This window comes from Pelodiscus sinensis, unplaced genomic scaffold, assembly GCF_049634645.1.
Source record: "Pelodiscus sinensis isolate JC-2024 unplaced genomic scaffold, ASM4963464v1 ctg37, whole genome shotgun sequence".
Classification (NCBI taxonomy): domain Eukaryota; kingdom Metazoa; phylum Chordata; order Testudines; family Trionychidae; genus Pelodiscus; species Pelodiscus sinensis.
In genome coordinates this window covers 115,108-1,232,814 of record NW_027465869.1, presented here as the reverse complement: position 1 = coordinate 1,232,814, position 1,117,707 = coordinate 115,108, and the positions used below count along the sequence as shown (strand labels likewise).

The 1,117,707-nt window shown below is 54.3% G+C and overlaps 21 protein-coding genes, 3 long non-coding RNA genes, 78 other non-coding genes and 3 pseudogenes across 111 annotated transcripts; 53 read left to right on the top strand and 52 right to left on the bottom strand.

Moving 5' to 3' along the window:
* Positions 1–28,530: 28,530 nt before the first annotated feature.
* Positions 28,531–32,417, bottom strand: LOC142824077 (maestro heat-like repeat-containing protein family member 7). The gene is made up of 10 exons (XM_075915827.1): positions 32,142–32,417; positions 31,704–31,826; positions 31,102–31,169; positions 30,879–30,984; positions 30,515–30,610; positions 30,248–30,352; positions 29,721–29,856; positions 29,397–29,491; positions 28,996–29,148; positions 28,531–28,637 (listed from the first exon to the last, which is right to left on the bottom strand). Exons 1-10 carry the CDS (start codon positions 32,355–32,357, stop codon positions 28,620–28,622), a joined length of 1,116 nt encoding a protein of 371 aa, XP_075771942.1. The 5' UTR covers positions 32,358–32,417; the 3' UTR covers positions 28,531–28,619.
* Positions 32,418–65,028: 32,611 nt separating this feature from the next.
* On the bottom strand, positions 65,029–67,453 carry LOC142824031 (maestro heat-like repeat family member 5). Its single transcript, XM_075915776.1, has 7 exons — positions 67,384–67,453; positions 67,021–67,116; positions 66,751–66,855; positions 66,216–66,351; positions 65,892–65,986; positions 65,491–65,643; positions 65,029–65,135 (listed from the first exon to the last, which is right to left on the bottom strand). The coding sequence occupies exons 2-7, from the start codon at positions 67,024–67,026 to the stop codon at positions 65,118–65,120; spliced, it is 513 nt and encodes a 170-aa protein (XP_075771891.1). The 5' UTR covers positions 67,027–67,116; positions 67,384–67,453; the 3' UTR covers positions 65,029–65,117.
* Positions 67,454–79,438: 11,985 nt separating this feature from the next.
* LOC142824048 (uncharacterized) lies at positions 79,439–80,488 on the top strand. The gene is made up of 3 exons (XR_012899089.1): positions 79,439–79,664; positions 79,950–80,053; positions 80,365–80,488. It is a non-coding gene; the product is annotated as an uncharacterized LOC142824048 (long non-coding RNA).
* Positions 80,489–103,212: 22,724 nt separating this feature from the next.
* On the top strand, positions 103,213–115,854 carry LOC142824043 (uncharacterized). Its single transcript, XM_075915787.1, has 6 exons — positions 103,213–103,491; positions 103,804–103,926; positions 104,480–104,547; positions 104,947–105,052; positions 105,325–105,420; positions 115,807–115,854. The coding sequence occupies exons 1-6, from the start codon at positions 103,276–103,278 to the stop codon at positions 115,852–115,854; spliced, it is 657 nt and encodes a 218-aa protein (XP_075771902.1). The 5' UTR covers positions 103,213–103,275.
* Positions 115,855–168,994: 53,140 nt separating this feature from the next.
* On the bottom strand, positions 168,995–169,066 carry TRNAE-UUC (transfer RNA glutamic acid (anticodon UUC)). Its single transcript has one exon. It is a non-coding gene; the product is annotated as a tRNA-Glu (tRNA).
* Positions 169,067–175,080: 6,014 nt separating this feature from the next.
* LOC102445827 (uncharacterized) lies at positions 175,081–182,794 on the bottom strand. Of its 3 annotated transcripts, XM_075915814.1 has the most exons (5): positions 182,633–182,794; positions 180,843–181,043; positions 178,857–178,919; positions 177,415–177,555; positions 175,081–177,103 (listed from the first exon to the last, which is right to left on the bottom strand). In XM_075915814.1, the coding sequence occupies exons 2-5, from the start codon at positions 181,027–181,029 to the stop codon at positions 175,536–175,538; spliced, it is 1,959 nt and encodes a 652-aa protein (XP_075771929.1). In that variant the 5' UTR covers positions 181,030–181,043; positions 182,633–182,794; the 3' UTR covers positions 175,081–175,535. The 3 variants fall into 3 exon arrangements, with proteins under 3 accessions (XP_075771929.1, XP_075771931.1, XP_075771930.1); XM_075915815.1 differs by lacking the exon at positions 178,857–178,919 and having other exon boundaries at positions 175,091–177,103; XM_075915816.1 differs by lacking the exons at positions 178,857–178,919; positions 180,843–181,043 and having other exon boundaries at positions 175,090–177,103.
* A 6,610-nt stretch (positions 182,795–189,404) lies between these two features.
* On the top strand, positions 189,405–205,449 carry LOC102462544 (zinc finger protein 316-like). 4 transcript variants are annotated; one of them, XM_075915822.1, is made up of 6 exons: positions 189,405–189,834; positions 200,278–200,470; positions 203,215–203,408; positions 203,595–203,678; positions 204,636–204,749; positions 205,038–205,449. In XM_075915822.1, exons 2-6 carry the CDS (start codon positions 200,319–200,321, stop codon positions 205,148–205,150), a joined length of 657 nt encoding a protein of 218 aa, XP_075771937.1. In that variant the 5' UTR covers positions 189,405–189,834; positions 200,278–200,318; the 3' UTR covers positions 205,151–205,449. The 4 variants fall into 4 exon arrangements, with proteins under 4 accessions (XP_075771937.1, XP_075771936.1, XP_075771938.1 ...); XM_075915821.1 differs by having other exon boundaries at positions 200,273–200,470; XM_075915823.1 differs by lacking the exon at positions 189,405–189,834 and having other exon boundaries at positions 199,046–200,470; positions 205,041–205,449.
* On the top strand, positions 205,154–207,864 carry LOC142824042 (uncharacterized; annotated as a pseudogene).
* Positions 207,865–210,950: 3,086 nt separating this feature from the next.
* On the bottom strand, positions 210,951–211,023 carry TRNAR-UCG (transfer RNA arginine (anticodon UCG)). Its single transcript has one exon. It is a non-coding gene; the product is annotated as a tRNA-Arg (tRNA).
* An 8,009-nt stretch (positions 211,024–219,032) lies between these two features.
* On the bottom strand, positions 219,033–219,105 carry TRNAF-GAA (transfer RNA phenylalanine (anticodon GAA)). Its single transcript has one exon. It is a non-coding gene; the product is annotated as a tRNA-Phe (tRNA).
* A 3,195-nt stretch (positions 219,106–222,300) lies between these two features.
* Positions 222,301–222,373, top strand: TRNAF-GAA (transfer RNA phenylalanine (anticodon GAA)). The gene has a single exon. It is a non-coding gene; the product is annotated as a tRNA-Phe (tRNA).
* A 1,009-nt stretch (positions 222,374–223,382) lies between these two features.
* On the bottom strand, positions 223,383–223,464 carry TRNAS-AGA (transfer RNA serine (anticodon AGA)). Its single transcript has one exon. It is a non-coding gene; the product is annotated as a tRNA-Ser (tRNA).
* Positions 223,465–225,362: 1,898 nt separating this feature from the next.
* On the top strand, positions 225,363–225,434 carry TRNAG-UCC (transfer RNA glycine (anticodon UCC)). Its single transcript has one exon. It is a non-coding gene; the product is annotated as a tRNA-Gly (tRNA).
* A 6,171-nt stretch (positions 225,435–231,605) lies between these two features.
* TRNAL-UAA (transfer RNA leucine (anticodon UAA)) lies at positions 231,606–231,688 on the top strand. Its single transcript has one exon. It is a non-coding gene; the product is annotated as a tRNA-Leu (tRNA).
* A 3,565-nt stretch (positions 231,689–235,253) lies between these two features.
* On the bottom strand, positions 235,254–235,335 carry TRNAS-UGA (transfer RNA serine (anticodon UGA)). Its single transcript has one exon. It is a non-coding gene; the product is annotated as a tRNA-Ser (tRNA).
* Positions 235,336–238,402: 3,067 nt separating this feature from the next.
* On the top strand, positions 238,403–238,476 carry TRNAI-AAU (transfer RNA isoleucine (anticodon AAU)). Its single transcript has one exon. It is a non-coding gene; the product is annotated as a tRNA-Ile (tRNA).
* Positions 238,477–240,421: 1,945 nt separating this feature from the next.
* Positions 240,422–240,495, top strand: TRNAT-UGU (transfer RNA threonine (anticodon UGU)). The gene has a single exon. It is a non-coding gene; the product is annotated as a tRNA-Thr (tRNA).
* A 2,562-nt stretch (positions 240,496–243,057) lies between these two features.
* TRNAY-GUA (transfer RNA tyrosine (anticodon GUA)) lies at positions 243,058–243,147 on the bottom strand. Its single transcript is given in 2 exon segments — positions 243,058–243,093; positions 243,111–243,147. It is a non-coding gene; the product is annotated as a tRNA-Tyr (tRNA).
* Positions 243,148–248,756: 5,609 nt separating this feature from the next.
* On the bottom strand, positions 248,757–248,828 carry TRNAE-UUC (transfer RNA glutamic acid (anticodon UUC)). Its single transcript has one exon. It is a non-coding gene; the product is annotated as a tRNA-Glu (tRNA).
* A 457-nt stretch (positions 248,829–249,285) lies between these two features.
* TRNAC-GCA (transfer RNA cysteine (anticodon GCA)) lies at positions 249,286–249,357 on the bottom strand. The gene has a single exon. It is a non-coding gene; the product is annotated as a tRNA-Cys (tRNA).
* A 13,593-nt stretch (positions 249,358–262,950) lies between these two features.
* On the bottom strand, positions 262,951–671,355 carry LOC142824070 (uncharacterized). The gene is made up of 10 exons (XM_075915810.1): positions 671,090–671,355; positions 670,241–670,705; positions 434,895–434,990; positions 434,112–434,342; positions 433,783–433,805; positions 433,015–433,127; positions 432,394–432,453; positions 430,250–430,450; positions 266,256–266,369; positions 262,951–265,968 (listed from the first exon to the last, which is right to left on the bottom strand). Exons 1-10 carry the CDS (start codon positions 671,237–671,239, stop codon positions 264,440–264,442), a joined length of 2,982 nt encoding a protein of 993 aa, XP_075771925.1. The 5' UTR covers positions 671,240–671,355; the 3' UTR covers positions 262,951–264,439.
* LOC142824074 (uncharacterized) lies at positions 270,722–277,072 on the bottom strand. Its single transcript, XR_012899104.1, has 3 exons — positions 276,906–277,072; positions 273,242–273,357; positions 270,722–272,672 (listed from the first exon to the last, which is right to left on the bottom strand). It is a non-coding gene; the product is annotated as an uncharacterized LOC142824074 (long non-coding RNA).
* On the top strand, positions 277,175–419,405 carry LOC142824071 (uncharacterized). The gene is given in 12 exon segments (XM_075915811.1): positions 277,175–277,418; positions 277,763–278,231; positions 280,233–280,328; positions 399,606–399,836; positions 400,155–400,177; positions 400,878–400,993; positions 401,571–401,630; positions 410,781–410,981; positions 413,673–413,786; positions 414,073–414,489; positions 414,492–415,059; positions 415,061–419,405. Coding segments are annotated over 11 exon segments (2,805 nt in total). The 5' UTR covers positions 277,175–277,418; positions 277,763–277,859; the 3' UTR covers positions 415,668–419,405.
* On the top strand, positions 280,463–290,091 carry LOC142824038 (uncharacterized). The gene is made up of 7 exons (XM_075915782.1): positions 280,463–280,474; positions 280,508–280,645; positions 280,951–280,973; positions 281,662–281,777; positions 282,331–282,390; positions 287,038–287,151; positions 287,458–290,091. Exons 1-7 carry the CDS (start codon positions 280,463–280,465, stop codon positions 288,624–288,626), a joined length of 1,632 nt encoding a protein of 543 aa, XP_075771897.1. The 3' UTR covers positions 288,627–290,091.
* TRNAT-CGU (transfer RNA threonine (anticodon CGU)) lies at positions 295,248–295,321 on the top strand. Its single transcript has one exon. It is a non-coding gene; the product is annotated as a tRNA-Thr (tRNA).
* TRNAS-GCU (transfer RNA serine (anticodon GCU)) lies at positions 302,057–302,138 on the top strand. The gene has a single exon. It is a non-coding gene; the product is annotated as a tRNA-Ser (tRNA).
* Positions 306,955–307,063, bottom strand: TRNAL-CAA (transfer RNA leucine (anticodon CAA)). The gene is made up of 2 exons: positions 307,026–307,063; positions 306,955–307,000 (listed from the first exon to the last, which is right to left on the bottom strand). It is a non-coding gene; the product is annotated as a tRNA-Leu (tRNA).
* On the bottom strand, positions 309,193–309,264 carry TRNAC-GCA (transfer RNA cysteine (anticodon GCA)). The gene has a single exon. It is a non-coding gene; the product is annotated as a tRNA-Cys (tRNA).
* TRNAA-AGC (transfer RNA alanine (anticodon AGC)) lies at positions 311,988–312,060 on the bottom strand. Its single transcript has one exon. It is a non-coding gene; the product is annotated as a tRNA-Ala (tRNA).
* On the top strand, positions 314,666–314,737 carry TRNAE-UUC (transfer RNA glutamic acid (anticodon UUC)). Its single transcript has one exon. It is a non-coding gene; the product is annotated as a tRNA-Glu (tRNA).
* TRNAI-AAU (transfer RNA isoleucine (anticodon AAU)) lies at positions 321,966–322,039 on the bottom strand. The gene has a single exon. It is a non-coding gene; the product is annotated as a tRNA-Ile (tRNA).
* Positions 334,587–340,969, top strand: ERVFRD-2 (endogenous retrovirus group FRD member 2). The gene is made up of 4 exons (XM_075915781.1): positions 334,587–334,622; positions 335,406–336,787; positions 339,324–340,142; positions 340,885–340,969. Exons 1-4 carry the CDS (start codon positions 334,587–334,589, stop codon positions 340,967–340,969), a joined length of 2,322 nt encoding a protein of 773 aa, XP_075771896.1.
* Positions 358,580–362,951, bottom strand: LOC142824072 (uncharacterized). The gene is made up of 3 exons (XM_075915818.1): positions 361,249–362,951; positions 359,988–360,101; positions 358,580–359,701 (listed from the first exon to the last, which is right to left on the bottom strand). Exons 1-3 carry the CDS (start codon positions 361,478–361,480, stop codon positions 358,725–358,727), a joined length of 1,323 nt encoding a protein of 440 aa, XP_075771933.1. The 5' UTR covers positions 361,481–362,951; the 3' UTR covers positions 358,580–358,724.
* LOC102463362 (zinc finger protein RFP-like) lies at positions 374,350–383,723 on the top strand (annotated as a pseudogene).
* On the bottom strand, positions 387,863–387,936 carry TRNAI-AAU (transfer RNA isoleucine (anticodon AAU)). The gene has a single exon. It is a non-coding gene; the product is annotated as a tRNA-Ile (tRNA).
* Positions 438,232–439,841, bottom strand: LOC102454524 (uncharacterized). The gene is made up of 2 exons (XR_012899103.1): positions 439,202–439,841; positions 438,232–438,705 (listed from the first exon to the last, which is right to left on the bottom strand). It is a non-coding gene; the product is annotated as an uncharacterized LOC102454524 (long non-coding RNA).
* On the top strand, positions 441,081–491,308 carry LOC102447986 (uncharacterized). Its single transcript, XM_075915812.1, has 9 exons — positions 441,081–442,501; positions 480,797–480,892; positions 482,853–483,083; positions 483,383–483,405; positions 484,107–484,222; positions 484,795–484,854; positions 486,864–487,064; positions 488,292–488,405; positions 488,692–491,308. Exons 1-9 carry the CDS (start codon positions 442,085–442,087, stop codon positions 489,798–489,800), a joined length of 2,367 nt encoding a protein of 788 aa, XP_075771927.1. The 5' UTR covers positions 441,081–442,084; the 3' UTR covers positions 489,801–491,308.
* LOC102457165 (uncharacterized) lies at positions 442,366–685,202 on the top strand. Its single transcript, XM_075915813.1, has 8 exons — positions 442,366–442,501; positions 446,711–446,941; positions 447,242–447,264; positions 676,644–676,759; positions 677,321–677,366; positions 679,231–679,431; positions 682,971–683,084; positions 683,372–685,202. The coding sequence occupies exons 6-8, from the start codon at positions 679,245–679,247 to the stop codon at positions 685,066–685,068; spliced, it is 1,998 nt and encodes a 665-aa protein (XP_075771928.1). The 5' UTR covers positions 442,366–442,501; positions 446,711–446,941; positions 447,242–447,264; positions 676,644–676,759; positions 677,321–677,366; positions 679,231–679,244; the 3' UTR covers positions 685,069–685,202.
* LOC142824037 (butyrophilin subfamily 1 member A1-like) lies at positions 446,997–450,272 on the top strand. Its single transcript, XM_075915780.1, has 2 exons — positions 446,997–447,057; positions 448,268–450,272. Exons 1-2 carry the CDS (start codon positions 446,997–446,999, stop codon positions 448,777–448,779), a joined length of 573 nt encoding a protein of 190 aa, XP_075771895.1. The 3' UTR covers positions 448,780–450,272.
* TRNAS-GCU (transfer RNA serine (anticodon GCU)) lies at positions 458,966–459,047 on the top strand. The gene has a single exon. It is a non-coding gene; the product is annotated as a tRNA-Ser (tRNA).
* On the top strand, positions 464,904–465,012 carry TRNAL-CAA (transfer RNA leucine (anticodon CAA)). Its single transcript has 2 exons — positions 464,904–464,941; positions 464,967–465,012. It is a non-coding gene; the product is annotated as a tRNA-Leu (tRNA).
* TRNAV-AAC (transfer RNA valine (anticodon AAC)) lies at positions 466,533–466,605 on the bottom strand. Its single transcript has one exon. It is a non-coding gene; the product is annotated as a tRNA-Val (tRNA).
* Positions 470,100–470,263, bottom strand: LOC142824078 (U1 spliceosomal RNA). The gene has a single exon (XR_012899105.1). It is a non-coding gene; the product is annotated as a U1 spliceosomal RNA (small nuclear RNA).
* Positions 473,484–473,599, bottom strand: LOC142824080 (U5 spliceosomal RNA). The gene has a single exon (XR_012899107.1). It is a non-coding gene; the product is annotated as a U5 spliceosomal RNA (small nuclear RNA).
* TRNAS-CGA (transfer RNA serine (anticodon CGA)) lies at positions 495,872–495,953 on the top strand. Its single transcript has one exon. It is a non-coding gene; the product is annotated as a tRNA-Ser (tRNA).
* On the bottom strand, positions 500,640–500,712 carry TRNAG-UCC (transfer RNA glycine (anticodon UCC)). Its single transcript has one exon. It is a non-coding gene; the product is annotated as a tRNA-Gly (tRNA).
* TRNAS-CGA (transfer RNA serine (anticodon CGA)) lies at positions 502,947–503,028 on the top strand. Its single transcript has one exon. It is a non-coding gene; the product is annotated as a tRNA-Ser (tRNA).
* TRNAF-GAA (transfer RNA phenylalanine (anticodon GAA)) lies at positions 504,068–504,140 on the bottom strand. The gene has a single exon. It is a non-coding gene; the product is annotated as a tRNA-Phe (tRNA).
* Positions 525,235–541,053, top strand: LOC102443409 (zinc finger protein RFP-like). 2 transcript variants are annotated; one of them, XM_075915819.1, is made up of 7 exons: positions 525,235–525,597; positions 526,339–526,898; positions 528,087–528,182; positions 530,210–530,407; positions 531,552–531,574; positions 531,673–531,776; positions 538,447–541,052. In XM_075915819.1, the coding sequence occupies exons 2-7, from the start codon at positions 526,482–526,484 to the stop codon at positions 539,007–539,009; spliced, it is 1,401 nt and encodes a 466-aa protein (XP_075771934.1). In that variant the 5' UTR covers positions 525,235–525,597; positions 526,339–526,481; the 3' UTR covers positions 539,010–541,052. The 2 variants fall into 2 exon arrangements, with proteins under 2 accessions (XP_075771934.1, XP_075771935.1); XM_075915820.1 differs by lacking the exons at positions 525,235–525,597; positions 528,087–528,182 and having other exon boundaries at positions 526,106–526,898; positions 538,447–541,053.
* On the top strand, positions 543,171–543,253 carry TRNAS-GCU (transfer RNA serine (anticodon GCU)). The gene has a single exon. It is a non-coding gene; the product is annotated as a tRNA-Ser (tRNA).
* On the top strand, positions 546,657–546,746 carry TRNAY-GUA (transfer RNA tyrosine (anticodon GUA)). The gene is given in 2 exon segments: positions 546,657–546,693; positions 546,711–546,746. It is a non-coding gene; the product is annotated as a tRNA-Tyr (tRNA).
* Positions 547,370–547,441, top strand: TRNAQ-UUG (transfer RNA glutamine (anticodon UUG)). The gene has a single exon. It is a non-coding gene; the product is annotated as a tRNA-Gln (tRNA).
* Positions 550,033–550,104, top strand: TRNAE-CUC (transfer RNA glutamic acid (anticodon CUC)). The gene has a single exon. It is a non-coding gene; the product is annotated as a tRNA-Glu (tRNA).
* Positions 554,157–554,238, top strand: TRNAS-AGA (transfer RNA serine (anticodon AGA)). The gene has a single exon. It is a non-coding gene; the product is annotated as a tRNA-Ser (tRNA).
* On the bottom strand, positions 554,934–555,007 carry TRNAT-UGU (transfer RNA threonine (anticodon UGU)). The gene has a single exon. It is a non-coding gene; the product is annotated as a tRNA-Thr (tRNA).
* Positions 563,726–563,799, bottom strand: TRNAM-CAU (transfer RNA methionine (anticodon CAU)). Its single transcript has one exon. It is a non-coding gene; the product is annotated as a tRNA-Met (tRNA).
* On the bottom strand, positions 568,346–568,419 carry TRNAT-CGU (transfer RNA threonine (anticodon CGU)). Its single transcript has one exon. It is a non-coding gene; the product is annotated as a tRNA-Thr (tRNA).
* On the top strand, positions 569,530–569,612 carry TRNAL-UAA (transfer RNA leucine (anticodon UAA)). Its single transcript has one exon. It is a non-coding gene; the product is annotated as a tRNA-Leu (tRNA).
* LOC142824079 (small nucleolar RNA U3) lies at positions 573,140–573,353 on the top strand. The gene has a single exon (XR_012899106.1). It is a non-coding gene; the product is annotated as a small nucleolar RNA U3 (small nucleolar RNA).
* TRNAE-CUC (transfer RNA glutamic acid (anticodon CUC)) lies at positions 574,668–574,739 on the bottom strand. The gene has a single exon. It is a non-coding gene; the product is annotated as a tRNA-Glu (tRNA).
* On the bottom strand, positions 576,919–576,992 carry TRNAI-AAU (transfer RNA isoleucine (anticodon AAU)). The gene has a single exon. It is a non-coding gene; the product is annotated as a tRNA-Ile (tRNA).
* Positions 579,171–579,252, top strand: TRNAS-AGA (transfer RNA serine (anticodon AGA)). Its single transcript has one exon. It is a non-coding gene; the product is annotated as a tRNA-Ser (tRNA).
* TRNAA-AGC (transfer RNA alanine (anticodon AGC)) lies at positions 581,625–581,697 on the top strand. The gene has a single exon. It is a non-coding gene; the product is annotated as a tRNA-Ala (tRNA).
* TRNAV-AAC (transfer RNA valine (anticodon AAC)) lies at positions 583,485–583,557 on the bottom strand. Its single transcript has one exon. It is a non-coding gene; the product is annotated as a tRNA-Val (tRNA).
* Positions 583,991–584,063, bottom strand: TRNAK-CUU (transfer RNA lysine (anticodon CUU)). The gene has a single exon. It is a non-coding gene; the product is annotated as a tRNA-Lys (tRNA).
* On the top strand, positions 584,871–584,944 carry TRNAM-CAU (transfer RNA methionine (anticodon CAU)). The gene has a single exon. It is a non-coding gene; the product is annotated as a tRNA-Met (tRNA).
* On the top strand, positions 586,276–586,348 carry TRNAF-GAA (transfer RNA phenylalanine (anticodon GAA)). Its single transcript has one exon. It is a non-coding gene; the product is annotated as a tRNA-Phe (tRNA).
* On the bottom strand, positions 587,393–587,474 carry TRNAS-AGA (transfer RNA serine (anticodon AGA)). Its single transcript has one exon. It is a non-coding gene; the product is annotated as a tRNA-Ser (tRNA).
* Positions 593,201–593,282, top strand: TRNAS-GCU (transfer RNA serine (anticodon GCU)). The gene has a single exon. It is a non-coding gene; the product is annotated as a tRNA-Ser (tRNA).
* On the top strand, positions 596,215–596,288 carry TRNAT-UGU (transfer RNA threonine (anticodon UGU)). Its single transcript has one exon. It is a non-coding gene; the product is annotated as a tRNA-Thr (tRNA).
* On the bottom strand, positions 598,026–598,098 carry TRNAF-GAA (transfer RNA phenylalanine (anticodon GAA)). The gene has a single exon. It is a non-coding gene; the product is annotated as a tRNA-Phe (tRNA).
* On the bottom strand, positions 620,407–620,488 carry TRNAS-AGA (transfer RNA serine (anticodon AGA)). The gene has a single exon. It is a non-coding gene; the product is annotated as a tRNA-Ser (tRNA).
* On the bottom strand, positions 623,863–623,967 carry TRNAR-UCU (transfer RNA arginine (anticodon UCU)). Its single transcript has 2 exons — positions 623,931–623,967; positions 623,863–623,898 (listed from the first exon to the last, which is right to left on the bottom strand). It is a non-coding gene; the product is annotated as a tRNA-Arg (tRNA).
* Positions 626,331–626,403, top strand: TRNAR-CCU (transfer RNA arginine (anticodon CCU)). The gene has a single exon. It is a non-coding gene; the product is annotated as a tRNA-Arg (tRNA).
* On the bottom strand, positions 628,911–628,982 carry TRNAG-UCC (transfer RNA glycine (anticodon UCC)). Its single transcript has one exon. It is a non-coding gene; the product is annotated as a tRNA-Gly (tRNA).
* TRNAS-CGA (transfer RNA serine (anticodon CGA)) lies at positions 631,218–631,299 on the top strand. Its single transcript has one exon. It is a non-coding gene; the product is annotated as a tRNA-Ser (tRNA).
* On the top strand, positions 634,498–634,569 carry TRNAC-GCA (transfer RNA cysteine (anticodon GCA)). The gene has a single exon. It is a non-coding gene; the product is annotated as a tRNA-Cys (tRNA).
* Positions 635,497–635,578, top strand: TRNAS-AGA (transfer RNA serine (anticodon AGA)). Its single transcript has one exon. It is a non-coding gene; the product is annotated as a tRNA-Ser (tRNA).
* On the top strand, positions 637,807–637,888 carry TRNAS-UGA (transfer RNA serine (anticodon UGA)). Its single transcript has one exon. It is a non-coding gene; the product is annotated as a tRNA-Ser (tRNA).
* TRNAS-GCU (transfer RNA serine (anticodon GCU)) lies at positions 646,729–646,810 on the top strand. Its single transcript has one exon. It is a non-coding gene; the product is annotated as a tRNA-Ser (tRNA).
* LOC142824036 (uncharacterized) lies at positions 658,460–669,710 on the bottom strand. The gene is given in 10 exon segments (XM_075915779.1): positions 658,460–659,793; positions 659,795–659,900; positions 659,902–660,073; positions 660,076–661,038; positions 661,345–661,458; positions 666,089–666,148; positions 666,702–666,817; positions 667,506–667,528; positions 667,836–667,973; positions 669,702–669,710. Coding segments are annotated over 10 exon segments (1,797 nt in total). The 3' UTR covers positions 658,460–659,697.
* Positions 685,203–693,678: 8,476 nt separating the features above from the next.
* Positions 693,679–693,760, top strand: TRNAL-CAA (transfer RNA leucine (anticodon CAA)). The gene has a single exon. It is a non-coding gene; the product is annotated as a tRNA-Leu (tRNA).
* A 3,961-nt stretch (positions 693,761–697,721) lies between these two features.
* Positions 697,722–697,794, bottom strand: TRNAV-GAC (transfer RNA valine (anticodon GAC)). The gene has a single exon. It is a non-coding gene; the product is annotated as a tRNA-Val (tRNA).
* Positions 697,795–707,554: 9,760 nt separating this feature from the next.
* TRNAK-CUU (transfer RNA lysine (anticodon CUU)) lies at positions 707,555–707,627 on the bottom strand. Its single transcript has one exon. It is a non-coding gene; the product is annotated as a tRNA-Lys (tRNA).
* Positions 707,628–708,026: 399 nt separating this feature from the next.
* TRNAQ-UUG (transfer RNA glutamine (anticodon UUG)) lies at positions 708,027–708,098 on the bottom strand. Its single transcript has one exon. It is a non-coding gene; the product is annotated as a tRNA-Gln (tRNA).
* A 5,085-nt stretch (positions 708,099–713,183) lies between these two features.
* On the top strand, positions 713,184–713,257 carry TRNAT-UGU (transfer RNA threonine (anticodon UGU)). The gene has a single exon. It is a non-coding gene; the product is annotated as a tRNA-Thr (tRNA).
* A 2,254-nt stretch (positions 713,258–715,511) lies between these two features.
* Positions 715,512–715,584, bottom strand: TRNAR-UCG (transfer RNA arginine (anticodon UCG)). The gene has a single exon. It is a non-coding gene; the product is annotated as a tRNA-Arg (tRNA).
* Positions 715,585–722,500: 6,916 nt separating this feature from the next.
* On the bottom strand, positions 722,501–722,580 carry TRNAT-UGU (transfer RNA threonine (anticodon UGU)). The gene is given in 2 exon segments: positions 722,501–722,536; positions 722,543–722,580. It is a non-coding gene; the product is annotated as a tRNA-Thr (tRNA).
* Positions 722,581–724,570: 1,990 nt separating this feature from the next.
* Positions 724,571–724,644, top strand: TRNAT-AGU (transfer RNA threonine (anticodon AGU)). Its single transcript has one exon. It is a non-coding gene; the product is annotated as a tRNA-Thr (tRNA).
* Positions 724,645–731,920: 7,276 nt separating this feature from the next.
* TRNAE-UUC (transfer RNA glutamic acid (anticodon UUC)) lies at positions 731,921–731,992 on the bottom strand. Its single transcript has one exon. It is a non-coding gene; the product is annotated as a tRNA-Glu (tRNA).
* Positions 731,993–732,449: 457 nt separating this feature from the next.
* On the bottom strand, positions 732,450–732,521 carry TRNAC-GCA (transfer RNA cysteine (anticodon GCA)). Its single transcript has one exon. It is a non-coding gene; the product is annotated as a tRNA-Cys (tRNA).
* A 2,237-nt stretch (positions 732,522–734,758) lies between these two features.
* TRNAA-AGC (transfer RNA alanine (anticodon AGC)) lies at positions 734,759–734,831 on the bottom strand. The gene has a single exon. It is a non-coding gene; the product is annotated as a tRNA-Ala (tRNA).
* Positions 734,832–736,891: 2,060 nt separating this feature from the next.
* On the top strand, positions 736,892–736,973 carry TRNAS-GCU (transfer RNA serine (anticodon GCU)). The gene has a single exon. It is a non-coding gene; the product is annotated as a tRNA-Ser (tRNA).
* A 3,250-nt stretch (positions 736,974–740,223) lies between these two features.
* Positions 740,224–740,297, bottom strand: TRNAI-AAU (transfer RNA isoleucine (anticodon AAU)). Its single transcript has one exon. It is a non-coding gene; the product is annotated as a tRNA-Ile (tRNA).
* Positions 740,298–747,261: 6,964 nt separating this feature from the next.
* LOC102448145 (zinc finger protein RFP-like) lies at positions 747,262–758,916 on the top strand. The gene is made up of 8 exons (XM_075915786.1): positions 747,262–747,840; positions 751,254–751,349; positions 751,936–752,148; positions 752,457–752,479; positions 753,150–753,265; positions 753,818–753,877; positions 755,408–755,548; positions 758,894–758,916. Exons 1-8 carry the CDS (start codon positions 747,469–747,471, stop codon positions 758,914–758,916), a joined length of 1,044 nt encoding a protein of 347 aa, XP_075771901.1. The 5' UTR covers positions 747,262–747,468.
* On the top strand, positions 756,792–763,668 carry LOC142824073 (uncharacterized; annotated as a pseudogene).
* A 3,434-nt stretch (positions 763,669–767,102) lies between these two features.
* Positions 767,103–767,180, top strand: TRNAK-CUU (transfer RNA lysine (anticodon CUU)). Its single transcript has one exon. It is a non-coding gene; the product is annotated as a tRNA-Lys (tRNA).
* Positions 767,181–767,650: 470 nt separating this feature from the next.
* On the top strand, positions 767,651–767,723 carry TRNAV-AAC (transfer RNA valine (anticodon AAC)). Its single transcript has one exon. It is a non-coding gene; the product is annotated as a tRNA-Val (tRNA).
* Positions 767,724–774,942: 7,219 nt separating this feature from the next.
* TRNAT-AGU (transfer RNA threonine (anticodon AGU)) lies at positions 774,943–775,016 on the top strand. The gene has a single exon. It is a non-coding gene; the product is annotated as a tRNA-Thr (tRNA).
* Positions 775,017–777,075: 2,059 nt separating this feature from the next.
* On the bottom strand, positions 777,076–777,148 carry TRNAF-GAA (transfer RNA phenylalanine (anticodon GAA)). The gene has a single exon. It is a non-coding gene; the product is annotated as a tRNA-Phe (tRNA).
* Positions 777,149–792,002: 14,854 nt separating this feature from the next.
* LOC142824041 (killer cell lectin-like receptor subfamily B member 1B allele B) lies at positions 792,003–902,258 on the bottom strand. The gene is made up of 5 exons (XM_075915785.1): positions 902,120–902,258; positions 901,533–901,667; positions 899,251–899,405; positions 793,317–793,429; positions 792,003–792,806 (listed from the first exon to the last, which is right to left on the bottom strand). Exons 1-5 carry the CDS (start codon positions 902,256–902,258, stop codon positions 792,683–792,685), a joined length of 666 nt encoding a protein of 221 aa, XP_075771900.1. The 3' UTR covers positions 792,003–792,682.
* LOC142824035 (maestro heat-like repeat family member 5) lies at positions 813,091–821,062 on the bottom strand. Its single transcript, XM_075915778.1, has 6 exons — positions 820,925–821,062; positions 820,386–820,541; positions 819,880–820,002; positions 819,356–819,458; positions 817,976–818,050; positions 813,091–813,143 (listed from the first exon to the last, which is right to left on the bottom strand). Exons 1-6 carry the CDS (start codon positions 821,060–821,062, stop codon positions 813,091–813,093), a joined length of 648 nt encoding a protein of 215 aa, XP_075771893.1.
* A 71,912-nt stretch (positions 902,259–974,170) lies between the features above and the next one.
* LOC142824064 (E3 ubiquitin-protein ligase TRIM11-like) lies at positions 974,171–991,942 on the top strand. 4 transcript variants are annotated; one of them, XM_075915799.1, is made up of 7 exons: positions 974,171–974,593; positions 977,980–978,186; positions 978,302–978,532; positions 978,938–978,960; positions 982,527–982,642; positions 989,359–989,406; positions 991,752–991,942. In XM_075915799.1, exons 3-7 carry the CDS (start codon positions 978,413–978,415, stop codon positions 991,901–991,903), a joined length of 459 nt encoding a protein of 152 aa, XP_075771914.1. In that variant the 5' UTR covers positions 974,171–974,593; positions 977,980–978,186; positions 978,302–978,412; the 3' UTR covers positions 991,904–991,942. The 4 variants fall into 4 exon arrangements, with proteins under 4 accessions (XP_075771914.1, XP_075771916.1, XP_075771912.1 ...); XM_075915801.1 differs by lacking the exon at positions 989,359–989,406; XM_075915797.1 differs by lacking the exon at positions 991,752–991,942 and having other exon boundaries at positions 989,359–989,969.
* Positions 991,943–1,006,826: 14,884 nt separating this feature from the next.
* LOC142824040 (killer cell lectin-like receptor subfamily B member 1B allele B) lies at positions 1,006,827–1,117,208 on the bottom strand. The gene is made up of 5 exons (XM_075915784.1): positions 1,117,070–1,117,208; positions 1,116,483–1,116,617; positions 1,114,201–1,114,355; positions 1,008,270–1,008,382; positions 1,006,827–1,007,759 (listed from the first exon to the last, which is right to left on the bottom strand). The coding sequence occupies exons 1-5, from the start codon at positions 1,117,206–1,117,208 to the stop codon at positions 1,007,636–1,007,638; spliced, it is 666 nt and encodes a 221-aa protein (XP_075771899.1). The 3' UTR covers positions 1,006,827–1,007,635.
* On the bottom strand, positions 1,028,047–1,036,018 carry LOC142824067 (maestro heat-like repeat family member 5). Its single transcript, XM_075915807.1, has 6 exons — positions 1,035,881–1,036,018; positions 1,035,342–1,035,497; positions 1,034,836–1,034,958; positions 1,034,312–1,034,414; positions 1,032,932–1,033,006; positions 1,028,047–1,028,099 (listed from the first exon to the last, which is right to left on the bottom strand). Exons 1-6 carry the CDS (start codon positions 1,036,016–1,036,018, stop codon positions 1,028,047–1,028,049), a joined length of 648 nt encoding a protein of 215 aa, XP_075771922.1.
* Positions 1,117,209–1,117,707: the final 499 nt, after the last annotated feature.

Sequence of the window (1,117,707 nt, the reverse complement as noted above, 5' to 3'; positions counted from 1 at the left end):
CCCAGTACAAGACAGACGCTTGCGCCAACCAGCAGGGGTCACTGCTCCTCCGGTTTGGCTTGGACAAAGGTGCCCATCTGTTTGGTGTTCGCGTCTCGGAGCTGCGCCAGCTGCCTCTGGCCACGGCGGAGCAGATACTCGATGTGCATCACGTCGGCCCGGGGGATGCTGGCGTTCTTCCGGAACTCAGCCTGGATGCGAGGCAGGAATCCCGGCTTCTCCCGGCCGGCGCGCAGGAACTGCCTGTATAGGCTCAGGACGTGCTTCTGCAGCTTGCTATGCCGGGCCATGGTGTGCCTGGGGAGCCCTCCCAGGCCACGGGGGGGCCAGCGCCACGAGGCAGGGGCTGGAAGTGAACAGAGGCGGAGATGTTAGAGCAGCATCTCATTCCCAGACGCGCCTGTGCGGGCAGTTCTGTGCCCTTTTCACCCCCACCTGCTAGGGTTACCAGATGGTTTAAAAAAAATATCGAACAGCAGGGGCCGGGGCGGGACTGGCGGGAAGAGAGGGGGTGGGGGGGAACCGGCCGCCGGGAAGCAGGGCTGGCTGGGAGGGGGCTGGAGGGAGCGGGGCTGGCCGGGGGGCAACCAGCCATCGGGAAGCGGGTCTAGTTGGGTTGAGGACCAAGAGGTGGGGGAACCGGCCGGCAGCGCTGCAGAGATGTACCAGAGCCTGGGTCGGATTCATCTTTGGTGGGCCCTGGCTCCTAGACCATAGATACACTCCCCCCCCTCCGCCCCCCCAGAGGCCCTAGGGAAAATGGCACCCCGGCCCTGTGGACATGGTGCCCTCTCTGTTTCCCTTGGCCCCGTAGGCACTAAGCTCCACTCCTGCCGCCCAACTCCTACAAGGCCCGACGGATTTCTCTGTGGCCCCCGACCCAAAAAAGGATCCCCCCAGCCCTGCGTTAGGGGATACGAGGGAGTCTGGCTGGGATGTAAGTGCAAATAACTCTGCTCTTAGCAGCTCTGAACCGATGGGCTCTGCCCTGTGCCCCAACCAAGAACCCTAACATAAGAACGGCAGTACTGGGTAGCCTGTCTGCTGACAGTGGCCAGCACCAGGTGCCCCAAAGAGGGTTGACCAAAGACAATGATCAAGCGATTTGTCTCCTGCCATCCTTCTCCAGCCTTCCACAAACAGAGGCCAGAGACACTATTTCTATCTCCTGGCTAATGGCCTTTTATGGACCTAACCTCCGTGAAATTATCTAGCTTCTCTTTAAATCCTGTTATAGTCCTAGCCTTCACAGTCTCCTCTGGCAAGGAGTTCCACAGGTTGACTACACCCTGTGTGAAGAAGAACTTTCTTTTATTAGTTTTAAACCTGCTACCCATTAACTTCATTTGGTGTCCTCTAGTTCTTCTATTATGGGAACTAATAAATCAGTTTTCTTGATTCACCCTCTCCACACCACTCATGTTTTTATAGACCTCTATCATATCCCCCCCTCAGTCTCCTCTTTTCTAAACTGAAAAGTCCCATCGCTTTAACCTCTCTTCATATGGGACTCGTTTCAAACCCCTAATCATGTTAGTTGCCCTTTTCTGAACCCTTTCCAAGGCCAAAATATCTGTTTTGAGGTGAGGAGACCACATCTGTACACAGTATTCCAGATGTGGGTGTCCCATAGTTTTATACAGGGGCACCCTGAGTTACCAAACCACATGACACTGCCCATTAAAAACCCACCAGGACTTACCCAGCATTTATATGCAGAGGTCCCGCACCAGCAGCAATCTGCACTGGACAGGAAACCATCCGCCCAGCACGCGCGGGAAATCACAGGAACCCAGCCTGGACGGTCCGATGCCCCAGCCCTGACAGAAGAAAATCAAGGTGTGCTTGAAGTGCCACGCCCACCATCCCTTGGTCCTCTGGGGCATTCGGCACATCCTGCTGGGTGAAAGGGCCGGTCACAGCTCCAGGGTCTGTCACACTTCAGGGCCTTTGGCAGCTCCTATTCACCGGGGTCAGGCAGATAATCGCCCCGAGCTTTCCCAGCACTTTTCAGCATCAGCTCTCAAAGGGGGGCAGCGTGACCCCCATGGGAGCAGGGGAATGTCAAAGAAGGAATGGGGCGGGGCAGGGGAGGCAGCCAATGGCTTCTCCTAATGCAGTGGTCCCCAACCATTTGAGGTTGCCGGGCGCCAAGGGGTGTGGCTGTTTGCCCGCAGGGCGCCCTGGAGCGGAGCCCCCCATTGCGCACCCGGGGGCGGGGCCCCCCCATAGACACATTCCCAGGGCCGCCCCCCCCCCCCCAAAAGTACCGCATGCCCAGGGCCGGGCCTCCCACCAAGCGCCACGCGCCCGGGACCGGCGCTCTCCCCCCAAGCACCGCGTGCCCGGGGCCGGCGCACCCTGCAAGCGCCACGCGCCCGGGGCCGGCACTAGCGCTGGCACTCTCCCCCCCCCAAGCACCGCGCGCCCGGGGCCGGCGCTCTCCAAGCGCTGTGCGCCCAGGGCTGGCGCACCCTGCAAGTGCCGCACGCTCGGAGCCTGCGCTCCCCCCATGCGCCACGTGGCCATAGCGCGGGCAGCCAATCCGTGGCGCCCCCGGGGCCGGCGCTCACCGTGCACCATGCGCCCGGGGCCAGCTCCGGCACCGCACATGCGCCACGTGCCCGGGGCCAGGCCAGCCCTGAGCACTTGGCGGGCGCATACAAATGCGGGCACCGTGTTGGGGACCACTGTCCTAATGTTAGCAGTGGGGACACCAAGTTTGGAAGTGAATGGTTAACCAGTAAGCCGGTTATGGTTAACCAGAGGGGGCTGGAGCAGCCCTCCACCAGCCATAGGCAGAGGGCACTCTGGCACGCCACGGGTAGGGTTGCTCAGCAGTCACAGCAGTGTGCCAAGAGGGTAGGTGTGTGGGCTGCTCCAAGCCCATCTTTAACACGTCCTACGTGTCCCATTTAATCGGTTAACTGGTTCAACATATTGTTTAACTGGTTAGCTAATTAAATGAGATTTTACATCCCTGGCACCAAGGTGGCTAAAAGTAGGGTTGAATTGGGACTAGAAATTCCAGGATTTTGACTTTTTTTTCCTGATCACACCTAGTTCTGCAAATAAATTCACGTTTTGTTTAGATTTTGACTTTTTTTAAATGTAGTACGGTGGATTACGGAAGATAAACTTTAAAGAGACCAAACAAAGAGTCATTTCAGGAATGGAAAACTACATTTTAATGTTCTGAAATGGTGGAGTTTTCCCCTTCCAAACAAAAGGTCACTAAAATCAGCATTTTCCAATGGAAAAACATCCCCTCAGAAAACTTCCTTCCAGCTCTAGTTAAAACGGACGTATTTTGAAGTGTATAATCAACCTCTGGAACTCACTGCAAAAGGATATTAATGATGGTGAAGGAAAGGGGAGGGAATCATAGAATCATAGAGCTGGAAGAGACCTCAGAAGGTCATCAAATCCAGCCCCCTGCTCTAGGCAGGACCAATCCCAACTAAATCAACCCGGCCAGGGCTTTGTCAAGCTGAGACTTAAACACCCGCTGTGTACAGCCTGTCTGATCCCTTCTGGGGAAGCATGGGTGGGAAGAAAGAATTAGACAGGGTTAGACAAACCCGTAGGTCTTGGTTGACTTCGTCCTGCTTCAGGGCAGGGCGCTAAACTTGGGGACTGCTCTAGTCAGACCAACATTTCAATCAATCTTGTCAAGAAACAGGCAAAAAAAACCCCAACCCAAACCAGGGAGAAACACGTTCCTTGGTTTGTAAACACAGACACGGAGAACAGCTCCTTCCGCTGGGGGGGTGGGAATAAAGAAAATAATCCCTCGCCCCCTCCCCTTCCTATTTGGTCCTAAAGGATGAAGATTTGTGCAGGCTGCGGGGGCAGGACTGATATTCAGGGAATGGGGAGCATGGGGGAGAAGGGGGCAGCTTGCTTACAATCGAGGGGCAACCCCGTGTCTCGGGGCTGGCCCAGCACAGGCAGGATTTCTGCAGCGCAGGGGGACACGAGGTGAAACAAGCAGCGACTCGGCCGATTGGGGCTTGTTATTGTAGGGTCGCATTGAAGCAGACACTGGAACCAGCGTCGCCTCCAAGAGCGAGGGGAGCGTGCGGCCTGGTAACCCCGGACGGACCCGGACCTGGACCCCCCTGCGCTGGGGGGCCAGGAGTCACCGCCCCCCGCCCCTCACCTCCGCCTCCTGCCTGCTCGCAGCTCCCGGGCCCGCGGCAGCAGCTGTGCCAGCCGGCTCCGAATGTTGAAACACCAGCAACATTAGCCCTCGCTTCCCATTGGCTGGAGGGCCCCAGGGGCGGGCGCAGGAAAGGGGAAGCTCCGCCCTTCGAGGGCCACGTGGGCCGGCAGTGGAAGTTGCAAGTCAGCTGGAGGAGAGAGGGGCCCGGCCCGGCCTGCGCACGTGGCTTTCACCGCAGCGCTCACCTGCCCTCACGCCCCACGCTCCTGCTTTTCCCTCCCTGCGTTGTTCGACCCAACCCTCACCCAGGCATCCACCCAGTTCACCCCGATTCTCACCCCTTTTTAAACTTGTTCCTAAGAAACCCCGATCGGTTCCTGCGAAATTCCAAACAACTCTTATCAGTGGTGCCTGTTACATACCAGCTGGGTTTTCCCTGTGATATTTACATACCCACTGCCTCCTTCCCCCCCCCCTCCCATTTTTTCCTCCCCTGTTCATTTTGGTTCTGGACATACAACACTCCAGTCGTCTGAAGAAGTGGGCTATGCCCAGGAAAGCTCATGATCCCATTGACACGGTTTGTTAATCTTTAAGGTGACTATATGTTGTGTTTTAAGTTTTTCCTGTTACAGACTCACTCAGCTACCCCTCTGAAACGCGTGGGCTCTGTCTACACTGCAGGCTTCTTGCACAAGAACTGTTTTGCAGAAGAGTTCTTGTGCAAAAGGTCTTCCATACGAGCGCGTCCACACTGCCATGTGCTTTTGCAGAAGAGATGTGCTTTTGCACAAGAGCATCCATGGCAGTGTCGACACTCTCTTGCACAAGAAAGCTCTGATGGCCATTTTAGCCTTAGGGGTTTTTTGCGCAAGAAATTCATGTTGCCTGTCTACACTGCCGCCTTCTGGAAGAGCTCTTGTGCAAGAGGGCTTATTCCTCGTGGGGAGAGGAATAACTCTTCCAGAAGAAGCCCCGTTTGCTGATGCTGTACTGTAATACTTCTGCAAAAACACGCACGCAGTGTAGACACTCTGCAAGTTTTTGCGCAAGAACAGCTGTTCTTGTGCAAAAAGCCTGCAGTGTAGACATAGCCTTAGCGGGGCAACCCCAACAGTCATTACTAACAAGGAGTCCTGTGGCACCTTGAAGATTTATTTGGGCATCAGCTGTTGCGGAGGAAAAGCAGGTCCAAGTGTTTTTTACCCCTGGAAGCGGATGCCCAAATACACGTGTTAGTCTTTAAGGTGCCCCAGGGTGCCTCTGTTTAAACAAGTGGAAGAGAAGGGCCTGTGTGCACCTCATAGGATGCCAGGCTAGACTGAAGATCACAATGGCCCTCTCTGGCCTGGAAGTTAATGAATGGTTACATCTGGCCAGGCTGCCTCTCTTTATGCTTGCATTAACTAACTGGGTTATTTGCAGGTGTTGTACTCAGTCCAGCTGTGTCGGAGCGCCTGCTGCTGGAGGAGAACGCAAAAGTTCTGTTACCTGGTTTGTAAGTCTGGAGCCTTCTCTACTGCATGAGGTACAAGCCACCTGGCTCTTCGCTAAAGTTGCAGAGCCGAGTCACTATCGCTGGATGTGGTCTCCGTGCCCAGAGTCCCCAGAGACCACAAACCAGATAAGATTCGAAATCGCCCAAGCAGATTTTTTGCGTAACAACATGCAATAATAGTTGCCAGCGAACAGACTCAGCGCTGCACCGCTACACTTTATGGAAGCCGTGGCAATGTCCTAACACCCACTGAGCACCATCCAGTGCCCCCACACAGTCAGCTGGTGAACACCATTTGAGGTGAACTTTTATACATTCCTGATGTATCAGGTTGCTACCCCCTGTTACCTGGTTACCGTCCCTTACCTTGCAGAAGGGGGCTTACTTCCTAGTCTTCATACTGTCAACTTACTATCTGTTATGCTGTCAACTTTGACCTGGTCCTGAACATAGGTCGGTATGTACTTTATTTGTGGGAGGTGAATGGTACCAAGATGTTCCTTAGGACAATCCACAGAACTACAGACCGGTCAGCCTTACCTCACTCCCCGGAAAAATCATGGAGGGGATCCTCAAGGAATCCATTTTGAAGCACTTAGAATAAGGAAAGGGATCAGGAGCAGTCAGCATGGATTCACCAAGGGCAAGTCATGCTTGACCAACCTGATTGCTTTCTATGACGAGGTAACTGGCTCTGTGGACATGGGGAATTCAGTGGATGTGATATACCTGGACTTATTCTTGCCAGCAAGTTAAGGAAGTATGGATTGGATTAATGGACTGTAAGATGGATAGAAATCGGGCTAGACTGTTGGGCTCAATGGGTAGTGATCAACAGCTCGATGTCGGACTGGCGGTCAGTTTCAAGCAGAGTACCTCAAAGACCGGTTCTACGGTCGGTTTTGTTCAACATCTTTATTAATGACTGGATGAGGGGATGGATTGCACCCTCAGCAAGTTTGCCTATGTCACTAAGCTAGGGGGAAAGGTAGATACATTGGACGGTAGGGTATATGGTGCAGAGTGTCCAAGACATATTGGAGGATTGGGCCAAAAGAAATCTGATGAGGTTCAACACTTGAATGGAAGAATCCCAAGAATTGTTATAGGCTGGGACCGACTGGCTAAGTAGCAGTTCTGCAGAAAAGGACCTGGGGGTTACAGTGGATGAGAAGCTGGAGATGAGTCAACAGTGTGCCCTTGTAGCCAAGAAGGCTAATGGCATATTAGGGTGCATTAGGAGGAACATTGCCAGCAGATCTAGGGAAGTGATTATTCCCCTTTATTGGGATGTGGTGAGGCCACGTCTGGAGTATTGTGTCCAGTTCTGGGCCCCCCACTAGAGGAAGGATGTGGACGCATTGGAGAGGGTCCAGTGGAGGGCAACAAAAATTATTAGGAGGCTGGAGCACATGACTTAGGAGAGGCTGAGGGAGTTGGGCTTGTTTAGTCTGCAGAAGAATGACGGGGGATTTGATAGCAGCCTTTAACTATCTGAAGGGAGGTTCCAAAGAGGATGGAGAGAGGCTGTTCACAGTGGTGACGATGGCAGAACGAGGAGTGATGGTCTCAAGGTGCAGTGGGGGAGGTGTAGGTTGGATATTAGGAAAAACTCTTTCCCTAAGAGAATGGGGAAGCACTGGAATGGGCTAACTAGGGAGATGGTGGAATCTCCATCCCTAGAGGTTTTTAAGTCCTGGTTTGACACAGACCTGGTTGGGATGATTGAGTTGGGATTGGTCCTGCTTTTGGGCAGGGGGCTGCACTCGATGACTCCTGAGGTCTCTTCCAGCCCTGGGATTCTATGATTCTAAGGCAAGGGACTTCTTTTATTTGAGAGCCCCAATTCCTTCAACAGCAGTATAGGTCTAATCCATGGAGCTCCTGAAGAGCAGCTCTGCATCCCTTTCTATGGCAGCCCAACTGTCTTTGGAACTGGTCAGACCAGTGTGACATCCCCCTGTGTAGGCATAATGAGCTAACGTGTCCTTCACTCCCATGCACCAACTTTGCCACTTATCAACTATGTTTTTAATTTGTTCGAAGGGAAAGCTGAATGAAGCCAAAATTAATGAGTGTTTTAACTTGTAACAAAATACAGGACTGTGTAGCGCTTTAAAGACTAACAAGATGATTTATTAGATGATGAGCTTTCGTGGGCCAGACCCACTTCCTCAGATCCACTATTTGATCTGAGGAAGTGGGTCTGGCCCACGAAAGCTCATCATCTAATAAACCATCTTGTTAGTCTTTAAAGTGCTACATAGTCCTGTATTTCGTTTCAGCTACACCAGACTAACACGGCTACATTTCTATCACTGTTCTAACTTGTGTTTCTGTTCCCAGGAAATGTTGAAACGGTAGATTCCTAGGGACTGTCAAGTAGAAAGATTGACCCAAATTAGTTACTTGTTTACTTTCTTTGGCTCCACTGGAATCTTACAACAGGGATTAACTAGCTCCATTCATATCTATAATTAACACAAACAAAATCTATGTTTAGTGACAGGTAAGGTTTCCTGAGCACATGTCTAACAATCCAGACATTTAAAATCAGAAGTTAGTGGAAGGAGGCTGAAAAAGGTGAGGCTTTCGAGAGAAAAATTGCCCGAGAAAGGGTTATTTTGAACTCCAATTTACTCTGTATCAACCCATTTTTCCATTAAACCAACCTAAAGTACTATAAATAGGACTCAAAGTTTATGTCCTATGTTTTAGTTTTTGTCATAAACACCACAAGAAAAAAAATATAAAGCAAATGGGAAAAAAGGGAGGATGCGAGTTATGAAAAAGCAAACAGTTGATAGGAGAAGCTAAAATTGGGGGAAAAAATCTATAACCAGTAACATAAAGGATAATTAGGAAATGTTTAAATATATCGGGAACAAAAGAAATCAGAGGAATGGTAAAGATCCATTACTGTATAAGGCTGGTCAAATTGCCAATCATGATGAAAAAAAGAAACTTCAGCAACCTGCTTGGAATTTAATGCGTTGAACTACACACAAGCCTTAAAGATTGGATGTCTTTCTAAAACATATGTGGTAGCTCAACCGAGGGATGTTAAATTGCGCTTAATCAGCTAATCCAGTAGTTGGTGGAATTTCCATCGACTACTCAATTAGTCAATAAGGGTATGTCTACATTAGCTCGTTAATTTGAGCTAGGTAGGCAAAGCAGGCAACCGGAGTTGTAAATGAAGCCCGGGATTTAAATAGCCCAGGCTTTATTTGCATGTTCCCGTCCGGTCGCCATTTTGAAATTCCACTAGCCCGAAGTAACTGCCGCGCGGCTATAGAATGAGATGTAACAGTTAATTCGAACTAAGTCCTTAGTTCGAGTTACCGTTTCATTGCCACATGTAGCCGGCAGGAAGGGACCTCGAGAGGTCGAGTCCAGGCCCCTGCCCTCATGGCAGGACCCAGTACTGTCTAGACGAGTGTTTCTTAAACTTTTTAAGACCGAGGAACACCAAACAATTTTTTTTTAATGAGGATTTTTTGTTGACTCCTGAGGTCTCTTCCAGCCCTAGGATTCTATAAATGTGCTTGGTACCTGTGCCTGGACCTTTATGCTTGATCTGGCTTATACTATTTCTCTTTCCTGCCTGCGGTTCCACTGAGCCAAAGTCTTGCTTCCTAGATTTCAGGCCTGTTGCTGTTTTTATGTTACCGGCCTTTATTCGGGCCTGCTGATTTTATGTTACCAACCCGCAACTTACTACAGAGGCAACTGAGTCCCAAAAAGGAGGAGCAGCTTGTTCAAAAACACAGCAAGCCAGTGGCAGCGCTAGGAATAGGACCCGTATGTCCCAACTCCCTGTCCCCTGCTGTACTAACCAGACCAAAATACTTTGACCACCAGGGTCTGAAGCCCCACAGACAGGGGCCACGGATGGGGAGGGGGAGAGGCAAAGGGGGCAGTTGTCCCGGAAGCTGATGATTTAAAAGGGTCCAGGCCTCTGGGTCACTGTATCGACTATTATGGCAGCCGCCACTGCCAGAGACCCGGGCAAATGAAATCAATCCTAGAGCTCTGTCTGGTGCAGGGTGGGTGGCGCTAAGGCCTGATTGGCCCTCGCCTTGCCCCTCCTACCTTTAGCTTTGCCCCTTTGAGGGGGTCTAGAGCCTTGCCCCTTTGAGGGGGTCTAGAGCCGACCCCCTCCATACATTACCCAGGGCCCGACAACGTCTGTCACCAGCCCCGTTGACATGAATGTGCCCCAAATCCCTCAGACCCAGTACAGTCCCCCCCTCCTTCCCCCCCCGGATCCTTAATTCTTCTCTTGTCATCTGATTGCTTCAAGCATTGTTACAGGCTGGGGACCGACTGGCTAAGCAGCAGTTCAGCAGAAAAGGACCTGGGGATTACAGTGGATGAGAAGCCGGAGATGAGTCAACAGGGTGGCCTTGTAGCCAAGAAGGCTAATGGCATATTAGGGGGCATTAGGAGGAGCATTGCCTGCAGATCCAGAGAAGTGATTATTCCCCTTCATTCGGCTCTGGTGAGGCCACATCTGGAGTATTGTGTCCAGTTCTGGGCCCCCAACTACAGGAAGGATGGGGACGCATTGGAGGGGGTCCAGGGGAGCTTGACCAAAATGATTCGGGGTATGGAGCACATGACCTATGAGGAGAAACTGGGGGATTTGGGTTTGTTTAGCCTGCAGAAGCAAAGAGTGAGGGGGGATTTGATAGCAGCCTTCAACTTCCTGAAGGGAGGTTCCAAAGAGGATGGAGAGAGGCTGTTCTCAGTAGTGAGGGATGGCAGAACACGGAACAGTGGTCTCAGGTTACAGCGGGGGAGGTCTAGGTTGGACATTAGGAAAAACTATTTCCCTAGGAGGGTGGGGAAGCACTGGGCTGGGTTCCCTAGGGAGGTGGTGGAATCTCCATCCCTAGAGGTGTTTAAGTCTCGGTTTGACAAAGCCCTGGCTGGGATGATTTAGTTGGGATTGGTCCTGCCTTGGGCAGGGGGCTGGACTTGATGACTCCTGAGGTCTTTTCCAACTCTAGGATTCTATGATTCATCCGTGCGATGTCACTGGAGTCGCAGGAAGGTACACTGTGGGCGAAAGCCCCAATCTTGCTTCTGGTTTTGTACAGGCGGCCTGTTACCCACCAGCTCTGTGATTATTGGGGAACCAGAACATGGTCACCTGTCAGCCTTGTGCTCTTGGGGAGTCAGGGAGTGATACTCATGGAAAACCATCCCCCTCCCTCAGGCCTCTGCTAGAATCAAAGACAAAGCAAAGAAAAGGCCAGGGAAGACACACCTAAACTGCTTCAGACAAGGGTGATACAATTAAGGAAACACCCCAGCCTCATTTACATTAAATATGGAACAGAGGGACATCTCATTAGCATACAGAATGGAGAGCAGCTCTTCCAAGGCAGGAACCGCACTGAACTATGGGACACCGAAAGCAGAGAAGCACTGCCTGATGGGAAATCCCTGCTCCAGATGCTAATGAACCTAGGCCTGCTCACACCCAAATTAGTCATTATCAGACCAATTCTAGTAGCGATCCTATTGACATCTAAAATACTGAAACTGCCAAGTTGCATTGTGAGCTCGTTCAAGGAACATCCCCCATAACCAGGTGTGATCAGTCTCTATTGTCTCTCCTCTTTCTCTTTGAACTATCTCTATAAAACTCCTCTCCTTGCCCCAAGAAAACTGTTCTGATACCTGGACTTAAACTGCATCAGTTCCATTGAGACTTCTTCATCTCCTGTCTGATCGTGCTGGGGGCTCTGTCCTGCTTTTCTCCTGCCCTCTGGACCCCCGGCTACCATCATCATCTGGGAACCCCGATCAGTGCAAGCTCCGTGGAGTGGTGAGGTCTCTCTCTCTCTCTCTTTCTCTTTCTCTCTCTCAACTATCTCTCTAAGCATAGCCTCCTGACCCTGCCCTGTGTAAACTGTTATATGGTTACCTAACATGTGTAATCAGCTTCAATTTAGATTTAATATTGTAATTGTTAGATTTAATATTGTAACTGTTTGATATCTATTCACTACTCAGAAATAAATCACTTTCATTGTTAAGCTGGTTGCTTCTCTCTCTTTCTTTCTCTTTTGCTCACTCTTCCTTAAGGGGTGTTGTTTTGGCTTCCCCATTCGCTCTGCAACAACGCTTCTTGTACCCAAGCAGAAGATCCCTGTAGTGCCCAAAATCCTGTGGGGTTTGCTCATCGTGTGGTTTACCTGTGAATGACTGTGGTGTGAAAGTGGGGATAAGGGGTGCTGAACCTGGGGGCTTATGAGGATGGCAGCTTAAAGTGCTGTTTAATCCAGCCCACGGAGTCCAAAGGCACATGAGGGTGCAGTGTGGCATTGCTGTGAAACCCAGCCAGCTGAGTCCAGGGACATATGAGGGGGTCAGCTTGTGAGTGCTGAGTACCCAGTCCTCTCAGACGTGCTCTGATTAGTGGGTGTGAGTGTCTGTGTGTGTTGCTAAGGTGGGAAGAACCCCATCCTGAGGAACCTAGTTCCTGCAGGAGAGCTCCAGTGGGAGGGGGAATTGGCAGCAGGGAGAATTCAGCTCCATATGAGAGCCCAAGTAAGCACCAACAGCACACTGATAGAACTGTTAACCTTCCCCCAGTCCCATAAGGGTAACCCTGATAAATGAGCATACCCCAGGGTATTGGGCAAATCTGGTAACAGCCGTGAAAGTAACTTTACAGTTTCTCACAGGTACTGTCCTATTGCAGCCCAGGTCTTTGCAGTTCTTGCTGGAGCTGCGCACCAGGGCACTTTCACCTCTGTGTTCAGGATTCAGAGTTATCTCTTTTCCCAAAGATCTTCCCTGGAGCTGTTCAGAGAGAGCTTGCTCCCTCTCGCCACAGTCTCTCTTAAGGCAACCATGTTCTTCAGAGCCTCTGGCCTGACGTGGAACGGGACGGGGGACACCACAGAAGAGGCCAAATTCGCCGGGGGAAACACTCCAAGGAAATGGATGCTAAAGAGGGTCCATTCGCCAAGACTCATGTGCAGGGCCTCTTTGATTTCAGTGTTGTTACTGTAGACCAGCGCGCGCCCGTTGAGATTATGGTCCCTCAGCCTCTGTTTGTACAGCGGGACGTTTTCCTCCTTCAAGCCGATTGTGTCCATCTGGAAGAGAAGTGGGAGCACCCGTTAGTGCCGTGCATCTACTGAACAGGTCGCCAAACACGTTTTTAGGAAGGGTCCGCTATAGCTCCCGAGAGGAACCTGTCTGGGCTTGCTCAGATTCTAGCAAACAAGGCGGGCCGGCCGGCTGTGGGGCCAGGTATGGTACCCTGCACACCCCACTGCCGTGTGCTTGGATTCTGCTAGGGGCACCGCTGAGCAAGTTGGCACGGCAGGGGAAATAGCATGCTCTCTGCAGGCAAAAGCTAGCAATGCAGGGACCACTGGAGGGGTGTGTTGAAATGAAGAGGGAAGGTTTCCTGACCCTGCTTGTAGGCTGGAGGGAAGCATGCAGTCAGCCTGACGGGGGTGGAGTTGGGCCTCTCGACCTAAGGCTATATCTACACTGCGGGCCTTTGCAGGCAGAGAGTATGCTAATGAAGCACTCGTTAGAAACTTCTTGGCACTCATTAGCATGCTCTCTGCAGGCAAAAGCTAGCAGTGTAGACATAGCCTCAGGGTTCTTGTGTGTTATTCTGGATAAGGGGTATTACGCTGCAGGCCTCCAGCAAGAGTATTTATGTTTTTGCCTCTCTTCTCTCTGGAGTGCATAACAGACAGCTACGGGTCTCCCAGTCTTAAAACCGACCCAAGTCACTTCAGAGCGTAAAGGATGAACCCGGGGAGAGCCAGCCAATGGCTTCGGGGTTGGAGGAAAGAGCTCCAAGGAACCGAGTTGTTCCAAGAAGAAATGTTTTCTGCAAACCAAGAGTCAGGAGCAGCAGAAAGTGGGGGAACTAGCAGAGCCCGGACTGTGGCCTTGCCCCCTACATCACCCTTTCCCCCTCATCCTCACTCTGCCCATTCCCCCTCATGTGCCCCCCCTACTCCTGAGGCCTCAAACCCACACTGTGCCTTCCCCGAAAGCCCCCATCCCACACCGCCTGTTCCCCTCAACATCCTACCCCCACTAGTTCTCGCTCCTCTCCCTCCAGTTATGCACCAGTTATGTGGGACAGTTTTCTCCCAGCTCTGGGGCCCATAGTCAGGGCTGTCCCTAGGCCCATGGGAAATATGTAGCTGCATAGGGCACCGGAAAATTTGGGCACCAAATTTTTGAGTTCCCCAATGCAGCAGCCATGTGTTCTTGTATGTCTGAGGATATGCCTCTGCCGGTTCGTCTCTGGGGACGCTGTGTCCTGTCTGCTGCAGGGCTTTTCCCTTCGCCCTCCCCCACGTGCTCCTCTCAGCTGGCAGTGTAATCCACACGCCTAGTGTGTGTGGTTCACTGTCCCTTCGAGTGGCAATTGGACCTCTTACAGCCAGAGATAAGAACAAGGGAGCTCTACATCCTAAGCTGGGAGCCAGCTGCCTTCATGGCTCCAGCTGTCGAGGCCTCTAGGGGTGTGTCTAAACTACATGGCTCCGTCGACGGAGCCATGTAGATGAGGCTGATCGGCAGAGGGAAATGAAGCCGCGATTTAAATAATCGCGGCTTCATTTAAATTTAAATGGCTGCCGCGCTCTGCCGACCAGCTGATGATCAGCTGTTTGTCGGCAGATCGGGGCAGTGTGGACGCTCCCGTCGACATGAAAGCCCTTTGTCGACCTCCCCCTGATGCCTCGTGGGATGAGGTTTACCGGGGAGGTCGACAAAGGGCTTTCACGTCGACGGGGAAGCGTCCAGACTGCCCCGATCTGCCGACAAACAGCTGATCATCAGCTGGTCGGCAGAGCGCGGCAGCCATTTAAATTTAAATGAAGCCACGATTATTTAAATCGCGGCTTCATTTCCCTCTGCCAATCAGCCTCATCTACATGGCTCCGTCGACGGAGCCATGTAGTTTAGACACACTCCTAGAGGGCCTAGGTTCAAATCTGCTACGGGGTTCAAATCAGCAGCAGCAGCAAGCTAGCAAACAGAGAGGATCTGCAACTCTGCTCTAGTTCCTGAGCCCTGCTTGGGGTAGGGAGGTAGTAGGAACGACCAGACCTCCAGCAGAAGCTGCATGAGGGGAAAAGGCCCAGGCAATCCTGCAGAAGGGCCCTCAATTATTCAGGGCCCCACGATTTGCAAAGATGGCTCTGCCTGTAGCCGTCATCTGTGGGCAGCTGCTGTCACATGAATGACATGCTTCTTGCGATGAAGAGGCATGGACATTCTATCGACAGCTGGCCCTGCTCGAAGGAAGGAAACCCAAGGGTGACCCACCTCTCGGCAGACATCCTCCACCGTCATACCCAGCAGAGTGCAGGCGCTGAGCTTGTCGAATTTCTTTGTCCATTTCAGTCTGTGGCTGCCACGTTGCAGCTCCATCTGTCTTTTCAGGGATGGGTCCAAATTGACCGTGAAGGGGAGGTAGAAGTGGGCCTCCTCCACCCGAAACCTGCCGCACAGGAAAGTGTGGAACAGCTCGGGATCCTGGTCCAGTTCCAGCAGCTTTTCCATCTGGCCTTTCAGCATGTCCAGCTCTTCCATGTACTTCTCGTAGACCTCCCACAGAGACATGTCAGGGCGGAGCGGGCTTCCATGGCAGCTGCCCATTCGACTCCTCTGCTCCTCATCCTCGATGCACTGCAAGAGCCAGCTCAGACGGCACGGCCACTGGTTGGCAAGGAGCACCCATTCCACCACCTTCTTCGGACACACTTCATCCTTGGGGATGTTACTCGCCAGCAGCCTGATGGTGATGGTGACGGTGTTCACGATGCGCTGCATCTGCACCACGTTGTCTGTCATGAATTCCTTCAAGGCGTCATCCAGGAGGTAGTCGAAAGCATCTTGAATGAGGTCTTTGGCTCGGATACCTTTCCCGCAGCTGCCGGTTCCCAGCGCTGGGGTTCCAACCATGAGAGGTATCTGGCTGTCCTCTGCAACTGGATTCTGGGCATCGTGGTTGGCCAAATGGTAGCGAGAGATGTTGAGGAAGTCAGAGCTGGCTTCCATCTTGCCATCCTGCCGGAAGCCGACCTCTGCCTCTAGCTGCTCCTTGCGCGCGATGATATTCCTGATCAGCCTCCGCTTGGTGTCGCAGTCCATCCGAGGGACAGAGAAGGGCAGGGTGACGATGCGGTTTAAGAACTCGTAGCCGTTGTTGGCCATACCTCTCATATACTTGGAGCTTTCCACGCAGTCGACAATGATGCTGGAGTCAACAGCCAGGATGGAGATGAAAGGGGCGTCATCGTCTGAGAGGAGAATGTTCATGGCATCAAGGACGCCCACCACCTTGTCAGGGCTGCATGTATCCAAGTGGGTGATCTCCAGCACCACCCGCAGCTTCCGCCGCTGGAAGATCTCCATGTACTTCAGGAACCCAGTGATTGTCCTGACTTCGCTTTTCACGCAGCTCATGAAGCCCAGCTGTGCGCTGAGAGCCGTCTGGTTCATCTGTCTCTCCAGCTGGCTCTTCTGGGTGACGATAATGTTTCGTACCACTGTGATAGTGAGCCGTATGGCAGCTGCTGCAGAGACGCTGACAGCCGTCACCCCAATGCCTTCCACGACAGCTATGGCGTCTCCCGAGGCATCCCCGATGGGGATCCCAAACACTAGGAGGAGACCACCCACCCCAATAGCTACCATGATCAAAAGGATCACAGCCACCCACAGCGGGAGGAAGAGGAACTTCTTGCTAACCCATTCCTGATCCCCTGGTCTTTCGATGATGCTACATTTCCTGTCTATGGTCCTGTAAATGCTCATGGGTAGGAGACCAAAGTGGCTTTCGATGCCGTCGCACAGTGTGGTAATGAGGCCTGCCCAGAGCTGGTCGCAGCCCGCGTACTCCCAGGCGCTGAAATGGATGAAGACGTGTTTCACGTTCCTTCTCCACTTCTGCTGCTCCGTCAGGACCGGCCGGTAGAAGATCATGAGTAACAGGAGCTTGAGTAGATCCCGGCCAGTGTTGTCACGCTGCATCTTCTGCGTTCGCTGAAATTCCTCCTGGTCTTTCTTCTTCGATTCGTTTTCCATGTTCTCTGAGATAAAAGAGGAAGATATGTTAGGTACCTGGCAGTGCCTTAAATCTCTCCTCCTGAAGGGTCTTCCAGCTTCACAATCCCTCCCTTCTGGGAAGCAATCAAGAATGGGTAGCTCTTGCCAAAGCCATCCTTAGGATTGATGGGATCCTACACCGTTCTATTAAACTGGTGCCCATCTGCCCAACAGCAGCCCAGATGGATGTTGAATTTTTAGCGATGTGATTTTATAACCCTCATCCACACACTAATAAACAAACACATGTTAAACTAAGGTCCTGTCGACTCTCACAGTAAATTCAGCAAACATTTAGCAGAGGTTGGCAAATGCCTGTTAAATGGCTTCATTACCATGTCGTCGATGTTCTGCCAGTAGCTCGAGCAGACTTTGTCACTTGTAAATTAACTAGATCTTCTAGAACTTCTGCTGCTGGAGGAAGCAGAGCCACAGACCATGGATAGGAAGAGGCAGGTGGGTGGAGTGGACATGAAAACCCAGTGCTGCTCCAAATTTTCAGGTCCCCTATGCGATTGCATAATCGGCAAATGAGTACGGGTGGCTCTGGCTCTTTGGAGATGGTTGTCATCCACTAATCCCCATCCCCACAAGGTTCCTTCCCCGTCTTACGTTCCCCGGGGCAGTACTCACCCTTGATTTTGTGTAAGAGCAGGTTTTTGCAATGTCCCCATGGTGCATAAAACCCAGCAGTCACTGGCGTGGGCACAGTGTACAGGGCCTTCGCTAAAGCGAGGCAGTAGATATCCTCCTTGGTCTGGAACCCTGCAACGGGGATGAGGTAAAACACGAAGATTAGCCTCACCGGGCGCATCCTCAGTGGATGCTCAACAGTGTCTCCGCTAATATTTTTCGGTTCAAGGTACTAGGTACAAGGGGAGGGAGCAAACAAATGTCCGAAACCAGACAAGTTTATTTTAGGCTATAAATATTGGGGTGCCTGGCCTTACCCCCTTTGCATGGCCGAAGGGACAACAGAGACTTACTGACTGAATTGCTCCTCGTCCTGGGGCACTCATGAGTTGGTGCACGTGTAACCGCAAATCCAGGGCACTAGATCTGTGACTACACGGCTATAAACCTGGCCAAGTGCCTCTGTCACCAGACGGTGCCTGTGGTCGGTCTTTGTGCATAACAGCGAGATCTGCAGCAGGAGCAGGCTGCGTTACCTGCACTGACCACTGATAACACCAGAGCTCCAAGAACAGAAGCACTGAGCCACGCTGCTGAGGCAACCACATCACAGCTCTTAACACTAGGAGCCCGTAAGTACTCCTGTAGACCCTGCTTTCGCTGGCATTAAGCCAAACAGCGTCCACAGAGCCCCCTGGCACTCCTGCGCCCTGCTGTGCAATGCAGAGGGAGAGATGGAGAAGAGAAAGGCCCACGTGTTCCTTTGCCCTGGCCCAGGCTAGCCTATGACACTTCCCATGGTTCTGTGGGCCAGACTTGCAGGGCGGGGAAAAGAGATGTAGAGGTCATGGTGGGTAATCAGCAGAACATGAGCTCCCATTGTGGCGTTGGGGCTTAAAAAGCTATTGTAATTCTGGGATGTATAAACAGGAAACGCTTGAGCAGGAGTAAAGAGGCTGTCTCGCTTCTGTGATGGATGGGAGGCCCACTGTTCTTTTCTGAACATCCCAGTATTCAGTGACTAAAGGGTTAAACCTAGCTAGCTAGAAAGTGTTGGCAGGGAGTTAAGATCTGCATTAAAAGGGAATCTGTCTGCTGTTTTTCTTTGTGAGTTTAATCCTGGAGCTGTGGAAGGGGATGGGGGGGGATGAATTGAACTGGGCAGGGACATCATGCCTAAAAAAAAGAATACCTGGGCCTAGAATTGGACTGGACCTTGGAAGTGTGGATCCTTGAGTAGATAGAGAATGTTTATTTAGATGCGATCAGGTTATTTTTTTGTTTTGTTGTTTGGTTAAACTCCTCTGTGCTAAATCCATATCCCCTTCTCTCCCCACTATAACTTTAAACTGAATCCCAGGGATGCAATTGTCTGTGTTTTAATCTGTTCTTTTCTCAGTTGCGCTATAACTCCTAGCAGCCAAGTCAGCTTTACAAATGAATACCTTTTTGTTTTCTTAATATAATCACCTATTTTAAGGCTATGATCTGATTTTGTATCCTGGAAAGTAATAGGAGGTCTGTGTATACCTGCCTAAGACTAAGAGGACAGCTATCAGAAATTACAGTTTGTTTTCATTTTTCTTTTTTTCTTTCCAAGTGCTAAATAAAGGGGAATAATGACATCTCTGGATCTGCTGGCAATGCTCCTCCTAATGCCCCCTAATATGCCATTAGCCTTCTTGGCTACAAGGGCACACTGTTGACTCATATCCAGCTTCTCATCCACTGTAACCCCCAGGTCCTTTTCTACAGAACTACTACTTAGCTGGTTGGTCCCAGGCCTGTAACAATGCTCGGGATTCTTCTGTCCCAAGTGCAGGACTCCGCACTTGTCCTTGTTGAACCTCATCAGATTTCTTTTGGCTCTTGTGTAAAAGAGTTTGGGGTACCCTTCTGGAATACGTTCCCAAGTGACTTCTTCCTGCGTTCAAGAAGAAAAAGTTTTTTTCCACTTGGGTAGAGGCAGCAACCCTCCTAAGCTCAGGGAATCTGTGACCTTGGGGAGTTTTGAAGCAGAAGCCCATAGAGACACGGTATTTTAAGGTCTCTTTTGGGCCCACACCTTCTGCACTCCAAGTGCCAGAGTGGGGAACCGACTTAGCCTCTTTATTCGGCACTTGAACTTCTGCTGCTGGAGTTCTGTGCCCAGCTCTGGTGACCAGAATTCCAGATGGATGTTGATAAATTGGAGAGGGGTCATGTCAAGGCTGTTTCCCACTCTGGCACTCCAAGTGCAGAAGGTGGGGGCCCACAAGAGACTTTAAAATACCCTGCCACTGGAGGCTTGTGTTGGTGTTGCTGCCATCATCCAAATGCACAAACCCCTTTGAGAACCAGACAGGCGCATTTCAGAATTCCCTCCCGTGGGGTACCTTCCTTGTCCTTGACACTCCCTCCAGAGAGAGCTTGAAAACCTGTAATTTCTCCTAGAAGTATGGCTTGCTGTCTTAGGCACGTGCATACAGAACCTTCCGCCCTCTAGGATGCAGGAATCAGATCATGGTTTTAAAAATGTGACGTCTATTAACAAAACAAATACACTTGGTGAAACATTACTTAGAATCATAGAACCATAGAGCTGGAAGAGACCTCAGGAGTCATCAAGTCCAGCCCCTGCCCAAGGCAGGACCTATCCCAACTAAATCAACCCATCCAGGGCTTTGTCAAGCCAAGACTTAAAAACCTCTAGGGATGCAGATTCCACCACCTCCCTAGGGAACCCATCTCAGTGTTTCCCTACCCTCCTAGTGAAATAGTTTTTCCTAATATCCAACCTAGACCTTCCCCATTGTAACTTGAGACCATTTCTCCTTGTTCTGCCATCCGTCACTACTGTGAACAGCCTCTCTCCATCCTCTTTGGAACCTCCCTTCAGGAAGTTGAAGGCTGCTATCAAATCCCCCCTCTCTCTTCTCTTCTGCAGACTAAACAAACCCAAATCCCTCAGTCTCTCCTCATAGGTCATGCGCTCCAGCCCCCTAATCATTTTGGTCGCCCTCCGCTGGACCCTCTCCAATGCGTCCACATCCTTTCTATAGTGGGGGCCCCAGAACTGGACACAATACGCCAGATGTGGCCTCACCAGAGCCGAATGAAGGGGAATAATCACTTCTCTGGATCTGCTGGCAATGCTCCTCCTAATGCACCCTAATATGCCATTAGGTTTCTTGGCTACAAGGTCACACTGTTGACTCATATCCAGCTTCTCATCCACTGTAACCCCCAGGTCCTTTTCTGCTGAACTGCTACTTAGCCAGTCGGTCCCCAGCCTGTAACTATGCTCGGGATTCTTCCATCCCAAGTGCAGGACTCTGCACTTGTCCTTGTTGAACCTCATCAGATTTCTTTTGGCCCAATCCTCTAATCTGTCTAGGTTACTCTGGACCCTATCCCTGCCCTCCAGCATATCTACTGCCCTCCAGCGTATCTACTTGGTTGCTAGGTGTTACAAAGAAACTGAAAAAAGAAAGATTAAAACACAGAAAATCGCTTCCCTGGGATTCAGTTTGAAGAGTTCTAGGGTAAAGGGGGATAGTTACATGTGCTTAGCAAAAAGAAGTCCAACAAACTAAAAAAATAAAGAAAATAACCTAGTAGCATCTGACTAAAAATTCCCTGTTCTACTCACATCTCTCTTGTTCCAAGATTTAGTCTTTCCCTAGCCAAGAAAGTCGCTGGATTCTGCTTGCCCAGGTTCCTGGCTTAATTCACATCTTCCAGGCATGATCACACAACAGGCACATCACTGCTTCCAATTCAAAACCCCAAATTCTGTTTCCATTTTCTTTCCTGGCCTCCTGTCAACTCGCTTCCTGCTTCTCTAGCATTCCTGGAGACTTTCTAGGACCTTTTGTCTATGGTTTCAACCTTTCCAGGCAAGACAGTTAGGGTTAAGTCCCAAGACTTTCAGGCAACCGTCTGCTTTTGACACGACCTGCCTGTTTCTCTTCAGCTAACTCTTGCTTACTTTGGTTCAGGCCTCAGGCCTTACACCAGGCCCATGCTTCAGGCCCATCCTTTCTAGTACAGGATGTAGCCTGGTAACAAAGCCCTGACTGGGGTATTAGGAAACCTGGGTTCTATGCCTGCCTCTCCCACAGGTTGGAGAGGTTATTCCCTGTCTGTAAAATAAGACTAATGATACTAACCTTCCCTTTTTAGACCTACACACAGCAACTAGGGATTTTTATTAACTACTCAAATATCGGTGAGCCTGGCTCGCTAGATGAACCATCCGGTTCCTCTTGGAATCATGTTAAATGCTTGATCCCCATGACCAAAGTCTCAGATACTGGGAGAAGTGACACGGGGGAATAAAAGCTGCTGTCTGAGGTAAACTACCTGGCAGGAATCCCCTGGAATGGGAGCCATCGCTACCAGGAGCCCAGGAATAACAAGACTCCAAAAGTCCAGCTGCCAGGCAGTTTGACCATCTCCTTCAGGCCAGTGGCCCAGAATTCCAGGACATCTTTGGGCCTGGGTTTAAAAAGAGGCAGTACCGTGTGCTCAGCCCCTTTTTATCCATCCCCTTTCCCTCCATTGGCACGCAACCCTCAAATGGCCAAAGGTTTCCCTTTCCCTCCCTCCTTGGTTAAACAAGCTGCTTAAACAGCTCGAGGTGATGGAGTGATAAGCACCCACTGACAGAGTCGCTCGGGTTGCAGGGCCAGCGTAAGTCCGCTTTTAAAACTGCCGGCCATAGCTGCAGCTACGGGAGGGGACTCTAGCAAGGGCCTGGAACAAGGAACAGGGCTCCACTCCTGCATGGGATTCGGGCTTCCCCCAGGCAGATGCTCTGTTGCTGCTTTCCTGTCTCTCCCTTCTCCAGGTGGAAGGGGACGGTTAGCCAGTGTTCCCTGCAAGCTGAGCTCTTGGGCGGCCAGCCAGGAGATATTCAAATGCTGCCCAGTTTGCTAGCCGGTAGCATGTGTTTCTAGTGGTGGTGCATGTGGTGTACTGGGTGTAGACATAGATCTTGTTGTTATAGTAACTGCGTTAGGTCACTGGGGGTCAGCCCAGCTGGTTTGGGTTTTTTCTAGCTAGCTCCGTGCTATGCAATAAAATGGACACTTGCAACTACTCAAGCTCTCTGTATTTCCACTGATTTCTTCCCATGCTGTGAAACTCCACGTGACGTAACAGTGCACATCCGTGCATGCCTTGGTGCACATAACAAAATGTATTCTGCACAGGAGTGGGGGAAAAAGTAGAGGCATTATTGCTGCTAGCTCCTTACTGAAACTCAGTGAAAGGCAGGGGAAATGAGAGATCAAGATCCTGAGACTGACAGTCCCCAGGAACAACGGGGAGAGGCTAAAGTCCCAGTTCAGCCTGACTGGCAGAGCAGGGAGCCAGGAGGGAGCCAGGGTCGGCAGAGTGGGACTGAGCTAAGGAGAGAGCAGGGGCCCGCACTGAGCTGGGGAGCAGGGCTGGCCTCGGGGAGGGAGAAGGGGAGGCCGGGGTCAGGATCGGGGGCAGTGCGACTGGCCTCAGGGAGGAAGGGGGTCAGAGGCAGCATGACTGGCCTCGGGGAGGGAGAAGGGGAGGCCGGAGTCAGGATCGGGGGCAGTGCGACTGGCCTCAGGGAGGAAGGGGGGGTCAGGGGCAGCATGACTGGCCTCGGGGAGGGAGAAGGGGGGGCCAGGGTCAGGATCTGGCCCTTCCCCCCCAGAGCTGCTTCCCATCCCCTCTTCCTTCCAGCCAGTTCCTGCCCCCCCCCCCCCAGCCAGTCCCTCTTCCTCCCTCCCCCCTGCCCAGGATCAAGTGTGTCTGTTTTTTGGGGGGAGGGTCTACCTCGCAACCCTACGAGTCAGACCCAGCGCAGGCACCAAGTGATGGGGACTGCCGGAACTTTGGGAACCTGAGACTGCGGGGTGGGGGTTTGTGGCCCAAAAGGGGGCTGAGAAACCTAAGACAGACATAGTAGGGGAGCACCAGAAGGGTGACACAGTCAGGGCGACCCTAGAACTCTGTTACAGACCAGCTGGCGGCTGCTGGAAGAGGAGGGAAAAATAGGGGGTAAGGGTCAGAGAGGAAAGGGCTTGTGATGAGGGGAGGGGGGCAGGTCAGGAGATGAAAGGGGAAGGCACCAAGGGTCAGGGTGTAGGAGAGAGACAAATGCCACGGGGCCAAGTGGAGACAATGAGGAAAAGGGCAGGAGGGGAGGTGTCAGTGAGGGGGGTGGACAGGATGATGCTAGGAGAGGGGAAGGGCTTTGGGGGCTAGAGGGGAGAAGGGGAGGTGCTGGGAGAAGGCTTGAAAGAAGGGGTGGGCATGAGGAAGGCAGGGATGGAGTAAGGCACATGTGAGGGCACAGGGACATGAGGGGAACGGGGGCAGAGGGTGGTGAGGGGGTGGGCATCAGGGAAAAAGAAGGCAAAGGGGGCAGGGGCAGTGAGCGAAGGGGGAGGCACCAAGAGGGTGCAAGGGTAAGGGAAGGTGCAGGTGCCAGGGAGTCCGGGGGGTGAAGCAGAAGGGCAGACACCTGCAGGGGAGGGACCAGCACCAGAGGAGAGAGGCAGGGCAGGTGTGTAGAGGGAGGTGTTAGAAGAGGGGATGAGGAGGGGTAGCTCACATGGTCAGAGTGGGGCTACTGGAGGAGTGGGCACAGGGGGGGAGAGAAAGGCTGCTGGAGGGGGCAGGTCTCGGGAAGGCCGAGGGCAGTGAGAAGGGCAGGAGTCAGGGCAGCAGAGGTGGGTGAGGGGTTGGGGGGGCAGTAGGCACCAGGGGAGCTGATGGAGGAAGGGAAGGAGACAGGGCAGCAGAGGGGACAGGTAAGTGGTTCATAAGATATTTATGAATAACTTGGGTGCCACCATGGCACATCCAAACAAGCCACAAACTCAGTACTGGTGCACAACACAAAATGTATTGTGCTCATGGGAGGAAACTCTTAGAGGGAACACTTCCCCCAGCCTCTCCACCCCCCAAGTTAATGTCACACACATGGGTTAATGCAATTGCAGGATCGTTGCACGAGGGGGGGTTTGGTGAGGGCCAAACTAATCCCTATTGGTAAGTGGATGGTGGGAAAAGTCCTTGGGGGGGGGGGAGGTCACATGACACCTTTTATTTCTGGTCATGTGTCCATATTGCCCTGAAAGTGTTACCTCCAGAGGCGTGGCTAATGGGGGTCAGGGGGCGTGGCTAATGGGGGTCAGGGGCGTGGCTAATGGGAGTCAGGGGGTGTGGCTAATGGGGGTCAAAGAGTACATTTAAAAACATTCTTTGGCTGCACACCCTAATGAAATGTGCTGCACACGCCTATGGGCAGAGAGCAGATCCAGTCCTGGGAGCAGGGCTGCAGCCACAGAGTTATAGACGCCGCCCAGAGAGCAGATCCGCATGCTGGGAGCAGGCCTGCAGCTGTAACCCACCCACCTGATGTGGGTCACTATCCTATGGAGTGGCACTGAGACCACTTCCAGCAAGCAATTATTACAAGGGAGCTCTTCAGCCTATGCTGAGAGGCAACTGACTTATAACTCAAGCTGTAGCAGCTCCTGCCCTAAGCTCCAAAAGTCCCAGGTTCTAATCCACCTGGTGGCAGTTGCACAGCCATGGAAGCAGAGGGGCCAGGGAACCCTCTGTACAGGACTCCCCCCTCCCCCCCCCCCACACACACCCTTGCTTCCTGGAATCAGCCACCTAGGTGAATAAAGCTGGAAACCACCATGCCTATATCTGTGCACCTTTGCTAAATAGCTACAGCCATTCTAAAGGGCCCAGATCTCACAACAGAAAGGAGACGTCCCAATGAGCTGCTAAGCTGTGCTGCCTGCCACGGACAAGTAGCTCCAAGAGGAGCAAGTGCTGTTGACTCTGGAGCCTAATGATGGTGGTGTCCTCCAGCCATTTTCAGATTAGTACAGCTGCCTCCCTGTGAACCAGGTGCCAGCTGGCCATAGGGTCCCATAGACCTGGCTTGTGCAGCCTAACCTGATAACCAAGCAGCCCATCCATTACTAGCCAGCCGATTACCTTGGGCATGGGAGACCATCGCACTCGTAATTCCTGGGGCCTTCACGCACTGACAGGGCTTGACTCGATCGGCCAGCTAGGGAGAAAGAAATAAACAGAAGGCAGAGGAGTCACCAAGAGATCAGAAGACCAGCACGATGCCTTATAGGCCGTTCAGCTGTGAAGAGTCACCAAGACAGGGCAGGTGATGCTAACCTGAGTTAGTCCATTAGCTGCGGCTAGGCTGGGCCATGAGAGGAGAGACAGGCAGTAAAACTGCAGCTGTCAGACCATAAGGAGGACACGGAGGTTTCGAAACCAGCTCAGAGAACAGGGCTGGGTAAGATGCAACCCACCTAACACTGTGATCTGGCCACTTTCGGTTTAGATCCTGCTGCCCATGCCACCGAATTCTAAGTGGTGACTCAGGCAGCAGGATCCAATTTTAAATGATTCGCGGCTCATGGTTACAGCAGGGGCGGGAGCCACGAGCCCTTTAAAAAGCTGTAGCCACGCTGGACAGCTGCCAGTAGTGGCAAAGCTGTGAGCTCTTTTCTGTGCTTTTAATTGAAAGCCTCAGCCACGGAGAACTCTGAGGGTGGGCTAGTCCACAACACCGCCCCTTCTGCCTCAGGCTCCGCCCCTTCTGTGGGTGGAGCCGGCCTATGACCCCATACCAAAATCCATTAAGTGGCCCCCTTCTGAAAATTATCGCCCAGCCCTGTCACAGAATCATAGAAAAGTCTGAGTGGAAGGGACCATGATAGGTCCAGTGTTTCGCAAACTTTTTTTATAATGTACCCCCTTTAAAAAAAAATGTGTAAGTACCCCCAGTACCTACAGTTTTCAGACACACACAATTTTTTTCTACCGTTGCAACACATTTGTTTAAACAACTGCATCGTAGCCGGGCGGGCGATGGCATTTTTGGGTGTAAAAGGTACAAAAAGAATAAAGCTCTGTCAAACTGAAAACTAAAATTCAGTTTTCTCCAAATTTCAGTTGTGTTGACGTGTCCCCCAGACATCTCTTGAGTACCTTTAAGGGGACTCGTACCACTGGTCGAGAAGCACTGATCTAGTCCACCCCTGCACCGAGACAGGACCAAGCATGTTTGTCTCACCTCTTGGCTCCTAGGACACGGCTTGAACTAACGCACTTGGAAAGACATTATCGTATATACGCCCAAAGTGCTTCGTCTCAGTGTATTACCATAAAATCTAATTGACCAAACTCTGACCTTTCATTTCCCTGTCACTTGGCCAGCCACAGCCTCACAAGCCTTCGGCATCGATCTCAAAGCCTTCGTCACGCTTTTACACACCTGTGCTGACACGCTTGTGAGCCAGGCACACTTGTGCGACACGTCCCAAAGCACTTGCTCCAGGGCATTACATCGCACTTGCCTGCCTTTGATAGACAGGGAAAGGGAGACCTGAAAGGCCTCTCCAAGGTCACCAGTGCGAGAGTGAGCGCAGAATTGCGGAGCAAGGGTCTAACACACAACTCTGTGCCTTAGTCACTAGGTGGCATTAGATTAGAACCCGGGAGTTCTTACACCCAACCCCCTGCCCCCTCCACTAGGCCATGCTGCTGGCCTCCCGCCTCTCCCCCAGGGCTTGGAGACAGACGGGAGGCTGGAGCCAGCCTGCGCAGAAGGGGCTGTAACGCTTACAGCTCGTTCATGACACTGCCCCTGCGCAGCCCCTCTCAGATCCACACTCGGAACCCACAAGAAACACCCCAAGAGCAGAGATGAAACCGCCACTCACCTGCAGCCCAGCTTCCAGGAAGGGCAAAGCAAAAGCGGAGCTCGCGGATTCCAGCCCAGCCTGGCACCTGCTTCCTGAACTTTGGCCCCTTTCCTCCAAGATAGCAGGAGGCTGCTCTGGGCCTTTTGTGCCCACGACGGGGCAGAAAAGCAAACTCAGCTGTTGGTTCCATCTTGCGGGCAGAGCCCCGGCAGACAGTGGCAGGCGGGGGTATCGACTGACCCTCCAACCCAGGATATTCCCCCCACACCTGGATTCGCTTCCTAGTCATCCCCATCTCCCTGCACGATCCTTGTTTCTCATCCCGCCGGTCCGAGAAATTGTCAGAGCAGGTTGATCCCGACCTTGCCAAGGGCTTAGGTTACATCACAAGGCTTTGCCGCCACAGCTGGCTTGGCTTGGGTGTGTGGCAAAAGCCCCCCCCCCCGCCCCCTCCCTCCCCGCTGGCACAGCTATTCTGGCAAAGCCGCCAGGGCAAATGGCAACTCTGCCGAAAAGCATCTGCTGGCTTTAAGCTCCCTGCGAGCTGTTCTCATCGCTCAGCCATCACCACCACTGCCCTGCCTCTGTCCTGCTCCTCATCCCCGCCCCCACTCCTATCCCCTGCTCTCCTCCATCTCCTCCCCCTTCCCTTCTCCTGCCCCTCCCCATTTCCACCTGCCCTGCCCATCCCCGTCCTCTCCCTCCCCCCGTCTGTCCCCCTCTTATGTGAGGGCTTTGCTGGAAACGCCCGCCCCCCCCAAGCCAGGGAGATCTCCCCTCCGGGAACAATTCAGCCCCCCCCATCTCGCTCCCTCCACTCCACAGTATTTCCTCCATTCCCCACAGTTGAAAATTGAGCTCCCCCATCCCCTCAGGTGACAGTCGGGCTCCCCCATACGCAGCTGCCTAGGTAGGCACCTCCGCAGCCAGAGCCTGCCCCTGGCGCCCACGTCCCCTCCCCGACTGCCTGTCCCAGGCGACCACCTGAACCTGCGTCCCCCATTCCCTCAGATCACAGCTCCCTCCCTGACCCTGCACCCCCCGACACCCCTCCCCCAGGCCAGACTCCTCTCTGGCACCCGCACCCCCTCCCCCAAACCTTCTGCTCCCCCTTCACCCAGGTCACAGCTCCCTCCCTGACCCTGCACCCCTCTAGAGCCCCTCCCCCAGGCCAGAGTCCTCTCCTGCGCCCATACCCCCTCCTGGACCCTGCACCCCTATCCACCGCCCCAGATCATACCCCCCCCCTGCACCCAGGCTCCACCCCTAAGCTCCCTTCTGCACCCAACCACCCCGTCCCAGACCCCAAAGCCCTCGGTAGAAATGTGGCCCTTGATCAGTTGCCAAAATGGCCCCCCCATTACAAATTATTGACCAAGCCTGATCCAAATGTTTTTTGAAACATTGTTTAATGAGAATGTAAATACAATTCAATACAATTGGGAGGGTTGGGGGGAGGGGGACGCAGCTGCTGGCTCCTCAGCTCTTGCTGCTCTCACTGGGTGTCTTCCTGCTGCAAGGGAAGCAGAATCCGTCACATTCATCCCTGGGGACTCAGGGGAACTGGCCCCCCAGCATTTCCACCCTCCTCCCCCCTGCTCTCTGGTCACCCCCCGTCAGGCCCGCAGGGTGAGCTCCTGACCCCCCCCCCCCCCAGAGCTCCTGACACCTCGGCCCCCTCCCGCCTCCTAGGACAGTTTCTGTGTTCAGAGCCTCCCCCACCCCCAGGGACGCTCACAGGGGCAGGAGGGATTCTGCCAGCAGGGACGTGGGGTGGGGGCAGCCTGAGGAAAGGGGCGGGGGACTCCCTGAGGGGATGGGAAGGAGACCCTGGCCCTGCCCCACTCTCCTGATCTGCTCCGGCTGCTCACCATGTATTCCAGGAGCTGATGGGCCTGCCCATGCAGGGCGTGGGCCAGGACCAGCCCGGCCTGGCTGGGGCGCCGCAGGGGGGAGCGGGCAGCGAGCAGAGCCTTGTCCAAAAAGCAATTCTCCTGCTCTGCTGTGAAGAGCTGCCCAAAGACCTGGAATCAAGAGCACAGGAGGTTTCAGCTGACGGCCCAGAGCCCGGCCCCAACTCCTGGGGCTAAAACAGCTTCCTCCTCCCCCAAACTCCCTTCCAGACCCTGCACCCAGACGCTCTCCTCACCCGGCACCCCAACCCCTGCCCCAGGTCACAGCTTCCTCCTGCCCCCAAGACCCTCCTACCCGCACGAGGGCCCCAGCCAGCCCCACCCCCGAGCCCTGCCCTGCCCTGGCAGCGCGTCCTTACCTCTCCCACCCGCACGCTGTTGCTGTGAGCCAGGACCCATCTTTCTTTGTAGTAGTGTCTGCACCACAGGTCCTCTGCCTGGTGGATGTTGAGGCCTGCAAGAGACACAACAGGGTCATTCTGCTGGCAGGTCTGAGCCCTTCCCCTCCCACGGGTCCCTGCAGGCATCCCTGGGCAAATGGAGGGGCACAGGGGGCAGAAGGGGAACACAGAGGGATGCATCCCCCCTTGGGCCAGTCTGGGGGAAAAGGGCTGGGTCCCCTCCCCCCGCCGCCGGCACCCTCAGGGTGTCCCTGGGGCCCAGGTCCCGGCTGGGTTCCTTACCCCTGTGGTGCAGGAGGAGTTGATACAGGCTGTGCACCCCCTCCCGGGCCAGCCGGCTGACGTCTTCGGATGGGTCCGAAATAAAAAGGCCCAGCTGGGCCACGTGGTGACCCATCCTCGGCCAGTCGGCGGAGTTCTGAGGGGAGAGAAGAGGGGGGGGGTCCCTCAGCATCCTGGGGCTGCACGTCCCATGCAAACGGCCGCCGAGGCGGGTCTGAGCTCGGGGGACGGACAGAGACACCTCCCGGGGCGGGGCGGGGCCGGCCTTGCGAGGAGACAACCCTGAGCAATGGCCCCGACTGAAGGGTCACTCCGGGGGTGGAACAAGGGGATCCACTGACGGCCACTCCCCAGTCCCCAGGCCCAGTCCCTCAAGAGCCCCCCTGAAGGGCCCAGGGTCGCCCCTCCCCGGGGAAAGGAGAACGCGGCCCATTCCCGGCCCATTCCCGGCCCTGCCTCTGCCTCCCGGGGACGCTCCCAGCCCCGCGCCCTGCAGCCCCAGACCCCCCGGCTCCGAGGTCACTTACGTCAAACCCCGGGAGGGTGGTGGCGACTCCCAGCAGGGCCGTGGTGCTGCCAAGGGCCCTGGCTCGCTCCTGGGGCAGGCGGGACTCCAGCCACGGGCTCAGGTGCTGGGGGGGAAAGAGGCAGGTCAGGACCCGTAGGGAGGTGCCGGTTCTGGGCAGAGCCTGGGGCTCCTCTCGGACTGTGCCCCCCCCAGCCACTGACACTGCTCCTCTCTCGGCCCCCCGAGGAAGCAGGGACAATGGCCCCGTCCCCCACACGGGGCTCACCTCCATTATGAGCTGCAGCCGGGCGGTGTCTGGGGACTCGGCGAGGAGGCTCGCCAGTAGGGCCTGGAGGTCGTAGGGAAGGGCCCGGATGAACTGCTGCAAGACAAGGGGGAGCCCTGGGTCAGAGGGGGGTTGGGGGATCCAGGCCACCCGCTGGCTCCGGGGTGCAGCCTTGAGCAGGGTCTGAGCCGCCTCGCAGAGCAGGGAGGAGCCCAGGCTGGGCATGGAAGGGACGGGCCCCCCGGGAGAGCAACGGGAAACCTGGAGGGAAGGATCCAAACCTGCAGCTTCTTCCCTCCCTCTGCCCCCCCCCTCCTCTCTGGAGCTCCAGCCCAGCCCGGGAGCAGGGCCCGGAGGGACGTACCTGAGTGTGGATGGGCTCCTGCTGCCAGTCCCCAGACACTGTCTGTCCCACGGCCGCCCTCAGCAGGGGGCTCAGGAGCTGGGCCCGCAGGGGAGGCTGCAAGGTGCTGGCAGGAGAGAGGGGCAGAGACTGTTAATTCAGCAGCAGGAGACAGAGACTTTCCCACTCCCTGGCCAGGGGATCTGCTCTGGGGGGAGTCGGCGGGGGGGGGGGGGGTCGGTACCTGAGGCTGCAGGCGGCGTTGAGGCAGTCGGCCAAGACCAGCGGGGGGGGCGAGTCCTCCATGATCTCCTGTGAGACCCAAGGAGACAAAGGGGCGTGTGAGGCTGGGCCCCCAAGAGACGCTCACGCGGCCAGCGCCCCCACCCAGCAGGATCCAACCCCACTGCCTCCCGCTGCCCTGTAGCCCCCCTGCCCGGCACAGGGCCCCTCCCAGCACCCCCCTCCCAAACCGGGACCAGCTCAATCCTTGTCCCCAGGCCGTCTCCTGCCCCTCCCTGCCCTGGTGACCAGCCTCTGAACCTCCTCATCCCTGCTCCCCAGGCGCATCCCCAGCAGCCCGCTCGGCTCCCTTCCAGCCCCCCATGGCCCGGGGAGACCCCTCCCTGTCCCGAATCCCCCTTCCTGTCCGGCACCCCAGACCTGCCCCATTTCTGTGTCCCTCCCTCCTCCAGCATCCCCACCCACCCTCCCCATGTCCACCTCCAGCCCTCCTGGCTCCACCCATCCCGTTTCCAGCACCCCCACCCGCCGCCATGGCCCAGGCAGACCCCTGTCCACCCCACGTATCCCCTCCCCTCCTCCCGGCTGCCGCGACTCGCTTACAACGATCCTGGCCATCATGGTGTCCTTGCAGCAGCGCGGCGCCAGGGTGTCCTCGCCCCTTTGGAGGGCGGCGAGGCAGGCGAGGGGGATGGCCAAGAGGAACCGCTGCAGGGCGGCTGGGCTCTGCACCCCAGAGAGAGTCTGTGAGCCTGGGGCCTGCCTGCCCCCCACGGACAGCTGCAGGGCTCAGGTCTCCCAGGAGTGGAGGTGGGAGCTGCCGGTTGTCCAAGCACCCACACTCCCCCCCCAACTGCTGCCCCAGGCTTGTGGGGGCCCAGCTGGTGCATGACAAGAGCCCCCAGCTTGGGGGGTCCAGGTCATGCAGGAGAAGGGGCCCCAGGGGGATCCCCAGGGACAAGCCCCTCCCGGAGGGGGGGGGGACGTGCTGGGAAGGGGCCAGACAATCTCGGGTCCCCCCCGTGTGGAGAAGGTTCCTACCGTGTCCCGGGTGTGGAGCTGCTCTTCGATGTCATAGATGGCCCCTTCCTCCACCCGGGAGTCCATCCGCTCCTGGCAGAGCTCCGCCGAGGCGCAGGGGGGCTCTGTGCGGGAGGGAAGGGACCAGGGTGACTCCAGCGGCCAGCAGGGGTCACGCGCCCCCATGTCAGGGACCCAGGGCAGGTTGGGCCCCACACGCCCCTCGCAGGGACCCATCCCCCTTCCACCCTCACATCTGCCAACGCCCTCAGCAGAGCCCCCACCAGGAACAAGAGAGCCAAGCAGCCCCCGCCCCATCCATTGCCCTGGCTGCGGGGCAGACACTGGGGCTGCCCCTCCCCGCCCCCCCCCCGGGTACTGGGTGAGCCCCTGGGCCCAGCGTGTTCACGGCCCCTCACCTGGGTCTGAGCGGCTACGGGAGGTGGCCCGGCTGCAGCTGGAGGCCCAGGCGCTGCTGCTGACGGACCTGGACCCACAGCTGCAGGGGCTGGTGCGGGGAGCGACGGGCTGGGGCAGGGAGACTGGCAGGTCCCCGGGGGCCGGGCAGGGCGATGCCCCCTGGTGGTAATGGGGGCTGGGCTCCCGGGGCAGGTGTTTCTCTCCACAGAGGAGGCCCCGGAGCCACCCTACCCGGCTCCCCCGCTGGGCTGGGTCCCGCCTGCCCAGCCGCCTCTGGAGCCAGGTCCGGGGGGGCCTGGCCGGTGGGCGAGTCACCCCGAGCTGGTGGGATCCAGCTTCCCCGCCCGCGGGGACGGAGAAGCTGCTCCCCACCGGCCCTGGGGCCATCTTCAGGGCTTTCTTGAACCACAGCCGAAAACGTTTGGCCATGCTGCAAATGAGGGGAGCAAAGGGGAGCTTGGGGCGCAGCCTGCAGAGCGAAATCCAGGGGTTCCAGCTCCCCAGAGCGACTGCCCCCAGCCCCCAAATGGCCCCTTGCTTATCGGTTCGGTCTTGCACAGGCACTGCAAGGACCTGAGGGTATGTCTACACTACCCCGCTAGTTCGAACTAGGAGGGTAATGTAGGCATACCGCACTTGCAAATGAAGCCCGGGATTTGAATTTCCCGGGCTTCATTTGCATAAGCGGGGAGCCGCCATTTTTAAAACCCCGCTCGTTCGAACCCCGTGCAGCGCGGCTACACGGGGCACGAACTAGGTAGTTCGAACTAGGCTTCCTAGTTCAAACTACCGTTACTCCTCATTCCACGAGTCTCCTGCCCATCAACAGCCCCTTCTTGGCCAATCAGGGGAGAATCTAAGGTGTGGGGGGTGGAGCGTTCTCCCCAAAGACACCGGCATAGACTTGTTCCAGCCCCACCTCCCCAGTCCCCACAATGGGGGCTGCATCCCCCACCCCACGGCTCCTGCAAACCACCCCCCGTCCTTCAGCTAGTCTGTTGGGTCCCAAGCTGGGGGAGGCAGCAAGGGAAGGTCACAGAGGAGGCAAGAACAGAGCAGAAATGTGGGGGGATGGAGGAAAAGGGAAACCAACCAGGAGAAAGCCCCAGTGGCGCTAAGGACGCAGCCCAGGTGAGGAATCACCTTCTGGCCCTTGACCGAGGGCTGGGCCTGCCTGGAACCCAGCCGGCCCCGGGCGGGATCCAACCCCTGGGGGCTCTTACCTTCGTCACAAAGGTGTCGGGATGTGGAACTCACAGAACGCGAAGGAACCGTGAGGAGGAGACGCACCAGAGCTAAAGCAACCGGGGGTCTCCAAAGTCCCCTGGGCCCGCCCCCCGCTTTTATCAGCCTGAGATGTGGGTCCCTCTGTGAGGTCATCACCTCCCCACCTGCCCTTTGCCTTATATGCTGAGGGCTGCCCAAAGCCCCTGTGAGGTCACCACCCCCCCCTCACCCTGCCAGGCAAATGTCCTGCCTCTGGCCACCCCCCTGGGAAGTTTGAGCCATTACTAGGGGTCCCTCCCCCTCCCTCATAGGCTGCTCCCTGCCCTACACTGCAGGCTTCTTGCACGAGAGCTGTTTCACGCCGGAGTTCTTGCGCAAAAGGTCTCGTGCAAGAGTGCCTCCACCCTGCCATGGGCTTTTGCACAAGAGCGTCCATGGCAGTGTGAACGCTCTCTTGTGCAAGAAAGCTCTGATGGTCATTTTAGCCATAAAAGTGTCTTGCTCAAGAAGCCCCTGGTGCCCGTCCACGCTGCCTTCTTGCACAACAGCTCTTGCACAAAGGGGGCTTAGTCATCGTCGGGAGAGGAATAACTCCTGTGCAAGGAGCCCTGTTCTCTGATGCTTTACTGCAAATTTACTTCTGCAAGAACACACGTAGAGTGTAGACGCGCCACAAGTTTTTTCGCAAGAACACGCAAAAACAAGCCATGTGGATGTTTTCTTTTTAGGCAAAAGCCCCTTTTTGCACAAGATCGGTCGGCCTTTTTGCAGGCATAGGGATCTTGTGGGAAAAGGGGGTTTTTTGCACAAAAAGTAAACATCCACATGGCTTGGTTTTGCGCACAAACCCCGAGCACAAAAACGGATCGGCAGAAAATATGCAAATGACATTGCGTGTCATAGAGTCCCTCGTTAGCATATTTGTTGCCAAAAAAACTCGTTGTGTAGACGTAGCCTGGGAGAGAAGCGATCTCAGACACAAAGCCCTTCAGTAAGAGGGCATAGCCCTGGGGCGTGGTAGGAGACGTACGGCAGACATGGGAGGTCACTCTCCTAGCTATTTGGCACGGAGGAGGCCTCAGCTGGAGCACTGTGTCCAGATCTCAGGGCCATGCTTTAGGAGAGAGAGTCCAGAGGGGAACTATGAAAAGGGATTAGGGACGTTAGATATTCACTGAGTAGTCAATTAACCTCATGATTTCTTATCGGTTACTTGACTTTTCGATAGTCCCCAGGGGCCAGCTGTCTCAGTCCTGGCTCGCGCTGGGTGCGGGACCTACCCCCTCTGCGGCTCTGCATTTACAGTGTGTTAGGAGCCAGGCAGGCAGGCAGCCCGGCTCAGTTCCAGTTTGCACCAGGTCCAGAAGCTCAGACCCAGCCCCCAGGCAAGGGCTGCTGCCAGCTTGTGCTGCTGCCTCTGATACAGAGGCAGCAGTACGGAGTGCCAGGAGGGAACTGGTCTAAAAAGCACCTCCCCTTGCGACCTGGCTGCCTGTCATCCCACGCTCCTGCCTCCGTTTTTGGCGAGAGAGAGCCGCCTGTCTTGAGACACCGGTGGGGAGTCGGATTTTCAAAAGGCAGGTCTCTGTCCTTTGTGAGCCTTCCAAAGCGCTTCGGTGGGGGGAGGGGGCAGGAAGGCGGACGACACTCAGGAATTGTAGCACCCAAATCCACGGAGTGTTTCGCCAGCACCTCCTGCAACAGAGCCCAATCCCTGACAGGCTTTTAGGCAAGATAGATCATTTGAAAAAATGACAGACACAGGGTTTTCCGTCACCGCTCTCCCTTTCTTTTATTTCCCTGGGCTAACTGGCTTGTTCCTCTTTGGCTAAGGATGGAAGGGTATGTCTACACTACAATGTTAGTTCGAACTAACGGACGTTAGTTCGAACTAACATTCATAGCCGCTACACTAGCGCTCCGCTAGTTCGAATTTGAATCGAACTAGCGGAGCGCTTAGTTCGAACTAGGAAAACCTCATTTTACGAGGCTTAAGCCTAGTTCGAACTTACTAGTTCGAATTAAGGGCTGTGTAGCCCCTTAATTCGAACGAGTGGGAGGCTAGCCCTCCCCAGGTTTCCCTGGTGGCCACTCTGGCCAACACCAGGGAAACTCTATGCCCCCCTCCCGGCCCCGGACCCCTTAAAGGGGCACGGGCTGGCTACGGTGCCCGTGCCAGGTGCAAGCCTGCTAGCACCCAGCCAGCAGACCCTGCACCTGGCACGGCACAGAGCCACCCACCCGATGTCCCCCAGCCCACCCCCTCTTCCCGGGACCAGGCTGGCAGCTCCCGGAAGCTTGCCCGGGACCGCAAGAGGCGGGTACATTCCTGGGCTAGTGCGGACATCGTGGACCTCGTCCACGATCTCCGCACTAGGCACAGGAAAGTGGCCATCTAGGGCAGGAGAGCTGCCAGCCTGGCCACCCAGGAGCAGGTTTGCATGAAAATCAAGGGGGTCCACTGAGACCCCCGACCCTGAGCCCTGAGCTTACAATGGCCGTCCTGGGTCAGACCAAAGGTCCATCTAGCCCAGTAGCCTGTCTGCCGACAGCGGCCAACCCTAGGGACCGTGGAGGGGATGGACCAAAGACAGTGACCAAGCCATTTGTCTCGTGCCATCCCTCTCCAGCCTTGCACAAACTTTGGGCAGGGACACCACTCCTACCCCCTGGCTAAGACTACTCCATGGACCCAACCTCCATGACTTGATCTCACTTCCCTTTAAACTCTGTTCTAGTTGTAGCCTTCACAGCCTCCTGCAGCAAGGAGTTCCACCGGTTAACTATTTGCTTTGTCAAGAAGAACAACTTTCTCTTACTAGTTTCAAGCCTGCTACCCAGTCCTTTCCTTTGGTGTCCTCTAGTCCTTCTTTATGGGAACTCATGAAGAACTTTTCTCAATGCACCCTCTCCACCCAACCCCTGCTTTTAGAGACCTCTATCCTGTCCCCCCTCCGTCTCCTCTTTTCTAAGCTGAACAGTCCCAGTCTCTGTAGCCTCTCTTCATCTGGGACCTGTTCCCAACCCCTTATCATGTTAGTTGCCCTCCCCTCTCCCAGCCTTAATCTTCCCCTCTCCCACCTCCTTTTCCCAGTCTCCCCCAGTTTTGTTCAATAAAGACAGAGTCAATGTTGGAAGAAACGTTATCTTTATTTTGTACATCAATAAGAAGGGGGGCTAGGGAAGGGTAAGTGGAAGGAGGTGAGGGAGGAATGGGGTACGAGCCCCCGATGGGGAGGACTGGGCTGGCTCTGCAGGCTTCTGGGGGTGGAAGCTCTCCTGCAGCCCCCCGATTACCCCCTCTCCCCAGATGGCAGCCTGTGGCAAGTGCAGCCGGGCTGATGGCTGAGTGGTGTGATGTGCCCAGTGTGGGTACTCCGGGCACTCCAAGCCAGGACTGGTTTTCAAGCGGGGCACCCCTTAGAACTGTCTGTCCGGGGTGGGGGTCGGGACCCTTTAAGCGCAGCCCTCGGCTAGCCTGAGACTGCATCTCCACGCTCTAAGTCCTCCACTGATGCCCTGCTGGCACTGCTTCCGGCCATCCTTAAGCCCTGTTCAGAGTCCACTCAATGTGGACTTGCTAGTTCGAATTAGCAAAACTAGTTTTTAGTTCTAGACGCGTTAGTTCGAATTAGCTTAGTTCGAACTAGCGCTGTAGTGTAGACATACCCGAAGAGAGGAGCCAGCAGGGGTAGAATGAATTGTGTACCAGGTCCTGGAAACAAGAGCATCTCCTCCAGATCACCCATCCACACCTGAACTGTTTAAAAGCTTGGCTGCCAATAAAGACACCTTAGCTCAGCAAATGCCAAGCCAGGCACCTGTGTTTGGACACGAGGGGTGCACAGGGATGTGAGAACCAGGAAGGCTGATCTGTGAATTCACCCCCAACCGTCCCAGTACAAGACAGACGCTTGCGCCAACCAGCAGGGGTCACTGCTCCTCCAGTTTGGCTTGGACAAAGGTGCCCATCTGTTTGGTGTTCGCGTCTCGGAGCTGCGCCAGCTGCCTCTGGCCACGGCGGAGCAGATACTCGATGTGCATCACGTCGGCCCGGGGGATGCTGGCGTTCTTCCGGAACTCAGCCTGGATGCGAGGCAGGAATCCCGGCTTCTCCCGGCCGGTGCGCAGGAACTGCCTGTATAGGCTCAGGACGTGCTTCTGCAGCTTGCTATGCCGGGCCATGGTGCGCCTGGGGAGCCCTCCCAGGCCACGGGGGGGCCAGCGCCACGAGGCAGGGGCTGGAAGTGAACAGAGGCGGAGATGTTAGAGCAGCATCTCATTCCCAGACGCGCCTGTGCAGACAGTTCTGTGCCCTTTTCACCCCCACCTGCTAGGGTTACCAGATGGTTTAAAAAAAATACCGAACCGCAGGGGCCGGGGGGGGGGGGGGGGGCGGGACTGGCTGGAAGAGAGGGGGTGGGGGGGAACCGGCCGCCGGGAAGCAGGGCTGGCTGGGAGGGGGCTGGAGGGAGCGGGGCTGGCCGGGGGGCAACCAGCCGTCGGGAAGCGGGTCTAGCTGGGTTGAGGACCAAGAGGTGGGGGAACCGGCCGGCAGCGCTGCAGAGATGTACCAGAGCCTGGGTCGGATTCATCTTTGGTGGGCCCTGGCTCCTAGACCATAGACACACTCCCCCCCCCCACCCCCCCGGAGGCCCTAGGGAAAATGGCACCCCGGCCCTGTGGACATGGTGCCCTCTCTGTTTCCCTTGGCCCCGTAGGCACTAAGCTCCACTCCTGCCGCCCAACTCCTACAAGGCCCGACGGATTTCTCTGTGGCCCCCGACCCAAAAAAGGATCCCCCCAGCCCTGTGTTAGGGGATACGAGGGAGTCTGGCTGGGATGTAAGTGCAAATAACTCTGCTCTTAGCAGCTCTGAACCGATGGGCTCTGCCCTGTGCCCCAACCAAGAACCCTAACATAAGAACGGCAGTACTGGGTAGCCTGTCTGCTGACAGTGGCCAGCACCAGGTGCCCCAAAGTGGGTTGACCAAAGACAATGATCAAGCGATTTGTCTCCTGCCATCCTTCTCCAGCCTTCCACAAACAGAGGCCAGGGACACTATTTCTATCTCCTGGCTAATGGCCTTTTATGGACCTAACCTCCGTGAAATTATCTAGCTTCTCTTTAAATCCTGTTATAGTCCTAGCCTTCACAGTCTCCTCTGGCAAGGAGTTCCACAGGTTGACTACACCCTGTGTGAAGAAGAACTTTCTTTTATTAGTTTTAAACCTGCTACCCATTAACTTCATTTGGTGTCCTCTAGTTCTTCTATTATGGGAACTAATAAATCACTTTTCTTGATTCACCCTCTCCACACCACTCATGTTTTTATAGACCTCTATCATATCCCCCCTCAGTCTCCTCTTTTCTAAACTGAAAAGTCCCATCGCTTTAACCTCTCTTCATATGGACCCGTTTCAAACCCCTAATCATGTTAGTTGCCCTTTTCTGAACCCTTTCCAAGGCCAAAATATCTTTTTTGAGGTGAGGAGACCACAGCTGTACACAGTATTCAAGATGTGGGCGTACCATAGTTTTATACAGGGGCACCCTGAGTTACCAAACCACATGACACTGCCCATTAAAAACCCACCAGGACTTACCCAGCATTTATATGCAGAGGTCCCGCACCAGCAGCAATCTGCACTGGACAGGAAACCATCCGCCCAGCACGCGCGGGAAATCACAGGAACCCAGCCTGGACGGTCCGATGCCCCAGCCCTGACAGAAGAAAATCAAGGTGTGCTTGAAGTGCCACGCCCACCATCCCTTGGTCCTCTGGGGCATTCGGCACATCCTGCTGGGTGAAAGGGCCGGTCACAGCTCCAGGGTCTGTCACACTTCAGGGCCTTTGCCAGCTCCTATTCACCGGGGTCAGGCAGATAATCGCCCCGAGCTTTTCCAGCACTTTTCAGCATCAGCTCTCAAAGGGGGGCAGCGTGACCCCCATGGGAGCAGGGGAATGTCAAAGAAGGAATGGGGCGGGGCAGGGGAGGCAGCCAATGGCTTCTCCTAATGCAGTGGTCCCCAACCATTTGAGGTTGCCGGGCGCCAAGGGGCGTGGCCGTTTGCCCGCAGGGCGCCCTGGATCAGAGCCCCCCATTGCGCACCCGGGGGCGGGGACCCCCCATAGACACATTCCCAGGGCCGCCCCCCCCCCCCACAAGCACCGCACGCCCAGGGCCGGGCCCCCCGCCAAGCACCGCACGCCCGGGACCGGCGCTCTCCCCCCAAGCACCGCGTGCCCGGGGCCGGCGCACCCTGCAAGCGCCACGCGCCCGGGGCCGGCACTAGCGCTGGCACTCTCCCCCCCCCAAGCACCGCGCGCCCGGGGCCGGCGCTCTCCAAGCGCTGTGCGCCCAGGGCTGGCGCACCCTGCAAGTGCCGCGCACCCGGGGCCTGCGCTCCCCCCATGCACCACATGGCCATAGCGCGGGCAGCCAATCTGCGGCGCCCCCGGGGCCGGCGCTCACCGTGCACCATGCGCCCGGGGCCAGCTCCGGCACCGCACATGCACCACGAGCCCGAGGCCAGGCCAGCCCTGAGCACTTGGCGGGCGCATACAAATGCGGGCACCGTGTTGGGGACCACTGTCCTAATGTTAGCAGTGGGGACACCAAGTTCGGAAGTGAATGGTTAACCAGTAAGCCGGTTATGGTTAACCAGAGGGGGCTGGAGCAGCCCTCCACCAGCCATAGGCAGAGGGCACTCTGGCACGCCACGGGTAGGGTTGCTCAGCAGTCACAGCAGTGTGCCACGGGGGTAGGTGTGGGGGCTGCTCCAAGCCCATCTTTAACACGTCCTACGTGTCCCATTTAATCGGTTAACTGGTTCAACGTATTGTTTAACTGGTTAGCTAATTAAATGAGATTTTACATCCCTGGCACCAAGGTGGCTAAAAGTAGGGTTGAATTGGGACTAGAAATTCCAGGATTTTGACTTTTTTTCCTGATCACACACAGTTCTGCAAATAAATTCACGTTTTGTTTAGATTTTGACTTTTTTTAAATGTAGTACGGTGGATTACGGAAGATAAACTTTAAAGAGACCAAACAAAGAGTCATTTCAGGAATGGAAAACTACATTTTAATGTTCTGAAATGGTGGAGTTTTCCCCTTCCAAACAAAAGGTCACTAAAATCAGAGTTTTCCAATGGAAAAACATCCCCTCAGAAAACTTCCTTCCAGCTCTAGTTAAAACGAAGTGTATAATCAACCTCTGGAACTCACTGCAAAAGGATATTACTGATGGTGAAGAAAAGGGGAGGGAATCATAGAATCATAGAGCTGGAAGAGACCTCAGAAGGTCATCAAATCCAGCCCCCTGCTCTAGGCAGGACCAATCCCAACTAAATCAACCCGGCCAGGGCTTTGTCAAGCTGAGACTTAAACACCCGCTGTGTACAGCCTGTCTGATCCCTTCTGGGGAAGCATGGGTGGGAAGAAAGAATTAGACAGGGTTAGACAAACCCGTAGGTCTTGGTTGACTTCGTCCTGCTTCAGGGCAGGGCGCTAAACTTGGGGACTGCTCTAGTCAGACCAACATTTCAATCAATCTTGTCAAGAAACAGGCAAAAAAAAACCCCAACCCAAACCAGGGAGAAACACGTTCCTTGGTTTGTAAACACAGACACAGAGAACAGCTCCTTCCGTTAGGGGGGGTGGGAATAAAGAAAATAATCCCTCGCCCCCTCCCCTTCCTATTTGGTCCTAAAGGATGAAGATTTGTGCAGGCTGCGGGGGCAGGACTGATACTCAGGGAACGGGGAGCATGGGGGAGAAGGGGGCAGCTTGCTTACAATCCAGGGGCAACCCCGTGTCTCGGGGCTGGCCCAGCAGAGGCAGGATTTCTGCAGCGCAGGGGGACACGAGGTGAAACAAGCAGCGACTCGGCCGATTGGGGCTTGTTATTGTAGGGTCGCATTGAAGCAGACACTGGCACCAGCGTCGCCTCCAAGAGCGAGGGGAGCGCGCGGCCTGGTAACCCCGGACGGACCCGGACCTGGACCCCCCTGCGCTGGGGGGCCAGGAGTCACCGCCCCCCGCCCCTCACCTCCGCCTCCTGCCTGCTCGCAGCTCCCGGGCCCGCGGCAGCAGCTGTGCCAGCCGGCTCCGAATGTTGAAACACCAGCAACATTAGCCCTCGCTTCCCATTGGCTGGAGGGCCCCAGGGGCGGGCGCAGGAAAGGGGAAGCTCCGCCCTTCGAGGGCCACGTGGGCCGGCAGTGGAAGTTGCAAGTCAGCTGGAGGAGAGAGGGGCCCGGCCCGGCCTGCGCACGTGGCTTTCACCGCAGCGCTCACCTGCCCTCACGCCCCACGCTCCTGCTTTTCCCTCCCTGCGTTGTTCGACCCAACCCTCACCCAGGCATCCACCCAGTTCACCCCGATTCTCACCCCTTTTTAAACTTGTTCCTAAGAAACCCCGATCGGTTCCTGGGAAATTCCCAACAACTCTTATCAGTGGTGCCTGTTACATACCAGCTGGGTTTTCCCTGTGATATTTACATACCCCCTGCCTCCTTTTTTCGCCCCTCCCATTTTTTCCTCCCCTGTTCATTTTGGTTCTGGACATACAACACTCCAGTCGTCTGAAGAAGTGGGCTATGCCCAGGAAAGCTCATGATCCCATTGACACGGTTTGTTAATCTTTAAGGTGACTATATGTTGTGTTTTAAGTTTTTCCTGTTACAGACTCACTCAGCTACCCCTCTGAAACTCGTGGGCTCTGTCTACACTGCAGGCTTCTTGCACAAGAACTGTTTTGCAGAAGAGTTCTTGTGCAAAAGGTCTTCCATACGAGCGCGTCCACACTGCCATGTGCTTTTGCAGAAGAGATGTGCTTTTGCACAAGAGCATCCATGGCAGTGTCGACACTCTCTTGCACAAGAAAGCTCTGATGGCCATTTTAGCCGTAGGGGTTTTTTGCGCAAGAAATTCATGTTGCCTGTCTACACTGCCGCCTTCTGGAAGAGCTCTTGTGCAAGAGGGCTTATTCCTCGTGGGGAGAGGAATAACTCTTCCGGAAGAAGCCCTGTTTGCTGATGCTGTACTGTAATACTTGTGCAAAAACACGCACGCAGTGTAGGCACTCTGCAAGTTTTTGCGCAAGAACAGCTGTTCTTGTGCAAAAAGCCTGCAGTGTAGACATAGCCTTAGAGGGGCAACCCCAACAGTCATTACTAACAAGGAGTCCTGTGGCACCTTGAAGATTTATTTGGGCATCAGCTGTTGCGGAGGAAAAGCAGGTCCAAGTGTTTTTTACCCCTGGAAGCGGATGCCCAAATACACGTGTTAGTCTTTAAGGTGCCCCAGGGTGCCTCTGTTTAAACAAGTGGAAGAGAAGGGCCTGTGTGCACCTCATAGGATGCCAGGCTAGACTGAAGATCACAATGGCCCTCTCTGGCCTGGAAGTTAATGAATGGTTACATCTGGCCAGGCTGCCTCTCTTGATGCTTGCATTAACTAACTGGGTTATTTGCAGGTGTTGTACTCAGTCCAGCTGTGTCGGAGCGCCTGCTGCTGGAGGAGAACGCAAAAGTTCTGTTACCTGGTTTCTAAGTCTGGAGCCTTCTCTACTGCATGAGGTACAAGCCACCTGGCTCTTCGCTAAAGTTGCAGAGCCGAGTCACTATCGCTGGATGTGGTCTCCGTGCCCAGAGTCCCCAGAGACCACAAACCAGATAAGATTCGAAATCGCCCAAGCAGATTTTTTGCGTAACAACATGCAATAATAGTTGCCAGCGAACAGACTCAGCGCTGCGCCGCTACACTTTATGGAAGCCGTGGCAATGTCCTAACACCCACTGAGCACCATCCAGTGCCCCCACACAGTCAGCTGGTGAACACCATTTGAGGTGAACTTTTATACATTCCTGATGTATCAGGTTGCTACCCCCTGTTACCTGGTTACCGTCCCTTACCTTGCAGAAGGGGGCTTACTTCCTAGTCTTCATACTGTCAACTTACTATCTGTTATGCTGTCAACTTTGACCTGGTCCTGAACATAGGTCGGTATGTACTTTATTTGTGGGAGGTGAATGGTACCAAGATGTTCCTTAGGACAATCCACAGAACTACAGACCGGTCAGCCTTACCTCACTCCCCGGAAAAATCATGGAGGGGATCCTCAAGGAATCCATTTTGAAGCACTTAGAATAAGGAAAGGGATCAGGAGCAGTCAGCATGGATTCACCAAGGGCAAGTCATGCTTGACGAACCTGATTGCTTTCTATGACGAGGTAACTGGCTCTGTGGACATGGGGAATTCAGTGGATGTGATATACCTGGACTTATTCTTGCCAGCAAGTTAAGGAAGTATGGATTGGATTAATGGACTGTAAGATGGATAGAAATCGGGCTAGACTGTTGGGCTCAATGGGTAGTGATCAACAGCTCGATGTCGGACTGGCGGTCAGTTTCAAGCAGAGTACCTCAAAGACCGGTTCTACGGTCGGTTTTGTTCAACATCTTTATTAATGACTGGATGAGGGGATGGATTGCACCCTCAGCAAGTTTGCCTATGTCACTAAGCTAGGGGGAAAGGTAGATACATTGGACGGTAGGGTATATGGTGCAGAGTGTCCAAGACATATTGGAGGATTGGGCCAAAAGAAATCTGATGAGGTTCAACAAGGACAAGTGCAGAGTCCTGCACTTGAATGGAAGAATCCCAAGAATTGTTATAGGCTGGGACCGACTGGCTAAGTAGCAGTTCTGCAGAAAAGGACCTGGGGGTTACAGTGGATGAGAAGCTGGATATGAGTCAACAGTGTGCCCTTGTAGCCAGGAAGGCTAATGGCATATTAGGGTGCATTAGGAGGAACATTGCCAGCAGATCTAGGGAAGTGATTATTCCCCTTTATTGGGATGTGGTGAGGCCACGTCTGGAGTATTGTGTCCAGTTCTGGGCCCCTCACTACAGGAAGGATGTGGACGCATTGGAGAGGGTCCAGTGGAGGGCAACAAAAATTATTAGGAGGCTGGAGCACATGACTTAGGAGAGGCTGAGGGAGTTGGGCTTGTTTAGTCTGCAGAAGAATGACGGGGGATTTGATAGCAGCCTTTAACTATCTGAAGGGAGGTTCCAAAGAGGATGGAGAGAGGCTGTTCACAGTGGTGACGATGGCAGAACGAGGAGTGATGGTCTCAAGGTGCAGTGGGGGAGGTGTAGGTTGGATATTAGGAAAAACTCTTTCCCTAAGAGAATGGGGAAGCACTGGGATGGGCTAACTAGGGAGATGGTGGAATCTCCATCCCTAGAGGTTTTTAAGTCCTGGTTTGACACAGACCTGGTTGGGATGATTGAGTTGGGATTGGTCCTGCTTTTGGGCAGGGGGCTGCACTCGATGACTCCTGAGGTCTCTTCCAGCCCTGGGATTCTATGATTCTAAGGCAAGGGACTTCTTTTATTTGAGAGCCCCAATTCCTTCAACAGCAGTATAGGTCTAATCCATGGAGCTCCTGAAGAGCAGCTCTGCATCCCTTTCTATGGCAGCCCAACTGTCCTTGGAACTGGTCAGACCAGTGTGACATCCCCCTGTGTAGGCATAATGAGCTAACGTGTCCTTCACTCCCATGCACCAACTTTGCCACTTATCAACTATGTTTTTAATTTGTTCGAAGGGAAAGCTGAATGAAGCCAAAATTAATGAGTGTTTTAACTTGTAACAAAATACAGGACTGTGTAGCACTTTAAAGACTAACAAGATGATTTATTAGATGATGAGCTTTCGTGGGCCAGACCCACTTCCTCAGATCCACTATTTGATCTGAGGAAGTGGGTCTGGCCCACGAAAGCTCATCATCTAATAAACCATCTTGTTAGTCTTTAAAGTGCTACATAGTCCTGTATTTCGTTTCAGCTACACCAGACTAACACGGCTACATTTCTATCACTGTTCTAACTTGTGTTTCTGTTCCCAGGAAATGTTGAAACGGTAGATTCCTAGGGACTGTCAAGTAGAAAGATTGACCCAAATTAGTTACTTGTTTACTTTCTTTGGCTCCACTGGAATCTTACAACAGGGATTAACTAGCTCCATTCATATCTATAATTAACACAAACAAAATCTATGTTTAGTGACAGGTAAGGTTTCCTGAGCACATGTCTAACAATCCAGACATTTAAAATCAGAAGTTAGTGGAAGGAGGCTGAAAAAGGTGAGGCTTTCGAGAGAAAAATTGCCCGAGAAAGGGTTATTTTGAACTCCAATTTACTCTGTATCAACCCATTTTTCCATTAAACCAACCTAAAGTACTATAAATAGGACTCAAAGTTTATGTCCTATGTTTTAGTTTTTGTCATAAACACCACAAGAAAAAAATATAAAGCAAATGGGAAAAAAGGGAGGATGCGAGTTATGAAAAAGCAAACAGTTGATAGGAGAAGCTAAAATTGGGGGAAAAAATCTATAACCAGTAACATAAAGGATAATTAGGAAATGTTTAAATATATCGGGAACAAAAGAAATCAGAGGAATGGTAAAGATCCATTACTGTATAAGGCTGGTCAAATTGCCAATCATGATGAAAAAAAGAAACTTCAGCAACCTGCTTGGAATTTAATGCGTTGAACTACACACAAGCCATAAAGATTGGATGTCTTTCTAAAACATATGTGGTAGCTCAACCGAGGGATGTTAAATTGCGCTTAATCAGCTAATCCAGTAGTTGGTGGAATTTCCATCGACTACTCAATTAGTCAATAAGGGTATGTCTACATTAGCTCGTTAATTTGAGCTAGGTAGGCAAAGCAGGCAACCGGAGTTGTAAATGAAGCCCGGGATTTAAATAGCCCAGGCTTTATTTGCATGTTCCCGTCCGGTCGCCATTTTGAAATTCCACTAGCCCGAAGTAACTGCCGCGCAGCTATAGAATGAGATGTAACAGTTAATTCGAACTAAGGACTTAGTTCGAGTTACCGTTTCATTGCCACATGTAGCTGGCAGGAAGGGACCTCGAGAGGTCGAGTCCAGTCCCCTGCCCTCATGGCAGGACCCAGTACTGTCTAGACGAGTGTTTCTTAAACTTTTTAAGACCGAGGAACACCAAACAATTTTTTTTTTTAATGAGGATTTTTTGTTAACTCCTGAGGTCTCTTCCAGCCCTAGGATTCTATAAATGTGCTTGGTACCTGTGCCTGGACCTTTATGCTTGATCTGGCTTATACTATTTCTCTTTCCTGCCTGCGGTTCCACTGTGCCAAAGTCTTGCTTCCTAGATCTCAGGCCTGTTGCTGTTTGTATGTTACCGGCCTTTATTCGGGCCTGCTGATTTTATGTTACCAACCCGCAACTTACTACAGAGGCAACTGAGTCCCAAAAAGGAGGAGCAGCTTGTTCAAAAACACAGCAAGCCAGTGGCAGCGCTAGGAATAGGACCCGTATGTCCCAACTCCCTGTCCCCTGCTGTACTAACCAGACCAAAATACTTTGACCACCAGGGTCTGAAGCCCCACAGACAGGGGCCACGGATGGGGAGGGGGAGAGGCAAAGGGGGCAGTTGTCTCGGGAGCTGATGATTTAAAAGGGTCCAGGCCTCTGGGTCACTGTATCGACTATTATGGCAGCCGCCACTGCCAGAGACCCGGGCAAATGAAATCAATCCTAGAGCTCTGTCTGGTGCAAGGTGGGTGGCGCTAAGGCCTGATTGGCCCTCGCCTTGCCCCTCCTACCTTTAGCTTTGCCCCTTTGAGGGGGTCTAGAGCCTTGCCCCTTTGAGGGGGTCTTGAGCCGACCCCCTCCCATACATTACCCAGGGCCCGACAACGTCTGTCACCAGCCCCGTTGACATGAATGTGCCCCAAATCCCTCAGACCCAGTACAGTCCCCCCCTCCTCCCCCCCCCCCCCCCGGATCCTTAATTCTTCTCTTGTCATCTGATTGCTTCAAGCATTGTTACAGGCTGGGGACCGACTGGCTGAGCAGCAGTTCAGCAGAAAAGGACCTGGGGATTACAGTGGATGAGAAGCCGGAGATGAGTCAACAGGGTGGCCTTGTAGCCAAGAAGGCTAATGGCATATTAGGGGGCATTAGGAGGAGCATTGCCTGCAGATCCAGAGAAGTGATTATTCCCCTTTATTCGGCTCTGGTGAGGCCACATCTGGAGTATTGTGTCCAGTTCTGGGCCCCCAACTACAGGAAGGATGGGGACGCATTGGAGGGGGTCCAGGGGAGCTTGACCAAAATGATTCGGGGTATGGAGCACATGACCTATGAGGAGAAACTGGGGGATTTGGGTTTGTTTAGCCTGCAGAAGCAAAGAGTGAGGGGGGATTTGATAGCAGCCTTCAACTTCCTGAAGGGAGGTTCCAAAGAGGATGGAGAGAGGCTGTTCTCAGTAGTGAGGGATGGCAGAACACGGAACAGTGGTCTCAGGTTACAGCGGGGGAGGTCTAGGTTGGATATTAAGAAAAACTATTTCCCTAGGAGGGTGGGGAAGCACTGGGATGGGTTCCCTAGGGAGGTGGTGGAGTCTCCATCCCTAGAGGTGTTTAAGTCTCCGTTTGACAAAGCCCTGGCTGGGATGATTGAGTTGGGATTGGTCCTGCCTTGGGCAGGGGGCTGGACTTGATGACTCCTGAGGTCTTTTCCAACTCTAGGATTCTATGATTCATCCGTGCGATGTCACTGGAGTCGCAGGGAGGTACATTGTGGGCGAAAGCCCCGATCTTGCTTCTGGTTTTGTACAGGCGGCCGTGAAAGTAACTTTACAGTTTCTCACAGGTACTGTCCTGTTGCAGCCCAGGTCTTTGCAGTTCTTGCTGGAGCTGCGCACCAGGGCACTTTCACCTCTGTGTTCAGGATTCAGAGTTATCTCTTTTCCCAAAGATCTTCCCTGGAGCTGTTCAGAGAGAGCTTGCTCCCTCTCGCCACAGTCTCTCTTAAGGCAACCATGTTCTTCAGAGCCTCTGGCCTGACGTGGAACAGGACGGGGGACACCACAGAAGAGGCCAAATTCGCCGGGGGAAACACTCCAAGGAAATGGATGCTAAAGAGGGTCCATTCGCCAAGACTCATGTGCAGGGCCTCTTTGATTTCAGTGTTGTCACTGTAGACCAGCGCGCGCCCGTTGAGATTATGGTCCCTGAGCCTCTGTTTGTACAGCGGGACGTTTTCCTCCTTCAAGCCGATTGTGTCCATCTGGAAGAGAAGTGGGAGCACCCGTTAGTGCCGTGCATCTACTGAACAGGTCGCCAAACACGTTTTTAGGAAGGGTCCGCTATAGCTCCCGAGAGGAACCTGTCTGGGCTTGCTCAGATTCTAGCAAACAAGGCGGGCCGGCCGGCTGTGGGGCCAGGTAGGGTACCCTGCACACCCCACTGCCGTGTGCTTGGATTCTGCTAGGGGCACCGCTGAGCAAGTTGGCACGGCAGGGGAAATAGCATGCTCTCTGCAGGCAAAAGCTAGCAATGCAGGGACCACTGGAGGGGTGTGTTGAAATGAAGAGGGAAGGTTTCCTGACCCTGCTTGTAGGCTGGAGGGAAGCATGCAGTCAGCCTGACGGGGGTGGAGTTGGGCCTCTCGACCTAAGGCTATATCTACACTGCGGGCTTTTGCAGGCAGAGAGTATGCTAATGAAGCACTCGTTAGCAACTTCTTGTGCTTCATTAGGGGTGTGTCTAGACTACATGCCTCCGTCGACGGAGGCATGTAGATTAGACAGATCGGCAGAGGGAAATGAAGCCGCGATTAAAATAATTGCGGCTTCATTTAAATTTAAATGGCTGCCCTGCTCTGCCGATCAGCTGTTTGTCGGCAGATCGGGGCAGTCTGGACGTTCCCCTGTCGACAGAAAACCCTTTTGTCGACCGCCCCGGTAAACCTCATCCCACGAGGCATAACGGGGCGGTCGACAAAAGGGTTTTCTGTCGACAGGGGAACGTCCAGACTGCCCCGATCTGCCGACAAACAGCTGATCGGCAGAGCGGGGCAGCCATTTAAATTTAAATGAAGCCGCGATTATTTTAATCGCGGCTTCATTTCCCTCTTCCGATCTGGCTAATCTACATGCCTCCGTCGACGGAGGCATGTAGTCTAGACACACCCTAGCATGCTCTCTGCAGGCAAAAGCTAGCAGTGTAGACATAGCCTCAGGGTTCTTGTGTGTTATTCTGGATAAGGGGTATTACGCTGCAGGCCTCCAGCAAGAGTATTTATGTTTTTGCCTCTCTTCTCTCTGGAGTGCATAACAGACAGCTACGGGTCTCCCAGTCTTAAAACCGACCAGTCACTTCAGAGCGTAAAGGATGAACCCGGGGAGAGCCAGCCAATGGCTTCGGGGTTGGAGGAAAGAGCTCCAAGGAACCGAGTTGTTCCAAGAAGAAATGTTTTGTGCAAACCAAGAGTCAGGAGCAGCAGAAAGTGGGGGAACTAGCAGAGCCCGGACTGTGGCCCTGCCCCCTACATCACCCTTTCCCCCTCATCCTCACTCTGCCCATTCCCCCTCATGTGCCCCCCCTACTCCTGAGGCCTCAAACCCACACTGTGCCTTCCCCGAAAGCCCCCATCCCACACCGCCTGTTCCCCTCAACATCCTACCCCCACTAGTTCTCGCTCCTCTCCCTCCAGTTATGCACCAGTTATGTGGGACAGTTTTCTCCCAGCTCTGGGGCCCGTAGTCAGGGCTGTCCCTAGGCCCATGGGAAATATGTAGCTGCATAGGGCACCGGAAAATTTGGGCACCAAATTTTTGAGTTCCCCAATGCAGCAGCCATGTGTTCTTGTATGTCTGAGGATATGCCTCTGCCGGTTCGTCTCTGGGGACGCTGTGTCCTGTCTGCTGCAGGGCTTTTCCCTTCGCCCTTCCCCACGTGCTCCTCTCAGCTGGCAGTGTAATCCACACGCCTAGTGTGTGTGGTTCACTGTCCCTTCGTGTGGCAATTGGACCTCTTACAGCCAGAGATAAGAACAAGGGAGCTCTACATCCTAAGCTGGGAGCCAGCTGCCTTCATGGCTCCAGCTGTCGAGGCCTCTAGGGGTGTGTCTAAACTACATGGCTCCATCGATGGAGCCATATAGATGAGGCTGATCGGCAGAGGGAAATGAAGCCGCGATTTAAATAATCGCGGCTTCATTTAAATTTAAATGGCTGCTGCGCTCTGCCGACCAGCTAATGATCAGCTGTTTGTCGGCAGATCGGGACAGTCTGGACGCTCCCGTCGACATGAAAGCCCTTTGTCGACCTCCCCCTGATGCCTCGTGGGATGAGGTTTACCGGGGAGGTCGACAAAGGGCTTTCACGTCGACGGGGAAGCGTCCAGACTGCCCCGATCTGCCGACAAACAGCTTATCATCAGCTGGTCGGCAGAGCGCGGCAGCCATTTAAATTTAAATGAAGCCGCGATTATTTAAATCGCGGCTTCATTTCCCTCTGCCGATCAGCCTCATCTACATGGCTCCGTCGACGGAGCCATGTAGTTTAGACACACTCCTAGAGGGCCTAGGTTCAAATCTGCTACGGGGTTCAAATCAGCAGCAGCAGCAAGCTAGCAAGCAGGGAGGATCTGCAACTCTGCTCTAGTTCCTGAGCCCTGCTTGGGGTAGGGAGGTAGTAGGAATGACCAGACCTCCAGCAGAAGTTGCATGAGGGGAAAAGGCCCAGGCAATCCTGCAGAAGGGCCCTCAATTATTCAGGGCCCCACGATTTGCAAAGATGGCTCTGCCTGTAGCCGTCATCTGTGGGCAGCTGCTGTCACATGAATGACCTTCTTCTAGCGATGAAGAGGCATGGACATTCTATCGACAGCTGGCCCTGCTCGAAGGAAGGAAACCCAAGGGTGACCCACCTCTCGGCAGACATCCTCCACCGTCATACCCAGCAGAGTGCAGGCGCTGAGCTTGTCGAATTTCTTTGTCCGTTTCAGTCTGTGGCTGCCACGTTGCAGCTCCATCTGTCTTTTCAGGGATGGGTCCAAATTGACCGTGAAGGGGAGGTAGAAGAGGGCCTCCTCCACCCGAAACCTGCCGCACAGGAAAGTGTGGAACAGCTCGGGATCCTGGTCCAGTTCCAGCAGCTTTTCCATCTGGCCTTTCAGCATGTCCAGCTCTTCCATGTACTTCTCGTAGACCTCCCACAGAGACATGTCGGGGCGGAGCGGGCTTCCATGGCAGCTGCCCATTCGGCTCCTCTGCTCCTGATCCTCGATGCACTGCAAGAGCCAGCTCAGACGGCACGGCCACTGGTTGGCAAGGAGCACCCATTCCACCACCTTCTTCGGACACACTTCATCCTTGGGGATGTTACTCGCCAGCAGCCTGATGGTGATGGTGACGGTGTTCACGATGCGCCGCATCTGTACCACGTTGTCTGTCATGAATTCCTTCAAGGCGTCATCCAGGAGGTAGTCGAAAGCATCTTGAATGAGGTCTTTGGCTCGGATACCTTTCCCGCAGCTGCCGGTTCCCAGCGCTGGGGTTCCAACCATGAGAGGTATCTGGCTGTCCTCTGCAACTGGATTCTGGGCATCGTGGTTGGCCGAATGGTAGCGAGAGATGTTGAGGAAGTCAGAGCTGGCTTCCATCTTGCCATCCTGCCGGAAGCCGACCTCTGCCTCTAGCTGCTCCTTGCGCGCGATGATATTCCTGATCAGCCTCCGCTTGGTGTCGCAGTCCATCCGAGGGACAGAGAAGGGCAGGGTGACGATGCGGTTTAAGAACTCGTAGCCGTTGTTGGCCATACCTCTCATATACTTGGAGCTTTCCACGCAGTCGACAATGATGCTGGAGTCAACAGCCAGGATGGAGATGAAAGGGGCGTCATCATCTGAGAGGAGGATGTTCATGGCATCAAGGACGCCCACCACCTTGTCAGGGCTGCATGTATCCAAGTGGGTGATCTCCAGCACCACCCGCAGCTTCCGCCGCTGGAAGATCTCCATGTACTGCAGGAACCCAGTGATTGTCCTGACTTCGCTTTTCACGCAGCTCATGAAGCCCAGCTGTGCGCTGAGAGCCGTCTGGTTCATCTGTCTCTCCAGCTGGCTCTTCTGGGTGACGATAATGTTTCGTACCACTGTGATGGTGAGCCGTATGGCAGCTGCTGCAGAGACGCTGACAGCCGTCACCCCAATGCCTTCCACGACAGCTATGGCGTCTCCCGAGGCATCCCCGATGGGGATCCCAAACACTAGGAGGAGACCACCCACCCCAATAGCTACCATGATCAAAAGGATCACAGCCGCCCACAGCGGGAGGAAGAGGAACTTCTTGCTAACCCATTCCTGATCCCCTGGTCTTTCGATGATGCTACATTTCCTGTCTATGGTCCTGTAAATGCTCATGGGTAGGAGACCAAAGTGGCTTTCGATGCTGTCACACAGTGTGGTAATGAGGCCTGCCCAGAGCTGGTCGCAGCCCGCGTACTCCCAGGCACTGAAATGGATGAATACGTGTTTCACGTTCCTTCTCCACTTCTGCTGCTCCGTCAGGACCGGGCGGTAGAAGATCATGAGTAACAGGAGCTTGAGTAGGTCCCGGCCAGTGTTGTCACGCTGCATCTTCTGCGTCCGCTGAAATTCCTCCTGGTCTTTCTTCTTCGATTCGTTTTCCATGTTCTCTGAGATAAAAGAGGAAGATATGTTAGGTACCTGGCAGTGCCTTAAATCTCTCCTCCTGAAGGGTCTTCCAGATTCACAATCCCTCCCTTCTGGGAAGCAATCAAGAATGGGTAGCTCTTGGCAAAGCCATCCTTAGGATTGATGGGATCCTACGCCGTACTATTAAACTGGTGCCCATCTGCCCAACAGCAGCCCAGATGGATGTTGAATTTTTAGCGATGTGATTTTATAATCCTCATCCACACACTAATAAACAAACACATTTTAAACTAAGGTCCTGTCGACTCTCACAGTAAATTCAGCAAACATTTAGCAGAGGTTGGCAAATGCCTGTTAAATGGCTTCATTACCATGTCGTTGATGTTCTGCCAGTAGCTCGAGCAGACTTTGTCACTTGTAAATTAACTAGATCTTCTAGAACTTCTGCTGCTGGAGGAAGCAGAGCCACAGACCATGGATAGGAAGAGGCAGGTGGGTGGAGTGGACATGAAAACCCAGTGCTGCTCCAAATTTTCAGGTCCCCTATGCGATTGCATAATCGGCAAATGAGTACGGGTGGCTCTGGCTCTTTGGAGATAGTTGTCATCCACTAATCCCCATCCCCACAAGGTTCCTTCCCCGTCTTACGTGCCCCGGGGCAGTACTCACCCTTGATTTTGTGTAAGAGCAGGTTTTTGCAATGTCCCCATGGTGCATAAAACCCAGCAGTCACTGGCGTGGGCACAGTGTACAGGGCCTTCGCTAAAGCGAGGCAGTAGATATCCTCCTTGGTCTGGAACCCTGCAACGGGGATGAGGTAAAACACGAAGATTAGCCTCACCGAGCACATCCGCAGTGGATGCTCAACAGTGTCTCCGCTAATATTTTTCGGTTCAAGGTACTAGACAAGTTTATTTTAGGCTATAAATATTGGGGTGCCTGGCCTTACCCCCTTTGCATGGCCGAAGGGACAACAGAGACTTACTGACTGAATTGCTCCTCGTCCTGGGGCACTCATGAGTTGGTGCACGTGTAACCGCAAATCCAGGGCACTAGATCTGTGACTACACGGCTATAAACCTGGCCAAGTGCCTCTGTCACCAGACGGTGCCTGTGGTCGGTCTTTGTGCATAACAGCGAGATCTGCAGCAGGAGCAGGCTGCGTTACCTGCACTGACCACTGATAACACCAGAGCTCCAAGAACAGAAGCACTGAGCCACGCTGCTGAGGCAACCACATCACAGCTCTTAACACTAGGAGCCCGTAAGTACTCCTGTAGACCCTGCTTTCGCTGGCATTAAGCCAAACAGCGTCCACAGAGCCCCCTGGCACTCCTGCGCCCTGCTGTGCAATGCAGAGGGAGAGATGGAGAAGAGAAAGGCCCTCGTGTTCCTTTGCCCTGGCCCAGGCTAGCCTATGCCACTTCCCATGGTTCTGTGGGCCAGACTTGCAGGGCGGGGAAAAGAGATGTAGAGGTCATGGTGGGTAATCAGCAGAACATGAGCTCCCATTGTGGCGTTGGGGCTTAAAAAGCTATTGTAATTCTGGGATGTATAAACAGGAAACGCTTGAGCAGGAGTAAAGAGGTTGTCTCGCTTCTGTGATGGATGGGAGGCCCACTGTTCTTTTCTGAACATCCCAGTATTCAGTGACTAAAGGGTTAAACCTAGCTAGCTAGAAAGTGTTGGCAGGGAGCCAGGAGCACCAGTGAGAAGAAAGAGTTCAGATCTGCATTAAAAGGGAATCTGTCTGCTGTTTTTCTTTGTGAGTTTAATCCTGGAGCTGCGGAAGGGGATGAGGGGGGGGATGAATTGAACTGGGCAGGGACATCATGCCTAAAAAAAAGAATACCTGGGCCTAGAATTGGACTGGACCTTGGAAGTGTGGATCCTTGAGTAGATAGAGAATGTTTATTTAGATGCGATCAGGTTATTTTTTTTGTTTTGTTGTTTGGTTAAACTCCTCTGTGCTAAATCCATATCCCCTCCTCTCCCCACTATAACTTTAAACTGAATCCCAGGGATGCAATTGTCTGTGTTTTAATCTGTTCTTTTCTCAGTTGCGCTATAACTCCTAGCAGCCAAGTCAGCTTTACAAATGAATACCTTTTTGTTTTCTTAATATAATCACCTATTTTAAGGCTATGATCTGATTTTGTATCCTGGAAAGTAATAGGAGGTCTGTGTATACCTGCCTGAGACTAAGAGGACAGCTATCAGAAATTACAGTTTGTTTTCATTTTTCTTTTTTTCTTTCCAAGTGCTAAATAAAAGGGAATAATGACATCTCTGGATCTGCTGGCAATGCTCCTCCTAATGCCCCCTAATATGCCATTAGCCTTCTTGGCTACAAGGGCACACTGTTGACTCATCTCCAGCTTCTCATCCACTGTAACCCCCAGGTCCTTTTCTGAAGAACTACTACTTAGCTGGTTGGTCCCAGGCCTGTAACAATGCTTGGGATTCTTCTGTCCCAAGTGCAGGACTCCGCACTTGTCCTTGTTGAACCTCATCAGATTTCTTTTGGCTCTTGTGTAAAAGAGTTTGGGGTACCCTTCTGGAATACGTTCCCAAGTGACTTCTTCCTGCGTTCAAGAAGAAAAAGTTTTTTTCCACTTGGGTAGAGGCAGCAACCCTCCTAAGCTCAGGGAATCTGTGACCTTGGGGAGTTTTGAAGCAGAAGCCCATAGAGACACGGTATTTTAAGGTCTCTTTTGGGCCCACACCTTCTGCACTCCAAGTGCCAGAGTGGGGAACCGACTTAGCCTCTTTATTCGGCACTTGAACTTCTGCTGCTGGAGTTCTGTGCCCAGCTCTGGTGACCAGAATTCCAGATGGATGTTGATAAATTGGAGAGGGGTCATGTCAAGGCTGTTTCCCACTCTGGCACTCCAAGTGCAGAAGGTGGGGGCCCACAAGAGACTTTAAAATACCCTGCCACTGGAGGCTTGTGTTGGTGTTGCTGTCATCATCCAAATGCACAAACCCCTTTGAGAACCAGACAGGCGCATTTCAGAATTCCCTCCTGTGGGGTACCTTCCTTGTCCTTGACACTCCCTCCAGAGAGAGCTTGAAAACCTGTAATTTCTCCTAGAAGTATGGCTTGCTGTCTTAGGCACGTGCATACAGAACCTTCCGCCCTCTAGGATGCAGGAATCAGATCATGGTTTTAAAAATGTGACGTCTATTAACAAAACAAATACACTTGGTGAAACATTACTTAGAATCATAGAACCATAGAGCTGGAAGAGACCTCAGGAGTCATCAAGTCCAGCCCCTGCCCAAGGCAGGACCTATCCCAACTAAATCAACCTATCCAGGGCTTTGTCAAGCCAAGACTTAAAAACCTCTAGGGATGCAGATTCCACCACCTCCCTAGGGAACCCATCTCAGTGTTTCCCTACCCTCCTAGTGAAATAGTTTTTCCTAATATCCAACCTAGACCTTCCCCATTGTAACTTGAGACCATTTCTCCTTGTTCTGCCATCCGTCACTACTGTGAACAGCCTCTCTCCATCCTCTTTGGAACCTCCCTTCAGGAAGTTGAAGGCTGCTATCAAATCCCCCCTCTCTCTTCTCTTCTGCAGACTAAACAAACCCAAATCCCTCAGTCTCTCCTCATAGGTCATGCGCTCCAGCCCCCTAATCATTTTGGTCGCCCTCCGCTGGACCCTCTCCAATGCGTCCACATCCTTTCTATAGTGGGGGCCCCAGAACTGGACACAATACGCCAGATGTGGCCTCACCAGAGCCGAATGAAGGGGAATAATCACTTCTCTGGATCTGCTGGCAATGCTCCTCCTAATGCACCCTAATATGCCATTAGGTTTCTTGGCTACAAGGTCACACTGTTGACTCATATCCAGCTTCTCATCCACTGTAACCCCCAGGTCCTTTTCTGCTGAACTGCTACTTAGCCAGTCGGTCCCCAGCCTGAACTATGCTGGGGATTCTTCCATCCCAAGTGCAGGACTCTGCACTTGTCCTTGTTGAACCTCATCAGATTTCTTTTGGCCCAATCCTCTAATCTGTCTAGGTCACTCTGGACCCTATCCCTGCCCTCCAGCATATCTACTGCCCTCCAGCGTATCTACTTGGTTGCTAGGTGTTACAAAGAAACTGGAAAAAGAAAGATTAAAACACAGAAAATCGCTTCCCTGGGATTCAGTTTGAAGAGTTCCAGGGTAAAGAGGGATAGTTACATGTGCTTAGCAAAAAGAAGTCCAACAAACTAAAAAAATAAAGAAAATAACCTAGTAGCGTCTGACTAAAAATTCCCTGTTCTACTCACATCTCTCTTGTTCCAAGATTTAGTCTTTCCCTAGCCAAGAAAGTCGCTGGATTCTGCTTGCCCAGGTTCCTGGCTTAATTCACATCTTCCAGGCATGATCACACAACAGGCACATCACTGCTTCCAATTCAAAACCCCAAATTCTGTTTCCATTTTCTTTCCTGGCCTCCTGTCAACTCGCTTCCTGCTTCTCTAGCATTCCTGGAGACTTTCCAGGACCTTTTGTCTATGGTTTCAACCTTTCCAGGCAAGACAGTTAGGGTTAAGTCCCAAGACTTTCAGCCAACCATCTGCTTTTGACACGACCTGCCTGTTTCTCTTCAGCTAACTCTTGCTTACTTTGGTTCAGGCCTCAGGCCTTACACCAGGCCCATGCTTCAGGCCCATCCTTTCTAGTACAGGATGTAGCCTGGTAACAAAGCCCTGACTGTGGTATCAGGAAACCTGGGTTCTATTCCTGCTTCTCCCACAGGTTGGAGAGGTTATTCCCTGTCTGTAAAATAAGACTAATGATACTAACCTTCACTTTTTAGACCTACACACAGCAACTAGGGATTTTTATTAACTACTCAAATATCGGTGAGCCTGGCTCGCTAGATGAACCATCCGGTTCCTCTTGGAATCATGTTAAATGCTTGATCCCCATGACCAAAGTCTCAGATACTGGGAGAAGTGACACGGGGGAATAAAAGCTGCTGTCTGAGGTAAACTACCTGGCAGGAATCCCCTGGAATGGGAGCCATCGCTACCAGGAGCCCAGGAATAACAAGACTCCAAAAGTCCAGCTGCCAGGCAGTTTGACCATCTCCTTCAGGCCAGTGGCCCAGAATTCCAGGACATCTTTGGGCCTGGGTTTAAAAAGAGGCAGTACCGTGTGCTCAGCCCCTTTTTATCCATCCCCTTTCCCTCCATTGGCACGCAACCCTCAAATGGCCAAAGGTTTCCCTTTCCCTCCCTCCTTGGTTAAACAAGCTGCTTAAACAGCTCGAGGTGATGGAGTGATAAGCACCCACTGACAGAGTCGCTCGGGTTGCAGGGCCAGCGTAAGTCCGCTTTTAAAACTGCCGGCCATAGCTGCAGCTACGGGAGGGGACTCTAGCAAGGGCCTGGAACAAGGAACAGGGCTCCACTCCTGCATGGGATTCGGGCTTCCCCCAGGCAGATGCTCTGTTGCTGCTTTCCTGTCTCTCCCTTCTCCAGGTGGAAGGGGACGGTTAGCCAGTGTTCCCTGCAAGCTGAGCTCTTGGGCGGCCAGCCAGGAGATATTCAAATGCTGCCCAGCCTGCTAGCCGATAGCATGTGTTTCTAGTGGTGGTGCATGTGGTGTACTGGGTGTAGACATAGATCTTGTTGTTATAGTAACTGCGTTAGGTCACTGGGGGTCAGCCCAGCTGGTTTGGGTTTTTTCTAGCTAGCTCCGTGCTATGCAATAAAATGGACACTTGCAACTACTCAAGCTCTCTGTATTTCCACTGATTTCTTCCCATGCTGTGAAACTCCACGTGACGTAACAGTGCACATCCGTGCATGCCTTGGTGCACATAACAAAATGTATTCCGCACAGGAGTGGGGGAAAAAGTAGAGGCATTATTGCCGCTAGCTCCTTACTGAAACTCAGTGAAAGGCAGGGGAAATGAGAGATCAAGATCCTGAGACTGACAGTCCCCAGGAACAACGGGGAGAGGCTAATGTCCCAGTTCAGCCTGACTGGCAGAGCAGGGAGCCAGGAGGGAGCCAGGGTCGGCAGAGTGGGACTGAGCTAAGGAGAGAGCAGGGGCCCGCACTGAGCTGGGGAGCAGGGCTGGCCTCGGGGAGGGAGAAGGGGAGGCCGGGGTCAGGATCGGGGGCAGTGCGACTGGCCTCAGGGAGGAAGGGGGGGTCAGGGGCAGCATGACTGGCCTCGGGGAGGGAGAAGGGGGGGCCAGGGTCAGGATCTGGCCCTTCCCCCCCAGAGCTGCTTCCCATCCCCTCTTCCTTCCAGCCAGTTCCTGCCCCCCCCCCCCCAGCCAGTCCCTCTTCCTCCCTCCCCCCTGCCCAGGATCAAGTGTGTCCGTTTTTTGGGGGGAGGGTCTACCTCGCAACCCTACGAGTCAGACCCGGCGCAGGCACCAAGTGATGGGGACTGCCGGAACTTTGGGAACCTGAGACTGCGGGGTGGGGGTTTGTGGCCCAAAAGGCGGCTGAGAAACCTAAGACAGACATAGTAGGGGGAGCACCAGAAGGGTGACAGTCAGGGCGACCCTAGAACTCTGTTACAGGCCAGCTGGCGGCTGCTGGAAGAGGAGGGAAAAATAGGGGGTAAGGGTCAGAGAGGAAAGGGCGTGTGCTGAGGGGAGGGGGGCAGGTCAGGAGATGAAAGGGGAAGGCACCAAGGGTCAGGGTGTAGGTGAGAGACAAATGCCCAGGGGCCAAGTGGAGACAATGAGGAAAAGGGCAGGAGGGGAGGTGTCAGTGAGGGGGGGGCAGGATGATGCTAGGAGAGGAGAGGGGAAGGGCTTTGGGGGCTAGAGGGGAGAAGGGGAGGTGCTGGGAAAAGGCTTGAAAGAAGGGGTGGGCATGAGGAAGGCGGAGATGGAGCAAGGCACGTGTAAAGGCACAGGGGCCTGAGGGGAACGGGGGCAGAGGGTGGTGAGGGAGTGGGCAAAGGGGGTAGGGGCAGTGAGGGAAGGGGGAGGCACCAAGAGGGTGCAAGGGTAAGGGAAGGTGCAGGTGCCAGAGAGTCCGGGGGGTGAAGCAGAAGGGCAGACACCTGCAGGGGAGGGACCAGCAGCAGAGGAGAGAGGCAGGACAGGTGTGTAGAGGGAGGTGTTAGAAGAGGGGATGAGGAGGGGTAGCTCACATGGTCAGAGTGGGGCTACTGGAGGAGTGGGCACAGGGGGGGGAGAGAAAGGCTGCTGGAGGGGGCAGGTCTCGGGAAGGCCGAGGGCAGTGAGAAGGGCAGGAGTCAGGACAGCAGAGGTGGGTGAGGGATTGGGGGGCAGCAGGCACCAGGGGAGCTGATGGAGGAAGGGAAGGAGACAGGGCAGCAGAGGGGAAAGGTAAGTGGTTCATAAGATATTTATGAATAACTTGGGTGCCACACTGACACATCCAAACAAGCCACAAACTCAGTACTGGTGCACAACACAAAATGTATTGTGCTCATGGGAGGAAACTCTTAGAGGGAACACTTCCCCCAGCCTCCCCACCCCCCGAGTTAATGTCTCACACGTTGGGTTAATGCAATTGCAGGATCGTTGCACGGGGGGGGGGGGGGGGGGGTTGGTGAGGGCCAAAATAATCCCTATTGGTAAGAGGATGGTGGGAAAAGTCCTTGGGGGGGGGGGGAGGTCACATGACACCTTTTATTTCTGGTCATGTGTCCATATTGCCCTGAAAGTGTTACCTCCAGAGGCGTGGCTAATGGGGGTCAAAGAGTACATTTAAAAACATTCTTTGGGTGCACACCCTAATGAAATGTGCTGCGCACGCCAATGGGCAGAGAGCAGATCCAGTCCTGGGAGCAGGGCTGCAGCCACAGAGTTGTAGACGCCGCCCAGAGAGCAGATCCGCATGCTGGGAGCAGGCCTGCAGCTGTAACCCACCCACCTGATGTGGGTCACTATCCTATGGAGTGGCACTGAGACCACTTCCAGCAAGCAATTATTACAAGGGAGCTCTTCAGCCTATGCTTAGAGGCAACTGACTTATAACTCAAGCTGTAGCAGCTCCTGCCCTAAGCTCCAAAAGTCCCAGGATCTAATCCACCTGGTGGCAGTTGCACAGCCATGGAAGCAGAGGGGCCAGGGAACCCTCTGTACAGGACTCTCCCCCTCTCCCCCCCCCCACATACACCCTTGCTTCCTGGAATCAGCCACCTAGGTGAATAACGCTGGAAACCCCCATGCCTATAGCTGTGCGCCTTTGCTTTCAATAGCTATAGCCATTCTAAAGTGCCCAGATCTCACAACAGAAAGGAGACGTCCCAATGAGCTGCTAAGCTGTGCTGCCTGCAACGGACAAGTAGCTCCAAGAGGAGCAAGTGCTGTTGACTCTGGAGCCTAATGATGGTGGTGTCTTCCAGCCATTTTCAGATTAGTACAGCTGTGAACCAGGTGCCAGCTGGCCATAGGGTCCCATAGACCTGGCTTGTGCAGCCTAACCTGATAACCAAGCAGTCCATCCATTACTAGCCAGCCGATTACCTTGGGCATGGGAGACCATCGCACTCGTAATTCCTGGGGCCTTCACGCACTGACAGGGCTTGACTTGATCGGCCAGCTAGGGAGAAAGAAATAAACAGAAGGCAGAGGAGTCACCAAGAGATCAGAAGACCACCATGATGCCTTATAGGCCGTTCAGCTGTGAAGAGTCACCAAGACAGGGCAGGTGATGCTAACCTGAGTTAGTCCATTAGCTGCGGCTAGGCTGGGCCACGAGAGGAGAGACAGGCAGTAAATCTGCAGCTGTCAGACCATAAGGAGGACACGGAGGTTTCGAAACCAGCTCAGAGAACAGGGCTGGGTAAGATGCAACCTACCAAACACTGTGATCTGGCCGCTTTCTGTTTAGATCCTGCTGCCCATGCCGCCGAATTCTAAGTGGGGACTCAGGCAGCAGGATCCAATTTTAAATGATTCACGGCTCATGGTTACAGCAGGGGCAGGAGCCACGAGCCCTTTAAAAAGCTGTAGCCACGCTGGACAGCTGCCAGTAGTGGCAAAGCTGTGAGCTCTTTTCTGTGCTTTTAATTGAAAGCCTCAGCCGCGGAGAACTCTGAGGGTGGGCTAGTCCACAACACCGCCCCTTCTGCCTCAGGCTCCGCCCCTTCTGTGGGTGGAGCCGGCCTATGACCCCATACCAAAATCCATTAAGTGGCCCCCTTCTGAAAATTATCGCCCAGCCCTGTCACAGAATCATAGAAAAGTCTGAGTGGAAGGGACCATGATAGGTCCAGTGTTTCGCAAACTTTTTTTATAATGTACCCCCTTTAAAAAAAAATGTGTAAGTACCCCCAGTACCTACAGTTTTCAGACACACACAATTTTTTTCTACCGTTGCAACACATTTGTTTAAACAACTGCATCGTAGCCGGGCGGGGGATGGCATTTTTGGGTGTAAAAGGTACAAAAAGAATAAAGCGCTGTCAAACTGAAAACTAAAATTCAGTTTTCTCCAAATTTCAGTTGTGTTGACGTGTCCCCCAGACATCTCTTGAGTACCTTTAAGGGGACTCGTACCACTGGTCGAGAAGCACTGATCTAGTCCACCCCTGCACCGAGACAGGACCAAGCATGTTTGTCTCACCTCTTGGCTCCTAGGACACGGCTTGAACTAACGCACTTGGAAAGACATTATCGTATATACGCCCAAAGTGCTTCGTCTCAGTGTATTACCATAAAATCTAACTGACCAAACTCTGACCTTTCATTTCCCTGTCACTTGGCCAGCCACAGCCTCACAAGCCTTCGGCATCGATCTCAAAGCCTTCGTCACGCTTTTACACACCTGTGCTGACACGCTTGTGAGCCAGGCACACTTGTGCGACACGTCCCAAAGCACTTGCTCCAGGGCATTACATCGCACTTGCCTGCCTTTGATGGACAGGGAAAGGGAGACCTGAAAGGCCTCTCCAAGGTCACCAGCGCGAGAGTGAGCGCAGAATTGAGGAGCAAGGGTCTAACACACAACTCTGTGCCTTAGTCACTAGGTGGCATTAGATTAGAACCCGGGAGTTCTTACACCCAACCCCCTGCCCCCTCCACTAGGCCATGCTGCTGGCCTCCCGCCTCTCCCCCAGGGCTTGGAGACAGACGGGAGGCTGGAGCCAGCCTGCGCAGAAGGGGCTGTAACGCTTACAGCTCGTTCATGACACTGCCCCTGCGCAGCCCCTCTCAGATCCACACTCGGAACCCACAAGAAACACCCCAAGAGCAGAGATGAAACCGCCACTCACCTGCAGCCCAGCTTCCAGGAAGGGCAAAGCAAAAGCGGAGCTCGCGGATTCCAGCCCAGCCTGGCACCTGCTTCCTGAACTTTGGCCCCTTTCCTCCAAGATAGCAGGAGGCTGCTCTGGGCCTTTTGTGCCCACGACGGGGCAGAAAAGCAAATTCAGCTGTTGGTTCCATCTTGCGGGCAGAGCCCCGGCAGACAGTGGCAGGCGGGGGTATCGACTGACCCTCCAACCCAGGATATTCCCCCCACACCTGGATTCGCTTCCTAGTCATCCCCATCTCCCTGCACGATCCTTGTTTCTCATCCCGCCGGTCCGAGAAATTGTCAGAGCAGGTTGATCCCGACCTTGCCAAGGGCTTAGGTTACATCACAAGGCTTTGCCGCCACAGCTGGCTTGGCTTGGGTGTGTGGCAAAAGCCCCCCCCCCCCCCCCCCCCCGCTGGCACAGCTATTCTGGCAAAGCCGCCAGGGCAAATGGCAACTCTGCCGAAAAGCATCTGCTGGCTTTAAGCTCCCTGCGAGCTGTTCTCATCGCTCAGCCATCACCACCACTGCCCTGCCTCTGTCCTGCTCCTCATCCCCGCCCCCACTCCTATCCCCTGCTCTCCTCCATCTCCTCCCCCTTCCCTTCTCCTGCCCCTCCCCATTTCCACCTGCCCTGCCCATCCCCGTCCTCTCCCTCCCCCCGTCTGTCCCCCTCTTATGTGAGGGCTTTGCTGGAAACGCCCCCCCCCCCCAAGCCAGGGAGATCTCCCCTCCGGGAACAATTCAGCCCCCCCCCATCTCGCTCCCTCCACTCCACAGTATTTCCTCCATTCCCCACAGTTGAAAATTGAGCTCCCCCATCCCCTCAGGTGACAGTCGGGCTCCCCCATACGCAGCTGCCTAGGTAGGCACCTCTGCAGCCAGAGCCTGCCCCTGGCGCCCACGTCCCCTCCCCGACTGCCTGTCCCAGGCGACCACCTGAACCTGCGTCCCCCATTCCCTCAGATCACAGCTCCCTCCCTGACCCTGCACCCCCCGACACCCCTCCCCCAGGCCAGACTCCTCTCTGGCACCCGCACCCCCTCCCCCAAACCCTCTGCTCCCCCTTCACCCAGGTCACAGCTCCCTCCCTGACCCTGCACCCCCCCGACACCCCTCCCCCAGGCCAGACTCCTCTCTGGCACCCGCACCCCCTCCCCCAAACCTTCTGCTCCCCCTTCACCCAGGTCACAGCTCCCTCCCTGACCCTGCACCCCTCTAGAGCCCCTCCCCCAGGCCAGAGTCCTCTCCTGCGCCCATACCCCCTCCTGGACCCTGCACCCCTATCCACCGCCCCAGATCATACCCCCCCTCCCTGCACGCAGGCTCCTCCCCTAAGCTCCCTTCTGCACCCAACCACCCCGTCCCAGACCCCAAAGCCCTCGGTAGAAATGTGGCCCTTGATCAGTTGCCAAAATGGCCCCCCCCATTACAAATTATTGACCAAGCCTGATCCAAATGTTTTTTGAAACATTGTTTAATGAGAATGTAAATACAATTCAATACAATTGGGAGGGTTGGGGGGAGGGGGACGCAGCTGCTGGCTCCTCAGCTCTTGCTGCTCTCACTGGGTGTCTTCCTGCTGCAAGGGAAGCAGAATCCGTCACATTCATCCCTGGGGACTCAGGGGAACTGGCCCCCCAGCATTTCCACCCTCCTCCCCCCTGCTCTCTGGTCACCCCCCGTCAGGCCCGCAGGGTGAGCTCCTGACCCCCCCCCCCAGAGCTCCTGACACCTCGGCCCCCTCCCGCCTCCTAGGACAGTTTCTGTGTTCAGAGCCTCCCCCACCCCCAGGGACGCTCGCAGGGGCAGGAGGGATTCTGCCAGCAGGGACGTGGGGTGGGGGCAGCCTGAGGAAAGGGGCGGGGGACTCCCTGAGGGGATGGGAAGGAGACCCTGGCCCTGCCCCACTCTCCTGATCTGCTCCGGCTGCTCACCATGTATTCCAGGAGCTGATGGGCCTGCCCATGCAGGGCGTGGGCCAGGACCAGCCCGGCCTGGCTGGGGCGCCGCAGGGGGGAGCGGGCAGCGAGCAGAGCCTTGTCCAAAAAGCAGTTCTCCTGCTCTGCTGTGAAGAGCTGCCCAAAGACCTGGAATCAAGAGCACAGGAGGTTTCAGCTGACGGCCCAGAGCCCGGCCCCAACTCCTGGGGCTAAAACAGCTTCCTCCTCCCCCAAACTCCCTTCCAGACCCTGCACCCAGACGCTCTCCTCACCCGGCACCCCAACCCCTGCCCCAGGTCACAGCTTCCTCCTGCCCCCAAGACCCTCCTACCCCCACGAGGGCCCCAGCCAGCCCCACCCCCGAGCCCTGCCCTGCCCTGGCAGCGCGTCCTTACCTCTCCCACCCTCACGCTGTTGCTGTGAGCCAGGACCCATCTTTCTTTGTAGTAGTGTCTGCACCACAGGTCCTCTGCCTGGTGGATGTTGAGGCCTGCAAGAGACACAACAGGGTCATTCTGCTGGCAGGTCTGAGCCCTTCCCCTCCCACGGGTCCCTGCAGGCATCCCTGGGCAAATGGAGGGGCACAGGGGGCAGAAGGGGAACACAGAGGGACGCATCCCCCCTTGGGCCAGTCTGGGGGAAAAGGGCTGGGTCCCCTCCCCCCGCCGCCGGCACCCTCAGGGTGTCCCTGGGGCCCAGGTCCCGGCTGGGTTCCTTACCCCTGTGGTGCAGGAGGAGTTGATACAGGCTGTGCACCCCCTCCCGGGCCAGCCGGCTGACGTCTTCGGATGGGTCCGAAATAAAAAGGCCCAGCTGGGCCACGTGGTGACCCATCCTCGGCCAGTCGGCGGAGTTCTGAGGGGAGAGAAGAGGGGGGGTCCCTCAGCATCCTGGGGCTGCACGTCCCATGCAAACGGCCGCCGAGGCGGGTCTGAGCTCGGGGGACGGACAGAGACACCTCCCGGGGCGGGGCGGGGCAGGGCGGGGCCGGCCTTGCGAGGAGACAACCCTGAGCAATGGCCCCGACTGAAGGGTCACTCCGGGGGTGGAACAAGGGGATCCACTGACGGCCACTCCCCAGTCCCCAGGCCCAGTCCCTCAAGAGCCCCCCTGAAGGGCCCAGGGTCGCCCCTCCCCGGGGAAAGGAGAACGCGGCCCATTCCCGGCCCATTCCCGGCCCTGCCTCTGCCTCCCGGGGACGCTCCCAGCCCCGCGCCCTGCAGCCCCAGACCCCCCGGCTCCGAGGTCACTTACGTCAAACCCCGGGAGGGTGGTGGCGACTCCCAGCAGGGCCGTGGTGCTGCCAAGGGCCCTGGCTCGCTCCTGGGGCAGGCGGGACTCCAGCCACGGGCTCAGGTGCTGGGGGGGAAAGAGGCAGGTCAGGACCCGTAGGGAGGTGCCGGTTCTGGGCAGAGCCTGGGGCTCCTCTCGGACTGTGCCCCCCCCAGCCACTGACACTGCTCCTCTCTCAGCCCCCCCCCGAGGAAGCAGGGACAATGGCCCCGTCCCCCCCACGGGGCTCACCTCCATTATGAGCTGCAGCCGGGCGGTGTCTGGGGACTCGGCGAGGAGGCTCGCCAGTAGGGCCTGGAGGTCGTAGGGAAGGGCCCGGATGAACTGCTGCAAGACAAGGGGGAGCCCTGGGTCAGAGGGGGGTTGGGGGATCCAGGCCACCCGCTGGCTCCGGGGTGCAGCCTAGAGCAGGGTCTGAGCCGCCTCGCAGAGCAGGGAGGAGCCCAGGCTGGGCATGGAAGGGACGGGCCCCCCGGGAGAGCAACGGGAACCCTGGAGGGAAGGATCCAAACCTGCAGCTTCTTCCCTCCCTCTGCCCCCCCCTCCTCTCTGGAGCTCCAGCCCAGCCCGGGAGCAGGGCCCGGAGGGACGTACCTGAGTGTGGATGGGCTCCTGCTGCCAGTCCCCAGACACTGTCTGTCCTACGGCCGCCGTCAGCAGGGGGCTCAGGAGCTGGGCGCGCAGGGGAGGCTGCAAGGTGCTGGCAGGAGAGAGGGGCAGAGACTGTTAATGGAGCAGCAGGAGACAGGGTACGTCTACACTACAGCGCTAGTTCGAACTAACTTAGTTCGAATTAGTTAATTCGAACTAAGCTAGTTCGAACTAGCGCATCTAGAACTAAAAACTAGTTCGAACTAGCGTTTTGCTAGTTCGAACTAGCGCGTCCACACTGATTGGACGCAGGGGGCATTTAAGGGCAGCTGAAACCGGTTCTGGCAGGGCATCAGGTCAGCAGTTGCTTTGTGTGGCTGCTGTCTGAGGCTATCTGAGGCTCGTGCTTAAAGGGACCCCCCCTGGACAGCCGGTTCTCAGCTTTTCCTGCTTGCTTGCCAACCTCGCCGAGGGACAGCAAAGCGTCGGTCTCTGTGCCCGTCTGTGTCGGTGCTTCCCTTCGGGGGGGCCGCCGCAGGTGGCAACATGGAGCCACGGCTCGCCCTGCACCTTCTGGTGCACGTTCTGGACTTGCTGCTGCAAGCCTGCCAGCAATGGCTCGAGGCTGCCTGGCACCACCTGGGGAACGTCAGCCCCCTGCCTCTCCGCCTGGCCGCCCTGGGGGCCGTGGAGGAGCCGCGGCGGCGCCCCGGCACCGGCGTGCCCCGCCGCATCTGGCGTCTGGACACCAGCAGCGACTGGTGGGACCGCATCGTCCTGGAGCGCTGGGACGACCGACAGTGGACCCAGAACTTTAGGATGAGGAGGGACACCTTCCTGGAGCTCTGCGAGTGGCTCGCCCCTGCCCTGCAAAGAAGGGACACTCGCATGAGGCCCGCCATCCCCCTCCAGAAGCGGGTGGCCATCGCCCTCTGGAAGCTCTCCACGCCGGACAGCTACCGATCCGTCGGGAACCAGTTCGGCGTGGGGAGATCCACTGTCGGAGCAGTGCTCATGCAGGTACGGCGCTCGTCGGCCACCGAGCCGGGGGGGAGGGGGGCTGCGAGGAGGGGATGGGCCGCCCCAGGGACAAAGGGGGGGGCGGGAGGAGGCGAAAGCGCCCCGCACCGGAGGGGTCGGGCTGTCCCGGCCGTACTACACGCCGCCAGGGGGGTTGCTTCCGGGAGTGGGGCCCGGGGCACTGCCAGGGCACGCACGCTCCCAGCCACCCGGGCGCCCCACTGATTGACGCTTTGCTGTGTCTCTCTCCGCAGGTGGTCAAGGCCATCAACCGGGTGCTGCTCCGCAGGGTGGTCCGCCTCGCCGACCCGGACGCCGTCATCCGGGGATTCGGCGCCCTCGGCTTCCCCAACTGCGGGGGGGCCATCGACGGGACGCACATCCCCATCCGTGCCCCGGAACACCAGGCGTCCCGGTACGTGAACCGCAAGGGGTACTTCTCCGTCATCCTGCAGGCCGTATGTGACCACCGGGGACAGTTGACGGACATAAATGTGGGCTGGTCCGGCAAAGCACACGACGCCCGGGTGTACCGGAACTCCTCCGTGTGCCAGCGGCTGCAGGACGGGACCTTCTTCCCCGACCGCCACATCAGGGTCGGGGACGTGGACATGCCCGTCTGCCTGGTGGGGGATGCCGCCTACCCACTGCAGCCCTGGCTCATGAAGCCCTACACGGGACACCTCAATCCCTCCCGCCAGGCCTTCAATAACAGGCTGAGCAGGGCCCGCATCGTGGTGGAGGGGGCCTTCGGGCGACTGAAAGCCCGCTTTCGATGCCTCCTCACCCGTCTGGACCTGGCCGAGCACAACATCCCTCCCGTGGTGGCGGCATGTTGTGTGCTCCACAATTTGTGTGAGCGGAAGGGGGAGGCTTTCTTGCCAGCCTGGATGGCTGAGGCTGACCGCATGGCTGGACACTACGGTCAGCCCCGCACCGCCGCCGTCCGGGAAGCCCAGCGGGGGGCCATCCGGATCCGGGAAGCCCTGCGGGAGAGCTTCCAGGTGGAGGAGGAGGAGGACTGACCTCTCCCTGCATGCCCCACCGGGGCCTTCTTCCACCCTACCCCCCCCTCCCCTTTCCCCTCCCTACCTACTGTCAAATAAAGACACCTGTTTTTCCAACAAAAACGTCTGTTTATTTCAGAGAACTGGGGTGGGGGAGGGAGGAATGAAGGTGGGAGAAGGGAGGGGGAAACCTGGGACGAGGGAGCTGGAAGGGGAGGGGAGGGAAGGGAGGAAGGGAAAGGAAAGCTCAGGGGTGGGAGTCTGGGTGCCTCTCCCGTCTCGCCACACTGCGGGTCCGGGGGCGTCGGTGGGGAATGGTTGTGGAGGGGGGGGCAGAGAGGACAGGGGGTGTGGAGGAAGCAGGAGCGGAAGCAGGAGGAGCAGGAGGAGCAGGGGGAGCAAGAGGGGGAGCAAGAGGGGGAGCAGGGGGAGCAAGAGGGGGAGCAAGAGGGGGAGCAGGGGGAGCAAGAGGGGGAGCAGGGGGAGCAAGAGGGGGAGCAAGAGGGGGAGCAGGGGGAGCAAGAGGGGGAGCAAGAGGGGGAGCAGGGGGAGCAAGAGGGGGAGCAGGGGGAGCAAGAGGGGGAGCAAGAGGGGGAGCAGGGGGAGCAAGAGGGGGAGCAAGAGGGGGAGCAGGGGGAGCAAGAGGGGGAGCAAGAGGGGGAGCAGGGGGAGGAGGAAATGGAAAGCGGTCTAGCAGGCTCTGGAGGTGGCCTCGCAGGGCACGGCCCTGCTCCTCCAGGGCCTCCAGACTCCTCTGGCGCAGCCTGAGGTCCTCCTGGACCCAGTGGTCCTGGAGACGGAGCTGTCGGTCCAGGAACCGGAGATGCCGCCTCTGGTAGTCCTCCTGGTTCCTGGCTGTCCTGCTTGCCCGGGCGCGGGCGGCTGCTGCAGGCGGGGTGGTGCGCCCTGCAGTCCCCGGTGCTGCAGCTGTGGTGCAAGAAGACCAGCGGTCAATTACCCCAGGGGCCCAGGTGTGTGAAACCCAGCTCCCCTCTGCAAGGCCAGGGCCCCTGCAGGATCCCCAGCTGCTGCTCCGTAGTGGGCAAGGCCCAGGCGCACGGTCCCGGGGCTCCCTCTCGCCCCAGCCCCCCGTACACATAAGGGGAACACGAGGGTACTCACAGGTGGATGCCTCCCCGGCCTCTGATGATGCAGGCGAGCGGCTCTGTGGGGTGCCTCGGGGGTCCCGGGTCCTGGGAAGGCTGGCGGCAGGCTCCGGGCTCTCAGAGCCCTCTTCCTCCTCCTCGGTGTCCAGGAGCGGTCCCTCTGCCCCGGGGTCAATCACGTCCCGGGGGGCAGGGACGGCATGAGGCCCCAGGATGCGGTCCAGGGCATGGAAGTGGGGGCAGGCCTCCGGGTCAGCCCCTGGCAGGCAGGCCCGGGAGTAGGACTGCCGCAAGTCTTTAATCTTGCAGCGCACCTGCTCCCGGCTGCGCTGGTGGCCCCTGGCGGCCAGGCTGGCAGCCATGCGTCCATAGACGGCCGCGTTCCGGTGGCTAGTGCGGAGATCGTGGACATTGGAGGCTTCCCCCCAAACCTCGATGAGGTCCACGATCTCCGCACTTGACCAGGCGGGCGCCCGCCTTTTGCGCCCCCGGGCAGGCTCCCGGGAGCCGCCAGGCTGGTCGTGGGGAGCAGTGGAGGGCTGGGAGCCCTCGGATGGCTGGCTCATAGTGTGGCAGGTGCAGGCTGTGCAGGCACGGGTGCTTGCAGCCTTGCAACTGGCACAAAGTGAGTAGCCAGCCCGTGGCCCTTTAAGGGCTCCGGGGCCGGGAGGGGGGCAATAGAGTTTCCCTGGTGTTGGCCAGAGTGGCCACCAGGGAAACCTGGGAAGCCTTAGCCTCCCACTAGTTCGAACTAAAGGGCTACACAGCCCTTAGTTCGAACTAGCTAGTTCGAACTAGGCGTTAGTCCTCGTAAAATGAGGTTTACCTAGTTCGAACTAAGCGCTCCGTTAGTTCGAATTAAGTTCGAACTAACGGAGCGCTAGTGTAGCGCATAGGAAAGTTAGTTCGAACTAACGTCCGTTAGTTCGAACTAACTTTCTAGTGTAGACATACCCACAGAGACTTTCCCACTCCCTGGCCAGGGGATCTGCTCTGCGGGGAGTCGGCGGGGGGGGGGGGGGGGGGTCGGTACCTGAGGCTGCAGGCGGCGTTGAGGCAGTCGGCCAAGACCAGCGGGGGGGGCGAGTCCTCCATGATCTCCTGTGAGACCCAAGGAGACAAAGGGGCGTGTGAGGCTGGGCCCCCAAGAGACGCTCACGCGGCCAGCGCCCCCACCCAGCAGGATCCAACCCCACTGCCTCCCGCTGCCCTGTAGCCCCCCTGCCCGACACAGGGCCCCTCCCAGCACCCCCCTCCCAAACCGGGACCAGCTCAATCCTTGTCCCCAGGCCGTCTCCTGCCCCTCCCTGCCCTGGTGACCAGCCTCTGAACCTCCTCATCCCTGCTCCCCAGGCGCATCCCCAGCAGCCCGCTCGGCTCCCTTCCAGCCCCCCATGGCCCGGGGAGACCCCTCCCTGTCCCGAATCCCCCTTCCTGTCCGGCACCCCAGACCTGCCCCATTTCTGTGTCCCTCCCTCCTCCAGCATCCCCACCCACCCTCCCCATGTCCACCTCCAGCCCTCCTGGCTCCACCCATCCCGTTTCCAGCACCCCCACCCGCCGCCATGGCCCAGGCAGACCCCTGTCCACCCCACGTATCCCCTCCCCTCCTCCCGGCTGCCGCGACTCGCTTACAATGATCCTGGCCATCATGGTGTCCTTGCAGCAGCGCGGCGCCAGGGTGTCCTCGCCCCTTTGGAGGGCGGCGAGGCAGGCGGGGGGGACGGCCAGGAGGAACCGCTGCAGGGCGGCTGGGCTCTGCACCCCAGAGAGAGTCTGTGAGCCTGGGGCCTGCCTGCCCCCCACGGACAGCTGCAGGGCTCAGGTCTCCCAGGAGTGGAGGTGGGAGCTGCCGGTTGTCCAAGCACCCACACTCCCCCCCCAACTGCTGCCTCAGGCTTGTGGGGGCCCAGCTGGTGCATGACAAGAGCCCCCAGCTTGGGGGGTCCAGGTCATGCAGGAGAAGGGGCCCCAGGGGGATCCCCAGGGACAAGCCCCTCCCGGAGGGGGGGGGGGACATGCTGGGAAGGGGCCGGACAATCTCGGGTCCCCCCCGTGTGGAGAAGGTTCCTACCGTGTCCCAGGTGTGGAGCTGCTCTTCGATGTCATAGATGGCCCCTTCCTCCACCCGGGAGTCCATCCGCTCCTGGCAGAGCTCCGCCGAGGCGCAGGGGGGCTCTGTGCGGGAGGGAAGGGACCAGGGTGACTCCAGCGGCCAGCAGGGGTCACGCGCCCCCATGTCAGGGACCCAGGGCAGGTTGGGCCCCACACGCCCCTCGCAGGGACCCATCCCCCTTCTACCCTCACATCTGCCAACGCCCTCAGCAGAGCCCCCACCAGGAAGAAGAGAGCCAAGCAGCCCCCCCCATCCATTGCCCTGGCTGCGGGGCAGACACTGGGGCTGCCCCCCACCACCTCCCCGGGTACTGGGTGAGCCCCTGGGCCCAGCGTGTTCACGGCCCCTCACCTGGGTCTGAGCGGCTGCAGGAGGTGGCCCGGCTGCAGCTGGAGGCCCAGGCGCTGCTGCTGACGGACCTGGACCCACAGCTGCAGGGGCTGGTGCGGGGAGTGACGGGCTGGGGGCTCCCGGAGACTGGCAGGTCCCCGGGGGCCGGGCAGGGCGATGCCCCCTGGTGGTAATGGGGGCTGGGCTCCCGGGGCAGGTGTTTCTCTCCACAGAGGAGGCCCCGGAGCCACCCTACCCGGCTCCCCCGCTGGGCTGGGTCCCGCCTGCCCAGCCGCCTCTGGAGCCAGGTCCGGGGGGGCCTGGCTGGTGGGCGAGTCGCCCCGAGCTGGTGGGATCCAGCTTCCCCACCCGCGGGGACGGAGAAGCTGCTCCCCACCGGCCCTGGGGCCATCTTCAGGGCTTTCTTGAACCACAGCCGAAAACGTTTGGCCATGCTGCAAATGAGGGGAGCAAAGGGGAGCTTGGGGCGCAGCCTGATGAACGAAATCCAGGGGTTCCAGCTCCCCAGAGCGACTGCCCCCAGCCCCCAAATGGCCCCTTGCTTATCGGTTCGGTCTTGCACAGGCACTGCAAGGACCTGAGGGTATGTCTACACTACCCCGCTAGTTCGAACTAGGAGGGTAATGTAGGCATACCGCACTTGCAAATGAAGCCCGGGATTTGAATTTCCCGGGCTTCATTTGCATAAGCGGGGAGCCGCCATTTTTAAAACCCCGCTCGTTCGAACCCCGTGCAGCGCGGCTACACGGGGCACGAACTAGGTAGTTCGAACTAGGCTTCCTAGTTCAAACTACCGTTACTCCTCATTCCACGAGTCTCCTGCCCATCAACAGCCCCTTCTTGGCCAATCAGGGGAGAGTCTAAGGTGTGGGGGGGTGGAGCGTTCTCCCCAAAGACACCGGCATAGACTTGTTCCAGCCCCACCTCCCCAGTCCCCACAATGGGGGCTGCATCCCCCACCCCACGGCTCCTGCAAACCACCCCCCGTCCTTCAGCTAGTCTGTTGGGTCCCAAGCTGGGGGAGGCAGCAAGGGAAGGTCACAGAGGAGGCAAGAACAGAGCAGAAATGTGGGGGGATGGAGGAAAAGGGAAACCAACCAGGAGAAAGCCCCAGTGGCGCTAAGGACGCAGCCCAGGTGAGGAATCACCTTCTGGCCCTTGACCGAGGGCTGGGCCTGCCTGGAACCCAGCCGGCCCCGGGCGGGATCCAACCCCTGGGGGCTCTTACCTTCGTCACAAAGGTGTCGGGATGTGGAACTCACAGAACGCGAAGGAACCGTGAGGAGGAGACGCACCAGAGCTAAAGCAACCGGGGGTCTCCAAAGTCCCCTGGGCCCGCCCCCCGCTTTTATCAGCCTGAGATGTGGGTCCCTCTGTGAGGTCACCACCTCCCCACCTGCCCTTTGCCTTATATGCTGAGGGCTGCCCAAAGCCCCTGTGAGGTCACCGCCCCCCCCTCACCCTGCCAGGCAAATGTCCTGCCTCTGGCCACCCCCCTGGGAAGTTTGAGCCATTACTAGGGGTCCCTCCCCCTCCCTCATAGGCTGCTCCCTGCCCTACACTGCAGGCTTCTTGCACGAGAGCTGTTTCACGCCGGAGTTCTTGCGCAAAAGGTCTCGTGCAAGAGTGCCTCCACCCTGCCATGGGCTTTTGCACAAGAGCGTCCATGGCAGTGTGAACGCTCTCTTGTGCAAGAAAGCTCTGATGGTCATTTTAGCCATAAAAGTGTCTTGCTCAAGAAGCCCCTGGTGCCCGTCCACGCTGCCTTCTTGCACAACAGCTCTTGCACAAAGGGGGCTTAGTCATCGTCGGGAGAGGAATAACTCCTGTGCAAGGAGCCCTGTTCTTTGATGCTTTACTGCAAATTTACTTCTGCAAGAACACACGTAGAGTGTAGACGCGCCACAAGTTTTTTCGCAAGAACACACAAAAACAAGCCATGTGGATGTTTTCTTTTTAGGCAAAAGCCCCTTTTTGCACAAGATCGGTCGGCCTTTTTGCAGGCATAGGGATCTTGTGGGAAAAGGGGGTTTTTTGCACAAAAAGTAAACATCCACACGGCTTGGTTTTGCGCACAAACCCCGAGCACAAAAACGGATCAGCAGAAAATATGCAAATGACATTGCGTGTCATAGAGTCCCTCGTTAGCATATTTGTTGCCAAAAAAACTCGTTGTGTAGACGTAGCCTAGGAGAGAAGCGATCTCAGACACAAAGCCCTTCAGTAAGAGGGCATAGCCCTGGGGCATGGTAGGAGACGTACGGCAGACATGGGAGGTCACTCTCCTAGCTATTTGGCACGGAGGAGGCCTCAGCTGGAGCACTGTGTCCAGATCTCAGGGCCATGCTTTAGGAGAGAGAGTCCAGAGGGGAACTATGAAAAGGGATTAGGGACGTTAGATATTCACTGAGTAGTCAATTAACCTCATGATTTCTTATCGGTTACTTGACTTTTCGATAGTCCCCAGGGGCCAGCTGTCTCAGTCCTGGCTCGCGCTGGGTCCGGGACCTACCCCCTCTGCGGCTCTGCATTTACAGTGTGTTAGGAGCCAGGCAGGCAGGCAGCCTTGCTCAGTTCCAGTTTGCACCAGGTCCAGAAGCTCAGACCCAGCCCCCAGGCAAGGGCTGCTGCCAGCTTGTGCTGCTGCCTCTGATACAGAGGCAGCAGTACGGAGTGCCAGGAGGGAACTGGTCTAAAAAGCACCTCCCCTTGCGACCTGGCTGCCTGTCATCCCACGCTGCTGCCTCCGTTTTTGGCGAGAGAGAGCCGCCTGTCTTGAGACACCGGTGGGGAGTCGGATTTTCAAAAGGCAGGTCTCTGTCCTTTGTGAGCCTTCCAAAGCGCTTCGGTGGGGGGAGGGGGCAGGAAGGCGGACGACTCTCAGGAATTGTAGCACCCAAATCCACGGAGTGTTTCGCCAGCACCTCCTGCAACAGACCCCAATCCCTGACAGGCTTTTAGGCAAGATAGATCATTTGAAAAAATGACAGACACAGGGTTTTCCGTCACCGCTCTCCCTTTCTTTTATTTCCCTGGGCTAACTGGCTTGTTCCTCTTTGGCTAAGGATGGAAGGGTATGTCTACACTACAATGTTAGTTCGAACTAACGGACGTTAGTTCGAACTAACATTCATAGCCGCTACACTAGCGCTCCGCTAGTTCGAATTTGAATCGAACTAGCGGAGCGCTTAGTTCGAACTAGGAAAACCTCATTTTACGAGGCTTAAGCCTAGTTCAAACTTACTAGTTCGAATTAAGGGCTGTGTAGCCCCTTAATTCGAACGAGTGGGAGGCTAGCCCTCCCCAGGTTTCCCTGGTGGCCACTCTGGCCAACACCAGGGAAACTCTATGCCCCCCTCCCGGCCCCGGACCCCTTAAAGGGGCACGGGCTGGCTACGGTGCCCGTGCCAGGTGCAAGCCTGCTAGCACCCAGCCAGCAGACCCTGCACCTGGCACGGCACAGAGCCACCCACCCGATGTCCCCCAGCCCACCCCCTCTTCCCGGGACCAGGCTGGCGGCTCCCGGAAGCTTGCCCGGGACCGCAAGAGGCGGGTACATTCCTGGGCTAGTGCGGACATCGTGGACCTCGTCCACGATCTCCGCACTAGGCACAGGAAAGTGGCCATCTAGGGCAGGAGAGCTGCCAGCCTGGCCACCCAGGAGCAGGTTTGCATGAAAATCAAGGGGGTCCACTGAGACCCCCGACCCTGAGCCCTGAGCTTACAATGGCCGTCCTGGGTCAGACCAAAGGTCCATCTAGCCCAGTAGCCTGTCTGCCGACAGCGGCCAACCCTAGGGACCGTGGAGGGGATGAAAAAATGCGCCACGTGCCCGGGCCCAGGCCAGCCCTGAGCACTTGGCGGGCGCATACAAATGCGGGCACCGTGTTGGGGACCACTGTCCTAATGTTAGCAGGGGGGACACCAAGTTCGGAAGTGAATGGTTAACCAGTAAGCCGGTTATGGTTAACCAGAGGGGGCTGGAGCAGCCCTCCACCAGCCATAGGCACAGGGCACTCTGGCACGCCACGGGTAGGGTTGCTCAGCAGTCACAGCAGTGTGCCACGGGGGTAGGTGTGTGGGCTGCTCCAAGTCCATCTTTAACACGTCCTACGTGTCCCATTTAATCGGTTAACTGGTTCAACATATTGTTTAACTGGTTAGCTAATTAAATGAGATTTTACATCCCTGGCACCAAGGTGGCTAAAAGTAGGGTTGAATTGGGACTAGAAATTCCAGGATTTTGACTTTTTTTTCCTGATCACACACAGTTCTGCAAATAAATTCACGTTTTGTTTAGATTTTGACTTTTTTTAAATGTAGTACGGTGGATTACGGAAGATAAACTTTAAAGAGACCAAACAAAGAGTCATTTCAGGAATGGAAAACTACATTTTAATGTTCTGAAATGGTGGAGTTTTCCCCTTCCAAACAAAAGGTCACTAAAATCAGCATTTTCCAATGGAAAAACATCCCCTCAGAAAACTTCCTTCCAGCTCTAGTTAAAACGGGCGTATTTTGAAGTGTATAATCAACCTCTGGAACTCACTGCAAAAGGATATTAATGATGGTGAAGGAAAGGGGAGGGAATCATAGAATCATAGAGCTGGAAGAGACCTCAGAAGGTCATCAAATCCAGCCCCCTGCTCTAGGCAGGACCAATCCCAACTAAATCAACCCGGCCAGGGCTTTGTCAAGCTGAGACTTAAACACCCGCTGTGTACAGCCTGTCTGATCCCTTCTGGGGAAGCATGGGTGGGAAGAAAGAATTAGACAGGGTTAGACAAACCCGTAGGTCTTGGTTGACTTCGTCCTGCTTCAGGGCAGGGCGCTAAACTTGGGGACTACTCTAGTCAGACCAACATTTCAATCAATCTTGTCAAGAAACAGGCAAAAAAAAAACCCCAACCCAAACCAGGGAGAAACACGTTCCTTGGTTTGTAAACACAGACACAGAGAACAGCTCCTTCCGTTAGGGGGGGTGGGAATAAAGAAAATAATCCCTCGCCCCCTCCCCTTCCTATTTGGTCCTAAAGGATGAAGATTTGTGCAGGCTGCGGGGGCAGGACTGATACTCAGGGAACGGGGAGCATGGGGGAGAAGGGGGCAGCTTGCTTACAATCGAGGGGCAACCCCGTGTCTCGGGGCTGGCCCAGCAGAGGCGGGATTTCTGCAGCGCAGGGGGACACGAGGTGAAACAAGCAGCGACTCGGCCGATTGGGGCTTGTTATTGTAGGGTCGCATTGAAGCAGACACTGGCACCAGCGTCGCCTCCAAGAGCGAGGGGAGCGCGCGGCCTGGTAACCCCGGACGGACCCGGACCTGGACCCCCCTGCGCTGGGGGGCCAGGAGTCACCGCCCCCCGCCCCTCACCTCCGCCTCCTGCCTGCTCGCAGCTCCCGGGCCCGCGGCAGCAGCTGTGCCAGCCGGCTCCGAATGTTGAAACACCAGCAACATTAGCCCTCGCTTCCCATTGGCTGGAGGGCCCCAGGGGCGGGCGCAGGAAAGGGGAAGCTCCGCCCTTCGAGGGCCAAGTGGGCCGGCAGTGGAAGTTGCAAGTCAGCTGGAGGAGAGAGGGGCCCGGCCCGGCCTGCGCACGTGGCTTTCACCGCAGCGCTCACCTGCCCTCACGCCCCACGCTCCTGCTTTTCCCTCCCTGCGTTGTTCGACCCAACCCTCACCCAGGCATCCACCCAGTTCACCCCGATTCTCACCCCTTTTTAAACTTGTTCCTAAGAAACCCCGATCGGTTCCTGGGAAATTCCCAACAACTCTTATCAGTGGTGCCTGTTACATACCAGCTGGGTTTTCCCTGTGATATTTACATACCCCTTGCCTCCTTTTTTCGCCCCTCCCATTTTTTCCTCCCCTGTTCATTTTGGTTCTGGACATACAACACTCCAGTCGTCTGAAGAAGTGGGCTATGCCCAGGAAAGCTCATGATCCCATTGACACGGTTTGTTAATCTTTAAGGTGACTATATGTTGTGTTTTAAGTTTTTCCTGTTACAGACTCACTCAGCTACCCCTCTGAAACTCGTGGGCTCTGTCTACACTGCAGGCTTCTTGCACAAGAACTGTTTTGCAGAAGAGTTCTTGTGCAAAAGGTCTTCCATACGAGCGCGTCCACACTGCCATGTGCTTTTGCAGAAGAGATGTGCTTTTGCACAAGAGCATCCATGGCAGTGTCGACACTCTCTTGCACAAGAAAGCTCTGATGGCCATTTTAGCCGTAGGGGTTTTTTGCGCAAGAAATTCATGTTGCCTGTCTACACTGCCGCCTTCTGGAAGAGCTCTTGTGCAAGAGGGCTTATTACTCGTGGGGAGAGGAATAACTCTTCCAGAAGAAGCCCTGTTTTCTGATGCTGTACTGTAATACTTGTGCAAAAACACGCACGCAGTGCGTGGCTCCAGAGGCGGCTGGGAAGGCGGGACCCAGCCCAGCGGGGCAGCCGGGTAGGGTGGCTCTGGGGCCTCCTCTGTGGAGAGAAACACCTGCCCCAGGAGCCCAGCCCCCATTACCACCAGGGGGCATCGCCCTGCCCGGCCCCCGGGGACCTGCCAGTCTCCGGGAGCCCCCAGCCTCTCCGCACCAGCCCCTGCAGCTGTGGGTCCAGCTCAGTGAGCAGCAGCGCCTGGGCCTCCAGCTGCAGCCGGGCCACCTCCTGCAGCCGCTCAGACCCAGGTGAGGGGCCGTGAACATGCTGGGCCCAGGGGCTCACCCAGTACACGGGGGGGCAGCCCCAGTGTCTGCCCCACAGCCAGGGCAATGGATGGGGGCGGGGGCTGCTGCTTGGCTCTCTTGTTCCTGGTGGGGGCTCTGCTGAGGGCGTTGGCAGATGTGAGGGTGGAAGGGGGATGGGTCCCTGCGAGGGGCGTGTGGGGCCCAACCTGCCCTGGGTCCCTGACATGGGGGCGCGTGACCCCTGCTGGCCGCTGGAGTCACCCTGGTCCCTTCCCTCCCGCACAGAGCCCCCCTGCGCCTCGGCGGAGCTCTGCCAGGAGCGGATGGACTCCCGGGTGGAGGAAGGGGCCATCTATGATATTGAAGAGCAGCTCCACACCCGGGACACGGTAGGAACCTTCTCCACACGGGGGGGACCCGAGATTGTCCGGCCCCTTCCCAGCACGTCCCCCCCTCCGGGAGGGGCTTGTCCCTGGGGATCCCCCTGGGGCCCCTTCTCCTGCATGACCTGGGCCCCCCAAGCTGAGGTCTCTTGTCATGCACCAGCTGGGCCCCCACAAGCTTGAGGCAACAGTTGGGGGGGAGTGTGGGTGCTTGGACAACCGGCAGCTCCCACCTCCACTCCTGGGAGACCTGAGCCCTGCAGCTGTCCGTGGGGGGCAGGCAGGCCCCAGGCTCACAGACTCTCTCTGGGGTGCAGAGCCCAGCCGCCCTGCAGCGGTTCCTCCTGGCCGTCCCCCTCGCCTGCCTCGCCGCCCTCCAAAGGGGCGAGGACACCCTGGCGCCGCGCTGCTGCAAGGACACCATGATGGCCAGGATCGTGGTGAGCGAGTCGCGGCGGCCGGGAGGAGGGGAGGGGATACGTGGGGTGGACAGGGGTCTGCCTGGGCCATGGCGGCGGGTGGGGGTGCTGGAAATGGGATGGGTGGGGCTAGGAGTGCTGGAGAGGGAGGGGGAGGTGGACATGGGGAGGGTGGGTGGGGATGCTGGAGGAGGGAGGGACACAGAAATGGGGCAGGTCTGGGGTGCTGGACAGGGAGGGGGATTCGGAACAGGGAGGGGTCTCCCCGGGCCATGGGGGGGGGAGCTGGAAGGTTAGCAGAGCGGGCTGCTGAGGATGAGCCTGGGGAGCAGGGATGAGGAGGTTCAGAGGCTGGTCACCAGGGCAGTGAGGGGCAGGAGACGGCCTGGGGACAAGGATTGAGCTGGTCCCGGTTTGGGAGGGGGATGCTGGGAGGGGCCCTGTGCTGGGCAGGGGGGCTACAGGCCAGCGGGAGGCAGTGGGGTTGGATCCTGCTGGGTGGGGGCGCTGGCCGTGTGAGCGTCTCTTGGGGGCCCCAGCCTCACACGCCCCTTTGTCTCCTTGGGTCTCACAGGAGATCATGGAGGACTCCCCCCCCGCACTGGTCTTGGCCGACTGCCTCAACGCCGCCTGCAGCCTCAGGTACCGACCCCCCCCCGCCGACTCCCCCCCAGAGCAGATCCCCTGACCAGGGAGTGGGAAAGTCTCTGTCTCCTGGGCTATGTCTAGACTGCAAGCCTCTTTCGAAAGAGAGCACCCAGTGAGTCTGGATGCTCTCTTTCGAAGAAGCCCTAGTTCCATTCAAGAACGCCTTCGTTCGAAAGAAGCACTTTCCAAAGAAGGCGTTCTTCCTCGTGAAATGAGGTTTACTGCCGTGGAAAGAAAAGCCGCGTTCTTTCGATTTAATTTCGAAAGAACGCGACTGCAGTCTAGACGCAGGTGATGTTTTTTCGGAAAAAGGCTACTTTTCCCGAAAAGCCCCCTGAGCCTGGACACAGCCCTGCTGCTGAATTAACAGTCTCTGCCCCTCTCTCCTGCCAGCACCTTGCAGCCTCCCCTACAGGCCCAGCTCCTGAGCCCCCTGCTGAGGGCGGCCGTGGGACAGACTGTGTCTGGGGACTGGCAGCAGGAGCCCATCCACACGCAGGTACGTCCCTCCGGGCCCTGCTCCCGGGCTGGGCTGGAGCTCCAGAGAGGAGTGGGGGTGGGGGCAGAGGGAGAGAAGAAGCTGCAGGTTTGGATCCTTCCCTCCAGGTTTCCCGTTGCTCTCCCTGGGGGCCCGTCCCTTCCATGCCCAGCCTGGGCTCCTCCCTGCTCTGCGAGGCGGCTCAGACCCTGCTCAAGGCTGCACCCCGGGGCCAGCGGGTGGCCTGGATTCCCCAACCCCCCTCTGACCCAGGGCTCCCCCTTGTCTTGCAGCAGTTCATCCGGGCCCTTCCCGTCGACCTCCAGGCCCTACTGGCAAGCCTCCTCGCCGAGTCCCCAGACACCGCCAGGCTGCAGCTGATCATGGAGGTGAGCCCCGTGGGGGGGACGGGGCCATTGGCCCTGCTTCCTCGGGGGGCCGAGAGAGGAGCAGTGTCAGTGGCTGGGGGTGGGGGGGGGCACAGTCTGAGAGGAGCCCCAGGCTCTGCCCAGAACCGGCGCCTCCCTACGGGTCCTGACCTGCCTCTTTCCCCCCCAGCACCTGAGCCCGTGGCTGGAGTCCCGCCTGCCCCAGGAGCGAGCCAGGGCCCTTGGCAGCACCACGGCCCTGCTGGGAGTCGCCACCACCCTCCCGGGGTTTGAGGTAAGTGACCTCGGAGCCGGGGGGTCAGGGGCTGCAGGGCGCGGGGCTGGGAGCGTCCCCGGGAGGCAGAGCTGGGAATGGGCCGGGAATGGGCCGCGTTCTCCTTTCCCCGGGGAGGGGCGACCCTGGGCCTTTCCGGGGGGCACCTGGGCCCCAGACTGGGGAGTGGCCGTCAGTGGATCCCCTTGTTCCACCCCCGGAGTGACCCTTCAGTCGGGGCCATTGCTCAGGGTTGTCTCCTCGCAAGGCCGGCCCCGCCCCGCCCCGCCCCGCCCCGGGAGGTGTCTCTGTCCGTCCCCGAGCTCAGAACCGCCTCGGCGGCCGTTTGCATGGGACGTGCAGCCCCAGGATGCTGAGGGACCCCCCCTCTTCTCTCCCCTCAGAACTCCGCCGACTGGCCGAGGATGGGTCACCACGTGGCCCAGCTGGGCCTTTTTATTTCAGACCCATCCGAAGACGTCAGCCGGCTGGCCCGGAAGGGGGTGCACAGCCTGTACCGACTCCTCCTGCACCACAGGGGTAAGGAACCCAGCCGGGACCTGGGCCCCAGGGACACCCTGAGGGTGCCGGCGGCGGGGGGAGGGGACCCAGCCCTTTCCCCCCAGACTGGCCCAAGGGGGGATGCGTCCCTCTGTGTTCCCCTTCTGCCCCCTGTGCCCCTCCATTTGCCCAGGGATGCCTGCAGGGACCCGTGGGAGGGGAAGGGCTCAGACCTGCCAGCAGAATCACCCTGGTTTGTCTCTTGCAGGCCTCAACATCCACCAGGCAGAGGACCTGTGGTGCAGGCACTACTATAAGGAGAGATGGGTCCTGGCTCACAGCAACACCGTGCAGGTGGGAGAGGTAAGGACGCGCTGCCAGGGCAGGGCAGGGCTCGGGGGTGGGGCTGGCTGGGGCCCTCGTGCGGGTAGGACGCGGGGTGGGAGCGGGGAGTCGCTGATCGAATGGTCGATGCATTTTCCCTCGACTATTCGAGCCGTGGACAGGGCGGCGCTGCCCCTTTGTGACGCTGTCCCGGCGTTTCAAAGGGGCGGCGCTTCCTAGGGGCAGCGCCGCACCTTGCCCCGGATCTCCCGTAGGAGGGGAAGCAGGGCGGGACGGGGGGCAACACTTTTTGATGGAGGTCGCTCCAAGATGTTGGCCAGTGGCCTAGGGCTGCTCTGTTGTGCGGAGGGGGGTGAGGTCTGGGAGGGTCTTGGGGGCAGGAGGAAGGTGTGACCTGGGGCAGGGGTTAGGGTGCAGGGTGAGGAGAGCGTCTGGGTGCAGGGTCTGGAAGGGAGTTTGCAGAAGGAGGAAGCTGTTTTAGCCCCAGGAGTTGGGGCCGGGCTCTGGGCCGTCAGCTGAAACCTCCCGTGCTCTTGATTTCAGGTCTTTGGGCAGCTCTTCACGCCAGAGCAGGAGAACTGCTTTTTAGACAAGGCTCTGCTCGCTGCCCGCTCCCCCCTGCGGCGCCCCAGCCAGGCCGGGCTGGTCCTGGCCCACGCCCTGCATGGGCAGGCCCATCAGCTCCTGGGATACATGGTGAGCAGCCGGAGCAGATGCAGGAGAGTGGGGCAGGGCCAGGGTCTCCTTCCCATCCCCTCAGGGAGTCCCCCGCCCCTTTCCTCATGCTGCCCCCACCCCACGTCCCTGCTGGGTGGGTCAGAAGCTCACCCTGCGGGCCTGACGGGGGGTGAGCAGAGAGCAGAACAAGTCTCAGCGCAGGGGGGAGGAGGGTGGAAATGCTGGGGGGGCCCAGTACCCCTGAGTCCCCAGGGATGAATGTGACGGATTCTGCTTCCCTTGCAGCAGGAAGACAGCCAGTGAGAGCACAAGGAGCTGAGGAGCCAGCAGCTGCGTCCCCCTCCCCCCAACCCTCCCAATTGTATAGAATGGATTTAAATTCGGATTAAATAACGTTTCAAAAAACATTTGGATCAGGCTTTGTCAATAATTTTTAATGGGGGGGGGCATTTTGGCAAGTGGTCAAGGGCCACATTTCTACCGAGGAGTTTGGGGTCTGGGACGGGGCGGTTGGGTGCAGAAGAGAGCTGAGGGGAGGAGCCTGGGTGCGCACCGTCCATTGCATCATCACGCGGCGCCATTGTGCTAGTGCTGGAGCTTGGGTGACTGGTTTAATTGGAATGTTTACACAGATTAGGTGTTTTAACTTTAGGAAACTTCATTTTAAATAAGGTAAAATGTTAATTTCTGTCTACCACAAAGGGTTTCAAAGTTTTCTTTATTAAAGGCAGGGATGAGGAACCTTTTTTGTCTCCAGAGACACTGCCCCCCAGAAAAACCAGTTGGGGACCACACACGAGAAAAGCAAAATACAAAAACCCTTCTTCCAAAACCCACAAGCCTCACTGAGGTGAGGGGAAGGGACAGGGAGGACTGAGGTTCGGGGATCCCTCATTTTTGGCCCCCCCTCAGATTGAGAGGGACCCGCAAATGCCACTCTCCCTGGAACCCAGGAGAGTTAATCTGTGCTGGGGCTGGAGTGCCAGGGGAGTGAGATGTCTCAGTCGGGGCCACATTCGTGAGGCTTGGGGGGGCTGGAGGCACCAGGGACGCATTCAGATAGAGCAGGGGAGCCGGCAGGGACCCTGAGAGGAGAAGTGGGAGTGAGAGCCCAGCCGGGGAGACACAAGGAAACCAGAGTCAGTCTAGTATCTCTCAGGCAGCTGGGGTAGACACCCCCCACCCCAAACCCCAGCCTCCTGTTGGATCCTCCTCCCACAGTTAACTGCCTCTGAGTCTGCACCCAAACTCCCATCGCTGCCCTGAACTTGTCCCAGAGCCTGCAACCTGCAGCCTCTCCCGCGCCCCACTCCCCAGCCTTCCTGCACCGTAACCCCAGCCTCAGGCCAGCGAACCTGAGTGAGGGTGGGGGAGCCCAAGCAGCAGAGGGAGGGGGGAGTGGAATGAGTGGGGGCGTGGCCTCAGAACAGGGGCAGGGGTAGGTGCGGGGAAGGGGGCGGGGCAATGGTAGTGGCCTCTAATGCCCACACCCCTCCCTTCGGCATCGCTTATGTCCCATGTCCGCCCCCTCCTGAGCCCACAGCCGGTGCCAAGGCCTCGTGCCCAGGGCGGGGTCGCCCTTGTGAGCTGCCAGCCATACTGGGGAGAGGCGAGAGGGTCTGGGCTGCTGTGTCCGTTGCTGGCTCCTGTCAGGCCTTTGCACCAAGTCCTGGTGCAGCCTGAGCAAACCTGGGTCCTTCCCTGCTCCTCCAACACCACCTGGGCAAAGGGAGGAGAGTCCCCAACAGCCTCTGTCACTTCGGCCTCCTGTCGGGGGAACATGCCCCCTGCAGCATGATCCCCTGTAGATCTAGCCCTCTGGGCACTCACACAAGGTCTCTACACGGCAGCTGCTCTGTGCCTAGTGCTGGCACTGCAGAGCCATTTGCCACTTTGCACCCGACTGTCACCAGGTCCTTTCCATTGGCAGGGCCGGCCACATCTCCTGCCCGCTAGGCCATTGGCTGCACCCTCGTCTCGCTCCTCCTGGTGTCTGTATCCGTCATCACCTTGGTGCTGGAGAGATGGGGCCTGCCCCAGCCTGCCGGGCTGCAAGGGACTCCTGTTGGGAGCAGCTGCATGGGAACCAGAGGCCCAAGAATGGGAGAACCCTATTGACCTGCTGTGAGCAGGAGACGGGGGTGGGGAGGGGGCTGGGGAGGTACCTGTACTCAGCTCTGAATGGGGGCTGGGGAGACACAGACACTGCTGTTGATTGCTGCACTGTGGGCCCCTGGGTTACAGTCTATGCCCAGGCAGCTCCTCCAGTCACTGCCTGTCACATTACTGGATCTTGAGGGGAGCAGCCAGATCACTGCTGCACCCATAGGTGGGGGTGCTGGCCCCAGAAAATGGTAGAAAAGGGGGCCATGTGGGGAGCTGAATAGCAGCATATTATCTGAACAAGAACTCTTAAACCAGCAGCTGTAACATCTCTGCTAGAGGCTGCATCGAGAACTGGGAGATTCGGTGCATGTAACATACTATTCCTTTAACAACCTTACTCTCATGCTTTTCTTTATTGTAATAATAAACCTTTAGATGTTAGATGCTAAAGGATTGGCTCAGCATGATTTGTGGGTAAGATCCAGAGGGTAAATTGACCAGGGATCTGTGGCTGGTTTCTTGGGACCAGACAGAACTTGTTCGGGGTAGGTGGGATTGGGTGCTAGGACCCCCACCGGTGTATGAGGCCCGGGGCCATCGGGGGCATGGATATTGCTGGGGTGCCGGAGGGGTTTTGCTCGTGAGGCTTCAGGCAGGCAGCTGAAGCGCTCTGTGGGACTGGTTTGTGGCCTGTGTGGAGAGGTCACCAGTCTGGGGGCTGTAAGGAGCCCCGAAGTTGAGCAATTCGCCCTGAGCAGACGCCCTCAGCTGTGCCCAGACACGGCCCGGTCCGTCACACTGCCCCTCAGCCTGCAGGCCTCTCCTCGCTCTCAGCCAGGCCAAGGGCTGAGCCCTGCTGTGGCCTGCCCCAGCCAGCCAGCCAGCCCAGCTCCTCCTCCTGCACAAACAGTCCCGCCTGCTCCTTTAGCAAAGCAGAGCGGGCTGGTTGTGGAACTTCTGGGAGACTGAGGTTCAAGTCCCAGGTCTGCTGCAGAGCCCTTGGCCCTGCCACTCCCCTGAGTGGGCCTCAGCTCCCGTCTGTGAAACGGGGACACTGATTCTAACTCGTCTAAGGGGAGCATTTTCAAAGCCCTAAGGGAGTTGGGAGCACAAGTGTGTGACTGTGCTTTGTGCCCACTGCTTGGTGCTCCTAAATCCCCCAGGTGCTTAGCTTGGGAGCTTTTCCGGGCAGGGGCTGCGGCTAGGGTTGCCAGGTGTCCCGTTTGAACCGGACAGTCCAGTATTTGAGCTTTCTGTCCAGGAGATAAATTGAGAAAATATCTCAATTTTCTAAATAAGATGTACTCTAGGTTGAGATGCAATGGCAAGTATGTCTGGTATTTTTATTGACCATCTGGCAACCCTGGCTGCGGCTGCCTCTCACTACTCTGGTGTGGACAAAGCACTGCAGTCATCCCGGGGCAACGCCCCCAGAGACGCTCTCCCTCTGGGGCAGGGTCCTTTAATGCTTTTCACACTGACATAGGCTACGGGACAGCCCCTTGGACACGGGCATGAGTGTCCCCGCGGGGCGGTATCCCCCGGACGCTGCGCAATGCAGAGAAGAGGGGTGAGTCCTGGGGGATTGGTGGGACAAGAGACGTTCCGTTATTTTAACCCCACCCGCTATAAAGCAGCAAAACCCTGGGTCCAGGTACTCAAAAGTGCAGGGCTCTGCTTCTGCGGGATTAGCCGCCCCTTCTCGGCTGGGAACACGCAGGCGAAGCATCAAAGGGCTCCCACCCCACTGAGATGGTGACTGCATGTCTCGGGAAGGGAAGAATCCAGCCTTGGGGGGGGGGGAGGGATCCCCTCTGGCACTGACAGAGAGGCCCAGAGACAGGCAGAAGGAAAGTTCGGGAGGGAGGGGGCAGAGATACCAGGTAGGGAGGAGGACGGAGGTGCAGCTAACTCTGGTACTCGTGACACCCAGACCCCATCTCTCCCCACCTCCTTGGACCCAGGCAGCACCTGCTCCTTTTTGTCTCCTCTCCCTTTGACTGCCGCCCTCCTCACCACCAGGTCTCCCAAAGGTTCCTCTCCCCAAATGTTTCCCACTCCCCTCCCACTGTTCCTCGCTCCCAAATCCCTGGGGTCCTGTCAAACAAACGTCTCTTCCTCCCTCCTGTGGCTGGCACCTCCATGTCCTGTAGACTGGCCCCCCTCCCTTTACTCCATCCTTCACCAACCCTTCCAGCTCCTTGAGTTCCATTTCTTCCAGCCTCCACCCCAACTCCCTACATCTGCATCTCCACCCCAGCCCTGCCTCCCAGCCCCGCCTCTTAGCCCCCGGCCCCAAACCTTCCCTTCCCTGGTTCTTCCCTCCCCAAACTGCCTGGTCTGGTTATTTCTAGGCCAGGGGTGAAGCAGGAGCCATTCTGCTGGGCACTCTGCAAACACAGAACAAGGACAGTCCCAGCCCCACACATCTGGCCCTTGAAGAACAAACCCAGAGGCAGAGGGACCTGGACAGACGGGATGGTGGGGGGCAATTTCCCTCAGCAGCTTGGGCCGTCCTGGCAGAATGGTGTCTCAGTCTCCTAGGAGATCACGGTAGTGGGAACCAACTGTCCATGTTGTGCTAGACAAGGGCGATAGGAAGCCGCTCTGGGGTGCCCCACTAAGCCTGGCGGGCTGGGGGCGGGGCTTTGGGTGCTGTCAGCACGCTGGGCTGCACAGCCACAGTGTACTCCAGGGATCTGGTGGCCAAGTAGTGTAGTGGCTGCACTCCCAGTCCCCTGCCCTGAGCCTCCAAACACCCCCCACCACCTACCCCTGACTCCTGCACCACAATCCCTGCACTGCGCCCCCCCTCACTCCTGGACTCCCTGCCCTGAGCTCCCCACACCCATACACTCCCCAGCCCCCTGTCCTGAGCTCCACCATACCCCTGCCCTGAGCTCCCCATCCTCCCACACTCCCCACCCCCTGCCCTGAGCTCCCCCACATCCTCACACTCCTCATCCCCCGCCCTGAGCTCCCCATACTCCCACATTCCCCATCCCACTGCTCTGAGCTCCCCCACATCTACAGACTTCCCACCCCCCTGCCCTGAGCTCCCCCACATCCTCACACTCCATCCCCCTAACCTGAGCTCCCCACACCCACACACCCCAGCCCTGAGCTCCCTGGATTCCACACATTCAAATTTCTCACAGGTAATTTCCTGTCATTCAGTTTGGACACAGACCGGCTAACCTTGTGAGGAGGGCTTTAAACTAGGTTCGACGGGGACAGGTGAGCAAAGCCCACAGGTAAGTGCTGAATGTGCGGGACTGAGAGATGGGTTGGAAATGGGGGGGATTATGGCCTATAATGGGAAGGAGCAAGGAGGGTCAGGGCACAACAGGGAGGCAAGATCAAATCAGTATCTTAGATGCCTATATACAAATCCAAGAAGTATGGGTAATAAGCAGGAAGAACTGGAATTGCTAACCAAGAAATACAACTTTGATATCATTGGTATTACAGAAACCTGGTGGGATGGGACGCACGATTGGAATGTTGGTATGGAAGGGTACGGCTTGCTCAGGAAGGACAGACAGGGAAAAAAGGGAGGAGGGGTTGCCTTGTATATTAAAAATGTACACACTTGGACTGAAGTGGAGATGAACGTAGGAGAAAGCTGTGTAGACAGTCTCTGGGTTAAGCTAAAAGGGGTAAAAAACGAGGGTGATATCATGCTAGGAGTCTACTACAGGCCACCTAGCCAGGTGGAAGAGGCCTTTTTAAAACAATTAACAAAACTAGCCAAAGCCCAAGATTTGGTGGTGATGGGGGACTTCAACTATCCAGACATATGTTGGGAAACTAACACAGCGAGGAACAGGCTATCCAATAAGTTTCTGGACTGCATTGGAGACAACTTTCTGTTTCAGAAGGTTGAAAAAGCTACCAGAGGAGAAGCTGTTCTGGATTTGGTTTTAAGAAATAGGGAGGAACTAGTTGAGAACTTGAAAGTGGAAGACAGTATAGGGGACAGTGATCATGAAATAATAGAGTTCATGATCTTAAGGAAAGGTAGAAGGGAGACCAGCACAATTGAGCTAATGGATTTCAGGAAGGCAGATTTTGATAAGTTCAGAGAACTTGTAGGTAAGGTCCCATGGGAAGCAAGACTGAAGGGAAAAACAACTGAGGAGAGTTGGAAGTATTGCAAAGGGACGTTGTTAAGGGCCCAAAAGCAAACAATTCCGCTGTGTAGGAAAGATAGAAAATATGGCAAAAGACCAGCTTGGCTTAACAAGGAGATCTTGCATGATCTCAAAATAAAAAAGGAGTCGTATCAAAAATGGAAACTAGGACAACTAACAAAGGATGAATATAGGCAAGCAACACGGGAATGCAGGGGCAAGAATAGAAAGGCAAAGGCACAAAATGAGATCAAACTAGCTACAGGCATAAAGGGAAACAAGAAGACCTTTCATAAATACATTAAAAGCAAGAGGAAGACCAAGGACAGGGTAGGCCCACTGCTTAGTGAGGAGGGAGAAGCAGTAACAGGAAACTTGGAAATGGCAGAGATGCTCAATGACTTCTTTGTTTCGGTCTTCACCGAGAAGTCTGGAGGTGTGCCTAACGTAGTGAATACAAGCAGAGAGAGGGTAAGTTTAGAAGATAGGATACACAAAGAAGAAGTTAAAAATCACTTAGGAAAGTTAGATGTCAGCAAGTCACCAGCTCCTGATGAAATGCATCCCAGGATACTCAAGGAGCTGATAGAGGAGCTATCTGAGCCTTTAGCTATGATTTTTGAAAAATCATGGCAGACAGGGGAGATTCCAGAAGACTGGAAAAGGGCAAATATTGTGCCCATCTATAAAAAGGGGAATAAGAACAACCCAGGAAACTACAGACCGGTCAGTTTAACGTCTGTCCCAGGGAAGATAATGGAGCAGGTAATTAAGGAAATCATATGCAAACACTTGGAAGGTAATAAAGTGATAGGGAATAGCCAGCATGGGTTTGTGAAGAACAAGTCATGCCAAACTAATCTGATAGCTTTATTTGATAGGCTAACGAGCCTTGTGGATAAGGGAGAAGCGGTGGATGTCATATACCTAGACTTTAGTAAGGCATTTGATACGGTCTCGCATGATATTCTTATTGATAAACTAGGCAAATATAACTTAGATAGGGCCACGATAAGGTGGGTGCATAATTGGCTGGGTAACCGTAGTCAGAGAGTTGTTGTTAACGGTTCTAAATCCTGCTGGAAAGGGATAACAAGTGGAGTTCCTCAAGGGTCTGTTTTGGGACCCGTACTGTTCAATATCTTCATCAATGATGTAGATATTGGGATAGAGAGTACGCTTATTAAGTTTGCAGATGATACCAAACTGGGTGGGGTTGCAACTTCTTTGGAGGAGAGGGACATAATTCAAAATGACCTTAGCAAGTTAGGGAAATGGTCAGAGGTAAACAGGATGAGGTTTAATAAAGAGAAATGCAAAGTGCTCCACTTAGGAAGGAACAATCAGTTCCATACATACAAGATGGGAAGCGACTGTCTAGGAAGGAGCATGGTGGAAAGAGATCTAGGGGTCATAGTGGACCACAAGTTGAATATGAGTCAACAGTGTGATGCTGTTGCAAAAAAAGCAAATATGATTCTAGGTTGTATCAACAGGTGTGTTGTAAGCAAAACTCGTGAAGTCATTCTGCCGCTCTACTCTGCACTAGTTAGGCCTCAGCTGGAGTACTGTGTCCAGTTCTGGGCGCCACATTTCAAGAAAGAGGTGGAGAAATTGGAAAGGGTACAGAGAAGAGCGACAAGAATGATTAAAGGTTTAGAGAACATGACCTATGAAGCCAGGCTTCATGAACTGGGCTTGTTTAGTTTGGAAAAAAGAAGATTAAGGGGGGACATGATAGCGGTTTTCAAATATCTAAAAGGGTGTCACAAGGAGGAAGGAGAAAATTTGTTCCTCTTGGTTTCTGAGGACAGGACAAGGAGTAATGGGCTTAAAGTGCAGCAGGGGAGGTTTAGAATGGACATTAGGAAAAAATTCCTAACCGTCAGGGTGGTCAAATATTGCAATAAATTGCCAAGGGAGGTGGTGGAATCTCCCTCTCTGGAGTTATTTAAGAACAGGTTAGATAGACATCTGTCAGGGATGGTGTAGACTGAGCTTGGTCCTGCCTTGAGGGCGGGAGGCTGGACTCGATGACCTCTTGAGGTCCCTTCCAGTCCTATTATTCTATGATTCTGTGATTCAAGCTCTTGCCTTGACCTCCACAAAGGGAGGTGTGGTACCACAGTACCTGTCAGAATTTTAAGTTGCTTTCACTCCTGACGCTAGACACAGAAAGTGAGGGGGGATTTTTAGGAAACAATGTGGGGGAGAGGAAAGCAACTTTTCCTCCCTGCCCCCAGTCATGTTACTGGATGTTGAGGGGAGCAGCCAGATCACTGCTGCACCCATGTGGGGGTGTTGGCCCCAAAAGTGGCACAAAGGGGGGCCACGTGAGGTGTCCAGTAGAAGCCTACTTTCTTCTGATTCCATATATGCTATTCATGTGATTGTATAATGTTGGTATGTGAAGTTATAAGCATGTATTTTGTGTGGATACCAAATGTTTCTCTGTATGTGGTTGAACTATGGGCAAAGCAGCTCAGCCTATGGATATGCTAAGGAGTAAAGCTCTGGAACAATAGCCCTCTTTAGGCCAAGGACACACCTCAAGAGTGGTGACTCATACCTAGTGGCTACCAGCAGGGAACACAGGGATAAGCCATGGGCCAGGTGACCTGCTGTAGCCAAGAAGAGGCCAGGAAGGAGGGATAAATAGGCCATGTGGTCGACTCCATCTTGGTACTCAGCTCAGCACTTCATCCCAGAGGCAGCAGTGCAGGGATCGAAGAGCCAGGAAGAACTGTGTGCCCATCCTGACCCTAGGATGCGCAACAAGGACTTGTAAGCCAGCAGCTGTAACATCTCTGCTAGAGGCTGCATCGAGAACCGGGAAATTTGATGCATGTAATGTACTATCCTTTAACAACCTTACTCTCATGCTTTTCTTTATTGTAATAATAAACCTTTAGATGTTAGATGCTAAAGGATTGGCTCAGCATGATTTGTGGGTAAGGTCCAGAGGGTAAATTGACCAGGGATCTGTGGCTGGTTTCTTGGAACCGGACAGTACTTGTTCGGGGTAGGTGGGATTGGGTGCTAAGACCCCCCCACCGGTGTATGAGGCCCGGGGCCATCTGGGACACGGATATTGCTGGGGTTTCGGAGGGGTTTTGCTCGTGAGGCTTCAGGCAGGCAGCTGAAGCACTCTGTGAGACTGGTTTGTGGCCTGTTTGGAGAGGTAACCAGTCTGGGGACTGTAAGGAGCCCCGAAGTTGAGCAATTCGCCCTGAGCGGAAGCCCTCAGCTGTGCCCAGACACAGTCCGGTCTGTCCCAGCCCCAGCCAAGCCGTTTGCTGCGCCGTGAGGAGAACCGCCCTGTGCTGGGCACCTGATCAGTGAAGAGAAGTTCAGCGCCCAGACTGCCTGGGAGGGCAGCACAAGGAGTCATCGTCTCCAGGAGAGGCAGTGGTCTCATCACACCATCAGCCCCAGGGTTCTCCTGGCTTTGCAGGCGTCATGGAGACGGGGAGTGCTACGGAGGGAAGGGATGATGAGGCAGCTCAATGGATGTTTTCGGGGAGTTCGTTCAGAGCAGCGAGGCAGAAAGCACAGAGCCCTGGAGGGGCAGGGCGTCAAGAAACCCCCTGAAATCTTCAAGTCTGAGCTGTGAGGGGAGCACGTCACCCTGGACCATTCCTCACAGGTGTCTGCCCAGCCTCTTTTTAAACGCCTCCAGCGACAGCGATTCCACAGCCTCCTTTGGGAGCCTCTTCCAGAGCTTAACTGCCCTTAGGGACAGAAAGTTCCCCTAAATCTCCCTCGGTGCAGGTAAAGTCCCTCACACATTGTCCAACTTCAGTGGACATGGAGACAAGTGATCATCAGCCCCTTTAGAAGAGCCCGTAACACACGTGAAGGCCTGTTATCGGCCCTCCCTACCTTTTCTTTTCTCAAGACTGTCTATGGCGTTCTCATGGGTCAGGTATTTTACACCTTTTATCATTTTTGTGACTCTCCCCTGGACTCGCTCCACCTGGCCCACATCTTCCCTACAGTGTGGCAGCCAGAACCCAACAGAGTCCGTCAGCTGAGACTGGTGGAGGAGGACAGGCACCGCCCAGATCTGACAAGCCAGAGCCCTGTTTAGACAAACCCTTTTTTGCAGCTGTATTACCTTGTTGACTCATATGCCCATTTGTGATCTTGGATAACCCCCAGATCGTGTTCAGCAGCACTGTCCCCAGCCCATGGGCCATCCTCAGCTGGAGCAATTGCACAATCTGGCCTGGGACTTCCTGTCCATTACTGCCCCATGCCCTGCTCTTTCCCACCATCACCCCGCCCTCTCCCTGCGTGGCATCTTGTACCCTAGGATGCAGCTTTGGGGATCACTGGGGGGCTGGCACCACATGGAGGCAGCAGTCATGCCCCCTCTATTCTCTGTGTGGCAGGAGCCATGGCGGAGTCAGACAGCACTGGACAAATGCACTTGCTCTGTTGTGCTCTGCTTCCCCATGGCTCCTACTGATGTGGGGAGTGTGTGTGGGGCCCGACTGCTGCCTCTGCACAGCACCAGGCCCCCCAGTGACCTCCAAAGCCACGTCCTCCCTCTTCCCAAGCAGAGAGATCCGATCCCAGACAGGAGATGCCACAGCTGAGGATGGCACAACTATGAGGAGCTGCCGGTGTGGGATGCTGGCTCCTGGGAACTTCTTCAGAGGGGTATCCCAAGCTCTGCTACCACTAGCAAGCTTGAAGAAAACCCTGATAAAAATCTCTGATAGCTGACCTCTCAGTCTTAGTCATGCACTCACCCACCTCCTATTACTTTCCAGGACACAAGAATCAGATCCTAGTCTTTAAAAGGGTGTTCTTATTAACAACACAAAAAGATATTCTTGATAAAGGATACTTCATTGCTAGGTGTTATAGAGCAGCTGAGAAAAGAATAGATTAAAACACAGAGAATTGCTTCCCTGGGATTCAGTTTTAGTTACAGCGTAAGGGGGGGTTAACTAAACACCAAAACAAAGACAATTGTGTCTAACTATAAACATTCCCTATCTACTCACATGTTTGTACTTCCAAAGTCTAGTCCATTTCTAGGCATGGGTATTCATCTCCCTTCCCCCCAGTTCTTGGTTTGAATGCCCAAAGGAAAAGCAGCAGGCAGATTCCCTTTCAAGCCAACTCTAACACGTTCTTCCCATTGGTTCTCCTGGCTACCTGCCAACACTTCCTGGTCACCCACTTTCCAGGGTGAACCCTTTAGTTACTGAATGCTGAACTGTTTCTTCAGACAACGAGGGTGAGAAAGGCCAATCTGTACCTCTCTCCTTCACTCTCTTACCAAAACATTGCTTCTCTTTTGAAGCTGTAATATTTTACTAGAAGACTTACTTGGCCTTGCTCGGGTCCTTCAGGGCAGGGGGCTGGCGGTGTGGGGAGTGCAGGAGTCAGAGCTAAGTGGGATGGGCCCTGCCAGCAAGGAGGAGACAGGAAGCCTGCACCTCGTACTCCTGCGAAAAGCCTGCCTGGGGGAAACTCAGCTCTGGAGGGAAGAAGGAAGCCACAGGCTGGCGCACACAGGGCTCTGTGGGCTTGTCGGAGGCTATGGGTGTCAGGCTGTGAGCCCAGCAGCAGAGCATTTAAGGCACCCAGAGTTCCAGGGCAGACGATGACACAACACCTCACTCCCAGAACATGCACCTCAGTCTGTAGAGCGGTGCCGGTAAGGTTCAGGGAGGTGTCACAGGCCGAGGGAGCGAGCTGCAGTGGCTGGAGGCTGACCCTGGAGGTGCTCCCTGTGGCAATAAGAGGCCAGGCTGATTATGGAACTTGGTGGGAGGGAGGGCAAGGGCATGGCAGGTAGCACTGGCATGAAATGCCCAAGCCAGGCAACGCTCCTCAGCCTGGTCCATCCTGCCAGGCCGGAGCCATTCCCTCCCATAGGCTGTGTGAACCACGGCAGCCAGCCACTCCCAGCAACTCAGCCCTGGCTCCTCGTGGTCTCCTGGATGCTTTATTCCCACTGTTCAATCCCAGGGCGCATCCCAGGGGAACGCCCCCAGGAGGCCTCCCATGCGGTCCCGGTAGATCCCGTCGAAGGCCTTGCTCTGCGCCGCTGTGAAATGGTTCTTCCAGTCCCCACAGATGCCTGTGGAAGGCGAGTGGCGCTGCTCAGGATTCGCACCATGGCCATCGCGGGGACTGGGACTCGCCTCCCACCCTGCAGATCGCGGGGCGCTTGCTGCTGCAAGGGGGGTTGAGCCCACCCTGCTCCCAGTGCACAATCCTGGCTCTGCCCCCGGCTCATCCCCCACAAGGGCTCGATGGGATCTGTGAAGCTCCCCAATGATGGGGCTGCCTGACAGCAGCCTCCTCACTATAACTTTGGGCTGGGCCCTGACTGAGCTCCCAGGCAGCCTTCTTATAGTCCTAGTCGTATCATCCCACCTGGGCTTCTATTTGACATTTTCCTTTGTTTTGAGTTTTTTGCAAATGAAAGGAGACAGAACGGTCAGTTAGAAGCACAAATGGCTTGTGTGAGGTTTAGTTTCAAATAGACATTTTCCTGCCAGTTTGGATTTGGATGCCCAAATCCAAATTGTCACCGCAAAGCACAGGAAAAGATCGCCTTTCAATGCTAAATTATTGTGTGGAATGCCCAAGATCATTGCACGTGAAGTGTTTGAGGGCAAAGATTTAACTGAAATTAAACGATTTGTGCTTTAAAAATGTTGGTAAAATATTGTAGAAAAACTTCAATAAGCTTTTTTTTTCATACGCAACGTTTTCGGTGCAGTCTGTTGCCCTCTGTTGCATGGCATCAGAACTGCAAGAGTGTGTCATTAATGGGTATGTCTACACTACAGCACGAATTCGAACTAACTGAATTCGAATTAGTTAATTCGAACTAAGCTAATTTGAACTAGTGTATCTAGACCTAAAAGCTAATTTGAATTCAATCGGGGGACTGTCAGGATCCAGGAGGCCCTGCAGGAGAGCTTCCACCCAAGGAGCCTGCAGAGCCACCCTAGTCCTCCCCATCGGGGGCTCATGCCCCATTCCTCCCTCACCTTCTTCCACTTACCCCTCCCTAGCCCCCCTTCCTGATGTAAAAAAAAATAAAGGACACGTGTGTTCAAAAATACAAACTCTCTTTATTTAACAAAACTGGGGAGGGGAAATAAAACTGTGGGGAGACGGGGGAAAGGAGGCAGGAAAGGGCAGGAGAGAGTGTGGGAGAGGGGAGGGGGAAACCTGGGAGGAGGGAGCTGGAAGGGGAAAGGAAGGGGAAAGAGGGGGAGGGGAAAGTCAGGGATCGGGGTGGGGGTGACGCCGGGCCAACCGCCTCCCAGCACGGCAAGGGAGGGGGCCTCGGCGTCCCCGGGGGGATGGGGTGGAGGGTGCAGAGGTTGAGGTGGGGGGTGTGGACATTGAGGAGGAGGAGGGTGTGGGGGTTGAGGAGGAAGAGGTGGGAGGGGGGGCAGGAGTGGGAGGAGGGACAGTTGTTGGGGGGGCAGCAGGCGCAGGATCAGCACAGGGCACCATGCTCTGCAGCAGGGCCTGCAGATTTGCATTTCTGGCTCGGTCCTCAGCCAGCTGCTCCTGGCGGAGCTGCAGGTCTTCCCACATCCAGGCCTTGACGGTGTGGTGCAGGGCTCGCAAGGACCCCAGGTGCTGGTCCCAGTACTCCTGCTCTGTGGTGGCGGACCGGAGCAGGCCATGGGTGCGGGAGCATGTCCCGGGTGGGGTGGTGCGCCCTGCACGAGCAGCTGGTACAGCTGTAGAGAAAGAGAGTGGTCACTTCTCCCTGGGGACACAGTAGATGATGCCCAGCCCCCTCCCCCCGCCCCGCAACGTGAGGGCGACCATGCCCTGCACCGTCAGAGCCGCTGTGCTTGTACAGAGGCCATGGTCAGGATGTCTGGCTCTCCCCGGGACGGGGAGCTGCCCCAAGACTGCACCCATGTCCCTGTGCCATGTATAGTGTGGCCGGGGCGGTGGGCGGGCGGGCAGGGGGGGGGGGAGATGTCCCCTGCCTCCATGTAGAGGAGACGTGTGGAGGGAAAGCATCCTGCTGGGTCCCGCCCCAGGGTCAGGAGCATGTCAGGTCTCTTCAGACATGCATGTGCCTATTGGGCCACGGCCCCTGGGTGTCACGCAGCTGGAGCGTGGCATGGCATGTGCTTGCACGTGCACAGGTGTCTGTGTGATCCGTGGGAGGCATGGCCCACGTGCGCGGTCCCTGGTCTCCCTCCCGCCTCCTCCCCCGAACTACTTAATTGGAACTACTTCCCCGGTACGGTCTCCCTGGATGACCCTGCCGACTCCAGTGCTGGAACTCCTTGTGGTGGCCCCTCCGGTGTGCCCAGGTCAGGGCCCTCCAGTCCCGGCTCGCTGCCTCCCGGGCTGGCACGGACCGCCCCGCCCCCCAAGAGTCGGTCGAGGGCAGGGAAGTAGGGGCAGGTGGCAGCCCCTGCTGCGGCGCCGCCCCTGGTGGCCATGGCGTACGCCTGCCGCAGCTGTTTTACTTTCAGGTGCACCTGCTCCTGGGTGGCCTGTGTCCCTTTCGGGCCATGGCGGCCGCTATGCGCCCGTAGACGGCCACGTTCCTCCTCCTAGTACAGAGATCATGGACGCTGGGGGCCTGCCCCCAAACCTCAATGAGGTCCATGACCTCCACACTAGACCAGGAGGGTGCGCGCCATCTACGGCCCCTGGCTGGCCCCTGGGTGCTGGGGGACTGGGCGGGGGGACGGCTCGCTGGCACTGGCTGCCTGGCTCATCCTGCAGCCCCTGGTTCGGGGCAGAGACTGCTGGCAGGGCTGGCTCTGGCAAGTGCCGTCTGGCCAGAGTCTACCCCTTTAAGGGCCCCAGGGCTGGGGAGAGGAGAGGAGTTTTCCTGCTTTGGCCCAGAGCAGCCACCAGGGGAACCTGGGGAGGGCTGGGCTCCAGCTACTTCGAATTAAGTGGCTACACAGCCCTTAATTCCAACTACTGAATTCGAATTTGGCGTTACTCCTGGCAGAATGAGGTTTACCTAGTTCGAATTAAGTCCAAACTAGCGGTTTGTTTGTGTAGCACCTATGAAAGTTACTTCCAACTAACGGCTGTTAGTTCGAATTAACTTTGTAGTGTAGACATACCCATAGTTCCTATACAACTAACAGCTAATGGGTAGTCTCCAGTAGTTTAAATCTTGGGGCATTTGGAAAAGGAGGGGGAGCTACATGTGTGCGGGGTGTATTGTTGCCCTCTGCTGGATGGACTGTAAATGCTTTATGTATGTATCATATGCCCTATAGTGCTAACAGTTAATGGAGATTCTCCTCTAGCTCACACCTGGCATTTTCTAAAGTAATATATGTGTGTGTATGTGCGAGAAAGAGCAAGAGCCTGGGGGCTCCCTCATGTCTCCTCCCCATCCCGATCTGCTTGGCTTAAGTGCAGGAAAGAAGAAGTAGTGAGCTTTGTGTATTTGACATCAGGTGGAAGCAGGGGAATGGAGGAGTAGTGGGAACAAGAGCACTTGGCTTCTTTTCCTGCAGACCGAGAGGGGTGGGGACTGGCTTGAGCTATATAAATCAGATGGCGCTCCATGCCTCAGTTTCCCCCTTCATACAATGCCGATGACACAGAGAATGTTTGTAAAGTGCCTTGTTGTTAGCCCATGGGGCAGAGGGGGAAACTCGGTCTCAGAAGCAGACTGGGGGGAGGTAAAAGCCTACCTAGGCAGCGCTGGTTCCACTACGTCACGCTGCCAGACCGGTCTGAGTGGGTCCCTCTCTTGGCTGCTCCTCCCCCCAGGAGGAGTGGGTTCCTCTCCATCGGCTGCAGGAACCAGCATTTCAAGGTCTTTGCCAATGGGCAGCCGTTCTGCAATTCAGCTCTGCCGCGGCTTCCAGCAGATCGATACACTGGAGATCGATGGTGCCGTGGTCGGGTCCTGTGCCCAGTTCTGAGCCCGACCGGTGCCGCTGCCCAGACGGAGATGAGTGGCACACACACGACACCCCCCTACGCCCGCCCTCGCAGACCCAATAAACCTCTCCCTTTCGCAGAACGACTCTGCTCCTGCGTGGTTCTGGGGCTACTTGTGTGTGTGTCCTATACCCCCTTTCTGCTCAGCGCAGATAGAGACTCCTCTGCAGTTAGAGCTGAGTGCGACGCCTGCACTGGGATGGCGTATTGGGATAATGTACTGACAGCTCCTCTGCGCCACCCCTCCTCTTCCTGCCGCTGCAACATCAAATTAACCTTCCTGGTCTGCCCCCGTCCTCCCTCCGGTACCAGGAGACCCCACGCATGATGGGAGGGGCTGCAAACTGGGGAGCAGGCTACTGCAGGGCTGAGGGCAGCAAACCAGCCCCCAGAGCCCTGCAGGGCCTGGCCACGGGGAAGGGGAACTGATGTGAGCAGCATTTAGAGCTGGGGGGGGGGGCTGTGGGGAGGAGGACAATGGAGCCACGAGCAGGACAGGGGGTGAGCCAGCACCAGTGAGTCTCAGGGGGTATGTCTACACTACCCCGCTAGTTCGAACTAGGGGGGTAATGTATGCATACCGAACTTGCTAATGAAGCCCGGGATTTGAATTTCCCGGGCTTCATTAGCATAAAGCCGGCGCCGCCATTTTTAAAAGCCGGCTAGTGCGAACCCCGAGCCGTGGAACGAGGAGTACAGATAGTTCGGAATGGCTACGTAGTTCGAACTATCTAGCCCGTGCCGCGTGTAGCCGCGCGGCACGGGGTTCGCACTAGCCGGCTTTTAAAAATGGCGGCGCCGGCTTTATGCTAATGAAGCCCGGGAAATTCAAATCCCGGGCTTCATTAGCAAGTTCGGTATGCATACATTACCCCCCTAGTTCGAACTAGCGGGGTAGTGTAGAAATACATACCCAGGGGGACTAGAGCCTCCAGGCCTGGCCCCCGTTGAGAGAGAAGCTCAGAGATTGGAGCTGGGGCAGCCAGGAGCCCCCCACTGCTTTGTGGGGTGCAGAACAATGACTGCTCCCGAGGGGGGAAAGGAAGGTGCCTGCACTGCAGGGCCTCCCTGGAGAGACAGTATCGGTCCCTGGCAGACAAAGGTGGAACCAGTTCCAGGGCCTGGCCAGGAAAGAGCCCAAGTCCTGGGAGAAATCAGGCTCCATGCTCAGCTGTGAGTCCGAGTCCCATAGACAAAAGCGCCCCAGGGCAGTGGTGGATTCTCCACATGTCAATGCAGGCTGTGACGTAGTGGGGGTACCTGGCTGGTTTCTATGCTGCTGGCTCTGGGGTAACCCCCACTGGCTGTCGTGGGGGCCATGACCCAGCAAAACAGGATGAGTCACTATGCAAACCAGTGACCAGACACCCCCCATGGAGAGGAACAAAGGATGGTGGATGCTGCCCTGGCTGGGGGGCAGGACTGGAAGTGAGAGAGTTGGTGGCCCACGAGGAATAAGCCCGGGTCTGGCCCACGAAAGCTCATCATCTAATAAACCATCTTGTTAGTCTTTAAAGTGCTACATTGTCCTGCATTTTGCTTCAACTACCCCAGACTAACACGGCTACATTTCTACCCCTTTTGTGCAAGAGCTGTTGTGCAAGAAGGCAGTGTGGACGGGCACCAGGGGCTTCTTGAGCAAGACACTTTTATGGCTAAAATGGTCATCAGAGCTTTCTTGCACGAGAAAGCGTTCACAATGCCATGGACACTCTTGTGCAAAAGCACATGGCAGGGTGGAGGTGCTCTTGCACGAGACCTTTTGCGCAAGAACTCCGGTGTGAAACAGTTCTTGTGCAAGAAGCCTGCAGCGTAGGGCAGGGAGCAGCCTATGGGGCTACTGGAGCTGCTGGCTGCAGGATGCCCAGTCAGGGAGTGGGGGGGACCCCTAGGAATGGCTCCAACTTCCCAGAGGGGTGGCCAGAGGCAGGACATTTGCCTGGCAGGGTGAGGTGAGGGGGGGGGCAGTGACCTCACAGGGGCTTTGGGCAGCCCTCAGCAGATCAGGCAAAGGGCAGGTGGGGAGGTGGTGACCTCACAGAGGAGCCCACATCTCAGGCTGATAAAGGGGGGGGCGGGCCCAGGGGACTTTGGAGACCCCCGGTTGCTTTAGCTCTGGTGCGTCTCCTGCTCACAGTTGCTTTGTCCTCTGTGAGTTCCACATCCGGACAGCGTTTTGCAGAAGGTAAGAGCCCCCAGGGGTTTGGATCCCGCCCGGGGCCGGCTGGGTTCCAGGCAGGCCCAGCCCTCGGTCAAGGGCCAGAAGGTGATTCCTCACCTGGGCTGTGTCCTTAGCGCCACTGGGGCTTTCTCCTGGTTGGTTTCCCTTTTCCTCCATCCCGCCCACATTTCTGCTCTGTTCTTGCCTCCTCTGTGACCTTCCCCTGCTGCCCCCCCAGCTTGTGACCCAACAGACTAGCTGAAGGAGGGGGGGTGGTTTGCAGGAGCCGTGGGGCGGGGGATGCAGCCCCCATTGTGGGGACTGGGGAGGTGGGGCTGGACCAGGTCTATGCCGGTGTCTTTGGGGAGAACGCTCCACCCCCCCACACCTTAGACTCTCCCCTGATTGGCCGAGCAGGGGCTGTTGATGGGCAGGAGACTCAGGTCCTTGCAGTGCCTGTGCAAGACCGAGCCGATAAGCAAGGGGCCATTTGGGGGCTGGGGGCAGTCGCTCTGGGGAGCTGGAACCCCTGGATTTCGCTCTGCAGGCTGCGCCCCAAGCTCCCCTTTGCTCCCCTCATTTGCAGCATGGCCAAACACATCAGGCTGTGGTTCCGGAAAGCCCTGAAGATGGCCCCAGGGCCGGTGGGAAGCAGCTCCTCCGTCCCCGCGGGCGGGGAAGCTGAATCCCACCAGCTCGGGGCGACTCGCCCACCGGCCAGGCCCCTCCGGACCTGGCTCCAGAGGCGGCTGGGAAGGCGGGACCCAGCCCAGCGGGGCAGCCGGGTAGGGTGGCTCTGGGGCCTCCTCTGTGGAGAGAAACACCTGCCCCAGGAGCCCAGCCCCCATTACCACCAGGGGGCATCGCCCTGCCCGGCCCCCGGGGACCTGCCAGTCTCCGGGAGCCCCCAGCCTCTCCGCACCAGCCCCTGCAGCTGTGGGTCCAGCTCAGTGAGCAGCAGCGCCTGGGCCTCCAGCTGCAGCCGGGCCACCTCCTGCAGCCGCTCAGACCCAGGTGAGGGGCCGTGAACACGCTGGGCCCAGGGGCTCACCCAGTACACGGGGGGGCAGCCCCAGTGTCTGCCCCGTAGCCAGGGCAATGGATGAGGGCGGGAGCTGCTGCTTGGCTCTCTTGTTCCTGGTGGGGGCTCTGCTGAGGGCGTTGGCAGATGTGAGGGTGGAAGGGGGATGGGTCCCTGCGAGGGGCGTGTGGGGCCCAAGCTGCCCTGGGTCCCTGACATGGGGGCGCGTGACCCCTGCTGGCCGCTGGAGTCACCCTGGTCCCTTCCCTCCCGCACAGAGCCCCCCTGCGCCTCGGCGGAGCTCTGCCAGGAGCGGATGGACTCCCGGGTGGAGGAAGGGGCCATCTATGATATTGAAGAGCAGCTCCACACCCGGGACACGGTAGGAACCTTCTCCACACGGGGGGGGACCCGAGATTGTCCGGCCCCTTCCCAGCACGTCCCCCCCTCCGGGAGGGGCTTGTTCCTGGGGATCCCCCTGGGGCCCCTTCTCCTGCATGACCTGGGCCCCCCAAGCTGAGGTCTCTTGTCATGCACCAGCTGGGCCCCCACAAGCCTGAGGCAACAGTTGGGGGGGAGTGTGGGTGCTTGGACAACCAGCAGCTCCCACCTCCACTCCTGGGAGGCCTGAGCCCTGCAGCTGTCCGTGGGGGGCAGGCAGGCCCCAGGCTCACAGACTCTCTCTGGGGTGCAGAGCCCAGCCGCCCTGCAGCGGTTCCTCCTGGCCGTCCCCCCCGCCTGCCTCGCCGCCCTCCAAAGGGGCGAGGACACCCTGGCGCCGCGCTGCTGCAAGGACACCATGATGGCCAGGATCGTGGTGAGCGAGTCGCGGCGGCCGGGAGGAGGGGAGGGGATACGTGGGGTGGACAGGGGTCTGCCTGGGCCATGGCGGCGGGTGGGGGTGCTGGAAATGGGATGGGTGGGGCCAGGAGTGCTGGAGGGGGAGGGGGAGGTGGACATGGGGAGGGTGGGCGGGGATGCTGGAGGAGGGAGGGACACAGAAATGGGGCAGGTCTGGGGTGCTGGACAGGGAGGGGGATTCGGAACAGGGAGGGGTCTCCCCGGGCCATGGGGGGGGGAGTTGGAAGGTTAGCAGAGCGGGCTGCTGAGGATGCGCCTGGGGAGCAGGGATGAGGAGGTTCAGAGGCTGGTCACCAGGGCAGTGAGGGGCAGGAGACGGCCTGGGGACAAGGATTGAGCTGGTCCCGGTTTGGGAGGGGGGTGCTGGGAGGGGCCCTGTGCCGGGCAGGGGGGCTACAGGGCAGCGGGAGGCAGTGGGGTTGGATCCTGCTGGGTGGGGGCGCTGGCTGCGTGAGCGTCTCTTGGGGGCCCCAGCCTCACACGCCCCTTTGTCTCCTTGGGTCTCACAGGAGATCATGGAGGACTCCCCCCCCCCACTGGTCTTGGCCGACTGCCTCAACGCCGCCTGCAGCCTCAGGTACCGACCCCCCCCCGCCGACTCCCCCCCAGAGCAGATCCCCTGACCAGGGAGTGGGAAAGTCTCTGTCTCCTGGGCTATGTCTAGACTGCAAGCCTCTTTCGAAAGAGAGCACCCAGTGAGTCTGGATGCTCTCTTTCGAAGAAGCCCTAGTTCCATTCAAGAACGCCTTCATTCGAAAGAAGCACTTTCCAAAGAAGGCGTTCTTCCTCGTGAAATGAGGTTTACCGCCGTGGAAAGAAAAGCCGCGTTCTTTCGATTTAATTTCGAAAGAACGCGACTGCAGTCTAGACGCAGGTGATGTTTTTTCGGTAAAAGGCTACTTTTCCCGAAAAACCCCCTGAGTCTGGACACAGCCCTGCTGCTGAATTAACAGTCTCTGCCCCTCTCTCCTGCCAGCACCTTGCAGCCTCCCCTACAGGCCCAGCTCCTGAGCCCCCTGCTGAGGGCGGCCGTGGGACAGACTGTGTCTGGGGACTGGCAGCAGGAGCCCATCCACACACAGGTACGTCCCTCCGGGCCCTGCTCCCGGGCTGGGCTGGAGCTCCAGAGAGGAGTGGGGGTGGGGGCAGAGGGAGAGAAGAAGCTGCAGGTTTGGATCCTTCCCTCCAGGTTTCCCGTTGCTCTCCCTGGGGGCCCGTCCCTTCCATGCCCAGCCTGGGCTCCTCCCTGCTCTGCGAGGTGGCTCAGACCCTGCTCAAGGCTGCACCCCGGAGCCAGCGGGTGGCCTGGATCCCCCAATCCCCCTCTGACCCAGGGCTCCCCCTTGTCTTGCAGCAGTTCATCCGGGCCCTTCCCGTCGACCTCCAGGCCCTACTGGCAAGCCTCCTCGCCGAGTCCCCAGACACCGCCAGGCTGCAGCTGATCATGGAGGTGAGCCCCGTGGGGGGGACGGGGCCATTGTCCCTGCTTCCTCGGGGGGCCGAGAGAGGAGCTGTGTCAGTGGCTGGGGGTGGGGCACAGTCTGAGAGGAGCCCCAGGCTCTGCCCAGAACCGGCGCCTCCCTACGGGTCCTGACCTGCCTCTTTCCCCCCCAGCACCTGAGCCCGTGGCTGGAGTCCCGCCTGCCCCAGGAGCGAGCCAGGGCCCTTGGCAGCACCACGGCCCTGCTGGGAGTCGCCACCACCCTCCCGGGGTTTGAGGTAAGTGACCTCGGAGCCGGGGGGTCTGGGGCTGCAGGGCGCGGGGCTGGGAACGTCCCCGGGAGGCAGAGCTGGGAATGGGCCGGGAATGGGCCGCGTTCTCCTTTCCCCGGGGAGGGGCGACCCTGGGCCTTTCCGGGGGGCACCTGGGCCCCAGACTGGGGAGTGGCCGTCAGTGGATCCCCTTGTTCCACCCCCGGAGTGACCCTTCAGTCGGGGCCATTGCTCAGGGTTGTCTCCTCGCAAGGCCGGCCCCGCCCCGCCCCGGGAGGTGTCTCTGTCCGTCCCCCGAGCTCAGAACCGCCTCGGCGGCCGTTAGCATGGGACGTGCAGCCCCAGGATGCTGAGGGACCCCCCCTCTTCTCTCCCCTCAGAACTCCGCCGACTGGCCGAGGATGGGTCACCACGTGGCCCAGCTGGGCCTTTTTATTTCGGACCCATCCGAAGACGTCAGCCGGCTGGCCCGGGAGGGGGTGCACAGCCTGTACCGACTCCTCCTGCACCACAGGGGTAAGGAACCCAGCCGGGACCTGGGCCCCAGGGACACCCTGAGGGTGCCGGCGGCGGGGGGAGGGGACCCAGCCCTTTTCCCCCAGACTGGCCCAAGGGGGGATGCGTCCCTCTGTGTTCCCCTTCTGCCCCCTGTGCCCCTCCATTTGCCCAGGGATGCCTGCAGGGACCCGTGGGAGGGGAAGGGCTCAGACCTGCCAGCAGAATCACCCTGGTTTGTCTCTTGCAGGCCTCAACATCCACCAGGCAGAGGACCTGTGGTGCAGGCACTACTATAAGGAGAGATGGGTCCTGGCTCACAGCAACACCGTGCGGGTGGGAGAGGTAAGGACGCGCTGCCAGGGCAGGGCAGGGCTCGGGGTTGGGGCTGGCTGGGGCCCTCGTGCGGGTAGGACGCGGGGTGGGAAGCGGGGAGTCGCTGATCGAATGGTCGATGCATTTTCCCTCGACTATTCGAGCCGTGGACAGGGCGGCGCTGCCCCTTTGTGATGCTGTCCCGGCGTTTCAAGGGGGCGGCGCTTCCTAGGGGCAGCGCCGCACCTTGCCCCGGATCTCCCGTAGGAGGGGAAGCAGGGCGGGGGGGGGGGGGGCAACACTTTTTGATGGAGGTCGCTCCAAGATGTTGGCCAGTGGCCTAGGGCTGCTCTGTTGTGCGGAGGGGGGTGAGGTCTGGGAGGGTCTTGGGGGCAGGAGGAAGGTGTGACCTGGGGCAGGCGTTGGGGTGCAGGGTGAGGAGAGCGTCTGGGTGCAGGGTCTGGAAGGGAGTTTGCAGAAGGAGGAAGCTGTTTTAGCCCCAGGAGTTGGGGCCGGGCTCTGGGCCGTCAGCTGAAACCTCCCGTGCTCTTGATTTCAGGTCTTTGGGCAGCTCTTCACGCCAGAGCAGGAGAACTGCTTTTTAGACAAGGCTCTGCTCGCTGCCCGCTCCCCCCTGCGGCGCCCCAGCCAGGCCGGGCTGGTCCTGGCCCACGCCCTGCATGGGCAGGCCCATCAGCTCCTGGGATACATGGTGAGCAGCCGGAGCAGATGCAGGAGAGTGGGGCAGGGCCAGGGTCTCCTTCCCATCCCCTCAGGGAGTCCCCCGCCCCTTTCCTCATGCTGCCCCCACCCCACGTCCCTGCTGGGTGGGTCAGAAGCTCACCCTGCGGGCCTGACGGGGGGTGACCAGAGAGCAGAACAAGTCTCAGCGCAGGGGGGAGGAGGGTGGAAATGCTGGGGGGGCCCAGTACCCCTGAGTCCCCAGGGATGAATGTGACGGATTCTGCTTCCCTTGCAGCAGGAAGACACCCAGTGAGAGCACAAGGAGCTGAGGAGCCAGCAGCTGCGTCCCCCTCCCCCCAACCCTCCCAATTGTATAGAATGGATTTAAATTCGGATTAAATAACGTTTCAAAAAACATTTGGATCAGGCTTTGTCAATAATGTTTAATGGGGGGGGGCATTTTGGCAAGTGGTCAAGGGCCACATTTCTACCGAGGAGTTTGGGGTCTGGGACGGGGCGGTTGGGTGCAGAAGAGAGCTGAGGGGAGGAGCCTGGGTGCGCACCGTCCATTGCATCATCACGCGGCGCCATTGTGCTAGTGCTGCAGCTTGGGTGACTGGTTTAATTGGAATGTTTACACAGATTAGGTGTTTTAACTTTAGGAAACTTCATTTTAAATAAGGTAAAATGTTAATTTCTGTCTACCAGAAAGGGTTTCAAAGTTTTCTTTATTAAAGGCAGGGATGAGGAACCTTTTTTGTCTCCAGGGCCACTGACCCCCAGAAAAACCAGTTGGGGACCACACACGAGAAAAGCAAAATACAAAAACCCTTCTTCCAAAACCCACAAGCCTCACTGAGGTGAGGGGAAGGGACAGGGAGGACTGAGGTTCGGGGATCCCTCATTTTTGGCCCCCCCTCAGATTGAGAGGGACCCGCAAATGCCACTCTCCCTGGAACCCAGGAGAGTTAATCTGTGCTGGGGCTGGAGTGCCAGGGGAGTGAGATGTCTCAGTCGGGGCCACATTCGTGAGGCTTGGGGGGGGTTGGAGGCGCCAGGGACGCATTCAGATAGAGCAGGGGAGCCGGCAGGGACCCTGAGAGGAGAAGTGGGAGTGAGAGCCCAGCCGGGGAGACACAAGGAAACCAGAGTCAGTCTAGTATCTCTCAGGCAGCTGGGGTAGACACCCCCCACCCCAAACCCCAGCCTCCTGTTGGATCCTCCTCCCACAGTTAACTGCCTCTGAGTCTGCACCCAAACTCCCATCGCTGCCCTGAACCTGTCCCAGAGCCTGCAACCCGCAGCCTCTCCCGCGCCCCACTCCCCAGCCATCCTGCACCGTAACCCCAGCCTCAGGCCAGCGAACCTGAGTGAGGGTGGGGGAGCCCAAGCAGCAGAGGGAGGGGGGAGTGGAATGAGTGGGGGCGTGGCCTCAGAACAGGGGCAGGGGTAGGTGCGGGGAAGGGGGCGGGGCAATGGTAGTGGCCTCTAATGCCCACACCCCTCCCTTCGGCATCGCTTATGTCCCATGTCCGCCCCCTCCTGAGCCCACAGCCGGTGCCAAGGCCTCGTGCCCAGGGCGGGGTCGCCCCTGTGAGCTGCCAGCCATACTGGGGAGAGGCGAGAGGGTCTGGGCTGCTGTGTCCGTTGCTGGCTCCTGTCAGGCCTTTGCACCAAGTCCTGGTGCAGCCTGAGCAAACCTGGGTCCTTCCCTGCTCCTCCAACACCACCTGGGCAAAGGGAGGAGAGTCCCTGTACAAGGGGGTCCCCCACCGACCCCCGTTTCGGGGTCCTCTGACCACGTCCCGTGTGGGCTTGATCCCCACTCAATGTCTAGTCTTCCCGCTTTCAAGACGGGGGATGTGGGTTGTCGGTCGTGCCTCGTGCAACCGCACGGCCGGTCACTAGCTCACACGTTTCTCCCCCCCTTACGGAGGGGGGAGGGAAAGGGGGGCCCGGGCCCGCCCTCACTCACGGGCCCCAGCCCAGGGCCCTAAGGACACGGAGGTATTTAGCTCCGGTCCGGCTGACGGGGCTCCATGCCGAAACGCGTCAGCCCGCCAGCTCCAATGAGCTCTGCCCTGGGCTGCTTCCTTTCCCTCCTCAGGAGTCCTTCCTCCCTCGCCTCGTGGCGGTCACCTTGGGCTCGTCCGTCAGGCTGGCGTTTGAGCGTCTGTATGTCCGCCCCTTGCTCTGGACTGGCTCCCCAGCCCAGAGGACTGTCGTGGCCGGACTCAAAGGGGGGTGGTTTCGCTCCGACCTCCGCCTCTTTGGCGACAAGCCCCCTCACGGCTGCCGCCCGACTCCTCTCTCTCCCCCCTTTGAGCGGACGGGGGTCCATCTTAAATCTCCCGCCGGGCGTCCACCTTTGCTCACGTCACCAGGCGGGCGCCTCCCCTATCGCCCATCCTGTCTCCCCATTGGCCGGCTCCCCTGTCACTCCAGGCGGGGAAATGCCGCCCCCGCTACCGCCGCGTCGGCCGCCACGGCGCTACCGCTTCGGGGGGGGGGGGGCGGCCGGCTTTCCCTGTCCCGGCGCGGCCCGCGTGCACGCCGCGCAACCCCGGCAGGGCCCCCCCCTTACCCCGAGGAATGCCTGCTCGGCGGTGTCCCAGGGACGGGCGGGGGACGCTCCGTCACACACCCCCCTTCCCAAGTCAGTTACCCTTCCTAGTTCCGTAGTTTCCTCCTCCTCCTCATACCGTCTCGAAAAGAAGTCTGCGTTTTGATGTAAGCTTCCGGCCCTGTGGGCCACATCAAACGCGTATGGCTGTAGGGACAAATACCACCGCATCACCCTGGCGTTTGTGTCCTTCATTGTCTGCAGCCAGCGTAGGGGTGCGTGGTCCGTCACGACTTGGAACCTGTTGCCTAGGAGATAGTATCTTAATAAGTCAATTGCCCATTTCACAGCCAATGCTTCTTTTTCAATTGTTGCGTACTTACGCTCCCGTACAAACAACTTGCGGCTGATATAGATGACGGGGTGTTCGTCTGCACCCTCCCCTTGTGCCAGGACAGCCCCTATTCCAGTTTCCGAGGCGTCTGTGTATAGGGTGAAGGGTTGACTAAAATCGGGCTGAGCTAACACTGGGGCCTGAGTTAGGCGATCTTTTAACTCCTGGAAGGCCTTTTCGCACTCCGGCAACCAACGTACCTTCTGGGGTAGTGCCGCACGTGTCAGGTCCGTTAGGGGGGCCGCTATTGCTGCGAAATTGGGAACAAAGCGGCGATAATAGCCGGCCAACCCTAAGAACCGCCTAACCTGTCGTTTGGTCCGTGGCGGCTGGAACGTGCGCAGCGCCTCTACCTTCTCGACCAACGGGCGGAGCCGACCTCTCTCGACTGTGTAGCCCAGATAGGAGACCTCCTTCTCGCCGAAATGGCAGGAGAAAAGTTTTCCCCCCTAAGGAAGGGAAACTGGTTTTTTCCTAAGGGGGGAAAACCAGAAAACACTGACCTTGCTCATGTCCGGTGAGTTCTGACTGTTCTCACCGGGCAGGGGGCCCAAAAACTGGACTGTCTGGTCGAACACCGGACACCTGGGACCCTGAATGGGAGCCCTGGGGCAGCCGGATGCTGTGGGGGAACAGCTGGCATGGGGGGGGGGGGAGGCGGTAGCAGCTCCTGCAGTGATAGGCCAGAGGGTTCTGGCCCTGGGGGCCCTAGAGAGGCGCCGCCCAGGGCCAAGCCCCCACTGCCCCCTGGGTCCCGGGCCCCGCATATGACAGGCCCTTGCTGTCTTGGGACAGGAGGACCCCGGCCACGGGGATGCACCAGCTCCCCCACCCTCAGCTTGGCTCCAGGGCCGGTGTTGCCTGCAGGGAAGGAGCTGCCAGCAGGAGCCGGAGCATCAGTCGGAGCTTTTCCTGCTCACGCCGGGACTGGAGCCATGGACACGATCTGGCCCTGGGCCGGGAGCCAGGAAAGAAGGAGGAGCTGCCCCTCCCCCCCGCGGGGGATAGAACCTCCTCTCCCCCACTCCTGTCCCTGGACAGAGGCCTGCACAGCCCAGTGAGTCAGGGCCAGCTTATGGACTGTAGCCATTGGGCTGCACAGCCCTGACTAAAGGGGCAAGGTACCGACACTGGCCATTGGGCCACACTGCCCTTAGAAAAGGGGTAAGGTACTGACACTGGCCATTGGGCCACACTGCCCTTAGAAAAGGGGAAAAGTACTGACACTGGCCATTGGGCCACACTGCCCTTAGAAAAGGGGAAAAGTACTGACACTGGCCATTGGGCCACACTGCCCTTAGAAAAGGGGCAAGGTACTGACACTGGCCATTGGGCCACACTGCCCTTGGAAAAGGGGCAAAGTACTGACACTGGCCATTGGGCCACACTGCCCTTAGAAAAGGTGCAAAGTGCTGACTCTGGCCATTGGGCCACACTGCCCTTAGAAAAGGGGCAAGGTACTGACACTGGCCATTGGGCCACACTGCCCTTAGAAAAGGGGCAAAGTACTGACACTGGCCATTGGGCCACACTGCCCTTAGAAAAGGGGCAATGTACTGACTCTGGCCATTGGGCCACACTGCCCTTGGAAAAGGTGCAAAGTACTGACACTGGCCATTGGGCCACACTGCCCTTGGAAAAGGTGCAAAGTACTGACACTGGCCATTGGGCCACACTGCCCTTGGAAAAGGGGCAATGTACTGACTCTGGCCATTGGGCCACACTGCCCTTGGAAAAGGTGCAAAGTACTGACACTGGCCATTGGGCCACACTGCCCTTGGAAAAGGTGCAAAGTGCTGACTCTGGCCATTGGGCTAAACTGCCCTTAGAAAAGGGGCCAGTTACAGACTCCAGCCACTAGGCCGCCCTGCCCTACGGGAAGCTCTGCCCGAGGGGAGTTTGGAGGCCACAGGCTTTGAGGCGGGAGAAGTTGCCGTCACCTCAGAATCAGGCGCAGTCTGGACCCAGCGACCCCACAGAGAAGATTCCAGCCCCAGGGACGGGTGTCACGGCGTAGACTGAAGACTGAACAACCAGCCCAGCAGACAGGACCAGGCGAGGTCACACACGGGACCAGGGCAGCGAAGGAGGAAACCGGCCGGCCAGGGCAGAGAGGCCAGACGGGGGCTCACCTCGGGGACCTGCTGAACCTCGGGGACCTGCTGAAGCTGGAACAGACGAAGGGGCCTCCCCGTCGCGCCGCTTCCCCCAGACCCGAGCTCGGGTTACCGGTGCCTTTCAGCCAGGACGCCGGGCAGAGAAGCCACAGAAACCACGGCGCCTCGCAGCCCTGCCCTGGGCGTCGGAGGCCTGGCCAGGCCCTTCCCACCCAGTGCAGATCCCTACGGCGGGGGTGGGGAACCTTAGGTGTGGGGGCCAGATGCAGCCCCGGCTTGCGGGGATCCGGCCCCTGAAGGTCGGGGCTCCCCCCTGCATTGGGGGCCCATGCTGGGGAGAGGAGGGGGGCTGTTTCTCACTTGTGGGCAGCCCCCCATAGATTTCTCTGTGGGTCAGTAGCCCCGACCCAGCAAAGGTTCCCCACCCCTGCTCTGTGGGGGGTAAAGGTCCCTGGGAACCTGACTAGGGCCCCACCCATTTCACAGCCAGGAGACGTGCAACGGGGGGAGAGGAGGGGATGGGGGAATGGCGAGGGGAGTCTGAGCTCCCCATGTGACGAGGGGCCTGGGGCACCAGCTGCTCCCTGACCTGGCTGGGATGGGACAGGAGTTGTCCTGCCCCGACACGGGCACTCGCGGAGGGAGCAGATCAGAGCCACCCTGAGGGGCAGGGAGAAGTGAGGGTGGAACGGCTCTAGCCCTGCCCCACAGGCTGCTGGGAAGTGAAATTGGCACTCTTGGGGCGCCCCCACCCCCACTGCACACTATCCTAGTTTGGGCCAGAACCCGGCCGGTCAGAGAGCCGGGAAATTTCCCAGGGAAGCCCCCGGGAGTGTGCCAGGGAGCAGTGTGGACACGGTCTGGCTGTGAAATGGGCGAGGTTGCAGGGGGACGCGATGGGGCCCTAGTTCCGGCGTATTCCCTGGAAGTTGTGGGAAAGGGTCTGCCAGAAACTCCTGGCCCTGTTGGTCTCCAGGGTCATTGGGGAATCCCCTAGTGCAGCCTTTCTCCAGCTGGGGCTCCCCACCCAAAAGGGGGTCCCAGGGCCAGGGGAGGGGGCTCGCGAGCAGGGTCACTGGCCGCCTGGGTTTTCCCAGCCATGACCTCGTCTTCAGGCCCCAAATCTTCCTCTGGGCAGATGTTTGGAAATATTAAAAACTGTCGGATTTCTCCCGGCTTTCCCAGCTGAGTGGCTGGAGAGCAGCGGCTACTGTCTGGCCATCCGGTTTGGGGGCAGCCCCATTGACAGCAGCAGCACAGGAGGAAGGGAGGCCTGGTCCGATGTTGCCACCCTTCCTTCTGCACTGCTGCTGGCGGGGGGGCTGCCTTTCCATCTGGGTGGCTGCAGAGCAGCGGCCCCTGGCAGGTCACCCAGCTCAGAATTCAGCGCCAGCACCAGCTGCAGCGCAGAGGGAAGGGGGCATGATAAGGTCTTGCCTCCTCCCCTTCTGCACTGCTGCAGGGTGTGGGGCTGCCTTCTGACCCGGGTGGCTGGAGAGCAGTGGCTGCTGGCCAGGGGCCCAGCTTAGACGACGGCGTCCCTGCCAGCAGCAGCACAGAAGCAGGGTGGCTCCGTGTTGTGTCACTCCTACTTCTGCACCACTGCTGGCGGGGGCCCTGTCCTCCGAGCTGGGCGCCCCAGGAGCAGCCACGACTCTCTGGTCACCCGCTCGGCCGTCAGTGCTGCCCCAAGAGCGGTGCAGCAGGAAGTGCAGGAGGGGCGGGATTGCAGCACTTCCTTCAGCACCGCGGCGGGTGTCAGCCCTGCCTCCCAAACCGGGTGACCAGAGAGCGGGTGCCACTGGCCAGGGGCTACCTCAGAGGGCAGCGCCGATACCAGCAGCAGCACAAACTAGGGGTGTCAACGTGTGTAGCTGGCTACACGATTAACCGATACGTCTGGGCTTATTGGTTAATCCTGTCGCCTCCACACACCCCTCCCCCGGCTGCCTCAGGAACAGAAGCAGCAAGGGGGGTGAAGGTGGGAGCTGGTGTCTGCGGGGATCCAGGTATTAAGCTGCCTCCCCATGAGCACCAGATCCCATGGAGCTGCCTGGCCCGCACCATGGGCTGCTGCCTCTCATAGGGTATGTCTACACTACAATGTTAGTTTGAACTAACAGACGTTAGTGCGAACTAACATTCATAGGCGCTACACTAGCGCTCCGTTAGTTTGAATTTAATTCGAACTAACGGAGCGCTTAGTTCGAACTAGGTAATCCTCATTCCACGAGGATTAAGCCTAGTTCAAATTTACTAGTTCGAATTAAGGGCTGTGTAGCCCCCTAATGCGAACTAGTGGGAGGCTAGCCCTCCCCAGCTTTCCCTGGTGGCCACTCTGGCCAACACCAGGGAAACTCTATCGCCCCCCTCCTGGCCCCGGACCCCTTAAAGGGGCACGGGCTGGCTACGGTGCCCGTGCCAGGTGCAAGCCTGCCAGCACCCAGCCAGCAGACCCTGCACCTGCCATGGCACAGAGCCACACACCCGATGTCCCCCAGCCCACCCCCTCTTCCCGGCACCAGGCTGGCGGCTCCCGGGAGCTTGCCCAGGACCGCAAGAGGCGGGCACCTTCCTGGGCTAGTGCAGACATCGTGGACCTCGTCCACGATCTCCGCACTAGGCACAGGAAAGTGGCCGGCTAGGGCAGGAGAGCTGCCAGCCTGGTCACCCAGGAGCAGGTTGGCATGAAAATCAAGGGGGTCCACTGAGACCCCCGACCCTGAGCCCTGAGCTTACAATGGCCGTCCTGGGTCAGACCAAAGGTCCATCTAGCTCAGTAGCCTGTCTGCCGACAGCGGCCAACCCTAGGGACCCTGGAGGGGATGGACCGAAGACAGTGACCAAGCCATTTGTCTTGTGCCATCCTTCTCCAGCCTTCCACAGACCTTGGGCAGGGACACCACTCCTACCCCCTGGCTAATACCACTCCATGGACACAACCTCCATGACTTGATCTCACTTCCCTTTAAGCTCTGTTCTAGTTGTAGCCTTCACAGCCTCCTGCAGCAAGGAGTTCCACAGGTTAACTATTTGCTTTGTCATCAACAACAACAACTTTCTCTTACTAGTTTCAAGCCTGCTACCCATTCCTTTCCTTTGGTGTCCTCTAGTCCTTCTTGATGGGAACTCAGGAAGAACTTTTCTGAATGCACCCTCTCCACCCAACCCCTGCTTTTAGAGACCTCTATCCTGTCCCCCCTCCGTCTCCTCTTTTCTAAGCTGAACAGTCCCAGTCTCTGTAGCCTCTCTTTATCTGGGACCTGTTCCCAACCCCTGATCATGTTAGTTGCCCTCCCCTCTCCCAGCCTTTCTCTTCCCCTCTCCCACTTCCTTTTCCCAGTCTCCCCCAGTTTTGTTCAATAAAGACAGAGTCAATGTTGGAAGAAACGTTATCTTTATTTTGTACATCAGGAAGGGGGGCTAGGGAAGGGTAAGTGGAAGGAGGTGAGGGAGGAATGGGGTACGAGCCCCGATGGGGAGGACTGGGCTGGCTCTGCGGGCTTCTGGGGGTGGAAGCTCTCCTGCAGCCCCCCAATTGCCCCCTCTCCCCAGATGGCAGCCTGCGCCAAGTGCACCCGGGCTGATGGCCGAGTGCTGTGATGTGCCCAGGGTGGGCAAAACGCTAATTCGAACTAGTTTTTAGTTCTAGACGCGTTAGTTCGAATTAGCTTAGTTCGAATTAACTAATTCGAACTAAGTAAGTTCGAACTAACTCTGTAGTGTAGACATACCCATAGAGATGCAGTAACGCGGAGGGTGAGGGAGTCAGGCAGGAGCTGGTGCACACGGGAAGCAGCTTTTAAGACAGCTCCCCATGTGTATCAGCTCCTATGGAACCACGTCTCACCCATCCCCCTCCACTGCTGCCTCCCTGTCAGCGTGGGGGCAGGGCAGACATGAGATGAGATGTTCGGGGAACTATCTTCTAAGCCGGCTCTCCACACAGGCCAGCTCCATGGAGCCCCCTTTCCTCCCTCGCTGTCTCACATAGAGGCGAGGGGGACGGGGGGTTGCTCGAGGGGAGCTGACTTACAATCTAGTTCTCCGTGAGCACCAGTTCTGCGGAGCTGCCTGCTCCTGCCTCTCACACTCCAGAGGAGGCTGCTGCAGAGCAGCCTCTGTCCGGGGCTGGCACAAGCTCTCGTCGCACAGAGGCTGCTGTGTGGGATGCCGGTGCAGCCTCTGTCTGCTGTGTGGGATGCCGGTGCAGCCCCTCATTGCTGACTCAGGCACCAGGGACTATCGAATAATCATGAAATTGCTACAGTTTGATGCAGTGACATGATTGTTCAGTGACTCCCTGTCTGACATCCCCAGCAAACAGGGAGGGGGGCCCTGGACGGTGCTCCCCTCGTCCTTCTCTGCCTTCGCTGGCAACAGCGCCGCCACTCCCGCCGGGCAGCTGGACAGTCCGTGCTGTCTCCGGTAACAGTGCAGAAGGCAGGTGGGCTGCTGCAGCTTTGCCTCCCTGCCTTCCGCGCCGCTGCTGCTGGGTAAGGATGTTAAATAACGATTCACGGACAAGTTGAGGAGTCGATGGAATTTCCATTGGCTACTCAACTAGTCGATGGGCACTTTCTGCACTTTGAACTGGACAAGGGCCCCAGCAGGGCCTCCTGTGCACTTCAAAACGGGAACTCCGTGTGCAGCCCGGGGCCAGCAGGAAGTCCCACTGACTCGGCTTTACGAGGGTCCTTCCGCTTTGAAAGGCTCAGGATCCTGGAGGCTCTTGTGCATTTCTGAGTGGAAGCACCTGCATGGAGCCTGGAGTCAGCAGGGGACTCAGACCCCTGGCATCCCCGAGGTCCATGTGGCGCTGCTCCTTTGGAGAACCCCCTTTTCACACCTTTTCCCATGAGCAGGCAGCGCCAGCACCACCAGCAGCGCAGAAGGGAGGGCGGCCTGGTGTGGCGGTGCCTCCCTTCCCTCTGCACTGCTGCGGGCAGAGGCTCTGCCTACTAACGGGATGGCTGGGGGCAGTTATAAGGGGTCAGGTGCCCAACCTGGATGGCAACCCCACCGCCAGCAGCAACGCAGGAGGGAGGGGAGCTGGTCTGGTATCGCCACCCTCCCTGCTGTGCCGCTGCTGGCCGTGCCTCTCACTTCTCAGCTGGGCAGCTAGAGAGCGCAGGCACCATGTGCACAAGGCCGCCTGACCCAGCAGAGCCACCCTCCCTTCCGTGCCACTGCTGGGGGCAGCCCTGCCTGCCACACTGACGCTACGTCTAGACGACAGGCTTTTGTCCACAGAAGTTTTGTCGACAGATACTGTGGACAAAGCTTCTGTCAACAAAGAGCATCTAGACTACGTCCAGTTCTGTAGACAGAGCAAGCCGCTTTGTCAACATGACAGTGTAGACGCAAAGGGCAGTGGAGATGCAATAGCGCCTTCTGGCGACAGAACTCTCTCGACAAAAGGCGTCATTCCTCGTAGAATGAGGTTTACAGCTGTCGACAAAACAGCGGAGTCAACAGAACTAAGCAGCAGTGTAGACGCAGGTATAATTGTGTCGACAAAAGTCCACTTTTGTCGACAAAACCCTGTAGTCTAGACACACCCTGAGTGGCCTGCGAGTGGCCCATGCTGGCAGGACTCCCAGCTGCAAAGTCAGCGCCAGCAGCAGCACAGGAGGGAGGGAGGCCTGGTCTGGTATCTCAGCCCTTCCTTCTGTGCCGCTGCAGGCGGTGGCGCTGCCTTTGGACCTGGGCGGCAGCAGAGCAGCGGCTGCTGTTGTGGGGCCCAGTTCGGAGGGGGCCCCACTAGCAGCGAGTGAGGGGTGGTCACTGACGGGTCCCCCAGCTCAGAAGTCAACGCCGCCCCAGCAGCAGCGCAGAGGCAGGGTGGCTTGGCATGTTGTTGCCACCGTTCCTTCCGCACTGCTGCTGGCAGGGCTGCCTTCTCCGCTGGGGACCACAGAGCAGGGGCCACAGGGGAGGTGCCCAGCTCGGAGGGCAGCTCCGCTCCCAGCAGCAGCGCAGAAGGAAGGGGGAGTGGCTGCCATTGCATCCTTCCCTCTGCCCCCTGCTGGGGGCATCGCTCCCTTCCAAGCTGGGTGGCCAGAGCGAGCGGGATCCCAGTGGGGTCAGTGCCAGCAGCAGCAGCAGCGCAGGAGAAGTGGAGGCAGCGATGCCGTTGCCGCCCGTCCGTCTGCACCGCTGCTGGCCAGGTTGGGGGCAGAGAGCAGCTGCCCCTCCAGCCGCCCAGCTGGGGAGGCCAGGAGAGATCAGGGACATTTCTTCTTATTTCCAAACTCCGCCGGGATGGGGACCTGGGGACTGAACACGAGGCCACGACTGGGAAAGCCCAAACGTCCGGTGCCCCCGTGAGCGACCCTCCTGCCCTCGCCTTGCCGCCCCCTTCTGGGCAGGGACCCCCAGGGGGAGAAACGCTGCACTAGGGGATTCCTCTATGACCCCGAGGGCCCCCACGGCCAGGAGTTCCCGGCAGCCCCTTTCCCACCACTTCCACGGAGGAGGCGGCAGGTTCTCAGGGGAGGTTTCCCCAACTCAGAGATCTGCCTGGATGGAGAGTGGAGGAGCAAAGGGAGGGCCTGGCCAGGATCGCCCAGGGCCAGGGCAGGGCTCACACGGCAGCACCGTGGCAGGGGAACCTGTTGCTCAGCCAGGCCCAGAACTCTGTGTCTCCCGGCCACTGGGGCCAGCCCAGATGTATCCAGCCTCCTGATGACTTGAGAGTCCCAGCTGCCTCTTCCTGTGTAGCCTGGAAGAAGAAAAGCGACTCGAGACCTCCAAGAGATGCTCCCTCGATGCCAAAATCTCCACCCAGCTCAGGGGTAGCATCAGCAGGAGCCAAATAAAAAATTGTGAGATTGGTTTAAACTAAATACATTACAGAGAAATACACAAATTATGTTTTTATGAGCTTTGCTTTCTGGGCCCTAAGCGCACGCTTGGGTCGGTCTCAGCCATTCCCTGCAAACCGGAGGACTTGAAACACTTTTCCCATGACAGCCGAGGGGGCGGCTACACCCCAGGGCCTGTGGGGACAGAGCGGTGCCAGCAGAGCCCCCTCACTGGGATGCAGCCCACAGGCACAGCAGGGGTGTTTCTGTTGCCACGACAACAGCCCCTCCCCAGGCAAAGCCCTCCCCGACCTCTGGCTGGAGCAGTCATGCCTAGCAGTCAGAGCAGGGGCTGTGGGTCAGAGCTGGGCTCAGGAGTCCCTCAGCAGCTGAAAGGCCGGTCTCCTGGGCTCAGACTTGAAGGGCCGAAGGGACCATCATGAGCACCTGGTCTGACCCCCTGCACCTTGCAGACCCTAGAACCTCACCCACCCCTCCGGTCCAGCCCCACTCTCCCTGGCTGTGTTACTGACGCCCTCACGTCACGGCTCAGCGATGGGGAGGGATGGAAAATCCCCCATTGACACGACTTGATCCCAGCCTGGGACCCTGCCCCACACTGCAGAGGGAGGCAGCCTCGTCCACCCTGCCCCCACGGGCTCTGCACATCTCCCCCTTGACAGTCCCTTCCCACCCCCAGACACGGGATCAGTCGGCGCAGGCGTGTTCTGGCCGGAGCCCCCAGCCACACGGCGGGGAAAGAATTGTCTGGAGCCGCTCAGCACCGGGGAGCCCACGTTTCCCTCTGCGGAGCGCAGGGCAGCCGGTCCAATTCCTCCCACTCACGTGAGTTCAAGGGCTGCGGATGGGAGCTGGGCAGCACAAACGCTCACACTGACTCCCAGTTGCCTGAGCCCCCGTGTCGGGGGCACAGCCGGGGGGTGGCTACCCCTCGAGATGAGCCCTTCCAAGGGCGTTGTGCTGCCTTTACTGCAAGGCCGTGCCCTTTCCCCACACTCAGTGTTAACCTGGCTGGTCAGCCACGTCTCGAGGGGTGTCTGCTAACACCTATGTGACTCCGCGGCCTGGCACCCAGAGGGGTCCCCTCGGTTAGAGGCTCCCAGGCCCAGAGGCCTCATTGAGAAGTGAGTCTCCTCTCCCTCCTGAGACATATGGCCAAGAGGTCCAGTCCATAGGTCAGTCCCTTCTATCAGGAGCAATAGGGCCTAGCTCAGAGGTGAGTGCAAACTTCCAAGGAACTCTCTTGCTACGGGTAGTGGGGTTAGCTGGACCCGGGCCCTCCCGCTACCCTGGGTCCAAGCCCCAGGCCCTGTTGGCCGTGGAGCAGGGACTCCGACCGCCACACGCTGAGCTTGCGAGGAGCAATCCCCGCCTTGGGCACCTTCGGACCAGCTCGGGCACATCTCTCCTGTCGTGCAGCCTCTGGGCAACGTCCGGCTGCTGCTGGAGTCTCCCGCCGCCCCGTTACACCGAAATCCTGCCTTGCTGCAGATGAGCACTCATAGTTTCCCCCTCCTGAAATAGCATTTTCCAAGGGCCGGGACCCTTTGTGGAAGCCTCCCTATCCCCAGGCTGAAATCCTATTTCAAGTGTGTTCCAGCACCAGCTGGCAGGGTCCCATGTCTCTGTGGGTCCGACCGTAACTTGGGCTTCAAGGGAAAACACAAAGCCATTTCCAGATTAGTGCTCTGAGCACTGGGCCGGCAAGGTCCTTACTCACCATGAATGGCTGTGTCTATAAGACCCAGATTAAAAACACAGGTATTGGGGGAGTGGGAGCCGTGTCAGTCTGTGTCTATAAAAACAATGAGGGGTCCAGTGGCACCTCAGACTAATGGATTTATCTGGGCGTCAACTTTTAAGGGCAAACCCCACGTCCTTGTTACTTTCCTACGTGTCTCCAGCGTCCATCCAGGACCCATCACATGCTCCATGTCCAACGCCAAGCCCTGAGACACACCCACACGGGCTCCAGTCTGTCAGAGACAGACACCCCCAGGGTCTGGGCCAGCCATTCTGCAAACTGCACCATGCGCCTGGGGAGGGGAGGACACAGACTGACAGGACCAGACATGCACCCAGAAGTCACCTCCTGCAGGACAGACCCAAGAAGGAAACTCACAGAACACCCCAGAACACTCATGTACAGCCCCCCACTCACACCCCTCCAGACAGGCCCTGAGACAGCTCCAGCAGCCCCTCAGCCTGGTCTGTGTCGCCTGGTGACCCCCTCAGCCTCACACCCACCACCTAACAGCTGCTCAGGACCCACAGAAACGGCATCCCGCTCCCATCACCTCCCCAGCTGGGCCCGTAGCCGGGGAGTCCAGGGACGAGGGTCTCTGGGCAGGGTCTGCAGGCAGCGCTGGAAGAAGGACACGTGCCGCCCCTTCTGGGAATCCAGCCGCTCCTCATCCCCAGAGCCCGGATCCTTCCCCATCATCTGAGCACCCCCCTTGGGCACTAACCTGCCCCCCTCAGCCATTACCCACCCCCCCCACCTCCAGCCGCTAAACCCCCAACCTCCACCATAACCTGCCTAGCCTCTAACCCCCCCTACATCAGCCATTAACCCTTCCCCCCAGCCATTGACCCCTCCAGCCACTAACCCCGCCTACCTCAACCATGAACCGTCCCAGTCACTCACCCCCTCCCACCTCTACCATGGACCTCCTTGCTGCTAACCCTCCCCCCGACTCAGCCACTAATCCCACCATCTCAGGCATTAACTTCCCTAGCTACTAACACCCCCAACTCAGCCACTGACCCCCCCGGCCACTAACCTCCTCCAACTCAGCCATTGGCCACTAACCGCCTCTAACTCAGCCACTGACCCCCCGGCCACTAACCTCCTCCAACTCAGCCATTGGCCACTAACCCCCTCCAACTCAGCCACTGACCCCCCGGCCACTAACCCCCTCCAACTCAGCCATTGGCCACTAACCCCCTCCAACTCAGCCACTGACCCCCCGGCCACTAACCTCCTCCAACTCAGCCACTGACCCCCCCAGCCACTAACCTCCTCCAACTCAGCCATTGGCCACTAACCCCCTCTAACTCAGCCACTGACCCCCCGGCCACTAACCTCCTCCAACTCAGCCATTGGCCACTAACCCCCTCTAACTCAGCCACTGACCCCCCGGCCACTAACCTCCTCCAACTCAGCCATTGGCCACTAACCTCCTCCAACTCAGCCACTGACCCCCCAGCCACTAACCCCCTCCAACTCAGCCATTGGCCACTAACCTCCTCCAACTCAGCCATTGGCCACTAACCCCCTCTAACTCAGCCACTGACCCCCCGGCCACTAACCTCCTCCAACTCAGCCATTGGCCACTAACCCCCTCCAACTCAGCCACTGACCCCCCGGCCACTAACCTCCTCCAACTCAGCCATTGGCCACTAACCCCCTCCAACTCAGCCACTGACCCCCCGGCCACTAACCTCCTCCAACTCAGCCATTGGCCACTAACCCCCTCCAACTCAGCCACTGACCCCCCGGCCACTAACCTCCTCCAACTCAGCCATTGGCCACTAACCCCCTCCAACTCAGCCACTGACCCCCCGGCCACTAACCTCCTCCAACTCAGCCATTGGCCACTAACCCCCTCCAACTCAGCCACTGACCCCCCGGCCACTAACCTCCTCCAACTCAGCCATTGGCCACTAACCCCCTCCAACTCAGCCACTGACCCCCCGGCCACTAACCTCCTCCAACTCAGCCATTGGCCACTAACCCCCTCCAACTCAGCCACTGACCCCCCGGCCACTAACCCCCTCCAACTCAGCCATTGGCCACTAACCCCCTCCAACTCAGCCACTGACCCCCCGGCCACTAACCTCCTCCAACTCAGCCACTGACCCCCCCAGCCACTAACCTCCTCCAACTCAGCCATTGGCCACTAACCCCCTCTAACTCAGCCACTGACCCCCCGGCCACTAACCTCCTCCAACTCAGCCATTGGCCACTAACCCCCTCTAACTCAGCCACTGACCCCCCGGCCACTAACCTCCTCCAACTCAGCCATTGGCCACTAACCTCCTCCAACTCAGCCACTGACCCCCCAGCCACTAACCCCCTCCAACTCAGCCATTGGCCACTAACCTCCTCCAACTCAGCCATTGGCCACTAACCCCCTCTAACTCAGCCACTGACCCCCCGGCCACTAACCTCCTCCAACTCAGCCATTGGCCACTAACCCCCTCCAACTCAGCCACTGACCCCCCGGCCACTAACCTCCTCCAACTCAGCCATTGGCCACTAACCCCCTCCAACTCAGCCACTGACCCCCCGGCCACTAACCTCCTCCAACTCAGCCATTGGTCACTAACCCCCTCTAACTCAGCCACTGACCCCCCGGCCACTAACCTCCTCCAACTCAGCCATTGGCCACTAACCCCCTCCAACTCAGCCACTGACCCCCCAGCCACTAACCCCCTCCAACTCAGCCATTGGCCACTAACCCTCTCCAACTCAGCCACTGACCCCCCGGCCACTAACCCCCTCCAACTCAGCCATTGGCCACTAACCCCCTCCAACTCAGCCACTGACCCCCCGGCCACTAACCTCCTCCAACTCAGCCACTGACCCCCCCGGCCACTAACCTCCTCCAACTCAGCCATTGGCCACTAACCTCCTCCAACTCAGCCACTGACCCCCCAGCCACTAACCTCCTCCAACTCAGCCATTGGCCACTAACCTCCTCCAACTCAGCCACTGACCCCCCGGCCACTAACCTCCTCCAACTCAGCCATTGGCCACTAACCTCCTCTAACTCAGCCACTGACCCCCCAGCCACTAACCCCCTCCAACTCAGCCACTGACCCCCCCGGCCACTAACCTCCTCCAACTCAGCCATTGGCCACTAACCTCCTCCAACTCAGCCACTGACCCCCCAGCCACTAACCTCCTCCAACTCAGCCATTGGCCACTAACCCCCTCCAACTCAGCCACTGACCCCCCAGCCACTAACCCCCTCCAACTCAGCCATTGGCCACTAACCCCCCCTACATCAGCCATTAACCCTTCCCCCCAGCCATTGACCCCTCCAGCCACTAACCCCGCCTACCTCAACCATGAACCGTCCCAGTCACTCACCCCCTCCCACCTCTACCATGGACCTCCTTGCTGCTAACCCTCCCCCCGACTCAGCCACTAATCCCACCATCTCAGGCATTAACTTCCCTAGCTACTAACACCCCCAACTCAGCCACTGACCCCCCGGCCACTAACACCCCCAACTCAGCCACTGACCCCCCCGGCCACTAACCTCCTCCAACTCAGCCATTGGCCACTAACCCCCTCTAACTCAGCCACTGACCCCCCGGCCACTAACCTCCTCCAACTCAGCCATTGGCCACTAACCCCCTCCAACTCAGCCACTGACCCCCCGGCCACTAACCTCCTCCAACTCAGCCATTGGCCACTAACCCCCTCCAACTCAGCCACTGACCCCCCGGCCACTAACCTCCTCCAACTCAGCCATTGGCCACTAACCCCCTCCAACTCAGCCACTGACCCCCCCGGCCACTAACCTCCTCCAACTCAGCCATTGGCCACTAACCTCCTCCAACTCAGCCACTGACCCCCCAGCCACTAACCCCCTCCAACTCAGCCATTGGCCACTAACCTCCTCCAACTCAGCCATTGGCCACTAACCCCCTCCAACTCAGCCACTGACCCCCCGGCCACTAACCTTCTCCAACTCAGCCATTGGCCACTAACCCTTCACATCCTTAGCCAGTCGCAATTCCATTTGCACTTTCGCCTTCCTGATAACCCCCCGGCATTTTCAAGCTATACATTTACACTCCTCCCGGGTCATTTGTCCAAGTTTCCACTTTTTGTAAGCTTCCTTTAGCAGCCCCACCCACTACCCCCCTCTGCTCAGCCAGAATGTGAGGGGGCTGTTAGCCACTTACTAAAACACAGTGGGAGTGTTTGGTTGTCCAGCTCCCAGTATCAAAAGGGGAAGGGTCCATGAGAAATCAGGGCCCTGAGACCGACAGACCCCAGGGACAATGGGAAGAGACCAATGCTCCAGGTCAGCCTCACTGACAAGTTGGACAGATCAATGAGGGAATTAGGAGGCTAAGTCCCGTCCTCCGTGTGAGCTGGGATTTTCTGGGTCTCTCTGAGGAAAGGAGAGAGAACCAAGGGGAGCAGCAAGAAGAGCAAACTGTGCTGAGGGGCAGACCTGCCGTGACAGAGCCAGGCACACACACAGCCCAAAAAGTGCAGACGGCCTCCTGTTTCCTCCCCTGCCCTAAGACAACAGGGCTTCTCCCTCCCCTTTGAGCTTGTGTGGAGGTGAGAAACTGGCTCAGCTGCAGGGCCTAGGCCCAGCCAGCCCCCAGCCCAGCAGGGTGGGGTCTCTGTGGCTGGCCAGACTCTGTTGGCTGGTGCCCAGGTGCAAGGTCCCCAGGTTCCACCACAATTCCAGGCAGGAGCTGGTTTGATGCTGAACCCCACAGCTCAGCAACAAGTCCTTCAAACTCCCCCTGTGCTCTGGGAGCTGGGTTCACTGTTTGGATTCTTTTTGTGGGGGGTTCTGTTTCTGCATTAACCCTTCCATGGAAAAGGACCTGGTCAGACCCTGCCAGGGGGGGTCATGTGCCTCCACAGCCCATGTTAGAGATTAATTTGGAATATATACTGTAATTGTGCGGTATTGTAACCATCATCAGCACCTGGGATTTGAACCTGGGACCTCAGGAGCTGACTCTAGGAGCTTCTACCCTCTGAGCTAGAAGCCAGCTGGCACCCAGGCCATGCTGTACAGGTCTCTTGATCTTAACTGTTGCAGTGGTCTCAGTGCCACTTGCCGTACTCAGTAACCACGCTAGGTGTGTGGGTTACAGCATGTTTAATGACTATATGTTTGTGCTTTTAATGTTCAAAAAATGTAAAACAAAATGGAGTCGGTCTCCTTAGACCCCGGGGCTCCATCTTGGGCTTTGCCCCCTCCCTCTGGAACATTCCGAGACAGTTGGGGAACCGGTTCTAACCGGATTTTCCCGCCTTGGCGAGAGTTCCGCTCCCCTCAGGTGCGCGGCCAAGCGGGCTGGGAGTGAGGCTGCTCACTGCTGCCCCCTGGGTCGTTTTTCCAGCTCACAGACAATCGTTATCAGCGCTTAAATCTGGGCTGCTGGGGGGCTCCGTGCAGGCCTGTGGTGGCTACAGAAAATAACCAGCCATTCTCTGAAGTGTCAAAAAGTTGCATAAACAGTGTCAATGTTGTACAAAGGCGAGCATGTGTCTGGGTAAAACATTTCCCTGAATCCAGCCTCCTCTAGCAGCTCAGTCCCACAGTTCAGACAGAGATGAATGTTACCCCACATTTCACTGGAGACCACCCCAGGGGTATACTAGTATGGATTTATTAAACGAGGAATTAACAATCCACTTCAGGGTTACATTCAAGGGCTATGTCTATACTACAAGATTTTGGTGCAAAAACAGGCAGAGCGTCCACACCTCAAGCGTGCTTTTGCACAAGAAAATTGACAGAACAGAGGACTTTTGCTGGTAGAGTTATTCCTCTCCCCACAAGGAATAACTCCTTTTTTGCACGACAGCTCTTGCTCAAAAAGGCAGGTATAAATGCTCTGCAGGGGGTTTTGCACAAAGCAGAAGTTCTCTAATGCCCATTTTGTGAATGGCAGTCAGAGCTTTCTTGTGCAAAAGTGTCCATGCAGTGTGGACACTCCCTTGTGCAAAAGCACATTACATTTGCAATGCACTTTGACATCTGGATGCGCGTTTGCACAAGAAGTGTTTGCATGAGAACTCTTCCAAAAAAGGCTTCTTGTGCAAAAACCCTGCAGTGTAGACTAAGCAAAGGGATTGAGCTGTCATTGATTGCCACTCTTGGGTTAAACCAAAGGGGAGTGAACTATCTCTCTCACCCACACAAACACAGACTGTGATGGGACAGGGCTTATGGACATGAATATACATAACTCAAAGGTGGTTTGAGCAAATGATTTCACCTAACCTGTCCATCTTCATGTCATGATCCACTGGTTCTGTTTATCTTACTCTGTTGTATGTATCATTTGAATGTATAAAATTAGACAGGTGGAGTGGGGAATACTTTGTGAGTTTCAAATGTGCGAATGGGAGACATGGCGGGGGTTACCTGAAACTTCTTGATGAGCCACTGTAAAACAATCTTTTGCCCTTAAGTCTGAGCAGTGGTTGGAAGAGAGTGGCCTCAACTCCTTAACAAAAAGAGTAGGAAAGCAAAGGGTCTTTGGCTGGGCTGTACCTGAAGGAAGAAGCCAGGCTTCATTGTGTGGAAGAGAGTCCTGATTTAGAGTGGCATCTGGAAAAGAGGTTTTAGGGTGAGTTTGTGCTGAGGTGTCAGTGTAGAAATAGCCAAGCATTTTTGTTTCTTTTGATTGTAACTTACTTTGCTCACTTATTACAGCTTAAATCCTACTGCTTCCACTTAATAAAATAATTTTTGTTTTCTATCAAACCCAGTGTAAGCAATTGTTACCTGGGGGGGGGGGGGGGGATGACAACCAGTGTGCACATTCCCCCTTTCAGTGTTAAAGTTGGTTTATCTAATTTCTTGGGGTTTGATCCCATTTGGGGAGTGCTCTTGCAGGAGGCTGGGCCCTAAACTGCACTCTCCTGGGATATAAAGATGTTCAGTGTCTGTACTGCTTCTAGCTTGGGGCAGGGACCTCATCTTGGGGCTTTGGTTGGGGAGACCAGTAGAGGAACAGGGGAAATGGAGAGAGAGATGGAAAGGATCACATTGCTGTGGAAGAATGGAAGGGCTGGCATGTCCCCAGATCCTCAGGCAGCTCGGCGTGGGAAACCTACCGATGTGGAGCAGACCACGCTGAGCGTGACAGCTGGAGCTAACTAGTCAGTGTAGTTCAGGGTACATCTAGACTGCAGAGTTTTCCCAGGATATCCTGGAAAGGGTCTGCTGTGTCCAAGGACCGAGTGAGTCTGCTTTACTGAAAATTTGTTTGGAAAAACAGAGGCATTTTTTTTGACATCTCTGTAAACTTCATAGTCGGAAGAAGAAGGGATGTTCTGAAGGAGGGTTTTTTCCCAGCATTTGTCCCCATGTAGACTGGCCGAATGTTGAAAAAGCCTCATTCAGAAGAAAAGCAGAAAAAGAGACACAAATTGCAATTTGCGTCTCTTTTTCTGAATTCTCTTGGTGGTGTGGACACAGCTCCTGGGGGGAGTCAAGTTCCCCTGTAACTAGAAACACTTCAGATGCACCAGACAGTCCTGCAGCACCTTAGAGGCTGACCACACATGAAGCCGGGGTGACAAGCTCTCGTGGAAGAAGCGGGCTGTGCCCACGAGAGCTCATTGTACCATCGACGTGTGTTGTTAGCCCTGCCGCACCTGAGGGACTGTCAGCCTGGGAAGGTCAGAGCCACCCAAACGCTGTGGGTCAGGCCTCAAGGGGTTTGCAATGCCTCCACCCAGAGGTGACTAGTGCACCGAGGGGACCTTTTGTGGTGCTCCAACACTGCCCCCCATCGGGCTGGGCCTCTTGCACCCCGAAATTTTCACCCCACTTCCAGGTGAGCTTCTCAGGCTTGGGGGCAGGCTCCACTCTGGCGCACAACACCCCGGGTGCTCCCTGTGGGTGCCGTAGGCACTAGCTCTCGGCCTATGTTTTGGCAGGGAAAGTTTCCCCCGGGTCTGTGTCTCTGGGACCTCACATGGGAACAGGGGGATACTCCAAGAATACTTGCGCAAGAGGGCCAGTGTAGACAGGGAAGAATTGTTTTGCGCAAAAAAGCCCCGATGCACAAAATGGCGACTGGGGCTTTCTTGCGCAAAATCGCGTCTAGACTGGCCACGGATGCTTTTGCACAAAAGCACTTTTTGTGCAAAGGCACCCGTGCCAATCTAGACGCTCTTTTGCACAAATGCTTTGAACGGAAAAACTTTTCCATTCAAAGCATTTGCGCAAAATCGTGCCAGTCTAGACACAGCCACTGTGTTTTAATTTGGGGGTACATTTAAGTTGAGCCTCTATTACGGTGTACTTGAAATGTTTCCCGCAGGGATTTCCTAGAAACTATTACAACAAATTCCCACCCACATACCCATCACGAACAGTGCAGCATGTCAGGGAAACTGAGGCAGACACCATCCTCCAGGAAACTATTACAGCAAATTCCCACCCTACCCCCACCACGAACAGTGTAGCATGCTGGGGAAACTGAGGCAGACACCATCTTCCTGAAAACTATTACAGCAAATTCCCACCCCTACCACGAACAGTGCAGTATAGAGGGGAAACTGAAGCACACCGTTCCTGGAAACTATCACCGAAAATTCAGGCCTGGAAGCCACCTTCTGTGCCTCACATCCCAGGGCGGCCATCGCATTGGCAACACCCCGTGCCCAGACAGCGCGTGGGGAAGGGCTGGGCCCAGGACTGACCTTGCCAGGCCCCTCTGGGAGACACTGGCAGGTCCTGCACCCTGGGGAGAAAAGGGCTGAACAGCATCCTCCATGCACCCCCACCCATGCCTGGTCCCTGGACCTCCGGGACTCCAGTTCCTCTTGCCGATGGAGGCTGCTGCGGCTCCGTCTGGTTTGGCACAAGCCAGGGCCCCGTGTGCAGCAGCAATGGCCCCAGCTGCTGATGCAGAACAGAAAACGCCCACACCTGGGCCCCTCCTGCCCAGCTGGGTCCTGACCCCCTGGGTCCTGTTACCAGTGGGGCCGGGACCCCCTGCACTTCCCGTCCCAAACTGCGGTGCTGTGTGTCTAGGAGGTGGCTGCTGCGCTGCACCCCAGCTACAGCTGCATTTGGCACCAGGCCAGGAAGTCCCTGCACCAACCGCCCCGCCCTGCCCTGCCCCAGCGGTGGCTGCATCTCTGTCCCAGGTGAGCGACGCTGGCTAAAAAGCCCCACACCTGCGCCCATGGGATGGCTGCCTCTCAGTGCTGGGCGAGGGGCCCCTGTACCAACAGCCCCACCTCTTCCCCAGAGGTGGCTGCATCTCCGTGTGCAGGTTGTGGGGAGCAGCTGGCAGCCGATGGAGGCCTGAGTCACAGCAGGCTCTGGGGTGGAGGGGAGGGAGGGCGGGCGAGTGTCCAGAGGGGTCAGGGGCAGGAATGGGAGGGGAGTGAGAGGGCAGGTGCAGTGAGGGTCTCTGACCACCAGGTAGCGGCAGGACCCTGGGAGGGTGGGTCAAGCTGGAGTTCGGGGCTTGTGACTGATTTTGCTGCCTTCTTGGAGACCCCCACACCCCCAGCTGGCTGGGCACAGGGAGGGGGCACAGTTAGGCTCAGGGCCTGGCTGTCCTGCCCCCAATGACATGCTCACTGCTGCAATGAGTGCGTCTGTTCTAAGCACCCCGGTGGGTGGGTGGGCGTGGACCAGAGACGGGCGGACGTCCTGCTTCCTGCAGGCAGGGCTCCATGGGAGCGGAACGTGGGCAGTGTGATGAGTACCCCACCCCGTTCTGGGGCTGCAGGGGTTCAACCTGGCTCCCTGAGCGAGGGTCCCCGCCTGAGATCCCTATTGGGCATGCTCCAGCGGAAGGCAGCTATAAAAGCAGGGGGAGGGGGAGCAGCTCAGTGGGGCTGGTGTTGGCTGGACTTTGTGTCTGGGAAGAGCTCTCGGGGGGGAAGACGGGGGGGTCTGCCAGAGGGGTCGGTACCAGAGGCGGCCGCTTGCTTTTCTCTCGCCTCTCACAAGCTCTTTGGGGGACACAGAGCTTGGGGTGCCCCGGGGTTGGTTTCCATTGTCTGCCCCACTTGTGGGTTCCAAACACTTGATGGTGGCAGCAGGTCCCCCAAAAACTGGGTATTGGGATTTGGGGAAGTCTGCAGAGGCAGGGTTTGGGGTGCTCTTGCTGGCCCCCAACTTCTGTATTTATTGTGCCAAAGTGGGGCATAGCCCTGACAGGGGCTCCTGGAGGTGGGGCTAATCTGGGGCTGCCAGATCTGTTAGCTCCCGGGGGAGGGTCACCCCTTGACGGGCGGTGTCCCCTCCTGTCGCTATCTCGTGTCCCGGGAAGGGTTTGGAGGTGCTGACGCTGGAGCACTGTGGAGGGCTGGACGTGCTTGCCCAGGGCTGGGGGGTGCGGATGTCATAGGCTCCTTCCCCACTCTGGCATGATAAATGCGGAAGTGGGGCCTGCAAAAGTACCCAAAACCTGATCTCTCCAGGCTGTGGTAAAAACTTCCCCTCAAAAACTTAACCTAGATTCGGGGGACAAAATCCGCTGCCACCACCCAAGTGATGAGAAAAAAAACCTGGGGGAGAGCACTTGGGAAATCTCCCCCCTAAGGAAAAAACCAGGACACAACAATTAACCGATGCCAGGTTAATACAAAGAAACGAGAAAGAACGTTTATTATGGTGACGGCGTGTGGGGGTTCCCGATTCTGCCCCCCGTAGCAGTGGGAACAGGCTCCTCCAGCCAGTAGAACAGGGGGGCTTATTGCTTCTCCAGGGTACAGCCCAGCACAGACGTGATGTGGCTACAGGAGTCAGGGCCAGGCAGCCTCAGACCCCTTGGGGTGGGGGGTCAATCGTCCCTGGACCCTCGTCCTCAGCTTCGGTTGTTCCCTTCGTGTTTCCAAGCCAGCAACTGCCCCTTCCCCCCAAAACCTCCCTCCTTTGTCCCCTCCCTGCCCTCCACCGGTCGGACAGGTTGGGTCTTGGCCTAGGAAGGTGACCGTAGGCAGCCGTCCTGCTGGGACGTGCTACCGACACCGGCCAGTAGGGGTCACCCCCAGCCCACACCGCCACCAGTGGATGTCCCAAGGGTACGGCTGCCCAGTGCACCACAGTCATCACCACAAGACTCCTGTTGCAAGCAGAGCGACCAGCTAGAAAAGTCCCCCAGTGATGTCCCCATGGAGGGACCCGCCCCGGGCCAGGGCTGGGTTACAAAGGCGAGCGCGGAGCTTTGGCGCTGAGCAGGCTGGAGCGAGGGGAGAGTCCAGAGCCCGGCAGGAGATTCAGTCGGGACCCTCCGCGGCTGCAGGGCCCACGGCTCCGTCAGACATTAGGAACTGGGCAGGGAGAGGCAGGGTCAGGCGGGCAGGGCCGGTCACACTGTACGGCTCACGGGTGCTCAGGGGAGGGGGGGCTCTGACCGGGGCCCACGTGGAAGGGAACGGACCCCGCAAGCCAGTCACCCACCCCCGTGCAGCAGCCACCCTCTTGGAACCCGTCTTTGTGGGCGACCAGGGGTTGGCTCCCCAGCCGGCAGGTCAGAGGGGCAGGGCCTGGGGGACTCTGGAAAGGGACCCGGGCTCTCCCTGAGTCTCCCCCCCTCCGTTCCCCCCTCACTTCCCCTGAGTGCTGGGGTTGCACCCTGGTTACTGCCTGGTGGGCGAAGGGCAAGTTGGCGTTAGAGTCTCTGGCAATGACCCCCCAGTCCCTCGTGCCAGCATCCCCCTGCTTCAGGGTGGGTGTAAGGCTGTCCTAGGTGAGTGGATGCACTTCGCCCTGAGGTGTGGGGCGACGCTGGGAGCTGGCGGGAGTCGGCAGAGTTACACATGGGGCAGATACCTTCTACCTGGGCTAAGACCCTGCACTGCCCCAAGACTGGGCACACGGGGATGGGGCTTTCAGAAGCACCTTGGGAACTCAGGAGCTCAAACCCCAGTTAATCAGTGGGGCTGAAGCTCCTGCTTCCCCCCTCCACACCCCCGTCAGTGTCGGGCATGTCCCACCAACCCCCAGCCACTAGGCCAGGAGCCAGGCTAGACACCTCCAGAACCACAGCTGGCCAGATGCACCTGACGGAAGGGGTGGGGGGCAGACTGCTGAGCCCCAGGGGGCACAGTGAGCAGCACAGGGACAGGGGAACGACTCAGCACTCACCCGCGACTTGTCTGCGGTGATATCGCTACTTCCCTGTGGAGGGAGACAAGGCAGAGCAGTGAGCGTGGAGACTCCCGGGACAGGACCTAGCTTCATTCCATGCCCACGGCCCATCCCAAGGGAGGTGACAGCTAAGTGCCCTGGAAGCTGCATGGCTGCACAGCTGTTTAGTGAGCTCCTCCCAGAGGCTCAGAGCACCCACAATGGCAGGGAGCTCAGCTGACCGGCTGGGGAGTGGGGCGCCTGAGCAGCCCCAGACCAAGAGCTCATAGGGAGGGGAGATGAGGAGGGAATACGTGGAGTGAGCGGAGCTGTAAGGGAGTTTAGGGAGTCCCACCCCGCAACATTTCAGGGGCCAGGTGCAAACGGAGACGTGGTCAGCACCATCCCCAGAGTGCGGGAAGCCGGGGGCAGGTCCCAGGGGCCATGGCACAGACAGCAAAGCCTGTCCAGCCATTCTGCCTTGGGGAGTCCTGTCCATGGGGCTCGGCCTGGCTCCCCGCTCTGACCCCTACGAATGGGCACAGCAGGGAGAGGAGAAAGAGCCTGAAGCAGGGGACTGGGGTGAGGCCTGAGGCCTGAACCCAAGTGAGCAGGAATTGGGCCAGGAGCAGGAATTCAGCCCCTGGCACGTGAACTCGGCCCTAGCCTGGCTAAACCACGCGGATGTGCAAACGCCTCCGGCCAAGAAGGACCCCGTGAGGGAGAGGAAATGCCGGGGTGTCTCCCCTGAGTCTACAACTTCTCCCCAGGGAGTCCTGGGCCAGTGCTGGGGACGTTGCTGCGGGCTCAGGCCCTGAACCGACTGCAGAGCTCGGTGGGAAGGGACGCGTGTTTCCCAAACGTAGCCCTTGGACACGGTGCCAAAGTTTGAGAAAACTTGCTCTCTTGGAGGGCTAAGACCAGGCACCTCACATCCCCTCTCCCAGCCTCTCTGAGCCCCTCACAACCTCCCCCATGGGCACCGCGCCCTCGGTCCGGTTCCACATTCACACCACCACACCCCTCCACCCCACCCACTGGGGGTCCCTTTGAGCCTCTGCTAGCCCTGCATGTAGCCCCCCTGCACAGCCGGTGCCCCATTCAGACCCCCCGCTCGAAGGCCCCGCACTCACCTGCACTCTGGCTGAGGAGCTTAACCCCTGTCTTTGGGTCACTGTCCACTTTGGGCTTCTGCTGGAAGAGTTTGCAGATCCCTGTGTCGAGAATGCAGGGGCGTATCAGGAAGGCGAAAGCACAATTGGAAGTGCAGCTAGCAAGGGATGTGAAGGGGAACAAGAAAGGTTTCGACAGGCATGTCAGCAAGAAGAGGGGGATCAGAGAGGGGATGGGCCCTTCCTGGATGAGGGAGGAAACCTAGTGACAGATGATGTGAGGAAAGCAGAAGTACTCAAGGCTTCCTTTGCCTCTGTCTTCTCAGACAAGGTCAGCTCCCAGATAAATGCACTAGGCTAAGCAGTATGGGAAGGAGGTGGATGGCCCTTGGTGGGGAAAGAACAAGTTAGAAACTATTTAGAAAAGCTAAACATACAGAAATCCGTGGGCCCAGATTTAATGCATCCGAGGGTACTGAAGGAGTTGGAAAATGTCATGGCGGAGCCCTTGGCTGTTATCTGTGAAAAGTGGTGGAGATTGGGAGAGATCCTGGATGACTGGATCTTTACAAAAGGGAAGAAGGACAATGCAGGGAACTACAGACCGGTCAGCCTCACCTCAGTCCCAGGAAAACTCATGCAAGGGATCCTCAAGGAATCCATTTTGAGGCACTTGGAAGGGGGAAAGTGATTAGGAATAGTCAGCATGGATTCACCAAGGGCAAGTCCTGCCTGATCAATCTGATTAGCTTCTATGATGAGGTACCTGGCTCTGTGGACATGGGAAAGTCAGCAGATGTGATATACCTTGACATTAGCAAGGTTTTTTATACGGTCTCCCGAAATATACTTGCCAGGAAGTTAAGGGAATGTGGTTTGGATAAATGGACGGTAAAATGGATAGAAAGCTGCCTACACTGTCGGGCCCAGCGGGTAGTGATCAACGGCTCGATGTCAGCTTGGGAGTCGGTTTCTAGCGGAGTGACACTAATCTGGGGAGAGGTAGATCTGCTGGAGGGCAGGGATAGAGTCCAGAGTGACCTGGACAGATTAGAGGATTGGGCCACAAGAAATCTGATGAGGTGAAACAAGTGCAGAGTCCAGCCCATGGGGAGTAAGATTCCCAAGCATTGCTACAGGCCGGGGACCGATGGGATAAGTTCTGCAGAACAGACCCTGGGGATTTCACGAGATGAAAAACTGGATCTGAGAAACTGGGTCAGCAGGGCGCCCTTGTAGGCAAGAAGCCCCTTGTACCACCAGGGCCATGTGGCTGCCAGCACCAGACGCTCACAGCTGGCAGCCGGGAAGCCCATGAATGCTGATTGGGGGAGAAAGTTGGAGGGCAGGGCTGGACCGGGCCCCCCCACCACCTTCAGCCCCTTTCAGTGACAGACTCGGAGCAGCCGAGGGAGCAGCCTGCAGGGTGTTACTGACCAACCCCCCACTCAGTGTCACTCAGCGGGACGGGCCCTGTGGTCCTGTCTGTGCCCTGCTGATCCCGGGCCGGAAACCTGTCCCCCACCCCGTGGTCACTGCTCCCCTCACCCAGCGGCAGGGAAAGACCCCATGAATCCTGGTTCCCAGCCCCCCTGCTCTAACCACTAGTCCGCAGGAGTCCCGCTCCCAACCCGGCAGGCAGCCATGTCCTGAGCCCAGTGTGTTGCTTCCCAATCCCCACGGCTGTTTGCACCATTCCTGGGAACTATTTGGTCTGGTCCCCCTTGGGGGCAACTCTGGGCCTGGGACACTTTGCCCCGTGCGGCAGCTCAGGTGTGGGGGCTGCTGACAGACCCCAGGTCCTGTGCATCCCCTGCTGGGACTGCACCAGCAAGCGCGGAGGGGCCGGGGGGGAGGGGAGGTGCCAGGCAGCTGCAGCAGGCGCCATTTTGCCTGAGCCGCCATCACCCCGCCTCCAAGCGCTCTGCTCCGTCTGGTGGAGGGGGGGCAGAGGGTGCAGTTCAGCCGGAAAGGGCCATGTCCCTGGTCCAGCTACATCCCGTGGCTCTGCTCTCACCTGCGCTCTCCAGTGCACCCAGGAAGAGCTCCATGTCTTCAGGTGACCAGCTGATCTCCCCGGCTCTATGCTGCCTGCACAGGAGCTCTGCCTCGGCCTTGCGTTTGGCTGAAGGGAGACGGGGGGGTCAGAGCCACCAACACCAAGCCCCCGCGTCCTTCCCCCCCTTCCCACCCTGCCCCCGACATCACCCCCTGCACCGCCTGGGCTACAGACCTGGTCTCAGAACAGGCCCCGAAGGGAACCCGGTAGAGCCTGGAATCCCAAGACCAGCTGTTCGGCGCACACGGACCCGCCCCCTGCTTCCACCGGGCCCCGCCCCCAAGCAGCCATTGAACACTGATTGGGGGAGAAAGTTAGAGGGCAGGGCTGGACCTCCCCACTCCCAGCCACTGGCTCCCCACGCCCCTCCCCCCAGCAGTGCCCTCGCCAGGCACAGGAGCTGGTCCCAGCCACTAATGCCCAAGCAATTAACACCCTGCTGGGGCTCCCCCCACTCACCCACCGCCCGGCGCATTTAGTGTGTGGGCAGGGGCCCCATGGTCCTGTCTGTGCCCGTTCTGGAGACCTGCCACCCCCGTGTGGTCACTGCCCCCCACACCCAGAGGCAGGGAAAGCCCCCAGGAATCCTGGCTCCCAGCCCCCTGCTCTAACCACTGGCCCCCACTCCCCTCCCAGAGCCGGGGGAGACCCCAGGAGTCCCGCTCCCACCCGGCAGACAGCCATGCCCAGACCCCAGCATTTGGCTTCCCAAACCCCAGGGCTGCTGGCGCCATTTCGGGGAACTATTTGGGCTGGTCTCTCCGGGGGGTGGCTCTGGGCCCGGGGCAGTTTGCCCTGAGCAGCAGCTCAGGCTGGGGGGATGCGGGTCCCAGGCTCTGTCTGCCCTGCAGACTTTCTCCAGGGGGGTCTCTGCTATGTCCAGGGAATGCAGCTGCCCCCCACTTGCCGGGGAAGGTGCGGGGGGGTCGGGTGACCTCTGAGCGAGGGGTGTCCCAGACAGGGAAACCAGGGGAGGTGGGCCAGACACGGACCAGTTGGGGTATGTCTACACTACAAAGTTAGTTCGAACTAACGGATGTTAGTTCGAACTAACTTTCATAGTTCGAACTAGGAAAACCTCATTTTACGAGGATTAAGCCTAGTTCGAACTAGCTAGTTCGAATTAAGGGGTGTGTAGCCCCTTAATTCGAACTAGTGGGAGGCTAAGGCTTCCCAGGTTTCCCTGGTGGCCACTCTGGCCAACACCAGGAAAACTCTATGCCCCCCTCCCGGCCCCGGACCTCTTAAAGGGGCACGGGCTGGCTACGGTGCCCGTGCCAGGTGCAAGCCTGCCAGCACCCAGCCAGCAGACCCTGCACCTGGCACGGCACAGAGCCACCCACCCGATGCCCCCCAGCCCACCCCCTCTTCCCGGGACCAGGCTGGCGGCTCCCGGGAGCTTGCCCTGGACCGCAAGAGGCGGGCACCCGCCTGGGCTAGTGCGGACATCGTGGACCTCGTCCACGACCTCCGCACTAGGCACAGGAAAGTGGCCGGCTAGGGCAGGAGAGCTGCCAGCCTGGCCACCCAGGAGCAGGTGTGCATGAAAATCAAGGGGGTCCACTGAGACCCCCGACCCTGAGCCCTGAGCTTACAATGGCCGTCCTGGGTCAGACCAAAGGTCCATCTAGCCCAGTAGCCTTTGTGCCGACAGCGGCCAACCCTAGCGACCCTGGAGGGGATGGACCGAAGACAGTGACCAAGCCATTTGTCTCGTGCCATCCCTCTCCAGCCTTCCACAAACTTTGGGCAGGGACACCACTCCTACCCCCTGGCTAAGACTACTCATGGACCCAACCTCCTTGACTTGATCTCACTTCCCTTTCAACTCTGTTCTAATTGTAGCCTTCACAGCCTCCTGCAGCAAGGAGTTCCACAGGTTAACTATTTGCTTTGTCATCAACAACAACAACTTTCTCTTACTAGTTTCAAGCCTGCTACCCATTCCTTTCCTTTGGTGTCCTCTAGTCCTTCTTGATGGGAACTCAGGAAGAACTTTTCTGAATGCACCCTCTCCACCCAACCCCTGCTTTAGAGACCTCTATCCTGTCCCCCCTCCGTCTCCTCTTTTCTAAGCTGAACAGTCCCAGTCTCTGTAGCCTCTCTTTATCTGGGACCTGTTCCCAACCCCTGATCATGTTAGTTGCCCTCCCCTCTCCCAGCCTTTCTCTTCCCCTCTCCCACCTCCTTTTCCCAGTCTCCCCCAGTTTTGTTCAATAAAGACAGAGTCAATGTTGGAAGAAACGTTATCTTTATTTTGTACATCAATAAGAAGGGGGGCTAGGGAAGGGTAAGTGGAAGGAGGTGAGGGAGGAATGGGGTACGAGCCCCCGATGGGGAGGACTGGGCTGGCTCTGCGGGCTTCTGGGGGTGGAAGCTCTCCTGCAGCCCCCCAATTACCCCCTCTCCCCAGATGGCAGCCTGCGGCAAGTGCAGCTGGTCTGATGGCCGAGTGCTGTGATGTGCCCAGTGTGGGTAGTCCGGGCAATCCAAGCCAGGACTGCTTTGCAAGCAGGGCACCAATGAGAAGTGTCTGTCCGGGGTAGGGGTCGGGACCCTTTAAGCGCAGCCCTCGGCTAGCCTGAGACAGCATCTCCACGCTCTAAGTCCTCCTCTTATGCCCTGCCGGCACTGCTTCCGGCCATCCTTAAGCCCTGTTCAGGGTCCACTCAATGTGGACTTGCTAGTTCGAATTAGCAAAACGCTAATTCGAACTAGTTTTTAGTTCTAGACGCGTTAGTTCGAATTAGCTTAGTTCGAATTAACTAATTCGAACTAAGTTAGTTGGAACTAGCGCTGTAGTGTAGACGTACCCTTTGGTAGTGCGGGGGACTCTCAACTGTGTACGATGGGCCCACATGCCAGAGATGGCCCAGGGCACCGCTGGGGGAGAGTCTGGCAGTGCGGGGGTGAGGACACACCCGCCCCACGGCCCCCACCCGGCTAGAACTGGAAGGCGCCGAGTGGCATCGAGCCCAAGGCCCTGGTGTGGGCAAGGGCAGGATTGGGGCCTTACAGCCCTGGGGGAGGGGAGATTTCCAGAAAGGGCCCCGTGAGGCAGAGGGGACACTGGGGCATCTGCCCTGGGCCAGATGGGCCTGGATCCAGGCACGAGGGTCCAGGGGACACGTCCCAGACCGGAGGAAAAGGACCAGGCAGGTCTGTGGCCCGGTAAGCACAGAGCCCCCCCGCCCCACTGCCCTCCTCCCCTGCCTGCCTGGGGAGGGAAGAGGGAGCAGCCATTTGCTGGGACGCACTTCCACTGCCGGGCAATGGGCGCAGCCGGCGGGGGGAGTGACGGTGACTCGCCGGGGGGGGAGGGGCTGGAAAGTGGCCAGGCCTTAAAGGCCATTTCCCTGTTCCTCCCCCCTCCCCGGGCCTGCTCTCACCCCCGCTCTGGCCGAGCCGCTCCCTCAGCTCCTCCAGGGTGTGCTCGTTGTCCAGGGACTTCAGGACCGAGGCGACAGCCTTCAGGGTGGCCTCGTCCGGCAGCGGGAAGATGAACTGGAACTGGGGTTGCTGCTCCCCACGCTGCTCCGCTCTGCCCTCCCCACCAGCAGGCCGCCGGCACAGACAGCCCGGCTTGAGCATCACTGGAGGGGGGGGTCAGAGTCACCGGCCCCCCACGTCCCTTCCCCCTGCACCTCACGTCCCTCCCCGCGCTGCCCCGACTCACCAGCGTAGCCCCCCCGCAGCGCCAGGGCCATGTGGCTGCCAGCACCAGACGCTCGTAGCTGGCAGGCCCATGAACGCTAATTGGGGGAGAAAGTTGGAGGGCAGGGATGAATCCCCCCCTCCAGCCGCTGGCTCCCCACAGCCTCCCCCCAGCCCTGCCCTGGCCAGGTACAGGAGTGGCAGCCTGGCACAGCCATTAACATCCAAGCAATTAATGCCCTGCCCGGCCTCCCCTCCCCCCCAACCGGTGGATTTTCTGTGTGGGCAGGGGCCCATGGTCTTTTTTGTGTCCCGCCTTCCCCATACTGGACACCTGCCACCCGTGTGATCACTGTCCCTCTGCCCCAGAGCCAGAGGAAGAACGCAGAGGAGTTCCTATCCCAGCTCCCCTGCTCTAACCACTGGCCCACACTCCCCTCCCAGAGCCAGTGGGAGACCCCAGGAGTCCCATTCCCACCCGGCAGGCAGCCGTGCCCTGACCCCAGTATTTTGCTTCCCAAGCCCCAGGGCTGTTTGCGCCATTTCTGGGAAGTGTTTAGGCTGGTCCCCCCTGGAGAGCAGCCGGCCCCGCCGGCGAGGGGAGAGGACCAAGCCCGGGCAGGTTTGGCAGGACGGGGGGGGGGGGGAGGTCCCTCCCATTGGCACGATGGGCCCACGCACCAGAGCTGGCCCAGGGCACCGCTGGGGGAGAGTCCGGCAGCGCAGGGGTGAGGACGCACCTGCCGCACGGCCCCCACCCGGCTAGATCCGGAAGGGACTGAGCCCAGGGCCCAGGAGCAGCTGGGGCAGGATTTGGGATCTTACAGTCCTGGGGGAGCGGAGGGGAGGCTGCCGGGGAGGGGGGGGCTGCTAAGAAGGGCCCCGTGATGCAGAGGGAAGGCTGAGGCCTCTCCCCCGGGCCAGATGGGCCTGGATCCAGGTGCGAGGGCCCAGGGGACACGTCCCAGGTTGGAGGAGAAGGACCAGGCAGGGCTGGGGCCTGGTGAACACAGACACCCCCCTCCTGTTTCCCCCTCCGCCCGCTTGGGGAGGGAGTTGGGAAAGCGTCCGGACCCCAAAGTCAATTTCCCTGCCCCACCTCCCCGCGCCCCCCGGGGCTGCTCTCCTCTGCGCTCTGGCAGAACTGCTCACCCGTCTCCTTCACGGTGCTCTCGGGGCACTGGACCTTTTGATCCTCAGGCAGCCTGTACAGGGATCCTGGCTTGAGCGTCACTGGAGGGGGGGGGTCAGAGTCACCGGCTCCGGGACCCCACGTCCTTTCCCCCCCCCCTCACGTCCCTCCCTGCGCTGCCCCGACTCACCGGCGTAGCCCCCCTGCAGCGCCAGGGCTGTGTGGCTGCCAGCACCAGACGCTCGCCGGATCCCCCCAATGCTACCCTGGCCAGGCACAGGGGAGGCAGCCTGGCACAGTCATTAATGCCCAAGCAATGAACACCCTGCCCAGCCTGCCCCCGCATCCCCGGCCTGTGTATTTACTGGGTGGGCAGGGGCCCCACGGACCCTTCTGCGCCCTGCCCCCCATATGGTGGGGCTGCGGCTGGGCATCCAGGTGAGCACCAGCCCCCCCCCCCCCCAGGTCTGGGGAGAAAAGGGAAAAATCTGCTTGCTGGGATGTGCTTCTGCTGCTGGGCAGTGCACCCACAGCTGGCAGGGAGGGGAGGGGGAGGGGGAGAGGGAGGAGCCGGGCCTCAAAGGGCCGCATCCCTGTTCCCGCTGCCCCCACCCCCCGGACCTGCACTCACCCGAGTCTTGGTTGAAGGACTCGTGCTGGGGCTGCAGGACCATTTCGCCTCTGGGCCACTCCAAGATGCGATTGCTAGCAAATAATCCACTTGGATTTACTTAGTAAATGCTGCAAGCCATAGTTTCAGCTTGTCTGCCACTGTTATTACTTGACAATGTCCGACTGCGATAGCTTTCTTTGATGGGATAACGAGTCTTGTGGATAAGGGAGAGGCGGTGGACGTGTTATGTCTAGACTTTAGTAAGGCGTTTGATATGGTCTTGCGTGATATTCTTATCAATAAACTAGGGAAATACAACTTAGCTGGGGCTACTATAAGGTGGGTGCAGAACTGGCTGGATAACCGTAGTCAGGAAGTAGTTATTAATGCTTCTCAATCCTGCTCGAAAGGTATAATAAGTGGGATTCCGCAGGGGTCTGTTTTCGGACTGCTTCCCTTCAATATCTTCATCAGCGATTTAGATATTGGCATAGAGACGATTCTTATTAAGTTTGCAGCTGATCCCAAGCTGGGAGGGGTTGCAACTGCTCTGCAGGATAGGGTCAGAATTCAAAATGATTTGGACACACTGGAGAAATGGTCTGAGGTAAATAAGATGAAGTTTTATAAAGACAAATGCACTTAGGAAGGAACAATCAGTTTCACACATGCAGAATGGAAAATGACTGTCTAGGAAGGAGTACAGCAGAAAAGGATCTAGGGGTTATAGCGGACCACAAGCTAAATAGGAGTCAACAGTGTCATACTGTTACAGAAAAAGCAAACATGTTTCTGGGCTGCATGAACAGGAGTGTTGTGCGCAAGACACAAGAAGTCATTCTTCCGCTCTACGCTGAGCTGATTAGGCCTCAGTTGGAGTATTTTGTCCAGTTCTGGGCACCGCATTTCAAGAAAGATGTGGAGAAATTGGAGAGGGTCCAGAGAAGAGTAGCAAGAATGATTAAAGGTCTAGAGAACATGAGCTATGAAGGAAGGCTGAAGGAATTGGATTTGTTTAGTTTGGAATAGAGAAGAGAGCAGTTTTCAGGTATCTAAAAAGGTGTCATAAGGAGGAGGGAGAAAACTTTTTCATCTTGGCCTCTGAGGACACGACAAGAAGCAACGGAGTTAAACTGCAGCGAGGGAGTTTTAGGTTGGACATTAGGAGAAAGTTCCTACCTGTCAGGGTGGCTAAGCACTGGAATAAGTTGCCCAGGGAGGTTGTGGAATCCCCATCTCTGGAGATATTTAAGAGTAGGTTAGATAAATGCCTATCATGGATGGTCTAGACAGTATTTGGTCCTGCCATGAGGGCAGGAGACTGGACTTGACCTCTCGAGGTCCCTTCCAGTCCTAGTGTTCTATGATTCTATGATTCTTAACCCGTGAGCTGAGATTTGACATAGATTCCTCTAAGATCTCTTCCTGTGTTGCCTGGGTAGGGAGGGAAGTCAACAGACAGGATGGGAGGCTTTCCTCCTTGCAAAGCATGCTAATCCAGGCTGCCCTGCTGCCCTGGGGATGAGAGCCTGTGTTGCTCCCCAGTACTGAGGAGTTGGGGAGCAGCAGAGGGCCCAGCAGGGCTGGATTTGGAAGGAGGCCTGCAGAGCTGGGAAAACATGATGTCCGGGGGGGCTTGGTCTGGGGTGACCATTAAACAGTCTTTCCATGCCTCCTCAAAACCTCCTCGCACACAGCCTGGGTGCACTCTTCCCTCGGGGGATCCAGTACTTGACTGAGCACAAGGAGCTGACCTCAGACTTGGGAGAGATCGCCAGGTTCCTCTACAAGGGAGAGGGCCTGAACAAGACAGGCACTGGGGATTATCTGGGGGCAAGGTGAGCAGGGGTGTAGTGAGGATGTTACGTGCCCAAGGGCAAAGAAAACATTTAGGCACCCCCCTCCCCCCGCGCGCCATGTGACACGGCCCTGAATCTGGTGCACAGCTGAGGAGAACTTCTACTGCATCTTCCCCCACCCTCTACAGCAGTGGTTTCCAACCTTTTTATACCCAAGATCACTTTTTAAATGACAGACCAAGCCAAGAGCTACTGCCCCGCCCCTTCCTTGAAGCCCCGCCCTCTCTATTCTCCTCCTCTCCATCACTTGCTATTCCCAATCCTTATACTGCTACTTTAAAAAAAATTCCCACCATTCCTCGCAGCTACTCACCTGTGCTGTTGCTCGGTGAGTAGCTGCTCCTCAAATGAGGAAATCTAATGTAAATGTACTGCGCAGGCGCACAGTTCAGAGAGGGCTCAGGAGCTATTCTTAGAGCCTCCGAGATCTACCAGTAGATTGCGATCTACTGGTTGGTGACCACGGCTCTACAGTTTGAGGCCGGGCTCCCCCATGCACTAACCAGCCAGTGGAGATGGAGGAGGGTCGGGCTTAGAGCAAAGAGGCAGGGAGGAGGCTCCAGGTGCCGGTGGCAGGCGGAGTAGGAGCACGTGAGCTCAGGGACGACAGGGGGAGCAGAATGGGATTAAATTGGTGCCTCCCTAGCATGGTGCCCAGGGACAACTGACCCCTCTGGCCCCCCCTCTATGCCACTGTCCCCACCCCCTGCAGATCTATCATCTTATGCATGTGCAAGATCTGTGAGAGCGTCCCCTGAATCTGCAGTTAGTGTCTGTGGCGCCTGCTTCTGGGTGGTGTCTCAATGCTGCCACATTCACCTCCAAAGAGGGGGCTTCCCAAAGCAGGCCCTTGCTGCTGACCCCCAAGGCATCCACAGGTCCAGTCTCCTTTCAATGGGCCCACTTCCCAGGGCTCATTGATCTTGGATCTGGCTTCCATCCCCTCTCCAACCTTTGCAACTGCCCAGAGGTGCTCACCTTCTGCCTTATCCCTTCCCACCTCATTCACCCTACAGGGACAGTCTTTGCCTCACTTGTCTTGTCCTAGGGACTATTCTACCAAGACGTAATACAGAGTTTCCATGTAAAAGTACTCCCTGCAAAGCTAAACATTTCAATGAGAGAATGATTAATACAGAGATGTGTCTACATCTGCCACAGGGAGACACCTCTGCCTGCCTCCACCCCTCTTCCCCCAGAGTCTACAGCCCCATTGCAAAGCAGGGGAGGAGAAGGAAAGAGGCTGAGGCCCATCAATGACACTGAAGCAGTCACAAGCAAGCCATGCCGGGAGCCATTCTCCTGTTCATTGTACATCAAGAAGAGGGGCTAGGGAAGGGTAAGTGGAAGGAGGTGAGGGAGGAATGGGGTACGAGCCCCCGATGGGGAGGACTGGGCTGGCTCTGTGGACTTCTGGGGGAGGAAGCTCTCCTGCAGCCCCCCAATTGCCCCCTTTCCCCGGATGGAAGCCTGCGGCAAGTGCAGCCGGTCTAATGGCCACGTGGTGTGATGTGTCCAGTGTGGGTAGTCCGGGCAATCCAAGCCGGGACTGCTTTGCAAGCGGGGCACCCCTGAGAACTGTCTGTCCGGGGAGGGGGTCAGGACCCTTTAAGCGCAGCCCTTGGCTAGCCTGAGACAGCATCTCCACGCTCTAAGTCCTCCTCTGATGCCCTGCCGGCACTGCTTCCGGCCAGCCTTAAGCCTGGTTCAGGGTCCACTTAATGTGGACATGCTAGTTCGAATTAGCAAAATGCTAATTCGAACTAGTTTTTTAGTCTGGATCCGTTAGTTCGAATTAGCTTAGTTCAAATTAACTAATTCGAACTAAGTTAATTCGAACTAACGTTGTAGTGTAGACGTACCGGGAGGAAGGCTGGCTCGCCCTCTCCACATATGTTCCATGAGTCACTGCTTAGCACCTGCCAGTTTCATGGAAAAAGTCTTTGTAAGACTTTCTACCCAGCCCAAGTGGTTACCCCTGCAAGGTGGCCTGGAGGGCAAGAGAGAGCAGGTGTGAGTCCCAGGATCTCTCTCTCTCTCTCTCTCTCTCTCACACACACACACACACACACACACACACACACCCCTCATTGCTGCATTGTGCAGACTCAGGAGGAACTGGAGTCCTTCTGGTGCCTCTCTGGTACATTTCCTCCTTTCTCCCTGCGTTACCTTTCTCACCCCCCTTTCCTCAGCCTCTCCCTCCCTCGCCATCCCTGTGTGCCTGGCTCCATCCTCTCAGCAGAGAGGGACGGCAGGTTTATGGGGCCGGTGAGGCTCTCCCGGGGGGAGGGGAAGCAGAGGTGCACTGCTCTGAGGAAGTTGTTGTGGGAGCTGCCCCTCCCCCCCCCCCGCCACCTGCCCCGGCCTGTGACGGCGATTGCCCCACCCAGCGCCCGCCCCGTGCTTCGGGCAGGGCCACTATCAACGGAGGCGCCGCCGCTCATCTTAGGGTGCAGCTTGGACAAGTGCATCTGTGTGCAGTGATGGGGCAAAGTAGGAGGACTTGGGGGGTGGCAGGAGGAGGGCATATAAGAGGTTTCCGAGGGGGGCAGGCTGGGAGCCGGGACTACTGGGGTCTCTCCCGGGTCAGGGAGGAGAGTGAGGGCCAGTGGTTAGAGCAGGGGGGCACTGGGAGCCAGTACTCCTGGGTTCTCTCCTGGCTCAGTGCGGGGAGTGAGGGCCAGTGGTTAGAGCAGGGGGGCACTGGGAGCCAGTACTCCTGGGTTCTCTCCCGGCTCAGTGCGGGGAGTGAGGGCCAGTGGTTAGAGCAGGGGGGCACTGGGAGCCAGTACTCCTGGGTTCTCTCCCGGCTCAGTGCGGGGAGTGAGGGCCAGTGGTTAGAGCAGGGGGGCACTGGGAGCCAGTACTCCTGGGTTCTCTCCCGGCTCAGTGCAGGGAGTGAGGGCCAGTGGTTAGAGCAGGGGGGCACTGGGAGCCAGTACTCCTGGGTTCTCTCCTGGCTCAGTGCAGGGAGTGAGGGCCAGTGGTTAGAGCCGGGGGGCTTGGAGCTTCCCGGCCAGTGGTGGCCAAGGGGATCCCGTGTGATTTCAGCCTATTGTCCCTTCCCTGCAGGCACCAGCAACAGCGGCAAAATCATTGGCAGCATCATCGGCAGCAGCAACACCCACAACACCATCGTGGTCCTGGCGGCGCCATGCCCCAGCTGTGAGCAGTGGGGGGCGGGGAGGTGATGGGGTGTCTCCGGCGGCGCCGCTGACTCCCCGGCTCTCCGCAGTGTTCCTGGGCTCTTCCCACCCGGGGCTGACGGCCGACCCGGAGCAACTTGCCTCTTGGAGCGGCCCAGAGGAGACATGGGTCCTGCAGCCCCAGTCCCGCAACCAAGACTCTGGTGATTGCAGGTTCTGGGGGCGGCAGCTGCAACAGGGACATGGCCCTTTGAGGCCCGGCTGCCTCCCCACAGACAGAGCAGCGAGTGTGTGGGCAGGGGCTCTGCTCCGCTGCCTAACGTCACTTGCCCCCCCCCCCCCGCCCCACAGTGGCGCACTGCCCGGCAGCAGAAGCTTCCTCTTCTCTCCCCTGGCGCGGGGGGTGTGTGTGTCTGTGCTCACCTGGATGCCCAGCCACACCCCCGGCTCCTCCTCTGCCCTGTGACATTTCCCCTCCCCCCCTCCCCCAACTGGCCCGGGGGGAGATGCCTCACGGGGCCCTTGGCAGCCCAGCCTCCCCTCCCCCCCAGGGCGGTAAGGTCCTCTTTCCTGCTCCCAGGCCCTGCACTCGGTGCCCCTCAATCCCTCCGGGTTCCAGCCGGGTGGGGGCTGTGGGGCGGGGGCGTCCCCACCCCCGCGCTGCCGGACTCTCCCCAGGCGGTGCCCTGGGCCAGCTCTGGCATGTGGGCCGCTCGTGCCGGGGTGAGGTGGCCCCCACCCTGCGGACCCCACCCATGCCTGGCCCCTGCCCTCACCAGCTGGGCCGGCTGCTGCCCAGGTTGGGACAACCCTCGCTCAGCAGGCGCCTGGCCCTGCCCCTCCCCTGGCAAGTGGGGGGCAGCCACGTTCCCTGGCCATGGCAGAGACCCCCCGGAGAAAGTCTGCAGGGCAGACGGAGCCTGGGACCCGCATCCCCCGGCCTGAGCTGCCGCTGGGGGCAAACTGCCCCTGGACTCAGAGCCACCTCTCAGGGGGGACCAGCCAAAATAGTTCCCAGAAATGCCGCAAACAGCCCTGGGGTTTGGGAAGCAAAACACTGGGGTCAGGGCAGGGCTGCCTGCCGGGTGGGAGCGGGACTCCTGGGGTCTTCCCCCGGCTCGGCGAGGGGAGTGTGGGCCAGTGGGGTGGGGGGACAGTGATCACATGGCTGGGAGGTGTCCAGCATGGGGGCATTGGGACACAGAAAGGCCTGTGGGGCCCCTGCCCACACAGAAAATCCACCGCTTTCTGGGAGTGGGGGGAAGCCGGGCAGGGCATTAATTGCTTGGATGTTAATGGCTGTGCCAGGCTGCCACCCCTGTACCTGGCCAGGGCAGGGCTGGGGAGAGGCTGTGGGGAGCCAGCGACTGGAGGGGGGATTCATCCCTGCCCTCCAACTTTCTACCCCAATCAGCGTTCATGGGCCTGCCAGCTGCAAGCGTCTGGTGCTGGCAGCCACATGGCCCTGGCGCTACGGGGGTGTGACGGCGAGTTGGGGGTCCCCCGTCTCCTGCACCCCGAAATGGCACAAACAGACTGCACCAGCCGGGGGAATAGAGGAAGTTTATTGCCTCTCCAGGATACAGCACAGCACAGATGTAATCTGGTCACAGAGCTGGGCTAGGATGCCTCAGGCCCCCTTGAGATGGGGGAGACTGGGCCCCTAAACTCCAGCCCCTTTCCCTAGGCTGTCTCATCCATGCTCTCAGACAGCAACTAACTAACCCTCTTCCAGCCCTGCCCCCCAGCCATTCCACCTTCCTTTGTTCCTCTCCATGGGGGGTGTCTGGTCACTGGTTTGCATAGTGACTCATCCTGTTTTGCTGGGTCGTGGTACCCACGGCAGCCAGTGGGGGTTACCCCAGAGCCAGCAGCATAGAAACCAGCCAGGTACCCCCACTACGTCACAGGGGGGGCTACGCTGGTGATTCGGGGCAGCACGGGGAGGGACGTGAGGTGCAGGGGGAAGGGACGTGGGGGGCCAGTGACTCTGACCCCCCCCTCCAGTGATGCTCAAGCCGGGCTGTCTGTACCGGCGGCCTGCTGGTGGGGAGGGCAGAGCGGAGCAGCGTGGGGAGCAGCAACCCCAGTTCCAGTTCATCTTCCCGCTGCCGGACGAAGCCACCCTGAAGGCTGTCGCCTCGGTCCTGAAGTCCCGGACAACGAGCACACCCTGGAGGAGCTGTGGGAGCGGCTCGGCCAGAGCGGGGGTGAGAGCAGGCCTGGAGGGAGCGGGGGTTGGGGTGCAGGTGGAACAGGGAAATGGCCTTTGAAGCCCCGCCTGGTCCTTCTCCTCTGGCCTGGGACGTGTCCCCTGGACCCTCGTGCCTGGATCCAGGCCCATCTGGTCTGAGGGAGATGCCCCAGTGTCCCCTCTGCCTCACGGGGCCCTTTCTGGAAATCTCCCCTCCCCCAGGGCTGTAAGGCCCCAATCCAGCCCCTGCCCACACCAGGGCCCTGGCCTTGGTGCCGCTCGGTCCCTTCCAATTCTAGCTGGGTGGGGGCCGTGGGGCAGGTGCGTCCTCACCCCTGCACTGCCGGACTCTCCCCCCAGCAGTGCCCTGGGCCAGCTCTGGTGCGTGGACCCCTCGTGCTGGGGGGGAGTGGTCCCCGGCCCTGCTGGACCTACCCGTGCCTGGCCCCTTCCCCTCTCCAGTGGGGCCGGCTGCTCCCCACGCTTGATCAGAGGACACCCAGCCCCCCCTTCCCCCGGCAAGTCGGGGGCAGCCGCATTCCCTGGACACGGCAGAGACCCCCTGGAGAAAGTCTGCAGGGCAGACGGAGTCTTGGAGACCCGCATCCCCCCCCCCCCAGGGCCCCAGAGCCGCCTCCCAGGGGGGACCAGCCCAAATAGTTCCCCGAAATGGCGCCAACAGCCCTGGGGTTTGGGAAGCCAAACACTGGGCTCTGGGCATGGCTGTCTGCCAGGTGGGAGCGGGACTCCTGGGGTCTTCCCCGGCTCTGGGAGGGGAGTGGGGGCCAGTGGTTAGAGCAGGGGGCTGGGAGCCAGGATTCCTGGGGGCTTTCCCTGCCTCTGGGTGTGGGGGGCAGTGACCACACGGGGGTGGCAGGTCTCCAGAACGGGCACAGACAGGACCATGGGGCCCCTGCCCACACACTAAATGCGCCGGGCGGTGGGTGAGTGGGGGGAGCCCCAGCAGGGTGTTAATTGCTTGGGCATTAGTGGCTGGGACCAGCTCCTGTGCCTGGCGAGGGCACTGCTGGGGGGAGGGGCGTGGGGAGCCAGTGGCTGGGAGTGGGGAGGTCCAGCCCTGCCCTCTAACTTACTCCCCCAATCAGTGTTCAATGGCTGCTTGGGGGCGGGGCCCGGTGGAAGCAGGGGGCGGGTCCGTGTGCACCGAACAGCTGGTCTTGGGATTCCAGGCTCTGCCGGGTTCCCTTCGGGGCCTGTTCTGAGACCAGGTCTGTAGCCCAGGCGGTGCAGGGGGCGATGTCGGGGGCAGGGTGGGAAGGGGGGGAAGGACGCGGGGGCTTGGTGTTGGTGGCTCTGACCCCCCCGTCTCCCTTCAGCCAAACGCAAGGCCGAGGCAGAGCTCCTGTGCAGGCAGCATAGAGCCGGGGAGATCAGCTGGTCACCTGAAGACATGGAGCTCTTCCTGGGTGCACTGGAGAGCGCAGGTGAGAGCAGAGCCACGGGATGTAGCTGGACCAGGGACATGGCCCTTTCCGGCTGAACTGCACCCTCTGCCCCCCCTCCACCAGACGGAGCAGAGCGCTTGGAGGCGGGGTGATGGCGGCTCAGGCAAAATGGCGCCTGCTGCAGCTGCCTGGCACCTCCCCTCCCCCCCGGCCCCTCCGCGCTTGCTGGTGCAGTCCCAGCAGGGGATGCACAGGACCTGGGGTCTGTCAGCAGCCCCCACACCTGAGCTGCCGCACGGGGCAAAGTGTCCCAGGCCCAGAGTTGCCCCCAAGGGGGACCAGACCAAATAGTTCCCAGGAATGGTGCAAACAGCCGTGGGGATTGGGAAGCAACACACTGGGCTCAGGACATGGCTGCCTGCCGGGTTGGGAGCGGGACTCCTGCGGACTAGTGGTTAGAGCAGGGGGGCTGGGAACCAGGATTCATGGGGTCTTTCCCTGCCGCTGGGTGAGGGGAGCAGTGACCACGGGGTGGGGGACAGGTTTCCGGCCCGGGATCAGCAGGGCACAGACAGGACCACAGGGCCCGTCCCACTGAGTGACACTGAGTGGGGGGTTGGTCAGTAACACCCTGCAGGCTGCTCCCTCGGCTGCTCCGAGTCTGTCACTGAAAGGGGCTGAAGGTGGTGGGGGGGCCCGGTCCAGCCCTGCCCTCCAACTTTCTCCCCCAATCAGCATTCATGGGCTTCCCGGCTGCCAGCTGTGAGCGTCTGGTGCTGGCAGCCACATGGCCCTGGTGGTACAAGGGGCTTCTTGCCTACAAGGGCGCCCTGCTGACCCAGTTTCTCAGATCCAGTTTTTCATCTCGTGAAATCCCCAGGGTCTGTTCTGCAGAACTTATCCCATCGGTCCCCGGCCTGTAGCAATGCTTGGGAATCTTACTCCCCATGGGCTGGACTCTGCACTTGTTTCACCTCATCAGATTTCTTGTGGCCCAATCCTCTAATCTGTCCAGGTCACTCTGGACTCTATCCCTGCCCTCCAGCAGATCTACCTCTCCCCAGATTAGTGTCACTCCGCTAGAAACCGACTCCCAAGCTGACATCGAGCCGTTGATCACTACCCGCTGGGCCCGACAGTGTAGGCAGCTTTCTATCCATTTTACCGTCCATTTACCCAAACCACATTCCCTTAACTTCCTGGCAAGTATATTTCGGGAGACCGTATAAAAAACCTTGCTAATGTCAAGGTATATCACATCTGCTGACTTTCCCATGTCCACAGAGCCAGGTACCTCATCATAGAAGCTAATCAGATTGATCAGGCAGGACTTGCCCTTGGTGAATCCATGCTGACTATTCCTAATCACTTTCCCCCTTCCAAGTGCCTCAAAATGGATTCCTTGAGGATCCCTTGCATGAGTTTTCCTGGGACTGAGGTGAGGCTGACCGGTCTGTAGTTCCCTGCATTGTCCTTCTTCCCTTTTTTAAAGATCCAGTCATCCAGGATCTCTCCCAATCTCCACCACTTTTCACAGATAACAGCCAAGGGCTCCGCCATGACATTTTCCAACTCCTTCAGTACCCTCGGATGCATTAAATCTGGGCCCACGGATTTCTGTATGTTTAGCTTTTCTAAATAGTTTCTAACTTGTTCTTTCCCCACCAAGGGCCATCCACCTCCTTCCCATACTGCTTAGCCTAGTGCATTTATCTGGGAGCTGACCTTGTCTGAGAAGACAGAGGCAAAGGAAGCCTTGAGTACTTCTGCTTTCCTCACATCATCTGTCACTAGGTTTCCTCCCTCATCCAGGAAGGGCCCATCCCCTCTCTGATCCCCCTCTTCTTGCTGACATGCCTGTCGAAACCTTTCTTGTTCCCCTTCACATCCCTTGCTAGCTGCACTTCCAATTGTGCTTTCGCCTTCCTGATACGCCCCTGCATTCTCGACACAGGGATCTGCAAACTCTTCCAGCAGAAGCCCAAAGTGGACAGTGACCCAAAGACAGGGGTTAAGCTCCTCAGCCAGAGTGCAGGTGAGTGCGGGGCCTTCGAGCGGGGGGTCTGAATGGGGCACCGGCTGTGCAGGGGGGCTACATGAAGGGCTAGCAGAGGCTCAAAGGGACCCCCAGTGGGTGGGGTGGGGGGGTGTGGTGGTGTGAATGTGGAACCGGACCGAGGGCGCGGTGCCCATGGGGAAGGTTGTGAGGGGCTCAGAGAGGCTGGGAGAGGGGATGTGAGGTGCCTGGTCTTAGCCCTCCAAGAGAGCAAGTTTTCTCAAACTTTGGCACCGTGTACATGGGCTACGTTTGGGAAACACGCGTCCCTTCCCACCGAGCTCTGCAGTCGGTTCAGGGCCTGAGCCCGCAGCAACATCCCCAGCACTGGCCCAGGACTCCCTGGGGAGAAGTTGTAGACTCAGGGGAGACACCCCGGCATTTCCTCTCCCTCACGGGGCCCTTCTTGGCCGGAGGCGTTTGCACATCCGCGTGGTTTAGCCAGGCTAGGGCCGAGTTCACGTGCCAGGGGCTGAATTCCTGCTCCTGGCCCAATTCCTGCTCACTTGGGTTCAGGCCTCAGGCCTCACCCCAGTCCCCTGCTTCAGGCTCTTTCTCCTCTCCCTGCTGTGCCCAGTCGTAGGGGTCAGAGCGCGGAGCCAGGCCGAGCCCCATGGACAGGACTCCCCAAGGCAGAATGGCTGGACAGGCTTTGCTGTCTGTGCCATGGCCCCTGGGACCTGCCCCCGGCTTCCCGCACTCTGGGGATGGTGCTGACCACGTCTCCGTTTGCACCTGGCCCCTGAAATGTTGCGGGGTGGGACTCCCTAAACTCCCTTACAGCTCCGCTCACTCCACGTATTCCCTCCTCATCTCCCCTCCCTATGAGCTCTTGGTCTGGGGCTGCTCAGGCGCCCCACTCCCCAGCCGGTCAGCTGAGCTCCCTGCCATTGTGGGTGCTCTGAGCCTCTGGGAGGAGCTCACTAAACAGCTGTGCAGCCATGCAGCTTCCAGGGCACTTAGCTGTCACCTCCCTTGGGATGGGCCGTGGGCATGGAATGAAGCTAGGTCCTGTCCCGGGAGTCTCCACGCTCACTGCTCTGCCTTGTCTCCCTCCACAGGGAAGTAGCGATATCACCGCAGACAAGCCGCGGGTGAGTGCTGAGTCATTCCCCTGTCCCTGTGCTGCTCACTGTGCCCCCTGAGGCTCAGCAGTCTGCCCCCCACCCCTTCCGTCAGGTGCATCTGGCCAGCTGTGGCTCTGGAGGTGTCTAGCCTGGCTCCTGGCCTAGTGGCTGGGGGTTGGTGGGACATGCCCGACACTGACGGGGGTGTGGAGGGGGGAAGCAGGAGCTTCAGCCCCACTGATTAACTGGGGTTTGAGCTCCTGAGTTCCCAAGGTGCTTCTGAAAGCCCCATCCCCGTGTGCCCAGTCTTGGGGCAGTGCAGGGTCTTAGCCCAGGTAGAAGGTATCTGCCCCATGTGTAACTCTGCCGACTCCCGCCAGCTCCCAGCGTCGCCCCACACCTCAGGGCGAAGTGCATCCACTCACCTAGGACAGCCTTACACCCACCCTGAAGCAGGGGGATGCTGGCACGAGGGACTGGGGGGTCATTGCCAGAGACTCTAACGCCAACTTGCCCTTCGCCCACCAGGCAGTAACCAGGGTGCAACCCCAGCACTCAGGGGAAGTGAGGGGGGAACGGAGGGGGGGAGACACAGGAAGAGCCCGGGTCCCTTTCCAGAGTCCCCCAGGCCCTGCCCCTCTGACCTGCCGGCTGGGGAGCCAACCCCTGGTCGCCCACAAAGACGGGTTCCAAGAGGGTGGCTGCTGCACGGGGGTGGGTGACCGGCTTGCGGGGTCCGTTCCCTTCCACGTGGGCCCCGGTCAGAGCCCCCCCTCCCCTGAGCACCCGTGAGCCGTACAGTGTGACCGGCCCTGCCTGCCTGACCCTGCCTCTCCCTGCCCAGTTCCTAATGTCTGACGGAGCCGTGGGCCCTGCAGCCGTGGAGGGTCCCGACTGAACCTCCTGCCGGGCTCTGGACTCTCCCCTCGCTCCAGCCTGCTCAGCGCCAAAGCTCCGCGCTCGCCTTTGTAACCCAGCCCTGGCCCGGGGCGGGTCCCTCCATGGGGACATCACTGGGGGACTTTTCTAGCTGGTCGCTCTGCTTGCAACAGGAGTCTTGTGGTGATGACTGTGGTGCACTGGGCAGCCGTACCCTTGGGACATCCACTGGTGGCGGTGTGGGCTGGGGGTGACCCCTACTGGCCGGTGTCGGTAGCACGGCCCAGCAGGACGGCTGCCTACGGTCACCTTCCTAGGCCAAGACCCAACCTGTCCGACCGGTGGAGGGCAGGGAGGGGACAAAGGAGGGAGGTTTTGGGGGGAAGGGGCAGTTGCTGGCTTGGAAACACGAAGGGAACAACCGAAGCTGAGGACGAGGGTCCAGGGACGATTGACCCCCCACCCCAAGGGGTCTGAGGCTGCCTGGCCCTGACTCCTGTAGCCACATCACGTCTGTGCTGGGCTGTACCCTGGAGAAGCAATAAGCCCCCCTGTTCTACTGGCTGGAGGAGCCGGTTCCCACTGCTCCGGGGGGCAGAATCGGGAACCCCCACACGCCGTCACCATAATAAACGTTCTTTCTCGTTTCTTTGTATTAACCTGGCATCGGTTAATTGTTGTGTCCTGGTTTTTTCCTTAGGGGGGAGATTTCCCAAGTGCTCTCCCCCAGGTTTTTTTTCTCATCACTTGGGTGGTGGCAGCGGATTTTGTCCCCCAAATCTAGGTTAAGTTTTTGGGGGGAAGTTTTTACCACAGCCTGGAGAGATCAGGTTTTGGGTACTTTTGCAGGCCCCACTTCCGCATTTATCATGCCAGAGTGGGGAAGGAGCCTATGACATCCGCACCCCCCAGCCCTGGGCAAGCACGTCCAGCCCTCCACAGTGCTCCAGCGTCAGCACCTCCAAACCCTTCCCGGGACACGAGATAGCGACAGGAGGGGACACCGCCCGTCAAGGGGTGACCCTCCCCCGGGAGCTAACAGATCTGGCAGCCCCAGATTAGCCCCACCTCCAGGAGCCCCTGTCAGGGCTATGCCCCACTTTGGCACAATAAACGCAGAAGTTGGGGGCCAGCAAGAGCACCCCAAACCCTGCCTCTGCCGGCTTCCCCAAATCCCCAATACCCAGTTTTTGGGGGACCTGCTGCCACCATCAAGTGTTTGGAACCCACAAGTGGGGCAGACAATGGAAACCAACCCCGGGGCACCCCAAGCTCTGTGTCCCCCAAAGAGCTTGTGAGAGGCGAGAGAAAAGCAAGCGGCCGCCTCTGGTACTGACCTCTCTGGCAGACCCCCCCGTCTTCCCCCCCGAGAGCTCTTCCCAGACACAAAGTCCAGCCAACACCAGCCCCACTGAGCTGCTCCCCCTCCCCCTGCTTTTATAGCTGCCTTCCGCTGGAGCATGCCCAATAGGGATCTCAGGCGGGGACCCTCGCTCAGGGAGCCAGGTTGAACCCCTGCAGCCCCAGAACGGGGTGGGGTACTCATCACACTGCCCACGTTCCGCTCCCATGGAGCCCTGCCTGCAGGAAGCAGGACGTCCGCCCATCTCTGGTCCACGCCCACCCACCCACCGGGGTGCTTAGAACAGACGCACTCATTGCAGCAGTGAGCATGTCATTGGGGGCAGGACAGCCAGGCCCTTAGCCTAACTGTGCCCCCTCCCTGTGCCCAGCCAGCTGGGGGTGTGGGGGTCTCCAAGCAGGCAGCAAAATCAGTCACAAGCCCCGAACTCCAGCTTGACCCACCCTCCCAGGGTCCTGCCGCCACCTGGTGGCCAAAGACACTCACTGCACCTGCCCTCTAACTCCCCTCCTATTCCTGCCCCTGACCCCTCTGGACACTCGCCCGCCCTCCCTCCCCTCCACCCCAGAGCCTGCTGTGACTCAGGCCTCCATCGGCTGCCAGCTGCTCCCCACAACCTGCACGCGGAGATGCAGCCACCTCTGGGGAAGAGGTGGGGCTGTTGGTACAGGGGCCCCTCGCCCAGCACTGAGAGGCAGCCATCCCATGGGCGCAGGTGTGGGGCTTTTTAGCCAGCGTCGCTCACCTGGGACAGAGATGCAGCCACCGCTGGGGCGGGACGGGGCGGTTGGTGCAGGGACTTCCTGGCCTGGTGCCAAATGCAGCTGTAGCTGGGGTGCAGCGCAGCAGCCACCTCCTAGACACACGGCACAGCAGTTTGGGACGGGAAGTGCAGGGGGTCCCGGCCCCACTGGTAACAGGACCCAGGGGGTCAGGACCCAGCTGGGCAGGAGGGGCCCAGATGTGGGCGTTGTCTGTTCTGCATCAGCAGCTGGGGCCATTGCTGCTGCACACGGGGCCCTGGCTTGTGCTAAACCAGACGGAGCCGCAGTAGCCTCCATCGGCAAGAGGAACTGGAGTCCCGGAGGTCCAGGGACCAGGCATGGGTGGGGGCGCATGGAGGATGCTGTTCAGCCCTTTTCTCCCCAGGGTGCAGGACCTGCCAGTGTCTCCCAGAGGGGCCTGGCAAGGTCAGTCCTGGGCACAGCCCTTCCCCATGCGCTGTCTGGGCACGGGGTGTTGCCAATGCGATGGCCGCCCTGGGATGTGAGGCACAGAAGGTGGCTTCCAGGCCTGAATTTTCGGTGATAGTTTCCAGGAACGGTGTGCTTCAGTTTCCCCTCTATACTGCACTGTTCGTGGTAGGGGTGGGAATTTGCTGTAATAGTTTTCAGGAAGATGGTGTCTGCCTCAGTTTCCCCAGCATGCTACACTGTTCGTGGTGGGGGTAGGGTGGGAATTTGCTGTAATAGTTTCCTGGAGGATGGTGTCTGCCTCAGTTTCCCTGACATGCTGCACTGTTCGTGATGGGTATGTGGGTGGGAATTTGTTATAATAGTTTCTAGGAAATCCCTGCGGGAAACATTTCAAGGACACCGTAATAGAGGCTCAACTTAAATGTACCCCCAAATTAAAACACAGTGGCTGCGTCTAGACTGGCATGATTTTGCGCAAATGCTTTGAATGGAAAAGTTTTTCCGTTCAAAGCATTTGTGCAAAAGAGCGTCTAGATTGGCACGGGTGCCTTTGCACAAAAAGTGCTTTTGCGCAAAAGCATCCGTGGCCAGTCTAGACGCGATTTTGCGCAAGAAAGCCCCAGTCGCCATTTTGTGCATCGGGGCTTTTTTGCGCAAAACAATTCTTCCCTGTCTACACTGGCCCTCTTGCGCAAGTATTCTTGGAGTATCCCCCTGTTCCCATGTGAGGTCCCAGAGACACAGACCCGGGGGAAACTTTCCCTGCCAAAACATAGGCCGAGAGCTAGTGCCTACGGCACCCACAGGGAGCACCCGGGGTGTTGTGCGCCAGAGTGGAGCCTGCCCCCAAGCCTGAGACGCTCACCTGGAAGTGGGGTGAAAATTTCGGGGTGCAAGAGGCCCAGCCCGATGGGGGGCAGTGTTGGAGCACCACAAAAGGTCCCCTCGGTGCACTAGTCACCTCTGGGTGGAGGCCTTGCAAACCCCTTGAGGCCTGACCCACAGCGTTTGGGTGGCTCTGACCTTCCCAGGCTGACAGTCCCTCAGGTGCGGCAGGGCTAACAACACACGTCGATGGTACAATGAGCTCTCGTGGGCACAGCCCGCTTCTTCCACGAGAGCTTGTCACCCCGGCTTCATGTGTGGTCAGCCTCTAAGGTGCTGCAGGACTGTCTGGTGCATCTGAAGTGTTTCTAGTTACAGGGGAACTTGACTCCCCCCAGGGGCTGTGTCCACACCACCAAGAGAATTCAGAAAAAGAGACGCAAATTGCAATTTGTGTCTCTTTTTCTGCTTTTCTTCTGAATGAGGCTTTTTCAACATTCGGCCAGTCTACATGGGGACAAATGCTGGGAAAAAACCCTCCTTCAGAACATCCCTTCTTCTTCCGACTATGAAGTTTACAGAGATGTCAAAAAAAATGCCTCTGTTTTTCCAAACAAATTTTCAGTAAAGCAGACTCACTCGGTCCTTGGACACAGCAGACCCTTTCCAGGATATCCTGGGAAAACTCTGCAGTCTAGATGTACCCTGAACTACACTGACTAGTTAGCTCCAGCTGTCACGCTCAGCGTGGTCTGCTCCACATCGGTAGGTTTCCCACGCCGAGCTGCCTGAGGATCTGGGGACATGCCAGCCCTTCCATTCTTCCACAGCAATGTGATCCTTTCCATCTCTCTCTCCATTTCCCCTGTTCCTCTACTGGTCTCCCCAACCAAAGCCCCAAGATGAGGTCCCTGCCCCAAGCTAGAAGCAGTACAGACACTGAACATCTTTATATCCCAGGAGAGTGCAGTTTAGGGCCCAGCCTCCTGCAAGAGCACTCCCCAAATGGGATCAAACCCCAAGAAATTAGATAAACCAACTTTAACACTGAAAGGGGGAATGTGCACACTGGTTGTCATCCCCCCCCCCCCCCCCCAGGTAACAATTGCTTACACTGGGTTTGATAGAAAACAAAAATTATTTTATTAAGTGGAAGCAGTAGGATTTAAGCTGTAATAAGTGAGCAAAGTAAGTTACAATCAAAAGAAACAAAAATGCTTGGCTATTTCTACACTGACACCTCAGCACAAACTCACCCTAAAACCTCTTTTCCAGATGCCACTCTAAATCAGGACTCTCTTCCACACAATGAAGCCTGGCTTCTTCCTTCAGGTACAGCCCAGCCAAAGACCCTTTGCTTTCCTACTCTTTTTGTTAAGGAGTTGAGGCCACTCTCTTCCAACCACTGCTCAGACTTAAGGGCAAAAGATTGTTTTACAGTGGCTCATCAAGAAGTTTCAGGTAACCCCCTCCATGTCTCCCATTCACACATTTGAAACTCACAAAGTATTCCCCACTCCACCTGTCTAATTTTATACATTCAAATGATACATACAACAGAGTAAGATAAACAGAACCAGTGGATCATGACATGAAGATGGACAGGTTAGATGAAATCATTTGCTCAAACCACCTTTGAGTTATGTATATTCATGTCCATAAGCCCTGTCCCATCACAGTCTGTGTTTGTGTGGGTGAGAGAGATAGTTCACTCCCCTTTGGTTTAACCCAAGAGTGGCAATCAATGACAGCTCAATCCCCTTGCTTAGTCTACACTGCAGGGTTTTTGCACAAGAAGCCTTTTGTGGAAGAGTTCTCATGCAAACACTTCTTGTGCAAACGCGCATCCAGATGTCAAAGTGCATTGCAAATGTAATGTGCTTTTGCACAAGGGAGTGTCCACACTGCATGGACACTTTTGCACAAGAAAGCTCTGACTGCCATTCACAAAATGGGCATTAGAGAACTTCTGCTTTGTGCAAAACCCCCTGCAGAGCATTTATACCTGCCTTTTTGAGCAAGAGCTGTCGTGCAAAAAAGGAGTTATTCCTTGTGGGGAGAGGAATAACTCTACCAGCAAAAGTCCTCTGTTCTGTCAATTTTCTTGTGCAAAAGCACGCTTGAGGTGTGGACGCTCTGCCTGTTTTTGCACCAAAATCTTGTAGTATAGACATAGCCCTTGAATGTAACCCTGAAGTGGATTGTTAATTCCTCGTTTAATAAATCCATACTAGTATACCCCTGGGGTGGTCTCCAGTGAAATGTGGGGTAACATTCATCTCTGTCTGAACTGTGGGACTGAGCTGCTAGAGGAGGCTGGATTCAGGGAAATGTTTTACCCAGACACATGCTCGCCTTTGTACAACATTGACACTGTTTATGCAACTTTTTGACACTTCAGAGAATGGCTGGTTATTTTCTGTAGCCACCACAGGCCTGCACAGAGCCCCCCAGCAGCCCAGATTTAAGCGCTGATAACGATTGTCTGTGAGCTGGAAAAACGACCCAGGGGGCAGCAGTGAGCAGCCTCACTCCCAGCCCGCTTGGCCGCGCACCTGAGGGGAGCGGAACTCTCGCCAAGGCGGGAAAATCCGGTTAGAACCGGTTCCCCAACTGTCTCGGAATGTTCCAGAGGGAGGGGGCAAAGCCCAAGATGGAGCCCCGGGGTCTAAGGAGACCGACTCCATTTTGTTTTACATTTTTTGAACATTAAAAGCACAAACATATAGTCATTAAACATGCTGTAACCCACACACCTAGCGTGGTTACTGAGTACGGCAAGTGGCACTGAGACCACTGCAACAGTTAAGATCAAGAGACCTGTACAGCATGGCCTGGGTGCCAGCTGGCTTCTAGCTCAGAGGGTAGAAGCTCCTAGAGTCAGCTCCTGAGGTCCCAGGTTCAAATCCCAGGTGCTGATGATGGTTACAATACCGCACAATTACAGTATATATTCCAAATTAATCTCTAACATGGGCTGTGGAGGCACATGACCCCCCCTGGCAGGGTCTGACCAGGTCCTTTTCCATGGAAGGGTTAATGCAGAAACAGAACCCCCCACAAAAAGAATCCAAACAGTGAACCCAGCTCCCAGAGCACAGGGGGAGTTTGAAGGACTTGTTGCTGAGCTGTGGGGTTCAGCATCAAACCAGCTCCTGCCTGGAATTGTGGTGGAACCTGGGGACCTTGCACCTGGGCACCAGCCAACAGAGTCTGGCCAGCCACAGAGACCCCACCCTGCTGGGCTGGGGGCTGGCTGGGCCTAGGCCCTGCAGCTGAGCCAGTTTCTCACCTCCACACAAGCTCAAAGGGGAGGGAGAAGCCCTGTTGTCTTAGGGCAGGGGAGGAAACAGGAGGCCGTCTGCACTTTTTGGGCTGTGTGTGTGCCTGGCTCTGTCACGGCAGGTCTGCCCCTCAGCACAGTTTGCTCTTCTTGCTGCTCCCCTTGGTTCTCTCTCCTTTCCTCAGAGAGACCCAGAAAATCCCAGCTCACACGGAGGACGGGACTTAGCCTCCTAATTCCCTCATTGATCTGTCCAACTTGTCAGTGAGGCTGACCTGGAGCATTGGTCTCTTCCCATTGTCCCTGGGGTCTGTCGGTCTCAGGGCCCTGATTTCTCATGGACCCTTCCCCTTTTGATACTGGGAGCTGGACAACCAAACACTCCCACTGTGTTTTAGTAAGTGGCTAACAGCCCCCTCACATTCTGGCTGAGCAGAGGGGGGTAGTGGGTAGGGCTGCTAAAGGAAGCTTACAAAAAGTGGAAACTTGGACAAATGACCCGGGAGGAGTGTAAATGTATAGCTTGAAAATGCCGGGGGGTTATCAGGAAGGCGAAAGTGCAAATGGAATTGCGACTGGCTAAGGATGTGAAGGATAACAAGAAAGGTTTCTACAGGCATGTTAACAAGAAGAAGGTGATCAGACAGGGTGTGTGGCCCCTAATGGATGAAGGAGGTAACCTAGTGACGGATGATGTAGGGAAAGCTGAAGTACTCAATGCGTTCTTTGCCTCTGTATTCACAGACAAGGTTGGCTCCTGGACTTCTGTGCTAAGTGACGCAAGATGGGATGAAGTTGGACAGCCCGTGGTGGGTAAAGAACAGGTTAGGAACTATTTAGAAAAGCTAAACGTACACAAATCCATGGATCCGGACTTAATGCATCTGAGGGAGTTGGCAAATGTCATTGAGGAGACTTTGGCTATTATCTTTGAAAAGTCGTGGAGATCGGGAGAAATCCCGGATGATTGGAAAAAGGGAAATGTAGCGCCCATCTTCAAAAAAGGGAAGAAGGACGATCCAGGGAACTATAGGCCAGTCAGTCTTACCTCGGTTCCTGGAAAAATCATGGAAGGGATCCTTAAGGAATCCATTTTGAGGCACTTGGATGAGAGGAAAGTGATTAGGAATAGTCAGCATGGATTCACAAAGAGCAAGTCCTGCCTGACCAATCTGATTAGCTTCTATGATTAGGTAACTGGCTCGGTGGACATGGGAAAGTCAGCGGATGTGATATACCTTGACTTTAGCAAGGCTTTTGATACAGTCTCCCACAATATTCTTGCAAGCAAGTTAAGGGAATGTGGATTGGATAAATGGACGGTAAGATGGATAGAAAGATGGCTAGAAGGCCGGGCCCAGCGAGTAGTGATCAACGGCTCGATGTCAGGATGGCGGTCAGTTTCTAGCGGAGTGCCCCAAGGTTCGGTTCTAGGACCAGTTTTGTTCAATACCTTTATTAATGACCTGGATGAGGGGATGAATTGCACCCTCAACAAGTTTGCGGATGACACTAAGCTGGGGGGAGAGGTAGATACGCTTAAGGGCAGAGATAGGGTCCAGAATGACTTAGACAAATTGGAGGATTGGGCCACAAGAAATCTGATGAGGTTCAACAAGTAGAAGTGCAGAGTCCTGCACTTGAGACGGAAGAATCCCAAGCATAGTTACAAGCTGGGGACCAACCGGTTAAGTAGCAGTTCTGCAGAAAGGGACCTGGGGGTTACAGTGGATGAGAAGCTGGATATGAGTCAACAGTGTGCCCTTGTAGCCAAGAAGGCTAATGGCATATTAGGTTGCATTAAGAGGAGCATTGCCAGCAGATCCAGAGATGTCATTATTCCCCTGTATTCAGCTTTGGTGAGGCCACATCTGGAGTATTGTGTCCAGTTCTGGGCCTCCCACTACAAAAAGGATGCAGACACACTGGAGAGGGTCCAGCGGAGGGCAACCAAAATGATTAGGGGGCTGGAGCATATGACTTATGAGGAGAGGCTGAGGGACTTGGGTCTGTTTAGTCTGCAGAAGAGAAGAGTGAGGGGGGATTTGAGAGCAGCCTTCAACTTCCTGAAGGGAGGTTCCGAAGAGGATGGAGAGAGGCTGTTCTCAGTAGTGACAGATGGTGGAACAAGGAGCAATGGTCTCAAGTTGTGGTGGGAGAGGTTCAGGTTGGATATTAGGAAAAACTATTTCACTAGGAGGGTGGTGAAGCACTGGGATGGGTTCCCTAGGGAAGTAGTGGAGTCTCCATCCCTAGAGGAGTTTAAGTCCCGGCTTGACAAGGCCCTGGCTGGGTTGATTTAGTTGGGATTGGTCCTGCCTAGAGCAGGGGGCTGGACTTGACGACCTTCTGAGGTCTCTTCCAGCTCTATGGTTCTATGATTCTATAATGCCTGGGTGGGGTTAGTTGCCAGGGGAGTTAATGGCTGAGGTGGGGTGGGGGGAGCGGTTACAGGCCAGGAAGGTTAGTGGCTGAGATGGGGGGTGAGTGGCTGGGGGGGGGCATGACAGAATGGGGGGAATGAGCAGTGTGGGGAGCTACTAATAGCTGAGGTGCGCTGTTAGCAGTGGTTAGCAGCTGTGCTTTGTGTGTGGAGGGATGTTACAGGCCAGGAGGGAAAGTGGCTGAGGTGGGGGGGTAAGTGTCTGAGGCATTTATTGGCTACTGGGGAGAGCTAGAGATCAGAGGGGTTAATGTCTGATTTTGGGGTTTCGAGGCCAGAAGGATCAATGGCTGAGTTGGAGGGGGTTAGTGGCCAATGGCTGAGTTGGAGGGGGTTAGTGGCCAATGGCTGAGTTGGAGGAGGTTAGTGGCCGGGGGGTCAGTGGCTGAGTTGGAGGGGGTTAGTGGCCAATGGCTGAGTTGGAGGAGGTTAGTGGCCGGGGGGTCAGTGGCTGAGTTGGAGGAGGTTAGTGGCCAATGGCTGAGTTGGAGGAGGTTAGTGGCCGGGGGGTCAGTGGCTGAGTTGGAGGGGGTTAGTGGCCAATGGCTGAGTTGGAGGGGGTTAGTGGCTGGGGGGTCAGTGGCTGAGTTAGAGGGGGTTAGTGGCCAATGGCTGAGTTGGAGGAGGTTAGTGGCCGGGGGGGTCAGTGGCTGAGTTGGAGGGGGTTAGTGGCCAATGGCTGAGTTGGAGGAGGTTAGTGGCCGGGGGGTCAGTGGCTGAGTTGGAGGGGGTTAGTGGCCAATGGCTGAGTTGGAGGAGGTTAGTGGCCGGGGGGTCAGTGGCTGAGTTAGAGGGGGTTAGTGGCCAATGGCTGAGTTGGAGGAGGTTAGTGGCCAGGGGGTCAGTGGCTGAGTTGGAGGGGGTTAGTGGCTGGGGGGTCAGTGGCTGAGTTGGAGGGGGTTAGTGGCCAATGGCTGAGTTGGAGGGGGTTAGTGGCCGGGGGGTCAGTGGCTGAGTTGGAGGGGGTTAGTGGCCAATGGCTGAGTTGGAGGGGGTTAGTGGCCGGGGGGTCAGTGGCTGAGTTGGAGGGGGTTAGTGGCCAATGGCTGAGTTGGAGGAGGTTAGTGGCTGGGGGGGTCAGTGGCTGAGTTGGAGGGGGTTAGTGGCCAATGGCTGAGTTGGAGGAGGTTAGTGGCTGGGGGGTCAGTGGCTGAGTTGGAGGGGGTTAGTGGCCAATGGCTGAGTTGGAGGAGGTTAGTGGCCGGGGGGTCAGTGGCTGAGTTGGAGAGGGTTAGTGGCCAATGGCTGAGTTGGAGGAGGTTAGTGGCTGGGGGGGTCAGTGGCTGAGTTGGAGGGGGTTAGTGGCCAATGGCTGAGTTGGAGGAGGTTAGTGGCTGGGGGGTCAGTGGCTGAGTTAGAGGGGGTTAGTGGCCAATGGCTGAGTTGGAGGGGGTTAGTGGCCGGGGGGTCAGTGGCTGAGTTGGAGGGGGTTAGTGGCCAATGGCTGAGTTGGAGGGGGTTAGTGGCCGGGGGGTCAGTGGCTGAGTTGGAGGGGGTTAGTGGCCAATGGCTGAGTTGGAGGAGGTTAGTGGCCGGGGGGTCAGTGGCTGAGTTAGAGGCGGTTAGTGGCCAATGGCTGAGTTGGAGGAGGTTAGTGGCCGGGGGGGTCAGTGGCTGAGTTGGGGGTGTTAGTAGCTAGGGAAGTTAATGCCTGAGATGGTGGGGTTAGTGGCTGAGTCGGGGGGAGGGTTAGCAGCAAGGAGGTCCATGGTAGAGGTGGGAGGGGGTGAGTGACTGGGATGGTTCATGGTTGAGGTAGGCGGGGTTAGTGGCTGGAGGGGTCAATGGCTGGGGGGAAGGGTTAATGGCTGATGTAGGGGGGGTTAGAGGCTAGGCAGGTTATGATGGAGGTTGGGGGTTTAGCGGCTGGAGGTGGGGGGGGTGGGTAATGGCTGAGAGGGGCAGGTTAGTGCCCAAGGGGGGTGCTCAGATGATGGGGAAGGATCCGGGCTCTTGGGATGAGGAGCGGCTGGATTCCCAGAAGGGGCGGCACGTGTCCTTCTTCCAGCGCTGCCTGCAGACCCTGCCCAGAGACCCTCGTCCCTGGACACCCCGGCTACGGGCCCAGCTGGGGAGGTGATGGGAGCGGGATGCCGTTTCTGTGGGTCCTGAGCAGCTGTTAGGTGGTGGGTGTGAGGCTGAGGGGGTCACCAGGCGACACAGACCAGGCTGAGGGGCTGCTGGAGCTGTCTCAGGGCCTGTCTGGAGGGGTGTGAGTGCATGTCTGGGTGCATGTCTGGTCCTGTCAGTCTGTGTCCTCCCCTCCCCAGGCGCATGGTGCAGTTTGCAGAATGGCTGGCCCAGACCCTGGGGGTGTCTGTCTCTGACAGACTGGAGCCCGTGTGGGTGTGTCTCAGGGCTTGGCGTTGGACATGGAGCATGTGATGGGTCCTGGATGGACGCTGGAGACACGTAGGAAAGTAACAAGGACGTGGGGTTTGCCCATAAAAGTTGACGCCCAGATAAATCCATTAGTCTGAGGTGCCACTGGAGCCCTCATTGTTTTTATAGACACAGACTGACACGGCTCCCACTCCCCCAATACCTGTGTTTTTAATCTGGGTCTTATAGACACAGCCATTCATGGTGAGTAAGGACCTTGCCGGCCCAGTGCTCAGAGCACTAATCTGGAAATGGCTTTGTGTTTTCCCTTGAAGCCCAAGTTACGGTCGGACCCACAGAGACATGGGACCCTGCCAGCTGGTGCTGGAACACACTTGAAATAGGATTTCAGCCTGCGGATGGGGAGGCTTCCACAAAGGGTCCCGGCCCTTGGAAAATGCTATTTCAGGAGGGGGAAACTATGAGTGCTCATCTGCAGCAAGGCAGGATTTCGGTGTAACGGGGCGGCGGGAGACTCCAGCAGCAGCCGGACGTTGCCCAGAGGCTGCACGACAGGAGAGATGTGCCAGAGCTGGTCCGAAGGTGCCCAAGGCGGGGATTGCTCCTCGCAAGCTCAGCGTGTGGCGGTCGGAGTCCCTGCTCCACGGCCAACAGAGCCCGGGGCTTGGACCCAGGGTAGCGGGAGGGCCCGGGTCCAGCTAACCCCACTACCCGTAGCAAGAGAGTTCCTTGGAAGTTTGCACTCACCTCTGAGCTAGGCCCTATTGCTCCTGATAGAAGGGACTGACCTATGGACTGGACCTCTTGGCCATATGTCTCAGGAGGGAGAGGAGACTCACTTCTCGACGAGGCCTCTGGGCCTGGGAGCCTCTAACCGAGGGGACCCCTCTGGGTGCCAGGCCGCGGAGTCACATAGGTGTTAGCAGACACCCCTCGAGACGTGGCTGACCAGCCAGGTTAACACTGAGTGTGGGGAAAGGGCACGGCCTTGCAGTAAAGGCAGCACAACGCCCTGGGAAGGGCTCATCTCGAGGGGTAGCCACCCCCCGGCTGTGCCCCCGACACGGGGGCTCAGGCAACTGGGAGTCAGTGTGAGCGTTTGTGCTGCCCAGCTCCCATCCGCAGCCCTTGAACTCACGTGAGTGGGAGGAATTGGACCGGCTGCCCCGCGCTCCGCAGAGGGAAACGTGGGCTCCCCGTGCTGAGCGGCTCCAGACAATTCTTTCCCCGCCGTGTGGCTGGGGGCTCCGGCCAGAACACGCCTGCGCCGACTGATCCCGTGTCTGGGGGTGGGAAGGGACTGTCAAGGGGGAGATGTGCAGAGCCCGTGGGGGCAGGGTGGACGAGGCTGCCTCCCTCTGCAGTGTGGGGCAGGGTCCCAGGCTGGGATCAAGTCGTGTCAATGGGGGATTTTCCATCCCTCCCCATCGCTGAGCCGTGACGTGAGGGCGTCAGTAACACAGCCAGGGAGAGTGGGGCTGGACCGGAGGGGTGGGTGAGGTTCTGGGGTCTGCAAGGTGCAGGGGGTCAGACCAGGTGCTCATGATGGTCCCTTCGGCCCTTCAAGTCTGAGCCCGGGAGACCGGCCTTTCAGCTGCTGAGGGACTCCTGAGCCCAGCTCTGACCCACAGCCCCTGCTCTGACTGCTAGGCATGACTGCTCCAGCCAGAGGTCGGGGAGGGCTTTGCCAGGGGAGGGGCTGTTGTCGTGGCAACGGAAACACCCCTGCTGTGCCTGTGGGCTGCATCCCAGTGAGGGGGCTCTGCTGGCACCGCTCTGTCCCCACAGGCCCTGGGGTGTAGCCGCCCCCTCGGCTGTCATGGGAAAAGTGTTTCAAGTCCTCCGGTTTGCAGGGAATGGCTGAGACCGACCCAAGCGTGCGCTTAGGGCCCAGAAAGCAAAGCTCATAAAAACATAATTTGTGTATTTCTCTGTAATGTATTTAGTTTAAACCAATCTCACAATTTTTTATTTGGCTCCTGCTGATGCTACCCCTGAGCTGGGTGGAGATTTTGGCATCGAGGGAGCATCTCTTTGAGGTCTCGAGTCGCTTTTGTTCTTCCAGGCTACACAGGAAGAGGCAGCTGGGACTCTCAAGTCATCAGGAGGCTGGATACATCTGGGCTGGCCCCAGTGGCCGGGAGACACAGAGTTCTGGGCCTGGCTGAGCAACAGGTTCCCTGCCGCGGGTGCTGCCGTGTGAGCCCTGCCCTGGCCCTGGGCGATCCTGGCCAGGCCCTCCCTTTGCTCCTCCACTCTCCATCCAGGCAGATCTCTGTGTTGGGGAAACCTCCCCTGAGAACCTGCCGCCTCCTCCGTGGAAGTGGTGGGAAAGGGGCTGCCGGGAACTCCTGGCCGTGGGGGCCCTCGGGGTCGTAGAGGAATCCCCTAGTGCAGCGTTTCTCCCCCTGGGGAGTGGGGTTCGAGTTCAAACCTCTCCACAGACCAGAAATGGGGACTGGCTGCACTTTGGGAGTCAAAGGTGTTGTCTGGGATCATAGAGTAGAACAGTTTCACCAAACTCCCTGAGGAGGGCACCATGGCTCAGTTGGCTTTTCCTGAACCAGCAGTTCCATGGGTGGCCAGGGGAGGCCTCTTCTGTGTCCCAGGAGGACCTAGGAAAATGTGAGCTGCCACCGCACATGAAGCCCTCGCCACTGCTGGAGCCACTCCCTGTGCTCAGCATCCGGCTGCTAGCATGTGCAGGCTGGGATGCTGTGCGGAGGCAGCCTGCACGTGCAGGATATGACGTAGTGCACTGTGAGCGGAATGGCGTGGCCCCATTCTCGCCTCCCTTCCAGCGCTGATCCAGTGGTCGAAAGGGGCTGTGGCTGCTGCTGACTGGGTAGGAGCTGGGAGGCAAGGTGCCGGCAGTGGAGAACACTGAAGCTTTTCCCGCAGTCAGAGCAACTTAAAAGTTTCTTTCCTGTGTGGGTCCTCTTATGGTTTAAAAGGCTTGTGCGGTGACTGAAGCTTTTTCCGCAGTCAGAGCAATTGAAAGGTTTCTCTCCTGTGTGGATCCTCCTATGGGTAACAAGGTGTGAGCCTCTAGTGAAGCTTTTCCCACAGTCAGAGCAATTGAAGGGTTTCTCTCCTGTGTGGATCCTCCTATGGGTAACAAGGTGTGAGCCTCTAGTGAAGCTTTTCCCACAGTCAGAGCAATAGAAGGGTTTCTCTCCTGTGTGGCTCATCCTATGACTAACAAGGTGTGAAATCTGAGTGAAGCTTTTCTCGCAGTCAGAGCAATTGAAAGGTTTCTCTCCTGTGTGGATCCTCCTATGGGTAACAAGGTATGAGCTACTACTGAAGTTTTTCCCGCAGTCAGAGCAAGTGTTGTTTTAGCAGTGAGGGAGAGGTGGGAAGGAGCCTGAAGTAACCTCTTGGGTCTCAGCTGGTGTAACATGTGGTAATGAGGTGAGAAAAATGACCAGGCAGTGGCCATGTGAAATTTCAGTCTCATTTCCCTGACTGGGAATCAAACCCAGGCCACAGCAGTGAAAGTGCTGCATCCTAACCACTAGACCATCAGGGACACCTGAAACATGCTTTTTTGCTCACCTACACCAGCCTTTCGCAGGCCATTTTCTGTCCACTTCAGGATTGCGGGCCCATTCTCCTTTGCCCAGAGAGGACAAGAACAGCCAAACAGAACATCAGAACAGCCAGACTGGGCCATGCCAGTTGTCCAACTAGCCCAGGATACTGTCTCAGGACAGCAGCCAATTTCATTGTCCCGAGGGAATCCTCAGGACAGACAGTTATTAAGTGATCCCTGCAGTCGCTCATTCCCAGCTACTGGAATACACCAGCTAGGGACACCTGCCCTGTCCATCCTGGTGAAATGCCATTGATTGACCTTTCCTGCATTAAATTATCCAGTTCTTTTTTGGACCTTCTTGTAGATTTCACCTTCACAACATTCTCTGGCAAGGAGTTCCACTGGGTGCAAAAATGCTTCCTTTTGGTTTATTTTTAACTTGGTTACTGATCAGTTTCATTCTGTCAGCCTGGTTCTTGAGTAGGAGAAAAAATAATTTATTTGCTTTCTGCACCCCTGTCGTCATTGCATAAACCTCTGTCCCATCGCCCCTTGCTTGTCCCTTTCCCCAGCTGAGAAGAAGTTCCATGAAGGCTGGTGTCCAGCAGCTGCCTGCCCCAGTGTGGCTGGCTTTTGGGGACAGCAAGTAGGAAATGGTGAGGAGCGGGACGGGGCTACTGGAGCTACTTAGCCCCCTGGCTGGCTCTGCCAGTAAAAAGGAAAACAGGGATTTCTCCCAACACTGGAGAACATGGGCATCGATCCCACTGCCTCTCACATGCGAAGCAAGCACTCTACTACTTGAGCTAATTCCCCTGCTGTATAAAGTATAGCCTTCTTGGAGGCTCTTCCCTTCTCCACAGGGATATCTGCCTTCTAGGTCAGGGAAATGAGAATTCTCAAAAAAGGCCACAAGGGCAACACTAAGGAAGGAGACTCCCTGCAGCAAAGCCATGGGGGGGTTTCTGAGATTGCCTCTGCCCTGCAGCCTGTCCCACCTGGCCATTGTCATGGACTCTCTGTGAGGTCACCGCCTCCCAAACTCCATTAGCCAATAAGATGCGGTGCTGCAAAAGCCCCTTGTGATGTCACTGACACAGGCAATCCTTAGGCTGACACTGGGGGTGGGCTTGAGTCTAGACAGTTCCCAGCAGACCCCAGTGAGGGTGGAGGGAAGGGCTGGTTCTTGGGGTTGGGGATGGGGGTTGTTCTGAAAGGCTGCAGGTGCTGTTAGACCCTTTTGTCCCTCCCTGTCTCCTACTAGTGCTGAGCGACATTCAGGATATGTCTACACTACACTGGCCTACTGGAAAAAGCTACGCAAATTTTGAAACCCAATTTGTGTAGCTTTTTCTTCTGCTTTTTTTGGAAGAGGCTTTTCCGACATTTGGCCTGTGGACACTGGGCAAGTCACACAAGGGAGGCAGCAGACAGAGCCGGACCAATGCACCAGCCTCCCAGGGCAGGTAAGGCCAAGCCACAAGCAGCTGCCTGGCCTGATTTATCTCGCTTCCCCAGGATGGCACCCAGGGGCATTCTCAGCTGATATCACTTCTCTCTGTCATGTGGGAGTTGGGCTCATCCCAGGCACAGGCTGGTCAGAAGCAGCTGTACTTACCTAGGCACCCAGGGAAGAAGCAGTAAGAGCAGACCCTGTGTTTGTACCTGGCTTTGAACAAGGGACCTTGTGCATGTTAAGCAAATGTGATAACCACTACAACACAGAAACATACTTGGGGGAGGGGGAGGGGGAGGGGGAGGGGAGAGGAGGGGGGGTGGAACTTGGCTGACTGTTCTGTTCCTGGCTCTTTCTAACACCCTGCTCTGCAGGGGCGGGGAATGCACCTTGTGAACACTCCACCTCTTGTTCTCAGGGAAGCCACTAACCCGAGCTGCCAGCTCCTCATTTCCTCACCAGTCCCTTGAGATTTGTAGCTCAAAGCTGGAGCTGCTGTGGAAGGAGGTGAAGCTACAGAAGCTGACAGGGGACAATCAGCGGGCGGAGGGTTATTTTTTCTCCTCCCAGGGCTGATGTGGCTAGAACTGAGGAGAAGAAAATCCTCTTTCCTTCTCCTCAGAAGATGGAAATTGCAGTTGGTTCTCTCTTTGGTTCTACTAAAGCTGGACTCCAGGACTAGACTTTTTCTTTCTACAACTCTGGTGAAAGCTGAGAGTGAATTGCCTGTAGATGGAGAATGTGAGTTAAAGAAGGGCCCCATTTCCATCTCTCCAGCGACAGAAGGGTCCGGGTTCAGGATTTCTTTTAGCGCAGCAGCAAGGGGAAATGGAGGAAAATCAAACCCCTTTGCAAGCTTTGTTCTCACGGCACCAAGTGTGACAGGAGGGGTGTGAGCTGGGGAGCCTCCCACCCCGCAGAAGGGGCATTTGGGTGCACCCAAGGGCAGCAAGAATTCAGGCCGAGGCCAGTGCATTGGTGTCAGCCGACGGTCAGGGCAGTGTGTGTGTGTATGTTTCCGAGAAAAGGTTTAACGTCCGTGTCTTTACTGCTAGGACCGGGGTCCCATCGCAGAGGGTGGCCAGCAGGCCAACACACGCCCCGTTATATAGGAAGAGCTTATTACACCTTAGATTTTAGCTGCTAGAACACAGGGGTTCCTTCACAGCGGGCAGCCTAGGAAAGGCTGAAAAGGTGCCCCAACGGATCTTGTCACCTGGGAGTGACACAGATCCAAACGCCCAAGCTCTCCCTGTGTCTGTCCCTTTATGACCGGCTGAAGTTCTTTTAAATTGTGCTTGGTTCTATTACAGCAACTGAAGGAGTCAGGTTAAAGCTTAAACAGTTACAGGTTTATTAAAAGACTTATAAAAACATATGATTACAATGGCTATTGCTCTCTTTCTTAACTGTTAACAAATACAGATTTTAAAAATGGTTACAAAGAAAATAAAGATAGAAAATAGAAATAATGGTACCAAGTGACAGCTTAATCTTTAAAGAGCTCTAACACTATGTATATATATACTTAAACAAAGGACCACATCCAGGTACAATTTTTACCCCTTTCTGTGCCTCTCGACTCCAGCGTGTCAGGCCAGGGCTGGTCTCTCAATTCCTAGGAAAGACGAATACGAGGTGGGCGTCCCCTCTGGAACCTCGGGAGATCAAACACCAAACCCGACCAGCAGATAGATGGTAGATTGACACTCAGAGAAAATGCGCTGCTGGACCCGTCTATATACCCCTGGGGGCCCGTATCCTCTTTCTTATCTAAGATGCCGAATTGTACTGGTCCGTTTTATGGCGCCAGTTCTTACAAGCAAGTTTCAAATTAATTTACACTTGCTAGAGAGATAACTAAATTGTGAGTACTAGACATTTTTTTACTGGGCGAGAGATTCCTCCCCCCACGGACGGCTGTGTGTTCGTATCAATATAGGTTAAGTCAAGGACACTCCTTGGCAGCCTCTTGGTCAGCAATTGGTGTATCTCTGTTTACAGCCATTCACGGTCACACAGCCTGGGCCTTCTGCTCTGCGTGCCCTGTATGCTCCAGGCAAGCAAAAATGGATGTTACAAGGGGGGTTCCTGTCTGGCTACAATTGGGGACAATGTGTGAGCCCTACTGGGGAAGGCAGCTGGGCGGGACTGTCTGGCAGCCCACGTCCCTTTCAGCCCCAGGTGCAGGAGGTAACAGAGAGGGGAGGAAAGTCCATGGCCAGAGCCTCCTCCCAGCAGTCTGACCCTGCGCAGAGTCTGTGCATGATGGAGCCTCTCCCAGCAGCGCTATGGCCTGTTCTCTGCAGAGTGCTCAGCTGTTTCACTTTTTGAAGACATGGCTCCTTTTTATACAAAAACCTTTTGTACAAAAACAGCTTGCTAATTAAGTATGCAAATGAAACAAAGCAATATTCTACTCCACACTTCATTTGCATAAGCTTTTGCAGAAGGCTGCAGCATAGATGTAGCCTTAGTCTATAAAGTGCTACCAGACCGCTTGTGGTTGTTTTTTGTTTAGCCTGTTCAGCAGCGGTGGCCAACCCATGGCTCATGAAGAAAGAAATCGCAGCTCCTGATGGAATCGGGTTGGAACCCAGAACTGCTCAGGTTAACCACGCTCACGGTTGGGATGCTCTGAGCCGCATGTGTGCTCATGGCCTATGCCATTCCGCTCACAGAGCACTGCATCATCTCCTGCACATGCAGGCTGGGCTGCACACAGATCCCAGTCTGCATCCCAGCACAGCGGGATTAAAATAATCGCGGCTTCATTTAAATTTAAATGGCTGCCCCGCTCTGCCGATCAGCTGTTTGTCGGCAGATCGGGGCAGTCTGGACGCGCCGCGCCGACAGAGAAGCCTTTCTTGATCAGCACAGGTAAACCTGGTTTCACGAGGCATATTATTATTTTAATCGCGGCTTCATTTCCCTCTGCCGATCTGGCTAATCTACATGCCTCCGTCGACGGAGGCCTGTAGTCTAGACACACCCCTAGTGACTCCAACAGGGACTCCACCAGTGGCAAGGGCTTCAGGTGTAGTAGCGGCTCTGGGATCTGGGCATAAGTTTGGGAGGGAGGGAAATTGGGTTATAGGGGGGGGAGATGCCTGGCTTTGGAGAAGGGAGGGGGGATCAGGTGTGTGCGGGGGTGCACACGGCATCCCAGGTGCACGTGGTGGCAGTGGCAAGGGCTCCGGGACCTGAGCATAAGGTTGGGGGAAAGTGGGGGGAGAAGAAGTGGGTTAGAGAAGGGAGGGGAGGTGTCCAGCTTGGGGGGGATTGGGTTAGAGCGGGGGGGGGTGCCTCACTCTGGGGAAGAGGAGGGGAATTGGGTTAGAGTGGGGGGGTACCTGGCTCTGGGGAAGGGGATTGAGTTAGAGTGGGGGGGGAGAGGAGGGAGTTGTGCCTGGCTCTGAGAAAGGGGAGGGGGACTGGATTAGAGCGGTGGGCCTGGCTCTAGGGGAAAGGAGGATTGAATTTAGAGCCATGGTCACCAGCCTGTCAATAGCGATCAACTTGTCGACTGCAGGGGCATGACCAGTTGATTGCGAGGTGTTCCAGCCCCCCCAATTCCCTCCCATGCCCAAAAAGCCCTCACTGATGCTACTGCCAGTGAAAATGGAGGTAGCACACTGGCTTCCTGTGGCGAGCAGGGAGAAGTCTCACAGCTACAAACTAGGTCCTGTGTCTCAAGAAGAGCACAGGCTGCCCTTCCCCTCCCTTAAACAGCTGGCACGCTCCCTGAAATGACGTTGCTGTCATACTACGCGGACTTTTCCCCCTGTTGCCTGCCTGTGCAGGGGGCAGAGGGGGGAAAGGAATAGGAATTCCAGGACTGCATGACAGCTCAACTTCTCAGGAAGCAGACAGCTGTTATGGGAAACAGAGGAAGTGTACGCTTCCTGAGAAGTTGGAGCTGGCATGCAGTCCTCAGACTCCTACACACACACACATCCTGCACAGGGAGGCAGCAGGAAGATCCCGGCAGAGCAACAGACCAGGCATTTCAGGACGTGCACCAGTTGTTTAAGAGAAGGGAATGGAGGGGAAGGGAAGAACATCCCCAGCTGTCTCTGTACCTTCCCCCTGGCCAGACCCCCACTGAGTACCCTGCCCCAGACCCCACCAACCCCCTGCCCCAGTACCCACCAGCATCCTGTCCCAGCCTCCTGCCACAGCACCCCCAGCACCGTGCCCCAGCAACCTGTTCCCCTGCCCCCACCAACACAGTTGGGGCCACATTAGTGAGAGTTAGGGGTTTTTTGGACGGGTGGTTGTTTTGCATCTCACTTTTGTGGCCCTGACTGATTTTTCTGTGGGTCAGTGACCCATGACTCAAAAGAGGTTCCCCGCCCCCCTCATAAATAAAGACAACACTGAAATCTTTTGTGTTTGACATATTTTATTTAAAAATGAAGCCTGGCCACCAAGCCCCCATCTGGTCACAGCATCATAATACTCCTGCAACCTCCCAGATCCCATACACTGGAATCCCTCTCATACACTGGAATCCCCCATCCTGAGCCTCTCACATCCCCAAACTCCTGCACCCCCACACCCCCAATCTTCTGCCACAACATCCCTGCACCATCCATACACCGCAAACCTGTCCCGAGCCCATTATACTCCCCGCCTCCCTTCCTTGAGCCCCACATGCACCCCAGCCCAAACTCCTGCACCCTCATCGCCACAAGCCTTCAGCTTGCGCAGAACCCCAACCCTCCACCTGACCCCAACACTCTCCAGCCTGGAACACCATCTCTGACCCAGCATCCTCTCTACTTCCTTTTGCACCCAAATTCCCTCCCAGAGCTTGCTCCTCTCACCCCTTCCCAGTGCGTTTTTTGTGATGGCATGTCACAGGACAGCATATCAGCACCTATTGTCTCCCAGTGCAAGTCTTTGGGGTCTTTTCGCTCAACAATGCCCCACCACCACCACCACCTCTATTTTGGCTTTTTGTCTCTAATGGGTTGGTCACCCCTGCTGTGCAGACTCATTCAGCTACCCCCTGAAGTGTCTGACATTTATAGGGTCTCTCTCTCTCTCTCGCTTGTGCACTTTCTGATGGCTTACAAGGTGTGACCTCCCTTTGAACCTTTTTCCACAGTCAAAGCACTTACATGGTCTCTCTGCCATGTGGGTTTTCTCATGCTTACTCAGGGCTGATTGAAAAGTGAAATCTTTTCCACACTCATTGCATTTATACGGCCTCTCTCCCGTGTGCACACCCTGATGGACAAAAAGGTATGAACTCACACTGAAGCTTTTCCCACAATGGAAGCACTTATATGGTCTCTCTCCTGTGTGGGTTCTTTCATGTCTAATGAGGTCTGATCGTACAGTGAAACCTTTCCCACACTCATGGCATTTATATGGTCTCTCCCCTGTGTGGGTTCTCTCATGTCTAATGAGAGCTGATTGTTCAGCGAAACTTTTCCCACATTCGTGGCATTTATATGGTCTCTCGCCCGTGTGGGTTCTCTCATGTCTACTGAGGGCTGATTGTATAGTGAAACCTTTCCCACACTCATGGCACTTATATGGTGACTCTCCCGTATGTGTTCTCTCATGTTTAATAAGATCTGATTGGGAAAGGAAACATTTCCCACACTCCTGGCATTTATATGGTCTCACTCTGATGTGGGTTCTCTCATGTCTATAGTGAGCTGATCGTTCAGTGAATCCTTTCCCACACTCGTGGCATTTATATGGTCTCTCTCCTGTGTGTGTTCTCTTGTGGTTAAGGAGGTACGCGTGTACAGCGAAAGCTTTCCCACACTCCTGGCATTTATACGGCCTCTCTCCCGTGTGCACTCTCTGATGGATAAAAAGGTTTGAACTGAATCGGAAACTTTTCCCACAATGGAAACACTTATATGGTCTCTCTCCTGTGTGGGTTCTCTCATGCCTACTGAGGGTTGATCGTTCAGTGAAATCTTTTCCACACTCAGGGCATTTATATGGTCTCTCCCCTGTGTGGATTCTCTGATGTACAATAAGGCTTGACTTCTGTTTGAAGCTTTTCCCACATTGCAAGCATCTATACGGTCTCTCTCCAATGTGGGTTTTCTGATGGCTACTAAGATGTGATCTGAAAGTGAAACTTTTCCCACACTCAGAGCATTTATAGGATTTCTCCCCCATGGGGGTAACCTCAGGTTCAATACATGATGACAGATCAATCAAACTTTTTCCACACTCCAGGCATTTGCAGAGTCTTTCTCCTGTGTGCCCTCGCTGGGGCAGAATAAGGCCTGACTTCTCACTTAATATTTTCTCACAATCTGAGCTTTCATCACAGCATTTCTTTCCATTGTGATTTGTCTGCTGGGCTAAAATTTCCTTGGGATCCTTGGATCCTCCTCCACATTCCATGGATTCCTCTGCTTTCCTGCTTGGATTGTTCTCCAATTGCCTTTTTGCCCTGTGTTGATTTCCCCAGGTTTCCCTCTGTTCCACACACTGGGAAACATCCCCTTCATCTCCTTCCAGAAACATTCCCTGTGATTCTATGGTGCCAGGACTGTCCTGCTGTTGATTCTCATTGTTCTCCCTCACTGTCCTCGCACCTGCAAGGGGAGAGGGAATCGAGGCAGGACTCACTGTCTGTACTGGGGAGAAAGGACCCACAGGGGAATGGCAAAGACAGAAAGCACAAAACAATAATAGTTTTGGAAAGTGAAACATTGGATTCTGCTTCCACACCCCACCCAAACATCCCCAATGGAGGAAACTCCTAACAGCTAACATGATGGTTGAGGAGCTGTGACAGGTGGTTGCCGTGATAACACCTGCAGCCCTACCTGGGAGACATGGGGTCGAAGTCAGGTCTCTCACTCACTGCTCATTTTGGGGAAACCCAGCTTCTTCCTGCACTCACCGGATAGTTTCTGGCTCAGTTTCCCTGACTCCTCAACTGCACCAGTTTGTCTCAGGAGCTCTGTTTCTTTGATAATCAAGGCCCACGGCACTTCCCCTCGTTCCAGCCAGAGAATCAGGTCAGGTTTGAGAATGGAGAATCCTGCACAGGGGAGAAATCAGGCACGGTGAAGGCACATGGAATCTGGGTAGAGTATGTGTCACAAGGAAGATTCCCTGTGCTCAAACCAAGTCTAAAGAAAACTGTGGTAACTCAGACAACTTGAGAGCAACAGACTTGTTGGGCAGAAGGAGGGTGAGGACTGTGAGAGAGTTATGTTGCATGTGATTTCTACTGTATTATGGTAACCCTCTGTGTGCCTCAGTTTCCCTGGGCACTGCAACACTATCTAGATGGGGGTGACTCACTGTGGGACAATGCCCAAGCCAGCATATTCACAACTGCCCAGGCTCACGGTAATCTGAGCCTGGGTGCGGGGTGTGACCAGACACCTTTGTGAAGCTAGAGAAAGGCTTGAGACAGGGCTGGCTGCAGCCAGGGATGAGCAATGGCAGCAGGAAGTGAATTGCCCTTACTTGTGGTCAGAGATGAGAAGCAGGGTCTTTGGCTCTAGGCCTCCTTCTCCCTAACATGGATTGTACCGACTGCTCTTGGGTCCTGTGCTAACATCCCTAGAACAGACTTGTTAAGAAGTGGGTATTTAACTTAGCGTAGTTGACAGAATTGTTATCGAGTACACTATTAGTCGATAAGGGAAGATGCACTCAGTCCCAGCTCACATTGTGTTCAAGAGCTACCCTCGCTGTAGATTAAATGTTGTAGAAGTTGGGCTGAGCTGAGTTGGGCTTACTCAGTCCTTCCTTTTGCTGGGTCCAGCAGCGCTTCTCTGTGGGGCAGTCCTAGAGACCGTAGGCAGAGATGCTTTGAAGCAGCCTCTCCTGGTGCCACCACCCACTCAGCTGCCTCTAACAGCACCGGCTCCTGCCCCTCCTCCCCTTGCTGCTTCCAAAACACAAGCCTAGACTTAAAGTGCTTTTGTGGTAAAGCGTCCATGCCAATCTAGACGTGCTTTTCCGAAAATGCTTTTAACGGAAAACTTTGCCATTAAAAGCATTTCCGGAAAATCATGCCAGTCTAGACGTAGCCTGTTAAGTACAACTGTCTTTCTAGGCTGGAAGAACATTTCGTGATCAGGGCTTTTTTGTGGAAAACAAATCTGAGCTGTCTACACTGGCCCTTTTGCCCGAATGGGAGCAGCATAGTATTTCCGCAACAAGCACTGATTTCTTACAGTAGGAAGTCAGTGCTTTTGCGGAAATTCAAGCAGCCAGTGTAGACAGCTGGCAAGTTTTTCCAGAAAAGCAGCTGATTTTCCGGAAAAGCTGGCCAGTCTAGACACAGCCAACAGTGTCTTGTTTTGTCTCTTGCTTATTTTTACTTACTCTCTAAAAATACCTTCAGGGTCACATCCTTTGTAACCTCTGCTACCTTCTGACATGGGAAGTCTGTAATACAGAAAAGTGCTGATCTAACTGAAAAATCCTGTAAACAGGAGCGGGTATAATAATATAGATCACCTGCCTATTAATATTCATCATATGGGAGTTAACATTACTGAATAAGGTCTATGGGGAAGTAGCGATAGACAAGTGAATTAACATAATAAAATGGATAAAGGAGTATAACTGGTGCCAAAACACTGCTCACTCACAACAGCATGTTGGGTGCCTAAGACGAAAGTATCTGCAATAAAGAGGTGTATTCCCAATCCACTCCTGAGTATCCTGTTTCTTCTTTAACATCTGGTATTACAAACAGGATTATAGGGGACAGTCATGCCTGATCCCATCTTGACAAATTGCTTGGGTAAGTCTGCAACAACTGTTAGGAATTTTATCATAAAGTTAACGGGAAAACAGGACCTTTTGAGTGTTCCTCTGGGGAATGTCAGGATTGGCTGGCCAATCAGGGATGGGTAGAATGCTCTCTTTCATTCACAATTTCCCAGGAGAAGAAAGTGGCTGGCTGATACAGGCTCTGTGTGAGGGCCTGGCAGGCTTGCGGGCGGAAGTTACTAATCTTAGAAGTAAAATAGAAATTATGCAGCAAATTGCTGAAGAAAAGCAGCACGCTGTTACCCATCAGTGTGTGCTGGCAGCCAGAATGACCGAGAAGTGGATGGACTTTTAATCGCCTTAAGTCAGAGAATCTGCCTCTGAAGGGTCAAGCAGGCACATTAAAGAAAAATGCCTTTCCACTTCCCTCCCCCAACAGAGGCATACAAAAATAGGGCATTTAAAAATTTCTTAAGGGCCAGGAGATGTGGAGGCTAGTTGAGAGGGCCATTCTCCTTACTAAATGGGTATTGAAATAAGCCCGTGTCCATGGAAGGGTATCATTCAGCACAAGAAATACAACTGAGGCCCAGACAAGTTGGCACACAACAGGTAAACTTTAACAACTGGCAGACAGGGGGAAGCATAGTGAGAGGAGTACAGAAAAAGAGTACAAGGCCAGGGAATTCAGATCCCTGTGAATGGAGGGAACTTGGTATGGTTATCGTGGGAGCTATTGGAAGAGTCATTTTGGGAGATAAAGCAAGCAATTTAAGGAAAAAGCAAGTGAGAAGTTAAGTCTGCAGAGCGTGGGGAGGAACTGAGCAGCTGAATATGGTGTAAATGCTATTGAGTTAAATTGTTATAGGAAAAGAATTCTTGTTGTTTTTGCAGCTATTCTGATGGAAAAATGGGCCCTTCCCAAAGAAATGTCTGTAAATAATCCAGGGAAGGAGACAATCTAAGGTGCATGCATGCGTATATATCACGTACACACACAATAACGTAGTGTAAATATGCAAGGGTTTTAGAATTTAACCCGCAATCATGATTTGTAAAATTCTGTTCTGAAAGCTTGAAATGAATTGGTTTTTAATAACGCCATTTCATTTCAAATTGTAAAACTGACAAGACACTTTCTTGCCATACACAGGTAACTAGCATTGCTTCATTTTTGGTATTTAGCATTTAATCTTAAAGGTATGAAGTTCAATATCTTTTTATTAGCCAAGTTGTGGCTGTTACATGGGACAGCCAGAACCAGGAGAATGAAAGAGATTCTGCATTTTTTTTCTTGGTAAAATAGCAAATAAGAGCCTTAGTAAAAGAATAAAAAAAACCCAGCAATGTTAGAAACACTGAGCCATAAAGTGGCTGATAACCAGACAATTATTTTGATAACAGTATATGAAAACCACTGTGAACACAAAGGAAATAGTTCTATTTTATACAAAAATGTATATGGCTAACTTTCATAACATTAAACTCTAAAAGGAGTGTGCATTTTTCTGTCATGTATGCAATGTATATTGCAGAAGGGGTAAACAAAATGTAAATAAACATGCTACTTAACATTTTATTAGGGCTCCTTACCCAGCCAGCTCACAGCCTCATAATTTTCCTGCATCACATCCCCATAGAGAGCTCTCTGGGCCAGGTCCAGCAGAGCCCATTCCTCCTCAGAGAAATACACAGCCACCTCCTTGAAGCTCACCGGCTCCACCACAGACATTTCTTGTCCCTGGCGCTGTAGGCCAGGGGCTGAGCTGAAGACAGACATGGGTGTTCTGCAGCCTGGCAGGGGGAGGAGGAAAATTTGGAGACATTTCCGAAGGGCCTGCAAGCCTTTCCACACCCCCATTCTCCCCAGACTCTATCCCTGGTGACATGCCAGATACTGCCATTTTGGGCAAAAGCTTGAGTCTAGATATTCTATAAGCAACATACACAAGTTAGAGCCCAAAAGCCATATGCATTTCTCTCAATACATGGTTTGAGTTTCAACATTCCTACACCTGCAGCAATGGGATTTGATTCTGAGCACCCAGGAGTTCTGAAAAACAAGCCCCATATTCAACTGCCTGAACATGGATGTAGGTGTCTACATTGAGGCTCCTATATTTCAAACCCCTAGTCTTCATCCATTTATTTGCAGCACAGACCTAGGTGCTCTTGTCAGGACTCAATTGGCAGAAGTTAAGTGATGTCAGGGGGACTATTCAGATGCTTAAAATTAAATGCAGCTGCTGAACATTTGCAAGATGAGATTCTAAGACTCAGAGATTCACATCATCAGGCAGGATCATTATTTCATGGATTTAATCAGACACCTAATGGTGCCCACTGATTGAACTAAAGCGATACCTGAACCTACCTAGATAAATTGGGACACTTTGACATACCCATTAAAGCAGATCCAGGCTCAGAGCCAAGCAAGGGACTAATGCAGTCCCAGGTTCAGTTCCACTTGTCAGCTTTATACATGCTCCAGCTGACGAGCATGGGATGGTCCCTATCTTCGCATTAGATCCGGGGCCATCGCACGAGAGGTGGAGCATGAGTTTACACGCTATGGGATAAGCTGCTTCAACAGATACATGGACTAAGGGGTTCTCATTGCCACAAGCTCTGCACTGAAGAGCACTGAGGCTCCTTCTAGCAGCCCCCACACGGCAATGGAGCAATATCGCTGTCAGCCAGCAGGGACTGACGCACATGAGACACCTAGGACAGGGGTGGGCAACAATTTTTGGCCCCAGGTCACTTCATACATTTCTTACAGTGGCCCCTGGCTGGCCTGGAAGGGGCGGGGCCTAATCCGGACAGGGCGGGGCCAGAGCGCCTCTGGGCTTTCCCATCCCCAGAGTACAGCTCGTCTGGAGGGGACCCCTCTTGGCCCCCCCTCCCACTAGGCACCGCGCCCCTGGCAGGGCGGGAAGAGGCTTCAAAGCGCCGCCCGCTGCTCGCAGGGAGACGCCCCCGCCCCAAGCGCTGACTGGCCGGGGGCAGGGGGGCGGGAGCAGAGGGGCCCTGGGCTCGCCCCGCCCCCAGGCCCTGATTGGATCCGGCCCGCGGAGCCCTTCCCCGCTCTAGGAAATCTCGTTCCCGGGCGGGCTCGGGGCGGCGGGCGGGCGCTGCCCGGGCAGGATGGGAGGGGTCCTGGGGCCCCGCCTAGGAGCGACCCCCAACGTCTCCAACGGCCTCCCGGTCTTACACTGCGCATGCGCACTGGGATGCCCCCGCCACGAGCCGTTGGAAACGGTTGGCAGGTGGGGTCCGTGTCACGTGATCGTGGAGCCTTCCCAGGGCAAAACCGCCCGCCGATTTATCTGCCCCGGCCTCCGCGCCCCCCCTCACACATCGGCTACCCCGCCCCGCCCCACCTCGGCTCCTCCGATGCCTCCAGCCCCGCCCCACGCTCGGCGGCGCCTCTGCCCGGAAGCGGAAGCTGCAGCGCAGCGAGTAACGGACCCAACGGTTCCCTCGGCGCGGGGCAGCGTCTACAGCGGAACCTGCGGCCTCCCCCTGCCGCGTGCGGGGATGGGCGGGGCCGGAGCAGGGGCGGGGAGTGGCGGGTGCACTGACTGGGGGGAGGGGCGTCAGGCCGCGCGTGCGCAGCGGGTCAGTGACTCCGGGCCAGAGCGGGAGCTGCCAGGCCACGCCCCCGCCCGGGGGGCGGGGCAAGAATTTGGGGAGGGCAGAGCTGGGATCGGGACACTATGGGGGGGGTGAAGAGACGCAGAGAGGGTTGCGGTGGCGGGGCGGTGACGGCGGGGGGGGGGGGGGAGGGACACTGGCAGCTCCCCCAGCCAAGGGAGCTCTGGGTCTAAGGGCTCAGCAGTCGGGAGGCAAATACCCGGGGCAGCCTCACCCCTCCCCCCCAGCAGACGGCTCCCAATTAATGTCCCCGTTAAAACCCGTCTCAGCATTCGGGGGCCGGAGGGGGCGGGGCTGAGTGGCGCCCGGGATCGGGTCTCCCCCCAGAGTCACTGCTGGGCTGGGATCGCCCCGTTCAGTTCAGATCCATTGAGTTACAGGCCGAATGCCCGTTGTAGGCTGGTTCCTGGTCACTTAAAGAGCCTGGTTCTCTGGGCCGGGTTCAGGTCTAGTGATTCCAGCTGGAAGCTGCATCTACTGAGCTGTCCTTGGTGGCTGAGAGGCAGCCTGGAGGCAGCTCAGGTATTTGAGGAGGGGTAGAGGCTGCTGCACAGGCAGAGGCGGCTGGTGTCTGTCTCAGCTCAGGGTACAGAGCCCTAGAGCTGGCTGAGCTTCCTGGGTCAGAGGCTGCTACCTCCCAACATCGTAATCTAGGAGCCCAGGCTGAGCAGCAGGTCTGTGGCAGGGAAATGTTCACTGTGGTCCCTCTGGGCCCACCCTGGGTGGGGACATTCTGGCTATATCTACACTGGCGGCTCCTTGCACAAGAACACATCCACACTGCCAAGTGCGCAATGTGCTTTTGAACAGAAGTGCCCCTAGTAGTGTTGATGCTCTCTTGTGCAAGAGTGCTCTGACGGCTATTTTAGCCATAGGGCTTTCTTGCTCAAGAAACCCCTGCCACGCATCCACACTGCCCTCTTACACAGAGTTCTTGTGCAAGAGAGCTTATACTTGTAAGAAAAGAGCTTAGCTCTTGTGCAAGAAGCTTTCTTACCATGCTTTACTGTAAAACTTACTGCGCAAGAGCAGGCAGGCAGTGTATACCCACCACTGTAGACATAGCCTCCCTGATGCCTGTTACTCACCCTTTGGGGCAGCCACAGTCTCTGCTGGCATCAGCTCCAGGTGATGGAGAGACATGGAGACAATGCTTGGGAGGGGCAGGAAAGTGACTCAGCCAAACCAGCCTCTTCCAGCCTGAGTTTGAGTTAAAGGGGAGGAGTCTCTGTGGGTCCCAGAGCTGCTGCTTCAGTGACAAAGCCAGGCTCCCATTGGAGAGCAAATGCTCATGGACACAGGATAAGCACCAGTGCTCCCAACGGAGGGGAGAGGGCGGGAGAGCAGTAGGGGCAGCAGGTGTAGGAAGAGAGGTTCCCAGCCCCGTTCATTCACTCATCCTGGGAACCAGGGGAAGGAAAGGAAAAGCCAGTTCCTGCTCCTCCCTGTCCCCATGTGACCAGGGTGGGGGGCTTCCTGTCCTCAGGGACAAGGTCAGGGAATCCCCTCAGAGGCAGGTTTGGAACTTCTGCCCTTTTCTAAGCATTTGTCTCAGCATTTATCCCAGGGCTGGTGTAAAAGACCTTAGTGGAAGGTGTCAGGTCTGTATTGTAGCACAATTGAGTGTTTTCCAGCATGGCACAGCCTAGAGCATCTGGATCTAGCCTGTTGGATTAGAGTAGAGGTGGGCAATAGTTTTTAAAGGGGGCTACTGCACAGATTTTTGAAATGGTCCCAGCGTACCCTACAAGCACACTGCCATGAGCTTTTGCACAAGAGCATCCATGGCAGGGTGGACGCTCTTGAGCAAGAAAGCCCTGTTGCCTGTCCTTACTGCTCCTTATGGAAGAGTTCTTGCACGAGGGTTTATTCCTCAAGAGAGGAATAACTTGCGCAAGAAGACTTTTTCTGATGCTTTACTTGCACAAGAATGTGTGTGCAGTGTAGATGCTCTGCAAGTTTTTTGTGTAAGAACAGCTATTCTTGCATAAAGTCTGCAGTGTAAATGTAGTCCCCAAGCCCTCAGATCATTACAACCCCTAGAGAGGCATGACAACACCCTCTGTCACCAAGGGGTGTGGAGTCATCAGGCCCTGCAACCCCATCAGCAGCCAGACAACTCTCAGATGACAGATAGAATAGAAGGTTTATTAGCTCACAGGGATGTAACACAAAAATCTCACACACACACACACACTTCTTAGCACAGGAACCAGGAGCACTCAGTACAATCCATCTCAGGTAGAAGGGGGCCCAGAGCCTTCCCCTCCGCCCATTTCTTCCTCCTAAGCCAGTGAGACTCACTTCCACCCTCCACAGCTCATCCCACAGCCTTTCCCCAGCTTCCCAGATCTACAGCCCTCCAAAGAAATGGAGATCCTGAGAGGCACCCACACAGGTAAGGAGTCAGGGAAACTGACACAAACTATCCAGAGAATGTAGGAAAAAGCTGAGGCTCCCAAAAATGAATAGGGAGGGAGGAAGAGCCCTCACTTCTGCCCCATGTAGGGCTACAGGTATTATCCTGGCAAGTACCTGTCACAACTCCCCAGCCATCCTGTTAGGAGTTTCCTCTCTACATATCCTTCTTTGGGGGTGTTTGGGTGCAGTGTGAAAGCAGAATCCAATGTCTCAGTTTCCCAAATTATTATTGTGTTGTTTTCTGTCTTTGCCAGTCCCATGTTGGTCATTTGTCTCCAGCACAGACAGTGAGTCCTGCTTAGGTTCTCTCTCCCCCAGCAGGTGCAAGGACAGTGAGGGAGAACACTCAGGAAAATAGACAGCAGGAAGATCCTGGAATTGTAGACTCAGAGGGAACATTTCTTGAAGGGGATTCCCCCCATGTGTAGAGCAGCAGAAAGCCTGGGGGAATCCACACAGGACAGAGAGACAGCTGGAGAACAATCCAAGTAGAAAACTGGAAGAATCCAGCAAATGTAGAGGAAGATCCATGGATCCTAAGGAAACTCCAGCCCAGCAGACAAATCTCAATGGAAAGAAACCCTGCAAACGCTCAGACTGTGAGAACTGAATTCTCTCTGAATCTTGCCTTATTCACGAGCCACCTCAGGTTGCCCCACAGCCCCCAGGGACAGCTCAGCAGATGTGAATTCCATTGGCCCAGCTGGAGTCACCAGAACTGAACCAGGCCCAGAGAACCAGGACTTTTCTCTCAAGGGGAACCAGACTTAGGAAAAAAAATAAACCCTCCGGTTCTTCGGTCCCTCTGCCCTGGGAGAACCTGTTCCTCCAGGAGAAGGGGGTTCCAGCAAGTCCAGTGTTGGATAAAACAGAAGGAAAATCTGCTCCGCTCTCACTGCAGAGGAAGCCACCAAAGCGCGCAGGGGCCTGGCTGTGCTCCCGAAGAGCCTGACCCTGCTGAGGGGAGAAGCCTCCCCAGGCCCAGAGCAGGAGATGGGAGAGGAAGAGCAGGGGGCCCCCAGCCCCAGAAGTTGACAACTTGTGAAACCTTCACCCTCCTACAGCCCCTGCCCCCCATCTTCTCTGCTTCCCCTCAGCCCCAGACTCTCCCCTGCCCCTCCCCCACAGCCTCTCTGCTTCCTTCAGCCCTGCCCCCCCGCATTCTCCCCTGCCCCCTGCTCACAGCCCCTCCCCACCCCCCGTGCTGCAGCCTGGCCCCGGGAGAGCGGAGGGAGCAGGCCCCAGCCCTGGCTCCCACTGCCCCGCATCACGTGACTCTCTAGGGCTGGGCCGGAGCCAGGGAAGCGCTTTTCTCACCCGCTGGATGCCGGGACCTCCTGCTCTGTGGCTCGCGCGCGGGTGGGGGTTTCAGCGCGTCCCCGCCGGTCATGCCCCGCCCACCCCACTGCGGGTCAGGCTGTTGGGGAGCCACGGAGCGGAGCCTGCAGGCGCGTCTGACTGCGCGTGCGCCGCGCGTTCTGCGATGGGCCCTGCGTTGGTGCCGCTACCCGCTGTGGGGCGCGGAGCCGAGGGGACTGGGCGCGGAAGAAACCAAAGGGCCCAGCAGACGGGGGGGTCTGGTGTTTGTGACGCTGCATCAACTCTTGTCCCTGCCAATCTCCCGCCGGGCTCAGCGCAGATACCGCCCCCCCCTTCGCCTGAGACGCGCCTCTCCTCACGCCCCCCTTCCCACAGGCGGCGGGTCCCCACGTGGGGCGATGCCCGGTCACGCTAAGAACACCCACGTGGCTCCTGCTCCGTGCAAAGGGCTGGGGGGGCGCCCAAGAGGCCCCGCCCTCTGCTGCCCCTATTGGCTGGTTGCAGAGCGGGGCGGGGCACTGTCTGCGCTTTCGGGGACCCGGGGCGGGAGTGGAATCGGGGCCCTAAACCCGCCCCGGGCCGGGCGCAGCCAGGTGTGGCTGGGGGCAGGGGGAGCATTGCAGCTGCCCCAGGAGCGCCCCGTCCGGTGGGACCGAGGCCGCAGCGACCCCTGGGAAAGTCTCCGGCTGGAAGCCACGTGCCCCTGCCCGATACAGTCCTCGCGCTAGGACCCAGGGGCCGGGCGCTCCTTGCAGCCCCCCCCCCTCGGAACAGGTGACCGCTGCCTCCTCCTGCGAGCGCTGTTCCCAACCTGTGCGCTGGGGCGGAGCAGCCCCATGTGGGGAGCCTGAGCGGGGCAGGGGGGGGCGTGGGGCAGCGCTGGGACAGGGGGACGGGGGGAGGTGAAGGGAAGCGCAGAGGATGCGGGGGAGGGGTTGGAAGGGGAACATGGGAGCAAGCGCAGCCGGGGGGGGGGGGGGGGGGGGGGTGAGACAGACACTGGCAGCTCCCCCAGCCCGGCATCCGGGGTAGAATCTGTTTTTAACGCAAACTATAAATCGGGCGTGGTGGGGAGGAGGGATTGTGCTGTTTTTGCTGCTGCTACTGCTTCAGTTGCAGCTACTTCTCTGTACTTGTCTTTCTGCTGCTTTTACTTCTTTGGGTGCCGCTGCTTTCTGCTTGTTCTTCTGTTGCTCCTTCTTTTGTTTCTATTGCTGCTGCTTGCTTTTTCCTCTCGTTTCTTCTTCTGTCGATGGCTTCTACTGCTGCTGATTTTTCATCTGCTGCTGCTACTTCATCTGCTTCTGATGCTGCTACTTCTTGCACCGCTGCTGCTGTTTCTTCTGCTCCTTCTCCTGCTTCTACTTGTTTTTCTGCGTCTCCTTCTTCTGCTTAAATCTGCTGCTTCTTCTGCTACTGCCACTTCTGTTGCTCCTTCTATGTTTCTTTTCCTGCTGCTGCTACTTCCTGTGACTTATTATTGTTGTTCTGCTGCTGCTGCTTTGGTTGCTGCTGCTTCTCCTGCTGCAATTTCTTCTGCTGCTGTTCCTGCCTCTTTTATTCTGCTTCTTCTTCTGCTGCTTGTTCTTCTGATCTGATGCTTCTATTTCAGCTGAGGTTTCTTCTATTTCTTCTGCTTTTGCCTCTTTTCTTCCCTTCTCATCCTGCTGCTCTTTCTGTTGCTGTTGACCCTTCCTCTGTTCTTCTTCTGCTGTTTCCATTTTTCTATGGATGCTGCTACTACTTCTGCTTCTTCCTTTTTGGTTTCTTCTTTTGCTGCTGCTTCTTTTAGTGCTATCACTGCTCTTTGCATCTGCTGCTGCTGCTTTTTCCACTGTGTCTGATTCTTCTGCTTCTGATTCGTCTGCTGTTTTTCTTCTCTTGCTGCTGCTCCTCCTTCTCCTGCTTGTTTTTCTACTTCTTCTGAAGCTTCAATCTGCTGCTTCTTCTGTTGATTCTTCTGCTTTTGCTCCTGTTTCCTTTGTTGCTGCTACTACTTTTCTTCTGCCACTGCTTCTGTTACCGCCTCTTTCTTCTACATCTTCCTCTTATTCTGCTGCTTCTTCAGATGTAGCATCTATGGCTGCTGCTGCTACTTCTTCCACATCTGCTTCTTGTGAGGTTGCTGCTGCTACTTCTTTTTTGGCTTCTTCTACTGCTGCCTCTTCTTCTGTTGCAGCTGCTTCTCCTGCTCCTACTTTTTTTCTGCTTTTTCTTCTTTTGTTTGTGCTGCTGCTTTCTTTTGCTGGTTCTTCTGCTGCTCTTTATTCTGCTGCTGCTACTACTACTTCCTGTTTCTTCTGCTGCTGCACCTTATTAATTCTTCTTATTTTGCTGCTGTTTCTTCAGTTGTTATTTCTTTGACTGCTGAAGTTTCTCTTGCTGCTGATACGGTTTTCCATTGTGTCTTCTTCTGCTGGTACTTCTGCTGCTGTTTTTTCTAATGTTGCTGCTTCTGCTTCTGCTACTACTTATTGTTCTGCTTCTCCTTTCTGCTGCTTCCTGTTTCTTCTGCTCCTATGGCACATATTTTGCGGAAAAGCACATGGCAGCGTGGACACTTCTTGCACAAGACCTTTTGCACAAGACAGTTCTTGCGCAAGAAGCCTGCAGCTAGACATAGCCTAAGGGTGGAGCTGGTGCTGGGAGAAGGACCTGCTTTCCAGCCAGCTCCCCCAGCACCAGCTTGTCGGGGGGGGGGGGGGGGGGGGGGGGAGACTGTTGGGTTCCTACTAGGGTGCCCAAGATCAGGTGCCTGTCAGGTGAGGACCAGCCGTTCACCCCCCACCTCCCTCACGCAGCCACGTGGGGTCCCGCCCCCCTCAGAGCCCCGCCCCCCAGAGTAACGCTGCGAGGCTGGGGCTGGTCACATGTCCGCACCGGCCCGCCCGGAGTTGTCCAGGGAAATCTCGGAGTCCCTGGGCCGGAGCCGCCTCGCCTGCAGCCCGGCAGGCCCGAGAGGCCGGCACCGGGTCACTGACCCGCCGCGCATGCGCGGTGTCACCCCTCCCGCGATTCGCTGCATCGCCTCTGCCGTGCCCAGGCCCCGCCCCCCGCTGCCATTGGCCCCTGGGCGGAGCCCGCAGCAGAGACTCCGCGCGAGCCCCAGTCGCGGTCGCTGCACGTGCTGAGGCGGGAATTGCGAAGGAGCCGTTGGGGCCGTTACTCGCCGCGCGCAGGAGCCGAGGTGGGGGCGGGGCCCGGGCTCGGCGCGGGGGAAGCGAAGGCGGCGGGAGCCCGGTTCTGTCCCCCGGCCCGTTGCTATTTAGGGCGGGGTGAGGCCGCTTGGCATGTCCCCCCCTCCTCCCCCCGGGGGTTCCCTCGGGCCGGCGGGAGGCGCCCGGGTCGGACACGCGCCGGGGGCCCTGCAGGGAGACACGGTACCAGCGTCCGGACTCGCTGTTGTACAGACAGGAGCGCCACTGCGCATGCTCCGTGCCCCAGTTCCCCCTCCCCAGCCTAATCTCACGGGTAACCACGCGGCAGCAGCTGGGGCGGGGCCGGAGCAGCCCCTGCAGACCGGGGTGGGTGATCCCCGTGCAGCTCCCCACGCGGCCCGCCCAGTCCCTGGGGGGCCCTGTGCAGGGGTCGCGCCCGGGGCGGGGGGAGCGGGTCTCACTGATGGGGGGTGCAGGCTCTGGGCAGGGGTGGACGAACGGGAGGGTCGGTACTTTCCTGGTTCATTTCCCCCTAGGCAGGGAGAAGGATCCAAGGGGGGGGGGGAGGCCCCGCCCCGCCCCGCCCCGCCCCTACCTCGGCTCCTGCGCGCGGCGAGTAACGGCCCCAACGGCTCCTTCGCAATTCCCGCCTCAGCACGTGCAACGACCGCGACTGGGGCTCTGTTCCATGTGCAGCGCCTGCAGGCAGCCCCCCTGGCCCAGGGTTGCCAGGTGTCCGGTTTGTGTCCTCTCTGTCCGGCAGAAAAGTTAAGAAAATCCCGGACACGTGTCATGTTCGTTATTTCCCGTTCTCTGGCTGAGCGCCGGCTGGAAGCAGGGGAGCAGCTGGGAGCCTGTGGTCACTGCAGAAGCTGGGCAGGGGGAAGTGGCTGGGAGCCCCCCTACGCCCCTCCCCTCTAGGCTTCTGTAAGTGACCACAGGCTCCCAGCTGGGAGGCGGGTGGGGATTGGTGCAAAGGGCTTGGAAGCCCTCCTCCTCCCCAAGGCATCGCTCCTCCTCGGACACAATTAGAGAGGCCCTGTCCTTGCTCCTGAGCGCTGCTGAAGTGCCTTGTGGCATCCTCATCCACGAGAGAAGCTCTCAGGTGCTTTGTAGTGGAGTTTAGGTGCCTTCCATGGGCTCTCAGCCAAAACTGGGGTGGAATTTTTGCTTCTTCCCACTGGGACACCCAAAGGCCTGGCTATGCGGGAGTCACCTTCCTACCCATCGTCCCCCGCCCTGCCATTGTGTTGACCTGGGGTCAGTCTCTCTCTACTTTTGGTAGCAGGCCGTTGCTTTGTAGAGCAGGCTCTGCTGCCTTCCCCTTTGCTCCCAGCTTGGTCCTAAGGTTGCCAGGTGTCCGGTTTTCGTGCCCTCTGTCTGGTAGAAAAATTTTGTTTTGCACCAGTGGTTGCATCAGTAGCTCTTTAGCAAAGGTGCTTGGATGCTACAAAGAGATACCTAAGTTGATGGGAGAAGCTCTGCCATTAACATGACAATGTGTATACTAAAAAAGCATTCCAGAAAATCATGCCAATCTAGACACAGCCATAGATGGTATCATGAGCTTTTGTGGGCACAGCCCACTTCTTCAGATGACCGGAGTTTTGAGTTTAGGATGTGCAGACCTATTTATTTTGGCTCTGCGCATCCTAAACTCAAAACTCCAGTCATCTGAAGAGGTGGGCTGTGCCCACGAAAGCTCGTGATACCATTTATATGTTTTGTTGTCTATAAAATGCTACCAGACCATTAGTTTGTACAGGATAAACTTAAAAAACAATGAACTCAGCTATGCCTTGAAGCTGGTATAATTTACAGAGCATCCATTCCATTAGTGTGCTTGTCTCTGCTTGGATACTATTTAGTGCCTTCACCACTGGGCCCATAACCATGGCATATTCTGTCAATAAAACCAGCTCTGCTGGATTCAGCCTGTCGTACAGTCAATACGTAATGTTAATAAAATACAGAATGATCAGGGTTCGTGTTTTTAACAAAAAGAAAAGCATAAAGTGAAGAACTGCTTCTTGCATACTAATTTGGAGTCCTGGGAACACATTTCTCATGGACCCTTCTCCTTGTTCATTCAATATTCCCCAAACTATCTCCACAGCCACGAACACAGAGTTCCATCTTTTCTGGCTTGGCCAAATGCACTGGGGCTTGCGTTCTGCTTCCACCATTTTTACTCCAATTGCTGAGTGTTCAATTTTATTTCATAGTGGCTAGCATCTGGCAAAATTGGACCTGGCCATCTCTTCTTAGGTGTCATTTGATTCTCCCTGTACCACATCTATAAATGAAACTAGGTTCTACAAGTGGCAGGCTCAATGTTGGTGTTTTGGTACAATTTATTCACAGCTGTTATCTCTGTCCGGGATGTCTTCAGTTTTCTGAAATTCAGCTTATCAACATGAAACCCTGTTGTTGAAAACACAGTTGAGAGACACCTCCTCCCCTCCCCACCCAAAAAAACCCGAAGCCACATTAATGTGTCCCCCAACTGATATACCATGCTGGGAACAATACATTGAGGGGAGCCTGGGGGAAGCTGTGACACCCTCCCCGCCCCCGAGCCAGACATCTTCTGTCCCATCCCTCTCTCCTGTTCCCTACACTCCAGGCCCCCCATCCAGCCCCCAGCTGCTCTCCACACCTGAGGACTCCCCTGCCCTTGGCCCCATGACTGCACCATGCCAAACAGCAGGGCTGGCAGTGGCGCAGCCGTTCCAGCCAGGCTCTGGAGGAACTGGGTGAGAGGGGGGTCAAAAGGGGAGGGGCTCAGGTTAGGGAGCCTGGTCAGTGGCCAGCCTTGCTCACTCTGCTGCCCAAGAGCAGTTCTTGCTCTGCCCTGGCCCAGCTGATTTGCCCCCCCCCCCCCCCCCCCGTTGCTCCAATGCTAAGAGCCAGGCATGCCGACTCAGGGGCTTCCCCACGGGCTGCACAGGGGCTGGCAGGGAGCCTGTGGAGCCGCAAAGTGGATGTTGGACAGCCTGGGCCAGTGGCGCTGCCTGGCATCTCCAGGAGACTGTTGGGCCAGGGGCTTCCGGTCCCAAACTGGACACCTGCCTCCCTCTTCCCTCTCCCCCTCGCCCTGCCCCCATACCCTCACAGCTCCCCTCTCCCACCCTTCCTAACTTCTGCCCTGTCTCAGTACCCCACCAGACAGGCATAGGAGTGGACGAGGATCTCACACCCCAGGGATTCATGAGCCCATCCAGCACTGTGACAGGGCTCCCCATGACGGTCAGTGTGCATTGCACAACTGCTCACCATAGACATGTGACCCTACCCAACCTGGTGCCAGCTCATGCCCACACCCCAGACCTCCTGGGCACTAGCAAATGCCGCACCAGCAGCCAGCTGGCTCCCTGGGGTCTGTGTGTGATTAAAACAGGCATTGGACTGGCAGAGACGGGGGCAGGGGCTGGACTCTGGGAAATGCTGGGGGTTGCTGCAGGTGCTGACCCCCTGGGACTGGCTGTGCCTGTGGTGCTGGGTGATGGTTCAGTGTTGCTCAGGGGCTGGACAAGGGTTTGTTGTGACTCCAGGAGCAGCCCAAGACCAGGAAAGGAGCAGAGCCAAGTGTGAGACCCTGGTGTGTCCGGGGGGGGGGGGGGAGAGGGGCATCTCCTGCCTGGCACAGGAAGCTCGAGACACCAGACAAGCCACTGTGGAGCACTGTGGGCAAAAGACTCTGTTGGCTGCTCCCCTCCTCCTTGTGCCCTTGAAGAGGAGCCAGGCCCCAAACCCTCTTATCAGTGTGAGCTCTGAGGGAGGGAAGGACGAGCCAGCAGTAGGAAGAACTTTCTCTCTGCCAGGCTTAGATGCTGGGGGTGGGGCAGGGAGGGAGAGGGATGATGGTGGGGGGAGGGTTAAGCACAAACTGAGGAATCTGCAGCTGGTGGGCTGGTGCTATAGGACACAGGGAGCTGGCTCTCCAGAGCCTCTATTCCCTTGGGCCAGGCAGGAGAGCACCGTGTGCGTGTGTCTCGCTGCTACGTTCACTGTGAGTAACTCTCCTTCCCTTCTCTGGGCCAGTAAATCATTCATGATGGTGCCATAGGACTGGCTGCAGGTGCTGGGTTTGCTTTCAGCCAGGAGGTGCCAGTGACTTGGGGAAAACGCTCCTTTGGGATGGGCAGAAACCAGAGTGTTGTGGGGCTTGGGGAGGGAGCAGGTGTCTGTCACTCAGGCTGTCCTGTGGGGGAGGGTTCCTTCGAATTGGTTCCATTTATTGGTGGAAGAAATGTCATTCTGTGCACCAAGGCAGGTGCAGATGTGCACCACACATAGAAACAGGCTGCCGCCTGGGGGGCGGGGGCGGGCTGGTTCTGCTAATCACCTGGGCGGTGCCTGAATTTGTCCTGGGTGGCTGCCCAAGCACTCAGCTTACAGGGAACACTGGTGGGGGGGGCCCATGAGCAGCCCCAGCCTATGTCCCCACCCCCATCCAGGGCAGGTGGAGAGTCTGAGGCTCCCCACAACTGCCCTTGTGGTTCTTACCCCATTCATGTCACAGTAAGAACTGTCTGGGCAGTGGGGGATCCATGGACCCTCCATCTGCCCTGGGCAGGGGTACTAGGGCTGGCCCATCAGCCAGCGGCAGCTTTCGAGTCCCCGATCCCCAGGTGGATGGGTCTGTGATGGCCCCAGCTGCACTGGCACCCCAGGGCTTCTCCTCCTTGGGGAAGGTCCATATTCTGGCCAGGGTGGGGGGCAGAGCCCGGGGGAATGGGGAAGAGTAGGGGGCAACTGATGAGAAAAGAGGCCAGACCAAATCTGCCCACTTTCAACAGTGGGAGGGGCCCTTGGCCTCCTGTTCTGGTGCCCCCTGTGACGGACCGGGCCGTGTCTGGGCACAGCTGAGGGCATCCGCTCAGGGCGAATTGCTTGAATCCGAGGCTCCTTACAGCCCCCGACTGGTGACCTCTCCACACAGGCCACAAACCAGTCCCTCTGAGCGCTTCAGCAACCTGCCTGAAGCCTCCCGAGCAAAACCCCTCCGACACCCCAGCAATATCCGTGCCCCAGATGGCCCTGGGCCTCATACACAGGTGGGGGGTCCTAGCACCCAATCCCACCTACCCCGAACAAGTTCTGTCCGGTTCCAAGAAACCAGCCACAGATCCCTGGTCAATTTACCCTCTGGACCTTACCCACAAATCACTCTGGGCCAATCCTTTAGAATCTATATCTAAAGGTTTATTATTACAGGAAAGAAAAGCATGAGAGTAAGGTTATTAAAGTACAGTACGTTACATGCACTGAATCTCCCAGTTCTCGATGCAGGCTCTAGCAGAGATGTTGCAGCTGCTGGTTTAAAAGTTCTTAAAAGTTCTTATTGCACATCCTAAGGTCAGGATGGGTTCACAGGTCTTCCGGGCTCTTCAATCCCTGCAGTGCTGCCTCTGGGATGAAGTGCTGAGCTGAGAACAAAATGGCATCGACCGCATGGCCTCTTTATACCTCCTTCCTGGCCTCTTCTTGTATGCAGCAAGTCACCTGGTCAGAGGCCAATCTCTGTGTTCCCTGCTGGCTGCCCTCTGTCAAACCCCATTCTTTGGGTGTGTCCATAGCCCATTGAGAGCCATTGTCCCACAGGGCTTCGCTACACAGCCTGTCCATAGCAATGCTTAACCACATCCAGAGAAATATTCAGCTTCCACACAGATTACAGATTCCTACCTACACACACAGACATTATATATTCACATAAATAGCGTACATAAGATCAACAAACAATAAGCTCCCATTCAATACCCCACATGGCTCCCTTTTATACGAATTTCTGGGGCCAACACCCCCACGTAGGGGTGCAGCATCGATCTGGCTGCTTCCCTCCAATTCAGTAATGTGACATCCCCCGAGGGGGATGGGCAAAGGTAGAGGTTGCTCATTGTGACAGGTGTATCCTGTATATGCATGGCAATATTGCACTCCTGCTCTAGGGGCTCGTGACAGGCGGGGGAGGGGCGGTGCAAGGGAGGGGCAGCAGCACATGAGGCTGGGAATGTCCCAGACACCAGCACCTCCCAGTCCTGGAGCAAAGGCTGGAGATAGGCCGGAGGGGAAACTGACACACACACACCCCCTCCCAGCCTGTACCCCTGGGCCAGTCAGTGGGGAGAGGGGCCCCACTGGGGTGGGTATGTCCCTGCTCCCAGGGATTGAAGGGTGTGGTGACCAGCGGAATCAGCCAAGGTCGGGGGGGGCAGATGTGATACCAGCCCCCAGCAGCAACCGCTGCAGCAGAGGGTCGGGGGGGCGAGGAACTGAGGGGGTGCGGTTCCTACAGCCTGGGAGCGGGTTAATCCGACTCCACAAGAACTCGGGAGCTGGAGCCATCGCCCTGGCAGCTGCATGGCCCGTTGGGACCCAGGGGGTGTCGGGCGGAGCAGCCCCACTCCTGCAGCCTGGCCTCAGGTGGGAACGTGCAGGCGCCCTCGCTCCTCGCAGACCCTGCGCCTCCCCCCCCGCCCTGGAGAAGGGGAGCCGGCGGGGTGCGTGTGAAGGGGGCGGAGCTGTGGATGCCAGGGGGAGGGTCTGTGGCCTTTGGGGCGCTGGAGGGCGCGGGGGATTGGGGTGTGGGGAAGCAGACTGAGCAGCCGAGCCCGGAGTGTGTCTGCAGGGATGGAGCCGGGGGAACTGGGGTGTGAAATGGACCCAGCCCTCCCCCCGCTGGGTGCGGCCCCTGCAAACACCCCCCATGCGAGGGTCTGGTCCGGCGGCTGCCGGTGAGATCGGGCCCCCGACTCTCTAGCCCCGCCCCCATCTCGGCTCTGTAACAATGGGGGGGGTCCTCACTGCCAGGCTGGGGAGGCAGCGTCACGTGCCGCGGGATGGGGCTCGGGGGCGGGGCCGGCGCGCGTTGCTATTCGCCTCCCGCGCTAGGACTTGCGGCGTCTCCCCCGCCAACCCACATGTGACGGTGCGGACACATGACCAGCCCCCGCCTCTTTGCCAGTCGGTCTGGTCTGAGGGGCGGGGCTGGTGCTGCAGGGACTCGTGTGGGCCCCACGTGGCTGCGGGTAGGAGGCTGTTGCGGGTTTGCGCCTCCCCCTTGGCGCTTGTGCGTTTCGGGGGGGACGGTGACACAGCGGGGACCCCACACCCGTGGAGCTGCTCCTGTCCCCTCTGGCGCCCGCCCCCTGCCACCTCCCATGGAAACACCCGCACCTCGGGCTGCTCCTGTGCGGGTCAGCAGGGCGGGGGCAGCGGGAGAGTGAGCCCCCCCCATGAATCCCACATCAGCAGGTGATTGGCAGGGGGGGCGGTAGAGTCTGTTGCCTGTTGCACCCAGACAGACTCACCGAGCTGAGGGACGGGCAGCCCGCGGGGGCCTCCTAATGATTGTCTGCAGCCCCAGCCCTTTGCATGGGCCCCCTCGGGCCCCTTCGGGTCCTCTCCAGGGACAGCATTGGAGCTGTGGCCTGGAGACAGAATGTGACCAACTGGGCAAGGCATGTGGAAGAGCCCCCTCCGCTCCAGAGCTTGTCCGTCTCTGAACAGAACTTAATAAAAGGTCTTGCCTTAAAAAACCGGGTTGAGTAGCCCTGCATCTACTGCTCCATTCGCTGAGCAATAGTAATTTAACCTCTCCAGAAAGGGTTAAAGCCCCTCTGACATGTCTCCAATGGCCCCTCTCCCCTGCCAGGCTGCAACACCCATGTCTGTCCCCAGCTCAGCCCCCGGCCTGCAGAGCCAGGGACAGGACGCAGGGAAACATTTTAGCTGCAGCCTCCTGCAAACCCGCGTGACCCAGCTTGGCTCTAGGGCCCGGAGAATCCCTGTTCGGTGTCCGTGTTTGCTTAAAGCTGCCTGGCTCACACTGTAAAGCAGGAGCAGAGAACCTACGGCTCAGGACTTGCCTGGATGTGGCCCCTGAAGCTTCAGGAACCCCCCAATATTGGGGAGCCTGCACCGGCTTCCTAGCCACCCCTCCCCACTTTCCTCCCTCCCACCACTCCAGCTGGCGTGTGGGCCACATCAGTGAGGGGTTTTTCTTGCTTCTCACTTAGTGCCTGTGTGTGGCCCCTGACCCAAAAAAGCCCCCTCCCCCCAGTTTGTTTGTGGAGGGAAGATGATGCATGAAATTGCAGGGAAGAGAGAGAAAGTCTGTGAGGGGCCAAACTGACCATGTGGGTGGGGAGATCCCACAAGTGGCTGCAGGGCCAAAAGAGGTGTAACTGGACCCAAACCCTCTTATCAGTGTGAGCTCTGGGGAGGGAAGGACGAGCCAGGGTGGAAAGAACTTTCTCTCCCAGGCTTAGACAGGGGGAGGGGGATGGCAGTGGGGGGAGGGTTAGGCACAAAGGGTATGTCTACACTACCCTCCTAGTTCGAACTAGGAGGGTAATGTAGGCATACCACACTTGCAAATGAAGCCCGGGATTTGAATTTCCCGGGCTTCATTTGCATAAGCGGGGAGCCGCCATTTTTAAAACCCCGCTGGTTCGAACCCCGTGCAGCGCGGCTACACGGGGCACGAACTAGGTAGTTCGAACTAGGCTTCCTGGTTCGAACTACCGTTACTCCTCATTTCACGAGGAGTAACGGTAGTTCGAACAAGGAAGCCTAGTTCGAACTACCTAGTTCATGCCCCGTGTAGCCGCGCTGCATGGGGTTCGAACCAGCGGGGTTTTAAAAATGGCGGCTCCCCGCTTATGCAAATGAAGCCCGGGAAATTCAAATCCTGGGCTTCATTTGCAAGTGCGGTATGCCTACATTACCCCACTAGTTCGAACTAGCGGGGTAGTGTAGACATACCCAAACTGAGGAATGTGCAGTGCCCTGGCGCAGGCTAGGGCTACAGGGCACAGCGAGGCGCCTCCATTCCCTTGGGCCAGGCAGGAGAGCTCCGGGTGTGTGTGTGGCTGCTGCATTTGCCCTGTGAGTAACTCTCCTTCCCTTCTCTGGGCTAGTAAATCGCTGGTGACGGTGCCATAGGACTAGCTGCAGGCGCCGGGTTTGCTTTCAGCCGGGAGGTGCCAGTGACTTGGGGCAAACGCTCCTTTGGGATGGGCAGAAACCAGAGTGTCGGGGGCTTGGGGACGGAGCAGGTGTCTGTCACTGAGGCTGTCCTGACAGGGTTTGGGGCAGGGGAGCTGGTGCCATGGCCCATGGGGGGGGGGAAGATGCAGCGCGAGGAGCTGGGGACGCCAGGCGAAGCAACCAGGGACTTGCCGGGAAGAGGGGTGGGGGGTGAAGGGGCGGGGCTGTGGAGCGGGTGGGGGAATGTTTCTGAGCTGGGGGAGCAGTGAAGCCCCTGGCTCCTCCGCGCGGGTAACAAGGGGGAGTTTGGGGGCGGGGACCGGGGTTGGGAGGTTCGGGGGCGGAGCCCCCCCCGCGCGTGACGGAGGTGACATGTGACCAGCCCCTCCGTTCCCCTTGGGGCAGGGCTGTAGCGCCGCGGCCAGTCGGGGTGGGGGCTGCAGGGACCAGCGCAGGCCCCATGTGACTGCGCAGGGAGCGGGGGAGGCTGTTGCGGGTTCGCGCGAGCGGGGTGCTGGGAAGTGACACGCCTCCCCCGCCCCGGGTTATGAGAAATGCCCCGGCCCGGCCCCAGCCCAGCAGGAAACGCCCCTGCCCCCCTGTTGCTGCGCGTCAGGCAAATGCCCCCCCCCCCCGCCTACCCGCTCGGGACTGGGGCGTGGCCAGGAAACTCCTGGTCTGAGCTAAGCCCTGGCGCTGGACTGCCAGCAGAGTCACTGTCCTTCTGCGCATGCGCGATCTCACAGGGCCCCTCCATTCCATATGGCCGTGGCCGGGTTTTCGTGCTTTCCCGCCCGTCACTCCCCGCCGCGCGCCCTCAGCAGTGTCTGACTCCATTGCCGCCACTGCGCATGTGCCGCATGCCCTCAGCCAGTTCTTGCTGCTGTTACTCGCCGCGCTGCTTCGGGGGAGCAGGGAGCAGAGCGAGGTGGGTGGGGCCGGGTAGTTAATGCTGGGGGCAGGACCCTGGGGGCGGGGCTCTGCGTGGCCAGGGGGCGGGGATGTTTGTTTGTTTATTTCCCTCCGCGGCGCCTCATTGGCTGCCGGGCGCTCCCGCTGCTCCCGGCAGTTAGCCCCGCGCTGCACATGCGCGAGTTTCGTGGGCGGGCCAGACGGCTGCCGGAGGCCCCGCCCCTCGCTCCTGACCCGCCTCCTTCCCCCCCCACATGTCTGTGGAGCAGCTGCTGCTGGGTGCGCCCCTGCGAAGCGGGGGGGGGGGTTGTGGGGCACGGCCTTAGTGGGGAGGGTTTGTGGGAGGGGCTCACACAGGCTGAGGGGAGGCTGGGCTGGGCTGGCCAGGCCGGGAGGGGGGGTGCAGCTCTCTTGTGGGAGTTGGGGGAGGGGCACAGCTAGGCTGGGGGAGGGGCTGTGACCCACCTTCCTGTGCTGCCTGTGGGGGGCTGCTCTGGCGGGGCAGGGGCCTCAGGCCGCTCGCTGCTGCCCCCTCTGTGGTTGAAGTTGCACATTTAGCGCAGGGCCCGTCCGCCCGTCCGTGTCTGGCTGTTAGTGCTTCCGGATGCTCACGCTCGACACAAGCCGAGAGGCCGAAGATTGTGGCCGAGTTTCAGCAGCTGCGGCAGTTCCTGGAGGAACAAGAACGACTCCTGCTGGCCCGGCTGGAGAAGCTGGGAGGGGAAGTGTCAGAAGCCAGCGAGTGAATTCCTGTAGGTGAGACTGAGGGAGAAACATCCCAGCTCCCCACACAGGGAAGGGAGCCTACTGAATCACAAGCGTTGGGATCCAGCTGTCAGATCTGGGTGTAACTCGGTGTGTGCATTGCTGCCATGGGCTGTGTTGCCCCTGCTCTCAGGCTGGGGAAATTCAAGGAATTCTAACTCCAGGCCTGTTAGAGCTGAGACTTCCTAGCCAAATCTTATCATCTGTAAATGAAATAGAATCACATGGAATTGTTTCTGTCCAGGTGTGAGACGGGGCAGTTCCAGCTGACAGAGGAGATTTCCCTTGAACTGGAAGAACAAGTCAATGCTTTTTCCTGGAAAACAATTGCGCTGTCGGAGACTCTGAGGGTATGTCTACACTACCCCCCCTAGTTCGAACTAGTGGAGTAATGTAGTCATTCGGAGTTGCAAATGAAGCCCGGGATTTGAATTTCCCGGGCTTAATTTGCATAAAGCCGGCCGGCGCCATTTTTAAATGCCGGCTAGTTCGGACTCCGTGCCACGCGGCACGGACAAGCTAGTTCGGATTAGGCTTCCTAATCCAAACTAGCTGTACGCCTCTAGTTCGAACTAGGGGGGTAGTGTAGACATACCCTGAGGGAATTCAAAGGTACCTAGAAGGGATGGAGTAGGGGAAAGTTGTTTAAGTATTAGAAACTATTGAATCTGGCCTCTGAAGCCAACCATCCCCTGCCTCAATTCCCCCATAGAGAATGACGGCCCCATCATGCTGCTCTCCTTAGAGGCACTGAGCAAACAGAGTCAACTGCTTGCAAATAGAGCCAGGGGTTTGCAAATTCTGAGCCTCCTGTTGGTGTCAAGGAATCAAAATAGGTAAAGTTAATGTCATGGCAGCGTCTTCGCACACAGCTCTAAATCTCACTCACTGATCAGTGAGGAGTCCCAGGGGCACTGCATGGGGACCTGTGAACACTTGGAGAAACACTGGTCTATGGGTTTGTGATGCTAAAGGGGTGAAGTTAAAGCACATAACGGACGGCACCTTCAGGCTCAGTTTTCACTACTCAGTTTCAATCTGGGGTTGGTTTCAAACAATAAATAGGCTGAAAGGCTGAGAGCTGACTGGCTTCCATGGTATCAGTGTGTTCATGGCGAGAAATTGCCGGATACGCAAGGGCTCTTCGGTCTAGTGCAGCCCTGAGCAAAATACAGCCCATGGGCCAGATCCAGGTCACCAGGCCATCTGATCCGGCCCACTGATGCTTGGAGAGCAATGGGCTACTTCTGTACTTGCCACTTCCCACCTGCAAGCCACTCAGAAAGTGAGAGTGACCTGGAGGTTAAGGGGAAAGGCTTCAGGCACTGCTTCCACCTCCAGGACAATCTCATTGGCTGGTTTCTGGCCAGAAAGGAAGCACCGTGCCCTCTCCCCTCCAGCTCATAGGTATTCTCACACACATGGCCCCGCAGCTTGTGCAAGGGTTGGACAGGCTCCTTACCTGCCTCGGAGAGGTGCTTGGCTGCTGGCCGGGAGTCACTCAGGTAAGTCTCCTGGCCAAAGCTTGCCTCTGGCACCCCAACCTCTCCCTTCCCCTCCTAATTCTCTGCCCCCCACTCCTGCCTCCCGCTCCACATATCCACACTCTCTCTTCCTGCATCCACGTATGCAAGAATCTCTTCATGGTCAGAAACCCTCACCCTTATTTGTCCACTCAGCCACTTTTCTAAATTAACTTTACTTTAAATATTTCATGAGTAGTTGGCTAATCCAGTGCCCCAGATCACACCTGCTTCCTTCACCCAAACTCCTTCCCAGACCCCTTTTTCCCTCCTGCATTCCAAAGCCTCTCTCAAAGCTCCCTTCTTCTCCCAGTGTCCATCTCATACGCTGTATTTCCTGGTTAATGTCTTGGAAGAGTGCAGCTCTCAACCACTTTCCAAAATCTTGGAGTCTCTCCCCTCCCCCCCCCCATCAAATGAATTGCCCACCCCTGGTCTAGTGGATACAGTTCAGTGAGAGTTAATAACTGAAAGCTGCAGCTGGACAATTTCAGGCTAGAGAGGAGGCACAAATGTTTGATGGGTAAGAGAATTAGCTGCTGAAACAAATGAGCAAAGAACTGATGGATTCTCCATCTCTTGATGTCTTCATATCAACACTGGACGACTTTCTAGAAAATATGCTGTGGGGAAACAGAACTTTGTGCCTAAGTAGCTCGGATAGGTGTAATGGCTTATGCCACAGAGGGGACAGACTGCATGGCTAAGGATATTTTGTGATGCCATGAATCCATTAATTTTAAGGTCTTATCCTGAAAACATTCAGCACACGTGTTTAATAATATGTATATGAATACTCATATTAACTTCACTTCCTCTCTGTTATGGAAGTCTGTGTCAGAGGAGAGAACCAAAGTTTGGGCTGCAAATCAATGCATGAAGACTAAGGATTATAAATATTGCAGCCCAAATTAAATTAAACCTATGTCCATGTTCAGGCAGATGAATATGTGGCTTGTTAGCAGAAACAACTGGATGCTGAAAACTGAATCCCATTGTTGCAGGCAAACTAATGTAACTCAAGCCAGGTATTGAGAGAAATAAATACGGCCTTTGGATCTAACTTGTGTGTGGTGTTTATGGAATATCTAGACTCAGCGTAGAGTCCAGCATGTTTTTCACCAAGGACAGAGTCTGGGCAGAATTGGGGTGTGGAAAGGATTAAAGCTCTTTTTGAAATGTCTCCAATTCCCCTTCTCCTTCTGACTGCAGAACACCCATGTCTGACTCCAGCTCAGCGCCTGGCCTGCAGAGCCAGGGACAGGAAATGGCTGTGGCGAAGCCAGTGAGCTTCGAGGAGGTGGCTGTGTATTTCTCTGAAGAGGAATGGGCTCTACTGGACCTGGGCCAGAGAGCCCTCTACAGGGATGTGATGCAGGAGAATTACGAGGCTGTGAGCTGGCTGGGTGAGGATTCCTGTCCCCTTGTGTAACAGAAGCTGGGTGGGCTCTGGAGCAGCTGGGTTGGGTTTGGTTCGGTTCAGGGTCCCTCATTGCCCGAACCCCCAATATCAGCAGTATGTGCCCCAGTAATCCTGGCTCCTGTGTGAGAGGAGGTTCAGTGACATAATACTGGTGCTTCTCTTCCCACAGCCAAGGTCTCGTGGTTCCCACCTTCTTGCCCATGTTGTGCCTTGGCCGGAGGCATCAGTGGAAGGGCCCAGGCAGGAACAACAGGTACCTGAGTAGTGGAGCAGGGTGCAGCTTTTCTTAGCATCTGCAGAGTCCCCTTGTGCTATTGTGCTGAGCCCCTGGAAGGAAGGCACCAACTCAGAGTCCTTCCCTGCTTCTGGTAGATTCTGTGCAAGCCAGAGGGGCACCAAACGGCAGGCCCGACTGGCCACAAGAGGAGGGCTGCTGCTGCTGGCAGAGTAGATCTAAGGCTGCAGAAGGAGAGCTGAGCTGCAGGAGCATCTAAGAGCAGCAGAGAAGCAGCACAGCCACCTTGGCTGGCCACAGGAACATCCCGGCACTGCCCTGGCTGTCTGCTGGACTGACTGCTGTTCTGCGCAGCTCACAGGGCACACCCAGGCACAGTCAGTCAGTATCAGGAGTGTGGAGCATAGGCAGGGCCTGAAGTGGCCAGACAAGGATTCATTTTCCTTATCAAACAACTTCCCTTGCCTCCTTCTGGCTCAAGTAGAGTACCTGAGCCCAAGAGCAGGGCAAGTCCAGCCCCCAGCCAAGAGCTTTGTGGGCAGAGCCCATACGGCTCTAGAGCTCTGCTAGGTCCTTTCTCTCCCAGCCCTAGTGACCTCACATGTGGCAGCTCAAATATGAGTCCTGGCTAGGGGTGTCTGTCAATCCTGAGCATCCTAGAGCTCTCCCCTTATGAGCAGTGTGTTCCTGTCCTGCCCAAGTATGGAACAGGCCCTAAGGGAGACTGAGTTGTATCCTGGAGAGTGAAGCAGAGCGCTCAGTTCCCCATGAGAGTCAGCTGGGCTATTCCCAACATGTTAGTGGGAGGAGGGGAGAATTAGTATGTCCTGGTATCTTGTACCAGCCAGAGACCAGTCTCTGGAAGGCTGAGAAGAAGCCTTTCTGGGTAGGAAACTCAGATCCTGGCTTTGGAAGCAACAATGGCACAGACCTTAATCAAAAAGATCAGCACTTGGTTAATTTCTCTCCCAATAGGATTTCCAGTCCCCAAAGCTCATGTGCTCTCCTGGATGGAGCAAAGGGAAGAGCTGCAGATCGTGGATCTCCAAGGCTCTGAGGAAGGGAAGATCATCAGTGACACACACACAGGTGAGATCAGCTAAACTGACTCAAACCAATTTCTGTGTTCTCATAGCAGGTGTTGGTTGTGTGTTTTCATCAAGTCTGACTGGCCTTTCAGCCTGTCTTTAACTCTAGTCTGAGAGTGCTGTGTGGGGAAAGACTGATGGGGGAGCAGGGTGAACTCAGCTCATGATTATTGTATCTTTCCAGTCATTCTTTGGGTGTCCTCCCCCCCATTTTCTGTTCACCATTCAGAATTTTTCTTTCAGCTCAGCACAGAGAATGACTCCTGTGTGGTTTCTCTTTCTATCCCAGCAGGTGATGAGATGCTGAATGAGAACAGTGAGAGGAGTCTTCAGGAGGAAGGACCTGAGCGAATGGCTCCATGTGGGATGTTAGTGGGAAGATCTGAAGGGCATGTTTCTTAGAGTCCTGAGCAAGGAGAGACTTGTGACAGACAGTGTAGCCTACAAAGGCAGCAGGGAAACCATCCTGGAACAGGACAGGATAAATCCAGTGACAGGAGCAGAAGGTTGAAAACAAATACAGAAACTGTTCAAACAAAAATTCCCCATCAACATTCACCTTGTTCTTGCTGTGACTGTGCAGCTCTTATTAAACGTGAAAGAGCCCAAACAGGAGAGAAACCCTTCAGCTGCTCTGACTGTGGGAAAAGCTTCAGTCGGAGGTCAAACCTTGTTAGCCATAGGAGAACCCACACAGGAGAGAAACCCTTCAGCTGCTCTGACTGTGGGAAAAGCTTCAGTCGGCGGTCACAGCTTGTTATCCATAGGAGAGCCCACACAGGAGAGAACCCCTTCAGCTGCTCTGACTGTGGGAAAAGCTTCAGTCAGAGGTCACACCTTGTTATACATAGGAGAGCCCACACAGGAGAGAATCCCTTCAGCTGCTCTGACTGTGGGAAAAGCTTCAGTCAGAGGTCACACCTTGTTATCCATAGGAGAGCCCACACAGGGGAGAAACCCTTCATCTGCTCTGACTGTGGGAAATGCTTCAGTTACAGGTCATACTTTATTAGCCATAGGAGAGCCCACACAGGAGAGAGACCCTTCAGCTGCTCTGACTGTGGGAAAAGCTTCAGTCAGAGGTCGCACCTTGTTAGTCATAGGAGAACCCACACAGGAGAGAAACCCTTCAGCTGCTCTGACTGTGGGAAAAGCTTCAGTCAGAGGTCACACCTTGTTATCCATAAGAGAACCCACACAGGAGAGAAACCCTTCAGTTGCTCTGACTGTGGGAAATGCTTCAGTGACAGGTCATACATTGTGAGCCATAGGAGAGCTCACACAGGAGAGAAACCCTTCAGCTGCTCTGACTGTGGGAAAAGCTTCAGTCAGAGGTCACACCTTGTTAATCATAGGAGAGCCCACACAGGAGAGAAACCCTTCAGCTGCTCTGACTGTGGGAAAAGCTTCAGTCAGAGGTCACAACTTGTTATCCATAAGAGAACCCACACAGGGGAGAAACCCTTCAGCTGCTCTGACTATGGGAAAAGCTTCAGTCAGAGGTCACACCTTGTTAGACATAGGAGAACCCACACAGGGTAAAAACCTTTCAGCTGCTCTCACTGTGGGAAGAGCTTCAGTCAGAGGTTGCGCCTGGTTAAACATAGGAAAACCCGCATGCAAGAAAACATTCAACTGTAGGAAACATTCAACTGTTCTGACTGCAGTCAGAGGTCACAGTTTGTTATCCATAAGAGAACTCTCACAAGAGTGAAATCCTTCAACTGCCCTGACTTTGGGAAATGTTATTGTGAGATTTCAAGCCTTGAAGCCACACATATGAGAAACCCTATAGTGGTGGTGAGCAAAATTTTCTCTGTTGGCACAATCTAGCCTGCCTAAGGCTTTGATTCTGTCCACAAGGTAATACCAGGCCCCACCTCCAAATGAGCATGTGCTGAGCGGGAAGGAGCTTAGCCCCACTCCCTCTTCATGTTGTGTAGCTTCTAGAGAGGAGGCAGCACTAGGCTGAGTCTTTGCCACACAACCTGAGGCTGGCATTAGAGGCACTGCTTCCACTGCACTTCTGGCCTCCAGGGCTACATGGCCATGTTAGGGGTGCCTCTGGATGGCTGCAGCAGTAGCATCTCTGGCCCTGGACTGAATGGGTGCAGCAGTGATGCCTCTGGTGTCCGGGGCTGGTCCTGGTCTGTGTGGTTGCTGCTGCAACAGCAGAGCCTCCCTCCGACGTGACCAGGACAGTGTGGCTGAAGATGTTGCTGCAAGGGGCCCAAAGCCAGGTAATATTTGCTTTCCCTCCCAATCTCCTCAATTCCATTTCCCCTGGGAGCGAGCACCCCCAGCTTGCACTGACACCCTCCTTTTTTCTTGCACCCTCTCTCCTGGCCCCACACTGCACCCTCCCCCTGGCCAGATAGCTGCCTGCTTCTGCATCCCAGATCCTTTCTCCAGACCCCAACCCTTTTTTGAGCCCCCTGTTACATTATTGGATTTTAAGGTGAGCATACAGATCACTTGCTGTGATCATGGGGAACTGTTTGCCTCAAATTTGGTACAAAGTGGGCCATGTGAGGTATCAAATGAAAGCTGAGATTGTGTTGATTCTATGTATGGTATTCATGTCCTCTTTTGGAGTTTGTATGGGAAGTTATGACTATGGGCTCTGTTGATGCTATGTATGGACTGCCTGTCATGGGGAAAGAATGTCCAATGAGTGACTATGCTAATCAGTACGAATCCAAGGACAATGGCTCTCCGGGTGGCCAATACACAGCTGAGGAATGCATGTGGTAAGCTGCAAAGCAGCCAGGTTACAATGGCTGCTGGCATATGAAACAGGTCACTTGACCATGTGACTAGGTCCAGCTTGGGAGACACCGGGAATGAATATCAAACACCATGAGGGGGGCTCCATCTTGTCTTCAGTCTCGCTACTTATCCCAGATGAAGCCTTGCTAAGGACAGAGACAAGGGGAATGAGTGCTGACCCATCCTGGTATATGATGTACTCCAAAGACTTTTATGCTAGCAGTTTGTAACATCTCCACTAAGATCCTGCATCAAGAATTTGCCGATTGATGTATATAATGTATTCTCCTTAACAACCTTACTCTCAACCTTTTCTTTCTTTTATTAATAAACCTTTAGATTCTAAAGGATTGGTCCGTTGTGATCTTGTGGGTAAGATCTAAAGTATAAATTGACCAGAGATTGATCACTGGTTCTTTGGAACTGGGTGGATCTGTTCTGGGTTGGAGAGATTGGGCTCTATAACCCTTCACCTTTGTGTAAGACCAGGGCTGATTGCAGCACAGGAAGAGCTGGGGTATCTGAGAGGTTTTACTTATGAAGCTTCCTGTGGGTGGACTGGCAGATAAAGTGCTTTGTATGACTGGTTTGTGGCCTATTTTGGAAAGGTCTCCAGTCAAGGGCTGTAAGCAGTCCTGGTTTTGAGCAATTTGACCTGAGTGGATTCCCTCAGCAGTGCCCAGACCCAGCCCAGCCCTCTCCAAACCTGTAGGCTATGTCTACACTGGCATGATTTTTCGGAAATGCTTTTAACGGAAAACTTTTCCGTTAAAAGCATTTTCGGAAAAGAGCATCTAGATTGGCAGGATGCTTTTCTGCATAAGCACTTTTTGCGGAAAAGTGTCCGTGGGGGATCTAGACGCGCTTTTCCGTAAAAAAGCCCCGATTGCCATTTTTGCGATCGGGGCTTTTTTGCGGAAAACAAATCTCTGCTGTCTACACTGGCCCTTTTGCGCAAAAGTTTTTTGGAAAAAGACTTTTGCCCGTATGGAAGCAGCATAGTATTTCCGCAAAAGCACTGACAATCTTACATGAGATCGTCAGTGCTTTTGCGGAAACTCAAGTGGCCAGTGTAGACAGCTGGTAAGTTTTTCCGCAAAAGCAGATGATTTTGCGGAAAAACTTGCCAGTCTAGACACAGCTGCCGACTACTGTTGCTCATGGAAACTCACTGTTAATTACATAATTAGTCAAGCCATTTTGCTAGGGCTGCATCTGGGGAGTTGAATTTAAATTACTGAAGAGATTAAACCTTTTAACTTTCTCATGTTAGTTAATCAAACTTTATTGTATATTATGTAAAATATTTATGTCCAATAAATACCATAAAAAATCAATGTTTTTACTTATTGTAGGGGTAGAGAACCTTTTTTGTATTGGGGGCCACTCACCCACAGAAAAATCAGTTGGAGAACACTCAAAGATGTGGCCCCCGACTGAGACACCTCACACTTCTGGCATTCACAGGGTGAGGGGAAGAGACAGGGAGGACTGAAGTTCAGGGCTTCCCATAGGCCAGATTTACTTTCCTGGGGTTCCAGAGTTAGTGGACTTTTTTTTAACCTGGTGAGCACTAACTTAACCAAAACAAACATTAGATTACACATTCAACAGGTGGTCAGAGGAGAAGTGATTTGATAGGTCTAGCAGTGGAAACATTATGAGCACATAAGCCAATGGACTACAAGGTTACACAGGATCCCTGTCCATCACCAATTAAACATCTTATCAATAATACAGGTAATTATTCCTAACAAGCAAAATGAGCCAACATAAACAGAGGCATGTGGATGGTAACTCTTTCAGCCAGAAATATAATGCGTCTACTGCAGGGGTTATTTTCTAGGAATAAAGAAGACAGTGAAAAACAATCCTGCAGAGTTCTTTGGTACCAGCCTTATCAAAGGGACGCCCACTTGGAATGTGGTTGCCAAGGGAGCCAGGTTCATGGTAGCTACTGTCTGTGTGCTTCCCAGGCCTGGCCTAATGATTTAGGATTTGAGTTCTCATTTTTCAGCAAGATACCATGGACTGCCTCAGTTTACCCCTACAGTTCCCTCCTCTTGGGTTTAGGGTTCTTTAACCCACCAGATAAAATACAACAATTTCAGGGGTTTTAATTTACTTTGGAAGCGCTGGTAAAGCACCAGTACTATATAACTGTTATAATCTAAACTCGCCACATGATTTGGCAAAACACTACTCAAATCCATCCCCAAGATATTTTGTCACCAGTAAAGGCACTGCCCATGATTATAGATTTGACCTCTACTTCCTGGTTGAGTGCTTCAGAGTAAGGTGTTACGGCATGGTCCATGGTTTTCCCTATGGCTACGTCTAGACTGGCCCCATCTCCGGAAGAGGCATGCTAATTTCTAACTTTGGAATAGGGAAATCTGCGGGGGATTTAAATATCCCCCGCAGGATTTAAATAAACATGTCCACCGCTTTTTTTCCGGCTTGGGGAAAAGCCGGAAAAAAGCATCTAGACTGGCGCGATCCTCCAAAATAAAGCCCTTTTCCGGAGGATCTCTTATTCCTACCTGAACAAGGAACATGGAACATGGACAAACCACACTACTCGAGGGGGTGGCAAAATGGAATCTAGGAGGCCAGACTCCTTCGTGCTTCACCAGGACCATGCACGGGACGGGCAGCGCCCTAGGATCTGCATGTGCCCAGATCAGTCCCTCTCCCCACCGGCCGATTCTCTTCCCCCTGTTTTCCCCCTGGACATCCCCGCTCACCCCCACCCTCTGTCGGCCTGGTGGTTCTCCCCCGCTTCTCCTCCTGATTTCCCCTGCCAGTCCTGCTGCCCACACCAGCCCTGCTTCCTCCTGTCAGTTCCCCCCAATCTTTCCCAGCCAGCCCCACTGCTCCCTCTCCCCCCAGCCAGCCCTGCTTCCACCAGCAGAACCGGAGTAACCCAATAAACCCTGCACCACCACATCGTGTGCTGAAAAGGGGCTCATTTATTTTCAGAAAGCCGACACCATCTTTGGAATTTTTTATCCATATTCTCATTGCGGATGGTGAATGCACCAGGCTCTCTCCATTCTGACACATGGAAGTGCCTTAAACCTCACTGGCACTGGCAGCAGTGGGGATATTTAAAAGGCATTACTTTTAATTTTTATTCAGGATCTGTGCACACCCTAATCAGTCCCACTCCCTGCTGTCTCATTGTCTCTGCCCCGCCCCCCCCCCGCCAGGCCAGGCCAGGCCAGGCCAGCCCAGCTTGCCGCTTCTCTCCTGGAACCACCAGCCCTGCTTTCACAAGCCAGTAACACTCCCTGCAATATCCCCCATAGTTTAGACCTACTGAACAGCTACAGGCCTTCCAATGGGGTTATAGAAAAACCACATTGTCACATAGGACCTTTCCAGGACAGCAACATCTGGATCCATGAGCACAGACAAAGGAAGGTAAATGCAACTGTGAAGGGACTCGAACCCTCAATCTTCTGATCCGAAGTCAGATGCCTTATCCATTAGGCCACACAGTCTTGACTTGCAGAGAATTGGATTTCTTGCAATGTGTGGGTAGGGAAAAGTCTCCCTAGTCCAGTGGTCCCCAATGTTTTGGGGCTGCTCAGTGCCTGAGGGCGGGGCCGCTTACGCACCACACGTCCAGGGGTGGGGCCGCTCATGGGCCACATGCCTGGGGGCGGGGCCAAGCATGCGCCATGCGCCCGGGGCCGACCCCGGATTCTGCCACAACCCTGGAACCAGGACCAGCAGCAGCATGTGCCTCGACCCCAAGCAGGGGCTTTCCAGGTGCCGTGTGCCTGGGGCTGGCACCGGCATGTGCTGCGACCCCAGGCAGGGGCCGCCCATGCTCCTGGGGCTGGCACCTGCCGCACGCCCGGGGCCGGGGCCAGACCAGATTGCTCCACGAGCACATATAAATGGCAGTAGGCGCCATGGCACCTGCGTGTATGGCATTGGGGACCATTGCCCTAGTCCATCAGGTTTTATTATTTTCCTTGTTTGGGGGTTTAGAAATCACGTCTGAGCTGGTGAATTATTCTTATTGTGTGTAACTAAGGATTGCAGCCCAGGGATTTTTCCTGAGTCTATGTTACTTCACGGCTATCTCCCACCTAGATTATCTCCATACTGCACCTCTCTTCCCCAAAAGCTCATGCAAATGTAGCACAGATTAGCATATTGCCATGCTCATTTGCATAATTAATTGGGTCCGTTTTTATACAAGAGGCTTTTGCACAAAAAGAAGCTGTGTAGACTGGGGATCTCCCTGCCTCCTGCTTCCCCCGGCTCTAGCCTGGCCCTGGGCCTCTTTCCTGCCAGCCCCATGGGGCCAGGGAAATGCAGGGGGCCATTTCAGAGTCTGGTTGGGGGCGGCGACCTGTCCATGCCATGATGGGGGAGGGGAGAGTGTCACATGGCTTCGACTAGAGCTGGTACTTAAGTTAAAACAAAAATAAACAAGCAGCTGGGATGGGGCAGCTGGAGGGAGCCGGGAGAGCAGAGGCAGCCTGAGAGCTGAGAGTCCCAGGTGCCCACCAAAAACATCAGCTGTTTGTCCCATGCTGCAAGGGGCAGTACTCAGGGCTCTGAACTTTGCAATCTGAGCTCAACTGTCAGTGGGATTTTCCCAGGCTGGTTGTTACAAAACCCTCCCGCTTTAGGTTTCTTGTTCTCAGGCTGGTGAGAAGAGATTTTCTGCCTTCTGCCGGGCGTCTGGTGCCCACTGGTGCTCGACTGCTCATCTTGCTGGCTCAAATGAGCTGGGGCTATGAAACCTACCAGCCTGGCTAGAGACGCAGGGGGCTGTGTTTGTGTTTGTTGCCGCTTCCCCTGATGCCCTCAGGTCCGGTCCCAGCAGCTGCCGGGCTCTGCCTATTGCCCCCTTGCCTCTGCTAACCTATCCATTGGGTGTGGAGCTATTGCCTTGGGCGTAGGAACTGTCTGGGAGAGCGAGCAGCACAAGTGAGAGGCTGGACCAAGATGCACTCAACTGGTTTGGTTCTTTTGGATCTGCCCCTTCTGCACCCCTAGAGACATTGAAACAAAAAAAGACCCATGAGAAGAACCCAGCTAGTTTTCTTTTGCTGAGACGCGAATGGATCTAGCTCAGGGGTCCTTCTGCATGGGAAGCGCCCCTGTGCCCCTGGGTTCTTCTGCGATGCCACTCACTTGGGAGAGCACATGCCCTGACACTTGTAGATGGGGCAACATGGACAAACCAGCAGCACTCAGGCCCCCTTCGATAGCTCAGCTGGCAGAGTGGTGGACTGTCCTGTGTGCTTGGTACGTAACCCTTAGGCTGCACTGCAATTGACAAAAAGATTGTGGGTGTGAGCTGCTAATCACATTTCTTGGGTTGCACAGGCCTTGAGACCCCTTCAAGGCTGGAGAGAAATGGGGAATGGCTGCACTTTGGAATTCAAATGTGTTGTCTGGGACCATAAATTAGAACAGTTTTGGAGACACTTTTTTTTTCAGAAGAGGCTTTTCTGACATTTGGCCCATCTACACGGGTCCAAATGTGGGAAAAACCTTCTCTTTGGGAAGAGTGCTTATTCCTACCAAAATGAGGAATACAGGGCTTCCGAAAGAACACGCCCACTTAGAATCATAGAATCATAGAATAATAGGACTGGAAGGGACCTCGAGAGGTCATCGAGTCCAGCCCCCCGCCCTCAAGTCAGGATCAAGCTCCGTCTACACCATCCCTGACATATGTCTATCTAACCTGTTCTTAAATAACTCCAGAGAGGGAGATTCCACCACCTCCCTTGGCAATTTATTGCAATATTTGACCACCCTGACAGTTAGGAATTTTTTCCTAATGTCCAATCTAAACCTCCCCTGCTGCACTTTAAGCCCATTACTCCTTGTCCTGTCCTCAGAAACCAAGAGGAACAAATTTTCGCCTTCCTCCTTGTGACACCCTTTTAGATATTTGAAAACCGCTATCATGTCCCCCCTTAATCTACTTTTTTCCAAACTAAACAAGCCCAGTTCATGAAGCCTGGCTTCATAGGTCATGTTCTCTAAACCTTTAATCATTCTTGTCGCTCTTCTCTGCACCCTTTCCAATTTCTCCACATCTTTCTTGAAATGTGGCGCCCAGAACTGGACACAGTACTCCAGCTGAGGCCTAACTAGTGCAGAGTAGAGCGGCAGAATGACTTCACGAGTTTTGCTTACAACACACCTGTTGATACAACCTAGAATCATATTTGCTTTTTTTGCAACAGCATCACACTGTTGACTCATATTCAACTTGTGGTCCACTATGACCCCTAGATTCCTTTCCGCCATGCTCCTTCCTAGACAGTCGCTTCCCATCTTGTATGTATGGAACTGATTGTTCCTTCCTAAGTGGAGCACTTTGCATTTCTCTTTATTAAACTTCATCCTGTTTACCTCTGACCATTTCTCTAACTTGCTAAGGTCATTTTGAATTATGTCCCTATCCTCCAAAGAAGTTGCAACCCCACCCAGTTTGGTATCATCTGCAAACTTAATAAGCGTACTCTCTATCCCAATATCTACATCATTGATGAAGATATTGAACAGTACGGGTCCCAAAACAGACCCTTGAGGAACTCCACTTGTTATCCCTTTCCAGCAGGATTTAGAACCATTAACAACAACTCTCTGACTACGGTTATCCAGCCAATTATGCACCCACCTTATCGTGGCCCTATCTAAGTTATATTTGCCTAGTTTATCAATAAGAATATCATGCGAGACCGTATCAAATGCCTTACTAAAGTCTAGGTATATGACATCCACCGCTTCTCCCTTATCCACAAGGCTCGTTATCTTATCAAAGAAAGCTATCAGATTAGTTTGGCATGACTTGTTCTTCACAAACCCATGCTGGCTATTCCCCATTACTTTATTACCTTACAAGTGTTTGCATATGATTTCCTTAATTACCTGCTCCATTATCTTCCCTGGGACAGACGTTAAACTGACCGGTCTGTAGTTTCCTGGGTTGTTCTTATTCCCCTTTTTATAGATGGGCACAATATTTGCATTTTTCCAGTCTTCTGGAATCTCCCCTGTCTGCCATGATTTTTCAAAGATCATAGCTAAAGGCTCAGATACCTCCTCTATCAGCTCCTTGAGTATCCTGGGATGCATTTCATCAGGACCTGGTGACTTGCTGACATCTAACTTTCCTAAGTGATTTTTAACTTGTTCTTTGTGTATCCTATCTTCTAAACTTACCCTCTCTCTGCTTGTATTCACTACGTTAGGCACACCTCCAGACTTCTCGGTGAAGACCGAAACAAAGAAGTCATTGAGCATCTCTGCCATTTCCAAGTTTCCTGTTACTGCTTCTCCCTCCTCACTAAGCAGTGGGCCTACCTTGTCCTTGGTCTTCCTCTTGCTTTTAATGTATTTATAAAAGGTCTTCTTGTTTCCCTTTATGCCTGTAGCTAGTTTGATCTCATTTTGTGCCTTTGCCTTTCTAATCTTGCCCCTGCATTCCCGTGTTGCTTGCCTATATTCATCCTTTGTTAGTTGTCCTAGTTTCCATTTTTTATATGACTCCTTTTTTATTTTGAGATCGTGCAAGATCTCCTTGTTAAGCCAAGCTGGTCTTTTGCCATATTTTCTATCTTTCCTACACAGCGGAATTGTTTGCTTTTGGGCCCTTAACAACGTCCCTTTGAAATACTTCCAACTCTCCTCAGTTGTTTTTCCCTTCAGTCTTGCTTCCCATGGGACCTTACCTACAAGTTCTCTGAGCTTATCAAAATCTGCCTTCCTGAAATCCATTACCTCAATTGTGCTGGTCTCCCTTCTACCTTTCCTTAAGATCATGAACTCTATTATTTCGTGATCACTGTCCCCTATACTGTCTTCCACTTTCAAGTTCTCAACTAGTTCCTCCCTATTTGTTAAAACCAAATCCAGAACAGCTTCTCCTCTGGTAGCTTTTTCAACCTTCTGAAACAGAAAGTTGTCTCCAATGCAGTCCAGAAACTTATTGGATAGCCTGTGCCTCGCTGTGTTAGTTTCCCAACATATGTCTGGATAGTTGAAGTCCCCCATCACCACCAAATCTTGGGCTTTGGATAGTTTTGTTAATTGTTTAAAAAAGGCCTCATCCACCTGGCAAGGTGGCCTGTAGTAGACTCCTAGCATGATATCACCCTCGTTTTTTACCCCTTTTAGCTTAACCCAGAGACTCTCTACACGGCTATCTCCTACGTTCATCTCCACTTCAGTCCAAGTGTGTACATTTTTAATATACAAGGCAACCCCTCCTCCCTTTTTTCCCTGTCTGTCCTTCCTGAGCAAGCCGTACCCTTCCATACCAATATTCCAATCATGCGTCCCATCCCACCAGGTTTCTGTAATACCAATGATATCATAGTTGTATTTATTGGTTAGCAATTCCAGTTCTTCCTGCTTATTTCCCATACTTCTCGCATTTGTATATAGGCATCTAAGATACTGATTTGATCTTGCCTCCCTGTTGTGCCCTGACCCTCCTTTCTCCTTGCCATTATAGGCCGTAGACCCCCCCATTTCCAACCCATCTCCCAGTCCCGCACATTCAGCACTTACCTGTGGGCTTTGCTCACCTGCCCCCGACAAACCTAGTTTAAAGCCCTCCTCACAAGGTTAGCCAGTCTGTGTCCAAACAAGGCCTTCCCGCTCCTGGAAAGGTGAACTCCATCTCCGCCAAGCAGTCCTTCCTGGAAGAGCACCCCGTGATCAAGGAAGCCGAATCCCTCCTGGTGACACCATCGTCGCAGCCAGGCATTCACCTCCAGGATGCACCTCTCTCTGCCCGGGCCCCTACCTTTGACAGGAAGGATAGAAGAGAATACCACCTGCGCTCCAAACTCCTTCACCAGTACTCCCAAAGCCCTGTAGTCACACTTGATCCGCTCAGTGTCACACCTGGCAGTATCATTTGTGCCCACGTGGATGAGTAGCATGGGGTAGTAGTCAGAGGGCCGGATAATCCTCGACAATGCCTCCGTAACATCTCGGATACGGGCCCCTGGCAGACAGCATACCTCTCGAGATGAGCTGTCAGGGCGACAGATGGGTGCCTCCGTTCCCCTCAGAAGAGAGTCTCCAACCACCACTACCCTACGTTTCCTCCTCGCAGTGGTGGCAGGAGACTGCTCAACCTTGGTGGTGCAAGGCCTGGTCTCCTCCACTGTGGGGGGTGACTCCTTGTCTCCTGCTGAAAGTAAAGTGTAACGGTTATGTAACAACACAGTGGGAGGGTTAGGAGCAGGGGTGGAACACTGCCTGCTGCTGGAAGTAACCAGCTGCCAGGTCTCACCCTGCACCACTGCCTCCTCCATAAGTGGCTGGTCAACAGTCCCACATCCTAGGACAGTGACCTCCGTGGACTCCACAGGAATACTGTCCAGGAATTCCTCATGGCTTCGAATGCTCCTCAGCCTGGCCACCTCCTCCTGTAGCTCTCCCACCTGCTGCCTGAGAGATTCCACCAGCAGGCACCTTTCACAATGGTTGTCTCCCCCAGCCTGGAGATCACTCAGTGGGAATTGCAAGCCACAAATACAGCAAGACCACACCAGGACCTGGGTAGAGGCATCCATGCTCAGGTTCTCTGTCTGGATACAGGCACAGGTGGAGGAGACAGGAGAAGTACTGGCACAAGCGCTTCGGGTCTTCATCACCTTTTTTGGAAACTGATCTAAAAAAGTTGACCTGTTCCATGGACGGGGCAGAGTTTTTCCCAGATACAAAAGTTATCCTGAAAAAGCTCTATATTAGGGCTGTAGCCCAGAAGGGCACCATGGCTTAGCTGGTTAAAGCACCTGTCTTGTAAGCAAGCGATCCTCGATTCAAATCCCAGTGGTGCCTTGCTATAGCCTTTGCTCATGTTTTCCTGTCCCCTTTGCTCATGTTTTTCTGTCCCCTTCTGGGACACAGAAGAGGCCTCCCCTAGCCACCCATGGAACTGCTGGTTCAGGAAAAGGCTGATTGGGGAGGGATGTTGGGAAGAAGGAAACCACAAGCCCGGAGCAGGTGCAGAGGCTGCTGTGACTGGCACAGGCAAGGCAGGGCTCTGACTGCAATTGCTGGGACAGGAGAGCCAGCGCCAAGTGCCCTTGTGATTCCCTGGGAGTGTCAGTGCCCAGAGAACCTGCGAGGGATGCAAATGTAGACACTCAACATTGTAAATGAAGCTGGGATTTAAATATCCTGCACTTCATTTGCATATTCAAAGACCGGTGCTATTTCGAAATACTGTACTTTATTTTGAAATAAAAAACTCTGTTGAGATACACTTATTGTGGGAGAAAACCCTTAGTCAGAACTAACCCTTAAACCTCATTTCATAAGGAGTAAGGGTGATTTAGAATGAAGGGTTTTCTTTCCAAAGAACTATGTCTAGACAGCACCTGTTAGTTCAAAATAGGTTATTTCGAAATAGCAGCCAGACGTGATTATGCAAATCTCCGCTTCATTTGCACTTTCACTCAGATGAATTTGCATTTCTGACTTGAAAGAGGAATGACATGTAGACAAACCCTCACATAGGGGAGATGCAAAGATCAGCATTTTCCTGCCTCCCTCAGCTTGTCCAGCTACTTTGCCCCATTTCCTGCCTCCCTGCCTGAGCTAACCCAATGGCTGAAAGGGACAGCAGCTGCTGCTGCTGCTGGGTAAGGGGAGAAAATGGGCACCAAGGCCCTGGACACCACTTGGCCTTAGATACTGGCCACCCACCATTCACTCTGATGAGGCCATAATATGTAAAGGGGGAATTTTGACTGACAGATTCCTTTGAGCTGAAATTCCAGATCCCACAGCAATCAGTGGAAAGGGGCAGTCCAGTAGGGACTAGAAACCACTACTCCAGGTGAGGTTTGAATTCACAACCTCAGCATGTCTCCTATACACACTGCTTTATAAATACTGTGCACTGACCCATTGCACCACTGGAGCAGATGTTTGAGAGTTTTTCTCCAAAGTCCTTGCATAGAGAAAGTGAAGAAGCACAAAGTAGAATTGAGCCAGAGGGGCAAGAAGATCAATACTCAAAGATTTACACAAACCAACAATTCCCCAGCTGGTCCCACTGAGATTTGAACTCAGCTTGTAAGCTTCAAACCTCTGATCCCTTCCCCTATGGGACCATCACATGGCTCTATACTTGAGGTTCTCAGCTGGTACACTGATGGCCTTGTTTCTTCCATTCAGCTGCATCACCTCTCCAGACCCTGCCCCATCTGTATGTGAGCTCATGGGCATGAGCTGGCTCCCTCTCCGGCAGAGGAAGGAGAAACGTTGCCCTGTCCCTCCTGCTTAGCTGGCTGGCCCCAGGTAAGGTCACATGAGATTATCCAAACACATCCCCATCAGCCCAGTTCCATATCTAGGGCCAGCACTGGGTGGGCAGTGGTCAAGGAGGCAGCGACTCAGAGGAAGAAATCAGGGGCAGGGCTAATGAGATGATCTTGATTTGTCAATGCCAAGTAGGGTGAGGTAAGGACCAAACCCAGGAAGGCTCCTGCCACCTGTTGGCACCTGCCAAAGCTTGGGTTTGAACCAGGGACCTTTAGATTTTCAGTCTAACACTCTCCCCACTGAACTACTTTGGCTGATGTGCATGGAATTCTCTGGCCTGGAATTCTCTGTCTGGGATGTTTGGCAGTCGTGCTGCACAAAGTGGACGTCGTCGTGCCCTGCCCAGGAAGGCCAGAGTGACCTTTCCACAGTGCCCCTCCCCCACAGCCCAGAGCCAAGGTTCCCTCTAAGCCAGGCCTGGGCAATACAGGCCAGCGGGCTGGATCCAGCCCATGAAGCCACCCAACATGGCAGCAAGAAGCCTCAGGCAGATTCCCTGCTCGCCCTGCCCCCACGCACAGCTGAGAGAAGGGGCTGCTGGGCCCTTTGTGTGTCACAGCTGTAGAGGAAAAGGCTTCAGGCCTGGTCCCTGCTCCAGGCTTGTTTGTGGCCAATGGGAGCTGCCTGCTTGAAGCCCTGGCCAGTCCCCACAAGCTTTTATTCACCCAGGCGTAGGACCTGTATCCCCTGCACAGGGAAGGAGCTGCCTGAGAAATGTTCTTGGCTGCTGGGAGTGTCTCCCAAGCAGAGCCTGCCTCCGGCACTCCAGCCCCTACCTTCCCTCAACTCACTGGCCCTCCCTGTGATGGAAAAGGGCAAAGACATGGCAGATTTCATTAATACAGATGAAGTTAGTTTTTCTGACTGGCAACTGAACCCAGGCCAGAGCAGTAAAAGTGCTGAATCCTAGCCACTAGACCACAAGGGAGATAAGTACCTGATGTGTATGCTCAGCTACACTAATTCTCGGGGCCAGACACGTGGCCCTGCCCCTGTGCATCATGGGCGGTGCGCCTCCCTTTGCTACCTGGGCTAATGAAGCCCTACATAGGGCAGCCCTATAGCCAGGAACGTTTCCCAGGCAGGCTCAGCAGGGCCTGCATTGGTGTGGAAGCGCCTTTGGGCCCCTCAAAGGGCGGTTCCACTGTCTGCTCCCGTGGCTGGACCTTGGTGAGTCAAACACCACCCAAGTGTCCTCCAGAATAGTTGTGAGAACCAGGCGGAGACATTCCTGCCCCCGGCACAGCTGGCCTGGTCACACCACCCTGCTGCTTCAGCCCCCTGCCAGTCTCATTCCTACTCTTCCCTGCCGCCCCATCTATTAAGTGGCGTACCGGGCAACGTTCTCACAATGATCTAACAACCCTTCAATGATGGGAATGCCCAGCCTCTTGTTCTTAGTCACCCAGCCTGCCTCTTTCTAGTACAAACTCCCTCTCCCAAAGGCAGAGCTGCAAGCAGCTCAAACTCTGTTGCATTTAAGAGCAACCTCTGGAGTCAGATCCTGCAGCTTTAAGCAGAGCTCCAGCATGAAATCCAGGGAGTTCAAACTCTCCCACTGCCTTGCCAGTCACAGTGGCCTCTGCAGCCACTCCAGGCTTGTGGTTGACTCCTCCCCAATCAGCTTTTTCCTGAACCAGCAGCTCCATGGGTGGCCAGGGGAGGCCTCTTCTTTGTCCCAGATGGACCTAGGAAAATGTGAGCAAAGGCTACAACAAGGTACCACTGTGAGTTGCACCCAGGATCTCCTGTTCACAAGGCAGGTGCTTTAGCCAGCTGAGCCATGGTGCCCTCCCCGGACAGGGTTGCTCGGTTTATGGTCCAGGACAACACCTTTTAACCAAAAAATGAGGTGTAACGTTAGTTTGAACCAAGGGCTTTGGTTCGAACTACTGCGTCCCAGTGCGCACTTCATGGTTCGAATCAGGTGTGATTCAATCTAGTGTGCCAGGCGAGATCTTGCTAATGAAGCATGGGACATTAAAATTCCTGCTTCATTAGCAATTTCAGTCACCTACATTTGTATCCCTCAGGTGAGTCTCCCAGCCAGACCCTGCCTCTGGCACCCCAGCTCCTCCTCTGGCTGGACCTTGGCAAGTCCACCATCCCCAATTGGTGGTGGCCTGCGGTGGCCTCCAGAATAGTTGTGAGCATAAGCTCAGCTCTCTGGCCTGAGTCCTGCAAAGCTCTCAGCCTTTCCCCTTGTTTTTGCTTCCCTGTCCATAGCAAGAGGCAGAATCAGAGCAAGTCAATAAATCAAACAACCCTTCTCCACAGGGACAGCTGACTGTGTGACATAAGGAAGAGAAGTTACCAAACCAAGCACCCCTGTGGCCAGTATGGTGCTTGAACCCACAACCTTGGCGTTATTAGCACCACAATCTAACCAACAGAGCTAGTCAGCCCTACCAAAATCCATGTCACAAGTGGCCCTTTCAAGAAAGGCGCCTCAGACAGTTGCAGCAACATTTCTGCAGCTGCCGAGGGCTCTTCTCTGATAGGTCCACTAGCGACTCACTGTGATGTGGGCTGGCTAGTCCAGCTGGTTTGAGGTTTGGTCAAGGTGGCTGGCGGTTGACATGGCGCACTGAGACCCAGGGGAAACAAGCAGCCGGAATCTCTTGCTGCCGGCATCTGTTCTCCACTGCCTGACTCAAGGCTCTTTCTTGCCCCTAATGTGGGGTTCTGGTCTGTGGAGAGGTTTGAACTCGAACCCCACTCCCGACACACCCACTTCTTTCCCCACAAGGAACGGACCCATTTCCATCTCTCCAGGGACTGGTCCGTTCTCCGCAAATGCTCAACCTGTTTCATTTTCTGCAGGAACGAGAGGGATCCATGCGCCCTGTTCCCCAGTGAGAGGTATGTGTCCTCTCCCCCCTTTCCACAGACACAGCAGCCCAGGGGTCTATGAGCCTCCAGAGGCCCCTTCCTACTTGGCCTCCCACAAAGCTGGGGTGCCAGAGGCAGGCTCTGACTGGGAGACACTCCCAGCAGCCAAGCACATTTCTCAGGCAGCCCCTTCCCTGTGCAGGGGGTACAGGTCATACGCCTGGGTGAATAAGAGCTTGTGGGGACTGGCCAGGGCTTCAAGCAGGCAGCTCCCATTGGCCACAAACAAGCCTGGAGCAGGGACCAGGCATGAAGCCTTTTCATCTGCAGCTGAGAGACACAAAGGGCCCAGCAGCCCCTTCTCTCAGCTGTGCGTGGGGGCAGGGCGAGCAGGGAATCTGCCTGAGGCTTCTTGCTACCATGTTGGGTGGCTTCATGGGCTGGATCCAGCCAGCTGGCCTGTATTGCCCAGGCCTGGCTTAGAGGGAACCTTGGCCCTGGGCTGTGGGGGAGGGGCGCTGTGGAAAGGCCAGTCTCGCCTTCCTGGGCAGGGCATGACGACATGCGGCAAAACATCCTGGACAGAGAATTACAGGTCACACAGGGCTCTTATCACAGCCAAAGTAGCTCAGTGGGGAGCGCGTTAGACTGAAGATCTAAAGGTCCCTGGTTCAATCCCAGGCTTGGGTATCCTCTAATAGAGGCTAATTGCTTCGAGTTGATGGTTTTGCTTAGAGCTGTTCTCACAACCTGCACTGCAGGAGAAAAGGGGAGTTGAGCTGCATCCTGGGGCTCTATCCTGCCGCAGGGCAGGTACAAGGGCTACAGTTGGGGGGAATCAGGTGACACCACAAAAAACACTCCCTGTTGGCAGTGCTGGAACATGGCACCACATGAGCATGTTGCTAACACCCATGTCTCCCCCCCTCAGGACCACTAGAGACATCCAGCAGCTCTGTCCTTGCACCCTAGAGTTGTCTGTCTGGGCCATGCACTCACACACACTGGCCCCTCCCTTTCTAGGACAGGGCTCCTGCTGTTCCTTGCTTTACTCAGCCTGGGAGTTGTTCTTATCCCCAAGCAGCAGGGGCCGTGTTTACCTGGGGAGCCACAAATAGCAGCAGAACCCCCTGTTCCCACTTTTTGCTTGGCTTTGAACCAGGAGCCTTTTGCACATTAAGCAAACACAATAACCACCACCCCACAGAAACATGCTTGTCAGTTTTTTTCTGTACATAAACTTGGACAAATATTCTGTTACTAATTCTTTGGCCAAGGCAGAGCAAGAGCAGGGAACAAGACCCCCCCCCCATACTTCTCTAGACCCTTTGCTCCCAACACAGGGGGCGGGGGGGGTTATGCGCCTCGGGACGAGTGACCCACATCATATCCCCAACATTTCTGCCCTTCATGGATGGATCTTTGGGGGCAGGCCCAGACACTCCATCCTCTCACTCAACTCCTATCACACACTGGAGCAGGGCAGCCCCCAAGGGTAGGGCTGAGCCATGGGGTGCTGGACAAGGGGCAGAGGCTGCAGGAGCTGAGAGCTTCCCTAGAGCTCAGGGACCCATAATGAGGTACCATGCTCTGTGTCTCTCTCGGAAGGCACAGAAAGGGATTGACTGGGAACAGGGAGAGTGGCTCAGGGGTTGTGCAGCTTGTTGCCCTGGTTAGGGCGTGGCCAAAACACAGGCCTCGTTGTGAGCAGGATTTGAACCTGCGCAGGGAAACCCTATCGGATTTCTAGTCCAACACCTTAACCACTCAGGCATCACAGCTGTGAAATCAGCAGTGTCCCAGGATCAGGGAAAGTGGTAAATAATCCCAGTGCCCAGGCCTGACCTCACCCGCCCCACAGAATTCACACAGCAAACCTGGCTACAGAACAGGGCAAGCTTGGGGGCTCATTGCTGGGCCGTGGGGTGAAGCATTAAACAGCCCCCTCCTGCGGGGCCTGTGAGTGTTGCTGTCCCTGCAGTACAGACAGGGCCATGGAGACAGGAAGAGGTTCACTGAATGGGCCAAGGTCACCCAGCGAGTTTGAGCCCAGCTCTGCCCCCAGCTCCCTGCCCCACCCACCGACATGCTGACTCCCTTGCTGCCAGGGGGCTGTTTGCATTGGCCTCTTTTGTTTTCTTTTCTGCTGTGAGACATTGGGACAGTTGGCCAGGGCGTCCCGCAGTTGCCATCTCCCTCTGTGCAGGGGCTGTCCAGAGCCCCGACTAGCAAACGCTGACACTGCTGTTAGGTCCAGACCAGAGGGGAGTGTTTAAGGGTTATTTCGGAAGAAGGGTTTTCTCTCCAAATAACTGCATCTAAACGTTGTTTTTTATTTCATAATAAAGTATTTTGAAACAGCACCCGGACACGATTATGCAAATGTAGCGCAGGATATTTAAATTCCGGTTTCATTTACAATTTTGAATGTCTCCATTTGCATCCCTCTCCTGAAGGAGACTGCAAGTGTCCACATGTCCTGGGTGTTGCAACCTCCCAGTACTCACCTGATGTTCCCTCCCCGCTGCCTGAAGACGTGTGGGAGTCCTCCTGCGTCTCCTGGCGCTGCAGGTCATCAGCGTTGTCATCCTGAAGCTGCAGCCGCTGCTTCCCAGGTGTCTCCATCCCAGACTCCACAACTATCCCTGGAGACAGGGGCTCCCCACACCCCGGGATTCGGTCCAGTTCCTCACAGTATGCACAGTGCTGTGGTGCTTCCCCAGAGCGGGACCTGCCCTCACGGGCCCTCACACACCCCTCCTGCAATTCGTTGACCTTGGGTCTGACTTGGTCTAGGATGCAGGAGGGGGGAATGACCTTTCTCTGCAAGGCCATCAGCCATTGGGCCATATGTTAGATAATTTCATGGAGGTTAGGTCCATAAAAGGCTATTAGCCAGGGGATAAAATGGTGTCCCTGGCCTCTGTTTGTCAGAGGCTGGAGAGGGATGGCAGGAGACAAATCGCTTGATTATTGTCTTCGGTCCACCCCCTCCAGGGCACCTGGTGCTGGCCACTGTCGGCAGACAGGACACTGGGCTAGACGGACCTTTGATCTGACCCAGTAAGGCCGTTCTTATGTTTTTATGTTTATAAATGTTGCATTCGTCCACCTGGACTGCCGGGCCTGCAGAGACTCCCCCTCGGATCACAGCTCCAAGAGGGTCTTTATCTCTGGCCCAGACACTGACAGTGCCCAGTGTTTCTGCCCCTTGCTTGGTCCTGTGATGTGTCCCTGGAAGGGCCAGAGGTGTCTCTGGGGGCTTGTGCCTGTGACATGGCTCTCCAGAAGGCAGACGTGCTCGATCTTAGGCAAACGACCCAGAAACAACACTTTACGGCAAAAAACACAAGGACGGCTCTTGGTCCGCCTCCCTGGGCCACAAAGAGTATCCAGAAGTCACTTCCCCACCTCTCCCTTGGCTGCTCTAGAGCTTAGCCCAAAGTCTGATAAACTCTACTCTCCCACCCAACAACCTCTGGGACTCCTCTTCCGCCCGGCTCCTCACACCACGGAGAGTGCAGGGCAGCCACTACCCCAGCGTCACCACTTCTGGTCTTTGCCTAATGGCCAAGAAGTTCTGCTTCACCCAAACCACACAGGCACCCTCTCACCTCTGGCTAGCCTCATGGCAGATGTAGGATTTCCTCACTAATTTTCCCAGAAACTTCACATGCAGGCATTGGTGGTATAGTGGTGAGCATAGCTGCCTTCCAAGCAGTTGACCTGGGTTCAATTCCCAGCCAATGCAATGTAAAAAGGTAATATCAGAGCTCTGTGCTGAGCTTTTATTTGAACCCTGAAAAAACAGGCACAAACAGGTCCTGCAGCTGTGGGCTGCCTCTCACGGCTCTTCATCCTCTCCCAGAGCATGCACAGTAATGCGGTTCCTCCCTCACATACCTCTGCTGCGATTCCTTGACCTTGGCTCTAACTTGGTAGGATGTGGGGGTAGGAGGGAGATGACCTTTCTTTGCTAGACCATTGGCCATTTGGCCATAAATGTCGGCATTCCTCCGCATGGACTGCAGAGACTCCTCCTAGGACCACAGCTCCAAGAGGGTCATTATCTGTGGCCCAGACAATGACAGTGCCTGGCGTTTGCTGCCCTTTGCTTGATTTGATTCCCAGCCAATGCAAGGTGGGAAGGGAACAGGCAACCTCCTGGGGAAGATCTTATTTAACCCTGAGCAACAGGCACAAGTGGGTCCCACAGCCAAGGGCTCCCGCTCACTGCTTTTCGTGGGGAGCAGCTCAAACAAAACTAATTTGGCTGTTGTGGGGTCTGCATGGGGCTTGTACCCGTGACCTGGGCATTATTAGCATCAAGCGCTAAACAGCTGAGCCAGCAGGCCCAAAGGTGGCCCCACAATAGAGGGAAGAGAAGAGTTTCCTTGCTATTGGGGAAAGCAGGCCAGGCCAAGGCCCTTTTAGCCCCTGGGTCTGTGCAGGCTGGAGCCTCCTCTTACCAGTTTTCTGGCCTATTTCCTGAAAAGCTCACAGTCTTTTGCCTATTTCTCTTTCCCTGTCCATAGCAGGCAGCTAAAGGAGGGAGACAGGGGTAGAACAGTCACCACAGCAAACATATCTGTGGCCAGCACAGGGCTTGTACCATTACTAGCTTCATGCACTAACCAACTTTACTAGCCAGCCAACCCAAAGACAGCTCACAGATAGCCCTTTTAGAAAGGCGCGTCCAGCAGCTGAAGGGATGTCTCTGCAGCTGCCAATGGCTCTTCTCTGACAGGGCCACTAGTGACTCACTGTGACGTGGGCTGGCTCGTCCAGCTGGTTTGACATTTGGTCAAGGTGGCTGCTGGCTGGCATGGTGCACTGAGACTCAGGGCAGAGAGGCAGCTGGAATCTCTTGCTATCAGCATCTTACCTCCCAGCTTCTTCCCTGTCAGCAGCAGCCACAGCCCCTTTCAGGCCCTGGGTCAGCCAAGCAGTTCCATGGGTGGCCAGGGGAGGCCTCTTCTGTGTCCCAGAAGGACCTGGGAAAATGTGAGCAGTGGAAGCAACAAGGCACCACTGGGAGTTGAACCCAGGATCTCCTGTTTAGAAGAAGCAAGCTAAGCCATGGTGCCCCTCTCAAGCTATTGGGTGAAACTGCTCTGTGGTCCCAGACAACACCTTTGACTCCCAAAGTGCAGCAATTTCCTTCCAGCCCTGGCTGTGTCTGCGGCTGAGCTGCACAAAGGAAGATACAAGATCCCTGCTGGGGTCTTTGCCGGATGAACATACCTGAGGGAAGAAGCTGGAAGCGCAACAGACACACAAAAGGGGACGTGGGACAGTTTGAGTCGCACACAAGGCTGGTGGCGCAGCTCAGCCAGGGACCTTATCCACTCTCAGAGTTTCACAGCTTCTCTACCCCCATACTCCACCAGGCAAACTGCCCCATGGGCTTCGCCCGCACCATGCTCAGGGCCTGGGGTTTTTCTGTCCTTTTGCCAGACCAAATAACTAACCACCCCACTGCTCTGGAGTCTCTGCCTCTCATGGGCCTTCTCATCCTCAGGTCCACTTTGTCTCCAGACAGACTCTGCTCTACCACAGGCTGTCACTCCTGGGCCTTCTAGAGCAAAATGTGCCTCTTCATTCTGACTTTGAATACCTGGGCTTTTAGCAACCAGATCTGCATCTTACACCAGCATTTGCTAGTGCAGGGTCTGAACAACTTCTGCAGAGAGGGACAGAGCAACTGTGGAGCATCCATGCTAACTGTTTCAGAGAGCAGATGAATGTAAGCTCTTTGCCAGTGAGAGAAACTGTTACCCCAGATGGGACTTGAATCTACAATTCCCACCTTAGGAGGCCAGTGTCTTGTCCATTAGGCCACTGGGTGACACAGAAAAGTCTGCCAGGGAAAGAAATTCACCCTTCTAAATGTCCCTTCTTCAACTTTTAGCTCCTGATTAAGCCTCTTTGAAGAAGCCAGATACACAGGAAGGGCTGATCACACCCCTCTGAAAATCAGCTTTCCATGGGTATCGGTAGCTGGCTCCGAGTCATGGGCCTTGACATCTCGTCTCCCTCCCAAAACCAGGGAAGTGTCTCCCACGGCTACAGCCTCCTGAGGCTCTCTGGCCCTATCTGTACAGCAGGGACAGCAACACTCACAGCCCCACAGGAGGGCCCCTGGTCTAGCAATGTGGTCCCCTGAGCAGCCTCTGATGTTCTCTGCTTGAGCCCCAGAACCAGCCCTGAGTGAGAGGGCAGAGGGGGAGCAGATCACACATGCCAAGGGGCTGGCCAGGGGCAGGACATGAGCCTGCAAGGCAGCAGTGACATCACAAGGAACTTTTACAGCACCTCAGCTTATTGGCTGGGAGGCAGTGACCTCACAGAGCAACCTTGGCAACAGCCAGGTGGGACAGGGGCAATTTCAGAGACCCCCATGGCCTGGCTGCCTGAAATCTCCTTTGTGAGATTTTCCCTTGAACTCTATGATTATTCTCTTCACTTTCCTATTGTTTGTCTGTGTGATCGCTGTCTGGTTTGTAACTGTTTCTGTCTGCTGTATAAGTAATTTTGCTGGGGGAAAATCAACAAAGGTGGTGGAGTGTGATTGGTTAGGTAAATCATAATAGTATGTTAGCTTTGGTTAGTAAAATCATATTAAAATAATTGGTTAAGTAGGACTCAATTTTCACTATATAAACTGGGGTCCAAGGAGACCAGGGAGAAGAAGGAAAAGGGGAAACGAGAAGAGGAAGAAGGAGGGAAAGGGAAAGGAAGAAGACCAAGAAGGAGGAGGGAGACCTGGAAGCAGAACTCCCCTCTAAGCCAGCCTCAGACCTGAACAGCCAGGACTCCTCTCCATGACCGGTGAAATGGTTTGCTGAGTGAATTCTGTGGGTCAGGTGACGTCAGGCCTGGACACTGAGATTATTTATGAGTTTCCCTGGCCTGCTGTTACTTAGAGCTGTGCTGGCCGAGTGGTTGAGGCATTGGCCTTAAGTTCCAATAGTGTTTTCCTGTGCAGGTTCAAATCCTGGTCACAGCAGCGCCTGTATTTTGGCCACACCCCTTCCTAGGGCAACATGGAACCCAGACCCTGAGAAGAACATGCCTGTCCCATCAGAAGGGACACCTGCAGAAGGCAACAGAGGCTACAAAAGCAGGAGAGAACATGGATTGTGGGGTCCTGCCTAACAATAGGAAAACCAGTCTGGCTTTCAGCAGAGCCACCTCCCCATGGACACAGCCAGGGAACCGAGCGCCTCCAGTGGCCCCTCCGCCTCCCCAAAAGCCAGCCCTGGTTGGGGAGAAAGATGCTGGGCCCAGCAGCCTCCCTTCATCTGGCAGAGGCAGAAGTGATGGAGACAGGCCAGGGGTGTGTGGGCTGCAAAAGCCTCTTGATCCCTTCTCAACTCCTAACAGTGCAAACTTTGGGGAGTGTAGCTCAGTGATGGACTACAAATTATATGAGCGTTACTTCAAATCCAACTGACCATTCAATGGAAACATTTCTCTCTCCAATTCCATTACATTCTAGGTTTCTATTTTTTGGATTCTATAAATGAATACGAACCCTTACTGCTGTCCTGTGCCAACGCACATAAACCAGGCAAACCCGTCCCTCGGCTGGAGCCAGCTCAAACCCGCTGTGTGTCTGGTTTCTGTTTCCATCCGTTCAACAAGGGTGGGATTTGGAAGCCCAATGGCAGGTCCTTGGTCTCCACGGGCTGTGCTGTGCAGAAGAACAAGAACCACACCCAGCTGGGGAGGAACGGCCTAGTGTGTATTGCAATTGGTGGAGGAGTTGCCCAAATCTACTGGAGATGGGCAGGAGCCTGTTACAAACACACACTAAACACCGTTATCAGACTGCCTGGTGCACATTCCTACCTTCCTTTGTGCACACAACATACCTGGGGCTCTAATTACTGGCCACCTGCCTTTCACACAGATCATTGATCCTTGTGACTTTCAGGTACGTTCATACGGCAGCTGTTTAAACATAATGTGCTTCTATTGCATGATCAGCACCAGAATCTCTGGCTATGGCTACCCTATGAATTTTCTCAGCAAAAAAGGTGCTAACGAGGGTCTAATTTCCATGAGTCATGATCTTATTTGCATATTTTCTGGCAAACTGATTTTGTGCTGGAGTTGCTGTGCAAAAACAAGCAGTGTGGAAGTTTTCTTTTTGTGCAAATCCCCCATTTTCTGCAAGATCAGGATACCTCTTTTGGGAGGGCATAAGAATCTTGTGAAAAATGGGGGCTTTGTGCAAAAAAAATGTTCTCACGGCTTGTTTTTGCACAACAATCCCATTGGCAGAAAATCTACAAATGAGATCATGACTCGTGCAATTGAGTCCCTCATTAACATATTTTTTTAAGGAGAAAACTTCTAGTGTAGATGTAGCCTCTGTGAGTCACCAGCAGTGGGGCTGTTAGTGTCGGCATCTAACTAATTGCATCATTAGGCCATGTCTTCACTCAGGTGGAGATCGCTGCTGCAATCCATCTCCCAGAGCTTGATTTAGCAAGTCTAGCTAAGCCTCACTAAATCAAACCCCTAGGGCACCTCCTAAGGCCGGGCCTGCAGCCAGGGGGAGGGAGAAGAATCTCTCCTTTCAGCTGGAGTTGAATCAGCAACCTAAGGGCACTTGCCAAGCACCTGCTACAGGCCTCTGCTCTGCCAGCTGAGCTATGGAAGGTGCCTGGGGCAGGCTGATTTGCCTATGTTGGCCCTCCCATGAGTGCCAGGGCAAGAGCCCCCGGAAGGGGCCGGCCTCCCAGGGGCGGGGCAGGAGAATCCAGCAGCACAGGGGTGTCACAGGCGCTTCACCCGCAGAAGGACCCTTGAGTGATCCAGGCAGAAACACCGCGTCTCGCTCCCTGCAGCTCCCCTTGCTGCCCTGGCAGGCGCTGCCCCTTCTCCCACCGGCCTGGGCCTGGCCTCCCTCCCCCGCCCAGCACCACAGAAACCCCCTTGATGTGAGCCTGGGCAAGCCAGAGGCCTCAGGCCTGTCCCCTCTGAGGGGCTTGTGCCTTGGCCTCCTCTGCCCTTGGTGCCGGCTCTCCCGGCTGCCCCGAGTGCTGCTGGCCAAAGGAGGCAGCAAGGCAGGAGAGGGGGAAGGAACAAGTCCCGCTGAGGCCGACAGCTCGGGCTTAAGCCTCAAGCCCCAGCAGCCTGGCTGGGAAAGGGGAGACACAGGGCAGGGCTTGTACAGAAGGAGAGGAGGGAGATACAAAGGCAGCTCCCTCACCCCATCGGGCGGGGAGGGGGAAGGGCAGAGGTGACTGGTGGGAGCACTTGGGGGCACCAACTCCTCTGCCCCCAACAGAATTTCTCAAGTTTATAACCAGGGTGTCCCAAATGCCCCGTCTCAGTGGGTGCCTCTCCCTGCGCCCCTCCCTCTGCAGACACCAGTCCCCCGGGGGGAGGAGCTGCCCCCTCTAGCAGCCTGAGGGGAATTTCTTCCATGATTTTTTTTAAGTGTAGATATCTGCAAACACTGATCTGTTAGGGACTGGCAACAGTTTATTTCCATATTTGCATATTTGTTATTTGCATAATGTATATGCAGATATGTAAATATAATGTTATTGGTCTGGCACACGTTTGTGAATGGGTTTGCCTGTCAATGGTAGATAAACACAAAGGCTGGAAACACTGGCCTGATCCCTGGGGGCTGGCCGAATGCAAGGCAGGGAAAACACTGGGTGAATGTGGGGGGGTATTTTCCCCCCCAGGCCTTTGTCCCTTGGAATCCCTGGGGACGTTGGGTTTTCTCTTGTTTAGTTTCCCTTTTCCCTGCTTCCCTCCTCACTGGGCGGGAAGGGGCGGCTCTCTCACCCTCACGGTGGGAAGCCCTGGCACAGAGATGGGATGGGCAGATGCTCTGAGAGCGAGTCCCTAGGCTGTTTGGAAAGAGAACTTTCACCCTTCCGCTTTTCCCAGCATTACCAGGGTAGCTGAGTGGTTAAGGTGTTGGATTTAAGATTCAATAAATGTTTGTTTGCGTGGGTTCAAACCCCACTCCTGGTAGTTCCCTGCTTTGGAGAGACATTGATCTGGAGGGTACTTTGCCCTGCTATGAGGGCAGGGGACTGGAATTCACCTGTGAAGGTCCCTGCTAGTTCTAGTGCTCTGTGATTAGAGTTTCAGTTCTGACTGGCTGAGCAGGAGCCAGTAATCAGGAGAAGAAGCAGGACTTAAGTCCCAGCAAATGAACCAGTCCACTGCTTGGGGAATTGTTCTGCTTCTTGCCAGTGGCTGTCTCTGAGCAGCTCCTGAGTCTCTCTGTGTTTTTGTGCTTCTGAGCCATCCCTAGGCTGGGCTGTAGTTCCTTTGAGATACTTTATTCTAATCTGTCAGGGTGTGAAACTCCAGACTGAGGGAGAGTTTCAGAGTCAGGGCATAGGGGTCCTGTGTCCAGCGCTGCCCCAGGCTGGCTGTGTGAGGTCAGACAAGGCCCTTAGCCTTTGTCCCTCCTTCTGTCCCCCTCCTGCCTGTCCCATGGTGGGGGGAGCTGTGTGAGGGTGTTGCTAGCAGCACTGAGTACTAGGAGGTGTCCTGTCACCTGGGCTCCCTAGGGCTGCCAAATGGTTTCTACAAAAATACCGGACACACTTGACATGACACCACAATCGACATTATTGTTATTGTTATTTAGAAAATACCGGTCATTTCTATTTCTATTTTCTCAGTTTGTTTCCTGAACAGAAAGCTAAAATCCTGGACTGTCTGGTTCAAAACTGAACACCTGGCAACCCAGCTCCATGTCAGCAGGGAAACACAGTCGAACAGCTCCCCGCATATGCTGGCCCAGCCTTGTGTCTGCTGGTGGGGCTGCCTCCCCCCATCAGTGGGGTCTCCTGCCCCTGACTTGCTGCAGCAACTGCCAGTCTGCCCGCACCCAGGCCTGGCGGCCATGTCCTGCTGTTTCTTCCTGAAACTGCAGTTCCTGGGGCTCCTCTAAGTCAGTGGTAACAAACTGCCAGTCTGCAGACCAGCAAGGGGCCAGGAACCCCTGCCTGCCGGGCAGAGGTGAAAAATAACTAAGTAGAAATACTTGATCACACTGCTCAAGACCTTTTTTGGGTGTTTGTACTTTACTCAAGTCATTTATTTTTGTCACATTTTGACGTTTAATCAAGTTGGTTTTTTTTAGACAATATTGTACTTTTTACTCCACTCCCATTTCCAGAAGCTCTGGGTTGCTCACGACTTGCATCGTTCTGATTTGCTAATGCCCAGCTGCATGTGCAAGCACCAGGCATCCAAGAAACAGCCAATCCAAAAGCACAATGCCCCTGCCAAGGAAGAAGCCTTTTAATAAACTGCTCCAACACCTTGTCATTCAAACCCAGTATCCCTGCAGGCCCTGCCAGCCTGAGACCTGAGCGAGCAGGGCGGCTGCCCAGGGCTCCGTGCTGAGGGGGTGATATGAGCAGTCTCATGTGACCTTACCTGGGGCCAGGCAGCTAAACAGGAGGGAACCCAGCAGCTGGTGCTAGGGGGGACAGAGGCACTTATTTGTGTCGGGTGAGTCCTCTGCTCTGCTGGGAGCAGCAGCAGGGGGGAGGGTGCCGGGGGCAGGGGCTCCCCATTCTCCCTGGGACAGAGGCCCCTGTTGAAGCCTTGTGGGGGGAGGTGGGGCAGGCTGTGCTGGAACAGGTTGGGGGTGGGCGGCTGAGGGGGATGGGGATTGAAGAAGCGTCTGTGAGGGCACTTGGGCAGCCAGCTCGTCAGTGAGCAGCAGAGCACACGGGCCCGTCGCCCCACAGCCAAGCCCCCCAGCTGCTCTCCCAGGGCTGTGGCCGACCAGCCTGCACTGCTGCCAGCCCGGGATCAGCTCTGCCACGACCTGCCCAGCCGCCTCCCTGCCAGGGGCTGCAGACGTGTCTGCTGGGGTAGAGAGGAGGGTCGTGTCTGCCCAGCCAATGTGAGGGGTGAGCCTTTGGGACAGAGAATTTCTGTCCCATCTCCTTGCTTTTTGTCTCGCCCCAGTGGCCTAATGGACAAGGCACTGGCCTCTAGAGCCAGGAGTTGTGGGTTTCAGTCCCAGCTGGGGTTTAGAATTGTGAACTTCTGAGGGTTGATTGGAAGCCCTGGCTTGTTTTTTCCCCATGGGAACTGAGAGATGGTTCCCCAAGAAGTGCCACATCCCATAGGACAGCAGCTGTCTAGTCCCACCAGCTCCAGGAGTGACTCTGACAGAGCGAGGGGGCTGCAGCAGAGCAGGGTCTGTCTGGTGACAAGGCAGAGCCTGAGGAGGGGCAGCTCTGGCAGAGGCTCAGTAGGAGTAAGTGGGGAGCTACTTTGTCCTGGCCCTTTTATAAAGCCCTTGAGCATGGGGCTGGCATTGCGGGGAAGTTCCCTCAGTGATGGGATGGGGAGGGGGCTGGGCTAGGAAGGCGTCATTCTCCCTGCTCTGCTGACCTGGGCAAAGCAGCCTGCCCCAGGCACCTTCCATAGCTCAGCTGGCAGAGCAGAGGCCTGTAGCGGGTGCTCGGCAAGTGTCCTTAGGCTGCTGATTCAATTCCAGCTCAAAGGAGAAATTCTTTTCCTCCCCCTGGCTGCAGGCCCGGTCTTAGGACCAGGCGGCTGCCTTGGGTCTGTCCCTTTGGGGCCTGGTGCTACAATTGACAAAAAGGTTTTGGGTACCAGCTGCCAATCAAATGTCTTGGGCTGCGCAGGCCTTGAGTCATGGCAAGAGCTGGAGGGGAACGGTGAGCGGATGCACTTTGGAATGGGAAGGGGGTGTCTGGAGCCATAAAGTAGAACAGTTTGAGGGCTGCTTTCAGGGAAGGCACCATGGCTTGGTTGGCTAAAGCACCTGCCTTGTAAAGAGAAGATGCTGGTTTCAACTCCCAGTGTTGCCTTGTGGTGAGGCCAATGTGTTTCTTCTTTCCACCATATCCCAACACATATCTGGAGTTGGTTTTACCTTTTGTTGAGTTTGCTGGTGCCCTCACAGTGGAAGTAGGATGGCAGCAAAGAGCAGGAGCAGTGTGTACTGGTGCAGGTGCCCTCTGGGTTTGATTTAGAGAGTCTTATCTAGACTTGCTAAATCAAACTCTGGGAGATGGATTGCAGCAGAAATCTCCACTTGAGTAAAGACATGGCCTAATGGTGCAATTAGTTAGATGCTGACAATGGCCGCCCTGAGCCATTCTAGTGTTCCGGGCATGTGGCACTGCCCCCGGGCTCACGGTGCATGTGCGGCTCCACCCTGGGTGCACAGTGCATATACAGCCCCTCCCCCTCCATGCATGGAGCTTGTGGTAGCAGGATGCTCTTGTGCTGCCCAGCCTGGCCCTGCCACCACCACTGGCGTGCAACCCAGGGTCCTCTGGGGCAGGCCATGCAGAGCCCCACAGCTGCATTGTGAAGGGCACTGCTGACAGGTGCTGTGGAGGTTAATGCAGCTTCAGTCCCAGGGCAGCTGCTGTAGTCTGCCAGGAGCAAGGCACGCAGTGCCTGCTGGCAGCTGCCCCACTAGCTCACCCCTTAATCCAGTCCTGATGACAACAGTAACAGCCCCACTGCTGGTAACTCACAGAGGCCCTTGCTGCCTGAGGAAGAGGTGTGGGCAAAACACAGGCCACACTGTGAGCAGGATTTGAACCTGCACAGGGAAACCCTATTGGATTTCAAGTCCAATGCCTTAACCACTCGGCCATCACAGCTGTGGGCATAGTAAAGCCAGGGAAACTGGTAAATAATCTCAGAGCACAGCCGTAATGTCACCTGCCACAGAGTTCACACAGCAAACCATTGCAACAGCTGTGCAGAGGAGTCCCGGCCGTTCTGCTCTTAGGCTGCCTTGGAAGTGAGTTCTGCTTCAAGGTCTTCCCTCCTCCTTCTTGATCTTCCTTTGCCTTTTCCTTCCTCTTCTCTTCTCCCCTTTTCTTCTTCTTGCTGGTCTCCTTCTTGGACCCCAGTTTATAAAGAGAAATTCAAGTACCGCTTAGTTCTACCTTAACCAATTATTTTAGTATAATTTCGCTATCCAGTCGGCTAAGATGGAGCGCTTCCAGCCTCTTGGAGAGCCATGTCACAGACACAAGCCCCCAGAGACCCCTCTGGCCCTTCCAGGGATACATCGCAGGAGCAAGCAAGTGGCAGCAAGTGCTGGGCACTCTCATGGTAGGGGCCAGAGATAAAGCTGTGGTCCAAGGAGGAGTCTCTGCAGGCCCTGCAGTCCAGTTGGAGGAATGCAGATATTTATGGCCAAAGAAAGGCCACCTCCACCCACCCCAGACCAAGTTAGAGCCAAGGTCAAGGAATTGCAGCAGGGGTATGTGAGGACCCGTGAGCGCAGCTCCTGCACTGGAGAAGCACCCTAGCACTGTGCATACTGTGAGGAACTGGACCAAGTCCTGGGGATTGGGGAACCCTGTCTCCAGGGACAGTTGTGGAGTCTGGGATGGAGACACCTGGGCAGCAGCGGCCGCAGCTTCAGGACAACAAACCTGCTGACCAGCAGCTCCAGGATAAAGAGAAGGAGGATTCCAGGAATGTTGTGACCCTCCCCCTGGAACTGGTCCTCCAGATGAAGGAGGCCTCCCAAATGTCTTTGGGCAACCGGGAGGGAACATCAGGTGAGTGCTGTGAGGTTGCAACACACACAGGGCAGGCGGGAGCACAGGGGGTGATGCGCTATCATGACGTGTCATGCTGATTGTAGGTTGGGGGACACCACACATGTGTGACCCCATAGAGGGCCGTCCTCCCCCCACCATGTGTGCAAGGCACCACCTGCTCCTGCAGAATGTGCTGCCAACGGCTAATTTCCTAACACTGGATGCAAGCAAGCAAGTGTAATGGGGGTGTAGCTCAGTGGTCGAGTACCTATAGGCAAAGTGGTTCTTGGGTTCAACTCCAAGTGCCTGCTGAAAGGTTGGTCAACTTCATTGAAACCGTTGCATCAGATTCTGAATTTCTGCTGTGCAGAGATTTCTAAATTACTGCAAACCCCTAGGCTGTGTCTACACTGGGCTATTTATTCCAGAAAAGCAGCTACTTTTCTGGAATAACTTGCCAGCTGTCTACACTGGCCCCTTGAATTTCTGGAAAAGCACTGATGATCTACTGTAAAATTGTCAGTGTTTTTCCAGAAAAACTATGCTGCTCCCGTTCAGGCAAAAGTCCTTTTCCGGAAAAACTGTTCCGGAAAATGGCCAATGTAGACAGCAGAGTAGTCTTTTCCGCAAAAAAAGCCCCGATCGTGAAAATGACGATCGGGGCTTCTTTGCGGAAAAGCACGTCTACATTGGCCACGGACGCTTTTCCCGAAAAAGTGCTTTTCCGGAAAAGCATCCTGCCAATGTAGATGCGCTTTTTCCGGAAATACTTATAATGGAAAACTTTTCCATTTTAAGCATTTCCAGAAAAGGGTGCCAGTGTAGACGTAGCCTTAATGTGTTCCTGTGTCAATGCACATAAACCAGGCAAACCCATCTCAACTGAAACAAGTTCAAATCTGCTGTGTCTGGTTTCTATTCCCATCAGTTCAGCAAGGGTGTGATCTGAAGGTCCTTGGTCTACCTGGGCTGTGCTGTGCAGAAGAACAAGAATCACACCCAGTGGGGGAGGAATGGCCACAATCAATCTTCTGGAGTTTGATTTAGCAAGTCCAACTAAGACTCACTAAATCAAATTCAGAGGGTACCCCACGAGCTTCTAGGACTTCTGCTCTTTGTTCCCTTTGGGTTCCTGAAGTAGGGACACAGCCAGGCTCAACTGAAGGAAGCCAACTCTAGCTACGTAGGGTATGTTTACACTTGCACCCTCTTTCCAAGAAGGGATGCAAATGTAAAGATTGAAAACTGTAAATGAAGCCACCAGGGACACATACAATGGGCCTGCAGAAAAATGAAACAGCTGAGCACTTTGCAGAGAACAGGCCATAGCCCTGCTGGGAGAGGCTCCATCATGCATATTTTGTGCCAGGCCAGACTGCTGGGAGGAGGCTCTGGCCATGGACTTTCCTCTCCTCTCTGTTACCTCCTACACCTGGGACTGAAAGGGACGTGGGCTGCAGGCTGGTCCTGCCCAGCTGCCTTTCCCAGTGGGAGCAGAAAATGCTTATGGAAGGGCTCACACATTGTCCCCAATGCATTCACCTAGGGGGCCTGAATTCTTGCTGCCCCTGGGTTCACCCAAATGCCCCTTCTGGGGGGGCGGGCTCCCCAGCTCACACCCCTCCTGTCACACAAAGCTTGCCAACGGGGTTGATTTTCCTCCATCTCCCCTTGTTTGCTGCTGCACTAAAAGAAATCTTGAAACCAGCCCCGTCTCCTGTCACTGGAGAGATGGCCCTGTGCTGGGATATGAGACAGTATCCCAGTGATGCTCCTCACAGCCCAGGAGAAGAAGGGGGCTCTGGGTGGAAGGAACCCAAGTAAAGCAGGTCCCAGTGGGCATGAGCTGGGCACCAGCTTGGCCCAGTTGAGTGAGGGGAGGTTGGTCCCATGGTGTGAAGGGCAGCGCTCAGGACTCTGCTGCTGCTGGCAGGGAAGAAGCTGGGAGGCAAGGTGCTGGCAGCAAGAGATTCCGGCTGCCTCTTTGCCCTGGGTCTGCCGGCCGCCAGCCACCTTGACCAACCCTCAAACCAGCTGGACTAGCCAGCCCACGTCACAGTGAGTCACTAGTGGCCCTGTCAGAGAAGAGCCATTGGCAGCTGCAGAGACGTCCCTGCTGCTGCCTGAGGTGCCTTTCTTGAAAGGGCCACTGGTGAGCTGCTTTTTTGTAGGCCAGCTAGCTCAGTTGGTTAGAGTGTGGTGCTAATAACCCCAAGGTCATGGGTTCAAGCCCCATGCTGGCCACAGGGGTCTTTGGTTTGGTGACTTCCCTTCCTTTGGCTGCCTGCTAGGGACAGGGAAGCAGAAACAAGCAAAAATGTGAGCGAGCTTTGCAGGAAGTAGGGCAGAGATCTGGTAGGAGGAGGCTCCAGCCTGTACAGCTGCAGTGGCTAAAAGGGCCTGGGCCTGGCTTCCTGTCCCCAAAAGCAGGGGAACTGATGCCCAAATTCCTGCTGCTGCAGTGGCTACCTCAAGGCACCAGCTGGGGGGCAGGCTATGGGCAGGCTATGGGGAGACTCAATATGACCTGGAGGCCTGGAGCATGTGCGCCCTGCACAGAGGCTGCTGCTGGTGGCCTGCTTCAGTGGCCCAGCAGCTCAAGTTCCCCTGAACCAGCTTCTCCCCCTGGAGCCACCCCCCAGCGCTACTGAGGCCCCTGACATGAGGCAGTGGGACCAGGACTTTGTCCAAGGATGGTTGTGGAGTTTGTGAGGGAGACACCTGGGCAGCAGCAGCTGCAGCTTCAGGATGACAACGCTGATGACCTGTAGCTCCAGGATGAGGAGGAGGATTCTAGCAGTGTTGTAACCCTGCCTTAGAGCCAGTTCCTGGTCTTCCCGCTTCAGCATGACAATCTGCTCCTACAGGCGCCACCTGCTCATGCAGGCAGTGCTGCCAGGTGGTAAGTTCCCAACACTGGGCTGAACCGTACAACCACTGTCGGGTGTAACTCAGTGGTAGTGTTTGAGTGCCGATTGTAGAGGTCCTTGGTTCAATCTAAAGTGCCCCCTTAAAAAGTTGATTATCCTAAGTGAAACGTTTGCACCTCCAGGGGGGTCAATCATGGATTTCTATTGAACAGGGATTCTTAAAATGTCAGCAAACCCCTCATGTGTTCTTGTGCCAATGCATGTAAACCAGGCAGACGGGTCCCTCAACTGAAACCAGCTCAAACCTGCTGGGTGTCTGGTTTCTATTCCCATCAACTGAGCAAGGCTGAGATCTGAACGCCCATTGGCTGTTCTGTACAGAAGAACAAGAACCACATCCAGCTGGAGAGGAATTGCCGTGATCAATCTTCTGGAACTTGATTCAGTGAGTCAAACTAAGACTCACTAAATCAAATCTAGAGGGCAGCCCACCAGCATCCTGCACTTCTGCTCTTTGCTCCCTTTGGCTTCCTGCTGTGGGGACAAGGCAAAGTTCAACTGAAGGAAGACGACTCCAGGTACAGATGGAGGGATGGTAGGAAAAGCAGACACATTGGTCAGGCACCGCTGGTTTCATGCACACTCAGCCTCACCTACAGCTGGGAGGCAGTTTGCAGTGAGCTGAAAAGAAACTGGCTAACAGAACCAAGGCTCAGGATATTTCTGGGTCCAGATGTGCAAACAGCTGGCAGTCAACCTTGTTGCCCTTGTTAGGGGTATGACCAAAACACAGGCCTCAGTGTGAGCAAGATTCAACCCTGCACTGGGAAAAACTTTTGGATTTTTAAGCCAACTCCTTAACCACTTGGCCATCATTACTATAAGAGACCGTTCTCCTGTACTTATATGTGAACAAAAAATTTGTGACTTGCTCGTTGGCCAATTCGGATTGCTATAGGACAAAGGAATTCCCTCTTAATTCTGTGCCCTCAGGAAGGGACCGACCCAAGGAGGCCGAGCCACCACCTGGGGTCTCCAACCCAAACTGTGAGACCCAAGGGCTTACAATCCAGATGATCCGTGTTTGCTGCACTTTTCCCTCCCCCCAGCAACACTAAATCTCAAGGCCAACTCCACAGTCCCAGCGGCTGGGGGAGATGTGCATGTTAGAGCCTCTGCCCACTGAGCTGTAGCCTTCTGTGCCCAGGGAGCCAGACACCACCAGGGCTGGAGGGAAATGGGGAATGGCTGTACTTTGGGAGTCAAAGGTGTTGTCTGGGACCATAAAATAGAACAGTTTCACCAAACTTTCCAAGGAGGGCACCATGGCTTAGCTGGCTAAAGCACCTGTCTTGTAAACAGGAAATCCTGGGTTCAACTCCCAGTGGTACCTTGCTGTGGCCTTTGCTCACATTTTCCTATGTCCTTCTGGGACATAGAAGAGGCCTCCCCTGGCCACCCATGGAACTGCTGGTTCAGGAAAAGGCTGATTGGGGAGGTTCGTTAGGGAGAAGGAAACCAGAAACCTGGAGCGGGTGCAGAGATGACTAGTACTGGCCAGGCAGGGCTCTGACTCCCATTGTAAGTCCCTGGGTACCACACATGGGCCAGTGAGTCCTGCTCCATGGTCGTCCCAGTGCTCTGAGTGCGAGAGACGTGCCTGTAACTCCCTGCTGGGAGCATGGGCCCTTCCCTGCCTGGTGGGGGAGGGGACAAACACAGGCCGGTTAACAGGGGCTCTGACACTCCAGCAGCGGGGTCGTCCAGCCCGTCAGACGGATTCAGACCCGGCCGGTCGGAGCCTCCTGCACTCGCGAAGGGGGATTCTGCACTTGCTGCCTTGGGAGCCAGGGTCACATTGCAGAGCTCCCCCAGGGCCGTCCCACAGTGCCGCCAGCCCAGCCCCAGCCACTCTCCCTGCCCTCAGCAACGTGGCTGCGTTTTATCCTTCCCCTTCAGTGACAACTGCCCATTCCCCGCCAGCCCCAGATCCTGTGGGACCCGCTCCCTTCCCCACGAGCAGTGAGCACCAGTGCGGCTCCCTGCTGAGGCTGCGGCTGTGGGAACAAGCCCCTGACTTTGTGAGGGAGACGAGATGTCAACGTGTTGAGTTTCATCCATGGCTAGTGTGGGGTGACCCACACTTTGGGGGCAGCTGGAGGTGCCTCCTGAGAGTTGGTTTTCAGAGGGGTGTGATCAGCCCCCCCTGTGTTTCTGGCTCCTTCCAACGGCTTGAATCTGGCACCTAAAAATTGAGGAATGTGCATTTGGAAGAGGGAATTTCTGTCTCTGTTATCTTTAGTGTGCCCCAGTAGCTTAATGGACAAAGCAATGGTTTCTTAAACCAGGGATTGTGGATTCAAGTCCCATCTGGGTTGACAGTTGTGATGTTTCCTGGTAGGTGTAGAGTCTCTTTGGCTTCCTCTTTGCCATGTTACCTGTGAGATGTTTCAACACTGGGCAAGTGTCCCCTGGAACTGCCATTTCCCCCAGACAGGACCCCTCAGGAGCAGACAGTGACACTGGTGTTAGGCGCAGACAGGAGGAGAGTGTTTCCTAAAAGCTGAGGTGTGCACAGTGAGGTCACTTGCAGAGATGCAGGCACTGGCGTCTCTGTATGCGCCTTGGCACCTGTTACCCATCGGTACCTGCCACCTCTCAGCCCCTGCCAGCACCCAGACAGAAGGCCAGTGCACATGGAGCCAGCGACCGTTGCGAGGGAGGCAGCTGCAGCACAATTCCAGGCCTGGGGCACGTTGAACAATTGTTTGAACTATTTTTAAAACAAAAAATATGAAAAACTTCAGGCTCCGTCTACACGGCAGGCTTCTTGCCCAAGAACTATTTTGGGCAAGAGTTCTTGTGCAAGAGCAAGTCCACATGGCTGTGTGCTTTAGCCCTAAAAGCAAGGCAGGATAGCTCAGTTGTTTGAATGTTACTTTGCTAAGCCCAGGGTTATGAGTTTAATCCTTGAAGTAACCATTTAGGTATCTGGGTCATATCTGTCAAGGATGGTTCTTGGAGCTTCCATTAGCGCAAGGACAGAACTACCTGACCTCTCAAGGCTCCTTCCAGCTCTATGAGATGGTATATCTCCTTATAAAGAGAATTGTGGACACTCTCTTGTGTAAGAAAGCTCTAGCCATAGGGGTTTCTGGCACAAGAAATCCCTCTTGCCTGTGCACACTGCCTTCTTGTGCAAGAGGGCTTATTCGTTATGGGGAGAGGAATAACTCTTGTGCAAGAAGCCCTCTTTTCTAATGGTTTACTATATATTTTCTTGTGCAAGAATGCACATGCAGGGTAAACACTCCACTAGTTTTTGCACAAGAGCGGCCATTTTGTGCAAAAAGCTTGCAGTGTGAAAAACCTCACACCAACAAGCGCACCCCAGGAGGTCCCATTGAGATTTGAACTCACATTGCAGGTTTCTAAGTCCTGAATAGTGATTCCAAAATAGCTTATTTCGAACTAGCACGTCTACACTGCAAGGAAACCTCAGAATAGTCCGAGGCAGGCTCCCCAGTGTGGATGAGCTGTCTCGATTTAGAGCCCTGGGAGGAATAACTCAGAATGGCCCCGGGGAGGGGCTAGTTCAAACTAGCAGCAGTGGCGCAGCTACACGGGCCTTATTTTGAAATAGCTAATTTGGAACAGGTGTTATTCTTCTTAGAATGAGGTTTGCAGAAGTCGGAATAAGCCGTCTGTTACTTCAGAATTATTTCAAAATAACGGAATTGCTGTGTAGACTCTTGCATTGTTATTGTGGAATAACGGCCATTGTTCCAAAAGAACTTTTGTGTGTGGACAGAACATGCGCAGCCCAAGAAATGTGATTGGCAGCTCCTCCCCACAATCCTTTTGTCAATTAAAGTGCAGGTCTCTGAAGACAGGGACCCAAGGTAACCACCTTGACTGCTTTCTGCTAAGGCCATGTTGGAGGGAAAAGAATGGTTCCTTCAAACCGGAGTTGAACCAGCAACCTAAGGATAACTTGCCAAACACACACTACAGTCCTCCGCTCTGCCAGCTGAGCTATTGAAGGGTGCATGAACAACCCTAATTTATCCAGGTTGTTCCTTTTGCAAGTCTCAGGGCAACTTCTCCCCCACGTAGATGGCATTGTTGGTGAGGGGCAGAGGAGCACAGGGGCTGTCACAGGTACTTCAAATGCAGACAGACCCCCTGAGTGAAACCTGAGCTAGATCCATCCATGTCTCAGCAAAAGGAAGAACGCTGGGTTCTTCTCACGTGTCTTCTTTGTTCCAGAGTCTCTAGGGGTGTGGCACCGAAATCTTTTGTGCTGGCCGTAATGTTTTCCTTTATTTAAAATGAAGTTTGATCAACTAACATGAGACAGTTCAAACGCTGAATCATTTAATGATTTAAATTAAACTGTTCTCCCCAGCTGCAGCCCTAGCAAAATGGCTGGGGTGTGATTATGTCATTAGTGGCGAGTGTCCATTAGTAACCAAGAGTCCATGGAAAGGTTTGGGGAGGGCAGGGGCTCAGCAAAGGGGTGGGGTGTTGGGGAAGGGACGGGATAGATCCTGGCTTGCCCTGACATTTAAAAGGTGACCTTGGGGGCATGTGGCACCCTGAGCAGCCTCTGATGTTCCCTGTGTGAGCCCCAGAACCAGCCCTGAGTGACGGGGGCAGAAGGGGAGCAGCTCACACATGCCAAAGGGCTGGCTGGGGGCAAGACATGAGCCTGCAAGGCAGCAGTGACATCACAAGGAACTTTTACATGACCTCAGCTCATTGGCTGGGAGGCAGTGACCTCACAGAGGGTCCATGGCAACAGCCAGGTGTGACAGGCTGCAGGAATGTCAGAGACCCCCATGGCCTGGCTGCCTGGAATCTCCTTTGTGAGGTTTCCCCTTGAGGGCAGAAGGGATTGAGGGTCCCAGCTGGGAGTGTCTCTGTGGAGATTTCCCCTTTCCCCAGGCTGCAGTGGGAGGGGCTGGGGCAGGCAGGGTTATAGGAGGAGCTGGTACTGAACTGAAGAGAGATCTGGGAGAAGCAAGAGGAAGGGCTGCAAACATCCAATGAGGATGGGATTTGAACCCACGCCTGCAGAGCACAAGGGATTAACAGTCCATCCCCTTAACCACTGGGCCACCTCATTTAAATTGTGTGGACTTCTTTCAACCTACCCCAAGCCAGCACTACCAGGAACCATTGTGCCACTTGCTGGCTGGCCGGGGACACCCAGGGCTGGAAGGTTTTGGCTTTTCACAATGTTCCCTGGGCTGTTCTACAAAGCTCAGTGCTGATAAGAAACCCAAACAACCCCTGGCTACATCTACCCTGCAGACTTCTTGCTCAAGAACTGTGTTGTGCAAGAGTTCTTGTGCAAAACGTCTTGTGCAAGAGCACGTCCATACTGCCATGTGCTTTTGGGCAAGAATGTCCGAGGCAGTGTTCACGCTCTCTTGTGCAAGAAAGCTCTGATGGCCATTTTAGCCATAGGCTTTCTTGCACACAAAAAAACTGTTGCCCATTCATACTACCTTCTTGTGCAAGAGCTCTTGCACAAGAGGGTTTATTCCTCATGGGGAGAGGAATAACTCTTGCCCAAGAAGCCCACTTTTCCTACGTTTTGCTGTAAATTTAGTTGCTCAAGAACGTGCATGCAGTGTAGATGCTTGTCAAGTTTTTGCGCAAGAACGGCAATTCTTGAGCAAGATGCCTGCAGTGTAGATGTAGCCCCTGGGTGCCCAGAGACGGGCTGTCTAGTCACAGTCTGGCTCGGTGCGCACTCTGCAATGGGAAGATGTCCACGGAGCAGGCAGATGGCAGCAGCACACGGTTCTGGTGGGCCCAGCATCCAGAGGAGCGTTTCCAATATGAGTGTTTACTGACAGTGTCTGTCTCTCGTCTGATTTCACAGTGAGCTTCCCTCACATCCCCCTGCCGCAATTCCTTGACCTTGGCTCTGACTTGGTCTAGGATGTGGGGGTAGGAGGGAGGTGGCCTTTCTTTGTAAGACCATTGGCCATTTGGCATAAATGTCCACATTACTCCACATGGACTGCAGGGCCTGCAGAGACTCCTCCTTGGAACACAGCTGTGGCCCAGACCATGACAGTGCCTGGCGTTTGCTGCCCCTTGCTTGATTTGATTCCCAGCCAATGCAAGGTGGGAAGGGAACAGGCAGCCTCCTGGGGGAGAACTTATTTAACCCTGAACAACAGGCACAAGTGGGTCCCACAGCCAAGGGCTCCCTCTCACCACTTTTCGTGAGGAGCAGCTCAAACACCCTGTAGTGTGTATTCTCAGATTGCCCCTGTCCCACCTGGCTGTTGTCTTGGACCCTCTGTGAGGTCACTGCCTCCTAACCAATGAGCTGAGGTGCTGCACACGGTGCTTATGATGTCACTGCTGCCTTGCAGGGCTCATGTCCTGCTCCTGGCCAACCCTTTGGCATGTCTGAGCTGCTCCCCCTGTATCACCCCCACTCCCTCAGGGTACGTCTACACTACAGAAGTAAACAGGGTCTCAAACACTGCTTCCAATACAGCCAGCTGAAAGGGGAGAGCAGTCCTAGGTGTGGGCACACTCCTTCAGTTGTTTAGCCCTGCAAGATACTCAACTGTTGATTTGTAAATACAGCTCATACTGGGCTGGGAAAGGAATCCGGGCTGTGGCTATGTAAATCCAGTTCAGCCAGTGCTATAGGCCTTATAGAGGATTGGTTGTGAGAATGGAATGTGGAGTATTGTAACTAATTTGGCTGTGGTGGGGTCACAAACCATTGTATCTCTAACTGTAGGAATTGTAAAATATGACACCAGTGCTTGCAGGAGAGACACTGTCATTGAAAAAAGTCTGGGATGGGCGAGCCTTCCCCTTCCAGACTCAAGTGGAGTGGACTCTGGGTGTGGGGGGAAGGAGCGTGAACCAGCAGGCCACATGTCCTCCAGCCATGAGCTATGAGACGGGTTCATTCTGTCTCTCCCTCCCCCACTACCCATTCTAAGGATAGACCTAAAACAGACTCCTTAAGGAATCTCTTTGTTATTTTGAAATAGTATTCCAGTGGGGGCTGGAATCTTTTGTCTAGCCTAGGTGGGGGGCCAAGAGCTGAAATCACCAAGGAAACTGACAAAGAGCAGAAATCACTGGGTTTATCCCAGAGCCAGACCGATCCCGATCATAGAAGCAGCAGCTGGCAGGAGGAAGCAGCCAGCAGGGTGAACGGTAGGGGCAAGAGCAGGTAGTTGGTGGGTGGCCAGTAGGAACAGTGGCAGGTGGCCAGCAGGGTAGCTGGTGGGAGTAGCTGGCGGCAAGCCAGTAGGAGCAGTGGCGGGTGGCCAGCGGAGTGGGTGAGATGCCTCCTATGCCCACTCCCTCCAAGAGTGGGAGGTGAACTCTGAAAATCACGCCTGAGCTCTTATCTGCCCTGAGCAAGGGCAGCAACTGTGAGTGAGGTACAGAGAAAGTTTGGGCATGTGAATGGGACACGTACATTGCTGGACTTACATTACTGGCAAAGGACATTGCTCAAGCCACTTGAGCCGAGACTTATTTGTGGGTTGGTTCTGAACCCTGCTTGTGGTATTTTCCCAGGCGAATGCCACGTTACTTCTTACCCTCTTTCATTAAAAATTTCTTTTCTACATTCAGACTCTGTGCTGGCAAGTGGGGAAGCATCGCTTCCCCGAGGTGCCCGGGTGGGGGGATGGATTTCCCAGGCTGCTGGGTGGGGGCTCAAGCCAGTTTTGTGTGAGATGAATGAAGAGAAACCCCTAGACATCGAACCCAGCCCTGGCTGCTGCCAGCACTACCTGGCAGAAGAGATACACTAGCAGGGGGAGTGACCAAAGCACAGGCCTCGCTATGAGCAGGCTTAGAACTTTTTCAGGGAAACCCTATTGGATTTCTAATCCAACACCTTAACCACTCGGCCATCACAGATGTGAAGACAGCAAAGCCCCAGGGCCAGGGGAACTGGCAGATAATCCCAATGCCCAGGCGTGATGTCACCAGCCACACAAAATTCACACAGCAAACAGGGCTCTTAGAACAGGCGAAGTTTGGGGGCTCGTTGCTGGGCCGTGGGGTGAAGCATCAAACCAGCCCCCTGCTGTGTGGCCTGTGAGTGTTGCTGAATGTGTGCCCCTGAAAACGGGAAACAAAAGGTCTGGGAGCCACACAGAGACCCTGCTGGGCTGAAGTCCCAACGACACCACTTTGTCTTTGCCTGTGGGCTTGGCTGTCTGCAGCCTGGAAACCTCCTGGCTCCTCAGACCACTGGTCTGGATGGAGCGTTACAGACGTCGAAATAATGGAATTGCTGTGTACACGCTCCCATTGTTATTGCAGTGTAACGTCCGTTATTGCCAAGGAACGCTGCCGTGTAGATGCAGCCTCAGAGAAATGCTGAGCAAGGGCTCCTGCAATGTCAGGGGAGTCATTGAAATGAGGTCACTTCTCTAGATATAAAACGGAAGACATGTCAGGAGTGGGATTTGAACCCACATCCCCATTTGGAGACCAGAACACCCAACTGAGGGAAAAACATAACCTTGAGTTTGGTGCCTTAGGGTGTGTCTAGACTACCTAGTTTTGTCGACAAAACTATACCAGCGTCTACACTACCGCTGAGTTCTGTCGACATAACGTCGACAGAACTCAGCAGTTTTGTCGACGCTGGTATACCTCATTTACGAGGTATAACACCTTCTGTCGACAGAACTCTGTCGACAGAAGGTGTTATTCCCTGTAACATTGCGTCCAGACTACGGAGTTCTGTCGACAAAGCAGCTTGCTTTGTCGACAGAACTCAATGTGTCTGGACGCTCTTTGTCGACGGAAGTTTTGTCGACAGTATCTGTCGACAAAACTTCCGTCGACAAAACGCGGTAGTCTAGACGTACCCTTAGACCACTTGGCCATCATGACAAGTGTGTAAAGATATTCACCCGCAGTTTTCTTAAATGTGTGAGTTGCTCGGGGAGGCGGCAGGAGCACCTCTCTTTCCCCATCTAACAGCCACTCTACAGTACAGCTGGGTATATTCCTACTCATCCTCACCTACCGTTGTGAGGTATTTTACAGGGAGCTGACAGGAAACAGAAGAGGGTAAACCGCTGGCCGACAGAACCAAGGCCTGGGATTGTCCTGTGCCAGGGAGTCTGTGTCAGTGCCCTTGGGGATCCTGAGCAGGGTTGGTACTTGGGGGTGGGGCCGTTCTGAAAGGCTGTAGGTGCCCTTAGACCCTTTTGTCCTTCCCTGTCTCACCCCAGCACTGAGCAACACTCAGTGTCGGTCTGAGCATCCGTCCTGCTCTGGGACGTGTCTCTGTGGCAGGAACCCAGGTTACTGAGTGGGGGCTGGAGCCAGTTCTGGGTTGTCTCCTTCAACAACCAAACTGAACCAATGGATCTTGTGCCGACCTGACACTGCGCTGGGCTAGTGCTGTGTGTGCCACAGAGCTTCCTGCAGGGCTGCCCACATGGGAGAGGGGAGGGGCAGTTTGAGTCACCCAGCTCTGCCCCTTCTGAAGGGCTTGTGAAAATGGCAGGTGCTGTCTTGGCAGTGAGGGAGAAGTGGAAAAGAGGCCCTGAGTGAACCTCTTGGGTCACAGCTGCTGTAACAATGAGGTAAGATGAAAGACTTGGCGAATGTCAAGTGAAAACTGAGGCTGGTTTCCCTGACTGGGAATTGAACCCAGGCCTCAGCAGCGAAAGAGCTGAATCCTAACCACTAGACCATCAGTGACACATGAACAAGGCTCTTTCCTTACCTACACTAGCCTTTCACAGGCCACTTTCTGTCCCCTTCAGGACATGGGTCCATTTTCCATTGCCCAGAGGGGACAAGAACAGAAACCAAACAGAACATCAAAGCAGCCAGACAGGGCCATGCCAGTTGCCCAACTAGCCCAGGATCCTGTCTCACAACAGCAGCCAATCTCATTGCCCAGTGGGAATCCTCAGGACAGACATTTGTTAAGTGATCCCTCCCGTCACCCATTCCCAGCTTCTAGAATACACCAGCTCAGGACACCTGCCCTGTCCATCCTGGTGAAATGCCATTCATTGTGGCCACGAGGGCTTCCAAAGTTGAGCAGCTCTGCATTAAGGGTTCTTATTAATGTCAAGAACCTCAAGCAATGTAAAGCCAGATTGTGATGGAACTGGAAAGGAAAATATTTCCACTAGAAGGAAATTTTCCAAGGGGGCACTTAGATTTGAACCAAGGACTACTTGATCTGCAGTCAAACACTCTACCACTGAGCTACACCCCCACAAAAATTGTCATCTGGAGCCAATCTTGGGAACTGGACAAGGAACAAGAGACTTTTGTGTAACTCACGTCCCAGGTGCCACCCTTGGGCTTGGTCTCCACACTGAGCAGGCGGGTGGCAGGGGTCTGATGCTGTCACAGCTGCAAGGCAAGTCACCCACCTGGCCCCTGAGCTCCATGTGGGCAGCAGCCAGACCGTGTGAGTGGAACAGAGGGTCATGGGGGGCGGGGATTTGTATATTTTAGGAAGGGTCCTGAGTCCTGGCTCCCAGCCACGCACCTTGGCAGAAAGACCAGCGGCCCCTGCACAAAGCGCATTGTGGGAATAAGAGTTGGGGCGGCAGGAAAGGGGCCGGCCCCTCAGCACCAGAGAGCCGGTGGGAGAAGATGGGAGTGAATCCTGCTACCTCTCATGCGCAAAGGCAGCACTTTTCCAATGCAGCTAATTCTGCCTCACCTGCAACCTGCCTCCAGTGCTTCTGCCACTGTCTGGCCCAGGAGGGCTGGTGTCCAGCAGCTCTCTGCCCCAACGTGGCTGGCTTTTGGGTAGAGCAAGTAGGAAGTGGGGACCGGGGCTGGGGGAGAGGGGGGCTACTGGAGCCACTTAGCCCCCTGGCTGGCAAAAAGAAAAATTGGAAATTTCTCCCCTCATTGGGGAACATGGGCATCGATCCCACTACCTCTCACATGCGAAGCAAGCGCTCTACCACTTGAGCTAATTCCGCTGCTTCACATAGAAGGGTCTTCTTGGAAGCTCTTCCCTTCTCCACAGAGACGTCGGCCTTCTAGGTCAGTTAGTCGTGGGAAAGGAGAAGGCTCCAAAAAGGCCTCAAGGGCAGATCTCAAGGAGACTCCTTTCAGCAAAGCCATGGGGGGGCTCTGAGATGGCCCCTGCCCTGCAGCCTGTCCCACCTGGCCATTGTCATGGACTCTCTGTGAGGTCATCACCTCCCAATCTCCATTAGCCAATAAGCTGAGGGGCTGCAAAAGGCCCTTGTGATGTCACTGCCACACCCACCCCTGCCCTCCAGGGCTAAAGTTCTGCCCCAGGCAGCCCCTTTGCATGGCTGAGCTGCTCCCAGGGGTGAAAGTGACACATTTCTCACAGGGCCTGTTCTATTGGGCACCACCCCTTGAGCTGGGCAGGAGGGAGGGGGAGGCTCAAGGCAGGAAGTGGGGGGAGGGGTTGTGATAGGACAGTACCTGTAAGAAATTAAAATGTGGAGTGTGGGAGGCTCAAGGCAGGGATTTGGGGAGTGTGTGAGAGTGGGGGGGGCTCAGAGCAGGGGTGAGGATGTGGAAGGTAGAGAAGTCAGGGCACGGGATCTGGGAGAGGCTTGGGGCTGGGACTGTGTGTGTGTGTTGAGGGGATCCCTCTGCTCTGTGCTCCCTGAGGCCCTTTAACACACATGGACTGACCTGGGCGCAGGCCAATGAGGGGGGTTTCAGTGAAGCTACATGTAAATGGATCCCTCTAGCAATCCCTGCCAGCCACACGCACGGGGGGGGACTTTAGCCAAGGAAGCAGAAGCAGCCAATCTGAGGGAGGTTTAGAAGCAAAGGTGGGCTGCTGCCAGGATGGATGAGGGGATGTGACAGGGCACGAGCATGGCCAGGGGAGCAGAGAGGGCCCTGCTGCACCCAGAGACATGGCAAAGCCTGGGATTGAGCCAGGGACCTTTAAATGTTTCATCTAAGGCTCCGCACACTGAGCTGCCAACAAACCCGTCTGGCTCATTATTTACTGTCCAGGGTGTTTTGCAGCCGTGTCACAGCCTGAGTGTTGCTCAGCACTAGTAGGAGACGAGGAGGGATGAAATGGTCCTTTCAGAACAACCCCCAGCCCTAACCCCAAGGACCAGCCCTTCCCTCCACCCTTACTGGGAATTGCCTGGATGCCAGCCCACCCAGCCCACCCCAGTGTCAGCCTAAGGACTGACTGGTCTGTAAAAGCTGCATCCTGGAAATTAGGAAGCAGCTAAAGTGACTCTGGTGGGACTTGAACCCACAATCTTTGAATGTCTTGCTGGACTCACATTAACCACTACGACTCACATTAACCACTACAGCTTAGAAGTCCAACATGCTTTCCATTGTACCCCAGAGCCTCATGGGCTGGTGAGTTGGATATCTCCAGTCTCTGCTTTGCAGCATGGCAATTGCTGGGGGGGGGGGGGGGGCGGGGGGGTCTGTCTCTTTTGGGAGAGGAGGTAGGAAGAGGGAGGGGGCCACTGAAATTAAAGGAGAGAGTTGTAATTGGAGAACGTGGGCATCGATCCCACTGCCTCTCGCATGCTAAGCGAGCGCTCTACCACTTGAGCTAATTCCCCTGCCTGCAAAAGGTTTTGCTGCCTCACCCACCTTGTTCCAGAGCCCACAACATCCCTGCGAGTGCTACTTGTGAGAATCACACCTGTGGGTCAGCTAGCTCGGAGGTTTAGAGGACGTGGTGCTCATATCACACTGACGCGTCTTAAGAGCAAGCCCCTTATTTCAAGCTATAACAGGCTCGCTATTCCGACGTCCCTGCATGGGGATTTATTTCAAAGTGCTGTGTAGCCAGCCCCAAATTACAAAATAAGCTATTTCAAAATAGGCGAATTGATTATTTTGAACTATGGGACGCACCCCTAGTGAGTTAGAGCTGAACTCTGCCCCCAGCTCCCTGCTTCACCCACCCACGTACTGACTCCCTCGCTGCCAGGGGGCTGTTTGCATTGGCCTCTTCTCTCTGTCGCCAGGCTGCAGCCAGGACTGAGACTCAGGCAGGAGAATGTGACCCGGCTCCCTGCACCTGGGCCCTGCATTTCTCATCCCTTCAGAGACACTTGCTAGTGGAGGAATAAATCACAGTCACATGAGTGTAGATTATGAAACTTTGTAGCTGTTGTTGCCTTGGAAACTCCCCACAGACCTTCCCCTGAGGGCCCCGGCAGCCCGCTCACATTGCATAGCTCACTTTGAGGTGAGGGTGCCGTGTAGACATGCCCGTCCTGTTGAGGGCCAGCCTGCTGGGGGGAGGCTCCGGCCACTTCCTTTCCTTGTCTCTCTCAGGCTGTGTCTACACTGCAGAGCTACGTCTACACTGCAGGCTTTTTGTGCTAGAGCAACTGCTCTTGTGTAAAAACTTGCAGAGCGTCTACACTGCAGGCACGTTCTTGCGCAAGTAAATTTATAGTGCAGCATCGGACAACAGGGCTTCTTGCACAGAAGTTATTGCTCTCCCCATGAGGAATAAGCCCTCTTGTGCAAGAAGTCGTCCACAAGGAGTCAGTGTGGATGGTCAACAGAGGTTTCTTGCTCAAGAAAGCCGTATATCTAAAATGTCCATCAGAGCTTTCCTGTGCAGGAGAGTGTCCACACTGCCATAGGCGCGCTTGCAGAAAAGCACTTCTCTTGTGCAACCGCACATGGCAGTGTGAACACATTGTTGCGCAAGACCTTTTGCACAAGAACTCTTGCACAAAACAGTTCTTGCGCAAGAAGCCTGCAGGGTAGATGTAGCCAGGGGGCTTTTGGGTTTGTTACCAGCACTGAGCTTTGTACAACAGCCCAGGGAACATTGTGAAAAGCCAAAACCTTCATACCCTTGTTGTCATCAAGTGGCACAAAGGTTCCCTGAAGCGCTGACTTCAGGTGATTTGAAACAAACCCCAACAGCTCAGATGAGGTGGCCGAGTGGTTAAGGTTATGGCCTACTACTCCAGTGAGCTCTGCACGCATGAGTTAAAATCCCAGCCTTGTTGGGCGTTTGCAGGCTTCTCTCTTGCCTCTCCGAGATTCAGTGCCAGCACCTCCTGCAACCCAGCCTGCCCCAGCCCCTCCCATTGCAGCCTGGGGAAAGGGGAAATCTCCACAGACACACTCCCAGCTGGGACCCTCAATCCCTTCTGCCATCATGGGGAAACCCCACAAAGGAGATTCCGGGCCATGGGGGTCCCTGTGATGCTCCAGCCCTGCAGCCTGTCCCACCTGGCAGTTGTTATGGACCATCTGTGAGGTCACTGCCTCCCAACCAATGAGCTGAGGTGCTGCAAAAGTTCCTTGTGATGTCACTGCTGCCTTGCAGGCTCATGTCCTGCCCCTGGCCAGCCCCTTGGCATGTGTGAGCTGCTTCCCCCCTACCCCCATCACTCAGGGCTGGTTCTGGGGCTCACACAGGGAACATCAGAGGCTGCTCAGGGGGCCACATTGCTAGGCCAGGGGCCCTCCTGTGGGGATGTGGGTGTTGCTGTCCCTGCTTTACAGACAGGGCCAGAGAGCCTCAGCAAGCTGCAGTGGTGGGAGACACTTCCCTGGTTTCAGGAGGGAGACGAGATGTCAAGGCCCATGACTCGGAGCCAGCTACCGATACCCATGGAAAGCTGATTTTCAGAGGGGTGAGATCAGCCCTTCCTGTGTATCTGGCTTCTTCAAAGGTGCTTAATCAGGAGTTAAAAGTTGAAGAAGGCACATTTAGAAGGGTGAATTTCTGTCTCAGGCACTGTCCCACCTGGGGTGACAGTTTCCTCTCACTGACAAAGAATTTACATTCCTCTGCTTTCTGAGACAGTTGGCAAGGATACTCCACAGTGGTTGTCTCTCTCTCTCTCTCTTTCTCTACAGAAGCTGTTCAGACCTCTCACTAGCACATGCTGGTGTTAGGTGCAGGTCTGAGTGCTAAAAGCCCAGGTGTACAAAGTCAGAATGAAGGGATGCATTTTGCTCTAGAAGTGACAGCCAGTGATGGAAAAGGGCAGAGACTTTGCAGATTTCATGAACACAGATGAGGCTGGTTTCCTTGACTGGGAATCCAACCCAGGCCACAGCAGAGAGAGTGCTGAATCCTAGCCACTAGGGAGACAAGAATTTGAGTGCTTTGCTCAGCTACACTAGCTCTTCTCAGGCCACTTTCTGTTCCCTTCAGGACACGGGTCCATTCTCGGAGAAGGCGCGTGATGCTGGTATATTTTGTAGCTCCAGACTCTACCAGAAGATGCCTCCCAGCTCTTTCCCCTGACCGCACTCTCAGGGCCGGAGACGTAGACCTTCCCCTGTGCACCATGGGGGATGTGCCTGCCCTTTGCTCCCTGGGCTGATGAAGCTCTACACAGGGCATCCCTAAAGCCAGGAACATTTCCCAGGCAGGCTCAGCAGAGCCTGCATTGGTGTGGAGGTGCCTTCGGGCCCCTTAAAGGGAGGTTCTACTGTCTGCTTCTCTGTCTGGACCTTGGTGAGTCAAACGTCCCCCAAGTGTCCTCCAGAATAGTTGTGAGATCAAGGCAGAGACATTCCTGCCCCCTGCACAGCTGGCCTGGTCACTCCAACCCTGCTGCTTCAGCCCCTCCCCAGTCTCATTCCTACTCTTCCCTGCCACCCCATCTTTTTAGTGGCGTACCGGGCAACGTTCTCACGATGATCTAACAACCCTTCAATGACAGGAATGCCCAGGCTCTTGTTCTTAGTCACCCAGCCTGCCTCTTTCTAGTACAAACTCCCTCTCCCAAAGTCAGAGCTGCAAGCAGCTCAAACTCTGTTGCATTTAAGAGCAGCCTCTGGAGTCAGATCCTGCAGCTTTAAGCAGAGCTCCAGTATGAAATCCAGGGAGTTCAAACTCTCCCACTGCCTTGCCAGTCACAGTGGCCTCTGCAGCCACTCCAGGCTTGTGGTTGACTCCTCCCCAATCAGCCTTTTCCTGAACCAGCAGCTCCATGGGTGGCCAGAGGAGGTCACTTCTGTGTCTCAGAAGGACTTAGGAAAATGTGAACAAAGACTACAACAAGGTACCACTGAGAGTTGCACCCTAGATCTCTTGTTCACAAGGCAGGTGATTTAGCCAGCTAAGCCATGGTGCCTTCCCTGGGCAGGGCTGTTCTGGTTTATGGTCCAGGACAACACCTTGGACTCAAAAAATGAGGAGTAACCAAGGGCTTTGATTTGAACTACCGCATCCAGGCATGCACTTCCTGGTTCAAATCAGCTGTGATTTGGACTAGCACGCCGGGCGAGATCTTGCTAATGAAGCAGGGGATATTTAAATCTCAGCTTCATTAGCAATTTCGGTCGCCTACATTTGCATCCCTAGTCTGAACTAGGGAGCAAACGAAGACGTACACAAACAGCACTCCGAACTGAGCCCATTAAATAACAGAATATTTACTTTCTATCATAAAGTGTAACAACTATTTCATTTCATGTAGCAATATGAATCATCATCGCTTGTTTGCTAAATCAAGAAGATGGACAATTTTGTTTTATGCCTCAAAGGAACAGATCCGTGTTAGATACCGAATGACTATGGAATGTGTTACAGTGTTAATGTTCTTTGTATTTGATTTCATATTAAATACATGAAGTCATGTACTTTGTTAATTATCCCTTGTTTCAGTATTTTTTCTTCTATAAAATTATAAAACTATATTTAGTGTGGCAAGGGCCCCTCTTCTCCAAGCCACTACTGGGGTTTTGCAGCAGGTCTCAGTGGTAGGGAGCCCAAGCCAGGGGCCCACAGGCTCCCTCCTTTGCTGCCTTTACCCAATGCTGGTCCCACTTGTTCTCTCCCTTTCTTCCTCTCCGCCACCTTCCTTTTGTCCTCTCACTCCTTCCTCCAGCCTCCAACTGCTGAGGCTTTTAAAGGCCCTCAGAGAGACAGCAGAGAAGTCAGCTGGCCCCAATTTGCCTGAGCCAGCTCCCTCCCAGCTGCACCTAATTGTGCTGCAGTTCTCTGCTTTTCTAACAGGAGTTCTTCCCTTTTGGGCTGCTTTTTCCCCTCTCTGCAGCAGCTCCCTGGCCTGACCCTGCCACACATCCCCCCCCCCCGCTCAACCCCATGGGGTTGGGTTACTTGGGTCGGACAACAATGCACCCTTGACAACCCGTCTGCATTCCCATGCTGGGTTCCTGATCTGTGTTGCACACGGAAGTGGAAGGGCTGCAGGGACAGGAACCGTCGGGTAACCCTCGCATTTCTGTCCTTGTTTCGGTGCATCCACTGCAGAGGCGCATGATCGGTGACCAGGGTAAACTTCCGCCCAAGAAGGTAGTAGCGAAGGCTTTCCATGGCCCACTTTACTGCGAGACATTCTCTTTCTACCACGGCGTAGTTTTGTTCCCTCGGCAGAAGCTTCCTGCTGAGGTACAGGATTGGGTGCTCCTCTTCTCCCACCATTTGAGACAATACAGCTCCCAGTCCTACTTCGGAGGCATCCGTCTGCAAGATAAACTCCTTCTTAAAATCAGGGGCTATGAGAACTGGATTGCCACAGAGGGCATTCTTGAGATCTTTAAAAGCTTCTTCCGTCTCCGTGGTCCACTTTACAATGTCGGGACCACATGCTCTAGTCAGGTTGGTCAGAGGGCAGGCCCTGGAGGCAAAGTTGGGGATGAACCTGCGGTAATACCCAACCAACCCTAAGAATGCCCTGACCTGCTTTTTCCGGGTTGGTCGGGGCCAATTCTGTATTGCATCCACTTTGTTGAGCTAGGGCCTCACTACCCCCCTTCCCACGATATACCCGAGATATTTGGCCTCGGCCAGTCCAATCGTACACTTTGCGGGGTTCGCCGTAAGTCCTGCTCTTCTTAACATCTCCAATACTGCCTCTACTTTTTCAATGTGTGTGTCCCAGTTAGGACTGTGGACAACAACATCGTCCAAATAGGCCGCTGCGTACTTGGCATGGGGCCGCAACAGCTTGTCCATGAGCCTTTGAAATGTTGCAGGAGCCCCATGCAAACCAAAAGGGAGGACCGTGTATTGAAAGAGACCCTCCGGAGTCGAAAAGGCTGTCTTTTCTTTGGCCCCTGGTGCTAGGGGGATCTGCCAGTAACCCTTGGTCAAATCGAGGGTGGATAGAAATCGGGCCTTGCCCAGTTGGTCAATGAGCTCATCCACCCTTGGCATGGGATAGGCATTGAATTTGGACACTTCGTTTAACTTTCGAAAGTCATTGCAAAAGCGCCGGCTTCCATCTGGCTTGGGCACCATAACAATAGGGCTAGACCACTGGCTATGGGACTCTTCAATGACTCCGAGCTTCAGCATTTTCTCCACTTCAGCTTGGACCTCTTTTTGTTTTGCCTCAGGTATCCGGTATGGCTTAACGTGCACCTTCACCCCGGGGTCTGTGATGATGTCATGGTAAACCTCCGTAGTTCTACCCGGTTCTGTCAAAAACACATCCTGATTCCGCTCAATCATGTCGGCTGCTTCGGCCTGTTGGTCCGGGGTCAGTTCGGGAGATATTCCCACCTGCCTTGGTGGGTTTTCCCCTTGGGGTGGTGGCCCCAGCACAACCCAGGCCACTTCTCTGTCTCGCCAGGGTTTCAGCAGGTTGACATGATATACCTGCTCAGGCTTTCGCCGGCCAGGCTGGCGAACCTTATAGTTTACCTCTCCCCCTGCTTCTATTATTTCATATGGCCCCTGCCATTGGGCTAGGAGCTTACTCTCCGCCGTTGGCACTAGCACCATCACCCGGTCTCCGACCTAGAACTTCCGGGCGGTTGCTCGTCGGTTGTAATAGACCTGTTGGGCTTCCTGTGCCTTTTCTAGGTGCTCCCGCACTATGGGGGTGACTCTGGCTATCCTGTCCCTCATCTGGAGCACATGATCAACTACATTTCTCCCCAGGTTGGGCTGTTCCTCCCAGGCTTCCTTAGCAAGGTCTAGTATGCCCCATGGATTACGCCCATACAAAAGTTCAAACGGGGAGAAGCCAGTCGACGCTTGGGGAATCTCCCTTACCGCGAACATGAGGTAGGGTAGCAGCATATCCCAATCTTTGCCATCCTGGCTTACCACTTTCTTGAGCATACTTTTTAGTGTCCTGTTAAACCGTTCAACTAGACCATCGGTTTGAGGATGGTATACTGAGGTCCGCAGGGCCCGTATGTGGAGCAAGGTACACAAGTCTTTCATAAGCTTGGACACAAAGGGGGTCCCTTGGTCCGTTAGGATTTCTTTAGGAATCCCTACCCTAGAAAAGATTTGAATTAGGTCCTTAGCAATGGTCTTGGATAGGGTGTTGCGTAGGGGCACTGCCTCTGGGTATCGAGTAGCATAGTCCACTACAACTAGTATGCTCTGATGGCCCCGGGCAGACTTCTCTAGTGGGCCAACTATGTCCATAGCGATCCGTTCAAAGGGGATTTCAATTATTGGTAGGGGTACTAACGGGGCCCTCAGGTGTGGTTGGGGCCCATGTAGTTGGCACTCCGGGCAGGAAGCACAGTACCTCTGGACTTCTACATAGATCCCAGGCCAAAAGAACCTCCGAAGAATGCGGTCCAGGGTCTTATCCACCCCTAGATGTCCTCCAAATAGATGACTGTGTGCCAATTCCAGTACTGCCCTCTGGTGCTTCCGGGGTACCAAGAGTTGTTCCACCTCTTGGCCCTGTATATGAACTACCCTATATAGAAGATCCCCCTTGATTATATAGAAGGGCCCCGTGCCCTTGTTCCTCCCCTCCACTGGGACCCCATTAACTTCAACCACCTCCTTACGGATATTCTGATATATTGGATCATTGGCTTGGTCCTGCCCAAAGGTCTCCCTTTGGGATTTCCCCTGTTCAGGCTCCAGGGAACCTAGCCCCCTTTCCTCCCTTGATGAGCTGGGTCCTGCTTCAGGCTCATCCTGTCCCGGGGCTTCGGCTCTAGTAGTTGGGTAGGCCTCCCCTTCTACCCATGTCTGTTTCCGACCTTGGGTCAAGATCATGGTCCCCAATTTCTTTGAGGCCCTCCTCTCCCGTCGGGTTTTCCGGGGCTCCCCAGGCACCGAGAACAGGTCCTGGGAGAACTCATGGAAGGCTGGGAGGGAGCTATCCTCCTCCTCCCAGTCCCATGATAGCAGGTCACTAAACCTGGGGAAGTCTCGCTCAATGACCACCGGGTAGGGGAGCCTTGGGACCACCCCCACAGTTACCTCTGTAACCCTCCCTTGTACTTCTATTTCCACAGGGATGGTGGGGTAGTAACTAGTATCCCCATGTACACAAGATACTCCAGTGTACTTGGCTCAAGTCAGCTGATTTTGCCCCACTAGCTTCCCTGAGACCAAGGTAACGGCACTCCCGGAATCTACTAAGGCAGTGGTTTCTACCCCATTCATTTTTATGGGCTGGGTGTACTGATGGGGGCCCACTGCTACCCCTACGAGGTTAACTAGAACACTTTGTAGGTTCCCCAGGTCACATTGCGTAGGTTCGTCTACATTAGGGCACTGAACCGCAATATGCCCTATCTCCCCACAGGCATAACACCTATAACCTGGGCGGGACAGCCCCTTTTGTTTTGGGCTGTTGGGTCTTGATCCCTGGCCCTCCCCTGTCCAGACCCCAAGGTCTTTTGCCCGTCCCGGCCGCTCTTCCGCCTCTTTTCTTCCTGTCTGGACTCGGTCGGAAACTTCAGGGGCACAGGTCCTTGGGGGGAAGGTGGACCTTCTGCTCGGCTGCACCTCGACTCTGGGGCTGCGGGAAAGTCCTTTAGCTGTCAATCGCCTCTCAACGAGAGCCACCAGCTCATCAAATGTCGTGGGGTCATTCTGGCCCACCCATTCCCAAAGGTCTTGGGGTAAACCCCTCATGTACCGATCAAGAACGATCACCTCGATAATCTTGTCGGGGTTGTGGATGTCGGGCCGCAGCCACTTCCGGGCCAGATGAACCAGATCAAACAACTGAGTTCTGGGGCCCTGGTCATCTCGATATCGCCAGTTGTGAAATCTCTGGGCTCTCACTGCGACCGTGACCCCAGCCCGTGCCAGGATCTCTGCTTTCAGCTGGGGGTAGTCGGATGCAGCTTCCTCTGCCATGTCAAGGTATGCCTTCTGGGCTTCTCCGCTCAGAAAAGGGGCTAAAATGCTGGCCCACTGAGCTTGAGGCCAGGCCTCCCGCAAAGCTGTCCTTTTGAAGGCCAAGAGATAGGCCTCAACCTCATCATCTTTTGTCATTTTCTGTAAGTAGAAATTGGCCCGCAAGGGTCGAGCCCCATCTTGATCACGTACCTGGACTGTCAGGGCTTTCAGCTGCGTCACCACCTCCTGCAGGGTGGCCCTGTCCTGGGCTACTTGGCTCATCAACAACTGGTTGGTTTCTTGTTGGATCCGCACCGACTCCTGCTGGGCAGCTGCTTGCACCCGAGTAGCCTCTTGTTGAGCCGCCGTGGCCTGCACCAGTGCTTTTACCAGGTCCTCCATGGGGACTTTGCTTTGCAAGGGGCCAACTTAGCTAGATTTGGGTTGCTGTGAGGCCTCACAGCTGCAATCCCACTCCTGACACCACGTGTGGCAAGGGCCCCTCTTCTCCAAGCCACTACTGGGGTTTTGCAGCAGGTCTCAGTGGTAGGGAGCCCAAGCCAGGGGCCCACAGGCTCCCTCCTTTGCTGCCTTTACCCAATGCTGGTCCCACTTGTTCTCTCCCTTTCTTCCTCTCCGCCACCTTCCTTTTGTCCTCTCACTCCTTCCTCCAGCCTCCAACTGCTGAGGCTTTTAAAGGCCCTCAGAGAGACAGCAGAGAAGTCAGCTGGCCCCAATTTGCCTGAGCCAGCTCCCTCCCAGCTGCATCTAATTGTGCTGCAGTTCTCTCCTTTTCTAACAGGAGTTCTTCCCTTTTGGGCTGCTTTTTCCCCTCTCTGCAGCAGCTCCCTGGCCTGACCCTGCCACATTAGCTAAGCTCTTTGTGAGTAACTGGCAGGTACCACAGTAGCCCACATCTGCACAAGCCCAAACGACCTCACTAGTGGTGCACATTATGAAACTCACTCCGTCCATTGGCAGCCGCAGTCCTTTCAGCCACTGGGACACCCTAAGAAAAGTGGCAGGAATGGGGCCAAGTGCGAGTCAGGCTGAGGGGGACAGGCAAAACTCATCTTGCCTTGCAGGGCCACAAAGAGGAGCATCTCTCTTGTATACTGCCACAGAAAAAACATGCCTGATAGAAGTGTCGGCCTTAGAAAGCTGCAGACAGTTGCCAAAGTAGTTCAGTAGAGAGTGTGTTAGATGGAAGATTTGAAGGGTACTGGTTCAATCCCTGGCTTTGGCAGAACCCTTTCTCAAGATGGCTTAGTCTATTTTGGCATCTCTGGTAAGCAAACATCTGGGCTATGTCTACACTTTTGGGTTCTTGTGCAAGAAGTTTTGCGCAAGAACACGCCTTGTGTGAGCTATGCTTTTGTGCAAGAGCATCCATGGCGGTGTGGATGCTCTCTTGTGCAAGAACTTTCTGATGGCCATTTTAGCCATAGGGAATTCTTGCACAAGAAACCCCTGCCGAGCGTCCATACTGCCCTCTTATGTAAGAGCCCCTGTGCAAGAGGGCTTACACCTGTTAAAAAAGGAGCATAGCTCTTGCACAAGAAGTCCTCTCTTACCATGCCGTACTGTAAATCTTCTTCCGCAAAAGGAGGCGGGCAGCGTGGACGCTCTGCAGATTCTTGCACAAGAACAGCCATTCTTGCACAAGAACCCATCAGTGTAGACATAGCTCTGCAGTTGAGTTCAAAAGCTGTATCAAGAGGCCGGGAATGACATCATAAAGATGATGATATTTCAGGGTTAGAAACTGGAGAGGGGATTTTATGCCACCTCAGAGATTGTTGACACAGTAGAACAGGGGTCTTGGTTTCAGCTGCTCCCAGCTGTCGTGGAATAAACACACGTTAGCTTTAGGGTTCAAGACAGACAAAACCACCTTAATAACCCAGCTGGGGAGGGGGGGGGTTGTCACAGATGCCAGGGAGTCACCCCTTACCAATACAAGCCCCTTCCTCACACTCAAATGCCTGAGATATTTATACCTTCTTACAAAGTCAAAGTGGAAATTTACAGAGAAAAGAGGAAGTAAGGCACTTTATCCTTAAATGGTAATCTCTGCTTGACCCGATAACAAATTGCAAGCAGTGTGATTTTTTCTTTGTTTGTTTAACAGCATTGTGGTTTCTTGCTCAACTTGCTTAGGAAGCTCGCTTCTGACGCAGGACGCACTGCGTACGGTTCAGTCTTTGGCCAGGCTAGCGAGGCCTACCTCCACAGTATGTATTGGACATAAATATTTTACATAATTTAAAATAAAGTTTGATCAACTAACATGAGAAAGTTAAAAGGTATAATCTCTTTAATAATTTAAATGCAACTGCCCAGATGCTGTACTAGCAAAATGGCTTGACTAATTATGTAATTAACCGTGAGTTTCCATTAGCAACAGTAATCTACAGAAGGTTTGCAGAGGGCATCGTGTGATTAGCCGGGCTGGGTCGGGCCTGAGCATCGCTGAGGGAATCCACTCAGGGAAAATTACTCAAAACCAGGACTGCTGACAGCCCTTGACTGGAGACCTTTCTAAAATAGGCCACAAACCAGACACACTGAGCACTTCAGCTGCCAATCCAGCCTGCAGGAAGCCTCATGAACAAAACCCCTCAAATACCCCAGCTCTTCCTATGCCACAATCAGCCCTGGGCTTATACACAGGTGAGTGGTTATAGAACCCAATCTTTCCAACCCAGAACAGATCCACCTGGCTCCAAAGAACCAGCCATGAATCCCTGGTCAATTTATACTTTAGATCTACCCACAAGATCACAGTGGACCAATCCTTTAGAATCTAAAGTTTTATTAATAAAAGAAAGAAAAGGTTGAGAGTAAGGCTGTTAAGGAGAATACATTATATACATCAATCAGCAAGTTCTTGATGCAGGATCTTAGCAGAGATGTTACAAACTGCTAGCATAAAAGTCTTTGGGGTACATTGTATGTCAGGATGGGTCAGCAATCCTTCCTGTGTCTCTGTCCTTAGCAAGGCTGCATCTGGGATAAGTAGCAAGACTGAAGACAAGAGGGAGCCCCCTCCTGGCATTTGATATTCATTAGTGGTGTCTCCCAAGCTGGACCTAGTTACATGGTCAAGTGACCTGTTTCATATGCCAGCAGCCATTGTGCCCTGGATGCTTTGCACCTTTCCACACGCATTCCTCAGGTGTGTATTGGCCAACCTGAGAACCATTGTCCTTGGAGCCATACTGATTAGCATAGTCACTCATTGGACAGTCCTTCCTCATGACAGGCAGTCCATGCACAGCGTCAGCAGAGCCCATAGTCATAACTCCCCATACAAACTCCAAACTAGTACATGAATACCACACATAGAATCAGCACAATATCAGCTTGCATTTGACACCTTGCATGGCCCACTCTGTACCAAATTTGGGGCAAACAGTTTCCCGTGAGTACAGCAATGATCTTAAGGTGAGTATGCTCACCTTCAAATCCAATAAAGTGACAGGGGTCTCAAGAAAGGATTGGGGTCTTGAAGAAGGATCTGGGATGCAGAAGCAGGCAGGTGTCTGGCCTGGGGGAAGGTGCAGTGTGTGGCCAGGAGAGAGGGTGCAAGTGAAAAGAAGGGTGTCAGTGCAAGCTGGGGGTGCTGGCTGCCGGGGGAAAGTGAATTGAGGAGATTGGGAGGGAATGTCTGGGAAGGACAACAAATATTACCTGGCTTTGGGCCCCCTTGCAGCAACATCTCCAGTCACACTGTCTTGGTCACCCTGGAGGGAGGCTCAGCTGCTGCAGCAGCAGCCACACAGACTAGGACCAGCCCCGGACACCAGGCACCACTACTGCACCCATTCAGTCTAGGGTTGGAGGTGTTGCTGCTGCAGCCATGCAACCCAGGACCAGCCCCAGAGACACCCCTGACATGGTCATGTGGCCCTTGAGGCCAGCAGTGCAGTGGCAGCAGTGCCTCTAATGCCAGCCTCAGATTGTGTAGCAAAGGCTCAGCCTAGCGCTGCCTCCTCTCTAGTGGTTACAAAGCATGAAGAGGGGGTTGGGCTAAGCTCCTTCCCCCTCAGTACATCTTCATTTGGAGGTGGGGCCTGGCACTGCCTTGTGGACAAGATCAAAGCCTTAGGCAGGCTGTATTCTGTCAACAGAGAAAAATTTTGCTCACCACTACTATAGGGTTTCTCACCTATGTGGATTCAACTATATGCATCAAGGCTTGAACTCTCACTATAGCATTTCCCAAAGTCAGAGCAGTTAAAGGATTTCTCTACTGTGAGAGTTCTCACAGATAGCAAGGTGTGACCTCTGACTGCAGCATTTCCTACAGTGAGAGCAGGTGACTAGCTTCTTCTGTATGGGTTTTCCTATGTCTAACAAGGGTTGAGGTAATACTGAAGCTTTTCCCACACTCAGAGCAGCTGAACGGTTTATCCCCTGTGTGACTCCTCCTATGGATGACAAGGTGTGGTCTCTGTCTGAATCTTTTCCCGCAGTCAGAGCAGATGAAGGGTTTCTCCCCTGTGTGGATTCTCCTATGGATAACAAGGGCTGAGCTCTGACTAAATCTTTTCCCACAGTCAGAGCAGCTGAAGGGTTTCTCTCCTGTGTGGGTTCTCCTATGGGAAATAAGGTATGATCGCTGGCCGAAACTTTTCCCACAGTCAGAGCAGATGAAGGGTTTCTCTCCTGTGTGGGTTCTCCTATGTGTAACAAGGTGTGACCTGTGACTGAAGCTTTTCCCACAGTCAGAGCAGCTGAAGGGTTTCTCTCCTGTGTGAACTCTCCTATGGATAACAAGCTGTGACCTGTCATTGAATTTTTTCCCACAGTCAGAGCAGGTGAAGGGTTCCTCTCCTGTGTGGGCTCTCCTATGGATAACAAGGTGTGAACTCCGAGTGAAGCTTTTCCCACAGTCAGAGCAGGTGAAGGGTTTCTCTCCTGTGTGGACTCTCCTATGGATAACAAGGGTTGAGGACTGACAGAAGCTTTTCCCACACTCAGAGCAGCTGAACAGTTTCTCTCCTGTGTGGGCTCTCCTATGGGTAACAAGGTATGACTGCCGACTGAAGCTTTTCCCACAGTCAGAGCAGCTGAAGGGTTTCTCTCCTGTGTGGGCTCTCCTATGGCTAACAAGGTGTGACTGCCGACCGAACCTTTTCCCACAGTCAGAGCAGGTGAAGGGTTTCTCTCCTGTGTGGACTCTCCTATGTCTAACAAGCTGTGACCTGTCATTGAATTTTTTCCCACAGTCAGAGCAGGTGAAGGGTTTCTCTCCTGTGTGGACTCTCCTATGTCTAACAAGCTGTGACCTGTCATTGAATTTTTTCCCACAGTCAGAGCAGGTGAAGGGTTTCTCTCCTGTGTGGACTCTCCTATGGATAACAAGGGTTGAGGTCTGACTGAAGCTTTTCCCACAGTCAGAGCAGCTGAAGGGTTTCTCTCCCGTGTGAACTCTCCTATGGATAACAAGGTGTGACCTGTGACTGAAGCTTTTCCCACAGTCAGAGCAGCTGAAGGGTTTCTCTCCTGTGTGGGCTCTTTCATGTTTAATAAGAGTTACACAGTCACTGCAAGCACAAGGTGAATGTTGATGGGGGATTTTCTTTTGAACAGTTTCTGTGTTTGTTTTCAACCTTCTGCTCCTGTGACTGGATTTATCCTGTCCTGCTCCTGGACGGTTTCCCTGCTGCCTTTGTAGACTACGCTGACTATCAGAAGTCTCTCCTTGCTCAGGACTCTGAGAAACATGCCCTTCAGATCGTCCCACTAACACCCCACATGGAGCCATTTGCTCAGGTTCTTCCTCCTGAAGACTCCTCTCACTGTTCTCATTCAGCATCCCATCACCTGCTGAGATGGAGAGAGAAACCACACAGGAGTCATTCCCTGTGCTGAGCTGAAAGAAAAATTCTGAATGGAGAACAGAAAATGGGGGAGAAACCCAAAGAATGGCTGGAAAGATTCAGTAATCCTGAGCTGAGTTAACCCTGCACCCCCATAACACATTTCCCACCCTGCTCTCTCAGACTGGAGTTGATGACAGGCTGAAGGGCCAGTCAGACTGGATGAAAACACACAACCAACATCTGCTATGAGAATACAGACATTGGTTTGAGTCAGTTTAGCTGATTTCTCACCTGTGTGGGAGTCACTGATGATCTCCCCTTCCTCACAGCCTTGGAGATCCGGGATCTGCAGCTCTTCCCTTTTCTCCACCCAGGAGAGCACACGAGTTTTGGAGACTGGAAATCCTATTCGGGGAGCAATTAACCAAGTGCTGATCTTGTTCATTAAGGTCTGCACCATTCCTGCTTCCAAAGCCAGGATCTGAGTCTCCTATCCAGGCAGGCTCCTTCCAGAGACTGGTCTCTGGCTGGTACAAGATCCCAGGACACACTAATTCCATCCTCCCCCCGCCCCACCACCATATTGAGAATAGCCCAGCTGACTCCCATGGGGAACTGAGCGCTCTGCTGCACTCTTACAGGATACAACTCAGTCTCCTTTAGGGCCTGTTCCATACTTGGACAGGACAGGAACACACTGCTCATGAGGGGAGAGCTCTAAGACTTTCAGGACTGACAAATGCCTCTAGCCAGGACTCATACTTGAGCTGCCACATGTGAGGTCTCTAGGCCTGGGAGGGAAAGGATCCAGCAGAGCTCTAGAGCCCTATGGGCTCTGCCCACAAAGCTCTTGGCTGGGGGATGGAATTGCCCTGCTCTTGGGCTCAGGTGCTCTACTTGAGCCAGAAGGAGGCAGGGGAATTGTCTGATCAGGAAAATGAATCCTTGGCTGGCCACTTCAGGCCCTGCCTATGGTCCACACTCCTGATCCTGACTGACTGTGCCATGGTGGGCCCTGTCAGCTGCCCACAACAGCGGTCAGTCCTGCAGACAGCCAGGGCAGTGCCAACCTGTTCCTGTGGCCAGCCAAGATGGAGATAGGATGGGCTGCTTCTCTGCTGCTTGTAGATGCTCCTGCAACTCAGCTCCCCTCCTGCAGCCTTGGTTCTACTCTGCCAGCAGCAACAGCCATCCTCTTGTGGCCAATCGGGCCTGCCATTTGGTGCCTCTCTGGCTTGTACAGAATCAAGACTCTGAGTTGGTGCCTTCCTTCCAGGGGCTCAGCACAATAGGACAAGAAGACCTTGCAGACGCTAAGAGCAGCTGCACCCTGCCCCACAACTCTGGTCCCTGCCGTTCTTGCTTGGACCCTTCCACCGACACTCCAGCCAAGGCACAACATGGGAAAGATGGTGGGGACCACAATGAGAGCTTGGCTGTGGGAAGAGCAGCACCACTATTATGTCACTGAACCTCCTCTCACCTCACAAAGGAGCCAGGATTACTGGGGCAGATACTGCTGATATTGGGGGTTCAGGCAATGAGCGACCCTAAACCAAACCCAACCCAGCTGCTCCAGAGCCCACCCAGCTTCTGTTAAACAAGGGGATAGGAATCCTCACCCAGCCAGCTCACAGCCTCATAATTCTCCTGCATCACATCCCTGTAGAGGGCTCTCTGGCCCGGGTCCAGCAGAGCCCATTCCTCCTCAGAGAAATACACAGCCACCTCCTCGAAGCTCACCAGCTTTGCCACAGCCATTTCTTGTCCCTGGCTCTGCAGGCCAGGGGCTGAGGCGGAGTGAGATATGGGTGTTCTGCAGCCTGGCAGGGGGAAAAGGGGAATTGGAGACATTTCAAAAAGGGCTTTAATCCTTTCCACACACAATTTTGCTCACACTCTGTCCCTGGTGAAAAACAGGCTGGACTTTGCAGTTTTGGGCAAACGCTGAGTCTAGATATTCCATAAACACCACCCACAAGTTAGATCCGAAGGTTGTATTTATTTCTCTCAATACCTGGCTTGAGTTACATTACTTTGCCTGCAACAATGGGATTCAGTTCTCAGCAACCAATGTTTCTGCTAACAAGTCACATATTCATCTGTGTGAACATGGACATAGGTTTAATTTAATTTGGGCTGCAGTATTTATAATCCTCAGTCTTCATGCATTGATTTGCAGCCCAAATTTTGGTTCTCGCATCTGACAGACTTTAGAAACTCTCTCCACAACTGAGAGGAAAATACTTAATATGAGTATTTAGATGCATATTATTAAACACGTGTGCTGAGTGTTTGCAAGCTAAGACCTTAAAATTCATGGATTCATGACATCAGAAGCTATCCTTAGCCATGTAGGCTGTCCGCTCTGCGGCACAAGACATGACACTTAGCCCAGCTACCCAGGCACAAAGCTGTTCCCCCACAGCATGTTTTCTAGAAAGTTGCCCAGTGCTCATTTGAAGACATCAAGAGATGGAGAAACCACCAGTTCTTTGCTCGTTTGTTTCAGCAGGCAATCCTCTTACCCATCAAATATTTGTGCCTCCTCTCTAGCCTGAAATTCTCCGGCTGCAGCTTTCACTTATTGGCTCTCACTGAGCTGTATCCAGTAGACCAGGGATTGGCAATTCATTTTGATGGGGGGGGGCGGGGGAGGCACTCCAAGATTTTGGAAAGTGGTTGAGAGCTGCACTCTTCCAAGATATTAAGCGGCAAATACAGCGAATGGGTAGGACAGTAGGGGAAGAAAGGAGCTTTGGGTGAGGGCTTGGGATGCAGGAGGGAAAGAGGGGTCTGGGAAGGAATTTGGTTAAGGAGGCAAGTGTGATCTGGGGCACTGGATTAGCCAACTACTCATGAGATATTTAAAGTAAGGTCAATTTAGAGAAGTGGCTGAGTGGACAAATAGGGGACTGAGGGGTTTCTGACCATGAAGAGCTTCTTGCATACTTGAATGCAGGAAGAGAACAAAGAGTTTAATATAATATAATGTGTGAAAGGAAGGTATTGAGGCCTACCCAGAATATGTCAAATGAGCACCAGTTTAATTGTTAAGTGGAAAGGAAAGGCAGCACTCAGATACAGGAGATAAAAATAAAAACAAAATTTGATTGGTTGACCAACAATAACCCCGCTTTTAGGGAAGTAAGTAACTCAGACAGCAGTATGCAACAAAGTGCTGATTACCCCAAATGGAGCAGACGAAAGTTTTTTGTAAGGGCAGAATGAGACAACAAAAATCTAACGTCAGCAATTGTCAGGTGAGTGGAGGAGTACCAAAATACCGAAACAGGGTATATAAGGTGGGCTGAAACAGACCACGAGCGGACAGGTTGCGAATCCGAAAAGCCAGGTCTGATCAACCAGGGCTCCCTCCCCGGCGCTGAATCTCGCTGCCGTACGTAAGCTCCGAAAGGGGAACAAATAAGCTCCGAAAGGGGAACGAATACCGGTCGTAAGTTGCAACGAAAAATCCAAAGAAAGGAAAAACATAAAGAAAAGAATATCTCCTGAATCTAAGCAATGCTTCTATCTTTCTTAACGTGAGTATTATATAACTGTTAACTCCATAAATTTCTTAAAGGTAACTCAGGAGGGTATATCAGTAGGAGAAGTTATTTCTTGTTATTTTTAACTGTACTGTTTTTCTACTTTTTCTTTGTATATTATATTGTCTTAAAAGAATCAAAAATAATGAATTGATTTAAATGGAAAATTGATTATAAAGTAAATAGAAAAAATAAATAATCTTTGTTTAACCCTAAAAAGAAGTATTCCTCTCTCTGTGGTTTCAAATCCTTTAAAGAACCAAACCCGGGTACCGAAATGGTGTACCAACAAGTAGGATATAAAGAAACAAGTGAAGTATGGGGAAGAGGAATGGTTACTACACCTGAGCGTTGGTGTAATAGTTCAGAAAAGTTCAGGATGTGTAAACCAGCATTGTTTAATGGACAGAAAGTTGTGTCCACATTAACGGGTAAAATTAATTGGTTACCAAACAAATGTAAAGAATACATAGGCTCTAACCAGACCCATTTAATTGTTTGTCACTGTAGTGACTCAATTTGGCAATTGTTAAGCAAAAAGATAATGCATAATAAATGTTATGTTGTACCAGTTAAAATGAATGTCACCGTACCTTTTTGTAATGTAAATGGACTATGGAACTTAACACAAATGGGATACAACTGCACTGGAAAAGGCAATAAGACTATTGAACAAAATACGGTGTTGTGGATCCGATTTTTAACAGGAGAAGTGAAAGCCATAACAAAACAAACTTTCCAAGACGCCCAAGTAATATTACGAGTGGAGCATTTCACAATACAAAAACTGGACTTACAAAAAATAGAGGTTATAAATCTGGACGTGGAGAAACGAAATTGGAACATTTTGTTAAAAAATGGAAAATTTCTTGAGCTAGCAATCAAGAATCAAACTGTAAGGAATGTGGACGAATCACCCATAACAATTGTGGACATATTAAATGATTTGGATGGAACAATTAATAAGGGTATAGAAAGTGCAATAGGATGGGGAGCAAGTGTTTGGAACTTTTTATCCATGTTGATATCAGGAAAATGGTTTTGGATTGTTTGTGCAATAATAATATTAATAATTGTGATAAGAATATTATATATGTGTGGAATATTCTCCCAAAAACAAACTATAAAATATATGAAAATAAAACAAATAGAAAATGAGCAAATAGCAGATGCACAAGCACAGAGGGAAATAGAGTTATTGTAATTAAAGTGTCTCATTTGACACGGGGGGATGTGAAAGGAAGGTATTGAGGCCTACCCAGAATATGTCAAATGAGCACCAGTTTAATTGTTAAGTGGAAAGGAAAGGCAGCACTCAGATACAGGAGATAAAAATAAAAACAAAATTTGATTGGTTGACCAACAATAACCCCGCTTTTAGGGAAGTAAGTAACTCAGACAGCAGTATGCAACAAAGTGCTGATTACCCCAAATGGAGCAGACGAAAGTTTTTTGTAAGGGCAGAATGAGACAACAAAAATCTAACGTCAGCAATTGTCAGGTGAGTGGAGGAGTACCAAAATACCGAAACAGGGTATATAAGGTGGGCTGAAACAGACCACGAGCGGACGGGTTGCAAATCCGAAAAGCCAGGTCTGATCAACCAGGGCTCCCTCCCCGGCGCTGAATCTCGCTGCCGTACGTAAGCTCCGAAAGGGGAACAAATAAGCTCCGAAAGGGGAATGAATACCGGTCGTAAGTTGCAACGAAAAATCCAAAGAAAGGAAAAACATAAAGAAAAGAATATCTCCTGAATCTAAGCAATGCTTCTATCTTTCTTAACGTGAGAATTATATAACTGTTAACTCCATAAATTTCTTAAAGGTAACTCAGGAGGGTATATCAGTAGGAGAAGTTATTTCTTGTTATTTTTAACTGTACTGTTTTTCTACTTTTTCTTTGTATATTATATTGTCTTAAAAGAATCAAAAATAATGAATTGATTTAAATGGAAAATTGATTATAAAGTAAATAGAAAAAATAAATAATCTTTGTTTAACCCTAAAAAGAAGTATTCCTCTCTCTGTGGTTTCAAATCCTTTAAAGAACCAAACCCGGGTACTGAAATAATGGAGATTGCCTATCTCCTAGAACTGGAAGGGACTTTGAAAGGTACTTGAGTCCAGTCCCCTGACTTCTCAGCAGGACCAAGTACCATACCTGATGAACTTTTGCCCCAAATGGCCTCTGCAGGGATTGAACTCATAACCTTGGGTTTAGCAGGCCAATGCTCAAACCACTGAGCTATCCTTCCCCCCTGCTGAACTCTACATTTCACTTGGGTATGTGGAGTGGGAGGCGGAGAAGGGAGAGACTTGGATGCCGGAGGCAGGCTTTGGCCAGGAGACTTACCTGAGTGACTCCTGGCCAGCAGCCAAGCACCTCTGAGGCAGGCAAGGAGCCTGACCAACCCTCACACAGGCAGCAGGGCCATGTGCGTGTGTGAATAACTATGAGCCGGAGAGGAGGGGGCACGGTGCTTCCTTTGTGGCCAGAAACCAGCCAATGAGATTGTCCTGGAGGTGAAAGCAGTGCCTGAAGCTTTCCCCCTTCACCTCCAGGCTCACCTTCGCTTTCTGAGTGGCTTGCAGGTGGGAAGTGGCAAGTATGGAAGTAGCCCATTGCTCGCCAAACATCAGTGGGCCGGATCAGATGGCCTGGCAACTTGGATCCGGCCCATGGGCTGTATTTTGCTCAGGCCTGCACTAGATCGAAGAGCCCTTGCTTATTCGGCAGTTTCTCGCCATGAACAAACTGATACCATGGAAGCCAGTCAGCTCTCAGCCTTTCAGCCTATTTATTGTTTGAAACCAACCCCATATTGAAACTGACTGAGCAATGAAATCTGAGCCTGAAGGTGCCGTCCGTTGCGTGCTTTAACTTCGCTCCCATAGCATCCCAAACCCATAGACCAGTGTTTCTCAAAGTGCTCACAGGTCCCCATGCAGCACCCCTGGAGCTCCTCACTGATCAGTGGGTGAGATTTAGGTCTGTGTGCACCATGGTCGCTGGTTTGCTGGTAACTTTAATGACAATCCCTTGAAGATGTGTTCACAGGAATTTTCTCATTTAAAGAATCTCCACCTGAAAAACTCACCTTGTCTGAAAGCTCCCAGGGATTTTCCACTTGCTTTCTCCAGTGCGAAGGGCAGAGTGTCTGGTGGGGGAAGGGATAAGATAGGTGAGATTCCAGGCTCTCCTCTTTATAACAATGTCCCCACGCTGAACTCTGCATTTCACTAGTATCAGAAACCAGAAACATACTCAAGTGTTTAGTAAGAAAAGGTCAAACTTTCCGTGTCCTCTCTCGCTTGGGTACCTCACAGCAATGGAGCCAACATCTATGCAGCCTCATCCCCGCCCCAGGAGACACAAACTGAAAGTGAGATTTACTTTTCCCTCCTCATCCCCTCCCACCTGGTTTCTCTCAGTCACGAACCACCTCTTGTCATAAACCTAGACCTGTGCTGGGGCGAAGACGTTGCCATGACATTAACTTTACCTTTTTTGATTCCATGACACCAACGGGAGGCTCAGAGTTTGCAAACCCCTGGCTCTATTTGCAAGCAGTAGACTCTGTTTGCTCAGTGCCTCTAAGGAGAGCAGCATGACGGGGCCGTCATTCTCCATGTGGGAATTGAGGCAGGGGAAGGTCGGCTTCAGAGGCCAGATTCAATAGTTTCTAATAGTTAAACAACTTTCCCCTACTCCATCCCTTCTAGGTACCTTTGAATTCCCTCAGAGTCTCCGACAACGCAATCGTTTTCTGGGAGAAACCTCTGACTTGTTCTTCCAGTTCAGGGGGAATCTCCTCTGGCAGCTGGTACTGCCCCGTCTCACACCTGGACAGAAACAATTGCATGTGATTCTGAAAGGTCCCATTGCTGTTCTTCACCTCTGGCCCAGAGAGACCAGCTGAGGACAAAAGTGGAATTGAGTCTCAATGGCCAATTCACTCTTTGGCCTGCAGGCGATGAGGGACAGGATGTTCCCAGGAGAAGGGCTGTAGGAATCTGCCCACTAGGAACCAGACTGAGACACCAGCTTCTCCCTCCCCTGCTCCTTCCACACAGGTCTCTAAACATTCCTCAGGTAGGACAGACTCTGGGTCCCTGCTGCCCTGGTCTAAATGTACCCACTGCCCAGCAGTGACAGACCCATATTCCAGCCCCACAGTCCTGAGGCAGCCAGTCCCCAGGGAGGTGACAGCTCTAGGAAATATCTGAAGTCAGACTGTGCCCCTGAATGGGGAATTCCAGAGTCTGCTGTGCAAGGATGAGACCCTCAGAATTAAGTGAGTCAGAGACATTTCTATCCAACATCTGGCTGTAGAGCCCTGGGGAGATGTGGTGCCAACATCAGCTCCAAGCTCTTTCCCTGCGCTGTGTAGTGTGACAGGAGTGCGAGCCACCTACATGTTCAAGGTGTTTCTTACATTCTAGAGAAAAGAGACAGAAAAGAATCTCAGCTGCACTGGACACACCCAGGGAAGGCAATTTGCAAATATGAGGAAGACACGCCCTGACCTGGCCCCAGGGCCATAGATTCTGTGACCTAATGGGGCTTTGCCATCTCTAATAGCTCTGTGCCTGTGACTGCAAAGCACAACAGTCACTCACATGGCAACAATGCACACGCCGAGTTACACCCAGATCAGATGGCTGGACCCCAGCACTTGTGCCTACACAGTGGGTCTCCCTAGCTGAGGAGCAGAAGTTATGAGGGGTAGGAGAGGAGAGCTGTGAGGGGATGGGGGCAGGGAGAGAGGAGGAGGGATGAGGGAGGCAGGTGTCCAGTTTTGGACTGGAAGCCCCTGGCCCAACAGGCTCCTGGAGATGCCAGGCAGCACCACTGGCCCAAGCTATCGAATACCCAGTTTGCGGCTCCACAGGCTCCCTACCAGCCTCTGTGCAGACCGCGGGGAAAGTCCCTGAGTCGGCATATCCGGCTCCTAGCATTGGAGCAACTGGGGGAGTGGGGGGGGAGATCAGCTAGGCCAGGGCAGGGCAAGAACCACTCTTGGGCAGCATGGTGAACAGGGCTGGCCACTGACCGGGCTCCCTAACTTTAATCCAAGCCCCTTCCCTTCTGCCTCCCCTTGCACCCAGTTCCTCCAGTGCCTGGCTGGAACGGCGGCCCCACTGCTTGGCATGGCCAAGAGCAGGGGAATCCTCAGGTGTGGAGAGCAGCTGGGGGCTGTATGGGGGGCCTGGTGTGCAGGGGGCAGGAGAGAGGGATGGACTAGAGGATGTCTGGCTCGGGGGTGGAGTCACAGCTTCTCCCAGGATCCCCTCAATGTATTGTTCCCAGCATGGTATATCAATTGGGGGACATATTAATGTGGCTTGGGGTTTATTTTGGGGGCGGGGGGGAGGAGGTGTCTTTCAACTGTGTTTTCAACAACAGGGTTTCATTTTGATAAGCTGAATTTCAGAAAACTGAAGACGTCCCTGACAGTGATAACAACCGTGAATAAATTGTACCAAAATACCAACACTGAGCCTGCCACTTGCAGAATCTAGTTTCATTTATAGATGTGGTACAAGAATCAAATGACCCCTAACAAAAGATGGCCAGGCCCACTTTTGCCAGACGCTAAGCACTATAAATTAAAATTGAACACTCAGCATTTGGAGCAAAAATGATGGAAGCAGAATGCAAGCCACAGTTCATTGGGCCATGCCAGAAAGGATGGAACTCTGTGTTTACGGCTGTGCAGAGAATTCGGTGCATACGGAATGAACAAGAAAGTTCCACGAGAAATGTGTTCCCAGGACTCCAAATTAGTATGCAAGAAGCAATTCTTTGCTTTATGCTTTTCTTTTTGTTAACCCCCCCGCTGATCATTCTGCATTTTTATTAACATTACGTATTGGCTGGTCAAAAGGCTGAATCTAGCAGAGCTGGTTTTATTGGCAGAATATGCCATGGTTATGGGCCCATTGGGGAAAGCCCTAAATATCCAAGCACAGATAAGTACACTAATGGAATGGAGTGCAACTGCGTAAATTATACCAGCTTCAGGGGGTAGCAGAGATTTTTTTTTCCAGTTTATCCTGTACAGACTAACAGTCTGGTAGCACTTTATAGATTAACAAAACATATATGTGGTATCACGAGCTTTCATGGGCACAGCCCACTTCTTCAGATGACTGGAGTTTTGAGTTTAGGCTGTGCAGAGCCAAAATAAATAGGTCTGTACAGCCTAAACTCAAAACTCCTGTCACCTGAAGTAGTGGGCTGTGCCCACAAAAACTCATGATACCATCCATATATTTTGTTGTCTATCAAGTGTTACCAGACCATTTGTTGTTTTTTAAGTTTAAATTATACTTGATGGTTTCAAAACTGCAAAGGAACAAGATGCCCTCTTGAGGCCACTGGTAGATGGACTTCAGTGCACCATTCAGAAATGTTTTGGGAAAGCAATTCTCAGAGTACCAGGAATAAGATAAAAGTTATGAGACTCTGTCCTGTCTATAACACTCTTTTTACATTTTAAACACCTTTAAAGTGCAGTGAGAACAAACATACAGCTAGAGTGGGCAGGGCAAAGTGCAGGGGGGTCTCTGCAGCCCTCCTTAGCCTACTCAGCCCCTCCAAGTTGCATCTAGGATTACAATAAATGTTTAAGCAAATAAAAAGGCGCCTTGGCAGGGCCACTGGGGAAACTGCTTTAACCACCAGGAGCGGATGAGAGTTTTGCAGGGCCCAGGGCAGCACAATATCACGGCCTCCCCCGTTTGGAGAAAAAAACAGAAAAAAGGGGTGTGTCCCCCTGTGCCCACTCCTCCAGTAGCCCCACACTGATCATGTTAGCTACCCCCTCCTCATCCCCTCTCTTAACATCTCCCTCTCCCTCTACAAACCTGCCCTGCCTCTCTCCTCCTGGTGCTGGTCCCTCCCCTGCAGGTGTCCGCCCTTCTGCTTCACCCCCAGAATCCCCTGGCACCTGCACCTTCCCTTACCCCTGCCCCCTCCCGGTACCTCCCCCTTCCCTCACTGCCCCTGCCCCCTTTGCTCTTTTTCCCTGATGCCCACCCCTCACCAGCCTCTGCCCCATTCCCCTCATGCCCCTCTGCCCTCACACATGCCTTGCTCCATCCCCGCCCGCCCCTCCTTCCCAGCCTTCTCCCAGCACCTCCCCCTCACCCCGCCCCTCCGCACAAGGCCCTTCCTCTGCCCTTCTCCCTTCCAGTGCCAAACGCTGGGCCGCGCGGTTTTAAAGTCCCAGGCCGTGGCGTCACGCGCATGCGCACCCTCGCCGCACTGGCCGGCGCCGGGGAATTTCGAAAGTGCGGCACAATCCTCCAGCCGCCGCCCTATCCCGCTGGCGCGGGGCATAGTGAAGCCTCCCTGAGTCCCCGCTCGCCCTATCACCCCACCAGACCTGAGTCCACGTGGAGCCGCGTCCCCCTCGGGACACTCGCAGCGCGCGGGCAGAGAGACGGGCCAAGGCTGCGCCAGAACCGCTGCGCATGCGCAGTGCGCGGACAGGCCCCGCTCCCAGCCCGGCAGGGAGGGAATCCCCCGGGTCGCTCCACGCGCTGCAAAAGCCCCGCCCCACCTGCGAGCCGGCCCGGGCTCCGAGAAGCGGAAGTAGCCTCAGGCCGGGGGGGCGGGGCCAAGCAGCCCGGTCTGAGCTAAGCCCTGGCGCTGCAGTCTGGTCGGAGTCACGGAGCTGCTGCGCATGCGCGGTCTGACGGGCCGCCCCGTTCTACTCCGCCGCGGTCGGGTTTCGGCGGGTCCCGCCCATCGCTCCGCGCGCGGGCAGGGAAAGGGACCAGACTGCGCCGCGGTTACTGCGCATGCGCCGCGCTCCCTGAGCCGTTGTGGCCGTTACTCGCTGCGGGGAGGAGTCGCCAGAGCGTGAGGGGCTGGGACCCGCCGTTCTGCGCTGCTGGTGGGTCCGGCGCTGGGTATCGGGGGCGGGTCCGGCTGGGCAATGGCCCCCCCGCCGCTGCGGTCGCCCCCCCCCCCGGTCGGGCTGTTGGCACTTCCTGATGCTCGCGCTGGCCTGGCGGGGGGGGGGAGCTGGGTGGTGCCGGGCGCACAGCGGGGCTGTGAGGGGTCTGCAGAGTGTGCGGGGGGGGGGGCATTTGAACACAGGGGCCCGGGCCTGAGGGGCACAGCGATGGGGGGGCGGTTCTGGCCGGGGCAGTTAGCGGGAGGGGCCTATTGGAGACCTTGCAGGGGGGGAGCTTTTGGGGCTTTTTCGATTTTTAAGTTTGATTTTTTTGTCCTCAGTGCTGGTACCTCACGGCTCTGCCCCCCTGGACCTGCCTCCCCCCACTGCCGAGCTCAGGAATGTGACACGGCCCCGGTCCCCAGCCCAGCGGCAGCCATGGCTGCAGAGAGCCCCGTGGAAAGTGTCCGGGAGGAAGCGCCGCGTCCCGTCTGCCTGGAGGATTTCACAGCCCCTGTCGCTCTGCAGTGTGGGCACAATTCCTGCCAGGCCCCCCTCAGCCCTCAGGGCAGAGACACTGAGCAGCAGGGACCCCTCCGGCCCAACCGGCAGCTGGGAAACGTGGTGGAACTAGCCAAGCCGCTGGGTTTCCAGGCAGCAAAGAGAGCAAGATGGGACGGGGTGTGCGGGGAGCACCAGGAGGCTCTGAAGCTGTTCTGTGAAGAGGATCAAACTCCCATCTGTGTGGGGTGTGACAGATCCCAGGCTCACATGGTGGTGCCCAAACAGGAAGCTGCCCAGGAGTACAAGGTACAGAGTGGCTGTCCAGTGTGATGGGAAATAAGATTGGGTTTTAATTGCAGGCTAATTTCACTGACTGTTACCAGCCACAGATGTGAACCAACCAGTGTAAAGCAGTGGTCTCCAGCCTTTTAAAGTATCACTTTTTGAATTTAAGTGCAACCCAGGATCTACCTCAAACCCAAATACCCTTGCCCCACCTCCTTTGTGACCCTTTCCCGAGGCCCCGCCTCTGCTCACTGCATCCCTTCTCCCTCCCCGATCCTTTGTCCCTTTCATCAGGCAGGGGCAGAGGGTTGGGGTGCAGGAGGGGGTTCATGCTCTGTAAGGCAGTTTGAGCTCAGGGGGCTCAGGGTTAGAGAAGAGGCTTGGGGTGCAGGAGAGGTACATGACTGGAACAGGGATTCGGGATACAGGCTCCAGCTGCACACTGCTTACCACAGGTGGCTCCTCTGTGGTGGTGCAGTGGGGCTAAGGAAGGCTCACCCCTGCACCACTCTCAAAAGCAGCCTACACACTCCCTCTGTTTGTGGAGATAGAATGCAGAGTGGGAGAAGGAAACAGCTCCAAGGCAAAGGGCAGGAGATGTGCAGCAGCAGGGAGAGGGGGCAGCTGAAGTGCTGCACTTGATAGCCTCTTAGCCAAACCAGTCAAGATCACCTGTCAGAGGCTCCAAGATCTACCTGTAGATCCCGACCTACTGGTTGGTGACCAGTTCTGTAAAGCCTTCATGATTCAAGAGATACTGTAAAAAGTAAATGTTCTGGCTTTGTGGCAACTTATGTCAAGTCTTTACAGATACCTGATGTGGGAAATGTTTCTCTGAGGCTCTAAATCCTGAAACGCAGCCCTCACTGGTGGCAGGAGGGGTGTTTGCACAAGGGAAGGTGTGAATAATCAGAGAGGTTTAGATTACAGGTGCTACAGGCCACTCTGTCAGTGAGCTGCCTTGGGACTAGAGAAGAGGAAGTTACAAGCTGTTACTGATAGAATGAACAGGAATAATAAGCTGTCATTTGCCTTACAGATCCGCAGTGACCCCGCACAATACCCAGCACGGGAAAGTCCCTGCTCTGAGCAGGTCACAGTCCAGTTAGACAAACTGTGGGACGGGAAGGTGGGGCAGCAAGTTGCTCATAGTCGCCAAACACATCAGGGATAGAGTTCGGTCCTGAACCCTGGTCCAATTGTTAGACTACACTGCTCCCTGTCCCTCAGCATCACTGAACAGTGATGAAGTGTGGCTCTTAGGAGAGAAAGATGCCTTGATAAAGTCCTAGGCTCAGCAGGGAGAAGAGGTTTCCCACTGGGATGCTGAACTTCTGGGCTGCTCCGTGAGGGGTTAAACTGTAATGCAGCAGCTGGCACTAGATGAGGTTGCTGGGCTGGATGCTGTGTGGGGCCCTGAGTGCCTTCACTCCACCCATAGCAGGGTTTCAGGAAGCACAAGTCTATGCCAGGCAGAACTGGGATTCAACTGGATTGTAGCAAGAGTTCAAACTGGTTAACTGATGAGCTAATGTTTATCGGTGCCAATTACCGGTTAAACTCCCCACTGCCCCTGAAGTGCCCACTTGCCTCTGGCAGCTAACGTCAGTCTGCAGCTGCTGGGCGTTCCCATTGGCCTGCAGTTGTTATGGCCACCCCGGCAGACCTCGCAAGAGATCTCTGGCCCCAGGAGAGCCCATTTCCACTACCAACCCTGCCTGTCAGCAGGTTAAAAAATACTGTCACTGATAAAATTGTAATCGGTTATGTGATTAGTATTATTAACCACCTGCATCATTCTTTATGAAGGTGCCACCACCGATCTGTCCCCCATGCTCGTAGGTGTCCTCCTGCGTCTGCAGTCTCCTCCTGTGTATTTTTCTATGGACAAAGCCATGTCCAGGGCTGACTCCCTACTGGACAGAGGCAGAGTTCCTCAAAACTGGGACTCTCCTAAAGGCAGACAAATAGGCTCCCAACATCTAATGTGGTTTGCCTTTGTGCTTATATCTGTTTCTTCAGGAAAAAGTGGAGACTCATTTGAAGACTCTGAAGGAGGAGAGAGAAAAGCTGCTGAGAAGGAAAACAACAGCAGAAGGGAAAAGCCAGGAGTATCTGGTAAGTGCTTGTGGCTATGGACCAGCAGGGACTGGCAGTGGGAGGGCTGTGTTAGGAGGCAGACTCCTGTGTGGCCTTGGTGAGGTTGGGCTTGTTTGTGTTTCTCCTGGATTATGAATCATTGGCTGAGATCCATGTGTAAAAAGGCCTTGAGCATCCGTGTCAGTGCATGAGTGCAGCTGGAGAAATTAGATGAGGCGGTCGTGAGGTTCCAGATTGACACTGTCAGGAACCTCTCTGTGCAGATTTCCCGTATCAGCGAGGGGATCGGTGAGCTGGAGGGGACATGTCAGAACCCAGCAAGTGAATTCTTGCAGGTGAGACTGAGGGACAAACATCTCAGCCCTCACACAGCGAAGAGCGGCTTCTGAATCACAAGTGCTCAGTCCCAGTTGTCAGATCTCAGTGTAACACCTTGTGCATTGCTGCCATGTGAATGACTCCTGTGCTTTGTAGAGTTACAGGCACAGATCTATTAGAGATGGCAAAGCCCCATTCACTCAGGGGGTCCATGTTCCTGGGGCCAGGGCAGGGCCTCTCTTCCCAGGTTTGCAAAATCCTTTCTCAGAGGTCCCCTGTGTGTGTCCAATGGGGCTGAGATTCTTTTCTGTGTCTTTTCTAGGATGGCAGAAGCACCCTGAGTAGGTACGTGGCTCTCACTCCCCTCACACTGCACAGAGCAGGGAAAAGGCTTGGAGCGGATGTTAGCACCACATCTCCCCAGAGCTCTACAGCCAGATGTTAGACATGAATATCTCTGATGCATTTAATTCTGAGGGTCTCATCCTCGCACTTTAGACTCTGGAATTCCCCATTCAGGATCAAGTGTTTCTTAGAGCTGTCACCTCCCTGGGGATTGGTTGCTGCAGGACTGTGGGGTGGAACATGGGCCTGTCACTGCTGGATACTGAGCACATTCAGCCCAGGAAAGCAGGGATCAAGAGTCTGTCCCACTCGAGGGCTGTTTGGAGACCTGTGTGGAAGGAGCTGGGTTGAGGGGAGCTGGTGTCTCAATCAAATCCCTACTGGACAGATTCCTTCAGCCCTTCACATGGGAACCTCCTGTCCCTCAGCATCTAGAGGCCAAGGAGTGAGTTGGCCATGGAGACTCTATTCCCCTTTACACCCCCAGCCAGTCTCCCCAGGACAGAAGTGAAGAACAGAAATGGGATCTTTGAGGGGAAGGTTGCATGGCCATGGGATGTGTTGTCCCTGTTCTCAGGCTGCGAGAATTGGAGGAATTCTAACTCCAGGCCTGTTAGAGCTGAGACTTACTAGCCAGAACTTATCAGCAGTAAATGACATAAAATCACATTGAATTGTTTCTGTCCAGGTGTGAGACGGGGCAGTTCCAGCTGCTGGAAGAGATTTCCCCTGAACTGGAAGAACAAGTCAGAGGTTTCTCCCAGAAAACGATTGCTCTGTCGGAGACTCTGAGGGAGTTCAAAGGTACCTGGAAGGGATGGATGAGGGGAAAGCGGTTCAAGTATCTGAGACTATTGAATCTGGCCTCTGAAGCCAACCTTCCCCTGCCTCAATTCCCACGTGGAGAATGATGGCCCCGTCAGTCTGCTCTCCTTAGAGACACTGAGCGAACAGACCCAACTGCTTGCAGATAGAACCAGGGGTTTGCAAACACTGAACCTCCCATTCAGAGATCAAAATGGCTAAAGTTACTGTGATGGCCACGTGTTCCGCCACCACAGCTCCAGGTTATGATAAGGGGCAGTAAGTGAATGGGAAACCAAGTGGAAGGGGATGAGGAGGGAAGAGGAAATCTCATTTTCAGCTTGTCTCTCCTGGGACAGGTGTGAGGCTGCAGGGATGTTGGCTCCATTGCTGGAAGGTGCCCGAGTGAGAGAGAAAATGAAAGTTTCAGACTCTTTTCATACTAAATACCTGAGTGTGTCTCTTATAGAATTGAAATGCAGAGTTCAGAGTGGGACATTGTTATGAACAGGAGAGCCTGGAATCTCACCTCTCTTATCCCTTCCCCCACTAGACACTCTGCCCTCTGCACTGGAGAGAGCAAGAGGAAAATCTCTTGGAGCTTTCAGACAAGGTGAGTTTGCTGGTGGAAATTCTTTAAGTGATGTGAGAATTCCTGTGAAAACTTCTTCATGGGATTGTCATTGGAGTTACCAACCAAACCCAGTGACCACGGTGCACACAGCCCTAAATCACCCAGTGATCAATGAGGAGCCCGAGATTTGCTGCATGGGGACCTGTGGACATTTGGAGAAACACTGGTCGATAGGTTTGTGATGCTAAAGGGGTGAAGTTAAAGCACAAAACGTACGGCACCTTCAGGCTCAGATTTCACTGCTCAGTCAGTTTCAATATAAGGTTGGTTTCAAACAATAAATAGGCTGAAAGGCTCCTTCACCCAAACTCCCTCCTAGACCCCTCTATCTGTCCTGTATCCCAAACCGTTACCCCATGCATCCTCCTCCTCCCAGTGCCCATCCCGGATCCTCCATTTCCTGCATTTATGTCACGGAAGAGTACAGCTCTCAGCCACTTTCCGTTTGGCCACCCCATGAAAATGAATTACCCACCCTGATGAGTGGATATGGCTCAGTGAGAGCCAATAATTGAAAGCTGAAGCCAGACTATTTTAGACAAGAAAAGAGGCACAAATGTTTGATAGGGAAGCGGTTTAGCTGCTGAAACAAATGAACAAAGAACTGATGGATTCTCCCATCTCTTGATGTCTTCAAATCACTGGGGGGACTTTTTAGAAAATACACTGTGGGGAAACAGAGCTTTGTGCCTGGGTAACTGGACTAAGTGTAATGGCTTGTGCCACTGAGGGGGTCAGACTGCATGACTGAGGATATCTTCTGATCCCATGAATCTTAAGATCTCATCCTGCAAACACTCAGCGCAAGTGTTTAATAATAAGCACACGTATTTAATAATAACACCACCATTCAGATGCTTACCTTCACTGATTCTCTGTTTTGGAAAGGGATTATAACATTTCTGTGAGATGAGAGCAATGTTTATGCTGCAAATCTGTGAATGAAGACTAAGGCTTTCAAATACAACAGCCTACATTTGGCCTATGTCCATGTTCAGGCAGATGAATATGTGGCTTGTTATCAGAAACACTGGGTGCTGAGAACTATATCCCATTGTTGCAGATGCAGTAATCTTGTAACTCAAGCCAGGTGCAGAGAGAAATGAATATGGATTTGGGATCTAAATCCCGTGCGCTGTTAATGGAATATCTAGACTAAAACTTTTGTCCATAGTGGTAGAATCTAACACGTGTGTCACATCACCAGGGACAGAGTGTGGGGAGAATGGGGGTGTGGAAAGGATTAAAGCCCCTTCTGAAATGTCTCCAATTTGCCTTCTCCCCCTGCGAGGCTGCAGAACAGCCTCTAGCGGATGCAGTCTCTAGCGCAGCTCCCGGTCTTCAGAGCCAGGGACAGGAAATGGCTGTGGCGGAGCTGGTTAGCTTCCAAGAGGTGGCTGTGTATTTCTCTGAGGAGGAATGGGCTTTGCTGGACCCGGGCCAGAGTGCCCTCTACAGGGATGTGATGCAGGAGAATTATGAGGCTGTGAACTGGCTGAGTAAGGATTCCTGTCCCCTCGGGTATCGGAAGCTGGGTGGGCTCTGGAGTAGCTGGGTTGGGTTTGGTTCAATATCATTCATTGTCTTTGCCCCCAATATCATGAGTATCTGCCCCAATAATCCTGGCTCTTCTGTGAAATACTGTCCCCTCCATAGGGAAAGCCAGGGAAAGCAGGTTGAGGGGCGTAACAGTGGAGCTGCTCTTCCCACAGCTAAGGTCTCGGTGCGCTTCCCCCCTATCTTGCCCATCTTATGCCTTGGCTGTAGGTGTGAGTAGAAGGGCTCAGGCAGGAACAGCAGGTACTAGAGGTCTGGGTCTGGCTCTTGGTCTGTCTGATCTTTGTGCCTGCAGGTTCCCCTTGTGGCAGTGGGCTGAGCCAGTGGAAGGTGGGTGCAGTTCCCTAAGTCCTTTCTGCCTGTAGCTAGTCTCTGTGACATGCTGTTCTTGCCAGTGACAGGGGCTGGATGCTGGGGCTGAGGGAGGGTGGATGAGGCAGTTCACGCTCTGTGAGTATTTTGTCCGAGGTAGCTCTGTAGTAGAGAAACGTGAGCAGAGCTCTCCTTGCATTTTAGGCACAGGTTGGGTTTCCTTTCAAGAGTTCAGCTTTATTCTCTCTGGGGTTCACTTGCTTCTGTGTGCAGTGGAGATAAATCACATCATCTGTGTTGTGTTTTTAGAGTGAAATATTTTCGAGTAGGGACTTTTTCTTCCTGTGTGAATGTCTGGCTTCATGCTCAGGAAACCTGTGTTGAGTTCTCTGGCTGTCACAGTCTTCCTGTGTGACCTTAATCAAGTCCCTTAAACTCTCTGTCTGTTTCTAGGCTGGCAAGATTTTGCACAAAAGTGGCTGCTTTTGTGCAAAAACTTGCCAGCTGTCTACACTGGCCGTTTGAATTTGCGCAAGAATACTGACGATCTAATGTATGATTGTCAGCTTTCTTGCGCAAATACACTGATGCTCTCGCTCGGGAAAAAGCCCTCTTGCACAAATGCTTTTGTGCAAGAGGGCCAGTGTAGATAGGTAAAAATTGTTTTGCGCAAAAAAGCTCCGATGGCGAAAATGGCCACCAGAGCTTTCTTGCGCCAAACCGTGTCTATATTGACACGGATGCTTTTGCGCAAAAGCATCTGTGCCGATCTAGACGCTCTTTTCCACAAATGCTTTTAACGGAAAAACTTTTCTGTTGAAAGCATTTGTGGAAAATCATTCCAATCTAGACGCAGCCTCTGTGTGCAGTCACCTCTCTCTTTAATAGCTATTATAGTGTGTCCCTATTTCTCAGGGCTGGGAAAGATACCTACATTAAAGAGTGATAATGCTTAGCTTCATATGTGCACCCCAATAGCACAGTTGGGTCCTGATTTACACCAGAGTTCCACAGTTCTGCTGTGATCGATAATTTTTCTTCCCACAGCGACTGCAATGCCATTAGAATTTCTGCTAATGCCACAGAGCATTGTTATGGCTGTTCAGTGTGGCTCTTTCTGGAGCTCTGATGCCAGCAGCACTGTCAGAGCCTGCGGCTTATCCATGCAGCACAGTTCAGGGTTGCCGCTAAGAAAGATTCAGGCTCCATTTGGAGGCTAAGGCACTGGGCCAAGTTTATTGTGAAAAGGAGCAGGATGCTAGTGTCCCAGCTCCTTAGGCACAGTATAGTGAGACTTGTCCCAACCCAATAACAGTACCAATAAGTCAGCAGTGAGAATGCTGCCCCTCAGCCAGCATCAACATGCCCCTGTTGTGACTTCTCATACATTGACACAACAAGATGTATGTTCCATGTTTTCTACCCCCTTAGTCTCCTGCCTGTTTATTTTGAACAAAACATCCGTATCCATTATCCCCTCATCCCGCTCTTGTGCACAAGGGTCAGTGTCTTTCTGAGCCATCTCTTAGGACTGTTTTTCCAGTTACTGTGGAGATGTGTGTTGATTGGCCTCTTCCTGCTCAAGAATGCACTTTCCTGGTTAGTTGGTCCCCAGTGTTCCACCATTCTGCCAAAGCCCAGCCTGTTCTAGTTCAAAAAGAATGGACATACACAGCTGCAATAAACCTTTTGCGAAGTGTGCTGGGTGCCACGTCAATGGGAATGTTCTGATGTGATGACTATGATTATCTTATTTAACAGCAGTAGCACAATGATCTCCATGGTCATGTCCCAGGTGGATCTTCTGAACAGAAAATGAAGTTCCAAGAAGGGGTGGGCCAAAGCTGAGGGAAACACACTCACAAGGTGTAAAGGTGATAGATTCAGTGCAACCCTGGAGGGGCACCAAATCAAAGGCCAGGCTGGCCACAAGAGTCAGACTGGGAAACCACACAAAGGCTGCTGCTGGCAGAGTAGAATGGAGGTTGCAGAGGGGGAGCTGAGCAACAGTCACAAGCACCAGGGAAGCAGCACGGCCCAGCTCCGCCCTGGCTTGCCCCAACAGAAGCCCAGCGCCACCCTGGGCAGCCATGGGAATGGCAACTGTTGTGGGCAGCTGGCAGGGCCCATCCAGACACAGGCAGTTGGGATCAGGAGTGGCACATAGGCAGGGCGTGAAGCAAGCAGCCAAGGATTCACTTAGATGCTCAGGCAACTTCCTCTGCCTCCTCCTGGCCCAAGTAGAACATCTGAGCCAAAGATCAAGGCAAGCCCAGCCCACCAGCCAGGGGTTTTGTGGACAGAGACTTGGGGAGCTAGACATCTGCTGGGTCCTTCATCTCCAAGTTCTAGTGACCTGCCATGTGGCAGCTGCTGTCTGAGCCCTACCTGGGGACCTTGGTGTCACACCTTCATGCCCTCACTAGAGCTCCCCTTCTGAGCAGTGTGTTCCTGTCCAACTGTGGGATTCCGGGCGGATAGACCAGGCTGTGAGGGGGTCTGAGTTGGACCCTAGAGAGTGCAGCAGAGCGCTTAGCTGCCCTGGGGAATGAGCTCGGCCATTCCCAAGGTGGGGGAGTGATGCATCTTTACTGCAGGTGAGTGTGTCCTGGGATCTTGTACCAGCCAGAGCCCAGTCTCTGCAAGGTGGGGAAAGAAGCCTCTCTGGGTCGGTGACTCGGATCCTGGCTCTGAAAGCAGGAATGGCAAAGACCTTAATGAACAAGATCAGCACTTGGTTTTTTGCTCTTCAAACAGCATTTCCAGTCTCCGAAACTGATGTGATCTCCTGGGTGGAGCAAGAGGAGGAGCTACGGGTCCCAGATCCTCCGAGCTGTGAGGAAGGGGAGATCATCAGCAACACCCAGACAGGTGAGCAATCAGTTAAACTGACTCAGAAACCAATTTCTGTCTCCTTATAGCAGATGTAACTTGTGTGTTTTCATGAAGTCTGACTGACTGCTCAGCTTGTCTTCAACTCCACTAAGAGTGTGGTGGGCGAGGAAAGGCTGGGTTCTCTTCTCTGTGGACGGGTTGTGAAGGAGGACAACAAACTCAGCTCATGATAATTTGACCATTATTTGAGCGTGTGTCCCCTTTTCTATTCCTCTTTTAGAGTTTCCTTGCAGTTCATCGTGGAGAATAACTCCTGTCTGGATCATTCCTCTATTCCAACAGGTGACGGGACACTGACTGAGAACCATGAAAAGTGTCTTCAGCAGGAAGGACTGGAGCAAGTGTCTCCATGTGGACTATTATTGAGACGATCTGATGGACATGTTTTCCAGATACGTGAGCAAGGAGAGAGCTGTGAGAGTCAGCATAGCCCAGAAAAGCAGCAGGGAAACCATCTAGGAGAGGGACAGGGTAACTCCAGGAGCACAGGGGAGAAAAGAAACACAGAAACCGTCCAACAGGAAATCCCCCATCAACAGTCACCCTGCACGTGTAGTGACTGTGAAACTCTTCCTGAACATCAAAGGGTCCATACGGGAGAGAAGCCCTTCAAGTGCTCTGACTCTGGGAAAAGCTTCAGTGAGCACTCACACTTTACAAACAATCAGAAAATACATACAAGAGACACACCCCATAACTGCTCTGACTGTGGGAAAAACTTCAGTACAAACTCACACTTGGTTATCCATAGGATGGCTCACACAGGAGAGAAACCCTTCACTTGCTCTGACTGCGGGAAAAACTTCAGTAGTAGCTCAAGCCTTGTTGCCCATAGGAGGAGCCACACAGGGGAGAAACCTTTCAATTGCTCTGACTGCGAGAAAAGCTTCAGTAAGAGTTCAACCCTTGTTAGACATAGGAGGACCCACACGGGGGAAAAACCCTTCTACTGCTCTGACTGTGGGAAAAGCTTCAGTAGTAATGGAGAACTTATTACCCATTGGAGGATCCACACAGGAGAGAAACCTTTCAATTGCTCTGACTGCGGGAAAAGCTTCAGTCAGAAGTCAAACCTTGTTACCCATAGGAAGAGCCACACAGTAGAGAAACCTTTCCATTGCTCTGACTGTGGACAAAGCTTCAGTAACAGCACAAGCCTTCTTAGTCATAGAATGACCCACACAGGAGAGAAACCCTTCTACTGCTCTCACTGTGGGAAAAGCTTCAAAAGAAACTCAGACCTTGTTATCCATCACAGGATCCACACAGGAGAGAAACCTTACGGTTGCTCTGACTGCGGGAAAAGCTTCAGTCACAGCTCAAGCCTTTTATACCATAAGAGAACCCACACAGCAAAGAAACTTTTCAATTGCTCTGACTGCGGGAAAAGCTTCAGTCAGTGCTCCTGCGTTACTAGCCATCAGAATACATACAAGAGAATCACCTTATAAAAGCTCTGATTGCAGAAAAGGCTTCAAACACAGGTCAGACTTTGTTAAAGATTAGACTGTTCACAGAGGGGAGAAAACCATTCAGTTATTCTGACTGTGGGGAAAGCTTCAGTCAGAGCTCAAATCTCCTTAGCCTTTGGAGGACCCACAGAGGAGAGAAACGTATACCCTGAGTTCCCTTTAAGCTGCCTGGCTAGGTGGCTGTGGTCCCAGAAGACCCCTTGGGGAGGGCCTCCTGGGGTACTGACCTGGCCACTGCCACTCACCTTTCTGCTCTCTAGGGCTTCTCACCACCCGGTCCTGCTGGGGCAGCTCCTTAGTCTCTCCTGGCCAAGGCCCCGAGCTGAGATTCCCGCCCCCAGCCCCGCCTCTGAGCAGCGGTACTGACACTGAACCTCTTCAGGTCTGAGGAGAGAGCAGTTTAGGGCCCAGCTTCCTAGGATAGCACTCCCCAAATGGGATCAAACCCCAAAGAATGGGGTAAGCCCCATTTAGCAATGAAAGGGGGATGTGCACACCGATTGCTCCCATAGGTAGTAATTGTTTACACTAGGCTTGATAGTAAGTAAAAGTGGTTTTATTAAGTACAAGCTGTAGGAGTTAAGTGGTGATAAGTGAGAACAGGCAGAGCAAAGCAGATTACAAACTCAAAGGTAACAAAAAATGCTTTGTTAATGCTCCACTGAAACTTCAGTACAAACTTTTACAAACTCCCCCTAAAACCTCTTTTCCAGCTGCCCCTACAAACCAGGGCTCTCCCCCACCCTGGGGTCTTTGGCTCCTTCCTTCAGACGCAGCCCAGCCAAAAGACCCAAGTACTCCAGGTGGATGTTATTTCCAAATAACTGCTTGCTGTGTAGACATGCACTGTAATTCCGAAATAAGGCTGCTGTGTAGATGCACCCCAAGGGTCACTGACCAGTGGCCTGGGCTCCCCATACACAGGAATCCCAGTGTGGTTTCTGTGGTCCTAAGTCCGGCTTCTGAGGACTGCAGGAAAAAGACCTGGTGTGGACAGGGAAATCCCAATGAACCTCCCGGCAGAGCGTGACTGGTCCCATCTCAGAGCCCTGGTTCCGTCTCTGGGTATAGTTCCTGCTGGGGTTTTCTGGACCACTCCAGATCATTTGTTCATGTGAACTTGTGTTTTTGTTTTAGTACAATGACATATAGAACTTTTTAACTAACACAGCCATGTAATGAGGCAAGAAATAAAGCAGGTTTAGCCACTGCAGAAGAAAACGAGTAAGTTTATTTATTTCCTAGATTCTGAGGCTTAAAACATTTTCTTATGTTTCACTCTTACAAATGTGAACGTGTTGAGTAACCTACCCTGTGTTGTGGGTTTTCTCTCTCTGTCATGGCCATCAGGTCATGCACTTTGATCTCTGGTTAGTTAGATGTGCAGACAGCACAACACAAATGAGAACTTACCAGAATAAAAGGGGCGAGGAGTCCTGTGGCACCTTATAGGCTAACTGAAGTGTTGAAGATGCATCTGACGAAGTGGGTCTTTGCCCACGAAAGCTTATGCTCCAACACTTCAGTTAGTCTAAGGTGCCACAGGACTCCTCGCCGCTTTTGCAGATTCAGACTAACACGGCTACCCCTCTGATAACTTACCAGAATGTTCATTGTATTTTAACCATATGCCTTTGCCATAAGCTCTGTGTGCAGCTTAAGCAATGACAATGGTCAGTATCTCTCAGCAGTGGGGCTGGAGCAAAGGAAGAAGGGGGGGGCATGTCAGCTGCCCTGATACTGTGACATCCCCCCTTCCTCCTAGAGATGCCCCTGTCTGTAGGTTTCTAATCTCCTAACCAAAGCCCTCCAAGCCAGGTACAGCTGAGCTGGGCCAGCTCCAGCCTGGCCACCGGGCTGCTATCTCAGTGCAGACATACCCAGAGCGATTCCTTTTGAGTTGGTGTCTCAGGGAGTCTCTCCACTTTCCAGTCCCCCATGTGTGAGAGTTGGGCCGGCCCGAGCCATTCTTGCACCCTGGACAGCGGGTACATGCTGCATGCACGCCTCTGCCCCAGGGCGGCAACCTATGGGGGCACCTGATGCGGCATCCCTTACCACTTCAGTCAGGTGCCTCCATAGGTTGGCGCCCATGCGTTAATCCGGCCCTGGCTGGGGGTGCAAAGTGCCAGGCTGAGTGGGATGGGGAGGGGGACAAGAGTTTGTCTTTGTTTCTCCTTTACAAATAAAGCAGATGGTTAGTTTCTCCCGCTCCTGAGCTATGTCTACACTTGTGGCTTCTTGCGCAAGAACATCTTGCGCAAGGGTTCTTGTGAAAAGTCTTGCGCAAGAAAACGGCCACGCTGCCATGTGCACGCTGTGCTTTTGTGCAAGAGCGCCCATGGCAGTGTAGGCGCTCTCGTGCGCAAGAAAGCTCTGATGGCCATTTTAGCCATAGGGCTTTCTTGCACAAGAAATCCCTGCCGAGCATCCACACTGCCCTTTTGCGTAAGAGCTCCTGGGCAAGAGGGCTTACACCTGTTAAAAAAGAGCATTGCGCAAGAAGCCCTCTCTTACCACGCCGTACTGTAAATTTCCTTGCACAAGAGCAGGCGGGCAGTGTAGACACTTTGCGGATTCTTGCCCAAGAACGGCTGTACTTGCGCAAGAAGCCGTGAGTGTAGACATAGCCCTGGTGTCCTTTGTACTGCAGGAACTGGCTCCCACCATCCCATGGCTGCTGCCGGAGACCCCCAGCTGGGAACCCCTCTCCTGGAGGCTGGGGCTTGGGCCGTTCTATGCAGGAAACCCAGGGCCAGATTAAGGCATGGGCTAGCCAGGCAGCTGCCCAGGGTACCTGATATAAGGGGCGCTGTGTGCCCCTTACAGCTGATAACTGCCATCAGGCACCACGTGCCCGTACCGTGAGCTGCAGCAGCTCTCACCAGCCACCCTGCAATGGTTGCCCGAGGCAGGGGCCACTTTAACCCCCACAGCGCTGACCAGCAGCACCCTTCCCCCAGTGGCTGCGGGGCCTTGCACGGCCAAGCTCGGCCTGCTCCTGGTGGCACCAGGCTGAGCACCAGCAGCGGTGGCTGGGCAAGGCATATATCTCATGCCACCGCCAGCTCTGTGCACCCTCCCCACGTTCCGGGGCGGGGCTGGGCCATTCATGCGCCCTTCCCCTACCCAGGGTGCCAGAATGGCTCAGTCTGGCCCTGAGGAAACCCCCTCCGAGGGGGAAGCAGGGATATTGCTGTGGTGTCCCTGAGAACAGTCAACCCACTCATCTGTTGACCCAGCGGGCAGCAGCCTGTGGCTCATTTCCCCTTCCTCACCTGGCTGGGGACATGGTTGGGAGTGAGGGTGTCCTGTTTCTCAGGGAGCTCTGACCAGTGGGCTGGGACTGGGCTTGGCAGAAATCTTTCCCAGAGACACACAAGCTGGAGAGATGTTTGTGGGGAAGCATTTTGTAAATGTCGATGGATGTAAACGGTTCCTGCAAGTGGGGGGTTTGAAGCTTTCATTGAAAAATTTCCTCTGTCCTGTTGTTTCTGCTCTGTGGTGTTATCCCATTTGTCTCCATGCAAAAGGTCTGTGTCAAACCCAGGCGGAAAGAGCCCCCCTCTTTCTCCATTCAATTCCTTCTCTGCTCCCTCAGGCCCACTCCTGTCTCTCTGACAGCCCCAGCTACTTTGCTTTCTGCCCTGGTGTGTACCCTTTCCTGGTGCTATAATACCATGGGAAGGGATCCTTTGCCAGCTTCTTAACTAGTAGCTCATTTAGGGCATGTTTACATAGCAGGGCAAAAGTCAAACTAAGATACACAAATTCACCTACTTACTTGTGTAGCTGAAGTCAAAATAGCTTAACTTGGCTTTTGGCACTATCCACAGCAGGTAGTGGAAGGAAGAGAACTCTCCCTCTGACTTCCCTTACTCTTCATGAAATGGGGGTTACTGGCGTCAGAGTAGGAAGTTTGCCAACTTGTACTTAATTTGAAATAACAGCTTGCTGGTCAGACAGGCACTTTATTTCCAAATAACACTCCAATGTAGACATGCTCTTATTGTCCCATTACAGAGCTGATACAGAAGGACAGGAAGCTACAGAGTGCTGAAGGGGAGCAATCAGATACTGAGGGGTGTTCCCCCCCCCTTTTTTCTTGGTTGGGGGAATTTGCTTCTGCTCTCCTATGAGGCTGGAAATGTCAGTTAGTGTAGGGTAAACTGAGGCAGCCCTAAATGTGCTAGTAGGCCTCTAAACAGCATAACTCCATTCTAGGATTAAGGCCTGGGAACACCACAGTCAGGATAAGAACTGCAGACAGTAAAAGACCCTGGGCACCATAGCAACCACGTTCTAAAACACTCAACAGGGTCTCAGTTGGTAACATAACACATTTTGCTTAAGATAACTTTCATAAAATTTGCTTAAACTGTCTTGCTTCACTCCTAGATAATAAGCCTGAGAACCAAGTGCTGCACCAACTCAAGGCCATACCCGCCTGCTATAGCAACATCATCATCTATGCAGACTAAAATGTTATTACTGTTTTGCTGACATGTTTTGGCATTTGAACAATAACCACCTGTATATTAATTAATGAGCTGTTACTTTGCAATGGGCGGAGATATTATGTAATCTTTAGTAGTTCTATTGGCTTATGTGCTCATTTCGTCTTGCTGCTAGACCTATCAAATCATTTTTCCTCCGTCCACCTGCTGACTATATAACCTATTGTATAGTGTTAATTAACCAGTGTAACCCCTGCGTGTCACTCCATCAGCTGATGTATAATAAATCCTCTGCTTGTTTTCACCTGCATCCAGAGTGTCCTGGCTTATTTCCAACAGTTAGTGTCCTCCCTCCTAGGTTCTACTAGAGAAATCAGACTTTTCCTACCTGAGAGCTGGAGAAAGCTAAGACTGAATTGCTATGTAACTGAAGGGAGGGCATTGTCTAGCATGGGGCTTGAACCTACAACTCTGAAATTAAGAGTCACATACTCTACCAACTGAGCTAGCCATTCTGTGTACAGGGTCCCTCCCGCAATACCCTGTCACAGAATAGAGGATCAGCGTGTTCTCAAATGCTTGATTCAAGGCTCTGTCCTGTCCCCAATGGGGTGCTCTGGTCTGTGTGGGGAGGCCTAGGCACACTGGCCTCTTTTACCACAAGAATGACCCCATTTCAGTCTCTCAAGTAACAGGAGAAGAGTCCGTAGCAGCAAGGGAAGGTCCCCTGAGTGAAACCAGGCAGAAACGCCATGTCTCACGTTCTGCAGCAACCCTTTCTGCCCTGGCAGGCACTGCCCCTTCTCACACTGGCCTGGGCCTGGCATCCCTCCCCTCCCAGCACCACAGAAAGCCCCTTGGCGTGAGCCTGGGAAAGCTAGAGGCTCCAGACCTGTTGCCTCCAAGAGGCTTGTGCCTTGGCCTCCTCTGCCCATGGCAGCCGGCTCTCCTGGCTGCCCCGTGTGCGCTGCTGGTCAAAGGAGGCAGCAAGGCAGGAGTGGGAAGAAGAAGCAAGTCCCACTGAGGCCGACAGCTCAGGCTTAAGCCTCCAGCCCCAGCACAAAACCTTCAGCCCGGCCTCTGTTGCTCCCTCCTCAGAAGGGAGGAGGAAGCCCTGTTGTCTCAGGCCGGGGGAGGTGACAGGAGGCCTCCTCTCAGCCTTACGCTTTGCTTCCATGCTGGCTAGGGTTGCCAGGGGTCCAGTTCTGAACCGGACTGTCCAGTATTTGAGCTTTCTGTTCGGGAAACAAACTGAGAAAGTGTAAATGAGGAAATAGAAATGTCGGGTATTTTCTAAATAAGCTGGAATGTAGATTGTGAGGTAGTGTCAAGTGAGTCCAGGATTTCTGTGGAACCATCTGGCAACTCTAATGCCGGCAATCGCAGGGGCCAGGGAGCTCCCTGGCTGGCTGCAGCTTCAGCCACTTCCTGCTTCATGGCCCAGACCCAGGCAGTCCAGGTGGGTCTCTGTGGGGCCCCAAGACATGTTTGCTGTTGTCCAGGCACAGGGGGCCCAGATTCTGCAACACTCACAGGCCCCACAGGAGGGGTCTGGTTTGATGCTTCACCCCACAGCCTGGCAACAAGCCCCCAAACTTCCCCTGTGTTCTGAGAGCCCCATTTGCTGTGTGAATTCTGTGGGGCAGGTTATGTCAGGCCTGGGCACAAGCAGGGTTCAGAACCAACCCACAAGTAAGTACCCGCTCAAGAGGATTGAGCAGTGTCCTTTGCCAGCAATGTTAGTCCAGCCATGTAAGTGTCCCACTCATGTGCCCAAACTTTCTCCGAACCCCACTCACAGTTGCTGCCCTTGCTCTGGGCAGATAAGATCTCAGGGGTGGTTTTCAGTCCCGGAGACTTCAACCCAAACCTTGAGACACAGGGGTTTCTAATCCAGACGATCAATGTTTGCTTCACTTTTCCCTCCCTCCAGCAACACTAAATCTCAAGGTAAACTCTATAGTCCCAGCGGCTGGGGGAGATGTGCATGTTAGAGCCTCTGCCCACTGAGCTGTAGCTTTCTGTGCCCAGGGCGCCAGACACTGCCAGGGCTGGAGGGAAATGGGGAATGGCTGCTCTTTGGGAGTCAAAGGTGTTGTCTGGGACCATAGAATAGAACAGTTTCACCAAACTTTCCAAGGAGGGCACCATGGCTTAGCTGGCTAAAGCACCTGTCTCGTAAACAGGAAATCCTGGGTTCAACTCCCAGTGGTGCCTTGCTGTGGCCTTTGCTCACATTTTCTTATGTCTTCCTGGGACACAGAAGAGGCCTCCCCTGTTCACCCAGGGAACTGCCAGTTCAGGAAAAGGCTGATTGGGGAGGAGCATTGGGAAGAAGGAAACCACAAGCCTGGAATGGGTACAGAGGCTGCTGTGACTGGCAAGGCAGGGCTCTTGCTGCAATTGCTGGGACAGAAAAGCCAGGAACACATGCCTTTGTGATGCCCTGGAGTGGGTGGGGGTCAGCGCCCAGAGATCCTGCAAGTGCAAAGCTGCTACAGCCATGGAGGGTGACTCTTCTCCCCTCCCAAGGGATGGGCAATGGCAACATGTGGAGCAGCTGGGAGAAAAGATCCATGGCTAAGCTGGTCAAGGCACCTGCCAAGTATGGGGGAGGTAGCCCCCAGTGGTATCTGGCCAATGTGTCTGCTTTTCCTACCATCCCTCAATATGTAACTGGAGTTGGCTTCCTTCAGTTGAGCTTGGCCATGTCCCCACAGCGGGAAGCCAAAGGGAGCAAAGAGCAGGAGTACTGGAAGCTGGTGGGAGTGCCCTCTGGGTTTGATTTAGTGAGTCTTAGTTTGACTGGCTGAATCAAGTTCCAGAAGATTGATCACAGCAATTCCTCTCCAGCTGGACGTGGTTCTTGTTCTTCTGTACAGAACAGCCAATGGGCGTTCAGATCTCAGCCTTGCTCAACTGACAGGAATAGAAACCAGACACACAGCAGGTTTGAGCTGGTTTCAGTTGAGGGACCCATCTGCCTGGTTTATGTGCATTGGTACAAGAACACACGAGGCATTTGCTGACATTTTAAGAATCCCTGTTCAATTGAAAACCAAGACGTGACACACCTGGAGGTGCAAATGCTTCACTTAGGATAATCAACTTTTTAAGGAGGCACATGACATTGAACCAAGTACTGGCCACCCAGCATTCACTGTGATGAGGCCATAATATGGGAAGTGCAAATTTCACTGATCCCATCCTCTGTGTGGAATCCCAGCTCTCCCAGAGTTCACTGCAGGTTATGGGTTCCCAAATTGGGGGTCGTGCCCCCCAGAGGGGGCGTGAAGAAATTCCAGGGGGGGCATGAGGTGACCCAGCCCTCCCCCCATCAAGTTTTTTTTTTTTGCTCAAAAAGTTTGCTGCTATTTTGGAGGGGGGCATGAGGGTTTTTCAAAAATCAAAAAGGGGGGGGGCGTGATGCCAAAAAGTTTGGGAACCTCTGCAAGGGGACAGCCCAGGAGGGACTAAAAACCACTGCTCTAGAGGAGGTTTGAACTCCCAACCTCTGCATATCTCCTATGAATACGGTCATGTAAGTACTGTGCGCTGACCCATTGTGCCACTGGAACAAATATTTAAAAAATTTCTTCAAAGTCCTTAGATTGAAAAAGTCAAGACGCACAAAGTGGAATTGAAGTTTCTGCCTGTGCCCTTGTTCTTTCTTTTCACAGGCAGAGCCAGGGGGCTCTGCGCATCCATAGACCCCTCCCTCTTCCTCCCTGCTCTCTGAAAACCCCACCCTAGAGGGGCACAAAGCTGCTGGGGCTGGTGGAGGCCAGAGCACGAGAGATGCGTTGCAAGTGGGTTCGTGCTCCCTTTGCACATGAGAGATAGCAGGATTCACTCCCATCTTCTCCCACCTGCTCGCTGGTGCTGAGGGGCCAGCCCCTTTCCTGCTGCCCCAACTCTTATTCCCACAATGCACTTTGTGCAGGGACCATTGGTCTTTGTCCCAAGGTGTGTGGCTGGGAGCCAGGACCCTTCCCAAAATATACAAATCCTCCCTCCCTCCTCTGTTCTGCTCACATTGTCTGGCTGCCTCCCGCATGGGCTGAGCTCAGGGGTCAGATGGGCAACCTGCCCTGCAGCTGTGATGGCATCAGGCACCTGAGCACAAGTCTGCTCAGTCAGCTCCATTGGGCCTGAGACCAGGAAAACTGCTGTTGGTGAACCTCAGGACAAGGAAGCAGAAAAGCCTGAGGACCTCCTAGCAACCACCCCAGCCCCTGCCGGTCCCACTGAGATTTGAACTCAGGATTCAGAGTCCTGAGTGCTGCCCCTTACACCATGAGACCTAGATGGGGGGGATGCTGTAGATACCTGGGACACTCAGGTCTCAGACTGGCCTCTGCTCTCCTAGCTTCCCTCCGGCTGCTTCATTTCTCAGGATTCTTTGGCTACGTCTACACGGCACAGTTATTTTGGAATAAGCTCCTCTGGAATAGTTATTTCAAAATAGCACATCTACACTGCAGGGAAACCTCAAAATGAGTCCAAGGAGGCTTCCTTAATGTAGACAAGTTTTCTCCGTTATAGAGCCCCAAGAAGAATAACTTAGAATGGCCCTGGGAAGGGGCTATTTTGAAATAGCAGAAGTGGAGCATCTACACAGGCCTCATTTTGAAATAGCTATTTTTCTTCGTACAATGAGGTTAACAGAAGTTGGAATTAGCCATCTGTTATTTCAGAGTTATTTCAAAAGAAGGGAATTGCTGTGTAGACTCTGGCATTGTTATTTTGGAATAACGGCCATTGTTCCAAAAGAACTTTTCCGTGTGGACAGAACCTCTGTCCTGCCCCAACTCTGCTGCTTTCAGGACAAACTCCTTGTTAGGACCAGTCACACCCTGGGGTCAGTGAGGGTCTGTCCCACCTGAGATGTGTTGTCTACAAAGCCTCTTGTTGCCTGGCCAGTTCTCAATACTGGCTGCAGACACGTGTTTCGCATGAGGGTGTAGCTCAGTGTTAGAGTGTTTCACTGTAGTCCTTGATTCAAACCCAAGTGCCCCCTATAAGAGTGTCTATTTAATGGAGACATTCACCTTTCCTGGACTTCCATTGTACGTTAAATGAATATAAACCCTTAAGCTACACCTACATTGCAGGTTTCTTGAGAAAAACTGTTCTTGCACAAAAATGTGCTCATCATCTACACTGCACGAGTGTTCTTGCACAAGTAAATTTACAGTACAGCATTGGAAAACAGGGCTTCTTCCAAACGAGTTATTCCTCTCCCCATGAGCAATAAGCTCTTCCACAAGAGGGCAGTGTAGACAGACAACATGAATTTATTGTGCAAGAACCGCATAAGAACAGCAGTACTGTGTCAGACCAAAGGTCCATCTAGCCCAGTATCCTGTCTGCTGACAGTGGCCAGCACTAGGTGCCCCAGAGAGGGTGGAGTGAAGACAATGATCAAGCAATTTGTCTCCTGCCATCCTTCTCCAGCCTCTGACAGAGGCCAGAGACTCCATTTCTATCCCCTGGCTAATAGCCTTTTATGGTCCTAACCTCCATGAAATTATCTAGCTTCTCTTTAAACTCTATTATAGTCCTAGCCTTCACAGCCTCCTCTGGCAAGGAGTTCCACAGGTTGACTACACGCTGTGTGAAGAAGAATTTTCTTTTATTAGTTTTAAACCTGCAAAGGTCTCAGCCTTCTGCATCCCTGTCCATAGCAGGCTGCTAACAGGTGGCCAGCATAGGGCTTGAACCCATGACCTCGAAATTATTAGCACCACATTCTAGTCAACTGAGCTAGCTAACCTATAAATAGCCAGCTCACAAATGGCCCTTTCAGAAAGGTGTCTCCGGCACCTGCAGGGATGTCTCTGCAGCTGCCAATGGCTCTTCTCTGATGCGGCCACAAGTGACTAACTGTGATGTGGGCTTGCTAGTCCAGCTGATTTGAGGTTTGGTCAAGTTGGCTGGCAGTTAACATGGGGCACTGAGAATCTCCTGCTGCCAGCACCTTGCTTCCCAGCAGCCCCTTTCAGCCACTGGGTCAGCTGTACATTTCCACTTAAGCTAATTCTGCTCCATCTGCAACTTGTCTCCAGTCAGTTCCCCTGCCATGGCCTGACCCAGTAGGTTTTCACCCCAGCTTTGTGGGAGGCAATGTAGAATGAGGCCACTGGAGGTGCTTAGCCCCACGGCCTGGGGTGTCTGTCGCAAGGGGCAAGAAAACACACACTTATCACTGGGGAACAGGGTTATGTGTTCAAGCCCCATGCTGGGTAATGCCTTTTTTAATACACACTCTCCATCTACAGGCAATTCACTCTCAGCTTTCACCAGGGTTTTAGAAAGAAAAAGTCTACTCCTGGGGTCCAGCTTTAGTAGAACCAGAGTAGTAGAAGCTTCTGTAGCTTCACCTCCTTCCACAGCAGCTCCAGCTTTGAGCTACAAATCTCAAGGGGCTGGTGAGGAAATGAGGAGCTGGCAGCTCGGGTTAGTGTCTTCCATGAGAACAAGAGGTGGAGTGTTCACAAGGTGCATTCCCCTCCCCTGCAGAGCAGGGTGTTAGAAAGAGCCAGGAACAGAACAGTCAGCCAAGTTTCACCCCCATTAAGCTATGTGTCTGTGGTGTAGTGGTTATCATGTTTGTCTAACATGTAAAAGGTCCCTGGTTCAAAACCAAGTAAAAACACAGCATCCTCTTCTACTGTTGCTTCCCCTGGGTTCCCAGATAAGTGCAGCTGCTGCTGACCTACTGGGATGAGCCCAACTCCCTATGTGATAGAGGGGGTGACATCAGCTGAGAATTCCTCTTGGTGCCAGCCTGGGAAGGGAGATGAATCAGACCAGGCAGCTGCTTGTAACTTGGCCTCCCCTACCCTCGGAGGCTGGTGTATTGGGCTGGCTCTGCCTGCTGCCTCCCTTGTGTGACTTGCCCAGTGTCCACAGGCCAAATAACAGAAAAGCCTCTTTCAGAAAAAGCTGCACAAATTGGGTTTTGAAATTTGCGTAGCTTTTTCCAGAAGAACAGTGTAGTGTAGACATAGTCTGAGTGTTGCTCAGCACTGGTAGAGACAGGGAAGGACAAAACAGTCTAATGGCACCTGCAGCCTTTCAGAACAACCCCCAGCCCCAACCCCGAGGACCAGCCCTTCCCTCCACCCTCACTGGGGTCTGCTGGGAATTGCCTGGATGCCAGACCACCCCAGTGTCAGCCTAAGGATTGCCTGGTCTGTAAAAGCTGCATCCTGGAAATGAGGAAGCAGCTAAAGTGACTCTGCTGGGACTTGAACCCACAACTTTTAAACATCTAGCTGGGCTCACATCAATCATTACAGCTTAGAAGTCCAACATGCTTTCTATTGCACCACAGAGCCTGACAGGCTACTGAGTTGGATATCTCCACTCTCTGCTTTGCAGCATGGCAATTGCTGGTGTGGTCTGTCTCTTTTGGGAGAGAAGGTAAGAAGAGGGAGAGGGCCCCTGAAATTAAAGGATAAGAACTGAGTTGTAGCTGGAGAACGTGGGTATCAATCCCACTGCCTCTTGTATGCTAAGCAAGCACTCTACCACTTGAGCTAATTCCCCTGGCCTTGAAAAACCCTACTGCCTCACCCACCTTGTTCCAGAGCCCACAACATCCCTGCAGCTGCCCAAAGCTCCTTTCTGAAAGGGCCACTTGTGAGACTGACACCCGTGGGCTGGCTAGCTCGGATGTTTAGGGGACATGGTGCTCATGTCACACAGACGCATCTTAAGAGCAAGCCCCTTATTTCAAGCTATAACGGGCTCGCTATTCTGACATCCCTGCATGGCAGGAGGAGGGAGGGGTTTTGGAATAGCGATTTATTTGGAACTAAATGCTGTGTAGCCAGCGCCAAATTACAAAATAAGCTATTTCAAAATAGGCGCATTGATTATTTTGAAGTATGGGACGCACCCCTAGTGAGTTAGAGCTGAACTCTGCCCCCAGCTCCCTGCTCCACCCACCCACGTACTGACTCCCTCCCTGCCATGGGGCTGTTTGCACTGGCCTCTTCTCTCTGTAGCCAGGCTTCAGCCAGGACTGAGACTCAGGCAGGAGAATGTGACCCGGCTCCCTGCACCTGGGCCCTGCATTTCTCATCCCTTCAGAGACACTTGCTAGTGGAGGAATAAATCACAGTCACATGAGTGTAGATTATGGAACTTTGTAGTTGCTGTTGCCTTGGAAACTCCCCACAGGCCTTCCCCTGGGGTCCCGGGCAGCCGCTCACGTTGCACAGCTCACTTCGAGGTGAGGGTGCTGTGTAGACGTGCCCGTCCTGTTGAGGGCCAGCCTGCTGGGGGGAGGCTCTGGCCACTTCATTTCCTTGTCTCTCTCAGGCTGTGTCTACACTGCAGGGCTATGTCTACACTGCAGGCTTTTTGTGCAAGAGCAACTGTTGTTGTGTAAAAACTTGCAGAGCGTCTACACTGCAGGCACGTTCTTGCGCAAGTAAATTTATAGTGCAGCATCAGATAACAGGGCTTCTTGCACAGAAGTTATTCCTCTCCCCACACGGAATAAGCCCTCTTGCGCAAGAACTCGTACACAAGGAGGCAGTGTGGACGGGCAACAGGGGTTTCTTGCTCAAGAAAGCCCTATATCTAAAATGCCCGTCAGAGCTTTTCTGCGCAGAAGAGAGTCCGCACTGCCAAGGGTGCTCTTGCAGAAAAGCACTTCTCTTGTGCAACAGCACATGGCAGTGCTGAGACACTGTAGTGCAAGACCTTTTGCACAAGAACTCTTGCACAAAACAGTTCTTGAGCAAGAAGCCTGCACGGTAGATGTAGCCAGGGGGTGTTTGGGTTTGTTACCAGCAGTGATCTTTGTACAACAGCCCAGGGAACATTGTGAAAAGCCAAAACCTTCCCGTCCTGGGTGTCCTTGGCCAGTCAGCAAGTGGCAGAAAGGTTCCCTGAAGTGCTGACTTCAGGTGATTTCAAACAAGCTACTGCAGCTCAGATGAGGTGGCCGAGTGGTTAAGGCAATGGAGTGCTAATCCATTGTGCTCTGCATGCATGGGTTTGAATCCTATCCTCATTGGGTATTTGTAGGCTTTTCTCTTGCTTCTCCCAGAGGTTCAGTGCCAGCCCCTCCTGTACCCCTGCCTGCCCCAGCCCCTCCCACTGCAGCCTGGGGAAAGGGGAAATCTCCACAGAGACACTCCCAGCTGGGACCCTCAATCCCTTCTGCCCTCAAGGGGAAACCTCCCAAAGGAGATTCCAGGCAGCCAGGCCATGGGGGTCTTTGAGATGCCCCAGCCCTGCAGCCTGTCCCACCTGGCTGTTGTCATGGACCCTCTGTGAGGTCACTGCCTCCCAGCCAATGAGCTGAGGTGCTGCACAAGGCCCTTGTGATGTCACTGCTGCCTTGCAGGGCTCCTGTCCTGCCCCTGGCCAGCCCCTTGGCATGTGTGAGCTGCTCCCCCTCTGCCCCCGTCACTCAGGGCTGGTTCTGGGGCTCAAGCAGGGAACATCAGAGGCTGCTCAGGGGGCCACATTGCTAGGCCAGGGGCCCTCCTGTGGGGCTGTGAGTGTTGCTGTCCCTGCTGTACAGACAGGGCCATAGAGTCTCAGGAGGCTGCACCTGTGGGAGACACTTTCCTGGTTTCGGGAGGGAGACGAGACATCAAGGCCCATGACTCGGAGCCAGCTACCGATACCCATGGAAAGCTGATTTTCAGAGGGGTGTGATCAGCCCTTCCTGTGTATCTGGCTTCTTCAAAGGGGATTAATCAGTTGCTAAAAGTTGAAAAAGGGACAATTAGAAGGGTGAATTTGTCTCTGGGACTGTTTTCTGTGTTCTCCTGTTCCCTGATGGACAAGGCACTGGCCTTCTCAGCCATGTGTTGTGGGTTCAAGTCCCACCTGGCATGACAGCTTCCTCTCACTGACAAAGAACTTATCTTCCTTTGCTTTCTGACACAGTTGGCAAGGATGCTCCATAGTGGCTGTCTCTCTCTCTACAGAAGCTTTTCAGATCTCTCACTAGCAAATGCTGGTGTTAGGTGCACATCTGAGTGCTAAAAGCCCAGGGCTGTCTAGACTGGCATGATTTTCTGCAAATGCTTTTACGGAAAAGCGTCCGTGCCAATCTAGATCAGTTTTGCGCAAGAAAGCCCCGATCACCATTTTCCCTGCCTCCCTCAGCTTGTGTGGCTACTTTGCCCCATTTCCTGCCCCCCTGCCTGAGCTGACAGAATGGCTGAAAAGGACAGCAGCTGCTGATGGATAAGGGGTGGGGGAGAAGACCAGCAACAAGACCCTGGAAGCAAGAAGGACCCACCATTCAGTCTCTGTCTACCCACCATTCAGTCTGACAAGTCTGAAGGGGGAATTTGACTGACAGACTCTTCTGAGCTAGAATTCCAGCTCCCACAGCGTTCACAGGAATGGGGCAGCCCAGTAGGGACTGAAAACCACTGCTCCAGGTGAGGTTTGAATTCACCTCAGCATGTCTCCTATACACACTGCTTTATAAATACTGTGCACTGACCCATTGCACCACTGGAGCAGATGTTTGAGAGTTTTCTCCAAAGTCCTTACATTGAGAAAGTGAAGAAGCACAAAGTAGAATTGAGCCAGAGGAGCAAGAAGATCAATTCTCAAAGATTTACACAAACCAACAATTCCCCAGCACATCCCCATCAGCCCATAGACCTGTTCCATATCTTGGGCCAGCAGTCAAAGGGTGTGTCTAGACTACCTAGTTTTGTCGACAAAAGTGGACTTTTGTCGACAAAACTATACCAGCGTCTACAGTACCGCTGAGTTCTGTCGACATAACGTCGACAGAACTCAGCAGTTTTGTCGACGCTGGTATACCTCATTTTACGAGGCATAACACCTTCTGTTGACAGAACTCTGTCGACAGAAGGCGTTATTGCCTGTAACGTTGCGTCCAGACTACGGAGTTCTGTCGACAAAGCAGCTTGCTTTATTGACAGAACTCAATGTGTCTGGACAGTATCTGTCGACAAAACTTCCATCGACAAAACGCGGTAGTCTAGACGTACCCAAAGAAGCAGCGACTCACAGGAAGAAGTCTGGGGTTGGGCTAATGAGATGATCTTGTTTTGTCAATGCCAAGCTGTGACCAAAAACAGTGAGATAAGGATCAGACACCAGTGAGGTTCCTGTCACATCCCAGCACCTGCCAAAGCCTGGGATTGACTGAGGGACCTTTAGATGTTTAGTCTGACACTCTCCCCACTGAGCTACTTTGGCTGCTGGACAATGAGTTCTCTGGCCTGTAATTCTCTGTCTGGGATGTTTGGCAGCCGGGCTGCACAAAGTTGACATAGTCATGCCCTGCCCAGGAAGCCTTTCCACAGTGCCCCTCCCCCACAGCCCCTTGGCCAACTCAGCTTGCTGCGGGGGAAGGAATTCGCTCTTGTTAATTCTGTGCCCTCAGGAAGGGGCCAAACCAAGAGAGGCCGGGCCCCACCTGGGGACTCCAACCTAAACCCTGAGACCAAGGGGTTTACAAGCCAGATAATCACTGTTTGCTGCACTTCTCCTTCCCACAACCCTGCAGAACCTCAAAGGCCACAGTCCCAGTGGCTGGGGGAGCCGTGCACGCCTCTCCAATCAGCCTTTTCCTGAGCCAGAAGTTCCATGGGTGGCCAGGGGAGGCCTCTTCTGTGTCCCAGGAGGAGATAGGAAAATGTGAGCAAACACCACAGCAAGGCACCACTGGGAGTTGAAGCCAGAACCTCCTGTTTACAAGGCAGGCGTGTTAGTCAGCTAAGCCATGGTGCACTCCTCAGCCCCGTAGAACAGCTCTCCTCTATGGTCCGAGATAAGCCACAATGCCCACCCCCAAAGCCCCTTTAAAACTGTTCTAATTTATGGCACCAGACAAGACCTTTGACTCTCAAAGAGCAACCAGTCCCCATTTCCCTCCAGCTTTCCCAACCTGGCGGTGTCTGGCTCCCTGGGCACAGAAGGCTACAGCTCGATGGGCAGAGGCTCTGACATGCACATCTCCCCTAGCTACTGGGACTGTGGAATTGGCCTTGAGGTTGAGCAGGGTTGAAGGAAGGCAGCAAACATTGACTACCTGAATTGTTAACCCCTTTGTTTCAGGGTTTGTGTTGGAGTCCCCGGAGGGGGCCCAGCCTTCTTCAATTTGCTCCCTTCCTGAGGGCACAGAATTAACAAGAGGGAATTTTGTAACCCCAGAGCAATCAGAGTTGGCCAAGGAGTTAGCAACAAAATTTTTGTCAACATTTAAGTGGAGGCAAGGAAACCCTCAGCGGTGTTTCTGTGTGTTTGTAGGCCAATGTTCATTCAAGTGGGTCTGTTTTTCAATGGACCTGCCCCTACTGCACCCCTAGAGACTCTGAAACAAAGAAGACACACGAGAAGAACACGACTTTCTTCCTTTTGCTGAGACATGGAAGGATCTAGCTCAGGTTTCACTCAGGGAGTCTGTCTGCCCCTCATCAGCAATGTCATCTACTTGGGGGAGCAGTTGCACTGAGACTTGTGGAAGGGACAACTTGGACAAAGCAGCATGTGTCAAGCACCCTTCGATAGCTCAGCTAGTTCCACCTTGGTTGCTTTCTGCTAAGGCCACGCTGGAGGGAAAAGAATGACTTCTTCAAGCCACAGTTGAACCCGCAACCTAAGGATCACTTGCCAAACACACACTACAGTCCACCGCTCTACAAGCTGAGCTATCGAAGGTGCCTGAGCAGCATTAGTTTGTCCAGGTTGTCCCGAGATGCCTCCAATGCCCACTCCCCCCAAGAGTGGGAGGTGAACTCTGAAAATCACACCTGTGCTCTTATCTGCCCTGAGAAAGGGCAGCAACTGTGCGTGGGGTACAGAGAAAGTTTGGGCATGTGAATGGGACACGTACATTGCTGGACTTACATTGCTGGCAAAGGACATTGCTCAAGCCACTTGAGCTGAGACTTATTAGTGGGTTGGTTCTGAACCCAGCTTGTGGTATTTTCCCAGACGAATGCCACGTTACTTCTCACCCTCTTTCATTCAGAGTTTCTTTTCTACATTCAGACTCTGTGCTGGCAAGTGGGGAAGCATCACCTCCCCGAGGTACTCGGGGCGGTGTGGGGGGGTGGATTTCCCAGGCTGCTGGGTGGGGGCTCAAGCCACTTTTGTGTGAGATGAATGAAGAGAAACCCCTAGACATCGAACCCAGCCCTGGCTGCTGCCAGCACTACCTGGCAGAAGGGTTACACTAGCAGGGGGAGTGACCAAAGCATGGGCCTCGCTATGAGCAGGCTTAGAACTTTTTCAGGGAAACCCTATTGGATTTCTAATCCAACACCTTAACCACTCGGCCATCACAGATGTAAAGACGGCAAAGCCCCAGGGCCAGGGGAACTGGCAGATAATCCCAATGCCCAGGCGTGATATCACCTGCTACATAAAATTCACACAGCAAACTGGGCTCTTAGAACAGGGGAAGTTTGGGGGCTCGTTGCTGGGCCGTGGGGTGAAGCATCAAACCAGCCCCCTGCTGTGTGGCCTGTGAGTGTTGCTGAATGTGTGCCCCTGGAAACGGGAAACAAAAGGACTGGGAGCCACACAGAGACCCTGCTGGGCTGAAGTCCCAACGACTACACTTTGTCTTTGCCTGTGGGCTTGGCTGTCTGCAGCCTGGGAACCTCCTGTCTCCTCAGACCACTGGTCTGGATGGAGCGTTACAGACGTCGAAATAATGGAATTGCTGTGTAGACGCTCCCATTGTTATTGCAGTGTAATGGCTGTTATTCTCAAGGAACGCTGCCGTGTAGATGCAGCCTCAGAGAAATGCTGAGCAAGGGCTCCTGCAACATCAGGGGAGTCATTGAAATGAGGTCACTTCTCTAGATATAGAAAGGAAGAGATGTCAGGAGTGGGATTTGAACCCACATCTCCATTCAGAGACCAGAACACCCAACTGAGGGAAAGACAGAACCTTGAATCTGGCGCCTTAGACCGCTCGGCCATCCTGACAACTGTGCAAAGATTTTCAACCGCAGTTTTCTTACATGTGTGAGTTGCTCGGGGAGGCAGCGGCGGGAGCACCTCTCTTTCCCCGCCTAACAGCCGCTCTACAGCACAGCTGGGTATATTCCTACTCACCCTCACCTACCGTTGTGAGGTATTTTACAGGGAGCTGACAGGAAACAGAAGAGGGTAAACCGCTGGCCGACAGAACCGAGGCCTGGGATTGTCCTGTGCCAGGGAGTCTGTGTCAGTGCCCTTGGGGATCCTGAGCAGGGTTGGTACTTGGGGGTGGGGCTGTTCTGAAAGGCTGTAGGTGCCCTTAGACCCTTTTGTCCTTCCCTGTCTCACCCCAGCGCTGAGCAACACTCAGTGTCAGTCTGAGCATCCGTCCTGCTCTGGGACGTGTCTCTGTGGCAGGAACCTGCCCAGGTGGCTCTCGCAGTGAGGCCCCTCCCTGGCAGCACCGAGCAGTGAGAGCTGAGTGAAGGGGGAGGCAGGACCAGGGGGAGAAGGCTCCATGCCTATGTCAGAGGGAGGCTCTGCCCTGGCCAGTGGGGAATCGTTGCCTCTCCAAGGGGCCCAGGCCTGGTGGGTCATTTCCCCAGGTTACTGAGTGGGGGCTGGAGCCAGTTCTGGGTTGTCTCCTTCAACAACCAAACTGAACCAATGGATCTTGTGCCGACCTGACACTGCGCTGGGCTGGTGCCGTGTGTGCCACAGAGCTTCCTGCAGGGCTGCCCACATGGGAGAGGGGAGGGGAAGTTTGAGTCACCCAGCTCTGCCCCTTCTGAAGGGCTTGTGAAAATGGCAGGTGCTGTCTTGGCAGTGAGGGAGAGGTGGGAAAGGGGCCCTGAGTGAACCTCTTGGGTCACAGGTGATGTCACAATGAGGTAAGATGAATGACTTGGCAGATGTCAGGTGAAAACTGAGGCTGGTTTCCCTGACTGGGAATTGAACCCAGGCCTCAGCAGTGAAAGTGCTGAATCCTAACCACTAGACCAGGGGTCTCCAAACTACGGCCCGGGGGCTGGATGCGGCCCGCGAGGCCCTCTCATCCGGCCCGTGGAGACCTTTTTGGATTCAAAGGCAGAAGAAGTGAGATTGTTTCAAAACCCATTTGAAGCAGATGTGGCCAGTTGCCCAGATGAACTGCAGCTGGAAGTCATTGAGTTGCAAGCAAATGACCTCCTTAGGGACAAGTTCAAAATAGGACTGGTGGGTTTTTACCAGTTTTTGCCCAAGGAAGACTTTCCTAATGTCAAAACTTTTGCATCAAGGTACCTTTCAATCTTTGGAACAACATACCTGTGTGAACAAACATTTTCAAGAATGAAATACGTGAAGAACAATTTGAGAACAAACTTGTCCGATGATAATCTCAGGTCACTGTTGATGTTAGGGACAACAAATCTAAAGCCAGAAATGTCTGCTATTTTGGCATCCAGGAAACAATTTCACCATTCACACTAATACAGGTGTTCATGTGTAGTGTATGAATGTGTTATTAAATAATAACTGAATAAAATAATATTAAATACATAATTAAAAACAACATCCATGTTTTGATTGTTTTTTATTTGGACCTCAAGTGTGTAGTCGGCCCCCGAACTGCTGTTTGATAGTTAATGCGGCCCTCGGGCTGAAAAGTTTGGAGACCCCTGCACTAGACCATCAGGGACACATGAACAAGGCTCTTTCCTTACCTACACTAGCCTTTCACAGGCCACTTTCTGTCCCCTTCAGGACATGGGTCCATTTTCCATTGCTCAGAGGGGACAAGAACAGAAACCAAACAGAACATCAAAGCAGCCAGACGGGGCCATGCCAGTTGCCCAACTAGCTCAGGATCCTGTCTCACAACAGCAGCCAATCTCATTGCCCAGTGGGAATCCTCAGGACAGACAGTTATTAAATGATCCCTCCCATCACCCATTCCCAGTTTCTAGAATACACCAGCTCAGGACACCTGCCCTGTCCATCCTGGCGAAATGCCATTCATTGTGGCCACTAGGGCTTCCAAAGTTGAGTAGCTCTGCATTAAGGGTTCTTATTAATGTCAAGAACCTCAAGCAATGTAAAGCCAGAGTGTGATGGAACTGGAAAGGAAAATATTTCCACTAGAAGGAAATTTTCTAAGGGGGCAGTTGGGTTTGAACCAAGGACCACTTGATCTGCAGTCAAACACTCTACCACTGAGCTACACCCCCACAAAAATTATCATCTGGAGCCAATGTTGGGAACTGGACAAGGAACAAGAGACAAGAGGCTTTTGTGTAACTCACATCCCAGGTGCCACCCTTGGGCTTGGTCTCCACACTGAGCAGGAGGGTGGCAGGGGTCTGATGCTGTCACAGCTGCAAGGCAAGTCACCCACCTGGCCCCTGAGCTCCATGTGGGCAGCAGCCAGACAGTGTGTTGCATAAATTGCTGATTTCGTCCCCTTGGAGGCTAGTCTGATTTACCCCAAGAAGAGAGTCACACTTTCAGGCTGGGTCCAACTCAAGTTTATTGGTTGCAACCAAGGTACGGCTAAGGAACTCAATGTTCAAAGCAGAGCCGACCCTGAGCGTTGGCTAAGCATCCTTTTTATACTTTCTTTAACTTTCTTATCTAACTTGGCACATCTTGATTTGTTACCTTAGCTTCGTGTTGCCGCGTTATTGGTTAGCATATTTCAACTCTATTCCATTCAGTAACAACCACCAATATAGCTTACTTAAGCAATAGCAATTAGCAAATTTCCCTAACTCAAGTAATACGTGTACTCCAGTCCTTGAGAAATGGGTCTAAACGGCTAGTTCCCCTTTTTACTACAGCTTCTAAAACATGCGCAATTAGCTAAATGATATGTGCTGTTTCAAGCTTAAGTAATGGAAGGGGGAAGAAGCACACATAGTCTTTACTATATTTTACTACAAGTGTGAGTGGAACAGAGCGTCGTGGGGGGCGGGGATTTGTATATTTTAGGAAGGGTCCTGAGTCCTGGCTCCCAGCCACGCACCTTGGCAGAAAGACCAGCGGCCCCTGCACAAAGCGCATTGTGGGAATAAGAGTTGGAGCGGCAGGAAAGGGGCTGGCCCCTCAGCACCAGCGAGCCGGTGGGAGAAGATGGGAGTGAATCCTGCTACCTCTCATGCGCAAAGGCAGCACTTTTCCAACGCAGCTAATTCTGCCCCATCTGCAACCTGCCTCCAGTGCTTCTGCCACTGTCTGGCCCAGGAGGGTTGGTGTCCAGCAGCTCTCTGTCCCAACGTGGCTGTCTTTTGGGGAGAGCAAGTAGGAAGTGGGGGCCGGGGCTGGGGGGGGGGGGGGGGGGCACTACTGGAGCCACTTAGCCCCCTGGCTGGCAAAAAGAAAAATTGGAAATTTCTCCCCTCATTGGGGAACGTGGGCATTGATCCCACTACCTCTCACATGTGAAGCAAGCGCTCTACCACTTGAGCTAATTCCGCTGCTTCACATAGAAGGGTCTTCTTGGAAGCTCTTTCCTTCTCCACAGAGATGTCGGCCTTCTAGGTCAGTTAGTCGTGGGAAAGGAGAAGGCTCCAAAAAGGCCTCAAGGGCAGATCTCAAGGAGACTCCTTTCAGCAAAGCCATGGGGGGTCTCTGAGATGGCTCCCACCTGGCCATTGTCATGGACTCTCTGTGAGGTCATCACCTCCCAATCTCCATTAGCCAATAAGCTGAGGGGCTGCAAAAGGCCCTTGTGATGTCACTGCCACACCCACCCCTGCCCTCCAGGGCTAATGTCCTGCCCCAGGCAGCCCCTTTGCCTGGCTGAGCTGCTCCCAGGGGTGAAAGTGACACATTTCTTACAGGGACTGTTCTATTGGGCACCACCCCTTGGGCTGGGCAGGAGGGAGGGGGAGGCTCAAGGCAGGAAGTGGGGGGAGGGGTTGTGATAGGACAGTACCTGTAAGAAATTAAAATGTGGGAGGCTCAGGGCAGGGATTTGGGGAGTGTGTGAGAGTGGGGGGGGCTCAGAGCAGGGGTGAGGATGTGGAAGGTAGAGAAGTCAGGGCACGGGATCTGGGAGAGGCTTGGGGCTGGGACTGTGTGTGTGTGTCGAGGGGATCCCTCTGCTCTGTGCTCCCTGAGGCCCTTTAACACACATGGACTGACCTGGGCGCAGGCCAATGAGGGGGGTTTCAGTGAAGCTACATGTAAATGGATCCCTCTAGCAATCCCTGCCAGCCACACGCACAGGGGGAGGGACTTTAGCCAAGGAAGCAGAAGCAGCCAATCTGAGGGAGGTTTAGAAGCAAAGGTGGGCTGCTGCCAGGATGGATGAGGGGATGTGACAGGGCACGAGCATGGCCAGGGGAGCAGAGAGGGCCCTGCTGCACCCAGAGACATGGCAAAGCCTGGGAGTGAGCCAGGGACCTTTAAATGTTTCATCTAAGGCTCCGCACACTGAGCTGCCAACAAACCCGTCTGGCTCATTATTAACTGTCCAGGGTGTTTGGCAGCCGTGTCACAGCCTGAGTGTTGCTCAGCACTAGTAGGAGACAGGGAGGGACAAAATGGTCCTGTCAGAACAACCCCCAGCCCTAACCCCAAGGACCAGCCCTTCCCTCCACCCTTACTGGGGTCTGCTGGGAATTGCCTGGATGCCAGCCCACCCCAGTGTCAGCCTAAGGATTGACTGGTCTGTAAAAGCTGCATCCTGGAAATTAGGAAGCAGCTAAAGTGACTCTGGTGGGACTTGAACCCACAATTTTTGAATGTCTAGCTGGACTCACATTAACCACTACAGCTTAGAAGTCCAACATGCTTTCCATTGCACCCCAGAGCCTCATGGGCTGGTGAGTTGGATATCTCCACTCTTTGCTTTGCAGCATGGCAATTGCTGGGGGGGGGGTCTGTCTCTTTTGGGAGATGAGGTACAAAGAGGGAGGGGGCCACTGAAATTAAAGGACAGCGCTGTCATTGGAGAATGTGGGCATCGATCCCACTGCCTCTCGCATGCTAAGCGAGCGCTCTACCACTTGAGCTAATTCCCCTGCCTGCAAAAGGCTTTACTGCCTCACCCACCTTGTTCCAGAGCCCACAACATCCCTGCGAGTCTACTTGTGAGACTCACACCTGTGGGTCAGCTAGCTCGGAGGTTTAGGACGTGGTGCTCATGTCACACTGACGCATCTTAAGAGCAAGCCCCTTATTTCAAGCTATAACAGGCTCGCTATTCCGACGTCCCTGCATGGGGATTTATTTAGAAGTCCTGTGTAGCCAGCCCCAAATTACAAAATAAGCTATTTCAAAATAGGCGCATTGATAATTTTGAGCTATGGGATGCACCCCTAGTGAGTTAGAGCTGAACTCTGCCCCCAGCTCCCTGCTTCACCCACCCACGTACTGATTCCCTCGCTGCCATGGGGCTGTTTGCATTGGCCTCTTCTCTCTGTAGCCAGGCTTCAGCCAGGACTGTGACCCGGCTCCCTGCACCTGGGCCCTGCATTTCTCATCCCTTCAGAGACACTTGCCAGTGGAGGAATAAATCACAGTCACGTGAGTGTAGATTATGTAACTTTGTAGCTGTTGTTGCCTTGGAAACTCCCCACAGACCTTCCCCTGGGGTCCCGGGCAGCCACTCACATTGCACAGCTCACTTTGAGGTGAGGGTGCTGTGTAGACGTGCCCGTCCTGTTGAGGGCCAGCCTGCTGGGGGGAGGCTCTGGCCACTTCCTTTCCTTGTGTCTCTCAGACTGTGTCTACACTGCAGGGCTACGTCTACACTGCAGGCTTTTTGTGCAAGAGCAACTGTTGTTGTGTAAAAACTTGCAGAGCGTCTACACTGCACGCACGTTCTTGCGCAAGTAAATTTATAGTGCAGCATCAGATAACAGGGCTTCTTGCACAGAAGTTATTCCTCTCCCTACACAGAATAAGCCCTCTTGCGCAAGAACTCGTACACAAGGAGGCAGTGTGGACGGGCAACAGGGGTTTCTTGCGCAAGAAAGCCGAATATCTAAAATGCCCGTCAGAGTTTTCCTGCACAGGAGAGCGTCCACACTGCCATGGCTGCTTTTAGAGAAAAGCACTTCTCTTGTGCAACAGCACATGGCAGTGTGGACACACTGTTGGGCAAGACCTTTTGCACAAAACAGTTCTTGAGCAAGAAGTTTGCAGGGTAGATGTAGCCAGGGGGTGTTTGGGTTTGTTACCAGCACTGAGCTTTGTACAACAGCCCAGGGAACATTGTGAAAAGCCAAAACCTTCCTGCCCTGGGTGTCCTTGGCCAGTCAGCAAGTGGCAGAAAGGTTCCCTGAAGTGCTGACTTCAGGTGATTTTAAGCAAACCCTACCAGCTGAGTGGTTAAGGCGATGGACTGCTAATCCATTGTGCTCTGCAGGCATGGGTTCAAATCCCATCCTTATTGGGTGTTTGCAGCCCTTTCTCTTGCCTCTCTCAGAGGTTCAGTGCCAGCCCCTCCTGTACCCCTGTCTGCTCCAGCCCCTCCCACTGCAGCCTGGGGAAAGGGGAAATCTCCACAGAGACACTCCCAGATGGGACCCTCAATCCCTTCTGCCCTCAAGGGGAAACCTCCCAAAGGAGATTCCAGGCAGCCAGGCCATGGGGGTCTCTGAGATGCCCCAGCCCTGCAGCCTGTCCCACCTGGCTGTTGCCATGGTCCCTCTGTGAGGTCACTGCCTCCTAGCCAATGAGCTGAGGTGCTGTAAAAGTTCCTTGTGATGTCACTGCTGCCTTGCAGGCTCATGTCCTGCCCTGGGCCAGACCCTTGGCATGTGTGAGCTGCTCCCCCTCTGCCCCCGTCACTCAGGGCTGGTTCTAGGGCTCACGCAGGGAACATCAGAGGCTGCTCAGGGGGCCACATTGCTAGGCCAGGGGCCCTCCTGTGGAGCTATGAGTGTTGCTGTCCCTGCTGTACAGACAGGGCCATAGAGCCTCAGGAGGCTGCAGCGGTGGGAGACACTTCCCTGGTTTCGGGAGGTAGACGAGATTTCAAGTCCCATGACTCGGAGCCAGCTACAGATACCCATGGAAAGCTGATTTTCAGAGGGGTGTGATCAGCCCTTCCTGTGTATCTGGCTTCTTCAAAGGGGCTAAATAAGGAGCTAAAAGTTGAAGAAGGGACAGTTAGAAGGTGAATTTCTGTCTCTGGCACTGTCCCACCTGACAAAGAATTTACATTCCTCTGCTTTCTGAGACAGTTGTCAAGGATGCTCCACAGTGGCTCTCTCTCTCTCCCTCTCTGCAGAAGCTGTTCAGACCCCTCACTAGCCAATGCTGGTGTCAGGTGCAGCTCTGAGTGCTAAAACCCCAGGTGTACAAAGTCAGAATGAAGGGATGCATTTTGCTCTAGGAGTGACAGCCGGAGGGAGGTGACTGTAGCAGAGCAGGGTCTGTCTGGAGACAAAGCGGAGCCTGAGGATGAGAAGGCCCATGAGAGGCAGAGACTCCAGAGCGGGGGGGCTAGTTATTTGGTCTGGCAAACTGGCATGGCCCAGTCTGGCTGCTTTGATGTTCTATTTGGCTGTTCTTGTCCCCTCTGGGCAAGGGAGAATGGACCCTCCCCGCATCCTGAAGTGGACATTAAATGGCCTGTGAAAGGCTAGTGTAGGTGAGCAAGGAGACATGTTTTATGTGTCCCTGATGGTCTAGTGGTTAGGATCCAGCACTTTCACTGCTGTGGGCTGGGTTCAATTCCCAGTCAGGGAAGCCCCTGGCAACTTTTACCAAACAACTCCATAGTCAACTTTCATGGCCTTAGTCAACTTTCTTGCCACATGTTACAGCAGCTGTGTAGTAAAATATAGTAAAAACTATGTGTGCTTCTTCCCCCTTCCATTACTTAAGCTTGAAACAGCACATATCATTTAGCTAATTGCGCATGTTTTAGAAGCTGTAGGAAAAAGGGGAACTAGCTGTTTAGACCCATTTCTCAAGGACTGGAGTACACGTATTACTTGAGTTAGGGAAATTTGCTAATTGCTATTGCTTAAGAAAGCTATACTGGTGGTTGTTACTGAATGGAATAGAGTTGAAATATGCTAACCAATAACGCTGCAACACGAAGCTAAGGTAACAAATCAAGATGTGCCAAGTTAGATAAGAAAGTTAAAGAAAGTATAAAAAGGATGCTTAGCCAACGCTCAGGGTCGGCTCTGCTTTGAACATTGAGTTCCTTAGCCGTACCTTGGTTGCAACCAATAAACTTGAGTTGGACCCAGCCTGAAAGTGTGACTCTCTTCTTGAGGTAAATCAGACTAGCCTCCAAGGGGACGAAACCAGCAATTTATGCAACAAATTGGCGACCCAGATGGGACACCCCTTGGACTACTCCGGAGTCGGACGACAAGATTCGCCGTAGGTGACCGTGAAGTGCGCACCGGACTGTTTGAGTCCGTCACGGCACCGAAAGCGTGAGTCGGGACATCCGGAAAGTTAAAGGAGTCTCTATTGAATGAGTCACACGAGGCTGTCAGGTCCGAAGAAAAGAGGAAGGCGCCGGGGTATAGACGGAGTGAGTATACCTATTCCTGTGTTCTTGTAGATATTGATCTGTAAGTTTGCACTCAGCACAGAGGTCTGAGTATTTGTTTGTCCCCCGGGGGCGTTGCGTTCAGCACATAGGTCTGAACATTGGAAAGAACACAATATTGTGGAATTGGGTCGCACCCAAATGGTAAAAACCTCTGTAAGCCCCAGAAGGAACACCACGAACCAGTGGGTTGCGTGGGGAAATTATGAGGAGTTAGAAAAACCCCAGGGGATTGCTTTTGTTTTTAGTAGGAGTACTTCTGTTCTTGATATTAATGATTTGTTAGAAACCTAAATTGTGAAACTAAAAGTTTGTGTGTAAGAATGGCTGTCGCTGACCAGGTCTGAGACTTAAGCTGACTCCAGCCGCCCCAAGAATCCTGCAAGGGGAAACCCGAGGACCAGGATTTCTTGATTGCAAGGGGGGTCAGCCGAACCTCGTGACCCAGCGAGTCTCCAAGCCCCCTGTTTGTCTATATTTGTTGCTGTCTGATAGACCTGTCTTAAGTGTCACGGTTCCACAAGGGCACACCGGTGTCTCTAGTGAGGCAGCCAAGCACTGGACCCTCTCTGAGTTCGGACGCTAAAAGCTGGTGTGGTGTCATTCTATCGACATACGGAGCCGTGGTAAAAGCGTGTTGACTGTGTGTGTGTGTGTGTGTGTGTGTGTAATAAATATATAGACATGAGTCCAGGTTGCTCCCGGGTAGAAAACTCCGTAACCCCATTGGGATGCATGTTGCGCAATTTCAGTAAATTTAAGGGTGATTTTGGGATTAAAATGACAAAGGATTATTTAATCAAGTTCTGTCAGCTAGAGTGGCCAATCTTTGGGATAGGCTGGCTAGATACAGAGTCTTTTAATGTAAATCTAGTTGCCTCTGTGCATAGTATTGTTACTCGAGGTAGGCACTGAGATTAGTTCCCATATATTAATTGTTGGTTGAATCACATGCAGAGGCGACCTGCGTGGCTGCTGAAGTGTAGTATAGGAGCTTGTAGAGTTATGATAGCAAAAACTAAGGCCACGGGAGGCAAGAGAGCGTGCCCCAAGGTTTTAAATGATTCTAGTAGTGAAGTTGATCTGACTCAGGGCAGGCGTAGAAAAACTCCCATGGTGGAGCAACATGAGGAGGGGAAGGAAGAAGGCGAAGCAAGCTACCTGTATGTAAACCCCTCCTCACGAAGATTAGAGATAATATGCTGGAGCATGCCTTTGTTGTTTCATCTGCATGCCCAGTTGCCTAACTAGGGCGAGATATGCTAACTAAGCTGCAGGCTGAAATTTTCTTCCGTGGTGATCGGATTGTAGTGCAGCTGCCAGTGAAACGGGGCTCTTCCCCCTTTAACACCCCGGTTTTAGGAGTACGCAAAGCAGACGGCACCTCGTATAGATTAGTGCGGGACCTGAAGGCTGTAAATAAGAAGGTTCTTGTGGATCACCCTATGGTCCCAAATCCACACACCATTGTAACACAAGTTCTGGCAGATGCAAAGGTGTTCTCAGTGTTAGATTTAAAAGATGCTTTCTTCTCTATCCTTTTGCATAAAGACAGTTAGAAACTATTTGCCTTTGAGTGGGAGGACCCACATACCCATGACAAAACTCAGTTGTTGTGGACTGTGTTGCCCCAGGGTTTTGTATCAGCTCCCCCATGTCTTTGAGATCACATTGCAGAAAGACTTAGAAAACTAGAAAAGGGCAATGGAGTCCCTGTTGGATGCCCTAGGAAAAAAAAGGAGATATAAAGTCTCACAAGAAAAAGCCCCAACCAAAGGTCACCTTCTTAGGCTATGAGATTAAAAAGAGAGTGCGAGCTTTGAGCAAGGATCGAATCCAAGCAACTTCAGGAAATTCTCAAGCCCTTCTTAGCAAATAGATAACGACAGCCTCTCTGGCTGGAATCGCAGGCAACCCAAGGATGTTTCACAACACATGAGTAGGGGCCGTCCAGAAAAAAAAAAAAAGTTAAAACCTTTCCCTCACACGCCGTTATAATTAGTTCGAGGGCGTGGGGGAAGGTAACTTAAAAGCCACCCAAATGTCAACCAGTAGAAATTGAATGTGAAGATGTAATCACTAAAAACTAAATCTGCTCTAACAAGGAGACACATTCTGCAACATAAATCTCCTTACAGAGCATGAGCAAGTGATCCACCCCAGAGTCAGCAGCATAGATCAACTGCTGCAGCCTGGACGTTATAAAAACCTTATACTGAAAAGAATTAGGAGGTGTGGGGGCTAATTGGAAAGCCCACTCTCCTTACCAAATTAATGCTAGACAAATCTGTGTAATTAAGAAAAGTCATTTAGCAGGATCAAGACAGATCATAAGATAAAAAAAAAAAGCCCGGTCTGCAATACAAGAGGGAAACTGAGCCATGCCACTGTTGGAGAGGGCTAGCAACTCTAAGGTAATTCAAGGGAGTGGAAGGTCACGAGTACCGATGAAGCGCTCTTGTTCTCAGAAAGTTGCAGCTCACTCGTACATGAAAGTGGTAAGGAACTAGCTGTAACCGGTTCCCCTAACAGATCTTAGGCAGTATTTTAAGTTATAATAGGCCACCCTGATGGGGGAGAAATGTTTTCTTGTCTTTCAGATCATCAGAAAGCGCTGGTGCCAGTTGAAGAAAAACAACAACAACAAAATACCATGGTTCTGTGTCATGACATAATAAGTTTGTGTTCTGTCCAAGTTTGTCTTGTATGTCGTAATTGTAATACGTATTGCAAATGATATGTATAGAAAATTGTTTAGGCTAGGAGAATGTTAACAATGTCTCCACAGGTGAACAAAAAGAACTGGAAGGAAGCAAAGAGTGCATCACGTGAACAGAAGGATGGGAGACGGGTACTAGCCCCTTCCCACCAGACTGGTTTGGTTTTGCTTTAATGAATGGCCATTGCTAACTTGCCCTCATTTGGATATCATCAACCAGGACTTTAAGGACAAAATAGAGCCTCCCAATTGTGCATCATGCCCTGAACAGGCCCCTGTCCCAGAACCAGGACAACTGTCACTGATCTTTACCTTGATGATGTTCCACACTGATACAGACCAGCTGTGTGCTAGACTGGCTAATCAAATTGGCAAATGCCTGAGTAGGCAATGACAAGGCTTAGCAGATACCATCGCAGATTGGTTTGGGCCTGGAAACTCTGTCAGCAACACTTATGTCAAAGCCCAGAAATTGTATGAGAATCCAGGCTTGTAAATGCAGTAATATCCAGTGCCCGTGAAGGCCTACACACCAGCCAAGCTAATCAATTGATCCTAAATAGTTTGAAGGATCTGTCCAGCTCTGTGTCTATTTCACTAGGCCTAACCTGATGTTTGGACTGAAGATTATCTCCCCTGTGCCTACCCATGGGAGTGGGGAAAGAAAGAATCCATGAGGACCCAAAGGCCCACCTGGACAGGGCATAGTACAACCATTTATTTTTGGCCTCTCTGGGGATTCCTCACTCAGATCAGATCAGAATAGTAACCTCCCTGCCTGTACCAAAGCAGGGGCATATAGATAAAATAAGAAGCATTGTTTATTCTGAAGGTGTGGGAGCCTCCCTATACCCAGGGATTGTTGCACCCACTTTGATAAGGAAATTTTATGTATCTGCCCATTTAACATCATGACGAATCTGCCTAGGTTTGATGTGGTTGTCTCAGAGAAACAAATGAACATCGAGCTGGTCCAAATGAACGGTACCTACTGGTGTTTGACTACCCAGACAGATCACTCCATCCTGCCCCTCTATATATCCGTCTGTGTGCATAACAGTCCCTCATCAAGTGGCCTGAGATGCTGAGTGGCACGGCGGAAGTAAGTACCAGAGGAGGGTTTACTGGCCCTGCAGGCAAAGATCAAGAAGTTGGTGGCCAATGCCCAAAGATATATCGGGGCTGGCTGTCTGAGGTACGCACAGATGGGGAAACACCGTGGACCATGCCAAACACCTATCTCTGCAGCACTCAACCAGGCAGTAGAGGTCAAACCTATAATCATGGGCAGTGCCAGTAAGGCGACGAAATATCTTGGGGATGGATTTGAATAGTGTTTGCCAAATTATGTGAGGAGTTTTGATTTTAACATTTATAATAACGTTGGTGCTGTACCGGCACTTCCAGAGTAAATTAAAACCCCTTAAATTGTTGTATTTAACCTAGTAGATTAAGAAGAACCCCAAAGTCAAGAGAAAAGAACTATAGGAGTAAACTGAGACAGTCCATGGTATCTTGCTGAGGACTGACAAACTCAAATCATTAAGTCAGCCTGAGAAGCATATGCTACAGCAGTTACTGTGACCCTGGTTCCCCTGGCAACCACATGCCAAAAAGGCCTCACTTTGATAAGGCCGGTGTCAAACAACCGCGCGGGATTGTTTTTACGGTTTGCTTCATTCCTAGGAAATAACCTTGGTTCTAAAAGAGCTAGCTGGCTTTTGGCTCAGAGAATACTCTTATGTCCATCAGCGAAAGACCACTCTAGAAAGACCTTTACCAAGTTTTGCTAACCACCAACACCGCTGTGAAGTACCAAGAACTGACTGTTGGCCAAGGCTTCTCACTGCAAAAAGATCCCTCCATCTCGAAATGATCTTACCCCGACTGCTGATAAGCCTCTCTCTTCTGGTCCTGCTTTCCCACCTGTTGGATACCAGAAGAACCAAAATAAATATTACAGGGTGATGTGCTAGTAACCTCTCCCCTGCATGCAAAGAAAAAGAGGAAAACTCAGCTTCTAGGACACCGCCAAAGCCCAAAGATTTTTGACTACAAAAAGACTAAAACTGAAAATTAGTAAGAAGAACATGAACACGAATCTTATTGTGCTATGTTGGTACACATTCCTGTTTAGTTCTGTTTTGTTATAATAATGTTATGCTTATTGCCTTGTCTAGCACCATGTCTTATAGCTCTTGTACAGCGGACTGTGCAGTCAGTTGTAAAACGTGAAATGTACATTACCAGAATCTAGCAATGGCTGAAACAGATTAAGTATAATTCGAAGAAAGCATCTTGAGGAGGGAATTGTAGTAAAATATAGTAAAAACTATGTGTGCTTCTTCCCCCTTCCATTACTTAAGCTTGAAACAGCACATATCATTTAGCTAATTGCGCATGTTTTAGAAGCTGTAGGAAAAAGGGGAACTAGCTGTTTAGACCCATTTCTCAAGGACTGGAGTACACGTATTACTTGAGTTAGGGAAATTTGCTAATTGCTATTGCTTAAGAAAGCTATACTGGTGGTTGTTACTGAATGGAATAGAGTTGAAATATGCTAACCAATAACGCTGCAACACGAAGCTAAGGTAACAAATCAAGACGTGCCAAGTTAGATAAGAAAGTTAAAGAAAGTATAAAAAGGATGCTTAGCCAACGCTCAGGGTCAGCTCTGCTTTGAACATTGAGTTCCTTAGCCGTACCTTGGTTGCAACCAATAAACTTGAGTTGGACCCAGCCTGAAAGTGTGACTCTCTTCTTGGGGTAAATCAGACTAGCCTCCAAGGGGACGAAACCAGCAATTTATGCAACAGCTGTGACCCAAGAGGTTAACTCAGGCTCCTTTCCCACCTCTCCCTCACCGCTAAAAAAAGGGTCTAATGGTGCCAGCAGCCTTTCAGAACATCCCCCAGCCCTTCCCTCCCCCTTGGCTGGGCACTGCCTGGGCTCAGGCCTCCCCAGTAACAGCCTAAGGGCTCTGGAGAGGACAGGGCAGCTCCAGGGGCAGAGTCCTTTTCTCTGCAGTAGTGCAAACCCAGCCCCTTGGTTCCAACTAACTTTACTCCTCATTTTTTGCCCTCTCCCCCTCCCCCTCCCCTTGCTGGTAACACAATCAGGACTTTTCCCTGTTGAAAGAACAAACTCTCTGGTTTTTATGTGGGGAATATAGAACCAGGGAGGAGCTAAGGAAAGACCCTGGGAGGGGGAGGAGGCTGGGAGGAAGGGCTAAGGCTGGCACCTTCCTCTGATGGTCCCACTGCCTCATGTCAGGGGCCTCAGCAGCGCTGGGGGGTGGCTCCAGGGGGAGAAGCTGGTTCAGGGGAACTTGAGCTGCTGGGCCACTGAAGCAGGCCCCCAGCAGCAGCCTCTGTGCAGGGCTCACACGCTCCAGGCCTCCCGGACATATTGAGTCTCCCCGTGTGGCTTGGGCTCCAGAGCCTGCCCCCCAGCTGGTGCCTTGAGGTAGCCACTGCAGCAGCAGGAATTTGGGCATCAGGTCCCCTGCTTTTGGGGACAGGAAGCCAGGCCCAGGCCCTTTTAGCCACTGGGGCTGTGCAGGCTGGAGCCTCCCACTACCAGATCTCTGCCCTGCTTCCTGCAAAGTTCACATTTTTGCTTCGTTTTGCTTTCCTGTCCATAGCAGGCAGGTAAAGGAAGGGAAGTCACCAAACCAAACACCACTCTGGCCAGCATGGGGCTTGAACCCATGACCTTGGCGTTATTAGCACCACGCGCTAACCAACTGAGCTAGCCGGCCTACGAAAGTACATTTCACCAGTGGCCCTTTCAAGAGAGGCGCCTCAGGCAGCTGCAGAGACATCTCTGCAGCTGCCAATGGCTGTTCTCTGACAGGGCCACTAGTGACTCACTGTGACATGCGCTGGCTAGTCCAGCTGGTTTGAGGGTTGGTCAAGGTGGCTGGCGGCCGGCAGACCCAGGGCAAAGAGAAGCCGGAATCTCTTGCTGCCAGCACCTCGCCTCCCAGCTTCTTCCCTGCCAGCAGCAGCTGCAGCCCCTTTCGGCCACTGGGTCAGCCTGGGAAGGGAGGCAGGAAAGGGGCCTCATTTTGCAGGTTTCCGAGTTCTGAGCGCTGCCCATGACACCAACCACCCCTCAATCAACTGGGCCAAACTGGTGCCCAGTTCATGCCCACTGGGACCTGCTTTACTTGCTTTCTTTCCACCCAGAGCCCCCTTCTTCTCCTGGGCTGCAAGGAGCATCACTGGGATACTCTCATATCCCAGCACAGGGCCATCTCTTCAGTGACAGGAGAAGGGGCTGGGCTTCTGACCTTCTCCTCTGACACCTCCCGTCAGTCAGCTCCATCACTCAGGGCATGCCAGGGAGCTGAGCGATTGTGCCCTTGAGTGGCATTCTCAGCCAGCCAATCAGCTTTGTGAGGAGTTCATGGAGGCGGGGCAAAGAGCTCTCTTGTTAGGCCAGCAAGGAAGCAGCCAAGGCCCCACCCCCAAGGAGCCAGCTGGAGACCATGTGAAGGGAGAAGCTGCCTCTTCCCTGTGTAGCAGGCACTTTCCCAGGGGGCAACTCTGCTCCCTGGGGCCTGTCTCTACCGCTTCTGTCACCGCCAGGCAATGAGAGTGCGAGTGGACTCCCCAAGGGGCGCACAGTGAGAGACAGGGGGCTGGCGGCTCAGGGAGGGGCGGTCCCAGGAGGCAGAGGGCACCTGTGACTCTCGGCTGGCAGCTGACACTCTGCTCCTTGCTTCCCTCCCGCTGCTTCACCTCCCAGGGCTTCTTTCTCCTTCCCTGTCCATAGCAGGCAGCTACACAAAGGCAGGTCACCAAACCAGACCCCCCTGTGGCCAGCATGGGGCTTGCACCCACGACCTGGGCGTTATCAGCATCAAGCTCTAAACAGCTGAGCCAGCAGCCCACGAGGGGCCCTTTGGGAAAGACCCCACAGGCAGCCACGAGCTCGTCTCTGATGGGGCCACGGGCGACTCACTGAGATGTGGGCTGGCTAGTCCAGAGGTCAGAGGAGCAGGAGCCTGTGTGGGTTCAGGGGGGCCTTGAGCAGGAGCAGGTTCGGGGGAGGGGCTGCTGGGCCACTGACGCAGGTGACCAGTGATTGGCAGCAGCGCTGTGGGCTGGGCACATGGTCCCAGTCTCCTGGACATATGGAGCCTCGGGCTAGAGGAGCCTGCCCCCTGCAGGGAGCCTTGGGCCAGCCACTGCAGCAGCAGGAATTTGGGCCTCAGGTCACCCCATTGGGGACAATGGAGGGAAGAGCAGAGTTTTCCCTGCTCTTTGGGAAAGCAGGCCAGGTCAAGTCCCTTTTAGCTACAGAGTCTGTGCAGGCTGGAGCCTCCTCCTACCAGTTCTCTGGCCTGAGTCCTGCAAAGCTCTCAGCCTTTTGCTTGTTTCTGCTTCCCTGTCCATAGCAGGCAGCTAAAGCGTGTGTTTGGCAAGGACAGAAGCAGTCACCACAGCAAACAACTCTGTGGCCAACATGAGTTTGACATTATTAGCACCACGCTCTAACCAACTGAGCTAGCTGGCCTTTAGGAGCTGAGCTCACAAATGGCCCTTTCAGAAAGGCACCTCCGGCAGCTGCAGGGATGTCTCTGCAGCTACCAAGGTCTCTTCTCTGACAGGGCCACTAGCGACTCGCTGTGACATGCGCTAGCTAGTCCAGCTGGTTTGAGGTTTGGTCAAGGTGGCTGGTGGCCGGCATGGCGCACTGAGACCCAGGGGAAAGAGGCAGCCGGAATCTCTTGCTGCCAGCACCTTGCCTCCCAGCTTCTTCCCTGCCAGAAGCAGCCGCAGCCCCTTTTGGCCACTGGGAAGAGAGGCAGGAATGGGGCCAAGTAGGGATTCAGGCTGAGGGGAGCAGGCAAAGCTCATCTTCCATTGCAGGGCCACTGGCAACAGCTTCTCTTTTGTGTGCTGCTGAGGAGAAAAACACCCTGAGAGGGACCAGAAAGACCAATTTAAAAGATTGTTTAGAGGGGGGCACCTGTTAGCACCAGGGGGGCAAGAGTCAGAGCCTGGCAGCTCCTGGGAAGACAATGACTCTCTCGCCCTCGCGGTGGGAAGCCCTGGCACAGGGATGGGATGGACAGATGCTCTGAGAGTGAGTCCCTGGGCTGTTTGGGGAGAGAACTTTCAGCCTACCAGGTATCATCAGGATGGCTGAGTGGTTAAGGTGTTGGACTTAAGTTCCCATGGATGTTTGCCTGCATGGGTTCAAATCCCACTCCTAGTAGTTTCCTATTTTGGACAGACATCCATCTGGATGGTGCTTTGTCCTGCTGTGAGGCAGGGGGCTGGACTTCATCTCTGAAGGTCCCTTTGGCTGTGTCTGCACTGGTGGTATCTTGCGCAAGGGTTTTTATGCAAGAACACGTCCACCCTGCCATGTGCGAGATGTGTTTTTGAGCAACAGCATCCATGGCAGTGTGGACGCTCTCTTGTGCAAGAAAGCTCTGATGGCCATTGTAGCCATAGGGCTTTCTTGCGCAAGAAACACCTGTCCCATGTCCACACTGCTCTCTTACGCAAGAGCTCTTGAGCAAGAGGACTTACACCTGTTAGAAAAGAGCGTAGCTCTTGCACAAGAAACCCTCTCTTACCACGCTTTACTGTAAAACTTCTTGGGCAAGAGCAAGTGGGCAGTGTGGCCCTTCTTGCGCAATAACCCACCAGTGTAGACACAGCCTTCCAGTTCTAGTCCCAGTTCTGATTGGCTGAGCAGCGGCCAGTCACAGAGAGGAGACTCAGGACTTTGTTGTTCTCCTTAAGTCCCAGCAAATGAGCCAGAACCAATCGACTGCTCGGGGAATTGTTCTGCTTCTCGCCAGTGGTTGTCTCTGAGCAGCTCCTGAGTCTCTCTGTGTCCCGGTGCTTCTAACCCACTGGCTGAGCCATCCCTAGGCTGGGCTGTGGGGCTGTAGCTCCTTTGAAAGACTTTATTCTGATCCGTCAGGGTGTGAAACTCCAGACTGAGGGGGAGTTTCAGCATCAGGCTTCTGGGTCCTGTTCTTTAATCCCCACCCCCTACTCAGCCACTCACCCCCAGCCTCCTCCAGCACAGCCTGCCCCACCCCCTCCCCACAGGGCTTCTGCAGGGGCCTCTGTCCCAGGGGGAATGGGGAGCCCCTGCCTCCGGCACCCACCCACCCTGCTGCTGCTCCCAGCAGAGCAGAGGATTCACCCGGCACAAGTAAGTGCCTCTGTCCCCCCTGACCCCGGCTGCTGGGTTCCCTCCTGTTTAGCTGCCTGGCCCCAGGTAAGGTCACATGAGACTGCTCATATCACCCCCTCAGCATGGAGCCCTGGGCAGCCGCCCTGCTCGCTCAGGTCTCAGGCTGGCAGGGCCTGCAAGGATACTGGGTTTGAATGACAAGGTGTTGGAGCAGCTATTAAAAGGCTTCTTCCTTGGCAGGGGCATTGTGCTTGTGGATTGGCTGTTTCTTGGATGCCTGGTGCTTGCACATGCTGCTGGGCTTTAGCAAATCAGAACGATGAGAGTCGTGAGTAACCCAGCGCCTCTGGAAATGGGAGTGGAGTAAAAAGTACAATATTGTCTAAAAAACCCAACTTGATTAAACGTCAAAGTGTAACAAAAATAAATGACTTGAGTAAAGTACAAATACCCCAAAAGGTCTTGAGTAGTGTGATCAAGTATTTCTACTTAATTATTTTCCACCTCTGCTCGGCCAGCAGAAGTTCCTGGACCCAGCTGGTCCACAGACTGGAAGTTTGTTACCACTAACTTAAAGGAGCCCCAGGAACTGCAGTTTCACAAAGAAACAGGAAGAGATTTTGATTGGCTGCCAGGTGCTCCACATGCTAATCAGGAGGCGTGTTTCTGTAAAATGGGACACGGAGCATATTCTAATATGCAGATTTCTAAATCTGGTGGAGTGCATTTGAATGGGACAAGCACTTTGCTGTTTTTTAGTTTTCTAAGTGTTGTGTTGTCAGCTGACAGAATTGGCATAGTCGGCAGGATTGTGTTATTGGTTCATATACAGCAACGTGAAGCCTGTCACGATTGACATGGATTTTAGCTGTATAAAAAAGGAGTTTGCCCGAGAGAGATGGGGCAACCCTAAATAGGATAAAGAGATGTTAAGGAAAGACACTTGCATCTGGCTGTTAAAGGGTCTAGCCTGCACTAGCTACTGGAACTTAGAAGCAGAAAGAGAGATACGAACTCTGAGAGCAATGCCAGAACCTGGATACCCAGGTGCGAACCCTAAATAAGGACATAGAGCACCTACAAGAACGGCTCCTCAGGAGGCTAGAGAAGGGAAGCAGAAAGTAATTAATAGAGAAAAATGAGCTTTTGGAGCTGGCTTTAGAACGTTGCTGGCTCAAACCCCCGCTCTCCCGCCTTCCACCGTAACCAAGATAAAACAGTACAGTATTCCAGCCGAAGCTATGGCTCCAGTCTGTAAACTAATTAAAGATCTGGAAAAACAGAGAATCTTAATTTGTACCTACTCCCCGTATAATTTGCTCAGGAAGCATGCTCACTGAGAATGCGCCCCCCTCTCATGAGGAAGCTCTGAAAGACAGCTGATAACAAGATACGCACTTATCAGTCTATGGGTCCGAATCACCCTAATGCCCCATTTCATTTGTACCTCACTGTGAGAAACACAGGGATGTCCTATGCCTTATAGTGAGAAGCGGTACCCCGCCGTCCCATACAGTTTGGCTTGAAGTTATGGCAGGAGTCACAGTCAAATCACTTGCCTTATAAAAAGTGCTTCTAGCAGCCTACACAGCACTAAGAGAAACAGAAGAGCTAACCCAAGCTCAAGCCATAACACTTCACACTCCTCTCCCAATTATTAAGCCCATATTAGAGGGAAAAGAGTTGCCACTGGGAATAGCCCAAAAGAAAATGACTGTCCAAAGATGAGCACTCTATTTACACCACAGACTCTGCTGCAGCATAGATGTTATGAAAACCCTATGCTAAGAAGTTTAAAATTAGTAATAGCTGACTGCAATAATAAACAGTCATATTTACCTATTGAAAGGAATCAGAAGGTGTGAGGGACTAATCATTAAGCCCACCCTCCTTACCAAATTGATACTGAACAAACCTGTGTCATTAAGAAAAGTCATTTAGCAGAAATCAAGATGTATCATAAGAAGAAAAAGCATGTGAAAGTAAAAAGTGAACTCCAAAGGAGTGTAGAAAGAATTAAGCGATTGTTGTAATATGTGAAAGGAAACCTGCTTTAAAAATGACACCTCGTTTCTTTGCAGCCTCTTTCTTAAGCACTGTGCAAACCATCTAGGCAAAGAAACAATCAAATGTAAACATGTGTCTACAAACACTTTGTTAAATCTGCAAAAAGAAAATTAATGATTCTACTGAAACTTAATTAGTTAACTGCATAAAAGAATGCGCTCTATATAGTGTAACTTTATTTTGTAGGTTTCAAATAAACTAGTTTTATTTTGTTTTAGATAATGTCCTTTTGCTTAAAATTGCAAACAGACAATGCACAAATTGGTTAGTGCTTCTGTTAAAAATTCAACTTTTAAAGTTAAATTTGCTCTCTAAGAAACCAAGTTATTGTTTTAAGAATCTAAACTCTGAAACTTCACTGTGTCTCTGTTCAAGGCTGAATTGATAACACTTTTAGCTTGCTCTCAGATCCAAGGTTGTAAGTGAGTGCAGACTGCCTGTCTGTTCTGAAGAGGTTTGAAACCAACTGTCCCTCATAAGTAAGCCTGTAACATTGTACTGTCGAAGCAAACGCCTCACTCAGTTTACGCGGCTAAACAGACAGTTTTATTGGCCAATAAAAGCAAAGTGAGCCAAATGTGGTCTCAGCAAAGCCGGGTCCAGTAAGGCTACCTAATACAATCAATCCTAGTATCTTTATACCCTTAACCAAACAGTCTGACGTCAGGGCATCCAATTACAGAAATAATCAATTAGACTAGGAAAAACAAAGCCTTATCAACATGATGGCGGACAGGTACGAGGGAGTACCTCTCCTCTCTGAACCAGCATAATTAACACATTCCAATAGCACATCTGTCTTGGCCTGGCGCATGGAGTGATAGAAAGTTCACTCTGGCCTACGTGCAAAGACAAAAAGCTGAAATGGTTTCTGTTATACAAGATGGCTTATAGCTAAACATAAACTAACTTCATTAACTCCCCCCTTTTAGCCTTTTAAAGGCTAACCATGAAACCATTTTACATCTCCATTTTTATTAAAGCCTTTATATACATTTTTTGTTTCTTTCTTTGCTCATTATATTTTAACATTATTACTTTCACATTTCCTTTAGTAAGGGTCTGTCCCTTGTTTTTTAGAATACAAGAAATACAGCATTTGATTAACAAGAAACAAAAATAAGCACAAAAGAATATAGCCAATACTAAAACTACACCTTGCAAAATCCAAGTTCCCACATGTCCAGACCAGCCTCTTAACCAATCCCAGAGGGTCCAGTCTTCCCCCTGCCTTAAGCGTTCCACAGCTTTTTTAATCTTTGAGGCATCTTCCTCCACTTCTTTGCTGGTGTCGGTGATATACACACAGCATTCCTTTCCTACTAAGGCACAAACCCCGCCCTTACTAGCTAGGACATAGTTTAGGGCCATCCGGTTCTGGAGAACCATTTGTCTCACTTCTCCTAGTTCCATATTAATGGCACGGAGAGCTTTGGTTGTGGCATTAGCTACTTTCTCGAAAGCTACTTCCAGCCTCCGAATTTCTCTTACTGCATAGGCCACACCCAATCCTGGGAACGCAATTTTCCAAAACCGCTGTGTTTCTGTTATCTCTCGGTAATTTTGGATTCTACTCCCAGGGAGATGGTTAGTGATTCGAATGGCTGGGAAGGCTGCTCCAACGTAGCAGGTTCCACTCCAGCCCTTGGGCAGTGTTTTGTATGCTTGGCGACCACATATAAAGTAATGGCCAACCTTTGCTGTTAAGGTCCTTTGGCATTGGGGCTTCATCATCCATTGCAAATAGTACCCATCGATTCCAAAGTCATAAGGGCCTTTGTTATTTTCCCAGGTGTTATTTCTGTTCCATACTCCATTCAGGACAATGTTTACCTTACACCTGCTTTTGCCCACTTGGGCTCCTGTACCATTACATGTCCTGCAGTATTCTCCAACTGGTGTCAGAGCTAGGCGGATGTACCCTGGGCTAGTAAACCCTTTATCCTGCCAGGTATCATTTGGCTTTAGCTCATTAAACAATGGGCCATTCATTTGAGTGTTGTTCAGAGGAACTGGAATCATTGGGCTGCCTTCTTCTGAATGTACAGGACTGTGAGCACATATCCAGCAACCTGTGGAATTAAATTCTTGGGAAACTTGGTTCATTAAAAGCATAAACACATTTGAACCATATAGGTTATAACTACTAGGTATTAAAAACAAAACTAAGCATAAGCTTAACATGAATTGTTTGTCCAGCCTCATGCTGGCTGTTCTTCAGGACTTCGTAGTTTGCTTCACCTATTGCTGGCAGGTCCTTCTGGGCCGCAGCTGGTACCTTGGCCTCGGTCGTTCAGGATCGTCTGCTTCAGGGCTTGGATTGCCGGTACCAAGCCTGCGCTGATCCTCGTCTGCTTCTGGACCTGGATTTCTGGTACCAGGCCTGCGCTGATCCTTGTCTGCTTTTGGACCTGGGTCTCCGGTACCAGGTCTGCGGTGTTCCTTGTTGGGGCCGACTTCTGTAGGGGCCAGGACGGGTTTGCAGTGGGATGCGTGAATCCAGGTGGGCAATCCTTCGCACTTTACAGCAGTATGGGTGGTTAGAAGGACTTGGTAGGGACCTTTCCACCTGGGTTCCAGGGCAGTCTTTCGCTGGTGAACTTTCACGAAAACCCAGTCTCCTGGTTGTAGTTTATGGCATGGCTTAGTCGGGGCCTCTTGGAAGGCGTTCTTAACCTGTGAATGATAGGACTGTACACACTTTATAAGTTCCTGACAATACTTGACTATGCTTCCTTTAATGAGTATGGCATCAGCCAAGTTAATGTCTAGGCTGCTTAACAGTCTTATAGGTCGGCCACATGCAATTTCATGTGGACTGAGTCCAGTTTTCCGATTAGGAGTGGCTTTTATGCTTATTAGGGCAATCGGGAGTGCTTTTACCCATGTTAAACCAGAGTCCTTACATATCTTAGCAAGTTTGTTCTTTAAAATCCCGTTACGTCTCTCTACTGCTCCTGCGCTCTCCGGGTGTCGCGGGCAGTGCAGTGCTTGTCTGATAGAGTAGTACTTTGTCAGCTTTTGAACAATTTGTCCAGTAAAGTGGGTACCTCTGTCACTGGAGATCACTAGGGGTATTCCCCATGATGGGATGTAATGATTTAGAAGTTTCTTAGCTACTGTGATGGCATCCGCTTTCCTGCAGGGATAAGTTTCTACCCATCCCGAAAACAAACAAACAATAACCAGCACATATTCAAAGGATTGACATTTAGGCAATTGAATAAAGTCCATTTGTAAATTCAGAAATGGTCCTAAAGGCGGAGGTCTGGTTGCCGGAACTGTCTTTACAGGTTTACCCACGTTGTGGGCTTGGCAGACAGGGCAAGCCAGACAGTAATCTTTTGCTGCTTGGGAGAATTTGGGAGCAAACCAATTTTGCTTTAGGATTGCCACCATCCTCCCTTTGCCAACGTGCGACAATCCATGGAGCACGGAGGCAAGGTGAGGTAGCAAGACCACTGGGGCAACAATGCAGCCGTCAGAGCTACGCCACAAATGGTCTGGGTGCAAGGTGCACCCTGCCAGTCTCCACTCCTGCTTTTCTGATTCTGGGGCTTGGTCCTGCAGGAGGGCCAGTTCTGATAGAGATGGCAAAGGAGCTGGCGGTGGTGGGAAAGAAGGGTACAATGCTTCAGCCCGAGGAGGACATAGGGCGGCTGCCTTAGCAGCCCGATCGGCCATGTCATTTCCTAGTGCAACTTCATTAGAGGAAGAGGAATGAGCTACACACTTAACAATAGCAAGAGCTGAAGGTAAAAGTACTGCATTAAGTAAAGCGGCTACATAAGGCCCATTCTTTATAGAGTGGCCAGAGGAAGTAAGGAAACCTCGCTGCTTCCAGAGCGTACCAAAATCATGAACTACGCCAAAAGCATACCGGGAGCCAGTGTAGATAGTAGCAGACGCTCCTGCAGCAATGTGACAAGCCCTTGTCAGAGCTATTAATTCTGCCACCTGTGCGGAAGAAACAGCAGGTAGAGGAGCAGATTCTATGACATCCCAGACAGTACAAACTGCATAGCCTGCTACTAAAACTCCACTAGAATTATAAAAGCAAGAACCGTCTGTATACAGTATAAAATCAGGGTTATCTAAAGGCATTTCAAACAGGTCTGGTCTTGGAGAGGTGACGGCTTGCACAACTTGCAAACAGTCATGAGGCTCCCCCTCGTGGGGTGCAGGGAGCAGTGTAGCGGGATTTAAAGAGTCACAGCGAATTACAGAGACATTGGGAGAAGCAAAGAGAAGCCGTTCATATTTAACAAGACGGGCATTAGAAAGGTGCTGGGTTTTTCCTTTTAAAAGTAATGCTGACACCGAATGAGGAACAGCCAGTGTTAATGGAGATTGTAAAACCAAAGGTTCTGCTTGCTCTAAAATCCGTGCTGCCGCCGCAATTGCACGGAGGCACGGTGGAAATGAGGCCGCAACGGGGTCAAGATAGGTGCTGTAATAAGCAAGAGGGCAGTATTTATCACCATGTTTCTGCACTAGTACACCTAAAGCACATCCTTTTTTTTCATGACAGAACAAAGTGAAATGACGGGAGTAATCGGGCAAGCCCAGAGCTGGAGCAGAAGCTAGTGTTTGTTTCAGAGAAGAGAAAGCAGTGTTTTGCTGAGATTCCCACGGTATAGAGGAAGGGGTTGCATTACGGGTGAGCTCTTGGAGCGGTTTGGCTAGCTGAGAAAAGTTAGGAATCCATTGTCTGCAGTAGCCAGCCATACCGAGGAAAGAGCGGACTTGGGAGGGGGTAGTGGGTTTAGGGGCAGAAAGGATTGCCTGGATTCTATCAGCAGAGAGGTGACGGCTCCCTGCCGAGAGGTCATGGCCCAGATACCGAACTGTGGGCTTGCAGAGCTGAAGTTTTTGTTTAGACACTTTATGACCCTTATTAGCTAAAGCAGTGAGAAGTACAACAGAATCTAATCTGCAGGCCTTAAGGGAAGCGCTACAAAGAAGCAAATTGTCTACATATTGAATAAGAGTAGAGAAGGGAATGTAATGTTAGAGAGATCCTGCCATAGAATTTGTGAAAAGTAGGTGGGAGAATCTTTAAACCCTTGTGGCAGAACGGTCCAACAGTATTGCTGTCCTTTATAAGTAAAAGCAGTAAGATATTGGCAATTAGGATGGAGGTGATGAAGCTAGTTTACGTTTAGCTAGAAGCCATCTTGTATAACAGAAACCATTTCAGCTTTTTGTCTTTGCACGTAGGCCAGAGTGAACTTTCTATCACCCCATGTGCCAGGCCAAGACAGATGTGCTATTGGAATGTGTTAATTGGGCTGGTTCAGAGAGGAGAAGTACTCCCTCGTACCTGTCCGCCATCATGTTGATAAGGCTTTGTTTTTCCTAGTCTAATTGATTATTTCTGTAATTGGATGCCCTGACGTCAGACTGTTTGGTTAAGGGTATAAAGATACTAGGATTGATTGTATTAGGTAGCCTTACTGGACCCGGCTTTGCTGAGACCACGTTTGGCTCACTTTGCTTTTATTGGCCAATAAAACTGTCTGTTTAGCCGCGTAAACTGAGTGAGGCGTTTGCTTCGACAATTTGGAGGTTCCACCGAGATTCCTAACGTGCCACTTGCCCATATGGACGGACCGGCACTCCACTTCCAAACCTCTCAGAGCACTCAATAGAAGGTAAGGAGATACCTGTTACAAAATCTCCTAGTGAGGGCTTGGGATTTGGAGTGACGGCCGGCCATCGGGGTAAGGCGAGCTACGGAATTCAATTTTGTGGAGCGGCTAACATTTTTGTCTGTCTGTGTCTGTCTTTGTCTATTAGGCCTGTCTTATGTGTCACAGTTCCAAAAGGGCACACCGGTGTCTCTAGTGAGGCAGCCATGCGCTGGACCCTCTGTGTTCGGACGCTAAAAGCTGGCATGGTGCCATTACTCTCTCTCGGCACACGGAACTGTGGGGAAGCTTTGTTGTCTCTCTCTGTTATTTGTGGGCGTAGTACTGACCTCTGAGGCTAACCCCAGGCCATAGTGCCCCATTCCGCCAGGCTGTCTCCAGGCGCCAGGACGTGGTGTTCTGCCGGGCTGGGGCAGGTGCCGGAAACCCCTGCGAGGCAGGTGGACCTTGAGTCCAGTGCCTCGCAACAAAAGGGGGGGGGACCAGTGCGAGCAGGTGAATTCTGATTCGGTGACTCGCAGAGCGAGCAGGCGAATTGTGATTCGGTGACTCGCAGAGCGAGCAGGCGGATTCTGATTCGGTGACTTGCAGAATATGGTGTAAGCAGGCGGACTTTGGTTCGGTGTCTTACAGAATTAAGCGCGCGCGCAGAAAATGGGGGTAGGTCAGTCTACAGGAATTCCAGTGCCTTCTAAGGACAGTCCGGCTTTCTTTATGTATACCCACTATGGGAAAAATACTTGCAAGTTTCTGGATAAGTGGAATTTGTATACTCAAAATGACCCAAAATTGCAATTCCCATTGAAAGGGACTTTTGATGTAACTAAAATTTTACATTTAAGGGAGGCTCTTGAGGGTCGTGGAGCGAAAACTCCCGATCTGCAATGGTCTGCCTATCTACCATGGTATGAAGAAACTTTTAAAAGGCAGAAAGAATCTCAATTAAGAAGCTTTAAAGATACTCAGGAAAAACTGCAAACACAGATTAAACTGCTGAAAGAGGCTAGCACTCAATCAAAAGCAGTGATAACTAAGCCTAGTGCACCACCTGTTGGGCAATTGTATCCTTGTCTCCCAAACCCCGATTCACAGGATGACATGAATGATGTCCTGTGCCCCGCGTGGAATCCCCCGCCAGTACCAGACCCACTTTCAGCTCCCGAGCCCCAAGTAGTTTCAGGAAGCCAGGCTGTGACTGAGAAGGAAAAACAAGGAACAGGGGTGTTCCCGATTACATATAAGATTTCTGGGGGAAGCACTATTCTCCTCCAGCCAGCAACTCCTAAGGGACAACGATCAGTGGCACGTATTGAGTCGGGGAATAATAGCCCCGTCGCCGCTTATCCTTTACGGGAAGTCCCAAACCCACAAGGAGGGCGTATGCGGGTTTACCAACCCTGGACCAAAACCGAATTACACGCCATGGCCAAAGATTTTCCCTCAGTAGAAGAGGACCCGGTAAAATTTAAAGCAGAACTGGCACTAGTAATACGGTCTTATGATCCTAACTGGCAAGACCTTGATCTGCTTTTGAGGGTGATTCTGCCTGATGATAAGCGTAAAAAGATTTTAAAGAAGGCAGGCTGGCCACCTGGACCTATTTCAGGAGACCCAGATTTAGCAGCTAATAAAGAGGCTCTCACCCGAGCTAGAAATGGACTACTTGATAGTATCCTTCAAGTCTTTCCCAAACTTCCGAATTGGGCTAAAATTAGCACCTGCAAACAGGAAGAAAATGAATCACCAGGTGCCTATTTAGAAAGGCTTACTAAAGTGTTTGAAAGGCACTCTGGCATTGAAAACCCAGCTGACACTGCCAAGCAAGCGCTGGGTGCCGCTTTTGTTACTGGACTGGATCCAGCTATCCAGACCCTGTTAAAACAGATAACCATTGGCTGGGAAACTAAACCCTTAGAGGAGCTTCTGACAGTGGCAAACCACTGCAGACAGTGTATAAAGGCTAAGCAGGACAAAGAACCTAAGCTTATAGTTCTGCAATCACTGCCTACTAAAACAGGCAGGGGTCGGGGGCGTCCCATAGAACGACAGTCCCGGGGCTCACCCTGGTCTGGAAATTCTGCTGGCCGTGGCAACCCCAGGATAAATGCAAACACTTGTCACTATTGCAAACAGCCAGGACACTGGAAAAGCCAGTGCCCAAACCGCCCCGTACAGCCAGAGCCTGTAGCTTTCAGACCCCCGCAGGGTCAGTTTACTTTAGCAACGGCTGAGAGTCAATAGGGGTGCCCAGAGGAGGATTGCAACTTCACCCTTTTATCTCCGCTTATTCCCCTGAACTCTGACGGCACCCTCACTTGCCAAGTTGCTGGACAAAACACCCAGGTTTTAGTGGACACAGGTGCTAGCAGGTCCACTCTCCAAGCGTCTTCTTTCTCTATTCCTATTTCTAACCAGGTTGTTAATGCAGTTGGTATTTCTAATCAAGTCGTGCCTCACCCTGTTTCTAAACCCGTGTCTCTTGTACTAGGACCTATTTCTGAGCATCATTCCTTTCTCCTAAGTCCTACTTCCCCTGTGAATTTATTAGGAAGAGATTTATTGTGTAGATTACGTTGCACTATTTTCTGTACTCCTGATGGGGTTTATCTTGAAGTGCCTGCACAGACCCGACAGGAGGTAGAGGACCTGCTGCAGGGTCCTGACACTGAACTATTTCCCTTAATTCCTGTTTCGGATGCTGATCTTTTGTCCCAGGTCCCCAACTGTTTGTGGGCCACCACCCCAAACGAAGTGGGCAGGATATCAGTAGATCCCGTTTACATTTCTGTTAACAAAACGAAGTGTCTGCCCCGTATTACCCAATACCCACTGAATCCTGCAGCTGAAGCAGGAATTCAGCCTGTTATTTCTGATCTCTTGGCACAAGGTGTTCTTGTTCGCTGTACAAGTGAGTGTAATACTCCTATACTGCCTATAAAGAAACCAGGAAGGGACACCTATCGTTTCGTCCAGGACCTTCGAGCTATTAACGCTATTGTCATCTCTCAATTTCCTGTTGTGCCTAACCCGACCACTATTCTCTCCTCTATCCCACCTGATTCCACCCATTTTACTGTCGTTGATCTCTCCTCCGCCTTTTTCAGTGTTCCCCTCCACCCTGATTGCCAATATCTTACTGCTTTTACTTATAAAGGACAGCAATACTGTTGGACCGTTCTGCCACAAGGGTTTAGAGATTCTCCCACCTACTTTTCACAAATTCTACGGCAGGATCTCTCTGACATTACATTCCCTTCTGGCTCTACTCTTATTCAATATGTAGACGATTTGCTTCTTTGTAGCGCTTCCCTTAAGGCCTGCAGATTAGATTCTGTTGTACTTCTCACTGCTTTAGCTAATAAGGGTCATAAAGTGTCTAAACAAAAACTTCAGCTCTGCAAGCCCACAGTTCGGTATTTGGGCCATGACCTCTCGGCAGGGAGCCGTCACCTCTCTGCTGATAGAATCCAGGCAATCCTTTCTGCCCCTAAACCCACTACCCCCTCCCAAGTCCGCTCTTTCCTCGGTATGGCTGGCTACTGCAGACAATGGATTCCTAACGTTTCTCAGCTAGCCAAACCGCTCCAAGAGCTCACCCATAATGCAACCCCTTCCTCTATACCGTGGGAATCTCAGCAAAACACTGCTTTCTCTTCTCTGAAACAAACACTAGCTTCTTCTCCAGCTCTGGGCTTGCCCGATTACTCCTGTCATTTCACTTTGTTCTGTCATGAAAAAGAAGGATGTGCTTTAGGTGTACTAGTGCAGAAACATGGTGATAAATACTGCCCTCTTGCTTATTACAGCACCTATCTTGACCCCGTTGCGGCCTCATTTCCACCGTGCCTCCGTGCAATTGCGGCGGCAGCACGGATTTTAGAGCAAGCAGAACCTTTGGTTTTACAATCTCCATTAACACTGGCTGTTCCTCATTCGGTGTCAGCATTACTTTTAAAAGGAAAAACCCAGCACCTTTCTAATGCCCGTCTTGTTAAATATGAACGGCTTCTCTTTGCTTCTCCCAATGTCTCTGTAATTCGCTGTGACTCTTTAAATCCCGCTACACTGCTCCCTGCACCCCATGAAGGGGAGCCTCATGACTGTTTGCAAGTTGTGCAAGCCGTCACCTCTCCAAGACCAGACCTGTTTGAAATGCCTTTAGATAACCCTGATTTTATACTGTATACAGACGGTTCTTGCTTTTATAATTCTAGTGGAGTTTTAGTAGCAGGCTATGCAGTTTGTACTGTCTGGGATGTCATAGAATCTGCTCCTCTACCTGCTGTTTCTTCCGCACAGGTGGCAGAATTAATAGCTCTGACAAGGGCTTGTCACATTGCTGCAGGAGCGTCTGCTACTATCTACACTGGCTCCCGGTATGCTTTTGGCGTAGTTCATGATTTTGGTACGCTCTGGAAGCAGCGAGGTTTCCTTACTTCCTCTGGCCACTCTATAAAGAATGGGCCTTATGTAGCCGCTTTACTTAATGCAGTACTTTTACCTTCAGCTCTTGCTATTGTTAAGTGTGTAGCTCATTCCTCTTCCTCTAATGAAGTTGCACTAGGAAATGACATGGCCGATCGGGCTGCTAAGGCAGCCGCCCTATGTCCTCCTCGGGCTGAAGCATTGTACCCTTCTTTCCCACCACCGCCAGCTCCTTTGCCATCTCTATCAGAACTGGCCCTCCTGCAGGACCAAGCCCCAGAATCAGAAAAGCAGGAGTGGAGACTGGCAGGGTGCACCTTGCACCCAGACCATTTGTGGCGTAGCTCTGACGGCTGCATTGTTGCCCCAGTGGTCTTGCTACCTCACCTTGCCTCCGTGCTCCATGGATTGTCGCACGTTGGCAAAGGGAGGATGGTGGCAATCCTAAAGCAAAATTGGTTTGCTCCCAAATTCTCCCAAGCAGCAAAAGATTACTGTCTGGCTTGCCCTGTCTGCCAAGCCCACAACGTGGGTAAACCTGTAAAGACAGTTCCGGCAACCAGACCTCCGCCTTTTAGGACCATTTCTGAATTTACAAATGGACTTTATTCAATTGCCTAAATGTCAATCCTTTGAATATGTGCTGGTTATTGTTTGTTTGTTTTCGGGATGGGTAGAAGCTTATCCCTGCAGGAAAGCGGATGCCATCACAGTAGCTAAGAAACTTCTAAATCATTACATCCCATCATGGGGAATACCCCTGGTGATCTCCAGTGACAGAGGTACCCACTTTACTGGACAAATTGTTCAAAAGCTGACAAAGTACTACTCTATCAGAGAAGCACTGCACTGCCCGCGACACTCGGAGAGCGCAGGAGCAGTAGAGAGACGTAACGGGATTTTAAAGAACAAACTTGCTAAGATATGTGAGGACTCTGGTTTAACATGGTTAGAAGCACTCCCGATTGCCCTAATGAGCATGAGAGCCACTCCTAATCGGAAAACTGGACTCAGTCCACATGAGATTGCATGTGGCCGACATATGAGACTGTTAAGCAGCCCAGACATTAACTTGGCTGATGCCATACTCATTAAAGGAAGCACAGTCAAGTATTGTCAGGAACTTATGAGGTGTGTACAGTCCTATCATTCATAGGTTAAGGACGCCTTCCAAGAGGCCCCGACTGAGCCGTGCCATAAACTACAACCAGGAGACTGGGTTTGCGTGAAAGTTCACCAGGGAAAGACTGCCCTAGAACCCAGGTGGAAGGGTCCCTACCAAGTCCTTCTGACCACCCATACTGCTGTAAAGTGCGAAGGATTGCCCACCTGGATTCACGCATCCCACTGCAAACCCGTCCTGGCCCCTCCAGAAGTCGGCCCCAACAAGGAACACTGCAGACCTGGTACCGGAGACCCAGGTCCAGAAGTAGACAAGGATCAGCGCAGGCTTGGTACCGGCAATCCAAGCCCTGAAGCAGACGATCCTGAATGACCGAGGCCAAGGTACCAGCTGCGGCCCAGAAGGACCTGCCAGCAATAGGTGAAGCAAACTACGAAGTCCTGAAGAACAGCCAGCATGAGGCTGGACAAACAATTCATGTTAAGCTTATGCTTAGTTTTGTTTTTAATACCTAGTAGTTATAACCTATATGGTTCAAATGTGTTTATGCTTTTAATGAACCAAGTTTCCCAAGAATTTAATTCCACAGGTTGCTGGATATGTGCTCACAGTCCTGTACATTCAGAAGAAGGCAGTCCAATGATTCCAGTTCCACTGAACAACACTCAAATGAATGGCCCATTGTTTAATGAGCTAAAGCCAAATGATACCTGGCAGGATAAAGGGTTTACTAGCCCAGGGTACATCCGCCTAGCTCTGACACCAGTTGGAGAATACTGCAGGACATGTAATGGTACAGGAGCCCGAGTGGGCAAAAGCAGGTGTAAGGTAAACATTGTCCTGAATGGAGTATGGAACAGAAATAACACCTGGGAAAATAACAAAGGCCCTTATGACTTTGGAATCGATGGGTACTATTTGCAATGGATGATGAAGCCCCAATGCCAAAAGACCTTAACAGCAAAGGTTGGCCATTACTTTATATGTGGTCGCCGAGCATACAAAACACTGCCCAAGGGCTGGAGTGGAACCTGCTACGTTGGAGCAGCCTTCCCAGCCATTCGAATCACTAACCATCTCCCTGGGAGTAGAATCCGAAACTACCGAGAGATAACAGAAACACAGCGGTTTTGGGGAATTGCGTTCCCAGGATTGGGTGTGGCCTATGCAGTAAGAGAAATTCGGAGGCTGGAAGTAGCTTTCGAGAAAGTAGCTAATGCCACAACCAAAGCTCTCCGTGCCATTAATATGGAACTAGGAGAAGTGAGACAAATGGTTCTCCAGAACCGGATGGCCCTAAACTATGTCCTAGCTAGTAAGGGCGGGGTTTGTGCCTTAGTAGGAAAGGAATGCTGTGTGTATATCACCGACACCAGCAAAGAAGTGGAGGAAGATGCCTCAAAGATTAAAAAAGCTGTGGAACGCTTAAGGCAGGGGGAAGACTGGACCCTCTGGGATTGGTTAAGAGGCTGGTCTGGACATGTGGGAACTTGGATTTTGCAAGGTGTAGTTTTAGTATTGGCTATATTCTTTTGTGCTTATTTTTGTTTCTTGTTAATCAAATGCTGTATTTCTTGTATTCTAAAAAACAAGGGACAGACCCTTACTAAAGGAAATGTGAAAGTAATAATGTTAAAATATAATGAGCAAAGAAAGAAACAAAAAATGTATATAAAGGCTTTAATAAAAATGGAGATGTAAAATGGTTTCATGGTTAGCCTTTAAAAGGCTAAAAGGGGGGAGTTAATGAAGTTAGTTTATGTTTAGCTATAAGCCATCTTGTATAACAGAAACCATTTCAGCTTTTTGTCTTTGCACGTAGGCCAGAGTGAACTTTCTATCACCCCATGCGCCAGGCCAAGACAGATGTGCTATTGGAATGTGTTAATTGGGCTGGTTCAGAGAGGAGAGGTACTCCCTCGTACCTGTCCGCCATCATGTTGATAAGGCTTTGTTTTTCCTAGTCTAATTGATTATTTCTGTAATTGGATGCCCTGACGTCAGACTGTTTGGTTAAGGGTATAAAGATACTAGGATTGATTGTATTAGGTAGCCTTACTGGACCCGGCTTTGCTGAGACCACGTTTGGCTCACTTTGCTTTATTGGCCAATAAAACTGTCTGTTTAGCCGCGTAAACTGAGTGAGGCGTTTGCTTCGACATTCCTCTGCAGGAATCACGGTGTGATCTCTGTGCTCCTTGGATCTGTCACACACCAGGCAGATGGGGATTTCATCCTCTTTGCAGAAGAGTTTTAGAGGTTCCCTGTGCTTCTCACACAGTCTCTCTGTGTCTGGTTCTCTCCCTGACTGCAACAGAAGTTCTCTGGCTGCATCCACAATATTCCTCAGCTGCCTGTTCAGCCTGAGCTTCCCCTGGGGAAAGGTCTGTCTGCACTGAGGGCAGGAGACATCTGTAGCGAGTTCCCCCCAGCACTGGGTGATGCAGGCTCGGCAGAAACTGTGATCACAGTCTAGAGACACCGGGTCGTTCAAACAATCCAGGCAGAGGGAACAGGTAATTTCATCCTGGAGCATTTTTGCTGGATTCGCAGCAGCCATGGCTTCTCGTTCAGGAAAGAGACCAGAGAGGAATTTAGTTTCACTTGCTTCTGCTCAGAAATCAGCTGGTTGAACTTTATGTCTGGGTGTTGTCTTTCTGGGTGTGTGCTCATGTTATTTCTTTTTTTGAAGCCTGTATGGAGCCTTTGAATGAAGTGTGATGAGTCCAAACTGATAGTCACTCCTCCGAAACATCTGCCAGGCCACAAGCTTTGGGCTGAACACTCGGGGCTCGTCTACACTGGCCCCTTTTCCGAAAGGGGCATGCTAATTTCACAGGTCGTAATAGGGAAATCCGCAGGGGATTTAAATATCCCCCGCGGCATTTAAATAAAAATGTCTGCCGCTTTTTTCCGGCTTTTAGAAAAGCCGGAAAAGAGCGTCTACACTGGCCCCGATCCTCCAGAAAAAAGCCCTTTTCCGGAGGATCTCTTATTCCTACTTCAAAGTAGGAATAAGAGATCTTATTCTAAAAGCCGGAAAAAAGCGGCGGACATTTTTATTTATATGCCGCGGGGGATATTTAAATCCCCCGCGGATTTCCCTATTACGACCTGTGAAATTAGCATGCCCCTTTCGGAAAAGGGGCCAGTGTAGACGTAGCCTCAGTGAGAAAGGGGTAACAAGTGACTGGAGGTTTCACTGCCTGGCATGGAGATCTAATGGAGCAGTCTGGGACGGAGAGCGACAATCACAGCTACGGACTCTTATTGCCTCTTCCCTACCTGGCCCTTCAGCTCTTTAACTCCCTTGTCTCTCTAGTGCCCCTGTAACCCACTGGTGAGTGTGTGCAGCTGATACTGTTCTAAAGTGGTGAATATTTATCATGAACTGTGGCATGGTGGCCTGTGCTTTGCGGCGTAGGGGTCTCTAAATTCAGTCCTGGGTGCACTGGCCCAGAGAGCAGTTGTCACCCGTGTGCTTAGCCTGGCGGTTGCTGTGTCTGTTCCCTGCACAGTCTCCCCGACTCTCATGCACACTGGCTTATGCAAGCGACAGTGGGTGTGAGGGCAGCTGGTGCTGGGGCTCTGAGGACAGACAAGGGGTCCTGGGAGAGTCTGGGGAGCAGCCCCTGGGCCCAGCCATGATGAGACAGGAGCTTGACAGGGAGGTGGCTGGTTGCATGGGGCTGCCCTACAGCTGGGTACCATGGTGAAGATCTTTAATGCCCTGTACTGGGGAACTCATGTGTCCTGCAGCTGGGTTCCAGGAGCTGGAATTATTGTCTCTCGGGGACAGGCATCGCTGCTCCTTGCCAGGCTGCAGAACAGGGGGCTGGAGATTTGCAGTGTCAGTCATGTGCCTATTTACTGCTGTTTCCTGTGCCTGGGACCTGCAGCCAGGACTCGGGGCAGCAAGAGACTGAATCCCTTAGGGAATCTGGGGAGCAGCACCTGTACTGGGAAAGGTGCTTCTGGAGAAGCAGCTGGTACCTTCACCAGCAGCCGGATACAACGCTGTCCTTGGCTGCACTTACCCCGCACTGAGACACGTGGTCACCCTGGTACAAAGCAAACTATTGACAAGCAAACTATTGACATGGCTGTGAGCTTCCTTCCAACCTGTTTTGCTTCTCCTTGACAGCCAGATGCTGTCAGCGCTGATGGCCGGGCTCAGGTAAAGGGTGTCACTGCTGGTGGGGGTTTTGTTGGGGAACATGTTGCCTGAGAATTGCAGTCACACCAGTTAAACACACGCGACAGGCAGTTATTTGGGGGCAGAGGAAGTGGTGGCATTCGAGAGCTATGAGGGGGAGGCTGGAGAGACGGATCCCTCAGCCCAGGTTCCCTGCAGCTGCCCTCCACTCACCCCTACTGAGACTGTTTGTATCTGCAGGCCCTTCCCAGTTCTATGACTTCACATTCCCAGCCCCAGGGACAATCCAGCATTGGGCTCCTCTGCAGCCTGTTCTACTCAGAAATGAAAGGAAGCTGCACAGTGTCACAGGGAGGATTGGAACCAGGGTCTCCAGCACAGACACCTGAGGCCTTAGCCACTCAGCCCCACTGCTTGAGGGGAAAAGCACCAAACCCCTGCTCCTTGGTGCTTCTGTCAGACCAGGAGCTTCCTGGCCACATCCCCGCCCCATGGGCTCTGTGCAAACCAGCCTCCCAGGGGGGAGCAGGGCTGGGGGGGGGCAGATCTGGGACAGGGGGATGCTGAGTGGAAGGATGAAGAGATGCAAAGTAGGATCTGGGGGTGGGGGTGGGGGTGGGGCTGGGGAGTGATGTGGGAGTCACAGAGCTGTGAGCAGGGCCAGGGGAAGCAGCAGGGGCAGGAGCTGGGTCCAGCCCCACTAGGATAAAATTGATGCAGGGGAGTGTAGATTGTAAAACCTACAGTGGATTGTAAAACTTAAGGGGGTTTACAATCCAGAGGATCAATGTTTGTTGCACTTCTCCCTCCCACCAACCCTGCCAAACCTCATATGGCAACTCTACAGTCCTAGCGGCTGGCGGAGATTTGCATAGAATCATAGAATCATCGTGGCCCTATCTAAGTTATATTTGCCTAGTTTATCAATAAGAATATCATGCGAGACCGTATCAAATGCCTTACTAAAGTCTAGGTATATGACATCCACCGCTTCTCCCTTATCCACAAGGCTCGTTATCTTTTCAAAGAAAGCTATCAGATTAGTTTGGCATGACTTGTTCTTCACAAACCCATGCTGGCTATTCCCTATCACTTTATTACCTTCCACGTGTTTGCATATGATTTCCTTAATTACCTGCTCCATTATCTTCCCTGGGACAGACGTTAAACTGACCTGTCTATAGTTTCCTGGGTTGTTCTTATTCCCCTTTTTATAGATGGGCACAATATTTGCCCTTTTCCAGTCTTCTGGAATCTCCCCTGTCTGCCATGATTTTCCAAAAATCATAGCTAAAGGCTTAGGCATGTTAGAGCCTCTGCCCTTTGAGCTGTAGCCTTCTGTGCCCAGGGGGACAGAGACTGTCAGGGCTAGAGGGAAATGGTTGTGCTTTGGAATGCAAAGGTGTTGTCTGAGGCCATAAAGTAGAACAGTTTTACAGAGGCTTTTCAGGAGGGCACCATGGCTTACTTGGCTAAAGCACCTGACTAATAAACAGGAGATCCTGGGTTCAACTTCCAGTGGTGATTTGCTGTAGTCTCTGCTTGGCTATGTCTAGACTAGCATGATTTTCTGCAAATGCTTTTAACAGAAAAGTTTTTCTGTTAAAAGCATTTGCGGAAAAGAGCATCTTGATTGGCACAGACACTCTTCCGCAAAAGTACTTTTTGCGGAAAAGTGCCCGTGCCAATCTAGACGTGGTTTTGCACAAGAAAGCCCCGATCGCCATTTTCGCCATCAGGGCTTTTTTGCACAAAACAGTTTTCAGCTGTCTACACTGGCCCTTTTGCGCAAAAGCATTTCCCGAACGAGAGCAGCACAGTATTTGCACAAGAAGCACTGATTTCAGACAGTAGGAAGTCAGTGCTTTTGTGCAAAATCAAGTGGCCAGTGTAGACTGCTGGCAAGTTTTTGTGCAAAAGAGGCTGCTTTTGCGGAAAAACTTGCCAGTCTAGACACAGCCCATGTGTTTTCCTAGGTCCTTCTGGGACACAGAAGAGGCCTCCCCTGGCCACCCATGGAACTACTGGTTCAGGAAAAGGCTGATTGGGGAGGAACGTTGAGAAGAAGGAAACCACAAGCCTGGAGCGGGTGCAGAGGCTGCTGTGCCTGGCACTGGCAAGGCAGGGCTCTGACTGCAATTGCTGGGACAGGAGAGCCAGCGCCACACACCCTGGTGATTCCCTGGGGGTGTCAGCACCTAGAGAGCTTGAGGGTGCAACCTCTGCAGCTCCTGCAGCCATGGAGAGTGACTCTCCTCTCCTCTCCCTTGGGATGGGCAAAAGGCAACACATGGAGCAGCTGGGAGAAAATTCCCAGAGAGCATCCCCATGGCTAAGCTGGCCCAGGCACCAGCTAGGTACAGGGGGAGGTGAGGGAGGTGCCTGGCCAATGTGTCTGCTCTTCCCACCATCCTTCCTTATGTAGCTGGAGTCAGCTTTGCTGTCAGACGAGCTTGGCAGCATGCCCACCGAGGGAGTAAGATGGGAGCAAAGAGCAGGAGTACCAAATGCTGGTGAGGGCTCCCTCTGAGTTTGATTTAGCGAATCTTAACTAGTCTTACTATATCAAACTGCAGAAGATCAATTGCCACAATGGCGATGTTCTCTGGAGTGAAGATGTGGCCTAACGGTGCAAGTTAGTTAGAAGTAGACACTAACAGCCCTATGGTTGGTAACTCAGGGTATGTCTACAATGCATTCCTCTTTTGAGAGAGGAATGCAAATGCAGACAAACGAAATTGCAAATGAAGCGTGGATTTGAATTTCCCGTGCTTCATTTGCATAATGGTGGCTGGCTGCTTTTTCAAAATACACTATTTTGAGATAAAAAACACTGTTTAGACACGGTTATTTCAAGAAAAAACCCTTCTTTTGAAATAACCACCATCAGCAGCCGCTCCTCATTTTGTAAGGAGTAAGGGTTATTTTGAAGGAAGGGTTTCTTTTTGAAATAACACCATTTTTTTCTTGAAATACGCTATTTTGGAAAAGCGGCCGAATCAGCCGCCCATCAGCCCTTTCCGTGCCCCCCTCTCACTGCCCTCTCTGTTTTTCCCCTTCTGCCCCCCCGCCCCCCCCCCCACTGCTCCTCCATCTACCCACAGGCTCCCAGTGCTGTGCGGACAACCAACCCCTGGTTGGAGCACTCAGCTACCAACAGCCTGGCTGGCAGGCTTCTTCCTTCCCCCCATGCCTCTGGCTCGGCCGGCACCCTGGGGAAGCCCAAGACCCTCTGGCGCAGGGTGCTGCCCAGGAGGAGCGGAGAGCTGCTGTGCCACAGCCCCACTCGGCGCTGGCATGGGGAAGCCTCTCTGCCCCCCACCCCCGAGTTCTGGGGTGTCAGGACAATGGGGGATGATTTCCAGCCTGTCCATGCCCCAACCTGCAGGCTCCACAGTGGCCCCTGGAGCAGGGGCCCAGGCTCCAACACCCCCACTCCATCCCCTAGGCACCCTCCCACTGAGCCACACCTCTGGCCTAGTTTGCTGAAAGCCCTGGGGTCAGGTGCCCTGGGGCTCAATGCACCCTGAAGAGCACAAGAACAGCCCGGCTGGGGCAGCCCAAAGGTCCGTCCATCCCAGTGGCCAGTGCAGGTGCCCCAGAGGGAATGAACAGAACAGGGATCCCCACGTGACTCCGTCGCACAATCCCAGCGTCTGCCAGACAGAGGCCGGGGACACCCTACCCGCCCAGCCTGGCTTGGAGCCGTCGATGAACCTACCCTCCGTGAATGTGTCCAGCTCTTTCCGACCCTTGTTAAAGTTTTGGCATTCACAGCGTCCTCTGGCATCTTTAGGACGTCAGTGCTTCCTGCCAGCGCTGTAGCCATGGGGGTGGAGGTGGCTGGGTCATGTCAGTGGCCAGCAGCAGCCTGTAGGTGGGAGCTGCCTTTCGACATGGTGTGGGCAGTAAGGGACAAGCTGCTCCCAGCTGGGGGGTGGGAAGAGAAGAAGAGATGAACTCTGCAAAAACACAGGGCAGGTCAGCACCCCCTGCCTCCCTCCCCCATGGCTGGAAGTAGCTCCTGCCCCTCCCCGCCCACGCCATTTTAAAAGCTGCTGCTGGCTGTATTCTGGAGTGAACCCTGGCAGAAACTGAGCAGGGGATCTGGGACCCTGCATGACCCCACGACCCCGCCACATGTTGCACTGAGGTGACGCCAGGTCCTGTGAGAGGTGGGTCTATCCTGGGGGGCCTGGGTAGACACGGAGGCCAGAGAGCTCTGTGCATGGAGGATCTGGTCAATCCGTCACCCTCTGTTGTGTCACCTCTCCCCATGTGTGTGGGAGCAGTGGAGTGTGTTATGCCAGCGGTTCCCAACCACGGACTGGGCGGGCCGTGAACCCCTGCCTGCCAGGCTGCAGCACACGGCCAGGCCACGCCCCCAGCTGCTAATGGACCCTGCCCACTGGAGTTCCCCACCCGGCAGCAAGGTGCACCGTGGCTGGAACTGGGACTGCGGTGAGACTGTCCCTGCTGGGGCAGCCTCACCAGGGTCCTAGTTCCAGCTCGGCAGGGGCCCAGCACACTGCAGGCTCCATGCAGCCCTCCTGCCATGCAGGGAAGTGCTCTGTGCTCAGCTGGGAGGCAACGGCAGGGCTAGGTGGGGGCGGGGGGAGGCAGGCAGGGGGCCTTGGGGGCGGGGCTAGTGTTTGGGGGCTCTAAGAGGCAGAGGGCTGACACTGAGAAGTACTGTGACATCCAGGATGGGGAGCTGGCCCTGGGAGCTTCTGGGGGTGGGGCTAGTAGTGAGGGGACTAGGGGGCAGGGCTGGCACTGGGGACAGGACTAATACGGGGATTGGGGGCTGGCACAAGGGACCTAGGGAAATTGGGTTCTATGGGGCTCTGGAAACAGGAGGCTGGCACTGAGGTGTTTGGGGCGGGGGGGCTGGAACTAGGGAACTCTGAGGGCGAGCGGCTGGGTACTGAGGTGAGTTGGGTGCAGAGCACTCTGCGGTCAGTGGCTGGTGCTGGTGGGGGTAGTGGAGGGATGAGGGGCTCTAGGGGTAGGGTTGGCACTGGAGGCTTTGGGGCTTTTTATACCCCCATGGATCAGCAAACCCATTCACAAACTTTTGTTGGACCAGTAATATTTTATTTGCATATTTGAATATTCATTTGCATAATAAATATGCAAATAAAATGCTACTGGTCTGCCAAAAGTTTGTGAATGGGTTTGCCGGCCCCCAGTATAAAAAGGTTGTGAATCCCTGTGTTAGGCCTCCCTGTGTGAACGCTAAAGCCTTAAAGATAAGCAGGAAAATAAAAATAAATCCATTTATTGCTTTTTAATAAGGGCTAAGTCAATTGGAGGCTGTTTTGGACATTTGTTCTGCAAAAATTGTTTGCTGTTGAACTGGCTTGAATATGAATAATTTTACCAGGTGTCCGGTATCAAGCACAAGGCAATACGGTCACCCTACTGCCATACAATACCTTGCAAACCACCCAGACCGGTTCTCTGGGCCATGAGCCAGACATGCCCAAGGCTGGTTGTTTGCAGTGAGGTGTGTCTAAGCAGGTATGTGAAGGAACATGCAGTTTCCTGATCCGTGGCATGTGGCGTGTCCATACCTCCATACTCAGACAATGGGTAGGGCTGTCGGGCAGCCTGAACCATTGCTTTTCCCACTGCTCATGTTGCAGGCTGGTTTTACTTTCCAAGCCTGTTTTGGGATCAGCAGAGAGGCCATTTCCCCCTGCTTTCCCCCGGCCCCTGCGCCAGAGCTTGGGTGCTGTGTCCCGCACTAACAGGGGCTGTCTTTATGGCAGAGACAACTCAGCAACATTGCTACCTGGACACTAGAACTGCGTATGGAGAGGCCAAGTTGCAGGAACCGGCTGCCATGAGGATGGGCCGTAAGCAGCTCCTGGTCTCAGTGGCTGTTCCCAACTCCCCCCGCAGCTGCCGCCAATGTGCAGGAGGGAAAAGGCCATCGGCTATTCAGGCAGAACATATCTGCAAACAAGGAAGTGGAACCGAACCTGGCTCTTCTGGTTCATGTGGGTGCGCTCAGGCGGATCAGGCTGAATGAACGTGACGGAGCTGCCACGTCTGAGTGTGTGTGCGTGTGCAGGGGGAAGACACACCCTGACTGTTTTGGGTGTGGCAAGTGGTGGGAATGGGGGGAGCTCTCTCCAGGCCCAAGGCTGAGTGGTCCTTTGGCTGCTCAGTCCAGGGCACACAAAGGCACCAAGCTCAGAGGAAGTCCAGAGGACCTACCAGGCCTGAGACACTGAGCCCAGAGGCAGATGGGAAGGTGCCTGGCCCCCTTTTCACCTTCTCTTCACTCAGGACAGAGCCCCAGACCCCCATGTGTCTCTGACTCTCTCCAAGATACAGAGCAATTTTCTCTGTGCAGCTAGGACAGGAGCCTGGGGGGAGGGGGTGGAAGGGGAAATAGGGGCTCACTGGCCCTGGGGTAGGACAGCAGCAGGGAAGGGTCCATCAGTACCTGGGGGCCACACATGGCTCAGGTCCAGGGCTTATACAAACGGGGCCTAGTTACCTTTTGGGCAAGATGCCTCCTAAACCATCTCATGTCTGGAGCATCTGCCCACGGAGAGTGAAAACCTCCCACCCTCACTGCATTGCCCCTGGGTCTGGCCACAGCTGGGACCCTCCCTCCCCACTCATGGCTCCTGCTGCCCCTGCCAGGCTCTGCCCTAGCTCCTTTGGGCCCCCTCGGGCTGGGAGTCTTGGGCCCTGGCCGGGCTGCTCTCCCAGGGCTGGCTCAGCTCCTGCAAGCGCTCCAGGATGCAGAACCTGAGGGCAGCAGAGCAGCAGCACTGGAACTCACAGCCCCCACCCATCTGCAGGGGCAGGGTTGGGGAGAGGAGGCTGGAGGGGGAGAGAGGAGGGGAGGGCAGAGTCACTTCCATGTTGTGCTTAAAAGAACCGCCCAGGATCTTTTTCAGGGGGATAAGGCAACACGCCACATGTATTGACCATACATAGATCAATCACTATTTATCATATGCATATGATACATCACACTCATACACTCTCTCACACACACAAGCACACTCCGTCTTCTTGTTACCAAAAGTTGCTCCCCCTAACTGCACTAGCCAGGTGAGTTAGATGAGGGAGGGGTGGAGGCAGGCTTCTGCAGATCCGGATCAATGCTCCCATGTTGACAAGATGAAAACCCGGGGTCCCTCTGCAAGATGCCTCCTATTTATCCCTCTCATGCAGCCAGTTAGTCATCTCCTCGCCTTTCCTAATGCTGCTTCAAAGAGAGTTCTTCCAAGGTCAGGCACTTGTTGCTGGACTCCCAAGGCATCTGTATGTCCAGTCCTCTTAATGAGCTCACTTTACAGGTATTGTCGTGGGTCTGGCTCCCAGACCCTCTCCACCCTGGCAACTGCTGCTGGAGATGCTCCCCTTTCATTCTCCATTCACACCTCATTCATTTCAACAGGACAATCAAGGAAGGGGGAGAGTTCAAAAGACTTTTTTTCTTACAAGGTCTATCTATATAAAAAGGAAGTTTCTCTTAATACAAAGTTATAGGAGAAATGTTACAGAGATTCTATAAGAACACTTAAAGATATATCTAAAAGGAGAAGATCTTAATTCAAAGTTATATGAGAGTGATAATATTACAGGGATTTATCCACATTTACCTACCTCCTGAACTGGACACCAGACCCTGTGGGCTCAACTAGAAGCACAGAGGAGTCTGTGTAGTCTCCAAACGAGTTAGAGAAAGGCAGTAGGGGCAGAGTGTTGCTACAAACAGAAAGGCTATGGCTACACTGGAGCGTTCTCACGCAAAAACTCTTTTGCAGAAGATTTGCTTTTGCGCAAAAGCATCCGTGTCAGTGCAGACGCTCTCTTGCGCAAGGAAGCTCCGATGACCATTTTAGCCATCGGGCTTTCTTGTGCAAGAAATTAACATAGCTGTCTACACTGGCCCTCTTGCGCAAGAATCAGGACCCTTCCCCAAATATACACATCCCCTGAGATGTGCATGCTACAAAAGCCACTTGTTCCCTGCCCACTTCCCAACACTGGCTCCAGCTACATATGTTTGTGTGGTGTAGCTCAGAGGTAGAGTGGTTGGTTGCAAACCAAATGGCCCTTAGTTCAACTTCCAGTATCCCCTTGGAAAAATTTCCTTCTAGGGGAAACATTTTCCTTTCCAGTTCCATCACACTCTGGCTTTACATTGCTTGAGATCCTTTACATTAATAAGAACCCTTAATGCAGAGCTACTCAACTTTGCAAATAGCTTCTTTCATAGTAATGGACATGAATACAAAGATTAAGGCAAGACTTCACAACTTGCAGGCCCCATTTAAGTCAGTTCTGCTGATGTTAATAAAATGCAATATTTTCCCAAATCCCACCCATGACAGCACTTTTAATGAGCAATGGCAGTCCAGGAATTTAACTACTAAAATACATCTCAGCAGAAGACCATTATCTTGACTACTTTTTTGTTTTGGCTTCACAATTTTAATAATTCAAACAAAAACTGCTGTGAAAGTAGAAAGAATTATACTGTAAGAAAAAGATGAATTGTGCTGTAATAATGGAATAAGTTGAAGGAATTCTGTTTGTCTTTTTAAGAGGAAGAAGAAAAGTATGTTAATGTTGATTGTAGGTATGCAGATCAAGGTGCTAGCCAATTTGGGCCTGAGTTTAACAGGAAAAGAAACATTAAGTGTTAGGAAACAATTCCAGATAATCAGGGAGATATAGCCAGGAGATTGCTGTGTGCTTAATATTGAAATGAAGAGTACTTGAGTAGCCTCACACTAATTATGTGAAGTTTTGCCCCCCCTTTTAATCCTGTTAATTTTGGCTTCCTTTTGACTGTATAAAATCAAGGGGTTTGAACCTTGTAGGGCACTCACATTTTCTCCATGCATTTTAGCAAAGCTTTGCTGAAATAAACAGAGCAGTCTGCCAAATCTGTGAGTCCTGTCTGACTTTGACACTGCCAATACAATATTTATGGAAATATAAGTACAATCAATGTGAAGGAAAAGGCTTTGGGGGGAGAAGTGGCATAGCTAGAAAAGAAACCCAGGAATCCTGCTTCCCAGAATCCCTTCCTTTCCCCGCCTGCCCCACCAAACACCAGCTCCCACAGACCTCACAGAGCAAAGACTGGAGCCTCCAAATCTAACCAACAGACACACTGCCCACCCACAGGAAGGAAAGACGTCAGAAGTTTGAACACCTGGTTCCTGGCTCTAACCCTTCCCTGGAGCCAGGCACCCCCCTCCCTCCAGTTACCCTGCTCTAACAAAATGCCCTTTCCCTCCAGCAGAGGCATAAATCTAGCAGGGCAGAGGGTAACACCCTGGATCTCACCGGAGCCAGGTGCTTTTCCCTCCAGGTGCTGGGGCCCATATGCAGAGTGGCTGTGAATGGTTCCAGCCTGCAGCTCCAAACCTTCCATTGAAGGCACCTGCCATCGCCCCCTCCCCAATTCCCTTTGCAAGGCAAAAATCCCAGATATGTTTTGCCTTTTAAAAAAATCTATCCAGATGGCGATTTAACATGTGAAAACAAGGACATGCAGGAAAAACTGGATGTACAGTAACCCTACCCGGACCTCTCTCACCCCGCCTTACTGCCTGGTTCCCACGCTGCCTCTTGCCACCCGGCAACACCTGTGCACGTGCCATTGCGATCTGGCTCAGTGCAGCACTGTGCAGCGCATGGAGAGGTGCTCTTGCTGTGGCTGATGTAGCAGGCATGCTCTGCTGCCACCTCTTCCTGCCCTCCTGCCTGCTGGCCAGTAGCTTGGGGAGGTGCTACTGCTAGAACCCACAGTAATGAGGCAGGCAGGCAGCCGAGGAAGCAGCTCAAGGCATGGCGGGATGCATAAAACCGGGCCACAGGCTGCATGTGGCTCACAGGCCATGTGTTGAGTAGCCCTGCCTTAATGCCTTCCTGTGCCAATGCACATAAACCAGGCAAACCCGGCCCTCAGCTGGAACCAGCTCAGACCCGCTGTGTGTCTGGTTTCTGTTTCCATCCGTTCAACAAGGGTGGGATCTGAATGCCCATTGGCAGGTCCTTGGTCTCCATGGGCTGGGGCTGTGCAGAAGAATAAAACCCACGTCCAGCTGGGGAGGAATGGGCATAATCTGACGGAGTTTGATTTAGCAAGTCCAACTAAGACTCACAAAATCAAACTCAAAGGGCACCCTCACCAGATTCCAGCACTTCTGCTCTTTTCTCCCTTTGGTTTCCCACTGTAGGGAGAACACCAAGCTCGACTGAAGGAAGCCAACTCCAGATATGTACTGAGGGATGGTGGGAAGAGCAGAGACATTGGCCAGGCACCACTGGGGGCTGCCTCCCTCACCTTCCCCATACTTGGCAGGTGCCTTGGTCAGCTTAGCAATGGGGCTGCTCTCTGGGACTTTTCTCCCAGCTGCTTCACATGTTGCCATTGCCCATCCCAAGGGAGGGGGAGGAGAGTCACTCTCCATAGTTGCAGGAGCTGCAGAGGTTGCACCCCAGGGAATCAAAAGGGTGTGTGGCGCTGGTTCTCCTGTCCCAGCAACTGCATCCAGAGCCCTGCCTTTCCAGTGCCCGTCACAGCAGCCTCTGCACCTGCTCTAGGCTTGTGGTTTCCTTCTTCCCAATGCTCCTCCCAATCAGCCTTTTCCTGAACCAGCAGTTCCATCAGTGGCCAAGGGAGGCCTCTTCTGTGTCCCAGAAGGACATAGGAAAATGTGAGCAAAGGCTGCAACAAGGCACCATTGGGAGTTGAATCCAGGATCTCCTGCTTACAAGGCAAGTGCTTTGGCCAGCTAAGCCATGATGCCCTTTTTGGCTAGGTCTACAATACAGACTTTTTCTGGGATACCTCTTGTATCCCTGAAAAACTCTGCTGCATCCAGGGAACAGGTCCCCTTTTTTGTATCAGTTTCCAAAAAAGTGGGTGTGTTCTTTTGGACACCCTGTATTCCTCATACCTATCTCCTAGAACTGGAAGGGACCTTGAAAGGTCATCAAGACCCGTCCCCTGCCTTCACAGCAGAACCAAGTACCATCCCTGAAAGATTTGCCCCAGATCCCTAAATGGCCTCCTCGCAACCCTGGATTTAACAGGTCAATGCTCAAACCACTCAGCTATCCCATCCAAAAGAGGCTTTTCCCACATTTGGGCCCATGTAGATGGGCCAAATGTTGACAAAGCCTCTCCCAAAAAAGGAAGAGTGTCTCTGAAACTGTTCTAATGTAGGGTCCCAGATAACACCTTTGAATTCCAAAGTGCAGCCGTTCCCCATTTCCCTCCAGCCTTCTAAACCTGGCGGGGTCTCAAGGCCTGTGCAGCCCAAGAAATGTGATTGTGGGAACTAGCTGCCAATCTTTTTGTCAATTGCAGTGCAGAGCTCTAAAGATATGAACCCAAGGCGACTACCTTGCTCACCTTTTGCTAAGGCTGGAGGGAAATAAAATCTCTCCTTTGAGCAAGAATTGAACCAGCAACCTACGGATCACTTGCTAAGCACACACGACAGTCTACCACGCTGCTCACTGAGCTAGCAAAAGGTGCACAATAAAGGCTGGTTTGTCCAGGTTGGCCCTTCTACAAGTGTCGGGGCATGTGCTCCCTGAAGTGGGTGGCATCCCAGGTCGGGGGCTGAGGCACCCAGCAGCACAGGGGTTGTCACAGGTACTTCACATGCAGAAGGACCCGAGTCAAACCTGAGTGAGATCCACCCATGTCACAGCAAAAGGAAGAAAGTTGGGTTCTTCTCATGTGTCTTCTTTCTTCCAGAATCTCTAGCAGTGCAGGAGGGGCAGGTCCACAAAAAACAGTGAGTGAACCTTGGTCTAGCCTCTCACTTGTGCTGCCCCAGACAGTTCCTACATCCAAGGCAATAGCTCCACAACCAAGGTGTGTTGAGTCGATTTCCCTCAGCCTAGAGCCAGTGCAGGGGGTAAAACAGGTTTCTTCATCTTTCTCAGAATCAGGGAACCCACATTCTTTGAGGCCTGGTCCTGAGACTCAGCCTGAGGGCAAGGAATCCAAAGCACATGGAGTAGGAGGGTTTTGCAGTAACCAGCCCAGGTAGGTCCCCTTGAGACTTGAACTCAGCTTACAGACTTTAAAGACCTGAGTGCTGCTCCTTATGCCATGGGACCTACTGGTGGCACTGTGGTGGGCACTTGTGAAGGGCACTTGTGACTCTCAGCTCTCAGGCTGCCTCTGCTCTCCTGGCTCCCTCCAGCTGCCCCATCCCAGCTGCTTGTTTATTTTTTGTTTTGTTTTTTAAATACCAGCTTTAGCAGAAAGCCATGTGACACTCTTTCCTCCCACATCATAGCATGCACAAGTCGCTGTCCCCAACCAAACTCTTAAATGACCCTCTGCTTTTCCCCTTGTCCCATGGGGCTAGCAGGGAAGTAGCCCAGGGCTAGGCTGGAGTCAGGGAAAGCAGGAGGCAGAAAAAGCCCCAGTTTACACAGCTCCTTTTTGCGCAAAAGCCTCTTGCACAAAAATGGACCCTAATTAATTAGGCAGATTAAGTACGGCAATATGCTAATCAGCACTTCATTTCCATAAGCTTTTGTGGAACAGAAGTGAAGTATAGACATTGCCTAGGTGGTAGATAGCCGTGAAGTAACATAGACTGAAGAAAAATCCCTGGGCTGCAATCCTGAGTTACAAAAAATAATAATTCACCAGCTCAGACACGATTTCTAAACCCCCCAAACAAGAAAAAATAATAAAACTTGATGGACTAGCTAGACTTTTCCCTGCTTACACATAGCAGCTGTGTCTAGACTGGCAAGTTTTTCCGCAAAATCCCCTGGTCTTGCGGAAAAACTTGCCAGCTGTCTACACTGGCCGCTTGAATTTCCAGAAAAGCACTGACGATCTCATGTAAGATCATCAGTGATTTTCTGGAAATTCTATGCTGCTCCTGTTTGGGCAAAAGTCTTTTTCCGAAAGACTTTTGCGCAAAAGGGCCAGTGTAGACAGCACAGTAGTGTTTTCCGCAAAAAAAGCCCCGATCGCGAAAATGGCGATCGGGGCTTTTTTGCGGAAAAGCGCGTCTAGATTGGCCACAAGTGCTTTTGCGGAAAAGCATCCTGCCAATCTAGACGTGCTTTTCTGAAAATGCTTTTAATGGAAAAGTTTTCCGTTAAAAGCATTTTCGGAAAATCATGCCAGTGTAGACGTAGCCAGGAAGTAGTCCATTGGCAAGCAAGGCAAGACTGCATGGCCTAAAGGATAAGGTGTCTGAATTTGGATCAGAAGATTGAGGGTGTGAGTCACTTCACAGTTGCATTTACTGTGCTTTCTCTTGCTTGGTGGTCCTGCTGCCTTTGGCCTGGAAAGGTCTGTAACAATATGGTTTTACTATAGCCCTATTGGAAGGCCTATAGCAGGGTGGCCAACCTGTTAGAGATGAAGAGCCAAAACAGCAGCGGATAGAGCGTGAAGAACCATGTAGCTGGGAGGAGTTGTTGAAATAGGTGCTGGTACACCATCCTGGGCTATACCATCACAAAAAAAGCCCTGGGAAGGTGTGAGGGGTGCAAGCTCTGAGAGGGAATTTGGATGCAGGAGGAAGCAGAGAAGAGGATACTGGCTCAGGGAGGGCCTCCAGGCTGGAGAGTGTGGGGGTCAGGTGGAGGGTTAGGGCTATGGCTATGAGGGTGCAGGAGTTTGGGCTGGGGTGCATGAGGGGCTCAGGACACAGATTTGCAGTGAGTGGATGATGCAGGAGTGTTGTGGCAGAACACTGGGGATGTGAGATGCTCATGACAGGAGGTTCCAGTGTATGAAGGGCTCAGGTTTGGGGTGGAGGGAGGTTGCAGGAATGTTATGATGCTGTGGCTAGATGGGGGCTTGGTGGCCAGGCTTCATTTTTAAATCAAATATTATGCCAAACACAAAACCTTTCAACATTGTCTTTATTTGAGGGGTGGGAAACCTCTTTTGAGTCAGGAGTCACTGACCCACAGACGAGTCAGTCAGGGCCACACAACTGAGATGCCAAAGAACAACCCCTCCAAAAAAAACCAATCCTCACTAATGTAGCCTCAACTGTGCGGGTGGGGGCAGGGTACTTATGTGAGGGGGAGGGGACAGAGACAGCTGGGGCCAGTACCTGGGGATCCCGGGCCTCAGGAAGCACGCTGGCTGCTCTTCCCCTCCCTTCCCCAGGCACCTCCCCTGCTCTAACCCAAGCCCCCTCCCCTTCCCCAGTCAGCCCCCCCCCCAAAGCTAGGCACACACTCCTCAACCCAATCCCCCTCCCCAATCTAATTCTTGGGTCACAGAGCTGCCACTACAGCCATGTGTCTCCCTCCAGCTATTGGAACATGTGCGCTGAGTCACCGGCCTTGAGACATGCTGCCTAGAATGCCCCCCAACACAATCCTCCTCCCTTCCCCCAGACTAGAGCCAGGCACACACACTCCCACCCCGCCCTAACCTAATTCTCAGATCCTGGAGCCACAGCTACAGACACGTATCTCCCTCCAGATGAGGCATGTGCTCTGAGCAGCCAGCACATTGTGCACACCCTCCCCCCTCAACCTTATGCTCCGGTCCCAGACCAGAGCCATGCCACCATTGCTGCTGCTGCTAGTATTGCCACGCACATCTGGGACACAATATGCACCTTCCACCCAATTCCCTCACTTTCCCCTTCTCCAGAGCCAGGCATCTCCCCTTAATTCTAACCCAATTCCCCTTCCTCACTAAACTTATGCCTAGTCCCGGAGCAGCTGCTGGTGCAGCTGCTGCACCCAGAGCTCCTGCTGCTGCCTGAAGCAGCACAATGGAAGAGGGGGCAGGACAGGGCTCTACCACACACACACACACACACACACACCAGCATCTGTACTGACTCCAGGTGAAAAGACACCTGCTGCTAATATCATCCTCACATGGCTCTGCACAGCACCCCAGCTGCCCCCGCCTTGGTGCAGGCAGGAAATTGTTACACCAAACTGACAGAGGGAAGAACAAAGGCTGAGAAAGGCAAAGGGCTTCGTCTAGTCACACAGCAGCCCTGATTCTGAAACTCACCCTCAGTCTGGAGTTTCACACCCTGACTGATCAGAATAAAGTGACCTCCACTGAGCTACGGACCACAGCCCTGCTTAGGGATTGCTGAGACAGTTGTTTAGAAAAACTAGAACAGGGGTGTGCAAAGATTTAACCCTCCTGCCATGGGCCGTGCCACTCTCCTGGGAGAGGGGGAGCGGCTCTCCACGGCACACCCTATGGATCACCTGTTGCTAATGGACACTTACCATTAATTACAACATAAAAATGGCCATACTAGGTCAGACCAAAGGTCCATCCAGCCCAGTACCCTGTCTGCTGACAGGGTCCAATGCCAGATTTCCTAGAGGAAGTGAACCGAACAGGTAATGATCAAGCAATCTCTCTCCTGCCATCCATCTCCACCCTCTGACAGACTGGCTAGGGACACCATTCCTTACCCATCCTGGCTAATAGACATGAATGGACTTAACTTCCATGAATGTATCTAGTTCTCTTTTATATAATTACAGCTGAGCCTTTTTGCTAGTGCTGCAGCTGGGGAGATCAGTTTAGTTTACATTATAAAACAGATTAAGCATTTTGACTTGTTTGTGTTACTTTGTCAAACTTCATTTTAAATAAAGTAAACATTATGTCCAACACAAAAGATTTAAACGTTTGCTTTATTTAAGGCAGCAGCAGAGAATCGTTTTTTGGTTGGGGACCACTGACCCGCAGGGAAAAAAAACCCTCTGATTTTGGGTTTCCCCCCATGTGGGTTCTTCTATGTCTAAAAAAATGTTCCTCCAACTGAAACACTTCCGACAGTCAGAGCAACTGAAGGGTTTCTCCCTTGTGCAGGTCCTTCTATGGATAAGAAGTGAGCATCGACTGAAGCTTTTCCCAGTCAGAGCAGCTGAAGGATTTCTCCCCTTTGTGGCTTCTCGAATGTCTATTAAAATGTGACCTGCAACTGAAGCTTTTCCCACAGTCAGAGCAGATAAAGGGTTTCTCCCCTGTATGGGTTCTCCTATGGGTAAGAAGATTTGAACTCCGACTGAAACTTTTCCCACAGTCAGAGCAGGTGAAGGGCTTCTCCCCCGTATGGCTTCTAGAATGTCTATTAAGGTGTGAGCTGCAACTAAAGCTTTTCCCACAGTCAGAGCAGATAAAGGGTTTCTCCCCTGTGTGGGTTCTCCTATGGATACAAAGAAGTGAACTCTGACTGAAGCTTTTCCCACAATCAAAGCAGCTGAAGGGTTTCTCTCCTGTGTGAGTTCTCTTATGGATAACAAGGTGTGACCTCCAACTGAAGCATTTCCCACAACCAGAGTAGATGAAAGGTCTCTCTGCAGCATGGACTCTTTTATGGAGAAGAAGAAGTGAGCTTTGACTGAAGCATATCCCACAGTCAGAGCAGTAGAAGGGTTTCTCCCCTGTGTGGATTTTCTCATGTCTAACAAGATTTGAATGCCGACTGAAGCATTTCCCACAGTCAGAGCAGCTGAAGAGTTTCTCCCTTGTGTGGGCTCTTTCAAGTGTAGTAAGAGATGCAGTGTCACTGCTAGCACAGGGTAACTGTTGATGAGGGATTTTCTGTTGAACAGTTTTTGTGTTTGTTTTTAAAACTCTGCTTCTGTTATTGGATTTACCCTGTCCCACTCCTGGATGGTTTCCCTGCAACCTGTGAGGGCTGCACTGACTCTGACAGGTCTCTGCTTGCTCAAGACTATGAGAATCATGCCCTTCAGATCTACCCAATAACATTCCACAAGCAGACATTTGCTCAAGTCCTTCCTGCTGAAGATTCTTCTCCTGGTTCTCACTCAGCATCCCATCACCTACTGGGACAAAGAGAGAATCCAGACAGGAGTCATTCCCTGTGCTGAGCTGAAAGGAAATTCTAAAACAGAAACAGGAAATTGGGAATATTCCCAAATAATAGCTGGATAGATTGAACCATCATGAGCAGAATTCACCCTTCTTCCCATAATTCTTCCCTCCACCCAGAACCCTCACACTGGAGTTCAAGACAGACTGAAGGATCAGGGAAAACTGACTAAAATGCACAAGTGACACCTGCTAGGAGGACACACAAATTAATTTGAGTCAGTTTAGCTGATCATTCACCTGGATGGGTGTCACTGCTGTTGTCCCCTTCCTCACTGCCCTGGAGAGCAGGGATCCGCAGTTTTCCCCTTTGGTCCACCCAGGAGATCACATGAGGTTTGAAGACTGGAAACCCTGCTCAGGATGCAATTAAACAAGAGTTGATCTTGTTCATTAAGGTCTGTGCCATTACTGATTCCAGAGCCATGATCGCAGTCGCCTATCCTGAGACAATCCTTCCCCACCTTGCAGGGACTGGGATCTGGCTGGTACAAGATCCCAGCACACACTTACTTGCAGGAAAAGTGCTTACCCCTGCCTCGGGAATTGCCTAGCTGATACCCCAGGTGAGCTGAGCACTCAGTTGCACACTCTAGGGTACAACTCCCTCAGGGCCTGTCCTGCCCGGGGACGGGCAGTCTGCGATTATGCAGATGAAGTGTGGGATATTTAAATCCCCGCTTCATTTGCAATTTTGTCTGATTACATTTACATTCCTCCCTCAAAGGAGGAAGCAAGTGTATATGTACCCAAGAGCTCTAGAGAAGGTTGGCACATCTGACACCGAGGCCCCTAGGCAGGATTCAGACTGCAGCTGCCACATGGCAGGTCACTAAGACTTGGAGAGAAAGGACCCAGCAGAGTTCTAGCTCCCCCAGGGCTCTGTCCACAAAGCTCCTGGCTGGGGCTGTGCTTGCCCTGCTCTTTGGCTCAGATGTTCTACTTGGGCCAGAAGGAAGCAGAGGAAGTGATGTGAATAGCAAAATGAACCCTTGGCTGGTTGCTTATGTCTGCCTATGGCTCCATACTTCTGATCCCAACTGCCTGTGCCTGGTGGAGCCCTGCCAGCTGCCCACAACAGCTTCAACTTCCAAGGCCAGCCAGGGCAGTGCGCACCTTTCTTCCAGGGACCCAGCACAACAGCACAAGGGGACCCTGCAGGCACTAACAACAGCTGCACCCAGCCCTACAACTCTGGTACGTGCTGTTCCTGCCTGGGTCCTTCCACTGACTCCTCCAGCCAAGGCACTATATAGGCAAGATGGTGGAGAAGCACATGGAGACCTTGGCTGTGAGAAGAGCAGCACCATTGTTATGTCCTTGATCCTGCTTCCCCTGGGAGGGGCTGTGGAGGGGACAGTCTCTCGCACAGGTGCCAGGACTACGGGGGAGATACTCCTGACAATAGTGGTGGGGGCAATGAGAGACCCTGAACCAAACCCAACCCAGCTGCTCTAAAGCCCACCCAGCTTCTCATACCCGAGGGGACAGGAATCCTTACCCAAACAGCTCACGGCCTCATAATTCTCCTGCATCACATCCCAGTAGAGAGCTCTCTGGCCTGGGTCCAGCAGGGCCCATTCCTCCTCAGAGAAATACACAGCCACCTCCTGGAAGCTCACCGGATCCACCACGGTCATTTCCTGTTCCAGGCTCTGCAGGCCGGGGGCTGAGCTGGAGACAGACATGGGTGTTCTACAGCATGGCAGGGGGACAAGAGCAATTGGAGACATTTCATAAGGGACTTTATTCCATTCTATACCCCCACTCTGCCCAGACTCTGTCCCTGGTGACAGACATACTCAGCAATTGTGGGCAAAAGTTTAAGTCTATCTATTTCATAAACAGCGCACACCAGTTAGATCCCTAATCCATATACTTTTCTCTCCGTACCTAGCTTGAGTTACAACATTACTATGCCTGCAACAATGGGGATTCAGTTCTCAGCACCCAGTGTTTCCGATAAGCCAAACATTCACCTGCCTCAACATGGAGACCCATTAAAATCAGGGTGCTGTATTTAAAACGCTTAGTCTTCATTCATTGATTTGCAACAAACCATGGTTCTCTCATCTGACAGACTTTATAAATCTTTTCCACAAGAGAGAGTAAGTCAAGTTAATACAAGTATTCAGGTGCTTATTAAACACATGTACTGAGTGCTTGCAGGATGAGATCTTAAAATACATGGATTTATGGGGTCAGAAGATATCCTTAGTCATGCAGTCTGACCCCCTCTGTGGAACAAGCCATTACACTTAGCCCAATTACCCAGGCACAAAGTTCTGTTTCCCCTATAGTGTGTTTTCTAGAAAATTGCCCAGTGTTGATCTGAAGACATCAAGAGGTAGAGAATCCACCAGTTCTTCGCTCACTGGTTTCAGCAGCTAATCCCTCTTCCCTAGCAAACATTTGTGCCTCCTTTCTAGTCTGAAATTGTCTAGCTTCAGCTTTCAGTTATTGGTTCTCCCTGAGCCGTATCCATTAGACCAGAGGTGAGCAATATATTTTGATGTGTGGGGGACGGGGGGAAGCACTCTAAGATTCTGGGAAGCACTGGAGTTGCACTCTTTCATGTCATTATATAGAGGAAATGCATGTTCTGGGATGGATATTGGGAGCAGAAGGGTGGCTGGGGTAAGGGATTGCAATGCAGGACGGTGAGAGTGGTCTGGGAGGGAGTTTTGGTGAAGGAGGCAGGTGTGACCTGGAGCACTGGATTAGCCAATTCCTCCTTGGAAACTTAAAGTAACTTTAATTTAAACAAGTATCTTAGTGAACTAATAAGGGGCTGTGAGTGTCTGACCACTGAAAACTCTTGCATGTATAGATGTAGGAGGACAGAGTTTGAATATGGGGACGGGGTCAGAGATTGAGGGGGAGAGGTTGTGGTGCCAGAGGCAAGCTCTTGCCAGGAAACTTACGTGAGTGACTCCTGGCCAGCAGCCAAGCATCTTTCTCAGACAGGCAGGGAGCCTGCCCGACCCTCACACAGGCTGCAGGACCATGTGGCTGTGTCTACACTGGCCACTTATTCTGGAAAATCAGCTACTTTTCCAGAATAACTTGCTAGCTGTCTACACTGGCCCCTTGAATTTCCGGAAAAGCACTGACGACCTAATGTAAAATCGTCAGTGTTTTTCCGGAAAAACTTTGCTACTCCTGTTTGGGCAAAAGTCCTTTTCCAGAAAACTGTTCCAGAAAAGGGCCCGTGTAGACAGGAGAGATTTCTTTTCCACAAAGAAGCCCTGATTGCGAAAATGACGATCGGGGCTTTTTTGCGGAAAAGCGCGTCTAGATTGGCCACGGACGCTTTTCCGCAAAAAGTGCTTTTCCGGAAAAGCATCCTGCCAATGTAGACGCACTTTTTCTGAAAATGTTTATAACGGAAAAGTTTTCCGTTATAAGCATTTCCGGAAAAGGGTGCCAGTGTAGACATAGCCTGTGTGTGTGTGTGTGTGTGTGTGTGTGAATAATTAAGAGCCGAAGGGGATAGGGCACAGTGCTTCCTTTCTGGCCAGAAGTCAGGCAATAAGATTGTCCTGGGGGTGAAAGCACCACCTGACACCTCCCTCTCCTCCCCTCCAGGCTTTCTGAATGGCTTGCAGTTGGGGCATATCAGGTATTGAACCAGCCCATGGCTCCCCCAGTATCCGTGAACCAAATCTGATGGCTTGGTGGGTTTAATTCGGCTCATGGGCTGCGTTTTGCCCAAGCCTGCTCTAGACTTAACAGCCCTTAGGGATCCAGCAGTTTCTCGCCATGAGCAACAATAGAGGAAAAAGGCAGCACTGAGCCAGCCTGAGGCAAGGCCATTGCACAGTTGGAGCAGAGCCCGCAGACCCTGCTTCCAGATACCCAAAACCTGACCCACAAGCAGCACAGGACGGTGGGTCACAACCACTCCTCCTCTCCCAGCCCAGCTGTGCCAGTCTTCCCAATTTCCACAAGCTGAACTGCAACCCCCCGCAGCCTTGCCACAGCCTGTCCCCTCCCCCACAGCCTGTGTGTCCTTCAGACAGACCCCCACACATTGATGCCTACAAGTGCCAGATGGGTGGTGCTGCCTTCCCTCCTCAAAATCCATCCCCGCCCTCCTCCACTGTCCTGCCCCGCTGCTGGGAGCCAGGCACAGCCACACACCCAACAGCTGCCATGTCACAACAAGGTTGCCCCAGTACTGAGCCTGGTCCCACAGCTATGTGGGGGTGGAGCAGGAGTGAGAATGAGGCCTGCAGTAACCATAAGGCCCAAAAGTCAAATCAGCACAGGTGCAGCATGGGGCTGTCCCAGCTGTTTGGAGCAGCAGGCCCACCTAGGAACCAATCACGCACTACGGAAAGAAAACAAACAAACCCATCCCCCAACTAAGTGAAGGGTAAAGCAGAAACCCCATTCCGGGCAGCCCAAGCACAGCCCCAGCCATGGCCAAAGAGCAGCTGCATGAAGCAGTGGGGTCAGGCTGCCAGTTCTGCCTGGGCAGCTCTGGGTTGCAGCAGCAGCACATACGCCTCCCAGGCCTGGCCTGGGAGCAACCCCTGGGAATATTCCAGCCTGTAGGATGTTGGGCCCATGTACCTGTGGGACACCTTTGCTGGTGTGTCCTTCCCTCCTCACTCCACCCAGGTCAGGAGGAACCCTCGGGGCATTATCTGTGGCCGTGCAGGGACAGCCAGGCCAGGCAAAATTCACTGATGTATGTAAGTGATGTGTAAAAGGGAAGTCAAATCCCCCGGAGCCATTGATTCCCCTATGAGGGGCACGTACAATATATATACATTGCTAATGCTTAGATATATTTGCTATTTGTATAGGAGTAAGACATGACAAAGGTTAGGGCCTGTCACAGGTAATAACTTATAATAAGGAGACGAGGGGAAGTGAAACCAGTCTTCTGTTAAGTAGAGATATGGATAGATTCCACATCCTTTAAACTTGTGACCGGCTCAAGCAGGAAAGGAAAAAGGGAAGTATGGCTCGCCCATTGTTCAGCAAAAGTGAATGACTGTAAGACAGCTGTAACTGCAAAGTCAGCAAGTAGGCATTGTATTTAACCTCATTGGGAAAATTAACCTGACCTATAGGAATGCTAAACGTCAAAAATGAAGTAACCTATCATGTTAAGGCACCTAAACCAGGAAGGATGTGAACCCTATAAAAACCCCTGCATATGAGATGTTGGGGGTCGGCTCTGATTTGAACATTGAGTTCCTTAGCCTACCGTGGTTGCAACCAATAAACTTGAGTTGGACCCAGCCTGAAAGTGTGACTCTCTTCTTGGGGTAAATCAGACTAGCCTCCAAGGGGACGAAACCTTGCAATTTATGCAACAAATTGGCACCCCAGATGGGACATCCCTTGGACTACTCTGGAGTCGGACGACAAGATTCGCTGTAGGTGACCGTGAAGTGCGCACCGGACTGTTTGAGTCCGTCACGGCACCGAAAGCGTGAGTCGGGACATCCGGAAAGTTAAAGGAGTCTCTATTGAATGAGTCACACGAGGCTGTCAGGTCCGAAGAAAAGAGGAAGGCGCCGGGGCGGAGACAGAGTGAGTATACCGATAATTCCCTGTGTTTTGGGTAGTGTTGGTAATTCGAGAACTGTCCTTCGAGGACAGTAGGAACTTCGAATAAACACGGTGTATCCGGTAGGAAAACACGTATAGGGTAGGCGGGTCGCACCCGAATGGTAAAAGCCTCTGTAAGCCCCAGAAGGAACACCATGAACCCGTGGGTTGCGTGGGGAAGTTATGAGGAGTTAGGAAAACTCCAGTGGATTGCTTTTGTTTTTAGTAGGAGTACTCTTGTTCTTTGTTTTAAATGATTTGTTGGAAACCTAAATTGTGAAACCACAGGTTTGTGTGTAAGCATGACTGTCGCTGACCAGGTCTGAGACTTAAGCTGACTCCAGCCGCCCCAAGAATCCTGCAAGGGGAAATCCGATGACCAGGATTTCTTGATTGCAAGGGGGGTCAGCCGAACCTCGTGACCCAGCGAGTCTCCAAGCCCCCTGTTTGTCTATATTTGTTGCTGTCTAATAGGCCCGTCTTAAGTGTCACGGCTCCACAAGGGCACACCGGTGTCTCTAGTGAGGCAGCCAAGCGCTGGACCCTCTCTGAGTTCGGACGCTAAAAGCTGGTGTGGTGTCATTCCATCGACACACGGAGCCGCGATAAAAGCTTGTTGACTGTGTATGTGTGTGTGCGCGCAATATATATAAATAGATAGATATGGGTTCGGGAAGTTCCCGGATAGAAAACTCCGCAACCCCATTGGGGATGCATGTTACAGAATTTTAGTAATTTTAAAAGTGACTATAGAGTAAAAATGGCAAAAGATGAGTTAATTAAATTTTGTCAACTTGAGTGGCCTACTTTTGGTGTCGGATGGCCAGATACGGGCTCCTTTGATGGAAACCTGGTATCCCTAACACATAGAGTTGTGACGCGGGATGGACAGTGGGATCACTTCCCATATATTGATTGTTGGTTATTCCATGTCCAGGATCGACCAAAATGGATATTAAAATGTAGTATGGGTGTGTGTAAGGTCATGGCTGCAAAGGCAAAGACCTTGGGAGGTAAAAGCCCTGAAATACTGGCTCCCTCTAGTGATGAGGAATTTGAGTCCTATGGAAAGAAGAGGAAACCCCCTTCTTCTTCAGGAGGGTCTAGCCCTATTAGAGAGAATAAGAATTGTTCCTCTCCTGCCACTTCAGGAGGAAACAGTAACTCTGAAATCATAAGTGAACTTACATCTGAAAAGTTACCCCCCCCCTTATCAGACTCCTGCTGGTCCTGGATTCACTTCAGCCCCCCCTGCAGAGGCTGAAGTGAGGGGGGGGCTGAGCCAACAGGGTGGACTACTCAGTTCGGGCAAAAAATACTTCTTGCGAAAAGGCCCATCAGATCCAGGATCATCATACCATCAGTACCCCCTTAGAGAAGTAATAGAGGAGGGAAGATAAGAGAGCGCAGAAGCAGATGGCAGTGCTGGCTGCAGCACTCTCCAGCAACCAGAGGCCGGACCATAAGGGGCCCCCTCAGAAAGGAAAGGGACGGGTAGCAGTTGATGAATGTGTGCACTGATGGGGAAAAAGGACATTGGAAGAGAGACTGCCCAAAATTGAAGGCAAAGGGGAAGAAAAGACAACCGGAGAACCGCCAGATGCGGGCAGAATCCTCCAGAGAAGAATCTAGTTGAAGGGGACCGGGATCTAAGGCCACCACCCTACGAGCTAAAGCTCGAAAGGATCCCATGGTAAAAATAAGGGTGGGTGACAGGGACTATGAGGCTCTGGTGGATATTGGAGCCACGTTCTCTATGATCCCCATAAAACCCCCTTCAGCTAAAGAAAGTGGAAAGCGTGTGACGATAGAAGGAATTGAGGGAAAGAGAAGCAGGCTACCCGTATGTAGACCCCTCCCTCACGAAGATTAGAAAAAAATTATGCTAGAGCATGCCTTTGTTGTTTCATCTGCATGCCCAGTTGCCCTGCTAGGGCGAGATATGCTAATTAAGCTGCAAGCTAAAATTTTCTTCCGTAGTGATCAGAATGTAGTGCAGCTGCCGGTGAAACAGGGCTCAAATTACCAGATGGCTCTCTGTGCAGCTGAGATGCTGTTAGAGACAAAAGGGACTGAGGTCTTAGAAGGAGTCAATCCATGTGTATGGGCAGATGAGACCCCTGCCCGAGCAAAGTTTGTGACTCCAGTAAGAATTCCTCTCATTGAAGGAGAAGGCTCTGTGGGTGTAAAGCAATATCCCCTGAGAGAGAAAAAAAGAGCCACCTGGATAGGCTTAAAGCCATTAATCGAACAATTCAAAAGATATGGCTAGGTAGTAGAAAGTTCCTCTCCCTTCAACACCCCTATTTTAGGGATGCCAAAACCGGATAGCGTCTCTTATAGACTCGTGCAAGACTTACGGGCAATAAATGAGAAAGTTCTTGTAGACCATCCTATGGTCCCCAACCCACACACTATCTTAACACAAATTCCAGCAGACACAACAGTGTTTACGGTATTAGACTTGAAAGATGCTTTCTTTTCTATACCTTTACACAAAGATAGTTGGAAATTATTTGCTTTTGAATGGGAAGACCCAGACACCCATCACAAAACCCAGCTGTTGTGGACTGTGTTGCCCCAGGGTTTTGTGTCATCCCCCCATATTTTTGGGACGACATTGCAAAAAGACTTAGAAGACTGGAGGGGGCAGCACCCTGAGGTAGCTCTCCTCCAGTATATTGATGATTTGTTGATTACCAGTCCAGATATGCAAAAGGGAAAAAGGGCAACGGAACCCCTGTTGAATGCCCTAGGGAAGAAGGGATATAAAGTTTCACAAGAGAAGGCCCAAATATGCACCTTCCTAAGCTATGAGATTGAAAAGGGAATGCGGGCTTTGAGCAAGGATCGAATCCAAGCAACTTCAGGAAATTCTCAAGCCCTTCTTAGCAAATAGATAACGACAGCCTCTACGGCTAGAAACGCAGGCAACCCAAAGATGTTTCACAACATATGAGTGGGGGCCATCCAGAGGAAAAAAACATAACAAACAGTTAAAACCTTTCCCTCACACGCTGTTATAATTGGCTTGAGGGCGTGGGGGAAGGTAACTTAAAAGCCACCCAGATGTCAACCAGTAGAAATTGAATGTGAAGATGTAATCACTAAAAACTAAATCTGCCCTAACAAGGAGACACATTCTGCAACATAAATCTCCTTACAGAACATGAGCAAGTGATTCACCCCAGAGCCAGCAGCATAACTCAACTGCTGCAGCCTGGATGTTATGAAAATCATATACTGAAAAGAATTAGGAAGTGTGGGGGCTAATTAGAAAGCCCACTCTCCTTACCAAATTAATGCTAGACAAATCTGTGTAATTAAGAAAAGTAATTTAGCAGGATCAAGACAGATCATAAGAGGAAAAAAAAAGAGCCCGGTCTGCAATACAAGAGGGAAACTGAACCATGCCACTGTTGGGGAGGGCTAGCAACTCTAAGGTAATTCAAGGGAGTGGAAGGTCACGAGTACCGATGAAGCGCTCTTGTTCTCAGAAAGTTGCAGCTCACTCGCACATGAAAATGGTAAGGAACTAGCTGTAACCTGTTCCCCTTGCAGATCTTAGGCAGTATTTTAAGTTATAATAGGCCACCCCGATGGGGGGGGAGAAATGTTTTCTTGTCTTTCAGATCATCAGAAAGCGCTGGCGCCAGTTGAAGAAAAACAACAACAAAATGCCATGGTTCTGTGTCATGACATGTGTTTGTGTTCTGTCCAAGTTTGTCTTGTGTGTCTTAATTGTAATACGTATTGCAAATGTTGTGAATAGAAAATTGTTTAGGCTAGGAGAATGTTAACAATGTCTCCACAGGTGAACAAAAAGAACTGGAAGGAAGCAAGGAGTACATTACGTGAACAGAAGGATGGGAGACAGTACTAGCTCCTTCCCACCAGACTAGTTTTGTTTTAATGGCCATTGCTAACTTGCCCTCATTTGGATATCATCAACCAGGACTTTAAGGACAAAATGGAGCCTCCCAGTTGTGCACCATGCCCTGAACAGGCCCCTGTTCCAGAACCAGGACAACTGTCACTGATCCTTACCTTGATGATGTTCCACACTGGTACAGACCAGCTGTGTGCTAGACTGGTTAATCAAATTGGCAAATGCCTGATTAGGCAATGACAAGGCTTAGCAGATACCATCGCAGATTGGTTTGAGCCTGGTAACCCTATCAGCAACACTTATGTCATAGCCCAGAAATTGTATGAGAATCCAGACTTGTAAATGCAGTAATATCCAGTGCCCGTAAAGGCCTACACACCAGCCAAGCTAATCAATTGATCCTAAATAGTTTGAAGGATCTGTCCAGCTCTGTAGACCTAACCTGATGTTTGGACCAGAAGCTAATTGGATTGGAAGTAAAATAAAGAAATTAGAAGGCCAGTATTGAAGAATAAGGTAAGCTTTAGCCACTACCACTTAGTTCTTATGGTGGTGAGTCCCCAATCTCCCCTGTGCCTACCCATTGGAGTAGGGAAAGAGAGAATCCATGAGGACCCAAAGGCCCACCTGGACAGGGCATAGTACAACCATTTGTTTTTGGTCCCTCTGAGGATTCCTCACTCAGATCAGATCAGAATGGTAACCTCCCTGCCTGTACCAAAGCAAGGGCATATAGATAGAATAGAAGGCATTGCTTATTCTGAAGGTGTGGGAGCCTCCCTATACCCAGGGATTGTTGTACCCACTTTGATAAGGAAATTTTATGTACCTGCCCATTTAACATCATGACGAATCTGCCTAGGCTTGATGTGGTTGTCATAGAAAAACAAATGAACATCGAGCTGGTCCAAATGAACGGTACCTACTGGTGTTTGACTACCCAGACAGATCACTCCATCCTGCCCCTCTGTATATCCGTCTGTGTGCATAACAGTCCCTCATCAAGCGGCCTAACCGTCAATAGAATGTGGATATATCGCACTTTGGTAGTGGAGGTAACCACACATGAGATGCTGAGTGGCACGGCGGAAGTAAGTACCAAGAGGAGGGTTTACTGGCCCTGCAGGCAAAGATCAAGAAGTTGGTGGCCAATGCCCAAAGATATATCGGGGCTGGCCGTCTGAGGTACACACAGATAGGGAAACACCGTGGACCATGCCAAACACCTATCTCTGCAGCACTCAACCAGGCAGTAGAGGTCAAACCTATAATCATGGGCAGTGCCAGTAAGGCGACGAAATATCTTGGGGATGGATTTGAATAGTGTTTGCCAAATTATGTAGAGAGTTTAGATTTTAACATTTATAATAATGATAGTGCTGTACCAGCATTTCCAGAGTAAATTAAAATCCCTTAAATTGTTGTATTTAACCTAGTAGATTAAGAAGAACCCCAAAGTCAAGAGAAAAGAACTATAGGAGTAAACTGAGGCAGTCCATGGTATCTTGCTAAGGACTAACAAACTCAAATCATTAAGTCAGCCTGAGAAGCGTATGCTACAGCAGTAACTGCGACCCTGGTTCCCCTGGCAACCACATGCCAAAAAGGCCTCACTTTGATAAGGCCGGTATCAAGCAACCGCGTGGGATTGTTTTTATGGTTTGCTTTATTCCTAGGAAATAACCTTGGTTCCAAAAGAGCTAGCTGGCTTTTGGCTCAGAGAATAAAGACTCTTATGTCCATCAGCGCTGTGAAGTGCCAAGAACTGACTGTTGGCCAATGCTTCCCATTGAAAAATGATCCTACCCCGACTGCTGATAAGCCTCTCTCTTCTGGTCCTGCTTTCCCACCTGTTGGACACCAGAAGAATCGAAATATTACAGGGTGATGTGCTAGTAACCTCTCCCCTGCATGATGCTGAACCACGACTGTTTCAAAGAAAAAGAGGAAAACTCTTGTTGTGCTATGTTGGTACACATTCCTGTTTAGTTTTGTTTTGTTGTGATTAGATTATGCTTAATGCCCTGTTTTATACCTTGTATAATTGCCTCTATATGTCGCACTGTATTGACTACTGTCAACCGTGAAATGCTTGTACATTACCAAAGATTAGCCAAAGAAGAAACTGATGAGGTATAAGAAAGAGAAAGCCTCTTGAGGGGGGAATTGATGTGTAAAAGGGAAGTCAAATCCCCCGGAGCCATTGATTCCCCTATGAGGGGCACGTACAATATATATACATTGCTAATGCTTAGATATATTTGCTATTTGTATAGGAGTAAGACATGACAAAGGTTAGGGCCTGTCACAGGTAATAACTTATAATAAGGAGACGAGGGGAAGTGAAACCAGTCTTCTGTTAAGTAGAGATATGGATAGATTCCACATCCTTTAAACTTGTGACCGGCTCAAGCAGGAAAGGAAAAAGGGAAGTATGGCTCGCCCATTGTTCAGCAAAAGTGAATGACTGTAAGACAGCTGTAACTGCAAAGTCAGCAAGTAGGCATTGTATTTAACCTCATTGGGAAAATTAACCTGACCTATAGGAATGCTAAACGTCAAAAATGAAGTAACCTATCATGTTAAGGCACCTAAACCAGGAAGGATGTGAACCCTATAAAAACCCCTGCATATGAGATGTTGGGGGTCGGCTCTGATTTGAACATTGAGTTCCTTAGCCTACCGTGGTTGCAACCAATAAACTTGAGTTGGACCCAGCCTGAAAGTGTGACTCTCTTCTTGGGGTAAATCAGACTAGCCTCCAAGGGGACGAAACCTTGCAATTTATGCAACATAAGTGTGGGCAGCAGCGCTGCTGAATTGAAACATTGTTTTCAGTAACTCGAGTTAACTTTTCACAATGGCATGAAAATGAGCATTTCTGTGCCCTTGCTACAATCTGAGTCTTCACAGGTGCAGGGAGCGAGGGGGGAACAGGTCACTAGCGTGAGACCACAATGCCTGGCAGCAGGCGCTGGGACTCCAAACGTTAAGGCTTTGTCGCCTGATTGGCAGCAGCACCTCTCAAAAGATGCAAAGTCTCTGGCCTTAAACCTCTCCCCTGCCCCCCCAACCCACCCCCTGGCAGGTACAGGGATGCTGCAGTTATTGCCCCTCCCCCTCACCAAACCACCCCCTCGCTGTGAGCCCTGCCTCTCCTGACAGAAGGGGGGGGACTCACTGACTCGTCTATTGACACCCCATCCGCATTTGCTCCCCGTGCGGGCCCCCGCCCCTTCACATCGCTACACGGGGGGGGGCATTGTCCCCGCGCGCCCCGCCCGCGGAAGGTGGAGCCCTTGTCCCCAACGCACCAGCACGAGCCTCACCGCGCAGCCCCCCCGTGTGACAAGGAGCCGCCGCCCCCACCAGAGATTTCGGTCCAAGTCCCCCGCCCCGCGCTCGTCCCGGCCCCGCCCGCAGCAGCGCGGCGAGTAACGGCCCCAACGGCTCCCCCAGAACTCGCCCCGGGCAGTACGCGGCGCATGCGCAGTGGCGGCCACCTCCCTACCCGCGCGCGGAGTCGGACGCTGCTGCGGGCTCCGCCCAGGGACCAATCGCAGCGGGGCCTGGGCAGGGGCCGGGAGCGATGGGCGGGGGAAGACGCATTGAAAACCCGGCCGGGGCGCTGAGGAATGGGGTGGGCGGGGTCAGACCGCGCGTGCGCAGCGCATCCGTGACTCCGCTCCCGGATCAGCGCCGGGGCTTAGCTCAGACCGGGAGCTGCCTGGCCGCGCCCCCGCCCCGCGGGGTTGGACGCCCCAAGCCCGGCAGCTGCAGCAGCTGCTGGGGGCGGGGCCGGGCACCGCGTGTCACAACAAGGAGGCGGGTCCCCACGTGCTGGGGAGGGGGCGGAGCCAGAGGGGCTGCTGGGGGCGGGGCTCGTGCTGCTGCGCGTTCGGCCCGACGGGGCCTTTCCCTGCGCTGAGCCCCGGCCGGGAGAGCGGAGCGGAGCGGAGCGGGGGGGGGGATTTTGTGTCCGCCCCGCCCCCCTCGCCTGCTGTTGCTTCTGCTGCGGCGGCAGAGACACGCAGCGGCCCCGCCCCCAGGGGGCTTCTGCCCTTAGTAATGGGGGGGGCGACGTGCGGGCTCTGGGGCCAGGGAGCAGCTGCCCTTGGTCTGACGTGGGGGCCCCCAAAGCGGGTCACAGCCCGTGTCGGGGGGGGGGGGGACAGAGCGACTCTGAGGACGGGCAAGGGGGGGGCGGACAGAAAAGGGCGAACGGGAGGGGGGGAGTCGGATCAAAACGGAGTGAATCGCTGGGAAGCCAAATCCCCCCCCATGCCTGGCCCAGCCTCTGACCTAGGAGGGCGCCCTGGGGGGGGACATAGTCACAGGAGCAGAGTGGGGGGATGGAGCCAGAAGACTACAGGGCAGTTGGGGGAACAGCAGCTGGGAGGGGCAGAGTGGGGCTGAGTCTCAGTGGGGGGGTGGCTCTGCCCTGGACCCCAGTGACCCAGTTGTGTCCTGTCACTGGCACAGACACAGTTCGCCTGGGGCAGCCACCCACCCTCTTGGGATCATTGGTCCTAAGCTTGTGGGGCTTGAGGGGAGGGGAACGTGAGGGATTGGGGCAAGCACCCTGGGTCCTGCCCTGGGAAATGGGGCAATGAAACAGAAACCAGCCTCCTGGGGTGGTGGTGGCCCTTATCACTGCCATTCTCCACCTCATCTGGGACAGTAAAACAGCCTGTTGGGGGTGGCCAGCCCTGACTTAGTAGCTGGGGGACACTGGTCCCCAAATGAGTCCAGGCTCTGACAATTATTAATGACGGGGTGAGTCACATGCCTCAGCAGCATGTTACTTTTATTGGGTGCAAAGGGGAACAGAGTTTGATTGTAAAACATGAGGGATAAATGGGAGGGTTAATCCTTCCACCCTTTAGCCCCCCTAATGAGGAGCATGACTCAGGGCAATAGCTTCTCTCCTGAAAGGGGACGATGCTGCAATTAAACCTGTGAGGAAAACCCCCAAACCTGAGAGGATTTTCTCTCAGTAACTGACAATGGCCACAGGGCCCCTTGATGATACTGAGCAAAACCCCATTGCATCCGGTGGAGATTTAACACACCTAAGCACAGCAGGAGCAAGGGATTTGCGTAGACACGCCAGAGTCCCTCCCCAGTCCCAGCTTACTGTAAGGAACACAGTCATTCAGTTCCTGCCTACGCCTATAAACGAGAGCTGCACCAGTTTCTGGGTGCCTTAAGAAACACCTGGCCCTGTAGCATCTGAGAGACTAGCAAAAAATCTGGAGAGTATCATGAGCTTCCATGGCACAACCCACTGCCTCAGACAACCAACACAGAGCAGTGGGCGGTCCCCATGAAAACTCGTTTTTTAAGTTTCTTTTAGTTACAGACTAACATGGCTCCCCCTGAGCCTTTTAAACAGGCAAGATTCTGTGTGTCTGTAACTGCCTGGGAGTTTTCTTAGGTAGCTTGGTGCTTGTCTGGGGCATTTCTGGGGCTCTGACTTCTCTGGCGGGTTTTTTTCTTTTTTTCTTCTTTTTCTTTCTTCATTTCAGTCCAGCGAGTGTGATTGGCTCTCAGTTGTACAACCTGCTTAAAAAAAAAAAAAAAAAAAAAAAAAAAAGCTTGAACAGGCTACACTGCTTCCTTACCCTCAGAAAGCAAAACTAACCTGCAGGGCAGGGTTGCGGAGGGGCCATGGCTGCTGGGGACCTGGCCGGGAGCTTCCAGGATGAGGCGACGTGTCCCATCTGCCTGGAGTATTTCACAGACACGGTGTCTATCAAGTGTGGGCACAACTTCTGCCAGGCCTGCCTCAGCCAGTGCTGGGGGGAGTCGGAGCCCAAGTTCTCCTGCCCCCAGTACAGAGAGACCATCCTGCAGAGACACCTGCACCCCAACTACCAGCTGGGCAACCTGGTGGAGCTGGTGAAACGCCTGCGGCTCCCGGTGGGGCCAGCGCCCAAGGGGCAGCCAGGGTGCGAGAGACACCAGGAGTCCCTGAAGCTCTTCTGCCAGGAGGATCAAGCCCCCATCTGTGTGATCTGCAGAGAGTCCCGGGCTCACCGTGCACACACAGCAGTGCCCATCGAGGAGGCTGCCCAGGAATATAAGGTAGGGACCAGGCTCTGCAGGGCAGGGAGTTACAGGGGCAGTTTCTCTGCAGTGACAGAGTCCCCTGCGTGTGTCTGCCCTGCCCTGCCCTGGGTAGAGCCAGGGGCCTGCCTGGGAACTGCATCCAGCCACATGAAACTGGGCCAGGCCCAGCAGCGCTGCTGGGGAGTTACCGTGGGCTGGAGGGGGGGGGGGCTGCTCCCCCAGCCTCACTGCTCCGTGGCGCTGTTCTCGCTGGGCACGAGCCAATGGCCCCAAGCAGCCCCCAGAGCCTCTGTCTGTGTTTGCAGGAGCAAATCCTGAGCCGCCTGCAGCGTCTGCGGGAGGAGAGAGACGCGCTCCGGGGCCTGGAATCCGACTGGGCCAAGGAGAGCGAGAGGCTCCTGGTAGGTGCCTGGCCCTGCCCAGCCGCTTTGCATGGGATGTGAGGGGGTGTCAGGCTCCTGGGGGAAGCTGGTGTTAGTTCCCACTGGGGTCAGTGGGTTCACCTCAGGCTGCCCGCAAGCAGCCTCTGGCTCTGCTTCTCTCCCGCGGGGGGCAGGGGTGAGGCCTGTCAAACTGCTGCATGTGCCCAGCTGTGGCAGGGTCAGGCTGAGGGGAGATCTGTGCTGACCCCCGGGTGTGAGTGTCAGACACCCCAGGGATGCCAGCGGCTGGTTTGGGCCCCATTTCCCAAGGCCTGGGCTGCACCTCAGTCTGTTGGTGCAGTGATGGGGGTTGGGGTGATTTTCGGTGACACTTTTACCCTGGGACAAGCCCTGGGACAGATCCAGCCGACCTGGCAAAGACACAGAGTGAAACGCTCCCTGCAGCCCGGACAAGGCCCTGCCACTTCCCACGGCCCCACTCACCCGTGTTCCGGCCCCGCCCACTCTGTGCCCCCCCAGAGGCAGACGGACATGGAGCGACAGCTGGTGGGCTGGGAGTGCAAGCGGCTGCGGCAGTTCCTGGTGGAGCGAGAGCGCCTCCTGCTGGCCCGGCTGGGGGAGCTGGACGAGGAGATTGGGAGGAGGAGGGAGGAACACGCCGCCCGCCTGGGCGAGGAGATTTCCCAGCTCAGCGCCCTGATCTCGGAGCTGGAGAAGACGTGTCGGCAGCCGGCGCTGGAATTGCTGCAGGTGAGACGGAGTCAGACGCACCCAGAGCCCAGCGCAGGGAGGGGACCCCCTGAGTCACTGGGGGCTCACAGGGTAACTCAGCGCAGGGAGCAGGGCCCGGGGTGGCTGCAGGGCCAGGGCCCCAGGGCTGCAGAGAGAGAGTTTGGCCCATTGGGAAGGCTGGTGAAAAGCTGCCCGCTCCCCCCTTCCCACACAAAGCAGCTGGTGAAAAGGGCTTGGCTCCCCCTAGCACAGCCCTTCAGTGGGTCTCTCACCTGGGGGAGCAACCTGTGGGGTAGGGGAGCAGTGTGGCTCCTCTGGGGCAAGGGGCCGGGCTGGGCCATGGGCACTGACTCTGCTCTGTTTCCTTCCCCTCTAGGGTGAGAGAAGCACTGTACGCAGGTAGGTCCAGGCTCCATCTGCCCCTCACCCCCCATCATGCTTGGAGCAGGCTCAGAGCCCAGCAGTGAATCCAGCCCCAGCCCCCCACCATGGGCCTGTCTCACCCTCTGAACCCTGCCCCCTCCGTACCCACCACCCTGGGACCTCTGCTGCTGTGCGGGTGTGAGCCACCCTGGGAGGAGACTGCCCCACAGCCTGGGATGGAGAAGCCTCCGTGGGACCGGGCTGTCTCAGGGGAATATTAATAGGGCTGAGGCTGGTCACCCCAAGGGCCAAGCTTTGGCCTGGCCCATGGGGAAAGAGCCGAGTGTCCCAGGCAAGGCCCTAGGGAGGCAGTGTCCCCGTCCCAGAGCCCCCACCCCCAGCGAGTGACAAGGCCCCTGGGAGCTGAGCGGAGAAGCTGAGGAGCAGCTGGGCCTGGAGAACGGGCCCCTCTCAGCCCTGGGAGCAGCCCAGCCAGGCCCCAATGGGGCACATGGGCCAGGCCGGGTGTGCGGGAGCCGGACTGGGTGCTGCCCAGGCTGTTTTCCCTCTGGCTGGAGAGAGGCCCCAGGCTCGGCCCAGCAGGTTGTACTGGCAGGAAACTCCCTGGGCAGCTGAGGTCACTTGGTCCCGGGGCCCAGCTCCCACCCGCTCCCCTGAATGACTTTAGGGTTGCCAGATGGTTTTGACAAAAATACCAGACACACTTGATCTCAGATGGGGGAGGGGAACCAGCCACAGGAGGAGCGGGGCTGGCAGGAGAGATTGGGGGGGGGGGCGGGGAACCGGCAGGTGGGGAGCAGGGCTGGTCAGGAGGGGGTCATGGGAAGTGGGGCTGACCAGGAGAAATCAGGGAGGAGGGGGGAACCAGCTAATTGGAAGCAGGTCGCGGGGAGTGGGGCTAGCCTGGGTGCACGCAGATCCCGGGGCACTGCCTGTCCCATGCATTGTCCCAGCCCTGCTCTTCCTCCCCCCCCCCCCTGTGTAGTTGTGTACTGCCTGGCTGGTGGGCATGCTCATGCTGTGTGAGTACACAACTACGTACTGATACTCATGAAAATAAGAAAACTTACTTAATTAGAAAATACCAGACATTGATGTGTCTGGTATTTTCTCAATTTGTTTCTGTGACGTAGTGGGGGTACCTGGCTGGTTTCTATGCTGCTGGCTCTGGGGTAACCCCCACTGGCTGCCGTGGGTACCACGACCCAGCAAAACAGGATGAGTCACTATGCAAACCAGTGGCCAGACACCCCCCCATGGAGAGGAACAAAGGAAGGTGGAATGCTGCCCTGGCTGGGGGGCAGGGCTGGAAGAGGGTTAGTTAGTTGCTGGCTGTCTGGGAGCATGGAGGAGACAGCCTAGGGCAAGGGGCTGGAGTTTAGGGGCCCAGTCTCCCCCATCTCAAGGGGGCCTGAGGCATCCTAGCCCAGCTCTGTGACCTGATTACATTTGTGCTGTGCTGTATCCTGGAGAGGCAATAAACTTCCTCTATTCCACCGGCTGGTGCAGTCTGTTTGTGCCATTTCGGGGTGCAGGAGACGGGGGACCCCCAACGCGCCGTCACAGTTTCCCAAAGAAAAAGCTCAAATACTGGACTGTCCAGTTCAAAATTGGACACCTGGCAACCCTGTCTGGCTTTGATGGGCTCAGGCAGGAGGCCAATAACATCCTCATATCTCTGCAGGGGTGAGGAGGTGATGTCACCGCATCCGGCGCCCAAGTGCTCGGAGCTGGAGCAGAGAATCCGGGACTTCCCAGGAGAGAACAGTCTCCAGGGGGCCGTGACGGGATTTCTGGGTACGGGGCGGCGCTGCTGGGGGCTCCTCTCTCACTGTATGGGGGTGTGGGGAGGGGTGTGGAAAGGCCCGGCTGGGTCCCTGAGATCCCAGGGTCTGCTCCTGGAGGGCTGGTGGGTTCCTGAGCCCAGGCCAGGGTTGGGGGGTGCTCTGTGAAAAACGGCAGGATCCCAGCAGGATGTGGATGGTGGAGAGGAGGCGCGAGGAGTGAAAGTGCCTCTCCCACTGCCCCAGTCCCCGGGGCCGCCCCCTCCTGCTGCCAAGCAGAGGGTCCCCCAGCCCAGCCTGCACAGGCCGAGGGGCAAGGGGAGCTGGTTGCTGTGGGAAATGTTGTCACAGACTCAGGGCCCGAGTCCCAGCTTCCTGGATGTTCATGATGCCTCCCTGTCTGATGCCAGCCGCACGCCTGGGCCCGGTGTCTGAACCCCTTGGGCCAGAAGCTCAGAGCTGGGCAGGTGCCCGGTGAGTCACACAGGTGTCTGGCGGGACTTTCAGAAGCCCCTGAGCAGCTGGGCCCCTAACTTCCACTAGAGCCCATAGGAGTTGGGCACCTCCCCTGTGCGAGTGCGGGTGAAATCCCAGGGGCCTCTCTGCATGGCTGAGGGGAGAAACACCTGAGAAACTGGTTCCCGGGCCTGATTTCCCAGGGCACATCTGGCAGCATGGGGCAGAGCTGGGCCGCGAGCCCTGGGCACTGCCCCCCCCCCCCAGTGACGGGTTTTTCTCTTCCCTTCCAGGGGCGCTGGCTGTGGAGAGAGGTGAGGATCCCGGGGCGCTGCCCTAGGGCCAGGCACGGCAGCTGTTGAGAGCCTGTTGAGAGCCTGGGCGGGCGCGAGGAGATTGGCGCAGGGGAAAGCCCAGGCGGGAGGGGTGGGCCAAGCAGCCGAGGGATGTCGGAGGCAGTGGGGAGCTGGGGCAGAGCCCACGGTGGTAGGAGGGGCCCGGACATCCCTGCTCCCGCTGTGTGGGTGGAGCGGGGGAGGGGGGGAGCTCTGCAGTGGGAATTCTCACCTCTCTCTCTCTCTCTCTGCTTGTTCCAGGATTCAGGCGAGCCCGAGAATTCGCAGGTAACTGGCCTTGCTCTGGTGTCGGTGACTCCAGCTCCCACTCTCAGGAGAGACTGGCTCTCTGCAGCCCCCCCCCCCCCCCCCCACGCTGTGCCATTGCTGCAGGCCTGGGAGATGGCCCGGCCCTTGGCAGAGCAGTAACCCCCAGATCCTTGGGCCCACCCCTTTGCAGGGACCCTAGAGGCAGGGGCTGGGAGCCAGGGGGCCTCTCACACCCTGCTGGCAAAGCTGGAGCCCGGGGAGTGGCTGGGGGGTGTAATGGAGTCAGATTGTGACTCCAGAGCTAAGGCCGGGAGACGCTTCCCACCTGAATCCTGCTCATCCACCCTTGGCCTGGGACCGGAAACTGCTTCCTGGCAGGGTGCCCTCGGTCCAATATGACTGGTGTTTCATAAACATTCATTCTAAAAATTTAAACTGGGCCTGTGGGCTAGCAAACCTTGGGCCACCCGCCCTCTTCTCACCAGCACCCGGCAGCTCCACCCCTGCTCCCCAGTCACTGGGAGCGGCCAGTGCTTAACGTAGTATGGAAGAGGTGCCAAGTGGGGCACATTTTTTACTTTACTAAGTTATGTTCAGGGCCCAGAGGTGCCAGGGCTGGAAACTGCCAGGCCCAGAGGTCTCAGAGGGGACCATGTTAGTCTGTACCTTAAAAAAAATAAAAAAACGAGTGCTCCTGTGGCACCTGAGAAACCAGCAAAAGAAAATATTAGTCTATAGGATCAGGGGTGGCCCGTGAGCCTAGGCAAACAAGGCAGTTGCCTAGGGCGCCCCATGATTACGTCATGGCCTTGCAGGCGGGGGCGCCGATTGCGCCTTCCACCTGGGGTGCCAGCTGCCGCAGCCGGCCTCAGGTCCCAGCATTTCATGACTCCACATTGCACCTCCGTGGTTTGTGCCTAGCCCCAGGAAGAACGGATCCCGGGCAGCCCAGCTCTGTGGGCTGGGCCCTCAGGCAGGGCAGGCGTGTCCCTGGCAATACAAGCTGGCTGCGTCTAGACTGGCAACTTGCCAGCTGTCTACACTGGCCACTTGAATTTCTGCAGAAACACTGATGATCTCATGTAAGATTGTCAGTGTTCTTGCGGAAATACTGTGCTGCTCCCGTTCGAGCAAAAGCCCTCTTGTGCAAATGCCCATCTGCTCCTCCTCTGCCCCCTGCCTTTAACCCCTTCCCCGGTGCCTCTCTAGCCCCCTGGCACCCACCCTTCCCTTCCCACCCACTGAGGATCAAACCTGCCACCACCACCCCCATCTGCCCTGGTGCCTTCCCCATCCCTGTCCCCCAGCATTTGTCTCTCCCCCACTCTGCCCCTTGGTGTCTTTCCTTTTCTCATTCTGCCCTGCCCCCCTCTCTTCAGCACAAACCCCTTTCCCTTCCCCACCCTCACCCCTGCTGCTTGCCCTCTCCCCTCACACTCCCTCCACCTTCCCCTTAGTTCTCCCCTGCCCCTTGCCCTTTGACCCCCTGACCCTGAACTCCTCATCCCCCTCTAGCCCCTGGTACCAGCCCCTCTGGTCACCTCTCCTCTGCCTCCCTGAGGCCCCTCTCTGCCTTCACCTCCGTCAGAACCACAGAACTGGCAGGGACCTCGAGAGTCATCGAGTCCAGTCCCCTGCCCTCACGGCAGGACCAAGCACCATCCAGACCATCCCTGACAGGTGTGTGTCCAACCCGCTCTTCAATATCTCCAGGGATGGAGACTCCACAACCCCCCAGGCAGCTTATTCCAGTGTCTCACCACCCGGACAGGCAGAAAGTTTTTCCTAGTGTCCAACCTAAACCTCCCTTGCTGCAGTTTAAGCCCCTTGCTGCTTGTCCTGTCCTCAGAGGCCAAGGGGAACAGTTTTTCTCCCTCCTCCTTGTGACACCCTTTTAGATACTTGAAAACCGCTCTCATGTCCCCTCTCAGCCTTCTCCTTTCCAGACTAAACAAGCCCAATTCCTCCAGTCTTCCCTCCTCTCTCATGTTCTCTAGACCTTGTATCATTCTTATTCCTATTCTCTGGACCTTCTCCAATTTCTCCACCTCTCCTGAAATGTGGGGCCCAGAACTTGACACCGTTGTCAAACTGAGGCCTGATCAGCAGAGAGGAGAGCAGGGGACGACTCCTTGTCTGCATCTAGACTGGCATGATTTTCCAGAAATGATTTTAACGGAAAAGTTTTCCGTTAAAAGCATTTTCGGGACAGAGCTTCTAGATTGGCACGGACGCTTTTCCGCAAAAGCACTTTTTGCAGAAAAGCGTCCGTAGCCAATCTAGACGCGCTTTTCCGCAAAAAAGCCCCAATGGCCATTTTCGCAGTCAGGGCTTTTTTGCAGAAAACAAATCTGAGCTGTCTACACTGGTCCTTTTGCGCAAAAGGACTTTTGCCCAAACGGGAGCAGCACAGTATTTACGCAAGAACATTGACTATCTTACATGAAATCGTCAGTGCTTTTGTGGAAATTCAAGTGGCCAGTGTAGACAGCTGGCAAGTTTTTCCGGAAAAGCAGCTGATTTTCTGGAAAAACTGGCCAGTCTAGACACAGCCCTTGTGTCTTGCTCACAGCACTCCTGGGAATCTGCCTCCCTGGTGCCTGCTCTTCCTTTTGCCCCTCTGCCTGCCTGGTGTCTCCTACCTGGGCCCCTCTTTGGGTCCTGTGGTGTAGGCCCCACCCCATCTCTGCCACACTGGTGCCCACATATCATCACCCCTCTGCCTTCCTTGGGCCTCCCCTTCCCCACACCCCTCTGTCTGTTCACCTGTGACCCTCTTCCCCCTGGTGTCCACCCCTCCCTCTGCCCTCCTTGCCATCTGCCCCTCCACCCAGCCCCCCAGGGGACTGCCCCTTCCCTCACCCCTCTGTCCCCTTGTGCCTGCTCCTCTTGCCCCACATTTGCCCTATGGTGGCTCCCTCCCCTCCACCCCTCCCCCTCTGCCCCATCATCTGCCCCTCCCCTTTCCTCTCCCAGCATTACCCTGCCCCTCCCCACACTGACAGCTTGCCACTCCTCCCCCACTACTCCTGCCCTTTTCCTGCTCTTTGTCTCCTCACCAGCAGAGGGGCCCTGACTCCCCTCAGGCAATAACACCCCTCTGCACAGCAATTAACGGGGGGCAGGTTAATTTCCTGCTGACCCCAGGGACCCGCCCCTGCCCCTGGCCCTGACTCTGAGACTCTCTCCCCAGTGGACGTGACACTGGATCCAGACACGGCTCATCCCAACCTCGTCCTGTCTGAGGATCGGAAACGTGTGAGACTCGGAGACACGCGCCAGGATCTGCCCGACACACCGGAGAGATTTGACCCTTGTCCCTGTGTGCTGGGCGCCGAGGGGTTCACGGGTGGGAGGCATTACTGGGAGGTGGAGGTGGGAGACAAGACTGACTGGGACCTGGGTGTCTGCAGGGAATCTGTGAGCAGGAAGGGGAAGGTCACACTCACAACCAAACAAGGATACTGGGCCGTGTGGCTGAGGAGTGGGGATAAATACACAGTCTCTACCTCCCCTTGAACCCCCCTCCCCGTGAGCGCCAGGCCCAGCCGGGTGGGGATTTTCCTGGACTACGAGGCGGGCAAGGTCTCATTTTACAATGTGACTGACGGGTCCCATCTCTTCACCTTCACCGGCACCTTCTCCGGGACGCTCTGTCCGTATTTCTGTCCTGGTTACGATGAGACTCCCCTGACCATCTGCCCGGTGCCGGCCTAGGCCGGAGGGAATCCCTGCCCCTGACGGTTATTGCAGGTACCTGGACATTTTGTGCCAACCGGTCACTGCCCCTTTCCCTTTGTAACTGGATCCTCCAGTGAAAAACCAGACACCTGGCAGCTGGGTGAATGGAACCCTCTGGCTGGAAGGATCCCAGTCCGATTTTCGTCCCTGCCCCTGGGTTTGCTCCACCCCAGCACAGGGTGATGCTGGTGTAAGCAGGGTCAGGGTAAGCTCTACTCTGACATCTGGTGGTGAACTGTAGCGAGTGGTGCAAAGAGACTTCAGGGGCTGATCTCATTTGCATAGATACGTCCAATTTGCATAGACACACCCACCATGACTGAGAGGCTGGGGGTAGATTTTGTACTTGGTGGTGGTGTGGCCTTGTCTGAGTGCCGAAACAGCACTGATTGTATCTTTCTCTCTCTACTATGGAGTATCAGAACTAATTTGGATTCTATTAGGTGTCTAGTTGTGAGCTGAAGAGTTGACTTCACTGTAAGCTACTGGAGCACTGGCACTGAGGCTCCTCTATTATGAGCTGAACTTATTGAAATCACTGGCTATTTCTACAATGACACGATTTTCTGGAGATGCTTTTAATGGAAAAGTTTTCCGTTAAAAGCATTTTTGGAAAAGCATGTCTAGATTGGCAAGATGCTTTTCTGCAAAAGCGCTTTTTGCGGAAAAGCGTCTGTGGCCAATCTAGATGTGCTTTTCCACATAAAAGCCCTGATTGCCATTTTTGCAGAAAACAAATCTCTGTTGTCTACATTGGCCCTTTTGTGCAAAAGCTTTTTGGGAAAAAGACTTTTACCCGAACAGGAGCAGCATAGTATTTCCACAAAAGCACTGACAATCTTACATGAGATCGTCAGTGCTTTTACGGAAATTCAAGTAGCCAGTGTAGACAACTGGCAAGTTCTTCCGCAAAACTGCTTTTGCGGAAAAACTTGCCAGTCTAGACACAGCCAGGCTGTGTCTACATTGGCACCCGTTTCTGGAAAAGGGATGCTAATGAGACCAGTCGGAATTTCAAATCCGTGGAGGATTTAAATATCCCCCGCGGCATTTGCATTTATATGGCTTCTGCTTTTTTCCGGCTTGGGGTTAAGCCGGAGAAAAGCGCCAGTCTGGACGCGATTTTCTGGAAAATAAACCCTTTTCCGGAAGATCCCTTATTCCTACTTGAAAGTAAAAAGAAAACTGGGGATTACCCCCAACACTGGAGAAGGTGGGCATTGATCCCACTGCCTCTCTTATGCAAAGCAAGCGCTCTGCCACTTGAGTTAATTCCCCTGCTATGGTAGAGCCACCCTTCTTGGAGGCTCTTCCTTTCTCCACAGAGACGTCTGCCTTCTAGGTCAGTTAGTCATGGGAAAGGAGAAGGCTCCAAAAAGGCCTCAAAGGCAACTCTCAAGGAGACTCCCTGCAGCAAAGCCATGGGGGGGGCTCTGAGATGGCCCCTGCCCTGCAGCCTGTCCCACCTGGCCATTGTCATGGACTCTCTGTGAGGTCATCACCTCCCAACCTCCTTTAGCCAATAAGCCGAGGGGCTGCGAAAGGCCCTTGTGATGTCACTGCCACACCCACCCCTGCCCTCCAGGGCTAATGTCCTGCCCCAGGCAGCCCCTTTGCCTGGCTGAGCTGCTCCCAGGGGTGAAAGTGACACATTTCTTACAGGGATTGTTCTATTGGGCACCACCCCTTGGGCAGGAGGAGGCTCAAGGCAGGAAGTTGGGGGAGGGGTTGTGATAGGACAGTACCTGTAAGAAATTAAAATGTGGAGTGTGGGTGATTCAGGGCAGGGATTTGGGGAGTGTGTGAGAGTGGGGGAGGGGCCTCAGGACAGGAGTGAGGATGTGGGAGGGTAGAGAAGTCAGGGCACAGGATTAGGGACGGGGGAGGCTTGGGGCTGGGACTGTGTATCAAGGGGATCAATGGGACTAGAATCTCAGCTCCCTCTGCTCTGGGCTCCCTGAGGCCCTTTAACACACAAGGGCTTTCTCTGTAGCGTGATGGGGAGAGGAAATCCTGAGCCAGTGACACAGACTGACCTGGGTGCAGGTGAATGAGGGGGGTTTCAGTGAAGCTGCATGTGAATGGATCCATCTAGTAACCCCTGCCAGCCACCCGCACAGGGGGAGGGGACTTGAGCCAAGGAAGTGAAGGGGGTTAATCAGATGGACGGGAGTTTCCAGTGCTGGGCTGTGGCGAAGATGGATGAGGGGATGTCACAGGGCACTAGCACAGCAAGGGGACCAGACAGGGCCCTGCTGCACCGAGAGACATGGCAAAGCCTGGGATTGAGCCAGGGACCTTTAAATGTTTCATCTTAGGCTCCCCACACTGAGCTCCCCATAAACCCCTCTAGCTGGTTATTAACTGTCCGGGATGTCTGGCAGCCGTGTCACAAACATGATGCCGTCGTGCCCGGCCCAGGAAGGCGCGACTGGTGTTTCCTGCCACCTGCAGTTTGACTGGCTCCTTCCCCCCATTCCTGCCTTAGCTCCCAGGCTGACCTGGCAGCTGAAGTGGTCGGGGACCCAGCAGCCTGGGCAGGGAGTCGGGTGGCCAGACCCTGGTGGCAAGAGTCTTGGTGCTACTTGTTTCCTTGCCCCCTCTGATGCCCTCACTCCCCACCCGCAGCCCCTGCTGCCTGCCTGGGTCCCTGTGCTGTGTCAGATGCTCAATGAGCCCTCCTGTTTCACACGGGCTGGGAGTGGCTCTGGGCGAGGGCACAGGGCTGTGTCATTCCCTGTGGGAGCGGGAGGCCCCCGGAGCCCAGAGCGAGTGGACTCCCCAAGGGGCGCATGGTGAGAGACAGGGGGCTGGCGGCTCAGGGAGGGGCGGTCCCAGGAGGCAGAGGGCACCTGTGACTCTCGGCTGGCAGCTGACACTCTGCTCCTCGCTTCCCTCCCGCTGCTTCACCTCCCAGGGCTTCTTTCTCCTTCCCTGTCCATAGCAGGCAGCTACACAAAGGCAAGTCACCAAACCAGACACCCCTGTGGCCAGCATGGCCTCTCAGGGTGCCCCCGCCTGCCCCGTGCTGAGAGCCAGGCCCAAGTTGGAAAGAGGCAGATGGGCCCATGTCAGCCAGTGGGTCTGCCCAGGAAGGGGGCAGGAAATGGCCAAGTAGCGAGTTCGGGTCTGAGGGGCAGGCAAAGCTCATCTTGCTCTGCAGGGCCACCAGCAACAGCATCTCTTGTGCACGGCTGTGGAGTAAAGCATCCCTGAGGGAGAAGTGGTGATGTCAGAGGAGACCCCATAGCGGCTGAAGTAGCTTAGTGGGGGGTGCATTAATGTGAAGCATTAAGAGCCCCCTGTTTCAATTCCAGTCCTTGGTGGAAATCTTTGCTTCTGTGTCTGAGCCCTTGTGTGGGTGCGTCTACACTGGGGTCTTATTTCTAGAAAAGTAGACACAGCAGAGTTGCGCATGAAACAGGGATTTAAATAGTACACACTTCATTTGCATACTCTCACCCATGCAGTGTTTTGAAAGTGAAAGGGCATCAGGGGCTGCTGCATTAATTCAAACCAAGCCCCGTGGTTCAAACTAACGTTACTCGTCATTTTTTGCCCTCTGAGCCTTCCCCCCCAGCACACACCAATCCCCCCCCCCAACACACCCTCTTCCCACTTTCCTCTCCCCCTCCCCTTGCTGGTAACTCAAACAGGACTTTTCCCTGTTGAAAGAACAAACTCTCTGGTTGAGGAATGTAGAACCGGGGAGGAGCTAGGGAAAGACCCTGGGAGGGGGAGGAGGCTGGGAGGAAGGGCTAAGGCTGGCACCTTCCTCTGGTGGTCCCACTGCCTCATGTCAGGGGCCTCAGCAGCACTGGGGGGTGGCTCCAGGGGGCAAAGCTGGTTCAGGGGAACTTGAGCTGCTGGGCCACTGAAGCAGACCCCCAGCAGCAGCCTCTGTGCAGGGCTCACACGCTCCAGGCCTCCTGGTCATATTGAGTCTCCCCGTGTGGCTTGGGCTCCAGAGCCTGCCCCCCAGCTGGTGCCTTAAGGTAGCCACTGTAGAAGCAGGAATTTGGGCATCAGGCCCCCTGCTTTTGGGGACAGGAAGCCAGGCCCAGGCCCTTTTAGCCACTGGGGCTGTGCAGGCTGGAGCCTCCCCCTACCAGATCTCTGCCCTGCTTCCTGCAAAGCTCACATTTTTGCTTCGTTTTGCTTCCCTGTCCATAGCAGGCAGCTAAAGGAAGGGAAGCAAAATGCAGGACAATGTAGCACTTTAAAGACTAACAAGATGGTTTATTAGGTGGTGAGCTTTCGTGGGCCAGACCCACTTCCTCAGATCAAATAGTGGAAGAAAGTAGTCACAACCATATATACCAAAGGATACAATTAAAAAAAATGAACAAATATGAAAAGGACAAATCACATTGCAGAACAGAAGGGGGATGCGGGGGGGTGGGAAGGGGGAGGAAGGAAGGTAAGTGTCTGTGAATTGCTGATATTAAAGGTAGGGAGAGTGGGATTAAAGGAAGGGAAGTCACCAAACCAAACACCCCTGTGGCCAGCATGGGGCTTGAACCCATGACCTTGGCGTTATTAGCACCACGCTCTAACCAACTGAGCTAGCTGGCCTACGAAAGCACAGTTCACCAGTGGCCCTTTCAAGAAAGGCACCTCAGGGAGCTGCAGGGACGTCTCTGCACCTGCCAATGGCTCTTCTCTGACAGGGCCACTGGCGACTCGCTGTGACATGCGCTGGCTAGTGCAGCTGGTTTGAGGGTTGGTCAAGGTGGCTGGCGGCCGGCAGACCCAGGGCAAAGAGGCAGCCGGAATCTCTTGCTGCCAGCACCTTGCCTCCCAGCTTCTTCCCTGCCAGCAGCAGCCGCAGCCCCTGTCCGCCACTGGGTCAGCCCGGGAAGGGGGGCAGGAATGGGGCTTCAGATTCCAGGGTTCTGAGTCCTGAGCACTGCCCATGACACCAACCACCCCTCAATCAACTGGGCCAAACTGGTGCCCAGTTCATGCCCACTAAGACCTGCTTTACTTGGTTTCTTTCCACCCAGAGCCCCCTTCTTCTCCTGGGCTGTGAGGAACATCCCTGGGATACTCTCATATCCCAGCACAGGGCCATCTCTCCAGTGACAGGAGACGGGGCTGGGCTTCTGACCTTCTCCTCTGACACCTCCCGTCAGTCAGCTCCATCACTCAGTGTGTGCCAGGGACCTGAGTGATTGTGCCCTTGAGTGGCATTCTTAGCCAGCCAATCAGCTTTGTGAGGAGGTTCATGGAGGCGGGGCAAAGAGCTCTCTTGTTAGGCCAGCAAGGAAGCAGCCAAGGCCCCACCCCCAGGGAGCCGGCTGGAGACCATGTGGAGGGAGAAGCTGCCTCTCCCCTGTGTAGCAGGCACTTTCCCAGGGGGCAACTCCCAGGGGGAGAGGAATAGCTGTTGCTCAAGAAGCCCTGTTTTCTGATGCAGTGTAGATGCTCTGCAAGTTTTTGAACAGCTGCTCTTGTGCAAAAAGCCTGCAGTGTATACGTATCCCTGCAGTGTAGACGCAGCCTGAGAGAGACGAGGAAAGGAAGTGGCCAGAGCATCCCCCCTGCAGTCTAGTACACAACAGGGTGGGTGTGTCTACACAGCACCCTCAGATCACAGTAAGCTGTGCAGTGTGACCGGCTGCCCGGGACCCCAGGGGAAGGTCTGTGGGGAGTTTCCAAGGCAACAACAACTACAAAGTTTCATAATCTACACTCATGTGAGTCAAGACACAGTGAGGTGGAGACTTGTAGCTGACCTATGCTCCACTTGGAGTACAAACGTTTAAGAAGAAGAAATCTGCAGAAGAGAAGAGTGAGGGGGAATTCGATAGCAGCCTTCAACTTCCTGAAGGGAAGATCCAAAGAGGATGGAGAGAGGCTGTTCTCAGTAGTGACAGATGGCAGAACAAGGAGCAATGGTCTCAAGTTGCAGTGGGGGAGGTCTAGGATGGATATTAGGAAAAATTATTACCTTAGGAGGGAGGTGAAGCACTGGGATGGGTTCCCTAGGGAGATGGTGGAATCTCCATCCCTAGAGATTTTTAAGTCTTGGCTTGACAAAACCCTGGCTAGGAAGATTTAACTGGGGTTGGTCCTGCTTTCGGCAGGTAGCTGGACTCAATGATCTCCTGAGGTCACTTCCGGCCCTATGAGTCTATGGTTCTAAAAGCTGAATTAAGCTACTTCGACTTCAGCTAGGCATTAATGCAATTAAAAAGTCCTGAAGCCTCCTACTTTCTGTCTCACTCAGGCCTCTCCCAGCAAAAGAACCTACGTCCCTGCAGCTTCACAGCCAGCCCAGGGCAATCTGTGAAGAGATTCGCTTTCTCCTCAACAACCCCTCCCCGACTGCAGACTCCACTGGGTTTGGCTCATTCACTTCCTGACAATTGTCACAGCCTAGGTCCAGATCCTGCCAAGACTTTGGCGTCAAAGTAACTTCACCTGCTTGGGTCCCTTTGACACGAGCAGGAGGTTCAGAGTTTGCGAACTCCTGGCTCTACCTGTGAGCCGTGGGGTCTGTGTGCTCAGCGTCTCTGCAGAGAGCAACACGGAGCTGGGTGCCTTTCTGTCTGTGTGTTGGCCATTTTGTGCTCTGTCAGTGCAATTACAAAGTGGCTTTTGGGACAAATAAGGTTCAATTAATCCACCTGAGTTTCTGGGACAGGAAGTGGGCACCATTCTCATCCCATAATTCAACAGAAGCTTCATCAAATTAGGAACCAAATGTCCATCAACGGTCTCTTTCTATGGCCTCAGATGCTTCGCTCACTCTCCCCTTCCCCATCCCTTCTAGGTACCTGTGAACTGCCTCAGAGTCTCTGACAGCGCAGTGGTTTTCTGGGAGAAACCCCTGACTTGTTCTTCCAGTTCAGTGTCAGACTGGAGCCTCCCAGTCTCCTTGTCCAGCTTCTCCAGCCAGGCCAGCAGGAGTCGCTCTTGTTCCTCCAGGAACTGCAGCAGCTGATGAAACTCGGCCACAATCTTCTGCCTCTCGGCTTGGGTCTGTTTCTACATGAAAATAGGGAAAGGGCTGGTCAGGGACATGGATGGAGCCCGGGGCCCTTTCATGGGGAGCTGAGTGCACAGCAGGGAGAACTTGGCAAACCCACAGATTTCTGACACTTAACGCCACCCTACGGGTACTAAGCTGAGGTGTCTCTGTTTCCCCTTTGTCCCCTGTGTCCCTCTGAAAGGGATGTTTCCATGTCTGACCCTGGCAGAGGATTTCTGGGAAAGCCACCAGGGCTGGACATTAACTCATCCCCTGCCATGTAAGTTCAGGGCCTGTCCACACCCAAGATCATGGAGAAACTAAGGATGCTAACTAGTGGTTAATTGTCTAGTCGAGTAGTCGATGGAATTTCCATCGACTTCTCGATTAGTCGATAGGCACTTCTGCATTCCTCCTGTTAAATGTAAAAGCTCCCGCTGGGGTTCTAGTACGTTTCAAAGGAGGAATGCAGAACTCCGTGTGCAGCCCAGGGCAGGTGGGAATCCCGCTGACTCCAGGCTGCAGGTGGGTGCCAGCTTTGAAATGCACAAGAGTCCCCAGTGAGAGTCAGAGTCCCCTGCTGACCCTGGGCTCCATGCTGCGCTGCTGCTTTGAAATGCCACGTGGAACGCAGGATCAGCTGGGGAGTCCCCAGCTGATCCCAGGCTCCACATGCGCAGAGACGCTGAGCTGGACCTGGAATCAGCTGTGCAGCACTGCCACTTTGAAACACCGAGCCAGGGATCAGCTCAGCAGTGCTGCCCCTTTGAACGGTGCCTTGGCGTTTCAAAGCAGCAGTGCCGCACAGCTGATCCCAGGCCCAGCTGTGCATCGCTGCCGCTTTCAAGTACCTCCTTTTCCCCCTCCACTTTGCTGCTCTATCTGCTGTCTACATGGCTCCTTTTTGCACAAAAGCCTCTTGCTCAAAAGCAGATGCTAATTACTGATGCAAATGAAGCACAGCGATATTCCACACTGTGCTTCATTTGCATAAGCTTTTCTGGAAGAAGGCTACAGTGTAGCAGTAGCTGAGGGACACTGAGGCTGCAGCAGGACACCTGTGAGGGTGGGGGCAGGAGAGGGCGGCACCTCCATGCAGAATGATGTAGGTGGGGATGGTCTGAGTGAGGCAGGAACAGGCCCACAGAGACCAATGCAGGTGGGTGAGGCCAGGCAGGCAGGCGTGGGCATATCCTGTGCTCTGCGGATGGGTCTGTGACTCCCTTAATTAAACAGGTTGATTTCTGTTCAGGATGGCTGGGGTTTGCCCTGCAGTGGTAATACCCTCTGGGCAGGTACCCACTGCCCCAGTGCCTGGTACAGCTCCTGGCAGCAGTGCATCCTGGGAGATTCCCAAAGGCTGCCTGGCACAGCTCAGAGTCGCACTGGGCAGCTCCAGCGTGGGGGTAGTTTTGCTCCAACCCAGTCTGCTCCCAATGGTGTCTGGCGTGGCCCTGCGCTGCCTGGAGCCCTGCTGTGGGTGAACTCAAGGTTCCTGGGTCCCACACAGTGTTCAGCCCAGCGATCTCCTCTAGTGCCGGTCACAGCATCTGAGTTTAACCCCTCCTGGAGCAGCCCAGGAGTTCAGCATCCCAGTGGGAAACCGCTGCTCTCTGCTGGGCATCTTTCTCACCTAGCCAACATGTTTCAACCCTGGGTCTGAGGTGGCAGCATGGCTTAGTGGTTAGGCTCATTAACTGTGTTTGGAGAAACTGAGTCTCTAAACAGACCTCACCCACTAACTGCCCGGCTGATTCACCATCTCTTCTCTCTCCCCCCTCTCCTCAATTTCCTTCCCAACTTTTGTCTATCTAGAGTGTAAACTGCTGAGGGCAGGGATTGTCCCTGGTTGTGTTTTGTGCAGAGCCCGGATCTCACGTGGTGACTGTGATGCAAATACAAGTAATAACATTAAATTCTAGTCATCAGATCTGTAACCACAACAGCAGCTTGTAACTCCCCTTTTCCTGTCTGAAGGCAGCACATTCCCAGAGGCCAGCCTGCTGCTGATCCATACCCCTCCCATGCGGTAATGGGCCCTCATTTCTCCCGGGGGGGAGGGGTAGGTTCAGAAGGATTCCACTGAGCATCTCAGAGAAGTTTCTCACATCCAGTGTCTTTAAAGACTTGGAATTTGGCCTCTGTTGCCCCCTGTTCGGAGCATTTCTTTTGTCACAGCCTCTCCTGGGCCAGGCAGGCTTCAGCTGGTTGCTGAGTCACACTGGGGCAGAGAACAGTCAGGGAAATTAGCCAGATGGGCAGCACCGTGTGCGCTTGGTGCACCCAGGACTCTCTGCAGACCACACAGATGGGGCTTGATCCTCCTCGCAGAACAGCTTCAGCGCTGCCTGTTGCTCCCTGCACACCCCGCACCTGCCTGCTTCCTTCATTACCTGCAAACTGAGCTGTTTGACGAGTTCCACCACGTTCGCCAGCTGCCTGTTGGGCCCGAGGGGGCCCTGTTGTACAGGGTCCCTACACTGAGGGCAGGGGATGGCTGGGCTGGGTCCCTCCCTGCACCGGCTGAGGCAGGTGCAGCAGAAATTGTGCCCGCAGGCTGTGATCACCGGGTCCGTGAAATACTCCAGGCAGACAGGACAAGTTACTTCCATTCTGAGACTTTCCACTGTGCTCGCTGCGGCCATGGCTAACTCTGGGCTGGGGAAGAGGATCAGTTTCAATTTCCTGAGCTCAGGCTCTACCTGCCTCCAGCAAAAATGGGCTGTTCCCCTCCCTGGAGCTGACTCAGGCTGTTTCCTGGAAGGGGAAGAGCCAGCAGGAGACATCCCAGCTCTGGAGGCTTTGGTGATCAATGTCCCACACTCGGGCTCTGGCACCTGCCCCTGGGCTGGTGTGGCGAGTCTCTGGGGCGTCACATGTTCCCCAGAATCCACCAGGCTGGGCTGCTCAGCTCCCAGAACTGTGCCTATAAGGAGTGAGAGTGAATCTTGTGCAGAATTCATTGTGTTTGATGTGTGATGTTGACAGATAAAGTAACAGTTGAGTATTTATATGGATCTAGTTACATGCTCCCAGTTGCAGTTTTACCATGTTCAATTTTCACAGCAGTGGGAAATGCTAGGGGGAGGGGCAGGCAGTACTGGGCTCAGACAGTTACTATTCAGTGACAGATACTGAGATTCAAACAGGAAAATCTTTATTATTAAACCACAAATTGTTAATGTGACTCTCAAAACAGATCAAGTCAAAGTCCTTCAAGGATAAGAAGTTCTCAAGCAGCCCGGCTCTTTCTGGGCCTGTGTGGAACTTTCAGTTACTATGAAGGGAAAGATTTTTCCCCTCAGTTTGTGAGTGGACAGTGAAATCGAGGTTCGCTGGCATCTGCTCCCTCCAAGCCCAGTGACATTCAATTCTCAGGCCAAACACTTATTCCAGCTGGAATCCATGTTTCCAGGGCCTGATCCTGACGTGCACTAAGGCTGCTCTGGCTCGTTCTAAAGGAGCCTCAGTGTCAATAGCGCTGCCAAAATTATTGGGTCCCATGCACGCAGGAGCGGCCAGGCCGAGTCAGACAAAGGCCCCCCCAGCCCAGTGTCCTGTCTGCCCAGTGCGGGTGCCCCAGGGGGAGGGAACAGAGCAGGGATCCCCAGTGACCCGCCCCGTTCCCAGCGTCCTGCAAACAGAGCCCAGGGGCACTTCAGAGCGGGGCTTTGCAGGATATCGGGGCGTCTGTCAAAGCCCCGGGGGATGAAGAGGGAGGTTTGGAGGGGGGCGGGCTCGCAGGAAGGGCTGTGAGGGGCTTGCAGGGGGATTGTCACGGTCACAGACGGGGGGCGCGGGAGCTGCCTGCCCAGGGCGAGGACCCGGCGCCCCCCCCGCAGGTGACACGTTCCGGGTCCCGAGCCCGGCCGAGTCCGCGCGCTCCCGCCCCAGTGGCCCCAGAGGCGGGTCCGTGTCTCGCGCTGGAGGGGGGCAGGCGGCAGCGCGCAGGCGCGTCACTGGGCTCCGCGCTCTCATTGGTTCGTGGAGCCCCGGCCCCGCCCCGCCGAGTCTCTGGGCGGCCCCGTCGCTCCCGGCCTGACAGCTGGGCCAGGGGAATCCCCGTCACCCGGGCGGGAGAGCAAGGGGCGGAGCAGTTTACGTCACTGATGATGCGGCCACGGAGGCGTGACAGCCCGGGGAACCCTTGTCAATCGGAGCGAGAGCAAGGGGCGGAGCAAGCAACGTCACAGTGGGGGGCGGGGTCCGCCGGGCTCCCGCTGCGGCCAGTGGCTGCCACGGCGAGTGCTGGGGCGCCGGGCTGTGGGGGCGATGGAGGGGCAGGGGCTGCACTGCGGCGGGGCCAGGGGGCTCAGGGGCAGGGGGCTGGAGTGGGGGGGACCCGCAGCCTGTTGGCTCCCCCCCTCCGGGCCCCCGGCGCAGCAGCTGCTTTGGGGCCGCTCCGGTGTCCCGCGGGAGGCTCCCCCCGCAGAGCCGGTGCCCGCCCCAGGGGAGCTGCTCTCGGCACAAACACGCGGTCTGAGCTAAACCCCGGGCGCTGGATTCTGAACGGGGTCACTAGCCCGCTGCGCATGCGCGGTCTGACCGCGCCCGCCCCATTCTACACCCCGCAGCCGGATTTTAGTGCGTCCCCGCCCGTCACTCCCCGCCCGCCCCGCGGTGGCCGCAGTAACGTCACGCGCCGCGCGCCCTGAGGTGGGAGCCGTTGCGAGGGGCCGTTGGCGCCGTTACTCGCTGCGGGGTTGGCCCAGAGCGGAGGGGGCGGCCCGGCGTGAGGGGGCTGGGGGGAGGAGGCGGCGTTAGGTATCGGGGCGCCCCCCCCCCCGCGGTCCCTCCCTCGGGCTTCCTGATTCTCCCGCCGGGCTCGGGGTGTCTGGGGGTGCGCGCCGGGGCTCACAGCGGGGCTGCGAGGGGGCTGCAGAGTGTGCGGGGGGGGGTCTGGCTGGGCAGGTGGCTGAGGGGCCATGGGGGGCCCTGGCGGGGGCAGGGACTGAACGAATATTTTGGGGCTTTTTCAGTTTTTAATTTTGATTCGTCCTCAGTGCTGATACCTCCCGCCCCCGCCCCCCCGCCCTGCCCCTCCATTGCCGAGCTCAGGACAGTGACACGGCCCCGGTCCCAGCCCAGCGGCAGCCATGGCTGCAGAGAGCCACGTGGAAAGTGTCCGGGAGGAAGCGCCGCGTCCCGTCTGCCTGGAGGATTTCACAGCCCCTGTCGCTCTGCAGTGTGGGCACAATTCCTGCCAGGCCCCCCTCAGCCCTCAGGGCAGAGACACTGAGCAGCAGGGACCCCTCCTGCCCAACCGGCAGCTGGCAAACGTGGTGGAACCAGCCAAGCCGCTGAGTTTCCAGGCAGCAAAGAGAGCAAGATGGGACGGGGTGTGCGGGGAGCACCAGGAGGCTCTGAAGCTGTTCTGTGAAGAGGATCAAACTCCCATCCGTGTGGTGTCTGACAGATCCCAGGCTCCCAGGGTGCTGCCCATAAAGGAAGCTGCCCAGGAGTACAAGGTACAGAGTTGCTGTCAGGGGCGTTTTAATTATCAGTGCTAGTTACTAGTTAAATTCCCCACTGCCCCACCAGTGCCTGCTTCCCTCTGGTAGCTAATGTCAGTCTGCAGCTGCTGGGAGTTATCATCAGCCAGCAGTCCTTGTGGCTTTCCCAGGCAGACCTCGGGAGAGATCCCTGGCCCGGGAGAGCCCATTTCCACTATCAGCCCTATCTGTCAGCAGGTTAAAGAACTCCTGTCACTGATAAAATTGTAATCGGTTACATGATTAGTATTGTTAACGATTTTTTACCTCCCTAATCCCCACCTGCATCATTCTTTATAAAGGTGCTACTACTGATCATTCTCCCACCGTCGCAGGTGTCCTGCTGCATCCGCAGTCTCCTTCTACGGACAAAACCATGTCCAGGGCTGAGTCCCTACTGGACAGGGGCAGAGCTCCACAAAACAGGGACTCTCTTAAAGGCAGACAGATGGGCTCCCAACATCTGATGGGGTTTGCTCTCGTGCTTGTATCTGTTTCTTCAGGAAAAATTGGAGGCCCATTTGAAGACTCTGAGGGAAGAGAGAGAGCAGGTGCTGGGAAGGAAAACAACAGCAGAAGGAAAACGCCAGGAGTATCTGGTAGGTGCCTGTGGCTATGGACCAGCAGGGACTGGCATTGGGAGGGCTGTGTTAGGAGGCAGACTCCTGTGTGGCCTTGGTGAGGTTGGGCTTGTTTTGTGTTTCTCCTGGATCGTGGATTGCAGGGTGAGATCCATGTGTAGAAAGGCTTTGAGCATCCATGTCAGTGCATGAGTCCAGGGCCAACGTATTCATTAGGCGCAGTGCTTGGGGCCTACGATACTTTTAGGGGCCCACAAAAATGTTTTAATTTCTTTTAAAGTCAGAAGAAAAAATGAACTCTTAGGGTTGAAGAAAATGTTTTAATTTTTTTTCTCACATCAGAAAAAAAATGAAACTTTTAGGGCCCACGAAAATCTATTAAATTTTGCCTAAAAAAGAAAAAAAATAAAATGTTGAAGTAGTTAAAGTTATATCAAAAATAATTTTTAATATTGATATTATTATGGTGGGAGGGGCCCACCAAAGCATAAGTACCTTGTGCCCACGAAATTTTTAGGGCTCAGAAAAATGTTTATTAAAATAAAAAAAACAACACAGTATTTAAAAATTTAATTGTTTATATTATATTATTAATTGCAGTAATTCAAATAGAAAGTTAGAGCTCAACTCAACAATCGGATATTACACCGTAACGGAATTTCCGTCAGTAATACACATTTGCATTTTTACCGAATACTTTCTTGCACATGTATACAGACGGTCCCCGACTTACGCGGATCCGACTTATGTCGGATCCGCACTTACGAACGGGGCTTTCTCGCCCCGGAGCTCACAGGCAGTGGTCAGCCACCTCGACCTCCGGGGCGAGAAAAGCTGCTCCTGGTGCCCCTGGTCTGCTGGAGACCGTCTCCAGCAGACCAGGGGAACTGCGAGCAAACCCGCAGCAGCGGCGGGTTCCCGCGCTTCCGAGGCTTTGCCAGAGCAAAGCCTCAGAAGCGGGGGACCCCGCCGCTGCTGCGGGTTTGCTCCCGGTGCCCCTGGTCTGCTGGGGACCGTCTCCAGCAAACCAGGGGCACCGGGAGCAAAGCGGTCCCGCGCCAGAGCAAAGCCTCAGAGGCGAGGCACCCCCCGCTGCCGCTTTGCTCCCTGTGTCCCTGGTCTGCTGGGGGCGGGGCGCAGCTAGTGTGCCCTCCCCAGCAGACCAGGCTTTTGTTGTGGACCCTGGGGCAGGGCAGCTGGGGCGCTGCCAGTTAGTCCCGCAGCGCCGCTCTGGGCACTACTGGACCAACCCGGCAGCACCCCAGCTGCTCTGCCCCAGGCGTCCTGATTCAGCCGCTGCTGGTCAGTTTCAGCAGCGGCTGAATCGGGACTCCTAGGGCAGAGCACCCCAGCTGCTCTGACCCAGACGTCCCCAAGTCAGCCGTTGCTGAAACTGACCAGCGCTGACTACAGGAAGCCCAAGGCACAGTTGCTCTGCCCCGGGCTTCCTGGAATCAGCTGCTGATCAGTTTCAGCAGCAGCTGACTTCGGGTTCTTAAGTTGAATCTGTATGTAAGTCGGAACTGGAGTCCAGATTCAGCCGCTGCTGAAACTGACCGCCAGTTCTGACTTACATACAGATTCAACTTAAGAACCAAGTCAGAACTGGCGGTCAGTTTCAGCAGCGGCTGAATCTGGACGCCAGTTCCGACTTACATACAGATTCAACTTAAGAACAAACCTACAGTCCCTATCTTGTACGTAACCCAGGGACTGCCTGTACATATAATAATTTTATGGAACTACTTATCAATTCTGAAATAAGGTGAGTATATTTGAGATGTAACGGTTTTTTTCAAATGTTATAATTAAGCACCCAATATAAACACAATAAAATATACATGTGCACTTCATTCCATTCAAATTTATTCACACATTTAGTGAATAACAATCCCATATTTGCAAAATTAATAAATTATTTATATAAGGTAATCACTAACCTAAAGATATAACTTACTGATTAAATTAATTATAATACATACCTTTTAAGTAATCAAAATGGAGAACGCTTTAATATATGCACTATTATTTTGTACTATAGTGAGAAGCTTAGTGACTGTAAACTGTATGGCCAGTATGGCTTCGGCCATAGGCGCCAACTGAATGATGGCGGATAGGAGGCCCACTTTGCCTCAGGGCAGTTTACTTCGACTGCATTGGTATAAAGACGAATATAATCGAGCCTGGATTATATTCGTCCTTATACCAACGCAGACGTAAAAATATATATATATATATATATATATATATAATATTAATTTTTTTATGGAAGAAAGGGCCCATGAAGGCAAAAGTGCCTAGGGCCCACAAAAGTCATAATGCGGCCCTGCATGAGACCAGCCTCTGTGGCTTTCCCAGACATCCTCCCCAAAGGAGCTGTGTCCCCCCCTGAAGGGCTCTCTGCTCACTTGGTACATTAACATGTTTCCTTCTTTTTCCTCCCAGGGTATCTCTGTCAGGGTGGTGCTGAGTCCTGCCTCATGCTGCTCAGGGTCTGAATTTCCAGAGCCCATGAATAACAAAAGATGCTGCTGTGGCGGCGCATCGGGGTCCCCCGCCTCCTGCACCCCTGTAGTGGCACGAACAGACTCCACCAGCCAGTAGAATAGAGGGAGTTTATTGCTTCTCCAGAATACAGCACAGCACGAATGTAATCTGGTTACAGGAATTGGACTAGGAGGCCTCAGTGCCTCCCCTTGAGATGGGGGATGACTGGGCCCTACAATCCCAGCCCCCTCCCTAGCTCCTTCTCCCCTGCTTCCTAGACCGACACTAAAAAAAATCCCTTCCAGCCCTTCCCCCAGGCAGTGGTGGCATTCCACCTTCCTTTGTTCCTCTCCAGGGTAGGTAACTGGTCGAACAGGTTGCCTCCCTGACCATCAGCTACTCTGCTGGGCCGCGGTACAGAAAATGACCAGTGGGGGTCACCCACAGCCCAAGCCCAGCAACCAGCAAGATACCAACAGTATGTCACAGCTGCCCATGACAGACATGGGAAAATCCCTTTCAGGGGGACACAGGGGCCAAAGGAGATGCTGGGAGAGCCACCTCTGCCTACTAACCACAAAGTAGAGTCAAATGTCACACATTTTAGGGTTTTCTAAGAAATTCTCCCTACTGCGCACTCAGCTTTCCATGAAAGGGCCCTGGGCTCCATTCATGCCCTTGACCAGCCCTTTCCCTGTTTTCATACAGAAATGGACCCAAGCAGAGAGGCAGATGATTGTGGCTGAGTTTCAGCAGCTGCGGCAGTTCCTGGAGGAACAAGAGCGACTTCTGCTAGCCCAGCTGGAGAAGCTGGACGAGGAGATTGGGAGGCTCCAGACTGACACTGTCAGAAAACTCTCTGTGCAGATTTCCTGTCTCAGGGAGCGGATCAGTGAGCTGGAGGGGACGTGTCAGAAACCAGCAAATGAACTCCTGAAGGTGAGACTGAGGGAGAAATGTCTCAGCTCGCCACATAGGGAAGGGAGGCTCCTGAATCCCAAGTGCTGTGGTCCAGTTGTCAGATCTGGGTGTAACTCCATGTGCATTGCTGCCATATGAGGATTGCTGTGCTTTGTAAAGTTACAGGCACAGCGCTACTAGAGATTGTAAAGCCCCATTCTCTCAGGGGATCCATTTTCCTGGGGCCGGGGCCAGGGCCGGGCCTCTCTTCCCATGTTTACAAAATCCCTTCCCTGAGATCCCCTGTGTGTGTCCAATGGGGCTGAGAGTCTTTTCTGTGTCTTTTTTTTTTTCTAGGACGTCAGAAGCACCCTGATTAGGTATGTGGCTCTCACTCCACTCACACTGCAGAGAGCAGGGAAAAGGCTTGGAGCTGATGTTAGCACCACATCTCCCCAGGGCTCTACAGCCAGATGTTAGATATGAATATTTTTCATTTATTTAATTCTGAGGGTCTCATCCTCACACAGCAGACTCTGGAATTCCCCATTCAGGGCACAGTCTGACCTCAAGTGTTTCCTGGAGCTGTTACCTCCCTGTGGACTGGCTACCTCAGAACTGTGGGGTGGAACATGGGCCTGTCACTGCTGGGCACTGGGTACAGTCAGCCCAGGGCAGCAAGGACCAAGAGTCTGTCCCATCTGAGGGCTGTTTGGGGACCTGTGTGGGAGGAGCAGGGGAGGGTGGAGCTGGTGTCTTAGTCTAGTCCCTATTGGACAGATTCCTTCAGTCCTTCACCTGGGAACCTCTTGTCTCTCAGTGCCTGAAGGCCAAGGAGTGAGTTGGCCATGAAGACTCAATTCCCCTTTTGTCCCCCAGCCAGTCTTCTCAGGCCAGAAGTGAAGAACAGCAATGGGGCCTTTCAGGGGAAAGTTGCATGGCCATGGACTGTGTTGTTCATGCTCTCATGCTGGGAAAATTCGAGGAATTCTAACTCCAGGCCTGTTAGAGCTGAGACTTCCTAGCCAGTACTTATCAGCAGTAAACTAAATACAATCACATGGAATTGTTTCTGTCCAGGTGTGAGATGGGGCAGTTCCAGCTGCCAGAGGAGATTTCCCCTGAACTGGAAGAACAAGTCAGCAGTTTCTCTCAGAAAATGATTGCTCTGTCAGAGACTCTGAGGGAGTTCAAAGGTACCTGGAAGAGATGGATGAGGAGAAAGTGGTTCAAGTATCTGAGACCATTGAATCTGGCCTCTGAAGCCAATATTCCTCTGCCTCAATTCCCACGTGGAGAATGACGGCCCCATCATGCTGCTGTCCTTAGAGACACTGATTGAACAGACCCAGCTACTTGGAGATAGAGCCAGGGATTTGCAAACTCTGGACCTCCCATTCAGAGATCAAAATGGTTAAAGTTACTGTGTTGGCCACGTGTCCCACCACCACAGCTCCAGGTTATGATAAGAGGCAGTAAGTGAATGAGAAACCAAGTGGGAGGGAGTGAGGAGGGAAAAGTAAATCTCACTTACAGCTTGTCTCTCCTGGGACAGATTGCGGGGATGTTGGCTCCATTGCTGGGATGTTGGCTCCATTGCTGGGAGGTGCCCGAGTGAGAGAGGAAATGAAAGTTTCAGACTCTTTCATACTCAGTTCCTGAGTGTGTGTCTGTCTGGTCTCTGATACAATTGAAATGCAGAGTTCAGAGTGGGGACATTGTTATAAAGAGGAGTGCCTGGAGTCTCACCTCCCTTATCCCTTCCCCCACCAGACACGCTGCCCTCTACACTGGAGAGAGCAAGAGGAAAATCCCTGGGAGCTTTCAGACAGGGTGAGTTTGCAGGTGGAGAGTCTTTAAATGATGAGAAAATTCCAGTGAAAACATCCTCATGGGATTGTCATTGAAGTTACCAACCAGACCCAGTGACCACGGTGCACACAGCCTTATTTCTCACGCACTGATCAGTGAGGAGACCCAGGGGCACTGCATGGGGACCTGTGAATACTTGGGCTACATCTAGACTGGCCCCTAGTATGAAATAGCCATGCTAATTTCCAACTTTGGAATAGGGAAATCCGTGGGGGATTTAAATATCCCCAAGTTGGAAATTAGCATGGGTATTTCGTAATAGGGGCCAGTCTAGACATAGCCTTGGAGAAACACTGGTCTATGGGTTTGTGATGCTAAAGGGGTGAAGTTAAAGCACACAGTGGACAGCACCTTCAAGCTCAGATTTCACTGCTCAGTTTCAATATGGGGTTGGTTTCAAACAATAAATAGGCAGTGAGCTGCCTGGCTTCCACTATATCAGTTCGTTCAAGGCAAGAAACTGGGCTGTTACGTCTAGTGCAGGCCTGGGCAAAATACAGCCCATGGGTCGGATCCACCCCACCAAGCCATCGGATCCAGCCCACAGATGCCACTCCCCATCTACAAGTCCCTCAGAAAGCAACTGTGAGCCTGGAGGGGAGGGGGGAAGGCTTCAGGTGCTGTTTCCACCCCCCAGGACAATCTCATTGGCCGGTTTCTGGACAGAAATAAAGCACCGCGCTCCCTCCCCTCTGGGTCATAATTATTCACACACCCACATGGCCCTGCAGCCTGTGAGAGGGTCGGGCAGGCTCCCTGCCTTCCTGAGGTGCTTGGCCTCTGGCCAGGAGTCACTCAGATAAATCTCCTGGCCAGAGCTTGCCTCTGCCACCCCAACCTCTCCCTTCCCCTCCTAATCTCTGCTCCCCACTCCTGCCCCACACTCACCATGCCCAAACTCTGTTGTACTCCTTCATCTATATATGCAAGAGCTCTCAGTGGTCAGAAACCTACAACCCCTTATTAGTCCACTCAGCCACTTACCTAAATTAAAGTTACTTTAAATATCTAATGAGTAGTTGGCGAATCCAGTGTCCTAGATCACAGCCTGCCTCCTTCACCCAAACTCCCTCCTAGACCCCTCTATCTGTCCTGCATCCCAAACCCTTATCCCAAGCTTGCTTCCTTCTCCCAATGTCCATCCCAGACCCTGCATTAATGTCATGGAAGAGTGCAGCTCTCAGCCACATTCCATTTGGCCCCCCCATCAAAATGTATTGCCCATGCCGTTGACTGGATAAGGCTCAGTGAGAGCCAAGTAAGTAAAAGCTGAAGCCAGACTATTTCAGGCTGGAGAAGAGGCAAAAATGTTCGACAGGGAAGAGGATTAGCTGCTGAAACAAATGAGCAAAAAACTGGTGGATTCTCCATCTCCTGATGTCTTCAAATCACTGGGGGACTTTCTAGAAAACACTGGCTACGTCTAGACTGGCATTTTCCGCAAATGCTTTTAACAGAAAAGTTTTCCATTAAAAGCATTTGCGGAAAAGAGCGTCTAGATTGGCACGGCCGCTTTTCCGCAAAAGCACTTTTGGCGGAAAAGCATCCTTGCCAATCTAGACGCGCTTTTGTGCAAAAAAGTCCCGATTGCCATTTTCGCGATCGGGGCTTTTTGTGCAAAACAAATTTGAGCTGTCTACACTGGCCCTTTTGCACAAAAGGACTTTTGCCCGAACGGGAGCAGCATAGTATTTCCACAAGAAGCATTGATTTCTTACATGAGATCGTCAGTGTTCTTGCAGAAATTCAAGCAGCCAGTGTAGACAGCTGGCAAGTTTTCAGCAAAAGCAGCTTCTTTTGCGGAAAAACTTGCCAGTCTAGACACAGCTACTGTGGGGAAACAGAGCTTTGTGCCTGGGTAACTGGACTAAGTGCAATGGCTTGTGCCACTGAGGGGGTCAGACTGCATGACTGAGAAGATCTTCTTTAATTTTAAGATCTCATCCTGCTAACACTCAGCGCACATGTTTAATAATAAACATCTGAATGGTGGTGTTAATTTCACTGACTGTTGTGGAAAGAGTTTATAACGTCTTTCAGATGAGAGAGCAAAGTTTGTGCTGCAAATCAATGAATGAAGACTAAGGGTTTTAAATACATCAGCCTACATTTAACCTACGTCCATGGTCAGGCTTATCAGAAACACTGGGTGCTGAGAACTAAATCCCGTTGTTACAGACGCAGTAATGTAATACAAGCCAGGTACAGACAGAAATGAATGTGTATTTGGGATCTAACTCCTGTGCGCTGTTGTCAGCCGACGGTCAGGGCAGTGTGTGTGTGTATGCTTCCGAGAAAAGGTTTAACGTCCGTGTCTTTACTGCTAGGACCGGGGTCCCATCGCAGAGGGTGGCCAGCAGGCCAACAGACGCTTTATTATATAGGAAGAGCTTATTACACCTTAGATTTTAACTGCTAGAACACAAAGTTCCTTTGCAGCGGGCAGCCTGGGAAAGGCTGGAAAGGTGCCCTAACGGATCGTGTCACCTGGGAGTGACACAGATCCAAACGCCCAAGCTCTCCTTATGTCTGTCTTTTTATGACCGGCTGAAGTTCTTTTAAATTGTGCTTGGTTCTGTTACAGCAACTGAAGGAGTCAGGTTAAAGCTTAAACAGTTACAGGTTTATTAAAAGACTTATAAAAGCATATGGTTACAATGGCTATTGCTCTATTTCTTAAATGCTAACAAATACAGATTTTAAAAATGGTTACAAAGAAAATAAAGATAGAAAATAGAAATAATGGTACCAAGTGACAGCTTAATCTTTAAAGAGCTCTAAGTCTATGTATATATATACTTAAACAAAGGACCACATCTAGGTACAATTTTTACCCCTTTCTGTGCCTCTCGACTCCAGCGTGTCAGGCCAGGGCCGGTCTCTCAATTCCTAGGAAAGACAAATACGAGGTGGGCGTCCCCTTGGAACCTCGGGAGATCAAACACCAAACCCGACCAGCAGATAGATGGTAGATTGACACTCAGAGAAAATGTGCTGCTGGACCCGTCTATATACTTCTGGGGGCCCGTATCCTCTTTCTTATCTTAAGATGCCAAATTGTACTGGTCCGGTTTGTGGCGCCAGTTCTTACAAGCAAGTTTCAAGTTAATTTACACTTGCAAGAGAGATAACTAAATTGTGAGTACTAGACATTTTTTTACTGGGCGAGAGATTCCTCCCCCCGCGGATGGATGTGTGTTCGTATCAATATGGGTTTGAGTCAAGGGCACTCCTTGGCAGCCTCTTGGTCAGCAATTGGCGTATCTCTGTTTACAGCCATTCACGGTCACACAGCCTGGGCCTTCTGCTCTGTGTGCCCTGTATGCTCCAGGCAAGCAAAAATGGATGTTACAAGGGGGGGGGGGTTCTGTCTGGCTACATTCCACCCCCTGATACGACACACTACATCCCAGGATACAAGATGGCGGTGATACCAGCACCTCTTGCCCACCTTGGGGGAATCTAGAAGTGCCCGATGGCCGGAATAGAAGGTTCAGGATCTAGGAATTGGCTAGGGTCCTTTCCTAGTGCTGTATATCGAATGTGCACAAAAAAGGTAGCTGCATTAACTAGGCATTGCACAATACATAGGGTTATGCAGAAAATGATTACAACAATTATAATGGTTAGAGCAGTGGTTATAACAGAGTGTAGAAAAGGAGTTAGGGAAAATCTCAGCTGTTGGGCTAACTAATTTAGCCATGAGATGTTTACATTCTTTGTTACAGCATGTCTTACTTTATACAGTCTGTTGCCACTTCCTTTGCCTCCCCCCAAAGTTATTTTGAGGATTGCGGTGGTCGCTGTCATCGAACCATATCGGCCTCCATTGGAAGATGTCACTCTTGTTCTATCAGTTGTTTTGGGCTGAGAGGGACAAACTCGATTCTCAGTCTTGTAGAGGAGTTAAGTAAGGTGTTCTGGTACAGCAGTAGCAGTTGGGATGAGGAAGAAGACTATGGCGAGTTGAAGTACTATGTCTTGCTTCAGTTTAGGTTTCTTTTTCTATAGTTCAGTCTATAACAACAGCGATTGCAAGCGCTGCAACAGCAAGCAGTATATATACAAAAAGTTCATGATGGTTTCTCGGATCCACACCAGCTCTGGGAGGGATACATCCCACTGGAGCACTGTTCAGGGCCATTGCTTCAGTTTCCTGTAATAAAACAAAAAGTTCGCCGGTCTTGGATACAATCCAAGCCTCAGTAATGGTTATTGGTGTTAGCCCAGCGTCTGCAGTGGTCTAGACTCCTTTTCCCTTGTAGGAGTGCAGTACACGGGTTTGCATTTTTAAACTGGGGTGTTTGATTACCACAGTGTCTTCAGGTGCATATTTAGAATCTTTGAGTGGCACAGTGTGGCCAGGAGAGGTTCTCCCTGTAGGGAAAAATTCTTTACTGATCGGACTGCCCGTAGGGGTCTGCCGATTATTTAATCTTTGCATCACAGTATTTAATCTGTTTTCTTATTTGCCATCTGTGGGCTTTTGGGTCTTCATGGATTCTTTACTTCCCCACTCCCATGGGTAGGCACGGGGGAGATGGGGACTCACCACCATAAGGGCTGGGTGGTCAAAGCTATCCTATTCTTTAATACTGGCTTCCTAATTTAATTTAGTTCTATTAATTAACAATCTAATTAGTCTCTGGTCTAAATATCTGGTTAGGTCTAGTGAAGTGGATACAGAGCTGGACAAATCCTTCAAACTATTCAGGATCAGTCGGTTAGCTTGGCTGGTGTCTAGGCCTTTACAGGCACTGGATATTACTGCATTTACCAGCCTGGATTCTATACAATTTCTGGCCTATGACATAAGTGTTGCTGACAGAGTTTTCAGGCTTAAACAAATCTGCGATGGTATCTGCTAAGCCCTGTTGTTGCCTAATTAGGCACTTGCCAATTTGATTAGCCAGTCTAGCACACAGCTGGTCTATACCAGTGTGGAACATCACCAAGGTAAGGACCAGTGACAATTGTCCTGGTTTCTAGTATAGGGGTCTGTTCAGGGCATAATTCACAATTGGGAGGCTTTATTTTGTCTTCAAGGTCCTGGTTAATAATACGGCAAGTTAGCAATGGCCATTGTTTAACAAATGACAGCCATGCCTTAGGGGTTACCTTTGTTTGGGCTTTAAGTGGTAAGCCCTAGTGGGAGTCAGTAGGTCTAACTTCAGTTGCCTGATGTCAGTGTTTAGCTTCTTTCCTACAAAATTCTATACAAACTTTAACTTAGAGGACTGTGTATTCTTTGTCCTCATAGTGTTCATGTTGTTACAATAAACAAAATGATTGTGTGTGAATGAGGGGAGGCCCAAGGCCGTGTATTCTCATTACTATTAGCGTGTATGTAACTTGAAGGAGGTTACGTTGACTAGAGTCACTGTTTCTCTTATAGGACTAAGCATGGTTCACAGATATTTAACTGTTAACTTATGCAATTCTATAATTCTTGAGGCCTTTTAAGGCATCAGGCACCAGTGAGTAGCTGGGCAAGTAGCTGTTATTGCAATGGTGAGGTTACTAGTTTCCTCATTGTTGTGGGCATCTTTACTTAAATATGCTGATGTCCCACTTGCCTGTGTTGTTTCGTATAGATTTCTTATTATATCTTGCCAAACCACTTTATGGTTGGTGTACAAATTTACAGAAGCTAAATATTTCATTTGTGTAGCCATTAAAGCAAAACTAATTTGGTGGGGGAGAGGGCTGTTACCTTACTCCCAGTCTTTCTGTTCACGTGATGCACTCTTTGCTTCTTTCTAGTTTCTTCTTTATTCACCTGTGGAGACATTGTTAACATTCTCTTAGCTTAAACAATTACTAAACTATTATCTTTTCACAGAATTTTAAAGTTGCCAATTGACTAAGTTTAGAGTTGCCAATTGATTGGGCTTAATTATTAATTTTGTTGGTTTAAATTCATGCTTCTGCTTTACTCAAAGTATCTTTTCATTAAAACAATATCTTACACACAACAATATTTGCAATTCTTATTACAATTAAGACACACAAGACAAACTTGGACAGAACACAAACTTATTGTGTCATGACACAGAACCATGGTGTTTTGTTGTTGTTGTTTGTTGTTTTTCTTCAGCTGGCACCAGCGCTTTCTGATGATCTGAAAGACAAGAAAACATCTCTACCCGCATCGGGGTGGCCTATTATAACTTAAAATACTGCCTAAGATCTGTTAGGGGAACTTGTTACAGCTAGTTCCTTAACACTTCTATGGGCGAGTGAGCTACAACTTTCCGAGACCAAGGGCGCTTTATCGGTACTCATGACTTTCCACTCCCTCGAATTACCTCTGAGTTGCTAGCCTTCCTCAACAGTGGCATGCCTCAGTTTCCTTCTTGTACTACAGATCAGGCTTAATGTGTAAAGCTATAATGCTTTTCTTTAGCACAAGGTGTTGGTTGGCTAGTTACTGTTCCTGCAAGCAAAAAGCTTTTATTTTCTTGAAAAGAATCATATGTACAATGTTCCGGTCTCTGTTATGAAGGACAGTTGGTTTCACTCTTCTTCAGAGCAGAAAGGCAGTCTGCACCCACTTACAGCCTTGGATCTGAGAGCAAGCTAAAAGTGTTATCAACTCAGCTTTGAACATAGACACAGTGAAGTTTCAGAGTTTGAATTTCTTAAAACAATAACTTGGATTTCTTAGAGAGCAAATTTAACTTTAAAAGTTGAATGCCTAACACAAGCACTAACTAATTTGTGCATTGTCTGTTTGCAATTTTAAGCAAGAGGACATTGTCCAAAACAAAATAAAACTAGTTCATTTGAAACTCACAAAATAAAGTTACAATATTATAGAGCTCATTCTTTTATGCAGTTAACTAATTAAGTTTCAGTAGAATCCTTAATTTTCCTTTGGGCTATTCCCGGTGGCAACTCCTTTCCTTCCAATATGGGCTTAATGATTGGGAGAGGAGTGTGAAGTGTTATGGCTTGAGCTTGGGTTAGCTCCTCTGTTTCTCTTAGTGCTGTGTAGGCTGCCAGAAGCACTTTTCATAAAGCGTGTAATTTAACTGTGACCTCTGCCATAACTTCGAGCCAAACTGTATGGGGCGGCGGGGTACAGTTTCTCCTTCTTGCCATAAGGCATAGGACATCCCTGTGTTTCCCACAGTAAGGTACAAATGAAATGGGACCTATTAGGGTAAATTGAACCTATAGACTGATAAATGCGTATCTCGTTATCAGCTGTCTCTCAGAGCTTCTTCATGAGAGGGGGGGCTCATTCCCAGTGAGCATGCTTCTTTAGCAAATTATACGGGGAGTAGGTACAAATTAAGATTCCCCGTTTTTTCAGATCTTTAATTAGTTCACAGACCGGAGCCATAGCTTCGGCTGGAATGCTGTACTGTTTTATCTTGGTTACAGTGGAAGGCGGGAGAGCGGGGGTTTGAGCCAGCAACGTTCTAAAGCCAGAAAGCTCTAAAAGCTCATTTTTCTCCATTAATTACTTTCTCCTTCCCCTCTCTAGCCTCAGGAGGAGCTGTTCCTGAAGGTGCTCTATGTCTTTATTTAGGGTTCGCATCTGGGTATCCAGGTTCTGGCATTGCTCTAAGAGTTCGTATCTCTCTCTCTGCACCTTTATCAGCTCTGTTTCTAAGTTCCAGTAGCTAGAGCAGGCTGCTTGCCACACACCCTTTAACAGCCAGATGCAAGCGCTTTTCCATAACATCTCTTTATCCCACTTAGGGTTGCCCCATCCCTCTCGGGCAAACTCCTTTTCTATACAGCTAAAATCCATGTCAATCGTGACTGGCTTCATGCTGCTGTATTTGAACTAATAGCACAATCCTGCCGACTACGCCAATTCTGTCAGCCGACGGTCAGGGCAGTGTGTGTGTGTATGCTTCCGAGAAAAGGTTTAACGTCCGTGTCTTTACTGCTAGGACCGGGGTCCCATCGCAGAGGGTGGCCAGCAGGCCAACAGACGCCTTATTATATAGGAAGAGCTTATTACACCTTAGATTTTAACTGCTAGAACACAAAGTTCCTTTGCAGTGGGCAGCCTGGGAAAGGCTGGAAAGGTGCCCCAACGGATCTTGTCACCTGGGAGTGACACAGATCCAAACGCCCAAGCTCTCCCTATGTCTGTCCCTTTATGACCGGCTGAAGTTCTTTTAAATTGTGCTTGGTTCTGTTACAGCAACTGAAGGAGTCAGGTTAAAGCTTAAACAGTTACAGGTTTATTAAAAGACTTATAAAAGCATATGGTTACAATGGCTATTGCTCTATTTCTTAAATGCTAACAAATACAGATTTTAAAAATGGTTACAAAGAAAATAAAGATAGAAAATAGAAATAATGGTACCAAGTGACAGCTTAATCTTTAAAGAGCTCTAAGTCTATGTATATATATACTTAAACAAAGGACCACATCTAGGTACAATTTTTACCCCTTTCTGTGCCTCTCGACTCCAGCGTGTCAGGCCAGGGCCGGTCTCTCAATTCCTAGGAAAGACGAATACGAGGTGGGCGTCCCCTTGGAACCTCGGGAGATCAAACACCAAACCCGACCAGCAGATAGATGGTAGATTGACACTCAGAGAAAATGTGCTGCTGGACCCGTCTATATACTTCTGGGGGCCCGTATCCTCTTTCTTATCTTAAGATGCCAAATTGTACTGGTCCGGTTTGTGGCGCCAGTTCTTACAAGCAAGTTTCAAGTTAATTTACACTTGCAAGAGAGATAACTAAATTGTGAGTACTAGACATTTTTTTACTGGGCGAGAGATTCCTCCCCCTGCGGATGGATGTGTGTTCGTATCAATATGGGTTTGAGTCAAGGGCATTCCTTGGCAGCCTCTTGGTCAGCAATTGGCGTATCTCTGTTTACAGCCATTCACGGTCACACAGCCTGGGCCTTCTGCTCTGTGTGCCCTGTATGCTCCAGGCAAGCAAAAATGGATGTTACAAGGGGGGGGGGGGTTCTGTCTGGCTACAGCTGTTTATGGAATATCTAGACTAAAACTTTTGCCCACAATGGCAGTCTAGCATGTGTGTCACCACGGACAGAGTCTGGGAAGAATGGGGGCTTGGAAAGGATTAAAGCCTCTTCTGAAATGTCTCCAATTCCTTTTCTCCCCCTGCCAGGCTGCAGAACACCCATGTCTGACTCCAGCTCAGCCCCTGGCCTGCAGAGCCTGGGACAGGAAATGGCCGTGGCGGAGCCTGTGAGCTTCGAGGAGGTGGCTGTGTATTTCTCTGAGGAGGAATGGGCTCTCCTGGACCCGGGCCAGAGAGCCCTCTACTGGGATGTGATGCAGGAAAATTATGAGGCTGTGAGCTGGCTGAGTAAGGATTCCTGCCTCCTTGGGTAACAGCAGCTGGGTGGGCTCTGGAGCATCTGGGTTGGGTTTGGTTCAGGGTTATTCATTGCCTCTGCCCCCAATGTCAGGAGTATCTGCCATAATAATCCTGGCTGTTGTGTGAAAGACTGTCCCCTCTGTGCCCACTCCCAGGGAAAGCAGGTTCAGGGATGTAACAATGGTGTGCCTCTTCCCACACCTAAGGTCTCACTGCACTTCTGCCCCCCCATCTTGCCCATCTTGTGCCTTGACCAGAGGTGTGAATGGAAGGGCTCAGGCAGGTACAGCAGGTACTAGAGGTCTGGGTCTGGCTGCTGTTAGTGGCTGCAGGGTCCCCATGTGGCAGTGTGCTCAGCCACTGGAAGGAGGGTGTGGTTCCCAGAGTCCTTCCCTGCTTCTAGCTAATCTGTGACATCCTGTTCTTGCCAGTGGGAGGGGCTGGATACTGGGGCTGAGGGAGGGTGGATGAGGCAGTTCACGCTCTGTGAGTATTTTGTCCGAGGTTGCTCTGTAGTAGAGAAACGTGAGCAGAGCTCTCCTTGCATTTCAGGCACAGGCTGGGTTTCCTTTCAAAACTTCAGCTTTATTCTCTCTGGGGCTCACTTGCCTCTGTGTGCAGTAGAGATAAATCACGGCATCTGTGTTGTGTTTTTAGAGTGAAATATCTTTGGATAGGGACTTTTTCTTCCTGTGTGAATGTCTGGCTTTATCTTCAGGAGACCTGTGTTCAGTTCTCTGTTCATCACAATCTTCCTGTGTGACCTTGATCAAGTCTCTTAGACTCTCTGTGTGGTCATTTCTCTCTTTACTAGCTTTTATAGTGTGTCCCTGTTTCTCAGGGCTGGGAAGGATACCTACACTAAAGAGGGGTGATGCTTAGCTCCATATGAGCACTGCGATAACACAATGGGGTCCTGATTTACATCAGAGTTCCCAGGTGCTGCTGTGATTGATAATTTTGCTTCCCTCAGCAACTGCAGTGCCATTAGAATTGCTGCTAGCGCCACAGAGCGTTGATGTGGCTTATTCAGGGCGGCTCTTTCTGGAGCCTTGATGCCAGCGGCACTGGCAGAGCGTGCAGCTTATCCATGCAGCACACCACAGGGTTGCCGCTAAGAAAGACCTAAGCTCCATTCGGAGGCTAAGGCACTCGGCCAGGTTTATTGTGAAAGGAGCAGGGTGCTAGTGTCCCCTCTCCTCAGGCACAGGTATAGTGAGACTTGTCCCAACCCAATAATGGTACCAGCTCAGTCAGCAGGTAGAACACTGCCCCTCAGCCAGTATCAACATGCCCCTCCTGTGGTTTTGCCCCTCCTCTCACATTGACACAAACAAAATGCATGTTGCGTTCCATGTGTTGCTACCCCCTTTGGCCTTCTGCCTGTTTGTTTGAAAAAAACATCCATATCCATTATCCCCTCATCCTGTTCATGTGCACAAGGGTCAGTGAGCTATTTGTTAGGACTGTGTGTTTGCAGTTACTGCAGAGAGCGTTGAGTTGATTGCCCTCCTCCTGCTCAGGAATGGGATTTCTTGGTTAGTTGGTACCCAGTGCTCCACCATTCTGCCAAAGCCTGGCTTGTTTTAGTTACAAAATAATGGACATAAACAAGATAATCATAGTCATCAGATCAGAATTTTCCCATTGACTCGGCACACAGCATGCTTTGCACAAGCTTTCTTGCGATTGTGTAACAGTGGTAGCACAATGATCTCCATGGTCACATCACAGGTGGCTCTTCCAAACACTAAATGCAGGTCCAAGAAGGGGTGGAGGCAAAGCTCAGGGGAAGGCGCTTACAAGGTGCAAATGTGGTAGATTCTGTGCCTCCCAAATCAAAGGCCAGGCTCGCCGGAAGAGGCAGACTGGGAAACCACACAAAGTCTTCTGCTGGCAAAGTAGAACCAAGGCTACAGACGAGGAGATGAGTAACAGCCCCAAGCATCAGAGAAGCAGCACGACCCAGCTTCACCCTGGCTGGTCGCTGGAGAAGCCTAGCGCCACACTGGGCAGCCGTGGGAATGGCAGCTGTTGTGGGCAGCTAGCAGGGCCCACCCAGACACAGGTAGTCGGGGTTAGGAGCATAGGCAGGGCCTGAAGCAGCCTGCCAAGGATTCACTTAGCTGCTTCGACAACCTCCTCTGCCTCCTTCTGGCCCAAGTAGAACATCTGAGCCAAAGAGCAGGGGGAGCCCAGTCCACCAGCCAGGAGCTTTGTGGACAGAGCCTTGGGAAGCAAGAGCTAGTCCTTCCTCTCCAAGTCCTAGTGACCTGGCATGTGGTCACTACAGTCTGAGCCCTGTCTGGGGGCCTTGGTGTCAGACCTGCCAGCCCTCCCTAGAGCTCCCCTTCTGAGCAGTGTGTTCCTGTCCTGCCTAGAGATACTGGGGATGGGGGGGATGGAATGGGCTTTGAGGGGGACTGAGTTGTACCCTAGAGAGTGCAGCAGAGTGCTCAGCTCCCCCGGGGAAAGAGCTGGGCCATTCTCAAGGTGGGGGGGGTGCACCTTTACTGCAGGTGTGTGTGTCCTGGGCTCTTGTATCAGCCAGATCCCATTCTCTGCAAGGTGGGGAAAGGAGCCTCTCTGGATGGGTGACTCCGATCCTGACTCTGGAAGCAGTAATGGCAGAGACCTTAATGAACAAGATTAGCACTTGATTAATTGCTCTCCAAACAGGATTTCCACTCTCTGAAGCTCATGTGATCTCCTGGGTGGAGGGAGAGGAGGAGTTGCAGGTCCCAGATCACCAGAGCTGTAAGGAAGGGGAGATCATCAGTGGCACCTACACAGGTGAGCAATCAGTTAAATTGCCTCAGAAACCAGCTTATAGCAGGTGTATCTTGTGTGTTTTCATGTAGTCTATCTCACTTTTCAGTCTGTCTTCAACTTGAGCCAGAGTGTGGTGGGTGGGGAGAGGCTGGGATCTCTCCTCTGTGGAAGAGTTGTGAAGGGGGCTAAGCTCATGATAATTCAGTCATTATTTTAGCGTGTCCCCTTTTCCTTTCCTCTTTCAGAGTTTTCTTTCAGCTCATCATAGACAATTACTCCAATCTGGATTATTTATCTATCACAACAGGTGATGGGATGCTGACTGAGAACCATGATCTTGTTCAGCAGGACGGATCGGAGCAAGTGTCTCCATGTGAGATGTTACTGGGAAGACCTGAAGGGCATGTTTCCCACATACATGAGCAGGGAGAGACTTGCGAGAGTCAGCATAGCCCAGAAAGGCAGCATGGAAACCATCCAGGAGAGGGACAGGGTAAATACAGTCACAGAAGCAGAGGGGAGAAAAGTAACACGGAAACTGTTCAACAGAAAATCTCCCATCAACAGTCACCCTGCATTTGTAGTGATTGTGAAACTCTTATTGAACATCAAAGAGCCCGTATGAGAGAGAAGCCCTTGAAGTGCTCTCACTCTGGGAAAAGCCTCAGTCAGCACTCTCACTTTACGAAACATCAGAAAATACATACAAGAGAGACACCCCATAACTACTCTGTGGGAAAAGCTTCAGTAGAAGCGATCACCTTGTAAGACATAGGAGGACCCACACAGAAGACAAACCTTTCAATTGCTCTGACTGTGGGAAAAGCTTTCTGAGCAGCTCACACCTTGTTACACATAGGAGAGCCCATACAGGGGAGAAACCCTTCAACTGCTCTGACTGCGGGAAAAGCTTCCGTCAGATTTCACACCTTATTAACCATAGGAGGACCCACTCAGGAGACAGACCTTTCCATTGCTCTGACTGTGGGAAAAGCTTCAGTCGCAGCTCATACCTTGTTAACCATAGGAGGACCCACACAGGAGACAAACCTTTCCATTGCTCTGACTGTGGGAAAAGCTTCAGTCGCAGCTCATACCTTGTTAGACATAGAAGAACCCACACAGGAGAGAAATCATTCAGCTGCTCTGACTGTGGGAAAAGCTTCAATCAGAGGTCGCACCTTGTTAGACATAGGAGGACCCACACAGGAGAGAAACCTTTCCATTGCTCTGACTGCCAGAAAAGCTATAGTACAAGTTCAGAGTTTGTTATCCATAGGAGGACCCACACGGGAGAAACCTTTCAATTGCTCTGACTGTGGGAAAAGCTTCAGGAAGAACTCAAACCTTGTTAGACATAGGAGAACCCACACAGGAGAGAAACCTTTCAATTGCTCTGACTGTGGGAAAAGCTTTATGGAGAGATCAGACCTTGTTAAACATAGGAGAACTCACACAGGAGAGAAACCTTTCAATTGCTTTGACTGCGGGCGACGCTTCAGTCAGAAGTCAGTGCTTGGTAGACATAGAAGAACCCACATAGGAGAGAAACCCTTTACCTGCTCTGACTGTGGGAAAAGCTCCAGTAGAAGCTCACACCTAGTTATACATAGGAGAACCCACACATGAGAGAGACCCTTCACCTGCTCTGACTGCAGGGAAAGATTTAGTTGGTGCTCCAGCCCTACTAACCATCAGATAAAACATACAAGAGAATCACCTCATAACAGCTCTGATTGCAGAAAAGGCTTCAAACACAGGTCTAACTTTAACATAAAAACAGCCATACTGGGTCAGACCAAAGGTCCACCTAGCCTAGTATCCTTTTTTTCGACAGTGGCCAGTACCAGGTGCCCCAGAGGGGGTAGACCAAAGATCATAATGAGGCAATTTGTCTCCTAGCCTTTGACAAACAGAGGCCAGGGGCACCATTCCTTACCCCCTGCATTAGAGTAATTGGCTACTGCCAATGTGTATTGGCAAGATTTTGCGCAAATACTCTTTTACATGAGTTTTTACATTAGTGTATTTGAGCAAGAGAACGTCTACACTGGCATGTGCCTTTGTGTAAAAGATGTGCCATTTTAGCCATGGGGCTTCTTGCGCAAGAAATTCATGTTGCCTGTCCACACTGGCCTTTTGTGCAAGAAAAGTTTCGGAAAGCTGATTGGTGTGGAGATGCATGTGAATCGGAGGGAGACTTCTCTTAGAGGAGAATCCATTGATAGAGACTCTCTAAGTTGTAGTCAGAGAGAGAAGAGAGGAGAGGGCAAACCATGGGCCAGAGTAGACAAATAACCACATACAAAAGAATTCAGTGCATCAGGGAAGGGCAAACAAATATGCAGTGGCAAATTTTTAAAGTGCTTGTACACAAATGCTAGGAGTCTGACTAATAAGATGGGTGAACTAGAGTACCTCGTATTAAAGGAGGAGATTGACATAATAGGCATCACTGAAACCTGGTGGAATGAGGAAAATCTGTGGGACACAATCATACTGGGATATAAAATATGTAGAAAGGATAGAGCAGTCCAGGTGGGTGGCGGAGTGGCAATATATGTGAAAGATAATGTAGAATCAAATGAAATAAAAATATTAAGTGAATCAACATGTTGAATAGAATCGCTATGGATAGTAATTCTATGCTCCAATAATAAGAAATTAGCAGTAGGGATATATTACCGACCAATTGACCAGGACAGCGATACTGACATTGAAATGCTGAGGGAGATTAGAGAGGCTACCAAAATAAAGAACTCTATAATAATGGGAGATTTTAACTACCCCCATATTGACTGGATACATGTCACCTCAGGAAGAGAAGCAGAGAGAAAATTTCTCAATGGCTTAAATGACTGATTCTTGGAGCAGCTGGTGCAGGAACCCACAAGGGGAGAGGCAATTCACGATTTAGTCCTGAGTGGAGTGCAGGATCAGGTCCAGGAAATAACCGTTACAGGACCGCTTGGGAATAGTGACCATAATATAATAACATTCAACTTTCCTGTGGTGGGAAAAACACCTCAGCAGTCCAGCACCCCGACATTTAATTTCAAAATGGGGAATTACACAAAAATGAGGAGGTTAGTTAAACAGAAATTAAAAGGCACAGTGACTAGAGCCAAATCCCTGAAAGCTGCATGGAAACTTTTTAAAGACACCATAATAGAGGCCCAACTTAAATGTATACCCCAAATTAAAAAACATAGCAAGAGACCTAAAAAAGTGTCACCGTGGCTTAACCACCATGTAAAAGAAGCAGTGAGGGACAAAAAGGTATATTTTCAGAAGTGAAAGTTCAATCCTAGTGAGATAAATAGAAAGGAACATAAACACTATCAAATCAAGGGTAAAAATGTAATAAGAAAAGCAAAAAAAGATTTTGAGGAACAGCTAGCCAAAAACTCAAAAAGAAATAAAATGTTTTTTAAGTACATTGGAAGCAGGAAGCCTGCTATAAAACCTGTGGGTCCCCTAGATGATCGAGCTAAAAAAGGAGCAATCAAGGACGATAAAGCCATTGCAGAGAAACTAAATGATTTCTTTGCTTCAGTCTTCACGGCTGAGGACATTGGGGAGATTCCTGAATCTGCACCTTCCTTTGTGGGTGATGAATCAGAGGAACTGTCCCGGATTGAAGTGTCATTAGAGGAGGTTTTGGAACAAATAGAAAAATTTAATGTTAACAAATCTCCGGGACCGGATGGCATTCATCCAAGGGTTCTAAAAGAACTCAAATGGGAAATTGCTGAGCTATTATCTGTGGATACTAACTTATCCTTTAAATCGGCTTCCGTACCTAATGACTGGAAGGTAGCCAACGTGACACCAATATTTTAAAAAGGCTCTAGAGGCAATCCTGGCAATTACAAACCGGTAAGTCTAACTTCAGTACTGGGCAAATTAGTCGAAACAATAGTGAAGAATAAAATTGTGAAGCACGTACAAGAACATAATTTGTTGGACAAAAGTCAACATGGTTTCTGTAAAGGGAAATCCTGTCTTACTAATCTATTAGAGTTCTTTGAAGGGGTTAACAAACATGCAGACAAGGGGGATCCAGTAGATATAGTATACTTGGATTTTCAGAAAGCCTTTGACAAGGTCCCTCATCAAAGGCTCTTGTGTAAATTACATAGCCATGGGATAAGAGGGAAGGTCCTTTCTTGGATTGAGAACTGGTTAAAAGACAGGAAACAAAGGGTAGGAATAAATGGTAAATTTTCAGATTGGAGAGGGGTAACTAGTGGTGTCCCCTAAGGGTCAGTCCTGGGACCAGTCCTTTTCAACTTATTCATAAATGATCTGGAGAAAGGGGTAAGCAGTGAGGTAGTAAAGTTTGGAGATGATACAAAACTGTTTAGGATAGTCAAGACAGAAGCAGACTGTGAGGGACTCCAAGAAGATCTCACCAAACTGAGTGATTGGGCAACAAAAAGGCAAATGAAATTTAATGTGGATAAGTGTAAAGTAATGCACATCGGGAAAAATAACCCCAACTATACGTACAGTATGTTGGGGGCTAATTTGGTTACGACAAATCAGGAAAGAGATCTTGGAGTTATCGTGGACAGTTCTCTGAAAACTTCCATGCAGTGTGCAGCAGCGGGCAAAAAGGCAAATAGGATGCTAGGAATTATTAGGAACGGGATAGAAAATAAGACCCTGAATATCTTATTGTCCCTGTATAAAACTATGGGCCGCCCACATCTTGAATACTGTGTACAGATGTGGTCTCCTCACCTCAAAAAAGATATTTTGGCCTTGGAAAGGGTTCAGAAAAGGGCAACTAAAATGATTAGGGGTTTGGAACGGGTCCCATATGAGGAGAGGTTAAAGCGACTGGGACTTTTCAGTTTAGAAAAGAGGAGACTGAGGGGTGATATGATAGAGGTCTATAAAATCATGAGTGGTGTGGAGAGGGCAGACAAAGAAAAGTTATTTATTAGTTCCGTAAATAGCAGAACTAGAGGACACCAAATGAAATTAATGGGTAGCAGGTTTAAAACTAATAAAAGGAAGTTCTTCACACAGCGTGTTGTCAACCTGTGGAACTCCTTGCCAGAGGAGGCTGTGAAGGCTAGGACTATAATAGAGTTTAAAGAGAAGCTGGATAAATTCATGGAGGTTAGGTCCATAAAAGGCTATTAGCCAGGGGATAAAATGGTGTCCTTGGCCTCTGTTTGTCAGAGGCTGGAGAGGGATGGCAGGAGACAAATCGCTTGATCATTGTCTTCGGTCCACCCTCTCTGGGGCACCTGGTGCTGGCCACTGTTGGTAGACAGGATACTGGGCTAGATGGACCTTTGGTCTGACCCAGTATGGCCGTTCTTATGTTCTTATCTTAGCCAAACAGCCAAGAAACAAGGCTTTATGGCAAAAAATATGAAGACAGCTGTTGGTCCTTATCCCTGGGCCACACAGCGTGTCCAGCAGCCACTTCCCTGTCTCTCCCTTTGCTGCTCTTGAACCCAGCCCAAGAGCTGAGAATCTGTACTCACCCACCCAGAAACCTCTGGGACTCCTCTGCCACCCAATTCCTCACACCACAGAGAATACAGTGCTGCTACTACCCCAACATCACCACTCAGGGGGCTCGTCTACACTGGCCCCTTTTCCGGAAGGGGCATGTAAATTTCACCAGTCGTCGTAGGGAAATCCGCGGGGGATTTAAATATCCCCCGCGGCATTTAAATAAAAATGTCCGCCGCTTTTTTCCGGCTTTTAAAAAAGCCGGAAAAGAGCGTCTACACTGGCCCCGATCCTCCGGAAAAAGTGCCCTTTTCCGGAGGGTCTTATTCCTACTTCAAAGACCCAAAGGGTCTTCAAAGTAGGAATAAGACCCTCCGGAAAAGGGCACTTTTTCCGGAGGATCGGGGCCAGTGTAGACGCTCTTTTCCGGCTTTTTTAAAAGCCGGAAAAAAGCGGCGGACATTTTTATTTAAATGCCGCGGGGGATATTTAAATCCCCCGCGGATTTCCCTACGACGACTGGTGAAATTTACATGCCCCTTCCGGAAAAGGGGCCAGTGTAGACGTAGCCCTGATCTTTGCCAATCGGGCAAGAAGTTATGCTTTACCCAAACCACACGGGCACCCTTTTGCCTCCAGCATGTCATGGCAGACATGGACTTCCCTCACTAATTTTCACAGCCATGCTAAGCACAAGGATTGGTGGTATAGGGGTGCGCACAGTTGCCTTCCAAGCAGTTAACCTGGGTTTGATTCCCATCTAATATAATGTGGGGAGGTATATGTTGTCTCTCACTACTTTTCGTCCTTTCCGAGACATGGGAAGTGCTTGATCTTAGCCAAATGGCTGAGAAGCAACACTTTAAAGCAAGAAACACAAGGACAGCTCTTGGTACAGTTCCTGGGGCCATGCAGAGTGTCTGGCAGCCACTTCCCCTCCTCTCCCTTTGCTGCTCTTGAACTTATCTCAACAGCCAAGAAGCTGCACTCTCCCACCCAAAAACCTCTGCAACTACTCTTCCCCCACGTTCTTTGTGAACCCTCACTCACGGGTTTCTAGGTGGGAGCTTCTAGGAACTAGCATTCCCATCTGTAGGGTGGATCTGGGAGCCCCCAGCCTTTGGATCCATGTGAGACATGATCCCAGGGGAGCCATCTCTTGGAGCTTCTCTCTGTCCCATGGAGCTCAGGGCAGGAGGATACTGGGACGATGTCTGTACAGTGCCAACATGTGTAACACATGGCAACATTTCTCCTTCCTCTGCTGGAGAGGGAGCCAGATAGTTTCCATGAGGCCACATACAGATGGGGCAGGGTCTGGAGAGTTGAAGCAGCTGAATGGAAAAAAAGGGAGATCAGAGGATCAGATGCCAGCTGAGAAACTCATGTATGTAACAGAGTGATGGTCCTATGGCGTAAGGGGGCAGCAGTCAGGACTTTGAATCCTACAAGCTGAGTTCAAATCTCTGTGGGATCTGCTGGTGAGATGTTGGTTTGTTGGAAAACCTTGAGAACTGATCTTCTTGCCCCCTTTGCTTCAATTCCACTTTGTGCTTCTTGACTTTCACAATCTGAGGACTTTGGAGAAAGTGCTCCAGTGGTGCAATGGGTCAGTGTCCAGTACCTATAAAGTAATAGTCATAGAAAACAGGCTGAGCTTGTGAGTTCAAACTTCACCTAGAGCAGTGGTTTTCAGGCCCTACCAGGCTGTACCCTTCTAGTGAACCCTGTGGGAGTTGGGATTGCAGCTGAGAGACGGGGACTAGTCAAAACTCCCTCTCGCATATTATGGCCTCATCAGAGTGAATGCTGGGGTGGCCAGGATTCCAGGCAGACTGGTACAGAGAGGTTTGGACCCTTGACCCCTCTTGCTTCCAGAGTCTTGTTGCCCATCTTCTTCCCTGCCAGCAGCAGCGGCAGTCCCTTTCAGCCCCTCGGTCAGCTCAGCTGGGAAAGAGAGGCAAGAAAGGAGCCGAGAAGCCAGACAAGCTGAGGGAGGCAGGAAACTTCTGCTCTCTGCATCTCCCCTGGGTGAGGGTGTTCGGTTTAATTGTTCTACCTCATTAAAAAGAAATGTTACAACCGTGTTTAGGTTACGTTATGACGGAGCCACTAAATGGAGTCAGGGTCATCAGCATTTCATATCTACATCAGGTTATCGCCCCATTTCTCCCTCTGCTTGAGGGAGCCTGGCACAGCGGCAGATGCGTAAGAAAGGAGGGTGGATTTTTGAGGAGAGAAGACATAAAGGAGCATTTTAACTGCTCCCTTCCTCACTGGCCTCTGGGCTGGAACTCCAGCTTTATAAGTTAATTGTAAAGGTAAAGCAAGTATAAATCACTGTTTTAGAGTAGGATTGAACACAAAACCCCAGTACTTCACTTGAGTGTATTGCCCTTAAATACTGTCTGCCAAACAGCTGGGTGACTAGTAATAGCTCTGTGGTTTGCCAATGGGCATCCAGATCTCTCCCTTGTGGAATGGACGGAAACAGAAACCAAACACACAGCGGGTTTGAACTGGTTCCAGCTGAGGGCTGGGTTTGCCTGGTTTATATGCATTGGCGCAGGAACACATTAGGGGTTTGTGGTCATTTTAAGAATCCCTGTTTAATAGAAATCCAAAATGTGACACAAATGGAGATGCAAATGTTTAATTAAAAATAATCCACTATGTAAAGGGGCACTTGCTACACCCCCATAGCAACCATGCGTTTGCATCCAGTGTTGGGAACTGGGCCAGGAACAAGAGACTTTTGTGTAACACACATTTCATGCGGGATGGATCCTCACGGACCCCAGAGTGTGACTGGTTCTAACAAGGGAATTGTCCTGAAAGCAGCAGTCCTGAGAGATGAAGCAGCTGGCGGGAAGCCAGGAAAACAGAGGCCAGCCTGAGAACTAAGAGTACTAGCTGCCCAGGTCCAATGGTGTAAGGGGCAGCACTCAGGGCTCTGAATCCTGTAATCTGAGCTCAGATCTGAGTGGGACTTGCTGGGGTTGGGTTGGGTACTGTGAAATCTTGGTGCTTTGTCTTCCATGCACTGAGGTTTTAAAAACATGTTTTTTTTCCTCTTGCTGGGTGTCTGAGGCCCACTGGAGCACTGTTGCCAGACAAAGCGGGCGGGTGGGAGGGGTCTGATGATATTACAGTTGCAAGGCAGGTCACCCACCTGGCCCCTGAGCTTAGCCCATGCTGGAGGCAGCCAGACAGTGTGAGCAGGTCGGAGGGGGGGATTTGTGTATTTGGGGAAGGGCCCTGAGTCCTGGCTCCCAGCCATGTACCTTGGCACAAAAACCAATGGCCCCTGCACAAAGTGCATTGTGGGAATAAGAGTTGGGGCAGCAGGAAAGGGGCCGGTCCCTCAGCACCAAGGCGCAGGCAGGAGAAGATGGGAGTGAATCCTGCTACCTCTGGCCTGTAAAGGCAGCACTTCTCCAGTTAAGTTTATTGTGCTCCACCTGCAACCTTCCTTCAGTCAGTACTCCTGCCAGCAGCTTTTCACTCCAGCTTTGTGGGAGGTCAAGTAGGAAGGAGCCACTGGAGGATCATAGCCCCCTGGCCTGCTGTGTCTGTGGAAAGGGGGGAGAGGACAGGACACACACTTGTCACTGGGGAACAGGGTGCATGGATCCCACTCGTTCCTGCAGAAAATGAAACAGCTTGGACATTTTGCAGAGAACAGGCCAGAGCCCTGCTGGGAGACTCTGGGGCCCTTCTCCTCTCACTGGAGAGATGAAAATGAGGCTGTTCCTTGTGGGGAAAGAAGTGCGTGTGTCAGGAGTGGGGTTTGAGCTCGACCCTCCCCACAGACCAGAACCCCACATTATGAGCAAGAAAGAGCCTTGAGTCAGGCAGTTGAGACTATTTGGCTCCTGCTACACTGTGCTTGGCTATGAGAAGGCCACTTGCACACTTTTTGGCTAGCTCAGTGGCTAGAGCATGAGGCTCTTAATCTCAGGGTCATGGGTTCAAGCCCCATGCTGGTTGATGCCCTTCCTTAACTCACATTCTCAGACTATAAGCAATTCACCCTCAGCTTTCACCAGGGTTTTAGAAAGAAATAGTCTAGTCCTGGGGTCCAACTTCAGTAGAACCAAAGAGAGGAGAAGCTGCAGTTCCTATCCCCTGAGAAGGGAAGAGGATTTTCTTCTCCTCAGTTCTAGCCACATCAGCCCCAGCGAGGGGAAAAAATAACCCTCTGCCAGCTGATTGTCCCATCAGCTTCTGTAGTTTCACCTCCTTCCACAGCTGCTCCAGCTTTGAGCTACAAATCTCAAGGGACTGGTGAGGAAAGGAGGAGCTCGCAGCTCGGGTTAGTGGCTTCCATGAGAACAAGAGGTGGAGTGTTCACAAGGTGCATTCCCCTCCCCTGCAGAGCAGGGTGTTGGAAAGAGCTAGGAACAGAATAGTCAGCCAATTTCCACCAGCAAGATGTGCTTCTCTGGTGTAGTGGTTATCACTTTTGCCTAACATGCAAAAGATCCCTGATTCAAAGCCAGGCAGAAACACAGACTGGTGCCCAGGTAAGTGCAGATTCTGCTACCTGGCCCTCTCCCTGGGATAAGCCCAACTCTTATGTGATTGGGGGGGGGGGGGGGGGGGGAGACATCAGATGAGAATGCACTTTTGTGCCAGCCTAGGGAAGTAAGATGGTTAGGCCAGGAACCTGCTGGAGGCTTGTAGCTTCGCCTCCCCTGCCCTGGGAGGTTGGTGCATGGGGCTGGTTCCTCTTGCTGCCTTCCTTGTATGATTTGCCTAAGGAGGAAGCAAGGCAGAAATGGGGAGGAGGGGGGAAGCCAAGCTGAGGGGGGCAGGACAAAAGCTCAGCATTTCAGTGGGACTCAGTGGGGTGAGCAGAGCCCCCTCCCCTTTGTTCTGCCAAGTCCTGTGGGGTGGGGCTGGCTGCGGAGAGGCAGAGTCCTGTGTTTGTCTCTGGGCATCCCAGGGAGGCTCCTTGCAGCCCAGGAGGAGAAGAAGGGGTCCTGGGTGGAAGGAAAACAAGCAAAGCTGGTCCCAGTAGGCATGGTCCCGGGCTCCAGTCTGGCCAAGCTGAGTCACAGGTGTCTTGCGTAGATCCTGTGGTGTAAGGGGCAGCACTCAGGACTCTGAATCCTGCAATCTGAGGTCACATCTCAGGGGGACCTGATGAGGCTAGACTGGTTGCTACAAACCCCTCAAAATCCATCTTCTTTGGCTTCCTTTCCTGCAGGCTCCCTAGAGAGAAATTTGTGCCCTCTACTGTAAGTCTGAAAACACCTGCCCCCCTTGCAGCTCTGTCTCTTGTCTGGCAATCTGTGACGGGTGGGGGCACTAGAGATGCCCATGGCTGCAGACAGCAACAGAGTCTCCCAAGAGCAGAAGGCTGAAAATTCAGCATCAAACCTGCCCCCTGCTATAGGCCTGTAAGGTAACCACAATTCTGCAGTACAATTTCGGGGTACGGAGACCCCTGTAATAATAACTATCCTGTGGGTTAACAGTGCCCCCGATTTTGAAATGCAATGGGCTCACTATTCCAATGTCCCTGTGAATCTCATTCCATGAGGCATAAGGGACATTTCAGAATAGCAGGTTATTTTGATATTTAGTGCTGTGTAGACACTAAAACGTTTTTGAAAATAAGATCAAATGGACAACTTCTGTAGCTTGAGTCTCTGAGGCACACAAGAAACTGTCAAAAAGCACAGAACCCAGCAGGAGTTAACAAGGGACTTTGTCACAAAGCGGAAGGCATAAACAATTTGCCACATGTACCCGTTTCTTGCATATATTCAAAATTGTAAAATGGATAGTCTTCCCCCTATTCTGGAGACAGGACGTTACACATGTAAGACTCGTGGCCCTCTACGTTGTCTGTCTTTTGGTAACACTGGTGGTGGAAGGGAGTGGGGTTAGGAGCAAGGCCTAAGGGAGGGGTGGGGCATATGTCAAAACAATACGGTGATTAAACTTATCAAGGCATTTACTACTGATGCAGCACTGCCTGCAGGCTACCTTCTAGGCTCTGCAGGAACCCAATGCCCAGGGCTTCTTGGAGACCTTCCTCAGGTATGTTGGAGAGTGATTACAGGACCTGGACATTGTCCGCAGCACTGCAGGAAGCTACATGGCGCACACACACACAGCACTAGCCTAGTGCAGATTCAGGTTGGCACATTTTTGTTTCCACCCTAGAGCCTAAGGAGAGCCACAAAATCCACTAACTCTGGAACCCCAGGAAAGTAAATCTGGACTATGAGAAGCCCGGAATCTCAGCACTCCCTGTCTCTTCCCCTCACCCTGTGAATGCCAGAAGAGTGAGGTGTCTTAGTTGGGGGCCACATCATTGAGGGCTGGGGCTTTGGGGAGGAGTTTTTTGCTTCTCACTTGTGTGTTCGCCAACTGATTTTTCTGTGGGTTAGTGGCCCCCAATGCAAAAAAGGTTCTCCAACACTGCAATAAATAAAAACATTGATTTTCTTCGTATGTATTGGACATAAATATTTTACTTAATTTACAATAAAGTTTGATCAACTAACATGAGAAATTTAAAAGATTTAATCTCTTTAATAATTTACATTCAACTCTCCACATGCAGCCCTAGCAAAATGGCTTGACTAATTATGTAATTAACAGTGAGTTTCCATTAGCAACGATAGCCTACAGAAGGTTTAGAGAGGGCAGGGCTATGATGGGCTGAGCCGGGCAAGGCCTGGGCACTGCTGAGGGAATCCACTCAGGGCAAATTGCTCAAAACCAGGACTGCTGACAGCCCTTGACTGGAGACCTTTCCAAAACAGGCCACAAACCAGTCATACTGAGCACTTCATCTGCCAGTCCAGCCTGCAGGAAGCCTCATGAGCAAAACCCCTCAGATACCCCAGCTCTTCCTTTGCCACAATCAGCCCTGGGCTTACACACAGGTGCGGGGTTATAGAGCCCAATCTCTCCAACCCAGAACAGATCCACCTGGTTCCAAAGAACCAGCCATGAATTCCTGGTCAATTTATACTTTAGATCTTACCCACAAGATCACAGTGGACCAATCCTTTAGAATCTAAACATTTATTAATAAAAGAAAGAAAAGGTTGAGAGTAAGGTTGATAAGGAGAATACATTATGTACATCAATCAGTAAATACTTGATGCAGGATCTTAGCGGAGATGTTACAGACTGCTAGCATAAAAGTCTTTGGCGTACACCGTATGTCAGGATGAGGCAGCAATCCTTCCTGTGTCTCTGTCCTTAGCAAGGCTGCATCTGGGATAAGAAGCAAGACTGAAGACAAGATGGAGCCCCCCCCCATGGCATTTGATATTCATTTCTGGTATCTCCCAAGCTGGAGATAATCATATGGTCAAGTGACCTGTCTGTTTCATAAGCCAGCAGCTACTGGGGCATGCCTGCTTTGCAACTTTCCACATGTATTCCTCAGGTGTGTATTGGCCACCTGGAGAGCCATTGTCCTTGGAGCCATACTGACTAGCATAGTCACCCATTGGACATTCCTTCCTTATGACAGGCAATCCATACATAGCATCAGCAGAGCCCATAGTCATAACTCCCCATACAAACTCCAAACAAGTACAGGCAGTCCCCGGGTTACATACAAGATAGGGACTGTAGGTTTGTTCTTAAGTTGAATTTGTATGTAAGTCGGAACTGGTACTTATCGTAGGGGAAACTCTAGCCAAACATTTCTCCAGAGCTCAGTTTTATTCTCCCACACCTCACTTCCCTCAGTCCTTTATTCTCAAGCTGAGGTGTCTACTGAGAAAAGCCGCTCCGCGTCTCCCTGGTCAGCTGGGGGCAGGTGCTAGCTTCGCATCTCCCTGGTCTGCTGGGGGGAAGCAGCTAGTGTGAGGTTGCCTCACCCCATTTGTAAGTAGGGATCCGATGTCAGTCGGATCCATGTAACCCGGGGACTGCCTGTACACGAATACCATACATAGAATCAGCAAAATATCAACTTTTGTTTGACACCTCACATGGCCCACTTTGTACCAAATTTGGGGCAAACAGTTCACTGTGATCACACCAGTGATCTGCATGCTCACCTTAAAATCCAATAATGTGACAGGGGCCTCAAGAAAGGGTTGGAGTCTGAGGAAGGATCTGGGATGCAGAAAGAGGCAGGAGTCTGGCCAGGAGTAAGGTGCAGTATGTGGCCAGGAGAGAGGGTACAAGAAAAAAGGAGGCTGTCAGAGCAAGTTGGGGGTGCTGGCTGCTGGGGGAAAGGGAATTGAGGAGATTGGGAGGGGGTGTCTAGGGGATGACAGCAAATATTACCTGGCTTTGGGCCCCCTTACAGCAAAATCTCCAGCCACATGGTCCTGGTCACCCCGGAGGAAGGCTCTGCTCCTGCAGCAGCCACAGAGACCAAGACCGGCCCCGGACACTGGAGGCACCACTGCTGCACCCATTCAGTCCAGGACTGGAGGTGCTGCTGCTGTAGCCATGCAGCCCAGGACCAGCCCCAGAGGCACCCCTGACATGGCCATGTGTCCCTGGAGGCCAGCAGTGCAGTGACAGTAGTGCCTCTACTGTTGGCCTCAGGTTGTGTTTCAAAAACTCAGCCTAGCGCTGCCTCCTCTCTAGTGGCTACACAGCATGAAGAGGGGGTGGAGCTAAGCTCCTTCTCCCTCAGCACATGCTCATTTGGAGGTGGGGCCTGGTACTGCCTTGTGGACAAAATCAAAGCCTTAGGTAGGCTGGATTGTGTCAACAGAGAAAATTTTGTTCACCACCGCTATAGGGTTTCTCACCTGCATGGGTTCAACTATAAGCAACAAGACTTGAACTCTTTCTATAGCATTTCCCAAAGTCAGAGCAGTTGAAGGATTTCTCTCCTGTGTGGGCTCTCCTATGACTAACAAGGTGTGACCTATGACTGAAACTTTTCCCACAGTCAGAGCAGCTGAAGGGTTTCTCTCCTGTGTGGACTCTCCTATGACTAACAAGGTATGACCTCCGACTGAAGCTTTTCTCACAGTCAGAGCAGCTGAAGGGTTTCTCTCCTGTGTGGGCTCTCCTATGGATAACAAGCTGTGAGCTGTCATTGAAGCTTTTCCCATAGTCAGAGCAGCTGAAGGGTTTCTTTCCTGTTTGGGCTCTTTCATGTTTAATAAGTGTTGCACAGTCACTGCAAGCACAAGGTGAATGTTGATGAGGGATTTTCTTTTGAACAGTTTCTGTGTTTGTTTTCAACCTTCTGCTCCTGTGACTGGATTTACCCTGTCCCACTCCTGGATGGTTTCCCTGCTGCCTTTGTAGGCTATGCTGACTCATACAGGTTTCCTCTTGCTCAGGACTCTGAGAAACATGCCCTTCAGATCTTCCCACTAACACCCCACATGCAGCCATTCGCTCAGGTCCTTCCTCCTGAAGATTCCTCTCACTGTTCTCATTCAGCATCCCATCACCTGCTGGGATAGACAGAGAAACCACACAGGAGTCATTCCCTGTGCTGAGCTGAAAGAAAAATTCTGAATGGTGAACAGAAAATGGGGGAGACACCCAAAGAATGGCTGGAAAGATACAATAATCCTAAACTGAGTTCACCCTGCTCCCCCATAACTCTTTCCCCACCCAGCACTCTCAGATTGGAGTTGAAGACAGGCTGAAGGGCCAGTCAGACTTGATGAAAACACAATAAACATCTGCTATGAGAACACAGACATTGGTTTGAGTCAGTTTAGCTGATTTCTCACCTGTGTGGGTATCACTGATGATCTCCCCTTCCTCACAGCCTTGGAGATCCGGGATCTGCAGCTCTTCGCTTTGCTCCACCCAAGAGAGCACATGAGCTTTGAAGCCTGGAAATCCTATTCAGGGAAGCAATTAACCAAGTGCTGATCTTGTTCATTAAGGTCTGTGCCATTCCTGCTTCCAAAGCCAGGATCTGAGTCTCCTACCCAGACAGGCTCCTTCTTAACCTTCCAGAGACTGTTCTCTGGCTGGTTCAAGATTCTAGGACACCCTAATTCCATCCTCCCCCAACCCCACCACCATATTGGGAATAGCCCAGCTGACTCCCATGGGGAACTGAGCGCTCTGCCTCACTCTGCAGGATACAACTCAGTCTCCCTTAGGGCCTGTTCCATACTTGGGCAGGACTGCTCATACGGGGAAAGCTCTGGGACTTTCAGGCCTGACAGACACCCCTAGCCAGGACTCATATTTGAGCTGCCACAGGTGAGGTCACTAGGGCTGGGAGAGAAAGGATCCAGCAGAGCTCTAGAGCCCTATGGGCTCTACCCACAGAGCTCTTGGGCCTTGGGGCTGGACTTGCCCTGCTCTTGGGCTCAGATGCTCTACTTGAGCCAGGAGGAGGCAAGAGAAGTTGTTTGATCAGGAAAATGAATCCTTGGCTGACCACTTCAGGCCCAGCCTATGCTCCATATTCCTGATCCTGACTGACTGTGCCTGGGTGCTCACAACTGTTGTCATTCCTGCAGACAGCCAGGGCAGTGCCGGGCTATTCTTGTGGCCAGCCAAGCTGGAGACAGGCTGGGCTGCTTCTCTGCTGCTCCTAGATGCTCCTGCAGCTCAGCTCCCCTTCTACAGCCTTGGTTTGACTCTGCCAGCAGCAGCAGCCCTCCTTTTGTGGCCATTTGGTGCCCCTCTGGCTTGCACAGAATCTACCAGAGGCAGGGAAGGACTCTGAGTTGACACCTTCCTTCCTGGGGCTCAGAACAATAGCACAAGGGGACCCTGCAGACACTAAGAGCAGCTGCACCCAGCCCCACAACTCTGGTACCTGCCGTTCCTGCATAGGCCCTTCCACTAACACCTCCAGCCAAGCCATGACATGGATAAGATGGTGGGAACAATAATGAAACCTTGGCTATGGGAAGAGCAGCACCCCTATTATGTCACTGAACCGCCTCTCACACAGGAGCCAGGATTACTGGGGCCGATACTGCTGATATTGGGGGTTCAGGCAATGAGGGACCCTGAACCAAACCCAACCCAGCTGCTCCAGAGCCCACCTAGCTTCTGTTACACAAGGGGACAGGAATCCTCACCCAGCCAGCTCACAGCCTCGTAATTCTCCTGCATCACATCCCTGAAGAGGGCTCTTTGGCCCGGGTCCAGCAAAGCCCATTCCTCCTCAGAGAAATACACAGCCACCTCCTCGAAGCTCACCAGCTCCGCCACGGATATTTCCTGTCCCTGGCTCTGCAGGCCGGGGGCTGAGCTGGAGTCAAACATGGGTGTTCTGCAGCCTGGCGGGGAGAAGGGGAATCAGAGATATTTCAGAAGGGGCTTTAATCCTTTCCACACCCTAATTCTGTCCAGACTCTGTCCCTGGTGAAAAACATGCTGGACTCTGCAGTTTTGGGTAAACATTGAGTCTAGCTATTCCATAAACACCACACAGAAGTTAGATCTGAAAACTGTATTTATTTCTCTCAATACCTGGCTGGAGTTACATTACTTTGCTTGCAACAATGGGATTCAGTTCTCAGCACCCAGTGTTTCTGCTAACAAGCCACATATTCATCTGCCTGAACATGGACATAGGTTTAATTTAATTTGGGCTGCTGTATTTATAATCCTTAGTCTTCATAGATTGATTTGCAGCCCAAACTTGGTATCTCTTATCTGACAGAGACTTTATAAATCCTCTCCATAACAGAGAGGAAGGGAAGTTCATATGAGCATTCAAATGCATATTATTACTACACGTGTGCCGAGAGTGTTTGCAGGATGAGGCCTTAAAATTCATGTATTCCTGGCATCAGAAGATATCTTGAGCCATGCAGTCTGTCCCCTCTGCGGCACAAGCCATTACACTTAGCCCAGCTACCCAGGCACAAAGCTGTTTCCCCACAGCACGTTTTCTAGAAAGTCGCCTACTGTTGATTGGAAGACATAAAGCGATGGAGAATTTTGCTCATTTGTTTCAGCAGCTAATCCTCTTACCCATCAAATAGTTGTGCCTTCTCTCTAGCCTGAAATTCTCCGGCTGCAGCTTTCAGTTACTGGCTCTCATTGAACTATATCCACTAGACCAGGTGTGGGCAATTCATTTTGATTGGGGGAGGGGGAGGGCACACCAAGATTTTGGAAAGTGGTTGAGAGCTGCACTCTTCCAAGACATTAAGCAGGAAATAGAGAGTATGAGATGGACATTGCGAGAAGAAGGGAGCTTTGCATAAGGGGTTGGGATGCAGGAGGGAAAGAGGGATCTGGGAAGGAGTTTGGGTGAAGGAGGCAGGTGTGATTTACGGCATTGGATTAGCAACTACTCATGAGATATTTAAAGTAAAGTTAATTTAGAGAAGCGGCTAAGTGGACAAATAAAGAGATGAGGGTTACTTGGAGGCAGGAAAAGAACCAAGAGTTTGGGTATGTGGAGTGGGAGCCAGGAGTGGGGGGCAGAGAATTAGACGGGGAAAGGAGAAGTTGGGGTGCCAGAGGCAGGCTTTGGCCAGGAGACTTACCTGAGTGATTCCTGACCAGCAGCCAAGCACCTCTCTGAGGCAGGCAGGGAGCCTGCTCAACCCTCACACCGGCTGTGGGGCCATGTGGGTGAGTGAATAACTGAGCCACAGGGGAAGGAGCACATGCTTCCTTTCTGGTCAGAAACCAGCCAATGAGATTGTCCTGGGGGTGGAAGCAGGGCCTGTAGCCTTCCCACTTCACCTCTGGTGAAGTGGCTTGCATGTGGGAAATGGCAAGCTTGGAACTAGCCCATGGCTCGCCAAGCATCAGTGGGCTGCATCCTATGACCTGGCGAGCTAGATAGGCTGTATTTTGCCCAGGCCTGCACTAGACTGAAGAGCCCTTGCGTATCCAGCAGTTTCTTGCCATAAGCAAACTGATACCAAGGAAGCCAGTCAGCTCTCAGCCTTTCAGCCTATTTATTGTTTGAAACCAACCCCATATTGAAACTGACTGAGCAGTGAAATCTGAGCCTGATGGTGCCGTCCGTTTTGTGCTTTAACTTCACCCCTTTAGCACCACACCTTGTAGATCAGTGTTTCTCAAAGTGTCTGCAGGTCCCCATGCAGTGCCCCTGGGGCTCCTCACTGATCAGTGTATGAGATTTAGGGCTGTGTGCACCATGGTCACTGGGTTTGGTTGGTAACTTCAATAACAATCACATGAAGATGTTTTCAGAGGAATTTCTCATCATTTAAAGAATCTCCACCAGCACACTCACCTTGTCTGAAAGATCCCAGAGATTTTAATCTTCCTCTCTCCAGTGCAGAGGGCAGAGTGTCTTGTGGGGGAAGGAATAAGAGAGTGAGATTCCAGGTTCTCTTATTTATAACAATGTTCCCACTTTGAACTCTGCATTTCAATTGTATCAGAGACCAGATGCACACACACTCAGGTTTTTAGTATGAAAGTCTGAAATTTTCATTTCCTCTCTCACTCTGGCACCTCCCAGCAAAGGAGCCAATATCCCTGCAGCCTCACACCTGTCCCAGGAGAGACAAGCTGTAAATGAGATTTACTCTTCCCTCCTCGCCCCCTCCCACTTGGTTTCTCATTCACTTACTGCCTCTTATCATAACCTGGAGCTGTGGTGACAGAACATGTGGCCATCACAGTAACTTTAGCCATTTTGATCTCAGAATGGGAGGTTCAGAGTTTGCAAACCCCTGGCTCTCTCTGCAAGCAGTTGGGTCTGTTTGCTCAGTGTCTCTAAAGAGAGCAGTGTGATGGGGCCGTCATTCTCCATGTGGGAACTGAGGCAGGGGAAGGTTGGCTTCAGAGGCCAGATTCAATAGTCTCAGATACTTGAACCACTTTCCCCTCATCCCTCCCTTCCAGGTACCTTTGAACTGCCTCAGAGTCTCCGACAGAGCAATCGTTTTCTGGGAGAAACCTCGGACTTGTTCTTCCAGTTCAGGGGAAATCTCTGGCAGCTGGAATTGCCCCGTCTCACACCTGGACAGAAACAATTCCATGTGATTGTATTTAGTTTACTGTTGATAAGTTCTGGCTAGTAAGTCTCAGCTCTAACAGGCCTGGAGTTAGAATTCCTCCAATTCTCCCAGCCTGAGAGCAGGGTCAACACATCCCATGGCCATGCAACCTTCCCCTGAAAGGTCCCACTGCTGTTCTTCACTTCTGGTCTGGGGAGACTGGCTGGGGGACTAAAGGGGAATTGAGCCTCTGTAGCCAACTTACTCCTTGGCCCAGGCATCGAGGGACAGAAGGTTCCCAGGTGAAGGGCTGAAATAATCTGTCCACTAGGGACTACAGTGAGACACCAGCTCCCCCCTCCCCAGCTCCTTCCACACAGGTCTCCAAACAGCCCTCAGGTGGGACAGACTCTTGGTCCCTGCTGCTCTGGGCTGAATGTGCCCAGCAGTGACAGGCCCATGTTCCACCCCAGTCCTGAAGCAGCCAGTCCCCAGGGAGGTGACAGCTCTAGGAAACACCTGAGGTCAGACTGTGCCCTGAATGGGGAATTCCAGAGTCTAAAGTGCGAGGATGAGACCCTCAGAATTAAACGAGTCAGAGAGCCCTGGGGAGATGTGGTGCTAACATCAGTTCCAAGCCCTTTCCCTGCGCTTTGAGGGAAGTGAGAACCACGTACCTACTCAGGGTGCTTCTGACGTCCTAGAAAAAAGAAAGAGAAAAGAATCTTAGCCCCATTGGACACACACAGGGGACCTCACAGAAGGGATTTTGCAAACATGGGAAGAGGCCCTGCCCTGGCCCCAGGAACATGGATCCACTGAGTGAATGGGGCTTTGCCATCTCTAATAGATCTGTGCCTGCAACTCTACAAAGCACAAGAGTCACTCACATGGCAGCAATGCTCAAGGTATTATACTGAGATCTGACGGCTAGACCCCAGCACCTGTGATTCAGGAGCCTCCCTTCCCTGTGTGGGGAGCTGGGACGTTTCTCCCTCAGTCTAACCTGCAGGAATTCACTTGCTGGCTTCTGACACGTCCCCTCCAGCTCACCGATCCGCTCGCTGAGGCAGGAAATCTGCACGGAGAGTTTCCTGATAGTGTCAGTCTGGAACCTCCCAATCTCCTCATCTAACTTCTCCAGCTGGGCCAGCAGGAGTCGCTCTTGTTCCTCCAGGAACTGCTGCAGCTGCTGAAACTCAGCCACAATCATCTGCCTCTTGGCTTGGGTCCATTTCTGTGTGAAAACAGGGAAAGGGCTGGTGAGGGGCATGGACGGAACCCAGGGCTCTTTCATGGGGAACAGTGCGCAGCAGCAAGAATTTCTTGGAAAAACCTAAAATGTGTGACATTTGACTCTACTTTGTGGTTACTCGGCAGAGGCGTCTCTCCCAGCGTCTCCTTTGACCCATGTCCCTCAGTCATGGGCAACATCTTCTGTCATTCATGGGCTCTGGGAATTCAGACCCAGAGCAGCAGGAGGCAGGACTCAGCACCAGCCTGACAGAGATACCCAGAGAGGAAAAAGAAGCAAACATGTTAATGCACCAAGTGAGCGGACAGCCCTTCAGGGGACATTCAGCTCACTTGGGAAAGCCACAAAGGCTGGACATGAACTCATGCTGACATGGATGCTCAGGGCCTGTCTACACATGGATCTCACCCTGCAATCCACGATCCAGGAGAAACACAAAACAAGCCCAACCTCACCAAGGCCACACAGGAGTCTGCCTCCTAACACAGCCCTCCCAATGCCAGTCCCTGCTGGTCCATAGCCACAGGCACCTACCAGATACTCCTGGCGTTTTCCTTCTGCTGTTGTTTTCCTTCTCAGCAGTTTTTCTCTCTCTTCCCTCAGAGCCTTCAAATGGGCCTCCAATTTTTCCTGAAGAAACAGATATAAGCATGAGGGCAAACCCCATCGGATGTTGGGAGCCCATTTATCTGCCTTTGAGTCCCAATTTTGTGGAACTCTGCCCTTGTCCAGCAGGGACTCAGCCCTGGACGTGGGTTTGTCCATAGAAAAAGAGACAGGAGAAGACTGAGGGTATGTCTACACAGCAAAGTTAATTTGGAATCACAGCCTGGAAGGAGCCTGCCGTGCGACCTGGCACCCAGAGCTATCCCAGCAAGCTTGTCGACAGTGTCGTCCGAGGCCAGGGAGGCCTCGACATGTGAGTGCCATCACTGTCCCCTTATGTGTGTGTGGGGGGGGAAACCTAGGGACTGCGCATGTGGTCCTTGCTGACCACAGATCATGCAGCAACCTGTGCATGTGCCACACAGGGGCCCTGGCCTGTTACCCACACGCATGTATGTATGAAGGCACATGACATGCTCCTGACCCCGGGGAGAGAGACTGCACAATGCCCTCTCTCCAGAAGCTCCCTCTATGCAGAGGCAGGGCACATCTCCCCTCCTCCCCCCCACACAATATACAGCACAGGGGGACGGGTGCAGTCCTGGGCCAGCTCACACTCCCAGGGATAGCAGGACATGATGGTGCGGAGACCTGCTGTCTTCAGCTTGCAGAGCGGGGCAGGGTTTCACCCACTGTGTCCCCAGGGATAACTGAGCAGGTCTCTTGTTTCTCCACAGCTGCACCAGCTGCGAGTGCAGGGTGCAGCACCCCGCCCAAGACAGCCTCCCGCACCCAGGCCAGCAGAATGACCCGGCACCTGTAGGAGTATCACTGGCAGCACCTGGCACTATATGTCAGGCAGGTCTGCTGCCAGGAGCACTGGGTGGAGGAAGACCTGCAGCAGGAGGGCTTGCAGGAGCTGCTGGAGCAGGGCCGTGCCATCCACGACAACCTGTAGACTCTGGTGCAGAGACTGGTGCTGGCTGCCGCTCCAGCCCCTGTGGCTGCCCCAGCTATCACTCCTCCTCTGACTCCTGCTCCCCCTCCCCGCTTCTTCTTCCTCCCCCGCCACCTGTTCCCCCTCCCGCCCCCTCGGGGACGCCACGGCCCCCCCACACGCAGTGCTGGGAGACAGGAGGGCCAGGAAGACCCCCCAACCCTGAGGTTCTCCTCCCCCTTCTTCCCCTTGCCTTCCCCTTCCAGATCCTTCCTCCCAGGTGTCCCTCTCCCTCCTCCCCTCTCCAGCCTCCTTTCCCAACTCTCACCAGGGTTTCATCCCCCCCAGTTTTGTTAAATAAAGAGTTTTTGTTCATGAAAATACAGGTATTTTATTGGACATCAGGAAGGGGGGTTAAGGAGGGGTAAGCGGAAGGACATGAGGGAGGAATGAGGCACAAGCCCCCAGTGGGGCAGACCAGAGAGGCTGAGTGCTCCTCAGGGTGGATGCTCTCCCGCAGGGCCTCCTGGATACTGACAGCCCCCCAATGTATGTCCTGGATGGCAGCCTGCAGCAGGTGCAGCCAGGCTGACAGCAACGCATCCACAAGATGCACCCGAGTGCCCAGGGGCTGCTCTGGCTCCATGTTGCAGAGTGCCAGGGTGTCTTGAGTGAGAGCAACCAGAGCACTCCGAGACACAAATGCTTTGCTGTCCCGCAGCAAGGCAGGAAATCAAGCAGGGACACCTGAGCATTGGCTGCCTGGGGAGGGGGGGGGAAGGGGGGTTATGTGTGTGTCCCCTTAAGCACAAGCCTCAGCCTCAGGCAACAGCCACACAAAGATACCCCTGACCTGGTTCCAGCCAGCCTTAAATCCAATTCTGTGTCCACTCAGTGTGGATGCAGTAGTTCAAATTAGCAAAACGCTAATTCAGACTGCATTTTGTGTGTACACACGTTAATTCGAGTTAGCTTAATTCGAATTAACTATTTCGAATTAAGATAACTCAAATTAACGCTGTGGTGTAGACATACTCTGAGGATGCAGGAGGACACCTGTAAAGGTTGAGAACGGATCAGTGGTGGCACCTTCCTAAAGAACGTTGCAGCTGGGGATTTGGCAGGTAAAAATGCTTAACAATACTAATCACCACCTCGTCATCTCCAGCCTGATTCTGGCCTGCATATTTATACCTGCCTCTGGAAATTTCCACTACATGAATCTGACGAAGTGGGTCTTTGCCGCTTTTGCAGATTCAGACTAACACGGCTACCCCTCTGATACTGAATACTAATCATGTAACCGATTACAATTTTATCAATGACAGTATTTTTTACCCTGCTGACAGGCAGGGTTGGTGGTAGAAATAGGCTCTCCTGGTATCGGGGATCTCTCACAAGGTCTGCTGGGGGCAGCCACAATAACTGCTGGCCAATAGGAACTCCCAGCAGCTGCAGACTGACAGTAGCTGCCAGAGGCAAGCGGGCACTGCTGGGACAGTGGGGAGTTTAACCAGTAACTGGCACCAATAACCATTAGCTCATCAGTTAACCAGTTTGAACTCTTGCTACAATCCAGTTGAATCCCAGTTCTGCCTGGCATAGACCTGTGCTTCCTGAAACCCTGCTATGGGTGGAGTGAAGGCGCTCGGGGTCCCACACAGCATCCAGCCCAGCAACCTCATCTAGTGCCAGCTGCTGCATCAGAGTTTAACCCCTCATGGAGCAGCCCAGGAGTTCAGCATCTTAGCGGGAAACCTCCTCTCCCTGCGGGGCCTGGGGCTTTATCAAGGCATCTTTCCCTCATAAGGGCCACACTTCACTGTTCAGTGATGCTGAGGGGCAGGGAGCTAGGTTCCTACCAGTTAGGGCAGGGATTTTCCCTTGCTGGGTGTTGTGCAGGGCCCAGATGCCACTGCGGGTCTATAAGGCAAATGCCAGATTATTAGTCCTGTTCCTCCAATCAGTAACAGCGTGTAACCTCCTCTTCTCCAGTCCCAAGGCAGCTCACTGACCGAGTGGCCTGTTGCTCCTGTGATCTAAACCTCTCTGATTGTTAACAACTTCCCTTGTGCAAACACCCCTTCTGCCACCAGTGAGGGCTGGGTTTCAGGATTCAGAGCCTCAGAGAAACATTTCCCACATCAGGTATCTGTAAAGACTTGATGTAAGTTGCCACAAAGCCAGAGCGTTTACTTTTTACAGCATCACTTGTACCATGAAGGCTTTACAGAGCTGTGCCACACCTGTGCCCGGTAACAGTCAGTGAAATTAGCCTGTAATTAAAACCCAATGTTATTTCCCATCACACTGGACAGCCACTCTGTACCTTGTACTCCTGGGCAGCTTCCTGTACAGGCGCCATCGTTAGATCCCAGGATCTGTCACACACCACACAGATGGGAGTTTGATCCTCTTCACAGAACAGCTTCAGAGCCTCCTGGTGCTCCCCGCACACCCCGTCCCATCTTGCTCTCTTTGCTGCCTGGAAACTCAGCGGCTTGGCTAGTTCCACCACGTTTGCCAGCTGCCGGTTGGGCCGGAGGGGTCCCTGCTGCTCAGTGTCTCTGCCCTGAGGGCTGAGGGGGGCCTGGCAGGAATTGTGCCCACACTGCAGAGTGACAGGGGCTGTGAAATCCTCCAGGCAGACGGGACGCGGCGCTTCCTCCCGGACACTTTCCACGGGGCTCTCTGCAGCCATGGCTGCCGCTGGGCTGGGACCGGGGCCGTGTCACTGTCCTGAGCTCGGCAATGGGGGGGCAGGCCCGGGGGGGGGGGGGGGGGGGGTCTGAGGCACCAGCACTGAGAATACAAAAAATCAAAATTAAAAACCAAAAAAACCCCAAAAGCTTCGCTCCCCCCCGCCCCTCACAGGGCCTCCCCTGCGCCCCTCAGCCCGCTGCCCAGCCAGGCCCCCCCCTGCCCCCTCACAGGGCCTCCCCTGAGCCCTTCAGCCCGCTGCCCAGCCAGGCCCCCCCCTGCCCCCTCACAGGGCCTCCCCTGAGCCCCTCAGCCCCCTGCCCAGCCAGGCCCCCCCCGCCCCCTCACAGGGCCTCCCCTGCACCCCTCAGCCCCCTGCCCAGCCAGGCCCCCCCCGCCCCCTCACAGGGCCTCCCCTGCGCCCCTCAGCCCGCTGCCCAGCCAGGCCCCCCCCTACCCCCTCACAGGGCCTCCCCTGAGCCCCTCAGCCCCCTGCCCAGCCAGGCCCCCCACAGTCCCCCCGCGCACCCCCCGCCCGGCGGGAGCATCAGGAGGGGCCGAGAGCACGAGGGGGGCCGATCCCCAGCGCCGGACCCACCCGCAGCGCAGGCCGGGGAGTCGCAGCCCCTCCCCCCAGCTCCCTCGCGCTGCGCTGCGCTGCGGCCAGCCCCTCAGCGAGTAACGGCACCAACGGCCCCTCCCAACGGCTCCCGCCTCAGGGCGCGCGGCGCGGGGCCTGAGCACGGCCGGGAACGCAGGGAATGGGGCGGGCGCGGTCAGACCGCGCATGCGCAGCGGTCAATGACTTCGATGAGAATCCAGCGCCAGGGCTTAGCTCAGACCGAGGGGCTCCCCTCAGTGACGTTTTTGCTCCGCCCCTTGCTCTGAAGCCCGAGTGACAAGCGAACCCCCGGCTGTCAGGCCCGAGTGACGTGAGATTTCCCCGCCCCCGTATGGCGTCATCAATTACGTTAATTGCCCCGCCCCTTGCTCTCCCGCCCGGGTGACGGGGATTCCCCTGCCCAGCTGCAGCGCCGGGAGTGACGGGCTGCGCCAGAGACACTGAGGGCGGGGGGCGAGGGATTCGGAAGGGGGCCGGATCCGGGGCTCCATGAACCAATCAGAGCGCGGAGCCACAGCGACGTCACGGGCCCCGGCTCCTGGCGCGTGAGACGGACCCGCCGCTCGGGACTCTGCGGCGGGAGCGCGCGAGCTCGGGCCCCGCCCCCCGCCCAGACCCGGAGCCCGGCACGTGCGGGGGGGGCCGGGGCAGGCAGCTCCTGGGACCCCCCCCACAACCCCGCCTGCGACCGTGACACCCCCTGCGAGCCCCCCCACAACCTCCCCTGCGACCGTGACACCCCCTGCGAGCCCCCCCACAACCCCCCCGTGACCGTGACACCCCCCTGCGAGCCCCCCCACTACCCCCCGTGACCGTGACACCCCCCTGCGAGCCCCCCCACTACCCCCCCGTGACCGTGACACCCCCCTGCGAGCCCCCCCACTACCCCCCCGTGACCGTGACACCCCCCTGCGAGCCCCCCCACTACCCCCCCGTGACCGTGACACCCCCCTGCGAGCCCCCCCACTACCCCCCCGTGACCGTGACACCCCCCTGCGAGCCCCCCCACTACCCCCCCGTGACCGTGACACCCCCCTGCGAGCCCCCCCACAACCCCCCCGTGACCGTGACACCCCCCTGCGAGCCCCCCCACTACCCCCCCGTGACCGTGACACCCCCCTGCGAGCCCCCCCACTACCCCCCCGTGACCGTGACACCCCCCTGCGAGCCCCCCCACTACCCCCCCGTGACCGTGACACCCCCCTGCGAGCCCCCCCACTACCTCCCTGTGACCGTGACACCCCCCTGCGAGCCCCCCCACTACCCCCCCGTGACCGTGACACCCCCCTGCGAGCCCCCCCCGCAACCTCCCCTGCGACCGTGACACCCCCTGCGAGCCCCCCAACCCCTCCTGTGACCCCCCACTACCTCCCCAGCGACCGTGACACCCCCTGTGAGCCCCCACAACCTCCCCAGCGACCGTGACACCCCCCTGCGACCACCCCCACAACCTCCCTGGGACCGTGACACCCCCCTGCGACTCCCCCGCAACCTCCCGTGCAACCGTGACACCCCCCTGCGAGCCCCTCGCAACCTCCCCTGTGACTGTGACACCCCCCTGTGAGCCCCCACAACCTCCCCTGCGACCCCCCGCCACCTCCCCTGCGACCGTGACACCCCCTGCGAGCCCCCCGCCACCTCCCCTGCAACCGTGACACCACCTGCGAGCCCCCCACAACCCTCACTACGACCGTGACACCCCCCGTGAACCCCCCACAACCTTCCCTGCGATCGTGACACCCCCCTGCAAGCCCCCCGCAACCTCTCCTGCAAGTCCCTTGCAATCGTCCCTATGGGCCCCCCACAACCCCCCGAACCTCCCACTTCATCCCACGGGGCTTTGACAGACACCCCAATATCCTACAAATCCCAGCCCTGAAGTGTCCTGGGCTCTCACTTGGGGATCCCTGTTCTGTTCATTCCCTCTGGGGCACCCGCATTGCCCACTGCCGGCAGACAGGACACTGGGCTGGAGGGGCCTTTGTCTGACCCAGCCTGGCCGCTCCTGTGTGCATGAGACCCGTAAAGTCATTAATATCAGCAGGGTTATTGACACTGACGCTCCTTTAGAAGGAGCCAGAGCAGCCTTAGCGCACGTCAGAATCAGGCCCTTGAAACATGGATTTCAGCTGGCCTGAGAATTGGGTGTCACTGGGCTTGAAGGGAGCAGACCTTTGTTCTTAGATGCCAGGGAACCTCGATTTCACTGTCCACTCACAAACTGAGGGACAAATCTTTCCATTCATAGTAACTGAAAGTTACACACAGGCCCAGAAAGAACAGAGGCTGCCTGAGAACTTCTTAGAGTTCAAGGACTTGACTTAGTCTGTTTTGGGAGTCACATTGACAATTTGTGGTTTACTCTTTGAATCTCAGTGTCTGTCACTGAATAGTTACTGTCTGAGCCAAATATTGCCTGCCCCTCCCCCTAACTTTTCCCACTGCTGTGAAAATTGAACATGGTAAAACTGTGCAACTGGGAGCATGTAAGTAGATACACACAAATACTCAACTATTACTTTGTGTGTCCACATCACACAATGAATTCTGCACAAGCCTCACTCTCGCTGCTTACACGCACAGTTCTGGGAGCTGATCAGCCCAGCCCGGTGGACTCTGGGAAACGTGATGCCCCAGGGACCCTCCACATCATCCCAGGAGTGGGTGCCAGGGCCAGAGCCCTAGTGGGACACTGCTCACCAAAGCCTCCAGGGTTGAGTTATCCTCATTGGCTCCTTCCAATCCAGCAAACAACCTGAGTCAGCTCCAGGGAGGGGCACAGCCAGTTGTTGCTGGAGGCAGGGCAAAGGCTGAGCTCAGGAAATTGAAACTAACCCTGTTCCCCAGCCCAGAGGAGCCATGGCTGCAGCGAACCCTGTAAAAAGCCTGCAGGAGGAAGCGACGTGTCCCCTCTGCCTGGAGTATTTCACAGACCCGGTGGTCACAGCCTGCGGGCACAATTTCTGCTGCGCCTGCCTCAGCCGGTGCTGGGAGGGACCCAACCCAGCTGCCTCCTGCCCGCAGTGCAGGGACCCGGTGCAGCAGGGCCCCCTCCGGCCCAACAGGCAGCTGGCAAACGTGGTAGAACTAGTCAAACAGCTGAGTTTGCAGGTAGTGAAGGGGGCAGGCGGGGAGGGGGTGTGTGAGGAGCATCAGGAGGCGCTGAAGCTGTTCTGCGAGGAGGATCAAGCCCCCATCTGTGTGGTGTGCGACAGGTCCCGGGCTCACCGCGCGCACACGGTGCTGCCCATAGCTGAGGCTGCCCAGGAGTACAAGGTAGGGAACTGCTGCCCTGTCTGCTGGGAATTACTCTGGGTTTTACTCACTGGCTAATTTCCCTGACTGTTCCTGGAAGAGGCTGTGACAAAAGAAATGCTCTGGCCAGGGACAACTGAGGCAACAGAGCAAGTTATTAGAGACACCGGCTGAGAGAAACTTCTCTAAGATGCTCAGCGGAATCGTTTTAGACCCAGTCCCCCCTCCCCCACAGAGGAAATGAGGGGCCGTTACCCAATGGGAGGGGTATGGGTCAGCAGCAGGCTGGCTATGGGAATGTGCTGCCTTCAGACTGGAGAAGGGGGGTTACAAGCGGCTGTTACTACAGATTTGAGGACTAGAATTTATGGTTATTACTTGTTTGCATCAGTCGCCCTGACAGACCCCACGTGAGATCCGGGCTCTGCACAAAATCCAGCCAGGGACAATCCCTGCCCGGAGCAGTTTACAGTCTAGGTCAGTGTCTCCCAGTTTTATTTGGCCACGTAACCCTTTTAAACTCAGAACCCCTTCAGCTGGGCCTAGGGTACCCAAGGGGAAAAAAACACAATCCCCCTTCTCCCCCCAAGAAGACAGTCTAGTCTCTGGTATATGGAGCTGAAAAAGTAGACCACAAATAAGTAAGGATAATAATAATGAATACATGCTAAATAAGGTCATGAGATCAACATTTAGTTTAATTGGACATATTTAAAAACAAAAATCACATTTAATGTGTACAAAAAATAAAGCTAAAAAACTAATATGAATTATATTGGCAGTTTTCAATGTGAAGAGTGGTTTTTCTTTTTTTCTTGGCAAATTATTTTTATATTTGATTTTATTCTAAAAAGTTGGATTTGCATATCTGGAGGTGCATTCAGTCGATTTCTGTATTTTGTTTTTGTTGCGCATAATTTGAGAACCCAGTTTCACACAAGTATGTGCTGGTGAAGGGTAACAACTGGCGAAGTGCATGTCTTGATAAAGCTGAATATTCTTGACAAAAGCCACCCCAAAATGTAATCAGAGAAACGTCTTTACATTTTTGTATTAATTGGGCATCTGAAGTGATTTTGATTAGGTTTTCATAATCTTTCATAGAAAAACTGACTGGCTTTCCTGTTATACTGAATGGATTTCAAATCCAGTTATTGTTGTCATTTATGGTTGGAAAATACTTCATAATGTTTGTGTATAAATCACAAAGATGATCTGCAATGTCCTGGCCAGTAGGAAGAGTACAGGAGAATGCTTGCGGCGGAGTGTCTGGCCAGGAGAGAGGGTACAGGAGGGGTCTTGAGGAAGGATGTCTGGCCAGGAGGGGGTCTTGGGGCAGGGTGTCTGGCCAGGAAGGTCTTGGGGCAGGGTGTCTGGCCAGGAGGGAAGGTACAGGAGGGTCTTGTGGCAGGATGTCTGGCCAGAAGGGAGAGTACAGGAGGGGACTTGGGGGCAGGGTGTCAGAGCAAGTTGGGAATGTGGACTCTTGGTGGGGGAAGGGTAGTGAGGGGGATATGGGTGCAGGGTCTGGGCATGAGGGGGGACGCGTACCTGGCTTGGCACCCTGCTACAGCAGGGAAAGTCTCCAGGCAGCATGCTCTTGTTCCTCGAGGGGGAGGGGGGAAGAGCTCAGTTCCCCCCTCTCCTGCCCATGCAGCAGGGAACCCAGTGCAGCTGCAGCACCATCAGGCTTCCTGCTGACAGGCGGGGAGGGTGTAGAAACCCCAACCTTCCCTGCCAGATCAAACTCTGCCACTTTCTCAGCAGGCTGGGGAGGGGCTCAGGGGAGAGAGAGCAGCAGCACATGGGGGGCAGTGAGCCGAAGCACACCCCAGGTGGGTGGGGAGGGCAGCAGAGCCCAAGCCAGGTTCCATGCAGGTGGCAGTTTAAAAACGCCAAGGTCTAGGAGCAGCTCCTCAGCTCTGGCCACCGCTCCCCCTCCCAGCAGTAGCAGTCACTGTAAAAGCTGCCGCCTGCACACGAGGAGGAGGAGGCAGCAAGGCACTGGGACAGGGAAGTCCTATGGGGTGAGGAGGGGCTGCGTCATGCGCAGGGATGGGGCAGCCGCAGTGGGTGGTGGAGGGCCAAAGCCGCATGCCCCCAGAAGCCTGATTCGCCGGCAAAGCCCCAATGGGAGCTGCCTACAGGTTCTGTAGCGGGCAGGGGAGTAGAATTTTTTCACGGAACCCTGAGTTCCACTTCACGGAACCCCAGGGTTCTGTGGAGCACCATTTGGGAAACACTGGTCTAGATAGACAAAATGTGGAGAGGGAAACTGAGGCACAAAGGCTCAGGAGTCACTCAGTGAGCCAGTGGCTGAGTTCAGCATAGAATTCCAGACCCAGTCCATGAGCTTAACCACTAGGCCATGTTGCTACCTCAGTGCTGAAATGTGTGAGTTAGGAGGGAAAGATGCCTTGCTACAGGCCCAGGCCCAGCAGGGAGGGGAGGTTTCCCACTGGGCTGCTGAACTCCTGGGCTGCTCCATGAGGGGTTAAACTCAGATGCTGCAGCCAGCACTACATGAGATCACAGGGCTGGATGGTGTGTGGGACCCCGAGTGCCTTGAGTCCACCCGCAACAGGGCTCCAGGCAGCGCAGGGCCGTGCCAGGCACCACTGGGATCAGACTGGGTTGGAGCAGAACTACCCCCAGGCTGGAGCTGCCCGGTGCCGGTCTGACCTGTGCCAGTGGGTACCTGGGCACGGACCAGCCAGCAAGGTTCCGTTAGTCCCACCAGGCAGCCTGTGGGAATCTCCCAGAATTCACTGCTGCCGGGAGCTGTAGCAGGGACTGGGGCAGCGGGTACCTGCCCAGAGGGCGTTGCTCTAAAAAGGGTTTAGGGCAGCGCTGGGACAAACCTGAACCCTACTTACTACAAATCAGCCTGTTTAATTACAGGGGCCACTGACCCATCCCCAGAGCACAGGACATGCTCACATCTACCTGCCCAGGCCCACCCTCAATGCTTGGTCGGCCTCTGTGGGCCTGTCCCTGCCTCGGTCAGACCATCCCCACCTACGTCATTCTGTGTGGAGGAGCCACCCCCTCCTGCTGCAGCCTCAGTCTCCCCTTGTCCCTTTCTCACCAGACAAAGCCACGGCCAGGGCTGAGTCCCCACCAGGCAGGACAGAGCCCCACAGAACTGGGACTGTGCAGCGTAAAGCTCCTCCTCAGGCCCTCAGATGGGGAAGGGGGGGAGACAGAAGAGCCTGGTGATCTGCCCAGGGGCACATTGACGTTGCTCTGCTGAGCCTCCCTACAACTAATAGGCTGGCCCTGGGGCCAAGTCAAGCTGTGTCCAACCAGGGCAGCCCCCAGAGCTGAGCTCCCAGCCCCTGTGTAAGACCTGGTGGTTCCTGGGTTTGGCATCACTTCGCTATTTCAATCCCCTCACACAGAGATGTGTTGATTCAGCCCCAGTGCGAGTCAGGGCCGGTCCCGGGGTGCGCCGCCAATCGTTTCACACACACCAACAACGCGCGCTGATAACTGAGCTCTCTCTCTAACCACTAAACAGACTCAACCTGCCTTGGTAACAGTCAGATTCTGACACACTCCCAGGCTGTATTAATAAGGTTTCATCTGCTTGGGGGCCCTGATGTCACACAGCGACTGGGACCAACAGTCACTTGGGCTGTGGGTGGGAAAATGCCCCGTTCCCTACCCCTCTCCGCCTCACAATGAAACCTCCCAGCTCATTTCTGTTTCCTCAGGGGAAAATCCAGGCCCATTTGAAGACTCTGAGGGAAGAGAGAGAAAAGCTGCTGGGATGGAAAGCGACGGGGGAGGGGAGAAGTCAGGAGTATCTGGTAGGTGCCTGTGGCTATGGACCGGCAGGGGGAGGTCTGAATGTTGGGCAGCAGCTCAGGAGAGATTCAGATGGTGCCCATCTGATTAGCAGAATGTTCACAGCTGGATTATGTTTCAATTGGTGGTGCACATGTACATGTCTCAGTGCACATTGACAAATTTATTCCACACATGGATGGAGAAGATTAAAGAGAACACTGGTGCTGAGTTCTGTCCCCTGCAGCTCTGGGTGTGATTTCCCAGAGCCCAAGAATAACAGAACTTGCTGCCCATGGCAGGCAGGGAATCAGCCCTTTCAGAGGGATACAGGGGACAAACAGGAGACTGAGGGATGCTTCAGCCTAGAACCCAGAGATGGTATTACAGGTTCTCAGGCTCTGCCCACGACCCTGACCAGCCCTTTCCCTGTTTTCACAGAAACAGACACAAGCCGAGAGGCAGAAGATTGTGGCCGAGTTTCAGCAGCTGCGTCAGTTCCTGGAGGAACAAGAGTGACTCCTGCTGGCCCGGCTGGAGAAGCTGGACGAAGAGATTGGGAGGCTCCAGACTGACACTGTCGGGAAACTCTCTGCTCAGATTTCCCATCTCAGCGAGCGGATCAGTGAGCTGGAGGGGAAGTGTCAGAAGCCAGCGAGTGAATTCCTGCAGGTGAGACTGAGGGAGAAACGTCCCAGCTCCCCACACAGGGAAGGGGGGCTCCTGAATGACAGGTGCTGGGGTCCAGCCGTCAGATCTGGATGTAACTCCATGTGCATTGCTGCCATGTGAGTAACTGCCGTGCTTTGTAAAGTTACAGGCACAGATCTATTAGAGATCGTAAAGCCCCATTCGCTCAGGGGATCCATGGCCAGGGCAGGGCCTCTCTTCCCAGGTTTGCAAAATACTTTCCCTGAGGTCCCCTGTGTGTGTCGATAGGGGCTGAGATTCTTTTCTCTCTCTCCCCTCTAGGACGTGAGAAGCACCCTGAGCAGGTAGGTGTCTCTCACTCCCCTCACACTGCACAGCGCAGGGAAAGGGCTTGGAGCTGATGTTGGCACCACATCTCCCCAGGGCCCTGCAGCCAGATGTGAGGGGAAGGTCACAGGCTGGGCACAAATCTCTGATCAGCGTCAGCCTGCGGCTCTCCCCTGGCCCAGCAGACTCTGGAATTCCCCATTCAGGGCACAGTCTGACCTCAAGTGTTTCCTGGAGCTGTCACCTCCCTGGGGACTGGCTGCCTCAGGGCTGTGGGGTGGGACATGGGCCTATCACTGCTGGGCGCTGGGCACATTCAGCCCAGGGCAGCAGGGACCCAGAGTCTGTCCCACCCAAGGGCTGTTTGGAGACCTGTGGGAATGGGCTGGGGAGGGTGGAGCTGGTGTCTCAGTCTAGTCCCTAGTGGGCAGATTCCTCCAGCCCTTCCCCTGGGAACCTCCTGCCCCTCAGCGCCTGGAGGCCAAGGGGTGAGTTGGCCATGGAGACTCAATTCCCCTTTTGTCCCCCAGCTGGTCTCCCCAGGCCAGAGCTGCAGACTGTTCATGGGACCTTTGAGGGGACGTTGCAGGGCCAAGGGCTGCGCTGTCCCTGCTCTCGGGCTGGGAGAACTGGAGGGATTCGAACTCCAGGCCCAGCAGAGCAGCGACTCACTGGCCAGAGCTGGAGAACTGAGTCACTCGGTGCAGTGTCCCCATGTGACGTTGTCTCTCCCCACTGAACCCTCCTGCTCTGGGCCTGGCCCTGGGGGTGGAGCAGCCCGAGCTGGGGGCAGGCGGCTGCAGCCTCTGCACACAAATGAGAAGCTGATGAAGCGGGTCCCATTGCCCAGGCGGAGGCGCTGCAGTGACAGCTCGGCTCAGTCTCAGGGCCCAGGGCAGAGGCAGCTTCCTGGGGCCCAGGCCTGTCCCAGCCACAACAGGGCTGCTGGGGAGGGTGAGAAATGGCCCCAGTCGCCCCCAGGGCTGAGCTCTGCCCCTCACACCCTGATTCTCTCCCCAGCGACTGTGACTCTGGATCCAGACACGGCGAATCCCCGACTCATCCTGTCTGGGGATGGGAAACGTGTGAGATGGGCAGACACAGAGCAGCCACTGCCCGACAACCCGGAGAGATTTGACCCTGTGTCCTGTGTGCTGGGCCGTGAGGGGTTCACGTCGGGGAGACATTGCTGGGAGGTGGAGGTGGGGGATGGGCGAGACTGGGCTGTGGGGGTGGCCAGAGAGTCTGTGAGCAGGAAGGGAGGGATCAGTTTTAGCCCTGAGGGGGGGATCTGGGCTGTGCAGCGGTGGGGGGGTCAGTTCCAGGCTCTCACCTCCCCTGAGACCCCCCTGCCCCTGAGCTCCCCCCGCAGGATCCGGGTTTGTCTGGACTGTGACCTGGGGCAGGTGACATTTATCGATGCTGGTGCCAAGGCCCCGATCTTCACTTTCCCGCCGGGCTTCCTCCCTGGGGAGAGAATCCGACCCTGGCTCCGGGTGTGGCTGGGATCCCTGCTCAGCCTGTGCCCCTGAAATCAGCCTCTCTGGCCTCACATAGCCCAGTCTCTGTGACCTCACAGGACTCCCCTCACCCAGCCCCTGGCCCCTCATCTCTATGATGCCTGAAAGCTCCTCCCCCTCCCTCCCTGCAGCCCGAGGAATGGGAGGGGGAAGAACCCCTGGGACTGCAGGAGGAGCAAATGGGCAGAGGCTGGGTCTGGGGCTGGGCAGGGATAGAACTAACAGCCGGGCTGGGGACAGGTGGAGGTGGGGGTGGTATTTATCAATCAGGGTTCGGTGGGGAGGTGGTTGGGGAGAAGCTGCACAGCAGCAGGGAGCGGTTTGTACCAGCCTGTGTCCTGTAATCTCATTGGGGTCTCCAGCCAGAGCTCCCGCCACAGGAGCCATAGTTGCCTTCCCCTGTGACTGTGGGGCAGCCGGCAGCACTTGTAACTAGTGTCTCTCTAAGAGTTTTCATCCATGAGTGGAGGGAGTTTGGTCTCATGCACCAACACTGAGCTCATGGGCGCTTGTTGGGCGTGTGCCATGAACATTCATATTTAAACTTGAGTCTTGTTACTTCTGTACAAACAACTTTTGATGAAAATGTTATTTGTTTCTATTGAGTATGGAACACGACTTTCAGCCTGTCTCCCTGAGTCCATGTGGGTATTTCCCTTAATATGGGCATTTTCATTGAAGTTCCTTTGGAGAATACTGCTGTTAGATTTCCTAGCCGTGACATGTTCCAAAACAACACCAATAGCTTTTGTCCAAGCCCCACATGTACCACAAAACGCAAGTCTCAGTTTCCTCTCCCCTGCTGAGGGCTTACTTTAATTCTTGCTGCTTTCTAAGGGTACGTCTACACGGAGGAGCTATTTCAGGATCCTGCAGCTATCCCGAAATAGCTATTCTGCATCTATTGAAGCAGCCCATTATTCTGAAATAGATTTCAAAATAACATGTGGCTTATTCTGACATCCTGGTAACACTCCTTCCACAAGCGTTAAGGGGTGTTTCAGAATAGTGAGTTATTTCAAAATTTGGCACTGTGTAGATTGTGCCAAATTATGAAATAAGGTATTTTGAAATAGCTTAGCACATATTGCATTGCTTATTTTGAGTTGAGTGCTGTGTAGATACACCCTAAAACTTTACAGGAGATCTGCAATGTGGTCCAGATATTTGTATTTAAAACGGGGCTTTTCATTTTACATACTACAGATCTATAACACAAATATAACAGCACCCCCCCATGTTGATCCACAAACTCCTCCAATACAAAGTAAGAACAGGGGCAACAGGCTGTTAGTGTTGTACTATACACGAGACACTTCCCAAAGGGTAACGTGTAGCATGTCACCCCTGGACTCCTGTAGCAGGAGGTCACAGCCACACTCCACCACAGGGAAATCCTGACGGGCCCACTGTGCTGGACAGCAACGGAGCTTGCACCTGGTGTGGCCTGGTCATCTCACTGGAGATTGGCTTGTTTTGCAAGGTATTTACAGGGACTTAGGTCACCTCTTCCAAATGCTCTTTGAGGTAGAGCTGGAGGGAAACTGTGTATTGTTTATTTGTTTCAACACAGTAGAAAAATGCTGAGTTAGAAAAACAGCCTGTTCCTAGACGGCTGAGACTCAGCTGAGCCACGTCCTCCATCCCCGAGGGGTTTTTACTCTCCTCGGCTCGAACACGTCTCATCCTGAGGCCAGACTGAACGGTGAATACACCATCACTGGGACCCTTGTGTGGACCGCCCCTTTTCCTCCAGTGTCTTTCGCGAGAACACTCCACTGGCTATGGTTGTGTGAGAAGATCTTCTCTAATAAGCAGTGACGTTGGTACTTGGTGATGGTGACCGGGGGTCGTTCTGAAAGGCTGCAGGCACCATTTCACCCTTTTGTTCTTCACTGTTGGTATGTCTACATGGCAGGGCTAAAGCCGAAAGCCGAGTGGCCCAGCCGAGCGGTGGGCGTCAGAGGGACTCTCCCGCCTGCAGACTCCCCCGCACTGCTGGGAATCGGGTGGGTCTGACGTCTCTGTGTGTCTGTGACTGGCCATTGAACGTCGCCCTGCTTGGGCCTTTCTCCCCTTGAGAACAAACCTTTAGGCTCAGACACTGACAGGCGGGGGCAGCGCAACATTTTGTGTGATACAAACCCGGCCACGTGCTGCCCCTCTGGGGCCAGGAGAACAGTCTGTGCCTGAGAGCAGGGTTTGAACGTGCGTCTCCCTGCCCCAGGCCCAGTGCTGATGGGAGCCAGGGAGCTGGGATGCAGCCAAGCCCTGGGACCAGCAGCCTCTGCGACAGGGCAGGGGAGAGAAATGGCATTTGCAGGGAGGCTGCCCCAGAGCTTCCCCTCCCCACACTCCTACTCATACAAGCATCAGGGCTCCAGGGTACAGCCCCTGCGCTTGTCCCCTCAGGCCAGCTGCCCTGAGCCCTGGCTCTAGGGCCTGAGTCATTTGGGCCTGGGGGGGGAGAGGGGGGAGTAGCCCAGCCAGAACTTTAGGGCTTTGCCAGAGGCTAAGGCAGCCCCAGGAGGGCCCAGGGAGGTCTGAGCTCAGGGGGAAGGAGGAGGAGCCCTGAGTGCTGACGTGATACCGGTGGCCTGGCTGGCTCTGCTCTCTCTGGGCACCTTTCCACTCAGGTGGCGGCCAAGCGCTCGGCCCTTATTGCTTCCCCACAGCCGCTGGGTTTCCCAGAACTCCCCCTCTCCTCCCCTGGCTTCCTCAGCCCCCGGCCCCACAGCCCTTCCTGCCTGCCGGGCACTGCATGTTCCAGGCCATTTGCTGTGGGTCTGAGCCTCCATGGTGCTTCCTAAGGGCTGCTTGAGGGAACAGGGGCTGCATGGCCTGAGGGAGAAGGGGTCTGACTTGCGATCAGAAGCCTGAGGGTTTGAGTTCCATGGCAGCGGCTTTGCTGTGCCTGTGGCCCTGCCATCTTCAGCCTGGAAACCCTCTTGGCTCCGGCTGGGCCCTGGGCTTGTTCCTGCAGAACCTTCCTGGTCCTCAGGCTGGTGAGAAGAGGTTTTTGTGCCTCCTGCTGGGTGTCTAATGCCCAGTGGCACTTGGAGTCTTGTCTGGCTGGCTCAGCAGGAGGCTGGGATGTGCTGGGGCCATGGAACCTACCAGCCTGGCTAGAGATACAGTGGGACAAGTCTTGCTGCTTCCCCTGATGCCCTCATGTTTGGTCCCAGCAGCCAGGATCTGCCTATTGCCCCCAGCACGAAAGGCAGGCAGTCTCAGGCCCAGGCCTCAGGGAATGTGGGTTCCCTGCTTCTGAGAGAGGTGAAGAAACCTGTTCTACTCCCTGCGCTGGCTCTAGGCTGAGGGAAATCGCCACAACATACATTTGGCTGCGGAGCTATTGCCTTGGGTGTAGGAACTGTCTGGGAGAGGGAGCAGCATAAGTAAGAGGCTGGACCAAGATTCACTCAAGTGGTTTGTTTTTTGTGGCTCTGCCCCTCCAGTGCCCCTAAAGACCCTGGAACAAAAAGGACCCACGATAGGAGCCCAACTTCTTATCTTCTGCTGTGACATGGATGGATCTAGCTCAGGTTTCACTCAGGGGTCCTTCTCCATGAGATGTACCTGTGACAACCCCTGTACTCCTGGGTTCTTCAGCCCCTGGCCTGTGATGCCACCCACTTGGGTGAGCACTTGCCCTGACACTTGTAGAAGGGCCAAGCTAGATAATCCAACAACTCTCAAGCTTCCCTTGGTAGCTCAGCTGGCAGAGCAGAGGACTGTAGTGTGTGCTTGGCTAGTGAGTTGTAGGTTGCTGGTTCAACTCCAGCTTGAAGAAGAGCATCTTTCCTCTCTAGCCCAGCTTTAGCGCAAGGTGGCTGCCTTGGGTACACATTGTCCAAGTCCTGCACTGCAATTGACAATAGGATTGTGGGTACCAGCTGCCAATCACATTTCTTGGGCCGCACAGGCCTTGAGACCCTGCGAGGGCTGCAGGGAAATGGGGAATGGCTGCACTTTGTAATTCAAAGGTCTTGTCTGCAACCATAAATTAGAACAGTTTTAGACACTATTTTCAGAAGAGACTTTTCCGACATTTGGCCCATCTACACGGAGCCAATCCATGGGGAAAACCTCCTCTTTCAGAAGAGCCCTTATTCCTAATAAAATGAGGAATACAGGCCTTCCGAAAGATCATGCCAACTTTTTTGGAAAGTGATTTGAAAAAGCGAACCTGTTCCCTGGATGAGGCAGAGTTTTTCTGGGCTAAGAGAGTTATCCTGGAAAAACTCTGTAATGTAGACTTAACTAAGGAGGGCACTATGGCTCAGCTAGCTAAAGTACCTTCCCCTTAAAGAAGAGATCCTGGGTTCAACTCCTGGTGGTGCCTTGTTGTAGCCTTTGCTCACATTTTTCTGGGACACTGAAGAGGCCTCCCCTGGCCACCCATGGAACTGATGGTTCAGGAAAAGGCTGATTGGAGAGGAACATTGGGAAGAAGGAAACCGTAAGCCTGGAGTGAGCGCAGAGGCAACTGACAAGGCAGGGCTCTGGCTGCAATTCCTGGGACAGGAGAGCCAGAGCCACAAAGCCTTGTGATTGCCTAGGGGTGTCAGCACCACCCAGAGATCCTGCGAATGTAACCTCTGTAGCTCCTTGTGGCGGGGTAGCCCCGCCCCTCCCGGAAACCGCCGGGACGCCGTGATCGCGGGGGGAGGGCTCACCCCCCGGAGTGGCGTGGATAACCGCCCGTCATCCCCGAGTGGGGGTTCCGGCGCACCGGCCGGGTGACGAGCCGGGGCCGGCAGGCAGCGCTGAGAGGGGGCAGGGGCGAGCAGACGTGGCGATGATGTCACGGGGAGGCCGGCCCGGGGGGGGGCCGGAGGCCGATGAGGGGGGTGACGTCATCTGCCTGCGACCGGCGGGCAGTTTAAAAGGTCGCAGTGTGCCAGCCATTAGGGGGGACGCCGAGGAGACGCACCCCCCCAAGAACTGGTGAGCGGACGCCAGTATTGGAGGCCCTGGGCAGGATCGGAGGGGAAGCCCAGGTGAGCCTATTGGACCTGGGGGAAGAAGTGGCCCAGGGCAGGGACGCGGACCCTGAGAGTGGGGGAGTTTAGGGTTCTCGACCCCCCTTGCTAGGTGGGGAGTCTTTCCCTGACCTTAGGGTCCTGGGTCGGGGTCCGGTGTGAGGGCGGGCCCGGACCCCCTTCCCCCAACTGCCGAGCTGATCCGAGTGGAACCGAGCGAAGCTAGTCGCATTAGGTCGCTAACGACAGTGGCAACTGAGGGGGGGCGGACGTAAGCCCCTCTGCACGGGGGTGAACCCCTACACTCCTGCAGCCATGGAGAGTGACTCTCCTCCCCCCTTCTTTGGGATGGGCAATGGCAACATGTTCAGCAGCTGGGAGAAAAGTCCCAGAGAGTAGCCCCATAGCTAAGCTGGCCCAGGAACCTGCCAGGTATGGGGGAGGTGAGAAAGCCAGCCCCCAGTGGTGCCTGGCTGATGTGTCTGCTCTTCCCACCATCCCTCCCTATGTAGCTGGAGTCGGCTTCCTTCAGTCAAGTTTGGCGGTGTCCCCACAGCTGGAAGCCAAAGACAGCAAAGAGCAGAAGTGCTAGAAGTGGAGCCCTCTGAGTTTGATTTAGGGAGTCTTAGTTAGAATCACTAAATCAAACTCCAGAAGATGGATTGTCACCATTCCTTCCCAGTTGGATGTGGTTCTTGTTCTGCTCAGCACAGCCCATGGAGCAAAGGCAGCACTTTTCCAATGGGGCTAATGGTGCGCAACCTGCCTCCAATCAGTGCTATTGCCAAGGGATAGAGCTGTCAATCTCAAGGTCCTGGGTTCAAGTCCTAGGGTGAGCAATGCCCTTTAACTCACAGTCTCAGTCTACAAGCAATTCACTCTCAGCTTTCGCCAGGGTTTTAGAAAGAAAAAGTCTAGTCCTGGGGTCCAGCTTCAGGAGAACCAGAGAGAAAATCAACTGCAAGTTCCATCTTCTGAGGAGAAGGGAAGAGGATTTTCTTCTCCTCAGTTCTAGCCACATCAGCCCAGGGAGGAGAAAAAATAACCCTCCGCCCGCTGATTGTCCCCGTCAGCTTCTGTAGCTTCACCTCTTGCCACAGCAGCTCCAGCTTTGAGCTACAAATCTCAAGGGGCTGGTGAGGAAATGAGGAGCTGGCAGCTCGGGTTATTCGCTTTCCTGAGAACAAGAGGTGGAGAGTTCACAAGGTGCATTCCCCTTCCTTGCAGAGCAGGGTGTTAGAAAGAGCCAGGAACAGAATAGTCAGACCAGTTCCACAAAGCCAAAATTGTGGTGCAGTAGTTATCACATTTGTATAACAGGCAAAAGGTCCCTGGTTCAAAGCCAGGCAGGAACACAGGGACTTGTCTTATTGCTGCTCCCCTGGGTGCCCAGGTAAGTGCAGCTGCTGCTGACCAGCCTGTGTCTGGGATGAGCCCAACTCCCATGTGACAGAGGGGGTGACATCAGCTGAGAATGCCCTGTGGTGCCAGCCTGGGAAGGGAGATGAATCAGGCCAGGCAGCTGCTGGAGGCTTGTGGCTTGGCCTCCCCTGCCCTGGGAGGCTGGTGCATTGGGCCGGCTCTGCCTGCTGCCTCCCTTGTGCGACTTGCCCAAGGAGGTCATGAGGCAGGAATGGGGCAGAAGAGGGAAGCCAAACTGAAGGGGCAGGACAGAACCTCAGCACCTCAGTGGGGTGAATAGAGCCCTGCCTTGTTCTGCCAAATCCTGTGGGGTGGGGTGGGGTGGGGTGGGGCTGGCTGTGGGGAGGCAGAGCCCTGTGTCTGCCTCAGGGCATCCCAGGAATGCTCCTTGCAGCCCAAGAGAAGAAGGGGGCTCTTGGTGGAAGGAAAACAAGCAAAGCTGGTCCGAGTGGGCCTGGGCCAGGGCTCCAGTTTGGCCCAGCTGAGTCACTGGTGCCTTGTGTAAGTCTTATGGTTTAAGAGGCAGCACTCAGGACTCTGAGTTCAAATCTCAGTGGGACCTGCTGCGGGTGGGCTGATACAAGCCCCTCAAAATCCATCTTCTTTCGCTTCCTTTCCTGCAGGCTCCCTAGAGAGGGATTTGTGCCTCCTGCTGTGAGTCTGGAAATGCCTGCCCCCCAGGCAGGTCTGTCTCTTGTCTGGCAGCCTGGGAGGGGCTGGGGCCCTGGTGATGCAGAGTCAGGCCTATGCGTGGCTGTAGATAGCAACAAAGACTCCCAAGAGCAGAAGGCTGAAAATTCAGCATCAAACCTGCCCCCTGCTGTGGTCCTGTAAGGCAACCTTGACCCTGCAGCGCTATTCGGGGTACTAAGGCATCTGTAATATCTATTCTGCATGTTAACAGTGTCCCATTATTTTGAAATACAATGGGTTCGCTAGTCCAACATCCCCTGTAAACCTCATTCCATGAGGAGGAAGGGACATTCTGTGATAGCAGGTTATATTAATAGTTGGTGCTGTGTAAACACCAAAGTGTTTTTTAAATAAGCTCAAAATGACAACTTCCATAGCTCAAATTGTGTATCATATGTCAACCCTCTGTCTACGCTGCACCCTAAACTTGAAATAAGATGCTACATCAGGGCTCTGTCTGCACTAGAGAGTCAACGCTTTAGTCCAGAGAACACATCTGCTCTGTAAAAGCTTTTTTTGGAAGAGCAGATGTGCTTTTTTGGCATCCCTTGAACCACACTTTACAAGAAAGAAGGGCTGTTTTTAAAAAGGGTTTGTTCCCGACATTTGGCCCAGTGTACACAGACCAAATGTTGAAAAAGCCTCTTCCAAAAAAAGCAGAAGAAAAAGCTACACAAATTGGGTTTAGAAAATCATGTAGCTTTTTCCAGAGCAGTGTAGTGTAGACATAGCCTGAGTGTTGCTCAGCACTGGTAGGAAACAGGGAGGGACAAAACCACCTAAGGGCACCTGCAGCCTTTCAGAACAACCCCCAGCCCCAACCCCAAGAACCAGCCCTTCCCTCCACCCGCACTAGGGTCTGCTGAGAACTATCTAGACTCAAGCCCACCCCAGTGTCAGCCTAAGGATTGCCTGTTCTGTAAAAGGTGCCCTGGAAATGAGAAAGCAGCTAAAGTGACTCTTGTGAGATTTGAACACACAACCTTTGAACATCTAGCTGGGCTCATATTAGCCCTAGCAGCTTACAAATCCAACATGCTTTCCGATATACCACACAGCCCAGTGGGCTATGCAGTTTGATATCTTCACTCTGCTTTGCAGCATGGCAATTTCTGGGGGAAAAGAAAGGTGAGCCTGGTCCATCTCTTTTGGGAAAAGGCCACTGAGCCCCTTACAGTGTGTTGGGATTTTGTGGTTCCCAGAGACTCAGATGCTGGGCAGAATCAAGGGTCTTTAATTCAATTCAATTCAATTCAACAAGACTTTATTCAATGTGCACAAAGGGAGAGCCCCTGGTACTAAAATCAGCCAGAGCCCCTCGAGCAAGGAGCCCCTCCCCTTGCTGTTTTATAGCACATGGCAGTTACAGGTTACATAACACAAACTTCTAAACCAATCAGATTCAACCTTTCTATATGTGGCTTTGTTTGTCACATGCTTGTACTTCTCCACTCCACACGTTGAGTTCACCCCCCTCCGCTTGGCCTTTTCTAGGCTGTTCCTAGGGTGGTGAGCCACAGCATGCTTCTTTATGCATACCTACTTTCCAAACCACATTTTGTTCAAAATGAACACATGCATACCCTTCAAGTGCAAATGAGAACTGAGCTGTAGTATGTGGGCATGGATCCCACTGCCTCACGCGTATTAAGCAAGTAGGCTACCACTTGAGATAATTCCCCTGCATGGGAAAGTCTTTGCTGACCCACCCCCCCTTGTTCCAGAACCCACAACATCCCTGCGGCTGCCCAAGGCTCCTTTCTGAAAGGGCCACTTGTGAGACTGACACCCGTGGGCCGGCTAGCTCGGAGGTTTAGGACGCGGTGCTCATATCACACTGACGCGTCTTAAGAGCAAGCCCCTTGTTTCAAACCATAACGGACATATTCCGATGTCCCTGTAAATCTCATAGCTTGAGGGGCATTTTGGAATAGCAATTTATTTGGAAATAAGTGCTGTGAAGCCAGCGCCAAATTACAAAATTAGCTATTTCGAAATAGATGTGAAATAAGGTACACAATTGCATCACTTATTTTGAGCTATGGGATGCACCCCTAGTGAGTTAGAGCCCAGCTCTGCCCCCAGCTCCCTGCTCCACCCACCCACGCACTGACTCCCTCGCTGCCATGGGGCTGTTTGCATTGGCCTCTTATCTCTGTAGCCAGGCTTCAGCCAGGACTGAGACTCGGGCAGGAGAATGTGACCCGGCTCCCTGCACCTGGGCCCTGCATTTCTCATCCCTTCAGAGACACTTGCTAGTGGAGGAATAAATCACAGTCACATGAGTGTAGATTATGAAACTTTGTAGTTATTGTTGCCTTGGAAACTCCCCACAGACCTTCCCCTGGGGTCCCGGGCAGCCGCTCACACTGCACAGCTCACTTCGAGGTGAGGGTGCTGTGTAGACGTGCCCGTCCTGTTGAGGGCCAGCTTGCTGGGGGGAGGCTCTGGCCACTTCCTTTCCTTGTCTCTCTCAGGCTGTGTCTACACTGCAGGGCTACGTCTACACTGCAGGCTTTTTGTGTAAGAGCAACTGCTCTTGTGTAAAAACTTGTAGAGCGTCTACACTGCAGGCAGGTTCTTGCGCAAGTAAATTTATAGTGCAGCATCAGACAACAGGGCTGCTTGCGCAAGAATTATTCCTCTCCCTGTGAGGAATAAGCCCTCTTGTGCAAGAACTCGTCAACAAGGAGGCAGTGTGGATGGGCAACAGGGGTTTCTTGCTCAAGAAAGCCATGTATCTAAAATGCCCGTCAGAGCTTTCCTGCTCAGGAGAGCGTCCATACTACCATGTGCGCTCTTGCAGAAAAGCACTTCTCTTGTGCAACAGCACATGGCAGTGCAGAGACACTGTTGCGCAAGACCTTTTGCACAAGAACTCTTGCACAAAACAGTTCTTGAGCAAGAAGTCTGCACGGTAGATGTAGCCAGGGGGTGTTTGGGTTTGTTACCAGCACTGAGCTTCGTACAACAAACCAGGGAACATTGTGAAAAGCCAAAACCTTCCAGCCCTGGGTGTCCCTGGCCAGTCAGCAAGTGGCAGAAAGGTTCCCTGAAGAGCTGACTTCAGGTGATTTGAAACAAACCCTACCAGCTCAGATGAGGTGGCCGAGTGGTTAAGGCGATGGACTGCTAATCCATTGTGCTCTGCACGCCTGGGTTCAAATCCCATCCTCATCGGGTGTTTGCAGCCCTCTCTCTTGCTTCTCCCAGAAGTTCAGTGCCAGCCCCTCCTGTATCCCTGCCTGCCCCAGCCCCTCCCACTGCAGCCTGGGGAAAGGGGAAATCTCCACAGAGACACTCCCAGATGGGACCTTCAATTCCTCCTGCCCTCAAGGGGAAACCTCCCAAAGGAGATTCCAGGCAGCCAGGCCATGGGGGGTCTCTGAGATGCCCCATCCCTGCAGCCTGTCCCACCTGGCTGTTGCCATGGTCCCTCTGTGAGGTCACTGCCTCCCAGCCAATGAGCTGAGGTGCTGCACAAGGCCCTTGTGATGTCACTGCTGCCTTGCAGGCTCATGTCCTGCCCCCAGCCAGCCCCTTGGCATGTGTGAGCTGCTCCCCCTCTGCCCCGTCACTCAGGGCTGGTTCTGGGGCTCAAGCAGGGAACATCAGAGGCTGCTCAGGGGCCACATTGCTAGGCCAGGGGCCCTCCTGTGGGGCTGTGAGTGTTGCTGTCCCTGCTGTACAGACAGGGCCATAGAGCCTCAGGAGGCTGCAGCGGTGGGAGACACTTCCCTGGTTTCGGGAGGGAGACGAGACGTCAAGGCTCATGACTCGGAGCCAGCTACCGATACCCATGGAAAGCTGATTTTCAGAGGGGTGTGATCAGCCCTTCCTGTGTATCTGGCTTCTTCAAAGGGACTAAATCAGGAGCTAAAAGTTGAAGAAGGAACATTTAGAAGGTGAATTTCTGTCTCTGGCACTGTCCCACCTGGGGTGACAGTTTCCTCTCACTGACAAAGAATTTACATTCCTCTGCTTTCTGAGACAGTTGGCAAGGATGCTCCACAGTGGCTCTCTCTCTCTCTCTCTCTACAGAAGCTGTTCAGACCCCTCACTAGCCAATGCTGGTGTTAGGTGCAGGTCTGAGTGCTAAAAGCCCAGGTGTACAAAGTCAGAATGAAGGGATGCATTTTGCTGTAGCAGAGCAGGGTCTGTCTGGAGACAAAGCGGAGCCTGAGGATGAGAAGGCCCATGAGAGGCAGAGACTCCAGAGCAGTGGGGCTAGTGATTTGGTCTGGCAAACAGACAGAAAATCACCAGGCCCTGAGCATGGTGCGGGCAAAGCCCATGGGGACTACCTAGTCCATCAGATTTTATTATTTTCCTTGTTTGGCGGTTTAGAAATCACGTCTGAGCTGGTGGATTATTCTTATTGTGTGTAACTAAGCATTGCAGCCCAGGGATTTTCCTTGCATAATTCATTGGGGTCCGTTTTTGCACAAGAGGCTTTTGCGCAAAGAGGAGCTGTGCAGACTGGGGCTCTTCCTGCCTCCTGCTTCCCCTGGCTCCAGCCTGAAAGGGCTCTAAATCGAGGTAGCTCGTCTACACTGGGGAGCCTGCCTCGGACTATTCTGAGGCTTCCCTGCAGTGTAGATGTGCTATTTCGAAATAAGCTATTTTGGAATAACTATTCGAGACCAGCTTATTCCAAAATAAATGTGCCGTGTAGTCATAGCCAGAGGGATGAAGCAGCAGGAGGAAAGCCAGGAGTGCAGAGGCCAGCTGGAAAACTGAGTATCCCAGGTACCCACACACACAGTACCATGTAGATCAGGATTTTGAATCCTACAAGCTGAGTTCAAATCTCAGTGGGAGCTGCTGGGGTGAGCTTGTTGTTGTGAGGTTTTTCACACTGCACGTCTATGTCTACACTGCAAGCTTTTTGCACAAGAATAGCCGTTCTTGTGCAAAAACTAGCGGAGTGTTTACCCTGCATGTGCATTCTTGCACAAGAAAATGTGCAGTAAACCATTGGAAAAGATGGCTTCTTGTGCAAGAGTTATTCCTCTCCCCATAATGAATAAGCCCTCTTGCACAAGAAGGCAGTGTGCACAGGCAAGAGGGATTTCTTGTGCCAGAAACCCCTATGGCTAAAGTAGCCATAAGAGCTTTCTTGCACAAGAGACTGTCCATGCATATTCTTTGTAAGGATATATAGCACCTCCCTGGGGGAGCTCTGCAATGTGACCCTGGCTCCCAAGGCAGCAAGTGCAGAATTCCCCTTGGCGAGCACGAGAGGCTCTGACCGGCCTGGTCTGAATCCGTCTGACAGGCTGGACGACCCCGATGCTGGAGTGTCAGAGCTCCTGTCAACCGGCCTGTGCTTGTCCCCTCCCCCACCAGACAGGGCAGAGCCCACACTTCCAGCAGGGAGTTACAGGCACGTCTCTCACACCCAGAGCACTGGTATGACCATGGAGCAGGACTCACTGGCCAGTGTGTGGTACCCAGGGACTTACAGTGGGAGTCAGAGCCCTGCCCAGCCAGTGCCAGTCATCTCTGCACCCGCTCCAGGCTTGTGGTTTCCTTCTCCCTAACAAGCCTCCCCAATCAGCCTTTTCCTGAACCAGCAGTTTTATGGGTGGCCAGGGGAGGCCTCTTCTGTGTCTCAGAAGCACATAGGAAAATGTGAGTAAAGGGCACAGCAAGGCACCACTGGGAATTGAACCCAATATCTTCTGTTTATAAGGCAGCTAAGCCAGGGTGCCCTCTGCAGTCTTAGGCTACGTCTACACTGGCCCCTTTTCCAGAAGGGAAATGTTAATTTCAGCTATCATAATAGGGAAATCCGCGGGGGATTTAAATATCCCCCGCGGCATTTAAATAAAAAAGCCGGAAAAGAGCATCTACACTGGCCCCGATCCTCCGGAAAAAGCGCCCTTTTCTGGAGGATCTTATTCCTACTTTCAGGAGCATGTGGGGGACAGCTCAGGAGGTTAGTCTGAGATGGGAGCAGGCAGGGATGGGTGGGGCTGAGACTTCTCAGTGGTGCCTTGCCTGAGACAAGGTAATTGCAGCCACTCAGTCCAGGGCCCACCCTGGAAGTGCTAATACTGTGGCTGTTCACTTTCAGGGCAGTGTGGCTGGTGCCACTGGGCTGGGAGCAGGAGACTCCACAGTCTCTGCACTTGGGCTGAGAAGTCTCACGGGGACTTGTCTGTTGATGGCGTTAGTCAGCCTGATGGCCAGCCGGATCCATTCCGTAGCGCTGCCCGAGAGGGAGCTTTACAAGCGCCCAGTGTCCATTGGTATTTTCTGGGGCTCTGTGTAGGGATTGGGCTTGGCCATCTTTTCCACGGGAAATGCCTCTTCTTTGGAACAGCAGCTCACACGAGTTCATGGAATTTCTTCTTCTCAGCTTGGGAAAGGGACAAGCAAAGGGCGATGGGACAGAGGTTTATGTAATGATGACAGGGGTGCAGAAAGCAAATAAGAATTTTTATTCTCCTACTCAAGATCCTGGGTGACAGACTGAAACTGGTAAGTAACCAAATTAAAAGTGAATCAAAAGGGAGCATTTTTGCACCCAGTGGAACTCCTTGCCAGAGGATGTTGTGAAGGTGAAATCTACAGGAAGGTCCAAAAAAGAACTGGATAATTTAATGCAGGAAAGGTCAATCAATGGCATTTAACCAGGATGGACAGGGCAGGTGTCCCTAGCTGGTGTATTCTAGAAGCTGGGAATGGGCGACAGGAGGCATCACTTAATTGTCTGTTCTGAGGATTCCCACTGGGCAATGGAATTGGCTGCTGTTGTGAGACAGGATCCTGGGCTAGTTGGGCAACTGGCATGGCCCTGTCTGGCTGCTTTGATGTTCTGTTTGGTTTCTGTTCTTGTCCCCTCTGGACAATGGAAAATGGACCCATGTCCTGAAGGGGACAGAAAGTGGCCTGTGAAAGGCTAGTGCAGGTAAGGAGAGACGCCATGTGCAGGTGTCCCTGGTGGTCTAGTGCCTAGGATTCAGCACTTTCACTGCTGAGGCCTGGGTCCAATTCAGAGTCAGAGAAACCAGCCTCACTTTTCACTTGACATCTGCCTACTCATTCATCTTACCTCATTGTTACAGCAGCTGTGACCCAAGAGGTTCACTCAGGGCCCCTTTCCCACCTCTCCCTCACTGCCAAGACAGCACCTGCCATTTTCACAAGCCCTTCAGAAGGGCAGAGCTGGTCACTCAAACTGCCCCTCCCCTCTCCCATGTGGGCAGCCCTGCAGGAAGCTCTGTGGCACACACAGCACTAGCCCAGCGCAGTGTCAGGTCGGCACAAGATCCATTGGTTCAGTTTGGTTGTTGAAGGAGAAAACCCAGAACTGGCTCCAGCCCCCACTCAGTAACCTGGGGAAATGACCCACCAGGCCTGGGCCCCTCGGAGAGGCAACGATTCCCCACTGGCCAGGGCAGAGCCTCCCTCTGACACAGTCATGGAGCCTTCTCCCCCTGGTCCTGCCTCTCCCGCTGGGTTGCTGCACAGGTTAGGGCTGGCCTGGGCAATGACTTGTGATGGGGAACCACTCCCAGGGCTGCACTTTTCCATGCTATTAATGGAGGAGGAGGGGGTCTGGGATGCAGGTTGGTGCAGACAGGAGCTTGGGGCAGAGGACTGGGGTGCAGGAACAGTTGCAGGAGGTTGGGTTGTGACCAGGGGCAGAGGATTGGGGTGCAGGATCTGGGAGGAGTGAGGGTTCAGGAGGGGGGCACAGGGTTTGGTTTACATGGGGTACCAGTGGGTTGAGGGAAGGGAGGGGCTGGGGTGCCAGAGGCAGGCTCTGGCTGGGAGACTTACCTGGCTCACTCCCGGCCAGCAGCCCAGCACATTTCTCAGGCAGCTACTTCCCTGCCCCCGCACAGGCTCTCAACCGCCATTAGCCAATAAGCTGAGGGGCTGCGAAAGGCCCTTGTGATGTCACTGCCACACCCACCCCTGCCTTCCAGGGCTAATGTCCTGCCCCAGGCAGCCCCTTTGCCTGGCTGAGCTGCTCCCAGGGGTGAAAGTGACACATTTCTTACAGGGCCTGTTCTATTGGGCACCACCCCTTGGGCTGGGCAGGAGGGAGGGGGGAGGCTCAAGGCAGGAAGTTGGGGGAGGGGTTGTGATAGGACAGTACCTGTAAGAAATTAAAGTGTGGAGTGGAGTGTGGGAGGCTCAAGGTAGGTACTTGGGGAGCTTGTCAGTGGGGGGTGGGGCTCAGGGCAGGGGTGAGGATGTGGGAGGATATGGGAATCAGGGCACAGGATTAGGGATGTGGGGGGGCTTGGGGCTGGGACTGTGTGTGTGTGCTGAGGGGATCAATGGGACTAGATTCCCAGCTCCCTCTGCTCTGGGCTCCCTGAGGCCCTTTAACACACAAGAGCTTTCTCTGCAGTGCACTGAGGAGAGGAACCCCTGAACCAGTAATGCCTCTTTGCCCAGGTTGGCAGGAACAGAAGGCAGGCTGGGTGCCCAGTAACCCCAGACAGATGTGCACATCTGCATGCGAGCAGCAGCTGTTGTGGGGCTCTAGAAATCTCCCCCTAGATCTAATTCCCCACGTGCCCGGCACCAGTCAAAGCCAGGGCTCCGGTGTCTCAAGCAGAACACTGCTAGGGGTGGATACGTGTCTATTTGAGGCAGGTTCCTCACTCCCACGTCCCAGACACATACTGTGGCACAAAGACCAATGGTCCCTGCACAAAGTGTGTCCCAGAGATAAGCATTAGCCCCGGGAACAAGCATCTCCCTGCAGAAGAAACACCCCTGGTATGGAGCCAACAAGCCCAGGAGACACCCAGCTCAGGATCCCCAGGCACTGACACAGACTCTCTGGCACAGGAGAATCCCAGGCCTCAGTTCTGCCGGCCAGAGTTTTCCCCTCTTCTGTTTCTTGTCAGCTCCCTGCAAAACACCTCGCAATGTTAGATGAGGGTGAGTGGGGATAAACCCAGCTGGGCTGTAGAGCAGCTATTAGATGGGGAAAGAGAGGCGCTCCCGCCGCCTCCCCGAGCAACTCACACATGTAAGAAAACTGCCATTGAAGGTGCCTGTATGGGTGTTGGGATGGCCGAGTGGTCTAAGGCGCCAGACTCAAGGACCTGTCTTTCCCTTAGTTGGGTGTTCTGGTCTCCAAATGGAGATGTGGGTTCAAATCCCACTCCTGACACATCCTCTGTTTTATATCTAGAGAGGTGACCTCATTTCCCCATCTCTCCTGACATTGTAGGAGCCCTTGCTCCTCCCACATGCTCATGAAAGCATTTCTCTGAGGCTGCATCTACACAGCAGCGTTCCTTGGGCATAATGGTCATTATACTGCAATAACAATGGGAGCGTCTACACAGCAATTCCATTATTCCGACGTCTGTAACGCACCATCCAGACCAGTGGTCTGAGGAGCCAGGAGGTTTCCAGGCTGCAGACAGCCAAGCCCACAGGCAAAGACAAAGCAAAGTCCCAGCCACTTCCTGCTCAGCCCAGCGGTGTCTCTGTGTGGCCCCCAGACCTTTTGTTTGCCATTCCCCAGGTGCAGGGCCCCAGATTCAGCAACACTCACAGGCCCCACAGGAGGAAGCTGGTTTGCTGCTTCACCCCACGGCCCAGCAATGAGCCCCCAGACTCCCTCTGTGCTCTGGAAGCCAGGTTTGCCGTGTGAATTGTGTGGGGCAGGTAACATCAGGCCTGGGCACTGGGATTATTTACCAGTTTCCCTGGGGGCCCTGCTGTTTTCACAGCACAAATATCTTTCCCATCACCCCTTAGTCGTCCCTTTTCCCAAGCTGAGAAGAAGAAGTTCCATGAACTCCTGGGAGCTGCTGTTCCAAAGAAGAGGCATTTCCCGTGGAAAAGATGGCCAAGACCAATCCCCTACACAGAGCCCCAGAAAATACCAATGGACACTGGGCGCTTGTAAAGCTCCCTCTCGGGCAGCGCTACGGAATGGATCCGGCTGGCCATCGGGCTGACTAACCCATCAACAGACGAGTTCCCGTGAGACTTCTCAGCCCAAGTGCAGAGACTGTGGAGTCTCCCACTCCCAGCCCAGGGGCAGAGGGGCAGCGCCCTGAGGAGGCGGGTCCCGAGCAGCAGAGACCTTTGAAGGGAACGGAGACGTAAGGTAAGAAGGAAGGAAAAAAAGTCACCTCTTCCCAGGTGAGATGTGCTGGGAAACTACCAGTTCTGGTGCAAGCTGAGCTCTAAGGGCTGGTTCCTCCTCCTGGTGGCTCCTTGCAGGGCCTGGGTTGAGAAGTGCCAAGGAGCCGTGTGTGGCCAGGAGAAAGGGTGCAGAAGGAATGTGGATGAAGGAGCAGGGTGGGGGAGCAGAAACAAAGCAAGCTGGGGGTGCTGGGAGAGAAGAAAGCGAGGGGAATGGGGTGGCTGGGGTCTGGGCATGAGGCAGGACATTATGTGACTTTGTGTCCACTTGCACCAAAGGTGACAGCCACAGCAGTAGCACTTCCAGGGTGGGCCCTGGACTGCGTGGCCGCAATGACCTGGTCTCAGGCAAGGCACCACTGAGAAGTCTCAGGCCCCCCCTCCACGTTCTCCTATCTCAGCCTAATCTGCTGAGTTGTCTCCCACAAGCTCCTGAAAGCCAGCACACATGCTGCCAAACCCTGCACCAGGTGGCAGGCCCTGGAACTGCCTTGTGGGCACCCAGGGGAAGTGCAATAAGAGAAGACCCTGTGTTTCTGCCTGGCTTTGAACCAGGGACCTTTTGCGTGTTAGGCAAATGTGATAACCACTACACCACAGAAACACACACAATAGTATTTTCTGCTACTGCACTTAAGCTTGGGCAAATATTTGGTTGCTAACCCTTTGGCCAACAGAGATTGCTGCAGGGCAAAGGAATTCTCTGTTGTCTATTTTGTGCTCTCAGGAAGGGACCAAACTGAAGGAGGCCGGGCCCCCACCTGGGGACTCCAACCTAGACCCTGAGACCAAGGGGTTTACAAGCCTAATAATAAAAGTTCGCTGCATTTCTTCCTCCCACAACCCTGCAGAACTTCAAAACCTACAGTCCCAGAGGAGATGTGCATGTTAGAGCCTCTGCCCACTGAGCTGTAGCCTTCTGTGCCCAGGGAGCCAGACACTGCCAGGGTGGGAAGGCAGGAGGGAAATGGGGAATGGCCGAACTTTGAGGCAATAGTGTTATCTGGGACCGTACATAAAACAGTTTACAAGTGGGTCTGAGTAGGGCACCATGGCTTGGCAGGCTGAAGCTTTGTGTAATAAACAGGGTATCCTGGGTTCAATTTCTGGAGTTGCCTTGTTGCAGCCTTTGCTCACATTTTCCTACACCCTTCTGGGACACGGAAGAGGCCTCTCCGGTCACCCATGGAACTGCTGGTTCAGGAAAAGGCTGATTGGGGAGGATTGTTGGGAAGAAGGAAACCATAGAGGAGAAGCACCTGACACCCACAGACCCTGACTCTCCATGGCTGCAGGAGCTGCAGAGGTTTTACCCTCAGGCTCTCTAGGTGCTGACACCCCCAGGGAATCACAAGGGTGTGTGGTGCTGGCTCTCCTGTCCCAGCAATTGCAGTCAGAGCCCTGCCTTGCCAGGGCCAGTCACAGCAGCCTCTGCACCCGCTCCAGGCTTGTGGTTTCCTTCTTCTCAACGTTCCTCCCCAATCAGCCTTTTCCTGAAGCAGCAGTTTCATGGGTGGCCAAGGGAGGCCTCTTTTGTGTCCCAGAAGGACCTAGGAAAATGTGAGCAAAGGTTACAGCAAGGCACCACTGGGAGTTGAACCCAGGATCTCTTGTTTATGAGGCAGGTGCTTTAGCCAGCTAAACCATGGTGCCCTCCTCCAAAGATGCTTAAAAATGGCTCTTTATGTTTCCAGACAACACTTTTGACTCCCAAAGTGCAGCCATTCCCCACTTCCCTCCAGTCTTCCAGCTCTGGCGGTGTCTGGCCCCCTGGGCACAGAAAGCTACAGCTCAGTGGGCAGGGGGCTTTGGCTTCCTTGCCCATGGGATGCTTGGCAGGAAGGGCTGCTCAGCACGGACGGGGTTCACCTGTGGAGGAAGGGAAGGGTATTTGGGTGCAGACTGGCTAACCTAGTGAGGAGGCTTTAAACTAGGTTTGATGGGGGCAGGTGCCCAAAGCCCACAGGTAAGTGAACAACATGGACACCTGGGAGATGGGCCAGAAATGGGAGAGAGCAGGGGCTGTAACAGCAGAGATAAAGGAGGGACAAGGGACCACTGGGAAGCAAAATCTAATGTGTGTCTTAGATGCTGGTACAGACACACGGGAACTATGGGTAATGAGCAGGAAGAAGTTGGTATCACTGGGACTTGGTGGGTTAATATACTTTACTGGAATATTGGGACAGAAGGGTAGAGCTCACTCAGGAAGGATTGGCAGGGAAAAAGGGAGGAGGAGTTTACTTATCTATGAAACATGCGAACACTTGGCCTGAGGCGGAGATGGACACAGGAGCAGACTTTTCAGGAGTCTCTGGGTTAGGTTAAAGGGGTAAAACCCCAGGGTGATCGCCATTTTTGCTATCGGGGCTTTTTTGCGGAAAACAAATCTCTGCTGACTACATTGGCCCTTTTGCGCAAAAGTTTTTCGGAAAAAGACTTTTGCCCGAAAGGGAGCAGCATAGTATTTCCGCAAAGACACTGACAATCTTACATGAGATCGTCAGTGCTTTTGTGGAAATTCAAGCGGCCAGTGTAGACAGCTGGCAAGTTTTTTCGGAAAAGTGGCTGATTTTCCGGAAAAACTGGCCAGTCTAGACACAGCCCCAGTAATCTGTTTCCCAGCAGTCGCTGAGTTGGGGCCTAGGCCGGAGGATGTTGCAAAGGCCGAGATACTGAGGCAGTGTGATGAAATGCATCCCCCCACCCCCCGCATACTCAAGGAGCTGACTGGGGTGACATCTGAGACATGGAGGATTATTTCAGAAAACTCGCGGCAGGTGGGAGAGATTCCCGAAGAGGGGGAAGGGGCAACCTATCAAAAGGGTATATCTGCTGTCTTCAGAAAAGCTGTGGGTACCGTCTCACGTGACTTGCGCACGAACGCGCTCGCTAGCCAAACGCAAGCTAGACGGAGCTACCATCAGGGGGCTGCTAAAGGGTCAGAGATACCGTTCCTGGGGAATTGTTATCGCCGTAGTGCCCAGCCTCGCTGGAAGGGCGTAACGAGCGGGGGTCTGGCAGGGATTCCTTGTGGGCCTGGTTCCCTTCCTCGGCCATTCGGATGGGCGGCGTAGAGAGTACGCTTATCAAGACTGCGGAGGACCCCGAGCTGGGAGGGGTTGCAGGTGCTGTGGAGGACGGGATCCTCGCAATTCAAAATGATCTGGACAAAGCGGAGAAATGGTTTGGAGAGACTACGATGAAGTTCAATAAGGCCAAATGCAAAGTACTCCGCTTAAGAACGATCAATCCGTTGCTTGCGCCTGCGTGCACGGTGGCAGAGAGAGAGAGAGAGAGAGAGAGAGAGAGAATGGGAAACGGCTGTCTAAGAAGGAATACTGTGGACAAGAATCGGCGCAGCAGGGGAGAGGGCCAGGGAGAGGCTGGCTGTCACAGCGGACCACGAGGTAAACGGGAGTCGAGAGCGGTAAACGGGTTGCCAGAGCAACGAACATCGTTCTGGGGCGCGTTAGGGGAAGCAGCAGCATCGTGCGCAAGACAGGAAAAGTAATTCTTCCGCTCTACACGGTGAGGATTAGGCCTAGCTGGAGCATCGTGCCCTGTGGGCGGGAAGGGAGGCAGACTCATACAAATCGGAGACAGGGAATGCAGAAAAATGCAAGAGAAACTGTGCGGGGTGTAGAAGATTTGAAGGGAGTCTGCTAGAGGGGAGCTGCTAAGAGTTTTCAGGGCCATAAAAAGCTGCTAGGCAGAGAAGGGAGAACTTCTGGTTCTTCTGAAGCTTGGGGTGGTGAGGTGCAGGACGAGAAGCAAGGGGCTGGGGCTGGGGCTGGAGCGAGGGCCGGCAGGCCATCAGGGGAAACTTCCTGTAAGGCGAGCAGGGTGGCTGAAGAGGAGCATCAATGGCCTAGGAAAGCGATATGCTTCCCAGGAGATGGCAGAAGAAGCAGAAAAAAGAGCCCCCCCACGGGCCAGGCCAAGCCAAGCCAGAGCACAGAACAGGGACCAAGCAGAGAAAAACACAGAAAACTAGCAATGCTCACCACAGAGAGAAAAAAGAGCAAGAACAGGAGCAATAATGTCCCCTCTCCATTTGCCTTGGTCATCTGTCAGTCTATTGTTCACAGCGAGTGCCAGGGGAAAGCACGAACGCAGTCCCCCACTACCACAAATTATGCAGTCAAGTTTCCCGCATTTGGGGAAATTGCAGGGATCAGCACACCCACAGTGCAATGGATGAGCCTCAACCTGGAAAAACCACCTTTGTGATCATGGTATTTCCCCTGCCAGGTAAGTATGAGTTCCATCTGTGCAACCACCGCCTGCCCCCCACCGCCCAAACCCTTTCACATCACGGTGGACGCCTCCTCGCGCACCCGCACCGCCGCTCCCCAAACACTCCCCTACCGCCTACACCCGCCCTCAAGCCGCCCCCGACACTGACACCGAGCCCTGCGTGCCCAAGGCAGGCCTTGCTTGCGAGCCCGCTCCCACTCCCACAAGCCTCCGCTCGCGTCCACATCTGCATACATGCTCACGCCGCTCCGCCTCTCTGCCCGGGACACGCCCCCGCCTGCCTGTCTGCCCGGGCCTGGAGCTCTCTCCCGTCTCCCGCCTGAGCCCCGCTTCGGCGGCAAGGAGTCCGGTGGCGCTGCTGCACCCCAACTCCCGACCCCACCAGCGCCTCTCCCCGGCTGCGGCCCGAACACCCAGCAGGGGCTGGCTCGGGCAGGAGCTGCCACTCGGGAGGCACCGGGTCCGTGTGGCTTCCGTTCTTGCCCCGACACCCCCGGCCCAGCCGGGCCCGTCGCCCTCCGGAGCCGGGTGCATCTGGGCTGTGTCTACACTGGCCACTTATTCCGGAAAATCAGCCGCTTTTCTGGAATAACTTGCCAGCTGTCTACACTGGCCCCTTGAATTTCCGGAAAAGCACTGATGATCTACTGTAAGAAATCAGCCGCTTTACCGGAAATACTATGCTGCTCCCGTTCGGGCAAAAGTCCTTTTTCCGGAAAACTGTTCCGGAAAAGGGCCAGTGTAGACAGTACAGTAGTGTTTTCCGCAAAAAAGCCCCGATCGTGAAAATTGGCCACGGATGCTTTTCCGGAAAAAGTGCTTTTCCAGAAAAGCATCCTGCCAATGTAGACGCGCTTTTTCTGGAAATACTTATAACGGAAAACTGTTCCGTTTGAAGCATTTCTGGAAAATCATGCCAGTGTAGACGTAGCCCCGGAGCACACTAAGGGGGCAAGAAGGAAGCGGGTGTGGGGTGGGGGGGAGAAGGCAGGAGCCCTCCGTGGAGGCACAGGAATCTTTCCCCCTCACACTAGGAGAAGCATCCGCCCTTTCCGCTCCCCTTCCCCTCCCCCTCCCGCACACACACACGCCCCACTCCTCCAGCCCTCCTGGCTAACCCTGGGTACATAACCCTGGGTACATCACCCCGGCTCTCCTGGGCCTCCCTTCTCCCTTTGGCAAAATGGGGCCAATGAGGCTTCCCTCCCTGCCAGCAGGGGCGGATGAGAGTTTTGCGGGGCCCAGGGCTGCACGATATCACGGGGCCTCCCCTTCGGAGAAAAAATAGAAAAAAGGGGTCGTCCCACCCCCGTGCCCACTCCTCCAGTAGCCCCACACTGATCATGTGAGCTACCTCTCCTCATCCCCTCTCCTAACACCTCCCTCTACACACCTGCCCTGCCTCTCTCCTCTGGTGCTGGTCCCTCCCCTGCAGAGCTGTGTCTAGACTGGCCAGTTTTTCTGGAAAATCAGACGCTTTTCTGGAAAAACTTGCCAGCTGTCTATACTGGCCGCTTGAAATTCCGCAAAAGCACTGACTTCCTATTGTAAGAAATCAGTGCTTTTTGCGGAAATACTATGCTGCTCTCGTTTGGGCAAAAGTCTCTTTTGCGCAAAAGGGCCAGTGTAGACAGCGGAGGTTTGTTTTGTTTTGTGCAAAAGCACGTCTAGATTGGCCACAGATGCTTTTCCACAAAAAGTGCTTTTACAGAAAAGCGTCTGTGCCAATCTAGACGCTCTGTTCCGAAAATGCTTTTAAAGGAAAACTTTTCGGTTAAAAGCATTTCCAGAAAATCATGCCAATCTAAACGCAGCCTGGGTGTAAAGCGTCAAATTTAAGCATGAATGACAATTCAGAGGTTTCTCTTTCAAGTCTGGTGGTAAAATGGCTTTGAAGGGCTGTGTCTAGACTGGCAAGTTTTTCCGCAAAATCAGATGATTTTGTGGAAAAACTTGCCAGCTGTCTACACTGGCCTCTTGAATTTCCGCAAGAACACTGACGATCTCATATAAGATCGTCAGTGTTCTTGCAGAAATACTGTGCTGCTCCCGTTCGGGCAAAAGCCCTCTTGCACAAATCATTTGCGCAAGAGGGCCAGTGTAAACAGCACAGTACTGTTTTCCGCAAAAAAGCCCCAGTCGCGAAAATGGCAATCGGGGCTTTTTTGTGGAAAACCGCGTCTAGATTGCCACGGACGCTTTTCTGCAAAAAGAGCTTTTGCGGAAAAGCATCCTGCCAATCTAGATGTGCTTTTCCGAAAATGCTTTTAAAGGAAAACTTTTCCGTTAAAAGCATTTTCGGAAAATCATGCCAGCGTAGACGTAGTCAAGCAGAATGCAGGTGATCAGTCATTGAGACAATGCCATTACTGGTTGAAATGGCAAGACACTGTTTTTCTTTGTGATACTGTCTGATATCCCTTTTGTGTGCATTGATTCTTTGGCGAAGCATCTGAGACATTTGTCCAGTTAACTACATTATCTTTCCCATTGCAAAGATAGCTTCCCCAATTATCACCTCTAATATCATTAGCTCACAGACATTTACTTCCCCCGTCCCATCTCTCCTCTGTTCTGAAATTTGATTTGTCTTTTTTATAGGTGTTCACTTTTTTTGATTGTATCCCTTGGCTACGTCTAGACTGGCATGATTTTCCACAAATGCTTTTAACGGAAGGCTGTGTCTAGACTGGCCAGTTTTTCTGGAAAATCAGCCACTTTTCCAGAAAAACTTGCCAGCTGTCTACACTGGCAGCTTAAATTTAGGCAAAAGCACTGACGATCTCGCGTAAGATTGTCAGTGTTCTGGAGGAAATACTATGCTGCGCCGGTTCGGGCAAAAGTCCTTTTGCGCAAAACTTTTGAGCAAAAGGGCCAGTGTAGACAGCTCAGATTTGTTTTCCCCAAAAAGCCCCGATCGCGAAAATGGCGATCAGGGCTTTTTTGCGGAAAAGCGTGTCTAGATTGGCACGGACGATTTTCCGCCAAAAGTTCTTTTCCACCAAAAGCATTCTGGAAAATCATGCCAGTCTAGACATAGCCCCTCTTGTTAGCACTACATAGTTCTATTTTTTGTTTTAGCTGGACTAGACTAACACAACAGCTACTATTATAAAAGGTAGCACACCATAAGGTACAACAACATTTTCAAATAAACACAGGCACCTACAGGCCTCACTATAAAAACTAATAGTTCAGTTCTGTTTTTTTACACCATTGGGTAGCTTCACTGGAGTGAAGCCTCAAAAAATTGAGTACAAACTCATAAATGTTCCACTCCATGGAAATCTTTAGTAAAAGGCAAAAGATTTATACAATCTGAAGAGAAACCAGAGTATACTGCAGTTGCTGCAGAGGCGCTGCCAGAAAAACGGCGTCTGTTTCTCAACTCACGGTGGCTACACCGGACCGTCTGCAAATCCCCACCCCTTCTGCAGCCTGTTGCTCTGCCCGCTGATACCCCGAGTTTTGTGTGGGAGCCAAGGGCTTTAGGAGCAAACTCTGCCCCATGGACGTGGGTGGCGAATCACTGTGCACAATGCATCGTGGGTATGTAAATGAGCACCCCTGGGTACACCCGAGTGCGAGGAGGAGCCCAGATCTCCGAGCTGCCACTGCATCCCCTAGCTCACTGCCGCGGGCCGGGCTGGGCAGCTGCTGCCGGTCCCACCGCTGTTCCGGGCGCAGGCCGCATTCTGGTTCCCCGCGGGCCCTCGGGCTGGTAGCTTGGGGGTGCCGGGCTCCGCGCTTCCCTCGGGAGGGGCAGGCGGGCTTGGGGCTCTGGTCGCTGCCGCGTGTAAGGGCCGGGGCACGAGCCGCTGAACTGCCCTGGGGGAGGATGGGTCAGCCACCGAGCCTTCAGAGGATCCAGCCCACCCCGTGACAGCAAAGTCGGTGGCTTGTCCCCAGCCTCCAACGCTGCAGCTTGCACCTGCGGCCCTTCTTGGTAGCCCACCCGCTGTGATCGAGCCAGACCCCGGGACACCCGAGTGCGATTCTCCCGTCTGGGCTGGCTGGTGCTGCCCCCGGTTTGCTCGCGCTGTTTAAACACCTCAGTCTCCGCCCCTAGGAGCTTCCACTCCCTAAAGGAGCCAGGTTGGTTCCAACCTTCTCAGGAATGTTCACAGCGCGGAACAGAACAGGAACAGCCATGCAGGTGACGAAACCCTGGCACGGGGTCTAGCGCGGGGTTTGTAACCCCCTCGTCTGGGAGTGTCACTGGAACAATTCTTTGACATGCTGTGCTTCTATTGCATTATCTACACAACGAGTTTTCTCAGCAAAAAAAGGTGCTAATTAGGGTCTCATTTGCATGAGTCATGATCTTATTTGCATATTTTCTGGCAAACTGATTTTGCGCTGGGGTTGTTGTGCAAAAACAAGCAGTATGGAAGTTTTCTTTTTGCACAAAACCCCCTTTTTCTGAAAGATCAATATACCTCTTTTGGGGGGAAGCATAAGAATCTTTTGGGAAAAGGGGGTTTTGTGCCAAAAAAGTGTTCACACTGTTTGTTTTTGCACAAAAATCCCATTGGCAGAAAATATGCAAATAAGATGGTGACTCATGCAATTGAGTCCCTCATTAACATATTTTGAAGTAGGAATAAGAGCCTCCGGAAAAGGGCACTTTTTCCGGAGGATCGGGGCCAGTCTAGACGCTCTTTTCCGGCTTTTTTAAAAGCTGGAAAAAAGCGGCGGACATTTTTATTTAAATGCCGCGGGGGATATTTAAATCCCCCGCGGATTTCCCTACGACGACTCGTGAAATTTACATGCCCCTTCCGGAAGAGGGGCCAGTGTAGACGTAGCCCTAGTGTAGATGTAGCCTCTGTGGCTACGTCTAGATTGGCATGTTTTTCCACAAGTGATTTTAAGGAAAAGTTTTTCCGTTAAAAGCATTTGCGGAAAAGATCATCTAGATTGGCACGGACGCTTTTGTGCAAAAGCACCTTTTGCAGAAAAGTGTCCGTGCCAATCTAGATGCGGTTTTGCACAAGAAAGACCCGATCGCCATTTTCGCCATTGGGGCTCTTTTGCACAAAACAGTCCTGAGCTGTCTACACTGGCCCTCTTGTGCAAATACATTTGCGCAAGAGGGCTTTTTCCCCAACGGAAACAGCATAGTATTTGCGCAAGAACACTGACAATCTTACATTAGATCCTCAGTGTTCTTGCGCAAATTCAAGTGGCCAGTGTAGACAGCTGGCAAGTTTTTCTGCAAAAGTGGCCGCTTTTGCGGAAAAACTTGCCAGTCTAGACATAGCCAGTGAGTTACCAGCAGTGGGGCTGTTAGTGTCAGCATCTAATTAATTGCACCATTAGGCCATGTCTTCACTCAGGTGGAGATGGCTGCTGCAATCCATCTTCCACACTTGATTTAGCAAGTCTAGCTAAGCCTCATGAAACCAAACCCCTAGGACACCTCCTGCTCTTTGCTACTATCCTACTCCCACTGTGAGAGCACCACCAAACTCAGCTGAAGGTAAAACCAACTCCAGATGCATGTTGAAGAATGGTGGGAAGAAAAGACACATTGACCTGGCAACAAGGCATCATCATGAATTGAACCGAGGATCTCCTACTTACAAAGCAGGTTCTTTAGCCAACTAAGCCATAGCGCCCACCTCGAAAAGAGCTCTAAAACTGTTCTACTTTATGGTCCCAGACACCCCTTCCCATTCCAAAGTGCAGCCGCAAAGTGAATCTCTTTTCAGCTGGAGTTGAATCAGCAACATAAGGGCACTTGCCGAGCACGCGCTACAGGTCTCTGCTCTGCCAGCTGAGCTATGGAACGTGGCTGGGGCAGGCTGCTTTGTCCAGGTGGCCCTTGGACGAGTGCCAGGGCAAGAGCCCCCGGAAGGGGCCGGCCTCCCAGGGGCGGGGCAGGAGAATCCAGCAGCACAGGGGTGTCACAGGCGCTTCACCCGCAGAAGGACCCTTGAGTGATCCAGACAGAAACGCCGCGTCTCGCTCCCTGCAGCTCCCCTTGCTGCCCTGGCAGGCGCTGCCCCTTCTCCCACCGGCCTGGGCCTGGCCTCCCTCCCCCGCCCGGCACCACAGAAAGCCCCTTGGCATGAGCCTGGGCAAGCCAGAGGCCTCAGGCCTGTCCCCTCTGAGGGGCTTGTGCCTCAGCCTCCTCTGCCCTTGGTGCCGGCTCTCCCGGCTGCCCCTGAGCGCTGCTGGCCAAAGGGGGCAGCAAGGCAGGAGAGGGGGGAGGAGCAAGTCCCGCTGAGGCCGACAGCTCGGGCTCAAGCCTGGCACAGGGAGCTCCAGACACCAGACAAGCTACCCTGGAGCATAAGACTCTGTTGGCTGCTCCCCTCCTCCACCTGGCCTTGAAGAGGAGCCGGCCCCAAACCCTCTTATCAGTGTGAGCTCTGGGGGAGGGAAGGACGAGCCAGGGCAGAAAGAACTTTCTCTCTCCCAGGCTTAGACACTGGGGGTGGGGTAGGGAGGGAGGGGGATGGCGGTGGGGGGAGGGTTAAGCACAAACTGAGGAATGTGCAGTTCCCTGGCACAGGCTGGTGCTACAGGACACAGGAGGGGCCTCTGTTCCCTTGGGCCAGGCAGGAGCACACCGTGTGCGTGTCCGGCTGCTGCGTTCACTGTGAGTAACTCTCCTTCCCTTCCCTGGGCCAGTAAATCGCTGGTGACGGTGCCATAGGACTGGCTGCAGGCGCTGGGTTTGCTTTCAGCCGGGAGGTGCCAGTGACTTGGGGCAAATGCTTCTTTGGGACGGGCAGAAAACAGTGTTGGGGGGCTTGGGGAGGGAGCCGGTGTCTGTCACTCAGGGTGTCCTGCTGGGGTGGGGAGGCAGGGTTCCCTCAAATTTGTTTCCATGTGTGGGATAAATGCTGTTGTGTGCACCAAGGCAGGTGCAGATGTGCACCACCCATAGAAACACAGGCTGCCTGCTGTGGGGGCTCTGCTAATCAGCTGGGCAACACCTGAATCTCTCCTGGGTGGCTGCCCAAGCGCTCAGCTTACAGGGAACACTGGTGGGGGGCCAATGAGCAGCCCCAGCCCATGTCTCCACCCCCACCCAGGGGAGAGTGAGAGTCTGAGGCTCCCCACAACTGCCCCTGTGGTTCTTACCCCATTCACATCACAGTAAGAGCTGTCTGGGCAGCGGGGGATCCATGGACCCTCCATCTGCCCTGGGCAGGGGCTGCTACAGCCGGTCCATTGGGCAGGGGCAGGTTTTGAGGCCCGCCCCTTCCAGGTGGATGGTCCTGTGATGGCCCCGGCTGCATTGGCACCCCAGGGCTTCTCCTCTCTGGGCAGGGTGGGGGGGCAGAGCCCAGGGGGAATGGGGAGGGGCAGGGGCATCTGGGGAGAAAGAGGCCAGGCCAGACCTGTCCACATTCAGCAGTGGGGGGGGGGGGGCTTTGGCCTCCTCTCTGGGGCCCCCGAGGGGGATGGGCAAAGGCAGAGGTCGCTCCTTGTGACAGGCGTATCCCATATCCGTGGGAACACTGCACCCGGACTACACCTAGGGACTGGTGACAGGTGTGGGGGGCGGGGGGGCGGCAGCAGCACATGGGGCTGGGAATGGGAAGGTCCCAGCCACCAGGACCATCCAGCCCTGGAGGAAAAGCTGGAGAGAGGCAGGAGGGGAACTGACAGACCCCGCCCCCATCCCAGCCTGTGTCCCTGGGCCAGTGGGAGGGGCCGCACTGCGGGGGGCGGGGGGGGGGAATGTCCCGGTTCCTATCGCACTGCCCAGGGGCTGCGGGGCGGGAACAGGAGAAGCAGCAAAGGGGGGGGCAGGTGCGACCCCAGCCCCCAGCAGCAACGGGCGCGACAGAGAATCACCGGGGGGGGGGGGGGGCGGTTCCTAAAGCCCGGGGGCGGGTCAATCCGACTCCACAAGAACTCAGGGGAGCTGGAGCCATCGCCCCGCAGCCCCATGGGGGGGGGGAAGCCGGGGCGTGGGGGGGATGCTAGGGGGAGCCAGGGTATGAAGGGGCGGGGCTGGGGGAGCCTGGGGAGGGGGGGAATAATTCTGAGTTGGGGGGAGCAGCGAAGCCCCCGCCCGCATCTCGGCTCCTCCGCGCGGGTAATGGGGGGGGGGGGCGGGGAGCGGGCGCCGGAGAGTGACTCGCCCCCCCGCTTTTCAAACCCGCATTTTGCACAGACACGCCCCGTTTATAACGAGCCTCGTGTGCTCGCTGCAGCCCCGCCCCGCCCCCCTGCTGCTGCTGCGCGTCCGGCAATTGCCCCCCCCCCCGTCTGCGGCCCGGCCCGGCGGCGGAATCAACCTCTGGCCGGGAGCCCCGCTCGACACTGGCACGTGGCCAAGAAGATCCCGGTCTGCCCTAAGCCTTCTGCGCATGCGCGGTCTCCTCGGGCCCCTCCGTTCCGTGCGTCCGGGGCCGGGCTTTCGAGCTTCCCCGCCCTGCTCAGGCCCCGCCTACCCAGTGGGGCCCGCAGCAGGGAGTCCCCGCGATGCTTCTGGGGAGCGGAGTGAGGTGAGGAAGCTGAGGGGCCCGGCTTGCCTGTGGAGCGGCCGCTGCTGGGTGCGCCTGTTCCCGGCGGGGGGGTTGTGGGGCAGGCTCTCTGGGGGGAGGGGGGGGCTGCAGCTCGGCTTGTGGGAGCTGATGCGGGCCACAGAGCTGTGAGGGGGCTGCAGAGTGCGGGGGCGGGATTTGAACACAGGATGAGGAGGGGCTCTGCCGTGAATGGCTCAGAGACTTGATTCTGTCTGGGGCAGGTGGCTGAGGGGCCCAATGGAGGCCCTGGCGGGGGCAGGGGGTGAGTAAAGCTTTGGGGGGGGGTTGGTTTTTCATTTGACTTTTTTATCATCAGTGTTGGTGCCTCACGGACACACGCTCTGGACCTGCCCCTACATTGATAAGCTCGGGAAGCTGAACTCTCCCTGATCTCCAGCCCAGCGGCAGCCATGGCTGCAGAGAGCCCCGTGGAAAGTGTCCGGGAGGAAGCGCCGTGTCCCGTCTGTCTGGAGGATTTCACAGCCCCTGTCACTCTGGAGTGTGGGCACAATTCCTGCCAGGCCCCCCTCAGCCCTCAGGGCAGAGACACTGAGCAGCAGGGACCCCTCCAGTCTAACAGGGGGCTGGCAAACGTGATCGAACTAGCCAAGCGGCTGAGTTTCCAGGCTCCCACGGTGCTGCCCATAAAGGAAGGTGCCCAGGAGTACAAGGTACAGAGTTGCTGTCCAGTGTGATGGGAAATAAGGTTGGGTTTTAATTACAGGCTAATTTCACCGACTGTCCCCTGGCACAGGCGTGACACTGCTCTGTAAAGCCTTCATGGTACAATAAAAATGAAATGTTCTCACTGTGTGGCAACTTATATCAAGTCTTTACAGAGACCCAATGTGGGAAACAATTCTCTGAGTCTCTGAATCGTGAGACCCAGCCTCTGGTGACTGGAAGGGTTTTTGTACGAGGGAAGATGTTAACAATCAGAGAGGTTTAGATCACAGGAGCTGCTGGTCAGTCTATGGGAGTGAGCTGCCTTGGGACTGGAGAAGAGGCGTTTACAAGCAGTTACTAATTGGATGAGGAGCAGCAGTAAACATTTGTCATTTGCCTTGTAGACCTGCAGTGGCATCTAGGTCCTGCACATCACCCATCAAGTGACAATCCCTGCCCTGAGCAGGTCACAGTCTCGTTAGACAAACAGTAGGAAGGGAAAGTGGAGCAGCAAGTTGCTCATGATCACCAAGCCCATCAGTGACAGAGTTTAGCCCGAACACTGGTCTCTCCAGGCTCAGTCCATGGCTACACTAACCACCAGGCTACACTTCCTCTGCCTCTGAGCATCAGTGAATAGTGATGAAGTGTGACCCTTAGAAGGGAAAGATGCCTGGCTAGAGGCCGCATGCCCAGCAGGGAGAGGAGGTTTCTCACTGGGATGCTGAACTCCTGAGCTGCTCCATGAGGGTTTAAACTGGGATGCTGCAGCCAGTGCTAGAGGAGGTCACTGGGCTGGACAGCAGGGCTCCAGGCAGTGCAGGTCCATGCCAGGCACCACTGGGATTTGACTGGGTTGTAGCAAGAGTTCAATCTGATTAACTGATGAGATAATGCTTATCGGTGCCAGTTACCAGATAAACTCCCTACCGTCCCTGGCAGCTAACGTTAGTCTGCAGCTGCTGAGAGTCCCCGTTGGCTGGCAGCCCTTGAGGCCACCCCTGGCAGACCTCACGAGAGATCCCCGACCGCAGGAGAGCCCACGTCTGCTACTGGCCCTGACTGACAGCAGGTTAAAAAGACTGTAACTGATTAAATTGTAATCGGTTACATGATTGATATTTTAACCCTTTTTTCCTCCCTAATGCCCACTTGCGTCATTCTTTACAAAGGTGCCACCACCAATCTGTCCCCCACCCTCACAAGCATCCTTCTGCATCTGCTGTCTCTTTTTCAATGGACAAAGCCACGTCCAGGACTTGTTGCCTACCAGAGAGGAACTGAGCTCCACAAAACTGGGTCTGTGCTGCTTAAAGGCAGACAAATGGGCTCCCAGAATCTCATGGGGTTTGCCCTGGTGCTTATTTCTGTTTTCAGGAAAAATTGGAGGCCCACTTGAAGAGTCTGAGGGAAGAGAGAGAAAAGCTGCTGGGATGGAAAGTGACAGCAGAGGGGAAAAGCCAGGAGTATCTGGTAAGTGCCTGTGGCTATGGATCGGCAGGGACTGGCAATAGGAGGGCTGTGTAACGAAGCCAACTCCTGTGTGGCCCTAGAATCAGAGAGGTGGAAGATACCTCAGGAGATCATCAAGTTCAGCCTCCCACCCAAGGCAGGACCAATGCCAAGTAAATCAACTAAGCCAGGGCTTTGTCAAGCCAAGACTTAAAAACCTCTAGGGACTGAGATTCCACCACCTCCCTAGGGAACCCATTCCAGTGCTTCACCATCCTCCTAGTGAAATAGTTTTTCCTAATATCCGACATAGACCTCCCCCACTGTAGCTTAAGACCATTGCTCCTGGTTGTGCCATCCATCACTACTGAGAACAGCCTCTCTTCATCCTCTTTGGAACCTCCCTTCAGGAAGTTGAAGGCTGCTATAAAATCCCCCCTCACTCTTCTGCAGACTGAACAAACCCAAATCCTTCAGTCTTTCCTCATAGGTCATGTGCTCCATCCCCCTCATCATTTTGGTTGCCCTCTCCAATGTGTCCACATTCTTTCTATAGTGGAAGGCCCAGACCTGAACACAATACTCCAGACGTGGCCTCACCAGAGCCAAATAAATGGGAATAGTTACTTGTCTAGATCTGCTGGCAATGCTCTTCCTAATATAATCTAATATGCTATTAGCTTTCCTTGTTGCACAAGCTCACTGTTGACTCATATCCAGCTTCTTAACCACTGTAATCACCTGGTCCTTTTCTACAGAACTGCTACTTAGCCATTCGGTCCCCAGCCTGTAACAATGCTTGGGATTCTTCCCTCCCAAGTGTAGGACTCTACACTTGTTCTTGTTGAACCTTCTCACATTTCTTTTGGCCCAATCTCCTAATCTGTCTAGGTCACTCTGTATCCTATCTCTGCCCTCCAGCATATCTACCTTCTTCCTATCTTAGTGTCATCTGCAGACTTGCTGAGAGTGCAATCCATCCCCCCGTTCAGGTCATTAATAAAGATGTTGAATAAAACCGGCCCTAGAACCGATCCTTGAAGCACTCTGCTAGAAACTGACTGCCAACCTGACATCGAGCCGTTGATGACTACCCGTTTGGCTTGAGAGTTTAGCCAGCTTTCTATCTGCCTTCCAGTCCATTTATTCCATCCATACTCCCTTAACTTGTTGGCAAGAATATTGTGGAATATTTTATCAAAAGCTTTGTTAAAGTCAAGGCATATCACATCCACTGACTTTTCCTTTGTGAGTTTCGGCTTGTTTATGTTTCTTATGAACATGGATTGCTAGGTTAGATCAATGCGTAGACAGGCCCTGAGCTTCCAAGTCAGAGGATGAGATAATGTCCAGTTCTTGTGACTTTCAGATCCCTTGGGGAGGATTTCTGGAAATGTCCCTGTTAAGGACTATCTGCTGAGTCTACTCACTTTGTTTCATTTTCCTTCCTGGGTTTCTCTGAGTCCTGCTGAGTCCTGCCTCCTCCTTCTCTGGGTCTGGATCTCTAGTGCCCATAAATAACAGAAGATGCTGCCCATGGCAGACATGGGAACATCTCTTTCAGAGGGATCAAGTATCAGAGGGGTAGCCGTGTTAGTCTGAATCTGCAAAAGTGACGAGGAGTCCTGTGGCACCTTATAGACTAACTGGAGTGTAGGAGCATAAGCTTTCGTGGGCAAAGACCCACTTCGTCAGATGCGTGAGACGAAGACATGCATCTGACGAAGTGGGTCTTTGCCCACGAAAGCTTATGCTCCTACACTTCAGTTAGTCTATAAGGTGCCACAGGACTCCTCGTCGCTTTTTCAGAGGGATGTAGGCCAAAGGAGATGCCTCTGCCTAATACCCACAGAATAGAGTCAAATGTCATACATTTTAGGGTTTTCCAAGAAGTTGTCCTTGCTGTGCACTTATCTCCCCATGAAAGGGCTCTGGGCTCCATCCATGTCCCTTGATCAGCCCTTTCCCTGTTTTCACACAGAAACAGACACAAGCCAAGAGGCAGAAGATTTTGGCCGAGTTTCAGCAGCTGCAGCAGTTCCTGGAGGAACAAGAGCGACTCCTGCTGGCCCAGCTGGAGAAGCTGGACAAGGAGATTGGAAGGCTCCAGACTGACACTGTCAGGAAACTCTCTGCGCAGATTTCCTGTCTCAGCGAGCAGATCGGGGAGCTGGAGGGGACGTGTCAGAAGCCGGCGAGTGAATTGCTGCAGGTGAGACTGAGGGAGAAACATCCCAGCTCCCCACACAAGGACGAGAGGCTCCTGAATAAAAAGTGCTGGGGTCCAGCCGTCAGATCTGGGTGTAAGTTGTTGTGTGCATTGCTGCCATGCGAGTGACTTGTGCTTTGCAGAGTCACAGGCACAGAGCTATTAGAGATGGCAAAGCCCCATGAGCTCACGGAATCTATGGCCCTGGGGCCAGGTCAGGGCGTCTTTTCCCCATATTTGCAAAATGCCTTTGCTGTGTGTGTCCAGTGCAGCTGAGATTCTTTTCTGTCTCTTTTCTCTAGGATGTAAGAAACAGCTTGAGCAGGTAGGTGGCTCGCACTCCTGTCATACTGCACAGCGCAGGGAAAGAGCTTGGAGCTGATGTTGGCACCACATCTCCCCAGGGCCCTACAGCCAGATGTTGGATAGAAATGTCTCTGACTCACTTAATTGTGAGGGTCGCACCCTTGCACAGCAGACTCTGGAATTCCCCATTCAGGGGCACAGTCTGACTTCAGATATTTCCTAGAGCTGTCACCTCCCTGGGGACTGGCTGCCTCAGGACTGTGGGGCTGGAATATGGGTCTGTCACTGCTGGGCACTGGGCACATTTAGACCAGGGCAGCAGGGACCCAGAGTTTGTCCTACCTGGGGGCTGTTGAGAGACCTGTGTGGAAGGAGCTGGGGAAGGGGGAGCTGGTGTCTCAGTCTGGTTCCTAGTGGGCAGATTCCTGTAGCCCTTCACCTGGGAACATCCTGTCCCTCAGCGCCTGGAGGCCAAAGGGTAAAGTAGCCATTGAAACTCAATCCCACTTTTGTCCCCAGCTGGTCTCTCCGGGCCAGAGGTGAAGAACAGCAGTGGGACCTTTCAGGGGAAGGTTGCACAGCCATGGGCTGTGTTGCCCCTGCTCTGAGGCTGGGGGAATTCAAGGAGTTCTAACTCCAGGCCTGTTAGAGCTGAGACTAGCTAGCCAAATCTTATCATCTGTAAATGAAATAGAATCACATGGAATTGTGTCTTTCCAGGTATGAGACGGGGCAGTTCCAGCTGCCAGAGGAGATTCCCCCTGAACTGGAAGAACAAGTCAGAGGTTTCTCCCAGAAAACGATTGCTCTGTCGGAGACTCTGAGGGAATTCAAAGGTACCTAGAAGGGATGGAGTAGGGGAAAGTTGTTTAACTATTAGAAACTATTGAATCTGGCCTCTGAAGCCAACCATCCCCTGCCTCAGTTCCCACATGGAGAATGACGGCCACATCATGCTGCTCTCCTTAGAGGCACTGAGCAAACAGAGTCAACTGCTTGCAAATAGAGCCAGGGGTTTGCAAACTCTGAGCCGCCCGTTGGTGTCAAGGAATCCAAATAGGTAAAGTTAATGTAATGGCAATGTCTTCCCCCATTACAGCTCTAGGTTATGACAAGAGGTGGTAAGTGACTGAGAGAAACCAGATGAGAGGGGATGAGGAGGGAAAAGTAAATCTCACTTTCAGTTTGTGTCTCCTGGGGTGGGGATGAGGCTGCAGAGATGTTGGCTCCATTGCTGGGAGGTGCCCAAGCAAGAGAGGACACGGAAGGTTTCAGACCTTTTCATACTAAACTCTTGAGTGTGTCTCTGTCTGATCTCTGATACAAATGAAGTGCAGAGTTCAGCATGGGGACATTGTTATAAATAGGAGAGCCTGGAATCTCACCTTTCTTATCCCTTCCCCGCTAGACGCTCTGCTCTCTGCACTGGAGAGAGCAAGAGGAAAATCCCTGGGAGCTTTCAGACAAGGTGAGTTTGCTGGTGGAAATTCTGTAAATGATGAGAAAATTCCTGTGAACACATCTTCATGGGATTGTCATTGAAGTTACCAACCAGACTCAGCGACCACGGCGAGCACAGCCCTAAATCTCACCCACTGATCAGTGAGGATTCCCAGGGGTGCTGCTTGGGGACCTGCAGACACTTTGAGAAACACTGATCTATGAGGTGTGATGCTAAAGGGGTGAAGTTAAAGCACACAATGGACAGCACCTTCAGGCTCAGATTTCACTGCTCAGTCAGTTTCAATCTGGGGTTGGTTTCAAACAATATATAGGCTGAAAAGCTGGGAGCTGTCTGACTTCCATGGTATCCGTTTGTTCATGGCGAGAAACTGCTGGATCCCCAAGGGCTCTTCGGTCTAGTGCAGGCCTGGGCAAAATACAGCCCATGGGCTGGATCTAGCTCACCAGGCCATCGGACGCGGCCCACTCATGCTTGGCGAGCCATGGGCTAGTTCCGTGCTTGTCACTTCCCACCCACAAGCCACTAAAAGCGAAGGTGAGCCTGGAGTTGAAGCAGGAAGGCTACAGGCACTGCTTCCACCCCCAGGACATTCTCATTGGCTGGTTTCTGACCAGAAAGGAAGCATTGTGCCCTCTCCCCTCTGGCTCATAGTTATTCACACACCCACATGGCCCTGCAGCCTTTGTGAGGATTGGGCAGGCTCCCTGCCTGCCTCAGAGAGGTGCTTGGCTGCTGGTCAGGAGTCAGTCAGGTAAGTCTCCTGGCCAAAGCTTGCCTCTGGCACCCTAAACTCTCCCTTCCCCTCCTAATTCTCTGCCCCCCTCCTCCACTCCTGCCCCCACTTCACATACCCAAACTCTTAGTTCTCTTCCTGTATTCAAGTATGCAAGAAGCTCTTCATGGTCAGAAACCCTCACCCCCTTATTTGCCCACTCAGCCACTTCTCTAAATTAACTTTTCTTTAAATATCTCATGAGTAGTTGGCTAATCCAGTGCCCCAGATCACACCTGCCTCCTTCACCCAAAGTCCTTCCCAGACCCCTCTTTCCCTCCTGCATCCCGAACCCTCACCCAAAACTCCCTTCTTCTTCCAGTGTCCATCCTATACCCTGTATCTCTTGCTTAATGTTTTGGAAGAGTGCAACTCTCAACCACTTTCCAAAATCTTGGCGTTCCCTCCTCCGCTCCCCCGCCATCAAAATGAATTGCCCACACCTGGTCTAGTGGATATAGTTCAGTGAGAGTCAATAACTGAAAGCTGCAGCTGGAGAATTTCAGGCTAGAGAGGAGGCACAGATATTTGATGGGTAAGAGGATTAGCTGCTGAAACAAATGAGCAAAGAACTGATGGGTTCTCCATCTCTTGATGTCTTCAAATCAACACTGGGCGACTTTCTAGAAAACATGCTTTGGGGGAACAAACTTTGTGCCTGGGTAGCTGGGCCAAGTGTAATTGCTTGTGCAGCAGAGGGGACGGACTGCATGGCTAAGGATAGTTTCTGTTGCCATGAATCTATGAATTTTAAGGTCTTATCTTGCAAACACTCAGCACACGTGTTTAATAATATGTATCTGAATACTCATATTAACTTCACTTCCTCTCTGTTGTGGAAAGAGTTTATAAAGTATGTCAGATGAGAGAACCAAAGTTTGGGCTGCAAATCAATGCATGAAGACTAAGGATTATAAATACTGCATCCCAAATTAAATTAAACCTATGTCCATGTTCAGGCAGATGAATATGTGGCTTATTAGCAGAAACACTGGGTGCTGAGAACTGAATTCCATTGTTGCAGGCAAGGTAATGTAACTGAAGCCAGGTTTTGAGATATAAATATGGCTTTCGGATCTAACTTGTGTGTGGTGTTTATGGAATATCTAGACTCAGCGTTTGCCCCGAACTGCAGAGTCCAGCATGTGTGTCACCAGCGACAGAGTCTGGACAGAATTGGGGTGTGGAAAGGATTAAAGCCCTTTTTGAAATGTCTCCAGTTCCCCTTCTCCCCTGCCAGGCTGCAGAACACCCATGTCTGTCTCCAGTTCAGCCCCTGGCCTGCAGAGCCAGGGACAGGAAATGGCCGTGGCAGAGCCAGTGAGCTTCGAGGAAGTGGCTGTGTATTTTTCTGAGGAGGAATGGGCTCTGCTGGACCCGGGCCAGAGAGCCCTCTACAGGGATGTGATGCAGGAGAATTACGAAGCTGTGAGCTGGCTGGGTGAGGATTCCTGTCCCCTTGCGTAACAGAAGCTCGGTGGGCTCTGGAGCAGCTGGGTTGGGTTTGGTTCAGGGTCCTTTATTGCCCGATCCCTCAATATCAGCACTATCTGCCCCAGTAATCCTGGCTCCTGTGTGAGAGGAGGTTTAGTGACATAATAGTTGTGCTGCTCTTTCCACAGCCAAGCTCTCATTGTGGTTCCACCCATCTTGCCCATGTGCCTTGGCCGTAGGTGTCAGTGGAAGGGCCCAGGCAGGGACAAGAGTTGTGGGGCTGGGTGCAGCTGCTCTTCGCGTCTGCAGGGTCCCCTTGTGTTATTGTGCTGAGCCCCTGGAAGGAAGGTGCCAACTCAGAGTCCTTCCCTGCCTCGGGTAGATTCTGTGCAACCGAGAGAGGCACCAAATGGCAGGCCCGACTGGCCACAAGAGGAAGGCTGCTGCTGCTGGCAGAGTAGAACCAAGGCTGCAGAAGGGGAGCTGAGCTGCAGGAGCATCTACGAGCGGCAGAGAAGAAGCAGCCCATCCTGTCTCCACCTTGGCTGGCCACAGAAACAGGCCGGCACTGCCCTGGCTGTCTGCAGGATGGACAGCTGTTGTGTGCAGCTGAAAGGGCCCACCATGGCACAGTCAGTCAGGATCAGGAGTGTGGACCATAGGCAGGGCCTGAAGTGTCCAGCCAAGGATTCATTTTCCTGATCAGATAATTCCCCTGCCTCCTTCTGGCTGAAGTAGAGCATCTGAGCCCAAGAGCAGGGCAAGTCCAGCCCCAAGCCAAGAGCTTTGTGGGCTGAGCCCATAGGACTCTAGAGCTCTGCTGGGTCCTTTCCCTCTCAGCCCTAGAGTCCTGACATGTGGCAGCTCACATATGAGTCCTGGCTAGGAATGTCTGTCAGTCCTGAGCATCCTAGAGCTCTCCCCTTTTGAGCAGTGTGTTCCTGTCCTGCCCAAGTATGGAACAGGCCCTAAGGGAGACTGAATTGTATCCAGGAGAGTGCAGCAGGGCGCTCAGTTCCCCATGGGAGTCAGCTGGGCTATTCCCAACATGGTAGTGGGGCAGGGGGAGGATGGAATTAGTGTATTCTGGGATCTTGTACCAGCCAGAGACCAGTCTCTGGAAGGTGAGGAAGGAACCTCTCTAGGTAGGAGACTCAGATCCTGGCTTTGGAAGCAGGAATGGCACAAACCTTAATGAACAAGATCAGCACTTGGTTAATTGCTCCCCGAATAGGATTTCCAGTCTCCAAAGCTCATGTGCTCTCCTGGGTGGAGCAAAGGGAAGAGCTGCAGATCCCGGATCTCCAAGGCTATGAGGAAGGGGAGATCATCAGTGACACCCACACAGGTGAGAAATCAGCTAAACCAACTCAAACCAATTTCTGTGTTCTCATAGCAGATGTTGGCTGTGTGTTTTCATCAAGTCTGACTGGCCCTTCAGCCTGTCTTCAACTCCAGTCTGAGAGTGCCGGATGGGGAAAGGGTTATGGGGAGCAGGGTGAACTCAGCTCATGATTATTGTATCTTTCCAGCCTTTCTTTGGGTGTGTCCCCCATTTTCTGTTCACCATTCAGATTTTTTCTTTCAGCTCAGCTCAGGGAATGACTCCCGTGTGGTTTCTCTCTCCATCCCAGCAGGTGATGGGATGCTGAATGAGAACAGTGAGAGGAATCTTCAGGAGGAAGGACCTGAGCAAATGGCTTCATGTGGGGTGTTAGTGGAAAGATCTGAAGGGCATGTTTCTCAGAGTCCTGAGCAAGAAGAGACTTGTGAGAGTCAGCGTAGTCTACAAAGGCAGCAGGGAAACCATCTAGGAGCAGGACAGGATAAATCCAGTCAGAGGATCCAAAGGTTGAAAACAAACACAGAAACTGTTGAAAAGAAAATCCCCTCACCACATTCACCTTGTGCTTGCAGTGACTGTGCAACTCCTATTAAACATGAAAGAGCCCACACAGGGGAGAAACCCTTCAGCTGCTCTGACTGTGGGAAAAGCTTTAGTCACAGGTCAAACCTTGTTAGACATAGGAGAGCCCACACAGGAGAGAAACCCTTCAGCTGCTCTGACTGTGGGAAAAGCTTCAGTGACAGGTCATACCTTGTTACCCATAGGAGAGCCCACACAGGAGAGAAACCCTTCAGCTGCTCTGACTGTGGGAAAAGCTTTAGTCAGACCTCAACCCTTGTTAGGCATAGGAGAGCCCACACAGGAGAGAAACCCTTCAGCTGCTCGGACTGTGGGAAAAGCTTCAGTTGGAGGTCATACCTTGTTATCCATAGGAGAGTTCACACGGGAGAGAAACCCTTCAGCTGCTCTGACTGTGGGAAAAGCTTCAGTCGGCAGTCATATCTTGTTACCCATAGGAGAGCCCACACAGGAGAGAGACCCTTCAGCTGCTCTGACTGTGGGAAAAGATTCAATGACCGGTCACAGCTTGTTATCCATAGGAGAGTTCACACAGGAGAGAAACCCTTCAGTTGCTCTGACTGTGGGAAAAACTTCAGTCGGCGGCCATACCTTGTTATCCATAGGAGAGCCCACACAGGAGAGAAACCCTTCAGCTGCTCTGACTGTGGGAAAAGCTTCAGTCAGACCTCAGCCCTTGTTGTCCATAGGAGGGCCCACACAGGGGAGAAACCCTTCAGCTGCTCTGATTGTGGGAAAAGCTTCAGTCAGACCTCAACCCTTGTTAGACATAGGAAAACCCATACAGAAGAAGCTATTCACCTGCTCTCACTGTAGGAAATGCTGCAGTCAGAGGTCACACCTTGTTATCCATGAGAACTCTCACAGGAGAGAAATCCTTTAATTGCTCTGACTTTGGGAAATGCTATAGCGAGAGTTCAAGCCTTGTTGTATATAGTTGAACCCACACAGGTGAGAAACCCTATAGTGGGGGTGAGCAATATTTTCTGTTGGCAGAATCCAGCCTTCCTAAGACTGTGATCCTGTTCACAAGGCAGTGCCAGGCCCCATCTCCAGATGAAGATGTACTGAGGGGGAAGGAGCTTAGCCCCACCCCCTCTTCATGCTTTGTGGCCACTAGAGAGGAGGCAGCGCTAGGATGAGTCTTTGCCACCCAACCTGAGGCCGACACTAGAGGCACTGCTGCCACCGCACTGCTGGCCTCCAGGGGCACATGGCCATGTCAAGGGTGCCTCTGGGGCTGTTCCTGGGCTGCGTGGCTGCAGCAGCAACACCTCCAGGCGTGGACTGAATGGGTGCAGTAATGGTGCCTCTTGTGTCCGGGGCTGGTCCTATTCTGTGTGGTTGCTGCTGCAGCAGTAGAGCCTCCTTCCGGGATGACCAGGACAGTGTGGCTGGAGATGTTGCTGCAAGGGGTCCCAAAGCCAGGTAATATTTGCTGTCCTTCCCTGACACTCCCTCCCAATCTCCTTAATTCCCTTTTCCCCGGCAGCCAGCACCCCCAGCTTGCACTGACACCCTCCTTTTTTCTTGCACCCTGTCTCCTGGCCAGACACTGCACCTTCCCTCAGGCCAGACACCTGCCTGCTTCTGCATCCCAGATCCTTCTTCAAGACCCCAATCCTTTCTTGAGGCCCCTGTCACTTTATTGGATTTTAAGGTGAGCATACTCACCTTAAGATCATTGCTGTACTCACGGGAAACTGTTTGCCCCAAATTTTGTACAGAGTGGGCCATGCGAGGTGTCAAATGAAAGCTGATATTTTGCTGATTCTATGTGTGGTATTCATGTACTTGTTTGGAGTTTGTATGGGGAGTTATGACTATGGGCTCTGCTGACGCTGTGTATGGACTGCCTGTCATGAGGAAGGAATGTGCAATGAGTTACTATGCTAATCCGTATGGCTCCAAGGACAATGGTTCTCAGGGTGGCCAATACACAGCTGAGGAATGCGTGTGGAAAGCTGCAAAGCAGCCAGGGCACAATGGCTGCTGGCATATGAAACAGGTCACTTGACCATGTAACTAGCTCCAGCTTGGGGGACACCAGAAATGAATATCAAATGCCTTGTGGGGGGCTCCATCTTGTTTTCAGTCTTGCTACTTATCCCAGATGCAGCCTTGCTAAAGACAGAGACGCGGGAAGGATTGCTGACCCATCCTGACATACGATGTACGCCAAAGACTTTTATGCTAGCAGTTTGTAACATCTCTGCTAAGATCCTGCATCAAGAACTTGCTGATTGATGTGTACAATGTATTCTCCTTAACAGCCTTACTCTCAACCTTTTCTTTCTTTTATTAATAAACCTTTATATTCTAAAGGATTGGTCCACTGTGATCTTGTGGGTAAGATGGAAAGTATAAATTGACCAGGGATTCATGGCTGGTTCTTTGGAACCAGGTGGATCTGTTCTGGGTTGGAGAGATTGGGCTCTATAACCCCGTACCTGTGTGTAAGCCCAGGGCTGATGGTGGCAAAGGAAGAGCTGGGGTATCTGAGGGGTTTTGCTCATGAGGCTTCCTGCAGGCTGGATTGGCAGCTGAAGTACTCAGTGTGACTGGTTTGTGGCCTGTTTTGGAAAGGTCTCCAGTCAAGGGATTCCCTCAGTGGTGCTTAGGCCTGGCCTGGCCTGGCCCGGTCAATCACAGCCCTGCCCTCTCCAAACCTTCTGTAGATTACTGTTGCTAATGGAAACTCACTGTTAATTACATATAGAATAGTGATAGAAATGTAGCCGTGTTAGTCTGGTGTAGCTAAAACAAAATACAGGACCATGTAGCACTTTAAAGACTAACAAGATGGTTTATTAGGTGATGAGCTTTTGTGGGCCAGATCCACTTCCTCAGATCAAATAGTGGAAGAAAATAGTCACAGCCATATATACCAAAGGATACAATTAAAAAAAATGAACACATATGAAAAGGACAAATCACATTTCAGAACAGAAGGGGGATGCGGGGGGAGGAAGGGGGGAAGGAAGGTGAATGCCTGTGAGTTAATGATATTAGAGGTGGGGAAGGGTAGATGTCTGTTAGCTAATAGTGTTAGAGGTGATAATTAGGGAAGCTATCTTTGTAATATAGTGATAGAGATGTAGCCGTGTTAGTCTGGGGTAGCTGAAGCAAAATGCAGGACAATGTAGCACTTTAAAGACTAACAAGATGGTTTATTAGATGATGAGCTTTCGTGGGCCAGACCCACTTCCTCAGATCAAATAATGGAAGAAAACAGTCAGAACCATATATACCAAAGGATACAATTTGTAATGGGTAAGATAGCTGGAGTCTTTGTTTAGGCCCCCTGCGGAGAGTGTCGAATTTTAGCATGAATGCCAGTTCAGAGGATTCTCTTTCAAGTGCAGATTTGAATGTCTTCTGAAGTAGGATGCAGGTGAGTAGGTCATTGAGACAGTGTCCTTTCTGGTTGAAATGGCAAGCAACTGTTTTTTCTTTGTGATCCTGTCTAATGTCTGTTTTGTGGACATTGATTCTTTGGCGAAGTGTCTGAGATGTTTGTCCAATGTACATAGCAGACGGACACTTTCGGCACATAACATAAATTATATTTCTGGAGGCGCAGGAATATGTATTCTTGATCTTATAACTCACTTGGTTAGGCCCAATAATGGTGTCAGCAGAGTGAATATGTGGGCAAAACTGGCAACGGGGTTTGTTGCAAGGGAAAGTACCAGGGTTGGTATTAGTGTGGTATGTCCTGTGGTTGTTGGTAAGAATCATCTTGAGGTTAGGTGGTTGTCTATAGAAGACTATGGGTCTGTCTCCCAGAGCCTCTTGGAGTTTAGTGTCCTGTTCCAGTATAGGCTGTAATTTATTGATAATGTGTTGGACAGTTTTAAGTTGGGAGCTGTAGGTGATGACAAGTGGTGTTCTATTGTTGGTTTTCTTGGGTCTGTCTTGTAGTAGATGGTTTCTAGGTATTCGTTTGACTCTTTCAATTTGCTTTTTTATTTCTCCGGGTAGGTAGTTGAGGTTTATAAATGCTTGGTAGAGATCCTGAAGTTTCTGGTCTCTGTCAGTGGGATTAGAGCAGATGTGGTTGTATCGAAGGGCTTGGCTATAGATGATGGATCGTATGGAGTATGCTGGATGGGAGCTGGAAGCATGTAGGTAACTGTATGAGTCAGTGGGTTTTCTGTAGAGGGTGGTGTCTAATTTTCCATTGTTGATTTGTACTGTGGTGTCCAGGAAATGGATCTCTCGTGTGGAATGGTCCAGGCTGAGGTTAGTGGCGGGGTGTAGGTTGTTGAAATCTCTGTGGAATGTCTCCAGTGTTTCTTGGCCTTGCGTCCAGATCATAAAGATGTCATCGATGTAGCATAAGTAGAGAAGGGGTAAAAGGGGACGGGAGTTGAGGAAACATTGTTCTAGGTCAGCCATAAAGATATTAGCATACTGTGGGGCCATGCGTGTACCCATGGCTGTGCCGCTGATCTGGAGGTATAAGTTGTTCTCAAACTGGAAATAATTGTGGGTGAGAAGAAAGTTACATAGGTCTGCTATCAGGTTGGCAGTAGTGTCCTCTGGGATAGTGTTTCTAATTGCTTGTAATCCGTCTACATGTGGGATGTTGGTGTATAGAGCTTCTACATCCATGGTGGCAAGGATGGTGTTATTGGGGAGGTTATCGATGTTTTGTAGTTTCCTTAGGAAGTCAGTAGTGTCTCAGAGATAGCTGGGGGTGTTGGTTACGAAGGGTTTGAGGAGAGAGTCTACATAGCTGGATAGACCAGTAGTGAGCCTGCCAATACCAGAGATGATGGGGTGTCCGGGGTGTCCAGGTTTATGGATCTTGGGAAGCAGATAGAACAATCTTGGTCGGGGGTCAGAAGGTGTCTGTGTGGATTTGTTCCCGAGTAGCTGTGGGGAGGCTTTTAAGGAGACAGAGTAATTTCTTTTGGTATTCCGAGGTAGGATCAGAGGAGAGAGGTTTGTAAAATGTGATGTTGGAGATTGTTTGGTTGCCTCTTGGTTATAGTCGGCCTTATTCATAATGACCACAGCACCCCCTTTGTCAGCTGGTTTGATTATAATGTCCAGGTTGTTTTTGAGCCCCATCATGGGACAAACAGCTGATGTTTTTGGTGGGCACTCTCAGCGCTCAGGCTGCCTCTGCTTTCCCAGCTCCCTCCAGCAGCCCCATCCCAGCTGCTTGTTTATTTTTGTTTTTATTTAAATACCAGCTCTAATAGAAGCCGTGTGACACTCTCCCCTCCCCCATCACGGCATGGACAGGTCACTGCGCCCAACCAGACTCTGAAATGGCCCCCTGCATTTCCCCTGGCCCCATGCGGTTGACAGGAAAGAGGCAAAGGCCAGGCTGGAGCCACGGGAAGCAGGCAGAGCCCCAGTCTACACAGATCCTCTTTGCGCAAAAGCTTCTTATGCAAAAACAGACCCCAATTAATTATGCAAATGAGCCTGGCAATATGCTAATCAGTACTTCATTTGTGTGAACTTTTGCAGAAGAGAGGTGCAGTATGGAGATAGCCTAGGTAGTAGATAGCCATGAAGTAACATAGATTCAGGAAAAATCCTTGGGCTGTAATCCTTAGTTACACAAAGTAAGAATAATTCACCAGCTCAGATGTGATTTCTAACCCCCAAACAAGGAAAATAATAAAACCTGATGGACTAGGGAGACTACTCCCTACTTACAGATTTCAAGAAGTCCAGTATCAAAGGGGTAGCTGTGTTAGACTGAATCTGCAAAAGCGGCGAGGAGTCCTGTGGCACCTTATAGACTAACTGAAGTGTAGGAGCATAAGCTTTCATGGGCAAAGACCCACTTCGTCAGATGCATAACATGCATCTGACAAAGTGGGTCTTTGCCCACGAAAGCTTATGCTCCTACACTTCAGTTAGTCTATAAGGTGCCACAGGACTCCTCGCTGCTTTTGAAGAAGTCCAGTGTTACCCAACACAAGAATGTGTGGCCTAAAGGATAAGGTGTCTGACTTTGGATCAAAAGGTTGAGGGTTGAAGTCCCTTCACAGTTGTATTTACCTCCTTTTGTCTGTGCTTGTATATCCTGCTATCTTTGCTCTGGAAAGGTCCTATGTAGCACTGTGGTTTTTCTGTAACCCTATTGGAAGGCCTGTAGGTGTTCAGTAGGTCTAAACTGAAGCCTTCTTCTGCAGCCAGATGGAAGAGCAGCAGCAATTAGCTGTAAAGCCTGGAGTCATATGCTCATATTCCAGCTATATGACATTTAAATAGTGTAACACAAGGCGGGGAGGGGGGGGGGGGGCAGTGTCTTATCCTAGTGGCACCCACTGTCACCAGGCAGGAAACAGATCTCAAGGTGAGTAGAGAAAACTTAATTACCAGCATGTTGTCTGGTAAAAGACTGCTTACCAATAGTTGTGGTTGTGCAATTGGTGTTCTATGATTCTTGTCCTCACTTTCCTATTGTTTGTCTGTGTGATAGTCTGGTTTGGATCTGTTTCTGTCTGTTGTATAATTGATTTTGCTGGGTGTAAATCTACTAAGGCAGTGGGGTATGATTGGTTAGGTCATTCTGTTACAGTATGTTATGTTTGGTTAGTGAAATTATACTAAAATAATTGGTTAAGGAAGTACTAAGTAGTATTGAGTTTCTCTATATAAACTGGGGTCCAAGAAGGGGACCAGCAAGAAGAAGGAAAAGGGGAGAAGAGAAGAGGAAGGAAAAGGGAAAGGAAGACCAAGAAGGAGGAGAGAAGACCTTGAAGCAGAACTCACCTCCAAGGCAGCCTTAGACCAGAACAGCCAGAACTCCTCTGCACAGCTATTGAAATAGTTTGCTGTGTGAATTCTATGGCAGGTGATGTTAGGCCTGCGCAGTGGGATTATTTACCAGTTTCCCTGGTCCCCCAGTGCATGCAGCTGTGATGGCTGAGTGGTTAAGGTGTTGGACTCGAAATCCAATAGGGTTTCCCTGTGTAGGTTCAAATCCTGCTCACAGCGAGGCCTGTACTTTGTCCACACCCCTTCCTAGGGCAACAAGGGCCTCTGTGAGTTACCAGCATTGGGACTGTTAGGCAACATGTATGCTCGTGGCTTCTTGTGCAAGAAAACGTCCACACTGCCATGTGCGAGCTGTGCTTTTGCACAGGAGCGCCCATGGCAGTGTGGACTCTTTCTTGTGCAAGAAAGCTCTGGTGGCCATTTTAGCCATAGGGCGTTCTTGTGCAAGAAATCCCTGCTGAGCATCCACACTGCTCTCTTGCGCAAGAGGGCTTACACCTGTCAAAAAAGAGCGTAGCTCTTGTGCAAGGAGCCGTCTCTTACCACGCTGTACTGTAAATTTATTTGCCAAGAGCGGGCAGGCAGTGTGGATGCTCTGCAGATTCCTGCGCAAGAACGGCTGTACTTGCGCAAGAAGCCGCAAGTGTAGACAGAGCCTTAGTGTCACCGTCTAACTAATTGCACCATTAGGCCATGTCTTCACTCAGGTGGAGATTTCTGCTGCAATCCCTCTCGGGGATTACGTCTACACTGCAGGCGTTTTGCTTACTTCGAGGTGAGGGTTCTGTGTAGACATTCCCGTCCTGTTGAGGGTCAGCCTGCTGGGGGGAGGCTCTGGCCACTTCCTTTCCTCGTGTGTCTCAGATTGCGTCTACACTGCAGGGCTACATCTATACTGCAGGCTTTTTGTGCAAGAACAGCTGTTCTTGCCCAGAATCTTGCAGCGTGTCTACACTGCAGGCACATTTTTGCTCAAGTAAATATATAGTAAATTTATAGTTCAGCATCAGACAACAGGGCTTCTTGCGCAAGAGTTATTCCTCTCCCCACGAGGAATAAGCCCTCTTGCGCAATCACTCACCCACAGGGAGGCAGTGTGGAGAGCCAACAGGGGTTTCTTGCTCAAGAAACCCCTATAGCTAAAATGCCCATCAGAGCTTTCCTGCGCAGGAGAGCGTCCACACTGCCATGGGAGCTCTTGCAGAAAAGCACTTCTCTTGTGCAAAAGCACATGGCAGTGTGGACGCACTGTTACACAAGACCTTTTGCACAAGAATTCTTGCACAAAACAGTTCTTGAGCAAGAAGCCTGCAGGGCAGATGTAGCCTGGGGGTGTTTGGGTTTGTTACCAGCACTGAGCTTTGTATAACAATCCAGGGAACATTGTGAAAAGGCAAAACCTTCCAAATCTGGGTGTCCCTGGCCAGTCAGCGAGTGGCACAAAGGTTCCCTGAAGTGCTGACTTCAGGTGATTTGAAACAAACCCCCGCACCTGAGAGGTGGTTAAGGCGATGGACTGTTCAAATCCCATTCTCACAATGTGTTTGCAGCCTCTCCCAGAGGTTCAGTGCCAGCCCCTCCTGTACCCCTGCCTGCCCCAGCCCCTCCCACTGCAGCCTGGGGAAAGGGGAAATCTCCACAGAGACACTCCCAGCTGGGACCCTCAATCCCTTCTGCCCTCAAGGGGAAACCTCCCAAAGGAGATTCCAGGCAGCCAGGCCATGGGGGTCTCTGAGATGCCCCAGCCCTGCAGCCTGTCCCACCTGGCTGTTGTCATGGTCCCTCTGTGAGGTCACTGCCTCCCAACCAATGAGCTGAGGTGCTGCACAAGGCCCTTGTGATGTCACTGCTGCCTCCCAGGCCTCATGTCCTGCCCCTGGCCAGCCCCTTGGCATGTGTGAGCTGCTCCCCCTCTGCCCCCGTCACTCAGGGCTGGTTCTGGGGCTCACGCAGGGAACATCAGAGGCTGCTCAGGGGGCCACATTGCTAGGCCAGGGGCCCTCCTGTGGGGCTGTGAGTGTTGCTGTCCCTGCTGTACAGACACGGCCATAGAGTCTCAGGAGGCTGCAGCGGTGGGAGACACTTCCCTGGTTTCGGGAGGGAGATGAGACGTCAGGGCCCATGACGTGGAGCCAGCTACGGATACCCATGGAAAGCTGATTTTCAGAGGGGTGTGATCAGCCCTTCCTGTGTATCTGGCTTCTTCAAAAGGGCTTAATCAGGATCTAAATGTTGAAGAAGGGACATTCAGAAGGGTGAATTTCTTTCCCTGGCAATATTGCCTGTGTGGCCCAGTGGCCTAATAGACAAGGCACCGGCCTTCTAAGCCAGGGATTGTGGGTTCAAGTCCCACCTGGGGTGACATTTTCCTCTCACTAACAAGGAGTTTACATTCCTCTGCTCTTAGAAAAGATGCTCCACAGTGGCTGTCTCCCTCACTAGCAAATGCTGGTGTTAGGTGCACCTTTGAGTGCTAAAAACCCAGGTATTCAGAGTGAATACCATTTTGCTCTAGAAGGCCCAGGAGTGACAGGCAGAGGGAGGTGGCTGTAGCAGAGCAGGGTCTGCCTGGAGACAAAGCAGAGCAGGAGGATGAGAAGGCCCATGAGAGGCAGAGACTCCAGAGCGGGGGCGGGGAGAGAGGGGCTAGTTATTTGGCTAGTTATTTGGTCTGGCAAACTGACAGACAATACCCAGGCCCTGAGCATGGTGTGGGCGAGGCCCATGGGGCAGTTTGCCTGGTGGCGTTTGGGGGGTGGAGAAGCTGTGAAGCTCTGTCAGTGGATAAGGTCCCTGGCTGAGCTGCGCCGCCTGCCGTGTGTGCGACTCAAACTGTCCCTTGTCCCCTTTTGTGTGTCTGTTGCGCTTCCAGTGTCTTTCCTCAGGCACATTCATCCGGCAAAGACCCCCCACGGACCTTGTATCTTCCTTTGTGCCGCTCAGCCACAGACACAGCCAGGGCTGGAAGGAAATTGCTGCACTTTGGGAGTCAAAAGTGTTGTCTGGGACCATAGAGCAGTTTCAACCACCAATCTGAGGAGGGCACCATGGCTCAGCTGGCTGAAGCACCTACCTTGTAAACCGAAAAGCCTTGGTTCAACTCCCAGTGGTACCTTATTGCAGCCTTTGCTCACATTTTCCCAGGTCCTTCTGGGACAGAGAAGAGGCCTCCCCTGGCCACCCATGGAACTGCTGGTTCAGGAACAGGCTGATTGGAGGAGTGTTGGGAAGAAGGAAACCACAAGTGAGAAGCACCTGATGCCCACAGGAGCTGCAGAGGTTGCACCCTCAGGCTCTCTGAGCACGGACACCCCCAAGGAATCACAAGGGCATGTGGTGCTGGCTCTCCTGTCCCAGCAATTGCAGTCAGAGCCCTGCCTTGCCAGTGCCAGTCACAGCAGCCTCTGCACCTGCTCCAGGCTTGTGGTTTCCTTCTTCCCAACACTCCTCCCCAATCAGCCTTTTCCTGAACCAGCAGTTCCATGGGTGGCCAGGGGAGGCCTCTCCTGTGTCCCAGAAGCTGCCAGGCTCTGACTCTTGCCCCCTTTGTGCCCCCGTCTAAATTCTCTTTTAAATTGGTCTTTATGGTCCTGCTCAGGGTGTTTTTCTCCTCAGCAGCGCACAAGAGAGAAGCTGTTGCCAGTGGTCCTGCAAGGCAAGATGAGCTTTGCCTGCCCCCCTCAGCCTGACTCCCTACTTGGCCCCATTCCTGCCTCCCTTCCTGGGCTGACCCAGTGGCCGAAAGGGGCTGTGGCTGCTGCTGACAGGGAAGAAGCTGGGAGGCAAGGTGCTGGCAGCAAGAGATTCCGGCTGCCTCTTTGCCCTGGATCTCAGTGCGCCATGCCGGCCGCCAGCCACCTTGACCAAACCTCAAACCAGCTGGATGAGCCAGCCCACATCACAGTGAGTCGCTAGTGGCCCTGTCAGAGAAGAGCCATTGGCAGCTGTAGAGACAGGTTTCAGCTGCCAGCGGTACCTTTCTGAAAGGGCCATTTGTGAATTGCATTCTGCTCAGCTAGCTGATAATGTTGATAATGGTAAAGTCATGTGTTCAAGCCCCATGCTGGCCACAGAGTTGTTTGCTGTGGTGACTGTTTTACCTCCCTTTAGCTGCCTGCTATGGACAGGGAAGCAGAAACAGGCAAGAGGCTGAGGCGTTTCAGGAAACAGGCCAGAGAGCTGGTAAGAGGAGGCTCCAGCCTGCACAGACCCAGTGGCTAAAAGGGCCTTGGCCTGGCCTGCTTTCCCCAATAGCAGGGAAAACTCTTCTCTTCCCTCTATTGTGGGGCTACTCCTGGGCCTGCTGGCTCAGCTGTTTAGCGCTTGATGCTAATAATGCCCAGGTCACAGGTACAAGCCCCATGCAGACCCCACAACAGCCAAATTAGTTTTGTTTGAGCTGCTCCCCACGAAAAGCGGTGAGAGGGAGCCCTTGGCTGTGGGACCCACTTGTGCCTGTTGCTCAGGGTTAAATAAGATCTTCCCCAGGAGGTTGCCTGTTCCCTTCCCACCTTGCATTGGCTGAGAATCAAATCAAGCAAAGGGCAGCAAACGCCAGGCACTGTCATTGTCTGGGCCACAGATAAAGTCCCTCTTGGAGCTGTAGTCCCAGGAGGAGTCTCTGCAGTCCATGCGGAGGAATGCCGACATTTTTGGCCAAATGGCCAATGGTCTAGCAAAGAAAGGTCATCTCCCTCCTACCCCCACATCCTAGACCAAGTCAGAGCCAAGGTCAAGGAGTCGCAGCAGAGGTATGTGAGGGAGGAACCGCATTACTGTGCATGCTCTCGGAGAGGATGAAGAGCTGTGAGAGGCAGCCCACAGCTGCAGGACCTGTTTGTGCCTGTTTTTTCAGGGTTCAAGTAAAAAGGCTCAGCAAGGAGCTTTGATGATCTCTCTTTACACTGGATTGGCTGGGAATCAAACCCAGGTCAACTGCTTGGAAGGCAGCTATGCTCACCACTATACCACCAATGCCTGCCTGTAAAGCTGCTGGGAAAATAAATTAGGGAAACCCACGTCTGCCATGAGGCTAGCCAGAGGTGAGAGGGTGCCTGTGTGGTTTGGGTGAAGCAGAACTTCTTGGCCACTAGGCAAAGACCAGAAGTGGTGACGCTGGGGTAGTGGCTGCCCTGCACTCTCCGTGGTGTGAGGAGCCGGGTGGAAGAGGAGTCCCAGGGGTTGTTGGGTGGGAGAGTAGAGTTTATCAGACTTTGGGCTAAGCTCTAGAGCAGCCAAGGGAGAGGTGGGGAAGTGACTTCTGGATACTCTGTGTGGCTCAGGGATGAGGACCAAGAGCCGCCCTTGTGTTTGTTGCTGTAAAGTGTTGTTTCTGGGTCCTTCGCCTAAGATGAAGCACTTCTGCCTTCCGGAGACCTATGTCACAGGCACAACCCCCAGAGACTCCTCCAGGGACACTTCACAGGCAGGGCTGGACCGAGCCATTCCGGTGCCCCGGGCTGACAGTTCAATTGCGCCCCGGGTTGGGGGAGGGCGCATGCGCGGAGCTGGCAGTGGCAGGATGCACGTGCCTGGCCCAGCCCGGCTACCACCAGTGGCCATGCAGAGCCCCGCAGCCATGGGGAGAAAGGCGCTGCTGACCGGTGCTGCAGGGGTTAGCATGTCCCCTCCCCCCGGGCAGCCGCTGCAGGGTGGCTGCTGGGAGCTACTGCAGCCCGCAATCCGGGAGCCGGGCACGCGGCGCCTGATGGCAGCTATAAAGGGCGGCTGCCCGGCTAGCCCAGGCCTTAATCCAGCCCTGGTCACAGGACCAAGCAAGGGGCAGAAACACTGGGCACTGTCAGTGTCTGGGCCAGAGGTAAAGACCCTCTTGGAGCTGTGATCCGAGGGGGAGTCTCTGCAGGCCCGGCAGTCCAGGAGGAGGAATGTGGACATTTGTGAACATATGAACATCAGAACGGCCGTACTGGGTCAGACCAAAGGTCCGTCTAGCCCAGTGTCCTGTCTGCCGACAGTGGCCAGCACCAGGTGCCCCGGAGGGGGTGGACCGAAGACAATGATCAAGCGATTTGTCTCCTGCCATCCCTCTCCAGCCTCTGACAAACAGAGGCCTGGGACACCATTTTATCCCCTGGCTACTAGCCTTTTATGGACCTAACCTCCATGAAATTATCTAACATATGGCCCAATGGCTGATGGCCTTGCAGAGAAAGGCCACCTCCCCCCCCTGCATCCTAGACCAAGTCAGACCCAAGGTCAACGAATTGCGGGAGGGGTATGTGAGAGCCCGTGAGGGCAGATCCCGCTCTGGGGAAGCACCACAGCACTGTGCATACTGTGAGGAACTGGACCGAATCCTGGGGTGTGGGGAGCCCCTGTCTCCAGGGATAGTTGTGGAGTCTGGGATGGAGACACCTGGGAAGCAGCGGCTGCAGCTTCAGGATGACAACGCTGATGACCTGCAGCGCCAGGAGACGCAGGAGGACTCCCAAACGTCTTCAGGCAGCGGGGAGGGAACATCAGGTGAGTGCTGGGAGGTTGCAACACCCAGGACATGTGGACACTTGCAGTCTCCTTCAGGAGAGGGATGCAAATGGAGACATTCAAAATTGTAAATGAAACCGGGATTTAAATATCCTGCGCTACATTTGCATAATCGTGTCCGGGCGCTGTTTCAAAATACTTTATTTTGAAATAAAAAACACTGTTTAGATGCAGTTATTTGGGGAGAAAACCCTTCTTCCGAAATAACCCTTAAACACTCCCCTCTGGTCTGGACCTAACAGCAGTGTCAGCGTTTGCTAGTCGGGGCTCTGGACAGCACCTGCACAGAGGGAGATGGCAACTGCGGGACGCCCTGGCCAACTGTCCCAATGTCTCACAGCAGAACAGACAGCAAAAGAGGCCAATGCAAACAGCCCCCTGGCAGCAAGGGAGTCAGCACGTCGGTGGGTGGGGCAGGGAGCTGGGGGCAGAGCTGGGCTCAAACTCGCTGAGTGACCTTGGCCCATTCAGTGAATCTCTCCCTGGCTCTATGGCCCTGTCTGTACAGCAGGGACAGCAACACTCACAGGCCCACAGGAGGGGGCTGGTTTGATGCTTCACCCCACGGCCCAGCGAGGAGTCCCCAAGCTCCCCCTGTGCTCGGGGAGCCAGGTTTCCCATGTGAATTCTGTGGGGCAGGTGATGTCAGGCCTGGGAACTGGGATTAGTTACCAGTTTCCCTGGCCCCGGGGCACTGCTACACTCAGAGCTGTGATGGCTGAGTGGTTAAGGCGTTGGACTCGAAATCCAATAGGGTTTCCCTGCGCAGGTTCAAATCCTGCTCACAGCGAGGCCTGTGTTTTGGCCACTCCCCTAACCAGGGCAACAAGCTGCACAACCCCTGAGCCACTCTCCCCATCCCCAGTCAATCGCTTTCTGCACCTTCCGAGAGAGACACGGGGCATGGGGCCTCATCGTGGGTCCCTGAGCTCTAGGGAAACTCTCAGCTCCTGCAGCCTCTGCCCCCTGCCCAGCACCCCATGGCTCAGCCCTACCCCTGGGGGCTGCCCTGCTCCAGTGTGTGATAGTTGTTCAGAGGATGGAGCGTCTGGGGCTGCCCACAAAGGTCCATCTATTAAGGGCAGAAATGTTGGGGATGTGATGTGGGTCACCCCCCCCCCCCCCCGGCCCTGTGTTGGGAGCAAAGGTCTAGAGAAGTAGTGTGTGGGTGTGGGTGTGGGTGTGGGTGTGGGGTGGGGAGGAGGGGGGCGCGGGTCTTGTTTCCTGCGCTAGCTCTGCAACTTCCCCCCAAGGCCTTGGCCAAAGAATTAGTAACAGAATATTTGTCCAAGTTTATGTACAGAAAAAAACTGACAAGAACTGACAAGTATGTTTATGTTTCTGTGGTGTGGTGGTTATGGGGTTTGCTGTTTGCTTAATATGCACAATGCAAAATGCAAAAGGCTCCTAGTTCAAAGCCAAGCAGAAATGGGGGGAGCTCTGATCTTATTGTGGCTCCCCAGGTAAACACACAGCTCCTGCTGCTTGGATAAGCCCAACAACTGAGTAGCCAAGGAACAGCAGGAGGCCCTGTCCTACAAAGCAAGGGAGGGGCCAGGCCAGTGTGTGTCCCTCCAACAGACAGCCCCACCCCACACTCAGAGGGGCCCCCCAACTCTTACTCTCCTCAGGCCCAGGGGACCACATTAGTGCCAGCAACATGCTCATGTGGTGCCATGTTCCAGCCAGGCCAACTGGGAGTATTTCTTGTGGCCTTACCAGATTTCCCCCAAGTGACACTGCAACTCAACTTTCCTCCTGCAGGGCAGCTTGTGATGACAGCTTTAAACAAACCCATCAACTTGAAGTAATTAGCCCCTATTAGCACATGCCAAAGCCTGGGATTGAACCAGGGACCTTTAGATCTTCAGTCTAACGCTCTCCCCACTGAGCTACTTTGGCTGTGATAAGAGCCCTGTCTGGCCTGTAATTCTCTGTCTGGGACATTGTGTAGCTGGGCCACATGTCGTCATGCCCTGCCCAGGAAGGCCAGACTGGCCTGTCCACAGCGCCCCTCCCCCACAGCCCAGATTCCCTCTAAGCCAGGCCTGGGCAATACAGGCCAGCGGGCTGGATCCAGCCCATGAAGCCACCCAACATGGCAGCAAGAAGCCTCAGGCAGATTCCCTGCTCGCCCTGCCCCCACGCACAGCTGAGAGAAGGGGCTGCTGGGCCCTTTGTGTCTCTCAGCTGTAGAGGAAAAGGCTTCATGCCTGGTCCCTGCTCCAGGCTTGTTTGTGGCCAATGGGAGCTGCCTGCTTGAAGCCCTGGCCAGTCCCCACAAGCTCTTATTCACCCAGGCTGGCTGGGAGTGAGCCAGGTAAGTCTCCCAGCCAGAGCCTGCCTCTGGCACCCCAGCCCCTCCCTTCCCTCAACCCACAGGTACCCCACATAAACCAAACCTTCTGCCCCCCTGAACCCTCATCCCTCCCAGATCCTGCACCCCAATCCTCTGCCCCAAGTCACAACCCAACATGCTGCAACCATTCCTGCACCCCAGTCCTCTGCCCCAAGCTCCTGTCTGCACCAACCTGCAACCCAGACCCCCCCTGCCCCCGTTAATAGCATGGAAAAGTGCAGCCCTGGGAGCAGTTCCCCATGAAAACTCATTGCCCACCCCTCCTCTAAGCTGTGCAGCAACCCAGCACCACAGCTGCCATGTCTCCCCAGAGCCCTTAGGCTGGCACTGGGGAGGCCTGAGTCCAGCGGAACCCAGCAGGGGCAGAGGGTACTTGGGGTGGGGCCAGGGGCTGTTCTGAAAGGCTGCAGGCACCGTTAGACCCTTTTCTCCTTCCCTGTCTCACCCCAGCGCTGAGCAACACTCAGTGTCGGTCTGAGCATCCGTCCTGCTCTGGGACGTGTCTCTGTGGCAGGAACCTGCCCAGGCGGCTCTTGCAGTGAGGCCCCTCCCTGGCAGCACCAGAGGACTCTGAACAGCAGCTGTGTTGACGTGCCCTGAGTGCTGAGTCAAGGGGGAGGCAGGACCAGGGGGAGAAGGCTCCATGACTGTGTCAGAGGGAGGCTCTGCCCTGGCCAGTGGGGAATCGTTACCTTTCTGAGGCACCAGGCCAGGGCTACTCGGAGAGGCAACGATTCCCCACTGGCCAGGGCAGAGCCTCCCTCTGACACAGTCATGGAGCCTTCTCCCCCTGGGCCTGCCTCCCCCTTCACTCAGCTCTCAGGGTTCGTCGACACAGCGCATTTACTTTTAAAGCTATTTTGAAAGAAAACATTTAAATAGCTTGTTTCAAAGTAGCGCGTCCACACTACAGGGAAGGCTCAAAATTGGTCCGAATCAGGAACCCCTAATGTGGATGCTCTACCTTGACTTAGAGCCCCAGGAGGCACTGGGGAGTAATTACTTTGACTGGCCCTGGGCAGGAGCTATTTTGAACTAGCAGCGATGGAGCATCCACACTCCGGCTATTGCAAAGTAGCTATTTCGGAAGAGGCGCTATCCCTTGTTCAATGGGGTTTACAGATTTGGAACTAAGCCGTGGTGGCTTTTGAGGGGAGTGAGTAGGAAGAGGGAGGGGCCACTGGAGGCACTTTGCCCTCTGCCTGGCTCTGCTTGTAGAAAAAGAACAGGGAACTCCCCACCCACTGGAGAATGTGGGTATCGATCTCACTACCTCTTGCATGCTAAGCAAGCACTCTACCACTTGAGCTAATTCCCCTGATGTCACCAAACCCCACCTTTTACCAATTCTTACCTTTGTCACAGAGACATCTCTCCGCTAGGTCAGTTAGTTGGTGGGAAAAGAGAACGCTCCAACGAGGCTCCTTCTCACACTCATTCTTGTGACCCTCATGAGTCAGCGGAGGGGCTGGAGGGAACGGCCAGCGGGTAGCAGGGGCAGCACACAGGTGGCATCACATCAGGCTCTCTGAAGGAAGTCATCAGGGTGATGTGTCTGGGTCTGCACTGACTGGGCAGAGCTGTAAGTGGGGCGTTTGAAGTGGGGTACGGGAAAGTTTGGGTAAGTGAATGGAACCCTCACCTTGCTGGACTGGTGAGCCTGAGAAGCAAAAGACATTGCTCAATCCATTTGAGCTGGGACGGTTGCTCGTGGGGCCTTATGAACTCTGTTCGTGGTGTTTTCCCAAGTTCATGCCATGTCACTTCTCTCTCTCTTTCATTAAAAGTTTATTTTCTACACTCAGACTCTGTGCTGGTGAGTGGGGAAGCATTGCCTCTCAGAGGCGCCCAGGGGTACGTGAATTTCCCAGGCTACTAATTGGCGGCTCAAGCTGGTTCTATGTGAGCTGAACCCCTAGATATTGAACCTGGCCCTGGTTGCTGCCGGCCCTATCCAGCAGAAGGGTTACAGGGACCAGCGCCTGCTGGGATCTGTGCTCCAGCAAACCACACACACGGCATCCCCCTGTTCCTCACAGAAACGACTCTCAAATTCTCTGCCTGGTTTAAGAGCCTGTGGTCTGAGTTTTTCCATATTTCAGTAGACGTGGTGCCCCCTTGTTCTGTCAGATACAAGACAGACGGGGCATTCGGTTTCCTCTTCCCCATACAGGAGTCGCTTTGGCCAAAGCTGCTTTGATCTCTGGACTTTTGTTCTCTCTGTATCAGAAATGGCTCTGTTGACCAAGGGAGGTCCCAGATCAGCTGCCCAGGTGCAGCAGGGACAGATAAGAAAGGAGGAAGCAGAAGTTACATAACGGAGGGATGGGGAGCAGGGGGGTGGAAAGGAGCAGAGAGGGAATGAAGGGAAAATGGGGAAAGAAACAAACAAGAACACAAAAGCTTAAGCTCAGGGTCTGGCCACGCAGGGGCAGGGTTCCAGCCACTGGCCAGCCTGGATCGTATCCCAGCAGCTCACGCAAACCCTCCCTCGCTGCTGCAGCCGCACTGCTACTGACCGGGCGCTCGCTCCAGCAGGGTCAGTGTGTGCCCAGGTACCTCGCGAGCTGGGATCGGTGCCCTCAGTCCACCCGGCACGTTCTTACTTCATAGCGAGGTGAATGGCCAGAGCCACACACAGACGGGGTGTGAAACCGCAGCTGGGGGCACTGGACCCCCGCGCTGCGTCAGTCACACTGGCTGTGCTGGCCTGGCTGTGTCTAACTTCCAGCCACTGGCCAGGGACCTGCAGGGCTCCAGGGGCTCCCTGGGTTACGGTCAGAGGCAGCGGGTGTGAGCTAGAGACATGGCACAAAACTGGCAGCAAGGCCCAGTGAGGAGTAAACGTTGAGCTGAAGAGGGATTTTATGGCCACTGTTCTCAGCTGTGCAGCGCCAAGGTCACGGCCCAGCCCCTCCACACAGCAGCTGGGGGCTGGAGAGGAGATCAACGTTTTAAACATCGTAAAACTCCAGAGACAGAAATAATCCTCCCCCTCCCCCACTCGCCACGTAGCCCATTCCAGCAGTCCCAGTTTTCCCGTCCATGTTCTGTCCTTGTGCCAGTGCTGAGCCTATAGTTATGGTGAGGGCTAGTGCTGTGGGGGGTTAACAGAGCCAGGGGCCATGCTGGGTGTGCCTGACTCTGGGGGAGGCGCGTTGGCTCGGAGAGCCGGAACACTGGGGATTTCTCAGCCCACAGAGCTGCACATGCTGAAGTCCACAGGAAGCAGCGACCGGCTTCTCCGCACAGGCTCTGTGCTGCCGGGCTCCCTGCAAACATCCCCACCTGCATGTCTGCTGCCCTGGGGCTAGATCCCAAAGCTGCTTGTATCCTGGTGCCTTTGGCCTCAGCCGCCAGCCAGTGTCTGGGGCCTCACCTGGTTCTGCCACTGGCAGGGGACACTGATTGTAGGAGTCGGGGGTTTCTTTGGTGCAAACTTCATTATTTGAAAAAAAAGCCCAGAAATTCCTGTCTTTTAAATACAGCAGAAAGAAAAATCCTGGAAGTTTCCTCGTGCAGAACTGCACATCTGCTTTCCAGGGAACCCTGGGCCTGAAGCCAGCGCTCTCTCAGGTTCCTGCCAAGATCACATTCACAGCTACTTCCCTTGGCTCTGTGCCTCACATACACGAGCTGCCAGCAAGTCCTTCACCCCAGATGTTCCCGGGGAAACCCCTCTGAGGCCTGTGTAGATACATCTCTGAAGTCATCGTAAATCTCTGACTTAATCATTTTCATATAACCCTGTATTAAGTCTTTCCATGTACAACTTTGTATCAAGGCCTTTTCTATAGAAACTTGGTACCTATGCATATAGGCCACATGCTTGTTGTGAATGAAGAGCTGGCTGCTAAAAGCCACTGTGAATGGGGAACACATATGCACAGGGGAGTCAAAGACTTTGGCCCAGATTTCACCCTCAGAGGTCTCCCCCACACTGGTTTAGGGATGCTGGTGGCCTCGGTTGGCTGCCCCACTTCTCAGCAATGGAATTTGAAATCAGCTTTTCCTTTCCAGCGATAGCTAATATTCAGGAAATGCATCTAGGACCTGCCATCCAGCTTTGAACACCCTCACAATTCAGGGGGGCTCAAGTTCAGTTTGGGTGGATGCTACATCATTTCTCCCAAATCAGACACTGACCTACTGCCATTTGCTGTGGACAAAAATAGCATAAGATTGAGCAACAAATGCTGGCACCTTCCCAGCACTCACTGGGGCTGGAATTGCTGTTTTCAACAGCCATGCACATGTTTTTAAAGAAGACAGTAATATTGCCCTGGTGAGCCCCACACAGAAACCAAGGGTGAAACAAAAGAACAAAAAAGGCTCCTCAACTTGTCTTCATTAGGTGGGACGGTTTTACAACATGCATCCAAATATCCTCCAGTCCCACAAACTGAACATTGCTCCATTCGACTGCATGAACCAGGCCTGTGTTCTGGGCACATCCAACATTCCTCCTGAACTCAGAAGTGCCTTCCCTTTGTAACTACGCCCCTGGGCTGCGTCTAGACTGGCAAGATTTTGCGCAAAAGCAGCCACTTTTGCTCAAAAACTTGCCAGCCTTCTACACTGGCCACTTGAATTTGCTCAAGAACACTGACGATCTAATGTAAGATTGTCGGTGTTCTTGCGCAAATACACTGACGCTCCCACTCAGGGATAAGCCCTCTTGCGCAAATGTTTTTGCACAAGAGGGCCAGTGTAGACAGGGAAGAACTGTTTTGCGCAAAAAAGCCCTGATGGCGAAAATGGCCACGGGAGTTTTCTTGCGCAAAATCTCATCTATACTGGCCACAGATGCTTTTGCGCAACAGCATCCGTGCCAATCTAGATGCTCTTTTCTTCAAATGCTTTTAGTGGAAAAACTTTTCTGTTAAAAGCATTTGCACAAAATCATGCCAGTCTAGATGTAGCCCTGACGTTCTCAGCCCTGGTACGACTAGCAGCTTTATATTTAGTACTTGGGTGGGAGGTCTCTCAGAAAAAGGTTAGTGATGCAGATGTTGTTTATTCACTAAGGCTATATTTAGACTGCCGTTTTTGTTGGAAAAAGGGACGCAAATTATACTCCACAATTTGCATATCTTTTTCCGATTGTTTTTTTGGAAGAGGCTTTTCCGAAATTTGGTCTGTTTACTCTGGGCCAAATTTTGGAAAACTTCCTCTTTTGGAAGAGCCCTGCCCCACCCAGAACCAGGGTCAGATTGTCTTCTCGGGGAGGGAGCCCGGCGGGAACGTGAAGATCGGGGCCTTGGAACCAGCATTGACAAATGTCACCTGCCCCCGGTCACAGTCCAGCCAGACCCAGATCCTGTGGGGGGCCTGGCTCAGGGGCAAGAGGGTCTCCTTGGAGGATGTGAGAGTCTGGTTCTAATCTTCACACTGCCCCACAGCCCAGGGCTAAGGCTGGTCCATCCCTTTCTATTCATTGACTCTCTGACCACCCCCACAACCCAGTGTCGCCTATCCCCCACTTCCAACTCCCAGCAATGTCTCCCCAAGGTGAATCCCTCACAGCCCAAAACACAGGGCTCAGAGTCAAATCTTGCTGGGGTGTCAGGCAGTGACTGCCACGTACGTTCCCATCTCACACGTTTCCGATCCAGAGACGGGGCAAGCCCAGGTGCAGCAGGGAAAGGGAAGGCCAGGAGGAGGAGCTGGAGACAGATAAGAAAGGAGGAAGCAGGAGTTACATAAGCAAGGGATTGGGAGCAGGGGTTGGAAAGGGGCAGAGAGGGAGTGAAGGGATAAGGGGGAAGCAAACAATCAAACAAGAACACAAAAGCTTAAACTCAGGTTCTGACCACACAGCAGTGTCCAGCCAGTGGTTGGCCTGGATCGTATCCCAGCAGCTCGTGCAAACTGCTCCCTTCTTGCTGCTGCTGGCCTGGTGCTCACTCCAGCAGGGCTGGTGTGTGCACAGGCACCAAGCAGAGAACCTGCCCTCCCAGGGGCTGTGTAGATGTGTCCCCAGTGAAATTAACGTGTCCTTACCTCACAATGTGATGAGTGTCTAGGGCTGCTCACAGACTTGCAGCGAAACTACAATTTGGGGGGAACTAACCCCCCGGAGCTATGTCAGTTACACTGGGTGTGTCACCATAGCTGTGACTTTCTGAACATCCAGCCACCGGCCTGGGGCCAGCAGAGCAGTGAAAGTCAGCAGCAGCTGGTGTGTGCGAGCGGTAAGTCATAACACGTGAGAAACACAAAGTTAAGCTTGAGCTGAAGGGGGATTTTATAGCCTCTATTCTCCGCTTTATGACTTTACAGCCTAAAGATCACAGCCCAGCCCCTTCCAATCCCAGATAAGTGCTGGAGAGTTGTAACTTTCAAACATTGTAAAACCCCGTAGAAATGTTATCACTGTAATGTATTGACAGGGTTAGAAGGGTTGTTTTAACAGGGAGTGTGTGTGTGTCAGCTATATCAGACTATATTATTCCGATAGGCTTAGTCCAGAATAATGATAGTCCAGTTGGCTTAATCTGAAATAAGGAAGGAATTTTCTGTTTGAGGTTTCCCGCCACTTTTAAGTTTTGTCGACGCTGGTAAACCTCATTTTACGAGGCATAACGCCTTCTGTCGACAGAGTTCTGTCGACAGAAGGTATTATTGCATGTAAACTGTCCTTGCGTCTACACTGCCATGTCGACAAAGCAGCTTGCTTTTGTCGACAGAACTGAATGTAGTGTAGACGCTCTTTGTCGACAGAAGCTTTGTCGACAGTATCTGTCGACAAAACTTCTGTCGACAAAACTCTGTAGTCTAGACGTACCCCAAGATCCACCTCAAACCCCAATACCCTGTCCCTGTCTCCTTTGTAACTCTGCAAGATCCACCTCAAACCCCAATACCCTATCCCCCTCTCCTTTGTAACTCTGGTAGATTGACCTCAAACCCTAATACCCTGTCCCTGTCTCCTTTGTAACTCTGTACCCCTTGCTCCATTCATTTGCAGAAGTGGGTCGTGTCCACGAAAGTTCATGATACTGGCTTCATTTTTCATTAGCTGCAGGAACATTAGTTGTTTTTTAAGTTTTTACAGTTACAGACTAACACGGCTCCCCTCTGACACGTGACAAGAGCTTGCTCATGATGCAGACAATATTTGGAAAGATCATTAAGTGGTCCACCAAGACCCTCAGCAATTTTCAAGTGCTCCGTGAAAAAAAAAGTCAGATACAAAAACAATCAAAGTGCCTCCCGTTATTTCATTTACTTCCCATCACTTATAATATAGAAGGAGGATGAAGAAAACAGAATGAAAAGTAGGAGAGGCAGGAAGAGTGAATGTTCTTTTTCTTGGCTGCGTCCCCTTCATAACTCCGGGCCCCACTAACTCTAAATCTGCCACTGAGAATTGGACACTTACAGCCCACTCCATTAGCCTCATTAAGCATGGACACTTTAATTGACAGGTTTTTTCCCCTCCCTCTCTCCCCGCTTTTTCTGCTTTTTATATGAACTTCTGTGCCTCTTGCTCCATATTTGTCACCTGCCCCAAAAAAGCCCATGATGCTTTCTTCATGATACTGTCTGTATATTTTTGGTTAGTCTCTAACAGCAGGTCTTGTGACACGCTAATGCAAATCTAGACGGGTGCTCCAGTCGATGGCAGTTGTCCTGCTTCCATGAGGAGTAAGGGAAGTTGAAGGAAGAGTTTTCTCCTTTCAACTTCCTGCAGTGTGGACAGCGCCAAAAGCCGCGTTAAGGTATTTCGACTTCAGCTACACAATTAACACAGCTGAAGTTGCGTAGCTTAATTCGTCCTATAGTGTAGACGTGCTCTAAAGTGCTACAGGACCATCGTTTTTTACATTTCTAAAATAAGATCAGTTTTAGGGTAACTTTGCACTGAGCTTTTAGTGTTGGAACTAGCTTTGCGTGTTCTGTAATTTTAAATTTGCTATTTAATTTGCTCTTCCTGTTCTCACTTGCAACCACTTCAATCCTATTGGGTGTGCTTAATAAAATCACTCTTACTTATATCAGGCCCAGTGTCAATAATTGTTACCTGGAGGAGCAATCAGTGTGTAACCCTCCTTTCGTTGTTAAAGGGGGCTTGCCTGAATGGTTCATGTGGGGTTCTGATCCCAGTTGGGGGGTGGGTTTCCCAGGTGCTGGGACTGAAACTGTCTCCTGAGACCTGAATGGATTCAGTGCCTATATTTCCCTTGGTGTGTGTCTGGGGTGTGGGGAGGTGAGCTCAGCTTGGTGCCTTGGCTGGGGGAGACCAGGGAGCTGGCCCTGCAGGAACAGGTGGTGAGGAGCCCCAAGTGCAAAGAGCTGAGTGTCAGTGGCTTTGTTCACACCCTGGGATTCGCCCCAAGGGGTCTTCTGTGACTGCACCCCGTCACATGATTGAAAGGATTGTGACTTTCACTTCTATGGAGATTTACGATGGTTAAAAGAACAATCTTCTCTCCAGCGCTTATCTGCTGTGTGAAGGGGCTGGGCTGTGACCTTTAAACTGCAAAGTCGTACAACTGAGCATAGCGGCTATAAAATCCCCCTTCAGCTTGAAGTAGTGGACAGAACCAGCTGAAGCACTTCCCCTGCTCCTTCTGCTGAAACGTCCCGGGGAAACTCAGAGAGCGGGATCTCACGCCAGGCACAGAGACCCTGAGTCATTTCTGCAAGGAGGAGGGGGAAGCCGTGTGTGTGGTTTGCTGGAGACCCCCGAGCACAGATCCCTCCCAGTGCTGCTCCTGGACAAGGCTGTCCAGATACACAAGGTAGGACTCACTCTGGATGTGGGTTAATTCCAATGTTCCCTGTTCACACTCAGCCTCTCCATGCCCCAGAATATCCCCATTTCACAGATCCTCTCCCCTGCTCCCTGGCTCCAAATACATCTCTGCCCTGCAGGCGCCTTCCTCTGGGCAGGTGCAGGGAGCCCTGGTTCTGCTGCTGCCCGGCTGGCCATCCCCACACTGCTCACTAGGCAGAGCCAGGCTCTCCTGCGCTCCAGGAGGCATGTTCCTGGCACCCGGCACTGAAGCACACTGTGTCCCTGCTGCTGCCTGGACAGGATTGGAGGGAACGAGCTGCTCCCAGCACACCCCTGGGAGGCCAGGCACTGCCAGCAGGGGGCTCCGTAACCATGAGCAAAGCAGCCCCCGCTCTGCTCTGTGGGACACACAGGGGCACGGGACAGAGAGGCCCAAGGGGTCCTGGCCTCCTGTGCTTCAGCCCAGGCTTGGCCCCCTGACCAGGCTGGTAGCTGCAGCCCAGCAAACCCAGGGACCTGGGGCACCGGTGGGGAGCTGCAGAGGCTTCACCTGCCTAGGGTGGACCCCTGAGAGCTGCCCCTGCCTGTGTCCCCACCCCTTGGGCTCTCTGCCTACAGCACCAGCTTCCAGCCTGGCTTGGGGGCCAAAGAGCCACAGCCAGGCCATGCTCAGAGCTGCATGGGCAGGGGGGAGCTGCTGTCAAAGTCTAGTCTCTAGTGGGCAGATTCCTACAGTCCTTCCCCTGGGAACCTCCTGCCCCTCAGCGCCTGGAGGCCAGGAAGTGAATTGGCCATGAAGACTCAATTCCCATTTCGTCTCTCCAGGCCAGAGCTGAAAAATATGAACGGGAGTTTTGAGGGGAATGTTTCGGGGGCTTGGGAGAACTGGAGGGATTCTAACTCCAGCCCCATCAGGAGCAGCGACTCACTGGTCAGAGCTGGAGAACTGAGTCACTCGGTGCAGTGTCACTATGTGACGTTTTCTCTCTCTAGGTGTGAAAAGGGGACATTGCAGCCGCCGGAGGAGATTTCTCCTGAACTGGGTTTGAGACGATGACTTTGCCAGGAAACTGTTGCTCCCATGGAGACTCCGAGGGAGGGCGAAGGTACCAAGAAGGGATCTAAGAGGGGAAACTGGGAGGAACCTCCGAGGCTGTGGGAGGGGGAAAGGACAGATCGGTTGAATGAAAGATGGAAAGGGGACAAACAGAGCAGGTGTAACGAGACACAGGTGTGAGGACGCCACGCGTTAATTCATGACTCACCCTCAGTCGCAACACTGAGTCCCAATGGCCTAATGTTTGGTCTCTCCCAACGTGGGAACCGCGTGGGGCCACAGAAACCGGGGTGCTGCTCTGGCAAAATCTCAGGACTCCCCTAGCCTGGGCCAAGGTCGGCACGGGGCTCCATGGCCAGGGACTGGGGGAGTCTGGAATGGTCCCCTGTAGCTTTTGGCCCACCAGGGTGAATCTGGCTCCTTGAGCTGATTGTCTCCCATCTCCAGTCTCCACACTGCACAAGGACTGTATTCCCGGGTGTGTCGGTCTGTGGAGGCCAAGGGCCCCTTGTGGAGATGCTGTGTGAATAGACGCCAGCGGGTATAGAATTATGAGCCTTAACCCAGCAAATCTTACCATCCTGTTAACACCAAAGGAACCAAACTGTGTAAAGTTACATTCACACTAAATGTGAGATTTGGGTCTAGGATGGGGTGGGTAATAATGATTGATCTGGGGCCACTCCAAGATTCTGGTCAGTGGCCAATGGCCACAGATTTCTATGGAGTTTTCTAAGGGGTTTGGTGCCTGGGAAGCCAGGTGGGTGCAGAAAGGAGCTTGGGATGGAGGACTGGGGCGCAGGAGAAGGTGCAGGTTCTGAAAGGGAGTTTGGGTGAAGGAGGGGACTGTGATCTGGGGCAGGAGATTGGAGTGCAGGGTCCTGGAGGGGCTATGGGTGCAGGAGAGGATTCTAGCCTGGGGGAAGAATGCAGGCGGGGTACAGGGTATTGGAGGGAGTTGTGACCTGGGGAGGAAGGGTGCAGAGGGTTTGTGTGGTGACCTGGGGCAGGAGGGGATTGAGATCTGGGACAGGCATTTGGAGGAGGGGGATCCCAGAGGCAGGCTCTGACTGGGAGATGCTTACCTAGGCAGCACCCAGCCAGCAGACTTGCAGGACTCCAAAGCCGGCTCCCTGCCGGTCACAGCCCCAGACTTCTCAGAACTGCTGTCTGCTCCCTTCATGTGGCTCTTCTCCGAATGCCGGAGGAGGGAGAGGCTCTTTGCACTGCCCCCACCATCAGCCCAATCCCTCAGCTCCCATTGGTTAGTCGTTTCCAGCCAAAAGGCATGGGGCTGCTCTCTGCCTGTGGGTCCCAGCAGAGCAGTTTGCAGGCCATATCTTACCCACCCTTGGTCTAGGGTCTGGCCAAAGGCAGTAGGTTAATGGGACAAGCTAAGGTCCAGAGGATGGGAGGGGATAAGGAGATTTAAGTTCCCCTCATCACAGACTGCATCTCCTCGGGTGGCTGTGGGCTCCTGTGTTGGGAGACACTGGACTGAAAGGGCGGGAGGAAGGTTTCAAATCAGTTTCTCTCTATAGAGAAGACAGGGTGAGTCTTTGTGCCTCTCTGCCTGATTTTTTGTCAAAACTCGAGCCAGGCTAGGTCAGATCAGAGTTATAAATCTGAAAGCAGAAAACCTCCTCTCTTCTCCTTTCCCCTCCAGACACTCTGCCCTTTGCACCGGAGACACAGAGAGGGGAATCCCTAAGCGCATACACACCAGGTGAGTTTGTACGTGGAGATTGTCTTTGAATTATGACAGATTTCTCAGGAAACATTTTAATGAGTTTGTAGCTCAAGTGAAAATCAGTTTGACTCTGACCAGGACGCTTGACAATCTAAAAGTGAAATAATTAAATACTGAGAAGATCCCATGTGAAGTCAAACAAATGACTCTGACACCAGGCTGGGTGCTGAGTTCATGCCCACGCTGCTAAACAGAAACCTCTCCCTCAGCAGCACCCAAAACCCCTAACTCTGACCCTGAGGTTTTGATAGACAGTCACAAGCCTTTTAAGGAAGAATGAGTCAAGAGCTCTCTGCCCTCTGGGCTGACACCCCCTCTCCTTTACCCTGACACAGGGGTCCCCCCCGTCCCCGTAATCCAACATCCTGCCTTTGCTTTGGACAGGCTGGGCTCTCCCATTGGAGTGGCTCACTGCTTCTGGGATACGGGGACACTCTCTCTCTCTCTCTGAGGTTGCCCCCCTGTTTCTGGGCTGGGAATGGGCTGCCCCACCCAATCCTGCCCCTTCCTCTCTGCCCCTTGGCCTGGCACTGGAGGATGTTCATTGCCAGCAGCGAGATACAGCCAGGAAACTTTCAGTGAGGGGGGAGCAGAAGAGGCAGCGTAACAGGGTGGCACTCACCACTCATGAGCGCCTCCGTCTGGCCGAGTGCGTGTGCCTGCGCTGCCACTTTAAAAAGCCTTTTCAGTTACTCAGCCAGTCACACTGTGTGAGTCACACCCTGCCCAGGTACACACCTAACAGGGGCCCATGGCAGAGCCCTCTGTTAGTGTCCCTCTTCTCTCTGTTTGTTCACCTCCCCTTCCCAGCTAGAGAGTGGGGTCTCCAGAGCTTCCCCTCCTGGGTGCAGTGACCTTGCCTTTCCCTCAGGGCTCTGTCACAGCTCACCCTGGTCTCTAGTCAGCTCTGGGAGCTCTCCATGGTGCTGCTTCCTTAGCCAGTCACGCAGCCTTCCCAAGCTTAGGGCGCCAGAGATACTGAGCTGTCTCCGGTCCTGGAGCTTCTTCTTATAGGCCTTCCTGGCCCCTGATTGGCTGGTTTCTCTGCAGCCAGAGGAATTATTCTCTATGGCCCTTGTCTAGACTCAGGGTTTGATCTACCCTGTCTCAGGCAGGTACCAATTTAAACCCCTGAGGGAAACTCCCTCCCCACTAAAACTTTTCTGACTGTGTCTCTGCTGCTGGGATGGAGCAGCCCCAACAGGAGGAGCTGGGAGCTGAATCTCGTGTGGGGAAATAAGAAACCAGTGAAGCGGGTCCCATTGCCCGGCTGAGGCGCTGCAGTGACAGCTCGGCTCAGTCTCAGGGCTCAGGGCAGAGGCAGCTCCCTGGGGCCCAGGCCTGTCCCAGCCACAACAGGGCTGCTGAGGAGGGTGTGAAATGGCCTCAGCCGCCCCCAGGGCTGAGCTCTGCCCCTCACGCCCTGATTCTCTCTCCCCAGCGACGGTGACTCTGGATCCAGACACGGCGAATCCCCAGCTCAGCCTGTCTAGGGATCGGAAACATGTGAGATGGGCAGATACTCGGCAGCAGCTGCCCAACAACCCAGAGAGATTTGATTCTGAGTTCTGCGTGCTGGGCCATGAGGGATTCACCTCGGGGAGACATTGCTGGGAGGTGGAGGTGGGGGATGAGCAACACTGGGCTGTGGGGGTGGCCAGAGAGTGTATAAATAGGGAGAACTGGAACAGCCATAACCCCAGAGGGAGGATCTGGGCTGTGGAGCGGTGGGGGGATCAGTTCTGTGCTCTCACTGACCCTGTGACCCCCCTGCCCCTGAGCCTGGTCCCCAGCAGGATCCGGGTTTGTCTGGACTGTGACCAGAGGCAGGTGACATTTATCAATGCTGCCAACAAGGCCCTGATCTACACTTTCCCGGCAGGCTTTGTCTCTGGGCAGAGCATCCAACCCTGGTTCCGGGTGGGGCTGGGATCCCAGCTCAGCCTCTGACCCTGAGACGGGGATGGGGGCAGGGAATATCCCACTGTGGGCCCTGGAATCAGATTCTGTAGCCTCACACAAATAAGACTTTATGAGCTTCTCCTGTGGACTGTCTGTCACGTCATCCCTGTGTCCCTGCAGGTTGCTGCAGGTCTCAGCTCTAGGCAGCCTCTGGCCTGTCCAGTCCCATAGACCACTGAGTTTATTAGTCTGGAATAAGAAGCCTGTCATTTTTAAACAATTTTGAAACAATGGGCTTGCTGTGTGGACTATCGCCTCATTATTTCAAAATAAAGTGAATTGTTTCAAAATAGTGATGTCGTGTAGACTTACTCACTGTGGGTATGTCTACACTACAGCACTAATTTGAACTAACTTAATTCAAATTAGTTAATTTGAAATAGTGCATCTAGACCTAAAAACTAGCTCCAATTAGCGTTTTGCTAATTCGAACTAGCATGTCCACACTGAGTAGACCCTGAAACGAGGTTAAGGCTGGCTGGAACCAGTGCCAGCAGAGCATCAGGTTAGGACTTAGAGCGTGGAGCTGCTGTCTCAGGCTAGCCGAGGGCAGTGCTTAAAGGGACCCGAGCCCTACCCCGGGCAGACAGTTCTCAGGGTTCCCCGCTTGCTTGTTTACCTCGATGAGGGACAGCAAAGCAGTCCTGACTTGGAGTGCCCTGAGTGCCCACACTCGGCACATCACAGCACTCAGCCATCAGCCCGGCTGCACTTGCTGCAGGCTGCCATCCGGGGGGGGGGTGTCAATCGGGGGGCTGCAGGAGAGTTTCTACCCCGAGGAGCCCGCAGAGCCAACCCAGTCCTCCCCATCAGGGGCTCATGCCCCATTCCTCCCTCACCTCCTTTCACTTACCCCTCCCTAGCCCCCCTTCTTGATGTAAAAAATAAAGGACATGTGTGTTCAAAAATAGAAACTCTCTTTATTTAACAAAACTGGGGGGGTATTAACCTCTGGGGAGACTGGGAAAAGGAGGTGGGAGAGGGGAAGAGAGAGGGTGGGAGAGGGGAGGGGGAAACCTGGGAGGAGGGAGCTGGAAGGGGGAAGCCAGGGGAAGAAGGAGGAGAGGAAGTATAAAACTATGGTACGCCATATCTTGAGTACTGTGTACAGATGTGGTCTCCTCACCTCAAAAGAGATGTTTTGGCCTTGGAAAGGGTTCAGAAAAGGGCAACTAAAATGATTAGGGGTTTGGAACAGGTCCCATATGAAGAGAGGCTAAAAAGATGGACTTTTCAGCTTAGAAAAGAGGAGACTGAGGGGGGATATGATAGAGGTCTATAAAATCATGAGTGGTATGAAGAGGGTGCATAAAGAAAAGTTCTTCATTAGTTCCCGTAATAGAAGGACTAGAGGACACCAAATGAAATGAATGGGTAGCAGGCTTCAAACTAATAAAATAAAGTTCTTCTTCAAATAGTCAACCTGTGGAACTCCTTGCCGCAGGAGGCTGTGAAGGCTAGGACTATAACAGAGTTTAAAGAGAAGTTAGATAAATTCATGGAGGCTGGGTCCATGGAGTGCTATTAGCCAGGGTGTAGGAATGGTGTCCCTGGCCTCTTTTTGTGGAAGTCTGGAGAAGGATGGCACGAGACAAATGGCTTGGTCATTGTCTTCGGTCCACCCCCTCCAGGGTACCTAGTGTGGGCCACTGTCGGCAGATAGGCTACTGGGCTAGATGGACCTTTGGTCTGACCCAGTACGGCCGTTCTTATGTTCTAAGCTCAGGGTTCAGGTTCGCGGGTCTCACTGGACCACCTTGATTTTCATGCAAACCTGCTCCTGGGTTTGCATGTGGCCTTTGGTGGCCAGGTTGGCAGCTCTCCTGTCCTAAACGGCCACTTTCCTGTGCCTAGTGCAGAGGTCATGGATGAGGTCCATGATCTCTGCACTAGACCAGGTAGGTGCCCGCCTCTTGCAGCCCCGGGCCGGCTCCTGGGAGCCGCCAGCCTGGTCCCGGGAAGAGGGGGAGGGCTGGGTGGCAGCGTGTGGCTGGCTAGTGCCATGCCAGGTGCAGGGTCTGCTGGCTGGGTGCTGGCAGGATTGCACCTGGCACAGGCACCGTAGTCAGACCGTGCCCCTTTAAGGGCTCTGGGGCCGGGAGGGGGGCAGATGAGTTTGCCTGGTTGTGCCCAGAGTGGCCACCAGGGCAAGCTGGGGAGGGCTAGCCTCCCACTAGTTCGAATTAAGTGGCTACACAGCCCTTAATTCGAACTACTTAATTTGAACTAGGCGTTAGTCCTTGTAGAATGAGGTTTACCTAGTTCGAATTAAGCGCTCTGCTAGTTCAAATTAAGTTCGAACTAGCGGTTTGCCTGTGTAGCGCCTATGAAAGTTAATTTGAACTAATGTCTGTTAGTTTGAATTAACTTTGCAATGTAGACATACCCTGTGATTCTGGGTTCAGGACTGGCCCAAAGAGAAAAAATAACAGGAAGAGACTGGGTTAGCTGGAGTGGGGTGGGGAGTGGGTTAAGGTTGTTACTTTCACTTCTCATCTGAAGAAGTGGGTTGTACCCACGAGAGCTCATAATACCCCATGTTACATATTTGTGGTAGTGCCTAAGATGCTGCAAGCCCACTTAATTACTTTCGCTTCTGTCTATAGCAGCGTTTCTCAAACTGTGGGTCGCAACTCCTAGGGGGGTCATGAGCAACCTAGAGGGGGTTCACAGCTGGATTCATTTTTTTACTTGCGACCCATCTCCCCCAGGCCACAAAGAGTGGCAGGGCGTTAGAAGGCAGTTGCCTGCAAGCCACACAGCGTGGCCGGGGCCACGGGACTCCAGTAGTGCAGCTCAGGTGCAGGAAGAGGCAAGGAGGCGGGAGAGTGAGGCTGGCACAGGAGTGGATGTGTGAGGGGCCAGCTGGGGCATGGTTGCTGGGCAACTGATCACTTCCCCAGCTGGGAGAGAGCAGGATCCCTCAGGCAGTGGGTTGGGGGATTGGGTCAGGGATGCCCAGGGGTAAATAAGGGCACGTGGGGGGTTAGAGAAGGAGGAGGAGGAGAGGAGAAAGAATGAAAGACCAAAGGGACAAGGAGTGGAAAAGAGGCACAGAGGAGGACGAGATGGGGGGGAAGAAGCCTGTGGGGGGGAAGGGCGTTGAGGACCGCAAACACCTTGAAGGAACCCCAATAGGACAAGAAGTCTGGTGAAAAGGGGGGAGGAAGCGACCCAGAGCAGTGGGGGGGGGGGGGGGGGTCACACAAATTCATTTAGAATTTATGGGGGTTGTGGTATCAGAAAGTTTGAGAACCCCTGGTCCACGGGGTTTTACGATGTTTGAAAGTAACATCTCTCCAGCTCTTATCTGTGGCTGGAAGGGGCTGGGCTGTGATCTTTAGGCTGTAAAGACATAAAGCAGAGAATAGAGCCTATAAAATCCCCCTTCAGCTCAAGCCTATCTGTGTGTTTCTCACATGTTATGACTTACCGCTCACACACACCAGCTGCTGCTGACTTTCACTGCTCTGCTGGCCCCAGGCCGGTGGCTGGATGTTCAGAAAGACACAGCCATGGCGGCACTCCTAGGGTACGTCTAAACTACATGCCTCTGTCGGCAGAGGCATGTAGATTTGTTTCTTTGGCAAAGGCAAATGAAGCCGCGATTTAAATGATCACGGCTTCATTTACATTTATATGGCTGCCGTGCTGAGCCGACAAACAGCTGATCAGCTGTTTGTCGGCTCGCGCGCTAGTCTGGACGTTCCCCCTGTCGACATCAAAGCCCTTTGTCGGCAGCCCCGGTAAACCTCATTCCACGAGGAATAACGGGGCTGCCGACAGAGGGCTTTGATGTCGACAGGGGGAACGTCCAGACTAGCGCGCGAGCCAACAAACAGCTGATCAGCTGTTTGTCGGCTCAGCGCAGCAGCCATGTAAATGTAAATGAAGCCGCGATCATTTAAATCGTGGCTTCATTTGCCTTTGCCTATGTGTCTAATCTACATGACTCTGCCGACAGAGGCATGTAGTCTAGACACAGCCCCAGTGTCACTGACATCGTTCGTGGGGAGAAAGAGGGTTGTTCCCCCAAATTGTAGTTTCATTGCAAGTCTGTGAGTGGCTCTGGACACTCACCTCATTGTGAGTTAAGGACGTGCTCATTTCATGGGGAACCCAGCCACACAGCACCTGGGATGGGAGGTTCCCAGCTTGGTGCCTTGCACATGTTGACCCTGCAGGAGCGAACACCCTGCCAGTAGCAGTGAGGCTGCAGCATCCCCTCACACTGCACGGCGCAGGGAAAGGGCTTGGAGCTGATGTTGGCACCACGTCTCCACAAGGCTCTGCAGCCAGATGTGAGGGGAAGGTCACAGGCTGGGCACAAAATTCTCTGGTAAACTCCATCCTGAGCTTCTCACTTCTTAATAAAAAAATTAGGAATTCTCCATTCATGGCACAATCTGACCTCAAGTGTTTCCTGGAGCTGTCACCTCCCTGGGGACTGGCTGCCTCAGGGCTGTGGGGTGGGACATGGGCCTGTCACTGCTGGGCACTGGGCACATTCAGCCCAGGGCAGCAGGGACCCAGAGTCTGTCCCACCCGAGGGCTGTTTGGAGACCTGTGTGGAATAGGTTGGGAATGGGGGAGCTGGTGTCTTAGGGTACGTCTACACAGCAAGGCTACGTCTACACAGGCAGACAACCCCTTAATGCTGTTTCTCCATAACATGCACAGACAGGGAACTGCAGACATTCAGATGTAAATACCTGTCATGGCAAAGCAGCATTAGTGCCACAACCCACATCAGAGTTCTTAAGATAACTAGCCAATAGCCCATCACAAGACAGGATTTCCGGGTTTCTCCTCCACGTCCTGTTCCCTTTCTATCTTGCTTTTCTCTCCTGAGCCTCCGGTTTCTCGCTCTCTCTCTCTCTCTCTCACTCTCCTACTGCCTCCCCCCACCCCTGCTCTCCTCCGCCTCCTCTCTGTCTCCTCCGCTCTCCTCTGTCTCCGTCGGGGATGCACGCTCGTTCAGGTCCCGCCCCTTGGCCATGTACATCACCACCCCGCCCCCTTCCCCTCCCATCATGGTGCTTGGCTGACTTGTGCGCCGCTCAGCCAGGCCACCATGGGGGAGCAAGCTATGCACGTGGTCGTTTGGGCCCTCCACTCCCCGTGCAGCACAGGTTGCCCAGAGGGAACAGCCAGCATTTCAGCATTACAGACTCTCAGACACTGGGCTACTATATATATGACTAGCCAATTAGCCCGTCATAAGATGGGATTTTCAGGTCTCTCCTCCACATCAGTCTTCTCTCCTACGCCTACTGCCTCTCTCAGTGTCTCTCTCTTTCTCTTCTCCTCCCCCTGCTGCCTCTCACTTGGGGGACTGCAGAGCCCAAATGGCCGTTTGGGCTCCGTGCTTTTTGTGCTGCATGGGGAGCATGAAGTCCAAACGGTCACTTGTGTTACTTGCTCCCACGTGGCGGCCTAGCTGAGTAGCGCAGAAGTCAGCCAAGCGCCATGGCGGTAGGTGAAGGGGGGCAGGGTGGTGATGTTCACAGCCAGGGGGCGGGGCCTGGAGCCGCTGTCATGCCACACATCACCACCCCACCCCCCTTCCTCTACCACCGTGGCACTCAGCTGAATTCTGCACCACTCAGCCAGGCTGCCACAGGGGAGCAAGCGGCCATTTGGGCCCCACACTCCCCATGCAACATGGGCCACCCAGAGGGAACAGCCAGTATTTCAGCAACAGCGCCGCCCAGAGGGAACAGCCAACATTTCAGCAACAGCGCTGCCCAGAGGGAACAGCCAGCATTTCGGTGTTACAGACTCTCAGACACTGGACTACTATATATATGATAATAATGTTTGATTTTGTATCTCAGTCAGTGGCCCCGGTGCAGGAAATGGGTGTTTTACAGACCCGGATGAACATGCATTAGCTGTTCCCCTGCAGAAACACAGGAGGGAGCCACCTCTGGTGAGGTCAGCAGAGTGACCCAGACCTTGAAAAAAAAAAACACAAACAAAAAACCACCAAAGAGAATTCTTTTAAAAAACCCTGGGATCTGGCAACACAGAACAGCAGGACTGTCCTAGCAAAGCACCCATTGGAAGGGATGGTAACAATAGAGAATCCGTGACACAGAAGCATGTGATCGTAAGCACGAGTATAGGAGTGCAATTCTGAAGGGCTGTGTCTAAACTGCATCCCTTTTCCATAAAAGGGATGCAAATTAGACACAGCGCAATTGCAAATGAAGCGGGGATTTAAATCCCCCCTGCTTCATTTGCATAAACATGGCTGCTGCTTTTTTCTGGCTTGGAGCTTTGCCGGAAAAAAGCGCCAGTCTAGACGGGGATCTTTCGGAACATAAAGCCTTTTCTGAAAGATCCCTTATTCCTGATTTTAAGAGGAATGAAGTGGGGGGGGATTTAAATCCCCGCTTCATTTGCAATTACGAAGTATCTAATTTGCATCCCTTTTACAGCCAAGATGTGTAGGTGCAGTAAGTAAAGTGATGGGAAATTAAAGTGAGCACGGCTGTATCGGCAGGAGGAGGAATTACTTATAGGCCACTTCTACACTACGAGTTTTCTTGGCAAAAAATATGCTGATGAGACACTCATTTGCATGAGTCATGATCCCATTTGAATCATTCCTGCAGATCTGTTTTTGCGCAAAACCAAGCAGGCTACGACTACACTGCAGGTTTCTCCAAACTCCTTAGATCAGAAAGCCCAGAGGGACATTGAGAGAGGAGAGCAAGAAGCATCGATTGCAAATTACCTGCAACAAGCCAACATCTCACCAGCCGGTCGCACTGAGATTTGAACTCAGATCGCAGGATTCAGAGTCCTGCCCCTGACACCATGGGACTAGCACGTTGTTAGGAGTCTGAGGCGCTCAGCCGGTAGCTCTCCATGGCTCCCTGCAGCAGCATCACGCTCCAGACTCTGCCCCATCTGTATTTGGCCTCATGGCAACTCTCTGGCTCCTTCTCCCCACGCTGCCCCGCAGCGATGTATCTGCCCCGCCCCCATCTGACACGTCACCTGCTCCGCCCGCCTCCTCCCGCCCACTTCACCTCAGCGCCTCCGAGTCCTCCTGCCCCGCCCCCCCGCGCGGCGCTGACCGGAAGGCGAACCAGGAGCGCGGCGAGTAACGGCCCCAACGGCTCCTTCAGAATTCGCGCCACAGAGTCAGACGCCCAGGCGGGCGGGGCAGGGAGCGGCGGGCGGGACGCACTGAAAACCCGGCCGGCGCATGGCAGAGGAAGGGGGGAGGGGTCGGACCGCGCGTGCGCAGCGGATCAGTGACTCCGCTCTGGGATCCGCGCCCGGGCTTAGCTCTGACCCGGAGCTGCCTGGCCCCGCCCCCGCTTCGAGCGATTGGGCGCCCGGGCCGGGCGGCAGCAGCGAATGCAGGGGGCGGGGCCGGCACCGCGTGTCACGACGCGGGGGGGTTCCGCACGTGCCGCGGAGCCGGAGCGGGGGCGCTGCTGCGAGTTCGGCCCGACGGGGCCTTTCCCCGGGGTGAGAGCGAGGCGGGGCCCAAAGCGGGTCACAGCCCGTGTCAGAAGGGGGCAGCTGGGGGGGGGCACAGAGCCCCCTGGGGCCCATGGGCCTGAGCTTGTGGGGCCCGAGGGGAGGGGAACACGAGGGCCTGGAGCAGGGTCTGTGGCCACTCTGGGTCCTGCCCTGGGGCGGGGGGGCCCTTATCACCCCCATTCTCCACCCCGCCTGGGGCAGTAGAACACCCTATGGGGGGGGGCAGCCCTGACTTAGCTGCTGGGAGACATTCGTACCCAAATGGGTCCTGGCTCTGATGATCATTAATGAGGGGGCGAGTCACGTGCCTCAGCAGCCCCCCAGTATGATTGGGTGCAAAAGGGAACCATTTGATTGTGAAACATGAGGGGTAAATGGGGGGGGATTAATCCCATTGCCCCTTCAGGGTCCCTCCCCAGTCCCAGCTCGCTGTACGGGGCACAGTCCTTCAGCTTTTGCCTACACCTATAAACGGGAGCAGCGACATGAGCTTTTGTGGCACAGCCCACTGCCTCAGACGGCAAACACGGAGCAGTGGGCGGTGCCCATGAAAACTTGTTGGTTTTTAAGCTTCTTTTAGTTACAGACTAACACGGCTCCCCCAGAGACTTTTAAACAAGCAAGGTTCTGTGTGTCTGTAACTGCCTGGGAGTTTTCTTGGGTAGCTTGGTGCATTTCTGGGGGCTGACTTCTGTGGTGTTTTTTTCTTTCTTCATTTCTGTCCAGCAAGTGTGATTGGCTCCCAGTTGTGCATCTTGCTTAGAGGGGGGAAAAAAAACCAAAAAACAAACAGCTGGAACAGGCTACGCTGCTTCCTCCATTTGATCGGGAAACAAAACCAACCCTCAGGGACAGGTTGCAGAGAGGCCATGGCTGCCAGGGACCTGGCCAGGAGCTTCCAGGATGAGGCGACGTGTCCCATGTGCCTGGAATTTTTCACAGATCCGGTGTCTATTGAGTGTGGGCACAACTACTGCAGGGCCTGCCTCAGCCAGTGCTGGGGGGAGTCGGAGCCCAAGTTCTCCTGCCCCCAGTGCAGAGAGACCATCCTGCAGAGACACCTGCGGCCCAACGACCAGCTGGGGAACCTGGTGGAGCTGGTGAAACGCCTGCGGCTCCCGGTGGGGCCAGCGCCCGAGGGGCAGCCAGGGTGCGAGAGACACCAGGAGTCCCTGAAGCTCTTCTGCCAGGAGGATCAAGTCCCCATCTGTGTGGTGTGCGACAGGTCCCGGGAGCACCGCGCACACACGGTGGTGCCTATCGAGGAGGCTGCCCAGGAGTACAAGGTAGGGACCAGGCTCTGCAGGGCAGGTCCTGGGGCTTGGTTCACACTGTGGTGTTAGGGCGACATGGGCAGCTCACGTCAACCTAATTATGTCAAGTGCTTATGTTACAGCCAGGGCTGTCCCCAAGGGGGTATAGGATCTAGGGCAAGCCCCCCTCCCCTCCTGGATGGGATCTAGGGCAACCTCCCTTACCCCCCAGCTGCCCCCTACCTCTGCTTCACCCCTCCCCCATCCCAATTCCTGCTCCACCCCATTGTACCCTGACATGAACCAGGTGTCACTGGGTAGCCTGATGTGGGGCAACTGGGGGCCAACCCCTACTTTCCCGCACTTGGTGTGGTGGTGGGATCTGAAGTGGCCCAGCAGCCTGCTCTGCCCCGCCGCCCTTCTCCATGGTACGGGGAAGTGAAGTAACCTGGACCCGGGTCGCTCTGCTACCACAGCGAAGCTGGGCACCACCATCTGGAAGACAATGGTGCAGTAGAGTTGGAGCATGGACTTCCTCGGCATCCTGGCTGGAGCAGCCTCTGTTCCCGGCGGGCCCAGGAGCGCAGGGGCTGGAGCCAGCAGTGAAGTCCCGTGTAGTCCGGTTAACTGGCGAAGCGTTAGGTTAACTGGATGTTTGACGGGTTAGCAGGGATTTTGCAGCCCTCGCTCGGCACGGTGCTGCGCTGTGTGAATGAATCACAGGCTGCTCAAGGGGGCGAGAACGCTGGGTTACCTCTGCCCAGGAGCAGTTACAATTACAGGTCTTTGCTCCCCCAGACCCAGGGGGCTTTTGCTGTGAGGGAGGCCCCCTGGGAGCCTGGGCACACACAGGAGAGCAGAGTGGGGAGCTGGGGCTGGGTCCGGGGCACGGTGCAGTGAGGTTCCTGCCCCAGCTCCTCTCACCCTCTAGCTGAAGGGATCATTCAGAGGCTCCCCAGCCATTTCCCTTCTGGCCCATGCGTAGGGACGTGACACCTGCGCTAACATACCAGGGCGGAGTTGCCCTGAGTGGCTGCAGTAGGCAGAGCCCCTGCTCGGAGCCAGGCATCTCTGCTCCCAGGGTGCCTTTGGGGCTAGCAGAGCTGAGTGGCTGCCTCCTTCCAGGCCAGGTCCCTCGTGTGTGTACGGCCAGTGTGTACGGCGCTCGCCGCCTGCCAGACAAGCAGATAACGGCTGTTTGTTGCCCTGGATGCCCTGCAGGAGAAACTCCAGGGAGCCCTGGGCCTGCTCAGGGAGCAGCTGGAAGAATCCCTGGTGCTGAGAAGTGAAGAGGAGAAAAAAACCGCAGAGTGGCAGGTGGGTGCCTGGGTTAATCTCTCTGGCTATCCTTCAGGCTTCTTTTAGAAGAACCTTTTTTTGAAAGAGACCTTCCAAGAAATCATCTTCTGAAAGAGATCGCCTGCAAACAAAAGCACATCGAAAAAGCGATCTGCTTTTTCAAAAGAGAATGTCCAGACTGAATGGATGTTCTCTCGTGTGTCAGCTGTGATTGCTATGGACGGAGTGGCCACCAGGGCTTTTTCCTCTTTCCTCTTCTTCTGAAAGAACGCCCTCTTCCCCGTCCACACATGCCTTTTTCTGAAAGCTCTTTTGCAAAAAGGCTTCTTCCTCATAGAATGAGGATTACCAGTGCTGGGAAAAACCCCTCCGTTCATTCGATTTAATTTAGAAAGACTGCGATTGCAGCGTGGATGTAACTGGAGTTTTTTTTCGGAAAAATGGCCGTTTTTAAAAAAAAAATCTCTCTGCAGCATAGACATAATCTCTGAGCCCTTTCCCCGGCAGCGCTCCCAGGCATGAAGTAGCTGAAAGCTCCAGGATGAGGCTATAAACCTGCTCTGGTAAATCAAAACTAGCTGGGGTATGTCTGCACATGGTGCACTTGGCACCCCCCTGCAGCTGGGAAACCCCCTGAGTGAGCAGAGCTGGGGGCAGGTCAGAGTAAACCCAGGCAGAGCTCGGCCACTTCACAGCCTCTGCTGCCACATGGCCATCTCATCCCGGTCACCTTCTGCTGCTCCTGTTACTGTCCCAATGAGACATACAGAGGCAATAAGACAGAGAATGCCTTATGGCCTTTGTATAAAACCATGGGACGCCCACAGCTTGAATTCTGCATGCAGATGTGGTCGCCTTATCTCAAAGAAGATCTCTTGGCACTGGAAGAGGTTCAGAAAAGGGGCAACAAAAACGATGAGGGGTTTGAAACAGGTCCTGTATCGAGTGATGAAAAAGACGGACTTTTGAGCTTAGAAAAGAGGACACTAAGGTGGGATATGATAGAGGTCTATAAAATCATGAGTGATGTGGAGAAAGTGAGTAAGGAATAGTTATTTACTTGTTCCCATAACGTAGGAACTTGGTGTCACCAAATAAATGAATAGGTAGCAGGTTTAAAACAAACAAAAGGAAATTTTTCTTCATGCAGCACACAGTTAACCTGTGGAACTCCTTGCCAGAGGATGCTGTGAAGAGCAGGACTTTAATAGAGTATAAAAAAGAACTAGATCGATTTATGGAGGTTAGGTCCATCAATGGCTGTTAGTCAGGATGGGTAGGAATGGTGTGTCTAGCCTCTGTCATAGCTGGGAATGGGTGACGAGAGGGATCACTGTTCTGTTGACTCCCTCTGGGGCACTTGGCATTGGCCCCTGTCAGCAGAGAGGACCCTGGGCTAGTTGGAATTTAGGTCTGGCCCAGCCTGGTTGTTCTTATGTCCTGGGCTTGTCTGTAGCTGGGAGATGAACCCAGGGGACAACACGTCCGTTCTGGTTCCCCTGCCTGTTACAGTGAGCTCCTCGCTGAGAGTGTAGGGTGTAGGCACATGGGCATGGGGCACATGGTCAGGCTGGGTGAGGCCAAAGCCAGCCCTGGCAATGCTGCGAGGGCCCAACGCCCATGTGAGCCCCAGGATGGCACCCACGGGGCTGTTGGCACCAGCCCTCAATGCTGAACATGCAGCCCTGGGAGCAGGTTGTCAAGAATGAGCATCGCCAACACCCTGCTGTGACAGGACCCCGGGGGGCAGAGGGGAGAGTGTCCAGCCCTGTGCGCCCCCCCCCCCGGTACATCTTTCCTTTCCCTCGATTTCTTCCCTCCCCCCTGTGCCCATCCCATGTCGCCTGCTCTAACAGTCTGCAGCTTTACCTAGCACCCTGGGCAACCCCACCATGGGACTGGCCCTGTTCACTCTGAGCTAAAACCAGCCCTTTATGGTACATTTCCCAGACTTCACACTGACCTCACAGTCCCTGCTTCACGGGCAGAGGCCCCGTCTAACTCGGCGCTGGCCTGTGGGTTCCTCTCTCCTTTCCTTTCTCCAGAGGGAGGTGCAGGCAAGGCGAGAGATGATTGCGGGTGAATTTAACAAGCTGCACACGCTGCTGAGGGAGGAGGAGCGGGAGACTCTGCAGAGGCTCCAGGAAAATGTCACCAAACTCTCCCAGCAAAGCTCCTCTCTGCAGCAGCTGATCGCAGAGATGGAGGGGAAGTGTCAGCAGCTGGTTGCTGAGCTGCTAAAGGTGAGACAGCGTCAAAACTCTGCCTCCAGCCAGAATTTCAGCTCGGATCCATGGGCCTGGATCCCAAGAGTTAGAGCAGGGGTGGGCAAAAGCGCCTCTGCGAGCTGGATTCAGCCTGCCAAATGGGTTGATCTGGCCCGCGGAGACTCTGCCGCTCCCCCAACCCCAGGCCATTTAGAGCCATGGGGTAAGGGGAGTGTGCAAAGTTTCCTCCGCCCTGCGACAAGCACATGGCACTTCAAAGTGCCGTATGCTCGCTCAGGGTGGGGGCAGGATGAAGGAAGCTTTGCGCAGCTCCCCCGCCCCCTGGCCCTGACTGGCCTGGGGGCAGGGACGCATGCGAAGCCTCCTCCTGCCCTGCAAGGAGCATGTGGCACTTTGAAGTGCTGTGTGCTCCTTGCAGGGCAGGGGTGGAGCAGGAGGAGGCTTCACATCCCCCCTTCGGCCCCCATGCCAATCAGGGCCTGGGGGTGGGGGCGTGTGTGAAGCCTCTTCTCGCCCTGGCATGGGTGCCTAGTGGGAAGGGGAGGCAAAGGGTCTCACCCACCCCCAGACCAATTATGATCTGTGGGTGGGAAGCCCAGAAGCATCATTTCCCGGCCCTGCCCTTCCAGTTTAGGCCCCGTCCCTTCTGGGGCAGCCTGGGGACACTTCAAATATTTTTGAAGTGGGCCCCGGCCAAAAATTATTACCCACCCCGGACTTAGAGTAAACTTGTTCTGCGGGCTCCTGACCAACCGTGTCGGGCCAAGGGCTCCTTCAGTTCCAGATGGTGCTGTTTGGGTGGGAGGGGAATTGTGGAGGTCCAGGGGCGCCCTGCGAGATTAAATGTTTGATGCAAAAATGATACTGGGCTAAGCCCATCCCTGCTGTGACTCCAGAGCATTGGCCTCAACCAGTCGCTAAACACGGATATGGGGGCGGAGTCCCTAGGAGGAAGAACCATTTAACTAAATTCCCGTCCGACCTACAAACAATGAATCGAGTGTAAATGCAAAACGACGCAGGAGGTTTTGCCGCAGAACAGTGAAGCCTGGGAGGGTGAATCCATTCTCTAGATGAAAGGCTGCTGCCTGGCTGGGGAATTGCTTCGGCATATGCCCCCGGTGTTCACACAAAGCATCGATTCTCTTTCTCCTTTCAGGACGTGAAAAGCACGTTGAGCAGGTGCATGTCCCGTTTTCACTGCCCTCGTATTCCTGGTGGGGGCCCTGTGGCGATGCCAGTTCAGGGCAGCTGCTGATGTTGGGACGTTTGCTTCCTAGGAGTGAAAACATGAAACTCCAGGAACCCGAAGCCGTTTGCACCGACCTGCAGTGCAGGTATAAAATTTGTCTTGATATGAGGGAAGCTCTAAACAGATTTGCAGGTGAGTGGAGCCCCTGGGACATCGAGCTGTTTGGTGCCGGGGTATCTGGGCAGAGCCTGGGGCCCCAGGACACACGTGGACCCAGCTGGGAGCTGTGCAGTAGCTGGAGGCTGATGGGCTCAGTGCTGGGGAGTTTGCCTGCTGCTCCCACCCACCTGCTGGCACTTGCCAGAGATCTGACCTGGCCCCATCACCCTGACCCTCCCTGACCGGGTCAATGGGGCCACTGAGCAGGTGTTGGGAGGCCTGGCCTGGGCCCATGTGCTGGGGGCTGCCCAGACGGGTCATGGGGGCATGTCTGTGTCTCTCTCCAGGCGCATGGGAGGCTCTGCCCGGATGTGTAGCCGAACCTGCCGTGTCTGCAGAGCCTGGTGTGAGGGTCTCCAGGTTGTCTGCCCCAGGTCTGGGTGGAGGGAGCCAGGGGGAGGCTGGAGCATTCGCTAGCTGGGGACACCTGCACCCCTGGGGCTCTGGGCGGGGCTCTGTGGCCAGTGCCGGTGCTGGGAGACGCCGGGGAAGTGGCAGAGGGTCTGTGCCACTCGCAGGGCCCAGGGGACACGTCGCTCTGGGCAGAGAGTTCAGGCTGGAGCCGAGTCTCCACTGGCAGCCGGGTCTGTGGGCTGAGATCAGGGCTGGGGGGATTTTCCTGGCCAGGGCACATTTCACAGCCGCTCTGGAGTGTCCCAGCTGGTGCCCTGAGCCCAGCCTGCCCATCACCACGCGGGGTTGGGGACAGTCCCTCCCTGCTGGTCACTGGGGCCTGGGCACCTCAGCTGCTCAGGCAGGTTTGCAGAGGGGCTGGGCAATCAGGTGCTAATAGTTTATTGGCAGAACAATTCGATTTGGGGTCCAGTGAAACTGCTCCCGGCCCCAGGCTGAGTTTGCTGGCGAGTGTCCATGGACAGAGCCAGGTGCCGCCGCTTCCCTTCCAGCCTGTAGCCCAGGGGCGGGGACCCAGCTGGGAGCCCCAGGTCCCATCCCTGTGTGGGGCAGGGCAGGGATGGGAATGTGGGTCCCCCCTCAGGTGGGGGCTGGAACCGCTGGGCTCCGGGGGTCTGACGTGGAGTCCCTCAGTCTCTGCTACTGCAGATGCTCCCCGGGTCTAAACACGGCCCTGGGCAGAGCGTGGGGGTGAGACTGGCTCTGCAGCACAGTGGGGCAGCCCCGCCTGGGAACCCAGAGTCCAGCCCTCAGCCCCAGTGACCTGCAGTTACTGACCCATAACTCAGTGAGGGGAGGGGCACGGCCCCGGCACAGCAGTGTCTGAGGCCGTGGGAGCCGGGTTCCCTAGTGCAGCCACCTGGGTGTGAACTGGGACTGGCCCCTGTGCAGATTCTCCCAGGTGGAGGGGGCAGGAAGTGGGGAATTGCCTCTCCCCTTCCCACTGCCCTCATTGGCAACAGCCCATTGGTTTGCAATTGCACCCCCCTCCCATCCTCCACTGCCCTGCCACTCCTAGCAGCCCTGGGGGAGGGGCTGGGCCGGAGAAGTGGAGACCTGTCCTTCCCCTCCCCTTCCCTTCCTATGTCTCTCCTTACGCTCCATCCCTTGATCGCCCTGACACCTGCCCTTCCCCTTCCCCTCCCCACATCCTCCTGGTGCCTCCCCCATCCCTCACTGCCCTCCCAACGCCTGACCCCCCACCTCCTTCTCTGCACCCACCCCCTCACCGCCCTCTGCCCCGGTTCTCCTCATGCCCCTCTGCACCCTCACATGTGACTTGCATCATGTCCCCCCCTTTTCACCCGGTCTGACCCTCCCTTCCCCCTTCTGTCCCCTGGCACCTCCCCCTCCCCCGCCCTCTGCTGCCGTCCCTTCCCTTGTCCCCTTCAACCTCCAGTAGCTGCTTCACACCTGGCCCCTTGTTGGCCCTGGTGCCTGTCCCACTCCAGGCTGCACCCCTGTGCGCCTCCTCCTGCCCCTTGTGCCCGCTAGTCCCTGGCATCTGCCCCACCTAGGCCTCATCATGAGCCCTTCCCTCACCACCACCACCACCACCACCACCCCGCCTGCCCCTTGCCTCTCACTCCCTCCCCCTTCCACCTTCCCCTTAGTTCTGCCCCTCCCCTCCCCTCCCCTCCCCTCTGCCTCCCCTCTGCCTCCCGACACCTGCACCCCTCCTCCGCAAACCACTGGTGCCAGCCCCTTTGTGCTCCCCGCCCCTGGGCCCACCTCTCCCCGCTGCTTGCCCCATGTAAGTCCCTGCCCTTGGCCCCTTTTGAGCCCCTGATGTTTGCCCCTTCCCCTCCCTCCTCCTCTAGCCCATTGGCGCCCTACACTCCCCTCTGGATCCTGCCCCTCCCCTCCCCTTCTCCTAACCTCTGGGTCCTGCCCCTCCACTCACCTTTCCTCTGCCCCCCTTGAGCTCTCCCTTCTCCACACACAACTCTCTGCCCCCCTGTGCTCCCCTGTTCACTTGTCCCCACTCTGCCTCCTGGTGCCTGCCCCTCTGCTCTCTGCCCTGCTTGCCTCTGACCCTCTGCTCAGCCCTTCCCCCGGGACTGCTCCTTCCCTTGCCCAACTCAGTTCTCCTGGCACCCGCCCTGCATGCCCTCCCCCCTTGATAACCTCCTCTCCTTGCTGCCCTTTTGCCCTCTGGGGTCTGCCTCCCATCCCCCTCAAATCTCTCTTTCCCCTTGTCACCTGCACCATTCCCCACCCCCTCCTTGCCCCTGGGGCCACATGAGGCCTGGAGAATGTGGGCAGATGTGGAGAACGTGAGTCAGGAAGTGTCATTTCCCCTTCACCGCACACAGGAGCCAGGGGCACCCAGTGACGTGACCAGGCAGCGAGACTGACCCACACAAAGGCAGCGTTTCCTCAGGCAGCGCAGTCGGCCGGTGGGTCTCTGCTGGGGGTGGGGTGAAGGCCACAATTACAACACGGCTCAGAAAGGGCAAGATCCGTTCACGGAGGGTTGCTCCGTCACTGGCTCTGAGCCAGGATGGGCAGGGATGCGCCAGCCTGCTCTGTGTGCTGGACGCTGGGAGTGGGCGACAGGGCAGGGATCACTAGACGATTCCCTCCTCTGCTCATTCCCTCTGGCTGCTCCAGGCGCTGCAGTGGCAGGAGGCAGGACACTGGGCAGAGGGACCAGAGGTCTGACCCAATATGGCTGATTTTGCATAAATATTCATTATAATAACAACACAGAAACTCCCCCAGCTACTGGCCTGTCGCACTAGCGATGTCGTGACACAATGACCTTGGCAATTAATGGATTTGAAAAGTGTTGGCCTCCTAGGAAACATTTTTCTACCAGGTTCCCAGGCACAAAGCAGGCGCTAGAGTGAAGTCACTGACACAGTCCCACAGACCCATGTTCTGGCTGCTGCTGTTTCTGCGCCACCGTTCCTCTACTGCTCCGTCCCCAATGGCCCGGCCCCGGCACCTTCTGCTGCTCCCCTCCCCGTGCCATCGGCCTGTCCCTCCAGGTCCCACCAGCTCTGAGCGATGGCAGCTCTGAGTGGGGAACCTTGCAGCTAGAGCAGGCTGGGCTGCGCTCCCCGCCCAGCCCCGCACACTGTCCCCAGCAGGGCTTAGCCGTCACTGAACCAAGCCAAAGGCTCCGTCTGGCCCAGGCAGCTCTGTGTGCACGGGAGAGAGGGTCCCCCCTGGGCCACTCACCAGCACCTGGCAGCCCCAGCCCTGCTCCCCAGTGCAGGGCATGTGGGGTGGCCAGAGCTTAACGTGTCACTGGAGAGGGGCCGGGCACCAGCACTTTTGTTATTTTCCCAACTGATGGGCTGAGCCCAGAGGTGCCAGAGGGGGGCCAATTGATTCTGTATCTTAAAAAACCCCTCAAAAAGCGACGAGTGGTCCTATAGCACCTGAGCAACCAACAACAAATCTAGTCATCTCTCTGTTAGTCTGGAGGGCGCTGCAGGAATTTGTGAGCCCAGAGGTGCCAGGGTGGGAACGGACGATCCCAGAGGGGCCGGAGCTGAGCCCTGGGCAAGCCCTAGCACAGATTTGGTGCTGAGGGTCCCCTCACCCAGGCAGGCCCAGCCCAGCTCTGCTGCTGCCCGTCACTCAGACACTAAAAGGGTCCCAACATTTCCTGACCCCACATGGCACCTCAGTGGTTTGTGCCCAGCCCCAGGCAGAACGGATCCCGGGCAGCCCAGCTCTGTGGGCCGGGCCCCAGGCAGGGCAGGCGTGTCCCTGGCAATACAGGCTGGGCCTGGCATCATCCCAACCTGGCTCCTCACGAGCTGCTGGGGGGGGGCCTCCCTCAGACCCTGTTTACACACTAGTGGGTTGGCCAGGGCAGCTGGACCAGCCCCACCGGCACAGACAGCTGCCAGGAGCGTTCGTCCGGGCCCTGCTGTCACACCCGCCCTGAGCTCTCGGGAGAGTCAGGAGCTGCACAGCGGATTAGCGTTCACATGGCCACAGCCTGTGTGTGTCCTGGGTGCACCTCAGTGCACGTTATAAAATGTATTCCGCACACGGCTAGGAACAGTTGGAGGGAGCACTGGTGCACACCCCCTCTGGGGGTCCTAGGGAAATCCTGGCTGGAAGCTGCCCCTCCCTTCACCCCCCTCTGTCCTCATGGTGCCTGCTCCTCTTGCCCCCATTGCCCCCCTTCTGCCCCTCTCATCTGCCCCTCCCCTTCCCTCTCATGGCATCAACCTGTCCCCTCCCCCCAGCCCCACTGACACCTTCCCACCCCTCCCCCACTCCTCCTGCGCTTTCCCTTCACTGTCTCCCCCTTGACCCGTTAGCCCTGGTGCCTGCTCCTCCCCTGCCCCATTGCTGCCTGCTCCTCCTCTGCCCCCTGCCTTTAACCCCTCCCCTGGTACCTCTCTAACCCCCTGGCACCCACCCTTCCCACCCACTGAGAATAAAACCTTCCTTCCCCCCCATCTGCCCTGGTGCCTTCCCCATCCCTGTCCCCTGGCATTTGTCTCTCCCCTACCCTGCCCCTTGCTTCCCCTTTCTCCTCCTGCTCTGCCCCCCTCCCCTCAGCATAAGCTCCTTTCCTCTCCCCCCTCCTCTCACATTTCCAACACCTTCCCCTTAGTTCTCCCTGCCCCTCTCCCTCTGCCCCCCTGACCCTGCACCCCTCATCCCCCTCTAGCCCCTGGTACTACCCCCTCTGCTCCTTTGCCTTCCTGAGACCCCTCTCTGCCTTCACCTCCTTCCAACCCATTGGGGATCAAACCTTCCCTCTCCCCCCACCATCTGCCCTGGTGCCTTCCCCATCCCTGTCCTCTGGCATCTGTCTCTCCCCCACTCTGCCCCTTGGTGTCTTTCCCTTTCTCCTCCTGCCCTGCCCCCTCCCCTCAGCACAAGCCCCTTTCCTTTCCCCTCCCCACCCCACCCTGTACCTGCCCCCTCCCCTCTCACCCCTCCCACCTTCCCCTTAGTTCTCCCCTACCCCTGCCCTCTGCCCCCCATAACCTGGGCCCCTCATTCCCCTGTAACCCCTGGTGCCAGCTCCTCTGGTCACTGCTCCTCTGCCTCACTGAGGCCCCTCTCTGCCTCTGTCAAAATCACAGAACTGGCAGGGACCTCTAGAGTCAGCAAGTCCAGTCCCCGGCCCTCACGGCAGGACCAAGCACCATCCAGACCATCCCTGACAGGCGTCTGTCCAACCTGCTCTTCAATATCTCCAGGGATGGAGACTCCACAACCCCCCCAGGCAACTTATTCCAGTGTCTCACCCCCGACAGGCAGAAAGTTTTTCCTGATGTCCAACATCAACCTCCCTTGCTGCAGTTTAAGCCCCTTGCTGCTTGTCCTGTCCTCAGAGGCCAAGGAGAACAATTTCCCCCTCCTCGTGATACCCTTATAGGTTCTTGAAAACTGCTGCCAAGTCCCCTCTCGGTCTTCTCCTTTCCAAACTAAACAAGCCCAATTCCTTCAGCCTCCCCTCCTAGCTCATGGTCTCTAGGCCTTTCATCGTTCTTGTTGCTCTTCTCTGGACCCTCCAATTTCTCCACCTCTTTCCTGAAATGTGGGGCCCAGAACTGGACACAGAACTCCAGCTGAGGCCTGATCAGCGCAGAGCGGGGGATGACTCCTCATGTCTCGCTCACAGCGCTCCTGGGAATCTGCCTCCCTGGTGCCTGCTCTTCTCTTTGCCCGTCGGCCTGCCTGGGGTCTCCTCCCTGGGCCCCCCTTTGGGTCCTGTGGTGTAGGCCCCACCCCATCTCTGCCGCACTGGTGCCCACATCTCCTCCCCCCTCTGCCTCTCTAGGGCCTGCCCTTCCCCACACCCCTCTGTCTGCCCCTGTGCCCCTCTGCTCCCTTCCTCCCCCTCTGCCCCCTGGTGTCCACCCTTCCCTCTGCCCTCCTTGCATCTGCCCCTCCCCCCAGCCCTCCTGGGGACTGCCCCTTCCCTCACCCCTCTGTCCCCTTGTGCCTGCTCCTCTTGCCCCACGTTGGCCCTATGGTGGCTCCCTCCCCCTCTCTCCCATCATCTGCCCCTCCCCTTTCCTCTCCCAGCATTACCCTGCCCCTCCCCCCACTGACAGCTTGCCATCCCTGCCCTGCTCCTCCTGCCCTTTTCCCGCTCTGTGTCTCCTCACCGGCAGAGGGGCCCTGACTCCCTTCAGACAATAACCCCTCCCCCCCCCGCACAGCAATTAACGGGGGGACAGCTTAATTTCCCGCTGACCCCAGGGACCCACCCTCGGCCCTGACTCTGTGACTCTCTCCCCAGTGGACGTGACGCTGGATCCGGACACGGCAAATCCCTACCTCGTCCTGTCTGAGGGGCGGAAACGTGTGAGACACGGAAACAGGCGCCAGGCTCTGCCCAACAACCCCGAGAGATTTGATAAAGGCCCCAATGTGCTGGGTGCCGAGGGGTTCGCGGGTGGGCGGCGTTACTGGGAGGTGGGGGTGGGAGACAAGACAGGCTGGGACCTGGGGGTCTGCAGGGAATCTGTGAGCAGGAAGGGGACAGTCGCACTCACAACCAAACAAGGATACTGGGCCGTGTGGCTGAGGAGTGGGGATAAATACACAGTCTCCACCTCCCCCTCGACTCCCCTCCCCATGAGCACCAGGCCCAGCCGGGTGGGGGTTTTCCTGGACTACGAGGCGGGCGAGGTCTCGTTTTACAATGTGACTGACAGGTCCCATCTCTTCACCTTCACCTGCACCTTCTCCGGGATGCTCCGCCCTTTCTTCAGTCCCTGTGTCAACACTGGGGGTGCCAACGCGGGTCCCCTGACCATCTGCCCAGTGCCGGCCCAGTCCGGAGAGAATCTCAGTCCCTGACAGTGACCCCCCGGCACCGACTGGCCCCTCCCAGCGCTGTGGCTCTTCCTCCAGGGGAAGGGCTGGTCACTGCAGGTACCTGGACGTTTAGTACCAACCGGTCACTGCCCCTTTCCCTTTGCAACTGGAGCCTCCAGTGGGAAACCGGACACCTGGCAGCCCAGCCCAGGCCAGGTGAATGGGACCTTCTGGCTGGAAAGAACCCAGGCTGCCTTTTCCCTCTGCCCCGGGTTTGCTCCATCCCAGCACAGGGTGAAACTGGTACAAAACATGGCCAGACAGCGGGTGGGGTTTTCTCCCCTCACCTTGCCCCGTCCCCTGCCCCAGATGAGCGGGGAGGGGACTTTCACTCCTGGCAGAGTTTTCTACTTCTGTGAAATCTCAGTGTCAAATATGAAAGAAAAAGTGTCTTCTAATTTAGAAACTTGTTATTGTAACAAGGTGTCAGCACAAGAACCTTTTCTTTTACAGTTCACCAGCTTTTTATTAAAAATCTATTTTTAGAAATGCAATTTTTGACCTTTTTCTTCCCTTACAGCTATATCGATGTTTGACTTATTTACAGGGCATTGTGTGTATGTCAGCTGCAGCACTTCAAGCAATCCGAAACATATCTGCGAATGCAATTCATTATGGCATTGTTAGACTGTTCAGTGACAATGTCCATGTGTCATAACCAGTGCAGCCACACACATGTGCAGCTGCTCCCTCACTCTCTTGCCCTGACCAGCTCTCTCTCGAAAGCAGGGCTCATACACCCCATACTGCGCTGCACCTTTGAACATTCATAGGTGAAAAAAAACATAGAATGAATTAACCAATCTCATTAGATTCACGTGATTTTATAATATTCTTTGAATTTCTGGCTGCATTAACTCCTGCGATTTTCAACTGTCTAGCTACAGATCTCTGGTAATCAAGATATGGCCCCTCCCTGCCTGCTCTTGCATCAATTAACACCGCTCTGTCCTCAACCTGACATCCTGCCTTCCTCTCCATAGAAATCTCTGCTGCAACGTCGTCTTTAGTTTATTTTTCTATAGAAATATTCGCAGCCAGTGTGCATTGATTTCAGTGCAGTGTTGGGCTCTTCATGTCCTTGGTTATAAAGACACAACAAATGCAGTTTGGTAAAGAAATAGAGAAGGGATTCTTTTACCGAGTCACAACAAATTAGCTTAATTGTATTAAAGATGCTGGCACATAATGACTCCTAACATGGAGTGTGGTGAAGTTTGCTTTCTTCCCAGCCACAAATCAATGGAAAAGATCACAGTTTTGTTTGTCATACATTTAGGGGATGTCTGCACAGCAGCGTTATTTCAGAATAACTGACTTTATTTCGAAAGAACAACATGCGCATTGCAACAGCGAGCCGTTACTTCGAAGTAATGTCGAGCGGGGGGGCCGTGTCTCTTGTGGCGGTGGTTTGCTAGGCCAGTGTGGACACCCCGGGCGTTAAAGGGGTGGGATCCTATAATCTGTGCAATCATGGGCCAGGGTAGATGTGGCAGAGCTGGTTATTGCGAAGGCCACAAAGAGATTTACGTGTCCTCGGAACACGTGTCCTGCACTCGAAGGGATTCTCTACCCTGGCTGAGGGACAGCACTGAAAAGTGCCGGGCAGCGTTCCCTCTAAGGTGTGCACCTGCACAGCCGCGCACAAAAAATTCTCCACCCACCTCCTTCCCTCCTCCACAGAGGTGAGTGGCGCATGCTCTCGCGGGCGGGGGCTGCTGTGGCCCTCGTGGTGGGGGGTAGGGGGAAATGGAGGGCCTGGTCCAGAGACTGAGGTCTGCATTGAGGTCACATGGTGGCAACCTGCTCCGGCCATGTGGTGAGGGGCCAGGGCCCAGCTGGGGCTTGCTGGGGGGCTAGTGCCTGCTGCGTGGTGGGGAGGTTTGCTCTGGTGGGGAGCCAGGGGCTGCTGCATGGAGGTGTGGGGGGGTGCTGCTCCAGTGAGGAGCCAAGGGCTGCCGCATGGCGGGGGGCTGGGGCCTGCTCTGATGGGGGCCCAGGGCATACCACATGGTGGGGGTGGGAGGTGTTTCTCAGGCAGGGAGCCAGGACATGCTGCATGGTGAGGGGGCTACTCTGGGATGGGGCTGGGGAAACCAGGGTCTGCCACAGGGCGGGGGAGCTACTCAGGTGGGGAGCCAGGGCCTGGTGTGTGGTGAGGGCTACTCTGGGGGGCGGGGGAGCCAGAGCCTGCTGAGGCCACATAGTGAGGGGAAGGGGGGGGGGAGCCAGGGCCCACTCTGGCAGCCAGGGCCCTGGTCCAGTGGCTGGAGGCCTGTGCTGAGGCCACAGGTTTTGGGGCACAGGGCCGGCTTTAGGAAGTGCGGGGCCCAATTCGAATAGTTTTGGCAGGGCCCCACAACCCAGAATTTTTTGTAGAGCAAAAAAAAAGGACACAACCACACCCAAATATCACATCAGAAGTAGATGTGATCTAAATGTATATCAATATAGTTGAACATTTTCAAAAAAAAATGCCATCCTTTATGATGCAAAATTTTACACAAAATTAAATCAGTTGCCTTAAGTGTAGGTCAAATATTTTCAATTGCAAACTATCCAATCTTTTCCATAAAGTTTAAAGTTTGATTTTTAAAAAGTTACCGAGAGCGTTGCAGTTTTCTGTTACATTGATTTACTTTTTAAATAGCAAAAATGGAGTCTGTTAAGAAAGTGTCAGTTCTGTGGTCAAATTCCAGCCCTTAGTGATTTCAGCACCAATGATTTCACTAGGTAATATGGTACCTCACCGCCACTGCCTCCTTTGCACTGCCCTTTAACACATATTGCCTGCATGTAGAGTCCAAGGTCAGTCTACACAAGATTTTATCAATGATTTTTGCTCAAGCAATCACTGAGACAAGACAAGGACTCTCAATTGATTCTAGTCAGCTCTGCCTTTAAACACGGTGGCTGCGTCTAGACTGGCATGATTTTGCGGAAATGCTTTTAACGGAAAAGTTTTTCCTTTAAAAGTATTTCCGCAAAAGAGCGTCTAGATTTTGCGCAAAGGCACCTGTGGCCAGTCTAGACGCGATTTTGCGCAAGAAATCCCCGATCACCATTTTGCGAATTGGGGCTTTCTTACGCAAAAAATTCCTTCCCTGTCTACACTGGCCCTCTTGCGCAAGTATTATTTAAATCGCCGCTTCATTTTCCTATGTCGGGTAGCCTAACCTACATGCCTCTGATGACAGAGGCATGTAGTCTAGACGTACCCTGGCACAAGAGCCTCTTCCACAACAATGGTGGCTCATTAGATATGCAAATGAGGTTCACCCGTTCTGTTGCCCACTTGCCTCTGTTCCTACCGGCCGCCCGCCAGCCACTCCCTCCAGCCACCCCATCTATGCTGCTGTGGGTACCAGTGTCTCACCACACTGTGAAATCAGACCAGAGACGGACACTGTCAGTAAACACTCATATCGGAAACGCTCCTCTGGATGCTGGGAGCACCAGAGCCGTGTGCCGCTGCCATCTGCCTGCTCCGTGGACATCTTCCCATTGCAGAGATTGCGCCAAGCCAGACTTTGACTAGACAGCCCCTCTCTGGGCACCCAGGGGCTACATCTACTCTGCAGGCTTCTTGCTCAAGAATGGCCGTTCTTGCACAAAAACTTGAGGAGCATCTACACTGAATGCACGTTCTTGTGCAAGTAAATTTACGGAAAAACGTAGGAAAAGAGGGCTTCTTGTGCAAAAGTTATTCCTCTCCCCATGAGGAATAATCTCTTGTGCAAGAGCTCTTGCACAAGAAGGTAGTATGAATGGGCAACAGGGGTTTTTTGTGCAAAAAACCCCTATGGTTAAAATGGCCATCAGAGCTTCCTTGCACAAGAGAGCGTGCACACTGCCACGGACATTCTTGTGCAAAAGCACATGGCAATGTGGATGTGCTCTTGCGCAAGACGTTTTGCACAAGAACTCCTACACAAAATAGTTCTTGTGTAATAGCCTGCAGGGTAGATGTAGCCAAGGGGTATTTGGGTTTGTTACTAGCACTGAGCTTTTTACAACAGCCCAGGGAACATTGTGAAAAGCCAAAACCTTCCTGCCCTGGGTGTCCCTGGCCAGTCACTGACTGGCACAAAGGTTCCTGGCAATGCTGGCTTTGGGTAATTGGTAACAAATCCTAGCAGCTCACATGAGGTGGCAGAGTGGTTAAGGCGATGGACTGCTAATCTATTGTGCTGTGCACACATGGGTTCAAATCCCATCTTCATCGAGTGTTTGCAGCCCTTCCTCTTGCTTCTCCCAGATCTCTCTTCAGTTCAGTGCCAGCCCCTCCTGTATCCCTGCCTGCCCCAGCCCCTCCCACTGCAGCCTGGGGAAAGGGGAAATCTCCACAGAGACACTCCCAGCTGGGACCCTCAATCCCTTCTGCCCTCAAGGGGAAACCTCCCAAAGGAGATTCCAGGCAGCCAGGCCATGGGGGTCTCTGAGATGCCCCATCCCTGCAGCCTGTCCCACCTGGCTGTTGCCATGGTCCCTCTGTGAGGTCACTGATTCCTAACCAATGAGCTGAGGTGCTGCACAAGGCCCTTGTGATGTCACTGCTACCTCCCAGGGCTCATGTCCTGCCCCTGGCCAGCCCCTTGGCATGTGTGAGCTGCTCCCCCTCTGCCCCCGTCACTCAGGGCTGGTTCTGGGGCTCACGCAGGGAACATCAGAGGCTGCTCAGGGGGCCACATGCCCCCAAGGTCACCTTTTAAATGTCAGGGCAAGCCAGGATCTATCCCGTCCCTTCCCCAAGACCCCACCCCTTTGCTGAGCCCCTGCCCTCCCCAAACCTTTCCATGGACTCTTGGTTACTAATGGACACTCGCCACTAATGACATAATCACACCCCAGCCATGTTGCTAGGGCTGCAGCTGGGGAGAACAGTTTAATTTAAATAAACAGATTAAGCATTTGAACTGTCTCATGTTAGTTGATCAAACTTCATTTGAAATAAAGGAAAACATTGTGGCCAGCACACACGGTTTCAATGTTGCTTTATTTATGGCAGGGGCGGGGAACCTTTTCTGGGTCAGGGGCCACTGACCCACAGAAAAATCGGGAACCACAAAAGTGAGACACAAAAAAACTCCTCCTAAGGCCCCCAGCCCTCTGTGATGTGGCCCCCAACTCAGACACCTCCCTCCTCTGGTGTTCCAGCCCCATGGCATGAGGGGAAGGGACAGGCAGGACTGAAGTTCACATTTACTTTTCTAGGGCTGCAGAACTAGTGGATTTTGTGGACCTGCTTAGTCCATTGGCTTCTACTCGAAAACCTGAACCACTCAGCTGCCTCAGCTCTGATCTGAGCAGTGCCAGAGGGCCGGGGAAACTGGTAACTAACCCCAGTTCCCAGGCCTGACGTCACCTGCCCCACAGAATTCACACAGCAAACCTGGCTCCCAGAGCACAGGGGGAGTTGGGGGCTCATTGCTGGGCCATGGGGTGAAGCATTAAACCAGCCCCCTCCTGTGGGGCTGTGAGTGTTGCTGTCCCTGCTGTACAGACAGGGCCATGGAGACAGGGAGAGATTCACTGAACAGGCCAAGGTCGCCTAGCGAGTTAGAGACAAGATCTGCCCCCAGCTCCCTGCCCCACCCACCGACGTGCTGACTCCCTCGCTGCCAGGGGGCTGTTTGCATTGGCCTCTTCTCTCTGGAACCAGGTTTAAGCCACAGCTGAGGCTCTGGGCAGGGGGCTAGGTATGGGGGGTCTGAGTGTGGGAGGGGGAGCGTGTGTTCCTCTGGTTCAGCTTTTCCCTTTATTCTAGCCCAGCAATTGCCCTGCTGCAAAGCAGAGTGAAGAAATGAGGGTTGCTGTGAGCTGTGGTGCAATAGTCAGGGTCTTGGACTTCTAAGCTGTAGCCATTAGTGTGAGCTAGATTAGTCATTTGGAGGTTGTGGGTTCAAATCCCACCGGATTCACTTTAGCTGCTCTCTGATTTCCAGAGCAGCTTTTACAGAACAGTAAAAGAGTGTCAGGAAGCTTGTGATCCCAAGACTTCTGTGTGAGACTCCCCTCGGGGGGGCTCACAGGAGAGAGCCCCTGGGTACCACACACGGGCCACGGAGACCTGCTCCATGGTCAGCTGGGTGCGAGAGACGTGCCTGAGACTCCTGGTGGGTGTGTGGGCCCTGCCCTGCCCTTCCTTGAAAGAGACGGGACAAACACAGGCCGGTTGACAGGGGCTCTGACACTCCAGCAGCGGGGCCGTCCAGCCTTTCAGCTGGATTCAGACCAGGCTGGTCGGAGCCTCTTGCGCTCACCGAGGGGGATTCTGCACTTGCTGCCTTGGGAGCCAGGGTCACATTGCAGAGCTCCCCCAGGGCAGGGTTTGGGTCTCAGGGTTTGGGTTGGAGTCCCTGGGATGGGGGAGGGGGGTTTGGTCCCTTCCTGAGGGCACAGAATTAACAAGAGAGAATTCCTTCCCCCGCAGCAATCTGAGTTGGCTAAAGAGTTAGTAACAGAATATTTCCCCAAGTTTAAATTGAGGAAAGAAAAGCCTCTGTGGTGTAGCGATCACTGTGTTTGTTTAACATACAGCAGCTCCTTAGTTCACAGCCCTATAGAAACACAGGTTCTTGAAGTGTCCTCTCTGATGGGCCAGGCATGTTCTACTCTGAGCTGGGGGTCTCAGGGCTTGGGTCCCTTGTTGCCTTACTCAGGGTTGTGCAGAGGTGTCCTGGAAGCTCTGGTCAAAGGCTCTTTCACAGGCAAGTTCTTCTTGCTGGTCTCCTTCTTGGACCCCAGTTTATATAGTGAAAATTGAGTCCTGCTTAGCAATATCTTAACCAATTATTTTAGTATAATTTTGCTAACCAGTCATAAGATACTATTGTGATTTACCTAACCAATCATACTCCACCACCTTAGTTGATTTACACCTAGCAAAATTAATGATACAGCAGACAGAAACAGATCCAAACCAGACAGCGACCACACAGACAAACAATAGGAAAGGGAGGACAAGAATCATAGAACGCCCATTGCACAACCACAACTATTGATAAGCAGTTTCTTGCCAGACAAATCAGTGTTTAACTAAGTTTTCTCTACCCATCTTGAGGTCTGTTTCTTATCTGGTAACAGTGGGTGCCATTAGGACAGGATCCCCTTCTCACAGCCTAGTGTGACACTATTTCAGTGTCATTTAGCTGGAATGTGAGTATGTGACTCCAGGCTTTACAGCTAATTGCTGCTGCTCTTGAGTCTGGCTGCAGAAGAAGGCTTTAGTTTAGACCTCCTGAATAGCTACAGGCCTTCCAATAGGGTTACAGAAAAACCACATTGTTACAGATGACCTTTCCAGGCCAAAGATAGAAGGAAACCCTCAGGGGTGTTTCTAGACCAAGGTTCATTCAATTGGTTTGTTTTTTGTAGACCTGACCCTTCCGCACCCCTAGAGACTCTGGAACAAAGAAGACACATGAGAAGAACCCAACTTTCTTCCTTTTGCTGTGACATGGATGGATCTAGCTCAGGTTTCACTCAGGGGGTCTGTCTGCGTGTGAAGTACCTGTGACAGCCCCTGTGCTCCTCTGCCCCTCATCAGCAATGCCATATACTTGGGGGAGCTCTTGCTCTGAGACTTGCAGAAAGGACAACCTGGACAAAGAAGAACTACTCAGGCACCCTTTGATAGCTCAGCTGGCAGAGCAGAGGTCTGTAGCGTGTGCTTGGCAAGTGATCCTTAGGTTGCTGGTTCAACTCCGGCTCAAAGGAGCCATTCTTTTCCCTCCAGCCTGGCCTTAGCAGAAGACAACCAAGGTGGTTACCTTGGGTCCATGTCTTCAGAACCCTGCACTGCAATTGACAAAACAATGGTGGGGAGGAGCTGCCAATCACGTTTCTTGGGCTGTGCAGGTTCTGTCCACACACAAAAGTTCTTTTGGAACAATGGCCGTTATTCCACAATAACACTGCAAGAGTCTACACAGCAATTCCGTTATTTTGAAATAATTCTGAAGTATCAGACGGCTTATTCCGACTTCTGCAAACCTCATTCTACAAAGACTAACGCCTATTCCAAATTAGCTATTTCACAATAAGGCCTGTGTAGATGCGCCACTGCTGCTAGTTTGAACTAGCCCCTTCTTGTGGACATACTAAGACAGGTCGTCTACACTGGGGAGCCTGCCTCGGACTGTTCTGAGGTTTCCCTGCAGTGTAGATGTGCTAGTTCAAAATAAACTATTTTGGAATCACTATTCAAGGACAGGTTATTCCAAAATAAATGGGCCATGTAGTCGTAGCCAGAGGGATGAAGCAGCAGGAGGAAAGCCAGGAGTGCAGAGGCCAGCCAGAAAACTGAGTGTCCCCAATGCCCATGCACAGGTTACTGGGTAGGTCCCATGGTGTAAGGGGCAGCACTCAGGACTTTGAATCCTGCAATCTGAGTTCAAGTCTCAGTGGGACCTGCTGGTTTGAGCTTGTTATTGTGAGGTTTTCTCACACTGCACAGCTATGTCTGTGCTGCAGGCCTTTTGCGCAAGGATGGCCATTCTTGTGCAAAAACTAGCGGAGTGTTTACCCTGCATGTGCATTCTTGCGCAAGAAAATGTGCAGTAAACCATTGGAAAAGAGGGCTTCTTGCACAAGAAGCAGTGTGCACAGGCAAGAGGGATTTCTTGTGCCTAAAACAGCCATTAGAACTTTCTTGCACAAGAGAGTGTCCACAGATGCTCTTTATTAGGAGATAAACCATTTCACAGAGCTGGAGAGAACTTTGAGAGGTCATCTAGTCCACTCCCCATGCTCATGGCAGGGCCAAGAGCCATCCCTGACAGATTTGCCTCAGACGTCTCTAAATGGCTCCTTCAAGAATTAAACTCATAACCCTGGAATGGCAGTTCCAGGGGACACTTCTCCAGTGTTCAAACATCTAACAGATAATATGGCAAAAAGGAAGCCAAAGAGAATTGCACTTACTAGGAAATGTCATAACTATCACCTCAGACAGGACTTGAACCCACAATTCCAAAACCAATGCTTTGTTCATTATGCCACACTAGTGACACTGAGAAGACAGAAATTCCCTCTTCCCAATACACATTCCTCAACTTTTAGATAACAGAGTCGAGCTGTTGGAAGGAACCAGAAACACAGGAAGGGCTGAAAATCAGCTCTCAGGAGGCACCTCCAGCTGCCCCCCAAGTGTGGGTCACCCCACACTACACATGGGTGAAACTTAACACCTTGACGTCATGTCTCCCTCCCAAAGCCAGGGGCTTGTCTCCCACAGCCGCAGCCTCAGCAGGGCACTGCACTGGTGCTCACGCTGCTCCTGGGGAAAGGAATGGGTGATACAGGGGCTGGGGCTGGCGGGGAATGGGCAGTTGTCACTGAAGGGGAAGGATAAAACGCAGCCACATTGCTGAGGGCAGAGAGAGCAGCTGGTGCTGGGCTGGTGGCACCGTGGGACGGCCCCGGGGGAGCTCTGCAATGTGACCCTGGCTCCCAAAGCAGCAAGTGCAGAATCCCCCTCGATGAGCACGAGACACTCCGACCGGTCTGGTCTGAATCTGGCTGAAGGGCTCAAGTGCCCCCGTGCTGGAGTGTCAGAGGCCAGAAAGACATAAGAAAAAGTAAACAAAGCTCACCACAAGGTACCACTGGGAGTTGATCCCAGGATCTCTTGCTTAGTAGACAGGGGCTTTATCCAGCTTAGCCATGGTGCCTTCCTCAGGGAGCTTGGTGAAACTGTTCTACTCTATGGTCCCAGACAACACCTTTGCCTCCCAAAGTGCAGCCAATCCCCATTTCCCTCCAGCCCTGGCAGTGTCTGGCTCCCTGGGCACAGAAGGCTACAGCTCAGTGGGCAGAGGCTCTGACATGCACATCTCCACCAGCTGCTTGGCCTGGGGAGTTGGCCTTGAGCTTTAGCATCGCTGAGGGGAGGGAGAAGTGCAGCAAACATTGATTGTCTGGATTGTAAACACCCTCTCTCCTGGCCACACACGGCACTTCTTGGTGTGTCTCAAGCCAGGCCCTGCAAGGAGCCACCGGGGCAGGAACCAGCCCTTGGAGCTCGGCTTGCACTGGAACTGGCAGTTTCCCACCACATCTCCCTTGAGAAGAGGCGACTTGTTCCCCTTCTTCTCACCTCACGTCTCCCTTGTCTCTGTTCCCTTCAACGGTCTCCTCTGCCTCAGGACCTGCCTCCTCAGGGCGCTGCCCCTCTGCCACTGGGCTGGGAGTGGGAGACCGCACAGTCTCTGCACTTGGGCTGAGAAGTCTCACGGGGACTCGTCTGTTGATGGGTTAGTCAGCCCGATGGCCAGCCGGATCCATTCCGTAGCGCTGCCCGAGAGGGAGCTTTCCCAACCTCCACTGGTATTTCCTGGGGCTTTGTGTAGGGGGATTGGGCTTGGCCATCTTCTCTGCTGGAAATGCCTCTTCTCTGGAAAGCAGCTCCCAGGAGCTCATGGAACTTCTTCTTCTCAGCTTGGGAAAGGGACAAGCAAGGTGCGACGGGACAGGGGTTTATGTGATGATGACAGGGGTGAAGAAAGCAAATCAGAAATTATTTTTTCACCTACTTAAGAACCAGGGTGACAGAATGAAACTGGTAAGTAACCGAGTTAAAAAGGAAGCATTTTTGCACCCAGTGGAACTCCTTGCCAGAGGATGTTGTGAAGATGAAATCTACAAGAAGGTCCAAAAAAAGAACTGGATAATTTAATGCAGGAAAGGTCAATCAATGGCATTTAACAGGATGGACAGGGCAGGTGTCCCTAGCTGGTGTATTCTAGAAGCTGGGAATGGAGGGAGCACGTAATAACTGTCTGTGCTGAGGATTCCCTCCGGACAATGAAATTGGCTGCTGTTGTGAGACAGGATCCTTGGATAGTTGGACAACTGGCATGGCCCAGTCTGGCTGCTTTGATGTTCTATTTGGCTGTTCTTGTCCCCTCTGAGCAAGAGAGAATGGACCCCCCCCATCCTGAAGTGGACAGAAAATGGCCTGCGAAAGGCTAGTGTAGGTGAGCAAAGAGACTTGTTTTATGTGTCCCTGATGGTCTAGTGGTTAGGACCCAGCCTTCTCACTGCTATGGCCTGGGTTCAATTCCCAGTCAGGGAAACCAGCTGCAACTGTCCCAAAACATGTCCCTAGTCAATCTTCTTGCCACATGTTACAGCAGCTGAGACCTAGCATGGGGCTAACCCTAACCCCTCCCCCTTGGCTGGGCACTGCCTGGATTCAAGCCTCCCCAGTGCCAGCCTAAGGGCTCTGGAGAGGACAGGGCAGCTCCAGGGGCAGAGTCCTTTTTTCTGCAGTAGTTCAAACCCAGCCCCTTGGTTCCAACTAACTAACATTACTCCTCATTTTTTGCCCTCTGTGCCTCCCTCCCAACCTCAACATACCCCAGCACATCCCCTTCCCTCTCCCTCTCCCCCTCCCCCTGCTGGTAACACAAACAGGACTTTTCCCTGTTGAAAGAACAAACTCTCTGGTTTTTATGTGGGGAATGTAGAACTGGGGAGGGGCTGGGGAAAGACCCTGGGAGGGGGAGGAGGCTGGGAGGAAGGGCTAAGGCTGGCACCTTCCTCTGGTGGTCCCACTGCCTCATGTCAGGGGCCTCAGCAGCGCTGGGGGGTGGCTCCAGGGGGAGAAGCTGGTTCAGGGGAACTTGAGCTTCTGGGCCACTGAAGAAGGCCCCCAGCAGCAGCCTCTGTGCAGGGCTCACACGCTCCAGGCCTCCTGGTCATATTGAGTCTCCCCGTGTGGCTTGGGCTCCAGAGCCTGCCCCCCAGCTGGTGCCTTGAGGTAGCCACTGCTACAGCAGGAATTTGGGCATCAGTTCCCCTGCTTTTGGGGATAGGAAGCCAGGCCCAGGCCCTTTTAGCCACTGGGGCTGTGCAGGCTGGAGCCTCCCCCTACCAGATCTCTGCCCTGCTTCCTGCAAAGCTCTCAGCCTTTTGCTTGTTTCTGCTTCCCTGTCCATAGCAGGCAGCTAAAGGAAGGGAAGTCACCAAACCAAACACCCTTGTGGCCAGCATGAACCCCTGACCTTGGCACTATTAGCACCACACTCTAACCAACTGAGCTAGCCGGCCAACAAAAGTACAGCTCACCAGTGGCCCTTTCAAGAAAGGCGCCTCAGGCAGCTGCAGGGACGTCTCTGCAGCTGCCAATGGCTCTTCTCTGACAGGGCCACTAGCGACTCGCTGTGACGTGGGCTGGCTAGTCCAGCTGGTTTGAGGGTTGGTCAAGGTGGCTGGCGGCCGGCAGACCCAGGGCAAAGAGAAGTTGGAATCTCTTGCTGCCAGCACCTTGCCTCCCAGCTTCTTCCCTGCCAGCAGCAGCAGAGTCCTGAGCTCTGCCCTTGATACCATGGGACCAACCTCCCCTCACTCAACTGGGCCAAGCTGGTGCCCAGTTCATCCCACTGGGACCTGTTTTACTTGGGTTCCTTCCACCCAGAGCCCCCTTCTTCTCCTGGGCTGCGAGGAGCATCACTGGGATACTGTCTCATATCCCAGCACAGGGCCATCTCTCCAGTGACAGGAGACAGGGCTGGTTTCAAGATTTCTTTTAGCGCAGCAGCAAGCAAGAGGAGATGCAGGAAAATCAACCCCATTTGCAAGCTCTGTGTGACAGGAGGGGTGTGAGCTGGGGAACCTGCCCCCCCCCCCAGAAGGGGCATTTGGGTGCACCCAGGGGCAGCAAGAATTCAGTCCCTCAGGCGAGTGCATTGGTGACAATGTGTGAGCCCTTCCATGAGCATTTTCTGCTCCCACTGGGGAAGGCAGCTGGGCAGGACCAGCCTGCAGCCCACGTCCCTTTCAGCCCCAGGTGCAGGAGGTAACAGAGAGGGGAGGAAAGTCCATGGTCAGAGCCTCCTCCCAGCAGTCTGGCCCTGCACAGAGTCTGTGCATGATGGCGCCTCTCCCAGCAGGGCGATGGCCTGTTCTCTGCAAAGTGCTCAGCTGTTTCATTTTTTTGCAGGCCCATTATATGTGTCCCTGGTGGCTTCATTTATAGTTTTCAGTCTTTACATTTGCATCCCTTTTTGGAAAGAGGGTGCAAGTGTAAACATACCCTAAGTAGCGAGAGTTGGCCTCCGTCAGTTGAGCCTGGCTGTGTCCCTACTTCAGGGACCCAAAGGGAGCAAAGAGCAGAAGTACTGGAAACTGGTGGGGTGCCCTCTGAATTTGATTTAGTGAGTCTTAGTTGGACTTGCTAAATCAAACTCCGGAAGATTGAAAGATAGTGGCCATTCCTCCCCCACTGGGTGTGATTCTTGTTCTTCTGCACAGCACAGCCCAGGCAGACCAAGGACCTTCAAATCACACCCTTGCTGAACTGATGGGAATAGAAACCAGACACAGCAGATTTTAACTTGTTTCAGTTGAGATGGGTTTGCCTGGTTTATGCGCATTGACACAGAAACACATTAGGGCTACGTCTACACTGGCACCCTTTTCCAGAAATGCTTAAAATGGAACCGTTTTACGTTATAAGTATTTCCGGAAAAAGCGCGTCTACATTGGCAGGATGCGTTTCCAGAAAAGCACTTTTTCCGGAACAGCGTCCGTGGCCAATGTAGACACGTCATTTTTGTGAACGTGGCTTTTTTGTGGAAAAGACTACTGAGCTGTCTACACTGGCCCTTTTCCGGAACAGTTTTTCCGGAAAACGACTTTTGCCCGAACAGGAGCAGCATAGTTTTTCTGGAAAAACACTGACAATTTTACAGTAGACCGTTATTGCTTTTCTGGAAAAGCAAGCAGCCAATGTAGACAGCTGGCAAGTTATTCTGGAAAAGCGGCTGCTTTTCTGGAATAAGTGACCCAGCTTAGACACAGCCCAGGGGTTTGTAGTAATCTCTGCACATCAGAAATGCAGAGTGAGATGCAACTGGAGATGCAAAGGTTTCAAAGAAGTTGATCAACCTCTCAGGGGGCACTTGGAGTTGAAACAGGGACCCTTTTGCCTATAGTCAAACACTTTACCACTGAGCTACACCCCCGTTACACTTGCTTCTTTGCATCCAGTGTTAGGAAATTAGCCGCTGGCAGCAGTGTCTGCAGGAGCAGGTGGTGCCTTGCACACATGGCGGGGGGAGGACGGCCCTCTATGGGGTCAGACATGTGTGGTGTCCCCCCACCTACAATCAGCATGACACGTCATGATAGCGCATCACCCCCTGTGCTCCCGCCTGCCCTGTGTGTGTTGCAACCTCACAGCACTCGCCTGATGTTCCCTCCCCGGTGCCCGAGGACATTTGGGAGGCCTCCTGCATCTGGGGGACCGGTTCCAGGGTGAGGGTCACGACGTTCCTGGAATCCTCCTTCTCCTCATCCTGGAGCTGCTGGTCATCTGGGTGGTCATCCTGAAGCTGCGGCCGCTGCTGCCCAGGTGTCTCCATCCCAGACTCCACAACTGTCCCTGGAGACAGGGTTCCCCAACCCCCAGGACTTAGTCCAGTTCCTCATAGTCTGCACAGTGCTGCGATGCTTCTCCAGTGCGGGAACTGCGCTCACAGGTCCTCACATACCCCTGCCGCTATTCCTTGACTTTGGCTCTGACTTGGTCTGGGGTGGGGGGAGGTGGCCTTTCTTTGCAAGGCCGTCAACCATTCAGCCATAAATATTTGCATTCCTCCGCCTGGACTGCAGGGCCTGCAGAGACTCCTCCTTGGACCACAGCTTTATCTCTGGCCCCTACCATGAGAGTGCCCAGCACTTGCTGCCACTTGCTTGCTCCTGCGATGTATCCCCGGAAGGGCCAGAGGGGTCTCTGGGGGCTTGTGCCTGTGACATGGCTCTCCAAGAGGCTGGAAGCGCTCCATCTTAGCCGACTGGATAGCGAAATTATACTAAAATAATTGGTTAAGGTAGAACTAAGCGGTACTTGAATTTCTCTTTATAAACTGGGGTCCAAGAAGGACACCAGCAAGAAGAAGGAAAAGGGGAGAAGAGAAGAGGAAGGAAAAGGGAAAGGAAGACCAAGAAGGAGGAGGGAAGACCTTGAAGCAGAACTCACTTCCAAGGCAGCCTAAGAGCAGAACGGCCGGGACTCCTCTGCACAGCTGTTGCAATGGTTTGCTGTGTGAACTCTGTGGCAGGTGACATTAGGGCTGTGCACTGGGATTATTTACCAGTTTCCCTGGATCCATTTTGCCCAAAGCTGTGATGGCCGAGTGGTTAAGGCGTTGGACTAGAAATCCAATAGGGTTTCCCTGCGCAGGTTCAAATCCTGCTCACAGCGAGGACTGTGTTTTGCCCACACCTCTACCTTGGGCAACAAGGGCCTCTGTGAGTTACCAGCAGTGGGGCTGTTACTGTTGGCATCAGGACTGGGTTAAGGGTTGAGCTAGTGGGGCAGCTGCCATCAGGCACTGCCTGCCTGGCTCCTGGCAGGCTGCAGCAGTTCCCTGGGGCTGCATTAACCTCCCCAGCACCTGTCAGCAGTGCCCTTCCCCATGCAGCTGTGGGGCTCTGCATGGCCTGCCCCAGGGGACCCTGGGTTGCACGCCAGTGGTGGTGGCAGGGCCAGGCTGGGCAGCACAAGAGCATCCTGCCACCACAAGCTCCATGCAGGGAGGGGGAGGGGCTGTATATGCACTGTGCACCCAGGGTGGAGCTGCACATGCACCATGAGCTGGGGGGGCAGTGCCACATGCCCAGAGCACTAGAATGGCTCAGACTGTCTGTGGTCAGCATCTAACTAATTGCACCATTAGGCCATGTCTTCACTCAGGTGGAGATTTCTGCTGCAATCCATCTCCCAGAGTTTGATTTAGCAAGTCTAGATAAGACTCGCTAAATCAAACCCAGAGGGCACCTGCACCAGCTCTTTGCTGCCATCCTACTTCCACTGTTAGGACACCAGCAAACAGTAAAACCAACTCCAGATATGTGTTGGGATATGGTGGAAAGAAGAGACACATTGGCCTCACCAGAAGGCACCACTGGGAGTTGAACCCAGGATCTTCTGCTTACAAGGCAGCTGCTTTAACCAACTAAGCCATGGTGCCCTCCTTGAAAGTGGCCCTCAAACTGTTCTACTTTATGGTTCCAGAGAACATGTTCCCATTCCAAAGTGCAGCCGTTTACCGTTCCCCTCTAGCTCCTGCCGTGTCTTGAGGTCTGCGCAGCCTAAGACGTTAGATTGGCAGCTGGAACCCAAAACCTTTTTAGCAATTGTAGCCCCAGGCCCCAAAGGGACAGACACAAGGCAGCCGCCTGGTCCTAAGGCCGGGCCTGCAGCCAGGGGGAGGGAGAAGAATCTCTCCTTTCAGGTGGAGTTGAATCAGCAGCCCCACTAGCTCAGTTGGTTAGAGCCTGGTGCTAATAATACCAAGGTCCTGGGTTCAAGCCCCATGCTGACTACAGAGATGTTTGGGGAGGGATAGCTCAGTGTTTTGAGCATTGGCTTGTTAAACCCAGGGTTGTGAGTTCAATCCTTGCAGAGGCCATTTGGGTCAAAAATTCATCAGGGATGGTACTTGGTCCTGCTGAGAAGTCAGGGGACTGGACTTGATGACCTCTCAAGGTCCCTTCCAGTTCTAGGAGATAGGCAGTCTCCATTATTATTATTTTTTTTTTTAAAAAAAAGCAACCTAAGGGGCCTTTGCTGATCCCCAGCCACAGGCCTCTGCTCTGCCAGCTGAGCTTTGGAAGGGGCTGGGGCAGGCTGCTTTGCCCAGGTGGCCCTTGGGTGAGTGTTGGGGCAGGAGAACCCAGCAACACAGGGGGCTCTAATGGGCGCTTCACCTGCAGAAGGACCCTTGAGTGAAACCAGGCAGAAACACAGTGTCGTGCTGCCCCTTCTCCTGCCTGGGCCTGGCCTCCCTCCCCCGCCCGGCACCACAGAAAGCCCCTTGGGGCACCACAGAAAGCCCCTTGGCAGAAGCCAGAGGCCTCAGGCCTGTCCCCTCTGAGGGGCTTGTGCCTTGGTCCTGGCTCTCTTGGCTGCCCTGCCCCCTGAGCGCTGCTGGCCAAAGGAGGCAGCCAGGCAGGAGAGGGGGGAGGAGCAAGTCCCGCTGAGGCCGACAGCTCGGGCTCAAGCCTCCAGCCCCAGCACAAAACCTCCAGCCGGGCCCGTGTGGCTCCCTCCTGCCCCCGCACACGCTCACAGGGGGAAACGTGCCCCATGTTCCATCCCCGCGCCAGGCCTGGGCGACGGGCTCAGCCCTCGAGCAGCCCACAGGGCCTGTGAGGGACGGACTGAGAGCAGGGCCCCACTGACACCCCCCGTCCTGCCCCACTGGCCTGCGTGCGGCGCTGGCACGGGACAGGCAGGAACGGCAGCCGGGGAGAAAGCAGCTTGGACTGACGGGCGAGTCTCACTTGCTGACCAGACTCCCAGGCCCTGGGCTCTGGGGCCAGCCCCCCTGTGGGTCAGAGCCCCCCGGCCACAATGCTACTCCAGGGGGCCTGGTTCCAGGGCCACCTAATCCCAGGGGCTGGGGGGCTGGAGGCCTTTGCCCTGGAGTCTCAGAGCTCCCCAGTGTCGGCTGCCGCTGGCCTGAATGGTGCTGGATGCTCCTGCTCCCCTCCCAGCAGGCTGGCCCTGCGCAGGCTCTGTGCTCGCTGGAGCCTCCTCCTGCCAGGTCCCCGGCCTGCTCCCTGCAAAGCCTCAGCCTGGCTCCTTTCCTGCCCTCTGCTTGCAGGGCCCCTGGAAATGGCTCTGGGCGGATCCCTGAGCCTCAGCATTGGGTGCAGCACTGCTGGGCCCCCAGGAATCTCCTGCAGGGCCGGTGGGATGTAGAAAGCTGCTCCCTGGGAACCTTTCCCATGGCAGCACCCCCAGTCTGGACAGTACCTGCCTGACCCGGCCCCCAGCCCGGCCCCCACCCCAGGGTGGGCAGCATTTGTGGGGACAGGTAGGAGAGGCCCCCCTCCCCTTCCCAGAAGAGTAGACTCCCCAGGGTGGCAGAGGGGGCTGTGATCCCAGCCTGGGACCAGGGAAGCTGCTACCAGCTCGTGCGGGGCAGGAGGAGCCACCCCAGAGAGGGTGGGGAGGGGGATCAAGTGGGGTGGGGGAAGATAAGAGAGGTGAAGGGGAACAGGGACGTGTGAGATGGGGGCAGGAAGGGGAGGCAGGAGGCGCTGAAGGGAGGTTGGGGGGATCATGCCAGTCATGCAGGGGTGCAATGGAGGGAAACTTGGGGGGGGGGGTCACAGGAAGGGAAACGGGGCAGGGGAGGTTGGGAGGAGACAGGGGGAGCAAGAGCAGCCTGGCTGGGGAAGGGGAGACACAGGGCAGGGCTTGTACAGAAGGAGATGGGGAAAGATACAACGGCAACTCCCCCACCACCGTGGGGCAGAAGTGGGGGCAGAGGTGCCTGGTGGTGGCACTTCTGTGCCCCAACATTTCTGAAGTTTATAACCAGGGTGTCGAAAATGCCCCCTGCCTCTGTGGGTGCCTCTCCCTGCGCCCCTCCCTCTGCAGGCTCCAGTCCCCCCGGGGGAAGAGCTGCCCCCCCCCCCAGGAGCCTGAGGGGAATTTCTTCTGTGAATTTTTACGTGTAGATAACTGCAAACACTGATCTGTTAGGGACTGGTAATGGTTTATTTCCATATTTGCATATTTGTTATTTGCATAATGTATATGCAGATATGTAAATATGTTACCAGTCTGGCAAAAGTTTGTGAATGGGTTTGGCTGTCCATGGTATTACAAAAAGGTTAGCAATCACTGGCCTGATCCATGGGAGGTGGTCAAATGCAAGGCAGGGAAAACACTAGGGCTACGTCTACACTGACCCCTTCTTCGGAAGGGGCATGCTAATTTTGAAAGTGGGAATAGGGAAATCCACGGGGTATTTAAATATCCCCCGCGGGATTTAAATAAACATGTCCGCCGCTTTTTTTCCGGCTTGGGGAAAAGCCGGAAAAAAGCGTCTAGACTGGCCCGATCCTCTGGAATAAAGCCCTATTCCAGAGGATCTCTTATTCCTACTTTGAAGGAAGAAGTTCATGGAACTTCTTCTTCTCAGCTTGGGAAAGGGACGACTAAGGTGCGATGGGACACAGTTTTATGTAATGATGACAGGGGTGCAGAAAGCAAATAAGAATGTTTATTCTCCTACTCAAGATCCTGGGTGACAGAATGAAACTGGTAAGTAACCAAATTAAAAGTGAATCAAAAGGGAGCATTTTTGCACCCAGTGGAACTCCTTGCCAGAGGATGTTGTGAAGGTGAAATCTACAAGAAGGTCCAAAAAAGAACTGGATAATTTAATGCAGGAAAGGTCAATCAATGGCATTTAACCAGGATGGACAGGGCAGGTGTCCCTAGCTGGTGTATTCTAGAAGCTAGTAATGGGCGACAGGAGGCATCACTTAATTGTCTGTGCTGAGGATTCCCTCTGGGCAATGAAATTGGCTACTGTCGTGAGACAGGATCCTGGGCTAGTTGGACAACTGGCATGGCCCCGTCTGGCTGTTCTGATGTTCTGTTTGGTTTCTGTTCTTGTCCCCTCTGGACAATGGAAAATGGACCCGTGTCCTGAAGGGGACAGAAAGTGGCCTGTGAAAGGCTAGTGCAGGTAAGGAAAGACGCCATGTGCAGGTGTCCCTGGTGGTCTAGTGCCTAGGATTCAGCACTTTCACTGCTGAGGCCTGGGTCCAATTCCCAGTCAGAGAAACTAGCTTCACTTGACATCTGCCCAGTCATTCATCTTACCTCATTGTTACAGCAGCTGTGACCCAAGAGGTTCACTCAGGGCCCCTTTCCCACCTCTCCCTCACTGCCAAGACAGCACCTGCCATTTTCACAAGCCCTTCAGAAGGGCAGAGCTGGTCACTCAAACTGCCCCTCCCCTCTCCCATGTGGGCAGCCCTGCAGGAAGCTCTGTGGCACACACAGCACTAGCCCAGCGCAGTGTCAGGTGGGCACAAGATCCATTGGTTCAGTTTGGTTGTTGAAGGAGAAAACCCAGAACTGGCTCCAGCCCCCACTCAGTAACCTGGGGAAATGACCCACCAGGCCTGGGCCCCTCGGAGAGGCAACGATTCCCCACTGGCCAGGGCAAAGCCTCCCTCTCATACAGGCATGGAGCCTTCTCCCCCTGGTCCTGCCTCCCCTTCACTCAGCTCTCACTGCTCGGTGCTGCCAGGGAGGGGCCTCACTGCGAGAGCCGCCTGGGCAGGTTCCTGCCACAGAGACACGTCCCAGAGCAGGACGGATGCTCAGACCGACACTGAGTGTTGCTCAGCGCTGGGGTGAGACAGGGAAGGAGAAAAGGGTCTAACGGCGCCTGCAGCCTTTCAGAACAGCCCCTGGCCCCACCACCACATCCCAGCTCTTCCCTCTGCCCTCGCTGGACTCTGCTGGGCACTGTCTGGACTCAGTCCTCCCCGGGCTCTGGAGAAGACATGGCAGCTCCATGGGCAGAGTCCTGAGCCCCTGGCAGGGCAGGGCTCATTAAGCAGTTGGCGGGGGGGGGGGGGGGCTGGGTTGCTGCACAGGTTAGGGCTGGCCTGGGCAATGACTTGTGATGGGGAACCACTCCCAGGGCTGCACTTTTCCATGCTATTAATGGAGGAGGAGGGGGTCTGGGATGCAGGTTGGTGCAGACAGGAGCTTGGGGCAGAGGACTGGGGTGCAGGAACAGTTGCAGGAGGTTGGGTTGTGACCAGGGGCAGAGGATTGGGGTGCAGGATCTGGGAGGAGTGAGGGTTCAGGAGGGGGGCACAGGGTTTGGTTTACATGGGGTACCAGTGGGTTGAGGGAAGGGAGGGGCTGGGGTGCCAGAGGCAGGCTCTGGCTGGGAGACTTACCTGGCTCACTCCCGGCCAGCAGCCCAGCACATTTCTCAGGCAGCTACTTCCCTGCTCCCGCACAGGCTCTCAACCGCCGTTAGCCAATAAGCTGAGGGGCTGCGAAAAGCCCTTGTGATGTCACTGCCACACCCACCCCTGCCCTCCAGGGCTAATGTCCTGCCCCAGGCAGCCCCTTTGCCTGGCTGAGCTGCTCCCAGGGGTGAAAGTGACACATTTCTTACAGGGCCTGTTCTATTGGGCACCACCCCTTGGGCAGAGGGAGGCTCAAGGCAGGAAGTTGGGGGAGGGGTTGTGATAGGACAGTACCTGTAAGAAATTAAAGTGTGGAGTGGAGTGTGGGAGGCTCAAGGTAGGTACTTGGGGAGCATGTCAGTGGGGGGGTGGGGCTCAGGGCGGGGGTGACGAAGTAGGAATCAGGGCACAGGATTAGGGATGTGGGGGTGCTTGGGGCTGGGACTGTGTGTGTGTGTGTGTTGAGGGGATCAATGGGACTAGATTCCCAGCTCCCTCTGCTCTGGGCTCCCTGAGGCCCTTTAACACACAAGGGCTTTCTCTGCAGTTCGCTGAGGAGAGGAACCCCTGAGCCAGTGATGCCTCTTTGCCCAGGTTGGCGGGGACAGGAAGCAGGCCAGGTGCCCAGTAATCCCAGACAGATGTGCACATCTGCATGTGAGCAGCAGCTGTTGTGGGGCTCTAGAAATCTCCCCCTAGATCTAATTCCCTACGTGCCAGGCACCAGTCAAAGCCAGGGCTCCGGTGTCTCAAGCAGAACACTGCTAGGGGCGGATACATGTCTATTTGAGGCAGGTTCCTCACTCCCACGTCCCAGACACGTACTGTGGCACAAAGACCAACGGTCCCTGCACAAAGTGTGTCCCAGAGATAAGCGTTAGCCCTGGGAACAAGCATCGCCCTGCAGAAGAGACACCCCTGGTCTGGAGCCAACAAGCCCAGGAGACACCCAGCTCAGGATCCTTAAGGGCACTGACACAGACTCCCTGGCACAGGAGAATCCCAGGCCTCAGTTCTGCCGGCCAGAGTTTTCTCCTCTTCTCTTTCTTGTCAGCTCCCTGCAAAACACCTCACAACGTTAGATGAGGGTGAGTGGGGATAAACCCAGCTGGGCTGCAGAGCGGCTGTTAGATGAGGAAAGAGAGGTGCTCCCGCCGCCTCCCCGAGCAACTCTCACATGTAAGAAAACTGCCATTGGAGGTGGCTGCAGAGATGTCAGGATGGCTGTGGGGTCTAAGGCGCCAGACTCAAGGATCTGTCTTTCCCTTAGTTGGGTGTTCTGGTCTCCAAATGGAGGCGTGGGTTCCAATCCCACTCCTGACACATCCTCTTTTCTTATATCATCTCTTTATGTCTAGAGAGGTGACCTCATTTCCCCATTTCTCCTGACATTGTAGGAGCCCTTGCTCCTCCCACATGCTCATGAAAGCATTTCTCTTAGGCTGCATCTACACAGCAGCATTCCTTGGGAATAACGGCCATTATACTGCAATAACAATGGGAGCGTCTACACAGCAATTCCATTATTCCGACGTCTGTAACGCTCCATCCATACCAGTGGTCTGAAGAGCCAGGAGGTTTCCAGGCTGCAGACAGACAAGCCCACAGGCAAAGACAAAGCAAAGTCCCAGCCACTTCCTGCTCAGCCCAGCGGTGTCTCTGTGTGGCCCCCAGACCTTTTGTTTGCCTTTCCCCAGGTGCAGGGGCCCAGATTCAGCAACACTCACAGGTCCCACAGGAGGAGGCTGGTTTCCTGCTTCACCCCACGGCGCAGCAATGAGCCCCCAGACTCCCTCTGTGCTCGGGAAGCCAGGTTAGCCGTGTGAATTGTGTGGGGGCAGGTAACATCAGGCCTGGGCACTGGGATTATTTACCAGTTTCCCTGGGGGCCCTGCTGTTTTCACAGCACAAATATCTTTCCCATCACCCCTTAGTCGTCCCTTTCCCAAGCTGAGAAGAAGAAGTTCCATGAACTCCTGGGAGCTGCTGTTCCAAAGAAGAGGCATTTCCCGTGGAAAAGATGGCCAAACCCAATCCCTACACAGAGCCCCAGAAAATACCAATGGACACTGGGCACTTGTAAAGCTCCCTCTCGGGCAGCGCTACGGAATGGATCCGGCTGCCCATCGGGCTGACTAACCCATCAACAGACGAGTCCCCGTGAGACTTCTCAGCCCAAGTGCAGAGACTGTGGAGTCTCCCGCTCCCAGCCCAGGGGCAGAGGGGCAGCGCCCTGAGGAGGCAGGTCCCGAGCAGCAGAGACCTTTGAAGGGAACGGAGACGTAAGATCAGAAGGAAAGAGAACAAGTCACCTCTTCCCAGGTGAGATGTGGTGGGAAACTACCAGACCCGGTGCAAGCCGAGCTCCAAGGGCTGGTTCCTGCCCTGGTGGCTCCTTGCAGGGCCTGGCTTGAGAAGTGCCAAGGAGCCGTGTGTGGGCCAGGAGAAAGGGTGCAGAAGGAACGTGGATGAAGGATCAGGGTGGGGGAGCAGGAAGAAGGGAGGGTGTCAAAGGAAGCTGGGGGTGCTGGGTGAGCTGGGGAGAAGAAAGCAAGGGGAACAGGGTGGCTGGGGTCTGGGCATGAGGGAGGACATTATGTGGCTTTGTGTCCACTTGCACCAAAGGCCACAGCCACACTGCCCTGAAGGTGCACAGCAGTGGCACTTCCAGGGTGGGTCCTGGACTGTGTGGCTGCAATGACCTGGTCCCAGGTAAAGCACTGCTGAGAAGTCTCAGCCCCAGCCCTGCATCCTCCTATCTCAGCAGTCTCCCACATGCTCCTGAAGGCCAGCACACAGGCCACCCATCCCTGCACCAGGAGGCAGGCCTTAGAACTGCCTTGTGGGCACCCAGGGGAAGTGCCATAAAAAAGATGCTGTGCTTCTGCCTGGCTTTAAACCAGGGACTTTTTGCGTGTTAGGCAAATGTGATAACCCCTACACCACAGAAACACACCTAATAGTATTTTCTGCTGCACTTAAACTTGGGCAAATATTCGGTTGCTAACCCTTTGGCCAGCAGAGATTGCTGCGGGGAAAATGAATTCTTTGATGTCAATTTTGTGCCCTCAGGAAGGGACCAAACTGAAGGAGGCCGGGCTCCCACCTGGGGACTCCAACCTAGACCCTGAGACCGAGGGGTTTACAAGCCAGAGAATCAAAGTTTGCTTCATTTTGCCCTCCCCCAACCCTGCAGAACCTCAAAGGCAACTCCACAGTCCCAGCGGCCGGAGGAGATGTGCATGTTACAGCCTCTGCCCACTGAGCTGTAGCCTTCTGTGCCCAGGGAGCCAGACACCCCCAGGTTGGGAAGGCAGGAGGGAAATGGGGAATGGCCGAACTTTGCAAGACAATGGTGTTGTCTGGGACCATACAGTAGAACAGGTTAGAGGTGGGTCTGAGTAGGGCACCGTGGCTTAGCTGGTTAAAGCACTTGCCGAATAAACAACAGCACCTGAGTTCAGTTACCATTGGTGCCTTGTTGCAGCTTTTGCTCACATTTACTTAAGCCCTTCTGGGACACAGAAGAGGTCTCCTCTGGCCACCCATGGAACTGCTGGTTCAGGAAAAGGCTGAGTGGGGAGATGTGTTGGGAAGAAGGAAACCACAAGTCCCAAGAGGTTTCTCCCCCTCAAGTGAGAAGCTCCTGATGCCCACAGACCCTGACTCTCCATGGCTGCAGGAGCTGCAGAGGTTGCACCCTCAGGCTCTCTAGGCCCTGACTCCTTCACACATTCACAAGTGTGTGTGGTGCTCACTCTCCTGTCCCAGTAAATGCAGTGAGAGCCCTGTTATTGCCAGTCACAGCAGCCCCTGCACTGGCTCCAGGCTTGTTGTTTCCTTCTTCCCAACATCCCTCCCCAGTCAGCCTTTCCTGAACCAGAAGTTCCAGGGGAGGCCTCTTCTGTGTCCCAGAAGGACCTAGGAAAATGTGAGCAAAGGTTACAACAAGGCACCACTGGGAATTGAACCCAGGATCTCCTGTTTATGAGGCAGGTGCTTTAGCCAGCTAAGCCATGGTGCCCTCCTCCAAAGTCTCTTTAAAATGGCTCTTTATGTTTCCAGATAACACTTTTGCCTCCCAAAGTGCAGCCATTCCCCACTTCCCTCCAGCCATGGAGTCCAGGCGGTTTCTGGCCTCCTGGGCACAGAAAGCTACAGCTCAGTGGGCAGGGGGCTTTGGCCTCCTTGCCCATGGGCTGCTGTTGCAGGAAGGGCTGCTCAACAGGGTTGGGGTTCACCTGTGGAGGAAGGGAAGAGTATTTGGGTGCAGACTGGCTAACCTAGTGAGGAGGCTTTAAACTAGGTTTGATGGGGGCAGGTGCCCAAAGCCCACAGGTAAGTGAACAACATGGACACCTGGGAGATGGGCCAGAAATGGGAGAGAGCAGGGGCTGTAACCGCAGAGATAAATGAGGGACGAGGGACCACTGGGAAGCAAAATCTAATCTGTGTCTTAGATGCTCATATAGACACATGGAAATGATGGGTAATGAGCAGGAAGAAGTTGGTATCACAGGGACTTGGTGGGATAATACACTTTATTGGAATTTTGGCACAGAAGGGTAGAGCTTGCTCGGGAAGGACTGGCAGGGAAAAAGGGAGGAGGAGTTTCCTTCGATATGAAACATGCGAACACTTGGCCTGAGGCAGAGTTGGACACAGGAGACAGACTTCTCAGGAGTCTCTGGGTGAGGTTAAAGGGGTAAAACCCCAGGGTGATGTCACACTAGGTGTATATTCCAGACACCTCCCCAGGCAGAAGAGGTGCCTGAGGCTTTTTAAACAATTAACAAAATCATTCAAGGTGCAGCTGGTTTCTCACACTCAGCCTCACCCACAGCTGGGAGGCAGTTTGCAGTGAGCTGAAAAGAAACAGAAGAGGGGAAACTGGAGCCTGGCAGAACCAAGTCTTGGGATTCTTCTGTGTCCAGATGTGCTAAGCAGCTGGCAGCCAAGCTCCCAAGTGCTGGTCTGTTCCCACCCTCCCCAGGCAGGTGAATCCCCTCCGCTGGGTGTTACAGGCTGGACTTTGCCTGCCTGATTTTAGCCAGGGAACTGCTCCCTGTGAGGCAAACATGACACCCCCTGCCCTGCGGAAACCAGCCCCTTGCCTTATGGAAGAGGGAAGGAGCCCCTGGAAGGCTCTGCCTGTGGAAAAGAGGAAGTAGCAAACATCTATCACTGGAGAATGTGGGTATCAATCCCACTGCCTCTTGCATGCAAAGCGAGCGCTCTACTACTTGAGCTAATTCTCCTGCCTGTAAGTAGCTTTTCCTGCCCCACCCACCTTATTCCAGAGCTCACAACGTCCCTTCTGATAAACCCTCATCTAAAACTCAGCAAATATCCAGAGAAGTTGCGGTTCCCTTTGCAAGACTCTGCACAGCTCAGTTCCAATCAGCCGGTCTTCCCTAGAGCCCGGAACATCGACCGCGGCAGCGTCGCTCTTACGCCCAGTGTAGACATGGCCTGAGAGTGTCACAAACCAGCCCCGGACACATTCCTGGCTAGGACCAGTCACAGTCTGGGCTCAGTGAGGGTCCGTCCTACCTGAGACGTGTGTGACACAAAAGCCTCCTGTTCCCTGCCCAGTTCCCAACACTGGCTGCAGACCCAGTGATATTTGGTGCCTTGGCTGCTGTCCCTGCTGGCAGGGAGCTGTCCCGCACCCGCAGTTCATCTGCCTCCCGGAGAGGCAGCAGCTCTGTGAGGGGGAGAAGCCGGGGAATTTCCCTGCTGTGTATAAAACCATCACTGCCGGCCCGGGCTGGGCCAGTGCGCTGGCATACCTCATGTCAGGAGCACCCGCCAGGGAAACCTGAAACCGCATCAGGAGATAAGGGGTCAGGGTCCCCCCCAGCAGGAGCTATAGGGAAGGGGCTACCTCTACTTCTCCCCAGCAGGAAATACTGGACCAGGGGTCCCTCCACCCCTCCCCAGGAGGAGCTATGGCACCAGGTGACCCTCCACCCACCCTGCAGGAGCCAACGGGCGCCATAGGGGCTCACACACAAACAGGTGCACATGCCCTCAATAATGGTGCCCAGGGCAAAACTCGCTCTGCTCCTGGAACAGGAACAGCGACTAGCAGTGAGGCCCCTGCCTGGCAGCACCGTGTCAGATGGTTTCTTCTCGGCCTGGTGCCTCCTGAATGCTGGGAGGAGCTGCCTGGGTCGAGGGGCTGCAGTTCCCTGGGGAGAGGGGCTGGCTACACCTACCCTGCAGACTTCTTGCTCAAGAACTGTTTTGTGCAAAAGGTCTTACACAACAGTGTGTCCACACTCCCATGTGCTTTTGCACAAGAGAAGTGCTTTTCTGTAAGAGCGCCCATGGCAGTGTGGAGGTTCTCCTGAGCAGGAAAGCTCTGATGGCCATTTTAGCCATAGGGCTTTCTTGAGCAAGAAACCCCTGTTGCCTGTCCACACTGCCTCCTAGTGGATGAGTTATTGGGCAAGGGGCCTTATTTCTCATGGGGAGAGGAATAACTCTTGTGCAAGAAGCCCTGTTTTCTGATGCTGTACTATACATTTACATGTGCAAGAACGTGCCTGCACTGTAGACGCTCTGCAAGTTTTTGTGCAAGAACATCTGCTCTTGCACAAAAAGCCTGCAGTGTAGATGGAGCCCTGGAATGTAGACACAGTCTGAGACAGACAAGGAATGGAAGTGGCCAGTGCCTCCCCCCGGCAGGCTGGTCCTCAGTAGGCTGGGTGCGTCTACACAGCACCCTCACCTCGAAGTGAGCTGTGCAGTGTGAGCGGCTGCCCAGGGCCCCCAGGGGAAGGTCTGTGGGGAGTTTCCAAGGCAACAACAACTACAAAGTTTCATAATCTACACTCATGTGACTGTGATTTATTCCTCCACTAGCAAGTGTCTCTGAAGGGATGAGAAATGCAGGGCCCAGGTGCAGGGAGCCGGGTCACATTCTCCTGCCTGAGTCTCAGTCCTGGCTGAAGCCTGGCTACAGAGAGAAGAGGCCAATGCAAACAGCCCGGTGGCAGCGAGGAAGTCAGTAGGTGAGTGGGTGGAGCAGGGAGCTGGGGGCAGAGCTGGGCTCTTACTCACTGGGGCGTGTCCCATAGCTCAAGATAACTGATACAATTGGGTAGCTTATTTCAAGTCAATTTTGAAATAGCTTATTTTGTAATTTGGCACTGGCTACACAGCACTTAGTTCCAAATAAATTGCTGTTCTGAAACATTCCTCACTCCTCGCACCATGAGGTTTGCAGGGACGTCGGAATAGCGAGCCTGTTATGGTTTGAAATAAGGGGCTTGCTCTTAAGACGCATCTGTGTGATATGAGCACCATGTTCTAAACCTCCGAGCTAGCCGGCCCACGGGTGTCAGTCCCACAAGTGGCCCTTTCAGAAAGGAGCCTCAGGCTGCCACAGAGACCTTGTAGGGTCTAGAACAAGGTGGGTGGGAAGAGGAAGTGTTCACATGCAGGGGAGTTAGCTCAAATGGGAAACCCTTTGCTTTGTGTGCAAAAAGTAGTGGGATTGATACCCATGTTCTTCAACTACAGCTTTGTCCTGGTTCCTAGTTTTTCACTGTTGGGGGCTCAGTGGTCTCCCTCCCTCTTCCTACCTCCTCTCCCAAAAGAGACAGACCTGGCTTCCCTTTCTTTTCCCCCAGCAATTGCCATGCTGCAAAGCAGAGAGTGGAGATAGCAATCCTAGCAGTCCGTCAGGCTCTGTGGTGCAATGGAAAGCATGTTGGACTTCTAAGCTGCACTGGATAATATGAGCCCAGCTAGATATTCAAAGGTTGTGGATTCAAGTCCCACCACAGTCACTTTAGCTGCTTCCTCATTTCCAGGATGCAGCTTTTACAGACCAGACAATCCTTAGGATCACTGGGGAGGGCTGGCATCCAGGCAATTCCCAGCAGACCCCAGTAAGGGTAGAGGGAAGGTCTAAGACTTGGGGGTCGAGACGGGTTGTTCTGAGAGGGTGCAGGCGTCAATTGACCCTCCATGTCTCCTACCAGTGCTGTGCAACACGCAGGCTCAGAGCTTTTCTGGAAAAAAGCACCAGTCTAGACGCAGATCTTTCGGAAAATAAAACCTTTTCCAAAAGATCCCTTAATCCTTATTTTAAGGGTTTATTTTCTGAAAGATCCGGCAAAGCTCCGAGCCGGAAAAAAGCCGAAGCCATTTTTATGCAAATGAAGCAGAGGGGATTTAAATCCCCACATCATTAGCAATTGCGATGTGTCTAATTTGCATCCCTTTTACGGAAAAGGGATGCAGTCTAGACACAGCCTTAGTGTAGATGTAGCCTCTGTGAGTTACCAGCAGTGGGGCTGTTAGTGTCGGCATCTAACTAATTGCATCATTAGGCCATGTCTTCACTCAGGTGGAGATCACTGCTGCAATCCATCTTCCAAAGCTTGATTTAGCAAGTCTAGCTAAGCCTCACTAAATCAAACCCCTAGGACACCTCCTGCTCTTTGCTACTATCCTACTCCCACTGAGAGGGCACCACCAAGCTCAACTGAAGGTAAAACCAACTCCAGCTACATGTTGAAGATGGTGGAAAGAAAAGACCCATTGACCTGGCAACAAGACACCACTGGGAGTAGAACCCAGGATCTCCTGCTTACGAGGCAGGCGCTTTAGCCAACTAAGCCATGGTGCCCTCCTTGAAAACAACTCTCAAACTGTTCTACTTTATGGTTCCAGACACCCCCTTCCCATTCCAAAGTGCAGCCGTTCCCCATTCCCCTCCAGCTCTTGCCATGACTCAAGGCCTGCGCAGCCCAAGACATTTGATTGGCAGCTGGAACCCAAAACCTTTTTGTCAATTGTAGCCCCAGGCCCCAAAGGGACAGACCCAAGGCAGCCGCCTGGTCCTAAGGCCGGGCCTGCAGCCAGGGGGAGGGAGAAGAATCTCCCCTTTCAGCTGGAGTTGAATCAGCAACATAAGGGCACTTGCCCAGCACCCGCTACAGGCCTCTGCTCTGCCAGCTGAGCTATGGAAGGTGCCTGGGGCAGGCTGCTTTGTCCAGGTGGCCTTTGGGGGCTGGCTTCGAGCAGATCCCCTGAGCCCCAGCATTGGGTGCAGCACTTTGGGCCCTCGGAGCCCGGGCTGCAGCCAGGAGGGGGAATCTCCTGCAGGGCCAGTGGGATGTAGAACGCTGCTCCCTGGGAACCTTTCCCACGGCAGCACCCCCAGCCTGGCCAGTCCCTGCCATGCCAGGCATGGGGTGGCTGAGAGCAGGAGTGCAATGGAGGGAAACTTGGGGGAGGTGTCACAGGGGGCAGGGGAGGTTGGGAGGAGACTGGGGGAGCAAGAGCAGCCTGGCTGGGGGAGGGGGAGACACAGGGCAGGGCTTGTACAGGAGAGGGGGGAGATACAATGGCAGCTCCCCCACCCCCATCGGGCAGGAGGGGGGGCAGAGGTGACTGGTGGTGGCACTAGGGGGCACCAACTTCTCTGCCCCAACAAAATTTCTAAAGTTTATAACCAGGGCGTCCCAAATGCCCCCTGCCTCTGTGGGTGCCTCTCCCTGCGCCCCTCCCTCTGCAGGCACCAGTCCCCCGGGGGGGGGGAGCTGCCTCCTCCAGCAGCCTGAGGGGAATTTTTTCTGTGAATTTTTTTAAGTGTAGATATCTGCAAACACTGATCTGTTAGGGACTGGCAACAGTGGGAAGCCCTGGCACAGGGATGGGCCGGGAAGATGCTCTGAGAGCGAGTCCCTGGGCTATTTGGGGAGAGAACTTGCACACGTCTAGGCCTTCCTCTATTACCAGGATGGCTGAGTGGTTAAGGTGTTGGACTTAAGATCCAATAGATGTTTGTCTGCGTGGGTTCAAACCCCACTCCTGGTAGCTCCCTGTTTTGGACAGACATCCATCTGAATGGTGATTTGCCCTGCTATGAGGGCAGGGGACTGGACTTCATCTCTGAAGGTCTGTCTGGTGGCATCTTGCCATGTGCGAGATATGCATTTGTGCAGGAGGATCCATGGCAGTGTGGATGCTCTCCTGTGCAAGAAAGCTCTGATGGCAGTTTAGCTATAGGGCAAGAAACCCTTGTCCTGCATCCACACTGCCCTCTTGCACAAGAGGACTTACACCTGTTAGAAAAGAGCATAGCTCTTGTGCAAGAAGCCCTTTCTTACCATGCTTTACTGTAAAACTTCTTGCACAAGAGCGAGTGGGCAGTGTGGATGCTCTGCGGAAGAACGGCCCTTCTTGCACAATAACCCGCCAGTGTAGACACAGCCCATCAGTGTGGACATATCCTTCCAGTTCTAGTCCCAGTTCTGATTGGCTGAGCAGGGGCCAGTCACAGGGAGGAGACTCAGGACTTCCTTGTTCTCCTTAAGTCCCAGCAAATGAGCCAGAACTTCTCATCTGCTCGGGGAATTGTTCTGTTTCTTGCCAGTGCTTGTCTCTGACCAGCTCCTGAGTCTCTCTGTGTCCCGGTGCTTCTAACCCACTGGCTGAGCCATCCCTAGGCCGGGCTGTGGGGCTATATTTCACTGGAGGTCACGTTATTCTTATCAGTCAGGGTGTGAAACTCCAGACTGAGGGGGAGTTTCAGCATCTGGGTCCTGTGCCCAGCACTGCCCCAGACTGGCTGTGTGAGGTCAGACAAGGCCCTTTGCCTTTCTCAGCCTTTGTCCCTCCCTCTGTCACTTGGGGGGAACAAGCCCCTCCTGCCTGCCCCATGGTGGGGGGAGCTGTGAGGAGTGGTGTGAGGGTGTTGCTAGCAGCAGTGAGTACTAGGAAGTGTCCTGTCACCTGGGCTCTATGTAGGTTGCCAGATGGTTTCTACAAAAATACTGGAGACACTTGACATGATACCACAATCGACATTATTGTTATTATTGTTATTTAGAAACTAACGGACATTTCTATTTCTATTTTCTCAGTTTGTTTCCTGATCAGAAAGCTCAAATACTGGACTGTCTGGTCCAAAACCGGACACCTGGCAACCCAGCTCCATGTCAGCAGGGACACGCAGTCGAACACCTCCCCCCATATGCTGGCCCAGCCTTGTGCCTGCTGCTGGGGCTGCCTCCCCACCATCAGTGGGGCCTCCTGCCCGTGTTGGTGCAGCAACTGCCAGTCTGCCCGCACCCAGGCCTGGCAGCCATGTCGTCTGGGAGCAAGAGGAGGGAGAACGGCGCCTTCCTAGCCCAGCCTCCTCCCCATCCCATCGCTGAGGGAACTTTCCCCCAATGCCAGCCCCATGCTCAAGGGCTTTGTAAAAGGGCCAGGCCAAAGTAGCTCCCCCCTTGCTCCTACTGAGCCTCTGCCAGAGCTGCCCCTCCTCAGGCTCTGCCCTGTCACCAGACAGACCCTGCTCTGCTCCAGCCCCCTCCCTCTGTCTGAGTCACTCCTGGAGCTGGTGGGACTAGACAGCTGCTGTCCTATGGGATGTGGCATTTCTTGGGGAACCACCTCTCAGTTCCATGGGGAAAAATCAAGCCAAGGCTTCCCAATCAACCCTCAGAAGGTCACACATCTATACCCCAGCTGGGACTTGAACCTACAACTCCGGAGGCCAGTGCCTTGTCCATTAGGCCACTGGGGCCAGACAAAAAGCAAGGAGATGGGACAGAAATTCTCTGTCCCAAAGGCGCACTCCTCACATTGGCTGGGCAGACACGTCCCTCCTCTCTACCCCAGCAGACACGTCTGCAGCCCCTGGCAGGGAGGCGGCTGGGCAGGTCGTGGCAGAGCTGAGCCCGGGCTGGCAGCAGTGCAGGCTGGTCGGCCACAGCCCTGGGAGAGCAGCTGGGGGGCTCGGCTGGGGGGCGACGGGCCCGTGTGCTCTGCTGCTCACTGACGAGCTAGCTGCCCACACAGATGCTTCTTCAATCCCCACCCCCCTCAGCCGCCCACCCCCAGCCTCTTCCAGCACAGCCTGCCCCCCCCCCCCAGGGCTTCCACAGGGGCCTCTGTCCCAGGGGGAATGGGGAGCCCCTGCCCCCAGCACCCACCCACCCTGCTGCTGCTCCCCCCAGAGCAGAGGATTCACCCAACACAAGTAAGTGCCTCTGTCCCCCCTGACCCCGGCTGCTGGGTTCCCTCCTGTTTAGCTGCCTGGCCCCAGGTAAGGTCACATGAGACTGCTCAAATCACCCCCTCAGCACGGAGCCCTGGGCAACCGCCCTGCTCGCTCAGGTCTCAGGCTGGCAGGGCCTGCAGGGATACTGGGTTTGAATGACAAGGTGTTGGAGCAGCTATTAAAAGGCTTCTTCCTTGGCAGGGGCATTGTGCTTTTGGATTGGCTGTTTCTTGGATGGCTGGTGCTTGCACATGCAGCTGGGCTTTAGCAAATCAGAACGATGCAAGTCGTGAGCAACCCAGTGCCTCTGGACATGGGAGTGGAGTAAAAAGTACAATATTGTCTATAAAAAATAAAATAACTTGAATAAAAATGAAAGTACAACAAAAATAAATTACTTGAGTAAAGTACAAATACCCAAAAAAGGTCTTGAGTAGTGTGAGCAAGTATTTCTACTTTATTACTTTCCACCTCTGCCCGGCAGGCAGGGGTTCTTGGCCCCTTGCTGGTCTGCGGACTGGCCGTTTGTTACCACTGACTTAGAGGAGCCCCAGGAACTGCAGTTTCAGGAAGAAACAGCAGGGCTGTGTCTACTCTGGCACCCTTTTCCGGAAAAGGGATGCAGATTAGCCAAGTCAGAATTGCAAATGCAGCAGGGATTTAAATTTTCCTGATTTTAAGAGGAATAAAGGATCTTCTGGAAAAGGCTTTATTTTCCAAAAGATCCCCCGTGGCATTTGCATTAACATGGCTGCCGCTTTTTTCCGGCTTGTAGATAAGTAGGAATAAGAGATTCTCCGGAAAAGAGCTTATTTTCCGGAGGATCGCATCCAGACTGGCACTTTTCTCCGGCTTATCTACAAGCCGGAAAAAAGCGGCAGCCATGTTAATGAAAATGCCGCAGGGGATATTTAAATCCCCCACGGATTTTCCTATTCCAAAGTGCTACATTTGCATCCCTATTACGGAATAGGGGCCAATGTAGACACAGCCATGCAGCGGGGAAAATTTAAATCCCTGCTGCATTTGCAATTCTGACTTGGCTCATCTGCATCCCTTTTCTGGAAAAGGGTGCCAGTGTAGATGTAGCCCAGGAGATTTTGATTGGCTGCCAGGTGCTCCACATGCTAATCAGAAGGCGTGTTTCTGTAAACAGGGACATGGAGCATATTGTAATATGCAGATTTCTAAACCTGGTGGAGCATGTTTGAATGGGACAAGCACTTTGCTGAGATTATTTCTGTTTTTTAGTTTTCTAAGTGTTGTGTGAAAATATTCCTCATGAGGAGAAAGTGAATGCACACAAGTGTGGGTGTGTAGAGAAGCAGGTGCTAATAAGACTGTACTTTCAGGGATCATTTCTATAGTTGGTAACTAGAGAAATGCAGCTGAAGGTGGTTGGTCTCGCTATCTATGAGAATGAGTGATAGTGTTGTTTTTTGAGCATGAAGCAAGCAGATGGTGTTGCTTTCATGTAATTGCTGTCTTGTTAATGATTGTTCTTTCTTTCCTGTTGGGAAGCTGGAGGAAGAGAGCACAGGCTGAATGGTTAACTACTGTCAAAAAGTTCAAAATTAGTTTTGCAGTAGAGAGGAATGGGGATTTCGCTTTATTGTTTTGTTTTGGTTTTTGTTTAATTCCTGGATTTACTTGTAGGCTACATTTACACTGGTATGACTTTGTGCAAATACTTTTAACGCAAGAATTTTTGCAGTGCACCTACACTGGCCTGTGCTTTTGCGCAAAATCATTCGTGCCAATGTAGATGCTCTCTTGTTTAAGAAAGTTCCAATGGTTCGCTGGCCATTTTAGCCACTGGGCTTTGTTGTGCAAGAAATTAACGTTGCTGTCTACACTGGCCCTCTTGCGCAAGAATACTTGACAAGAGGGCTTATCCGTGAGTGGGCGCATCAGAGTGTTTGCGCAAGAACCACTGATATTGTACGTTACAAACTCAGTGTTCTTGCGCAAATACTTGTGGCCAGTGTAGACGGGCGGCAAGATTTTGCGCAAAATCTTGCCAATGTAGACATAGCCGAACTGCTCTGGTCTTGATCCTGATGTTTTCATGCTTTTCTCTTACTTGCTGCTGGGTCTTTTTCATGTGCTTCTCACACTGGATTTAGCCAGCCCCTTGGATCTGCCTCATGCCTTGTCTCCCATCTGTTCCCTAGTGGCCCTGCGGGAGGCAGAGACTAGCTGCAGCCCAGTGTTAATTATCCCTTGGGTTAGTGTCTTTCTCCCATAACGTGTAGCTAAGATATTTGTTAGTAACTGGCAGGCGCCGCGGGGGCTCACACCTGAACAGGCACACGACCTCAATATTGGTGCACAAGACAAAACTCACCTGCTCCTGGAAAAGAAACACTGACTAGCAGTGAGGCCCCTCCCTGGCAGCACCGAGCAGTGAGAGCTGAGTGAAGGGGGAGGCAGGGCCAGGGGGAGAAGGCTCCATGACTGTGTCAGAGGGAGGCTCTGCCCTGGCCAGTGGGGAATCGTTGCCTCTCCAAGGGGCCCAGGCCTGGTGGGTCATTTCCCCAGGTTACTGAGTGGGGGCTGGAGCCAGTTCTGGGTTGTCTCCTTCAACAACCAAACTGAACCAATAGATCTTGTGCTGACCTGACACTGCGCTGGGCTAGTGCTGTGTGTGACACAGAGCTTCCTGCAGGGCTGCCCACACGGGAGAGGGGAGGGGCAGTTTGAGTCACCCAGCTCTGCCCCTTCTGAAAATGAAAATGGCAAATGTTGTCTTAGCAGTGCCAGGGAGGTGGAAAGGAGTCTGATGTAATCTCTTGGGTCACAGCTGCTGTCACATAGGTGAGAAAAAGAGACTAGGCAGCTGTCACATGAAACTGCAGGCTGGTTTCCCTGACTGGGAATTGAACCCAGGCCACAGCAGTGAGAGTGCTGGATCCTAACCACTAGACCATCAGGGACACATGAAACTTACCTTTTTGCTCACCTACACTAGCCTTTCACAGGCCATTTTCTGTCCACTTCAGGATGGGGTGGCAGGTCCATTCTCCCTTGCTCAGAGGCGACAAGAGCAGAAACCAAACAGAACATCAAAGCAGCCAGACTGAGTCATGTGACTTGTCCAACTAGCCCAGGATCCTGTCTCACAACAGCAGCCAATTTCATTGTCCGGAGGGAATCCTCAGGACAGACAGTTATTAAGTGATCCCTGCAGTCGCTCATTCCCAGCTACTGGAATACACCAGCTAGGGACACCTGCCCTGTCCATCCTGGTGAAATGCCATTGATTGACCTTTCCTGCATTAAATTATCCAGTTCTGTTTTGGACCTTCTTGTAGATTTCACCTTCACAACATCCTCTGGCAAGGAGTTCCACTGGGTGCAAAAATGTTTCCTTTAGTTTATTTTTAACTTGGTTTCTGGGCTCCCTGAGGCCCTTTCACACACAAGGGCTTTCTCTGCAGCGTGCTGGGGGGAGAAACCCCTGAGCCAGTGACACGGACTGACCTGGGCGCAGGCCAACAAGGGGGGTTTCAGTGAAGCTACATGTAAATGGATCCATCTAGTAACCACTGCCAGCCACATGCACAAGGGAGGGGACTTTAGCCAAGGAAGCAAGGACTCTGAGGGAGGGGTGGAAGTGAAGGGGTTAATCAGATGGACGGGAGTTTCCAATGCTGGGCTGTGGCGAAGATGGATGAGGGGATGTCACAGGGCACTAGCACAGCAAGGGGACCAGAGAGGCCCTGCTGCACCGAGAGACATGGCAAAGCCTGGGATTGAGCCAGGGACCTTTAAATGTTTCATCTTAGGCTCCCCACACTGAGCTCCCCATAAACCCCTCTAGCTGGTTATTAACTGTCCGGGATGTCTGGCAGCCGTGTCACAAACATGATGCCGTCGTGCCCGGCCCAGGAAGGCGCGACTGGTGTTTCCTGCCACCTGCAGTTTGACTTGCTCCTTCCCCCCATTCCTGCCCTAGCTCCCGGGTTGACCCGGCAGCTGAAGTGGTCGGGGGCCCAGCAGCCTGGGCAGGGAGTCGGGTGGCCAGACCCTGGTGGCAAGAGTCTTGGTGCTACTTGTTTCCCTGCCCCCTCTGGTGCCCTCACTCCCCACCCGCAGCCCCTGCTGCCTGCCTGGGTCCCTGTGCTGTGTCAGACGCTCAATGAACCCTCCTGTTTCACACGGGCTGGGAGTGGCTCTGGGCGAGGGCACAGGGCTGTGTCATTCCCTGTGGGAGCGGGAGGCCCCCGGAGCCCAGAGCGAGTGGACTCCCCAAGGGGCGCACGGTGAGAGACAGGGGGCTGGCGGCTCAGGGAGGGGCAGTCCCAGGGGGCAGAGGGCACCAGTGACTCTCGGCTGGCAGCTGACACTCTGCTCCTTGCTTCCCTCCCGCTGCTTCACCTCCCAGGGCTTCTTTCTCCTTCCCTGTCCATAGCAGGCAGCTACACAAAGGCAAGTCACCAAACCAGACACCCCTGTGGCCAGCATGGGGCTTGCACCCACGACCTGGGCGTTATCAGCATCAAGCTCTAAACAGCTGAGCCAGCAGCCCACGAGGGGCCCTTTGGGAAAGACCCCACAGGCAGCTGCAGGGACGTCTCTGCCGCTGCCCAGAGCTCGTCTCTGATGGGGCCACGGGCGACTCACTGAGATGTGGGCTGGCTAGTGCAGAAGTCAGAGGAGCAGGAGCCTGGGTGGGTTCAGGGGGGCCTTGAGCAGGAGCAGGTTCGGGGGAGGGGCTGCTGGGCCACTGAAGCAGGTGACCAGTGATTGGCAGCAGCTCTGTGGGCTGGGCACATGGTCCCAGTCTCCTGGACATATGGAGCCTCCCTCTGTGGCTTGGGCTGGAGGAGCCATGGGCCAGCCACTGCAGCAGCAGGAATTTGGGATCAGGTCACCCCACTGGGGACAATGGAGGGAAGAGAAGAGTTTTCCCTGCCATTAGGGGAAAGCTGGCCAGACCCTTTTAGCCACTGGGTCTGTGCAGACTGGATCCTCCTCCTACCAGTTCTCTGGCCTCAGTCCTGCAAAGCTCTCAGCCTTTTGCCTGTTTCTGCTTCCCTGTCCATAGTAGGCAGCTAAAGTGTGTGTCTGGGGGTGGAGAAAGGAGAGTAGTCACCGCAGTGAACAAACACACAGCCAACATGGGGCTTGAACCCATGACCTTGGCGTTATTAGCACCACTCTCTAACCAACTGAGCTAGCCGGCCTTCAGAACCCGAGTTCACAAATGGTCCTTTCAGAAAGGCTCCTCTTCTCTGACAGGGCCACTAGCAACTCACTGTGATGTGGGCTCACTAGTCCAGATGCTTTGAGGTTTGGTCAAGTTGGCTGGTGGCCGACATGGCGCACTGAGACCCAGGGCAAAGAGGCAGCCGGAATCTCTTGCTGCCTTGCCTCCCAGCTTCTTGCCTCCCAGCTTCTTCCCTGTCGGCAGCAGCCGCAGCCCCTTTCAGCCACTGGGAAGAGAGACAGGATTGGGGCCAAGTAACGAGTCAGGCTGAGGGGGCAGGCAAAGCTCATCTTGCCTTGCAGGGCCACTGGCAACAGCTTCTCTCTTGTGCGCTGCTGCTGAGGAGAAAAACACCGTGAGAGGGACCAGAAAGACCAATTTAAAAGATTGTTTGGGGGGGGGGGCACCTGCTAGCGCCAGGGGGGCAAGAGTCAGAGACTGACAGCACCTGGGGACCACAAAAGAGACCACAAGGGTAAGCAGCAAGCTCCAGGCAGGTTAAGTTTTAGGGCCCAGCCCATCTCAGCCAGGCAGACCATAGCATCAGACTGAGCTCCAGGGGGCATCAGACACCCAGCAGGAGGCACAGAACTCTTTCTCTGGGGAGCCTGCAGATAAGGAGCCCAAAGCTCATAAAGTTGGAGGGTTTTGCAGCAACCAGCCCAACCCCAGCAAGTCCCACAGAGATTTGAACTTGGATCACATGATTCAGAGCTCTGAGTGCTGCCTCTTACACCATGGCTACATCTAGACTGGCATGTTTTTCCAGAACTGCTTTTAACGGAAAAGTTTTCCGTTAAAAGTATTTTCAGAAAGAGCATCTAGATTGGCAGGACACTTTTGCGCAAAATCACTTTTTGTGGAAAAGCGTCCGTGGCCAATCTAGATGCGCTTTTCAGCAAAAAAGCCCCGATCGCCATTTTCTCGATCGGGGCTTTTTTTGCAAAAAAGAAATCTCTGCTGTCTACACTGGCCCTTTTGCGCAAAAGTCTTTTGGAAAAAGACTTTTGCCCGAATAGGAGCAGCACAGGATTTCCGCAAGAAGCACTGATTTCTTACAGTAGGGAGTCAGCGCTTTTGCAGAAATTCAAGTGGCCAGTGTAGACAGCTGGCAAATTTTTCTGGTAAAGCAGCTGATTTTCCGGAAAAACTGGCCCGTCGAGAGACAGCCCATGGGACCTACATGAGCCAGCAGTGATTCAATTAGGCTGAACTGGAGTTCTGGCTCATGGCCACTCGGACCAGCTTTGCTTGTTTCCTTCCACCCAGAGCCCCCTTCTTCTCCTGGGCTGCAAGGAGCCTCCCTGGGATGCCCTGAGACAGGCACAGGGCTCTGCCTCCCCATAACCAGCCCCACCCCACCCAACCGGCTTTGGCAGAACAAAGCGGGGGGGGGGGGGGGCTAGCTAGACTGCTCCCTTCTTACACACTTCAAAATGTCCACTCCTAAACAGGACTGTGTAGCCTAAAAGATAAGGCATCTGACTTTGGGTCAGAAGACTGAGGGTTTGAGTCCCTTTGCAGTTGTGTTGATTGTGCTTGTGGGTCTGGGTGTCTTATGCTTGGAAAGGTTCTGTAACAATGTGTGTCCATTGAAAGACCTCTAGCTATTTGGCAGATCTAAACGAAAGCAGACTGCAGAGCAGCAGCAATTAACTGTAGAGACTGGGCTCACATTCCATCTAAATGGCATTTCAATAGGGTCACACTAGGCTGTCACCAGGGGGTCTGATCCTATTGATCAGCTGTATCATTAATGTTGCTGGGGGAAAATCAACAAAGGCGGTGAAGTATGATTGGTTAGGTAAATCATAATAGTATGTTAGCTTTGGTTAGTAACATTAAACTAAAATAATTGGTTAAGCAGGACTAAATTATCACTATATAAACAGGGGTCCAAGAAGGAGACCAGGGAGAAGAAGGAAAAGGGGAAATGAGAAGAGGAAGAAGGAGGAAAAGGGAAAGGAAGGGAGAAGACCAAGGAGGAGGAGGGAGACCTGGAAGCAGAACTCACCTCCAAGGCAGCCTCACACCAGAGCGCCCAGGACCCCTCTGCATGACTGTTGAAATGGTTTGCTGTGTGAATTCTGTCAGGTGACATCAGGCCTGGGCAGTGGGATTATTTACCAGTTCCCCTGAGCTACTAGGAATCAGAGCTGTGATGGCCAAGTGGTTAAGGTGTTGGGCTAGAAACCCAATAGGGTTTCCCTGTGCAGGTTCAAATCCTGCTCACAGTGAGGTCTGTGTTTTGGTCACACCCCTTCCTAGGGCAACAAGGTACCCAAACTCTGAGACCCAGGAGAAGAACATGCCTGTCCCATCAGAAGGGACACCTGTGCTATGTCTACACTTGTAGCTTCTTGCATGAGTAATATGCAAATGAGGAATATTGCTGAGCCTCATTTGCATAGCTAATAAGCCACCACCACTTTTTTCAGAAGAGACTCTTGCACAAGAAGGAGTGTCTACACTGCCCCTTCTTGCACAAGAAAAAGACTCCTGTGCAATGCGATTACACCTATTAATTTTCACTAAACACCATTATCAGACTACCCAGTGCACATTCCTACCTTCCTTTGTGCACACAACATACCTGGGGCTCTAATTACTGGCCACCTGCCTTTCACACAGATCATTGATCCTTGTGACTTTCAGGTACATTCACATGGCAGCTGTTTAAACATAATGTGTTTCCATTGCATGATCAGCACCAGAGTCAAGGAAGGGAACCAACCAGCATCAGGCTTGAACCCATGACCCTAAGATTAAGAGTCTGAGGCTTTACTAACTGAGCTAGCCAGGCTGTATGAGAAAAGTTTCCTAATATCCCATCTCAGGGTAACAGGAGCCAAGTGTTCTCCACTGCCTGACTCAAGGCTCTTTCTTGCCCCCAATTTGGGGTTCTGGTCTGTGGAGAGGTTTAAACTCGAACCCCACTCCCGACACACCCACTTCTTTCCCCACAAGGAACGGACCCATTTCCATCTGTGACATAGTGGGGGTACTTGCTGGGCTGTGGTGACCTCTGCTGTCTGGAGCAAGACCCAGCAGGGAAAATCTTATTATGCAAAGGTACCATACCCGTTGAACCAGTCTACCCCCCATGGGGAGAAACAAAGGGAGGTGGAATGCTGCGCTGGCTGGGGGGCAGGACTGGAAGAGTGGGAGTTAGTTGCTGGCTGGGAGCATGGAGGAGACAGCCTAGGGAAAGGGGCTGGAGTTTAGGGGCCCAGTCTCCCCCATCTCAAGGGGTCCTGAGGCATCCTAGCCCAGCTCTGTGACCAGATTACATCTGGGCTGTGCTGTACCCTGGAGAGGCAATAAACTTCCTCTATTCCACCGGCTGGTGCAGTCTGTTTGTGCCATTTCGGGGTGCAGGAGACGGGGGACCCCCAACGCGCCGTCACACCATCTCTCCAGGGACAGGAGAAGGGCTCAGCCTGTTTCATTTTCTGCAGGAACGAGTGGGATCCATGCGTCCTGTTCCCCAGTGAGAGGTATGTGTCCTCTTCCCCCCTTTCCACAGACACAGCAGGCCAGGGGGCTATGAGCCTCCAGAGGCCCCTTCCTACTTGGCCTCCCACAAAGCTGGGGTGAAAAGCTGCTAGACCCAGCCCTCCTGGGCCAAGCCATGGCAGAGGTAGCTGGATTCACTCCCATCTTCTCCTGCCTGTGCCCTGGTACTGAGGGGCTGGCCCCTTTCCTGCTGCCCCAACTCTTATTCCCACAATGCACTTTGTGCAGGGGCCATTGGTCTTTGTGCCAAGGTGCGTGGCTGGCAGCCAGGACTCAGGGCCCTTCCCCCAATCCCCCCTCTGACCTGCTCACACTGTCTGGCTGCCTCCAGCACGGTCTGAGCTCAGAGGTCAGGTGGGTGACCTGCCCTGCAGCTGTGATGGCATCAGGCCCTTCCCGCCTGCCTGCTCCGTCTGGAGATGGAGCTCCAGTGGCCTCAGACACCCAGCAAGCGGAACAAAACTCTCTTCATTGAACCTCAGGGCACGGAAGCCAAAGCACTTGAACCTTGTAACAACCAGCTGAGTCTCAGTGGGTCCCACTATGAGATTTGAACTCAGATTGCAGGATTCAGAGTCCTGAGTGCTGCCCCTTACACCATGGGACCTGTGGTGTGAAAGTACAGTGGGCACCTCTGACTCTCAGCTCTCAGGCTGGCCTCTGCTCTCCTGGCTCCCTCCAGCTGCTTCATCTCCCAGGACTCCCTGTAAGAAATGTGTCACTTTCACCCCTGGGAGCAGCTCAGCCAGGCAAAGGGGCTGCCTGGGGCAGGACATTAGCCCTGGAGGGCAGGGGTGGGTGTGGCAGTGACATCACAAGGGCCTTTTGCAGCCCCTCAGCTTATTGGCTAAAGGAGGTTGGAAGGTGATGACCTCACAGAGAGTCCATGACAGTGGCCAGGTGGGACAGGCTGCAGGGCAGGGGCCATCTCAGAGACCCCCCCCCCCCATGGCTTTGCTGCAGGGAGTCGCCTTGAGAGTTGCCCTTGAGGCCTTTTTGGAGCCTTCTCCTTTCCCACGACTAACGGACCTAGATGCCAGACGTCCCTGTAGAGAAGGGAAGAGTCTCCAAGAAGGCCTCTGTAAATGCAGCAGGGGAATTAGCTCAAGTGGTAGAGCGCTTGCTTAGCATGCAAGAGGTAGTGGGATCAATGCCCACATTCTCCAACTGCAGCTCAGCTCTTAACCCTTATTTTCACTGTCAGGGGCTCAGTGGCCCCCTCCCTCTTCCTACCTGCTCTCCCAAAAGAGACAGACCTGGCTTCCCTTTCTTTGCCACCAGCAATTGCCATGCTGCAAAGCAGAGAGTGGAGATATCAGGCTCTGTGGTGCAATGGAAAGCATGTTGGACTTTTAAGCTGCAACAAAATACAGGACTATGTAGCACTTTAAAGACTGACTAACGAGATGGTTTATTAGATGATGAGCTTTCGTGGGCTAGACCCACTTCCTCAGATCAAATAGTGGAAGAAAATTGTTACAACCATATATAGCAAAGGATACAATTAAAAAAACCAAACACATATGAAAAGGACAAATCAAATTTCAGAACAGAACGGGGATGCGGGGGGGAAGGTAAATGTCTGGGAGCTAATGATATCAGAGGTGATAACTGGGGAAGCTATCTTTGTAATGGGTAAGATAACTAGAGTCTTTGTTAGGACCCCGCCGTAAAGTGTCGAATTTTAGCATGAATAACAGTTCAGAGGATTCCCTTTAAAGTGCAGTTTTAAAAGGCTTTTGAAGCAGGAGGCAGGCAATTAAGTCATTGAGATAATGTCCTTTCTGAGTTAAAATGGCAAGAAACTGGTTTTTTTCTGTATTTTGTTTCAGCTACCCTAGACTAACATGGCTACTTTTCTATCACTCTTTTAAGCTGCAGTGATTCATGTGAGCCCAGCTAGACATTAAGTGCTCGTCTACACTGGCCTCTTTTCCGGAAGGGGCATGTTAATTTCAACTATCGTAGTAGGGAAATCCGCGGGGGATTTAAATATCCCCCGCGGCATTTAAATAAAAATGTCCGCCGCTTTTTTCCGGCTTTTAGAAAAGCCGGAAAAGAGCGTCTACACTGGCCCCGATCCTCCGGAAAAAGCACCCTTTTCCGGAGGCTCTTATTCCTACTTTGAAAAGGGCGCTTTTTCCGGAGGATCGGGGCCAGTGTAGACGCTTTTTTCCGGCTTTTCTAAAAGCCGGAAAAAAGCGGCGGACATTTTTATTTAAATGCCGCGGGGGATATTTAAATCTCCCGTGGATTTCCCTACTACGATAGTTGAAATTAACATGCCCCTTCCGGAAAAGGGACCAGTGTAGACGTAGCCTCAAAGTTTGTGGGTTCAAGTCCCATGAGTGTCACTTTAGCTGCTTTCTCATTTCCAGGGCGCAGCTTTTACAGAACAGGCAATCCTTAGGGTGAAACTGGGGTGGGCTTGAGTCCAGACAGTTCCCAGCAGACCCCAGTGAGGATGGAGGGAAGGGCTGATTCTTGTGTCTGGGGCTTGGCGTTGTTCTGAAAGGCTTCAGGTGCCATTAGATCGTTTTATCCCTCCCTGTCTCCTACCAGTGCTGAGCAACACTCAGGCTATGTCTGCCCTACACTGCTCTTCTGGGAAAAGCTACGCAAATTTCAAAACCCAGTTTGTGCAGCTTTTTCTTCTGTTTTTTTTTTTTTTTTTTGGAAGAGGCTTTTCCGACATTTGGCCTGTTACATTGGGCAAGTCACACAAGGGAGGCAGCAGGCAGAGCCAGCCCAATGCACCAGCCTGCCAGGGCGGGGAGGCCAAGGCACAAGCAGCTGCCTGGCCTAATTTATCTGGCTTCCCCAGGTTGGCACCCAGGGGCATTATCAGCTGACGTTACCCCCACCCTCCTCTGTCACATGAGCGTTGGGCTCATGAACAGGCTGGTCAGCAGCAGCTGCAGTTACCTGGGCAGCGCAATAAGAGAAGACCCTGTGTTTCTGCCTGGCTTTGAACCAGGGACCTTTTGTGTGTTAGGCAAACATGATAACCACTACACCACAGAAACACATTTCAAGAGATGGAACTTGTCTGACTGTTCTGTTTCTAGCTCTTTCTAACACACTGCTCTGCAGGGGAGGGGGATGCTCCTTGTGAACACTCCACCTCTTGTTCTCAGGGAAGCACCTAATTTCCTCACCAGCCCCTTGAGATTTGTAGCTCAAAGCTGGAGCTGCTGTGGCAGGAGGTGAAGCTACAGAAGCTGACAGGGGACAATCAGTGGGCGGAGGGTTATTTTTTCTCCCCCCTGGGCTGATGTGGCTAGAACTGAGGAGAAGAAAATCCTCTTCCCTTCTCCTCAGAAGATGGAAATTGCAGTTGGTTCTCTCTCTGGTTCTACTAAAGCTGGACCCCAGGACTAGACTTTTTCTTTCTAAAACCCTGGCGAAAACTGAGAGCCAATTGCTCACAGACTGAGAATGAGAGTTAAAGAAGGGCACCACCCAACATGGGGTTTGAACCCATAACCCTGAGATTAAGAGCCTCATGCTCTACCAACTGAGCTAGCCAGGCTGCCTGCAAAAAAGTTCCTAATATCCCATCTCAGGGTAACAGGAGCCAAGTGTTCTCCACTGCCTGACTCAAGGCTCTTTCTTGCCCCTAATGTGGGGTTCTGGTCTGTGGAGAGGTTTGAACTCGAACCCCACTCCCGACACACACACTTCTTTCCCCACAAGGAACGGCCCCATTTCCATCTCTCCAGGGACTGGTCCATTCTCTGCAAAATGCTCAACCTCTTCCATTTTCTGCAGGAACGAGTGGGATCCATGCGTCCTGTTCCCCAGTGAGAGGTATGTGTCCTCTTCCCCCCTTTCCACAGACACAGCAGGCCAGGGGGCTATGAGCCTCCAGAGGCCCCTTCCTACTTGGCCTCCCACAAAGCTGGGGTGAAAAGCTGCTAGACCCCAGCCCTCCTGGGCCAAGCCATGGCAGAGGTAGCAGGATTCACTCCCATCTTCTCCTGCCTGTGCCCTGGTATCCCTCAGGTGTCCATGTTGTTCACTTACCTGTGGGCTTTGGGCACCTGCCCCTTCAAACCTAGTTTAAAGCCTCCTCACTAGGTTAGCCAGTCTGCACCCAAATACTCTTTCCTTCCTCGACAGGTGAACCCCAGCGCTGCTGAGCAGCCCTTCCTGCAACAGCATCCCATGGGCAAGGAAGCCAAAGCCCCCTGCCCACGGAGCTGTAGTTTTCTGTGCCCAGGGGACCAGACACCACCTGGGCTCGGTGGCTGGAGGGAAGTGGGGAACGGCTGCACTTTGGGAGTCAAAAGTGTTGTCTGGAAACATAAAGAGCCATTTTAAAGATACTTTGGAGGAGGGCACCATGGCTTAGCTGGCTAAAGCACCTGCCTCATAAACAGGAGATCCTGGGTTCAAGTCCCAGTGGTGCCTTGTTGTAACCTCCCCAATCAGCCTTTTCCTGAACCAGCAGTTCCATGGGTGGCAAGGGGAGGTCTCTTCTGTGTCCCAGAAGGGCATAAGTAAATGTGGGCAAAGGTTACAACAACACACCACTCGGACTTGAACCCAAGATCCACTGTTTATAAGACAGGTGCTTCAGCCAGCTAAGCCATGGTGCCCTCCATGACAAGGGCCTTGAAACTGTTCTAATTTAGGGTGCCAGACACCCCCTTCCCATTCCAAAGTGCAGCCGTTCCCCATTCCCCTCCAGCTCTTGCCATGACTCAAGGCCTGCGCAGCCCAAGACATTTGATCCAAAACAGAACTGGATCATTTAATGCAGGGAAGGTCAATCAATGGCATTTATCCAGGATGGACAGGGCAGGTGTCCCTAGCTGGTGTATTTTAGAAGCTGGGAATGGGCGACAGGAGGGGTCACTTAACCATTGTCTGTCCTGAGGATTCCCTCGGGACAATGAAATTGGCTGCTGTTGTGAGACAGGATCCTGGGCTAGTTGGGCAACTGGCATGGCCCTGTCTGGCTGTTCTGATGTTCTGTTTGGTTTCTGTTCTTGTCCCCTCTGGGCAAGGGAGAATGGAGCCTCGTCCTGAAGGGGACAGAAAGTGGCCTGTGAAAGGCAAGGGTAGTTAAGGAGAGAGCCATGTTCATGTGTCGCTGATGGTCTAGTGGTTAGGTTTCAGCGCTTTCACTGCTGAGACCTTGGTTCAATTCCCAGTCAGGGAAACCAGCCTCATCTGTACTCATGAAATCTGCCAAGTCTTTGCCCTTTTCCATCACAGGGAGGGCCAGTGGGCTGAGGGAAGGGAGGGGCTGGGGTGCCAGAGGCAGGCTCTGACTGGCAGACACTGCCAAGCACATTTCTCAGGCAGCCCCTTCCCTGCGCAGGAGGTACAGGTCACACGCCTGGGTGAATAAGAGCTTGTGGGGACTGGCCAGGGCTTCAAGCAGGCAGCTCCCATTGGCCACAAACAAGCCTGGAGCAGGGACCAGGCATGAAGCCTTTTCCTCTACAGCTGAGAGACACAAAGGGCCCAGCAGCCCCTTCTCTCAGCTGTGCGTGGGGGCAGGGCGAGCAGGGAATCTGCCTGAGGCTTCTTGCTGCCATGTTGGGTGGCTTCATGGGCTGGATCCAGCCCCCTGGCCTGTATTGCCCAGGCCTGGCTTAGGGGGAACCTTGGCTCTGGGCTGTGGGGGAGGGGCGCTGTGGAAAGGCCAGTCTGGCCTTCCTGGGCAGGGCATGACGACATGCTGCAAAACATCCTGGACAGAGAATTACAGGCCAGACAGGGCTCTTATCACAGCCAAAGTAGCTCAGTGGGGAGAGCGTTAGACTGAAGATCTAAAGGTCCATGTTTCAATTCCAGGCTTTGGCATGCTCCAATGGGGGCTAATTACTTCAATGTGATGGTTTTGCTTAGAGCTGTTCTCACAACCTGCACTGCAGGAGAAAAGGGGAGCTGAGCTGCATCCTGGGGCTCTTCCTGCTTTCTCTTGGCCCTGGGTTTCTATCCTGCCACAGGGCAGGTACAAGGGCTAAATTTGGGGGGAATCAGGTGACACCACAAAAAACACTCCCTGTTGGTGGTGCTGGAACATGGCATCACATGAGCATGTTGCTAACACCCATGTCTCCCCCCCTCAGGGCCACTAGAGGCATCCAGCAGCTCTGTCCTTGCACCCTGGAGCTGTCTGTCTGGGCCATGCACTCACACACACTGGCACCTCCCTTTCTAGGACATGGCTCCTGTTGTTCTTTCCTTTACTCAGCCTGGGAGTTGGGCTTATCCCAAACAACAGGGGCTGTGTTTACCTGGGGAGCCACAAATAGCAGCAGAACCCCTTGTTCCCACTTTCTGCTGGGCTTTGAACCAGGAGCCTTTTCCACATTAAGCAAACACGATAACCACCACCCCACAGAAACATGCTTGTCAGTTTTTTTCTGTACATAAACTTGGACAAATATTCTGTTACTAATTCTTTGCCCAAGGCAGAGCAAGAGCAGGGAACAAGACTCCCCCCCCCCCAATACTTCTCTAGACCCTTTGCTCCCAACACGGGGGGTGGGTGGGTGGGGGGGGCTGTATGCCTCGGGAGGAGTGACCCACATCATATCCCCAACATTTCTGCCCTTCATGGATGGACCTTTGGGGGCAGGCCCAGACGCTCCATCCTCTCAACTCCTATCACACACTGGAGCAGGGCAGCCCCCAGGGGTAGGGCTGAGCCATGGGGTGTTGGGCAAGGGGCAGAAGCTGCAGGAGCTGAGCATTTCCCTAGAGCCCAGGGACCCATAAGGAGGCACCATGCTCTATGTCTCTCTCGGAAGGCGCAGAAAGGGATTGACTGGGGACAGGGAGAGTGGCCCACTGGTTGTGCAGCTTGTTGTCTGGTTAGGGGTGTTGTCAAAACACAGGCCTCGCTGTGAGCAGGATTTGAACCTGCGCAGGGAAACCCTATTGGATTTCTAGTCCAACACCTTAACCACTCGGCCACCACAGCTATGAAGTCAATAGTGTCCCAGGATCAGGGAAAGTGGTAACTAATCCCAGTGCCCAGGCCTGACCTCACCCGCCCCACAGAATTCACACAGCAAAAATGGCTCCAGAACAGGGCAAACTTGGGGGCTCATTGCTGGGCCCTGGGATGAAGCATTAAACTAGCCCCCTCCTGCGGGGCCTGTGAGTGTTGCTGTCCCTGCTGTACAGACAGGGCCATGGAGACAGGGAGAGATTCACTGAATGGGCCAAGGTCGCCTAGCGAGTTAGAGCCCAGCTCTGCCCCCAGCGTCCTGCCCCACCCACCGACGTGCTGACTCCCTGGCTGCCAGGGGGCTGTTTTCATTAGCATCTTTTGTTTTCTTTTCTGCTGGGAGACATTGGGACAGTTGGCCAGGGCGTCCCGCAGTTGCCATCTCCGTCTGTGCAGGTGCTGTCCAGAGCCCCGACTAGCAAACGCTGACACTGCTGTTAGGTCCAGACCAGAGGGGAGTGTTTAAGGGTTATTTCGGAAGAAGGGTTTTCTCCCCAAATAACTGCATCTAAACGGTGTTTTTTATTTCATAATAAAGTATTTTGAAACAGCACCCGGACACGATTATGCAAATAGAGCGCAGGATATTTAAATCCCGGTTTCATAAATTTGCATCCCTCTCCTGAAGGAGACTGCAAGTATCCACATGTCCTGGGTGTTGCAACCTCCCAGTACTCACCTGATGTTCCCTCCCCGCTGCCTGAAGACGTTTGGGAGTCCTCCTGCCTCCCCTGGAGCTGCAGGTCATCCGCGTTGTCATCCTGAAGCTGCAGCCGCTGCTGCCCAGGTGTCTCCATCCCAGACTCCACAACTATCCCTGGAGACAGGGGCTCCCCACACCCCGGGATTCGGTCCAGTTCCTCACAGTATGCACAGTGCTGTGGTGCTTCCCCAGAGCGGGACCTGCCCTCACGGGTCCTCACGTACCCCTCCCGCAATTCCTTGACCTTGGCTCTGACTTGGTAGGATGCGGGGGTAGGAGGGAGGTGACCTTTCTTTGCAAGACCATTGGCCATTGGCCATAAATGTCCACATTCCTCCGCCTGGACTGCAGGGCCTGCAGAGACTCCTCCTCAGACCACAGCTGCAAGAGGGTCTTTATCTGTGGCTCAGACCATTTCAGTGATTGGTGTTTGCTGCCTTTTGCTTGATTTGATTCCCAGCCAATGCAAGGTGGGAAGGGAACAGGCAGCCTCCAGGGGGAGATCTTATTTAACCCTGAGCAACAGGCACAAGTGGGTCCACAGCCAAGGGCTCCCTCTCACTGCTTTTTGTGGGGAGCAGCTCAAACAAAGCTAATTTCAGCATTGTGGGGTCTGCATGGGGCTTGTACCCGTGACCTGGGCATTATTAGCATCAAGCTCTAAACAGCTGAGCCAGCAGGCCCATGAGTGGCCCCACAATAGAGGGAAGAGAAGAGTTTTCCCTGCTATTGGGGAAAGCCAGCCAGGCCAAGGGCCTTTTAGCCACTGCGTCTGTGCAGGCTGGAGCCTCTTCCTACCAGTTTTCTGGCCTGAGTCTTGCAAAGCTCTCAGCCTTTTGCCTGTTTCTGCTTCCCTGTGCATAGCAGGCAGCTAAAGGGGGGGGGGGGGGGGGGGGGGCGGGGAGGAAGCAGTAGAACAGTCACCACAGGGCATGAACCCATGACCTTGGCATTATTAGTTCCCTGCACTAACCAACTGAGCTAGCAAGCCAACCAGAGCATGGCTCACAAATAGCCCTTTCAGAAAGGTGCATCAAGCAGCTGAAGGGCTGTCTCTGCAGCTGCCAATGGCTCTTCTCTGACAGGGCCACTAGCGACTCACTGTGATGTGGGCTGGCTAGTCCAGCTGGTTTGAGGTTTGGTCAAGGTGGCTGGCGGCCGGCATGGCGCACTGAGACCCAGGGCAAAGAGGCAGCCGGAATCTCTTGCTGCCAGCACCTTGCCTCCCAGCTTCTTCCCTGTCAGCCACATCCCCTTTCGGCCACTGGGTCAGCCCAGGAAGGGAGGCAGGAATGGGGCCAAGTAGGGAGTCAGGCTGAGGGGGGCAGGCAAAGCTCATCTTGCCTTGCAGGGCCACTGGCAACAGCTTCTCTCTTGTGTGCTGCTGAGGAGAAAAACGCCCTGAGCAGGACCATAAAGACCAATTTAAAAGAGAATTTAGACGGGGGCACCAAGCGGGCAAGAGTCAGAGCCTGGCAGCTTCTGGGACACAGAAGAGGCCTCCCCTGGCCACCCATGGAACTGCTGGTTCAGGAAAAGGCTGATTGGGGAGGAGTGTTGGGAAGAAGGAAACCACAAGCCTGGAGCGGGTGCAGAGGCTGCCATGACTGGCACTGGCAAGGCAGGGCTCTGACTGCAATTGCTGGGACAGGAGAGCCAGCGCCAAGTGCCCTTGTGATTCCCTGGGGGTGTCCGTGCTCAGAGAGCCTGAGGGTGCAACCTCTGCAGCTCCTGCAGCCATGGAGAGTGAGGGTCTGTGGGCATCAGGTGCTTCTCACTTGTGGTTTCCTTCTTCCCAACACTCCTCCTCAATCAGCCTTTTCCTGAACCAGCAGTTCCATGGGTGGCCAGAGGAGGCCTCTCCTGTGTCCCAGAAACACATAGGAAAATGTGAGCAAAGGCTACAACAAGGCACCACTGGGAGTTGAACCCAGGTTTGTCTGTTTACAAGGCAGGTCCTCCTTGGCCTGATAGGTGTAATTGCTCTACTCTATGGTCCCAGACAACACCTTTGACTCCCAAAGTGCAGCAATTTCCTTCCAGCCCTGGCAGTGTCTGCGGCTGAGGCTGAGCGGTACAAAGGAAGATACAAGATCCCTGGTGGGTCTTTGCTGGATGAACGCGCCTGAGGAAACACAAAAGGGGATGTGGGACAGTTTGAGTCACACACACAGCAGGTGGCACAGCTCAGCCAGGGACCTTATCCACTCACAGAGCTTCACAGCTTCTCCACCCCCCAAACCCCTCCAGCCAAACTGCCCCATGGGCCTCACCTACACCATGCTCAGGGCCTGGGGATTTTCTGTCACTTTGCCAGACCAAATAACTAACCTCCCACTGCTCTGGAGTTTCTCACCAGCCTTCTCATCCTCAGGTTCTGCTTTGTCTCCAGACAGACCCTGCTCTTCTACTGCTACCTCCCTCTGGCTGTCACTTCTGGAGCAAGATGCATCCCTTTATTCTGACTTTGTACACCTGGGCTTTTAGCACTCAGACCTGCATCTAACACCAGCATTTGCTAGTGAGGGGTCTGAACAGCTTCTGCTGGGAGGAAGAAAGCCTAGCAGAGCATCTTTTCAGAGAGCAGAGGAACATAAACTCCTTGTCAGTGAGAGGAATCTGTCAATTCAGGTGGGACTTGAACCCACAATCCCTGACTTAGAAGATCAGGGCCTTGTCCATTAGGCCACTAGGGCACACAGAGAGCACAGTGCAAGAAATTCACCTTCTAAATGTCCCTGTGAGTGTTGCTGTCCCTGCTGTACAGACAGGGTCATAGAGCCTCAGGAGGCTGCAGTGGTGGGAGACGCGTCCCTGGTTTCGGGAGGGAGACGAGACGTCAAGGCCCATGACTCGGAGCCAGCTGCTGATACCCATGGAAAGCTGATTTTCAGAGGGGTGTGATCAGCCCTTCCTGTGTATCTGGCTTCTTCAAACCAACTTAATCAGTTGCTAAAAGTTGAAGAAGGGACATTTAGAAGGGTGAATTTATGTCTCTGGGACTCTTTTCCGTGTTCTCCTGTACCCCGATGGACAAGGCACTGATTTCTTCAGCTAGGGGTTATGGGTTTAAGTCCCAATGGAGCTTGGTCCCCAGACTGATGAGAGACTGATGAGAGCTGCTGTCAGGTGCCTGATGCTCTCCCAGCTGTTGGTCAGGTCACCTGTTCAGCCTGTGCTGGAGGCAGCCAGACAGTGTGAGCAGGTCAGAGGGAGGATTGGGGGAAGTGTCCTGAGTCCTGGCTCCCAGCCACGCACCTTGGCAGAAAGACCAAGGGCCCCTGCACAAGGTGCATTGTGGGAATAAGAGTTGGGGCAGCAGGAAAGGGGCTGGCCCCTCAGTACCAGGGCACGGGCAGGAGAAGATGGGAGTGAATCCTGCTACCTCTGGGGTCTAGCAGCTTTTCGCCCCAGCTTTGTGGGAGGCCAAGTAGGAAGGGGCCTCTGGAGGCTCATAGCCCCCTGGCCTGCTGTGTCTGTGGAAAGGGGGAAGAGGACACATACCTCTCACTGGGGAACAGGGCGCATGGATCCCACTCGTTCCTGCAGAAAATGAAACAGGCTGAGCATTTTGCAGAAAACGGGCCAGAGCCCTTCTCCTGCCCCTGGAGAGATGGAAATGGGTCCCTTCCTTGTGGGGAAAGAAGTGGGTGTGTCGGGAGTGGGGTTCGAGTTCAAACCTCTCCGCAGACCAGAACACCACATTGGGGCAAGAAAGAGCCTTGAGTCAGGCAGTGGAGAACACTTGGCTCCTGTTACCCTGAGATGGGATATTAGGAATCTTTTTGAATGCACCCAGGCTAGCTCAGTTGGTAGAGTGTGAAACTCTTGATCTTAGGGTCATGGGTTCAAGCCCCCTGCTGGGCGGTGCCCTTCCTTAACCCACATTCTCAGCCTGTGAGCAATTGGCTCTCAGTTTTCACCAGGGTTTTAGAAAGAAAAAGTCTAGTCCTGGGGTCCAGCTTTAGTAGAACCAAAGAAAGAACCAACTGCAATTTCTATCTTCTGAGGAGAAGGGAAGAGGATTTTCTTCTCCTCAGTTCTAGCCACATCAGCCCAGGGAGGAGAAAAAATAACCCTCCGCCCGCTGATTGTCCCCTGCACCATCTGGCGCAAGAGCCTCTTCCACAACAATGGTGGCTCATTATTATACAAATGAGGCTCACCCACTGCCCTTGCCACTGCTCCTACCCGCCGCCCGCCAGCCGCCCCATCCATGCTGCTGTGGGTGCCAGTGTCTCACCACACTGTGAAATCAGACGAGAGACAGACACTGTCAGTAAACACTCATATCGAAAACGCTCCTCTGGATGCTGGGCCCACCAGAGCCGTGTGCCGCTGCCATCTGCCTGCTCCGTGGACATCTTCCCATTGCCGAGTCCGCGCCGAGCCAGACTTTGACTAGACAGCCCATCTCTGGGCACCCAGGGGCTACATCTACTCTGCAGGCTTCTTGCTCAAGAATGGCCGTTCTTGCGGAAAAACTTGAGAAGCATCTACACTGCACGCGCGTTCTTGAGCAACTAAATTTACAGCTCAAGAGGGCATCTTGGGCAAGAGTTATTCCTCTCCCCATGAGGAATAAACCCTCTTGTGCAAGAGCTCTTGCACAAGAAGGTAGTATGAATGGGCAACAGGGTTTTTTTGTGCAAGAAACCCCTATGGCTAAAATGGCCAGCAGAGATTTCTTGCACAAGAGAGCGTGAACACTGCCACGGACATTCTTGCGCAAAAGCACATGGCAGTGTGGACGTGCTCTTGCACAAGACATTTTGTGCAAGAACTCTTTCACAAAACAGTTCTTGTGTAAGAAGTATGCAGGGTAGATTTAGCCAGGGGGTGTTTGGGTTTGTTACGAGCACTGAGCTTTGTACAACAGCCCAGGGAACATTGTGAAAAGCCAAAACCTTCCAGCCCTGGGTGTCCCTGGCCAGGCTGCGAGTGGCACAAAGGTTCCTGGCAGTGCTGGCTTTGGGTAATTGGCAACAGTTCAGATGAGGTGGCCGAGTGGTTAAGGCGATGGACTGCTAATCCATTGTGCTCTACATGCATGGGTTTGAATCCTATCCTTATCTGGTGTTTGCAGCCCTTCCTCTTGCTTCTCCCAGATCTCTCTTCAGTTCAGTGCCAGCCCCTCCTGTACCCCTGCCTGCCCCAGCCCCTCCCACTGCAGCCTGGGGAAAGGGGAAATCTCCACAGAGACACTCCCAGCTGGGACCCTCAATCCCTTCTGCCCTCAAGGGGAAACCTCCCAAAGGAGATTCCAGGCAGCCAGGCCATGGGGGTCTCTGAGATGGCCCATCCCTGCAGCCTGTCCCACCTGGCTGTTGCCATGGTCCCTCTGTGAGGTCACTGCCTCCCAGCCAATGAGCTGAGGTGCTGCACAAGGCCCTTGTGATGTCACTGCTGCCTTGCAGGCTCATGTCCTGCCCCTGGCCAGCCCCTTGGCATGTGTGAGCTGCTCCCCCTCTGCCCCCGTCACTCAGGGCTGGTTCTGGGGCTCACGCAGGGAACATCAGAGGCTGCTCAGGGGGCCACATTGCTAGGCCAGGGGCCCTCCTGTGGGGCTGTGAGTGTTGCTGTCCCTGCTGTACAGACAGGGCCATAGAGCCTCAGGAGGCTGCAGCGGTGGGAGACACTTCCCTGGTTTCGGGAGGGAGACGAGATGTCAAGGCCCATGACTCGGAGCCAGCTACAGATACCCATGGAAAGCTGATTTTCAGAGGGGTGTGATCAGCCCTTCCTGTGTATCTGGCTTCTTCAAACCAACTTAATCAGTTGCTAAAAGTTGAAGAAGGGACATTTAGAAGGGTGAATTTATGTCTCTGGGGCTCTTTTCCGTGTTCTCCTGTACCCCGATGGACAAGGCACTGATTTCTTCAGCTAGGGGTTATGGGTTTAATTCCCATCTGGGGCAACAGTTTCCTCTCACTGGTGATGAACTTACTTTCTTCTGCCCTCTGAGTCAGTTGGTAAGGTTTATCCACTGTGGCTGTCTTTCTCTCTACGACAGTGGTCTCCCACCCTTTTACACTCAAGATCACTTTTTAAATCTCAGAACAGGCGAAGATCTACCGCCCCGCCCCTTCCTTGAAGCCCCGCCCTCTCTATTCTCCTCCTGTCCATCACTTGCTATCCCCAGCCCTTACTTACACACTCTGATAAACAGTTTATTTTTAAATTATGCGATACATACAATTAAAATCAGGTGTTTATAGCTATGAAATAAATGGTCTGTTTTTTATTCATGCTATTTAAATCTAAAATGAAGCTTTTATAATTATACATTTTGTGGGGACAGAGTTCTGCCGCTGGGGGCAGGGGAGAGGGAACAGGGTGCTGGGAGGGCAGAGGACAGGTTTCTGCAGCTGGGGACAGGGTGCCAGTGGGGACAGAGTTCGGGGAGTGGGGACAGGAATGGGGATAGAGTTCTGTAGCTGGGGACAGGAGAGTGGGGACAGTTCGGGGAGTGGGGACCGAGTTCTGGGACTGGGGCCAGGGGCGTGGGGACGGGAATAGGGACAGAGTTCTGTAGCTGGGGACAGGAGAGTGGGGACAGTTCGGGGACTGGGGACAGGAATGGGGACCGAGTTCTGGGGCTGGGGCCAGGGGAGTGGGGACAGCATTCTGTAGTTGAGGACAGGAGAGTGGGGACGGGAGTGGGGACAGCGTTCTGTAGCTGGAGACAGGGGAGTGGGGACAGCGTTCTGTGTCTGGGGAGTGGGGGCTGGGGAGTGGGGTGCCAGTGGAGGCAGAGAGTCCCCTGCATCTCCCTCCTCCCAAGATTCTCCCCCCCCCAGGGAAACCCGTGCATGCCTGCCCCGGGGCCGGCCCCCCACTCCGTGCAGGGAAGGCCCGTGTGCGCGCGCCTGCCTAGGGAGCTGACCTCCCCCCACGCCGGGAAACCCCCTGCATGCCTCCCACGGGTCTGACTCACCCCTCCTGTGAGGTGCAGGGAGCCGATGCTCCCTCCCGCAGTACACCCGGCCGGCAGACCAGCAGCTCGCGATCGACCTGTTGGTGACCACGGCTCTAGAGAAACTGTTATTAGACCCCTCACTAGAAAATGCTGGTGTTAGGTGCAGGTGTGAGTATTAAAAGCCCAGGTGTACAAAGTCAGAATGAAGGGATGCATTTTGCTCTAGAAGTGACAGAGGGAGGTGGCTATGGCAGAGCAGGGTCTGTCTGGAGACAAAGCGGAGCCTGAGGATGAGAAGGCCCATGAGAGGCAGAGACTCCAGAGCAGTGGGGGGAGGGGAGGGCTAGTTTTTTCGTCTGGCAAACAGACAGAAAATCCCCAGGCCCTGAGCATGATGCAGGCAAAGCCCATGGGGACTACCTAGTCCATCAGAATTTATTATTTTCCTTGTTTGGCGGTTTAGAAATCACAGCTGAGCTGGTGGATTATTCTTATTGTGTGTAACTAAGCATTGCAGCCCAGGGATTTTCCTTGCATAATTAATTGGGGTCCGTTTTTGAACAAGAGACTTTTGCGCAGAGGAGCTGTGTAGACTGGGGCTCTTCCTGCCTCCTGATTCCCCTGGTTCCAGCCTGACCTTGGCCTGTAGTGCTTGCTTGGCAAGTAATCCTTAGGTTGCTCTGCAATTGACAAAAAGTTTGTGGGTATGAGCTGTCAATCACATTTCTTTGCTGCACAGGCCTTGAGACCCCTCCAACATTGGAGGGAAATGGGGAATGGCTGCACCTTGGAATTCAAAGATGTTGTCTGGGACCAGAAATTCGAACAGTTTTAAGACACTTTTCTTTTTTCAGAAGAGGCTTTTCTGACATTTGGCCCATCTACATGGGCGCAAATGTGGGGAAAACCTTCTCTTTGGGAAGAGCCTTATTCCTAATACAATGAGGAATACAGGCCTTCCAAAAGAACACGCCCACATTTTTGGAAATGATCTAAAAGAGTCGACCCATTCCATAAACACAGCAGAGTTTTTCACAGATACAAAAGCTACCCTGGAAAAGCTTTATAGTGGGTTTGTAGCCAAACAGGGTGCCATGGCTTAGCTGGCTAAAGTGCCTGCCTTGTAAGCAGGAGATCATGGGTTCAAATCCTAGTGGTACCTTGTTGTAGCCTTTGCATGTTTTCCTGTGTGCTTCTGGGACACAGAAGAGGCCACCTATGGAACTGCTGGTTCAGGAAAAGGCTGATTGGGGAGGAGTGTTGGGAAGAAAGAAATCACAAGCCTGGAGCAGGTGCAGAGGCTATTGGCACTGGCAAGGCAGGGCTCTGACTCCAATTGCTGGGACAGGAGAGCCAGCAGCACATGCCCTTGTGATTCCCTGGGAGTGTTAGGTCCCAGAGACTCTGCAAGGGATGCAAATGTAGACACTCAACATTGGAAATGAAGCTGGGATTTAAATATCCTGCACTTCATTTGCATATTCACAGACTGGTGCTATTTGAAAATACTTTATTTTGAAATACAAAACGCTGTTGAGATTCGCTTATTGCGGGAGAAAAACCATCTTGTTAGTCTTTAAAGTGCTACATTGTCCTGCATTTTGCTTCAGCTACCCCAGACTAACACGGCTACATCTCTATCACCCTTCATCAGGACTAACCCTTAAACCTCATTTCATAAGGAGTAAGGGGGATTTTGAAAGAAGGGTTTTCTTTTCGAAGAACTGTGTCTAGACAGTGCCTGTTAGTTCAAAATAACATATTTCGAAATAGCAGCCAGACATGATTATGCAAATCTCCACTTCATTTGCAATGTCACTCGGCTGAATTTGCATTGCTCTCTGGAAAGAGGAATGACGTGCAGACAAACCCTCACATGGGGGAGATGCAAAGATCAGAATTTCCCCGCCTCCCTCAGCTTGTCTGGCTACTTTGCCCCATTTCCTGCCTCCCTCCCTGAGCTGACCGAATGGCTGAAAGGGACAGCAGCTGCTGATGGGTAAGAGGTGCTGGGAGAAGACCGGCAACAAGACCCTGGAAGCAAGAAGGACCTTCCCTGGCCACCCACCATTCAGTCTGACAAGACCATAATATGTGAAGGGGGAATTTTTACTAACAGCCTCCTCTGAGCTGGAATTCCAGCTCCTACAGTGACCACTGGAAAGGGGCAGCCCAGTAGGGACTGAAAACCACTGCTCCAGTGGTTTGAATTCACAACCTCAGCATGTTTCCTATACACACTGCTTCATAAATACTGCGCACTGACCCATTGTGCCACTGGAGCAGACGTTTAAGAGTTTTCTCCGAAGTCCTTACATTGAGACAGTGAAGAAGCACAAAGTAGAATTGAGTCAGAGGGGTAAGAAGATCAATTCTCAAGGATTTACACAAACCAACAAGTCCCCAGCAGGGACAAACCAACATTTGAACTCAGCTTGTAAGATTCAAACTCCTGACCCCTTCCCCTTACACTATGGGACCATCACACAGCTCTGTGCTTGAGGTTCTCAGCTGGTAGCTGAAACTCTTCTCTCCTTGCTTTTTCCATTCAGCTGCGTCACCTCTCCAGACCCTGCCCCATCTGTATGTGGGCTCATGGGAATGAGCTGGCTCCCTCTCCGGCAGAGGAAGGAGAAACGTTGCCCTGTCCCTCCTGCTTAGCTGGCTGGCCCCAGGTAAGGTCACATGAGATTATCCAAACACATCCCCATCAGCCCACAGCCCTGTTCCATATCTAGGGCCAGCACTGGGTGGGCAGTGGTCAAGGAGGCAGCGACTCACAGGAAGAAGTCGGGGGCGGGGCTAATGAGATGATCTTGATTTGTCAATGCCAAGCTGTGGCCAAAAAGGGTCAAACACAGGAGTAACACCAGGGAGGGTCCTGCCACATGCTGGCACCTGCCAAAGCCTGGGATGGAACCAGGGACCTTTAGATCTTCAGTCTAACGCTCTCCCCACTGAGCTACTTTGGATGTTGGACATAAACCTCTCTGGCCTGGAATTCTCTGTCTGGGATGTTTGGCAGCCGGGCTGCACACAGTGGACGTCGTCATGCCCTGCCCAGGAAGGCCAGACTGGCCTTTCCACAGCGCCCCTCCCCCACAGCCCAGAGCCAAGGTTCCCTCTCAGCCAGGCCTGGGCAATACAGGCCAGCGGGCTGGATCCAGCCCATGAAGCCACCCAACATGGCAGCAAGAAGCCTCAGGCAGATTCCCTGCTCGCCCTGCCCCCACGCACAGCTGAGAGAAGGGGCTGCTGGGCCCTTTGTGTCTCTCAGCTGTAGAGGAAAAGGCTTCATGCCTGGTCCCTGCTCCAGGCTTGTTTGTGGCCAATGGGAGCTGCCTGCTTGAAGCCCTGGCCAGTCCCCACAAGCTCTTATTCACCCAGGCCTGTGACCTGTACCCCCTGCGCAGGGAAGGGGCTGCCTGAGAAATGTGCTTGGCAGTGTCTGCCAGTCAGAGCCTGCCTCTGGCACCCCAGCCCCTCCCTTCCCTCAACCCACTGGCCCTCCCTGTGATGGAAAAGGGCAAAGACTTGGCAGATTTCATTAATACAGATGAGGTTGGTTTTTCTCACTCACAATTGAACCCAGGCCAGAGCACTGGAAGTGCTGAATCACAGCCACTAGACCACAAGGGAGATAAGTAACTGATGTGTATGCTCAGCTACACTAATTCTCAGGGCCAGACACGTGGCCCTGCCCCTGAGCATCGTGGGTGGTGCGCCTCCCTTTGCTACCTGGGCTGATGAAGCCCTACACAGGGCAGCCCTATAGCCAGGAACATTTCCCAGGCAGGCTCAGCTGGGCCCGCATTGGTGTGGAGATGCCTTCGGGCCCCTCAAAGGGCGGTTCTGCTGTCTGCTTCCTTGGCTAGACCTTGGCGAGTCGAACGTCCCCCAAGTGTCCTCCAGAATAGTTGTGAGAACCAGGCGGAGACATTCCTGCCCCCGGCACAGCTGGCCTGGTCACACCACCCTGCTGCTTCAGCCCCCTGCCAGTCTCATTCCTACTCTTCCCTGCCACCCCATCTTTTAAGTGGCGTACCGGGCAACGTTCTCACAATGATCTAACAACCCTTCAATGATGGGAATGCCCAGCCTCTTATTCTTAGTCACCCAGCCTGCCTCTTTCTAGTACAAACTCCCTCTCCCAAAGGCAGAGCTGCAAGCAGCTCAAACTCTGTTGCATTTAAGAGCAGCCTCTGGAGTCAGATCCTGCAGCTTTAAGCAGAGCTCCAGTAGGAAATCCAGGGAGTTCAAACTCTCCCACAGCCTTGCCAGTCACAGTGGCCTCTGCTGCCACTCCAGGCTTGCGGTTGACTCCTCCCCAATCAGCTTTTTCCTGAACCAGCAGCTCCATGGATGGCCAGGGGAGGCCTCTTCTTTGTCCCAGATGGACCTAGGAAAATGTGAGCAAAGGTTACAACAAGGGACCACTGCGAGTTGCCCCCAGGATCTCCTGTTCACAAAGCAGGTGCTTTAGCCAGCTGAGCCATGGTGCCCTCCCCGGACAGGGCTACTCGGTTTATGGTCCAGGACAACACCTTTTATACAAAAATTAGGCGTAACGTTAGTTTGAACCAAGGGCTTTGGTTCGAACTACCGCTTCCCGGTGCGCACTTCATGGTTCGAATCAGGTGTGATTCGATCTAGTGCGCCAGGCGAGATCTTGCTAATGAAGCATGGGACATTAAAATCCCTGCCTCATTAGCAATTTCAGTCGCCTACATTTGCATCCCTAGTCCGAAGTAGGAAGCAAATGTAGACGTACACAAACAGCACTCCAAACTGAGCCCATTAAATAACAGAATATTTCAGTTCCATCATAAAGTGTAACAACTATTTCATTTCATGTAGCGATATGAATCATCATAGCTTGTTTGCTAAATCAAGAAAATGGACAATTTTGTTTTATGCCTCAAAGGAACAGATCCGTGTAAGATACCGAATGGCTACGGAATGTGTTGCAGTGTTAATGTTCTTTGTAGTTGATTTCATACTAAATACATGAAGTCATGTACCTTGTTAATTATCCCTTTGTTCAGTATTTTTTCTTCTATAAAATTATGAAACTATATTTAGCTGAGCTGTTTGTGAGTAACTGGGGGGTACCACAGTAGCACACATCCGCACAAGCGCAAACGACCTCACTAGTGGTGCACATTATGAAACTCACTCCACCCATGGATGGAAAATCTCACAGGGAACACAGCCCCCTGCCCATCTTCTCCCCCCCCCCCCATAGGCAGCTACAGTCCCTTTCAGCCACTGGAACACCCCGGGAAGAGAGGTAGGAGTGGGGCCAAGTGCAAGTCAGTCTGAGGGGGGCAGGCAAAGCTCATCTTGCCTTGCAGAGCCACTGGCAGCAGCATCGCTCTTGTATACTGCTGTGGAGAAAAACATGCCTGAGAGAAGAGACAGCATCAGAATGCTTACAGCAATTACCGAAGTAGCTCAGTTGGGAGACCATTGGACTGAAGATCTGAAGGTCCCTGGTTCAATCCTGGGCTTTGGCAGAAGCCTTTGCCAATATGGCTTAGTCTCTTTTGGCATCTCTCCATCTCTGGTAAGCAAACATCTGCAGTCAGAGTTCAAAGGCTGAACCAAGAGGCCAGGAATGACGTCATAAAGCTGATGGTATTTCAGGGTTAGAACCTGGAGAGGGGATTTCATGCCACCTCAGAGATTGTTGCCACAGTACAACAGGGCTCTTGGCTTCAGCTGCTCCCAGCCTTGCTTCTCTGTTTTTAATTCCATGCCCCCAGGAAGGAACATTAACAGAGCCTGCCTCGGACTAATTGTGAGGCTTCCCCATACTGAGGCCATGCTGTTTCTATTTTCTTAGACTGGAAGTTATTAAGTCAATTTAAGCAATTTCAAAATAGTTTCCAAGTATAGACATGCCCTTATAGTCCTGGTCATCACAACATCCTCTAGCAAGGAGTTCCACAGGTTGACTGCGCTTGTGTGAAGAAATTCTTCCTTTTGTTTGTTTTCAACCTGCTAATATCATGGCGCACCCTTAGTTCTTCTATTATGGGAACAAGAACAATCCCTTTCCTTATTTACAGTCTCAGCAACAGCCATGATGTATAGACCTCTATCTTATCTCCCCTTGTCTCCACTTTTCTAAGGTGAAAAGTCCCAATCTCTCTTTATATGTCAGCTGATTCAAACTTTCATCATTTTTGTCATGCTTTTCTGGCTTGTTTCCAATGCCAATGGGAGCTGCCTGCATGAAGCCTCCCCCCCCCCCTCCACTCAGGCTCTTATTTCCCCAGGCACCTGACACCTGCAGGCTGTGCAGGGAAGGAGCTGCCTGGGAAATGTGCTGGGCTGTTGGCCAGGGCTCAGCCAGGTGAGTCTCCCAGCCAGACCCTGCCTCTGGCACCCCAGCCCCTCCTCTGGCTGGACCTTGGCAAGTCCAACATCCCCCAAGTGGTGGTGGCCTGCAGTGGCCTCCAGAATAGTTGTGAGCATAAGCTCAGCTCTGTGGCCTGAGTCCTGCAAAGCTCTCAGCCTTTCCCCTGTTTCTGCTTCCCTGTCCATAGCAAGAGGAAGAATCAGAGCAAGTCAATAAATCAAACAACCCTTCTCCACAGGGACAGCTGACTGTGTGACATAAGGGAAAGAAGTTACCAAACCAAGCACCCCTGTGGCCAACATGGGGCTTGAATCCACAATTTTGGAGTTATTAGCACCACGATCTAACCAACAGAGCTAGCCAGCCCTATGGAAATGTGGGTCACAAGTGGCCCTTTCAAGAAAGGCGCCTCAGACAGTTGCAGCAACATCTCTGCAGCTGCCAATGGCTCTTCTCTGATAGGTCCACTAGCGACTCGCTGTGATGTGGGCTGGCTAGTCCAGCTGGTCTGAGGTTTGGTCAAGGTGGCTGGTGGTTGACATGGCGCACTGAGACCCAGGGCAAAGAGGCAGCCGGCACCTTGCCTCCCAGCTCCTACCCAGTCAGCAGCAGCCACAGCCCCTTTCAACTACTGGATCAGTGCGGGAAGGGAGGAGGGAATGGGGCCACGCCATTCCACTCACAGCGCACTACATCATATCCTGCACGTGCAGGCTGCCTGCACACAGTATCCTAGCCTGCACATGTTAGCAGCTGGATGCTGAGCACAGGGAGTGGCTCCGGCAGTGGTGAGAGCTTCATGTGCGGTGGCAGCTCACATTTCCCTAGGTCCTCCTGGCTTAGCTGGCTACAACACCTGTGCTGCAAGTAAGAAATCTTGGGTTCAACTCCCACTGGTACCATCTTGTAGATTTTGATCACATTTTTCTATTTCCTTCTGGGACACAGAAGAGGCCTCCCCTGGCCACCCATGGAACTGCTGGTTCAGGAAAAGGCTGATTGGGGAGGAACATTGGAAAGAAGGAAACCACAAGCCTGGAGCAGGTGCAGAGGCTGCTGTGCCTGGCACTGGCAAGGCAGGGCTCTGATTCCAATTGCTGGGACAGGCGAGCCAGCGCCAAGTGCCCTTGTGATTCCCTGGGGGTGTCAGTGCCCAGAGACCCTGCAAGTGCAACCTCTGCAGCTCCTGCAACCGTGGAGAGTGACTCTCGTCCCCCCTCCCTTGGGATGGGCAATGGCAACAGGTGGAGGAGCTCGGAGAGAAGTCCCAGAGAACAGCCCCATGACTAAGCTGGCCAAGCAGCTGCTGGGTGTGGGGGAGGTGAGGGAGGCAGCCCCCAGTGGTGCCTGGCCAATGTGTCTGCTCTCCCTGCCATCCCTCCCTACATAGCTGGAGTTGGCCATGTCCCCACAGCAGGAAGCCGAAGGGGGCAAAGAGCAGAAGTGCTGGAAGCTGGTGGGGGTGGCCTCTGGGTTTGATTTAGTGAGTCTTACTTGGACTTGCTAAATCAAACGCTGTAAGATGGATTGTGGCTATTCATCCCCAGGTCCTTGTTCTTCTGCAGGACACGGCCAAAGGAGAGTAAGGACGAGCCAATGGGCATCCAGATCAGATCACACCCTTGTTGAATGGATGGAAACAGAAACCAAACACACACACAGAGCCAGTTTGAAATGGTTCCAGCTGAGGGGCGGGTTTGTCTGGTTTATGTGCGTTGGCACTAGAGCATGTGAGGGGTTTGTGGTCATTTGAAGAATCCCTGTTCAATAGAAATCCAAAGTGTGACACAGCTGGAGATGTAAAAGTTTCATTTCGATTGATGAGCTTTCTAAGGGGGCACTTGTTACACCCCCAGAGCAACCATGTGTTTGCATCCAGTGTTGGGAACGGAGCAGGAAACGAGGCTTTTGTGTGACTCACAGCTCAGGTGGGAGGGGCCCTCACTGACCCCAGAGTGTGACTGGTCCTAATAAGGGATTTGCCCTGAAAGCAGCAGAGCTGGGGCAGGACAGAGAGTCCTGGGAGATGAAGCAGCTGGCGGGAGCCAGGAGAGCAGAGGCCAGCCTGAGAGCTGAGAGTCAGAGGTGCCCACTGCACTTTCACACCACAGGTCCTATGGTGTAAGGGGCAGCACTCAGCACTCTGAATCCTGCAAGCTGAGTTCAAATCTCAGTGGGACCTGCTGGGGCTCAGCTGGTTGTTACAAGGTCCTGGTGCTTCAGCTTCCATGCACTGAGGTTCAACAAAGAGAGTTTTGTTCCTCTTGCTGGGTGTCTGAGGCCACTGGAGCTCCGTCTCCAGACTGAGCAGGCAGGCGGGAAGGGCCTGATGCCATCACAGCTGCAGGGCAGCTCACCCACCTGGCCCCTGAGCTCAGCCTGTGCTGGAGGCAGCCAGACAGTGTGAGCGGGTCAGATTGGGGGAAGGGTCCTGAGTCCTGGCTCCCAGCAATGCACCTTGGCACAAAGACCAACGGCCCCTGCACAAAGTGCGTTGTGGGAATAAGAGTTGGGGCAACAGGAAAGGGGCCGGCTCCTCAGCACCAGGGCGCAGGCAGGAGAAGATGGGAGTGAATCCAGCTACCTCTGCCATGGCTTAGCCCGGGAGGGCTGGGGTCTAGCAATTTTTCACCCCAGCTTTGTGGGAAGCCAAGTAGGAAGGGGCCATTGCAGATGCACAACCCCCTGGCCTGCTGTGTCTGTGGGAAGGGTTCAAGCCCCTTGCTGGGTGAAGCCCTTCTTTAACTCACATTCTCAGTTTGCAAACAATTCACCTTCAGCTTTCATCAGGGTTTTAGAACGAAAAAGTCTAGTCCTGGGGTCCAGCTTTAGTAGAACCAGAGAGAGAACCAACTGCAATTTCCATCTTCTGAGGAGAAGGGAAGAGGATTTTCTTCTCCTCCGTTCTAGCCACATCAGCCAGGGAGGAGAAAAAATAACCCTCCGCCTGCTGATTGTCCCCGGTCAGCTTCTGTAGCTTCACCTCCTTCCACAGCAGCTCCAGCTTTGAGCTACAAATCTCAAGGGGCTGGTGAGGAAATGAGGAGCTGGCAGCTCGGGTAAGTCGCTTCCATGAGAACAAGAGGTGGAGTGTTCACAAGGTGCAGAGCAGGGTGCTAGAAAGTTTTGAAATTTGCGTAGCTTTTTGCAGAAGAGCAGTGCAGTGTAGACATAGCCTGAGTGTTGCTCAGCACTAGTAGGAGACAGGGAGGGACAAAATGATCTAACGGCACCTGCAGCCTTTCAGAACAACCTCCAAACCCAACCCCAAAAACCAGCCCTTTCCTCCACCCTCACTGGGGTCTGCTGGGAACTGTCTGGACTCAAACCTTCCCCGGTTTCACCCTAAGGATTCTCTGGTCTGTAAAAGCTGCGCCCTGGAAATGAGAAAGCAGCTAAAGTGACACTCATGGGACTTGAACCCTCAACCTTTGAATGGTTAGCTGGGCTCATCTGAATCACTGCAGCTTACAAGTCCAACATGCTTTTCATTGCACCACAGAGCCAGGTATCACCACTCTCTGCTTTGCAGCATGGTAATTGCTGGGAGAAGAGAAAGGGGAGCCAGGTCTGCCTCTTTTGGGAGAGCAGGTAGGAAGAGGAAGGGGGCCACTGAGCCCCTGACAGTGAAAATAAGAGATGAGAACAAAGCTACAGTTGGAGAACGTGGGCATTGATCCCACTGCCTCTCGCATGCTAAGCAAGCGCTCTACCACTTCAGCTAATTCCCCTGCCCATGAAAAGCTCTACTACCTCACCTACCTTGTTCCAGAGCCCATAATGTCCCTGCAGCAAAAAAACTTCAGGACCAGACTTCAAAGAGAAACTGCTGAGCTACACTTCATCTTCAAGTTTGACACAATCAACTCTGGATTAAACAAAGACTGTGAATGGCTCGCTAACTACAAAAGCAGCTTCTCCTCTCTTGGAATTCACACCTCCAGATCAGCTACTAGAAGTGGCCGCATCCTCCTTGATTGGATCCACCTCGTCATCTCCAGCCTGATCCTGGCCTGCATATTTATACCTGCCTCTGGATATTTCCACTGCATGCATCTGACGAAGTGGGTCTTTGCCCACGAAAGCTTATGCTCCTACACTTCAGTTAGTCTATAAGGTGCCACAGGACTCCTCGCCGCTATAACGTCCCTGCGGCTGCCTAAGGCTTCTTTCTGAAAGGGCCACTTGTGAGACTGACACCTGTGGGCCGGCAAGGTCGGAGGTTTAGGACGTGATGCTCATATCGCACAGACACATCTTAAGAGCAAGACCCTTATTTCAAACCATAACGGGCTCGCTATTCCGACGTCCCTGCAAACCTCATGGCGCGAGGAGTGAGGAGTGAGGGATCAGAATTGTGATTTATTTGGAACTAAGTCCTGTGTAGCCAGCGCCAAATTACAAAATAAGCTATTTCAAAATTGACTTGAAATAAGCTACCCAATTGCATCGCTTATTCTGAGCTATGGGATGCACCCTAGTGAGTTAGAGCCCAGCTCTGCCCCCAGCTTCCTGCCCACCCACAATGAGCTGAGGTGCTGCAAAAGTTCCTTGTGAGAGGGATTTTTCCCATCAGTGGATAACGGGGGTATTGATCCCACTGGCTCTCGCATACCAAACAAGCGCTCTATCACTTGAGCTAATTCCCCTGCTGCATTTACAGAGGCCTTCTTGGAGGCACTTCCCATCTCCACAGCGACGTCTGTCATCTAGGTCAGTTAGTCGTGGGAAAGGAGAAGGCTCCGAAAAGGCCTGAAGGGCAGATCTCCAGAAGGAGACTCCCTGCAGCAAAGCCATGGGGGGGCTCTGAGATGGCCTCTGCCCTGCAGCCTGTCCCACCTGGCCACTGTCATGGACTCTCTGTGAGGTCATCACCTCCCAGCCTCCTTTAGCCAATAAGCTGAGGGGCTGCAAAAGGCCGTTGTGATGTCACTGCCACACCCACCCCTGCCCTCCAGGGCTAATGTCCTGCCCCAGGCAGCCCCTTTGCCTGGCTGAGCTGCTCCCAGGGGTGAAAGTGACACATTTCTTACAGGGACTGTTCTATTGGGCACCACCCCTTGGGGTGGGGGAGGCTCAAGGCAGGAAGTTGGGGGAGGGGTTGTGATAGGACAGTACCTGTAAGAAATTACATTTTGGAGTGGAGAGTGGGAAGCTCAAGGCAGGGATCTGGGGATTGTGTGTTGGGGGTGGGGCTCAGGACAGGGGTGAGGATGTGGATGGGTAGAGAAGTCAGGGCACAGGATTAGGGATGTGGGGGGTTTGGGGCTGGGATTGTGTGTGTGTGTGTGTTGAGGGGATCAATGGGTCCAGAATCCTAGCTCCCTCTGCTCTGGGCTCCCTGAAGCCCTTTAACACACGAGGGCTTTCTCTGCAGTGCACTGAGGAGAGGCACCCCTGAGCCAGTGATGCCGCTTTGCCCAGGTTGGCAGGGACAGAAGGCAGGCCGGGTGCCCAGTGACCCCAGACAGATGTGCACATCTGCATGTGAGCAGCAGCTGTTGTGGGACTCTAGAAATCTCCCCCTAGATCTAATTCCCCACATGCCAGGCACCAGTCAAAGCCAGGGCTCTGGGGTCTCAAGCAGAACACTGCGGGGGGCAGATACGTGTCTATCTGAGGAAAGTTCCTCACTCCCACGTCGCAGACACGTACTGTGGCACAAAGACCAATGGTCCCTGCACAAAGTGTGTCCCAGGGATAAGCATTAGCCCTAGGAACAAGCACAGCCCTGCAGAAGAGACACCCCTGGTATGGAGCCAACAAGCCCAGGAGCCGCCCAGCTCAGGATCCCCAAGGGCACTGACACAGACTCCCTGGCACAGGAGAATCCCAGGCCTCAGTTCTGCCGGCCAGTGGTTTCCCCTCTTCCGCTTCTTGTCAGCTCCCTGCAAAACACCTCACAAGGGCGACTGTGGATAAACCCAGCTGGGCTGTAGAGTGGCTGTTAGGTGGGGAAAGAGAGGTGCTCCCGCCGCCTCCCCGAGCAACTCACACATTTAAGAAAACTGCATTTGAGGCCTTTGCATTGGTGTCAGGATTGCAGAGTGGTCTAAGATGGCAGACTCCAGGGCCTGTCTTTCTGTTTGTTGGGTGTTCTGGTTTCCAAATGGAGGTGTGGGTTCCAATCCCACTCCTGGCACATCCTCTGTTTTGTATTTAGAGAGGTGACCTCATTTCCCCATCTCCCCTAACGTTGTAGGAGCCCTTCCTCAGCATTTCTCTTAGGCTGCATCTACACAGCAGTGTTACTTGGGCATAACGGCCATTACACTGCAATAACAATGGGAGCGTCTACACAGCAATTCCATTATTCCGACGTCTGTAACGCTCCATCCAGACCAGTGGTCTGAGGAGCCAGGAGGTTTCCAGGCTGCAGACAGACAAGTCCACAGGCAAAGACAAAGCAAAGTGCCAGACACTTCCTGGGAGCGGGAGACTCCAACCTAAACCCTGAGACCAAGGGGTTTACAAGCCAGATAATCAAAGTTTGCTCCATTTCTCCCTCCCACAACCCTGCAGAACCTCAAAGGCAACTCCACAGTCCCAGCCTGAGGCGAGGAGAGTGCCATGGCTTAGCTGGCTAAAGCCCCTGCTTCGTAAACAGGAGATCCTGGGTTCAACTCCCAGTGGTGCCTTATTGCAGCCTTTGTTCACATTTTCCCAGGTCCTTCTGGGACACAGAAGAGGCCTCCCCTGGCCACCCATGGAACTGCTGGTTCAGGAAAAGGCTGATTGGGGAGGGGCCTTGGGAAAGAGGAAACCACAAGCCTGGAGCAGGTGCCATTGGTGGTCAGGACAGGCCTCTTCTGTGTCCCAGAAGGAGCATAAGTAAATGGGAGCAAAGGCTGCAACAAGGCACCAGCAGTTACTGAACCCAGGAGCTGCCTTTTATTAGGCAAGTGCTTTAACCAGTTAAGCCACGGTGCCCTCCTCAGACCCGCCTCTAAACTGTTCTACTGCGCTTCTCACCTGCAGGGCTTGCAGCTTCCTTCTGCCCAACTCTCAGGCTCTCTAGGCCCTGACCCCCTCAAGGGAGTGTAGTGTTTGCTCTCCTGTCCCAGCAATTGCAGTCAGAGCCCTGCCTTGCCAGTGCCAGTCACAGCAGCCTCTGCACCCGCTCCAGGCTTGTGGTTTCCTTCTTCCCAATGCTCCTCCCCAATCAGCCTTTTCCTGAACCAGCAGTTCCATGGGTGGCAGGGGCGGCCTCTCCTGTGTCCCAGAAGGGCATAAGTAAATGTGAGCAAGGTTACAGCAAAGCACCACTGGGACTTGAACCCAGGAACTTCTGTTCATAAGGCAGGTGCTTTAGCCAGCTAAGCCATGGTGCCTGCCCCCAAACAACTTTTTAAAATGGCTCCTTATGTTTCCAGGCAACACTTTTGACTCCCAAAGTGCAGCCGTTCCCCACTTCCCTCCAGCCATCGAGCCCAGGCAGTGTCGTGCCCCCTGGGCCCAGAAAGCTACAGCTCTGTGGGCAGGGGGCTTTGGCTTCCTTGCCCATGGGATGCTGTTGCAGGAAGGGCTGCTCAGCACGGACGGGGTTCACCTGTGGAGGAAGGGAAGAGTATTTGGGTGCAGACTGGCTCACCTAGTGGGGAGGCTTTAAACTAGGTTTGATGGGGGCAGGTGCCCAAAGCCCACAGGTAAGTGAACAACATGGACACCTGGGAGATGGGCCAGAAATGGGAGAGAGCAGGGGCTGTAACCGCAGAGATAAAGGAGGGACAAGGGACCACTGGGAAGCAAAATCTAATCTGTGCCTTAGATGCTGGTATAGACACACGGGACCATGGGTGATAAGGAGGAAGAAGTTGGTATCACAGGGACTTGGTGGGATAATACACTTTATTGGAATATTGGCACAGAAGGGTAGAGCTTGCTCGGGAAGCATTGGAAGGAAAAAGGACGGAGGAGTTTCCTTAGATATGAAACATGCGAATACTTGGTCTGAGGCGGAGATGGACACAGGAGCAGACTTTTCAGGAGTCTCTGGGTGAGGTTAAAGGGGTAAAACCCCAGGGTGATGTCTCTAGGCATCTATTACAGTCACCTCCCCAGGCAGAAGAGGTGCCTGAGGCTTTTTAAACAATTAACAAAATCATCTAAAGCGCAGCTGGTTTCACACACAATCAGCCTCACCCACAGCTGGGAGGCAGTTTGCTGTGAGCTGAAAAGAAACTGCCTGGTAGAACCAAGGCTCAGGATGCTTCCGTGTCCAGATGTGCAAACAGCTGGCAGCCAAGTGCTGGTCTGTTCCTGTCCTCCCCAGGCAGGTGAATCCCCTCCTCTGGGTGTTACAGGCAGGACTTTGCATGTCTGGCTTTTAGCAAGGAAATTTTTCTATGCCGGGCAAAAGTGACACCCCCTGCACTGCAGAAACCAGTCCACTGCCTTTTGCAAAGAGGCCGCTAGAAGCATTTAGCCCCCTTGTTGTCTCTGCCTATAAAACAAAGGAAAAAGACAACTTCTTCTACTGGAGAATGTGGGCATCACATGCAAAGCGAACGCTCTACCACTTGAGCTAATTCCCCTGCCTTTGAGCAGGTTCCTTGTCCCACCTACCTTGTTCCAGAGCCCACAACGTCCCTTCTGATAAACCCTCATATAAAACTCAGCAAATATCCAGAGACGTTGCTGTTCCCTTTACAAGACTCTGCACAGCTCAGTTCCAATCAGCTGGTCTTCCCTAGAGCCCGGAACATTGACCGCGGCAGCGTTGCTCTTACGCCCAGTGTAGACAGGGCCTTAGAGTGTCACAAACCAGCCCCGGGCACATTCCTGGCTAGGACCAGTCACAGTCTGGGGCCAGTGAGGGTCCGTCCTACCTGAGACGTGTGTGACACAAAAGCCTCCTGTTCCCTGCCCAGTTCCCAACACTGGCTGCAGACCCAGCGATATTTGGTGCCTTGGCTGCTGTCCCTGCTGGCAGGGAGCTGTCCCGCACCTGAAGTTCATCCGCCTCCCAGAGAGGAGGCAGCTCTGTGAGGGGGAGAAGCCGGGGAATTTCCCTGCATGTGTAAAAACCATCACTGCCGGCCCGGGCTGAGCCAGTGCGCTGGCATCCCTCATGTCTGGAGCATCCGCCAGGGAAAAACTGAAACCGTATCAGGAGATAAGGGGCCAGGGTCCCCCCCAGCAGGAGCTATAGGGAATAGGCTACCTCTACTTCTCCACAGCAGGAAATACTGGACGGGGTCCCTCCACCCGTCTCCAGGAGGAGCTATGGGACAGGGGACCCTCCACCCCCCAGCAGGAGCCAATGGGCGCCATGGGGGCTCACACACAAACAGGTGCACATGCCCTCAATATTGGTGCCGAGGGAAAAACTCGTTCCGCTCCTGGAACAGGAACAGTGACTAGCAGTGAGGCCCCTCCCTGGCAGCACCGTGTCAGACGGTTTCTTCTTGGCCTGGTGCCTTCTGAATGCTGGGAGCAGCTGCCTGGCCCGAGGGGCTGCAGTTCCCTGGAGAGAGGGGCTGGGGCCGGTGGCTGCAGGAAAACCCTTCTGCTGTGTCTGCGGCTGAGCTGCACAAAGGAAGATACAAGATCCCTGGGGGGGTCTTTGCCGGATGGACGTGCCTGAGGAAAGAAGCTGGAAGCGCAACAGACACACAAAAGGGGACGAGGGACAGTTTGAGTTGCACACACGGCAGGTGGCACAGCTCAGCCAGGGACCTTATCCACTCACAGAGCTTCCCAGCTTCTCCACCCCCCAAACCCCACCAGGCAAACTGCCCCATGGGCCTCGCCCGCACCATGCTCAGGGCCTGGGGATTTTCTGTCAGTTAGCCAGACCAGATCACTAGCCACCCCCACTGCTCTGGAGTCTCTGCCTCTCATTGGCCTTCTCATCCTCAGGCACCACTTTGTCTCCAGACAGACCCTGCTCTGCTACAGGCACCTCTCTCTCGCTGTCACTCATGGGCCTTCAAGTGCAAAAAATGCCCCTTTGTTCTGCCTGTGAATATATGGGCTTTTAGGAAATACACCTCTATTTGCTAGGGAGGGGTCTGAACAGTTTTTATAGAGAGAGAGACAGCCACCATGGATCATTCTTGCCAACTGTCTCAGAGAGCCAAAGGCGGCAAATAATTTGTTAATGAGAGGAAACTGTCACCCTAGGTGGGACTTGAACCCACAATCCCTGGCTTATAAGGCCAGTACCTTGTCCATTAGGCCAGCGGGGAACACAGAAAATAGTGCCAGGGAAAGAAATTCACCCTTCTAAATGTCCCTTCCTTGTCTTTTAGCTCCTAATGAAGTCCCTTTGAAGAAGCCAGATACACAGGAAGGGCTGATCATAACCCTCTGAAAATCAGCTTTCCATGGGTATCTGTAGCTGGCTCCAAGTCATGGCTTCCCCAGGCTGGCACCCAGGGGCATTATCAGCTGATGTCACACCCCCTTTGTCACATGGGAGTTGGGCTCATCCTAGGTACAGGCTGGTCAGCAGCACCTGCACATACCTGGGCACCCAGGGGAGCAGCAATAAGGTCCTGATGTTAAGAGGAATAAGGAATAAGGGATCTTCCGGAAAAGGTTTATTTTCTGAAAGATCCCTGTCTACACTGGCGCTTTTTTCGGGCAAAGCCCCAAGCTGGAAAAAAGCGGCAGCCATATTCATGCAAATGCCGCAGGGAAAATTTAAATCCCCATGGTATTTGCAATTCCGAACTGTCTCATTAGCATCCCTTTTCCGGAAAAGAGTGCCAATGTAGACACAGCCATTGGGTTTTGAAATTTGCGTAGGTTTTTCCAGAAGAGCAGTACAGTGTAGACACAGCCTGAGTGTTGCTCATCACTGGTAGGAGACAGGGAAGGACAAAACAGTCTAAAAGCACCTGCAGCCTTTCAGAACAACTGCCAGCCCCAACCCCAAGGACCAGCCCTTCCCTCCACCCTCACTGGGGTCTGCTGGGAATTGCCTGGATGCCTGCCCACCCCAGTGTCAGCCTAAGGATTGACTGGTCTGTAAAAGCTGCATCCTGGAAATGAGGAAGCAGCTAAAGTGACTCTGGTGGGACTTGAACCCACAACCTTTGAATGTCTAGCTGGACTCACATTAACCACTACAGCTTAGAAGTCCAACGTGCTTTCCATTAGATGACAGAGCCTGATGGACTACTGAGTTTGATATCTCCACTCCCTGCTCTGCAGCATGGCAATTGCTGGGGGTCTGTCGCTTTTGGGAGAGGAGGTAGGAAGAGGGAGGCAGCCACTGAAATTAAAGGATAAGAGCTGAGCTGCAGATGGAGACATTGATCCCACTGCCTCTCGCATGCTAAGCAACCGCTCTACCACTTGAGCTAATTCCCCTGCCTGCAAAAACAGCTGCTGCCTCACCCACCTTGTTCCAGAGCCCACAACATCCCTGCGGCTGCCCAAAGCTCCTTTCTGAAAGGGCCACTTGTGAGACTGACACCCGTGGGCCGGCTAGCTCGGAGGTTTAGGGGACGTGGTGCTCATATCACACAGACGCGTCTTAAGAGCAAGCCCCTTGTTTCAAGCTATAACAGGCTCGCTATTCCGACATCCCTTCATGGCAGGAGGAGGGAGGGATGTTTCGCAATAGCGATTTATTTGGAATAAGTGCTGTGTAGCCAGCCCCAAATTAAAAAATAAGCTATTTCAAAATAGGCGCATTGATTATTTTGAACTATGGGGCGCACCCCTAGTGAGTTAGAGCTGAACTCTGCCCCCAGCTCCCTGCTTCACCCACCCACCTACTGACTTCTCCTTGCCATAGGGCTGTTTGCATTGGCCTCTTCTCTCTGTCGCCAGGCTGCAGCTAGGACTGAGACTCAGGCAGGAGAATGTGACCCGGCTCCCTGCACCTGGGCCCTGCATTTCTCATCCCTTCAGAGACACTTGTTAGTGGAGGAATAAATCACAGTCACATGAGTGTAGATTATGAAACTTTGTAGTTGTTGTTGCCTTGGAAACTCCCCACAGACCTTCCCCTGGGGTCCCGGGCAGCCGCTCACACTGCACAGCTCACTTCGAGGTGAGGGTGCTGTGTAGACGTGCCCGTCCTGTTGAGGGCCAGCTTGCTGGGGGGAGGCTCTGGCCACTTCCTTTCCTTGTCTCTCTCAGGCTGTGTCTACACTGCAGGGCTACGTCTACACTGCAGGCTTTTTGCACAAGAGCAACTGCTCTTGTGTAAAAACTTGTAGAGCGTCTACACTGCAGGCACGTTCTTGTGTAAGTAAATTTATAGTGCAGCATCAGACAACAGGGCTTCTTGCACAGAAGTTATTGCTCTCCCCACGAGGAATAAGCCCTCTTGTGCAAGAACTCGTCAACAAGGTGGCAGTGTGGATGGGCAACAGCGGTTTCTTGCTCAAGAAAGCCATGTATCTAAAATGCCCATCAGAGCTTTCCTGAGCAGGAGAGCGTCCACACTGCCATGGGCACTCTTGCAGAAAAGCACTTCTCTTGTGCAACAGCCCATGGCAGTGTGGACACACTGTTGGGCAAGACATTTTGCACAAAACAGATTTTGCGCAAGAAGCCTGCAGGGTAGATGTAGCCAGGGGCTGTTTGGGTTTGTTACCAGCACTGAGCTTTGTACAACAGCCCAGGGAACATTGTGAAAAGCCAAAACCTTCCCGCCCTTGGTGTCCTTGGCCAGTCAGCAAGTGGCAGAAAGGTTCCCTGAAGTGCTGACTTCAGGTGATTTGAAGCAAATTGTAACAGCTCAGATGTGGTGGCTGAGTGGTTAAGGCGATGGACTGTTAATCCATTGTGCTCTGCACGCAGGGGTTCAAATCCCATTCTCATCAGGTGTTAGCAGTCTTCTCTCCTGCCTCTCCCAGAGGTTTAGTGGCAGCCCCACCCCCTTCCCACTACAGCCAGGGGGAAACCTCACAAAGGAGATTCCAGGCAGCCAGGCCATGGGGAGGGTCTTTGAGATGCCCCAGCCCTGCAGCCTGTCCCACCTGGCTGTTGCCATGGTCCCTCTGTGAGGTCACTGATTCCTAACCAATGAGCTGAGGTGCTGCACAAGGCCCTTGTGATGTCACTGCTGCCTTGCAGGCTCATGTCCTGCCCCTGGCAGCCCCTTGGCATGTGTAAGCTGCTCTCTCTGCCCCTGTCACTCAGGGCTGGTTCTGGGGCTCACGCAGGGAACATCAGAGGCTGCTCAGGGGGCCACATTGCTAGGAATAAGGGATCTTTTGGACAAGGTTTTATTTTCCAAAAGATCCCGTCTAGACTGGCACTTTTTGCCGGCAAAGCCCCAAGCCGGAAAAAAGTAGCAGCCATGTTCATGCAAAGGAAGTGGGGGAGATTTAAATCTCCGCTTCATTTGCAATTGCGCTGTGTCTAATCTGCATCCCTTTTCCGCAAAAGGCCCTTCAGCAGCAGCACACGGCTGCCATCCAGCAGGCCCTTCCGGGGGCTTGTGCATCTGAGAGGCCCTGAGGGAGAGTTCCAGACAAGGACACCTGTGAGACTCTCCCCTGGGTGCCCCCACAAGGGCCTTCTGTATTTCCCCTCTGTGCCTCCCCCACCACCCACACACACCCTTCCCCTGCCCGCCCTTCCCACTTTCTGCTCCCGCCTCCCCTGCTGAAGACACGTGAGGAGACACGTGAGAAGTGGTTTGTTTTTTTGTGGACCTGCCCCGACCGCAGCCCTAGAGACTCTGGAACAAAGAAGACACATGAGAAGAACCCAACTTTCTTCCTTTTGCTGTGACATGGATGGATCTAGCTCAGGTTTCACTCAAGGGGTCCGTCTGCATGTGAAGTACCTGTGACAGCCCCTGTGCTTCTCTGCCCCTCATCAGCAATGCCACCTACTTGGAGGAGCACGTGCCCCGAGACTTGTAGAAATGAGAACCTAGACAAGCCAGCAGCAATCAGGCACCCTTTGATAGCTCACCTGGCAGAGCAGAGGACTGTAGTGTGTGTTTGACAAGTGATCCTTAGGTTGCGGGTTCAACTCCGGCTCGAAGGAGTGATTGTTTTCCCTCCGGCCTGGCCTTCGCAGAAGGTAACCAAGGTGGTTTCCTTGGGTCCGTGTCTTCAGAGCCCTCCGCTGCAATTGACAGAAAGATTGTGGGGAGGAGCTGCCAATCACATTTCTTGGGCTGTGCAGGTTATATCCACAAACACAAAAGTTCTTTCGGAACAATGGCCGTTATTCCACAATAACAATGCAAGAGTCTACACAGCAATTCCGTTATTTTGAAATAATTCTGAAGTAACAGACGGTTTATTCCGACTTCTGCAAACCTCATTCTACGAAGAATAACACGTAATCCAAATTAGCTATTTCAAAATAAGGTGTCTGTAGCTGCGCCACTGCTGCTAATTTGAACTAGCCCCTCCCCAGGGCCATTCTAAGTTATTCTTCCTGGGGCTCTAAATCGAGATAGCTCGTCTACACTGGGGAGCCTGCCTTGGACTATTCTGAGGTTTCCCTGCAGTGTAGACGTGCTAGTTCGAAATAAGCTATTTTGGAATCACTATTCCAGACCAGCTTATTCCAAAATAAATGTGCCATGTAGTCGTAGCCAGAGGAAAGCCCGGAGTCCAGAGGCCAGGCTGAAAGCTCAGTATTCCATATGGCTACACACAGTCACCTGTCTTGGTCCCATGGTGTAAGGGGCAGGACTTTGAATCTTGCAATCTGAGTTCAAATCTTAGTAGGACCTCCTGGGTTGGGGCTTATTGTTGTGAGGTTTTCCACACTGCCTGGCTATGCTGCATGCTTCTTGCACAAGAATGGCAGTTCTTGTGCAAAAACTAGCACTGTGTCTACCCTGCATGTGCATTCATGTGCAAGAAAAACAGTAAACCATTGGAAAAGAGGGCTTCTTGTGCAAGAGTTAGTCCTCTCCCCATAACGAATAAGCCCTCTTGCACAAGAAGGCAGTGTGCACAGGCAAGAGGGATTTCTTGTGCCAGAAACCCCTATGGCTAAAATAGCCATTAGAGCTTTCTTGCACAAGAGAGCATCTATGCTGCTGTAGATGCTCCTTAGGAGGAGATAAACCACCTCATAGAGCTGGAAGGGACTTTGAGAGGTCAGATAGTCCAGCCCCCTACCCTCATAGCAAGCACAGGAACCCTCCCTGACAGATTTGCCCCAGATCTCTAAATGGCCCCCTCAAGGATTGAATTCAGAATCCTGGGTTTAGCAAGTTAATACTCAAACCACTCAGCTCTCCCTCCCTGTTGTGCCAAAACACATGGATGTGTGGATGTGCTCTTGCACAAGAACTCTTGCCCAAAACAGTTCTTGGGCAAGAAGCCTGCAGTGCAGATGGAGCCTAAAGTTTTTCATATTTTTTGTTTTAAAAATATTTCAAAAAGTTGTTCAATGTGCCCCAAGCCTGGAATTGTGCTGCAGCCACCTCCCTCGCTACGGTCGCTGGCTCCATGTGCACTGGCCTTCTGTCTGGGTGCTGGCAGGGGAGTGAGAGGTGGCAGGTACTGATGGGTAACAGGTGCCAAGGTGCATACAGAGAAGCCAGCGCCTGCATCTGACCTCACTGTGCACACCTCAGCTTTTAACAAACACTCTCCTCCTGTCTGCAGCTCTGTTCTCTTTGGAGACGGGCCACTCTCTATTGCTGTGCGCACTCTTCAGTAAAGAGCTTGTGACTGGACTTTGCTGGTGTTGCCTGTCTCTTTGCAGACAGACAATGAACTGAGCCGTCTGGGCTAGAGTCCCTGACAGAGGCAACGATTCCCCACTGGCCAGGGCAGAGTCTCCCTCTGACACAGTCATGGAGCCTTCTCCCCCTGCTCCTGCCTCCCTCCCCTTCTCTAAGCTCTCAGGGTATGTCCACATTACACAGTTTTCCCTTCTTCTGCAAGAAAATGGAAAGAACAGAGGGTTTCTCTGGCATTGGTGATCCTCATTCTACAAGGAAGAAGCCTTTTTGCAGAAGAGCTCTTTTGGGAAAACGCATGTGTGGTTGGAGAAGAAAGTTCTTTTGGAAGAAGAGGAAAGGGGGAAAAGCAGAGGTGCCCTGGTGGCCATTCCATCCATAGCAATCCCAGCTTACATGCGAGAGAGCGTCCATTCAGTCTGGACTCTCTCTTTCGGAAAAGCAGATCACTTTTTTAATGAACTTTTGCAGTGTGGACGCTCTCTTCTGGAAGAAGTTTTTTTTTGAAGCTCCCTTCTGAAAAAAGCTTCTTCCGAAAGAAGCCTGCAGTCCAGACGTAGCCTCTGGGTACATCTGCAAAGAACGCTTATTTCAAACCGCTATATTGAAAAAAATTAAATAGCTTGTTTCGAAACATCATATCCACTCTAGGGGGAAGCCTCAAAATTAGTCCAAGGAAGGTTCCCCTAAGGTGGATGCGCTACCTTGATTTAGAGCCCCAGGAAGCACCAGGGAGTAATTACTTTGAATGTCCCTGGGCAGGAGCTATTTCAAAATAGCAGCAGTGGAGCATCCACACTCCGGGTGTTTTGAAATAGCTATTTCGGAAGAGGCGTTATTCTTCATGCAATGAGGTTTACAGATTTGGAACTAAGCCGTGACTGGCTTTTGAGGGGAGCAAGTAGGAAGAGGGAGGGGCCACTGGAGTCACTTGGCCCTCTGGGTGGCTCTGCCTAGGAAAAGAAAAACAGGGACCCCCCCATCAATGGAGAATGCAGATATTGATCCCACTGCCTCTCACATGTGAAGTGAGCGCTCTACCACTCAAGCTAATTCTTCCACTCTGTCAGCACTAAATCTTTTGGTGACTCTTCCCTTCTTCACAGGGACGTCTGCCTTCTAGGTCAGTTAGTCGTGGGAAACGAGAAGGCTCCAACAAGGCTACTCCTCACAGTCGTGCTTGTGACCCTCATTCTCTCTCTGGCCTCAAGGACAGATCTCAAGGAGACTCCCTGCAGCAAAGCCATGGGGGGAGGGGGGGGGGGGGCTCTGAGATAGCCCCTGCCCTGCAGCCTGTCCCACCTGGTCATTGTCATAGATTCTCTGTGAGGTCATCACCTCCCAACCTCCATTAGCCAATAATATGAGGGGCTGCAGGAGGTACTTGTGATGTCTCTGCCACACCCACCCCTGCCCTCCAGGGCTAATGTCCTGCCCCAGGCAGCCCCTTTGCCTGGCTGAGCTGCTCCCAGGGGTGAAAGTGACACATTTCTTACAGGGACAGTTCTATTGGGCACCACCCCTTGGGTATAGGGAGGCTCAAGGCAGGAAGTGGCAGGAGGGGTTGTGATAGGACAGTACCTGTTAGAAATTACAGAGGATAGTGGGAGGCTCAGGGAAGGGATTTGGGGGGCATATGGGTGAGGTAGGGCTCAGAATACAGAAGTCAGGATTCAGGCTGAGGATTGAGGGGATCAAGGGGACTAGAATCCCAGCTCCCTCTGCTCTGGGCTCCCTGAGGCCTGTTATCAAACAAGGGATTTCTCTGCACTGCACTAAGGAGAGAAACCCCTGAGCCAGTGACATGGACTGTTCTGGTTCCAAGCAACCAAGAGGGTGTGTGTGTGTTCAGTCAATCTACATGTGACTAGATCCATCTAGCAGCCACAGGGGCCTTTAGCCAAGGCAGCGGTGACTCTGAGGAAGGGTTGGGGGCTAATCAGAGGAACATGAGTGTCCAAGGCTGGGCAGAAATGGACGAGGGGACGTCACAGACACTAACACATCAAGAGGTAGAGAGAGGCCCTGCTGCTCTTCCAGACATGCCACAGCCTGGATAGAACCAGGGATTTTCAGCTGTTTAATCTAAGGGTGTGTCTAGACTACCTAGTTTTGTCGACAAAAGTGGACTTTTGTCGACAAAACTATACCAGCGCCTACACTACCGCTGAGTTCTGTCGACATAACGTCGACAGAACTCAGCAGTTTTGTCGACGCTGGTAAACCTCATTTTACGAGGCAAAACACCTTCTGTCGACAGAACTCTGTCGACAGAAGGTGTTATTGCCTGTAACACTGCGTCCAGACTATGGAGTTCTGTCGACAAAGCAGCTTGCTTTGTCGACAGAACTCAATGTGTCTGGACGCTCTTTGTCGACGGAAGTTTTGTCGACAGTATCTGTCGACAAAACTTCCGTCGACAAAACGTGGTAGTCTAGACGTCTACCCTAAGACACTTGCTACTGAGCTGCTGCCAACAGGCCAGGGGAGGAAGGCCAGGACAAGACCCTTTTAGCCACTGGGTCTGTGCAGGCTGGAGACTCCTCCTACCAGATCTGTGGCCTGAGTCCTGCAAAGCCTCCAACCGCTGCCTGGTCTGACTCATCTGCTTCCCCAGGCTGGCACCCAGGGGCATTCTCAGCTGATGTCACCCCCCTCTGTCACGTGGGAGTTGGGCTCATCCCAGGCACAGGTCTGGCAGAAGGAGCTCCGCTTACCTGGGCACCACGGGGAGGTGCAATAAGCGGAGAGCCAGTGCTTCAAACCAGGGACCTTTTGTGTGTTAGACAAATGTGCTAACCACTACACCACAGAAACACCTGTGAAGGACTTAAGTTCTGCTGGACTTAAACTTGGACAAATGTTCTGCTACTAACTCTTGGCCAATGCTTGGGGGAAAAGGCCGAGCAAGAGCAGGGAATAAGACACCCGCCCTCCATCCCGCTACTTCTCTAGACCTTTGCTCCCAACATTGGGAAGGTGGCAGGGGCTTTGTGATGCAGGAGGGGTGACCCACGTCACATCCCATCCCCAGCGTTGCCCCCCTGCAGGGATGGACCTTTGGGGACAGGCCCAGACTCCCCGACCTCTCACACTCCAGAGCAGAGCAGTCCCCAGGGGTAGGGCTGAGCCATGCAGTGGTGGCAGGAGCTGAGAGTTTACCTGAGACCTCAGGAACCCAGCACACGGCACCATCCCAGGCATCTCTCTGACAGGGGCAGAAGGGGAGGGTGTCTCAGGACTTGGGTAGCTTGTTGCCCTAGGAAGGGGTGTGACCAAAACACATACCCTCGCTGTGAGCAGGATTTGAACCTGCACAGGGAAACCCCAGTGAATTTCTACTCCAACGCCTCAACCACTCGGCCATCACAGCGCTGAGAGGTTTATTTCCTGTACGTAAATGTGGTGAAAAATTCTGTTACTAACACCTTGGCCAACTCCGATTGCTGTGGGGTTAAGGAATTCCCTCTTGTTAATTCTGTGCCCTCAGGAAGGGACCAAATCAAAGGAGGCCAGGCCCCCCCCTGGGGACTCCAACCTAAACCCTGAGACCAAGGGGGTTGACAATCCAGATGATCAATGTTTGCTGCACTTGTTCCTTCCCTCAACCCTGCCCAACCTCAAGGCCAACTCTACAGCCCCAGCAGCTGGGGGAGATGTGCATGTCAGAGCCTCTGCCCACTGAGCTGTAGCCTTCTGTGCCCAGGGAGCCAGACACTGCCAGGGTGGGAAAGCAGGAGGGAAATGGGGAATGGCCGCTCTTTGGGAGTCACAGGTCTTGTTTGGGACCATAGAGTAGAACAGTTTTACAGCCCACTGGTGAGGAGGGTACCATGGCTTAGCGAGCCCGTTATGGTTTGACACAAGGGGCCCACGGGTGTCAGTCTCACAAGTGGTCGTTTGCTTGGGGAACTGCAGGGATGTTGTGGGCTCTGGAACGAGGGGGGTGAGGCAGGGAAGCTGCTCACCAGCAGGGGAATTAGCTGAAGTGGTAGAGCCCTCACTTAGCATGTGAGAGGCAGTGGGATCAATGGCCACATTCTCCAACTACAGATCAGTCCTTAGCCCTCATTTTCAGTGGCTCCTCCCTCTTCCTACCTGCTCCTCTGAAAAAGACAGACCTGGCTCCCCTTTCTTTTCCTGCAGCAATTGCCATGCTGCAAAGAGAGGAGAGAGAGCAAATCTAGCAGCCCATCATGCTCTGTGGTGCAATAGCAAGTGTGTTGGTTATCTAAGTTGGGATGCCCACAGGCCAGTTGTTCAAAGGTTGTGGGTTCAAATCCCACTACAGTCACTTTAGCTGCTCACTGATTTCCAGGGTAGCTTTTAGAGAACAGGCAATCCTTAGGCTGACACGGGGGTGTGCTTGAGTCCAGACAGTTCCCTGCAGTCCCCATTGATGGCAGGGGCTGGTACATGGGGATGAAGGTGGGGATTGTTTTGAAATGCTGCAGGTGCCATTGGACCATTTTGTTCCTGTCTCGTACCAGTATTGTGCAACACTCAGGCTATATCTACACTGCACTGTTCTTCTGGAAAAAGTTACGCAAATTGTGAACCCCAATTTGCGTGGTTTTTTCTGCTTCTTTTTTCAGAAGAGGCTTTTCCAACATTTGATCTGTCTACACTGAGCCAAATGTTGGGGAAAAAAACCCCTTTTTTGGAACATCCCTTCTTCCTCATAAAATGAGCTACAAAAGGATGCCCAAAAAGCACGTCGGAAGAGAAGCTGTGTTTTCTGGACTAAAGCGTTGTCTCTGTAGTGTAGACAGAGCTCTGATGTAGCATCTGTTTTCAAGTTTAGGGTGCAGCGTAGACAGAGGGTTGCAATATGATACGCAATTTGAGCTACAGAAGTTGTCGTTTTGAGCTTATTTTGAAAATGCTTTGGTGTCTACACAGCACGAAATATCGAAATAACCTGCTATTCCTCTAGTCTCATTAACACAGACACAATAGCAAAACTCTACTATTTTCATCACTACACTTTTAAACAAGGAAATAGAGGCGATATATACCTAAATGGCTACATTACTAAACCTAAAATGCAAATATAAAAAGAATAAAACTTTCAGGCCCCCACACCTTGATATTTGTAGCTCAAAGCTGGAGCTGCTGTGGCAGGAGGTGAAGCTACAGAAGCTGACAGGGGACAATCAGTGGGCGGAGGGCTATTTTTTCTCCTCCCAGGGCTGATGTGGCTAGAACCAAGGAGAAGAAAATCCTCTTCCCTTCTCCTCAGAAGATGGAAATTGCAGTTGGTTCTCTCTCTGGTTCTACTAAAGCTGGACTCCAGGACTAGACTTTTTCTTTCTAAAACCCTGCCGAAAGTTGAGATCTATTTTCTTGTAGACTGAGAGTTAAAGAAGAGCATCACCTAGCATGCAGCTTGAACCCACAACCTGGAAGTTAAAAGTCTCCTGCTCAACCAACTGAGCTAACAAGGATGCAGTTAACAAAGCTTCTGACACCCCATCACAGCATAGCAGGAGCCAAGTGTTCTCCATTGCCCGACACAAGGCTCTTTCTTGCCCCAAATGGGGGGTTCTGGTCTGTGAGGAGGTTTAAGCTCAAATCCCCCTCCTGACACACCCACTTCTTTCCCCACAAGGAACGGCCCCATTTCCATCCCTCCAGGGACAGGAGAAGGGGTCGGGTTCAAGATTTCTCTTAGCGCCGCAGCAAGGGGAGATGGAGGAAAATCAAACCGCTTTGGAAGCTTTGTTCTCATGGCACCAAGTGTGGCATGAGGGGTGTGAGCTGGGGAGCAGAAGGGGTATTTGGGTGCACCCAGAGGCAGCAAGAATTCAGTCTCTCAGGCCAGTGCATTGGGGACAATGTGTGAGCCCTTCCATGAGCATTTTTTGCTCCCACTGGGGAAGGCAGGTGGGCTTTGAGCTCCAAATCTCAAGGGGCTGGTGAGGAAATGAGGAGCTGGCAGCTTGGGTGAGTCGCTTCCCTGAGAACAAGAGGTGGAGTGTTCACAAGGTGCATCCCCTCCCCTGCAGAGCAGCGTGTTAGAAAGAGCCAGGAACAGAACAGTCAGACAAGTTCTAGCAGCAAGATCTGCTTCTCTGGTGTAGTGGTTGTACCATTTGTCTAATGTGCAAAAGATCCCTGCTTTGAAGCCAGGCAGAAACACAAGGTTGTCTCTCATTGCTGCTCCCCTGAGTGCCCAGGTAAGTGCAGCTGCTGCTGACCAGCCTGTGCCTGGGATGAGCCCAACTCCCATGTGACAGAGGGGGTGACATCAGCTGAGAATGCCCCTTGGTGCCAGCCTGGGGAAGGGAGATGAATCAGGCCAGGCAGCTGTTGGAGGCTTGTGGCTTGGCCTCCCCTGCCCTGGGAGGCTGGTGCATTGGGCTGGCTCTGCCTGCTGCCTCCCTTGTGTGACTTGCCCAGTGTCCACAGGCCAAATGTCGGAAAAGCCTCTTCCAAAAAAAGCAGAAGAAAAAGCTACACAAATTTGTTTTCGAAATGTGCGTAGGTTTTTCCAGAAGAGCAGTGCAGGGCAGACACAGCCTGAGTGTTGCTCAGCACTAGTAGGAGACAGGGAGGGACAAAATAGTCTAAAGGCACCTGCAGGCTTTCAGAACAACCCCCATCCCCAACACCAAGAACCAGCCCTTCCCTCCACCCTCACTGGGGTCTGCTGGGAATTGCCTGGATGCCAGACCACCCCAGTGTCAGCCTAAGGTTTGCCTGGTCTGTAATAGCTGCATCCTGGAAATGAGGAAGCAGCTAAAGTGACTCTGGTGGGACTTGAACCCACAACCTTTGAATGTCTAGCTGGGCTCACATTAACCATTACAGCTTAGAAGTCCAATGTGCTTTCCATTGCACCACAGAGCCTGACAGACTGACGGGGTTGATAGCTCCACTCTCTGCTTTGCAGCATGGCAATTGCTGGGGGTCTGTCTCTTTTGGGAGAGGAGGTAAGAAGAGGGAGGGGGCCACTGAAATTAAAGGATAAAAACTGAGCTGTGGTTTGAGAATGGGGGCATTGATCCCACTGCCTCTCTCATGCTAAGCGAGCACTCTACCACTTGAGCTAATTCCCCTGCCTGCAAAAGGCCCTACTGCCTCACCCACCTTGTTCCAGAGCCCACAACATCCCTGCGGCTGCCCAAAGCTCCTTTCTGAAAGGGCCACTTGCGAGACTGACACCCGTGGGCCGGCAAGCTCGGAGCTCTAGGACGCGGTGCTCATATCACACAGATGCATCTTAAGAGCAAGCCCCTTATTTCAAGCTATAACGGACTCGCTATTCCGACATCCCTGCATGGCAGGAGGAGGGAGGGGTTTGGGAATAGCGATTTATTTCGAAATAAGTGCTGTGTAGCCAGCACCAAATTGCAAAATAAGCTATTTCAAAATAGGCGCATTGATTATTTTGAGCTATGGGATGCACCCCTAGTGAGTTAGAGCTGAACTCTGCCCCCAGCTCCCTGCTTCACCCACCCACGTACTGACTCCCTCGCTGCCAGGGGGCTGTTTGCACTGGCCTCTTCTCTCTGTCGCCAGGCTGCAGCCAGGACTGAGGCTCAGGCAGCAGAATGTGACCCGGCTCCCTGCACCTGGGCCCTGCATTTCTCATCACTAAATCACAGTCACATGAGTGTAGATTATGAAACTTTGTAGTTGTTGTTGCCTTGGAAACTCCCCACAGACCTTCCCCTGGGGTCCCGGGCAGCCGCTCACACTGCACAGCTCACTTCGAGGTGAGGGTGCCGTGTAGACGTGCCCGTCCTGTTGAGGGCCAGCCTGCCGGGGGGAGGCACTGGCCACTTCCATTCCTTGTCTCTCTCAGGCTGTGTCTACACTGCAATCTTTTAGAACAAGAGCAAGTGCTCTTGTGTAAAAACTTGCAGAGCGTCTACATTGCAGGCACGTTCTTGTGTAAGTAAATTTATAGTTCAGCATCAGACAACAGGGCTTCTTGCACAGAAGTTATTCCTCTCCCCACGAGGAATAAGCCCTCTTGTGCAAGAACTCGTCCACAAGGAGGCAGTGTGGATGGGCAACAGCAGTTTCTTGCTCAAGAAAACCCTATGGCTAAAATGGCCATCAGAGCTTTCCTGCGCAGGAGAACGTGCACACTGCCATGGGCACTCTTGCAGAAAAGCACTTCTCTTGTGCAAAAGCACATGGCAGTGCAGAGACACTGTTGTGCAAGACCTTTTGCACAAGAACTCTTGCACAAATAAGTTCTTGAGCAAGAAGTCTGCAGGGTAGATGTAGCCAGGGGGTGTTTGGGTTTGTTACGAGCACTGAGCTTTGTACAACAGCCCAGGGAACATTGTGAAAAGCCAAAACCTTCCCGTCCTGGGTGTCCCTGGCCAGTCAGCAAGTGGCAGAAAGATTCCCTGAAGTGCTGACTTCAGGTGATTTGAAACTATCCCCAAAAACTCAGATGAGGTGGCCGAGTGGTTAAGGCAATAGACTGCTAATCCAGTGTGCGCTGCATGCAGGGGTTCAAATCCCATCCTCACTGGGTATTAGCAACCTTTGCTTTTGCCTCTCCCAGAGGTTCAGTTCCAGCCTCTCCCACTGCAGCCTGGGGAAAGGGGAAATCTCCACAGAGACACTCCCAGCTGGGACCCTCAATCCCTTCTGCTCTCAAGGGGAAACCTCACAAAGGAGATTCCAGGCAGCCAGGCCATGGGGGTCTCTGAGATGCCCCAGCCCTGCAGCCTGTCCCACCTGGCTGTTGCCATGGTTGCTCTGTGAGGTCACTGCCTCCCAACCAATGAGCTGAGGTGCTGCAAAAGTTCCTTGTGATGTCACTGCTGCCTTGCAGGCTCATGTCCTGCCCTTGGCCTGTGTAAGCTGCTCTCCCTCTGCGCCTCTCACTCAGGGCTGGTTCTGGGGCACAAACAGGGAACATCAGAGGCTGCTCAGGGGGCCACATTGCTAGGCCAGGGACCCTCCTGTGGGGCTGTGAGTGTTGCTGGCCCTGCTGTACAGACACGGCCATAGAGCCTCAGGAGGCTGCAGCGGTGGGAGACACTTCCCTGGTTTCGGGAGGGAGACAGGACGTGAAGGCCAATGACTCGGAGCCAGCTACTGATACCCATGGAAAGCTGATTTTCATAGGGATGTGATCAGCCCTTGCTGTGTATCTGGCTTCTTTAAAGGGGTTTTATCAGGAGTGAAAAGTTGAAAAGGGGCCATTTAGGAGGGTGAATTTCTGTCTCTGGGGGTGTTTTCTATGTGCCCCAGTGGCCTAATGGACAAGGTATTGGCCTCCTAAGCCAGGGATTGTGGGTTCAAGTCCCACCTGGGGTGACAGTTTCCTTTCACTGATAAGCAACTTAGCTTTCTCTGCCTTTTTGAGAGATTTGGTAAGGATGCTCTTGGCCTCTACAGAAGCTATTCAGGTGTGGCTCTGAGTGCTAAAAGCCCAGGTAGTCAAAATGAAGGGGTACATTTTGCTCTAGAAGGCCCAGCAGTGACAGACAGAGGGAGGTGGCTGTAGCAAAGCAGGGTCTGTCTGGAGACAAAGTGGAGCCTGAGGATGAGAAGGCCAATGAGAGGCAGAGACTCAAGAGCGGGGGGGGGGGGGCTAATTACTTGGTCTGGCAAATTGACAGAAAATCCCCAGGGCCTGAGCATGGTGCGGGCGAGGCCCATGGGGCAGTTTGCCTGGTGGGTGTTGGGGGTGGAGAAGCTGGGAAGCTCTGTGAGTGGATAAGGTCCCTGGCTGAACTGCACCCCCTGCTGTGTGTGTGACTCAAACTGTCCCACGTCTCCTTTTCTGTGTCTGTTGCGCTTCCAGCATCTTTCCTCAGGTATGTTCATCTGGCAAAGGCCCCCCCTCCCCCAGGGATCTTGTATCTTCCTTTGTGCAGCTCAGCCCGCAGACACTGCCAGGGCTGGACGGAAATTGCTGCACTTTGGGAGTCAAAGGTGTTGTCTGGTCCCATAGAGCACCATGCCTTAGCTGGCTAAAGCACCTGCCTTGTAAACAGGAGATCCTGGGTTCAACTCCCAGTGATGCCTTATTACAGCCTTCACTCACATTTTCCTATGTATTTCTGGGACACAGAAGAGGCCTCCCCTGGCCTCCCCTGGCCACCCATGGAACTGCTGCTTCAGGAAAAGGCTGATTGGGGAGGAGCACCTGATGCCCACATACCCTGACTCTCCATGGCTGCAGGAGCTGCAGAGGTTGCACCCTCAGGCTCTCTAGGTGCTGACACCCCCAAGGAATCACAAGGGCATGTGGTGCTGGCTCTCCTGTCCCAGCAATTGCAGTCAGAGCCCTGCCTTGCCAGTGCCAGTCACAGCAGCCTCTGCACCTGCTCCAGGCTTGTGGTTTCCTTCTTCCCAACACTCCTCCCCAATCAGCCTTTTCCTGAACCAGCAGTTCCATGGGTGGCCAGGGGAGGCCTCTCCTGTGTCCCAGAAGCTGCCAGGCTCTGACTCTTGCCCCCTTTGTGCCCCCGTCTAAATTCTCTTTTAAATTGGTCTTTATGGTTCTGCTCAGGGTGTTTTTCTCCTCAGCAGCGCACAAGAGAGAAGCTGTTGCCAGTGGCCCTGCAAGGCAAGATGAGCTTTGCCTGCCCCCCTCAGCCTGACTCCCTACTTGGCCCCATTCCTACCTCCCTTCCTGGGCTGACCCAGTGGCCGAAAGGGGCTGCGGCTGCTGCTGACAGGAAAGAAGCTGGGAGGCAAGGTGCTGGCAGCAAGAGATTCCGGCTGCCTCTTTGCCCTGGATCTCAGTGCGCCATGCCGGCCGCCAGCCACCTTGACCAAACCTCAAACCAGCTGGATGAGCCAGCCCACATCACAGTGAGTCGCTAGTGGCCCTGTCAGAGAAGAGCCATTGGCAGCTGTAGAGACAGGTTTCAGCTGCCAGCGGTACCTTTCTGAAAGGGCCATTTGTGAATTGCATTCTGCTCAGCTAGCTGATAATGTTGATAATGGTAAAGTCATGTGTTCAAGCCCTATGCTGGCCACAGAGTTGTTTGCTGTGGTGACTGTTTTACCTCCCTTTAGCTGCCTGCTATGGACAGGGAAGCAGAAACAGGCAAGAGGCTGAGGCGTTTCAGGAAACAGGCCAGAGAGCTGGTAGGAGGAGGCTCCAGCCTGCACAGACCCAGTGGCTAAAAGGGCCTTGGCCTGGCCTGCTTTCCCCAATAGCAGGGAAAACTCTTCTCTTCCCTCTATTGTGGGGCTACTCCTGGGCCTGCTGGCTCAGCTGTTTAGCGCTTGATGCTAATAATGCCCAGGTCACAGGTACAAGCCCCATGCAGACCCCACAACAGCCAAATTAGTTTTGTTTGAGCTGCTCCTCACGAAAAGCGGTGAGCGGGAGCCCTTGGCTGTGGGACCCACTTGTGCCTGTTGCTCAGGGTTAAATAAGTTCTCTCCCAGGAGGTTGCCTGTTCCCTTCCCACCTTGCATTGGCTGGGAATCAAATCAAGCAAAGGGCAGCAAACGCCAGGCACTGTCATTGTCTGGGCCACAGATAAAGTCCCTCTTGGAGCTGTAGTCCCAGGAGGAGTCTCTGCAGTCCATGCGGAGGAATGCCGACATTTTTGGCCAAATGGCCAATGGTCTAGCAAAGAAAGGCCACCTCCCTCCTATCCCCACATCCTAGACCAAGTCAGAGCCAAGGTCAAGGAGTCGCAGCAGAGGTATGTGAGGGAGGAACCGCATTACTGTGCATGCTCTCGGAGAGGATGAAGAGCTGTGAGAGGCAGCCCACAGCTGCAGGACCTGTTTGTGCCTGTTTTTTCAGGGTTCAAGTAAAAACCTCAGCAAGGAGCTTTGATGCTCTCTCTTTACACTGCATTGGCTGGGAATCGAACCCAGGTCAACTGCTTGGAAGGCAGCTATGCTCACCACTATATCACCAATGCCTGCCTGTAAAGCTGCTGGGAAAATAAATTAGGGAAACCCACGTCTGCCATGAGGCTAGCCAGAGGTGAGAGGGTGCCTGTGTGGTTTGGGTAAAGCAGAACTTCTTGGCCACTAGGCAAAGACCAGAAGTGGTGACGCTGGGGTAGTGGCTGCCCTGCACTCTCCGTGGTGTGAGGAGCCGGGTGGAAGAGGAGTCCCAGGGGTTGTTGGGTGGGAGAGTAGAGTTTATCAGACTTTGGGCTAAGCTCTAGAGCAGCCAAGGGAGAGGTGGGGAAGTGACTTCTGGATACTCTGTGTGGCTCAGGGATGAGGACCAAGAGCCGCCCTTGTGTTTGTTGCTGTAAAGTGTTGTTTCTGGGTCCTTCGCCTAAGATGAAGCACTTCTGCCTTCCGGAGACCTATGTCACAGGCACAACCCCCAGAGACTCCTCCAGGGACACTTCACAGGCAGGGCTGGACCGAGCCATTCCGGTGCCCCGGGCTGACAGTTCAATTGCGCCCCGGGTTGGGGGAGGGCGCATGCGCGGAGCTGGCAGTGGCAGGATGCACGTGCCTGGCCCAGCCCGGCTACCACCAGTGGCCATGCAGGGCCCCGCAGCCATGGGGAGAAAGGCGCTGCTGACCGGTGCTGCAGGGGTTAGCATGTCCCCTCCCCCCGGGCAGCCGCTGCAGGGTGGCTGCTGGGAGCTACTGCAGCCCGCAATCCGGGAGCCGGGCACGCGGCGCCTGATGGCAGCTATAAAGGGCGGCTGCCCGGCTAGCCCAGGCCTTAATCCAGCCCTGGTCACAGGACCAAGCAAGGGGCGGAAACGCTGGGCACTGTCAGTGTCTGGGCCAGAGATAAAGACCCTCTTGGAGCTGTGATCCGAGGGGGAGTCTCTGCAGGCCCGGCAGTCCAGGAGGAGGAATGTGGACATTTGTGAACATATGAACATCAGAACGGCCGTACTGGGTCAGACCAAAGGTCCGTCTAGCCCAGTGTCCTGTCTCCTGACAGTGACCAGCACCAGGTGCCCCAGAGAGGGTGGACCGAAGACAATGATCAAGCGATTTGTCTCCTGCCATCCCTCTCCAGCCTCTGACAAACAGAGGCCTGGGACACCATTTTATCCCCTGGCTACTAGCCTTTTATGGACCTAACCTCCATGAAATTATCTAACATATGGCCCAATGGCTGATGGCCTTGCAGAGAAAGGCCACCTCCCCCCCCTGCATCCTAGACCAAGTCAGACCCAAGGTCAACGAATTGCGGGAGGGGTATGTGAGAGCCCGTGAGGGCAGATCCCGCTCTGGGGAAGCACCACAGCACTGTGCATACTGTGAGGAACTGGACCGAATCCTGGGGTGTGGGGAGCCCCTGTCTCCAGGGATAGTTGTGGAGTCTGGGATGGAGACACCTGGGAAGCAGCGGCTGCAGCTTCAGGATGACAACGCTGATGACCTGCAGCACCAGGAGACGCAGGAGGACTCCCAAACGTCTTCAGGCAGCGGGGAGGGAACATCAGGTGAGTGCTGGGAGGTTGCAACACCCAGGACATGTCGACACTTGCAGTCTCCTTCAGGAGAGGGATGCAAATGGAGACATTCAAAATTGTAAATGAAACCGGGATTTAAATATCCTGCGCTACATTTGCATAATCGCGTCCGAGCGCTGTTTCAAAATACTTTATTTTGAAATAAAAAACACCGTTTAGATGCAGTTATTTGGGGAGAAAACCCTTCTTCCGAAATAACCCTTAAACACTCCCCTCTGGTCTGGACCTAACAGCAGTGTCAGCGTTTGCTAGTCGGGGCTCTGGACAGCACCTGCACAGAGGGAGATGGCAACTGCGGGACGCCCTGGCCAACTGTCCCAATGTCTCACAGCAGAACAGACAGCAAAAGAGGCCAATGCAAACAGCCCCCTGGCAGCAAGGGAGTCAGCACGTCGGTGGGTGGGGCAGGGAGCTGGGGGCAGAGCTGGGCTCAAACTCGCTGAGTGACCTTGGCCCATTCAGTGAATCTCTCCCTGGCTCTATGGCCCTGTCTGTACAGCAGGGACAGCAACACTCACAGGCCCACAGGAGGGGGCTGGTTTGATGCTTCACCCCACGGCCCAGCGAGGAGTCCCCAAGCTCCCCCTGTGCTCGGGGAGCCAGGTTTCCCATGTGAATTCTGTGGGGCAGGTGATGTCAGGCCTGGGAACTGGGATTAGTTACCAGTTTCCCTGGCCCCGGGGCACTGCTACACTCAGAGCTGTGATGGCTGAGTGGTTAAGGCGTTGGACTCGAAATCCAATAGGGTTTCCCTGCGCAGGTTCAAATCCTGCTCACAGCGAGGCCTGTGTTTTGGCCACTCCCCTAACCAGGGCAACAAGCTGCACAACCCCTGAGCCACTCTCCCCATCCCCAGTCAATCGCTTTCTGCACCTTCCGAGAGAGACACGGGGCATGGGGCCTCATCGTGGGTCCCTGAGCTCTAGGGAAACTCTCAGCTCCTGCAGCCTCTGCCCCCTGCCCAGCACCCCATGGCTCAGCCCTACCCCTGGGGGCTGCCCTGCTCCAGTGTGTGATAGTTGTTCAGAGGATGGAGCGTCTGGGGCTGCCCACAAAGGTCCATCTATTAAGGGCAGAAATGTTGGGGATGTGATGTGGGTCACCCCCCCCCCCCCGGCCCTGTGTTGGGAGCAAAGGTCTAGAGAAGTAGTGTGTGGGTGTGGGTGTGGGTGTGGGTGTGGGTGTGGGGTGGGGAGGAGGGGGGCGCGGGTCTTGTTTCCTGCGCTAGCTCTGCAACTTCCCCCCAAGGCCTTGGCCAAAGAATTAGTAACAGAATATTTGTCCAAGTTTATGTACAGAAAAAAACTGACAAGAACTGACAAGTATGTTTATGTTTCTGTGGTGTGGTGGTTATGGGGTTTGCTGTTTGCTTAATATGCACAATGCAAAAGGCTCCTAGTTCAAAGCCAAGCAGAAATGGGGGGAGCTCTGATCTTATTGTGGCTCCCCAGGTAAACACACAGCTCCTGCTGCTTGGATAAGCCCAACAACTGAGTAGCCAAGGAACAGCAGGAGGCCCTGTCCTACAAAGCAAGGGAGGGGCCAGGCCAGTGTGTGTCCCTCCAACAGACAGCCCCACCCCACACTCAGAGGGGCCCCCCAACTCTTACTCTTACACTCCTCAGGCCCAGGGGACCACATTAGTGCCAGCAACATGCTCATGTGGTGCCATGTTCCAGCCAGGCCAACTGGGAGTATTTCTTGTGGCCTTACCAGATTTCCCCCAAGTGACACTGCAACTCAACTTTCCTCCTGCAGGGCAGCTTGTGATGACAGCTTTAAACAAACCCATCAACTTGAAGTAATTAGCCCCTATCAGCACATGCCAAAGCCTGGGATTGAACCAGGGACCTTTAGATCTTCAGTCTAAGGGTGTGTCTAGACTACCTAGTTTTGTCGACAAAAGTGGACTTTTGTCGACAAAACTATACCAGCATCTACACTACTGCTGAGTTCTGTCGACATAACGTCAACAGAACTCAGCAGTTTTGTCGACGCTGGTAAACCTCATTTTACGAGGCAAAACACCTTCTGTCGACAGAAGGTGTTATTGCCTGTAACGTTGCGTCCAGACTATGGAGTTCTGTCGACAAAGCAGCTTGCTTTGTCGACAGAACTCAATGTGTCTGGACGCTCTTTGTCGACGGAAGTTTTGTCGACAGTATCTGTCGACAAAACTTCCGTCGACAAAACGCGGTAGTCTAGACGTACCCTAACGCTCTCCCCACTGAGCTACTTTGACCTTTCACCTTCACAACATCCTGTGGCAAGGAGTTCCACTGGGTGCAAAAATGCTTCTTTTTAATTTATTTTTAATTTGGTTACTTACCAGTTTCATTCTCTCACCCAGGATCTTGAGTTGGAGAAAAAAAATTCTTCTTCCTTTCTGCACCCCTGACATTATTACATGAAACTCTGTCCCATCGCCCCTGAGTCTAGACTACATCTAGAATGTGCTCCCCCCAGCATCCCTTCCCGGAGAAGAGATGCAAATCTGCTGATCCTTTTTGAGGAAGAGATTTTTCCAATATTTGGCCCCTTGTAGCCAACCCATGGTGGGTGGGGCAGGAAAACTGCTCACAGTCGGGGGAATTAGCTCCGGTGGCAGAGCCCTCACTTAGCACGTGAAAGGCAGTGGGATCAATAGCCACATTCCTCAGTGTCTGTGCTGTTCTCATTACTTCTTCTCACAGGCAGAGTCGGGGGCTCTGAGCATCCAGAGACCCCCTCCCTCTTCCTCCCTGATCTCCGAAAAAACCCACCTAGTGGGGCACGGAGCTGCTGGGCCTGGTGGAGTGGTGGGAGAGGGGCTAGTGCTCCCTTTGCACATGAGAGGTAGCAGGATTCACTCCCATCTTCTCCTGCCTGTGCCCTGGTACTGAGAGGCCGGCCCCTTCCCTGCTGCCCCAACTCTTATTCCCACAATGCACTTTGTGCAGGGGCCATTGGTCTTTGTGCCAAGGCGCGTGCCCAGGAGCCAGGACTCAGGACCCTTCCCCAAATATACAACCCCCTCCCCACCCAAATCCTCTGTTCAGCTCACACTGTCTGGCTGCCTCCAGCATGGGCTGAGCAGGTGACCTGCCCTACAGCTGGGAGAGCATCAGGCACCTGAGCACAAGTCTGATCAGTCTGGGGACCAAGCTCCATTGGGCCTCAGACAGCCAGCACAGGAGTAAAACTGCCCCTGGGGAACCTCAGGACAAGGAATGTAAAACCCACAGAGCACAAGGAGCTCACAGCAACCAGTCCCTCCCCAGCAGGTCCCACTGACATTTGAACTCAGATTGCAGGATTCAAAGTCCTGAGTGCTGCCCCTTACACCATGGGACCTACAGCTACAGTTTCTGGTGGGGACCTGGGACACTCAGGTCTCAGACTGGCCTCTGCTCTCCTGGCTTCCCACCAACAGCTTCATCTCTCAGGACTCTCTGGCTATGTCTACACGGCACATTGATTTTGGAATAAGCTGGTCTTGAATAGTGATTCCAAAATAGCTTATTTTGAACTAGCACGTCTACACTGCAGGGAAACCTCAGAATAGTCCGAGGCAGGCTCCCCTAATGTAGATGAGCTACCTCGATTTAAAGCCCTGGGAGAAATAACTTAGAATGGGCCTAGGGAGGGGCCATTTTGAAATAGCGGAAGTGGCGCATCTCCACACGCATTATTCTGAAATAGCTAATTGGGAACAGGCGTTATTCTTTGTAGAGTGAGGTTTGCAGATTACTTCACATTAACGGAATTGCTGCACAGACTTTGGCATTGTTATTCTAAACGGCCATTATTCCAAAATAACTTTTCTGTATGGACAGAACCTGTGTCCTGCCCCAGCTCTGATGCGTTCAGGACAAATTCCTCGTTAGGGTCCATCACAACCTGGGGTCAGTGAGGGTCCATCCCACCTGAGATGTGTCACACAAAAGCCTCTTGTTCCCTGTCCAGTGCCCAACACGGGCTGCAGGTAGCTGTTTTGTGTGGGGGTGTAGCTCAGTGGCAGAGTGTTTGACTGCAGATCAAGTGGTCCTTGGTTCAAATCCAAGTGCCCCCTTAGGAAATTTTCCTTCAATAGAAACATTTATCTCTCCAGTTCTATTGCATCCTGGATTTCCATTGTATGTGGACTCTTTAAATGAATACAAACCCTTAATGTTTTCTGGCACCAATACACATAAACCAGGCAAACTGATCTCTCAGCTAGAAGATCCTCAAATCCGCTGTGTCTGGTTTCTGTTTCCATCCATTCAACAAGGGTGTGATCTGAATACCCATTGGCAGGTCCTTGGTCTCCGTGGGCTGGGCTGTGCAGAAGAACAAGAACCACACTCAGCTGGGGAGGACGGGCTGCCGTCAACCTTCTGGAGTTCAATTTAGTGAGTCCAAGTAAGACCAGAGAGCACCTGACTAGTGGCCAGAAGTTTGCTCTTTGCTGCCTTTAGTCTTGCTGTGGGGACATGGCCAAGCTCAAATGAAGGAAGTCGACTCCAGCTACATAAGGTGGGATGGTGGGAAGAGCAGACACATTGGCCAGGCACCACTGGGGGCTGCCTCCCTCACCTCCCCCAGACCTGGCAGGTGCCTGGGCCAGCTTAGCCATGGGGCCGCTCTCTGAGACAGCAAACATGGACAGAAGGCAGGATTCTCTCATTCTAGGGCCATTCATTGGTTTTTTTTACCTGTCACAGCTACAGACTAACAGCCCCCCCCCCCCCCCGGAATGAGAGACTGGGTCCCCCCCCCCGACCTTTTGTTTGCTGTTCCCCAGGTGCAGGAGGCCCAGATTCTGGATCACTCACTGGCCCTGCAGGAGGGGCCTGGTTTGGTGCCTCACCCCACAGCCCAGCAACAAGCCTCCAAACTCCCCCGTGCTCGGGGAGCCAGGTTTGCTGTGTGAATTCTGTGGGGCAGGTGCCGTCAGGCCTGGGCACTGGGATTATTTACCAGTTTCCCTGGCCCAGGAGGCATTGCTGAGCTCACAGCTGTGATGGCCAAGTGGTTAAGGCATTGAACTAGAAATCCAATGGGGTTTCCATCTGCAGGTTCAAATCCTGTTCACAGCAGTAATTCACTTTTGCCAACTCCTGTTGTTAGGGCAACAAGTTACCCAACCCCTGGCACAGAATAGACCCTCCTGTCCCATCTGCAGGGACACCTGGGCTATGTCTACACCGACAGATTATTGTACAAGAATGGCCGTTCTTCTGTAAAGCGTCCATACTGCCTGCCTGCTCTTGCACAAGAAGATTTACAGTACGGCGTGGTAAGGGAGGGCTTCTTGAGTAAGAACTATGCTTATTTTTAACAGGTGTAAGCCCTCTTGTGCAGGAGCTCTTGCGCAAGAGGGCAGTGTGAACACTTGGCAGGGATTTCTTGCACAAGAAAGCTAAAATGGCTTTGGAGGGGTCTCAAGGCCTGTGCAGCCCAAGAAATGTGATTGGCAGCTGGTATCCACAATCTTTTTGTCAGTTTCAGGGCAATCTAAGGATCACTTGTGAAGCAAGCACTACAGTCTGCAACTCTACCAGCTGAGCTACAAAAGGCTGCCTGAGTAACGCTCATTTGTACTGGCCCATCTACAAATGTCAGGGCAGAAGAACCCAGGAGCACAGGAGTGCATCACAAGCAGAAAGACCCCTGAGCTAGATCCATTTATATCACAGCAAAAGAAAACTAGCTGGGTTCTTCTCATGGGTCTTTTTTTGTTTCAATGTCTCTAGGGGTGCAGAAGGGGCAGATCCAAAAAAACAAACCGGTTGAGTGAATCTTGTTCTAGCCTCTCACTTGTGCTGCTCGCTCTCCCAGACAGATCCCAAGGCAATAGCTCCACACCCAATGGATGGGTTATCAGAGGCCCGGGGGCAATAGGCAGAGCCTGGTAGCTGCTGGGACCCAGCAGAAGGCACAAAAATCTCTTCTCACCAGCCTGAGGACAAGAAACCTAAAGCAGGAGGGTTTTGCAACAACCATTCTAGGAAAATCCCACTGACAGTTGAACTCAGGCTGCAAAGTTCAAAGCCCTGAGCGCTGCCCCTTGCAGCATGGGACAAACAGCTGATGTTTTTGCTGGGTACCTGTGACTCTCAGCTCTCAGGCTGCCTCTGCTCTCCCGGCTCCCTCTAATTGCCCCATTCCAGCTGCTTGTTTATTTTTGTTTTTAGTTAAGTACCAGCTCTAGTAGAAGCCTTGTGACACTCTCCCCTCCCCCATCACGGCATGGACAGGTCGCCGCCCCCAATCAGACTCTGGAATGGCCCCCTGCTTCCCCCTGACCCCATGAGACAGAGAGGAAAGAGGCCAAGCCCAGGCTGGAGGCAAGGGAAGCAGGGAGAGCCCAAGTCTACATAGCTCCTTTTTGTGCTCCTACAAGAGCGTGTGGCCTAAAGGATGAGGGATCTGACTCTCTATCAAGAGATTAAGGGTTCAAGTCCCTGTGCAGTTGTGTTTACCTCCATTTGTCTGTGATTGTGGATCTTGCTATCTTTGCTCTGGAAAGGTCCTATGTAGCACTGTGGTTTTTCTGTAACCCTATTGGAAGGCCTGTAGGTGTTCAGTAGGTCTAAACTGAAGCCTTCTTCTGCAGCCAGATGGAAGAGCAGCAGCAATTAGCTGTAAAGCCTTGAGTCACATACTCACATTCCAGCTATATGACATTTAAATAATGTTACACAAGGGGGGGCAGTGTCTTATCCTAGTGGCACCCACTGTCACCAGGCAGGAAACAGATCTCACGGTGAGTAGAGAAAACTTAATTACCAGCATGTTGTCTGGCAAAAGACTGCTTACCAATAGTTGTGGTTGTGCAATTGGTGTTCTATGATTCTTGTCCTCACTTTCCTATTGTTTGTCTGTGTGATAGTCCGGTTTGGATCTGTTTCTGTCTGTTGTATAATTGATTTTGCTGGGTGTAAATCTACTAAGGCAGTGGGGTATGATTGGTTAGGTCATTCTGTTACAGTATGTTATGTTTGGTTAGTGAAATTATACTAAAATAATTGGTTAAGGAAGAACTAAGCGGTATTGAGTTTCTCTATATAAACTGTGATCCCAGGAGACCAGCAAGAAGAAGGAAAAGGGGAGAAGAGAAGAGGAAGGAAAAGGGAAAGGAAGACCAAGAAGGAGGAGAGAAGACCTTGAAGCAGAACTCACCTCCAAGGCAGCCTAACACCAGAACAGCCAGAACTCCTCTGCACAGCTGTTAAAATAGTTTGCTGTGTGAATTCTATGGCAGATATCGTTAGGCCTGCGCACTGGGATTATTTACCATTTCCCTGGTCCCCCAATATATGCAGCTGTGATGGCTGAGTGGTTAAGGCGTTGGACTTGAAATCCAATAGGGTTTCCCTGTGTAGGTTTAAATCCTGCTCACAGCGAGGCCTGTACTTTGGCCACACCCCTTCCTAGGGCAACAAGGGCCTCTGTGAGTTACCAGCTGTGGGACTGTTAGGCAACGTGTACGCTTGTGGCTTCTTGCACAAGAAAACGTCCACACTGCCATGTGCACGCTGTGCTTTTGTGCAAGAGCGCCCATGGCAGTGTAGGCGCTCTCTTGCGCAAGAAAGCTCTGGTGGCCATTTTAGCCATAGGACTTTCTTGCACAAGAAATCCCTGCTGAGCATCCACACTGCTCTCATGCGCAAGAGGGCTTACACCAGTCAAAACAGAGCGTAGCTCTTGCGCAGGGAGCGCTCTCTTACCACGCTGTACTGTAAATTTATTCGTGCAAGAGCGGGCAGGCAGTGTGGATGCTCTGCAGATTACTGCGCAAGAACGGCTGTACTTGCGCAAGAAGCCACGAGTGTAGACAGAGCCTTAGTGTCACCGTCTAACTAATTGCACCATTAGGCCATGTCTTCACTCAGGTGGAGATTTCTGCTGCAATCCCTCTCGGGGATTACGTCTACACTGCAGGCTTTTTGCACAAAAACTTGCAGAGCGTCTATACGGCACACATGTTCTTGCGCAAGGAAATTTACAGTACAGAATCAGAAAACAGGGCTTCTTCCGGAAGAGTTATTCCTCTCCCCATGAGGAATAAACCCTCTTTTGCAAGAGCTCTTCCACAAGAGGGCAGTGTTGACAGGCAACATTAATTAATTAATTTCTTGCGTAAGAAGCCCCTATCTGAAATGGCCATCAGTGCTTTCTTGCACAAGAGAGCGTCCACACTGCCATGGATGCTCTTGCACAAAAGCACATGGCACTGTGGACCCTCTCTTGTGCAAGACCTTTTGCAAAAGAACTATTCCACAAAAGAGTTGTTGCACAAGAAGCCGCCACAGGAAGCTCTACCTCCACTTAGATCCTCAGGAGGCACTGGGGAATACTAACTTTGAATGGCCATGGGCAGGAGCTATTTTGAAATAGCAGCAGTGGAGGGGCGTTATCCCTCGTGCAATGAGATTTACTGATTTGGAACTAAGCTGTGGCTGGCTTTTGGGGTGAGTGAGTAGGAAGAGAGAGGGGCCACTGGAGGCTCTTGGCCCTTTGGATGGCTCTGTGAGAGAAACAGGGACCACACATCATTGAAGAACGTGGGTATCAATCCCACTGCCTCTCACATGCTAACGAGCACTTTAGCACTGGAGCTAATTCCCTTGTAATGCAGTTCTGGAATTGTCTGAAGTGGCGCTAAGCTGCGGGACTTCTGTCCATCCCTGGGAAGCCGACACTACCTCCATTTTCACTTGAGGTAAGTAGTGGGGCTTCTCGGGGGTGGGAGGGAAATGGGGGCGGGGCGGACAGGATGCCTCACGAGCGACTGGTCGAGGCCTCGCGATCGACCACTAGATCACGATCGACCTGTTGGTGACCACGGAACTATACGGAGTGTGCTTGTGTGTGTGTGAGAGTGCATGAGTGTGATGTGTCATATGCATATGATAAACATTGATTAATGTGTGTATGTTCAACAAATGTGGCGTGTTGCCTTATCCCTCTGAAAAAAATCCCGGGTGCTTTTTTTAAGCATAACACAACCACAGTTAAGTTGCGGCCCTTGGCACGTGCTGTGGGAATCATTGTGGCTCCTGTGTGAGCAGAACAGAGGATTGGGGGTGGGGGGATTCGTATATTTTGGAAAAGGGTCCTGAGTCCTGGCTCCCAGCCAGGTGCCTTGGCCCCTGTACAAATGCATGGTGGGAATAAGAGTTGGGGCAGCAGGAAAGGGGCCGGCCCCGCAAGCAGGTGGGAGTGAATCCTGCTTCCTCTCATGCGCAGGGGCAGCACTTTTCCCGTGGAGATAATTCTGCCCCATCTGCAACCTGCCTCCAGTGCTCCTGCCACTGCCTGGCCCAGGAGGGCTGGTGTCCAGCAGCTCTCTGCCCCAGCGTGGCTGGCTTTTGGGAAGAGTAAGTAGGAAGTGGGGCTACTGGACCCACTTAGCTCCCTGGCTGGCTCTGCCAGTAAAAAGGAGAATGGGGCTTGTCCCCACCACTGGAGAATGTGGGTATTGATCCCACTACCTCTCACATGCAAAGCAAGCGCTCTACCACTTGAGCTAATTCCCCTGCTATGGTAGAGCCACCCTTCTTGGAGGCTCTTCCCTTCTCCACAGGGACGTCGGTCTTCTAGGTCAGTTAGTCGTGGGAAAGGAGAAGGCTCCGAAAAGGCCTCAAGGGCAACTCTCAAGGAGACTCCCTGCAGCAAAGCCATGGGGGGCTCTGAGATGGCCCCTGCCCTGCAGCCTGTCCCACCTGGCCATTGTCATGGACTCTCTGTGAGGTCATCACCTCCCAATCTCCATTAGCCAATAAGCTGAGGGGCTGCAAAAGGCCCTTGTGATGTCACTGCCACACCCACCCCTGCCCTCCAGGGCTAATGTCCTGCCCCAGGCAGCCCCTTTGCATGGCTGAGCTGCTCCCGGGGTGAAAGTGACACATTCAAACCAATCCCCTTGGTTCTAACCAGGGCCAGACAGAGGCATGGCTGAGCCAGGCACCAACCGACGGAGGAGGCCTGATGGCAGCTGTAAGGGGCACGCATCAGGCACCGCACACCCAGCTCCTGCAGCGCCGGCCCCGCGGTGCCGGCCAGTAGCAACCTTCCCCCCATGGCCGCGGGGCCTTACACGGCCCAGCGCGCACACCAGCAGCAACAACTGGGCCAGACTGGGCTGAGCTTGCACTGTGCTCCCTAGAGGCAGACTCCGGGTTGCGCTCCAGCAGCCGTGTCCGGGCCGCGCATGTGCTGTGTGCCCAGGGGCAGCGCCGCGTGCCTGTGCCCAGGGCACCAGAATACCTCGGGCCGGCCCTGGCTCTAACCAACGTTACTCCTCATTTTTTGCCCTCTGTGCCTTCTCCCACAGCACACACCAATCCCCCCACAACACACCCCTTCCCACTTTCCTCTCCCCTTCCCCTGCTGGTAACACAAACAGGACTTTTCCCTGTTCTTTCTCTGGTATTTATGTGGGGAATGTAGAACTGGGGAGGGGCTGGGGAAAGACCCTGGGAGGGGGAGGAGGCTGGGAGGAAGGGCTAAGGCTGGCACCTTCCTCTGGTGGTCCCACTGCCTCATGTCAGGGGCCTCAGCAGCGCTGGGGGGTGGCTCCAGGGGGAGAAGCTGGTTCAGGGGAACTTGAGCTGCTGGGCCACTGAAGCAGGCCCCCAGCAGCAGCCTCTGTGCAGGGCTCACACACTCCAGGCCTCCTGGTCATATTGAGTCTCCCCGTGTGGCTTGGGCTCCAGAGCCTGCCCCCCAGCTGGTGCCTTGAGGTAGCCACTGCAGCAGCAGGAATTTGGGCATCAGTTCCCCTGCTTTTGGGGACAGGAAGCCAGGCCAAGGCCCTTTCAGCCACTGGGGCTGTGCAGGCTGGAGCCTCCCACTACCAGATCTCTGCCCTGCTTCCTGCAAAGCTCTCAGCCTTTTGCTTGTTTCTGCTTCCCTGTCCATAGCAGGCAGCTAAAGGAAGGGAAGTCACCAAACCAAACCCTCCAGTGGCCAGCATGAACCCCTGACCTTGATGTTATTAGCATCACGCTCCAGCCAACTGAACTAGCCGGCCTACAAAAGAGCATCACACCAGTGGCCCTTTCAAGAAAGGCACCTCAGGGAGCTGCAGGGACGTCTCTACAGCTGCCAAGGGCTCTTCTCTGACAGGGCCACTAGCGACTCACTGTGATGTCCACTGGCTAGTCCAGCTGGTTTGAGGGTTGGTCAAGGTGGCTGGCGGCCGGCAGACCCAGGGCAAAGAGGCAGCAGGAATCTCTTGCTGCCAGCACCTTGCCTCCCAGCTTCTTCCCTGCCAGCAGCAGCCACAGCCCCTTTCGGCCACTGGGTCAGCCCGGAAAGGGAGGCAGGAAAGGGGCCTCATTTTGCAGGGTTCTGAGTCCTAAGCGCTGCCCTTGACACCAACCACCCCTCAATCAACTGGGCCAAACTGGGGCCCCAGTTCATGCCCACTGGGACCTGCTTTACTTGGTTTCCTTCTACCCAGAGCCCCCTTCCTTTTCTGGGCTGTGAGGAGCATCACTGGGATACTCTGGGATGCACAGGGCCATCTCTCCAGTGACAGGAGACGAGGCTGGGCTGGTGACCTGCTCCACCGACACCTCCCATCAGTCTGCTCCATCACTCAGTGCATGCCAGGGAGCTGAGCCATTGTGCCCTTGAGTGGCATTCTCAGCCAGACAATCAGCTGTGTGAGGAGGAGCATGGAGGCGGGGCAAAGAGCTCTCTTGTTAGGCCAGCAAGGAGGCAGGCAAGGCCCCACCCCCAGGGAGCCGGCTGGAGACCATGTGGAGGGAGCCGCTGCCTCTCTCCTGTGTAGCCGGCACTTTCCCAGTGGGGCAACTCTGCTCCCTCGGGCCTGTCTCCACTGCTTCTGTCACTGCCAGGCAATGGGAGGCTGAGTCCCAGCAGCTTGCTGCCCAGGAATGGCTGGCTTTTGGGGAGACAAAGTAGGAAGAGGGAGGGGCCACTGGAGACACCTAGCCCCCTGGCTGGCTCTACCTTTGTGAGAAGAAAAATGGGTGTTTTTCCCATTAGTGGAGAATGTGGGTATTGATCCCACTGCTTCTCGCATGCTAAGCGAGCGCTCTACCACTTGAGTTAATTCCCCTACTGTATCAATATAGCCCCTCTTGGAGGCTCTTCCCTTCTCCACAGGGATGTCTGTCTTCTAGGTCAGCTAGTCGAGGGAAAGGAGAAGGCTCCAAGGAGGCTCCTCCTCACACTCGTGCTTGTGACCCTCATTCTATCTCTGGCCTCAAGGGCAGATCTCCAGAAGGAGACTCCCTGCAGCAAAGCCATGGGGGGCTCTGAGACTCCCTGCAGCAAAGTCTCTGAGGTTTCCGCTGCCCTGCAGCCTGTCCCACCTGGCCATTGTCATGGACTCTCTGTGAGGTCATCACCTCCCAGCCTCCTTTAGCCAATAAGCTGAGGGGCTGCAAAAGGCCCTTGTGATGTCACTGCCACACCCACCCCTGCCCTCCAGGGCTAATGTCCTGCCCTAGGCAGCCCCTTTGCATGGCTGAGCTGCTCCCAGGGGTGAAAGTGACACATTTCTTACAGGGCCTGTTCTATTGGGCACTACCCCTTGGGCGGGGATGAGGGTTAAAGCAGGAAGTTGGGGGAGGGGCTGTGATAGGACAGTACCTGTAAAAAATTACAGTGTGGAGTGGAGTGTGAGAGGCTCAAGGCAGGGATCTGGGGATTGTGTGTTGGGGGTGGGGCTCAGGACAGGGGTGAGGATGTGGAAGGGTAGAGAAGTCAGGGCACAGGATTAGGGATGTGGGGGGGCTTGAGCCTGGGACTGTGTGTGTGTTAAGGGGATCAATGGGACTAGAATCCCAGCTCCCTCTGCTCTGGGCTCCCTGAGGCTCTTTAACACACAAGGGCTTTCTCTGCAGTGCACTGAGGAGAGGCACCCCTGAGCCAGTGATGCCACTTTGCCCAGGTTGGCAGGGACAGAAAGCAGGCCGGGTGCCCAGTAACCCCAGACAGATGTGCACATCTGCATGCGAGGAGCAGCTGTTGTGGGGCTCTAGAAATCTCCCCCTAGATCTAATTCCCCACGTGCCAGGCACCAGTCAAAGCCAGGTCTCCAGGGTCTCACTGCGGGGGGCGGATACGTGTCTATTTGAGGCAGGTTCCTCACTCCCACGTCCCAGACACGTACTGTGGCACAAAGACCAACGGTCCCTGCACAAAGTGTGTCCCAGGGATAAGCGTTAGCCCGGGAACAAGCATCGCCCTGCAGAGGAGACACCCCTGGTATGGAGCCAACAAGCCCAGGAGCCACCCAGCTTAGGATCCCCAAGGGCCGTGACACAGACTCCCTGGCACAGGAGAATCCCAAGCCCCAGTTCTGCCGGCCAGCGGTTTTCCCCTCTTCTGCTTCTTGTCAGCTCCTTGAAAAACACCCCACAACGGTAGATGAGGGTGAGTGGGGATAAACCCAGCTGTGCTGTAGAGTGGCTATTAGGTGGGGAAAGAGAGGTGCTCCTGCTGCCTCCCTGAGCAACTCACACATGTAAGAAAACTGCCATTAGAGAGGTTTGCAGCTGTGTAAGGATGGCCGAGTGGTCTAAAGCACCAGACGCAAGGATGTGTTTTTCCCATAGCTGGGTGTTCTGGTCTCCAAATGGAGGTATGGGTTCAAATCCCACTCCTGACACATCATGTGCTTTATATCTAGAGATGTGACCTCATTTTCCCCATCTCCCCTGACATTGCAGGAGCCCTTGCTCAGCATTTCTCTTAGGCTGCATCTACACAGCAGTGTTACTTGGGAATAATGGCCATTATTCTAAAATGACAATGTCAGTGTCTACACAGCAATTCTATTCTTCTGACTTCTGTAACGCTCCATCCATACCAGTGGTCTCAGGAGCCAGGAGGTTTCCAGGCTGCAGACAGACAAGCCCACAGGCAAAGACAAAGCAAAGTCCCAGCCACTTCCTGCTCAGCCCAGCGGGGGTCTCTGAGTGGCCCCCAGACCTTTTGTTTGCCATTGTCCAGACACAGGGGCCCAGGTTCAGCAACACTCACAGGCCCCACAGGAGGAGGCTGGTTTTCTGCTTCACCCCACAGCCCAGCAATAAGCCCCCAAACTCCCCCTGTGCTCTGGAAGCCAGGTTTGCCGTGTGAATTGTGTGGGGCAGGTAACATCAGGCCTGGGCACTAGGATTATTTACCAGTTTTCCTGGGGACCCTGCTGTTTTCACAGCACAAATATCTTTCCCATCACCCGTGAGTTGTCCCTTTCCCAAGCTGAGAAGAAGAAGTTCCATGAACTCCTGGGAGCTGCTGTTCCAAAGAAGAGGCATTTCCCGTGGAAAAGATGGCCAAGCCCAATCCCCTACACAGAGCCCCAGAAAATACCAATGGACACTGGGCACTTGTAAAGCTCCCTCTCGGGCAGCGCTACGGAATGGATCCGGCTGGCCATCGGGCTGACTAACCCATCAACAGACGAGTCCCCGTGAGACTTCTCAGCCCAAGTGCAGAGACTGTGGAGTCTCCCACTCCCAGCCCAGTGGCAGAGGGGCAGCGCCCTGAGGAGGCGGGTCCCGAGGCAGCGGAGACCTTTGAAGGGAACGGAGACGTAAGGTAAGAAGGAAGGAGAACAAGTCACCTCTTCCCAGGTGAGATGTGCTGGGAAACTACCAGATCCGGTGCAAGCTGAGCTCCAAGGGCTGGTTCCTGCCTGGTGGCTCCTTGCAGGGCCTCGCTTCAGAAGTGCCAAGGAGCCATGTGTGGCCAGGAGAAAGGGTGCAGAAGGAACGTGGATGAAGGAGCAGGGTGGGGGAGCAGGGACACGGGAGGGTGTCAAAGGAAGCTGTGGGTTCTGGGTGGGAAGAAAGCGAAGGGAATGGGGTGGCTGGGCTCTGGGCATGAGGCGGGACATTATGTGGCTTTGTGTCCACTTGCACCAAAGGCGACAGCCACAGTAGTGGCACTTCCGGGGTAGGCCCTGGACTGTGTGGCCGCAATGACCTGCTCCCAATCAAGGCACTGCTAAGAAGTCTCAGCCCCAGCCCTGCCTCCTCCTATCTCAGCCTAACCTGCTAAGTTGTCTCCCACATGCTCCTGAAAGCCAGCACACATGCCACACATCCCCGCACCTGGGGGCAGGCCCTGGAACTGCCTTGTGGGCACCGCAATAAGGGAAGACACTGTGTTTCTGTCTGGCTTTGAACCACGGACCTTTTGTGTGTTAGGAAAATGTGATAACCACTACACCACAGAAACACACTTGAAAGGGTTTTCTGCTGCTGCACTTAAGCTTGGGCAAATATTCAGTTGCTAACCCTTTGGCGCCCCTTGGGGAGTCCACTCGCTCTGGGCTCCGGGGGCCTCCCACTCCCATAGGGAATGACACAGCCCTGTTCCCTAGCCCAGAGCCACACTCAGCAGCTATGTCTAGATTGCATCCCTTTTTCGTAAAAGGGATGCAGATTAGACGTATTGCAATTGCTAATGAAGCGGGGATTTAAATCTCCCCCGCTTCATTAGCATAAAAATGGCTGCCACTTTTTTTCGGCACGGAGCTTTGCCGGAAAAAAGCACCAGTCTAGACGTGGATCTTTCGGAAAATAAAGCCCTTTCTGAAAGATCCCTTATCCCTTATTTTAAGAGGACTAGGCTGCTGCAGGGAGGCCATGGCCACTTCCTTTCCTTGTCTCTCTCAGGCTGTGTCTACACTGCAGGGCTACGTCTACACTGCAGGCTTTTTGCGCAAGAGCAGCTGTTCAAAAAGTTCCAGAGCATCTACACTGCATCAGAAAATGGGGCTTCTTGAGTAACAGTTATTGCTCTCCCCATGAGGAATAAGCCCTCTTGTTCAAGAACTCGTCCACAAGGAAGCAGTGTGGACGGGGAACAGGGGTTTCTTTCTCAAGAAAGCCCTAAAGCTAAAATGGCCATCAGAGCTTTCTAGGCAGGAGAGAGTCCACGCTTCCAGGGACGCTCTTGCAGAAAAGCATTTCTCTTGTGCAAAAGCACATGGCAGCATGGACACATTGTTGCGCAAGACCTTTTGCACAAGAATTCTTGCACAAAACAGTTCTTGCACAAGAAGTCTGCAGGATAGATGTAGCCTGGGGGTGATTGGGTTTGTTACCAGCACTGAGCTTTGTACAACAGCGCAGGGAACATTGTGAAAAGGCAAAACCTTCCAGCCCTGGGTGTCCCCGGCCAGCCAGCAATTGTCACAAAAGTTCTCTGAAGAGCTGACTTCAGGTGGTTTGACAGAGCCTTGAATAACTCAGATGAGGTGGCCGAGTGGTTAAGGCGATGGACTGCTAATCTATTGTGCTCTGTACGCGTGGGTTCAAATCCCATTCTTATTGGGTGTTTGAAGCCTTCTCTCTTGCCTCTCCCAGAAGTTCAGTGCCAGCCTCTCCTGTACCCCTGCCTGCCCCAGCCCCTCCCACTGCAGCCTGGGAAAGGGGAAATCTCCACAGAGACACTCCCAGCTGGGACCCTCAATCCCTTCTGCCCTCAAGGGGAAACCTCACAAAGGAGATTCCAGGCAGCCAGGCCATGGGGGTCTTGGAGATTGCTGCAGCCTGTCCCACCTGGCTGTTGCCATGGTCCCTCTGTGAGGTCACTGCCTCCCAACCAATGAGCTGAGGTGCTGCAAAAATTCCTTGTGATGTCACTGCTGCCTGGCAGGCTCATGTCCTGCCCCTGGCCAGCCCCTTGGCATGTGTGAGCTGCTCCCCCTCTGCCCCGTCACTCACCAAGGGATTGAGCCCAACAACTTAATGCTATTAGCCCCAACTGCTAAGTGGCTGAATGGACCAGCCCACAGCAAAGGGAGTCGTTAGTGGCCCTATCAGAGGAGAGCCACAGGCAGCTGCAGGGACACTGTGGACTCTGGAGGGAGATGGGTGGCCTAGAATAAATGTCTAATCGCAGGGGAGTGCTCACTTTGCATGTGGGATCGGTAACCTCAATCTCCAGGGCATCTTCCTTTTTTCACAGGCAGAGCAAGCCAGGAGGCTAACGGACTCGTGACCCCTCCCCCGTCAGACACAGAGAGGAGATGTGGGCTCACCTAGCACATGGGGTTCTTTGGCAGAAGGAAAAGTCTGTTGGATTTCTAAGCTGCAGTGCTCAGTGGGTGCCAGGCCAGGCAGGTAAAGGCTGTAGGCTCAAATTGCACGAAAGTCACTTTAGCATCTGCTCCTACAGAACAGGCAACCCCTTGAGTCTGGGAGTAAGGAAAGATGCACAGGGCTGGTCACCAGGGCCTATGAGTCTCTGTGTGAGGGGGCTGTGTGCTCACAGATAAGTAAGCCAGTGAAAATGGGGGCGGAGCAAACATACGGCCTCTGGAGGAGATCTTCTGGAAATGCTTATTTTGAAAGAGAACGTCTACACAGCAAAAGTGCATTGAAAAACTGAGCTGCTTTTTGGAAAGATAATGTCAATGTTGATGGGCGCTGTCTTGAATTTCAGTTGTGATTACTGTGGCTGGAGTGGCCACCAGGGCACCTGTGTTATTTCCTGAAGGCCTCTTCTTTGCAAAGAACTCCCTCTTCCGTGTCCACACTCGCCTTTCCCTGAAAACGCTTCTTTAGAGAAAAGGCTTCTTCCTTGTAGAAAGAGGTTTGCTGCCATCAGAAAACCCCTCAGTTCTCTTGCCTGTCAGTGGCCCCTCTGCCAGCGATCTAATGGGGACGTGCTCTGTGTTGATTTAGAGCCCCAGGAAGCACAGGGCAGTAATGATTTTCAGTGGCTCTGGGGAGGAGTGTGTTCGAAATAGCAGCAGTGGAGCATCCACACTACGGATATTTCATGTCACTTGCTCAGGGGTTCCGCGCCTCAGTGTGCTGCAGACAAAGCCCTTGGCTGTGTCTAGACTGGCCAATTTTTCCTGAAAATCAGCCACTTTTCTGGAAAAACTTGCCAGCTGTCTACACTGGCCGCTTGAATTTCCGCAAAAGCACTGACGATCTCATGTAAGATTGTCAGTGTTCTTGTGTTCTTGCGGAAATACTATGCTGCTCCCATTCAGGCAAAAGTCCTTTTGCGCAAAAGGGCCAGTGTAGACAGCTCAGATTTGTTTTCCGCAAAAAAGCCCCGATTGCGAAAATGGCAATCGGGGCTTTTTTGGCAGAAAAGAGCGTTTAGATTGGCACAGAAGCTTTTCTGCAAAAAGTGCTTTTGCGGAAAAGCCTCCGTGCCAATCTAGATGCTCTGTTCTGAAAATGCTTTAAACAGAAAACTTTTCCGTTAAAAGCATTTGTCGAAAATCATGCCAGTCTAGACGTAGCCCTTGTGTGTTAAAGGGCCTCGGGAAGCCCAGAGAAGGATTCTAGTCCATTGATCCCCTCAACACTCAATTCCAGCCCCAAGCACCCCGCCCACATCCCTAATCCTGTGTCCTGACTTCTGTATCCTCCCACATCTTCACCCCTGCACTGATTCCCCCACCCCACTCACACGCTTCCCAAATCCCTGCCTTGAGCCTCCCAATCTCCACACTGTAATTTCTTACAGGTACTGTCCTATCACAAACCCTCCCCCAACTTCCTGCCTTGAACTTCCCCCCTGGCCCAAGGGATGGTGCCCAATAGAACAGTCCCTGTAAGAAATGTGTCACTTTCACCCCTGGGAGCAGCTCAGCCATGCAAAGGGGCTGCCTGGGGCAGGACATTAGCCCCGGAGGGCACGGGTGGGTGTGGCAGTGACATCACAAGGGCCTTTTGCAGCCCCTCAGCTTATTGGCTAAAGGAGGCTGGGAGGTGATGACCTCACAGAGAGTCCATGACAATGGCCAGGTGGGACAGGCTGCAGGGCAGCAGAAACCTCAGAGACTTTGCTGCAAGGAGTCTCAGAGCCCCCCATGGCTTTGCTGCAGGGAGTCTCTTTCTGGAGATCTGCCCTTGAGGCCAGAGAGAGAATGAGGGTCACAAGCACAAGTGTGAGGAGGAGCCTCGTTGGAGCCTTCTCCTTTCTCTTGACTAGCTGACCTAGAAAGCAGACGTCCCCGTGGAGAAGGGCAGAGCCTCCAAGAGGGCCTTTCTTGTTACAGTAGGGGAAATAGCTCAAATGGTAGAGTTCTTGCTTAGCATGCAAAAGGCATTGGAATCAATACCCACCCCAGTTTGGCCCAGTTGAGTGAGGGGTGGTTGGTGTCAAGGGCAGTGCTCAGGACTCGGAACCCTACAATCTGAGGCCCCATTCCTGCCTCCCTTCTCAGGCTGACCCAGGGGCCGACAGGGGCTGTGGCTGCTGCTGGCAGGGAAGAAGCTGGGAGGCAAGGTGCTGGCAGCAAGAGATTCCGTCTGCCTCTTTGCTCTGGGTCTGCCGGCCACCAGCCACCTGGACCAACCCTCAAACCAGCTGGACTAGCCAGCGCATGTCACAGTGAGTCGCCAGTGGCCCTGTCAGCGAAGAGCCCTTGGCAGCTGCAGAGATGTCGCTGCAACTGTCTGAGGTGCCTTCCTTGAAAGGGCCACTTGTGACCTTTCACTTACATGTGGCTGGCTAGCTCAGTTGGTTAGAGTGTGGTGCTAATAATGCCAAGGTCATGGGTTCAAGCCCCATAACTGCCATGGGGTTGTTTGTTTTGTTGACTTGCCCTGATTTTGCCTCCTGCTATGGACAGGGAAGCAGAAACAAGCAAAAGGCTGAGGGGTTTGCAGGACTCAGGCCAGAGAACTGGTAGGAGGAGGCGCCAGCCTGCGCAGACCCAGAGTCTAAAAGGGCCTTGTCCTGGCCAGCTTCTCCCAATAGCAGGGAAAACTCTTCTCTTCCCTCCATTGTCCCCAGTGGGGTGACCTGATGCCCAAATTCCTGCTGTAGCAGTGGCTGCCCCAAGGCTCCCTGTGGGGGGCAGGCTCCCCAGCACAAGGCACAGAGGGAGGCTCAATATGTCCAGGAGGGTTAGAGCGTGTGCCCAGCCCACAGCGCTGGTGCCAACCACCTGGTTACCTGCTTCAATAGCCCCGCAGCTCCCCCAACCCAAACCCAAATTATCTCCTGTTCAAGTCCCCTCCTGAACCCTCACCTGCCCCTCCTCCTCCAGCTTCCCCCCCTGGAGCCACCCCATGGCTGCTGAGCTCCCTGAGTATGAGGCAGTAGGAGCACCCGAGTCAGTGCTAGTCCCAGCCTCATCCCTGAGCCCCACCTTCCCCTTTCCACCAGCCTCCTCCTCTTTTCCAGGTTCTTTCCAAAGCCCCTCCCCAGTTCTACATTCCCCACATAAAAACCAGAGAATTTGTTCTTTCAGCAGGGTAAAGTCCTATTCGTTTTAGCAGCAGAGGATGCGGGAGCGGAAAGGGCGGGCAGGGGAAGGGTGTGTGTGTGGGGCGGGGGGGAGAGGCACAGAGGGGCAATACAGAGGCCCCTTGTGGGGACACCCAGGGGAAAGTCTCACAGGTGTCCTTGTCTGGAACTCTCCCTCAGGGCCTCTCGGATGCACAAGCCCCCGGATGGGCCTGCTGGATGGCAGCCGTGTGCTGCTGCTGAAGGGCTCTTGCGAGCTGCTCAGCCTCTGGCCCCCACCCTGGCAGGAACGTCTCTCCCTTGTGCTCACAACTATTCTGGAGGCACCGCAGGCCACCACCACTTGGGGGACGTTGGACTTGCCAAGGTCCAGCCAGGGGAGCAGACAGCGGAATCTCCCTTTGAGGGGCCCGAAGGCACCTCCACACCAATGCGGGCCCAGCTGAGCCTGCCTGGGGAACGTTCCTGACTTTAGGCAATGTGTCTTGTCTAGGGCTTTATCAGCCCAGGAGCAAAGGGCAGGCAGCATCCCCCACGATGCAGAGGGGCATGTCCACGTCTCCGGCCCTGAGGGTGCAGCCAGGGGAGAAGTGCTGGGGAGCATCTTCTGGTAAAGCCTGGAGCTACAAAATACGCCGGCATCACGCTCCTTCTCCGAGAATGGACCCACGTCCTGAAAGGGAGAGAAAGTGGCCTGGGAATGACTAGTGTAGCTGAGCCAACACTGCAGGTTTGTGTCTGTCGAGTGGCTAGGATTGAGCACTTCCACTGCTGCGGCCGGGGCTGGGCTCCCAGTCAAGGAAAATAGCCTCCTCTATATTCATGAATTCTGCCAAGTCTTTGCTCTTTCATCATGGGAAGGGGCAACGGACTGAGGGAAGGGAGGGGCTGGGGTGCCAGAGGCAGGCTCTGACTGGGAGACTCACCTGGCTGAGCCCAGGCCAGCAGCCCAGCACATTTCCCAGGTAGCTCCTTTCCTGCACAGGCTGCAGGTGTCAGGTGCCTGGAGGAATAAGAGCCTGAGTGGAGGGGGGAGGGCTTCAGGCAGGCAGCTGCCATTGGCATTGGAAACAGTCCAGAAAAGCACAACAAAAATTATGAAAGTTTGGATCAGCTGCCATATGAGGAAAGGTTGGGACTTTTCACCTTAGAAAAGTGGAGACAAAGTGGAGATAAGATAGAGGTCTATACATCATGGCAGTTGTTGAGACTGTAAATAAGGAAAGGTATTTTTCTTGTTCCCATAATAGAAGAACTAAGGGTGCACCATGATATTAGCAGGTTGAAAACAAACAAAAGGAAGTATTTCTTCACACAATGCACAGTCAGCCTATGGAACTCCTTGCCAGAGGATGTTGTGAAGACCAGGACTATAAGGGCATGTCTATACTCGGAAACTATTTTGAAATTGCTTAAATCGACTTACTAACTTTCAGTCTAAGAAAATAGAAATAGCATGTCCTCAGTATGGGGAAGCCTCAGAATTAGTCCGAGGAAGCCTCTGTTACTGTTCCTTTCTGGGGGCATGGAATTAAAAACAGAGATGCAAGGCTGGGAGCAGCTGAAGCCAAGAGCTCTGTTCTCCTGTGTCAACAACCTCTGAGGTGTCATGAAATCCCCTCTCCAGTTTCTAACCCTGAAATATCATCATCTTTATGATGTAATTCTGGGCCTCTTGGTTCAGCCTTTGAACTCTGATTGCAGATGTTTGCTTAACAGAGATGCCAAAACATACTAAGCTATATTGGCAAAGGCTTCTGCCAACACCAGGGATTGAACCAGGGACCTTTAGATTTTCAATCTAATGTGCTCACAACTGAGCTACTTTAGCAACTGTCTCAAGAGCTCTGAGCAACTATCCAAAATAGCAGTAAAACTGTTGAGCAAAAAAAAAAAAAAAAAAACAACTTGATGGGAGGAGGGCTGGGTCACCTCATGCCCCCCTGAAATTTCTTCATGCCCCCTCTGGGGGTCATCCCTCCCCCCCAGTTTGGGACCCCATGCCTTGCAGTGAACTCTGGGAGAGCTGGGATTCCACCCCAAAGGAAGGGATCAGTGAAAATTCCCACTTCACACATTATAGCCTCATCAGAGTGAATGCTGGGTGGCCAGGGTTTTGTTGCACATCTTCCCCACCCCCCTCAGCAGCCGCAGCCCCTTTCAGCCACTGGGTCAGCCCAGGAAAAGAAGTGGGAAATGGAACAAAGTAGCTTGTCTCTGTTCATGAGCTTCTCCAGTGGCTGAAAGGGAAGGTGGCTGCTGATGGGACTAAGGGGAGAAAATGGGCAACAAAGACCCTCCTCTGAGCTGGAATCTCAGCTCCCCCAGCGTTCACTGGAAGGGGCCAGAGCAGCAAGAATTAAAAGCCACTCCTCCAGGTGAGTTTTGAACTCACAACCCCAGCATGTCTCCCACAAGAACTGCCTTATAAGTACTGTGCACTGGCCTTTTGCACCACTGGAGCACTTGCTATTGCTGTAGGAGCTTTGCACTTGCAGGATCTCTGGGCGCTGACCCCCACGCACCCGAGGGAATCACAAGGACACGTGCTGCTGCCTTTTCTGTCCCAGCTTGCCAGTACCAGTCACAGTAGCCTCGGTACCCGCTCCAGCCTTGGGTTTTCCTTCTTCCCAACGTTCCTCCCCAATCAGCCTTTTCCTGTACCAGCAGTCCCATGGGTGGCCAGGGGAGGACTCCTCTGTGTCCCAGGAAGACATAAGAAAATGTGAGCAAAGGCTACAGCAAAGTACCAGGGGGAGTTGAACCCAAGATCTTCTGTTTACTAGGCAAGTGCTTTAGCCAGCTAAGCCATGATGCCCTCCTGTGGAAGGCAGGTGAAACTGTTTTACTCTATGGTCCCAGACAACACCTTTGACTCCCAAAGAGCAGCCATTCCCCATTTCCCTCCAGCCCTGGCGGTGTCTGGCTCCCTGGGCACAGAAGGCTACAGCTCAATGGGCAGAGGCTCTAACATGCACATCTCCCCCAGCCGCTGGGACTGTAGAATTTACCTTGAGATTTAGTGTTGCTGGGGGGAGGGAAAAGTGAAGCAAACATTGATCCTCTCGATTATAAACTCCTGGGTCTCAGGGTTTGGGTTGGAGTTCCCGGGACTGAAAACCACCCCTGAGATCTTATCTGCCCTGAGCAAGGGCAGCAACTGTGAGTGAGGTTCAGAGAAAGTTTGGGCACATGAGTGGGACACTTATATGGCTGGATTTACATTGCTGGCAAAGGACACTGCTCAATCCTCTTGAGCGGGTACTTACTTGTGGGTTGGTTCTGAACCCTGCTTGTGCCCAGGCCTGACATAACCTGCCCCACAGAATTCACACAGCAAATGGGGCTCTCAGAACACAGGGGAAGTTTGGGGGCTTGTTGCCAGGCTGTGGGGTGAAGCATCAAACCAGACCCCTCCTGTGGGGCCTGTGAGTGTTGCAGAATCTGGGCCCCCTGCACCTGGACAACAGCAAAACAAATGTCTCGGGGCCCCATAGAGACCCACCTAGACTGCCTGGGCGGGGGCCAAGAAGCAGGAAGTGGCTGAGGCTGCGACCAGCCTGGGAGCTCCCTGACCCCTGCGATTGACGGCATTAGGGTTGCCAGAGGGTTCCACAGAAATACTGGACTCACTTGACACCACCTCACAATCTACATTACAGCTTATTTAGAAAATACCCGACATTTCTATTTCCTCATTTACACTTTCTCAGTTTGTTTCCTGAACAGAAAGCTCAAATTCTGGACAGTCCGGTTCAGAACTGGACACCTGGCAACCCTAGCCAGCATGGAAGCAAAGCGTAAGGCTGTGAGAGGAGGCCTCCTGTCACCTCCCCCGGCCTGAGACAACAGGGCTTCCTCCTCCCTTCTGAGGAGGGAGCAACAGAGGCCGGGCTGAAGGTTTTGTGCTGGGGCTGGAGGCTTAAGCCCGAGCTGTCGGCCTCAGTGGGACTTGCTTCTTCTTCCCACTCCTGCCTTGCTGCCTCCTTTGGCCAGTAGCGCACACGGGGCAGCCAGGAGAGCCGGCCGCCATGGGCAGAGGAGGCCAAGGCACAAGCGTCTCGGGGGCAACAGGCCTGAGGCCTCTAGCTTTCCCAGGCTCACACCAAGGGGCTTTCTGTGGTGCTGGGAGGAGAGGGATGCCAGGCCCAGGCCAGTGGGAGAAGGGACAACGCCTGCCAGGGCAGAAAGGGTTGCTGCAGAACGTGAGACATGGCGTTTCTGCCTGGTTTCACTCAGGGGACCTTCCCTTGCTGCTACGGACTCTTCTCCTGTTACCTGAGAGACTGAAATGGAGCCATTCTTGTGGTAAAAAAGGCCAGTGTGCCTAGGCCTCCCCACACAGACCAGAGCACCCCACTGGGGACAGGACAGAGCCTTGAATCAAGCATTTGAGAACACGCTGATCCTCTATTCTGTGACAGGGTATTGCGGGAGGGACACTGCACACAGAGTGGCTAGCTCAGTTGGTAGAGTATGTGACTCTTAATTTCAGAGTGATATGTTCAAGCCCCATGCTAAACAATACCCTCCTGTCAGTTACATTCTTTGCATACAAGGCAATTCAGTCTTAGTTTTCTTGAGCTCTCAGGTAGGGAAAAGTCTCTGATTTCTCTAATAGAACCCAGGAGAAAGGACACTAACTGACATTTCCAGCCTCATAGGAGAGCAGAAACAAATTCCCCCAACCAAGAAAGAAGGGGGAAAAAACCCCCTCTCAGTATCTGATTGCTCCCTTTCAGCACTCTGTAGCTTCCTGTCCTTCAGCATCAGCTCTGTGATGGGACAATAAGAGCACGTCTACATTTGAGTGTTATTTGGAAATAAAGTGCCTGTCTACACAGCAAGCTGTTATTTCTAATTAAGTAGAAGTTAGCAGACTTCCTACTCTGACTCCAGTAACCCCCATATCATGAAGAGTAAGGGAAGTCAAAGGGAAAGGTCTCTTCCTGTCAATAGCGCCAAAAGCCAAGTTAAGCTATTTTGACTTCAGCTACACAAACAAGTACCCGAGGTTGTGTATCTTAGTTTGACTTTTGCCTTGCTGTGTAAACATGCCCTAAATGAGCTACTAGTTAAGAAGCTGGCAAAGGATCCCTTCCCATGGTATTACAGTGCCAGGGAAGGGTACACACCGGGGCAGAAGGCAAAGCAGCTGGGCTGTGTGAGAGACAGGAGTGGGCCTGAGGGTGCAGAGAAGGAATTGAATGGAGAAAGAGGGGGGCTCTTTCCGCCTGGGTTTGACACAGACCCTTTGCATGGCAGACAAATGGGATAATACCACGGAGCAGAAACAAAAGGAAGAGGAAATTTTTCAATGAAAGCTTCAAACCCCCCACTTGCAGGAACCGTTTACATCCATCGACATTTACAAAATGCTTCCCCACAAACATCTCTCCAGCCTGTGTGTCTCTGGGAAAGATTTCTGCCAAGCCCGGTCCCAGCCCACTGGTCAGAGCTCCCTGAGAAACAGGACACCCTCACTCCCAACCATGTCCCCACCCAGGTGAAGAAGGGGAAATGAGCCACAGGCTGCTGCCCGCTGGGTCAACAGATGAGTGGGTTGACTGTTCTCAGGGACACCACAGCAACATCCCTACTTCCCCCTCGGAGGGGGTTTCCTCAGGGCCAGACTGAGCCATTCTGGCACCCTGGGTAGGGGAAGGGCGCATGAATGGCCCAGCCCAGCCCCGCCCCGGAACGTGGGGAGGGTGCACAGAGCTGGCGGTGGCATGAGATATGTGCCTTGCCCAGCCACCGCTGCTGGTGCTCAGCCTGGTGCCACCGGGAGCAGGCCGAGCTTGGCTGTGCCATGGGGGGAAGGGTGCTGCTGGCCACAGGCTGCTGTCCCCTGGGTCAACAGATGAGTGGGTTGACTGTTCTCAGGGACACCACAGCAACATCCCTGCTTCCCCCTCGAAGGGGGTTTCCTCAGGGCCAGACAGAGCCATTCTGGCACCCTGGGTAGTCAGGTTAATTGTGCCCTGCGTTGGGGAAGGGCGCATGCATGGCCCAGCCCTTGCCCGGAATGTGGGAGAGGGCGCACGGAGCTGGCGGCGGCAGGAGGCATGTGCCTTGCCCGGCCGCCGCTGGTGCTCAGCCTGGTGCCACAGAGAGCAGAGAGCCGTAGCTGCTGGCCAGTGCTGTGGGGGTTAACACGGCCCCTGTCTCTGGTGGCCGCTGTAGGGTGACTGGTGGGAGCTGCTGCAGCTTGCAATACGGGCGCGTGGTGCCTGATGGCAGTTATCAGCTGTAAGGGTTGCACAGCACCCCTTATATCAGGTGCCCCAGGCAGCTGCCCGGCTAGCCCATGCCTTAATCCGGCCCTGGATTTCCTGCATAGAATGGCACAAGCACCAGCCTCCAGAAGAAGGGTTCCCAGCTGGGGATCTCCGGTAGCAGCCATGGGATGGTGGGAGCCAGTTACTGCAGAACAAAGGACACCAGGGCTAAGTCTACACTCGTGGCTTCTTGCACAAGTACAGCCGTTCTTGGGCAAGAATCGGCAGTGTCCCCACACTGCCTGCCTGCTCTTGCTCAAGGAAATTTACAGTACCGCGTGGTAAGAGAGAGCTTCTTGCACAAGAGCGACGCTCTTTTTTAACTGGTGTAAGCCCTCTTGCGCAGGAGCCCCTACTCAAGAGGGCAGTGTGGATGCTCGGCAGGGATTTCTTGTGCAAGAAAGCCCTATGACTAAAATGACCATCAGAGCTTTCTTGCGCAAGAGAGCGCCTACACTGCCATGGGCGCTCTTGCACAAAAGCACAGCTCGCAGATGGCAGTGTGGATGTTTTCTTGCACAAGAACCCTTGCACAAGACGTTCTTGTGCAAGAAGCCACGAGTGTAGACATAGCTCAGGAGTGGGAGAAACTAACCATCTGCTTTATTTGCAAAGGAGAAACAAAAACTCTTGTCCCCATCCCCACCCTGCTCAGCCTGGCACTTTGCACCCCCAGCCAGGGCCGGATTAACACATGGGCTAGCAGGGGCGCCAACCTATGAAGGCACCTGATTGAAGTGGTAAGGGACGCCGCATCAGGTGCCCCCATAGATTGCCACCCTGGGGCAGAGGCATGCATGCAGCACGCGCCCGCTGCCCAGGGTGCAAGAATGGCTTGGGCCGGCCCTGCCCCCAGCCCAACTCTCCCAGGCACCCCCAGAGAGCAGCAATCACATATGGGGGGCTGGAAAGTGGAGAGACTCCCTGAGACACCAACTCAAAAGGAATCGTTCTGGGTATGTCTGCACTGAGATAGCAGCCCGGTGGCCAGGCTGTAGCTGGCCCAGCTCAGCTGTACCTGGCCTGGAGGGTTTTGGTTGGGAGATTAGAAACCTACAGACAGGGGCATCTCTGGGGGGTGGGGGGATGTCACCATGTCAGGGCAACTGTCATGCCCCCCATCTTCCTTTGCTCCAGCCCTACCACTGAGATATACTGACCATTGTCATTGCTTACACTGCACACAGAGCTTGTGGCAAAGGCTAGCATATGGTTAAAATACAATGAACATTCTGCTAAGTTATCAGAGGGGTAGCCGTGTTAGTCTGAATCTGCAAAAGCGGCAAGGAGTCCTGTGGCACCTTATAGACTAACTGAAGTGCTGGAGCATAAGCTTTTGTGGGGAAAGACCCACTTCCTCAGATGCATCTGACCAAGTGGGTCTTTTCCCACAAAAGCTTATGCTCCAACACTTCAGTTAGCCTATAAGGTGCCACAGGACTCCTCGCCGCTTTTATACTGGTAAGTTCTCATTTGTGTTGTGCTGTCTGCACATCTAACTAACCAGAGATCAAAGTGCATGACCCGATGGCTTTCATAGAGAGAGAAAACCCACAACACAGGGTAGGTTATTCAACATGTTCACATTTATAAGAGTGAAACATAAGGAAATCTGTTAAGCCTCAGAATATAGGAAATAAATCAACTGACTCCTTTTCTTCTGCAGTGGCTAAACCTGCTTTATTTCTTGCCTCATTACGTCTGTGTTAGTTAAAAAGTTCTATATGTCATTGTACTAAAACAAAAACACAAGTTCACATGAACAAATGATCTGGAGTGGTCCAGAAAACCCCAGCAGGAACTATACCCAGAGACGGAACCAGGGCTCTGAGATGGGACCAGTCACACTCTGCCGGGAGGTTCATCGGGATTTCCCTGTCCACACCAGGTCTTTTTCCTGCAGTCCTCAGATGCCGGACTTAGGACCAAAGAAACCACACTGGGATTCCTGTGTATGGGGAGCCCAGGCCACTGGTCAGTGACCCTTGGGGTGCATCTACACAGCAGCCTTATTTCGGAATTACAGTGCATGTCTACACAGCAAGCAGTTATTTGGAAATAACATCCACCTGGAGGACTTGATCTTTTGGCTGGGCTGCGTCTGAAGGAAGGAGCCAAAGACCCCAGGGTGGGGAAGAGCCCTGGTTTGTAGGGGCAGCTGGAAAATAGGTTTTAGGGGGAGTTTGTAAAAGTTTGTACTGAAGTTTCAGTGGAGCATTAACAAAGCATTTTTTGTTACCTTTGAGTTTGTAATCTGTTTGCTCTGCCTGTTCTCACTTATCACCACTTAACTCCTACAGCTTGTACTTAATAAAACCACTTTTACTTCCTATCAAGCCTAGTGTAAACAATTACTACCTATGGGAGCAATCCGTGGGCACATCCCCCTTTCATTACTAAATGGGGCTTACCCCATTCTTTGGGGTTTGATCCCATTTGGGGAGCGCGATCCCAGGAAGCTGGGCACTAAACTGCTCTCTCCTCAGACCTGAAGAGGTTCAGCATCAGTACCGCTACTCAGAGGCGGGGGTGGGGGCGGGAATCTCAACTGGGGCCTTGGCCAGGAGAGACTAAGGAGTTGCCCCAGCAGGACTGGCTGGTGAGAAGCCCCAGAGAGCAGAAAGGTGAGTGGCAGTGGCCAGATCAGTACCCTCGGAGGCCCTCCCCAAGGGGTCTCCTGGGACCACAGCCACCTAGCCAGGCAGCTTAAAGGGAATTCAAGGTATATGTTTCTCTCCTCTGTGGGTCCTCCAAAGGCTAAGGAGATTTGAGCTCTTACTGAAGCTTTCCCCACAGTCAGAATAAATGAATGGTTCTCTCCCCTCTGTGGACTGTCAAATCTTTAACAAAGTCTGACCTGTGTTTGAAGCCTTTTCTGTAATCAGAGCTTTTATAAGGCGACTCTCGTGTATGTATCCTGATGGCTAGTAACGCAGGAGCACTGACTGAAGCTTTTCCCGCAGTCAGAGCAATTGTAAGGTTTCTCTCCTGTGTGGATCCTGCTATGGATAACAAGGTCTGAGTTTCTTTTGAAGCTTTTCCCACAGTCAGAGCAACTGAAGGGTTTCTCTCCTGTGTGGGTCATCCTATGACAACAAGGTTTGTGCTGATACTGAAGCTTTGTCCACAGTCAGAGCAATGGAAAGGTTTCTCTCCTGTGTGGCTCCTCCTATGGGTAACAAGGTTTGAGCTTCTACGGAAGCTTTTCCCGCAGTCAGAGCAACTGAAAGGTTTCTCTCCTGTGTGGATCCTCCAATGGGCAATAAGTTCTCCGTTACTGCTGAAGCTTTTTCCGCAGTCAGAGCAGTAGAAGGGTTTTTCCCCGGTGTGGGTCCTCCTATGTCTAACAAGGTGTGAAATCTGACTGAAGCTTTTCTCACAGTCAGAGCAATTGAAAGGTTTCTCCCCTGTGTGGCTCCTCCTATGGGCAACAAGGCTTGAGCTACTACTGAAATTTTTCCCGCAGTCAGAGCAAGTGAAGGGTTTCTCTCCTGTGTGGCTCTTCCTATGGGTAACAAGGTTTGACTTCTGACTGAAGCTTTTCCCACAGTCAGAGCAATTGAAAGGCTTCTCTCCTGTGTGAGCCATCCTATGGATAACCAAGTGTGAGTTTGTACTGAAGTTTTTCCCACAGTCAGAGCAGTTATGGGGTGTGTCTCTTGTATGTATTTTCTGATGGTTTGTAAAGTGTGAGTGCTCACTGAAGCTTTTCCCAGAGTCAGAGCACTTGAAGGGCTTCTCTCCCGTATGGACCCTTTGATGTTCAGGAAGAGTTTCACAGTCACTAAACGTGCAGGGTGACTGTTGATGGGGGATTTCCTGTTGGACAGTTTCTGTGTTTCTTTTCTCCCGTGTGCTCCTGGAGCTACCCTGTCCCTCTCCTAGATGGTTTCCCTGCTGCTTTTCTGGGCTATGCTGACTCTCACAGCTCTCTCCTTGCTCACATATCTGGAAAACATGTCCATGAGATCGTCTCAATAATAGTCCACATGGAGACACTTGCTCCAGTCCTTCCTGCTGAAGACTCTTTCCATGGTTCTCAGTCAGTGTCCCGTCACCTGTTGGAATAGAGGAATGATCCACACAGGAGTTATTCTCCACGATGAACTGCAAGGAAACTCTAAAAGAGGAATAGAAAAGGGGACACACGCTCAAATAATGGTCAAATTATCATGAGCTGAGTTGGTTGTCCTCCTTCACAACCCTTCCACAGAGAAGAGAACCCAGCCTTTCCTCGCCCACCACACTCTTAGTGAAGTTGAAGACAAGCTGAGCAGTCAGTCAGACTTCATGAAAACACACAAGTTACATCTGCTATAAGGAGACAGAAATTGGTTTCTGAGTCAGTTTAACTGATTGCTCACCTGTCTGGGTGTTGCTGATGATCTCCCCTTCCTCACAGCTCGGAGGATCTGGGACCCGTAGCTCCTCCTCTTGCTCCACCCAGGAGATCACATCAGTTTTGGAGACTGGAAATGCTGTTTGAAGAGCAAAAAACCAAGTACTGATCTTGTTCATTAAGGTCTTTGCCATTCCTGCTTTCAGAGCCAGGATCCGAGTCACCGACCCAGAGTCCTTTCCCCACCTTGCAGAAACTGGGCTCCGGCTGGTACAAGATCCCAGGACACACTCACCTGCAGTAAAGATGTATCACTCCCGCACCTTCGGAATGGCCCAGCTCATTCCCCAGGGCAGCTAAGTGCTCTGCTGCACTCTTTAGGGTACAACTCCGACCCCCTCACAGCCCGGTCCATCCGCCTGGAATCCCACAGTTGGACAGGAACACACTGCTCAGAAGGGGAGCTCTAGTGAGGGCATGAAGGTGTGACACCAAGGTCCCCAGGTAGGGCTCAGACAGCAGCTGCCACATGGCAGGTCACTAGAACTTGGAGATGAAGGACCCAGCAGATGTCTAACTCCCCAAGTCTCTGTCCACAAAACCCCTGGCTGGTAGGCTGGGCTTGCCCTGATCTTTGGCTCAGATGTTCTATTGGGCCAGGAGGAGGCAGAGGAAGTTGCCTGAGCATCTAAGTGAATCCTTGGCTGCTTGCTTCACGCCCTGCCTATGTTGTCACTCCTGATCCCAACTGCCTGTGTCTGGATGGGCCCTGCCAGCTGCCCACAACAGTTGCCATTCCCATGGCTGCCCAGGGTGGCGCTGGGCTTCTGTTGGGGCAAGCCAGGGCGGAGCTGGGCCGTGCTGCTTCCCTGGTGCTTGTGACTGTTGCTCAGCTCCCCCTCTGCAACCTCCATTCTACTCTGCCAGCAGCAGCCTTTGTGTGGTTTCCCAGTCTGGCTCTTGTGGCCAGCCTGGCCTTTGATTTGGTGCCCCTCCAGGGTTGCACAGAATCTATCACCTTTATACCTTGTGAGTGTGTTTCCCTCAGCTTTGGCCCACCCCTTCTTGGAACTTCATTTTCTGTTCAGAAGATCCACCTGGGACATGACCATGGAGATCATTGTGCTACTGCTGTTAAATAAGATAATCATAGTCATCACATCAGAACATTCCCATTGACGTGGCACCCAGCACACTTCGCAAAAGGTTTATTGCAGCTGTGTATGTCCATTCTTTTTGAACTAGAACAGGCTGGGCTTTGGCAGAATGGTGGAACACTGGGGACCAACTAACTAGGAAAACGCATTCCTGAGCAGGAAGAGGCCAATCAACACACATCTCCACAGTAACTGGAAAAACAGTCCTAAGAGATGGCTCAGAAAGACACTGACCCTTGTGCACAAGAGCGGGATGAGGGGATAATGCATACGGATGTTTTGTTCAAAATAAACAGGCAGGAGGCTAAGGGGGTAGAACACATGGAACATACATCTTGTTTGTGTCAATGTATGAGAAGTCACAACAGGGGCATGTTGATGCTGGCTGAGGGGCAGCATTCTCACTGCTGACTTATTGGTACTGTTATTGGGTTGGGACAAGTCTCACTATACTGTGCCTAAGGAGCTGGGACACTAGCATCCTGCTCCTTTTCACAATAAACTTGGCTGAGTGCCTTAGCCTCCAAATGGAGCCTGAATCTTTCTTAGCAGCAACCCTGAACTGTGCTGCATGGATAAGCCACAGGCTCTGACAGTGCTGCTGGCATCAGAGCTCCAGAAAGAGCCACACTGAACAGCCATAACGCTCTGTGGCATTAGCAGAAATTCTAATGGCATTGCAGTCGCTGTGGGAAGAAAAATTATCGATCACAGCAGCACTGTGGAACTCTGGTGTAAATCAGGACCCAACTGTGCTATTGGGGTGCACATATGAAGCTAAGCATTATCACTCTTTAATGTAGGTATCTTTCCCAGCTCTGAGAAATAGGGACACACTATAATAGCTATTAAAGAGAGAGGTGACTGTACACAGAGGCTGCGTCTAGATTGGAATGATTTTCCACAAATGCTTTCAACAGAAAAGTTTTTCCGTTAAAAGCATTTGTGGAAAAGAGCGTCTAGATTGGCACAGATGCTTTTGCGCAAAAGCATCCGTGTCAATATAGACACGGTTTGGCGCAAGAAAGCTCTGGTGGCCATTTTCGCCATCGGAGCTTTTTTGTGCAAAACAATTTTTACCTATCTACACTGGCCCTCTTGCGCAAAAGCATTTGTGCAAGAGGGCTTTTTCCCGAGCGAGAGCATCAGTGTATTTGCACAAGAAAGCTGACAATCATACATTAGATCGTCAGTGTTCTTGCGCAAATTCAAACGGCCAGTGTAGACAGCTGGCAAGTTTTTGCACAAAAGCAGCCACTTTTGTGCAAAATCTTGCCAGCCTAGAAACAGACAGAGAGTTTAAGGGACTTGATTAAGGTCACACAGGAAGACTGTGACGGCCAGAGAACTCAACACAGGTTTCCTGAGCATGAAGCCAGACATTCACACAGGAAGAAAAAGTCCCTACTCGAAAATATTTCACTCTAAAAACACAACACAGATGATGTGATTTATCTCCACTGCACACAGAAGCAAGTGAACCCCAGAGAGAATAAAGCTGAACTCTTGAAAGGAAACCCAACCTGTGCCTGAAATGCAAGGAGAGCTCTGCTCACGTTTCTCTACTACAGAGCTACCTCGGACAAAATACTCACAGAGCGTGAACTGCCTCATCCACCCTCCCTCAGCCCCAGCATCCAGCCCCTGTCACTGGCAAGAACAGCATGTCACAGAGACTAGCTACAGGCAGAAAGGACTTAGGGAACTGCACCCACCTTCCACTGGCTCAGCCCACTGCCACAAGGGGAACCTGCAGGCACAAAGATCAGACAGACCAAGAGCCAGACCCAGACCTCTAGTACCTGCTGTTCCTGCCTGAGCCCTTCTACTCACACCTCCAGCCAAGGCATAAGATGGGCAAGATAGGGGGGAAGCGCACTGAGACCTTAGCTGTGGGAAGAGCAGCTCCACTGTTACGCCCCTCAACCTGCTTTCCCTGGGAGGCAGTATGGAGGGGACAGTCTTTCACAGAAGAGCCAGGATTATTGGGGCAGATACTCATGATATTGGGGGCAAAGACAATGAATGATATTCAACCAAACCCAACCCAGCTACTCCAGAGCCCACCCAGCTTCCGATACCCGAGGGGACAGGAATCCTTACTCAGCCAGTTCACAGCCTCATAATTCTCCTGCATCACATTCCTGTAGAGGGCTCTCTGGCCTGGGTCCAGCAAAGCCTATTCCTCCTCAGAGAAATACACAGCCACCTCTTGGAAGCTAACCAGCTCCGCCACAGCCATTTCCTGTCCCTGGCTCTGAAGACCGGGGGCTGAGCTAGAGACAGACATGGCTGTTCTGCAGCCTCGCAGGGGGAGAAGGCAAATTGGAGACATTTCAGAAGGGGCTTTAATCCTTTCCACACCCCCATTCTCCCCACACTCTGTCCCTAGTGACGTGACACACGTGTTAGATTCTACCACTGTGGACAAAAGTTTTAGTCTAGATATTCCATTAATAGCGCACGGGATTTAGATCCCAAATCCATATTCATTTCTCTCTGCACCTGGCTTGAGTTACAAGATTACTGCATCTGCAACAATGGGATATAGTTCTCAGCACCCAGTGTTTCTGATAACAAGCCACATATTCACCTGCCTGAACATGGACATAGGCCAAATGTAGGCTGTTGTATTTGAAAGCCTTAGTCTTCATTCACAGATTTGCAGCATAAACATTGCTCTCATCTCACAGAGATGTTATAATCCCTTTCCAAAACAGAGAATCAGTGAAGGTAAGCATCTGAATGGTGGTGTTATTATTAAATACGTGTGCTTATTATTAAACACTTGCGCTGAGTGTTTGCAGGATGAGATCTTAAGATTCATGGGATCAGAAGATATCCTCAGTTATGCAGTCTGACCCCCTCAGTGGCACAAGCCATTACACTTAGTCCAGTTACCCAGGCACAAAGCTCTGTTTCCCCACAGTGTATTTTCTAGAAAGTCCCCCCAGTGATTTGAAGACATCAAGAGCTGGGAGAATCCACCTGTTCTTTGTTCATTTGTTTCAGCAGCTAAACCGCTTCCCTATCAAACATTTGTGCCTCTTTTGTCTAAAATAGTCTGGCTTCAGCTTTCAATTATGGCTCTCACTGAGCCGTATCCACTCGACAGGGTGGGTAATTCATTTTCATGGGGTGGCCAAACGGAAAGTGGCTGAGAGCTGTACTCTTCCGTGACATAAATGCAGGAAATGGAGGATCCGGGATGGGCACTGGGAGGAGGAGGATGCATGGGGTAACGGTTTGGGATACAGGACAGATAGAGGGGTCTAGGAGGGAGTTTGGGTGAAGGAGCCTTTCAGCCTATTTATTGTTTGAAACCAACCTTATATTGAAACTGACTGAGCAGTGAAATCTGAGCCTGAAGGTGCCGTCTGTTTTGTGCTTTAGCTTCGCCCCTTTAGCATCACAAACCTATCGACCAGTGTTTCTCCAAATGTCCACAGGTCCCCATGCAGCAAATCTCGGGCTCCTCATTGATCACTGGGTGATTTAGGGCTCTGTGCACCGTGGTCACTGGGTTTGGTTGGTAACTCCAATGACAATCCCATGAAGATGTTTTCACAGGAATTCTCACATCACTTAAAGAATTTCCACCAGCAAACTCACCTTGTTTGAAAGCTCCAAGCGATTTTCCTCTTGCTCTCTCCAGTGCAGAGGGCAGAGTGTCTAGTGGGGGAAGGGATAAGAGAGGTGAGATTCCAGGCTCTCCTGTTCATAACAATGTCCCACTCTGAACTCTGCATTTCAATTCTATAAGAGACACACTCAGGTATTTAGTATGAAAAGAGTCTGAAACTTTCATTTCCTCTCTCACTCGGGCACCTTCCAGCAATGGAGCCAACATCCCTGCAGCCTCACACCTGTCCCAGGAGAGACAAGCTGAAAATGAGATTTCCTCTTCCCTCCTCATCCCCTTCCACTTGGTTTCCCATTCACTTACTGCCTCTTGTCATAACCTGGAGCTGTGGTGGCGGAACACGTGGCCATCACAGTAACTTTAGCCATTTTGATCTCTGAATGGGAGGTTCAGTGTTTGCAAACCCCTGGTTCTATCTGTAAGCATGTGGGTCTGTTCGCTCAGTGTCTCTAAGGAGAGCAGACTGACGGGGCCATCATTCTCCACGAGGGAATTGAGGCAGGGGAAGTTTGGCTTCAGAGGCCAGATTCAATAGTCTCAGATACTTGAACCGCTTTCCCCTCATCCATCCCTTCCAGGTACCTTTGAACTCCCTCAGAGTCTCCGACAGAGCAATCGTTTTCTGGGAGAAACCTCTGACTTGTTCTTCCAGTTCAGGGGAAATCTCTTCCGGCAGCTGGAACTGCCCCGTCTCACACCTGGACAGAAACAATTCAATGTGATTTTATGTCATTTACAGCTGATAAGTTCTGGCTAGTAAGTCTCAGCTCTAACAGGCCTGGAGTTAGAATTCCTCCAATTCTCGCAGCCTGAGAACAGGGACAACACATTCCATGGCCATGCAACCTTCCCCTCAAAGATCCCATTTCTGTTCTTCACTTCTGTCCTGGGAAGACTGGCTAGGGGTGTAAAGGGGAATAGAGTCTCCATGGCCAACTCACTCCTTGGCCTCTAGATGCTGAGGGATAGGAGGTTCCCATGTGAAGGGCTGAAGGAATCTGTCCAGTAGGGATTAGATTGAGACACCAGCTCCCCTCAACCCAGCTCCTTCCACACAGGTCTCCAAACAGCCCTCAAGTGGGACAGACTCTTGATCCCTGCTGTCCTGGGCTGAATGTGCTCAGTATCCAGCAGTGACAGGCCCATGTTCCACCCCACAGTCCTGCGGCAACCAATCCCCAGGGAGGTGACAGCTCTAAGAAACACTTGATCCTGAATGGGGAATTCCAGAGTCTAAAGTGCGAGGATGAGACCCTCAGAATTAAATGCGTCAGAGATATTCATGTCTAACATCTGGCTGTAGAGCTCTGGGGAGATGTGGTGCTAACATCCGCTCCAAGCCTTTTCCCTGCTCTGTGCAGTGTGAGGGGAGTGAGAGCCACGTACCTACTCAGGGCGCTTCTGCCATCCTAGAAAAAAGACACAGAAAAGAATCTCAGCCCCATTGGACACACACAGGGGACCTCTGAGAAGGGATTTTACAAACCTGGAAAGAGAGGCCCTGCCCTGGCCCCAGGAACATGGATCCCCTGAGTGAATGGGGCTTTGCCATCTCTAATAGATCTGTGCCTGTAACTCGACAAAGCACAAGAGTCATTCACATGGCAGCAATGCACAAGGTGTTGCACTGAGATCTGACAACTGGGACTGAGCACTTGTGATTCAGAAGCCTCTCTTCGCTGTGTGAGGGCTGAGATGTTTGTCCCTCAGTCTCACCTGCAAGAATTCACTTGCTGGGTTCTGACATGTCCCCTCCAGCTCACCGATCCCCTCGCTGATACGGGAAATCTGCACAGAGAGGTTCCTGACAGTGTCAATCTGGAACCTCACGACCGCCTCATCTAATTTCTCCAGCTGCACTCATGCACTGACACGGATGCTCAAGGCCTTTTTACACATGGATCTCAGCCAACGATTCATAATCCAGGAGAAACACAAACAAGCCCAACCTCACCAAGGCCACACAGGAGTCTGCCTCCTAACACAGCCCTCCCACTGCCAGTCCCTGCTGGTCCATAGCCACAAGCACTTACCAGATACTCCTGGCTTTTCCCTTCTGCTGTTGTTTTTCTTCTCAGCAGCTTTTCTCTCTCCTCCTTCAGAGTCTTCAAATGAGTCTCCAGTTTTTCCCTGAAGAAACAGATATAAGCACGAGGACAAACCACATTAGATGTTGGGAGCCTATTTGTCTGCCTTTAAGAGAATCCCAGTTTTGTGGAACTCTGCCCCTGTCCAGCAGGATCTCAGCCCTGGACATGGCTTCGTCGATAGAAAAATACACAGGAGGAGACTGCAGACGCAGGAGGACACCTACGAGCATGGGGGACAGATCGGTGGTGGCACCTTCATAAAGAATGATACAGGTGGTTAACAATACTAATCATGTAACCGATTACAATGTTATCAGTGACAGTATTTTTTAACCTGCTGACAGGCAGGGTTGGTAGTGGAAATGGGCTCTCCTGGGGCCAGGGATCTCTTGCGAGGTCTGCCGGGGTGGCCACAACAACTGCTGGCCAATGGGAACTCCCAGCAGCTGCAGGCTGATGTTAGCTGCCAGAGGCAAGTGGGCACTTCAGGGGCAGTGGGGAGTTTAACCGGTAACTGGTACAGATAAACATTAACTCATCAGTTAACCAGTTTGAACTCTTGCTACAATCCAGTTGAATCCCAGTTCTGCCTGGCATATACCTGTGCTTCCTGAAACCCTGCTATGGGTGGAGTGAAGGCGCTCGGGGCCCCACACAGCATCCAGCCCAGCAACCTCATCTAGTGCCAGCTGCTGCATCAGAGTTTAACCCCTCATGGAGCAGCCATGAAGTTCAGCATCCCAGTGGGAAACCTCTTCTCCCTGCTGAGCCTAGGGCTTTATCAAGGCATCTTTCTCTCCTAAGAGCCACACTTCATCACTGTTCAGTGATGCTGAGGGACAGGGAGCAGTGTAGTCTATCAATTGGACCAGGGTTCAGGACCAAACTCTATCCCTGATGTGTTTGGTGACTATGAGCAACTTGCTGCCCCACCTTCCCTTCCCACATTTTGTCTAACTGGACTGTGACCTGCTCAGAGCAGGGACTTTCCCATGCTGGGTGTTGTGCAGGGCCTAGATGTCATTGCGGATCTATAAGGCAAATGACAGCTTATTATTCCTGTTCATCCAATCAGTAACAGCTTGTAACCTCCTCTTCTCCAGTCCCAAGGCAGCTCACTGACAGAGTGGCCTGTAGCACCTGTCATCTAAACCTCTCCCTTGTGCAAACACCCCTCCTGCCACCAGTGAGGGCTGGGTTTCAGGATTTAGAGCCTCAGAGAAACATTTCCCACATCAGGTATCTGTAAAGACTTGACATAAGTTGCCACAAAGCCATAACATTTTCTTTTTACTGCATCTCTTGAATCATGAAGGCTTTACAGAACTGGTCACCAACCAGTAGATCGGGATCTATAGGTAGATCTTGGAGCCTCTGACAGGTGATCTTTACTGGTTTGGCTAAGAGGCTATCAAGTGCAGCACTTCAGCTGCCCCCTCTCCCTGCTGCTGCACATCTCCTGCCCTTTGCCTTGAAGCTGTTTCCTTCTCACACTCTGCATTCTATCTCCACAAACAGAGGGAGTGTGTAGGCTGCTTTTGAGAGTGGTGCAGGTGTGAGCCTTTCTTAGCCCCACTGCACCACCATAGAGGAGCCACCTGTGGTAAGCAGTGTTCAGCTGGAGCCTGTATCCTGAATCCCTGTTCTAGTCATGTACCTCTCCTGCACCCCAAGCCTCTTCTCTAACCCTGAGCCCCCTGAGCTCAAATTGCCTTACAGAGCGTGAACCCCCTCCTGCATCCCAGCCCTCTGCCCCTGCCTGATGAAAGGGAGATAGGATGGGGGAGGGAGAAGGGATGCAGTGAGCAGAGGCGGGGCCTCGGAAAAGGGTCACAAAGGAGGTGGGGCAAGGGTATTTGGGTTTGAGGTAGATCCTGGATTGTACTTAAATTCAAAAAGGCTGAAGACCAGTGCTGGAGACCACTGCTTTACACTGGTTGGTTCACATCCGCGTCTGGTAACAGTCAGTGAAATTAGCTTGTAATTAAAACACAATGTTAGTTCCCATCACACTGGACAGTAACTCTGTACCTTGTACTCCTGGGCAGCTTCCTGTAAGGGCACCACCATGTGAGCCTGGGATCTGTCACACCCCACACAGATGGGAGTTTGATCCTCTTCACAGAACAGCTTCAGAGCCTCCTGGTGCTCCCCACACACCCCGTCCCATCTTGCTCTCTTTGCTGCCTGGAAACTCAGCGGCTTGGCTAGTTCCACCACGTTTACCAGCTGCCTGTTGGGCTGGAGGGGTCCCTGCTGCTCAGTGTCTCTGCCCTGAGGGCTGAGGGGGGCCTGGCAGGAATTGTGCCCACACTCCAGAGCGACAGGGGCTGTGAAATCCTCCAGACAGACGGGACGCGGCGCTTCCTCCCGGACACTTTCCACGGGGCTCTCTGCAGCCATGGCTGCCTCTGGGCTGGGGACCGGGGCCGTGTCACTGTCCTGAGCTCGGCAGTGGGGGGGCAGGTCCGGGGGCGGGTGCGAGAGGTGCCAGCACTGAGGACAAAAAAACCCATCAAAATTAAAAACCGAAAAAGCCCCAAAAGCTTCGCTCCCCCCTGCAGGGTCCATTGGGCCTCCCCCGCTAACTGCCCCGGCCAGAACCGCCCCCCCATCGCTGCGCCCCTCAGGCCAGGGCCCCTCCAGTGTTCAAATCCTCCCCCCTCGCACACTCTGCAGCCCCCTCACAGCCCCGCCCGGCACCACCCAGCTCCCCCCTCCCCGGCCAGGCTAGCGCGAGCATCAGGAAGCGCCAACACCCCGAGCGGGGGAGGCCATTGCCCAGCCGACCCGACCCCCTCCCTGCCCTGCGCCGGACCCGCCCTGCCCCCAGCTCCCTCCTGCGCCCCGCCGCGAGTAACGGCCCCAACGGCCCCTCACAACGGCTCCCGGCTCAGGGAGCGCGGCGCATGCGCAGTAACCGCGGCGCAGTCTGGTCCCTTTCCCTGCCCGCGCGCGGAGCGATGGGCGGGACCCGCCGAAAACCCGACCGCGGCGGAGTAGAACGGGGCGGCCCGTCAGACCGCGCATGCGCAGCAGCTCCGTGACTCCGACCAGACTCCAGCGCCAGGGCTTCGCTCAGACCGGGCGCTTCTTGGCCCCGCCCCCCCGGCCAGAGGCTACTTCCGCGTCTCGGAGCCCGGGCCGGCTCGCAGGTGGGGCGGGGCTTTTGCAGCGCGTGGAGCAACCCGGGGGATTCCCTCCCTACCGGGCTGGGAGCGGGGGGGTGTCCCGAGGTGGGCGGGGCCGGCGCGCGCTGCTGGGGTTGCAGGGTTCGCTCTGGGCCTCACGTGGCTACGTGGGCGGGGAGGTTGCGGCGGGTGCGCGCGCGGGGCGCTGGGACCGGCCCTTTGTTGCGGGGGCGGGGCCGAGAGATGCCCACGTGGGCCAGTCCCGGCTTCTGCCCAGCGCGTCTGGTTGGTCCCAGGCCGGCGCGCGGTGGGGGGCGGGGGATGCTCACCTGAGAGGCGATGCCACTGCGGGCGCCTGCCCGGGCAATGCGCATGCGCAGCGGTTCTGGCGCAGCCCTGGCCCGTCTCTCTGCCCGCGCGCTGTGAGTGTCCCGAGGCGGCTTCGCGTGGACTTGGCGGGGCAGATGCGGGGGGCGGGGCTCGGGCGGGGGCGGGGCAGACTCAGGTCTGGTGGGGGGAGGGGCGGCAGGTAAACTCTGCAACACCGAGAGCAAAGCCCCAGCGCGGGGGGGGGGTTAAAGCAGCTTCCCCAGGGGGTGAGTCAGAGAGTGGCCCCGGCTTCAACATTTATTTTAATCGCTTATTCACCTGGGATTCACCAAATCACATTGCAGAACAGGAGGGTGATGGGGGGGGGGGGGAAGGAAGGAAGGTAAGTGTCTGTGAATTGATGATATTAGAGGTGGGGAGAGTGGGATGTTTGTGAGTTAATGGTATTACAGGTGATAATTGGGGAAGCTATCTTGGTAATGGGTAAGATAGTTCAAGTGTTTGTTCATTCCTTCTCGGAGAGTGTCGAATTTTAACATGAATGACAGTTCAGAAGATTCCCTTTCAAGTGCAGATGTAAAAGGTCTTTGTAGCAGAATGCAGGTGGTTAAGTCATTGAGAGAGTGTCCTTTCTGGTTAAAATGGCAAGAAACTGTTTTTTCTTTGTGATCTTGTCTGATATCTGTTTTGTGGGCATTAATCCTTTGGCGAAGTGTCTGAGATGTTTGTCCAATGTACATAGCAGACGGACACTTTCGGCACATGATAGCATAGATTATATTTCTGGATGCGCAGGAATATGTGTTCTTGATCTTATAACTCACTTGGTTAGGTCCAATAATGGTATCAGAAGAATGAATATGTGGACAAAGCTGGCAACGGGGTTTGTTGCAAGGGAAGGTACCAGGGTTGGTATTAGTGTGGTATGTCCTGTGGTTGTTGGTAAGAATCATCTTGAGGTTAGGTGGTTGTCTATAGGAGACTTTGGGTCTGTCTCCCAGAGCCTCTTAGAGTATGGTATCCTGTTCCAGTATAGGTTGTAGTTTATTGATAATGTGTTGGACAGGTTTAAGTTGGGGGTTGTAGGTGATGACAAGTGGTGTTCTATTGTTGGTTTTCTTGGGTCTGTCTTGAAGTAGATGGTTTCTAGGTATTCGTCTGGCTCTTTCAATTTGCTTTTTTATTTCTCTGGGTGGGTACTTGAGGTTTATAAATGCTTGGTAGAGATCCTGAAGCTTCTGGTCTCTGTCAGTGGGATTAGAGCAGATGCAGTTGTATCGAAGGGCTTGGCTATAGACGATGGATGGTGCGGTGTGTTCTGGATGGGAGCTGGAAGCATGTAGGTAACTGTATGAGTCGGTGGGTTTTCTGTAGAGGGTGGTGTCTAATTTTCCATTGTTGATTTGTATTGTGGTGTCCAGGAAGTGGATATCTCGTGTAGAATGGTTCCCCCCCCCCCCCGCATCCCCCTCCTGTTCTGCAATGTGATTTGTCCTTTTCATATGTGTTCATTTTTTGTAATTGTATCCTTTGCTATATATGGTTGTGACTATTTTCTTCCACTATTTGATCTGAGGAAGTGGGTCTGCCCCATGAAAGCTCATCATCTAATAAACCATCTTGTTAGTCTTTAAAGTGCTACATTGTCCTGCATTTTGCTTCAGCTACCCCAGACTAACACGGCTACATTTCTATTACTATTCTACATGCTATATAAACACTTATAATATAATTCTATATTATATGTACACCTATATTATACATTTTTCAATGATGGAATTTAATGATAGTCACTGCCTTCATTTATAAAGATGAAGAGGGACCAAATTAAATACCAGTCAGATTACAGAAATATATTTCTTTTGTCCACATTCATGGTGTTCATTTTTCCATTGTAATGATCAATTTCCAAAATGTTTGTTCAACCATAGGAGCATCTTTTTTCAAATTAACCAATCCTTGCTTGTCTCTGGAAAAAAATGAGTCCATCACATGGAAGAATCTCTGACAGGCAGCTGATGGAGACAGAGGTCTGTTGGCCCTGGTGCACAGCACGCTAATTCTAGAAAAAGAGTGCAGCAGCTCCATGGTCTCTCCTGAAGATGCCAAATACCCATCAACCTTCTTTGTAGTTTCATTCGTCTAAAATGACAGTCTTACCTTTTCTAATCCCAGTTTCATGCATGTTCCAAGTGGTCCTAACATCTGGCATCAAGATGTCAGCTCTTATTAGCTCCAGGTCCTCAATTATTTCTCCAAAACATTTCTGAATGGTGCACTGAAGTCCATCTACCAGTGGCCTCAAGATGGCATCTTGTTCCTTTGCAGTTTTGAAACCATCAAGTATAATTGAAACTTAAAAAACAAATGGTTTGGTAGCACTTTATAGACAACAAACATATGGATGGTATCATCAGTTTTCGTGGGCACAGGCCACTACTTCAGATGACCGGAGTTTTGAGTTTAGGCTGTACAGATGTATTTATTTTGGCTCTGCACAGCCTAAAGTCAAAACTCAAGTCATCTGAAGAAGTGGGCTGTGCCCACGAAAGCTCGTGATACTACATATATGTTTTGTTAATCTATAAAGTGCTACCAGACTGTTAGTCTGTACAGGATAATTGGAAAAAAATAAATCTCTGCTACCCCCTGAAGCTGGTATAATTCACGCAGCTGCACTCCATTCCATTAGTGTGCTTATCTGTGCTTGGATAATATTTAGTGCTTTCACCAATGGGCCCATAACCATGGCATATTCTGCCAATAAAACCAGCTCTGCTAGATTCAGCCTTTTGACCAGCCAATACGTAATGTTAATAAAAATACAGAATGATCAGCGGGGGGGGGGGTTTAACAAAAAGAAAAGCATAAAGCAAAGAACTGCTTCTTGCATACTAAATGTAGAGTCCTGAGAACACATTTCTCATGGATCTTTCTTGTTCATTCCGTATGCACCGAATTCTCTCCACAGCCATGAACACAGAGTTCCATCCTTTCTGGCATGGCCGAATGAACTGTGGCTTGTATTCTGCTTCCACCATTTTTGCTCCAATTGCTGAGTGTTCAGTTTTAATTTATAGTGCTTAGCATCTGGCAAAAGTGGGCCTGGCCATCTTTTGTTAGGGGTCATTTGATTCTTCTTGTACCACATCTATAAATGAAACTAGATTCTGCAAGTGGCAGGCTCAATGTTGGTGTTTTGGTACAATTTATTCACGGTTGTTATCGCTGTCAGGGATGTCTTCAGTTTTCTGAAATTCAGCTTATCAACATGAAACCCTGTTGTTGAAAACACAGTTGAAACACACCTCCTCCTCCCTCTCCCCCCCAAAAAAACCCCAAGCCACATTAATATGTCCCCCAATTGATATACCATGCTGGGAACAATACATTGAGGGGATCCTGGGAGAAGCAGTGACTCCACCCCCGAGCCAGACATCCTCTGGTCCATCCCTCTCCTGTCCCCTGCACTCCAGGCCCCCCATCCAGCCCCCAGCTGCTCTCCACACGTGAGGATTCCCCTGCCCTTGGCCCCATTTCTGCAACATGCTAAGCAGTGGGGCAGCCGTTCCAGCCAGGCACTGGAGGGAACTGGGTGCGAGGGGGGACAGAAGGGAAGGGGCTTGGATTAAAGTTAGGAAGCCTGGTCAGTGGCCAACCCTGTTCACCGTGCTGCCCAAGAGTGGTTCTTGTTCTGCCCTGGCCCAGCTGATCCCCCCCTCCCCCAGTTGCTCCAATGCTAAGAGCCGGATATGCCGACTCAGGGACCTCCCCGATGGGCTGCACAGGGGCTGGTAGGGAGCCTGTGGAGCCGCAAACTGGGTGTTCCGACAGCCTGGGCCAGTGGCGCTGCCTGGCATTTCCAGAAGCCTGTTGGGCCAGGGGCTTTCAGTCCCAAACTGGACACCTGCCTCCCTCATCCCTCCCCCTCTCGCCCTGCCCCCATCCCCTCACAGCTCCCCTCTCCCACCCCTCATAACTTCTGCTCCTCAGCTAGGGAGAGCCACTATGCAGGCACAAGTGCTGGGGTCCAGCCATCCGATCTGGGTGTAACTTGGCATGTGCATTGCTGCCACGCGCGTGACTGTTGTGCTTTGCAGTCACAGGCACAGAGCTATTAGAGATGGCAAAGCCCCATTAGCTCAGGGAATCTATGGCCCTGGGGCCAGGTCAGGGCATCTCTTCTCCATATTTGCAAATTGCCTTCCCTGTGTGTGTCCAGTGCAGCTGAGATTCTTTTCTGTCTCTTTTCTCTAGGACGTCAGAAACAGCTTGAACAGGTAGGTGGCTCACACTCCTGTCATACTGCACAGCGCAGGGAAAGAGCTTGGAGCTGATGTTGGCACCACATCTCCCCAGGGCCCTACAGCCAGATGTTGGATAGAAATGTCTCTGACTCCCTTAATTCTGAGGGTCTCACCCTTGTACAGCAGACTCTGGAATTCCCCATTCAGGGGCACAGTCTGACTTCAGATATTTCCTAGAGCTGTCACCTCCCTGGGGACTGGCTGCCTCAGGATTGGAATATGGGTCTGTCACTGCTGGGCACTGGGCACATTTAGACCAGGGCAGCAGGGACCAAGAGTCTGTCCTACCTGAGGGCTGTTTAGAGACCTGTGTGGAAGGAGCAGGGGAGGGAGAAGCTGGTGTCTCAGTCTGGTTCCTAGTGGGCAGATTCCTGCAGCCCTTCACATGGGAACCTCCTGTTCCTCATTGCCTGGAGGCCAAAGAGTAAATTGGCCATTGAGACTCAATTCCACTTTTGTCCCCAGCTGGTGTCTCCGGGCCAGAGGTGAAGAACAGCAGTGGGACCCTTCAGGGGAAGGTTGCACAGCCATGGGCTGTGTTTCCCCTGCTCTCAGGCTGGGGGAATTCAAGGAATTCTAACTCCAGGCCTGTTAGAGCTGAGACTCACTAGCCAAATCTTATCATCTGTAAATGAAATAGAATCACATGGAATTGTTTCTGTCCAGGTGTGAGACGGGGCAGTTCCAGCTGCCAGAGGAGATTTCCCCTGACCTGGAAGAACAAGTCAATTCTTTCTCCCAGATAACGACTGCTCTGTCGGAGACTCTGAGGGAATTCAAAGGTACCTAGAAGGGATGGAGTAGGGGAAAGTTCTTTAACTATTAGAAACTATTGAATCTGGCCTCTGAAGCCAACCTTCCCCTGCCTCAATTCCCACATGGAGAATAATGGCCCCATCATGCTGCTCTCCTTAGAGGCACTGAGCAAACAGATCCAACTGCTTGCAAATAGAGCCAGGGGTTTCCAAACTCTGAGCCTCCCGTTGGTGTCAAGGGATCAAAATAGGTAAAGTTAATGTCATGGCAATGTCTTTGCCCCAACACAGATCTAGGTAATGACAAGAGGTGGTAAGTGACTGAGAGAAACCAGGTGGGAGGGGATGAGGAGGGAAAAGTAAATCTCACTTTCAGTTTGTGTCTCCTGGGGTGGGGATGAGGCTGCAGAGATGTTGGCTCCATTCCTGGGAGAGAGGACATGGAAGATTTCGGACCTTTTCATACTAAACACTTGAGTGTGTCTCTATCTGGTCTCTGATACAAGTGAAATGCAGAGTTCAGCATGGGGACATTGTTATAAAGAGGAGAGTCTGGAATCTCACCTCTCTTATCCCTTCCCCCACCAGACACTCGAGAGAGCAAGAGGAAAATCCCTGGGAGCTTTCAGACAAGGTGAGTTTTTCAGGTGGAGAGTCTTTAAATGAGAAAATTCCTGTGAAAACATCTTCATGGGATTGTCATTAAAGTTACCAACCAAACCTAGCAACCACAGTGCACACAGCTCTAAATCTCACTCAGTGATCAGTCCCAGGGGCACTGCACGGGGCCTGTGAACAAACAATAAATAGGCTGAAAGGCTGAGAGCTGACTGGCTTCTGTGGTATCAGTTTGTTCATGGCGAAAAACTGCCAGATACGCAAGGGCTCTTTGGTCTAGTGCAGGCCTGAGCAAAATACAGCCCATGGGCCGGATCCAGGTCGCCAGGCCATCTGATCCGGCGCACTGATGCTTGGCAAGCAATGGGCTACTTCCATACTTGCCACTTCCCACCTACAAGCCACTCAGAAAGCAAAGGTGAGCCTGGAGGTGAAGGGGGAAGGCTACAGGCCCTGCTTCCATCTCCAGGACAATCTCATTGGCTGGCTTCTGGCCAGAAAGGAAGAACCGTGCCCTCTCCTCTCCAGCTCCTAGTTATTCACACACCCACATGGCCCTGCTGCCTGTGCAAGGGTTGGGCAGGCTCCTTGCCTGCCTCAGAGAGGTGCTTGGTTGCTGGTCGGGAATCACTCAGGTAAGTCTCCTGGCCAAAGCTTGCCTCTGGCACCCCAACCTCTCCCTTCCCCTCCTAATTCTCTGCTCTCCACTCCTGCCTCCCACTCCACATACCCAAACTCTTTGTTCTCTTCCTGCATTCAAGTATGCAAGAAGCTCTTCGTGGTCAGAAACCCTTAGCCCCTTATTTGTCCACTCAGCCACTTCTCTAAATTAACCTTACTTTAAATATCTCATGAGTAGTTGGCTAATCCAATGCCCCAGATCACACCTGCCTCCTTAACCAAACTCCTTCCCAGACCCCTCTTTCCCTCCTGCATCCCAAACCCTCACCCAAAGCTCCTTTCTTCCCCCAGTGTCCATCCCATTCACTGTATTTCCTGCTTAATGTCTTGGAAGAGTGCAGCTCTCAACCACTTTCCAAAATCTTGGGAGTGCCTCCCCCCCATCAAAATGAATTACCCATCCCTGGTCTAGTGGATACAACTCAGTGAGAGCCAATAACTGAAAGCTGCAGCCAGAGAATTTCAGGCTAGAGAGGAGGCACAAATATTTGATGGGTAAGAGGATTCACTGCTGAAACAAATGACCAAAAATCTGGTGGGTTCTCCATCTCTTGATGTCTTCAAATCAGCACTGGGCAAATTTATAGAACACATGCTGTGCTGAAACAGCTTTCTGCCTGGGCAGCTGGGCTAAGTGTAATGGTTTGTGCCGCAGAGGGGACAGACTGCATGGCTAACGATATCTTCTGATGCCATGAATCCATGAATTTTATGGTCTTATCTTGCAAACACTCAGCACATGTGTTTAATAATATGCATCTGAATACTCATATTAACTTCACTTCCTCTCTGTTGTGGAGAGAGTTTATAAAGTCTGTGTCAGATGAGAGAACCAAAGTTTGGGCTGCAAATCAATGCATGAAGACTAAGGATTATAAATACTGCAGCCCAAAGTAAATTAAACCTATGTCCGTATTCAGGCAGATGAATATGTGGCTTGTTAGCGGAAACACTGGGTGCTGAGAACTGAATCCCATTGTTGCAGGCAAAGTAATGTAACTCAAGCCAGGTATTGAGAGAAATAAATACGGCTTTCGGATCTAATGTGTGGTGTTTATGGAATATCTAGAGTCAGAGTTTGCCCAAAACTGCAGAGTCCAGCATGTTTTTCACCAGGGACAGAGTCCGAGCAGAATTGGGGTGTGGAAAGGATTAAAGCCCTTTTTGAAATGTCTCCAATTCCCCTTCTCCCCTGCCAGGCTGCAGAACACCTATGTCTGACTCCAGCTCAGCCCCCAGCCTGCAGAGCCAGGGACAGGAAATGGCTGTGGCAGAGCCGGTGACCTTCGAGGAGGTGGCTGTGTATTTCTCTGAAGAGGAGTGGGCTCTGCTGGACCCGGGTCAGAGAGCCCTCTACAGGGATGTGATGCAGGAGAATTACGAAGCTGTGAGCTGGCTGGGTGAGGATTCCTATCCCCTTGTGTAACAGAAGCTGGGTGGGCTCTGGAGCAGCTGGGTTGGGTTTGGTTCAGGGTCCCTCAGGGTATGTCTACACTACAAAGTTAATTTGAACTAACAGACGTTAGTTCGAATTAACTTTAATAGGCGCTACACTAGCGCTCCGCTAGTTCGAATTTAAATCGAACTAGCGGAGCACTTAGTTCGAACTAGGAAAACCTCATTTTACAAGGATTAAGCCTAGTTCGAACTAGCTAGTTCGAATTAAGGGGTGTGTAGCCCCTTAATTCGAACTAGTGGGAGGCTAACCCTCCCCAGGTTTCCCTGGTGGCCACTCTGGCCAACACCAGGGAAACTCTATTGCCCCCCTCCCGGCCCCGGACCCCTTAAAGGGGCACGGGCTGGCTACGGTGCCCGTGCCAGGTGCAAGCCTGCCAGCACCCAGCCAGCAGACCCTGCACCTGGCACGGCTCGAGCCAGCCACCCGATGCCCCCCAGCCCTCCCCCTTTTCCTGGTGCCAGGCTGGCGGCTCCCGGGAGCTTGCCCGGGACCGCAAGAGGCGGGCACCTGCCTGGGCTAGTGCAGACATCGTGGACCTTGTCCACGATCTCTGCACTAGGCACAGGAAAGTGGCCGGCTAGGGCAGGAGAGCTGCCAGCCTGGCCACCCAGGAGCAGGTGTGCAAGAGAATCAAGGGGGTCCACTGAGACCCCCGATCCTGAGCCCTGAGCTTACAATGGCCGTACTGGGTCAGACCAAAGGTCAATCTAGCCCAGTAGCCTGTCTGCCGACAGCGGCCAACCCTAGGGACCCTGGAGGGGATGGACTGAAGACAGTGACCCAGCCATTTGTCTCGTGCCATCCCTCTCCAGCCTTCCACAAGCCTTGGGCAGGGACACCACTCCTACCCCCGGCTAATAGCACTCCATGGACCCAACCTCCATGACTTGATCTCACTTCCCTTTAAACTCTGTTCTAGTTCTAGCCTTCACAGCCTCCTGCAGCAAGGAGTTCCACAGGTTGACTCTTTGCTTTGTGAAGAACAACTTTCTGTTACTAGTTTGAAGCCTGCTACCCATTCCTTTCCTTTGCTGTCCTCTAGTCCTTCTTTATGGGAACTAATGAAGAACTTTTCTGTATGCACCCTCTCCACCCAACTCCTGCTTTTAGAGACCTCTATCCTGTCCCCCCTCCGTCTCCTCTTTTCTAAGCTGAAAAGTCCCAGTCTCTTTAGCCTCTCTTCATATGGGACCTGTTCCCAACCCCTGATCATTTTAGTTGCCCTCCCCTCTCCCAGCCTCTCTCTTCCCCTCTGTGACGTAGTGGGGGTACCTGGCTGGTTTCTATGCTGCTGGCTCTGGGGTAATCCCCACTGGCTGCCGTGGGTGCTGCGACCCAGCAGAACAGGATGAGTCACTATGCAAACTAGTATGGCCAGACACCCCCCATGGAGAGGAGCAGGGGAGGGTGGAATGCTGCACTGGCTGGGGGGCAGGGCTGGAGGAGAGTTAGTGAGTTGCTGTCTGGAAGCATGGAGGAGACAGCCTAGGGACAGGGGCTGGAGTTTAGGGGCCCAGTCTCCCCCATCTCAAGGGGGCCTGAGGCATCCTAGCCCAGCTCTGGGACCAGATTACATCTGTGCTGTGCTGTAGCCTGGAGAGGCAATAAACTTCCTCTATTCCACCGGCTGGTGCAGTCTGTTTGTGCCATTTCGGGGTGCAGGAGACGGGGAACCCCCAACGCGCCGTCACACTCTCTCCCACCTCCTTTTCCCAGTCTCACCCAGTTTTGTTCAATAAAGACAGATTCCATTTTGGAAGACACATTATCTTTATTTTGTACATCAGGAAGGGGGGCTAGGGAAGGGTAAGTGGAAGGAGGTGAGGGAAGAATGGGGTACGAGCCCCCGATGGGGAGGACTGGGCTGGCTCTGCAGGCTTCTGGGCGTGGAAGCTCTCCTGCAGCCCCCCAATTGCCCCTTCTCCCCAGATGGCAGCCTGCGGCAAGTGCAGCCGGGCTGATGGCTGAGTGCTGTGATGTGCCCAGTGTGGGTAGTCCAGGCAATCCAAGCCAGGACTGCTTTGCAAGTGGGGCACCCCTGAGAACTGTCTGTCCGGGGTGGGGGTCGGGACCCTTTAAGCACAGCCCTCGGCTAGCCTTAGACAGCATCTCCACACTCGAAGTCCTCCTCTGATGCCCTGCCGGCACTGCTTCCAGCCATCCTTAAGCCCGGTTCAGGGTCCACTTAATGTTGACATGCTAGTTCAAATTAGCAAAACGCTAATTCGAACTAGTTTTTTAATCTGGATCCGTTAGTTCGAATTAACTTAGTTCGAATTAACTAATTCAAACTAAGTTAGTTCGAATTAACGTTGTAGTGTAGACATACCCTCATTGCCCTAACCCCCAATATCAGCAGTATCTGCCCCAGTAATCCTGGCTTCTGTGTGAGAGGAGGTTCAGTGACATAATAATGGTGCTGCTCTTCCCACAGCCAAGGTCTCATTATGGTTCCCACCATCTTGCCCATGTTGTACCTTGGCCGGAGTGTCAGTGGAAGGGCACAGGCAGGAACGGCAGGTACCAGAGTTGTGGGGCTGGATGCAGCTGCTCTTAGTGCCTGCAGGGTGCCCTTGTGCTATTGTGCTCAGCCCCTGGAAGGAAGATGCCAACTCAGAGTGCTTCCCTGCCTATGGTAGATTCTGTGCAAGCAGAGAGGCACCAAATGGCAGGCCCTATTGGCCACAAGAGGATGACTGCTGCTGCTGGCAGAGTAGAACCAAGGCTGCAGAAAGGGAGCTGAACTGCAGAAGCATCTACAAGCAGCAGAGAAGCAGCTCAGCCACCTTAGCTGGCCACAGGAACAGGCTGGCACTGCCCTGGCTGTCCGCAGGACTGACATCTGTCCTGGGCAGCTGACAGGACCCACCCAGGCACAGTCAGTCAGGATCAGGAGAGTGGAGCATAGGCAGGGCCTGAAGTGGCCAGCCAAGGAATCATTTTCCTGATCAGACAATTCCCCTGCCTTCTTCTGGCTCAAGTAGAGCATCTGGGCCCAAGAGCAGGGCAAGTCCAGCCCCCAGGCAAGAGCTTTGTGGGCAGAGGCCATAGGGCTCTAGAGCTCTGCTGGATCCTTTCCCTCCCAGCCCTAGAGACCTGACATGTGACAGCTCAAATATGAGTCCTGGCTAGAGGCATATGTCAGTCCTGAACGTCTTAGAGCTTTCCCCTTATGAGCAGTGTGTTCCTTTTCTGCCCAAGTATGGAACAGGCCCTAAGGGAGACTGAGTTGTATCATGCAGAGTGCAGCGGAGCACTCAGTTCCTCATGGGAGTCAGCTGGGCTATTCCCAACATTGTAGTGGTGCAGGGGGAGTATGGAATTAGTGTGTCCTGGGATCTTGTACCAGCCAGAGACCAGTCTCTGGAAGTTGGGGAAGGAGCCTCCCTGGGTAGGAGACTCAGATCCTGGCTTTGGAAGCAGCAATGACACAGACCTTAATGAACAAGATCAGCACTTGGTTAATTGCTCCCCGAATAGGATTTCCAGCCTCCAAAGCTCATATGCTCTCCTGGGTGGAGCAAAGGGACGAGCTGCAGATCCTGCATCTCCAAGGCTGTGAGGAAGAGGAGATCATAAGTGACACTCACACAGGTGAGAAATCAGCTAAACTGACTCAAACCAATTTCTGTGTTTGCATAGCAGATGTTGGTTGTGTGTTTTCATCAAGTCTGACTGGCCCTTCAGCCTGTCTTCAACTCCAGGCTGAGAGTGCTGGGTGGGAAAAGAGTTACGGGGGTGCAGGGTGAACTCAGCTCATGATTATTGTATCTTTCCAGCCACTCTTTGGGTTTGTCCCCCATTTTCCGTTCACCATTCAGCATATTTCTTTCAGCTCAGCACAGGGAATGACTCCTGTGTGGTTTCTCTCTCCATCCCAGCAGGTGATGGGATGCTGAATGAGAACAGTGAGAGGAGTCTTCAGGAGGAAGGACCTAAAGAAATGGCTCCATGTGGGGTGTTAGTGGAAAGATGTGAAGGGCATGTTTCTCAGAATCCTGAGCAAGGAGAGACTTGTGAGAGTCAGCGTAGTTTGCAAAGGCCGCAGAGAAACCATTCAGGAGCAGGACAGGATAAATCCAGTCAGAGGAGCAGAAGGTTGAGAACAAACACAGAAACTGTTCAAAAGAAAATCCCCCATCAACATTCACCTTGTGCTTGCAGTGACTGTGCAACTCTTATTAAATATGAAAGAGCCCAAACAGGAGAGAAACCCTTCAGCTGCTCTGACTGTGGGAAAAGCTTCAGTCGGCGGTCACACCTTGTTACCCATAGGAGAGCCCACACAGGAGAGAAACCCTTCAGCTGCTCTAACTGTGAGAAAAGATTTAATGACCGGTCACAGCTTGTTATCCATAGGAGAGTTCACACAGGAGAGAAACCCTTCAGCTGCTCTGACTGTGGGAAAAGCTTCAGTCACAGGTCATACCTTGTTATCCATAGGAGAGCCCACACAGGAGAGAAACCCTTCAGCTGCTCTGACTGTGGGAAAAGCTTCAGTCACAGGTCACACCTTGTTAGACATAGGAGAATCCACACAGGAGAGAAACCCTTCAGCTGCTCTGACTGTGGGAAAAGCTTCAGTCACAGGTCACACCTTGTTACCCATAGGAGAGCCCACACAGGAGAGAAACCCTTCAGCTGCTCTGACTGTGGAAAAAGCTTCAGTGACAGGTCACACTTTGTTATCCATAGGAGAGCCCACACAGGAGAGAAACCCTTCAGCTGCTCTGACTGTGGGAAAAGCTTCAGTCAGACCTCAACCCTTGTTATGCATAGGAGAACCCACACAGGGGAGAAACCCTTCAGCTGCTCTGACTGTGGGAAAAGCTTCAGTCACAGGTCACACCTTGTTATCCATAGGAGAACCCACACCGGAGAGAAACCCTTCAGCTGCTCTGACTGTGGGAAAAGATTTAATGACCGGTCACAGCTTGTTATCCATAGGAGAGTTCACACAGGAGAGAAACCCTTCAGCTGCTCTGACTGTGGGAAAAGCTTCAGTCACAGGTCACACCTTGTTATCCATAGGAGAGCCCACACAGGAGAGAAACCCTTCAGCTGTTCTGACTGTGGGAAAAGATTCAATGACAGGTCAAACCTTGCTAGCCATAGGAGATCCCACACAGGAGAGAAACCCTTCAGCTGCTCTGACTGCGGGAAAAGCTTCAGTTACAGGTCAGACCTTGTTAGACACAGGAGAGTCCACACAGGAGAGAAACCCTTCAGCTGCTCTGACTGTGGGAAAAGCTTCAGTCGGCGGTCATATCTTGTTACCCATAGGGGAGCCCACACAGGAGAGAAACCTTGCAACTGCCCTGACTGTGGGAAAAGCTTCAGTGACAGGTCATACCTTGTTAGACATAGGAGATCCCACACAGAAGAGAAACCCTTCAGCTGCTCTGATTGTGGGAAAAACTTCAGTCAGACCTCAACCCTTGTTATCCATAGGAGAGTCCACACAGGGGAGAAACCCTGCAGCTGCTCTGAGTGTGGGAAAAGCTTCAGTCAGACCTCAACCCTTGTTAAACATAGGAAAACCCATACGGAAGAGGCTATTCACCTGCTCTCACTGTAGGAAATGCTGCAGTCAAACGTCACACCTTGTTATCCATGGGTATGTCTACACTACCCCGCTAGTTCGAACTTGCGGGGGTAATGTAGTCATCCGCAATTGCAAATGAAGCCCGGGATTTGAATTTCCTGGGCTTCATTTGCATAAAGCCGGCAGGCGCCATTTTTAAATGCCGGCTAGTTCGAACCCCGTGCCACGCGGCTACACGCGGCACGGAGTAGCTATTAGGTGTGACTAGCTGTACTCCTCATTCCTCATTTAACTGCTCTGTCTTTGGAAAATGCTATAGTGAGAGTTCAAGCCTTGTTGCATATAGTTCAACCCACACAGGTGAGAAACTCTATAGCGGGGGTGAGCAAAATGTTCTCTGTTGGCAGAATCCAGCCTTCCTAAGACTTTGATCCTGTCCACAAGGCAGTACCAGGCCCCACCTCCAAATGAGCATGTGCTGAGGGTGAAGGAGCTTAGCCCCACCCCCCTTCATGCTTTGTAGCCACTAGAGGGGAGGCAGCGCCACACAACATGAGGCTGGCACTTGAGGCACTGCTGCCACTGCACTGCTGGCCTCCAGAGCCACATGGCCATGTCAGGGGTGCCTCTGGGGCTCTTTCTGGGCTGCGTGGCTGTAGCAGCAACACGTCCAGCCCTGGACTGAATGGGTGCAGTAGTAGTGCCTCTGGTGTCCTGGGCTGGTACTAGTCTGTGTGGCTGCTTCTTCAGCAGTAGAGCCTCCCTCCGGGATGACCAGGACAGTGTGGCTGGAGATGTTGCTGCAAGGGGTCCCAACGCCAGGTAATATTTGCTGTTCTTCCCAGACACTCCCTCCCAATTGCTTCAGTTCCCTTTCCCCCAGCAGCCAGCACCCCGAGCTTCCACTGACACCCTCCTTTTTTCTTGCACTCTCTCTCCTGGCCACACACTGCACCTTCCCCCAGGCCAGACACCTGCCTGCTTCTGCATCCCAGATCCTTCAAGACCCCAACCCTTTCTTGAGGCCCCTGTCACATTATTGGATTTTAAGGTGAGCATACTCACCTTAAGATCATTGCTGTGCTCACGGGAAACTGTTTGCCCCAAATTTGGTACAGAGTGGGCCATGTGAGGTGTCAAATGAATGCTGATATTGTGCTGATTCTATCTATGGTATTCATGTACTTGTTTGGAGTTTGTATGGGGAGTTATGACTATGGGCTCTGCTGATGCTGTGTATGGACTGCCTGTCATGAGGAAGGAATGTCCAATGAGTGACTCTGCTAATCAGTATGGCTCCAAGGACAATTGTTCTCAGGGTGGCCAATACACACCTGAGGAATGTGTGTGAAAAGCTGCAAAGCAGCCAGGGCACAATCACTGCTGGCATATGAAACAGGTCACTTGACTATGTAACGAGCTCCAGCTTGGGAGACACCAGAAATGAATATCAAATGCCATGAGGGGGGCTCCATCTTGTCTTCAGTCTTGCTACTTATCCCAGATGCAGCGTTGCTAAGGACAGAGACACAGGAAGGATTGCTGACCCATCCTGACATATGATGTACGCCAAAGACTTTTATGCTAGTAGTTTGTAACATCTCCGCTAAGATCCTGCATCAAGAACTTGCTGATTGATGTAGACAATGTATTCTCCTTAACAGCCTTACTCTCAACCTTTTCTTTCTTTTGTTAATACACCTTTAGATTCTAAAGGATTGGTCCATTGTGATCTTGTGGGTAAGATCTAAAGTATAAATTGACCAGGGATTCATGGCTGGTTCTTTGGAACCGGCTGGATCTGTTCTGGGTTGGAGAGATTGGGCTCTATAACCTCTCACCTGTGTGTAAGCCAAGGGCTGATTGTGGCATAGGAAGAACTAGGGTATCTGAGGGGTTTTGCTCATGAGGCTTCCTGCAGGCTGGATTGGCAGCTGAAGTGCTCAGTGTGACTGGTTTGTGGCCTGTTTTGGAAAGGTCTCCAGTCAAGGGCTGTCAGCAGTCCTGGGTTTGAGCAATTTGCCCTTAATGGATTCCCTCAGCAGTGCCCAGGCCCAGCCTGGCCCGGCCAATCACAGTCCTGCCCTCTACAAACCTCAAGATTACTGTTGCTAATAGAAACTCACTGTTAATTACATAATTAGTCAAGCCATTTTGCTAGGACTGCATCTGAGCAGTTGCAATTGAATTATTAAAGAGATTAAACCTTTTAACTTTCTCATGTTAGTTGATCAAACTTTATTGTAAATTAAGTAAAATATTTATGTCCATTACATACTGTGGAGGTAGGCCTCACTAGCCTGGCCAAAGACTGAACCGTACGCAGTGCGTCCTTCGTCAGAAGCGAGCTTCCTAAGCAAGTTGAGCACGAAACCACAATGCTGTTAAACAAACAAACAAAAAATCGCACTGCTTGCAATTTGTTATCGGGTCAAGCAGATGTTACCATCTAAGAGTAAAGTGCCTTACTTCCTCTTTTCTCTGTAAATTTCCACTGTGACTTTGTAAGAAGGTATAAATATCTCAGACATTGAGTGTGAGGAGAGGCTTATATTGGGAAGGGATAACTCCCTGCTGTCTGCAACAACCTCCACCCCCCACAGCTGGGATATTAAAATGGTTTTGTCTGACTTGAAACCTAAAGCTAGCATGTGTTTCCACAACAATTCTGGTGCCGTGACTCAGATCCACACATCCTGCTTTTCGTTCGGGAAAAACCATGGGCCACTCCCTGCCTAACTCCAGGCACCACAAGCAAGGTGAGGGGCCTTTTAAATCCCTACTTTGAGAATCAGTAGAGGGCTTCCGGTTGGCTTCAGGTGCTTGGTGGAATTGCTGGATCCGAACCTTTAAACTCAGGCCAGTTCAAAACCAGTGTGCCTGCTTTAAAAAAAAACAGTTCTGTCAGGAATTTGGAAATAAGAACGTTCTGGTGGGAGAGTCTGGTATATAAGTCCGGTTGTTAAATCATGCGTTTGTTGAGTGTGTGAATGTATCTGACTGAGTGCATGATTCCTGAGAAATGAGTGTTGAGTCTTGTCACCTCCCTGGGATAGACTCCTGGGGCATACGTTAGCCACCCTGGCTGCCCGCTGCAAAGGAGCAACCAGCTCTAGCAGTTAAAGTCTCGGATGGTATGAGGTCTCAGTGGTGACTAACCCCATTTACCCCTCCCTGTCTCTGGCTACATCCCGTTACTGGGGGGGGTCAGGATCACCTCAGCGACAGAAATCGCGGGATGATGCCTGGGTAGTGATGGGTCATGATCACCTCGGCGACAGAAATCGCGGGATGATGCCTGGGTAGTGATGGGTCATGATCACCTCGGCGACAGAAATCGCGGGATGATGCCTGGGTAGTGATGGGTCATGATCACCTCGGCGACAGAAATCGCGGGATGATGCCTGGACGGTGCAGACTTCCCCACTAGTGTACCTGTGTTTCCCTGTGTAAATGAGGTAATAGGTACTGGACAGTCAAAGGAGATTCCCGTTCCCCCGTTAAGGGGACTCCAGCATACTATATGTATGTGCATTGCTCTCCTAAAACTTGCAAGTTTCTGGATAAGTGGGATGTGTACACATAAAATGATTCATCTAAACAGTTTCTACTGAAAGGTACTTTTAATATAGGTAAAATAGTGCACTTGAAGGGTGCCTTGGAATCCAGACGATCTAAGATACCCCAGGTTCAATGGGATGCCTTTTTCAATTGGTATGAGGAGGTGTCCAAAAGGAAAACTGAATCTCAAATTAGGAGTCTAAAAGACTCGCAAAAAACAAAATGACAAAAATTTAAAAAAACCTTAAATTATATTTTAAAAAAATCAAGAAAAATTGGCTACTCCTTGAAATCTGATCTGCAGTGGTAGAGGAAAATGTCCAAGCACTTAAATAAATCCCGGGTAAGGCGTCTAAAGGGCTCCCCCAAAAAATTAAAAAGCCAATTGAAATCTTTTAAAACAATCAAATTTAAACCTTTGGCTACAGACACTTTGTTAAATCTACTAAAAAAAAAGAGATAAGAAATTCTATTAACACTTAACTGGTTAACTGCATACAATAATGGAATATATACATTATAAATTTATAAAAGCTGCACCCTTAAAGGTTAAATTTGCTCTCTAAGAAAACAAATCATACACTTTTGGCTTGCTTTCAGATCCAAGGTTGTATGAATAACAAACTGCCTGTTTATTTCAGAAAAATGTGGGGCCTGCTGTCCCCCATAAGTAAGCTTGTACCATTGTATATGATTCTTTTCCAGAAAAAAAAATCTTTTTGATTGCTGGAATAGTAACTAGCAAATGCCTTGTTTTAAAAAAGAGTTTGTAGCAGTAAATTCTCTCATCACAATAATTTGAAGCTTTACACATTAAAAGCCCTAATCAGCAGTACAAGAGAGAAACTAAAACATGCCACCTTTAACTTAATAATTGAACAATAAAGTAACAGCAGGCTAATCAAAATTAGCAAAGACATCTGTAAAGTATTCTAAAATATAATGTGCCACCCCCATGGAGGTAGAAATATTTTCTTTGTCTTTCAGAACATCAAAAAGCGCTGGTACCAGGTTAAAAAAAAAAGCAACAACCATGGTTCTCTGTCATGACATAATGTTGTTTTTGTGGTGGTTTGTGTTGTTTTAATATGTTTTGCAAATGTACATAGAATATTGTTTTTAAATAAAAAAATATTTTAAGTAAAGCAAAAGTGTAACTTTAAACAAAAAAAATTAATAATTGGGCCCAATCAAATGGCAATTCAAAATTTAGTAAAAAATAGTATTGTAAAAATTGTTTAAGCTAAAAGAATGTTAACAATGTCTCCACTGCTCCTGCTACTCTTATGGAGCTGAAGAAAAAAAGCAAAATTTGCAGTGTGAAAAGGAGGCTTGAAAGTGGGGTACCAATCCCCTTCCACTGGGTTTGCTTTGTTTAAATTGCCATACTAAAGAAATATTCAGCTTTTGCAACTTGCACACTAATTATAAAAGTGGTTTAGCCAGAGATGACAAAGAATCTGTAAGTAACACAAAACGGGCAAGTGAGACAGCAAAATATTTAAATACAATGAGGAAACTAGTAACCCCACCATTGCAATAATGGCCACTTTCCCTGCTATTCGTTGGTGCCAGACACTTTAAAAGGCCACAAAAAATCATTAGATGATCTTTTGCTCGCCTTTCCTAACCTTAAAGCTTGTAGATAAGATTCCCTTCTTCTCTTGACTGCACTAACTTGCACTTGTATTTTAGTTAAAGGACTGTCTGCCAATATTTATACTTACTCCCGATATGCCTTTGGCATTGTCCATAATTGTAGACAGTTGTGAAAGCAACGTGGCTTCCTTACCTTTGCTGGTTTCCCCATCTACAATAGCTGTTATGTAAATGTACTTCTTTGTGCTTTCCTTTACCCTCCTCCTTGTCTATTGTCAAGTGTCAAGCACACTTGGCCCCTTCTCGTGTGCCCCACTTGGTGGCCCATATGAGCACGGGGGGATGATTGCAGCAGGATTGTTTCACCCCACATTTTCCTGCTGTGGTGGCACATTACTGCAGTACTGTTTAGCTTATAGCATTGGACAAAGGGTAAAAACTAACATTGCAGCACTCCCCCCCCACCCCCCTACTGTGGGGACCCTTTGTGAATTTACAAATGGATTTTGTACAAATGCCTACATCTTGTGGATATGAGTACATTCTTGTAATCATTAATATGTTTTCGGGATGGGTAGAAGCTTATTCTGATGCTACTATGGTTGCCAAGAAACTCCTCAGAGAATTAATCCCCCGGTTCGGAGTGCCTCTTTCTTTAGACAGTAACTGGGGAACTCATTTCACAGGACAAGTAGTTCAAAACATATGGGCTGCTCTAGGAATCCAACAGCATTTACACTGTGCGTACCATCCACAGTCCAGTGGAGTGGCAGAAAGAAAAAACTCTGACCTAAAAACCAAATTAGCTAAAATCTGTGAGGACTCTGACCTTAATTGGCCAGATGCATTACCTTTGGCCTTAATGTATATTGGGGTACAGGGAATAGGAAACATGGGTTATCTCCCCACAAAATTTTAACCGGTAGACCTATGAGATTATTACATACCCCACCTAGAGCACCGCATCAATTTGATCTACATATAATAGATGATGTTATGTTAAGTTACTGTAAAGCCTAAATGAAATGTGTAGGGTCTATTCCCACTCAGGCCAAGGAAGCCCTTCTTGAACCTGCATTGGAGCCATGTCATCCTTTAGAGCCTGGAGACTGGGTCTACATCAAGGCACACCAGCGGAAAAATGCCCTCCAACCTCGCTGGAAAGGGTCTTATCAAGTCCCGCTCACACTTCTGTAAAATGTGAAGGACTCCAGAGCTGGGTACACACATCGCACTGCAAAAAGGTACCTCCCCCTGCTGATCTACATCCGTTCTCAGCTACTGCACCTCCAATTGCAGCACAATCAGTTACACATTCTACAGAAACAGAGTCTCCACGATTTAACTTACGATCACGAAGGAAAGAGGATTTAATAATCCCCATGACTGAATTGTTTGGTACAAGATTTGTTGTTTTCATGATTCTGGGAGTTATAGGAGTTTGTTATTGGATATATATATATATATATATATATATTCCACGCGCAGGATCAGGTAGGGAGGCAGAGCTTCAGAGTCTCAATGCGAGGATGAGACGATTGTGTAGAGAGGAGGGGTTTGGATTTATTAGGAACTGGGGACACTTTTGGGAGAGGGGGAGCCTATACAGGAAAGATGGGCTCCACCTAAACCAGGGTGGAATCAGACTGCTGGCACTAAACATTAAAAAGGCTGTAGAGCCGTTTTTAAACTAAGATGAGCGAAAGCTGATTGGTGCAGAGATGCACGTAAATCAGATGGAGACTTCTCGTAGAGGAGAATCCATTGATAGAGATTCTCTAAGCTGTAGTCAGAAAGAGAGGAGGGGAGAGGACAAACCATGTGCGAGAGTAGACAAGCAACTGCATATAAAGGAATCCAATACATCAGGGAAGGGCAGACAAATAAGCAGTGGCAAATTTTTAAAGTGCTTCTACACAAATGCTAGGAGTCTGACTAATAAGATGGGTGAACTAGAGTACCTCGTATTAAAGGAGGAGATTGACATAATAGGCATCACTGAAACCTGGTGGAATGAGGAAAATCTGTGGGGGACAATCATACTGGGATATAAAATATATCAGAAGGATAGAGCAGGCCGGGTGGATGGTGGAATCGCACTGTATGTGAAAGATAATGTAGAATCAAATGAAATAAAAATATTAAATGAAGCAATAGGTTCAATAGAATCACTATGGATAGTAATTCCATGCTCCAATAATAAGAAATTAGCAGTAGGAATATATTATTGACCACCTGACCAGGACAGCGATACTGACATTGAAATGCTGAGGGAGATTAGAGAGGCTACCAAAATAAAGAAGTCTATAATAATGGGGGATTTTAATTATCCCCATAGTGACTGGATACATGTCACTTCAGGAAGAGAAGCTAAGATAAAATTTCTCAATGGCTTAAATGACTGCTTCTTGGAGAAGCTGGTACAAGAACCCACAAGGGGAGAAACAATTCTCGATTTAGTCCTGAGTGGAGTGCAGGATCAGGCCCAGGAGATAACCATTACAGGACCGCTTGGAAATAGTGACCATAACATAATGACATTTAACATTCTTGTGGTAGGAAGAACACCTCAGCAGTCCAGCACTCTGGCATTTAATTTAAAAAAGGGGAATTACACAAAAATGAGACAAATTACATTTGTCTGTGCTTGTGGATCCCGCTGTCTATGGCCTGGAAAAGTCCTATGTAGCAATGTGGTTTTTCTGTAACCCTATTGGAAGGCCTGTAGGTATTCAGTAGGTCTAAACTGAAGCCTTCTTCTGCAGCCAGATGGAAGAGCAGTAGCAATTAGTTGTAAAGCCTGGAGTCACATGCTCGTATTCCAGCTATATGACATTTAAATAGTGTCACACACAGCTGGGGGGTGGAGGGAGGTGTCTTATCCTAGTGGCACCCACTGTTACCAGGCAGGAAACAGATCTCACGGTGAGTAGAGAAAACTTAACAGCATTTTGTCTGGTAAAAGACTGCTTACCAATAGTTGTGGTTGTGCAATAGGCATTCTATGATTATCATCCTCACTTTCCTATTGTTTGTCTGTGTGATAGTCTGGTTTGGATCTCTTTCTGTCTGCTGTATAATTGATTTTGCTAGGTGTAAATCAACTAAGGTGGTGGGGTATGATTGGTTAGGTAATTCTGTTACAGTATGTTATATTTGGTTAGTGAAATTATACTAAAATAATTGGTTAAGGAAGAATTAGGCAGTATTGAGTTTCTCTATATAAACTGGGGTCCAAGAAGGAGACCAGCAAAAAGAAGGAAAAGGGGAGAAGAGAAGAGGAAGGAAAAGGGAAAGGAAAACCAAGGCAGAGGAGAGAAGACCTTGAAGCAGAACTCACCTCCAAGGCAGCCTAACACGAGAACAGCCAGAACTCCTTTGCACAGCTGTTGAAATGGTTTGCTGTGTGAATTCTATGGCAGGTGATATTAGGACTGCGCACTGGGATTATTTACCAGTTTCCCTGGCTCCCCAATGCATGTAGCTGTGATGGCTGAGTGGTTAAGGCTTTGGGCTCAAAGCCTAATAGGGTTTCCCTGTGCAGGTTCAAATCCTGCTCACAGCGAAGTCTCTGTTTTGGCCACACCCCTTTCTAGGGCAACAAGGGCCTCTCTGAGTTACCACCAGTGGGACTGTTAGTGTCAATGTCTAACTAATTGCACCATTAGGCCCTCTCTTCACTCAGGTGGAGATTTCTGCTGCAATCTATCTCGGGGGTTACGTCTACACTGCAGGCTTTTTGCACAAAAACTTGCAGAGCGTCTATACTGCACGCATGTTCTTGCGCAAGTAAATTTACAGTACAGCATCAGAAAACACTTCTTCTTCTGGAAGAGTTATTCCTCTCCCCACGAGGAATAAACCCTCTTGTGCAAGAGTTCTTCCACAAGAGGGCAGTGTCGAAAGGCAACATTAATTTCTTGCGCAAGAAGCAGCTATCTGAAATGGCCATCAGCGCTTTCTTGCGCAAGGGAGCGTCCATACTGCCATGGATGCTCTTGCGGAAAAGCACATCTCTTGCACAAAAGCACATGGCAGTGTGAACGCTCCCTTGTGCAAGACCTTTTGCACAAGAACTATTCCGCAAAAGAGTTATTGCACAAGAAGCTGCCAGTGACCGCTCTACCTCGACTTAGAGCCCCAGGAGGCACTGGGGAGTAATGACTTTGAATGGCCCTGGGCAGGAGCTATTTTGAAATAGCAGCAGTGGAGTGTCCACACTACCACTATTTCAAAATAGCTATTTCGGAAGAGGCGATGTCCCTCATGCAATAAGATTTACTGATTTGGAACTAAGCCGTGGCTGGCTTTTGAGGTGAGTGAGTAGGAAGAGAGAGGGGCCACTGGAGGCTCTTGGCCCTCTGGATGGCTCTGCTTGTGAAAAAAATAGGGACCATACACCATTGGAGAATGTGGGTGTCAATTCCATTGCCTTTTACATGCTAAGCAAGCACTCTACCACTTGAGCTAATTCCCCTGCTATAGAAGCGCCAGATCTTTTGGTGACTCTGCCCTTCTCCACAGGGACGTCTGTCTTCCAGGTAAGTTAGTCGAGGGAAAGGAGAAGGCTCCAACGAGGCTCCTCCTCACACTCGTGCTTGTGACCCTCATTCTCACTCTGGCCTCAAGGGCAGATCTCCAGAAGGCAACTCCCTGCAACAAAGTCAGGGGGGCATTTCTGAGAGGGCCCCTGCCCTGCAGCCTGTCCCACCTGGCCATTGTCATGGACTCTCTGTGAGGTCATCGCCTCCCAACCTCCTTTAGCCAATAAGCTGAAGGGCTGCAAAAGGCCCTTGTGATGTCCTGAAAATAATCGGTGTAACGGCATTCCACAAGAGGGTTTTCGTTGCGCTAGAAGGGGCAGTGTAGACAGCTCCTTCTGGCACAAGAGCTTCTTCCGCAAATATGCTGGCTCATTAGCTATGCAAATGAGGCTCAGCAATATTCCACTTTTAGCCTCATTTGCATATTACTCGTGCAAGAAGCCGTGAGTGTAGACATAGCCTTCTTGTCAGCTGACTGCAAAACACCTCACACCGGTGAGTGAGGGTGAGAGTGGACAAACCCAGCTGTGCTGCAGAACAGCAGTTAGGTGGGGAAAGAGAAGGGCCCCCTTGGCCTCAGTGAGCAACACACACATATAAGAAAACTTCAGTTGAAGAGGCCACTTCATGTGTCAGGATGGCCGACTGGTGTAAGGCACCAGACTCAAACTACTGTCTTTCTTTCAGTGGGGTACTCTGGTCTCTGAATGGAGATGTGGGTCTCCCCTGCCATTGTAGAAGTGCTTGCTTAGGATTTCTCTTAGGCTTCATCTACACAGCAGCGTTCCTTGGGAATAACGGTCATTATTCCGAAATAACAATGGGAGCGTCTACACAGCAATTCCATTATTGCGACTCAATGTTGGTGTGAGCATCCGTCCTGCTCTGGGACGTGTCTCTGTTGCAGGAACCTGCCCAGGCGGCTCTCGCAGTGAGGCCCCTCCCTGGCAGCACCGAGCAGTGAGAGCTGAGTGAAGGGGAGGCAGGACCAGGGGGAGAAGGCTCCATGACTGTGTCAGAGGGAGGCTCTGCCCTGGCCAGTGGGGAATCGTTGCCTCTCCAAGGGGCCCAGGCCTGGTGGGTCATTTCCCCAGGTTACTGAGTGGGGGCTGGAGCCAGTTCTGGGTTTTCTCCTTCAACAACCAAACTGAACCAATGGATCTTGTGCTGACCTGACTGTGCTGGGCTAGTACTGTGTGCGCCATGGAGCTTCCTGTAGCGCTGCCCATGAGGGGCAGCCTGGGTGAGGAGAGGGGCAGTTTGAGTCACCCAGCTCTGCCCATTCTGGAGGGCTTGTGAAAATGGCAGGTGCTGTCTTGGCAGTGAGGGATAGGTGGGAAAGGGGCCCTGAGTGAACCTCTTGGGTCACAGCTGCTGTAACAATGAGGTAAGATGAATGAGCAGGCAGTTGTCTGTGATAACTGGGGCTGGTTTTCCTGACTGGGAATTGAACACAGGCCTCAGCAATGAAAGTACTGAATCCTAGCCACTAGGGACACATGAAGATGCCTTTGCCATTACCTACATTTTCTGTCCCCTTCAGGACGTTGGTCCATTTTCCATTGTCCAGCGAGGACAAGAACAGAAACCAAACAGAACATCAGAACAGCCAGACTGGGCCAGGCCAGTTGCCCAGCTAGCCCAGGATCCTGTCTCACGACAGCAGCCAATTTCACTGCCCAGCGGGAATCCTCAGGACAGATAATTCTTAAGTGATCCCTCCTGTTGCCCATTCCCAGCTTCTAGAATACACTAGCTAGAGACACCTGCCCTGTCCATCCTGGTTAAATGTCATTGATTGACCTTTCCTGCATTAAATTATCCAGTTCTGTTTTGGACCTTCTTGTAGATTTCACCTTCACAACATCCTCTGGCAAGGAGTTCCACTGGGTGCAAAAATGCTTCCTTTCGGTTTATTTTTAATTAGGTTACTTGCCAGTTTCATTCTGTCACCTGGGATCTTCTTATTGCTTTCTGCACCTGTCACCACTACCTAATCTCTGTCCCATCACGCCTTGGTCTTCCCTTTCCCAAGCTGAGAAGAAGAAGTTCCATGAACTCCTGGGAGCTGCTGTTCCAAAGAAGAGGCATTTCCTGTGGAGAAGATGGCCAAGCCCAATCCCCTACACAGAGCCCCAGAAAATACCAATGGACACTGGGCACTTGTAAAGCTCCCTCTCGGGCAGCACTACGGAATGGATCCGGCTGGCCATCGGGCTGACTAACGCCATCAACAGACGAGTCCCCGTGAGACTTCTCAGCCCAAGTGCAGAGACTGTGGAGTCTCCCACTCCTAGCCCAGTGGCAGAGGGGCAGCACCCTGAGGAGGTGGGTCCCGAGGCAGCGGAGACCTTTGAAGGGAACGGAGACGTAAGGTCAGAAGGAAGGCGAAAAAGTCACCTCTTCTCAGGTGAGATGTGGTGGGAAACTAACAGATCCGGTGCAAGCCAAGCTCCAAGGGCTGGTTCCTGCCCTGGTGGCTCCTTGCAGGGCCTGGCTTGAGAAGCGCCAAGGAGCCATGTGTGACCACGAGAAAGGGTGCAGAAGGAACATGGATGAAGGAGCAGGGTGGGTGTCTAGCCAGGATAGAGGGAGCAGGAACAAGGGAGGGTGTCAAACAAGCTGGGGGTGCTGGATGGGAAGAAAGTGAGGGAATTGGGGATGCTGGGGTCTGGGCATGAGGCGGGACATTATGTGGCTTTGTGTCCCCTTGCTGCAAAGGTGACAGCCACACTGCCCCAAAGGTGCACAGCCACAGTAGTGGGCCCTGGACTGAGTGGCTGCAATGACCTGGTCCCACATAAGGGACTGCTGAGAAGTCTCAGCCCCAGCCCTGTGTCCTCCCATCTCAGCCTAACCTGTTTATTTATCTCCCACATGCTCCTGAAAGCCAGCACACAGGCCACCCATCCCTGCACCAGGGGGCAGGCCCTGGAACTGCCTTGTGGGCACCCAGGGGAACCGCAAAAAGAGACGACCCTGTGTTTCTGCCTGGATTTGAACCAGGGACCTTTTGCATGTCAGGCAAATGTGATAATCACTACACCACAGAAACACACTTCATTGGGTTTTCTGATTCTGTACTTAAACTTGGGCAAATATTTGGTTGCTAACCCTTTTGCCAGCAGAGTTTGCTGCAGGGCAAAGGAATTCTCTGTTGTCAATTTTGTGCCCTCAAGAAGGGACCAAACTGAAGGAGGCCGGGCCCCCAACGGGGGACTCCAACCTAAACCCTGAGACCAAGGAGTTTACAAGCCAGAGAATCAAAGTTTGCTCCATTTTTCCCTCCCCCAACCTTGCAGAACCTCAAAGGCAACTCCACAGTCCCAGGTACTGGGGGAGATGTGCATGTTAGAGCCTCTGCCCACTGAGCTGTAGCCTTCTGTGCCCAGGGAGCCACCACCAGGGTGGGAAGGTAGGAGGGAAATGGCCGAACTTTGCGAGACAACCGTGATGTCTGGGACCATACAGTAGAACAGTTTAGAGGTGGGTCTGAGTAGGACACAGTGGCTTAGCTTGCTAAAGCACTTGCTTAATAAACAGGAGCTCCTAGGCTCAGTTACTGTTGGTGCCCTGTTGCAGCTTTTGCTCACATTTACTTATGGCTTTCTGGGACACAGAAGAGACCTCCCCTGGCCACCCATGGAACTGCTGATTCAGGAAAAGGCTGATTGGAGAGGTGTGGGGGGAAGAAGGAAACCACAAGTCCCAAGAGGTTTCTCCCCAACAGGTGAGAAGCACCTGATGCCCACAGACCCTGACTCTCCATGGCTGCAGGAGCTGCAGAGGTTGCTCCCTCAAACTCTCTAGGCCCTGACCCCCTCAGGATATCACAAGGGTGTATGGTGCTGGCTCTCCTGTCCCAGCAATTGCAGTCAGAGCCCTGCCTTTCCAGTGCCCGTCACAGCAGCCTGTGCACCTGCTCCAGGCTTGTGGTTTCCTTCTTCCCAATGCTCCTCCCCAATCAGCCTTTTCCTGAACCAGCAGCTCCATGGGTGGCCAGGGGAGGTCTCTTCTGTGTCACAGAAGGACCTAGGAAAATGTGAGCACTGGTTACAGCAAGGCACCACTGGGACTTGAACCCAGAATCTCCTGTTTATGAGGCAGGTACTTTAGCCAACTAAGGTATAGTGCCTTTCTCCAAAGTCTTTTTAAAATGGCTCTTTATGTTTCCAGATAACACTTTTGACTCCCAAAGTGCAGCCATTCCCCATTCCCCTCCAGCCATCGAGCACAGGTGGTGTCTGGCCCCCCGGGAACAGAAAGCTACAGCTCAGTGGGCAGGGGGCTTTGGCTTCCTTGCCCATGGGATGCTTGGCAGGAAGGGCTGCTCAGCAGCGCTGGGGTCCACCTGTGGAGGAAGGGAAGAGTATTTGGGTGCAGACTGGCTAACCTAGTGAGGAGGCTTTAAACTAGGTTTAATGGGGGCAGGTGCCCAAAGCCCAGAGGTAAGTGAATCACATGGACACCTGGGAGAGAGCAGGGGCTGTAACCGCAGAGATAAAGGAGGGACAAGGGACCATTGGGAAGCAAAATCTAATGTGTGTCTTAGATGCTGGTACAGACACACAGGAACATAAGAATGGCCATACTGGGTCAGACCAAAGATCCATCTAGCCCAGTATCCTGTCTGCCAACAGAGGCCAGCACCAGGTGCCCCAGAGGGGGTGGGCCAAAGACAATGATCAAGCGATTTGTTTCTGCCATCCCTCTCCAGCCTCTGACAACAGAGGTCAAGGACACCATTTTATCCCCTGGCTAATAGCCTTTTATGGACCTAACCTCCATGAAATTATCTAGCTTCTCTTTAAACTCTATTATAGTCCTAGCCTTCAGAGCCTCCTGTGGTAAGGAGTTCCACAGGTTGACTACATGCTGTGTGAAGAAGAACTTTCTTTTATTAGTTTTAAACCTGCTACCCATTAATTTCATTTGGTGTCCTCTAGTTCTTCAATTTAGGGAACTAATAAATAACTTTTCTTTATGGACCCTCTCCACACCACTCATGATTTTATAGACCTTCTATCATATTCCCTCTCAGTCTCCTCTTTTCTAAACTGAAAAGTCCCAGTCGCTTTAACCTCTCCTCATATGGGACCCATTCCAAACCCCTAATCATTTTAGTTGCCCTTTTCTGAACCCTTTCCAAGGCCAAAATATCTTTTTTGAGGTGAGGAGACCACATCTGTACACAGTATTCAAGATGTGGGCGTACCATAGTTTTATGCAGGGGCAGTAAGGTATTCTGGGTCTTATTTTCTATCCGTTTCTTAATATTTCCTAGCATCCTATTTGCCTTTTTGACCGCCGCTGCACACTGTGTGGAAGTTTTCAGAGAACTGTCCACGATAACGCCAAGATCTCTTTCCTGATTTGTCATAGCCAAATTAGCCCCCATCATATTGTACGTATAGTTGGGGTTATTTTTCCCAATGTGCATTACTTTACACTTATCCACATTAAATTTCATTTGCCATTTTGTTGCCCAATCACTCAGTTTGGTGAGATCTTCTTGGAGCCCCTCACAGTCTGCTTCTCTCTTGACTATCCTAAACAGTTTGGTATCATCTGCAAACTTTACCACCTCACTGCTTACCCCTTTCTCCAGATCATTTATGAATAAGTTGAACAGGATTGGTCCTAGGACTGACCCTTGGGGGACACCACTAGTTACTCCTCTCCATTCTGAAAATTTACCATTTATTCCTACCCTTTGTTTCCTGTCTTTTAACCAGTTCTCAATCTATGAAAGGACCTTCCCTCTTATCCCATGGCCATGTCATTTACACAAGAGCCTTTGGTGAGGGACCTTGTCAAAGGCTTTCTGAAAATCTAAATATACTATATCTACTAGATCCCCCTTGTCCACATGTTTGTTAACTCCTTCAAAGAACTCTGGGGCTATGTCTACACTGGCATGAATTTCCAGAAATGCTTAAAACGGAACAGTTTTCCGTTATAAGTATTTCCGGAAAAAGATCGTCTACATTGGCAGGATGCTTTTCTGGAAAAGCCCTTTTTCCGGAAAAGCATCTGTGGCCAATGTAGACATGCTTTTCCGGAAAAAAGCCCCGATCGTCATTTTTGTGATCGGGGCTTTTTTTGCGGAAAACACTACTGTGCTATCTACACTGGCCCTTTTCCGGAACAGTTTTCCGGAAAAAGGACTTTTGCCCGAGCGGGAGCAGCATAGTTTTTCCAGAAAAGCAGCTGATTTCTTACAGTAGATCGTCAGTGCTTTTCCGTAAATTCAAGGGGCCAGTGTAGACAACTCGCAGATTATTCCGGAAAACTGGCTGATTTTCCAGAATAAGTGGCCCAGTGTAGACACAGCCTAATAGATTAGTAAGACAGGATTTCCCTTTACAGAAACCATGTTGACTTTTGTCCAACAAATTATGTTCTTCTACATGCTTCACAATTTTATTCTTTACTATTGTTTTGACTAATTTGCCCGGTACTGAAGTTAGACTTACCGGTCTGTAGTTGCCCGGATCGCCTCTAGAGCCCTTTTTAAATATTGGTGTCACGTTGGCTACCTTCCAGTCATTAGGTACGGAAGCTGATTTAAAGGATAGGTTACAAACCACAGATAATAGTTCAGCAATTTCCCATTTGAGTTCTATTAGAACCCTTGGATGAATGCCATCCGGTCCCGGAGATTTGTTAACATTAAGTTTTTCTATTTGTTCCAAAACCTCCTCTAATGACACTTCAATCTGGGACAGTTCCTCAGATTCATCACCCAGAAAGGACGGTGCAGATTTGGGAATCTCCCCAACGTCCTCAGCCATGAAGACTGAAGCAAAGAAATCATTTAGTTTCTCCGCAATGGCTTTATTATCCTTGATTGCTCTTTTTATAGCTCGATCATCTAGGGGACCCAAAGGTTTTTTAGTATGCTTCCTGCTTCTAATGTACTTAAAAAAACATTTTGTTATTTCTTTTTGAGTTTTTGGCTAGCTGTTCCTCAAAATCTTTTTTTGCTTTTCTTACTACATTTTTACACTTGATTGGACAGTGTTTATGTTCCTTTCTATTTATCTCACTAGGATTGGACTTCTACTTCTTAAAAGATACCTTTTTGTCCCTCACTGCTTCTTTCACATGGTGGTTAAGCCAGAGTGACTCTTTTTTAGGTCTCTTGCTATGTTTTTTAATTTGGGTTATACCGTTAAGTTGGGCCTCTATTATGGTGTCTTTACAAAGTTTCCATGTAGCTTGCAGGGATTTGGCTCTAGTCACTGTGCCTTTTAATTTCTGTTTAACTAACCTCCTCATTTTTGTGTAATTCCCCTTTTTGAAATTAAATGCCAGAGTGCTGGACTGCTGAGGTGTTCTTCCCACCACAGGAATGTTGAATGTTATTATATTATGGTCACTATTCCCAAGCGGTCCAGTAACGGTTATTTCCTAGACCTGATTCTGCGCTCCACACATTACCCTGGACTATGTGTAATAAGCAGGAAGAAGTTGATATCACAGGGACTTGGTGGGATAATACACATAACTGGAACTTTGGCACAGAAGGCTACAGCTTGCTCTGGAAGGACTGGCAGGGAAAAAGGGAGGAGGAGTTTCCTTATCTATGAAACATGCAAACACTTGGCCTGAGGCGGAGATGGACACAGGAGACAGACTTCTCAGGAGTCTCTGGGTGAGGTTAAAGGGGTAAAACCCCAGGGTGATGTCACACTAGGTGTCTATTACAGACACCTCCCCAGGCAGAAGAGGTGCCTGAGGCTTTTTAAACAATGAACAAAATCATCCAAAGTGCAGTTGGTTTCACTCACACTCAGCCTCATCCACAGCTGGGAGGCAGTTTGCAAGGAGCTGAAAAGAAACAGAAGAGGGGAAACTGCTAGTGCTGGTCTGTGTCTGCCCTCCCCAGGCCAGCGAATCCCCTCCGCAGGGAGTTACAGGATGGACTTTGCCTGCCTGACTTTTATCCAGGGAACTGCTCCCTTTGAGCCAAATGGGACACCCACTGCACTGCGGAAACCAGCCCGTTGCCTTTTTGGAAGAGGGAAGGAGCCCCTGGAAACACTTAGCCCCTGGCTGGCTCTGCCTGTGAAAAAGAGGAACAAACATCTATCATTGGAGAATGTGGGTATTGATCCCACTGCCTCACGCATGCAAAGCAAGCGCTTTACCACTTGAACTAGTTCCCCTGCCTAGGAGCAGTTTTCCTGCCCCACCCACCTTGTTCTAGAGCCCACAACGTCCCTCCTGCTAAACCCTCATCTAAAACTCAGCAAATCTCCAGAGAAGTTGCGTTTCCCTTTACAAGACTCTGCACAGCTCAGTTCCAATCAGCCGGTCTTCCCTAAAGCCCGGGTGGGGTCTTTGCTAGATTAACGTGCCTAAGGAAAGAAGTTGGAAGCGCAACAGACACATAAAAGGGGACGAGGGACAGTTTGAGTCACACACGCGGCAGGGGGCACAGCTCAGCCAGGGACCTTATCCACTCACAGAGCTTCCCAGCTTCTCCACTCCCCAAACCCCACCAGGCAAACTGCCCCATGGGCCTCGCCCGCACCATGCTCAGGGCCTGGGGATTTTCTGTCCATTTGCCAGACCAAGTAACTAGCCCCCCACTGCTCTAGAGTCTCTGCCTCTCATGGGCCTTCTCATCCTCAGGCTCCACTTTGTCTCCAGACAGACCCTGCTACAGCCACCTCCCTCTGGCTGTCACTCCTGGGCCTTCTAGAGCAAAATGTGCCCCTTCATTCTGACTTTGGATACCTGGGCTTTTAGCACTCACACGAGCAGTTGCTAGTGAGGGGTCTGAACAGCTTCTGCAGAGAGAGAGAGAACCACCACTGTTGAGCATCTTTGCAAATCGTCTCAGAGAGCAGAATAAGTTAAGTTCTTTGTCAGTGAGAGGAAACAATCACCCCAGGTGGGACTTGAAGCCACAATCCATGACTTAGGAGTCCAGGGGGGAAGACAGAAAACAGACCCCGAGACAGAAATTCACCCTTCTAAATGGCCCTTCTTCAACTTTTAGCTCCTGATTAAGCCCCTTTGAAGAAGCCAGATACACAGGAAGGGCTGATCATTCCCCTCTGAAAATCAGCTTTCCATGGGTATCTGTAGCTGGCTCTGAGTCATGGGCCTTGACGTCTCGTCTCCCTCCCGAAACCAGGGAAGTGTCTCAGGGAAGCTGGCGCTCACAATGCTCCTGGGGAAGGGAGCGGGTCCCACGGTGGCTGGGGCTGAGTGGGGAATGGCCGGTTGTTACTGAAGGGGAAGGATAAAACGCAGCCACATTGCCAAGGGTGTGGGAGGCCAGCCTGGTGATGCCCTGGGACGGCCCTGGGGGAGCTCTGCAATGTGACCCTGGCTCCCAAGGCAGCAAGTGCAGAATCCCCCTTGATGAGCACAAGAGGTTCCGACCAGCCTGGTCTGAATCGGGCTGGATGGCCCCACTACTGGAGTGTCAGAGCCAGACACTAGAGTTACAGGCACGTCTCTCGCACCCAGAGAAACCCTGTCACAAGCTCCCTGTCACTCCCATCATGCAACAGGGGCAGGTCCAGCCTGTTCTGTAAAAGCTGCTCTGGAAATCAGAGAGCAGCTGAAAGTGACTGGGGTGGGATTCAAACCCACAACTGTTGAATGATTGACCTAACTCACACCAAGCACCACTGTTGAAAAGGTGAACACACTTGCCATTATGCCACAGAGCCCCAAAACACAGCAAACTCCTCATCCTCTTCCTCTGCTTTGCAACAGGGCAATTGCTGGGGTAGAAGAAAGAGAAAAGCTGAGCCAGAGGACCAAGCACTCCCCCTCCCACACTCAGAACCCCCATACCCAGCCCCCTGCCCAGAGTCTCAGCTGTGGCTTAACCCTGGTTCCAGAGACAAGAGGCCAATGCAAAGAGCCCCATGGCAGGGAGGGAGTCAGCACGTCAGTGGGTGCGGAAGGGAGCTGGGGGAAGATCTTGGCTCTAACTCACTGAGTGTCCTTGGCCTGTTCAGTGAATCTCTCCCTGACTCTATGGCCCTGTCTGTACAGCAGGGACAGCAACACTCACAGCCCCATAGGATAATGATAGAAATGTAGCCGTGTTAGTCTGGTGTAGCTGAAACAAAATACAGGACTATGTAGCACTTTAAAGACTAACAAGATGGTTTATTGGATGATGAGCTTTTGTGGGCCAGACCCACTTCCTCAGATCAAATAGTGGAAGAAATTGTCACAACCATATATATCAACGGATACAATTAAAAAAAATGAACACATATGAAAAGGACAAATCAAATTTCAGAACAGAAGGCGGATGCGGGGGGAAGGAAGGTGAATGCCTGTGAGTTAATGATATTAGAGGTGGGGAAGAGTAGATGTCTGTGAGTTAATGGTATTAGAGGTGATAATTGGGGAAGCTATCTTTGTAATGGGTAAGGTAGTTGGGGTCTTTGTTCAGCCCCCAGCAGAGAGTGTTGAATTTTAGCATGAATGCCAGTTCAGAGGATTCCCTTTCAAGTGCAGATTTGAAAGTCTTCTGAAGTAGGATGCATGTGATTAGGTCATTAAGACAGTGTCCTTTCTGGTTGAAATGGCAAGAAACTGTTTTTTCTTTGTGAAAACAAAGCCCCATAGGCGGGATCCTGACCTAGCAATGTGGCACCCTGCGCAGCCTCTGATGCTCCCTGCGTGAGGCCCAGAACCAGCCCTGAGGGAGGGGGGCAGGGAAAGCAGCTCACACATGCCAAGGGGCTGGCCAGGGGCAGGAAATGAGCCTGCAAGGCAGCAGTGGGTGGGTGGAGCTGGAGGCAGAGCTGAGCTCTAACTCACTAGGGGTGCGTCCCATAGCTCAAAATAAGCGATGCAATTCAGTAGCTTATTTTGAGTCAATTTTGAAATAACTTATTTTGTAATTTGGCGCTGGCTACACAGCACTTATTTCCAAATAAATCGCTATTCCGAAACGCCCCTCACTCCTCGTGCCATGAGGTTTGCAGGGACGTCGGAATAGCGAGCCCGTTATGGTTTGAAATAAGGGGCTTGCTCTTAAGACTCGTCAGTGTGATATGAGCACCACGTCCTAAACCTCCGAGCTAGCTGGCCCACGGGTGTCAGTCCCACAAGTGGCCCTTTCAGAAAGGAGCCTCGGGCAGCCCCAGAGATGTTGTGGGCTCTGGAACAAGGAGGGTGGGGCAGGGACAGATTTTGCAGGCAGGGGAATTAGATCAAGTGGTAGAGCGCTTGCGTAGCATGCGAGAGGCAGTGGGATCGATGCCCACATTCTCCAATGCAGCTCAGCTTTTATCCCTTATTTTCACTGTCGGGCTCAGTGGCCCCCTCCCTCTTCCTACCTGCTCTCCCAAAAGAGACAGACCTGGCTCCCCTTTCTTTGCCACCAGCAATTGCCGTGCTGCAAAGCAGAGAGTGGAGATATCAGGCTCTGTGGTGCAATGGAAAGCATGTTGGACTTTTAAGCTGCAACAAAATGCAGGACAATGTAGCACTTTAAAGACTAACAAGATGGTTTATTAGGTGATGAGCTTTCGTGGGCCAGACCCACTTCCTCAGATCAAATAGTGGAAGAAAATTGTCACAACCATATCTATCAAAGGATACAATTAAAAAAACCGAACACATATGAAAAGGACAAATCAAATTTCAGAACAGAACGGGGATGCGGGGGGGAAGGTAAATGTCTGTGAGCTAATGATATTAGAGGTGATAATTGGGGAAGCTATCTTTGTGTCAAAGCAAAGACTTCACTCAGTTTACGCAGCTAAACAGACAGTTTTATTGGCCAATACAAGCAAAGTGAGCCAAACGTGGTCTTAGCAAAGCCGGGCCCAGTAAGGCTGGCTAATACAATCAATTCTAGTATTTTATACCTTTAACCAAACAAGTCTGACGTCAGGGCAAGAAATCAAGGAGAACTTCAAAGAGGAATTACTATCAGCAGAGAAAGAAACAGGTTTAGAGGGAGTTCGAGCTTCAGCTCAAAATAGTTCATTAATACATTCCAACAACGCATCCTTCTGGCCTCTCCCCACCTCGGTGAAGGCCAGTTCACTCCCTCTAGTATACGTGCAGACACAAGAAACTGAAATGGCTTTTGTTATACAGAATGGCTTCTAGCTAAATATGAAATGGTATCTACATTTGTAATGGGTAAGATAACTAGAGTCTTTGTTAGGACCCCGCCGTAAAGTATTGAATTTTAGAGGATTCCCTTTAAAGTGCAGTTTTAAAAGGCTTTTGAAGCAGGATGCAGGTAATTAAATCATTGAGATAATGTCCTTTCTGGTTGAAATGGCAAGAAACTGTTTTTTTTCTGTATTTTTTCAGCTACACTAGACTAAGGGTACGTCTAGACGACAGGCTTTTGTCGACAGAAGTTTTGTCGACAGATGCTGTCGACAAAGCTTCTGTTGACAAAGAGCGTCTAGACTACATTCAGTTCTGTCGACAAAGCAAGCTGCAGGGGAGGGGGATGCACCTTGTGAACACTCCACCTCTTGTTCTCAGGGAAGCACCTAATTTCCTCACCAGCCCCTTGATATTTGTAGCTCAAAGCTGGAGCTGCTGTGGAAGGAGGTGAAGCTACAGAAGCTGACAGGACAATTAGCGGGCGGAGGGTTATTTTTTCTCCTCCCTGGGCTGATGAAGCTAGAACTGAGGAGAAGAAAATCCTCTTCCCTTCTCCTCAGAAGATGGAAATTGCAGTTGGTTCTCTCTTTGGTTCTACTAAAGCTCAACCCCAGGACTAGACTTTTTCTTTCTAAAACCCTGGTGAAAACTGAGAGCCAATTGCTTGTAGGCTGAGAAAGTGAGTTAAGGAAGGGCACTGCCCAGCATGGGGCTTGAATCCATGACCCTGAGATTAAGAGTTTCATGCTCTACCAAATGAGCTAGCCAGGCTGCATGGGAAAAGTTTCCTAATATCCCATCTCAGGGTAACAGGAGCCAAGTGTTCTCCACTGCCTGACTCAAGGCTCTTTCTTGCCCCTAATGTGGGGTTCTGGTCTGTGGAGAGGTTTGAACTCGAACCCCACTCCCGACACACCCACTTCTTTCCCCACAAGGAACAGCCCCATTTCCATCTCTCCAGGGACAGGAGAAGGGCTCTGGCCTGTTCTCTGCAAAATGTCCTACAGCTGGGAGAGCATCAGGCACCTGAGCACAAGTCTGATCAGTCTGGGGACCAAGCTCCATTGGGCCTCAGACATCCAGCACAGGAGTAAAACTGCCTCTGGGGAACCTCAGGACAAGGAATGTAAAACCCACAAAGCACCAGGAGCTCACAGCAACCAGCCCAGCAGGTCCCACTGAGACTTGAACTCAGATTGCAGGATTCAAAGTCCTGAGTGCTGCCCCTTACACCATGGGACCCACATATAGAGCTTCTGCTGGGGACCTGGGACATTCAGGTCTCAGGCTGGCCTCTGCTCTCCTGGCTTCCCACCAAGGCTATGTCTACACTCGCGGCTTCTTGTGCGAGTAATATGCAAATGAGGCTAAGCATGGAATTTCTCTGACCCTCATTTGCATACCTAATGAGCCACAATTTTTTTTCAGAAGAGGCTTTTGGGCAAGAATGAGTTACATCTATTACTTTTCAGGAAGAACGGCATTGCGTAAGAGGGTTTTTCTTGCGCAAGAAGGGGCAGTATAGATGCTCCTTCTTGCACAAGAGCCTCTTCTGAAAAAAATGGTGGCTCATTAGGTATGCAAATGAGGGTCAGCAAGATTCCATGCTTAGCCTCATTTGCATATTACTCGCGCAAGAAGCCACGATTGTAGAAATAGCCCAACAGTTTCATCTCTCAGGATTTTGGCTACATCTCCACGGCACATTTATTTTGGAATAAGCTATTCTTGAACAGTGATTTCAAAAGAGCACATCTACACTGCAGGGAAACTTCAGAATGAGTCCAAGTCAGGCTCCGCAAATGTAGACGAGTTATCTCGACTGAGATCCCTGGTAGAAATAACTTAAAATGGGCCTAGGGAGGGGCCATTTTGAAATAGCGGAAGTGGCGCATCTCCACACGCATTATTCTGAAATAGCTAATTGGGAACAGGTGTTATTCTTTGTAGAATGAGGTTTACAGAAGGTGGAATAAGCCATCTATTACTTCAGATTATTGCGCATTAACGGAATTGCTGCACAGACTTTGGCATTGTTATTCTAAATGGCCATTATTCCAAAATAACTTTTCTGTGTAGACAGAACCTGTGTCCTGTCCCAGCTCTACTGCTTTCAGAACAAATTCCTCATTAGAGTCCATCACAGTCTGGGCTCAGTGAGGGTCCATCCCACCTGAGATGTGTGTTACACAAAAGCCTCGTGTTTCCTGCCCAGTGCCCAACACGGCCTGCAGGTATCTGTTTTGCGTGGGGGTGTAGCTCAGTGGCAGAGTGTTTGATTGTAGGTCAAGTGGTCATTGGTTCAAATCTAAGAGCCCTCTTAGGAAATGTTCCTTCAATAAACATTTACCTCTCCAGTTCTATTACATCCTGGATTTCTGTTTTATGTGGACTCTTTAAATGAATACAAACCCTTAATGTTTTCTGGCACCAATACACATAAACCGGGCAAACCTGTTCCTCAGCTGGAACCAGCTCTAACCCGCTGTGTGTCTGGTTTGCATTTCCAGCAATTCAACAAGGGTGTGATTTAGATGCCCATTGGCACGTCCTTGGTCTCTAAGGGCTGGGCTGAGCAGAAGAACAAGAACCACACCCAGCTGGGGAGGACGGGCTGTGGTCAACCTTCCGGAGTTCGATTTAGTGAGTCCAACTAAGACCAGAGAGCACCTGACTAGGGGCCAGAAATCTGTTCTTGCTGCCTTTGGCTTCCTGCTGTGAAGACATGGCCAAGCTCAACTGAAGGAAGCTGCCTCCAGCTACATAAGGGGGGATGGTGGGAGGAGCAGACACATTGGCCAGGCACCACTGGGGGCTGCCTCCCTCACCTCCCCCGGACCTGGCAGGTACCTTGGCCAGTTTAGCCATGGGGCCACTCTCTGGGACAGCAAACACGGACAAAAGGCAGGATTCTCTCATTCTAGGACCATTTGTTGGTTTTTCAGCTTTCACAGCTACAGACTAGCAGGGCCCCACCGAAGGGAACGACTATGTGGCCCCCAGACCTTTTGTTTGCTGTTCCCCAGGTACTGTTGAGCTCGCAGCTGTGATGGCTGAGTGGTTAAGGTGTTAGACTAGAAATCCAATAGGTTTTCCCTGCAATGGTTCAAATCCTGCTCACAGCGAGGCCTGTGTTTTGGCCACACCTCTAACCAGAGTAACAAACCCCTGAGACACTCTCCCCACACTCCCCATCCCCTGTTAATCCCCTTCTACTTCTTTCAGTGCCACGTCCAGACTGAAGAGGACACTCTTTCTACGAGGCAGAAGGGACGTTTCCAGAGAACAGGGTTTTCCAAAATTTGGTGCCATGTAGCAGCAGATGGCAGGAGCCAAAGAGGCTTGACAGCCTGATCCATCCCAGCACGCCGCCCTCCCAGCCTGCTGCTGCTCCAGGAGGGTGTGTCAAGCCATGTGCATCAGGGCATTGTGATGTCACGTGTGATACCAACACACAAAGCCCTGCCCCCCACCCCAGGAGCTACTGGCAGATGGGCACAGACCCTCTGTCCTCACCTCTGCAACCAGCTGTTTCCAAGAGGGTGAGTCTGGGCAGAAGGTGATTCCAGGATTCTGTTCCTGCCCTTGTGGACAGAGACACCTGGACAGAGAAACAGCCCCAAAAGGCCCCTCCATAGCTCAGCTTATAGAGCAGAGGACTGGAGCAGCTGCCCCTAGGTGGCTGGTTTGACTCCACCTCTAAGGAGAGTTCTTTTCCCCTCCCCTGGATGAGGGAAGGCAGAGCAGCAGGGCAGACAAGGCTCTTCTAGGGGGACAGACAGGTTCTCCACAGAGGACTCAACCAACAACTCAGCCACAGGGACAAAGGTTTCTGCTAAAGCCTAGAATTAAACCAGGCACCTTTAAACCTTCAGTTTAACACTCTCCCCACCGAGCTAATTCAGCAGCTGCCAGGGAAGCTTTTCTCCACAGCAGCACACAAGGGAGCAGCTGTTGCCAGTGGCCCTGTAGGGCAAGATGAGCTTGACCAAGCCTCAAACCAACTGGACTAGCCAGCCCACATCACAGTGAGTCGCAAGTGGACCCATCAGAGAAGAGCCCTTGGCAGCTGCAGAAACGTCCCTGCAGCTGCCTGTGGTGTCTTTCCCAAAGGGCCACTTCTGGGCCTGCTGGCTCAGCTGTTTAGTGCTTGATGCTAATAATGCCAAGGCTCTAGATTCAAGCCCCATGCTGGCCCCAGGATTGTCTGGTTCAGTGACTTGCCTTTGTGTAGCTGCCTGCTATGGACAAGGAAGGAGAAACAAGCCCTAAGAGCTGAAACAGCAGAAGGGAAGCATGGAGCGGTGTCAGCTGCCAGCCCCTCTTCCTGTAGCACTGCCCATGCAGGAGAGAGAATGGGCAGTTTGAGTCACCAGCTCTGCCCCATTTGAAAATGGCAAGTGGTTATCACATTTACCTAACACACAAAAGGTCCCCGCTTGAAACACAGGTAACCCAGCTGTGGGGTGCCCAGGTAACTGCAGCTGCTGCTGACCAGCCTGTTGATGAGCCCAACACTCATGTGACAGAGGGGGGGTAACGTCACCTGATAATGCCCCTGGGTGCGAACTTGGGGAAGCCAGGCAGCTCCTCCCCCCGGGGGACTGGTGCGTGCAGAGGTCTGGGCGCAGGGAGAGGCACCCACAGAGGCAGGGGGCATTTGGGTCACCCTGGTTATGAACTTTAGAAATTTTATTGGGGCAGAGAAGTTGGTGCCCCCAAGTGCCACAACCAGTCACCTCTGCCCCCCTCTCCTGGCCAATGGGGGTGGGGGAGCTGCCATTGTATCTCCCCCCTCTCCTGTACAAACTCTGCCCTGTGTCTCCCACTCCCCCAGCCAGGCTGCTCTTGCTCCCCCAGTCTCCTCCCAACCTCCCCTGCCCCCTGTGACACCTCCCCCAAGTTTCCCTCCATTGCACCCCTGCTCTCAGCCACCCCATGCCTGGCATGATCCCCCCAACCTCCCTTCAGCGCCTCCTGCCTCCCCTCCTGCCCCCTCCTCACACGTCCCTGTTCCCCTTCACCTCTCCTATCTGCCCCCCCTTGAACCCCCTCCCCACCCTCTCTGGGATGGCTCCCCCTGCCCTGCACGAGCTGGTAGCAGCTTCCCTGGCCCCAGGCTGGGATCACAGCCCCCTCTGCTGAGAGCAGCCCTGGGATTAGGTGGCCCTGGAACCAGGCCCCCTGGAGTAGCATTGTGGCCGGGGGGCTCTGACCCACAGGGGGGCTGGCCCCAGAGCCCAGGGCCTGGGAGTCTGGTCAGCAAGTGAGACTCGCCCGTCAGTCCAAGCTGATTGCTCCCCGGCTGCCGTTCCTGCCTGTCCCGTGCCAGCGCCTCACGCGGACCAGTGGGGTAGGAAAGGGGGTGTCAGTGGGTCCCTGCTCTCAGTCCGTCCCTCACAGGCCCTGTGGGCTGCTCGAGGGCTGAGCCCGTCGCCCAGGCCTGGCGCAGGGATGGAACATGGGGCACGTTTCCCCCTGTGAGCGTGTGCGGGGGCAGGAGGGAGCCACACGGGCCCGGCTGGAGGTTTTGTGCTGGGGCTGGAGGCTTGAGCCCGAGCTGTCGGCCTCAGCGGGACTTGCTCCTCCCCCCTCTCCTGCCTTGCTGCCCCCTTTGGCCAGCAGCGCTCAGGGGCAGCCGGGAGAGCTGGCACCAAGGGCAGAGGAGGCTGAGGCACAAGCCCCTCAGAGGGGACAGGCCTGAGGCCTCTGGCTTGCCCAGGCTCACGCCAAGGGGCTTTCTGTGGTGCCGGGCGGGGCAGGGAGGCCAGGCCCAGGCCGGTGGGAGAAGGGGCAGCGCCTGCCAGGGCAGCAAGGGGAGCTGCAGGGAGCGAGACGCGGCGTTTCTGCCGGGATCACTCAAGGGTCCTTCTGCGGGTGAAGCGCCTGTGACACCCCTGTGCTGCTGGGTTCTCCTGCCCCTCCCCTGGGAGGCCGGCCCCATAGGGGGCTCTTGCCCTGGCACTCGTCCAAGAGCCACCTGGGCAAAGCAGCCTGCCCCAGGCACCTTCCATAGCTCAGCTGGCAGAGCGGAGGCCTGTAGCGGGTGCTCGGCAAGTGTCCTTAGGCTGCTGATTCAACTCCAGCTGAAAGGGGAGATTCTTCTCCCTCCCCCTGGCTGCAGGCCCGGCCTTAGGACCAGGCGGCTGCCTTGGGTCTGTCCCTTTGGGGCCTGGGGCTACAATTGACAAAAAGGTTTTGGGTTCCAGCTGCCAATCAAATGTCTTGGGCTGCGCAGACCTTGAGTCATGGCAAGAGCTGGAGGGGAATGGGAAGGGGGTGTCTGGCACCATAAAGTAGAACAGTTTTAGGGTTGCTTACAAGGAGGGCACCATGGCTTACTTGGCTAAAGCACCTGCCTTGTAAGCAGGGGATCCTGGGTTCAACTCCCAGTGGTGCTTTGTTGCCCAGTCAATAGCTCTTTTCTTCCCACCATCTTCAACATGTAGCTGGAGTTGTTTTTACCTTCAGTTGAGCTTGGTGGTGCCCTCTCAGTGGGAGTAGGATAGTAGCAAAGAGCAGGAGGTGCCCTACGGGTTTGATTTAGTGAGGCTTAGCTAGACTTGCTAAATCAAGCTTTGGAAGATGGATTGCAGCAGTGATCTCCACCTGAGTGAAGACATGTCCTAATGGTGCAATTAGTTAGATGCCGACACTAACAGCCCCACTGCTGGTAACTCACAGAGGCTACGTCTACACTAAGGCTGTGTCTAGACTGCATCCCTTTTCCGTAAAAGGGATGCAAATTAGACACATCGCAATTGCTAATGATGCGGGGATTTAAATCCCCCCCACTTCATTTGCATAAAAATGGCTTCCGCTTTTTTCTGGCTTGGAGCTTTGCCGGATCTTTCAGAAAATAAACCCTTAAAATAAGGATTAAGGGATCTTTTGGAAAAGGTTTTATTTTCCAAAAGATCCGCGTCTAGACTGGTGCTTTTTTCCAGCAAAGCTCTGAGCCTGCGTGTTGCACAGCACTGGTAGGAGACATGGAGGGTCTATTGGCACCTGCAGCCTCTCAGAACAACCCGTCCCAACCCCCAAGTCCTATCCCTTCCCTCCACCCTCACTGAGGTCTGCTGGGAATTGCCTGGATGCCAGCCCACCCCAGTGTCAGCCTAAGGATTGACTGGTCTGTAAAAGCTGCATCCTGGAAATGAGGAAGCAGCTAAAGTGATTCTTGTGGGACTTGAACCCACAAACTTTGAATGTCTAGCTGGGCTCACATTAACCATTACAGCTTAGAAGTCCAACATGCTTTCCATTGCACCACAGAGCCAGATGGACTGTTAGAATTAAGTTTGATATCTCCAGTCTCTGCTTTGCAGCATGGCAATTGCTGGGGGAAACGAAAGGGAAGCCAGGTCTGTCTCTTTTGGGAGAGGAGGTAGGAAGAGGGAGGGGCCACTGAGCCCCCAACAGTGAAAACTAGGAACCAGGACAAAGCTGCAATTGGCGAACATGGGCATCAATCCCACTACTTTTTGCATACAAAGCAAGGGGCTTCTCATTTGAGCTAACTCCCCCACCTGTGAATACCTCCCCTGCTCCACCCACCTTGTTCTAGACCCCACAAGGTCTCTGTGGCGGCCTGAGGCTCCTTTCTGAAAGAGCCACATGTGGGACTGACACCCAGGGGCCAGCTAGCTCGGAGGCTTTTACAAAATAAGCTATTTCAAAATTGACTTGAAATAAGCTACATAATTGCATCCATCTTTCCTGGCCAGCCAGCCCTGCTTCCACCAGCAGCACCAGAGTAATCCAATAAACCCTGCACCACCACATCGTGTGCTGGAAAGGGGCTGGTTTATTTTCAGAAAGCCGACGCCATCTTTGGAGTTTTTTATCCATATTCTCATTCTGGATGGTGAATGCACCAGGCTCTCTCCATTCCGACACATGGCAGTGCCTTAAACCTCACTGGCACTGGCAGCAGTGGGGATATTTTAAAGGCTTTTACATTTGTATTCAGGATCTGTGTGCACCTTGATCAGTCCCCCGCCCTGCTGGCTGATTCTCTCCCCCCACCAGGCCAGGCTGCCACTTCTCTCCTGGCACCACCAGACCTGCTTTCACCAGCCAGTAACCCCCCTTCCCTGCAATACCCCCAGGCTGTGTCTACACTGGGCCACTTATTCCAGAAAATCAGCCGCTTTTCCGGAATCAGCTGCGAGCTGTCTACACTGGCCCTTGAATTTTCGGAAAAGCAACGATGCTCTACTGTACAAAATCAGCCGCTATTCCGGAAAAACTATTCTGCTCCCGCTCTGGCATAAGTCCTTATTCCGGAACACTGTTCTGGAAAAGGGCCAGTGTAGACAGCCCAGTAGTCTTTTCTGGAAAAAAGCCCCGATCGCGAAAATGACGATCAGGGCTCTTTTCCGGAAAAGCGCATCTACATTGGCCACAGATGCTTTTCCGGAAAAGCAGCCTGCCAATGTAGACGCTCCTTTTCCAGAATAACTGAAAATGGAATAGTATTCCGTTTTAAGCATTTCTGGAAATTCATGCCAGTGTAGACACAGCCCCATAGTTTAGACCTACTGAACAGCTACAGGGCTTCCAATGGGGTTATAGAAAAACCACATTGTCATATTGGACCTTTACAGGGAAACAACATTAGGATCCATGAGCACAGACAAAGGAAGGTAAATGCAACTGTGAAGGGACTCGAACCCTCAATTTTCTGATCCGAAGTCAGACGCCTTATCCATTAGGCCACACAGTCTTGACTTGCAAAGGATTGGACTTCTTGCAATGTGTGGTTATGGAAAAGTCTGCCTAGTCCAGCGGTCCCCAACGTTTTGAGGCTGCCGGACGCCTGGGGGCGGGGCCGCTCATGCACCACACATCCAGGGGTGGGGTCGCTCATGGGCCATATGCCTGGGGGCGGGGCCAAGCATGCACCACGCGCCTGGGGCCGGCACCGGACTGTGCCGCAACCCCAGGCAGGGGCTTTCCAGGCGCCGTGAGCCTGGGGCCGGCACCGGCATGTGCTGTGACCCCGGGGCAGGGGCCGCCCATGAGCCCGGGGGCGGGGCCAGCGCAGATTGCTCCGCAGGCACACATAAATGGCCCAGGGGGCGCCATGGCGCCCGTGGGCATCGCGTTGGGGACCACTGCCCTAGTCCATCAGGTTTTATTATTTTCCTTGTTTGGGGGTTTAGAAATCACGTCTGAGCTGGTGAATTATTCTTATTGTGTGTAACTAAGAATTGCAGCCCAGGGATTGTTCCTGAGTCTATGTCACTTCATGGCTCTCTACCACCTAGGCTATCTCCATACTGCATCTCTCCTCCGCAAAAGCTCATGCAAATGTAGCACAGATTGGCATATTGCCATGCTCATTTGCATAATTAATTGGGGTCCGTTTTTACACAAGAGGCTTTTGCACAAAAAGGAGCTGTGTAGACTGGGGATCTCCCTGCCTCCTGCTTCTCTAGCCTGGCCCTGGGCCTCTTTCCTGCCAGCCCCATGGGGCCAAGGGAAATGCAGGGGCCATTTCAGAGTCTGGTTGGGGGCGGCGACCTGTCCATGCCGTGATGGGGGAGGGGAGAGTGTCACACGGCTTCTACTAGAGCTGGTATTTAAATAAAAACAAAAAATAAACAAGCAGCTGGGATGGGGCAGCTGGAGGGAGCCCAGAGAGCACAGGTAGCCTGAAAGCAGAGAGTCCCCGGTGCCCACCAATGACATCAGCTGTTTGTCCCATGGTGCAAGGGGCAGCGCTCAGGGCTCTGAACTTTGCAACTTGAGTTGTACTGTCAGTGGGATGTTCCTAGGCTGGTTGTTGCAAAACCCTCCTGCTTTAGATTTTTTGTTCTTAGGCTGGTGAGAAGAGATTTTTGTGCCTTCTGCTGGGTGTCTGGTGCCCACTGGCGCTTGGTCTCTCATCTGGCTGGCTCAGAAGAGCTGAAGCCATGAAACCCACTAGCCTGACTAGAGATGCAGGGGGCTGAGTTTGTGTTTCTTGCTGATGTTCTCATGTCTTTTCCCAGCAGCTGCCAGACTCTGCCTAGTGCTCCCTGGCGCTAAAGGGAGGGAGTCTCAAGCCTGGGCCTCAGAGAATGTGGGCCTTTTCCCTTGCTTCTGAGAAAGGAAAAGAAACCTGTTCTACTCCCTGCGCTGGCTCTAGGCTGAGGGAAATCGACTCAACACACCTTGGTTGTGGATCTATTGCCTTGGGCGTAGGAACTGTCTGGGAGAGCGAGCAGCACAAGTGAGAGGCTAGACCAAGGTTCACTCAAGTGGTTTGTTTTTCATGGCTCTGCCCCATCTGCTCCCCTAGAGACTCTGGAACAAAAAAGACACATGAGAAGAATTCAACTTTCTTTCCTTGTGATCTAGCTCAGATTTCACTCTGGGTTCTTTCTGCATGAGAAGTACCTGTGACAGCCTCTGTACTGCTGGGTTACTCTGACCCTCATCTACGATGCCGCCCACTTGGGGTAGCAGGTCCCCTGACACTTGTAGAAGGACCGGTCTGGACAAACCAACATTTCTCAGCCCCCTTCTGATAGCTTAGCTGGTAGTGTGGAAGGCTGTAGTGTGTGCTTGGTAAGTCATTGTTAGGCTGCTGCTTTGACTCTGGTTTGAAGAAGAGCCTTTTCTCTAGAGCCCACCCTTAGCACAAGCTGGTTGCCTTGAGTCCATGTTTTCACAGCCCTGCACTCAATTGACAATAAGATTCTGGGTACCAGTTGCCAATCATGTTTCTTGGGCTGCACAGGCCTTGAGACCCTGGAAGGCTGGAGGGAAATGGGGAATGGCTGCACTTTGGAATTTAAAGATGTTATCTGCAACCATAAATTCGAACAGTTTTAGAGACACTTTTCGTTTTTCAGAAGAGGCTTTTCTGATATTTGGCCCATCTACATGGGCCCAAATGTGGGGAAAACCTTCTCTTTGGGTAGAGCCTTATTCCTAATAAAATGAGGAATACAGGCCTTCCAAAAAAATGCCCATTTTTTTGGAAAGTGACCTGAAAAAGGGGACCGATTCCCTGGATGCGGCAGAGTTTTTCAAGAACACGAGAGGTATCCTGGAAAAACTCAGTAATATAAACCCAGCTAAGTAGGGCACCATGGTTCAACTGGCTAAAACACCTTCCTCGTATATGGGAAATCCTGGATTCAACTCCCCTGGATGCTTTGTTGTAGTCTTTGCTCACATTTTCCTATGTGCTTCTGGAACACAGAAGAGGCCTCCCCTGGCCACCCATGGAACTGCTGGTTCAGGAAAAGGCTGATTGGAGAGGAGTGTTTGGAAGAAGGAAACCACAAGTGAGAAGCACCTGATGCCCACAGACATTGACTCTCCATGGCTGCAGGAGCTGCAGAGGTTGCACCCTCAGACTCTCTAGGCACTGACACCCCCAGGGAATCACAAGGGCGTGTGGTGCTGGCGCTTCTGTTCCAGCAATTGCAATCAGAGCCCTGACTTGCCAGTGCCACTCACAGCAGCCTCTGCACCCACTCCAGGCTTGTGGTTTCCTTCTTCCCAACACTCCTCCCCAATCAGCCTTTTCCTGAACCAGCAGTTCCATGGGTGGCTAGGGGAGGTCTCTTCTGTGCCCCAGAAGGACCTAGGAAAATGCCAGCACAGGCTGCAATAAAGCACCACTGGGAGTTGAACCCAGGATCTTCTATTTAGAAGGCAGCTGCTTTAGCCAACTAAGCCATGGTACCTTCCTGCAAAACTGATTTACAACGGTTCTTTATATTTCCAGACAACACCTTTGACTCCCAAAGTGCAGCCATTCCCCAATTCTCTCCTGCCTTCCCGCCCTGGTGGGGTCTGGCCCCCTGGGCACAGAAAGCTACAGCTCCGTGGGCAGGGGGCTTTGGCTTCCTTGATGCTGTTGCAGGAAGGGCTGTTCAGCAGGGACAGGGTTCACCTGTCGAGGAAGGGAAGAGTATTTGGGTGCAGACTGGTGAGGAGGTTTTCAAGTAGGTTTGAGGGGGTCAGGTGACCAAAGCCCACAGGTAAGTGAACAACATGGACACCTGGGGGATGGGCCAGAAATGGGAGAGATCACAGGCTGTAACAGCAGAGATAAAGGAGGGACAAGGGACCACTGGGAAGTAAACTCTAAGCTGCTCCCTGTGAGGCAAAAGGGACACCCCCAGCACTGCGGAAACCAGCCCGTTGCCTTCTGGAAGAGGAAAGGAGGCCTGAGGAAGCACTTAGCTCCTGGCTGGCTCTGCCTGTGGAAAAGAGGAAGCAGCAAACATCTATCACTGGAGAAAGTGGGTATCGATTCCACTGTCTCTCACACGCAAAGTGAGCGCTCTACCACACAAGCTAATTCCCCTCCCTGTGAAAAGTTTTCCTGTCCCACCCCTCTTGTTCCAGAGCCCACAACGTCCCTTCTGATAAACCCTCATGTAAAACTCAGCAAATACCCAGAGAAGTTGCGTTTCCCTTTACAAGACTCTGCACAGCTCAGTTCCAATCAGCTGGTCTTCCCTAGAGTCCGGAACATCGACCGCGGCAGCGTCGCTCTTACGCCCAGTGTAGACATGGCCTGAGAGTGACACAAACCAGCCCCGGACACATTCCTGGCTAGGACCAGTCACAGTCTGGGCTCAGTGAGGATCCGTCCTACCTGAGACGTGTGTGACACAAAAGCCTCCTGTTCCCTGCCCAGTTCCCAACACTGGCTGCAGACCCAGCGATATTTGGTGCCTTGGCTGCTGTCCCTGCTGGCAGGGAGCTGTCCCGCACCTGCAGTTCATCTGCCTCTCGGAGAGGAGGCAGCTCTGTGAGGAGGAGAAGCCGGGGAATTTCCCTGTATGCGTAAAAACCATCACTGCCGGCCCGGGCTGGGCCAGTGCGCTGGCATCCCTCATGTCTGGAGCATCCGCCAGGGAAAAACTGAAACCACATCAGGAGATAAGGGGTCAGGGCCCCCCCGGCAGGAGCTATAGGGAATGGGCTACCTCTACTTCTCCCCAGCAGGAAATACTGGACCAGGGGTCCATCCACCCCTCCCCAGGAGGAGCTATGGGGTCAGGGGACCCTCCCTCCCAGCAGGAGCCAATGGGCACCATGGGGGCTTTCACACACACAGGTGCGCACGCCCTCAATATTGGTGCCCAGGACAAAACTCACCCCACTCCTGGAACGGGAACAGTGACTCACAGTGAGGTCCCTCCCTGGCAGCACTGTGTCAGATGGTTTCTTCTCGGCCTGGTGCCTCCTGAATGCTGGGAGCAGCTGCCTGGTCCGAGGGGCTGCAGTTCCCTGGAGAGAGGGGCTGGGGCCGGTGGCTGCAGGAAAACCCTTCTGCTGTGTCTGTGGCTGAGCGGCACAAAGGAAGATACAAGATCCCTGGGGGGGGTCTTTGCCGGATGGACGTGCCTGAGGAAAGAAGCTGGAAGCGCAACAGACACACAAAAGGGGACGAGGGACAGTTTGAGTCACACACACGGCAGGTGTCACAGCTCAGCCAGGGACCTTATCCACTCACAGAGCTTCCCAGCTTCTCCACCCCCCAAACCCCACCAGGCAAACTGCCCCATGGGCCTCGCCCGCACCATGCTCAGGGCCTGGGGATTTTCTGTCCATTTGCCAGACCAAATAACTAGCCCTCCCCCCACTGCTCTGGAGTCTCTGCCTCTCATGGGCCTTCTCATCCTCAGGCTCCACTTTGTCTCCAGACAGACCTTGCTCTGCTACAGCCACCTCCCTCTGGGCTGTCACTCCTGGGCCTTCTAGGGCAAAATGGACCCCTTCATTCTCACCTTGGATACCTCAGCTTTTAGCACTCAGATCTGCACCTAACACCAGCAGTTGTTAGTGAGGGGTCTGAACAGTTTCTGTAGAGAGGGAGAGAACCACCACTGTTGGTGGCCCTGGGGGAGCTCTGCAATGTGTCCCTGGCTCCCAAGGCAGCAAGTGCAGAATCCCCCTTGATGGGCGCAAGAGGCTTGGACCAGCCTGGTCTGAATCGTGCTGGACGGCCCCACTGTTGGAGTATCAGAGCCAGACACTAGAGTTACAGGCACGTCTCTTGCACCCAGAGAGGTCCTATCACAAGCTCCCTGTCACTCCCATCATGCAACAGGGGCAGGTCCAGCCTGTTCTATAAAAGCTGCTCTGGAAATCAGATGAAAGTGACTGTGGGGGGATTTGAACCCACAGCTTTTGAATGATTGGTCTGACTCACACCAAGCACCACTGCTCAAACAGCCAACATGCTTTCTATTATACCACAGAGCCCCAAAGTTCAGCTCCTCATCCTCTCCCTCTGCTTTGCAACAGGGCAATTGCTGGGGTAGAAGAAAGGGAAAAGCTGAACCAGAGGAACACACGCTCCCCCCCCCCCACACACACTCAGACCCACCGTCATACCCAGAGTCTCAGCTGTGGCTTAACCCTGGTTCCAGAGAGAAGAGGCCAATGCAAACAGCCCCATGGCAGCGAGGGAGTCAGCACGTCGGTGGGTGGGGCAGGGAGCTGGGGGCAGATCTTGGCTCTAACTCGCTAGGTGACCTTGGCCTGTTCAGTGAATCTCTCCCTGGCTCTATGGCTCTGTCTGTACAGCAGGGACAGCAACACTCATAGCCCCACAGGAGGGCCCCTGGCCTAGCAATGTGGCGCCCGGAGCAGCCTCTGATGTTCCCAGCTTGAGCCCCAGAACCAGCCCTGAGTGACGGGGGCAGGGAGAGCAGCTCACACATGCCAAGGGGCTGGCCAGGGGCAGGACATGAGCCTGCAAGGCAGCAGTGGGTGGGTGGAGCTGGGGGCAGACCTGAGCTCTAACTCACTAGGGGTGTGTCCCATAGCTCAGAATAAGCGATGCAATTGTGTAGCTTATTTTGAGTCAATTTTGAAATACAGGCAGTCCCCGGGTTACGTACAAGATAGGGACTGTAGGTTTGTTCTTAAGTTGAATCTGTATGTAAGTCGGAACTGGTGTCAGCAGCTGCTGAAACTGATCAGTTTCAATCGCAGCTGAATCTGGATGCCAGTTCTGACTTACATACAGATTCAACTTAAGAAACCCAGGCGTCCCCAAGTCAGCTGCTGCTGAAACTGATCAGCGGCTGATTCCAGGAAGCCTGGGGCAGAGCAGGGAGACGGGGAGCAAAGCCGCGGAGCACGCCCGCAGGGGGACAGCTCAAGCGCGCTCGGGCTGTCCCGCTGCGGGCGTGCTCCGCGGCTTTGCTCCTCTCCCCCTGGTCTGCTGGGGGGGTCCAGCAAAGCCCCTGGCTAAGCTTATTCCAAAATAAATGTGCAGTGTAGACATAGCCAGAGAGTCGTGAGAGATGAAGCAGCTGGAAGGAAGCCAGGAGAGCAGAGGCCAGTCTGAGACCTGAGTATCCCAGGTGTCTATGCCAGCTCCAGTGTCTAGGTCCCATGGTATACGGAGCAGCACTCATAACTCTGAGTCTTGCCATCTGAGTTCAAGCCTCAGTAGGGCCTGGGGTGGTTGCTGGGAGGTCCTCATGCTCCATGCTTTTTGGCTTCCTTGTCCTGAGGTTCACTAAGGGCCTCTGATTCTGGCCACCCAGCATTCACTCTAAAGAGGCCATAATACGTGAGGGGGAATTTTCACTGATCCCTTCTCCTCTGAGCTAGAATCCCAGCTCCCCCAGCTTTCACTGGAAGGGGCCAGCCCAGCAGGGACTAAAAACCACTGCTCCAGGTGAGGTTTGAACTCACAACCTCAGCATGTCTCCTACAAGTACTGCGCACTGATCCATTGCGCCACTGGAGCTCTTGGGTTAAGTATAAAAGCAGCAAAGGGAGAGGCAGGGAAGTAGCTGCAAGATGCTCTGCATGGCCCAGGGATCCGGACCAAGAGCTGTCCTTGGGTTTTTTGCTGTAAAGCATTGCTTCTTGGCTGTTTGGCTAAGACTGAATGATTCCTGCTTCTCAGAGAGGACGAAAAGCAGAAAGAAGGAGACCTTGGCTGCAGGATCCACTTGTGCCCATTTTCTGGGGTTAAAGTAGAACCTTGCTAGGAAAAATTGCTGCTCTTGCCCCACATTGCATTGGCTGGGAATTAAAGCCAGGACAATTGAGTGGAAAGTAGCTATGTTCACCACTACACCACCAATGCAAGCAGCGGTACCTTGTGGGAAAATTAGGGAGTGATTACTGGCTGCTCTGCATTGCCCGGGGATCTGGCCCAAGAGCTGTCCTCATGTTTTTTGCCGTAAAGCGTTGCTTCTCAGCCATTTGGCTAAGCCTGAGCATTTCCTGCCTCTCAGAGAACCATGTCACAGGCACAAGCCCCCTCTGGCCTTTCAGGGAGACAGCCCAGAAACAAGCAAAGAGCAGAAATTGCCGGGCACTGTCATGGTCTGGGCCACAGATAAAGTCCCTCTTGGAGCTGTGGTCGAAAGAGGAGTCTCCGCAGGCCCTGCAGTGCAGGTGGTGGAATGCGGACATTTATGGCCCAGTGGCTGATGGCCATATGTGCGAGGTACCACCTGCTCCTGCAGACAGTGCTGCCAGGGGCTAAGTTCCCAACACTGGGCTGAGCCATACAACCACTGCTGGGTGTAACTCAGTGGTAGTGTTTGAGTGCTGATTGTAAAGGTCCTTGGTTCAATGTCAAGTGCCCCCTTAAAAAGTTGATTATCCTAAGTGAAACATTTGCACCTCCAGGTGTGTCAGTCATGGATTTCTATTGCACAGGGATTCTTAAAATGTCAGCAAACCCCTCGTGTGTTCTTGTGCCAATGCACATAAACCAGGCAGACGGGTCCCTCAACTGAAACCAGTTCAAACCTGCTGGGTATCTGGTTTCTATTCCCATCAGTTGAGCAAGGCTGAGAGCTGAACGCCCACTGGCTGTTCTGTACAGAAGAACAAGAACCACGTCCAGCTGGAGAGGAATTGCTGTGATCAATCTTCTGGAACTTGATTCAGCCAGTCTAACTAAGACTCACTAAATCAAACCCAGAGGGCACCCCACCAGCATCCTGCACTTCTGCTCTTTGCTCCCTTTGGCTTCCTGCTGTGGGGACAAGGCCAAGCTCATCTGCAGGAAGCCGACTCCAGGTACATATTGAGGGATGGTAGGAAAAGCAGACACATTGGTCAGGCACCGCTGGTTTCATGCACACTCAGCCTCACCTACAGCTGGGAGGCAGTTTGCAGTGAGCTGAAAAGAAACTGGCCAGCAGAACCAAGGCTCAGGATATTTCTGGGTCCAGATGTGCAAACAGCTGGCAGTCAAGCTTGTTGCCCTTGTTAGGAGTGCGACCAAAACACAGGCCTCACTGCAAGCAGGATTCAAGCCTGCACAGGGAAACACTTTCAGATTTCCCTGCTTGGCCATCACTACTGTACTTACAGGTGAACAAAAAATTTGTTACTTGCTCTTTGGCCAACTCAGATTCCTACAGTGCAAAGGAATTCCCTCTTAATTCTGTGCCCTCAGGAAGGGAACAAACCAAAGGAGGCCGGGCCCCCATCTAAGTACTCCAACCCAAACTGTGAGACCCAGGGGTTTACAATCCAGATGATCAGTGTTTGCTGCATTTATCCCTCCCCCCAGCAACACTAAATCTCAAGGCCAACTCCCCAGTCCCAGCGGCTGGGGGAGATGGGTATGTTAGAGCCTCTGCCCACTGAGCTGTAGCCTTCTGTGCCCAGGGAGCCAGACACCACCAGGGCTGGAGGGAAATGGGGATTGGCTGCACTTTGGGAGTCAAAGGTGTTGTCTGTAGAACAGTTTTAGGTACTGCCCTGCAGAGGGCACCATGGCTTAGCTGGCTAAAGCACCTGCCTAGTAAACAGGAGATCCTGGGTTCAACTCCCAGTGGTACCTTGCTCACATTTTCCTATGTCCTTCTGGGACATAGAAGAGGCCTCCCCTGGCCACCCATGGAACTGCTGGTTCAGGAAAAGGCTGATTGGGGAGGTTCGTTAGGGAGAAGGAAACCAGAAACCTGGAGCTGGTGCAGAGATGACTGGCACTGGCCAGGCAGGGCTCTGACTCCCACTGTAAGTCCCTGGGTACCACACATGGGCCAGTGAGTCCTTCTCCATGGTCGTCCCAGTGCTCTGGGTGCGAGAGACGTGCCTGTAACTCCCTGCTGAGAGCGTGGGTCCTTTCCTGCCTGGGGACAAACACAGGCTGGTTGACAGGGGCTCTGACACTCCAGCATCGGGGTCGTCCAGCCCGTCAGACGGATTTAAACCAGGCCGGTCGGAGCGTCCTGCACTTGCCAATGGGGATTCTGCACTTGCTGCCTTGGGAGCCAGGGTCACATTGCAGAGCTCCCCCAGGGACATCCCACGGTGCCACCAGCCCAGCCCCAGCCGCTCTCCCTGCCCTTGGAATGTGGCTGCGTTTTATCCTTCCCCTTCAGTGACAACTGCCCATTCCCCACCAGCCCCAGACCCTGTGGGACCCGCTCCCTTCCCCAGGAGCAGTGAGCACCAGTGCGGCTCCCTGTGGAGGCTGAGGCTGTGGGAGACAAGCCCCTGGTTTTGGGAGGGAGATGAGATGTCAAGGTGTTGAGTTTCACCCATGGCGAGTGTGGGGTGACCCACACTCTGGGGGCAGCTGGAGGTGCCTCCTGAGAGTTGGTTTTCAGAGGGGTGTGATCAGCCCCCCCTGTGTTTCTGGCTCCTTCCAAGGGCTTGAATATGGCACCTAAAAATTGAGGAATGTGCATTTGGAAGAGGGAATTTCTGTCTCTGTTATCTTTAGTGTGCCCCAGCAGCTTAATGGACAAAGCAATGGTTTCTTAAACCAGGGATTGTGGATTCAAGTCCCACCTGGGTTGACAGTTGTGATGTTTCCTGGTAGATGTAGAGTCTCTTTGGCTTCCTCTTTGCCATGTTACCTGTGAGATGTTTCAACACTGGGCAAGTGTCCCCTGGAACTGCCATTTCCCCCAGACAGGACCCCGCAGGAGCAGACAGTGACACTGGTGTTAGGCGCAGACAGGAGGAGAGTGTTTCCTAAAAGCTGAGGTGTGCACAGTGAGGTCACTTGCAGAGATGCAGGCGCTGGCGTCTCTGTATGCGCCTTGGCACCTGTTACCCATCGGTACCTGCCACCTCTCAGCCCCTGCCAGCACCCAGACAGAAGGCCAGTGCACATGGAGCTGCCGTTGCAAGGGAGGCGGCTGCAGCACAATTCCAGGCCTGGGGCACGTTGAACAACTGTTTGAACTATTTTTAAAACAAAAAATATGAAAAACTTTAGGCTCCATCTACACGGCAGGCTTCTTGCCCAAGAACGGTTTTGCAGAAGTCGGAATAAGCCGTCTGTTACTTCAGAATTATTTCAAACTAACGGAATTGCTGTGTAGACTCTTGCATTGTTACTGTGGAATAACGGCCATTGTTCCAAAACAACTTTTGTGTGTGGACAGAACCTGCACAGCCCAAGAAATGTGATTGGCAGCTCATCCCCACAATCCTTTTGTCAATTGAAGTGCAGCACTCTGAAGACATGGACCCAAGGTAACCACCTTGGTTGCTTTCTGCTAAGGCCATGCCGGAGGGAAAAGAATGGCCCCTTCAAGCCGGAGTTGAACCGGCGACCTAAGGATCACTGGCCAAACACACACTACAGTCCTGCACTCTGCCAGCTGAGCTATTGAAGGGTGCACAAACAATGCTAGTTTATCCAGGTTGTTCCTTTTGCAAGTCTCAGGGCAACTTCTCCCCCAAGTAGATGACGTTAGTGAGGGGCAGAGGAGCACAGGGGTTGTCACAGGTACTTCACATGCAGACAGACCCCCTGAGTGAAACCTGAGCTAGATCCACCCATGTCTCAGCAAAAGGAAGAAAGTTGGGTTCTTCTCATGTGTCTTCTCTGTTCCAGAATCTCTAGGGGTGTGGCTCACTGAAACCTTTTGTTCCGGCCATAATGTTTTCCTTTATTTAAAATGAAGTTTGATCAACTAACATGAGACAGTTCAAATGCTTAATCATTTAATGATTTAAATTAAACTTTTCTCCCTAGCTGCAGCCCTAGCAAAATGGCTGGGGTGTGATTATGTCATTAGTGGCGAGTGTCCATTAGTAACCAAGAGTCCATGGAAAGGTTTGGGGAGGGCAGGGGCTCAGCAAAGGGGTGGGGTCTTGGGGAAGGGACAGGATAGATCCTGGCTTGCCCTGACATTTAAAAGGTGACCTTGGGGGCATGTGGCACCCTGAGCAGCCTCTGATGTTCCCTGCGTGAGCCCCAGAACCAGCCCTGAGTGACGGGGGCAGAGGGGGAGCAGCTCACACATGCCAAGGGGCTGGCCAGGGGCAGGACATGAGCCTGCAAGGCAGCAGTGACATCACAAGGAACTTTTACAGCACCTCAGCTCATTGGCTGGGAAGCAGTGACCTCACAGAGGGTCCATGGCAACAGCCAGGTGGGACAGGCTGCAGGGATGGGGCATCTCAGAGACCCCCATGGCCTGGCTGCCTGGAATCTCCTTTGTGAGGTTTCCCCTTGAGGGCAGAAGGGATGGAGGGTCTTAGCTGGGAGTGTCTCTGTGGAGATTTCCCCTTTCCCCAGGCTGCAGCGGGAGGGGCTGGGGCAGGCAGGGTTACAGGAGGGGCTGGCACTGAACTGAAGAGAGATCTGGGAGAAGCAAGAGAAAAGGCAACAAACATCCAATGAGGATGGGATTTGAACCCATGCCTGCAGAGCACAGTGGATTAACAATCCAGCACCTTAACCACTCGGCCACCTCATCTGAGCTTTGGGGGGTTTGTTTCAACCTACCCCAAGCCAGCACTACCAGAAACCTTTGTGCCACTTGCTGGCTGGCCGAGGACACCCAGGGCTGGAAGGTTTTGGCTTTTCACAATGTTCCCCGGGCTGTTGTACAAAGCTCAGTGCTGGTAAGAAACCCAAACAACCCCTGGCTACATCTACCCTGCAGACTTCTTGCTCAAGAACTGTTTTGTGCAAGAGTTCTTGTGCAAAACGTCTTGTGCAAGAGCACGTCCACACTGCCATGTGCTTTTGGCCAAGAATGTCCGAGGCAGTGTTCACGCTCTCTTGTGCAAGAAATCTCTAATGGCCATTTTAGCCATAGGGGTTTCTTGCACACAAAAAAACTGTTGCCCGTTCATACTACCTTCTTGTGGAAGAACTCTTGCACAAGAGGGTTTATTCCTCATGGGGAGAGGAATAACTCTTGCCCAAGAAGCCCTCTTTTCCTACGTTTTGCTGTAAATTTAGTTGCTCAAGAACGTGCATGCAGTGTAGATGCTTGTCAAGTTTTTGCGCAAGAACGGCCATTCTTGAGCAAGAAGCCTGCAGCGTAGACATAGCCCCTGGGTGCCCAGAGAGGGGCTGTCTAGTCACAGTCTGGCTCGGCGCGCACTCTGCAATGGGAAGACGTCCAAGGAGCAGGCAGATGGCAGCAGCACACGGCTCTGGTGGGCCCAGCATCCAGAGGAGCGTTTCTGATATGAGTGTTTACTGACAGTGTCTGTCTCTCGTCTGATTTCACAGTGAGCTTCCCTCACATCCCCCTGCCGCAATTCCTTGACCTTGGCTCTGACTTGTTCTAGGATGCGGGGGTAGGAGGGAGGTGGCCTTTCTTTGTAAGACCTTTGGCCATTCGGCATAAATGTCCACATTCCTCCGCATGGACTGCAGGGCCTGCAGAGACTCCTCCTGGGACCACAGCTCCAAGAGGGTCTTTATCTGTGGCCCAGACCATGACAGTGCCTGGCGTTTGCTGCCCATTGCTTGATTTGATTCCCAGCCAATTGAAGGTGAGAAGGGAACAGGCAACCTCCTGGGGGAGATCTTATTTAACCCTGAACAACAGGCACAAGTGGATCCCACCCCCAAGGGCTCCCTCTCACCGCTTTTCGTGGGGAGCAGCTCAAACACCCTGTAGTGTGTATTCTCAGATTGCCCCTGTCCCACCTGGCTGTTGTCTTGGACCCTCTGTGAGGTCACTGCCTCCTAACCAATAAGCTGAGGTGCTGCACACGGTGCTTATGATGTCACTGCTGCCTTGCAGGGCTCATGTCCTGCTCCTGGCCAACCCTTTGGCATGTTTGAGCTGCTCCCCCGTATCACTCCCACTCGCTCAGGGTACGTCTACACTACAGAAGTAAACAGGGTCTCAACCACTGCTTCCAATACAGCCAGCTGAAAGGGGAGAGCAGTCCTAGGTGTGGGCACACTCCTTCAGTTGTTTAGCCCTGCAAGATACTCAACTATTGATTTGTAAATACAGCTCATACTGGGCTGGGAAAGGAATCCGGGCTGTGGCTATGTAAATCCAGTTCAGCCAGTGCTATAGGCCTTATAGAGGATTGGTTGTGAGAATGGAATGTGGAGTATTGTAACTAATTTGGCTGTGGTGGGGTCACAAACCATTGTATCTCTAAGTGTAGGAATTGTAAAATATGACACCAGTGCTTGCAGGAGAGACACTGTCATTGAAAAAAGTCTGGGATGGACGAGCCTTCCCCTTCCAGACTCAAGTGGAGTGGACTCTGGGTGTGGGGGGAAGGAGCGTGAACCAGCAGGCCACATGTCCTCCAGCCATGAGCTATGAGACGGGTTCATTCTGCCTCTCCCTCCCCCACTACCCATTCTAAGGATAGACCTAAAACAGACTCCTTAAGGAATCTCTTTGTTATTTTGAAATAGTATTCCAGTGGGGGCTGGAATCTTTTGTCTAGCCTAGGTGGGGGGGCCAAGAGCTGAAATCACCAAGGAAACTGACAAAGAGCAGAAATCACTGGGTTTATCCCAGAGCCAGACCGATCCCGATCATAGAAGCAGCAGCTGGCAGGAGGAAGCAGCCAGCAGGGTGAACGGTAGGGGCAAGAGCAGGTAGTTGGTGGGTGGCCAGTAGGAACAGTGGCAGGTGGCCAGCAGGGTAGCTGGTGGGAGTAGCTGGCGGCAAGCCAGTAGGAGCAGTGGCGGGTGGCCAACGGAGTGGGTGAGATGCCTCCTATGCCCACTCCCTCCAAGAGTGGGAGGTGAACTCTGAAAATCACGCCTGAGCTCTTATCTGCCCTGAGCAAGGGCAGCAACTGGGAGTGGGGTACAGAGAAAGTTTGGGCACGTGAGTGGGACACGTACATTGCTGGACTTACATTACTGGCAAAGGACATTGCTCAAGCCACTTGAGCCGAGACTTATTTGTGGGTTGGTTCTGAACCCTGCTTGTGGTATTTTCCCAGGCGAATGCCACGTTACTTCTCACCCTCTTTCATTAAAAGTTTCTTTTCTACATTCAGACTCTGTGCTGGCGAATGGGGAAACATCGCCTCACCGAGGTACTCACGGGGGGGGGGGGGGGATTTCCCAGGCTGCTGGGTGGGGGCTCAAGCCAGTTTTGTGTGAGATGAATGAAGAGAAACCCCTAGACATCAAACCCAGGCCTGGCTGCTGCCAGCACTACCTGGCAGAAGGGTTACACTAGCAGGGGGAGTGACCAAAGCACAGGCCTCGCTATGAGCAGGCTTAGAACTTTTTCAGGGAAACCCTATTGGATTTCTAGTCCAACACCTTGACCACTCAGCCATCACAGATGTGAAGACAGCAAAGCCCCAGGGCCAGGGGAACTGGCAGATAATCCCAATGCCCAGGCGTGATGTCACCAGCCACACAAAATTCACACAGCAAACAGGGCTCTTAGAACAGGGGAAGTTTGGGGGCTCGTTGCTGGGCTGTGGGGTGAAGCATCAAACCAGACCCCTGCTGTGGGGCCTGTGAGTGTTGCTGAATGTGTGCCCCTGGAAACGGGAAACAAAAGGTCTGGGAGCCACACAGAGACCCTGCTGGGCTGAAGTCCCAACGACTACACTTTGTCTTTGCCTGTGGGCTTGGCTGTCTGCAGCCTGGGAACCTCCTGTCTCCTCAGACCACTGGTCTGGATGGAGCGTTACAGACGTCGGAATAATGGAATTGCTGTGTAGACGCTCCCATTGTTATTGCAGTATAATGGTCGTTATTGCCAAGGAACGCTGCCGTGTAGATGCAGCCTCAGAGAAATGCTGAGCAAGGGCTCCTGCAATGTCAGGGGAGTCATTGAAATGAGGTCACTTCTCTAGATATAAAAAGGAAGACATGTTAGGAGTGGGATTTGAACCCACGTTTCCAGTCAGAAACCAGAACACCCAACTGAGGGAAAGACATAACCTTGAGTTTGGCACCTTAGACCACTTGGCCATCATGACAAGTGTATAAAAATTTTCACCCGCAGTTTTCTTAAATGTGTGAGTTGCTTGTTGCTCAGGAGGCAAAGGGAGCACCTCTCTTTCCCCACCTAACAGCCGCTCTACAGCACAGCTGGGTATATTCCTACTCACCCTCACCTACCGTTGTGAGGTATTTTACAGGGAGCTGACAGGAAACAGAAGAGGGTAAACCGCTGGCCGACAGAACCGAGGCCTGGGATTGTCCTGTGCCAGGGAGTCTGTGTCAGTGCCCTTGGGGATCCTGAGCAGGGTTGGTACTTGGGGGTGGGGCCGTTCTGAAAGGCTGTAGGCACCCTTAGACCCTTTTGTCCTTCCCTGTCTCACCCCAGCGCTGAGCAACACTCAGTGTCGGTCTGAGCATCCGTCCTGCTCTGGGACGTGTCTTTGTGGCAGTAACCTGCCCAGGCGGCTCTCGCAGTGAGGCCCCTCCCTGGCAGCACCGAGCAGTGAGAGCTGAGTGAAGGGGGAGGCAGGACCAGGGGGAGAAGGCTCCATGACTGTGTCAGAGGGAGGCTCTGCTCTGGCCAGTGGGGAATCGTTGCCTCTCCGAGGGGCCAAGGCCTGGTGGGTCATTTCCCCAGGTTACTGAGTGGGGGCTGGAGCCAGTTCTGGGTTGTCTCCTTCAACAACCAAACTGAACCAATGGATCTTGTGCCGACCTGACACTGCGCTGGGCTAGTGCTGTGTGTGCCACAGAGCTTCCTGCAGGGCTGCCCACATGGGAGAGGGGAGGGGCAGTTTGAGTCACCAGCTCTGCCCCTTCTGAAGGGCTTGTGAAAATGGCAGGTGCTGTCTTGGCAGTGAGGGAGAGGTGGGAAAGGAGCCCTGAGTGAACCTCTTGGGTCACAGCTGCTGTAACAATGAGGTAAGATGAATGAGTAGGCAGATGTCAAGTGAAAACTGAGGCTGGTTTCCCTGACTGGGAATTGAACCCAGGCCTCAGCAGTGAAAGTGCTGAATCCTAACCACTAGACCACCAGGGACACATGAAGATGGCGCTTTCCTTACCTACACTAGCCTTTCACAGGCCACTTTCTGTCCCCTTCAGGACATGGGTCCATTTTCCATTGCCCAGAGGGGACAAGAACAGAAACCAAACAGAACATCAAAGCAGCCAGACGGGGCCATGCCAGCTGCCCAACTAGCCCAGGATCCTGTCTCACAACAGCAGCCAATCTCATTGCCCAGTGGGAATCCTCAGGACAGACATTTGTTAAGTGATCCCTCCCGTCACCCATTCCCAGCTTCTAGAATACACCAGCTCAGGACACCTGCCCTGTCCATCCTGGTGAAATGCCATTCATTGTGGCCACCAGGGCTTCCAAAGTTGAGTAGCTCTGCATTAAGGGTTCTTATTAATGTCAAGAACCTCAAGCAATGTAAAGCCAGAGTGTGATGGAACTGGAAAGGAAAATATTTCCATTAGAAGGAAATTTTCCAAGGGGGCAGTTGGGTTTGAACCAAGGACCACTTGATCTGCAGTCAAACACTCTACCACTGAGCTACACCCCCACAGAAATTGTCATCTGGAGCCAATGTTGGGAACTGGACAAGGAACAAGAGACAAGAGGCTTTTGTGTAACTCACATCCCAGGTGCCACCCTTGGGCTTGGTCTCGGTCTCCACACTGAGCAGGCGGGTGGCAGGGGTCTGATGCTGTCACAGCTGCAAGGCAAGTCACCCACCTGGCCCCTGAGCTCCATGTGGGCAGCAGCCAGACAGTGTGAGTGGAACAGAGGGTCGTGGGGGGCGGGGATTTGTATATTTTAGGAAGGGTCCTGAGTCCTGGCTCCCAGCCACGCACCTTGGCAGAAAGACCAGCGGCCCCTGCACAAAGCGCATTGTGGGAATAAGAGTTGGGGCGGCAGGAAAGGGGCTGGCCCCTCAGCACCAGAGAGCCGGTGGGAGAAGATGGGAGTGAATCCTGCTACCTCTCATGCGCAAAGGCAGCACTTTTCCAACGCAGCTAATTCTGCCCCACCTGCAACCTGCCGCCAGTGCTTCTGCCACTGTCTGGCCCAGGAGGGTTGGTGTCCAGCAGCTCTCTGCCCCAACGTGGCTGGCTTTTGGGGAGAGCAAGTAGGAAGTGGGGGCCGGGGTTGGGGGGGGGGCTACTGGAGCCACTTAGACCCCTGGCTGGCAAAAAGAAAAATTGGAAATTTCTCCCCTCATTGGGGAACGTGGGCATTGATCCCACTACCTCTCACATGCAAAGCAAGTGCTCTCCCACTTGAGCTAATTCCCCTGCTTTATGCACAATGGTCTTCTTGGAAGCTCTTCCCTTCTCCACAGAGACGTCGGCCTTCTAGGTCAGTTAGTCGTGGGAAAGGAGAAGGCTCCAAAAAGGCCTCAAGGGCAGATCTCAAGGAGACTCCCTGCAGCAAAGCCATGGGGGGGGGGGGGGGTCTCTGAGATGGCCCCTGCCCTGCAGCCTGTCCCACCTGGCCATTGTCATGGACTCTCTGTGAGGTCATCACCTCCCAGCCTCCATTAGCCAATAAGCTGAGGGGCTGCAAAAGACCCTTGTGATGTCACTGCCACACCCACCCCTGCCCTCCAGGGCTAATGTCCTGCCCCAGGCAGCCCCTTTGCCTGGCTGAGCTGCTCCCAGGGGTGAAAGTGACACATTTCTTACAGGGCCTGTTCTATTGGGCACCACCCCTTGGGCTGGGCAGGAGGGAGGGGGAGGCTCAAGGCAGGAAGTGGGGGGAGGGGTTGTGATAGGACAGTACCTGTAAGAAATTAAAATGTGGAATGTGGGAGGCTCAAGGCAGGGATTTGGGGAGTGTGTGAGAGTGGGGGGGGCTCAGGGCAGGGGTGAGGATGTGGAAGGTAGAGAAGTCAGGGCACAGGATCTGGGAGAGGCTTGGGGCTGGGACTGTGTGTGTGTGTTGAGGGGATCCCTCTGCTCTGTGCTCCCTGAGGCCCTTTAACACACATGGACTGACCTGGGCGCAGGCCAATGAGGGGGGTTTCAGTGAAGCTACATGTAAATGGATCCCTCTAGCAATCCCTGCCAGCCACACGCACAGGGGGAGGGACTTTAGCCAAGGAAGCAGAAGCAGCCAATCTGAGGGAGGTTTAGAAGCAAAGATGGGCTGCTGCCAGGATGGATGAGGGGATGTGACAGGGCACGAGCATAAGGGGAGCAGAGAGGGCCCTGCTGCACCCAGAGACATGGCAAAGCCTGGGATTGAGCCAGGGACCTTTAAATGTTTCATCTAAGGCTCCGCACACTGAGCTGCCAACAAACCCGTCTGGCTCATTATTAACTGTCCAGGGTGTTTGGCAGCCGTGTCACAGCCTGAGTGTTGCTCAGCACTAGTAGGAGACAGGGAGGGACAAAATGGTCCTGTCAGAACAACCCCCAGCCCTAACCCCAAGGACCAGCCCTTCCCTCCATCCTTACTGGGGTCTGCTGGGAATTGCCTGGATGCCTGCCCACCCCAGTGTCAGCCTAAGGATTGACTGGTCTGTAAAAGCTGCATCCTGGAAATTAGGAAGCAGCTAAAGTGACTCTGGTGGGACTTGAACCCACAATCTTTGAATGTCTTGCTGGACTCACATTAACCACTACAGCTTAGAAGTCCAACATGCTTTCCATTGCACCCCAGAGCCTCATGGGCTGGTGAGTTGGATATCTCCACTCTCTGCTTTGCAGCATGGCAATTGCTGGGGGGTGTGTCTCTTTTGGGAGAGGAGGTAGGAAGAGGGAGGGGGCCATTGAAATTAAAGGAGAGAGCTGTAATTGGAGAATGTGGGCATCGATCCCACTGCCTCTCGCATGCTAAGCGAGCGCTCTACCACTTGAGCTAATTCCCCTGCCTGCAAAAGGCTTTACTGCCTCACCCACCTTGTTCCAGAGCTCACAACATCCCTGCGAGTGCTACTTGTGAGACTCACACCTGTGGGTCGGCTAGCTCGGAGGTTTAGGACGTGGTGCTCATATCACACTGACGCGTCTTAAGAGCAAGCCCCTTATTTCAAGCTATAACAGGCTCGCTATTCTGACGTCCCTGCATGCGGATTTATTTCGAAGTGCTGTGTAGCCAGCCCCAAATTACAAAATAAGCTATTTCAAAATACAGGCAGTCCCCGAGTTACGCGGATCCAACTTATGTCGGATCCGCAGTTACGAACGGGGCCCTTCCTCTCCCTGGTCTCCAGCAGACCAGGGAGAGGAAGCAAAGCGGCGGAACACGCGGCCAGCTGACAGCCCAGCAGATGCAGAGCAGAGCAGAGCAGATGCGTCTGGGCTGTCTGCTGGCCGCGTGTTCCGCGGCTTTGCTCTGCTCTGCTCTGCTCCCCCTCCCCCCGGTCTGCAGACCAGGGGGACGGGGAGCCAAGCAGAGCAAAGCCACGGAGCCCAAGGGCAGCAGGATAGCCAGAGCGCGTCTGGGCTGTCCTGCTGCCCCCGTGCTCCGCGGCTTTGCTCCGGACGCCTGTGGTACAGCAGCTGGGGCGCTGCCGGTTGGTCCCGTAGCGCCGCTCTGGGCGCCACTGGACCAACCCAGCAGCACCCCGGCTGCTCTGCCCCAGGTGTCCCCAAGTCAGCAGCTGCTGAAAATGACCAGTGGCTGACTACAGGAAGCCCCTGCTCCGGGCTTCCTGGAATCAGCCGCTGATCAGTTTCAGCAGCAGCTGACTTGGGGATGCCTGGGGTTCTTACCTTGAATCTGTATGTAAGTCAGAACTGGCATCCAGATTCAGCCACTGTTGAAACTGATCAGTTTCAGCAGCAGCTGAATCTGGACGTCAGTTCCGACTTACATACAGATTCAACTTAAGAACAAACCTACAGTCCCTATCTTGTACGTAACCCGGGGACTGCCTGTAGGCGCATTGATTATTTTGAACTATGGGATGCACCCCTAGTGAGTTAGAGCTGAACTCTGCCTCCAGCTCCCTGCTCCACCCACCCACTTACCTACTGACTCCCTCGCTGCCATGGGGCTGTTTGCACTGGCCTCTTCTCTCTGTAGCCAGGCTTCAGCCAGGATTGAGACTCAGGCAGGAGAATGTGACCCGGCTCCCTGCACCTGGGCCCTGCATTTCTCATCCCTTCAGAGACACTTGCTAGTGGAGGAATAAATCACAGTCACATGAGTGTAGATTATGGAACTTTGTAGTTGTTGTTGCCTTGGAAACTCCCCACAGACCTTCCCCTGGGGTCCCGGGCAGCCCACTCACACTGCACAGCTCACTTCGAGGTGAGGGTGATGTGTAGACGTGACCGTCCTGTTGAGGGCCAGCCTGCTGGGGGGAGGCTCTGGCCACTTCATTTCCTCGTGTCTCTCAGGCTGTGTTTACACTGCAGGGCTACGTCTACACTGCAGGCTTTTTGTGCAAGAGCAACTGCTCTTGTGTAAAATCTTGCAGAGCGTCTACACTGAAGGCACATTTTTGCGCAAGTAAATTTATAGTGCAGCATCAGACAACAGGGCTTCTTGCACAGAAGTTATTGCTCTCCCCACGAGTAATAAGCCCTCTTGTGCAAGAACTCGCCCACAAGGAGGCAGTGTGGACGGGCAACGGGTTTCTTGCTCAAGAAAGCCAAATATCTAAAATGCCTGTCAGAGCTTTCCTGCGCAGGAGACCGTCCACACTGCCATGGCTGCTTTTACAGAAAAGCACTTCTCTTGTGCAACAGCCCATGGCAGTGTGGACACACTGTTGGGCAAGACCTTTTGCACAAAACAGGGTAGATGTAGCCAGGGGCTGTTTGGGTTTGTTACGAGCACTGAGCTTTGTACAACAGCCCAGGGAACATTGTGAAAAGCCAAAACCATCCCGCCCTGGGTGTCCCTGGCCAGTCAGCAAGTGGCAGAAAGGTTCCCTGAAGTGCTGACTTCAGGTGATTTGAAGCAAATTGTAACAGCTTAGATGAGGTGGCCGAGTGGTTAAGGTGATGGACTGCTAATCCATTGTGCTCTGCGCGCATGGGTTCAAATCCCATTCTCATCGGGTGTTTGCAGCCCTTCCTCTTGCCTCCCTCAGAGGTTCAGTGCCAGCCTCTCCTGCAACCCTGCCTGCTCCACAGAGACACTCCCAGCTGGGACCCTCAATCCCTTCTGCCCTTAAGGGGAAACCTCACAAAGGAGGCTCCAGGCAGCCAGGCCATGGGGGTCTCTGAGATGCCCTGGCCCTGCAGCCTGTCCCACCTGGCTGTTGCCATGGTCCCTCTGTGAGGTCACTGCCTCCCAACCAATGAGCTGAGGTGCTGCAAAAGTTTCTTGTGATGTTACTGCTGCCTTGCAGGCTCATGTCCTGCCCCTGGCCAGCCCCTTGGCATGTGTGAGCTGCTCTCCCTGCCTCCGTCACTCAGGGCTGGTTCTAGGGCTCATGCAGGGAACATCAGAGGCTGCTCAGGGGGCCACATTGCTAGGCCAGGGGCCCTCCTGTGGGGCTGTGAGTGTTGCTGTCCCTGCTGTACAGACACGGCCATAGAGCCTCAGGAGGCTGCAGCGGTGGGAGACACTTCCCTGGTTTCGGGAGGGAGACGAGATGTCAAGTCCCATGACTTGGAGCCAGCTACCGATACCCATGGAAAGCTGATTTTCAGAGGGGTGTGATCAGCCCTTCCTGTGTATCTGGCTTCTTCAAAGGGGCTTAATCAGGAGCTAAAGTTGAAGAAGGGACAGTTAGAAGGTGAATTTCTGTCTCTGGCACTGTCCCACCTGACAAAGAATTTACATTCCTCTGCTTTCTGAGACAGTTGGCAAGGATGCTCCACAGTGGCTCTCTCTCTCTCCCTCTCTGCAGAAGTTGTTCAGACCCCTCACTAGCCAATGCTGGTGTTAGGTGCAGTTCTGAGTGCTAAAACCCCAGATGTACAAAGTCAGAATGAAGGGATGCATTTTGCTCTAGGAGTGACAGCCGGAGGGAGGTAACTGTAGCAGAGCAGGGTCTTTCTGGAGAAAAAGCGGAGCCTGAGGATGAGAAGGCCCATGAGAGGCAGAGACTCCAGAGCGGGGGGGCTAGTTATTTGGTCTGGCAAACTGGCATGGCCCAGTCTGGCTGCTTTGATGTTCTATTTGGCTGTTCTTGTCCCCTCTGGGAAAGGGAGAATGAACCCTCCCCCCCATCCTGAAGTGGACATTAAATGGCCTGTGAAAGGCTAGTGTAGGTGAACAAGGAGACATGTTTTATGTGTACCTGATGGTCTAGTGGTTAGGATCCAGCACGTTCACTGCTGTGGCCTGGGTTTGATTCCCAGTCAGGGAAGCCCCCAGCAATTTTTACCAAACAACTCCTGTGACAGTCCGGGCCGTGTCTGGGCACAGCTGAGGGCGTCCGCTCAGGGCGAATTGCTTGAATCCGGGACTTCTTACAGCCCCCGATTTGTGACCTTTCCACACAGGCCACAAACCAGTCCCACAGAGCGCTTCAGCAGCCTGCCTGAAGCCTCCCGAGCAAAACCCCTCCGACACCCCAGCAATATCTGTGCCCCAGATGGCCCCGGGCCTATACACAGGTGGGGGGTCCTAGCACCCAATCCCACCTACCCCGAACAAGTTCTGTCCGGTTCCAAGAAACCAGCCACAGATCCCTGGTCAATTTACCCTCTGGACCTTGCCCACAAATCACGCTGGGCCAATCCTTTAGAATCTATATCTAAAGGTTTATTATTACAAGAAAGAAAAGCCTGAGAGTAAGGTTATTAAAGTACAGTACGTTACATGCACCGAATCTCCCAGTTCTCGATGCAGGCTCTAGCAGAGATGTTGCAGCTGCTGGTTTAAAAGTCCTTATTGCACATCCTACGATCAGGATGGGTCCACAGGTCTTCCGGGCTCTTCAGTCCCTGCAGTGCTGCCTCTGGGATGAAGTGCTGAGCTGAGAACCAAAATGGCCTCGACCACATGGCCTCTTTATACCCCCTTCCTGGCCTCTTCTGGTCTCAGCCGGTCACCTGGTCCTCAGCCTCTCTCTGCTGGCAGCCCTTGGGTCTCCGCCCTCCTGCTTTAGGTGTGTCTTTGGGCCATCAAGGGCCATTGTTCCACAGGGCTTTGCTACTCAGCCTGTCCATAGCAATGCTTAACCACATTCACAGAAATATTCAGCTTCCACACAGATTACAGATTCCTACCTACACACACAGACATTATACATTCACATAAATAGCGTACATAAGATCAACAAACAATTCAATCCCCATTCAATCCCCCCATACCAATTTCTGGGGCCAACACCCCCACCCAGGGGTGCAGCAGCGATCTGGCTGCTTCCCTCCAATTCAGCAACGTGACAACTCCATAGTCAACTTTCATGGTCTTAGTCAACTTTCTTGCCACATGTTACAGCAGCTGTGACCCAAGAGGTTAACTCAGGGCCCCTTTCCCACCTCTCCCTCACTGATAAAAAAAGGGTCTAATGGTGCCAGCAGCCTTTCAGAACATCCCCCAGCCCTTCCCTCCCCCTTGGCTGGGCACTGCCTGGGCTCAGGCCTCCCCGGTGCCAGCCTAAGGGCTCTGGAGAGGACAGGGCAGCTCCAGGGGCGGAGTCCTTTTTTCTGCAGTAGTGCAAACCCAGCCCCTTGGTTCCAACTAACGATACTCCTCATTTTTTGCCCTCTGTATCTCCCCCCCAACACACCCCCTTTCCCACTTTCCTCTCCTCCCCCTCCCCCTGCTGGTAACACAAACAGGACTTTTCCCTGTTGAAAGAACAAACTCTCTGGTTTTTATGTGGGGAATGTAGAACTGGGGAGGGGCTGGGGAAAGACCCTGGGAGGGGGAGGAGGCTGGGAGGAAGGGCTAAGGCTGGCACCTTCCTCTGGTGGTCCCACTGCCTCATGTCAGGGGCCTCAGCAGCGCTGGGGGGTGGCTCCAGGGGGAGAAGCTGGTTCAGGGGAACTTGAGCTGCTGGGCCACTGAAGAAGGCCCCCAGCAGCAGCCTCTGTGCAGGGCTCACACGCTCCAGGCCTCCTGGTCATATTGCGTCTCCCCGTGTGGCTTGGGCTCCAGAGCCTGCCCCCCAGCTGGTGCCTTGAGGTAGCCACTGCAGCAGCAGGAATTTGGGCATCAGGTCCCCTGCTTTTGGGGATAGGAAGCCAGGCCCAGGCCCTTTTAGCCACTGAGGCTGTGCAGGCTGGAGCCTCCCCCTACCAGATCTCTGCCCTGCTTCCTGCAAAGCTCACATTTTTGCTTCTTTCTGCTTCCCTGTCCATAGCAGGCAGGTAAAGGAAGGGAAGTTACCAAACCAAACACCCCTGCGGCCAGCATGGGGCTTGAACCCATGACCTTGGCATTATTAGCACCACACTCTAACCAACTGAGCTAGCCGGCCTACAAAAGTACATTTCACCAGTGGCCCTTTCAAGAAAGGTGCCTCAGGCAGCTGCAGGGCTGTCTCTACAGCTGCCAATGGCTCTTCTCTGACAGGGCCACTGGCGACTCACTGTGACATGCGCTGGCTAGTGCAGCTGGTTTGAGGGTTGGTCAAGGTGGCTGGCGGCCGGCAGACCCAGGGCAAAGAGAAGCCGGAATCTCTTGCTGCCAGCACCTTGCCTCCCAGCTTCTTCCCTGCCAGCAGCAGCTGCAGCCCCTTTCGGCCACTGGGTCAGCCCGGGAAGGGGGGCAGGAATGGGGCCTCAGATTCCAGGGTTCTGAGTTCTGAGCACTGCCCATGACACCAACCACCCCTCAATCAACTGGGCCAAACTGGTGCCCAGTTCATGCCCACTAGGACCTGCTTTACTTGGTTTCTTTCCACCCAGAGCCCCCTTCTTCTCCTGGGCTGTGAGGAACATCCCTGGGATACTCTCATATCCCAGCACAGGGCCATCTCTCCAGTGACAGGAGACGGGGCTGGGCTTCTGACCTTCTCCTCTGACACCTCCCGTCAGTCAGCTCCATCACTCAGTGCGTGCCAGGGACCTGAGTGATTGTGCCCTTGAGTGGCATTCTTAGCCAGCCAATCAGCTTTGTGAGGAGGTTCATGGAGGCGGGGCAAAGAGCTCTCTTGTTAGGCCAGCAAGGAAGCAGCCAAGGCCCCACCCCCAGGGAGCCGGCTGGAGACCATGTGGAGGGAGAAGCTGCCTCTCCCCTGTGTAGCAGGCACTTTCCCAGGGGGCAACTCCCAGGGGGAGAGGAATAGCTGTTGCTCAAGAAGCCCTGTTTTCTGATGCAGTGTAGATGCTCTGCAAGTTTTTGAACAGCTGCTCTTGTGCAAAAAGCCTGCAGTGTATACGTATCCCTGCAGTGTAGACGCAGCCTGAGAGAGACGAGGAAAGGAAGTGGCCAGAGCATCCCCCTGCAGTCTAGTACACAACAGGGTGGGTGTGTCTACACAGCACCCTCAGATCACAGTAAGCTGTGCAGTGTGACCGGCTGCCCGGGACCCCAGGGGAAGGTCTGTGGGGAGTTTCCAAGGCAACAACAACTACAAAGTTTCATAATCTACACTCATGTGAGTCAAGACACAGTGAGGTGGAGACTTGTAGCTGACCTATGCTCCACTTGGAGTACAAACGTTTAAGAAGAAGAAATCTGCAGAAGAGAAGAGTGAGGGGGAATTCGATAGCAGCCTTCAACTTCCTGAAGGGAAGATCCAAAGAGGATGGAGAGAGGCTGTTCTCAGTAGTGACAGATGGCAGAACAAGGAGCAATGGTCTCAAGTTGCAGTGGGGGAGGTCTAGGATGGATATTAGGAAAAATTATTACCTTAGGAGGGAGGTGAAGCACTGGGATGGGTTCCCTAGGGAGATGGTGGAATCTCCATCCCTAGAGATTTTTAAGTCTTGGCTTGACAAAACCCTGGCTAGGAAGATTTAACTGGGGTTGGTCCTGCTTTCGGCAGGTAGCTGGACTCAATGATCTCCTGAGGTCACTTCCGGCCCTATGAGTCTATGGTTCTAAAAGCTGAATTAAGCTACTTCGACTTCAGCTAGGCATTAATGCAATTAAAAAGTCCTGAAGCCTCCTACTTTCTGTCTCACTCAGGCCTCTCCCAGCAAAAGAACCTACGTCCCTGCAGCTTCACAGCCAGCCCAGGGCAATCTGTGAAGAGATTCGCTTTCTCCTCAACAACCCCTCCCCGACTGCAGACTCCACTGGGTTTGGCTCATTCACTTCCTGACAATTGTCACAGCCTAGGCCCAGATCCTGCCAAGACTTTGGCGTCAAAGTAACTTCACCTGCTTGGGTCCCTTTGACACGAGCAGGAGGTTCAGAGTTTGCGAACTCCTGGCTCTACCTGTGAGCCGTGGGGTCTGTGTGCTCAGCGTCTCTGCAGAGAGCAACACGGAGCTGGGTGCCTTTCTGTCTGTGTGTTGGCCATTTTGTGCTCTGTCAGTGCAATTACAAAGTGGCTTTTGGGACAAATAAGGTTCAATTAATCCACCTGAGTTTCTGGGACAGGAAGTGGGCACCATTCTCATCCCATAATTCAACAGAAGCTTCATCAAATTAGGAACCAAATGTCCATCAACGGTCTCTTTCTATGGCCTCAGATGCTTCGCTCACTCTCCCCTCCCCAATCCCTTCTAGGTACCTGTGAACTGCCTCAGAGTCTCTGACAGCGCAGTGGTTTTCTGGGAGAAACCCCTGACTTGTTCTTCCAGTTCAGTGTGGGTACGTCCAGACTACATGCCTCCGTCGACGGAGGCATGTAGATTAGCCAGATAGGCAGAGGGAAATGAAGCCGCGATTAAAATAATCGCGGCTTCATTTAAATTTAAATGGCTGCCCCGCTCTGCCGATCAGCTGTTTGTCGGCAGATCGGGGCAGTCTGGACGTTCCCCTGTCGCCAGAAAACCCTTTTGTCGACCGCCCCGTTATGCCTCATCCCACGAGGCATAACGGGGCGGTCGACAAAAGGGTTTTCTGGCGACAGGGGAACGTCCAGACTGCCCCGATCTGCCGACAAACAGCTGATCGGCAGAGCGGGGCAGCCATTTAAATTTAAATGAAGCCGCGATTATTTTAATCGCGGCTTCATTTCCCTCTGCCTATCTGGCTAATCTACATGCCTCCGTCGACGGAGGCATGTAGTCTGGACGTACCCTGTCAGTCTGGAGCCTCCCAGTCTCCTCGTCCAGCTTCTCCAGCTGGGCCAGCAGGAGTCACTCTTGTTCCTCCAGGTACTGCCGCAGCTGCTGAAACTCAGCCACAATCTTCTGCCTCTCGGCTTGTGTCTGTTTCTGTGTGAAAACAGGGAAAGGGCTGGTCAGGGGCATGGATGGAGCCCGGGGCCCTTTCATGGGGAGCTGAGTGCACAGCAGGGAGAACTTGGCAAACCCACAGATTTCTGACACTTGACTCCACCCTATGGGTACTAAGCTGAGGCTGCAGCAGGACACCTGTGAGGGTGGGGACTGGAGGGGGCGGCACCTCCACGCAGAGTGATGTAGGTGGGGATGGTCTGACAGAGGCAGGGACAGGCCCACGGAGGCCGACCAATGCAGGTGGGGGAGGCCCGGCAGGCAGGCGTGGGCATGTCCTGTGCTCTGGGGATGGGTCTGTGACTCCCTTAATTAAGCAGGTTGATTTCTGTTCAGGGTGGCTGAGGTTTGCCCCAGCACTGCCCTGCAGTGGGCAGGTACCCACTGCCCCAGTGCCTGGTGCAGCTCCTGGCAGCAGTGCATCCTGGGAGATTCCCACAGACTGCCTGGCACAGGTCAGAGTCGTACTGGGCAGCTCCAGCCTGGGGGTAGTTTTGCTCCAACCCAGTCTGATCCCAGTGGTGTCTGGCGTGGCCCTGCGCTGCCTGGAGCCCTGCTGTGGGTGAACTCAAAGTTCTTGGGTCCCACACAGTGTTCAACCCAGCGATCTCCTCGAGTGCCGGCCACAGCATCTGAGTTTAAGCCCTCCTGGAGCAGCCCAGGAGTTCAACATCTCAGTGGGAAACCGCCTCGCTCTGCTGGGCATCTTTCTCACCTAACCAACACGTTTCAGCCCTGGGGCTAAGGTGGCAGCATGGCTTAGTGGTTAGGATCATGAACTGTGTCTGGAGAAACAGAGGCTCTAAACAGACCTCATCTGCTAACTGCCTAGCTGATTCACTGTCTCTTCTCTTTCCCCCCCTCCCCTTGTGCCTCAATTTCCTTCCCAACTTTTGTCTATCTAGGGTGTAAACTGCTGAGGGCAGGGATTGTCCCTGGTTGTGTTTTGTGCAGAGCCCGGATCTCACATGGCGACTGTGATGCAAATAAAAGTAATAACATTAAATTCTAGTCATCAAATCTGTAATAACAACAGCAGCTTGTAACTCCCCTTTTCCTGTCTGAAGGCAGCACATTCCCAGAGGCCAGCCTGCTGCTGATCCATACCCCTCCCATGCGGTAATGGGCCCTCATTTCTCCTGGGGGGGGGGGGTAGGTTTAGAAGGATTCCGCTGAGCATCTCAGAGAAGTTTCTCACATCCAGTGTCTTTAAAGACTTGGAATTTGGCCTCTGTTGCCCCTTGGCCGGAGCATTTCTTTTGTCACAGCCTCTCCCGGGCCAGGCAGGCTTCAGCTGGTTGCTGAGTCACACTGGGGCAGAGAACAGTCAGGGAAATTAGCCAGATGGGCAGCACCGTGTGCGCTTGGTGCACCCAGGACTCTCTGCAGACCACACAGATGGGGCTTGATCCTCCTCACAGAACAGCTTCAGCGCTGCCTGTTGCTCCCTGCACACCCCACACCTGCCTGCTTCCTTCATTACCTGCAAACTGAGCTGTTTGACGAGTTCCACCATGTTCACCAGCTGCCTGTTGGGCCCGAGGGGTCCCTGCTGCACAGGGGCCCTGCACAGTGGACAGCGGTTAGCTGGGCTGGGTCCCTTCTTGCACCGGCTGTGGCAGGCGTGGCAGAAATTGTGCCCACAGGCTGTGATCACCGGGTCCGTGAAATACTCCAGGCAGACAGGACAAGTCACTTCCATTCTGAGACTTTCCACTGTGCTCGCTGCAGCCATGGCTCCCTCTGGGCTGGGAAAGAGGATCAGTTTCAATTTCCTGAGCTCAGGCTCTATCTGCCTCCAGCAACAACCGGCTGTTCCCTTCCCTGGAGCTGACTCAGGCTGTTTCCTGGAAGGGGAAGAGCCAGCAGGAGACATCCCAGCCCTGGAGGCTTTGGTGATCAATGTCCCACACTCTGGCTCTGGCACCTGCCCCTGGGCTAGTGTGGCAAATCTCTGGGGTGTCACATGTTCCCCAGAATCCACCAGCAGAGGTGGATGAGAGTGCCGCTGGGTCCCGGGCAGCACTGCAGGGCACTGGGCAGCAAAATTTCACAGGGCTCCCCCTTTGACACAGTGCATGCGCCGTGGTGCCAAGGCGCATGCGCGGGGCCTCGGGAAGCACGGGGCCCAGGGCAGCCGCCCCGCTCGCCCTGCCCTAAATCCGCTGCTGTCCATCAGGCTGTGCTGCTCAGCTCCCAGAACTGTGCCTATAAGGAGCAAGAGTGAAGCTTGTACAGAATTCATTGTGTTTGATGTGTGATGTCGACAGATAAAGTAACAGTTGTGTATTTATATGGATCTCGTTACACGCTCACAGTTGCAGTTTTACCATGTTCAATTTTCACAGCAGTGGGAAAAGATAGGGGGAGGGGCAGGCAATATATGGCTCAGACAGTTACTATTCAGTGACAGACACTGCGATTCAAGGAGTAAACTCTTTATTATTAAACCACAAATTGTCAATGTGACTCTCAAAACAGACTAATTCAAGTCCTTGAACTCTAAGAAGTTCTCAAGCAGCCTCAGTTCTTTCTGGGCCTGTGTAGAACTTTCAGTTCCTATGAATGGAAAGATTTTCCCCCTCGGTTTGTGAGTGGACAGTGAAATCGAGGTTCGCTGGCATCTAAGGATAAAGGTCTGCTCCCTCCAAGCCCAGTGACTCCCAATTCTCAGGCCAAACACTTATTCCAGCTGGAATCCATGTTTCAGGGGCCCGATTCTGACGTGCGCTCAGGCTGCTCTGGCTCGTTCTAAAGGAGCCTCAGTGTCCATAGCGCTGCCGATATTAATGACTTTACGGGTCCCGCACAGGAGCGGCCAGGCCGGGTCAGACAAAGGCCCCCCAGCCCCGTGCCCAGTGCGGGTGCCCCAGGGGGAGGGAACAGAGCAGGGATCCCCAGTGCCCTGCCCCGTTCCCCGCGTCCTGCAAACAGAGCCCAGAGGCGTTTCAGTGCCGCTTTGCAGGATATCGGGGCGTCTGTCAAAGCCCCGGGGGATGAGGTGGGAGGTTTGGAGGGGGGGCTGTGAGGGGCTTGCAAGGGGGCTGCGGGGGGATTGTCACGGTCGCACGGGGGCCCCCCCGCAGGTGACACGTTCCGGGGCCCGAGCCCGGTTGAGTCCCGCACTCCCGCCCCACTGGCCCGAGAGGCGGGTCCGTGTCTCGCGCTGGAGGGGGGCAGGCGGCAGCAGGCGGGTCACTGGGCTCCGCGCTCTCATTGGTTCGTGGAGCCCCGGCCCCGCCCTCGGCGTCTCTGGGCAGCCGCGTCACTCCCGGCCTGACAGCGGGGCCAGAGGAATCCCCGTCAGAGCAAGGGGCGGGGCAATGTACGTCACTGATGATGCGGCCACGGGGGCGGGAAATTGTGCATCACTGGAGCGTGACAGCTCGGGGAACCCCTGTCAATCGGAGCGAGAGCAAGGGGCGGAGCAAGCAACGTCACAGTGGGGGGCGGGGTCCGTTGGATTCCTGCTGCGGCCAGTGGCTACTACTAGGAGTGCTGGGTGCGCCGGGATGTCGAGGAGGCGGGGGGAGGGGCGGGGGTTGCACGGCGCTGCCAGGTGTCAGGCTGCGAGGAGGAGATCGGACCCGTGGGAAAGGGCAGCGCATCGCCCCAGCCCGGCTCCCAGCAGCGGAAGCAGCATCTGCCCGAGGGCCTGGGGGCGTGGCCAGGCATCTCTCGGTCTGAGCTACGCCCTGGCGCTGGATTCTGATCGGAATCACTGACCCGCTGCGCATGCGCGGTCTGACCGGGCCCGCCCCATTCCGAGCCCCGTGGCCGGGTTTTCAGCGCGTTCCCGACCGTGATCAGGCCCCGCCCACCTCGCAGCGGTCTGCAGCAGCGTCACGCGCCGCCCGCCCTGAGGTGGGGGCCGTTGGCGCCGTTACTCGCTGCGGGGGAGGCCGCAGCCCAGCGGGGGGGAATTGGCGCGTCACAAAAACTCAACCCGCGCGTGCCCCCCCCCCCCTCGGGCTTCCTGATGCTCCCGCCGGGCTCGGGGTGTTTGCGGGGGGCGGGGCGGGGCTGTGAGGGGGCTGCAGAGTGTGCGGGGGGGGGATTTAAACACAGGGTGGGGAGGGGCACAGAGACCGGGGGGGGGGGTCTGGCTGGGGCAGGGGGCTGAGGGGCCCGGGGGGGGGGGGGTGAGCGAAGCTTTGGGGGACTTTTTTGGTTTTTATTTTTGATTTTTTTTGTAGCCTCAGTGCTGGTGCCTCAGACCCCCCCCCCCCCGGGCCTGCCCCCCCATTGCCGAGCTCAGGACAGTGACACGGCCCCGGTCCCAGCCCAGCGGCAGCCATGGCTGCAGAGAGCCCCGTGGAAAGTGTCCGGGAGGAAGCGCCGCGTCCCGTCTGCCTGGAGGATTTCACAGCCCCTGTCACTCTGCAGTGTGGGCACAATTCCTGCCAGGCCCCCCTCAGCCCTCAGGGCAGAGACACTGAGCAGCAGGGACCCCTCCTGCCCAACCGGCAGCTGGCAAACGTGGTGGAACTAGCCAAGCCGCTGAGTTTCCAGGCAGCAAAGAGAGCAAGATGGGACGGGGTGTGTGGGGAGCACCAGGAGGCTCTGAAGCTGTTCTGTGAAGAGAATCAAACTCCCATCCGTGTGGGGTGTGACAGATCCCAGGCTCACATGGTGGTGCCCAAACAGGAAGCTGCCCAGGACTACAAGGTACAGAGTTACTGTCCAGTGTGTTTTAATTACAGTGTTATGTCACTGACAGTTACCAGGCACAGTTGTGACACAGCTCTGTAAAGCCTACAAGAGATGCTGTAAAAAGTAAATGTTCTGGCTTTGTGGCAACTTACGTAAGATACCTGATGTGGGAAATGTTTCTCTGAGGCTCTGAATCCTGAAACCCAGCCCTCACTGGTGACAGGGGGGGTGTTTGCACAGGGGACGGTGTTAACAATCAGGGTATGTCTACACTACAGCACTAATTCGAACTAACTTAATTCGAATTAGTTAATTTGAACTAAGCTAATTCGAAGTAGTGCATCTAAAAACTAGTTCGAATTAGCATTTTGCTAATTCAAACTAGTATGTCCACATTGAGTGGACCCTGAACCAAAGTTAAGGCTGGCTGGAAGCAGTGCCGGCAGGGCATCAGGTTAGGACTTAAGAGTATGGAACTGCTTCCTCAGGCTAACCGAGGGCTGTGCTTCAAGGGACCCGAACCCCACCCCGGACAGACAGTTCAGGGTTCCCCGCTTGCTTGCCTACCTCGATGAGGGACAGCAATGCAGTCCTGGCTTGGAGTGCCCTGAGTGCCCACACTCGGCACATCACAGCACTCGGCCATCAGCCCAGCTGCACTTGCTGCAGGCTGCCATCCGGAGGTGTCAATCAGGGGGCTACAGGAGAGTTTCCATCCCGAGGAGCCCGCAGAGCCACCCCAGTCCTCATCGGGGGCTCATACCCCATTCCTCCCTCACATCCTTCCACTTACCCGTCCCTAGCCCCCCTTCCTGATGTACAAAATAAAGGACACGTGTGGTCAAAAATAGAAACTCTCTTTATTTAACAAAACTGGGGGAGACTGGGAAAAGGAGGTGGGAGAGGGGAAGAGAGAGGGTGGGAGAGGGGAGGAGGGAGCTGGAAGGGGGAAGCCAGGGAAACAAGGAGGAGGGGAATACAGATGTGATCTCATCCCAGAAAAGAGATTTTGGCCTTGGAAAGGGTTCAGAAAAGGGCAACTAAAATGATCAGGGGTTTGGAACAGGTCCCATACGAAGAGAGGCTAAAAAGACTGGGACTTTTCAGCTTAGAAAAGAGAAGACTGAGGGGGGATATGATAGAGGTCTATAAAAGCATGAGTGGTGTGGAGAGGGTGCATAAAGAAAAGTTCTTCATTAGTTCCTATAATAGAAGGCCTAGAGGACACCAAATGAAATGAATGGGTAGCAGGCTTCAAACTAATAACAGACCGTTCTTCTTCACAAAGCAAATAGTCAACCTGTGGAACTCCTTGCCGCAGGCTAGAACTATAACAGAGTTTAAGGAGAAGTTAGATAAAGTCATGGAGATTAGGTCTATGGAGTGGTATTAGCCAGGGGATAGAAATGGTGTCCCTGGCCTCTGTTTGTGGAAGGCTGGAGATGGATGGCATGAGACAAATGGCTTGGTCATTGTCTTGGGTCCATCCCTTCCAGGGTACCTAGTGTTGGCCACTGTCGGCAGACAGGGTACTGAGCTAGATGGACCTTTGGTCTGACCCAGTACAGCCATTCTTATGTTCTAAGCTCAGGGTCGGGTCTCACTGGACCACCTTGATTTTCATGCAAACCTGCTCCTAGGTGGCCAGGCTGGCAGCTGTCCTGCCCTAGATGGCCACTTTCCTGTGCCTAGTGCGGAGGTCGTGGACGTTGGACTCCTCCCCCCAAACCTGGATGAAGTCCACAATCTCCGCACTAGACCAGGCGGGCACCCACCTTTTGCAGCCCTGGGCAGACTCCTGGGAGCCGCCAGCCTGGTCCCGGGAAGAGGCGGAGGGCTGGGTGGCAGCGGGTGGCTGGCTCATGCCATGCCAGGTGCAGGGTCTGCTGGCTGGGTGCTGGGAGGCTTGCACCTGGCATGGGCACCGTAGCCAGACCGTGCCCCTTTAAGGGCTCCGGGGCTGGGAGGGGGGCAGATGAGTTTCCCTGGTGGTGCCCAGAGTGGCCACCAGGGCAAGCTGGGAAGGGCTAGCCTCCCACTAGTTCGAATTAAGTGGCTACACAGCCCTTAATTCGAACTAGGCGTTAATCCTCGTAGAATGAGGTTTACCTAGTTCGAATTAAGTGGCTACACAGCCCTTAATTCGAACTAGGCGTTAATCCTCGTAGAATGAGGTTTACCTAGTTCGAATTAAGCGCTCCGCTGGTTCGAATTAAGTTCGAACTAGCGGTTTGCCTGTCTAGCGCCTATGAAAGTTAATTCGAACTAACAGCTGTTAGTTCGAATTAAATTTGTAGTGTAGACATACCCTCGGAGAGGTTTAGATCGCAGGAGGTACAAGCCACTCTGTCAGTGAGCTGCCTTGGGATTGGAGAAGAGGAGGTTACAAGCTGTTAATGATCGGAAGAACAATCTGTCATTTGCCTTATAGATCCGCAATGGCAGCAGGGACCTGCAGAACATCCAGCAAGGGAAAATCCCTTCTCTGAGCAGGTCACAGTCCAGTTAGACAAACTGTGGGAAGGGAAGGTGGGGCAGCACCTAGTCGCTCATAGTCGCCAAGCATGTCAGGGATAGAGTTTAGCCCCGTACCCTGTTAGACCTGCCCCTCAGCATCACTGAACAGTGATGAAGTGTGGCCCTTTAGGAGAGAAAGATGCCTTGATAAAGCCCTAGGTCCAGCAGGGAGTGAAGGTTTCTAATAGGGATACTGAACTTCTGAGGTGCTCCGTGAGGGGTTAAACTTCAATGCAGCCACTGACACTAGATGAGGTTGCTGGGCTGCATGCTGTGCGGGGTCCCGAGTGCCTTCACTCCACCCATAGCAGGACTTCAGGAAGTGCAGGTCCATGCCAGACACAACTAGGATTCAACTGGATTGTAGCAAGAGTTCAAACTGGTTAACTGAAGAGCTAATGCTTATCAGTGCCAGTTACTGGTTAAACTCCCCACTGCCCCAGCAGTGCCTGGTTCCCTCTGGCAGCTAACGTCAGTCTGCAGCTGCTGGGAGTTCCCATCAGCCAGCAGTCCCGAGGTCTGCCTGGGGTGGCCACAAGGAGAGATCCCCGGCCCAGGAGAGCTCATTTCCGCTACCAGCCCTACCTGTCAGCAGGTTAAAAAACTCCTGTCTCTGATAAAATTGTGATCAGTTACATAATTAGTATTGTTAAGCATTTTTACCTCCCTAATCCCCACCTGCTTCATTCTTTATAAAGGTGCCACCACTGATCCTTCCCCCACCCTTGTAGGTGTCCTGCTGCATCCTCAGTCTCTTCTTGTGTCTTTTTCTATGGACACAACCATGTCCAGGGCAGAGTCCCTGCTGAAGAGGAGCAGAGCTCCACAAAACTGGGACTCTCTTAAAGGCAGACAAATGGGCTCTCGACATCTGATAGGGTTTGCCCCTGTGCTTATCTCTGTTTCTTCAGGAAAAATTGGAGGCCCATTTGAAGACTCTGAGGGAAGAGAGAGAAAAGGTGCTGGGAAGGAAAACAACAGCAGAAGGGACACGCCAGGAGTATCTGGTAGGTGCCTGTGGTTTGAAACAGCAGGGACTGGCAGTGGGAGGACTGTTAGGAGGCAGACTCGTGTGGCCTTGGTGACATTGGGCTTGTTTGTGTTTCTCCTGGATTGTGGATTGCAGGGTGAGATCCATTTGTAGACAGGCCCTGAGCATCCATGTCAGCGTATGAGTTAATGTCCAGCCTTTGTAGCTTTCCCAGAAATCCTCCTCAAGGGAGCTGAGTGTCCCCCTAAAGGGTTGTCTGCTCACTTGGTGTATTAACATGTTTCTCCTTTTTCCTTCCTGGGTATCTCTGTCAGGCTAGTGCTGAGTCCTGCCTCGTGCTGCTCAGGGTCTGAATTTCCAGAGCCCATGAATATCAAAAGATGCTGCCCATGACAGACATGGGAACATCCCTTTCAGAGGGACACAGGGCCCAAAGGAGATGCTGGGAGAGCCACCTCTGCCTACTAACCACAAAGTACAGTCAAATATCACACATTTTAGGGTTTTCCAAGAAATTCTCCCTGCTTCGCACTCAGCTCTCCATGAAAGGGCCCTGGGCTCCATTCATGCCCTTGATCAACCCTTTCCCTGTTTCCATACAGAAATGGACCCAAGCAGAGAGGCAGATGATTGTGGCCGAGTTTCAGCAGTTGCGGCAGTTCCTGGAGGAACAAGAGCGACTCCTGCTGGCCCAGCTGGAGAAGCTGGACAAGGCGATTGAGAGGCTCCAGACTGACACGGTCGGGAAACTCTCTGCGCAGATTTCCCATCTCAGCAAGGGGAAGTGTCAGAAGCCAGCGAGTGAATTCCTGCAGGTTAGACTGAGGGAGAAACGTCCCAGCTCCCCACTCAGGGAAGGGAGGCTCCTGAATCACAAGTGCTGAGGTCCAGCCGTCAGATCTGGGTGTAACTCCATGTGCATTGCTGCCATGTGAGTAACTGCCGTGCTTTGTAAAGTTACAGGCACAGAGCTACTAGAGATCGTAAAGCCCCATTTGCTCAGGGGATCCATGTTCCTGGGGTCAGGGCAGGGACTCTCTTCCCATGTTTGCAAAATCCCGTCCCTGAGGTCCCCTGTGTGTGTCCAATGGGGCTGAGAGTCTTTTCTCTGTTTTTTTTCTAGGACGTCAGGAGCACCCTGAGTAGGTATGTGGCTCTCACTCCCCTCACGCTGCACAGCACAGGGAAAGAGCTTGGAGCTGATGTTAGCACCACATCTCCACAGGGTGCTAAGAGGCAGATGTTAGAGATGAATATCTCTGACTCATTTAATTCTGCGGGTCTCACCCTCACACAGCAGACTCTGGAATTCCCCATTCAGGGCACAAGCTGACTTCAAGTGTTTCCTGGAGCTGTCACCTCCCTGTGTACTGTGGGGTGGAACATGGGCCTGTCACTGCTGTGCACTGGGCACATTCAGCCCAGGGCAGCAAGGACCAAGAGTCTGTCCCACCTGAGGGCTATTCGGAGACCTGTGTGGAAGGAGCTGGGGACGGAAGAGCTGGTGTCTCAGTCTAGTCCCTACTAGACAGATTCTTTCAGCCTTTCACCTGGGAACCTCCTGTCCCTCAACGCCTAGAGGCCAAGGAGTGAGTTGGTCATGAAGACTCAATTCCCCTTTTGTCGTCCAGCCAGGCTTCCCAGGACAAGTGAAGAACAGCAATGGGACCTTTCAGGGGAAGGTTGCATGGCCATGGACTGTGTTGCTGGGAAAATTGGAGGAATTATGACTCCAGGCCTTTTAGAGCTGAGACTCACTAGCCAGAACTTATCAGCAGTAAATGAAATACAATCACATGGAATTGTTTCTGTCCAGGTGTGAGACGGGGCAGTTCCAGGTTCCGGAAGAGATTTCTCTTGAACTAGAAGAACAAGTCAGAGGTTTCTCCCAGAAAACAATTGCTCTGTCGGAGACTCTGAGGGAGTTCAAAGGTACCTAGAAGGGATGGCGGAGGGAAAAGTGGTTCAAGTATCTGGGACCACTGAATCTGGCCTATGAAGCCAACCTTCCCCTGCCTCAATTCCCACATGGAAAATGACGGTCCCATCACACTGCTCTCCTTAGAGACACTGAGCGAACAGACCCAACTGCTTGCAGATAGAACCAGGGGTTTGCAAACACTGAACCTCCCATTCAGAGATCAAAATGGCTAAAGTTACTGTGATGGCCACGTGTTCCGCCACTACAGCTCCACGTTATAATAAGAGGCAGTAAGTGAATGAGAAACCAAGTGGGAGAGGGTGAGGAGGGAAGAGTAAATCTCACTTACAGCTTCTCTCCTGGGACAGGTTGCTGGGATGTTGGTTCCATTGCTGGGAGGTGCCCGAGTGAGAGAGAGAATGAAAGTTTCAGACTTTCATACTCAATTCCTGAGTGTGTCTCTGTCTGGTCTCTGATACAATTGAAATGCAGAGTTCAGAGTGGGACATTGTTATAAATAGGAGAGCCTGGAATCTCACCTCTCTTATCCCTTCCCCCACCAGACACTCTGCCCTCTGCACTGGAGAGAGCAAGAGGAAAATCCTTGGGAGCTTTCAGACAGGGTGAGTTTGCAGGCGGAGATTCTTTAAATGATGAGAAAATTCCAGTGTAAACATCTTCATGGGATTGTCATTGAAGTTACCAACCAAACCCAGCGACCATGGTGCACACAGCCCTATACCTCACCCACTGATTTGTGAGAAGCCCCAGGGGCGCTGCATGGAGACCAGCAGACACTTTGAGAAACAGTGATCTATGAGGTATGATGCTAAATGGGTGAAGTTAAAGCACACAATGCACAGCACCTTCAAGCTCAAATTACACTGCTCAGTCAGTTTCAATATGGGGTTGATTTCCAGCAATAAATAGTCTGTGAGCTGCCTTGCTTCCACTATATCGGTTCGTTCAAGGCAAGAAACTGCTGGATCCCCAAGGGCTGTTACGTCTAGTGCAGGCCTGGGTAAAATACAGCCCATGGGTTGGATCCACCCTGCCAAGCCATTGGATCCAGCCCACAGATGCCACTCCCCATCTCAAGTCACTCAGAAAGCTACTGTGAGCCTGGAGGGGAGGAGGGAAGGCTTCAGGTGCTGCTTCCACCCCCAGGACAATCTCATTGGCCAGTTTCTGGACAGAAACAAAGCACCGTGCCCCCTTCCCTCTGGGTCATAATTATTCACACACCCACATGGCCCTGCAGCCTGTGAGAGGGTTGGGCAGGCTCCCTGCCTTTCTGAGGTGCTTGGCCTCTGGCCAGGAGTCACTCAGATAAGTCTCCTGTCCAGAGCTTGCCTCTGCCACCCCAACCTCTCCCTTCCCCTCCTAATCTCTGCTCCCCACTACTGTCCCGCACTCTGCATACCCATACTCTATCCTCCTCCTGCAGCTATATATGCAAGAGCTCTCACTGGTCAGAAACCCACAGTTCCTTACTTGTCCACAAATGAACAAAGAACTGGTGGATTCTCCATCTCTTGATGTCTTCAAGTTACTGGGGGACTTTCTAGAAAATACACCGTGGGAAAACAGAGCTTTGTGCCTGGGTAACTGGACTACGTGTAATGGCTTGTGCCACTGAGGGGGTCAGACTGCATGACTGAGGATATCTTCTGATCCCATTAATTCATGAATTTTAAGATCTCACCCTGGAAACACTCAGCACACATGTTTAATAATAAGCATCTGAATGGTGGTGTTAACTTCACTGACTCTGTGTTGTGGAAAGGGTTTATAACGTCTCTGTCAGATGAGAGAGCAAAGTTTGTGCTGCAAATCCATGAATGAAGACTAAGGGTTTCAAATACAACAGTCTACATTTAGCCTATGTCCATATTCAAGCAGATGAATATGTGGCTTGTTATCAGAAACACAGGGTGCTGAGAACTAAATCCCATTGTTGCAGAGGCAGTAATCTTGTAACTCACGCCAGGTACAGACAGAAATAAATATGGATTTGGGATCTAACTCCTGTGTGCTGTTTATGGCATATCTAGACTAAAACTTTTGCCCACAATGGCAGAGTCTGTGCAGAATGGGGATGTGGAAAGGATTATAGCCCCTTTTGAAATGTCTCCCTCTTCTCCCCCTGCCAGGCTGCAGAACACCCATGTTTGTCTCCAGCTCAGCCCCTGGCCTGCAGAGCCAGGGACAGGAGATGGCCGTGGCGGAGCCTGTGAGCTTCAAGGAGGTGGCTGTGTATTTCTCTGAGGAGGAATGGGCTCTGCTGGACCCAGGCCAGAGAGCCCTCTACAGGGATGTGATGCAGGAGAATTATGAGGCTGTGAACTGGCTGAGTAAGGATTCCTGTCCCTTTGGGTAACAGCAGCTGGGTGGGGTCTGGAGCATCTGGGTTGGGTTTGGTTCAGGGTTATTCATTGCCTCTGCCTCCAATGTCAGGAGTATCTGCCCCAGTAATCCTGGCTCTTGTGTGAAAGACTGTCCCCTCCGTTCTCCCTCCCAGGGAAAGCAGGTTCAGGTCTCATTCCACTTCCCCCCTATCTTGCCCATCTTGTGCTTTGACCAGAGGTGTGAGTGGAAGGGCTCAGGCAGGAGCAGCAGGTACCAGAGGTCTGGGTCTGGGTCTGGCTGCTGTTAGTGGCTGCAGGGTCCCCTTGTGGCAGTGTGCTCAGGCACTGGAAGGAGAGTGCGGTTGCCAGAGTCCTTCCCTGCCTGTAGCTAATCTCTGTGACATGCTGGTACTTGTCAGTGAGAGGGGCTGGATGCTGGCGCTGAGGGAGGGTGGATGAGGCAGTTCACGCTCTGAGTATTTTGTCCGAGGTAGCTCTGTAGTAGAGAAAAGTGAGCAGAGCTCTTGATGCATTTCAGGCACAGGCTCGTCTCCTTTCAAAAGTTCAGCTTCATTCTCTCTGGGGCTCACTTGTCTCTCTGTGCAGCGGAGATAAATCATGTCACCTGTCTTGTATTTTTATATCTTCAGGTAGGAACTTTTTCTTCCTGTGTCTGGGTTCATGCTCAGGAGACCTGTGTTCAGTTTTCTGCCTGTCAAAGTCCTCCTGTGTGACCTTGATCAAGTCCCTTAGACTCTCTGTGTGCGGTCAGCTCTCTCTTTACTAGCTTTTATAGAGTGTCCCTGTTTCTCAGGGCTGGGCAGGATACTTACACTAAAGAGGGGTGATGCTTAGCTCCATATGAGCACTGCAATAGCACAGTGTGGTCCTGATTTAAACCAGAGTTCCCAGGTGCTGCTGTGATTGATAATTTTGCTTCCTGCAGTGACTGCAGTGCCATAGGAGTTGCTACTAGTGCCACAGAGCGTTGATATGGCGGTTCAGGGCGGATCTTTCTGGAGCCTTGATGCCAGCGGCACTGGCAGAACTTGAAGTTTATCCATGCAGCACACCACAGGGTTGCCGCTAAGAAAGACCCAGGCTCCATTCGGAGGCTAAGGCACTCAGCCAGATTTATTGTGAAAAGAGCAGGGTGCTAGTGTCCCAGCACCTCAGGCACAGGTATAGTGAGACTTGTCCCTACCCAATAATGGTACCAGCTCAGTCAGCAGCTAGAACACTGCCCCTCAGTCAGTATCAACATGCCCCTCCTGTGGCTTCTTCTCTCATATTGACCAAAATAAAATGCATGTTGCGTTCCATGTGTTGCTACCCCACTTGGCCTTCTGCCTGTTTGTTTGAACAAAACATCCATATCCATTATCCCCTCATCCCGCTCTTGTGCACAAGGGTCAGTGAGCTATCTGTTAGGACAGTGTGTTTGCAGTTCCTGCAGAGAGCGGTGTGTTGATTGCCCTCCTCCTGCTCAGGAATGTGATTTCTTGGTTAGTTGGTACCAATGCTCCACCATTCTGCCAAAGCCTGGCTTGTTTTAGTTCCAAAATAATGGACATAAACAAGATAATCCTAGTCATCAGATCAGAATTTTCCCATTGACTCGTCACACAGCACACTTCGCACAAGGTTTCTTGTGATTGTGTGACAGTGGTAGCACAATGATCTCCATGGCCACATCACAGGTGGCTCTTCCGAACACTAAATGCAGGTCTGAGAAGGTGGAGGCAAAGCTGAGGGGAAGGTGCTCACAAGGTGCAAATGTGGTAGATTCTGTGCCTCCCTGGAGCGGCCCCAAATCAAAGGCCGGGCTCACTAGAAGAGGCAGACTGGGAAACCACACAAAGGCTGCTGCTGGCAGAATAGAACTAAGGCTACAGACAGGGAGCTGAGTAACAGCCACAAGCACCAGAGAAGCAGCACGGCCCAGCTCCACCCTGGCGGGTCACTGGAGAAGCCTAGCGCCACCCTGGGCAGCTGCGGGAAAGGCAACTGTTGTAGGCAGTTAGCAAGGCCCACCCAGACACAGGTAGTCGGAATCAGGAGTCAGGATCATAGGCAGGGCCTGAAGCAGCCTGCCAAGGATTCACTTAGCTGCTCAGATAACTTCCTCTGCCTCCTTCTGGCCCAAGTAGAACATCTGAGCCAAAGAGCAGGGGGAGCCCAGCCCACCAGCCAGGAGCCTTGTGGACAGAGCCTTGGGGAGCTAGAGCTAGTCCTTCTTCTCCCAAGTCCTAGTGACCTGGCATGTGGCCACTATAGTCTGAGCCCTGTCTGGGGGCCTTGGTGTCAGACCTGCCAGCCCTCCCTAGAGCTCCCCTTGTGAGCAGTGTGTCCCTGTCCTGCCCTGAGATACTGGGGATGAGGGGGATGGAATGGGCTTTGAGGGGGACTGAGTTGTACCCTAGAGAGTGCAGCAGAGTGCTCAGCTCCCCTGGGGAAAGTGCTGGGCCATTCTCAAGTTGGGGGGACAGGATGCGCCTTTACTGCAGGTGTGTGTGTGTCCTGGGCTCTTGGAAAGGAGCCTCTCTGGATGGGTGACTCAGGCTGTGTCTACACTGCACCCCTTTTCCGGAAAAGGGATGCAGATTAGATACTTTGGAATAGCAAAATCCGCGGGGGGTTTAAATATCCCCCACGGTATTTGCATTAACATGGCTGCTGCTTTTTTCCGGCTTGGGGATAAGCCGGAGAAAAGCGGCAGTCTAGACGTGATTCTCTGGAAAACAAACCCTTTTCCGGAGGATCTTTTATTCCTACTTTCAAGATTCCTACTTTGGATCTTGCTATTCCAAAGTGTCTAATCTGCATCCCTTTTCCGGAAAAGGGGTGCAGTGTAGACACACCCTCAGATCCTGACTCTGGAAGCAGTAATGGCACAGACCTTAATGAACAAGATCAGCACTTGATTAATTGCTCTCCAAACAGGATTTCCAGTCTCTGAAGTTCATGTGATCTCCTGGGTGGAGGGAGAGGAGGAGTTGCAGGTCCCAGATCACCAGAGCTGTGAGGAAGGGGAGATCATCAGTGGCATCCACACAGGTGAGCAATCAGTTAAATTGCCTCAGAAACTAACTTATAGCAGGTGTTACTTGTGTGTTTTCATGAAGTCTGTCTGATTCTTTAGCCTGTCTTCAACTTGAGCCAGAGCATGGTGGATGAGGAAAGGCTGGGTTTTCTCTTCTGTGGAAGAGTTGTGAAGAAGGAGGGTGAACTCAGCTTATGATAATTCAATCATTATTTGAGCATGTGTCCCCTTTTCTATTCCTCTTTTAGGGTTTCCTTTCAGCTCATCATAGACAATAACTCCTGTCTGGATTATTTCTCTATCCCAACAGGTGATGGGATGCTGACTGAGAACTATGATCTTGTGCAGCAGGAGGGATCGGAGCATGTCTCTCTATGTGGGATGTTACTGGGAAGACCTGAAGGGCATGTTTCCCAGATACGTGAGCAGGGAGAGACTTGTGAGAGTCAGCATAGCCCAGAAAGGCAGCATGGAAATCATCCAGGAGGGGGACAGGATAAATCCAGTCACAGGAGTCGAGGGGAGAACAGAAACACAGAAACCATTCAACAGAAAATCCCCTATCAACAGTCACCCTGCACTTGTAGTGACTGTGAAACTCCTATTGAACATCAAAGAGCCCACACAGGAGAGAAGCCCTTCAAGTGCTCTGACTCTGGGAAAAGCGTCAGTCAGCACTTGCACTTTACGAACCATCAGATACTACATATAAGAGAGACACCCCATAACTGCTGTGACTGTGGGAAAAGCTTCAGTAGAAGCGATCACCTTGTAAGACATAGGAGAGCCCATACAGGGGAGAAACCCTTCAACTGCTCTGAGTGTGGGAAAAGCTTCCGTCAGAATTCACACCTTGTTAACCATAGGAAGACCCACTCAGGAGACAAACCTTTCAATTGCTCTGAGTGTGGGAAAAGCTTCAGTAGAAGAGAACACCTTGTAAGACATAGGAGGAGCCACACAGGGGAGAAACCTTTCAATTGCTTTGACTGCGGGAAAAGCTTCAATGAGAAGTCACACCTTGTTAGACATAGGAGAACCCACACAGGAGAGAAACCTTTCAATTGCTCTGACTGTGGGAAAAGCTTCAGGAAGAGGTCAAACCTTGTTACACATAGGAGGAGACACACAAGAGAGAAACCTTTCAATTGCTCTGACTGTGGGAAAAGCTTTATCAGGAGATCAGACCTTGTTCTCCATAGGAGAACTCACACAGGAGAGAAACCTTTCAATTGCTTCGACTGCGGGAGACGCTTCCGTCAGAAGTCACAGCTTGTTAGACATACAACAACCCACACAGGAGAGAAACCCTTTACTTGCTCTGACTGTGGGAAAAGCTTCACTAGAAGCTCACACCTTGTTAGACATAGGAGAACCCACACAGGAGAGAAACCTTTCCCTTGCTCTGACTGCGAGAAAAGTTTCAGTACAAGTTCAGTGCTTGTTACCCATCGGAGGACCCACACAGGGGAAAAACCTTTCAATTGCTCTGACTGTGGGAAAAGCTTCAGTAGACGTTCACACCTTATTAGACATAGGAGAACCCACACGTGAGAGCTACCCTTTACCTGCTCTGACTGCATAGTCGGTGCTCCTGCCTTACTAACCATGAGATAAAACATACAAGAGAGTCGCCTCATAACAGCTTTGATTGCAGACAAGGCTTCAAACACAGGTCAGACTTTAACATAAGAATGGCCATACTGGGTTAGACCAAAGGTCCATCTAGCATAGTATCCTGTCTTCCAACAGTGGCCAGTACCAGGTGCCCCAGAGGCAGTGGACTGAAGATGATGATCAAGCAATTTGTCTCCTGCCATCCTTCTCCAGCCTTTGACAAACAGAGGCGAGGGGCACCATTCCTTACCCCCTCGCTAATACCCTTTTATGGACCTAATCTCCATGATTTTATGTAGCTCTTTTTTAACCCCTGTTACAGTCCTAGCCTTCACAGCCTTCTCTGGCAAGGATTACCACAAGTTGACTGTGTGCTGTGTGAAGAACTTTCTATTATTAGTTTTAAACCTGCTACCCATTAATTTCATTTGGTGTCCTCTAGTTCTTATATTCTGGGAACAAGTAAATAGTTTTTCTTTATTCACCCTCTCCCCACCACTCATGAATTTATATACCTCTATCATATCCCCCTCAGTCCATTCTTTCTGAACTGAAAAGTCTCAGTCTCTTTAGCCTCTCCTCATATGGGACCCATTCCAAACCTCTAATCATTTTAGTTGCTCTTTTCTGAACTATTTTAATGCCAAAATATCTTTTTTGAGGTGAGGAGACCACATCTCTACCCAGTAGTCAGGATAGGAGCGTGCTGTAGATTTATATATGGGCAGTTTATTCTTCATCTTATTTTCTGTCCCGTTTTTAATAATTCCTAACATCCTATTTGGTTTTTTGATGCCGCTGCACACTGTGGGCATTTTCAGAGAACTATGCACGATAACTCCAAGATCTCTTTCCTGATTAGTTGTAGCTAAATTAGCCCCCATCATATTGTATGTATACTTAGGTTTATTTTTTCCAATGTGCATAATTTTACACATCCACATTAAATTTCATTTGCCATTTTATTGTCCAGTCACTCAGTTTGGTGAGATCTTTTTTTGAAGTTCTTCATAGCCTGCTTTGGTTTTGACTATCTTGAACAGTTTAGTAACGTCTGCAAACTTGGCTTACCTCACTGCTCACCCATTTCTCTAAATCATTTATTAAGTTAAATAGGATTGGTTCTAGGACTGACTCTGGGGGAACACCACTGGTTACACTTCTCCATTCTGAAAATTTACCATTTATTCCTACCCTTTGTTTCCTGTCTTTTAACCATTTCTCAATCCATGGAAGGATCTTCCTGGTTATCCCATGATAACTTAATTTACACAAGAGCCTTTTGTGATGGACCTTGTTAAAGGCTTTTTTGGAAATCTAAGTAGACTGTATGTACTCGATCCCCCTTGTTCACGTGTGTGTTAAACATAAGACAATCTACAGATGAGAGAGAACTATTCAGCTGCTTTGACTGTGGGGAAAGCTTCAGTCAGAGCTCAACTCTTGTTAGCCATTGGAGAACCTAATAGAACAACTAGAGGACACCAAATGTCCCATAATAGAACAACTAGAGGACACCAAATGAAATTAATGGGTAGCAGGTTTAAAACTAATAAAAGAAAGTTCTTCTTCACACGGCGTGTAGTCAACCTGTGGAACTCCTTGCCAGAGGAGGCTGTGAAGGCTAGGACTATAATAGAGTTTAAAGAGAAGCTGGATAAATTCATGGAGGTTAGGTCCATAAAAGGCTATTAGCCAGGGGATAAAATGGTGTCCTTGGCCTCTGTTTGTCAGAGGCTGGAGAGGGATGGCAGGAGACAAATCGCTTGATCATTCTCTTCGGTCCACCCTCTCTGGGGCACCTGGTGCTGGCCACTGTCGGCAGACAGGATACTGGGCTAGATGGACCTTTGGTCTGACCCAGTACGGCCGTTCTTATGTTCTTATGTACAGTGGGAAGAAACATAGAACCTGAGTTCCTTGTAAGCTATGTGGCCAGGTGGCTGTGCCTCAGCCTATTAAATGCCATATGAGCTTATAGGGCTTTGGTGGGGAGAGATACCTCTATCCACTGGTCTCAACCCCAGCCCAGTCCTGCTTTGGCCAGAGGACAGTTGGCTATCCGATGGCCCCAGGGCCAGAGTTACCATGGCAGGGAGAGGTGGGTCTCCCTCCTCCCCCTTCACAGTAACACGTGTGCTGGGGCAGCGAGAGCTCATGGGAGTCTTTTCTCCTTGATGTAGCCTTTCAGTGGCCTACATGTCAGTCCCCTCCATCTTTAAGATCACAGGCCCAGCTAGAGCTTTCAACCAGTAGTCCTAAGATTTTCCATCCATGAGTAGAGTGAGTTTTTTCTTGTGCACAAAGAGTGACATCCTGTGTGCTTGTTCAGATGTGTGCCTACGTGGCACCCACAAGTTATTGAGAGTTTTACACACACACATGCAATTTAAATTATGGAAGAAATATACTAAACCAAAGGATAATTAACAAGGTGTGTGACCCTGCACACATGCACCCTGAAAATGTACCAGCTTGGCACCCAGTCTCATTCCCATCCAGCCTTGCTCTACTGTTCCTGCATCCATGAGCTCCCCATCTCCTGCACCCCCACCCTGCGCACCCTTTGCCACCAGCCCTGCATTGAGCCCCTAACTTCTGCAGTGTCCCCTTCATCCCAACCCCTGCACTTTCCTCCCAGTCTAATCTAGTCATAGGCTGTGTCTAGACTGGCCAGTTTTTCCGGAAAATCAGCCGCTTTTCTGGAAAAACTTGCCAGCTGTCTACACTGGCCGCTTGAATTTCCGCAAAAGCACTGACTTCCTACTGTAAGAAATCAGTGCTTTTTGCGGAAATACTATGCTGTTCCTGTTTGGGCAAAAGTCCCTTTTGGGCAAAAGGGCCAGTGTAGACAGCTATTTGTTTTCCGCAAAAAAGTCCAGATCGCAAAAATGGCAATCGGGACTTTTTTGCGGAAAAGCGCATCTAGATTGACCACGGAAGCTTTTCCACAAAAAGTGCTTTTGCGGAAAAGCGTTCGTGCCAATCTAGACGCTCTGTTCCGAAAATGCTTTTAATGGAAAACTTTTCCATTAGAAGCATTTCCGGAAAAGCATGCCGGTCTACACGTAGCCATAGTGTAGTAATTTGTAAAGGATAAAAAATGAATGCACCATCCCTACTCCTTGATTCTAAAACTCATTCTGCAGCTGCAAGTTAATGACATTCAGAAGATGAATTTAGGGATATCATCAGAAAACTATCCAGCTCTTTTTCTTCAGACCACATTACTTCACTGTATATAGGACATAATCTAATTATAGATTATATTTTGTATAGTATCTGCTTGGTTTAGACACTTGTCAATCATAGAAAAGTCCCTTTAATATGTCATCAGTTGCATATTGATTTAGCATCAATAGAAGATAATCAACAGCATTAAAGTTTTAGTTGCCTCTACACAGTGCACGTGTGTGAGAGTGAGAGAAATAACTTCCACGGGCACAAAAATAATCATTGGCACAATCAACACTATTGATGTGATTGATGCCTTCACAAATGACAAGAATATTGAGGGTCAGAGAGAATTGTTCTTGACATGATTTAGGCTGTTAAATATGAACAGGGCGCAGAACATTTCTCTAGTCATTTGCCATCTATTTTATCCCTCAGATAACCTGCAGATTTACCTTTTGAGATCCCAAGGTGGAGATCTTTAAGTGGAATTGGAACCAGACCTCTACCACATGGCCCCGGTCTCTAGAACAGCCAGTCCCTCACCACTCTGGGTCCTTTGCTTTGGCCTTGGCTGCTGGAGTGAGCCCCCTCACCACATGGCTCTGGGCCAGGGCTGCTGAAGCCCTCACTGCCTGTGATGCCACTGCGGCTCAGACTCTGGCCAAGTCTGTCAAAGCATGTAGTACTCACAACACAGCTACAGCTGGAGCAGGCCCCCATTGTGGCTCTGGCCCTGCCACTGTCCAGGACTGCTAGAATAAGCACTGTCTGCCACACAGCCCACCCTGGAGCAGTTGAGTAGTCACTGCGTGGCTCTGCTTTGGAGGTGGGTGGGCCTCAGCCTTAGAGGGAACCTTATCCTCCACACTGCAAACCTCTATCTCATCCTTGAGGTTCTCATCCCCAGAGCCAGACCTCACACCTTCTCCAACTCTTTGCCCCAGCCCTAAATCCCTTCCCACAATCCAAATCCCCTGAGCCTCACTCCGGCCACATGAGCTAATTTTTTTGTACCAATACAGAGACTGTGTGTCACACATTCCTTCCCTGTGGGTACCCTGTCACGCAGTCGGGCTGAGCCCAAGCTGTGTCCTGGAATCCCTGAAAAACAAATCCTAATATCCTGTTTCTAATTGTCCAGCAGAGGCCCTTTTATTAGTGAAACCCAGCCCCTTAATTAACAGAAGCATCACCACCTCAGCTAAGGTCTATGAGTAGAGTCCCTGATTAACACAAGCCTCGCCTTCTCCAGGCTGAGGCTCCCCAGTGAGGGGTTTGGATCAACAGAAACACAGCCTTCCAGGCTAAAGTCCTGCAAGAAATATCTTTACTTAGCAAGTGCACAGCCTTCTCGGCTCAAGTCCACAGGTAAGTGTCTCTAGTTCACCAGTGCACAGCTTTCTCAGCTCAAGACCAATGACAGGGAACTCTTAGCGTAGGCTAGCAAAGGGGTTGGCGGTAGTGGGACCCAGGCCCTCTTCCTCCACTGGGTCCCAAATCAGAGCCCTAAGGGCAGTGAAACAGTCCACTGACCGGGTTGGTACGAACAAGCCAAAACTCACCAACCCCCACTGGGCCATTCAGGTATTCCCTCCCTGAGCCACTTTCTTCTATGCAGCAGCTGCCCTACCTGTGCTGGGGCCACCGAAGAACTCGGTGCCCATGATGCCACCAGGAGCCCATTGGGGGCTTATATCTCCAAGAGGCCCTGGAGGAGAGTTTCAGACAAGGACACCTGTGAGACTCTCCCCTGGGCATCCCCACAAGGGGCCTCTGTGCCTCCCCCCAACCTTTCCCCTGCTCTCCCTTCCCACTTTCCCCTGCCCTGCCGGTAAAACAAACTTGACTTTTCCCTGCTGAAAGAACGAACTGTGGTTTTCATGTGGGGAATGTAGAAGTGGGGAGTGGCTGGGGAAAGAACCTGGGAGGGAGGAGGAGGCTGATGGAGAGGTGGGGCTCATATATTGGGCTGGAACTGGCACCTGCCTCTGGTGGCCCCACTTCTTCATGGGCGGGGGCCTCAGCAGCCATGGAATGGCTCCAGGGGAAGAAGCCAGAGGAGCAGGGGCAGCTGCAGGCTCAGAGGGAACTGGAGCAGGAGTGAGTTTGGGTTGGGGAGGGCCAGCTGCCAGGCCACTGAAGCAGGCAACAGCACTATGGCAGCAGCAATTGGCAGCAGCACTATGTGCCGAGCACATTCTCCAGGCCACCTGGAAATATTTATCCTTTCTCTGTGGCTTGGGCACCTCCTCCTTGCAGAGTGCCTTGGGATAGCCACTGTGGCAGCAGGAATTTGGACATCAAGTCACCCCATTGGGAACAATGGAAGAGAAGAGTTTCCCTGCTATTGGAGAAAGCAGGCCAGGCCAAGGCCCTTTTAGCCACTGGGTCGGTGCAGGCTGGAGCATCCTCCCACCAGTTCTCAGGCCTACCTGAAAAGCTCTCAGCCTTCTCTTGTTTCTGCTTCCCTTTCCATAGCAGGCAGCTAAACAAGGGCAAGTCACCAAACCAAACAGCGCTGTGGCTAGTATGGGGCTTGAAACCACAACCTTGGTGTTATTAGCACCATGCTCTAACCAGCTGTGCTTAGCAGCCTACAGAAACCTAGCTTGTAAGTGGCCCTTTCAGGGGGGCATCTCAGGCATCTGCAGGGATGTCTCTGCAGCTGCTAAGGGCTCTTCCCTGGCAGGGCCACTAGTGACTCACTGTGATGTGGGCTGGCTAGTCCAGATGCTTTGAGGTTTGGTCAAGGTGGCTGGTGGCTGGCATGGCGCACTGAGACCCAGGGCAAAGAGGCAGCTGGAATCTCTTGCTGCCAGCACCTTGCCTCCCAGCTTCTTCCCTGTCAGCAGCAGCCACAGCCCCTTTCAACCACTGGGTCAGGCCGGGAAGGGAGGCAGGAATGGGGCCAAGTAGCGAGTCAGTCTGAGGAAGGCAGGAAAAGCTCGTCTTGCTTTGCAGGGCTGCTGGCAACAGCTTCTCTCATGCGTGCTGCTGAGGAGAAAAATGCACTGAGGGACCATAAAGACCAATTTAGATGAGCACTTAGAGGTGGGCACCTGTTAGCGCCATGGGGGCAAGAGTTGGAGTCTTGCAGCTGCTGGAACCACACATGAGAACAGCCAGATTGTAAGTTCCAGGGCCCAACCGAACCAGAGACTGAGCTCCAGGTCAGACACCCATCAGGAGGCACAAAATTCTCTCTGGGGAGCCTGTGGAAAAGGAAGTCAAAGCACAGGAACTGGAAGGGCTTACACTTGTCAGAAAAGAGCGTAGCTGTTGCACAAGAAGCCCTGTCTTCTGACGCCGTACTGTTAATCTCCTTGCGCAAGAGTAGGTGGGCGGTATGGACGCTCTGAGGATACTTGTGCAAGAACAGCCATTCTTGAGCGAGAGCCCTCCAGTGTACACATAGCCTTTGTGTGTTAGGCAAATGTGAGAACCACTACGCCACAGAAACACCTATAAATCCATTTTCTGATGGACTTAAACTTGGACAAATATTCCACAAGGTTCTCCGATAGGTTCCTGGCCTCACTCATCTCTCTTCCCCAGGCTGGCACCAAGACTCTTGGTCACTGAGAGCAAAAAAAAGACTTGTCAGGCAGTGGCGAACACTTGGCTCCTGATGCCCTGTAATGGGGTGTGAGAAGGCTTTTTGGCACCCAAACTGGCTAGCTCAGTTGTTAGAGCATGAGACTCTTAATCTCAGGGTCATGGGTTCAAGCCCTATGCTGGGCGATGCCCTTCTTCAAGTCACATTCTCAGTTTGCAAACAATTTACTCTCTGCTTTCATCAGGGTTTTAGAAAGAAAAAGTCTAGTCCTGGGGTTCAGCTTTAGGAGAACCAAAGAGAGAACAAACTGCGATTTCCATCTTCTGAGCAGAAGGGAAGAGGATTTTCTTCTCCTCAGTTCTAGTCACATCAACCCAGGGAGGAGAAAAAATAACCCTCTGCCCGCTGATTGTCCCCGTCAGCTTCTGTAGCTTCACCTCCTTCCACAGCAGCTCCAGCTTTGAGCTACAAATCTCAAGGGGCTGGTGAGGAAATGAGGAGCTGGCAGCTCGGGTTAGTGGCTTCCCTGAGAACAAGATGTGGAGTGTTCACAAGGTGCATTCCCCTCCCCTGCAGAGCAGGGTGTTGGAAAGAGCCAGGAACAGAACAGTCAGCCAAGTTCCTGCCCCATTGAGTTATGTTTCTATTGAGTTATGTTTCTGTGGTGTAGTGGTTATCACATTTGTTTAACATGCAAAAGGTCCCTGGTTCAAAACCAGGGAGAAATACAGGTTTTCCTCTTATTGCTGCTCCCCTGGGTGCCCAGGTACATAAAGCTGCTGCTGACCAGCCTGTACCTGGGATGAGCCCAACTCCCCACGTGACAAAGGAGGGAACAGAACAGTCAGCCAAGAGCTAGGAACAGAACAGTCAGCCAAGTTCCACCCCCACCAGTGTGTGTTTCTGTGGTATAGTGGTCATCATGGTTACCCGACATACCAAAGGTTTCTAGTTTAAAGCCAGGTAAAAACACAGGGTCTTCCCCTATTGCAGTTCCCCTTGGTGGCCAGGCAAGTGCAGCTCCTGCTGCCAGGCCTGTGCCTGAGATGAGCCCAAATCCCATGTGACAGGGGAGTGACATCAGCTGAGAATGCCCCTTGGTGCCAGCCTGGGGAAGCCAGATGGGTCAGGCTGGAGGCTTGTGGCTTGGCTTCCCCTGCCCTTGGGGGTTGGCTTTTCCTGCTGTCTCCCTTGTGTGACTGGCACAAAGAGGAAATGAGGCAGGAATGGGGCAGAGGAGGGAAGCCAAGCTGAGGGGGGCAGGGCACAAGCTCAGCACCTCTGTGGGATTCAGTGGGGTGAATAGAGCCCCTCCCCTCCATTCTGCCAAAGCCTTTGGGGTGGGGCCGACTGTAGGGAGGCAGAGTCCTGTGCCTGTCCCAGGGAATCTCAGGGATGCTCCTTGCAGCCCAGGAGAAGAAGTTGGAAGGAAACCAAGTAAAGCAGGTCCCCGTGGGCATGAACTGGGGCACCAGTTTGGCCCAGTTGAGTGAAAGGTGGTTGGTTCAGGTCCCATGGTGTCAAGGGCAGCGCTCAGGACTCTGAATCCTGCAATCTGAGGCCCCATTCCTGCCTCCCTTCCTGGGCTGACCCAGTGGTTGAAAGGGGCTGCGGCTGCTGCTGAAAGGGAAGAAGCTGGGAGGCAAGGTGCTGGCAGCAAGAGATTCCGGCTGCCTCTTTGCCCTGGATCTCAGTGCACCATGTCGACTGCCAGCCACCTTGACTAACCCTCAAACCAGCTGGACTAGCCAGCCCACATCACAGTGAGTCACTAGTGGCCCTGTCAGAGAAGAGCCATTGGCAGCTGCAGAGACATCCTGACTAGCTCAGTTGGTTAGTGTGTGATACTGATAACACTAAGGTGGTGGGTTCAAACCCCATTGGTATGTTCAGTTTGGTGACGTCCCTTCCTTTAGCTGCCTGCTATGGACAGGGAAGCAGAAACAAGCAAAAATGGGAGCTTTGCAGGAAGCAGGGCAGAGAACTGGTAGGGGGAGGCTCCAGCCTGCACAGATCCAGTGGCTAAAAAGGGCCTTGTCACCTGTCTTCCTTTCCTGAAAAGCAGGGGACCTGATGCCCAAATTCCTGCTGCTGCAGTGGCTACCTCAAGGCACCAGGTGGGGGGCAGGCTCTGGAGCCCAAGCCACGTGGGGAGACTCAATATGAGCGGGAGGCCTGGAGCATGTGTGCCCTGCACAGAGGCTGCTGATGGAGGCCTGCTTTAGTGGCCCAGCAGCTCAAATTCCCTTGAACCAGCTTCTCCCCCTGGAGCCACCCCCCAGCGCTGCTGAGGCCCCTGACATGAGGCAGTGGGACCACCAGAGGAAGGTGTCAGTCCTAGCCTTAGCCATGATCCCCACCTCCCCTTCCCCCCCAGCCTCCACCCTCCTCCCAGGTTCTTTCCCCAGCCCCTCCCCAGTTCTACATTCCCCCCATTCCCCAGAGAGTTTGTTCTTTCAATAGAGAAAAGTCCTGTTTGTGTTACCAGTAGGGGAACGGGGAGAGGAAAGTGGGAAAGGGGTGTGTTGGGGACAGGTGGTGGGGGGGGATTGGGGTATGTTGGTGGGGGGGGAGGCACAGAGGGCAAAAAATGAAGAATCACGTTAGTTCAAACCAAGGGGCTTGAACTAGCAGCCCCAGACGCCCTTTCACTTTCAGAACAGCACATGGGTGAGAGTATGCAAATGAAGCACATGCTATTTAAATCCCAGCTTCATTTGCAACTCTGGTGTGTCTACTTTCTCTACTTTGCATTCTTAGCTAGAAATAACAACACAGTCTAGACCAGTGGTTCCCAACCTCTTGGAGCTGCCCAGCGCCCTGGGGCAGGGCCACGCCCACACCCAGGGGAAGAGCCACCCTTACATCATGTGCCCAGGGCCAGTGCCACCCATGCACCACACTCCCAGGGCTGGCACCACCCCAGTGCCATGCACCCAAGGCCAGCACCACACCCATACACCATGTGCCCAGGGCCAGCTCAGCACTTGCTCTATGCACCTGGGGACGGGCCAGCCTCAGTCACTCGGCAGGCACACATAAATGGCCCAGCAGGCGCCATGGCACTCATGGGCACTACTAGTATAGATAGACCCACACAACGGCTCAGCCACAGGAGCACCACCAAGATTTCCACCAAGGACTGGGATTGAGCCAGGGACTCTTAACTCTTCACACTAATGCACTTCTCCCTAAACTATTTCAGCAGCTGCAGTGAGTACATTGATGACACTGGTTCTCCCTCAGGGATGCTTTACTCCACAGCAGCGCACAGGACAGATGCTGTTACTGGTGGCCCTGCAAGGCAAGATGAGCTTTGCCTGCCCCTCACAGCCTGACTCGCTACTTAGCCCCATTTCCTGCCTCCCTTCCTGGGCTGACCCAGTGGCTGAAAGGGGCTGTGGCTGCGGATGGTGGGAAGAAGATGGGTGGTGAGACCCTGATGCCAACAGGGCCCACCGGCCTCTTTCCTGCTTGGGCCTGGATCTCAGCATGGGGCAGGTGGAGGCACCCTAAGATATGAAGCAGCAGAAGGGAAGCGAGGAACAAAGTGTCAGCTTCAGCCGAGCCAGGTGAGTAACAAAGGATGAATGTGCCCTGACTTCTCTACCCTTCCACATCCTCACCCCTGCCCTGAGCCCCCCTCCCCACTCCCCAAATCCCTGCCCTGAGCCTCCCACACTCCACATTTTAATTTCTAACAGGTACTGTCCTATCACAACCCCTCCCACAACTTCCTGCCTTGAGCCTCCCTCTGCCCAAGGGGTGGTGCCCAATAGAACTGTCCCTGTAAGAAATGTGTCACTTTCACCCCTGGGAGCAGCTCAGCCAGGCAAAGGGGCTGCCTGGGGCAGGACATTAGCCCTGGAGGGCAGGGGTGGGTGTGGCAGTGACATCACAAGGGGCTTTTTAAGCCCCTCAGCTTATTGGCTAAAGGAGGTTGGGAGGTGATGACCTCACAGAGAGTCCATGACAATGACCAGGTGGGACAGGCTGCAGGGCAGGGATCATCAAAGAGACCACGTTCTGCCGCCGCCCCCCCCCCCCCCCCCCCCCATGGCTTTGCTGCAGGGAGTCTCCTTCCTGAGAGTTGCCCTTGTGGCCTTTTTGGAGCCTTCTCCTTTCCCAGGACTAACTGACCTAGATGACAGACGTCCCTGTGGAGAAGGGAAGAGCCTCCGAGAAGGCCAAACTTAACACAGTAAGGGAATTAGCTCAAGTGGTAGAGCGCTTGCTTTGCATGTGCGAGGCAGTGGGATTGATTCCCACATTCTCTAGTGTTCAGGGTGATCATCATCATCTTTTTACAGGGAGAGCCAGCCAGGGGCTAAGTGGCTGCACTAGTCCCCCCTCCCACCCCATTTCCTAGTTGCTCTCCCCAAAAGCCAGCCACACTGAGGCAGAGATCTGCTGGACACCAGACCTTCTGGGCCAGGCACTGCTGCCTTTGTGCCCGAGAGGGAGCCCAGCTGCCTTCCCCAGTGGGAGCAGAAAATGCTCATGGAAGGGCTCTCACGTTGTCCCCAATGCACTGGCCAGAGGACCTGAATTCTTGCTGCCCCTGGGTGCACCCAAATGCTCTTTTTGAAGAGATGGGCTCCCCAGCTCTCACCCCTCCTGTCACACAAAGCTTGCAAACGGGGTTGATTTTCCTCCATCTCCCCTTGCTGCTGCACTAAAAGAAATCCTGAAACCAGCCCCGTCTCCTGTCACCTCGATATAGAGCCCCGGGAAGAATAACTTAGAATGGCCCCGGGGAGGGGCTATTTCAAACTAGCAGCAGTGACGCACCTACACAGGCCTTTTTTTTAAAATAGCTAATTGGAATAGGCGTTATTCTTCGTAGAATGAGGTTTGCAGAAGTCGGAATAAGCCGTCTGTTACTTCAGAATTATTTCAAAATAACGGAATTGCTGTGTAGACTCTTGCAGTGTTGTTGTGGAATAACGGCCATTGTTCCAAAAGAACTTTTGTGTGTGGACAGAACCTGCGCAGCCCAAGAAATGTGATTGGCAGCTCGTACCCACAATCTTTCTGTCAATTGAAGACATGGACCCAAGGCAATCACCTTGATTGCCTTCTACTAAGGCCAGGCCGGAGGGAAAACAATCACTCCTTCGAGCCACAGTTGAACCAGCGACTTCAGGATCACTTACGAAGCACACGCTATAGTCCTCCGCTCTGCCAGCTGAGCTATCAAAGGGAGCCTAACTAAGGGTACGTCTAGACTACATGCCTCTGGCGACAGAGGCATGTAGATTAGGCTACCCGACAGAGTAAAATGAAGCGGCGATTTAAATAATCGCCGCTTCATTTAAATTTACATGGCTGCCGCGTTGAGCCGACAAACAGCTGATCAGCTGTTTGTCGGCTCAGCGCGATAGTCTGGACGCTCCCCTGCCGACATCAAAGGGAGTTGTCGACAACCCAGGTATGCCTCATCCCAGGAGGCATACCTGGGTTGTCGACAACTCCCTTTGATGTCGGCAGGGGAGCGTCCAGACTATCGCGCTGAGCCGACAAACAGCTGATCAGCTGTTTGTCGGCTCAACGCGGCAGCCATGTAAATTTAAATGAAGCGGCGATTATTTAAATCGCCGCTTCATTTTACTCTGTCGGGTAGCCTAATCTACATGCCTCTGTCGCCAGAGGCATGTAGTCTAGACGTACCCTAAGGGTGGCTGGTCCAGGTTGTCCCTTCTATAAGTCTCGGAGCGCGTGCTCCCCCAAGTATACGGCATTGCTGATGAGGGGGCAGAGGAGTCAGGTGCTGTCACAGGTGTTGTACCAATAAAATCAAGCAGGATCTTATGAGGGGGATAAGGCAAAAAGCCACATTTATTGTAGAGATAATAATAAAGAATAAAGATAGAAGCAAACAATGTTGTTTAGCTACTTATTCCTATCACTACTTAACACTTATACACTTTTATATATATATATATAAACATTCATTCAATCATTCATCCATTCAGTCAGGTTCTGTGTAGTTGTTATAGTTACTAGCCTGAAAGTTGCTTGTGACAGAATACTGGCCAGGTATTCTGTACACAAGTGATGGTAGTGGGGAGCAAAGTCCTGATCAGATGCGCATCTGAAGCTCCTGGTGGGCTGGCAGCAGAACCTTGGACTCTGACTCCATAGTCTTTTAGTCCAGTTCTTACAGGAATTTCTTCCTATGCCAGTCTATGGGAATCGCTGCATCATGCTGATGTCCAGGGTGGCTGCCAGGTGCTCGTCAATGATCTCATAGGGTGGGCCTCCAGTACTTGGTTTTCTCCACTTGACATCTTTTGGTTGCACTGGCACCTGATGCCTTCTTCAGGCCTTTGTTGCTGCATTCACAGGCTGGCACCTCTCAAACCGTTCATTCATCGTCCAAGCAATCTCTCTCTCTTACATACATTCCCTAATTAATGTTTCCCATACAGTATTTTGTATAATAATAACTTTACATGTACAAGAGTTGTAGTTACAAAAAGTCACAAGTTTCTGGGTGGCATTTCTTAAAACAGTCTCTCTCTGAGTGCTGAGTTACTGTTACAATGTTTCACTTTGCGATTAGGGTTAATTGCTTCACAATGCTTTGAAGAGAATGGGTGTCAATTGTGTAACAATAAGTTTGAGCGTGCCCTGGGACACAGAGAGGGGAGCTGTTTCTGGCTACATAGTATTATATTTATAACAATTTTAAGTTACATGACCTAATATTACATTCCTAACAAATTATATTCTAGAGGGGCAATAATTATAAATCTAAACATTTAACAATCTTAACAAATAATAATAATAAATCTAAACACTTTGGCTGTGTCTACACTGGGCCACTTATTCTGGAAAATCAGCCGCTTTTCCGGAATAAGCTGCGAGCTGTCTACACTGGCCCTTGAATTTCCGGAAAAGCAACGATGCTCTACTGTACAAAATCAGCCGCTATTCCAGAAAAACTATTCTGCTCCCGCTCGGGCATAAGTCCTTATTCTGGAACACTGTTCCGGAAAAGGGCCAGTGTAGACAGCCCAGTAGTCTTTTCCGGAAAAAAGCCCCGATCGCGAAAATGGCGCTCGGGGCTCTTTTCCGGAAAAGCGCGCCTACATTGGCCGCAAACGCTTTGCCGGAAAAAGGGCTTTTCCGGAAAAGCAGCCTGCCAATGTAGATGCTTCTTTAAAACGGAATAGTATTCCGTTTTAAGCAGTTCCGGAAATTCATGCCAGTGTAGACACAGCCTTTAAGTTGTGGGGAACAAATAATGGGGAGTCACTTCCACTTGAGGGAATTATTTTTAATACATTTATATGTTATCCCTACACAGGTACTTCACATGCAGACGGACCCCTTGAGTGAAACCTGAGCTAGATCCATCCATGTCACAGCAAAAGGAAGAAAGTTGGGATCTTCTCATGTGTCTTCTTTGTTCCAGAGTCTCTAGGGGTGCGGTCGGGGCAGGTCCACAAAAAAAAAACACACTTGAATGAACCTTGGTCCAGAAACACACAGAAACACCCCTGAGGGTTTCCTTCCTTTACTTAAATGTTGAAAAAAATTTTGTTGCTAACTCCTTAGCCAGTTCTGATTGCTGTGGGGTTAAGAAATTTTCTCTTGTTAATTCCGTGCCCTCAGGAAGGGAGCAAATTGAAGAAGGCCAGGCCCCCTCCTTGGGGCTCTAACCCAAACCCTAGGACCAAGGGATTTACAAGCCAGCTGATTAATGTTTGTTGCACTTCTCCCTCCCCACATCTGGGCCAAACCGCAAAGGCCACTCTACAGCCCCAGCGGCTGGGGGAGATGAGCATGTTAGAGCCTCTGCCGAGTGAGCTGTAGCTTTCTGTGCCCAGGGAGCCAGACACCCCCAGGGCTGGAGGGAAATGGAGATTGGCTGCACTTTGGGAGTCAAAGATGTTGTCTGGGACCATGGAATAGAACAGTTTCACCAGACTTCCTGAGGAGGGCACCATGGCTCAGTTGGCTAAAGCACCTGTCTAGTAAACAGGAGATCCTGGGTTCAACTCCCAGTGGTGCCTTTTGACACCCTTTAATCACATTTTCCTATGTGTTTCTGGGACACAGAAGAGGCCTCCCCTGGCCACCCATGGAGCTGCTGGTTCAGGAAAAGGCTGATTGGGGAGGAGTGTTGGGAAGACGGAAACCACAAGCGAGAAGCGCCTGCAGCCCACAGACCCTCACTCTCCATGGCCGCAGGAGCTGCAGAGGTTGCACCCTCAGGCTCTCTAGGTGCTGACTCCCCTCAGGGAATCACAAGGGCATGTGGTGCTGTCTCTCCTGTCCCAGCAATTGCAGTCAGAGCCCTGCCTTGTCAGTGCCAGTCACAACAGCCTCTGCACCCGCTCCAGGCTTGTGGTTTCCTTCTTCCCAACACTCCTCCCCAATCAGCCTTTTCCTGAACCAGCAGCTCCATGGGTGGCCAGGGGAGGCCTATTCTGTGTCCCAGGAGGACCTAGGAAAATGGGAGCTGTCACCTGGGAAACGTTCCTGGCTTTAGGCAACGTGTCCTGTCTAGGGCTTCATCAGCCTGGGAGCAAAGGGCAGGCAGCATCCCCCATGATGCAGAGGGGCATGTCCACATCTCCAGCCCTGAGGGTGCAGCCAGGGGAGAAGTGCTGGGGAGCATCTATGCTGGCATCACACGCCTTCTCCGAGAATGGACCCATGTCCTGAAAAGGAGAGAAAGTGACCTGGGATGACTAGTGTAGCTGAGCCAACACTGCAGGTTTGTGTCTGTTGAGTGGCTAGGATTGAGCACTTCCACTGCTGCGGCCGGGGTTGGGCTCCCAGTCAGGGGAAATAGCCTCCTCTATATTCATGAATTCTGCCAAGTCTTTGCTCTTTCAGCATGGGAAGGGGCAATAGGTTGAGGGAAGGGAGGGGCTGGGGTGCCAGAGGCAGGCTCTGGCTGGGAGACTCACCTGGCTGAGCCCTGGCCAACACCCCAGCACATTTCCCAGGCAACTCCTTTCCTGCACAGGCTGCAGGTGTCAGGTGCCTGGGGAAATAAGAGCCTGAGTGGAGGAGGGGGGAGGGCTTCATGCAGGCAGCTGCCATTGGCATTGGAAACAGCCCAGAAAAGTACGAGAAAAATGATGAAAGTTTGAATCAGCTGCCATAGTTAGTATAAACAATTAGTAACACACATACTAAATGAAAGCGAATATGCTACAACAAGTCACAGCTGGAGAGATCTTTGAAAACATCCACTCCATGTGCAGCCACAAATGTGATGTTAGAAATTATTTTAAAAGGCCTGACAAGAAGACAGTGACTATCATATTACATCTCTATAAATCCACGCGGTGCCCACAACTTGAGCACTGACTGGAAATGTGGTTGCCTTATCCCCTGCCCCCCAAAAAACCAGACCTTGGCATTGGAAACTTCAGAAAAGCTCAAGAAAAATGATGAAAGGTTTGGATCAGCTGCCACATGAGGAGAGACTGGGACTTTTCACCTTAGAAAAGTGGAGACAAGGGGAGATAAGATAGAGGTCTATACATCATGGCAGTTGTTGAGACTGTAAATAAGGAAAGGTATTTTTCTTGTTCCTATAATAGAAGAACTAAGGGTGCGCCATGATATTAGCAGGTTGAAAACAAACAAAAGGAAGAATTTCTTCACACAAGCGCAGTCAACCTGTGGAACTCCTTGCTAGAGGATGTTGTGAAGACCAGGACTATAAGGGCATGTCTATACTTGGAAACTATTTTGAAATTGCTTAAATCAACTTAATAACTTACAGTCTAAGAAAACAGAAATAGTGTGTCCTCCATATGGGAAAGCCTAAGAATTAGTCCGAGGCAGGCTCTGTTACTGTTCCTTTCTGGGGGCATGGAATTAAAAACAGAGTTGCAAGGCTGGGAGCAGCTGAAGCCAAGAGCTCTGTTCTCCTGTGTCAACAACCTCTGAGGTGTCATGAAATCCCCTTTCTAGTTTCTATCCCTGAAATATGATCATCTTTATGATGTAATTCCGGGCCTCTTGGTTCAGCTTTGAACTCTGACTGTAGATGTTTGCTGACCAGAGATGTAGAGATGCCAAAACAGACTATGCCATATTGGCAAAGGTTTCTACCAAAGCCCAGGATTGAACCAGGAACCATTAGATCTTCAATCTAATGCTCTCCCAACTGAACTACTTTGGCAACTGTCTCGACAGCTCTGAGCAAATATCCAAAATAGCAGCAAAACTTGAGGAAAAAAACCCAGCTGGGTCACCTCATTCCCCCCCCTGAAATTTCTTCATGCCTACTCTGGGGGGCATCCCCCTCCCCCCTAGTTTGGGAACCCATGCCTTGCAGTGAACGCTGGGGGAGCTGGGATTCCACCCCAGAGGATGGGATAAGTGAAAATTCCCACTGCACGTGCCAGGGATGGTGGCGAGAGCAGAAAATGAGCAACAAACACCCTCCACTGAGCTGGAATCACAGCTCCCCCAGTGTTCACTGGAAGGGACCAGAACAGAAGGGAGTAGAAACCATTACTCCAAGGGAGGTTTGAACTCACAACCTCAGCATATCTCCCACAAGTACTGCCTTATAAGTACTCTGCACAGGCCTTTTGCAGCACTGGAGCAGCTACTATAGGTGTAGGAGCTTTGTACTTGCAGGATCTCTGGGTGCTGACTCCCCACCCCCCACCCGAGGGAATCACAAAGGCATGTGTTGCTGGCTTTTCTGACCCAGCAATTGCAGCAAGAGCCCTGCCTTGCCAGTACCAGTCACAGTAGCCTCGGTACCCGCTCCAGGCTTGTGGTTTCCTTCTTCCCAATGTTCCTCCCCAATCAGCCTTTTCCTAAACCAGCAGTTCCATGGATGGCCAGGGGAGGACTCCTCTGTGTCCCAGGAAGACATAAGAAAATGTGAGCAAAGACTACACCAAGGTACCACTGGGAGTTGAACCAAAGATCTCCTGTTTACTAGGCAAACACTTTAGCCAGGTAAGCCATGGTGCCCTTCTCAGGAAGTCCAGTGAAACTGTTCTATTCTATGGTCCCAGACAACACCTTTGACTCCCAAAGTGCAGCCAATCCCCATTTCCCTCCAGCCCTGGCAGTGTCTGGCTCCCTGGGCACAGAAAGCTACAGCTCAGTGGGCAGAGGCTCTAACATACCCATCTCCCCCAGCCGCTGGGACTGTAGAGTTGGCCTTGAGATTTAGTGTTGCTGGGGGGAGGGAAAAGTGAAGCAAACATTGATCCTCTCGATTATAAACCCCTGGGTCTCAGGGTTTGGGTTGGAGTCCCTGGGACTGAAAACCACCCCTGAGATCTTATCTGCCCAGAGCAAGGGCAGCAACTGTGAGTGGGGTATGGAGAAAGTTTGGGCACATGAGTGGGACACTTACATGGCTGGACTAACATTGCTGGCAAAGGACACTGCTCAATCCTCTTGAGCGGGTACTTACTTGTGGGTTGGTTCTGAACCCTGCTTGTGCCCAGGCCTGACATAACCTGCCCCACAGAATTCACACAGCAAACGGGGCTCCCAGAGCACAGGGGGAGTTTGGGGGCTTGTTGCCGGGCCATGGGGTGAAGCATCAAACCAGCCCCCTCCTGTGGGGCCTGTGAGTGCTGCTGAATCTGGGCCCCTGCACCTGGACAACAGCAAACAAAATGTCTCGGGGCCCCACAGAAACCCACCTGGACTGCCTGGGCCTGGGCCATGAAGCAGGAAGTGGCTGAGGCTGCGACCAGCCTGGGAGCTCCCTGACCCCTGCGATTGCCGGCATTAGGGTTGCCAGATGGTTCCACAGAAATACTGAACTCACTTGACACTACCTCGCAATCTACATTACAGCTTATTTAGAAAATACCCGACATTTCTATTTCCGCATTTACATTTTCTCAGCTTGTTTCCCGAACAGAAAGCTCAAATACTGGACAGTCCGGTTCAGAACTGGACACCTGGCAACCCTAGCCGGCATTGATACAAAGCGTAAGGCTGTGAGAGGAGGCCTCCTGTCGCCTCTCCCGGCCTGAGGCAACAGGGCTTCTTCCTCCCCTCTGAGGAGGGAGCAACAGAGGCCAGGCTGAAGGTTTTGTGCTGGGGCTGGAGGCTTAAGCCTGAGCTGTCGGCCTCAGTGGGACTTGCTGCTTCTCCCCACTCCTGCCTTGCTGCCTTCTTTGGCCAGCAGCGCACAGGGGGCAGCCGGGAGAGCCGGCCACCATGGACAGAGGAGGCCAAGGTACAAGCCTCTCGGGAGCAACAGGCCTGAGGCCTCTAGCTTTCCCAGGCTCATGCCAAGGGGCTTTCTGTGGTGCTGGGAGGAGAGGGATGCCAGGCCCAGGCCAGTGTGAGAAGGGGCAGTGCCTGCCAGAGCTGAAAGGTTTGCTGCAGAACGTGAGACATGGCGTTTCTGCCTGGTTTCACTCAGGGGACCTTCCCTTGTTGCTACGGACTCTTCTCCTGTTACTTGAGAGACTGAAATGGGCCATTCTTGTGGTAAAAGAGGCCAGTGCGCCTAGGCCTCCCCACACAGACCAGAGCACCCCATCGGGGACACGACAGAGCCCTGAATCAAGCATTTGAGAACGTGCTGATCCTCTATCCTGTGACAGGGTATTGCAGGAGAGACCCTGCACAGAGTGGCTTGCTCAGTAGGTAGAGTATGTGACTCTTAATTTCAGAGTCATAGGTTCAAGCTGGCAGCAGGAGGAGGCACGTGCCTTGCCCGGCCACCGCTGCTGGTGCTCAGCCTGGTGCCGCCAGGAGCAGGCCGAGCCTGGCCATGCAGGGCCCCGCAGCCGTGGGGGGAAGAGTGCTGCTGGCCAGCGCTGAGGGGGTTAACGCGGACCCTGCCTCGGGTGACCGCGGCAGGGTGGCTAGTGAGAGCTGCTGCAGCTCACGATACGGGCGTGTGGTGCCTGATGGCAGTTATCAGCTGTAAAGGGCACGCAGCGCCCCTTATATCAGGTACCCCGGGCAGCTGCCCGGCTAGCCCATGCCTTAATCTGGCCCTTGGTTTCCTGCATAGAATGGGCCAAGCCCCAGCCTCCAAGAGAGGGGTTCACAGCTGGGGATCTCCGGCAGCAGCCATGGGATGGTGGGAGCCAGTTACTGCAGAACAAAGGACACCAGGGCTATGTGTACACTCACGGCTTCTTGAGCAAGTACAGCCATTCTTGGGAAAGAATCTGCAAAGTGTCCACACTGCCCGCTTGCTCTTGCTCAAGGAAATTTACAGTATGGTGTGGTAAAAGGGCTTCTTCCGCAATGCTCCTTAACAGGTGTAAGCCCTCTTGTGCATGAGCTCTTACGCAAGAGGGCAGTGTGGACGCTTGGCAGGGATTTGTGCAAGAAAGCCCTATGGCTAAAATGGCCATCAGAGCTTTCTTGCGCACGAGAGCGCCTATACTGCCATGGGCGCTCTTGCGCAAAAGCACAGCATGCACATGGCAGTGTGGACATTTTCTTGCGCAAGAACCCTTGCACAAGTACCCTTGCGCAAGATGTTCTTGCGCAAGAAGCCACAAGTGTAGACATAGCTCAGGAGTGGGAGAAACTAACCATCTGCTTTATTTGCAAAGGAGAAACAAATACAAACTCTTGTGCCCATCCCCACCCTGCTCAACCTGGCACTTGCACCTCCAGCCAGGGCCGGATTAACGCATGGGCACCAACCTATAGAGGCACCTGATTGAAGGGGTAAGGGACGCCGCATCAGGTGCCCCCCATAGGTTGCCACCCTGGGGAGGAAGCGTGCATGCAGCATGCACCTGCTGCTCAGGGTGCAAGAATGGCTCAGGTCAGCCCTGCCCCCAGCCCAACTCTCCCAGGCACCCCCAGAGAGCAGCACTCACACATGGGGGGCTGGAAAGTGGAGAGACTCCCTGAGACACCAACTCAAAAGAAATGGCTCTGGGTATGCCTGCACTGAGATAGCAGCCCAGTGGCCAGGCTGTAGCTGGCCCAGCTCAGCTGTATCTGGCCTGGAGGGCTTTGGTTAGGAGATTAGAAACCTGCAGACAGGGGCATCTCTGGGGGATAGGAGGGGATGTCACAGTGTCAGGGCAGCTGTCATGCCTCCCCCCGATCTTCCTTTGCTCCAGCCCCACTGCTGAGAGATACTGACCACTGTCATTGCTTACACTGCACACAGAGCTTATGGCAAAGGCTAGCATATGGTTAAAATACAATGAACATTCTGCTAAGTTATCAGAGGGGTAGCTGTGTTAGTCTGAATCTGAAAAAGCGGCGAGGAGTCCTGTGGCACCTTATAGACTAACTGAAGTGTTGGAGCATAAGCTTTCGTGGGCAAAGACCCACTTCGTCAGATGCATTTGTTACCTTTGAGTTTGTAATCTGCTTTGCTCAGCCTGTTCCCACTTATCACCACTTAAATCCTACAGCTTGTACTTATTAAAACCACTTTTACTTACTATCAAGCCTAGTGTAAACAATTACTACCTATGGGAGCAATCCGTGTGCACATTCCCCTTTCATTGCTAAATGGGGCTTACCCCATTCTTTGGGGTTTGATCCCATTTGGGGAGTGCTATCCCAGAAAGCTGGGCCCTAAACTGCTCTCTCCTCAGACCTGAAGAGGTTCAGCGTCTGTACTGCTGCTCAGAGACGGGGATGGGAATCTCAGCTCGGGGCCTTGGCCAGGGGAGACTAAGGAGCTGCCCCAGCAGGACCGGGTGGTGAGAAGCCCCAGAGAGCAGAAAGGTGAGTGGCAATGGACAGGTCAGTACCCCAGGAGGCCCTCCCCAAGGGGTCTTCTGGGACCAGAGCCACCCGGACGGGCAGTTTAAAGGGAACTCAGGTTATACGTTTCTCCCCTCTGTGGGTCCTACAAAGACTAAGATGATTTCAGCTCTGACTGAAGCGTTCCCCACAGTAAAAAATAACAATGGTTTTCTCCCCTCTGTGGACTGTCTAATCTTTAACAAAGTCTGACCTGTGTTTGAAGCCTTTTCTGCAATCAGAGCTTTTATAAGGCGACTCTCGTGTATGTATTCTGATGACTAGTAATGCATGAGCACTGACTGAAGCTGTTTTGTCGACAGCTGTAAACCTCATTCTACGAGGAATGACGCCTTTTGTCGAGAGAGTTCTGTCGCCAGAAGGCGCTATTGCATCTCCACTGCCCTTTGCGTCTACACTGTCATGTTGACAAAGTGGCTTGCTCTGTCTACAGAACTGGACGTAGTCTAGATGCTCTTTGTTGACAGAAGCTTTGTCCACAGTATCTGTCGACAAAACTTCTGTGGACAAAAGCCTGTCGTCTAGACGTAGCGTCAGTGTGGCAGGCAGGGCTGCCCCCAGCAGTGGCACGGAAGGGAGGGTGGCTCTGCTGGGTCAGGCGGCCTTGTGCACATGGTGCCTGCGCTCTCTAGCTGCCCAGCTGAGAAGTGAGAGGCACGGCCAGCAGCGGCACAGCAGGGAGGGTGGCGATATCAGACCAGCTCCCCTCCCTCCTGCGTTGCTGCTGGCGGTGGGGTTGCCATCCAGGTTGGGCACCTGACCCCTTATAACTTCCTCAGCCTCCCCATTAGTAGGCAGAGCCTCTGCCCGCAGCAGTGCAGAGGGAAGGGAGGCACCGCCACACCAGGCCGCCCTCCCTTCTGCACTGCTGGTGGTGCTGGCGCTGCCTGCTCATGGGAAAAGGTGTGAAAAGGGGGTTCTCCAAAGGAGCAGCGCCACATGGACCTCGGGGATGCCAGGGGTCTGAGTCCGCTGCTGACTCCAGGCTCCATGCAGGTGCTTCCACTCAGAAATGCACAAGAGCCTCCAGGATCCTGAGCCTTTCAAAGCGGAAGGACCCTCGTAAAGCCGAGTCAGTGGGACTTCCTGCTGGCCCCGGGCTGCACACGGAGTTCCCGTTTTGAAGTGCACAGGAGGCCCTGCTGGGGCCCTTGTCCAGTTCAAAGTGCAGAAAGTGCCCATCGACTAGTCGAGTAGCCAATGGAAATTCCATCGACTCCTCAACTTGTCCGTGAATCGTTATTTAACATCCTTACCCAGCAGCAGCGGCGCGGAAGGCAGGGAGGCAAAGCTGCAGCAGCCCACCTGCCTTCTGCACTGTTACCGGAGACAGCACGGACTGTCCAGCTGCCCGGCGGGAGTGGCGGCGCTGTTGCCAGCGAAGGCAGAGAAGGACGAGGGGAGCACCGTCCAGGGCCCCCCTCCCTGTTTGCTGGGGATGTCAGACAGGGAGTCACTGAACAATCATGTCACTGCATCAAACTGTAGCAATTCCACGATTATTCGATAGTCCCTGGTGCCTGAGTCAGCAATGAGGGGCTGCACCGGCATCCCACACAGCAGCCTCTGTGCGACGAGAGCTTGTGCCAGCCCCGGACAGAGGCTGCTCTGCAGCAGCCTCCTCTGGAGCGTGAGAGGCAGGAGCAGGCAGCTCCGCAGAACTGGTGCTCACGGAGAACTAGATTTTAAGTCAGCTCCCCTCAAGCAACCCCCCGTCCCCCTCGCCTCTATGTGAGACAGCGAGGGAGGAAAGGGGGCTCCATGGAGCTGGCCTGTGTGGAGAGCCGGCTTAGAAGATAGTTCCCCGAACATCTCATCTCATGCCTGCCCTGCCCCCACGCTGACAGGGAGGCAGCAGTGGAGGGGGATGGGTGAGACGTGGTTCCACAGGAGCTGATACACATGGGGAGCTGTCTTAAAAGCTGCTTCCCGTGTGCACCAGCTCCTGCCTGACTCCCTCACCCTCCGTGTTGCTGCATCTCTATGAGAGGCAGCAGCCCATGGTGCGGGCCAGGCAGCTCCATGGGATCTGGTGCTCATGGGGAGGCAGCTTAATACCTGGATCCCCGCAGACACCAGCTCCCACCTTCCCCCCCCCTTGCTGCTTCTGTTCCTGAGGCAGCCGGGGGAGGGGTGTGTGGAGGCGACAGGATTAACCAATAAGCCCAGACGTATCGGTTAATCGTGTAGCCAGCTACACACGTTGACACCCCTAGTTTGTGCTGCTGCTGGTATCGGCGCTGCCCTCAGAGGTAGCCCCTGGCCAGTGGCACCCGCTCTCTGGTCACCCGGTTTGGGAGGCAGGGCTGACACCCGCCGCGGTGCTGAAGGAAGTGCTGCAATCCCGCCCCTCCTGCACTTCCTGCTGCACCGCTCTTGGGGCAGCACTGACGGCCGAGCGGGTGACCAGAGAGTCGTGGCTGCTCCTGGGGCGCCCAGCTCGGAGGACAGGGCCCCCGCCAGCAGTGGTGCAGAAGTAGGAGTGACACAACACGGAGCCACCCTGCTTCTGTGCTGCTGCTGGCAGGGACGCCGTCGTCTAAGCTGGGCCCCTGGCCAGCAGCCACTGCTCTCCAGCCACCCGGGTCAGAAGGCAGCCCCACACCCTGCAGCAGTGCAGAAGGGGAGGAGGCAAGACCTTATCATGCCCCCTTCCCTCTGCGCTGCAGCTGGTGCTGGCGCTGAATTCTGAGCTGGGTGACCTGCCAGGGGCCGCTGCTCTGCAGCCACCCAGATGGAAAGGCAGCCCCCCCGCCAGCAGCAGTGCAGAAGGAAGGGTGGCAACATCGGACCAGGCCTCCCTTCCTCCTGTGCTGCTGCTGTCAATGGGGCTGCCCCCAAACCGGATGGCCAGACAGTAGCCGCTGCTCTCCAGCCACTCAGCTGGGAAAGCCGGGAGAAATCCGACAGTTTTTAATATTTCCAAACATCTGCCCAGAGGAAGATTTGGGGCCTGAAGACGAGGTCATGGCTGGGAAAACCCAGGCGGCCAGTGACCCTGCTCGCGAGCCCCCTCCCCTGGCCCTGGGACCCCCTTTTGGGTGGGGAGCCCCAGCTGGAGAAAGGCTGCACTAGGGGATTCCCCAATGACCGTGGAGACCAACAGGGCCAGGAGTTTCTGGCAGACCCTTTCCCACAACTTCCAGGGAATACGCCGGAACTAGGGCCCCATCGCGTCCCCCTGCAACCTCGCCCATTTCACAGCCAGACCGTGTCCACACTGCTCCCTGGCACACTCCCGGGGGCTTCCCTGGGAAATTTCCCGGCTCTCTGACCGGCCGGGTTCTGGCCCAAACTAGGATAGTGTGCAATGGGGGTGGGGGCGTCCCAAGAGTGCCAATTTCACTTCCCAGCAGCCTGTGGGGCAGGGCTAGAGCCGTTCCACCCTCACTTCTCCCTGCCCCTCAGGGTGGCTCTGATCTGCTCCCTCCGCGAGTGCCCGTGTCGGGGCAGGACAACTCCTGTCCCATCCCAGCCAGGTCAGGGAGCAGCTGGTGCCCCAGGCCCCTCGTCACATGGGGAGCTCAGACTCCCCTCGCCATTCCCCCATCCCCTCCTCTCCCCCCGTTGCACGTCTCCTGGCTGTGAAATGGGTGGGGCCCTAGTCAGGTTCCCAGGGACCTTTACCCCCCACAGAGCAGGGGTGGGGAACCTTTGCTGGGTCGGGGCTACTGACCCACAGAGAAATCTATGGGGGGCTGCCCACAAGTGAGAAACAGCCCCCCTCCTCTCCCCAGCATGGGCCCCCAATGCAGGGGGGAGCCCCGACCTTCAGGGGCCGGATCCCCGCAAGCCGGGGCTGCATCCGGCCCCCGCACCTAAGGTTCCCCACCCCCGCCGTAGGGATCTGCACTGGGTGGGAAGGGCCTGGCCAGGCCTCCGACGCCCAGGGCAGGGCTGCGAGGCGCCGTGGTTTCTGTGGCTTCTCTGCCCGGCGTCCTGGCTGAAAGGCACCGGTAACCCGAGCTCGGGTCTGGGGGAAGCGGCGCGACGGGGAGGCCCCTTCGTCTGTTCCAGCTACAGCAGGTCCCCGAGGTTCAGCAGGTCCCCGAGGTGAGCCCCCGTCTGGCCTCTCTGCCCTGGCCGGCCGGTTTCCTCCTTCGCTGCCCTGGTCCCGTGTGTGACCTCGCCTGGTCCTGGCTGCTGGGCGGGTTGTTCAGTCTTCAGTCTACGCCGTGACACCCGTCCCTGGGGCTGGAATCTTCTCTGTTGGGTCGCTGGATCCAGACTGCGCCTGATTCTGAGGTGACGGCAACTTCTCCCGCCTCAAAGCCTGTGGCCTCCAAACTCCCCTCTGGAAGAGCTTCCCGTAGGGCAGGGCGGCCTAGTGGCTGGAGTCTGTAACTGGCCCCTTTTCTAAGGGCAGTTTAGCCCAATGGCCAGAGTCAGCACTTTGCACCTTTTCCAAGGGCAGTGTGGCCCAATGGCCAGAGTCAGTACTTTGCCCCTTTTCTAAGGGCAGTGTGGCCCAATGGCCAGAGTCAGCACTTTGCCCCTTTTCCAAGGGCAGTGTGGCCCAATGGCCAGAGTCAGCACTTTGCCCCTTTTCTAAGGGCAGCGTGGCCCAATGGCCAGTGCAAGTACATTGCCCCTTTTCCAAGGGCAGTGTGGCCCAATGGCCAGTGTCAGTACCTTACCCCTTTTCTAAGGGCAGTGTGGCCCAATGGCCAGTGTCGGTACCTTGCCCCTTTAGTCAGGGCTGTGCAGCCCAATGGCTACAGTCCATAAGCTGGCCCTGACTCACTGGGCTGTGCAGGCCTCTGTCCAGGGACAGGAGTGGGGGAGAGGAGGTTCTATCCCCCGCGGGGGGGAGGGGCAGCTCCTCCTTCTTTCCTGGCTCCCGGCCCAGGGCCAGATCGTGTCCGTGGCTCCAGTCCTGGCGTGAGCAGGAAAAGCTCCGACTGATGCTCCGGCTCCTGCTGGCAGCTCCTTCCCTGCAGGCAACACCGGCCCTGGAGCCAAGCTGAGGGTGGGGGAGCTGGTGCATCCCCGTGGCCGGGGTCCTCCTGTCCCAAGACAGCAAGGGCCTGTCATATGCGGGGCCCGGGACCCAGGGGGCAGTGGGGGCTTGGCCCTGGGCGGCGCCTCTCTAGGGCCCCCAGGGCCAGACCCCTCTGGCCTATCACTGCAGGAGCTGCTACCGCCTCCCCCCCCCCCCATGCCAGCTGTTCCCCCACAGCATCCGGCTGCCCCAGGGCTCCCATTCAGGGTCCCAGGTGTCCGGTGTTCGACCAGACAGTCCAGTTTTTGGGCCCCCTGCCCGGTGAGAACAGTCAGAACTCACCGGGCATGAGCAAGGTCAGTGTTTTCTGGTTTTCCGGCTGGGCACCCGACGGAAGCCTGGCGGGGTAGGGGGAGTGCCTGGGAGAGGGGCACGGGACAGGCAGCGCCCCGGGATCTGTGTGCACCTGGGCCAGCCCCGCTCCCCACTGGCCGTTCCCCCCTTGGCCAGACCCCCTCCCCCCAACTCCATCCCAGTTAGCCCCAATGGTCCCTTCCCTGCCCTCCCCGCTCCCAGTTCTCCCCTCGTCAGCCCTGCTCCTCCCAATCTCCTCCCAGCCAGCCCTGCTTCCCACTGGCTGGTCTTCCCCGCCCCCGATCTCCCCGCGCCAGCTCCATTCCCCCATCCCCATCCCAGCCTCACTCCCCTCCCAGCCAGTCCCCCCTTCCCGTTCTGAGATCACGTGTGTCTGGGAGGTTTTTCAAACCCATCTGGTAACCCTACCAGGGGACAACGAGGGGCCCAGGGCCAGAAAGGAACCTGGCTGGAGCCCAGGCCGGATCATGGGTCCTTATCGTCCCCGGGTCTCCCCTGAGCCAGGAGAAGATGAGCTGGACCCAAGTCTGGCTCAGGCCCGGCTCTGACTCTGCCCTCCCCAGGGGTCACTCCCAGCCCACAGCCCTGCCGCTGCCGCCCTGCGGCCTGTGGGAGCCGCCTGCTCACCCCGGGGCCAGAGAGGCTCAGAGGTCACTCACCTCCCATGCCGGGTGCGGGGGGGCAATTACAACCGGGCTCTGCTGCTCCCTGGGGCGTTGGCTCCCTTGGGACACTCTGGGCGCGATGCAGGAGCTGACACGCTGGGAGGAGGGGGGGGGCAGGTCAATAGACCCGAGCCCAGGCTGTGCCAACGAGCCCCCATCCCCATCCCCGGGGCTGGGCCCTGGTGCTCAGGGGAGCGAGTCGGATCCATGGGCCTGGCTCTTGGGAAGGGCCTTGTCTCTCCAGACTAGGGCAATGTGGATGGATCCCATAGTGGGGGAGGGGGGAGTTGTGAGGGGGAGGGGATGGGATTTGAGGCTCTTGTTCCCAGAACCAGCCAGGCCCTGAGATCAACTTCCACTCCCAGCCCTGACCCTGGAGGGGGAAGGGCCCAACACAGCCCTGCCCAAGGGTCCCCAGTCTCCCCTTTCCCACCCCCCACCCCCCCAGTGCTAAAGGAAAACAGCCTCCCCCTGCTCGCCCATGCTCACCTCCCCGCTGTCTGCGCGCCCGTGTGGGGCTCTGCCCGCAGGTCCCCCCGCAGGGCCGGCCCGAGGCCAGACCCCGCCGTGCGGAGCCTGCAAAGGAAGAGGAGACGGGGTCACCGCTGGGAAACCTCCCCTCCCCCCACACGGCTGGTGTCCTGCCCCCAGCCAGCCCCTTGGGACATTTGGACAATCAGAGCCCAGAGCTGTACAACCAGCCTCAGCCCAACCACTGCTCATGGGCCCTGCCCTTAGAGACTCAGGAACTGCCCAGAGATAGATACGGTAGAGAAACAGCTTGACCACCACCCCTCCCCTTCCCCGCCAGCCCTGCTGGTCTGGGACTGATCCGTCTGGTCTGGGAATCACAGAATCACAGAACAGTAGAACAGGAAGAAACCTCGGGAAGCCATCGAGTCCAGTTCCCTGCCCTCACGGCAGGACCCAGCACCGTCTAGATCATCCCTGACAGGTGTCTGTGCAACCTGCTCTGAAATATCCCCAGTGATGGAGATTCCACAGCCTGCAAGGGCAATTTGTTCCAGTGTTTCACAACACTGACAGGAAGTTTTTCTGACCGGCAGAAACATTTTCCAAATGTCCAACCTAAACCTCCCTTGCTGCAGTTTCAGCCCATTGCTCCTTGTCCTGTCCTCAGAGGCCAAGGGGAACAGTTTGTCTCCCTCCTCCTTGGGACACCCTTTTGGGTACGTGAAAACCGCTCTCATGTCCCCTCTCAGTCTTCTCCTTTCCAGACTAAACAAGCCCAGTTCTTTCACTCTCATGTTTTCTAAACTGTTCCACATTTTTGTTGCTCTTCTCCAGGCCTTCCCCAATTTCTCCAATTCATTCCTGAAACATGGTGCCCAGAACTGGAGACACGACTCCAAGTGAGGCCTAATCCGCGCAGAGCAGAGCGGAATTCTGACTTCTCCTGTCTTGCTCACCACACTCCTGGTAGTGCCTCCCAGAATCATGGTTGCTTTTTTTTGCAAGTGTCACACTTTTGACTCCTATTTAGCTTGTGGTCCACTCTGAGCCCTAGATCCCTTTCTGCAGGACTCCTTCCTAGAGAGTCACTTCCTGTTCTGTGTGTGTGACGTGGATTGTCCCTTCCGAAGTGGAGCACTTTGCATTTGTCTTTATTAAACTTCATCCTATTTACCTCAGACCATTTTTCCAGTTTGTCCAGATCACTTTGAATTCTGACCCTTCCTCCAAAGCACTTGCCACCCCTCCCAGCTTCGTATCATCTGCAAACTTAATAAGCGCCCTCTCCATGCCAATATCTAAATCACTGATGAAGATTGAACAGAGCCATCCCAGAACAGACCCCTGCAGAGCCCCACGTGTTAGGCCCTTCCAGCATGGCTGGGAACTATTAATAACGACTCACCGAGAACAGTTTTAAAGAGAATAAAAGGCCGCGAGTCTCCCCTGTCAGTAACCACCCACTCGACCAATCCGCAGCAAGACTTGGAGCTCCGAGGCAGCGGGGGGAGGGGAGAGGGCTCAACAGATGTTCAAAAGGACGGGCCAGGTCACCTCTGGCTCCCAGCGCTCTGCCAGCTCAGCTCTGAGTGACGCCTCCGACCGCCCCAACACCCACCCACCGTGCTTGGTGGGGCAGGGAAAGGGGGAAAAAGCCCGAAGAAGGCGAGACAGAGGGAGGGGAGGGGGCAAAGGGGAACCAAACTGAGCAGGCTCCAAACCTCTCTGAGGCTCCCACTGTCTCTCCGGGTCCGGCACTGCCGGCCGCAGGGAAGTAGAAAACGCCGATGAGGCTCCTCTTGCCCCCACCCCTCGGTCCCAATTCTCCATCTGGCCCCCGCAGAGACCCTGGGAAGGGGCCGCGCTGCTGCCAAACCGCGGGAATCTCTGAGCTTGCCCCGGCCTTGCGCCTCTGTCCTGAGTGGCTGTTGTCAGAGTCTCTCTGTGAGGTCATCCCTGTCCCCGATAGGCTGAGGTCCTGCCACAGGCCTTTGCTCCACCTACCCCTCCCCTGCAAGGCTGATGACCTGGCCCTGGCCGGCCCCTCTGGGTGTTTGAGGGGTTCCCCTGGAGCCCCACTGAATGGCAGCTGGGTCTGGGGCCGAGCGGGCTGGCCACTAATGCCCCAGGGGCTGCTCCCTCGGCCCCACCCAGCTTGTCGGTCCTTAGCAGAGTGTAAGGCCAGACAAGCCCATTTGTGGGTCAGTAAAGGTTGCCCCTCCCTCAGCACCTCAGACATTAGGCCACTGTAACTGGGGGAGGGGGGAATTGTTAACAGGACTGGTGTAAGCACTAGCATGGACACTATAAAGGACCCTTCTCTTCCTAGACTTTAATGTTGGTCCTGAGCTGGAATCAGCTCCTGCTAGAAACTCTTTCACACGGGTGGGACCGACTCCCTGGTAGTTTTTTCCTTCCCCCACATTAACGACAGTTGATACATTGGCAAAGCGCCTCTAGCTTGTCTCATCTGCAGCGCTCAACCTACTTTCCAAAGGAAAGAAGGTTCATTATCCCCATTCGGCAGATGGGGAAACTGAGTCACAGAAAGGGACAGTGTCTTGCCCAAAGTCACCCCACTGGAAAGTGGTAGACCCAGGTCTGTTGAATCCCAATCCAGGGCTGGACATGTACCCCTCGATCAGGAAGGACCATATTAGTGTCCCTCTGAGCATGGGTTCTTCAGCATCTAGAGGCTGGTGACTTATAATAAAGGGCCCTGGAGGAACAGGAAAACATTCAGAGCCAGGGACCAGGGATGACAAAGCCCAGGCAATGGGTCCATAGGAGGAGCAACTAAGAGCATCAGGCTGCCCAGCTTAGGGACGAGGCAGCTACCAAGGGATCTGAGGGGCGTCTAGCAAAGAACGAAAGGTGCAGAAACACGTGGCTAGAGAAGTGGGATTGACCTGTTCCCACAATACAAACCAACAGCACAGAGGGAGCAGGGGTGTCAGCGGATGAAGCTAGTTATGCTTAGAAGAAGCACACGGGATCTTTTTCAGGGGAGAAGGCAACACACTGTGTTAATTGAGAATATACTAGAGAAGCAGTGAGCATCTGCTTTATAAAGCCAGACACACACACTGTGGCCATGTCTACACTACGAGTTTTCTCTGCAAAAAATATACTAATAAGGGACTCATTTGCATGAGCCACAATCTCATTTGCATATTTTCCTGCAGATCTTGGTGTTCCTCATAAAAAAAAATGATTGATGTTTCTCGGTCTTAAAAAGTTTCAGAAACACTGATTTAGACCTATGGCGCAAATGTGTTCTTCAAAAGAGCGGGTCCACATGGCCAAAGTGCATCAAAACAACCATCTGATTTTTCAACAGAGAGCATCCACACTGATTGGACACTCTCGCATTGTGATTACTGTGGACGGGGTGGCCACCAGGGCACCTATGCTTTTTCCTGGAGACCTCTTCTTTCAAAAAAACTCCCTCTTCCTTGTCCGCACACGTCTTTTTCTAAAAAAGGCGTCTTCCTTCTAGAATGAGGTTTACTACTGTCAGAAAAAACCCTCTGTTCTACCTGTCACAAGAACGCAATTGCAGTGTGGACGTAAGTGTTGTTTTTGCATAAAAACCCTGCCATGTAGATGCACCCTGTGGCTGCTAGAGTGGGGTGGGGGATAGGTTGGGTTGTTACTTTTCCTTCTGGCTCTGAAGTTTCACAAAGTTTAAACCTAAAAATGTTCCCTCCAGCTCTGAGCTGGGTGTGTTGAAAGGGTGGGGCTGGGCCCTTGGACTGCAGAGTCCCAAAGCTGGCCTGCCCGTGAAAACACCCTGCCCCCCATGGCTTCTTGCTGACTGAGGGGCTGCTGCAGGAGATCTTGAAATGCTGCAGCCAGGTCAGTTTGATTATCCCCATTTCACAGATGGGGAAATTGAGGCACTGAGAGGGAAAGTGTCTTAGTCACCCAGCAGGTGTTTAGCATCCTATCCAGCAGCCTAGTGACAGGAGTTAACGATCGGTTAGGGCAGGATGGGCAGAGGGGTGTCAGGTCACAGGCTTGATGGCAGCAATGGAGGGGCCGGGGAACAGAGCTGAGAGTGGGACCTGACAGAGGTGCCAGGAAATGAAAAGGGGTGAAATAGAGGGGAAAACCCAGATCCCCAGCTGGTGCCAATGGAGCCGAAGCTCCCCTGGAGTCACTGGCCAGATGCCCAGCTGGGACACTCTGGATCTGGGCTGATTTACGTGAGCTGGGGATCTGGGGCAGACTCTTCTCTCCCCAGTACTAGGGGAGAGGACTAGAGATAACCGTCCCCAAGGCTCAGCACAGCGTGACACCCCTCAGCCTAGCCCTGTTGGAACAACAAAACCGGAACTTGGACTCGCTTCTACAGACTGAGGGAGGGCTGGGAGCCAGGACTCCTGGGTTCCATTTTCCATTTTGTCACCAATTCTCGGTGTGATCTTGGGCAGGTGAGTGTCTGTGACTCGGTTTCCCCAGGTGTGACACGGGGATAATGGAGCCGTGCTCTGAGGTCTCCTCCATACCCTGCTCAGAGGGGGACGGCGTCTCGCTGGCAAATCCACTGATGTGCAGAGCTGCAGCCTTGTGAATGAATCTGATTCCCCTTCATCATCCCACAGCTGTTCCCCTCAGCTGGGCCTGACACCGGGAGCCTGCGACACACAGGAAAGGCCCCTGTCAGCACCTGTGGGCCCATCACACTCACTCGACAGCGGCTCTTCCCTGTGCTAACAGGATCCGCAGCTGCCCTGTTCTCCCGTCCAGCTCTGCCCTGGGGCTGCCCCTCCCCACCACTGCCAGGGCCAGCCCAGGGACTCTAACGGCCTCTCCCTGGCCCAAGCCCAGCTCCAGCTCCCTCCTCCCTGCTGCGCTAGGCCCTGCCCATCTCTCTCCTGCCCCACGGCTCCTCCTTGCCGGGCTGTGCCGACGCTGCCCCGCCTGGTCCCCTCCTGCCTCTGGCTGGTCCATGTCTGCCCCTCTCCTGCCCCCCTCTCTGGGGATCCCCAAGGCTCCGGCCTCACCCCTTTGCTCTGCTCCCTCCACAGACTGTCAATGGACAACCTCAGCGTCACCTCACCCTGAACATCCCTGCTCCTCCTCTGCCCTCCCCGTCCCTGTCCCCTTCTGCCCACACAGGGAAAGTGACTCAAGGAATCTCTCACCGGGTCTGATCCAGCCGGGATCCACCCAGCCAGGTCCAGGCCTTCTCCGGGGAGGGGTGGGACAGTCCCACCCAGAGCTGAGAGGGGCCTTGCGTCAGGTCCTGGAGGGCCTCCTGCAGGGAGTGTGACAGGCACCTGGTGACCAGAATGTTCTCTCATGTCCAAGTCGTCATCAAGTCCAGCACCAGAATTATGGGGCTGTGAGCCTGGCAATCCCCATGTAGACCCTCCCTCCCTCCATCCGTCCCCCTACATCAGGGCTACTCAACTTTGGAAGCCCTGGGGGCCACAGTGATGCTCCGAGCACATGCTGAGGGCCACAACTTAAGCGTGGTTCATAGACATGCAAATCCCTTTTTTCACACCGACAGGCATGAACACAAAGACTACACAACACGCAGGCCCCAGTTAAGTCAGTTCTGCTGATATGAACAAAATGCAACAATTCCCCGATTTCCACCCTATGGCAGCACTTTCACTGAGCAATGACAGTCCAGGAATTTAACTCCGAAAATGCGCAGCTGCAGAACAGCATGACATCGATTACTTCTTTGTTCTGGCTTCCTCCTGTGGGCCACACGTTGAGCTCTGCGTAAACACAAACTACACTGCGGGCCACAAACAAACAGGCTGCGGGCCACATGTGGCCTACAGGACGTGTAGCCCTGACCTGCATCTCTCTTTCCCCCTCCCTCTCTCCTGGGCCACCCCTACCAATACGCAAGCTACACAGCCATGTGGGGCACCACGAAACCTGTGGCACCAAATTGCCCCTGATTTCATGGTGCTCTAGGCAGCCACATGGCACGTAAATGGTAGCCCCAGCTCCAGCTGACCTCTTACAAGCTGCACCCAGCAGGGCCGTTACTGGGGGATGCTGAGCTCCCCAGCATCTTGGCCCCATTTCTCCACCCTTCCTGCCCCCATTCCAGGCCACTTTTTGAAATGGCCTGGGGGCTTAGTAGCACCAGAACAGCAGCAGGAGTCAAGCCTGCCCCCTTAGTAACCAGCAGCGAAGCGACCCCTCCCCAGACCACATGGCTCCACCAGTTCCCAACTGCTTCTTGGTACCAGCGACCAGGGGGTGTGTGTGTGAGGGGGTGACTCCGCCCTTTCCCCAAGTCATGCTTCTAGGAGCCTGGCGAGCAGAGCAGACTGGGGCCCCTGCTATCTGCCTCCCCTTCAGCCCTGGGACTGCGCCCGGCGCCCCCTGCAAAGACACGGGCACCATTAGTGCTCTGAGGCTCATTCCCAGCTACCCCCTTCCTGTGACGGGCAGGGATGGGGATAAATGGGTTTGAATTAGAGATGTTCCATAGTGGTTAACTGAACAGTCGAGTAACTGCATGAATTCGTATCCCTTACTCGATTATTCTATAGTCAGCCGCCAGTGCGCTCCGGCCCCACTCCCGAGGAGCCCCTTGCCCACCCACCCTGCTGCCTCTGTATCAGAGGCAGCAGCAGAGGTGCCAGGCGGGAGCAGGTCTGCAAGGGGAACCCGTTTAAAAACCAGCTCTCCTCTTGGGACAGCAGCAGCCCCTGTCCAGGGGTTGGGGGCATGGCAGGAATCTGAGCTCCTGGACCTGGTGCAAGCTGCCTGCACACCCAGCTCCTAATACTCTTTAAAAGCAGAGCCACAACGGGGGTAGGTCCTGGACCCTGCATGAGCCAGAACTGAGCCGGGCTGCTGGGCATCCTGCTAAACGATGCACTGGCAGAGGGAAGGGGGAAATGCGTGTCGTGTAGAGCATTCACCTATAAGCTTTTGCCTGTCGGTTGATCGACTGCACTCTTCCATCTCCAGTTTGTACTTTCCCCTTGAATCCCCTTTGTGCTCCCTGCAATCGGGGGCTGGGCCCTGCCTGGCTCCAGGGGGATGGTCAAAGGAGCCTTGGGGCTGCTCTGCCTAACCCATTGCTCCCATCTGGGCCCTGGAGAGCAGAGAATTCCCATGGTGCACTGTGCTCTAGCCACACACCCTGCTCTGCCCCTACTGTGGGAGTTGGGAAGAGGCTGTTGCGCAGGGTTCCTGTAAGCTGAGCCTTTGGGTGAGCACCCAGGAGACATTCAAATGCTGCCCAGCCGATTAGCAGAGCGCGCACAGACAGCAGCATGTGTGTCTATTGGTGGTGCACATCCACACATGCCTCAGTGCACAGGGCATTCTGCACACGGCTGGAAAACGTTAGAGGGAACATTGGCGAGGGACCCTTCCAGCAGCTCCACGCCAGCAGGACTGGTCTATCTGGGACCAGGTAAGTACCCACATTAAGACCCCTTTTCACAGCCAGAGTGGTCTAGAAGGTCTTGGAGTAACTGTGGGATAAACTCAGACTAGCAGGGAAGGCTGGAACCAAGGGGTGATGTGACATGGGGGGGACATGGGCCCAGATGCCAGGGAATGGTGTGTGTGTGTGTGTGTGTGTGTGTGTGTGTGTGTGTGTGTGTGTGTGTGTGTGTGTGTGTGTGGAACCATGAGACAGTGTCTCTAATAATGAGTTTTGACCCCACCTCCCACCGAAAAAAACCCTGGATCACTTTGTATTACAGCTATTTAAATCTTCCCATGTAACACCAGAAAACGGACACTAGGTGTCACTGCCCCACAGCCAGGCCCTGCTGAGGCAGGTACATTCCCAGCCTGGCTCTGAGTGGGGATGGGGACTAGATCAGTGCAGCCAGCAGGGGGCGGCGTGTCCCTGCCCTGCAGGAGCCCCATGGCCTGGCCCCCCAGCTGGGTTCCCTCTGGCAGTGCCTGGGGGTGGGCGGCTCAGACACACATGAGCTGGGGTTACCTGCTGGGCCGGGCTGGGCCGGGGGGCACAGCTGGGATCGGACACGCTCCAGGCAGGCGCTGCAGGCTGCTGTGCTGGGGTCCCCACTCCCAGGGGCTGCCGGGGTCTGTCCCTTCTCTGACGCCAGGTGGGAAACTGCAAAGCAGCGTTGGGGAGAATGGTGACTGGTCAGTGTTACAGGAGGGTGTTAGACAGGAGAACTGACAGAGCCCTGTGGAGACTGAACTAAGTCTGTTCAGCCTCATCACTTCTGACTCCCCTGGGCTACTGGGTCTGAAAAAGTGGCTGGGACTGAAAAATCAGCTTGAGAGATACCTAAATCCCTTGGGCCTTTCTGCAAACCCAGCCTGTGTTTGCAACTCTCTCAGGGTATGTCTACACTACAAAGTTAGTTCGAACTAACAGACGTTAATAGGCGCTACACTAGTGCTCCTTAATTCGAACTAGCAGAGTGCTTAGTTCGAACTAGGTAAACCTCATTTTACGAGGATTAAGCCTAGTTCGAACTAGCTAGTTCGAATTAAGGGCTGTGTAGACCCTTAATTCAAACTAGTGGGAGGCTAAGGCTTCCCAGGTTTCCCTGGTGGCCACTCTGGCCAACACCAGGGAAACTCTATGCCCCCTTCCCGGCCCCGGACCCCTTAAAGGGGCACGGGCTGGCTACGGTGCCTGTGCCAGGTGCAAGCCTGCCAGCACCCAGCCAGCAGACCCTGCACCTGGCACGGCACAGAGCCACCCACCCGATGTCCCCCAGCCCACCCCCTCTTCCCGGGACCAGGCTGGCGGCTCCCGGGAGCTTGCCCGGGACCGCAAGAGGCGGGCACCCGCCTGGGCTAGTGCGGACATCGTGGACCTCGTCCACGATCTCCACACTAGGCACAGGAAGGTGGCCGTTTAGGGCAGGAGACCTGCCAGCCTGGCCACCCAGGAGCAGGAGTGCATGAAAATCAAGGTGGTCCACTGAGACCCCCGACCCTGAGCCCTGAGCTTACAATGGCCGTCCTGGGTCAGACCAAAGGTCCAACTAGCCCAGTAGCCTGTCTGCCGACAGCGGCCAACCCTAGGGACCCTGGAGGGGATGGACCGGAGACAGTGACCAAGTCATTTGTCTTGTGCCATCCCTCTCCAGCCTTCCACAAACTTTGGGCAGGGACACCACTCCTACCCCCTGGCTAATACCACTCCATGGACCCAACCTCCCTCACTTGATCTCACTTCCCTTTAAACTCTGTTTTAGTTCTAGCCTTCACAGCCTCCTGCAGCAAGGAGTTCCACAGGTTGACTCTTTGCTTTGTGAAGAACAACTTTCTGTTACTAGTTTGAAACCTGTTACCCATTACTTTCCTTTGGTGTCCTCTAGTCCTTCTTTATGGGAACTAATGAAGAACTTTTCTGGATGCACCCTCTCCACCCAACTCCTGCTTTTAGAGACCTCTATCCTGTCCCCCCTCCGTCTCCTCTTTTCTAAGCTGAAAAGTCCCAGTCTCTTTAGCCTCTCTTCATATGGGACCTGTTCCCAATCCCTGATCATTTTAGTTGCCCTCCCCTCTCCCAGCCTCTCTCTTTCCCTCTCCCACCTCCTTTTCCCAGTCTCCCCCAGTTTGTTCAATAAAGACAGATTCCATTTTTGAACACAATTGTCCTTTATTTTGTACATCAAGAAAAGGGGCTAGGGAAGGGTAAGTGGAAGGAGGTGAGGGAGCAATGGGGTACGAGCCCCCGATTGGGAAGGACTGGGCTGGCTCTGTGGGCTTCTGGGGGTGGAAGCTCTCCTGCAGCCCCCCAATTGCCCCCTCTCCCCAGATGGCAGCCTGCGGCAAGTGCAGCCGGGCTGATGGCCGAGTGGTGTGATGTGCCCAGTGTGGGTAGTCCGGGTACTCCAAGCCAGGACTGGTTTTCAAGCGGGGCACCCCTGAGAACTGTCTGTCCGGGGTAGGGGTCGGGACCCTTTAAGCACAGCCCTCGGCTAGCCTGAGACAGCATCTCCACGCTCTAAGTAATCCTCTGATGCCCTGCCGGCACTGCTTCCGGCCATCCTTAACCCCGGTTCAGGGTCCACTTAATGTGGACATGCTAGTTCGAATTAGCAAAACGCTAATTCGAACTAGTTTTTAGTTCTAGACGCGTTAGTTCAAATTATCTTAGTTCGAATTAACTAATTCGAACTAAGTTAGTTCGAATTAGCGCTGTCGTGTAGACGTACCCTCAGTTACTCACCGTTCTTCTCCACAGTGTCAGAGCACCTCAGAGTCTGACCGGATTTAGCCTCCCCACCCCAGGTGAGACACAGCACAGAGCTGTTATCACCACTGTACCACTGGAGAAACTGAGGCACAGAGGGAGGACCAGTCTGGATCCCAGGCTGGGGACAGACCATGTGATCTGGCCCTCTGGGGCTGCAGGTTCAATACAGTGCAGCTCTCCTCACCTGTGTCGGGTCTCAGAGGAAAGGCCAGGAGACATGGGCGGGGTGTGAGATCGCACAGGAAGCTGAGGGGCTGGGCTGCAGCCCTGAGGGTGTCAGGCTGGTGGTCAGAGTGCCTGGGTCTCTCTGCTGCTACAGTCATTGCTTTGCTCACAGACTTCCTCCCAGGCTGGGATGGGTGCCCCTCCCCTTCGAGTGCTCCCACCTGTGAGGGGCACAGCCTGCCTGCTTAGGACTTTATCTGGCATCTGTCACTTCCCCTCTCTGCCTCTTGCCCACATTCCCTGTGATGCAGGGGAGGGGAGGATCATGGGATAATTCAAGGATTTTAGGCACCTAAAACTGCAGCAATGCCTGAGGGAGGTTTTCAAAAGCACCTCGGCCCAGCTCCTCAACAGTATCCAGGTGCCTAACTCCCTTGGGTGCTGGGCAAAGCAATATATTTGGGAACCTAGGCCCTAAGGGCCCAATTCCCATTTATTTCAATAGGCTTAAAACAACCCACTAGGGCAGGGGTTCTCAAACTTGTGATACTACGACCTCCCTGTAAGTTGCTCTCAACCCCCCTTTCAGTTGCTGAAACCACCCTCTAAGTTGCTCGCAAGCCCCCCGGGGTGGGGGAGGGGGTTGGGACCCACAGTTTGAGAAACTCTGCACTAGGGGCATGTTTACACAGCAGCGTCATTTCTACACTTCAGACCCTTATTTCAATACTAGCCAATAGCATGTCATAAGATGGGATTTTCGGGTCTCTCCTCTTCATCCCTCTCTCTCTCTCCTCCTCCTACTGCCTCCTCCCACTCTCAGCTCTCCTCCGCCTCCTGCCTCTCTCTCTGTCTCTGTCTTTCTCTTCTCCTCCCCCTCCTCCCTCTCACGTGGGGGACCATGGAGCCCAAATGGCCGTTTGGGCTCCGCACTCCCCATGCGGGAGCAAGTGGCGCAAGCGGCCGTTTGGGCACCGCGCTCCCTGAGCTGCATGGGGTGTGCGGAGCCCAAACGGTCGCTTGCGCCACTTGCTCCCCCTCAGCGGCCCGGCTGAGCGGTGCAGAAGTCAGCTGAGCCCCATGGCAGGAGGTGAAGGGGGGCACAAAGGGGGGCGGGGCAGTGATGCACACAGCCAGGCCCCGCCCCCTGGCCGTGTACGCCACCTCCCCCCTACCTCTCCTGTCTTGGCGCTTGGCTGACTTCTGTGCTGCTCAGCCGGGCCGCCGTGGGGGAATAAGTGCAAGTGGCTGTTTGGGCCCAGCGCTCCCCATGCAGCACTCCCCATGCAGCACTCCTGGGGAACAGCCAGGGAGGCAACTCGCCACCCAGAGGCAACAGTCAGCATTTCAGCGTTACACAGTCACAGACATGGGGCTACTATAGATATGACTAGCCAATTAGCCCGGCATAAGACGGGATTTTCAGGTCTCTCCTTCATGTCGGTCTTCTCCTCTGAGCCTCTGGTCTCTCGCTCTGTCTCTCTCTCTCTCTCTCTCCTCATCCTACTGCCTCCCCCACCCCCAGCTCTCCTCCGCCTTCTGCCTCTCTCTGTCTCTCTCTTTCTCTTCTCCCCCTCCTGCCTCTCACTCTCTCTCCGCTCTCCTCTGTCTCTGTAGGGGATGCATGAGTGTGGCGGACAGCACGCTGGGATCTGCATGCGCCTGGGTGAGTCCGGCTCCCCGCAAACCAATTCCCTCTCCCACCAGCCAGTTCCTCCTCCTGATTTCCCATGGCCAGCCTCACTGCCCCTGACTCCCACCCCCCAGCCCCCACCAGCTTTGCTTCCCACCAGCCACCCAAGCTCCATTCTCCCCTGGCCAGCTACTGCTGCCTCTGCCCTTCCCCCAATATCTGCTTCCCCCTCAGCCAGCCCGCTCCTCTCCCAGCCAGTCCCTCCCCCCTCCCGCCCCCGATCAAGGGTGTCTGGGTTTTTTTACACCCTACCCCAGTGACGTACACAGCCAGGGGGTGGGGCTGTGTACATCACCGCCCCGCCCTCCTTCCCCTCCCGCTGTGGCGCTCGGCTGCCTACTGTACCGCTCATCTGGGCCGCCGCGCTTGCACTGCTTGCTCCCCCACCGCAGCCCAGCTGAGCGGCACAGAACTCAGCCGAGCACCATGGTGGGAGGCAAGAACACCCCCCAGAGGCGAGTCTGTAACGCTACAGCTACTATAACCAGTCTGGAACACCCCCCAGAGGCGAGTCTGTAACGCTACAGCTACTATAACCAGTCTGGAACACCCCCCAGAGGTGAGTCTGTAATGCTACAGCTACTATAACCAGTCAGGAACACCCCCCAGAGGTGAGTCTGTAATGCTACAGCTACTATAACCAGTCAGGAACACCCCCCAGAGGCAAGTCTGTAATGCTACAGCTACTATAACCAGTCTGGAACACCCCCCAGAGGTGAGTCTGTAATGCTACAGCTACTATAACCAGTCTGGAACACCCCCAGAGGCGAGTCTGTAACGCTACAGCTACTATAACCAGTCTGGAACACCCCCCAGAGGTGAGTCTGTAATGCTACAGCTACTATAACCAGTCTGGAACACCCCCCAGAGGCGAGTCTGTAACGCTACAGCTACTATAACCAGTCTGGAACACCCCCCAGAGGTGAGTCTGTAATGCTACAGCTACTATAACCAGTCTGGAACACCCCCCAGAGGTGAGTCTGTAATGCTACAGCTACTATAACCAGTCTGGAACACCCCCCAGAGGTGAGTCTGTAATGCTACAGCTACTATAACCAGTCTGGAACACCCCCCAGAGGTGAGTCTGTAACGCTACAGCTACTATAACCAGTCAGGAACACCCCCCAGAGGCAAGTCTGTAATGCTACAGCTACTATAACCAGTCTGGAACACCCCCCAGAGGTGAGTCTGTAATGCTACAGCTACTATAACCAGTCTGGAACACCCCCCAGAGGCGAGTCTGTAACGCTACAGCTACTATAACCAGTCTGGAACACCCCCCAGAGGCAAGTCTGTAACGCTACAGCTACTATAACCAGTCTGGAACACCCCCCAGAGGCAAGTCTGTAATGCTACAGCTACTATAACCAGTCTGGAACACCCCCCAGAGGCAAGTCTGTAATGCTACAGCTACTATAACCAGTCTGGAACACCCCCCAGAGGTGAGTCTGTAATGCTACAGCTACTATAACCAGTCTGGAACACCCCCCAGAGGTGAGTCTGTAACGCTACAGCTACTATAACCAGTCTGGAACACCCCCCAGAGGCGAGTCTGTAACGCTACAGCTACTATAACCAGTCTGGAACACCCCCCAGAGGCAAGTCTGTAATGCTACAGCTACTATAACCAGTCTGGAACACCCCCCAGAGGCAAGTCTGTAATGCTACAGCTACTATAACCAGTCTGGAACACCCCCCAGAGGCAAGTCTGTAATGCTACAGCTACTATAACCAGTCTGGAACACCCCCCAGAGGTGAGTCTGTAATGCTACAGCTACTATAACCAGTCTGGAACACCCCCCAGAGGTGAGTCTGTAATGCTACAGCTACTATAACCAGTCTGGAACACCCCCCAGAGGCGAGTCTGTAACGCTACAGCTACTATAACCAGTCTGGAACACCCCCCAGAGGTGAGTCTGTAATGCTACAGCTACTATAACCAGTCTGGAAAACCCCCCAGAGGTGAGTCTGTAACGCTACAGCTACTATAACCAGTCTGGAACACCCCCCAGAGGCGAGTCTGTAACGCTACAGCTACTATAACCAGTCTGGAACACCCCCCAGAGGTGAGTCTGTAACGCTACAGCTACTATAACCAGTCTGGAACACCCCCCAAAGGCGAGTTTGTAACGCTACAGCTACTATAACCAGTCTGGAACACCCCCTAGAGGTGAGTCTGTAACGCTACAGCTACTATAACCAGTCTGGAACACCCCCCAGAGGTGAGTCTGTAATGCTACAGCTACTATAACCAGTCTGGAACACCCCCCAGAGGCGAGTCTGTAATGCTACAGCTACTATAACCAGTCTGGAACACCCCCCAGAGGCAAGTCTGTAATGCTACAGCTACTATAACCAGTCTGGAACACCCCCCAGAGGCGAGTCTGTAATGCTACAGCTACTATAACCAGTCTGGAACACCCCCCAGAGGCAAGTCTGTAATGCTACAGCTACTATAACCAGTCTGGAACACCCCCCAGAGGTGAGTCTGTAACGCTACAGCTACTATAACCAGTCTGGAACACCCCCCAGAGGTGAGTCTGTAATGCTACAGCTACTATAACCAGTCTGGAACACCCCCCAGAGGCGAGTCTGTAATGCTACAGCTACTATAACCAGTCTGGAACACCCCCCAGAGGCGAGTCTGTAATGCTACAGCTACTATAACCAGTCTGGAACACCCCCCAGAGGTGAGTCTGTAATGCTACAGCTACTATAACAAGTCTGGAACACCCCCCAGAGGCAAGTCTGTAATGCTACAGCTACTATAACCAGTCTGGAACACCCCCCAGAGGTGAGTCTGTAATGCTACAGCTACTATAACCAGTCTGGAACACTCCCCAGAGGCGAGTCTGTAACGCTACAGCTACTATAACCAGTCTGGAACACCCCCCAGAGGCAAGTCTGTAACGCTACAGCTACTATAACCAGTCTGGAACACCACCCAGAGGCAAGTCTGTAATGCTACAGCTACTATAACCAGTCTGGAACACCACCCAGAGGCAAGTCTGTAACGCTACAGCTACTATAACCAATCTGGAACACCACCCAGAGGCAAGTCTGTAATGCTACAACTACTATAACCATTCTGGAACACCCCCCAGAGGCAAGTCTGTAACGCTACAGCTACTATAACCAGTCTGGAACACCCCCCAGAGGCAAGTCTGTAACGCTACATCTACTATAACCAGTCTGGAACACCCCCCAGAGGCAAGTCTGTAACGCTACAGCTACTATAACCAGTCTGGAACACCCCCCAGAGGCAAGTCTGTAATGCTACAGCTACTATAACCAGTCTGGAACACCACCCAGAGGCAAGTCTGTAACGCTACAGCTACTATAACCAGTCTGGAACACCACCCAGAGGCAAGTCTGTAATGCTACAACTACTATAACCAGTCTGGAACACCCCCCAGAGGCAAGTCTGTAACGCTACAGCTACCATAACCAGTCTGGAACACCCCCCAGTGGCAAGTCTGTAACGCTACAGCTACTATAACCAGTCTGGAACACCCCCCAGAGGCAAGTCTGTAACGCTACAGCTACTATAACCAGTCTGGAACACCCCCCAGAGGCAAGTCTGTAATGCTACAGCTACTATAACCAGTCTGGAACACCCCCCAGAGGCAAGTCTGTAACGCTACAGCTACTATAACCAGTCTGGAACACCCCCCAGAGGCAAGTCTGTAACGCTACAGCTACTATAACCAGTCTGGAACACCCCCCAGAGGTGAGTCTGTAATGCTACAGCTACTTTAACCAGTCTGGAACACCCCCCAGAGGCAAGTCTGTAATGCTACAGCTACTATAACCAGTCTGGAACACCCACCAGAGGCAAGTCTGTAATGCTACAGCTACTATAACCAGTCTGGAACACCCCCCAGGGGTTAGTCTGTAATGCTACAGCTACTATAACCAGTCTGGAACACCCCCCAGAGGTGAGTCTGTAACGCTACAGCTACTATAACCAGTCTGGAACACCCCCCAGAGGTGAGTCTGTAACGCTACAGCTACTATAACCAGTCTGGAACACCCCCCAGAGGTGAGTCTGTAACGCTACAGCTAGTATAACCAGTCTGGAACACCCCCCCGAGGCGAGTTTGTAATGCTACAGCTACTATAACCAGTCTGGAACACCCCCCAGAGGTGAGTCTGTAACGCTACAGCTACTCTAACCAGTCTGGAACACCCCCCAGAGGTGAGTCTGTAACGCTACAGCTACTCTAACCAGTCTGGAACACCCCCCAGAGGTGAGTCTGTAACGCTACAGCTACTATAACCAGTCTGGAACACCCCCCAGAGGCGAGTTTGTAACGCTACAGCTACTATAACCAGTCTGGAACACCCCCCAGAGGCGAGTCTGTAATGCTACAGCTACTATAACCAGTCTGGAACACCCCCCAGAGGTGAGTCTGTAACGCTACAGCTACTATAACCAGTCTGGAACACCCCCCAAAGGCGAGTTTGTAACGCTACAGCTACTATAACCAGTCTGGAACACCCCCCAGAGGCAAGTCTGTAATGCTACAGCTACTATAACCAGTCTGGAACACCCCCCAGAGGCGAGTCTGTAACGCTACAGCTACTATAACCAGTGTGGAACACCCCCCAGAGGCAAGTCTGTAACGCTACAGCTACTATAACCAGTCTGGAACACCCCCCAGAGGTTAGTCTGTAATGCTACAGCTACTATAACCAGTCTGGAACACCCCCCAGAGGTGAGTCTGTAATGCTACAGCTACTATAATCAGTCTGGAACACCCCCCAGAGGTGAGTCTGTAACGCTACAGCTACTATAACCAGTCTGGAACACCCCCCAGAGGTGAGTCTGTAACACTACAGCTACTATAACCAGTCTGGAACACCCCCCCGAGGCGAGTTTGTAATGCTACAGCTACTATAACCAGTCTGGAACACCCCCCAGAGGTGAGTCTGTAACGCTACAGCTACTATAACCAGTCTGGAACACCCCCCAGAGGAAAGTCTGTAATGCTACAGCTACTATAACCAGTCTGAAACACCCCCCAGAGGTGAGTCTGTAATGCTACAGCTTCTATAACCAGTCTGGAACACCCCCCAGAGGCGAGTCTGTAACGCTACAGCTACTATAACCAGTCTGGAACACCCCCCAGAGGCAAGTCTGTAATGCTACAGCTACTATAACCAGTCTGGAACACCCCCCAGAGGTTAGTCTGTAATGCTACAGCTACTATAACCAGTCTGGAACACCCCCCAGAGGCAAGTCTGTAACGCTACAGCTACTATAACCAGTCTGGAACACCCCCCAGAGGTTAGTCTGTAATGCTACAGCTACTATAACCAGTCTGGAACACCCCCCAGAGGTGAGTCTGTAATGCTACAGCTACTATAACCAGTCTGGAACACCCCCCAGAGGTGAGTCTGTAATGCTACAGCTACTATAACCAGTCTGGAACACCCCCCAGAGGTGAGTCTGTAACACTACAGCTACTATAACCAGTCTGGAACACCCCCCCCCCGAGGCGAGTTTGTAATGCTACAGCTACTATAACCAGTCTGGAACACCCCCCAGAGGTGAGTCTGTAACGCTACAGCTACTATAACCAGTCTGGAACACCCTCCAGAGGTGAGTCTGTAATGCTACAGCTACTATAACCAGTCTGAAACACCCCCCAGAGGTGAGTCTGTAACGCTACAGCTACTCTAACCAGTCTGGAACACCCCCCAGAGGTGAGTCTGTAACGCTACAGCTACTCTAACCAGTCTGGAACACCCCCCAGAGGTGAGTCTGTAACGCTACAGCTACTATAACCAGTCTGGAACACCCCCCAGAGGCGAGTTTGTAACGCTACAGCTACTATAACCAGTCTGGAACACCCCCCAGAGGCGAGTCTGTAACGCTACAGCTACTATAACCAGTCTGGAACACCCCCCAGAGGCGAGTCTGTAATGCTACAGCTACTATAACCAGTCTGGAACACCCCCCACAGGTGAGTCTGTAACGCTACAGCTACTATAACCAGTCTGGAACACCCCCCAAAGGCGAGTTTGTAACGCTACAGCTACTATAACCAGTCTGGAACACCCCCCAGAGGTGAGTCTGTAACGCTACAGCTACTATAACCAGTCTGGAACACCCCCCAGAGGCGAGTTTGTAACGCTACAGCGTTATAGACTCTCAGACACTGGGCTACTATATATATGATAATGCTGAAATAACATGCAGCCAGAGGACTGCTTACAACTCCGACTCCTGTGACCGTCATTTCACGAGGAATAAGAGTAGGTCTACACTGTACAGCTATTTTGGGACACTGGAGGTATCCTGAAATAGCTACCACACATCATAACAAGCTGCCCATTATTTCAAAATATTTTTCAGACAACAGGCGTGCTATTTCGGCATCCCAGTCACACTCATTCCATGAGGGTTAAGAGATGTCTCAAAATAGCGTGTTATTTTGAAATCTGGTTCTGTGTCGATGCACCAAATTTCGAAATAGCCTATTTTGAAATTCAATCAAAATCAGATATGGAATTTGCATAGTGCAGTCTAGACAGGTATCTTTCGGAAAATAAATCCTTTTCCGGAAGATCCCTTATTCCTGATTTTAAGTAGGAATAAGGGATCTTCCGGAAAAGGGTTTATTTTCCGAAAATACCTGTCTAGACTGGCGCTTTTCTCCGGCAAAGCCCCGAGCTGGAAAAAAGCGGCAGCCATGTTCATGCAAATGCCGGGGGGGAAATTTAAATCCCCGGGGCATTTGCAATTCCGACTGGTCTCATTAGCATCCCTTTTCTGGAAAAGGGTGCCAATGTAGACACAGCCATAGAGAGACAAGCCCTGCCCCAAAAAAGTTACAAACAGTACAGAGAAAGGAGGCATGAACTCCATTTTACATTTGGGAAACTAAGGCTCAGTGTAATTCTGTGACTTGCTCCCAGGTACAGAGGGTATGTCTACACTACCACCCTAGTTCGAACTAGGGTGGTTAATGTAGGCAACCGAAGTTGCAAATGAAGCCCGGGATTTGAATTCCCCGGGCTTCATTTGCATCTTGCCAGGCGCCGCTATTTTTAAATGCCAGCTAGTTCGGACTCCGTGCCCGCGGCTACATGCGGCACGGACTAGGTAGTTCGGATTAGGCTTCCTATATAGCATCTACATAGCAATTCTGTTATCAAAATACATTTGACATAACAGACAGCTTATTCTGATGTCTGTAAACTTCATTCCATAAAGAATAACGTTGATTCCAAAATAGCTATTTCGGAATAGCGGTAGTGTGGATGCTCCACTGCTGCTAATTCAAAATAACTCCTCCCCAGGGCCATTCAAAGTAATTATTCCCCAGTGCCTCCTGGGGGGGTCTAAATCGAGACAGTGCATCCACATTAGAGAAGCCTGCCTTGGACTAATTGTGAGGCTTCCCTGTAGTGTAGACACGCTATTTTGAAATAAGATATTTTGGAATATCTCCTCCGGAATAGCTTATTCCAAAATAAGAATGCAGTGAAGACGTAGCCTCAAGGACAAAACTCTCTTTCACAGAGTCTCTCACTAGGTCTCCCTTGGTGCACCTCCCTCTCTCTCTCACTGCTGTGTGTCTTTGATAGAAAACAAATCAACTGGTAATTCCAATATTTCAACATTTGGTTTTGCCCCAAATTGGGCAAACATTGAAATGTTCGTTACTCTGATCAAAACTTTGTCAGCACCCTGAACCCCTGCCCTGAATCCCCTCTCTGAACCAGCAGTTTGCCCTCCTGTATCCTGAACCCCCTCCTGAACCCCAAGCACCTGCCCTAGCCCTGAACTGCCTCCAGGAGCCAGCACCCTGCATCCCCTCCTGCATGCCATCCGCCCCCCCTCCCCCCGTCCCAGCCAAGTGAAAGGGAGGAAGGGAGGTTGGAATCCCACTTCCTTTTAGCCAGCTCCAGTGTGTGACAGGATCTAATTATCCCTCCATCCCCATGTGCACCCACCTACCTGGGTATCTGATTGTCTCTGTGCGACAGCCAAGTGCTTTGCAGTATGAGGGCAGATGCTTCCGCTGTAGCAGGATCACCGCCCTGTCCCACCCCCTCTGTCCTAGACAGCTCGACTGTCGCTCTGCTTGGGGACGATGCAGCACAAGGACAGGGGCATGGGGTTGGACCCCTGCCCCCAGCGGGGTAGCTCGTCTGCAGCTGACAACCAAGGTACTGGCTGCAAGGCCCTCCCCTGCCAACCTTGGGCTCTGTGTCCCAGCTGGGGCAGGGACTGTCTCTCGCTGCGTCTGTGCAGCGCCCGGCACCACAGGGTCCTGATCCCAGCTGGTGTGTGCGGCCACCACTGTTATGAGAACGGACTTTGCTCGTGCCCTGCACTCTGACAGGGATGGATTTCCAAGGGGTGTGAATCAGGATAAATTCTCTCACATCAGTGCAGCACTTCAGGTAACTCCCAGCAGCTGGATCTGGTCCCAGGGTTGGCAGTCGGGCTGCAGCTGACTGACACCGCCTGCGATTGGGCGAGGAGCCTTTAAGTGCAGAAAACCAGTCTCTGTGCCACTGACCTGCTGCTTGTGAGCTCTGTGGGGTGGGTTGGCACCAGCTGTGGATCTGCCTCCAGTACTAGTGGTGACATAGCTCTGATCCCGCTGCGGCAGCTGCTGACCCTGTGTTCTGAACCCCTCTGTTCCAGCTCCCCCGCCTGCTCCCCTCAGGTACCGACACTGCCTAGTGGCGCTGGGCACCGGGTGCGTCTCTCTGGCCTTGGCTGTGATCGTGCTGAGCCGTGTGGGTAAGTGCCTGGGAACAGACCCATGCCCCGGTCTCTGGGACTAGAGATGCTCTGTCCCACGCCTGCTGCCTTGAGTGCTGCCTCGGAGACACAGCATCTGGCTTGTTTTCTTTTAAATCACAATTTCTCCCCCTGTTCTCCTTGCAAATTCTTTTCTTTTTGAAACTGATTGGCCAGGAAGCAGAAATGGGGAAAAAAAGAAGTGGGATGGGAAGGGAAGAAAAAAACAAACCCACGAGGGAAATCGTACTCCGGGAAACTGGAAAGTCTCCCCCAAAGTAAAACAAAGAGGGATCCTGCCCCGCCCCAAAAGGCATTTAAAACCAGGAAGAAAAAGTGAAAATGAAAAGCACAAAGAACCCCCCACGCCCCCCGGGATGGACGTCAGAGCCAGGCTGGACAAGGGCTGTCCAGGACCATCCACCTGCTCTGGGCAGAGGCTGGAGCACCCAAGAGCAGTCCCTAGCCTGTGTCCCCAGCCCAGGGCAGGCCAGTCAGGGCAGTTGGAGGGACTGGGCCCCAGGGGGGATGAGAAGGAGCAGGGGGCGTGGCCTCATGGTGAAGGGGCGGGGCTAAGGCCCAGCTAACAAACACCCATGGGTGCCACAGGGAGACGAGGACACAAACTCTGCATTTCAGGACTGTGCACCCTGGCTCCTCCCCTGCCTCATGGGGATTGTGGGTGAGGGACCCAGACCACAAGTGACAGGGCCCGACACTTCCCTTTCAGACAGGCTGTGCCCCTCACCCTGGCATCAGGGCAGTGGAAGGGGAGTTGCCTGTGGCTGGCTGGGAGCCCTGTCCTGGCTGAGCAGAGCCCTTTAGCAGGAGAGAGCCCCTGATGCTGGATGCTCTGACACCCCCACCCCAATCTGAACACCCACAGGGCTGCAGCCTCCAGCTTCCTGTGCAAACTCCCAGCCCAGCCTGACCCCCAGTCGCTATGGCGATGGTCACCAACCCGTCAATCGTGACCAACTGGTCAAATTGCGAGGGTGCGAACAGTCGTTCATGAGCTGTTTGGGAGGCCCCCCTCTGATTTCCCCCACCCCCAAGGAGTCCCACTGCCCACCTCCAGTGACAATGGAGATAGTGGCGGCATCCCGTGAGGTGGATGGGAGTCCAGCCACGCGCCACTTCTGGGGGTTCTGGAAGTGCAGTGGCTGCTCCTCTCCCCCAGGTCTGTGGTGTGCTGAGAACTGGAGTGGCATGGTGTGGTGGGGGGGGGGGGGTCTCCAGAGGAGGCGTGTACCAGGGCTTTCCCTCCTCGGGGGAGAGGGGGGAGTCATGCACAGAGGAGGCACACGCTGGGGCTTTCCCTTGGCTCCCAGGAATTGCATCCCCAGGCTGGGCAGGGGCAGCCCCAGGGACTCGCATGCACCTTTCCCACCCCTTCCCCTTCCCAGCCGGAAGCTGCAGCACAAGCTCCCTGCTCTGCGGTGGGAAGGGGCCACAGAAAATTGGCTCGTGTGCTGCTGGTGTCCCGCAAGCTGCAGGTTTCCAACCCCCAAAACCCTGCTGAGTGCTGGCCGCTCCGGGGGAATATGGGACAAAGTCAGAACACTGGGAACAGCTTTTAAATATGGGACTGTCCCCCTCCAGGAACATGGCGCTGCCTCCCCTCCCCCCCCCCACACACACATGAACACCTTGCTTAGGGGGTTGTCAAGGGTGTCAGCTCCCCTGACTGGGGTTCAAAACCTTGAATCCTTCACAGCCGGATACTTGACTGTATGTTTTCATCACAAGGGGGGGACTTTTTTACCCTTTGCTCCCAATATCCCATAAGGGCCTGTGTCCTAGTCTCCTGGGAAACAACCCTTGTGTTTTGGGAGAAGTTGTTTATGAACGTCACAGTGAATAGAAATTCATTCATTCATTCAAATGCAGCTTCCATTTTTTCAAGGGAGAGAATATTTGCAACACGCACACACTATCCCATGAGAACGGAGAAACTCACATAAACCCACCTTCACCAAGGCCACAGAGAAATCTAACAATAAACAATCCTAAGTCTCAACTACGTCTCCCAGCCAGGGAAAAACAACAGACACCTACCAGGTACTGCTGGCTTCTCTGCTCACTGGTCTCCTTTAACCCCAGCAGCTTCGCTCTCCTTTCCCTCAGAGTCGCCACATGGGCCTGGAGTTTTTTCCTGTACAACAGAAATAAGTTAGTGGGTTTATTTTGGAGCGGTGACTATGTTTGTAGGGGGCGTTTTCCCACCCAAGCTGCAAGACAATTCTCGGTCTCCCTAGACAGACTCGGTGGGGGAGGTGATATCTTCCACCTGTTGGTGAGAGAGCCGAGCTTTGGGGCTTTCACAGGGCTCAGCTCTGGGGAACAGACTCTTTCCTGCGCCTGAACATGTGGTGGCCACGAGACTCCCTCCCTGTCTCCATGCCACTCTGGGCCCCTTTGCACACATAGGCCCTTGCCTAGCTATGGGAGCTGCAACCACCGTGTTTTCAAAGCAGAGTTAGTAGAGCGAGCCCCAAACTGTTCCCTACCATGCCTACCACCAAATCAAGTCCAGCAGCTCCCTTAAGACCTCTGTGCTGTATCTGCTGCATGGAGCCTGCTTAAAGGATGCCTTTTGCCTTGTAACTAACACACGCCTGTTGTGTCGGACAAATGTTCTTTTATGCTCAGAGATTAGCTTCTGCATTCTGCAATGTGTCTTCTCTAGCGTCTGCCCTTCCCTTGTTTTCTTGGAGAGGATGCAACAGTGAGCTTGAGGCCCACTCCCCTGGCTCATCCAACTGTTCAGCTAGAACAGATCTGAAGGCGAAAACATAACGGAATGACATTCCATGAGCAAATGCAACCCACCCGCATGGGCAGAGGAGAACGATGCTGCAGAAGATGCGTGGAGCATGAGGAGAGGATAACGTGCATGGAACGTGAAACCAAGACCCAGGAGCAGATCTTGAGGCAGCAAACAGAGCGGCTGACATGCCTGTACATGCATGGGAGGGGCCGGATTTCTCAGCAACAGTATGGTTATTGCTTGTGGTGCATGGCAGATCGGGGACAGGGCTGTGTAAAATATACAGGTCATCACATTTAATATGCTCCTACCCTGACATAAAATTTTAGGGAGCTCACGGGAGGCTGCTACAACAATGGGAATGCTGCTTATACTGAGGTCTAACCCAGTCAATAGACGGCAAAACCTTCCCTTTAAACGTCCAAAAGCTCTTTCTACCACCATTCTGCATTTGCTCGGCCTATAGCTGAGCTGCTTCCTACTGATGTCCAGGCTGCCTGCGTACTGCTTCAGGGGCCACAGCAAGAAGGGGAGGCTGGGCTTCTAAGAATCACAATTGGCATTTCAATGCCTCCGATGCAAGATTTCCAGGTGGGAAGAAAATTCCACCTTGTACCTTTCTGACTAAACCAAAGTTCCTATAGATGCGCATGTCATGCTGCTTTCCTGACCATCCCATATTGATGCCAGTGAAACGGCCTTTGTGATCCACCAAAGCCCATGGCACCAGCAAGAACTACCACTTCCCAGTTATGAGCTCTTTGGGATAGTGGCCAGGTATCAAGATAGGAATGTATGTTTCATCTGCCACCCCACCACCATTAGGGAACTGCATTGCAGCAAAGCCATCCACTATGGCCTGCATGTTTCCCAGAGTTACTGTCCTTCGTTGCTACTTGGATCACTGGCTGCTTGGATCACAGCAGCCTCCCACCGTCTTATTCCCCCGCTCTGAATTAATTTCCAGCTGACCGGTAGCTGCCTGGCCTTGCTAACTTCCACATGGCTATTACCACTCGCTTCTCAACTCTCAAAGCCAGTCTCATTCTGGCACTGCTGCACCTCAGGGAAGGAAACCTCCATGAAAGTCGCCTTATGCATGCACAAGTTTTGCAGCCACTGGTCGTTGTCCCATAGCTGCAGTCCTGCCAGTCTCTGCTTATCGCCTGGGTCCAGAACTGGCATTTCTCTCTGTCAGAAGAATCGATTGCTGCTAGCATCTCCACTCAGGTGTTTCACTCACCTCTGTGTTCATGGCCTCCGCACGTTCTTCTTGCTCTAGCGGCTCCTGGCTAGGCCCTGGACATAAGTTGTGAATTGTTTGCAGTGATGACCATCGCTCTTTACTGCTGAACGGGATCCATGTTTGCCTTGTGATGGTGTCTACCCAGATAACCTGGGGGAAAGAGTGTGAAAAGGTTGTTTGCCGTAAGAACATAAGAATGGCTGTACTGGGTCAGACCAAAGGTCCATCTAGCCCAGTGGCCTGTCTGCCGATAGTGACCAGCACCAGGTGCCCCAAAGAGGCTGGACCGAAGGCAATGATCAAGCAATTTGTCTCTTGCCATCCCTCTCTAGGGATGGCCGTCGACGGAGGCATGTAGATTAGACAGATCGGCATAGGGAAATGAAGCCGCGATTAAAATAATCGCGGCTTCATTTAAATTTAAATGGCTGCCCCGCTCTGCTGATCAGCTGTTTGTTGGCAGATCGGGGCAGTCTGGATGTGCCGCGGTTGACAAGGAAGCCTTTGTCGATCGGCGCAGGTATGCCTCGTGAAACCAGGTTTACCTGCGCTGATCGACAAAGGCTTCCTTGTCGACCGCGGCGCGTCCAGACTGCCCCGATCTGCCGACAAACTGCTGATCAGCTGTTTGTCGGCTCAGCGCGGCAGCCATTTAAATTTAAATGAAGCCGCGATTATTTTAATCGAGGCTTCATTTCCCTTTTTCGAATAAACTAATCTACATGCCTCCGTCGATCTACCCAATAGATTAGTAATACATGATTTCCCTTTACAGAACCCATGTTGACTTTTGTCCAACAAATTATGTTCTTCTACATGCCTCACAAATTTATTCTTTACTATTGTTTCGACTAATTTGCCCGGTACTGAAGTTAGACTTACCGGTCTCTTGCTATGTTTTTTAATTTGGGGTATACATTTAAGTTGGGCCTCTATTATAGTGTCTTTAAAAAGTTTCCATGCAGCTTGCAGGGATTTGGCTCTAGTCATTGTGCCTTTTAATTTCTGTTTAACTAACCTCCTCATTTTTGTGTAATTCCCCTTTTTGAAATTAAGTGCCAGGGTGTTGGACTGCTGGGGTGTTCTTCCCACCACAGGCATGTTAAATGTTATTAAATTATGGTCATTATTCCCAGTCGGTCCTGTAACAGTTATCTCCTGGACCTGATCCTGCACTCTACTCAGATCTAAATCGAGTATTGCCTCTCCCCTGGTGGGTTCCTGCACCAGCTGCTCCAAGGAGCAGTCATTTAAGCCATTGAGAAATTTTCTCTCTGCTTCTCTTCCTAAGGTAACATGTATCCAGTCAACATGGGGATAATTAAAATCCCCCATTATTATAGAGTTCTCTATTTTGGTAGCCTCGCTAATCTCCCTCAGCATTTCAATGTCAATATCGCTGTCCTGGTCAGGTGGTCGGTAATATATCCCAACTGCTAATTTCTTATTATTGGAGCATGGAATTACTATCCATAGCGATTCTATGGAACATGTTGATTCATTTAATATTTTTATTTCATTTGATTCTACATTATCTTTCACATACAGTGCCACTCCACCACCCACCCGGCCTGCTCTATCCTTTCGATATATTTTATATCTCGGTATGATTGTGTCCCACAGATTTTCCTCATTCCACCAGGTTTCAGTGATGCCTATTATGTCAATCTCCTCCTTTAATACGAGGTACTCTAGTTCACCCATCTTATTAGTCAGACTCCTAGCATTTGTGTAGAAGCACTTTAAAAATTTGCCACTGCTTATTTGTCTGCCCTTCCCTGATGCATTGGATTCCTTTGTATGCGGTTGTTTGTCTGCTCTGGCCTATGGTTTGTCGTCTCCCCTCCTCTCTTTCTGACTATAGCTTAAAGAATCTCTATCGATGGATTCTCCTCTAAGAGAAGTCTCCATCCGATTTACGTGCATCTCCGCACCAATCGGCTTTCCCCCATCTCTTAGTTTAAAAAGTGCTCTACGGCCTTTTTAAGGTTTAGTGCCAGCAATCTGGTTCCACCCTGGTTTAGGTGGAGCCCATCCTTCCTGTATAGGCTCCCCCTCTCCCAAAAGTGTCCCCAGTTCCTAATAAATCCAAACCCCTTTTCCCTACACCATCGTCTCATCCACGCATTGAGACTCTGAAGCTCTGCCTGCCTACCTGGCCCTGCGCGTGGAACTGGAAGCATTTCCGAGAATCCCACCATAGAGGTCCTGGATTTCAGTCTCTTTCCTAGCAGCCTAAATTTGGCATCCAGGACATCTCTCCTACCCTTTCCTATGTCATTGGTACCTACATGTACCACAACCACCGGCTCCTCCCCAGCACTACACATAAGTCTATGTAGATGCCTCGAGAGATCTGCAACCTTCGCACCAGGCAGGCAAGTGACCATACGGGTCTCCCGGTCATCACAAACCCAACTATCTAAGGGTATGTCTACACTACAAAGTTAGTTCGAACTAACGTTAGTTCGAACTAACTTTCATAGGCGCTACACTAGCGCTCCGTTAGTTCGAATTTAATTCGAACTAACGGAGCACTTAGTTCGAACTAGGTAATCCTCATTCCACGAGGATTAAGCCTAGTTCGAACTTACTAGTTCGAATTAAGGGCTGTGTAGACCCTTAATTCAAACTAGTGGGAGGCTAGCCCTCCCCAGGTTTCCCTGGTGGCCACTCTGGCCAACGCCAGGGAAACTCTATTGCCCCCCTCCCGGCCCCGGACCCCTTAAAGGGGCACGGGTTGGCTACGGTGCCCGTGCCAGGTGCAAGCCTGCCAGCACCCAGCCAGCAGACCCAGCACCTGGCACGGATCGAGCCACCCACCCGATGCCCCCCAGCCTTCCCCCTCTTCCCGGGACCAGGCTGGCGGCTCTGAGCTTACAATGGCCGTCCTGGGTCAGACCAAAGGTCCATCTAGCCCAGTAGCCTGTCTGCCGACAGTGGCCAACACTAGGTACCCCGGAGGGGATGGACCGAAGACAATGACCAAGCCATTTGTCCCATGCCATCCCTCTCCAGCCTTCCAAAAACTTTGGGCAGGGACACCACTCCTACCCCCGGCTAATACCACCACTCCATGGACCCAACCTCCATCACTGTATCTCACTTCTCTTTAAACTCTGTTTTAGTTCTAGCCTTCACAGCCTCCTGCAGCAGGGAGTTCCACAGGTTGACTCTTTGCTTTGTGAAGAACAGCTTTCTGTTACTAGTTTGAAGCCTGCTACCCATTCCTTTCCTTTGGTGTCCTCTTGTCATTCTATTATGGGAACTAATGCAGAACTTTTCTTTATGCACCCTCTCTACACCACTCATGCTTTTATAGACCTCTATCATATCCCCCCTCAGTCTCCTCTTTTCTAAGCTGAGAAGTCCCAGTCTCTTTAGCCTCTCTTAATATGGGACCAGTTCCAAACCCGTCATCATTTTAGTTGCCCTCCCCTCTCCCACCCTCTCTCTTCCCCTCTCCCACCTCCTTTTCCCAGTCTCCCCCAGTTTTGTTCAATAAAGACAGAGTCAATGTTGGAAGAAACGTTATCTTTATTTTGTACATCAATAAGAAGGGGGTCTAGGGAAGGGTAAGTGGAAGGAGGTGAGGGAGGAATGGGGTACGAGCCCCCGATGGGGAGGACTGGGCTGGCTCTGCAGGCTTCTGGGGGTGGAAGCTCTCCTGCAGCCCCCCAATTGCCCCCCTCCCCAGATGGCAGCCTGCAGCAAGTGCAGCCGGTCTGATGGCCGAGTGCTGTGATGTGCCCAGTGTGGGCACTCAGGGCACTCCAAGCCAGGACTGCTTCGCAAGCGGGGCACCCCTGAGAACTGTCTGTCCGGGGTGGGGGTCGGGTCGCTTTAAGCACTGCCCTTGGCTAGCCTGTGACAGCAGCTCCATGCTCTAAGTCCTCATCTGATGCCCTGCCGGCAGTGCTTCCAGCCAGCCTTAACCGCGGTTCAGGGTCCACTTAATGTGGACATGCTAGTTCGAATTAGCAAAATGTGAATTCGAACTAGTTTTTTAGTCTGGATGCATTAGTTCGAATTAGCGCTGTAGTGTAGACGTACCCCCATTGGCTGCCCAGGGCCCTGGCTTTGCGAGAGTCTCGGAACGTCTTCCCAGGTGTCTCTGGGCTGGACTCTGCTACGGAAGCTGATGTCCCTTGTGAATACCCACCCCACGGCCCAGCCCCGGCTCCAAAGAGCTGCTCCCGTGTGTTGTACGTACCGTGGCAGGATGAAGAGTCCTTCTGTGTCGGTGCCGCTCCCTAATCAAAACGCACCCCACACGAGGGTCGCAAGCTTCTGCAGCCATTTAAAATGTTCATTCAGGACGATCGCTGTGGTCCTGTCTGATCTTAAAGGCACTTCCTGGAAAGCTGAAAGAAAGAGGAAATGGCTTGGAAAACTCACAGAGCTGCTGTCACAGGTGGCTGGGAAATCTTTGCTTCCGAATGGCCTTTGCCACGGGAACACGACAGCAACCGTAACTCTGGCATTTAGGTGCAGAGCCGCAAAGGGGCTTTGGCTCCTAACTTCTACCGAATCCTTTGTGCAATTGTGCCACCTTCAGTGCTCCAGAGGTGGCAGGGAAAGGTGTTTCCTGGGGGCCCGCACGGGATGGCCTAGGAGCCAAGAACCCAACTCTGGGTGAAGGTCCCTGGCCTACAGCCTCTGTAGTGGAGGGGAGCAGGTGGTGGAACTTTTTGTGACAGAGGGTAAGAATCCTTCTCCTCCTCCTACTGACTAGTCATCTTCAGTTCTGGGCGGCCTCCCTTGAGAGCCTTTGTGTTCTTATCCCCATTTTACAGGTGGGGAAGGTGAGGCACAGAGTTGCTCCTGGTGGCTCAAATCTCCTGACTCCCATTCTTACATTGACCAGCAAGACCATTCTTCCCCCTTAAGCACTGTCCCCAGACAGAGACAGACACTGGGGCAGCTGTGTTCAGGCCTCATACTGCCCACAGATGCCCGAACGCCCAGAGCTGTTTCCTTACCTTCACACAGGCGGAAGATGCCATCTGCACTCACTGTCTCCGCCAACAGGTAGACGAAATGGTGGATGGTCTCTCCTAAACAGACAAGGAATACCCCGGAGCTCAGGACTTTTCAACATCATCCCTGAAAATTGCTAAAGATTCAGCCATTCCCACAAGACAGCCCTTGGGAAATTCAATACCCGGCCCTTCGATGTGGCACGAAGCACATGGGAGAAAGCATCCGACCCCAGAAGTCACTGAAAGGCCGATTGCAAAGGAGACTGAAATTACATCTTGCTGGTTTCCTGGTGATGTGGCCAAAAAGTTGTGGGCAGGAGAATTTGGATGGGACCAAATGGCAAAGTGGCTCCCTCCAGCTTGCAGTAAATGTGAATTCTGGCACACGCAGATCCCCGCTGTCGGATTCTGGTGCTTGTCAGGCAGGGTGCGTTGATTTAAATCAAGTTTCCCACTGGTATTACTTTTCAAATTTCTTCAAACACTAGTGCAAATCTCCTCAGTGACACATCGTAATTTATAGCTGGGAGTAGCATTTTACACCAGCTAAGAGAGCACCCTGTGTGTCATTCTGGTAGATAACCTGACTTCTGTTAATTTAGGAAATAGCACATGATCACCAGTGTTAAGCTGCAGACCTTGAAGCAGCATGTTAGGGATGGGAAGGACTAAATCATACACAAAAACACAATAGGGCTGATATTTTATTCAACTAACTCTTCCATGTTATATCCATGTTTCACATTTGCAGTTGCAGGAGGCTCCTGAGTTGCTGGCTGATGCTTGTCCTGAAAACCCTTTCGGTTCATGTTCATTTTTTATTAATTCAAACAGACGTGTCCCCAGAATGCTAAATGTGCAGTGTCCTTACGACTTCTGCAGGGAGCTCTCCTCTTCCCCCCTCCCACTGGCATTGTGATGCAGCTCTTAAGCCAAGTGACCCAAAAAGCTAAGTTGTGCTTGGGAGACACTTAATTTGGCTGTAAGCCCACTGAAAGACGTATAGCAGGGGGGACCTTTGGGAAAGCTGAGTTCTGCCTGGCCCAGGCTCACCACCACACAAGCAGAGAACAAAACATATCGGATCCGGGCTATGTCTGTCTGTGCCCATGTGTCTCAGCGGGATGACAGACAATGAAAGCCCAGAACTGACAAGGAGGAAGAGATGCTGGTTAGGCTGGAGAGACTAGAGCCATTAATGCGATTGGATGAGACTGTCGGGATGGGCAGCGCATGTTTGTGATAACATCGTAACCTATTGAACTGATTGTTCAATGAAACTAGTGAAAATTCCCCCTGGTCCCAGAGAACGGAGTGGGAAGTGGAAAAAGAGCTTTGAAGGAAGCACGGGAAAAGCTCACGTGGGTTTGCTCTGCTTACCGATGAACAGGGCTGCAGAATGTCGGATGGACGGCTGGGAGCTTTCCAGATACTTTAAAGCCTGGAACAGGAGCCTGGGGATGTTCCTCTCGTTATTCTCCATCTAGGAACAGAGCAGGGAGAAATGCTCAGTGCAGACAACGTGATCTGCCCACAGCGGGCAGGCCAGGGCTGCTGAAGCTCAGAGGGAGGGCAGGGCAAGAGCCAGTAGGAGCCCAGACGATGGAGCTGCCCCTCTCGGAAGGGCCGGATGCAGAGGGTGCCCAGCAGTCCCAGTGTCCTAACCCCACAGGGCCTGCAGGGCAGCAGGGGAGTGGAGGGCAGGAGCAGGGTGCACAGCCTCTGTGCCCACCCCACAAGCAAAAGGGGCAGGACCCCACGGGAGCCCTTCTAGGAGGGGCTGCCTCTGATGTCCCTGCGTGACGAGCGGGGTGGAGAACCCCCTGGGTGCTCGGGGGGTGGGGCTAGAAAGGTCTCCCTGAGCTCCCCACTTACTGCTCTGCGGGCCCAAAGAACACACCTACCAGGCACTTCCCGACGCACAGCAAGAGCTGCGAGGAGCCGTCCCAGGCCAGGCTGCAGAAGAGACTCTTCCGATTGGCCCAGCCGAGGAACACGGCGCAGCGGAAGAGGGTCACTTTGCAGCTCTGCAGCACAAGGGGAGAGCGAGGGGCCTCGCTGAGAGAGGGAGCGTCTGGGGCACGTCCCCTCCTCCCTGCTCCTTGGGCTCCTGCTCTCGCTGCCAGGGGAGGTTCCTGCCCCTTGTTCCCAAAGGGAGGCTGCTCAGGGGAGGGGCTGAGAACTGGCTGGCGAGAGCCGGACGGGATCTCCACAGCTCAGCCCTTCTGCGCAGAGATGGCAACGGCAGCGCCAGGCCGCTCTGGGACCCCAAGGGGTCTGAGCCCAGGGGCCCTCCCCTGTGGCCCCTGCACGTCCCCAGTGGCCCTGGCTGGGCAGGGGCTCTGGAGACGGGTGGGGCCCAGGGGACTCTGGCGCTTTGCTCTCTGGAAATACCGAGCGCGGCACTTACCAGGATCACGCTCTGCTCCTCGTCTGCCAGGTGGAGCAGCAGCGGGAGCAGGCAGCTGGTGAGTTCCTGCTGCACGGCCGCTTTGTCTGGGTCCTTCACCCCGCTCAGCATGGTGCCCAGCAGGGAAATGGCGGCTGAGCGGACACTGCCCCTCTCCTGGCAAGGACACGCGGGGGCGGGGAAGCCGGTGAGAGCCGGGCCGTGTCCCTGGCCACAGAGGCTGCTCTGGGATCCCCTCCCGGGGCCCTGGGGCCTGGCGCTCACGCCTGCCCCCTTGGGGAGCAGCAGCAGGCGGGGGAGGATCTGGGGACAGGAGGTTCGGGGGGGAGGCTGCAGCAGGGCTGGGAGCTTGGCGCTCAGGTTGGCCCAGAAGGGCTCTGCCAGGGAGGGGGCTGCGTCGGAGATGCCCCACCCTTGGCAGGGGCCCCCTTGGGTGCTGCGTGGCCGGCCTGAGGGGGGAAGGGGCTGGGCAGGGACATAGCAGGGCGGCAGGGAGAGGAGGGAGGGGGAATGTGCTTCTCCGGGGTTCCCAGCCTTACGTGGTCAATGAGCGGGCGCAGGCTGGCTGCCATGTCCTGGGAGATGGAGCCAAGCCCCTCCCCGGCGAGCAGGTAGATGACGTCTGCCGCCTCCGTCATGGCCTCCAGGACGGTCCTTGCGTCCGTGGCGCAGAACATGGCGATGGTCCCGGGCAGCTGGGCCCGTAACAACTGCCCCTGTGGGAATGCAGAAGGCAGCTCCCCACTGTCCTGGGACGCAGCCTGGGGCAGGGGCTGGACCCTCCCTCCCCATCGGCCGGTCCCCAGGGACGGCCCAGCCCCCAGCAGGGGAGAAAGTCTTTCTCCTGCCGCTCCGCCAGGTGCTTTGCACCCCTGGCCCTTGAGCAGAGCCTGCCCTGTCGCCTGCCGAGAGCCGCTCCAGGCCCCGCCCACCGAGCTCTGACCCCGCCCCCGACTCCTCTGCCGTTGCCAAGTTTGGGCTTTGTTGCCCGACTCCCCTCCCCCCACTGCCCTGAGCGACGACCTGAGTCTCCTTCCCCGCCCCACAGCAGCGGATTTAGGGCAGGGCGAGCGGGGCGGCTGTCCCGGGCCCCGCGCTTCCCGAGGCCCCGCGCATGCACCGAGTCAAAGGAGGGGCCCCGTGAAATTTCGCTGCCCGGGGCCCCGCAGCAGTCTCACCCGCCCCTGCCTCCCCACCACCTACACTGACCATGCTCTGCCTGGGAGCAGGGACACCCCTCGTGCCTGGTTTGCTCAGTATCGCACCCCAGGATCTTTGGCGCTGGGAGCACCACAGGCATCCTCGGTCCCCTGGTGTCAGATCGGGGCTCCCCAGGGCACCACTGAGAGTCAAGTCAAAGGCAAACTCCTCAGAGACAGGGCGACTTCCAGCCCACGACTGGGGCCCTCCCTCTGAGGCACCAAACCAGCCTCACAGAGCACTGCTGTTCCCCACACTGGCTAGCCAGCAGTCACCCCAGCAAGCCCTGAGATGTGCCCTCACCTTCCCCGGCCAGAAGAGAACACTGGCCAGGCCTCGCAGACAGAGCCTCCGTATCGCAGGGTTGTTGTCTCGGGTCCATTCCATCAGGTGTTCCTGGAGGTCTGATTTGGTGACAGTGCTGAGGATGGAAGGACTCTGGAGAAACTGGAAAGAGAAAATCAGCGTCAGGCTAAGGAGCAGAAATCTGCCTTTGCTCTGTGCCTGCTCCATCATCTTTGCCAACTGGCCACTCTCTGCTGCACAAAATCTCTGGAGTGAAGGAGCCAGTGGCTGGTGTTTGAAATGGTCCATTCCTAGAAGGGCAACTAATCCACAAGTGCCTAATGAACTCCAGGGACAGAGGACTCTCTGGGGACCGCTAAGCGTCCTGGGCAGAGCGCTGTGGCAGAGGAAAAAGAAACCCCAGGGGAAGGCGAGGAGAGAGGCCCGGGCTTGGGGTGCTGGAGAAACATCTCCTCTTGTCACATGTCCCAGGGAGGTGCATGCAGCCAGGAGCAATCTCACCCTGCCCGCCTCCACTCTGCCCAGTCCCGCTAGTATCTGCGTGGGCAGAGGAGCTGGCTGGCTGTGAGATTGCTGAACCGCTGGCCATGGGCCCCAGCCCCTATAGGCCCAGGAGGGGTCTGAGCTGCTCTGCACAAGCCCACGTGTGCCAGGCCGCTCCGGACTCTCACCTCGGTGCAGAAAGTCAGGGCGATTTCTCTCAGCGCCTCCTCCTCCTCCCGACTCTGCACGATGGCGATGGCCTCTCTGAGAACCACAGGGACCTGTGGGTTCCGGTGCTCGACCATGGTTCTGGAAGAGCAAAGGGAAAGTCCCCGGGATTACCAAAGGGAGAGACAGTCCCTCCCCCATTGCGGGGCTGAGAGGGCCGGCTGGGGCAGAGGAGGATCTCTCGCCCAACTCCCATTGCCCAGACAGGCCGCAGGAAGAGGAAACTTGAGACTCCTACCTTGCGATCAAGCCCACCCCTCGGGAGAAGTGATGGCGGGAGGCGATCATTTCCCAGCCCTGCTGTAACTGGATACTGGCAAATTCCTTCCAGTATCTGGGCATGGAAAACAGGGTCTTCACGGCCTCCAGGGACGTGCTAAACGAAAAAAGAAAAAAAAATCCTGGTGTCAGAAATCTACTGCAGCCCAACCCGCTCAGGGCCTGGGGAACAAGGCATGGTCAGCAGTAGCCGGTTTCCCCCGGGATGGACCCAGCACCCTGTCGGGGCTCACTGAGGTTTTGGCAGGTGGCGACACTGCATCTTCTGCAGATGCTCGGTGCCCTCGCTCCCAATGGTCCAACACCCGACTCTTCGCTGGGGCCGGCACCAGGTCACTGGGCACGTGGGCCAGATCCTTAGTTGGTGCGAGGGAGCAAAACTCTGCCCGTTTGCAGCAGCTGAGGTGCCTTCGGGCTCCCCGGCTCCCCCCAGGGGAGTCCACACGGAATCAGCTTCATGGTCCCTCAAGCTCCTGCCTGTGACACGGCCCCCCTGCCGGGCCGGGCCCCAGTGCTGCAGGTGGCGCATGGGGAGGTACCGACGTGGTCCCTGCCTGTGCTGGGAAGGAGCCGGCCTGTAGGCAGGGTCAGAGGAGCAAGTGTGACTCACAAGCACACGGGTGCCCAGCACCGCTCCCCCCAGACAGACCTGCCCAGAACTGCGCCTGGGCTCCGCAGGGGCCGTGTGTGACCTGCGGGTGCAGCAGATCAAATCTGTTCTTCCCCTTCCTTTCTGCCGTTACCTCAAGGGGCTGAGGCGGCTGGATCCCTCAGGGCTGGATTTCTGGCTGGCCGTCCAGGTCCCTGGCAGGCGCAGGTCCAGCACATGCTGCACCTGCCTGACGCAGAGGAGGAGCAAGTGGGGAAACATTTGCAAGATGGCTTCTCGGTATCCCCACAGGAAAAAGATCTCATAGAGCGTGTCCATAGCCTGGAGTCAGAACGAGACAGAAAAGTCACTGAGCTGTCCCCACCTCCCATCCGCTCCCATGGCATTTTGCTGTCATGCTGGTGCCGTTTCTCACATCCTTGTGGCTTCTGAGGAAGGAGGGTTAGTTCCTCGGGGGGAGGGGAGATGTGATGGCCCCTGACCCGTCTTCCATTGCTAGAATGGGCGCAGAAGGGAACCTCTTGGAAAGATCAGAAGAGTCCAGCTGACATTATTCCCCATTATCTCTCTCCATGGCCTAGACCTCGCCCTTCCCCTTCCCAGGCCTGATCGGAGGGGGCGACACCATCATGAGGGGACCCAAACTTCTAGGCGCATGTACAGGGCATCCCACGATCCCTCTGCTGCCTGAGTAACTCCAGTGCCACAAGCAGCAGGGAGCCGGGGCGATGCCGGGAGGTCGATGCAGTTTCAGTCCAGACCCCACGTTGCTCCCAGCGACTGGCTTTCCAGCAGGTCCCGGTTTGCAGGTCCTCGTTTTCACTCCCCCATCATGCGGGGCTGCTTGTGTGTTCTGGGCCCAAGGTAGCAACTTATCCTTGTGTCGAGGATCATCTTCCATGAACTTCCACGGCAGTTTTGTGTCTTGTTGAATCCCTCTTCTCACCCACCTGTCTGTGGGGGCAGACCGAGGCTCTAGGGGTGTGAATGTTCGAGAAGCAGCATAGCTCTGCCATGAGTTTTCAGGTCACATTAGGCCCTTGGTCCATTAAACGTCTCTCACAGCAGCCCGACCCTCGCAAGCACCTTCAGGAGTTCGTTGGCAATAACAGCTCGTGGGGGGACTGTCTGGGGCACCGGGTAGCGTTGTTAGGATTGAGTTTTTTTCTTTTTTATTTCTTATTTTAGGTATAGTAATGTAGCAGTAATATAGCAATATAAGGCATATATATATATTAATATACATTTAATAGTTTACAAATCAAGTCCTTTCAGTTGAAGGTCTATTTTCTTTGTTCCGAAGTAGAAAACCAGTTCTGGGTATTTTGGCTGTGTTAGTAAGATTAGAGGAATTCTGCGAATGTTGAAGGCCAAGCTGTAATTGTTTAATTTACAATGGTTTTGTTTTTCCATGCAGTTCTGTAACCCCGGAGACTTGTGCATGTAAGAAGTGTGAATGTGTTGAGCTAAGATGCAAAGTTATATGGCTTTAGAACCAGATGGTCAAAGGAGGGGGTTGAGCGAGTGTGAGCGAAGTCCTGAGAATGAGACAACCTGACTGCAGAGGAGTCATCTATAACCACCAATGCGTACCCCTACTCATGAGAAGATTGAATAATTGGCAGATTGATGAGCCTTAGAGCGGAGCAAGCCACCCGAAAGGACGATTGACAACAGGATGAACCTTCGAGAGATGTTCTGGGAACACTCACATCAAAAGATAACATTCCGGTCACAAGCGGACAGAGCGAGATCCATGGATTTTAACAAGAAGGAGGAATATATAAAGCAGGGCGCTTTGCTATGGAACTTTGCGTTCGTCTGCCACACTATCTGGAGAGGAGTATCGGATCGATCGACCGACAAGGCCCTGCTCCCCCCTATGCTCAATCTACCTGGCCACTAGATTGACACAGACTCTGGACTGGTAACTATATCATCTGGCAGAACTGTGTATGCATGATGTTTTGTGTCTGTTTGAAAAGCATATGCAACTGTTGTATTCTCAATCGATGCGGCGTACTGCCTTTCCCCCTATAAAAGATCTCGTTGCTTCGATTAAGCATAACAGCATAGCCCACTAGCACAGAGGTGGACTAATGGTCCATCCTGCTCTTCTAGAAGGGTTCCACCAGATCTAAGCCAATCTTCTCACAAGGTGTCCCTGCCAGGGACAAGGGCATCAGTGGTCCTGCATTGATCACTATTGGGCTGCTTTTCTGGCACTCAGGGCACGTGCTTCCTCCCCAGCCAGAAAACCTGCCGGGCCACTCTCTGTAGAGTTTTCTCTCTCCCGAAGGGTCTGGCCCAGGGCACTGCACGTCCCAGGCACAACAACTCCTGGCAGAACCGTCACGGGAGCAGTAGTTGGCAGATGTTGGTCTTGGTCAGTGGGTGCTGGACCCGGCGATTAAGAAGGTCCTTGCTGATCTCAAACCGGGACCCTGGAGCCAGCACTGAGGTTGACCATCTCCCTGGCTTGTGTCTGCCCCTTGCTGCCAGGCCTTGGAGGGTTGGGTCACTCCTTTGCTCTTGGAGAACATCCCCCCAAGATCCCAAACTACTTCACCAGGGTCAATGGGAACTTCTGCCGGGTCGGGTTCGAATCCTCCTGCCCCAGTTAGAGGGACCCCGACCGTGCTGCTCGTTTGACTCCCTCAGATGCCCTGGCTTGGGGTCTGGCTTCCCTGGCTCCTCTGAGGCCACGTAGTCCTCAAGCAGGGAGACAGTTTCAGCGAGGGGCACCGGGCGGTGTCGCTGCGCCCATTCCTGCCTGCCCCCGGCAGGATCCGTGTCACGGGCGCGATCACAGAAGACTCCTTGGGGGCGTTTCCCAGAGCGCTGGCAAAGCCGCTGACACTCGCTTCTTGGCACTCAAGAGCTTCTCGCTACACTGTCCTGCTGGGCCAGGTCTCCTGGTCTCCCCCAGCCGAGGCACAGAGCAGAGACCCTCCCCCGCCCCCAGAGCTATACAGACATTGAGTCTATTGTGGTCTGAGGTCACAACTGTTTACACAACGCTTGATAGTAAACAAAAGTGATTTTATTAAGCACAAGCTGTGGGATTTATGTGTTTGCAAGTGAGAAAGGGCAGAGCAAAGTGAATTACAAATGTCAAATAAGAAGAAACGCATCCGTAGTTTTAACACACACTCGAGCCTCTTACAAACACACCCTCCAACTGTTCTTATTTGGGTTAAACCTCCCAGCAAGGGCAGGTCTTTTCCCTGGGGTCTCTGGCTCTCTCTCTGGGGAGTGCTATGCCTGGCACAGACACAGGGGCAGCTCACTTCGCTGGGGTTCATAAAAATCACTGTGGATGGGAACTTGGAACACTCTCTCCACCTTCTATGGAAAATTGCCTGCTCAGACACCACCCTTTGCACTTTGGGTATGGAAGCGAAATGAAGTAAGAAACGATCATGAGTAAATGAAGGGGGAAATGGAATCTAGTCGTCAGGTGGCTATTTTTCTTTATTTTTCGGCTGGTTTGAATTGCTCTGTGAGAGTCTATGCTTCCTCTCCACCATGCACCATCTAAACATTGTTCCCCGAGATTGTTTCTGTGATTGAATTTGTTTTCCTTAGTTGCTCTGTCACAGCTAGCAGCCACGTATGCTTTATCAAGTAGAGCTTTTGTTTTGTAATGAAAATCACTTTTTGAAGGTGATGATTCGATTCTTGTGTCCTGGAAGGTCAGCGGGTCTGTCTGCCTCTGTCTGCAAGCCTCAGACTAAGAAGTCAGCTACCAGAGACTGCAGTTTGTTTTTCTCTTCTCTTGTTTTCCAAGCTCTATTGTGCTAACAGAGCTTGGGGTACCCCCGGGGAGAATTCAAGTGCCCTCCTCCGTGTTTAAGAATAAGTCATTTGACGGTGGAAGCTCCCCGCAAAGTTAGTAAATTTGTAACCCTAACCCTAACCCTAACCCTAACCCTAACCCTAACGTTCTGTGCTCAGAGTGGAGATCAGCCCTGGCACGTGGTGTCCCGACCCTGCACTGGGGCTGCAGAGGTGAAGCCTGGCTGCCTAGCAGAGAAGGTCACACCCCCACAAGCGTGCTGGGCGGGCTGCAGCTGGAGGTAGCTAGAAAGGCCTGTGGAGCAGCTCAGACAGGGCTGAGGCCTACGGGGGCAGAGGTGCCGCTGGGGCTCCCGAGGAGAAGCGCATGTGCACCCGGACGCCGTCACCAGTCAGCAGGGAACCGCAGCAGAAGCCCCGGTTTGGAGGAAAGAGACGGCGCTCAGGATGGGAGAGAAGCTGGCAGGAAGCAGCCCAGGGCGGGTAGTTGAACCCCGGGTGCTTGGCGTCTTTCGGCTGGATTCCCCACCCAACTAGTGGTGCCCCACTCCAACGCTGACAGGGTGCACTGGGACCCGTGGAGAGGGTGGCCTGGGTCCCCCTGGCCCTCCACACCAATCCCACCAGGAGTTCTAACACACCTCTGGCTGCTAGGCCTGTGTGAAGGGAGCTGCCCTGTTGATTTGGAGCACAGGGAGTTAAGCCCTGTGTGCAGGGAGCTGCAGGGTTGATTTGGAGCATTGGGACGCACACGGGGTTGAGCTCCAAGTGAGGGGCCTCCGTGTTCAGTGGCGAGTTCGCTATGTGACAGCTCCAGTCTCACTTACGGCCAGAGACACGCTGCGGCTCCTCTCCTCCCGGTGGCTCTTCCGGAGCTTGTCCAGCAGCTGGTGCAGCACATGGCGGGAGAGCTGTGCTTCTTCCCCCAAGGCCTTCCACAGCTCCCTGGCACCTCTGCAAGGTCAGAAACCGAAATCAGAGCGTCCCTGCTTGCCCCCCCTTGTGTCCCCAGGGAGAGGCTGGGAAGGCCGGCGGGAAAGGGGGCCCTTAGAGGAGACGCCCGGGGGCGGGGAGGCTGAGGCGGGTGAGTCCCTTCCGCGAGCTCTTCATTTATTCCCTTCCCCAGAGGCCTCATTGTTCCTGCAGCCTGTGCCGCTGCTTCCAGTAACTGCCCTGGGGCTGCGCACAGCGTGACACCACCCAGCCCAGCCTGCACCAAAGGCTGCTTGGTGACATTTACGCTGGAGTCACGGCCCAGGGATGCTCCCCATAGCCTGGTCCTGCCCCTCTGGTGAAGCTGGCGGGAAGGGGGGTGACCCACAGAAATCAGGAGCCTGCTGGAACTCTCCAGGGACCTGTCACGTCTGCACTCTGGGCAGGGAAGAGGGAGGGGCTGGTTTCCAAGGGGCTGGGCCTGGGCATCTCCCCTCAGGAGGCAGGGACAGCCCCGTGCCCAGCAGGGAGCTTGCTCCATCGCTGTGGCCTGCCAGGCCTTTCCCGCGCTCTGCCCTGGAGGAGGAGGGGAGGGGCAATCAGGGGCTGAGGTGATAACAGCCTCTCCCTACCTCTCCCATGGCAGCGCGTGGGCCACACAGGCTGGAACCACGTCCCAGGGGTGGGCGCGAGCCAGCAGGGCGATGGTTCCCAGCGCGGCTCTTCTGGCTCTGGGGTCCTCGACGTCGTCCAGCCAGGTGAAAATCTCTCCCACGACGTCTCCCACCTGGAGGCAGCCAGAAAGCTGAGGGGGGGGGGGGATTGCCCAAGAGCGGCCTCCTGCCAGGTCACCCCTCCTGGCAGACGGCGCTCGGAGAAGGGCAGGAACGTCACCAAGTCAATGAGCCGCTCTTGGTCCCAGGTCCCCCTGTCACGCGGGTAGAATTCCTGCCTCCCCAGAGGGCGATGGAGCTCAACTGATCAGGGCAGTGACTGATGCTCACACCTCCTAGGAAGGGGCTGTAGAAATGGACTCGGGCAGAGCCCTCCCTGCACCAGTCTAATTCCCGGGGGGGGGGCACTGGAGCCAGAGGGGCCGGGCAGCAGGATCACACGTCAGAGGCACCGGGGCAAAGTGCAAAGCCAAATGGTTCCTGCTGCACCGGTGGGTCACACGAGGACCCTGCAGGGCACGTGAGGAAACCCCGTCCGCTCCGGGAGCCCAGCGTGGCGACCCCTCGGCAGACTCTGTCAGTGCCGCGCTCCAGGGCGGGGCTGTGACCCACCTGCCGTGGGGCTGGGCTGGCCCCAGGGACGTGTCCAAGCTCCAGCGTGCAGAGCTCTGGAAACACCTGCCCACCCCAGCACCGAATGGAAAGGGGCTGAGCCGACCTGCCAGACCGGGACCCTGTGCCCCAGGGCCGGTTTCCTCAGAGCCAGTTCTCCCAGCCCCTCTCCCCACACGCCCCTGCCCCTCGCCGGGCGTCTCTTACTCGCTCCATGCGGGCGCTGTGCTGGGACACGGTGGCTCTCAGCGCCTCCTCCGCCGCCCGAAAGCTCTCCAGGGCGGGGGCCGGCAGAGCCTTCACGGCTGCCAGCAGCAGGGCTGTGGGCTGGGCTGAGGCAGGGGGCTCCCCGAGGGTCTGCAATGAACAGGGGCAGAGCCTGTAGGGACTGAGCATTTCCACTGGGCAGCTGCCCTGGGACACTCGCTCCCTGGGGGCTGGCAGGGCCTAGAGAGCATGGAGGAGCCTGCTGAGACCTTTGATTGAGCAGCCTCGCCCGGTGCCAAGGGTTCCCCCGTCCCCTGGGCACCACAGGCCCCTGTAACTCACGGCCACTGCCAGGAGACCTGCCTTTGGCTGATAAACCGGCAGAGCCCTGCAGATCCCGTGTGGAGGGCAGCAGAGGGGTGACTGGAGAACATGCCCCATGTTCCATCCTCCATCCTGGGCCTGAGCAGATGGGCCCAGCGGCTCTAGTAGCCCACAGTGTCCGCGCGGAAAGGACGGAGTGCACGGCCCTCATGGAAACGCCCTCTGCCTTCCCCACCCGGCAGCGTGTGGCGCTGCCTCCCAACCGGCAGGAATCACGGGCAGGACAGGAAGTAGCTGAGACTGAGGCTACATCTACAATGTAGCCTTCTTGAGGAAAAGCTTATGCAAATGAAGCTTGGCGTGGAATATCGCTGTGCCCCATTTGCATAATTAACGAGCAGCCCTTGTTTTGCAAAATCCCCTCTTGTGCAAGAGCCGTTCTTCCTCAAAAAACAGACTTCTTATAACGTGTAAGGAGGGAAAAGTTTAGCTCGTCTCTCAGGATTTATTGTTTTCCTTCTTTAGGGATGTCAAACTAATGTCTGAGCTTCTTAGGGTTTGAGATGGTTTTTTTCTTTCTTCCTTCCTTTTCCAACTAAGTCTTCAGACCAGGGACTTTGCCTTGGTACCAGTCTCAAAAGGTGGCTCTTTCCATCTATCCAATGTAGAATCATAGAACCATAGAAGGTCATCAAGTCCAGACCCCTGCTCTAGGCAGGACCAATCCCAACTAAATCAACCCGGCCAGGGCTTTGTCAAGCTGAGACTTAAACTCCTCTAGGGATGGAGACTCCACTACTTCCTTAGGTAACCCATTCCAGTGCTTTACTGCCCTCCTAGTGAAATAGTTTTCCTAATATCCAACCTGGACCTCTCCCACCACAACTTGAGACCATTGCTCCTTGTTCTGTCATCTGTCACTACTGAGAACATCCTCTCTCCAGCCTCTTTGGAACCTCCCTTCAGGAAGTTGCAGGTTGCTATCAATTCCCCCCTCACTCTTCGCTCCTGCAGACTAAACAGACCCAAGTCCCTCAGCCTCTCCTCATAAGTCATATGCTCCAGCTCCCTAATCATTTTGGTCGCCCTCTGCTGGACCCTCTCCAGTGCGTCTACATCCTTTTTGTAGTGGGGGGCCCAGAACTGGACACAATACTCTAGATGTGGCCTCACCAGAGCTGAATAAAGGGGAATAAGGACATCTCTGGATCTGCTGGCAATGCTCCTCTTCATGCAACCTAATATGCCATTAGCCTTCTTGGCTACAAGGGCACACTGTTGACTCATATCCAGCTTCTCATCCACTGTAACCCCCAGGTCCTTTTCTGCAGAACTACTACTTAGCTGATTGGTCCCCAGCCTGTAAATATGCTTGGGATTCTTCCGTCCCAAGTGCAGGACTCTGCACTTGTCCTTGTTGAACCTCATCAGATTTCTTGTGGCCCAATCCGCCAATTTTCTAAGTCACTCTGGACCCTATCTGTGCCCTTAAGCATATCTACCTCTCCCCCTAGCTTAGTGTCATCCGCAAACTTGCTGAGGGTGCAATCCGTCCCCTCATCCAGGTCATTAATAAAGATATTGAACAAAACCGGTCCTAGAACCGAACCTTGGGGCACTCCGCTAGAAACCAACCGTCATCCTGACATCGAGCAATTGATCACTACCTGCTGGGCGTGGCCTTCTAGCCATCTTTCTATCCATCTTACTGTCCATTTATCCAATCCACATTCCCTTAACTTGCTGGCAAGAATATTGTGGGAGACCATATCAAAAGGCTTTCTAAAGTCAAGGTATATCACATCCACTGACTTTCCCACGTCCACAGAGCCAGTTACCTCATCATAGAAGCTAATCAGATTGGTCAGGCACGACTTTCCCTTTGTGAATCCATGCTGACTATTCCTAATCTCTTTCCTCTCTTCCAAGTGCCTCAAAATGGATTCTTTAAGGATCCCTTCCATGATTTTTCCAGGAACCGATGTAAGAATGACTGGCCTATAGTTCCCTGGATCGTCCTTCTTCCCTTTTTTGAAGATAGGCTCTACATTTGCCTTTTTCCAATCATCCGGGATTTCTCCCGATCTCCACGACTTTTCAAAGATAATGGCCAAAGGCTCCTCAATGACATTTGCCAACTCCCTCAGTACCCTCGGATGTACTATTGCGACAGGGCGCCTGCCCTGCACTGGCCCTTTAACACCAGGACTCAGGCCCGGAGCCAGGGCTAGAAGAAAGGAGACCAGCTGGAGCTAGTTGGGACTAGAGAGAGTCCGGCTGGCAAACAACTAGGACAGCACGACTGGCTGGTAGAAGCCAGCTGAACCCCTTAGGGCGTGGGAGAGCCCAGCTGGCACGTATATATAGAGAAGCCCAGGTTGCTCAAGGGGGGGCAGTAGAGAGCTGACTGCAGGAAAGGCAGGAGCTCCTTGAAGGGAGACAAGCTGGGGACAGCCAGCGATAGCTGGAGGAGGGCCAGCAAGGCTCCCCTGGCTAGGGGCTGGAGGCAAAGCCCTGGATTGGAGGCGAACCTTGAGGCAGCCTAGGTAAGCGGGGCAGTTGAGACAACCCCAGTGCCATGATGAGCATCCCATACAGACTGTAACTTGCCCGGCGAGGGGCTGTATGAGGACAGTCAGGGGGCACTGAGGCACACTGGGGTGTGAACCCCTGACAACTATGCTTGCAACTAGCTTTATTTTCATGCTAAAAGTTGTTTCTTTTTCTCTGATTAACTGGTGTTGGTTGACTGTTCTCTCCAGGATGGTCTGTCTGTGTGGACCTGTATGCCTCTGACTGAGGGGTCAGCCACCAGAGACTGCAGCTTGTTTTTCTCTTTTCTTTTCCAAAATCTTTTGGGAAAAAGAGCTTGGGGTACCCCTGGGGCTGGTTTCAAGTATCCAGCCCTGTTTGTGGGTTCAAAGCACTTGATGGTGGCAGCAGCATCCCCAAAATATGGGTATTAGGATTTGGGGGGGGTGTTTCGGGACCAGAGCCTGTGCAAGCAAGGGTCTGGAGTGCTCTTGCAGACCCCCAACTTCTGCATTCGTTGTGCCGGAGTGGGGAACAGCCTCGACAGGGTCGCTAGGCAAGTGAATGGCAGCACTTCACTGACCTCGGGGGGGTGCCAATCACACATGATGAGATTTGCTGTGATCGTTCAGATCAGCGCAAAAGCGGAGGCTGCTGCCTGAGAAGGACTGAGTCAGGCCTGCGCCAGTGACGTGCTCATGTGACCTACTCCATCTTGGGACAGACTTTCACAGGAGAACAATGGGATTCCTGCCCCATGGGCAAGGGGATAAAGGGGCCCTGAGGGTTCCCCCAGTTTTGTCGTCACTCCTGTCCTCCCCCCTGATAATCATCTATGAAGGATCTCGGCTATGGACTGAAGCCTGAAGTGGCCCCAGAGCCACCGTCTTATTAGTCTTGAAAGTTCTGCATGGTCCTGTCTTAAATTGACCTGGGCATGTGGCTGGTTCGCTGGGGTGGGAGGAACCTGTTTGGAATTGGTGGGACTGGGACTCAGAGCCTCTCACCTGTATGCGGGTGGTGCTGGTGGTGGCCCAGAGGACAGGCGTGTCTAAGGGGGTTGCTCGCAGGGCTTCTTACTAGCCAGTGTGGGGAACAGAAGTGCTGTTTGGGACGGGTTCCGATCCTAGCAGTGGAGGACCCCCCCGTTCTGGGCTCTGAGTAGCCCTGTCTCAAAGCAAGGTGCCCTGCTTCCACCCTCGGCGTGGTGCTCCCAGAAAGCCCCCATATTACACGGCTTTGCTCCAGGGAGCTGGTCACACGTAGGAGTGTTTCCTTTGGTCCCTGAGCCGGGGGGGGGGGGGGGGGGGGCGTTCTCCTCTGAGACACCGGCTCCGGCACATAGTCACGCGCCCCACAGGGGATGCTTCCCATTGGCTCAGTCACAAGCCTCATTCCCAATGTCATGTGGGCGCTGCTCTGTGCTAATGGGGTGGGCCGGCGGTCTGGTTCCTCCTCCTCTTCGCTCCCTTCCGCCCCGTTGGGCGTCTTCTGGGAGAGCTCGTTCTCCACCCCTGGAGCAGAGGAGACGCGCTGGTTTGAATGTGTTACCCTGGGCGACAGCAGGACACGGGGCCCAGAGCCCTGACGTGACTTGCCCAGGGTCACACAGCAAGGTGCTTGCAGGGCCGAGCAGAGAGCGCCGCTCCCATGACTCTCAGCTGGGGGCTCTCCCCACTGGGCTTCTCTCCCCTAGGGGCAGAGTCTCTCCCACGGTGCGTTCTCCTCTCCCCGGCCCTCGCCCCCTTCCTGCAGTGATGGGAACAGGCCTCGTTTCCCGTGTGACGCCCCAGGAAGTGATGGCCCAGCCCAGCCCAGTTCCCAGTTGAGAGCTGCTGCGACCTTTGGACGGGTGACCCCTGGTCCCTTTTTAACGGTTCTGTTCCCTCCTCTCCAGCAGCTGCTGCTGGCGCAGGGGGTTGGAGCTGCCCCTCGGCTCCCATCCAAGGACCCCTGGAAGCTGCGTGCGAATCCCTTTCCTGATTGGCTGGGGAAGGACATGGGGCACTCGCTCTCCTGTGGTGGAGGAGGGTGTCCTGCCTCCAGCCTCCACCCGGTCCCCCCACCCCTCCCAGCCCCCTGCAGGGTCCGTACTGGCTGGGGGAGCAAATCAGGGAGCCAGGACGTACTTGGGGGATCATGTGACCCAGACCATGCTGAAGGGGAGGAGGGATCAATTGTGCTGCATTGGCTGCCACCGCCCACATGGGAAAGCTGGGGAGGTTACAGGCGCCTTCAGATCAGGCCAACTTCTCTACTTTGCTCCAAGTCTTCCCTGCGCGGTGAACTGCGAACAGGGCAGCAGCCTCCCTCGCACCCTCCTCCTCCCCTGCCTCCCGCTGGGGAATTGGCCCAGCAGGGATCCTGTTTTCTCCCGTTACACTCCCCTGATGCTCATTCAGTTCTGTTTATTCTCTGCCTGCTCCTTTGCCCCTGCTCTCCCCAATTCACACCCAATATATTTTCTTCCACACCCACGGCCTATTGAAAATACATATTTATACCCACGGGTTTGGGTCCACACACCACACACCACCGCGATATTGGTGTTGCACATGAGAAAATTCAGTCGGCCCAAGGTTGGAAAATCTTAGCGGGAACACTGCTCCTACCCCCTTGTCTCACAGCCGGTGAGAGGGGACCTGGCTCCGTGGCCACCAGAGCCCTCCGGGAACAGGGGCTGCAGGGGAGCCCTCCTGGCACAGCACGTAGTTACCCCCTGTTCACACACAGCCCCTCGCTGCTCCTCTTTCTACACCCTGAGCTACCCCCTCCCTGCCCGAGCTCCTGTTTCAAACTTTTGGAGCTGAGCAGCCCCCTCCCTTGCTTGAGTCAAAATTTGTATTGTGGCTCCCCAAGCCATTTCCAGGAGAGGCTGGGTGGCCTGCTGGGGAGATCGAAGGGGGGGGGGGGATTTGCTTGAGCCTTCTGGGCCCAGCTCCCAAAATAGAGGATCCAGGCAGAGAAAGATGACTGGATCTATAACACGGGGCTGGGAGGTGTATAACCGGTAAGAAAGGAAACATTATTAATCAAAATCAAAATAATTAAGCAAAGGGGCCGGGGGGGGGGGGGGATTTGGTGTTAGGATTCACCCCTCCGCTGCTCCAGCCCCATGGAGAGCGGAGGGAGACAAGAGAGGACCAGAGTTCAAGGATTCCTATGGGCCAGATTACCTCTTTTCCATACCCGTGATAGTAGATTTGTATGACCTGCCCTAGCTTTTGGGGTGAGTCCAAGATGAGGGGTTCGGTGTGCGGGAGGTGGCTGCCAGGGCATGGGATAAGGATAGTGGCGCAGGAGGGAGTAAGGGTGGGAGTGTGGGTGGGGGTAGGGTGCTGGAGTGGCCTGGGACTTTGGGTGCTGGAGGCGGTGAGGTCTGAACAGGAGGGAAGGTGCAGGAGCCGGCTGGGGTAGGGTACCTGGAAGGGAGGGAGGTGCCGGATTAGGTTGGGGATGCCAGACCCCCAGAGAGCTGTGCCCTGCCATTGTCTGTTCTTCCCACTTCAGGGAGGAACCTGCCCCCCTGTACCAGAGCGTCTGGCACTCGATGGATTCCAGCCTCTGAGGAGCCCATCGCTGTCCCAGGAGACGGCCCTAATGCTCAAGGCTTGTACAGTGACTGGGGTCAGTGTCCCTCACATGCTCCCCTCTCACCGGGTGGGTTGTATCCTCACCTGTGAGATCCAGCTGGTCTTTGTCTGGGCTCTCCGGTGGCTTCTCCTCCTCTGGCTCCTCCTGCTTCTCCGCTGAGTTCTTCTTCCTCTTCTTCAGGGAGAAGCGTGTCCACCGCCTGGGAGAGGAAGCTCTTCTCTCCTCCTCAGCCTCTGCCAGGGAGCTGCCACACTGGCTGCAGGCACAGAGTCTTCTTATGCCTGACAGGATCTTCCAGGAGCCTCTGGTTCTCTTGGGCTCCTCTGGCAAGGCCTGCTCCTGCTGGCTGAGGCCGGCGCATGCCTCGGCTGCTGCAGGTTGGACAACCACCCGGAGCACTCGGCTGTGTCTGTGCTCCCTTGAGGTGAGTCTTTCAAAGAAGGAACACAGCCTGGAAGAAAAAGAAGGAGCCAATGGGTTTTTCTGCCCTGGAAAGGCAAGACATTAAACTGCCAGGATTCAGATACAAGAGCGCTCTATTGAAACCATCTGCTTCTCTAAGAGCCAGAACTGGTCCATAGAACCCAGTCAAAGGTGAAGACACATGGGGCTGTGGGTGACAGGAATTCTTATGGGGAATTTCTAGGGCCTGTGTGGTGCAGGAGCTCAGACTCGGGGAGCAGGGCTGTGCCTTCTGGCCTTACAGCCTGGGACTCTAGGGGCTGATGACCCTCAAGTTATAGAAGTGGCTGAAGTTCATCCTCCATTTGCTCTTAACGGCTTTGGGCCTGCAGTCGCCGTCCTACTGGTGGAAGGGAAGCTGTTGCTAGTTGTGGGTTCAGTGGGGGTAGGAGACTGAGCCTGGCATCTCTCTGCTGTCCCCAGTGCTGGTTGTGGGGCCCGGGTGGCATGGTGGCTTCTGAGCTGCTCCCAGGGAGGGGCCATGTGGGTTAACTAAATTAACATTATTCCTACTCTAAACTGTACAGGATTTGGATTTGTTATTTTGGGAAGTCGACAAAGAGGCAGAAGAAACTGGCCTATCTAACTGGAATTATTTAGGATTCTAGCTGTGATTCACTGGGTAGTGCCTTTCTGGGCTTCAGCAGATGGAATCCAGATAGTTACTATCTTTTAGAAGCTACCACAGCAAATAGTAATTGTTCAGTGAAATCAGATGTATTATAGATTGTTCTTAAGCAGTTCTGAATCTCACTGGGCCTCAGAAACTGATCCCTTTGGAGTCAGTTTTGCTTTGTACAGACTTGCAACATGCTTTTGTGAAATCCTCCTGAGTGTTTTATACTTGATTTGCCTTTGGTGGCAAAACTCAATGAGCTATTTCCTTCTCTTCAGTCTGGTGTTTTCCATCCTGTGCTACTAACCCTTCCACTATCGCTCCAGAGAACTGTTATGTTGTTTTGAATAAGGGAGAGAAGGAATCACCCCTGAGGCACCCATCTGTTGCCCTGACATGTCATCTGGGGAGGTATGCCGCCTTCCAGGGGCCCATATCCCAGATATTACGGAGGCATTGCTGAGGAATATCCAACCTCCTGACTACTACCCCCTGCTTCTCATCCATGTGGGCCCTAATGATACTGCAAGGTGTGACCTTGAGAGGAGCTAGGGTGATTACGGGGCTGTGGGAGCACAGGGGAAGGAGTTTGGCGCACAGGTGGTGTTCTCCTTAGTCCTTCCTGTCAATTTTCGGGGCCCAGGCAGAGACAGGTACATCCTGGAGGTGAGTGCCTGGCAGTAAATTGGTGCCACCAAGAGGGCTTTGGCCTCCTTGACCACGGGACGCTGCTCCGAGAAGGACTGCTAAGCAGAGATGGGGTTCACCTTTCGAGGAAGGGGAAGAGAGTATTTGGTCACAGAGTGGCTAACCTAGGGTACGTCTACACTACAACGTTAATTCGAACTAACTTAGTTCGAATTAGTTAATTCGAAGTAAGCTAATTCGAACTAATGCGTCTAGAACTAAAAACTAGTTCGAATTAGCGTTTTGCTAATTCGAACTAGCAAGTCCACATTGAGTGGACCCTGAACAGAGCTTAAGGATGGCCGGAAGCAGTGCCGGCAGGGCATCAGAGGAGGACTTAGAGCGTGGAGATGCTGTCTCAGGCTAGCCGAGGGCTGCGCTTAAAGGCTCCCGATCCCCACCCCGGACAGACAGTTCTAAGGGGTGCCCCGCTTGAAAACCAGTCCTGGCTTGGAGTGCCCGGAGTGCCCACACTGGGCACATCACACCACTCGGCCATCAGCCCGGCTGCACTTGCTGCAGGCTGCCATCTGGGCAGAGGGGGCAATTGGGGGGCTGCAGGAGAGCTTCCACCCCCAGAAGCCCGCAGAGCCAGCCCAGTCCTCCCCATCGGGGGCTCGTACCCCATTCCTCCCTCACCTGCTTCCACTTACCCTTCCCTAGCCCCCCTTCTTATTGATGTACAAAATAAAGATAACGTTTCTTCCAACATTGACTCTGTCTTTATTGAACAAAACTGGGGGAGACTGGGAAAAGGAGGTGGGAGAGGGGAAGAGAAAGGCTGGGAGAGGGGAGGGCAACTAACATGATCAGGGGTTGGGAACAGGTCCCAGATGAAGACAGGCTACAGAGACTGGGACTGTTCAGCTTACAAAAGAGGAGATGGAGCGGGGACAGGATAGAAGGCTGGAGAGGGATGGCACGAGACAAATGGCTTGGTCACTGTGTCCGGTCCATCCCCTCCATGGTCCCTAGGGTTGGCCGCTGTCGGCAGACAGGCTACTGGGCTAGATGGACCTTTGGTCTGACCCAGGACGGCCATTGTAAGCTCAGGGCTCAGGGTCGGGGGTCTCAGTGGACCCCCTTGATTTTCATGCACACCTGCTCCTGGGTGGCCAGGCTGGCAGCTCTCCTGCCCTAGCCGGCCACTTTCCTGTGCCTACTGCGGAGATCGTGGACGAGGTCCACGATGTCCGCACTAGCCCAGGAAGGTGCCCGCCTCTTGCGGTCCAGGGCAAGCTCCCGGGAGTCGCCAGCCTGGTCCCGGGAAGAGGGGGTGGGCTGGGGGACATCGGGTGGGTGGCTCTGTGCCGTGCCAGGTGCAGGGTCTGCTGGCTGGGTGCTGGCAGGCTTGCACCTGGCACGGGCACCGTAGCCAGCCCGTGCCCCTTTAAGGGGTCCGGGGCCGGGAGGGGGGCAATAGAGTTTCCCTGGTGTTGGCCAGAGTGGCCACCAGGGAAACCTGGGGAGGGCTAGCCTCCCACTAGTTCGAATTAAGGGTCTACACAGCCCTTAATTCGAACTAGTAAGTTCGAACTAGGCTTAATCCTCATAAAATGAGGTTTTCCTAGTTCGAACTAAGCGCTCCGCTAGTTCGATTTAAATTCAAACTAGCGGAGCGCTAGTGTAGCGGCTATGAATGTTAGTTCGAACTAATGTCCGTTAGTTCGAACTAACATTGTAGTGTAGACATACCCCTAGTGAGAAGGGCTTTAAACTAGTTTTGATGGGGACAGGTGGCCAAAGCCCACAGGCAAATGAAAAACATGGAGACCTGGGAGATGGGTTGGAAATGGGAGGGAGCATGGGCTATAACAGCAGAGAGAAAGGAGGGACAAGGCAGAAGTGGGGGGCGAAATCCAATCGGTATCTTAGATGCCGGTGTACAAAGGCAAGGAGGACGGGGAATAGGCAGGAAGCACTTGAAGTGCTAATAAAGAAACACAAGGATGACCCAGTTGGTATCCCAGAGACTTGGTGGGATAATACACACAATTGGAATATTGATACCGAAGGGTACAGCTTGCCCAGGACTGACAGGCAGGGATAAAAGGGAGGAGGTGTTGCCGTATCTATTAAGAATGTACACGGGGCTGAGGTGAAGCTAGGCGTAGAAGACAGACTTGTTAAGAGTGTCTGGGTTAGGTAAAAAGAAGGGTGATGTCATGCTAGGGGTCCACTCCAGCCCACCAACCCAGGCAGAAGAGGGGACTGGACTTCAGAAAAGCAGACTTGGCTCCCTCAGGGAAGTGATGGGCAGGATTCCCTGAGGTGCTAACATGAAGGGGAAAGGAATCCAGGAGAGCTGGCAGGATTTTAAAGAAGCCTTAATGAAGGCACAAGACCAAAGCATCCCGATGCACAGTAAGAAAAGCAAATATGGTGGACAACCAGATGGGCTTAGCAGGGAAATCCTTCGTGATCTTAAGTAGAAACAGGAAGTTCATAAGAAGTGGAAACTTGGAGAGATGACTTGGGAGGAGTCTAAATATACTTGAGAATGCAAGGGAGTCGTCCTGAAGGAAAAAGCACAATTGGATTTGTAGCTAGCAAGGGATGTGATGGGTAACAAGAAAGGTTTCTACAGGCATGTGTCACGTTCCTGGATTTTGAGGGGAGCAACCAGATCACTGCTGCACCCATGGGGGTGTGTTTGCCCCAAAAGTGGTATAAAGGGGCCATGTGAGGTGTTGAATAGAAGTTTACTGTCTGCTAATCCTATGTACGCTATTCGTGTGACTGTACAATGTCTGTGTGTGAAATTATAAGCATGTACAGTAAACTTCTGATAATCTGGTACCTTTAGGACCCAGGGGGTGCCGGATTATCAGATATGCCGGACTATCGGAAGGGGGGGCTATGAGGGGCCTGGGGTGAGATGGGGGAGATGCCACCCCAGACCTGTCTTAGCCCCCTCTTCCGATGGTCCAGCTCTGCTCCAGGCGTCCCCGATTCAGCCACTGCTGGTCAGTTTCAGCAGCAGCTGAATTGGGACGCCTGCAGCAGAGCAGCCGGGGTGCTGCCGGGTTGGTCCGGTAGCGCCGCCCCTTGGCGCTGCGAGACCAACCCGGCAGCACCCCAGCTGCTCTGGGGGATGCCTGGGGCAGAGCAGCTGGGGTGCTGCCGGTTGGTCCCGCAGCCCCAAGGGGCAGCGCTATGGGACCTACCGGGCAGCACTCCAACTGCTCTGCCCCCAGCTTCCCCGATTCAGCCGCTGGTCAGTTTCAGCAGCGTCTGAATCAGGGAAGCCGGGGGCAGACCAGTTCCAATGGTCCGGTTGCCCGGAGCACTTCCGGGTTCCTGATGGTGCTGGACCATCAGGAGTGCCGGACCATCAGATGCTGGACCATCGGAGTTTTACTGTACTTTGTATGGATACTGACTATTTCTCTGAATGTGCTTGAGGATTGGGCAGAGCCTGGCCTATGGACATGCTAATTAGCGAGGCTGTGTGGAACAATGGCACTCAATAGGCCAAGGATACACCTCAAGAATGAGGCCTGACACCTAAGGGCTGCCAGCAGGGAACACAGGGACACTGCGCCAGGAGAGCTGCTGCAGCCAAGAAGAGACCAGGAAGGAGGCATATAAATATGCCATGTGGTCCACTCCATCTTGGTACTCAGCTCAGCACTTCATCCCAGAGGCAGCAGTGCAGGGACTGCATTGGAGACAATTTTTTATTTCAGAAGGCTGAGAAAGCTGTTCTAGATTTGATTTCAACAAATAGAGAGGAACTGGTTGAAATTTGAAAGTGGAAGGCAGCTTGGGTGATAGAGATCATGAAATCATAGAGGTCCCGATTCTAAGGTAGAAGAGAGAAAAGCAAAATAGAGACAGTGGATTTCAGGAAGGCAGATTTTAGTAATCTCGGAGAGGTGGTACGTAAGTTTCGCATGGGAAGCAAGATGAAGAGGAAAAAGAGAGGAAGACAACTGGCAGTTTGTCCAAGAGACATTATTAGGGCCCAAAAGCAAACTATTCCACTGAGCAGGAAAGATGGAAAGTACAGGAAGAGACCACCTTGGCTTCACCAGGAGCTCTTACACGATCCAAAAATTAAAAAGGAGTTGTATAAAAAGTAGAAACTAGGTCAAATAACAAAGGACGAATACAAGAAAACAACACAGCTAGGCAGGGCCACATGAAAAAGGCGAATGCACAAAACTAACTCTGTCTAGCTAGAGACATAAAGGGTAACAAAAAGAGATTTTACAAATATGTGAGAAGCAAGAGGAAGAAAAAGGACAGGGTAGGCCCATTGCTCAGTGAGGAGGGAGAAACAATAACAGGAAACCTGGAAATGACAGAGGTGCTTACTGACTCTTTGTTTCAGTTTTCACCAACAAGTTTGATGACCACGAGATGCCTAAGGTAGTGAATGCTAGTGGGAATGGGGGAGGTTTAGAAGTTAAACTAAAAAACAGAAGAAATGAAAAATTAGTAAGAAAAATGAAATGTCTTCAGGTCACCAAGGATGGATGAAACGCATCCTAGAATGCTCAAGGAGTTGATAGAGGAGGTATCTGAGCCTTTACCTGTCGTCTTTGAAAGGTCATTAAGGTTGGGAAAGATACCAGAAGACTGGAAATGGGCAAATACAGTGTCTATCTATAAAAGGGGAAATAGGAACAACCCAAGAAAGTGGAGACCACTCGGCTTAACTTCTATGCCAGGAAATATAATGGAGCATACAACAGTCATTTGTAAATGAAGACAAAGAGCATCAACCAACACAGCGGGAAACCCTAAGAAATGCTGCCCCACGCTCAAAGGAGAATGGCTGAATGAAAGAGATGAAGCAGAATCTCAATGATCTAAAGGCAAGATCTGTGTACAGAGGAGAGACATGTTCCTGTACAGTGCTGATGTGGACTTGACCTTCTAAACTTGTGCTAAGGCTACAATATCCAGCTTCTTCTCTCCAGGCCACAAATGGGAATGGAGAGGCCGTTGAACTACAAGAGGAGGATTTTGCAAGCCAAAGTCGTGAATCTGCTGTACATATTCTTAGGAGCAGAAATTCTCATCCCCTGGGATTTGACCTGTGAAGTATGCTCTTAGAAACCTCGAATGAGAAACAGAAGAGACTGGAACTGAAGGAAAGAAAACATTTAAAGCCAGAAGAAATAAAAATTCTCATGGATAATTTTCTGCTTCCAATACAAATGAACAGCTCCACATGGGAACGCACCAGCATGTACAAGCTGGCACAGAAAAAACTCTGCTTTTGAGGTTTTGGAGTCAATTGACATCATTGTCCATTCAGAATCGTGACAGCTATTCACCTGTCTTCCTACCATACGCTTATTACTGATGAAAGCGCAGCGATTCCTGTCACCAACTTGCTTATCATTTGCTTCAAGTTCAGAGGTGTAGCATGGGCAGGGCAGAAGACTGTGTTTGGTGGAATTAGTCAATGATCTGCTTGTAATGCACAAGCTGTTACAGCTGCTGTCTAAGCCTCTGACAGCCTGAATAAGCGGGATCTGATGAAATCAGTGATGTTCACTTCAGTCATACTAGGGAAAAACAATGGTGTTGCCACACAACTCAAGCAGGGCATCCCATATTTAACAGCACAACCCTGCGTGGCATATCGAGAAGACCTGGGTTTAGCGGATGCGTGGAACCAAGTGCCAATGCTGAAGAAAGGAGAGACCCTTTTTAAGACCGTTTATAGGGTCTTTTGCAGCTCCTCAGTCCAGAGGACAATTTGAGGAAAGAGCAAATGTCACAGAAAATGAGACTGTATCGTTGAAACCTCTAACTGAAGTACGGTGGCTAGTTAGACATTTTGCTGTGTAATTATGAGCCCCTTCTTAAATATTTGTGTGACGGGGCGCGCCGCCCCCGCACCCCACCCGGCGGCCCGCCCCGCACTCAGCCCGCGATCGCGCTGTCCCTCCTGGGCGCCACCCAGGGAGCGCGGCGGCACTGCGGGGCCTGCTCCCTTGCCGCGGCCCGGATAACGGGCAGCGCGGCGGAGGCGGGGCTACGCCCAGACAATGACGCACGGCGGGGGCGGAGCCTCGGCGACGTGGCGTCTGACGTCACCGGGCACAGACGCACGGCGGGGGCGGAGCCTGGTGACGTGGCACACTGCGTCACCCGGGCCGGACGCCGGCGGGGAATTCAAAAGGGGGAGGGAACGGAAGAAGCGGGAGGAGGACGGAGGAGCAAGGAGGGGAAGGAGGGAGACGGAGAGCGAGCAGAGGAGGAAGGAGCGGGGAAGGAGAAGAGAGCGGAGGCGGAAGAGAGAGCGGAGGAGGAGGGGAGAACAGAGGAGGAAGGAGGCACAGGGCACTGAAGGAGAGGCACGCAGCACGAGGAGGAGGGAAGTGGAGGAGCACAAGTGGTGAGGGGGACGGTAAAAAGGGAGCAAGCAGAGGCGGCGGGGAGCAGGACGGGCTCCCGCGTTACAATTTGGAACAAGAAATCTGAGAAAATAATGACCCATTAACAAAGTGCTGCCTGAATAAGATCTCTGACACTAATTGCCACGTCACTGCAGCTGTATTAAATGATGTCTCACGCAAATTAGCAGAACTGACCAGACGCTGGCAGAAGTGAAGCTTTAACAACAAGTGAAGCTGTAAAATTAGCAAGGGCTCAGATCCACAGGATGAGAGGGCAGGATCTCGGTAAAACAGTCTCTTGGAGCAACAGTGTGAAAAATCGAACCAAATCAAGCACAACCGATGAACATTCAGCAGTGAACCTGTTCTATGTTTCATCTCCCTGCTGTGTAAGCCTCTGCATAAGAGGTTTCCAGAGAATGGACTAAATGAACAGGCAGCTTTGCCTCACTTTCCACACATCAATTCAGGGATGAATTTGGCACTGAAATCATTAGCAAGCGAGCTAACAAATACAGAACAATTTGGGGCAGTAGTCAAGTGAAATCATCAGCCGAAAGACCACAGAGGAGGAGAAGGAGTTCATTGCAAACCAGAACAAGGGTTACAAATAAATCATTGCAGAGACATAATGAAGCAAAGCTCATGACAAATTTGCAGGAAATGGGGACTTTATGGTGACAGAATGTAGGACAATGTGTGAGGGCGCGTTGGGGGTCCCCCGTCTCCTGCACCCCGAAATGGCACAAACAGACTGCACCAGCCGGTGAAATAGAGGAAGTTTATTGCCTCTCCAGGATACAGCACAGCACAGATGTAATCTGGTCACAGAGCTGGGCTAGGATGCCTCAGGCCCCCTTGAGATGGGGGAGACTGGGCCCCTAAACTCCAGCCCCTTTCCCTAGGCTGTCTCCTCCATGCTCCCAGACAGCCAGCAACTAACTAACTCCCTTCCAGCCCTGCCCCCCAGCCAGGGCAGCATTCCACCTTCCTTTGTTCCTCTCCATGGGGGGTGTCTGGCCACTGGTTTGCATAGTGACTCATCCTGTTTTGCTGGGTCGTGGTACCCACGGCAGCCAGTGGGGGTTACCCCAGAGCCAGCAGCATAGAAACCAGCCAGGTACCCCCACTACGTCACACAATGCAATGCAGTGTCACAACTAGTGGATACACGGGCAACATTTCAAACTTCCAGTGCTGTCTGTGAGCCTGGCTTTAGTCTTCTCTAGAATATCCAAACTATCTCTGCATAAACTTTTGTCATTTTGGTCTTAAGTGTGCCTCGGTGATCACTTACACACACACCCACACCCCGCACAGTGATCGATATCTGTCACACACACACAGTGATCACATACACACATACTCTACAAGCCACAGTGATCTCACAAGCATACTGACATACACACACATTGCAGGACACCATGATCTCTCTCTCTCACTCACTCACTCACACATACACACACAGCCCGTGCCTATAGGCATACTAGGCAGCTGTCTAGGGTGCCAAGTTGCATGGAGCGCCAAATTCTAAACTCTGCCCCTTCCATTTCCCATTCCCTTTGCTGTGCCTTACCTGGAGCATGGCTGCCCTGCGGCCAGGAGGGGGAAAGTCCTGGGAGTGGGAGTGCACGGGTGGGGTGGGGGTGTTTCCCCTGTGCCGTGGAAGGGTGGAGGAGGAGGAGGAACGCGTGGGGGCAGGGGGTTCCCCTGTGCCGCAGAAAGGGTCATCCCCAGGGGAGAAGGGATGCGGGGGGGTCGGTCCCGGGGGAGGAGGAACATGGGGGGTTTCTCTCTGGGGGGGGTGGGATCTTGGGAGGAGGCGAGTGCAGGGGACTCTGTCCCCCGGCTGGCACCCTGTTCCTTCTCCCCGGCCCCCAGGTCCCAAACTCCATCCCCAGGCCTGCAGCCACCAGCCCCAGCACTCCAACTCCATCCCCAAACCCCCAACCCCAACCTCCAGGCCCCCAGCCACAGAACTCCATCCCCAACCCCCCTCCCCCCAGCACAGAACCAAAACCCTCAGTCAATATCTGCCTTTGGGGTGGGGGGGGCGCCTACTGCATTGATCTCCTAGGGCGCCAGTTGGTGGCAGTTAGTCTAAGGCAGCCCCCCCACACACACTCTGCAGGCCACAGTGGTATCACTCACACACCCAGAACTCACGGTGAGCTCTCTCTCTCTCTCTCTCTCACACATACACACACACACACATGCACATGCCTGCAGGAGCTGCTGCAGGAGCTGGTGGGGGCGGTCGGCACGTGCTCATGAGGGTCCAATTGAAAATCATGTGACAGACAGACAAGAACTGTGATTAGTGCTCTTCTACATACAGCAAATAAATGAAGTGATTTTTTGTGTTAAAACCAAATGATTTAGTTTTTGTTTCACAAGTCACAACAGAGACTCTCTAACACTTTTGCCTGTAGAAAGTTTTTTTCATGTGCATCAAGCCAAGAGACATAATCTTTAATTTCAAGCATAAACTGTAACACATTTTTCATTTAATATGTCAGTACAAATGATAACAGATTTTGTTTGCTATGCCAAGAAATAGCACTTTTGCGTTATGCCTCAGAGGAACAGGACACCTGTAAGATACCAAATGGCTGCTGAAAACAACGTATTTGATTTCATAGTAAACAAACATTTAAAGTCAGGCACCTTGCCAACGATCCCTTGTTGTAGTATTCTTTCTTCCATAACATTTTAAATATATCTAAGGTATTTGTTAGTAACTGCTGGTGCCACAGTGGCACAAATCCAAACAAGCGCACACGACCTCATTCTTGGTGCACAAGACAAAACTCGTGGATGGAGAATCTTAGAGGGATCACTGGTCCCATCTATTTTCTATGATTCTCAGCTGGGCCTTCTCTCAAACCTCACAGCTTTGAGCTCAGAATGTTGGGACTCTGGCTACAGATAGGGGCCAAGCTGAAAATGAGGAACCCTCTGTTCCCATCAAACCCAGTAAAAGGAATAAAAGATTGTTAAGTAGCGGGGTTGAAGCACTGGAAGGACAGAGTATCAGCTGCAAATGTGTTTAATTCCTGTCAAGTATTTCAAAATCTGGATTTTGCTAGCAGGGGGAAAAGAACCAGTGAGCATTCAATGAAGAGTTTTACACACTATTTAGAAGATCGAATCAGAACTGAGGTCACCAAAAAATTACAAAGAAAACACACCGAGACTCGTGACAAAATGAGGTAGCAGTTTATTTCAACCCGTTACCTGGAATGGAATGTCAGAGGGAATTTACACAGATATTTTATAGGCTGGAGGGGGTACAGGAGAATTCATATGGGGCTTTGAGTTTCTGAGAGAAGCACCCACATGAGAGCTTGGGACTGGCTATGGAGCTGTAGCACTTTCAATATAATTCAAATAGCACTTTGTTATTCTAATTCTGTACATTCTGAGCTGGATGTTGTCTGAACACATCGATATTGGACAATCATTACTTGACACCAAACATTTCTCTACCCATCCTGAAGGCAGGGGATGCCTTAGGGGCACCTCCAAGAGGAATAAGCTCCATGGAGAAATAAACACAAATTCTACTCAAGTTTTGCTACGTTCCCTTTAAGTAAGAAACATGGAAATTCACCCCCACTGGTCGGCAGGGAGGGAAAATCATCCCCATCTGCCTCAGGAGCACGGGAAAGGCTGAAGCAGAAGGAGAGGGGAAGATGCCCCGAGTCAAATCAAAACGGAGTGTTGGGAACTGACTGTTGCAGCCTCTGCCCCCACCCGTCCTAGGCCGAGGAGGCTCCAATCTCCAAGGTGGGCTCTCGGGGGCAGGGAAAGACTCCGGGAATTACCTTCTGTACAGACTCATCCTCTCTCACGCCCGCGGGGACAGCGGCTTCCTGAGGTTCTTGACAGAGGCTCAGTTCACGTCTCTCAGATCCTTGGGCACCAGCCGTTGCCAACCAGTTGGACTGGAGGCAGGACAAGAATGCTGCAGCCACATTCTTTGTTGTTGTCACACATGACGTCACAATACACTCAGGCCTCCACACAGAGACACCCCCCGCCCAGGTAACTCATCCCATCGCACGGCCAGGCAGGGGGCAGCGCTAACACCCACAGCTGGGTCATACTGGAAAGCTACTGGGAAGGGAGGCAGGAGGCAGAACCTTCCCTTGACCTAGCTCTGTCCCTTCTCCTCCATGCGTGCTGGGTACCAGCGGGTGACAACAGAAATTCACAGAGGTGGGGGGGGTGATTTTTGCTAAGCTGGCTGCTGTGGGCTCCGGACTCTCTGCTTTTCGGGGAACATGCTTCACACACTTCAATCGTCACTTTACTTTGCCGTAGACAGGGGGAAATGCAGGTCTTTACTCCAGGTGGAATTAAACCCATGATCTCCAGGTCCGGTGACCCCAGGCAGGAATGAGGCAGGAAGCGAGTCAAGCTGAGGGAAGCAGGCAAAACTCATCTTGCCTCACAGGGCCCCTTGCAACAGCTTCTTCCTTGTGTGCTACGGTGGAGAGACTCCCCCAGTCACCTGAGGTGGTGACCAAAGCACCTGGGAAGCTCCTGCTGAGGTAGCTCAGTTGGGCCCATGTTAGAAGAGCAAAAGGCCCCTGCTTAAGTCCCAGGGCTTGGCTGGGCTCTTTCTCCCCTGACCCTCTAGGGCTGGGCTCTTTACAGCATCACAGCTGTGCCCCTTACCTGCTGAGAATTCCTGCCCTTCAGCAGCTCTCTGGAAGCACCTGGCCTGCCCTGCTGCTCCCCCTAGGGCCCAGCATGCCCTGCCTTCCTTCCCCTGCCCTGCCTCAGCCAGGGGAGGGGAAAGAAACTCTCCTTCAAGCCGAACCAGCCACGTCAGGATAACTTGCTGTGACCCCACTACCGCTCTCCACGCTGCCGGCTGAGCTATGAAGGGCAGCTGTTGGTGTTGTCTCTGCTGCTTTGCCCTTAATAATGGAGAAGAGAGTTAGGCAGCAGGTGCAGAATCCAATAGCCTGGACTGGGACCCAGAGTGGCGGGGGGCCTGGGGCTTTCAGTATTGTGAGATACCTGCCCCTCCCCGCGAAATAACTAGATTGTGCCACGGCCGAGTCATAAAGAAGACACTGAAAGATCCCTTCTCCCTCGGAGCTTTGCCAGAAAATGGAGAAGAGGGATAAGGGATCTTTCGGAAAAGGCTTTATTTTCCGAAAGATCCGCGTCTAGACTGGCGCTTTTTTCCGGCAAAGCTCCGAGCCGGAAAAAAGCAGCAGCCATTTTTATGCTAATGAAGCGGGGGAGATTTAAATCCCTGTTTCATTTGCAATTGCGATATGTCTAATTTGCATCCCTTTTACGAAAAAGGGATGCAGTCTAGACACAGCCGTTCTGCTTCTTCCTCTTTCGATTCTTCTGCTGCTGCTTCTTTGCTCCTTCCGCTGCTCTGCCTTCTTCTCCTGCTGCTGCTCTTCTTCTGATGCTCATGCTACTTCTGCTGCTGCTTCTTCCACTGTGTCTGCTTCTTCTGCTTCTGCTTCTTGTTCATCTGTTTCTTTTCTTCTGTTGCTGCTGGTTTTTCTTCTTCTGCTGCTGCTGTTTCTTCTGTTGTTTCTTTTGTTGATTCTTCTGCTGCTGCTTTTGCTCCTCCTTCCTTTGTTGCTACTACTTATTCTGCTGCTAGTTTTCTTCTTCTGCCTTCTTCTGCTGAGTTTCTTCTACTGCTGTAGCTGCTACCGCCTATTTCTTCTGCTCTTTTCCTGTGCTCCTGTTTCTCCTTCTTCTGCTATTTCTTCTTCTCCTCCTGCCACATTTCTTCTGCTACTTCTCCCAATGTTTCTGCTGCTGCTTCATCAGCTTCTGTTCCTGCACCTTTCCCTGCCCCAACTTCTTTTCAGGCTGCTTCTTCTGTTTCTTATTCCGCTGCAACTTCTACTGCTGCTGCTTTTCTGTTGCTGCCACTGCTTCTTCTTATATTTCTCCTGATGCTTCATCTGCTTCTGCTCCTCTATCCTTTTTGTTGCTTCTTCTAGTATTGCTACTGCTGCTGCCAAGGGCGGATATAGGGCAGGGCGAATGGGGCAGCCGCCTTGGGCCCCGCGCTTCAAAAAGCCCCGCGCATGCGCCGTGGCGCCACCGCGCATGCGCATGGCATTACTGCGCATGCGCTGTGGCAAAGGGGGGGCCCCGCGAAATTGTGCTGCCTGGGGCCCCGCAAAACGGTCATCTGCCCCTGGCTGCTGCCACTTTTGCCTCAATCTGTTGCTGTCTCTTCTGCTGCTGCTGCTGATTCTGTGGCTGTTTCTGTCCTGTTTCTGCTTCCTTTCAATCTGTTACTGATTCTTCTGCTACTGATGCTTTTTCTGTTCCTTCTTCTTCTGCTTTTTCTCCTGCTGCTGCTACTTTTCTTCTTGTGCCACTGCTGCTTCTTTTAATTCTTCTTCTTCTGCTGCTACTACGTCCTGTTTCTTCTACTATTCTTTTTCTACTACTTCTTCTGCCCCTGCTTTTTTCATGCTTCTTCTTCTTTTGTTTGTGCTACTGCAGCTTCTTTTCCTGTTGTTCCTCTTTCTGCTGTACCTTCTGTTGTTGTTACTTCTTCTGCTTCTTCCTCTTTTGATTCTTCTGCTGATGCTACTTCTGCTCCTTCCGCTGCTCCGCCGCCTTCTGCTGCTGCTGTTTCTGCTGCTGCTTCTGTTCTTCTTTTGCTGCTGGTTTTACTGCTCTCGGGCTTGTCTACGCTGAGAGGTTTTTGCAGCAGAGAGTATGCTAATGAGGGACTGATGGTTTTTGCGCAAGGGGGTGTTTGCACAAAAAGAAGCAGGGTAGTCGTTTCTGTTTTGCTCAAAACCTCCTTTTTGCACAAGATCCTTATGCCTCTCCGGATCTGGTGCAAAAGGGCTTTATGGCGAAAAACGGAAGTGGCTACGCTGTTCCTTTTTGCGCAAAAACCCCTTCTGCAAAAAGCATCAGCACGAAATATGCTAATGACATCGTGTGACGGCGCGTTGGGGGTTCCCCGTCTCCTGCACCCCGAAATGGCACAAACAGACTGCACCAGCCAGTGGAATTGAGGGTGGTTTATTGCTCCTCCAGCACAGCGCAGCACAGATGTAGTCTGGTCACAGGAACTGGGCTAGGATGCCTCAGGCCCCCTTGAGATGGGGGAGACTGGGCCCCTAAACTCCAGCCCCTTCCCCTAGGCTCTCCTCCATGCCCTCCGACAGCCAGCAACCAACTCACTAACTTCCAGCCCTGCCCCCCAGCCAAGGCAGCATTCCACCTTCCTTTGTTCCTCTCCATGGGGGGTGTCTGGCCACTGGTTTGCATAGTGACTCATCCTGTTTTGCTGGGTCGTGGTACCCACGGCAGCCAGTGGGGTTACCCCAGAGCCAGCAGCATAGAAACCAGCCAGGTACCCCCACTACGTCACAGTTCTCCCCCCTCCGAGAGCGAACTGAGCAGGGTCACTCCGCTCGTGACCTAGGGAAGTTCGGGTCCTCTGCGTGGGAACCCGCCCCGGGGACATGGGTGCTCCCCTTGACTCAGGCCGGCCATGGCAAGGCCCCACATGAGCTGGCTTCCCTCTGTCCACTCGCCGCCCCGCTCCAGGGCGACTGGCACAGGCCTGTCCTCGGGGGTCACACCCACCCTTCCACTGGCCTTGATCTCTGGCCAGGGTCTCTCGGGCTGGGGCCATGAGCCCAGCGAGCCTCCTCTGGACAGCCAGGGTGGCTTCCACCCCCGATGCTCCATCCAGGGAGGACTTCCCCTCCCATAACTCTCTCAGCAAGCCCAGAGGGTCTATCTGGGGTAGAGACCCCCAAGCCGCTTTCCTCCTGTCTTGGGCCTTCCCGCCCCTCTGGCAGGAGTCACAGGACCGGCAGTACCGCTGCACGGCTGTAAAGATTCCCGGCCAATAGAAGTGCTGGAGCAGCTTCAGCCGGGTGCTCCGGATCCCCCGGTGGCCCCCAACGGGGACATCGTGGGCCAAATACAGCAGCTTGAGGCGATACTTTCGGGGGACGACCAGCTGCCGCTCTACCCTCCATGCCCTCGCCTTCCTGGGGGGGAGCCACTCACGGAACAGGAGCCCACGCTCCCGCAGGAATCTCTCCTGGCCACCTCTCCCCCGGGGCTGAGCTGCATGGAGGCCAGCCTGGTCCCTCAGCCTCTGCAAGGAGGGGTCTGCCTGCACCTCAGCCTGGAATTCAGCTGCTGAGGCAGGGATCGGGACCTGTCCCCCACCTCTGCCTAGGTCCGGAGTCCCAGCCTGGCTGGACCCCGTGTCCACTGGGATGGGACCCTGAGGATGCTGCCAGGAGTCCTTCCCTGGACCCGCGTTGTCAGCCCCCCGCTGGCTCTGGCTCCAGGTAGTGACTAGAGCCCGCTGGGATTCATGGGGCCACTCCTCTAGGTCATTCCCCATCAGCACCTCGGTGGGCAAGTGCGGGTGCACCCCCACTTCCTTGAGGCCTTCCTTCGCCCCCCATTTCAGATGCACCCGGGTTACAGGCACCTTAAACGGGGACCCATCTATGCCCTTCAGGGTCAGCTGCGCGTGGGGTAGTATCCGCTCCGGGGCCACTATGTCGGATCGGGCCAGAGTCACCTCCGCCCCCGTGTCCCAGAAGCCCGTCACCTTCCTACCATCCACCTCCAGGGGTATGAGGCACTCGCTCCGCAGGGGCCGTCCTGCCCCCACCCGGTACACGGAGAAATCCGCCTCCTGAGAATCAGACCTCCCAGGGGAGGTGCACTGAGCATCCTTCTCCTCTCTCTGAGCTGAGGTTTGCCTGCCAGCCCCTGCCTCTGGGGCAGCCTGCCCTTCCTCCCGCCCCAGCCAGTTAACCCTGGAAAGTCCCCGGTCCTGGGACCTGGTGCACTGAGCCCTCTTGTGGCCTTTTTGCCCACAGCGATGGCAAGTTAGGCTTTGGGCTGTCTCTGTCCCGGCCCTGGCTGGTTCTCTGGGGCACAGATGACCTGTTCCTTGGTCTCGCCCCGTAGTTGACTCCCTCCGTCGCTCAGCCGAGATCCGGTCTCTGCGCGGTTCCCTCTCTCTCCGGGACTCCCGTTCACACCCGGACCGGCTCTCCGTGAACTCATCCGCCAGTCTCCCGGCCTCCTGGGGGTTCTCTGGTCTCCGGTCCTTGAGCCACAGCCTCAGTTTGGGTGGGCACGCTTCATAGAACTGCTCCATCATGACCAGCTTGAGCAGCTCCTCTGCGGTCTGGGCTCCGACTCCAGACACCCACTTGCGGCAGTATTGCGCCAGGCGGGAGGCCAGGTCCACATAGGTCTCCCGTGGCCCTTTCTGTACCCCCCGGAACTTCTTCCTGTACATCTCGGGGGTCAGCCCGAACTTGTGCAGCAGGGCCTCCTTGACTCGGTTGTAATCCCCTGGCTGTAGGTCCTCCAGCTGACTGAGCACTCCGGCCGCCTCCTGGCTCAGTGCGGGGATGAGCTCCTGCAGCCAGTCAGCTGGGGGAACCCGTTGCAGTCCACAGGCCCTCTCAAAGGTACTGAGGAACCCGTCTATGTCACCCATGTCCTTCAATTGGGCCACCACGGGCCTCTCCAAGCGTCTGGCAGTCCTGGGACCCTGGGGCCCATCCGCACTTGGCGCAGCCGGTGCCCCGCCGGTTCTCCGCTCTGCCATGGCCAGCTCATGCTGCCGCTGCCTCTCTCGATCTTGGCGCTCCCTCTCTCGATCTTGGCGCTCCTTCTCTCGGTCCTGGCGGTCCTTCTCTCGGTCCTCTACTTCCAATTCCCTGATCCGCAGCTGGATCTCCAGGCGCCGCAGCTCCGCTGGGCTGTCCCCTGCCCTAGATGGGCTACGGCTTGCAGGCCTCCCGGGAGACGCTGTCTCATCTCTCCGTTGGGTTCCAGCGCTCCTCCCCCTCTCTGAGCCTGACACACTCTCAGGGGGGGTCTGGCTGCTTCCCCTGGGGACAAGATCCTGGCCCTGTGGCTGGTCATTATCTTCCAGCTGGGCAATCAGCTGGGCCTTGGTTGCTTTCTGCACAGGCAAGCCCCTCTCTCTGCACAGCCCCACCAGCTCTGCCTTCAAGAGTCGGGCGTAGGCCATCTGCCCGCTGGGCCCCTCGGTGCAGACTCACCAGTCTAGTGCTGCAGCGCCCCACGATTCCCAGGAACCGCTTCGCTCTGTCTCCAGCACGCCTGGCTCCAGGGCTCTTGCTTCTACTGCGCCTTGTCGCTTGCCGCTGGAAGCTCCATCCACGGGGTGCAGTGCATCCCACTTCTGACACCAGTGTGACGGCGCGTTGGGGGTTCCCCGTCTCCTGCACCCCGAAATGGCACAAACAGACTGCACCAGCCAGTGGAATTGAGGGTGGTTTATTGCTCCTCCAGCACAGCGCAGCACAGATGTAGTCTGGTCACAGGAACTGGGCTAGGATGCCTCAGGCCCCCTTGAGATGGGGGAGACTGGGCCCCTAAACTCCAGCCCCTTCCCCTAGGCTCTCCTCCATGCCCTCCGACAGCCAGCAACCAACTCACTAACTTCCAGCCCTGCCCCCCAGCCAAGGCAGCATTCCACCTTCCTTTGTTCCTCTCCATGGGGGGTGTCTGGCCACTGGTTTGCATAGTGACTCATCCTGTTTTGCTGGGTCGTGGTACCCACGGCAGCCAGTGGGGTTACCCCAGAGCCAGCAGCATAGAAACCAGCCAGGTACCCCCACTACGTCACACATCGCAATTCATGCTAATGAGTCATTAGCATACTCTCTGCTGCAAAAACTTGCAGCCTAGACTCAGCCTCCCTCGATAAGGAGCAGCTAGAGCTCATGACTCAGAGATGCTCCCCATAGCCTGGTCCTACCCCTGCAGTGCAGCTGGCTCCTCAGGGGCTGGGCCTGGGCATCTCCTCTCAGGAGGCAGGGACAGCCCCGTGCCCAGCAGGGAGCTGACTCCATCCCTGTGGCCGGCCGGGCCCTTGCCCTGCTCTGCCCTGGCTGGAGGAGAGGAGGGGAAATCAGGGGCTGAGGTTATAAGAGAACATCTCCCTCCCTCCCATTTAACACATCATTGACAGCAACAGCAGAGTGGGAAGGGCTTCCAAAGGATGTCACAGAACTAGTTTCAGAGGGGCAGCCCTGGGAGTCTGTAGCTTTAAAAGACAAGGACTTGTCCTGTAGCACCTTAGGGTGTGTCTACACAGCTCCCTGAACTCAAAATAAGAGATGTGCCAAAGATACAAAGATGCTAATTCCCTTGCCCATTACAATGATAGCTTCCCCACTCATCAGCCCCTGATTAGCCATTCATTAACAGCTATTCCCTCCCTACCTCTCCCTCACCCCACCTTCTGTACTTAATCTAATTTGTCAGGTTAATAATGTGTTCACTGTTTTTCATTCTATTCCTTTGGTGTATATGGTAATGCCAACTGTCTTCCAGAATATGATCTGAGGAAGTGGGTCTGGGCCCAAGACAGTGAACACAGAGAACCACCAACCTTAGCGAAACATCTCCTTGGGTCTGACGTACTGGCTCAGACTTGCACAAGGACAAGGGGGACCTGAGACTCCTCCCCATCAATGCCCCTGTCCTGCCAATCGGAGAGACTGAGGGAGGGCGGTGGAACGTTCTCACCAAAGAGCCCAAAGCATGGCCACATCATGGGGGCGATCCCAGTCAGAGCACTATTTATGCCCCACCTTTCTGGTTTGACTCCTGGGAGACCAGCTCTTCATGTGGGGTGGGGAGCAGAAGAGGACAAAAGAGACAAGAAAAGAAGAGAAATGCGGGCGGGACGGAGGGAAAGAGAAACCAAACAGGAGAAACCCCCACGGCCCCAGTGGTTCTAAGGGACAAAGCCCCAGGTGGGGAATAAAATTCCGACCCTTTCACCCAGTGTTCCGTGCCTAGAATCCAGCCGGGACCAGGTGGATCAGACTGAGCAGTTCCCACCCCCTCGGAGGCTCTTACCTTCTCCGCAGGGATGTCTGGGTCATAGGCAAATCAGGAGAAGGAGGAGGAAGCTCGACAGAGGTTCCTCCAGGTGCTCACGTGCAGGAAGCAGGAAGCTCTGAGTCCTCAGAGAGACATCGCGAGACAGAGACTTGCCTTAGCAAATGCCACAGGAGTCTGCGAGGTCATCCCGGCCTTACCCCTCTAGTGCCTGGCTGATGTCACCATCTCTCAGTGAGGTCACCACCTCCCCACCATCTTTGCCTAATATGGGGAGGGCCAGCCAAAGGCCTGTGTGATGTCACTGCCGCCCCCTCCCCCCACGCTGCAGGATGAGTGTCCTGCCTCTGGCCACCCCTCGGGATGTTTGAGCCATTCCCTGTGCTCCCCCCACTCAATGCCTGTTCCTCCTAGGAAGTCAGCCGGCTGCACAGTCGCACCTCAGAAGTGTCACATTATTGGATTGTGAGGGGAGCAGCCGGGTCACTGCTGCACCCATGGGGGGGTGTTCGCCCCAAACGTGGCACAAAGGGGGCCATATGAGGGGGCAAACAAAAGCTTGCTTTCTTCTGATTCTGTATCTGCTCTTCACATATCTGTATAATGTCTGTGTGTGTAGTTAGGAATCTGTAATCTGTGTGGAGACTGGAAGTCTCTCTGAATGTGGTTGAGCAGTGGGCAGAGCCCGGCCTATGGACATGCTGATTAGTGAGGCCCTGTGGGACAATAGCACTCAATGGGCCAAGGACACGGCTCGGGAATGGTGACCGACACCTAAGGGCTACCAGCAGGGAACACAGTGATAGGCCACTGGCCAGGTGACCTGCTGCAGCCAAGAAGAGACCAGGAAGGATGTATAAAGATGCCATGTAGCTGACTCCATCTTGGTAATCAGCTCAGCACTTCATCCCAGAGGCAGCAGTGCAGGGATCGAAGAGCTGGAAAGAACTGAGGACCCGTTTTAACCTAGGATGTACAAGGACTTCCAAGCCAGCAGCTATAACATCTCTGCCAGAGCCTGCATTGAGAGCTGGGAGATGCAATGCATGTAGTGTATGATACTTTAGCACCCTTACTCTCGTGCTTTTCTTTCTGGTAGCAATAAACCTTTAGAAGTTAGATGTTAAAGGATTGGCTCAGTGTGATTTGTGGGTAAGCTCCAGAAGGTAAATTGACCGGGGATCTGTGGCTGGTTTCTTGGAACTGGACAGAACTTGTTCAGGGTAGGTGAAATTGGGTTCTAAGACCCCTCACCTGAATATGAGGCCCGGGGCCACCTGGGGCATGGATATTGCTGGGGATTGGAGGGGTTTTGCTCATGAGGCTTCAGGCAAGCAGCTGAAGCGCTCTGTGGGACTGGTTTGTGGCCTGTTTGGGAAGGTCTCCAGTCTGGGGTCTGTAAGGAGCCCCAAAGTTGAGCAATTTGTCCTGAGTGGACACCTTTAACTGTGCCCAGGCCGGTCCAGTATGTCACACCCCCCTTCCTGAGACATCTATCCGTTTTCAAGCTCCTGCTGCACCTGAATTCCCTCCCAGAGTTTACATCTCTCATCCCTTCCCACACCCAAATCCCCCATTCCCACCTCAGAGCCCGCACCTCCTGTCTCAACCCAGGGAGAGTGCGTAAGGGCCGGGGACAGCAAGTGATGGAGAGGAGGGGAACGGAGAGGATGGGGCCTCAGAGAAGGGATGGGTACTTGGGAAAGGTGGTGGGTGCTTGGAGTAGATCTTGGCTTGCCCTGACATTGAAGAAGGGATCTTCGGTGTAAAAAGGTTGGAGAGAACTAATAACGAAACTGAGAGGCTCATTGAATCCCTTGACTCTGGGAGCTGGGGCTGAAAAGCAAATGACAAAGTTCACAGGATGCATGAGAAAAAGACGACAAATGGCCACACAGTGTGCAGGAGGCCAATGCGAGAAGTAAATGCTCCTGTTCCAGTCACAGGGCTCTGGAGGCAGAAGGTGATTCCAAACACACCTAGAATAGCTGAAATTCAAAGCTTGTTCCGGGAAGAATTTCATGTTGAAGAAAGGCCGTTTTTTTCCCAGCCGGGTCTCCTCCTGCCTGCCCCAGGAAAGCCAAGTTCAGACACTGGGGCGATGGTTTTAGTGGCTGAGAAGCTGTTTAACGGGCTGTGATGCTTCAGGTGCAGGAGCAGTGATCTACTGTCCCCCCCAACTCCTCAGCCAGTTTTCATCTCTGTCCGTGTCAGGTGGTGGGTGCCAGGCAAATGCTGCGGCTGCTTTGTCCAGTGCCAATGGGATTATTTCACTCGACATCATCAGTGGTGCCAGGGGAGGAGAATCACTTACACAGGGCTAGAGCTGTGTCCACACTGGGGGGTTTCCACTGCCCCAGCAACACTTCCTGGTGCGGACCAGGCTCAGGGTGCTGCCTTGGCCCCCACTACCATAGTGATCACCTCCTGGGCATCGCTGTACTGATCCTCTCACCTGCCTGTGAGGCAGGGCAGGGCTATTAGCCCCGTGCTACAGGTGGGGGGAACCGAAGCACGACACGACTATGGGATTCACAGAGCTGTGTAGGTGCCTGACACTGACTGACCTTAAGGGGAGTTGGGTTAGGAATCCCAGCCCAGTGACTTACCCCGAGTGTCCCAGGAACCAGGCCAGAGCAGGGAGCTGAACCCAGCTCAGTTCTCTAACCACTGACCCAGCCTTCCTCTGTCATCTGTGTCATGAATCATGGGTAGTGTGAATGGTTAGCACGAGTGCATGAGTGAATCAACAGTAAGTGAGCTGAAGAGAGGCCATGCTGAGGTCCAGGCAAGCGCCCCAGAGAATTATGGACTTGTTTGTTCTGGACAAAACCCCTGGAGGATCATGGACGTGTTTACAACTTTAAGAAGAAGGACCGTGGGAAATAAAAGAACTCTGTGTATGTGGCTGAGGCAGCGTTTCCAGCATTGCCAGATAAGAAAAGTAACAAGAGAAGAGTCTAACCAAGGACAGACCGTTGTTTCTCACTAGTGGTGAGGCAAGTGGTGCAAAAACCGGATATTTCTGGATCGGTCGTGGACACACCAGTAAGAAGAAGGGGGTGTCACTAACGGACATCACCCCACCTGGACTGTGAGCAGCCAGTGGATGCATCCCACCGGCCTGGCCCCTGCCGAGGGGATATGTACCACACCATTTCCCCCCAGGAGTTGGAGTCCATCGATTCGGCATATTGGGGTGATGTGCACATTGGACTTCCACCTCAACCAAATTACCCAACATTCCCTGGGGTGTGGCCAGCCCCAGAGGGTGAGTGTGTGTGAGTGTGTTAAACTGAATTAAGAATTAAGCTGCTAAATTGGGTTAAGGAGTAGATGTAGATTGTTATTCCGTTCAAATATTGCTTTTAATGCCTTTTAATGCTTGTGATGCCTTGTATTGTTGTTTTAATTGCTTTGTACTAAATATACATGTAGCGCCCCTCTCCACCTGGTTACTTTCTTTAAGGCCAATCTGCTTACAGGTTTTGATGGAGAGGTCTGGGTTCTTCTGGATTCCGCCACCCACTCAACTTTATTTTTTCCAATGGATTTATTTGGCGGTGCCTCCACCCCCCTCACTCCTTCCTGGCAGGGTCACCAGGGCAGCTTGGGAGAAAAATTCTAACCCAGGGTAATCCCCATGTATTTGCCAGATAGTGGGAGACTCCCAGAAACACATAGGCTGTGCCTACACTGGGCCACTTATTCCGGAAAATCAGCTGCTTTTCTGGAATAAGCTGCGAGCTGCCTACACCGGCCCCTTGAATTTCCGGAAAAGCACTGACGATCTAATGTAAGAAATAAGCTGCTTTTCCGGAAAAACTATGCTGCTCCCGCTCGGGCAAAAGTCCTTTTTCCGGAAAACTGTTCTGGAAAAGGGCCAGTGTAGAGAGCACAGTAGTCTTTTCTGCAAAAAAGCCCCGATCGGGAAAATGTTGATCAGGGCTTTTTTCCGGAAAAGCGCGTCTACATTGGCCACAGACGCTTTTCCGGAAAAAGGGCTTTTCCGGAAAAGCATCCTGCCAATGTAGATGCTCTTTTTCCGGAAATACTTATAATGGAAAACTGTTCCGTTTTAAGCATTTCCGGAAAATCATGCCAGTGTAGACGTAGCCATGCACTATAATAAACACAGTTATATTAAACAGGAGACAAATATAACAGAACAGGGTAAAACACTATTTTTAAGTTCACCGGTGCCCAACAACTGTAAGGTTAGTGTCCCGTTGGTACGTGCACTTTGTTGGGGCCCTTGATGACTTTTGACCACAAAATTCTTCTCTGCAGTGGTTTAGCAGTAGGGCTGACTGGGTCCAGTACAGCCCAAAGGACTCATAAGCGGGAGAAGGTGGTAAATCCCGCACAGGTTTAATATGCAGCAGGTAATAAAATCCCCAAGCAAATTCCCTGACTTACTAACTAAGGGTATGTCTACACTACAAAGTTAGTTCGAACTAACGGACGTTAGTGCGAACTAACTTTCATAGGCGCTACACTAGCGCTCCGTTAGTTCGAATTTAATTCGAACTAACGGAGCACTTAGTTCGAACTAGGTAATCCTCATTCCATGAGGATTAAGCCTAGTTCAAACTTACTAGTTCGAATTAAGGGCTGTGTAGACCCTTAATTCGAACTAGTGGGAGGCTAGCCTTTCCCTGGTGGCCACTCTGGCCAACACCAGGGAAACTCGTCTGCCCCCCTCCCGGCCCCGGGTTCCTTAAAGGGGCACGGGCTGGCTACGGTGCCCGGGCCAGGTGCAAGCCTGCCAGCACCCAGCCAGCAGACCCTGCACCTGGCACGGATCGAGCCACCCACCCGATAACCCCCAGCCCTCCCCCTCTTCCCGGGACCAGGCTGGCGGCTCCAGGGAGCTTGCCCGGGACTGCAAGAGGCGAGCACCTTCCTGGGCTAGTGCGGACATCGTGGACCTTGTCCACGACCTCCGCACTAGGCACAAGAAGGTGGCCGTCTAGGGCAGGAGAGCTGCCAGCCTGGCCACCTAGGAGCAGGTGTGCATGAAAATCAAGGGAGACTAGTGAGACCCCCGACCCTGAGCTTACTGCCGACAGCAGCCAACCCTAGGGACCCTGGAGGGGATGGACCGAAGACAGTGACCAAGCCATTTGTCTCGTGCCATCCCTCTCCAGCCTTCCACAAATCTTGGGCAGGGACACCACTCCTACCCCCTGGCTAATACCACTCCATGGACCCAACCTCCATGACTTGATCTCACTTCCCTTTAAACTCTGTTCTAGTTGTAGCCTTCACAGCCTCCTGCAGCAAGGAGTTCCACAGGTTGACTCTTTGCTTTGTGAAGAACAACTTTCTCTTACTAGTTTGAAGCCTGCTACCCATTCCTTTCCTTTGGTGTCCTCTAGTCCTTCTTTATGGGAACTAATGAAGAACTTTTCTGGATGCACCCTCTCCACCCAACTCCTGCTTTTAGAGACCTCTATCCTGTACCCCCTCCGTCTCCTCTTTTCTAAGCTGAGAAGTCCCAGTCTCTTTAGCCTCTCTTCATATGGGACCTGTTCCCAACCCCTGATCACTGTAGTTGCCCTCCCCTCTCCCAGCCTCTCTCTTCCCCTCTCCCACCTCCTTTTCCCAGTCTCCCCCAATTTTGTTCAATAAAGATAGATTCTATTTTTGAACACAATTGTCCTTTATTTTGTACATCAGGAAGGGGGGCTAGGGAAGGGTAAGTGGAAGGAGGTGAGGGAGGAATGGGGTACGAGCCCCTGATGGGGAGGACTGGGCTGGCTCTGCGGGCTTCTGGGGGTGGAAGCTCTCCTGCAGCCCCCCAATTGCCTCCTCTCCGCAGATGGCAGCCTGCGGCAAGTGCAGCCGGGCTGATGGCCGAGTGCTGTGATGTGCCCAGTGTGGGCAGTCCGGGAACTCCAAGCCAGGATTGCTTTGCTAGCAGGGCACCCCTGAGAACTGTCTGTCCGGGGTGGGGGTCGGGACCCTTTAAGCACAGCCCTCGGCTAGCCTGAGACAGCATCTCCACGCTCTAAGTCCTCCTCTGATGCCCTGCCGGCACTGCTTCCGGCCATCCTTAAGCCTGGTTCAGGGTCTACTTAATGTGGACATGCTAGTTCGAATTAGCAAAACGCTAATTCGAACTAGTTTTTTAGTCTGGATCCGTTAGTTCGAATTAGCTTAGTTCAAATTAACTAATTCGAACTAAGTTAGTTCGAACTAACGTTGTAGTGTAGACGTACCCTGCCTTACTAACTAAAAGATGCTGCACTCACACACTCCATGGATGAGGCTCAGGTTCAGAGTTGACTCGGTCACTGCAGAGGGGCTGGTCTCTTCTGCCAGGGATCCTCTTCAGGCAAGAATCAGGCTGCTTCAATCCCGGAATTTCCCCTCACCACAAAGGGGTGCCAGGCTCAAGGTGCAGGCCACACAACTGCACCAAAATTCAAACTATAATCTCCTAGCCCAGCATTCAGACACACACACAGCAGGCAGCAGCCCCGAACCAGCAGAGGGGAAAGAGCTGACCATGGTGGCTGGTCTCACCCAGGGAGCGGGAGAGACAGCTCTGCCTCGCTGGGGAAGCCTCCCAGCAAACTCCACAAACTGGGAATCAACAGTGGAGACATAACACCCAGCTGAGGGATCCTGCCTTCCGGTCCCTAGAGGCTAGTTCTCAGGGGGAACCCTGCATGCAGGCCTGGGGTTCACTAGCTCCCTCACAGCCAGCTTCCCCTTCCCTGGCTGCCTCCAGACTCTCCCACCAATGGCTCCTCCTTCCCCTCCTGAACTCCCTGGGAAGGGCATCTCACTCCCTATGGGTTGCTGGGCAGACTCTGTCCCTGGTAGGGAGGGGGAGCCAAGGCAAACTCCGTGCGCCTGTCCCTGAGCTGCCAGCAGACAGAGCCCCAGGAATCTAGGTCATCTCCTTGGGGTTACAGACACATATAGGCTGTGTCTACATTGGCACCCTTTTCTGGAAAAGGGATGCTAATGAGACACTTCCGAATTGCAAATGCTGCAGGGATTTAAATTTTCCCTTGGCATTTGCATGAACATGGCTGCCGCTTTTTTCCTGCTCGGGGCTTTGTCAGAAAAAAGCGCCAGTCTAGACGGGATCTTTCGGGAAATAAAGCTGGATGGGGAGCAGCCTCTGGGGTGCCAGGCCCAGGACACCAGCCTAGCAGAGGATGGGTGGGAGGTGGCAGTGACATCACAAAGGGCCTATTGTATGACCACAGCCTATTGGGGGGACAGTGATGACCTCACAAAGAGTCTCTGGCAACAAGCACTCAGGACAGAGGTGCACGGCCGGGGCAAACACCGAGTTTCCTGCTGCTTGGCAGCAGCATGGCCCCTTCTCAGGGTCTCTGCAGGGGCCGGATGGAGAAGTGGGACTGGGGCGGGGGCAGGAGCCTCGTCAACATTTTCTCCTTCCCTGCAGCTGGTCCTGTCGTCCCAGGTGACAAGGTAGGAGCCTCGGAAAGGTTTGGAGCCTGCTCAGTCTGGTTCCCCTTTGCTCCATTCCCTCTCTCTGTCTCGCCTTCTCCTGCGTCTTTTTCCCTTTCCCTGCCCCACCAAGCAGGAGGAAGTGTTGGGGAGTTGGGACAGTGGGAAGCCTCACACAGAACTCAGACTGGCAGAGTTCTCGGAGCAGGCGACCTGGCCCTCCATTTGGACGTGTGCTGAGACCCACCCCCCACCTCCTAGCTCCCAGAGTCTTGCTCCCGAATGGCCAAGCGGGTGGTTACTGACGGAGGACACTTGCAGCCTTTTGTTCTCTTTCAAACCGATTTCGGGGAGTCATTATTAACAGTTCCCAGCCATGCGGGAAGTGCCTAACACCTGGGGTTCCACAGGGGTCTGCTTATTAAGTTTGCAGATGACCCCAAGCTGGGAAGGGTGGCAAGTGCTTTGGAGGACAGGGTCATACTTCAAACTGCTTTGGACAAACTGGAGACATGGGCTGAAGTAAACAGGATGAAGTTTAATGAGGAGAAATGCAAAGCGCTCCACTTAGAAAGGAACCACCCATTTCACACATGCTGAATGGCTAGGAAGGAGTCCTGCAGGAAGGGATCTAGGGCGTCAGAGTGGACCACAAGCGAAACAGGAGTCAACAGTGTGACACTGTTGCAAGAAAAGCAAACATGATTCTGGGAGGCGTTAACAGGCATGTCGTGAGCAAGATTCGAGAAGTCATTCTTCTGCTCTACTGTGCACTGATTAATCCTCAGTTGGAGTCTCGCTGCTGATTAGGCCTCTGTTGGAGTTTTGTGTGCAGTTCTGGGCACTGCATTTCAAGAGAGCGTGTTCTACTTCCAGGGGGAAAAAAGGAACCTGTGAACCGTAATTTGAATACCTTTCTTCCGGGGCGGGGTTTTGTTTTTGTTTTGTTTTTTGAAGAGGCATTTCTGGGGCCAAATGTCACAAAAAGCCCTCTTTCAGAAGCTCCCTTCTTCCTGATGGGAGGAGGAAGACTGGGCTTCCAAAAGAGTAGGTTTCCACTTCCAGCTGAGCAAACGTGTTCCCTGGATGTAGCGGGGGCGGGGATGGGCAGGTGTGTGTGTGGGGGGGGGGCGTGTTTCTGGGATACAGCAGTATATACCAGGCCTGAGAGGGGACACGAGAGCAGTTTTCAAGTGCCTAAAATGGGGTTATAGGGAGGAGGAGATAAATTGCTCTCCTTGGCCTCCGAGGAGAGGACAAGAAGCAATGGGCTTAACTGCAGCAAGGGAGGTTTAGGCTGGACATGAGGAAAAACTTCCTGTGAGGGGGGTTACACTCGGGAGATATTTCAGAGCAGACACCTGTCAGGGATGCTCTAACAGTGCTTGGTCCTGCCGGAAGGGTAGGGGGCTGGACCCAATGATCCCTGATGGCTGGTGCCCATTAGTGGTGGCTGGGCTGTGGCCGGTTGGAAGGCCTCTGTGTGTCCTAAGGGGGTGCTTGGGGGCAGGACATCAGCCTGACTGGGGTTGGGGGGGCAATGACACCACAAAGGCCTATGGAGGGGAGGGGAGGGGCTAGGGAAGGGCTGAGCTCATGGAGATCCCCTGACAGCTGCACGGCAGGGCAGCCTCAGAGACACCCCCCAGCCCTTTCTGGCTGTGTGGGAGCCCCCCAAAGAGGCGGGGCTGGAATCGCTCTGAGACCGACCCTGCTGGGGGTGACCTGGGCCAGCCCTTGGGACGTCCCCGGAGACCTCTCGCCCACCCCCCCTCTCCCAATCTCACTGCTGATTGGCTGACCCGGGGGCCACGGACAGGGAGGAGGTTTCCCGGGTGTGACCCCCCAGCCCTTCCTTTGCAGGCTCTGCACGGCCGGGGTCCAGGCCTCCAGCTGGCCCTGCAGGGGGACCGGCAGGCACAGCCCCACACAGGTGCCAGGAGAGCTGGTAGTTGAGCATGAGCAGGGGTGTGGGGGCAGTCTTCCCTTAGCACTGGGGTAGGGGGGCATGGGGACCCTGGGGCAGGGCCGGCAAGACAGGGCTGTGTTGGGCCTTTTCTCCATCCGGGACAGGTGAAGGGGGTGGAAGTTGAAGTCAGGGCCTGGCTGGCTTTGGGATAGGGACCCTCAAATCCCATACACCTGGCGGGGGGGGGGGCTTGTTGGCACAGCCTGGGCACTGGTCTATTGACCCGGCTCTACCTCTCTCCCCCGCAGCACGTCAGCTCCTGCATCACGCCCACGGTGTCCTAGGGGAGAGCCAAGGCCCAGGGAACAACAGAGCCGGTTGTAACCTCCCCCCCTGCATTTCTGCATGGGAGGAGAGTGACCTCTGAGCCGGCCCCGGACCCTGGGGTGGGCAGGCGGCTCCCGCAGGGCTGGCAGCGGTAGGGCCAAATCCGAGCCGGGCCTGAGCAAGGTGGCCAGTGCCCGGTTTGGAACCGGACAGGCCAGAATCTGAGGTTTCTGTGTGGGAAGGAAATTGAGACAATAGAAATGAGACAATGGGAATGGGCGGGATTTCCCTGGGGAGACGGAATGTCGATTGTGATGTCATGTCAAGTGTGTCCAGTAGTTTTGTTGAGACCATCTGGCAACCCCAGGCCTGAGCCAGACTTAGGCCCAGTTCAGGGGAGACCCTGGGACGTTAGGGGCCCATGTTCCAGCCAGACTCCTGCCCCGACCTGGGTCCCTCCTTGTCCCCCTGGAGCATCTGGGGGTGCAAATCCCCCTGGAGGGCCTTGCCCACCGCTCTTTGCCCCAGGAGCTGGGGGTCTCGTTAGCTCCTCTCCCCAGTGGCTTCAGCGGAGGGATGTGGGGAGGGAGGCGCCTGGCCCAGGGGGGTTGGGAGCTGGCAGCAGGACTGCCAGAAACCAGACTCTCCAGTAGAAAACTGGACCCTGCCATCCCTAGCTGGCAGCAGGACACTGATGGGGCCCGTCTCCTCCCTTCCATCCCAGCTCAGCACAGCCCCCACTAGGGAGCTTGGGGCCCAGCTGGGACTGTCCCTCAGGGGCCCAGCCGAGGACACCGGCCGGCCGGCCAGGGAGGGGCCTGACCCCTGTGCCCACTGCTGCTGCACCAGAGGTGAGGGACCCCGCTGGGCAACGGGCCCCCAAGCACTGACACCGACAGACGCCAGGCCGGGGGCCCTGCTGAAGTGTAGCCCCCCTGATCCCCCCCCCCAGGAATGGGAGCCTGGTTGCTACACACCAGACCCTCTGGGACCAGCCCCACGGGAGGGTGAGTCTGTCTCTCTCCCCGCCCCCACACTGCATGTAGGACCAGCCCCTCCCCAGGCCCCAAGGCACCTGCTCTTTGTGGGGCCAGGGATGCAGCCCGCTGGGAACCCAGCCCCAGCCAGGGCCCTAGGGCAGCTGGACGCTGCAGGGGAACAGCTCGGGGGAGAGGGGCATCACCAGCTCCTGCACTGATAGCCCCGGAGGGGTCTGGCCCTGGGGGGCACTAGAGAGGTGCTACGCCCATCCCAGGGCCCAGCTCCCCCTACCCCCTGGTTCCCAGGCACCGCGTCTGACAGGCCCTTGCTCTCTTGGGACAGGAGGAGCCCGGCCACGGGGACACGCCAGCTCCCCTGGTCTGACCCTGGCCCCAGGTGCCTGCAGCTCGGCAGGGGCTGCCCCAGGGCAGGTGACGACAGCTGGGGAGGGAGCCGCCTGCGATATCAGCACCTCGCTTTCCCTGCTCACGCTGGGAGTGGAGACGCAGCCGCGGCCGGGCACCGGGGAGAGGGAGGGGCTTCCCCCCCGCCTACCGCTGGGGATAGAACCACCCACCCATCTCCTGTCTCTGGACAGGGACCTGCACAGCCTCGTGAGTCAAGGCCAGCTTACGGACTACAGCCGTTAGGCTGAACTGCCTGACTAAAGGGGCAAAACACTGGCCATTGGGCCACGCTGCCCTTAGAAAAGGGGCAAGGTACTGACTGGCCATTGGGCCACACTGCCCTTAGAAAAGGGGCAATGTACTGACACTGGCCATTGGGCCATACTGCCCTTAGAAAAGGGGCAAGGTACTGACACTGGCCATTGGGCCACACTGCCCTTAGAAAAGGGGCAAGGTACTGACTGGCCATTGGGCCACACTGCCCAGAGGAGAGAGGCAAGGGGCTAACTCCAGCCATTGGGCCACACTGCCCAGAGGAGAGGGGCAAGGGGCTAACTCTGGCCATTGGGCCACACTGTCCTTAGAAAAAGGGGAAGGTGGTGTCTGGCCATTGGGCCACACTGCCCTTAGAAAAGGCGCAAGGTACTGACACTGGCCATTGGGCCACACTGCCCTTAGAAAAGGCGCAAGGTACTGACACTGGCCATTGGGCCACACTGCCCTTAGAAAAGGCGCAAGGTACTGACACTGGCCATTGGGCCACACTGCCCTTAGAAAAGGGGCAAGGTACTGACACTGGCCATTGGGCCACACTGCCCTTAGAAAAGGGGCAAGGTACTGACTGGCCATTGGGCCACACTGCCCAGAGGAGAGAGGCAAGGGGCTAACTCCAGCCATTGGGCCACACTGCCCAGAGGAGAGGGGCAAGGGGCTAACTCTGGCCATTGGGCCACACTGTCCTTAGAAAAAGGGGAAGGTGGTGTCTGGCCATTGGGCCACACTGCCCTTAGAAAAGGCGCAAGGTACTGACACTGGCCATTGGGCCACACTGCCCTTAGAAAAGGCGCAAGGTACTGACACTGGCCATTGGGCCACACTGCCCTTAGAAAAGGGGCAAGGTACTGACACTGGCAATTGGGCCACACTGCCCTTAGAAAAGGGGCAAGGTACTGACTGGCCATCGGGCCACACTGCGGTTACGGACTCCACCCACTAGGCTGCCCTGCCCTAGGCCGGGCTCTGCCAGAGGGAAGCTGGGAGCCTGCAGGCTTTGTGGCCAGAGAAGCTGTCGTCCCCTCGGCACCAGGCGCGAGTTGGACCCAGGGGCCGGATGGTGACGATTCCAGCCCAGGGACAGGGCGTGTCGTGGCACAGACTGAAGGCTGAAGAACTCACCCAGAGGCCAGGACCAGGGCAGCGGAGGAGGAAACCGGCTGGCCAGAGCAGAGAGGCCAGATGGAGGCTGCACTTCGGGGACCGGCTGAATCTGGAATAGACGGAGGGGCCTCCCCGTCGCGCCGCTTCCCCCCGGAAGACAAGCTCAGGCAGAGAAGCCACCGCGAACCCGGCACCTCGCAGCCCTACCCTGGGCGCTCGTGGTCTGGCCAGGCCTTTCCCAGGGAGACTCCCATCCAGTGCAGATCCCTATGGAGGGGGTGGGGAGCCTCAGGCATGGGGGCCGGATGCAGCCCCGGCTGGCGGGGATCCGGCCCCTGAAGCTCGGGGCTCCCCCCTGCACTGGGGGCCCACGCTGGGGAGAGGAGGGGGGCTGTTTCTCACTTGTGGGAAGCCCCCCATAGATTTCTCTGTGGGTCAGTAGCCCCGACCCAGCAAAGGTTCCCCACCCCTGCTCTGTGGGGGGTAAAGGTCCCTGGGAACCTGACTAGGGCCCCACCCATTTCACAGCCAGGAGACGTGCAACGGGGGGAGAGGAGGGGATGGGGGAATGGCGAGGGGAGTCTGAGCTCCCCATGTGACGAGGGGCCTGGAGCGTCAGCTGCTCCCTGACCTGGCTGGGATGGGACAGGAGTTGTCCTGCCCCGACACGGGCACTCGCGGAGGGGGCAGATCAGAGCCACCCTGAGGGGCAGGGAGAAGTGAGGGTGGAACGGCTCTAGCCCTGCCCCACAGGCTGCTGGGAAGTGAAATTGGCACTCTTGGGACGTCCCCACCCCCACTGCACACTATCCTAGTTTGGGCCAGAACCCGGCCGGTCAGAGAGCCGGGAAATTTCCCAGGGAAGCCCCCGGGAGTGTGCCAGGGAGCAGTGTGGACACGGTCTGGCTGTGAAATGGGCGAGGTTGCAGGGGGACGCGATGGGGCCCTAGTTCCGGCGTATTCCCTGGAAGTTGTGGGAAAGGGTCTGCCAGAAACTCCTGGCCCTGTTGGTCTCCAGGGTCATTGGGGAATCCCCTAGTGCAGCCTTTCTCCAGCTGGGGCTCCCCACCCAAAAGGGGGTCCCAGGGCCAGGGGAGGGGGCTCGCGAGCAGGGTCACTGGCCGCCTGGGTTTTCCCAGCCATGACCTCGTCTTCAGGCCCCAAATCTTCCTCTGGGCAGATGTTTGGAAATATTAAAAACTGTCGGATTTCTCCCGGCTTTCCCAGCTGAGTGGCTGGAGAGCAGCGGCTATTGTCTGGCCATCCGGTTTGGGGGCAGCCCCATTGACAGCAGCAGCACAGGAGGAAGGGAGGCCTGGTCCGGTGTTGCCACCCTTCCTTCTGCACTGCTGCTGGCGGGGGGGCTGCCTTTCCATCTGGGTGGCTGCAGAGCAGCGGCCCCTGGCAGGTCACCCAGCTCAGAATTCAGCGCCAGCACCAGCTGCAGCGCAGAGGGAAGGGGGCATGATAAGGTCTTGCCTGCTCCCCTTCTGCACTGCTGCAGGGTGTGGGGCTGCCTTCTGACCCGGGTGGCTGGAGAGCAGTGGCTGCTGGCCAGGGGCCCAGCTTAGACGACGGCGTCCCTGCCAGCAGCAGCACAGAAGCAGGGTGGCTCCGTGTTGTGTCACTCCTACTTCTGCACCACTGCTGGCGGGGGCCCTGTCCTCCGAGCTGGGCGCCCCAGGAGCAGCCACGACTCTCTGGTCACCCGCTCGGCCGTCAGTGCTGCCCCAAGAGCGGTGCAGCAGGAAGTGCAGGAGGGGCGGGATTGCAGCACTTCCTTCAGCACCGCGGCGGGTGTCAGCCCTGCCTCCCAAACCGGGTGACCAGAGAGTGGGTGCCACTGGCCAGGGGCTACCTCAGAGGGCAGCGCCGATACCAGCAGCAGCACAAACTAGGGGTGTCAACGTGTGTAGCTGGCTACACGATTAACCGATACGTCTGGGCTTATTGGTTAATCCTGTCGCCTCCACACACCCCTCCCCCGGCTGCCTCAGGAACAGAAGCAGCAAGGGGGGGGGAAGGGGGGAGCTGGTGTCTGCGGGGATCCAGCTATTAAGCTGCCTCCCCATGAGCACCAGATCCCATGGAGCTGCCTGGCCCGCACCATGGGCTGCTGCCTCTCATAGAGATGCAGCAACACGGAGGGTGAGGGAGTCAGGCAGGAGCTGGTGCACACGGGAAGCAGCTTTTAAGACAGCTCCCCATGTGTATCAGCTCCTATGGAACCACGTCTCACCCATCCCCCTCCACTGCTGCCTCCCTGTCAGCGTGGGGGCAGGGCAGACATGAGATGAGATGTTCGGGGAACTATCTTCTAAGCCGGCTCTCCACACAGGCCAGCTCCATGGAGCCCCCTTTCCTCCCTCGCTGTCTCACATAGAGGCGAGGGGGATGGGGGGTTGCTCGAGGGGAGCTGACTTAAAATCTAGTTCTCCGTGAGCACCAGTTCTGCGGAGCTGCCTGCTCCTCCCTCTCTCCTTCCAGAGGAGGCTGCTGCAGAGCAGCCTCTGTCGGGGGCTGGCACAAGCTCTCGTCGCACAGAGGCTGCTGTGTGGGATGCCGGTGCAGCCCCTCATTGCTGACTCAGGCACCAGGGACTATCGAATAATCGTGGAATTGCTACAGTTTGATGCAGTGACATGATTGTTCAGTGACTCCCTGTCTGACATCCCCAGCAAACAGGGAGGGGGGCCCTGGACGGTGCTCCCCTCGTCCTTCTCTGCCTTCGCTGGCAACAGCGCCGCCACTCCCGCCGGGCAGCTGGACAGTCCGTGCTGTCTCCGGTAACAGTGCAGAAGGCAGGTGGGCTGCTGCAGCTTTGCCTCCCTGCCTTCCGCGCCGCTGCTGCTGGGTAAGGATGTTAAATAACGATTCACGGACAAGTTGAGGAGTCGATGGAATTTCCATTGGCTACTCGACTAGTCGATGGGCACTTTCTGCACTTTGAACTGGACAAGGGCCCCAGCAGGGCCTCCTGTGCACTTCAAAACGGGAACTCCGTGTGCAGCCCGGGGCCAGCAGGAAGTCCCACTGACTCGGCTTTACGAGGGTCCTTCCGCTTTGAAAGGCTCAGGATCCTGGAGGCTCTTGTGCATTTCTGAGTGGAAGCACCTGCATGGAGCCTGGAGTCAGCAGGGGACTCAGACCCCTGGCATCCCCGAGGTCCATGTGGCGCTGCTCCTTTGGAGAACCCCCTTTTCACACCTTTTCCCATGAGCAGGCAGCGCCAGCACCACCAGCAGCGCAGAAGGGAGGGCGGCCTGGTGTGGCGGTGCCTCCCTTCCCTCTGCACTGCTGCGGGCAGAGGCTCTGCCTACTAATGGGGAGGCTGAGGAAGTTATAAGGGGTCAGGTGCCCAACCTGGATGGCAACCCCACCGCCAGCAGCAACGCAGGAGGGAGGGGAGCTGGTCTGATATCGCCACCCTCCCTGCTGTGCCGCTGCTGGCCGTGCCTCTCCCTTCTCAGCTGGGCAGCTAGAGAGCGCAGGCACCATGTGCACAAGGCCGCCTGACCCAGCAGAGCCACCCTCCCTTCCGTGCCACTGCTGGGGGCAGCCCTGCCTGCCACACTGACGCTACGTCTAGACAAAACCCTGTAGTCTAGACACACCCTGAGTGGCCTGCGAGTGGCCCATGCTGGCAGGACACCCAGCTGCAAAGTCAGCGCCAGCAGCAGCGCAGGAGGAAGGGAGGCCTGGTCTGGTATCTCAGCCCTTCCTTCTGTGCCGCTGCAGGCGGTGGCGCTGCCTTTGGGCCTGGGCGGCAGCAGAGCAGCGGCTGCTGTTGTGGGGCCCAGTTCGGAGGGGGCCCCACTAGCAGCGAGTGAGGGGTGGTCACTGACGGGTCCCCCAGCTCAGAAGTCAACGCCGCCCCAGCAGCAGCGCAGAGGCAGGGTGGCCTGGCATGTTGTTGCCACCGTTCCTTCCGCACTGCTGCTGGCAGGGCTGCCTTCTCCGCTGGGGACCACAGAGCAGGGGCCACAGGGGAGGTGCCCAGCTCGGAGGGCAGCTCCGCTCCCAGCAGCAGCGCAGAAGGAAGGGGGAGTGGCTGCCATTGCATCCTTCCCTCTTCCCCCTGCTGGGGGCATCACTCCCTTCCAAGCTGGGTGGCCAGAGCGAGCGGGATCCCAGTGGGGTCAGTGCCAGCAGCAGCAGCAGCGCAGGAGAAGTGGAGGCAGCGATGCCGTTGCCACCCGTCCGTCTGCGCCGCTGCTGGCCAGGTTGGGGGCAGAGAGCAGCTGCCCCTCCAGCCGCCCAGCTGGGGAGGCCAGGAGAGATCAGGGACATTTCTTCTTATTTCCAAACTCCGCCGGGATGGGGACCTGGGGACTGAACACGAGGCCACGACTGGGAAAGCCCAAACGTCCGGTGCCCCCGTGAGCGACCCTCCTGCCCTCGCCTTGCCGCCCCCTTCTGGGCAGGGACCCCCAGGGGGAGAAACGCTGCACTAGGGGATTCCTCTACGACCCCGAGGGCCCCCACGGCCAGGAGTTCCCGGCAGCCCCTTTCCCACCACTTCCACGGAGGAGGCGGCAGGTTCTCAGGGGAGGTTTCCCCAACTCAGAGATCTGCCTGGATGGAGAGTGGAGGAGCAAAGGGAGGGCCTGGCCAGGATCGCCCAGGGCCAGGGCAGGGCTCACACGGCAGCACCCGCGGCAGGGAACCTGTTGCTCAGCCAGGCCCAGAACTCTGTGTCTCCCGGCCACTGGGGCCAGCCCAGATGTATCCAGCCTCCTGATGACTTGAGAGTCCCAGCTGCCTCTTCCTGTGTAGCCTGGAAGAAGAAAAGCGACTCGAGACCTCCAAGAGATGCTCCCTCGATGCCAAAATCTCCACCCAGCTCAGGGGTAGCATCAGCAGGAGCCAAATAAAAAAAATTGTGAGATTGGTTTAAACTAAATACATTACAGAGAAATACACAAATTATGTTTTTATGAGCTTTGCTTTCTGGGCCCTAAGCGCACGCTTGGGTCGGTCTCAGCCATTCCCTGCAAACCGGAGGACTTGAAACACTTTTCCCATGACAGCCGAGGGGGCGGCTACACCCCAGGGCCTGTGGGGACAGAGCGGTGCCAGCAGAGCCCCCTCACTGGGATGCAGCCCACAGGCACAGCAGGGGTGTTTCTGTTGCCACGACAACAGCCCCTCCCCAGGCAAAGCCCTCCCAGACCTCTGGCTGGAGCAGTCATGCCTAGCAGTCAGAGCAGGGGCTGTGGGTCAGAGCTGGGCTCAGGAGTCCCTCAGCAGCTGAAAGGCCGGTCTCCCGGGCTCAGACTTGAAGGGCCGAAGGGACCATCATGAGCACCTGGTCTGACCCCCTGCACCTTGCAGACCCCAGAACCTCACCCACCCCTCCGGTCCAGCCCCACTCTCCCTGGCTGTGTTACTGACGCCCTCACGTCACGGCTCAGCGGTGGCAAGGGACGGAAAATCCCCCATTGACACGACTTGATCCCAGCCTGGGACCCTGCCCCACACTGCAGAGGGAGGCAGCCTCGTCCACCCTGCCCCTACGGGCTCTGCACATCTCCCCCTTGACAGTCCCTTCCCACCCCCAGACACGGGATCAGTCGGCGCAGGCGTGTTCTGGCCGGAGCCCCCAGCCACACGGCGGGGAAAGAATTGTCTGGAGCGGCTCAGCACGGGGAGCCCACGTTTCCCTCTGCGGAGCGCGGGGCAGCCGGTCCAATTCCTCCCACTCACGTGAGTTCAAGGGCTGCGGATGGGAGCTGGGCAGCACAAACGCTCACACTGACTCCCAGTTGCCTGAGCCCCCGTGTCGGGGGCACAGCCGGGGGGTGGCTACCCCTCGAGATGAGCCCTTCCAAGGGCGTTGTGCTGCCTTTACTGCAAGGCCGTGCCCTTTCCCCACACTCAGTGTTAACCTGGCTGGTCAGCCACGTCTCGAGGGGTGTCTGCTAACACCTATGTGACTCCGCGGCCTGGCACCCAGAGGGGTCCCCTCGGTTAGAGGCTCCCAGGCCCAGAGGCCTCATTGAGAAGTGAGTCTCCTCTCCCTCCTGAGACATATGGCCAAGAGGTCCAGTCCATAGGTCAGTCCCTTCTATCAGGAGCAATAGGGCCTAGCTCAGAGGTGAGTGCAAACTTCCAGAGAACTCTCTTGCTACGGGTAGTGGGGTTAGCTGGACCCGGGCCCTCCCGCTACCCTGGGTCCAAGCCCCAGGCCCTGTTGGCCGTGGAGCAGGGACTCCGACTCCGACTGCAGCACGCTGAGCTCTCAAGGAACAATCCCAGCTCTGGTGCATCTCTCCTGTCGTGCAGTCTCTGGGCAGCATCCCGTCCGAGGGCTTCCGTGGCTGCTGCTGGAGTCTCCCGCCACCTCCTGTTACACAGAAACCCGCCTGGCTGCAGATGAGCATTCATGGCTTCCCCTTCCTGAAATAGCATTTTCCAAGGACCCTTTGTGGAACCCTCCCCATCCCCAGGGTGAAATCAGATTTCAAGTGTGTTCCAGCACCAGCTGACAGGGTCCCATGTCTCTGTGCCACAGCTAGGGCTTCCAGGGAAAACACAAAACCATTTCCAGATTAGTGCTCTGAGCACTGGGCCGGCAAGGTCCTTACTCACCATGAATGGCTGTGTCTACAAGACCCAGATTAATAACACAGGTATTGGGGGAGTGGGAGCCGTGTTAGTCTGTGTCTATAAAAACAATGAGGGCTCCAGTGGCACCTCAGACTAATGGATTTATCTGAGCATCAATTTTTATGGGCAAACCCCACGTCCTTGTTACTTTCCTACGTGCCTCCAGCGTCCATCCAGGACCCATCACATACTCCATGTCCAACGCCAAGCCCTGAGACACACCCACACGGGCTCCAGTCTGTCAGGGTATGTCTACACTACCCTCCTAGTTCGAACTAGCGGGGTAATGTAGGCATACCGCACTTGCAAATGAAGCCCGGGATTTGAATTTCCCGGGCTTCATTTGCATAAGCGGGGAGCCGCCATTTTTAAAACCCTGCTGGTTCGAACCCCGTGCAGCGCGGCTACACGAGGCATGAACTAGGTAGTTCGAACTAGGCTTCCTAGCTCGAACTACCGTTACGCCTCGTGAAATGAGCACTTGAGGTGTGGATGCTCCACCGGTTTTTGCACAAAAATTGCAGAAGAAAATTGACAGAACAGAGGACTTTTGCTGGTAGAGTTATTCCTCTCCCCACAAGGAATAACTCCTTTTTTGCACGACAGCTCTTGCATAAAAAGGCAGGTGTAAATGCTCTGCAGGGGTTTTTGCACAAAGCAGAAGTTCTCTAATGCCCATTTTGTGAATGGCAGTCAGAGCTTGTGCAAAAGTGTCCATGCAGTGTGGACACTCCCTTGTGCAAAAGCACATTACATTTGCAATGCACTTTGACATCTGGATGCGCGTTTGCACAAGAAGTGTTTGCATGAGAACTCTTCCACAAAAGGCTTCTTGTGCAAAAACCCTGCAGTGTAGACTAAGCAAGGGGATTGAGCTGTCATTGATTGCCACTCTTGGGTTAAACCAAAGGGGAGTGAACTATCTCTCTCACCCACACAAACACAGACTGTGATGGGACTGGGCTTATGGACATGAATATACATAACTCAAAGGTGGTTTGAGCAAATGATTTCATCTAACCTGTCCATCTTCATGTCATGATCCACTGGTTCTGTTTATCTTACTCTGTTGTATGTATCTGTGACGGCGCGTTGGGGGTCCCCCGTCTCCTGCACCCCGAAATGGCACAAACAGACTGCACCAGCCGGGGGAATAGAGGAAGTTTATTGCCTCTCCAGGATACAGCACAGCACCGATGTAATCTGGTCACAGAGCTGGGCTAGGATGCCTCAGGCCCCCTTGAGATGGGGGAGACTGGGCCCCTAAACTCCAGCCCCTCTCCCTAGGCTGTCTCCTCCATGCTCCCAGACAGCCAGCAACTAACTAACTCCCTTCCAGCCCTGCCCCCCAGCCAGGGCAGCATTCCACCTTCCTTTGTTCCTCTCCATGGGGGGTGTCTGGCCACTGGTTTGCATAGTGACTCATCCTGTTTTGCTGGGTCGTGGTACCCACGGCAGCCAGTGGGGGTTACCCCAGAGCCAGCAGCATAGAAACCAGCCATGTACCCCCACTACGTCACAGGGGGGGCTACGCTGGTGAGTCGGGGCAGCGCGGGGAGGGACGTGAGGTGCAGGGGGAAGGGACGTGGGGGGCCGGTGACTCTGACCCCCCCCTCCAGTGATGCTCAAGCCGGGCTGTCTGTACCGGCGGCCTGCTGGTGGGGAGGGCGGAGCGGAGCAGCGTGGGGAGCAGCAACCCCAGTTCCAGTTCATCTTCCCGCTGCCGGACGAAGCCACCCTGAAGGCTGTCGCCTCGGTCCTGAAGTCCCTGGACAACGAGCACACCCTGGAGGAGCTGTGAGACTGGGTCGGCCAGAGCGGGGGTGAGAGCAGGCCCGGAGGAGGGGGGGTTGGGGTGCAGGTGGAACAGGGAAATGGCCTTTGAAGCCCCGCCTGGTCCTTCTCCTCTGGCCTGGGACGTGTCCCCTGGACCCTCGTGCCTGGATCCAGGCCCATCTGGTCTGAGGGAGATGCCCCAGTGTCCCCTCTGCCTCACGGGGCCCTTTCTGGAAATCTCCCCTCCCCCAGGGCTGTAAGGCCCCAATCCAGCCTCTGCCCACACCAGGGCCCTGGCCTTGGTGCCGCTCGGTCCCTTCCAATTCTAGCTGGGTGGGGGCCGTGGGGCAGGTGCGTCCTCACCCCTGCACTGCCGGACTCTCCCCCCAGCAGTGCCCTGGGCCAGCTCTGGTGCGTGGACCCCTCGTGCTGGGGGGGAGTGGTCCCCCGCCCTGCTGAACCCACCCGTGCCTGGCCCCTTCCCCTCTCCAGTGGGGCCGGCTGCTCCCCACGCTTGATCAGAGGACACCCAGCCCTCCCTCCCCCTGGCAAGTCGGGGGCAGCCGCATTCCCTGGACACGGCAGAGACCCCCTGGAGAAAGTCTGCAGGGCAGACGGAGTCTTGGAGACCCGCATCCCCCCCCCCCCCAGGGCCCCAGAGCCGCCTCCCAGGGGGGACCAGCCCAAATAGTTCCCCGAAATGGCGCCAACAGCCCTGGGGTTTGGGAAGCCAAACACTGGGCTCTGGGCATGGCTGTCTGCCAGGTGGGAGCGGGACTCCTGGGGTCTCCCCCGGCTCTGGGAGGGGAGTGGGGGCCAGTGGTTAGAGCAGGGGGCTGGGAGCCAGGATTCCTGGGGGCTTTCCCTGCCTCTGGGTGTGGGGGGCAGTGACCACACGGGGGTGGCAGGTCTCCAGAACGGGCACAGACAGGACCATGGGGCCCCTGCCCACACACTAAATGCGCCGGGCGGTGGGTGAGTGGGGGGAGCCCCAGCAGGGTGTTAATTGCTTGGGCATTAGTGGCTGGGACCAGCTCCTGTGCCTGGCGAGGGCACTGCTGGGGGGAGGGGCGTGGGGAGCCAGTGGCTGGGAGTGGGGAGGTCCAGCCCTGCCCTCTAACTTTCTCCCCCAATCAGTGTTCAATGGCTGCTTGGGGGCGGGGCCCGGTGGAAGCAGGGGGCGGGTCCGTGTGCGCCGAACAGCTGGTCTTGGGATTCCAGGCTCTACCGGGTTCCCTTCGGGGCCTGTGCTGAGACCAGGTCTGTAGCCCAGGCGGTGCAGGGGGTGATGTCGGGGGCAGGGTGGGAAGGGGAGGAATGACGCGGGGGCTTGGTGTTGGTGGCTCTGACTCCCCCCCCCCCCCGTCTCCCTTCAGCCAAACGCAAGGCCGAGGCAGAGCTCCTGTGCAGGCAGCATAGAGCCGGGGAGATCAGCTGGTCACCTGAAGACATGGAGCTCTTCCTGGGTGCACTGGAGAGCGCAGGTGAGAGCAGAGCCACGGGATGTAGCTGGACCAGGGACATGGCCCTTTCCGGCTGAACTGCACCCTCTGCCCCCCCTCCACCAGACGGAGCAGAGCGCTTGGAGGCGGGGTGATGGCGGCTCAGGCAAAATGGCGCCTGCTGCAGCTGCCTGGCACCTCCCCTCCCCCCCGGCCCCTCCGCGCTTGCTGGTGCAGTCCCAGCAGGGGATGCACAGGACCTGGGGTCTGTCAGCAGCCCCCACACCTGAGCTGCCGCACGGGGCAAAGTGTCCCAGGCCCAGAGTTGCCCCCAAGGGGGACCAGACCAAATAGTTCCCAGGAATGGTGCAAACAGCCGTGGGGATTGGGAAGCAACACACTGGGCTCAGGACATGGCTGCCTGCCGGGTTGGGAGCGGGACTCCTGCGGACTAGTGGTTAGAGCAGGGGGGCTGGGAACCAGGATTCATGGGGTCTTTCCCTGCCGCTGGGTGAGGGGAGCAGTGACCACGGGGTGGGGGACAGGTTTCCGGCCCGGGATCAGCAGGGCACAGACAGGACCACAGGGCCCGTCCCACTGAGTGACACTGAGTGGGGGGTTGGTCAGTAACACCCTGCAGGCTGCTCCCTCGGCTGCTCCGAGTCTGTCACTGAAAGGGGCTGAAGGTGGTGGGGGGGCCCGGTCCAGCCCTGCCCTCCAACTTTCTCCCCCAATCAGCATTCATGGGCTTCCCGGCTGCCAGCTGTGAGCGTCTGGTGCTGGCAGCCACATGGCCCTGGTGGTACAAGGGGCTTCTTGCCTACAAGGGCGCCCTGCTGACCCAGTTTCTCAGATCCAGTTTTTCATCTCGTGAAATCCCCAGGGTCTGTTCTGCAGAACTTATCCCATCGGTCCCCGGCCTGTAGCAATGCTTGGGAATCTTACTCCCCATGGGCTGGACTCTGCACTTGTTTCACCTCATCAGATTTCTTGTGGCCCAATCCTCTAATCTGTCCAGGTCACTCTGGACTCTATCCCTGCCCTCCAGCAGATCTACCTCTCCCCAGATTAGTGTCACTCCGCTAGAAACCGACTCCCAAGCTGACATCGAGCCGTTGATCACTACCCGCTGGGCCCGACAGTGTAGGCAGCTTTCTATCCATTTTACCGTCCATTTATCCAAACCACATTCCCTTAACTTCCTGGCAAGTATATTTCGGGAGACTGTATAAAAAACCTTGCTAATGTCAAGGTATATCACATCCGCTGACTTTCCCATGTCCACAGAGCCAGGTACCTCATCATAGAAGCTAATCAGATTGATCAGGCAGGACTTGCCCTTGGTGAATCCATGCTGACTATTCCTAATCACTTTCCCCCTTCCAAGTGCCTCAAAATGGATTCCTTGAGGATCCCTTGCATGAGTTTTCCTGGGACTGAGGTGAGGCTGACCGGTCTGTAGTTCCCTGCATTGTCCTTCTTCCCTTTTGTAAAGATCCAGTCATCCAGGATCTCTCCCAATCTCCACCACTTTTCACAGATAACAGCCAAGGGCTCCGCCATGACATTTTCCAACTCCTTCAGTACCCTCGGATGCATTAAATCTGGGCCCACGGATTTCTGTATGTTTAGCTTTTCTAAATAGTTTCTAACTTGTTCTTTCCCCACCAAGGGCCATCCACCTCCTTCCCATACTGCTTAGCCTAGTGCATTTATCTGGGAGCTGACCTTGTCTGAGAAGACAGAGGCAAAGGAAGCCTTGAGTACTTCTGCTTTCCTCACATCATCTGTCACTAGGTTTCCTCCCTCATCCAGGAAGGGCCCATCCCCTCTCTGATCCCCCTCTTCTTGCTGACATGCCTGTCGAAACCTTTCTTGTTCCCCTTCACATCCCTTGCTAGCTGCACTTCCAATTGTGCTTTCGCCTTCCTGATACGCCCCTGCATTCTCGACACAGGGATCTGCAAACTCTTCCAGCAGAAGCCCAAAGTGGACAGTGACCCAAAGACAGGGGTTAAGCTCCTCAGCCAGAGTGCAGGTGAGTGCGGGGCCTTCGAGCGGGGGGTCTGAATGGGGCACCGGCTGTGCAGGGGGGCTACATGAAGGGCTAGCAGAGGCTCAAAGGGACCCCCAGTGGGTGGGGTGGGGGGGTGTGGTGGTGTGAATGTGGAACCGGACCGAGGGCGCGGTGCCCATGGGGAAGGTTGTGAGGGGCTCAGAGAGGCTGGGAGAGGGGATGTGGGGTGCCTGGTCTTAGCCCTCCAAGAGAGCAAGTTTTCTCAAACTTTGGCACCGTGTACATGGGCTACGTTTGGGAAACACGCGTCCCTTCCCACCGAGCTCTGCAGTCAGTTCAGGGCCTGAGCCCGCAGCAACATCCCCAGCACTGGCCCAGGACTCCCTGGGGAGAAGTTGTAGACTCAGGGGAGACACCCCAGCATTTCCTCTCCCTCACGGGGCCCTTCTTGGCCGGAGGCGTTTGCACATCCGCGTGGTTTAGCCAGGCTAGGGCCGAGTTCACGTGCCAGGGGCTGAATTCCTGCTCCTGGCCCAATTCCTGCTCACTTGGGTTCAGGCCTCAGGCCTCACCCCAGTCCCCTGCTTCAGGCTCTTTCTCCTCTCCCTGCTGTGCCCAGTCGTAGGGGTCAGAGCGGGGAGCCAGGCCGAGCCCCATGGACAGGACTCCCCAAGGCAGAATGGCTGGACAGGCTTTGCTGTCTGTTCCATGGCCCCTGGGACCTGCCCCCGGCTTCCCGCACTCTGGGGATGGTGCTGACCACGTCTCCGTTTGCACCTGGCCCCTGAAATGTTGCGGGGTGGGACTCCCTAAACTCCCTTACAGCTCCGCTCACTCCACGTATTCCCTCCTCATCTCCCCTCCCTATGAGCTCTTGGTCTGGGGCTGCTCAGGCGCCCCACTCCCCAGCCGGTCAGCTGAGCTCCCTGCCATTGTGGGTGCTCTGAGCCTCTGGGAGGAGCTCACTAAACAGCTGTGCAGCCATGCAGCTTCCAGGGCACTTAGCTGTCACCTCCCTTGGGATGGGCCGTGGGCATGGAATGAAGCTAGGTCCTGTCCCGGGAGTCTCCACGCTCACTGCTCTGCCTTGTCTCCCTCCACAGGGAAGTAGCGATATCACCGCAGACAAGTCGCGGGTGAGTGCTGAGTCGTTCCCCTGTCCCTGTGCTGCTCACTGTGCCCCCTGGGGCTCAGCAGTCTGCCCCCCACCCCTTCCGTCAGGTGCATCTGGCCAGCTGTGGCTCTGGAGGTGTCTAGCCTGGCTCCTGGCCTAGTGGCTGGGGGTTGGTGGGACATGCCCGACACTGACGGGGGTGTGGAGGGGGGAAGCAGGAGCTTCAGCCCCACTGATTAACTGGGGTTTGAGCTCCTGAGTTCCCAAGGTGCTTCTGAAAGCCCCATCCCCGTGTGCCCAGTCTTGGGGCAGTGCAGGGTCTTAGCCCAGGTAGAAGGTATCTGCCCCATGTGTAACTCTGCCGACTCCCGCCAGCTCCCAGCGTCGCCCCACACCTCAGGGCGAAGTGCATCCACTCACCTAGGACAGCCTTACACCCACCCTGAAGCAGGGGGATGCTGGCACGAGGGACTGGGGGGTCATTGCCAGAGACTCTAACGCCAACTTGCCCTTCGCCCACCAGGCAGTAACCAGGGTGCAACCCCAGCACTCAGGGGAAGTGAGGGGGGAACGGAGGGGGGGAGACACAGGAAGAGCCCGGGTCCCTTTCCAGAGTCCCCCAGGCCCTGCCCCTCTGACCTGCCGGCTGGGGAGCCAACCCCTGGTCGCCCACAAAGACGGGTTCCAAGAGGGTGGCTGCTGCACGGGGGTGGGTGACCGGCTTGCGGGGTCCGTTCCCTTCCACGTGGGCCCCGGTCAGAGCCCCCCCTCCCCTGAGCACCCGTGAGCCGTACAGTGTGACCGGCCCTGCCCGCCTGACCCTGCCTCTCCCTGCCCAGTTCCTAATGTCTGACGGAGCCGTGGGCCCTGCAGCCGCGGAGGGTCCCGACTGAATCTCCTGCCGGGCTCTGGACTCTCCCCTCGCTCCAGCCTGCTCAGCGCCAAAGCTCCGCGCTCGCCTTTGTAACCCAGCCCTGGCCCGGGGCGGGTCCCTCCATGGGGACATCACTGTGGGACTTTTCTAGCTGGTCGCTCTGCTTGCAACAGGAGTCTTGTGGTGATGACTGTGGTGCACTGGGCAGCCGTACCCTTGGGACATCCACTGGTGGCGGTGTGGGCTGGGGGTGACCCCTACTGGCCGGTGTCGGTAGCACGGCCCAGCAGGACGGCTGCCTACGGTCACCTTCCTAGGCCAAGACCCAACCTGTCCGACCGGTGGAGGGCAGGGAGGGGACAAAGGAGGGAGGTTTTGGGGGGAAGGGGCAGTTGCTGGCTTGGAAACACGAAGGGAACAACCGAAGCTGAGGACGAGGGTCCAGGGACGATTGACCCCCCACCCCAAGGGGTCTGAGGCTGCCTGGCCCTGACTCCTGTAGCCACATCACGTCTGTGCTGGGCTGTACCCTGGAGAAGCAATAAGCCCCCCTGTTCTACTGGCTGGAGGAGCCGGTTCCCACTGCTCCGGGGGGCAGAATCGGGAACCCCCACACGCCGTCACCATAATAAACGTTCTTTCTCGTTTCTTTGTATTAACCTGGCATCGGTTAATTGTTGTGTCCTGGTTTTTTCCTTAGGGGGGAGATTTCCCAAGTGCTCTCCCCCTGGTTTTTTTCTCATCACTTGGGTGGTGGCAGCGGATTTTGTCCCCCAAATCTAGGTTAAGTTTTTGAGGGGAAGTTTTTACCACAGCCTGGAGAGATCAGGTTTTGGGTACTTTTGCAGGCCCCACTTCCGCATTTATCATGCCAGAGTGGGGAAGGAGCCTATGACATCCGCACCCCCCAGCCCTGGGCAAGCACGTCCAGCCCTCCACAGTGCTCCAGCTTCAGCACCTCCAAACCCTTCCCGGGACACGAGATAGCGACAGGAGGGGACACCGCCCGTCAAGGGGTGACCCTCCCCCGGGAGCTAACAGATCTGGCAGCCCCAGATTAGCCCCACCTCCAGGAGCCCCTGTCAGGGCTATGCCCCACTTTGGCACAATAAATACAGAAGTTGGGGGCCAGCAAGAGCACCCCAAACCTTGGCTCTGCAGGCTTCCCCAAATCCCCAATACCCAGTTTTTGGGGGACCTGCTGCCACCATCAAGTGTTTGGAACCCACAAGTGGGGCAGACAATGGAAACCAACCCCGGGGCACCCCAAACTCTGTGTCCCCCAAAGAGCTTGTGAGAGGCGAGAGAAAAGCAAGCGGCCGCCTCTGGTACTGACTCCTCTGGCAGACCCCCCCGTCCTCCCCCCCGAGAGCTCTTCCCGGACACAAAGTCCAGCCAACACCAGCCCCACTGAGCTGCTCCCCCTCCCCCTGCTTTTATAGCTGCCTTCCGCTGGAGCATGCCCAATAGGGATCTCAGGCGGGGACCCTCGCTCAGGGAGCCAGGTTGAACCCCTGCAGCCCCAGAACGGGGTGGGGTACTCATCACACTGCCCACGTTCCGCTCCCATGGAGCCCTGCCTGCAGGAAGCAGGACGTCCGCCCATCTCTGGTCCACGCCCACCCACCCACCGGGGTGCTTAGAACAGACGCACTCATTGCAGCAGTGAGCATGTCATTGGGGGCAGGACAGCCAGGCCCTTAGCCTAACTGTGCCCCCTCCCTGTGCCCAGCCAGCTGGGGGTGTGGGGGTCTCCAAGCAGGCAGCAAAATCAGTCACAAGCCCCGAACTCCAGCTTGACCCACCCTCCCAGGGTCCTGCCGCCACCTGGTGGCCAAAGACACTCACTGCACCTGTCCTCTAACTCCCCTCCTATTCCTGTCCCTGACCCCTCTGGACACTCGCCCGCCCTCCCTCCCCTCCACCCCAGAGCCTGCTGTGACTCAGGCCTCCATCGGCTGCCAGCTGCTCCCCACAACCTGCACGCGGAGATGCAGCCACCTCTGGGGAAGAGGTGGGGCTGTTGGTACAGGGGCCCCTCGCCCAGCACTGAGAGGCAGCCATCCCATGGGCGCAGGTGTGGGGCTTTTTAGCCAGCGTCGCTCACCTGGGACAGAGATGCAGCCACCGCTGGGGCAGGGCAGGGCGGGGCGGTTGGTGCAGGGACTTCCTGGCCTGGTGCCAAATGCAGCTGTAGCTGGGGTGCAGCGCAGCAGCCACCTCCTAGACACACAGCACCGCAGTTTGGGACGGGAAGTGCAGGGGGTCCCGGCCCCACTGGTAACAGGACCCAGGGGGTCAGGACCCAGCTGGGCAGGAGGGGCCCAGGTGTGGGCGTTGTCTGTTCTGCATCAGCAGCTGGGGCCATTGCTGCTGCACACGGGGCCCTGGCTTGTGCCAAACCAGACGGAGCCGCAGCAGCCTCCATCGGCAAGAGGAACTGGAGTCCCGGAGGTCCAGGGACCAGGCATGGGTGGGGGCGCATGGAGGATGCTGTTCAGCCCTTTTCTCCCCAGGGTGCAGGACCTGCCAGTGTCTCCCAGAGGGGCCTGGCAAGGTCAGTCCTGGGACCAGCCCTTCCCCACGCGCTGTCTGGGCACGGGGTGTTGCCAATGCGATGGCCGCCCTGGGATGTGAGGCACAGAAGGTGGCTTCCAGGCTTGAATTTTCGGTGATAGTTTCCAGGCACGGTGTGTCTCAGTTTCCCCACCATGCTGCACTGTTCGTGGTGGGGGTGGGAATTTGCTGTAATAGTTTCCAGGAAGATGGTGTCTGCCTCAGTTTCCCCAGCATGCTACACTGTTCGTGGTGGGGGTAGAGTGGGAATTTGCTGTAATAGTTTCCAGGAAGATGGTGTCTGCCTCAGTTTCCCTGACATGCTGCACTGTTCGTGATGGGTATGTGGGTGGGAATTTGTTGTAATAGTTTCTAGGAAATCCCTGCAGGAAACATTTCAAGGACACCGTAATAGAGGCTCAACTTAAATGTACCCCCAAATTAAAACACAGTGGCTGTGTCTAGACTGGCACGATTTTGCGCAAATGCTTTGAATGGAAAAGTTTTTCCGTTCAAAGCATTTGTGCAAAAGAGCGTCTAGATTGACACGGGTGCCTTTGCACAAAAAGTGCTTTTGCGCAAAAGCATCCGTGGCCAGTCTAGACGCGATTTTGCGCAAGAAAGCCCCAGTCGCCATTTTGTGCATCGGGGCTTTTTTGCGCAAAACAATTCTTCCCTGTCTACACTGGCCCTCTTGCGCAAGTATTCTTGGAGTATCCCTCTGTTCCCATGTGAGGTCCCAGAGACACAGACCCGGGGGAAACTTTCCCTGCCAAAACATAGGCCGAGAGCTAGTGCCTACGGCACCCACAGGGAGCACCCGGGGTGTTGTGCGCCAGAGTGGAGCCTGCCCCCAAGCCTGAGAAGCTCACCTGGAAGTGGGGTGAAAATTTCGGGGTGCAAGAGGCCCAGCCCGATGGGGGGCAGTGTTGGAGCACCACAAAAGGTCCCCTCGGTGCACTAGTCACCTCTGGGTGGAGGCATTGCAAACCCCTTGAGGCCTGACCCACAGCGTTTGGGTGGCTCTGACCTTCCCAGGCTGACAGTCCCTCAGGTGCGGCAGGGCTAACAACACACGTCGATGGTACAATGAGCTCTCGTGGGCACAGCCCGCTTCTTCCACGAGAGCTTGTCACCCCGGCTTCATGTGTGGTCAGCCTCTAAGGTGCTGCAGGACTGTCTGGTGCATCTGAAGTGTTTCTAGTTACAGGGGAACTTGACTCCCCCCAGGGGCTGTGTCCACACCACCAAGAGAATTCAGAAAAAGAGACGCAAATTGCAATTTGTGTCTCTTTTTCTGCTTTTCTTCTGAATGAGGCTTTTTCAACATTCGGCCAGTCTACATGGGGACAAATGCTGGGAAAAAACCCTCCTTCAGAACATCCCTTCTTCTTCCGACTATGAAGTTTACAGAGATGTCAAAAAAAATGCCTCTGTTTTTCCAAACAAATTTTCAGTAAAGCAGACTCACTCGGTCCTTGGACACAGCAGACCCTTTCCAGGATATCCTGGGAAAACTCTGCAGTCTAGATGTACCCTGAACTACACTGACTAGTTAGCTCCAGCTGTCACGCTCAGCGTGGTCTGCTCCACATCGGTAGGTTTCCCACGCCGAGCTGCCTGAGGATCTGGGGACATGCCAGCCCTTCCATTCTTCCACAGCAATGTGATCCTTTCCATCTCTCTCTCCATTTCCCCTGTTCCTCTACTGGTCTCCCCAACCAAAGCCCCAAGATGAGGTCCCTGCCCCAAGCTAGAAGCAGTACAGACACTGAACATCTTTATATCCCAGGAGAGTGCAGTTTAGGGCCCAGCCTCCTGCAAGAGCACTCCCCAAATGGGATCAAACCCCAAGAAATTAGATAAACCAACTTTAACACTGAAAGGGGGAATGTGCACACTGGTTGTCATCCCCCCCCCCCCCCCCAGGTAACAATTGCTTACACTGGGTTTGATAGAAAACAAAAATTATTTTATTAAGTGGAAGCAGTAGGATTTAAGCTGTAATAAGTGAGCAAAGTAAGTTACAATCAAAAGAAACAAAAATGCTTGGCTATTTCTACACTGACACCTCAGCACAAACTCACCCTAAAACCTCTTTTCCAGATGCCACTCTAAACCAGGGCTCTCTTCCACACCATGAAGCCTGGCTTCTTCCTTCAGGTACAGCCCAGCCAAAGACCCTTTGCTTTCCTACTCTTTTTGTTAAGGAGTTGAGGCCGCTCCCTTCCAACCACTGCTCAGACTTAAGGGCAAAAGATTGTTTTACAGTGGCTCATCAAGAAGTTTCAGGTAACCCCCTCCATGTCTCCCATTCACACACTTGAAACTCACAAAGTATTCCCCACTCCACCTGTCTAATTTTATACATTCAAATGATACATACAACAGAGTAAGATAAACAGAACCAGTGGATCATGACATGAAGATGGACAGGTTAGATGAAATCATTTGCTCAAACCACCTTTGAGTTATGTATATTCATGTCCATAAGCCCAGTCCCATCACAGTCTGTGTTTGTGTGGGTGAGAGAGATAGTTCACTCCCCTTTGGTTTAACCCAAGAGTGGCAATCAATGACAGCTCAATCCCCTTGCTTAGTCTACACTGCAGGGTTTTTGCACAAGAAGCCTTTTGTGGAAGAGTTCTCATGCAAACACTTCTTGTGCAAATGCGCATCCAGATGTCAAAGTGCATTGCAAATGTAATGTGCTTTTGCACAAGGGAGTGTCCACACTGCATGGACACTTTTGCACAAGCTCTGACTGCCATTCACAAAATGGGCATTAGAGAACTTCTGCTTTGTGCAAAAACCCCTGCAGAGCATTTACACCTGCCTTTTTATGCAAGAGCTGTCGTGCAAAAAAGGAGTTATTCCTTGTGGGGAGAGGAATAACTCTACCAGCAAAAGTCCTCTGTTCTGTCAATTTTCTTCTGCAATTTTTGTGCAAAAACCGGTGGAGCATCCACACCTCAAGTGCTCATTTCACGAGGCGTAACGGTAGTTCGAGCTAGGAAGCCTAGTTCGAACTACCTAGTTCATGCCTCGTGTAGCCGCGCTGCACGGGGTTCGAACCAGCAGGGTTTTAAAAATGGCGGCTCCCCGCTTATGCAAATGAAGCCCGGGAAATTCAAATCCCGGGCTTCATTTGCAAGTGCGGTATGCCTACATTACCCCGCTAGTTCGAACTAGGAGGGTAGTGTAGACATACCCTGACAGACTGGAGCCCGTGTGGGTGTGTCTCAGGGCTTGGCGTTGGACATGGAGTATGTGATGGGTCCTGGATGGACGCTGGAGGCACGTAGGAAAGTAACAAGGACGTGGGGTTTGCCCATAAAAATTGATGCTCAGATAAATCCATTAGTCTGAGGTGCCACTGGAGCCCTCATTGTTTTTATAGACACAGACTAACACGGCTCCCACTCCCCCAATACCTGTGTTATTAATCTGGGTCTTGTAGACACAGCCATTCATGGTGAGTAAGGACCTTGCCGGCCCAGTGCTCAGAGCACTAATCTGGAAATGGCTTTGTGTTTTCCCTGGAAGCCCTAGCTGTGGCACAGAGACATGGGACCCTGTCAGCTGGTGCTGGAACACACTTGAAATCTGATTTCACCCTGGGGATGGGGAGGGTTCCACAAAGGGTCCTTGGAAAATGCTATTTCAGGAAGGGGAAGCCATGAATGCTCATCTGCAGCCAGGCGGGTTTCTGTGTAACAGGAGGTGGCGGGAGACTCCAGCAGCAGCCACGGAAGCCCTCGGACGGGATGCTGCCCAGAGACTGCACGACAGGAGAGATGCACCAGAGCTGGGATTGTTCCTTGAGAGCTCAGCGTGCTGCAGTCGGAGTCGGAGTCCCTGCTCCACGGCCAACAGGGCCTGGGGCTTGGACCCAGGGTAGCGGGAGGGCCCGGGTCCAGCTAACCCCACTACCCGTAGCAAGAGAGTTCTCTGGAAGTTTGCACTCACCTCTGAGCTAGGCCCTATTGCTCCTGATAGAAGGGACTGACCTATGGACTGGACCTCTTGGCCATATGTCTCAGGAGGGAGAGGAGACTCACTTCTCAATGAGGCCTCTGGGCCTGGGAGCCTCTAACCGAGGGGACCCCTCTGGGTGCCAGGCCGCGGAGTCACATAGGTGTTAGCAGACACCCCTCGAGACGTGGCTGACCAGCCAGGTTAACACTGAGTGTGGGGAAAGGGCACGGCCTTGCAGTAAAGGCAGCACAACGCCCTTGGAAGGGCTCATCTCGAGGGGTAGCCACCCCCCGGCTGTGCCCCCGACACGGGGGCTCAGGCAACTGGGAGTCAGTGTGAGCGTTTGTGCTGCCCAGCTCCCATCCGCAGCCCTTGAACTCACGTGAGTGGGAGGAATTGGACCGGCTGCCCCGCGCTCCGCAGAGGGAAACGTGGGCTCCCCGTGCTGAGCGGCTCCAGACAATTCTTTCCCCGCCGTGTGGCTGGGGGCTCCGGCCAGAACACGCCTGCGCCGACTGATCCCGTGTCTGGGGGTGGGAAGGGACTGTCAAGGGGGAGATGTGCAGAGCCCGTAGGGGCAGGGTGGACGAGGCTGCCTCCCTCTGCAGTGTGGGGCAGGGTCCCAGGCTGGGATCAAGTCGTGTCAATGGGGGATTTTCCGTCCCTTGCCACCGCTGAGCCGTGACGTGAGGGCGTCAGTAACACAGCCAGGGAGACTGGGGCTGGACCGGAGGGGTGGGTGAGGTTCTAGGGTCTGCAAGGTGCAAGGGGTCAGACCAGGTGCTCATGATGGTCCCTTCGGCCCTTCAAGTCTGAGCCCAGGAGACCGGCCTTTCAGCTGCTGAGGGACTCCTGAGCCCAGCTCTGACCCACAGCCCCTGCTCTGACTGCTAGGCATGACTGCTCCAGCCAGAGGTCTGGGAGGGCTTTGCCTGGGGAGGGGCTGTTGTCGTGGCAACAGAAACACCCCTGCTGTGCCTGTGGGCTGCATCCCAGTGAGGGGGCTCTGCTGGCACCGCTCTGTCCCCACAGGCCCTGGGGTGTAGCCGCCCCCTCGGCTGTCATGGGAAAAGTGTTTCAAGTCCTCCGGTTTGCAGGGAATGGCTGAGACCGACCCAAGCGTGCGCTTAGGGCCCAGAAAGCAAAGCTCATAAAAACATAATTTGTGTATTTCTCTGTAATGTATTTAGTTTAAACCAATCTCACAATTTTTTTTATTTGGCTCCTGCTGATGCTACCCCTGAGCTGGGTGGAGATTTTGGCATCGAGGGAGCATCTCTTGGAGGTCTCGAGTCGCTTTTCTTCTTCCAGGCTACACAGGAAGAGGCAGCTGGGACTCTCAAGTCATCAGGAGGCTGGATACATCTGGGCTGGCCCCAGTGGCCGGGAGACACAGAGTTCTGGGCCTGGCTGAGCAACAGGTTCCCTGCCGCGGGTGCTGCCGTGTGAGCCCTGCCCTGGCCCTGGGCGATCCTGGCCAGGCCCTCCCTTTGCTCCTCCACTCTCCATCCAGGCAGATCTCTGAGTTGGGGAAACCTCCCCTGAGAACCTGCCGCCTCCTCCGTGGAAGTGGTGGGAAAGGGGCTGCCGGGAACTCCTGGCCGTGGGGGCCCTCGGGGTCGTAGAGGAATCCCCTAGTGCAGCGTTTCTCCCCCTGGGGGTCCCTGCCCAGAAGGGGGCGGCAAGGCGAGGGCAGGAGGGTCGCTCACGGGGGCACCGGACGTTTGGGCTTTCCCAGCCGTGGCCTCGTGTTCAGTCCCCAGGTCCCCATCCCGGCGGAGTTTGGAAATAAGAAGAAATGTCCCTGATCTCTCCTGGCCTCCCCAGCTGGGCGGCTGGAGGGGCAGCTGCTCTCTGCCCCCAACCTGGCCAGCAGCGGCGCAGACGGACGGGTGGCAACGGCATCGCTGCCTCCACTTCTCCTGCGCTGCTGCTGCTGCTGGCACTGACCCCACTGGGATCCCGCTCGCTCTGGCCACCCAGCTTGGAAGGGAGCGATGCCCCCAGCAGGGGGAAGAGGGAAGGATGCAATGGCAGCCACTCCCCCTTCCTTCTGCGCTGCTGCTGGGAGCGGAGCTGCCCTCCGAGCTGGGCACCTCCCCTGTGGCCCCTGCTCTGTGGTCCCCCAGCGGAGAAGGCAGCCCTGCCAGCAGCAGTGCGGAAGGAACGGTGGCAACAACATGCCAGGCCACCCTGCCTCTGCGCTGCTGCTGGGGCGGCGTTGACTTCTGAGCTGGGGGACCCGTCAGTGACCACCCCTCACTCGCTGCTAGTGGGGCCCCCTCCGAACTGGGCCCCACAACAGCAGCCGCTGCTCTGCTGCCGCCCAGGCCCAAAGGCAGCGCCACCGCCTGCAGCGGCACAGAAGGAAGGGCTGAGATACCAGACCAGGCCTCCCTCCCTCCTGTGCTGCTGCTGGCGCTGACTTTGCAGCTGGGTGTCCTGCCAGCATGGGCCACTCGCAGGCCACTCAGGGTGTGTCTAGACTACAGGGTTTTGTCGACAAAAGTGGACTTTTGTCGACACAATTATACCTGCGTCTACACTGCTGCTTAGTTCTGTTGACTCCGCTGTTTTGTCGACAGCTGTAAACCTCATTCTACGAGGAATAACACCTTTTGTCGAGAGAGTTCTGTCGCCAGAAGGCGCTATTGCATCTCCACTGCCCTTTGCGTCTACACTGTCATGTTGACAAAGCGGCTTGCTCTGTCTACAGAACTGGACGTAGTCTAGATGCTCTTTGTTGACAGAAGCTTTGTCCACAGTATCTGTCGACAAAACTTCTGTGGACAAAAGCCTGTCGTCTAGACGTAGCGTCAGTGTGGCAGGCAGGGCTGCCCCCAGCAGTGGCACGGAAGGGAGGGTGGCTCTGCTGGGTCAGGCGGCCTTGTGCACATGGTGCCTGCGCTCTCTAGCTGCCCAGCTGAGAAGTGAGAGGCACGGCCAGCAGCGGCACAGCAGGGAGGGTGGCGATACCAGACCAGCTCCCCTCCCTCCTGCGTTGCTGCTGGCGGTGGGGTTGCCATCCAGGTTGGGCACCTGACCCCTTATAACTGCCCTCAGCCTCCCCATTAGTAGGCAGAGCCTCTGCCCGCAGCAGTGCAGAGGGAAGGGAGGCACCGCCACACCAGGCCGCCCTCCCTTCTGCACTGCTGGTGGTGCTGGCGCTGCCTGCTCATGGGAAAAGGTGTGAAAAGGGGGTTCTCCAAAGGAGCAGCGCCACATGGACCTCGGGGATGCCAGGGGTCTGAGTCCCCTGCTGACTCCAGGCTCCATGCAGGTGCTTCCACTCAGAAATGCACAAGAGCCTCCAGGATCCTGAGCCTTTCAAAGCGGAAGGACCCTCGTAAAGCCGAGTCAGTGGGACTTCCTGCTGGCCCCGGGCTGCACACGGAGTTCCCGTTTTGAAGTGCACAGGAGGCCCTGCTGGGGCCCTTGTCCAGTTCAAAGTGCAGAAAGTGCCCATCGACTAGTCGAGTAGCCAATGGAAATTCCATCGACTCCTCAACTTGTCCGTGAATCGTTATTTAACATCCTTACCCAGCAGCAGCGGCGCGGAAGGCAGGGAGGCAAAGCTGCAGCAGCCCACCTGCCTTCTGCACTGTTACCGGAGACAGCACGGACTGTCCAGCTGCCCGGCGGGAGTGGCGGCGCTGTTGCCAGCGAAGGCAGAGAAGGACGAGGGGAGCACCGTCCAGGGCCCCCCTCCCTGTTTGCTGGGGATGTCAGACAGGGAGTCACTGAACAATCATGTCACTGCATCAAACTGTAGCAATTCCATGATTATTCGATAGTCCCTGGTGCCTGAGTCAGCAATGAGGGGCTGCACCGGCATCCCACACAGAAGACAGAGGCTGCACCAGCATCCCACACAGCAGCCTCTGTGCGACGAGAGCTTGTGCCAGCCCCGGACAGAGGCTGCTCTGCAGCAGCCTCCTCTGGAAGGAGAGAGGCAGGAGCAGGCAGCTCCGCAGAACTGGTGCTCACGGAGAACTAGATTTTAAGTCAGCTCCCCTCGAGCAACCCCCCATCCCCGTCGCCTCTATGTGAGACAGCGAGGGAGGAAAGGGGGCTCCATGGAGCTGGCCTGTGTGGAGAGCCGGCTTAGAAGATAGTTCCCCGAACATCTCATCTCATGTCTGCCCTGCCCCCACGCTGACAGGGAGGCAGCAGTGGAGGGGGATGGGTGAGACGTGGTTCCACAGGAGCTGATACACATGGGGAGCTGTCTTAAAAGCTGCTTCCCGTGTGCACCAGCTCCTGCCTGACTCCCTCACCCTCCGTGTTGCTGCATCTCTATGAGAGGCAGCAGCCCATGGTGCGGGCCAGGCAGCTCCATGGGATCTGGTGCTCATGGGGAGGCAGCTTAATACCTGGATCCCCGCAGACACCAGCTCCCCCCTTCCCCCCCCCTTGCTGCTTCTGTTCCTGAGGCAGCCGGGGGAGGGGTGTGTGGAGGCGACAGGATTAACCAATAAGCCCAGACGTATCGGTTAATCGTGTAGCCAGCTACACACGTTGACACCCCTAGTTTGTGCTGCTGCTGGTATCGGCGCTGCCCTCTGAGGTAGCCCCTGGCCAGTGGCACCCGCTCTCTGGTCACCCGGTTTGGGAGGCAGGGCTGACACCCGCCGCGGTGCTGAAGGAAGTGCTGCAATCCCGCCCCTCCTGCACTTCCTGCTGCACCGCTCTTGGGGCAGCACTGACGGCCGAGCGGGTGACCAGAGAGTCGTGGCTGCTCCTGGGGCGCCCAGCTCGGAGGACAGGGCCCCCGCCAGCAGTGGTGCAGAAGTAGGAGTGACACAACACGGAGCCACCCTGCTTCTGTGCTGCTGCTGGCAGGGACGCCGTCGTCTAAGCTGGGCCCCTGGCCAGCAGCCACTGCTCTCCAGCCACCCGGGTCAGAAGGCAGCCCCACACCCTGCAGCAGTGCAGAAGGGGAGGAGGCAAGACCTTATCATGCCCCCTTCCCTCTGCGCTGCAGCTGGTGCTGGCGCTGAATTCTGAGCTGGGTGACCTGCCAGGGGCCGCTGCTCTGCAGCCACCCAGATGGAAAGGCAGCCCCCCCGCCAGCAGCAGTGCAGAAGGAAGGGTGGCAACATCGGACCAGGCCTCCCTTCCTCCTGTGCTGCTGCTGTCAATGGGGCTGCCCCCAAACCGGATGGCCAGACAGTAGCCGCTGCTCTCCAGCCACTCAGCTGGGAAAGCCGGGAGAAATCCGACAGTTTTTAATATTTCCAAACATCTGCCCAGAGGAAGATTTGGGGCCTGAAGACGAGGTCATGGCTGGGAAAACCCAGGCGGCCAGTGACCCTGCTCGCGAGCCCCCTCCCCTGGCCCTGGGACCCCCTTTTGGGTGGGGAGCCCCAGCTGGAGAAAGGCTGCACTAGGGGATTCCCCAATGACCCTGGAGACCAACAGGGCCAGGAGTTTCTGGCAGACCCTTTCCCACAACTTCCAGGGAATACGCCGGAACTAGGGCCCCATCGCGTCCCCCTGCAACCTCGCCCATTTCACAGCCAGACCGTGTCCACGCTGCTCCCTGGCACACTCCCGGGGGCTTCCCTGGGAAATTTCCCGGCTCTCTGACCGGCCGGGTTCTGGCCCAAACTAGGATAGTGTGCAGTGGGGGTGGGGGCGCCCCAAGAGTGCCAATTTCACTTCCCAGCAGCCTGTGGGGCAGGGCTAGAGCCGTTCCACCCTCACTTCTCCCTGCCCCTCAGGGTGGCTCTGATCTGCTCCCTCCGCGAGTGCCCGTGTCGGGGCAGGACAACTCCTGTCCCATCCCAGCCAGGTCAGGGAGCAGCTGGTGCCCCAGGCCCCTCGTCACATGGGGAGCTCAGACTCCCCTCGCCATTCCCCCATCCCCTCCTCTCCCCCCGTTGCACGTCTCCTGGCTGTGAAATGGGTGGGGCCCTAGTCAGGTTCCCAGGGACCTTTACCCCCCACAGAGCAGGGGTGGGGAACCTTTGCTGGGTCGGGGCTACTGACCCACAGAGAAATCTATGGGGGGCTGCCCACAAGTGAGAAACAGCCCCCCTCCTCTCCCCAGCATGGGCCCCCAATGCAGGGGGGAGCCCCGACCTTCAGGGGCCGGATCCCCGCAAGCCGGGGCTGAATCCGGCCACCGCACGTAAGGTTCCCCACCCCCGCCGTAGGGATCTGCACTGGGTGGGAAGGGCCTGGCCAGGCCTCCGACGCCCAGGGCAGGGCTGCGAGGCGCCGTGGTTTCTGTGGCTTCTCTGCCCGGCGTCCTGGCTGAAAGGCACCGGTAACCCGAGCTCGGGTCTGGGGGAAGCGGCGCGACGGGGAGGCCCCTTCGTCTGTTCCAGCTTCAGCAGGTCCCCGAGGTTCAGCAGGTCCCCGAGGTGAGCCCCCGTCTGGCCTCTCTGCCCTGGCCGGCCGGTTTCCAACTTCGCTGCCCTGGTCCCGTGTGTGACCTCGCCTGGTCCTGGCTGCTGGGCGGGTTGTTCAGTCTTCAGTCTACGCCGTGACACCCGTCCCTGGGGCTGGAATCTTCTCTGTTGGGTCACTGGATCCAGACTGCGCCTGATTCTGAGGTGACGGCAACTTCTCCCGCCTCAAAGCCTGTGGCCTCCAAACTCCCCTCTGGCAGAGCTTCCCGTAGGGCAGGGCGGCCTAGTGGCTGGAGTCTGTAACTGGCCCCTTTTCTAAGGGCAGTTTAGCCCAATGGCCAGTGTCAGTACTTTGCCCCTTTTCTAAGGGCAGTGTGGCCCAATGGCCAGAGTCAGTACATTGCCCCTTTTCCAAGGGCAGTGTGGCCCAATGGCCAGTGTCAGTACTTTGCCCCTTTTCTAAGGACAGTGTGGCCCAATGGCCAGTGTCAGTACTTTGCCCCTTTTCTAAGGGCAGTGTGGCCCAATGGCCAGTGTCGGTACCTTGCCCCTTTAGTCAGGGCTGTGCAGCCCAATGGCTACAGTCCATAAGCTGGCCCTGACTCACTGGGCTGTGCAGGCCTCTGTCCAGGGACAGGAGTGGGGGAGAGGAGGTTCTATCCCCCGCGGGGGGGAGGGGCAGCTCCTCCTTCTTTCCTGGCTCCCGGCCCAGGGCCAGATCGTGTCCGTGGCTCCAGTCCCGGCATGAGCAGGAAAAGCTCCGACTGATGCTCCGGCTCCTGCTGGCAGCTCCTTCCCTGCAGGCAACACCGGCCCTGGAGCCAAGCTGAGGGTGGGGGAGCTGGTGCATCCCCGTGGCCGGGGTCCTCCTGTCCCAAGACAGCAAGGGCCTGTCATATGCGGGGCCCGGGACCCAGGGGGCAGTGGGGGCTTGGCCCTGGGCGGCGCCTCTCTAGGGCCCCCAGGGCCAGACCCCTCTGGCCTATCACTGCAGGAGCTGCTACCGCCTCCCCCCCCCCCCATGCCAGCTGTTCCCCCACAGCATCCGGCTGCCCCAGGGCTCCCATTCAGGGTCCCAGGTGTCCGGTGTTCTACCAGACAGTCCAGTTTTTGAGCCCTCTACCCAGTGAGAACAGTCAGAACTCACCGGGAGTGAGCAAGGTCAGTGTTTTCTGGTTTTCCGGCTGGGCACCCGACGGAAGCCTGGCGGGGTAGGGGGAGTGCCTGGGAGAGGGGCACGGGACAGGCAGCGCCCCGGGATCTGTGTGCACCTGGGCCAGCCCCGCTCCCCACTGGCCGTACCCCCCTTGGCCAGACCTCCTCCCCCCAACTCCATCCCAGTTAGCCCCAATGGTCCCTTCCCTGCCCTCCCCGCCCCCGATCTCCCCGCGCCAGCTCCATTCCCCCAGCCCCATCCCAGCCTCACTCCCATCCCAGCCAGTCCCCCCTTCCCGTTCTGAGATCACGTGTGTCTGGGAGGTTTTTCAAACCCATCTGGTAACCCTACCAGGGGACAAGCAGGGGCCCAGGGCCAGAAAGGAACCTGGCTGGAGCCCAGGCCGGATCATGGGTCCTTATCGTCCCCGGGTCTCCCCTGAGCCAGGAGAAGATGAGCTGGACCCAAGCTCTGACTCTGTCCTCCCCAGGGGTCACTCCCAGCCCACAGCCCTGCCGCTGCCGCCCTGCAGCCTGTGGGAGCCGCCTGCTCACCCCGGGGCCAGAGAGGCTCAGAGGTCACTCACCTCCCATGCCGGGTGCGGGGGGGCAATTACAACCGGGCTCTGCTGCTCCCTGGGGCCTTGGCTCCCTTGGGACACTCTGGGTGCGATGCAGGAGCTGACACGCTGGGAGGAGAGGGGGGGGCAGGTCAATAGACCCGAGCCCAGGCTGTGCCAACGAGCCCCCATCCCCATCCCCGGGGCTGGGCCCTGGTGCTCAGGGGAGCGAGTCGGATCCATGGGCCTGGCTCTTGGGAAGGGCCTTGTCTCTCCAGACTAGGGCAATGTGGATGGATCCCATAGTGGGGGAGGGGGGAGTTGTGAGGGGGAGGAGATGGGATTTGAGGCTCTTGTTCCCAGAACCAGCCAGGCCCTGAGATCAACTTCCACTCCCAGCCCTGACCCTGGAGGGGGAAGGGCCCAACACAGCCCTGCCCAAGGGTCCCCAGTCTCCCCTTCCCCGCCCCCACCCCCAGTGCTAAAGGAAAACAGCCTCCCCCTGCTCGCCCATGCTCACCTCCCCGCTGTCTGCGCGCCCGTGTGGGGCTCTGCCCGCAGGTCCCCCCGCAGGGCCGGCCCGAGGCCAGACCCCGCCGTGCGGAGCCTGCAAAGGAAGAGGAGACGGGGTCACCGCTGGGAAACCTCCCCTCCCCCCACACGGCTGGTGTCCTGCCCCCAGCCAGCCCCTTGGGACATTTGGACAATCAGAGCCCAGAGCTGTACAACCAGCCTCAGCCCAACCACTGCTCATGGGCCCTGCCCTTAGAGACTCAGGAACTGCCCAGAGATAGATACGGTAGAGAAACAGCTTGACCACCACCCCTCCCCTTCCCCGCCAGCCCTGCTGGTCTGGGACTGATCCGTCTGGTCTGGGAATCACAGAATCACAGAACAGTAGAACAGGAAGAAACCTCGGGAAGCCATCGAGTCCAGTTCCCTGCCCTCACGGCAGGACCCAGCACCGTCTAGATCATCCCTGACAGGTGTCTGTGCAACCTGCTCTGAAATATCCCCAGTGATGGAGATTCCACAGCCTGCAAGGGCAATTTGTTCCAGTGTTTCACAACACTGACAGGAAGTTTTTCTGACCGGCAGAAACATTTTCCTAATGTCCAACCTAAACCTCCCTTGCTGCAGTTTCAGCCCATTGCTCCTTGTCCTGTCCTCAGAGGCCAAGGGGAACAGTTTGTCTCCCTCCTCCTTGGGACACCCTTTTGGGTACGTGAAAACCGCTCTCATGTCCCCTCTCAGTCTTCTCCTTTCCAGACTAAACAAGCCCAGTTCTTTCACTCTCATGTTTTCTAAACTGTTCCACATTTCCCCTGCTATCTGCCTCCCCTTCAGCCCTGGGACTGCCCCCCCCCCACACTCTGGCCCCCACAGCTGTTGAGCACAGCCCCTGCCCCAAATGAGGGGAGGTGCAGGTCGGGAGACACTGGAAGGGATGGCTCTGTCTCTCTCAGGGTGTCTACACTGCAGAGGGTGTTTTTTTTAATGGCCATTTTTCTGAAAAAATCTTCATTTACATCTACATTGCAGCTGTGTTTTTTTTTTTTTAAATCATCGAAACAAAGAGGTTTTTTCTGACATTGGAAATCCTCTTTCTACGAGGAAGAAGCCCTTTTTTGAAAGAGCTCTGTTGCATAAAGGCGTGTGTGGGCGGGGAAGAGGGAGTTCTTTCACAAGAGGAAAGAGGAAGAAGCCCAGGTGTCCTGGTGACCACTCCATCCATAGCAATCCCAGCTTACACGGGAGAGAGCGTCTGTTCAGTGCGGACAGTATCTTTACACTGACCACACAGCTCTCTGTGCTGTGCAGACGCTCTCTTTCGGAAGACGTTATCCGGAGGATCTCTTCCGGAAAAGTTTCTTCTGAAAGAAGCCTGCAGTCTAGACAGAGCCCCACTCGCACTCCCAGCTGAGCGGGGTTCAGCACACGCACACAGGGGACGCTAACAATGGCTTAGAGCTGCCTCTGTCACCTACCCTGTCGCTGAGACTAGTGATTTCTGCTGGGCCTGTCAAAGCTGCCTCAGGAGTTTGGACCCCCCTTAGTAACCAGTAATGGGAACAGGGACGTCCAAACCAAACCGCTGGCAGCTGTGAAACTCCCAGTCCTCAAGTGTGTCTGACCAGGCTCTGTACCCAGGCCCAGCCTGGCAGAGGCAGCCCCAGCAGGGGGTTACCGGCCCCTTTACCAGCTCCTCCCGGTCCCGGATCACCAGCAGCTGGGAGCCCCTCGCGGCGCAGTCGCTGCGGCTCTTGTTCCAGGTTTTATTTTCTGTGGAGACCCAGTAGCACTTGTCCCCGCGCAGCCGCCAGTCCGAGGGGCAGAGTTTGCACCCGGCGCCCCCTGCAAAGACACGGGCACCATTAGTGCTCTGAGGCTCATTCCCAGCTACCCCCTTCCTGTGACGGGCAGGGATGGGGATAAATGGGTTTGAATTAGAGATGTTCCATAGTGGTTAACTGAACAGTCGAGTAACTGCATGAATTCGTATCCCTTACTCGATTATTCTATAGTCAGCCGCCAGTGCGCTCCGGCCCCACTCCCGAGGAGCCCCTTGCCCACCCACCCTGCTGCCTCTGTATCAGAGGCAGCAGCAGAGGTGCCAGGCGGGAGCAGGTCTGCAAGGGGAACCCGTTTAAAAACCAGCTCTCCTCTTGGGACAGCAGCAGCCCCTGTCCAGGGGTTGGGGGCATGGCAGGAATCTGAGCTCCTGGACCTGGTGCAAGCTGCCTGCACACCCAGCTCCTAATACTCTTTAAAAGCAGAGCCGCAACGGGGGTAGGTCCTGGACCCTGCATGAGCCAGAACTGAGCCGGGCTGCTGGGCATCCTGCTAAACGATGCACTGGCAGAGGGAAGGGGGAAATGCGTGTCGTGTAGAGCATTCACCTATAAGCTTTTGCCTGTCGGTTGATCGACTGCACTCTTCCATCTCCAGTTTGTACTTTCCCCTTGAATCCCCTTTGTGCTCCCTGCAATCGGGGGCTGGGCCCTGCCTGGCTCCAGGGGGATGGTCAAAGGAGCCTTGGGGCTGCTCTGCCTAACCCATTGCTCCCATCTGGGCCCTGGAGAGCAGAGAATTCCCATGGTGCACTGTGCTCTAGCCACACACCCTGCTCTGCCCCTACTGTGGGAGTTGGGAAGAGGCTGTTGCGCAGGGTTCCTGTAAGCTGAGCCTTTGGGTGAGCACCCAGGAGACATTCAAATGCTGCCCAGCCGATTAGCAGAGCGCGCACAGACAGCAGCATGTGTGTCTATTGGTGGTGCACATCCACACATGCCTCAGTGCACAGGGCATTCTGCACACGGCTGGAAAACATTAGAGGGAACATTGGCGAGGGACCCTTCCAGCAGCTCCACGCCAGCAGGACTGGTCTATCTGGGACCAGGTAAGTACCCACATTAAGACCCCTTTTCACAGCCAGAGTGGTCTAGAAGGTCTTGGAGTAACTGTGGGATAAACTCAGACTAGCAGGGAAGGCTGGAACCAAGGGGTGATGTGACATGGGGGGGACATGGGCCCAGATGCCAGGGAATGGTGTGTGTGTGTGTGTGTGTGTGTGTGTGTGTGTGTGTGTGTGTGTGTGTGGAACCATGAGACAGTGTCTCTAATAATGAGTTTTGACCCCACCTCCCACCGAAAAAAACCCTGGATCACTTTGTACAGGGGTGTCCAAACTTTTTTCAAAGAGGGCCAGATTTGATGAAGTGAACATGCGTGAGGGCCGACCATTTTGCCTGACATTCTTTGAACCATTACAATTAAATGCAAATTAACTATTTTATGCAAAGTTTATTGCAAATGGCATACTTTTCATTTCGTCACATGGATGACAAATCTAAACAGGTGTTAAATCACTCTGCCTTTCATATCTGAAGGCCAGATGAAAAAAAAATCCAGGAAGCTGAAATATATGTCAGGAACATTGTAAAGTACATTACATATTATTGGTAATAAAGGTTGTCTGTCAACTTTTAAGTTCAAAAAATATGAACAGGAACATAACACCAAGTATACATGTTGTGTCCAAATATATTTATAACTGATTTAGACCAACTGACATTAACTGAGATTTTACAATGTATTCATCTCAATACATATGGATTCGTTGGGGGCCATAAAAGATAGATATTGCCAAATTACCTGTGGGGACGTATTAAACCGGAACACGGGCCGCAATTGGCCCCCGGGCCGGACTTTGGACATGCCTGACTTTGTATTACAGCTATTTAAATCTTCCCATGTAATACCAGAAAACGGACACTAGGTGTCACTGCCCCACAGCCAGGCCCTGCTGAGGCAGGTACATTCCCAGCCTGGCTCTGAGTGGGGATGGGGACTAGATCAGAGCAGCCAGCAGGGGGCGGCGTGTCCCTGCCCTGCAGGAGCCCCATGGCCTGGCCCCGCAGCTGGGTTCCCTCTGGCAGTGCCTGGGGGTGGGCGGCTCAGACACACATGAGCTGGGGTTACCTGCTGGGCCGGGCTGGGCCGTGGGGCACAGCTGGGATCGGACACGCTCCAGGCAGGCGCTGCAGGCTGCTGTGCTGGGGTCCCCACTCCCAGGGGCTGCCGGGGTCTGTCCCTTCTCTGACGCCAGGTGGGAAACTGCAAAGCAGCGTTGGGGAGAATGGTGACTGGTCAGTGTTACAGGAGGGTGTTAGACAGGAGAACTGACAGAGCCCTGTGGAGACTGAACTAAGTCTGTTCAGCCTCATCACTTCTGACTCCCCTGGGCTACTGGGTCTGAAAAAGTGGCTGGGACTGAAAAATCAGCTTGAGAGATACCTAAATCCCTTGGGCCTTTCTGCAAACCCAGCCTGTGTTTGCAGCTCTCTCAGTTACTCACCGCTCTCCTCCACAGTGTCAGAGCACCTCAGAGTCTGACCGGATTTAGCCTCCCCACCCCAGGTGAGACACAGCACAGAGCCGTTATCACCACTGTACCACTGGAGAAACTGAGGCACAGAGGGAGGACCAGTCTGGATCCCAGGCTGGGGACAGACCATGTGATCTGGCCCTCTGGGGCTGCAGGTTCAATACAGTGCAGCTCTCCTCACCTGTGTCGGGTCTCAGAGGAAAGGCCAGGAGACATGGGCGGGGTGTGAGATCGCACAGGAAGCTGAGGGGCTGGGCTGCAGCCCTGAGGGTGTCAGGCTGGTGGTCAGAGTGCCTGGGTCTCTCTGCTGCTACAGTCATTGCTTTGCTCACAGACTTCCTCCCAGGCTGGGATGGGTGCCCCTCCCCTTCGAGTGCTCCCACCTGTGAGGGGCACAGCCTGCCTGCTTAGGACTTTATCTGGCATCTGTCACTTCCCCTCTCTGCCTCTTGCCCACATTCCCTGTGATGCAGGGGAGGGGAGGATCATGGGATAATTCAAGGATTTTAGGCACCTAAAACTGCAGCAATGCCTGAGGGAGGTTTTCAAAAGCACCTCGGCCCAGCTCCTCAACAGTATCCAGGTGCCTAACTCCCTTGGGTGCTGGGCAGAGCAATATATTTGGGAACCTAGGCCTTAAGGGCCCAATTCCCATTTATTTCAATAGGCTTAAAACAACCCACTAGGGCAGGGGTTCTCAAACTTGTGATACTACGACCTCCCTGTAAGTTGCTCTCAACCCCCCTTTCAGTTGCTGAAACCACCCTCTAAGTTGCTCGCAAGCCCCCCGGGGTGGGGGAGGGGGTTGGGACCCACAGTTTGAGAAACTCTGCACTAGGGGCATGTTTACACAGCAGCGTCATTTCTACACTTCAGACCCTTATTTCAATACTAGCCAATAGCATGTCATAAGATGGGATTTTCGGGTCTCTCCTCTTCATCCCTCTCTCTCTCTCCTCCTCCTACTGCCTCCTCCCACTCTCAGCTCTCCTCCGCCTCCTGCCTCTCTCTCTGTCTCTGTCTTTCTCTTCTCCTCCCCCTCCTCCCTCTCACGTGGGGGACCATGGAGCCCAAATGGCCGTTTGGGCTCCGCACTCCCCATGCGGGAGCAAGTGGCGCAAGCGGCCGTTTGGGCACCGCGCTCCCTGAGCTGCATGGGGTGTGCGGAGCCCAAACGGTCGCTTGCGCCACTTGCTCCCCCTCAGCGGCCCGGCTGAGCGGTGCAGAAGTCAGCTGAGCCCCATGGCAGGAGGTGAAGGGGGGCACGAAGGGGGGCGGGGCAGTGATGCACACAGCCAGGCCCCGCCCCCTGGCCGTGTACGCCACCTCCCCCCTTCCTCTCCTGTCTTGGCGCTTGGCTGACTTCTGTGCTGCTCAGCCGGGCCGCCGTGGGGGAATAAGTGCAAGTGGCTGTTTGGGCCCAGCGCTCCCCATGCAGCACTCCCCATGCAGCACTCCTGGGGAACAGCCAGGGAGGCAACTCGCCACCCAGAGGCAACAGTCAGCATTTCAGCGTTACACAGTCACAGACATGGGGCTACTATAGATATGACTAGCCAATCAGCCCGGCATAAGACGGGATTTTCAGGTCTCTCCTTCATGTCGGTCTTCTCTTCTGAGCCTCCGGTCTCTCGCTCTGTCTCTCTCTCTCTCCTCATCCTACTGCCTCCCCCACCCCCAGCTCTCCTCCACCTTCTGCCTCTCTCTGTCTCTCTCTTTCTCTTCTCCCCCTCCTGCCTCTCACTCTCTCTCCGCTCTCCTCTGTCTCTGTAGGGGATGCATGAGTGTGGCGGACAGCACGCTGGGATCTGCATGCGCCTGGGTGAGTCCGGCTCCCCGCAAACCAATTCCCTCTCCCACCAGCCAGTTCCTCCTCCTGATTTCCCATGGCCAGCCTCACTGCCCCTGACTCCCACCCCCCAGCCCCCACCAGCTTTGCTTCCCACCAGCCACCCAAGCTCCATTCTCCCCTGGCCAGCTACTGCTGCCTCTGCCCTTCCCCCAATATCTGCTTCCCCCTCAGCCAGCCCGCTCCTCTCCCAGCCAGTCCCTCCCCCCTCCCGCCCCCGATCAAGGGTGTCTGGGTTTTTTTACACCCTACCCCAGTGACGTACACAGCCAGGGGGTGGGGCCGTGTACATCACCGCCCCGCCCTCCTTCCCCTCCCGCTGTGGCGCTCGGCTGCCTACTGTACCGCTCATCTGGGCCGCCGCGCTTGCACTGCTTGCTCCCCCACCGCAGCCCAGCTGAGCGGCACAGAACTCAGCCGAGCACCATGGTGGGAGGCAAGAACACCCCCCAGAGGCGAGTCTGTAACGCTACAGCTACTATAACCAGTCTGGAACACCCCCAGAGGTGAGTCTGTAATGCTACAGCTACTATAACCAGTCTGGAACACCCCCCAGAGGTGAGTCTGTAATGCTACAGCTACTATAACCAGTCTGGAACACCCCCCAGAGGCAAGTCTGTAATGCTACAGCTACTATAACCAGTCTGGAACACCCCCCAGAGGCGAGTCTGTAACGCTACAGCTACTATAACCAGTCTGGAACACCCCCCAGAGGCGAGTCTGTAACGCTACAGCTACTATAACCAGTCTGGAAACCCCCCAGAGGTGAGTCTGTAACGCTACAGCTACTATAACCAGTCTGGAACACCCCCCAGAGGTGAGTCTGTAATGCTACAGCTACTATAACCAGTCTGGAACACCCCCCAGAGGCAAGTCTGTAACGCTACAGCTACTATAACCAGTCTGGAACACCCCCCAGAGGCGAGTCTGTAACGCTACAGCTACTATAACCAGTCTGGAACACCCCCCAGAGGTGAGTCTGTAACGCTACAGCTACTATAACCAGTCTGGAACACCCCCCAGAGGCGAGTTTGTAACGCTACAGCGTTATAGACTCTCAGACACTGGGCTACTATATATATGATAATGCTGAAATAACATGCAGCCAGAGGACTGCTTACAACTCCGACTCCTGTGACCGTCATTTCACGAGGAATAAGAGTAGGTCTACACTGTACAGCTATTTTGGGACACTGGAGGTATCCTGAAATAGCTACCACACATCATAACAAGCTGCCCATTATTTCAAAATATTTTTCAGACAACAGGCGTGCTATTTCGGCATCCCAGTCACACTCATTCCATGAGGGTTAAGAGATGTCTCAAAATAGCGTGTTATTTTGAAATCTGGTGCTGTGTCGATGCACCAAATTTCGAAACAGCCTATTTTGAAATTCAATCAAAATCAGATATGGAATTTGCATAGTGCAGTCTAGACAGGTATCTTTCGGAAAATAAATCCTTTTCCGGAAGATCCCTTATTCCTGATTTTAAGTAGGAATAAGGGATCTTCCGGAAAAGGGTTTATTTTCCGAAAATACCTGTCTAGACTGGCGCTTTTCTCCGGCAAAGCCCCGAGCCGGAAAAAAGCGGCAGCCATGTTCATGCAAATGCCGGGGGGGAAATTTAAATCCCCGGGGCATTTGCAATTCCGACTGGTCTCATTAGCATCCCTTTTCTGGAAAAGGGTGCCAATGTAGACACAGCCATAGAGAGACAAGCCCTGCCCCAAAAAAGTTACAAACAGTACAGAGAAAGGAGGCATGAACTCCATTTTACATTTGGGAAACTAAGGCTCAGTGTAATTCTGTGACTTGCTCCCAGGTACAGAGGGTATGTCTACACTACCACCCTAGTTCGAACTAGGGTGGTTAATGTAGGCAACCGAAGTTGCAAATGAAGCCCGGGATTTGAATTTCCCGGGCTTCATTTGCATCTTGCCAGGCGCCGCTATTTTTAAATGCCGGCTAGTTCGGACTCCGTGCCCGCGGCTACATGCGGCACGGACTAGGTAGTTCGGATTAGGCTTCCTATATAGCATCTACATAGCAATTCCGTTATCAAAATACATTTGACATAACAGACAGCTTATTCTGATGTCTGTAAACTTCATTCCATAAAGAATAACGTTGATTCCAAAATAGCTATTTCGGAATAGCGGTAGTGTGGATGCTCCACTGCTGCTAATTCAAAATAACTCCTCCCCAGGGCCATTCAAAGTAATTATTCCCCAGTGCCTCCTGGGGGGGTCTAAATCGAGACAGTGCATCCATATTAGAGAAGCCTGCCTTGGACTAATTGTGAGGCTTCCCTGTAGTGTAGACACGCTATTTTGAAATAAGATATTTTGGAATATCTCCTCCGGAATAGCTTATTCCAAAATAAGAATGCAGTGAAGACGTAGCCTCAAGGACAAAACTCTCTTTCACAGAGTCTCTCACTAGGTCTCCCTTGGTGCACCTCCCTCTCTCTCTCACTGCTGTGTGTCTTTGATAGAAAACAAATCAACTGGTAATTCCAATATTTCAACATTTGGTTTTGCCCCAAATTGGGCAAACATTGAAATGTTCGTTACTCTGATCAAAACTTTGTCAGCGCCCTGAACCCCTGCCCTGAATCCCCTCTCTGAACCAGCAGTTTGCCCTCCTGTATCCTGAACCCCCTCCTGTACCCCAAGCACCTGTCCTAGCCCTGAACTGCCTCCAGGAGCCAGCACCCTGCATCCCCTCCTGCATCCCATCCCCCCCCCCCCCTCCCGTCCCAGCCAAGTGAAAGGGAGGAAGGGAGGTTGGAATCCCACTTCCTTTTAGCCAGCTCCAGTGTGTGACAGGATCTAATTATCCCTCCATCCCCATGTGCACCCACCTACCTGGGTATCTGATTGTCTCTGTGCGACAGCCAAGTGCTTTGCAGTATGAGGGCAGATGCTTCCGCTGTAGCAGGATCACCGCCCTGTCCCACCCCCTCTGTCCTAGACAGCTCGACTGTCGCTCTGCTTGGGGACGATGCAGCACAAGGACAGGGGCATGGGGTTGGACCCCTGCCCCCAGCGGGGTAGCTCGTCTGCAGCTGAGAACCAAGGTACTGGCTGCAAGGCCCTCCCCTGCCAACCTTGGGCTCTGTGTCCCAGCTGGGGCAGGGACTGTCTCTCGCTGCGTCTGTGCAGCGCCCGGCACCACAGGGTCCTGATCCCAGCTGGTGTGTGCGGCCACCACTGTTATGAGAACGGACTTTGCTCGTGCCCTGCACTCTGACAGGGATGGATTTCCAAGGGGTGTGAATCAGGATAAATTCTCTCACATCAGTGCAGCACTTCAGGTAACTCCCAGCAGCTGGATCTGGTCCCAGGGTTGGCAGTCGGGCTGCAGCTGACTGACACCGCCTGCGATTGGGCGAGGAGCCTTTAAGTGCAGAAAACCAGTCTCTGTGCCACTGACCTGCTGCTTGTGAGCTCTGTGGGGTGGGTTGGCACCAGCTGTGGATCTGCCTCCAGTACTAGTGGTGACATAGCTCTGATCCCGCTGCGACAGCTGCTGACCCTGTGCTCTGAACCCCTCTGTTCCAGCTCCCCCGCCTGCTCCCCTCAGGTACCGACACTGCCTAGTGGCGCTGGGCACCGGGTGCGTCTCTCTGGCCTTGGCTGTGATCGTGCTGAGCCGTGTGGGTAAGTGCCTGGGAACAGACCCATGCCCCGGTCTCTGGGCCTAGAGATGCTCTGTCCCACGCCTGCTGCCTTGAGTGCTGCCTCGGAGACACAGCATCTGGCTTGTTTTCTTTTAAATCACAATTTCTCCCCCTGTTCTCCTTGCAAATTCTTTTCTTTTTGAAACTGATTGGCCAGGAAGCAGAAATGGGGAAAAAAAGAAGTGGGATGGGAAGGGAAGAAAAAAACAAACCCACGAGGGAAATCGTACTCCGGGAAACTGGAAAGTCTCCCCCAAAGTAAAACAAAGAGGGATCCTGCCCCGCCCCAAAAGGCATTTAAAACCAGGAAGAAAAAGTGAAAATGAAAAGCACAAAGAACCCCCCACTCCCCCCGGGATGGACGTCAGAGCCAGGCTGGACAAGGGCTGTCCAGGACCATCCACCCGCTCTGGGCAGAGGCTGGAGCACCCAAGAGCAGTCCCTAGCCTGTGTCCCCAGCCCAGGGCAGGCCAGTCAGGGCAGTTGGAGGGACTGGGCCCCAGGGGGGATGAGAAGGAGCAGGGGGCGTGGCCTTATGGTGAAGGGGCGGGGCTAAGGCCCAGCTAACAAACACCCATGGGTGCCACAGGGAGACGAGGACACAAACTCTGCATTTCAGGACTGTGCACCCTGGCTCCTCCCCTGCCTCATGGGGATTGTGGGCGAGGGACCCAGACCACAAGTGACAGGGCCCGACACTTCCCTTTCAGACAGGCTGTGCCCCTCACCCTGGCATCAGGGCAGTGGAAGGGGAGTTGCCTGTGGCTGGCTGGGAGCCCTGTCCTGGCTGAGCAGAGCCCTTTAGCAGGAGAGAGCCCCTGATGCTGGATGCTCTGACACCCCCACCCCAATCTGAACACCCACAGGGCTGCAGCCTCCAGCTTCCTGTGCAAACTCCCAGCCCAGCCTGACCCCCAGTCGCTATGGCGATGGTCACCAACCCGTCAATCGTGACCAACTGGTCAAATTGCGAGGGTGCGAACAGTCGTTCATGAGCTGTTTGGGAGGCCCCCCTCTGATTTCCCCCACCCCAAGGAGTCCCACTGCCCACCTCCAGTGACAATGGAGATAGTGGCGGCATCCCGTGAGGTGGATGGGAGTCCAGCCACGCGCCACTTCTGGGGGTTCTGGAAGTGCAGTGGCTGCTCCTCTCCCCCAGGTCTGTGGTGTGCTGAGAACTGGAGTGGCATGGTGTGGTGGGGGGGGGGGGTCTCCAGAGGAGGCGTGTACCAGGGCTTTCCCTCCTCTGGGGAGAGGGGGGAGTCATGCACAGAGGAGGCACACGCTGGGGCTTTCCCTTGGCTCCCAGGAATTGCATCCCCAGGCTGGGCAGGGGCAGCCCCAGGGACTCGCATGCACCTTTCCCACCCCTTCCCCTTCCCAGCCGGAAGCTGCAGCACAAGCTCCCTGCTCTGCGGTGGGAAGGGGCCACAGAAAATTGGCTCGTGTGCTGCTGGTGTCCCGCAAGCTGCAGGTTTCCAACCCTGTTGGAAATAAGCCAGGACACTCTGGATGCAGGTGAAAACAAGCAGAGGATTTATTATACATCAGCTGATGGAGTGACACGCAGGGGTTACCCTGGTGAACACTGGTTAATTAACACAATACAATAGATTATATAGTCAGCAGGTGGACGGAGGAAAAATGATTTGATAGGTCTAGCAGCAAGACGAAATGAGCACATAAACCAATAGAACTACTAAAGATTACATAATATCTCCGCCCATTGCAAAGTAACAGCTCGTTAATTAATATACAGGTGGTTATTGTTCAAATGCCAAAACATGTCAGCAAAACAGTAATAACATTTTAGTCTGCATAGATGATGATGTTGCTATAGCAGGCGGGTATGGCCTTGAGTTGGTGCAGCACTTGGTTCTCAGGCTTATTATCTAGGAGTGAAGCAAGACAGTTTAAGCAAATTTTATGAATGTTATCTTAAGCAAAAAGTGTTACATTACCAACTGAGACCCTTTTCGAGTGTTTTAGAACGTGGTTGCTATGGTGCCCAGGGTCTTTTACTGTCTGCAGTTCTTATCCTGACTGTGGTGTTCCTAGGCCTTAATCCTAGAATGGAGTTATTCTGTTTAGAGGCCTACTAGCACATTTAGGGCTGCCTCAGTTTACCCTACAAACCCCCAAAACCCTGCTGAGTGCTGGCCGCTCCGGGGGAATATGGGACAAAGTCAGAACACTGGGAACAGCTTTTAAATATGGGACTGTCCCCCTCCAGGAACATGGCGCTGCCTCCCCCCCCCCCCACACACACACACATGAACACCTTGCTTAGGGGGTTGTCAAGGGTGTCAGCTCCCCTGACTGGGGTTCAAAACCTTGAATCCTTCACAGCCGGATACTTGACTGTATGTTTTCATCACAAGGGGGGGACTTTTTTACCCTTTGCTCCCAATATCCCATAAGGGCCTGTGTCCTAGTCTCCTGGGAAACAACCCTTGTGTTTTGGGAGAAGTTGTTTATGAACGTCACAGTGAATAGAAATTCATTCATTCATTCAAATGCAGCTTCCATTTTTTCAAGGGAGAGAATATTTGCAACACGCACACACTATCCCATGAGAACGGAGAAACTCACATAAACCCACCTTCACCAAGGCCACAGAGAAATCTAACAATAAACAATCCTAAGTCTCAACTACGTCTCCCAGCCAGGGAAAAACAACAGACACCTACCAGGTACTGCTGGCTTCTCTGCTCACTGGTCTACTTTAACCCCAGCAGCTTCGCTCTCCTTTCCCTCAGAGTCGCCACATGGGCCTGGAGTTTTTTCCTGTACAACAGAAATGAGTTAGTGGGTTTATTTTGGAGCGGTGACTATGTTTGTAGGGGGCGTTTTCCCACCCAAGCTGCAAGACAATTCTCGGTCTCCCTAGACAGACTCGGTGGGGGAGGTGATATCTTCCACCTGTTGGTGAGAGAGCCGAGCTTTGGGGCTTTCACAGGGCTCAGCTCTGGGGAACAGACTCTTTCCTGCGCCTGAACATGTGGTGGCCACGAGACTCCCTCCCTGTCTCCATGCCACTCTGGGCCCCTTTGCACACATAGGCCCTTGCCTAGCTATGGGAGCTTCAACCACCGTGTTTTCAAAGCAGAGTTAGTAGAGCGAGCCCCAAACTGTTCCCTACCATGCCTACCACCAAATCAAGTCCAGCAGCTCCCTTAAGACCTCTGTGCTGTATCTGCTGCATGGAGCCTGCTTAAAGGATGCCTTTTGCCTTGTAACTAACACACGCCTGTTGTGTCGGACAAATGTTCTTTTATGCTCAGAGATTAGCTTCTGCATTCTGCAATGTGTCTTCTCTAGCGTCTGCCCTTCCCTTGTTTTCTTGGAGAGGATGCAACAGTAAGCTTGAGGCCCACTCCCCTGGCTCATCCAACTGTTCAGCTAGAACAGATCTGAAGGCGAAAACATAACGGAATGACATTCCATGAGCAAATGCAACCCACCCGCATGGGCAGGTTGCGGTTAAATGGGCAGAGGAGAACGATGCTGCAGAAGATGCGTGGAGCATGAGGAGAGGATAACGTGCATGGAACGTGAAACCAAGACCCAGGAGCAGATCTTGAGGCAGCAAACAGAGCGGCTGACATGCCTGTACAGGCATGGGAGGGGCCGGATTTCTCAGCAACAGTATGGTTATTGCTTGTGGTGCATGGCAGATCGGAGACAGGGCTGTGTAAAATATACAGGTCAGCACATTTAATATGCTCCTACCCTGACATAAAATTTTAGGGAGCTCACGGGAGGCTGCTACAACAATGGGAATGCTGCTTATACTGAGGTCTAACCCAGTCAATAGACGGCAAAACCTTCCCTTTAAACGTCCAAAAGCTCTTTCTACCACCATTCTGCATTTGCTCGGCCTATAGCTGAGCTGCTTCCTACTGATGTCCAGGCTGCCTGCGTACTGCTTCAGGGGCCACAGCAAGAAGGGGAGGCTGGGCTTCTAAGAATCACAATTGGCATTTCAATGCCTCCGATGCAAGATTTCCAGGTGGGAAGAAAATTCCACCTTGTACCTTTCTGACTAAACCAAAGTTCCTATAGATGCGCATGTCATGCTGCTTTCCTGACCATCCCATATTGATGCCAGTGAAACGGCCTTTGTGATCCACCAAAGCCCATGGCACCAGCAAGAACTACCACTTCCCAGTTATGAGCTCTTTGGGATAGTGGCCAGGAATCAAGATAGGAATGTATGTTTCATCTGCCACCCCACCACCATTAGGGAACTGCATTGCAGCAAAGCCATCCACTATGGCCTGCATGTTTCCCAGAGTTACTGTCCTTCGTTGCTACTTGGATCACTGGCTGCTTGAATCACAGCAGCCTCCCACCGTCTTATTCCCCCGCTCTGAATTAATTTCCAGCTGACCGGTAGCTGCCTGGCCTTGCTAACTTCCACATGGCTATTACCACTCGCTTCTCAACTCTCAAAGCCAGTCTCATTCTGGCACTGCTGCACCTCAGGGAAGGAAACCTCCATGAAAGTCGCCTTATGCATGCACAAGTTTTGCAGCCACTGGTCGTTGTCCCATAGCTGCAGTCCTGCCAGTCTCTGCTTGTCGCCTGGGTCCAGAACTGGCATTTCTCTCTGTCAGAAGAATCGATTGCCGCTAGCATCTCCACTCAGGTGTTTCACTCACCTCTGTGTTCATGGCCTCCGCACGTTCTTCTTGCTCTAGCGGCTCCTGGCTAGGCCCTGGACATAAGTTGTGAATTGTTTGCAGTGATGACCATCGCTCTTTACTGCTGAACGGGATCCATGTTTGCCTTGTGATGGTGTCTACCCAGATAACCTGGGGGAAAGAGTGTGAAAAGGTTGTTTGCCGTAAGAACATAAGAATGGCTGTACTGGGTCAGACCAAAGGTCCATCTAGCCCAGTGGCCTGTCTGCCGATAGTGACCAGCACCAGGTGCCCCAAAGAGACTGGACCGAAGGCAATGATCAAGCAATTTGTCTCTTGCCATCCCTCTCTAGGGATGGCCGTCGACGGAGGCATGTAGATTAGACAGATCGGCATAGGGAAATGAAGCCGCGATTAAAATAATCGCGGCTTCATTTAAATTTAAATGGCTGCCCCGCTCTGCTGATCAGCTGTTTGTCGGCAGATCGGGGCAGTCTGGATGTGCCGCGGTCGACAAGGAAGCCTTTGTCGATCGGCGCAGGTATGCCTCGTGAAACCAGGTTTACCTGCGCTGATCGACAAAGGCTTCCTTGTCGACCGCGGCGCGTCCAGACTGCCCCGATCTGCCGACAAACTGCTGATCAGCTGTTTGTCGGCTCAGCGCGGCAGCCATTTAAATTTAAACGAAGCCGCGATTATTTTAATCGAGGCTTCATTTCCCTTTTTCGAATAAACTAATCTACATGCCTCCGTCGACAGAGGCATGAAGTTTAAACGTACCCTAATAGATTAGTAATACATGATTTCCCTTTACAGAACCCATGTTGACTTTTGTCCAACAAATTATGTTCTTCTACATGCCTCACAAATTTATTCTTTACTATTGTTTCGACTAATTTGCCCGGTACTGAAGTTAGACTTACCAGTCTCTTGCTATGTTTTTTAATTTGGGGTATACATTTAAGTTGGGCCTCTATTATAGTGTCTTTAAAAAGTTTCCATGCAGCTTGCAGGGATTTGGCTCTAGTCATTGTGCCTTTTAATTTCTGTTTAACTAACCTCCTCATTTTTGTGTAATTCCCCTTTTTGAAATTAAGTGCCAGGGTGTTGGACTGCTGGGGTGTTCTTCCCACCACAGGCATGTTAAATGTTATTAAATTATGGTCATTATTCCCAGTCGGTCCTGTAACAGTTATCTCCTGGACCTGATCCTGCACTCTACTCAGATCTAAATCGAGTATTGCCTCTCCCCTGGTGGGTTCCTGCACCAGCTGCTCCAAGAAGCAGTCATTTAAGCCATTGAGAAATTTTCTCTCTGCTTCTCTTCCTAAGGTAACATGTATCCAGTCAACATGGGGATAATTAAAATCCCCCATTATTATAGAGTTCTTTATTTTGGTAGCCTCGCTAATCTCCCTCAGCATTTCAATGTCAATATCGCTGTCCTGGTCAGGTGGTCGGTAATATATCCCAACTGCTAATTTCTTATTATTGGAGCATGGAATTACTATCCATAGCGATTCTGTGGAACATGTTGATTCACTTAATATTTGTATTTCATTTGATTCTACATTATCTTTCACATACAGTGCCACTCCACCACCCACCCGGCCTGCTCTATCCTTTCGATATATTTTATATCTCGGTATGATTGTGTCCCACAGATTTTCCTCATTCCACCAGGTTTCAGTGATGCCTATTATGTCAATCTCCTCCTTTAATACGAGGTACTCTAGTTCACCCATCTTATTAGTCAGACTCCTAGCATTTGTGTAGAAGCACTTTAAAAATTTGCCACTGCTTATTTGTCTGCCCTTCCCTGATGCATTGGATTCCTTTGTATGCGGTTGTTTGTCTGCTCTGGCCTATGGTTTGTCGTCTCCCCTCCTCTCTTTCTGACTATAGCTTAAAGAATCTCTATCGATGGATTCTCCTCTAAGAGAAGTCTCCATCCGATTTACGTGCATCTCCGCACCAATTGGCTTTCCCCCATCTCTTAGTTTAAAAAGTGCTCTACGGCCTTTTTAAGGTTTAGTGCCAGCAATCTGGTTCCACCCTGGTTTAGGTGGAGCCCATCCTTCCTGTATAGGCTCCCCCTCTCCCAAAAGTGTCCCCAGTTCCTAATAAATCCAAACCCCTCTTCCCTACACCATCGTCTCATCCACGCATTGAGACTCTGAAGCTCTGCCTGCCTACCTGGCCCTGCGCGTGGAACTGGAAGCATTTCCGAGAATCCCACCATAGAGGTCCTGGATTTCAGTCTCTTTCCTAGCAGCCTAAATTTGGCATCCAGGACATCTATCCTACCCTTTCCTATGTCATTGGTACCTACATGTACCACAACCACCGGCTCCTCCCCAGCACTACACATAAGTCTATGTAGATGCCTCGAGAGATCTGCAACCTTCGCACCAGGCAGGCAAGTGACCATACGGGTCTCCCGGTCATCACAAACCCAACTATCTATGGGTATGTCTACACTACAAAGTTAGTTCGAACTAACGTTAGTTCGAATTAACTTTCATAGGCGCTACACTAGCGCTCCGTTAGTTCGAATTTAATTCGAACTAGCGGAGCGCTTAGTTCGAACTAGGTAATCCTCATTCCACGAGGATTAAGCCTAGTTCGAACTTACTAGTTCGAATTAAGGGCTGTGTAGACCCTTAATTCAAACTAGTGGGAGGCTAGCCCTCCCCAGGTTTCCCTGGTGGCCACTCTGGCCAACGCCAGGGAAACTCTATTGCCCCCATCCCGGCCCCGGACCCCTTAAAGGGGCACGGGCTGGCTACGGTGCCCGTGCCAGGTGCAAGCCTGCCAGCACCCAGCCAGCAGACCCTGCACCTGGCACGGATCGAGCCACCCACCCAATGCCCCCCAGCCTTCCCCCTCTTCCTGGGACCAGGCTGGCGGCTCCCGGGAGCTTGCCCTGGACCGCAAGAGGCGGGCACCCGCCTGAGCTAGTGCAGACATCGTGGACCTTGTCCACGATCTCCTCACGAGGCACAGGAAAGTGGCCGTCTAGGTCAGGAGAGCTGCCAGCCTGGCCACCCAGGAGCAGGTGTGCATGAAAATCAAGGTGGTCCACTGAGACTCCCGACCCTGAGCCCTGAGCTTACAATGGCCGTACTGGGTCAGACCAAAGGTCCATCTAGCCCAGTAGCCTGTCTGCCAACAGTGGCCAACACTAGGTACCCCAGAGGGGGTGGACCGAAGACAGTGACCAAGCCATTTGTCTCGTGCCATCCCTCTCCAGCCTTCCACAAACTTTGGGCAGGGACACCACTCCTACCCCCTGGCTAATACCACCACTCCATGGACCCAACCTCCATCACTATATCTCACTTCTCTTTAAACTCTGTTCTAGTTCTAGCCTTCACAGCCTCCTGCAGCAGGGAGTTCCACAGGCTGACTCTTTGCTTTGTGAAGAACAGCTTTCTGTTACTAGTTTGAAGCCTGCTACCCATTCCTTTCCTTTGGTGTCCTCTAGTCCTTCTTTATGGGAACTAATGAAGAACTTTTCTTTATGCACCCTCTCTACACCACTCATGCTTTTATAGACCTCTATCATATCCCCCCTCAGTCTCCTCTTTTCTAAGCTGAGAAGTCCCAGTCTCTTTAGCCTCTCTTCATATGGGACCTGTTCCAAACCCCTCATCATTTTAGTTGCCCTCCCCTCTCCCACCCTCTCTCTTTCCCTCTCCCACCTCCTTTTCCCAGTCTCCCCCAGTTTTGTTCAATAAAGAGAGATTCTATTTTTGACCACACGTTTTCTTTATTTTGTACATCAGGAAGGGGGGCTAGGGAAGGGTAAGTGGAAGGAGGTGAGGGAGGAATGGGGTACGAGCCCCCGATGGGGAGGACTGGGCTGGCTCTGCAGGCTTCTGGGGGTGGAAGCTCTCCTGCAGCCCCCCAATTGCCCCCCTCCCCAGATGGCAGCCTGCGGCAAGTGTAGCCGGTCTGATGGCCGAGTGCTGTGATGTGCCCAGTGTGGGCACTCAGGGCACTCCAAGCCAGGACTGCTTCGCAAGCGGGGCACCCCTGAGAACTGTCTGTCTGGGGTGGGGGTCGGGTCGCTTTAAGCACAGCCCTTGGCTAGCCTGTGACAGCAGCTCCATGCTCTAAGTCCTCATCTGATGCCCTGCCGGCAGTGCTTCCAGCCAGCCTTAACCGCGGTTCAGGGTCCACTTAATGTGGACATGCTAGTTCGAATTAGCAAAAACGTGGCCGGCCTGAGGGGGGAAGGGGCTGGGCAGGGACATAGCAGGGTGGCAGGGAGAGGAGGGAGGGGGAATGTGCTTCTCCGGGGTTCCCAGCCTTACGTGGTCAATGAGCGGGCGCAGGCTGGCTGCCATGTCCTGGGAGATGGAGCCAAGCCCCTCCCCGGCGAGCAGGTAGATGACGTCTGCCGCCTCCGTCATGGCCTCCAGGACGGTCCTTGCGTCCGTGGCGCAGAACATGGCGATGGTCCCGGGCAGCTGGGCCCGTAACAACTGCCCCTGTGGGAATGCAGAAGGCAGCTCCCCACTGTCCTGGGACGCAGCCTGGGGCAGGGGCTGGACCCTCCCTCCCCATCGGCCGGTCCCCAGGGACGGCCCAGCCCCCAGCAGGGGAGAAAGTCTTTCTCCTGCCGCTCCGCCAGGTGCTTTGCACCCCTGGCCCTTGAGCAGAGCCTGCCCTGTCGCCTGCCGAGAGCCGCTCCAGGCCCCGCCCACCGAGCTCTGACCCCGCCCCCGACTCCTCTGCCGTTGCCAAGTTTGGGCTTTGTTGCCCGACTCCCCTCCCCCCACTGCCCTGAGCGACGACCTGAGTCTCCTTCCCCGCCCCACAGCAGCGGATTTAGGGCAGGGCGAGCAGGGCGGCTGTCCCGGGCCCCGCGCTTCCCGAGGCCCCGCGCATGCACCGAGTCAAAGGAGGGGCCCCGTGAAATTTCGCTGCCCGGGGCCCCGCAGTGCTGCCCTGGGCCCCGCAGCAGTCTCACCCGCCCCTGCCTCCCCACCACCTACACTGACCATGCTCTGCCTGGGAGCAGGGACACCCCTCGTGCCTGGTTTGCTCAGTAACGCACCCCAGGATCTTTGGCGCTGGGAGCACCACAGGCATCCTCGGTCCCCTGGTGTCAGATCGGGGCTCCCCAGGGCACCACTGAGAGTCAAGTCAAAGGCAAACTCCTCAGAGACAGGGCGACTTCCAGCCCACGACTGGGGCCCTCCCTCTGAGGCACCAAACCAGCCTCACAGAGCACTGCTGTTCCCCACACTGGCTAGCCAGCAGTCACCCCAGCAAGCCCTGAGATGTGCCCTCACCTTCCCCGGCCAGAAGAGAACACTGGCCAGGCCTCGCAGACAGAGCCTCCGTATCGCAGGGTTGTTGTCTCGGGTCCATTCCATCAGGTGTTCCTGGAGGTCTGATTTGGTGACAGTGCTGAGGATGGAAGGACTCTGGAGAAACTGGAAAGAGAAAATCAGCGTCAGGCTAAGGAGCAGAAATCTGCCTTTGCTCTGTGCCTGCTCCATCATCTTTGCCAACTGGCCACTCTCTGCTGCACAAAATCTCTGGAGTGAAGGAGCCAGTGGCTGGTGTTTGAAATGGTCCATTCCTAGAAGGGCAACTAATCCACAAGTGCCTAATGAACTCCAGGGACAGAGGACTCTCTGGGCACCGCTAAGCGTCCTGGGCAGAGCGCTGTGGCAGAGGAAAAAGAAACCCCAGGGGAAGGCGAGGAGAGAGGCCCGGGCTTGGGGTGCTGGAGAAACATCTGCTCTTGTCACATGTCCCAGGGAGGTGCATGCAGCCAGGAGCAATCTCACCCTGCCCGCCTCCACTCTGCCCAGTCCCGCTAGTATCTGCGTGGGCAGAGGAGCTGGCTGGCTGTGAGATTGCTGAACCGCTGGCCATGGGCCCCAGCCCCTATAGGCCCAGGAGGGGTCTGAGCTGCTCTGCACAAGCCCACGTGTGCCAGGCCGCTCCGGACTCTCACCTCGGTGCAGAAAGTCAGGGCGATTTCTCTCAGCGCCTCCTCCTCCTCCCGACTCTGCACGATGGCGATGGCCTCTCTGAGAACCACAGGGACCTGTGGGTTCCGGTGCTCGACCATGGTTCTGGAAGAGCAAAGGGAAAGTCCCCGGGATTACCAAAGGGAGAGACAGTCCCTCCCCCCTGAGAGGGCCGGCTGGGGCAGAGGAGGATCTCTCGCCCAACTCCCATTGCCCAGACAGGCCGCAGGAAGAGGAAACTTGAGACTCCTACCTTGCGATCAAGCCCACCCCTCGGGAGAAGTGATGGCGGGAGGCGATCATTTCCCAGCCCTGCTGTAACTGGATACTGGCAAATTCCTTCCAGTATCTGGGCATTGAAAACAGGGTCTTCACGGCCTCCAGGGACGTGCTAAACGAAAAAAAATAAATAAATAAAATCCTGGTGTCAGAAATCTACTGCAGCCCAACCCGCTCAGGGCCTGGGGAACAAGGCATGGTCAGCAGTAGCCGGTTTCCCCCGGGATGGACCCAGCACCCTGTCGGGGCTCACTGAGGTTTTGGCAGGTGGCGACACTGCAGCTTCTGCAGATGCTCGGTGCCCTCGCTCCCAATGGTCCAACACCCGACTCTTCGCTGGGGCCGGCACCAGGTCACTGGGCACATGGGCCAGATCCTTAGTTGGTGCGAGGGAGCAAAACTCTGCCCGTTTGCAGCAGCTGAGGTGCCTTCGGGCTCCCCGGCTCCCCCCAGGGGAGTCCACACGGAATCAGCTTCATGGTCCCTCAAGCTCCTGCCTGTGACACGGCCCCCCTGCCGGGCCGGGCCCCAGTGCTGCAGGTGGCGCATGGGGAGGTACCGACGTGGTCCCTGCCTGTGCTGGGAAGGAGCCGGCCTGTAGGCAGGGTCAGAGGAGCAAGTGTGACTCACAAGCACACGGGTGCCCAGCACCGCTCCCCCCAGACAGACCTGCCCAGAACTGCGCCTGGGCTCCGCAGGGGCCGTGTGTGACCTGCGGGTGCAGCAGATCAAATCTGTTCTTCCCCTTCCTTTCTGCCGTTACCTCAAGGGGCTGAGGCGGCTGGATCCCTCAGGGCTGGATTTCTGGCTGGCCGTCCAGGTCCCTGGCAGGCGCAGGTCCAGCACATGCTGCACCTGCCTGACGCAGAGGAGGAGCAAGTGGGGAAACATTTGCAAGATGGCTTCTCGGTATCCCCACAGGAAAAAGATCTCATAGAGCGTGTCCATAGCCTGGAGTCAGAACGAGACAGAAAAGTCACTGAGCTGTCCCCACCTCCCATCCGCTCCCATGGCATTTTGCTGTCATGCTGGTGCCGTTTCTCACATCCTTGTGGCTTCTGAGGAAGGAGGGTTAGTTCCTCAGGGGGAGGGGAGATGTGATGGCCCCTGACCCGTCTTCCATTGCTAGAATGGGCGCAGAAGGGAACCTCTTGGAAAGATCAGAAGAGTCCAGCTGACATTATTCCCCATTATCTCTCTCCATGGCCTAGCCCTCGCCCTTCCCCTTCCCAGGCCTGATCGGAGGGGGCGACACCATCATGAGGGGACCCAAACTTCTAGGCGCATGTACAGGGTATCCCACGATCCCTCTGCTCCCTGAGTAACTCCAGTGCCACAAGCAGCAGGGAGCCGGGGCGATGCCGGGAGGTCGATGCAGTTTCAGTCCAGACCCCACGTTGCTCCCGGCGACTGACTTTCCAGCAGCTCATGGTTTGCAGGTCCTCGTTTTCACTCCCCCATCATGCTGGGCTGCTTGTGTGTTCTGGGCCTGTAGTAAAAACTAAGTGTGCTTCTTCCCCTCCATTGCTTAAGCTCGATACAGAGGATGAGACAACCTGACTGCAGAGGAGTCATCCATAACTATCCATGAGTACCCCTACTCATGAGAAGATGGGATAATTGGCAGATTGACGAGCCTTAGAGCGGAGCAAGCCCCCCGAAAGGACGACTGACAACAGGATGAACCTTCGAGAGATGTTCTGGGAACACTCACATCAAAAGATAACATTCCGGTCACAAGCGGACAGAGCGAGATCCATGGATTTTAACAAGAAGGAGGAATATATAAAGCAGGGCGCTTTGCTATGGAACTTTGCGTTCGTCTGCCACACTATCTGGAGAGGAGTATCGGATCGATCGACCGACAAGGCCCTGCTCCCCCCTGTGTTCAATCTACCTGGCCACTAGATGGACACAGACACTGGACTGGTAACTATATCATCTGGCAGAACTGTGTATGCATGATGTTTTGTGTGTAGGTGTGTGTTTGAAAAGCATAAGCAACTGTTGTATTCTCAATCAATGCGGCATACTGCCTTTGCCCCATAAAAGATCTCGTGTGCTTCGTTTAAGCATAACAGCGTAGCCCACTAGCAGGAGGGTAGACTAATGGCTTGTGCTGCTCTTCTAGAAGGGTGCCACCAGATCTAAGTTCCTTGCTGATCTCAAACCAGGACCCCTGGGGCCAGCACTGAGATTGACCATCTCCCTGGCTTGTGTCTGCCCCTTGCTGCCAGGCCTTGGAGGGTTGGGTCACTCCTTTGCTCTTGGAGAACATCCCCCCAAGATCCCAAACTACTTCACCAGGGTCAATGGGAACTTCTGCCGGGTCGGGTTCGAATCCTCCTGCCCCAGTTAGAGGGACCCCGACCGTGCTGCTCGTTTGACTCTCTCAGATGCCCCGGCTTGGGGTCTGGCTTCCCTGGCTCCTCTGAGGCCACGTAGTCCTCAAGCAGGGAGACAGTTTCAGCGAGGGGCACCGGGCGGTGTCGCTGCCCATTCCTGCCTGCCCCCGGCAGGATCCGTGTCACGGGCGCGATCACAGAAGACTCCTTGGGGGCGTTTCCCAGAGCGCTGGCAAAGCCGCTGACACTCGCTTCTTGGCACTCAAGAGCTTCTCGCTACACTGTCCTGCTGGGCCAGGTCTCCTGGTCTCCCCCAGCCGAGGCACAGAGCAGAGACCCTCCCCCGCCCCCAGAGCTATACAGACATTGAGTCTATTGTGGTCTGAGGTCACAACTGTTTACACAACGCTTGATAGTAAACAAAAGTGATTTTATTAAGCACAAGCTGTGGGATTTACGTGTTTGCAAGTGAGAAAGGGCAGAGCAAAGTGAATTACAAATGTCAAATAAGAAGAAACGCATCCGTAGTTTTAACACACACTCGAGCCTCTTACAAACACACCCTCCAACTGTTCTTATTTGGGTTAAACCTCCCAGCAAGGGCAGGTCTTTTCCCTGGGGTCTCTGGCTCTCTCTCTGGGGAGTGCTATGCCTGGCACAGACACAGGGGCAGCTCACTTCGCTGGGGTTCATAAAAATCACTGTGGATGGGAACTTGGAACACTCTCTCCACCTTCTATGGAAAATTGCCTGCTCAGACGTTACCCTTTGCACTTTGGGTATGGAAGCGAAATGAAGTAAGAAACGATCATGAGTAAATGAAGGGGGAAATGGAATCTAGTCGTCAGGTGGCTATTTTTCTTTATTTTTCGGCTGGTTTGAATTGCTCTGTGTGAGTCTATGCTTCCTCTCCACCATGCACCATCTAAACATTGTTCCCCGAGATTGTTTCTGTGATTGAATTTGTTTTCCTTAGTTGCTCTGTCACAGCTAGCAGCCACGTATGCTTTATCAAGTAGAGCTTTTGTTTTGTAATGAAAATCACTTTTTGAAGGTGATGATTCGATTCTTGTGTCCTGGAAGGTCAGCGGGTCTGTCTGCCTCTGTCTGCAAGCCTCAGACTAAGAAGTCAGCTACCAGAGACTGCAGTTTGTTTTTCTCTTCTCTTGTTTTCCAAGCTCTATTGTGCTAACAGAGCTTGGGGTACCCCCGGGGAGAATTCAAGTGCCCTCTTCCGTGTTTAAGAATAAGTCATTTGACGGTGGAAGCTCCCCGCAAAGTTAGTAAATTTGTAACCCTAACCCTAACCCTAACCCTAACCCTAACCCTAACGTTCTGTGCTCAGAGTGGAGATCAGCCCTGGCACGTGGTGTCCCGACCCTGCACTGGGGCTGCAGAGGTGAAGCCTGGCTGCCTAGCAGAGAAGGTCGCACCCCCACAGGAGTGCTGGGCGGGCTCCAGCTGGAGGTAGCTAGAAAGGCCGGTGGAGCAGCTCAGACAGGGCTGAGGCCTACGGGGGCAGAGGTGCCGCTGGGGCTCCCGAGGAGAAGCGCATGTGCACCCGGACGCCGTCACCAGTCAGCAGGGAACCGCAGCAGAAGCCCCGGTTTGGAGGAAAGAGACGGCGCTCAGGATGGGAGAGAAGCTGGCAGGAAGCAGCCCAGGGCGGGTAGTTGAACCCCGGGTGCTTGGCGTCTTTCGGCTGGATTCCCCACCCAACTAGTGGTGCCCCACTCCAACGCTGACAGGGTGCACTGGGACCCGTGGAGAGGGTGGCCTGGGTCCCCCTGGCCCTCCACACCAATCCCACCAGGAGTTCTAACACACCTCTGGCTGCTAGGCCTGTGTGAAGGGAGCTGCCCTGTTGATTTGGAGCACAGGGAGTTAAGCCCTGTGTGCAGGGAGCTGCAGGGTTGATTTGGAGCATTGGGATGCACACGGGGTTGAGCTCCAAGTGAGGGGCCTCCGTGTTCGGTGGCGAGTTCGCTACGTGACAGCTCCAGTCTCACTTACGGCCAGAGACACGCTGCGGCTCCTCTCCTCCCGGTGGCTCTTCCAGAGCTTGTCCAGCAGCTGGTGCAGCACGTGCTGGGAGAGCTGTGCTTCTTCCCCCAAGGCCTTCCACAGCTCCCTGGCACCTCTGCAAGGTCAGAAACCCTGCTTGCCCCCCCTTGTGTCCCCAGGGAGAGGCTGGGAAGGCCGGCAAGAAAGGGGGCCCTTAGAGGAGACGCTTGGGGGCTGGGAGGCTGAGGCGGGTGAGTCCCTTCCGCGAGCTCTTCATTTATTCCCTTCCCCAGAGGCCTCATTGCTCCTGCAGTCTGTGCCGCTGCTTCCAGTAACTGCCCTGGGGCTGCGCACAGCGTGACACCACCCAGCCCAGCCTGCACCAAAGGCTGCTTGGTGACACCAGGCTCAGAGGAATCTGCCTGACGCCAGTGGAGTCCCTCTGCCTGGACGGGCCCAACTTGGGCCCAGTGTCTTGTAGCAGCTCCGTGCTGAGGCTCTGCTCCTCCTGCAGTGCGGAGAGCGGGTAAGACACCGAATGGGACCAAAGCGGGAGGTTCAGGAGCTTGGCCCTGGAGATTGTGCTGCCCAGGGTGGGGGAGGTGGAAGATTTGACACCTGGCGAGGGCTCCATTGGGTGCCCAGGCATGTGGGCTGCGTCTAGACTGGCAAGTCTACACTGGCCGCTTCAATTTGCGCAAGAGCACTGACGTTGTAATGTACAAATCAGTGCTTCTTGCGCAAATACTTTGACGCTCCCACTCTGGGATAAGCCCCCTTGCACTTCATTTTTTGCTGAAAAAAGGCCCGATGGCGAAAATGGCCACCGGAGCTTTCTTGCGCAAAATCGCGTCTAAACTGGCCATGGATGCTTTTGTGCAAAAGCACTTGTGCGCAAAACCATCCGTGCCAATCTAGACGCTCTTTTCTGCAAATGCTTTTAATGGAAAAACATTTGTGGAAAATCATGCCAGTCTAGACGCAGCCGTGGGGTTCGTGCTACAAACGCCTCAGCTGGGCGGCTCTCCCCAGTGCTCAGTAATACCCAGCTGGACACAGCGTTAACAGCTCAGTGAGATGACAAGAGGTGCTCGCTCTGCTCAGAGCTCCTATTGCCGGCTGGCTGCAGACTCAGGCGGGCTGCACTGCATTTACGCTGGAGTCACGGCCCAGGGATGCTCCCCATAGCCTGGTCCTGCCCCTCTGGTGGAGCTGGCGGGAAGGGGGGTGACCCACAGAAATCAGGAGCCTGCTGGAACTCTCCAGGGACCTGTCACGTCTGCACTCTGGGCAGGGAAGGGGGAGGGGCTGGTTTCCAAGGGGCTGGGCCTGGGCATCTCCCCTCAGGAGGCAGGGACAGCCCCGTGCCCAGCAGGGAGCTTGCTCCATCGCTGTGGCCTGCCAGGCCTTTCCCGCGCTCTGCCCTGGAGGAGGAGGGGAGGGGCAATCAGGGGCTGAGGTGATAACAGCCTCTCCCTACCTCTCCCATGGCGGCGCATGGGCCACACAGGCTGGAACCACGTCCCGGGGGTGGGCGCGAGCCAGCAGGGCGATGGTTCCCAGCGCGGCTCTTCTGGCTCTGGGGTCCTCGACGTCGTCCAGCCAGGTGAAAATCTCTCCCACAACGTCTCCCACCTGGAGGCAGCCAGAAAGCTGAGGGGGGGGGATTGCCCAAGAGCGGCCTCCTGCCAGGTCACCCCTCCTGGCAGACGGCGCTCGGAGAAGGGCAGGAACGTCACCAAGTCAATGAGCCGCTCTTGGTCCCAGGTCCCCGTGTCACGCGGGTAGAATTCCTGCCTCCCCAGAGGGCGATGGAGCTCAACTGATCAGGGCAGTGACTGATGCTCACACCTCCTAGGAAGGGGCTGTAGAAATGGACTCGGGCAGAGCCCTCCCTGCACCAGTCTAATTCCCGGGGGGGGGGCACCGGAGCCGGTGGGGCTGGGCAGCAGGATCACACGTCAGAGGCACCGGGGCAAAGTGCAAAGCCAAATGGTTCCTGCTGCACCGGTGGGTCACACGAGGGCCCTGCAGGGCACGTGAGGAAACCCCGTCCGCTCCGGGAGCCCAGCGTGGCGACCCCTCGGCAGACTCTGTCAGTGCCGCGCTCCAGGGCGGGGCTGTGACCCACCTGCCGTGGGGCTGGGCTGGCCCCAGGGACGTGTCCAAGCTCCAGCGCACAGAGCTCTGGAAACACCTGCCCACCCCAGCACCGAATGGAAAGGGGCTGAGCCGACCTGCCAGACCGGGACCCTGTGCCCCAGGGCCGGTTTCCTCAGAGCCAGTTCTCCCAGCCCCTCTCCCCACACGCCCCTGCCCCTCGCCGGGCGTCTCTTACTCGCTCCATGCGGGCGCTGTGCTGGGCTGAGGCAGGGGGCTCCCCGAGGGTCTGCAATGAACAGGGGCAGAGCCTGTAGGGACTGAGCATTTCCACTGGGCAGCTGCCCTGGGACACTCGCTCCCTGGGGGCTGGCAGGGCCTAGAGAGCATGGAGGAGCCTGCTGAGACCTTTGATTGAGCAGCCTCGCCCGGTGCCAAGGGTTCCCCCGTCCCCTGGGCACCACAGGCCCCTGTAACTCACGGCCACTGCCAGGAGACCTGCCTTTGGCTGATAAACCGGCAGAGCCCTGCAGATCCCGTGTGGAGGGCAGCAGAGGGGTGACTGGAGAACATGCCCCATGTTCCATCCTCCATCCTGGGCCTGAGCAGATGGGCCCAGCGGCTCTAGTAGCCCACAGTGTCCGCGCGGAAAGGATGGAGTGCGGGGCCCTCATGGAAACGCCCTCTGCCTTCCCCACCCGGCAGCGTGTGGCGCTGCCTCCCAACCGGCAGGAATCACGGGCAGGACAGGAAGTAGCTGAGACTGAGGCTACATCTACAATGTAGCCTTCTTGAGGAAAAGCTTATGCAAATGAAGCTTGGCGTGGAATATCGCTGTGCCCCATTTGCATAATTAACGAGCAGCCCTTGTTTTGCAAAATCCCCTCTTGTGCAAGAGCCGTTCTTCCTCAAAAAACAGACTTCTTATAACGTGTAAGGAGGGAAAAGTTTAGCTCGTCTCTCAGGATTTATTGTTTTCCTTCTTTAGGGATGTCAAACTAATGTCTGAGCTTCTTAGGGTTTGAGATGGTTTTTTTCTTTCTTCCTTCCTTTTCCAACTAAGTCTTCAGACCAGGGACTTTGCCTTGGTACCAGTCTCAAAAGGTGGCTCTTTCCATCTATCCAATGTAGAATCATAGAACCATAGAAGGTCGTCAAGTCCAGACCCCTGCTCTAGGCAGGACCAATCCCAACTAAATCAACCCGGCCAGGGCTTTGTCAAGCTGAGACTTAAACTCCTCTAGGGATGGAGACTCCACTACTTCCTTAGGTAACCCATTCCAGTGCTTTACTGCCCTCCTAGTGAAATAGTTTTCCTAATATCCAACCTGGACCTCTCCCACCACAACTTGAGACCATTGCTCCTTGTTCTGTCATCTGTCACTACTGAGAACATCCTCTCTCCAGCCTCTTTGGAACCTCCCTTCAGGAAGTTGCAGGTTGCTATCAATTCCCCCCTCACTCTTCGCTCCTGCAGACTAAACAGACCCAAGTCCCTCAGCCTCTCCTCATAAGTCATATGCTCCAGCCCCCTAATCATTTTGGTCGCCCTCTGCTGGACCCTCTCCAATGCGTCTACATCCTTTTTGTAGTGGGGGGCCCAGAACTGGACACAATACTCCAGATGTGGCCTCACCAGAGCTGAATAAAGGGGAATAAGGACATCTCTGGATCTGCTGGCAATGCTTCTCTTCATGCAACCTAATATGCCATTAGTCTTCTTGGCTACAAGTGCACACTGTTGACTCATATCCAGCTTCTCATCCACTGTAACCCCCAGGTCCTTTTCTGCAGAACTACTACTTAGCTGATTGGTCCCCAGCCTGTAAATATGCTTGGGATTCTTCCGTCCCAAGTGCAGGACTCTGCACTTGTCCTTGTTGAACCTCATCAGATTTCTTGTGGCCCAATCCGCCAATTTTCTAAGTCACTCTGGACCCTATCTCTGCCCTTAAGCATATCTACCTCTCCCCCTAGCTTAGTGTCATCCGCAAACTTGCTGAGGGTGCAATCCGTCCCCTCATCCAGGTCATTAATAAAGATATTGAACAAAACCGGTCCTAAAACCGAACCTTGGGGCACTCCGCTAGAAACCAACCGTCATCCTGACATCGAGCAATTGATCACTACCTGCTGGGCGTGGCCTTCTAGCCATCTTTCTATCCATCTTACTGTCCATTTATCCAATCCACATTCCCTTAACTTGCTGGCAAGAATATTGTGGGAGACCATATCAAAAGGCTTTCTAAAGTCAAGGTATATCACATCCACTGACTTTCCCACGTCCACAGAGCCAGTTACCTCATCATAGAAGCTAATCAGATTGGTCAGGCACGACTTGCCCTTTGTGAATCCATTCTGACTATTCCTAATCTCTTTCCTCTCTTCCAAGTGCCTCAAAATGGATTCCTTAAGGATCCCTTCCATGATTTTTCCAGGAACCGATGTAAGAATGACTGGCCTATAGTTCCTGGATCGTCCTTCTTCCCTTTTTTGAAGATAGGCTCTACATTTGCCTTTTTCCAATCATCCGGGATTTCTCCCAATCTCCACGACTTTTCAAAGATAATGGCCAAAGGCTCCTCAATGACATTTGCCAACTCCTTCAGTACCCTCGGATGTACTATTGCGACAGGGCGCCTGCCCTGCACTGGCCCTTTAACACCAGGACTCAGGCCCGGAGCCAGGGCTAGAAGAAAGGAGACCAGCTGGAGCTAGTTGGGACTAGAGAGAGTCCGGCTGGCAAACAACTAGGACAGCACGACTGGCTGGTAGAAGCCAGCTGAACCCCTTAGGGCGTGGGAGAGCCCAGCTGGCACGTATATATAGAGAAGCCCAGGTTGCTCAAGGGGGGGCAGTAGAGAGCTGACTGCAGGAAAGGCAGGAGCTCCTTGAAGGGAGACAAGCTGGGGACAGCCAGCGATAGCTGGAGGAGGGCCAGCAAGGCTCCCCTGGCTAGGGGCTGGAGGCAAAGCCCTGGATTGGAGGCGAACCTTGAGGCAGCCTAGGTAAGCGGGGCAGTTGAGACAACCCCAGTGCCATGATGAGCATCCCATACAGACTGTAACTTGCCCGGCGAGGGGCTGTATGAGGACAGTCAGGGGGCACTGAGGCACACTGGGGTGTGAACCCCTGACAACTATGCTTGCAACTAGCTTTATTTTCATGCTAAAAGTTGTTTCTTTTTCTCTGATTAACTGGTGTTGGTTGACTGTTCTCTCCAGGATGGTCTGTCTGTGTGGACCTGTATGCCTCTGACTGAGGGGTCAGCCACCAGAGACTGCAGCTTGTTTTTCTCTTTTCTTTTCCAAAATCTTTTGGGAAAAAGAGCTTGGGGTACCCCTGGGGCTGGTTTCAAGTATCCAGCCCTGTTTGTGGGTTCAAAGCACTTGATGGTGGCAGCAGCATCCCCAAAATATGGGTATTAGGATTTGGGGGGGGTGTTTCGGGACCAGAGCCTGTGCAAGCAAGGGTCTGGAGTGCTCTTGCAGACCCCCAACTTCTGCATTCGTTGTGCCGGAGTGGGGAACAGCCTCGACAGGGTCGCTAGGCAAGTGAATGGCAGCACTTCACTGACCTCGGGGGGGTGCCAATCACACATGATGAGATTTGCTGTGATCGTTCAGATCAGCGCAAAAGCGGAGGCTGCTGCCTGAGAAGGACTGAGTCAGGCCTGCGCCAGTGACGTGCTCATGTGACCTACTCCATCTTGGGACAGACTTTCACAGGAGAACAATGGGATTCCTGCCCCATGGGCAAGGGGATAAAGGGGCCCTGAGGGTTCCCCCAGTTTTGTCGTCACTCCTGTCCTCCCCCCTGATAATCATCTATGAAGGATCTCGGCTATGGACTGAAGCCTGAAGTGGCCCCAGAGCCACCGTCTTATTAGTCTTGAAAGTTCTGCATGGTCCTGTCTTAAATTGACCTGGGCATGTGGCTGGTTCGCTGGGGTGGGAGGAACCTGTTTGGAATTGGTGGGACTGGGACTCAGAGCCTCTCACCTGTATGCGGGTGGTGCTGGTGGTGGCCCAGAGGACAGGCGTGTCTAAGGGGGTTGCTCGCAGGGCTTCTTACTAGCCAGTGTGGGGAACAGAAGTGCTGTTTGGGACGGGTTCCGATCCTAGCAGTGGAGGACCCCCCCGTTCTGGGCTCTGAGTAGCCCTGTCTCAAAGCAAGGTGCCCTGCTTCCACCCTCGGCGTGGTGCTCCCAGAAAGCCCCCATATTACACGGCTTTGCTCCAGGGAGCTGGTCACACGTAGGAGTGTTTCCTTTGGTCCCTGAGCCGGGGGGGGCGTTCTCCTCTGAGACACCGGCTCCGGCACATAGTCACGCGCCCCACAGGGGATGCTTCCCATTGGCTCAGTCACAAGCCTCATTCCCAATGTCATGTGGGCGCTGCTCTGTGCTAATGGGGTGGGCCGGCGGTCTGGTTCCTCCTCCTCTTCGCTCCCTTCTGCCCCGTTGGGCGTCTTCTGGGAGAGCTCGTTCTCCACCCCTGGAGCAGAGGAGACGCGCTGGTTTGAATGTGTTACCCTGGGCGACAGCAGGACACGGGGCCCAGAGCCCTGACGTGACTTGCCCAGGGTCACACAGCAAGGTGCTTGCAGGGCCGAGCAGAGAGCGCCGCTCCCATGACTCTCAGCTGGGGGCTCTCCCCACTGGGCTTCTCTCCCCTAGGGGCAGAGTCTCTCCCACGGTGCGTTCTCCTCTCCCCGGCCCTCGCCCCCTTCCTGCAGTGATGGGAACAGGCCTCGTTTCCCGTGTGACGCCCCAGGAAGTGATGGCCCAGCCCAGCCCAGTTCCCAGTTGAGAGCTGCTGCGACCTTTGGACGGGTGACCCCTGGTCCCTTTTTAACGGTTCTGTTCCCTCCTCTCCAGCAGCTGCTGCTGGCGCAGGGGGTTGGAGCTGCCCCTCGGCTCCCATCCAAGGACCCCTGGAAGCTGCGTGCGAATCCCTTTCCTGATTGGCTGGGGAAGGACATGGGGCACTCGCTCTCCTGTGGTGGAGGAGGGTGTCCTGCCTCCAGCCTCCACCCGGTCCCCCCACCCCTCCCAGCCCCCTGCAGGGTCCGTACTGGCTGGGGGAGCAAATCAGGGAGCCAGGACGTACTTGGGGGATCATGTGACCCAGACCATGCTGAAGGGGAGGAGGGATCAATTGTGCTGCATTGGCTGCCACCGCCCACATGGGAAAGCTGGGGAGGTTACAGGCGCCTTCAGATCAGGCCAACTTCTCTACTTTGCTCCAAGTCTTCCCTGCGCGGTGAACTGCGAACAGGGCAGCAGCCTCCCTCGCACCCTCCTCCTCCCCTGCCTCCCGCTGGGGAATTGGCCCAGCAGGGATCCTGTTTTCTCCCGTTACACTCCCCTGATGCTCATTCAGTTCTGTTTATTCTCTGCCTGCTCCTTTGCCCCTGCTCTCCCCAATTCACACCCAATATATTTTCTTCCACACCCACGGCCTATTGAAAATACATATTTATACCCACGGGTTTGGGTCCACACACCACACACCACCGCGATATTGGTGTTGCACATGAGAAAATTCAGTCGGCCCAAGGTTGGAAAATCTTAGCGGGAACACTGCTCCTACCCCCTTGTCTCACAGCCGGTGAGAGGGGACCTGGCTCCGTGGCCACCAGAGCCCTCCGGGAACAGGGGCTGCAGGGGAGCCCTCCTGGCACAGCACGTAGTTACCCCCTGTTCACACACAGCCCCTCGCTGCTCCTCTTTCTACACCCTGAGCTACCCCCTCCCTGCCCGAGCTCCTGTTTCAAACTTTTGGAGCTGAGCAGCCCCCTCCCTTGCTTGAGTCAAAATTTGTATTGTGGCTCCCCAAGCCATTTCCAGGAGAGGCTGGGTGGCCTGCTGGGGAGATCGAAGGGGGGGGGGGATTTGCTTGAGCCTTCTGGGCCCAGCTCCCAAAATAGAGGATCCAGGCAGAGAAAGATGACTGGATCTATAACACGGGGCTGGGAGGTGTATAACCGGTAAGAAAGGAAACATTATTAATCAAAATCAAAATAATTAAGCAAAGGGGCCGGCGGGGGGGGGGGGGATTTGGTGTTAGGATTCACCCCTCCGCTGCTCCAGCCCCATGGAGAGCGGAGGGAGACAAGAGAGGACCAGAGTTCAAGGATTCCTATGGGCCAGATTACCTCTTTTCCATACCCGTTATAGTAGATTTGTATGACCTGCCCTAGCTTTTGGTGTGAGTCCAAGATGAGGGGTTCGGTGTGCGGGAGGTGGCTGCCAGGGCATGGGATAAGGATAGTGGCGCAGGAGGGAGTAAGGGTGGGAGTGTGGGTGGGGGTAGGGTGCTGGAGTGGCCTGGGACTTTGGGTGCTGGAGGCGGTGAGGTCTGAACAGGAGGGAAGGTGCAGGAGCCGGCTGGGGTAGGGTATCTGGAAGGGAGGGAGGTGCCGGATTAGGTTGGGGATGCCAGACCCCCAGAGAGCTGTGCCCTGCCATTGTCTGTTCTTCCCACTTCAGGGAGGAACCTGCCCCCCTGTACCAGAGCGTCTGGCACTCGATGGATTCCAGCCTCTGAGGAGCCCGTCGCTGTCCCAGGAGACGGCCCTAATGCTCAAGGCTTGTACAGTGACTGGGGTCAGTGTCCCTCACATGCTCCCCTCTCACCGGGTGGGTTGTATCCTCACCTGTGAGATCCAGCTGGTCTTTGTCTGGGCTCTCCGGTGGCTTCTCCTCCTCTGGCTCCTCCTGCTTCTCCGCTGAGTTCTTCTTCCTCTTCTTCAGGGAGAAGCGTGTCCACCGCCTGGGAGAGGAAGCTCTTCTCTCCTCCTCAGCCTCTGCCAGGGAGCTGCCACACTGGCTGCAGGCACAGAGTCTTCTTATGCCTGACAGGATCTTCCAGGAGCCTCTGGTTCTCTTGGGCTCCTCTGGCAAGGCCTGCTCCTGCTGGCTGAGGCCGGCGCATGCCTCGGCTGCTGCAGGTCGGACCACCACCCGGAGCACTCGGCTGTGTCTGTGCTCCCTTGAGGTGAGTCTTTCAAAGAAGGAACACAGCCTGGAAGAAAAAGAAGGAGCCAATGGGTTTTTCTGCCCTGGAAAGGCAAGACATTAAACTGCCAGGATTCAGATACAAGAGCGCTCTATTGAAACCATCTGCTTCTCTAAGAGCCAGAACTGGTCCATAGAACCCAGTCAAAGGTGAAGACACATGGGGCTGTGGGTGACAGGAATTCTTATGGGGAATTTCTAGGGCCTGTGTTGTGCAGGAGCTCAGACTCGGGGAGCAGGGCTGTGCCTTCTGGCCTTACAGCCTGGGACTCTAGGGGCTGATGACCCTCAAGTTATAGAAGTGGCTGAAGTTCATCCTCCATTTGCTCTTAACGGCTTTGGGCCTGCAGTCGCCGTCCTACTGGTGGAAGGGAAGCTGTTGCTAGTTGTGGGTTCAGTGGGGGTAGGAGACTGAGCCTGGCATCTCTCTGCTGTCCCCAGTGCTGGTTGTGGGGCCCGGGTGGCATGGTGGCTTCTGAGCTGCTCCCAGGGAGGGGCCATGTGGGTTAACTAAATTAACATTATTCCTACTCTAAACTGTACAGGATTTGGATTTGTTATTTTGGGAAGTCGACAAAGAGGCAGAAGAAACTGGCCTATCTAACTGGAATTATTTAGGATTCTAGCTGTGATTCACTGGGTAGTGCCTTTCTGGGCTTCAGCAGATGGAATCCAGATAGTTACTATCTTTTAGAAGCTACCACAGCAAATAGTAATTGTTCAGTGAAATCAGATGTATTATAGATTGTTCTTAAGCAGTTCTGAATCTCACTGGGCCTCAGAAACTGATCCCTTTGGAGTCAGTTTTGCTTTGTACAGACTTGCAACATGCTTTTGTGAAATCCTCCTGAGTGTTTTATACTTGATTTGCCTTTGGTGGCAAAACTCAATGAGCTATTTCCTTCTCTTCAGTCTGGTGTTTTCCATCCTGTGCTACTAACCCTTCCACTATCGCTCCAGAGAACTGTCATGTTGTTTTGAATAAGGGAGAGAAGGAATCACCCCTGAGGCACCCATCTGTTGCCCTGACATGTCATCTGGGGAGGTATGCCGCCTGCCAGGGGCCCATATCCCAGATATTACGGAGGCATTGCTGAGGAATATCCAACCTCCTGACTACTACCCCCTGCTTCTCATCCATGTGGGCCCTAATGATACTGCAAGGTGTGACCTTGAGAGGAGCTAGGGTGATTACGGGGCTGTGGGAGCACAGGGGAAGGAGTTTGGCGCACAGGTGGTGTTCTCCTTAGTCCTTCCTGTCAATTTTCGGGGCCCAGGCAGAGACAGGTACATCCTGGAGGTGAGTGCCTGGCAGTAAAGATGGTGCCACCAAGATGGCTTTGGCCTCCTTGACCACGGGACGCTGCTCCGAGAAGGACTGCTGAGCAGAGATGGGGTTCACCTTTCGAGGAAGGGGAAGAGAGTATTTGGTCACAGAGTGGCTAACCTAGGGTACGTCTACACTACAACGTTAATTCGAACTAACTTAGTTCGAATTAGTTAATTCGAAGTAAGCTAATTCGAACTAACGCGTCTAGAACTAAAAACTAGTTCGAATTAGCATTTTGCTAATTCGAACTAGCAAGTCCACATTGAGTGGACCCTGAACAGGGCTTAAGGATGGCCGGAAGCAGTGCCAGCAGGGCATCAGAGGAGGACTTAGAGCGTGGAGATGCTGTCTCAGGCTAGCCAAGGGCTGTGATTAAAGGGTCCCGATCCCCACCCTGGACAGACAGTTCTAAGGGGTGCCCCGCTTGAAAACCAGTCCTGGCTTGGAGTGCCCGGAGTGCCCACACTGAGCACATCACACCACTCGGCCATCAGCCCGGCTGCACTTGCTGCAGGCTGCCATCTGGGGAGAGGGGGCAATTGGGGGGCTGCAGGAGAGCTTCCACCCCCAGAAGCCCGCAGAGCCAGCCCAGTCCTCCCCATCGGGGGCTCGTACCCCATTCCTCCCTCACCTCCTTCCACTTATCCTTCCCTAGCCCCCCTTCTTATTGATGTACAAAATAAAGATAACGTTTCTTCCAACATTGACTCTGTCTTTATTGAACAAAACTGGGGGAGACTGGGAAAAGGAGGTGGGAGAGGGGAAGAGAAAGTTGCCCTCCCCTCTCCCAGCCTAACATGATCAGGGGTTGGGAACAGGTCCCAGATGAAGAGAGGCTACAGAGACTGGGACTGTTCAGCTTAGAAAAGAGGAGATGGAGCGGGGACAGGATAGAGGTCTCTAAAAGCAGGGGTTGGGTGGAGAGGGTGCATTCAGAAAAGTTCTTCATGAGTTCCCATAAAGAAGGACTAGAGGACACCAAAGGAAAGGAATGGGTAGCAGGCTTCAAACTAGTAACAGAAAGTTGTTCTTCTTCACAAAGCAAAAAGTCAACCTGTGGAACTCCTTGCTGCAGGAGGCTGTGAAGGCTACAACTAGAACAGAGTTTAAAGGGAAGTGAGATCAAGTCATGGAGGTTGGGTCCATGGAGTAGTCTTAGCCAGGGGGTAGGAGTGGTGTCCCTGCCCAAAGTTTGTGGAAGGCTGGAGAGGGATGGCACGAGACAAATGGCTTGGTCACTGTCTTCGGTCCATCCCCTCCAGGGTCCCTAGGGTTGGCCGCTGTCGGCAGACAGGCTACTGGGCTAGATGGACCTTTGGTCTGACCCAGGACGGCCATTGTAAGCTCAGGGCTCAGGGTCAGGGGTCTCAGTGGACCCCCTTGATTTTCATGCACACCTGCTCCTGGGTGGCCAGGCTGGCAGCTCTCCTGCCCTAGACGGCCACTTTCCTGTGCCTAGTGCGGAGATCGTGGACGAGGTCCACGATGTCCGCACTAGCCCAGGAAGGTGCCCGCCTCTTGCGGTCCAGGGCAAGCTCCCGGGAGCCGCCAGCCTGGTCCCGGGAAGAGGGGGTTGGCTGGGGTACAGCGGGTGGGTGGCTCTGTGCCGTGCCAGGTGCAGGGTCTGCTGGCTGGGTGCTGGCAGGCTTGCACCTGGCACGGGCACCGTAGCCAGCCCGTGCCCCTTTAAGGGGTCCGGGGCCGGGAGGGGGGCAATAGAGTTTCCCTGGTGTTGGCCAGAGTGGCCACCAGGGAAACCTGGGGAGGGCTAGCCTCCCACTAGTTCGAATTAAGGGGCTACACAGCCCTTAATTCGAACTAGTAAGTTCGAACTAGGCTTAATCCTCGTAAAATGAGGTTTTCCTAGTTCGAACTAAGCGCTCCGCTAGTTGGATTTAAATTTGAACTAGCGGAGCGCTAGTGTAGCGGCTATGAATGTTAGTTCGAACTAACGTCCGTTAGTTCGAACTAACATTGTAGTGTAGACATACCCCTAGTGAGAAGGGCTTTAAACTAGTTTTGATGGGGACAGGTGGCCAAAGCCCACAGGCAAATGAAAAACATGGAGACCTGGGAGATGGGTTGGAAATGGGAGGGAGCATGGGCTATAACAGCAGAGAGAAAGGAGGGACAAGGCAGAAGTGGGGGGCGAAATCCAATCGGTATCTTAGATGCCGGTGTACAAAGGCAAGGAGGACGGGGAATAGGCAGGAAGCACTTGAAGTGCTAATAAAGAAACACAAGGATGACCCAGTTGGTATCCCAGAGACTTGGTGGGATAATACACACAATTGGAATATTGATACCGAAGGGTACAGCTTGCCCAGGACTGACAGGCAGGGATAAAAGGGAGGAGGTGTTGCCGTATCTATTAAGAATGTACACGGGGCTGAGGTGAAGCTAGGCGTAGAAGACAGACTTGTTAAGAGTGTCTGGGTTAGGTAAAAAGAAGGGTGATGTCATGCTAGGGGTCCACTCCAGCCCACCAACCCAGGCAGAAGAGGGGACTGGACTTCAGAAAAGCAGACTTGGCTCCCTCAGGGAAGTGATGGGCAGGATTCCCTGAGGTGCTAACATGAAGGGGAAAGGAATCCAGGAGAGCTGGCAGGATTTTAAAGAAGCCTTAATGAAGGCACAAGACCAAAGCATCCCGATGCACAGTAAGAAAAGCAAATATGGTGGACAACCAGATGGGCTTAGCAGGGAAATCCTTCGTGATCTTAAGTAGAAACAGGAAGTTCATAAGAAGTGGAAACTTGGAGAGATGACTTGGGAGGAGTCTAAATATACTTGAGAATGCAAGGGAGTCGTCCTGAAGGAAAAAGCACAATTGGATTTGTAGCTAGCAAGGGATGTGATGGGTAACAAGAAAGGTTTCTACAGGCATGTGTCACGTTCCTGGATTTTGAGGGGAGCAGCCAGATCACTGCTGCACCCATGGGGGTGTGTTTGCCCCAAAAGTGGTATAAAGGGGCCATGTGAGGTGTTGAATAGAAGTTTACTGTCTGCTAATCCTATGTACGCTATTCATGTGACTGTACAATGTCTGTGTGTGAAATTATAAGCATGTACAGTAAACTTTTGATAATCTGGTACCTTTAGGACCCAGGGGGTGCCGGATTATCAGATATGCCGGACTATCGGAAGGGGGGGCTATGAGGGGCCTGGGGTGGGATGGGGGAGATGCCACCCCAGACCTGTCTTAGCCCCCTCTTCCGATGGTCCAGCTCTGCTCCAGGCGTCCCCGATTCAGCCACTGCTGGTCAGTTTCAGCAGCGTCTGAATCAGGGAAGCCGGTGGCAGACCAGTTCCAATGGTCCGGTTGCCCGGAGCACTTCCGGGTTCCTGATGGTGCTGGACCATCAGGAGTGCCGGACCATCAGATGCTGGACCATCGGAGTTTTACTGTACTTTGTATGGATACTGACTATTTCTCTGAATGTGCTTGAGGATTGGGCAGAGCCTGGCCTATGGACATGCTAATTAGCGAGGCTGTGTGGAACAATGGCACTCAATAGGCCAAGGATACACCTCAAGAATGAGGCCTGACACCTAAGGGCTGCCAGCAGGGAACACAGGGACACTGCGCCAGGAGAGCTGCTGCAGCCAAGAAGAGACCAGGAAAGAGGCATATAAATATGCCATGTGGTCCACTCCATCTTGGTACTCAGCTCAGCACTTCATCCCAGAGGCAGCAGTGCAGGGACTGCATTGGAGACAATTTTTTATTTCAGAAGGCTGAGAAAGCTGTTCTAGATTTGATTTCAACAAATAGAGAGGAACTGGTTGAAATTTGAAAGTGGAAGGCAGCTTGGGTGATAGAGATCATGAAATCATAGAGGTCCCGATTCTAAGGTAGAAGAGAGAAAAGCAAAATAGAGACAGTGGATTTCAGGAAGGCAGATTTTAGTAATCTCGGAGAGGTGGTACGTAAGTTTCGCATGGGAAGCAAGATGAAGAGGAAAAAGAGAGGAAGACAACTGGCAGTTTGTCCAAGAGACATTATTAGGGCCCAAAAGCAAACTATTCCACTGAGCAGGAAAGATGGAAAGTACAGGAAGAGACCACCTTGGCTTCACCAGGAGCTCTTACACGATCCAAAAATTAAAAAGGAGTTGTATAAAAAGTAGAAACTAGGTCAAATAACAAAGGACGAATACAAGAAAACAACACAGCTAGGCAGGGCCACATGAAAAAGGCGAATGCACAAAACTAACTCTGTCTAGCTAGAGACATAAAGGGTAACAAAAAGAGATTTTACAAATATGTGAGAAGCAAGAGGAAGACAAAGGACAGGGTAGGCCCATTGCTCAGTGAGGAGGGAGAAACAATAACAGGAAACCTGGAAATGACAGAGGTGCTTACTGACTCTTTGTTTCAGTTTTCACCAACAAGTTTGATGACCACGAGATGCCTAAGGTAGTGAATGCTAGTGGGAATGGGGGAGGTTTAGAAGTTAAACTAAAAAACAGAAGAAATGAAAAATTAGTAAGAAAAATGAAATGTCTTCAGGTCACCAAGGATGGATGAAACGCATCCTAGAATGCTCAAGGAGTTGATAGAGGAGGTATCTGAGCCTTTACCTGTCGTCTTTGAAAGGTCATTAAGGTTGGGAAAGATACCAGAAGACTGGAAATGGGCAAATACAGTGTCTATCTATAAAAGGGGAAATAGGAACAACCCAAGAAAGTGGAGACCACTCGGCTTAACTTCTATGCCAGGAAATATAATGGAGCATACAACAGTCATTTGTAAATGAAGACAAAGAGCATCAACCAACACAGCGGGAAACCCTAAGAAATGCTGCCCCACGCTCAAAGGAGAATGGCTGAATGAAAGAGATGAAGCAGAATCTCAATGATCTAAAGGCAAGATCTGTGTACAGAGGAGAGACATGTTCCTGTACAGTGCTGATGTGGACTTGACCTTCTAAACTTGTGCTAAGGCTACAATATCCAGCTTCTTCTCTCCAGGCCACAAATGGGAATGGAGAGGCCGTTGAACTACAAGAGGAGGATTTTGCAAGCCAAAGTCGTGAATCTGCTGTACATATTCTTAGGAGCAGAAATTCTCATCCCCTGGGATTTGACCTGTGAAGTATGCTCTTAGAAACCTCGAATGAGAAACAGAAGAGACTGGAACTGAAGGAAAGAAAACATTTAAAGCCAGAAGAAATAAAAATTCTCATGGATAATTTTCTGCTTCCAATACAAATGAACAGCTCCACATGGGAACGCACCAGCATGTACAAGCTGGCACAGAAAAAACTCTGCTTTTGAGGTTTTGGAGTCAATTGACATCATTGTCCATTCAGAATCGTGACAGCTATTCACCTGTCTTCCTACCATACGCTTATTACTGATGAAAGCGCAGCGATTCCTGTCACCAACTTGCTTATCATTTGCTTCAAGTTCAGAGGTGTAGCATGGGCAGGGCAGAAGACTGTGTTTGGTGGAATTAGTCAATGATCTGCTTGTAATGCACAAGCTGTTACAGCTGCTGTCTAAGCCTCTGACAGCCTGAATAAGCGGGATCTGATGAAATCAGTGATGTTCACTTCAGTCATACTAGGGAAAAACAATGGTGTTGCCACACAACTCAAGCAGGGCATCCCATATTTAACAGCACAACCCTGCGTGGCATATCGAGAAGACCTGGGTTTAGCGGATGCGTGGAACCAAGTGCCAATGCTGAAGAAAGGAGAGACCCTTTTTAAGACCGTTTATAGGGTCTTTTGCAGCTCCTCAGTCCAGAGGACAATTTGAGGAAAGAGCAAATGTCACAGAAAATGAGACTGTATCGTTGAAACCTCTAACTGAAGTACGGTGGCTAGTTAGACATTTTGCTGTGTAATTATGAGCCCCTTCTTAAATATTTGTGTGACGGGGCGCGCCGCCCCCGCACCCCACCCGGCGGCCCGCCCCGCACTCAGCCCGCGATCGCGCTGTCCCTCCTGGGCGCCACCCAGGGAGCGCGGCGGCACTGCGGGGCCTGCTCCCTTGCCGCGGCCCGGATAACGGGCAGCGCGGCGGAGGCGGGGCTACGCCCAGACAATGACGCACGGCGGGGGCGGAGCCTCGGCGACGTGGCGTCTGACGTCACCGGGCACAGACGCACGGCGGGGGCGGAGCCTGGTGACGTGGCACACTGCGTCACCCGGGCCGGACGCCGGCAGGGAATTCAAAAGGGGGAGGGAACGGAAGAAGCGGGAGGAGGACGGAGGAGCAAGGAGGGGAAGGAGGGAGACGGAGAGCGAGCAGAGGAGGAAGGAGCGGGGAAGGAGAAGAGAGCGGAGGCGGAAGAGAGAGCGGAGGAGGAGGGGAGAACAGAGGAGGAAGGAGGCACAGGGCACTGAAGGAGAGGCACGCAGCACGAGGAGGAGGGAAGTGGAGGAGCACAAGTGGTGAGGGGGACGGTAAAAAGGGAGCAAGCAGAGGCGGCGGGGAGCAGGACGGGCTCCCGCGTTACAATTTGGAACAAGAAATCTGAGAAAATAATGACCCATTAACAAAGTGCTGCCTGAATAAGATCTCTGACACTAATTGCCACGTCACTGCAGCTGTATTAAATGATGTCTCACGCAAATTAGCAGAACTGACCAGACGCTGGCAGAAGTGAAGCTTTAACAACAAGTGAAGCTGTAAAATTAGCAAGGGCTCAGATCCACAGGATGAGAGGGCAGGATCTCGGTAAAACAGTCTCTTGGAGCAACAGTGTGAAAAATCGAACCAAATCAAGCACAACCGATGAACATTCAGCAGTGAACCTGTTCTATGTTTCATCTCCCTGCTGTGTAAGCCTCTGCATAAGAGGTTTCCAGAGAATGGACTAAATGAACAGGCAGCTTTGCCTCACTTTCCACACATCAATTCAGGGATGAATTTGGCACTGAAATCATTAGCAAGCGAGCTAACAAATACAGAACAATTTGGGGCAGTAGTCAAGTGAAATCATCAGCCGAAAGACCACAGAGGAGGAGAAGGAGTTCATTGCAAACCAGAACAAGGGTTACAAATAAATCATTGCAGAGACATAATGAAGCAAAGCTCATGACAAATTTGCAGGAAATGGGGACTTTATGGTGACAGAATGTAGGACAATGTGTGAGGGCGCGTTGGGGGTCCCCCGTCTCCTGCACCCCGAAATGGCACAAACAGACTGCACCAGCCGGTGAAATAGAGGAAGTTTATTGCCTCTCCAGGATACAGCACAGCACAGATGTAATCTGGTCACAGAGCTGGGCTAGGATGCCTCAGGCCCCCTTGAGATGGGGGAGACTGGGCCCCTAAACTCCAGCCCCTTTCCCTAGGCTGTCTCCTCCATGCTCCCAGACAGCCAGCAACTAACTAACTCCCTTCCAGCCCTGCCCCCCAGCCAGGGCAGCATTCCACCTTCCTTTGTTCCTCTCCATGGGGGGTGTCTGGCCACTGGTTTGCATAGTGACTCATCCTGTTTTGCTGGGTCGTGGTACCCACGGCAGCCAGTGGGGGTTACCCCAGAGCCAGCAGCATAGAAACCAGCCAGGTACCCCCACTACGTCACACAATGCAATGCAGTGTCACAACTAGTGGATACACGGGCAACATTTCAAACTTCCAGTGCTGTCTGTGAGCCTGGCTTTAGTCTTCTCTAGAATATCCAAACTATCTCTGCATAAACTTTTGTCATTTTGGTCTTAAGTGTGCCTCGGTGATCACTTACACACACACCCACACCCCGCACAGTGATCGATATCTGTCACACACACACAGTGATCACATACACACATACTCTACAAGCCACAGTGATCTCACAAGCATACTGACATACACACACATTGCAGGACACCATGATCTCTCTCTCTCACTCACTCACTCACACATACACACACAGCCCGTGCCTATAGGCATACTAGGCAGCTGTCTAGGGTGCCAAGTTGCATGGAGCGCCAAATTCTAAACTCTGCCCCTTCCATTTCCCATTCCCTTTGCTGTGCCTTACCTGGAGCATGGCTGCCCTGCGGCCAGGAGGGGGAAAGTCCTGGGAGTGGGAGTGCACGGGTGGGGTGGGGGTGTTTCCCCTGTGCCGTGGAAGGGTGGAGGAGGAGGAGGAACGCGTGGGGGCAGGGGGTTCCCCTGTGCCGCAGAAAGGGTCATCCCCAGGGGAGAAGGGATGCGGGGGGGTCGGTCCCGGGGGAGGAGGAACATGGGGGGTTTCTCTCTGGGGGGGGTGGGATCTTGGGAGGAGGCGAGTGCAGGGGACTCTGTCCCCCGGCTGGCACCCTGTTCCTTCTCCCCGGCCCCCAGGTCCCAAACTCCATCCCCAGGCCTGCAGCCACCAGCCCCAGCACTCCAACTCCATCCCCAAACCCCCAACCCCAACCTCCAGGCCCCCAGCCACAGAACTCCATCCCCAACCCCCCTCCCCCCAGCACAGAACCAAAACCCTCAGTCAATATCTGCCTTTGGGGTGGGGGGGGCGCCTACTGCATTGATCTCCTAGGGCGCCAGTTGGTGGCAGTTAGTCTAAGGCAGCCCCCCCACACACACTCTGCAGGCCACAGTGGTATCACTCACACACCCAGAACTCACGGTGAGCTCTCTCTCTCTCTCTCTCTCACACATACACACACACACACATGCACATGCCTGCAGGAGCTGCTGCAGGAGCTGGTGGGGGCGGTCGGCACGTGCTCATGAGGGTCCAATTGAAAATCATGTGACAGACAGACAAGAACTGTGATTAGTGCTCTTCTACATACAGCAAATAAATGAAGTGATTTTTTGTGTTAAAACCAAATGATTTAGTTTTTGTTTCACAAGTCACAACAGAGACTCTCTAACACTTTTGCCTGTAGAAAGTTTTTTTCATGTGCATCAAGCCAAGAGACATAATCTTTAATTTCAAGCATAAACTGTAACACATTTTTCATTTAATATGTCAGTACAAATGATAACAGATTTTGTTTGCTATGCCAAGAAATAGCACTTTTGCGTTATGCCTCAGAGGAACAGGACACCTGTAAGATACCAAATGGCTGCTGAAAACAACGTATTTGATTTCATAGTAAACAAACATTTAAAGTCAGGCACCTTGCCAACGATCCCTTGTTGTAGTATTCTTTCTTCCATAACATTTTAAATATATCTAAGGTATTTGTTAGTAACTGCTGGTGCCACAGTGGCACAAATCCAAACAAGCGCACACGACCTCATTCTTGGTGCACAAGACAAAACTCGTGGATGGAGAATCTTAGAGGGATCACTGGTCCCATCTATTTTCTATGATTCTCAGCTGGGCCTTCTCTCAAACCTCACAGCTTTGAGCTCAGAATGTTGGGACTCTGGCTACAGATAGGGGCCAAGCTGAAAATGAGGAACCCTCTGTTCCCATCAAACCCAGTAAAAGGAATAAAAGATTGTTAAGTAGCGGGGTTGAAGCACTGGAAGGACAGAGTATCAGCTGCAAATGTGTTTAATTCCTGTCAAGTATTTCAAAATCTGGATTTTGCTAGCAGGGGGAAAAGAACCAGTGAGCATTCAATGAAGAGTTTTACACACTATTTAGAAGATCGAATCAGAACTGAGGTCACCAAAAAATTACAAAGAAAACACACCGAGACTCGTGACAAAATGAGGTAGCAGTTTATTTCAACCCGTTACCTGGAATGGAATGTCAGAGGGAATTTACACAGATATTTTATAGGCTGGAGGGGGTACAGGAGAATTCATATGGGGCTTTGAGTTTCTGAGAGAAGCACCCACATGAGAGCTTGGGACTGGCTATGGAGCTGTAGCACTTTCAATATAATTCAAATAGCACTTTGTTATTCTAATTCTGTACATTCTGAGCTGGATGTTGTCTGAACACATCGATATTGGACAATCATTACTTGACACCAAACATTTCTCTACCCATCCTGAAGGCAGGGGATGCCTTAGGGGCACCTCCAAGAGGAATAAGCTCCATGGAGAAATAAACACAAATTCTACTCAAGTTTTGCTACGTTCCCTTTAAGTAAGAAACATGGAAATTCACCCCCACTGGTCGGCAGGGAGGGAAAATCATCCCCATCTGCCTCAGGAGCACGGGAAAGGCTGAAGCAGAAGGAGAGGGGAAGATGCCCCGAGTCAAATCAAAACGGAGTGTTGGGAACTGACTGTTGCAGCCTCTGCCCCCACCCGTCCTAGGCCGAGGAGGCTCCAATCTCCAAGGTGGGCTCTCGGGGGCAGGGAAAGACTCCGGGAATTACCTTCTGTACAGACTCATCCTCTCTCACGCCCGCGGGGACAGCGGCTTCCTGAGGTTCTTGACAGAGGCTCAGTTCACGTCTCTCAGATCCTTGGGCACCAGCCGTTGCCAACCAGTTGGACTGGAGGCAGGACAAGAATGCTGCAGCCACATTCTTTGTTGTTGTCACACATGACGTCACAATACACTCAGGCCTCCACACAGAGACACCCCCGCCCAGGTAACTCATCCCATCGCACGGCCAGGCAGGGGGCAGCGCTAACACCCACAGCTGGGTCATACTGGAAAGCTACTGGGAAGGGAGGCAGGAGGCAGAACCTTCCCTTGACCTAGCTCTGTCCCTTCTCCTCCATGCGTGCTGGGTACCAGCGGGTGACAACAGAAATTCACAGAGGTGGGGGGGGTGATTTTTGCTAAGCTGGCTGCTGTGGGCTCCGGACTCTCTGCTTTTCGGGGAACATGCTTCACACACTTCAATCGTCACTTTACTTTGCCGTAGACAGGGGGAAATGCAGGTCTTTACTCCAGGTGGAATTAAACCCATGATCTCCAGGTCCGGTGACCCCAGGCAGGAATGAGGCAGGAAGCGAGTCAAGCTGAGGGAAGCAGGCAAAACTCATCTTGCCTCACAGGGCCCCTTGCAACAGCTTCTTCCTTGTGTGCTACGGTGGAGAGACTCCCCCAGTCACCTGAGGTGGTGACCAAAGCACCTGGGAAGCTCCTGCTGAGGTAGCTCAGTTGGGCCCATGTTAGAAGAGCAAAAGGCCCCTGCTTAAGTCCCAGGGCTTGGCTGGGCTCTTTCTCCCCTGACCCTCTAGGGCTGGGCTCTTTACAGCATCACAGCTGTGCCCCTGGCCTGCGGAGAATTCCTGCCCTTCAGCAGCTCTCTGGAAGCACCTGGCCTGCCCTGCTGCTCCCCCTAGGGCCCAGCATGCCCTGCCTTCCTTCCCCTGCCCTGCCTCAGCCAGGGGAGGGGAAAGAAACTCTCCTTCAAGCCGAACCAGCCACGTCAGGATAACTTGCTGTGACCCCACTACCGCTCTCCACGCTGCCGGCTGAGCTATGAAGGGCAGCTGTTGGTGTTGTCTCTGCTGCTTTGCCCTTAATAATGGAGAAGAGAGTTAGGCAGCAGGTGCAGAATCCAATAGCCTGGACTGGGACCCAGAGTGGCGGGGGGCCTGGGGCTTTCAGTATTGTGAGATACCTGCCCCTCCCCGCGAAATAACTAGATTGTGCCACGGCCGAGTCATAAAGAAGACACTGAAAGATCCCTTCTCCCTCGGAGCTTTGCCAGAAAATGGAGAAGAGGGATAAGGGATCTTTCGGAAAAGGCTTTATTTTCCGAAAGATCCGCGTCTAGACTGGCGCTTTTTTCCGGCAAAGCTCCGAGCCGGAAAAAAGCAGCAGCCATTTTTATGCTAATGAAGCGGGGGAGATTTAAATCCCTGTTTCATTTGCAATTGCGATATGTCTAATTTGCATCCCTTTTACGAAAAAGGGATGCAGTCTAGACACAGCCGTTCTGCTTCTTCCTCTTTCGATTCTTCTGCTGCTGCTTCTTTGCTCCTTCCGCTGCTCTGCCTTCTTCTCCTGCTGCTGCTCTTCTTCTGATGCTCATGCTACTTCTGCTGCTGCTTCTTCCACTGTGTCTGCTTCTTCTGCTTCTGCTTCTTGTTCATCTGTTTCTTTTCTTCTGTTGCTGCTGGTTTTTCTTCTTCTGCTGCTGCTGTTTCTTCTGTTGTTTCTTTTGTTGATTCTTCTGCTGCTGCTTTTGCTCCTCCTTCCTTTGTTGCTACTACTTATTCTGCTGCTAGTTTTCTTCTTCTGCCTTCTTCTGCTGAGTTTCTTCTACTGCTGTAGCTGCTACCGCCTATTTCTTCTGCTCTTTTCCTGTGCTCCTGTTTCTCCTTCTTCTGCTATTTCTTCTTCTCCTCCTGCCACATTTCTTCTGCTACTTCTCCCAATGTTTCTGCTGCTGCTTCATCAGCTTCTGTTCCTGCACCTTTCCCTGCCCCAACTTCTTTTCAGGCTGCTTCTTCTGTTTCTTATTCCGCTGCAACTTCTACTGCTGCTGCTTTTCTGTTGCTGCCACTGCTTCTTCTTATATTTCTCCTGATGCTTCATCTGCTTCTGCTCCTCTATCCTTTTTGTTGCTTCTTCTAGTATTGCTACTGCTGCTGCCAAGGGCGGATATAGGGCAGGGCGAACGGGGCAGCCGCCTTGGACCCCGCGCTTCAAAAAGCCCCGCGCATGCGCCGTGGCGCCACCGCGCATGCGCATGGCATTACTGCGCATGCGCTGTGGCAAAGGGGGGGCCCCGCGAAATTGTGCTGCCTGGGGCCCCGCAAAACGGTCATCTGCCCCTGGCTGCTGCCACTTTTGCCTCAATCTGTTGCTGTCTCTTCTGCTGCTGCTGCTGATTCTGTGGCTGTTTCTGTCCTGTTTCTGCTTCCTTTCAATCTGTTACTGATTCTTCTGCTACTGATGCTTTTTCTGTTCCTTCTTCTTCTGCTTTTTCTCCTGCTGCTGCTACTTTTCTTCTTGTGCCACTGCTGCTTCTTTTAATTCTTCTTCTTCTGCTGCTACTACGTCCTGTTTCTTCTACTATTCTTTTTCTACTACTTCTTCTGCCCCTGCTTTTTTCATGCTTCTTCTTCTTTTGTTTGTGCTACTGCAGCTTCTTTTCCTGTTGTTCCTCTTTCTGCTGTACCTTCTGTTGTTGTTACTTCTTCTGCTTCTTCCTCTTTTGATTCTTCTGCTGATGCTACTTCTGCTCCTTCCGCTGCTCCGCCGCCTTCTGCTGCTGCTGTTTCTGCTGCTGCTTCTGTTCTTCTTTTGCTGCTGGTTTTACTGCTCTCGGGCTTGTCTACGCTGAGAGGTTTTTGCAGCAGAGAGTATGCTAATGAGGGACTGATGGTTTTTGCGCAAGGGGGTGTTTGCACAAAAAGAAGCAGGGTAGTCGTTTCTGTTTTGCTCAAAACCTCCTTTTTGCACAAGATCCTTATGCCTCTCCGGATCTGGTGCAAAAGGGCTTTATGGCGAAAAACGGAAGTGGCTACGCTGTTCCTTTTTGCGCAAAAACCCCTTGTGCAAAAAGCATCAGCACGAAATATGCTAATGACATCGCAATTCATGCTAATGAGTCATTAGCATACTCTGTGCTGCAAAAACTTGCAGCCTAGACTCAGCCTCACTCGATAAGGAGCAACTAGAGCTCATGACTCAGAGATGCTCCCCATAGCCTGGTCCTACCCCTGCAGTGCAGCTGGCTCCTCAGGGGCTGGGCCTGGGCATCTCCTCTCAGGAGGCAGGGACAGCCCCGTGCCCAGCAGGGAGCTGACTCCATCCCTGTGGCCGGCCGGGCCCTTGCCCTGCTCTGCCCTGGCTGGAGGAGAGGAGGGGAAATCAGGGGCTGAGGTTATAAGAGAACTTCTCCCTCCCTCCCATTTAACACATCATTGACAGCAACAGCAGAGTGGGAAGGGCTTCCAAAGGATGTCACAGAACTAGTTTCAGAGGGGCAGCCCTGGGAGTCTGTAGCTTTAAAAGACAAGGACTTGTCCTGTAGCACCTTAGGGTGTGTCTACACAGCTCCCTGAACTCAAAATAAGAGATGTGCCAAAGATACAAAGATGCTAATTCCCTTGCCCATTACAATGATAGCTTCCCCACTCATCAGCCCCTGATTAGCCATTCATTAACAGCTATTCCCTCCCTACCTCTCCCTCACCCCACCTTCTGTACTTAATCTAATTTGTCAGGTTAATAATGTGTTCACTGTTTTTCATTCTATTCCTTTGGTGTATATGGTAATGCCAACTGTCTTCCAGAATATGATCTGAGGAAGTGGGTCTGGGCCCAAGACAGTGAACACAGAGAACCACCAACCTTAGCGAAACATCTCCTTGGGTCTGACGTACTGGCTCAGACTTGCACAAGGACAAGGACCTGAGACTCCTCCCCATCAATGCCTCTGTCCTGCCAATCGGAGAGACTGAGGGAGGGCAGTGGAACGTTCTCACCAAAGAGCCCAAAGCATGGCCACATCATGGGGGCGATCCCAGTCAGAGCACTATTTATGCCCCACCTTTCTGGTTTGACTCCTGGGAGACCAGCTCTTCATGTGGGGTGGGGAGCAGAAGAGGACAAAAGAGACAAGAAAAGAAGAGAAATGCGGGCGGGACGGAGGGAAAGAGAAACCAAACAGGAGAAACCCCCACGGCCCCAGTGGTTCTAAGGGACAAAGCCCCAGGTGGGGAATAAAATTCCGACCCTTTCACCCAGTGTTCCGTGCCTAGAATCCAGCCGGGACCAGGTGGATCAGACTGAGCAGTTCCCACCCCCTCGGAGGCTCTTACCTTCTCCACAGGGATGTCTGGGTCATAGGCAAATCAGGAGAAGGAGGAGGAAGCTCGACAGAGGTTCCTCCAGGTGCTCACGTGCAGGAAGCAGGAAGCTCTGAGTCCTCAGAGAGACATCGCGAGACAGAGACTTGCCTTAGCAAATGCCACAGGGGTCTGCGAGGGCATCCCGGCCTTACCCCTCTAGTGCCTGGCTGATGTCACCATCTCTCAGTGAGGTCACCACCTCCCCACCATCTTTGCCTAATATGGGGAGGGCCAGCCAAAGGCCTGTGTGATGTCACTGCCGCCCCCTCCCCCCACGCTGCAGGATGAGTGTCCTGCCTCTGGCCACCCCTCGGGATGTTTGAGCCATTCCCTGTGCTCCCCCCACTCAATGCCTGTTCCTCCTAGGAAGTCAGCCGGCTGCACAGTCGCACCTCAGAAGTGTCACATTATTGGATTGTGAGGGGAGCAGCCGGGTCACTGCTGCACCCATGGGGGGGTGTTCGCCCCAAACGTGGCACAAAGGGGGCCATATGAGGGGGCAAACAAAAGCTTGCTTTCTTCTGATTCTGTATCTGCTCTTCACATATCTGTATAATGTCTGTGTGTGTAGTTAGGAATCTGTAATCTGTGTGGAGACTGGAAGTCTCTCTGAATGTGGTTGAGCAGTGGGCAGAGCCCGGCCTATGGACATGCTGATTAGTGAGGCCCTGTGGGACAATAGCACTCAATGGGCCAAGGACACGGCTCGGGAATGGTGACCGACACCTAAGGGCTACCAGCAGGGAACACAGTGATAGGCCACTGGCCAGGTGACCTGCTGCAGCCAAGAAGAGACCAGGAAGGATGTATAAAGATGCCATGTAGCTGACTCCATCTTGGTAATCAGCTCAGCACTTCATCCCAGAGGCAGCAGTGCAGGGATCGAAGAGCTGGAAAGAACTGAGGACCCGTTTTAACCTAGGATGTACAAGGACTTCCAAGCCAGCAGCTATAACATCTCTGCCAGAGCCTGCATTGAGAGCTGGGAGATGCAATGCATGTAGTGTATGATACTTTAGCACCCTTACTCTCGTGCTTTTCTTTCTGGTAGCAATAAACCTTTAGAAGTTAGATGTTAAAGGATTGGCTCAGTGTGATTCGTGGGTAAGCTCCGGAAGGTAAATTGACCGGGGATCTGTGGCTGGTTTCTTGGAACCGGACAGAACTTGTTCGGGGTAGGTGAAATTGGGTTCTAAGACCCCTCACCTGAATATGAGGCCCGGGGCCATCTGGGGCATGGATATTGCTGGGGATTGGAGGGGTTTTGCTCATGAGGCTTCAGGGCAAGCAGCTGAAGCGCTCTGTGGGACTGGTTTGTGGCCTGTTTGGGAAGGTCTCCAGTCTGGGGTCTGTAAGGAGCCCCAAAGTTGAGCAATTTGTCCTGAGTGGACACCTTTAACTGTGCCCAGGCCGGTCCAGTATGTCACACCCCCCTTCCTGAGACATCTATCCGTTTTCAAGCTCCTGCTGCACCTGAATTCCCTCCCAGAGTTTACATCTCTCATCCCTTCCCACACCCAAATCCCCCATTCCCACCTCAGAGCCCGCACCTCCTGTCTCAACCCAGGGAGAGTGCGTAAGGGCCGGGGACAGCAAGTGATGGAGAGGAGGGGAACGGAGAGGATGGGGCCTCAGAGAAGGGATGGGTACTTGGGAAAGGTGGTGGGTGCTTGGAGTAGATCTTGGCTTGCCCTGACATTGAAGAAGGGATCTTCGGTGTAAAAAGGTTGGAGAGAACTAATAACGAAACTGAGAGGCTCATTGAATCCCTTGACTCTGGGAGCTGGGGCTGAAAAGCAAATGACAAAGTTCACAGGATGCATGAGAAAAAGACGACAAATGGTCACACAGTGTGCAGGAGGCCAATGCGAGAAGTAAATGCTCCTGTTCCAGTCACAGGGCTCTGGAGGCAGAAGGTGATTCCAAACACACCTAGAATAGCTGAAATTCAAAGCTTGTTCTGGGAAGAATTTCATGTTGAAGAAAGGCCGTTTTTTTCTCAGCCTGGTCTCCTCCTGCCTGCCCCAGGAAAGCCAAGTTCAGACACTGGGGCGATGGTTTGAGTCCATCGATTCGGCATATTGGGGTGATGTGCACATTGGACTTCCACCTCAACCAAATTACCCAACATTCCCTGGGGTGTGGCCAGCCCCAGAGGGTGAGTGTGTGTGAGTGTGTTAAACTGAATTAAGAATTAAGCTGCTAAATTGGGTTAAGGAGTAGATGTAGATTGTTATTCCGTTCAAATATTGCTTTTAATGCCTTTTAATGCTTGTGATGCCTTGTATTGTTGTTTTAATTGCTTAGTACTAAATATACATGTAGCGCCCCTCTCCACCTGGTTATTTTCTTTAAGGCCAATCTGCTTACAGGTTTTGATGGAGAGGTCTGGGTTCTTCTGGATTCCGCCACCCACTCAACTTTATTTTTTCCAATGGATTTATTTGGCGGTGCCTCCACCCCCCTCACTCCTTCCTGGCAGGGTCACCAGGGCAGCTTGGGAGAAAAATTCTAACCCAGGGTAATCCCCATGTATTTGCCAGATAGTGGGAGACTCCCAGAAACACATAGGCTGTGCCTACACTGGGCCACTTATTCCGGAAAATCAGCTGCTTTTCTGGAATAAGCTGCGAGCTGCCTACACCGGCCCCTTGAATTTCCGGAAAAGCACTGACGATCTAATGTAAGAAATAAGCTGCTTTTCCGGAAAAACTATGCTGCTCCCGCTCGGGCAAAAGTCCTTTTTCCGGAAAACTGTTCTGGAAAAGGGCCAGTGTAGAGAGCACAGTAGTCTTTTCTGCAAAAAAGCCCCGATCGGGAAAATGTTGATCAGGGCTTTTTTCCGGAAAAGCGCGTCTACATTGGCCACAGACGCTTTTCCGGAAAAAGGGCTTTTCCGGAAAAGCATCCTGCCAATGTAGATGCTCTTTTTCCGGAAATACTTATAATGGAAAACTGTTCCGTTTTAAGCATTTCCGGAAAATCATGCCAGTGTAGACGTAGCCATGCACTATAATAAACACAGTTATATTAAACAGGAGACAAATATAACAGAACAGGGTAAAACACTATTTTTAAGTTCACCGGTGCCCAACAACTGTAAGGTTAGTGTCCCGTTGGTACGTGCACTTTGTTGGGGCCCTTGATGACTTTTGACCACAAAATTCTTCTCTGCAGTGGTTTAGCAGTAGGGCTGACTGGGTCCAGTACAGCCCAAAGGACTCATAAGCGGGAGAAGGTGGTAAATCCCGCACAGGTTTAATATGCAGCAGGTAATAAAATCCCCAAGCAAATTCCCTGACTTACTAACTAAGGGTATGTCTACACTACAAAGTTAGTCCGAACTAACGGACGTTAGTGCGAACTAACTTTCATAGGCGCTACACTAGCGCTCCGTTAGTTCGAATTTAATTCGAACTAACGGAGCACTTAGTTCGAACTAGGTAATCCTCATTCCATGAGGATTAAGCCTAGTTCGAACTTACTAGTTCGAATTAAGGGCTGTGTAGACCCTTAATTCGAACTAGTGGGAGGCTAGACCTCCCCAGCTTTCACTGGTGGCCACTCTGGCCAACACCAGGGAAACTCGTCTGCCCCCCTCCCGGCCCCGGGTTCCTTAAAGGGGCACGGGCTGGCTACGGTGCCCGGGCCAGGTGCAAGCCTGCCAGCACCCAGCCAGCAGACCCTGCACCTGGCACGGATCGAGCCACCCACCCGATAACCCCCAGCCCTCCCCCTCTTCCCGGGACCAGGCTGGCGGCTCCAGGGAGCTTGCCCGGGACTGCAAGAGGCGAGCACCTTCCTGGGCTAGTGCGGACATCGTGGACCTTGTCCACGACCTCCGCACTAGGCACAAGAAGGTGGCCGTCTAGGGCAGGAGAGCTGCCAGCCTGGCCACCTAGGAGCAGGTGTGCATGAAAATCAAGGGAGACTAGTGAGACCCCCGACCCTGAGCTTACTGCCGACAGCGGCCAACCCTAGGGACCCTGGAGGGGATGGACCGAAGACAGTGACCAAGCCATTTGTCTCGTGCCATCCCTCTCCAGCCTTCCACAAATCTTGGGCAGGGACACCACTCCTACCCCCTGGCTAATACCACTCCATGGACCCAACCTCCCTCACTTGATCTCACTTCCCTTTAAACTCTGTTCTAGTTGTAGCCTTCACAGCCTCCTGCAGCAAGGAGTTCCACAGGTTGACTCTTTGCTTTGTGAAGAACAACTTTCTCTTACTAGTTTGAAGCCTGCTACCCATTCCTTTCCTTTGGTGTCCTCTAGTCCTTCTTTATGGGAACTAATGAAGAACTTTTCTGGATGCACCCTCTCCACCCAACTCCTGCTTTTAGAGACCTCTATCCTGTACCCCCTCCGTCTCCTCTTTTCTAAGCTGAGAAGTCCCAGTCTCTTTAGCCTCTCTTCATATGGGACCTGTTCCCAACCCCTGATCACTGTAGTTGCCCTCCCCTCTCCCAGCCTCTCTCTTCCCCTCTCCCACCTCCTTTTCCCAGTCTCCCCCAATTTTGTTCAATAAAGATAGATTCTATTTTTGAACACAATTGTCCTTTATTTTGTACATCAGGAAGGGGGGCTAGGGAAGGGTAAGTGGAAGGAGGTGAGGGAGGAATGGGGTACGAGCCCCTGATGGGGAGGACTGGGCTGGCTCTGCGGGCTTCTGGGGGTGGAAGCTCTCCTGCAGCCCCCCAATTGCCTCCTCTCCGCAGATGGCAGCCTGCGGCAAGTGCAGCCGGGCTGATGGCCGAGTGCTGTGATGTGCCCAGTGTGGGCAGTCCGGGAACTCCAAGCCAGGATTGCTTTGCTAGCAGGGCACCCCTGAGAACTGTCTGTCCGGGGTGGGGGTCGGGACCCTTTAAGCACAGCCCTCGGCTAGCCTGAGACAGCATCTCCACGCTCTAAGTCCTCCTCTGATGCCCTGCCGGCACTGCTTCCGGCCATCCTTAAGCCTGGTTCAGGGTCTACTTAATGTGGACTTGCTAGTTCGAATTAGCAAAATGCTAATTCGAACTAGTTTTTTAGTCTGGATCCGTTAGTTCGAATTAGCTTAGTTCAAATTAACTAATTCGAACTAAGTTAGTTCGAACTAACGTTGTAGTGTAGACGTACCCTGCCTTACTAACTAAAAGATGCTGCACTCACACACTCCATGGATGAGGCTCAGGTTCAGAGTTGACTCGGTCACTGCAGAGGGGCTGGTCTCTTCTGCCAGGGATCCTCTTCAGGCAAGAATCAGGCTGCTTCAATCCCGGAATTTCCCCTCACCACAAAGGGGTGCCAGGCTCAAGGTGCAGGCCACACAACTGCACCAAAATTCAAACTATAATCTCCTAGCCCAGCATTCAGACACACACAGCAGGCAGCAGCCCCGAACCAGCAGACGGGAAAGAGCTGACCATGGTGGCTGGTCTCACCCAGGGAGCGGGAGAGCCAGCTCTGCCTCGCTGGGGAAGCCTCCCAGCAAACTCCACAAACTGGGAATCAACAGTGGAGACATAACACCCAGCTGAGGGATCCTGCCTTCCGGTCCCTAGAGGCTAGTTCTCAGGGGGAACCCTGCATGCAGGCCTGGGGTTCACTAGCTCCCTCACAGCCAGCTTCCCCTTCCCTGGCTGCCTCCAGACTCTCCCACCAATGGCTCCTCCTTCCCCTCCTGAACTCCCTGGGAAGGGCATCTCACTCCCTATGGGTTGCCGGGCAGACTCTGTCCCTGGTAGGGAGGGGGAGCCAAGGCAAACTCCGTGCGCCTGTCCCTGAGCTGCCAGCAGACAGAGCCCCAGGAATCTAGGTCATCTCCTTGGGGTTACAGACACATATAGGCTGTGTCTACATTGGCACCCTTTTCTGGAAAAGGGATGCTAATGAGACACTTCCGAATTGCAAATGCTGCAGGGATTTAAATTTTCCCTTGGCATTTGCATGAACATGGCTGCCGCTTTTTTCCTGCTCGGGGCTTTGCCAGAAAAAAGCGCCAGTCTAGACGGGATCTTTCGGGAAATAAAGCTGGATGGGGAGCAGCCTCTGGGGTGCCAGGGCCAGGACACCAGCCTAGCAGAGGATGGGTGGGAGGTGGCAGTGACATCACAAAGGGCCTATTGTATGACCACAGCCTATTGGGGGGACAGTGATGACCTCACAAAGAGTCTCTGGCAACAAGCACTCAGGACAGAGGTGCACGGCCGGGGCAAACGCCGAGTTTCCTGCTGCTTGGCAGCAGCATGGCCCCTTCTCAGGGTCTCTGCAGGGGCCGGATGGAGAAGTGGGACTGGGGCGGGGGCAGGAGCCTCGTCAACATTTTCTCCTTCCCTGCAGCTGGTCCTGTCGTCCCAGGTGACAAGGTAGGAGCCTCGGAAAGGTTTGGAGCCTGCTCAGTCTGGTTCCCCTTTGCTCCATTCCCTCTCTCTGTCTCGCCTTCTCCTGCGTCTTTTTCCCTTTCCCTGCCCCACCAAGCAGGAGGAAGTGTTGGGGAGTTGGGACAGTGGGAAGCCTCACACAGAACTCAGACTGGCAGAGTTCTCGGAGCAGGCGACCTGGCCCTCCATTTGGACGTGTGCTGAGACCCACCCCCCACCTCCTAGCTCCCAGAGTCTTGCTCCCGAATGGCCAAGCGGGTGGTTACTGACGGAGGACACTTGCAGCCTTTTGTTCTCTTTCAAACCGATTTCGGGGAGTCATTATTAACAGTTCCCAGCCATGCGGGAAGTGCCTAACACCTGGGGTTCCACAGGGGTCTGCTTATTAAGTTTGCAGATGACCCCAAGCTGGGAAGGGTGGCAAGTGCTTTGGAGGACAGGGTCATACTTCAAACTGCTTTGGACAAACTGGAGACATGGGCTGAAGTAAACAGGATGAAGTTTAATGAGGAGAAATGCAAAGCGCTCCACTTAGAAAGGAACCACCCATTTCACACATGCTGAATGGCTAGGAAGGAGTCCTGCAGGAAGGGATCTAGGGCGTCAGAGTGGACCACAAGCGAAACAGGAGTCAACAGTGTGACACTGTTGCAAGAAAAGCAAACATGATTCTGGGAGGCGTTAACAGGCATGTCGTGAGCAAGATTCGAGAAGTCATTCTTCTGCTCTACTGTGCACTGATTAATCCTCAGTTGGAGTCTCGCTGCTGATTAGGCCTCTGTTGGAGTTTTGTGTGCAGTTCTGGGCACTGCATTTCAAGAGAGCGTGTTCTACTTCCAGGGGGAAAAAAGGAACCTGTGAACCGTAATTTGAATACCTTTCTTCCGGGGCGGGGTTTTGTTTTTGTTTTGTTTTTTGAAGAGGCATTTCTGGGGCCAAATGTCACAAAAAGCCCTCTTTCAGAAGCTCCCTTCTTCCTGATGGGAGGAGGAAGACTGGGCTTCCAAAAGAGTAGGTTTCCACTTCCAGCTGAGCAAACGTGTTCCCTGGATGTAGCGGGGGCGGGGATGGGCAGGTGTGTGTGTGGGGGGGGGGCGTGTTTCTGGGATACAGCAGTATATACCAGGCCTGAGAGGGGACACGAGAGCAGTTTTCAAGTGCCTAAAATGGGGTTATAGGGAGGAGGAGATAAATTGCTCTCCTTGGCCTCCGAGGAGAGGACAAGAAGCAATGGGCTTAACTGCAGCAAGGGAGGTTTAGGCTGGACATGAGGAAAAACTTCCTGTGAGGGGGGTTACACTCGGGAGATATTTCAGAGCAGACACCTGTCAGGGATGCTCTAACGGTGCTTGGTCCTGCCGGAAGGGTAGGGGGCTGGACCCAATGATCCCTGATGGCTGGTGCCCATTAGTGGTGGCTGGGCTGTGGCCGGTTGGAAGGCCTCTGTGTGTCCTAAGGGGGTGCTTGGGGGCAGGACATCAGCCTGACTGGGGTTGGGGGGGGCAATGACACCACAAAGGCCTATGGAGGGGAGGGGCTAGGGAAGGGCTGAGCTCATGGAGATCCCCTGACAGCTGCATGGCAGGGCAGCCTCAGAGACACCCCCCAGCCCTTTCTGGCTGTGTGGGAGCCCCCCAAAGAGGCGGGGCTGGAATCGCTCTGAGACCGACCCTGCTGGGGGTGACCTGGGCCAGCCCTTGGGACGTCCCCGGAGACCTCTCGCCCGCCCCCCCTCTCCCAATCTCGCTGCTGATTGGCTGAGCCGGGGGCCACGGACAGGGAGGAGGTTTCCCGGGTGTGACCCCCCAGCCCTTCCTTTGCAGGCTCTGCACGGCCGGGGTCCAGGCCTCCAGCTGGCCCTGCAGGGGGACCGGCAGGCACAGCCCCACACAGGTGCCAGGAGAGCTGGTAGTTGAGCATGAGCAGGGGTGTGGGGGCAGTCTTCCCTTAGCACTGGGGTAGGGGGCCATGGGGACCCTGGGGCAGGGCCGGCAGGACAGGGCTGTGTTGGGCCTTTTCTCCATCCGGGACAGGTGAAGGGGGTGGAAGTTGAAGTCAGGGCCTGGCTGGCTTTGGGATAGGGACCCTCAAATCCCATACACCTGGCGGGGGGGGGGCTTGTTGGCACAGCCTGGGCACTGGTCTATTGACCCGGCTCTACCTCTCTCCCCCGCAGCACGTCAGCTCCTGCATCACGCCCACGGTGTCCTAGGGGAGAGCCAAGGCCCAGGGAACAACAGAGCCGGTTGTAACCTCCCCCCCTGCATTTCTGCATGGGAGGAGAGTGACCTCTGAGCCGGCCCCGGACCCTGGGGTGGGCAGGCGGCTCCCGCAGGGCTGGCAGCGGTAGGGCCAAATCCGAGCCGGGCCTGAGCAAGGTGGCCAGTGCCCGGTTTGGAACCGGACAGGCCAGAATCTGAGGTTTCTGTGTGGGAAAGAAATGGAGACAATAGAAATGAGACAATGGGAATGGGCGGGATTTCCCTGGGGAGACGGAATGTCGATTGTGATGTCATGTCAAGTGTGTCCAGTAGTTTTGTTGAGACCATCTGGCAACCCCAGGCCTGAGCCAGACTTAGGCCCAGTTCAGGGGAGACCCTGGGACGTTAGGGGCCCATGTTCCAGCCAGACTCCTGCCCCGACCTGGGTCCCTCCTTGTCCCCCTGGAGCATCTGGGGGTGCAAATCCCCCTGGAGGGCCTTGCCCACCGCTCTTTGCCCCAGGAGCTGGGGGTCTCGTTAGCTCCTCTCCCCAGTGGCTTCAGCGGAGGGATGTGGGGAGGGAGGCGCCTGGCCCAGGGGGGTTGGGAGCTGGCAGCAGGACTGCCAGAAACCAGACTCTCCAGTAGAAAACTGGACCCTGCCATCCCTAGCTGGCAGCAGGACACTGATGGGGCCCGTCTCCTCCCTTCCATCCCAGCTCAGCACAGCCCCCACTAGGGAGCTTGGGGCCCAGCTGGGACTGTCCCTCAGGGGCCCAGCCGAGGACACCGGCCGGCCGGCCAGGGAGGGGCCTGACCCCTGTGCCCACTGCTGCTGCACCAGAGGTGAGGGACCCCGCTGGGCAACGGGCCCCCAAGCACTGACACCGACAGACGCCAGGCCGGGGGCCCTGCTGAAGTGTAGCCCCCCTGATCCCCCCCCCCAGGAATGGGAGCCTGGTTGCTCCGCACCAGACCCTCTGGGACCAGCCCCACGGGAGGGTGAGTCTGTCTCTCTCCCCGCCCCCACACTGCATGTAGGACCAGCCCCTCCCCAGGCCCCAAGGCACCTGCTCTTTGTGGGGCCAGGGATGCAGCCCGCTGGGAACCCAGCCCCAGCCAGGGCCCTAGGGCAGCTGGACGCTGCAGGGGAACAGCTCGGGGGAGAGGGGCATCACCAGCTCCTGCACTGATAGCCCCGGAGGGGTCTGGCCCTGGGGGGCACTAGAGAGGTGCTACGCCCATCCCAGGGCCCAGCTCCCCCTACCAGGGGGACCAGGGCAGCGGAGGAGGAAACCGGCTGGCCAGAGCAGAGAGGACAAATGGAGGCTGCACTTCGGGGACCGGCTGAATCTGGAATAGACGGAGGGGCCTCCCCGTCGCGCCGCTTCCCCCCGGAAGACAAGCTCAGGCAGAGAAGCCACCGCGAACCCGGCACCTCGCAGCCCTACCCTGGGCGCTCGTGGTCTGGCCAGGCCTTTCCCAGGGAGACTCCCATCCAGTGCAGATCCCTATGGAGGGGGTGGGGAGCCTCAGGCATGGGGGCCGGATGCAGCCCCGGCTGGCGGGGATCCGGCCCCTGAAGGTCGGGGCTCCCCCCTGCATTGGGGGCCCACGCTGGGGAGAGGAGGGGGGCTGTTTCTCACTTGTGGGCAGCCCCCCATAGATTTCTCTGTGGGTCAGTAGCCCCGACCCAGCAAAGGTTCCCCACCCCTGCTCTGTGGGGGGTAAAGGTCCCTGGGAACCTGACTAGGGCCCCACCCATTTCACAGCCAGGAGACATGCAACGGGGGGAGAGGAGGGGATGGGGGAATGGCGAGGGGAGTCTGAGTTCCCCATGTGACGAGGGGCCTGGGGCGTCAGCTGCTCCCTGACCTGGCTGGGATGGGATGGGACAGGAGTTGTCCTGCCCCGACACGGGCACTCGCGGAGGGGGCAGTTCAGAGCCACCCTGAGGGGCAGGGAGAAGTGAGGGTGGAACGGCTCTAGCCCTGCCCCACAGGCTGCTGGGAAGTGAAATTGGCACTCTTGGGACGCCCCCACCCCCACTGCACACTATCCTAGTTTGGGCCAGAACCCGGCCGGTCAGAGAGCCGGGAAATTTCCCAGGGAAGCCCCCGGGAGTGTGCCAGGGAGCAGTGTGGACACGGTCTGGCTGTGAAATGGGCGAGGTTGCAGGGGGACGCGATGGGGCCCTAGTTCCGGCGTATTCCCTGGAAGTTGTGGGAAAGGGTCTGCCAGAAACTCCTGGCCCTGTTGGTCTCCAGGGTCATTGGGGAATCCCCTAGTGCAGCCTTTCTCCAGCTGGGGCTCCCCACCCAAAAGGGGGTCCCAGGGCCAGGGGAGGGGGCTCGCGAGCAGGGTCACTGGCCGCCTGGGTTTTCCCAGCCATGACCTCGTCTTCAGGCCCCAAATCTTCCTCTGGGCAGATGTTTGGAAATATTAAAAACTGTCGGATTTCTCCCGGCTTTCCCAGCTGAGTGGCTGGAGAGCAGCGGCTACTGTCTGGCCATCCGGTTTGGGGGCGACCCTCCTGCCCTCGCCTTGCCGCCCCCTTCTGGGCAGGGACCCCCAGGGGGAGAAACGCTGCACTAGGGGATTCCTCTACGACCCCGAGGGCCCCCACGGCCAGGAGTTCCCGGCAGCCCCTTTCCCACCACTTCCACGGAGGAGGCGGCAGGTTCTCAGGGGAGGTTTCCCCAACTCAGAGATCTGCCTGGATGGAGAGTGGAGGAGCAAAGGGAGGGCCTGGCCAGGATCGCCCAGGGCCAGGGCAGGGCTCACACGGCAGCACCCACGGCAGGGAGTGGTCAGAGACTCCTGGCAACAGACAGGTGTGAAAAGAAACCTGCTGCTCAGCCAGGCCCAAAACTCTGTGTCTGCCGGCCACTGGGGCCAGCCCAGATGTATCCAGCCTCCCGCTGACTCTGGAGTCCCTGCTGCCTTCTCCTGCATTGCCGGGAAGAGGAGAAGTGATTCGTGGTGTCCGAGAGATGCTCCTTCAACGCCAAAATCTCCACCCACCTCAGGGGTAGCAACAGCAGGAGCCAAGTAAAAAAATTGTGAGACTGGTTTAAAATAAAGAGATTGAAGAGAAATCAACCAATAATGGATTGTATGAGCTTTGATTTCTGGGCCTTAAGCGCACGCGCGGGTGGGTCTCAGCCATTCCCTGCAAACCGAAGGACTTGAAACACTTTTCCCATGACAGCCGAGGGGGCGGCTACACCCCAGGGCCTGTGGGGCAGAGCGGTGCCAGCAGAGCCCCTCACAGGGATGCAGCCCACAGGCACAGCCCCCTCCCCAGGCAAAGCTCTCCCAGACTCCTGGCTGGAGCAGTCATGCCTAGGAGTCAGAGCAGGGGCTGTGGGTCATAGCTGGGGTCAGGAGTCCCAGAGCAGCCCAGAGGCCGGTCTCATGGGCTCAGACTTGAACGGGCAAAGGAACCATCATGAGCATCTGGTCTGACCCCCTGCACCTTGGAGGCCTCAAAACCTTCCCCACCCCTCCGGTCCCAGCCCCACTCGCCCCGGCTGTTACTGACGCCCTCACGTCACGGCTCAGCAATGGCAAGGGATGGAGAATCCCCCATTGCACGACTTGGTCTCTGCAGAGGGAGGCAGCCGCATCCACCCAACCCCTACGGGCTCTGCCCGTCTGACCCCTTGACAAGCCCTTCCCCCCCAACACGGGGTCAGTCGGAGCAGGCGTGTTCTGGCCGGAGCCCCCAGCCACACGGCGGGGAAAGAATTGTCTGGAGCAGCTCAGCACGGGGAGCCCACGTTTCCCTCTGCGGAGCACGGGGCAGCCGGTCCAATTCCTCCCACCCATGTCAGTCCAAGGGCCGCCGATGGGAGCTGGCAGCACAAACACTCCCATTCCCACCCCGTCGCCTGAGCCCCCGTGTCCCTGGGCCCAAGCCCTGGGCCCTGCTGGCCGAGGAGCAGGGACTCCGACCACCACACGCTGAGCCCCCAGGAACAATCCCCGCCCTGGGCCCCTTCCTAGCAGCCCTGGCGTCTCTCCCCTCACGCGGCCTGTGGGCACGGCCCGTCCCAGGGCCTCCCTGGCCACGGCTGCTGCTGGAGGCTCCTGCCCCCTCGGTGCCCCTGGGCCCGGAGCTCCCTGCGCATCCTCCTCCTCCTGCAGTCGGCCTGGCCTGAGCGGCTCCAGAGGCTTTTCTACTCCGCTCCCTCGGGGGGCAGGCCCAGCAGGACGGGGGGGCTGATTCTCAGAGCAGGGTTGATGCCCCCCCAGCTCCCGGTCATCTGAAGCAAGGGGCTGAGCCCGCCAAAGCTCATGATCCCACCTGCATGTTTTATTGGTCTGTAAAGTGCTCCCAGGCCATTTGTTGTGTGACCAGAGCGAGGGCTGAGGAGGAAGGTCCGGCCTGGGGCTCACAGCCGGTTGTGCTGGGGGTGGGTAAGGCAGAGGATGCAGGCCAGGCAGAGGCCTAAGAGGGTCTCTCCATGGCCAGAGGGGATCCCAAGGATCGACTGTCTCGAGTTGCAGCTGGGGAGCTCTGGGGTGGGTATTAGGGGAAACAATTTCACTGAGGCTGGTGAAACGCTGGAGCGGGAGGCCTGGGGAAGGGGGGAATCTCTGTCCTGAGAGGATTTTAAGGCCAGACCGGACAAAGGCCTGGCTGGGGTGAGTGAGTTGGGCTGGGCCCTGCTCTGAGCAGGAACAGGACGAGCTGACTCCTCAGGGCCCTTCCAGCCCAGTGATTCTAGGACTCTGCACAGGGGCAGAGAGGGGGGTCCCAGGAGAGGTTCCCAGCAGCACCAGGCCTAGAGGCTAGAAGAGGGATGTGGGGGGTGCACTGGGCACTGGAACTAGGACGTGGTTTCTCCTGGGCGTGTGTGTTGCTTTTGCTCACACTCAGCTGAATGGCAACATTTCCTCCATCATCATCATCAGACTAGTGAACACAACAGCCCCGACCTGCTCCCGGGGGGATGCTCAAAGGAAGCACCAGAAACCACGTCGGCTGGTCCAGCTGCCCCCGAAACACAGGCCAGGGGTGAAGATTTTCTACCCGTTAACTCTGCATCCTGTGTCACCAGTGCACACACAGCCCGGCACTGCCTGTGCCCCCCGTCCAAACCCCACCCCCGTCTCCCGCAGCCTAGAAACTTCCCCACCCAGACACCCCCATGAGACCAGCTAGTCTCCTATTATCAGTCATCAGCCTCCCCATGTACCTGAAAAACTGCCAGTCTGTGCCCCACACACAGAGCCCCCTCTGCCAGCCCCTGCCCCACATCCCTGACTAACTGCCAGTCTGTGCCCCACACACACAGCCCCCTCTGCCAGCCACTGCCCCACATCCCTGACTAACTGCCAGTCTGTGGCTTAGAGAGCCCATCGTTCCAGCACCTATCCCATGCTGCTGACTGCCAGTCTGTGCCCCACACACAGAGCCCCCCTCCCCCCCACCAGACCCGTTGGTACAGGGTGTACGAGGCTCATGGGCAATTTGCCCTCCCCCCTGGCTTCTCTCCATGGCTGCTGAGGGGCTCCCCCTGCACCCTCCCGCATCGGGCCCAGCTCACAGGGCCAGGCTGTGATGGGCGACGGGATCACCGCTCCCTGCTGTGTCCTGTCCAGCCGCAGGCCGAGGGGGAGCCGCACCTGGCTCGATTCCTGCTGCCCTGAGCCAGAGCTGAGCCAGGGGGTCAGACGTTCCCTGCAGCCCCCAGCGCCCAGGAGAACATGGACAGTAAGTGGGGTTGGGGGCCATGGTTGTGGGGAGCTGCCGCTCTCAGGGGAGCTGGGGAATTCCCGGTACCTCGACCCCCAGCGAAATCTCCCCCGACATTCCCAAGAGGAGCGGGCAGGGAGAAATCTCTGCTGTCCTGCTCATGGGCATGGAAACCTCAGCCCTGTCCTCCCCTCCCCCCCCACACACAGTGGGGACCCCAGAGTCATCTCTGCCTCCCCTCTGTTCAGTCCCTTCTCCCCCCCAGCCTGAGTTCCTGTCTCCCCTCCTCTGCCAGGCTGTTCGCTGCCTCTTCTTGTCTTTGCAAAATATCCTGTGAGGCAGAGACTTTTTGTGGGTTTTCCTGCATCCAGCCACAGTTTGGGGCCTCTGGATGCCCCTGTCCCTGCCCCGCCCAATGCAGGATGATTTAGCCCATTGTAATATGTCACGGTGTCAGCCTGTTTACCCACCTGCACCCCTGAGAGCTTTCTAGATCCCCCCTCCCTCCAGGGAATGTGGTTCCCAGCCTTGGGGGCTCAGTGCGGATTCTTGCCATGTCCGCCTGTGATGTCTGAAGGGAAGTTGTGACGTTGTGGGGTCTGTGTTCACTCTGTTGCCTTGTGGTGCTGTATGTGATTCTACTGTCCTGTGCTGTTCTGTAATAACTCTCTGTGTATGTGCCTCAGTTTCCCTGGGCTCTGCTACACGGCTTGGCTGAGGAAGGGAAAGGTTGGACATGACTCACTGTGGAGGTAAATGCATCTGTCCTGTCTTGAGTCTTGTGTCCTAAGGACCAGGGGACTGCACCTTTGGCCAGGAAGGGAAACAAAGGGGAGTGGTGCTGGCTGGGAAGGGGAGGGGCTGGAAACAGCTAACGGGGGGGGGGGGGCAACGGGGCTGTCTCGGGGATGTGGGGGGGCAACGGGAAGCAGGGCTAGTTGTGGGGGAGGGGTTGGGCGGAAAGGGGCTGGCTGTGGGATATCAGGGGAGGGGGACTGGCCAGGAGGGGGGCGGGGCTGCCCGGGATGAAATTGGGGGGCAGAAAGCAGAGCTGGCAGGGTGTGTGCAGCGGTGCTGGCTGGGGGAGATCGGGAAGAGGAACTGGCCAGTGGGAAGCAGAGCTGGAGGTGGGGGATTGGGGGCTGCAGGGCTGGCTGGGAGGAAGGGGGAGCGGGAAGCAGAGCTGGTGGGGTCCGGGGCCACGGTGCTGGCCACGGGAGATCAGGAAGAGGAACGGGCCAGCGGGAAGCAGAGCTGGGGGAGGGTCAGGAGCCGTGAGGCTGGTTGGGATGCACGAGCAAGGAGGAGGTGCCGCCCTCCTCCTCACACTCCTCACCCCCACTTCCCCGCCTCCTCACACTCAACCAACCCAGGGCTCCTGGAAGCAATCGCGGCCCGTCTCCCAGCTGGGACCCCAGCCGCTCCCCGTGGTGCGCAGCTGGAAAAATCAGAAAATAGCAGACCTTGCAAGTGTTTGGTATTTTCCGATTTTTTTTTTACCAGACAGAGCAAATACCGGACTGTCTGGTCCAATCCTGGACACCTGGCAACCCTATTGGTAGGAGGATGGTGGGAAAAGTCTTTAGAGGGGAGTCACATGAGACCTTTGAATGCTGGTCCTGTATCCCTCTTCCCCCAGAGTGTTACCTCGAGGCCCGGCTAATGGGGGTCAAAGTGCACTTTAAAAGATTCTCTGGGCGCACCCCCTGCTGAATGCTGCGCGCGCCTGTGGATGGACTGAACCCCCAAGAATGTGTCTAGTTCTCTTAAACCGTGTCCCCCCCCCCCGCCTGTACCGCCCCGGGGGCACAGCCTGGAGCCCCGCCCCGCAGCGCAGGATCGCACCAATCCCAGGCTGGCAGGACACGGGGGTGGGACTCGCCTCTGCGTCAGCCGCCCTCGGGCTGGGTCCGGGGGTTCGCTCCGCGCTGCGAGGGGCTGGTGAGAATCCAGGCTGGGGGGTGGGAGCGGGACCCAGGTCCGGGCTGCGGGGCGCTACGGGGGGCAGGGGAGGAACTGGGGCTGGAAGACGCGCGGGGGGCTGGGGAAGGGCAGGGGGGCGCGTTTTGGGGGCGGGGCTCACGCGGACCCCAGGATAATGGGGGGGGGGTTGCTCTCCCAGGGGCTGGGCCCAAGCTGCCGGGAGCGGAGCTCCACTTGGGAGGGCGTGGCCAGGGGGGCAGCCCCACAGGCAGAGGGAGAAGGGAGGGGGCGAGGCACAGAGCGCCCGGGGGCTCGGCCCCCGCTGCCTCCCCCGCGGCGGGGTGGGCGCCGATCCGAGCCTGGTGCGGGCGAGCGGGGTCGAACGCGCTGCCCCGGGGCTGATGCTACTCCAGCAATGCGAGATCAGGGGGAGCCGGGTACCGCAGAAAATGAAACCCTCCTTTCTCCAAGAGGGGAACGCGCCGCGGTGCCTTTGAGCCAGGACCAGGAGAAACCGGGGGACACGCTGTGGCAGGGAACTGAGCCCCCTACAGCATCCCTGGGCGGTACAAGCCCCCCGAAGATCATCAAACCGCTCAGCGGGACCAAAGAGGTGGGTTAGTTTCCCTTCAAAAATGGCTCCTCGCTGACAGCCCCTCCCGCCCTGTGTCCTGTTTGTCCCGGGGCAGATGGAGCTTTTCTTACCCCATTAAAGCCCCAAATACATTCGAAACAAAAACAGGACTTGCTTCTTGTGCAATTGTGTATCATTCCACAAGTGGGCTCTCACTGTTCTCAGAGATGTCAGAGGGAAATCGTCACAAAATGACTTCTGGTGTTTGGAAAACAGAAAGCAATGGGGAGGGGAAGGGAGATGAATTCTGTTGTGCCTCATACTTACAAGGGGGAAGGGAAAATTATTTCCTGGGTGAATCAAATCAGAAACTGGCATCTTGCTCTCAAGGGTGTGTCTACATAGCACCCTTAACTGGGAACAAGCTAAGCAATTTGAGCTAAGCAAATCACATAGCTTATTTCAATCTGATTTCTAAGTAAAGCGTTATTCTGGAATGTCCCTTAGCCTTTGTGGAATAAGGGTTACAAGGACCTTGGAATAGTGCGCCTGTTATTTTGAAATAAGGGGTTAAGAAGACATGGAATAGCTCTTCAGGGATCCCGGAGGTAACCCAACATAGTGCGGCTGTCGAGAGGTTGCCTTCCTGAAGTGGGGGAGATTCAGCAGGCCCCTGGAGCAGGCTTGCCATATCTTAGTCTCCCAAAAAGAGGAAATTGCTGGGGGGGAAGGGTGCAACAAGAGTGAGGGTATGTCTACACTACCCCGCTAGTTCGAACTAGCGGGGTAATGTATGCATACCGCACTTGCTAATGAAGCCCGGGATTTGAATTTCCCGGGCTTCATTAGCATAAGCGGGGAGCCGCCATTTTTAAATCCCCGCTGCTTCGAACCCCGTGTAGCGCGGCTACACGGGGCTCGAACTAGGTAGTTCGGACTAGGGTCCTATTCCGAACTACCGGTACTCCTCGTGAAACGAGGTGTACCGGTAGTTCGGAATAGGCACCCTAGTCCGAACTACCTAGTTCGAGCCCCGTGTAGCCGCGCTACACGGGGTTCGAAGCAGCGGGGATTTAAAAATGGCGGCTCCCCGCTTATGCTAATGAAGCCCGGGAAATTCAAATCCCGGGCTTCATTAGCAAGTGCGGTATGCATACATTACCCTCCTAGTTCGAACTAGGAGGGTAGTGTAGACATACCCTGAGGGAGAGAGACACAGGAAATGACATTGAGGAATTTCACCCCTCAAAGGGCTGTTTTCCTTTGGCAATGAGGGGCTAATGAAAACATCCAACACTCAGGGTGGATGAAAATAGGATTTGATTTTTTAATAACTTAAATAAACACTTGAATTTAAACTTGGGCTTTTAAAGCAAGTTTTTTTTAAAAAAATAAGTAATTTCAAAATTTTAAAATCCTAACAATCCAAGGTAAATGATAAAGATCTATACTCTTGTAAAATCATTTAAATTAAATATACATAAATTAATGTGCAAATAGTACATGGGTGCCGCAGAAGTTTTACACAAGCCACTGAACTGCTAGAAATTACTGACTAAGCTCCTAGAACTGTTATGCGGACACAATTCTGTCATTCAGACACTCTGGGGGCACCCACTGTTACCCATCTTTGGGCTCAGGCATAACCTTACACTCTATGGGTATGTCTACACTACAAAGTTAGTTCGAACTAACTTAGTTCGAATTAGTTAATTCGAACTAAGCTAGTTCGAACTAACGCATCTAGAACTAAAAACTAGTTCGAACTAGCGTTTTGCTAGTTCGAACTAGTAAGTCCACATTGAGTGGACTCTGAACAGGGCTTAAGGATGGCCGGAAGCAGTGCCGGCAGGGCATAAAAGGAGGACTTAGAGCATGGAGATGCTGTCTCAGGCTAGCCGAGGGCTGCGCTTAAAGGGTCCCGACCCCCACCCCGGACAGACAGTTCTAAGGGGTGCCCCGCTTGCAAAGAAGTTCTGGCTTGGAGTGCCCTGAGTGCCCACACTGGGCACATCACACCACTCGGCCATCAGCCCGGCTGCACTTGCCGCAGGCTGCCATCTGGGGAGAGGGAGTAATTGGGGGGCTGCAGGAGAGCTTCCACCCCCAGAAGCCCGCAGAGCCAGCCCAGTCCTCCCCATCGGGGGCTCGTACCCCATTCCTCCCTCACCTCCTTCCACTTACCCTTCCCTAGCCCCCCTTCTTATTGATGTACAAAATAAAGATAACGTTTCTCCCAACATTGACTCTGTCTTTATTGAAAAAAACTGGGGGAGACTGGGAAAAGGAGGTGGGAGAGGGGAAGAGAAAGGCTGGGAGAGGGGAGGGCAACTAACATGATCAGGGGTTGGGAACAGGTCCCAGATGAAGAAAGGCTACAGAGACTGGGACTGTTCAGCTTAGAAAAGAGGAGACGGAGGGGGGACAGGATAGAGGTCTCTAAAAGCAGGAGTTGGGTGGAGAGGGTGCATTCAGAAAAGTTCTTCCTGAGTTCCCATCAAGAAGGACTAGAGGACACCAAAGGAAAGGAATGGGTAGCAGGCTTCAAACTAGTAAGAGAAAGTTGTTGTTGACAAAGCAAATAGTTAACCTGTGGAACTCCTTGCTGCAGGAGGCTGTGAAGGCTACAACTAGAACAGAGTTGAAAGGGAAGTGAGATCAAGTCATGGAGGTTGGGTCCATGGAGCAGTCTTAGCCAGGGGGTAGGAGTGGTGTCCCTGCCCAAAGTTTGTGGAAGGCTGGAGAGGGATGGCACGAGACAAATGGCTTGGTCATTGTCTTCGGTCCATCCCCTCCAGGGTCCCTAGGGTTGGCCGCTGTCGGCAGACAGGCTACTGGGCTAGATGGACCTTTGGTCTGACCCAGTACGGCCATTGTAAGCTCAGGGCTCAGTGTCGGGGGTCTCAGTGGACCCCCTTGATTTTCATGCACACCTGGTCCTGGGTGGCCAGGCTGGCAGCTCTCCTGCCCTAGACGGCCACTTTCCTGTGCCTAGTGCGGAGATCGTGGACGAGGTCCACGATGTCCGCACTAGCCCAGGAAGGTGCCCGCCTCTTGCGGTCCAGGGCAAGCTCCCGGGAGCCGCCAGCCTGGTCCCGGCAAGAGGGGGTGGGCTGGGGGGCATCGGGTGGGTGGCTCTGTGCCGTGCCAGGTGCAGGGTCTGCTAGCTGGGTGCTGGCAGGCTTGCACCTGGCACGGGCACCGTAGCCAGCCCGTGCCCCTTTAAGGGGTCCGGGGCTGGGAGGGGGGCATAGAGTTTCCCTGGTGTTGGCCAGAGTGGCCACCAGGGAAACCTGGGGAGGGCTAGCCTCCCACTAGTTCGAACTAAAGGGCTACACAGCCCTTAGTTCGAACTAGCTAGTTCGAACTAGGCGTTAGTCCTCGTAAAATGAGGTTTACCTAGTTCGAACTAAGCGCTCCGCTAGTTCGATTCAAATTCGAACTAGCGGAGCGCTAGTGTAGCACCTATTAAAGTTAGTTCGAACTAACGTCCGTTAGTTCGAACTAACTTTGTAGTGTAGACATACCCTATGGGTTTTAGGGTCTTTTGTCAGTGAAAGCACCTTACACAGTAATATCCTCCTTAATCGCTGTTTATGAACCGTCCCCCAGAACAGACGGCACGCACTAAGCATACAATGCTCAGCCCTCCCAATAAAGCAGAGGAGCATTTCTGAATGGCCAGTCTGGATCAGGTCCATTTGGGGCACCGCTGAGCCTGCATTTTATCAAAGCACAGAGTCAAGGTTCAGCTGCTGTGGGCTTGGAACTGTGTCTTGGGGCTGCTTCCCAAAGAGCTTTCTTTTGGAGCCCAGTTTATACAGTGAAATTTGAGCCCTGCTTAGCTATATAAACCCAGGATAGCAGTTTTCAGGTATCTAAAAGGGTGTCATAAGGAGGCAGGAGAAAACTTGTTCATCTTGGCCTCTGGGGATAGAACAAGAAGCAATGGGCTTAACTGCAGCGAGGGAGGTTTAGGCTGGACATGAGGAAAAAGTTCCTAACTGTCAGGATAGTTAAACGCTGGAATAAATTGCCCAGGGAGGTTGTGGAATCCTCATCTCTGGAGATAGTTAAGAGCAGGTTAGATAAATGTCTATCAGGGATGTTCTAGACCCGTGGTCCCCAACCCAGTGCCCGCGGGCACCATGGCGCCCGCCGGGCCCTTTACGTGAGTCCGCGGAGCAATCTGGGCTGGCCCCGCCCCCGGGCATGCGGCAGGTGCCAGCCCCGGGCGCATGGCCGGTCTCGGCCCCGGGGGCGCCGCGCGCGTCCTTGCCGGCCCCGGCCCCGGGGGCGCCGCGCGTGTCCTTGCCGGCCCCGGCCCTGGCCCCAGGGGGCGCCACGCGTGTCCTTGCCGGCCCCAGCCCCGGGGGGCGCCGCGCGTGTCCTTGCCGGCCCCGGCCCCGGGGGGTGCCGCGCATGTCCTTGCCGGCCCCGGCCCTGGGGGCGCCGCGCGTGTCCTTGCCAGCCCCGGCCCCGGGGGCGCCACGCGTGTCCTTTCCGGCCCCGGCCCCGGGGGCGCCGCGCGTGTCCTTGCCGGCCCCGGCCCCGGGGGCGCTGCGCGTGTCCTTGCCGGCCCCGGCCCCGGGGGCGCCGCGCGTGTCCTTGCCGGCCCCGGCCCCGGGGGCACCGCGCGTGTCCTTGCCGGCCCCGGCCCTGGCCCCAGGGGGCGCCACGCGTGTCCTTGCTGGCCCCAGCCCCGGGGGGCGCCGCGCGTGTCCTTGCCGGCCCCGGCCCCGGGGGGTGCCGCGCATGTCCTTGCCGGCCCCGGCCCTGGGGGCGCCGCGCGTGTCCTTGCCAGCCCCGGCCCCGGGGGCGCCACGCGTGTCCTTTCCGGCCCCGGCCCCGGGGGCGCCGCGCGTGTCCTTGCCGGCCCCGGCCCCGGGGGCGCTGCGCGTGTCCTTGCCGGCCCCAGCCCCGGGGGCGCCACGCGTGTCCTTGCCGGCCCCGGCCCCGGGGGCGCCACGCGTGTCCTTGCCGGCCCCGGCCCTGGGGGCGCCGCGCGTGTCCTTGCCAGCCCCGGGGGCGCTGCGCGTGTCCTTGCCGGCCCCAGCCCCGGGGGCGCCGCGCGTGTCCTTGCCGGCCCCGGCCCCGGGGGCGCCACGCGTGTCCTTGCCGGCCCCGGCCCCGGGGGCGCCGCGCGTGTCCTTGCCGGCCCCGGCCCCGGGGGCGCCGCGCGTGTCCTTGCCGGCCCCGGCCCCGGGGGCGCCGCGCGTGTCCTTGCCGGCCCCGGCCCCGGGGGCGCCGCGCGTGTCCTTGCCGGCCCCGGCCCCGGGGGCGCCGCGCGTGTCCTTGCCAGCCCCGGCCCCGGGGGCGCCGCGCGTGTCCTTCCCGGCCCCAGCCCCGGGGGCGCCACGCGTGTCCTTGCCGGCCCCGGCCCCGGGGGCGCCGCGCGTGTCCTTGCCAGCCCCGGCCCCGGGGGCGCCGCGCGTGTCCTTGCCAGCCCCGGCCCCGGGGGCGCTGCGCGTGTCCTTGCCGGCCCCGGCCCCGGGGGCGCTGCGCGTGTCCTTGCCAGCCCCGGCCCCGGGGGCGCTGCGCGTGTCCTTGCCAGCCCCGGCCCCGGGGGCGCCACGCGTGTCCTTCCCGGCCCCAGCCCCGGGGGCGCCACGCGTGTCCTTCCCGGCCCCAGCCCCGGGGGCGCCGCGCGTGTCCTTGCCAGCCCCGGCCCCGGGGGCGCTGCGCGTGTCCTTGCCAGCCCCGGCCCCGGGGGCGCTGCGCGTGTCCTTGCCAGCCCCGGCCCCGGGGGCGCCGCGCGTGTCCTTGCCGGCCCCGGCCCCGGGGGCGCCACGCGTGTCCTTGCTGGCCCCGGCCCCGGGGGCGCTGCGCGTGTCCTTCCCGGCCCCAGCCCCGGGGGCGCCACGCGTGTCCTTGCCGGCCCCGGCCCCGGGGGCGCCACGCGTGTCCTTGCCGGCCCCAGCCCCGGGGGGCGCCGCGCGTGTCCTTGCCGGTCCCAGCCTTGGCTCCGGCCCCGGGGGGCCCCGCGGGTGTCCTTGCCGGCCCCGGCCCCGTGCGTGCCTTTGCCGGCCCCGGCCCCGCGCGTGCCCTTGCTGGGCCCAGCCTTGGCCACGGGGGGGCGGGGCCGCTCATGTGCTTGGCCCCGCCCCCAGTCATGTGGCCTGTGAGTGGCCCCGCCCCCATGCGCCCAGCGTGTGAGCGGCCCCGGCCCCAGGCGCCCGGCAGCCCCAAAACGTTGGGGACCACTGCTAGACAGTAGTTGGTCCTGCCATGAGGGCCGGGGACTGGACTCGATGACCTCTCGAGGTCCCTTCCAGTCCTAGTATTCTATGATTCTATGATATGTGAGCTAGTTATTTTACTGCAATTTTACTAACCAATCGCACCCCACCACTTTCATTGATTTAGACCTAGGAAAATTAACCATGCAACAGACAGAAACAATTAGAGAAACGAGATCGTACAAACACTAGGGGAGGGGGGACCATAATGACAGAACAATAAAGAAATGAGGATTTCACAACCCTAACTATTGATAAGCGGTTTGTTGCCAGCCAAAGTGCAGTTTCACTAAGTTTTCTTTACTCATCTTGAGTTCTGTTTCTTTATCTACTGATACTGGGTGTCATTAGCACAGGGTCTCCTTGTGGTTCTAAAGTGTTATCATATAGATAGATCACTCAGGGTATGTCTACACTACAGTGTTATTTCGAAATATCTTATTTCGAAATAGTTAATTCAAAATAGCTTGTTTTGAAATAACACATCTACACACAAAATGCATTTCAAAATAACATTTTGCTCTTTCGAAATAGCGCGTCCACACTGAGTGGACACTGAATTGCATTGAAGGCCAGCCGGAACCAGGTCCAGCAGGGAATCAGGTCAGGAGTTTATTTGTGTGGCTGCTGCCTGAGGCTATCTGAGGCTTGTGCTTAAAGCGACCCCCACCCCAGGCAGCCGGTTCTCAGCTTTCCCTGCTTGCTTGCCTACGTGGATGAGGGACAGCAAAGCATTTTGTCTCTGTGTACTCTGGTTGCCCTCACTCAGGACACCACAGCACTCTGCAGCATGGAGCTGGAGCTGCCCCTGGGCACTCTGGTGCTTCTCGTGAATGCATTGCTGCCAATCTGGTTGCACTTTCTGCAGGCTGCCATCCAGGAGGCCCATCGGGAAGCTGTCAGTATCCAGGAGGCCCTGTGGGAGAGCTTCCACCCTGAGGAGCACTAAGATCCTCCCTGGTCTGCCTCACTGGGGGCTTGTGCCTCATTCCTCCCCCACATTGTTCCACTTACCCTCCCAGCCCCCCTTCCTGATGTCAAATAAGATAGACGTATTTTCATGAACACAAACTCTTTATTTAACAAAACGGGGGGAGGGGGGATGAGACTGGAGAAAGGAGGTGGGAGGGGGCGGGGGAAACCTGGGAGGTGGAAGGGGAAAGCAAGAGGAAGAAGGGGGAGGGGAAGTTGAGGGTCTTGCCAGACCAACTTTATTTTCATGCGAACTTGCTCCTGGGTTTGCATGTGGCCTTTGGTGGCCAGGATGGCAGCTAGCCTGATATAGATGGCTGCGTTCCTCTATTTAGTGCGGAGATCATGGACGTTGGGGGCATCCCCCGCAAACCTGAGTAAGGTCCACCCTGATCTCCACCCTGGACCAGGAAGGTGCCCACCTTCTCCAGGCCCTGGCAGGTTCCTGGGAGCTGGCAGACTGCTCCTGGGGAGCAGTGGAGGGCTGGCTGCCAGTGGCTTGCTGGCTCATGTTTTGGGGCCACTGAGTCAGGGGCAGTGACTGCTGGCTCTGGGCTGGCAGGCTTGGAGCTGGCACAGGCACTGTGGCCAGAGTCTACCCCTTTAAGAGCTCGGGGAAGGAGAGGAGTGTTCTTGTTTGAGACTGGAGTGGCCACCAGGGCACCCTGGGAAGGTTGAACATAAGAACATAACCGCTGTTGATAACCAGTCAGCTTATCCGGATAAGCAAAGTGCTAAAGTGCCTAGCCTTTAGTACAAGGGCTGGAGATGGATGGCAGCCGATAAATCACTTGATCATTGTCTTCTGTTCTCCTTCTCTGGGGCACCTGGCAGTGGCCACTGTCGGCAGACAGGATACTGGGCTAGATGGACCTTTGGTCTGACTCAGTACGGCCATTCTTATGTTCTTACGTTCTTATGCTCCGTGGCTGTGCCCAGTGGAACAAATCCAGTCCTTGATGCCACCTTAAATGATACACCAGCACTCTGAAGTGGATAAGTGATGCATTATAAGAAGTAGCAGAACATTGGATTTCATTCATTCATTTTCTGTGTTCAACAGACCAGCTATGGCTGTGTCTGCACTGCCGGAGGTCTATCCAGAAATAACCGAATTGAAAGACCAATGGAGCCCCAAACCTATCTGTTTTCTTCCTTGTTGCTTAATAAGTGAGATAACGAAGGTGGCTTTTTAATACAATGTTGTTTTATGTGGTAAATGCGCAAGGTGGGGGGGTAGGCGGGACTGTCTGTCTTTAGCCGGCAATTCGGGGCAGAGCGGCTGGGAAAGGAAACAGGCTGATCCGCTGGCAGGGAACAGGCCCCAGTGCTAGTGAGAGGAGGCTCCAGCAGGCAGAGACTGCGCTGGGCCAGCCTGCGGGGAGGGGGCTCTGGCCTCCTGCTTCCCTGCCCCCTCTCAGCTCCCTCCTTCCCCGTGGGCTGAGGAGGACGTGGGCCCAGGGCCCAGCCTGCCCCAGGGGAGGGGAAGCCAAGTGCAGGGATGTGGGATGAGGCCTCGTCTCTGGGCCTGAGGCAACAGGGCTTCCCCTCCCCTCTGAGTGTGTGTGGAGGCGAGCGACAGGGCCCGGCCGCAGGGTTTGCACTGGGGCTTGAGCCCGAGCTGTGAGCCTCGGCCGGACTTGATCCTTCCCCGCTCACTGCTCCCCCTCTGGCGAGCAGCCCACAGGAGGAGACCGAGGCACCTGCCTGGGAGAGGGGACGGGCTCACGCCAAGGGGCTTTCTGTGGTGCCAGGAGGCGGAGGGAGGCCAGGCACAGGCCAGCGGGAGAAGGGGCAGCGTCTGCCGGGACAGAACAGGAGACACCAAGAAAGAGACATCACGTTTCTGCCTGGTCCCATCAGGGGCCTTTCTGTGTGAGAAGCACCCGGGAAAACCGCTACGCTGGTGAGCTCCTCTGCCCCGCCCCTGGGATGCCACCCACTTGGGTGCCGCTTGCAGATGGGCCAAGCTGGACATGGCCTGTGAGCTGCAAATTCATTACTCGCCAGTGCTTCCTGGGTTGATAAGTAATGCTCCCCCATCGAGGTAGCACATCTCCATTAGGGGAGCCTGCCTCAGACTCATTCTGAGGCTTCCCTGCAGTGTAGATGCTCGTATTTTGGAATGTATCTTCCAGAACAGCTTCTCCTGAAATCCAGGGCAGTGTAGATGGACCCTGAGCGCCTAGGCCTAAGTTTGGGGCCTGGCAGATGTTTCAGAGGAGTCACTGTCAGTCTGGACTCATCACACTTCATGCAAAGGCTCCATAGCGTCTGAAAAAGGAAAGAGCAGAACATGCCCAGAAAGGCAGCACTGAGTGGTGCAAACTGCAACCCGCCCATTTCCCAGCGGACAAAACTGAAACTAAATTCTCTGGTCTCCCCTGCAAGAAGCCAGGGCTGCTGCGAATCCAGCAAAGACACTCCAGGGTGAAGTGACCTGTCCTCTCTGCCTGGAGTATTTCAATGATCCGGTGTCTCTCGACTGTGATCACAGCTACTGCCGAGCCTGCATCACCCAGTGCTGGGGGGGCTCGCTGCAGACGTCTCCTGCCCCCAGTGCAGACGGGCCTTTCCCCAGGGGAACCTCAGGCCGAACAGGCAGCTGAGGAGTATTGTGGACGCAGCCAGAGCTCTCAGGTTGCTGGCAGGGAGGGAACCAGCCCCAGAGAGACTGTGTGAGAAACACCAGGAGCCTCTCAAGCTCTTCTGCAGGGAGGATGGAATCCCCATGTGTGGTGTGCAACAGATCCAAGGGGCACCGCGCTCACACCGGGATTCCTGCCGAGGAAGCTGCGGAAGAATTCCAGGTAGGGAAATGCCGACTGCGATTCCTGCCCTCGTGGGACAGAGGGGAGCACTGGGGAGCAGCTCCCGCCCTGGGAATATAGCCGATAGGGTCAGGGCTGGGACTGCAGGAAGCAGGGACAGCCTGGTGATAGGGCACCTGAGTGACCCTCGTGGTATGGGGTAGTCCTGCCTCAGTTTCCCAAAAAAGACCCACAATGGCATTTTTTTGTGGCCAGTAACAGTCCTGCTCTCCCAGCCAGGACTCTCAGGACTTTGAGGTCTCCTCTGTCTCCAAGGTCCAAGGTCTCCTCTGCCTTCTCCATGGACCTCCTCCCTCTGGCTTTTCCTGTGCCTCTGTTTGACATATCTCTCGCCGGGTTAGATCCCAGGACCCCTCACCCTGCGTTTCATTGTCCCTTCCTGGGGAGGAGAATTGACTACGTCACAGGCAGGGCTGACAACCAATGTTCCTTGTAATATTTTCCATCCATATGTGGAATAAATTTTGTTCTGTGCGCCAATGCATGTGTGTCTGTGCACCACCCGTAGAAACACCCGCTGCCAGCTGTGGGTGACTGGGCGCTCTGCTAATCAGCTGGGCTGTACTGGAATCTCTCCTGGCCTGCTGCCCAAGCACCCGGCCTACAGGGACCCTGCTGAGAGCGCCTGCCTTGAAAGGGCCAGCCAGCCTGTGCCCAGCCTCGTCCCCACCTACCTCTCTTGAGCCACAGGGAGCATCCCAGTCATGCAGGTTTCTCTTTGGGATTTATCTCTGCAGAGTCAGTGGGGGAACCTTGTGCCCAGCATGTGTCTGTTAGGGTTGCCAGATGGTAGCAAAACAAATCTCAGCTGTCTACACTGGCCCTTTTGCGCAAAAGGGACTTTTGCCCGAATAGGAGCAGCATAGTATTTCCGCAAAAAGCACTGATAGGAAGTCAGTGCTTCTGTAAAAAGTAGGAAGTCAGTGCTTTTGCGGAAATTCAAGCAGCCAGTGTAGACAGCTGGCAAGTTTTTCCGGAAAAGCGGCTGATTTTCTGGAAAAACTGGCCAGTCTAGACACAGCCTCTGTGAATTTGTGGACTTCTTTAGAAGTGTCAAAGGGAGGTTCTGTGACCCCTTTGAAAATTGATTGTCTGTGTGAACAGCTGAATTCTATCCAGTGCTTTTTAGTCCAAGTCTTTTACTGATATGGTCCATGGCCCCAAAGGCACAAAGACCACAGGTCGGAAACCACTGTCACACCCACTGTAAACTGAGGCCTCTGGGGATAGTCAACTTAGCCTGTGTGACGGCGCGTTGGGGGTCCCCCGTCTCCTGCACCCCGAAATGGCACAAACAGACTGCACCAGCCGGTGGAATAGAGGAAGTTTATTGCCTCTCCAGGGTACAGCACAGCACAGATGGAATCTGGTCACAGAGCTGGGCTAGGATGCCTCAGGCCCCCTTGAGATGGGGGAGACTGGGCCCCTAAACTCCAGCCCCTCTCCCTAGGCTGTCTCCTCCATGCTCCCAGCCCACAACTAACTCACTCTCTTCCAGCCCTGCCCCCCAGCCAGGGCAGCATTCCCCCTTCCTTTGTTCCTCTCCATGGGGGGTGTCTGGCCATACTGGTTTGCATAGTGACTCATCCTGTTTTGCTGGGTCGTGGTACCCACGGCAGCCAGTGGGGGTTACCCCAGAGCCATCAGCATAGAAACCAGCCAGGTACCCCCACTACGTCACAGCCTGTAACAGGATAAACTTAAAAAACAACAAATAGGCTGGTAGAACTTTAAAGAGTAACACAACGTGTAGGTTAGTGATACAGATGTAGCCGTGTTAGTCTGGGGTAGCTGAAGCAAAATGCAGGACAACGTAGCACTTTAAAGACTAACAAGATGGTTTATTAGATGATGAGCTTTCGTGGGCCAGACCCACTTCCTCAGATCAAATAGTGGAAGAAAGTAGTCACAACCATATATACCAAAGGATACAATTAAAAAAATGAACAAATATGAAAAGGACAAATCACATTGCAGAACAGGAGGGGGATGCGGGGGGGGGGGGAGGAAGGAAGGTAAGCGTCTGTGAATTGATGATATTAGGGGTAGGGAGAGTGGGATGTTTGTGAGTTAATGGTATTAGAGGTGATAATTGGGGAAACTATCTTGGTAATGGGTGAGATAGTTCAAATGTTTGTTGAGTCCTTTTTGGAAAGTATCGAATTTTAACATGAATGACAGTTCAGAGGATTCCCTTTCAAGTGCAGATGTAAAAGGTCTTTGTAGCAGAATGCAGGTGGTTAACTGGGATAGCTGCATTCTGCTACAAAGACCTTTTACATCTGCACTTGAAAGTGAATCCTCTGAACTGTCATTCATGTTAAAATTTGACACTTTCCAAAAAGGACTCAACAAACATTTGAACTATCCACCCATTACCAAGATAGTTTCCCCAATTATCACCTCTAATACCATTAACTCACAAACATCCCACTCTCCCTACCCCTAATATCATCAATTCACAGACACTTACCTTCCTTCCTCCCCCCCCCCCCTGCATCCCCCTCCTGTTCTGCAATGTGATTTGTCCTTTTCATATTTGTTCATTTTTTTTAATTGTATCCTTTGGTATATATGGTTGTGACTACTTTCTTCCACTATTTGATCTGAGGAAGTGGGTCTGGCCCACAAAAGCTCATCACCTAATAAACCATCTTGTTAGTCTTTAAAGTGCTACATTGTCCTGCATTTTGCTACAACGTGTAGGTGGTTTCATGAGCTTTTATGGGCACAGCCCACTTCTTCAGATGAGAAGAGACCTTATTTCTCATGGAACGAGGTTTACAGAAGTCAGAATAGAGCAGCCTGTTATTTTGAATTTATTTATAAATATCAGAATTGCTGTGGAATAACTGCTGCTATTCTGTAATAACGCTGCTGTGTAAACGCACCCTTTCTGCCCAGACAGTTTCTCCATTGCTGTCGTTCACTTTGGGTGCCTGCTTTTTCTCTCACAGGTTCATTTGTTTTTTTCTTCCCACCTGTCTCTGCGAGCGTGGCTCTGCGTAGACCTGAACAAATGCTAGATCTTTGCTGGCAGGATATTAACAAAATTAGTTGAACAAAAAAAATCTATTTTTAAAATTATTAGCAAATCACAAATTTGATTTTTTTGCTTGGTCAAATGAATTTGGGCGGGGGGAGGGAGCAAAAATCAGAATGTTTTGTTTCAAGTTGACCATTTCCTTAAAAAATAATTTTATAAAACACAAGGATAGTTTCAAAAATAAGTCAGACTTTAAACTCTAGAAAAAATTAAGCAAATATGTTTATTTGTCATGTATTTATTTCTGCATCATGACAACCAGTGACATCACCAGTAATTCATTAAATGTTCCTTTGGTGACAAATCTGCATTTTCCCAGGAAAAAAATGTAATGCGGAAAATGTCACCAAGAGCTAGTGCTGAGTCCTGCTCCCTGCTGCTTTGGCTCGGCATCACTGAGACCATCAGCCACACACGATCCAAAGCACATCAGACACGGAAACATCCTTTATGAGATTCTGGGGCCGTATGGGATGACGTGAGAAAATTCTCTCTCTAGTAACTGCAGGAGACTGTTCACTGTCTGGTAAGTTAGAATTTGCAGAGATTCCCCCTGCACACTCAGCGCTCTGTGAAGGACCCCAGGCTCCATCCATGTTCCCCTAGTGATGGTGATGTTCTTCCTTTGGTTCTTCTTCCAGAAACGGACACAAGCCGAGCGGCAGAAGATTGTGGCCAAGTTTCAGCAGCTGCGGCAGTTCCTGGAGGAACAAGAGCGACTCCTGCTGGCCCAGCTGCAGAAGCTGGACGAGATGATAGTGGAGGCAGGGACTGACACTGTCACCAAACTCTTGGAGCAGATTTCCCGGCTCAGCGAGCGGATCCGGGAGCTGGAGGGGAAGTGTCAGAAGCCGGCGAGTGAATTCCTGCAGGTGAGACTGAGGGGGAAATTTTCCAGCTCCCACCACAGAGACAGGACAGCCCCTAACACAGGGGTTCTAAAACTTGTGATACCGCAACCCCCCTCTCAGTTGTTTGCGATCCCCCGGAGGGTCAAGAACCACAGTTTGAGAAACGCTGCCCTAAGAGATGGGCACAGGAGTCAGAGGTCACCGGGCAGCTCCGTGTGCGCCGCCCTGGCATGGGAATTGTTGTTTTGTGCAGACCCACAGGCACAGAGAGGCTAGCGATGGCAAAGCCCCATTCGCTCAGGGGATCCGTGGCCCTGGGGCCAGGCAAAGTCTAGTTTCCCCTCACTCGCCAAATCCCTCCCTTGGAATTCACAGTGTGTGTCAGGTGGGACTGAAACTCTCTGTCTCTGTCTCTGTCTCTCACAGGAGATCAGAGGCACCTTGACCAGGTAGGTGGCTCTCACCCCCTCACAGCGCTGGGGAAACACTGGGCAGTGAAGTTGTCGCTGCCTCTCCCCAGGGCTCCACAGCAGAACGTGCGGGAAGGTCACATTTGGGATTCAAATCTCTGACCCATTTAACCCTGAGGCCCTCGCCCGTTTAGAGGCGACTCTGCAGTTACCCAGGGGAAGGCGCAGACTGGCCTGTGGTACATTCTACCCATGTCACCGCCCTGGGGACTGGCTGCCCCAGGACTGAGGGGTGGGACGTGGGCCTGTCCCTGCTGGGCGCTGGGCACCATTCAGCCCAGGGCAGCAGGGATCCAGGATCTGTCCCGCCCGAGGGCTGTTTGGAGACCTGTGAGTATTGTGCTTAAAAGAAGCACCCGGGATCTTTTTCAGGGGGATAAGGCAACAGGCCTCATTTACTGAACATACATAGATCAATCAACACTTTATCATATGCATGTGATACATCACACTCACGCACTCACACACACAGACACAACCACACTCCATCTTGTTGTTAGCAATAGTTGCTCCCCCTAACTGCACTGGCCAGGTGAGTTAGATGGGGGAGGGGTGGAGCCAGGCTTCTGCCTATCCGGATCAATGCTCCCATGTTGACAAGACGAAAATCCGGGATCCCCCTGCAGGATGCCTCCTATTTATCCCCCTCATGGATCCAGTTAGTCATCACCTCGCCTTTATAATGCTTCTAGGAAAGTTCTTCCAAGGGCAGGCACTTGCTGCTGGACTCCCAAGTCTTCTGTATGTCCAGTCTTCCTAATGAGCTCACTTCACTGGTATTGTCTTGGGTCTGGATCCCAGACTTTCTCCACCTTTGCAGCTGCTGCTGGAGGTGCTCCCCTTTCATTCTCCATTCACACCTCATTCATTTCAACAGGGCAATCAAGGAAAGGGGAGAGTTCAAAAGACATTTTTTCTTTACCTCATACAAAGTTTCTTAATGCAAGGGATTCTTTAAATTGGCTTCCGCACCTAATGACTGGAAGGTAGCTAACGTGACACCAATATTTAAAAAGGGCTCTAGAGGCGATCCTGGCAATTACAGACTGGTAAGTCTAAGTTCAGTACTGGGCAAATTAGTCAAAACAATAGTAAAGAAACAAAATTGTCAGGCATGTAGAAGAACATAATTTGTTGGACAAAAGTCAACATGGTTTCTGTAAATGGAAATCCTGTCTTACTAATCTTCTAGGGAATGTCTACACTAGCCCCCTAGTTTGAGCTAGGGTGGCTAATGTAGGCATTCGAACTTGCAAAGAAGCCCGGGATTTAAATATCCCGGACTTTATTTGTATGTTCCCGGGCGGGCGCCATTTTTAAATGTCCTTAGTTCGAACTGACTGCCCATGGCTATATGCGGCAGTCAGAAGTGAATCTGAACTAAATCCTTAGTTCGTATTAACTGTTACTCCTCCTGCAATGAGGTGTAACAGTTAATCCGAACTAAGGACTTAGTTTGGATTAACTTCTGACTGCCACATGTAGCCACGGGCAGTCAGTTCGAACTAAGGGCATTTAAAAATGGCGCCCGCCCGGGAACATACAAATGAAGCCCGGGATATTTAAATCTCGGGCTCCATTTGCAAGTTCGAATGCCTACATTAGCCACCCTAGTTCGAAGTAGGGGGTTAGTGTAGATATACCCATAGAGTTCGTAGAAGGGGTTAACAAACATGCAGACAGGGGGATCCAGTAGATATAGTATACTTTGATTTTCAGAAAACTTTTGACAAGGTTCCTCACCAAAGGCTCTTGTGTAAATTACATGGCCATGGGATAAGAGGGAAGGTCCTTTCTTGGACTGAGAACTGGTTAAAAGACAGGAAACAAAGGGTAGGAATAAATGGTAAATTTTCAGATTGGAGAGGGGTAACTAGTGGTGTCTCCCAAGGGTCAGTCCTGGGACCAATCCTTTTCAACTTAGGGTGTGTCTAGACTACATGCCTCCTTCGACGGAGGCATGTAGATTAGCCAGATCGGAAGAGGGAAATGAAGCCGCGATTAAAATAATCGCGGCTTCATTTAAATTTAAATGGCTGCCCCGATCTGCCGATCAGCTGTTTGTCGGCAGATCGGGGCAGTCTGGACGCGATGCGCCGACAAAGAAGCCTTTCTTCATCGACACAGGTAAACCTGGTTTCACGAGGCTTACCTGTGCCGATGAAGAAAGGCTTCTTTGTCGGCGCGTCACGTCCAGACTGCCCCGATCTGCCGACAAACAGCTGATCGGCAGATCGGGGCAGCCATTTAAATTTGAATGAAGCCGCGATTATTTTAATCGCGGCTTCATTTCCCTCTTCCGATCTGGCTAATCTACATGCCTCCGTCGAAGGAGGCATGTAGTCTAGACACACCCTTATTCATAAATGATCTGGAGAAAGGGGTAAGCAGTGAGGTGGTAAAGTTTGCGGATGATACCAAACTGTTTAGGATAGTCAAGACAGAAGCAGACTGTGAGGGACTCCAAGAAGACCTCACCAAACTGAATGATTGGGCAACAAAATGGCAAATGAAATTTAATGTGGATAAGTGTAAAGTAATGCACATCGGGAAAAATAACCCCAACTATACGTACAGTATAAAGGGGGCTAATTTGGCTACGACAAATCAGGGAAGAGGTCTTGGAGTTATCGTGGATAGTTCCCTGAAAACTTCCACACAGTGTGCAGCAGCAGTCAAAAAGGCAAATAGCATTCTAGGAATTATTAAGAAAGGATAGAAAATAAGACACGGAATATCTTACTGCCCCTGTATAAAACTATGTATGCCCACATCTTGAATACTGTGTACAGATGTGGTCTCCTCACCTCAAAAAAGATATTTTGGCCTTGGAAAGGGTTCAGAAAAGGGCAAGTAAAATGAGTAGGGGTTTGGAACGGGTTCCATATGAAGAGAGGTTAAAATGACTGGGACTTTTTAGTTTAGAAAAGAGGAGACTAAGGGGAGATATGATAGAGGTCTATAAAATCATGAGTGGAGAGGGTGAATAAAGAAAAGTTATTTATTAGTTCCATAATAGAAGAACTAGAGGACACCAAATGAAGTTAATGGGTAGCAGGTTGAAAACGAATAGAAGAAAGTTCTTCTTCACACAGCATGTAGTCAACCTGTGGAACTCCTTGCTGCAGGAGGCTGTGAAGGCTATGACTATAACAGAGTTTAAAGAGAAGCTAGATAATTTCATGGAGGTTAGGTCTATAAAAGGCTATTAGCCGGGGGTAGAAATGGTGTCCTTGTCCTCTGTTTGTCAGAGGCTGGAAAAGGGTGGCAGGAGACAAATTGCTTGATCATTGTCTTCGGTCCATCCTCTCTGGGGCAACTGGTGCTGGCCACTGTTAGCAGACAGGATACTGGGCTAGATGGACCTTTGGTCTGACCCAGTACGGCCGTTCTTACGTTCTTTTTCTTTTTCTTTTCATTTTCTTTGTTTCTCCCCCAGGGAGGGGAGGGGGTCCGTGAAATTTTCATGGATTGAAAAGAGGTCCATATGCTCGAAAAGGCTGAGAATCACTGCATTGTCACCATGGGATGTTGCTTCTCCCCAGGTGTGAGAAGGGACAGGCCCAGCAGCCGGAGGAGATGGCTCCTGAACTGGAAGAGCGAGTCCATGGTTTCTCCCAGAAAGTGACTGCGCTGTCGGAGACGCTGAGGGAGTTCAAAGGTACCTGGGGGGGATGGAGGAGAGGAAAGTGGGACCCTGGAAGGAGAATGGCGCAGGTCAATTGGTTCATAATTAGATGATGCTTCCATATAATTGCAGGGTGCATGGCACTGGCTTGGGTTCCAAGACACTCAGGCTGATTAATTCAAACCCTTGTTTGTTCAGAAGCAGTTTTTGCAATTTCAGTGAGTGTGAGAGTCAGAAACACCAGAGAGAGAGAAACACGCCCAGTTCCCTTCTCCTGGGGCATAGGCGAGTCATGGTGCATTTCTCCTGCGAGAGTAGGATGACCCCTGACAGTATCTGAGCTGTTATAACCATCCAGATTATACCCGGATGAGTTCTGTTCCAATCCCCTTTGTGTTAGGGACAGTAAGTACCTTGTGTGATTTGTGCACAGCTCACACTGGAACTTTGAATTGCTGGAGGGTTTTTGCTGCTCAAGCAATTTTCAAGTTACTCTCTTTTCTGATGTGCATGGGGCACTTCTCTGCAGGGGGTTCTGGACGTTGCTCCCTGGCCTGGGTAGGTCACTCTGGGTATCTCTGCAAACACCTTGTGTGAGCAACGCATCTGGGTCCTGCAGAGCAACTCAGGAACACGGCACTTTAAGAGCAAGGTCACTGTAGAAAACTTTTCCCTTATGGCAAGCACACAGCTCGCCAGGCCCAAGCGGAGCCAATCAGCATCAATGCTGGGGAGCAATAATTCTTGGTGGGGGCCACTACAAGATTTTGGAAAGTGGCCATGGCCCACACTTTGCTATGGTGGGGGTGCAGGGTTTAGGGTGGGTGTTGCATACAGAAGGCCACACAGGGTAAGGGACTGGGGTGCAGGAGATGGTGTGGGGTCTGAGAGGGAGTTTGGGGTGATGACCTGGGTTGCAGATTGGGGTGTAGGGTCAGGGAGGGGGTCTGGATGCAGGTGAGGATTCTGGCCTGGGGGAGAAGTGTAGGAGGGAGGTACAGGTTCGGGGAGGGAGCTGTGACATGGGAGAAGGGGAAAAGGGTGGTGCAGACTGCAGAGGGTGTGGGTGGTGACCTGGAGCAGGGGAATGGGAGGAGGTGTGGATGTAGGAGAGGATTCTGGCCTGGGGGAGGGGCGTAGGAGGGGCTACAGGGTCTGGGAGGGAGTTATCACCTGGGACAGAGGGTACAGAGTGGGGGTGCAGGAAAGGCTGGGGTGCCAAAGGCAGCTCTGCAGCACCCCCAAGGCAGGCTGAGCTCCCTGCCTGCTGCAGCCCCAGATCACTTTAAACTGCAGGCTGCTCCCTCCATGTGGCTCTAAGGCCGTGGTCACCAACCAGTAGATCGCGATCTACCAGTAGATCTCAGGGGCTCTAAGAGTAGCTCTTGGGCCCTCTCTGAACTGTGCGCCTGCGCAGTACATTTACATTAGATTTCCTCATTTGAGGAGCAGCTACTCACTGAGCAACAGCACAGGTGAGTAGCTGCGAGGAATGGTGGGAATGTTTTTTTTTAAAGTAGCAGTATAAGGATTGGGGATAGCAAGTGATGGAGAGGAGGAGAATAGAGAGGGCGGGGCTTCAAGGAAGGGGCGGGGCGGTAGATCTTGGCTTGGTCTGTCATTTAAAAAGTGATCTTGGGTGTAAAAAGGTTGGAGACCACTGCTCTAAGGCTTGTGCTACCCCCACCCCCAGGCCAATCTCTCAGTTATCATAGAATCATAGAATAATAGGACTGGAAGGGACCTCGAGAGGTCATCGAGTCCAGCCCCCCGCCCTCAAGGCAGGACCAAGCTCCACCTCCACCATCCCTGGTTGTTTCCAGCCAATCGGAGCTGAGGATTGGGCTGGGGGCGGGGAGATCACATGAAGCCCCCCCCCCCTCGCTGCAGAGCCCAGAGCCGTATGAACTGAGCTTTAAACCACAGCAGCTGCGTGTGACTGAGGGTCCCGGGATTGGGGTCCCCAGGCCGGATTTGGGGGCTTAGTGGGCCAGATCTGGCCCCTGGGCCATATATTGTCCAGCATAAATACCCACGTTCAGTCTCCAATCGTGTAGAGAGCAACGACCCTGGTCCCAGTTCTCAGCACTTCCCCTACTAGCCAAGCCGAGGGAGAGGAGAAGGAGACTCACGGATGGTGACAGCCTTCTGACCCAAATTCAGCAAAATCCCTTCGTTTCGGCCCCTGCGTCTCTCCCAGCCAGAGGGCTGCAGGGCGGGTGTCCCAGGGCCGGGGCAGACTGGCCTGGCGAGATACCGGCAATTTCCCCGTCAGCCGAAGGGCCGAATGGCGGCTGCTGAAGGAGGAGGGGGAAACCCGGCAAGCGGCTCCTGGAAGCAGCTGCCGGAGTTGTGACTCTGCCCAGCCCTTTCTCCCCCATCTCCTCCCCACTCCAGAGGTGTAGCAAAGGAGGGGCGGGGGAACAGTTGCCTCTGCCCCCTAGTGCCGTGCTAAGGGGTGGGCCCCGGGCTGGGGTGAGTCCAGGAGCCTCCCTCTGGCTACCTGCTGCTGCGCCTGAGCCGGTTCTCTTCAAACTGCAGCTGAAGCAGCCAGCTGGGTGGGAGGAGCAGTAGTTTTCAATCGAGGCTGTGCAGGGGGTGGGAGGTGTCTTGCTCTGGGGGAGGAGGGGTGAGTGCATGGGGGGGTAATGCTCCCCCATTCACCTTCAAAGAGGGACCTTCCAAAAGCAGGTGCTTGCTGCTTGTTCCCAAGCTTTCTATAAATCCAGCCTTCTTCCAATGAGCCCGCTTCACAGGTCCCATTGTTCTTATTGTTCTGGAATCTGCCCCCCACCTTTCTCCAACCATTGCACGTGCCCAGACATAAGAACATAAGAACGGCCGTACTGGGTCAGACCAAAGGTCCATCTAGCCCAGTGTCCTGTCTGCCGACAGTGGCCAACACCGGTGCCCCAGAGAGGGTGGACCAAAGACAATGATCAAGAGATTTGTCTCCTGCCATCCATCTCCAGATGCCTTTCTTTCATGCCTTATCCATTCACACCTCGTTCACTCCACAGGAAAATCAGTTTAGGGGGAAGGGAGGTGTTTCAAAGTCTACAAAATACAAGCTTTCTATGTAAAAAGGCTTAATACAAAGTTTCTATGTTCTGTAAAAGTATATAAAGTTTCTATGAAAAGACATACAGTAAAACTCCATTGGTCCGGCATCTGACGGTCCGGCACTCCTGATGGTCCGGCACCATCAGGAACCTGGAAGTGCTCCGCAGCCGGACCATTGGAGCTGCTCTGCTCCCGGCTTCCTCTATTCAGCCTAAAACTGACCAGAGGCTGAACTGGAAAGCCAGAGGCAGAGCAGCTGGGGCACTGCCGGGCAGGTCCCCTAGCTCTGCCCCCTGGGGGCTGCGGGACCAACCAGGCAGCACCCCAGGTGTCCTCGATTCAGCCGCTGCTGAAATTGACCAGCGGCTGACTCTAGGAAGGCTGAAGCAGAGCTGCTCTGCCCGGGGCTTCCTAGAATCAGCAGCTGGTCAATTTCAGCAGAGGCTGACTTGGGGAGGCCTGGGTGCTGCTGGGTTGGTCCTGCAGCACTGCTCCTGGGCGCTAAGGGACCAACCCGGCAGCCCCCCAGCTGCTCTTCCCCAGGCATCCTGATTCAGCCGCTGCTGAAACTAACCAGTGGCTGATGGTTCCGCAGCGCCGAGGAGAGGCGCTGCGGGACCAACCCAGCAGCACCCCAGCTGCTCTGCCCCAGGCGTCCCCAAGAGCAGCTGGGGTGCTGCCCAGTTGGTCTCGCTGCGCCAAGGGTCGGCGCTACCCCGACCAACCCGGCAGCACTGCAGCTGCTCTGCCCCAGACGTCTCCGATTCAGCCGCTGCTGGTCAGTTTCAGCAGCAGCTGAATCAGGGACGCCTGGGGCAGAGCCAGACTGTCGGAAGGGGGGGCTATGAAGGGTCTGGGGTGGCACGCTCCCCCACCCCAGATCCCTCATAGCCCCCCCTTCTGATAGTCCGGCATATCTGATAATCTGGCAACCCCTGGGTCCCAAAGGTGCCGGATTATCGGAAGTTTACTGTAATATGATCCACAGTAACAAAATTGGCCTTTTCCCCTGGGTGCAAAACAACCTCGCTACGTCTCTGGTATGGGCCCGCTTACACAGGCGTGCTCTGCATGGTGGGTCGGGGGGGGTCACTTCCCCCAACCCCTGTGTTCCTGCTAATGGGATGCGTGGACTTCAGTAAAATTAACATTGTGCGGCCCAGCTCCAGGCCTGGAATATGGTCTGGAGCCCCGCAAGCAGCTGGGGTCAAGGCTGCAGGAACTTCTGGGGCCCGATCGCAGACTCCAGCCCCGCAAACTGGAAGGAAGAAGGTAGGTGGGAGAGGGGAAAGGGGAAAATAGGAGGAAGGACTGGGAGAGGAAGGGGCTTGTGCTGAGGGGAGGAGGGCAGGTCAGGGGAAGGCACCAAGGGATGGGTTGGAGGAGAGACAAATGCCAATCATAGAATAATAGAATACTAGGACTGGAAGGGACTGCGAGAGGTCATCGAGTCCAGTCCCCTGCCCTCATGGCAGGACCAAATACTGTCTAGACCATCCCTGATAGATATTTATCTAACCTACTCTTAAATAGCTCCAGAGATGGGGATTCCACAACCACCCAAGCAGAGGAGAGTGAGGGGCTGGGGGGCAGCAGGCACCAGGGGAGCTGATGGAGCAAGGGGAAGAGACATGGTAGCAGAGGGAAAAGGGAGAGGTTCATAAGATCTTTATTAATAACGTGGGTGCCACAGTGGCACATCCAAACAAGCCACCTGAACTCAGTACTGGTGCCCAACACAAAATTCATTCTGTTCATGGGAGGAAACTCTTAGAGGGAACACTTCCCCCAGCCTCTCCGCCCCCGAGTTAATGTCACACATGTTGGGTTAATGCAATTGCAGGATAGTTGCATGAGGGGGGTTCGCTGGGGGCCAACTAATCCCTATTGGTAGGAGGATGGTGGGAAAAGTCCTTAGGAGGGGTCACATGACACCTTTTACTTCTGGTCATGTGTCCATCTTGCCCCGAGAGTGTTACCTCCAGAGGCCTCGCTCATGGGGGTCAGTAGCATGGTTAACAGGGGTCGGGGTGTGTGTGGCTAATGGGGGCCAAAGAGTAAATTAAAAAACATTCTTTGATGTGAAAAAGTGGGCCGTTCTCAACCCATTTCCCGGGCCTATTTTGATTGCCAGTCCGCCTCTACCCCAGGGCGGTGCAGCCCCCACAGATGCAGGTGGGGATGGTAGGAGCTGCAGGGCAGTTCTTGGGGACCAAAAGGGGCCATTTGAAATCTGGCCTCTCAGTTACAAGCTGTTTGCTGGAGCTGGGCCCAGCCCCTCCCTGAGCTCTGGTCCTGCCTCTTGTGCCGCCTCCCAGAAGCTGCAGGCCCAAGGCCTGTCTCTGAGAAGGTGGGGGAGGGGAGGGATGGGGAAGGCAGTGGGGAGGGACAGGGAGACGTGGGCTGTGTAACACTGGGCCTCTGGCTCTCTGGTCCCTGGCCCAGGCACACGGGACCATTGTAACCGGGATGTGACTCTGCCTAAGCCAAGCCCGACTCCGGCCCCTGCAGCCACTGAGCAGTGGGTCACAAGTGGCCTCCCGACCCTGCTCTGCCGGCACAGGGTGAATATGGACCATGGAGCCCACCACCCTGCCTCAGTTTCCCCTGGGATAAAGTGGTTTTCTCCTCATTCCGATTGCTGCCTCTGGAGGCCAGCGCCCCATCATGCTGCTCCGTGTAGACACACTAAGCAAACAGCCCTGCAGCGCCAGCGAGAGCCAGGAGTTCCCACACAACCCCTCACCTCCCATTAGCATCAAGGGTAGGGTTGCCAGGTGTCCGGCGTTCTATCAGACAGCCTGATTGTTGTGCCCTCTAGCCAGTAAAAAAATTTGAAAAATACTGGACATGTGCAGTGTCCGGTATTTTCTGGTTTTCTGGCATCCAGAAGCCTGGAGGGGGCGGGGGAGTGGCTGGGAGGGGGCGCGACCTGCGCTGGGAGCGATGCCTTGGGGAGAAGGGGAAGCCCTGTGTGTGCTCCTGAGCGCTGGACAAGTGCGTTGTGGAGCCGCAGCCGGACTCGCTTCACCGGGACTGTGCATGGGACAGGCAGCACCTCCGGATCTGCACATGCCCGGGTTAGTCCTGCTCCCCACTGGCCGATATGCTCCCTCTGCCAAGCCCTGCTTCCTGCCAGCCGGTTCTCCTTCTCCCAACCTCCCCCGGCCAACCCCACTCCTACTGGCCACCCCCCCTCCACCCTGATCTCCCCCGGCCAGCCCCGCTGTCCCCGACCCTTCCCGTCCCCTCCAGCTCTGCTTCCTTCCAGGTGCCCATCCCCCAATCTCCCCCGGCCAACCCTGCTGCCCCTGAGCCCCCTCCGCCAGCTCTGCTTCTCGCCGGCTGCCCCCCCCAATCTCTCCCAGCCAGCCCCGCTGCACCCGAAGCCCCCCTCTCACCAGCTTTGCTTCCCCCCCCCCCTCCCAGCCAGCCCTGCTCCCCTCCCGGATGGTCCCTTCCCCCCTCCCCCATCAAGTGTGTCCAGTATTTTTTTTAGACTACCTGGTAACCCTAATCAAGGGACTAAAGTGCCGAAAGCGGCTTTGATGCCAAAGTCTCTGCAGGACCTGGGCCTAAGCACCGACAAAAGGCGGGAAGTGAACAAGGCCTGAGTGTGTCTGTGACGTGACAACCCGGCTCTGGGCTCCCCGTGCAAACCTGAATCTCCCCCTCTCCTCCCCCAGACACTCTGCCGGATGCACTGGGGGGACCCCTCAGCCTGTATAGACCAGGTGAGCTGCCTCAGGCCTCGTGCCCCCCTCAGAGCCAGGCCTGCTGTCAGGCGCAGTGCGGTGCCAAAGGACAGGCACCGGGCAGGCTGTTTAGCACCGCTGGCCAGGCCCCAGCCATGGGAACAGAGCCACAAACTGCCCCTCCCCCAGCTTTCACCGGCACAGGGGCCTCCTCCTGCCCCCAAACGCCTCCTCCTGAGCCAGCCCAGAGCCCCAGCCCAGAGTCCAACCCCCCAGCCCAGAGCCCTTTATCTCCAGGAATCCCCAAGGGTATGTCTACACTACAAAGTTAATTCGAACTAACAGCCGTTAGTTCGAATTAACTTTGCTAGGCGCTACACATACAAACCGCTAGTTCGAACTTAATTCAAACTAGCGGAGCGCTTAATTCGAACTAGGTAAACCTCATTCTACGAGGACTAAGCCTAGTTCGAATTCACTAGTTCGAATTAAGGGCTGTGTAGCCACTTAATTCAAACTAGTGGGAGGCTAGCCCTCCCCAGGTTTCCCTGGTGGCCACTCTGGGCACCACCAGGGAAACTATTCTGCCCTCCTCCCAGCCCTGGAGCCCTTAAAGGGGCACGGGCTGGCTACGGTGCCCATGCCAGGTGCAAGCCTGCCAGCACCCAGCCAGCAGACCCTGCACCTGGCACAGCACTAGCCAGCCACCCGCTGCCACCCAGCCCACCCCCTCTTCCCGGGACTAGGCTGGCGGCTCATGGGAGCCTGCCCAGGTCCGCAAGAGGCGGGCACCCGCCTGGTTTAGTGAAGACTTCATCCACAACCTCCGCACTAGGCACAGGAAAGTGGCCGTCTAGGGCAGGAGAGCTGCCAGCCTGGCCACCCAGGAGCAGGTTTGCATGAAAATCAGGGTGGTCCAGTGAGACCCCCGACCCTGAGCCCTGAGCATAGAATGGCCGTCCTGGGTCAGACCAAAGGTCCATCTAGCCCAGTAGCCTGTCTGCCGACAGCGGCCAACACTAGGGACCCTGGAGGGAATGGACCAAAGACAATGACCAAGCCATTTGTCTCGTGCCATCCATCTCCAGCCTTCCACAAACAGAGGCCAGGGTCACCATTTCTACCCCCTGGCTAATAGCACTCCATGGACCCAACCTCCATGAATTGATCTAACTTCTTTTTAAACTCTGTTCTAGTTCTAGCCTTCACAGCCTCCTGCAGCAAGGAGTTCCACAGGTTGACTCTTTGCTTTGTGAAGAAGAACTTTCTGTTACTAGTTTGAAGCCTGCTACCCATTCCTTCCCCTTGTTCTCTGGGGAAGGGAGTGGGGAGGTCCAAGAGGGGAGTTTCTCTTCCCCCCAGTGACTGAGGGGCTGTGCCCAGCATGGACTCTGGGGCACGCGGGGACATTGCTCTTTCTCCTGCTCCCAGCAGAGGACCCAAGAGTCCATGGGAGGGTCCCTGCTCTGCGGGGGGGAAGGGATGGATCAGACCCCAGAGCACCAGGGCCCGGAGCACAGACAGGGGCAGCCCTGGGCCCATGGCAGGCAGCTGGGGAGCTGCTGAGAGCAGAGCTCTGGTCCTGTTCCCCTTTTCGTCTCTCCCCACATGAGCTCAGCTTCTCTCTCCCTCCGCCCAGCCCCCGCTGGGACCCCCCTCAGCTCCCTGGGGCCCCTCTTCCTTCTGTCACCCCTGAGTCAGCCTCCTGCCATGGCTGGGACAGAGACACCCCCGTTCCCTCCGCACGGCGCCTGGGCACCCCCAGGGCAGGACTCGCCTTGTTCAGCCTCTTCCCGCCCAGCCCAGCTGGGGCCGGTCCCTGCCCCTCCCTGCTGGCTCTGCGGGGTCTGGGCGCTGGGCCGGAGGCTGAGCAGCCTGCTGGGGGGCAGGTCGGAGCTCGGCCCAGAGCCCCAGGGCGGCGGGAAAGGAGCCGAGCCCAGATGGGCCGTGCGGGGGAGACGTGTCCCAGGGGGAATCACAAACCCTGCCCAGAGGCAGCTGGGACCCAGGGACATTTCAATGGGGAGGGGCCCAGCCGAGGGCAGGGCCTGGATCCAGCCAGCCCTGACCAGGCAGTTTCCATCCCGTCCCTCTGGGGTCCCCGGCCCAGAGTTGCTTGTCCCCGGCCCAGGGAGAGGGGGCAGATTCCCAGTGTCAGGGCCCCTCTGATCCCTTCTCTCTGCCACGACCCCTCCCTGCCGGGGAGTGAGCTGCCCCTTGGGCTGGGCCGAGACCTCAGGGCTGCTCCCCACTCAGAGCCGGGCGCCCCTGGAGGCAGGAGAGTCCCTGAGTCACTACCCAGCTGGGGCAGATTCTGTCCCTGACACCACCGACCCCCCCCCCCAGGGCCGAGCTCTGCCCCTCACGCTCTGATTCTCCCCCAGCCAACGTGACTCTGGATCCAGACACGGCGCATCCCCAGCTCGTCCTGTCGGAGGATGGGAAACGTGTGAGACTGGGAAACACACGGCAGCCACTGCCCGACATCCGGGAGAGATTTGTGTGTCGGGAACTGAGAGTGAATCATTCGCTTTAATAAAACGTTTCCATCTGCTCCTGTCTGGTTGCTCTCTGGTGTGTTCCCCCCTCTAGGAAATGGATTGTTGCCGCAAAGGGGGATTTCTTGCGCAAGAAACCGCTATGGCTAAAATGGCCATCAGAGCTTTCTTGCGCAAGAGGGCATCCACACTACCGTGGATGCTCTTGCACAAAAGCACATCTCTTGTGCAAAAGCACATGCCAGTGTGGACGCGCTCTTGTGGAAGACTTTTTGGGCAAGAACTCTTCCGTAAAACAGTTCTTGCGCAAGAAGCTGCCAGTGTAGACGTAGCCTGAGGGATACAGGAGTCGGAGTAAGAAGTCCTACAGCTTGGCAATATTTTGAAACCATTTTGAAATAACTACATGATGTGTAGAGGTGGACTAACTTATTTCAAAATAAAGTTGCAGTGTAGACACAGGGGCTGTGTCTACACTGGGCCACTTATTCCGGAAAATCAGCCGCTTTTCCGGAATAAGCTGCGAGCTGTCTACACTGGCCCTTGAATTTCCGGAAAAGCAACGACTCTCTACTGTACAAAATCAGCCGCTATTCCGGAAAAACTATTCTGCTCCCGCTCGGGCATAAGTCCTTATTGCGGAACACTGTTCCGGAAAAGGGCCAGTGTAGACAGCCCAGTAGTCTTTTCCGGAAAAAAGCCCCAATCACGAAAATGGCGATCGGGGCTCTTTTCCGGAAAAGTACGTCTACATTGGCCATGGACGCTTTTCCAGGCAGTGCATAGCCAGCACGGCTCTCCCATTGACCTGGGGGAAGGGCGCGGGTGAGTCACTCCGCTAGGGGCTGTGGGCGGGAAGGAGAGGCAGAGGACAGGTGGGATGGAGTAAAGCAGTCCCCTGCCTCCTCCTTCTGACTGCTCCGTCCCAGCACAGGGCCATGGGAACGGGGACCCCAGTGAGCCAAAGGATTCGGGGGGGGGGGGTGTCCTCCAGCCCTGAGCTGAGTCCAGCCTCTCAGGTCCAGCTCAGTCACTCCCATGGCTCGCCCAGGTACCAAACCCAGGTCAATGGAACCCCCCCCCCCCAAGTTCTCACATTCCTCTGTCCACAGGCCCCGAAACCTTCTTCTCTGCAGCTGCTCCCCTGGCAAAGGCTGCAGGTCTGGTTTCTGCCTCTGGGCCAGGGCTGCGGAGGGAGGGGCCGCAGCCAGGGCCGGCTCTAGGTTTTTTGCCACCCCAAGCAAAAAATTTTTGGCCACCCCCCTCCCCCGCCCTTGGCCCGCTGCTGCAGGAGAGGCCCTGAGGAGGAAACCCCCCTTGCACCTGGCGGCTCTTTGACTCCCACCCCCCTCCGGCCAAACCCAGCCTAGTCCTGTCCCCCCTCCACACACCCCGACCCCCCCCCACTGAACCCAGTTTCCACCTTCTCTCCCCTCCCAGCCAAACCCGATCCCCCCCCTCCCCCAACTGACTCTGTCTCCTTCCCTCTCCCCGCCGAAGCCCCGTGTCCCCTCCCTGCAGCAGGTGCAGGAACGTGGGAGCGCCCCGGGGCGCGTATCATTCTTCCCAGGGGCCGGGTGAGGCAGCAAGAGCGCCCGCCCCCCTGCAGGCCCCGGCTCCGCCCCATCCCTTGCCCTGGGGCCACAGGCAGGCCTGCGGGGCGGTGAGGTTGGCCAGGATCCGCCCCTGGACATGGGCCGCTCCAAGCTGGTGCTCGATTTGCTGGTGCCTAGAGCCAGTGCGACCACAGAAAGTGAAGCTTTTGCGACCATTGCGGTTTCTGTCATGCATACGTGAAATTCGTTGCTACTGCTCAGGACTTGCTACCTGGGTCAGGGGTTGCAAAATCCGAGGGATGGGGTGTAAGTCTGGGTACGTCTACACTACAGCGCTAATTCGAACTAACTTAGTTCGAATTAGTTAATTCGAACTAATGCGTCTAGAACTAAAAACTAGTTCGAATTAGCGTTTTGCTAATTCGAACTAGCAAGTCCACATTGAGTGGACCCTGAACAGGGCTTAAGGATGGCCGGAAGCAGTGCCAGCAGGGCATCAGAGGAGGACTTAGAGCGTGGAGATGCTGTCTCAGGCTAGCCGAGGGCTGCGCTTAAAGGGTCCCGACCCCCACCCCAGACAGACAGTTCTCAGGGGTGCCCCGCTTGCGAAGCAGTCCTGGCTTGGAGTGCCCGGAGTACCCACACTGGGCACATCACACCACTCGGCCATCAGCCCGGCTGCACTTGCCGCAGGCTGCCATCTGGGGAGAGGGGGCAATTGGGGGGCTGCAGGAGAGCTTCCACCCCCAGAAGCCCGCAGAGCCAGCCCAGTCCTCCCCATCGGGGGCTCGTACCCCATTCCTCCCTCACCTCCTTCCACTTACCCTTCCCTAGCCCCCCTTCTTATTGATGTACAAAATAAAGATAACGTTTCTTCCAACATTGACTCTGTCTTTATTGAACAAAATTGGGGGAGGCTGGGAAAAGGAGGTGGGAGAGGGGAAGAGAAAGGCTGGGAGAGGGGAGGGCAACTAACATGATCAGGGGTTGGGAACAGGTCCCAGATGAAGAGAGGCTACAGAGACTGGGACTGTTCAGCTTAGAAAAGAGGAGATGGAGCGGGGACAGGATAGAGGTCTCTAAAAGCAGGGGTTGGGTGGAGAGGGTGCATTCAGAAAAGTTCTTCATGAGTTCCCATAAAGAAGGACTAGAGGACACCAAAGGAAAGGAATGGGTAGCAGGCTTCAAACTAGTAAGAGACAGTTGTTCTTCTTCACAAAGCAAAGAGTCAACCTGTGGAACTCCTTGCTGCAGGAGGCTGTGAAGGCTACAACTAGAACAGAGTTTAAAGGGAAGTGAGATCAAGTCATGGAGGTTGGGTCCATGGAGCAGTCTTAGCCAGGGGGTAGGAGTGGTGTCCCTGCCCAAAGTTTGTGGAAGGCTGGAGAGGGATGGCACGAGACAAATGGCTTGGTCACTGTCTTCGGTCCATCCCCTCCAGGGTCCCTAGGGTTGGCCGCTGTCGGCAGACAGGCTACTGGGCTAGATGGACCTTTGGTCTGACCCAGGACGGCCATTGTAAGCTCAGGGCTCAGGGTCGGGGGTCTCAGTGGACCCCCTTGATTTTCATGCACACCTGCTCCTGGGTGGCCAGGCTGGCAGCTCTCCTGCCCTAGACGGCCACTTTCCTGTGCCTAGTGCGGAGATCGTGGACGAGGTCCACGATGTCCGCACTAGCCCAGGAAGGTGCCCGCCTGTTGCGGTCCAGGGCAAGCTCCCGGGAGCCGCCAGCCTGGTCCCGGGAAGAGGGGGAAGGCTGGGGGACATCGGGTGGGTGGCTCTGTGCAGTGCCAGGTGCAGGGTCTGCTGGCTGGGTGCTGGCAGGCTTGCACCTGGCACGGGCACCGTAGCCAGCCCGTGCCCCTTTAAGGGGTCCGGGGCCGGGAGGGGGGCAATAGAGTTTCCCTGGTGTTGGCCAGAGTGGCCACCAGGGAAACCTGGGGAGGGCTAGCCTCCCACTAGTTCGAATTATGGGGCTACACACCCCTTAATTCGAACTAGTAAGTTCGAACTAGGCTTAATCCTCATAAAATGAGGTTTTCCTAGTTCGAACTAAGCGCTCCGCTAGTTCGATTCAAATTCGAACTAGCGGAGCGCTAGTGTAGCGGCTATGAATGTTAGTTCGAACTAACGTCCGTTAGTTCGAACTAACATTGTAGTGTAGACATACCCTTAGTGTTTCTGTCCTTACACCGGCAGTGGGTAAAAACATCAAGGGGAATTGCCTCTTCTTGTTCCTTCCCTCTCCCATTTTTTTCCTTCTCCCCCGCCCCTATTTATTTTGGTCTTGGACATCCAACTCCAGTCACCTGAAGCAGCGGGCTGTGCCCACCAAAGCTCACAATCCCATCTACATGTGTTGTGAGTCTATAAAATGCTACCAGATCATTTGTTGTTTTTTAAGTGTATCCTGTACAGCACTGGTCTCCAACCTTTTTACACCCAAGATCACTTTTTAAATCTCAGAACAGGCGAAGATCTACCGCCCCGCACCTTCCTTGAAGCCCCTCCCCTTCCTTGAAGCCCCGCCCCTTCCTTGAAGCCCCGACCTCTCTATTCTCCTCCTGCCCATCACTTGCTATCCCCAGCCCTTACTTACACACTGATAAACAGTTTATTTTTAAATTATGCAATACATACAATTAAAATCACGTTTATAGTTATGAAATAAATGGTCTGTTTTTTATTCATGCTATTTAAATCTAAAATGAAGCATTTATAATTATACATTTTGTGGGGACAGAGTATTGCGGCTGGGGGCAGGGGAGAGGGACAGGGTGCTGGGAGGGCAGAGGACAGGATTCTGCAGCAGGGGACAGAGTGCCAGTGGGGACAGAGTTTGGGGAGTGAGGATGGGAATGGGGACAGAGTTCTGTAGCTGGGGACAGGGCAGTGGGGACAGAGTTCGGAGAGTGGGGACCCCAGCATTCTGTAGTTGAGGACAGGGGAGTGGGGACAGGGGCATGGGATGCCAGTGGAGGCAGAGAGTCCCCTGCATCTCCCTCCTCCCAGCATTCCCCCCCTCCGCCGGGAAACCAGCGCTTGCCTACCCCGGGGCCGACCCCCGCAGGGAAGCCCTGCACGTGCGCCTGCCCTGGGGCCAACCCCCCCCCCCCCCCCCGTGCAGGAAAGTCTTGCGCGCACCTGCCCCGGGCCAACCCCCCCCGGTGCAGGAAAACCCCACACGTGCGCGCCTGCCCCAGAACCAACCCCCCCGTGCAGGAAAGTCTTGCGCGCACCTGCCCCCGGCCAACCCCCCCCCCCCCCCGGTGCAGGAAAGCCCCACGCGTGCGCGCCTGCCCCGGAACCAACCCCCCCGTGCAGGAAAGCCTTGCGCGTGCCTGTCCAGGGGGCTGACCCCCCCACCCACGCAGGGAAGCCCCGCGTGCGCACCTGCCCCGGGGCCAACCCCCGTGCAGGAAAGTCTCGTGCGTGCGCCTGCCCAGGGAGCCGACCCCCCCGCGCAGGGAAGCCCCGCACGCGCTTGTCCCAGCGCCACCCCGCCCCGCGGCGGGAAGCTCCGGGGCCAACCGCCCCCTCCCCGCCAGAAGCCGACACTACCTCCGTCTTCTCTGGAGGTAAGTAGTAGGGCTTCTGGGGGGGTGGGAGGGAAATGGGGGCGGGGCTGACAGGACGCCTCACGAGCGACTGGTCGAGGCCTCGAGATCGACCAGTAGCTCGCGAGCGACCAGTTGGTGACCACGGCTGTACAGACTAACTGAGCTGTCCCCTGAAGGTGCTCTAGATAGTTAAGACCAAAACAGACTGCAGAGCACTTCAAAAATATCTCACCAAACTAAGTGACTGGGCCACAAAATGTCAAATGAAATGGAATGTGGATAAATGCAAAGTAATGCACATTGGAAAAAACAATCCCAACTGTACAATAGGATGGGGACTATTTAGCTACAACTACTCAAGAGAGATCTTGGAATCATCGTGGATAGTTCTCTGAAAACAAACGCTCTGTGTGCAGCGGCAGTGAAAAAAGCAAATAATGTTAGGAGGAGTTCTTGAACAAATAGACTCACAGACAGGCAGACAGGCAGACATGCAAACTCTCTAAAATGTACAGTGGATTTCTATTTTGTGAAGTAAGTTACAAACTTCTGGAAATCCAGCAGTAGGGGAAGCATCTTTCTCTGTCGTCCCTGCTACTTAACTCTCCATTTGTGGCATGGAATCATTTTGCCTCTGACATGTAGGAAGATGTATAACGCAGCAGTTCCTAATGACGTTAGTGTGGAACCAACATATACTGGGGAGATGTATAGTGGGGATGCCCTCTGCGGGGAAGCCTCAAAAATAGTCTGAGGCAGGCTCCATTACTGAGGCCATGCTACCTGGACATAGAGCCCCGGGAAGCCCTGGGGAGTAATTAGTTTGAATGACTCTGGGGGGTTTTAACACAAGCCATTACTGGCAGGGTGTTCTCACGTCCTTGGCAGGCCTCCACCTTCTGTACCTGAGGTGCCAATGCAGGAACAGCCTGGGCAGTGCGTAGCCGGCACGGCTCTCCCATTGGCCGTTGGGAAGGACGCGGGTGAGTCACTCCGCTAGGGGCTGTGGGCGGGAGGGAGAGGCAGAGGACAGGTAGGGATGGAGTAAAGCAGCCCCTTGCCTTCTCCTTCTGACTGCTCCATCCCAGCACAGGGCCATGGGAACAGGAACCCGGTGAGCCAAAGGATTCGGGGGGGGGGGTGTCCTCCAGCCCGGAGTTGAGTCCAGTCTCTCAGGTACAGCTCAGTCACTCCCATGGCTCGCCCAGGTACCAAACCCATGTAAATGACCCCCCCCCACCCCCACGCCCACCTCAAGTGTTCACATTCCTCTGTCCGCAGGCCCCCGAACCCCCGAAACCTTCCTCTCTGCAGCTGCTCTCCTGGCAAAGGCTGCAGGTCTGGTTTCTGCCTCTGGGCCAGGCTGCGGAGGGAGGGGCTGCAGCTGTTTCTGCAGAGCCGGAGAGGAGGGAGACCCTGGAGAGCGGGTGGGAAACAGTCCAGCCCCCCAGTAAAGCCTCTCTCGGCAGCCCTGCTCATGGGGACAGAGCAGTGTCACAGGGGCTGCTGGAGGTGAGATGGCCCCAAACCCCCCCGCAGCATGGACTGGAGTGAGGGGGCTTTGCCCGCCCCGGGGGAAGGGGCATCGTGCTGCAGGGCGGAGCCGCCGGGCTGGGTACATCCCAGGCTGCTCGCAGAGGGGACACGGGGAGGCCAGTGGCACTGGAACCGGGGGAGGGTCGGACAGGCTGGGCCTGGTCACTTTTGGCTCCCACCCCCTCCCCTTCCAGACCCGAGCGGCCGTGCGAGGTGTCTGCACACGGGCTGGTTTGCAAGTGCCGTGTCTGTAGGTTTGTGCCCCCTTTGCACGGGGAGCTGTGGGGCTGCGGGCGTCTCTGAATGTCGCCCTGGCGCTGTGCAGCGGGGTCACACCCCACACAGAGCGGCATCAGCCCGGCCTCCCCGCTCGGGGCTCCAGCCAGGGACATGGGCTGTGCCACTGCCCCAGGGACAGACCAGGGACGGCACCACTGGGCCAGCGAGCCAGGGGGCCTGTGCGGTGATGCTGGTTTGGGACACAGGAAGTACCAGCCTCTGCCACAGAATGGAAAAGGCCCCGGCAGCCCCTCGGTTTGGTCTCTTCTCCTGCACCTCCCTCGGGAGCAACCTGGCTACGAACCAGCCTGTGAGGGGAGCAATGGAGGAGGGGGGGGATTCGGACTCCTGTGGGGGAGGGGACCTGAACGGGAGCAATGGGCCACCCAGGCCCAGCACTGGCAGGGGAGCCTTTCCCGTGTTTGGGGAGCAGCAGCCTCCAGAGCCCTGTCCCAGCCGGCCACTGTCTGACGGGTGCACGGCCCCGGGCACGACGGCCGGTGTCCCCTTTGGACCCCGCTCCCAGGCAGAGTCGGCAGCCACGAGGGCTGGGCCAGTGTCTGGGGGTTCCCCTGCTGCTGGGCCCCAGGACAGGCCTCCCTCCCCAGCTACGGCAGGGCCGGTCCTGGACTGGGTTGGGCCAGGGGATGGGAGTCACCACAGGTGTGAGAAGACCGTCCATGGCTGGGTTCAAGCCAGGTAGAGGGGTCTGCCCGGGCAGGTCTGGGCCTGGGGTTTTGGGCTGGGAAGGGGTGACCGGGCCATGGAAGATCCCAGCTACAGCAGGATTGGGACCAAGGGGTGAGGGAAGGGGCATGTCCAGGCACCCACAGGTCCAGGTGTATTGGCTGCAGCTGGGTTCGGGCTGGGAGCCCCCAAGCCCTTCCTCTCTCCTCTCGCTCTGCCCAGCCAGGGGAGGGAAGAGACGCTCCCCTTGGAGCCAGAGTCCAGCCAGCCCCCGAGGGTCACTAGCTGAGCGCCCGCTACAGCCCTCGCTCTGCCGGCCGGGCTATGGAAGGGCCTGCGGGGGCTGCCGCTGAGCAGACAGCTCAGGTTTAAGCCTCAAGCTCCAGTGCAAACCGTACACACCGGCCGGGTCACGCGCCTCCGCACAAGCTCAAAGGGGAGGGGGAAGCCCTGTTAACTCAGGGCGGGGGAGGAGACAGGAGGCCTCATCTCTCCCATCCTGGCTCTTCTGTCACAGGGTGTGGGGGAGTCACCGGCCTGCACCCCACCCACAGCCGGACGTGAATCTCACCAGCAAGTCGAATTGAAGGTTTATTGGTTCACAGGACACAGCGCAGCGCGGGATCGTTGTTAACACAGGGACCAGGAGCAGGCAGGCTCTGGGCCTGGCTCCCCACTTCCTGCTCAATCCTTCCTCCCTCATCCTAAACCAACTGAGACTGACCCTTCCCCCCAGGCCCTCGTCACCATTCTGGAGTCAGCCCCGCCTGCCCCTTTGTTCCCCTTCCTAGCCAAAAGTGTTGTCTGTGGTCCCCTGGCCCTCAGGACACAAGACTCGGGACAGGAGAGACACATTCACCTCCACAGTGAGTCATGACCAACCTTCCCCTTCCTCAACCAAGCAGTGTTGCAGTGCCCAGGGAAACTGAGGCAGTTTAGCCCAATGGCCAGAGTCAGCACTTTGCACCTTTTCCAAGGGCAGTGTGGCCCAATGGCCAGAGTCAGCACTTTGCCCCTTTTCCAAGGGCAGTGTGGCCCAATGGCCAGTGTCAGCACTTTGCCCCTTTTCTAAGGGCAGTGTGGCCCAATGGCCAGTGTCAGTACTTCGCCCCTTTTCTAAGGGCAGTATGGCCCAATGGCCAGAGTCAGCACTTTGTCCCTTTTCTAAGGGCAGTGTGGCCCAATGGCCAGTGTCAGTACTTTGCCCCTTTTCTAAGGGCAGTGTGGCCCAATGGCCAGAGTCAGCACTTTGCCCCTTTTCTAAGGGCAGTGTGGCCCAATGGCCAGTGTCAGTACTTTGCCCCTTTTCTAAGGGCAGTGTGGCCCAATGGCCAGTGTCGGTACCTTGCCCCTTTTCTAGGGGCAATGTGGCCCAATGGCCAGTGTCAGTACCTTACCCCTTTTCTAAGGGCAGTGTGGCCCAATGGCCAGTGTCGGTACCTTGCCCCTTTTCTAAGGGCAGTGTGGCCCAATGGCCAGTGTCAGTACCTTACCCCTTTTCTAAGGGCAGTGTGGCCCAATGGCCAGTGTCGGTACCTTGCCCCTTTAGTCAGGGCTGTGCAGCCCAATGGCTACAGTCCATAAGCTGGCCCTGACTCACTGGGCTGTGCAGGCCTCTGTCCAGGGACAGGAGTGGGGGAGAGGAGGTTCTATCCCCCGCGGGGGGGAGGGGCAGCTCCTCCTTCTTTCCTGGCTCCCGGCCCAGGGCCAGATCGTGTCCGTGGCTCCAGTCCCGGCATGAGCAGGAAAAGCTCCGACTGATGCTCCGGCTCCTGCTGGCAGCTCCTTCCCTGCAGGCAACACCGGCCCTGGAGCCAAGCTGAGGGTGGGGGAGCTGGTGCATCCCCGTGGCCGGGGTCCTCCTGTCCCAAGACAGCAAGGGCCTGTCATATGCGGGGCCCGGGACCCAGGGGGCAGTGGGGGCTTGGCCCTGGGCGGCGCCTCTCTAGGGCCCCCAGGGCCAGAACCCTCTGGCCTATCACTGCAGGAGCTGCTACCGCCTCCTCCCCCCCCATGCCAGCTGTTCCCCCACAGCATCCGGCTGCCCCAGGGCTCCCATTCAGGGTCCCAGGTGTCCGGTGTTCTACCAGACAGTCCAGTTTTTGGGCCCCCTGCCCGGTGAGAACAGTCAGAACTCACCGGACATGAGCAAGGTCAGTGTTTTCTGGTTTTCCGGCTGGGCACCCGACAGAAGCCTGGCGGGGTAGGGGGAGTGCCTGGGAGAGGGGCACGGGACAGGCAGCGCCCCGGGATCTGTGTGCACCTGGGCCAGCCCCGCTCCCCACTGGCCGTTCCCCCCTTGGCCAGACCCGCTCCCCCCAACTCCATCCCAGTTAGCCCCAATGGTCCCTTCCCTGCCCTCCCCGCTCCCAGTTCTCCCCTCGTCAGCCCTGCTCCTCCCAATCTCCTCCCAGCCAGCCCTGCTTCCCACTGGCTGGTCTTCCCCGCCCCCGATCTCCCCGCGCCAGCTCCATTCCCCCATCCCCATCCCAGCCTCACTCCCCTCCCAGCCAGTCCCCCCCTTCCCGTTCTGAGATCACGTGTGTCTGGGAGGTTTTTCAAACCCATCTGGTAACCCTACCAGGGGACAACGAGGGGCCCAGGGCCAGAAAGGAACCTGGCTGGAGCCCAGGCCGGATCATGGGTCCTTATCGTCCCCGGGTCTCCCCTGAGCCAGGAGAAGATGAGCTGGACCCAAGTCTGGCTCAGGCCCGGCTCTGACTCTGCCCTCCCCAGGGGTCACTCCCAGCCCACAGCCCTGCCGCTGCCGCCCTGCGGCCTGTGGGAGCCGCCTGCTCACCCCGGGGCCAGAGAGGCTCAGAGGTCACTCACCTCCCATGCCGGGTGCGGGGGGGCAATTACAACCGGGCTCTGCTGCTCCCTGGGGCCTTGGCTCCCTTGGGACACTCTGGGCGCGATGCAGGAGCTGACACGCTGGGAGGAGAGGGGGGGGCAGGTCAATAGACCCGAGCCCAGGCTGTGCCAACGAGCCCCCATCCCCATCCCCGGGGCTGGGCCCTGGTGCTCAGGGGAGCGAGTCGGATCCATGGGGCCTGGCTCTTGGGAAGGGCCTTGTCTCTCCAGACTAGGGCAATGTGGATGGATCCCATAGTGGGGGAGGGGGGAGTTGTGAGGGGGAGGGGATGGGATTTGAGGCTCTTGTTCCCAGAACCAGCCAGGCCCTGAGATCAACTTCCACTCCCAGCCCTGACCCTGGAGGGGGAAGGGCCCAACACAGCCCTGCCCAAGGGTCCCCAGTCTCCCCTTTCCCACCCCCCACCCCCAGTGCTAAAGGAAAACAGCCTCCCCCTGCTCGCCCATGCTCACCTCCCCGCTGTCTGCGCGCCCGTGTGGGGCTCTGCCCGCAGGTCCCCCCGCAGGGCCGGCCCGAGGCCAGACCCCGCCGTGCGGAGCCTGCAAAGGAAGAGGAGACGGGGTCACCGCTGGGAAACCTCCTCCCTCTCCATGGCCCCCTGCTCAGCCAATCAGCAGTGAGACTGGGAGAGGGGGTGGGCGAGAGGTCTCAGGGGACGTCCCAAGGGCTGGCCCAGGTCACCCCCGAGGGGTCGTCTCAGAGCGATTCCAGCCCCGCCTCTTTGGGGGGCTCCCACACAGCCAGAAAGGGCTGGGGAGGGGGGTGTTTCTGAGGCTGCCCTGCCTTGCAGCTGATGTCAGGGAATCTCCATGAGCTCAGCCCCCCCCAGCTCCTTCCCCCCCAGGCCTTTGTGGCATCACCGTCCCCTCCCCCCACACGGCTGGTGTCCTGCCCCCAGCCAGCACCTTGGGACATTTGGACAATCAGAGCCCAGAGCTGTACAACCAGCCTCAGCCCAACCACTGCTCATGGGCACGGCCAGCAAGTGTGTGAGCAGCCCTGCCCCTTAGAGAGACTCGGGAACTGCCCAGAGACAGGTAGGTAGAGAAACAGCTTGACCACCACCTCCTGCCGACACACACACACCTCCCCCGCAAGTCCTGCTGGTCTGGGACTGATCCGTCTGGTCTGGGAATCACAGAATCACAGAACAGTAGAACAGGAAGAAACCTCGGGAAGCCATCGAGTCCAGTTCCCTGCCCTCACGGCAGGACCCAGCACCGTCTAGATCATCCCTGACAGGTGTCTGTGCAACCTGCTCTGAAATATCCCCAGTGATGGAGATTCCACAGCCTGCAAGGGCGATTTGTTCCAGTGTTTCACAACACTGACAGGAAGTTTTTCTGACCGGCAGAAACATTTTCCTAATGTCCAACCTAAACCTCCCTTGCTGCAGTTTCAGCCCATTGCTCCTTGTCCTGTCCTCAGAGGCCAAGGGGAACAGTTTGTCTCCCTCCTCCTTGGGACACCCTTTTGGGTACGTGAAAACCGCTCTCATGTCCCCTCTCAGTCTTCTCCTTTCCAGACTAAACAAGCCCAGTTCTTTCACTCTCATGTTTTCTAAACTGTTCCACATTTTTGTTGCTCTTCTCCAGGCCTTCCCCAATTTCTCCAATTCATTCCTGAAACATGGTGCCCAGAACTGGAGACACGACTCCAAGTGAGGCCTAATCCGCGCAGAGCAGAGCGGAATTCTGACTTCTCCTGTCTTGCTCACCACACTCCTGGTAGTGCCTCCCAGAATCATGGTTGCTTTTTTTTGCAAGTGTCACACTTTTGACTCCTATTTAGCTTGTGGTCCACTCTGAGCCCTAGATCCCTTTCTGCAGGACTCCTTCCTAGAGAGTCACTTCCTGTTCTGTGTGTGTGACGTGGATTGTCCCTTCCGAAGTGGAGCACTTTGCATTTGTCTTTATTAAACTTCATCCTATTTACCTCAGACCATTTTTCCAGTTTGTCCAGATCACTTTGAATTCTGACCCTTCCTCCAAGGCACTTGCCACCCCTCCCAGCTTCGTATCATCTGCAAACTTAATAAGCGCCCTCTCCATGCCAATATCTAAATCACTGATGAAGATTGAACAGAGCCATCCCAGAACAGACCCCTGCAGAGCCCCACGTGTTAGGCCCTTCCAGCATGGCTGGGAACTATTAATAACGACTCACCGAGAACAGTTTTAAAGAGAATAAAAGGCCGCGAGTCTCCCCTGTCAGTAACCACCCACTCGACCAATCCGCAGCAAGACTTGGAGCTCCGAGGCAGCGGGGGGAGGGGAGAGGGCTCAACAGATGTTCAAAAGGACGGGCCAGGTCACCTCTGGCTCCCAGCGCTCTGCCAGCTCAGCTCTGAGTGACGCCTCCGACCGCCCCAACACCCACCCACCGTGCTTGGTGGGGCAGGGAAAGGGGGAAAAAGCCCGAAGAAGGCGAGACAGAGGGAGGGGAGGGGGCAAAGGGGAACCAAACTGAGCAGGCTCCAAACCTCTCTGAGGCTCCCACTGTCTCTCCGGGTCCGGCACTGCCGGCCGCAGGGAAGTAGAAAACGCCGATGAGGCTCCTCTTGCCCCCACCCCTCGGTCCCAATTCTCCATCTGGCCCCCGCAGAGACCCTGGGAAGGGGCCACGCTGCTGCCAAACCGCGGGAATCTCTGAGCTTGCCCCGGCCTTGCGCCTCTGTCCTGAGTGGCTGTTGTCAGAGTCTCTCTGTGAGGTCATCCCTGTCCCCGATAGGCTGAGGTCCTGCCACAGGCCTTTGCTCCACCTACCCCTCCCCTGCAAGGCTGATGACCTGGCCCTGGCCGGCCCCTCTGGGTGTTTGAGGGGTTCCCCTGGAGCCCCACTGAATGGCAGCTGGGTCTGGGGCCGAGCGGGCTGGCCACTAATGCCCCAGGGGCTGCTCCCTCGGCCCCACCCAGCTTGTCGGTCCTTAGCAGAGTGTAAGGCCAGACAAGCCCATTTGTGGGTCAGTAAAGGTTGCCCCTCCCTCAGCACCTCAGACATTAGGCCACTGTAACTGGGGGAGGGGGGAATTGTTAACAGGACTGGTGTAAGCACTAGCATGGACACTATAAAGGACCCTTCTCTTCCTAGACTTTAATGTTGGTCCTGAGCTGGAATCAGCTCCTGCTAGAAACTCTTTCACACGGGTGGGACCGACTCCCTGGTAGTTTTTTCCTTCCCCCACATTAACGACAGTTGATACATTGGCAAAGCGCCTCTAGCTTGTCTCATCTGCAGCGCTCAACCTACTTTCCAAAGGAAAGAAGGTTCATTATCCCCATTCTGCAGAGGGGGAAACTGAGGCACAGAAAGGGACAGTGTCTTGCCCAAAGTCACCCCACTGGAAAGTGGTAGACCCAGGTCTGTTGAATCCCAATCCAGGGCTGGACATGTACCCCTCGACCAGGAAGGACCATATTAGTGTCCCTCTGAGCATGGGTTCTTCAGCATCTAGAGGCTGGTGACTTATAATAAAGGGCCCTGGAGGAACAGGAAAACATTCAGAGCCAGGGACCAGGGATGACAAAGCCCAGGCAATGGGTCCATAGGAGGAGCAACTAAGAGCATCAGGCTGTCCAGCTTAGGGACGAGGCAGCTACCAAGGGATCTGAGGGGCGTCTAGCAAAGAACGAAAGGTGCAGAAACACGTGGCTAGAGAAGTGGGATTGACCTGTTCCCACAATACAAACCAACAGCACAGAGGGAGCAGGGGTGTCAGCGGATGAAGCTAGTTATGCTTAGAAGAAGCACACGGGATCTTTTTCAGGGGAGAAGGCAACACACTGTGTTAATTGAGAATATACTAGAGAAGCAGTGAGCATCTGCTTTATAAAGCCAGACACACACACTGTGGCCATGTCTACACTACGAGTTTTCTCTGCAAAAAATATACTAATAAGGGACTCATTTGCATGAGCCACAATCTCATTTGCATATTTTCCTGCAGATCTTGGTGTTCCTCATAAAAAAAAATGATTGATGTTTCTCGGTCTTAAAAAGTTTCAGAAACACTGATTTAGACCTATGGCGCAAATGTGTTCTTCAAAAGAGCGGGTCCACATGGCCAAAGTGCATCAAAACAACCATCTGATTTTTCAACAGAGAGCATCCACACTGATTGGACACTCTCGCATTGTGATTACTGTGGACGGGGTGGCCACCAGGGCACCTATGCTTTTTCCTGGAGACCTCTTCTTTCAAAAAAACTCCCTCTTCCTTGTCCGCACACGTCTTTTTCTAAAAAAGGCGTCTTCCTTCTAGAATGAGGTTTACTACTGTCAGAAAAAACCCTCTGTTCTACCTGTCACAAGAACGCAATTGCAGTGTGGACGTAAGTGTTGTTTTTGCATAAAAACCCTGCCATGTAGATGCACCCTGTGGCTGCTAGAGTGGGGTGGGGGATAGGTTGGGTTGTTACTTTTCCTTCTGGCTCTGAAGTTTCACAAAGTTTAAACCTAAAAATGTTCCCTCCAGCTCTGAGCTGGGTGTGTTGAAAGGGTGGGGCTGGGCCCTTGGACTGCAGAGTCCCAAAGCTGGCCTGCCCGTGAAAACACCCTGCCCCTCATGGCTTCTTGCTGACTGAGGGGCTGCTGCAGGAGATCTTGAAATGCTGCAGCCAGGTCAGTTTGATTATCCCCATTTCACAGATGGGGAAATTGAGGCACTGAGAGGGAAAGTGTCTTAGTCACCCAGCAGGTGTTTAGCATCCTATCCAGCAGCCTAGTGACAGGAGTTAACGATCGGTTAGGGCAGGATGGGCAGAGGGGTGTCAGGTCACAGGCTTGATGGCAGCAATGGAGGGGCCGGGGAACAGAGCTGAGAGTGGGACCTGACAGAGGTGCCAGGAAATGAAAAGGGGTGAAATAGAGGGGAAAACCCAGATCCCCAGCTGGTGCCAATGGAGCCGAAGCTCCCCTGGAGTCACTGGCCAGATGCCCAGCTGGGACACTCTGGATCTGGGCTGATTTACGTGAGCTGGGGATCTGGGGCAGACTCTTCTCTCCCCAGTACTAGGGGAGAGGACTAGAGATAACCGTCCCCAAGGCTCAGCACAGCGTGACACCCCTCAGCCTAGCCCTGTTGGAACAACAAAACCGGAACTTGGACTCGCTTCTACAGACTGAGGGAGGGCTGGGAGCCAGGACTCCTGGGTTCCATTTTCCATTTTGTCACCAATTCTCGGTGTGATCTTGGGCAGGTGAGTGTCTGTGACTCGGTTTCCCCAGGTGTGACACGGGGATAATGGAGCCGTGCTCTGAGGTCTCCTCCATACCCTGCTCAGAGGGGGACGGCGTCTCGCTGGCAAATCCACTGATGTGCAGAGCTGCAGCCTTGTGAATGAATCTGATTCCCCTTCATCATCCCACAGCTGTTCCCCTCAGCTGGGCCTGACACCGGGAGCCTGCGACACACAGGAAAGGCCCCTGTCAGCACCTGTGGGCCCATCACACTCACTCGACAGCGGCTCTTCCCTGTGCTAACAGGATCCGCAGCTGCCCTGTTCTCCCGTCCAGCTCTGCCCTGGGGCTGCCCCTCCCCACCACTGCCAGGGCCAGCCCAGGGGCTCTAACGGCCTCTCCCTGGCCCAAGCCCAGCTCCAGCTCCCTCCTCCCTGCTGCGCTAGGCCCTGCCCATCTCTCTCCTGCCCCACGGCTCCTCCTTGCCGGGCTGTGCCGACGCTGCCCCGCCTGGTCCCCTCCTGCCTCTGGCTGGTCCATGTCTGCCCCTCTCCTGCCCCCCTCTCTGGGGATCCCCAAGGCTCCGGCCTCACCCCTTTGCTCTGCTCCCTCCACAGACTGTCAATGGACAACCTCAGCGTCACCTCACCCTGAACATCCCTGCTCCTCCTCTGCCCTCCCCGTCCCTGTCCCCTTCTGCCCACACAGGGAAAGTGACTCAAGGAATCTCTCACCGGGTCTGATCCAGCCGGGATCCACCCAGCCAGGTCCAGGCCTTCTCCGGGGAGGGGTGGGACAGTCCCACCCAGAGCTGAGAGGGGCCTTGCGTCAGGTCCTGGAGGGCCTCCTGCAGGGAGTGTGACAGGCACCTGGTGACCAGAATGTTCTCTCATGTCCAAGTCGTCATCAAGTCCAGCACCAGAATTATGGGGCTGTGAGCCTGGCAATCCCCATGTAGACCCTCCCTCCCTCCATCCGTCCCCCTACATCAGGGCTACTCAACTTTGGAAGCCCTGGGGGCCACAGTGATGCTCCGAGCACATGCTGAGGGCCACAACTTAAGCGTGGTTCATAGACATGCAAATCCCTTTTTTCACACCGACAGGCATGAACACAAAGACTACACAACACGCAGGCCCCAGTTAAGTCAGTTCTGCTGATATGAACAAAATGCAACAATTCCCCGATTTCCACCCTATGGCAGCACTTTCACTGAGCAATGACAGTCCAGGAATTTAACTCCGAAAATGCGCAGCTGCAGAACAGCATGACATCGATTACTTCTTTGTTCTGGCTTCCTCCTGTGGGCCACACGTTGAGCTCTGCGTAAACACAAACTACACTGCGGGCCACAAACAAACAGGCTGCGGGCCACATGTGGCCTACAGGACGTGTAGCCCTGACCTGCATCTCTCTTTCCCCCTCCCTCTCTCCTGGGCCACCCCTACCAATACGCAAGCTACACAGCCATGTGGGGCACCACGAAACCTGTGGCACCAAATTGCCCCTGATTTCATGGTGCTCTAGGCAGCCACATGGCACGTAAATGGTAGCCCCAGCTCCAGCTGACCTCTTACAAGCTGCACCCAGCAGGGCCGTTACTGGGGGATGCTGAGCTCCCCAGCATCTTGGCCCCATTTCTCCACCCTTCCTGCCCCCATTCCAGGCCACTTTTTGAAATGGCCTGGGGGCTTAGTAGCACCAGAACAGCAGCAGGAGTCAAGCCTGCCCCCTTAGTAACCAGCAGCGAAGCGACCCCTCCCCAGACCACATGGCTCCACCAGTTCCCAACTGCTTCTTGGTACCAGCGACCAGGGGGTGTGTGTGTGAGGGGGTGACTCCGCCCTTTCCCCAAGTCATGCTTCTAGGAGCCTGGCGAGCAGAGCAGACTGGGGCCCCTGCTATCTGCCTCCCCTTCAGCCCTGGGACTGCGCCCGGCGCCCCCTGCAAAGACACGGGCACCATTAGTGCTCTGAGGCTCATTCCCAGCTACCCCCTTCCTGTGACGGGCAGGGATGGGGATAAATGGGTTTGAATTAGAGATGTTCCATAGTGGTTAACTGAACAGTCGAGTAACTGCATGAATTCGTATCCCTTACTCGATTATTCTATAGTCAGCCGCCAGTGCGCTCCGGCCCCACTCCCGAGGAGCCCCTTGCCCACCCACCCTGCTGCCTCTGTATCAGAGGCAGCAGCAGAGGTGCCAGGCGGGAGCAGGTCTGCAAGGGGAACCCGTTTAAAAACCAGCTCTCCTCTTGGGACAGCAGCAGCCCCTGTCCAGGGGTTGGGGGCATGGCAGGAATCTGAGCTCCTGGACCTGGTGCAAGCTGCCTGCACACCCAGCTCCTAATACTCTTTAAAAGCAGAGCCGCAACGGGGGTAGGTCCTGGACCCTGCATGAGCCAGAACTGAGCCGGGCTGCTGGGCATCCTGCTAAACGATGCACTGGCAGAGGGAAGGGGGAAATGCGTGTCGTGTAGAGCATTCACCTATAAGCTTTTGCCTGTCGGTTGATCGACTGCACTCTTCCATCTCCAGTTTGTACTTTCCCCTTGAATCCCCTTTGTGCTCCCTGCAATCGGGGGCTGGGCCCTGCCTGGCTCCAGGGGGATGGTCAAAGGAGCCTTGGGGCTGCTCTGCCTAACCCATTGCTCCCATCTGGGCCCTGGAGAGCAGAGAATTCCCATGGTGCACTGTGCTCTAGCCACACACCCTGCTCTGCCCCTACTGTGGGAGTTGGGAAGAGGCTGTTGCGCAGGGTTCCTGTAAGCTGAGCCTTTGGGTGAGCACCCAGGAGACATTCAAATGCTGCCCAGCCGATTAGCAGAGCGCGCACAGACAGCAGCATGTGTGTCTATTGGTGGTGCACATCCACACATGCCTCAGTGCACAGGGCATTCTGCACACGGCTGGAAAACATTAGAGGGAACATTGGCGAGGGACCCTTCCAGCAGCTCCACGCCAGCAGGACTGGTCTATCTGGGACCAGGTAAGTACCCACATTAAGACCCCTTTTCACAGCCAGAGTGGTCTAGAAGGTCTTGGAGTAACTGTGGGATAAACTCAGACTAGCAGGGAAGGCTGGAACCAAGGGGTGATGTGACATGGGGGGGACATGGGCCCAGATGCCAGGGAATGGTGTGTGTGTGTGTGTGTGTGTGTGTGTGTGTGTGTGTGTGTGTGTGTGTGTGTGTGTGTGTGTGTGTGGAACCATGAGACAGTGTCTCTAATAATGAGTTTTGACCCCACCTCCCACCGAAAAAAACCCTGGATCACTTTGTATTACAGCTATTTAAATCTTCCCATGTAACACCAGAAAACGGACACTAGGTGTCACTGCCCCACAGCCAGGCCCTGCTGAGGCAGGTACATTCCCAGCCTGGCTCTGAGTGGGGATGGGGACTAGATCAGTGCAGCCAGCAGGGGGCGGCGTGTCCCTGCCCTGCAGGAGCCCCATGGCCTGGCCCCCCAGCTGGGTTCCCTCTGGCAGTGCCTGGGGGTGGGCGGCTCAGACACACATGAGCTGGGGTTACCTGCTGGGCCGGGCTGGGCCGGGGGGCACAGCTGGGATCGGACACGCTCCAGGCAGGCGCTGTAGGCTGCTGTGCTGGGGTCCCCACTCCCAGGGGCTGCCGGGGTCTGTCCCTTCTCTGACGCCAGGTGGGAAACTGCAAAGCAGCGTTGGGGAGAATGGTGACTGGTCAGTGTTACAGGAGGGTGTTAGACAGGAGAACTGACAGAGCCCTGTGGAGACTGAACTAAGTCTGTTCAGCCTCATCACTTCTGACTCCCCTGGGCTACTGGGTCTGAAAAAGTGGCTGGGACTGAAAAATCAGCTTGAGAGATACCTAAATCCCTTGGGCCTTTCTGCAAACCCAGCCTGTGTTTGCAACTCTCTCAGGGTATGTCTACACTACAAAGTTAGTTCGAACTAACAGACGTTAATAGGCGCTACACTAGTGCTCCTTAATTCGAACTAGCAGAGTGCTTAGTTCGAACTAGGTAAACCTCATTTTACGAGGATTAAGCCTAGTTCGAACTAGCTAGTTCGAATTAAGGGCTGTGTAGACCCTTAATTCAAACTAGTGGGAGGCTAAGGCTTCCCAGGTTTCCCTGGTGGCCACTCTGGCCAACACCAGGGAAACTCTATGCCCCCTTCCCGGCCCCGGACCCCTTAAAGGGGCACGGGCTGGCTACGGTGCCTGTGCCAGGTGCAAGCCTGCCAGCACCCAGCCAGCAGACCCTGCACCTGGCACGGCACAGAGCCACCCACCCGATGTCCCCCAGCCCACCCCCTCTTCCCGGGACCAGGCTGGCGGCTCCCGGGAGCTTGCCCGGGACCGCAAGAGGCGGGCACCCGCCTGGGCTAGTGCGGACATCGTGGACCTCGTCCACGATCTCCACACTAGGCACAGGAAGGTGGCCGTTTAGGGCAGGAGACCTGCCAGCCTGGCCACCCAGGAGCAGGAGTGCATGAAAATCAAGGTGGTCCACTGAGACCCCCGACCCTGAGCCCTGAGCTTACAATGGCCGTCCTGGGTCAGACCAAAGGTCCAACTAGCCCAGTAGCCTGTCTGCCGACAGCGGCCAACCCTAGGGACCCTGGAGGGGATGGACCGGAGACAGTGACCAAGTCATTTGTCTTGTGCCATCCCTCTCCAGCCTTCCACAAACTTTGGGCAGGGACACCACTCCTACCCCCTGGCTAATACCACTCCATGGACCCAACCTCCCTCACTTGATCTCACTTCCCTTTAAACTCTGTTTTAGTTCTAGCCTTCACAGCCTCCTGCAGCAAGGAGTTCCACAGGTTGACTCTTTGCTTTGTGAAGAACAACTTTCTGTTACTAGTTTGAAACCTGTTACCCATTACTTTCCTTTGGTGTCCTCTAGTCCTTCTTTATGGGAACTAATGAAGAACTTTTCTGGATGCACCCTCTCCACCCAACTCCTGCTTTTAGAGACCTCTATCCTGTCCCCCCTCCGTCTCCTCTTTTCTAAGCTGAAAAGTCCCAGTCTCTTTAGCCTCTCTTCATATGGGACCTGTTCCCAATCCCTGATCATTTTAGTTGCCCTCCCCTCTCCCAGCCTCTCTCTTTCCCTCTCCCACCTCCTTTTCCCAGTCTCCCCCAGTTTGTTCAATAAAGACAGATTCCATTTTTGAACACAATTGTCCTTTATTTTGTACATCAAGAAAAGGGGCTAGGGAAGGGTAAGTGGAAGGAGGTGAGGGAGCAATGGGGTACGAGCCCCCGATTGGGAAGGACTGGGCTGGCTCTGTGGGCTTCTGGGGGTGGAAGCTCTCCTGCAGCCCCCCAATTGCCCCCTCTCCCCAGATGGCAGCCTGCGGCAAGTGCAGCCGGGCTGATGGCCGAGTGGTGTGATGTGCCCAGTGTGGGTAGTCCGGGTACTCCAAGCCAGGACTGGTTTTCAAGCGGGGCACCCCTGAGAACTGTCTGTCCGGGGTAGGGGTCGGGACCCTTTAAGCACAGCCCTCGGCTAGCCTGAGACAGCATCTCCACGCTCTAAGTAATCCTCTGATGCCCTGCCGGCACTGCTTCCGGCCATCCTTAACCCCGGTTCAGGGTCCACTTAATGTGGACATGCTAGTTCGAATTAGCAAAACGCTAATTCGAACTAGTTTTTAGTTCTAGACGCGTTAGTTCAAATTATCTTAGTTCGAATTAACTAATTCGAACTAAGTTAGTTCGAATTAGCGCTGTCGTGTAGACATACCCTCAGTTACTCACCGTTCTTCTCCACAGTGTCAGAGCACCTCAGAGTCTGACCGGATTTAGCCTCCCCACCCCAGGTGAGACACAGCACAGAGCTGTTATCACCACTGTACCACTGGAGAAACTGAGGCACAGAGGGAGGACCAGTCTGGATCCCAGGCTGGGGACAGACCATGTGATCTGGCCCTCTGGGGCTGCAGGTTCAATACAGTGCAGCTCTCCTCACCTGTGTCGGGTCTCAGAGGAAAGGCCAGGAGACATGGGCGGGGTGTGAGATCGCACAGGAAGCTGAGGGGCTGGGCTGCAGCCCTGAGGGTGTCAGGCTGGTGGTCAGAGTGCCTGGGTCTCTCTGCTGCTACAGTCATTGCTTTGCTCACAGACTTCCTCCCAGGCTGGGATGGGTGCCCCTCCCCTTCGAGTGCTCCCACCTGTGAGGGGCACAGCCTGCCTGCTTAGGACTTTATCTGGCATCTGTCACTTCCCCTCTCTGCCTCTTGCCCACATTCCCTGTGATGCAGGGGAGGGGAGGATCATGGGATAATTCAAGGATTTTAGGCACCTAAAACTGCAGCAATGCCTGAGGGAGGTTTTCAAAAGCACCTCGGCCCAGCTCCTCAACAGTATCCAGGTGCCTAACTCCCTTGGGTGCTGGGCAAAGCAATATATTTGGGAACCTAGGCCCTAAGGGCCCAATTCCCATTTATTTCAATAGGCTTAAAACAACCCACTAGGGCAGGGGTTCTCAAACTTGTGATACTACGACCTCCCTGTAAGTTGCTCTCAACCCCCCTTTCAGTTGCTGAAACCACCCTCTAAGTTGCTCGCAAGCCCCCCGGGGTGGGGGAGGGGGTTGGGACCCACAGTTTGAGAAACTCTGCACTAGGGGCATGTTTACACAGCAGCGTCATTTCTACACTTCAGACCCTTATTTCAATACTAGCCAATAGCATGTCATAAGATGGGATTTTCGGGTCTCTCCTCTTCATCCCTCTCTCTCTCTCCTCCTCCTACTGCCTCCTCCCACTCTCAGCTCTCCTCCGCCTCCTGCCTCTCTCTCTGTCTCTGTCTTTCTCTTCTCCTCCCCCTCCTCCCTCTCACGTGGGGGACCATGGAGCCCAAATGGCCGTTTGGGCTCCGCACTCCCCATGCGGGAGCAAGTGGCGCAAGCGGCCGTTTGGGCACCGCGCTCCCTGAGCTGCATGGGGTGTGCGGAGCCCAAACGGTCGCTTGCGCCACTTGCTCCCCCTCAGCGGCCCGGCTGAGCGGTGCAGAAGTCAGCTGAGCCCCATGGCAGGAGGTGAAGGGGGGCACAAAGGGGGGCGGGGCAGTGATGCACACAGCCAGGCCCCGCCCCCTGGCCGTGTACGCCACCTCCCCCCTTCCTCTCCTGTCTTGGCGCTTGGCTGACTTCTGTGCTGCTCAGCCGGGCCGCCGTGGGGGAATAAGTGCAAGTGGCTGTTTGGGCCCAGCGCTCCCCATGCAGCACTCCCCATGCAGCACTCCTGGGGAACAGCCAGGGAGGCAACTCGCCACCCAGAGGCAACAGTCAGCATTTCAGCGTTACACAGTCACAGACATGGGGCTACTATAGATATGACTAGCCAATCAGCCCGGCATAAGACGGGATTTTCAGGTCTCTCCTTCATGTCGGTCTTCTCCTCTGAGCCTCTGGTCTCTCGCTCTGTCTCTCTCTCTCTCTCTCTCCTCATCCTACTGCCTCCCCCACCCCCAGCTCTCCTCCGCCTTCTGCCTCTCTCTGTCTCTCTCTTTCTCTTCTCCCCCTCCTGCCTCTCACTCTCTCTCCGCTCTCCTCTGTCTCTGTAGGGGATGCATGAGTGTGGCGGACAGCACGCTGGGATCTGCATGCGCCTGGGTGAGTCCGGCTCCCCGCAAACCAATTCCCTCTCCCACCAGCCAGTTCCTCCTCCTGATTTCCCATGGCCAGCCTCACTGCCCCTGACTCCCACCCCCCAGCCCCCACCAGCTTTGCTTCCCACCAGCCACCCAAGCTCCATTCTCCCCTGGCCAGCTACTGCTGCCTCTGCCCTTCCCCCAATATCTGCTTCCCCCTCAGCCAGCCCGCTCCTCTCCCAGCCAGTCCCTCCCCCCTCCCGCCCCCGATCAAGGGTGTCTGGGTTTTTTTACACCCTACCCCAGTGACGTACACAGCCAGGGGGTGGGGCTGTGTACATCACCGCCCCGCCCTCCTTCCCCTCCCGCTGTGGCGCTCGGCTGCCTACTGTACCGCTCATCTGGGCCGCCGCGCTTGCACTGCTTGCTCCCCCACCGCAGCCCAGCTGAGCGGCACAGAACTCAGCCGAGCACCATGGTGGGAGGCAAGAACACCCCCCAGAGGCGAGTCTGTAACGCTACAGCTACTATAACCAGTCTGGAACACCCCCCAGAGGCGAGTCTGTAACGCTACAGCTACTATAACCAGTCTGGAACACCCCCCAGAGGTGAGTCTGTAATGCTACAGCTACTATAACCAGTCAGGAACACCCCCCAGAGGTGAGTCTGTAATGCTACAGCTACTATAACCAGTCAGGAACACCCCCCAGAGGCAAGTCTGTAATGCTACAGCTACTATAACCAGTCTGGAACACCCCCCAGAGGTGAGTCTGTAATGCTACAGCTACTATAACCAGTCTGGAACACCCCCAGAGGCGAGTCTGTAACGCTACAGCTACTATAACCAGTCTGGAACACCCCCCAGAGGTGAGTCTGTAATGCTACAGCTACTATAACCAGTCTGGAACACCCCCCAGAGGCGAGTCTGTAACGCTACAGCTACTATAACCAGTCTGGAACACCCCCCAGAGGTGAGTCTGTAATGCTACAGCTACTATAACCAGTCTGGAACACCCCCCAGAGGTGAGTCTGTAATGCTACAGCTACTATAACCAGTCTGGAACACCCCCCAGAGGTGAGTCTGTAATGCTACAGCTACTATAACCAGTCTGGAACACCCCCCAGAGGTGAGTCTGTAACGCTACAGCTACTATAACCAGTCAGGAACACCCCCCAGAGGCAAGTCTGTAATGCTACAGCTACTATAACCAGTCTGGAACACCCCCCAGAGGTGAGTCTGTAATGCTACAGCTACTATAACCAGTCTGGAACACCCCCCAGAGGCGAGTCTGTAACGCTACAGCTACTATAACCAGTCTGGAACACCCCCCAGAGGCAAGTCTGTAACGCTACAGCTACTATAACCAGTCTGGAACACCCCCCAGAGGCAAGTCTGTAATGCTACAGCTACTATAACCAGTCTGGAACACCCCCCAGAGGCAAGTCTGTAATGCTACAGCTACTATAACCAGTCTGGAACACCCCCCAGAGGTGAGTCTGTAATGCTACAGCTACTATAACCAGTCTGGAACACCCCCCAGAGGTGAGTCTGTAACGCTACAGCTACTATAACCAGTCTGGAACACCCCCCAGAGGCGAGTCTGTAACGCTACAGCTACTATAACCAGTCTGGAACACCCCCCAGAGGCAAGTCTGTAATGCTACAGCTACTATAACCAGTCTGGAACACCCCCCAGAGGCAAGTCTGTAATGCTACAGCTACTATAACCAGTCTGGAACACCCCCCAGAGGCAAGTCTGTAATGCTACAGCTACTATAACCAGTCTGGAACACCCCCCAGAGGTGAGTCTGTAATGCTACAGCTACTATAACCAGTCTGGAACACCCCCCAGAGGTGAGTCTGTAATGCTACAGCTACTATAACCAGTCTGGAACACCCCCCAGAGGCGAGTCTGTAACGCTACAGCTACTATAACCAGTCTGGAACACCCCCCAGAGGTGAGTCTGTAATGCTACAGCTACTATAACCAGTCTGGAAAACCCCCCAGAGGTGAGTCTGTAACGCTACAGCTACTATAACCAGTCTGGAACACCCCCCAGAGGCGAGTCTGTAACGCTACAGCTACTATAACCAGTCTGGAACACCCCCCAGAGGTGAGTCTGTAACGCTACAGCTACTATAACCAGTCTGGAACACCCCCCAAAGGCGAGTTTGTAACGCTACAGCTACTATAACCAGTCTGGAACACCCCCTAGAGGTGAGTCTGTAACGCTACAGCTACTATAACCAGTCTGGAACACCCCCCAGAGGTGAGTCTGTAATGCTACAGCTACTATAACCAGTCTGGAACACCCCCCAGAGGCGAGTCTGTAATGCTACAGCTACTATAACCAGTCTGGAACACCCCCCAGAGGCAAGTCTGTAATGCTACAGCTACTATAACCAGTCTGGAACACCCCCCAGAGGCGAGTCTGTAATGCTACAGCTACTATAACCAGTCTGGAACACCCCCCAGAGGCAAGTCTGTAATGCTACAGCTACTATAACCAGTCTGGAACACCCCCCAGAGGTGAGTCTGTAACGCTACAGCTACTATAACCAGTCTGGAACACCCCCCAGAGGTGAGTCTGTAATGCTACAGCTACTATAACCAGTCTGGAACACCCCCCAGAGGCGAGTCTGTAATGCTACAGCTACTATAACCAGTCTGGAACACCCCCCAGAGGCGAGTCTGTAATGCTACAGCTACTATAACCAGTCTGGAACACCCCCCAGAGGTGAGTCTGTAATGCTACAGCTACTATAACAAGTCTGGAACACCCCCCAGAGGCAAGTCTGTAATGCTACAGCTACTATAACCAGTCTGGAACACCCCCCAGAGGTGAGTCTGTAATGCTACAGCTACTATAACCAGTCTGGAACACTCCCCAGAGGCGAGTCTGTAACGCTACAGCTACTATAACCAGTCTGGAACACCCCCCAGAGGCAAGTCTGTAACGCTACAGCTACTATAACCAGTCTGGAACACCACCCAGAGGCAAGTCTGTAATGCTACAGCTACTATAACCCGTCTGGAACACCACCCAGAGGCAAGTCTGTAACGCTACAGCTACTATAACCAATCTGGAACACCACCCAGAGGCAAGTCTGTAATGCTACAACTACTATAACCATTCTGGAACACCCCCCAGAGGCAAGTCTGTAACGCTACAGCTACTATAACCAGTCTGGAACACCCCCCAGAGGCAAGTCTGTAACGCTACATCTACTATAACCAGTCTGGAACACCCCCCAGAGGCAAGTCTGTAACGCTACAGCTACTATAACCAGTCTGGAACACCCCCCAGAGGCAAGTCTGTAATGCTACAGCTACTATAACCAGTCTGGAACACCACCCAGAGGCAAGTCTGTAACGCTACAGCTACTATAACCAGTCTGGAACACCACCCAGAGGCAAGTCTGTAATGCTACAACTACTATAACCAGTCTGGAACACCCCCCAGAGGCAAGTCTGTAACGCTACAGCTACCATAACCAGTCTGGAACACCCCCCAGTGGCAAGTCTGTAACGCTACAGCTACTATAACCAGTCTGGAACACCCCCCAGAGGCAAGTCTGTAACGCTACAGCTACTATAACCAGTCTGGAACACCCCCCAGAGGCAAGTCTGTAATGCTACAGCTACTATAACCAGTCTGGAACACCCCCCAGAGGCAAGTCTGTAACGCTACAGCTACTATAACCAGTCTGGAACACCCCCCAGAGGCAAGTCTGTAACGCTACAGCTACTATAACCAGTCTGGAACACCCCCCAGAGGTGAGTCTGTAATGCTACAGCTACTTTAACCAGTCTGGAACACCCCCCAGAGGCAAGTCTGTAATGCTACAGCTACTATAACCAGTCTGGAACACCCACCAGAGGCAAGTCTGTAATGCTACAGCTACTATAACCAGTCTGGAACACCCCCCAGGGGTTAGTCTGTAATGCTACAGCTACTATAACCAGTCTGGAACACCCCCCAGAGGTGAGTCTGTAACGCTACAGCTACTATAACCAGTCTGGAACACCCCCCAGAGGTGAGTCTGTAACGCTACAGCTACTATAACCAGTCTGGAACACCCCCCAGAGGTGAGTCTGTAACGCTACAGCTAGTATAACCAGTCTGGAACACCCCCCCGAGGCGAGTTTGTAATGCTACAGCTACTATAACCAGTCTGGAACACCCCCCAGAGGTGAGTCTGTAACGCTACAGCTACTCTAACCAGTCTGGAACACCCCCCAGAGGTGAGTCTGTAACGCTACAGCTACTCTAACCAGTCTGGAACACCCCCCAGAGGTGAGTCTGTAACGCTACAGCTACTATAACCAGTCTGGAACACCCCCCAGAGGCGAGTTTGTAACGCTACAGCTACTATAACCAGTCTGGAACACCCCCCAGAGGCGAGTCTGTAATGCTACAGCTACTATAACCAGTCTGGAACACCCCCCAGAGGTGAGTCTGTAACGCTACAGCTACTATAACCAGTCTGGAACACCCCCCAAAGGCGAGTTTGTAACGCTACAGCTACTATAACCAGTCTGGAACACCCCCCAGAGGCAAGTCTGTAATGCTACAGCTACTATAACCAGTCTGGAACACCCCCCAGAGGCGAGTCTGTAACGCTACAGCTACTATAACCAGTGTGGAACACCCCCCAGAGGCAAGTCTGTAACGCTACAGCTACTATAACCAGTCTGGAACACCCCCCAGAGGTTAGTCTGTAATGCTACAGCTACTATAACCAGTCTGGAACACCCCCCAGAGGTGAGTCTGTAATGCTACAGCTACTATAATCAGTCTGGAACACCCCCCAGAGGTGAGTCTGTAACGCTACAGCTACTATAACCAGTCTGGAACACCCCCCAGAGGTGAGTCTGTAACACTACAGCTACTATAACCAGTCTGGAACACCCCCCCGAGGCGAGTTTGTAATGCTACAGCTACTATAACCAGTCTGGAACACCCCCCAGAGGTGAGTCTGTAACGCTACAGCTACTATAACCAGTCTGGAACACCCCCCAGAGGAAAGTCTGTAATGCTACAGCTACTATAACCAGTCTGAAACACCCCCCAGAGGTGAGTCTGTAATGCTACAGCTTCTATAACCAGTCTGGAACACCCCCCAGAGGCGAGTCTGTAACGCTACAGCTACTATAACCAGTCTGGAACACCCCCCAGAGGCAAGTCTGTAATGCTACAGCTACTATAACCAGTCTGGAACACCCCCCAGAGGTTAGTCTGTAATGCTACAGCTACTATAACCAGTCTGGAACACCCCCCAGAGGCAAGTCTGTAACGCTACAGCTACTATAACCAGTCTGGAACACCCCCCAGAGGTTAGTCTGTAATGCTACAGCTACTATAACCAGTCTGGAACACCCCCCAGAGGTGAGTCTGTAATGCTACAGCTACTATAACCAGTCTGGAACACCCCCCAGAGGTGAGTCTGTAATGCTACAGCTACTATAACCAGTCTGGAACACCCCCCAGAGGTGAGTCTGTAACACTACAGCTACTATAACCAGTCTGGAACACCCCCCCCCCGAGGCGAGTTTGTAATGCTACAGCTACTATAACCAGTCTGGAACACCCCCCAGAGGTGAGTCTGTAACGCTACAGCTACTATAACCAGTCTGGAACACCCTCCAGAGGTGAGTCTGTAATGCTACAGCTACTATAACCAGTCTGAAACACCCCCCAGAGGTGAGTCTGTAACGCTACAGCTACTCTAACCAGTCTGGAACACCCCCCAGAGGTGAGTCTGTAACGCTACAGCTACTCTAACCAGTCTGGAACACCCCCCAGAGGTGAGTCTGTAACGCTACAGCTACTATAACCAGTCTGGAACACCCCCCAGAGGCGAGTTTGTAACGCTACAGCTACTATAACCAGTCTGGAACACCCCCCAGAGGCGAGTCTGTAACGCTACAGCTACTATAACCAGTCTGGAACACCCCCCAGAGGCGAGTCTGTAATGCTACAGCTACTATAACCAGTCTGGAACACCCCCCACAGGTGAGTCTGTAACGCTACAGCTACTATAACCAGTCTGGAACACCCCCCAAAGGCGAGTTTGTAACGCTACAGCTACTATAACCAGTCTGGAACACCCCCCAGAGGTGAGTCTGTAACGCTACAGCTACTATAACCAGTCTGGAACACCCCCCAGAGGCGAGTTTGTAACGCTACAGCGTTATAGACTCTCAGACACTGGGCTACTATATATATGATAATGCTGAAATAACATGCAGCCAGAGGACTGCTTACAACTCCGACTCCTGTGACCGTCATTTCACGAGGAATAAGAGTAGGTCTACACTGTACAGCTATTTTGGGACACTGGAGGTATCCTGAAATAGCTACCACACATCATAACAAGCTGCCCATTATTTCAAAATATTTTTCAGACAACAGGCGTGCTATTTCGGCATCCCAGTCACACTCATTCCATGAGGGTTAAGAGATGTCTCAAAATAGCGTGTTATTTTGAAATCTGGTTCTGTGTCGATGCACCAAATTTCGAAATAGCCTATTTTGAAATTCAATCAAAATCAGATATGGAATTTGCATAGTGCAGTTTAGACAGGTATCTTTCGGAAAATAAATCCTTTTCCGGAAGATCCCTTATTCCTGATTTTAAGTAGGAATAAGGGATCTTCCGGAAAAGGGTTTATTTTCCGAAAATACCTGTCTAGACTGGCGCTTTTCTCCGGCAAAGCCCCGAGCTGGAAAAAAGCGGCAGCCATGTTCATGCAAATGCCGGGGGGGAAATTTAAATCCCCGGGGCATTTGCAATTCCGACTGGTCTCATTAGCATCCCTTTTCTGGAAAAGGGTGCCAATGTAGACACAGCCATAGAGAGACAAGCCCTGCCCCAAAAAAGTTACAAACAGTACAGAGAAAGGAGGCATGAACTCCATTTTACATTTGGGAAACTAAGGCTCAGTGTAATTCTGTGACTTGCTCCCAGGTACAGAGGGTATGTCTACACTACCACCCTAGTTCGAACTAGGGTGGTTAATGTAGGCAACCGAAGTTGCAAATGAAGCCCGGGATTTGAATTCCCCGGGCTTCATTTGCATCTTGCCAGGCGCCGCTATTTTTAAATGCCAGCTAGTTCGGACTCCGTGCCCGCGGCTACATGCGGCACGGACTAGGTAGTTCGGATTAGGCTTCCTATATAGCATCTACATAGCAATTCTGTTATCAAAATACATTTGACATAACAGACAGCTTATTCTGATGTCTGTAAACTTCATTCCATAAAGAATAACGTTGATTCCAAAATAGCTATTTCGGAATAGCGGTAGTGTGGATGCTCCACTGCTGCTAATTCAAAATAACTCCTCCCCAGGGCCATTCAAAGTAATTATTCCCCAGTGCCTCCTGGGGGGGTCTAAATCGAGACAGTGCATCCACATTAGAGAAGCCTGCCTTGGACTAATTGTGAGGCTTCCCTGTAGTGTAGACACGCTATTTTGAAATAAGATATTTTGGAATATCTCCTCCGGAATAGCTTATTCCAAAATAAGAATGCAGTGAAGACGTAGCCTCAAGGACAAAACTCTCTTTCACAGAGTCTCTCACTAGGTCTCCCTTGGTGCACCTCCCTCTCTCTCTCACTGCTGTGTGTCTTTGATAGAAAACAAATCAACTGGTAATTCCAATATTTCAACATTTGGTTTTGCCCCAAATTGGGCAAACATTGAAATGTTCGTTACTCTGATCAAAACTTTGTCAGCACCCTGAACCCCTGCCCTGAATCCCCTCTCTGAACCAGCAGTTTGCCCTCCTGTATCCTGAACCCCCTCCTGAACCCCAAGCACCTGCCCTAGCCCTGAACTGCCTCCAGGAGCCAGCACCCTGCATCCCCTCCTGCATGCCATCCGCCCCCCCTCCCCCCGTCCCAGCCAAGTGAAAGGGAGGAAGGGAGGTTGGAATCCCACTTCCTTTTAGCCAGCTCCAGTGTGTGACAGGATCTAATTATCCCTCCATCCCCATGTGCACCCACCTACCTGGGTATCTGATTGTCTCTGTGCGACAGCCAAGTGCTTTGCAGTATGAGGGCAGATGCTTCCGCTGTAGCAGGATCACCGCCCTGTCCCACCCCCTCTGTCCTAGACAGCTCGACTGTCGCTCTGCTTGGGGACGATGCAGCACAAGGACAGGGGCATGGGGTTGGACCCCTGCCCCCAGCGGGGTAGCTCGTCTGCAGCTGACAACCAAGGTACTGGCTGCAAGGCCCTCCCCTGCCAACCTTGGGCTCTGTGTCCCAGCTGGGGCAGGGACTGTCTCTCGCTGCGTCTGTGCAGCGCCCGGCACCACAGGGTCCTGATCCCAGCTGGTGTGTGCGGCCACCACTGTTATGAGAACGGACTTTGCTCGTGCCCTGCACTCTGACAGGGATGGATTTCCAAGGGGTGTGAATCAGGATAAATTCTCTCACATCAGTGCAGCACTTCAGGTAACTCCCAGCAGCTGGATCTGGTCCCAGGGTTGGCAGTCGGGCTGCAGCTGACTGACACCGCCTGCGATTGGGCGAGGAGCCTTTAAGTGCAGAAAACCAGTCTCTGTGCCACTGACCTGCTGCTTGTGAGCTCTGTGGGGTGGGTTGGCACCAGCTGTGGATCTGCCTCCAGTACTAGTGGTGACATAGCTCTGATCCCGCTGCGGCAGCTGCTGACCCTGTGTTCTGAACCCCTCTGTTCCAGCTCCCCCGCCTGCTCCCCTCAGGTACCGACACTGCCTAGTGGCGCTGGGCACCGGGTGCGTCTCTCTGGCCTTGGCTGTGATCGTGCTGAGCCGTGTGGGTAAGTGCCTGGGAACAGACCCATGCCCCGGTCTCTGGGACTAGAGATGCTCTGTCCCACGCCTGCTGCCTTGAGTGCTGCCTCGGAGACACAGCATCTGGCTTGTTTTCTTTTAAATCACAATTTCTCCCCCTGTTCTCCTTGCAAATTCTTTTCTTTTTGAAACTGATTGGCCAGGAAGCAGAAATGGGGAAAAAAAGAAGTGGGATGGGAAGGGAAGAAAAAAACAAACCCACGAGGGAAATCGTACTCCGGGAAACTGGAAAGTCTCCCCCAAAGTAAAACAAAGAGGGATCCTGCCCCGCCCCAAAAGGCATTTAAAACCAGGAAGAAAAAGTGAAAATGAAAAGCACAAAGAACCCCCCACGCCCCCCGGGATGGACGTCAGAGCCAGGCTGGACAAGGGCTGTCCAGGACCATCCACCTGCTCTGGGCAGAGGCTGGAGCACCCAAGAGCAGTCCCTAGCCTGTGTCCCCAGCCCAGGGCAGGCCAGTCAGGGCAGTTGGAGGGACTGGGCCCCAGGGGGGATGAGAAGGAGCAGGGGGCGTGGCCTCATGGTGAAGGGGCGGGGCTAAGGCCCAGCTAACAAACACCCATGGGTGCCACAGGGAGACGAGGACACAAACTCTGCATTTCAGGACTGTGCACCCTGGCTCCTCCCCTGCCTCATGGGGATTGTGGGTGAGGGACCCAGACCACAAGTGACAGGGCCCGACACTTCCCTTTCAGACAGGCTGTGCCCCTCACCCTGGCATCAGGGCAGTGGAAGGGGAGTTGCCTGTGGCTGGCTGGGAGCCCTGTCCTGGCTGAGCAGAGCCCTTTAGCAGGAGAGAGCCCCTGATGCTGGATGCTCTGACACCCCCACCCCAATCTGAACACCCACAGGGCTGCAGCCTCCAGCTTCCTGTGCAAACTCCCAGCCCAGCCTGACCCCCAGTCGCTATGGCGATGGTCACCAACCCGTCAATCGTGACCAACTGGTCAAATTGCGAGGGTGCGAACAGTCGTTCATGAGCTGTTTGGGAGGCCCCCCTCTGATTTCCCCCACCCCAAGGAGTCCCACTGCCCACCTCCAGTGACAATGGAGATAGTGGCGGCATCCCGTGAGGTGGATGGGAGTCCAGCCACGCGCCACTTCTGGGGGTTCTGGAAGTGCAGTGGCTGCTCCTCTCCCCCAGGTCTGTGGTGTGCTGAGAACTGGAGTGGCATGGTGTGGTGGGAGGGGGGGGGTCTCCAGAGGAGGCGTGTACCAGGGCTTTCCCTCCTCGGGGGAGAGGGGGGAGTCATGCACAGAGGAGGCACACGCTGGGGCTTTCCCTTGGCTCCCAGGAATTGCATCCCCAGGCTGGGCAGGGGCAGCCCCAGGGACTCGCATGCACCTTTCCCACCCCTTCCCCTTCCCAGCCGGAAGCTGCAGCACAAGCTCCCTGCTCTGCGGTGGGAAGGGGCCACAGAAAATTGGCTCGTGTGCTGCTGGTGTCCCGCAAGCTGCAGGTTTCCAACCCCCAAAACCCTGCTGAGTGCTGGCCGCTCCGGGGGAATATGGGACAAAGTCAGAACACTGGGAACAGCTTTTAAATATGGGACTGTCCCCCTCCAGGAACATGGCGCTGCCTCCCCTCCCCCCCCACACACACACATGAACACCTTGCTTAGGGGGTTGTCAAGGGTGTCAGCTCCCCTGACTGGGGTTCAAAACCTTGAATCCTTCACAGCCGGATACTTGACTGTATGTTTTCATCACAAGGGGGGGACTTTTTTACCCTTTGCTCCCAATATCCCATAAGGGCCTGTGTCCTAGTCTCCTGGGAAACAACCCTTGTGTTTTGGGAGAAGTTGTTTATGAACGTCACAGTGAATAGAAATTCATTCATTCATTCAAATGCAGCTTCCATTTTTTCAAGGGAGAGAATATTTGCAACACGCACACACTATCCCATGAGAACGGAGAAACTCACATAAACCCACCTTCACCAAGGCCACAGAGAAATCTAACAATAAACAATCCTAAGTCTCAACTACGTCTCCCAGCCAGGGAAAAACAACAGACACCTACCAGGTACTGCTGGCTTCTCTGCTCACTGGTCTCCTTTAACCCCAGCAGCTTCGCTCTCCTTTCCCTCAGAGTCGCCACATGGGCCTGGAGTTTTTTCCTGTACAACAGAAATAAGTTAGTGGGTTTATTTTGGAGCGGTGACTATGTTTGTAGGGGGCGTTTTCCCACCCAAGCTGCAAGACAATTCTCGGTCTCCCTAGACAGACTCGGTGGGGGAGGTGATATCTTCCACCTGTTGGTGAGAGAGCCGAGCTTTGGGGCTTTCACAGGGCTCAGCTCTGGGGAACAGACTCTTTCCTGCGCCTGAACATGTGGTGGCCACGAGACTCCCTCCCTGTCTCCATGCCACTCTGGGCCCCTTTGCACACATAGGCCCTTGCCTAGCTATGGGAGCTGCAACCACCGTGTTTTCAAAGCAGAGTTAGTAGAGCGAGCCCCAAACTGTTCCCTACCATGCCTACCACCAAATCAAGTCCAGCAGCTCCCTTAAGACCTCTGTGCTGTATCTGCTGCATGGAGCCTGCTTAAAGGATGCCTTTTGCCTTGTAACTAACACACGCCTGTTGTGTCGGACAAATGTTCTTTTATGCTCAGAGATTAGCTTCTGCATTCTGCAATGTGTCTTCTCTAGCGTCTGCCCTTCCCTTGTTTTCTTGGAGAGGATGCAACAGTGAGCTTGAGGCCCACTCCCCTGGCTCATCCAACTGTTCAGCTAGAACAGATCTGAAGGCGAAAACATAACGGAATGACATTCCATGAGCAAATGCAACCCACCCGCATGGGCAGAGGAGAACGATGCTGCAGAAGATGCGTGGAGCATGAGGAGAGGATAACGTGCATGGAACGTGAAACCAAGACCCAGGAGCAGATCTTGAGGCAGCAAACAGAGCGGCTGACATGCCTGTACATGCATGGGAGGGGCCGGATTTCTCAGCAACAGTATGGTTATTGCTTGTGGTGCATGGCAGATCGGGGACAGGGCTGTGTAAAATATACAGGTCATCACATTTAATATGCTCCTACCCTGACATAAAATTTTAGGGAGCTCACGGGAGGCTGCTACAACAATGGGAATGCTGCTTATACTGAGGTCTAACCCAGTCAATAGACGGCAAAACCTTCCCTTTAAACGTCCAAAAGCTCTTTCTACCACCATTCTGCATTTGCTCGGCCTATAGCTGAGCTGCTTCCTACTGATGTCCAGGCTGCCTGCGTACTGCTTCAGGGGCCACAGCAAGAAGGGGAGGCTGGGCTTCTAAGAATCACAATTGGCATTTCAATGCCTCCGATGCAAGATTTCCAGGTGGGAAGAAAATTCCACCTTGTACCTTTCTGACTAAACCAAAGTTCCTATAGATGCGCATGTCATGCTGCTTTCCTGACCATCCCATATTGATGCCAGTGAAACGGCCTTTGTGATCCACCAAAGCCCATGGCACCAGCAAGAACTACCACTTCCCAGTTATGAGCTCTTTGGGATAGTGGCCAGGTATCAAGATAGGAATGTATGTTTCATCTGCCACCCCACCACCATTAGGGAACTGCATTGCAGCAAAGCCATCCACTATGGCCTGCATGTTTCCCAGAGTTACTGTCCTTCGTTGCTACTTGGATCACTGGCTGCTTGGATCACAGCAGCCTCCCACCGTCTTATTCCCCCGCTCTGAATTAATTTCCAGCTGACCGGTAGCTGCCTGGCCTTGCTAACTTCCACATGGCTATTACCACTCGCTTCTCAACTCTCAAAGCCAGTCTCATTCTGGCACTGCTGCACCTCAGGGAAGGAAACCTCCATGAAAGTCGCCTTATGCATGCACAAGTTTTGCAGCCACTGGTCGTTGTCCCATAGCTGCAGTCCTGCCAGTCTCTGCTTATCGCCTGGGTCCAGAACTGGCATTTCTCTCTGTCAGAAGAATCGATTGCTGCTAGCATCTCCACTCAGGTGTTTCACTCACCTCTGTGTTCATGGCCTCCGCACGTTCTTCTTGCTCTAGCGGCTCCTGGCTAGGCCCTGGACATAAGTTGTGAATTGTTTGCAGTGATGACCATCGCTCTTTACTGCTGAACGGGATCCATGTTTGCCTTGTGATGGTGTCTACCCAGATAACCTGGGGGAAAGAGTGTGAAAAGGTTGTTTGCCGTAAGAACATAAGAATGGCTGTACTGGGTCAGACCAAAGGTCCATCTAGCCCAGTGGCCTGTCTGCCGATAGTGACCAGCACCAGGTGCCCCAAAGAGGCTGGACCGAAGGCAATGATCAAGCAATTTGTCTCTTGCCATCCCTCTCTAGGGATGGCCGTCGACGGAGGCATGTAGATTAGACAGATCGGCATAGGGAAATGAAGCCGCGATTAAAATAATCGCGGCTTCATTTAAATTTAAATGGCTGCCCCGCTCTGCTGATCAGCTGTTTGTTGGCAGATCGGGGCAGTCTGGATGTGCCGCGGTTGACAAGGAAGCCTTTGTCGATCGGCGCAGGTATGCCTCGTGAAACCAGGTTTACCTGCGCTGATCGACAAAGGCTTCCTTGTCGACCGCGGCGCGTCCAGACTGCCCCGATCTGCCGACAAACTGCTGATCAGCTGTTTGTCGGCTCAGCGCGGCAGCCATTTAAATTTAAATGAAGCCGCGATTATTTTAATCGAGGCTTCATTTCCCTTTTTCGAATAAACTAATCTACATGCCTCCGTCGATCTACCCAATAGATTAGTAATACATGATTTCCCTTTACAGAACCCATGTTGACTTTTGTCCAACAAATTATGTTCTTCTACATGCCTCACAAATTTATTCTTTACTATTGTTTCGACTAATTTGCCCGGTACTGAAGTTAGACTTACCGGTCTCTTGCTATGTTTTTTAATTTGGGGTATACATTTAAGTTGGGCCTCTATTATAGTGTCTTTAAAAAGTTTCCATGCAGCTTGCAGGGATTTGGCTCTAGTCATTGTGCCTTTTAATTTCTGTTTAACTAACCTCCTCATTTTTGTGTAATTCCCCTTTTTGAAATTAAGTGCCAGGGTGTTGGACTGCTGGGGTGTTCTTCCCACCACAGGCATGTTAAATGTTATTAAATTATGGTCATTATTCCCAGTCGGTCCTGTAACAGTTATCTCCTGGACCTGATCCTGCACTCTACTCAGATCTAAATCGAGTATTGCCTCTCCCCTGGTGGGTTCCTGCACCAGCTGCTCCAAGAAGCAGTCATTTAAGCCATTGAGAAATTTTCTCTCTGCTTCTCTTCCTAAGGTAACATGTATCCAGTCAACATGGGGATAATTAAAATCCCCCATTATTATAGAGTTCTCTATTTTGGTAGCCTCGCTAATCTCCCTCAGCATTTCAATGTCAATATCGCTGTCCTGGTCAGGTGGTCGGTAATATATCCCAACTGCTAATTTCTTATTATTGGAGCATGGAATTACTATCCATAGCGATTCTATGGAACATGTTGATTCATTTAATATTTTTATTTCATTTGATTCTACATTATCTTTCACATACAGTGCCACTCCACCACCCACCCGGCCTGCTCTATCCTTTCGATATATTTTATATCTCGGTATGATTGTGTCCCACAGATTTTCCTCATTCCACCAGGTTTCAGTGATGCCTATTATGTCAATCTCCTCCTTTAATACGAGGTACTCTAGTTCACCCATCTTATTAGTCAGACTCCTAGCATTTGTGTAGAAGCACTTTAAAAATTTGCCACTGCTTATTTGTCTGCCCTTCCCTGATGCATTGGATTCCTTTGTATGCGGTTGTTTGTCTGCTCTGGCCTATGGTTTGTCGTCTCCCCTCCTCTCTTTCTGACTATAGCTTAAAGAATCTCTATCGATGGATTCTCCTCTAAGAGAAGTCTCCATCCGATTTACGTGCATCTCCGCACCAATCGGCTTTCCCCCATCTCTTAGTTTAAAAAGTGCTCTACGGCCTTTTTAAGGTTTAGTGCCAGCAATCTGGTTCCACCCTGGTTTAGGTGGAGCCCATCCTTCCTGTATAGGCTCCCCCTCTCCCAAAAGTGTCCCCAGTTCCTAATAAATCCAAACCCCTTTTCCCTACACCATCGTCTCATCCACGCATTGAGACTCTGAAGCTCTGCCTGCCTACCTGGCCCTGCGCGTGGAACTGGAAGCATTTCCGAGAATCCCACCATAGAGGTCCTGGATTTCAGTCTCTTTCCTAGCAGCCTAAATTTGGCATCCAGGACATCTCTCCTACCCTTTCCTATGTCATTGGTACCTACATGTACCACAACCACCGGCTCCTCCCCAGCACTACACATAAGTCTATGTAGATGCCTCGAGAGATCTGCAACCTTCGCACCAGGCAGGCAAGTGACCATACGGGTCTCCCGGTCATCACAAACCCAACTATCTAAGGGTATGTCTACACTACAAAGTTAGTTCGAACTAACGTTAGTTCGAACTAACTTTCATAGGCGCTACACTAGCGCTCCGTTAGTTCGAATTTAATTCGAACTAACGGAGCACTTAGTTCGAACTAGGTAATCCTCATTCCACGAGGATTAAGCCTAGTTCGAACTTACTAGTTCGAATTAAGGGCTGTGTAGACCCTTAATTCAAACTAGTGGGAGGCTAGCCCTCCCCAGGTTTCCCTGGTGGCCACTCTGGCCAACGCCAGGGAAACTCTATTGCCCCCCTCCCGGCCCCGGACCCCTTAAAGGGGCACGGGTTGGCTACGGTGCCCGTGCCAGGTGCAAGCCTGCCAGCACCCAGCCAGCAGACCCAGCACCTGGCACGGATCGAGCCACCCACCCGATGCCCCCCAGCCTTCCCCCTCTTCCCGGGACCAGGCTGGCGGCTCTGAGCTTACAATGGCCGTCCTGGGTCAGACCAAAGGTCCATCTAGCCCAGTAGCCTGTCTGCCGACAGTGGCCAACACTAGGTACCCCGGAGGGGATGGACCGAAGACAATGACCAAGCCATTTGTCCCATGCCATCCCTCTCCAGCCTTCCAAAAACTTTGGGCAGGGACACCACTCCTACCCCCGGCTAATACCACCACTCCATGGACCCAACCTCCATCACTGTATCTCACTTCTCTTTAAACTCTGTTTTAGTTCTAGCCTTCACAGCCTCCTGCAGCAGGGAGTTCCACAGGTTGACTCTTTGCTTTGTGAAGAACAGCTTTCTGTTACTAGTTTGAAGCCTGCTACCCATTCCTTTCCTTTGGTGTCCTCTTGTCATTCTATTATGGGAACTAATGCAGAACTTTTCTTTATGCACCCTCTCTACACCACTCATGCTTTTATAGACCTCTATCATATCCCCCCTCAGTCTCCTCTTTTCTAAGCTGAGAAGTCCCAGTCTCTTTAGCCTCTCTTAATATGGGACCAGTTCCAAACCCGTCATCATTTTAGTTGCCCTCCCCTCTCCCACCCTCTCTCTTCCCCTCTCCCACCTCCTTTTCCCAGTCTCCCCCAGTTTTGTTCAATAAAGACAGAGTCAATGTTGGAAGAAACGTTATCTTTATTTTGTACATCAATAAGAAGGGGGTCTAGGGAAGGGTAAGTGGAAGGAGGTGAGGGAGGAATGGGGTACGAGCCCCCGATGGGGAGGACTGGGCTGGCTCTGCAGGCTTCTGGGGGTGGAAGCTCTCCTGCAGCCCCCCAATTGCCCCCCTCCCCAGATGGCAGCCTGCAGCAAGTGCAGCCGGTCTGATGGCCGAGTGCTGTGATGTGCCCAGTGTGGGCACTCAGGGCACTCCAAGCCAGGACTGCTTCGCAAGCGGGGCACCCCTGAGAACTGTCTGTCCGGGGTGGGGGTCGGGTCGCTTTAAGCACTGCCCTTGGCTAGCCTGTGACAGCAGCTCCATGCTCTAAGTCCTCATCTGATGCCCTGCCGGCAGTGCTTCCAGCCAGCCTTAACCGCGGTTCAGGGTCCACTTAATGTGGACATGCTAGTTCGAATTAGCAAAATGTGAATTCGAACTAGTTTTTTAGTCTGGATGCATTAGTTCGAATTAGCGCTGTAGTGTAGACGTACCCCCATTGGCTGCCCAGGGCCCTGGCTTTGCGAGAGTCTCGGAACGTCTTCCCAGGTGTCTCTGGGCTGGACTCTGCTACGGAAGCTGATGTCCCTTGTGAATACCCACCCCACGGCCCAGCCCCGGCTCCAAAGAGCTGCTCCCGTGTGTTGTACGTACCGTGGCAGGATGAAGAGTCCTTCTGTGTCGGTGCCGCTCCCTAATCAAAACGCACCCCACACGAGGGTCGCAAGCTTCTGCAGCCATTTAAAATGTTCATTCAGGACGATCGCTGTGGTCCTGTCTGATCTTAAAGGCACTTCCTGGAAAGCTGAAAGAAAGAGGAAATGGCTTGGAAAACTCACAGAGCTGCTGTCACAGGTGGCTGGGAAATCTTTGCTTCCGAATGGCCTTTGCCACGGGAACACGACAGCAACCGTAACTCTGGCATTTAGGTGCAGAGCCGCAAAGGGGCTTTGGCTCCTAACTTCTACCGAATCCTTTGTGCAATTGTGCCACCTTCAGTGCTCCAGAGGTGGCAGGGAAAGGTGTTTCCTGGGGGCCCGCACGGGATGGCCTAGGAGCCAAGAACCCAACTCTGGGTGAAGGTCCCTGGCCTACAGCCTCTGTAGTGGAGGGGAGCAGGTGGTGGAACTTTTTGTGACAGAGGGTAAGAATCCTTCTCCTCCTCCTACTGACTAGTCATCTTCAGTTCTGGGCGGCCTCCCTTGAGAGCCTTTGTGTTCTTATCCCCATTTTACAGGTGGGGAAGGTGAGGCACAGAGTTGCTCCTGGTGGCTCAAATCTCCTGACTCCCATTCTTACATTGACCAGCAAGACCATTCTTCCCCCTTAAGCACTGTCCCCAGACAGAGACAGACACTGGGGCAGCTGTGTTCAGGCCTCATACTGCCCACAGATGCCCGAACGCCCAGAGCTGTTTCCTTACCTTCACACAGGCGGAAGATGCCATCTGCACTCACTGTCTCCGCCAACAGGTAGACGAAATGGTGGATGGTCTCTCCTAAACAGACAAGGAATACCCCGGAGCTCAGGACTTTTCAACATCATCCCTGAAAATTGCTAAAGATTCAGCCATTCCCACAAGACAGCCCTTGGGAAATTCAATACCCGGCCCTTCGATGTGGCACGAAGCACATGGGAGAAAGCATCCGACCCCAGAAGTCACTGAAAGGCCGATTGCAAAGGAGACTGAAATTACATCTTGCTGGTTTCCTGGTGATGTGGCCAAAAAGTTGTGGGCAGGAGAATTTGGATGGGACCAAATGGCAAAGTGGCTCCCTCCAGCTTGCAGTAAATGTGAATTCTGGCACACGCAGATCCCCGCTGTCGGATTCTGGTGCTTGTCAGGCAGGGTGCGTTGATTTAAATCAAGTTTCCCACTGGTATTACTTTTCAAATTTCTTCAAACACTAGTGCAAATCTCCTCAGTGACACATCGTAATTTATAGCTGGGAGTAGCATTTTACACCAGCTAAGAGAGCACCCTGTGTGTCATTCTGGTAGATAACCTGACTTCTGTTAATTTAGGAAATAGCACATGATCACCAGTGTTAAGCTGCAGACCTTGAAGCAGCATGTTAGGGATGGGAAGGACTAAATCATACACAAAAACACAATAGGGCTGATATTTTATTCAACTAACTCTTCCATGTTATATCCATGTTTCACATTTGCAGTTGCAGGAGGCTCCTGAGTTGCTGGCTGATGCTTGTCCTGAAAACCCTTTCGGTTCATGTTCATTTTTTATTAATTCAAACAGACGTGTCCCCAGAATGCTAAATGTGCAGTGTCCTTACGACTTCTGCAGGGAGCTCTCCTCTTCCCCCCTCCCACTGGCATTGTGATGCAGCTCTTAAGCCAAGTGACCCAAAAAGCTAAGTTGTGCTTGGGAGACACTTAATTTGGCTGTAAGCCCACTGAAAGACGTATAGCAGGGGGGACCTTTGGGAAAGCTGAGTTCTGCCTGGCCCAGGCTCACCACCACACAAGCAGAGAACAAAACATATCGGATCCGGGCTATGTCTGTCTGTGCCCATGTGTCTCAGCGGGATGACAGACAATGAAAGCCCAGAACTGACAAGGAGGAAGAGATGCTGGTTAGGCTGGAGAGACTAGAGCCATTAATGCGATTGGATGAGACTGTCGGGATGGGCAGCGCATGTTTGTGATAACATCGTAACCTATTGAACTGATTGTTCAATGAAACTAGTGAAAATTCCCCCTGGTCCCAGAGAACGGAGTGGGAAGTGGAAAAAGAGCTTTGAAGGAAGCACGGGAAAAGCTCACGTGGGTTTGCTCTGCTTACCGATGAACAGGGCTGCAGAATGTCGGATGGACGGCTGGGAGCTTTCCAGATACTTTAAAGCCTGGAACAGGAGCCTGGGGATGTTCCTCTCGTTATTCTCCATCTAGGAACAGAGCAGGGAGAAATGCTCAGTGCAGACAACGTGATCTGCCCACAGCGGGCAGGCCAGGGCTGCTGAAGCTCAGAGGGAGGGCAGGGCAAGAGCCAGTAGGAGCCCAGACGATGGAGCTGCCCCTCTCGGAAGGGCCGGATGCAGAGGGTGCCCAGCAGTCCCAGTGTCCTAACCCCACAGGGCCTGCAGGGCAGCAGGGGAGTGGAGGGCAGGAGCAGGGTGCACAGCCTCTGTGCCCACCCCACAAGCAAAAGGGGCAGGACCCCACGGGAGCCCTTCTAGGAGGGGCTGCCTCTGATGTCCCTGCGTGACGAGCGGGGTGGAGAACCCCCTGGGTGCTCGGGGGGTGGGGCTAGAAAGGTCTCCCTGAGCTCCCCACTTACTGCTCTGCGGGCCCAAAGAACACACCTACCAGGCACTTCCCGACGCACAGCAAGAGCTGCGAGGAGCCGTCCCAGGCCAGGCTGCAGAAGAGACTCTTCCGATTGGCCCAGCCGAGGAACACGGCGCAGCGGAAGAGGGTCACTTTGCAGCTCTGCAGCACAAGGGGAGAGCGAGGGGCCTCGCTGAGAGAGGGAGCGTCTGGGGCACGTCCCCTCCTCCCTGCTCCTTGGGCTCCTGCTCTCGCTGCCAGGGGAGGTTCCTGCCCCTTGTTCCCAAAGGGAGGCTGCTCAGGGGAGGGGCTGAGAACTGGCTGGCGAGAGCCGGACGGGATCTCCACAGCTCAGCCCTTCTGCGCAGAGATGGCAACGGCAGCGCCAGGCCGCTCTGGGACCCCAAGGGGTCTGAGCCCAGGGGCCCTCCCCTGTGGCCCCTGCACGTCCCCAGTGGCCCTGGCTGGGCAGGGGCTCTGGAGACGGGTGGGGCCCAGGGGACTCTGGCGCTTTGCTCTCTGGAAATACCGAGCGCGGCACTTACCAGGATCACGCTCTGCTCCTCGTCTGCCAGGTGGAGCAGCAGCGGGAGCAGGCAGCTGGTGAGTTCCTGCTGCACGGCCGCTTTGTCTGGGTCCTTCACCCCGCTCAGCATGGTGCCCAGCAGGGAAATGGCGGCTGAGCGGACACTGCCCCTCTCCTGGCAAGGACACGCGGGGGCGGGGAAGCCGGTGAGAGCCGGGCCGTGTCCCTGGCCACAGAGGCTGCTCTGGGATCCCCTCCCGGGGCCCTGGGGCCTGGCGCTCACGCCTGCCCCCTTGGGGAGCAGCAGCAGGCGGGGGAGGATCTGGGGACAGGAGGTTCGGGGGGGAGGCTGCAGCAGGGCTGGGAGCTTGGCGCTCAGGTTGGCCCAGAAGGGCTCTGCCAGGGAGGGGGCTGCGTCGGAGATGCCCCACCCTTGGCAGGGGCCCCCTTGGGTGCTGCGTGGCCGGCCTGAGGGGGGAAGGGGCTGGGCAGGGACATAGCAGGGCGGCAGGGAGAGGAGGGAGGGGGAATGTGCTTCTCCGGGGTTCCCAGCCTTACGTGGTCAATGAGCGGGCGCAGGCTGGCTGCCATGTCCTGGGAGATGGAGCCAAGCCCCTCCCCGGCGAGCAGGTAGATGACGTCTGCCGCCTCCGTCATGGCCTCCAGGACGGTCCTTGCGTCCGTGGCGCAGAACATGGCGATGGTCCCGGGCAGCTGGGCCCGTAACAACTGCCCCTGTGGGAATGCAGAAGGCAGCTCCCCACTGTCCTGGGACGCAGCCTGGGGCAGGGGCTGGACCCTCCCTCCCCATCGGCCGGTCCCCAGGGACGGCCCAGCCCCCAGCAGGGGAGAAAGTCTTTCTCCTGCCGCTCCGCCAGGTGCTTTGCACCCCTGGCCCTTGAGCAGAGCCTGCCCTGTCGCCTGCCGAGAGCCGCTCCAGGCCCCGCCCACCGAGCTCTGACCCCGCCCCCGACTCCTCTGCCGTTGCCAAGTTTGGGCTTTGTTGCCCGACTCCCCTCCCCCCACTGCCCTGAGCGACGACCTGAGTCTCCTTCCCCGCCCCACAGCAGCGGATTTAGGGCAGGGCGAGCGGGGCGGCTGTCCCGGGCCCCGCGCTTCCCGAGGCCCCGCGCATGCACCGAGTCAAAGGAGGGGCCCCGTGAAATTTCGCTGCCCGGGGCCCCGCAGCAGTCTCACCCGCCCCTGCCTCCCCACCACCTACACTGACCATGCTCTGCCTGGGAGCAGGGACACCCCTCGTGCCTGGTTTGCTCAGTATCGCACCCCAGGATCTTTGGCGCTGGGAGCACCACAGGCATCCTCGGTCCCCTGGTGTCAGATCGGGGCTCCCCAGGGCACCACTGAGAGTCAAGTCAAAGGCAAACTCCTCAGAGACAGGGCGACTTCCAGCCCACGACTGGGGCCCTCCCTCTGAGGCACCAAACCAGCCTCACAGAGCACTGCTGTTCCCCACACTGGCTAGCCAGCAGTCACCCCAGCAAGCCCTGAGATGTGCCCTCACCTTCCCCGGCCAGAAGAGAACACTGGCCAGGCCTCGCAGACAGAGCCTCCGTATCGCAGGGTTGTTGTCTCGGGTCCATTCCATCAGGTGTTCCTGGAGGTCTGATTTGGTGACAGTGCTGAGGATGGAAGGACTCTGGAGAAACTGGAAAGAGAAAATCAGCGTCAGGCTAAGGAGCAGAAATCTGCCTTTGCTCTGTGCCTGCTCCATCATCTTTGCCAACTGGCCACTCTCTGCTGCACAAAATCTCTGGAGTGAAGGAGCCAGTGGCTGGTGTTTGAAATGGTCCATTCCTAGAAGGGCAACTAATCCACAAGCGCCTAATGAACTCCAGGGACAGAGGACTCTCTGGGGACCGCTAAGCGTCCTGGGCAGAGCGCTGTGGCAGAGGAAAAAGAAACCCCAGGGGAAGGCGAGGAGAGAGGCCCGGGCTTGGGGTGCTGGAGAAACATCTCCTCTTGTCACATGTCCCAGGGAGGTGCATGCAGCCAGGAGCAATCTCACCCTGCCCGCCTCCACTCTGCCCAGTCCCGCTAGTATCTGCGTGGGCAGAGGAGCTGGCTGGCTGTGAGATTGCTGAACCGCTGGCCATGGGCCCCAGCCCCTATAGGCCCAGGAGGGGTCTGAGCTGCTCTGCACAAGCCCACGTGTGCCAGGCCGCTCCGGACTCTCACCTCGGTGCAGAAAGTCAGGGCGATTTCTCTCAGCGCCTCCTCCTCCTCCCGACTCTGCACGATGGCGATGGCCTCTCTGAGAACCACAGGGACCTGTGGGTTCCGGTGCTCGACCATGGTTCTGGAAGAGCAAAGGGAAAGTCCCCGGGATTACCAAAGGGAGAGACAGTCCCTCCCCCATTGCGGGGCTGAGAGGGCCGGCTGGGGCAGAGGAGGATCTCTCGCCCAACTCCCATTGCCCAGACAGGCCGCAGGAAGAGGAAACTTGAGACTCCTACCTTGCGATCAAGCCCACCCCTCGGGAGAAGTGATGGCGGGAGGCGATCATTTCCCAGCCCTGCTGTAACTGGATACTGGCAAATTCCTTCCAGTATCTGGGCATGGAAAACAGGGTCTTCACGGCCTCCAGGGACGTGCTAAACGAAAAAAGAAAAAAAAATCCTGGTGTCAGAAATCTACTGCAGCCCAACCCGCTCAGGGCCTGGGGAACAAGGCATGGTCAGCAGTAGCCGGTTTCCCCCGGGATGGACCCAGCACCCTGTCGGGGCTCACTGAGGTTTTGGCAGGTGGCGACACTGCATCTTCTGCAGATGCTCGGTGCCCTCGCTCCCAATGGTCCAACACCCGACTCTTCGCTGGGGCCGGCACCAGGTCACTGGGCACGTGGGCCAGATCCTTAGTTGGTGCGAGGGAGCAAAACTCTGCCCGTTTGCAGCAGCTGAGGTGCCTTCGGGCTCCCCGGCTCCCCCCAGGGGAGTCCACACGGAATCAGCTTCATGGTCCCTCAAGCTCCTGCCTGTGACACGGCCCCCCTGCCGGGCCGGGCCCCAGTGCTGCAGGTGGCGCATGGGGAGGTACCGACGTGGTCCCTGCCTGTGCTGGGAAGGAGCCGGCCTGTAGGCAGGGTCAGAGGAGCAAGTGTGACTCACAAGCACACGGGTGCCCAGCACCGCTCCCCCCAGACAGACCTGCCCAGAACTGCGCCTGGGCTCCGCAGGGGCCGTGTGTGACCTGCGGGTGCAGCAGATCAAATCTGTTCTTCCCCTTCCTTTCTGCCGTTACCTCAAGGGGCTGAGGCGGCTGGATCCCTCAGGGCTGGATTTCTGGCTGGCCGTCCAGGTCCCTGGCAGGCGCAGGTCCAGCACATGCTGCACCTGCCTGACGCAGAGGAGGAGCAAGTGGGGAAACATTTGCAAGATGGCTTCTCGGTATCCCCACAGGAAAAAGATCTCATAGAGCGTGTCCATAGCCTGGAGTCAGAACGAGACAGAAAAGTCACTGAGCTGTCCCCACCTCCCATCCGCTCCCATGGCATTTTGCTGTCATGCTGGTGCCGTTTCTCACATCCTTGTGGCTTCTGAGGAAGGAGGGTTAGTTCCTCGGGGGGAGGGGAGATGTGATGGCCCCTGACCCGTCTTCCATTGCTAGAATGGGCGCAGAAGGGAACCTCTTGGAAAGATCAGAAGAGTCCAGCTGACATTATTCCCCATTATCTCTCTCCATGGCCTAGACCTCGCCCTTCCCCTTCCCAGGCCTGATCGGAGGGGGCGACACCATCATGAGGGGACCCAAACTTCTAGGCGCATGTACAGGGCATCCCACGATCCCTCTGCTGCCTGAGTAACTCCAGTGCCACAAGCAGCAGGGAGCCGGGGCGATGCCGGGAGGTCGATGCAGTTTCAGTCCAGACCCCACGTTGCTCCCAGCGACTGGCTTTCCAGCAGGTCCCGGTTTGCAGGTCCTCGTTTTCACTCCCCCATCATGCGGGGCTGCTTGTGTGTTCTGGGCCCAAGGTAGCAACTTATCCTTGTGTCGAGGATCATCTTCCATGAACTTCCACGGCAGTTTTGTGTCTTGTTGAATCCCTCTTCTCACCCACCTGTCTGTGGGGGCAGACCGAGGCTCTAGGGGTGTGAATGTTCGAGAAGCAGCATAGCTCTGCCATGAGTTTTCAGGTCACATTAGGCCCTTGGTCCATTAAACGTCTCTCACAGCAGCCCGACCCTCGCAAGCACCTTCAGGAGTTCGTTGGCAATAACAGCTCGTGGGGGGACTGTCTGGGGCACCGGGTAGCGTTGTTAGGATTGAGTTTTTTTCTTTTTTATTTCTTATTTTAGGTATAGTAATGTAGCAGTAATATAGCAATATAAGGCATATATATATATTAATATACATTTAATAGTTTACAAATCAAGTCCTTTCAGTTGAAGGTCTATTTTCTTTGTTCCGAAGTAGAAAACCAGTTCTGGGTATTTTGGCTGTGTTAGTAAGATTAGAGGAATTCTGCGAATGTTGAAGGCCAAGCTGTAATTGTTTAATTTACAATGGTTTTGTTTTTCCATGCAGTTCTGTAACCCCGGAGACTTGTGCATGTAAGAAGTGTGAATGTGTTGAGCTAAGATGCAAAGTTATATGGCTTTAGAACCAGATGGTCAAAGGAGGGGGTTGAGCGAGTGTGAGCGAAGTCCTGAGAATGAGACAACCTGACTGCAGAGGAGTCATCTATAACCACCAATGCGTACCCCTACTCATGAGAAGATTGAATAATTGGCAGATTGATGAGCCTTAGAGCGGAGCAAGCCACCCGAAAGGACGATTGACAACAGGATGAACCTTCGAGAGATGTTCTGGGAACACTCACATCAAAAGATAACATTCCGGTCACAAGCGGACAGAGCGAGATCCATGGATTTTAACAAGAAGGAGGAATATATAAAGCAGGGCGCTTTGCTATGGAACTTTGCGTTCGTCTGCCACACTATCTGGAGAGGAGTATCGGATCGATCGACCGACAAGGCCCTGCTCCCCCCTATGCTCAATCTACCTGGCCACTAGATTGACACAGACTCTGGACTGGTAACTATATCATCTGGCAGAACTGTGTATGCATGATGTTTTGTGTCTGTTTGAAAAGCATATGCAACTGTTGTATTCTCAATCGATGCGGCGTACTGCCTTTCCCCCTATAAAAGATCTCGTTGCTTCGATTAAGCATAACAGCATAGCCCACTAGCACAGAGGTGGACTAATGGTCCATCCTGCTCTTCTAGAAGGGTTCCACCAGATCTAAGCCAATCTTCTCACAAGGTGTCCCTGCCAGGGACAAGGGCATCAGTGGTCCTGCATTGATCACTATTGGGCTGCTTTTCTGGCACTCAGGGCACGTGCTTCCTCCCCAGCCAGAAAACCTGCCGGGCCACTCTCTGTAGAGTTTTCTCTCTCCCGAAGGGTCTGGCCCAGGGCACTGCACGTCCCAGGCACAACAACTCCTGGCAGAACCGTCACGGGAGCAGTAGTTGGCAGATGTTGGTCTTGGTCAGTGGGTGCTGGACCCGGCGATTAAGAAGGTCCTTGCTGATCTCAAACCGGGACCCTGGAGCCAGCACTGAGGTTGACCATCTCCCTGGCTTGTGTCTGCCCCTTGCTGCCAGGCCTTGGAGGGTTGGGTCACTCCTTTGCTCTTGGAGAACATCCCCCCAAGATCCCAAACTACTTCACCAGGGTCAATGGGAACTTCTGCCGGGTCGGGTTCGAATCCTCCTGCCCCAGTTAGAGGGACCCCGACCGTGCTGCTCGTTTGACTCCCTCAGATGCCCTGGCTTGGGGTCTGGCTTCCCTGGCTCCTCTGAGGCCACGTAGTCCTCAAGCAGGGAGACAGTTTCAGCGAGGGGCACCGGGCGGTGTCGCTGCGCCCATTCCTGCCTGCCCCCGGCAGGATCCGTGTCACGGGCGCGATCACAGAAGACTCCTTGGGGGCGTTTCCCAGAGCGCTGGCAAAGCCGCTGACACTCGCTTCTTGGCACTCAAGAGCTTCTCGCTACACTGTCCTGCTGGGCCAGGTCTCCTGGTCTCCCCCAGCCGAGGCACAGAGCAGAGACCCTCCCCCGCCCCCAGAGCTATACAGACATTGAGTCTATTGTGGTCTGAGGTCACAACTGTTTACACAACGCTTGATAGTAAACAAAAGTGATTTTATTAAGCACAAGCTGTGGGATTTATGTGTTTGCAAGTGAGAAAGGGCAGAGCAAAGTGAATTACAAATGTCAAATAAGAAGAAACGCATCCGTAGTTTTAACACACACTCGAGCCTCTTACAAACACACCCTCCAACTGTTCTTATTTGGGTTAAACCTCCCAGCAAGGGCAGGTCTTTTCCCTGGGGTCTCTGGCTCTCTCTCTGGGGAGTGCTATGCCTGGCACAGACACAGGGGCAGCTCACTTCGCTGGGGTTCATAAAAATCACTGTGGATGGGAACTTGGAACACTCTCTCCACCTTCTATGGAAAATTGCCTGCTCAGACACCACCCTTTGCACTTTGGGTATGGAAGCGAAATGAAGTAAGTAAGGATCATGAGTAAATGAAGGGGGAAATGGAATCTAGTCGTCAGGTGGCTATTTTTCTTTATTTTTCGGCTGGTTTGAATTGCTCTGTGAGAGTCTATGCTTCCTCTCCACCATGCACCATCTAAACATTGTTCCCCGAGATTGTTTCTGTGATTGAATTTGTTTTCCTTAGTTGCTCTGTCACAGCTAGCAGCCACGTATGCTTTATCAAGTAGAGCTTTTGTTTTGTAATGAAAATCACTTTTTGAAGGTGATGATTCGATTCTTGTGTCCTGGAAGGTCAGCGGGTCTGTCTGCCTCTGTCTGCAAGCCTCAGACTAAGAAGTCAGCTACCAGAGACTGCAGTTTGTTTTTCTCTTCTCTTGTTTTCCAAGCTCTATTGTGCTAACAGAGCTTGGGGTACCCCCGGGGAGAATTCAAGTGCCCTCCTCCGTGTTTAAGAATAAGTCATTTGACGGTGGAAGCTCCCCGCAAAGTTAGTAAATTTGTAACCCTAACCCTAACCCTAACCCTAACCCTAACCCTAACGTTCTGTGCTCAGAGTGGAGATCAGCCCTGGCACGTGGTGTCCCGACCCTGCACTGGGGCTGCAGAGGTGAAGCCTGGCTGCCTAGCAGAGAAGGTCACACCCCCACAAGCGTGCTGGGCGGGCTGCAGCTGGAGGTAGCTAGAAAGGCCTGTGGAGCAGCTCAGACAGGGCTGAGGCCTACGGGGGCAGAGGTGCCGCTGGGGCTCCCGAGGAGAAGCGCATGTGCACCCGGACGCCGTCACCAGTCAGCAGGGAACCGCAGCAGAAGCCCCGGTTTGGAGGAAAGAGACGGCGCTCAGGATGGGAGAGAAGCTGGCAGGAAGCAGCCCAGGGCGGGTAGTTGAACCCCGGGTGCTTGGCGTCTTTCGGCTGGATTCCCCACCCAACTAGTGGTGCCCCACTCCAACGCTGACAGGGTGCACTGGGACCCGTGGAGAGGGTGGCCTGGGTCCCCCTGGCCCTCCACACCAATCCCACCAGGAGTTCTAACACACCTCTGGCTGCTAGGCCTGTGTGAAGGGAGCTGCCCTGTTGATTTGGAGCACAGGGAGTTAAGCCCTGTGTGCAGGGAGCTGCAGGGTTGATTTGGAGCATTGGGACGCACACGGGGTTGAGCTCCAAGTGAGGGGCCTCCGTGTTCAGTGGCGAGTTCGCTATGTGACAGCTCCAGTCTCACTTACGGCCAGAGACACGCTGCGGCTCCTCTCCTCCCGGTGGCTCTTCCGGAGCTTGTCCAGCAGCTGGTGCAGCACATGGCGGGAGAGCTGTGCTTCTTCCCCCAAGGCCTTCCACAGCTCCCTGGCACCTCTGCAAGGTCAGAAACCGAAATCAGAGCGTCCCTGCTTGCCCCCCCTTGTGTCCCCAGGGAGAGGCTGGGAAGGCCGGCGGGAAAGGGGGCCCTTAGAGGAGACGCCCGGGGGCGGGGAGGCTGAGGCGGGTGAGTCCCTTCCGCGAGCTCTTCATTTATTCCCTTCCCCAGAGGCCTCATTGTTCCTGCAGCCTGTGCCGCTGCTTCCAGTAACTGCCCTGGGGCTGCGCACAGCGTGACACCACCCAGCCCAGCCTGCACCAAAGGCTGCTTGGTGACATTTACGCTGGAGTCACGGCCCAGGGATGCTCCCCATAGCCTGGTCCTGCCCCTCTGGTGAAGCTGGCGGGAAGGGGGGTGACCCACAGAAATCAGGAGCCTGCTGGAACTCTCCAGGGACCTGTCACGTCTGCACTCTGGGCAGGGAAGAGGGAGGGGCTGGTTTCCAAGGGGCTGGGCCTGGGCATCTCCCCTCAGGAGGCAGGGACAGCCCCGTGCCCAGCAGGGAGCTTGCTCCATCGCTGTGGCCTGCCAGGCCTTTCCCGCGCTCTGCCCTGGAGGAGGAGGGGAGGGGCAATCAGGGGCTGAGGTGATAACAGCCTCTCCCTACCTCTCCCATGGCAGCGCGTGGGCCACACAGGCTGGAACCACGTCCCAGGGGTGGGCGCGAGCCAGCAGGGCGATGGTTCCCAGCGCGGCTCTTCTGGCTCTGGGGTCCTCGACGTCGTCCAGCCAGGTGAAAATCTCTCCCACGACGTCTCCCACCTGGAGGCAGCCAGAAAGCTGAGGGGGGGGGGGGATTGCCCAAGAGCGGCCTCCTGCCAGGTCACCCCTCCTGGCAGACGGCGCTCGGAGAAGGGCAGGAACGTCACCAAGTCAATGAGCCGCTCTTGGTCCCAGGTCCCCCTGTCACGCGGGTAGAATTCCTGCCTCCCCAGAGGGCGATGGAGCTCAACTGATCAGGGCAGTGACTGATGCTCACACCTCCTAGGAAGGGGCTGTAGAAATGGACTCGGGCAGAGCCCTCCCTGCACCAGTCTAATTCCCGGGGGGGGGGCACTGGAGCCAGAGGGGCCGGGCAGCAGGATCACACGTCAGAGGCACCGGGGCAAAGTGCAAAGCCAAATGGTTCCTGCTGCACCGGTGGGTCACACGAGGACCCTGCAGGGCACGTGAGGAAACCCCGTCCGCTCCGGGAGCCCAGCGTGGCGACCCCTCGGCAGACTCTGTCAGTGCCGCGCTCCAGGGCGGGGCTGTGACCCACCTGCCGTGGGGCTGGGCTGGCCCCAGGGACGTGTCCAAGCTCCAGCGTGCAGAGCTCTGGAAACACCTGCCCACCCCAGCACCGAATGGAAAGGGGCTGAGCCGACCTGCCAGACCGGGACCCTGTGCCCCAGGGCCGGTTTCCTCAGAGCCAGTTCTCCCAGCCCCTCTCCCCACACGCCCCTGCCCCTCGCCGGGCGTCTCTTACTCGCTCCATGCGGGCGCTGTGCTGGGACACGGTGGCTCTCAGCGCCTCCTCCGCCGCCCGAAAGCTCTCCAGGGCGGGGGCCGGCAGAGCCTTCACGGCTGCCAGCAGCAGGGCTGTGGGCTGGGCTGAGGCAGGGGGCTCCCCGAGGGTCTGCAATGAACAGGGGCAGAGCCTGTAGGGACTGAGCATTTCCACTGGGCAGCTGCCCTGGGACACTCGCTCCCTGGGGGCTGGCAGGGCCTAGAGAGCATGGAGGAGCCTGCTGAGACCTTTGATTGAGCAGCCTCGCCCGGTGCCAAGGGTTCCCCCGTCCCCTGGGCACCACAGGCCCCTGTAACTCACGGCCACTGCCAGGAGACCTGCCTTTGGCTGATAAACCGGCAGAGCCCTGCAGATCCCGTGTGGAGGGCAGCAGAGGGGTGACTGGAGAACATGCCCCATGTTCCATCCTCCATCCTGGGCCTGAGCAGATGGGCCCAGCGGCTCTAGTAGCCCACAGTGTCCGCGCGGAAAGGACGGAGTGCACGGCCCTCATGGAAACGCCCTCTGCCTTCCCCACCCGGCAGCGTGTGGCGCTGCCTCCCAACCGGCAGGAATCACGGGCAGGACAGGAAGTAGCTGAGACTGAGGCTACATCTACAATGTAGCCTTCTTGAGGAAAAGCTTATGCAAATGAAGCTTGGCGTGGAATATCGCTGTGCCCCATTTGCATAATTAACGAGCAGCCCTTGTTTTGCAAAATCCCCTCTTGTGCAAGAGCCGTTCTTCCTCAAAAAACAGACTTCTTATAACGTGTAAGGAGGGAAAAGTTTAGCTCGTCTCTCAGGATTTATTGTTTTCCTTCTTTAGGGATGTCAAACTAATGTCTGAGCTTCTTAGGGTTTGAGATGGTTTTTTTCTTTCTTCCTTCCTTTTCCAACTAAGTCTTCAGACCAGGGACTTTGCCTTGGTACCAGTCTCAAAAGGTGGCTCTTTCCATCTATCCAATGTAGAATCATAGAACCATAGAAGGTCATCAAGTCCAGACCCCTGCTCTAGGCAGGACCAATCCCAACTAAATCAACCCGGCCAGGGCTTTGTCAAGCTGAGACTTAAACTCCTCTAGGGATGGAGACTCCACTACTTCCTTAGGTAACCCATTCCAGTGCTTTACTGCCCTCCTAGTGAAATAGTTTTCCTAATATCCAACCTGGACCTCTCCCACCACAACTTGAGACCATTGCTCCTTGTTCTGTCATCTGTCACTACTGAGAACATCCTCTCTCCAGCCTCTTTGGAACCTCCCTTCAGGAAGTTGCAGGTTGCTATCAATTCCCCCCTCACTCTTCGCTCCTGCAGACTAAACAGACCCAAGTCCCTCAGCCTCTCCTCATAAGTCATATGCTCCAGCTCCCTAATCATTTTGGTCGCCCTCTGCTGGACCCTCTCCAGTGCGTCTACATCCTTTTTGTAGTGGGGGGCCCAGAACTGGACACAATACTCTAGATGTGGCCTCACCAGAGCTGAATAAAGGGGAATAAGGACATCTCTGGATCTGCTGGCAATGCTCCTCTTCATGCAACCTAATATGCCATTAGCCTTCTTGGCTACAAGGGCACACTGTTGACTCATATCCAGCTTCTCATCCACTGTAACCCCCAGGTCCTTTTCTGCAGAACTACTACTTAGCTGATTGGTCCCCAGCCTGTAAATATGCTTGGGATTCTTCCGTCCCAAGTGCAGGACTCTGCACTTGTCCTTGTTGAACCTCATCAGATTTCTTGTGGCCCAATCCGCCAATTTTCTAAGTCACTCTGGACCCTATCTGTGCCCTTAAGCATATCTACCTCTCCCCCTAGCTTAGTGTCATCCGCAAACTTGCTGAGGGTGCAATCCGTCCCCTCATCCAGGTCATTAATAAAGATATTGAACAAAACCGGTCCTAGAACCGAACCTTGGGGCACTCCGCTAGAAACCAACCGTCATCCTGACATCGAGCAATTGATCACTACCTGCTGGGCGTGGCCTTCTAGCCATCTTTCTATCCATCTTACTGTCCATTTATCCAATCCACATTCCCTTAACTTGCTGGCAAGAATATTGTGGGAGACCATATCAAAAGGCTTTCTAAAGTCAAGGTATATCACATCCACTGACTTTCCCACGTCCACAGAGCCAGTTACCTCATCATAGAAGCTAATCAGATTGGTCAGGCACGACTTTCCCTTTGTGAATCCATGCTGACTATTCCTAATCTCTTTCCTCTCTTCCAAGTGCCTCAAAATGGATTCTTTAAGGATCCCTTCCATGATTTTTCCAGGAACCGATGTAAGAATGACTGGCCTATAGTTCCCTGGATCGTCCTTCTTCCCTTTTTTGAAGATAGGCTCTACATTTGCCTTTTTCCAATCATCCGGGATTTCTCCCGATCTCCACGACTTTTCAAAGATAATGGCCAAAGGCTCCTCAATGACATTTGCCAACTCCCTCAGTACCCTCGGATGTACTATTGCGACAGGGCGCCTGCCCTGCACTGGCCCTTTAACACCAGGACTCAGGCCCGGAGCCAGGGCTAGAAGAAAGGAGACCAGCTGGAGCTAGTTGGGACTAGAGAGAGTCCGGCTGGCAAACAACTAGGACAGCACGACTGGCTGGTAGAAGCCAGCTGAACCCCTTAGGGCGTGGGAGAGCCCAGCTGGCACGTATATATAGAGAAGCCCAGGTTGCTCAAGGGGGGGCAGTAGAGAGCTGACTGCAGGAAAGGCAGGAGCTCCTTGAAGGGAGACAAGCTGGGGACAGCCAGCGATAGCTGGAGGAGGGCCAGCAAGGCTCCCCTGGCTAGGGGCTGGAGGCAAAGCCCTGGATTGGAGGCGAACCTTGAGGCAGCCTAGGTAAGCGGGGCAGTTGAGACAACCCCAGTGCCATGATGAGCATCCCATACAGACTGTAACTTGCCCGGCGAGGGGCTGTATGAGGACAGTCAGGGGGCACTGAGGCACACTGGGGTGTGAACCCCTGACAACTATGCTTGCAACTAGCTTTATTTTCATGCTAAAAGTTGTTTCTTTTTCTCTGATTAACTGGTGTTGGTTGACTGTTCTCTCCAGGATGGTCTGTCTGTGTGGACCTGTATGCCTCTGACTGAGGGGTCAGCCACCAGAGACTGCAGCTTGTTTTTCTCTTTTCTTTTCCAAAATCTTTTGGGAAAAAGAGCTTGGGGTACCCCTGGGGCTGGTTTCAAGTATCCAGCCCTGTTTGTGGGTTCAAAGCACTTGATGGTGGCAGCAGCATCCCCAAAATATGGGTATTAGGATTTGGGGGGGGTGTTTCGGGACCAGAGCCTGTGCAAGCAAGGGTCTGGAGTGCTCTTGCAGACCCCCAACTTCTGCATTCGTTGTGCCGGAGTGGGGAACAGCCTCGACAGGGTCGCTAGGCAAGTGAATGGCAGCACTTCACTGACCTCGGGGGGGTGCCAATCACACATGATGAGATTTGCTGTGATCGTTCAGATCAGCGCAAAAGCGGAGGCTGCTGCCTGAGAAGGACTGAGTCAGGCCTGCGCCAGTGACGTGCTCATGTGACCTACTCCATCTTGGGACAGACTTTCACAGGAGAACAATGGGATTCCTGCCCCATGGGCAAGGGGATAAAGGGGCCCTGAGGGTTCCCCCAGTTTTGTCGTCACTCCTGTCCTCCCCCCTGATAATCATCTATGAAGGATCTCGGCTATGGACTGAAGCCTGAAGTGGCCCCAGAGCCACCGTCTTATTAGTCTTGAAAGTTCTGCATGGTCCTGTCTTAAATTGACCTGGGCATGTGGCTGGTTCGCTGGGGTGGGAGGAACCTGTTTGGAATTGGTGGGACTGGGACTCAGAGCCTCTCACCTGTATGCGGGTGGTGCTGGTGGTGGCCCAGAGGACAGGCGTGTCTAAGGGGGTTGCTCGCAGGGCTTCTTACTAGCCAGTGTGGGGAACAGAAGTGCTGTTTGGGACGGGTTCCGATCCTAGCAGTGGAGGACCCCCCCGTTCTGGGCTCTGAGTAGCCCTGTCTCAAAGCAAGGTGCCCTGCTTCCACCCTCGGCGTGGTGCTCCCAGAAAGCCCCCATATTACACGGCTTTGCTCCAGGGAGCTGGTCACACGTAGGAGTGTTTCCTTTGGTCCCTGAGCCGGGGGGGGGGGGGGGGGCGTTCTCCTCTGAGACACCGGCTCCGGCACATAGTCACGCGCCCCACAGGGGATGCTTCCCATTGGCTCAGTCACAAGCCTCATTCCCAATGTCATGTGGGCGCTGCTCTGTGCTAATGGGGTGGGCCGGCGGTCTGGTTCCTCCTCCTCTTCGCTCCCTTCCGCCCCGTTGGGCGTCTTCTGGGAGAGCTCGTTCTCCACCCCTGGAGCAGAGGAGACGCGCTGGTTTGAATGTGTTACCCTGGGCGACAGCAGGACACGGGGCCCAGAGCCCTGACGTGACTTGCCCAGGGTCACACAGCAAGGTGCTTGCAGGGCCGAGCAGAGAGCGCCGCTCCCATGACTCTCAGCTGGGGGCTCTCCCCACTGGGCTTCTCTCCCCTAGGGGCAGAGTCTCTCCCACGGTGCGTTCTCCTCTCCCCGGCCCTCGCCCCCTTCCTGCAGTGATGGGAACAGGCCTCGTTTCCCGTGTGACGCCCCAGGAAGTGATGGCCCAGCCCAGCCCAGTTCCCAGTTGAGAGCTGCTGCGACCTTTGGACGGGTGACCCCTGGTCCCTTTTTAACGGTTCTGTTCCCTCCTCTCCAGCAGCTGCTGCTGGCGCAGGGGGTTGGAGCTGCCCCTCGGCTCCCATCCAAGGACCCCTGGAAGCTGCGTGCGAATCCCTTTCCTGATTGGCTGGGGAAGGACATGGGGCACTCGCTCTCCTGTGGTGGAGGAGGGTGTCCTGCCTCCAGCCTCCACCCGGTCCCCCCACCCCTCCCAGCCCCCTGCAGGGTCCGTACTGGCTGGGGGAGCAAATCAGGGAGCCAGGACGTACTTGGGGGATCATGTGACCCAGACCATGCTGAAGGGGAGGAGGGATCAATTGTGCTGCATTGGCTGCCACCGCCCACATGGGAAAGCTGGGGAGGTTACAGGCGCCTTCAGATCAGGCCAACTTCTCTACTTTGCTCCAAGTCTTCCCTGCGCGGTGAACTGCGAACAGGGCAGCAGCCTCCCTCGCACCCTCCTCCTCCCCTGCCTCCCGCTGGGGAATTGGCCCAGCAGGGATCCTGTTTTCTCCCGTTACACTCCCCTGATGCTCATTCAGTTCTGTTTATTCTCTGCCTGCTCCTTTGCCCCTGCTCTCCCCAATTCACACCCAATATATTTTCTTCCACACCCACGGCCTATTGAAAATACATATTTATACCCACGGGTTTGGGTCCACACACCACACACCACCGCGATATTGGTGTTGCACATGAGAAAATTCAGTCGGCCCAAGGTTGGAAAATCTTAGCGGGAACACTGCTCCTACCCCCTTGTCTCACAGCCGGTGAGAGGGGACCTGGCTCCGTGGCCACCAGAGCCCTCCGGGAACAGGGGCTGCAGGGGAGCCCTCCTGGCACAGCACGTAGTTACCCCCTGTTCACACACAGCCCCTCGCTGCTCCTCTTTCTACACCCTGAGCTACCCCCTCCCTGCCCGAGCTCCTGTTTCAAACTTTTGGAGCTGAGCAGCCCCCTCCCTTGCTTGAGTCAAAATTTGTATTGTGGCTCCCCAAGCCATTTCCAGGAGAGGCTGGGTGGCCTGCTGGGGAGATCGAAGGGGGGGGGGGGATTTGCTTGAGCCTTCTGGGCCCAGCTCCCAAAATAGAGGATCCAGGCAGAGAAAGATGACTGGATCTATAACACGGGGCTGGGAGGTGTATAACCGGTAAGAAAGGAAACATTATTAATCAAAATCAAAATAATTAAGCAAAGGGGCCGGGGGGGGGGGGGGATTTGGTGTTAGGATTCACCCCTCCGCTGCTCCAGCCCCATGGAGAGCGGAGGGAGACAAGAGAGGACCAGAGTTCAAGGATTCCTATGGGCCAGATTACCTCTTTTCCATACCCGTGATAGTAGATTTGTATGACCTGCCCTAGCTTTTGGGGTGAGTCCAAGATGAGGGGTTCGGTGTGCGGGAGGTGGCTGCCAGGGCATGGGATAAGGATAGTGGCGCAGGAGGGAGTAAGGGTGGGAGTGTGGGTGGGGGTAGGGTGCTGGAGTGGCCTGGGACTTTGGGTGCTGGAGGCGGTGAGGTCTGAACAGGAGGGAAGGTGCAGGAGCCGGCTGGGGTAGGGTACCTGGAAGGGAGGGAGGTGCCGGATTAGGTTGGGGATGCCAGACCCCCAGAGAGCTGTGCCCTGCCATTGTCTGTTCTTCCCACTTCAGGGAGGAACCTGCCCCCCTGTACCAGAGCGTCTGGCACTCGATGGATTCCAGCCTCTGAGGAGCCCATCGCTGTCCCAGGAGACGGCCCTAATGCTCAAGGCTTGTACAGTGACTGGGGTCAGTGTCCCTCACATGCTCCCCTCTCACCGGGTGGGTTGTATCCTCACCTGTGAGATCCAGCTGGTCTTTGTCTGGGCTCTCCGGTGGCTTCTCCTCCTCTGGCTCCTCCTGCTTCTCCGCTGAGTTCTTCTTCCTCTTCTTCAGGGAGAAGCGTGTCCACCGCCTGGGAGAGGAAGCTCTTCTCTCCTCCTCAGCCTCTGCCAGGGAGCTGCCACACTGGCTGCAGGCACAGAGTCTTCTTATGCCTGACAGGATCTTCCAGGAGCCTCTGGTTCTCTTGGGCTCCTCTGGCAAGGCCTGCTCCTGCTGGCTGAGGCCGGCGCATGCCTCGGCTGCTGCAGGTCGGACCACCACCCGGAGCACTCGGCTGTGTCTGTGCTCCCTTGAGGTGAGTCTTTCAAAGAAGGAACACAGCCTGGAAGAAAAAGAAGGAGCCAATGGGTTTTTCTGCCCTGGAAAGGCAAGACATTAAACTGCCAGGATTCAGATACAAGAGCGCTCTATTGAAACCATCTGCTTCTCTAAGAGCCAGAACTGGTCCATAGAACCCAGTCAAAGGTGAAGACACATGGGGCTGTGGGTGACAGGAATTCTTATGGGGAATTTCTAGGGCCTGTGTTGTGCAGGAGCTCAGACTCGGGGAGCAGGGCTGTGCCTTCTGGCCTTACAGCCTGGGACTCTAGGGGCTGATGACCCTCAAGTTATAGAAGTGGCTGAAGTTCATCCTCCATTTGCTCTTAACGGCTTTGGGCCTGCAGTCGCCGTCCTACTGGTGGAAGGGAAGCTGTTGCTAGTTGTGGGTTCAGTGGGGGTAGGAGACTGAGCCTGGCATCTCTCTGCTGTCCCCAGTGCTGGTTGTGGGGCCCGGGTGGCATGGTGGCTTCTGAGCTGCTCCCAGGGAGGGGCCATGTGGGTTAACTAAATTAACATTATTCCTACTCTAAACTGTACAGGATTTGGATTTGTTATTTTGGGAAGTCGACAAAGAGGCAGAAGAAACTGGCCTATCTAACTGGAATTATTTAGGATTCTAGCTGTGATTCACTGGGTAGTGCCTTTCTGGGCTTCAGCAGATGGAATCCAGATAGTTACTATCTTTTAGAAGCTACCACAGCAAATAGTAATTGTTCAGTGAAATCAGATGTATTATAGATTGTTCTTAAGCAGTTCTGAATCTCACTGGGCCTCAGAAACTGATCCCTTTGGAGTCAGTTTTGCTTTGTACAGACTTGCAACATGCTTTTGTGAAATCCTCCTGAGTGTTTTATACTTGATTTGCCTTTGGTGGCAAAACTCAATGAGCTATTTCCTTCTCTTCAGTCTGGTGTTTTCCATCCTGTGCTACTAACCCTTCCACTATCGCTCCAGAGAACTGTCATGTTGTTTTGAATAAGGGAGAGAAGGAATCACCCCTGAGGCACCCATCTGTTGCCCTGACATGTCATCTGGGGAGGTATGCCGCCTTCCAGGGGCCCATATCCCAGATATTACGGAGGCATTGCTGAGGAATATCCAACCTCCTGACTACTACCCCCTGCTTCTCATCCATGTGGGCCCTAATGATACTGCAAGGTGTGACCTTGAGAGGAGCTAGGGTGATTACGGGGCTGTGGGAGCACAGGGGAAGGAGTTTGGCGCACAGGTGGTGTTCTCCTTAGTCCTTCCTGTCAATTTTCGGGGCCCAGGCAGAGACAGGTACATCCTGGAGGTGAGTGCCTGGCAGTAAATTGGTGCCACCAAGAGGGCTTTGGCCTCCTTGACCACGGGACGCTGCTCCGAGAAGGACTGCTAAGCAGAGATGGGGTTCACCTTTCGAGGAAGGGGAAGAGAGTATTTGGTCACAGAGTGGCTAACCTAGGGTACGTCTACACTACAACGTTAATTCGAACTAACTTAGTTCGAATTAGTTAATTCGAAGTAAGCTAATTCGAACTAATGCGTCTAGAACTAAAAACTAGTTCGAATTAGCGTTTTGCTAATTCGAACTAGCAAGTCCACATTGAGTGGACCCTGAACAGAGCTTAAGGATGGCCGGAAGCAGTGCCGGCAGGGCATCAGAGGAGGACTTAGAGCGTGGAGATGCTGTCTCAGGCTAGCCGAGGGCTGCGCTTAAAGGCTCCCGATCCCCACCCCGGACAGACAGTTCTAAGGGGTGCCCCGCTTGAAAACCAGTCCTGGCTTGGAGTGCCCGGAGTGCCCACACTGGGCACATCACACCACTCGGCCATCAGCCCGGCTGCACTTGCTGCAGGCTGCCATCTGGGCAGAGGGGGCAATTGGGGGGCTGCAGGAGAGCTTCCACCCCCAGAAGCCCGCAGAGCCAGCCCAGTCCTCCCCATCGGGGGCTCGTACCCCATTCCTCCCTCACCTGCTTCCACTTACCCTTCCCTAGCCCCCCTTCTTATTGATGTACAAAATAAAGATAACGTTTCTTCCAACATTGACTCTGTCTTTATTGAACAAAACTGGGGGAGACTGGGAAAAGGAGGTGGGAGAGGGGAAGAGAAAGGCTGGGAGAGGGGAGGGCAACTAACATGATCAGGGGTTGGGAACAGGTCCCAGATGAAGACAGGCTACAGAGACTGGGACTGTTCAGCTTACAAAAGAGGAGATGGAGCGGGGACAGGATAGAAGGCTGGAGAGGGATGGCACGAGACAAATGGCTTGGTCACTGTGTCCGGTCCATCCCCTCCATGGTCCCTAGGGTTGGCCGCTGTCGGCAGACAGGCTACTGGGCTAGATGGACCTTTGGTCTGACCCAGGACGGCCATTGTAAGCTCAGGGCTCAGGGTCGGGGGTCTCAGTGGACCCCCTTGATTTTCATGCACACCTGCTCCTGGGTGGCCAGGCTGGCAGCTCTCCTGCCCTAGCCGGCCACTTTCCTGTGCCTACTGCGGAGATCGTGGACGAGGTCCACGATGTCCGCACTAGCCCAGGAAGGTGCCCGCCTCTTGCGGTCCAGGGCAAGCTCCCGGGAGTCGCCAGCCTGGTCCCGGGAAGAGGGGGTGGGCTGGGGGACATCGGGTGGGTGGCTCTGTGCCGTGCCAGGTGCAGGGTCTGCTGGCTGGGTGCTGGCAGGCTTGCACCTGGCACGGGCACCGTAGCCAGCCCGTGCCCCTTTAAGGGGTCCGGGGCCGGGAGGGGGGCAATAGAGTTTCCCTGGTGTTGGCCAGAGTGGCCACCAGGGAAACCTGGGGAGGGCTAGCCTCCCACTAGTTCGAATTAAGGGTCTACACAGCCCTTAATTCGAACTAGTAAGTTCGAACTAGGCTTAATCCTCATAAAATGAGGTTTTCCTAGTTCGAACTAAGCGCTCCGCTAGTTCGATTTAAATTCAAACTAGCGGAGCGCTAGTGTAGCGGCTATGAATGTTAGTTCGAACTAATGTCCGTTAGTTCGAACTAACATTGTAGTGTAGACATACCCCTAGTGAGAAGGGCTTTAAACTAGTTTTGATGGGGACAGGTGGCCAAAGCCCACAGGCAAATGAAAAACATGGAGACCTGGGAGATGGGTTGGAAATGGGAGGGAGCATGGGCTATAACAGCAGAGAGAAAGGAGGGACAAGGCAGAAGTGGGGGGCGAAATCCAATCGGTATCTTAGATGCCGGTGTACAAAGGCAAGGAGGACGGGGAATAGGCAGGAAGCACTTGAAGTGCTAATAAAGAAACACAAGGATGACCCAGTTGGTATCCCAGAGACTTGGTGGGATAATACACACAATTGGAATATTGATACCGAAGGGTACAGCTTGCCCAGGACTGACAGGCAGGGATAAAAGGGAGGAGGTGTTGCCGTATCTATTAAGAATGTACACGGGGCTGAGGTGAAGCTAGGCGTAGAAGACAGACTTGTTAAGAGTGTCTGGGTTAGGTAAAAAGAAGGGTGATGTCATGCTAGGGGTCCACTCCAGCCCACCAACCCAGGCAGAAGAGGGGACTGGACTTCAGAAAAGCAGACTTGGCTCCCTCAGGGAAGTGATGGGCAGGATTCCCTGAGGTGCTAACATGAAGGGGAAAGGAATCCAGGAGAGCTGGCAGGATTTTAAAGAAGCCTTAATGAAGGCACAAGACCAAAGCATCCCGATGCACAGTAAGAAAAGCAAATATGGTGGACAACCAGATGGGCTTAGCAGGGAAATCCTTCGTGATCTTAAGTAGAAACAGGAAGTTCATAAGAAGTGGAAACTTGGAGAGATGACTTGGGAGGAGTCTAAATATACTTGAGAATGCAAGGGAGTCGTCCTGAAGGAAAAAGCACAATTGGATTTGTAGCTAGCAAGGGATGTGATGGGTAACAAGAAAGGTTTCTACAGGCATGTGTCACGTTCCTGGATTTTGAGGGGAGCAACCAGATCACTGCTGCACCCATGGGGGTGTGTTTGCCCCAAAAGTGGTATAAAGGGGCCATGTGAGGTGTTGAATAGAAGTTTACTGTCTGCTAATCCTATGTACGCTATTCGTGTGACTGTACAATGTCTGTGTGTGAAATTATAAGCATGTACAGTAAACTTCTGATAATCTGGTACCTTTAGGACCCAGGGGGTGCCGGATTATCAGATATGCCGGACTATCGGAAGGGGGGGCTATGAGGGGCCTGGGGTGAGATGGGGGAGATGCCACCCCAGACCTGTCTTAGCCCCCTCTTCCGATGGTCCAGCTCTGCTCCAGGCGTCCCCGATTCAGCCACTGCTGGTCAGTTTCAGCAGCAGCTGAATTGGGACGCCTGCAGCAGAGCAGCCGGGGTGCTGCCGGGTTGGTCCGGTAGCGCCGCCCCTTGGCGCTGCGAGACCAACCCGGCAGCACCCCAGCTGCTCTGGGGGATGCCTGGGGCAGAGCAGCTGGGGTGCTGCCGGTTGGTCCCGCAGCCCCAAGGGGCAGCGCTATGGGACCTACCGGGCAGCACTCCAACTGCTCTGCCCCCAGCTTCCCCGATTCAGCCGCTGGTCAGTTTCAGCAGCGTCTGAATCAGGGAAGCCGGGGGCAGACCAGTTCCAATGGTCCGGTTGCCCGGAGCACTTCCGGGTTCCTGATGGTGCTGGACCATCAGGAGTGCCGGACCATCAGATGCTGGACCATCGGAGTTTTACTGTACTTTGTATGGATACTGACTATTTCTCTGAATGTGCTTGAGGATTGGGCAGAGCCTGGCCTATGGACATGCTAATTAGCGAGGCTGTGTGGAACAATGGCACTCAATAGGCCAAGGATACACCTCAAGAATGAGGCCTGACACCTAAGGGCTGCCAGCAGGGAACACAGGGACACTGCGCCAGGAGAGCTGCTGCAGCCAAGAAGAGACCAGGAAGGAGGCATATAAATATGCCATGTGGTCCACTCCATCTTGGTACTCAGCTCAGCACTTCATCCCAGAGGCAGCAGTGCAGGGACTGCATTGGAGACAATTTTTTATTTCAGAAGGCTGAGAAAGCTGTTCTAGATTTGATTTCAACAAATAGAGAGGAACTGGTTGAAATTTGAAAGTGGAAGGCAGCTTGGGTGATAGAGATCATGAAATCATAGAGGTCCCGATTCTAAGGTAGAAGAGAGAAAAGCAAAATAGAGACAGTGGATTTCAGGAAGGCAGATTTTAGTAATCTCGGAGAGGTGGTACGTAAGTTTCGCATGGGAAGCAAGATGAAGAGGAAAAAGAGAGGAAGACAACTGGCAGTTTGTCCAAGAGACATTATTAGGGCCCAAAAGCAAACTATTCCACTGAGCAGGAAAGATGGAAAGTACAGGAAGAGACCACCTTGGCTTCACCAGGAGCTCTTACACGATCCAAAAATTAAAAAGGAGTTGTATAAAAAGTAGAAACTAGGTCAAATAACAAAGGACGAATACAAGAAAACAACACAGCTAGGCAGGGCCACATGAAAAAGGCGAATGCACAAAACTAACTCTGTCTAGCTAGAGACATAAAGGGTAACAAAAAGAGATTTTACAAATATGTGAGAAGCAAGAGGAAGAAAAAGGACAGGGTAGGCCCATTGCTCAGTGAGGAGGGAGAAACAATAACAGGAAACCTGGAAATGACAGAGGTGCTTACTGACTCTTTGTTTCAGTTTTCACCAACAAGTTTGATGACCACGAGATGCCTAAGGTAGTGAATGCTAGTGGGAATGGGGGAGGTTTAGAAGTTAAACTAAAAAACAGAAGAAATGAAAAATTAGTAAGAAAAATGAAATGTCTTCAGGTCACCAAGGATGGATGAAACGCATCCTAGAATGCTCAAGGAGTTGATAGAGGAGGTATCTGAGCCTTTACCTGTCGTCTTTGAAAGGTCATTAAGGTTGGGAAAGATACCAGAAGACTGGAAATGGGCAAATACAGTGTCTATCTATAAAAGGGGAAATAGGAACAACCCAAGAAAGTGGAGACCACTCGGCTTAACTTCTATGCCAGGAAATATAATGGAGCATACAACAGTCATTTGTAAATGAAGACAAAGAGCATCAACCAACACAGCGGGAAACCCTAAGAAATGCTGCCCCACGCTCAAAGGAGAATGGCTGAATGAAAGAGATGAAGCAGAATCTCAATGATCTAAAGGCAAGATCTGTGTACAGAGGAGAGACATGTTCCTGTACAGTGCTGATGTGGACTTGACCTTCTAAACTTGTGCTAAGGCTACAATATCCAGCTTCTTCTCTCCAGGCCACAAATGGGAATGGAGAGGCCGTTGAACTACAAGAGGAGGATTTTGCAAGCCAAAGTCGTGAATCTGCTGTACATATTCTTAGGAGCAGAAATTCTCATCCCCTGGGATTTGACCTGTGAAGTATGCTCTTAGAAACCTCGAATGAGAAACAGAAGAGACTGGAACTGAAGGAAAGAAAACATTTAAAGCCAGAAGAAATAAAAATTCTCATGGATAATTTTCTGCTTCCAATACAAATGAACAGCTCCACATGGGAACGCACCAGCATGTACAAGCTGGCACAGAAAAAACTCTGCTTTTGAGGTTTTGGAGTCAATTGACATCATTGTCCATTCAGAATCGTGACAGCTATTCACCTGTCTTCCTACCATACGCTTATTACTGATGAAAGCGCAGCGATTCCTGTCACCAACTTGCTTATCATTTGCTTCAAGTTCAGAGGTGTAGCATGGGCAGGGCAGAAGACTGTGTTTGGTGGAATTAGTCAATGATCTGCTTGTAATGCACAAGCTGTTACAGCTGCTGTCTAAGCCTCTGACAGCCTGAATAAGCGGGATCTGATGAAATCAGTGATGTTCACTTCAGTCATACTAGGGAAAAACAATGGTGTTGCCACACAACTCAAGCAGGGCATCCCATATTTAACAGCACAACCCTGCGTGGCATATCGAGAAGACCTGGGTTTAGCGGATGCGTGGAACCAAGTGCCAATGCTGAAGAAAGGAGAGACCCTTTTTAAGACCGTTTATAGGGTCTTTTGCAGCTCCTCAGTCCAGAGGACAATTTGAGGAAAGAGCAAATGTCACAGAAAATGAGACTGTATCGTTGAAACCTCTAACTGAAGTACGGTGGCTAGTTAGACATTTTGCTGTGTAATTATGAGCCCCTTCTTAAATATTTGTGTGACGGGGCGCGCCGCCCCCGCACCCCACCCGGCGGCCCGCCCCGCACTCAGCCCGCGATCGCGCTGTCCCTCCTGGGCGCCACCCAGGGAGCGCGGCGGCACTGCGGGGCCTGCTCCCTTGCCGCGGCCCGGATAACGGGCAGCGCGGCGGAGGCGGGGCTACGCCCAGACAATGACGCACGGCGGGGGCGGAGCCTCGGCGACGTGGCGTCTGACGTCACCGGGCACAGACGCACGGCGGGGGCGGAGCCTGGTGACGTGGCACACTGCGTCACCCGGGCCGGACGCCGGCGGGGAATTCAAAAGGGGGAGGGAACGGAAGAAGCGGGAGGAGGACGGAGGAGCAAGGAGGGGAAGGAGGGAGACGGAGAGCGAGCAGAGGAGGAAGGAGCGGGGAAGGAGAAGAGAGCGGAGGCGGAAGAGAGAGCGGAGGAGGAGGGGAGAACAGAGGAGGAAGGAGGCACAGGGCACTGAAGGAGAGGCACGCAGCACGAGGAGGAGGGAAGTGGAGGAGCACAAGTGGTGAGGGGGACGGTAAAAAGGGAGCAAGCAGAGGCGGCGGGGAGCAGGACGGGCTCCCGCGTTACAATTTGGAACAAGAAATCTGAGAAAATAATGACCCATTAACAAAGTGCTGCCTGAATAAGATCTCTGACACTAATTGCCACGTCACTGCAGCTGTATTAAATGATGTCTCACGCAAATTAGCAGAACTGACCAGACGCTGGCAGAAGTGAAGCTTTAACAACAAGTGAAGCTGTAAAATTAGCAAGGGCTCAGATCCACAGGATGAGAGGGCAGGATCTCGGTAAAACAGTCTCTTGGAGCAACAGTGTGAAAAATCGAACCAAATCAAGCACAACCGATGAACATTCAGCAGTGAACCTGTTCTATGTTTCATCTCCCTGCTGTGTAAGCCTCTGCATAAGAGGTTTCCAGAGAATGGACTAAATGAACAGGCAGCTTTGCCTCACTTTCCACACATCAATTCAGGGATGAATTTGGCACTGAAATCATTAGCAAGCGAGCTAACAAATACAGAACAATTTGGGGCAGTAGTCAAGTGAAATCATCAGCCGAAAGACCACAGAGGAGGAGAAGGAGTTCATTGCAAACCAGAACAAGGGTTACAAATAAATCATTGCAGAGACATAATGAAGCAAAGCTCATGACAAATTTGCAGGAAATGGGGACTTTATGGTGACAGAATGTAGGACAATGTGTGAGGGCGCGTTGGGGGTCCCCCGTCTCCTGCACCCCGAAATGGCACAAACAGACTGCACCAGCCGGTGAAATAGAGGAAGTTTATTGCCTCTCCAGGATACAGCACAGCACAGATGTAATCTGGTCACAGAGCTGGGCTAGGATGCCTCAGGCCCCCTTGAGATGGGGGAGACTGGGCCCCTAAACTCCAGCCCCTTTCCCTAGGCTGTCTCCTCCATGCTCCCAGACAGCCAGCAACTAACTAACTCCCTTCCAGCCCTGCCCCCCAGCCAGGGCAGCATTCCACCTTCCTTTGTTCCTCTCCATGGGGGGTGTCTGGCCACTGGTTTGCATAGTGACTCATCCTGTTTTGCTGGGTCGTGGTACCCACGGCAGCCAGTGGGGGTTACCCCAGAGCCAGCAGCATAGAAACCAGCCAGGTACCCCCACTACGTCACACAATGCAATGCAGTGTCACAACTAGTGGATACACGGGCAACATTTCAAACTTCCAGTGCTGTCTGTGAGCCTGGCTTTAGTCTTCTCTAGAATATCCAAACTATCTCTGCATAAACTTTTGTCATTTTGGTCTTAAGTGTGCCTCGGTGATCACTTACACACACACCCACACCCCGCACAGTGATCGATATCTGTCACACACACACAGTGATCACATACACACATACTCTACAAGCCACAGTGATCTCACAAGCATACTGACATACACACACATTGCAGGACACCATGATCTCTCTCTCTCACTCACTCACTCACACATACACACACAGCCCGTGCCTATAGGCATACTAGGCAGCTGTCTAGGGTGCCAAGTTGCATGGAGCGCCAAATTCTAAACTCTGCCCCTTCCATTTCCCATTCCCTTTGCTGTGCCTTACCTGGAGCATGGCTGCCCTGCGGCCAGGAGGGGGAAAGTCCTGGGAGTGGGAGTGCACGGGTGGGGTGGGGGTGTTTCCCCTGTGCCGTGGAAGGGTGGAGGAGGAGGAGGAACGCGTGGGGGCAGGGGGTTCCCCTGTGCCGCAGAAAGGGTCATCCCCAGGGGAGAAGGGATGCGGGGGGGTCGGTCCCGGGGGAGGAGGAACATGGGGGGTTTCTCTCTGGGGGGGGTGGGATCTTGGGAGGAGGCGAGTGCAGGGGACTCTGTCCCCCGGCTGGCACCCTGTTCCTTCTCCCCGGCCCCCAGGTCCCAAACTCCATCCCCAGGCCTGCAGCCACCAGCCCCAGCACTCCAACTCCATCCCCAAACCCCCAACCCCAACCTCCAGGCCCCCAGCCACAGAACTCCATCCCCAACCCCCCTCCCCCCAGCACAGAACCAAAACCCTCAGTCAATATCTGCCTTTGGGGTGGGGGGGGCGCCTACTGCATTGATCTCCTAGGGCGCCAGTTGGTGGCAGTTAGTCTAAGGCAGCCCCCCCACACACACTCTGCAGGCCACAGTGGTATCACTCACACACCCAGAACTCACGGTGAGCTCTCTCTCTCTCTCTCTCTCACACATACACACACACACACATGCACATGCCTGCAGGAGCTGCTGCAGGAGCTGGTGGGGGCGGTCGGCACGTGCTCATGAGGGTCCAATTGAAAATCATGTGACAGACAGACAAGAACTGTGATTAGTGCTCTTCTACATACAGCAAATAAATGAAGTGATTTTTTGTGTTAAAACCAAATGATTTAGTTTTTGTTTCACAAGTCACAACAGAGACTCTCTAACACTTTTGCCTGTAGAAAGTTTTTTTCATGTGCATCAAGCCAAGAGACATAATCTTTAATTTCAAGCATAAACTGTAACACATTTTTCATTTAATATGTCAGTACAAATGATAACAGATTTTGTTTGCTATGCCAAGAAATAGCACTTTTGCGTTATGCCTCAGAGGAACAGGACACCTGTAAGATACCAAATGGCTGCTGAAAACAACGTATTTGATTTCATAGTAAACAAACATTTAAAGTCAGGCACCTTGCCAACGATCCCTTGTTGTAGTATTCTTTCTTCCATAACATTTTAAATATATCTAAGGTATTTGTTAGTAACTGCTGGTGCCACAGTGGCACAAATCCAAACAAGCGCACACGACCTCATTCTTGGTGCACAAGACAAAACTCGTGGATGGAGAATCTTAGAGGGATCACTGGTCCCATCTATTTTCTATGATTCTCAGCTGGGCCTTCTCTCAAACCTCACAGCTTTGAGCTCAGAATGTTGGGACTCTGGCTACAGATAGGGGCCAAGCTGAAAATGAGGAACCCTCTGTTCCCATCAAACCCAGTAAAAGGAATAAAAGATTGTTAAGTAGCGGGGTTGAAGCACTGGAAGGACAGAGTATCAGCTGCAAATGTGTTTAATTCCTGTCAAGTATTTCAAAATCTGGATTTTGCTAGCAGGGGGAAAAGAACCAGTGAGCATTCAATGAAGAGTTTTACACACTATTTAGAAGATCGAATCAGAACTGAGGTCACCAAAAAATTACAAAGAAAACACACCGAGACTCGTGACAAAATGAGGTAGCAGTTTATTTCAACCCGTTACCTGGAATGGAATGTCAGAGGGAATTTACACAGATATTTTATAGGCTGGAGGGGGTACAGGAGAATTCATATGGGGCTTTGAGTTTCTGAGAGAAGCACCCACATGAGAGCTTGGGACTGGCTATGGAGCTGTAGCACTTTCAATATAATTCAAATAGCACTTTGTTATTCTAATTCTGTACATTCTGAGCTGGATGTTGTCTGAACACATCGATATTGGACAATCATTACTTGACACCAAACATTTCTCTACCCATCCTGAAGGCAGGGGATGCCTTAGGGGCACCTCCAAGAGGAATAAGCTCCATGGAGAAATAAACACAAATTCTACTCAAGTTTTGCTACGTTCCCTTTAAGTAAGAAACATGGAAATTCACCCCCACTGGTCGGCAGGGAGGGAAAATCATCCCCATCTGCCTCAGGAGCACGGGAAAGGCTGAAGCAGAAGGAGAGGGGAAGATGCCCCGAGTCAAATCAAAACGGAGTGTTGGGAACTGACTGTTGCAGCCTCTGCCCCCACCCGTCCTAGGCCGAGGAGGCTCCAATCTCCAAGGTGGGCTCTCGGGGGCAGGGAAAGACTCCGGGAATTACCTTCTGTACAGACTCATCCTCTCTCACGCCCGCGGGGACAGCGGCTTCCTGAGGTTCTTGACAGAGGCTCAGTTCACGTCTCTCAGATCCTTGGGCACCAGCCGTTGCCAACCAGTTGGACTGGAGGCAGGACAAGAATGCTGCAGCCACATTCTTTGTTGTTGTCACACATGACGTCACAATACACTCAGGCCTCCACACAGAGACACCCCCCGCCCAGGTAACTCATCCCATCGCACGGCCAGGCAGGGGGCAGCGCTAACACCCACAGCTGGGTCATACTGGAAAGCTACTGGGAAGGGAGGCAGGAGGCAGAACCTTCCCTTGACCTAGCTCTGTCCCTTCTCCTCCATGCGTGCTGGGTACCAGCGGGTGACAACAGAAATTCACAGAGGTGGGGGGGGTGATTTTTGCTAAGCTGGCTGCTGTGGGCTCCGGACTCTCTGCTTTTCGGGGAACATGCTTCACACACTTCAATCGTCACTTTACTTTGCCGTAGACAGGGGGAAATGCAGGTCTTTACTCCAGGTGGAATTAAACCCATGATCTCCAGGTCCGGTGACCCCAGGCAGGAATGAGGCAGGAAGCGAGTCAAGCTGAGGGAAGCAGGCAAAACTCATCTTGCCTCACAGGGCCCCTTGCAACAGCTTCTTCCTTGTGTGCTACGGTGGAGAGACTCCCCCAGTCACCTGAGGTGGTGACCAAAGCACCTGGGAAGCTCCTGCTGAGGTAGCTCAGTTGGGCCCATGTTAGAAGAGCAAAAGGCCCCTGCTTAAGTCCCAGGGCTTGGCTGGGCTCTTTCTCCCCTGACCCTCTAGGGCTGGGCTCTTTACAGCATCACAGCTGTGCCCCTTACCTGCTGAGAATTCCTGCCCTTCAGCAGCTCTCTGGAAGCACCTGGCCTGCCCTGCTGCTCCCCCTAGGGCCCAGCATGCCCTGCCTTCCTTCCCCTGCCCTGCCTCAGCCAGGGGAGGGGAAAGAAACTCTCCTTCAAGCCGAACCAGCCACGTCAGGATAACTTGCTGTGACCCCACTACCGCTCTCCACGCTGCCGGCTGAGCTATGAAGGGCAGCTGTTGGTGTTGTCTCTGCTGCTTTGCCCTTAATAATGGAGAAGAGAGTTAGGCAGCAGGTGCAGAATCCAATAGCCTGGACTGGGACCCAGAGTGGCGGGGGGCCTGGGGCTTTCAGTATTGTGAGATACCTGCCCCTCCCCGCGAAATAACTAGATTGTGCCACGGCCGAGTCATAAAGAAGACACTGAAAGATCCCTTCTCCCTCGGAGCTTTGCCAGAAAATGGAGAAGAGGGATAAGGGATCTTTCGGAAAAGGCTTTATTTTCCGAAAGATCCGCGTCTAGACTGGCGCTTTTTTCCGGCAAAGCTCCGAGCCGGAAAAAAGCAGCAGCCATTTTTATGCTAATGAAGCGGGGGAGATTTAAATCCCTGTTTCATTTGCAATTGCGATATGTCTAATTTGCATCCCTTTTACGAAAAAGGGATGCAGTCTAGACACAGCCGTTCTGCTTCTTCCTCTTTCGATTCTTCTGCTGCTGCTTCTTTGCTCCTTCCGCTGCTCTGCCTTCTTCTCCTGCTGCTGCTCTTCTTCTGATGCTCATGCTACTTCTGCTGCTGCTTCTTCCACTGTGTCTGCTTCTTCTGCTTCTGCTTCTTGTTCATCTGTTTCTTTTCTTCTGTTGCTGCTGGTTTTTCTTCTTCTGCTGCTGCTGTTTCTTCTGTTGTTTCTTTTGTTGATTCTTCTGCTGCTGCTTTTGCTCCTCCTTCCTTTGTTGCTACTACTTATTCTGCTGCTAGTTTTCTTCTTCTGCCTTCTTCTGCTGAGTTTCTTCTACTGCTGTAGCTGCTACCGCCTATTTCTTCTGCTCTTTTCCTGTGCTCCTGTTTCTCCTTCTTCTGCTATTTCTTCTTCTCCTCCTGCCACATTTCTTCTGCTACTTCTCCCAATGTTTCTGCTGCTGCTTCATCAGCTTCTGTTCCTGCACCTTTCCCTGCCCCAACTTCTTTTCAGGCTGCTTCTTCTGTTTCTTATTCCGCTGCAACTTCTACTGCTGCTGCTTTTCTGTTGCTGCCACTGCTTCTTCTTATATTTCTCCTGATGCTTCATCTGCTTCTGCTCCTCTATCCTTTTTGTTGCTTCTTCTAGTATTGCTACTGCTGCTGCCAAGGGCGGATATAGGGCAGGGCGAATGGGGCAGCCGCCTTGGGCCCCGCGCTTCAAAAAGCCCCGCGCATGCGCCGTGGCGCCACCGCGCATGCGCATGGCATTACTGCGCATGCGCTGTGGCAAAGGGGGGGCCCCGCGAAATTGTGCTGCCTGGGGCCCCGCAAAACGGTCATCTGCCCCTGGCTGCTGCCACTTTTGCCTCAATCTGTTGCTGTCTCTTCTGCTGCTGCTGCTGATTCTGTGGCTGTTTCTGTCCTGTTTCTGCTTCCTTTCAATCTGTTACTGATTCTTCTGCTACTGATGCTTTTTCTGTTCCTTCTTCTTCTGCTTTTTCTCCTGCTGCTGCTACTTTTCTTCTTGTGCCACTGCTGCTTCTTTTAATTCTTCTTCTTCTGCTGCTACTACGTCCTGTTTCTTCTACTATTCTTTTTCTACTACTTCTTCTGCCCCTGCTTTTTTCATGCTTCTTCTTCTTTTGTTTGTGCTACTGCAGCTTCTTTTCCTGTTGTTCCTCTTTCTGCTGTACCTTCTGTTGTTGTTACTTCTTCTGCTTCTTCCTCTTTTGATTCTTCTGCTGATGCTACTTCTGCTCCTTCCGCTGCTCCGCCGCCTTCTGCTGCTGCTGTTTCTGCTGCTGCTTCTGTTCTTCTTTTGCTGCTGGTTTTACTGCTCTCGGGCTTGTCTACGCTGAGAGGTTTTTGCAGCAGAGAGTATGCTAATGAGGGACTGATGGTTTTTGCGCAAGGGGGTGTTTGCACAAAAAGAAGCAGGGTAGTCGTTTCTGTTTTGCTCAAAACCTCCTTTTTGCACAAGATCCTTATGCCTCTCCGGATCTGGTGCAAAAGGGCTTTATGGCGAAAAACGGAAGTGGCTACGCTGTTCCTTTTTGCGCAAAAACCCCTTCTGCAAAAAGCATCAGCACGAAATATGCTAATGACATCGTGTGACGGCGCGTTGGGGGTTCCCCGTCTCCTGCACCCCGAAATGGCACAAACAGACTGCACCAGCCAGTGGAATTGAGGGTGGTTTATTGCTCCTCCAGCACAGCGCAGCACAGATGTAGTCTGGTCACAGGAACTGGGCTAGGATGCCTCAGGCCCCCTTGAGATGGGGGAGACTGGGCCCCTAAACTCCAGCCCCTTCCCCTAGGCTCTCCTCCATGCCCTCCGACAGCCAGCAACCAACTCACTAACTTCCAGCCCTGCCCCCCAGCCAAGGCAGCATTCCACCTTCCTTTGTTCCTCTCCATGGGGGGTGTCTGGCCACTGGTTTGCATAGTGACTCATCCTGTTTTGCTGGGTCGTGGTACCCACGGCAGCCAGTGGGGTTACCCCAGAGCCAGCAGCATAGAAACCAGCCAGGTACCCCCACTACGTCACAGTTCTCCCCCCTCCGAGAGCGAACTGAGCAGGGTCACTCCGCTCGTGACCTAGGGAAGTTCGGGTCCTCTGCGTGGGAACCCGCCCCGGGGACATGGGTGCTCCCCTTGACTCAGGCCGGCCATGGCAAGGCCCCACATGAGCTGGCTTCCCTCTGTCCACTCGCCGCCCCGCTCCAGGGCGACTGGCACAGGCCTGTCCTCGGGGGTCACACCCACCCTTCCACTGGCCTTGATCTCTGGCCAGGGTCTCTCGGGCTGGGGCCATGAGCCCAGCGAGCCTCCTCTGGACAGCCAGGGTGGCTTCCACCCCCGATGCTCCATCCAGGGAGGACTTCCCCTCCCATAACTCTCTCAGCAAGCCCAGAGGGTCTATCTGGGGTAGAGACCCCCAAGCCGCTTTCCTCCTGTCTTGGGCCTTCCCGCCCCTCTGGCAGGAGTCACAGGACCGGCAGTACCGCTGCACGGCTGTAAAGATTCCCGGCCAATAGAAGTGCTGGAGCAGCTTCAGCCGGGTGCTCCGGATCCCCCGGTGGCCCCCAACGGGGACATCGTGGGCCAAATACAGCAGCTTGAGGCGATACTTTCGGGGGACGACCAGCTGCCGCTCTACCCTCCATGCCCTCGCCTTCCTGGGGGGGAGCCACTCACGGAACAGGAGCCCACGCTCCCGCAGGAATCTCTCCTGGCCACCTCTCCCCCGGGGCTGAGCTGCATGGAGGCCAGCCTGGTCCCTCAGCCTCTGCAAGGAGGGGTCTGCCTGCACCTCAGCCTGGAATTCAGCTGCTGAGGCAGGGATCGGGACCTGTCCCCCACCTCTGCCTAGGTCCGGAGTCCCAGCCTGGCTGGACCCCGTGTCCACTGGGATGGGACCCTGAGGATGCTGCCAGGAGTCCTTCCCTGGACCCGCGTTGTCAGCCCCCCGCTGGCTCTGGCTCCAGGTAGTGACTAGAGCCCGCTGGGATTCATGGGGCCACTCCTCTAGGTCATTCCCCATCAGCACCTCGGTGGGCAAGTGCGGGTGCACCCCCACTTCCTTGAGGCCTTCCTTCGCCCCCCATTTCAGATGCACCCGGGTTACAGGCACCTTAAACGGGGACCCATCTATGCCCTTCAGGGTCAGCTGCGCGTGGGGTAGTATCCGCTCCGGGGCCACTATGTCGGATCGGGCCAGAGTCACCTCCGCCCCCGTGTCCCAGAAGCCCGTCACCTTCCTACCATCCACCTCCAGGGGTATGAGGCACTCGCTCCGCAGGGGCCGTCCTGCCCCCACCCGGTACACGGAGAAATCCGCCTCCTGAGAATCAGACCTCCCAGGGGAGGTGCACTGAGCATCCTTCTCCTCTCTCTGAGCTGAGGTTTGCCTGCCAGCCCCTGCCTCTGGGGCAGCCTGCCCTTCCTCCCGCCCCAGCCAGTTAACCCTGGAAAGTCCCCGGTCCTGGGACCTGGTGCACTGAGCCCTCTTGTGGCCTTTTTGCCCACAGCGATGGCAAGTTAGGCTTTGGGCTGTCTCTGTCCCGGCCCTGGCTGGTTCTCTGGGGCACAGATGACCTGTTCCTTGGTCTCGCCCCGTAGTTGACTCCCTCCGTCGCTCAGCCGAGATCCGGTCTCTGCGCGGTTCCCTCTCTCTCCGGGACTCCCGTTCACACCCGGACCGGCTCTCCGTGAACTCATCCGCCAGTCTCCCGGCCTCCTGGGGGTTCTCTGGTCTCCGGTCCTTGAGCCACAGCCTCAGTTTGGGTGGGCACGCTTCATAGAACTGCTCCATCATGACCAGCTTGAGCAGCTCCTCTGCGGTCTGGGCTCCGACTCCAGACACCCACTTGCGGCAGTATTGCGCCAGGCGGGAGGCCAGGTCCACATAGGTCTCCCGTGGCCCTTTCTGTACCCCCCGGAACTTCTTCCTGTACATCTCGGGGGTCAGCCCGAACTTGTGCAGCAGGGCCTCCTTGACTCGGTTGTAATCCCCTGGCTGTAGGTCCTCCAGCTGACTGAGCACTCCGGCCGCCTCCTGGCTCAGTGCGGGGATGAGCTCCTGCAGCCAGTCAGCTGGGGGAACCCGTTGCAGTCCACAGGCCCTCTCAAAGGTACTGAGGAACCCGTCTATGTCACCCATGTCCTTCAATTGGGCCACCACGGGCCTCTCCAAGCGTCTGGCAGTCCTGGGACCCTGGGGCCCATCCGCACTTGGCGCAGCCGGTGCCCCGCCGGTTCTCCGCTCTGCCATGGCCAGCTCATGCTGCCGCTGCCTCTCTCGATCTTGGCGCTCCCTCTCTCGATCTTGGCGCTCCTTCTCTCGGTCCTGGCGGTCCTTCTCTCGGTCCTCTACTTCCAATTCCCTGATCCGCAGCTGGATCTCCAGGCGCCGCAGCTCCGCTGGGCTGTCCCCTGCCCTAGATGGGCTACGGCTTGCAGGCCTCCCGGGAGACGCTGTCTCATCTCTCCGTTGGGTTCCAGCGCTCCTCCCCCTCTCTGAGCCTGACACACTCTCAGGGGGGGTCTGGCTGCTTCCCCTGGGGACAAGATCCTGGCCCTGTGGCTGGTCATTATCTTCCAGCTGGGCAATCAGCTGGGCCTTGGTTGCTTTCTGCACAGGCAAGCCCCTCTCTCTGCACAGCCCCACCAGCTCTGCCTTCAAGAGTCGGGCGTAGGCCATCTGCCCGCTGGGCCCCTCGGTGCAGACTCACCAGTCTAGTGCTGCAGCGCCCCACGATTCCCAGGAACCGCTTCGCTCTGTCTCCAGCACGCCTGGCTCCAGGGCTCTTGCTTCTACTGCGCCTTGTCGCTTGCCGCTGGAAGCTCCATCCACGGGGTGCAGTGCATCCCACTTCTGACACCAGTGTGACGGCGCGTTGGGGGTTCCCCGTCTCCTGCACCCCGAAATGGCACAAACAGACTGCACCAGCCAGTGGAATTGAGGGTGGTTTATTGCTCCTCCAGCACAGCGCAGCACAGATGTAGTCTGGTCACAGGAACTGGGCTAGGATGCCTCAGGCCCCCTTGAGATGGGGGAGACTGGGCCCCTAAACTCCAGCCCCTTCCCCTAGGCTCTCCTCCATGCCCTCCGACAGCCAGCAACCAACTCACTAACTTCCAGCCCTGCCCCCCAGCCAAGGCAGCATTCCACCTTCCTTTGTTCCTCTCCATGGGGGGTGTCTGGCCACTGGTTTGCATAGTGACTCATCCTGTTTTGCTGGGTCGTGGTACCCACGGCAGCCAGTGGGGTTACCCCAGAGCCAGCAGCATAGAAACCAGCCAGGTACCCCCACTACGTCACACATCGCAATTCATGCTAATGAGTCATTAGCATACTCTCTGCTGCAAAAACTTGCAGCCTAGACTCAGCCTCCCTCGATAAGGAGCAGCTAGAGCTCATGACTCAGAGATGCTCCCCATAGCCTGGTCCTACCCCTGCAGTGCAGCTGGCTCCTCAGGGGCTGGGCCTGGGCATCTCCTCTCAGGAGGCAGGGACAGCCCCGTGCCCAGCAGGGAGCTGACTCCATCCCTGTGGCCGGCCGGGCCCTTGCCCTGCTCTGCCCTGGCTGGAGGAGAGGAGGGGAAATCAGGGGCTGAGGTTATAAGAGAACATCTCCCTCCCTCCCATTTAACACATCATTGACAGCAACAGCAGAGTGGGAAGGGCTTCCAAAGGATGTCACAGAACTAGTTTCAGAGGGGCAGCCCTGGGAGTCTGTAGCTTTAAAAGACAAGGACTTGTCCTGTAGCACCTTAGGGTGTGTCTACACAGCTCCCTGAACTCAAAATAAGAGATGTGCCAAAGATACAAAGATGCTAATTCCCTTGCCCATTACAATGATAGCTTCCCCACTCATCAGCCCCTGATTAGCCATTCATTAACAGCTATTCCCTCCCTACCTCTCCCTCACCCCACCTTCTGTACTTAATCTAATTTGTCAGGTTAATAATGTGTTCACTGTTTTTCATTCTATTCCTTTGGTGTATATGGTAATGCCAACTGTCTTCCAGAATATGATCTGAGGAAGTGGGTCTGGGCCCAAGACAGTGAACACAGAGAACCACCAACCTTAGCGAAACATCTCCTTGGGTCTGACGTACTGGCTCAGACTTGCACAAGGACAAGGGGGACCTGAGACTCCTCCCCATCAATGCCCCTGTCCTGCCAATCGGAGAGACTGAGGGAGGGCGGTGGAACGTTCTCACCAAAGAGCCCAAAGCATGGCCACATCATGGGGGTGATCCCAGTCAGAGCACTATTTATGCCCCACCTTTCTGGTTTGACTCCTGGGAGACCAGCTCTTCATGTGGGGTGGGGAGCAGAAGAGGACAAAAGAGACAAGAAAAGAAGAGAAATGCGGGCGGGACGGAGGGAAAGAGAAACCAAACAGGAGAAACCCCCACGGCCCCAGTGGTTCTAAGGGACAAAGCCCCAGGTGGGGAATAAAATTCCGACCCTTTCACCCAGTGTTCCGTGCCTAGAATCCAGCCGGGACCAGGTGGATCAGACTGAGCAGTTCCCACCCCCTCGGAGGCTCTTACCTTCTCCGCAGGGATGTCTGGGTCATAGGCAAATCAGGAGAAGGAGGAGGAAGCTCGACAGAGGTTCCTCCAGGTGCTCACGTGCAGGAAGCAGGAAGCTCTGAGTCCTCAGAGAGACATCGCGAGACAGAGACTTGCCTTAGCAAATGCCACAGGAGTCTGCGAGGTCATCCCGGCCTTACCCCTCTAGTGCCTGGCTGATGTCACCATCTCTCAGTGAGGTCACCACCTCCCCACCATCTTTGCCTAATATGGGGAGGGCCAGCCAAAGGCCTGTGTGATGTCACTGCCGCCCCCTCCCCCCACGCTGCAGGATGAGTGTCCTGCCTCTGGCCACCCCTCGGGATGTTTGAGCCATTCCCTGTGCTCCCCCCACTCAATGCCTGTTCCTCCTAGGAAGTCAGCCGGCTGCACAGTCGCACCTCAGAAGTGTCACATTATTGGATTGTGAGGGGAGCAGCCGGGTCACTGCTGCACCCATGGGGGGGTGTTCGCCCCAAACGTGGCACAAAGGGGGCCATATGAGGGGGCAAACAAAAGCTTGCTTTCTTCTGATTCTGTATCTGCTCTTCACATATCTGTATAATGTCTGTGTGTGTAGTTAGGAATCTGTAATCTGTGTGGAGACTGGAAGTCTCTCTGAATGTGGTTGAGCAGTGGGCAGAGCCCGGCCTATGGACATGCTGATTAGTGAGGCCCTGTGGGACAATAGCACTCAATGGGCCAAGGACACGGCTCGGGAATGGTGACCGACACCTAAGGGCTACCAGCAGGGAACACAGTGATAGGCCACTGGCCAGGTGACCTGCTGCAGCCAAGAAGAGACCAGGAAGGATGTATAAAGATGCCATGTAGCTGACTCCATCTTGGTAATCAGCTCAGCACTTCATCCCAGAGGCAGCAGTGCAGGGATCGAAGAGCTGGAAAGAACTGAGGACCCGTTTTAACCTAGGATGTACAAGGACTTCCAAGCCAGCAGCTATAACATCTCTGCCAGAGCCTGCATTGAGAGCTGGGAGATGCAATGCATGTAGTGTATGATACTTTAGCACCCTTACTCTCGTGCTTTTCTTTCTGGTAGCAATAAACCTTTAGAAGTTAGATGTTAAAGGATTGGCTCAGTGTGATTTGTGGGTAAGCTCCAGAAGGTAAATTGACCGGGGATCTGTGGCTGGTTTCTTGGAACTGGACAGAACTTGTTCAGGGTAGGTGAAATTGGGTTCTAAGACCCCTCACCTGAATATGAGGCCCGGGGCCACCTGGGGCATGGATATTGCTGGGGATTGGAGGGGTTTTGCTCATGAGGCTTCAGGCAAGCAGCTGAAGCGCTCTGTGGGACTGGTTTGTGGCCTGTTTGGGAAGGTCTCCAGTCTGGGGTCTGTAAGGAGCCCCAAAGTTGAGCAATTTGTCCTGAGTGGACACCTTTAACTGTGCCCAGGCCGGTCCAGTATGTCACACCCCCCTTCCTGAGACATCTATCCGTTTTCAAGCTCCTGCTGCACCTGAATTCCCTCCCAGAGTTTACATCTCTCATCCCTTCCCACACCCAAATCCCCCATTCCCACCTCAGAGCCCGCACCTCCTGTCTCAACCCAGGGAGAGTGCGTAAGGGCCGGGGACAGCAAGTGATGGAGAGGAGGGGAACGGAGAGGATGGGGCCTCAGAGAAGGGATGGGTACTTGGGAAAGGTGGTGGGTGCTTGGAGTAGATCTTGGCTTGCCCTGACATTGAAGAAGGGATCTTCGGTGTAAAAAGGTTGGAGAGAACTAATAACGAAACTGAGAGGCTCATTGAATCCCTTGACTCTGGGAGCTGGGGCTGAAAAGCAAATGACAAAGTTCACAGGATGCATGAGAAAAAGACGACAAATGGCCACACAGTGTGCAGGAGGCCAATGCGAGAAGTAAATGCTCCTGTTCCAGTCACAGGGCTCTGGAGGCAGAAGGTGATTCCAAACACACCTAGAATAGCTGAAATTCAAAGCTTGTTCCGGGAAGAATTTCATGTTGAAGAAAGGCCGTTTTTTTCCCAGCCGGGTCTCCTCCTGCCTGCCCCAGGAAAGCCAAGTTCAGACACTGGGGCGATGGTTTTAGTGGCTGAGAAGCTGTTTAACGGGCTGTGATGCTTCAGGTGCAGGAGCAGTGATCTACTGTCCCCCCCAACTCCTCAGCCAGTTTTCATCTCTGTCCGTGTCAGGTGGTGGGTGCCAGGCAAATGCTGCGGCTGCTTTGTCCAGTGCCAATGGGATTATTTCACTCGACATCATCAGTGGTGCCAGGGGAGGAGAATCACTTACACAGGGCTAGAGCTGTGTCCACACTGGGGGGTTTCCACTGCCCCAGCAACACTTCCTGGTGCGGACCAGGCTCAGGGTGCTGCCTTGGCCCCCACTACCATAGTGATCACCTCCTGGGCATCGCTGTACTGATCCTCTCACCTGCCTGTGAGGCAGGGCAGGGCTATTAGCCCCGTGCTACAGGTGGGGGGAACCGAAGCACGACACGACTATGGGATTCACAGAGCTGTGTAGGTGCCTGACACTGACTGACCTTAAGGGGAGTTGGGTTAGGAATCCCAGCCCAGTGACTTACCCCGAGTGTCCCAGGAACCAGGCCAGAGCAGGGAGCTGAACCCAGCTCAGTTCTCTAACCACTGACCCAGCCTTCCTCTGTCATCTGTGTCATGAATCATGGGTAGTGTGAATGGTTAGCACGAGTGCATGAGTGAATCAACAGTAAGTGAGCTGAAGAGAGGCCATGCTGAGGTCCAGGCAAGCGCCCCAGAGAATTATGGACTTGTTTGTTCTGGACAAAACCCCTGGAGGATCATGGACGTGTTTACAACTTTAAGAAGAAGGACCGTGGGAAATAAAAGAACTCTGTGTATGTGGCTGAGGCAGCGTTTCCAGCATTGCCAGATAAGAAAAGTAACAAGAGAAGAGTCTAACCAAGGACAGACCGTTGTTTCTCACTAGTGGTGAGGCAAGTGGTGCAAAAACCGGATATTTCTGGATCGGTCGTGGACACACCAGTAAGAAGAAGGGGGTGTCACTAACGGACATCACCCCACCTGGACTGTGAGCAGCCAGTGGATGCATCCCACCGGCCTGGCCCCTGCCGAGGGGATATGTACCACACCATTTCCCCCCAGGAGTTGGAGTCCATCGATTCGGCATATTGGGGTGATGTGCACATTGGACTTCCACCTCAACCAAATTACCCAACATTCCCTGGGGTGTGGCCAGCCCCAGAGGGTGAGTGTGTGTGAGTGTGTTAAACTGAATTAAGAATTAAGCTGCTAAATTGGGTTAAGGAGTAGATGTAGATTGTTATTCCGTTCAAATATTGCTTTTAATGCCTTTTAATGCTTGTGATGCCTTGTATTGTTGTTTTAATTGCTTTGTACTAAATATACATGTAGCGCCCCTCTCCACCTGGTTACTTTCTTTAAGGCCAATCTGCTTACAGGTTTTGATGGAGAGGTCTGGGTTCTTCTGGATTCCGCCACCCACTCAACTTTATTTTTTCCAATGGATTTATTTGGCGGTGCCTCCACCCCCCTCACTCCTTCCTGGCAGGGTCACCAGGGCAGCTTGGGAGAAAAATTCTAACCCAGGGTAATCCCCATGTATTTGCCAGATAGTGGGAGACTCCCAGAAACACATAGGCTGTGCCTACACTGGGCCACTTATTCCGGAAAATCAGCTGCTTTTCTGGAATAAGCTGCGAGCTGCCTACACCGGCCCCTTGAATTTCCGGAAAAGCACTGACGATCTAATGTAAGAAATAAGCTGCTTTTCCGGAAAAACTATGCTGCTCCCGCTCGGGCAAAAGTCCTTTTTCCGGAAAACTGTTCTGGAAAAGGGCCAGTGTAGAGAGCACAGTAGTCTTTTCTGCAAAAAAGCCCCGATCGGGAAAATGTTGATCAGGGCTTTTTTCCGGAAAAGCGCGTCTACATTGGCCACAGACGCTTTTCCGGAAAAAGGGCTTTTCCGGAAAAGCATCCTGCCAATGTAGATGCTCTTTTTCCGGAAATACTTATAATGGAAAACTGTTCCGTTTTAAGCATTTCCGGAAAATCATGCCAGTGTAGACGTAGCCATGCACTATAATAAACACAGTTATATTAAACAGGAGACAAATATAACAGAACAGGGTAAAACACTATTTTTAAGTTCACCGGTGCCCAACAACTGTAAGGTTAGTGTCCCGTTGGTACGTGCACTTTGTTGGGGCCCTTGATGACTTTTGACCACAAAATTCTTCTCTGCAGTGGTTTAGCAGTAGGGCTGACTGGGTCCAGTACAGCCCAAAGGACTCATAAGCGGGAGAAGGTGGTAAATCCCGCACAGGTTTAATATGCAGCAGGTAATAAAATCCCCAAGCAAATTCCCTGACTTACTAACTAAGGGTATGTCTACACTACAAAGTTAGTTCGAACTAACGGACGTTAGTGCGAACTAACTTTCATAGGCGCTACACTAGCGCTCCGTTAGTTCGAATTTAATTCGAACTAACGGAGCACTTAGTTCGAACTAGGTAATCCTCATTCCATGAGGATTAAGCCTAGTTCAAACTTACTAGTTCGAATTAAGGGCTGTGTAGACCCTTAATTCGAACTAGTGGGAGGCTAGCCTTTCCCTGGTGGCCACTCTGGCCAACACCAGGGAAACTCGTCTGCCCCCCTCCCGGCCCCGGGTTCCTTAAAGGGGCACGGGCTGGCTACGGTGCCCGGGCCAGGTGCAAGCCTGCCAGCACCCAGCCAGCAGACCCTGCACCTGGCACGGATCGAGCCACCCACCCGATAACCCCCAGCCCTCCCCCTCTTCCCGGGACCAGGCTGGCGGCTCCAGGGAGCTTGCCCGGGACTGCAAGAGGCGAGCACCTTCCTGGGCTAGTGCGGACATCGTGGACCTTGTCCACGACCTCCGCACTAGGCACAAGAAGGTGGCCGTCTAGGGCAGGAGAGCTGCCAGCCTGGCCACCTAGGAGCAGGTGTGCATGAAAATCAAGGGAGACTAGTGAGACCCCCGACCCTGAGCTTACTGCCGACAGCAGCCAACCCTAGGGACCCTGGAGGGGATGGACCGAAGACAGTGACCAAGCCATTTGTCTCGTGCCATCCCTCTCCAGCCTTCCACAAATCTTGGGCAGGGACACCACTCCTACCCCCTGGCTAATACCACTCCATGGACCCAACCTCCATGACTTGATCTCACTTCCCTTTAAACTCTGTTCTAGTTGTAGCCTTCACAGCCTCCTGCAGCAAGGAGTTCCACAGGTTGACTCTTTGCTTTGTGAAGAACAACTTTCTCTTACTAGTTTGAAGCCTGCTACCCATTCCTTTCCTTTGGTGTCCTCTAGTCCTTCTTTATGGGAACTAATGAAGAACTTTTCTGGATGCACCCTCTCCACCCAACTCCTGCTTTTAGAGACCTCTATCCTGTACCCCCTCCGTCTCCTCTTTTCTAAGCTGAGAAGTCCCAGTCTCTTTAGCCTCTCTTCATATGGGACCTGTTCCCAACCCCTGATCACTGTAGTTGCCCTCCCCTCTCCCAGCCTCTCTCTTCCCCTCTCCCACCTCCTTTTCCCAGTCTCCCCCAATTTTGTTCAATAAAGATAGATTCTATTTTTGAACACAATTGTCCTTTATTTTGTACATCAGGAAGGGGGGCTAGGGAAGGGTAAGTGGAAGGAGGTGAGGGAGGAATGGGGTACGAGCCCCTGATGGGGAGGACTGGGCTGGCTCTGCGGGCTTCTGGGGGTGGAAGCTCTCCTGCAGCCCCCCAATTGCCTCCTCTCCGCAGATGGCAGCCTGCGGCAAGTGCAGCCGGGCTGATGGCCGAGTGCTGTGATGTGCCCAGTGTGGGCAGTCCGGGAACTCCAAGCCAGGATTGCTTTGCTAGCAGGGCACCCCTGAGAACTGTCTGTCCGGGGTGGGGGTCGGGACCCTTTAAGCACAGCCCTCGGCTAGCCTGAGACAGCATCTCCACGCTCTAAGTCCTCCTCTGATGCCCTGCCGGCACTGCTTCCGGCCATCCTTAAGCCTGGTTCAGGGTCTACTTAATGTGGACATGCTAGTTCGAATTAGCAAAACGCTAATTCGAACTAGTTTTTTAGTCTGGATCCGTTAGTTCGAATTAGCTTAGTTCAAATTAACTAATTCGAACTAAGTTAGTTCGAACTAACGTTGTAGTGTAGACGTACCCTGCCTTACTAACTAAAAGATGCTGCACTCACACACTCCATGGATGAGGCTCAGGTTCAGAGTTGACTCGGTCACTGCAGAGGGGCTGGTCTCTTCTGCCAGGGATCCTCTTCAGGCAAGAATCAGGCTGCTTCAATCCCGGAATTTCCCCTCACCACAAAGGGGTGCCAGGCTCAAGGTGCAGGCCACACAACTGCACCAAAATTCAAACTATAATCTCCTAGCCCAGCATTCAGACACACACACAGCAGGCAGCAGCCCCGAACCAGCAGAGGGGAAAGAGCTGACCATGGTGGCTGGTCTCACCCAGGGAGCGGGAGAGACAGCTCTGCCTCGCTGGGGAAGCCTCCCAGCAAACTCCACAAACTGGGAATCAACAGTGGAGACATAACACCCAGCTGAGGGATCCTGCCTTCCGGTCCCTAGAGGCTAGTTCTCAGGGGGAACCCTGCATGCAGGCCTGGGGTTCACTAGCTCCCTCACAGCCAGCTTCCCCTTCCCTGGCTGCCTCCAGACTCTCCCACCAATGGCTCCTCCTTCCCCTCCTGAACTCCCTGGGAAGGGCATCTCACTCCCTATGGGTTGCCGGGCAGACTCTGTCCCTGGTAGGGAGGGGGAGCCAAGGCAAACTCCGTGCGCCTGTCCCTGAGCTGCCAGCAGACAGAGCCCCAGGAATCTAGGTCATCTCCTTGGGGTTACAGACACATATAGGCTGTGTCTACATTGGCACCCTTTTCTGGAAAAGGGATGCTAATGAGACACTTCCGAATTGCAAATGCTGCAGGGATTTAAATTTTCCCTTGGCATTTGCATGAACATGGCTGCCGCTTTTTTCCTGCTCGGGGCTTTGTCAGAAAAAAGCGCCAGTCTAGACGGGATCTTTCGGGAAATAAAGCTGGATGGGGAGCAGCCTCTGGGGTGCCAGGCCCAGGACACCAGCCTAGCAGAGGATGGGTGGGAGGTGGCAGTGACATCACAAAGGGCCTATTGTATGACCACAGCCTATTGGGGGGACAGTGATGACCTCACAAAGAGTCTCTGGCAACAAGCACTCAGGACAGAGGTGCACGGCCGGGGCAAACACCGAGTTTCCTGCTGCTTGGCAGCAGCATGGCCCCTTCTCAGGGTCTCTGCAGGGGCCGGATGGAGAAGTGGGACTGGGGCGGGGGCAGGAGCCTCGTCAACATTTTCTCCTTCCCTGCAGCTGGTCCTGTCGTCCCAGGTGACAAGGTAGGAGCCTCGGAAAGGTTTGGAGCCTGCTCAGTCTGGTTCCCCTTTGCTCCATTCCCTCTCTCTGTCTCGCCTTCTCCTGCGTCTTTTTCCCTTTCCCTGCCCCACCAAGCAGGAGGAAGTGTTGGGGAGTTGGGACAGTGGGAAGCCTCACACAGAACTCAGACTGGCAGAGTTCTCGGAGCAGGCGACCTGGCCCTCCATTTGGACGTGTGCTGAGACCCACCCCCCACCTCCTAGCTCCCAGAGTCTTGCTCCCGAATGGCCAAGCGGGTGGTTACTGACGGAGGACACTTGCAGCCTTTTGTTCTCTTTCAAACCGATTTCGGGGAGTCATTATTAACAGTTCCCAGCCATGCGGGAAGTGCCTAACACCTGGGGTTCCACAGGGGTCTGCTTATTAAGTTTGCAGATGACCCCAAGCTGGGAAGGGTGGCAAGTGCTTTGGAGGACAGGGTCATACTTCAAACTGCTTTGGACAAACTGGAGACATGGGCTGAAGTAAACAGGATGAAGTTTAATGAGGAGAAATGCAAAGCGCTCCACTTAGAAAGGAACCACCCATTTCACACATGCTGAATGGCTAGGAAGGAGTCCTGCAGGAAGGGATCTAGGGCGTCAGAGTGGACCACAAGCGAAACAGGAGTCAACAGTGTGACACTGTTGCAAGAAAAGCAAACATGATTCTGGGAGGCGTTAACAGGCATGTCGTGAGCAAGATTCGAGAAGTCATTCTTCTGCTCTACTGTGCACTGATTAATCCTCAGTTGGAGTCTCGCTGCTGATTAGGCCTCTGTTGGAGTTTTGTGTGCAGTTCTGGGCACTGCATTTCAAGAGAGCGTGTTCTACTTCCAGGGGGAAAAAAGGAACCTGTGAACCGTAATTTGAATACCTTTCTTCCGGGGCGGGGTTTTGTTTTTGTTTTGTTTTTTGAAGAGGCATTTCTGGGGCCAAATGTCACAAAAAGCCCTCTTTCAGAAGCTCCCTTCTTCCTGATGGGAGGAGGAAGACTGGGCTTCCAAAAGAGTAGGTTTCCACTTCCAGCTGAGCAAACGTGTTCCCTGGATGTAGCGGGGGCGGGGATGGGCAGGTGTGTGTGTGGGGGGGGGGCGTGTTTCTGGGATACAGCAGTATATACCAGGCCTGAGAGGGGACACGAGAGCAGTTTTCAAGTGCCTAAAATGGGGTTATAGGGAGGAGGAGATAAATTGCTCTCCTTGGCCTCCGAGGAGAGGACAAGAAGCAATGGGCTTAACTGCAGCAAGGGAGGTTTAGGCTGGACATGAGGAAAAACTTCCTGTGAGGGGGGTTACACTCGGGAGATATTTCAGAGCAGACACCTGTCAGGGATGCTCTAACAGTGCTTGGTCCTGCCGGAAGGGTAGGGGGCTGGACCCAATGATCCCTGATGGCTGGTGCCCATTAGTGGTGGCTGGGCTGTGGCCGGTTGGAAGGCCTCTGTGTGTCCTAAGGGGGTGCTTGGGGGCAGGACATCAGCCTGACTGGGGTTGGGGGGGCAATGACACCACAAAGGCCTATGGAGGGGAGGGGAGGGGCTAGGGAAGGGCTGAGCTCATGGAGATCCCCTGACAGCTGCACGGCAGGGCAGCCTCAGAGACACCCCCCAGCCCTTTCTGGCTGTGTGGGAGCCCCCCAAAGAGGCGGGGCTGGAATCGCTCTGAGACCGACCCTGCTGGGGGTGACCTGGGCCAGCCCTTGGGACGTCCCCGGAGACCTCTCGCCCACCCCCCCTCTCCCAATCTCACTGCTGATTGGCTGACCCGGGGGCCACGGACAGGGAGGAGGTTTCCCGGGTGTGACCCCCCAGCCCTTCCTTTGCAGGCTCTGCACGGCCGGGGTCCAGGCCTCCAGCTGGCCCTGCAGGGGGACCGGCAGGCACAGCCCCACACAGGTGCCAGGAGAGCTGGTAGTTGAGCATGAGCAGGGGTGTGGGGGCAGTCTTCCCTTAGCACTGGGGTAGGGGGGCATGGGGACCCTGGGGCAGGGCCGGCAAGACAGGGCTGTGTTGGGCCTTTTCTCCATCCGGGACAGGTGAAGGGGGTGGAAGTTGAAGTCAGGGCCTGGCTGGCTTTGGGATAGGGACCCTCAAATCCCATACACCTGGCGGGGGGGGGGCTTGTTGGCACAGCCTGGGCACTGGTCTATTGACCCGGCTCTACCTCTCTCCCCCGCAGCACGTCAGCTCCTGCATCACGCCCACGGTGTCCTAGGGGAGAGCCAAGGCCCAGGGAACAACAGAGCCGGTTGTAACCTCCCCCCCTGCATTTCTGCATGGGAGGAGAGTGACCTCTGAGCCGGCCCCGGACCCTGGGGTGGGCAGGCGGCTCCCGCAGGGCTGGCAGCGGTAGGGCCAAATCCGAGCCGGGCCTGAGCAAGGTGGCCAGTGCCCGGTTTGGAACCGGACAGGCCAGAATCTGAGGTTTCTGTGTGGGAAGGAAATTGAGACAATAGAAATGAGACAATGGGAATGGGCGGGATTTCCCTGGGGAGACGGAATGTCGATTGTGATGTCATGTCAAGTGTGTCCAGTAGTTTTGTTGAGACCATCTGGCAACCCCAGGCCTGAGCCAGACTTAGGCCCAGTTCAGGGGAGACCCTGGGACGTTAGGGGCCCATGTTCCAGCCAGACTCCTGCCCCGACCTGGGTCCCTCCTTGTCCCCCTGGAGCATCTGGGGGTGCAAATCCCCCTGGAGGGCCTTGCCCACCGCTCTTTGCCCCAGGAGCTGGGGGTCTCGTTAGCTCCTCTCCCCAGTGGCTTCAGCGGAGGGATGTGGGGAGGGAGGCGCCTGGCCCAGGGGGGTTGGGAGCTGGCAGCAGGACTGCCAGAAACCAGACTCTCCAGTAGAAAACTGGACCCTGCCATCCCTAGCTGGCAGCAGGACACTGATGGGGCCCGTCTCCTCCCTTCCATCCCAGCTCAGCACAGCCCCCACTAGGGAGCTTGGGGCCCAGCTGGGACTGTCCCTCAGGGGCCCAGCCGAGGACACCGGCCGGCCGGCCAGGGAGGGGCCTGACCCCTGTGCCCACTGCTGCTGCACCAGAGGTGAGGGACCCCGCTGGGCAACGGGCCCCCAAGCACTGACACCGACAGACGCCAGGCCGGGGGCCCTGCTGAAGTGTAGCCCCCCTGATCCCCCCCCCCAGGAATGGGAGCCTGGTTGCTACACACCAGACCCTCTGGGACCAGCCCCACGGGAGGGTGAGTCTGTCTCTCTCCCCGCCCCCACACTGCATGTAGGACCAGCCCCTCCCCAGGCCCCAAGGCACCTGCTCTTTGTGGGGCCAGGGATGCAGCCCGCTGGGAACCCAGCCCCAGCCAGGGCCCTAGGGCAGCTGGACGCTGCAGGGGAACAGCTCGGGGGAGAGGGGCATCACCAGCTCCTGCACTGATAGCCCCGGAGGGGTCTGGCCCTGGGGGGCACTAGAGAGGTGCTACGCCCATCCCAGGGCCCAGCTCCCCCTACCCCCTGGTTCCCAGGCACCGCGTCTGACAGGCCCTTGCTCTCTTGGGACAGGAGGAGCCCGGCCACGGGGACACGCCAGCTCCCCTGGTCTGACCCTGGCCCCAGGTGCCTGCAGCTCGGCAGGGGCTGCCCCAGGGCAGGTGACGACAGCTGGGGAGGGAGCCGCCTGCGATATCAGCACCTCGCTTTCCCTGCTCACGCTGGGAGTGGAGACGCAGCCGCGGCCGGGCACCGGGGAGAGGGAGGGGCTTCCCCCCCGCCTACCGCTGGGGATAGAACCACCCACCCATCTCCTGTCTCTGGACAGGGACCTGCACAGCCTCGTGAGTCAAGGCCAGCTTACGGACTACAGCCGTTAGGCTGAACTGCCTGACTAAAGGGGCAAAACACTGGCCATTGGGCCACGCTGCCCTTAGAAAAGGGGCAAGGTACTGACTGGCCATTGGGCCACACTGCCCTTAGAAAAGGGGCAATGTACTGACACTGGCCATTGGGCCATACTGCCCTTAGAAAAGGGGCAAGGTACTGACACTGGCCATTGGGCCACACTGCCCTTAGAAAAGGGGCAAGGTACTGACTGGCCATTGGGCCACACTGCCCAGAGGAGAGAGGCAAGGGGCTAACTCCAGCCATTGGGCCACACTGCCCAGAGGAGAGGGGCAAGGGGCTAACTCTGGCCATTGGGCCACACTGTCCTTAGAAAAAGGGGAAGGTGGTGTCTGGCCATTGGGCCACACTGCCCTTAGAAAAGGCGCAAGGTACTGACACTGGCCATTGGGCCACACTGCCCTTAGAAAAGGCGCAAGGTACTGACACTGGCCATTGGGCCACACTGCCCTTAGAAAAGGCGCAAGGTACTGACACTGGCCATTGGGCCACACTGCCCTTAGAAAAGGGGCAAGGTACTGACACTGGCCATTGGGCCACACTGCCCTTAGAAAAGGGGCAAGGTACTGACTGGCCATTGGGCCACACTGCCCAGAGGAGAGAGGCAAGGGGCTAACTCCAGCCATTGGGCCACACTGCCCAGAGGAGAGGGGCAAGGGGCTAACTCTGGCCATTGGGCCACACTGTCCTTAGAAAAAGGGGAAGGTGGTGTCTGGCCATTGGGCCACACTGCCCTTAGAAAAGGCGCAAGGTACTGACACTGGCCATTGGGCCACACTGCCCTTAGAAAAGGCGCAAGGTACTGACACTGGCCATTGGGCCACACTGCCCTTAGAAAAGGGGCAAGGTACTGACACTGGCAATTGGGCCACACTGCCCTTAGAAAAGGGGCAAGGTACTGACTGGCCATCGGGCCACACTGCGGTTACGGACTCCACCCACTAGGCTGCCCTGCCCTAGGCCGGGCTCTGCCAGAGGGAAGCTGGGAGCCTGCAGGCTTTGTGGCCAGAGAAGCTGTCGTCCCCTCGGCACCAGGCGCGAGTTGGACCCAGGGGCCGGATGGTGACGATTCCAGCCCAGGGACAGGGCGTGTCGTGGCACAGACTGAAGGCTGAAGAACTCACCCAGAGGCCAGGACCAGGGCAGCGGAGGAGGAAACCGGCTGGCCAGAGCAGAGAGGCCAGATGGAGGCTGCACTTCGGGGACCGGCTGAATCTGGAATAGACGGAGGGGCCTCCCCGTCGCGCCGCTTCCCCCCGGAAGACAAGCTCAGGCAGAGAAGCCACCGCGAACCCGGCACCTCGCAGCCCTACCCTGGGCGCTCGTGGTCTGGCCAGGCCTTTCCCAGGGAGACTCCCATCCAGTGCAGATCCCTATGGAGGGGGTGGGGAGCCTCAGGCATGGGGGCCGGATGCAGCCCCGGCTGGCGGGGATCCGGCCCCTGAAGCTCGGGGCTCCCCCCTGCACTGGGGGCCCACGCTGGGGAGAGGAGGGGGGCTGTTTCTCACTTGTGGGAAGCCCCCCATAGATTTCTCTGTGGGTCAGTAGCCCCGACCCAGCAAAGGTTCCCCACCCCTGCTCTGTGGGGGGTAAAGGTCCCTGGGAACCTGACTAGGGCCCCACCCATTTCACAGCCAGGAGACGTGCAACGGGGGGAGAGGAGGGGATGGGGGAATGGCGAGGGGAGTCTGAGCTCCCCATGTGACGAGGGGCCTGGAGCGTCAGCTGCTCCCTGACCTGGCTGGGATGGGACAGGAGTTGTCCTGCCCCGACACGGGCACTCGCGGAGGGGGCAGATCAGAGCCACCCTGAGGGGCAGGGAGAAGTGAGGGTGGAACGGCTCTAGCCCTGCCCCACAGGCTGCTGGGAAGTGAAATTGGCACTCTTGGGACGTCCCCACCCCCACTGCACACTATCCTAGTTTGGGCCAGAACCCGGCCGGTCAGAGAGCCGGGAAATTTCCCAGGGAAGCCCCCGGGAGTGTGCCAGGGAGCAGTGTGGACACGGTCTGGCTGTGAAATGGGCGAGGTTGCAGGGGGACGCGATGGGGCCCTAGTTCCGGCGTATTCCCTGGAAGTTGTGGGAAAGGGTCTGCCAGAAACTCCTGGCCCTGTTGGTCTCCAGGGTCATTGGGGAATCCCCTAGTGCAGCCTTTCTCCAGCTGGGGCTCCCCACCCAAAAGGGGGTCCCAGGGCCAGGGGAGGGGGCTCGCGAGCAGGGTCACTGGCCGCCTGGGTTTTCCCAGCCATGACCTCGTCTTCAGGCCCCAAATCTTCCTCTGGGCAGATGTTTGGAAATATTAAAAACTGTCGGATTTCTCCCGGCTTTCCCAGCTGAGTGGCTGGAGAGCAGCGGCTATTGTCTGGCCATCCGGTTTGGGGGCAGCCCCATTGACAGCAGCAGCACAGGAGGAAGGGAGGCCTGGTCCGGTGTTGCCACCCTTCCTTCTGCACTGCTGCTGGCGGGGGGGCTGCCTTTCCATCTGGGTGGCTGCAGAGCAGCGGCCCCTGGCAGGTCACCCAGCTCAGAATTCAGCGCCAGCACCAGCTGCAGCGCAGAGGGAAGGGGGCATGATAAGGTCTTGCCTGCTCCCCTTCTGCACTGCTGCAGGGTGTGGGGCTGCCTTCTGACCCGGGTGGCTGGAGAGCAGTGGCTGCTGGCCAGGGGCCCAGCTTAGACGACGGCGTCCCTGCCAGCAGCAGCACAGAAGCAGGGTGGCTCCGTGTTGTGTCACTCCTACTTCTGCACCACTGCTGGCGGGGGCCCTGTCCTCCGAGCTGGGCGCCCCAGGAGCAGCCACGACTCTCTGGTCACCCGCTCGGCCGTCAGTGCTGCCCCAAGAGCGGTGCAGCAGGAAGTGCAGGAGGGGCGGGATTGCAGCACTTCCTTCAGCACCGCGGCGGGTGTCAGCCCTGCCTCCCAAACCGGGTGACCAGAGAGTGGGTGCCACTGGCCAGGGGCTACCTCAGAGGGCAGCGCCGATACCAGCAGCAGCACAAACTAGGGGTGTCAACGTGTGTAGCTGGCTACACGATTAACCGATACGTCTGGGCTTATTGGTTAATCCTGTCGCCTCCACACACCCCTCCCCCGGCTGCCTCAGGAACAGAAGCAGCAAGGGGGGGGGAAGGGGGGAGCTGGTGTCTGCGGGGATCCAGCTATTAAGCTGCCTCCCCATGAGCACCAGATCCCATGGAGCTGCCTGGCCCGCACCATGGGCTGCTGCCTCTCATAGAGATGCAGCAACACGGAGGGTGAGGGAGTCAGGCAGGAGCTGGTGCACACGGGAAGCAGCTTTTAAGACAGCTCCCCATGTGTATCAGCTCCTATGGAACCACGTCTCACCCATCCCCCTCCACTGCTGCCTCCCTGTCAGCGTGGGGGCAGGGCAGACATGAGATGAGATGTTCGGGGAACTATCTTCTAAGCCGGCTCTCCACACAGGCCAGCTCCATGGAGCCCCCTTTCCTCCCTCGCTGTCTCACATAGAGGCGAGGGGGATGGGGGGTTGCTCGAGGGGAGCTGACTTAAAATCTAGTTCTCCGTGAGCACCAGTTCTGCGGAGCTGCCTGCTCCTCCCTCTCTCCTTCCAGAGGAGGCTGCTGCAGAGCAGCCTCTGTCGGGGGCTGGCACAAGCTCTCGTCGCACAGAGGCTGCTGTGTGGGATGCCGGTGCAGCCCCTCATTGCTGACTCAGGCACCAGGGACTATCGAATAATCGTGGAATTGCTACAGTTTGATGCAGTGACATGATTGTTCAGTGACTCCCTGTCTGACATCCCCAGCAAACAGGGAGGGGGGCCCTGGACGGTGCTCCCCTCGTCCTTCTCTGCCTTCGCTGGCAACAGCGCCGCCACTCCCGCCGGGCAGCTGGACAGTCCGTGCTGTCTCCGGTAACAGTGCAGAAGGCAGGTGGGCTGCTGCAGCTTTGCCTCCCTGCCTTCCGCGCCGCTGCTGCTGGGTAAGGATGTTAAATAACGATTCACGGACAAGTTGAGGAGTCGATGGAATTTCCATTGGCTACTCGACTAGTCGATGGGCACTTTCTGCACTTTGAACTGGACAAGGGCCCCAGCAGGGCCTCCTGTGCACTTCAAAACGGGAACTCCGTGTGCAGCCCGGGGCCAGCAGGAAGTCCCACTGACTCGGCTTTACGAGGGTCCTTCCGCTTTGAAAGGCTCAGGATCCTGGAGGCTCTTGTGCATTTCTGAGTGGAAGCACCTGCATGGAGCCTGGAGTCAGCAGGGGACTCAGACCCCTGGCATCCCCGAGGTCCATGTGGCGCTGCTCCTTTGGAGAACCCCCTTTTCACACCTTTTCCCATGAGCAGGCAGCGCCAGCACCACCAGCAGCGCAGAAGGGAGGGCGGCCTGGTGTGGCGGTGCCTCCCTTCCCTCTGCACTGCTGCGGGCAGAGGCTCTGCCTACTAATGGGGAGGCTGAGGAAGTTATAAGGGGTCAGGTGCCCAACCTGGATGGCAACCCCACCGCCAGCAGCAACGCAGGAGGGAGGGGAGCTGGTCTGATATCGCCACCCTCCCTGCTGTGCCGCTGCTGGCCGTGCCTCTCCCTTCTCAGCTGGGCAGCTAGAGAGCGCAGGCACCATGTGCACAAGGCCGCCTGACCCAGCAGAGCCACCCTCCCTTCCGTGCCACTGCTGGGGGCAGCCCTGCCTGCCACACTGACGCTACGTCTAGACAAAACCCTGTAGTCTAGACACACCCTGAGTGGCCTGCGAGTGGCCCATGCTGGCAGGACACCCAGCTGCAAAGTCAGCGCCAGCAGCAGCGCAGGAGGAAGGGAGGCCTGGTCTGGTATCTCAGCCCTTCCTTCTGTGCCGCTGCAGGCGGTGGCGCTGCCTTTGGGCCTGGGCGGCAGCAGAGCAGCGGCTGCTGTTGTGGGGCCCAGTTCGGAGGGGGCCCCACTAGCAGCGAGTGAGGGGTGGTCACTGACGGGTCCCCCAGCTCAGAAGTCAACGCCGCCCCAGCAGCAGCGCAGAGGCAGGGTGGCCTGGCATGTTGTTGCCACCGTTCCTTCCGCACTGCTGCTGGCAGGGCTGCCTTCTCCGCTGGGGACCACAGAGCAGGGGCCACAGGGGAGGTGCCCAGCTCGGAGGGCAGCTCCGCTCCCAGCAGCAGCGCAGAAGGAAGGGGGAGTGGCTGCCATTGCATCCTTCCCTCTTCCCCCTGCTGGGGGCATCACTCCCTTCCAAGCTGGGTGGCCAGAGCGAGCGGGATCCCAGTGGGGTCAGTGCCAGCAGCAGCAGCAGCGCAGGAGAAGTGGAGGCAGCGATGCCGTTGCCACCCGTCCGTCTGCGCCGCTGCTGGCCAGGTTGGGGGCAGAGAGCAGCTGCCCCTCCAGCCGCCCAGCTGGGGAGGCCAGGAGAGATCAGGGACATTTCTTCTTATTTCCAAACTCCGCCGGGATGGGGACCTGGGGACTGAACACGAGGCCACGACTGGGAAAGCCCAAACGTCCGGTGCCCCCGTGAGCGACCCTCCTGCCCTCGCCTTGCCGCCCCCTTCTGGGCAGGGACCCCCAGGGGGAGAAACGCTGCACTAGGGGATTCCTCTACGACCCCGAGGGCCCCCACGGCCAGGAGTTCCCGGCAGCCCCTTTCCCACCACTTCCACGGAGGAGGCGGCAGGTTCTCAGGGGAGGTTTCCCCAACTCAGAGATCTGCCTGGATGGAGAGTGGAGGAGCAAAGGGAGGGCCTGGCCAGGATCGCCCAGGGCCAGGGCAGGGCTCACACGGCAGCACCCGCGGCAGGGAACCTGTTGCTCAGCCAGGCCCAGAACTCTGTGTCTCCCGGCCACTGGGGCCAGCCCAGATGTATCCAGCCTCCTGATGACTTGAGAGTCCCAGCTGCCTCTTCCTGTGTAGCCTGGAAGAAGAAAAGCGACTCGAGACCTCCAAGAGATGCTCCCTCGATGCCAAAATCTCCACCCAGCTCAGGGGTAGCATCAGCAGGAGCCAAATAAAAAAAATTGTGAGATTGGTTTAAACTAAATACATTACAGAGAAATACACAAATTATGTTTTTATGAGCTTTGCTTTCTGGGCCCTAAGCGCACGCTTGGGTCGGTCTCAGCCATTCCCTGCAAACCGGAGGACTTGAAACACTTTTCCCATGACAGCCGAGGGGGCGGCTACACCCCAGGGCCTGTGGGGACAGAGCGGTGCCAGCAGAGCCCCCTCACTGGGATGCAGCCCACAGGCACAGCAGGGGTGTTTCTGTTGCCACGACAACAGCCCCTCCCCAGGCAAAGCCCTCCCAGACCTCTGGCTGGAGCAGTCATGCCTAGCAGTCAGAGCAGGGGCTGTGGGTCAGAGCTGGGCTCAGGAGTCCCTCAGCAGCTGAAAGGCCGGTCTCCCGGGCTCAGACTTGAAGGGCCGAAGGGACCATCATGAGCACCTGGTCTGACCCCCTGCACCTTGCAGACCCCAGAACCTCACCCACCCCTCCGGTCCAGCCCCACTCTCCCTGGCTGTGTTACTGACGCCCTCACGTCACGGCTCAGCGGTGGCAAGGGACGGAAAATCCCCCATTGACACGACTTGATCCCAGCCTGGGACCCTGCCCCACACTGCAGAGGGAGGCAGCCTCGTCCACCCTGCCCCTACGGGCTCTGCACATCTCCCCCTTGACAGTCCCTTCCCACCCCCAGACACGGGATCAGTCGGCGCAGGCGTGTTCTGGCCGGAGCCCCCAGCCACACGGCGGGGAAAGAATTGTCTGGAGCGGCTCAGCACGGGGAGCCCACGTTTCCCTCTGCGGAGCGCGGGGCAGCCGGTCCAATTCCTCCCACTCACGTGAGTTCAAGGGCTGCGGATGGGAGCTGGGCAGCACAAACGCTCACACTGACTCCCAGTTGCCTGAGCCCCCGTGTCGGGGGCACAGCCGGGGGGTGGCTACCCCTCGAGATGAGCCCTTCCAAGGGCGTTGTGCTGCCTTTACTGCAAGGCCGTGCCCTTTCCCCACACTCAGTGTTAACCTGGCTGGTCAGCCACGTCTCGAGGGGTGTCTGCTAACACCTATGTGACTCCGCGGCCTGGCACCCAGAGGGGTCCCCTCGGTTAGAGGCTCCCAGGCCCAGAGGCCTCATTGAGAAGTGAGTCTCCTCTCCCTCCTGAGACATATGGCCAAGAGGTCCAGTCCATAGGTCAGTCCCTTCTATCAGGAGCAATAGGGCCTAGCTCAGAGGTGAGTGCAAACTTCCAGAGAACTCTCTTGCTACGGGTAGTGGGGTTAGCTGGACCCGGGCCCTCCCGCTACCCTGGGTCCAAGCCCCAGGCCCTGTTGGCCGTGGAGCAGGGACTCCGACTCCGACTGCAGCACGCTGAGCTCTCAAGGAACAATCCCAGCTCTGGTGCATCTCTCCTGTCGTGCAGTCTCTGGGCAGCATCCCGTCCGAGGGCTTCCGTGGCTGCTGCTGGAGTCTCCCGCCACCTCCTGTTACACAGAAACCCGCCTGGCTGCAGATGAGCATTCATGGCTTCCCCTTCCTGAAATAGCATTTTCCAAGGACCCTTTGTGGAACCCTCCCCATCCCCAGGGTGAAATCAGATTTCAAGTGTGTTCCAGCACCAGCTGACAGGGTCCCATGTCTCTGTGCCACAGCTAGGGCTTCCAGGGAAAACACAAAACCATTTCCAGATTAGTGCTCTGAGCACTGGGCCGGCAAGGTCCTTACTCACCATGAATGGCTGTGTCTACAAGACCCAGATTAATAACACAGGTATTGGGGGAGTGGGAGCCGTGTTAGTCTGTGTCTATAAAAACAATGAGGGCTCCAGTGGCACCTCAGACTAATGGATTTATCTGAGCATCAATTTTTATGGGCAAACCCCACGTCCTTGTTACTTTCCTACGTGCCTCCAGCGTCCATCCAGGACCCATCACATACTCCATGTCCAACGCCAAGCCCTGAGACACACCCACACGGGCTCCAGTCTGTCAGGGTATGTCTACACTACCCTCCTAGTTCGAACTAGCGGGGTAATGTAGGCATACCGCACTTGCAAATGAAGCCCGGGATTTGAATTTCCCGGGCTTCATTTGCATAAGCGGGGAGCCGCCATTTTTAAAACCCTGCTGGTTCGAACCCCGTGCAGCGCGGCTACACGAGGCATGAACTAGGTAGTTCGAACTAGGCTTCCTAGCTCGAACTACCGTTACGCCTCGTGAAATGAGCACTTGAGGTGTGGATGCTCCACCGGTTTTTGCACAAAAATTGCAGAAGAAAATTGACAGAACAGAGGACTTTTGCTGGTAGAGTTATTCCTCTCCCCACAAGGAATAACTCCTTTTTTGCACGACAGCTCTTGCATAAAAAGGCAGGTGTAAATGCTCTGCAGGGGTTTTTGCACAAAGCAGAAGTTCTCTAATGCCCATTTTGTGAATGGCAGTCAGAGCTTGTGCAAAAGTGTCCATGCAGTGTGGACACTCCCTTGTGCAAAAGCACATTACATTTGCAATGCACTTTGACATCTGGATGCGCGTTTGCACAAGAAGTGTTTGCATGAGAACTCTTCCACAAAAGGCTTCTTGTGCAAAAACCCTGCAGTGTAGACTAAGCAAGGGGATTGAGCTGTCATTGATTGCCACTCTTGGGTTAAACCAAAGGGGAGTGAACTATCTCTCTCACCCACACAAACACAGACTGTGATGGGACTGGGCTTATGGACATGAATATACATAACTCAAAGGTGGTTTGAGCAAATGATTTCATCTAACCTGTCCATCTTCATGTCATGATCCACTGGTTCTGTTTATCTTACTCTGTTGTATGTATCTGTGACGGCGCGTTGGGGGTCCCCCGTCTCCTGCACCCCGAAATGGCACAAACAGACTGCACCAGCCGGGGGAATAGAGGAAGTTTATTGCCTCTCCAGGATACAGCACAGCACCGATGTAATCTGGTCACAGAGCTGGGCTAGGATGCCTCAGGCCCCCTTGAGATGGGGGAGACTGGGCCCCTAAACTCCAGCCCCTCTCCCTAGGCTGTCTCCTCCATGCTCCCAGACAGCCAGCAACTAACTAACTCCCTTCCAGCCCTGCCCCCCAGCCAGGGCAGCATTCCACCTTCCTTTGTTCCTCTCCATGGGGGGTGTCTGGCCACTGGTTTGCATAGTGACTCATCCTGTTTTGCTGGGTCGTGGTACCCACGGCAGCCAGTGGGGGTTACCCCAGAGCCAGCAGCATAGAAACCAGCCATGTACCCCCACTACGTCACAGGGGGGGCTACGCTGGTGAGTCGGGGCAGCGCGGGGAGGGACGTGAGGTGCAGGGGGAAGGGACGTGGGGGGCCGGTGACTCTGACCCCCCCCTCCAGTGATGCTCAAGCCGGGCTGTCTGTACCGGCGGCCTGCTGGTGGGGAGGGCGGAGCGGAGCAGCGTGGGGAGCAGCAACCCCAGTTCCAGTTCATCTTCCCGCTGCCGGACGAAGCCACCCTGAAGGCTGTCGCCTCGGTCCTGAAGTCCCTGGACAACGAGCACACCCTGGAGGAGCTGTGAGACTGGGTCGGCCAGAGCGGGGGTGAGAGCAGGCCCGGAGGAGGGGGGGTTGGGGTGCAGGTGGAACAGGGAAATGGCCTTTGAAGCCCCGCCTGGTCCTTCTCCTCTGGCCTGGGACGTGTCCCCTGGACCCTCGTGCCTGGATCCAGGCCCATCTGGTCTGAGGGAGATGCCCCAGTGTCCCCTCTGCCTCACGGGGCCCTTTCTGGAAATCTCCCCTCCCCCAGGGCTGTAAGGCCCCAATCCAGCCTCTGCCCACACCAGGGCCCTGGCCTTGGTGCCGCTCGGTCCCTTCCAATTCTAGCTGGGTGGGGGCCGTGGGGCAGGTGCGTCCTCACCCCTGCACTGCCGGACTCTCCCCCCAGCAGTGCCCTGGGCCAGCTCTGGTGCGTGGACCCCTCGTGCTGGGGGGGAGTGGTCCCCCACCCTGCTGAACCCACCCGTGCCTGGCCCCTTCCCCTCTCCAGTGGGGCCGGCTGCTCCCCACGCTTGATCAGAGGACACCCAGCCCTCCCTCCCCCTGGCAAGTCGGGGGCAGCCGCATTCCCTGGACACGGCAGAGACCCCCTGGAGAAAGTCTGCAGGGCAGACGGAGTCTTGGAGACCCGCATCCCCCCCCCCCCCAGGGCCCCAGAGCCGCCTCCCAGGGGGGACCAGCCCAAATAGTTCCCCGAAATGGCGCCAACAGCCCTGGGGTTTGGGAAGCCAAACACTGGGCTCTGGGCATGGCTGTCTGCCAGGTGGGAGCGGGACTCCTGGGGTCTCCCCCGGCTCTGGGAGGGGAGTGGGGGCCAGTGGTTAGAGCAGGGGGCTGGGAGCCAGGATTCCTGGGGGCTTTCCCTGCCTCTGGGTGTGGGGGGCAGTGACCACACGGGGGTGGCAGGTCTCCAGAACGGGCACAGACAGGACCATGGGGCCCCTGCCCACACACTAAATGCGCCGGGCGGTGGGTGAGTGGGGGGAGCCCCAGCAGGGTGTTAATTGCTTGGGCATTAGTGGCTGGGACCAGCTCCTGTGCCTGGCGAGGGCACTGCTGGGGGGAGGGGCGTGGGGAGCCAGTGGCTGGGAGTGGGGAGGTCCAGCCCTGCCCTCTAACTTTCTCCCCCAATCAGTGTTCAATGGCTGCTTGGGGGCGGGGCCCGGTGGAAGCAGGGGGCGGGTCCGTGTGCGCCGAACAGCTGGTCTTGGGATTCCAGGCTCTACCGGGTTCCCTTCGGGGCCTGTGCTGAGACCAGGTCTGTAGCCCAGGCGGTGCAGGGGGTGATGTCGGGGGCAGGGTGGGAAGGGGAGGAATGACGCGGGGGCTTGGTGTTGGTGGCTCTGACTCCCCCCCCCCCCCGTCTCCCTTCAGCCAAACGCAAGGCCGAGGCAGAGCTCCTGTGCAGGCAGCATAGAGCCGGGGAGATCAGCTGGTCACCTGAAGACATGGAGCTCTTCCTGGGTGCACTGGAGAGCGCAGGTGAGAGCAGAGCCACGGGATGTAGCTGGACCAGGGACATGGCCCTTTCCGGCTGAACTGCACCCTCTGCCCCCCCTCCACCAGACGGAGCAGAGCGCTTGGAGGCGGGGTGATGGCGGCTCAGGCAAAATGGCGCCTGCTGCAGCTGCCTGGCACCTCCCCTCCCCCCCGGCCCCTCCGCGCTTGCTGGTGCAGTCCCAGCAGGGGATGCACAGGACCTGGGGTCTGTCAGCAGCCCCCACACCTGAGCTGCCGCACGGGGCAAAGTGTCCCAGGCCCAGAGTTGCCCCCAAGGGGGACCAGACCAAATAGTTCCCAGGAATGGTGCAAACAGCCGTGGGGATTGGGAAGCAACACACTGGGCTCAGGACATGGCTGCCTGCCGGGTTGGGAGCGGGACTCCTGCGGACTAGTGGTTAGAGCAGGGGGGCTGGGAACCAGGATTCATGGGGTCTTTCCCTGCCGCTGGGTGAGGGGAGCAGTGACCACGGGGTGGGGGACAGGTTTCCGGCCCGGGATCAGCAGGGCACAGACAGGACCACAGGGCCCGTCCCACTGAGTGACACTGAGTGGGGGGTTGGTCAGTAACACCCTGCAGGCTGCTCCCTCGGCTGCTCCGAGTCTGTCACTGAAAGGGGCTGAAGGTGGTGGGGGGGCCCGGTCCAGCCCTGCCCTCCAACTTTCTCCCCCAATCAGCATTCATGGGCTTCCCGGCTGCCAGCTGTGAGCGTCTGGTGCTGGCAGCCACATGGCCCTGGTGGTACAAGGGGCTTCTTGCCTACAAGGGCGCCCTGCTGACCCAGTTTCTCAGATCCAGTTTTTCATCTCGTGAAATCCCCAGGGTCTGTTCTGCAGAACTTATCCCATCGGTCCCCGGCCTGTAGCAATGCTTGGGAATCTTACTCCCCATGGGCTGGACTCTGCACTTGTTTCACCTCATCAGATTTCTTGTGGCCCAATCCTCTAATCTGTCCAGGTCACTCTGGACTCTATCCCTGCCCTCCAGCAGATCTACCTCTCCCCAGATTAGTGTCACTCCGCTAGAAACCGACTCCCAAGCTGACATCGAGCCGTTGATCACTACCCGCTGGGCCCGACAGTGTAGGCAGCTTTCTATCCATTTTACCGTCCATTTATCCAAACCACATTCCCTTAACTTCCTGGCAAGTATATTTCGGGAGACTGTATAAAAAACCTTGCTAATGTCAAGGTATATCACATCCGCTGACTTTCCCATGTCCACAGAGCCAGGTACCTCATCATAGAAGCTAATCAGATTGATCAGGCAGGACTTGCCCTTGGTGAATCCATGCTGACTATTCCTAATCACTTTCCCCCTTCCAAGTGCCTCAAAATGGATTCCTTGAGGATCCCTTGCATGAGTTTTCCTGGGACTGAGGTGAGGCTGACCGGTCTGTAGTTCCCTGCATTGTCCTTCTTCCCTTTTGTAAAGATCCAGTCATCCAGGATCTCTCCCAATCTCCACCACTTTTCACAGATAACAGCCAAGGGCTCCGCCATGACATTTTCCAACTCCTTCAGTACCCTCGGATGCATTAAATCTGGGCCCACGGATTTCTGTATGTTTAGCTTTTCTAAATAGTTTCTAACTTGTTCTTTCCCCACCAAGGGCCATCCACCTCCTTCCCATACTGCTTAGCCTAGTGCATTTATCTGGGAGCTGACCTTGTCTGAGAAGACAGAGGCAAAGGAAGCCTTGAGTACTTCTGCTTTCCTCACATCATCTGTCACTAGGTTTCCTCCCTCATCCAGGAAGGGCCCATCCCCTCTCTGATCCCCCTCTTCTTGCTGACATGCCTGTCGAAACCTTTCTTGTTCCCCTTCACATCCCTTGCTAGCTGCACTTCCAATTGTGCTTTCGCCTTCCTGATACGCCCCTGCATTCTCGACACAGGGATCTGCAAACTCTTCCAGCAGAAGCCCAAAGTGGACAGTGACCCAAAGACAGGGGTTAAGCTCCTCAGCCAGAGTGCAGGTGAGTGCGGGGCCTTCGAGCGGGGGGTCTGAATGGGGCACCGGCTGTGCAGGGGGGCTACATGAAGGGCTAGCAGAGGCTCAAAGGGACCCCCAGTGGGTGGGGTGGGGGGGTGTGGTGGTGTGAATGTGGAACCGGACCGAGGGCGCGGTGCCCATGGGGAAGGTTGTGAGGGGCTCAGAGAGGCTGGGAGAGGGGATGTGGGGTGCCTGGTCTTAGCCCTCCAAGAGAGCAAGTTTTCTCAAACTTTGGCACCGTGTACATGGGCTACGTTTGGGAAACACGCGTCCCTTCCCACCGAGCTCTGCAGTCAGTTCAGGGCCTGAGCCCGCAGCAACATCCCCAGCACTGGCCCAGGACTCCCTGGGGAGAAGTTGTAGACTCAGGGGAGACACCCCAGCATTTCCTCTCCCTCACGGGGCCCTTCTTGGCCGGAGGCGTTTGCACATCCGCGTGGTTTAGCCAGGCTAGGGCCGAGTTCACGTGCCAGGGGCTGAATTCCTGCTCCTGGCCCAATTCCTGCTCACTTGGGTTCAGGCCTCAGGCCTCACCCCAGTCCCCTGCTTCAGGCTCTTTCTCCTCTCCCTGCTGTGCCCAGTCGTAGGGGTCAGAGCGGGGAGCCAGGCCGAGCCCCATGGACAGGACTCCCCAAGGCAGAATGGCTGGACAGGCTTTGCTGTCTGTTCCATGGCCCCTGGGACCTGCCCCCGGCTTCCCGCACTCTGGGGATGGTGCTGACCACGTCTCCGTTTGCACCTGGCCCCTGAAATGTTGCGGGGTGGGACTCCCTAAACTCCCTTACAGCTCCGCTCACTCCACGTATTCCCTCATCATCTCCCCTCCCTATGAGCTCTTGGTCTGGGGCTGCTCAGGCGCCCCACTCCCCAGCCGGTCAGCTGAGCTCCCTGCCATTGTGGGTGCTCTGAGCCTCTGGGAGGAGCTCACTAAACAGCTGTGCAGCCATGCAGCTTCCAGGGCACTTAGCTGTCACCTCCCTTGGGATGGGCCGTGGGCATGGAATGAAGCTAGGTCCTGTCCCGGGAGTCTCCACGCTCACTGCTCTGCCTTGTCTCCCTCCACAGGGAAGTAGCGATATCACCGCAGACAAGCCGCGGGTGAGTGCTGAGTCATTCCCCTGTCCCTGTGCTGCTCACTGTGCCCCCTGGGGCTCAGCAGTCTGCCCCCCACCCCTTCCGTCAGGTGCATCTGGCCAGCTGTGGCTCTGGAGGTGTCTAGCCTGGCTCCTGGCCTAGTGGCTGGGGGTTGGTGGGACATGCCCGACACTGACGGGGGTGTGGAGGGGGGAAGCAGGAGCTTCAGCCCCACTGATTAACTGGGGTTTGAGCTCCTGAGTTCCCAAGGTGCTTCTGAAAGCCCCATCCCCGTGTGCCCAGTCTTGGGGCAGTGCAGGGTCTTAGCCCAGGTAGAAGGTATCTGCCCCATGTGTAACTCTGCCGACTCCCGCCAGCTCCCAGCGTCGCCCCACACCTCAGGGCGAAGTGCATCCACTCACCTAGGACAGCCTTACACCCACCCTGAAGCAGGGGGATGCTGGCACGAGGGACTGGGGGGTCATTGCCAGAGACTCTAACGCCAACTTGCCCTTTGCCCACCAGGCAGTAACCAGGGTGCAACCCCAGCACTCAGGGGAAGTGAGGGGGGAACGGAGGGGGGGAGACTCAGGGAGAGCCCGGGTCCCTTTCCAGAGTCCCCCAGGCCCTGCCCCTCTGACCTGCCGGCTGGGGAGCCAACCCCTGGTCGCCCACAAAGACGGGTTCCAAGAGGGTGGCTGCTGCACAGGGGTGGGTGACCGGCTTGCGGGGTCCGTTCCCTTCCACGTGGGCCCCGGTCAGAGCCCCCCCTCCCCTGAGCACCCGTGAGCCGTACAGTGTGACCGGCCCTGCCCGCCTGACCCTGCCTCTCCCTGCCCAGTTCCTAATGTCTGACGGAGCCGTGGGCCCTGCAGCCGCGGAGGGTCCCGACTGAATCTCCTGCCGGGCTCTGGACTCTCCCCTCGCTCCAGCCTGCTCAGCGCCAAAGCTCCGCGCTCGCCTTTGTAACCCAGCCCTGGCCCGGGGCGGGTCCCTCCATGGGGACATCACTGGGGGACTTTTCTAGCTGGTCGCTCTGCTTGCAACAGGAGTCTTGTGGTGATGACTGTGGTGCACTGGGCAGCCGTACCCTTGGGACATCCACTGGTGGCGGTGTGGGCTGGGGGTGACCCCTACTGGCCGGTGTCGGTAGCACGGCCCAGCAGGACGGCTGCCTACGGTCACCTTCCTAGGCCAAGACCCAACCTGTCCGACCGGTGGAGGGCAGGGAGGGGACAAAGGAGGGAGGTTTTGGGGGGAAGGGGCAGTTGCTGGCTTGGAAACACGAAGGGAACAACCGAAGCTGAGGGCGAGGGTCCAGGGACGATTGACCCCCCACCCCAAGGGGTCTGAGGCTGCCTGGCCCTGACTCCTGTAGCCACATCACGTCTGTGCTGGGCTGTACCCTGGAGAAGCAATAAGCCCCCCTGTTCTACTGGCTGGAGGAGCCGGTTCCCACTGCTCCGGGGGGCAGAATCGGGAACCCCCACACGCCGTCACCATAATAAACGTTCTTTCTCGTTTCTTTGTATTAACCTGGCATCGGTTAATTGTTGTGTCCTGGTTTTTTCCTTAGGGGGGAGATTTCCCAAGTGCTCTCCCCCTGGTTTTTTTCTCATCACTTGGGTGGTGGCAGCGGATTTTGTCCCCCAAATCTAGGTTAAGTTTTTGAGGGGAAGTTTTTACCACAGCCTGGAGAGATCAGGTTTTGGGTACTTTTGCAGGCCCCACTTCCGCATTTATCATGCCAGAGTGGGGAAGGAGCCTATGACATCCGCACCCCCCAGCCCTGGGCAAGCACGTCCAGCCCTCCACAGTGCTCCAGCTTCAGCACCTCCAAACCCTTCCCGGGACACGAGATAGCGACAGGAGGGGACACCGCCCGTCAAGGGGTGACCCTCCCCCGGGAGCTAACAGATCTGGCAGCCCCAGATTAGCCCCACCTCCAGGAGCCCCTGTCAGGGCTATGCCCCACTTTGGCACAATAAATACAGAAGTTGGGGGCCAGCAAGAGCACCCCAAACCTTGGCTCTGCAGGCTTCCCCAAATCCCCAATACCCAGTTTTTGGGGGACCTGCTGCCACCATCAAGTGTTTGGAACCCACAAGTGGGGCAGACAATGGAAACCAACCCCGGGGCACCCCAAACTCTGTGTCCCCCAAAGAGCTTGTGAGAGGCGAGAGAAAAGCAAGCGGCCGCCTCTGGTACTGACTCCTCTGGCAGACCCCCCCGTCCTCCCCCCCGAGAGCTCTTCCCGGACACAAAGTCCAGCCAACACCAGCCCCACTGAGCTGCTCCCCCTCCCCCTGCTTTTATAGCTGCCTTCCGCTGGAGCATGCCCAATAGGGATCTCAGGCGGGGACCCTCGCTCAGGGAGCCAGGTTGAACCCCTGCAGCCCCAGAACGGGGTGGGGTACTCATCACACTGCCCACGTTCCGCTCCCATGGAGCCCTGCCTGCAGGAAGCAGGACGTCCGCCCATCTCTGGTCCACGCCCACCCACCCACCGGGGTGCTTAGAACAGACGCACTCATTGCAGCAGTGAGCATGTCATTGGGGGCAGGACAGCCAGGCCCTTAGCCTAACTGTGCCCCCTCCCTGTGCCCAGCCAGCTGGGGGTGTGGGGGTCTCCAAGCAGGCAGCAAAATCAGTCACAAGCCCCGAACTCCAGCTTGACCCACCCTCCCAGGGTCCTGCCGCCACCTGGTGGCCAAAGACACTCACTGCACCTGTCCTCTAACTCCCCTCCTATTCCTGTCCCTGACCCCTCTGGACACTCGCCCGCCCTCCCTCCCCTCCACCCCAGAGCCTGCTGTGACTCAGGCCTCCATCGGCTGCCAGCTGCTCCCCACAACCTGCACGCGGAGATGCAGCCACCTCTGGGGAAGAGGTGGGGCTGTTGGTACAGGGGCCCCTCGCCCAGCACTGAGAGGCAGCCATCCCATGGGCGCAGGTGTGGGGCTTTTTAGCCAGCGTCGCTCACCTGGGACAGAGATGCAGCCACCGCTGGGGCAGGGCAGGGCGGGGCGGTTGGTGCAGGGACTTCCTGGCCTGGTGCCAAATGCAGCTGTAGCTGGGGTGCAGCGCAGCAGCCACCTCCTAGACACACAGCACCGCAGTTTGGGACGGGAAGTGCAGGGGGTCCCGGCCCCACTGGTAACAGGACCCAGGGGGTCAGGACCCAGCTGGGCAGGAGGGGCCCAGGTGTGGGCGTTGTCTGTTCTGCATCAGCAGCTGGGGCCATTGCTGCTGCACACGGGGCCCTGGCTTGTGCCAAACCAGACGGAGCCGCAGCAGCCTCCATCGGCAAGAGGAACTGGAGTCCCGGAGGTCCAGGGACCAGGCATGGGTGGGGGCGCATGGAGGATGCTGTTCAGCCCTTTTCTCCCCAGGGTGCAGGACCTGCCAGTGTCTCCCAGAGGGGCCTGGCAAGGTCAGTCCTGGGACCAGCCCTTCCCCACGCGCTGTCTGGGCACGGGGTGTTGCCAATGCGATGGCCGCCCTGGGATGTGAGGCACAGAAGGTGGCTTCCAGGCTTGAATTTTCGGTGATAGTTTCCAGGCACGGTGTGTCTCAGTTTCCCCACCATGCTGCACTGTTCGTGGTGGGGGTGGGAATTTGCTGTAATAGTTTCCAGGAAGATGGTGTCTGCCTCAGTTTCCCCAGCATGCTACACTGTTCGTGGTGGGGGTAGAGTGGGAATTTGCTGTAATAGTTTCCAGGAAGATGGTGTCTGCCTCAGTTTCCCTGACATGCTGCACTGTTCGTGATGGGTATGTGGGTGGGAATTTGTTGTAATAGTTTCTAGGAAATCCCTGCAGGAAACATTTCAAGGACACCGTAATAGAGGCTCAACTTAAATGTACCCCCAAATTAAAACACAGTGGCTGTGTCTAGACTGGCACGATTTTGCGCAAATGCTTTGAATGGAAAAGTTTTTCCGTTCAAAGCATTTGTGCAAAAGAGCGTCTAGATTGACACGGGTGCCTTTGCACAAAAAGTGCTTTTGCGCAAAAGCATCCGTGGCCAGTCTAGACGCGATTTTGCGCAAGAAAGCCCCAGTCGCCATTTTGTGCATCGGGGCTTTTTTGCGCAAAACAATTCTTCCCTGTCTACACTGGCCCTCTTGCGCAAGTATTCTTGGAGTATCCCTCTGTTCCCATGTGAGGTCCCAGAGACACAGACCCGGGGGAAACTTTCCCTGCCAAAACATAGGCCGAGAGCTAGTGCCTACGGCACCCACAGGGAGCACCCGGGGTGTTGTGCGCCAGAGTGGAGCCTGCCCCCAAGCCTGAGAAGCTCACCTGGAAGTGGGGTGAAAATTTCGGGGTGCAAGAGGCCCAGCCCGATGGGGGGCAGTGTTGGAGCACCACAAAAGGTCCCCTCGGTGCACTAGTCACCTCTGGGTGGAGGCATTGCAAACCCCTTGAGGCCTGACCCACAGCGTTTGGGTGGCTCTGACCTTCCCAGGCTGACAGTCCCTCAGGTGCGGCAGGGCTAACAACACACGTCGATGGTACAATGAGCTCTCGTGGGCACAGCCCGCTTCTTCCACGAGAGCTTGTCACCCCGGCTTCATGTGTGGTCAGCCTCTAAGGTGCTGCAGGACTGTCTGGTGCATCTGAAGTGTTTCTAGTTACAGGGGAACTTGACTCCCCCCAGGGGCTGTGTCCACACCACCAAGAGAATTCAGAAAAAGAGACGCAAATTGCAATTTGTGTCTCTTTTTCTGCTTTTCTTCTGAATGAGGCTTTTTCAACATTCGGCCAGTCTACATGGGGACAAATGCTGGGAAAAAACCCTCCTTCAGAACATCCCTTCTTCTTCCGACTATGAAGTTTACAGAGATGTCAAAAAAAATGCCTCTGTTTTTCCAAACAAATTTTCAGTAAAGCAGACTCACTCGGTCCTTGGACACAGCAGACCCTTTCCAGGATATCCTGGGAAAACTCTGCAGTCTAGATGTACCCTGAACTACACTGACTAGTTAGCTCCAGCTGTCACGCTCAGCGTGGTCTGCTCCACATCGGTAGGTTTCCCACGCCGAGCTGCCTGAGGATCTGGGGACATGCCAGCCCTTCCATTCTTCCACAGCAATGTGATCCTTTCCATCTCTCTCTCCATTTCCCCTGTTCCTCTACTGGTCTCCCCAACCAAAGCCCCAAGATGAGGTCCCTGCCCCAAGCTAGAAGCAGTACAGACACTGAACATCTTTATATCCCAGGAGAGTGCAGTTTAGGGCCCAGCCTCCTGCAAGAGCACTCCCCAAATGGGATCAAACCCCAAGAAATTAGATAAACCAACTTTAACACTGAAAGGGGGAATGTGCACACTGGTTGTCATCCCCCCCCCCCCCCAGGTAACAATTGCTTACACTGGGTTTGATAGAAAACAAAAATTATTTTATTAAGTGGAAGCAGTAGGATTTAAGCTGTAATAAGTGAGCAAAGTAAGTTACAATCAAAAGAAACAAAAATGCTTGGCTATTTCTACACTGACACCTCAGCACAAACTCACCCTAAAACCTCTTTTCCAGATGCCACTCTAAACCAGGGCTCTCTTCCACACCATGAAGCCTGGCTTCTTCCTTCAGGTACAGCCCAGCCAAAGACCCTTTGCTTTCCTACTCTTTTTGTTAAGGAGTTGAGGCCGCTCCCTTCCAACCACTGCTCAGACTTAAGGGCAAAAGATTGTTTTACAGTGGCTCATCAAGAAGTTTCAGGTAACCCCCTCCATGTCTCCCATTCACACACTTGAAACTCACAAAGTATTCCCCACTCCACCTGTCTAATTTTATACATTCAAATGATACATACAACAGAGTAAGATAAACAGAACCAGTGGATCATGACATGAAGATGGACAGGTTAGATGAAATCATTTGCTCAAACCACCTTTGAGTTATGTATATTCATGTCCATAAGCCCAGTCCCATCACAGTCTGTGTTTGTGTGGGTGAGAGAGATAGTTCACTCCCCTTTGGTTTAACCCAAGAGTGGCAATCAATGACAGCTCAATCCCCTTGCTTAGTCTACACTGCAGGGTTTTTGCACAAGAAGCCTTTTGTGGAAGAGTTCTCATGCAAACACTTCTTGTGCAAATGCGCATCCAGATGTCAAAGTGCATTGCAAATGTAATGTGCTTTTGCACAAGGGAGTGTCCACACTGCATGGACACTTTTGCACAAGCTCTGACTGCCATTCACAAAATGGGCATTAGAGAACTTCTGCTTTGTGCAAAAACCCCTGCAGAGCATTTACACCTGCCTTTTTATGCAAGAGCTGTCGTGCAAAAAAGGAGTTATTCCTTGTGGGGAGAGGAATAACTCTACCAGCAAAAGTCCTCTGTTCTGTCAATTTTCTTCTGCAATTTTTGTGCAAAAACCGGTGGAGCATCCACACCTCAAGTGCTCATTTCACGAGGCGTAACGGTAGTTCGAGCTAGGAAGCCTAGTTCGAACTACCTAGTTCATGCCTCGTGTAGCCGCGCTGCACGGGGTTCGAACCAGCAGGGTTTTAAAAATGGCGGCTCCCCGCTTATGCAAATGAAGCCCGGGAAATTCAAATCCCGGGCTTCATTTGCAAGTGCGGTATGCCTACATTACCCCGCTAGTTCGAACTAGGAGGGTAGTGTAGACATACCCTGACAGACTGGAGCCCGTGTGGGTGTGTCTCAGGGCTTGGCGTTGGACATGGAGTATGTGATGGGTCCTGGATGGACGCTGGAGGCACGTAGGAAAGTAACAAGGACGTGGGGTTTGCCCATAAAAATTGATGCTCAGATAAATCCATTAGTCTGAGGTGCCACTGGAGCCCTCATTGTTTTTATAGACACAGACTAACACGGCTCCCACTCCCCCAATACCTGTGTTATTAATCTGGGTCTTGTAGACACAGCCATTCATGGTGAGTAAGGACCTTGCCGGCCCAGTGCTCAGAGCACTAATCTGGAAATGGCTTTGTGTTTTCCCTGGAAGCCCTAGCTGTGGCACAGAGACATGGGACCCTGTCAGCTGGTGCTGGAACACACTTGAAATCTGATTTCACCCTGGGGATGGGGAGGGTTCCACAAAGGGTCCTTGGAAAATGCTATTTCAGGAAGGGGAAGCCATGAATGCTCATCTGCAGCCAGGCGGGTTTCTGTGTAACAGGAGGTGGCGGGAGACTCCAGCAGCAGCCACGGAAGCCCTCGGACGGGATGCTGCCCAGAGACTGCACGACAGGAGAGATGCACCAGAGCTGGGATTGTTCCTTGAGAGCTCAGCGTGCTGCAGTCGGAGTCGGAGTCCCTGCTCCACGGCCAACAGGGCCTGGGGCTTGGACCCAGGGTAGCGGGAGGGCCCGGGTCCAGCTAACCCCACTACCCGTAGCAAGAGAGTTCTCTGGAAGTTTGCACTCACCTCTGAGCTAGGCCCTATTGCTCCTGATAGAAGGGACTGACCTATGGACTGGACCTCTTGGCCATATGTCTCAGGAGGGAGAGGAGACTCACTTCTCAATGAGGCCTCTGGGCCTGGGAGCCTCTAACCGAGGGGACCCCTCTGGGTGCCAGGCCGCGGAATCACATAGGTGTTAGCAGACACCCCTCGAGACGTGGCTGACCAGCCAGGTTAACACTGAGTGTGGGGAAAGGGCACGGCCTTGCAGTAAAGGCAGCACAACGCCCTTGGAAGGGCTCATCTCGAGGGGTAGCCACCCCCCGGCTGTGCCCCCGACACGGGGGCTCAGGCAACTGGGAGTCAGTGTGAGCGTTTGTGCTGCCCAGCTCCCATCCGCAGCCCTTGAACTCACGTGAGTGGGAGGAATTGGACCGGCTGCCCCGCGCTCCGCAGAGGGAAACGTGGGCTCCCCGTGCTGAGCGGCTCCAGACAATTCTTTCCCCGCCGTGTGGCTGGGGGCTCCGGCCAGAACACGCCTGCGCCGACTGATCCCGTGTCTGGGGGTGGGAAGGGACTGTCAAGGGGGAGATGTGCAGAGCCCGTAGGGGCAGGGTGGACGAGGCTGCCTCCCTCTGCAGTGTGGGGCAGGGTCCCAGGCTGGGATCAAGTCGTGTCAATGGGGGATTTTCCGTCCCTTGCCACCGCTGAGCCGTGACGTGAGGGCGTCAGTAACACAGCCAGGGAGACTGGGGCTGGACCGGAGGGGTGGGTGAGGTTCTAGGGTCTGCAAGGTGCAAGGGGTCAGACCAGGTGCTCATGATGGTCCCTTCGGCCCTTCAAGTCTGAGCCCAGGAGACCGGCCTTTCAGCTGCTGAGGGACTCCTGAGCCCAGCTCTGACCCACAGCCCCTGCTCTGACTGCTAGGCATGACTGCTCCAGCCAGAGGTCTGGGAGGGCTTTGCCTGGGGAGGGGCTGTTGTCGTGGCAACAGAAACACCCCTGCTGTGCCTGTGGGCTGCATCCCAGTGAGGGGGCTCTCCTGGCACCGCTCTGTCCCCACAGGCCCTGGGGTGTAGCCGCCCCCTCGGCTGTCATGGGAAAAGTGTTTCAAGTCCTCCGGTTTGCAGGGAATGGCTGAGACCGACCCAAGCGTGCGCTTAGGGCCCAGAAAGCAAAGCTCATAAAAACATAATTTGTGTATTTCTCTGTAATGTATTTAGTTTAAACCAATCTCACAATTTTTTTTATTTGGCTCCTGCTGATGCTACCCCTGAGCTGGGTGGAGATTTTGGCATCGAGGGAGCATCTCTTGGAGGTCTCGAGTCGCTTTTCTTCTTCCAGGCTACACAGGAAGAGGCAGCTGGGACTCTCAAGTCATCAGGAGGCTGGATACATCTGGGCTGGCCCCAGTGGCCGGGAGACACAGAGTTCTGGGCCTGGCTGAGCAACAGGTTCCCTGCCGCGGGTGCTGCCGTGTGAGCCCTGCCCTGGCCCTGGGCGATCCTGGCCAGGCCCTCCCTTTGCTCCTCCACTCTCCATCCAGGCAGATCTCTGAGTTGGGGAAACCTCCCCTGAGAACCTGCCGCCTCCTCCGTGGAAGTGGTGGGAAAGGGGCTGCCGGGAACTCCTGGCCGTGGGGGCCCTCGGGGTCGTAGAGGAATCCCCTAGTGCAGCGTTTCTCCCCCTGGGGGTCCCTGCCCAGAAGGGGGCGGCAAGGCGAGGGCAGGAGGGTCGCTCACGGGGGCACCGGACGTTTGGGCTTTCCCAGCCGTGGCCTCGTGTTCAGTCCCCAGGTCCCCATCCCGGCGGAGTTTGGAAATAAGAAGAAATGTCCCTGATCTCTCCTGGCCTCCCCAGCTGGGCGGCTGGAGGGGCAGCTGCTCTCTGCCCCCAACCTGGCCAGCAGCGGCGCAGACGGACGGGTGGCAACGGCATCGCTGCCTCCACTTCTCCTGCGCTGCTGCTGCTGCTGGCACTGACCCCACTGGGATCCCGCTCGCTCTGGCCACCCAGCTTGGAAGGGAGCGATGCCCCCAGCAGGGGGAAGAGGGAAGGATGCAATGGCAGCCACTCCCCCTTCCTTCTGCGCTGCTGCTGGGAGCGGAGCTGCCCTCCGAGCTGGGCACCTCCCCTGTGGCCCCTGCTCTGTGGTCCCCCAGCGGAGAAGGCAGCCCTGCCAGCAGCAGTGCGGAAGGAACGGTGGCAACAACATGCCAGGCCACCCTGCCTCTGCGCTGCTGCTGGGGCGGCGTTGACTTCTGAGCTGGGGGACCCGTCAGTGACCACCCCTCACTCGCTGCTAGTGGGGCCCCCTCCGAACTGGGCCCCACAACAGCAGCCGCTGCTCTGCTGCCGCCCAGGCCCAAAGGCAGCGCCACCGCCTGCAGCGGCACAGAAGGAAGGGCTGAGATACCAGACCAGGCCTCCCTCCCTCCTGTGCTGCTGCTGGCGCTGACTTTGCAGCTGGGTGTCCTGCCAGCATGGGCCACTCGCAGGCCACTCAGGGTGTGTCTAGACTACAGGGTTTTGTCGACAAAAGTGGACTTTTGTCGACACAATTATACCTGCGTCTACACTGCTGCTTAGTTCTGTTGACTCCGCTGTTTTGTCGACAGCTGTAAACCTCATTCTACGAGGAATAACACCTTTTGTCGAGAGAGTTCTGTCGCCAGAAGGCGCTATTGCATCTCCACTGCCCTTTGCGTCTACACTGTCATGTTGACAAAGCGGCTTGCTCTGTCTACAGAACTGGACGTAGTCTAGATGCTCTTTGTTGACAGAAGCTTTGTCCACAGTATCTGTCGACAAAACTTCTGTGGACAAAAGCCTGTCGTCTAGACGTAGCGTCAGTGTGGCAGGCAGGGCTGCCCCCAGCAGTGGCACGGAAGGGAGGGTGGCTCTGCTGGGTCAGGCGGCCTTGTGCACATGGTGCCTGCGCTCTCTAGCTGCCCAGCTGAGAAGTGAGAGGCACGGCCAGCAGCGGCACAGCAGGGAGGGTGGCGATACCAGACCAGCTCCCCTCCCTCCTGCGTTGCTGCTGGCGGTGGGGTTGCCATCCAGGTTGGGCACCTGACCCCTTATAACTGCCCTCAGCCTCCCCATTAGTAGGCAGAGCCTCTGCCCGCAGCAGTGCAGAGGGAAGGGAGGCACCGCCACACCAGGCCGCCCTCCCTTCTGCACTGCTGGTGGTGCTGGCGCTGCCTGCTCATGGGAAAAGGTGTGAAAAGGGGGTTCTCCAAAGGAGCAGCGCCACATGGACCTCGGGGATGCCAGGGGTCTGAGTCCCCTGCTGACTCCAGGCTCCATGCAGGTGCTTCCACTCAGAAATGCACAAGAGCCTCCAGGATCCTGAGCCTTTCAAAGCGGAAGGACCCTCGTAAAGCCGAGTCAGTGGGACTTCCTGCTGGCCCCGGGCTGCACACGGAGTTCCCGTTTTGAAGTGCACAGGAGGCCCTGCTGGGGCCCTTGTCCAGTTCAAAGTGCAGAAAGTGCCCATCGACTAGTCGAGTAGCCAATGGAAATTCCATCGACTCCTCAACTTGTCCGTGAATCGTTATTTAACATCCTTACCCAGCAGCAGCGGCGCGGAAGGCAGGGAGGCAAAGCTGCAGCAGCCCACCTGCCTTCTGCACTGTTACCGGAGACAGCACGGACTGTCCAGCTGCCCGGCGGGAGTGGCGGCGCTGTTGCCAGCGAAGGCAGAGAAGGACGAGGGGAGCACCGTCCAGGGCCCCCCTCCCTGTTTGCTGGGGATGTCAGACAGGGAGTCACTGAACAATCATGTCACTGCATCAAACTGTAGCAATTCCATGATTATTCGATAGTCCCTGGTGCCTGAGTCAGCAATGAGGGGCTGCACCGGCATCCCACACAGAAGACAGAGGCTGCACCAGCATCCCACACAGCAGCCTCTGTGCGACGAGAGCTTGTGCCAGCCCCGGACAGAGGCTGCTCTGCAGCAGCCTCCTCTGGAAGGAGAGAGGCAGGAGCAGGCAGCTCCGCAGAACTGGTGCTCACGGAGAACTAGATTTTAAGTCAGCTCCCCTCGAGCAACCCCCCATCCCCGTCGCCTCTATGTGAGACAGCGAGGGAGGAAAGGGGGCTCCATGGAGCTGGCCTGTGTGGAGAGCCGGCTTAGAAGATAGTTCCCCGAACATCTCATCTCATGTCTGCCCTGCCCCCACGCTGACAGGGAGGCAGCAGTGGAGGGGGATGGGTGAGACGTGGTTCCACAGGAGCTGATACACATGGGGAGCTGTCTTAAAAGCTGCTTCCCGTGTGCACCAGCTCCTGCCTGACTCCCTCACCCTCCGTGTTGCTGCATCTCTATGAGAGGCAGCAGCCCATGGTGCGGGCCAGGCAGCTCCATGGGATCTGGTGCTCATGGGGAGGCAGCTTAATACCTGGATCCCCGCAGACACCAGCTCCCCCCTTCCCCCCCCCTTGCTGCTTCTGTTCCTGAGGCAGCCGGGGGAGGGGTGTGTGGAGGCGACAGGATTAACCAATAAGCCCAGACGTATCGGTTAATCGTGTAGCCAGCTACACACGTTGACACCCCTAGTTTGTGCTGCTGCTGGTATCGGCGCTGCCCTCTGAGGTAGCCCCTGGCCAGTGGCACCCGCTCTCTGGTCACCCGGTTTGGGAGGCAGGGCTGACACCCGCCGCGGTGCTGAAGGAAGTGCTGCAATCCCGCCCCTCCTGCACTTCCTGCTGCACCGCTCTTGGGGCAGCACTGACGGCCGAGCGGGTGACCAGAGAGTCGTGGCTGCTCCTGGGGCGCCCAGCTCGGAGGACAGGGCCCCCGCCAGCAGTGGTGCAGAAGTAGGAGTGACACAACACGGAGCCACCCTGCTTCTGTGCTGCTGCTGGCAGGGACGCCGTCGTCTAAGCTGGGCCCCTGGCCAGCAGCCACTGCTCTCCAGCCACCCGGGTCAGAAGGCAGCCCCACACCCTGCAGCAGTGCAGAAGGGGAGGAGGCAAGACCTTATCATGCCCCCTTCCCTCTGCGCTGCAGCTGGTGCTGGCGCTGAATTCTGAGCTGGGTGACCTGCCAGGGGCCGCTGCTCTGCAGCCACCCAGATGGAAAGGCAGCCCCCCCGCCAGCAGCAGTGCAGAAGGAAGGGTGGCAACATCGGACCTGGCCTCCCTTCCTCCTGTGCTGCTGCTGTCAATGGGGCTGCCCCCAAACCGGATGGCCAGACAGTAGCCGCTGCTCTCCAGCCACTCAGCTGGGAAAGCCGGGAGAAATCCGACAGTTTTTAATATTTCCAAACATCTGCCCAGAGGAAGATTTGGGGCCTGAAGACGAGGTCATGGCTGGGAAAACCCAGGCGGCCAGTGACCCTGCTCGCGAGCCCCCTCCCCTGGCCCTGGGACCCCCTTTTGGGTGGGGAGCCCCAGCTGGAGAAAGGCTGCACTAGGGGATTCCCCAATGACCCTGGAGACCAACAGGGCCAGGAGTTTCTGGCAGACCCTTTCCCACAACTTCCAGGGAATACGCCGGAACTAGGGCCCCATCGCGTCCCCCTGCAACCTCGCCCATTTCACAGCCAGACCGTGTCCACGCTGCTCCCTGGCACACTCCCGGGGGCTTCCCTGGGAAATTTCCCGGCTCTCTGACCGGCCGGGTTCTGGCCCAAACTAGGATAGTGTGCAGTGGGGGTGGGGGCGCCCCAAGAGTGCCAATTTCACTTCCCAGCAGCCTGTGGGGCAGGGCTAGAGCCGTTCCACCCTCACTTCTCCCTGCCCCTCAGGGTGGCTCTGATCTGCTCCCTCCGCGAGTGCCCGTGTCGGGGCAGGACAACTCCTGTCCCATCCCAGCCAGGTCAGGGAGCAGCTGGTGCCCCAGGCCCCTCGTCACATGGGGAGCTCAGACTCCCCTCGCCATTCCCCCATCCCCTCCTCTCCCCCCGTTGCACGTCTCCTGGCTGTGAAATGGGTGGGGCCCTAGTCAGGTTCCCAGGGACCTTTACCCCCCACAGAGCAGGGGTGGGGAACCTTTGCTGGGTCGGGGCTACTGACCCACAGAGAAATCTATGGGGGGCTGCCCACAAGTGAGAAACAGCCCCCCTCCTCTCCCCAGCATGGGCCCCCAATGCAGGGGGGAGCCCCGACCTTCAGGGGCCGGATCCCCGCAAGCCGGGGCTGAATCCGGCCACCGCACGTAAGGTTCCCCACCCCCGCCGTAGGGATCTGCACTGGGTGGGAAGGGCCTGGCCAGGCCTCCGACGCCCAGGGCAGGGCTGCGAGGCGCCGTGGTTTCTGTGGCTTCTCTGCCCGGCGTCCTGGCTGAAAGGCACCGGTAACCCGAGCTCGGGTCTGGGGGAAGCGGCGCGACGGGGAGGCCCCTTCGTCTGTTCCAGCTTCAGCAGGTCCCCGAGGTTCAGCAGGTCCCCGAGGTGAGCCCCCGTCTGGCCTCTCTGCCCTGGCCGGCCGGTTTCCAACTTCGCTGCCCTGGTCCCGTGTGTGACCTCGCCTGGTCCTGGCTGCTGGGCGGGTTGTTCAGTCTTCAGTCTACGCCGTGACACCCGTCCCTGGGGCTGGAATCTTCTCTGTTGGGTCACTGGATCCAGACTGCGCCTGATTCTGAGGTGACGGCAACTTCTCCCGCCTCAAAGCCTGTGGCCTCCAAACTCCCCTCTGGCAGAGCTTCCCGTAGGGCAGGGCGGCCTAGTGGCTGGAGTCTGTAACTGGCCCCTTTTCTAAGGGCAGTTTAGCCCAATGGCCAGTGTCAGTACTTTGCCCCTTTTCTAAGGGCAGTGTGGCCCAATGGCCAGAGTCAGTACATTGCCCCTTTTCCAAGGGCAGTGTGGCCCAATGGCCAGTGTCAGTACTTTGCCCCTTTTCTAAGGACAGTGTGGCCCAATGGCCAGTGTCAGTACTTTGCCCCTTTTCTAAGGGCAGTGTGGCCCAATGGCCAGTGTCGGTACCTTGCCCCTTTAGTCAGGGCTGTGCAGCCCAATGGCTACAGTCCATAAGCTGGCCCTGACTCACTGGGCTGTGCAGGCCTCTGTCCAGGGACAGGAGTGGGGGAGAGGAGGTTCTATCCCCCGCGGGGGGGAGGGGCAGCTCCTCCTTCTTTCCTGGCTCCCGGCCCAGGGCCAGATCGTGTCCGTGGCTCCAGTCCCGGCATGAGCAGGAAAAGCTCCGACTGATGCTCCGGCTCCTGCTGGCAGCTCCTTCCCTGCAGGCAACACCGGCCCTGGAGCCAAGCTGAGGGTGGGGGAGCTGGTGCATCCCCGTGGCCGGGGTCCTCCTGTCCCAAGACAGCAAGGGCCTGTCATATGCGGGGCCCGGGACCCAGGGGGCAGTGGGGGCTTGGCCCTGGGCGGCGCCTCTCTAGGGCCCCCAGGGCCAGACCCCTCTGGCCTATCACTGCAGGAGCTGCTACCGCCTCCCCCCCCCCCCATGCCAGCTGTTCCCCCACAGCATCCGGCTGCCCCAGGGCTCCCATTCAGGGTCCCAGGTGTCCGGTGTTCTACCAGACAGTCCAGTTTTTGAGCCCTCTACCCAGTGAGAACAGTCAGAACTCACCGGGAGTGAGCAAGGTCAGTGTTTTCTGGTTTTCCGGCTGGGCACCCGACGGAAGCCTGGCGGGGTAGGGGGAGTGCCTGGGAGAGGGGCACGGGACAGGCAGCGCCCCGGGATCTGTGTGCACCTGGGCCAGCCCCGCTCCCCACTGGCCGTACCCCCCTTGGCCAGACCTCCTCCCCCCAACTCCATCCCAGTTAGCCCCAATGGTCCCTTCCCTGCCCTCCCCGCCCCCGATCTCCCCGCGCCAGCTCCATTCCCCCAGCCCCATCCCAGCCTCACTCCCATCCCAGCCAGTCCCCCCTTCCCGTTCTGAGATCACGTGTGTCTGGGAGGTTTTTCAAACCCATCTGGTAACCCTACCAGGGGACAAGCAGGGGCCCAGGGCCAGAAAGGAACCTGGCTGGAGCCCAGGCCGGATCATGGGTCCTTATCGTCCCCGGGTCTCCCCTGAGCCAGGAGAAGATGAGCTGGACCCAAGCTCTGACTCTGTCCTCCCCAGGGGTCACTCCCAGCCCACAGCCCTGCCGCTGCCGCCCTGCAGCCTGTGGGAGCCGCCTGCTCACCCCGGGGCCAGAGAGGCTCAGAGGTCACTCACCTCCCATGCCGGGTGCGGGGGGGCAATTACAACCGGGCTCTGCTGCTCCCTGGGGCCTTGGCTCCCTTGGGACACTCTGGGTGCGATGCAGGAGCTGACACGCTGGGAGGAGAGGGGGGGGCAGGTCAATAGACCCGAGCCCAGGCTGTGCCAACGAGCCCCCATCCCCATCCCCGGGGCTGGGCCCTGGTGCTCAGGGGAGCGAGTCGGATCCATGGGCCTGGCTCTTGGGAAGGGCCTTGTCTCTCCAGACTAGGGCAATGTGGATGGATCCCATAGTGGGGGAGGGGGGAGTTGTGAGGGGGAGGAGATGGGATTTGAGGCTCTTGTTCCCAGAACCAGCCAGGCCCTGAGATCAACTTCCACTCCCAGCCCTGACCCTGGAGGGGGAAGGGCCCAACACAGCCCTGCCCAAGGGTCCCCAGTCTCCCCTTCCCCGCCCCCACCCCCAGTGCTAAAGGAAAACAGCCTCCCCCTGCTCGCCCATGCTCACCTCCCCGCTGTCTGCGCGCCCGTGTGGGGCTCTGCCCGCAGGTCCCCCCGCAGGGCCGGCCCGAGGCCAGACCCCGCCGTGCGGAGCCTGCAAAGGAAGAGGAGACGGGGTCACCGCTGGGAAACCTCCCCTCCCCCCACACGGCTGGTGTCCTGCCCCCAGCCAGCCCCTTGGGACATTTGGACAATCAGAGCCCAGAGCTGTACAACCAGCCTCAGCCCAACCACTGCTCATGGGCCCTGCCCTTAGAGACTCAGGAACTGCCCAGAGATAGATACGGTAGAGAAACAGCTTGACCACCACCCCTCCCCTTCCCCGCCAGCCCTGCTGGTCTGGGACTGATCCGTCTGGTCTGGGAATCACAGAATCACAGAACAGTAGAACAGGAAGAAACCTCGGGAAGCCATCGAGTCCAGTTCCCTGCCCTCACGGCAGGACCCAGCACCGTCTAGATCATCCCTGACAGGTGTCTGTGCAACCTGCTCTGAAATATCCCCAGTGATGGAGATTCCACAGCCTGCAAGGGCAATTTGTTCCAGTGTTTCACAACACTGACAGGAAGTTTTTCTGACCGGCAGAAACATTTTCCTAATGTCCAACCTAAACCTCCCTTGCTGCAGTTTCAGCCCATTGCTCCTTGTCCTGTCCTCAGAGGCCAAGGGGAACAGTTTGTCTCCCTCCTCCTTGGGACACCCTTTTGGGTACGTGAAAACCGCTCTCATGTCCCCTCTCAGTCTTCTCCTTTCCAGACTAAACAAGCCCAGTTCTTTCACTCTCATGTTTTCTAAACTGTTCCACATTTCCCCTGCTATCTGCCTCCCCTTCAGCCCTGGGACTGCCCCCCCCCCACACTCTGGCCCCCACAGCTGTTGAGCACAGCCCCTGCCCCAAATGAGGGGAGGTGCAGGTCGGGAGACACTGGAAGGGATGGCTCTGTCTCTCTCAGGGTGTCTACACTGCAGAGGGTGTTTTTTTTAATGGCCATTTTTCTGAAAAAATCTTCATTTACATCTACATTGCAGCTGTGTTTTTTTTTTTTTAAATCATCGAAACAAAGAGGTTTTTTCTGACATTGGAAATCCTCTTTCTACGAGGAAGAAGCCCTTTTTTGAAAGAGCTCTGTTGCATAAAGGCGTGTGTGGGCGGGGAAGAGGGAGTTCTTTCACAAGAGGAAAGAGGAAGAAGCCCAGGTGTCCTGGTGACCACTCCATCCATAGCAATCCCAGCTTACACGGGAGAGAGCGTCTGTTCAGTGCGGACAGTATCTTTACACTGACCACACAGCTCTCTGTGCTGTGCAGACGCTCTCTTTCGGAAGACGTTATCCGGAGGATCTCTTCCGGAAAAGTTTCTTCTGAAAGAAGCCTGCAGTCTAGACAGAGCCCCACTCGCACTCCCAGCTGAGCGGGGTTCAGCACACGCACACAGGGGACGCTAACAATGGCTTAGAGCTGCCTCTGTCACCTACCCTGTCGCTGAGACTAGTGATTTCTGCTGGGCCTGTCAAAGCTGCCTCAGGAGTTTGGACCCCCCTTAGTAACCAGTAATGGGAACAGGGACGTCCAAACCAAACCGCTGGCAGCTGTGAAACTCCCAGTCCTCAAGTGTGTCTGACCAGGCTCTGTACCCAGGCCCAGCCTGGCAGAGGCAGCCCCAGCAGGGGGTTACCGGCCCCTTTACCAGCTCCTCCCGGTCCCGGATCACCAGCAGCTGGGAGCCCCTCGCGGCGCAGTCGCTGCGGCTCTTGTTCCAGGTTTTATTTTCTGTGGAGACCCAGTAGCACTTGTCCCCGCGCAGCCGCCAGTCCGAGGGGCAGAGTTTGCACCCGGCGCCCCCTGCAAAGACACGGGCACCATTAGTGCTCTGAGGCTCATTCCCAGCTACCCCCTTCCTGTGACGGGCAGGGATGGGGATAAATGGGTTTGAATTAGAGATGTTCCATAGTGGTTAACTGAACAGTCGAGTAACTGCATGAATTCGTATCCCTTACTCGATTATTCTATAGTCAGCCGCCAGTGCGCTCCGGCCCCACTCCCGAGGAGCCCCTTGCCCACCCACCCTGCTGCCTCTGTATCAGAGGCAGCAGCAGAGGTGCCAGGCGGGAGCAGGTCTGCAAGGGGAACCCGTTTAAAAACCAGCTCTCCTCTTGGGACAGCAGCAGCCCCTGTCCAGGGGTTGGGGGCATGGCAGGAATCTGAGCTCCTGGACCTGGTGCAAGCTGCCTGCACACCCAGCTCCTAATACTCTTTAAAAGCAGAGCCGCAACGGGGGTAGGTCCTGGACCCTGCATGAGCCAGAACTGAGCCGGGCTGCTGGGCATCCTGCTAAACGATGCACTGGCAGAGGGAAGGGGGAAATGCGTGTCGTGTAGAGCATTCACCTATAAGCTTTTGCCTGTCGGTTGATCGACTGCACTCTTCCATCTCCAGTTTGTACTTTCCCCTTGAATCCCCTTTGTGCTCCCTGCAATCGGGGGCTGGGCCCTGCCTGGCTCCAGGGGGATGGTCAAAGGAGCCTTGGGGCTGCTCTGCCTAACCCATTGCTCCCATCTGGGCCCTGGAGAGCAGAGAATTCCCATGGTGCACTGTGCTCTAGCCACACACCCTGCTCTGCCCCTACTGTGGGAGTTGGGAAGAGGCTGTTGCGCAGGGTTCCTGTAAGCTGAGCCTTTGGGTGAGCACCCAGGAGACATTCAAATGCTGCCCAGCCGATTAGCAGAGCGCGCACAGACAGCAGCATGTGTGTCTATTGGTGGTGCACATCCACACATGCCTCAGTGCACAGGGCATTCTGCACACGGCTGGAAAACATTAGAGGGAACATTGGCGAGGGACCCTTCCAGCAGCTCCACGCCAGCAGGACTGGTCTATCTGGGACCAGGTAAGTACCCACATTAAGACCCCTTTTCACAGCCAGAGTGGTCTAGAAGGTCTTGGAGTAACTGTGGGATAAACTCAGACTAGCAGGGAAGGCTGGAACCAAGGGGTGATGTGACATGGGGGGGACATGGGCCCAGATGCCAGGGAATGGTGTGTGTGTGTGTGTGTGTGTGTGTGTGTGTGTGTGTGTGTGTGTGTGTGGAACCATGAGACAGTGTCTCTAATAATGAGTTTTGACCCCACCTCCCACCGAAAAAAACCCTGGATCACTTTGTACAGGGGTGTCCAAACTTTTTTCAAAGAGGGCCAGATTTGATGAAGTGAACATGCGTGAGGGCCGACCATTTTGCCTGACATTCTTTGAACCATTACAATTAAATGCAAATTAACTATTTTATGCAAAGTTTATTGCAAATGGCATACTTTTCATTTCGTCACATGGATGACAAATCTAAACAGGTGTTAAATCACTCTGCCTTTCATATCTGAAGGCCAGATGAAAAAAAAATCCAGGAAGCTGAAATATATGTCAGGAACATTGTAAAGTACATTACATATTATTGGTAATAAAGGTTGTCTGTCAACTTTTAAGTTCAAAAAATATGAACAGGAACATAACACCAAGTATACATGTTGTGTCCAAATATATTTATAACTGATTTAGACCAACTGACATTAACTGAGATTTTACAATGTATTCATCTCAATACATATGGATTCGTTGGGGGCCATAAAAGATAGATATTGCCAAATTACCTGTGGGGACGTATTAAACCGGAACACGGGCCGCAATTGGCCCCCGGGCCGGACTTTGGACATGCCTGACTTTGTATTACAGCTATTTAAATCTTCCCATGTAATACCAGAAAACGGACACTAGGTGTCACTGCCCCACAGCCAGGCCCTGCTGAGGCAGGTACATTCCCAGCCTGGCTCTGAGTGGGGATGGGGACTAGATCAGAGCAGCCAGCAGGGGGCGGCGTGTCCCTGCCCTGCAGGAGCCCCATGGCCTGGCCCCGCAGCTGGGTTCCCTCTGGCAGTGCCTGGGGGTGGGCGGCTCAGACACACATGAGCTGGGGTTACCTGCTGGGCCGGGCTGGGCCGTGGGGCACAGCTGGGATCGGACACGCTCCAGGCAGGCGCTGCAGGCTGCTGTGCTGGGGTCCCCACTCCCAGGGGCTGCCGGGGTCTGTCCCTTCTCTGACGCCAGGTGGGAAACTGCAAAGCAGCGTTGGGGAGAATGGTGACTGGTCAGTGTTACAGGAGGGTGTTAGACAGGAGAACTGACAGAGCCCTGTGGAGACTGAACTAAGTCTGTTCAGCCTCATCACTTCTGACTCCCCTGGGCTACTGGGTCTGAAAAAGTGGCTGGGACTGAAAAATCAGCTTGAGAGATACCTAAATCCCTTGGGCCTTTCTGCAAACCCAGCCTGTGTTTGCAGCTCTCTCAGTTACTCACCGCTCTCCTCCACAGTGTCAGAGCACCTCAGAGTCTGACCGGATTTAGCCTCCCCACCCCAGGTGAGACACAGCACAGAGCCGTTATCACCACTGTACCACTGGAGAAACTGAGGCACAGAGGGAGGACCAGTCTGGATCCCAGGCTGGGGACAGACCATGTGATCTGGCCCTCTGGGGCTGCAGGTTCAATACAGTGCAGCTCTCCTCACCTGTGTCGGGTCTCAGAGGAAAGGCCAGGAGACATGGGCGGGGTGTGAGATCGCACAGGAAGCTGAGGGGCTGGGCTGCAGCCCTGAGGGTGTCAGGCTGGTGGTCAGAGTGCCTGGGTCTCTCTGCTGCTACAGTCATTGCTTTGCTCACAGACTTCCTCCCAGGCTGGGATGGGTGCCCCTCCCCTTCGAGTGCTCCCACCTGTGAGGGGCACAGCCTGCCTGCTTAGGACTTTATCTGGCATCTGTCACTTCCCCTCTCTGCCTCTTGCCCACATTCCCTGTGATGCAGGGGAGGGGAGGATCATGGGATAATTCAAGGATTTTAGGCACCTAAAACTGCAGCAATGCCTGAGGGAGGTTTTCAAAAGCACCTCGGCCCAGCTCCTCAACAGTATCCAGGTGCCTAACTCCCTTGGGTGCTGGGCAGAGCAATATATTTGGGAACCTAGGCCTTAAGGGCCCAATTCCCATTTATTTCAATAGGCTTAAAACAACCCACTAGGGCAGGGGTTCTCAAACTTGTGATACTACGACCTCCCTGTAAGTTGCTCTCAACCCCCCTTTCAGTTGCTGAAACCACCCTCTAAGTTGCTCGCAAGCCCCCCGGGGTGGGGGAGGGGGTTGGGACCCACAGT

Coding starts and splice junctions, on each gene's coding strand:
- ERVFRD-2 (XM_075915781.1), top strand. CDS start 334,587: ATGGCCAAAGATTTTCCCTCAGTAGAAGAGGACCCG. Junction 334,623..335,405: donor CCTCAGTAGAAGAGGACCCG/GTAAAATTTAAA, acceptor GAGAGTCAATAG/GGGTGCCCAGAGGAGGATTG. Junction 336,788..339,323: donor GCAACCCCTTCCTCTATACC/GTGGGAATCTCA, acceptor ATGTGCTCACAG/TCCTGTACATTCAGAAGAAG.
- LOC102445827 (XM_075915814.1), bottom strand. CDS start 181,029: ATGTCTGTCTTCAGCTCAGCCCCTGGCCTACAGCGCCAGGGACAAGAA. Junction 178,920..180,842: donor TGAGGCTGTGAGCTGGCTGG/GTAAGGAGCCCT, acceptor TCTGTATTACAG/ACTTCCCATGTCAGAAGGTA. Junction 177,556..178,856: donor CCTGAAGGTATTTTTAGAGA/GTAAGTAAAAAT, acceptor TCCCCTGTGCAG/GATTCTCCATTCTCAAACCT.
- LOC142824072 (XM_075915818.1), bottom strand. CDS start 361,480: ATGTCTCCAATTGCTCTTGTCCCCCTGCCATGCTGTAGAACACCCATG. Junction 360,102..361,248: donor TGAGGCCGTGAGCTGTTTGG/GTAAGGATTCCT, acceptor CATCCTGAGCAG/GGTTTCCAGTCTTCAAACCT. Junction 359,702..359,987: donor CAGCAGTGACACCCATCCAG/GTGAATGATCAG, acceptor TCTTTGTCCCAG/TAGGTGATGGGATGCTGAGT.
- LOC142824031 (XM_075915776.1), bottom strand. Junction 65,987..66,215: donor ACTCCTCCTGCACCACAGGG/GTAAGGAACCCA, acceptor TGTCTCTTGCAG/GCCTCAACATCCACCAGGCA. Junction 65,644..65,891: donor ACAGCGTGAGGGTGGGAGAG/GTAAGGACGCGC, acceptor TCTTGATTCCAG/GTCTTTGGGCAGCTCTTCAC.
- LOC102457165 (XM_075915813.1), top strand. CDS start 679,245: ATGTCTGACTCCAGCTCAGCCCCCAGCCTGCAGAGCCAGGGACAGGAA. Junction 679,432..682,970: donor CGAAGCTGTGAGCTGGCTGG/GTGAGGATTCCT, acceptor CTCCCCGAATAG/GATTTCCAGCCTCCAAAGCT. Junction 683,085..683,371: donor CATAAGTGACACTCACACAG/GTGAGAAATCAG, acceptor TCTCCATCCCAG/CAGGTGATGGGATGCTGAAT.
- LOC142824043 (XM_075915787.1), top strand. CDS start 103,276: ATGGGTCCCTGCGAGGGGCGTGTGGGGCCCAAGCTGCCCTGGGTCCCT. Junction 103,492..103,803: donor AGCTCCACACCCGGGACACG/GTAGGAACCTTC, acceptor TCTGGGGTGCAG/AGCCCAGCCGCCCTGCAGCG. Junction 104,548..104,946: donor AACGCCGCCTGCAGCCTCAG/GTACCGACCCCC, acceptor CTCTCCTGCCAG/CACCTTGCAGCCTCCCCTAC.
- LOC142824035 (XM_075915778.1), bottom strand. CDS start 821,062: ATGTTCTGCGCCACGGACGCAAGGACCGTCCTGGAGGCCATGACGGAG. Junction 820,003..820,385: donor AGGAGCAGAGCGTGATCCTG/GTAAGTGCCGCG, acceptor CTTGTGCTGCAG/AGCTGCAAAGTGACCCTCTT. Junction 818,051..819,355: donor TTCTGCAGCCCTGTTCATCG/GTAAGCAGAGCA, acceptor TTGTCTGTTTAG/GAGAGACCATCCACCATTTC.
- LOC102443409 (XM_075915819.1), top strand. CDS start 526,482: ATGGCTGCCAGGGACCTGGCCAGGAGCTTCCAGGATGAGGCGACGTGT. Junction 526,899..528,086: donor AGGCTGCCCAGGAGTACAAG/GTAGGGACCAGG, acceptor GATGCCCTGCAG/GAGAAACTCCAGGGAGCCCT. Junction 530,408..531,551: donor TGGTTGCTGAGCTGCTAAAG/GTGAGACAGCGT, acceptor TTCTCCTTTCAG/GACGTGAAAAGCACGTTGAG.
- LOC142824038 (XM_075915782.1), top strand. Junction 280,974..281,661: donor GGCAGAAGCACCCTGAGTAG/GTACGTGGCTCT, acceptor GTTTCTGTCCAG/GTGTGAGACGGGGCAGTTCC. Junction 281,778..282,330: donor GACTCTGAGGGAGTTCAAAG/GTACCTGGAAGG, acceptor TTCCCCCACTAG/ACACTCTGCCCTCTGCACTG.
- LOC142824077 (XM_075915827.1), bottom strand. CDS start 32,357: ATGGGTCCCTGCGAGGGGCGTGTGGGGCCCAACCTGCCCTGGGTCCCT. Junction 31,827..32,141: donor AGCTCCACACCCGGGACACG/GTAGGAACCTTC, acceptor TCTGGGGTGCAG/AGCCCAGCCGCCCTGCAGCG. Junction 30,611..30,878: donor AGGAGCCCATCCACACTCAG/GTACGTCCCTCC, acceptor CTTGTCTTGCAG/CAGTTCATCCGGGCCCTTCC.
- LOC142824067 (XM_075915807.1), bottom strand. CDS start 1,036,018: ATGTTCTGCGCCACGGACGCAAGGACCGTCCTGGAGGCCATGACGGAG. Junction 1,035,498..1,035,880: donor TGCGCCCGCTCATTGACCAC/GTAAGGCTGGGA, acceptor TGTCCTTGCCAG/GAGAGGGGCAGTGTCCGCTC. Junction 1,034,959..1,035,341: donor AGGAGCAGAGCGTGATCCTG/GTAAGTGCCGCG, acceptor CTTGTGCTGCAG/AGCTGCAAAGTGACCCTCTT.
- LOC142824064 (XM_075915797.1), top strand. CDS start 978,413: ATGATAGTGGAGGCAGGGACTGACACTGTCACCAAACTCTTGGAGCAG. Junction 978,533..978,937: donor CGGCGAGTGAATTCCTGCAG/GTGAGACTGAGG, acceptor TGTCTCTCACAG/GAGATCAGAGGCACCTTGAC. Junction 982,643..989,358: donor GACGCTGAGGGAGTTCAAAG/GTACCTGGGGGG, acceptor CTCCTCCCCCAG/ACACTCTGCCGGATGCACTG.
- LOC142824037 (XM_075915780.1), top strand. CDS start 446,997: ATGACAGGTGCTGGGGTCCAGCCGTCAGATCTGGATGTAACTCCATGT. Junction 447,058..448,267: donor TCCATGTGCATTGCTGCCAT/GTGAGTAACTGC, acceptor TTCTCTCCCCAG/CGACTGTGACTCTGGATCCA.
- LOC102462544 (XM_075915822.1), top strand. CDS start 200,319: ATGCTCACGCTCGACACAAGCCGAGAGGCCGAAGATTGTGGCCGAGTT. Junction 203,409..203,594: donor CGAGGCTGTGAGCTGGCTGG/GTGAGGATTCCT, acceptor CTCTTCCCACAG/CCAAGGTCTCGTGGTTCCCA. Junction 203,679..204,635: donor GGCCCAGGCAGGAACAACAG/GTACCTGAGTAG, acceptor CTCTCCCAATAG/GATTTCCAGTCCCCAAAGCT.
- LOC142824041 (XM_075915785.1), bottom strand. CDS start 902,258: ATGACTGTAGCAGCAGAGAGACCCAGGCACTCTGACCACCAGCCTGAC. Junction 899,406..901,532: donor GGCCCAGCCCGGCCCAGCAG/GTAACCCCAGCT, acceptor GTGTCTTTGCAG/GGGGCGCCGGGTGCAAACTC. Junction 792,807..793,316: donor TCCCGGCTGGATCAGACCCG/GTGAGAGATTCC, acceptor TGTGTGTCGCAG/GCTCCCGGTGTCAGGCCCAG.
- LOC102448145 (XM_075915786.1), top strand. CDS start 747,469: ATGGCTGCAGAGAGCCCCGTGGAAAGTGTCCGGGAGGAAGCGCCGCGT. Junction 751,350..751,935: donor GGACACGCCAGGAGTATCTG/GTAGGTGCCTGT, acceptor GTTTCCATACAG/AAATGGACCCAAGCAGAGAG. Junction 752,480..753,149: donor GTCAGGAGCACCCTGAGTAG/GTATGTGGCTCT, acceptor GTTTCTGTCCAG/GTGTGAGACGGGGCAGTTCC.
- LOC102447986 (XM_075915812.1), top strand. CDS start 442,085: ATGGCTGCAGCGAACCCTGTAAAAAGCCTGCAGGAGGAAGCGACGTGT. Junction 442,502..480,796: donor AGGCTGCCCAGGAGTACAAG/GTAGGGAACTGC, acceptor TTCTGTTTTCAG/GAAAAATTGGAGGCCCACTT. Junction 483,406..484,106: donor GTAAGAAACAGCTTGAGCAG/GTAGGTGGCTCG, acceptor GTGTCTTTCCAG/GTATGAGACGGGGCAGTTCC.
- LOC142824040 (XM_075915784.1), bottom strand. CDS start 1,117,208: ATGACTGTAGCAGCAGAGAGACCCAGGCACTCTGACCACCAGCCTGAC. Junction 1,008,383..1,114,200: donor TCCGGGACCGGGAGGAGCTG/GTAAAGGGGCCG, acceptor CACTCCCTGCAG/GAGGCCCTCCAGGACCTGAC. Junction 1,007,760..1,008,269: donor TCCCGGCTGGATCAGACCCG/GTGAGAGATTCC, acceptor TGTGTGTCGCAG/GCTCCCGGTGTCAGGCCCAG.
- LOC142824070 (XM_075915810.1), bottom strand. CDS start 671,239: ATGCGCGGTCTGACGGGCCGCCCCGTTCTACTCCGCCGCGGTCGGGTT. Junction 670,706..671,089: donor TCCCTGAGCCGGGAGCCGTT/GTGAGGGGCCGT, acceptor TTTTGTCCTCAG/TGCTGGCACCTCTCGCACCC. Junction 266,370..430,249: donor CGAGGCTGTGAGCTGGCTGG/GTGAGGATTCCT, acceptor CTCCCCGAATAG/GATTTCCAGTCTCCAAAACT.